This window comes from Pleurodeles waltl, chromosome 10, assembly GCF_031143425.1.
Source record: "Pleurodeles waltl isolate 20211129_DDA chromosome 10, aPleWal1.hap1.20221129, whole genome shotgun sequence".
In the NCBI taxonomy this organism is placed as follows: Eukaryota; Metazoa; Chordata; class Amphibia; order Caudata; family Salamandridae; genus Pleurodeles; species Pleurodeles waltl.
This window is the reverse complement of record NC_090449.1, coordinates 396,416,880-397,395,332: the sequence shown is the minus strand read 5'-3', so window position 1 is coordinate 397,395,332 and position 978,453 is coordinate 396,416,880. Positions and strand designations below refer to the sequence as shown.

Sequence of the window (978,453 nt, the reverse complement as noted above, 5' to 3'; positions counted from 1 at the left end):
TGCCCTATAGGTTACCTAGGGCCTACCTTAGGGGTGACATATGTAGAAAAAGGAGAGTTTAAGGCTTGGCAAGTACATTTAAATGCCAAGTCGAAGTGACAGGATTGCCAGTGCAAGGCCTGTGTGTGCAGTTTCACTGAGACATGGTTAAGGGGCTACTTATGTGGGTGGCACAATCAGTGCTGCAGGTCCACTAGTAGCATTTAATTTACAGGCCCTAGGCACATGTAGTGCACTGTATTATGGGCTTACAAGTAAATTAAATATGCCAATTGGGTATGCGCCAATGTTACCATGTTTTTAGGGAGAGAGCACATGCACTTTAGCACTGGTTAGCAGTGGTAAAGTGTCCAGAGTCCTAAAGCCAGTGAAAATAAGGTCAGAAAAAGTAGAGGAGGAAGGCAAAACGTTTGGGGGTGAGTGAAGAAAATATGGCTGCTGTTAATGCTTTGAGCAACGACACCACATTATCAAAAACATATCCAGAAAAATATTCCTACCACTTAGGTGCCCAAACCGTTCCTTACGCAACCATTCCAGGGGTGGGTGATTGGGAGACCCACCAACCAAGACTGCAGGTTAGGTTTAATTAGAGCTGCATGAGGTGGTTGCATCTGCCCATGCTTGTGTGGCAGCCAGCTTCTCTGCAGCAAACATGTTATTTGGTGGAAAGGCCTGTTGGGACAAATAAATATTTCCTTAGCTGAGACATCTGCCAACAAATTAAAGGTTCCACAATCAAACAGCCTTTGCAAAACACCCCTCTTAGTTTCAAACAAACCCCTGAAGTGTGTATTTCTAGACCATTGCAGACCCTAAGGTCTGATGGACCATTTAAATATATTCTACTTGCTGTAGATTCTTGCTCAAGAATCCTTTGGGTATGGCCACAGCAATCAGCTGTCACACGCAGTTATTAAACATTTGCCAAGTCTTTATCGGGACATATGCAGTAGCTGGATTTCATTCTGACCAATGCTCTGATTTTGCCTCTAAAGCATACAGGAGCACCAAGGAACCCTGGATGGGGCTGTGCATTATTCCTCACCCTATCATTCTGAAGGAAATTCAAAAGTGGAAAAGAAGAACCAAGACTTAAAGCAATCCTTAACAGCTAAAGTATTAGGTTTGGTTCGCAGTTGGATCCACCACTTTTCCAGAGAGCATTAAATAATAATTAGTACTCTGCCTAGAAGATTTTTGTGTGGTCCATACCCACATGAATTTCTGTTTGACATCCAGATGCATGTCCAAGATCTTGATTGTCCTGAAACAGCGGCAGCATGCATACATTTTGACATCAATGAAAATCTCACTGTCTTATAGGAACTCCAAAACTTCTGCGATTATGGTTCTACCATGTATGCTGCCACTGAGGGAGTGAAGGTGCAATCAGCACCTACCGGACAGATTCCAAAAGTTGGGGATCTGTTTCAAGAAAATATTGCAGTGAAGAAAGAATGTGGCCCATCATAGCGTGCAAAAGCGCCAGTCCTTGGTACCAGAACTGTGATTTTGGCATTTCTTGCTGGTTGTAAAGACAAATGCCTCGTCTCCATCGATCATGTAAAACTGCATCATGTAGCAGATTCTACACATTAGGCCTAGTGGATTACTGGGTAGTTACTTACTCCCTCTCATTAAACAACAATGTTGATTTTCCCCTAGGTGGGAAGGGCAGAGAATTAACTTTTGTTGATTCCAGCTACCGCTACACATCCAAGAAATATATTTGACATAAGTCTGAAGTTCTTTACTTCATCATAAAGTAATGGAGTTGTTTATGATGAACTACCTTTGGAGGTGTCTAACCAGTTTTCTTTCACCTACTGAAGACTTCTGTCTTCGTGCAGACTGGTTCTGGGAACTTTGTTGACATTGACGACCTCTCTTCTGATTCTTCTACCACTTCACGCCATACCTGAATTTCCTTAATGGCTGAAACTCACTTGTCTGATCTGTCCATGGTCCCATTTGTGGATTATTCTTGCTTTATTTGCTCTGCTCTTGTGGATTGGATTTGTTACTGTTTTCTTCCTGCATATAAATGGGCATTACCTTCTGCAACGTGCTACTGTGGAACTGGTAGCCAGGATGTTGAAGCCTGAATTGTTTTTTCACAAAGTAAGAAGAGACGTGTCCTTCTGAATATTTCTGCAGTTCCAGTTCATGATGTGATTGTTTGTGATAAGGTCCCCTATGACATATTTGGCCCTACTGAGACAATACAAATTCCATGTTTCTAAAGTTGCGATGAACAATGTGAAAACAACAGGTGATGATTGGGATTTAAAGCCAGTTTCTTCAAAGCTTTCTGAGCTTGAATATTATACTGTATTTGAGAGTAAGACTATGTATATGAACTCAGCAAATTATGGTGAAATATTTTATTACCATCACTATGCATTTTCAATTAAATACAAAGGGTACACTGACCAACTCCACCAGTGGGTAGCTCCCACATTTTTCTGGGCATGATATTTCAGATCATGCATCTTATTTCAAATTACCACCTTTGAAAGACAAAAAAAAAACATGCTGACAGAGACAAAATTAATTTACTCAAATTTGCTTGTTTCCCAACTAGCTATTAAAGTTTATTATTGGAACGGTATGATGGATTTAAAATTGGTTTATGGAAGATAAGATTGACATGTGGGGGCACGGATGCTTTATTTAAGGCGTATAATTCCAATACAGATTAATTAATGTTCACGGCACAATTTGACAATTGGCAACGTTTAGTAAATTTTACTTACTAACGGCCGACAGGTATGGTACAGAATGGTACATTTAATTATACACTTTAGGCCCCAACAGGTGGTTATTGTGACCAGTAGACACAAATGGTTGTCATGCATGTTTTTAAACTCCTCGCAGGATTTTAAAGCAAGCAGAGAGGGCCTTTGTTGTATCCAGTCACAGCACACAGGGATGGTGTCAACTTACAGCGCAGGGAAGTTGTTTTAGCAATGGTTGCAGCATTCCACATTGTTGGCCGGAGAAGAGCACCTCTATCTCTCCTCTCTGATGACATGGATTTGCAAGTCCTAGGTCACCATGCTCCAAAAGATTCCTGTATGCCATTTACAATGAAATTTGGAACCTCTCTCAAAGAGAAGCTGCTGCACATTTAAAGCAAAAGGATCAGGCTAATTTAGAAAAATTATTGAATGTTGCGGACAACAGAATAAATACATTGTTCGGTCTTTTTTTTTTTTTACACACTAAAGAACATTGTGTCTTCTGCCTCTGACATCATACAAAATGACATATAAGTTCACAAATCGAACCGTGTTCCCTAGAAGCATGTGAACAGAGTTGTTCTTGCCTTTTAATTTAACACACAGACAAGAAATAATGGCAAAGGAAGACGCTATAGCTACAATGCTTAATACCGAAAAAGTAGAAAAATCACCCTTCACTGTAGCTGAAACACCATCAGCAGTATAGTTAATCTCACTGCCAATTTCCATGTTTCAGTTCACATTGTGCTTGAAACAATTTCTGTTAGGCATATATGAGGCTTTAGGGGAGAGTTTCATACACAAGGTGTGTGAATTAACCTAAGATTATAAATGTAGGGGTGGGGGGAAAATAGGTTTTTCTTAGTGGAAACGTGTGAAACTTCTCTAAGCCACTCACTGATTTGAAAACAGGTGTTTTTGCACAGCATCTGCAGCGTGTCAGTGGACAATCTGGCATGTTAGTTAAAGGGAGTGCCACTTTCCTTGATTGGCCCAGTGTTTCAGTTACTTTCAAATGGAAGTTACTTGGTGCTGAATGATCAAGGCTGTTGTAGGATGAGAGCAGCTGTCCCCCTATGTGGTTTCTGTTTCTCAAATAGTGACCAGGTATGGTAACATACTTTTCTCCAGTGCACAGGATTAGGTGAGTTAGCTTGTGGCCTTCCATTCCTACCTTTAATATTAACTTCAAAAAGCTGAGCAGACTGATAGCACTGTTTCTGAAAAACTTGGTGCTTACATCTAACCGTGAAACGTTCGAATTGCAAGTCACAAAGTCATTCGCCAAAATACAGTTGCTTTTGAAGACCAACTTTCCAAGCCATTTCAGTGAACCTGTGACTTGCATTTTCAATGCCTCTAACACCGTGGCTGTTATACATTTTAAGGTGATTGGGTCTGGGTTTGTCAGCACTTACCAGACTGTTTATACACTTTTGTTTTTGAGTGTATTTGGTGGCATACTACTTGCATCAATCCTAATTGGTGGTATTTTAATTCTACTCTTGCTGCTACGCAATGGATGCCCCATCTCAAAGTCTAATGATGATGAATGGAACTATCACATGTCAAGCTAAGTTGTGATCGAATCATAAAGTACTTTGGTTTTTCTTTATTGGAAGAACTAGATGACAACTGGTCTCTGTCTTTCTGGCCAGTATGGTTTTACTGTGTGGAACCTGTGTTCGGCTGTCTTTGGTGCCCTTTTGAGTTTGATTCAAAATTGGTAATATCTACGGACATGAATCTGCTTAAGTCTCAGTTAAGGGTTCATTTTCAGAGTTGTCCTACAAGACTACAATTGCTTCAAGATTGCTTATGAGTCATTCTAAATGGATATGGAAGCTGCGGCTCCAGGATTGCTTCGTTCTGGCTCACCCACTGCAGGCACTGCACATGAAGCTACTACTGCGGCGCCTGCTGAGGCCACCGACTAGGTTTGTTCCTTCGACTTACTCACAGAGGATTTTGTGATTCTGTCTTCTGCCTCAGCTGGATCCATTCTGGATTCAATTGACTTTGTCAATGTGGATGACATTCTGGAAGCCTGCACTAACTTTTAAATGTGGCCTTTGTTTTTAAACAAACTGTTTCTATTTTAGTTCGCTTATTTTAAATTCAGCTTGTTTGTTTTGCTTGTTGGAGTGAAAATGTTATTCCTTTTACAGTATGGGTTTTAGAAAACTGTCTTTCACGAGCAAGGGGAGGGTATCGTATGGACCTCCTGGACAAGAGTTGGTTCCCCTGTTTTTAGCTTTGTTTTATATATTTCTTATTTTACACTTTCTTATTTTACATTTTTAGCTGCATTGCTTTTGGCAGTTACATTTTACACACTTTACTTCACCTGTATGATATTATTCTAAGAATGTATTATAGGAGTTGCTTGCTTTAGTTAGCCTTTCCTTGACATGTAATCAGCACACAGTACACAATATCCAAGTACTTGCGTTGCCCGCTCAGAAGACAGCTTCTAACATCTAGACATAGCACTGCATCAGAGCTGTGCTTCTAACAAAGTTGGTTATATTAAGTAAATGATGCACTGACCTGGAGTGGCAGGGTGGTATTTCAGTCACAACCATCCAGGGACCAATGCTGCATTTGATAAGCAGTTCTGCTGGAGCTATTATTCCAGTTTGCAGAAAGGATGCTATTGAAACTACAGGCTGTTTCCTGATTCAGTTTTTCGGGTATGGGGGCTAAGGCTATCCTGTTAGATTATCTTCGAGGGTACACCCATTATGCTCTCAGTACAGGCTTTGGGCTATGTAGGAATATTTAGAAGTAATTTATCATGGTTGAATTGTTTATTTTCTTTACCATGTTCATAATTTTGACAACATTGCTTTGCTTCATCTGCCCGATTATCACACCTCATGCGCTCTCTGCAAGATTGAATGTTTCAATAAAATGCATTGAAAACGTCTTATACTTCTCTTGTGTTTCGCCTGGGCATGCATGAGTAATTCAAAAAAAGGGTGCGATCTGTTTCTGTGACTTCCCTGAGGAGCCAGTGTCATGTTCAGGTTGCAATAATCCCCTTCCACCCCAGTCAGATTTCGGGTTCAGGTGAGGTGCTGTAAGCTATCAGGGATTGGACCGACAGTTTCCAATGGTGCAGAAGGACTCAGTTCCCCACATTCTGAAGTTCTGTCATCCTAAATACGCAGTCCTATTATCTTAGAGGGACCCATATCACAAATTAAAATAGAGGTGACCGAGCAATATGTTTTAAGTAACCTCCTAGACATAATCTGCTGGAAATCAGACATGCTCAAAACAACCAAATCAAAGTAATACAATGTTAAAGTTTGTACAAAAATGTATCACTTTTTCAGCACATGGGTTTTAAAAGACAGAGAAACAAATTTAATATACATGACAGTATGGTAAGTTTAATCTTCCTCCAGACAATGAAAAATACAACAGAAGCCACCTTAACAAGGATATACAAACACTATGTGATAGTATCCACTGTACAGTACACAACTAGTACTGGATTGTTAGGCAATACGGAGGCCTGCCCCGACTTCTCCACTCAAAAAATAAAGACACATTGGGACGTTTTTCATTGAAAATAGAATTTCTATTGCTTTCTTCATGCTACCCTAGGAAAATTCATTACGTAGCACAAAAAAAGGCTTAGGCAGCTAAAACTACCAAATGCATTGTTTCCCCCAGCAAAACTACAGAGAAGGTGTGGTTTAAATCTACTGAGATGGACTTACTTTTCCGTAATCAACTTTCACTAAACCATTCCTTTACCAGACATTCGTTGTCTTGATGTAATTTCTCAGCATTGTCAAGCATATCTTCACATTTGTTCACTCATGCTAGAACCTTACATACAAAGCAGCAAGTAGCTTAGTCAAAACAATGGAGGGGCTCTGCTCCCCATACACCACCAGGTTTCAAAACGCGGTCTACAATTCTTTCAAAAATTGCAATCTTGTCCTTATTTCAATGACCTGTTGCACATTTTTGAACAAAAAAGCAATATTTTAGAGCACTGAACATGGGTCACTGCAAATTAAGGGTTTTTTCTTTTTCAATGTTACTTACCAAGGGTCTAAAGTTTAATGCAGGCATTTACACTTGGCGATTAAATCACCACAGCTCTAAAGCCAATAATATAGATTGTTAAACAAAAAATTGTTTGCCACACAGGATGTTTATATACATTGAATGGGAGTGTGATATCACAAGTAGGAAGCCCTTATGAAATAATGGCAATGTTAAGAGTCAAAATGGAGATCCCCACATTCTCAGTATTCCTGCACTTGTTATTGATTGTACATAATGTATACAATCCAGTCATCAAGGAACGGAAAACAATGTAAACACTTATTTGTGAAGCGGTTTCCCATTGAATCCATGCTCTAGGCAACACATTAAGAAAAGCTAATGTCCTGATTTGGTGATGTCAGAAAAAAAGGAAGAGAAGCAAACATAAGAGGCATCATGACCAGAATTTGGATTCCCCAAGTTGTCTTCTTACTATGGGAGGCTAAGCACCAGCCGGGCTGCTTGGAAACGGTGCAGAATTTCAGGTCCTGGAAACCAGAAAAGAAATGAAACTATACTTTCCAGCACCAGCGATGAAGAAGTAATGATGCTAACAATTCAGCACTTTAAGGACAGTCCCACAACTCCCATGGCTCCACACCCCATTTTACAAAAATTAAAAGTTTCTTCTTGAGTCGTGTTTAAGTTAACTAAAAACAAAAAAATTATGCAAGTTGTCCTGTTTCTTTTTTTATCGGGAGGAGTTTGAACTGGAGCGGCTGCGATGACGTCTTCGTCCTGGCGACCGGGAGCGGGACCTACGGCGGACCGGAGACCTGCGTCTTGGAGACCGACTCCTGTTGAGGTGAGAAAGAAGACAGTAAAGAAACGTTAAGTGCAACAAACTGTTTAACTGTTTAATGATACTAACGGTATATTTGAAGACTAATTATTTCCGTGGGGTCATCCATAGTAAGAAAAATAGTAAGAAACACACTATGGGCTGGGTTTTGCCCATCCGCCAAACTTCAGATGGGGAGGTTGCTGCCATAGTGGCTGCCTCCTTGCAGGGCCCATTAAGAGTTTGCCGCTAGGTTGGCACGTGGAAACCTGAGTTTCCGCCCGTTGGCCTAGCGGGAAACACCCTTCGAGCCGGCGGCAATGCTGTAGGATGCAAGGTGCACCAGAACCCTCACAATGTTCACTGTCTGCAAAGCACACAGTGAACATTGCGACGGTGCTGGACAGGGCGGGACCTGCACTGCCATGTTAAGTGCAACCCCCCCCCCGGTCCCCTTCACCAGTTGTCCGCCAGTCTTTTCGTGGTTACCGCCATTAAATCATTGGCGGAAAAAGAATTTGTAATCCCCAGGGCAGCACTCTTGCCTGGAGGATTAGGACTGTTATGAGTGCCAGACCGCCGGGACGACTGATCCTGTCGGTGCTGGCAGTCCGACTGCAACACAACCATAATGTGGCATTCGGACTGCTTCATTTGTCAGCAGTCCATATGCCAAAACAAGTCTGGTGGTCAAGAGAGCACCAGACTTGTAATGACCGCCTATGTCTCTAATAGAGTTATATAGTGCAATTATCACCCTTCTAAAATCAAATGACACCTTTGCTACCTAACTTACCTTTCCTCCACAGTTACAATTCTCTTTCATGACAGACCTGCTACCAACCAGACACCTCTTCACAGCTCCACTCTGATAGTTTAACTTGCCTTCATCACTACAGATCATTGAAAGACACTAAGCTCCTCACACTGTGTCTCCACTCCTCATTTTACATGCAGAGTACCTGTGCAGTTTCAGATGGTGTCTAAGAGCTTTCTTTCCATTTGACAACTAGGTTTGTATTCAATCTTTAACCAAGGAGCAATGTAGGGGAGGCAGCATTAATAGCACACATTAGGAAATATAGAGCACTGCAACAAAATTACATTATTCTGGAACTCCTTTAATAATGTCCGAGTGGTTTCTTTAAAGGTGTTGCAACAATCCTGAGCAGACTACATCTGGAAAACCTACTGTTTTGGATTTTGACTCCAGCGATGGTATGAGTGGGTTTTATGTGGTCCAACTGCATACATCCATACATCTACCTTTTAAACTCACTCATGTCGAAAATCCTAGAATACACATGGCAACAGTGGGGGGTTTCTGAAATACTGAAAATCCTGCCACAAGGAGTTATTCATTTTTGTGTGAATCCCAGACAAGCCCAAGAATAATGTGGCATCCTACCGTATTTCTAATCTTTTGCATTAAATTAAACCAATGTAGCAAGGTGCACCTTTTACTCTGGAGCTCATACAGTGTCAACAAAGTCAACTCCGCTTAACATCTGCACACTAAGTCATCTGCACCTGCAGCTCCCTGTATCCCCCTTCCACTCCTATTTTATCTGACATAGCCTATCCCTTGAGTATCATTGGCATTACAGCCAAGATCAGAGCCAAAACGCAGGAGGCCTGTGAAAAAAAGCCTCTTAAAAGGCAGAGGAAAGCAAGGACCCTACATCTCCTTTGAGGAAAACAACTCATGCAAGAGTGGAATATCTGGGCTTCCAACCTAGCAGTAGATTTCCCCATCAGGAACTCTGTCCCTTCTGTGGACATCATCTGTCAAATGCCATATTCTTTAATGGCCTGAGAAGCCAGACCACACTCTTTGTCATCTTTAAGTTGAAGTGATATTTGGTAAAACAAGTCATAAAACATATCCAGCTATATTGAGCAACATAACCGTCACCCACGTGTTGCTCTTGATCACACATAATGGGCAGGGTGGGCATTGCTAATGCCACTGCAACCCGCCTTCATAGTAGGGGTATTGAGCATAAAGCCTGGCATCCAAAGGGGTATGCAGCAAAGGTCAGAAACTGCATTCAGAAAACAATATCTGTTAAGCTGGCATTTAACTTAGAAACTCAGTGTAAGATCATGAGGGTAGAGCATGGAGGGTGTGAAGGTTTGATTGCAGACGTCACCATCAATGGTGAATTCCAGTGGTTTTAAAATTCAGTTGGAATGCCCAGCCAATCAAGGATACCTTCAGTAACAATATTTCTGGTGGACACAATCTTCTTACAGATTCCTCACCTTATGAATGATCCGTCTATGCTTTACTTAAGTGCAGAAACATTCCCAAACAGTAAAAGTTCCCTAGGACTGCCAGGGAATGCTATGTAGTTTCGGTCACAAAGCTGCCTCCGTACTTAACAACAAAGTACAAAAGACTTCAACTGAAAAGCGGACTCCAATTACTTAAATCTGTTCTGCACTCCATTGAGATATGTGACAAGTACAGCACTTACTTGTATACATACCTTGGGGTCTCAGTCAGCATGACAATAATGCAAAGGAATCTGCTAAAAGATTAGGTATTCACCAGAAATATCATTAAAAAGGAAGGGAACACTTTCTTCTGATTGATATTTCCCTACAGATTTCCCACCTTATGAATCAGTTCTAAAGCAAACCAAAATCTACCATGGAGGTGGAATGGAGTGTTGCCAGTTAACTAAGGATGTTATGCAACAGCTCGGAAAAAGCATCCATCACAGCAATGCCTTCGTTGCGAGGCTGCAGAGCTTGGCAAAAGTTTGCAAAGAGTAGTCCCCTTGGTGAGGTTGAACTCTTCCCCCCTCCTCACCCAGTGGAGGTCATTGCCCAAGTGGAATGGGGGTGAATGACCTCCAGACGCTGATATGGAGGATGACCCACTGTTACAATGGTATGTTTGGCCTTCCCTTTCTTGCTCTGGAAAAACCCAAAAACTGATGACCATCAGCTCTCTTCTGCCAAATGAGTTATTTTAATAGGATACCGTATGCTGGGCTACGCTAAATCCAAACGTTCCTCCTTGGTTAGATGACGTGGAGGAAGAAAAGTGGAAGGGTAAATGAATGACCAATACGAAATGTAGACACCACACTAGGTAATTGGGTAAGGAAGATCTTATTTTTGCAAAGGATTAAGTTACCCATGTAGAACACCATGAAAAGTGAACAACCTGAGAGGGCTTGAAATTCTCCAACCCTACAAGCAAAGTTTTTGCTACCACAAATGCTGTCTTTATTTGACACATGAAGTGAAACAGGGCAGGCAAATAGCCCTTAAATGTAGCCACCAACTGGCCGTGTTGTGTAAGGGACATTGTGAAAATAAGATGTCAGAGAAGAAAAACTGAAAGGCATCTTATCCTTCTGACTCACTGTAGGAAGTTGGCTCTGTATGCACTATTTCAAAGTAAGGAATAGTATGCACAGAGTCCAAGGGTTCCCCTTAGAGTTAAGATAGTGGCAAAAAGAGATAATACTAATGCTCTATTTTGTGGTAGTGTAGTCGAGCAGTAGGCTTATCAAAGGAGTAGTGTCAAGCATTTGTTGTACACACACAGGCAATAAATGAGGAACACACACTCAGAGAGGGGGGGGGGGGGACAACAAGTTAGCACAGAAAGTACACCCTCGGCAGCACGGGGGCGGCCGGGTGCAGTGTGCAAACACACGTCGGGTTTCCAATGGAAATCAATGGGAGACCAAGGGGTCTCTTCAGCGATGCAGGCAGGCAAAGGGGGGGGGGGCTCCTCGGGGTAGCCACCACCTGGGCAATGGAGAGGGCCTCCTGGGGGTCACTCCTGCACTGGAGTTCCGATCTTTCAGGTCCTGGGGGCTGCGGGTGCAGTCTCTTTACCAGGCGTCGGGATCTGGGAAGCAGGCAGTCGCGGTCAGGTGGAGCCTCTGGATTCCCTCTGCAGGCGTCGCTGTGGGGGCAACTCTGGTTACTCACAGTCTCGTAGTCGCCGGGGAGTCCTCCCTGAAGTGTTGTTTCTCCACAAGTCGAGCCGGGGGCGTCGGGTGCAGAGTAGCAAGTCTCACGCTTCCGGCGGGAAACGCAGTTGTCTTGAAGTTGCTCCTTTGGAAACAAAGTTGCAGTCTTGGATGAACAGAGCAGCTGTCCTCAGGAGTTCTTGGTCCTTCTAGAGCAGGGCAGTCCTCTGAGGCTTCAGAGGTCGCTGATCCCTGGGGAAAGCGTCGCTGGAGCAGTGTCTTTTAGAAGTGGGGAGACAGGCCGGTAGAGCTGGGGCCAAAGCAGTTGGTGTCTCAGTCTTCTCTGCAGGGTTTTTCAGCTCAGCAGTCCTCTTCTTATTTGGTTGCAGGAATCTGAGTTCCTAGGTTCTGGGGAGCCCTTAAATACTAAATTTAAGGGCGTGTTTAGGTCTGGGGGTTAGTAGTCAATGGCTACTAGCCCTGAAGGTGGGTACACCCTCTTTGTGCCTCCTCCCAAGGGGAGGGGGTCACATTCCTATCCCTATTGGGGGAATCCTCCATCTGCAAGATGGAGAATTTCTAAAAGTTAGAGTCACCTCAGCTCAGGACACCTTAGGGGCTGTCCTGACTGGCCAGTGACTCCTCCTTGTTATTCTCATTATCTCCTCCGGCCTTGCTGCCAAAAGTGGGGCCGTGGCCGGAGGGGGCGGGCAACTCCACTAGCTGGAGTGCCCTGTGGTGCTGTAACAAAGGGGGTGAGCCTTTGAGGCTCACCGCCAGGTGTTACAGTTCCTGCAGGGGGAGGTGTGAAGCACCTCCACCCAGTACAGGCTTTGTTACTAGCCACAGAGTGACAAAGGCCCTCTCCCCATGTGGCCAGCAACATGTCTCGAGTGTGGCAGGCTGCTAAAACCAGTCAGCCTACACGGGTAGTTGGTTAAGTTTTCAGGGGGCACCTCTAAGGTGCCCTCTGGGGTGTATGTTACAATAAAATGTACACTGGCATCAGTGTGCATTTATTGTGCTGAGAAGTTTGATACCAAACTTCCCAGTTTTCAGTGTAGCCATTATGGTGCTGTGGAGTTCGTGTTTGACAGACTCCCAGACCATATACTCTTATGGCTACCCTGCACTTACAATGTCTAAGGTTTTGCTTAGACACTGTAGGGGCACAGTGCTCATGCACTTGTGCCCTCACCTATGGTATAGTGCACCCTGCCTTAGGGCTGTAAGGCCTGCTAGAGGAGTGACTTATCTATACTGCATAGGCAGTGTGAGGTTGGCATGGCACCCTGAGGGGAGTGCCATGTCGACTTACTCGTTTTGTCCTCACTAGCAAACACAAGGTGGCAAGCAGTGTGTCTGTGCTGAGTGAGGGGTCCCCAGGGTGGCATAAGACATGCTGCATCCCTTAGAGACTTTCCTGGCATCAGGGCCCTTGGTACCAGAGGTACCAGTTACAAGGGTCTTACCTGGATGCCAGGGTGTGCCAACTGTGAAAACAAAAGTACAGGTTAGGGAAAGAACACTGGTGCTGGGGCCTGGTTAGCAGGCCTCAGCACACTTTCAAATCAAAACTTAGCATCAGCAAAGGCAAAACGTCAGGGGGTAACCATGCCAAGGAGGCATTTCCTTGCACTCACCCTACTGAACAAATCTGTTCCTGTTACCGACGCAGGTGGCTTTTACTAAGTTTTTTCTGGCTGCCAAGAGCAAAGCTGTCAGAAAGGCATAAGGACCCTAGCTGACGCTGTTTAATGTCCTTGCATATAGCTGTGTTTGGGGGATTTAGGTGGAGGCCCCTTGACCATCCTGCTGTGACAGCACATCCGAATAGAGTAAGACAAGCAGAGGTGGCCAAATCCAGACATCAGCATTCCACCCTCCTCTAGCCCAAGCCCAATCTGGTGCTATCAGGAACAATACTGCAACTTTTACCAGGCTTTTGATGAACAGACCCATGGTCACAGCTCAAAGGGTACTGGAGCCATCCTGTGCACACAGCTGGCATCCCACTTCTGCAATCCTGCAAAGGACGCCATGACACCACTCTAGCCATTCCTTGCTAATCAACACACTTAAACTTCCCTGTTTCCTCCATGCCAGTACATCACAATAATGAAAATGTCACTTACCCAGTGTACATCTGTTCGTGGCATTAGTCGCTGCAGATTCACATGTTTGGCACAGTCCGCTGCCTGGTGTTGGGCTCGGAGTATTACAAGTTGTTTTTCTTCGAAGAAGTCTCTTTGGTCACGGGACCGAAGGACCCCTCCCTCTTTGGCTCCATTGCGCATGGGCGTCGACTCCATCTTAGATTGTTTTCCCCGCAGAGGGTGAGGATGGAGTTGTTTGGTATAAATGGTGCCCATGCAATGGAGTGAATATGTATGTATGATAAGAGTTTCTAAAAATCATTTACAAATGTTCAGATGTTTAAGGTTTATGATCTACTTCTAAACGGCTACAGGCTTCCCGGGGAGGTGGGAGGGTACATGTGAATCTGCAGCGACTAATGCCACGAACAGATGTACACTGGGTAAGTGACATTTTCAGTTCGATGGCATATGTTGCTGCAGATACACATGTTTGGCATAGACTGTAAAGCAGTTACCTCCCCTAAAAGCGGTGGTTTAGCCTGTAGGAGTTGAAGTAGTTTGGAATAATGTTCTTAGTACAGCTTGGCCCACTGTAGCTTGTTGTGCATTTAGTACGTCTACACAGTAGTGTTTAGTAAACGTATGAGGCGTAGACCAGGTTGCAGCCTTACATATTTCGCTCATAGGAATGTTTCCTAGAAAGGCCATTGTAGCACCTTTCTTTCTGGTTGAGTGTGCCTTTGGTGTAATAGGCAATTCTCTTTTGGCTTTAAGATAGCATGTTTGAATGCACCTGACTATCCATCTAGCAATGCCTTGTTTAGAGATTGGATTTCCTATGTGTGGTTTTTGAAAAGCTATGAACAGTTGTTTTGTTTTCCTGATTAGCTTTGTTCTGTCAATGTAATACATTAGTGCTCTTTTGATGTCCAATGTATGTAGTGCCCTTTCAGCCACAGAATTTGGTTGTGGGAAGAACACTGGCAATTCTACTGTTTGATTTAAATGGAATGGTGAGATTACTTTTGGCAGAAATTTAGGATTTGTTCTTAGAACTATTTTATTGTTGTGTATTTGAATAAATGGTTCTTGTATGGTAAATGCCTGTATTTCACTTACTCTTCTGAGGGATGTGATTGCAATGAGAAATGCGACCTTCCAGGTTAGATATTGCATTTCACAGGAATGCATGGGTTCGAAAGGGGGACCCATGAGTCTTGTTAAGACGATGTTAAGGTTCCATGAAGGAACTGGTGGTGTTCTTGGTGGTATAATTCTTTTTAGCCCTTCCATGAATGCTTTAATAACTGGTATTCTAAATAGAGACGATGAATGAGTAGTTTGTAGGTAAGCAGATATAGCTGCGAGGTGTATTTTTATAGATGAAAAAGCGAGATTCGCTTTTTGCAAATGTAGTAAGTATCCTACTATGTCTTTAGTAGAGGCATGTACTGGTTGTATTTGATTGGCATGGCAGTAGTAAACAAATCTTTTCCACTTAGATGCATAGCAGTGTCTAGTGGAAGGTTTTCTAGCTTGTTTTATGACCTCCATGCATTCTTGTGTGAGGTCCAAGTGTCCAAATTCTAGGATTTCAGGAGCCAAATTGCCAGATTCAATGATGCTGGGTTTGGATGTCTGATCTGTTGTTTGTGTTGTGTTAACAGATCTGGCCTGTTGGGTAGTTTGACATGCGGTACTAGTGAAAGGTCTAGTAGAGTTGTATACCAAGGTTGTCTTGCCCATGTGGGTGCTATCAGTATGAGTTTGAGTTGGTTTTGACTCAACTTGTTTACTAGATATGGAAGGAGAGGGAGAGGGGGAAAAGCGTACGCAAATATCCCTGACCAATTCATCCATAGAGCATTGCCTTGTGATTCGCGGTGTGGGTACCTGGATGCGAAGTTTTGGCATTTTGAGTTTTCTCTTGTTGCGAACAAATCTATCTGGGGTGTTCCCCAAATTTGAAAGTACTTGTTCAGAACTTGGGGGTGAATTTCCCATTCGTGGACTTGTTGGTGGTCTCGCGAAAGGTTGTCTGCTAGTTGGTTTTGTATTCCTGGAATAAATTGTGCTATTAGGCGAATGTTGTTGTGAATCGCCCACTGCCAAATTTTTTGTGTTAGGAGGCACAATTGTGTTGAGTGTGTTCCTCCTTGTTTGTTTAGATAATACATTGTTGTCATGTTGTCTGTTTTGACAAGAATGTATTTGTGTGTTATTATGGGTTGGAAGGCTTTTAACGCTAGAAATACTGCCAACAGTTCTAGGTAATTGATATGAAGTTTTGTTTCGTGTATATCCCATTGTCCTTGAATGCTGTGGTGATTGAGGTGTGCTCCCCACCCTGTCATGGAAGCATCTGTTGTTATAACGTATTGAGGCACTGGGTCCTGAAATGTCCGCCCTTTGTTTAAATTTTTGCTGTTCCACCATAGAAGCGAGAGGTATGTTTGGCGGTCTACCAACACCAGATTTTGAAGTTGACCCTGTGCCTGTGACCATTGTGATGCTAGACACTGTTGTAAGGGTCGCATGTGTAGTCTTGCGTTTGGGACAATGGCTATGCATGATGACATCATGCCTAGAAGTTTTAGCACAAGTTTTGCTTGTATCTTTTGGTTTGGAAACATAGCACTTATTAGCTTGTGGAATGCTTGCACTCTTTGTGGACTTGGAGTGGCAATTCCTTTTGATGTGTTGATGGTTGCTCCTAGATATTGTTGTGTTTGACACGGTTCTAGGTGTGATTTTGTGTAGTTGATGGAAAACCCCAGTTTGTGAAGGGTTTGTATGACAAAGGTGGTGTCGTTTGCGCATTTTTTTACTGTGTTGGTTTTGATTAGCCAGTCGTCTAGGTAAGGGAACACATGTATCTGTTGTCTCCTGATGTGTGCTGCTACTACTGCTAGACATTTTGTGAACACTCTTGGTGCAGTTGTTATTCCGAATGGCAACACCTTGAACTGGTAATGTATTCCTTTGAATACGAACCGTAGGTACTTTCTGTGAGAAGGGTGTATTGGTATATGAAAGTACGCATCCTTTAGGTCTAATGTGGTCATGTAATCTTGCTTTTTGAGCAGTGGAATGATGTCTTGTAGTGTGACCATGTGAAAATGGTCCGATATGATGTAGGTATTTAGTGTCCTGAGATCTAATATTGGTCTTAATGTTTCGTCTCTTTTTGGAATTAGAAAGTACAGGGAGTAAACTCCTGTGTTTTTTTGTTGTACTGGTACTAATTCTATTGCATCCTTTTGCAGTAGTGCTTGAACTTCTAGTCCTAAAAGTTCTAAATGATGTTGTGACATTTTGCGTGTTTTGGGGGGGATGTTTGGTGGGAAGTTGTGGAATTCTATGCAATAGCCATGTTGGATTATTGCTAATACCCAATTGTCTGTTGTAATCTGTTGCCAAGCTTGGTAGAATTGGCTTAGTCTTCCCCCCACTGGTGTTGAGTGAAGGGGTTGCGTGACTTGAAAGTCACTGTTTAGGTGGAGGTGTTTTTGGAGTCTGGAATCTTCCCCTACTCCTTGGGAATTGACCCCCCCGATATCCCCTGAAACCACCCCTTTGGAAGGAACCCTGATATGGTGTGGTTCTTGATTGTTGGCTGGTGGTGTCTGTGGGTTGGCCACGAAACCCCCCTCTAAATGGAGTTTTTCTGAAAGTGCCTCTGCTCTGCGGGGAGTAGAGTGCGCCCATGGCTTTGGCCGTGTCTGTGTCCTTTTTAAGTTTTTCAATGGCTGTATCCACTTCCGAGCCAAACAGTTGTTTCTCGTTGAAGGGCATATTAAGGACAGCCTGCTGGATTTCAGGTTTGAAGCCTGAAGTGCGTAGCCAAGCGTGTCTCCTTATGGTGACAGCAGTGTTGACTGTTCTTGCTGCAGTATCGGCTGCGTCTAGTGAAGAGCGGATTTGATTGTTTGAGATCGTTTGTCCCTCTTCCACTATTTGCTGCGCCCTTTTTTGGTATTCCTGGGGAAGATGGTCTACGAGAAGTTGCATCTCGTCCCAGTGTGCGCGGTCATATCTGGCCAGCAGCGCTTGTGAATTTGCGATGCGCCACTGGTTGGCTGCCTGTGACGCCACTCTTTTCCCTGCCGCGTCAAATTTTCTGCTTTCTTTGTCCGGAGGTGGGGCGTCGCCAGATGTATGTGAATTTGCTCTTTTGCGAGCTGCCCCTACTACCACAGAGTCGGGTGGTAACTGTGAAGTAATAAACACTGGGTCTGTGGGTGGTGGTTTGTATTTCTTATCCACCCTTGGGGTGATGGCTCTTGATTTTACGGGCTCCTCAAAAATTTGTTTTGCGTGCCGTAACATCCCTGGTAGCATTGGGAGACATTGATATTGGCTATGTGTAGCCGAGAGGGTGTTAAATAAGAAATCATCCTCTATAGGATCGGAATGCAGTTGGACATTGTGGAAGTCTGCAGCCCTAGCCACCAGTTGCGAGTATGAGGTACTGTCCTCTGGCGGTGACGGCTTTGTGGGGTATGACTCGGGATCATTGTCCGGCACTGGGGTGTCATACAGGTCCCAAGCGTCTTGATCCTGATCGTCATGACTTATGGTAGTTTGCGCTGGTGAGTGCATTTGTGGCGGTGTTTGTGCCGGCAATGCCTGTGGAGGAGAGGGCGGAGGCGTGACTTTTTTAACCACTTTGGCTTGTGGTTGTGTGTCATCCTTTGGAAGTCCGATCTTTCTTTTCCTCATGATTGGGGGAAGGGTTGATATCTTCCCTGTATCTTGCTGGATGCACAGTCTCTTTTGTGTGTAGTCCGATTCTACACTTTGGAGCTCTTGTCCAAATTTGTGCATTTGACCACTTAGTCCTTGTTCCTCTGAGTAGGATGAAGGTGTGGTATTTTTCGGCGCCGAGAGAGAATGTTTTTTCGGTTTCGGCACCGACAGTATTTTTGTTCCTTTCGGCACGGATTCTCGGTGCCGATGTCTTTCGGTGCCGGTATCTTGTTTTTGTCTCTCGGAGCCGCTTTCTCGGCTCCGAGGTTGCTCCATGGCGGTCCCTCGACCGGAGTCGGGTGTCTTCGCTATGGGCGTGCCCTTTTTCGGCCCCTTCGACGGGTCGCCTGATTTATGGGTCGAGCCATGGCCTGTTGGCAGTGGCGTCCCCTGGGCTTTTGGTTTGTCGATGGATTTACTTTTCGACGTCTTACTCACAGTTTGTTGCTGTTGTTCGACGTCGGAGTCTCCGGATTCTGATTCCGGAACCGAGAATGTTTCCTCTTCGTCGTCGAAACGTTGTTTTGTCGACGTGGACGCCATTTGGTGACGCCTGGCTCTTCGGTCCCGGAGTGTTTTTCTGGACCGGAAGGCTCGACAGGCTTCGCAGGTATCCTCCTTGTGCTCGGGGGACAAGCACAAGTTACAGACCAAGTGCTGATCTGTATAAGGATACTTACTGTGACATTTTGGGCAGAAACGAAACGGGGTCCGTTCCATCGGCTTCGATGTCGCACGCGGTCGGGCCGACCAGGCCCCGATGGGGGATCGAAACTGCCCCAAAGTCTTCCGATGATCGGTGTCGATGTACCTAACTATCCCGATACCGAACGGAACAATACCGACGCTTTCTTCCGAGATTCTGACTAACTTTCCGAACCGAAACACGGAGCGAAAAGGAATACGTCCGAACCCGACAGCGGAAAAAAACAATCTAAGATGGAGTCGACGCCCATGCGCAATGGAGCCAAAGAGGGAGGGGTCCTTCGGTCCCGTGACCAAAGAGACTTCTTCGAAGAAAAACAACTTGTAATACTCCGAGCCCAACACCAGGCAGCGGACTGTGCCAAACATGTGTATCTGCAGCAACATATGCCATCGAACATGATGTTCCAATCTTTTGGTCAGCCTATCAATTCAGATCATTCCACATTTTAGTTACTTCTTTTGGATATCCCATTTCCAACCCCTTCCAGCCACCCAGAAGTCAGCCATTACCACTTATCAGTCATTCCTAACAGTCACCGTTTGGAGGACTGCATATTTACTATTGTTTGAGCTTTAGGGACAAGGCCACCACTTTACCCAAAAAGTCTTCCAAGACAGTAGGACACCATCAATCTTTCTGAATGGCATTTCACATTCCATCCCAATGTGCAAGTCACTGTGGCCTTCAATTACAACAATTTCGTTAAACAGAAGCCTAAAGCATTACCTCCTTCTCCTCATGCGTGGGGGTGTCCGACGCCACATGGGTGGTGGTGGTAGCATCCTCCTTGGTGGACTAAAGCGCCTTAGTCCAGGCCTCGGCCACGGAGTCAACACTCCTGAAGCTGTGACCTCCTGGCCATCAATTTGACCTAAAACATTTAAGGAAAAAACATTAACTAACCTTCATCACCTAAACCAGGTTTCATTGCAAGACTCCAATAAAACCCAACAAATGCAGAAAAGCCTGAAATGTGCAAGTAGCAAAAGCATAATTAGTGTTACCCTCAAAGAACACTAGCATAGAGGTGAAAACAACTGGTGTTCAATGGCAGTTGAAGACTACCAGGGTGATGCAAGCGGCCCATTTCTGTACTCCAATATCACAAAGCAAGAAGGCTGTAGTACTGTAGCTCCCTTGTGACCTTCATATACCTAAAGGTCAACAAGAAGAGTAGGAACAAGAGTAGGAGATCAAGGAGCAGAAACCTGAACAGAGCATTATTACAGGTGTGCCCCTTAGCCTGACTTGCAAATCAGTTATCTGTGAAGGAATTTGAATCTCCACACTTGAATCCTTTACCTCCATCCATGTGCTTCACAGCTTTCTCAGCCTCATCTGGGACCTCAAACTCAACGTAGGCATAACCCTTTGAAAGGTGAGGGTGCAACCGATCTACCGGCATGTCAATCATCTTAATCTTTCCATAGGTAGCAAAGATTTCCAAAATGTGATCCTGCAAATGGAAAACGTACAGCTTTAATTTACAAAAACTAAAAACAGATACACATATATCAACCAATAAAGCTGGCCAGGGAGGATTCTAATGCAATACATAACACTCCATTCTTTCTTTTAATAACAGTAAATTGTTTACGGTTATAACAAACAATAACTTTCATGTCTCGCATCCTAAGTATATCTGCATTCATTTGACTTCCGACATTCCTCCCCCACCCCACATCTTCCATGTTGCCTCATTTCCTTTCTGCCAGATTTCTAGGATGTTCAGGTCAATAGGCAGATGTAAGGATCATAGCTGCCCAATAGCAACTCCACTTCAAAGAGACTTTTATAAAGCATCTCTGGCAGGTAAAAGAGGTACTTCCTTAAAGCCAGATAAAACAATATTGATGACCTCCAATGAAATTCTAAGGAAGAGGCTGCTGGAGTCCACGAACTACAAATCTATACTCATCTAGACAAGGGGAAATCAGTAACATCTTTGGAGAAGGGAGGCAATACCTAGGATGCAGCTCTTCAAATGAATGAGAGACTTACTTCAAAGTTGCCCTTGTAGAGAAACTTGCATACAGCAGCTAACAGAAAACCAAGACTTGGACTGAGAGTCCACATGGGAGGCTGTCTCATAATGATCATCCCCTGTACTTAAAAAGTTCTAGAAGGAGTAATGCCACTCCAGAAAGTGTGGTCTAAGGCCACCAATAGAAGGCATGGTAATCCCTGCAATACCTCAGATTAGCATTCACAACAGTGGAGCTGTTCATGCTCAAAACGTGGGCTGTTCAGGGTTACGTTTGATTCATGTGAGCCTTAAGTAGATTCAATTTAGTTCTAGCAGTACAGCAAGTTACACTTTATGGCATGATGTGACAGATAACCCATACTAATGAGGGTTTGCGACCAGCTGTACTATACACTGTGAGGTTAGGCTCGGAGCCACAGGTGAGCATTCAAAATGACTGGGAGGGAATGGGGAAAACACTAAGAAGACACTACAACGAAATTACACTACACCTTTCGTCAGTGCTGTTCACCAAGAAGAGCATATTTCAAACAGACTTCACTTCAAGTGGTTTTAAACTGCATGGCGGCAGCAGTACAGTAATTAAATTTTAACCCCTTGGATGCCTTGGACGAGCTGGTCTCGCCCTTTGCCATGGTGTTTGTGTCTGGGGGGGGGGTTTGTGTCTGGGGGGGGGCGTTTGTCAACTGCCGAACGTTTTGCTTTTGTGATTAGAACAGTTTAATTCTTCTTTTTGTTCTAGTTCAAAGCTTTTGCTTCCTTTGCTGTGGCTCCTTGCGGTTTTGGCAGTGGTTGACCTAAGGTTTGCATAGTTGCATGTTTTAGGTAAGTAAAAACAATTTACTACAAAGGAGTAATGTTGCAATGTGTGAATGTCAAGTTTGTAGGAGGTGTACTAAATGCAGGATTGTGTGTGAAATTGTCCTTAGATGTGTGCACAATGATATTTGTATTGACAGATCTAATTTGCTTTTTTTCCCCCCTTCTTTTTAGTGGGATATCATTGGTGATTGCTGTGTCTGTGCATAGTAGTTGCTGGTGAGTCTAGCTTTTTCAGGTAAGATACTAGTATAGTTTTTGAGTACATAACTGTTGTTGGCGCATTTGTCAAGTTAAACGTCATAGAAAGGATCGTGGCTAAACGCAGAGTGACCGCTCACTGGGTTGTTGGCATGCTTTTTGAGTCATCTTCTGACCATGATTATGAGACTGACTCTGCATCTGAGGCAGAGGAGGAAGTGAGATTCTGGCAGTGAGTTTTCTGTCTGAGAGGAATCTTCTGATGAGGAAGCCACTCTGAGTGCAGATGAAGTTACCTGTTTTAGAGGACACTGAGGTGCCAATAGTGCAGCAGCTTGGAGCTGAAAGGTTTCCCATTGGAAGACCGGACACCTGGGTTGCCCCAAACATAGAGCAACACCAGTTGCCTGCCTTTACTGGTCTCCCATGGTGTAGAGTAAATACGGAAATTTTTTAGCCTGTCAATTTCTTTGGGTTGTTTATGGATGATGTATTTTTTGGAAGATATTGTTGAGCAGACTAATTTGTATGCGGAGCAGTACTGGAGGGGCGCTGCCAGACTTAGGCCTCAGTCTAGAGCTACCCAGTGGATTCACACAAATCTGTAAGAGATGAAAACGTTCTTGGGTTTGACTCTTGATGGGGTTGATAAGGAAGCTGTCACTGGCTTCTTATTGGTCTACTAGTCCCTTGATGGCAACAGCTATATTTCCTGCAACCATGACTCGTAATCGGTATTTGCTTCTTCTTCGGATGCTGCAGTTTATTGACAATGCTTCCGCCTTGCCACGAGATCACTCTGATTGTGACCGTCTTTTTAAGATTAGGCCTGTCCTTGATCATTTAGTAGATTGGTTTTCAGAGGTTTATGTCCAGGCAAAAAAATTTGTGGACGAGTCTATGTTCCTGTTCAAGCATCATTTGGTTTTTAGGCAGTACATTCCTAGCAAGAGGGCACGGTAGGGAATTAAACTGTATATGGTGTCTGAAAGTAGTAAAGGATATGTTTATAATTTCTGGGTCTACATTGGTAGGTATTTCAGTATTTATCCCCCTGGTTGTCCACCCACTTTTGGAGTTAGTGAGAAAATTGTGTGGGAACTTGGTAGAGACTGTTTAACAAAGGTCACCATTTGTATGTAGATAACTTCTACACTGGAGTGCAGTTGTTCAAGGAATTGTTCAGAGTGGACATTGTTGTGCCTTGGGCAATGATGAGCTGCTAGCTCTGAAAATTGAAAACAGGAGGGATGTGTACATGTTGACTACCATTCATGATGAGAGTACTTCCCCTGTGACAGTCTGGGGTCAGGTTGTGGAAGTGCACAAACCTGTGTGCATTTGGACCTACAATAAGCACATGGGTGGTGTTGATAGAGTAGATCAGAGGTTGGAACCTTACACTGTTCTTCGTAAGTCTTACGTGTGGTATAAAAAGTTGGCCATCCATTTGTTTCATATTGCAACTTTTAATGTTTTTATTGTGTTTATTGTGTTCAAGTATTGTTCCCCCGAGTCAAGGAGGAAATTTGTTACACGAGTCAGTGTTAGCCTTATTGTGGTGGAACATGCAAGAGTTCCTAGAGTAGCAGTGGTGGAGGATATGGCTAGATCAAAAGATCGCCACTTTCCTTTCCTGATCACATTCCTCCCACTCCCAAAAAAGACTTGCCCACTAAGAAATGTAGAGTCTGTGCTTGATAAGGTATCCTGAGGGAGAGCTGGATGTACTGCCCAGACTGTCCTTCAAAGCCTGGGCTGTGTGTGGCTGGCTTTTTCAGGAGTTACCTCATGCAGAAGAATTACTGCGAACTAATGTGAGTGTAAACTGACGTTTTATATTTTCATATGTTCAGTTTCACAGCTGGCGTTACTGTCGTGTATTCAGTTAGAGCTTTTGTGTTTGTAGTTTTGTACTTATTTCTAATTAGTTAGTGGTTTCTTTGTTTAAAAACAAAAAAAAGTGATGGGGGTGCCAGTCAAACAGCAGTCCACACACTCCCATCAGTATCAGGCATGTGGGCGTATGAAAGTGATGGGCCCTTGAGTGGCGCGGTCTGTCGATACGAGTGTTGTAATGTGCTCGGCCCGTGGCTGGCGGCGTGAATGGTCTTGTGCATGTCCTGTATGAAAGGTGTGTGAATGGACTGTAAAGCGGCTGGTGCCTTGTCGCGGCTTTACAGCTCACGAGCTGCGAGTCATTGGTTCAGTTTTTTGGCTTTTCAGTTATTGACAGTGCATTTCATTTTTGTGAAATCTCGTTAATAAAATGTTATCTACTGAATCATCACTCATCCTTGTGCCAAATCCAATCAGTATGTGTGGTAAAAATGACAAAACCTACTCCGCTGTAAGCAGGTGTCGCAGCACACCCGTGACACGCTAGGTGTCAGGTGGGACCCCGATGATGAAGCATGCCACCAAGTTGGTTGGTGGGTGGGTGAGGGGTCTTTTTAACATAACCTAAGTGCGTTTCTTTTCACAGTTTGTGTTTGGAACATCACAGAAGTACATGGACACATCAAAATTATCTATTACAAAACTACCTGTGTTTATTTTTGTGGGGGGGGGGGGGGGGGTTAGTGTGGAGGGTGGACACCTACGTTTTTGGTCCCGGGTGAGGCCTTCATCTAGGGAAACTGTAGGAAGTTGGCTCTGTATGCACTACTTCAAAGTAAGGAATAGTATGCACAGAGTCCAAGGGTTCCCCTTAGAGTTAAGATAGTGGCAAAAAGAGATAATACTAATGCTCTATTTTGTTGTAGTGTGGTCGAGCAGTAGGCTTATCAAAGGAGTAGTGTTAAGCATTTGTTGTACACACACAGGCAATAAATGAGGAACACACACTCAAAGACATTTCCAGGCCAATAGGTTTTTGTATAGAGAAATATATTTTCTTAGTTTATTTTAAGAACCACAAGTTCAAATTTTCCATGTAATACTTTAAATAAAAGGTATTGCAGGTAGGTACTTTAGGAACTTTGAATAATCAAAATAGCATATACAGTCTTCACATAAATCAAATATAGCTATTTTAAAACTAGACAGTGCAATTTTCAACAGTTCCAGGGGGGAGTAAGAGTTAGTTAGTTTTTGCAGGTAAGTAAACCACCTACGGGGTTCAAGTTTGGGTCCAAGGTAGCCCACCGTTGGGGGTTCAGAGCAACCCCAAAGTTACCACACCAGCAGCTCAGGGCCGGTCAGGTGCAGAGTTCAAAGTGGTGCCCAAAACGCATTGGCTTCAATGGAGAAGGGGGTGCCCCGGTTCCAGTCTGACAGCAGGTAAGTACCCGCGTCTTCGGAGGGCAGACCAGGGGGATTTTGTAGGGCACCGGGGGGGGGGGGGGGGGGGGGGGGGACACACAAGTCAGCACAGAAAGTACACCCTCAGCAGCGCGAGGGCGGCCGGGTGCAGTGTGCAAACAAGCAGGCAAGGGGGGGGGGGGGGGGGGGGCTCCTCGGGGTAGCCACCACCTGAGCAAGGGAGAGGGCCTCCTGGGGGGTCACTCCTGCACTGGAGTTCGGATCCTTCAGGTCCTGGGGCTGCGGGTGCAGAGTCTTTTCCAGGCGTCGGGATCTGAGGAACAGGCAGTCGCAGTCAGGGGGAGCCTCGGGATTCCCTCTGCAGGCGTCGCTGTGGGGGCACCTCTGACTACTCACGGTCTCGCAGTCGCCGGGGAGTCCTCCCTGAAGTGTTTGTTCTCCACAAATCGAGCCAGGGGCGTCGGGTGCAGAGTAGCAAGTCTCACGCTTCCGGCGGGAAACGCAAGTTGGTTTAAAGTTGCTCCTTTGAAACAAAGTTGCAGTCTTGGGTGAACAGAGCCGCTGTCCTCTGGAGTTCTTGGTCCTTCTAGAGCAGGGCAGTCCTCTGAGGATTCAGAGGTCGCTGGTCCCTGGGGAAAGCGCTGCTGGAGCAGTGTCTTCAGAAGGGGAGGGAGACAGGCCGGTAGAGCTGGGGCCAAAGCAGTTGGTGTCTGTCTTCTCTGCAGGGTTTTTCAGCTCAGCAGTCCTCTTCTTCTTAGGTTGCAGGAATCTGAGTTCTTAGGTTCTGGGGAGCCCTTAAATACTAAATTTAAGGGCGTGTTTAGGTCTGGGGGGTTAGTAGCCAATGGCGACTAGCCCTGAGGGTGGGTACACCCTCTTTGTGCCTACTCCCAAGGGGAGGGGGTCACATTCCTATCCCTATTGGGGGAATCCTCCATCTGCAAGATGGAGGATTTCTAAATGTCAGAGTCACCTCAGCTCAGGACACCTTAGGGGCTGTCCTGACTGGCCAGTGACGACTCCTTGTTATTCTCATTATCTCCTCCGGCCTTGCCGCCAAAAGTGGGGCCGTGGCCAGAAGGGGCGGGCAACTCCACTAGCTGGAGTGCCCTGTGGTGCTGTAACAAAGGGGGTGAGCCTTTGAGGCTCACCGCCAGGTGTTACAGTTCCTGCAGGGGGAGGTGTGAAGCACCTCCACCCAGTACAGGCTTTGTTACTAGCCACAGAGTGACAAAGGCCCTCTCCCCATGTGGCCAGCAACATGTCTCGAGTGTGGCAGGCTGCTAAAACCAGTCAGCCTACACGGGTAGTTGGTTAAGGTTTCAGGGGGCACCTCTAAGGTGCCCTCTGGGGTGTATGTTACCATAAAATGTACACTGGCATCAGTGTGCATTTATTGTGCTGAGAAGTTTGATACCAAACTTCCCAGTTTTCAGTGTAGCCATTATGGTGCTGTGGAGTTCGTGTTTGACAGACTCCCAGACCATAGACTCTTATGGCTACCCTGCACTTACAATGTCTAAGGTTTTGCTTAGACTCTGTAGGGGCACAGTGCTCATGTACTGGTGCCCTCACCCATGGTATAGTGCACCCTGCCTTAGGGCTGTAAGGCATGCTAGAGGGGTGACTTATCTATACTGCATAGGCAGTGTGAGGTTGGCAGTGTGAGGTTGGCATGGCACCCTGAGGGGAGTGCCATGTCGACTTACTCGTTTTGTCCTCACCAGCACACACAAGCTGGCAAGCAGTGTGTCTGTGCTGAGTGAGGGGTCCCCAGGGTGGCATAAGATATGCTGCAGCCCTTAGAGACCTTCCCTGGCATCAGGGCCCTTGGTACCAGAGGTACCAGTTACAAGGGACTTACCTGGATGCCAGGGTTTTCCAATTGTGGAAACAAAAGTACAGGTTAGGGGAAAGAACACTGGTGCTGGGGCCTGGTTAGCAGGCATCAGCACACTTTCAAATCAAAACTTAGCATCAGCAAAGGCAAAAAGTCAGGGGGTAACCATGCCAAGGAGGCATTTCCCTACAGAAACCTACAAAACCCAGACATTTTTTTTTAAACTAGACAGCCCAAGGAGTCCAGGGAGGTGTGGCTTGTGTGGATCCCCCAACATTTTCTTACCCAGACTCCTCTGCAAACCTCAAAATGTGCTTAAAAAGCATATTTTCCTCACTTTTCTTTGTAGGCTCACCGCTCTGGCACAAATTTCCTACCACCCAGCGTTCCCCCCTCAGTCTCCCAAGTAAAGTGATACCTCACTTGTGTGGGTCCCCAAAGCAGAGTCCGCCTAAAGATGTATAAAAGAAAAATATATGCTTAACTCGCTGTGCTATCCCCTCAATTGCTACAGGGTTTTGGCCTTTTTCTGTTGCAGGCACCTGGGCCACCCACACAAGTGAGGTATCATTTGTATCAGGAGACTTGGGGGAAGGTTGGGTGGAAGGAAATTTGTGGCTCCTCTCAGATTCTAGAACTTTCTGTCACCGAATTGTGGGAAAAAAAGTGTTTTTTGGGCTTGAGGTTTGCAAAGGATTCTGGGTAACAGGATCTGGTGAGAGCCCCACAGTTTACCCCATTCTGAATTTCCTTACGTGTATGGTTTTCAGAAATGCACAGGTTTGGTAGGTTTCCCTAGGTGCCGGCTGAGCTAGAGGCATCCACAGCTAGGCACTTTGCAAAAAACAGCTCTGTTTTCTTCGGGAAAATGTGATGTGTCCACGTTGCGTTTTGGGGCATTTCCTGTCGCTGGCACTAGACCTACCCACACAAATGAGGTACCATTTTATCGGGAGACTTGGGGGAACGCTGGGTGGAAGGAAATTTATGGCTCTTCTCAGATTCCAGAACTTTCTGTCACCGAAATGTGAGTAAAGTGTTTTTTTGGACAAATTTTAGGGGCTGCAAAGGATTCTGGGCAACAGAACCTGATGCGAGCCCCACAAGTCACCCCATCCTGGATTCCCCTAGGTGTCTAGTTTTTAAAAAATGCACAGGTTTGGTAGATTTCCCTAGGTGCTGGCTGAGCTAGAGTCCAAAATCTACAGCTAGGCACTTTGCAAAAACACGTCAGATTTCAATGTAAAAATGTGATGTGTCCATGTTGCGTTTCCTGTCGCAAGCATTACGCATGAGGTACCATTTTTATCGGGAGACTTGGGGGAACACAGAACAACAAGACAAGTGTTATTGCCCCTGGTCTTTCTCTACATTTTTTCCTTCCAAATGTAAGACAGTGTGTAAAAAAGACGTCTATTTGAGAAGCGTGAACTGCCCCCAAAAGCAAAAAAAGGCCTAGCACCTGAGGGGGAAAAGGCCTGGCAGCAAAGGGGTTAAGCTTCTGGCGCTGTTTACATAGTGTAAAAATTATTCTAAGAGTTTCAATTCCTTTCAAATGAAGGAAGCATTGAAAAGATTAATAAAGTAATCGCCACTGCACACCACAGCATTTTTCTGAGCACGGACAGATTTTGTTGACAAACAGCAAGAGGTTTGATGATGGGCATCGGGGTTGAGCACTGAGAGTGTATCATGCGGGTGATGAATAATCCCATGAAGATCAAGGGACTGGGCAGACATTTTAAGATCGCTGATGGCAATCGCAGTGGGTCCCAGAGTATTGAAAGACAAAGTAGAAATTCAAAGTTCTGGAAGTGGACCTGATCCACTTGCGAGGAAATCTCAATGGGAAAGAGCAGGCTGCTCTACATAGGCATATGTCATTTAGAAATGAAAATAATATAGCCACATAGATATACCAATGTCAAGATTAGGGATGATATACAGAGAACCAATCCGACATGGACACCGCAGCTGAGGTTGCGGTAATAAAAGAAGGTCAGCTTGTAGTATAGGGGTAAAGCAAAAACGCGTAGACAGATGATAGCCAGCTAAACCATAAAAAAAAAAAGAAAACTGTTCAATCACTTATGTTCTTAAGACATGGCACCAGATCAATGTAGTGTTGAAGGGAGCCTGTCTCTAGCATCTGGGGAAATAATGTAGAGTGTAGTTTCCGTGTGTGTGAGATATACTTGTTCTTCGCTCTTCCATCTTTAATCTGCCAATTTTGCTTCAGCAGTTTCCAAAGTCAAAAAAGCTAATACACCCAATACTGTACTTTCTTTGGTCCAATAATGTGTTTTAAGACACTCATTCTGGAGAAAGCTACCGGACTATCACGAATACCCTACGGACATGGGGTCTACCCGGATGTTCCCACCATACAGCTGCTACAAAAGCCTGCTTTAAGTGAGTGGAGGAGGTGTAGAAATCAAAGACTAAGAAGGAATAAATGTTCATAGATCCAAGACTGAAGAAAGAAGGGACAAGAAGGAAATCAGGAAACTTTATACCTTTGTCACATTTCTGGTCAGTCTCCCGATGTACACTTTTGTTGGTCGTGGGCTTGGACTACGCCGTTTCCGCTCCTTTTCATCTCTTTTGGGTTGCTTCGATCTGCATGAAAAGAGCAAATGCAGTGTGAGCATCCTTCTAGAATAACAATTGTCTCCCCAGGGAGAAACTGTTGAACACTAGCCCGATTATTCCATATGGGATGGCCTATTTTGGGGCACTGCAACTGAGGTTAAAGAGAACATTACAAAGCACGCCTAAGGTAGCCAGTTGAATCACTGTCATCCCATATGCTAGACTCTTACCACACAATAGGTCTAACACTGACAACAAAGTGAACTACTCTACAAACTCCCTAACTCTGGAGAACAGCAGCATAATGTAGGTATCACAACAGCAAATCAACTCACAGACAACCTGGAAGGGCTGAGTGCCACACCCCGTTGTATTACAGAAATTTCACCACAAAGTAGATGTTCATAAGCAGAACAACTGCATCATACCAACAGCACTCTTTGGAGAAGACCCCTGTTCCCATCATCTGCAAAACGTCTCAAAGTTGTCTTGTTGGTTCAGTGCTTGCCACCTTGTAGGAAGTTGGCTCTGTATATACTATTTCAAAGTAAGAAATTGTGTGCACAGAGTCCAAGGGATCCCCTTAGAGGTAAGATAGTGGCAAAAAGAGACAATTCTAATGCTCTATTTTGTGGTAGTGTGGTCGAGCAGTAGGCTTATCAGAGGGTAGTGTTGAACATACACAGGCAATACATGAGGAACACACACTCAGACAAGTCCAGGCCAATAGGTTTTTATATTGAAAAATATATTTTCTTAGTTTATTTTAAGAACCACAGGTTCAAGATTTACAAACAATACTTTAAATGAAAGGTATTTCATTCAGGTATTCTAGGAACTTTGAATAATCACAATAGCATGTACAGTTTTGACAAAAATGGCAATACGCTATTTTAAAAGTGGACACTGCAAAAATCAACAGTTCCTGGGGGAGGTAAGTAAATGTTAAGTTCACAGGTAAATAAAACACTTCCAGGGTTCAAAATTGGGTCCAAGGTAGTCCACCGTTGGGGGTTCAAGGCAACCCCAAAGTTACCACACCAGCAGCTCAGGCCCGGTCAGGCGCAGAGGTGAAAGTGGTGCCCAAAACACACAGGCTTCAATAGAAATAGGGGTGCCCCGGTTCCAATCTGCCAGCAGCTAAGTACCCGCGACTTCGGAGGGCAGACCAGGGGGGTTTTGTAGGGCACCGGGGGGACACACAAGCAGACACAGTAAGTACACCCTCAGCGGCACAGGGGTGGCCGGGTGCAGAGTGCAAACAGGCGTCGGGTTTTCAATAGGAATCAATGGGGAGACCCGGGGGTCTCTTCAACGATGCAGGCAGGCACGGGGGTTCCTCGGGGTAACCACCACCTGGGCTAGGAAGAGGGTCGCCTGGGGGTCACTCCTGCACTGGAGTTCGGTTCCTTCAGGTCCTGGGGGATGCGGGTGCAGTGTGGTTTCCAGGCGTCGGGTTCCTTGAAGCAGGCATTCGCGGTCAGGGGGAGCCTCTGGATTTCCTCTGCAGGCGTTGCTCTGGGGGCTCAGGGGGGGGGGGGGGGGGTCAACTCTGGCTACTCACGGGCTCCCAGTCGCCGGGGAGTCCTCCCTGTAGAGTTAGTTTTCCGCAGGTCGAGCGGGGGGCGTCGGGTGCAGAGTGGAAAGTCTCACGCTTCCGGCGGGAAACATGTGGTCTTTAAAAGTTGCTTCTTTGTTGCAAGGCTGCAGGTTTGTTGAACAGGGCCGCTGTTCTCTGGAGCTTCTTGGTCCTTTTAGAAGCAGGGTAGTCCTCTGAGGCTTCAGAGGTCACTGGACCCTGTGGGATGCGTTGCTGTTGCAGTTTTTCTCGAAGTGGGGAGACAGGCCGGTAGGTCTGGGGCCAAATCAGTTGGTGTCTCCGTCTTCTCTGCAGGGCTTCAGGTCAGCAGTCCTTCTTCGTCTTCAGCTTGCAGGAATCTATCGTCCTTGGTTCTGGGGGGCCCTAAATACTCACTTTAGGGGTGTGTTTAGGTCTGGGAGAGCAGTAGCCAATGGCTACTGGCCCTGAGGGTGGCTACACCCTCTTTGTGCCTCCTCCCTGTGGGGAAGGGGGCACATCCCTAATCCTATTGGGGGAATCCTCCATCTGCAAGATGGAGGATTTCTAAAAGTCAGAGTCACCTCAGGACACCTTAGGGGTTGTCCTGACTGGCCAGTGACTCCTCCTTGTTTTCCTCATTATCTCCTACAGCCTTGCCGCCAAAAGTGGGGGCAGTGGCCGGAGGTGCGGGCATCTCCACTAGCTGGGATGCCCTGTGGCACTGTAACAAAGGGGGTGAGCCTTTGAGGCTCACCGCCAGGTGTTACAGTTCCTGCAGGGGGAGATGAGAAGCACCTCCACCCAGTACAGGCTTTGTTCCTGGCCAGAGAGTGACAAAGGCACTCTCCCCATGTGGCCAGCAACATATCTGGTGTGTGGCAGGCTGGCAAAAACTAGTCAGCCCACACTGGTAGTCGGGAATGTTTTCAGGGGGCATCTCTAAGATGCCCTCTGGGTGTATTTCACAATAAAATGTACACTGGCATCAGTGTGCATTTATTGTGCTGAGAAGTTTGATACCAAACTTCCCAGTTTTCAGTGTAGCCATTATGGTGCTGTGTAGTTCGTGTTTGACGGACTCCCAGACCATATACTCTTATGGCTACCCTGCACTTACAATGTCTAAGGATTTGCTTAGACACTGTAGGGGCATAGTGCTCATGCACCTATGCCCTCACCTGTGGTATAGTGCACCCTGCCTTAGGGCTGTAAAGCCTGCTAGAGGGGTGACTTATCTTTGTCATAGGGTTAGGGGGAGGGGAGTGCCATGTCGACTTAGTCATTTTCTCCCCACCAGCACACACAAGCTGGCAAGCAGTGTGTATGTGCAGAGTGAGGGGTCCCCAGGGTGGCATAAGACATGCTGCAGCCCATAGAGACCTTCCCTGGCATCAGGGCCCTTGGTACCAGTTACAAGGGACTTACCTGGATGCCAGGGTTGTGCCAATTGTGGAGATAAAGGTACAGTTTTAGGGAAAGAACACTGGTGCTGGGGCCTGGTTAGCAGGCCTCAGCACACTTTCAAATCATAACTTGGCATCTGCAAAGGCAAAATGTCAGGGGGTAAACATGCCAAGGAGGCATTTCCTTACACACCTCAACAATAGCCTGACATCAATATACATAACATCTAGTCTACAGAGATGTAATTAAGCCTACCACACTTACCTTAAACAGATGGTATCAATGCCACACAATGAGCAAATATTCCTCAAAACATAACCACCTGAAGTGGAGCACTGGTCAACCATAAACGTTGGCAAACACATCCATCCACATAATGTTCCACTAGATACACTGCACACTCCAGGTGGCTGTCAGCAAATTTAATAGTATTCACTAATCTGCTCCAAATATGATTCACAACTGGGGGGAAAAAGAAAAAAAAAAAAAAAAAAAAAAAAAAAAAGACACAAAGACACAAAGCATACCAGTACACCTTCACTAAACCATTGACTCCAGTCAACAAAAATCTAAGAACAGTAAAACGCACCAAGATTTTAAAAGGGATTTGAAACACAAACGATGCAGCTCCACTACATGAATGTACATAACATGAAATTACTACTACCCCACCGTAATTAAGTTACTCATTACTTACTTAGAACGGGAACGCCTCCTGTTGTCATGCCGCCGCCGGGATGGACTTGGGGTTGCTGATGAGCTACTGGAGCTGGAAGAGCGAGAGGAGCTTGAGCTACCAGATCTGCTTGAGGCAGAGGAGGAGCTGGAGCCGCTACTTGAACCAGAACTAGAGCCGGAGCTGGAACTGGAAGAAGAGCTGGATCGGCTTATGGAAGAGAAAGAAGAATCAGGTCATAGGTATAACAAGTTGTAAAAGTATGAAACAGAGTATATTCTGTGTAAAATCACCTCTGAGCAGACTTTATGAAGTAGACTGTTAAAAATGTGTAACAATTACTATGAATAAAACATCCAAGATGAACTAATACCAGTTAAAGATGGAGAAATTGAGGCAGATTAAGCTCTAGGAAACACACTGAACACAGATGATTGTTACATTCTACTAGTAAACAAGCAGTCACAAGTGCAGTTACACTGCAGGCACCAGAGCCATGATTTGAACAGTGCAGCAGGTGCAGTGGCACAGGGGGCAAAAGCTCTAGATAACCCACTAAACACAGATTATTGCTATATTTTACTACTAAACAAGCAGTCACAAGTGCAGTTACCTTGCAGGCACTATGGCCAAAAGCTCTATAAAACCTACTGAACACATATTATTGCTCTATTTTTCTACTACCCCCAAATCGGAGCCAGCTATGGCCGATATCTCCAAGCTCCATAGCAACCGTCTGCTGCCCTACTGGTCCCTGTGGCGCAGTGTGAGCAGCTCTTCCTACACCGCACTGCTGAGCTTCTTCACCCTTCCTCTCTCCCCTCACGTGTTTCCTTCTACACAGGCTTCCTCTTCCCCCAGCCTAGGACGCTGGTACAACTTAAAAGTATACTGCTCACCTTTTTTCACAATATGAGCAGCTTTCATAAAAAACACTTAAAAGTTCAATAAAGTATTTCAACACTTTGTGCAACAGAACTGGTGCTCTTATAAAGACACTTTTATTAATAGCACTAGGGAGATTACATGATTTTAAACCGATTCCAAGACTCAAACCCGACTCCACAAGTCGGCAGCTCTTTCCGTTACTTCACATCTTTATTAAAGTCACCTGCAACATGTACAAAATACATTGACAAAGACAATACATTTCGTATAGGCGCAACCTACACGTCTTCCCAATGCTTGTCCTTAGCATTACATATAATACGATCTTCAAATACATACCTTCAGGATGTGCGCTGTACAAAATGTCTTCAACACTTGATATTACAAAAATTTTGTCTATGTAGAATAGCAACACAGGCCATCCGAAGGGCTACTATGAAGAACTTGCAGTTCACTATAGGTATTGTCGGGTGGGTGGAACATGAACGTTTTAAAATTCAAATTTGAAAACTATCCTTTAAAAATATATATATTTACACTGATTAAGTCTGATGCACTACTACTAATAAGATAAAACAGTTCTGCATGTAAATAAAATACTTTTCTGGAATTGCTGAAAATACGTTTTCATATTTTACACATTTGTAGCAGAATGTCTTTAAAAATAAAGGAGGCCCAAAAGTTAACTGTGCAGCGCACCCTAGTTATTTGCTTTCTTTCTGTCAACATCTGGGCAGTGCGCGCTCTACGGGCGACTGGAATGCAAAAACCCAGCACTTATGACCTCACGTAATTCATGCATCATGTTGATATGCTGTTGTTTAACCTTTTGCATTGCAGAGTTTAATCCTGAAGACTTATATTCAAGGTGCTTGTAAATACTGTTCATTTGCAATGTATTGCTGCAGGCTTTCAGAGTGTGTCAGGGTGTGATCCCTTTCCAGGGCCTTCTAGAAGCTTCTTCTGCAGCATGACTGGGTGTGGTTCGTGGGCTGGGCCAAGACTCTATATAAGGGAGCCAGCCCAGCTCCACGTGCTCACTATTCAGAGGTCCCAGTGCAGAGCAGCAGCAACTTCCTGAGCTCCTGTTACGGAGGCCTACTTTGATCTTCCAGGCCATGCCTTTTCACTTTGTTGGTGATCCTTGATCAGGGCGGTAAGACGGAGGTCGGGATGGGCCTCCGATCCCGTTCTCGAAGGATTTCGAGGTCTTGGGCCTAATTTGCATGATAAACAATTTACTTTGTGCGTGTGAATCTGCGCTTGGTTTTTCATGGCATTTACATGCTGATACTCGAATCGGCAAGACGCGCGATTCATTGTCTGTGTGCATGTTCTTCATTGTGCGGTACCATTTCATGGCATTTACAAGGTAGCATTCGAATCGGCAAGACGTGCGATTAATTTCTTATGCTTAACTCATGATATTCATTGTTAGCAACCATTTCAAGGCATTTGCATATTCTTCTTAAAATCAGCAGTGTGCGCGTTTTCCGTTCCCGTATTTAAAGACTTGACGTCAGATTGCTTATAATGTACGCGATCATTTTATGGCAATCAAAACTTTGATGTGTAGTGTTTCCTGAAGTGCACACAATTATCCAGGGCCCTTGAATTTTCTGCAGAAGTGTTAAATTCAAGATGTTACATTCTATGTGCATGTTAAGTCTTTAGTACAATTCCCATTGACTGTAAGCAATGGAAAACAGACAACATTTACCTGACATCCAGGAAACAATCAGTAAACAAGGTAATCAGATTGGTGGGAGGGGGTAACAATATTGCCAACATTTGTAACCTTGACGTCGGCCAGCTGGTCCTCCTACTGTTCGTTTGAGCCTGGTTGTTATGTCTTTACAGATTTCTTTGATCTAGGTACTGTTATTTCCACCATCATTCATGAAAGTAGACCCTGGGAACTTAATTGCATGCCATGATTGGGACTTACAGGTTTTTTTTTTTAAACATGGATACCGTTATTCATGAAGGTAGTCTCTGGGCATTTATTTGCATGCCTTTATTTTGGACTGGCTTCACTATTCTTCGGTCCTAAGGACGTAATTTTCTGGTTACAGGTTTACTACTTGGCTGTAGATGCCTTAGTTGATTCCCTCCTTTGCCATGTCGGTTCCTGGAACACATGGCTCACGGCCCTAATGTAAGTGGTTATTACTCCCTTGCACATTTCTGTATAGATTCACACTACTTCACCTTCACTTGCTTACACCTTAGATGTGTTGCACAATCACTTTTTATCATGTGTATGTCTCTTCTTACTTTCTTGATATTTTATATCACATAACTATAACCTGGCACCCTAATATGCTAATTTCACAGCTAATTCTTTTAACCCTTTCAGCAAATAATACGATTTTGTTTTGTTTTACTTCTTTTTTAATTCTATTATTTAAATGACTCTTTACCCCCGCTACTTCTTCTTTTTTTCAGTTGGTACAAGTTTGCACTTGATGGTAACCTACCTATTCTTCTTAGGCTCTTCTATCCTATTCCTAATGATGATCCCAAGTATTTAGTTTTGGGAATAGAAACATTAACAGCTGTACCTTAACTAACTTGCAATTCGGTTCGTTGAATGAGTACTGGTATCATTTAAATCTGACACAAATATCTGAATTGTAGTATGTCGCTGGATTGTGGCCTGAGCCAGTGTACGATGCAGTGATCATTTACGGTTAATAAACTACACACACTTGCTGTATTTAAAACAATATTATTCTGTTCCTTTGGAAACCAGCTTGACTGCAAGTATACTTTGTTATTTTCTTATATGCATACTTTTTTACTCTCGATTCTTTTACTACATAAATTATTTATTGTTGTGAATTCACATAGAACTCATTGTATTTCTATGTATGAACCGTTCTATTATTCTTGCTTGTAAGGGACCATTGTTTCTCCCAAAATACAGATTGTGTCTACGGGCACGTTTGCTGACAACACTAGAGTTGCACCTTTTTTCCTTGTTGAGTGAGCTCTAGGATGCAAAGGAAGAGTCTTCTGTGCTGTGGAGTAGCATATTTGTATTGTTTCCACAATCCATTTTGCAAGTGTCCCCTTTGTAACAGGTGAGCCTTTGGTCGATTTGGCGTAGGGGATGAACAATTGGTTTTCGTTGCAAAACTGTTTAGTCGCTTGTAAATAATACGTTAAAGATCTGCTTACATCCAGGGTATGAGGGTTTTTTCCCTGTTGTGCTTGTGGATTTAAAAAAAAAAAAAAACATTGGTAACTGTATGCTTCTATTGACATAGAAGTTGCTCAACACCTTGGGTAGGAATTGAGGGTATGTCCTGAGAACCACCCTGTCCTTATGTATTTGCATGTATGGTTCCTGTATTGTTAAAGCTTGAAGATAGCTCCCCATCCGTAGTGACGTGATTGTGAATAAAAATGCACCTTTAAGTGTGATACATTGGAGTCCAGCTTTATGTATGTGCTCAAATGATTTTGTCAATAATTTTGCAGATACCGTGATCACATAAGTGACTGTGTGCTTCTTGGGGGTGAAATTCTTTTGGACTCCTATAGAAATCTCTTTACCATTGGTAAGGTGAAAAATCATTTGCATGAAGCTACTCTGGTGCATGCTACAATAGCCGCCAAATGCACTGGGAGTGTTAAATAGTTTATCACACTGTGCAGCAGATGGCTGAGATACATTAGTACAGTTTCTTGTTTTGTTACTGTCTTCGGGACTCAAAAAATCTACTCGCCCACTCGCTATAGCGAGTTTTATTTTATGAAGTTGAGCTATTTTTAGATCCCACTCGCCCGTCTGGCGAGTGGACAAGAGAGGTGATCTGTCAGAAACTGAATTTGCAATTAAGATGCCTTTAAATCTTATTCTTGTCACATTTGCTCCGTGTTCAGAGGCAGAGTTCAAAAGTCAGTTTGTCCTCTTGCAAAGCAAATACTTTTCCTTGTGAATGCAGAGTTCCAGGGTTTTGTAAGGTGAACTGTCTGACCTATGTGAAACGAAAAGCTGTTGGTATCAGGTTATTCCTAACAAACAACATTTATATAACTAAGTCAACTTTACAAACATTTCTAAATATATTTTCAGTAGCTGTGAAAGACCATTTTTTGTACTTCTGTGTTAGAAAAAATATTTTAATAGGATGGAAAAAAAAAAAAAAGTCAGAACACTTACGCTATATAGTTTTATCAGTAAAACTGCAAGTTGGTGGGAAGGATTTTGGGCATTTCTTGAAAATTTACTGTCTGTAAATGAAAGTGCGCTACCACGTCATGCTTTAGTAATATATTTATTAAAAGTGAGTGTTTAAACAAACTGAGAAACACTCCTACCCTGATGGCATAGCTATTAGTAAATTAAGAGGCAAGTCATTCATGGATCATGTGTACCCTGTTTGCGGGCTAGAATTATTATACATGGAGCAAATGTTTCGTGTATTTAAGCAAGACGATTTTTTTTTTACAGCAGAAATGCATATTTGAAGATGCATGCATATGTGAGAATGAAGAAAAAGGCGACTGTAAAAATACAATATTTGCCTTGGACCACACAATTTGATACCCGTTTTCAGGTCAAGTACATTACAGTTAGGTCGAGTGAATTATTCAAGCTACTCGACCTGCAGGGCTAGTAAAATGTTCATGATTTTTCGACGCCTAGTCACCATTGACTTGCTTTTGGTGCACCAGTGGAGGTATCTTCTCCATTTTGCTGCATAGCATTGTCTCATGGTAGGCTTTTTTGTCTCCTTTATTATTTCCATGTCTCTAGGTGGTAAATGTAGGTGACCAAATTCTGTATGTATGTTTTAAGGAGCCAAGCTGCTAGATTGAGTGCTGCTGGCTCAGAATAAAACACCTTCCCCTTTTGCATTGTAAGGAGGTCTTGTTCCTCCTTGACTCAGATCATCTGTCCCTTGGAGTGCTTGAGTAGATCAGAAAATCAAGTCTGTCTTGCCCATTGTGGGGCTAGGAGGGTGAGGTCTGTCCCTTGCTTTTTTGCCTTTGGAATCAAAGGAATCAAAGGAATCTGCGCAAAGGTGCAAGCAAATCTACCTGACCAGTTCAGTAAAAGGACAGTCCCTTCTGACTTCGGCAGTCCCTTCTGACTTGTGGTGTTGAAACCTGGAGGTGAAGAGTAGGCATTTTTTGTTCTCCACTTTAGCGAATAGATCGACTGCTTGTGCGCCCCAGCCTCTGAAGATTCTTTCTAGAGTCTCTTTTTTTATTTCCCACTCAGGTGACCTGCTGTCCTGTCTGCTCAGTCTGTCTGTCTCAGTGTTCTCTTTTCCCAAAAGGTGGACTGTCTATAAGTTGATCTTCAAGGAATTGCCCATTGCCATATCTCTTAGGCTAGTTTGCTCAGAATGAATGACTGTGTTCAAGTAAACGTTGCCACAATGTCTGTATCAGTAGAGTTTTCCCCATTATGTGTGTCTGAAATTCTTTCTGAGCTAGAAACACCATCTTCATCTCTAGGGAAGTTGATGTTCTTTTAATGCATCTGCGTTGTTCTATTGGCCTCATATCTTCGGATCGCCCCTGCGTGCTCCCCACCCCTTGTGGGATGCATCTGTTGTGATGGGCACTGTTGGAGTTGGTATCTTAAATGCTCCCAAATGTTATGTTTTTTTATGCCGCCCACTGTACTTTCTTCTGTATCTTTGCTGTTGCAACCACTAGATCCTCAACTCCCAGCGGACTGTGACCAGTTGTTGCATAACCATGCCCATCAGCTTCATGCCCGTGCTTAATGTCAGAGACTACCTCCTCCGGTACAGGCGAGTTTGCTCCACAATTTGTTCTATCCTCTTCTGAGTCGGGTATGCTTGTGCTGTCATCTAGTTCAGTCTTGCTCCTAGGAAAACCTTTTCCCATTCTGGCTATGGGGATGACTTCTTGTGGTTTATGAAAAACCCCGGGCATAACAAGATTGTGATCACCGTTTGGATGCCCCTTTGGCATTTTTGTTTTGTTTTTGCTTTTACCAACCAATTGTCCAGACGTGGGTATACATGTATCCCTTTTTGTCTCAGAAAGGCTGCGACAGCTGCAGGGCACTTGGTAAAGACACTTGGCGCTGACTTTATGCCGAATGGCAAAACTTTGAATTGATAATGTACTTTCTTGAGGACGAATATGAGATACTTTCTGTGTGCTTGATTGATGGGCAACCTTTAGGTCTACTCCTGCCATATAGCAACCTCTTTCCATCTTCCTACCCACCATGTCAAGTCACTTGCTCTCTTTTCTGGAGGTGGATCTGTGGAGGTGTCTGCATTACTTCTCCTTCTGGCGGTTGTGAGAATGATGGAGTCTGCTGCTGTGTTCCCCTAGATATATTTGGGGTATTTTGGCAAGAGTTTGTATTTCTTTTCTACCCGGGGGGTAACTGCTCTGTAGCAGATTTCCTGAAGGCCTCTTTGCCTTGGTCCAATATGCTGGGCAGCACTGAAAGATGTAGATTCCCCTGACTTGGAGGCATCAAGGTTTCAAGAAGAAAACAAGAGTCTCCTTTCTCCTCATCTAGTGGAACCCCATAGGTCTCTGCTGCCTTTCTGATTAGACTGTTGTACAGTGTGATGTTATTGGGTGACGATGGTCTCAAGGTATAGCTATCTACCTCTTCCTCTGGGCTCTCTCAGTCAAAGTAATTCCACTCGTCCTCAAAACTTTCTGTTGCCTCTTCCCCTTTGGGGTCATAGAATACCTCCTTGGCCTCCTCTTTAGGAGGTTCTGTTGTCGCCGGGGCTTCCTTCGGGGATCCTTGTTTTAATAAGTCTGACATCTTGCCTTCATTGGTATCTCTCTCTGGTTCGTGGCTGATCTCCAATTGTCACTTTCTTAGACATCGAGGCTGCCTTGTGTGTTTTTTTGTCAGAGATCTTAGCCTCCAAGTCTTTCAGTGGTCTTAACTTTTTGACTTTCTTTTCGGTGTCTCTCACCGTCCTTTTTCTTTTGGTGCCTCCTTCGAGGATTTCGATGTCTGATCCTACATGGGCCGTCTCTGCTCCCTCCACATTATCATTGTCATCGCTGGACAGGCCCAGGCCTTTGAGTGATGTCTGTGGTCTCAGGCTGCTTGTCATGTCTGAGTGGTGTTCCAGTCTTTGTTTTTTGTGTACCATAAAAGTTTTCAGCACAAATGCTGTGCAGGCCTCGAAGTCCTCGTCCCAGAGGCCCTTCGGGAGGGCACACATTGCAGACTTCGTGGGGGGGTCTAGCTGCGCAAACTTATGATAGCAGTTTTGGGCAGAATTTAAAGGGGGTGTTTACCATAAGTTGTACCTTGTGTCATTTTACGGTCACTTGTTGTTTCTGGTGGGGGCCCAGTCATGTGTTGGGGTATGGGTGTGTGTGACAAATGGGTTAGGAAGTCATTGTTTGTAGGTGGGTATTCCATTGTATGAGGAAGCACCCTTGTCTCTACCTTTAGCATTACTGCCACATTTATGAACCTCTAAAGTAACATCTTGGAGAAGACTGTTGGCTGTGACTGCGCTGGTAAAAGGTGGAGGCCTCAGAAGAAGTGACTTTGGCGCTCCATGAAAGCTGGAACCGTGAAAAGAACCACAGGGAGTAGAGGTCTGAAGGGGCCCCCATTTATTTTGCTGTCTCAGTGTCATTTTTCATCTTCTCTAGGGTCTGGTCAAGTTGGGGACCAGAAAGATGCTCTTTGTTAAAAGGTACATTAAGGAGGTTTTGCTGCACCTCTAGTTTAAACCCAGAAATACAAAGCCATGCGCAGCATCTAAGGAAAATGCTCATATTGATGCTTCTAGCTGCAGTATCAGCAGTATCTAGCACACAGCGTATGGAGGTGTTTGATATTAGCTTGCCTTCTGAGACACGTTCCTTCCCTCCCTTTCTGTGTTTGCCTGGGAAGGTGGGTTTGCCATTTGCTATTCTTCTTTTGCACCCACAATTCCTACACAGAAAATGTTGAGGGTACTCTTAGAAATTATCTGCACTCCTTTCACAGACAGGAGGGGAACTTGGTGGAAGTGTAAGAGTACTCCGCTCAGCCAACAGCCTCAGGTTTAAAAAGACTTCCATATTTCAATGTCAATGCTGCTTACGTGAGAGAGCATGGACGCAATGTTGTCCAAGTAAGCAGCTGTGTCTACTTGAGTGTTGGAGCAGAAACCACTATTGTGCTCCTTCCACTTGGCCACTGCAAACTGATGAAGCAGTGGGCTAATAGAGAGATTAATGATGTTGGAAAAATGAATTAAGAATGGAGGAGTTAAGATGTCTTATTTTAGATTTTTGAATTGTAGGATTTTTTCTAGGTCTATTAGTTAACAGGATATAATATTGAGGGGGGGTGCAGCTTGTATTTTTTCATTGTAATAAGGTGGGCTATGAAGAAGACCGATCTGGTTGAAACGCTTTGCTCAGAGCCTTGGTGTAAGGAAATGCCTCCTTGGCATGGTTGCCCCCTGACTTTTTGCCTTTGCTGATGCTATGTTTACAATTGAAAGTGTGCTGAGGCCTGCTAACCAGGCCCCAGCACCAGTGTTCTTTCCCTAACCTGTACTTTTGTATCCACAATTGGCAGACCCTGGCATCCAGATAAGTCCCTTGTAACTGGTACTTCTAGTACCAAGGGCCCTGATGCCAAGGAAGGTCTCTAAGGGCTGCAGCATGTCTTATGCCACCCTGGAGACCTCTCACTCAGCACAGACACCCTGCTTGCCAGCTTGTGTGTGCTAGTGAAGACAAAACGAGTAAGTCGACATGGCACTCCCCTCAGGGTGCCATGCCAGCCTCTCACTGCCTATGCAGTATAGGTAAGACACCCCTCTAGCAGGCCTTACAGCCCTAAGGCAGGGTGCACTATACCATAGGTGAGGGTACCAGTGCATGAGCATGGTACCCCTACAGTGTCTAAACAAAACCTTAGACATTGTAAGTGCAGGGTAGCCATAAGAGTATATGGTCTGGGAGTTTGTCAAACACGAACTCCACAGCACCATAATGGCTACACTGAAAACTGGGAAGTTTGGTATCAAACTTCTCAGCACAATAAATGCACACTGATGCCAGTGTACATTTTATTGTAAAATACACCCCAGAGGGCACCTTAGAGGTGCCCCCTGAAACTTAACCGACTGTCTGTGTAGGCTGACTAGTTCCAGCAGCCTGCCACACCAGAGACATGTTGCTGGCCCCATGGGGAGAGTGCCTTTGTCACTCTGAGGCCAGTAACAAAGCCTGCACTGGGTGGAGATGCTAACACCTCCCCCAGGCAGGAACTGTAACACCTGGCGGTGAGCCTCAAAGGCTCAGCCCTTTGTCACAGCCCAGCAGGGCACTCCAGCTTAGTGGAGTTGCCCGCCCCCTCCGGCCACAGCCCCCACTTTTGGCGGCAAGGCTGGAGGGAACAAAGAAAATAACAAGGAGGAGTCACTGGCCAGTCAGGACAGCCCCTAAGGTGTCCTGAGCTGAGGTGACTCTAACTTTTAGAAATCCTCCATCTTGCAGATGGAGGATTCCCCCAATAGGATTAGGGATGTGACCCCCTCCCCTTGGGAGGAGGCACAAAGAGGGTGTACTCACCCTCAGGGCTAGTAGCCATTGGCTACTAACCCCCCAGACCTAAACACGCCCTTAAATTTAGTATTTAAGGGCTACCCTGAACCCTAGAAAATTAGATTCCTGCAACTACAAGAAGAAGGACTGCCCAGCTGAAAACCCCTGCAGCGGAAGACCAGAAGACGACAACTGCCTTGGCTCCAGAAACTCACCGGCCTGTCTCCTGCCTTCCAAAGATCCTGCTCCAGCGACGCCTTCCAAAGGGACCAGCGACCTCGACATCCTCTGAGGACTGCCCCTGCTTCGAAAAGACAAGGAACTCCCGAGGACAGCGGACCTGCTCCAAGAAAAGCTGCAACTTTGTTTCCAGCAGCTTTAAAGAACCCTGCAAGCTCCCCGCAAGAAGCGTGAGACTTGCAACACTGCACCCGGCGACCCCGACTCGGCTGGTGGAGATCCAACACCTCAGGAGGGACCCCAGGACTACTCTGATACTGTGAGTACCAAAACCTGTCCCCCCTGAGCCCCCACAGCGCCGCCTGCAGAGGGAATCCCGAGGCTTCCCCTGACCGCGACTCTTTGAATCCCAAGTCCCGACACCTGGGAGAGACCCTGCACCCGCAGCCCCCAGGGCCTGAAGGACCGGACTTTCACTGGAGGAGTGACCCCCAGGAGTCCCTCTCCCTTGACCAAGTGGAGGTTTCCCCGAGGAACCCCCCCCTTGCCCGCCTGCAGCGCTGAAGAGATCCCGAGATCTCTCAGACTAACATTGCGAACCCGACGCTTGTTTCTACACTGCACCCGGCCGCCCCCGCGCCGCTGAGGGTGAAATTTCTGTGTGGGCTTGTGTCCCCCCCGGTGCCCTACAAAACCCCCCTGGTCTGCCCTCCGAAGACGCGGGTACTTACCTGCAAGCAGACCGGAACCGGGGCACCCCCTTCTCTCCATTCTAGCCTATGTGTTTTGGGCACCACTTTTGAACTCTGCACCTGACCGGCCCTGAGCTGCTGGTGTGGTGACTTTGGGGTTGCCTTGAACCCCCAACGGTGGGCTACCTTGGACCAAGAACTAAGCCCTGTAAGTGTCTTACTTACCTGGTTAACCTAACAAATACTTACCTCCCCTAGGAACTGTGAAAATTGCACTAAGTGTCCACTTTTAAAACAGCTATTTGTGAATAACTTGAAAAGTATACATGCAATTTTGATGATTTGAAGTTCCTAAAGTACTTACCTGCAATACCTTTCGAATGAGATATTACATGTAGAATTTGAACCTGGGGTTCTTAAAATAAACTAAGAAAATATATTTTTCTATACAAAAACCTATTGGCTGGATTTGTCTCTGAGTGTGTGTACCTCATTTATTGTCTATGTGTATGTACAACAAATGCTTAACACTACTCCTTGGATAAGCCTACTGCTCGACCACACTACCACAAAATAGAGCATTAGTATTATCTCTTTTTACCACTATTTTACCTCTAAGGGGAACCCTTGGACTCTGTGCATGCTATTCCTTACTTTGAAATAGCACATACAGAGCCAACTTCCTACACTTGGTGTTTTTTTCAGTTCATATGACTGGTATGGAATAAAATGAACATTCTGCAGTAAGCCTGGAGTGCCTGCGTCTTTTTCATGAATGTGGATTGGAAGGGAATCTTTGGATGTTTATGGAGCCTGCATCCGGAGCCGTGCATCGGCCTTATTGGTGGTAGAAGTCAGCTGCTGCTGGACATTGCAATATATATATATATAGATATTTTTTTTTAAATTTAAATCTACCCTAGGTGTAAATACTCCAGCCCTATCAGGGTCTGTAAAAATATCGTCAGTGTGACGGAAAAGGCCTTTTAACATGGGTAAATACTGAGTGGTCCTTTGACCGTATGAAAGGGTCTCAAAGAGGAAATCCTCTTCTAAAGGCTCCTTGTGGAGCTTAACATCATGAAAGGTAGCAGCCCTAGCTATTAACTCCTGATACGGTCATGGTCAGTGTCACCTGGAGGGTCAATATCATGTGTGTCCCAAGGGTCGGTGTGTAGTGGTGCCTCAAAGGTATCATGCCCTGCACTGTGTTCACCTGTATCGTATTCTGGGGATCCCAGAGGTGAGATATCTAAGGCAGTGGTTCCCACACTATGGTCGGGGACCCCTGGGGGTCCACAAAGCCGCCTCAGGGGGTCCGCAACTGATTAGAAAATTAAATTACATTAACAGATTAGGTCCCCACCTTTCAGTAATTACTCACTGGGGGTCCCTGGATTGCAATAATGATTCAGTGGGGGTCCCCGGGATTTAGTAATGATAAAGTGGGGGTCCACAGAAATCAAAAGTTTGAAAATCACTGATCTAAGGGATATCCAATGGAATGTGGTGGAGAAAGTGAATTTGTCAGTGGAAGTCGTGAAGGTGATGAGGGTGGTGTATGACGCAGAGGGCTAGTAGCTTTATCCTATTTCTTCCACTGTTTTGGTGGCATGAGGAGTCTAGAACCTCCAGAAAAGACATTTCTCTTTTGATGGTGGAGGAATGGATGCCGATGGCTTGGTGAGGACACAAATAGTACAAGCTTGAATATGGATCGGTTTCTGTCAAACACCCAGCTTCTCTTGCAGTCTGTGGAGGATAGTCTTGACTGACTTGCAAGAATCAGACTTTGGAGAAGGCTGTCAGATCCGATCCATGTTTCTTTGCCGACTTTCCACTCTGTGCTGATGAGGTTAATGTTGATGGTCGACTCTGCACCAAGGTGCCAGATGCCAATGGCTTCAGCTTAGGTTGGTGTTTCAGTGCTGAGCTGGAGGGTGGGGCATCAAACGGTTGCTCGGTGCGACCATGGCCAGAGGGCAGTGGTGGACCAAGATCTCTCGATCAGAAGAGTGTTCAACACTGTGTTGAGGGACGGGGAGACCGTACTCCTGGACTGTTGAGCCGGTGTAACTTGCTGCATCTCCAGGTCGACTTCGAGATCTGAGTCGGAACTGCCCTCAGGAGGGAAGGCCTCTTCCGCCGCAGCAGCTGACTCAGGGCGTTGCCCCTCTTCTCTGCTGATGTCTTAATGGCCGAAGATAAGGAGTGTCCTTGATGATTCTCCTCTGCATTTTGAGTCGACATACACAACGGTCTCGAAGAGATTTCTTAGAACAGAAAGATCGAAAAGAGCCACAGTCCGACTCACTTGGTCTAAGTCTGTCTGGGGATAGTTCGCGTGACAGCGTGAGCAGAACCGGAAGGCTGTCTTTTCCATCACCAGTAGGTCATTCTCTGGGGAAAATGAGGAAGATGGCAGAACAACGGCGGAAAGAAAACAATACAACAATGAAGTTGATACCAATGCGCATTATCATCGAGAGGTGGAGTCACTCTACCTTGTGACTCAAGCCTGGACACAGTACAGGTAAACAGCAACTCAAAACTTTTTTTTAATGGAAAGGTCATTTTGTCCAAAATAAGATTTCAAATGACGCATTCCTGAAAGGAGCAGCAGTGAGCATACTTTCTTCTTTATTCGCAGTTTTTGCTGAGCTTCACCAGCTTCATACGTGTAACCCAATCTTCTACCACCACCATTGTCCCTCAGCTGCAATAGCTTGATCACCCCGATCGTGTGCATATTGGCTCACCATTCTATTGAGTGAGCACAAAATTGAGAAGTGTGCCCATAAATTAATTGTTGGTGCATAGACAAAAATAATTAGATAGAACACTGCCCATGGGCGAAGCAAGTAAGGGCCATGACCTTTAAAAAAAATAAAAAATAAAAAAATAAAATAAAAACTGTTGTAAATTAGCACATGCTTGAGACACCTGAATATGAAATTCTTACTGATTTAGGAAGGTACATAAATGATTGATCATTCTAGATTCTGTGCTGTGCTTGGATTTGAGAACACGTTGTACTATATTTTAGAAAAAGACAACTTCTTGTGCAAATGGTATTCTGTATCTCTCTGTTTAGCTAAGTGGGAGCAGAGCTATTGAATTGTCACTGCTAACCAACCAACTCAAAATCAGACTTTTACACTGGAACTGAATTTCTGCATGTTTAAGGAAGAACATTGGTATCAATTAGGTTTAAGTGAGAAAAGCTTTGGCACTAGAGTACAGAAGACTCCCAGGATATTTGATAAAGCATGTGCGGCTTATCAAAAGGGCAGCTACTTCTACAAAGTAGCCTGCCTGAAAGCATCCCTGAAACGAAGAGCGCATTTTTACGTATTATTTCCAGGGAGTTTCTCCTAAGGACAATTTGAGTGCATCTGCAAAGAAGGAAACAGATTTTGAAAACAGACTGATCAGCCATGTTTGTAGATGGGAATGTGTGCTATCAGGTCAGTGTGTACCTGCTGCTGCTGCTCCCAGTGGAGGTACTGCGGCGTTTGCGAGTCTTGTCTCTGCCACGTTCTTTGTCTCCAGATTCCTTGGTCGCTGGCTTCTCCTTGGGACGATCTTTAGATTTGTCATCTGAACGGTCCTTGCGTTTTGATGGAGAGGGAGCCCTGTAAAATACACCAAAAATTCATCAGGCATCAAGTCTTATCACAAGTTAAAGTATGTCTCTTTGATTTTGATTTGCAAAGTCCTCACATATTAACACAAGAGCACTTGAGATGTGAAATCCTGGCTGTTTCAGCACTGGGACAAAATGTAGTGCAACCTATTTACTGCAGTACTGACAAGTCACACATCCTGCTAGACCCTGAAGCTACAAATAGCACATAACATGCTTTGTACTGCAGCATTAACTGTGTCCTGTGACAGCCCCAGGAAAATTGAGAATAGAATGAGGGCATTCAAAAATGAGGTCAGCTGAGATCTCGAACAATTATGAAAGTGGTGCAGGGAGATCAAATGAACCACAACATCAATCTAAGTAAGAGGATAATGTTCCCATGGCAAAATAGATTATGAATACATTGATTACTAGGGGAAGAAAGGGTGTCTGGGAGGTTAGGCAACAACAACCAGAAGGAATAAGATTTGGGATAGGAATATCCTCTGCATGGTATACAGGTGTGCTCCCCTGCCCAGAGTACCAGACTACATATGAATCTGGTATCACAACCTTTATTTTGGGCCTGGTGGTTTACCAATCTAGCCGATGCTCAGAGGCAGAGGACTGTCCCCGACAATGTGCAGTACAAGATCGGTATTATGACCTGGAGGGGCACATCAACTGTGACCTCAGACTGGCAAATGACTTCTGCTCCTGACCTAGGAGTAGCACATAAAGTGGTGGTAGTGGCAGAGGATGCTCGGTATTATCAGTTCTTTTAGCTAGGTCAATGAGCGTGGCATACCCTTCATGTACAGTTCTGCTGTTCCGAGTACTCCAGAGACTTGCGCCGACATGCCTTGTGTATGTCAAGTGTGTGTATATTATGAGTGCATTATGGGTGGTGGCATGAATCTATTTGTGTATGAGTCAGAGTATTGAAGCCTGTGGGATCAATTTTGGATGCCCCAAGTTGATCATGGCACAGGATACATGGTGAGGACAGTGAAGTGAGGGGGTGGAGACTTGGCTACCATACAAAATTCCATGAAGACTTTGTTAGTAAGAGACTGCTCATTAGTTCTTGCTGAGCACTGCCATTTGTTAGATAGTAGAGGTCAAGTGTGGGACTGCACTTTGTTGTTCAAGGTGAGGATGATTTGAGCCCAGTCCTGAACTTTTGTCAGTCCCTCTTCATTGTTTTAGCAAGTCTAATAAACTTCCAGGTGTACAGAACTCACTTCACTGTGTCCATGTGGTGGAGTGCTCCTGTTTGTAGACAGCCCCACTGCTGCCTGGGGTGAGAAGCACCACTTTACACAAAGGCTGTGTCTGCAGAATAGTGGGACAAGGACATTTAAAAAGAGGAGCAAACAATGCATCCACACAGTCTGGAAAATGTTATAAAAGTGGGATCCAAAGCACCCCACCATGTTCAAGTGAGAGGTTCTTCTTGATCAAGGGAGTGCTCTGCAGAGCAGGTGAAAAGCTGCTGATGTGCAACTAGGCTGGTGTCTGCCAGACAGGCAGTCTTCCAGAGGCAAGGGGATATAACCCAAAGTCTTTATTTAATGCTGGAGAAGGTGAGTGTCTGTCTGCTGCCTATTGTGTAAATAATATATTTGGATTGACCAAACATGAACATTGGTTGGGAGGGGTAGCCCTAGATGAAAATGTCGCCATCTGGTTGGCACTGCTACATCTCTCCCTCTCTTGCTCATTTGAATAGCAACCCCACCCCAAAACCAAGCTGCACAAACCACTATGAATAAACAACTTAAATGCTACAAATACATTTGTGAATCTCCCCATCTATTTTCCATCCAGTCCCAGAATACCAACCACATTTGGTTAATCAAAGCCTATGACTCTTATCTAATAGACAAACTGGATATACACGTTTAAATGATAATGGCATACATAAAGATTAAACTGAATTTTTTTATACTGTTGACTGCTGAACCTTTCTTCTCTACCCACCATGGCCCAAATCCATGTTCCCACAATGTTTCTCAGAGAAGATACAATTGCAATATTTTGTAAAACCCATTAGCATTGACAGACAACTTGAATTTATCAAAATCTACAAATAATACTTGTCTTTTTACCACTGTAGTAAGTAATCAGCATAGCTGGTTACTGTTGTGACTACTTTTCATTGCTTATTAAAAATATGCAATCATGAAGTAACTGCTGAAATGAATTAGACAAGGACAGTCAAAGAAAAATGAAAAGATAACTTCCCCTGATATCTCCTACATATTGCTACCCATCAAAAAGGAGAAAGCAAATTCTGATATGTTTGCCGATTAGAAAATCATGATTTTTGTAAAGGCAAGGAGAATAGTATTATGAAGTAACTTATTTACAACTTTTGAGCAGCAAATACTTCAAAGGTTCTAATAGAACACTAGGTGCCAGATGCATCAAAGGGTTTTACCCATTCTGTGTCAATGGGAAAATACTTTGGTACATATGGCCCTAAATGAACACCACTGAAATAACTATGCAGTCTCTCAAAAGCTCCTTTACCTCCATCTTCTGTTGTTGTGATCTTCTTAACCACAACAAATGATTTTCCAAAAGATTCACTATTTCCTGGTACTTTTCTGTAATAAACAAAATTACTTTGCTATCCATTGATCATCAGCCGTCACACAAAAAAACAACTTAAAATCTATATTTTGCCTACATTAACATCATAACATTATGTTTATCACCTTCTTATAACCCCCCTCCTCATAAAAGGGAAAGATAACAATAACCTTGTCTTTAATAAAATTAGGATTCTCTAGTCAGAAAACACATGCTCAATTGGTTTGAAATGAAACTTTCAGAATCTCTCAGCAAGAGACGAATCTGCATCCTTTATAATCTCTTCTATTCTTGCCCACAAGCTAAAACCTTTTAAAGCCATAACACCTCTTACTGTGTGTGCTTTAAAATTAGGATTCACTCCTGCCTCTTTTCTGGCTGCCTTAGCCCATCTTGCGATAGTGGCCAAAGACAGCCCTAAAAGGTTTCACATAATCAGTAACTAACGTACACCTGCACTTCTCTTCTCTCTTGGACTCTTAACTCCTATTCTTTATTTCAACTTACCGCAATTAACTTTGGGAAATCATTGCGTCTGTTTTTATTCTCTTCCAAATCCCAATGAATACCCCATTTGGTTAGTTAACTGTAATGCATATTTCAAAAGCTTTCACATCTGAAACTCCCCTAAAAGAAATTAAGCAGTTGCTGACTTCCAAGATAGCTCCTTTGAAACTGTTGGCAATTTCAAACAATTTAAAAGTCAGATCAATACCCCAGAGACCTTCATTACTGGACTTTGGCTGTCTCTTTGGACAAATCCCTTTCATAACTGTGAGAGACCTATTAAGAAATGTCCTGCTAATATTGCAGACCTAGAGAAGCCTTTCCCTAATGTTCTGGGAATCTTCTAGACTTCATGAAACCTTCCAAACTAGAAGGCTGAGCCCATCTGAAGCTACTAAGGGATATTTTTCCTTTCCACCCCTATCAACAACCCTTTTGTAAAACTGAATTAGATAAGGAATTATTACTATCATTTTCATTATTCAGCGGAAACCAAGCCGGACTCGTCCAAACAACACTAACATTTCTGTATCTTTATTTGAAGTAAAATTATTTTAAATCATAGCGAAAGTAGGAAACCCATATCCTTAATTTCCTACAAATCCTAACTGAATGCATCCATTGCTATTAACCCCGGATCTATCATCCAACTTATGCAATTCTCCAATTGATATGTCAGTCAGGAAGCAAGAGGAATCTTAGAGGACCTAAACATTTCCGAATCCTTCGAAATGTCTCTTTCGTCAATTTCCAATTGCAGATATCCACCATATTCCTTAAATTCCAATATGCCACTACATTGTCTTCTTCTAGCAAATATTGAGCTGTTCATCCTACCTAGAATTTTAAACAAATCCCCCAGATTTTCTTTGCTCAAACTAGCAGTTTCCTTATTCTGCTTCCCTTAAATTTGTTTATGCAAGTCACAGCTGTAATATTGTTCAACCTTAACAAATCAGAACCTACTTGAATGTGAGATTAGAAACTGAAGAGATCTGCTCTCATTTCCAAATGCATTTGCTACTTTTTCCCCTATACACCTTATCTCCCTCATGTCTCCTGATCCAACAATATTGCTCCCAAATCAAGGATCCTTGCATCAGATTTAAAAATAAAACCTGGGACGAAACCAAAAATTGCACCCATTTCCATTCCTCCAAATTCTCCATTCACCAAATTAATGCTTTCACTGCCACTTTCGACATTTCTATCTTCTCCCTGTGTCAAGAGTTCCTTTGAAAGACCCAAACTCTTCAAAAGCTATAAAGCCCACAAATGTAAAGGATAGCGAAAGACTGCCTAAACTGATGAGAATAAAAGGCCAATCACACATGACAATTCTCTTAAAGTTACCTCTGGCTTCCTCAACAAATATTGTACATCCTGCTTTATGTTTCTTAGCTTCTCAGAAAACTGTAATACCACCTTCACCGTATCATGAAACCTAAATAAAATAGATTTTCATGATTAACAATGAAACCTAATGATCCCAACAATTTCTTCATTATAATCAACTATGATTTTTTAGAAATTCTTTTTATTGTTTTGACAGTAATAAAACCATATAACTGGTACCGCTTTACAAAAATGGTGCACACAGATCTCCAGTGTCTCAGAGGAGCACGGCAAGCTCATATGCCTTCAACCACATCTCCTGTCGCTACACCTTCAGTTGACAAATAAGTAACAGAGCCGGTTCTAATCATAAGATGTAGATCCATTCCATCACTTGGTAGTCTTGTTTGGACAGCCTCTTGATCTATAAAGTGCCCCCTCGGGTATCTCACAATAGCCCATTCCCCTTAGCTATTCCTGAAAGATATCTCCTCAGCATCTGACCTGGTCTCAGTTAGCCAGTGCACACCAGATACCGACCATGTTGTGCAGTCCCTGGAGACCATCTACACCCAATGGAGGCATTTAAATTGGATCAACCCTAATCATGCTGGAATCACCAATGGTTTGTTGCCATCTTGGTGTCTACCCAGTCTTCATCATTAATTCCTCCTATATCACTAACCAAACCTTGGAGGTCAAGAACGGCACAGGTCCACCTTAGACTTATTGCAGACATTGATACATGCGATTGACTTGTGTTCCTCTGTGACTGTATTCTCTGTGTGGTTGGTTGGTGAGGTTGCCACGGCTTTCATACTCGGGGCAGCAGTCACAGGGGGGTGGTGCGCAGGAGTCCTTGACACTCCAATTATCTTCTCCATTGAGACTTAGCTCATCCTACTCCTCAGTTCATACTAATATTGCTCAACACCCTCCCACAAACATACCATGCCTCTATGGCGCGCTTGGGTGCCCTGCGTCTCTCTTGGGTTCATTGCCTTGCACCTCCTCCAATCTGCAGAGAGGAGGCGAAATCCTCGGCATGTGGCATAGTTTACTGTTGATGTTTTAATTTTACCTCCTTGTATATGATATAAGGAATGTCTTTATTCCCGTGTACCTGAACTGTCGCTTCAGGAGTGTCTCACCTTGTTTGTTACTATTGAAACAATAAAGAGATTTAAAAAAAAATATATAAAAAAAAAAAATCACTAACCAAACGTTCTTGCATGGCTGCCATGGGATTGGGCGTGTTGACAATCAGAGTCCTGTACAAGTGTGAAATGGCCTTCTCAATTTCCCCCCTCTGGAGTTTGGGTTCTAGTGGGTTGTGATTTCCCCTATTGGTTCTAGAGCACACCTCGGTTGCACATGGAGATAAAAATGGGGTAGGTGTAGGCAATATTCCATGCTTAATTAGTCGAATGAAAGCATGTGCTTGTACGTCCAGACATCTCTTAGCTTGGAAATGCCCAGTTTGTTCCACCTCTGGAACCACTTCAGTTAGGTTGTGTTTTTTCAACCAGGTCCCTAGCCAGAGGTGCGTTCCCCAGGTGATCTTCATATCCCACCCTATCCACTTAAGGGCTTTGTGCCAGCGTTCAATAGGGATGGCTGTGACCTGGGACACCCTTGAAAGGACCCTGGTGCTGTAGAGCCATGATCAAGAGGCAGAGTCACTAGGGTCAGCCACTTCCAGGCAGGTGGCCGCGTCATCCCTGTCTCCCAAATATCCAGCTGTTAATTGGAAGCTTTTGGGCTACCCAGTAAAGTTGCACATCTATCGCTCCTAGACCCCATAGAGAGGCGCCTGAATAATTTTTTTATGTGCGGCTCTAGGAGTGGACATCCACAACATAACCATTAATCTCAGTTTATATCACGGCGAACCATTTTGGTGGCATCCTGTTAGGGTAGTTCAGGAGCTGGTGACAGCGTAATCATCTCAAGTAGGAAAATACGTACCAGGAGATTTAATGAGAGGGAGCTCCAGGTGGCCTTTGATCTTTAGCACAAGGAGGACTATGTTCAGCCCCCTGCAACTCTCAGGGTCAGCTGACAGATGTACCCCACTTATGTGAAGATGCCTTTCATGTATTGGATGTTGAAGCTTCGGTAGTGTTCCAGGGTGAGGGCTTCACCAGTGGGATAAGCTGCAATTTATCCCAATTCACCTGGAGGCCGAAGTCATCTCCATACACCTTTAACATGTGGAATAGTCAGGGAATTGAGACCTTGTTGCCTGTATGAACAAGAAGACCTCACCTGCATTTAAAGAGATGCAGTCCTTGATCGGTCAGCCCATCTCAGTCCCAGACCAGCACACTGAACCCGATCTATTCAGCATAGGGCTTGGCTGCTGGAGCAAAGAGATAAAAAGACAGGGGACAGCCCTGTCTGGTGTTCCACTGTATAGTGAATCTTTGGGATGGCACCTCACTTGAGCCTCACCCTAGAGGTGCTGTAGAGTAGTTGAATGTATTTGTAAAAATATGTTCTAAAGTTCATGCACTGTAGGACTAAATTGAGGAAATGGCATTTGACCAAATCAATTTCTTTTAAGTCTAGTTGAGGTATGAGACGGTTCAGAAATTTCACGTGCTCATGCAAGTACATTGGGGAGTCTTTCGATGTCATGCCTTGTAACCCTGGCTGGCAAAGAGGCATTTGGGTCCTTTGAGAGCAAGGAGTATGCTGCAAGTAGCTCTGCCAATATTTTAGCCTCAACACTGATCAGAGCGATTGAACTGTATGAGGCACGACCAGTCTGGGATTCATTCAGCTTGGAAAGCGCTACCACAGTGCCTCCATACATGTCTGGGGGAAGGATCTGTTTTGAAGGTCTTTACTAAAGATAACCAACAGCTGGGGAACTACAGCAGAGGCTAACAGATAGCTGGTTTTGCTGATTTCGAAGTGGTAACAGCTTCCTTAGTGTCTAGAGATGCAAGCAGTAAAATATCAACCCTCCCCCCCCTTCCCTTTTCGTATGCACAATTGGGGCTGCAGCTATGCCCTTTGTAAGGTGTTTCAGAGTTTGGTCTCTTAGGGGTGGTGGCACGTACACCAGGCCTAAAAAAAAAAAAATCATTAAAATGTTACTACACATGCAGGTCGAGTAAACCAAATAATCAACTTGATAGAACTGAAATGTACTTGACCTGTAAACTTGTCTCAAATTGTGTAATCCTAGGCAAATATTTTATTTTATAGAGCTGCCTTTTTCTTCAGTCTCACATACGAGGGAGTGCACCTTCAAATATGTGAGTTCGGCATTTCTGCTGTACTAAATAAAACCTTTTATTTGATTAACTAGGACTAAACATTTGCTCCATGTACATTAAGAATCTAGCCCACAAATAGGATACACATGATCCCTGACATGCCTCTTAGTTTACTAATAGCATTGCCATCAGAGCAGAAGCACTTCACAGTTCATATTTAAACACTTACTTTAAATAGCATTAAAAAAGCATGGTGTGGTAGCACACTATCATTTACAGACAGTAAATTTCCCATTGAAATGGCCAAAACAGTTCCCACAAACTTGCAGCTTTACTGATAAACTATATAGTGTATTAAAAATAATCTGTGAAAACTGGGTTTGAGAAAACATTTATCATTTGCACATCAACAAGTAGTGTTCTGATTTCATCCTATTAAAAACAATTTCATCCCACAGAAGTACAAAAAAAATGGGCTTTCACAACTACTGAAATATATTTTGAAATGTTCGAACAGTTGACTTATTAGCCGTTTAAATGTTGTGTGTTAGGAAAAATCCGGCACCCCGTAGCCTTTAATTTCTCACTCTCTAGTACAGCAGGTCAGACTATTCACTTTACAAAATCCAGGAACTCTGAAGTTAGAGAAGTTAACTGACTTCTGACCTCTTTCTCTGAACAAAAAGCAAATGTGACAAGATAAAAAGAAGATTTAAAGGCATTTTACTGCTCCTTCACCTTCTGAGTGAACAGAACATCTGTTCTTTGTCAGATTGACAGAATGGGCGAGTAGGTTCTAAATTTAGCTTGACCTGATAAAATCAAACTGCTATAGCAAGTGGGCAGGTAGATTTCGAGGCCTGTACAAGCTAATGATCAACCAGGATCTGTATTAAATTGTGCCTGTGATCTGAACAAACCGCCCCAGGTGGTCTGCTATCATGTCAGCTATCACTAGTGAGTGTTTTATGTAACAGAATTGCTATGCTTCTAAACCCTCTGGTGAAGCCTGCATGGTAGGCCCTGTGAAAGTCAAAGAAGCCAAGGCAACAGCAGTTATTGCCCAGGAGATGGGTCTCCTTGGGAAGGAGCACTGCATGTTGTAGGGCTTTTGTTTGGTGCATTACCAGCTCGTCTAAAACCTGTTTAAATCACTCACACTCCACGTAAGGAATTTATATGTCAGGGCCTTGGGGTTGCTAGTCGTAGCGGGCATTGTAGGGAAATGTACCCTTCCTGAGCGCATGTGCAATACCTGTACCCCGTCAGAGCCAAACAGAAAAACTCCCTATCTCCTGCCCCACACTAGTCCACATTTATGATTAAAACTTTACACACTAATTGTAATAACAAATGAAGAAAAGAGAAAATCAAATCAGTGAGTCTACTGCAGAAGGGAGATGTTCAGCTTGCCTGCCCACTCTGTGCTGTATCGATTAGCCCATCCTGCCTTTATACAAGTAACTTTGTGTTCCACCTGCCCAACCTTAAGGTTTTTCTTGGATTTGAGGCTAGTTGTTTAGGGACATTGTGTGCCAGTGTTCTTGCTGGAGCCCATCAACGTGGACCCCCAGTCTCTGAGCCCTGCATGCATCCTTGAGCTGTGAAGTTTTCTGTTGAATCTCTTTGAGTTGTTTGCCAGCAGACAGGAGATGTTTACAGGCACCAATCACCCTTGTCTCGCCACTTGGTTGGCAGAGCTTTTAGGAATGGATTTCAGAACTACGAGTTAGTCCCACACAAATTCTGGGTTGTTGAAGAAGGTCTTCCCTAGGAACAGGGCCTTCAGTTTTGCTGGGTATAGTAAGTAGTATGTATTGCAGTTGGAGGTTGCGCAGTTTTTGTTGTTTTATCCCAAGGAACTACTTACATTAGAAATGCAATTTGTTGGTATAGTCCGGGAATATCATAACTTTTGCTGTGATGCAACGCAGATCAGTGTGGTGTCAAGTCTGCCTGAGCATCCCTACTAGCATGGTTCATTCAGCACTCTGAGGATAGGATGTGAGGGAGATCCAGGCAGGGGCTTAGGAGTCCACGCCCTTTGGGCTCTCTCAAGGATGATTCAGGACAACAGGTCTGTCGTTGCAATCCAAGACCTGAGCCCATCAGCAAAAAAGGCCTCCAGCCACTGGTCCTCTGTTATCTTCTGGCAGACCCACTAGTTTAAGATTGATCCTGCGCAATCGTCCCTCGGCATCTTTAGGCAAGTAGGCCAACCAGCACCTGCAGTCTTCAGTTGTTTGATCTTTGGGCTTTGGAGTTGTGATTTGTTTTTTGGCTTCTGTTATATGTAGTGAACATTTTCCTAGGTCAAGAGAAGGAACAATTCCATTCCCATCCCACCCATCTTCTCATTCAGATTGTTGTGGGAGTCCTTGATTGCCTGTATTACTGTGGCCTGGGATGATCGAGTGGGATGATTGAGTTCTCCTGTCGAGTCTAGATCTCCCCCCCCCTCCTCTCAAACGACTAGCTACACATCAGGCCCTGTTGCAGCTGGGTATGTTTGGTGAATCTATATTCCCTTGGCTGGAGGCGGCCCGCCTTGTCTTTCACCATGGTAGTGTCTCTGGGAGGTTCCAGGTGTGCCCACTTTAGTGCGAGACCCACCTTCCGTCCAGGTCCTTTGACAGGCTCTTCCTAAAAGATCAGGGATAATGGGAAAAGGGACCGCAACCAGAAATGGAGAGTTCGTCCTCCAGCTTGGACACAGTACACCACCAAAGCACCCCAGGCACTCAATCCTCCAGCCACTCTAGCTGGGTGGCCTGGTGTGTTACTGTCTTCCAGCGTCCACCACGTGCAACTGCAGTTGCCGCTGTTCCAGCCTTCCTAGCTCGCTAGCCAACTCACCAGGACAAGCAATACCGCAAATATGTTTTAGCCTCCTCATGAGGGTGACTTTCTAGGTCTTCTGTAAAGGATGCGGCCATGATGCAAGTGGCCTACCTGCTGCCTCCACTAGGGCCGCTCTCTCAGATGATCCGTGCTTCCGCAATTGGGCCTTCTCATCACCCACTTTTTGGAGGTTTGGGGGGGGGGGCACATCTTCTGTTTGAGGGGGCACCTGTTGGCACCAGGGACAGGGCCGTGATAAAAGAGGCCCTGGCTGCCAAGTTACAGGCCCTTTATTTTCCTTCGACATAGATTTAACTGTCTCCTAAACAGTTTCTTCAACATGTCACCAGCATTTTATTAGATCCTCCTGGAAATGTTGTGCCGTATTATCCTGTTCTGTCATATTTATTTTGTCCTCTAGCGAAATGCACTTCTGTGAGGTGATCAGTGTTCTTCAATCTAAATTCCTCTCACTATTATTTTTTAAGATGTCGAGTATCACAAAACTTGCCAATTTCTAATAACAGAAATTAATTCAGATGCTCAGACTAATACCAAAATCTAATACACGAAAACAAACTGTAAACTTCTACACTGCAGGGGTGTGGAATTTATTAAAATATCTACTTGTCCAGGGGACAGGTTGCTTCTCAAATCTACTTGTCCTGTAAAAAGATCTACTTGTCCCTTTGGTGCCATGTAGTGTGGCGACAAATTATGGCAGCAATTAATAGCCTCTCTGATTATGCCAGGGCTACTACTGAATACTTGGAGTTTCAATCCCTACTGTAGAAATTTCCTTATTTTGCCACCTTTCTGCAGATCTGCATACTGGGGCTGGAGGAAGCAGTAAGCAATAGTTCCAGGGCTGGAATGCCTTTGAGTCTGCAAACCTACTAACCTGCATGTTTTAAAGATTTTTACCAGCTTCTCTCTAATATTTTCCCATAATAAGAAAGGTTGGACATTTACTCCTGACAATGGCAGAATTAGAACTTCTTCCAGGGTTGGGAAGAAAGTGGCTGGAGGGAAAATGAACTTGCAAATGCTCAATAGATTTTCACATGAGCAAATCTACACATCGTATTTACCCACGCTAAAATACAGTTCACAAATATTTTATAGGGGTACGACATATACCATGGGTGCACTTTTGTGACTTTCTTTAAGAATTTGGGGCCACAAGTAGGTAGGTTCAGATTTGCGACCTGCAAATTGCGAGTCGCAAATCCGAATGTAGGATGGTGTCCTTGACACCATCTGTGATTCGCAAGGGCTTCGCAAATGCCCACATCATGAATAATCATGAGGTGGGTCGCAATTTGCGACCCCCTCACGAATGGTGGCCTGCTGGAGACAGCAGACCACCATGTCTGTGACTGCTGTTCAATAAAGCAGGTTTTTTTGTAACGCAGCCCGTTTTCCTTAAAGGAAAACGAGATGCATAACAAAAACGAAAAATGAAACGTTTTCGTTTCATTTTTTCAGAGCAGGCAGTGGTCCACAGGACCACTGCTTGCTCTGAAAAAATGTTTACAGTGACATTCACAATGGGAAAGGGGTCCCATGGGGATCCCTTCCCTTTTGCGAAAGTGTTAGCACCCATTTGAAATGGGTGCAAACTGCGATTGGTTTGCGCCCGCGTTCGCGGTCACAAAACAATCCTACATTGGACTGCGAGTTGCAATTAGGAAGGGAACACCCCTTACTAATTGCGAGTCGCAAACCCGTTTTGTGATTCGGTAACCAGGTTACTGAATCGCAAAACTGGGTTTGTGCATCGCAATGTGCTTTTTGCACGTCGCAAACAGCGAAAGTCGCTGTTTGCGACATGCAAAAAGCTACCTACATGTGGGTCTTGGTCCCTAATTAGGTCTGGTGTTAACAAAGACATTTTCTTTTTTTAAAACTTCTATTTCTCTCTCTTTCGGCTGGCTTTACTGTGAGTGATCGCATTCTGCTCTTCCACAAGGAGCATATTGCCACACAAAGTAGTTTTGTTCAGTGTCAGGAACTACAGTGGCAATCAGTGACGTAACGAAACTGGAGGGTGCCCCTTTGCAAAGAACATGGAGGAGCCCCCTCTCCAGACTCACTCAGTGCAGGTGCTGTGCTGACGGGGCCCCCTGGAGGGCGGCTGCGGGGCCTTTGTTATGCCGCTGGTGGCAACGTGTGCTTTAAGAGTTCAAAAACTTTTTGGGGGGGTTTTGCCAATGTTTGTTACAATGTTGAGGGCCTGGTAGCTCCCACAACAATAAAGTGTTACAAAAGCCATGTCAAAACAAGACACGCATTGATGAAACTAAAAGACTTATAAAAATATGTCAGATCAGTTGGCTTTGTCAGTGTTTGTTTATTTTCATGCTTCCCATAATCGTGTTGAAAATGGTTACACTGATTTTCCATTAGAAATATTTTTGGGAAATACTAGCATGCATCAACACATTTTACTAAATGACACTTAATTTGCATATAATCAGAGAGCATTCTGGGAGCATTATACTTAGCCTCTTAGCCTAAACTTTTCAAACGTGTGTATACGTTTTTTTTTTTTTGTACTGGAACCAACGTCAGTAGTGAAGTGTGACCTTAAAACATTTATTTACAGCACGCACCCTAATAATGAAGGCTTTCAAATAATGAACCATAAATACAAGTTCGAACAGCATTATCCTTTGGAAACACATTACCTCAACTGCAGAGAGTTCAACTCTCTGTAAACAGGCAGCCAAAGGGTTTGTGCTGCAGGGGGTTGGGCCTACTTGTCCCAAGGACAAAGTAAACATAAAAACTTGTTTCCCTGGACCCCAAACAAGATGTCCTGGGCGTCGGGCAATAGGAATTCCACATCCCTGACACTGTCAGTTAAATGGGCCTCATAATCTCCAACGGAACTAGCTGATTTTAGTCAGCCATGCAACGGCAGAAACACTTTCCATGGCAACAAGTTATGGTGCCAGTTCATCTTTCAAATCTGTCTTTGTTTGAAACAAGGCCAACCTGATTTCAAAATAATAATGCAATGCTTTGCTGTGATTGCAAACTCCACAACAAACATGGCCACCAAGTATTACTATTGCCTCTGAAGCCGGCTGTGCCCTCACTTCCTTCAACATGCGCCCGGCACAATTAGTCAAACGCTGCCACGGACGCCTCATACCAACTGACCAATATTGAAATACTTGGTCTTTCTTTCCTATAAAATATTAGGAATGCTTATTCTAATTTTTTTTTAACTATAAAATAATGTTATATTGAAATAGTTTTTCTACAAATAGATTACATTGCTATTTATTTATTTTTTAAATCATGCCTATCAAAAAACAATTGAACCTGTATATTGGGTTACCCATCTATCCAATAACCTACATTCATGCAACATATCATGCTCTTAATCTAAATTAATATTAATACAAAGAGTAAAGTACTTATCTGCGAAGAAAAAGTAAACAAAAGAGGTAAACGATGGAGGCCCAGGTGCATATGAGAGAATGAAGAGTTCTATTTTCAATACGAGTTAATTTAGTGTTCTATTACATGGACCGTTGAAGTGTTTGCTGCTAAGAAGTAGTAAATAAAAGTTAATGCATAATGCTAGCTTCCTGTCTTGCTATAAACTGTAGAACCAACAGATCAAGGCAGCCAGCTGTAAGAATCCATTTGTATTGCTCCTTTTCCTTTAACACATGTAGTTTGAGTTCTCTCTTTGAACGCACTGCCTATCGCATATGTTATCTTATTTATATTTGTTTAAGTAAAATAAGCCTGGCTCCACACCACGGGCTTGCAGCTGGTTTCTTTCCCTAGCTGGGGCATGATACTCATTATAATCATGTGGTAAAAATAACTAACCGACCTCGGCTGTTGTATTTTGGGGAGGGAAAGACTGATATCTATACCTTTGAACCACGCAATCCTTTGAAGGGTCTCAAGAATGTGGGACGTCAGGCAGCTGCAGATGGGAGTCGAGGACAAAGCAGGGAATGGAACCGGGAATGGAACCGGTGTGTGGAAACTGATTCCCTCCTCAAAATTCTTGTATGACGTATACCATTATTTACTTACTTTATGTACCCTTTAATGGACGAGTATAAATATCACTGTGAAATGCTCCATGCTAGCACACTTTACTTCGGGCCAGGGATGCCAGTTGTAAATCTGTCCTCTTTGCTGCAGCAAAAATAAATAGACCTTTGGTCACTGATTTTCACTCCGGCTCTCCGTGTCAAAACTCCTATGTAAATACATTTGTAAGTATCTTTAAAAACGTGTTTTTCAATTTGGTGCCCGAACAGGGACCTTCCAGTGGATGTCTTCAGTAGCGCTGTCACGAGACGTTCTGCCAGTGGGGGGACGCCGTTCCGGAGGTGTAGATTCCAGGGGCCTCTGCACAAAGACTTAGTTTCAAAGCAGCTATATCTTATCCACCGGGCAGGCCTCTCCCCGCTTTTCACGATATCCCAGCGAAGACCCTGAACATCTGCTTTTAACTTGACTGATTAGTCTGACACAGGCGGCCGGAGAGAAATCCAGGAAAAAGCAGATAATCAGGTGAGACTGTTCCTCACTGGCTGTTTGTCTGCTTTAACTTGCATTTGAGAGAATCATTGTTTTTTAGATAACTTCTCAATTTTGGGAATGATTAGTTCTTGGTAAATTTGTACAAGGTACCATTTGACAATTTGTATTACACGTGTTTTGTTAATTTTGAATATTTTGTCTAGGCCTGGACCAGTTTGTAAGTTGGTAAGCATTTGATAAAAGGGGTTTGAAAAAAGTTACTTTATTGCATGTTACATTTTGAAATTTAAAAGGTTAGATATGGGAAATAAAAAATGCTGGCAAGGGCTATGTTGTTGTTTTCGCCGAAATCATGTTCCACGTTAAGATAAAAAACAACCAATCCCAAAAGAGGGAACACCAGGGTGGGACATGTTAAAGGATTATGGTTTAGAGAATAATTTGTATAACAGTATATTGCGCAGATCGCAGATATACTAGACATTGTCTTGACCTCGAGTGGCTGGAGGATGGTTCTTTTGATTTAAAGAAAATAACCTACTTACAGGAATGTTTGTTTCATAAAAAGGCTAGACAACACATGTTTGAGGTATATAGAAAATGGGAAACTGAGGCCACCAAAAGAAAAATTAAGACAGATAAATTGGTAGAGAAAGAACAAAGTAAAACCATAATGCAAAAAGCAGCACAATACCACCATTCCCAAACCCAGAAAAGAATTAAGTCTGAGGATAGAGTCCATACAGCCCAGGTGGAGGGAAGTTATGTATCAAAGCAGACAGAATCCAAACATGCATTAGAGGAAGGTGAGGTATTGCTACAGATGTTAGATAATAGCCCCACTGCACCTCCACCTTTCACCCCCCCGCAGTAGCCCAACCTAACATGGGGGCACAGCAACAGCAGCAAGTGCCCAATTTGGGAAATCCAGATGCACCACCACATCAACCAGTGCCACAGCAACCACAGACCTCAGCCCAAGTTCCAGTTCTCCATCCCCCTGTTTCGCCGCCACCCACGGATAACGCAATCTTGCAAACAATGTTCTCCACCCCTAATACCACAGACCTTCTATGTACACCCAAGAAGTTGATTTCACCCCCTAATACTCGCTCCACTATTGGGGAAAATGAAAGACGGGTTATCAAAAATCAGTCAGGGACTTGGATGGCAAATCCTATTTACACTCACACCGATATCATGCACACAGTACAAGATATGCCACATTTTGAACAGCAATTAAGTACATGATTGAAAAATTGGAAGCAGATTGGTATTGTGGTAATAAGGACCCTATCAAAAAGAATTATACCAACTTTGGCGTGATAGCGCAGTCTGTAAATTTGATGGTGAGGACCTAATAGAGGGAGTACGCATTTGCGTTTTAGCTAGAGAACAAGTCCTAAAAATGTATGAAAAGGGATTCCCAATGAGGGAAGTACATCCTGGTCCTCCAACTCCTGCTGCAATCGCCGCTGCAGTTGCGGCCAACCAACCGCCTCCGGTATCTATGGCTCAGTTTGTCCATGTCCCCTGGAAAAGGGAAGGGGTGTTGGCTATAAAAAAAAAGGATTTGCCGGATCCTTGAAAGAATCCAGCTGGGTTCTATTGTGACCTTAGAACTTCAATTTCCACCACCACCATGACCCTCAAAGACATTGATTATTTTTTTGGGGTCTTATTGGGCCCTGAATTCTGGCATAAAATTCGAAGAGTATAAGATGCACCTACTTTTGAAGAACATGAAGCACGCAGGGCACCAGGAGCCTTACCTCATCAGGATATTTTAAATTTACCTAACCGAATATTGACTAAACTAGAAACTGTTATTCCCCTTCAAACTGTGGATTGGGGAAAACTTGCCACTTATAACCAGAAAACAGGTGAAGATGTCCCAGATTATATTACTAGAATTGAACAAGCGTTCATAGATTTTAGCGGTCAAGACCTCGCCACCGTAACAGGTGTCACGCTATTTGTGGAACGCTTGGTTAATGGCCTCCTATCTGAAATATCACAAAAATTAAAAGCAACAGAGAGTTCATGGATGACGAAGGGACAGGCAGAGATTTTACAGATGGCACAATATTATGAGCAGATATAAGGAAGAATTAGAAAAGAATGAGAAGTCAGTAAAAGAATTAAAGAAAAAGGTACTATTACAGCAGGCATATCCCCAGCGGGACACAACCCCTCAGTCACGGAGTGGCCCACCAAGGGGACAGGGTCGAGGGCGAGGTGCATCTGCACCACCCCAAAACTGCTGACTGAATATCAACCAATGCGCCTACTGTAAACAAGATGGCCATTGGCGTGATACTTGCCCATTACTGGAAAGAAGGCAGAGTATGTCACTTGATAGAGGGAATGCGTCAGGTAATACACAAGGGCGAGGAAGAGGTAGAAATGGTCAGAATTTGCAGAATGGAAACCAGGTCCCGCATAACACTAATATTTTGCTGATGATTCTTTTTCTGAATTATACAATTATTAGGACAGCCACAGACAGGGCCAGGGGCGAGTAAGTATTCCTGTAGATCACAGTGGTCCCTATTTCGATGTAAAAATCGAAGGAGAGGGCCAAAAGTTTCTCCTAGATACTGGCGCCACCAGAACATCTATTGCACATTCTGCAGTCCCCGGGGCTGCCCTGTCTGGGCTTCATACCACATCAATTGGGATTTCTGGGATCCCCGTGGTGAGCCGCATCTCAGCTCCTATGAGAGTAACTGTAGGACCATTTACAGTACACACGCCACTCTCTTTAACCTCAGGTTGCAATGTAAACTTGTTTGCATTAGATATGTTAAAGAAATTAAATGCAGTTATTCACTGTTAAATGGATGGTGTCTATGTAACTATGGATAGCATTGCCCCTTCCCGGTGCATGTTTTCACAGGAATAAGACTTACCCCCAGAGCTAGCGGAAATAGACCCTTGCTTATGGGCCAAAGGCAAAAATGATGAAGGCATTATGGATATCGACCCTATTGTAATAAAAATCAAACCAGTTGCCCGGTTACCTCGTGTTCCTCAATACAGATTACCTAAAGCAAGCCAAAAAGGGGTCAAGGCAGTCATTTCTGACCTTGTGCATGCAGGTGTAATAAAGGAAATAGTGAGCAGCCCTTGTAACAGTCCAATTCTTCCTGTTGTCAAGAAACAAAATGATGCTAATAGATCAAATGTTGAGCAATCAGTTACTGATAACACGGTATATTGATTAGTTATTGATATCTGAGAAATAAATAAAATAGTAATTCCCCGGTTTCCTGTGGTCCCAGACATGAATAGTCTTTTCACCATGATTCCACCCTCTGCGTGTTATTTCTCAGTCATCGATTTGAAGAATGCGTTCTTCAGTATTCCAATCGCCGAAGAAAGCCAATATTTGTTTAGTTTCGCAATATTTGGTAGATCATTTTCACTGACAAGAGCTCCTCAAGGATTTGTGGAGAGTCCCAGCATATATAGTCAATGTCTTAAACGTCAACTAGACCAATTCAATCCACCTTCAGGCTCTGCACTGTTGCAGTACACTGACGATATTTTTATTGTCTCAGATTTCATGACGCAATGTAAGACTGATACGGTTGCATTATTACTTCATTTAGCATCCCTGGGCCATAAGGTGTCCCTCCCAAAATTGCAGTATTGAAGAGAGGAGGTCACCTATCTAGGACACCTCCTCTCTAAGGAGGGAAGGAGATTACATCCAGACAGAATAAAACTGGTTCATACAGTGTCTGCACCACGCACCCCTTCTGAAGTCCGAGCATTTTTGGGATTTACATCCTTTAGCAGACAGTGGATTCCAAATTTTGCACTTATATCGAAACCTTTGATTGCTCTGACACTTTCAGATGTGCCCTCTCCTGTACCTTGGACTGACAGATGTGAGGAGGCTTTTCAGGAACTAAAAAAGGCGATGTGATCTGCTCCTGTATTGGGTAATCCAGATTACAGCAAACCATTTGTTTTATTTGTGCATGAAAAGCATGGCTGTACATTGTCTGTTTTGACACAGGATCAAGGTGGGAGACAACGCCCTTGTGCATACTTCTCTTCCACCTTGGACACTGTGGCGCAAGCTTGGCCTACTTGTCTTAGAGGAGTGGCTTCTGCAGCTGCTGCGGTGAAACAAAGTGAAGGGTTTGTTGGTGGCAATACGCTCACTGTGATGGTTCCTCATGCAGTTGATATTTTGATAAACAAGACACAGACGCAGCACCTCACCAGTGCTTGTCTAACGGGTTATAAATTAACATTGTTCAGTCCAAATATTACTTTGAAGCGGTGCAATGTCTTGAACCCAGCTATTTTACTACCCCTCCCTCAGGACAATGTGGAATTCGATCATAATTGCATTTTTGCCACTGAGGAAGAAACCAAGGGACGGGTTGACTTAACAGATACTCCCCTATCTGACCCACAGGGAGAGCTGTTTGTAGATGGGTCTGGCTTCAAGTTACCAGACGGTACAACCACTGCAGCCTATGCCGTCACCACATTAAAAACAAGTGGTTGAATCTCATAGAATCACGCAAAATTCGGCACAGGCTGCAGAATTAATTGCCCTCACCAGAGCTTGTGAAATAAGTGAACATCTCAGTGTTAATATCTACAATGATAGCCAGTATGCGTTTGGAGTAGCTCATAATTTTGGGCGACTCTGGGCGAATAGAGGCTTTATCACGTCACATGGCAGTAGCATTCAGCATGGCAACTTGATTGTGGCACTTTTGAATGCTCTCGGCTTGCCCCGACAGGTCGCAATCATTAAGTGTAGTGCCCACAAGAAAATTACTGATGATATAGGACGAGGAAATGCTTTTCAAGATTCTACTGCAAAAGCAACAGCACAAGCACCATTTGACAATGCATACGTTGAGAGTAGTATCAGTGGGGAGCCCAAGAACGAAGTACTAGAAAATACCTTGCAGTGTGTGAGAGATATTTAAGCAGAAGCAACAGCAGAGCAAAGGGAACAGTGGGAGAAGAACGGTAGACTAGACAATGAGGGTTGTTACACAGATGACACAGACAGAAGAAGATGGATGTTCCCTAATTGTTATGTACACGCTATGGTCACTATGGCCCACAGTCCTGCACACATCAGTGCCCAAGGCATCAAGACAACTTTGGACCATGTTTGGAGTAATCCCATGATATCCAAAGCTGCTAATAACCTGGTCAAGAGTTGTATGATGTGTGCAGTGCACAATGCAGGAAAAGGGACCCCTACGCCCCCAGGCCATTTTGCCCCTCCTGGCCTCCCCTTTGAGGCTATACAGATGGATTTTATCCACATGGAACCATGTAACAAACTGAAATACGTGTTAGTGGTAGTACGTACGTTTTCAAAATGGATAGAGGCCTACCCATTAAAAGACAATGGTGCCCTCTCTATCGCCAAAATATTACTCAAATAATACTTTCCTAGATACGGATTACCAAGATTAGTCTGGAGTGACAATGGCTGTCATTTTGCGAATGAGGTAATGGGAAAAGTCTGTCTCGCCCTTAACATCAAACAGCAATTTCATGCTGCAAATCACCCACAAGCAGTGGGCCTTGTAGAAAGGTATAATTACACTTTGAAGAGCAAAATAGCTAAGATTTGTGCAGAGACCAATTTGAAATGGCCAGATGCTTTGCCCCTGGCATTAATGTCCATTAGGACGACTGCCAGTAGCAAGTCACAAATATCCCCCTACGAAATAGTCAAGGGAAGGCCAGCCAATATCTGTGGGGTACCACGACCAAAGAAGCTTTCTGAAGCACAATATCCTTTGTTTGAAGACTATTGTAAACAATTGACTAAAGATTTGCATTTGATCCACCAACAGGTCAAGGCCAGCCTGCAGACTCCTCTTGAAGGCCCTGGTCACCCTTTCAAGCCAGGGGATTGGCTTATGACAAAGAACTTTCAAAGAACCAACAGTCTTCAGCCCAGGTGGCGGGGGCCAGCCCAGGTACTGCTTGCAACACAGACGGCAGTGAAAGTGGAAGGAAGGAAAAACTGGATACATGCTAGCCATTGTAAGCGTGCACCAATTCCACTGCAATCTACTCCAGCAGCAGAATTACCGTTGTCTCCTGATTAGAGAAGTAGGGAGACAGGAAACACCTCCACATGATTCAAGTATTACCATTTCTGCTCCTGAGGTGACACAGCAGCCCAGTGACGAAGGTTTGCTGTTTGAAGATCAACAAACTCATAGATACAATCTGCGTTCTCGTCCACCCAAATGAACAGAATTCTGAAGGTGCATAAAGTGGTGACACCTACGAAAGGCTACTTTTACATCACTCTGATAGCTCCCAGCTTGGAACTGCAAACGGAGGTCTCTTCTGAATCGCCATGGAATCCTTTGCTCAGCAGAATACGGCACGCTTGCCTGCATGAAATACAGTTCCCCGTTTTCACCGCCACAGGCATTTCCAATGCCCCTGATGTACCAGCATTAAAACGAGCTATCCTCACTGTTGTTATGCACACCTTGGGCGACGAGGTTGTAAATGATTGTGATGACTGAAACCTCAGCACGAACATGAACACAGGTGACTAGCCTGTGCAACGACACAAGAACATTAACTGTGATAAGAAAGTGTGTAAGTGGGGTTAACAGTTCTGTGACTGGCGAGAAAAACCAAGTACCAGTTCTACAGAAGCGGCCAGCCATTAGGGTTGGTGCGGCTTGTAGTCCCAGCGGGAAAGAAGGTGCCTTTTCTGTTAAGTACCCAGCACACCACTGATCTGATTTCAATTGCTGGCCTCTGCCCTCATTTTGCTGAAACACTGAACAAACTGACAAACTATACTGAAGAAGAGCTTTGAAGTATCACAACCTACTCACTGAGAGTTGAGTTCTTATCAGGAATAAAAACTCGACAAGGAGTGATCAAGGGACCCAGGATCAAGCCAACACCTATTGTCCAGTGCTCGAAAAACTAGTTTATGGACCAATTAGTGCAGCCAAACTGTTAGAGTGGGAAGCACGGCGCTGCTGAACTCTAGCGGATTGTGAACACTGTATACAACTGAAAGTGGAAATATTCACCCCAATGATTGTAGGCACAACGGTATATGGAGCCAACTCCCTCTATTTTGCCATACTTCATACATAAGTGAAGGTACATGTTCACATGGATAGCACATAAATAGCATCTGCCATACATGCACACCACAAAAACAACAAAACACTTGACACAGTGGCCACAACGCTTTTACACTTTCACTCCCTAACTATATACTGGTGTCTTAATAAGCATAAGAGTTATATCCTTTACTCCTTTTGTCACAGTTAAGGGGCAGCAATAAAACCTTTCATCCAAGCATGCACTGGGAGTAGCAGTTGAATACTTAAAAAACAATGCCAAAATCATGATCTACTCCATGGACCCAAATGGCGTCCTATGACAAAAATACTCTGAACAAATACCAAAGAACAACCACTGATCAAGAAGCACCAGAGAGCACGTTTAGAAAAACGTACTAGCCAAACGCACAAATTTCTGAATTGGGTCTATTGTGTAACAAATACAATATGAAGAAATACCCCATACCAATATGAAGAAACAATTGTGAAAAGTATTCAACAAAAACACAAGAAAAACGCACAATATATCACGCTGACACTTATGAGGAGTTTACGACAAAAGCTTACTAGTAAATGCACCTTCACCTAATTTCACAAGCATGACTTCAATGGGATAAAATGCCACAAAGTACACTGCGTGAAGAGTACTAATTTTAGCCAAGCTAGGTTTTTATGCACACAAGCTAGTTTCCTGTAACTAATCGAGGAAGAGCTCGAATTTGAATTAAAAAGAAGACAGTCATGTCCATTATATAGTGGAATCATTTAAGGTACAAAAAGTGCAACGATTGGTAGGTTTTTTTTATGACTATTTACCAGTGCTGTAACTTTATTGTAGGAAGTTGGCTCTGTATGTGCTATTTCAAAGTAAGGAATAGCATGCACAGAGTCCAAGGGTTCCCCTTAGAGGTAAGATAGTGGCAAAAAGAGATAATACTAATGCTCTATTTTGTGGTAGTGTGGTCGAGCAGTAGGCTTATCCAAGGAGTAGTGTTAAGCATTTGTTGTACATACACATAGACAATAAATGAGGTACACACACTCAGAGACAAATCCAGCCAATAGGTTTTTGTATAGAAAAATATCTTTTCTTAGTTTATTTTAAGAACCACAGGTTCAAATTCTACATGTAATATCTCATTCGAAAGGTATTGCAGGTAAGTACTTTAGGAACTTCAAATCATCAAAATTGCATGTATACTTTTCAAGTTACTCACAAATAGCTGTTTTAAAAGTGGACACTTAGTGCAATTTTCACAGTTCCTAGGGGAGGTAAGTATTTGTTAGGTTAACCAGGTAAGTAAGACACTTACAGGGCTTAGTTCTTGGTCCAAGGTAGCCCACCGTTGGGGGTTCAGAGCAACCCCAAAGTCACCACACCAGCAGCTCAGGGCCGGTCAGGTGCAGAGTTCAAAGTGGTGCCCAAAACACATAGGCTAGAATGGAGAGAAGGGGGTGCCCCGGTTCCGGTCTGCTTGCAGGTAAGTACCCGCGTCTTCGGAGGGCAGACCAGAGGGGTTTTGTAGGGCACCGGGGGGGACACAAGCCCACACAGAAATTTCACCCTCAGCAGCGCGGGGGCGGCCGGGTGCAGTGTAGAAACAAGCGTCGGGTTTGTAATGGAAGTCAATGGGAGATCTAGGGATCTCTTCAGCGCTGCAGGCAGGCAAGGGGGGGGGGGTTCCTCGGGGAAACCTCCACTTGATCAAGGGAGAGGGACTCCTGGGGGTCACTCCTCCAGTGAAAGTCCGGTCCTTCAGGTCCTGGGGGCTGCGGGTGCAGGGTCTCTCCCAGGTGTCGGGACTTAGGATTCAAAGAGTCGCGGTCAGGGGAAGCCTCGGGATTCCCTCTGCAGGCGGCGCTGTGGGGGCTCAGGGGGGACAGGTTTTGGTACTCACAGTCTTAGAGTAGTCATGGGGTCCCTCCTGAGGTGTTGGATCGCCACCAGCCGAGTCGGGGTCGCCGGGTGCAGTGTTGCAAGTCTCACGCTTCTTGCGGGGAGCTTGCAGGGTTCTTTAAAGCTGCTGGAAACAAAGTTGCAGCTTTTCTTGGAGCAGGTCCGCTGTCCTCGGGAGTTTCTTGTCTTTTCGAAGCAGGGGCAGTCCTCAGAGGATGTCGAGGTCGCTGGTCCCTTTGGAAGGCGTTGCTGGAGCAGGATCTTTGGAAGGCAGGAGACAGGCCGGTGAGTTTCTGGAGCCAAGGCAGTTGTCGTCTTCTGGTCTTCCTCTGCAGGGGTTTTCAGCTAGGCAGTCCTTCTTCTTGTAGTTGCAGGAATCTAATTTTCTAGGGTTCAGGGTAGCCCTTAAATACTAAATTTAAGGGCGTGTTTAGGTCTGGGGGGTTAGTAGCCAATGGCTACTAGCCCTGAGGGTGGGTACACCCTCTTTGTGCCTCCTCCCAAGGGGAGGGGGACACAATCCTAACCCTATTGGGGGAATCCTCCATCTGCAAGATGGAGGATTTCTAAAAGTTAGAGTCACCTCAGCTCAGGACACCTTAGGGGCTGTCCTGACTGGCCAGTGACTCCTCCTTGTTTTTCTCATTATTTTCTCCGGCCTTGCCGCCAAAAGTGGGGCCTGGCCGGAGGGGGCGGGCAACTCCACTAGCTGGAGTGTCCTGCTGGGTTGGCACAAAGGAGGTGAGCCTTTGAGGCTCACCGCCAGGTGTGACAATTCCTGCCTGGGGGAGGTGTTAGCATCTCCACCCAGTGCAGGCTTTGTTACTGGCCTCAGAGTGACAAAGGCACTCTCCCCATGGGGCCAGCAACATGTCTCGGTTTGTGGTAGGCTGCTAAAACTAGTCAGCCTACACAGATAGTCGGTTAAGTTTCAGGGGGCACCTCTAAGGTGCCCTCTGGGGTGTATTTTACAATAAAATGTACACTGGTATCAGTGTGCATTTATTGTGCTGAGAAGTTTGATACCAAACTTCCCAGTTTTCAGTGTAGCCATTATGGTGCTGTGGAGTTCGTGTTTGACAGACTCCCAGACCATATACTCTTATGGCTACCCTGCACTTACAATGTCTAAGGTTTTGTTTAGACACTGTAGGGGTACCATGCTCATGCACTGGTACCCTCACCTATGGTATAGTGCACCCTGCCTTAGGGCTGTAAGGCCGGCTAGAGGGGTGTCTTACCTATACTGCATAGGCAGTGAGAGGCTGGCATGGCACCCTGAGGGGAGTGCCATGTCGACTTACTCGTTTTGTCCTCACTAGCACACACAAGCTGGCAAGCAGAGTGTCTGTGCTGAGTGAGAGGTCTTCAGGGTGGCATAAGAAATGCTGCAGCCCTTAGAGACCTTCCTTGGCATCAGGGCCCTTGGTACTAGAAGTACCAGTTACAAGGGACTTATCTGGATGCCAGGGCCTGCCAATTGTGGATACAAAAGTACAGGTTAGGGAAAGAACACTGGTGCTGGGGCCTGGTTAGCAGGCCTCAGCACACTTTCAATTGTAAACATAGCATCAGCAAAGGCAAAAAGTCAGGGGGCAACCATGCCAAGGAGGCATTTCCTTACATTTATATACTTATATTTTTGCATTCCAAGACCAACTGAAACTTTGTTTTTACATGTGGTGTAATACAACCAGGTGATGAGTCCAAAATGAATATTTAAACAGAGAGAGCTGGTCGTGCATATCGCTTGGTCTCCAATGCATTACCAGAGACAAGATCTTGCATATTTACCTTGGACCTGTCCCTAAATCACGTCTTGTGACAATTCAAAAAGTAGATATTTTTCTGCCTGGCCATATTTATACTTCTTTGTTGTTCAGCTGTTTTGACAATATAACCTGCGGGCCCAGTAATCCTGCAATGGATGCTCAGGAATCTTGAAAAGACCTCCATTATTCTGACTCTAGTGACAACAAACATGTTCCCTCCAAGTTGCTTTTTATTACATTTTTTTTTTTTTTAAACCACAGTTCTTATCTTTAGAGATTGTCCGAAGGCACGGAATGTAGTGGGTCAGGATACATTGTGGCTGCAACATTAGAACTTTAAAAACGCAACATCCCTTCCCCTTAACTAATTTACTAATTTTAAAATTGTAGGATTATGTAGAAACATACAAGTAATAATCAATAAAACAGTAGTAGTTAGACAGTAGGAGATGCCTTTGCCACCATGGCATTAGGAGAATAATCAGCCACATCTTGACTAGTTCACCTTCACACACCATGGGGGTTACCCCTTTTTTTTTTTTTTACACCCTTCAACCATTTCATGAGGTTTGGTGCTCCCTTGGCCTTCCAACCCATTGTAGTGTCCTGTTTTGCCAGTATCAAAGGCAAGTCTGTATCTCTGCATATTTGTTTCGACCAGTTCTACGTTGACACCCTTTTAGGTGGACCTATGGCTCAAAGCACCACCTCCAGTTGGTTACTGCCTTAATCAGTTCAGCACCACTTTCCCAGAAAATTCAGGGATCACCACACACTCCCACATCATGTGAAATAAATCAGCTTGCTAGGAACCACAACTGGGGCAGGCATCAGTGGCTCCAAGATACATGTCTGTTATTTTAGATGGGGACAAACATGTTTGGTGCAGGCAGTGAAGTTGGGTGAACTTATAGGATTCTTATACACCTTTTTGTGTAAGCGGTTATGTGTTTCCAATTTCGATCCACAAATTCCTTGCATATTTTGCCTTCCATCTTGTCCACGCTCCCAGAATGTTGCATTTTGAGGCATGGATTATTTCTAAGAATAGCATCATCACAACGTGGCAAACACACCTGCCAGTCAATAGCTAATATTTCAGCCGTAGACAGTTCGGTGTTCTCCTCACCCCAAATCAGTTGAGCAGCTCTCACAAAGGCATTATAAGTTAAAAACTGTCCAACAGAGATACCATATTCCTCTACGAGGGAATCAAGTGAGCATGTATTTCCACTGAGACACGGGTCGGTCACTGTTGTGATGTCAACCCCTGTACAGGGGTTTCTTTCATGCTTTGGGCCACCCCTTTGGGAAAGATCATAAAGGCAGGCCGGGCGCACACATTGTGAAAGTATTCAGTTGAGGTATGACTGGGACCAGCATTGCGCTGTAGCGAAAGGCTTTGCAACAGTTCCCTACGAGACTGGTTCTACTATTTTTGATAGCAGAAATAATCAGGTCTTGTCCAAGTTGATCCTGAGGCTCGATATTTCTCAAAGTTGTTCCTGCATTATGTTCAGCAGTTAAAAAAAAAGCAGCTTCACTGTGCAATGGGGACATTTAAAATAGCAATGTGGCTAACCCATTCATACATCTTTAGTAGGGATGAAGCACCTAGGGCCTAGCATACAAACACTGCTGTTCCTATTCATTTGTTAGCCATTGACTTTCTTAATGGCTTCTCACTGAATGTTAAACTAATGTGAAGTGGGCACCAGACTGCCATTTCAAGTTTGATTTAGTATTGGGAATTTTTGATGTCCAAAACGGACACTGGTACTAATTTTGCATGTCAATACAAGCAGGCTAGCAAACACACCCTCATATCGTATAACACTGGGATTTTCTTTTGAATTTGCCATTCCAGTGCCAATGTTTCTGACTTCATTCTTGATTGAAAGATCAGATTAGCTCTTCTTTAAGTATATTTCACCACACAATCTTTTTAGATGTGTTCTGTCAGGTGCTGCCTTTCCACGCTCTTCCCTTGTGAGGGGCTCATCAGGCTTTTGACACCTCTTTTCACTTTGCTGTTTTTCTGCACACATATGCATTTACTCTCTTTGCCTTTGGTATGGCTGGGACAGATTTTTCAATAGCACTTTTATGGCTTCACTGTGATGACCTCTGATTTCGATGGATTTCACCTCTTCGTTCTACTGGAGCACCACCCCTTACTTTGCTCAGTGTTTTTAATTTCAGCAGAGATGCTTCATGAAACCACTGTGGCTGCAGCTTCTCACAGATGCTGCCTACATAGCAGATACACCTATAAATTAATAACATTTCTACATACTGCAGCTGCCAGTGTATATTCAACATAAGCCACAGTTCTTAGAATCCAACATCAGACCCACCAATGTAAATTACTTACTCGGTACAGTAATAAATTACACACATACATACATATATATATAAAAACATACATTGAAACAGAATAAAGTAATTCACTTCCAACAACTGGCAGCAGGCCACCTTATGGGTCTTCCTGAGCCTTTGCAGTACTAAATGTAGCCCCCAAAAGCCACCCCCCTGGAATATGCTAAAAAAAAATAAAAAAAAAAAAAAAAAAAAATAACACGAGGTGCTGCGTAAACGGATTTCCTCAAACAGACAACACTCCCATAACACTACATACCCTACCTCCACAGGACCACTCCCCATAACAGTACACAAATCGCCTCTAAAGGAACCAGCATTTCCTAAATACCGTGAAGACCTGTAAACACATAATAATTGTGAAATATATATATAAGCAGAAGTCATCAGCAAAGTAAACTGTGCGTAAATGTCCACAAAACAACATATCATCATAGATCAGAGGTCTCAAGCCTAATAAATCTCTAACAAGTATGGTTCAAGAATAAAAGCAGTGCAGTGTTGGGAAAATGGACTACGAGGGCCAGGGATTGAAGATAAATCGACAGAAATACCTGAAACCACATAGCAGTGGTAGAAAGGTTTGTGAACTCCAAGAGTAAAAGTGGATGAGGTAAGAGGGATCTAGGAACACAAGAAACAATACAAAGCCTCCAAGTCACTAGAGACACAAAACTTTAGTTCAGAAACCTACTGCATTCCGGGAGGCGTAGTCTTTGTCAATTGAACTACGGAGATCAAAGGACCCCGCCAAAATGGAGCTTAGCAGTAACATCTGGGTGACAAGGAGTAATCTGATAATGGTATGAGAAGTCCAAGAAAACGTAAAACACTGAAGATTAGGAGAAAAGGGATGGGAGAAACAAAAGAAAATGAGTGTCTAACTGAAAAGGATTTATGTATAAAAAATAAACTTGAGAACCAGAGGTATGGTAGACACACATTTTGTTAAGTTCTTTGCTTTTTTCCTTCAGTAATGGAGATAGAGCAGGCCATAAGCACTATGCGTTTATCCGCTGCAATGGGTCCAGACAAAATTTCAGTAATAAAACAAGATATATGCTGGTGGAGTAATATCTTATTTGTAGTTTTCAGAAGGTGCTTCCTCTCTAGAAGAGCCGCCCCCCCACCTCTTGAGTTGGCAGTATTATTGTACCATCATACAAAAAGGACGACCCAAATTGTCCTGCCATTTATCGGCAGATCGCCCTTCTGGGCGCAGTCGGAAAAATCTTCTCTAAATGTCTGCTTGCCAGACTTACCGCTTGGGCAGAGGAGAATAATATTATCCCCTTGGAGCAGTTGGGGTTTAGACGTAATCATAGTACTTTGGATAACATCGCTGCCCAAGAAGTAATCACTGAAAAATATGTGAAACTCACAGGGGGTACGTATTTTGCCGATTTTATAGACTTTTCAACGGCATTCGATAAAGTGGACAGAGATTTACTATGGAGAAAGCTGTCCAGCTTGGGGTTGCCCTTGCTCCTTTTAGAATTAGTAATAGCTCTCCATTCCACCACTTGGTGCAGAATTCTTTTAGGGGATGATAATGGCCTTTTAGATGAAATACCCATTATGAACGGACTAAAGCAAGGATGCCTTTTGGAACCTTGCTTTTCTCCTTATATATCTCAGGCTTCCCCTCTCTTCGGTCTATGTCCAGGGACTAGCAGTGGTTATACGTTGGGTTGTGGCGCTTACAAGGAGTGAGGAAAATACCATTACATCTGTGCCATGGAAAGAAATCTTTCCAGTTAGTAACAATGTTAAGTACACTATTTGTAAGAATTTTTCCTTCGCTCTTGAAAGGTCGGGATTAGATAGTAATCAGGTGCTGGCATTTTCTCCCTCGCAATTAAAACTTGAACTGAAGCAGGTTACTTGGTCCTTGAGCTTTCAGCTGGATTTGGAGAATTGTGCAAAAAAATATAGTTTTTTTTCAAAATCTTGCTCACTCCCTAATAGTAAAAAAAAAAAAAAAAAAAAAAAAAAAAAAAAACACAACCTTAAATTTTTGGGAATATTCCTCATAGGGTTAGGCGTTTCTGGGTGCTGCTTTGCCATGGTTTACTCCCTTTGAATACGCTCTGGGCGAAATGGCATGGCACACCTAAAGAATTTAATTTTTATCTTGCCGAAACACAAGATTTAAACCACGTATGATTTGTCTGACCATCCCTTGTTTTATTTCAAAGTAAATGGTTAAAGCCTATTTGTCTCCAGCTTTTTGTATTGTCCGCACCAGAGTTTCTCAGAGCCTTATATGATTCCCCCAATGAATTATTCCGTTTTAGAATTTTTAACTTTTTTTTTTATTATGTTTTTTGTCTCTATTTTAACATCATATATTGAAAGGGAGGCTCACTGTCTTTCTTGGAACCCGGTTTAAGGACACTGTGACATAATACAACTAGGCAGCTTTTCAATAATAATCCACTTTACTAATTCTAAAGGATATAGGTGGTATGGCAATGTATCTATGCCTTTTCCACATTTCCTTAATACTGTACCTTCTAGTCTTTATGGTTTTTGTTTTGCAGTATTAATCTATTTTTACGAATCGCTTGGGTATGAATTATAATTATTTATTAGTGGTGTTTGTCTCAAGTAAGTGATGTGTGTCACTAATATTTTATTTGCTTTGTTTGTATTTAGCGTTAATATGGAACAATTACACTTTAATTGGAGTACTGTATTTTGTGACAGTATACTGAAAAATGTAATGAGGAGTTATTATAGAGTTTTTAAATGTCTGTTAGCTGTTTACATGCATAAATTGTGTCAAGGTTAAATGTCTAATTTTATGTTGTTTGTATGTGGACCTCAGCTGAGTTCCAAAACATAAATAAATTGAATAGCATGATCTTTGTCAATTAAACTACGGAGATCAAAAGACCACGTCAAAATGGATCGTAGCAGTAACATCTGGCTGACAAGGAGTAATCTGATCATGGGATGAGAAGTCCAAGAAACGGAAAACACTGAGGATTAGGAGAAAATGGATGGGAGAAACAAAAGAAAATGAGTGACTAAAGGAAAAGGATTTATATATAAAAAACAAACTCGAGAACCAGAGGTATGGTAGACTCACATTTTGTTCAGTTATCTGTTTAAAGTAAGCAGAGGGGCTATCGTCAGCAAGAACAACCACCCATTTCATAACAAAAAAAAAAAAAAAGATCATCCTTTATGTTAAGAACACAATTTTATAGAAAAGTAGCAAATATGAGTAAAATGTATATCTAGTAAGGTGTTAAAGGGACATAGGATCCAAGTGGCATTTGAAATCAAGCAGACAGCCACACATTAATCAATGTGTCCCACAGATTAAACTATGTTGAACACCGCTAGCCAAATAAGCGTGAAGTGGATAGTTACGTGAAATAACACGACAAAGGAGTAAGGAAACAGCAAAATAATATCTTTACAACAGTGATCAGTTTGACCACAATGATGATGGTTATGAGCACTAGAAGACATAAGCCATGGGGAAAGAAACCCAGAAACAATCAATCATCGAACATCAGGGACTGAGAGGTTCATCACAGACCATTTTGATTCAGTGATTTTGCAAGGCCCTGGAGGCACGGAAACCACAGTACATCAAGGATCATAAAAATAGGACACAGGGCTCTGCAGGTAGCTAAAAGTGAATGACAAAAATCTAGAAAGCTACAGGCCAGTCCAACTTTAAGTTAAAAAATAAATTTAAAAAAAGGCATTTTCTCAAAGTCAATAGATCTTGCCTGTGCAAAAGTGTGTTGCAGAGCAGAGTGTCGGGCATAGAGTGGAGTATGCATGAGGTGGTTGCAAACTAGCATTACAGACAACACCTTTTCAATTGAAATGACCATTATAATTGCAGAGATATACAGTTTTACTAAAAAAAGTATACAGAGCACATTCAATAACATTTGGAAATGACATCACTGACTGCATTGTTTTGGTTGCATTAAAACACTTCAGAATTACAACAAATATGTTTTATTTGTGCTTTCCTAATTCGGATATGTTCTGAAAGACAAGGGTTGTGAAATTCCTATAACCCAACGCCCAGGACATATTGTTTGGGGTCAAGGACAACAAGTTTTCATATTTATTTTGTCCTTGGGACAAGTAGGCCCAACACCCTGCAGTACAAATTCTTTGGTTGCCAATTTATAGGGAAGGGCACTGTCTGCAGTTGAAGTAATATTTGTGTCCATGTTAAAGCTGTTCAAACCTGTATTTATGGTTCATTGATGCAAAGTCTTTGTTATTAGGGTGAGGGCTCTAAATAAACGTTGTAAGGTCACACTGCACTACTGATGGTGGTTCCAGTTGAAAAAAAAAAGTGTACACACACATTTGAAAAGCTTGACAATATGAGGCTACGTATAATTCTCCCAGAATGCTTTCTGATTAGATGCAAATGTGTGCAAAAGCTTGTAAGCAAGATTGAGGATTCTTTGCTTTCGACATAAAATGTTCAGAAAAAATGTTATGCAAAATTACTGTGAAATTTTAGGTACTATTTCATTGAAGCATCATTTAGTAAAATGTGTTTGTTAATGCCTGCTAGTATTTCCAAACAAAATTTATAACAGAAAATCAGTGTAACCATTTTCAATAAGAGTATGGGAAACATGAAAATAAACAAGCACAGGCCAAGCCAACTAATCTGACTTTGGTCAAGCAATCAATATGGCATTTAAAGTGCGCAACAAATCACCTGTGCGGGTCTTGAGGTGCTGGAGCTGTATGTTGATGTGTGGAGGAATGATCATTTAAAAAGCCAGGACTTTAGTTCTCCTCTGAATTGCCAGAGTGACGGTGTGGTTCTGAGGTGTCTGCGAGGGAGAGAGAATCTGGTTGTAGGTGTCTGGTTGGTGGAAGGTCAGGCGTTTGTTGATGAATACTGGTCCTTCATTGTGCAGGGTCTTGTAGATGTGGGTCTGCATACTGAACTAACATCTCTTCTGAATCGGATTCTAGTGTAGTGTTCTGAGATGGGGGTGTGATGTGGGCCCTTCTGGGGAGGTCAAGTACTAGTCTTTCCGCCGAGTTCTGTATTGTCTGGAGTCTCTTCAGGAGACGTGCTGCGATTCCTATGTAGGGCATGCTTCCGTAGTCCAGTCTCCTGGTGCCTGCTGGGAGCCAGCTGAAGATCTTGCAGAGCATGCGAAGGGTGCGAAAGCAAGTATATGAGACTGCATTGACTTGTTTCTTCATGTATAGCTTGCTATTCAGGATAATGCAGAGGTTGTGGTGTAGTCTGTTGGGACGGGTGTGCAGACCTCTACAGACCACCATGTCAGTTCATGGTGAGTTGTTGAACCCAAAGATGAGGACTTCCGTTTTTCGGTGTTGAGTTTGAGACAGCTGTCCTTCATCCAATCCACTATGTTCATCATGCATCTGTGGAAGTTAGCTTTTGTGGTGGAGGGAACTTGGGACAGTGAGAAGATGAGTTGTGTGTAGTCGGCACAGGAGATTATGTTGGGTCTGTATGATCTGGTGGTGACGGCCATGGGGGTGGGGGAGAGGTCATGTAGGTGTTGAAGAGGGTCTGTCTGAGGGATGATCCTTGAGGGACTACACAGATGGTCTTCTTGTGCTCTGAGGTGAACAGTGGGAGACTGATCCTTTGGGTTCTGCCAGTGAGGAACAAGGTGATCCATTTGAGAGCGTTTCCTTGAATTCTGATATGGTGAGTCTGTTGATCAGGATGTGGTGGGAGACGGTGCCAAACGCAGCAAACAGGTCCAGGGGGATAAGGGCTGCCGTTTCCCCACAGTCCAGGAGGGCTCTGATGTCATCTGTGGTTGCCATCAGTGCTGTCTCAGTGCTGTGGTTAGCTCGAAATTCACTTTGGGTGGGGTCCATGAGGTTGTGGTCTTCTAGGTATTTAGTGAGTTTCTAGTTGATCGCTTTCTCAATGACTTTTGCAAGATAAGGGCGCAAAGCAATGGGTCAGTAGTTCTTCACTTTGGCTGGGTCGGCTGATGTTTTTTTCAGGAGGGGTCTCACTTCAGCGTGGTTCCGGACCTCCATGAAGGAGGCATTTAGGACCTTCATGAGTTTGTTGATTGTCTTGTTTCAGAGGTTGAAGATGTGGTGGGGGTAAGGGTCCATGGCTACTCCTCAGTGTACGGAGTTTATGACGGAGATAGCGTCTTGAGGAGTTCTCAGTGGGAGAAGGCGTTTGGGTTTCTGTATTTGAGCTGGCTGATCCTATAAGGGGCGGAGGGATGACGTTTGAAGTTTTTGTAGATAACTGAGTTCTTGTTGTGGAAGAAGTCCTCAAGGTTGTCACAGTTCCTGGGAAAGAGAGTGATGTTGTTCTAAGTGGCAGCTGGATTGGTGAATTCCTTCATGATGGCAAAGAGTTCTTTGCCGTGGTTTGTGCTGGCTTTGATGCAATCTGCTAGTCTGTTCTTGGTTTTTACAAGAAGGTACTGTTTGAAAGCTGTACTGAAGGTGGCGCGCCCTTCTGTTGGTTTGTCACTGTGCCACTTCTTTTCAAGTTGTCGGCTCTAGCATTTGGAGGACTGCAGTTCCTTGAAGAAACAACTTGCTCTTTTGCTTTGTTCTTTGGCCTTGGCTGTCTTAGCGGGAGAGATGGAGTCGGCGCATTCTGTGATCCACCAGGAAAAGCTTGTTGCTGCTTGTTCAGGGTCGTAGAGTCTTGGAGGTGGGAGCGGAGAGTATTGTTCCACTGTGGTGGTTGAACCACATGAGTGGTGTGGATGTACCTGACTGTCGCTGGAAGTGAAGATGGGGGCCAGTCTTGATTTTCTCAATGCGTGTCTTGTTCTGACATGGCTTTTGTAAAACGTTATTGTTGTGGGAGCTGCCAGGCCCTCAACATTGCAACAAACAGTGGCAAAAAAACAAAAGGTTTTTGGGTCACAAAAAGCACACATTTCCACAGTAGTTCCTGGCACTGGACAAAACTAATTGTGTGACAATAGGCTTCTTGTGGAAGAGCAGAATGCTATTACTCACAGTAAAGCCAGCTGATAAATATAATTTTAATAAAAACAAAATGTCTTGGTTAACGCCAGACCCAATCAGGGGCCCAATTCTTAAAGAAAGTCACAAACGTTCACCCATGGTACATGTCTTTGAATTAGTGGCATTTATGAATTCACAAGGATATACAGAAGTAGACCAGGAAATTGTACCCTTAGAACATATTTGTGAACTGCATTTTAGCACGAGCAAATATTCATATGTAGATTTGCTTATGCGAAAATCTATTAAGCGTTTACAAGTTCACTTACCGTCCAACCACTTTTCCCCCCAACCCTAGAAGAACTTCTACTTCTACCCCTGCCAGAAATAAAATTTCCAAACTTTCTCCGAATAGGAAAAGATTAGAGAAGATCTGGTAAAAATCCTTAAAAACATGCCCGTTAGTAGGGTTGCACAGACTGAGGCAATCGAGCCTTGGAATTATTTCTTCCTCTAGCCCCAGTATGTAGGTTTGTGGAAAGGTGTCAAAATAAGGAAATTGTTATAGTAGGGCTTAAAATTCTTAGTATTCAAGTCTTCTATAGTATTAGCCCTGGCATAATCAGAGGAAATTATCAGAGCTCTTACATAGTGAGATCGCGGACATATTTTGTCACTGTACTACATGCCACCAAAGGGAAAAGTAGATTTTGTTTTCACACAACAAGTAGATTTAAGAAGCAACCTGTCTGTCCCATGGACAAGTAGATATTTTATTAAATACCACATCCCTGAAAATCTGCACAGATCATTTGCAGACATATAAAAGTTTTTGCATGATAGGAAAAAGCATTCGCTTTCACAGCAAGATCGTCACATTAATCCTCTCACTGAAGTGACCTGTCTTTTAATGCGCAACAAACGTGACAAGATAAGAACAAGGTTTAGAGGCCTGTTTACAGAAAGTGAGCAGCAATGGAAGAATACAGTTAATAGGCTATGCTCCACAGGAGGGCCAGACTGAAGCTGGACAGCCCAAAACAAATAAAGCGGGAGCCCTTTAAACATTGTCGGAGGCAGCCTCAGCTGCTGATAGGGCGGGAAGCCCTTCTTAACTTCACAGCGCGCCCGCAACCGCGGGACTCGCACAGCTTCTTTCCAGGGCGGGAGCCCTTTAAACATTGTCGGAGGCAGCCTCAGCTGCTGATAGGGCGGGAAGCCCTTCTTAACTTCACAGCGCGCCCGCAACCGCGGGACGCGCGCGGGCGAAGCCCGGGCCAAGGGCGGGCCCGTCCTTCGCCCGTCATCGACAGGAAGAGGCTGGGCTGGGCCACCCCTCTTTAATATCTGGTCACAGACATATTAATGCTGTAATTTAATTACACCTGTATTGTGCAGCATACCTGTGTGCCCTTGTGGTCCTCGGGGGTGCTGTCCCTTTTGTTCCCTCTGCTGACCTCCACGTCTCCCCCCCGCCGTCGCCCGACATTGCGACCGCTGTGTGGGAGGAGCGTTGACGGACCAGGGCGGGACTACTTTAGCCAGGTCCCCTAGCACCACGGAAGCAGAACAAACGGATCTCACACGCCCGAAGGTGATATCAAACTGATCCTGCCCTTGGCTGAGCGGGGTCGGGCAAAGGACAGGCCATTGTGAGTCCGTTAGGGAGCCGTTAGGGGGCCAGAAGGGGTCGGGTTGAGCAAGTTCACTAAGCAGTTAATTGTAATTGTTTTTATTGAATCTGATAACGTTTTAGTAAGCTGTATACCTGGGCTCCATTTAAATTGATTCATTGTGTCTTCTGGGTGTTATACACTTGCTGTTCTGTGTTATTGCTGATATATGTAGAGGCCCTATACTTTGTAAACGATATAAAAGTTCTGTATAGTGCAGGGCCATAAAACTAGACAGTCTAGTATTTATCAAAAACTAGTAGTGGTCGTCATATTCGTGAAGGCGGTGTAGAATGGCTAAGAATATTTCCACCCTGGATAATTACCTGGTTAAAATGGTGAGCAAGATAAACACTGATAGAAGGAAGTCCTTAGGGAAGGAGTCCACCCCAGAAATGTTTTCTCCTGTAAACAATGGTAGCGGTTCTGTTATGATGGACCCCCTTAATATTGAAGCTTTCCCTTTGGAAAACTCAGCCGCTTTACCCTTAGTTTTAGAGCCACCAAATCAAGTCCCATTGGAGCCCCCGAGTGAGCCTGCATCGTCTCACTCTCCCCCTAAGAGAGCTGTTAGAAAATGCAGAAAAATGCTATCCAAGCGGGGTAACACTCATTTCAAACCAACAATAGAACCAATGATAGAATATGGTCATAGAAGTAATGTAGCTGAAAATGGGATTACAATTAACAAGGACGATGTGAATGGTGTTCTCTTGGGCCACATCGCTAAGCTATTTGAGGAAAAACTAGTCCATATGACTAAACCTCTTATGGAAAAGATTGAATTACTATCTACGGAGGTATCTAGGTTGGGTGGTCTTTTAGACAAAATGTATATGGAACAGACTATGAAACAGTCTGAGCTATCCGTCCAATCGGCAACCCTGAACAATTGGTTGAAGCACAGAGGCCACGTTTACCTGAATATAGGGAGCCACCAAGTATGGTGGATAGTACCCCTCATATGAAAGCAGCTGCATCTAATATTGTGAGGAACACTACTCCTGTGAACAGACCAAATTTTATTAACCTTCCACCTGATTGTGAACCCTATGTCATAGTCCTTTCGAACATTCCTCCCTTAGACCCAACAGCAGTGAACTTCCGTGAGGAATCACATGATTCTCTCAAACGGAAATCAATTGCCTGGTTAAACAAAAATTGTGGTTTCCCCCCACACCTATCCGATCAAATACTGTCTACTAGACGGATACCATGGATCGGAAACGCAAGGAAAAAATGTAAGGGAGACTGTGTAATTGTCAATTTTAGGCACCCTCAACATGTTGCGACTGTCCTTCTTAGAGCAGCCTCCTTGGATATAAAGGAATCTGACGTGGGTGTGCATCCTCTGGGTTATTTTTATCGACACTTAGCCAGTACATCAGAACCTTCTAAAAAACACAGACCCTTGACTATTAGAAGAAACACTAGCTCTTATACCCCAACTGGAAATACCTTTTCGGTACTGAGCACTTTGGACGAAAACGATTGACTCCCACGAGCAGGGGATCCCATCACAGAAACGTTAGTATATACCCAGACGTGGGAACAAAAACAGAGTATAGAAGATCTTGAACCGGAACTTATAGTACCCTCGAGTCCCAGAAATACAAGGACAGTTAAATTGGTAGACAACGTTAAATCCCCTTATTCTATTTTAAGTAAGACAACTAGTTCGGGTGTACCGGATAAGTGCCTCTCAGTGACCATGGAGGGTAAAGACACTAGTAAAGACACTAGTAAAAACTACAACCAAGATAAAGAGCCAAACCCCTTAGTTGAGCTGGAGGACGTTACAGAAAAAGACAACCTACTTACAGTATTAGATCCTCCCTGTGTAAAAGGAAAATCAAGTATTAGATTGATATCATGGAACATAGCTGGCTTAGCAAGGAACCTTGAGGATGTGGTATGGTGCTCCTATATTGAGAACTGCGACATCATACTCCTACAAGAAACTTGGATGGTAGAAACCCCCCATAGGCTGGGGTATAAAACCTATTGTTCCCATGCTATTCCATCAACTAGAGGGAGAGCCTCAGGAGGACTGGTCATCTGGGTTAAAGTGACCCTAGAAATAGATGTCACCCCGCTACCCATCCCCTCCCCGGACCTACTAGGCCTTAAAATCAAAACAAGAGGGAAAGAAACTATACATCTAATAAATATATATAACAGACCGTTCCCTTCTAACAAGGAATCAGAGGTAGTAGAACTCTTGGACTCCGTTCTAGACTCATTAGGAGATAATGCAAAGGTGTTAGTTGGTGGAGATTTTAACTGTAAATATGAGCCTATCCCGGGGTTGGAAAAATTATTTGACGATCAAGATGCTGCTAATGACATCCTGCCCTTAAAATCTGTAAGTGCAGCTAAAGGCACAAAAGCCGCCTTACAGATTTTACAGTTGACTGTGGCGCATGACCTAAGGGCCTGTAATGGTCGATTTCGCTCAGACAGACCAGCAGCCCCAACCTATTTTAAGAGAAATTCCAGATCCCATATAGATTTTGTAATGGCTACCCGGAATATATGGGACCAAATAACCGACTTCAAGATAGACCTTAGGACGGAGAGTGATCATTTTCCCCTCCTACTATGGCTGGATTCTCAATCATTCATTTTTAAATCCAAAAAAGAGACCCTATTAAATACCACGGTCGCGGAACTAGAGGTAACTAATAACAGGCATGCCCTAAGATGGCCCTATATCTTGGGAACTGAAATAACGCTGATAAATATATACAATGTATTTACTGACACGGTAGGAGGCCTTCAGACAGCATTAGTGGGAACACAAGGTGTGCTTGACATACATCTTAAGCTGGTAGACGCATTAACCCCACTATTGAGCAAAATCTATAAAAAAGATGGTAATAGGAAACGGAATGATCTTGAGGCAGCGAACCCATGGTATAATAAAGACTGTCGTATAGCAAAATCAAGACTAATCCAGGCAGTAAAATCCGGGAACAGCTTGGATATAAAAAACAATAGACTAGCCCACAAAAAAATGTTGGCCCAAGCTAAAAAAACATGGGATGAAAATTTCTGGGAGGATCTCTTGAATGCAGCTAAGCTACGGGATCAGAGTATGTTCTGGAATTTAATCGCTAATGGAAATAAGCAGGGCAGATCAACAAAGGATATTTTCCTAGATGAAAATACTTGGTGCGACCACTTCACTAAGCTCTATGCTAACAAACAGGAGAATTTGCCCTTCGAGGACCATGAGACAAATTCAGAGATAAGTGTTGCTCCATTAACCTTTAGTTTAGAAGAAACTAATAAGGTTTTATTAGCTGTGAAATTGGGCAAAGCCCCAGGCCCTGATAAAATCCCCGGAGATCTTCTAAAATATGATGTGGATGTGTGGGGGCCTTACATAAATTACTTGAGTAATTCCATTGTGGCAGGCACACCAATCCCCGATTCCTGGAAAGGGGCAGAAATTATGACAATTTTTAAAAAAGGTGATCGCTACGATCCAAGTAATTACCGCCCAATAAGTTTGATAGACTCATTTCAAAAGATATATGCCAGACATATTTTAAACAGGCTTTTAGATTGGATTGAAGAGACTAAAATATTAACCAAATATCAGGCTGGCTTTAGAATAAAAGTAAGTACGGTTGACCAGGTGTTTAGGTTCATGTGCATCTGTTGGAAGTATATAAACATAAGGAAGGGTAGCCTCTATGTGGCATTCATGGATCTAAGGGCCGCCTTTGACCTTGTTCCTCGCAATTTGTTGTGGTCTACATTAAGAAACATGGCGGTCCCTGGGGAACTACTTAAAGAACTTATCAAGCTTCACACAGGGAACTATGCAAAAATTAGGTGGGGTAAAGAAGGTGAGACCTCAAGGGCCATACCTGTAGACCGTGGTGTGCGCCAAGGCTGCGTGTTAGCTCCTACACTCTTCTCACTATATGTTAATGATATTCCAATCTATTTAAGGGATTGTGTACATGACTCACCGAAGCTAGGTGGCGAGCCGGTTACGGCATTACTATTTGCCGATGACACCATCCTCATTTCTCAAACTCCGAGAGGTTTACAGAATTTGGTGGATTCTTTCCAGAAGTATTGCGTGGGGAAGGGGCTAGAAATAAATCCTACCAAAACAAAGTATATGTCAATAAACTCCAAGAAATCCTTCAGGAATAATCTGTCCTTGGATAACCAAAAACTGGAACAGGTAGGGAGTTTCAATTATCTGGGGATGATGCTGGATAGTAACCTGTCCTGGAAAGGGCAGATGGATAAAAGCATCCTAGCCCTTAAACAAAACTCAATGCCTATTTTAAAAATACACGGAGCCAGTTACTCTAAAGCAATCTCACCAGCACTGGAAGTATATAAAGCAAAGGCCCAATCGACCGCCCTTTATGGTGCTGAACTCTGGGGCTTCCATTGCAATAACAACTTTGGAAAAACGGAAAACCATTTTGTACGAAGGCTACTTAAAATACCGACAAGAACCCCCCTAGTCCCTGTTTTCCTTGATATTAATCTTAAAAGAGCAGACTATCAAGCATTATTAAGACCATTGCTGTATTGGGTCAGGCTATGGGTAACCCCGGAGTTGAGTGATTACAAGAACGGACTGACTGAACTAACTCAGATAGATGGACATATGAATACCCCTTGGTTAAAATATGTATCTAAGTGGTACGAGAGATTAGGTTTATCACACCTATGGGAAGCTCCACAGAATATGACAACATGTACCAGGAAAAATGTAAAGGACACTTTTTGGTCTTATGTCAACAGAGAGCTATTGCATAGTTCATCGATTGGTACTCTGACTTTGAATTTTTTAAACATAAAAGATACACCTAAATTCGAACAATTTTTGGATGAGGTTGGCCCTCCTCTGGCAAAAACACTTTATTTACAGTTTAGGTACGGGGTCTTACAGATCAATGCTTACACATGCAATTGGGGAGGGGTAAAAGGTTGTGAACTCTGCACTCTCTGTACCTTAGGGGCTAAAGAAGACGTTGTTCATTTACTCTTCTTTTGCCCAGTATACAAGAAACCAAGGGATCGGTGGATCAAACCCGTTTGTAAATATGTGGGGGTCAGATCCTATAAAGAAGCAGTGCGCATATTTCAGTCCAATACTTCACAACTAGTGGTGTTTGGCACAAGCAGATTCCTATATAATGTGTACCTTATCAGGAATCGACTTGGTCACAAATTGTAACGCTTTGTCAGGTGGCCCGCTCATCCCCCTCCTTGCAAAGGTATATGATGCACTGTTTTATCGACAAGTTAATTAAATTTTTTTAATTTTTTTTTTCCTTTCCTCCTAGTTCTGGCTTTTAATTATTTTATAAATTGTTACTTATATTTTTATACACTTAATGATACTGCTTAATCATGGGGACATCCATATACTTCTTGCCAACTGTATGCATTGTATCTTATATTTTATTGTATAATGTATTTATGTATGTCGTATTTATTTCCTGTCCTGACTTTTATGGCAATATTTGCCGAAATAAAGTAACGAACGAACGAACGAAATAAAGCAGACACATAGAAAGCAAGCAATGAGAGTTAGGAACCACCATGTCAATGGTAAACAATGGATGGCATGTTTCCCAGGGAATCTTTCAGCATGGTCTCATGCTGTTAGCCCAGAGAGATTTGATCTAAAAATCACGGAGAGGGGAAGGAATGAGAATGCTGCTCATAATTATTCTATACAACTGGCAACTCAGAATAAAATTAAAAATTTTAACACGAGTTGTGTTCAGAAATCTGATCAAAAGTACGATGGCTAACATACAAGGGTCAGCCTAGACTTCCTAAAAAACTAAAAATCCATAGCGTGATCCTTTAAAAAACAGTGTTGAGACGGATTGTTCTTGGCAGGCTCCAATGCCCACCACCCCTGCCCCAACTTTAAAACCTAAACCCAGACAGAACATGAGTGACAAGAACTGTTACTGATGGTCCATTATAGGGTGCCCCACTTTCGTTCACTAAAAATAAGGCACCGTTTTAACTATGTTTTTTATGCTTCCCAAAGATCTAATAAACGTTTCTCTTCGTCACAGACTGACGTTTCTTATAACTGAAAGCCCCGCCGGTGGGGCAGTACTGCAGTTTGAAAACATCTCGACCAGGTATAGGCAATTCTGTGCATCCAAAGGGCACTAAAGATCAACGGTAGCCAATGAGACTCATAGAGCAACGCGCGTAGGAAGGATTGTAAATCCGAGGGGCAATGTATTCACAAAATCTACAGCCCTCGGAACAGCTTCCCTGCACTGCAGTGACAAAATAGTAGTGGATGCTGCACAGTTCGAAAGGCGAATCCTTTCCATTCACTCCACCAATGAAGACCCGAAATACTCAGCCTTTAATTACAGTAGACCGAATGAAAGTAATCCTGGAACTCCCTGTATGCATTCTAGGAAAGAATAGAGGGGACCCCAGTGAATTATCCGCAACATCCCTATTTTAGATCAGAGCTTCTGCTCTAGCGGATGGCAACGGATTAAAACGCTCTTGCCGATTCCGACACTTACATCTTCCTCCCGCGGCCCGAACCTCTCTGCCGTCCTGACTCTGCTGCTCCGGCGCGCTCCATGACTCGTTCTGTGTGACACGAGTAACCAGCGCCAAGAGATGACGTATGTACACATGTTACGTCACCAGAAAATATAAAGAAACGACGACGAGGCTTCAAGGCCGTCCAATCAAGAAGTACACTGAGAAAATGAGCCACGTCTGGAAGCCATCTTGTAACTGTGAATTGGGTGATTCAGTATACCGCTCCTTGTCAAGTTGAAAATAGTTACCGTTGAAGATAGCAAAATAAGTCCCTTGAATGCCAGTTTCCAGCAGATTGGCGTTAATGCGCCGATCTCAGTGATTCTGACACTGAGTCAAAAAGTTGATGCATTAGCTGTTTTGGAACTTGGTTCTATCAGCTCGTCAAATGACAATAAGACGGCACCACGTGTATCTTTATTAGCATTAAAGCTATGTACTGCCAGCATAATTTTGTTTGCCTTTCGTCCTCTTTCTGTGTAGGTGCCATGTTATGTCCTCTTTCCCTTGTTATCCCTTTACACTCTAGCTCCGCCCTCCACGTCAGTCTCTGTGCTCCTGGTACTGTCACGTCCGAACAAAGAGTTCCCTGGGCAGCGGATAATAATCTGTATAGGTTCTTGGCTGGCACAAGTTACAGTCTACACGAAGAGAGCATCGTAGGCCATTCAGGAGGAGCTTCCCGCACTAGCCACCCCCTTTTCCCCTCACCGTGGTGTCGCCCAGCAGCTGTTTACCAGTGGTCGCTTCCTGTTCTTCACGTACGTACGTGCGCCGGCCCCGCCCATTCGTGATATATTAGAGGGTAGAGTACTGTTGCTTCCCATAGTTCTGATGTGTCTGGTGGTTAACTTGTTGACATACCGCCTGCGTCCTGTTCCTAGAAGTGGCCAAGCTGCCACATTCCGTAAGAGAGCCAGATTCAAGATGGGGACCTGGGTTGTTCCTAATATCCCAAACCCAAACTCTGCATTAATCAACTTATGCATTATGGAGCGATGCAGCCTTACAGCCAGAGCTGCTGACTTTGGAACCGGGGAACCAGGTTCGAGTCTGTGCGTTGCTTCAACAAAAACTGCTGTACGGCCACACGCTTATTTTCCCTGTGTTTAATGCGTTATGGATCTCAGCTTGTGTAATGTAACTGGTGCTTGCTGTAGAGCACTTTCGTGCTATTGTTACGAGTTTGCTATATATATAGAACTGCAAAAAATATAGTTGTCAAGTTTCGAGATTCATTTGTGAATAGTTAGGCCAGTGTTATTTGTAAGTCTGGCCTGTCAGCACTGCGGTTGTTTCCTTGTGTGATCAACAAAAAGAGTTTTCAGAGTACTACCGAAAGAGGGGAGCTACCTTCATCCACATATTGGTTCATCTGAGTACACAATGTAGTTGGTCCAAAGTTCTGCTGTTCCACTGAAAAGTATGCTTGTTTTGCACTTTTAGGCTTCTGACATACATACTCAGTACAGCATGATCCCGTTGGTTATGGTGGCAAGTCAGTGATCTTCCTTGAGGCCCTGCTTATCATGTAATGTTACAAATAAGGCAACCTGACATTTGCTCTTAAAGCATATGTAAACATCAACACATTAAAGAATGGATTGTTATTGCTCTGTATGAAAGCCTGCAGAGAAGGATTTTGTCACATGCACACTTAACAGATTACTGTAGTATGCAAGGGTTTAGATGTTGGTTATCCCAAGTGGCAAATTGTGGATATAGAACATTACTATGTGAGGATGTAGAACCATGTTTTATTTTATGGGGTATCCATCGTGTCTTGTTCAGGTTTTGTGATATTCGATGATGACAAAGGCCTGCAACACGTGCTCAAAATTAGGATGCCCACTGATATACTAATTTACCCAGAAAAATAGCTTGTTACACAGAGACACCTCTACGCGACATGTAAATACTTTTCCAATGGTCTTGAAATTATGGAGAGGTGCAGACTGTGTTCTAAAGCAGTGGTTCCCAACATTTTGACTTCTGTGGACCCCCATTTTATCAATACTGGAGCCCGGGGACCCCCACTGAATCATTATTGGAACACGGGGACCCCCGAGGAGTCATTACTGATAGCTGGGACCTAATATCATTAAATGTTTTAAGCAGCCGCGGACCCCCAGGGGTCCCCGGCCCACAGGTTGGGAACCACTGTTCTAAAGTTTCTTGACAATAATTGCATAGTTTACAGGACTTGAGGAGTGATTAATGTTTGATCTATGTACTTTCAAATTGTCTTACGGGGATGTATAATAGCCTGAAACAAAGATATTTCTTTTTCCCCAGCTTTTAAAGTTAAGTTGAGGTACGGTGGTATGATGTGGAAATAAGAACCTTGAAGATACAATGCATGATTTTGGTTGTTTGAATCTATTAGGCTCTTTAATTTGATTGATTACCACAGAACCTGATTTATAAGCAGTTCCTGAACTCCTCTAGTCAATTTGGATAAATTTTATTATATATATATATATATATATATATATATATATATATATATATATACATGTATTTTCAGTAAGTTGTGTTTGTTGAATTGCATCTGTTGCAGGCACTATGTTATTTGAAGAGTGGGGCTGTAGGGGTATTTTTTAATAAATAATGCATTTCATGGTAGATTTTTAATCTTTGCGTAGTAGATGAAATAATTGATCATATAGCATGTGTAAAAGTAATTAAGGGGAATAACATTAGGTTGTAAACAAATAATAGAATGAGTTGTCGATGAATGGAGACTAAGTAACCTTCTTGGACTGCACATGGGTGATCTCAAGTTCTTGGAGCCATTTTTATTTTGGAACAGTTGAGGCATAAGCTAGGACTGGCACAAGTTTGGTGTTCAGAGCAAGTACTGCAAGGCCACTCGCTGTTTTGCCGTATGGGTGATTTTTTTTAAAAATTGATTTTAATTTGATGTTAGCCTTGGTTTTTAACTTTGTCAAGTAGGGGTATCCCTAATAATTTGTAGTCCAATGTGTGACCATAATATTCATAAGATTTTACTGTTTTATGTTGTCCCAGTTTCCATTTGCGGGGTCCTTTTGGGCCCCCCAAAGATGAGCATTTTAGTTTTCGAAATATTGACTGTCAATCTATTCTTGACGTTAAAATCATTTAAAGCCGTTGGTTATTTTTGTAGGCAAGTGGATGTTTGTGAACGGATTGCTAAGTTGTCGGCATAGGCAAGATGACTTATTAAATAAGGCCCTAGCTTGGGTGGAAAGACATTTTTGTTATTGGTGTGTCAGTATATAAGAAATATAGAGGGAAAAGAAAAGGGCTGCCTATAGATACGCTTGTTGCAGCCCATTTTCGACAAACACCTTGTAGGAATCCCATTGTTGTCAAACAGATGATCTTAAGCTAGGTGTCCTTGTGAAGAGCCATAATGAGATGTAAAATGGCAGGGTAAATACCAAGTGTTCTTCTGCATCGTCTGAGCTAGTATAGCTAGACCTATGATGTTTCAATTGTTGAGCATCCCGGGTGTAAGCCTGCTTGGTACACTGGTAAGAGATTCTTATCTATTACTGAGCGAGTTAAAAGGTTTAGTATTTACTTAGCTGAAAAAGTTACTCTTCAGCATCCAATAATGCTATGAGTCAGAAATTTTCCAGGTTCTCTTATATATTGTTTTGCTAATTGTAATTCTGTACATAGCTGAATGCAGGATGTTTGCCAGCTTATGCACACTTCAGTAGTCCTGTGTTGGTTATATTGTCAGAACAATGGTTAATGCTATAGGCCTCATGGTCAGTGGGAACAGTTATGTCTGGTTCTTTGTGCATGATCGGTTTATAATGAAAAATTGTGAGAAGCGAGTAGGCTTGAGTTACTTATTGCGAAAAACATATGTTAAAGGCAGTAGGCTTTCAAGGGTGGATTATTATTACACCCAGCAAAAACCTGTAGGCATATACTTTGTTACACATAATCTCACAAATTACCACAGTAGGCAAGGCTTTTGTTGTTGGTGACCCAGCTGATCAAACCATGGGGATAGACGTGCACCATGATAACTCTTATTATGCTCTATTAGGAGGGATTTTATATTGTTTTGACTGTAGTTTTGTACATGTTTGTAATTTTTGTACGGTATACCTGATAGTTGATTTGTGGGAAAGCTTATGCCCAACATAGTAAGTCTGAGTTGGTTATGGTCACAAGCCAATGATAAAGGTTATAACCTTGGTAGTTTATCATGGAAAGTTACAACAAAGTCAGTATGCCTCACACATTGATTGTAAGAAGAACATGTTAAAGTCAATAGGCATTTAAATGTGGACATTATTACTATCTATTAAACTGAACAGACAGGCATTTAGTTACATTAAATCTCAAAGATTACCGTAAGTAGGCAAGGGTTTTGGTGTTGAGTAGCCCCCCTGGCAAACTGTGGGTATAAATGTTTTGCTTTGTGAGAATCCTAGGTAGACCCTCTTTAGTAGTATGTTGCTTTACCAACTGTAATTTTGTATGCTTTTTCTCATTTTAGGACTGTATGCCTGATGGTGACCTTGTGTGAAGGCTGAAGCTCAATACAGTTAGCGTGAGTTGGTTACGGAGACAAGCCAATTATAACAGCTATAGGCCCGATTGGTTCTCTTGGAAAAGTGAGTTCACGTGCCATAAATCTAATCTGTTCATTATGAAAAGTTACAACAAAGACAGTAGCCCTGATTTGTTTATTTATTGTGTTGCAGATATGGTCTTGAAGGATTAATAATTTTTGCATGTTGTTGAAGTAAAAAAAAAAGTTAAATATAGATTTATATAACGTGTCTTATTACCCGTGAGGGTCTCAAGGTGCTGTCAGTGGGCACAGGGGAATTAAGTGATTTGTCCTGAATCACAGGACATTGCGCAGACGGCGAGGCTCGAATCTGTAGCTCCAGCTCCCAAGGCGGTCACTCTGACCGCTGCACTACATGCTCTCCCTGCAGTTAGCTATTTTGTTACATTCAATCTAGCAGATTACCATTGTAGGGATTAATTTTGGTGTTGCTTACCCTGTTAGACCAACCCCAGGGGTAGAAGATTTGCACTGAAACAAATGTGACAGGCTATTGTATTTAAAAAATCATTAAATAATACATCCATCCATATGAATATAGATACATAGAGGGCCTTTGGGTCAGCACTCTTTTGCCATTGTTCTGTCTGAGTGCCACTTACATTCTACCTCTACCAATGACCGCTTACTGCATGGGGTAACAATTCAGTCCACATTGGCCATTGGCATTCTTGGCCTGTGAATGACAGTATTTTCTGATCACAAGGGCACATTCACCTGAAAATGAGAGCGCTTCAGTGTCAGGGCTGGATAGTCAGTCCTTTCGTTTTCAAGTTCTCTCCTTTATATAGATCTGCTTTCATTTCTAGGCTTCTTCCCTTTTATTTCAGGTTTTCTTTAGAGGACAGTACCACTCTCCTGGCAGTGGTAACAGCCACTTGCTTGCTGCTCATTTAATCTGCAGTGCGCCACATCCCACGTGACACTTCCACTAAACCAGCAACCATATGGAATGTTTTAGTCTATAGCGTATCATTTCAATTCCAGGATGGCCAACACATTAGTTCTAAACATAACACCCATGCTAGAATTTTAAAACAACAATACACTATGTAGAATACCACTACAGGTCGGACAAACCCTGCTATGTTTAGTTTAGTTATTGCAAGCATATGCCTGCCGTGTTCAGACAGCAGCACATTTTCTTTTTCTGCCTGTATTCTTTTCATTTATCTTGCTTATGTTGTTGAGTTTGTGTGTGTTTTATTGCAGTTGTGTCAGAGGGTGAATGCAAGAATGAGACAGCGGATCGAATGATGAATGGATGCATGAGTACAAAGATCAGTGCACATTTAGTGACCTATTGCATGGCTCCGTACATCAATGACATAAAATATACTTTCTTTCATAAGTTAGACCCATTAGCTGTGCCAATGTTTGTGTTCTTAGAATTCTGGGACTTGTCTTATTTAACCCAGTATAAAACCAGAACTAAGAGTTCCAGAATTCTAAGAAAAAATCGGTGACTGGCCTGAGTAGTCATGCATGGACCAGAAAAAAATGGCAGCTATGCCTATTATGCCAATCACAAACATACAGCATGTAGAATATAATGAAGATTGCTTAAAGTAAGACAAAACCACATTTGTGCTTCCATTTAACACACTGAAATAGATTGCTATATTAAGTAGCATTTATTAACATTTGTATTTTCTAATTATGTACTTAGAAAGAATTTCTGGAGAAGTGTGCCATGAGTAAGTCAAGAGACTGTTACATTTTTAGTGTGCACAGTATAATTGGCCAAACATATTACATAGGGAGCAATATTACTTTCTATCAAACTATACTTAAATTATGCCTTTCTGCACAGGGATGACATATGGTCTATTTATATGCTGATGCTCCAAAATGTTCTTGTTCACAACAATTAGGCTTCATGTGATAAAGTTGTTTAACCTTCATCACACAATTTGGCTAGTGTGGAAGACGTGATTTGAGATCAGGTTTTTCAGTCATTCAGTCTGTAATTCAACCAAAGGATTTACATCCTCTTGCCTCTGACGTTACAAGAAAGTATACTGCTACAGGAGTATCTGTCTTTCAATAGCTACTTACTCCGTGTTCAATTAAACAGAGTTGAATAGTATACAACTCATTTCCCTTCGACTATGAGCTAACTTGCTTCAGTTAAACCAATGATTAAAAGTTCTTATTGTAAGACTGGTCATCCCTGGTTTTTGCTCCTCGTGTAATTGGAGGTCATTAGCTCCACGTGTTCTGAAATCTATACTTAACTCACTCTTTTGTTTCCATGATCTGTCCAGAATTTGAATAGGTTAATTGACCACCTTCTGTCTGTTTGTCAACAGTGCCGACAGCCACTATAACTCTGAACTTCTATCTCTTGTGGACCCCTTTTTTTATTACCCTCCTTCTGAAAAATACATATTAAAACGTTCTCTTCATTTTATCTGTGTGGTACCAACTTGTTCAATTTTTTTTGGGTCCATTAGATCTTTCTGTGATAAACTGTTGTTGCAATCTCCTTCATTTCTAGACATTTTTTTCCCTCATCTAAAATGTGAAAGCATAACTGTATTAAAGAATGTTCATGTTCCAAAAATGTTTATTTGGAGGTGCGTTCATGTTGCCATTTGTAATACTGGATATATGTTCTTGATAGCAAGGTTTATCTTTTCTAGTACTTTGTCCTACATGCTCTAATCAACATGGACATTTAACTGTATAAATCACACAAATGCCGTCACAATTATAGTGAACTTTAATCCTGAATGCTTTCCTGGAATGTGGGTGAAAGAAGACGTCTCCCTCGGCTGTTTTGTGTCAATTGTTGCTTAGTCTTAGAGCAGGCATCCACTTCAGCAGCCTCCAGCTCCTCAACGCCACATAATCCAGATTCAGGCCTAACTAGTATACAGAAACAACTTTCATCACTGCCACAAATGACATCTGCATGATCCTTGACAGAGGAGACACGGCAGTCCTCAGCCTCTCGGACCTCACTGCAGCATTTGACACAGACTCGCATCCCATCTGGCACCGGTACGAGATCAGCATCCAAGGACCTGTTCTTTGCTGCATCAGCTGCTTAACGGATAGAACACAAGCTGTCAGCCTGGCACCTTACTCCTCCAAAGCCCGCAAACTCATCTGCAGAGTGCCTCAAGGTTCATTGCTCAGTCCCACCCTCTTCAATGTATACATGATCCCTCTGGCCCGAGTCAACCGCGCCCACAATATCAACATCCTCTTCTACACCAATGGCAAACAACTCATACTCTTCCTCTCACACAGCACCCCAACACAAAACACAAGTTACCCGTCTGCATGCTAAAGTCGCTAACTCCATCAAAACTAACTGTTTCACAGTCAGCACCAACAAGACAGATGTAATGCTCTTCGGCAAGAACACCTCACCATGGGACTCCAGCTGGTGGCTGGCTGAACTCAGACCCACACCCAAAATCCTGCCAGGTTACTCATAATATTCATCATCAACAAACTGAACATGACAAGTCAATGCCGTCACTGCGTCTTGCTTCCACACCCTGAAGATGAAGAAATGGCTCATAGCCAACACTAGAAAAACTGCCTCTTATGCCCTAGTCACCAGCAAGTTGCACTATGGGAGCACACACTATGCCGGTATCACCAAGCAACTCACTAGAAGACTACAGACTAACCAGAACTCAGCAGCTAGAATCATTCTCAACCTCCCACAAAAAAATACCATCACACTACACCTCAGGGAACCCCACTGGTTCCCAATACAAAAATGCACTCTATTCAAACTCCTCACACACACATTCAAGGCAGTACGCAACTCAGGCCCCACTTACCTGAAAAGTAGCATTATACAACATAATACAGTTAATTATTAATACATGCTGGTATCTAAACATCATCTGCTGCTGTTATTAGAACAAATTGTATGAAATTTACATAATTGTGCAAATAATCATCCTTTAAGTATTCGTATCCTGTTCGTCTGCTTTCTTAATATCTTCAGAGTAATCCATATTAACCAATGCTTCTTCTTTGACAGCCAGTTGAATTTCAGTGTAATTATTGTCTGAAAGCCTTTATCAGTTGTTGTTCTTTAATTTACATTGTGAAATTGTCTTTTTAAAATCTATTTGAAGTATAATTCTTTTGAAATCTGTCAATGTCCCGTTTTCAAAAATATCCAACCTTCTCTTGTTGACTCAACTTGCTTTTTCCTTTGAATACCTCATTGCTGATGCTACCATCCATTATTTCTGAGACAAATACTTTTAATTGTTGTTTGAGCATAACTTAAAGCAGTGCTACCTTAGAATCAGTCTAGTATTGGTTATCAGAAAAAAAGGTCCCTATGTATCGCATGAAGGAGTGGTTTTAGTTTAAGTAGGGTACCCCCTTTTGCTTTAGACAGACTTTTTTGTCCTTAAGAGACTCGTGGATTAACTCAATCAAGGGGCAACAAATTGACTAATTTCCTCAGCAAGTCCACCCTTCAAATATCCTGTATTTACTAGTTTGGGGATGCAGCAGTTTTGCATTTGTAGTTGGTTTTCTGGCTCACCTTGTTCTGTGGACTCACTAATTGAGCTGTATTCTTAATATTCAACAGCATATGTCAATTGATTACACAATTGTGGTTAGAATTTGATGTTAGGTCTTCTTATTGTTTATGGCAGTCCAATCATAAACGCATTGTGATCACTCTTGGGAGGCTCGCTCCTTAAACGAAAACCACTCCTTCAAGTGTATTACTGCTGCTACTCTCCTCAATCCCAGACGAGAGTTCCTTTATCCCAAAGAAAGTGAGAAAAAGAATGTTTCTCAGGTGGGAGAGCGAGTGCGAGGTAAGGGATCTGTCCCCACGCCTGCTCAGACTGCGGTGATGCTTCAGCCTCTGACGAGAAGGAAAGGGTGAGGGCTCTTCTATTACAGGGAGCCCGAGGCAGCGGTCACTAGGTGGTATGGTGATGCTCTTGATTCGCGCTATGGTGCTTCATGGTATTTTGGGCAAGTTGCACCCGATGGCCTCATGCAGTGGTTGCTGGGTGATAACAGTGATTCTCCTGACACGTGCTATGGTGTGTTGTGGTATTTTGGGCAGCCCTGGGGGAATCAGTGTTTGCAACCGGTGTGGGGTCAATCCTCCCTCGCCCCTGAGGCATCAGTCCAACACACCAGGCATAAGGCAGTTGGGCAGTCCCTTCTGGTAACATGGGTGGGGTGAAGCAGGCCAACACAGCAAAGAAGAAGCTAAGTGCCAGTCCTCTCTGGCAGCACCACTACAGCAGGCCAACAGAGCTATTGTTCTAAATATTGTCTTTACTTTATGCTCCTGCTTAGGTTTAGGGAGGGCACAGTTTTGTGTTTATCAGAACAAAGAGTCACCTTTCTGCAAAAAGGTGGCCTAGGTGGTTAGGTCTTGGTTTTATTTTTCGCATATATAGAGGCCATCCCTAGGTACATAGTTGGATTGCCGAATACAGCATCTTAGGTTTCTCCAATTCAGCTGTTGGAGTGCCTGAAAGGAGCCTAAAGACACTGGTGTGATTATAGTTTAGAAAGCATTGTACTGGAGTCTGCTGGTGAGTGCCAGCACATATTTGTAGTGAGACTATTGTAGCTAGAAGGTAATGGGATAGTTCTGTGTATTGTTTTTTGCAGACTCGCTGGCACTTCCTCCCTTCCTTTTAATGGGAATCGTCAATGAAGAGCAAATTTAAGTTTTTTAAATTTTTTTTTATAAAAGCAATGAGACACGTATAATCTGCAAGATCTCCTTGTAACTGTTTCTTAGCAGTGGCGCAAGACAGATAGTGAAAAAAACAAACCTATTATGGTGTCCGTACATGTATGTAAGGAATATCCACAACAGTAAACTCCTTCAGAAGTGTGGACCTTTATAAAATATCCTGTTGTCCAAAGGAGTATGGCAGCATTCTCATTATATTTGAGCTCTGATAATAGCCTTTCTGTTTCTGTAGGGGTTCATATTACATCGGGTTTTGGATTCTAGCAAGGTTCTGAGTATGCCACCTTTCTGCAAATCTACATACAGGTTCTGGAACTAGACAGGAACTGGTAGTTCACTACAAGTCTGTGCATGCCCACACACTATCATAATTAAGACTATTCACAACTCCTCTATAAGTTCTTACAGAGGAAAAGGTTGGACATTTACTGCTGACAAGGACATAAGTAAATCTTTTTCCAGGGTGGGGAAGTAGGGGGGGTTAGGGAACGTGAACTGACAAACATGCAGCATATTTTTGCATTAGCAGATATATGTGGGTATATCATAAAAAAATAGAACTCACAAATATTTTCTAGGGGTATGTTTCCAAGCATACTTTTGTCAATTTTTGTGAATTCCCAAAAGCTGTAAATCTGCCACCACTGCAAAGACATATATAGGAGTGTACACTACTATGACTTAAAGAATTGTGCCCCTGATTTAATTTGATTTGCCAATAATGATACTGACTAAACAATGCCTCTGGATGCAGATAAGCTTTGTTGAGGAACTTTATTTCCTTAAGGCCACAGCCAGTGAGATGCTCTCGCTTTTCAGCTGCCAACCACAGAACTCACAGACCTCAAGGTTCTACTCCCAAAAATTCCAGCCCATGACACCACACTTCTTCAATTTTACAAAACCACATTAATTTGCATTTCAAAGGTAAAACAGAAATATAGCCTAACTACAAAAAACACAACTTGTGATAATTGAAAATGAACCATGAAATAATATGTAAAATGGAAAAGAATACAACAGCACAGATAAGACCTATGGAAAATATCTAAAACGAATCCCTTCTTTCAATACAAATAACAGTAAGTTCACAAACTGAAACTGGTAATGGTCTTATAAAACTCTGAACGTAATATTTTGAAAAGCCAGGCTTCCTAGACTTCTGGAGACGCTGCGCTTATCTTGTCTTAGAATATGTCTGAAGGGGCCACTCTTGACGTTCTGTGTGGGTTTTTCTGACACTCAATTAGGTATCCCACTGTATTTCTGTAGGAAGTTGGCTCTGTATGCACTATTTCAAAGTAAGGAATAGTATGCACAGAGTCCAAGGGTTCCCCTTAGAGGTAAAATAGTGGTAAAAATAGATAATACTAATGCTCTATTTTGTGGTAGTGTGGTCGAGCAGTAGGCTTATCCAAGGAGTAGTGTTAAGCATTTGTTGTACATACACATAGACAATAAATGAGGTACACACACTCAGAGACAAATCCAGCCAATAGGTTTTTATATAGAAAAATATATTTTCTTAGTTTATTTTAAGAACCACAGGTTCAAATTCTACATGTAATATCTCATTCGAAAGGTATTGCAGGTAAGTACTTTAGGAACTTCAAATCATCAAAATTGCATGTATACTTTTCAAGTTATTCACAAATAGCTGTTTTAAAAGTGGACACTTAGTGCAATTTTCACAGTTCCTAGGGGAGGTAAGTATTTGTTAGGTTAACCAGGTAAGTAAGACACTTACAGGGCTTAGTTCTTGGTCCAAGGTAGCCCACCGTTGGGGGTTCAGAGCAACCCCAAAGTCACCACACCAGCAGCTCAGGGCCGGTCAGGTGCAGAGTTCAAAGTGGTGCCCAAAACACATAGGCTAGAATGGAGAGAAGGGGGTGCCCCGGTTCCGGTCTGCTTGCAGGTAAGTACCCGCGTCTTCGGAGGGCAGACCAGGGGGGTTTTGTAGGGCACCGGGGGGGACACAAGTCCACACAGAAATTTCACCCTCAGCAGCGCGGGGGCGGCCGGGTGCAGTGTAGGAACAGGCGTCGGGTTCGCAATGTTAGTCTATGAGAGATCTCGGGATCTCTTCAGCGCTGCAGGCAGGCCAGGGGGGGATTCCTCGGGGAAACCTCCACTTGGGCAAGGGAGAGGGACTCCTGGGGGTCACTTCTCCAGTGAAAGTCCGGTCCTTCAGGTCCTGGGGGCTGCGGGTGCAGGGTCTCTCCCAGGCGTCGGGACTTTAGGTTCAAAGAGTCGCGGTCAGGGGAAGCCTCGGGATTCCCTCTGCAGGCGGCGCTGTGGGGGCTCAGGGGGGACAGGTTTTGGTACTCACAGTATCAGAGTAGTCCTGGGGTCCCTCCTGAGGTGTTGGATCGCCACCAGCCGAGTCGGGGTCGCCGGGTGCAGGGTTGCAAGTCTCACGCTTCTTGCGGGGAGCTTGCAGGGTTCTTTAAAGCTGCTGGAAACAAAGTTGCAGCTTTTCTTGGAGCAGGTCCGCTGTCCTCGGGAGTTTCTTGTCTTTTCGAAGCAGGGGCAGTCCTCAGAGGATGTCGAGGTCGCTGGTCCCTTTGGAAGGCGTCGCTGGAGCAGGATCTTTGGAAGGCAGGAGACAGGCCGGTGAGTTTCTGGAGCCAAGGCAGTTGTCGTCTTCTGGTCTTCCGCTGCAGGGGTTTTCAGCTAGGCAGTCCTTCTTCTTGTAGTTGCAGGAATCTAATTTTCTAGGGTTCAGGGTAGCCCTTAAATACTAAATTTAAGGGCGTGTTTAGGTCTGGGGGGTTAGTAGCCAATGGCTACTAGCCCTGAGGGTGGGTACACCCTCTTTGTGCCTCCTCCCAAGGGGAGGGGGTCACAATCCTAACCCTATTGGGGGAATCCTCCATCTGCAAGATGGAGGATTTCTAAAAGTTAGAGTCACCTCAGCTCAGGACACCTTAGGGGCTGTCCTGACTGGCCAGTGACTCCTCCTTGTTTTTCTCATTATTTTCTCCGGCCTTGCCGCCAAAAGTGGGGCCTGGCCGGAGGGGGCGGGCAACTCCACTAGCTGGAGTGTCCTGCTGGGTTGGCACAAAGGAGGTGAGCCTTTGAGGCTCACCGCCAGGTGTGACAATTCCTGCCTGGGGGAGGTGTTAGCATCTCCACCCAGTGCAGGCTTTGTTACTGGCCTCAGAGTGACAAAGGCACTCTCCCCATGGGGCCAGCAACATGTCTCGGTTTGTGGCAGGCTGCTAAAACTAGTCAGCCTACACAGATAGTCGGTTAAGTTTCAGGGGGCACCTCTAAGGTGCCCTCTGGGGTGTATTTTACAATAAAATGTACACTGGCATCAGTGTGCATTTATTGTGCTGAGAAGTTTGATACCAAACTTCCCAGTTTTCAGTGTAGCCATTATGGTGCTGTGGAGTTCGTGTTTGACAAACTCCCAGACCATATACTCTTATGGCTACCCTGCACTTACAATGTCTAAGGTTTTGTTTAGACACTGTAGGGGTACCATGCTCATGCACTGGTACCCTCACCTATGGTATAGTGCACCCTGCCTTAGGGCTGTAAGGCCTGCTAGAGGGGTGTCTTACCTATACTGCATAGGCAGTGAGAGGCTGGCATGGCACCCTGAGGGGAGTGCCATGTCGACTTACTCGTTTTGTCCTCACTAGCACACACAAGCTGGCAAGCAGTGTGTCTGTGCTGAGTGAGAGGTCTCCAGGGTGGCATAAGACATGCTGCAGCCCTTAGAGACCTTCCTTGGCATCAGGGCCCTTGGTACTAGAAGTACCAGTTACAAGGGACTTATCTGGATGCCAGGGTCTGCCAATTGTGGATACAAAAGTACAGGTTAGGGAAAGAACACTGGTGCTGGGGCCTGGTTAGCAGGCCTCAGCACACTTTCAATTGTAAACATAGCATCAGCAAAGGCAAAAAGTCAGGGGGCCACCATGCCAAGGAGGCATTTCCTTACACAACCCCCCCCCCCCAAACGAAAGAGGATGAGACTAACCTTTCCCAAGAGAGTCTTCATTTTCTAAGTGGAAGAACCTGGAAAGGCCATCTGCATTGGCATGGGCAGTCCCAGGTCTGTGTTCCACTATAAAGTCCATTCCCTGTAGGGAGATGGACCACCTCAACAGTTTAGGATTTTCACCTTTCATTTGCATCAGCCATTTGAGAGGTCTGTGGTCAGTTTGAACTAGGAAGTGAGTCCCAAAGAGGTATGGTCTCAGCTTCTTCAGGGACCAAACCACAGCAAAGGCCTCCCTCTCAATGGCACTCCAACGCTGCTCCCTGGGGAGTAACCTCCTGCTAATGAAAGCAACAGGCTGGTCAAGGCCATCATCATTTGTTTGGGACAAAACTGCCCCTATCCCATGTTCAGAGGCATCAGTCTGCACAATGAACTGCTTAGAATAATCTGGAGCTTTTAGAACTGGTGCTGAGCACATTGCTTGTTTCAGGGTGTCAAAGGCCTGTTGGCATTCTACAGTCCAGTTCACTTTCTTGGGCATTTTCTTGGAGGTGAGTTCAGTGAGGGCTGTCACAATGGATCCATATCCCTTCACAAACCTCCTGTAATACCCAGTCAAGCCAAGGAATGCCCTGACTTGAGTCTGGGTTTTTGGAGCTACCCAGTCCAGAATAGTCTGGATCTTGGGTTGGAGTGGCTGAACTTGGCCTCCACCTACAAGGTGTCCCAAGTAAACCACAGTTCCCTGCCCTATCTGGCATTTGGATGCCTTGATAGAGAGGCCTGCAGATTGCAGAGCCTTCAAAACCTTCCTCAGGTGGACCAGGTGATCCTGCCAGGTGGAGCTAAAGACAGCAATATCATCAAGATAAGCTGTGCTAAAGGACTCCAAGCCAGCAAGGACTTGATTCACCAACCTTTGGAAGGTGGCAGGGGCATTCTTTAAACCAAAGGGCATAACAGTAAACTGATAATGCCCATCAGGTGTGGAGAATGCTGTCTTTTCTTTTGCTCCAGGTGCCATTTTTATTTGCCAGTACCCTGCTGTCAAGTCAAAGGTACTTAGAAATTTGGCAGCACCTAATTTATCAATGAGCTCATCAGCTCTTGGAATTGGATGAGCATCTGTCTTGGTGACAGAATTGAGCCCTCTGTAGTCCACACAAAACCTCATCTCTTTCTTTCCATCTTTGGTGTGAGGTTTGGGGACTAAGACCACTGGGCTAGCCCAGGGACTGTCAGAGCGCTCAATAACTCCCAATTCCAGCATCTTGTGGACTTCCACCTTGATGCTTTCCTTAACATGGTCAGACTGTCTAAAGATTTTGTTCTTGACAGGCATGCTGTCTCCTGTGTCCACCTCATGGGTACACAGGTGTGTCTGACCAGGGGTTAAGGAGAAGAGTTCAGGAAACTGTTGTAGGACTCTCCTACAATCAGCTTGCTGTTGGCCAGAGAGGGTGTCTGAGTAGATCACTCCATCTACTGTGCCATCTTTTGGGTCTGATGACAGAAGATCAGGGAGAGGTTCACTTTCTGCCTCCTGATCCTCATCTGTTACCATCAACAGATTGACATCAGCCCTGTCATGGAAGAGCTTAAGGCGGTTCACATGGATCACCCTCTTGGGGCTCCTGCTTGTGCCCAGGTCCACCAGGTAGGTGACCTGACTCTTCCTTTCTAGCACTGGGTAAGGGCCACTCCATTTGTCCTGGAGTGCCCTGGGAGCCACAGGCTCCAGAACCCAGACTTTCTGCCCTGGTTGGAACTCAACCAGTGCAGCCTTTTGGTCATACCAAAACTTCTGGAGCTGTTGGCTGGCCTCAAGGTTTTTGGTTGCCTTTTCCATGTACTCTGCCATTCTAGAGCGAAGGCCAAGTACATAGTCCACTATGTCCTGTTTAGGCTCGTGGAGAGGTCTCTCCCATCCTTCTTTAACAAGGGCAAGTGGTCCCCTTACAGGATGACCAAACAGAAGTTCAAAGGGTGAGAATCCTACTCCCTTCTGTGGCACCTCTCTGTAGGCGAAAAGCAGACATGGCAAGAGGACATCCCATCTCCTTTTGAGTTTTTCTGGGAGCCCCATGATCATGCCCTTTAATGTCTTGTTGAATCTCTCAACTAAGCCATTAGTTTGTGGATGGTAAGGTGTAGTGAATTTATAAGTCACTCCACACTCATTCCACATATGTTTCAGGTATGCTGACATGAAGTTGGTACCTCTGTCAGACACCACCTCCTTAGGGAAACCCACTCTGGTAAAGATACCAATGAGGGCCTTGGCTACTGCAGGGGCAGTAGTCGACCTAAGGGGAATAGCTTCAGGATACCTGGTAGCATGATCCACTACTACCAGGATATACATATTTCCTGAGGCTGTGGGAGGTTCTAGTGGACCAACTATGTCCACACCCACTCTTTCAAAGGGCACCCCCACCACTGGAAGTGGAATGAGGGGGGCCTTTGGATGCCCACCTGTCTTACCACTGGCTTGACAGGTGGGGCAGGAGAGGCAAAACTCCTTAACCATGTTGGACATATTGGGCCAGTAGAAGTGGTTGACTAACCTCTCCCACGTCTTGGTTTGTCCCAAATGTCCAGCAAGGGGAATGTCATGGGCCAATGTTAGGATGAACTTCCTGAACAGCTGAGGCACTACCACTTTCCTAGTGGCACCAGGTTTGGGGTCTCTGGCCTCAGTGTACAGGAGTCCATCTTCCCAATAGACCCTATGCGTTCCATTTTTCTTGCCTTTGGACTCTTCAGCAGCTTGCTGCCTAAGGCCTTCAAGAGAGGGACAGGTTTCTTGTCCCTTACACAGCTCCTCCCTTGAGGGTCCCCCTGGGCCTAAGAGCTCAACCTGATAAGGTTCAAGCTCCAAAGGCTCAGTTCCCTCAGAGGGCAGAACTTCTTCCTGAGAAGAGAGGTTCCCTTTCTTTTGCTGTGTTGCAGTTGGTTTCCCAACTGACTTTCCTGTTCTCTTGGTAGGCTGGGCCATTCTTCCAGACTCCAGCTCTACTTGTTCACCCTGTGCCTTGCACTGTGCTCTTGTTTTCACACACACCAGTTCAGGGATACCCAGCATTGCTGCATGGGTTTTTAGTTCTACCTCAGCCCATGCTGAGGACTCCAGGTCATTTCCAAGCAGACAGTCCACTGGGATATTTGAGGAGACCACCACCTGTTTCAGGCCATTGACCCCTCCCCATTCTAAAGTAACCATTGCCATGGGATGTACTTTTCTCTGATTGTCAGCGTTGGTGACTGTGTAAGTTTTTCCAGTCAGGTATTGGCCAGGGGAAGCCAGTTTCTCTGTCACCATGGTGACACTGGCACCTGTATCCCTCAGGCCCTCTATTCTAGTCCCATTAATTAAGAGTTGCTGTCTGTATTTTTGCATGTTAGGCGGCCAGACAGCTAGTGTGGCTAAATCCACCCCACCCTCAGAAACCAGAGTAGCTTCAGTGTGGACCCTGATTTGCTCTGGGCACACTGTTGATCCCACTTGGAGACTAGCCATACCAGTGTTACCTGGATGGGAGTTTGGAGTGGAACCTTTCTTGGGACAGGCCTTGTCTCCAGTTTGGTGTCCATGCTGTTTACAGCTATGACACCAGGCCTTTTTGGGATCAAAGTTTTTACCCTTGTACCCATTGTTTTGTGAAGAGGCTCTGGGCCCACCCTCCTGTGCAGGTTTTTGGGGGCCTGTAGAAGACTCTTTACTATTTTTAGTTTTGGTTGTCTCATCACTCTTCCCCTGGGGAGTCTTTGTGACCCCTTTCTTTTGGTCACCCCCTGTTGAAGTCTTGGACACCCTTGTCTTGACCCAATGGTCCGCCTTCTTTCCCAATTCTTGGGGAGAAATTGGTCCTAGGTCTACCAGATGCTGATGCAGTTTATCATTGAAACAATTACTTAACAGGTGTTCTTTCACAAATAAATTGTACAGCCCATCATAATTACTTACACCACTGCCTTGAATCCAACCATCTAGTGTTTTCACTGAGTAGTCAACAAAGTCAACCCAGGTCTGGCTCGAGGATTTTTGAGCCCCCCTGAACCTAATCCTGTACTCCTCAGTGGAGAATCCAAAGCCCTCAATCAGGGTACCCTTCATGAGGTCATAAGATTCTGCATCTTGTCCAGAGAGTGTGAGGAGTCTATCCCTACACTTTCCTGTGAACATTTCCCAAAGGAGAGCACCCCAGTGAGATCTGTTCACTTTTCTGGTTACACAAGCCCTCTCAAAAGCTGTGAACCATTTGGTGATGTCATCACCATCTTCATATTTAGTTACAATCCCTTTAGGGATTTTCAACATGTCAGGAGAATCTCTGACCCTATTTATGTTGCTGCCACCATTGATGGGTCCTAGGCCCATCTCTTGTCTTTCCCTCTCTATGGCTAGGATCTGTCTTTCCAAAGCCAACCTTTTGGCCATCCTGGCTAACTGGATGTCCTCTTCACTGGGGCTATCCTCAGTGATTTCAGAGGTGTTGGTCTCTCCTGTGAGGGAACCAGCATCTCTGACTATTATTTTTGGAGTCAGGGTTTGAGGGACCCTGTTCTCCTTAGATAGGACTGGTAGGGGGGAATTGTCCTCCAAGTCACTATCCTCTTCCTCTGAGTTGCCACCCTCAGAGGGGTTGGCCTTGTCAAACTCTGCCAAAAGCTCCTGGAGCTGTATTTTGGTAGGTTTGGGGCCCATTGTTATTTTCTTTATTTTACAGAGTGACCTTAGCTCCCTCATCTTAAGATGGAGGTAAGGTGTGGTGTCGAGTTCCACCACAGTCACATCTGTGCTAGACATTTTGCTTCTAAAAGTTGGAATACTTTTTAAGAATCTACAACTGGTTCTAGAATCTAATTCAAACTTTTACAAACTTTTAAACTCTAAAAGAAATGCTAAACAGGGACTTAACACACAAGGCCCTAGCAGGACTTTTAAGAATTTAGAAAACTTTTCAAATTGCAAAAATCAATTTCTAATGACAATTTTGGAATTTGTCGTGTGATCAGGTATTGGCTGAGTAGTCCAGCAAATGCAAAGTCTTGTACCCCACCGCTGATCCACCAATGTAGGAAGTTGGCTCTGTATGCACTATTTCAAAGTAAGGAATAGTATGCACAGAGTCCAAGGGTTCCCCTTAGAGGTAAAATAGTGGTAAAAATAGATAATACTAATGCTCTATTTTGTGGTAGTGTGGTCGAGCAGTAGGCTTATCCAAGGAGTAGTGTTAAGCATTTGTTGTACATACACATAGACAATAAATGAGGTACACACACTCAGAGACAAATCCAGCCAATAGGTTTTTATATAGAAAAATATCTTTTCTTAGTTTATTTTAAGAACCACAGGTTCAAATTCTACATGTAATATCTCATTCGAAAGGTATTGCAGGTAAGTACTTTACGAACTTCAAATCATCAAAATTGCATGTATACTTTTCAAGTTATTCACAAATAGCTGTTTTAAAAGTGGACACTTAGTGCAATTTTCACAGTTCCTAGGGGAGGTAAGTATTTGTTAGGTTAACCAGGTAAGTAAGACACTTACAGGGCTTAGTTCTTGGTCCAAGGTAGCCCACCGTTGGGGGTTCAGAGCAACCCCAAAGTCACCACACCAGCAGCTCAGGGCCGGTCAGGTGCAGAGTTCAAAGTGGTGCCCAAAACACATAGGCTAGAATGGAGAGAAGGGGGTGCCCCGGTTCCGGTCTGCTTGCAGGTAAGTACCCGCGTCTTCGGAGGGCAGACCAGGGGGGTTTTGTAGGGCACCGGGGGGGACACAAGTCCACACAGAAATTTCACCCTCAGCAGCGCGGGGGCGGCCGGTTGCAGTGTAGGAACAGGCGTCGGGTTCGCAATGTTAGTCTATGAGAGATCTCGGGATCTCTTCAGCGCTGCAGGCAGGCCAGGGGGGGATTCCTCGGGGAAACCTCCACTTGGGCAAGGGAGAGGGACTCCTGGGGGTCACTTCTCCAGTGAAAGTCCGGTCCTTCAGGTCCTGGGGGCTGCGGGTGCAGGGTCTCTCCCAGGCGTCGGGACTTTAGGTTCAAAGAGTCGCGGTCAGGGGAAGCCTCGGGATTCCCTCTGCAGGCGGCGCTGTGGGGGCTCAGGGGGGACAGGTTTTGGTACTCACAGTATCAGAGTAGTCCTGGGGTCCCTCCTGAGGTGTTGGATCGCCACCAGCCGAGTCGGGGTCGCCGGGTGCAGGGTTGCAAGTCTCACGCTTCTTGCGGGGAGCTTGCAGGGTTCTTTAAAGCTGCTGGAAACAAAGTTGCAGCTTTTCTTGGAGCAGGTCCGCTGTCCTCGGGAGTTTCTTGTCTTTTCGAAGCAGGGGCAGTCCTCAGAGGATGTTGAGGTCGCTGGTCCCTTTGGAAGGCGTCGCTGGAGCAGGATCTTTGGAAGGCAGGAGACAGGCCGGTGAGTTTCTGGAGCCAAGGCAGTTGTCGTCTTCTGGTCTTCCTCTGCAGGGGTTTTCAGCTAGGCAGTCCTTCTTCTTGTAGTTGCAGGAATCTAATTTTCTAGGGTTCAGGGTAGCCCTTAAATACTAAATTTAAGGGCGTGTTTAGGTCTGGGGGGTTAGTAGCCAATGGCTACTAGCCCTGAGGGTGGGTACACCCTCTTTGTGCCTCCTCCCAAGGGGAGGGGGTCACAATCCTAACCCTATTGGGGGAATCCTCCATCTGCAAGATGGAGGATTTCTAAAAGTTAGAGTCACTTCAGCTCAGGACACCTTAGGGGCTGTCCTGACTGGCCAGTGACTCCTCCTTGTTTTTCTCATTATTTTCTCCGGCCTTGCCGCCAAAAGTGGGGCCTGGCCGGAGGGGGCGGGCAACTCCACTAGCTGGAGTGTCCTGCTGGGTTGGCACAAAGGAGGTGAGCCTTTGAGGCTCACCGCCAGGTGTGACAATTCCTGCCTGGGGGAGGTGTTAGCATCTCCACCCAGTGCAGGCTTTGTTACTGGCCTCAGAGTGACAAAGGCACTCTCCCCATGGGGCCAGCAACATGTCTCGGTTTGTGGCAGGCTGCTAAAACTAGTCAGCCTACACAGATAGTCGGTTAAGTTTCAGGGGGCACCTCTAAGGTGCCCTCTGGGGTGTATTTTACAATAAAATGTACACTGGCATCAGTGTGCATTTATTGTGCTGAGAAGTTTGATACCAAACTTCCCAGTTTTCAGTGTAGCCATTATGGTGCTGTGGAGTTCGTGTTTGACAAACTCCCAGACCATATACTCTTATGGCTACCCTGCACTTACAATGTCTAAGGTTTTGTTTAGACACTGTAGGGGTACCATGCTCATGCACTGGTACCCTCACCTATGGTATAGTGCACCCTGCCTTAGGGCTGTAAGGCCTGCTAGAGGGGTGTCTTACCTATACTGCATAGGCAGTGAGAGGCTGGCATGGCACCCTGGGGGGAGTGCCATGTCGACTTACTCGTTTTGTCCTCACTAGCACACACAAGCTGGCAAGCAGTGTGTCTGTGCTGAGTGAGAGGTCTCCAGGGTGGCATAAGACATGCTGCAGCCCTTAGAGACCTTCCTTGGCATCAGGGCCCTTGGTACTAGAAGTACCAGTTACAAGGGACTTATCTGGATGCCAGGGTCTGCCAATTGTGGATACAAAAGTACAGGTTAGGGAAAGAACACTGGTGCTGGGGCCTGGTTAGCAGGCCTCAGCACACTTTCAATTGTAAACATAGCATCAGCAAAGGCAAAAAGTCAGGGGGCCACCATGCCAAGGAGGCATTTCCTTACAATTTCCATAAAACACCTACACATGGCATTTGTTCCAGTTCAAGTCATCATTGGTCTTAATAGAATGCGTAAAAGTTTTTACAACCCTCATGGGTCTAAAGAACTTCGACCATGGAGCACAGCCTATGGGAGCCTGAATTTTTGCCAAATGACCAACACAAAAAAGGGGGGAAACTTCTTGTCATGTTCAAAATCACAGTTCCTTTTGATCTGATATCTTTCCTCCTTACTTTTCCACTCGTGCTGAGCAGACATTTAAACACACCCTCTAGACCATGACATCCATGAATAGATAGCCTTGTGCCTGGTTTCTTTCCCATAAACAACTCAAAAGGCGAATGTCCGGTGATTGAATGGGGGCACATTCGGTCAATCTCTTATTCAGGTCTTCCTTCCAGGATAACTCATTTATTCTTCAGGCCTTTAAAATTCATACAACTATTACCAGACCTGCAGGTCTAGTGACTTGACTCATCTACTGGACCTAAATGTAATGCGTTTGACCCATAAACTGATCTCAAATTGTGTGATCCTAATCAAGACACCTTTATCTTCATTATCGCATATAAGAATACATTTATAAGGAAAAAGACTTTTTTCACGCTTGCCCCCACTTTTTGCCCCCATTTGGACTATTAGCTGGTGGTTTTTCACCTCTGATAGTGCACTCAGGCCTGCTAACCAGACCTCAGTGCCAGTGTTCTGACACTATGCAAAGTATATGTCGATTTGGATACACCCAACCGGTAAGGCCTGACTTAAGTCCCTAGTATGTGGTGGCCTCACAAAGGCACTGACACACAAACATCTTTCTGCCCGCCTGTGGAGATGTGTAAACAACTCCCAGTACAGGAACAAAGGCTGCTGCCGCACTAGAAGGTGTGACCTCCTTCTTCAGAGTAGAGCCAGGGACAGAAGAGGGATAACCAGTCATAAACTGGGGATGGGCTGCCAAGGTCCTTACAGCCAAGGAAGGGTTCTGCCATGTTGGTTGTGGCAGGAATGTTGCACTCTGGGATAGATGCCACACATCACCGGAACTGTGTCACTAGAGTGGAGGGTACCAACTAGCCCCTTGGCCAGTGACCACGTTGGCCCCTCTTGGCACTTTACTGAGATATAATGGGCACCCAAGGCACCTGAAAACTCAGTACGCGTTAGACCTGGAAAGAGGACGAGAAGGAGACCACTCTGCACTCGTTGGAAGTACACAAAGAGAGGCTGCGATGCCGGAGTGACTGCACCTGCTGCACTTCAGGTTAGTGGATTTTGGACCCTGTTCTGCATGCATAGCTCAGGGAAATGCTGATCCCTGGCCTAGTTTGAAGCACAGACTCCAAGGATCAGTTGGCTGCCCCCCAGAACAGCACTGGGGACATAAAGCTGAAGGAGCAAAAGTCACACCTCTGGTAGCCACTTCAGAAGTTTTGCAGCTACCGAACGCTGGGCACCACCATGGCCAATTCAGAGATAGCCAAAAGGTGCAACCGTGTCTGCTGGACCCATGGGTGTTGTTGTGACCAGATTTGTCACTCATGAAGGACATCAGCCTCCACCAAAGAAGTGCACCATGATCGCTGTGTTGCAAAAGCACAAGGTCTGCATTGGCAGCCCCCGGAACCCTGCAGAGAAGGTTTTGTGGGTCTCCAAAATACATGGCCAGAGTCGTCCCCATTCACCTGTGATCTGAGGACTTGACCTGAATTCAACCCCATGAACCTTACAGCATCCAGAACACACTTGTGCATCTTTGAGCCTGCACCCCTCAGCATCAGGACCACTCCTTTAATGTCTGTGGCAGTTATCCTGTAAAGTTTGGATCTTGCTCAAAAAATGGTCTGGTGACAGGGTAACTGTCCGAAGTATCCTCCCTGGCCCCTGGACCTCTGCCCTGCTGGACTTGGTCGCCCAACTCGGGCCAGAGTTGCCGAACTAACTTTTCCAAACTTTTTCAAAAGTTTCTAAAGTTTTAGTTGACCAGTGCTTGTTTACAGATGATGCTAAAGTTATTTATTCATTTAATAATCTTTATCTCTGGAACCCTCTAGTGGAGTTTGGAGCTCAAAGTCTGCAAAGATACATAACAATCTAATCTATTTTTCTAACGTGGTGTCTTGTTTCTTTCGAGTCGTGTGACTTTCTTCTTTTGTTGTTTGGTGTTGTTAAATGCTTTACACATTGTTCCTTTGCTAAGCCTTACTGCTCGCATCCACGGCTACGCAGGGTTGAGCTTAAGATTCAGTAAACATACCTGACTTGATTTCAAGACGGTATTTGTGAGTGTACTGCACTGTAGAGCTACCCAGCCATTCCATGTATGTTGGAAATTACCCTTTGTGCAGGGTCATCTCTAGAATTTTCACCTTCCTCCTCTTGTTTTTCTGACCTATTTTTGCTGGCCTTTAGGGGTCCGTGCACTTTACTGTTGCTGACCAGTGCTAATGTGCAGGTGCTTTGCCTCTAAAACATGGCAACATTGGCTTCTCCACTTTTGGCATAATTCATTTACATGTGAGTCCCTAGTAAAAGTGCACTATATGTGCACAGGGCTAGAAAATTAAATGCTGCTAGTAGACCTGCAGCACTGATTGTGCCATCCACTACAGTAGTCTTTCAAATATGTCCCAGGCCTGCCACTGCAGAGCCTGTGTGTGCAGTTTTAAACAAGCATACCCACTTGCCAGGTCCAAACCTTCCCTTTGATTACATGTAAGTCACCCCTAAGGCACGCCCTAGTTAGACCCAGGGACAGGGTGCAGTGTACATAAAAGGTTGGACATGTACCTTTTAAGGTTAACATGTCCAGGTAGTGAAAAACTGCTAAATTTGTTTTTCACTATTGCAAGGTCTATCTCTCCCATAGAATAGCATTGGGGTTGCCTTTAAAACATCTTTTAAGGACAACTTCTAAATGGGAAGAGATAGAAATATGAAGTTTGTTGTCCATGGACTCACAATTTAAAATCATATCTTATGGTGAAGTCGGATTTTAAATTGCAGGTCTGAAAATGCCACTTTTAGAAAGTTGGCATTTTCTTAATTTAACCATTCTGTGCCTATCTCTGAATACACATCTGGAGTAGATGACAGCGGCATATACAACGGGAGCTTGGGTATGGTATTAGCATGTTGATGGACCATCACCAGGCTGATGAACCTTCCTGGGCTAAGTGGGATGGAGGAGCTGACACTTGTTTCTGAATAGGGCTGTGCCTCTTCTCACAAAAAGGGCTGCATACCTCCTGCATAGTCTGAAGCCGGGGAGGGCAGGGGAAAAGACCCTGGGGACTTCAAAGGAAGATCTAGAAGTTTCCTCATCAAGGTATAATTGCTGGACCCCCCCCCCCACCAGTTAATTCACTTCAGGGTCCTGGGAAGACTCTGTCACTACGAGGAGCTGTGCTCTCAAGAGAAACTGCCACTTCTTCACTTGATGGGCTGGCCTAATACACACTTTCGACTATGCTGCCAGGAGGGACTGTCTCTTAGCTTCTGCCCTGTTGGCCGGCTGCAGTTGTGCCGCCAGGAGGGAATGCCACTTAGCTTCTGCTTTACTGTTTTGGCTTAATGCACCCTACTCGTGTTAACAGAAGGGACTGCCCAGTTGCCTTGTGCTCGTTGTGTTGGCCTGCTGCCTCAGGGAGAGGGAGGATCGACCCCACCCATTGCAAACACTGATTCCCCCAGAACTGCCCAAAATACCATGACGCACCGTAGCACAAATCAGGAGAATCACCATACCACCCAGTGACCGCTGCCTCGGGCTGCCGGGGCGCATTTGTCCAAAATACAGCAAAGCGCCGTAGTCCAAATGAGGAGAACCACTGTGCCACCCAGCAACTGCTGCCTCGGGCCGCTGGGGTGCGGGACCCAAGCGTGGTCAGACTTACCTCCCACCGAGCAGCGAGGACGTCTGACTGCCTGCCGTGTGAGCCTGGGGTGCTCCGCATCCTGACGCTGCAGCCCCCATGCGCCGGATCCTGCCTTGGGGGAAACCCCGACAACTCCCAGGGACTAGTGGTTGCTTCTTCTAAGCTGCAGGGAGTCAGGGACCGTAATCCCTGTAATAAGGGCACCCTCACCTTTTAATTCCCCTTGTAGGCTGAAGCATCCCCACAGTCTGGTCAGGTGTGGGGACGTATTCCTTACCTCGCGCTTGCTCTCCCAATCAAGAAACATTATTTTTCTCACTTTCTTTGGGACAAAGGAACTCTCCCCTGGGATCGAGGTGAGAAGCAGCAGTAATACTCCCTGCTTATGTGATCAATCCTTAGAAAATAGACTCATTCTACTCATTTATTTCATTTCTACCTCTTTGCATAACGTTTGACTGATTTATTGGATTTTTGTCATTGGTCTTAATTTAAAGAGATAAATATTCTTTATTTTTCTAACCTGGTGTTGAGTTCTTTTTGTGGTGTCTTTCACTGTGTTACTATAATTAAGTGCTGCACAAATACTTTACACATTGCCTTCTCTTAGTTAAGCCTGACTGCTCTGTGCCAGACTACCAGGGGGTGAGCAGAAGTAAGGGAATGTAACTGACTGACCCTGACTAAGATTGTGGTCCCTATTTGGGCAGGGTGCATGTCTCTGCCAACTAGAGACCCAATTTCTAACATTATAGTACACCCCTCATCCTCGCAGCATTCTAATATGTGAGTTCAGCATGTGGGCAAAAAATTATTTTGTTTGATTTCACAGACTTGGGCCCTAATTATGAGTTTGGCTGGTGGCCTCATTCGCACGGAAGACGGCCACGCTGGTCTTCCGCCTGCTGGCCCTATTAAGAGTTGCTTGCTGGGCCGGCAGGCGTGAACAGTGTTTCCGGCTGCCGGGCCAGCGGGTAACAGGGCCTTAACATTAATGGCGGCTCATAATTGACACGGCAGCAATGTGGCGGTGCGTCATTGCGACAGTACCTGTCGCGCTTTTGACTCCCCATAATTCGGGCAGTGAAAAATTATGCCACTGCCCTTGCCAAGTGCATGTGCAGTGCAGGGGCCCCGGCACCCCCTTTCCGCCAGCCTTTGCATGGCGGGGCCTCCACCATGCAAAGGCTGGCGGAAAGGGGACTCGTAATCCCCAGGGCAGCCCTTGTCTGATTGAGAATGCCAGCACCTCCAGGCTGTTGGCTGGTGGCAACCTGGTGGTGTTGGCGGTCCGACCGTGGAAGCTCCACCACGGTCGTAATGTGGAGGCCGGACCTCTTCTTTGGCAGCTGTCCGACCTCCTCCACAGCCCTGGCGGTCTCATGACAGCCAGGGTCGTAATGAGGCCCACAAATGTTTGCTCTATATTTAATAAAAATCTAGCCCGCAGGTAGGGTACACATGACCTCTGACTAGCCTCTTAGTGCACTAATTTGATTGTCATCCGAGCAGGGCAGGAATGTTTCTCAATTCATGTTTAAAACACTAAATACTTTTAATAAATATATCACTAAAGCAAGATTTGGTACCACACTGTCCTCAACAGACAGCACATTTTCTATTGAAGTGGTTTCAAACATTCCCATTGACCTGTAGTTTTGCTGCTAAAACTATATATAGCGTGCAGAAGAAAATGTGTGGAAATCAGGTTTCTGCAAAGATTTATCATTTGAAATTTCAGCAAGTCAAGTGTTATGATTGATTTTTGATCCTATTAAAAATCTTTGTTTTAGCACACTTCAGAATTACAAAAAATACTTTACTAACTGCTGACCTATTTTAGGGTATATGTGCAATTTATATACAAGCTTTTTAAATATTATGCTTAGACATGAGCTAACATTTGATCTCTGTCTTTAGACACATAACAAATGTGACAAGATAAAAACAAGATTTAAAGGCATCTTTAATGCGCATTCACTTTCTAGATGAACAGAACACCTCTTCTTTGCCTTCTCGAGCTCTCACCAGAACACGCCTTTAGACTATAAAAATAGATCGCCATGATAAAATATGACTACTTATATTGAGTGGTGAGTGGATTTTTTGAGGTCTGCTCTTGAAGGCTGAATCTCTACTTCAATGACTCATTAATGCATTCCACCACCTCATTCATTTGAGGATGATAGAGAGAGCACTTTTATGAACAATTCTGCATGCCGCCAGATACTTTTCCGCCTCTTTAGAGCAAAATTGGACACCATTATCTGCCAAAAGAGACCTTAGGAAACCTTCCCTCTGGAAAATACCCTCCAAAAAGGCGTCCCTTTCGATTTTGTGTCTTCAGTCCTCAGAAATTACACCACCTGTTATAGTGCAGACACACACACCACAGTAGCATTGTCATTATCTCCCCTCCCACTGTGAGAGACAATCTGCCGCAACATTCTGACAATCTGAAATGTATTCCATTACAAAACTGTCCTCTTGGAGATCTATCACCCAGTGTCTGATTCTGGAAGGTACTGCATCCAAACCTTTTGAGATAAAGTTCTCCGACAATAGTTTGTAGTTGGCCCTTACAATGAAATCTCCCCTCCCCCCCCCCCCCCCCACAAAAAAAATCTGAATTTCTTTAAAATCCACGATACAGCAATTGCCTCCTTTTCGATAAATGAGTATTTTTTTTCAGCTGCGGCTTAGTGACCTGGAAAGAAATGCAATGGATTCTTTCACCCTTTTGAGCAAGAACTACTCCTATACCTTTGACTCTGGCATTGGAGCAAATGCCCAGACATTTGGTGCCCTTTTCAAATCTTTCACAGCCTTTACAAATTCACTTTCACACTATGCAGAGCAGGTGAAAACAACCCTTTTTTTAACACGCTTTTCATGTGATAAGTTTTCTCTGCAAGACCTTTCACAAAATTGAACATGCAGAGGAAAAAAAGCAGATCCTCCTTACTTTTTGGTAGATGACAGATTCTTTATAGCATGCACCAGATCCTTTTTCGGATGAATCCCAAATGCTGACACCTGGTGTCCCAAATAACTAATTTCACATTGGGCAAAACCTTCCTCAGTCTTTTGTTGTGTTCTATCTAAGTTCTCCCGCAATCCAAGCCATCATCTTGATAACACTTCACATCTTCTATTAACATAAGAAATTAATCCACAGCTCGCTTGAAAACAGAAGAAGCGGAGTCTAGGCCAAATGGCATATGCCAATATTTGAATGCTCCCATTCCATTGGCATAATGCAACTCTTCATGCATGCGTACCTGACCACATCATATCTGGTAAAAATCATGGCGCCCTTTAACATTTGATAACAATTCAGAGATGTTTGGAGGAGGGTACCAATCCACTACCACCCTTTTGCCCTTGCACAAGCAAACCTCAACACATACCTTTATTGGCCACCACAATCAGGGCCAACCGTTCAGTTGCTTCTACAGGGGTGATGACCCCTAACTATACCAGTCTCTCCAACTCATCTTTAACTTGTGTTTGAACTTTTATATGAAATCTTACATTTTATTCAAAAGGAATTGCACCACCCTTCAGCCTAATTATGTGCACATAGGGTTTGAGGCAACCCAACTTTTGACATAAAACATCAGTGAACAGGCTTACAACATAGAAACAATCTTTCATTAACTCATCCATCTGGACCTGGTTATTGGCATTGGGATCCAGATGGACCCCCAAATGCTTTTGATGCAGTCAACCTTAAACATATCGACTTTCACAGAAATGTACATTTTTGCCTTTGTCGTTCTGTCTTTAAGAGGGATGGTCCCAACAAAATACCCCAATATTTCAGTAAGAACAAGCCAGAGTTCAGGCAAGAAGGTCAGGGATCTGAAGGAACAAAGAGGGAACAAAACTACAAAGGGGAAGGATGCAATAATGGTGAATGAACTGTTTCAATGGCGATGGAGCCAATACAACATGGAAATTTGCCAGACACCTTCCTAAGGGAAGTGGACTGCTTATAAAGCCCATCTTCCACTCATTACCTGGATGGTGACCCCTTTGACCACTTCCAGTGATGATCCTGACTCTCCAACTGCCATAAACCTGTCCTCCATAACCTTCCTAGCTTTATCATGCATATTCTGTGGTAACCTGTCCCAGATGCAAATTCCCGAATCCCTGTAACTCCCTTATTCTTGACTTTGACTCCTGGTGGGAACATTCTTTGGGCAATCCTAGATCTCACCTCTCCATGTAACTGAAGACAAGCCTTGAGACGAAGAGAAGTCATAAAAACGTTGATTCCCCAGATTCCTAGAGTGATAGTGGGTGATACATAGTGTGTCACCTCTTTTAACTCTGCCACGCATGTGGGTGAGAATGGGGCTGCACTGTTTTTTCCATACAGTGGGACAGCATTCTACCTAACAAAAAATCAGGGCCTGTTCTTTGCTCATGAGAACAGTAGAACTCATGCAGGTTCTAGAAACTATTCCTTACAACTACTTAAGTGACTTTGCTTACCCCATTCACTTACTGATCTACTCACTGAGGGAGGTGAGGAAATCCCTTCAGGATTGACAGGGTATATGGATGCTGCCCAGTGCCAAAGTAGATTAAGTGACACCAACCCAAATCCTCATTCTTGGATGTTGGTGGGCCTTAAGGGTTAGCCTAGATGTGAAGTGAGCAATGCACGCTCTGTGACAGTTTCTCTGCTTCCTATTGTGTCTGTACATATGGCTGTAGTGTCAGTGTTGTTAGTATGTTGTTTTCCTTGTAGCCGGTGAGCCAGTCTGCCACTTAGTACGTTGAGTAAGCCTATTATAACTACATTAAAAAAAAACACTTTTATTTCCCATTATTACTTCATTGAACATATGTAGGCTTCCTGGGTTTTGGGACAGATAGAGCTTCTAGAAATGTACATTAGTTGTGAACGGAATGGCCGGAGGGGTGAGGCTTTACTCAGTCATGCATGCAATTCCATTGGAATCATCCTGGTTGCCGGACTCGTGATGGGCATGCCCTGTAAATGTGCCAAATAATTGTTGGTGCTTAGATGCTCAACACAAAACAGGTTGGGTGATGTTTTATGTGTGAAGCACATGACTGCAACTACGACCTCTGCTCTGGCCCCTAGAATGTTTGACATTTTTTGTCTTTCGGTAGAGAGTCTCCAAACACTGTATCTCACATGTGACTGTAACAAGACACAGGAGCAAACGCATATTTTTGTAAGGTCCTAAGTTTATCTCCTAAGAGTTCCTCTATTGACTGGTGCCTAGTCCATGACTAAACAGACTTAATTTCTGGAAGTCACATTATTTTAGTTTACCACACTGAACCTATTGAAGTGATGATGAAGACAAATTCACAAGTTATAATATTTATTGCTCAACTAAAACCCTTTACTTCATGTATGAGTACCTTTTCACCTGCCTTCCACAGCTATCTTCACTTCATTTAACAATCCATGACCTCAAATCATTTTACACCTTACCTTTCAGGAGGTGCCTCATGCTACACATACACATGCTAAGGACACAAGTCTCTAAACTAAAGACATCGGAGAGGGACCATTGTTCCCGTCAACCACAGTCCTCAGAACCTTCAGAATGGTAACTCAGAATGAGAAGCTCACCCTTCAAATGCGTCACAGAGTGGTTGGAGGAATAGTTGAACAAATAAAGCAATATGCACACATATATTAGTTTAAAGGGTCTTGAGGTCCAGTTTAAGTAGGCTACAATATGACATTTGAAGCACTTAAATCAGATTTGTCACATATTTACAGGCTATTAATGAAGACAACCAGGCACTTGTTTCCAGAGGATGTGACCTGAATCAAGCACTTTTTCCTTCTGTGGGTGTGCGGAACTTACTTATGCCTACAACTTCTCCTTCAGAAAAGGCCATCAACCAGGACACCCCAGCCATCTCTGTCCAGGGCTTTTCTTCAGTCTGACTCCAGGTGTAACCCATCTCCTTGCAGTCATCCTCAAGGCCTCAGCGCCAGGTGTTTCTTTACCTTCCTCTTTTCTTTTTCCCTTGAAGGTTCCAGGTCAGGGCTTACATGTTGGTGTTTGATGTGGGCTTGCGGAGGGTGTGACCTGCCCTGTCCAGCACCAGCATCTTTTCCAGATTTCCTCATGAGCAGGGAGTTTGAAATTTTGAATGGAATGACAACGAGACTTGTAAAGTTTAGGATTAATGAACATCGTAGTAACATCAGATGCAAACGACTAACCACCAAATTAAGTACCTATTATTTAGATGTAAATCACACCTCTGACGACATACGTGGGTCGTCCTTGACACCCCCAACTGTTCTGCTAAATCTCTCTTAGAAGTTGAACAACTCTGGGTTTTTAAATTGGGAACACATGTCCATGGTTTGAATGATGATATACTGTGGTTTACCCTTTCCCCTACCCGGTGAATGCCTCATATATCTTTGTCGTTTATAACCCTGTTCTACCAGAGTTTTGCCTGACCACCTTAAGAAAAAAATTATTTGTTACATTTGTTTGATCATATTTTTGATCCTTTTTTTCTTGACATTCTTTCTCAGGATAAATCTTATGTCAACTGCACATTTGTTCTGTTCTGAATAAATGACTATCCTTTTTGTTCCCCTCGTATATTTTTTTAACCTCATTGAGGGATGTCTGTTTTCTTTATTTTTGTTGCATTAAGATTTACCAGTAGAGATTGAAATTTTAATGTACACTTTCGTGACGCGTTGCTTCTGATCACTTGGCCACAGTGTGCATCTGGCTGTTTACATTGTTACGACGCTAGCCTGTCGTTAATATCTACCATTTGAAAGACTGTGTCCTTCTACCATCATTACTTCCCTATGTTGACCTGACAATAGTCCGTCGTTAGTACCTAATATTCCGTTCAACTAGAGAATCATAGTCCTTCGACTATTTTTACTTCTATATGACGTACTTAAGCTCAGCCTTCAGAGGATTTACTTTGATTGGACGTATGTCATGCTGACCCATACACTTAACGGGGAGCCGCGCCGGATCTCCCTTTCTTCAGGACCGTGGCCCCTGGTAGGTTCCTGGATTGACTAAACGCTTGAAAATGTGAGTATGGTGTTCATTTGAGCACCTATGTTTTGCCTTTTTTTATCTCCACATATGAGTAATGTCTTGCCAACTTACCGCTTTGAGCATAACAACATTTGTTCTGTCTTTTCACTTCCCGTTTCAACGTTAGTGATTGTACCGCCAACACATTCCATGATCTTGCGCTGTCTTGTGATTATTGAGTCCAGGTCGTTTTCTTCGGCAAGACGCCGCCACAGGCATTTATTCAGAAGTTTTACTCTCTCCAACACTTTGTATTGTCGTTTAGTCGACACCTTGACCTTTGTCAGGCGGTGCAGCACAACTTTTTAGCTGCATGTCGATTAAGTCCGGTTAATTACATTTATCTTTGACACCTCTTAGTGGTTCCCTTTGATATACAGCACTCTACATTAATTTTCAAGTATAAGGTTCTGTTCCCATCACTCCACATTTTGTTTTTTTTCCCCTTTGTACTTCATCTAGAAACAACGTTAGTCTAGTGGCTCGCCCAGTCCCATGGAGCTGCGTCCATAATTATGGATAGGTAAGCAGTGTCTCTTTCCCTATCCATGTGTGTTTTTTGATTGCTTAATAAGGTAATTGATTGGTCTGTTATTTACAGTTCTAATATTCCCACAAGGTTACTTTTGTGTCCGTTAAGCTATTACTTAATATAGTGGCTTTGTTTCCATTTTTCCATCCACAGGCTCTCCTAGATCACATCTATTTGATGTATAATCTTATGTGAATGAGTCAACTCCTAGTTTTTTTCTTTTTTCTTTTTCTTTAACTTTTACAAAATCTGGTACTACTTGTAACAGAATTGGTTATTTGAGTTCAGGAGAAGTTATTTTTGGGTTTTGGTCCTGAAGAAACGCCAGATGATCCGAATGGACGACTTTGAGGCGCGAAACACGTTGACCTTTTTTGGTGGTAGTAAATTCTTTCTGCCATGTTTTTAGTAGAGTGTGGGTACATTATTTCCTGCTTACTCTACTCAGTTTTGTTTTAATCTTGTCCAGGATTCCGCTATTCCCACTAAAATCTGGGGTTGGAGGCTCCTGAGGCAATTTTATTTTTTCTGTCTTTTCCCTCCTGTGTTTTGTTTGATCCTTGCCTGTAGGTTTGAGTCTATTCCTACGTGCTTTTCACTGTGGCACACACTATCAGTTAAGATCTCGAGCAAAGAGCCCCCTAGTGGGGGCTGTCAGATATTGCAGCGCCAGTCTGACGAGAAGCTCCCCTATGATGAAGCATGACATCTAATAAGATGTGTGAGGGCCTTTTGCTCCTGTATATAGGAGTGCCTGGTGGAGTTTGTTTTCTATATGTATTTTGGGACAGTGTACTTTTGTTGAATATTGTGATTGTTGGAGAGAGTGTACACTGGACCATTATCTCTCCGTGTCCCTCTTTTGATTGTATAATGACATTAATAGTCAGTTGATTAGTACTTGTAAATTACTGACATATCGCAATATAAAATCTCATAGTCAAACATAAATCTTTTTACCAGGAACACAGTTAAAAAAATAAAAAAAGGTAAAATTGCAGACACTACAATGCAGAATATATCTTATACAATAGAACGTGTAATACAATCCATAAACTCTATTGATAGTTCCTCTAGTTCATGGTATCAGCAACTCAAAAAATCTGCAACAATAGAGCCCAAAATGCGCAGTGTGGAACATCTTGTTATAATACTTGGAATAAAAAAATAACCAATCAAATAAATAGAGGAGACTGTAATTCATTTTGCAGACAGCTCATGGAATCTGCGACAATTGGGACCATAGGGCACAATACAAATCATTACATTATAATAATATTTAAACTCCAATACATTTTTAATTAAAAAAGGAAAATGATAAAAGGCTAAAACTTCAGCTATATAAACTGAGAAACATTCATACTTTAGGCTAGGCCAATAGCCATGTGTAAATCATCACAATAGTAGGCTCTTACTCTGGGCCATCTCTTCCAAGAGTCTTAACTGCTCTACAACGGGTATACCAGGCAGCTGACAAATATTTGGAAGTGGCACTTACTACCAATGTTAATGAATCGATTTTGCAAATCCTATAGGCGTTAGCACGATCATAAAGAATCAGGATTTTACAAAGTGGAATCACCCATTTTCTCCTTGGATCCATATATTTGGGGCAGAAGAAAAGAAAGTGTTCAATTGTTTCCTCGCCTGATAGACACAATTTGCATTTACTATTGCCAAAGCTGTTTGGCAACCATCGAGCGGTGTAGGTGTTACAGGTAGATGACCATATCTAACCTGGAGGAATAGGGAATGAACACGAGCAGGTATGGGAAAACCCACAAAAGGTTCAACCAACAGCTCCTGCTTGACAAGCAGCAATTTAGTTGTCAGGCGGCCCAACCTATTCATCTGGGAAACTCTATTGTTGGCCTTTTCCCAAAATCTCTGCTTGACATGTGTGACCACATCGGCTGGAATCATCTCAGGATTCTCCCAGAACTGGGCGAAACCCAGTTCAGCCCATACTGATTTAATTTCCTGTAGCCAACTAACCTTATTCAGGCAATTTGAGTATCCTCATAAATCTCGTAATTCCTCCCTGTAAGGTTCCAATTCTGCTGTCTTCCAGAGACAAATCCAGTACAGAGGGGGCTTCAGGGCTGCATGATCTGACATGTTGGTCAACCCAAGATCTAGTCCTAAAGGTACCAACGGGGTGCCCTTTCCCCAGACTAGAGATGTTTCTTATTAAGTTATTTTCTTTGACTAACGGGATATTCTGCTGGTTATTAAAACCCCACAAGGTTCAGAAGTCCACGTGGAACTCCTATTTTGCTCAGCATGCACCACAGCTTGTGTCTTGGGACTAGGTCGAAGGCTGCACAGAGATTGATAAGGGCAACTTATAACTTCCCTCCACCGATCTCCACAGTCTTCCATCTAATTGCCATAAACCTCAGAACTTGGTCAATTGCACTAACTGCTGGTCTAAATACAGCCTGCAAACTAGCGATGGCTGCCTATTGGCTTTGACATGACATTAGACATTACATTTGATATTTAGGTTAGCTGCCTGTTGGCTTTGACACGGCATTAGCCATTACATTTGATATTTAGGTTAGCTGCCTATTGGCTTTAACGTGGGGTTAGACATTGCAGTTGAGAGCTGTGTTTTTCAAAGCTGTGTTTTTCCACAAGATGGACCAAGCTGTTTTCTTCACACCAGACCTTAGCTGATAAGAGCACGTAGATTTTGTGTTTACCTCGCAATCCAGTCTGAGTACGAGGAGCTCAGGAGAACTGTCCCCTCTCCAAGGTTCTTCGGCTCTCACACTGAGTTTGCTTTTAAGGATGACTCTGGGCTACAGTGCGTTAGATTTGAAACTGCGTGACTTCAGACGGGAACTAGACGTCAGTTGCCCGTCTCCCGTTTGGGTGGAGAATCTCTTTCTCGCAGTTGACCGGAGTCATCAACTTGCAGACCCCAGAAAGATGAAGCTGAGTATAGGCCCTACCGCCTTGCCCATACAGTGATGAATTTGACTTTTATGCTTTGCTTTGAAGTTATGCACCTATATTTGCTGTGTACATTGCAGCTGAGAAGTACTTTGATATATTTTGCTTTCATTGCTGCGACTACTTTTGAACGTGTGCTTCCAATCTACTAATTTTGTCTCTCAGGAACTTGTGGGTGGGGAATTAACAACAATAAATGTCAGAAGTGCATTCCAGAGAGGTTCTGTAAGCTGGGATATGAGATAAGAGAGAAAGCAGAACAGAGGGGATGTGGTGGAGAGGTGTTTCTTCAGTGGTGGCCCTGAAAATATATGCAAGATACCACTAGTGGAGAGCACAGAGGCATGATGTAGGATGTTGCTACACAACACTGCAATCCTTTGCCATGATGGCGAAACAATGCTGGTGTATTACAGTGAGAAGACAGCGTAGTTTTGTAGAGGGTACTATAACTAGGCTTATGCTTTTAGAGTCCAAATAAGAGCATCTAGGGCTTCTAATATGTACCATCTATGAATCCTGATGCTACAGGCAGTGGAAGATGGGAGATTGGAATGGCATTGTACAGGTTTCTTAATTGGAGGGCTAGTTTGGGAGTATTCTACCGTTCCCAATTGAAATCATCCACGCATTTCGTTCTCCATCTAGAAACTCCAGTGGGGAATAAAACAATTTCTAGCTATCGTGTCAAGAATTTTCAATTCAATTAAGGGCACAGAGGCGAAGATTATGCTTCTCTTTCCATGCTTTATTTTCTCAGCAGGCAATTAAAAAAGAGATTTTAAACAACTACATTTCCCATAACTTCAAATAATCATGTGACCAACCATAGAGAGTCCTCTCTATATAACCTCTTGACATCATAAGACTTCCTCTTTCTTTGCGAATAAACAGTAAAAGAACTTGAGTCTGTCAAAATACTGAAACAGTCTTACGAGAAACACCCAGAAGTTCCTCAACTCGAAACTGGAACCAGAACATGAAAAACTTCTCCATGTTTGCGGTCCGACCGAAAACTGTCCGATCCTGACCAGAACCTTGGGATCCCAGCAGAGGCGATCCAACTCCATTCGCCGCTGAAGGTTGACGACGTCCCATGAACACATACTCTGGCGAAACCGCCTCCTCAAGGTTGCTTCTGCTCCGTTCCTGAGAATACAAAGTAAAGCCATAACAGCTATTATTCTATCTTTTAGACAACAAGCTAATAGGTGGACATAAGAATTTCCTTACATTTAGAAATATTCATATATACATTATACTAATACCTTACGAAAGTCTTCATAAATCTGCAGGGTGGGATACTCCTCACCTCCGTGTCCTTAATAGAATTGAAAATTCTTGACACGATAGCTAGAAAAGTTTTTATTCTATGTCTAGACCGAGGCTCTTATTTTGCATGTTTAAAGCTGAGACACCACTATTGACGCTACATCCACCACAGGTTTATAATAAAATGATTTGAAGGTGGAATCAGATGACCAATCCGCCGCTCTCATGATCTCCTCTAGTCGAGACCCTAGGCTAAATGATTTGGATGCCATAGCGCTCCTAACCGAATGAGCTGCAAACATGGAAGTGTCCACTCCTGCTTCTGAAAGAAACCAATGCATCCATATAGCCAATGTGGCAGGAGTAACTGGTTTATAAGGCTTTTGTAAGGCAGTCAGTAAATGCCCCTCAGGATCTGCATGGAATTCACTAGTAACAGCCTCATAAACCCTGAGGCATTGTACCACACACAATTTGAAATCATTAGGGAAAGCCGGATACGAGACGGACTTAATGTTAGTCTTGGTTCTTTTAGAAATTGTAAAGCTTACACCTTCTGGAGTAACTTGACGACCTCTGAGGTCCAAAGCTCGAACGTCTGAAACTCTTCTGCAAGAAATCAAAGATAACAGCATAGTTAATTTAGCTGATAACTGCTTATGTGATAGATATTTGTTATCAGGCCAGGATTTCAAAAACCGAAGTGCTACATTCACATCCCATAAAGAAGAATATTTAGCTTGTGGAGGATTGGAAAAATGAATACCCCCTCAACAACTTACACACCAGGGGATCCTCCCTGACAGGTTTACCATGAACCGGAACATGGCCTGCCTAAACAGCCGATCTGTAATTGTTAACCGATCTATAAGCCAATCCCGATTCAGCTAAAGATGACAAAAAATTAATTACAGAACATACATCCGCTTGAGAGGGATCCAAACTCCGCTTGCTACACCAGCCAACCCATCTCCTCCATGCTGAAGTATAACGCTTATGGGTATTTCTGGACTAGGCCCACTCAATAAAGGCGGAAGGAAGCCTTTGCCGAAATGCCTGGCAATTTCCATCTATCCCCGAAACCCTCCAGGCCACCAGCTGGAGTTGATTCAATGAGATCAGAGGAATTGGAAAGCCTGCTGGGTCCTGCAACAGACTCGGAAGATGAGGAATCAGGAGAGGAAAGTCGCATGACATTTCTAGAGCTAAGGGGAACCATGGCTGAGCCCTCCATAACGGCATTATTAAGACTAGGTCGGCCTTCTGATGACTCACTAGGGATAGAACTCCGGGTATCATACTGAAGGGGGGAAATGCGTAACCCCTGTGGAGAGACCAGTCGTGCAAGAAGGCATCCGTTGCCAGAGCCGGATGCCAACTGAAGAAGGCTGGAATCTGATGGTTGGTCCTGGAGGCAAACAGGTCCATCGAACAAGGACCCCAAATGTGATTGATTTGAATTAAAACTTTTGGATGCAACCTCCAATCTCTGAAATCCAGGAAATGCCGGGAATACCAATCTGCCACAGAATTCTTCGTGCCTGGGAGGTACTCCGCAATGACCAAAATCCAATGTTGCAGACAAAAGTGCCAAAAGTCCTTGGCAATCTCTGCTAACATGCGAGACTGCATGCCACCCAATCTGTTGACATAACGAATTGCCGAGATGTCCATCTGCAACAGACTGCTTGATTGGGGAAATGCTCCCAAACGCAAAGGAGCTTGCTAGCAACTCCAGACAATTGATGTGAAGTTGAAGCTCGTTCTCCATCCATCGGCCTCCCGTGGAGAGGATCCCACATCTGGCACCCCACCTGCTGGCATCTGATTCCAGAATGACGTGAGGAGCCCTACCGCAAATCGCCCTGCCATTTCAGGCTTCCATGTTGTTCAACCACCAATTCATTTCCAGCCCAGCCTCCGTCGATAATTGAATCTGATCCGAGTAAGACTACCCCTTTTGTAAGTGTTGAATTTTGAGGTGTTGAATTTTGAGGTGATGAGGAGCCCTGTAATTAAGGGGTCCTGGGAAAATCGCCTGAATATACAAGGCCACAATCCGAGCTACAGATCTCAATGATATTGTCTGGCCTCGCAATGCAGATTTGAACCCCTTCTTCATATTCCGAATCTTTTGAGGGGGAAGAATTAATTGGCACAATACCGAATCGATCTGAAATCCCCAAAATTCCATCTGTTGAGAAGGAATCAGGGATGACTTTGGTTGGTTGATGACAAAACCCAGTTCTTGTAATAACTGGATCGTCCATGAAAGTTGAAGGAGTACTGTCTGGGGATCTAGTGCCATTAGGATTAAATTGTTCAGGTAAATGTTTAACCTGACGCTCCTGGCACGGAGGGTTCTGCCACTGGTCTCATCCGTTTGATGAAACACCATGGGGCCGATAAAAAAAACGAACGGGAGAACCTTGTATTTGTAGCATTGCCCCTGCCAAACAAATTGAAGAAAGCGCATGTGAGGAGCAAAGATGGGAACTGAAAGGTATGCATCCTTCAAATCCAGTCTCACCATGCAATCGCCTTCCTGGAGCAGATCTCGCAGAAGATGGATACCCTCTATCTTGAAGTGTTGGTATATTATCCAAGAATTGAAACTTTTCAAGTTGAGCACTAACCGGGATCCACTGTCCTTTTTGCTGACTAAAAAGACATTGCTGATTAAACCCTTGGGATGGGGAGGAGAAGGACAAATGGCATCTTCTCTCAACAGGGAACAAATTTCCTCTGAGCTCTTGATCTCATAGGGAAAAATATATTTCTCGAATGTGCGAGTCTTTGACTGGAGAAGTGTAAAATTCCAGTTTACACCCCTGAACTGACTCTAGTACCCAGGCGTCTTGAGTAATGTTCGCCCAAGTGTGTATGAAAAATTGAATCCTTCCCCCCCAAAATCACCTCCGAAGAGGATAAAATCCTCACCTGAATATCCTGTGTCTTGGTTGCCCTTCTGATAGCCTCTGCCTCAACGGAATTGCTGATGACCTCCACAGAATCTGGTAGGGTAGAAAGTTTGGTCTGAGGCTTGATCCTGCCAGGAACTGCGAGACCTGTTGAAGGCTTCACACTGGGAGCCCTGGCAAAATCAGCAGCCTGACGAACGGGCTCTGAAACGTCCGGCCCTTCCAAAAAGGGTGTCGCAGAAAACTTTCTTTGGAGACATGTGAGCCTTGTCTAAAGTATTGTATGTTGCCGCAAACTTGGCCAGGTCCTTCACAAAGGAACCTCCAAATAATAATCCCTGGGCTATTGGTCCGGATTCGGAGGAAGCTAGATCAGTTAACTTAGGGTCAATACGCATGAGTATCGAACGCCATCTTTCTGTGGACAAGGCGAATTTGGCATTATCCAACTGACACACTGCGCGTTGTGCCCAGCCAATCAAAACGTCTGGATCCACCGGAGAACCAGACACTTTAGCGAGGAATCCTAGTTCCAATATTTTTGTGATGGGACCTGAAATATCTACAACTTATCCTGACAAGACCGCCAGGCTCTGTCCAGTCCTTTTGTGGGGTCTCTGGCCCACTTTTTCATAAAATTGCCTGTGGTCAGGTCAACCCAGGTGTGTCCGCTACTTTGCCATCCAGATCCAGTCTGGGACATTCAGATTTCAGCCTCGCATTTGCCTCTTCATCAAATCCTTGCCTCAAATGTAATTGTACATAACTGGCAACCTCAGGAAGAGGGGACTAATTAGTGGAACGGGATGGATAATCTCAGTGGGATCGAAGGTAAGTACCTTAGGCGGACTAGGTCCCATGTCCAATCCCTGGGCATGACGTCTTTTCTTGCTAGGTCCAGGAGTGTTGTCCTGATCATTATCAGAAGCCTTTGGAGGAATCTGACCCAGAAAGGTCCAAGATTTTTGAGGGTTCATCCGCCGAGGATGTTTGCGGTTGAGCGTGGCTGTATCCATGTTCATCCATAATTGTCGTAGACAACTTTTCAAAGGCCTCAGAATGCCACCTTTTTGCCTTAGCTTTACCTTTGCTTGCTGGCGAGCGAAGCCCTTTCGGTGAGAGGTCAGGGGGCCCAGAGCTCTGGCCAGAGCTTTGTTGACCGATTAATTTCACATTAGAGTCTAAAGCTTCTACCAAGCTTTCTTCAAAAGAAGGGGAAAATTCCTGGTAGTCCCCTCTGTCCTCATCATAAGGATCATACTGGGTCATGATTGAATATATATATATAGTACAGTAACAATCAGGGGGAGTGCAAACCCCAACAGGTGCAGATATTTTAATTAAAGTGTGGAGGGAGGCACCTGAAGCACTTTAGGCAAAGCCTATGCCCAATTTTACAAACCTGGGAACACTCTGATGCCCCAGGGCGTAGGGAGCAGTGAAAATGGCACAAGGAGATATCAAGTTGAACTTCTGGGGGGAAAAAGTGACTGAAACGATGAGGCGCCCCATTAACGCTGCCCCAGGCTCCAAAACCACGATCGAACGTGCGGAACAACAAGCGCATGCGCGCATGTGCCAATGCGTCCCGGAGGACTAGACTGAAGAGACAGGACTGACCCAAGATGGTAGTCTTATCTCTGCTCCCTCTCCCACTCCACAGTAAGGGGAAACGCGATAAAATTTTAATCCCGGGAGGCCGAAGCGCTCCCCCAAAGAAGAACGTGTGACAACACAACAAATAACCACAAGCAGCGCCTGCCGAGTGACGCGGTACAATAAAAACAATTCGGAATCAATAGAAAATAAACATGCACTTAACTGGCTGCGGAGCAGCAAAGAAAGAGGAAGTCTTATGATGTCAAAAGGTTATATATAGAGGACTCCCTATGGTTGGTCACATGATTATTTGAAGTTATTGGAAATTTTGTTGTTTAAAATCTCTTTTTTTTAATTGGCTGCTGAGAAAATAAAGCATGGAAAGAGAATTATAATCGGAGCCTCCGGTCCTGACATAGAATTTTTTATCAGAAATGGGTAGCCTGGGAGAAGCAACCTTCACATGAACTGGATGAAATATAAATTTGTGCTGGGAGGAGCGTACTCCGTTTATCTCGAGATGTATGCTTTGTTACTCAGCGGAGTTAACAACAACAGCAAACTGTGAAGAAAGACTTTGCTTTTAAGGAAATGGGAGATTCTTTATTGTTTCCGGGCTTTCCATGACAACACCAGTCATCTTTTCAAGCAGCCTGACGTTACTTTTCCTATTATTAAACACTGTTTGGTCGGCACAAGGGCACTTCCCCCGAATGTGGTCTCTTGAATGAGTTGCAGGGTATTCTACTGTTTGGTTCAACAGTCGGCTAGAAGTTGATTTGATACTGACGACAGGTATACAAGACTTGTCTTTTATAACAACATAATAGTTAATAATTGTTTTAAACATGTATTGAGACTTTGGTCAAAATCAGTATGTTTCGGTGTGCCTTTAACTGCGGTACTTGGTACCTTGTGTTTCTAGTGGTTAATAATAACAGTTAAACCGTAAATGACACATAAGAGGGTTTGTTTCTCCAAAACAGACACAAGTATGTGTGTGTGTGTGTGTGTGTGTGTATATATATATATATATATATATATATATATGTGTGTGTTTTTTAATTTTTTTTTATTTTTTTTTTACATCTTTGTGACTTTAGAAAACGTTATGGATCAGTATAGTGGAGGTCGAAGCAATGGTAAAAATGCACCTTATATTTACCATAGTGATGCATTGATGGAGATGTAATTGAGGGTTGATGTAATTAGGAGGGATGTAATGCCATTGATGTAATTGGTATTTGCATGCTGATTGATTCCTGAATATTTTTCTTCCACTCTAAGCTCTTTTCTTAGACTTACTTTGGTAGGTTTTACCTGCTACATTCATGTTCTGAGAATTTACCCACATTTTGTGGTTGCTAATTGCGCACCCTCTAACTTGAATTAGTTAGATGTACTCCCGTTGGTGGGTATGTATTTTGCACCCAATTCTGATTTGCAGACACAGTGATGGTACTCTAAGCACTAAAGTTGCTCATGGTTTAACTTACTGCTCAAAAATATTGTTGCGCTGATGCCCCCGGATACAGGTCGGGGCTTGACAGCTACAAGTCCTGGGTGCAAATTATGCCCAAAAAGTCATTTTATTTGGGCGCACACGAGTTCTGTGCCCAAAACGTGTTTAACTGGTTTATCGTGTTTGGTGCCGGAGAGCGATTCTGCGCCACATGTTGTTTTCAGACTCACAGCTGTTGCGTGTTTTGCTACATTTCCTTTAGTGTCAGAGTGTATAGACTAAAGCTCTGTCCGAAGGCGGTTCTAATTGTGAGTTCACTTTGCTAAGAGTTTGCTGTTCCCAAGCGATGAGCAAATATTTGTTTCCACTGTTTACTCTACGCTGGGCTTCAGAGATGCATCGTCTGCTCTGAGCTCTGCTGTAAAGAGAATCTTTCTCTATTTACTGAAAGGATGTCTGTGCAGTGGAAATTCGCCATCCTCCAGGTCCACGAACTAAAACCTAGCTTGTTTAATTAATATAATTTCCGGTTATAGAGATATCGCTACACAATTTGGATCGAAATCACGAAGCCATTTTCACACCTACGTTTAACGAAGGAGTGCAAACTGATAATTCCTGGGTGTAAATCTGCATTGGTCAATGCTTTGAATGGGCAGGTACTAGCAGATACCGGCACAGCACTTCTCTGATTTGAAAGAGAGCAGGCCAGCACTTCTCAGCCCTTAGTGCATTATTTTCAGTGGGAGATTATCTGCACATCTCAGTAGTAAACAAGGCGTCTCTCAGTGAGTACCTTCACTTCTATATTTCCGTTTAAAGCACTACTTTTGGTATTTACAAAAGCTGAATTTAAAGTCGGGAGTGGATCTGCTTACAGAGTAACCCCCAACCCCTGGGCAGAGTGGGCAATCCTCCGTGGCTGTACTTTAAAAACTAAGTTAGTACCCACGACCCTGCAACATTGTGAGCATTTACAAACCTTTTAAAGAAGAACCCAACCCCTGACTCAGAGATTTACTCTTTCCGAGGACATAAGTAAACCTATACCCAGAGTTGGAATGGGGAGGGCGCACCCCCAAATTGGGTAGCCATATAGGGCAACGACTTTCTATCCAGAGAAACAAGTTTTGTATTGAAGTAGAGTGCTACACATGGAGTGTGATTTTTTTATTTTTTTTTATTTTTTTTAATTTATTTTATTTTTTATTTAGTGTTAGACCTTCAGGTCTGACCAATTATTTTGCTTTGACAAGGTCAAAAAAGGCCAGCATTGTGTCCGTTTTGAAGCATTTATGTACAAATGTTTGAATCACTTTGTTCAGTGCAAGTATGTATTTTTTCTGGTTAAAACTGAGTGTTTAATGTAGTCATTAGCAAATGACAGTAATATGTGTTTAGTCTCACTTTGAAGTAGTTAGTGTATGTTTCTTTTACCAAAAGGTTTGTTTCATCCTAATGATAACTTTGGAAGATGACTCAGATCACCAGCCTCCATAGGTTGAGTACTATTGTCACCCACGAAGATCAATGCAGCTTTATGCCAGAGGAAGCACATCTACAAAGGCACAATCACATATTGCATGCTACTGTTCAGATGGATGAAGAATGTGCGCTTGTCGCACTTGTTATAAAAATGGTGTTTGATTCCCTTGAGTGAGAATACATGATGCAAGTGCTGCAAGACATAGGATGTGGACCCTGTTTCAGGGGATGGTTGTGGCTTCTTTACACAAATCGAACAGCTTGTTAAATCAGGAAGATTGTGCTCTGTGGCATTGGAGTTTGTGGGGGCACAAGACCAATTTGCCTGTAGTCGCCCATTCTCTTCGACCTAGCTATAGAGCCCTTGGCAGCAGGATTGAGAAAGTCCCTGAGTTAATGACATTGGGGTAGGTACAGTGAGACACACGGTTTCCATAAGTGCCAATGGCACACTAGTATATTAGGCACCCTAGGGTCTTAATGCTAATTCTGTTTCAAGAGTTAGAAGAATTTGGGACAATGCTGAGGTTGCGGATAACCTGAGACGAGACAAAACAGCGTTCTCCCCCAAGGATGGCATGACCTATATGCAGATTGCTGACCACCTAGAATTAGGGTAGCATTGGGAGATAGAGAAATCTAGATATCTGTGGATTTAAGTGCAAATAATTATATTGGCAGGGTGTTGTAGGGTCTTGCCAGATCTTTCAGATTGTGGAACAACTTATAGCTCTCTTATGGGGAGAATAGCAGTGGCCAATATGATCTTCCTCCACAGATTTTGTATGCCTTGCATAATTCCTTTTGTGCTTTGTCTAGAGCAAACTCTAAAGAATTAGACAAACTCATTTCTCTAGTGTGGGAAGGAAAGAGTAGGCCAATATGTCTGTCACACTTAGAAATTAGACTCCGACGTAGGTGGTCTTCGACTGCTTGACCTTGAATTGAATTTTTTGCATCCCAGTTAGAAAATACTACCAACTGCAATTAAGACTGCGATACCTGGAAAAGCAGTTGCATCAGGGTACTCAAGGAAATGAGACACTGAAAAACTTGCTCTTGAAAAGGAGACCAAAGAGCTGGGAAGTAATACTTGCCTAGAATGCTGCAGCCTGGCATGGTAATGGACAGACTAGATGAGTTTGTGGTCCTTGTCACAGAACATGTCTGTGTAGCTGCAGACTGCAGCGCATTCACCTGTTTTCCCCTAAATGTTCATGCACATATACTCTTATTTCACATTTCCTGAGCTACGAATAAAGGAAGTATTCAAGACTGTGCATGCGACGAGGAAGGTTGAGGATTAGGCTGGCAGCGACATTTTGGATGGTTTGCTGCTTGCTTAGCAGGTGTGCAGAGATGCTGTAGTAGAGGGTGTTGCCATAGTCCAGTTTGCTTGTGATGAGGGCCTAGATGACTATCTTTCTGGTGTCAGGAGGGAGCCATTTGACGATTTGTCTGAGCATGTGAAGTATCTGAAACCAGGCATAGGTAACTACATTGATTTGATATCTCATGGTGATGTTGGTGTCCAGGATAATACCCAAGTTTCTGGCGTGGGTGGAGGGTGAAGATGTAGGGCCTAGTTCTGTGGGTCACTAGGTGGAGTCCCAGAGTGAGTTATTGTTGCTGATTATCAGCACTTCGTCTTGACAGCGTTGAGTTTGAGGTAGTTGTCTCTCATCCATTTGGCTATGTTGGTCATGCACATTTTGAAATTAGGTATGGTGGGGGGCCCTTCTAAGAGGGCTAGGATGAGTTTCTTAAATCACACAACGCTAGTGTACACATGTGGGCATGAGGAGACTATAAGATTGTATGCAGGTAAGGCTCTGCCTTGTTGTACAGCCTGGGCCTACTGCCGGAGAGAGGTGGCAGAGGGACTTAGGGAATTTTGAGGAAATAGATTGGGAGGCGGCACTGATTCACGCACGCAAAGTAGCTATTGAGTCACGTTTACGTCTGATACAATTTAAAATTTTACATAGGGCCTACTTTGATCGAAACAGATTACATGAAATGGGGAGGGTGCCAGCTCCTTACTGCTAGCGAGGTGGGACAGACCTGGGGACCTTTATCCACACAACGTGGGAGTTTTCCCATAAAAGACCATATTGGATCACTGTACTTAGGGAGTTCTCAACCATCTTGAAAGTCACACTCCGCTTGATCTACCATTTGTTCTACCCGGGATCACAAGCGGCATAGATATCCCACATTTTAAACTTATTTATTGCTCTCTGGCTATGGTGGTGGCCAAGAGAGACATAGCAAGACACTGGGGCGCTCTGGAAGTGCCCTCTATACAGGGATGGCAGCAGAGAATGTGACATATTGTAACAGGGGATGCCCCCGCAAGTTTCACAAGATGTGGCGATGTTGGAAGGCTCATTATGGGCTAGACCCAATGGAGGGAGACAATGTAATGACCCCCTACCACACCCCCAGCCAGAAATTAGAAGGAAAAAGACTGCTATGCCTCAACGTCTGTAGGCTGTCTTCACCGTGCATTGTGCCTGAATATCCTGGGAGGACAGACAATGTCTTCATGTCATGCCGATATATGTATGTAACAATATTTGTACATCACTGCCTTATATGAATAACCAGACTGTACTGCTTTTGTTGTTTTTTCTTCGTCTTAAAAATCTAATAAACACAAAATAGAAGTCCAAGATCATCTGGTGACAAAGGCGAGAGAAGTGGGGTGATAGAAAATAATTCTCAGCACAGTAATAACAGTTGTAATTATTGGCAAAAGTAAAATGCAAAACGTTGTAGCTGCTGAGGTTCAGACTCGTAATTCACTTAAGTAACACAGATGTCAGCAGTTGTGTGCAGGGAGCAGCGGGCCAATCTGCAGGTTTAGACCTCTTACCATACTCAATCTTTAATAGCACCAGCTGATTGAAGGTGTTTACTCTCAAGCTGAGCCTGCCTGCAGGATGCCGACTCTGCCAAGCCCAGCGGAAATGAGCAAGAGCAATGGTGTCCTCAGGGTCCCCAAAGTAGACTCGCTAAAGGCTGCAGAGTTGACTATGCTACAGCACACCTGTTTCTTCAAAGACCCACTCCCTTTGTGACTCTGTGTAGAAAATAATAAAAGAGCTTCCGCCTTTGTGGAGATCCCATTGCATGAGTGGAAGACTAGGAGGGGGCCACCACCCGAGTGATGGTTTCACAAACTTTGCCACACACACAGCCCAGCTGTCCCACCCATCATAATAATGTGAAAAAACAGATTAGTTAAGAGTTATCGTTTTGAATGTGTCGTTCAACAGCTTGCAACAACTTCATAAGTATGCTTATAATAACCCAGTTGTATTACAAAATGGTAAATACATAAACCTTCATGGCACATAGTATTCTAAATGTCGCTATAACCATTACTGCTGTTTAATTGTATAAATCTAGACTGCCTCCTTGCAAAAGTGTTCCACTTTCATTGTGTGTGAATGGTTGCTTGCTGCAGTATTTAAGGAGGACCACAATTTCAGCTTAGCTGTATTAACTGCTTAAAATGGAAAGCTGAAGATGCAGGTACTCTGTATTTCAGAGTTTTGGCTTGCTGCTCAGAAATGCTGGTATCTGCCATTAAATGTGTTGCACTCTGTTTGGGAAGTGGAAGTACTCTTCCTTGCACATGAAATAACAGTAGCTATCCAATATTGTATCTTCCATAAATTCACATGCTTGAATCATTCCCGTCGTCGAAGTGGGAGCCCCACGGTACCTGAAAAAGTAGTTAGTAAAAAATGTCCATAGGCTATAATGCTAGCCAAATCACACGTTTAGCCTATCCTTGTCCTTTTGTAAAAAGAACCAAACTTGACTTATGACCAGTCAGGTTCCAGCACCCTCTAGAATATTCTCCAGAGAGGCTCATTCCTTCAGATTTTCTACCGCACATCGTGTGAAGGGAGTCTCCCTGAGCTCTGCTGAGTTTTTTTCCTCTTAAGACAAAATGTTCTTCAGAGAATGTCTGATTCTTCCAGAAAAGGCCTTTTTTGCCCTTATAAGACCTGTGGCAAGAAGAGGCTGCATGTGGATGATCCACATAAGGACTGTTTATATTGCTTATATCCTGTGCATCAGGTAAAAGATTGTAAGATATGCCGCAACTTCTCTGCCAAAACCCTTAGAGACAGAGAAGGAAGACTGTTGATCTGGTTACAGGCTAAATCCTGTACTTCTAGTAAGGAGAGTCATTCAGAAAGACCTCATAAAAGGTCCAGATCTGCGGACCTGGGGCAAGCTGAGAAATCCAGAAAACACCACAAAATGCACCATAAGGAGGGTGCCAAAATAATACAAAACTCAATTTAATCTGAGCCATGCTCTCCTCGTCGCAAAAAGAAGTCCTGTCACCGTTCTCCTTTATCAGAGCCTTCCACTTCTAGAAAGGTTTCTCTTAAATTCAAGTCGACGACGACACAACAGTCGACGACAGTGACGACGATGACGGTTTCCACAGCTACCGTCTCCACCATCTCGTCGAGATCGTCGTCGACTAAGTTGACGTCTGTTATAAAGGCTCTGATTCCTTCAGTTAGAGTAACGGATAAGTCGCATCCATCGTTGGAGCCGTCAACGAAAGCTGCTCCTGAAAAGACCTCATCGTTGAAGGGAACGTCGACGAGAACATCGACAGCAAGGGCACCGTCGTCGACACCATCGCTGACAAGAGCATCGTCATTGACGCCATCGTTGACGAGAGTACTGTCAACGGCACCACCGTCAATGACACCACCGTCGACAAGACCGTTGCTGACGGAAAAATCGTCGACGACGCCAATTCTGTCAACGGGACCATTGTCGTCGACACTATCGACGATGCCAATAGTTCCTGTAAGTCAAGACAGCGTGAGTCCCATTTCCTCTGGATCTCCCGATCATCACACTACAGTGAAAATTACCACGATGTCTAGGTCTACGGTTTATCCACAAGATACATCACCAAGTAAGGTAAACAACCTTACTTCCTAGTCATCTTCTAGACTGGGAGGAGTCAGATGAGGGGCCGTTTAGTGATGCGTACAGCCCATCACAGTTGTATGTCAAGTACCAGGAGGAGGAAGATGAGGATGAGTACAAGCAACAATATCAATCGTATTATACTCATCAAAGACGATATTATGAGCTTTTACATCAGCCAAAAGACACTGTGCAAATGCCTGCCTCTCTGATTCAAGATTTGCAGTCTGTGTTGCAGGATTATAAGAGGAGGTTGCCAACCACAGCTGAGACGCAGCCGCCTCTTCCTTCCTCTCCTGCTACACCAAAGAGTATACCTCCACCTCCAGCAACTCCCAGCTAAATAGCGGCCCCTCCCAGAGATGACATCTCCTCTTCAGAAGATGAAAGAGAAGAAGGAGAGATTTCAACACCCCAACATCCTAACGATGAATGGGATGATTATTTAGCTCCTACTCCATCACCACCACATCCTCGTCCATCAGATTCTCCACCGGAGGATATAGGGGGTTTTCATAACTTAATGGATAGAGCGGCCACACGGTTTCATTTACCAACCTCTGTCTCACAGTCGGAATGCTTCCTCCATGACCTTAAAGAACAGGCAAGAAAGTCGGTGAGGGCAATTCCAATCATAGACTTTATTTGGAGTGCAAGCATTAAAATCATGGAGAATCCAGCTACTGTTCCACTGGTTCCACAAAAGCTGGATAAAAAGTACAAGGCTACACAGGACTCTGCAGCGTGTTTAACAGGGCATCCGAAGCCAGATTCAGTAATTTCCCAAGCCGCCCAACGGCGTTCTAAGAATCCGTTGACGCCTTTATCTACTCCTCCAGATAAGGAAGGCAGGCGCCTGGACAATGTGGGCAAGAGATTCTCGGCGATGTCGGCTATAATTGTCTGTGCAGCCAACTCTCTAGTGATTTTGGGTCGCTCTGATCGCCAGATGTGGTCTGACATGAACGCCTTCCTAGAGCTTATTCCTGAGAACAAGCAACCTGAGGCACGCAAAATTCTGCAGGAAGGAGAACGTACCTCAGAGGAGATCATTGACTGCGCTCTAGATATAGCATCCACAGGCTTTTGTCAGCTGGCAGGAGCAGCGGTACTGCGCCGTCCGGGATGGTTGAAAGCAACATCTTTCATACCAGAGGTCCACTCCAGGATATTGGATATGCCCTATGACTGAGAATCTCTCTTCGGCACGCACATAGATGATGCCCTACAGGCCGTCAAAACTGACACGGACACTGCTTGTTTTCTGGGTACCTTGCAGTACAGGAAACAGCCCTTTCGGGGAGCAAGAGGTAGGGGTTTCTCTACGTTTCGTGGCTCCTACCATAGGCAGTACCAACAGCCTCAATATAGACTGGCCTATCTGCAGGCTTACAGGCAACCATCCACGGCCTCCTACATCAGACAAGGTGGGAGAAAGAAACCGAGCTCTCAAACCCGGGATCAACCTCGCAAGCAATGATCCTTGTCTGGCACCGGCTACGCTTCCACATTTCCCACAATTCCATCAAGTGGGAGGGAACATCTCGAATTACCTTTAGAATTGGAAAAACATAACATCGGACAAATAGGTGCTAGATATAGTGGCTCAAGGTCATACGCTAGAATTTATACAAAAACCACCTCACCATCCGCCAGGAAAATCTGCAACACAGGGGTCTCGGATTCTATTCCCAGTTCTTTCTAATAAGGAAAAAGTCGGGGGAATAGAGACCAATCCTAAACGTCAGAAAATTTAACAAGTTTCTAAAGAAACAATCCTTTCGTATGATCACACTGTCGGATATCCTGCACCTTCTAAACACTGGAGATTACATAACATTGCTGGATCTCCAGGATGCCTATTTCCTCATACCGATACATGTAAAACATCACAAATATCTCCGCTTCACTGTGGCCGGTGCCCATTATCAATTGAAAGTTCTCCCATTCGGTTTAAAGTCAGCGCCTAGAATCTTCGCAAAATGCCTCACTCCGATAGCAGCTTTCCTCCGCAACAAAGGTTTTCAAGCCTTCCCATATCTGGATGACTGGCTGATAAAAGCTCCAACATCACAGCTGGCGTCCAAGGCTACCAATGCTTGCCTAGGACTATTTCACAATCTAGGTCTAACAGTAAACTTCCAAAAATCGTTCACTCTTCCGACACGCAAGATAGTCTTTTTAGGTGCAGAACTTGACACCATCAACAGCAAAGCTTATCTCTCAAAGGCACGCAACAGAAACTGACCAACATGCCTATCAAGGTCTCAAAAAGAAGGTCTGTTTCAGTACGAACTTTCAACTCACTCCTACGCATGATTTCGTCATCAATCGCCTTAGTCCACCTAGCAAGGTTGAAAATGAGGCCATTACAAGGGAATTGCAGCTTCAGTGGACCCAATCTCAAGGACCCTTCGAGGATTCAATCAATATTACACCAAGGATGGTGGAGACTCTGCGGTGGTGGACCCATACAACCATCTCTCTTAGGGATTGACCTTTCTAACTCCAATGACAGACTTCATTATCACAATGGACGCTTCATTCGAGGGCTAGGGAGGTCATCTGCAGGACATGTGCATTCAAGGGAAATGGTCGACTGCACAGAGAAAACTGCACATAAATCTGTTAGAATTAAAAGCAATATTTCTTACGCTCAAAGCGTTCCTTCCGCGGATTGCAGGATCCTCGGTGTTGGTTCACACAGACAACACAACAAGCATGTTCTATGTCAACAAACAGGGAGGAACAAGATCTCTTTCACTCTCAAGAGGAGCTCAATCTCTGTGGGAATGGCTCACACTTCACAAGATTTGTCTGAGAGATGAACACCTTCCAGGTGTCAACAATACCCTAGCGGACTCTCTCAGCAGGACGGACAACAACTGCCACGAATGGGAACTCGGTCAGAGGGAACTAAACAACATCTTTCTATGCTGGGGACGGCCAACCCTGGATCTATTTGCCACCAATCAGAACACCAAATGCCAATTTTACGCCAGTCGATACCCGCTCCCAGGGTCGTGGGGGAATGCTTTTTCGATGCGATGGTCCGGGATCTTTGCATACGCTTTTCCCCCTTTCCCATTGATTCCCAGGCTTCTGAAGAAGATGAAGTCAGAGGGTTGCAAGCTCATACTCATAGCACCCAAGTGGCCCAGACAGTATTGGTACACAGAACTCCTTCTTCTGTCAGTGGCCAATCCCTTACGTCTTCCCAGCAAGCACAACCTTCTAACAAAGAGTCAAGGTCAAGATCCAGCATCTCTCCAGTTGCTCGCATGGCTCCTGAATTCCATGATTTTCAGGGCATGAGCATTGATGAAGAATGCAAAGTAATGTTGTCTAGGGCACGAGCTGACAGTACAAACAGAACTTACAGGCTCAAATGGAAGAGGTTTTGCATCTGGTGCCATCAAAAAAATTTGCATCCATTAAAGGTCTTGCCAGAGCAAATTATATCATTCCTTCTCATTCTGTCAAAGGCTGGGCTTGGTCATGCATATGTTAAGGTCCATTTGGCTGCTATATCATCTTATAGACGCTCTGTGGATACGCCCTCCCTTGGTTCATTCCAGACTAATCAAACAGTTTATGAAGGGTCTGTTTGCACCTTCCCTCCGGTGCGTCCACCATTTAAACGTAGTTCTTTCACAATTAATGAAAGCCCCGTTCGAACCTGTTCACAGAGCGGAACTGAAATATATTACATGGAAGGTAGTAACTCTACTTGCTCTTTTGTCCACGACAAGAGTCAGTGATATACAGGCCTTTACCACTAAGGAACCCTATCTTATGTTTTCAGACAACTTTGTTCTTCTTAGAACAAAGCCGATATACATCCTTAAGGTGCCTTCATCTTTTCGTTTGAGCGAACCAGTGATATTAAGAACCTTCTTCCCGAATCCATCTACGGTGGCGGAAAGGACTCTCTACACACTGGATTTCAAAAGATTCTTGAAGTTCTACCTTCCGCACACTAAACCGCTCCAGAAGACAGACCAGCTATTAGTCTCATATGCCCAAGGCCGTCAGGGTACAGGAGTCACTAAGGCCACGATAGCTCGTTTGATTGCATCCACCATTCAGTCTTGCCACTCAAAGGCGGGAAAACCATTAACTAGCTGCCCAAAAGCACACTCTACAAGAGTAATTTCCACATCGGCTGCTCTATTTCAAGAGATCGCCTTGGACAAGATATGTCCGGCTGCAAGGTGGAAGACTACGCATTCTTTCGCGCAGCATTACTGTTTGGAATCAACACAAAGAGCTGATTCACTTGTTGGACAAGGCGGTCCTACATCATCTTTTTCACTGAGGTGAGATTTTCCTTGAATGTGTATACCTAATTCTATATGCATTAGTTTATAATTCCTATGCAATTATTGTTTAACATGCTTTACTTTATATATATATATATATATATATATATAGTACTGTAATTAGAAGGATTACAATGCTCGCACCCACCATCCACAGTGGGCATAACGGTTAATAGGAGTACTGTTGGCTATTCAGATTCAAGCATGTGAATTTATGAAAGATCCCATACTCGATAAGGAAACAAGTTACTGACCAGTAACTACAGTTATCCAATATTGGTATCTTTCATAAATTCACATGCAACCCACCCTCCTCCCCTTGAGGCTTGCAGCTCCTCCTCATTACTTATTCCTCACTCTTGTGCTAAAAAATCTGAGGGGATGAGCCTCTCTGGGGAATATTCCGGAGGGTGCTGGAGCCTGATTGGTCATAAGTCAAGTTTGGTTCTTTTTACAAAAGGACAAGGATAGGCTATATGTGTGATTTTACTAACATTATAGCCTATGGACATTTTTTACTCACTACTTTTTCATGTACAGTGGGACTCCCACTTCGACGGGATGATTCAAGCATGTGAATGTATGAAAGATACCAATACTGGATAACTGTAGTTACAGGTAAGTAACTTGTTTTCATACTCAGTACCTGTGAGTACCAGCCCTCTTAAAGCTCTGGCTATATTATTCTGAGAAGTAAATGAGTTATTCACCAGGATGAGCACCACGTTGCATTCAGTATTATCACTAACACCCTGCTTGCACCCAGAGGCAAAGCGGCATGATGCACTCTTTGGAAGGAAGGACAAAATTTAAAGCATTCTATACTGATGTATGCCATATCTGATTCCATTTATCATTGCTTGCATTGGAAGACTAATGTAAAACAGCCGTGATATAGCAATGTTTCTGACTGAGTACTGGAAGTCTCCCTCCCAAAAAGCAGAATGTGAAAGGTGTGCAAACTTCAGCTTATATAATATTCCTAGGTAGTTTGTGTGCCCCTGATCTGTGCTGCTTTATTTTCCTTTGGGAAAGCTCTGGTTACTGTGTTTTGCTTGCTGAATGATAAAGCTATTGGTTTGCTCATGCTCCAGTAGTATGAAGTGGACTGTAATGAAGATTCCAACGACTGGAAGTTTTTAAAGGTAACATTTCACAATACAAAAGCAGTCTTGGGGACAGCACTCTTTTTGGAGTGTAACTCCACCACACTCCTTTCCTCCTGCTTTTCTGAATTACACCACCCTCATACAGCCTTAAACGTATCTGCAGCGAGAGAGCACTGATATCCCATAGCCAGGGTTACACACACACACCTACTACACTAAATGAGTGCATGCCAAATAAAATTACACTGGCAAATGACTGAGACCAGCCCGCAGTTGCTCAGGTTTACAGCTGTCCTTGAGAATAACGAGGCACCGTCCCTTTTATCCTAGGGTTCTGCCATAAGGACTCTGGGGATGTTGGCAGAAGTCCCCTATGGACTCTTTCTTGTTGCTTTCCGCGCCAAAGTCCTTTGGATTGCCCTGTAACTCCGCCAGCAATGCAGTACAATAGAACATAAAACATCACAACATTACATCCATATTCACAAACATGTCAATAGAGATAAGCGGTAGGGTGGGGTTCGCTGCACAAGATCACCCAAAGAGGACAAAACAGGGTGTTAAGACTTTTATAAGGGGCCACAGAAGTGACGTAACTGGAGGGGCAGATAGTTATAGTTAGGACCTACTTACCATAGGAAAAACATTTTTCGTTTTGCCTTACATGTGGCATTGTTTGGTGAATCTTCAGGACATTTTCAAAACTAGTTTACCACACACTTCAGCTGCTGTCTTGAAAGTCTCAGAGTGATTTGCCATGGAGGGACCAAGAAAAAAAGAGGGGGGGGGGTTCCCAAAACGAGTTTTGTTTTCCCCATCAGGGGTGTGGAAAATTAAAAAAAAATCTGCTTGGCCAGGGGACAAAATGTAACAGAAATCTGCTTGTCCTGCGAAGACATCTGCTTGCCCCACATGCTCCATAAATCACTAATGTACATCTGCACAGTGGGAACCTGCATCTCCATCCTAGGGCCAACTCATAGCTGTCCAGCTTAAAAAATACTCCCATGTGATACTCTGATACATGTGTGGATCACAATAATTGCACTTCTTGGCAGAGCATATTAACTGTTCATGAGGCAGCAAAACCGCATAGCAGAGCTGCTGTGGTTCATTGAGGCAGTATTCACAAGTATATCCTCAAGTACACATTCACAAGAGGCAGTAATGGGCAGTTAAGTCAATCTTCCCTTTTACACTCCTGGGTGGATGTAGTGTGATTATACTATTGTGGACTCATGGCTACATTTCCACATTCTTCACCCACACCAGGAGCATATGCAGCACTGGCAGTAGTAGTACAGGTTCTCTTGTGCACAGTACTGGTATAGTAGTGGCAGAAGCAGAGTCAGCTTCCATAACAAAGAGATGCAGCTCAGCAATAAATGTTCAAGTTTGTCTCACTCAGATATGTAGGACATGTAGCAGCTATTAAATCTTCACACTCAGAGTTGGAAACACTGTCCTGGCTGCTTGGGGAGTCAAATGCTAACTGACAAACGAGGTTTGTTTATGTTTTAGCTACCAGGATTTAGAAATCCCATATTAGCTTGTCAGCTGAACAAACACCCAAAAGTGGCACTGCTTTATTTGACTTTTATCTCCGTTGTGGTTTACTATGGCCATCTCATACCCCTTGCGGCAGCCTCCCATCTGGTACTCCCCTGAAAGATCAGGAAAGGTCTGTAGGAGGGAGATCGCGAGGGGGTTATACTAATACCACAAGTAGAGCACAACCAACTCACTGCACAAACTCTCTCTGCTACCTACCCATAAAATATGTAAATGTTTTAAAATACAGAAGGGCCCATCACATATATTGAGTTTTATACTCTAGCAATTAATGGAGATCTACAACTCTCCCCAACAAATCTTCCCACGACTTTAGACAAATACAATAGAAACACACATTGTGCACGGACAGGAAAAAATACTGTACACACTATTAATAACAGGAACATAAAGCAATGTATACAGCATCTACCACTGTTGGTTGCGGACACAAAGTCCCTCTAGTAGAGGCTCCCACCTTTCAGTCCAATGCAAATGTAAATACATTTAGACAAAGATGTGGTACTGTTTCTTCACAGAGGGCACATCTTTAGCCCAAAGCAGTTTGGGGCTGGGTTGCTAAAAAATATGTGCATGATAATTTGGGAATTGGTCGAGTCTTATTAGATGCCTGGCGCACTCTGAGGGGGAGCCTTTTACCTCAGTACTACTGCAACAACTTCTGCAACCAGATTATTTGTGTCCTATTTCGGACCAAAGACAGAAAGTAGACATTGGAAATGCTGGAGCACCATTCGGACCAAAGACAGAAAGTAGACATTGGGAATGCTGGAGCACCATGCATAAGTGTGAGTGAGCCACATACTTACACTTATAGTGGCAGCAGGTGTGTAAACCCACTGAGCTATTTTTCTTGCTCATATGTCCTATTTTCCCCTTCCTGTAGGCTCTATGTTCTGCATGTTGAAGGATAAATGTTGGAAAGTGGCAGGTGCTTTGACCAGCACTTAAGAAAGCATGTACCAAGATTTATGCAGCAGGTGCAACCACATGCTGTGCTATGTTACTGATATGTTCTCTTCCCTCACACACCATAGAATGACTCCTCCCCTTGTACATAGCTACAAAACCCAAATGTTGAAAGGATCATGGTTCAGAGCACAGCGTTCCTTGTTGAGGCTGTGAGGAAGACAAATTCAGTCGGAACTGGCAGAAAGGTCCTTGCACACACGTACATCAAGTGAATATTTGTCTTAATTGGTGCAGATGCAATGGGCGATGAGCCGGCACTTGACTGCACCACTAAGTATAAACAGAGACTGGGCCCGTCCACTGGCATTCCACATTTGTGCCAGGGTCTAATTCAGTAGGTCACTGGATACTGGTAGTTATGAACTGCTTCAGCTCCCCAACCCCGTCAGAAAGAGGAGAAAGTGTAGACCATATGAAAACTTACCTTCCTGCCGCACGCACCAAAAGGAGTTGGTCACATGTACTTATGACCATGGAGAATTGCAGAGAGTGCCTTCTGGGACTGAGATCTCTGAGCACAAGGCGCCCACATGGAAAGGAATGAGATCCCCGGGTGAGACAATAACTTACACTTCCCTACATACTAGAATGAGGAATGCACTGGAGCAAAGTACAAAGAGAAGACTGCAAAATTACAGGAGTGAAAGGCCCTCTTCTCCTCCACCCCTACCACGACCCCACCCCAGCTGCTTACCAGAGAATGCTGGAAGTGCGTTGCATGGGAGCAATGTTCTTTGACCAATTCGGGTGCAGCTTTTCTAGGGCATTGGGGCATTGAGATTGCCTCCATTTCAGGCCCTTGCGAAATGCACATAGATTCTTATTTTTTCTGCACTGTGCTGCTAACCCACCCCACCCCTCGTTTTCTGGCCATTCACATGCCACCATTGTGATGTTTTACTCATTGATTAAAATATACGTGTAATATAAACCATACAGCATCAGTCATTTCAAACATTCATTTCTGTCAGGAGTTCTTTTACGCTATCTGATCACATTTAGATAAAATCTCACTACATCTGGCAAATTCACACTCTGTGCCAGTGGATTCACTCTACTGATGTACACATAGTATGTGCTGACTGGAGACAAAACAACGCACACCTCTTAAAGGTCTTTAGTAAAACACATATAAACTGTTTCCAAAAATAGAATAATATCTGGACATCTGCTGCATAAATGTTTTCCAAAGCTTACAAGCTCGCAGCCAGGTCTCAGCTCTGCTGGGCACCCACGTCGGCCTCTTTTACTTTGTTTTTGTTGCAGACTGCCCTTTATCATTAAAAACACACCATTCGTACCCTTTAAAACTGGGGTCAGCTGGAAGTCTCACAGAGACCAAGTCTGTACCCCGGTTGCCCTGAAACAGATAAATCGGCTCTTAAAGCCACTCCGATATTATGAGATTTTAAAACAAACTTCATGAAATGTTCTCCATCCATTATAGAAGCTCAAACCTGTGAGTGAAAAAGCATTTTTCTTTCCTCTTTCATTTCCTTAAATTCACTAGTCACGGTGAAACAGGTGAATGTTTGTTTTAAAGTTTGGGTAGTTCTCAGTGACGGTCTCTTCCCTCAACTCCCGCACAAAACAAACCGCACTTGCGCATCTGGTATTCCAGGCGCGGCCGCTCAGTGGGAGACACCTGCATGCTGAGCTGCAGCTCGGGCCAAAGCACCAGGTAGAAGAGGCAGTCCCGTCAGCGCAAACAGGCAGCCGAGGCCCAAAGCCGGTCAGGCGCAAACAGGCAGAAGATGTGCACGATCAGCTCGCTAGGCAGCGACGCAGCACTCACCTCCCCACGCAGCGCACCCATGAGCACCCCTGCTCTCCCCGACCCTGTCACAAGCTGCTGCTGCCGCAGGCTCCAGTCTACAAACACGACAACAACATTCAATGACGTTCGATTCCCTATGTTGTTGGGTTAATTTCATTGATCCTGATTGGCTGTTTGCACGAGAGTGCTGCAGCTCAATAAATGTTCATTTTAATTTAAGGTCTACTTGTCTCACGGACAAAAAAGAAATGAACACTTCTTGACCTTCATGGAAATCCCCATGTCTCGGGCGTCGGGCGATAGGAATCCCGCATCCCTGCGCATGCAATTTCCCATGGTTATTTTGGACACAACTGCAGCCCGAACTGCTGAGCGGTATTACACCACATTTGGCAGAAAGCTAGATCTTAGTACAGGAAGAGTGTTTTTTTGTACTTTGGTGTAAATCCATTCAGTAGTTGTGGAGTTATTAAAGAAAAAAGATGTATGTAAATCTAGGGATGCAGACATTCGGCGGATCACAGACATCTCAAAATGAGATCTGATTGTCTTCAAACAGGAAGTGGTTGACAGCCATCTTGGGACTCGAACTTAGCTGCGACCCAAGGCACAAGTAAAAAAACAAAAAACAACATAAGGGATGCAGGGTAGGAATAACCTGACCCCCTTGGGCTGGTGATAGGGTACCATAGGGACCCCACCAGGGGCCAAGAACATGTTTTTTTCAAAAAATTTCTACAAGTTTGAGGAGTGTCCAGTGGAATATAAAATAAATAAATAAATAATGAGCATGATTTCCCACTCTTGTTATTAGCGCCCCTCCGACCCGCGAAGGATCAGGTCCCAGGGGAATTATTTGTATAGTTAAATTGGAGAGGAGGGCGCACGGGCCCCCTTCAGTCCTGAGGATCCCATCCCCCAGGGCCAGCCTTTGGCAATATTGGGAGGGGGGCACTCAGCCCTCCTCCCAGGCCATTGACAAAAAGGGGGATAGAAGCCCTGGTGTTTTTGGCCCAAGGGACCCCAACTCAGAGGCCCGACCGTATAAACAAAAGGGAGGGAGGCAGTATGGCCCCCTCCCAGAGCCATTAATGGCCCTGGGCACCCCATCCCCCAGGGCCGGCTCCAGGTATGTCCGGGGGTGCCCACCCAAAGGACATAGGTGGTCATTACAGCCCTGGCGGTCGGTGTTCAACAGGCCGGCGGTAAAAAAATTGGAATTACGACCATGGCGGAAACCGCCAACAAAGACAGCCACTTTAACACTCCGACCGCAACAGCGGTACAAACAAACAGCTTGGCGGTCACCGCCAACAGACAGGCGGAGGACAATGTACCGCCCACAGTATCACAACCTACCAATCCGCCACCATTTCCGGGGCGGATTCACAGCGAACAAAGACACGGCGTAAACAAGACATCGAAGGAAAAACGCTCACCTCTACACACCCCACAAGGAATCCGGGCGCTATGGACCCGAGCTGCAGATCCTGCCAGCCATTATCTTCTTGCTCCTCTATCAGGAGGACGAACGCCGGCGGCGAAGACCACGGTGAGTACTGCACCTACGACACAGGGGAGGGGGGAGGGGGAAAAACAGGGACACACACATGCAACACCCCCACCCCCACCCACTACAACACACACACACTAATACAGCATGATACATTACAGTTACACCCCCTAAACCCCCCGGAAGAATGCAAAGACAAAAGGAAATGAGTGTAACCATTGTAATATATTAAAATCCAGTACGCAAAAATATATATACACTATAAACAAATATATACAACAAGAATAGTAGTCCAGGTAGTGCTCCATTGAAGTCCGTGGAACACTGGGCCCACACTCAATCCCCGAACATGACGGAGAGAACACTGCAGGGGCATCAGATAGCAATAAAATAGGCACCTCAGGTGGAAGGGAAAGGGGGGGCACCTCAGCCGGTTGAGTGCACGACGCCAAATCCTCGAGGGGGCCACATGTCCACTGTTCAATCCTGGGGAGTGCAAAGCCACAGTCTCTCAAGTCTCTACAGTGGGTGGGTTGCCCACTGCTTCATCCTGGGGAGTGCAAAGCCACGGTCTCCCAGGTGGATGCCTTTCTCCACTGGTTCTGGAGGGGGCCTTGTGCCCAGAGTGCTTCATCCTGCCAAGGACTGAGGTAGTGGATGTATCTCTCCACTGGTTCTGGAGGGGGCCTTGTGCCCAGAGTGCTTCATCCTGCCAAGGACTGAGGTAGTGGATGTGAATCACCACTGGTTCTGGAGGGGGCCTGGTGCCCAGAGAGCTTCCTCCTGCTCGTGACTGACTCAGTAGCGTCAGTGCCCTTTGCGCTCATGGGCCAGCGGTGCTTGTTGCGGTGGTGTCCTTGGCAGCGGTGCTTGTTGCGGCAGTGTCCTTGGCAGCGGTGCTTGTTGCGGCAGTGTCCTTGGCAGCGGTGCTTGTGGTGGCAGTGTCCTGTTCAGCGGTGCTTGTGGCGGTAGTGTCCGTGGCAGCGGTGCTTGTGGCGGCAGTGTCCTGTTCAGTGGTGCTTGTGGCAGCGGTGTCCTTAGCAGCGGTGCTTGTGGCGGCAGTGTCATGTTCAGCGATGCTTGTGGCGGCGGGGTCTTTGGCAGTGACTCAGCTGCTGGCGGTCATGTCGGGCCCAGCGGGGCTGGTGCTGGCGGTCCCTTATGGCCCAGCAGGGCTGGTGCTGGTGGTCCCTTATGGCCCAGCAGGGCTGGTGGCGGTGGCCTCCTGGGCAGCGGGGATGATGGCGGTGGCCTCCTGGGCAGCAGGGCTGGTGCTGGCGGTGGCCTCCTGGGCAGTGGGGATGATGGCGGTGGCCTCCTGGGCAGTGGGGATGATGGCGGTCTTCTCCGCCGTGCAGCACTTCCCAGACTTTCTGAGTTTCTTCTGCCCCTTCCCCACGTTGGAAGGTGTCGCAGCTGAATCCACACTCCCACCTGTACCCCTGGGAGCGGCTTTGGTGGCTGGAGTCTTCCCCTCTCCCGACGGGCACTGGCCAACTTTTGATGCTTGACAGGTGGGGGACTGTCCATGCTGTGGCTCCGTGCCACACTGGCTGCCCTGGTTGCCGGTGCACTCCAGATTCCGATGACTGCAGGCACCACTGGTCCCGGATATGTTGTGGCTGAGGTGCTAGGTTGGGACCTGGAGAGTCGGGCCCTAGGAGACTGACGGGGTGGGGGAGGTGAGGGAAAGAGGTCAAGGGTGGACAGGAAACGTTTTTGGGGAACACTGGGACGGGTAGCTTGAGGGGGTTTGGGAGTGGAGGAATAGGTTGTGGTTGTAGAAGGTGTTCGTTTGGTGACTTTGGGCGAAGGTGCATGCGCTGTAGGCTGTCGTGAGGTGGATGGCTGTTGGGTGGGTGTGTGGCTGCGTTTGTGTATCTTGGGAGGGGTGGTCACAGACACACTGGGAGAGGACACAGGACGTGTGAATGGTAGTGGGGGTGGTGACTGCACGTGAGCGGGGTGTGGTGGTGTGTGTGCTGGTGATGAAAGTAGTGGCTGTAGATGTAGTGCATGCAGGTGTGAGTGGAGTTGAGACTGGGAGGGAGGAGGGAGACGAGGAGGAGGGGGACACAGTGGAGGCAGTGGATGTTGGTGTTTCTGCATGTGTGTGATGCTTGCGTGAGTGCCTGTGGGATGTGTGGTGCTTATGTTTGCCAGAGCTTCCCTTGTGTGTTGACGTGTGTGCATGCTAGTCTGAAGGTGTGCTTGGGATAGGCTGAGGTAGAGGGGATTGGGTCTGGGTGGAGGAATTTGGAGGGGGGAGGCTAGAGACAGGGACAATAGCTGCCATCAGTGCTGAGGCCAGGGTCTGAAAAGCTCGCTGAAGGGCCGCCTGACCAGAATGAATGCCCTCCAGGAATGCATTTGTTTGTTGCAACTGCTTTTCTACACCCTGGATGGCATTCAAAATGGTAGAGTGCCCAACAGTGAGGGACCTGAGGAGGTCAATGGACTCCTCACTGAGGGCAGCAGGGGTGCCTGGGGCAGTGCCTGAGGTGCCTGGGGCGAAGGTGATACCCACCCTCCTGGGTGAGTGGGCACGGGGCAAAGGCTGAGGGGCTGCTGGGAGGGCGGTGCTGGTAGGGGAGTGGCGGCTGTACCTGTAGATGCGGGGGGCACAGATGTGCCACCACCACAAGGGAGCTTCCATCAGAGGACGAGTCCGTATCACTGGTGTCAGCTCCTGTCCCTTCCGTGGAGCTCCCCTCGCCCTCCGTCCCACTGGTGAATTCAGAGTCTGTAGTCTCGCCCTCCAGGGCCATGTGGGATGCAGCTCCCTCCTGCTCCGGAGCCACTGTTCCTCCGCCTGATGATGCTAATGCACACAAGAACAGGGAGACCACAAGACATGTCGAGTGCATGCATTAACGCTACCGTTGGCGGACACGACAGACACAGAAGCCCCCTGCACTACGCCGCGCACTTGGGGTCCACTGTTCAATCCCTGGGACATGGCCTACAAGGCTATGGCCGACATCTGCACACATGGATGTCACAGGAGCCTGACTAGGTGTACTTGGCACTGTACACAGGTGGGGTGGGGTGGGGTGCCACAGGGTCTGCCAGAACAAGGGGACCTAACTAGCACACTCGCCCTGGCCTAGGGAAACCCACAGCCCACCTCCCCCACCCACACACCTCCACTGCGTGCAAAATCAGCAGAATGAGAGTGTACTCACCCCCTTGTGGCTGCTGTGATGCCCTCAAGTGCCCATCCAACTCCGGGTACGCCACCGCCAGGATCCTCAACATCAGGGGGGTCATGGTGCGAAGGGCGCCCCTCCTACGTTGGGAGGCCATTCCCAGCTGGGCCTCTGCCATCTTCTTGCTCCAGCGGCGAATGTCCTCCCATCTTTTCCGGCAGTGGGTGCTCCGTCTGTGGTAGACACCCAGGGTCCGTACTTCCTTGGCGATGGCACGCCAAATATCCTTCTTCTGGTGGGCGCTGACCTACAGGAATAGTACAGGGGAAAAGGAGAAGATATAACCGTCCGCACCGTCAGTCATTGGCCCCCTTCCCTACCCTTGCCATGTGGTACATGCACTCACCGTCGTTTCATGCATGCCTCAATCCCCCCCCCCCTCCAGTCTTTCATCCACCCCACTCCACACAGGCATAGCCCATACAGCATGCTCCCAGTGTACTTACCTCTTTGTCTGGAGGACCATAGAGTAGCGTGTACTGGGGGAGGACCCCATCCACGAGTTTCTCCAACTCCTCCGATGTGAAGGCAGGGGCCCTTTCCCCAGACGCACAAGCCATTGTCTCTTCCAGACCGAGGTCACAGCAGCACTTGCAGTGTAGGTCCTCTCCTGTCGAAGATCAGGTATCGAGTGATTGAACAGATAGAAAATGGCAGTCACGTCCGCGGCGGTGCGTACCGTCACCACCGGCGTACATCGTCATTGGCTCCTGGGACCCATAGGGTCCAATGTTAACCAATGCAGAATTGCGCCGCGGTCTTCGACCGTCTACCGCAACAGTGTACAACGCCAGTGCAGTTACCTCACATCCCATTGTCCCACTTTACAGGTCAGGCAGCCGCCATTTCAGGGGCACGCATGGCTTAATTTTTCACTGTGTCACACATACCTAGGACTTGCCTCAACACTCATACAGGCCAAATTTCGGATTATGATTCGTGTTCTGTGTAAGCTGTGGGTACGTACCTCTGAGTTCGTTGACTCTGTGCTCGCTGTTGTCCTCCGGTGTACAGACCGCTGGTGGACCTGTCTACAATGGAGGAAAGACATGTGATCATCACCTACATGCTTGAGCGTGCCACAATCCTGGAACTGTGTGCCCAGCTGGAGCCAGACCTGATGTCAGCTATCCGCCATCCCACAGGAATCCCCCCTCAAGTGCAGGTGCTGTCAGTACTCCATTTCCTTGCAAGTGGGTCATTTCAAACAACAGTGGCCATAGCATCAAGGATGTCCCATCCTATGTTTTCCAACGTGTTGCCAGAGTGTTGTCTGCCCTGCTGAAACACATGCGGAGCTACATCGTTTTCCCTCAGGTGGAGGATTTGCCTACAGTGAAAGGTGACTTCTATGCCCTGGGACATATCCTCAACATCATAGGTGCCACTGATGGGACACATGTGGCTTTGGTACCCCCCGCAGGAGTGAACAGGTGTACAGAAACCGGAAGAGTTATCATTCGATGAATGTGCAGATGGTGTGTTTGACAGACCAGTACATTTCCCATGTGAATGCCAAATTCCCTGGCTCAGTGCATGACGCTTACATCCTGCGGAATAGCAGCATCCCTTATGTGATGGGGCAACTCCAGAGGCACCGTGAGTGGCTATTAGGTGAGCACCTGGAAGCAAGTCAGTGGGAATGGTTGTCTGGGTCTGGGGATATCCCTACAGGTTAATGTGTGTCTAACAGTTGCCCTCGCCATTTGCAGGTGACTCTGGTTACCCCAACCTGTCATTGCTACTGACTCCAGTGAGGAATCCCAGGACAAGGGCAGAGGAACGCTACAATGAGGCCCATGGGCGAACTCGGCGAATTATAGAGCGGACCTTCGGCCTCCTGAAGGCCAGGTTCAGGTGCCTCCATATGACAGGTGGATCCCTATTCTACTCACCAAAGAAGGTGTGCCAGATCATCGTGGCCTGCTGTATGCTTCACAACTTAGCTTTGCGACGGCAGGTGCCTTTTCTACAGGAGGATGGTCCAGATGGCGGTGTTGTGGCAGCTGTGGAGCCTGTGGACAGTGAAGACGAGGAAGCAGAAGAAGAGGACATTGACAACAGGAACTCAGTTATCCTGCAATATTTCCAGTGAGACACGGGTAAGAATACAAACCTGCCTACTACATGTACTTTAACACTACTACCTCTCTACTGTCTGTCGTTTTCACCCAGTGTATGGTCACTGAGTTGTCACTTTCCCTTACGATTTCACAGATGTGGGTCCCACTGTGTGACATCTGCATTGTTTCCTCATGGACTAGAGCTGTGTGACATAGGTATGTTGACATTACAATTGAAAGAGCATTTTGACACTGTAATTGCTAATACACTATTTCGGAATCACAGACAGACTCCAGATTGTTTTGTGCTTTAAGGATGTTTATTTTAGTGCTCAATATTGGAGAATGCTGTAAAATGGTGAGGGGTGATGGTGGAGGAATGTCCATGGCAGAGTCCAGTCTATTAGTCTCACAGGTGCATTGCCCAAATGGGCATAGGAAGTGGAGCTGGGGCAGTTTGAGGATGGACAGAGTGACAAAGTGGGACAGAAGGATGACATTCAGGGTGGTCTCATTTCTTGGCGGGGGTCTTGGCATCGTTCTCTGTCTTTGTCCTGGATCTCAGGGACCGTTTGCGGGGTGGTTCTCCCTCTGCATGGGGTGGGGTGCTGGTGTGGTGGTCCTGTGGCGGTGCCTGCGGAGGTGGTGGGCAGTTCATCATCCAGGCTAGTGTCAGGGGCCCCTTGTTGTGCCACAGTGTCCCTCCTGGTGTTGAGGACTTCCTTCAGCACCCTTACGATGGTGCCCAGGGTGGAATTGATGGATCTGAGTTCCTCCCTGAAGCCCAAATACTGTTCCTCCTGCAGCCGCTGGGTCTCCTGAAACTTGGCTAGTACTGTTGCCATTGTCTCCTGGGAATGGTGGTAGGCCCCCATGATGCTGGAGAGGGCCTCGTGGAGAGTGGGTTCCCTTGGCCTGTCCTCCCCCTGTCGCACAGCAGCCCTCCCAGTTCCCCTGTGTTCCTGGGCCTCCGTCCCCTGGAGCGTGTGCCCACTGCCACTGCCCCCAGGTCCTTGTTGTTGGGGTGGTGGATTAGCCTGGGTTCCCTGTAGTGGTGGACACACTGCTGATTGACGTGTCCTGGGGACAGAGGTATGGGCCTGCAGGGTGGGTGCTGTGCTGGTGTTTCCAGAGGGGGGAAGCTCTGTGGTGGCCTGTGACTGTGTGAGGGGAACTGACTGTCCCGAGGTCCCCGATGGGCCGGGCTGGTCATCTAGATCCAGTTGGACAGAGCTGCTGTCATCACTGTGGGCCTCACCTGTTGGTGGTGTGGACATGTGTGGACCCTCCTGTCCAGTGACGTTGGGTAGGGGTCCTGCAGGGGTATAAAAGGGTGTTCATTACATCTGTGTGTGCCATTGTGTGCAATGGGTGGGTGACCATGTTCCTCAGTGCTTGCATTCCTGTGTTGGTCCTTGTGGGATGGTGGTTTAGGGGGGTGTTTGGGTATGTACAGTGGCCATGCTTTGGTGATGGGTGTCCATGCTTTGTTGTTGCATGCAGGGCTTGGTGTTAGGATGTGTGGTTTGTGATGTTGGGATATTTGTGAAGAGTTGGAGTGATGGGGGTGAGGGTGAGGGTATGTGATAGCATGCAAGTAGGGTGGGGGATGTAATAGTTAAGATTTGACTTACCAGAGTCCATTCCTCCATCTACTCCTGCAAGGCCCTCAGGATGCAGAATCACCAAGAGTTGCTCCTCCCATGTTGTTAGTTGTGGGGGAGGAGGTAGGGGTCTGCCGCCAGTCTGCTGAACCGCAAGGTGGTGTCTTGAGACCACGGAACGCACCTTCCTCTGTAGGTCGTTCCACCTCTTCCTGATGTCATCCCCATTTCTTGGGTGCTGTCCCACTGCATTGAACCTGTCCACTATTCTGCGCCATAGCTCCATCTTCCTAGCTATGGAGGTGTGCAGGACCTGTGATCCGAATAGCTGTGGCTCTACCCGGACGATTTCCTCCACCATGACCCTGAGCTCCTCCCTAGAGAACCTGGGGTGTCTTTGCCGTGCCATGGGGTGGTGTGGGTGATCTGTGGGGTGGTGTGTGTAGTGATAAATGGGATGATATTTAGTGGTGTGTTGTGTGAGGTGCGTGGATGTTATGTGGGTGATGGTATTGTGTGCCTGTGGATGCTTGGTAGTTGTTTGTAGTGTCTCCCTCTGGCCTTCTCTTGGTAATTTTGTCGTAGGGGTTTGTGGGTGATGTGTGTGTGTGTGTGTTTTATATTGTAATGGGTGTGTGGGAGTGGTGTGTGTATGTGTATCAGGTGTGTGTATTTTGAATTGTCCAATGAGGTGGTGTTTTGTAAATGTGTGTGTTTTATGAGCGCGGCGGTGTTTACCGCCAATGGAATACCGCCATTGAAAGGCTGCTGCATGGATTCGTGTGTCATGATAGTGTGGACATATTTCTGTTGGCGTGACGGTGGAGGTTTTGTTTTCGCCAGTTTATCACTGACCTTTGGTGTGGCGGACTTGTGTGGGTGTCTGAATTTTGGCAGACTTCGAGCAGTGGGTCATAATGACCGTGGCGGAATTCCGCTGCCGCAGCGGTCTTCTGCACGGCGGTAAGTGGCTTTTACCGCCAATGTTGTAATGACCCCCATAGTGATTAAACATGTGTTAGCACTCGCATGGTGGAAACAATTTTAAACCTCCCATCAAGCGGGAGCAAATACTAAGTCCAGTAAGCGGGAGCATTAAAAATGAAGCGGGCAGAGAAACAGATTAAAAAATTGCTCCCACCCGTACGGAGCAGCATTTTTGCCTGCTCCCTGTGTGTGGGAGTAGTGCCGGCTCCCCCTGGAGGTTGGGGCCTGGTGGGGACGTTGGTGGCACTGGATGGGCTGTAGGGCACCTGCCCTTCAGTGATGGTCACCATGGCCCATATTGGCCCACGGACGTGGGCTGTGGGCCCACTCACACTTCATAATGTGGCTGGGCCCTGGAAGGTGGGGTCCCTGGGGCCAAAATTGGCCTAGGGAGGGGGAGCACATGGCCCCCCTCCCCAATTAATTATTTGAGCCCTGAGGGATGCCGCCCTTCCCATTTAGAATTTGGGCGGGTCCCTGGGGCCAAAATCAGACCAGGGAGGGGGGCTGAGTGCTCTCTGCCCTATAACTAAAGCAATGGGACCTGGGGGATGGAGTCCCCGGGGCTAAGTACCCCCTCCCCTAAAATAATATAGCTGGCCCTGGATAATGGGGTCCATGGGACCTAAATCAGCCAGGGAAGGGAGGTTGTGGGCCAGGCCATGTGGCCAACATCCTGCATTGGACAGCCGAAGACCATGTATGGCATAGGGTTGACTCTCTGCAGTAGGTGGCTGCAGGTCCTGGACTTCAGTCAGGCCCTGTGGCCAAGCCCGTGCTGCACATGGCCAAAGGACGTGCGCGGTGGTGGTTGGATTAACGCATGGTTATAAAATATGACTGTAGGTTAAAAAAAATGAAATTCACTGGAAAAAAGGTTACAGGATGTTATATTTAGTAAATTGAATAAAAAAAAAAAAGTAGAAATTCACTGAAAAAATTAAAGGTTACATAGACTTTATAGTTAGGTTTACATTTTACACATAAAAACCATAAACTTTCAGCAGTTATAATTACTTATGTGAAGAAATTATAATTTGTGCCCTAACGTAACGATAACTCGTGCCCTCACAATGAACTGCTGATTACGCCACACATTACATCACTCATAACACTTCTATGATATCACCGATAATATCACTGCAACATTTGCTGTAACATTATTGATGAGAAAACTGTGCTTGGCAGGGGTGCAGGGCTAAATCCATGTTATCAGTGACGGTTTCCCAAGAGAGTGTGGCTGCTCTATCCAGTGTCCTGCTGAGAATTCATTGCGTGATGACACAGGTCATGAAGTAGCGTGATGGAGGTACCAAACTGTAGCACTTAGTCAACCAAAGGCTTAATTCTGCCCACGAATGAATTATGAGTATGGGCCCACCTGCACGTGGTCCAGTGACCTTTGTGGTCTCTGCATTCTAGATTTTCCAAAAGTCCAACAAGTATGAGTGGATTGCCCAAACCTCAACTAGCCATTATGGAATTACTTTTCTACAAGTAGCCCATAAAATGTGATGTGTGTAATCCCCTTTGTGAGCAGTGGATAGTGATATTGTCATAAACCTGATTGGGGCAAAAATTGTGAGTTAATGTTGAAGACCGCAAACAAGGTATTGTTATCAGAATACTCTGTGTTCACAAGGTATGATGTTAGATGAAACTTGTTCTGAAGGTGTGGTTGTATCATACTTCTGATACCTCAGCTTGGTTGAAAACATAAATGTATACATTTTTTTAGTCGGGCAGTGGGAGTTAGGCCATAATAAAATATAAACCTATTTAGCAATTGTAAGATGGTGAAAGTTTGAGTCAGCAAGCTGGGATCGATCTTGTGCCTATGACATCAATCAGAGCTGGATGCAGTGGTCTGCTGGTTATGTCATCCATGATTATTGCTGCCACCAGGGCATGATATCAGTGTTGGGATAAATGGACGAGACTCGAGCACGGGTCGGTCCAGGGCTATCACAGTGAGAGGGCGGCCTGGACTTTTTACACAATCCATCTCTCTCTTACTGTTGGGCTCTCCCATGCCCCAATGAACTGTCTTTAAACGTAGCACGATGCAGTCCTGACCTGTTTCTCTTAGAACCAGCTAATACACTACGAAGTGATGGCAAAAACACCGTTTCCCCATTTCCTAGCATATGTTTTCCGAATTAGGAGCTGCTCTTTGAATCAAAAGACTGAATAAAAACCCTCCAGCTTTTTTTCTGTTAAATTCAAGACTGAGCATCCTTGTGAAAGTATTCATTCTATGAAGTACTCAGAAATATTCAAAGTGACATAATGGAACGCGGTGGCTGTGGATCTACCTGGGGTACATCAGCTTTGAATTAAACCTTGCTTCTCGGAAACCCTGTTGCACTCCTATTGAAAACATGTTTATGCCAGATGTTTCCCATGGCATACGCTGAACTGTATATGTTAGATGGATAACGCTTGATGGTGAAACATACGAACATGAGAAGCAATATGTAATACTGAATCCCTGTAGTGAACTCCCTTGGAAGTAAGTCCAATTTTAACTATTGTATGCAGTGACTTGCTTCACCTCCCAGAGATGGACTGTAAACCTAGAAGGAGAGATACACGTAAACAGGCCCATGGCGCTTAGGGGTTTGTAGTCCTAAAGCGTCAACCCCAGTAAGGCGTTACATGACATGTGCCTGCATCCATCCACCTTTCCAGTATCCAGGTCCACTAGCCCGTCTGAAAGCACCGGAATCATATGGAACTGCCTTTCCTGCGTCCCTAGTGGTCTTTCAGAGGCAAAGCCTCATCTGAGGCATTCTGCGCTCTCCTCTGGACCTTCCCATTGCCTTGCCTCCTCCACACGTGTGTTATGCTAGAAATACCTAAATACCTAAGCTTGCCTTCATATCTGCAAGCAACAGATCCATGAAGTAGCATAAAATGTTTAAACAAGCTGGGTCCAGTTCATGTGAGAAGCATAATAAACGGCAAAGCTATATGATATTGGTTCAAGCCTGCAAGATTTAAATCAGCTTATTGCCAAAGCTTCCTGAAACTAACAAGTGGCATCCTTTTATGACGAATGCGTCTTCCATGATATGGTATTGAAACCAACTTATGCGTGGGCTGGTGACAGGAGCAGTAAAGAAAAATGTGTAATTCTGCAATTGTGCATAGCATTCTTTAACTAAATGGAAAAACATACAATTTTCCAGGCCTAGGTTAGTAACACCCAGGCTGCACTCTAAAATATACATATCTCTGGCTGAAAAGCAGGATACCTAAATATTACACCACCTGGAAAGCGGCCAAGACTGTTTCCACAGAGTAGATTAGGTGTCATAGCACTGAAATGAAAACAAGCATTTGCAATGCAATAGGTCTCACATTTACTTGAGTTGGAGCTATTGGTATTGTAAATGCATACCTGGACTTTTTGCCACATGAATTGGTCAACCATGCCGCATATTTTGGTCCTTTCTGCCACATAATTCCAGCAACCCTGCATATAACTAGAGGGCTATTAGGCCTACTGGAATATATTTTTAAACAAAGCCCTTAAAACACAAACTACTTCCGGGTGCAAAACATATTTCCTTGGCAGTTGGTACAGGCGACGTGGACCGCGGGGCAATTAATAAATAATGGTACTCCAAGAGTGTGTGCTTACTAGATCAATGTCCCTTGACTGCAGACTAGGGAGTTGAACAAAACACCCATGATTTTTCCCTCGCTTGAGGCGAGCCATTCCACATGATATTAATGATTCTCAGTCCGTCTTGAACTGAAATATTAGTTATAAAATATTGACCATTGTACAGCATAATCAACTGTAAACTCTCCTCGAGATTAGTCAAACGTGTGCAGTTCATCTAGTCAGGTTTCTGCTTTGTGTTCACAGCTTTTGTCATGTTTTAAAAATAAAACTACAAGTCCCAGAATGCAAAGCAGAAACATAACCTACATGAGCGAATCATGCATAGAACTAGGGAGCTGGACAACTCTATGAATACTGGTCCAAGGGCCTGTTTCCAGCTTGTATCACATTATAAAAAAAAAGCTACAAGTTCAAGAATGCAAAGCAGAAACATAAACTAAATGAGCAAATCACATTTTGAATTAGGGAGCTGGACAACTTTACGAATACTACTCCAAGGGCTGGCTTCCAACTTTACAATATTACAGTTGGAATGCTCTCTTGAATAGTAGTGTATCACAGCAAAAACACGACAGAGCCAGGATTTCATCACTTACCTGACTGTTTTCATTGCGGACTGCAGCTACAGCTCATGAGCTGGGGTTGGCTTTCTGCACAGGGTTTGGAAGCGGCCACAGTGCACAAATTTCAAAGGTATTTATTAAGGAGTTCAGTAAATTTGTAATATTGCACTCAAATAACTCATTATTTCTGGAGGTCCAAAAAACCAAACCTCTTCAAAGCAGAAAATAGCGTTGAAGCGCTATGCAGTAACACGGCGGCTGCTTATAAATGTTTAAGCACTAAATACTGAGGCAACATAATTTTAAAGCTATATTGGGCCTATATATGCCATGTCTAGCCACTCCCTGCCTCTTCAGCTCACTGTTACAGCTGTTTTTTCCATTTGTGAAGTTTTCTGTTTAGAGTGCATCTAATGTTAAGTGTCAAAATAACTCTGGTGATTAATGTTCTTTCTGGAGAGAGAACATACTTTTGTCTAGTGGAAGCTTGGACTTATGATTAGTAGCACACAGAGTTAATGTGCCTGCTGCAAAGAATGTGTACTAGGCAGATCATAAGTGCATGTATTGTAAAAATGTCAACATAACTCTGGCGATCAATGTTCTTTCTGGAGAGAGTTTGAACTTTTGTCTAGTGGAAGCTTGGAGTCATCCTAAGGTAGCGCAGAGGGTTAAGGTGCCTGCTGCAAAAACATGCACATAATGTAAAAATGTCAAAATAACTGGTGATTAATGTTCTTTCTGAAGCGAGAACGTACTTTTGTCTAGTGGAAGCTTGGAGCCATGATAAGGTAGCACACAGGGTAATGTACCTGCTGCAAAGAAGGGGTACTAGGCAGATCACAAAGTGCATGCAATGTAAAAATGTCGAAATAACTCTGGCGATCAATGTTCTTTCTGGAGAGAGATTGTACTTTTGTCTAGCGGAAGCTTTGGAAAATGTATTTAAAGCTGATACTTAAGTGATAAATTATGTTATGACTGGAAGACGTAGTATTCATATTATCACCTTGGTGACAGAGGCATTGCAGCTGTGGCTGTTAGGTATTACCCATATAGGGGCATCCCGAATCGATTAAAGTTTTTTTTTTGTTTTTTTTTTTTACATTACTGCTGGCAGCCCTGCCTGATGTTAATCACTGCTGACAATTTTACATTGGATGGCTACTAATACAATCTTGTCTGATATGGTCATGATTACAACACTGATAAAATTAGTAGCCCCCGATGGTTTTCATTGAACATAAGTAGCTCTTTTTGCAGAAGAGATTGGAGACCTCTGGGCTAAACACTTTATCATCACATTGAATCTCAGTAGTAATGCCAATGACTGGAAAAAAGGGAATGTACTCGCCTGCATTAAGGCTGCCATAAACCACCATGGGACCGACCATTAAGGCCATCACGCATACACACCCCCAGTTTTAGTTAATGGCCTGCCCTGCCCCCATAATGAAAGTTACCCGTTGCCTTTAGTGCCCGCTTTCTTGCTCTTTCATGCAGGACATGGAGAGAAGCTGGGTGGGCGCCTGAGCGCGCAGCTTAGCGAAAACACAGGTTTCATGTCTGTTGCAGAAGAGATCTCACCTTAAGTAGCGTTTCCGAAAGCAGGCACATGCAGGCAGTGAAAGGCATGTGCATACATATGGGTACGCTGACGTGTATTCAGTCACACATGCATGCATAAGCACACGGGGGCATGTATGCTCAGAGGCACAGGGAGGCTTAGAGACCACTCACAGAGATATACAAACACTTATTCAAACTCACACAATCACATACTCAGGCATGCACCACGCAGGTACAGGTACGCATACATAAAGGTACATGTTAAAACAACCGTCCACACATTTCAGCACACATACGCACAGGCACAGGGATACATGTTGAAGAGGCAAGCCACACAGACAGCAGCATTTTCCAATACACGCAGTCGCACTCATATATGCAGACAAGCATGCTCACATAGAGACAGACCTTTTGACAAGCCAACTATTCATTCCCAAATGCATACAAACACAAAAACCTCATATGCGCGCACAAACTTGCTTGCAAACGCATGCAGACACTAATTCACACAAAGCATGCACATACACATAGGCACACACATATACAGATACCTACAGGCACATATTGTAACACATATGCAGCCACTCACTTGGGCAGTCACCCATGCACATACTTGAACACAAAGGTACATACACGGTCACAGACACATGCAGAGGCATGCACTTATGCACATGGATACAAGCAAATATTCTAACAAAGTACACACACAAGCGCACAGAGGCACATAGAGACACATTTTGTCACAGAAATGTAACGGACAGTATTCAGTGAAGTAATAAACGTGAAAAGGTATTCCTTCGTCCAGCAGTTTCCCCTATTTGTGTGAAAGAAGTCATGAGGTTGAGGGGACAAAGGGCTAAGAGATCTGTGGAAAGTTCAGGAAGAGGTTTCCACAAAGTTAGACAAATTTAAGAAAGTATTCCTGTCCCTGGGGGGGGAGTGAAGGGAAGACACAAAGAGTGGCTGCAACCACCCGCCTCACCTCTAACTGCACAGTCTGACAGCCTCCATTTCCTTCCTACTCATAGGGCTGCAAACGGATGTGCTTGACGGGGGGGCTGGCAGCGGCAGCTCAACGATGGCGAGTCGAGGACACAACTGAGTAGGATGGGCTGGCCTAAAGAAATGAAAAAGAGTGCATAAGTGAAAAAAAGAGTAGGTGGATATGTAATAGGGGCAGTGTCCATGGGAGGAAACAGCACACCAAAAGACGGGACAGATAGCACTGCTTCACCAATGAAAAGCAAGACATTTAGAAGGCCACAGGAACGAATGCATGAAAAGAGGTAGGCGTGGTAAAATCCCACAGAGGGGAATACAGCATGTCGAGAGACAGTACATGCGCTGCCTAGGCTCGACCTAAAAGGGGTGGTGGGGAGTGGAGGGATCATCCAACCTACTGGAAGTGGGGAAGATCCGTTACAGTAAAATGAGAGGACAACATAGATGGAGAAATGTCAAGCTACTGCACCTCAGCAGACCCTAATATCAAACAGTGGCATCACCTCCTTGCAAGGCCAGATATGCACCTCCAAAATAATAGGCAGTGAACAACCCCACTGCCACTGTGTAGCCCCCCCCCTTGATCGAGTGACAGTGAACAACAGCACAAACTGCCAATTTGTACATATTTGTAACACTTGAAGGATGTAAGTTAGACACAAGGGGACTAAGTGTTCTACAAGGCTAAAGACAAATGATAAAGGCCATGTGTGCATGAAGTGGGTGGCGTGAGGTCAGATCCAAGTCCTAAGAGCAAAAGTGGACTGCTTCTGCATTGTGAATAAGGGAATTGAGAAACGAAAACCAGTATGCGGTGGTTATATGCTGGCTCCAAACATCCATGCTCTAGTAAGGAAGCACCAAGTTTGCAGACAGATGATGTGACTTGAAGCAAACGGTATGTGATTTAAAAGGAATCAGCCCTTAAATAAAATAGGTCTAGAGGTTACATTAGAGACGCTAACACTACAGGACTAGAATTTGAAATGCAAATTGTAAGCCTAGTGCCTGTAAACCGAACCAAGCATTTAGAAAATTAATGAAATAATCAGCCCTGGCAGCATTAACCGCAACAGTTAAAAGGCTTAGGCCACCGAATGCTATAGATGTGAAGTCCAAACAAACCTATAAAGCAAGCAAACAAATGGCTGCCTTAAATAGGCAAGAGACAAAATCTGCTCCTAGATCACTGCGGAAGCGGGCCAACCAGGTTAGGGTGCGGCTTACTGTGAGGCCTGTAAGCCCCACTTGCGCCAGTAGCTTAGGACTATCAGAGGCAACATTTGTCCCTGTGTGTTGAGCGTCGAAGTTGTGGGGCTTCCTTGGAGGAACTTCCGGTGGAAATTGGGGGAATTTTGGAGGCAGTGGATTGTGGGAGCGTTCCCAGATTAGGGATGCAGCTTGCAACCAGGTGGTGGTGATAAGCCACAACAAACTACAATATACTATAATCCTTTCCTCTCCTGCCTCCATCCCCCCAATTAATGTTCTCCCGCGTGCTCGTGCCCCTTGATTGTCGAGGTGTGGCAGCGCGTCCTAGTCCATTCTAGTACTCCTCACCAATTGAGCATTCCTCCAAGTCTGTAAAGCAGCAAAGCCTACACAGGCGGATATCCCAGTCCAAAGAAGTATTTATTCTTCGCAAGGAAGAATGCGTTCAGGGAAAGAAAGGGCATCTGTTTCACAAGCAAAATGAAACAAGAGGAAACAAAAATCACCTACCATGCAATCTGTGAAGTCAAAGCGACTAAAAAACTCAGAGGAAGAGAGTTTGACCCTGATTTCCCCCATTGCGCGTATGTTTCAGAAGGGAGCAAAACCGCTACATAAATTTGACTTTTTAATCTGACCCCTTGGAAGCGATTTTGTTTCCTGTACCAAAGACCAAACATCTCTCCCGTCTCCCATTTCTCCAACAAAAAGCGAAAGCAGCATCGTAATTGGAAAGTGGGATAATGGTGGGCTAGATGCTGGTCAAATGGTTCCAACAAATGCCCAGGTTGATTTTTGCCTCTCTCTTCAAGCTCATGCAACTCGAGGGTCATCTCATATTTAGACCTCACTGAAATTGAGTGAATCTACGGGGAGAAACTTTATAAACTCTTAAAGGAATCAAGGCGAAATAGAATTAGATGGGGAAGGGGTAAAGAACTCCCCAGTAAAATTAGCAACTCATTGGTTGATAAAGGAAATGACTCGTTCTCGCTAACTGATTTGGAACTACTGACAATGAGATCTCCCTCTCCTCCATTATCACCATTTCTTAATAGAGCCAATAACCTTTTGCAGACTAAATGTTCTACCCCTCTAGAAGTAAATGTCATCAGTAAGAAGACAATAGCTACTGAATATCCCAAAATGCTGGTTACTAAAGAGTCAATGGGGGGTTCTCCGAGCTACTCCGGCAGTCAGAAGCAAACTGTCCCGCACTCTACAGAAACAGAAGCCATAAGTCCCAGCGTGGGCAGTGGGTAATGAATGGCAAATATTTTCCCAAAAGGGCCAAGGTAACTGCATATCCAGCAACTCAAAAAACTATTCTAAATTAGAGTCTGTGGATGTGCCGCAATTAGCGCAGATTACTGCAACCAATTATCAGTCCAATTTATCATCACAAGGCAAACTGAGCCTAAATGCTAGCTCAACAATATGATTGCCCCATTCTTGAAGAGACCCAGGAGGGTCCTTTGGACCAAAACAAAGTTTGGGACATCTTCTTTAAAACTTCACATCAACTTTGGGTGCTTTATCCTATCAATCTACAAAGGTGGATGTGCAGGTGGACCTAATTAACATAGTGGCGCCTTCGGTTGCTGGGATTGTCCAAAAATTGCCAGACTTAAATGTTTTGATCCAACTAGCCCAGACCTATGCTGAAACAACAGGGCATTATCTCATCTGCGCCCCAATAATCAATAAGTTAGCCTCAATTCCTGAGGTTATAAACTCCCTGATGACCAATTTTAAAGCTAATCTGGCCACCTCAAAAAGTTATGATATGGACTTAAAGTTAAATATGGGTGAACAGGTCGGTGTTGGAAACAGTGAAGGGGAAAAAGGGGGTGAAATAAGGGTTGGTAAACAAAAGGTTTGTCATTGCCCTGATAATGAAGGTTTTATAGAGTTACTTAGTATAACAGGAGATGATGAAAATAAGGTTTATCATAGCCCTGCTAATGAATGCATCACAGTGCCACCAGTAAATGACTTAATAGGAGCACAGGGTGGGCTATCCAACCAACTTTTTCTGTTCCTTTCTTCTTCCTCCACCCTGCCTATAAATACCCAACTTCGACAGCTGTCTAAACCACCAGAAACTAAAAGGCAAAGAAAAAAGCGAAGAAAGGCTAGGAAAAGGTTGAAAGGTCCCCTTATGACTAATGACGCAGATATGCAAAATATTCGAATTCCTGAAAGTATTAATTCTAAAAAAAGGGGAAAGTATTAAGAACAACTCAAAAATTGAGAGTAGTCTTCTAACGACCAAGATGTACCCTTTATTCAACATTCAAAAAGGGGGGTCTTTCAATTTAGGGTCAAGTGTGTCCACCCCTTGTTTAGAAGAGGCTGAGGCTATATCAAACATGGATAATCTATGTTATGGGGAAGTAGAAGCCCAAATGCAACAAGAGGCAGGGGGGAATAATCAAAAACTAGGCCCCGAATTGGAAATCAAGAAAAAAGAAGGTCAAAGAGGGAATTGTAGAAGGAAGGCAGATGAAAAAACTTCAACAAATGTTGCTGGTCAGGGCGGCAGGCTTATCGAGCTCCCTACAGAGCTGATTACGAATGTTAACATAAGAATAGATCTTGATCATGGCAAACTACCATTGAATGGTAGAGAGTGCCCCTCACATACCTCTAAGAGTGCTCAACACGGACGGTCCCATGAAGCAGGTCCAGAACCAGTAGCAGAGGGTTACCAGTAGGAACCAGTCGGGGTGGAAACAAGTTAATTTTTCTTCCGCGATGTCGGACTAGGGGTTCGCAAGACATATTAAACTGTGGGAATATACTTAAACTCCTGCAAGCCATACCCCCGCTGGAGAATATTCAATCTGCAGACATAGAATCCATAGAATTTTAAACTTGGGAACGGATGCTAAACAGCCCCTACCAAGAATCCACAATGGTGACCTGGTCTTCATCATCTGTCGCCAACAGGGTTCTTAAGGAGAAACATTTCTTTTATAAATAGGGAATTAAGCTTAAAACTCCCCAGCTGATTGGCTATCCGGAACCCTTGGTTTCGGTTAGCCACAAGGTAGATCCCACAGGAAAGAGTAAACCCTTAAAACCTTATTCAGTTTTGAGGACAGTAACTGGAAACCTTACACCGGCTATTTATCACCCAAAAATCACACGCTAGATAACGGATATGATCCAGGGCAATTAATTATAGGATGGTTTTCAGCGGCTCTCCAACATGGTATGAACAATGACAAAATTCCTCTCTATTTAGATCTCCCAAAGTTAACTGTCATCGTAACTTATTAAAAATCTGATCCTGGAACATAAACGGGATAATTGCCAATAACCAGTGAAAAAATCTATCCCTGTGAAAAGACTTTCAAATTGTGCTTCTTAAAGAGACCTGGGCAATAAATCCTTTCACAATTGATGGCTATTTGGGTTTTTTCTCCCCAGCCTATTAGGTGAAGAAATTTGGGCGGCTGAAGCGGGGGTCTGGCGACCTTTATAGCAGTTGGGCTGAAGGTAACCTGTATTCAATTAAAAGAAGACTATGCTGACATTTTGGTAATAAAACTGCTAGATTGGCATAAGACGTTGGGTACACCTCTGTGGGTATTAAATGTTTATATACACCTAGATGCCCACTCCAAGAAACTATTGTCTTCTAAACTTGCGGAATTAGTATTAACTGGGATGCAAGAACCTGATGCCCCAGAGCTACTAATAGCAGGAGATTTTAACATGAAGTCATTGCAACCATATGCTAGAAAGGAACAGATAGTAAATCAGGATTTTATATGGTATGTTCCACAACAAAGTTTGAGGAATCAAGTTAGGGGTGGGGGAGAGGCTAAAGTGGTTGCTTTCGTTAAAGATCTGGAGGCGCCTGGCCTCAGAATCTTGAACGGGAGATACCAACAAGACACCCCTCCTGCTCCTCCCTGCTGTGCTTTAGGATTTCTGTCAGTAATTGATTATGCAATGGTTACTTTGCCACTTTTGGCGATAATCGCATCGTATTGTATTGTAAGGACAGATTTAAGTGACCACGGCTTGCAAAGTATTGAGATAAATTAGTGTTCCTACGCATAAACCAGCTATTACCTCTCCTAGGAAATTTATCTCAACCAATTACAAGAAGCTTTGGTGGCATGGGGATTCAATCAAGACTATTGGGAAAACCTCCGAGGAGCTTTTTAACCAAATTAGGTGGGATTCAACTAATGAGAACCAATAACTCTATGGTCATTATTCCTGGAGAAATTGGTAGCTAGATTTCTCTCTGACTCTCCCTGTAAACCTCATCTGCACTAGAGAAGGAAAAAATAGAGATAAAATAACAGCGGTCACTACACTGTTGAGGAACCTATTATCAAGATTAGCCAAAAAGCACTTTAATGATCCCGGCATACAAAAAGACTTAAAAGTCATAAATAGTCAATATCGTAAACAGATATGGGAAGAAAAAAACAAAGAAAAGGCAAGACTTTTGGGCAAAGGCCCATTTCCTGAGCAAACAAAATAACTCTCAGGCCTTCTGGAAAATGATTGTAGGAAAGTACCATCTTGCCTGGCATGTTACCCCATATTTCACTGTATATATGTTGTTTTAGTTGTATGTGTCACTGGGACCCTGCCAGCCAGGGCCCCAGTGCTCATAAGTGTGCCCTGTATGTGTTACCTGTGTGATGACTAACTGTCTCACTGAGGCTCTGCTAACCAGAACCTCAGTGGTTATGCTCTCTCATTTCTTTCCAAATTGTCACTAACAGGCTAGTGACCAATTTCACCAATTTACATTGGCATACTGGAACACCCTTCTAATTCCCTAGTATATGGTACTGAGGTACCCAGGATATTGGGGTTCCAGGAGATCCCTATGGGCTGCAGCATTTATTTTGCCACCCATAGGGAGCTCTGACAATCCTTACACAGGCCTGCCACTGCAGCCTGAGTGAAATAACGTCCACGTTATTTCACAGCCATTTACCACTGCACTTAAGTAACTTATAAGTCACCTATATGTCTAACCTTTACCCGGTAAAGGTTGGGTGCTAAGTTACTTAGTGTGTGGGCACCCTGGCACTAGCCAAGGTGCCCCCACATTGTTCAGGGCAAATTCCCCGGACTTTGTGAGTGCGGGGACACCATTACACGCGTGCACTATACATAGGTCACTACCTATGTATAGCTTCACAATGGTAACTCCGAACATGGCTATGTAACATGTCTAAGATCATGGAATTGCCCCCCCAATGCCATCCTGGCATTGGTGAGACAATTCCATGATCCCCCGGGTCTCTAGCACAGACCCGGGTACTGCCAAACTGCCTTTCCCGGGGTTTCACTGCAGCTGCTACTGCTGCCAACCCCTCAGACAGGTTTCTGCCCTCCTGGGGTCCAGCCAGGCTTGGCCCAGGAAGGCAGAACAAAGGACTTCCTCAGAGAGAGGGTGTTACACCCTCTCCCTTTGGAAAAAGGTGTCAGGGCTAGGGAGGAGTAGCCTCCCCCAGCCTCTGGAAATGCTTTGATGGGCACAGATGGTGCCCATCTCTGCATACGGCAGTCTACACCGGTTCAGGGATCCCCCGGCCCTGCTCTGGCGCAAAACTGGACAAAGGAAAGGGGAGTGACCACTCCCCTGACCTGCACCTCCCCTGGGAGGTGCCCAGAGCTCCTCCAGTGTGCTCCAGACCTCTGCCATCTTGGAAACAGAGGTGCTGCTGGCACACTGGACTGCTCTGAGTGGCCAGGGCCAGCAGGTGACGTCAGAGACTCCTTCTGATAGGCTCTTACCTGTGTTGCTAGCCTATCCTCCTTCCTAGGTAGCCAAACCTCCTTTTCTGCTATTTAGGGTCTCTGCTTTGGGGAATTCTTTAGATAACGAATGCAAGAGCTCATCAGAGTTCCTCTGCATCTCTCTCTTCACCTTCTGCCAAGGAATCGACTGCTGACCGCGCTGGAAGCCTGCAAAACCGCAACAAAGTAGCAAAGACGACTACTGCAACCTTGTATTGCTGATCCTGCCGCCTTCTCAACTGTTTTCCTGGTGGTGCATGCTGTGGGGGTAGTCTGCCTCCTCTCTGCACTAGAAGCTCCGAAGAAATCTCCAGTGGGTCGACGGAATCTTCCCCCTGCAACCGCAGGCACCAAAAGACTGCATCACCGGTCCTCTGGGTCCCCTCTCAGCACGACGAGCGTGGTCCCTGGAACTCAGCAACTCTGTCCAAGTGACTCCCACAGTCCAGTGACTCTTCAGTCCAAGTTTGGTGGAGGTAAGTCCTTGCCTCCCCACGCCAGACTGCATTGCTGGGTACCACGTGATTTGCAGCTGCTCTGGCTCCTGTGCACTCTTCCAGGATTTCCTTTGTGCACAGCCAAGCCTGGGTCCCCGACACTCTAACCTGCAGTGCACGACCTCCTGAGTTGTCCTCCGGCGTCGTGGGACCTTCTTTTGTGACTTCGGGTGAGCTCCGGTTCACTCTTCTTCGTAGTGCCTGTTCCGGCACTTCTGCGGGTGCTGCCTGCTTCTGAGTGGGCTCCTTGTCTTGCTGGGCGCCCCCTCTGTCTCCTCACGCAATTGGCGACATCCTGGTCCCTCCTGGGCCACAGCAGCATCCAAAAACCCTAACAGCGACCCTTGCAGCTAGCAAGGCTTGTTTGCGGTCTTTCTGCGTGGGAACACCTCTGCAAGCTTCTTCACGACGTGGGACATCCATCCCCCAAAGGGGAAGTTCCTAGTCCTCTTCGTTCTTGCAGAATCCACAGCTTCTACCATCCGGTGGCAGCTTCTTTGCACCCTGAGCTGGCATTTCTTGGGCATCTGCCCACTCACGACTTGAGTGTGACTCTTGGACTTGGTCCCCTTGTTCCACAGGTTCTCTCGTCTGGAAATCATTGTTGTTGCATTGCTGGTGTTGGTCTTCCTTGCAGAATTCCCCTATCACGACTTCTGTGCTCACTGGGGAACTTAGGTGCACTTTACACCTACTTTTCAGGGTCTTGGGGTGGGCTATTTTTCTAACCCTCACTGTTTTCTTACAGTCCCAGCGACCCTCTACAAGGTCGCATAGGTTTGGGGTCCATACGTTATTCGCATTCCACTTTTGGAGTATATGGTTTGTGTTGCCCCTATACCTATGTGCTCCCATTGCAATCTATTGTGACTATACATTGCTTGCACTGTTTTCTATTGCTATTACTACATAATTTTGGTATTGTGTACATATATCTTGTGTATATTTGCTATCCTCATACTGAGGGTACTCACTGAGATACTTTTGGCATATTGGGGGTCATTCCAACCCTGGCGGTCATCGACCGCCAGGGTGGATGACCACGGAAACACCGCCAACAGGCTGGCGGTGCTTCATCAGCGCCGCCATGGGGATTCCGACCCCCTTCCCGCCATCCTGTTTCTGGCGGTTTTTACCGCCAGGAACAGGATGGCGGGAACGGGTGTCGTGGGGCCCCTGGGGGCCCCTGCACTGCCCATGCCACTGGCATGGGCAGTGCAGGGGCCCCCTAACAGGGCCCCAGCATGATTTTCACTGTCTGCATAGCAGACAGTGAAAATCGCGACGGGTGCAACTGCACCCGTCGCACCCCTGCAACACCGCCGGCTCCTTTCGAAGCCGGCCTCTGTGTTGCAGGGCCTTTCCCGCTGGGCCGGCGGGCGCTCCTTTGGCGGGCGCCCGCCGGCCCAGCGGGAAAGCCAGAATGACCGCCATTGTCATAAAAATAAAGTACCTTTATTTTTAGTATATCTGTGTATTGTGTTTTCTTATGATATTGTGCATATGACACCAGGGTATAGTGGGAGCTTTGCATGTCTCCTAGTTCAGCCTAAGCTGCTCTGCTAAGCTACCATTTTCTATCAGCCTAAGCTGCTAGACACCTCTTCTACACTAAGAAGGGATAACTGGACCTGGTACAGAGTGTAAGTACCCCTTGGTACCCACTACAAGCCAGGCCAGCCTCCTACAATGATTAATAACATAAACAGGGCACCTACAATTCTATCAAGCTCAGATATCTCTGAGCTATCTTGGTACTCTTTTCTTACTCAGTATTTTAACCATGATAAACAAACTAAATAAGAGGTGCTTTGCACAGGGAGTCTATCCGTGACTCATGGGCTGCAATGGGATGAAAATTCAGTCAGTTATAGATCTACGGATGATAATGATCAAATGTTCTCTGTTCCGCAGATAACAAAAGTTATTAATAGAAGCAGGCAGGACGGGGCCCCAGGCCCAAATGAGATCCCAAATGCTTTATATAAAACCAACCCAGGCTTCTGGGTAGAGAGGTTGGTCATGATCTATAATAGTGCATTGGAGCATGAAACTATCCCATGCTCCTGGAAAGGTGCCATTATCCACCTGATTTTTAAAGGAGGTGATCGTTCCAACCCTGAGAATTATCGTTTAATCACCTTAACTGACACTGAGGCTAAATACTATGCGGGCGCCCTCTTGGAAGATCTACAGACGTGGGCTGCTCAAAAAAATATTATTCTGATCAATCAGTCAGGATTTATAAAGGGGCCTGGAACAGCAGTAAACATCCTATCCCTCACTACTATTATAGATAAATGTAAACAAAGAAAACAACCTCTGTATGTATGTTTTGTGGATTTTAAATCCTCCTTCGACTCGGTACAGCGTAGCCTGCTGTGGGCAAAATTTAACTCCTGGGGTATCCCGCCGAAATTATTAAAAGCAGTGCAGATGCTTTATTCTGACACGTGAATTAGAGTGAAAATTGGGGATGGAACTTTTCTATCCAGGAAGGTGGGGACTGAACGCGGTTTTAAACAAGGTTGCGTCCTAGCGCCCTATCTTTTCAATCTTTATTCATCAGATCTGTCCTATATATTAAATGGGATAAATGCGCACCCCCCCCAAAGATTGGGGATCTCTTTACTGTTTAACGTTGACGATATTGTCCTTTTAAGTTAGACAAAAATTGGATTACAGCGTTTGGTAACGAAACTGGCAGATTTTCCAGCACAAAATGGTTTCGTTATAAATGAGAAGAAAACAAAGATTATGGAAATAAGCAGCAAAAGATAGAAAAAATATAAGTGGTACCTTCAAGGCTCAAAACTTGAACAAGTCAAAGTATATAGATACTTGGGGATACTATTAGATGAGAGGGGGTCTTTTCCCCCCTCCCCCTGATAACAGATTTAGTTCAAAAAAGGAAATACCTTGTTGCTTGCTTTTCGTTCCTTATTAAGAGGGTTAGATGGCCTCAGTTACAGACCTCTGTTACACGTGATAGCCGCCAAGTTAATTCCAAGTGTTAACTATGGTAGCGAAGCCCTGAGGGGTAGGGATGCAATCACCCTGAATAGTATAATTGGGAAAGTTTTTAGATCTCTTTTCCACCTTCCCAAGAATGCATCTCAGGCCCAAATTAGTTGGAGTTCGGGTATGTAAATCAAGTGATTGCAAGACAAGGGGCCTATATTCAACTCTGGAAAAGCGTGCAACTTGCAAACAAAAATGGGTTAAGCAAAGCTCTTTGGAAAGAGCGGAAAATGGAACCAAGGTCCTCCTCACGGTTATATTTTGACCAGTCCTTATATGGTCTGGGTGCCCGTTCATTATGGGTTCAGAATTTGCCAGTGGCCACTTTTAAAAATAAATAAATTATGAATCGTATGGTAAAGAAAAAGTCCCTGGTTCTGGATAAGAGTCTCATTGCTGGTAGATCTCATTCATCGTTTATAATCAAGGAATATAAAATGCTAAAATGCCAGTTGTATGTGGACTGGGGTTGGTAAAAAAAAAAAAAAGTAAAAGATCTATTTATTAAATATAGATTTGGTCAACTTCCAGGAGGTCAAGATTTTGCACAAAGGGCCAGCTCAGGATTAATGTCATCTTGCTCTCTATGTGGGAGTGGAGTAGGGGGTCTGTTGCACCTGATTTGCATATGCCAAAGCATAGGGCAAGAACGAAGAAGGTACCTCAAGGTCTTGTTGAATCAGAGACTCATACGTACTTTTAGGCAGGCTGTGATCGCCTATTTTAATTCCTCACATTCTTCACTGAATGTTAGGTTAGTAAAGTTTCTACGTCCGGCCTTGAAAAAACTGGAAGCTCGGAGTATGCTAAAATCAGTAGTGGGTGTGGAATGAGTTTGAGTTCTGGTCATTAGATTTTTAACCGACAAGATGCCAGCTGACATACACAGATTGCTAGTCAATAAGGTCTTAGCCAATGAGATATTGGTATGGTCGGACTTTTATTTTTTTAATCAAATTTACAGTGGACTGTTTTAAGGAGAATAAGTATTGACTAATTCATTTTTATATTTATCAATAAAAATTTAATGTAATTTTATTTAGGGTCTTAAAGATTGTATAAATTAAGATTTTGTATTTAACCCCTTCGCTGCCAGGCCTTTTCCCCTTCAGGTGCCAGGCCTTTTTTTGGCTATACGGAGCAGTTCGCGCTCATGCCCTCATAACTTTTTGTCCACATAAGCTACCCACACCAAATTTGCGTCCTTTTTTTTCGAACATCCTAGGGATTCTAGAGGTACCCAGACTTTGTGGGTTCCCCTGGAGGAGACCAATAAATTAGCCAAAGTACAGCAACTTTTTTTTTTAAATGGGAAAAAAGGGCTGCAGTAAAAGGCTTTTTTTTTTTTTTTTTTTTTTTTTTTTTTTTTGCTGAATATGGCATCAGCAAAGCGTTTGTGGTGGTAAAATCACCATCTTCCCAGCTTTCAGGAACAGGCAGACTTGAATCAGAAAACCACATTTTTCAACACAATTTTGGCATTTTACTGGGACATACCCCATTTTTACTATATTTTGTGCTTTTTAGCCTCCTTCCAGTTAGTGACCGAAATGGGTGTGAAGCCAATGCTGGATCCCGGAAAGCAAAACATTTCTGAAAAGTAGATAAAAATCTGAACTCAGCAAGGTGTCATTTGTGTAGATCCTACAAGGTTTTCCTACAGCTGAAATAAAAAAATATTGAAATTGAGGTAAAAAAACAGCAATTTTTCTCCACGTTTTACTCTGTCACTTTTTCCTGCAATGTCAGATTTCTGAAAGCAATATACCGTTACGTCTGCTGGACCCTTCTGGTTGCGGGGATTGTAGGTTCATCAAGAACCCTATGTATCTAGAGCCAATAAATGAGCTGCACCTTGCAGTGGATTTTCATTGTGTACTGGGTATACAGCAATTCATTTGCTGACATATAAAGAGTGAAAAATAGTTATCAAGGAAACCTTTGTATTTCCAAAATGGGCACAAGTTAAGGTGTTGAGAAGCAGTGGATATTTGCACATCTCAGAATTCTGGGGTGCCCATACTAGCATGTGATTTACAGGGCATTTCTCAAATAGACTTCTATTTTACACACTGCATTACATTTGGAAGGAAAATGGAGTAGAGAAAGACAAGGGGCAATAACACGTGTTTTGCTATTCTGTGTTCCCTCAAGTCTCCTGATAAAAATGGTACCTCACTTGCGTGGGTAGGCCTAATGTCCGCGACAGGAAACGCAACATGGACACATCAATTTTTTACATTGAAAACTGATGTGTTTTTTGGAAAGTGCCTAACTGTGGATTTTGATCTCTAGATCAGCCGGCACCTAGGAAAACCTACCAAACCTGTGCATTTTTGGAAACTAGACACCTAGGGGAATCCAGGATGGAGTGACTACTGGGGCTCTCACCAGGTTCTGTTACCCAGAATCCTTTGCAAACCTCAAAACGTGGCCAAAAAAACACTTTTTTCCTCACGTTTTGGTGACAGAAAGTTATGGAATCTGAGAGGAGCCACAAATTTCCTTCCACCCAACGTTCCCCCAAGTCTCCCAATACAAATGGTACCTCACTTGTGTGGGTAGGCCTAGTACCCGCAAAAGGAAATGCCGCAAAACACTATCTGGACACATAAAAATGATCAAATACAAAACTACCTATTTTGTGGGGGGGGGGGGGGGGACACCTGCGGTTTTGGTCCTGGGCTCAGCAGTCATATAGGGAAACCTACCAAACCCACACATTTCTGAAAACTAGACACCCGAGGGAGTCCAGGGAGGTGTGACTTGCATGGATCCCCCAGTGTTTTCTTACCCAGAATCCTCAACAAAGCTCAAATTTAGCAAAACAAATCACATTTTTCCCACATTTCTGTATGGGATCCCCGCACCAGGACAAATTTCCTACCACCCAATGTTCCCCTCAGTCTCCCGGTAAAAATGATACCTCACTTGTGTAGGTGGGCCCAAGTGCCTGTGACAGGGAAGAGCCAAAAACATGTCGAAATTGAGGAGGAACCAAAGCGGATTCAAAAGGGCAGTTTGAAAAAAAATATTTTTAGGGTGACAAGTGGGGAAGAATTTTTATCAGTATAGATGCAACAATGCTGGGTGGTAGGAATTTTGTGGATTCCTGCAGATTCCGGAAGGTTCCATCACAAAAATGTTGGAAAAATGTGTGATTTCCAGCAAAATTTGAGTTTTGCAGGGCATTGTGGGTAGGAAACTGGTGTGGGGCTCACACCTGGACTAACCCAGATGTTTAGTTTTCAGGTGTGTCTAGGTCTTGTGGATTTTTCTACATGGCAGCGTCCCAAAGAACAAAAAGTGCAGCCCTATCCATTCCAAGTGGGACGATTTTGAGAGCTAGCTCAGCTCTCATGGCCCATATGTAAAACCAAAACCCAGAATAATCAAATGTCCTCTTGCTTGCCGTGGGATAACATGTTTTAGTGTGCACTGGAGAGCTAAAAGACTGTTACCTCCTTCAGTTGGGGTGGGGGCATACTGGTTGGTAGCCACCAGCCCACTGTTTTTTTTTTTTTTTTAATCCCTGGCATTTAGTAGGTTTTCTCTCTCCCACAAGGAGTGGATCGGGGTAATTGCCCCATCTGCCCACCAGTGGGCAGAACAACTTTGTCCCCATTTATTTAAAAAAAAAAAGAAATCTTCCCTGGTGTCTGGTGGGGCTTCTACCCCCCTTGGGGACAGATTGGCCTAAGAAAAACAGCCCGATCTACCCCCAGGGTGGGCAGAAATGGCCTAAAATAAATTTGCCCCTCAGGGGACCGACCCTTGCCTAAGGGGTCGCTCCTCATCTGTAAAAGAAAAGAGATCCCTGGTGCTAAGTGGTATCTGCCCCCTTTGGGGGCAGATTGGCCTAATTAAAAAAGGCTGATCTGCCCCCAAGGGGGGCAGAAATGGCCTAAAATAAATTTGCCCCCCCCAGGGGAACGACCCTCGCCTAAGGGGTCACTCCCATTGTGTGAAACTGATCTAAAAATAAAAATCCCTGGTGCCTAGTGGTTTCTGCCCCCCTTGGGGGCAGATTGTCCTAATAAAAATAGCCCTAAGGGGGGCAGAAATGGCCTAAAAACAATTTGCTCCCCCCAGGGGAGCAACCCATGCCTAAGGGGTTGCTCCCCTTATCAATGTAAACAATTTTTTTAAAAAACTGGTGTCTAGTGGCTTCTGCCTCCCCGGGGGCAGATCAGCCTAATCAATATAGGCCGATCTGCCGCAATAGCAAACAGATGAAAATTTCAGCTTCCAAATGAAATGTTATTCAGAAATATAGCAGTGAAACATGGAAACTAATTATGGGAAACTAGCTTGGATTACACTGTTCTTGTATGACAACCTACTGGATTTTACAGGTGTCGCACTTCTTAATTCACTACATTTTACCTTCTGTAATATGCAAGCCCACCTGGAAGCGTCTGTAGCAGAAGAAATTTGATACTTTTTATTTTTAACTAAATGCCTTTAACATTCGTTAAGGATGCATTGCGAGTAATTTAATTCAGGTTTCAGTTTTAACAGGGCTAATGAGCCAGATTTGAGATTTTAATAGTCGTGCGGCTAGGGTAGGACCTCAGCCAGGCAGGGACCACCACTCTAGTCAGTGCAAGGGAGTTACACACCTAGGATAACCCCTGCTCACCCCCTTGGTAGCTTGGCACGAACAGTCAGGCTTATCCCAGAGGCAATGTGTAAAGCGTTAGCACATCACACACAATACTAATGACACAATAAATACACCACAAAGAAAACTCCACAACAAGTTATATAAAAATATACTGTATTGTATTAAACATCATTGAACTGGTAACGCGTCCTTTTATGATAATTTATTACACATTAGGACTCGTTTTAGGCCAATGAATATTTTGACCCAGTTGAGAGACACCTTAGGACGAGATAGCTAATTAATATGTCAATCAATATGTCAATAATGTCATCAATACTTATTATAACAATACATTTCACTTTAGTCAAAGTCATTAATCAATTCAAAACGCTCCCATGACCTTACAGTCATGAATAACCACACCAGTTTAGTAGAATTTTATGAGTTTTTATTCCCTTTTGTTTACAATTCTATAAGCAGATGCGTCAATCTCAAAACCAAGAAACATAATAGCATAGTCACGATATGGCAACTTTGGTAGGATTTCATTAAGGCGAAAATCACAAACATCAGAACATAACACGGCGTGAACATAGATCAATTTAGCAGAGTGTCAATAACGCATCAGTTCAACAAAGCATAGTTTCAGTCGTTTGTCTATTTCTGTCAGTTTAGTGAACACCTGTCCTAACCACTCATTAGCATTGGCATATTGGGCTTCATGCAAAACGATTTAGAACAGTGGTTCCCAACCTGTGGTCCGGGGACCCCTGGGGGTCCGTGAATCCTTCTCAGGGGGTCCGCGAGAGCCTGGAAAATTAAAAAATATTGACAAATTAGGTCCCCAGCTTCCAGTAATGACTCAGGCGGGGGTCCCCGGATTCCCATGATGATTCCGTGGGGGTCCCTGGGTTCCATTAATGTTAAAGTGGGGGTCCACAGAAACCAAAAGGTTGGGAACCACTGATTTAGAACACCAATTTGGAAAACATCTAACTATGGTCCCTGTCAACAGCAAGCAGTTGGTACCTAGAAAGGAAAAGCAAACAGACAAATCACAAATGCATTGTCATAGTTACCCTCCAAAGTTTAGGTCAGCACTCAGGTTCAGTCTTCGTCTTCAGGACATCAGTCAAATCGCCATCAGTCAGAACTCAGCTCCGGGGCAAAATGGGCACTTCCCTCATAAGGAGGTAAAGTGTAAAATGTGCAAATCTAATGACGAGGATGGTTCTAAGCGAACCAATAAGTCACCAAACAGAGTGACAAAGTTTCTGGATAAAACCAATAGCATTCCCTACCTAATGCGCAATGGCTTCCCGTGTCATGGGGTTTTACATTGCCCTAAAATCCTATTGGACATTTGTTATACCCCACTATCTTTAACCTATCAGAAAACACATTAGGTCACCTATCTTTCACCCCATATTATTTTACAAGTCTCTCATTGGTTCTCCTGTTCGATGTCTTCAGTGGTGGCACGTCCGGTATGATTTCATCTTTCTGTAATTCTTTGCACATCTTTTGGTCAGTAGCTCCATTGTCTTCACCGGTTTGAATGACCTTGTACATTACATTAATCTACACTGTTTCATTTTGTTTTAATATCACCCTATAAGCAATGTAAAAAAATGCATGAGAACGTATCTAGCATGGTTACATTCGGCTTCTAGTTTTGAAGCAAACAAGAGGTCATGTCCTTTTGCGAGTCAGCACACTGCAAGATAGGAAAAATACATTTAATATGAGAGCCAAGCAGCTAAGCTTCGGCTCATGCTAACTTAAGGCCTACAAGGATTTCAGCACAAATTCAATAATACAATTATTAATAATTAGTATAAACTTATTCAATATAATAATACATAAACATTTTAGTCATCATTATTAGTCCACGTATACATTGGTGGCCACTCCCCGTGGTCACATTTCAGGTGCACATTTAAGCAAAATTTTACTATTACAGTTTCTATGCGGCATTATCACACATTAATTCATAAACATTTCATGTTAGTATAGATTATATAAGCTACGCTCCCTCAAGACCAAAAGCAGCACGGATCAGTAATACCCTGCTACACAAGCAGTTGTCAGATTATCACACCAGTTACAAATACTCTGCAAGAATAAGCAGTTGTAAGATAAGCACATAGGTTTCTAAAATCCTGCAGCACAAGCAGTAGTCAGGTATCATTACTGAAAAAAATGAACGTAGCAGGAAACATTTCCATATTGCACGTCATAAAACACGTCTCAGAGGAAACATCACTACGCATATCCTACAGCCCCCGAACCATTATTTGTGCTCATGCCAGCAGAAAACATGAATGGCACCAATTTCAGAATGCGACAATGCAGCCAATAATGTCCACCCCTCCTCCTTAATATCCATTGAGAGTTACTAGCACCTCTATTTTCTGGCAGGGCAGGGAATAAAACTCACCTCGGCCACACAGGAACACCTGGGCTTCTACTATACGATGGGTGGTTACAAAAAACACACCCGGTCCGGTACAGGAGTTCTTGCTCTCCTACTGAAATAATTGTGTCACTTTTCCTGCAAGCGGAACGGGGCCTCCGTTGAGGTTTTCGACCTGTCCCTCGAAGGGATGGTGAAACAAAAATGCACCCGAAGATGTGTACCATGTGGGGAAGGACCCCCACCCCTCTAAAGAGGCAGGTCGCCACAACACGAGGGAGGGTCCACTCTCCCTTCCATCACGGAAGGCCGGGATCGGACCCCGCGCTCAACCTGCCACTGCAGCTGCCCGCGTCCACGCAATGCAGCTGCTAGTCTTAGTGTTGTGCTGATGGGCGCCGCCGGGTCTCTTATGGCCCGGTCGCGACATCCTCCGAGGCACCGAGGGCTCCGGCAGCAGCTGGCAGTGCCTTCCTGGGTCTTGCTAACTGCCTCAGAGCACTCAACCAAAAGCAGCGTCTCTCCGTTTCTTAGTCTAGCGGCCACGTTCCCCAGTGCCGAGGGGGAAATCTGGCGCACTTCTCCTTTGGGCGGTCGATCTCCCAGCATTGAACTCCCGGGCCCGGTGGGGAAAAGCTTTTCTCCGGGGGTACCAGGAGGAGCGCACTTCGTCCGTGCACATCTGGGATGATGGACTGTTGTCTTCACACGTCTACTTCTTCTGGCCCCTCTATGGATGAGGGGGGGACAAAGTTGCCCTCACAGGACGCTATATGTCAGCGTAGCACCCAATACGCCCTACCCACAGATCCCCACACTGCTCCTGGCATAACAAGCGCTACAAACCAGGGGAGGAGCCCTTGGCAGGCATACAGGGAAGAGGGGCGCACCACTTAGTCCCTGGAGAACAATTGGGAAATTACAGGAGCAAGGGACCAGCAGCAGGCCAGCACATCAGGGTCCTTGGGACAGTGGCAGTCCTTCTTATGGCCCAGCTGGCCACAGGTCAGCACAACAACAGGGCAGTCCAATGGCGGTTCCTTGCAGCATAACAGCCCCTTCCAGCAGCATCTGGTTTCTGTGTCCTTTCAGTGTCTGTCAGTTTGCACCCATGTGGAGGACAACCACCTGCACTTATGCTCTTTCTCTTCAACTCCCACAAAGGTGGGAAGGAGGGTTCCAACCAGCATTGACCGGTTCCAGGAATGCCCCTTCTCCTCCAGCACTGGCTCCAGACATCAGTAGGGGATAAACAAGCCCTTTGTGTGAGGCCAGGCCAGGACACAGCCTTTATAGATGCATGTCTGCCTGCCTCTCCCAGCCCAAGAAGACCATTGAGTAGGCAGATGTACTCTTGTTACACCTCCAACCTCCCTGTGTGATGGCTGTCTGGAAAATATGCACAAAGCCCAGTTGTCACTCTACCCCAGATGTGGATTGGAGTCAAGCTGCAGGAGCACCAGAGTTATAAGCACAGAGAAATTCCCACTTTCTAAAAGTGGCATTTCTACCACGGCAATACAAAAATCCACCTTCATCAGTAAGCAGGATTTCTCACTACCATTCCAAGCATGTTAAACATGCCCCTGCTTTCCTCGTAGATCAGAGGATGCCACTTAGACATATGTCAGGGCATTTCAAATGCAATCCTATGAGAGAAGCAGCACTCATAGTAGTGAAACACTAAATAGGCTGTTTGTCACCACTAGGACACGTAGTACATAAAGACATATGTCCTACCTTTTAGATACACAGAACCTTGCCCATAGGGCTATGTAGGGCCTACCTTAAGGGTGACTTAGTTGTAGTAAAAAGGGAGTTTAGGCCTTGGCAAGTAGTTTGACTTGCCATGTCAATGTGGCAGTAAACTGCACACACTGATCATGCAGTGGCAGGCTTGAGACATGTTTGAAAATATACTTCTGTGGGTGGGGCAGTCTGCGCTGCAGGCCCAATAGTAGCATTTAATTTACAGACCCTGAGTATAAGGGATACCACTGTACAAGAGACTTACAGGTAAATTAAATGTGCCAATCAGGTGTAAACCAAATCATACCAAGTTTAGAAGGGAGAGTGCATGCACTTTAGCACTGATCAGAAGTTATGAAGTGCCCAGAGTCCTAGAGCCAACAAAAAGAGGTCAGAAAAATAGGAGGAGGAGGAGGGCAAAAGGTTTGGGGATGACCCTGCAAAAAGGGCCAGGTCCAACCTGCGGTGATAAATAAGCATATATATATATACCTATAAATGCATGGCCTCCAGGCACTCTGTAGCAAGGTAGGACTTCAGGAAAATTGGATATGATGAAATTAAGTTTATTAAGTACAATAGAGCCCACAAACTGAATAGTGTCCAGTAGGTCTGAGGGATTAGTAGCAGCTGACCCTACAGAAGCACACACCTTCTGGAAGTAGAACACCAGTTGAATATACACCAAATACGGAATGTAGAATACTGAAAAGAAAAGGAACGTCAGACATATTGTGGAACATTACTGTAAAGAAGAATGATTTCATACAGAGATAAGACTCAGCACACAACACACTCCTACCTAGCTCTCTGCTAAAAGCGTATGATTCGCCAACCGACACACAATTGTTCTTCAAGATTTTAACATACCTGGATGAATAAGACCTTGAGTACAGTTATCCAGACTCAGCCAAAAGACTCTCAAGCAAGATACATCTTCAAAAGAGAAAATATCCTTTGTAGTAGTGTGATGATAAATTGAAGTAACTCTACTGAGCTCTACATTCAAAGAAACTTTACTGCCATATATCAAAAACTTGGCCCACGGGAAATAAGGCACTTTACATGCACATCTGGTGACAGTACATACACAAGATCAGATTTTCAGCACAAAGAGATTAAGTGATTTGCCCAGAATCGCAGGATGCTGAGCAGATACCATGGTTTGACCCTGGTTCTCTGCTCCAAAGTCAGCAGTACATGCTGTTAGGCCACATATCCTCAGCTAAGGTAATACATATTTATAGTAATTAAAATATGGGCTTGATCTCGTGATCTAGACATTATCAGTGTTGAACAGAGGAATGCTTAGTATGCCCAATGCATCTTGCCTGCTGTGTAAAAACACCAGTGGCTTCTTTACACATACATTCGGCCCAAAATTTAACTTTTAAATGTTTTGAGCAAAACAGACTTCCCAAAGCAGACCTGAAAGATGAAACCATTGCGATTAGTGAAATGCTTGGAATAAATCCTCACAAATCATTGCAACAAAAGGCAAACCCTCTGCTTTGCCTTAGTATGCATATACGAGCTGCTGCATCCTTATGTTCTATCATGTCCCCATATCAATGGTAAAGACTATGTAAAAACATTCAGTTTGCTTGCACGCTTCGTCATTTTAACATGTGTCCAAGGCAAAGTACATCAGTTTGTCTCAACTGGCCCCTTTTGGCTTTTCTTTCGACTCAAATGCAGCTTGTTGGCATGTTTTATAGTCTGCTGGGCCGGTGTTTCGGTCACAGCCTACCAGACAGCACAGCAAGTTGAGCTAGGAATGCATTCCCCTTGTTGATTACCATTGACTGTGTGGTTTGTAACTCACACTTTCTAGCTTTGCATTTGCTGGCTTTATTTGCTTTAGGCTCTGAAGGTTCAGTTTGTTCCTCCTATTGCCTAAACCATGTTTTTTTGTAACCTTCCACAAACTCACTTTCTGTTAACAGGACTTTAAATCTTGTTCTTATCTTGTCACATTTACTGTGCATTGAAAGAAAGAGGTCAAATGTCAGGCACTGTCTTCCAAGGGCGCTTGTTTACTTTTCTTTCTCTGACTTCAAAGTGAGAGGATTTATGTGACACTCTTGCTGTATACTGGGTGGAGGAAAGAGTTTTGTTTAGCAAACGACATTTAAATGAACTGTGTAAGTATTCCAGAATATATAAAAATTATAAACGCACAAATTAAGCAAATATTTTATTTCTTAAGTGTGTTGGAAACAAATACTTTAAGATGATCAAAACGAATCATTAAACTAGGTGATGCAATTTCCACACATTTGTTTTCTGTGCACAGTATAGTTTTATTAGTAAAACTATATGTCTGTGCAAATGTAATGTACATTTAAATTGAAAATGTGTTTTCTGTAATGGCAGTGTACTACAACACCATGAATACTGCACTCTACTCCACTCCACTCCACTCCACTCTATATCACTGCACACTACTTTGCGCCACTCCACCTTACACCACTCCATGCCACTACTCTCTGAACCACTCTACTTTGTGACAATGCACTCTTCGGCACTCTACTCTACACCACTGCACTTTTCGCCACTGCATTTTACACCACTCCAGTCTAGGCTACACCAAACTACACTGCACAACTCCACTCTAGGCCACTCTGCAACACTGTACATTATGTCACTGCACTCTATGCAATACACTGTACGCCAATGCACCTTACTCTTGTTCTGCTCTACTTCAGACTGAGAGGAAAACAAAGTGAATGGAAAGAATGCAGCACTCTTAGTCTGAGTAATTAATTTATTAAAGCACTTCCCAAGTTTCATGCGCAGAAAGAATAATGTGAGCTTTTATTTCAAATGCAACAACAAATGGGTAATCCTTAAAATAATGGCAGCCGTAAAATACTAATGATTACTGAGACAGAGAGAATACAAAACTTCAACAATGAATATAAAATATATATATGTAGTGACTACGTATTCATGCATGCACACCACAAAGCTAAAAATAATAATAAAAAATGGATCAACCTGGGGCTTGACACCGACATCATCCCTTCATCTGCCAACTCCAGGTCGTGGAATCCTGGCAACCGAGGTTGAGGGAGACCACTACCCACAAATGGATTATCTTCTGAACAAGGCGCCCCCCTCAGAATGAGTTCCTGCTAGCCCTGGTTGTCAAGCTTTCTCCCATTATATACTTTAAACAAACTGTAGAGGAGAATTCTGGAAACCTCCCCTCCCACAGAGTAAGTTGTTGTTCAAACGCTGGCTTTACCAGGCAAGTGTTGAAAAGAACATGCTAGAGACTGGCCAACTCTCAGTGTTTTTCCAAAACCGAGCTGTTCCCTGCTTTACCATAAACTTTCTCAGCCTGGTACATTTTATCATCTCTACTCCCTCATGTTATGTGCCCGTCCTGAGTGAGAAAGAACGAAAACACGTTGCACAAGCTGTGCAGGAAAAATACCAGCGCCACCAATGTGACGGTGTGTTCAGCTAAACTGAGCACCAAAATGGAGTCTGTGGTCAAGGTGGAGCTGGTGATTAAATACAGGTAGCATTTCAACTCTGTAGCACTCAACTCTGTGCCCCTGCACTCTATGTGAATACACTGTACTCTATTCTAATCTTCTCTGCACCACTGCATTCTATGCCACTGCACTCTACACCACTTTACTCTATGCCTTTACACTATATGCCACTTTATGCAATTGTACTCTACCCGCACCACTTCACTCTATGCCACTTCACTCTACTCTGAAACAATCTACTCTTTGCTACTGCACTCTTCACCACTCTACTCCACTCTGCACCACTTCACTCTATGGCACTGCACTCTACACCATTCTACTCTTAACTATTGCACTATACAGAACTGCACTCTATGCCACTTCAATTTACTCTGCAAGAAGTACCAAATGCCGCTGCTCTGTATGCCACTCTACTTCACTCTATGCCACTGCACTGACACACTACTCTGCAACACTACACTCTCCACCACTGAACTCTGTGCCACTCTACTCTGCACTATTCCACTCTGTGCCACAGCACTCTATGGCACATTACTCTACCTTCACCACTCTATGCTACTCTACTCTGCCCCACTTTACGCCACTGCACTCTAAGCAGCTCAGTTCTACTCTGCACTCTACGCCACTGCACTCTATGCCACTCTACTTTGCGACACTGGCCTCTACATCTCTCAGCTCTACGCCATTCCACTCAGTACCACACTATGCCACTCTACTTTACTCCACTGCACTCTACACCACTCTTATTTTCTATGCCACTCTACTCCGCACCACTCCACTCTAACACCACTTATGCCACTCTACTCTGCGCCACTCCACTCCACTCCACTCTACTCTACTATGCACTACTCTATGCCTCTGCATCCTTCAACACTGCATTGTACGCTGCTGAATTCAATGCCACTGCACTCAATGTCACTACACCCTGTAACATTACACCAATGCACTCAACACCAGTCCGCTCTACCACTCCAGTGTACACCACTCGATGCGACTCCACTCTGTGCTACTCCAGTACACAACATTCTCTGCCACTCCACTCTACAATATTCTACTCCACTTTTTGCCAGTCCACTCTATGGCACTCAATTGACCAGGCATACACGACTGAGAACTAGGAGGAGAATTAAAAGCTTGCTGGACTAATCGTGTCCAGCAGGTCGAGTCAGTTGCAGTGATGCAGGAACTGTCACACAGGCCTGCCACCCCACCCAGGCCTACGCATGAACATCAATTCACCAAAATGCTAGGGGCAGCGGAAGTGACATCATAAACCCTGTGATCTTAATGATGTTACAGGAAGTGACATCATATGACCTTTGACTTTGAATCTTTTTAGGCAGTGACTTGACCTTAATCCTGATGACATCACAATAGTTAACATTGGTAAAGTTCCATAATAATTGCATGATTAATAATATAACACTAACAAGTGTCTATTTTTGGATATCATCTATGTAAAGTTGCAGATATAATAAGTGTAGGGAACAGTGACTTGAATTGTAGTATGCAAGCAAAGTGAGTCTGAAGTCTTCTAGTGGAGACTGGAGGGTGGAGGTTTCTCTCCTGTGGGAACATTTTGAAAAAAAAATGGGCTCTAATAGTGCATGCATTTCAAGTTCTTTCATGGTGTGCCAAAGCATTGAAATCTGAGTACCAATAAGGTGACACAATTATGTTTCTAAAATGTCCTATATGTGCCCCATATGTCAAAAATGACCTTTATTGCCACTGCCAGAATTTTGCTAATACTGCTGACCATGGCTACTATGGGGGGGGGGGGCCTTGCGTAAAGATTTACGTATAGTATGTTGAGGACCACATTTGGTCATGGATGATCTTCTGACATATACCACGTTGCCCTGCCATATGCCAAGAATTTCCTCCAGTGTCAGCAATTTGCCACAGATGTCATCTATGGCAACATTTTTCTCCAGTATGTCAGTGCTGACATTTTTCCGTGGGTGCCCCTTGCCAAACTTGACTTATAGTGTGGCTAGCTCTAGCATTTTGCAGTGGGTAACTCATGTGTAAGTACTGTCTCCAATATTCCAGTGCCAGCATTTTGCCAAGAAGCATCCCAGGTTTCACATAAAATGTGCCAGCATAAATCATTCTTACTTACATTCTCTTACACTTATTCACTCACACTCAGTCTTACTCATTAGAGCTCACTTGCACTCCTTCGTTTTCACTCAGTCTCTTGCACACACCCTTACCCTGACTCACTCATTCACATTCTCTCACTCACTCTTACTCACATATACTCTCTCACACACACATGATCCCACATGCAAACATAGAGCTCACATATGTACACATCCTCTCAGAGAAATTCACTCTCTCCCACATGTACACACACAACATACATTTAAAGTCATTTTTAGGTTGAGCCTAGGCAGCAAGCATGCGCTGTCTCTCAATATGTTGCAATCTATTTCTGTGAGCATTTACCACACCCATCACACGCCCGTCACTTTCATTTGTTCCTTGGCGTACCTTTCAAAATTTCTTTGGTTTGTTAGGTAAATGCTTTACATTTGTCCTGCCTTGAGGCCGTTTTGTTACGGCCTTGGAAATTGACCCCAATACATGGATTATTGCACGATTAGCCACATACCTTGGTGTCGGCGCACTACTTTTTTCTTTTGCCTCTCTGCTCGGCGCTCCGTGGCGGTATGTTGTTTCTTCCTCTTCCTTGTTTTCGGGCATTACTATTATTTTTTTGGCAGTTTTATATAGCACAAACTCAACCCAAAGATTGGAGCGCTTTACATGAGCGCCGGTTATATTACACAAGGACACATTCATTTTTGGGAGGCATGGGGAGATTAAGTGATGAGCTGATGCCGAGACTCGAGCCGGGTTTCCTGGCTCCACAGTCGGCAGCTCTGGCCCTTACACCACATCCTCTCCCTTATGCTGCACTCCATGTGTGATGCTTGTACTACATTAGTTTAGCAGTTGAAAAATATACAAATTGGGCCTTTCAATTAGAAAAAAACAAGAGGGAAATCCTCTGTGGCTCTCCCTGGCACAGCAGGCGAGCCAATACTACAAAATTCACTGCATTCAGGAAACTCGCCCCATAATGCTTTGTGAGGCATTTATTTTACAACACCTTTTTGCCCATAACTCAACCTGTGGTGGTAGTAAGACAATGGGACCACCACCAAAAGGTTAAGCACTGCGTGCTCTTTCTGTCCAGGTCATCTTCTGGGTCCCCACATTAGGTTGAGGAGGGCAAAATCATAACCTCTCCCACCATTCAATGTTTTTTTAAGCTCTTTCATGGCTGGAAATTTTGTTTTAGAGCTGGTGGTAAGTGGTGTTCTAAGGGCCTTGTGTGTAATAATATTCTAGCAGGCCTCCTAAGCCTGCAAGTGTGTAATACATTATGCCTTCTAGGGGCTGATTTTATGGTTACTTTACACTGCTCTCTGGCATTTTATTTTCAAGCAGTTATGCCAAATGCTATTTCAATTGTTGTGTCCTCTAGGGGCTGTCTATATGGTTACATGACCATGTTTCTTCCAAATGCTATTTTTATTGTGGTGCCCTCTAGGGGCTTTTCTGACCATCACAGTCTAATGCCAAGTGTAAGAAGGAATGCACAAACACAAAGTTTATTTCTGATAAACATTTTTATTGGGTTTATATGGTGATTGTATATGCTTTATTGATCTCCCCTTATTGCACCATGATTCATACCAACCTAACATCCTTATTACATTATGACTGTTTGAGCACTCTTGATATGATTGGGTGACCCTTGTAGAGGGTCACCACTGGTTGTACAATGTCAGCCATGGTATGTTCCATCTGCCAATCAATGTATATTTAAAACTATTACTTGTGCTGGCCACCCAACTAATAACCCAGTTTCCAACATTGGTAATACTATCTGGTGTTGGTGCAACAGCCTGCAAGTCTGAGCCAAACAAACTAAATTGTGTGTGAAAATCTAGTTTTGAAACCTTATGCTGGTACAGTCAAGCAACCCAACTACCTTAATTTGCATACTACTTATGTTTCTTGAAAACGTCTCTTTAAAAAAGTACGTCTCAATGCAGTGCTATAATGTGCTTATTAGTGTCAAAGTTAAACAGTAGATGTTGTAGGGTTAAAGAACAGTAGATGTTGTAGCACCCAGGATAATGTGCTGCATGGCTAAATACTTAAAAGTTCCCAAAAGCGAGACCTATTGGCTGCACCAATGCTTGTTTTACTTACTTTAAACATCAGTGAAGGTCTGCTCCATATCCTGTTGCTCCACTTTTTACTCCACTAATAGTGAATAGAAATATGCAGAAACTGCAGTTGGAGTCAGATACTGGGAATACCACATACTCCTGTGCTCTTGGCACTGATTTTTCCACCACTGAGGCCAGGCATTTTACCCGGAACAGGCATTGTGCACAAAGACTTCTTAGCGCCTGTCTGCAGACACATAAAACCCTCACTCAGCAAGTGAAAGGAAGAGAGTTGTCAAATCCAGTGGTGGCAGTATAGCACATTTGACCAGGCTCAGAAAGCAGCAGCCATGATAGCCTGGGAGCCGAGAAGGCTCATACCTCCAGTGAAGAAGGTGCTTAGTATAGCCGTAGGGTCTGATGTGCAGCACCCATGCCTTTCAGAGAATGGGATCACTGGCATGTCAGTTGTTTGCAATCCTGATCAGGAGACACACGATGTTCAGCAACTCTGTAGTGCTTCAGCACACAGGGCCCACACAGCAATCATCAGATGAGGTGAGGGGTATACCTAATAACACATGTACGATAAGACGGGCACCAGGTCACACTATTAGTAAGCGAAAAGAGGAAAAGCCAGAAAAACCCACCGTTGACAGGAACACAGAAGAGAGAGAATACAGATAAAAACCAGGAAAAGACTAAAAAAAACCCTGACAGGAAGGAAAAGAAAAGGAGGATAAAAAGATAAGGAAAGCACGGTAAACAGAGAGAGTAAAGAGAAGCAAGAAAAAGACAGAAGACGAGGGAAAGCAAAAAGCAGTTAGGAAAAGAGGAAAAAAAAAACAAAGCACTTACTGCTATTATTCTCCTTTTCTTCTTCATAGTCCTAGCCACCACACCCTCGATCCTAAGTACTACCTCCCTCCAAAAAGTCTGAACCCCACTACAAACCCAGGCCTAATGCAAAAAGGCAGCAACTTCTTCCCCACATCGAGCCCCTCTGGCAGGGTCAATTCTGTTTAATTTTTGAGGCGTTACATAGGTATGATATAAGAAATTGAAGTCCACCAGTTTGTCTATTATTGAAAGAGAGAGGCTGTACCAGTTTCAACTCATGTGCCCAATCATAGTCAGAGATTACACCAGCAGGTCTGACTCCCAGGCCTTGCGTGCTACATAGGGTTTCTTCAGTATGTCCCCCCCGAGAGCTCCATAAAACAGAGTGATCAAGTTTCACCCGTCCCCACACCGTAGAAGGCCGCCCAGCACTTCTGAAGCCTGTGACACAGTGGTAAAATCACATCACCCTCCTGTGCAATACTTTCTAGTTTAGCAAAATGTAAAAAGTGTCCTGTTGCCACTCTAAAAGTGTCTTGAGCTTCCTGAAAGTTGAGGAAGCATTCCCCTTGAATATGATAATCTGCCACCTGACAGCCCCCCTCTCTCCACTGCCCAATGGTCATACTATCATCAATAGCTCGAATTGGATCTAAGGTCCCACAGTCTCAATTCCCTGTCAAAGGGAGCTCTGTTGATCACTTTCCATACCACCAGTTCCCAGAGTGCTGCTTTGTTTTAACCGAATGGGGGACCGGGTGTGACGATCTTCCCCACTTCCTCAACAGACGAGGAAACGTGTCCTCCCCCGCATGCCCTGAAATAGCCTCTTCTCCCAGCGATGCAACTCCACCAGCACCTAGCAACATGCTGCGAATGCGCTGCATAATAGTAAAATTGCAGGTCTGGAACCCCCGTCCTCCAAGTCCCTCTGGAGTGTAGAAAGCGATACCCTGCTGCGACGGCCAGCCCACATCAAAGAAACCAACAGGCTCTCTAGTCTGAAAAAAAAGACAAGTCTTGAGCGGGAATAATGAATTCTGGACAAGATGCAGGCAGCCTGGGAGCACAAACATTTTTGCATCAGTCGCCTTACCCATTATTGAAAGAGGAAGTCTGTTCCAAAACACAACCGAGTTCTCAAGTCCTACGCATATTTAGGCGTTTATAGGCCACCTCTCTATGTGTAACCCAAATGCCCAAATACAGGAACCTCTCCAGTTCCCAACGGAGTCCTTTATCCCGTAGCTGAGCCAACAGCTTCCCAGCCATCCCCGCTAAGGGAAACAGGAGCGATTTCCAGGTATTGACTTTAAGACCAGAGAGGTCTCCAAACAATGCTAATAGTTGCATCAACCAGAGCACTGATTCTTCTGGGGATCTAAGATACACCAACTCCTCATCTGCATATAAGACAACGTGAGTTGAGGTTCCTACCCGGATCTCTTGGTGCAATAGCAGGGCAAATGGATAAATTGCCAATGCGAATAGTAGTGGCAATGGGGGACATCCCTGTCTGGTCCCCCTCCCAGCCACCCATGCCTGGGAGAGCTCACCCCCCACCTTGATCTGAATGGAGGGGTCAGTATAAAGAAGCCTTACCCAGGCAAATAAATTGGGTCCAAATCCCATACCCTGTAGTACAGACATCAGGTAACACCGTTCAACAGTGTTGAATGCCTTTTCCAGTTCTAAGGACACTAGCGCTATTTCCCTTACATCACTGGAAGTCTCATGCAAGACATGCATAAGTCGGCTATGCGCAGGCATAAAGCTGCATTGGTCTTCATGGACCAGATCTTGCATGACACCCCTCTGATCCTTACAAAGGATATTGATATCCGTATTGAGCATAGTAAGCAGCCTATATGAGGATGGCTCCACCGCATCAATCCCCCTATTCTCCCCCCCGTCCCCCACAGCTTCAGCATAAGGCAGACACTTTTCTCACACATTGTCTCAGGTGAGACAATTCTCTCCCTTGCCTCAAGGAATACCTCCAATAATTTTTCCTTGAGTACAGTAGAGTATGATAGAGGATACAATCCTACTAGGAATCCATCCCCACCCAGAGCTTTAGGTTTGTTGAGAGCTCATATAGCCTCACCCAGTTCCTCCAACAATATATCCTCCTCTAGTTCCTGCATATGGCCAGGCCCCAGCAGTGGCAGCCCCACCCTGTGCAAGAAATCAACCAATGCCCCTTCCAGGCCCACTGGACCAGCCCTGTACACAATCAGGAAGTGTTCCACAAGAGCAGCCAAAATCTCCTGCCGACTGGTGACCACCATGCCAGCAGCATTCCTAAGGTGTAGTATAAGAGGGGATTCTATCTCCCACTGAAGTATCCCGGCCAATAGGCAGCCCGATTTTATCACCTCCCTGTCTTAAGTCACCTCATCAAGAACCTCCCAATGTCTATGAATTTCTCTGTGCAGTCTCGAAAGGTCCCTACGGGCATCAGCCGAGTTTGCTTCTGTTTTTTGCAGGGCAGCCAGTCTATGTTTATGTTTTCTTGTAGTTCTTTTAGTTACTATGTTTAGTTGTGAGGTTGTAAACTGCATTGGTCCCTGGGCTAGTCATTTACCTATTCTGACTTGGGCGTGTTTGTTATTACACTGTCTTGATTATGCCAGTCTGGAATTTGGGAGTTCTTGTAGCTTCCACTGACCTCTCATTACAAGGCAGGTTTTTCTGGAAGGGAGATGGCTTTTTATGGGTAGGGGTTGGCTGTTAGCTTTATTTGCTTTTATATTATTGACAAAGTTGCTCACTCTTTCAATATGAGTTTCAGTAGTTTTTGTAGATAACATGGCTCGTAGAACCAGATTGACTTTTTGTGGGAGGGCAACTTCTGAGCCCCGTATGGAAGCTCCCTCAGCCCTTTGCTCCACCTATTAAGGTTATTGCATTGATGCGCACCATCAGCATTGTTGCCTCTGAATGATTGTTTGACTAATATTAGGGTTATTTCCCAAAACAGAACCTTAAACAATCTGGCAAAGAGCATTAGAATCTTAGATTTCTGTCATAAATAACAAGGGTAGATTATTTATTTCAAAAGACTATAGTAGTTTTGGGGAGGCTATGTCTGAGGACCCTCAAGGTGGGACATGTTTCATGCTCACCTCACCTGCAGTAATTAAGGACAGTGTAATCACTCATAGTTGATGCTTACGCTCTGAATTCGGACACCCCAGATTTCTGAGATACCTTTAACAACTAGCTTTGGCAAACTCAGTATATCGTGTATTGGCTACCAACCCAGTGTGTGTTTTGTTTTATCACGTTTTGTGTAAAACTTTATTGTTGAGGGAGCTGCAGGGCCCTCGCTGATATATAAAAATGCTAAAAGCGAATATATCTATTTTAGTCTCAAAAAACATAAATTGTCTTAGTAGTTTTAGTAGTCCCTGCACAGAAGGGGACTACGTTTTGTTCATCTGTGCTCCATGTGAAAGATGCTGTCACTCAGTGAAGGTAGCAAATTGCTAAATTGGACTTGACCCATTGCCCGAAGTGTATACTGTAGTGGGCAGAGTAAAATGTGAATGACACAACAACAGACCAGTGGATGTGGAGGGCTCTGTGAAGGCTCCTGTAAGTGAATATATTATACATATAATTTTAGTAAAATCAAAAAGTTTTGGCAAACGCCAGACCTGACAAATGACAGACCTTTCAGACTCTAGTATTGTATTGAGTCGAGATTTTAACCTGGGAAGGGATTGTAGACAGGCAGTCGACCTGTAAATTTAAGTCATCTAGGTCAAGCAAAAATACTCTTAATCGATGTGCTGCTTACTGCCTCTCTGACATCTAGAAAGTGTTTAACCCTCATGACAGGGACTTCACCTTCTCCCCACACTTTCACAGTCATTACGGAACTAACTAATGATTAGTACCACCAGCTAGCTAATGCTTCTGACTTCAGCAGTGAGACCATGCTCGTGTCGGACCGTGCATGTATCTCAGTATTCCTTTCATTTGGCCACTCACACCCTAAAGAGAACCTGTGGAGAATGAAGGAGGAGATACTGGAAGATAAAGATACACTTTCCTTAATTACGTCGATTGTACTGTATGTTAAACACTTAGCTGCTGGGCCTTCCTTCCTTCCCCCCCCCCCCCCCCCCCCCCCCCCAGTGCTGAGCCCTTTTTTGGCTATTTGGGGTAGTTCGCGCTTAGGACTTGATAACTTTTTGTCCACATAAGCTATCCACGCCAAATTTGCGTCCTTTTTTTCCAACATCCTAGGGATTCTAATGGTACCCAGAGTTTGTGGTTTCCCCTGGAGGAGACCAAGGAATTAGCCAAAATACAGTGAAAATTTCGTTTTTTCCAAACAAATGGGAAAAAAGGGCTGCCGAAGAAGGCTTGTGGTTTTTTCCCTGAAAATGGCATCAACAAAGGGTTTCTGGTGCTAAAATCACCATCTTCCCACCTTTCAGGAACGGGCAGACTTGAATCAGAAAACCACATTTTTCAACACAATTTTGGCATTTTACTGGGACATACTCCATTTTTCCTATTTTTGGTGCTTTCAGCCTCCTTCCAGTTAGTGACAGGAATGGGTGTGAAACCAATGCTGGATCCCGAAAAGCTAAACATTTCTAAAAAGTAGACAAAATTCTGAATTCATTTGTGTAGATCCTACAAGGTTTTCCTACAGAAAATAACAGCTGAAATAAAAAAAATATTGAAAGTGAGCTGAAAAAAACAGCAATTTTTCTCCACGTTTTACTCTGTAACTGTTTCCTGCAATGTCAGATTTTTTAAAGCAATATACCGTTACATATACACACACCTGATACACATACACACACCACTCCCACACACCCAACACAATATAAAACACACACCCACATCACCCACAAATCCCTACGACCACAATTCACGAACGAAGGCCAGAGAGAGAGCACAGAACAGACAACCCCATCACACAGAGGCACACAACACCATCACCCACGCAACATCCAAGCACAAAACACCACATACCACTACACTCACCACACTCATCAACACATACACCACCCCACACATCACACTCACCACCCCATGTCACGCCAAAGACACCCCCGCTTCTCTGAGGAGGAGCTCAGGGTCATGGTGGAGGAAATCATCTGGGTAGAGCCACAGCTATTTGGCTCACAGGTACAGCACACATCAATAGCCAGGAAGATGGAGCTATGGCAAAGAATAGTCGACAGGGTCAACGCTGTGGGACAGCACCCAAGAAATAGGGAGGACATCAGGAAGAGGTGGAACGACCTACGGGGTAAGGTGCGTTCAACGGTATCCAGGCACCACTTCGCAGTACAGCGGACTGGCGGCGGACCACCACCTCCTCCCCCTCAACTAACAACATGGGAGGAGCAAGTCTTGTCCATCTTGCATCCTGAGGGCCTCGGAGGAGTCGTTGGAGGAACGGACACTGGTAAGTCAAATCCTAACTATCATAACCCCCACCCTACCTGCATGATATCACACACCCCCACCATCACACCCTCCCCTATCACCCCAAATCCTCACCTATCTACCCATGACACCAACCACCCATCCCAACCCCAAGCCCTGCATGACATAACTAAGCATGGACACCCATCACCAAAGCACGCCCACTGCACAGACCCAGAACACCCCCCAACCATCAGCACACAAGCCCCCCCCACAGGAATGTCTGCACTGGGGTTCACGCACACCCAACCATTGCACACCATGAAACGCACACATGCAATAATCATGTACTTATACCCCCGCAGGAACCCGAAGGAACGTCACCACACCAGAGGGTCCAGACAACACCACTCCACCCCCAGAAGAGGCCCACAGTGACAACAGCAGCTCTGCCCCACTGGATCTTGATGACCAGCCCGGACCATCGTGGGCCTCGGGACAGTCGGTTCCCCTTGCCCAGCCACAGCCCAACACCGAGCTTCCACCCTCTGGTAACACCAGCACAGCACCCACCCAGCGGGACCAAACCTCCCTACCCAGGACAGGTCAATCAGCGGTGTGTCCACCACTACAGGGCACCCAGGCTAACCCACCACCCCAACAACAGGGACCTGGGGGCAGTGGTAGTGGGCACACGGTCCAGGGGACGGAGGCCCAGGAACATAGGGGAACTGGGAGGGCTGCTGTGCGACAGAGGGAGGACAGACCAAGGGAACCCACTCTCAACGAGGCCCTCTCCTCCATCATGGGAGCAAACCACCACTCCCAGGAGACGATGGCCACGGTCCTGGACAAGTTGCAGGAGACCCTGCGTCTGCAGGAGGAACAATATTTGGGGTTCAGGGAGGAGCTCAGGACCATCGGCTCCGCCCTGGGCACCATCGTAGGGGTGCTGACGGACATTCAAAAGACCTTGAGGGACACCGTGGCACTCCAAGGGGCCCCTGACACTAGTCAGGACGACGAACTGCCCACCACGTCTGCCGGCGCTAGTGGACAGGACGCCCCGCCACAGGACCACCACACCAGCACCCCACCCCCTGCAGACGGACAACCACCACGCAAGCGGGCCCTGAGATCCAGGAAGAGGGCAGAGCAAGATGGCAAGACCCCCGCCAGGATACAAGACCACCCTGATTGTCCTCCCACTGTCCCACTTTGTTACCCTGCCCTAATCGGAACTGCCCCAGCTCCACTTCCAATGCCCAGATGTGCAATGTACCTGTGAGACTAATAGACTGGACTCTGCCATGGACATTCCTCCACCATCACCCATCACCATTTTATAACCCCCCTTCATTTTTTTGCACTTAAATAAACACCCTTGAAACACCAAAAAAAAATGGAGTCAGTCTATGATTTGTAAATCTGTATTATCAATTACAGTTTCATAATGGGTTACCCATTGGAAGGCTAACATACCTATGTCACACATCACAAGCCCTTCAAGGATGCAAACAGTTGACACGTAGGTTACCACATTTGTGAAACTGAAATGGAAGGGGACAACTCAGTTAACAAATAGTGAGTGAAATGGAGGTACAGGATAGAGGTAGATGTGTGAAAGTCAATGTAATGGTAAAAAAGAAAAAGTTCTCACCTGTGTGTCACTGAAAATATTGCTGTATGACAGACTCCCTGTTGTCGTTTTCGTCTTCCTCAGCTTCATCCTCATCACTGTCCACAGGCTCCACAGCTGCTACAACACCGTCATCTGGATCATCCTCCTGCAGAAAAGGCACCTGGCGTCGCAATGCCAAGTTATGGAGCATGGAGCAGGCGATGATGATGTCGCACACCTTCTTCGGTGAGTAGAATAGGGATCCACCTGTCATATGGAGGCACCTGAACCTGGCCTTAAGAAGGCCGAAGGTGCGCTCGATAACCCTCCTAGTCCGCCCATGAGCCTCATTGTAGCGTTCCTCTGCCCTGGTCCTGGGATTCCTCACTGGTGTCAATAGCCAGGAAAGGTTGGGGTAACCAGAGTCCACCAATAGCCATACACGGTGCCTCTGGAGTTGACCCATCATATCAGGGATGCTGCTATTGCGCAGGATGTAGGCGTCATGCACTGAGCCAGGGAACATAGCATTTACCTGCGAGATGTACTGGTCTGCCAAACAGGCCATCTGGACATTCATCGAATGATAACTCTTCCTGTTCCTGTACACCTGTTCACTCCTGTGGGGGGGACCAGAGCTACATGGGTCCCATCAATGGCACCTATGACGTTGGGGATATGTCCAAGGACATAGAAGTCACCTTTCACTGTAGGCAAATCCTCCACCTCAGGGAAAATGATGTATCTCCTTACGTGTTTCAGCAGGGCAGACAACACTCTGGACAACACGTTGGAAAACATAGGCTGGGACATCCCTGATGCCATGGCCACTGTTGTCTGAAATGACCCACTTGCAAGGAAATGGAGCACTGACAGCACCTGCACGTCAGGGGGGATTCCAGTCGGATGGCGGATTGGTGACATCAGCTCTGGCTCCAACTGGGTACACAGTTCCTGGATTGTGGCACGGTCAAACCTGTAGGTCACGATTAAATTTCGCTCCTCCATTGTCAACAGGTCCACCAGCGGTCGGTACACCGGCGGATTCCGCCATCTTCTCATATGTCCCAGCTGACGGTGCCTACGAAGGACAACAGCGAAGAAACAGTCACTATTCCTCCAGGTATGTACCCACAGTCACACACAAGACTACACCAGACAAACCCTTCCTGTATGTGTGTTGAGTGTAGGCCTCAGTATGTGTGACGCAGTTGAAAATGAATCCATGTGGGCACCTGAAATGGCGGCTGCCTGACCTCTTAAGTGGGACAATGGGATTGTGGGGTAACAGCGCTGGCGTTGCACACCGTCGTGGTAGGCGGTCGTAGAGCACGGCGCAATACTGCATTGGTTGACATTGGTCCCTATGGGTCCCAGGAGCCAATGAACAGGTGCGCCAGTGGTGATGATGCGCCCCCGCCGCGGACGTCACCGCCGCGGACGTCACCACCATTTTCTATCTCCAATCACTAGATACCTGACCTTCGACAGGAGAGGACCTACACTGCTAGTCTGCTGTGACCTCGGTCTGGAAGCGAGGATGGCTGCTGCGTCTGGGGAAAGGGCCCCTGCCTTCACTGCACAGGAGTTGGAGAAACTTGTGGATGGGGTCCTCCCCCAGTACACGCTACTCTACGGTCCTCCAGACCAACAGGTTAGTACACAGGGAGCACGTTGTAGGGGCTAGGCCTGGGTGGACAGGGCTGGGTGGAAGAGGGAAGGGGGCAGAAGTCATACTACAGTAAAGCATAGGAAATAAATGGGCCACATGGTCAGAGTATGGAGGGGGGGCCATACACATTGATGGTGCAATTGGTAATGACTGTTCCTCTTCCCTTGTGCATGTCATGTAGGTCAGCGCCCACCAGAAGAGGGACATTTGGCATGCCAACGCCAAGGAGGTCCGGACCCTGGGGGCCCATCAGAGACGGGGCACCCACTGCCGGAAGAGATGGGAGGACATTCGCCGCTGCAGCAAGAAGACGGCGGAGGCTCAGCTGGGGATGGCCTCCCAAAGTGGGAGGGGTGCGCGTCGTACCATGACCCCCCTGATGTTCCAGATCCTGGCGGTGGCCTACCCGGAGTTGGATGGGCGCTTAAGGACATCACAGCAGACACAAGTGGGTGAGTACAACCTCATTCTGCTGACTTTGCGTGCAGTGGAGGTGTCTGGGTGGGGGAGGTGGGCTGTGGGTGTCCCTAGGCCAGGGCGAGTTAGTTAGGCAAGGCCCCTCCGTAATGTAGGCCATGTGGCACTCTACCCCACCTCAGAAAATTAGCAAGTTGAGGTATAGTTGCCCCTGTGGCACCCTGCTGCGTCTGTCTTGTCTGCCAACGGTAGCGGTATGCCATGCACTAAAACTCTCTTTCTTCTGTCTCCCCCCTTTTCCTGCTCTCCCTGTCCTTTTGTACATCAGCATCAACAGGCGGAGGTACAGTGGCACCGGAGCACGAGGGAGCTGCATCCCACATGGCCATGGAGGGCCACACCACAGACTCTGAATACACCAGTGGGACGGAGGGCGAGTGGAGCTTCACGTCGGCCACCGGATCACCAACCAGCGACACAGACTCGTCCGCCGATGTGAGCTCCCCTGTGGTGGCGGCACCATCTGTGCGCCCCACTTCTACAGGTACAGCTGCCACCCCCCCCCCCTACCAGCACCACCCTCCCAGCAGCCCCTCAGCGTTCGCCCCGTGCCCGCTCACCCAGGAGGGTGGGCATCACCTTCGCCCCAGGCACCTCAGGCCCTGCCCCAGTCACCCCTGCTGCCCTCAGTGAGGAGGCCATTGACCTCCCCAGGTCACTCACTGATGGGCAGTCTACCATTGTGAATGCCATCCAGGGTGTAGAAAGGGCGTTGCAACACGGTAATGCATTCCTGGAGGGCATTCATTCTGGTCAGGCTGCCCTTCAGCGAACCCTGCAATCTCTGGCCTCAGCACTGATGGCAGCAATTGTCCCTGTGTCCAGCCTCCCCCCTCCAACTTCCTCCACCCAGACCCAATCACCTATATCCCAGCCCATCCCAAGCACACCTACAGACCAGCATGCAGACAAGTCAACACACACAAGTAGCTCAAGCAAACATAGGCACCACACACACCACAGGCACTCACGCAAGCATCACACCCATACAGACACATCAACATCCACTGTCTCCACTGTGTCCCCCTTCTCCTCTTCTCCCTCCTCCCTCCCAGTCTCGTCTACACACACACCTGCATGCACCACATCTACAGGCACTAGGACTCGCACCAGGACACCCAGCACCACACGCCGCTCACCTGCACTCACCACCTCCACTGCCATTTACACGTCCCCTGTGTCCTCTCCCAGTGTGTCTGTGACGCCCCCTCCCAAAGTACCCAACAGCCGGCAATCACTCACCCAACATCCATCCACCTCACGACAGCCTCCAGTATCTGCACCTGCTCCCAAAACAGCTAAAGTGACACCTCCTACAACCACCTCCTCTTACTCCACTCCCACACCCCCTCCAGCTACCCATCCCAGTGTTCGTCAGAAACTGTCCCTCTGTCAAATTGACCTTTCCCCCCCCCCCTCCAATTCATCAGTCCCGTCGTAGCACCTCAGCCAAAAAGCCTCCAGTACCAGTGGTGCCTGTTCAAGGTTTTTGGAGTGCACCGGCCACCAGGGCAGGCAGTAGGACCCGGAGCCAAGGCACTGGCAGCCCACCCCATGTAAAGGCTCCGAAATTGGAGAGTGGACGACGGGACCGTGTCAAGACTCCTGGTGGGACAACAAGTGAAATGGGATCGAAGGCGGTGAGTCAGCTGTAACTCCAAAAAAGGTGGGGAAGGTCCAGAGGAAGTCTGCCCAGCCTGTTGTGAGTGTCACGGCGGAGAAGTGCGCCATCATTTCCGGCGGTCCAGACACAACCGCCAGCACCGTCGTCACTGGTCCAGAGAGCACCGCCAGAGTCATGGCCCAGGAGGGCTCAAGTATCGTCACTGGTCCAGAGACCACCGCCAGAGTCACAGCCCAGGAGGGCCCAAGTATCGTCACTGGTCCAGAGACCACAGCCAGAGTCACAGCCCAGGAGGGCCCAAGTATCGTCACTGGTCCAGAGACCACCACCGGAGCCACAGCCCAGGAGGGCTCAAGTATCGTCACTGGTCCAGAGAGCACCGCCGGAGTCACAGCCCAGGAGGGCACAAGTATCGTCACTGGTTCAGAGACCACCGCCGGAGTCACAGCCCAGGAGGGCTCAAGTATCGTCACTGGTCCAGAGACCACCGCCGGAGTCACAGCCCAGGAGGGCTCAAGTATCGTCACTGGTCCAGAGACCACCACCGGAGTCACAGCCCAGGCGGGGCCAGGATGCCACAGCCCCGCTGGGCAATGATGGAACGTCATGCCACACACCAATGTCCAGTGTGGAAATCGTCATGCCACACACCAATGTCCAGTGTGGAAATCGTCATGCCACAGACCAATGTCCAGTGTGGAGATCGTCATGCCACAGACCAATGTCCAATGTGGAAATTGTCATGCCACAGACCAATGTCCAATGTGGAAATTGTCATGCCACACACCAATGTCCAATGTGGAAATTGTCATGCCACACACCAATGTCCAATGTGGAAATTGTCATGCCACACACCAATGTCCAATGTGGAAATCGTCATGCCACACACCAATGTCCAGTGTGGAAATCGTCATGCCACAGACCAATGTCCAGTGTGGAGATCGTCATGCCACACACCAATGTCCAATGTGGAAATCGTCATGCCACACACCAATGTCCGTACCAGAACCGCCATGTCATAGCACCGCTGAAGAGGGCAAAGACCGCCATGTCAAAGCACCGCTGAACAGTCCTGAACCGCCGTGTCATAGCACCGCTGAAGAGGGCAAAGACCGCCATGTCATAGCACCGCTGAAGAGGGCAAAGACCACCATGTCATAGCACCGCTGAACAGTCCTGAACCGCCATGTCATAGCACCGCTGAACAGTCCTGAACTGCCATGTCAAAGCTCCGCTGAACAGGGCAAAGACCGCCATGTCAAAGCACTGCTGAAGAGGGCAGAGACCGCCATGTCAAAGCACCGCTGAAGAGGGCAGAGACCGCCATGTCATAGCACCGCTGAAGAGGGCAGAGACCGCCATGTCATAGCACCGCTGAAGAGGGCAGAGACCGCCATGTCATAGCACCGCTGAAGAGGGCAGAGACCGCCATGTCATAGCACCGCTGAAGAGGGCAAAGACCGCCATGTCATAGCACCGCTGAACAGGGCAATGCACCGGGTAGGAATGAATGGCCCACCACATCAGGCATCCTTATCCCATGTGCAGCTGGGACAGTGACAGGACACTACCTTTCACGGGGAGACTCATCCAGTCTGGGCACCAGTCACCCACCAGTACCAGTATGGACCTGCATCAACTTGAGAGACTGTGGCTTTGCACTCCCCAGGATGTGACAGTGGGAAACCCACCCACTGTAGAGACTTGAGAGACTGTGGCTTTGCACGCCCCAGGATTGAACAGTGGCCAACCCACCCACTGTAGAGACTTGAGAGACTGTGGCTTTGCACTCCCCAGGATACATCAATGGGCATGGAGCCCCGTCGTGGATCTGGCTTTGCATTCATGTGGCTGAGGTGCCCCCCCTTCCCTTCCCCCTGAGGTGCCTGTAGTGTTTCTTTCTGATGCCCTGGCAGTGTTCTCTCCGATTTTGGTCAGGTATCTATTGTGGGCCTCGCCCATGCATTTTTGGACTGTTTGTGCACGGACATTGTTGTGTACATATCTGCACTACTTCTCTGATTGTATATATGTAAATAAGAGTGATTTTATAATACATATATTTGTATATTTTTGTATGACACATATATTGGCACATTACAAAGTTTGACCGAAATTCGCATTGTCTTTGCATTCTTCCGGGGGAATTGTGGGTTGTTACTGTGATTTTTGTGACTGCATTGGTGTGTATGTTGTAATATGCGAGGGTGGGGGTGTTTGGTGGGTGTCCCCCTAACTTTTGCCTCCCCCTCCCCCATGTCGTAGGTGCTGTACTCACTGGTATCTTCTGCGCCTATGTCGCTGTTGGTCGTGAAGGAGCAGAAAGACAAGGGCAGGTAGTATTTGGAGTTCCGGGTCCATGGAGTCATCGTTCCTCGTGGGATGTGTAGAAGGTGAGCTTTTTCCCATAGCAATAGCTGTTTCCGCCGTGTTTTTATCCACGGTGAATCCGCCCCGGAAAAGGTGGCGGATTGGCCTGTTGTGATACTGTGGGCGGTACATTGTCTCCCGCCTGTCTGTTGGCGGTGACCGCCGCGCTGCTTGTCTGTACCGCCGTGGTGGGCGAAGTGTTAAAGTGGCTGTCTTTGTTGGCGGTTTCCGCCAGGGTCATAATTCCCTTTTTTTGTCCGTCTGACTGTTTGCGGTATTAACGCATCTTTAACACCGTCCGCCAGGGTTGTAATGACCCCCTAAATCTTTACATCAAATCAGATCACTTTCACATGGTGACACTTCAAGACGTGATTCCATTGCTCAAACAACAGGACTACATGTCAACATTAGATCTCAAGGATGCTTATTTCCACATACCCATACATCCTTCCCACAGGAAATACTTGAAGTTTGTAATCCAAGGCGTGCATTACCAATTCAAAGTGTTACCGTTTGGCATAACAACAGCCCCAAGAGTATTCACAAAATGCCTTGCAGTCGTAGCTGCTCACATCAGGAGGCAGCACATGCAAGTATTTCCTTACTTAGACGATTGGTTAATAAAAACAAGCACTCAGCAACAGTGTTTTCTACACACAAAATACGTCATACAAACCCTTCACAAACTAGGGTTCTATATAAACTACCAAAAATCACATCTACAACCGTGTCAAATACAACAGTATTTAGGAGCAACAATCAACACACAAAAAGGGATTGCCACTCCAAGTCCACAAAGGGTACAAGCCTTCCAAAATGTAATACTAAACATGCACCCAAACCAACACTATCAAGTGAGGTTTGTAATGAAACTCCTAGGCATGATGTCTTCATGCATAGCCATTGTCCCAAACGCAAGACTACACATGCGTCCCTTACAACAATGTCTAGCAACACAATGGACACAAGCACAGGGTCAACTTCAAGATCTAGTGTTGATAGACCGCCAAACACACTCCTCGCTTCAATGGTGGAATCCTATAAATTTAAACCAAGGGCAGCCATTTCAAGACCCAGTGCCTCAATACGTGATCACAACAGATGCTTCCATGATAGGGTGGGGAGCACACCTCAACCAGCACAGTATACAGGGACAATGGGACATTCAACAAAGACAACTGCATATAAATCATCTAGAGCTCTTAGCAGTGTTTCTAGCATTGAAAGCATTTCAACCGCTAATAGCCCACAAACGCATTCTTGTCAAAACAGACAACATGACAACAATGTATTACCTAAACAAACAGGGAGGGACACACTCATCACAACTGTGTCTCTTAGCACAAAAGATTTGGCATTGGGCGATTCACAATCACATTAGCCTAATAGCACAGTACATCCCAGGGATTCAAAACCAGTTAGCCGACAATCTCAGTCGAGATCACCAACAAACACACGAATGGGAAATTCATCGCCAGATACTACAAACTTACTTTCTACTCTGGGGAATACCAGAAATAGACCTATTCGCAACAAAAGAAAACGCAAAATGACAAAACTTCGCGTCCAGGTATCCACACCCTCAGTCCAAGGGCAATGCGTAATGGATGAGTTGGTCAGAGATATTTGCCTACGCTTTTCCCCCTCTCCCACTCCTTCCTTATCTTGTAAACAAATTGAGTCAAAACAGACTCAAACTAATACTGATAGCACCAACCTGGGCTCGCCAACCATGGTACACAACACTACTAGACCTGTCAGTAGTACCTCACCAGACACCCGAATCCAGTATCGCTCAATCTAGCAATCTGGCTCCTGAAGTCTTAGAGTTTGGACATTTAGACCTTACACAAGAATGTATGGAGGTTATAAAGCAAGCTAGAAAACCTACTACAAGACATTGTTACGCAAACAAATGGAAAAGATTAGTTTATTATTGCCATCATAATCAAATCCAACCACTACACCTTCTGCAAAAAACATCTTAAGCTATTTATTACACTTACAAAAATCAAACCTAGCCTTTTCTTCTATCAAAATACATCTCACAGCAATATCTGCCTATCTGCAGATTACACATTCAACATCACTCTTTAGAATCCCAGTCATCAAAGCATTTATGGAGGGTCTAAAGAGAATCATACCCCCAAGAACACCACCAGTTCCCTTGTGGAACCTTAATATTGTATTAACACGACTCATGGGTCCACCATTTGAACCCATGCACTCTTGTGAAATGCAATACTTAACCTGGAAAGTAGCCTTCCTAATAGCTATCACATCTCTTAGAAGGGTAAGTGAAATTCAAGCATTCACTATACAAGAACCCTTTATACAAATACAGGGAGTGTAGAATTATTAGGCAAATGAGTATTTTGACCACATCATCCTCTTTATGCATGTTGTCTTACTCCAAGCTGTATAGGCTCGAAAGCCTACTACCAATTAAGCATATTAGGTGATGTGCATCTCTGTAATGAGAAGGGGTGTGGTCTAATGACATCAACACCCTATATCAGGTGTGCATAATTATTAGGCAACTTCCTTTCCTTTGGCAAAATGGGTCAAAAGAAGGACTTGACAGGCTCAGAAAAGTCAAAAATAGTGAGATATCTTGCAGAGGGATGCAGCACTCTTAAAATTGCAAAGCTTCTGAAGCGTGATCATCGAACAATCAAGCGTTTCATTCAAAATAGTCAACCGGGTCGCAAGAAGCGTGTGGAAAAACCAAGGCGCAAAATAACTGCCCATGAACTGAGAAAAGTCAAGCGTGCAGCTGCCACGATGCCACTTGCCACCAGTTTGGCCATATTTCAGAGCTGCAACATCACTGGAGTGCCCAAAAGCACAAGGTGTGCAATACTCAGAGACATGGCCAAGGTAAGAAAGGCTGAAAGACGACCACCACTGAACAAGACACACAAGCTGAAACGTCAAGACTGGGCCAAGAAATATCTCAAGACTGATTTTTCTAAGGTTTTATGGACTGATGAAATGAGAGTGAGTCTTGATGGGCCAGATGGATGGGCCCGTGGCTGGATTGGTAAAGGGCAGAGAGCTCCAGTCCGACTCAGACGCCAGCAAGGTGGAGGTGGAGTACTGGTTTGGCCTGGTATCATCAAAGATGAGCTTGTGGGGCCTTTTCGGGTTGAGGATGGAGTCAAGCTCAACTCCCAGTCCTACTGCCAGTTCCTGGAAGACACCTTCTTCAAGCAGTGGTACAGGAAGAAGTCTGCATCCTTCAAGAAAAACATGATTTTCATGCAGGACAATGCTCCATCACACGCGTCCAAGTACTCCACAGCGTGGCTGGCAAGAAAGGGTATAAATGAAGGAAATCTAATGACATGGCCTCCTTGTTCACCTGATCTGAACCCCATTGAGAACCTGTGGTCCATCATCAAATGTGAGATTTACAAGGAGGGAAAACAGTACACCTCTCTGAACAGTGTCTGGGAGGCTGTGGTTGCTGCTGCACGCAATGTTGATGGTGATCAGATCAAAACACTGATAGAATCCATGGATGGCAGGCTTTTGAGTGTCCTTGCAAAGAAAGGTGGCTATATTGGTCACTGATTTGTTTTTGTTTTGTTTTTGAATGTCAGAAATGTATATTTGTGAATGTTGAGATGTTATATTGGTTTCACTGGTAATAATAAATAATTGAAATGGGTATACATTTTTTTTTGTTAAGTTGTCTAATAATTATGCACAGTGATAGTCACCTGCACACACAGATATCCCCCTAACATAGCTAAAACTAAAAACAAACTAAAAACTACTTCCAAAAATATTCAGCTTTGATATTAATGAGTTTTTTGGGTTCATTGAGAACATGGTTGTTGTTAAATAATAAAATGAATCCTCAAAAATACAACTTGCCTAATAATTCTGCACTCCCTGTGCATAAACATAAAGTGGTTCACCGGACAAATCCAAAGTTCTTACCAAAAGTTATATCACCGTTCCACCTAAACCAAACAGTGGAACTCCCAGTCTTTTTTCCACAACCAGACTCAGTAGCCGAAAGAGCCTTACATACGCTAGACATCAAAAGAGCATTAATTTATTACATTGATAGAACAAAACAATTTCGCAAGACAAAACAATTGTTTGTAGCCTTTCAAAAACCGCATGCAGGAAATCCAATATCCAAACAAGGCATTGCCAGATGGATAGTGAAATGTATTCAGACCTGCTATATTAAAGCAAAAAGAGATCTGCCTATTACGCCAAAGGCGCACTCCACTAGAAAGAAAGGCGCCACAATGGCCTTTCTAGGAAATATACCTATGACAGAAATCTGTAAGGCAGCCACATGGTCTACGCCTCATACATTCACAAAACATTACTGTGTAGATGTGTTAACAAGCCACAGTAGGACAGGCTGTATTACGAACATTATTTCAAACAACTTCAACTCCTACAGGCTAAACCACCGCTTTTGGGGAGATAACTGCTTACTAGTCTATGCACAGCATACATACTCACTCCATTGCATGGGCACTTTTACTATATACACACAACTCCTACCTCACCCTCTCCGGGGAAAACAATCTAAGATGGAGTCGACACCCATGCGCAATGGAGCCGAAAGGGAGGAGTCCCTCGGTCTCGTGACTCGAAAAGACTTCTTAGAAGAAAAACAACTTGTAACACTCCGAGCCCAACACTAGATAGATATATCTATAGATCTATATATATATACATATATATCTATAGATATCGCCATGCCCACGGGCGACCCCCTGTCCATTTCTTTTTCTTTTTTTTATTTCTTTTTTTAAAAAAAATTAATTTAGCCCCTGGGGCACCTACCTTTTTTTTTTTTTTTTTAAACAAGACGGGGGTGGGGAGGGAGGGGGACCGCCACCCGTTTTCCGAGGGGGCCGACCCCCCCCACCCCCGCCCAAGTGAAATCCGTGGTGTCCAGTGGTGTTTCCTGGCCCCCGGTCGCAGCTGTGCTGCGATCGGGGGCCAGGAAACACTTTCAGGAAGGCCTTGTAAGAAAGGGGAGAGTCTCCTTTTTCTTACGAGGCCTTCCCGAACGTGGGGAAGGCCGTTTGTGGCCATTTTCCCCATCAGAGCAGGAAGCAGGAAATCCACAAAGTGACGTCAGCGCGGCGCGCTGACGTCACAAAGGGGCGGGTGGGGGGACACGGAAAAGCTTCTGTGTCTCCCGGGGAATAAAAAAAAAATCCTCGGGTGCAATGCACCCAAGGGGTTTATTAACCCCCTCCCTGGTGTCGGCCACTGGTCGTGACCCGCACCAGGGAGGTAGTGCGGGCGTCGGCCAGTGGCCGACGCCCGCATCCACATGGTTAAGGCTAATGCTGACTCTTGTTCATCCTCACTGAAGTTGTAGGATGCCCTCAAAGCCATCTTATAGGGAATAATGATTGGGGTAGTGACTAGGAGTGTGCAAAATCTGCATAACTTTCTTATAATTATGCAAAATCATGGCAAAAATGAACTGGAAATATGTCATTTTCCACTATATTTTAGTGTAAAATGAGTCCTTGTGCAAAGTTGTCATGCAAAGAGGCACTTTGCACTAAGCAAATAGTGCAAAGTAACACAAACACTACAAACAACAGCCAGTAGTATTCTGTTCCTCTGCTTTAAAGGTCGATTTTTACTGCAACTGGCATGTAATTACACAAAGTATAATGCATAATGCCGTAATTTCAGGAATTCCGTGTAACAAGCTTAACTTTACCAAATTACTCAAGTATTGCCAGCTTTATTTACATGTAGATTTTGCCCTGGCCTAGAAATGATCAGGAGAAATAAGGGTTATTTATACCTATTGACTAACCTCACTAGATAAAAAAATCAAACACTTTGAGAGGTTGCATATTCATGTGAAACCTTAGCCTAGAATAATAGAAACATTGTTTAATCATGTTGCAATCACAGGTAAAGTCAGGGGCATTTCTACAAAAGCCTTTAATGTGCAGGGGCGTAACTACCAAAAGTGCAGCTGCTGCAGAAGTAGTAGGACCCATAGGTAGGTATGTGGTGCCTACTTCACCTCAATTAGGGTATGTTATTTTACTACAAAGCTGGGTAATTGGGACCCCAATTTCCTTCCCTGTATTTGATCCCATTGGGCGTTTGCTACACCACTGCTATTGAGGTGATCCAGAAAGAAAATTTAGCCCCTCTGTAACCTACAAAATCATAGACAGCGCACAGTGGGTTTGGCTGACAGCAGGGTGTTAGGCATATAGCCTGGGCCTTATCCCAGCTGGTGCTGTGAGTCATAGTGTGTATCACTGGCAAACTCTCTCTCTCTCTGTATATGTATATGTATGTATGTGTATATATATATATATATATATATATATATATATAAATGGGAGTGGGGACCCGGTGTATCCAGAAAACAAAACACACCTTCCATTACAGAAGAGAATCATGCGCACTTCTGATGATACAAATATTCAATGAAATTTTATTATAGGCAACGCACCCAATACATTTCAATACTACAATCTGATAGTATTATCACTAGTAGTGAATAGTAAAGCACACTTAAAAAGACGTGACATGGTGTAAAAAATAATTGAAGGACTGTGGAACCAAAACTCAAAATATATAGAGGTCAAAACACAAAATGTTAGGTTATTGCTGGAATTATGTATACAAAGTCGGTGCATCCACCTAAATAATATAAATGGAAGCATAATACAAAACCTATAAGGCTCACTGGTGTTTCCATTGGCCTAAAAATTTAAACTCCTGGTAAAGGAAAAAGTTGAATACCCCCTAAATACAAGTGGCACAAATGCAGATGCTATATTGTGGTGCACACAACTTGTTCAGTGCAGCCCAAGTGAGCATGTAAACAGCATGTTCCCGCAACATAACCTGGTAATAAAAGTCCATGTGAGTTAATTATAAGTAAATATGTTTCTGTTCAGTTGTTTGTGTGAATAATCTATACAAAATTAACTGGGTTAAACAGATTAATTCAAGAAAAACAATCACAGCCCCAGTGGTCCATTCCCTGTCAACATACATAACTATAATAAGCAAAATAACATCCTTAACTGAACAATCAGGCGTCGGCTTCACAGTCTCCACAACAACCACCTGTGTGAAAAATAAAAGTGGATTCAAACCATAACAAACGTCTGGGGAAAGCGGAGAAACACAAATATTAATGGAGTTAAAATGGTGTGCCCTAAAATGCCTAGCAACTGGATATTGTTTGTCCTGGTGGGCTACAGCTCTCATTTCCTCAGGAACTTGCTTCTTAGCACTGTGTATTGTGCATCCTATGTAATATAAATTACAAGGACACTTGAGCACATATATTTTGGTGTAGTTGGTTTTTAAATCGTAAGTTTGACAATGCCACTTTTAGAAAGTGGGCATTTTCTTGCTTAACCATTCTGTGCATTCTGCCTGTCTGTGGACTACACGTCTGGGTCAGGATGACAGTTGGGCTATTTGTGAATTCACTGTAGACAGTCACACAAAGGGAGCTGAGGTGTGCCCTGCATATCCTGATGGGTCTTCCTGAGCTAGAGTGGTGGGAGGAGCTCACACTTGTACCTGAACAGGGCTGTGCCTGTCCTTACCCAAAGCAGTGTCCAGCCCCCTGGAGTGTGTCTGGGGCCAGGGCAGGGTATTTTGCTCTACAAAGATTTCTCTTTGAAGTTTGCCTACTTCAAAGACATAAACGGGTATACGTACTGGACCTCTGACACCACAAAGTTAGAACGTTTCTGGACAGAGGACATTCTGCTAGGAAGGAGGAGGATGCTGTAGGGGGGACTGCCCCTCTGATTGTTGCTTTGTTGTGCCTACCTGTTGCTTGCTGCTTCTGTCCTGGGATTGAAAGGATGGGACTTTGCTTTCTACATCCTGCTTTCTAAAGTTCCCCAAGGGCTTGAACTTAGCTTGCCTCCTGTGCCTCAACTCAAAAAGTTCTGCAGGAAGTTAAAATGTCCTTTTAAAGGACTCACTAGGAAGGAGGAGCTGCAGAAGGCACAGAGGGCCTGGTTGGCAGCCAGGGAGGATGGTGAGCACACAGATGATTGGAATGATGATGTGGAGGAGGAGGAACAAAGTGTGCACCTGGGACGGCTGGAGGAAGCAGCATCGCCTATGGGGTGGGGAGTCAGCCAAATGGTGGAAGAGCTTCCCCCAGAGCTGGTAGCAGTGTTTCCTCTCCATGTCTGTCTCTAGACCAGAAGAGCTGGAAAAATAGGCAGAGTAAGGAGGCTTCAGTGGGAGCTGGTAAAGCTCAGGTTAAAGCATAGAGAAAAAGCTTTGGAGGAAATGAAACTGGCCCTTGAGGACAAGAAAGCTCTTTTAGCTCAAGAGCTCAGTGTGAGGGAGATGGAAGCCAGGAAGGCTGAGGTAGCCCCAGAGATGCGCAGGATCCAAGGTGGATTGGGGAACTGGCATGGGGAGTCATATTCCTGGTGGTATGAGGGACACTCTATGGACTCTAGAAGGGAGTGACAGGGAGAGGTGTACACCAATGGACGAAACCCTGGTTAGGGAGTATGAAGTCACCCCAGAGGAGGGTAGGTTGAGTTTAAGGGACAGTCAGACACTGTCTAACCAGATGGGGGATGATGTGGGATTCTTTTTCAAGGCACTGGATAGTTGGGTTAAGAGTAGTATGGTGAACACAAGAGGGGCTGTACAATTTGATTGCTAGAATGTACATTGTTACAGTTTTCCAGAGCTAAGGCAACTCATGGTAGAGCGTGAGTTCTCTGACCCCAGGGAGCTTGCACAGAAGGCAGACCTGTCGGTGAGTGCCAGAGTGTCTGAGATGGCACTGGGGAGTGATCCCAAGAAGGATTGCTCAGGTTTTCCCCACCAAGGTGAGGGGAGAGTTGCAGTACACCAGACAAGTCTCAGTGTATTAGGGGTGTTGTAGAGCAATTTTAGTGATGCCTTTGGGAACAATATTTTAGCAACTAGGCCTGATGCCGGTGCGTTTTGGCCTAGTAACATTTGATTTGATTTCATTTTATTCTTTTAGAGTTGGCCACATTCATGGTGGTGTTTTATTTTCCTTTATCTTGTTGTCCTTTTGCCTAGGAAAGCATTATATTTCTTAGCACAACATTCTTGCATTCTGTGCTTTCTTCAAGGCTGCAGCAAGATAGGATTGTCGGCACAAGTGGTACACTGTGTCTCTAACCTTCACAGAAGCACACTTATTTTTACATGGGGACACTTTCACAGAACAGTTGTTGTTTTATTCTAAAAACATTTCCCTCTCCCATATACGTTAGAGGGAGGTTCCAGCCAGATGATCACAACTGCATGCTGTCTGACTCCGTTACAGCTGCTCGCCGAGACCATTGGTTCCCAGGCCCACATGGGGATAGTGTCTCTATAGATAACAGGCTTCTCCACTGCTGTCATACTCGGGTATGGTGGGTGATGTCTTCCAGGGGGGATCCTAAAGGGCGGATTAGGGCTTATCCTGCTGTGCTCTAACATAGTTTAAGTAGGAATTACATATATTGCGCTTAGTGACAGTATGGTGGGACTTTTTCTGTGTTTCACTTTTCTTGTCACCATTTTGCTTCTAGTATGTTTTATCATTCTAATTACTGCATTTTATCTAAGACGCAGATGATTTAGTAAATCTTATTGAACCATTTCCTGCCTCTGTTTGTCTTTGCATGTGTGGGACTAATGTAACTGAGAAAAAAAGGATGAGGTCTAATCCACCGCGATTTCCCTGAGAAGTCACAATGTCATGTGCCCAGTTTCCACAAATCATCCCTGCTCTTGGGCAGAGATGAGGCATACCTAGGTGGCTGAAAACTGATTAGGCTGACAGTTATCACATGGTGTGGCATTGGACTCAGTTCCCCACAGTTCAGGTGATGCTGTCCCCCCAAATCCAGCGGTCTCATTGGTACAATTAGAGCCAACGCAACGGGAGGGTGGGGGAGGTATGGAGGATTCCACGTCCTTTCCAGGAGTCGGAGGAAGGGTGGGAGTGGGCAGAGGCCCAGGGTGCCCTAACTCCAGCTCCAGTGGTTGGATTGCTCTCAGAGGGGGTACAGGCAGGGTGACTTGGTCTGTACTAAGAGACCATCCACCGATGTGAGTCCCATAGTGTCAGGAGAACTTGGAGGGGTGGCTGTCACGGGTGTTCAACCAGTTCTGGTGTTTGGCAGCACCACTCCGGAGAAGAGGGTGCAGAAGCCCAGATGGAGGGGTGAGAGGGGGAGACAGTCCCCAGTGGAAGGGCCTGTGGGTCAGCGGTTGCCTGCTTTGAGGTCAGAGTCCCCCACAAATGATGGTGATGCTACTTTTGGCCTGGGAGGGCTTGATACCTCCGTAAGGCAGACTCTCACACAACACATGGGGAATGTGTTTTCCTTGGTGGGGGAAGGGTAGTTGTACTCACCCAGAAGCCCTTGCTTGCCAGGCACCTGCTCAGTCTAAGGGTACAGACCCTGGGTTGGGGGACCAGTTGTAGATTAGCCCTCCTGAACTGGTAGGAGAATTGTGCAGATAGCCACTGCTGGCGCTCTGACAGTCCTGGAGTCTCTGGGCACCACTCCCAGAAGGAGGGTACAGAGCCCTGTGAAGGAGGGCAGGGGTAGGAAGGACTTGCCCCTGACTCCTGTCCAGGCTCAGGGTACAGAAACTGAGCTGGAGTGCCAGTCACAGGATACTACACCTCAACTGGTGAGAGGGAGAGTGCACAAAGGGTACCAATGACCTGGGGCTACCTCCCCCACTCTGAGAAACCACAAAGGTTGGAGAGCCCCGAAAGGGCTGTGGCCTGGCTCTCATCACTGACAGTCAGTGGCCACTGTGGGTTGCTGTCCTTGTGGACCGAGTTGCCCTTGGGTTGGGGACAGGAGTCACACCCTGAGGGTGGAATGGGCCACACCACTATGTTGGCCATGGTGGTAATGTCTGCCTACTGGGTTACATCTGTGAGCACAGTAAGGTTACGTGCGGCACAGATGGGGGCCACAGGTGAGTTGAAGGATTCCCCATGGGTTAGCTTAGTGGACCCTGAGATTATAGACAGAGGAATCCAGCTAGGTTCAAAAAGGCGAAGAACTGGAATGCTCCACTGCTGTTGTGGGCCAGGGCCCATGCTCTCTCGCCCTAGGCAAGGAAGTCCATCAAGGTATTGATTGGTCTACCCTGGCTTTAGGCTGGAAGGGGTTGGGTTGGACCAGGCACTTTTTTGCAGGGTTATCCCCAAACTTTTTGCCATTTTACTCTTATGTTTTCTGGCCTGTTTTTATTGGCTTTTGGACTCTGGGCACTTTACCATTGCTAACCAGTGCTAAAGTGCAAGTGTATTGGTGATTGGTTTATCCATGATTGGCATATTTGATTTACTAGTAAGTCCCTAATACAGGGCTCCCGGTGTGCCCAGGCCCTGTAAATCAAATGCTGCTAGTGAGCCGGCAACACAGAGATTCTGCCACCCACATGAGTAACCCTGAAAACATGTCTCAGACCTGCCACTGCAGTGTCTGTGTGGGCAGATTTAAACTGCAATTTCAACCTGCAAGTGCACCCACTTGCCAGGCCCAGACCTTCCCTTTTACTACATGCAAGTCACCCCTACGGTAGGCCCAAGGCAGCCCCATGGGCAGAGTGCAGTGTATATAAAAGATAGGACATGTACGGGTGTGGTTTACATGTCCCACTAGTGAAATACTGCTAAATTAGTGTTTCACTTGTGCAAAGACTATTTCTCCCATAGGGTAACTTTGGGATTGCCTTGAAATATATTTTAAGTGTAATTTCCCGTTGGGAGCAGATAGAGGTCTGGAGTTTAGGGTTTCAGAACTCACATTTTAAAAATACAACTTTTGGTGAAGTTGTTTTTTGAATTGTGAGTTTGAAAATGCCACTTTGAGAAAGTGGCAATTTTCTTGCTTAACCATTCTGTGCCTCTGCCTGTCTGTGGAGTACAAGTCTAGGTCAGGATGACAGTTGGGCTGACTGTGCATTCATTCTAGACAGTCACACAAAGGGAGCTGAGGTGTGCCCTGTGTTTCCTGATGGGTCTTCTTGCACTATAGTAGTGGGAGGAGTTGACACTTGCACCTGAATAGGACTGTCCCTGTCCTCACACAAAGCAGTCTCCTCCAAACCACTGGAGTGTGTCTAGGGCCAGGGCAAGGAAAGGCAGGGTCTTGTGCACTACAAAGACTTCTCTTTGAAGTTTGCTTACTTCAAAGACATACATGGGTATACATACTGGACCTCTGACAGCGCAATGTTAGAACACTTTTGGACTGAGGACATTTTGCCAGAAAGAAGAGCTGAATGCTGTAGGATGGACTGCCACTCTGCCTGTTGCTTGGTTGTGCTGGCCTGCTGTTTGATGCTTCTGTCCTGGAAATGAAAGGACTGAACTTTGCTTTCTACATTCTGCTTCCCAAGGTTCTCCAAGAGCTTGACCTGAGCTTGTCTCCTGTTAAGAAATCTCAGGGACATCAAAGGCTTTATCTGCCAGTGCCTGGCTCTTCTGCTTAGAGCCCTGACTTGCCAGGTGGTGCCAACTCCAGTCCCTTGGTCCTTAGAAGTGTGATCTGTTGACCTGAAGGAGAAAATCCACACAACGACGCGCTGCGGCTGAAAAATCAACGCAGCACCTGTCTCACAGCTGGAGAATTGACGCATTCTGTCTCGCGGCTGCAGAATTGACAACAGCATCTGTTTCACCACGGCTCCATCAACACAGTGCATCTGGATTTTTCATGCATCGTCCTCTGGGTGACAATTTCTCATCGACCCGCACTGAAGTAAGGAACCGAGACTGCATGTTCGGAAATCAGCACATCGCCTTTCCTGCAGGGAAAGAATCAACACATCACCTCCCCTGCCAGTAAGGAACCTACTCATCGCCTCTCCTGCGAAGAAAGAATTGATGCATCACCCCCCCTATGCAGTAAGGAACCAACGCGTCGCTTTGCCTTTCGGCACCTCACCTCCCACATGGCCCGCATCGTCTTTGCTTTTGACACATCCCAGGTACTTTCTGCTATAAAGATACAACCATTGATTCCTATGGATTAGGACTTATTTAAACCTTTAAAAAGTGATATCTTTACTTGTATATGTTGGATTTTTGTCATTTTGGTCTTTTACTCAGATAATTATTGGCTATGTTTCTAAACTGGTGTGGAATCATGTGGTGTTTTCACTGGGTTACTGTCTGTGTGTGTGTGTGTGTGTGTGTCTGTGTGTGTACTTGCGCGCACACACACAAATACTTTACACATTGCCTCTGAGATAAGCCTGACTGCTTGTGCCAAGCTACCAAGGGGATGAGCAGGGGTTATCGTAGCTATGCGACACCCTTACCTTGACTAGAGTGACGGTTCCTACTTGGACAGGGCGCAAAACACTGCCAACTAGAGACCTAATTTTTAACAGGGTGGTTGGCCGCTGCAGCCAACACGTGCCATGCACAGCTGAAGGGCATCCATTGCACAGGGTTCGATGCCTACCAGGTGTTGGCCCGGCCGGGCCCTGCTGCCAGTCTCCACCATGCACAGCCAAAGGCCATGCGTGGCACAAGGTTCGATGCATGCGGCCAACCCCCTCTGTTAAAAAACAAAAAAATGAGAAATTCACTGAAAACAACAAAGGGTATAGGGCCTGTTAGCCTTGGCATCATTGGCATGGTCTCCCCTAACTTTTTGCCTCTACTTCCCAGGTTGTTTCTGTGTGCTGGGCTCTGTTTTTCCTGTTTTGTTTGCTCTGGACACTTTTACCACTGCTGACCAGTGCTAAAGTATAAGTGTTCCCTGTATAAATTATATGTGTAAATTGGATAATCCATGATTAGCATATTTGATTTACTAGTAAGTCCCTAGTAAAGTGAACTAGAAGTGCCCAGGGCCTATAAATCAAATGCTACTATTGGGCCTGCAGCACTGGTTGTGCCACACACATTAGTAGCCCTGTAAACATGGCTCAGAACTGCCACTGTAGTGTCTGTCAATGCAGTTTTAAACTGCCAATTCGACTAAACCTTCCCTTTTTCTAAAGTAGGCCCTAGGTAGCCCCATGGGCAGGGTGCAGTGTATGTTAAAGGTGGGACATGTGCTTATGTGTTTTACATGTCCTGACAGTGGAATACTGCCAAATTTGGTTTTCACTGTTGCAAGGCCTATCTCTCTCATAGGTTGACATGGGGCTGCTTTTAAATATGATTAAAGTGCAGATTCCCTTTGGGAGCAGATAGACACTTAGAGTTTGGGGTCCCTGAACTCACAATTTAAAAATACATCTTTTAGTGCCACTTTTAGAAAGTAGGCATTTTCTTGCTTAAACCATTCTGTGACTCTGCTTGTTTGTTGATTCCCTGTCTGGGTCAGTTTGACAGTTGGGCTGTTTGCACCTCTCCTCTAGATAGTGATACAATGGGAGCTGGGGTGTAGCCTGCATATCCTAATGGGCCAGCTGGGCTTGAGGTAGGGGAGGAGTAGTCACTTACACTTGAATGGGCTGTGTCTGCCATCACACAATGCACTCTCCAAGCCCCTGGTGTGTGTCTGGGGCCTGGCCTGGGCAAGGCGGGATCTTGAAAAGCTAGAGGAGGAGTACTGCCCCTTTGCTGTGACTGTGCTTTGCTGGGTTGGCCTGCAGCAGCTGCTTCTGCCTGAGAGAAGACAAAGACTGACTTTTGTGTGACTTCCCACTGGTGAAGAACCTCCAAGGGCTTGAGCTGACCTTGCCTCCTGTTGCTGAAGTCTCAGGGACAACAAAGACTTCTCTCTGCCAGCACTTGGGCTTTCTGCTGAGAGTCCTGCCTGCCATGTGGTGCCCTAACCTGTCTCAGGGCCCTTGAAAGGTGCATCTGGTGAAAAAGGACAGAAATCCATGCAAAGACCGCCGTGCAGGGAAACGCATCACCTGCCTCGTGGCTGATAAACGATGAACCGCCGGCCTTGCAGCTAAAATCGACACTCCACCTGCATCGCAGCTGGGAGATCGACGCAACGCGGCTAGAGAAACAATGCTCAACATCCGCAGCGGCTACTGTTTGCGATGCAAGCCCTCACGCAATGCGTTTTTTTGACACCATGCGACTGGGTTTCAACGCAACATCGCTGGTCTTGGAAAATCAACGCAAAGCCTGCCTGGACCCGAAGTGCGTGTCCGGGATCAACGCATCGCTCTCCTGATGGAGAGAAGGACTGACGCATGCCGACCCGACCGGAGGAGGAACGACTCAAGGTCTTGCCTGCGAGTAAGAAATCGACGCATCGCTGGCCTTTTTTGCAGCCTACTTGCAAGTGTGGCTTTATTTACCTAGAACCAACTCCTTCCCCAAGCGCTACACTGGCTAAACCCTGTGACTGAGCACCAGTGGGCGCCGGTGTCCACTTAGGACGTTTGGGGTCCACTCTCATGTGACCATCCTAATCACATGCAAAGCACTTGCGGGGACCCTTCTCTGCAGGTTTCCCCATGGTTTATTTTCTTCCGGTGGTTGGTATTATTTACCCTGGGAACTAGGTTTGGGCCCTTTAGAGAACCCCCTCTGTTTACCCTTACCCCCCCACTCTGATGGGGACCCTGCCTACCGTTGGCATGGTATCCCCTATACCCCTTTTGGACCCTGGTGCTCTCCCAATGGTCCGCGTCCTGCGCAAGCTTCCTGGGGTCAGTCAGCTTGCTGTCAATTAGGTGCAGGCGCAGCTCTGGAAAACATAAACTGTACAAGTGCTCCCAAGCAATCAAATTGTAAAGCCCCTTATACGTTGTTACCTTACTGCCCTTCACCCAACCATCCAGTGACCTGCAAAAAGAATCAAAACATTCTAACCATGTTTGGGATTCCTTCTTCTTATATGACCTAAACTTGTCCTTATACTGATCAGGGCTGAGACCATACCTGGTGGTTAGGGAGTCCTTCATGATAGGATAGATGAGCCCCTGGGGATCCACTAAGGATGTCAGAGTATCTCTCCCCTCTACCTCGCAGTGCTTCTACAGACCTGCCCCCCTCCCCCCAATGAGCTTCAGGGACCAGATTCATATAGAGAGCAGACTCATACCCCTTGAACCACAACAGTATGTCATCCTCCCTTTTGTAATCCTTCACAAGGTCCTTAGGAATGTGCACCCTCCTCTCAGGCTGCACTCTGTCATTGCTGCCACCATCCCTACTAGACTGGCTCCTCTGATCCAGCTCCCTCAAGCTGAGATCATGAGCTAACAATAACTTTTTGTCTTCTACGGCCATCCTCATTTTCTACAACTCCAGCTGGTGAGCCCTTTCTGCCTGTCTGTCCTACAACTCTTCCGGGGTCAGACCTTTGGATGACACACTGCTACCTGCCCTGGAGACTCTCTCCCTGGACATAACAGGCCTACCCACTACACCATTGTGGACGGATTGTTCTTCCTCATCGTCATCCTCCTCCTCCCCCTCTGTGTGCACTTCAGCTTCCTTGGCAGTTACCCAGGCCCTCTGTGCATTTTGCAGCTCCTCCTTCCTGGTGGAGCCCTTACTGGGACAAGCAAGGTTTTTGCAGAACTGCCTCAACTGGGCAACTGTATAGCTCTTCAGCTTCCCTAAATCAAAAGCAGCTCCAGCTGATGCATCTCCAGATTGAGACATGATGAAGAGTTAAAAGTGCAAAGTTCCTAAGGCAGCAAAACAAGTTCCCAAATGAAGTTCAGAAGTCAATAAAGGATTAACACCAAATGGAATTAGGGAAAAATAAAAAAAAAGAGAAAAAGCAAAAATCACAAAGACAAGTAGTATGTGGTCACGTAATAGTCTGCACTGAAAACAGTAGTGTACACTTAATTACTGTATGTAAAGTACAAATACAAGTCCAATCCCAATCGCTGATCACCAATGTTAAAAATGGGGTCTTTGGTTGGCAGTCAGGTTACCTCTTGTCAGAGCAAGGACCCTCACTCTAGTCAGGGTAAAGGAGAATCACACTCAGTTAACCCCCGCACACCCCCTTGGTAACTTGGTACGAGCAGGCAGGCTTAACTTCAGAGGCAATGTGTAAAGTATTTGTACCAACACACACTGTAACTCAGTGAAAACACTACAAAATTACAACATAGGTGTAGAAAAATAGGTCATATTTAGCTAAACAAAACAAGAAAAAAACGACAACAATCCAACATACACAAGTCAAGATATGAATTCTATAAAGAATAAGAGTCTTAAATCCTTAGAAAACAGTGAGAACAATGTTAGCGCACATAACCCGCATTATATCTTAACAGCCAGTTCATATTCTTTCTTCAGACCACCCGTTTATCGGGGGAAGCAGTGAATACATGATTGTAATTTAACCTCAGTTAGTTTTCTGAGCGTAATCAGGCACGTACATCCATATTAATGCTGATGTTGATTTATTTTTTATTTGAAGCTGACCAGGTACCGAAACAACTAGATACACAGGGCCTTATTACAACTTTGGAGGAGGTGTTAATCCGTCCCAAAAGTGACGGTAAAGTGACAGATATACCACCGGCTGTATTACAAGTTCCATAGGATATAATGGACTCGTAATACGGCTGGTGGTATATCCGTCACTTTTGGGACGGATTAACACCTCCTCCAAAGTTGTAATAAGGCCCAAAGTCTGTTGCGCTAGTTAGCCTATTAATGTGTGACTGTTCTTTACTCGATCAATTCAGCCTTCGTTTGCGTGTGTTCGTTAAACGTAAATGTTGCCTGCTTTGCTTACTCTGCAGCTAAGGAGTCGCAGCTGAAATTATTTTAAAGATGTTATGCTTTGCTAATTAAGGCAGACAGAAGTGCAACAAAAAACACGGTTCTTAGGGGAACGTAGGTTGGCCCACAGCTGGTGGCGCACTCTCAAAATGTCACCATTCTCCGCCAGATGCTGAATTTTCCTCAAATTATAAAACTCTGGACAATCCGTGCCTCCACCCTGGAAACAACAATAACAACCAACTCGAAGGTAAACCGTTTCCATGCTTCGTTTCTCCAGCCTGGAGTGAAAGAGTAAAGTTGCGTGCGCGAAATAGCAAGGAGTGCTTTTTCCCATACTGTGTGCGGGTACCAGAAATGGACCAGAAGGGTGTGCTACTGGGTTGCACTGACCGAGCTGTGTGTTGGTATCGGGTCTGAACAGTAGTAGCAGACTTGCTGTGCCCCAGAAAAACTGATAATTTTGTTGCAGTGCTGGAATGTGATGGAGGTGCTACTCTTTTGTTTAGAAAACTATACAACAACATTGGCTGCCCCTCTCAAAAAATATCTGGAACCAGTGGCAATTCACAGAAAAAAACAAACAATTTCATGTAGTACAGCTATACATGAATTAAAATTGAAATCACGGCAAATATGTAAATCACAATAATTCTGAATCACTCATAACCAGTTGGTAGGACAAACAAACACACTTTTCCGAAATGCAGAGCTTTGTTTAAAGTGCCCTGTACTCGTAAGTGCTCACGCAATGATATATAAAACAAAAGATACAGTGTGCATTAAACAACAAGGCAATGGTGGAACAAAAATTGGTCATAAGTGGCACTTTCAAAACAGAATTCAAGGAGTCTCTAGGCAATTAAATCAGAGACTCGCTCCAACTGTCATTTATGTCGACTATGTTTCGGGCTTGGGCAATTACTGGGCCATCATCAGGACTTTGGGTATTTATAGAAAAAAGCATCGAGCCATGTACTTCCAAAAATAATAGGCAACATGTAATTAGATTATTAGTTCAGGAAAGCAAAGTGTATGTGAAAGTAAGTGTATCAGTAGACAACTTACTATTGCCATTTTGTCACAATTTGAAAATAAATATGAGTGCAGGATTAGTCAAGTGAGTGGGGTGACAGCTACTGCAAAACAAGTAACACCCGACACCAAGAACAAAGTGTAGATACGCATTGTACACTGATCAAAGAACCAACAGAGAAGAGCAATTAATTAAGGATGGTAGGTGAGACTGAAAGAATTTAATGTTACTGACCCAAATAAGGCTCTCACTTGCCCATCAACGTATGAGTTGGTAACTGTAGTGAAAAATTTTAAAAGAATTGGATCAATAAAAGAATGGATGGACACTTACTGAATGCTTGAAAGAGGACCGTGTGGAGCAGATTAAATCTCGTCTTGGTGAAGACTACCAGTCGGCTGCGGTCCAAAATGCAAAGCACCCCCAGGTGGGCCAAGGCCTACCCCGAGAATTAGCACAATAGTGTCTATGGACAAGGAAGAGACAAGCGTCCTCTCACGAGTGCCTCTCGAGTTAGTGTCCTGGTCATTCGGGATTGTTTAAGGTGACTCCGTGATACACAATATTCACTAGATTTGTAATCCCTCTTATTCATTAGACTTTTAATTAATTTTAGCAATTATTTTCACTGCCTTCTATTCACGGGCGCAAGTAGACTTAAACTTCGGGGAGGGCTTACACTTTGAATAAGAAGGAGTGGGGGGCATATTCAGAACCTGGAACAAAATGTCTTGTAGGGGCCCTCTTTACTGTTGTTGTACGCTGAATAATAAAGGGAGCATTTTTTCTGGACAATATGTTGCCTCTGGTGCATTTTAAAACATACTCTGCCAATAACAGTGGCATCAATTTAATATCCTTTAGTGGGATTTAAGGATTCTCCATCAAGACATTTTAGCAGAATGACTGGTGAATGCTACATTTAAATACACTTTTGGTCAGTAGACCAAGTAGGATTTAGAATTTCAGAATAATAAATGGCAAATACTACATTTCAAAATGTAATGGACCAGTTGAATTGGCTTTAACATATGGGACTTAGGAAAAAAGAAATAGAGGCATATTGCCACAAAGGAGATTTCCCAAAATTTGTAGCAAATGGTGCAGTTCAAATACATTTGTTTTGTCATTGTTCCGTTAATAGCTCATTTCTCAGTACATAATAGTGTTATGTTCGAATACAAGCTTATTAGAAGCAACCACTCGCTTGCTGTCCCTTAGAAGGATAGGATGCCTCATGCATAGGTACTGTGACTCTCAAAGCAGTGAACCTATATTCAGCAGTACTAAATGGTAATCCTGAGTTCCATCTCCCATCAAGTATTCATTGTTTTGATACACTTGGCTAGTACCACTGCCTGAAATGAACCTATCATTTGGAAAGATTTTGGTGTTAACAGTACATGGAGTGTAGAAACTGAGCATAACATATGATTATCATTGGTTCCTCTAACCACACAAGCTAGTCTTAACTAGGATATCAACTTGTAAACCTTGTTAGGCCATTTCCAAACGTGACGCTGTCCGGCAGCTATTGATTTTGGGGTCCATCGATACAGTGGCAGGATCAGAAATTAACCCTAGTTCAAAAGTTCTTTGTTTCTCGCTCATTTTCTTCCAGTTTCTCCATGAGAAGTCAATGGGAGTCTGTTGAGAAGCTCAAGGAGGACAAAGGGGTCAACTGTGAATTGACATTTGTGGTGACAGAGTGTTTGATGCCACTGCCACTTTGGTGTTTGTCATTTGAAGTCCATGGCAGCATAGAAATATGTCTGTCATACATGAATATTAATATCAGGAGAGTATTGAATAATACAACTTTCTAGAAATACAAAGCAATGGTTAATGGAGAAAAAATGCTACATCTTAAAATCTTACATCTGTAGAATTTAACTTAATGTTTTACAGATGGCATGGTGCATATGCTTAATTGGAATCCTCGTGTGGAGGAAAACGATAATGAAATATGTAGTCTTTAGGTAATGTTCTGTAGAAGCATAAAATGTATGCATAGAACAATTGTAGGTGGTCTTCTAATAGCAGTGATGTGTGCTAAATTAGAACATGTAAGAAACAAGAAAAAAACACTGCTCCTTCTCTTAACCTAACCCATTTACACCCTAAACAATTGTAAAAAGACCTAACACCTTACCTTGATGACCTTTCTGCCATCCCTGCATCTCGATTATTCCTCCAAAACTCCATCTTCAGTTATGGGCACACAGTGAAATCTTACTGTTAGGAGTAGGCATGCGAGAGGTCAGTCTTTAGATATTGCGGAGCGGCTGAACAGTTTTCCCCCCTTATTGGGGCACTCTTGGACCTACCTTAGCATCAACTTAATAGGATACCATGATTTACAAAGCACTATCACTATTTGATTCTTCTCTCTGTCAATCCAGAAACTCCTTCCCTCCCCCACATTCCTTCTGACCCCACTGTATCTCCTTTACTTCACTCCCTACCTGTTCTAAGATCCATTCCTAAGGCTGGTTGCTTATAACTCACTATTGCTTATCCAGTGAGATACCAATATCTTGGACAATACCTGCTTCATCCAAAAGTCGTATTTCTCATTCTCTATGCCTTGCCCATTTTTCTCTCACCCACTCCCTTTGTGCTGTGAGATGATCTCATGACAGCTTAAAAAGCTATACAAATAAGCAGCAAAACATCTTAAGACAAACAGAGTCAACTAAAGTCCCTTTATTCTAAATAAAAGATATGTCTCTCTATCGGTCTGTCTTTTCCACTTAAAATTTCCCATGATTTTTGTCACTTTCTCTGGGTCTCTATTTATAGATTATAGATTCTTTCACTCTCTCTGTCTCTCTCTCAATCTTTCATTCAGTGCCTCTTTCTCCAGATCCCTCTCTTAAGTACCCAAGTTGGCATGTGCAGAGTGAAAGTGTGGAAAACTTAGAGTGATTCAGAAGACTTTGCATATTAATTAATGTTCATTCTCCTCTGCTGCCCTTCTCTCCATCATTCTCAATTAAACAGTTCCCAGTTCTCTGCCACAAAGTGCATAATTCCCCTGTCCCAGAGTAGAAAGCCCTTCCACATCCTTCTGAATCCCTCCTCTGCTCCTTATCCTTTAACCACTTAGCACTAGTTCTCCTGTTATCCATCTCCCCTTAGCGACTGCCCTACTCATATTTTTATCCTTCAGATCTAACAGAGATCTTCCTCCTCCTTCGCCCCTTAGCTATGCCCATGCTTTTGCTGTTCATATTCTTTACCCTTTCATGCTTTCTATATTCCACTAGTCTCTTTTCCGAGTCTCTCTTCTGACCTTTCTCCAACCTTATTCTCCAATGGAAAATATATTTGGTCTCGTCGTCAGTCTCTCATCTGCCTACTCCCCCAGTCCTCCATTACACTGCATTGCAAGGCCTGCTACAAAAAATCTGGTAAACAGGATCTCTTGGGTGAGCTACAAATGATGTTAATATCAAACGCAGATCTCACAAAGTCAGAAACTTGACCACCCAACTGAAGGGAATACTTGCTGCTACATGGTCACCATGTTACCTGCCACCACTCCTTTCATGGCTGCATGGCTTTTTGCCTGGTGGGACTCATGGGCCTTGTGTTTGTCAGTTCCCTGGCTACCCCTTTGGCATTGCTGCTTCAGAAGCATGAAGATTGGAATGTTTTTTAACATGGGCAAGGGCACACATTTTAATGCAGTGGCTTTCAAACTTTTTATGGCAAGTCACCCTTGAATGAAACACCTCCACCCCGCCCCATTACGCTGAGATGTTTAACAGTGATTACTGTAGATGTTTCACATTAGAATGTTAGAGTACTTGAATGGACTAAAACCAAAGACAGAAGAACAAGCATTATATTCCCTGATACAGTACCCTACTCCACCCTCCAAACAGGGAAAAGGGTGGGATTTAACAGCATTTCTAAAGCACCAGCTAGAACAGGGGCAAAATCCAGTGAAACACATGGAAACCTTTTTTCATTTCACATATGCACATGCTTTCACAGAAGATTTAGCAAAAAGGAAACTAAGCGATGGGGTAGAATGCTTGAGTTCACTTGTAATTACTTGAGATCATCTTCCAATCCGTAGTTTTTTTGTTGCCCACCGTACAATACAATTGAGAAATATGTATATCAGCCTTAGTTCTGCTGAAATGGGTACAGTCTCGGTGAAAGCAAGCCCGCAACCATAGGAATAGGAACACAACAAACCCCAAACTAGTTTCAGTCTATTTGGATCTCTGCAGTAGGGTGCAGCTTGAGTCCTAAAGCACACTGAGCATCGGACCCCGGTCTGGGCACACCAATCACTCTTTGTGTCACACCAAAGAAAGCAGAAAAATGATGGATGGAAAGCTTAAATTAATCTCAGCCACTGGTAATTACTTAGTGCTGCATTCAATCTACCCCATTGGTTTTTGCCCACCATGTGCCCTCAGACAGGAAGCAGCAATATAAAGATCAGCCTTGTTACTGGTCCAGTTGTGCACCACTGCATATGACGTGTGCTGTCCTTAACTAAGTGATATCCATTTTATCACCTTCAGAAAGGAGAAAGTTTGAGACACCTCTACTGGAATTCAACATTTATGAAGGCTATGTATAGATATCTGCAGTTAGCCCAATAATGGTCCCAATACCAGTGTATGCAGTTGCCTGTAACGTCCAATAAACTGAATGGAACCTTCTTTTTTTCTTTGGTTTCAAAATGCAATATATCCTTTGTCCACTTTGTTTAAATAGTGTTGCACAATATCGAGGTCTTCATAACACCAAGAAAATATCAGACAAAATGTCATTAAAATGATACTTTATTATACTAGACTCATTTTATAGACTTTATGGAAGGCCAAAACTCTTCTGGCATGGCACTGTCTATCTTTTAATTCTCATTTGATGGGTACTTATTCTACTTCTTTGTCTGGAATGAAAGTGTTGCTGGGAACCCTGCTATTTGTTGGTGAGTGTGGGATGCAATATTATAATCATATTGATATAGCACTTACTACCCCTGACGAGGTATAGTTGCAGCTTTGACTCATTTCACCTGTTCACTTTAAATAGAAAGTCCCAACTCAGTATAATTGGCATGAAACAATCCCGTAATACAGTGATAACATGAATTTGTATTTCCTGGGACAAGAAGGCAACGGAGATTGTATAAACCAAACAAGCATTTGCAAAGCAGTGGGTCTTGCGTTTGCTCGAGTTAGAGCCATTAGCGTTGTAAATTCCTAACTGGAATTTTCTTGCCACATAAAAGTAAAACAGTTGACATAAGCAAGTCAATTCAAAGCGCAACGGTCGCCGTGAGCGCGAAGGAGAGACACAAACGGAAAAATAAGTTTGCTCACTGTCAACCATATATTTATACTAACGGCAAACGTGCAATTATCCATGTAACAGAGTCGGTCCCCAAGGCAGTAACAAAACCGTCCCAAGACGGGACAAACATAAAGCATTTACCAATGTCATCAACCGATTTTTGAAAGGCAAGCCCACGAACGAGTGAAAGTGATGGGTGTGAGGTGGGCATGGCTAAAATCCCACATAGATACCAACACATCGAAAACAGTTGAGGTAAGCAAGTCAATTCTAAGTGCCACAGTCGCCGTAAGTACGAAGGAGAGACAAACGGAAAAAAAGTTTGCTCACAGTCAAACATATACTTATATTACAGGCAAACGTGCAATTATCCATGTAACAGAGTTGGTCCCCAAGGCAGTAACAAAACTGTCCCAGGGTGGGACAAACATAAAGCATTTACCAATGTCATCAATGGATTTTTGAAAGGCAAGCTCTCAAACAAGTGAAAGTGATGGGCGTGAGGTGGGCATGGTTACATGCCCACATATATACCAACACATCGGAAAAGCAGCGCTTCTGCGCTGCTATGCTCAACCTAAAAAGACACACAGGATTGTCAGGCTTCAGCTGTCCTTGTACGAATACTTTGTTGTTGTGGCTGAAGATCAAGCCAGCAGTCCCAGCCCTGCCAGCCCAGGGACCCTGATGGGTGGGTGGTTAACAAGTTTTTATAATATAATAATTATTTCTCACCAAAGAGCAGGTATTTGACAAGATTTAGCAACAGGTGGCTCTGGATACTTTTCACTGAATGCTTTAGGGTGGTTCATATAAATGCAACAGTAAAGTAAGGTGTCAGGGAGCCGACCCATACACTACTTTATGTACTGAGCATACAGCAAAGCATCTCACTCTTTTTTTATGAAGACCCAGTGCGGTGTCTACAGACTTCGGGTAATGTGCTAATATTGTTTGATATAAAAGTTCCCACTGCTGTGGTATGATCGCCAAATTTGTACAAGGTGTGACCCTTAATTGGATGCTGGTTTATTAACAGTGATTTGAACTTTAAATAGTATTTATTTCGTTTTTATATAGTGCATCTTGACACTGTGCAGAGGTGCGCCATCACTTCACACTTTGGACAGACATAGAGAAAATGTGCATGTACATCTTAACACTGTATCTGTATAGAGGCATGTTATAAGAATTTTTAGAGGTTGTGTATGTGAATGTTGATGTTCTGTGACAAACTGGAGTAAAGAGGGCAACAAAGTATTGGAAAACCTCCCCCCAAAATTGAATCAATTGCAGTGAAACTCACCCAATCAGGGAGCTGCAATGTACAATGGGTATGCCCCCCCCCCCCCCCCCCATTGCAGGGGAAACTTTCCTGTGTCAGGTACCATACAAAAGTTGGAACCTAAGGGGTGCAGCTCAAATTTAAAAATGAACACATAGTATGCCCATCCCATGGGAGGGGAAAACTCCTGTGTCAGGTACCACACAAAAGTTGGAATCTAAGGGGTGCAGCTCAAATTTTAAAATGAACACATAGTACCCTGTAAAAACAGGAACAGGGGATTTACCAAAAATGGAGGCAACACCTCATGTGAGCTACATAGTTGGAACACAGATGCCAAGTCAGCTGTGCTCTGGGCTTCTCAACACCTGCGCCTGCTCCAGAGTATAGGCCGGTCAAACAAAATGGTGGGTAAACAACATTTTTTTAGCACCCACAGTATCCCACACTGTAGATAAAACATGAATGCTGCAGATTTTGTGACCAGAATTTGTTCTTAATGTCAGAATACCAGATACTTAATTGCGTGTGTAAGATGTGTGTCCTTAGATTATGATTTAGTAGTTATGAAGAGTTTAAAAATGTGTTTCATTCTCTGTAAATCTTAAAATTATTAGGATATGCTAAGACCAGTTGTTTTTAAGCTTTGGTCCAGAGACCCCTGGGAGTCTGGAAACAAACCAGTGGGGCACACCAACAAAACAATATCTATACTTTAGAGATAATATGATATATTGATGAGACAGCCTACTCATGGGTCTGCGGCTGCTTAGAAAATTAAATATTAATAGATTAATAACTTGAAGAAGCAAAATGTTAAGGTCAACATTTTAAAACCTTGCGTAAATGTGAAGGACTTTCAAACTGTAGGCTAAAAAGTAAGTTAGTATTCTCAGATTGATTCACTGAAGCAGTGCAAGCGCATCAAACAGACTATAGCATGGACGTTAAATAGCCTAAATTGAATTTAGAAAAGCTCTAAGCTTCCCATTGAAATTCTGATTTAAAAAATAAATGTTTAGTAATTTAATAAAATATTTCATCATTTATATGTTTGGTGAATGCTTGTTTCTGTATTTTCTGTATATTGTTTAACATTTCCAATCATTGAAAATGCTTATGCCGGGGTCCCCGACTTCCAGTGATGACTCAGTGGGGGTCCTCGGATTCCAATAATGATTCATTGTAGACCCCAGGTACCAGCAGTGATTAAGTGGGGTTACACAGAAGTCAAAAGGTTAAGTGCCACTGGCTTAGACCACTTAAAAGAGACAAGTAGACATGTTTCATTACTTAACAGATTTGTGGCAATTTCTTCAGAACAGACAATTCCATCTCTTAAAGGTCTAAGAGCTTACATCATGTGTAGAATACGTAAAATTGTCCTTGGTTTGTCCTTGGGGCACACATTGCCTGGAAGGATATTGACTTCTTTTCTGCCTAGTCATTCAGTAGTTGTAATTTATAAAAGGGATTTGCACAGGCATTATCAATGTTGATTAAAAATACATTGGATAAAAGTAGCATGAGGAATGCACAATGAGAAGGACAATTGGGCACACTTGGTCCTGTCCTGAAGGTATAGAAGAGGAATGTATTGGTGGACAGTATATGTTGGGGATGTCTAGGGAAGGCCAATAGATCTCCTAATTAAGCTTTTTTTCTTCCTATGCAGAATGAGCCCTATCAACCCCCCTATACACCCACTCCAGAGTTCTCAGATTAAATAATCTTAGCATTGTCTACTGTCAACGTGGAACATTGGTGGACTCCCCATGACTTCTAACAGGACAAGGGAAGCCAACTTTGACTTTTGCTGTTCTGACCCTCCTTGCAGTCAATAGTGGATCCTAGTTTAGGTTTGTGTCATAAGTCACTTCCAGAAAGATGAATAAACTGGTCCTTTCCAAACTTACTTTATCAACGGGGATCATTTTTCTTTTGATTTAGACAAATGCATCTTGAATCTAAGTCTGAATATAAATATACCTTGCCAACTGATGTTCTAGGCCAGTGGTTCCCAACCTGTGGTCTGGGGACCCCTGGGGGTCCGTGAAGCCCCTTCAGGGGGTCTGCAACTGCTTAGAAAATTCGGTAATATTAACAGATTAGATCCCCAGCTTTCAATAATTACTCGGGGGGGGGTCCCTGGATTCCAATAATAATTCAGTGGGGGACCCCGGGTTCCAGTATTGATAAAGGGGGGTCCACAGAAGTCAAAGGTTGGGAACCACTGTTCTAGGCCACTAGTAATTTGTGACATAAGAACATCGTACATTTCTGGCACAAATCATTGAGGCGGGGTGTCACAATGCACAGCTCTCGGAATATCCTTCAGCCAGTTTATTATATGTTAAAAAGTAAGGGGCAAATACACACCCATTCACAACAACTTTGATTGAGGTAAAGTGCACACTGTATTAATATTCAGGACATAATGACGTGTAAATGAGAGCCACATCATGTGCATCCACCCTGAAAGTCCTGAGCATTATGCACATCTTGAGCCGTCCACCATGCCAACATATGAAACCACCCATGAATGTCAGATTTAAAGCTCTGTTTTTTGATAGTGACATTTTTTATAATCACATTGTATTGATTTTAAGAAACAAACAACAGCCTAATTTGATCACTACATAAAACCCCACCAGACATACATAATACATCATTCTACGTGTATAACAAAATAGTTCCTCCATCTTTCCAATATATTTTTATATCTGTGGGGACTCCTCCTAAATTTATAGATGGCCTCCTCCATCTTTGCATAGTTGCCTATGGCTTACAGTCAGTCCACAAAAGGCGGGACAATATTCAGATATCAGACCCTCTCACTGTTTCGTTTATGAGAGTGATATACTTATTTATTTTATTTTTTAGTACAAACTTAGTTATTTTTAATTTTCATCATTGCATAACGGGGTACATCACTAAAAACAGTCTACAGATCTGTGTATCATTAATGAGGCAATTATTGAGACAAGAAGATTCTCAATGAGGTCAGTGTATACATGCTGCTACTACAGAAATGAATGCATGGTTTTCGGTCTCCTGCTAGGTGCCAGTGATTGTATACCATTATGAACATTGCCTATTGGTGTAAGACTGACATCAGTGGTAAATTCAGAATGCAAATTCTCAGCGAGGTTAGAAAATCGTGATTCTCCCCTGTCCCTCTTAGACGGTTTGTAAATACCAAGTGCAACTGATACCCAATCATGAGGATTTGATTTTGCTGTGATGGTGTATATCAGGTCTATTATTTGGGCTCAATAAAACCCTATAGAGGAGAATGCCCAGAGTATGTGTAAAAAATTAATGAATGGAGGAATGCATCTTGGGCTCGATGTCAGCTATAGACCAGCGTTTGCGCAGGGTATTTTGATAGGTGTGATGCATAAAGAATTTGCCTCTAGGGAGAGCAAAGCAGTTCACCTCTTCAACGAACAAGAGAAGGTGGCTTTCCTCATTCAGATAACCCCAGATTTGAGTTATGACAGTGGCTTAAGTTCCCCTGCCTGAGTTGGCCAATTGGACCGGGAAGGCCCAGAAGAGGAATGACTGGGGCATATCGAGTCACCCAGTTGGTTAGTTGTATAACAGGTGAATAGCACCATTGTGCAATTTGGAGGACGTGAGGATGGGAGTGGATTTAATTGGTATTTGCATTAAGGAGACCGTTTAATTAATCTGTTTGAAGTGAACATGAATCTGTACACGTCTCATCAAAGGAGAGCCCTGCTTGCCGTCTGCTCACCTGTTGTAGCTGGGCAGCAAGGTAATATAATTGCAGTGGGGAGGCCCTGGACCTCTGTTGGGATACAGAGCTTGGCCAGATAAGTTCACCTAAGAGCAGGTAAGTTCCCCTAAGAGCTTGCCCAGAACACGGAAAAGCCAGATTGGAAGGATTATGGGGATATTGTTAAAATAATATAATAAGTGGGGCAGGACCACCAATTTTGAAAGTGCAGTGTGACCAATAAGGCGCAGGTCGAGAGTTCTCCAAAGCTCCACCCGAGAAGTAATGGCTGTCAACGCTCAGGTCCGATTGCAGTCCTGTAGGTCCCTGTCACCATGGTAGATTCTGATCCTCAAATATCGAAAGGTTATCCCCTCCCAACGAAGAGCCCCCACCCTAATTCTACCTGATCTTATGAGGTGTTTGGCATGAAAGGGAAAAACAGCAATTTGATAAGTTGACTCAGATGCCAGAGGGGAAAAAGTCTGTGAAGAGTTGAGCTATTGCAGATGTGTTGCCTTTGAGGTCCCTGACACACGACAGCATAAAGGGAAACACAGTGTACCATAAGTGAGGGGGTACCCCAAATGGGCCCTCCTGCCATCAGTTGCATTTCCAATGCCTCCACGGGTAAGGCACACTTGCTTTATACCCCTGATGATCTCAAGAGGGTGGATACAAGTTTGCCCACCCAGACACAAGCAGTATAGTGCTGAAATGAGTTGAATGGTAGCCTTTTTACAGCCTTTTCTTGATCGAAGCTAAGTGCTGTGGATCGCTGTCAGGTCAAGGTGGCAGTCTCAAGGAGCCTTTAGAGGTACCTGAGCTTTAGCAAAGTATTTTTATTTGGAATGAACCGTCCTGATCTGAGTTGAGGATAGTCCTATAAGAGAATGGATCACTGGAGGCCCTGGTTTAGGAAGAGGGACCAGGGGGTGTGGCCAAGCGAAGCATGGAATGAGACGTTTCAACTCTGCTCAAGACCCTTGTCGGCCTTCCAGTGCCATCCATGGCACCAGGACCTCACCTACACAACAGAAACACTGTGAGACATTCCCCATCTCCATCAGTGCCATGGAAGAGCATTGCTGAACCCGAACCAGTGTCTCCGGCGATTGCGATCCAGACACCTGACTGTGCCCTGTCCCTGGCTGCCATCTTGCTTGCGGCCTTCATCAATGGACTTGAAAGCTGACGTACCTGGGTGCGGTCTACTTGGCTCCCAGAACACGGCAGAGTTGCCGTGATAGCGATTGGAGTCCCCAATCTTCTCCTGTTCCTAGGGGGGCTCCCTGCAGAGGGTAGCGGACGCTAAACACGTCTCACCTGCATCAGGCAGCTGCCCCTTGAACATCCCTTCGACTGGTGGCACGTCGGCTGTAAGTGCCATCCTCCTCCAGTGGGCCGCTACCTGGTGGAGGACACCTTGTTTGGCCGAGTGGAAGCAGGCCTTGTTAGCCTATGCTTTAACTGCTCCTGGACTGCATCCAACACACAAGGTGAGACTTTAGGTATTTTAACACACTTGCGCAGCCCTCCTGAGTGTTGTCTCCTACTCCCCAAACAGAGGACTGTGACCTGTGGCATATACCGCCCCCCTGCCTGAGTGCCCCTGCAGCAAGTTTTGACATAAGGGGAGGGCTGTTTCTAAACACTCCAACTGTGAGGCTCTCATCTCCCCTCTGGTGGACATCTATGGATGGTGGGACACTCTTCCATGACCTTGTGCTCCCGCCCATCCCATCGTACATTGAAGGGGCTCTACAAAATCACTCACATGTGCGGAGAACAAGGACCACATCTATATCCTCCCCACTACTGTTTTGGGAACCTGTTGTTTCTGCTCGCTGCCTTTACTGGAGCTCACGATGGCTCATACTTGCCCCACTGGCTGGCGCAGATCTAGAAGCCAGAAACGCTGTGAAAGGTGCAGTGGTCTGCCCTCCCCCTTGTAAGGTCTCCGACTACGTGTACACTCTTCTGTGTCAACTTTGTGTCTTCAAGCGCCCTACTTTACATCAAGCTACCACTGGGTGGACCCCTGCACGCTGGTGGTGGACAGCTGCGGATGGGACAATCAGCTGCACATCCTGCATCACATAGCTTGGACTTGGGTGCCCCCTCAACCCTCACTACCTTGCCTATCAGCGAGCCTAGCACAGGGTGCCCCTATGGTAGAACATGTCCCTTGCGCAGTCTCCAGCTTCCCTTCTGGTAGCACTGTGGACTTATAAACCACAGAGGGTAACCCATAAACCCCAAAGGGCTGGGTGAACGGTAATCATTACATACAACAATGCCCAAAAAGGGGAAACCAGAAAATTATTATACATCATCAAACAACATAGGTGAACGATAGAAAAACACTTTATTCATATAAATATATATTAATTCGTATACTAATCCATCTAAAAGTCATCTTAATATGTTCATCCTAAAAGGACATCCCATCTAATAGACAACGCACCGAAAGACAGACCGTGTGAGAGAAAAGTGCTTGTGATAAATGACAGAAAGAAGAAGAAGAATAAATATTCAAATAGATCCAAAACCTATACAAAAAAACATTAAAAACAGTTGGTTGGTTCTTTTTTGCTGCATTGCCTCCATTCCAAATCCTCAAAAGGGTCTAAATCACTCATTCAGCCCACCAAGAGGCGTATGCAGAAACCAGTCCGAACCATGACATGTACGTCAACTTTCCGACCCCTGTAAGGACTTTAGCCCCCTCCTGGCTTGAGCCTGGCAACACCATACTTGTTGAGGGGGGGTCCGAGGTCCTTGGCCTTATAGTGGGTCCTATTTAGTTTTATGGGAATCAGGAGATCCCTTAGCCTTCTGGCTTGCAGACCTGTGCCCCCGTCCCCTAGTGACTTTTACCCTACTTAACCTGCTCTGTTTTAGCACATTTATTTATTTATTTAATTATGTCTTCCAAGATGGCTGCTATGCTTATAGTTAGGAAGATTTCGCATTATCTGTGCCACTCTGTGAAGGTGTCACTATCAGTGTCAAAGACAAGTGATATCCGTAGGTATTCACATCATATCCCTTTCCCACTTACGTGTGACAGGAACATAATATACTTTTGGAGGGAATTGTTTATGTAATTGTCGCCCCAAGCATGCCTTCTTATCTATTGTTTGGGAACATACCTATGTCAGGGGTCCTACAAGATGTGCATAAATACATCTCATGCAGACAAGGTTATCAGAGGGATTCCTACCAGATGCTATTGACGCCATCTATGCTGCACGCGGCCTTGATGCAGATCCAGCCTTCGTGTCCCCACGGAGTCTGACCTATAGACCTCATTCCAGGGTAACAAGGGTTAGGGGGTGCTTCTCATAGACATGGTACTGGCAGATTAGGTTTATCACAGCTAGCTCTCTTTAGGTTAGAGATTAGATTCTCCATCCTAGGGTTTTAGGGACCTTTTACATTTCATGTTATTGCAAGATGGTTGGGGGTCTTTGTATTCACGACTCTCGTTTTTACAATTCTGCTTCTTGCATTGTTCATTATCCTAATCATTGCAGCTCATGCATTTTACAGTAGATTGCAGTCTTGTTAATGAAACATATTGGAAAACTTTACTGCATCTCCTTCAGTGGCTGTGTGTGACTGAGACTTTTTTGCTCATGTGAGAAAAGAGTAATCTCCATTTAACCACGACTCCCCTGAGATGTCGCACTCTAGAGTCCATGCGTAAGGCTGCCAGAAAACACCTTTTACTGTTTGGGTATGTGGTGAGGAACTGCTTGTGAGTCGGGAGGGTTGGGCAGACAGTTGCGACTTGTAGGATTGGCTTTGTTGCCTACAAACAAAAGTACTGTCATTCCTAAACCAGCAGTCTCGCCTAGGAGTGAGAGCCCAACTATGACATGGCGTCACCAATGATGGTGTCTTGGCACTAATTTACGGATACTCTGGGTATTTCTGTCTCACACTCAACAGGTACACTAAGTACCTGTATATAGAGACGTCCGTGGCTTTGGGGAAGATCCTCCTCAAGTGAACAGGGAGCACCTAACTAAACTGCAGGTTGTTCAAGCTCAAACTCTTAAATTGACTTTCTCCCCACTTGGTGTTCCATCTCTTTACGCATTTCTCAATATGGCAAATGCCATAGACATTCCCGAGAATGTCAGACATGCATTAACAGTACATCTAATAGCGCATGGCTTAACAGATGAGGGCGGGGAATATCCAAAGAAGCTTACCAAACAGAAACATTCTATTCCTGGGTTAATTTTCCTGAAGAAGACTCTTCAACATACACATACAGAGTTGCAAACGTACCACAATGGTAACAAGCATACCAGTATTTTGAAATACCGACAACTTATCGAGAACATCAGAACTGGTTTAATAGCGCCCTACCACACGTAATACAACCCATGAGATTAGTTCCCTTAAGTAATGACGGACCAGGGTGGCCAATGTTTGCCACATACATACCATACCAGTCTACCAAACTTGCAGACAGCTGATCTGCGTAATCTTTGCAATGAGCTAGTAACATTATACAGACAACTTGTTCAGTTCGTAATGCAAACTTTGAACGCAACACCAGCGCGTCCAGCACCACCAGCACTAGCTGTATACCAATTGGCTTTTTCTGGGATTAACCCACAAACAGTTCATTCTATCATGGGAGAAAAGATCCCATTCTGGATAGCACAAAAAACGAATCAGCTGGAAGTTGTGATTTCCCATATGGGAACACAGGAAAAACATAGAATTCTCACAATGTGCTTGCCATTCGGAATGGTTTGCTCGGTGGATGACTGCACCACATGGGGTACAGTCTTTGCTGCAATTTACACTGTCACGCATGGTACCCAGACACTTGGCAACTTGCCGGAAGTGTTAAAACAAATACAGAATGAGTATGGCGCTGCTCCGGCTGTAGATTTGGGGATGAAACTGATGCGTAACTTCGACGCAGTCTCCTCAATAATACTCAGTAATATTAAAGGGGAAGCGGTAGAGTTGGCCATATGCCAGCGGCTCCAAGAGATTCCACACCTGGAACAGGAGAAACAACTATCGAAAATTATTTACAATACCAATACTAGTATAGGACAGGATAGTATAGGAGCCAAGCCGAAAAATCCTGAAATTCCGAATACCACTCCTAAAGAAGGTACCAAACAAGCACAGGAGGGTTCTAAAAAGCGCTGGGATAAATAAAAACAGATTAAAGATAGATGAAGTAAGAGAGCAGACTCTCCACACCCGGAGAACTCTGAAAGGAGATACAATCTCCGAAATAGAGAAAATATAAATGCTCCTGACATATATACCGATTCACGTCCCTCTTGTTCCTTCCAGGACGCACCAAATAGATGGAGAAGAGAGTGGGCCGGTCAGAGCAACGTCCTGACTGTGAAACAGAAGAAGGACTAACAGCAGTCTTCAGACAAGAAAGAAGAAAAATTCCCACAACAAAAGCCACAATTTGAAAAGAAAAAGGTGGCAGCTATATCAATTAAACATGCCAGCAAACTTGAGAACATTGCTGAGGAACAAGACGTGGGCAGTGACCCTGCTGGACAGGGCAGCAGAAGTCACGATATGTCGCCAGAGTTTGAGAGATGATCAGGATGTGACAGCAACTAACGACTTTCTTGCAGTTGAGACTGCGGACAAGCGTGTTCTCCCACCCAATAGGGTTTATGATTTGAATATCCAAATTGAGGGAGACATAGAGCACACCATTAGTGTAATATTCTGGGATGAACTTAGTTGTGATATCCTATTGGCCGAAAGAGACTGGTCTCCTGAACACGTTCGTAAGCTCCCACATGGGGAAGATGTCATTTTGCCTTCTTTCTCAGATCATGTTCCAGAAGCTGTAAAACAAGCCTACGCTGTCAACTGAGCTTTGGTGCTGTCACCCGTGCTATACCGCAACCACGTTGGATGGGATAGAGATCCCCCCACCATGTCATACCGATCAGGTCTACATCCCAGCCTCAGCCCCAATATCCTGTTAAACATGAGGCTAACGCTCCAGTGAGGGAGATCCTCACTCAGCTTGAGTACCAGGGAGTAATAGAGCCCTGCGTCTCTGCAATGAATAACCCGTTATTCCCCTTTGCAAAACCTGACTATTCATATAGAATAGTCTTAGACTACAGACACATAAACAGTCTCACACACACATATGCAATACAAAATTCACACAACACCGCACTAATTAACAACATAGTACGTAAAATATACAAAACAACCTTTGATATTTCCAACATTTCTTTTCTGCCGGAACTTAGCACATGAAAGTTGGGACCTCAGTGCCTTCTCATTTGGCTTACAAAAACGATTCTGTCATTTGCCCCAAGGCTATAAGAACAGCCCAGGGTTGTTCTCAGCCGGTGTAACATCAATATTGCATATTGATCCCAAGGCATTGTCCTATGTGGATGATATCTATTTCATAGATCACGACCTCAGCATTCATCTTGCCAGATCGATTGGATCATTCTTGGATTTGCAGCCCTTGGCTACAAATTCAATTTTAGAAAAACTAAAATAATCTTTCTCTGTGTATTGTTCCAGGGATCCGAGCTATCAAATGAGGAAAAGAGACTGGGCCCGCAGTTTTTTAGAAAAATATGCTCAACTCCAACCACCAAACACTATCAAGAAACTGCAGTCCTTACTTGGTTTCTTCAATTTTGGCAGACCTTACATTCCTGACTATGCACAATGCATCAAGCCACTCTATGACTTAATATGCCCCGATTTTTCAAGCAGACAGTGGACAGTTGAACACGCGCATCCTTAGAGGATTGCAGCAAGACTTGCTAGAAGCAAAACCCTTGCACACAAGTGACAAATAAATTTGGTCATCAGAATAATTGCTCGGGCTATTGAGTTCTTATGTCACCTTTTATGTGGGTGACACGGTGCCCACAGCATATAAATCACACTTATATTCCAATGCAGAACAACACTTTGCACCCACAGAATTTTTTTTAACTTCTGTATAGATGGCTGTCATTGAGGAGAGGCCACTTGGCCAAGGGAAATGCATCATTGTCGTCAGCCCAGTGCGGCTTTAAAGGCCGTCACCAAAGCAAGTGTTCCTAACGCTAAAGCATTTAATCCATGTTGGATGCAATGGGCAACCTCCCTGACTGCCACTGATGTTGATTACATCTTTGACCCAAAACTTCAAACACAAGAATTTCTCCAATACATACAGGAGTACTCCGCACCTCTTAACATCTTGCCCCTTGACAGATAACACACTGTCATTTACACTGATGGTTCAGCACAACCAGCTGTAGGTACAAAACATCAATACTCAGCCACTTGCACAGCCGTGAGCGGAGTGAAGAAGGATGTTGTATTTCACCCTCACAATACCCATACGCAGACCCAGAGGGACTGCACAGCTCAGCTGGCTGAACTTAAAGCCCTTATCCTAGCGCTAGAACATACGGATCCAGGACAACTCACTTTGATTGTGATTTGTACTACTGTGTCCAGTCCTACAATGATTATCTTAATCATTGGCAATTGAAAGGGTTCAGAGATTCAAAGGGGAACACCATAAAACACAGAACTCTGTGGGGGAAGGTGGCTGATCTTAAGAATGAGCTACCAGAGGCTCATGTAGTCCATAATTTGGGTAATCAACGTGTAAGAGGACACGTTATTGGCAACACCTTGGCTGATGAAGCAGCCAAATCCGCAGTAGCTATGGCTTCTGTTGCTGCAGTGACTTGTTCCCATACGAGATTGGATAATGAAATAATGGCTGCCGTCAAAGCTTTGGAAGAAGGCAAGCCTCTCCCAAAAGCATACAATACATACCTCTTCCAAAAGCATACCCTACAAAAGCAAACCCTACATTAGTGCACAGAACGTTACCTTTGCAACAATTCCTGGAGTTGGAGATCGAGTGATCCCCAACCAAGACCAGAAATTAGATCTCATTAAAGCAGCCCATGAGGGTGTTGCATATGTTTATGCTGGTATTGCAGCCACAGTAACACTCTTGCAGAAACGCTTCTTGTGGCCAAGTCTGTACAAACAGACCAAGCAATATGTCCTTTGCTATGACATTTGCCAGCAAATTAAAGGCTCAAGTATCAAACGCACTCCGCAGACATCCCTCTTAGTGTCCAGTAGGCCACTACAACGTGTGTAGCAGGACCATTGTGGTCCCTTACAACCTGATGGTGCATACAAATACATCTTGGTCGCTGTTGATTCTTGTTCTAGATTCCTGTGGGTATGGCCACATCGGTCGGCTGATGCTCAAACTGTTATAAAAGACTTGCTGATCTTTATCAGTACATATGCAGTTGCAGCATTCCATTCAGACCAGGGCCCTGCCTTGTCCTCTAAGGCATTCAGGGACACCATGAGGACAATGAATGTTTGTTGGACTTGGCCCCTTTTACAGGATCATCCCCCAAGGTTTTTGCCTTCCTCCTCCTATTTTTCCTGACCCTTTTTGCTGACATTAGGACTCTGGGCACTTCACCACTGCTGATCAGTGCTAAAGTGCATGTGCCCTCCCTTCTAAACTTGGTATGATTGGCTTACACCTGATTGGCACATTTAAGTTACCTGTAAGTCCCCTTCACAGTGGTATCTCTATAATTATAATTAAACACTACTAGTGGGCCTGTAGCACCGCTTGCACCACCCAGAGAAGTAACCTTTCAAACCTGTTTCAGGCCTGCTTGCACAGGGCCTGTGTGCACAGTTTACTACCACAGAGACCTGGCTTCTAAATTTACTTGCCAGGCCTAGAACTCCTGTTTTACTACATGTAAGTCACCCCCTAGCTAGCCCTATGGGCAGGGTGCTATGTATGTAAAAGGCAGGACATGTGCCTGGTTGTGTGGCCTGTCCTGGTACTGACAAACAGCCTATGTAGTTTCTCTCTACTATGGGTGCTAACCTTCTCATAGGATTACAATGGAAAGGCCCTAACATATGTGTAAGTGGTATTGTCTAATATATGAGGGGTAGCGTAGGCATGTATGGTATGGTTGTAATGATAGTGAGAAATGCTGCTTACTGGTTTAGGAGGATTTTTTATTTACCATTATAGAAAGGGCACTTCTAGAAAGTTTGTATTTCTCTGTGCTTGTGAGACTGCTATTTTGCAGATTGACCCCAATCCATTTCTGGGGCAGAGTGACAGCTAGGCTTTGTGCTTACCTTTCAGACATTCTGCACACAAGGAGGGTAGAGGTGTCACAGAGGTGCATCTGCATATTGAGTGGTCTTCCCCTGGGCTGAGAGAGGGAGAGGCGGGACACACTGGCATTTGTAAAGGCTGTGCCCTGGCCTCACGCAAAGGGCTCGTTTACCCTCCACTGATGTCTGGAGCCTGTGCTGAAGGAGAGAGGGGACACTCCTAGAACCAGTTAGGACTGGTTAGAAACCCTTCTCTCCCTTTTGTGGAGACTGTGCAAAATAAGTGTAAGTACAGGGGTTTTTCCCCAACATTTTCATGCACTTATGGACTACTGAACTGTACACAGGATGCTGCTGGAGGGACTCGCCAGGAACCGCCTTGGACTGCTACTGTTGTGCTGACCTGTGACCTGTTGGGTCATTAGGAGGAACTGCCACTGACTGCAACACTTTGTGCTGGCCTGCTTGTTGGGCCCTGCCGCCCTGTGCTTCCTCTTGCTGTCTTCAAGAGCTGAATACTGAGGCACCTGTGCCCTGCTTCGCAGTGCTGTCCTAGCGCTCCATTTTCTGCTTCCCCAGCGTGAGTGAAGTGTGGCGTTCTGGTAGTTTCAATAGTGCTATATTTCGATTGCTCCTAGATGGGAGCATAGTGAAGGAAGAGTGCTCCTACCGCTGTGTTTGCCCGAAGCACATGAAGAGTGCTGTTTTTAAATCCCCTTGTTCTCGTGGGGAATCACCAACGCGACCTGGGTGGGTCACAAAGGACATTGACTGGAGCAAGACCACTCCTTGTAGTGACCCCGGGAAACTGTCCGGCACCTGCCAATGTGCTCCACCGTTGTGGCCCGAAGGAAAGGAGCCGCACCACGTGCAGGAGGTATAGTGTAGAAGAAAGCAGCCATCCGTGCGGACATGGGGGGGCTACCTCAAAATCCCTCTCTGGCCTATTTCTGCCCGCTACGTGCAGGATAAGCACGGTGCAAGACACTGCAGCCATCCCGTGCAGACTCGGGCGGTTGCCACCTGGTTCCCCCTTTTCTTGTCCTGGACTGGAGAAGGCCAAGGAGGGTCTCCACCCCCATTCCCTTGCCGGGAACACCCGGCTGGGAGGGACACTCCGTGCAGTCGCAGTTCCCGTGAGAGGAGCGGGACTGCTTCTCTCTTGGTAACATTATTGTATTCCCTGTAACGAGAGCACAGGAGCTCCTTTACAGGGTAAAACATGCTGATGATCAGCTGGGAGATGTTTTTGTTATTTATCTAAAAGCTGTATCTGAGGCACTCCCTGATAATTTCTTATTATTTTAGACAATATGTTCATTTTGACATGGGCCTATCAGGAAATGTTTCACCTTGTGTGCATTCATATTGATACCTAGGCATTATTAATAATATGCCAATTGGATTGTGCATTTTTGTAACAATGATAATGTGACTACTGCTTATGTTGCAGGACAACCAGTAACCTATGTGTTTATTGTGACTACTGTTGGCTTTTACAGAGTACTAGTAACTGAGTAATGTTCTGACAACTGCTTGTGTAACAGGGTATTATTGATACTTGTTGTGTTTGGTCTAATGATGTTTTGTGCAACACAGTTTATTTTGCTATAACTTGGTGTTGTGTTTCCTTTGTGGTATATTTATTGCGTCACATGTGTTGCGCAATCGCTTTACACATTGCTTCCGGGTTAGGCCTGACTGCTCGTGCCAAGCTACCATGGGGGTGAGCAGCGGTTATCTTGGGTGTATAACTCCCTCGCCCTGACTAGAGTGGATGGGTTCTGCCTGGCTTAAGTGCATACCCTAGCCAACCAGAAACCCCAATTCTAACAGTGTTTTGAAATCCCATTACTCCTCACCCTACCATCTTGAGGGTAATTCGGTCATGGAGAGGAGGAATCAAACACTAAAGCAGTCCTGAATAGCTAGAGTGTTAGGTTCAGGTTGCAGTTGGCTTCATCACCTATATGGGGTCCATAGAGCACTGAATAATCTGCCTAGACGGTCCTTGGGAGGACACACTCCTTAGAAGGTCCTCTTTGGGATATCTATGTATGTTCCAGATCTAGATGGTCCTGTTATGGTGGCAGCAGACACACCTTTTGACATAAATGAATGTCTCACTGTCGTACAGGAGCTTCAGCAATTTTGTGATGATAATTCATCTGCCAGTGCTGCCACTTTAGGAATAAGGGATTTGCCCACAACTTCTGCAGGCTGGATTCCTAAAGTCGGGGATCTGGTTAGTGAGAAGATTGCTGTGAAGAAGGAATTTGGTCAATAATGCCAAGCACTGGTCCAGGTCCTGGGAATACAAGGCACCAGAACTATCACCTTGCCACCACTGCCAAGCTCCAGAGCCAACAGATTTGTCACCATCGACAACAGCAAACTACACAATGTGGCCGATCCTGCACAGTAGACCCAGAGGTCCCTTGGGTAGGTCCCGGTCCCCTCTCATTACCCAACAGGACATAATTCTTCAAAGAAGAAACAACAACAGTTCTGTCTATACCAGAAAGTACAATGATGCTACAGATGCCTCCTCGAGCATGGGAAGGGCAGAGAATGAGCTTTTTCTGCTTCCTGTTACCAATTCACCGACAACAACTGTGCAAGATGTGGCTGTCTTTTACTCCAACTCAACACAAACAGACAACAACACTGTCTACTATGAGCCTCCATGTGAAGTGAATCCATCCACCTGTAAAGCACCAGCTCCTGTGTTTGCACATACTGCTTCTGGCTACTTCATTGACCTTGATGACTTCTCTTCAACTTCATCTGCTCCTGGAACTGAAACTGCTTCAAAGACATGTAAGCTGTACATATGTCTTAAATATAACTATTTGATTTATCCATGGAATTATCTGTGAATATTTCTGACATTGCTTGCCTTTCTATTATGGATTGGTTTTGTGACTGTTTTCTTTCTCTTGATAAATGGCCATTATCTTCCTCAACACTCTTCTGTCGATCCAGTGGATGAAGTTTTAACTCCATATCTTTCCTCACACTAGGTCCAAAGAGACTTGTCCCTTGTGAATATTTCAGCAGTACCAATTCCAGATGGGATTTTTTTGGGATAAACTTCCCTTTGATATATACTGGCCTACAAAGGTTATACAAATTCCATATGTCTTCAAAATGTCGATGACTGATGTAATTACACCTGGTGTTGTTTCTGATGACTGGGATGTTCAAACAGTTGATTCAGTGTTTGCCGAACTGCAAGACTATTCTGTATTTGAAAGTGTTGATGTGTATACTAACACAAAGAATTATGGGGACATTTTCTATTATAATAATTGGAGACATTACTACCTGCACTGAACAACTAGACACAGATCAGTATTTAATTACACACAGTGGGAACACTTTTCTACACCTCCAGTAGGGAATCCTAAAAAGTACACAGACAAATTTGCATACTCAACATCAACACTTTTGATGTAAAAGTGGATGGGGAACTCAAGATTGGCAAGTTCAGGGTAGGGAAGCCTTGTTCAAAGCATGCCTTATCCCTGTCCAAGGGATCTTTTTAAATGACACAATTCAACAGACATCCTGCCTCGGGTTAGCAAAAATAAAAGAACTCAATGCACCCAGTAGCCATGCACCAGCTAAATTCATCGATTGGCAAACCTTCCTACATGTCACAGAGGAAGAATTAGATGCTAAGGTTCGGGATAATACCTATAATTCTTCACTTTTCAGTCCCGGCAAGTGGTTATTGTGGCCTGTAGACACAAATGGGTGTCAGGTATATTTTGTTAATTCCTCAGGGGGTTTCAAGATTAGCCGGCTGGACCCTCATTTTGTCTTGGGTCAACAATCGGGTATAGTTACCACATACAGTGTGGGAAACTGTACCAACAATGGTTACAGATTAACATCTTAGCAGCAGTTAAAGAACATCTTAATACACTATCTGAGGAATTAGACTTGTAAGATTTCTTGTTAGGTCCCAGAGAGCTATGCTCTAAACGATTCCTGTATGCCGTATACATTGAGATCTGTAAGCTTTCTCAAATGGAAACAGCTGCCCGTTTAAGGCAGATAGATAAGGAAAATTTGGAAAAGGCTTTAGCTGTTGTTGATAATGGCATGAATACTCTGTCCAACAGAATATACTCCCTTAATAACAGTGTCATTGGCGATTGACATCATTCAGGATGACATGTCCTTTTTAAACCATGGACAAAGTCAATTGCAGTTCGTCATGCACTTAGGTTGGACACTGCAGATTATGAAGAGTGGCTGCGTTCCATGGAAATACATTACCAGTAGTGACCTGTTTGCTGCCTTTAATTTATCCAGGGAACAACGTATAATGGGTAAAAGCGAAGCAAGTTTCACAATGCTTAATGTAGAAAAATTAGAAAAGTTGCCTTTCACGGTTGCAGAAAGTCCATCCGTCATAGTCGACATTTGTCTCCGTATGTTTTAGCTATTTTATCTTTTTAACGAGTGTTTAATTCAATTTTAATAATATTTAAGCTTGTTTTAACACAGAGCATTTTAGCTTGAGTTCATGCACCGTCTCTGGCGTCATCATTATGGCATCATATTTGTCCCGGTAACCTGGAGGGTTAGTGGATCCTATTTAGTTTTATGGGAATCAGGAGTTCGCTTAGCCTTCTGGCTTGCAGGCCTGTGCCCCGTCACCTAGTGACTTTTACCCCATTTAGCCTGCTCTGTTTTAGTACATTTATTTAATTATTTCTTCCAAGATGGGTGCTATGTTTATAGTTAGGAATGTGTTTTGATTTCACATTATCAGTGCCACTCTGTGAAGGCGTCACTATCAGCGTCAAAGACAAGTGATAAACGTAGGTATTCACATCATGTCCCTTTCCCACTTACGTGGGATAGGAACATAATATATCTTTGGAGGGAATTGTTTATGTAATTGCAGCTCCAAGCATGCCTTCTTATCAATTGTTTGGGAACATACCTGCTTCACGGATCCTACAAGATCTGTATAAATACATGAAAACAATGTTATCAGAGGGATTCCTACCAGATACTATCAACACCCTCAATGCTGCACGTTTCCTTGATGCAGATCCAGCCTTCGTGTCCCCACAGAGTCTGACCTAGAGACCTCATTCTGAGGGAGCGAGGGTTGGGGGTGCTTCTCATGGACATGGTACTGGCAGATTAGGTTTATCGCAGCTTCTCTTTAGGTTAGAGATTAGGTTCTCCATGCTAGGGTTTTAGGGACATTTTACATTTCATGTTATTGCAAGATGGTGGGGGTCTTTGTATTCACGACTCTCGTTTTTATAATTCTGCTTCTTGCATTGTTCATTATCCTAATCATTGCAGCCCATGCATTTTACAGTAGATTGCAGTCTTGTTAATAAAATTTATTTAAAACTTTACTGCATCAGCTTCATTGCCTGTGTGTGACTGAGACTTGTTGATCATGTGAGAAAAGGGTAATCTCCATTTAACCACGACTCCATTGAGATGTCACACTCTAGAGTCCATGTGTAAGGCTGCCAGAAATCACTGTTTGGGTATGTAGTGTGTTACTGCTTGTGAGTTGGGAAGGTTGGGCCGACAGTTGCGACTTGTTATAGGATTGGCCTAGTCTCCTACAAACAAAAGTGCTGTCATCCCTAAACCAGCAGTCTCGCCTAGGAGCGAGAGTCCAACTACAGCAGCCTGTGCTTGTGAACATGTTGTGATGTTTCTCCCTTAGTCTCGACCCATACCTGCTATAAACAGCAAGGCTTTCTCCACCCAGTCGAAACCTTGGATATCTCTCAGCCCCAGGCCCCCATAGCATCAAACATCACCTTCCACTACTCTCCTGTATGCCAGACACGACCACCGAATGTTATACTGCTCAGCCATCCTGGTTAAGTGTCATTGGGTACCCCCTAGGGTCTCCACAACCGCCTGTCATGCCACGTGGCAAATCCGTAAAAGATGTAGTAAGTGGACCTCCTAAAGATAACCCAGTCACCTCAATAATGCACAAAACACCCACTGCAGCTATGGACTCCTCTGATTGTCAGCCTACCCAAGAGGCCAGACATCCTCCCCCTGTGCCTATATCTCAGGCCTATATGGACTGATTTCTGCAAGAACCCCGATCAAAGATCAGCTGTCTTAAGACTGACTTCAAATCCTATATTCAGTTAATTAAATAGGATGTCCATGATTTGGGAGGTAAGGAGACGATCAGAAGACCAGGAAGCATTAGGGCGTAAGGTTATGACAATGGAAGAACAACAAATCGAACTACAGATGAAGCAAGAATATCTGGAAAATAGAAGTCTGAGGAACAACATCTGCGGGGTACCCAAGCATGCAGAAGGCACCAACATAATGTCTTTTACTGCTAAACTACTGCACATGATCTGCGGTGAGCGAGGACTCCTCTCAACCTGCTAGTCAGGGCTAGAAGAGTGGCATATACACCAGGCCATCCATACTCTGCCCTTGGATATCTTGACACAGGTCCACTTCTTCAATGAAAAAGAAGCTATCTTCAAGGCGTCGTGGAACAAAGCTGATCTGATCTTCCAAGGCCACACTTTCCGGAGCTTTCATGATCACCTGTTACTCTGCGCAGTCACAGAGACCTGTCACCAACAAACCGCTAGAACCTAACATCTGTTATCATTTGGGCCGCACCTTTGCTATCATCTTCATGTTTACAAAAAGCGTGAGCCCACATATCCAAGATCAAAACAGGGAAGGTGACCTGGGCTATTAATGAACAGGTGAAGCAGCAACCATTTCATAGCTTCTAACAAACTCTCTACGCAAGGGATGACGCCCGCAAGGTCCTATTGATTCCTATCTTGGTGCCTCCACCTGGGACCCCTTTGACTCTCAACACTCCGAGCTTTTGGAGGCCCCTATTAGTTTCACTGAGCTGCATCGAGCTTTGAGGGACCTACCACCGGGCAAAACACCCTGACCAGATGGGCTCCCTGTGGCTTTCTATCAAGCATTCGCGCCTTCCCTCAAAGCTCATCTACTGACACTATTTCATTAATTCACTATGAAGACAGGACTTACTCCTACGATAGCGGTGGCAGAGATTGCTCTTATCCCCAAACCCAGCAAGGACCCTTCCATCTGCACTTCTGTCACACCATTAGTTGGCCATTCAAGAGATCTGTTCTCCTAAAATTAGTTTGGGCCTGAACATGATTTCTAGAATTATGGCCTCCTATGTCTCCCCAACGGCTACAGACGCGTCAGCAGCCAACCTACTTAGCTATTCCACTTGTTGAAGGACACTGGAGAAGGGTGTCCGCTCTCGCCTTTACATTTTGCCCCGGTGGTGGAACCATTGGCAACCATCATTCGGCAGACTGAAGATATAATGGGAATCCCATTGGGTGGCTGTTCTCATAAACTTCCTGTTCAATGGCATGTGTGGCTGTAGATAGACATGCTTTGCATAAGTCTGCTATTTTGTGTTGGGTCTGTAGTGTTAGAAATTGTTTTTGTTCAGAGAATCTTTTCGAGTCACAAGATCGAGTGACTCCTCCTCTTGGTGATTCTTTGCATGGGTATCGAGTTCTTTGTTAGATTTTCTCTCTGCCGTCTGGTTCGGACGTGTGTTCCTCTTGCTCCAGTATTTTCCCGGCTTGATCTATTCCAAACTGTTCTCGTCCATCTTCCTTTCAGCTATGGTATTGTAATTCGATCGACTTTTCTCTGTTTTCTGGTCGGTTCGAATTTCTGCACTGGGAGCGGGCTTACTGCCCTTATGGGCGTCCGTACCCATCTCAGGCCTGATCTTCCCCATGGTGTCGGACTATGCAGGGCTGATGGAACATACTCCATTTTGTTTTTGCCCCCAATACCTTTCAAAATGTCCCCATACTGACCAACATCTGGTGTGTAATTTGTCTCTCTTCTTGGACCACAAGAAACAACTGCCGTTCCTTTTGATCCAAGAAGCCGCTTTGGGAGAGACAAGCTCGTAGGTTGGAGACGGCGTCCAAAACACCAGACGACACTCCGGATTTCTTCTGGGAAGAACATGCGCAGGAGGAGCCAGAGCAGGAGGAGGCCTTCTCTCATTGAAGATTCAGAGTCGGACTTCCAATCTGATATTGAGAGCCAGCCACTTACCTCTGCACAGCCCATGAGTAGAACAGCCCCTACTCCCCATACAAAGACTTTAAAGAAGCCCCAGAAGCAGGTCGCCGGACTTCAGCCCTCCAGCTCGGCACTGAAAACAGCAAAGACCAAGACGTCTTCTGCAGCGACCTTCGGCTTGGCAACATCCCAGGCAGCCTAGGGATCGAGCAGATCCATTGAACCGAATGCATCAGCACAGAGCAAATAATCCTCTACAACCACTTCGGAGCCAACAGCTACGACTTGACACAAGACTTTCGGCTCTGAAAATTTCAGAACATAAGACTGTGCCTTCGAGAGACTCCAGTCCTTCCTCCAAAGCAGCTTCACCAGTGGAGCCTATCTTGGCTAAATAATGGCTGCTCGTCAACTATATATTCACAAAGGAACAGGGGGAATAATTACGTCCCCACATTCCAATCAAAAGGAAGCTCACCTTTGAGGAGGGCTTGGAAACTGCCTCTCCACCAAAACAGGCCTTGGTATGTTTTGTGTATCTGTAAAGTGCACTATCACCCACGAGGGTATCCTGGTGCTGAGCAGGTGTGTGTCTAGCCCCATTTATGGTAGTTTGTTTAATTGGAAGAATTCAAAAAGAGAGGAGGAGGCTCTCATTTGGGGTGGGAGGCCGTTCCACACTTTAGGAGAGATGTAAGAGAATGCCTGTCCTCCTTATCTGGTTCTGTGTATGTGTGGGATATCTACAAGTAAAATGCCTGCTAAGTGGTGGTGACTAGGTAGTTGGTGGAAGGAGATGTGACTGTTTAAGGAGGTAAGGCCTAAGTTGTGTAGTCTCTTGAATGTCTGTATGATAAGTGAGAAAGTAGCATTGTAACTGGACCGAAGCCGCTCAGTTACAAACAGAGCCCCCGGGACATAATAAACAGTCCCCCGGGGCACATTTGCGTGGCCTCAAGATGCATCATCTGACTCCAACACGGATATCAGAATAAACACGCCGGATTCCAGAACGGCTCCTCCAACGCCAGAGAGGAGTGCCGAACTCAGATGAGAGGAGAGGGAAACCGACATGCTAGAGAGCCAAGGACCAAGAAGGACGCCGAGGCAGGAGACTGAACGGCAAGCAGAGGAGCAGGAGAGTGAAACACCAACAGCCGCGACAAAGCCCAGAGACGAACCGGCACTGGAACAGTTTACAAATCACAGTGCCAGCCACGTCCCTGGAGGGACGTGGCTTTCGCAGGTACGTGCCTGCATGCTCAACCCTTCGTGGTAATATTGCTAAGGGGCTTTTCAGCTCCTTACCGCTCACACTGCTCTAGCCTTAATATTTCTTGCTCCATTTGTTTTTCTTTCCTAAATAAGTGCTAAGAATCTATCTACAGAGACACATCTGTTGGGTTTTCGGGTGGTGAAAGCGTCCCCCACCCCCTGTCCCAAAAAGAAGAAGGTGTGAATGATAAGACCCTTAACTTTTTTTTTTCTCCTCCTTCTCTTCTCTCCGGGGAAATCACCGTCAACGCCACACTGCCCGGGGAAACCAAAACCATACCTGAAAATAAGAAAAAGAAGTAAGGAAGAAAACTCCGAAAACAAAGAAGGACTCAAGAAGAGCAGAGACTAAAAACAGAGAGAAAGTAACCACAGATAATAAGAAGACATACTTAAATAAAAAAAGTCAAACCAACTCATTTCTGTTTAAAAGTGTCATCTATCCTTATGGAAAAAGGGAACAAGCATGTTTGTGTTTTGCAAGCTGGTGGGGTTCCCTGAAGGGTATTGTGTGTAAGAGTTTGAAGATGAGTCTGGCTGCTGATTTCTAGATGGTTTGTAGTCTTCTAGTGAGTTGCTTGGTGATCCCAGAGTGGAGGGTGTTTCTATAGTCCAATGTGCTGATGACAAGGGCGAGTGACAGTTTTTCTGTTGTTGCTTGGGAGCCATTTGAGGATCTTCTTCAGCGTCTTCAGGGTGTGGTAGTGCAATGGAATGACAGCATTAACTTGTACAGTCATGTTCAGATTGTTGGTGATGCTTATTTTGTGGTTCCTAGCTTAGGTTCTGGGTCTGGGTTCATCAGGGAGTCCCATGGTGAGGTGTTATTGCCGAAGAACACCTAATGTTACTGGGTACCATGGCCCTTGTATGTACTCTGTGGTAATTATTTTTGATTTAACAAGGAGAGGTAGGCCCTTTCCTGTACATTCACAAAATAGACTAACATAGGGGTCCTCAAAAAGCCTTGTTGAATGTCTGAGACCTGTTTTAGGCTAAACTGTGGGCAGAAACATGCCAGCACCACAGAGGTATGTAATTGCTATGGTATCCAGTAACATCCTTTGAACATACTCGTTTTGTATTTTTACTCATACCTAGGGTAGGTACCACCTAATAAAGTATTTTTTGTGGTTTGTCCCAAAGTATTTTTATTTACGAAAAGTAGATCCCAGATAAATAAATTCTAAGAACTCCCTCAAGACAGTCCCTATCGAGGTCGAGTCCGCCCTGGTAGTATCATCTTACCAGGGTGGGATGAGGTGGCCGATGATGTAACATACACATACACAAATTCGCTTTGGATGTGAATTTGAATCCTAAGACTCGATTGAAATTATGTTGCTGGCATGCAATTTTCTACATATATGGGCTAAAAAGTTATTTATATATATATATATATATATATATATTTATATATATATATATATTTGAAGACCATACTCTATACATCGTTTTTCTTATTTCTTATCTTTTTTTGTTGTTATTCAAAATATTTAAATAAATACACCAATCGTATCTTCAATGTATATTTCGCAACATTTAAATTTGTTTCCTCTTATCCTTTATAATAAAACAATCACAATAAAAATATATTTCTCATATATCTATGATGTAGCATGTCACATTACATGAGCGAGCCCATCTCATCCAAATCTTGGAATTGCCCAGATTTTCAGTGGGGAGATAGCATGGGTAGAGAAAAGTTCTCAGAATAGGTACTAATAAAACATAGTTGTACCTATCCAACTGACTACCGCGTCAATGTGTGATGTGATTTATCACTAGAGGCAGAGACTAGGTCTACTTTAGCCTCTTTTTCTCCCTAAGTGTTAATGATGGTCAGGATATGTGCCACGTTTTAGCAGATGTCCCTCATCCACCAAACTCTAAGTAAGGCCCAGAAATTACACAAATGAAGAGGTTGTTAGTATGCCATAACCTCCAGAGCATGCATGCTAGGAGCAAAGCTTGATGATGGGAAGGCTTGGACAAAAAATGAGGATTTACAGGGGCAATCAAGCAGATAGGCAGGTTACGACTGATAGCAGCTTTGTGAATTAAAGGAATTCAGATTAGGAGCTTCATAGTTAAAGGCTGTAAAGATTGTTGGCAGGAGAGCAGCGTCTGTCGTAAAGGTGCAGTCAAGCATCCCAAAGAGCCATCCTTGAATTTTGCCTGCACTCAAGCCCAAGTCCTACTGTTTACTGGGCAGATAGGTGTTTGTAACCTGCTAAGGTATCTCCTACCACTGAATGAAGGCGATGATCTTCTCAAGCGGTTTATTTTGAAAGCATTTTTAGTCTATTTTTCATTCATCAAATGTATCTGGTTTTAGGGCTGGACTGATTCCAAAGATCGTTCGAACAATGTTGCCTTTGGTGCTCATTCATATGAACTCTCTGTATCTTAGGGAAAGGAAATGATTGGGGCTGAAGATGCATGGAAGCATTATCGGATAAGCAAATTAGCAAAAATGAGCATTATCTGCCGCTAGGAAATGCTGCCAAACTACAAGAAATACCACCAAAACAGGAACATGCTGCCCATATGAACAACCATAAAATGCGCAAAACAATCAATGAATGTGCCCAATAATTGTGCCAGTGAATTTTTCTTAAGCATGCCAAACCAGTCGCTCATCAAGTCTATAGATTACTCTCCTGCTCGCAGTCATGCCATTATTTGAGGTAGTCCCCATCTTATCAAGTTAATGTTGTGAGCTGGAAGCATATCCGTCCTTTTTATATCATACTTCCTTATAAAATGAGGCCTGTAGGGAGGGTCAGCGGAACACGGCTGACATTTAGGGTGAACAGTAAAGAGAAAGCTGCTATAAAGTAATGCTGACGTTGCTGTGCAGAAAGAGCCAGATCACAAAGGAGGGCAAGCACCTGGGCCAACTCAGCTGCTGCTCTACCTGTGTGATACTGAGCGAGTATAGCCAGGGCCACTGGAATTGTGTTAGAGGAGGAACAAATTATGTGGCAAGAAAAGGCAAATTATGCGACCTATTGCGGCACATATTGTGATAAACACTACTTCATAATTTTGTCCTTTTTTTCACATGTTAATACTGTCTGGGCAAAGGTTTCACTTCATTAGTACCAGTTTAACATCCAAGTACAGTTATAAACAACTGAAATATGACCCGTCAGTCTTTGCACAGGATCTTCCACTGTGCGTCAACACAGGTTGCTGCGGTTATAGTAACTTGATCTGTTTGAGGTAGAAACATGTTTTTGCTAAAATCATCTACAGATTATGCAGCGGATGATAGTTTATGTGTCAAATGCAGCACATCCCTCATTAAGGGTAAATGCTGCAGAATTCCATTATTCCATTGGTCCCAAGTATAGCCCACAGCTGCTTGGATCCATTTCTGCTTTCGCCAGATACGTTGGTTTCTAGCAATAGGAAATAGCACAAGAAACAGATGTAGCTCAGAGAGTGGGTCTTTTAATGACATCCTCTCCTAAGACATTATACTACTTAGCAACCTCTCCTGCAAACCCATACCTTCTTGTAACTAAACCCACAATTGTAATTGTATTTATATAGCGCTTACTACCCCTGACGAGGCGCTTTTGGGTGAGTAGCACGTTACCCCAGAACCCAAAGTAGACACATGGTGGATTAGTATAAAAAACATACGTTTTTAATTCAAGCGGTAGACATGTTAGTTTAATTGAATAGGATAAAGGGGAGATAGAGGAGGGACAAGTCTAGAAAGTGTTATTTAAGAGATCATTGTAGTAAAAAGAGTTGGGATGAATCAAAGGAGGGATAGGGAAAGAGTCTAGAAAGGGTTATTAGGGAGATCAAGACATGCAGTGAATCCTCTTGCAAGAAAAATTGTGTGCAATAAATCATGATGATTTTGCAGCATTAGAGATGGATTTCTAGCTGGGGAGATCTTCCAGGGACCAAATTCCAGTGATGATTGTGTTCCCCAAAAGATTTGGTGATCTCAAGTCTCCACACAACAATAGTGACTTCATATGACCATACATAACTTCCTAGGAGTCCTTATGCCCTCTCCCTACAAACCGAGATATTATATTTGTGTTTCCAAAGGGAAGGAGGACACAATGAGAGAAACATTCATCCCACTGTAAAATGGTTGCATACTGTAGTACATTTAATTGTGAAGTAAGTCAGTGGCTATGATTCTCAGAAGGAGGTGATGTATGCTAAGAGGGTAATTCAGTGCATTTCCAAGCTGATGGTTTTTACTTTTCTCTTCACCAGGGATCCTCGGAGAGAAGAATCACACCTTCCTGCAGATCACAATGGCACATAGGTGTAGGAGGCATTGCTCATTGCTGCTGAGCCAGAACTTACTACAAATTTGGATTTGAGAGGTCCGTTAAAAGTAGAGGTGCATGAGTAAGAGAACCTGTGTCTTTTCTGCACAGCATTAAACGTGTGCCGCAGTTTCAATGGGTCGCCTTGATGAGCATGCCAAAAAGCGTATTGTGGAGCTGCGCAAGGCAGGCTTGAGCTTTCGCAAGATCAAAAAAGTCTTAGAACTTGACAACATCCGTGTGACCCCACAGGCTGTGTATTTATTCTTAAAACGTAAGAATGTGGAACCAGAACAGTCTGGGGGTACTACTGGGTCCCAGCAGGTGAGAGGCAGTAGGAACCCGTGGGAGGACGAGCAGCTCTGGAACCTGCTGAATGACGGTGGGTCCGAGCAGAACAAGCGGAAGGACCTTGCGGCCTCCACAGCTGCAGGGCAACAAGGCCTTGGACGACAACAGAGCCCAGACACTCAGCAGGGTCTGGTACGGCAACACGGGCCTGAAGGACAGCAGGTCCTAATGCGTCAGCAAGGCTCGGACCATCATCAGGGGTTTGGAAGACAACATGTATCTGAAGGGCAGCAGGGTCTTGCAAGACAACATGTCACGGAAATGCAGCAGGGGCTCGGGCGACAGGTGCCTGAAGCACAGCAGTGCGTTGGGTGGCAGCAAAGTCACGAAGGACAGCAAACAGCTGGAAGGAAGCAAAGCCTTGATGGACAACAAAGTATAGGAAGGCAGCAAGGACCTGATGGGTATCAGGGCATCGGACGTCAGCAAAGCATTGATGGGCAACAGAGTACTGGGCGGCAGCAAGGGAGTGATGGGCAACACAGTGTTGCACGTCAGCATGTCTCAGATGGTCATCAGAGCATCAGCAGGCAACAGTGTAATGATGCGCAGCAGGGCCTTCTACGTCAACAAGGCCCTGATGGGCAGCAGGGCTCCCGGTCCAACACTCAGCCATCTGGAGGAGGAGCAGCGAACCACGAACTGTCAGACAACAAGGATGACATCAAAATTGTCAGCGTGACTTCCCTTTCCGAGAATGGCCATCAGTTTGGAAAAGCGTCAGCTCCTATGGCCCCTGGTCCAGGGATGCAGCTGCAACCTCACCCAAAGAAAAGTAAGTTCCAGGATTCCTGGTTTCGTGTTTTACTAGTAAAGACGTTATTAGGAGTACTTGTTTTTTTTCTTTAGGACTTTCAGGATGCTTGATGAGATAACGTCCACATTGTATCCATCCCACACAAACCACTCTGTGTTCAATAAACAATCTTTTCAAGCTTAGACTAGTGAATTTTAGGAATCGGAACAGCGGCCACACCCTCGATCAATGTGTAGTATTCGAGTTGTGTGCATTTCCTTTATTCCTTTTACTGGGATTTCTGTGAATTCTGCAGGCAAGGCCTTTAAAATGTAGCATAACTAAGAGGAAAGAAAGATTCGACCAGCATAGTTTTCTCCAGGGAAAGTTGTGAAACTGGAGATTGTGGAAATGTGGGGTTGTCTATTTAGAGGTCCACTCAGAGCAGACATCCCATATCCACATACACAACCGAGAACTTCAGTCCTGTATGTAAATAAATCTAAAAGGCAGAACTGAGATTTTGCGCAAAGCCTGATAGGGGCCATGATAAGTGAATATATGAAGTGCCCTTCACACACTGACGAGTCTACGTATATGGCACCTATACGGCCTCTGCAGAGCAGTGAGCGAGCTTTCCCGATTCCAGCAACCTGGCAGAAAAAAGGCTGATTGTTTAATCTTGCAATATGTGATGACTCAGGAAATGGGGCCGAATTCCATACATCCTAGGAAAACAGGAAGGTGACAGCAGCACCACATCAGTTGATAGACAAAGGAATAGTTCCACAAGACTGAAGAAAGGCATATAGGTTCCACTTTACAAAAGTAAACGTCTAGAGTGGGTTGCCACGCTGATAGCAGGTGTGGGAAAATTAATGAAATCTCTTCAAAGAAAGTCTCAAATGTAGGACTGTAAATTTTGTTTAAGGGACGATCATAGGTATTTATCTCTTCCACTGTTTGCTGACACCGGGGTTTGCTGTTTTACTCTTCCTATAAAACACCCCTCTTTGGTTTACAAAGGTTAAATATTTGAGATCCACAGAGAATTGTGGAATGCTGTTTCAGGCTATGTATTGTCACTGAAATATATCTACTGTATTAGGTTATTTTTTGTGGAAGTGTACTCCTAGTGGCGGAGGTCTAACTGAAACTGGGAAGAGGGTCTAGTGATAGTAAGACTTACTAGAAATGTATTTTTTACGGAAGGGGTCAGGTTTACTGTAGTCTCTGCATTGGTGAGAACTGGCACAAAACTAGGCCACTTATGCAGATCTGAATTACCGTATCTGCTGTCAAGCTATGTGTTGTGTGTGTGTATGGTCTCCAGGCTAGAAACCTATGTTGTGTTTCTACAAGTCAGGATTGGTGTTGGTACTGGACTAGATGGTCGTGCTGCATGCCATGTGAGAGGCATTAGTGGGTGAGAGAAGGGATCACAGTAGTGGGGTAGAAAAGAATGCTTCACCAAAGTTCTGGTTTGCTAGAGGTGTCCATGGATCCTGTCAGTACATTCACATGTACTGGGTAAAACTGCACTGGGCCTGCTCCTGTGGTGAAGTGTACAAAGAGTACTGTAAGGCTGATCTTTGGTTCTGAGTTGAAGTAGCATCTGCTGATGTGTGCTTTGTCACTACTCTAGACTACTCAGCAGTCTGATATTGCTTGTTATAAATTTCATCTTTCTAGAGTGACGTTTCTCTTGAACTTTGCTTTCAGACATCCCCATTTCACCCTACTTTAATCTTTTGAGCAGCTTTTCTGTCATGAGGATTATGTGCAGTGTGTACTGACATTTTCTACATTTAATGCAGGCAGCCACCCGAAGTGAAAGATGGCCAAAACACCAAGGCATGAACTCAGGTGAAAGGTTGGCCAACACTTATCCCTGAGATGAAAGGTTGTCACTCTACTGTACCAGTCTTGTAGGTGTATCGTTCTCTGACTGCTATACTGGTGCTTGAGATAAACCATTGTCAGATCCTCTGGTAGACTTAGAGAATGAGATCAACTAAGCCCCATGTCAGTTCAGTTTTTTGATTGCAAGGAAATCTGATCTGCAAAGAATGTTTAGATCCAAGTAGCTTTCACTGAAGTGAAACAATGCAACCCCGAATGCCAGTCCCAGGATCAACAGGTGATCTGACCGTTGGTTGAGATAAAAGGTAGACTGAGTGAGAGAACAGTGTGAAAATGTACAAACAAAAAAGCAGAAAATTAGACTACAAACATTAGAATATATGAAAGGTAAAACAAAACTGCAAAAATACATGGTTTAGGATTGAGTTGAGAAATGGTGTTGGGTTAAATTTAGGCTTGGATTATGATTGTTTAGTGGTTAGAGTTAGGTTTAGACTAAAATATAGTGGAAGGAATTATGTAAGGTAAAGTAGACACGTTTAGGTAGGGGTAAGGATAACTAAGGAATGGTCTATAGGAAGTTATTGTTAAGGTTAGGTTAAAGTTTAGTGTTAGGATTGATATCAGTGTAAGGTTAAAGTAAGAAATCTGTAAGAAGATAGTGCAGGAAATGCCGGCATGGTAGGCGTTACCTGGGTATCTCCCCTTACCCACGCACCCTTCAAAATGGTTTAAGGGGAAAAGATTAGGGAACACATAGCAGGGTCAATTTAAGGTTTCTGTAGCTATAATTCATGAATGTAGTGGTATAATTGGACTTACATTTTTACCTCTTTTGTATTTTACAAGGGTGTCTGGTGGTAAAACCTTTTACATCTTTTTTTTAGTCTATTGTTTTATTCACATCGCCAATGCACGAGTTGAAACACATTTGACTCAAAAACTAATCCCTGAGAATAAGGTTCAACGGCGCTGGACGCTTGCTGCTGTTGCCAGGGGGCGGGACCTTAAGGCCCCTTTAAATTTAATTGCGTGCCTGCACTGTGGGTCGCGCTGGATGCTTGTTGCTGCTGCTTTTGCCAGGGGGCGGGACCCTAAGGCCCCTTTAAATTTCATCGCACGCCCGCATCGTGGGACACGCCCGGGCAAAGCCTGGGCCCAGGGCGGGCCCGTCTGGGCCCTAAGGTATGATATTGGGCCCTCTTGCCATGTGTTGTCCAAGCGACACCTGAGTACTGGCTACTTCATTTAATATAACTAAGTCGTTTTGTGGTGGTGTTCGGCTCTTTAAGCACCAGAGGCTTAACAAACCTTTCTACTCTTCTTCACAAGAGAAGTACTTTGGGCAATCTCTACCACTTCTGGTGCTGTGACTTGCATATTGCTGGTAACCTGCAATGGGAAAACGCAAAGCCGTGGATGTTCCACCGTGACAAAATGGCACCAAAAAATCGAAAAAGCATACTAAAAACCCAGCGAGTCCTGCTAAAAGCAAAGGTTTCAACCCCCCGATCAAATTGATATGTTGTTTAAGGAGGTTGATGAATTTTTGAAAAGTAATCCCCATCCACCTACAAAAAAGTGTGCTACCTTGGGGATGGGGAAAATACCAGAAATCTTCGTCAGGAAGAAGAGGTCACATCCAACACACTCTTCAGTTTCGACCTCTCCAATTGAGGATTTTCCTGCCCCGAAGGGTGAAACTGCCCACATGACATTAGCTACTCTCCCCAGTACTGTGGATGTTCCACTTAGTCACTCGGATTTCCCCTCTATGGGTACTATAGCTATCCCCCACCCACTAAGCCCTGAGATTGTAGTGATTCCTAATATCCCATGTTCTAACCGATTTGGGCTACTGGAGGAAGAGGGAGATTTGCCTACCAATATAACACACATTCTGCACAGAGACGCTACTGAGGATATTAGTCACCAATACAAAGCGTTCATTTCTGATGGTGCGCAATCCTCGCATGAGAATGGCAACTTAGCCCTCGTTTATGAAAGGTGGACGAAGTAAAGTCTCTGGTTGTATCTTTATTAGGGCTGATGAGAGAGAACTTAGTGCCTAAAAATGGTTGTAGCTGCCAGATAATAAAAACGAAGGTGGGGCTGGGAATGGGTGTGGGCAAAACTGTACCTAAGCCAGGAACACAACCAGTTATTTCTCCCTCTAGGATGGCGACAAACCCCCTCCCATTAGATCTAATTCCGCCCCATGCGGAGAGCAATCGAATCGACCCTCTAAGGTCACGCCAGAAGGGTACTGGAGCATCTAATAACAGGGGTGCCCGGGGGGGTGTTTACACTGCAATATGGCCTAGCCCTGCGGAAAATGCACTTGAGGGGGCTGTCACATCCAGTGGGTTAGGTGGAGCAGCTGCCCCCATGGGACCCCTAGTGGCTCTGGCAGTTCCACGATGGGTATGCCACGGTTGGCAAGACAGGCACAACACCAGGGTCAAATAAGTAGAGCCAGTGTTATTTTCTTGACTAATGTTCCCAAACTGCTACCTGGCTCCTTCGAAGACCATGATTCCTTGACCAACAAGGTTATCCATTGGTTGCGCTTTAGATGTGATTGTCTTTCAGTTATTCGTTCTGATATCCATAAGGTAGGAAGATACAGTCAACCAGGGTTAAAGCATGATTACATCTCTGTCTGCCTTATTAAAAAAATCCACGGTGGACCACCTCATGGAATTTATAACCCGAACACGTGATCTGTGGGTCACGAAAAGGGTTGGCATTAACCTCTCTTTAAAACCACCTTGCACCCATACAGGAATGATTACTAGTGAGCTAGCCCCGGCCCTGGAATGTGAATCCCTGTGGACCACAAGTCTTCCCATTCTCTGAACGCAATTGATTGACTAAATGGCAATCAGGATGTGCGGTCAGATGTTATCACTGGGAACACTCGTATGGAAGAGGGTCCTAGCCCCAATAACGACAACGATTTAGCCAATCCTGAGCTTTTAATTTTAACATGGAATGTAGCTGGTCTCCGTAAGAAGCTGGGGGACTTGGAGTGGGCTACCTTTATTAATAATTTTCACATTTGCTTGTTTCATGAGACCTGGGCTGATGAGCAAATTTTTAGTGATGGGTTTTATTCATATAATATTCCTGCCCAGCAATCGGAAAAGGGTCAAATGCCGTCTTAAAGGGGGCTTATTAATGCTTATTAACAAGGACTTGCAATGAGAACATTGTTGGTTAAAAATAGACTCTGTGGATCTAATAGGAGTTCAATTTACCTTGCATCAGGAATTCAAAATTATTGTTATTAATATATATGCGAGATCTGCTCCTAGAGGACTTGAGTCTCAAACTCTGTTACAGTTGACAGAATTTCTTGACTCCCTAAATCCCCCATTTTATTTAATATTAGCCGGAGATTTTAACTGTGCTTTTGAACCCTCCGATATGATTATTTGCTTAACAGACGAGGAAGACGAGATGTGGGGAATCCCACAGTTAACGAACAACTACCAGTGTACTCGCTCTCGTGTAGCCCTCCAGCTAGCTATGTTATGCTTAAAGTATGGTCTCGGGGCTTGCAATGGACGCACACCCTCAGACCTAAATCTGGCACCTACTTTTAAATGAGGGACGTCCACAAGTGTAACAGATTATTTTTTACTTGATATTAGGCTATGGCCTCTATTAAAGGACATGAAAGTGGAACCTCGATGTGAAAGTGATCATAACCCCTTGTTATTATCTATGGATGGGGATGTTTTTAGAAGAACCTCGAATTTACAACGTCGGAGGTTCCCTCTCCATTGCTGAATAATAATTACACTAAGGTCTCATGGCCAAAGGTTTTTTCTAGTTCTCACTCGGTGGCTGGGATTTACAAATTGTTCGTAGATGAGTTGGCAATTTATGAGGAACACGAAACTGATAACATCCCTATCCTAGACATTCACCAAGGAATGCTTAAGGGACTTGAGAGTTTTTTTTTTTTTACAAAAAGACTAGAGCCAAAGGGGATGATGTCCTTCCCAAGGGCGACAGAGGATGGTATAATGAAGACTGTAGTAGGGCCAAATCTGAATTAAACGGTGCCATTAAGTCAGGCTCCCTTGTAGAGATTCAATCAGCCAGGCGATCATATAAAAAGGCTCAAACACTGGCAAAAAAGTTATGGGAAAATTCGATCTGGCAGGGTTTGATTCTTGCCTCGGAAAACAATAACAATATGATGTTCTGGGATCTACTGTCCAGAGGGCAAGGAGGGGGCAGGAGGCGCATAAGGAATCATATTCAACCTGAGATGTGGGTAGATCATTTTACCCATCTCTATGCTGCCCCCAATAATCCATTAGTTGGACATTCCCCAGCACACGATTTAACCACCCCCCAGTTGGGCAATCAGGGTGACTGCTCTGAACCACTCGTCTTCTCCTTAGAGGAAACTAAAATTGCAATCAATTCACTAAAATCAGGAAAAGCGCCGGGGTCCGATAAAATACCAGGTGACCTATATAAATCTGAAATAACTATTTGGTCCTGGTATATTAGTTTGATTTCAAATAGAATCGCTGCTGGTGGCTCAATTCCAAGCACTTGGAAGGGTGCTGAGATAATTCCTATTTTTAAAAAGGGCATTGCAAATTCTCCCGCAAATTATAGACCCATTAGTCTGATTGATAACATGCAGACATTTTTTGCCAAACAACTGCTAGAGAGGTTAACAAACTGGGTCCAAGAACATCAGGCCCTTTCCATGCTCCAAGCGGGCTTCCGTTCCAAAACTAGCACGATAGATCAGGTTTTTAGATTGACCCTCCTGTATTGGAAATATGTGGTCCTCGCAAAACAACCTCTTTTTGTTGTCTTCGTAGACCTCAGATCTGCCTTTGATTTGGTTTTCAGAGAAAAGCTTTGGGAAGCATTACTCCAGATGGGCGTCCCCACCAATCTAGTGTTTCTGTTACAACGCCTACATGATGACACATATGCACAAGTGAGGAGGGGTGACCAAGGAGACTTGACTAATAAGATCCCTATACGGAGGGGAGTTCACCAGGGTTGCGTCTTGGCTCCCACACTATTTACGCTATTCATCAATGAAGTGGTACAAATCTTGTTTTCATGCACCAATGACGCCCCCACTCTAAACAAGCAGAAGATTCCAATACTGTTGTTTGCTGACGATTCTCTTCTTATCTCCAAGACTCCTATGGGCCTCCAAACCCTCGTGGATAGATTCAAGTCCTTCTGTGATGACCAAGGCTTGGAATTGAGCGTTAAAAAAACAAAATTGATGGTGTTTTCTGCTGGCAGTAGCCGAAGATGCACCATCAATTTGGATGGGGCCCTATTAAGTAGAGTAAAGACCATAGACTACCTAGGCGTGAGGCTTTCAAATAACTTGCATTGGGAGGAGCAAATCGGTAAAAGCATATGAGGCTCCTTCAGCATAGAGTGGCTGCTATCCTGCGCTTCTATAAGAATTCTGTCTCCAAAGCCGTATCTCCAGCTATCAAAATCTATCTGGCAAAAGCGCAGGGTGCAGCCACCTATGGTGCTGAACTATGGGGATACTTTGAGAGCAAAAGATTGGCAGTAGGAGAAAACAACTTTGCCAGGGCCCTACTTGCATGCCCCCAGAGTACTCCTCTGATTCCTGTGTTTTTGGACCTAGGCTTTAATCGTATAACCAATTTGTTAGCCCTAAGACCCTTGTTATATTGGGTAAGGATCTTGACTGTTCCGGAACTTATTGTATACAGAGATTCAGTACTGGATATTCTAAGGAGGCCAGGAGCAGCTACCATACCCTGGGTCGTGCATGTATCTAATTGGTTCTCTGTTCTGGGTCTAAGAAGGTTTTGGGAAGAGCCACACATCTTGGAGAGAGCTGACAAGACCCTCCTAAAGACAGTATATTGGTCCCATATAAAGAGTGACCTGGTCAGTTGCACATCCTGTGTTAGATTGACCAATCTGTTCATCGACTTCAAGTGGTACCCCCAGTTTGAACAATATCTTGACCTGATTCCTGACCTGCTGGGGAAGGGTCTTTACGCATGCTTCCGTTTTGGAAGCCTCCCGTTGTTATCTCTAACTAAGAATTGGGGCGGGTCTTCATCCACAGATCTTTGCCCAGCTTGTCTTGTTTGCACAAAAACTACTGAACATTTTATGTTCTTTTGCCCTGCTTATACAACTCCCAGAGCAAAATGGATCCGTGCAACTTGCCGGAACCTGGGCCTGAGACAATGTTTTACAGCTATTAGGATTTTAAAGAGTGACACTTCCATAAATGTTATCCACGCTGTCAGCAAGTTCCTTGCGACAGCTTGCCGTATACGACATCACTCATTGAAATAAATCTTTTATTCCATGTTAATATTTTTTAGGATTTAGCAGGTATGAAGAAAAGGGATGTTTTTTTATTGTTACGTTTTAAACCACGTATATGTACATCGAGATTTTAGGTCATCTTATCTCCTTATTGTTGGTTTTTATATTTTGTTATTATTGTATTTCTTTATGCTGTGTAATGACTGAATAAAGCTATTTATTATAATAGTAAGGTTCACCCCCATAGTGGTCTTTGAAGCAAAAGGCTATCTGTACCCCATCTCTTCTTTACCTGTTCCCTTCACATTCCTGAAGGTTAACCACATTATATGGCAATAACTGAGGTGATAAGTTGCCTGAATGTGTTCTGACAGTTCTTAAAGAGAACCTTTTTCATTTCCCTCTGCATTCACTTAAGGGAAAGATTGTCTTATCCCATATACCAGGTGCCGGAGGTAAAATGTTGTCTCCAGTGCTTAGTGTGTAATAAAGAAAGTCCCAGGCCCTTCATCAGAAGGCCAGTGCAGCATGGACCACCCAATGCCCCTGCCAATGCCATACTAATACAAAACTGACCATCAGACTCCTACAATTGTGACAATTCAGACTATTCCTTGCCCCCAGAGCTATAAGAATGGCTTGGGCAGCAGTTATTAGTCATTTTTAATTAATGAACAAATGTTGTTGTAGCCATCTTTGAATTAGACAGGCAGCACCGCCTTGTGGCAGACTGTCATAAGTGCTGATGTTGACAGTTAAGGGCTGGTGCTGAGCACCGGAAACCAACAGCTCAAATTAAGCAATGGTGGTCTCACAGTTTTAAGGTCCTATAGTTGAAAGATTCTTTGAATTCCAAAATCAGATCTGCAGCAACCTGTCCACTTCACTCCATACAAGTTTTCATTGTCTTCGTTTTCTAATTTTCCATCAGGGTTGTTGTGTAAGTCCGCACTCTATACAGTCTTCTATTATTCTTCTCAGGCATGCTTCCCCTCTGCTCTTTCCATTGTGGTTCAACTAGAATTTTTCCTTGTACAGGTGATTGCCCGGTCAGTTCTGCTAGCCAGCCCCCCATTTCTGTAAGCCACTCCCCTCCAGTGGCTACTATAAATCACCAGCAGCAACTCAATGGCAGAGGGAGAATGCCTTTCATCCCTCCAAGGAACCCAGCACTAATTGTGAGGAAGAAGATTGTGGACCGGGCAATTCATCTCCAAAAAAAGGTAAGATGATTGTTGGATACAACAAGTTCATGGCTACTGTCTCATTTGAGGTCTGAAATTTTAGAAGAGAGTTAGTAAGTGGAGTTTCTGCTGCTATTCAGAGGCACCTTTGACTTCAGTTGGCAGGATTATGTAGTAGAATAGACAGGTAGTGGATTATAGAGACTGGGAACAGTCTACATTTGAAATTCCAGTAGATACTGGTACAGGTGCCTTTTAGAAGATTAAATAACCTGGTTTGAGAATTAGGGGGCAAGGGGCTTGTGTCTATTTTAGGGCAGGGGGTATGTTACAAGAAGAGAAGGCAAGAGATGCAGATGAGAACAGTGGAATGGTGTTATTGATCTCCAATAGAGTTTTTTTTATACTGAACCAGCCATAACTGGTCAGACTGTGATGTCACAGTTTAAAGAGTTTTATTAATGGTCCGATAATTATGTACATGAGGGAGTCTGATAATGGAGAATGTACTTAACTATGTCATGGACAATTGAAGAAGTCAGTTTGAAAGGTGATAGTGGAGGAGATTAAGAGCCATAGAGAATTGAATTGTGGACGTTAATGTGTTGCTTTTAAATGTGTGGTGCATCAGGGTGACAGAGCTAAAAAAAAGAGTGCAAATATTTATCTAGGCTTGTCAAGGTAGGGGAAAAAGTGGTGAACAGACAGGTGACTGCATGAATGAGATGAAAGGTGTGACTGTAGGAAACTGGCTCTCTATATAGTGCACTAAAATAAAGTACACTATTCAGAGAGTCCAGTGGATCCCCAATTATCTTTGCAGAGGCAAACGTAGATAGGACTAATGCCCTATTTTGTGGCAGTATGAGCGAGAAGTTAGGCATATCAGAGAGTAGTGCCAAGCATCTGTTGTACCCACAGAGGCAATAAATGAGACACACACACTCAAAGAATAAATCCAAGACCAATTTATAAAAATAACAATTATTTTTATATATGTTTCAAACCCAAGAACTTCGTAATCAGGAAAGTAGACTTTTAATCATAAAAACTTTCCAGTTTCAGAAATCAACACTTAGTGCAATTTTCAAAGTTCTCTCAATGTTATCCTGTGGAGGAAAACAATGTTCCACAAACACACGGTTAACAATAACTTGCGAGGTTGAACTCAGGGAGGCAAAGATAAGTACTGGATATTGATCAGAAGCACACCACCAGGTCACACCGGGCAGTACTGGGGCGGCCGGATGCAGTAAGGTGTAGGGTGCCCAATGGTTCTCTATGGGAGTTGGGCCTCGTGACAAACAGGCTGCAGGCTCTGGCTAAGAAGCCAGCCAGGGACACCAAGCAGGTAGTTAGTAGACTTGGGGTGTTCGGTGACGTAGGTGCACCTTTGGTCCTCTTCTCCAGTGCCCAGTGGCAAAGGATGCAGGGGTGCCATTAGGCATCAGGTTTTCTTGTCCGGGAGCACTAGTGGTCAGGGGGCCCTGCCTGTTGAGGCTGCAGGTGTCTGGACAGCCCAGCAGGGGTGGACCCAGGGTGGATTCAAGCTCAGGGGAGCCAGGGGATGTTGTTGTCACTAGTGGCCCACCTCAGATGGGGTCAGTGGGCGATGAGTGCAGTGGTTGCTGGAGGTGTCTCTCACCACAAAGCTGCAGAAAAGGGGGGCCTACGTGCAGAGGCTACAGGCAACTTGGGGGAGTTCAAGAGGGGGGGAAATCTGAGTTGACTCGGACTCCAGACAGCTGGGGAACTGGGCTGGCACCATTGGTTGGCTTCTCCTTGGGCCGTGGTCGTCAGATGCATAGGTCACTTCGGGTTTCATTTGCTTGCTATTCCAGGGGCTGCAGTGTCCTTTCTTGAAACTTTGTTGCAGAGCAGTTCTGCTGCTCACAGGAGTCTGAGTCTTTGCAGAAGGCAGACAATCCTCCTGGGTTTCTTGGAGGCTCAATTGCAGGACGTATCGTCTTTTGGACACAGTCTGTCGAGGTTAGCAAGCAAGCCGGAGGGGCTGGTTCCAATCAGCTGCTTCTTCTTCTCCTCTTCTGCAGGTACAACTCTTCCTTGTCCTTTGCTTCGTAGGCAGTCAGGATCTGAGCTCTAGGGTTTAGGGGTGCCACCTAAATACTCAATTTAGGGGCATAACAGGGAGTGCCAGGCAGTAGCCAGTGGGCTGCCCATCTTTAGGGTGACTACACCCTTTCTATGACCACTTCCGCTGGGCATAACCTCAACCCTAGAGACCTAATTCCTTTCAAACAAGGTGGAGGAATTTGAAAAGTAGTGTCCACTTCAGCTCATCCACCTTAGGGGTGGGACTGGCATGAAGTGGGCACTCATCCTAATCTGCCCAATTTTCCTCTCTGTGCTGCAGCCAAAGATGGGGTCAGGATAGGGAGGTCAGTCATCTTCACCATCTGGAGAGACCTGGGTTGCATTAGTGAGGCAGCTAGGCCTCTGAAGTTCCCAGTCCTGGAATGTCCATCCTGTCTGGATGTGGTGATAACACCTCCGCCCAGTGCAGGCTTTTATCTCTGGCCCTCAAGAGCACTGGCTGTCTCCTTGGGGGGGGCAGAAACTTGTCTGTGGTAGCTGAACTGGTGAGGACCAGTCAGTCACTCCACTAGTAGCTGGTAGGTTTTCAGGGGGTACCTCTAAGGTGCCTTCTGGGTGACATTATTAATATATCCCTTACTTACGTCAGTGAGGGTTTATTACTCTGAGATATTTGATACCAAACATCCCTATATTCAGAGAAGCCATTGTGTAACTGGGGAACTCACAGTGACCAGTGTCCAGCACATACATTTAAAATGGGTTCCCTGGTTACTTATCATGTCTGAGAATCTACAAAGACATATCAGGGGCATATCTGCCCGTGCAGCTGTGCCCTCACATGCAATATAGTGCACCCTGCCTTAGGGCTGGAAGGACTGCTAGAGGGCTGATTGCAATGGCAGTCTGCATAAGGTTGGTGCTGGGTCCCTCAATGTGGCAAAAGTAGCGCTGCAGCTCTGAGGGGCCCCCTTCAGTACCCATGCCCTAGATACCAGGGGTATCAATTATTAGTGATTTACAGGGGTCTGAAGGACCTGGTCACTGGGGATCAAGTGACTAAGGGGGTCATTTCAACCCTGGCAGTACAGGAGCGCCAGGGCTGAAATGACGGAAGCACCGCCAACAGGCTGGCAGTGCTTCCAGTGTCATTACGACCGCGGCGGAAGCGCCGCTGTCGCACCGCCGGGGCCGGCGGTTTCCCGCCACAATGGCCCCGGCGGTAGTAATCCGCCAGGGCAGTGCTGCTTGCAGCGCTGCCCAGGGGATTACGAGTCCCCCTACCGCCAGCCTTTTCCTGGCGGTTTGAACTGCCAGGAAAAGGCTGGCGGTGCGGGGAGTCGCGGGGCCCCTGCGGGCCCCATGCGGCTTTTCACTGTCTGCTCTGCAGACAGTGAAAAGCGCGACAGGTGCAACTGCACCCGTCGCACGGCCACAACACCGCCGGCTCCATTTGGAGCCGGCTCCCATGTTGCGGCCCAGCGGGGATGTCATAATGGGCACCGCGGGAGTGCAGCCGCATTAGCATTGTTACTTGTTGTAATGAGGGCCTAAGTGTCTTGTTGTAGGGAAGGAACACTGGTACTGGGGACCAGGTTATCAGGAACCCAGAGCACGTCAGTCAAAGTTGCATCTAAAAAACAGGCAAAAAAAGTGTGTCGGGCGCTTTACTACAACCAGAACCCAGCTGCCTAAAGTTATTGACCCTGCATTCAACAGAAGTTGTAATGACAGATTGGATGGTGAAGGAATAAGTATGTATGCATGGTTCCCACATTTTGATGATAAGAGGCAGGCGTATGATTAAAATGGGAAAATGGTGAATAGGTGGAAAACACTTTATGGAGCAGATTGAAGGGTGGTCTTTATGTTTTACACTCTGTTAGGGCCATAGTCAGGAGTTATTAAGAAGAGTGAGTGAAGGGAGGTAGAATTGTGTTTTGAGGCAGCAGAGAAACTTTGCAGAAGCCTTTGAAGTTGGTAACCAAAGGACATTTTTGGCAGAATTGAATTGAAATTAAGATTTACAATTTGTAATGTATTTTGCATGAATATCTCACTGCCAAGGGTATCTTTCAAGTCTCCTGCTCAGTGTTATTTTCCACACTGCATGATCTGTAACTTTGCCTGAGTCTTCGTGGTAGGATTGCTCCAATCTTTCATGATTTTGTCCTCTTGATTGTGTTGTACTTAAAAATTTAATAATTGCCTTATGTAGGGAGGTGGTGGTGTTTTCTACTATTTACTTTCTGTCTCTGTTTCTACTGTGGCATTTCAGTAATCATATTTCAATAGTTTCTTGATATTTGGCTTCAAATACTAGTTAAAGAAATCATAAAATCCAGGACTAATACTATAAGTGATAACATGGAGCTAATAGTCCCTTTAGATGGACACTGTTCTCTTTATCTGTATATTTAATGGTGACGGGTGGAGGTCCATAAATTATTTTAGGCAAAGACTGGCATAGCATTCTCAATGATGTTCCCATTATCAAGTCTGACAGTACCACTGCACATCTAGATAGAAGATTTAACTTCTGCTTTGCTGGATGGATTACCTGTATCCTGTGTATGTTGATCTCTTTCTTGCAGATAGAGGATTAACTAGTGTATCTTCATGTCTCTTGTCCTTTGTCTAAAATGTATCCTGTTCTTAAGATGGTACAGACTTAGAACTATGAAAAGTAAATCAAAAGGACACATCCTGTGTGTCTCGAAAAAAGCACATTCATTACATAGTTCTTTTAATTGAACACAAAGCTATAGTTATGTCAGGGTTATGACTTGCTGGAGCTCTTGGACTGCAAACAGATCAAAGCTAATGGTGACAATGAAAGTTTAGAACAGAGGTTTGAAAGCATATGTCTTTCGTCTGGACTACACAATCAACAGGCACCTATAACATTTAGATTCATGGATGGTAAGGTGGGCTGCCCACCTCCATGCTTATTTGTCTGTTTGAGCACGTCTAGGTGTCCTGAAAAATCCCCCTGTTTTGCAAGTGCATTGGTAATTTCCATATGGTGCCATTTTGTGAATTGTAATCTTTTTGTTCTACAGCTCTTTCAAAATCCTCCCAGCTGTTTTCCTACACACCCCTCTGTTTTTCTGGCAGTGAAGTTTGTGTAAGTTGTATCAATCTTAAGTAAGGAAGGTGGCATCTCACCATTTGTTAGGAGAATATTGTGAGGTGAGAGCTTTGGCTCAGTTTTCCAAAGAAGATGACCGCCAAGACGTTTCCCAGGCTACAGGGTACACTCAAAATGTGATCCATCTTAGATTGTATCTCATAGCAAAATAGTACATCCTCACAAATAAATACATTATCATAAATTTAAAAGTTTCTTCCCAAAACAGCAGCTCCAAGGTAATTACATTTTTCTATTGGCAGACAATAATTTGTATTGAATCACACACTGGACATGTTAAGTTCTTAGTAAACCAAATGAAAAATCACTTAAAGTATTACATAACTATTTTATAACTAGAAGATAAGTCATGCCGATCATTCAAATCATCTGGAGTTTGAATGTTTACCTAGCATGTCTCAAAATTCATGTTGTATTATTTCCTATCAAAATCTCCGCCTCTTTTTGGCCTCACCCCCACTTCTCAAATCTGAAAAAAAAAACTTTGCTTTAAATTGCCTTCTCATTCCAAAAAACGTTTAGGCACAGTCTCATATTTGACTCAATGTATTGTTTATTTATGTCGCCCAGCTTATACAATTACAATTAACTCTGTACTTTTCTTTTTCCATCTAAACACAATCGTTGGTTTTTGTTTGAAAATTTGAGAAAATATCCAGTCTTGTTCCAAAATATCCAAATAGGTCATAATTGCCCTCCTGATATATATATAGGTAACTCACTGATCTTCAACATTCTGTTAAAGCAATTTAGCTGCCTCAGTGCACATTAGAGAAGGAAGAGGTTTTTTATTTACATGTCCCGTCATGGTGAGCTTTATCTAGCTTGTACAGAAGCATCACTCCAAGGGGCTACCTTCAAAAAGAGATCCAAGATATGCTCAGACATGACCTCCTTATATTGTCTGTGGTTAGGAGCATTTACCCTATCACTTGTATCTGCCCTAATTTCTTGGCATTATTTGGCCCTTCTGCACTTCTTAGCAGGATGAGAACGAACTTTTCAAGCCAATTATCTTTATCCCTTTGAAGGTGTTGGCCTCCTCAATCTTGAAATTGCTGATAAGGAGGCTCATAGTCTGATTCAATTTGGTCTTTCTTCCCTTTTGTGGTCTGGTGTGGTTGGCTCAGAAGGTTGGGTTGGAGGGGTTTAAGCAACTAAATTCACTATTTATGTCACAGACGCAGTCATTCCTACCTTTAACCCATATTTTAGAACTAAAGTTACCCTTGTTCTTGGAGACTCCACTTTTCTTACTCATTTGAGCTCTTGTTTTGGGGTTTTAATGAGGATGGATAACATTTCTGATTGAATAAAGTTTGAGGGAGCATTACATTGCTTTTTACATCTTTTAAATTAGCCCATTCACGGCATCTGTCAATTGTGTTTTCTGTTACGCTTAGGTTTGGGATAGTCTCCCATTTAGACATTATAATCTTCACTGTAATTATCTTTGGTTACCCTTTCAACTGACCATGGCTATCCTGTTACTTTATCCGTGTGTCACATTTTCCGTCCTTTCCTCAGCTTCTACCTTGTTCTTGGTAATAGGTATGACCAATTTTTCGCTTGTGTTTTCCCTTTATTCAGACCTTTATTTTGTCCTCCTTGAATATTTGGTTAATTTCCAGCCTATGATCATCTTTTCTTCATTGGCGGCTTGCAGCAACTAAGTCATGTTTTGATTGCATGTATTTTTTTTTACCTTCCTTTTGTCGAAACTCCCAATTAGTTTAAAGTATGTTTGATAACCTACTGGATGCTGTTACTCTGTTGCTACGTTGTGAAAGCACAAGTAGCCTCAATGGGTGAAATTACCAGGAGCTCATGAAAGCCCTCAGCTTACCCCAAGAGAGTGGATCTTAAAATTCTGTGTGGACTGCTCCCGGCATTCAAAACCGATGCAATGTGAATGGAAAGTGGTAAATAGTTTTTGTTTAGTTCAAAGGACTGCCCTTTCTTCACAGTATGGACCAGCACAGTGCCACAAATGTTCTAAGCAATCCTTCAGGCTGGTAAGGCAACAGTTCATTTCTTTGGACCAGAAGGCTGCTGCAACATAGCAAGCAAAATCGTTTGGTGGTATCGGCTTCTTCCTCCTTTGTCCATTTGTTCTGCTCCTGCTGTGAGCATGTGTGTATATATTTATGTGTGTTTATGTATGTATGTGTGTATATATATATGTTTGGTGGCATGTGTAGCTGCAGAAACACATGCTGTGCATATCCCGCCATCTAGTGTTGGGCTCGGAGTGTTACAAGTTGTTTTTCTTCGAAGAAGTCTTTTCGAGTCACGAGATCGAGGGACTCCTCCCCTTTCAGCTCCATTGCGCATGGGCGTCGACTCCATCTTAGATTGTTTTCTTTCCGCCATCGGGTTCGGACGTGTTCCTCTTCGCTCCGTGTTTCGGTTCGGAAAATTATTTAAATCTCCGAAAATTTGACGGTATTGTTTGCGTTCGGTATCGGGTTAGTTATAGCAGTTCGACACCGAATAAAAGAAGAGCTCCGGTAGCCCTCCGGGGCTTCTATCCCCTGGCGGGGCCTGGTCGGCCCGACTGCGTGCGTCATCAAGGCTCATGGAACGGACCCCATTCCGCTTCTGCCCCGAATGCCACAATAAGTATCCTTACACAGATCAGCATTTGGTCTGTAATTTGTGTTTGTCCCCCGAACATAAAGAGGATACTTGCAAGGGCTGTCGGGCATTTCGGTCGAAGAAGATGCTACGGGACCGGAGAGCTCGAAGGCTTCAAATGGCATCAATGCCGTCAGGACACCACGACGTCGAAGAAGAGGAGACTTTCTCCATTGCCGATTTGGACTCGAACGAGGCCGAACGTGAGCAGCCGGCGAAAACCGTGAGTAAACCTGCCCCGGCCAAAACTCACGCCAAAATCATGAAGGCCCAGGGGACACCACCGCCGGCAGGCCATGGCTTAACCCGTAAACTCAGTGACCAACATCGGCACCGAAAAAGGGCACACACATGTCGAAGACATCCGACTCTGGTCGAGATACCGGCACAGAGTATACTCGGCACCGAGATACTGTCTCAGACCAAACTTGACACGAGAAACCGGCTCCGAGCAAAGTCGGCACTGAGAGATCGGCACCCCGAAACCGAAAAAGGTGGCTTCGGAGCCGAAAAAGACTGTGGAAAAAGTTTCGGTGCCGAAACACCCAGCATCGGAGCCGAAACAAAGTTCTTATTCCAAAGAACAAGGCCTTTCAGCACAACTATAAGGCCATAAATTTGGACACGATTTAGAAATGGGGGAGCCAGACTATACACAAAGAAGGCTCCATATACAAAAAGAAACAGGGAAAATAAGAACTCTTCCCCCTATTAAAATGCAAAGGAAACTTGCTTTCCAAGACACAGAGAAACAACCAAAAGCAAAGGTGGCGAAAGAAAAAAACTCCACCACGTTTTTCGCCACAACCATCGCCACAGCACTCACCGCAATTATCACCAATTGCAACACCCCCTATGATGCAATCTCCAACGCACACAGGGATGACCCAGGATGACCCAAATGCATGGGATCTATATGATGCACCAGTATCTGACAATAGCCCAGACTGCTACCCGGCAAGACCGTCACCACCTGAAGACAGTACTGCTTACATGCAGGTGGTGTCCAGAGCAGCTACTTTTCACAGTGTAGCACTGCATGCTGAACCTATTGAGGATGACTTTTTATTTAATACTTTGTCGTCAACACACAGCCAGTACCAGAGTCTGCCGATGTTACCAGGGATGTTAAAACACGCAAAACAAGTGTTTCAAGACCCCGTCAAATGCAGGGCCATTACACCTAGGGTGGAAAAAAAGTACAAGCCTCCCCCTACGGACCCTGTGTACATCACGCAACAACTAACACCTGACTCAGTGGTAGTAGGCGCAGCACGCAAAAGGGCAAACTCACAGACTTCTGGGGATGCACCACCACCCGACAAAGAAAGTCGAAAGTTTGATGCAGCGGGCAAAAGAGTTGCAGCACAGGCAGCCAATCAATGGCGCATTGCCAATTCACAGGCTTTATTGGCAAGATATGACAGGGCTCATCGGGATGAAATGCAGCATTTTATTGAGCATCTTCCAAAGGAGTTTCAAAAGCGTGCACAGCAAGTGGTGGAGGAGGGCTAAAGTATCTCCAACAACCAGATACGATCGGCAATGGACGCAGCGGACACACCCGCCAGGACTGTGAATACAGCGGTCACTATTCGGAGACACGCATGGCTCCGCACCTCCGGATTTAAGCCAGAGATCCAACAGGCTGTGCTTAATATGCCTTTTAATGGACAACAGTTGTTTGGGACGGAGGTGGATACAGCTATAGAGAAGCTAAAGAAGGACACTGACACGGCCAAAGCCATGGGCGCGCTCTACTCCCCACAAAGCAGAGGCACCTTTAGAAAGCCACACTTTAGAGGTGGTTTCGAGCCCAAAGCACATAACCCTCAACCTCACAAGCCAGACCCACATACCAGGGCCAGTATCAAAGGGGAGGCTTTCGGGGACAATATAGAGGTGGACAGTTCCCTAAAACCAGTGGGAAATTCCAAAGCCCAAAGGCCCCACAAACTAAACAGTGACTTCAATACTCACAGATTATTACAAAAATTGGGAAGAAATAACTACAGACTCGTGGGTCCTAGTCATTATCCAACATGGTTATTGCATAGAATTCCTACAATTACCACCAAATGTGCCTCCAAGAACACACAACATGTCCAAACAGCACTTAGATCTATTACAACTAGAAGTCCAAGCGTTGTTACAAAAAGAGGCAATAGAACTCGTACCCAACCATCAGAAAGGAACAGGTGTTTATTCCCTGTATTTTCTAATACCCAAAAAGGACAAAACTCTGAGACCCATATTAGATCTCAGAACACTAAATCTTTACATCAAATCAGATCACTTTCACATGGTAACACTTCAAGACGTGATCCCCTTGCTCAAACAACAAAACTACATGTCAACATTAGATCTAAAGGATGCGTACTTCCATATACCCATACATCCTTCACACAGGAAATACTTAGGTTTGTAATCCAAGGAGTACATTACCAATTCAAAGTGTTACCATTCGGGATAACAACAGCACCAAGGGTATTTACAAAATGCCTTGCAGTAGTAGCGGCACATATCAGAAGACAGCACATACACGTATTCCTGTATCTAGACGATTGGTTAATAAAAACCAACACTCAGAAACAGTGTCTTCAACACACAAAATACGTCATAGAAACCCTTCACAAATTAGGGTTCTCAATAAACTACCTAAAATCACACTTACAACCGTGTCAAATACAACAATACTTAGGAGCGACAATCAACACAAAAAAAGGGATTGCCACTCAAAGTCCACAAAGGGTACAAGCATTCCAAAATTTAATACAAAGCATGCACCCAAACCAACAATATCAAGTAAAATTAGTGATGAAACTTCTAGGCATGATGTCTTCATGCATAGCCATTTTCCCAACGCAAGATTACACATGCGGCCCTTACAACAGTGCCTAGCAACACAGTGGACACAAGCACAGGGTCAACTTCAGGATCTAGTGTTGATAGACCGCCAAACACACACCTCGCTTCAATGGTGGAATCCTATAAATTTAAACCAAGGGCGCCCTTCCAAGACCCAGTGCCTCAATACGTGATCACAACAGATGCTTCCATGGTAGGGTGGGGAGCACACCTCAACCAACACAGCATCCAGGGACAATGGAACACTCAGCAAAAAAAACTTCATATAAATCAACTAGAACTACTACCAGTGTTTCTAGCATTAAAAGCATTTCAACCACTAATAGCCCACAAACACATTCTTGTCAAAACAGACAACATGACAACAATGTATTACCTAAACAAACAGGGAGGCACACACTCAACACAGTTGGGTCTCTTAGCACAGAAGATTTGGCATTGGGCGATTCACAATCACATTCGCCTAATAGCACAATACATACCAGGAATTAAAAACCAGTTAGCCGACAATCTCAGTCGAGATCACCAACAGATCCACGAATGGGGAATTCATCCCCAGATACTACAAACCTACTTCCAAAACTGGGGAACACCGCAAATAGACCTATTCGCAACAAAAGAAAACACAAAATGCCAAAACTTCGCATCCAGGTACCCACAGCCTCACTCCAAGGGCAATGCATTATGGATGAGTTGGTCAGGGATATTTGCTTACGCTTTTCCCCCTCTCCCACTCCTTCCGTATCTAGTAAACAAATTGAGTCAAAACAAACTCAAACTAATACTAATAGCACCAACTTGTGCACGACAACTTTGGTACACAACACTACTAGACCTGTCAGTAGTGCCTCATATCAAACTACCAAACAGACCAGATCTGTTAACTCAACACAAACAACAGATCAGACATCCGAATCCAGCATCGCTCAATCTAGCAATCTGGCTCCTGAAGTCTTAGAATTCGGACATCTAGACCTTACACAAGAATGTTTGGAGGTCATCAAACAGGCTCGAAAACCTACTACAAGACATTGCTACGCAAATAAATGGAAATGATTTGTTTATTACTGTCATAATAATCAAATTCAACCATTACACGCGTCCGCGAAAAACATTGTAAGCTACTTACTGCACTTACAAAAGTCTAAGTTAGCTTTTTCATCCATTAAAATACATCTCACAGCAATTTCTGCCTATCTGCAAATTACACATTCAACTTCACTATTTAGAATCCCAGTCATAAAAGCATTTATGGAGGGTCTAAAAAGGATCATTCCACCAAGAACACCACCAGTCCCTTCGTGGAACCTCAATATTGTATTAACACGACTCATGGGGCCACCATTTGAACCCATGCACTCTTGTGAGATTCAATACTTAACCTGGAAAGTAGCCTTCTTAAAAGCTATCACATCTCTCAGAAGAGTAAGTGAAATACAAGCCTTTACCATACAGGAACCCTTTATACCAGTGGTTCCCAACTTGTGGTCCGGGGACCCCTGGGGGTCCGTGAAGCCATCTCAAGGGGTCCGCGAGAGCCTAGAAAATGAAAAGGTTTTAACAAATATTGATAAATTAGGTCCCCAGCTTCCAATAATAACTCAGGCGGGGGTCCCCGGATTCCCATGATGATTCAGTGGGGGTCCCTGGGTTCCATTAATGTTAAAGTGGGGGTCCACAGAAATCAAAAGGTTGGGAACTACTGCTTTATACAAATACACAAACATAAAGTGGATCTACGCACAAATCCAAATTTTTTGCCAAAAGTTATATCACCGTTCCACTTAAATTAAACGGTGGAACTCCCAGTGTTCTTTCCAGAACCAGACTCTGTAGCTGAAAGAGCATTACATACATTAGACATAAAAAGAGCACTAATGTATTACATTGATAGAACCAAACAAATTCGCAAAACTAAACAATTGTTTGTAGCTTTCCAAAAACCTCATGCAGGGAATCCAATAACCAAACAAGGCATTGCCAGATGGATAGTTAAATGTATTCAAACCTGTTATGTTAAAGCAAAGAGACAACTGCCTATCACACCAAAGGCACACTCCACTAGGAAGAAAGGTGCCACCATGGCCTTTCTAGGAAATATACCAATGACAGAAATCTGTAAGGCAGCCATATGGTCTACGCCTCATACATTCACTAAACATTACTGTGTGGATGTGTTAACAACACAACAAGCCACAGTAGGACAGGCAGTATTACGAACATTATTTCAAACAACTTCAACTCCTACAGGCTAAACCACCACTTTTGGGGAGATAACTGCTTACTAGTCTATGCACAGCATGTGTATCTGCAGCTACACATGCCATCGAACGGAAAATGTCACTTACCCAGTGTACATCTGTTCGTGGCATGAGACGCTGCAGATTCACATGCGCCCTCCCACCTCCACGGAAGCCTGTAGCCGTTATAAGTTGATAAAAATAAACTTGTACATTTGTAAACTTGTAAATATAACACTTTTAATCACATTATGTACATACATACTTACTCCATTGCATGGGCACTGTTACTATATACACAACTCCTACCTCACCCTCTGCGGGGAAAACAATCTAAGATGGAGTCGACGCCCAAGCGCAATGGAGCCGAAAGGGGAGGAGTCCCTCGATCTTGTGACTCGAAAAGACTTCTTCGAAGAAAAACAACTTGTAACACTCCGAGCCCAACACTAGATGGCGGGATATGCACAGCATGTGAATCTGCAGCGTCTCATGCCACGAACAGATGTACACTGGGTAAGTGACATTTTCCATATATATATATATATATATATATATATATATATATATATATATATATATATATATACTAAACCTGCACAAAGATTCCCTGTGGATATTTTATTTTTTCTGAAAGCTTGATTTTATCTTCTCTGTAAGCTAAAATCCACTTTAAAGCCCTAGGTAGTAAACATTCATGTGGGAGATACACAGCAAGTCTGGCAGAGATCATTGTAGATACAGTTCCTCTCATTGATCTCATTACTGAGCATGGCAGCTCTGCAAATTGTCATTTTACAGTCAAATGAGGTGAAGATGATCTTCTTAGGATGAAAATGGTAGAAGGCCTTCTTGGGTATTTATACTTTGGTCCTGGTGCTGATTAGCATAAGGCTTTATTGCTGCTGAAGTATAGAATATAAGGCCCATATTTATACTTTTTGCTGCAAAACTGAACATATGCAGCCAGGCGGCAAGTTTATGGCATGCCGCAAGCCGGCGCTCAGTTTAGGCTAGTATCAGGAAAAATTATGTTAGCCGGGTGGGGGTGGCGGTACGGGTGAAGGGGTTTTGCCTCAAGAAATGACGCTAGGCTGGTTAGAGGCCAAAAAAATGCAGTTAACCAGCCAAGCGTCATTTCCTGATGCAAAACCAGCCATACCACATGACTTCTGTCTTATAAAAGACAGGAGTCATGCCCACCACACCAATGACCAGCACAGGGGACCAGTGTCCCCTGGGCATGGCCTTTGCACCTAGTGCCATGCAGGAGGCCCCATTTCAGGGCCCCCAATGGCACTTAGAATTTGTTTTAAAAAATACTTACCTATACTTACCTGGGATGGGGGTCCCCATCCTCTGGTGCCCCTTTGGTGGGGGTATTCCTGGGCCTTGGGGTGGTCTGACCCAGGTGTTAAATAATGGCGCTAAGCGCCGTTATTTAGGCCCGCCTCCCACCTGTGCACTATTTTTGCACAGGAGGATAAATAAGGCGCTACTGGCTGAGTCATTTTTTGGACGGGAACGCCTACTTTGCATCTCATTGACACAAGGTGGTTTCACACATCCCAAAAATGATGTTAACTCCTATATTTTAATGCTAGATGGGTCTAGCGTCAAACTATAAATATGAGGTTAAGTTTGCACCAAATTTGCGTAAAATCATGGTGCAAGTTCAGCGCAAACAGAGTATAAATATGCCCCTAAATGTTTCTGAGTGAATCAAGGCTAAGCTGATTTGTGTGTTTAACGGTATACAGATACCAGAGTGGCAGGAGGACATTACTCTTCTAACAATCCCATAGAGAGCAATATAACAATATGTTTTTGCCTTTTTGGATGTCTTATTGGAACTCATTTAATTACTTAGAGATTAGGATTGATGTTTGTTAAGTGGAAGTAAACAATCTACAATACTTTGGATGTAGAAGACCCAAATTGGAATAAAGTTTTCTGAGGTTAAACAAAATGCCGCAGTATAGAGTTAAAAATAAACATTATTAAATGGCAAACACAGTCAAAAGTATTTTAAACTCACTAAATCAGGGAAATTCTCACCTTGACAAAAACATGTAGACCTCCCAATTTAAAAAAAATAAAAATCTAATAACCCCTGCCAATAAGTCCTTTGAAAGCAGAAAAGTGGGCGTGCACTAAGTTAGCATTTTGCAGGTTTTCTGTTTCTGAATCTTAGTATTTTGGGGTTTCATCATCTTAATGGCCACTGCAACAGCTTCAAAAGTTTACAAAATTTGTATCTGTTATACAAAGTGTGCCAGGATCCTCCTCTGACATAAGACAATATTCAAACAACATATGAATCTAAGGAAAACTCGAAATTTGGTTTGATAGTTTGGTTCGGGTAAAAGTGTCTGTGTAATTTTGGGTGGAATATGTAGATGGTTCTTTCGCTGATGATGGAGCATCCTACGAGGTCAGTGTTACCTTACGGCTTTAACATGTATTTTTCTTTTCAAGGTGAATATCCAAAATGGACAGGCTATGTCCGGCTCTACTGCAATGCTTCCATACCTGGTTGGGGCACCCCTTTCTAATCAGTCTCCACGGATGAACCATGCCACTCTACCACCTACCCGCAGCATGGGAACACCTGTAAGATACCAATCAGTACATGTCTTTGACTTCATGCTTATGGGCACTGTGAAATAGTGAATCCACCCTCGAGGTGGCTCCTTGTGTATATCCATTGGGATAATGTGTGCTCTGCAGTGAATACTGATTACAAGTTCATGAAGTGTAGGCTGCATACCTATCTTTCTTTCAGTGTTTTTGGGCTTATTGCGCTATATCTCACTTTGTAAATATATTAGCTCTGTATCTCTCGCCACCTCCCTGTGTTTGTCTCTGAGCTTCCTTCTTTGCCTATTGTCCTTTTAAAACCTTTTTTCCTACTACAATTAATACACTGATATTTCCCCCATTTGTGTCTTTTCAGTCTGCTTTGTATGTCATAGTGCACTGCTCTGTGTATGCATGTATCTCTCTTGGCAGTAACTGGTTTCCGTCTCACTATAAGGTTGTGATGGCTGGGTGCAATTCATAATCTGTTTCGGATTGCCTATTTGTCTTTCACACTTTTTGTATGTGAATGCCTTTGTGTGTCAGTCAGTCTTTGGTTGCCTCCATTTAACTGTCAGTCCCTTTCCCCCCCCTCAGTGAGCCTTCCTTTGTTTGTTGTTAGTGCTCAAGAAAGATAAAATGAGGAACTGTGTTCTCAGATATCTTTCTCATACATTTCAGTAAAACATTCTGGTATGCTGAGTGAAACGTACTTTCAACACCGACAGCAGTCTGCCAGTTAACTCTCCAGTAATCAACTACAGTGTTACCACACTTTTAATGAACAAATAGTGCGCAAACATTGTTTATTTGAAAGAAAAGTGAGGCACTCTTTAACACCATTTTATCAAAATACGAGCTGTTGAAATTAGTGTCTTTCTTAATGGGCAGGTTGAAATAAATGACTTCTTAGATGTTAATGCAGGTATGAAAACAGTGGGGTAAAATTTGAGGGGAGGTGTGGATAGTTAGTAACTTGAGGCATAATATATTTTTAAATGAGCTAAAAGTAGTTAAAGCGAGACATCTGCATAGGTACCTCCTTTCCTGTGCATTTAGATGGCCGACCTGTTTCTGTGTTCCGATTTCGACTGGACCATAGAGTCTCAAGGCACAAACAGTCCTTTTAAAGTGACAGTGTGAAAATCCATTCAATCATTTTAACAGAAAAAACAACTAGAAACTCAGGCTATTATAAATCGATCCATTTCAGGCCTCCATTTTTTAAATTCACTACATGGAAACGTCTTGTGCCTTTCCTGTCATGTCTAGTGTTCACATAAATTATTACGCTTTAACAATTATTCATAATCTCGTGTTTCAACCAATCTATTTAAAACAAAAAGCACAAATCATGTTATACATGAGTATTGAAATTATCTAATTCTGAACAATTGTGTCCACATCACTGTAAAGTACTCACAACAGTTTAAACCATCATTTGTTTGGATGTGAACTCAATCTATGGAAAGTCAACAACAGCAATACACTTTATCAATCTGTGGGTGGAGGAACCTCTTTCTACAGCCAATGGTCACAGGTTGTATATTTCATGTGATGTCTCAATTAGATCCTATATTTACTGAACAGCTTAAAATGATGTTATGATCATGTGCAAAGACCTCGACATGTTAAAAAAAAAAAAAAAAATAACAAGTTCACTGATAAAAGCCAACAGTTAAAGTGATGTTATAGAATAAGACACACACCAATGTTAAAAAACCCAAAAAGCACTGAAATGTGCCACAGAGGGTCTAGGGAACTAACTATAACTAGCATCCCCAACATGCATTGGTAATGACTTCACGTATTACGTCACTGATGTAATATGCAAGTGGGCGCAAGTTATAATTAGTTCACTAAACTGTAACTGGCATATTTCAGTGTTTTTTTTTAAATTAACATTAGCTTGTGTCTTCTAATGCGTACTGACGTACACTATAAAATATATAAACTTAATGTTAGTTTGCTGTGCTTAGATTAAGAACAGTGCAAACAAAACAATTGTTTGCTAATCAAAGCAATAATTTCATAAGTGTAGATTCAGTCTTAGTACTCTATTCCTCATTTAACGAACGTTTATACCTATATCACGCCTCTACTATCAGGGGTGTGGAATTTATTAAAATATCTACTTGTCCAGGGGACAGGTTGCTTCTCAAATCTACTTGTCCTGTAAAAAGATCTACTTGTCCCTTTGGTGCCATGTAGTGTGGCGACAAATTATGGCAGCAATTAATAGCCTCTCTGATTATGCCAGGGCTACTACCATAGTAGGGCTTGAATACTTGGAGTTTCAATCCCTACTGTAGCAATTTCCTTATTTTGCCACCTTTCTGCAGATCTGCATACTGGGGCTGGAGGAAGCAGTAAGCAATAGTTCCAGGGCTGGAATGCCTTTGAGTCTGCAAACCTACTAACCTGCATGTTTTAAAGATTTTTACCAGCTTCTCCCTAATATTTTCCCATAATAAGAAAGGTTGGACATTTACTCCTGACAATGGCAGAATTAGAACTTCTTCCAGGGTTGGGAAGAAAGTGGCTGGAGGGAAAATGAACTTGCAAATGCTCAATAGATTTTCACATGAGCAAATCTACACATCGTATTTACCCACGCTAAAATACAGTTCACAAATATTTTATAGGGGTACGACATATACCATGGGTGCACTTTTGTGACTTTCTTTAAGAATTTGGGGCCACAAGTAGGTAGGTTCAGATTTGTGACCTGCAAATCTGTGATTCGCAAGGGCTTCGCAAATGCCCACATCATGAATAATCATGAGGTGGGTCGCAATTTGCGACCCCCTCACGAATGGTGGCCTGCTGGAGACAGCAGACCACCATGTCTGTGACTGCTTTTCAATAAAGCAGTTTTTTTTGTAATGCAGCCCGTTTTCCTTAAAGGAAAACGAGATGCATAACAAAAACGAAAATTGAAACGTTTTCGTTTTATTTTTTCAGAGCAGGCAGTGGTCCACAGGACCACTGCTTGCTCTGAAAAAATGTTTACAGTGACATTCACAATGGGAAAGGGGTCCCATGGGGATCCCTTCCCTTTTGCGAAAGTGTTAGCACCCATTTGAAATGGGTGCAAACTGCGATTGGTTTGCGCCCGCGTTCGCGGTCACAAAACAATCCTACATTGCACTGCGAGTTGCAATTAGGAAGGGAACACCCCTTACTAATTGCGAGTCGCAAACCCGTTTTGTGATTCGGTAACCAGGTTACTGAATCGCAAAACTGGGTTTGTGCATCGCAATGTGCTTTTTGCACGTCGCAAACAGCGAAAGTCGCTGTTTGCGACATGCAAAAAGCTACCTACATGTGGGTCTTGGTCCCTAATTAGGTCTAGTGTTAACAAAGACATTTTGTTTTTATTAAACTTCTATTTCTCTCTCTTTCGGCTGGCTTTACTGTGAGTGATCGCATTCTGCTCTTCCACAAGGAGCATATTGCCACACAAAGTAGTTTTGTTCAGTGTCAGGAACTACAGTGGCAATCAGTGACGTAACGAAACTGGAGGGTGCCCCTTTGCAAAGAACATGGAGGAGCCCCCTCTCCAGACTCACTCAGGGCAGGTGCTGTGCTGACGGGGCCCCCTGGAGGGCGGCTGCGGTGCCTTTGTTATGCCGCTGGTGGCAACGTGTGCTTTAAGAGTTCAAAAACTTTTTGGGGGGGTTTTGCCAATGTTTGTTACAATGTTGAGGGCCTGGTAGCTCCCACAACAATAAAGTGTTACAAAAGCCATGTCAAAACAAGACACGCATTGATGAAACTAAAAGACTTATAAAAATATGTCAGATCAGTTGGCTTTGTCAGTGTTTGTTTATTTTCATGCTTCCCATAATCGTGTTGAAAATGGTTACACTGATTTTCCATTAGAAATATTTTTGGGAAATACTAGCATGCATCAACACATTTTACTAAATGACACTTCATTTGCATATAATCAGAGAGCATTCTGGGAGCATTATACTTAGCCTCTTAGCCTAAACGTTTCAAACATGTGTGTACATGTTTTTTTGTTTTGTACTGGAACAACGTCAGTAGTGAAGTGTGACATTAAAACATTTATTTACAGCACGCACCCTAATAATGAAGGCTTTCAAATAATGAGCCATAAATACAAGTTCGAACAGCATTATCTTTTGGAAACACATTACCTCAACTGCAGAGAGTTCAACTCTCTGTAAACAGGCAGCCAAAGGGTTTGTGCTGCAGGGGGTTGGGCCTACTTGTCCCAAGGACAAAGTAAACATAAAAACTTGTTGCCCTTGACCCCAAACAAGATGTCCTGGGCGTCGGGCGATAGGAATTCCACATCCCTGACTATAATTATACTCAAAGTTGGGGCTCAATGGACTTTCAGCAAGCCTACTCAAATATACCTATTTTAACTGGGCCAACCTGCTCACTCTGCTTTTCAACTATGCTATTCACACCACTATCATTCCAAACGCGTGGGAGCATTACTGGACGTTGAAGCAAAGGTTTATGCTCAAAGTTTGCTGGAGCAGTTGGATGTTTGGGTATACAAAGACAGTATTTTACCATTCTTTCACCAGGTTTTCGAGCAGGGGCATCAACAGTAGACATAATGCTAGCACTACTTTTTCTCAGATATCAAGCCCTACAAAAGAGCGGGTTACTTTGTGGATTATAGCGTGGCTTTCAATAGGGTGGACCGGACAACCCTTTGGAGGAAGCTAGCTGGGTGGGATATACTCCCTACCCTCCTAAGAGCAAGAATCTCTCTATATTCAAAGACTTGTGTTCGGGTGAAAACCGCCCCCTGCTCCGTATCATCTAAAATTTACACAAATCGGGGGTTGAAGCAAGGTTGTGTTTTGGCCCATCTGCTGTTTAATCTTTACACAGCTGATCTGGTTAAAATACTGCAATCAAGTTTTTTGGTTCTCCCCAGTTAGGAACCACCAAATTGCAAATGATAAAATACTCTGAAGACATTGGGGATTATGGAACATACAAAATCCAGGCTGCAGCAAGCACTAGATACAGTGGATAGAGTCAATGTAGCGAATCAATTGCTGGTCAGTCAGGATAAAACAAATGTCCTGATTTTTTTGAAGATATTGGGGCAAGAAGATCGCAGCATGTTGCTTAGGTAGGAAGGTAATCAGTACTTTGAGGAACTACAACTACTTGGGCGTGCGGTTCAGCGATAATGGCACGGCAGTGGCACATTGGAGCACTTAAAAAGAAGGCAGCTGCCATTATATATGGAATTGGCCAATTGAATTGCCTGTTAAGCAGAGCTTCGGGTGCTCCCATTTTGAGAGGTATCAGGGCGACCCTACTTCTAGCATTGCAGTACAGTTATCATGCCTAACCAGGTGCTCTGGAGCCAACTTTGGAACAAATTCACAGCAGAGCATACACAAAACAATCTCATCAACCTGGCCACGCGCACTCAAGACTAAGATTAGAACTGGGGTTAGTCAATCATACTTTCGAATGTTAAGCTTCCCTGCTGAAATTCTATATCCGAACTAGGACGGGCCAAATTAATTCTTTAAAAAGCACTTTGAAAGTTATTTTCAAAACTCCGGGTGATCCCTGGTACAGCCAACTAAGAGCTGTGATCCCGATCCTCGGCATAGAAGATGTTGTCCTTTTTAACAGTGCTATCCCCATACGCAGTTTGGAAGAGGGCAATTAATAAGCAAGTGAAAACTGTCTGGGAACAAGACCTACAAAAGGGAGACGACTTGACACTGTTCCAGCCGTTGAACAACTCTTATCTCTTGTGGAAACCACAGCTCTATTTTATGGAAACTATAAATGCAGAATTGCAAAGGCAGATCCTCCACATGAGACTATTAGTGCTCCTGATAAAAGATTTTAATCCAGCCTGGGCAGTCCTGAGGGACAACAGATGTTGTTGACTCTGCAATTATAAGTACGAATCATTGCTGCATCTGTTATGTTCTTGCCCTGTCCTTGACTATGAAAGGAGACTCTTGCTTAAACAGCTTTTTCTGGCCTCCGGGACACGTACCTGCTTGGAAGCATCTGCCATTTGCTTCAAGCCTATGGCTCCCTGGGCATTGGCGAGATGTGCTAAATTTGTTAACTTAATAAGACAGCTGCTTAATCGGTGGCAGCAGGACCCAGTTTTAGTACCAGCTAGATCTTGATTACAAAGTTTGTTATTTAGTAAAGGGTGCCTTTTCTCCACTGCCTTGCTACTAAGGCTTGCACTTCCAAGTTTTGAACAACCTTCAGTTAGTATATCCTATTATGGAAGACAAGCCATCGTAATTATTTATCTTTTGCCCGTTAATTGTGTTTTTTTGTGTTTTTTTGCTGAACGTCTTTAGTTAGCCTGCTAGGGGCACTGAACTGCCCAAAGTGTGTTTCAGTTGGACAGGGAGTATGTTTATTCGTTTTTTTATTTTTTTATTTTGCTAATTGGAGGATATGTGTTGATTAATGGGATCGCCCCATTAGTATTTCTTGTTTTTTATTACCTGTTTTTCTTTTATGGGACATATAGTCTTTTAGGTGTTGTAGACCCTATTCGGGGTTCTAGGCATGGCAGGATTTCACTTAACGATAGTTTATAAATTAGGCATCATTTGTGAACTATGCTTGTTGCACACTGCACTTTGATCATTGATTTAAATCAGGCGTTGCCATTTTGTAATGTTTTTAGTAACTATACAGTAATTTTTTTAACAGAACTACTCTAATTGATATTTTGTCACATGTAAATCCCACAATTTAACAGATGTTTTTTCTTCACCCACTTATAATGAATTGGTTGAGTAGTGATAAATATACTTCTTTGATTTCTTTATTTGTAAAGTGCAGTGTTCTCCACCCACTGTCTTCTTGGAGCTTAACCTATAGAAGCGCACACTAAGAGCAAGAATTCCTCAGTTAAATGATTAGGAAAGTTTTAAAGATTTAAGAGGCCATGTAATTGTGAACTTGTCTTAAAAACAGAAAAAGCGCATTCCACAGTTGGGAAGCAGGGCAACAGAAGCTATGGCCTCCATTGGGGATCTTCCTTATTCCGAGGATCTGCTATAGAAATTGACTTACTGATCTCAGGGTCTTTGAGATCAGCAGTAGTTTTGCTACAGATTCACGTTCCCAGTATCTTCCATGAAGTAAGTTTTGAGGCTCCTGCACAGAACTTTGAATCTGATTCTGAATTCACATCTAGTAAATACACTCATTGTCTAGCAACAGAGAAGTAATTGTATTTTCTTAAATTGCATGCTAACCTGACCACAAAATTTTGAATACATAGAAGCTTGAACTGTTGGTAGGTCAGCATAAAGCAATTTACAATCGTCTGATTGGACAAATATGCAGACAGATACTACAGAGATAATCTGGGCATTAATGGTATGACTTTTCTCAATGCTTTCAACAAGCAGAGACAAGGAACGATGACTGGAGATATCTTATGATCGAAGTTTATATTCTCTTCATTTGTCACCCACATGGATTTAACCTGAAGAACAGGTAGCTGAGGAGATCTTATGGAAAGTGGCCAGAGACAGTTGTTCAAGCAAGGTTTTTCTTTATGTAGCAGGATGGGCTTTGCTTTCTTGCAATTAACCTTTAGGAAATTATGACCTGTCCACTGTGGGACCACCCTCAATCAATCATGCAAATTTATTCGCTGATGTAGGTGCTTGATGGTCAAGCTGAATGACAGTCTGAGTGTCATAGCTGTAAGAGAAAGCATGGAATGCAGATGAGCCGCAGCAAAGGTTGCACATTGGGTTTGAAATACATTAAAGACAGTTTAGAGTCTTGGGGGACTCTGCAAGTAATCGGGATGCTAAACATTCTTGACGTCACACTGAGAAAACAAGCAAATATGAAAAGCAGATAGAATATTGATACATAAAATGAATAATATATATTTAACTTGCAGATACAAATTATCCATAACTTGTAGGTCCGTGTCCACATATTGCATCACTTTTTTCATTTAGTCTGATTATGATTAATTGTTTTAAATATATTATGATAATCATAAACCCCTTTAAATAAATCATGTGTAAGGGTTTCCATTACATCTACTAAAGATTGTACTCAAATACTAAAGTAATATTAGCAGTTAATTGCCCCAATTATGACTTCATATTGCTTACCTGTCTGGCATAGAAACTCTCAACACACACATTATCACGCTCCCACGCTATCTATACGAAATCAAAAGGGCTGCCATTCGTATGCCCTCTATTCAAAATGATATCCAGCAAGAGTTAATGACATGCTTTCTTGAATTCTGTGGTCAGTAACCTCGCCTCCATACTGCCGTTCCGACCCAAACTCAGGTTAACAACTTGGTCTTAGAGTTTAGACACAATTAAAAAAAAACAAGAATTGTCTTATGATAAAGTGTTTTATGTTGATGGTGTATTTACTCAGAGTCCACCAACAATAATGTACTTATTCTCCTATGTCTATTGCCAGTAGAGACAACTGTAATGGTATTCATCATTTAAATTACAAGTTTTCTAAAGATTATCAATAATTTGAATAAGTACCTGATATATATATTGAAAAGAAATATGTACACATGTAACTTTACACATGATGCTCTATGTTTTACATTACTGTTTTACACAAAGCGTTATCCTCTTGCCCTTTATCCACACTTTGGATGTTTCTTTTAGCCAAGTGGTGTCCAGTGTAGATCCGGGAGGTGGGCATTTGATTATATAATTGATTTATATGTACAGTAAATATATGTCAATCATATAAGGACAGCCAAAAAAATCTGAAAATCATGGATCTAACCCTCCATATTACATGTGCGCCCTAGCCCTTACCATTCCTGAGACATCTGTGATCTGCTGAAAGCATCTTCTTTTAGCTACTGTCTGAGCTAGGTCGTACAGGAGCAGCAAATTGGAAGTGTAAAGGGCTCTTCCTCCTTGCCTGTGATAAGTTGTAACTTTTGTTATGATGTCATTTTAGCAACTATGTCCCTTGGTCAACACTTACTCCTTGTCTTTTACAGACCACATGTGTACCCTTTCTATCTAGACTCTTCTCCTCCCCCAATTGAGCGCTTGTGGAAACAGCTTCATATAGTCCATCATAATGGGGCCCTGTGTGTCCCACAACACTTTCTGCAGTGACACTGTCCTGCCCGAATCGCGAAATCTTCACATTTCAAATGTAATATTTCTATTTAAGCTGTCCACCATTTTGAACTTTTCTTTCATTACATTCTCCATCCCTATCACAGATACTGTCTTCTCTTCCAATTCCATTGTGCATGCACTCTGTTAGAAATTCGGTTTCTGGTTGGCTAGGTTAGGCAACTTAGTCAGGCAAGGTCCACCACTCTAGACAGGGCGAGGGAGCTACACATCTAAGATAGCCCCTGCCCACCCTCTTAGTAGATTGGCACAAGCAGTCAGGCTTATCCCAGAGGCAATGTGTAATGCGTTTGCACAACACTAGTGACACAATAAATACACCATAAGTTATATGAAAACATACAGTATTGCATTGAACATCATTAGACCAAAAACAACGTGTATCCGTAATACCCTGCCACACAAGCAGTTGTAAGATCATTACACAAGTTACTAGAACTCTGCAAACATAAGCAGTTGTCAGGTCACCATTAACACCAATGAGAATGCATATATCAGGAAATCATCAGCTGCTTTATCATAAATGCAAAATAAGGAAATCTTTCCATTATGCACCTGTCCAACCAAACCATATCCCCCCCCCCCCAAGGCATGTAATGCAGATCCTGAAAGGCTTGTTATCACCGCAGGGCGAAACACATCATAAATTACCCCAGCTACCCTCCTTACGAGGCAGCTCAGCCCGGAAATACTTCTGGCATCTGCTCCTGAGAGCTGGCTCCGTGGGCAACTGTGGACTCCTGCAGCTGCCTGGTAGGGCCACTGTCGACAGGCAGCGCATCCGGAGCCCACCGGGGCCTCTTGGACAGTCACCCTCCCCTTTACGAGGCGGCTCAGTCCAGGGAAATCCTTCCAGCGTCTCCTCCCGACATCTGGCTCCTCTCCTTCTGCTGCTCAGGCCACAGTAGTGATTGCACCACAGTAGGTGTCTGCTTGGGCCCCGGGGGCACTGACGAGTGCACGCTTTACCTGCTCTCCCATGGGCATTAGAACGGTGCCGCGAAGATCCTCCTTCTCCCCGGCCTCTGTCCAGAGGGGTGGAGGTTGGAATGGGGGGGTGGGGGGTGGGGGGGGGGGGGGGTTGGGGAGAAACTGTTGCAGCACTATTGCTGGGGCTCTCAAGGTCCGACCGCTCTCCACGCGGACAACAAGGGCAGCGTTCACCACGCACTGGTAGCCATCACGAGTAAACCAGAAGTGCTCTCCACGCACTGGGGTCAATAAAGCGCTCTTCAAACGCTCAGCAAGGGACAGGGGGCACTCCACTGGTAGCCATAGAGGGAGAATAGCACCAAAGTCACAGGAATGCAGGAGTGGGGCACACCACCCAGCCCCTGGAGACAGCAATGGGGGCACAGGGCTGTGGGGCACAAGCAGGCTGGCCAGCAGAAGGGTTCAAAGGCAGTAGCAGTCCCTCTCAGTAACCTAGCAGGTCACAGGTCAGCACAACAATAGAGCAGTCCGAAGGTGGTTCCCGGCGAGTCCTTCTGGCAGCATCCAGTGTCCAGTTCATTAGTCCATTAGTGTCTGTCTTAAAACGTGGGGACAACCCCCTGTACTTATACTCATTTTGCACAACTTCCACAAATGTGGAGAGGTGGGGGGTTCAAACTAGTTATAACCAGTTCCAGGAATGTCTGCTTCTCCTCCAGCAATGGCTCCAGACATCAGTAGGGGGTAAACTAGCCCTTTGTGTGAGGCCATGGCACAGCCTTTACAAATGGAAGTGCGCCCTGCCTCTATCTCTCCAAGGCCAGGAAAGCCATTCAGTATGCAGATGCAATCCTGTTACACCTCCACCCTCCCTGTGTACTGGCTGTCTGAGACGTATGCACAAAGCCCAGCTGTCAGTCTGCCCCAGACATGAATTGGAGTCAAGCTGCAAAATGCCAGTCATAAGCTCAGAGAAATGCTCACTTTCTAAAAGTGTAATTTCTATAACTGTATAAAAAAATCCACCTACATCAGTAAGCAGCATTTCTCACTACTATTCCCAACATACTAAATATGCCCACGTTATTCCTCATAAATCAGCAGATGGCACATAGACATATGTCAGGGCCTTTCCAATGCACTCCTATGAAAGGAGCAGTGCTCACAGTAGTGAGAAACTAAATAGACTGTTTGGCTCTACTAGGACATGTAGTACATAAAGGCATGTCGTACCTTTTACGTCCACAGCACCTTTCCCATAGGGCTATCTAGGGCCTACCTTATGGGTGATTTAGGTATAGTAAAAAAGGGAGTTAAAGCCTTGGCAAGTAGTTTGGCTTGCCAAGTCTGGGTGGCAGCAAACTGCGCACGCAGGCTCTGCCGAGACAGGCTTGAGGCAGGATTGAAAGGCTACTTCTGTGGGTGGCACAAGCTGTCTCCTGGCCCACTAGTAGCATTTAATATATAGGCCCTCGGTATAAGGGTTACCACTGTACAAGGGACTTACAGGTAAATTAAATGTGCCAATCAGGTGTACGTCAGTCATACCAAGTTTAAAAGGGAGAGCACATGCACTTTAGCATTGAACAGCAGTGATAAAGTTCTCAGAGCCCCAAAGCCAACAAAAAGAGGGTCAGAAAAATAGGATGAGGAAGGCAAAACGTTTGGGGATGACACTGCAAAAAGGGTCAGGTCCAACACACTTCCCTCTTGTTCTACATCTTGTATCAGCGTAGGCACATCCGTTAAACCGCTACAGACTTTCTCCAACTTGTTTCAGGTCTGGATTCAATTATTTACTCAACTTTTGTAGGAGGGCCAACATTTCTCTTTTGTTCAGGTGGCCATTGACTATTCCCACTGACTGGTGAACCACTTCTGTACTGATTTCATGTCAGACATACATTTGGTATCGTAAGAATAAAAGATACTATCATTCTCAACATTTTAATCACTGTTCTAGATTGCAATGCCTAGTAAAAGTCAGGGTTGTTCTAAAAAGTCAGAATCTGTTCTGACCTCAAAGTTGTCTTCGCTTTAAGTGTTGACATGCGCACCAACAAGGTTTTCTGCTGCGTGTTCACCTGAAATAACTTCTGAAGATCGGCTCTGAAGCCTAACTGGTAAATCTATTGGATGACCTGCTTTGTACTGTTCAGGTATTCCTGAAACAAATTCAGGGCCTCATTTACTAAGTTTTGGTGCAGGGCAGCACCACAAACCCTTTTGCTGCGCCGCCCTGCGTCAAAATAAAATGGCAGGAATGCACCATATCTATAAGATACAGCGCATTCATCTCCTTTGTGCTGGCTCCCAAATTTCTGCCTAGCACCAACACAGGCACCCTTGCACCACGGTGCAAGGGTGCCTGTGCTGCAGGGATGATTGTTTATGTGCAGGAATGGACACATTCATGCACATAATCAATCATTAATGGTGTTTCCTCTTTCTGTGTGTGCTGCAGAATGCAGCATACATAGAAAGAGGAAAAACGGGGAGAAATAAAGTTTTTTCTCCCCGTAGCGCCACTTTAACGGACGCCTGAGGTGGCTTAGAAATCTGACACATTCCCAGACTTGTAAATCTGGGACTCCTTCAGATTCCATCGAGTTCCATGGGTATTGCTGTGGGAACACCCACAGCAACACCCATGGAATGCCCCTTTCATGCAGTGTTAAGCATAAAAGGGGGCTATATTTACAAGGCCATGAAAAGCCACGCAAGATGGCTTTGCGTGGCTTTGTAAATATTGGCTGGCACACTGCGCCGCGGGAACTTAAAAAAAAAAATGACGCTTAGTGGCGTAGTGTGCCGCTAAGGCCTTGTACATGAGGACCTCAGTTTAATTGGCAGTTGTTTAGATATGGTTACGCACATATGACTTTTGCCTTAGATGTGCCTCCATTACATCTAAGCACTTTATGAACATTCTCAGTGCTGACTTTATTTTAGTTTACTGGCCTTCTCTCAGTTGTCTTAACCGTCAAATGTGAATAACTCATTCTTGCAGCTGGGGGGGATTTTGAGGCCTTTTACTCTAAATGAATTGGCCCAACCTATTATGGATCCTGAGCAACTGTGTGATACACCCCTTCAGAACTTGACTCTCAGTGGTAGCGCAGATTGAGCAGTCCAAGTCTTCTTGGAAGGGAGGTAGACACAGCAGGGTGAACACAGGCTCACAAATTAAAATATGCTCAGCCGCAGCAACAATGATTGGTCCAGTCAAATACCTGCTTTTATGAAAAAAATACATATAAACACAAAGTAAAATACGACATTCGCAAACAATACCAACAGTCCCCTAAGGTCAGGGCTCCAGGGTTTAATAGGCTTGTCCCGGAGTACCACTCCCTTCTCTATAGTGATAGTGGTTATTCCCCATTCAGGGTAAGCCCCACTAGAATTCTGAATCTCAGGAGTTCCACTCCATTTCTTTATTATAGTCAAAAGTGTTCCAGCGTCGAAGCACTGTCTGGCAGGCAAGTTCACCTAAGGCCACATGGCCTACAAATCCGTTTTGCCCACACCAGCAGGATACAAGCGACTGGAGTCTCTGAGCGCGCCCCTTTCATGGTTCCTTGAGCTGCAGCAACCGCCTCTGATAAGTCTTTCACACGTGGCCAAGGAGGGCTGTGGTTGGGTGCCCTCATGTTTCTTACACGTGGTCCTGCAGCACCAGGGGGTTTCTCAATGCTCCTCTGATGCTGCTAAGTTCCTTGAGATCCTCCCCACAAGTGGGGGGCAACTCTGCTGGTGCTCAGTCACTGATTGGGCCCAGTCTTGTCACTACAGCGACCAGCAGACTCCTTCAACTTTTCAACCAGACCACACTCCTTGACTTGTCGTGGTCGCTCGCTGGCATACTTTGTCACCATTTTTCCTTTATCCACTTGCTACGGCCCAATTGATACAGCAGCAATCTTCATGGCACCTCCCTGGCATACGGTGTCACTGACTTTTAACCTTCACACAGGCGATGACCTGTCCAGGACAGCAACGTTCACGGCTCACTTCATGGCGGGCCTACTTTGGCATACCGAGGGTCATCAGCTTTCCCCTGCACACGGGCAATGACCTGATCATTGCAGTATCAATTTCCTCACACCTCGCTACAGGGATCAAATGGCCAAGATCTCCCACTGGACCTCACTCCCTCCTACACTCTTCCCACACTGCTTTTCGCAAGCAGGCAGGCGCTGGTGCTCCAGGAGCAGGTGGTTTCGAAGTCCCTGGGTAATGTCCCCTCACCCAGCTGGGAGGCTGGCTGGCCTTGCCCCCCACCCTCCTCCAGTCCTCATCACAGGCATATGTCTTGCAGAGGTTCCCCTCCTTACACTGGCTATTTGACAATTCTGAGGGCCTCAAGCTTACCTTGTTAGAGTCAATTTCCTGACAACAAAATGACTTAGAGTCTAAGGGGCATATTTATACTTGTTTTGTGCCGAATGTGTGCTATTTTTTTTATTTTTTTTTTTACACAAATTCGGTGCAAAACTAACTCCATATTTACTAGACCTGTCTATCGCCAAATTTATGGGTTAAAATCATTTTTTGGATGTGGAAACCTACTTTGCGTCAATGAGATGCAAAGTAGGCTTTCCCGTGCAAAAAATGACTATTGCCTTAGCGCCATATTTATCCCCGTGCTAAAATCACGCACAGGAGGGGTCAAAAAATGGTTTTAACTCCTGGGTCAAGGCAGGCATTAGGGGACCTTGTGGGCGTATGTCAATGGTGGAACACCATGGATTAAGCCCATAGGTGCCCTCCCTAGACCCCCACCACACCAGAGGACAGCGGAGGATGGGGGACCCCATCCCAGGTAAGTATATATATATTTTTTTTTTAAGTGCCATTGGGGGCCCTGAAATGGGCGCCCCAACATGGCACTGGGTTCAGTGGCCATGCCCAGGGGACCCTGGCCCCTGTGCTGGCCATTGGGGTGGTGGGCATGACTCCTGTCTTTTTTAAGACAGGAGTCATGTGGTATCGATGGTTTTGCGTCAGAAAATGACTCTAGGCAGGTTAGAGTTATTTATTTTCACTCTAACCTGCCTAGCGTCATTTTTTCGGTGCAAAACCCCCTTCTTTCATACCACCAGCCCCTTCCGACTAAAGTCATTTTTTAAAATTTATTTTTTAACTATAGTCCACCCTTTGCACCGGCTTGCACCATTCCATAAATATGGTGCCTGGCTGGTGCACAGAAATGGTGCAAGCCAGTGCTAAAATGTTTGGTGCAAAACTGCGTTAGTGCAGTTTTGCACCAAAAAGTATAAATCAGGGCCTAAGCCTTTGAGGTTTATGTGAGGGATCTGCTTCCTTTTGAAGTACTCTCTCCTACGCTTTCTCTAGAAAGCAGTCTGTCACAGCAGGAGTGACCTCAAATCTGATAGCCACACATCCTTGGACATAGGAGTCACTAGAGGTTCACTGCTCGATATCAGCCACAGTGCTATCTGTATCAAAAGGTTTCCTGAGGGCCCCAGCCCTACTCTTTATGATTCTTGTATCAACCCCATCTCCATCCTGAAATGTGCCCAGGCCCCTTCCCAGTGACCTCTCTTTGAGTCAATTGAAGTGTACTGAAGAGTCTGGCTCTCTTCCTCCAATGTGTCCCACCCAGCTTACAGAGAGGCAGCAATACACAAATCTGTCAGGGGGTGGTTTCCACTACCTCCTCTCCTCATGTTCCTACAGTCAGTCTTGGGTCTCCCAAAATGGAACCCAGAGTCTTTAATGTATTCTACCATTCACAGGCCCACATGCACCATGCACATGCATGTAGCCTACATGCACTATATTCTTCTTGTATTGTACCATTCAGAGGCACACGTACACCCAAGCATGTGTACCACACATGCACTACACAGCAGTGCACAGCAACCTAATGAAGGCCGAACGTGAGCAGCAGAACTTACAATGAGTGCGCCTGTAGGTTTCACTCCAGTCACAGAGGTAGAACGACCTGTTCACTCCTATTGATCACTACATTGTATACTGCTACCACCTCGCTCATGCTGCTTAACCCATGATAAAGGCACTAGCCCTTCACCACCACGCTGGTAGCACTTTGGGCTACCCTCCTGGTCCAAAAAGACCACAACCCGTGAGAAAGGCCAATGCCATGTTTACCCGTAACAGCGAAAATCAGCATTAGGGATCCAGGCACCATTACAGCTGGGGCACTGAAGGGAGGAGTGCACTTTCATTACCATTCAAGGGACTTTTCCATCCCAACAAGTGGTGTTCCACAGGGAATGATCCTGTCCTCATTGCTTTTTAAAGTTTTCGTTAGTCACATGACCTAATTGATACAGTACCAAATCAGTCTCTTGTGTACAACATCTTGAAATAAAGTTCAAATCTACAATTACTATCATGACACAAATTAAAGGGGTTACAAGCTCTTGTTTCTATTATCTACATATGTTATGATAAAACTCCTCCTTTTTTCTTTCACACACAAGATGTCAATCACTAACAGCCCTATTACTTCCTGGTAATCTGTATTACAACCAAGTCCTATTCCTCACAACAGTCCTTTTTGAAGAGCTTTGTCTCAATATATAGACAGACTTTACCAATCACATTGAAAAAGGAATAGATTAACTTTGTTAAAACTCCTCTGTGACCTGGAAGGACTCTTGTACGGACTCCCCCTGCCAGGTGTGACATATCTCATTCAAAATGGAACCGATAAACATCTTTAAAACGTGTGTGACCTGAAACATCCCTTGCACTGAGTCCCCCTGTCTGCTGTGACAATCAGGGATATGCCCTAACCACATCCTGAATACCAAGCTTTTCTGAATTCCAGCAGTCCCTTTCTTCACCTGTGAGTGAGAAGGCTGGGATCACAGGACTATGACAAGGTACACTAGATCCTGTAGTAATAAAGATTATCAATAAGTAATCAGTGCACTACCTTCTTGCCTGCCTCGTCCCAGTCGTTACTTCATGAGGCAAACCATCTCAGAACACAAAATGTAAATATACAGGCACAGAGTAAATACTTCTACAACCAGTGCAATTATTAATATATAAATAATAAACAAATTGTATGACTAGATCTCAGAACACTTGGACCAAAAGAGGTAGAAACATTAGCACTCTTAGGTAGCCTGTAATGGACAATACATGTGAGGTGAGCAGCCCAGGTGGTTGCAGTACAAGTCTTCTTCATGGAGGACAGCCCAATAAGTGGAGCTGAGCATGGGGCCTTGGAAGGGTACATGAACAACCACCCAAGATCCCATATTTCTGATATGTCAATGAGATGGCAGCGCTAATTTAGCATTTTCAAGGTGGTTGGGAAACATGGGTGACCAGTGCTGGCTTGTTAGAAGGTAACAAAAAAAAAATAATCTACCTGCTTAAAAGAATCGGGTCCAGCTAAATAGATTGACATGGCTCTAGTTACTTCAAGGCCCCGGTAACAGTTGGTCTGATTAATTCTAGTATTTGCAGTACCTTCATTACTGCACATAAAGCAATTATGAGGTGTGCAGTAAACACCTCATCCCTCTTAATTTTCCCCAGATACAACCTGCAGAAAAGTACCACGGGAACAGTGCCATGGGACATGCCAATTTCTATGCAGTAAGCATAGAAATCCACATTGTGCCCTATTTTGGGGAAATGATCGCAACTGGGGCTATTTACCACAGCCAATATAAATCCATTGTTTGGGGTGTTGTGAATTAACTGGCGTGATAAATATTACAGCCTTTTCTGAGAAGTCATCAGGTCCTTCAAGTACTCAAACACAACTCTTTCCCTAAGCAAGGAGAAAAGTAGAAGAACCAGGTTCTGAGGAAGGAGCAAATAGCTCGGGTCTAGATGAAGCACTACCCTGTCAAAGAAAATTGTTATCAAAATAGCCTTAGCAGAATAAGGACCCATTCTCTCCAAGTCAGCGGTTTGACGAAATAGCTACAAGCAAGCAATATATTTTCAGAAATATTGAATTTTATGATTTAAAGTGGTCTTCCTGAAGACCTTAAAGCACAACTGGCTAGTCCCACAAAGGGAGAACTGGCCAATGCAGAAAGAAATGTTTCAGGATACTGGAAGCCAGAGATTTAATAGGTTGAAAATTCTGTCATCTGAGGGCATAGATGAACAAGTTACTTAGCTTCGGTAGAGATATATTCTATTTGCAGATTCCTTACCTTAGAATTTCACTCGGGCGTCAGACTAGCTCCGGAGATTTTTCTTCGAGTAGTACCCCTGAGCATCATTAGGTGGCGTCTGTTGACGCCACGGGCGTTGTGGTCACCATGATGATGTTGGGAGTCGTATATAGATGCCACCTCAGCGTGGTGACATCAGTTTCTTTTCATGACTTTCCACGCCAAAGAACAGAGCCATGAAGAACACTGAAAATGATGTGCCAGATCCAAGGCCCTGAATGGGAAATCCCTGTACCAAGAAATCAGTTTGCAAGTGAGGAGGATGGGTGAGTCGGTAAGGTATCTGCAACTAGAATATGTCTCTAACAGATAAATCGTTACCGAAGGTAAGTAACTTGTTCTTCTGATAGAGACATCTAGTTGTAGATTCCTTACCTTAGAATAGATACCCAAGCAATGCCATCCTCGGTGGAGGGCTGCTAAACAAGATCATACGAGAAAGTCCTGCAGGACAGAACAACCAAAGTAGCCGTCCCTGTGGACCTGACTGTCCAGGCAGTAATGTTTAGTAAATGTGTGCAGGGATGCCTACGTGGCTGGCTGGCAGATATCCAGGACAGGAACTCCGTGTGCTAACGCTATGGTAGCAGCAGTTGTTCCGGTAGAATGAGCGTGGCATCCCTCAGCGGGTTGCTTCTCTGCTAAAGCGTAGCACATTTTGATGCAAAGTAGTACCCATCGTGAGATACTACACTTTTGCACCACCTTCCCTTTCATCGCACCCACATACCCAACAAAGAGTTGATCGTCCACCTGGAAATCTTTAGTACAATTGAGGTAGAACGCCAATGCTCTTTTTGGATCCAGGCAATGTGGTCTCTCTTCTTCATGAGAAGGATGTGGAGGTGCGTAAAAAGTAGGCAATGTGATGGACTGGCCTACAGGAAAAGGTGTAACTACTTTGGGAAGGAATGAGGCTCTAGTGCATAACACCACTTTGTCCTGGTGCACAGACAAAAATGGGGGCTTGGAAGAAAGAGCCTGAAGCTCACTCACTCTGCGAGCAGAGGTGATGGCAATAAGAAAAACTGTTTTGAAAGTAAGAAGCCGTAAGGGCCAATTGTGTAACAACGCTCAAAATGGGCACACAAGTAAGTAAGGACAAGATTGAGGTCCCACTGAGGCATGATAAACGGAGTGGGAGGTAACAAATGGGTGAGACCCTTAAGGAATCTACCAAAAATAGGAGAATTAAAAAGGGAAGGTTGATCAGGCAGTCTAAGAAAGGCTGGGATAGCTGATAAGTAACCTTGAAGGGTGCCGAAAGCAGAGCCCTCCTGGGCCAAAGAAAGAATGAACAAAAGAACGTGGTGGAGGGACGCCTGGCTGCCAAGATAACATCGCAGACTATGGGTCGAAGGTCAAAAGCTGTCAACTGCCGCTGCTCAATCTCCACGCATGAAGGCGAAGATTGGACAGGTTCAGGTGGAGAATCACCCCCTGCTGCTGTGACCGAGATCCTCCTGAAGGCGCAGTCTGAGTGGAGGACTGATGGCCATGCTCAGTAGCTCTGGATACCATACTCTCCGTACCCAGTCCGGAGCCACCAAGATTACTTGAGCCCGGTCATACTTGATCTTCTTCAGAACTGTTGACAGAAGTGCTATAGGACGAAAGGTGTAAAGGAGGCTGAAGTTACACTTGAGATGAAAAGCGTCGCCAAGCGAGTGCCACCTTGGGAACGCCAACACGCAAAACAGCTGACATTGCACTTTCTCTCCTGGGGCAAACAGATCTAACCAAGGCCCTCCCCACTGCTGAAAAAGACCTTGTGCCACCTCCGGATGGAGATGTCATTTGTGATCGGCTATGCATCGATGACTTAGTTTGTCTGCTCTCGCGTTCAGAGAGCTCACCAGATGTTGAACCACCAGGGAAATGTCCTGATGTGCCAGCAATTTCCAGAGGTGCAGAGCCTCCGGGCAAAGCATCCAGGACCCCACTCCATCCTATTTGTTGCAGTACCACATAGCGGTAGTGTTGTCTGTGAACACATGCACTACTTTCCCTTTGAGGGAGGGAAGGAATGCTTTCAATGCAAGCCTGATCACCTGGAGCTCCAAAAGACTGATGTGGAGCCCAGACTTCACCGGAGACCAGAGACCTCTGATCTCCGCCTCTCCCATGTGGCTGCCCCTTCCCAGGAATGACACGTCTGTCACTACTGACAGATCTGGTTGGGGGAGGGAGAGGGATCTGCCGTTGACCCAGTCCTAATTTAAAAGCCACCACTGCAGGTCTTTTGCAGTTGCCTCCGAGATCTGGACCATGTTAGAGAGATTTCCCTGATGCTGCGCCCACTGGAACTTCAGGTCCCATGCCGAGCCCGCATATGCCATCTGGCATGTGTCACTAGCTGGATGCAGGAGGCCCTGAGGCCCAGCAGCCTCAGAGTCATTCTCACCAAAACCCAGGATAGGGGCTGAAAGATCGAAATCATAGCATGAATATCCTGGACTCGCATTTCATGAGGATAGGCCCAAAACAGCAGTGTCCAGAACAGCTCCCATGAAAGGGAGCATCTGAGAGGGAGTCTGGTGTGACTTCAGCACAATTATAGTGAACCCCAGTGTAGGAAAGTGCTCTATTTCTTGGCATGGTTACCCCCATTTCTGCCTGTTGTCAGTGTGTTTGACTGTGTTCACTGGGATCCTCCTAACCAGGACCCCAGTGATTATGCTCTCTCCTCCAAATTCCATTGCTTGTAACCTTTTTTCCCACAATTGGCATATTGGTCCTCCCATATAAGTCCCTAGTATATGGTACCCAGGGCACTGGTGTTCCAGGGGATCCCTATTGGCTGCAGCAGTTATTCTGCCAGCTATAGGGAGCCCATGCAAAGGGTTCTGCAGGCCTGCCATTGCAGTCTCCATGAACCGGGTGCATGCGCCTGGTTCCACTACAGGTCACTGCACCAGGTCACTGTAAGTCACCAGTACCTGTGTGTGAGGGCACCCCTGCACTAGTAGAGGTGCCCCCATAAACTCCAGCCCCATGTTAGTGGACTTTGAGAGTGCGGGACGCCATTTTATATGTGTACCGGACATAGGTCACTACCTATGTCCAGCTACATAATGGTAACTCTGAACCTGGGCATGTTTGGTATCAAACATGTCACAATCTTACCCCAATACTGTTACAGGTATTGGAAGTATGATTCCATTCACTCTGGGGGCTCCTTAGAGGACCCCCACGATTGCTACCACCAGTCTTACAGGGTTTTCCGGGCAGCCCAGCTGCTGCCACCCCTCAGACAGGTTTCTGCCCTCCTGCTGCTTGATCTGATCAAGCCCAGGAAGGCAGAACAAAGGATTTCCTTCGGGAGAGGGAGGTAACACCCTCTCCCTTTGGAAATAGATGTGACTGGCTTGGGAGGGGTAGCTTCCCAAGCCACTGGTTTGCTTTGAAGGGGACATTTGGTGCCCTCCGTGCATAAACCAGTCCACACCGGTTCAGGGACCCACAGCTCCTGCTCTGGTGCAAAACTGGGCAATGGAAAGGGGAGTGACCACTCCCCTGTCCATCACCACCCCAGGGGTGGTGCCCAGAGCTCCTCCAGAGGGTCCCTGGGTTCTGCCATCTTGATTCCAAGGTTAGCAGGGAACTCTGGGAGCATCTGAGTGGCCAGGCCAGGCAGGTGACATCAGAGGCACCCTCTGATAGGTAGTTACCTGGTTAGGTGACTAAGCCCCCTCTTTGGGCTATATAGGGTCTTCCTCTAGGTTGGGTCCTCAGATTCAGCTTTCAAGGTTCCAGCAGGACTCTTCTGCAACCTCTGCTTTGACTTCTGGTCTCCGGAACCGCGACTGGACCCTCAAGAAACCTACAAGCTGCAGATCCACGAGGAAGACTCTTCTTCAACATTGTATCCAGAATTCCTGCCAGCTTTGCAACATTTCCCCGGCTGTGCATCCTCAGAAGACTGCAACTCTTCAGCCTGCACAAGAAGAAGAAGGAATCTCACTTGGGGTGAAGGCATTACTCCCCTGCATCCACAGGCACCTGGCTGCAACGACGACCGGCTGCGTGGATCTCCCCTCATCCTGAGTGGCGTGGGTCCTGCATCACGGGTGGTGGTCCGGAGAGTTTCCCTTGGTCCTGCCTACCAGCTGTCGCATTTTGGTTGTGGTAAGTCCTTTCCACTCCACGCAAGACAGCACACCGTGCACCGCAGCCTTTGCAGCTGCCAAGGCTTGTTTGCTTCACCTCCCAGGGGAACTACAGGTAATGTGTAGCTCCAGCCTCCAGCACTCCCTCCTGCAACTCCTGGGCCTCTGCATTGTCCTCTGGTGACGTGGGAGCAACTTCTGTGGTGCTGCGTGGGCTGCTTCTGCGACTTCTGTGTCCCCGTCCCTTGGTACACCTGTGGGTGCTGCCTCTGCTCCTGTGGGCCTTCTGCGACGCTGAGGGTCCCCTGTGACTCCCCCTCCTGTGTAGAGTTCTCCTGGACCTTGCTGGTCCCCGGCAGCACCTCTTTTCCTCCAACTGCAAATTTGCCTTTGCCAAGGCTTGATGGTGGAAATCCTTCACTGGCACCCATCTGCAATCCAGTGCCCAGCATGGGATACCTTTTGCATGCATCAAGAACTATACTCCAACTTCTATGCTGCAGTGCTGATCTGTCTTCCTTCTTTGTCGACCAACTCCAAAAGGTACCTCTGCGTGGGTAGTATCTCCTACTCCCCCTGGACTCTATAAGATACCTCTAGACTTGGTGTCCTCTCTCCACAGGTCTCCATCTTCTGTAATCCATTGCTGGTTTCTTCAAGGCTGTTCTGGGTGTTTTCTTTTTCTTCGTTTCATCCTTTGGGGTGGTTTTGGGGAAATTCAGTGTTTTACTCCTGGATTCCTGGTCGGGTACTGTATTACTTACCTGTATGGTTTCCTAGTACTTACCTAGGTGGGGGGGGGTCCTGTGTTCGCATTCCACTTTCTTAGTATATGGTTTGTGCTCCCCCTAGGGCCACTATTGCTTATTGCTATTTTACATTGTTTTTTAAAATATTTTTATGCCTCCTACTGTTTATTAGTGTGTGTGTATGTATGTATATATATATTCAATGGCATGTGTAGCTGCAGATACACATGCTGTGCACATCCCGCCATCTGGTGTTGGGCTCGGAGTGTTACAAGTTATTTTTCTTCGAAGAAGTCTTTTCGAGTCACGAGATCGAGGGACTCCTCCCCTTTCAGCTCCATTGCGCATGGGCGTCGACTCCATCTTAGATTGTTTTTTTTCCGCCATCGTGTTCGGACGTGTTCCTTTTCGCTCCGTGTTTCGGGTCGGAAAGTTAGTTAGAATCTCGGAAAAATCGTCGGTATTGTTTGCGTTCGGTATCGGGTTAGTTACAACAGATCAACACCTACTTTTGAAGAGCTCCGGTGGCCCTTCAGGGTTTTTTCGATCCCCCCGTCGGGGCCTGGTCGGCCCGGCCACGTGTCTCTTCAAGGCTGATGGAACGGACCCCATTCCTCTTCTGCCCAAAATGTCATAACAAGTATCCATATACAGATCAGCATCTGGTCTGTAACTTGTGTCTGTCTCCAGAGCACAAGGAGGATACCTGTGAAGCCTCTCGAGCGTTTCGGTCGAGGAAGACATTAAGAGACCGAAGAGCGAGAAGACTGCAGATGGCGTCGGCGCCGACAGGACAACGCCGAAAACCGTGAGTAAGACGTCGAAATATAAGACTCACGAGAAGACAACAAAAGCCCAGGGGATGCCACCGCCAACAGGCCATGGCTTAACCCGAAAAATAGGTGACCGATCATCGGCACCGAAAAAGGGCATGCATGTGGCGAAGTCATCCGACTCCGGTCGAGATACCGCCACACAAAAATCTCGGGCCCAAGACAGCGGCTCCGAGCAGATTCGGCACCGAGACAGTGGCACCGAAATGGTTCGGCACCGAGACACCACGACGCCGAAAATAAAGAAGGTTTCCTCGGAGCCCAAAAAGGCGACGAAAAGATTTTGATTCCGAAACATCCAGCCTCGGAACCGAAAACAGGTTCCTACACAGAGGAACAGGGATTGTCCTCCCAGATGCAAGGACATAAGTTCGGAGAGGAACTTGAATCTGTTGAGCCAGACAACACTCAAAGAAGGCTCCACATTCAAAAAGACACAGGGAAGATAAGCACTCTTCCCCCAATTAAAATGAAAAGAAGACTTGCCTTTCAAGAAAAAGACAAGCAACCACAGGCAAAGGTGGCAAGACAAACAACTCCACCACCATCAATGCACACATCACCGGTAGCCACTCCACCACTGATGCAATCCCTGACTCATACTGCAATGAGTCAAGATGATCCTGATGCATGGGACCTTTATGATGCTCCTGTATCAGATAACAGCCCAGACTGTTACCCTGCGAGGTCGTCGCCACCTGAAGACAGTATATCCTACACGCAGGTGGTCTCAAGGGCAGCTGCGTTTCATAACGTCACCTTGCATTCAGAACCAATTGAGGATGACTTTTTGTTTAATACACTCTCCTCCACTCATAGCCAATACCAAAGCTTACCTATGCTCCCGGGAATGATAAAACATTCCAAACAAATACCGTATTTATCGGCGTATAACACGCACCGGCGTATAACACGCACCTCATAAACTTAAATTTCGGTATGTACTATGGGTCCTTAACATTATATCGGCGTATAACACGCACACATCATTTGCCCCCTATTTTCAGGGAGAAAAAGTGCGTGTTATACGCCGATAAATACGGTATTTCAGGATCCTGTAAAAGTCAGAGCCATAACTCCAAGGGTGGAGAAGAAGTACAAGCCACCACCAACAGACTCTGTTTATATTACGCAGCAATTAACACCAGATTCTGTGGTTGTTGGGGCAGCTCGCAAGAGAGCAAACTCTCATACCTCGGGAGATGCACCACCCCTCCAGACAAGGAGAGTCGCAAATTCGATGCTGCGGGTAAAAGAGTTGCAGCACAAGCAGCAAACCAATGGCGTATTGCCAATTCACAAGCACTTTTGGCAAGATACGATAGAGCTCATTGGGACGAAATGCAGCATTTCATAGAACACTTACCCAAAGAGTTCCAGAAAAGGGCACAACAAGTGGTAGAAGAAGGACAAAGTATCTCCAATAATCAGATACGGTCACCAATGGACGCAGCAGATACGGCTGCAAGGACAGTAAATACTGCAATAACGATAAGGAGACACGCATGGTTGCGTACGTCAGGATTCAAGCCGGAAATACAACAAACCGTGCTGAATATGCCCTTTAATGAACAGCAGTTGTTTGGGCCGGAAGTCGACACTGCTATTGAAAAACTCAAAAAAGATACTGATACCGCAAAAGCCATGGGCGCACTCTACTCCCCAAAAAGCAGAGGCACATTTCGCAAAACACAATTTAGGGGAGGATTTCGAGGTCAACCTACAGAGGCCACAACCTCACAAGCAAGGCCCACTTATCAAAGCCAATATCAGCGGGGAAGTTTTCGGGGGCAATATAGAGGGGGACAATTCCCAAAAAATAGAGGGAAGTTCCAAAGCCCCAAAACCCCTCAAAACAAGCAGTGACTTCCAAGTCACACATCCCCAACACATAACACCTGTGGGGGGGGAGACTAAGCCAATTTTACAAACATTGGGAGGAGATAACAACAGACACTTGGGTACTGGCAATTATCCAGCATGGTTATTGCATAGAATTTCTCAAATTCCCTCCAAACGTCCCACCGAAAACACACAATATGTCAAAAGAACATATAGATCTTCTAGGACTAGAAGTTCAGGCATTACTACTAAAAGAAGCAATAGAATTAGTACCAAAACACCAGAAAGGAACAGGAGTTTACTCTCTGTACTTTCTCATACCCAAAAAAGACAAGAGTCTGAGACCTATATTAGATCTCCGAACATTAAATACCTACATCAAATCAGATCACTTTCACATGGTGACATTACAAGACGTAATCCCACTACTCAAACAACAAGACTACATTACAACACTAGACCTAAAGGATGCATATTTCCATATACCGATACATCCTTCACACAGAAAGTACTTAAGGTTTGTATTCCAAGGGATACATTACCAATTCAAGGTGTTGCCATTCGGAATAACAACTGCGCCAAGAGTTTTTACAAAGTGCCTAGCAGTCGTAGCTGCACATATCAGAAGGCAGCAAATACGTGTGTTCCCGTACCTAGACGATTGGTTAATCAAAACCAACACGCTAGAAAGGTGTTCACAACACACAAAGTATGTCATAGAAACCCTCCACAAACTAGGTTTCTCAATCAACTACACAAAGTCACACCTTCTGCCGTGTCAAACACAGCAATACTTAGGGGCGACAATCAACACAGCAAAAGGGATTGCCACTCCAAGTCCACAAAGGGTTCAGGCATTTCACAATGTAATACAGGCCATGTATCCAAATCAAAAAATACAAGTCAAAATGGTTATGAAACTCCTAGGCATGATGTCCTCATGCATAGCCATTGTCCCAAACGCAAGGTTGCACATGCGGCCCTTACAACAGTGCCTAGCATCACAGCGGTCACAGGCACAGTGTCAAATTCTAGATCTGGTGTTGGTAGACCGCCAAACATACACCTCGCTTCAATGGTGGAACAGTATAAATTTAAACCAAGGGCGGCCTTTCCAAGACCCAGTGCCACAATATGTAATAACGACAGATGCCTCCATGATAGGGTGGGGAGCACACCTCAATCAATACAGCATCCAAGGACAATGGGACACTCAGCAAAAACAGTTTCACATAAATCACTTAGAACTATTGGCAGTATTTCTAGCGCTGAAAGCATTTCAACCCATAATAAGCCACAAACACATTCTTATCAAAACAGACAACATGACAACGATGTATTACCTAAACAAACAGGGAGGGACACACTCAACACAGTTGTGTCTCCTGGCACAGAAAATATGGCATTGGGCGATTCACAACCACATTCGCCTAATAGCACAATTTATTCCAGGAATTCAGAATCAGTTAGCAGACAGTCTCTCTCGGGATCACCAACAGATCCACGAATGGGAGATTCACCCCCAAATACTGAATACTTACTTCCAGAGTTGGGGAACACCACAAATAGATCTATTTGCAACAAGGGAAAACGCAAAATGCCAAAACTTCGCATCCAGGTACCCACAATATCAGTCTCAGGGCAATGCGTTATGGATGAGTTGGTCAGGGATATTTGCTTACGCTTTTCCCCCTCTCCCACTCCTTCCATATCTAGTAAACAAGTTGAGTCAAAACAAACTCAAACTCATACTAATAGCGCCAACATGGGCAAGACAACCTTGGTACACAACACTACTAGACCTTTCAGTAGTGCCTCATGTCAAACTACCAAACATACCAGATCTGTTAACGCAACACAAACAACAGATCAGACACCTAAATCCAGCATCGCTGAATCTAGCAATCTGGCTCCTGAAGTCCTAGAGTTTGGACACTTAGACCTTACACATGAATGTATGGAGGTCATAAAACAAGCTAGGAAACCTACCACTAGACATTGCTATGCAAATAAGTGGAAAAGATTTGTTTATTACTGCCATAATAATCAAATTCAACCCTTACACGCATCTGCCAAAGACATCGTAGGATACTTACTACATTTGCAAAAGTCAAAACTAGCTTTTTCTTCCATTAAGATACATCTTACAGCAATTTCAGCTTACCTGCAAATTACGCACTCAACTTCTCTATTTAGGATACCAGTCATAAAAGCATTTATGGAAGGTCTAAAGAGAATTATACCACCAAGAACACCACCAGTTCCTTCATGGAACCTCAACATTGTCTTAACACGACTCATGGGTCCACCTTTTGAGCCCATGCACTCTTGTAAAATGCAATACTTAACATGGAAAGTTGCATTTTTAATTGCCATCACATCTTTAAGAAGAGTAAGTGAGATTCAAGCATTTACCATACAAGAACCATTTATTCAAATACACAAGCATAAAGTAGTTCTACGGACAAATCCTAAATTTTTACCAAAAGTCATATCACCGTTCCACTTAAATCAAACAGTAGAATTACCAGTGTTCTTCCCACAGCCAGACTCTGTAGCTGAAAGTGCACTACATACATTAGACATCAAAAGAGCGTTAATGTACTACATTGACAGAACAAAAATAATTCGAAAAACAAAACAATTATTTGTTGCTTTCCAAAAACCTCATACAGGAAATCCAATTTCTAAACAAGGCATTGCTAGATGGATAGTTAAGTGCATTCAAACCTGTTATCTTAAAGCAAAAAGAGAACTGCCTATTACACCAAAGGCACACTAAACTAGAAAGAAAGGTGCTACCATGGCCTTTCTAGGAAATATTCCAATGACCGAAATATGTAAGGCAGCTATATGGTCTACGCCTCATACATTTACCAAACACTACTGTGTAGATGTGCTAACGGCACAACAAGCCACAGTAGGCCAAGCAGTACTACGAACATTGTTTCAAACAACTTCAACTCCTACAGGCTGAACCACCGCTTTTGAGGAGATAACTGCTTACTAGTCTATGCACAGCATGTGTATCTGCAGCTACACATGCCATCAAACGGAAAATGTCACTTACCCAGTGTACATCTGTTCGTGGCATTAGTAGCTGCAGATTCACATGCGCCCACCCGCCTCCCCGGGAGACTGTAGCCGTTTAGAAGTTGATCTTGAACATCTGTATATCTGTAAATATATTACTTTAAACTACATTATGTACATTACTCCATTGCATGGGCACTATTACTAGCATATACAACTCCTACCTCACCCTCTGCGGGGAAAACAATCTAAGATGGAGTCGATGCGCAATGGAGCCGAAAGGGGAGGAGTCCCTCGATCTCGTGACTCGAAAAGACTTCTTCGAAGAAAAACAACTTGTAACACTCCGAGCCCAACACCAGATGGCGGGATGTGCACAGCATGTGAATCTGCAGCGACTAATGCCACGGACAGATGTACACTGGGTAAGTGACATTATATATATATATATATATATATATATATATATATATAGATATATAGTTTTTGCTTACCTCCTACTGGAGTGTTGCCTCTCTAGTATTTTCTGATACTGTGTTCCAAAAATAAACTACCTTTATTCTTGTACAACCAAGTGTTTTCTTTCCTGTGTGTAAGTACTGTGTGACTGTAGTGGTATTGCATGAGCTTTGCATGTCTCCTAGATAAGCCTTGGCTGTTCATTCACACCTACCTCTGTAGAGGCTGGTTTCTAGACACTGCCTACACTTCACTGAGAGGGGATACCTGGACCTGGTATAAGGTGTAAGTACTATAGGTACCCTCCACACACCAGGCCAGCTTCCTACACCCAGCGCGTGCAAAAGCCTTTGCCGTAGTCTGAAGGTGGGCGACAACTTTCTGGGGCGTGTCCCCCTTCAACAGCCAGTCGTCGAGGTAGGGGAAGACTGAACCCCCCAACCTGTGCAGATGAGACACAACCACGGCCATCACTTTCGTGAACACCCGAGGGACGCTGGTAAGGCAAAGGGAAGTACGGTAAATTGAAAGTGCTCGTGACCTACCATGAAACGTAGGTAACGTCTGTGGACGGGCAAGGCGGGGGATATGGAAATAAGCGTCCTGCAAGGCCAACACAGCCATCCAGTCTCCTGGTTCCAAGGCAGACAGGACCTGAGCCAGCATGTTTAACTTCTCTTTTTTGAGGAAGAGATTGAAGACCCAAAGGTCTACGTTAGGACATAAGCTCTTGTCCTTTTTGGGCACAAGTAGCAGGAATAACAACCACAACCTGCTTCTGGCACAGGGACACCCTCTATGGCTCCCTTAGCCAAGAGAGCTGCGACTTCATCGCGGACAAGTGCCAGATGATCCTCTGTTAGTCAGCCGTAGGATGGAGGCATGGCCGGAGGGGAGGGGTAGCCCCTCCGGACGATCTGTAAAACGCACCTGTCCGTAGTGATGGATTCCCAGTGGGGCCGCTGATGGCGAGTCCTGCTGCCAACTGGTCTGGAGTGGGGGGGACGGACTAGGAAGGCTTGGAGGGAGCAGCAGGAGCAGGTGTGGACTGGATAGACCTCTGGTTCTCTGTGCCACAAGTCTGTGGGATTCTGCATCCCTGGCCACACAGCAGCTAAACAGCATGGGTGGCATGGTGGCTGGGAAAGGGACGTGACAAGGAGCCCCTTCAATGGCCACGAAAAGGGTAAAAGGCAGGCTGTTGGGGTCGAGGGGCAGTTGAAAGGCCGAGGGACCGAACCGTAGCCCAGGAGTCCTTGAACCTCTCAAGCGCCAATTCTGCCTGGTCTCCAAAGAGACTGGTGCCATCAAAGGGCATGTCCGTAAGGGTCTGTTGGACATCTCCTGAGAAACTAGATGTCCTCAACCAGGCATGGCGTCTTAAGGCCACTGTTAATGCAACCGATTTACCCAGAGAGTTGTTTGTGTCCAGCCCACATCAAATAGTGAGCTTCGTTGCGTCTCTCCCATCAGCAACTGCTTGGGAGATGATAGTCCGTGCCTTCTCCAGTATCTGCGGCAAGACATGTACGACCGCATCCCATAAGGAGTGAGTATAATGGCCCAAAAGGCATGCAGTGTTCACTGACCGCAACGCTAGACTGGAGGAAGAAAACATCATCTTCCCAAGTTGGTCCAGTCTCATTGATTCTCGATCCGGAGGTGCGGAAGGGAATGCGCTAGATGAAGAGGATGCCTGGATAACAAGGCTTTCAGGCGTGGGGTGTTGGGTGTTGGGACAGGAATTTAGAGTTGTTCGGGGCAGGGCGATGACCGCAACCGATCGTGCCGTTTACAGGAGCCCCGTGCTGGGTCTGGACCAAGTACCCAGAAGGACATCAGTGAGAGCTTCATTGAAGGGAAAGAGCGGTTCAGATGTGGAAGCCCCTGGTTGAAGCAACTCTGTCAGGAGATTAGACCTGACTTCAACAGTAGGCAGCTCGAGTCCAAGGACCTCAGCTGCCCTACTGACCACCATAGAATAAGGGGCTCCTTCTGCCATTGTCACGGTAGGAGGAGAAAGCATGCCAGCGTCTGGAGAAGTATCCAGACCCCTGGCATTGCCCAGTACCTGTGCCCAGTCCATATTAGTGTTGTCCTGGTATTCATAAGGATCCAGGGACCCCTCCAATCCTTTCCCATATTCATCCCATAAGAATAAGGGTCTGAATCCAACCTGAGGTGAAGAGACCCCATCGAAGACAAGGGGGACGTCGGCTGACGCCGCTCCGACTACGAGTCTTTGGGGATTAGGATTTGGTCGTCATCGATCGTGGACACAACCGACGTCGGGTAAGGTCTTGAAGGTACGACCAGCGTCCAGGGGGGACCTCGGTGGCCGGGGCAAGAGCCACTGACACAGAACCCAAAGGGCCCCCAGCCAAACCCCAGGGCCCGAAGGCACCAAAGAGGGGTCGGACTGCCCAAAAAATGAGACGCATGACCTCATAGAATTCTTTCAGTTAGGCAGGGGTCGCTCCCGCTCCTGGAAAGTCAGGGAGGCGGGGACGCCTAGAGCGTTGATGCTCCTCCTGCAGCGCATCAGCCGAACGACGGGGTGAAGTCAAAGGATGCCTAGCCTTCTTCGACTTCTTATTCTTCTTACCTGAGTGACCCGATGTGGAGGACGACGAGTGGCAGTGACTCCATGGGTGGTCTTGCGACCTTTCTCTCGAGCGAGACAGGGAACGATGCGGAGGTGAGCGCCGGGCCGCCATAAGCTTGAGGGAGCGCTCCCTAAAGGCCTTCGGGTGCACTCGGAGTATGACTTCAGGTTGTGGCCGTGCTCCAAGCACCACAAACAGACCCAGTGCAGGTCTGTCATCAACATCATGCAGTGACAGGCCTCACAAGATTTGAAACCGGTCTTCAGGAACATCCTTAACGTACCAAAAACGTCCCCAAAAAACTCGACAAAAGTGTTGAAGTCGGTCCAAAATTTACCTTGGGTAGCTCTCTCCGGATCAGCGTGTGGCGCGGAAAGAAAGGAATTGACGTCACTGGGCTGAGGCAGAGTGTATATACGACTCTGGATGTCATCATGGCGACCACAATGCTGCCGCCCGTGGAGTCGACCGACGCCACCTAACGATCTCCACATCTAGTCTGACGCCTGGGGGAAATTCTAAGGTAAGGAATCTGCACCTAGAAGTCTCTATCAGATAGCAGCCTACTAGCTAAGCATGATTAGTACTGTCAATCCTAAAAGAAAACCATTACTGAAAAAAACATCAAGACCCATGGCTGGATTACAGGAGGAGCCTTGTAATTCTTTGAAAGACCTAAAATGCATCCCATGCCTAGCATAGAGGTACTCTAATATCTTGATTGCTGAATACACAACGCAGCCTCTGAGAAACAACTCGGGGCTTGTAACCTTAGCGTCTCAATTTCCATACTTTCATGCAGAGACTCTGTAGAGAGGGTCCTGACAGCACTGGCATCATGAGGGCAGAATGGAAGATGGGAAACAAAGAAGGACTCTAGCTTGAGTGATGGCAAAGGAGAGGGAAGCAGGGCGTCCTGAGGTCAAAACGGGAATGTCAACAAAGCCTCTGCTTGTTGGTCTCTCACCTTCTGAAGAGCCCTTCTTAAAAGCAAAATGAGAGGGGGCATAGCCAGTAGTAGAATGGAGAAGGTGTGCGATAGTGCACTCTGTTTACATCGGCGCCTACTAACCATGTCCCGGGTGGCTAGGAAAGTGGGAGACCTTTGAGCATCCTGAAAGCCTTGTGCTGTCCTGAACGGGACCTCCCTGCATGAGTGAACTGACACCACCAATAACAGTAGGTGAACTCAGGCAGGGCCACCATCTCGACATAAAGATGTCCAAGTTGAATGTCTGTCTGTGAGAAGCCGAAAAGGACCTGTCACTGAAAGATGGTAGAGGGAGACCAGTGCTAGCAGCCTGAGGTACCTAAAAAGGAGTATAGTGTCAGGAGGAGCAATGATGGGAACGCCTCAGCCCTTGCCCTAATGAGGAGTCGAAGTGTGGCAGGTCTGTGGCAGGGGGTACAAAGAGACCTGCCCACTTGGTGCTGCAGTGGCGCTTGGGAGCAAGGGGACTCTGAATCTGCAGAAGTCCGCTTGATAGGTTGCAGCAGTGGGGACTGCTTTACAACTGGCTGCCTAGACTGGAGCCAGTATCTGGCTAACAAGGTGTTGGGCCTGAGGAATGGTGCTGAGAGGAACCAAGATCTGGAGCTCCCACTGGGGACCTACCACGTTTGGACCAAGGAAATGACTTTGCATAGAGAGCTAGAGATAGAGGGTCCAGATTACCTAAATGACCCGAGAATGGCCCACATTTGGAGGCAGCAGCCAGGAAGGAAGAGGCACCTGCCAAATAAGGTGGAAGCTATCCAAGGAATAACAGGGTCACTTGAAGTGTAGACTAAGACAGTCTCTGAATGACGCAGAGACCACCAGAGGCAGGGCGCGGCCTAGGAGCAACACATTTGAGGAATATGGATGCGAGGACAGTGGATAAACTGGGCAACCAAAGGGCATAGCACCTGGACAGGTCAGCCTAGATAAGCATATTAGCATTGTGCCCAGCCTGCTCCTAACAGAAACGTCAAGCTGATATGGAGGGAGAAATACAATGGCAACCATCACTTTGATCTCTACAAAGAGTGTTTGGGCTTAGAACATGATTCTTACTCTGGCCTTAATATAGTTGCTCACTACTATGTTACAGGACCATCAGCCTGCACAAGCACAACTGCTCCTGGTGCCTTATCAGTCAGAGCAGTGGCGGCCAGCAGCATACTAGAGAAATGTCTATTAAGAGTATGCTTACCCTAAAAAGGGACAAGAATGATGGACAAGAAAACAACCCTGCCTCCAACAGAACAGAAAGGGTGAAACAAACTACCTATGGTGTCCCCACCCCACAGGACCTATGCAATACCTCTTGAAATAAATCAAGGAGGAGATTGGCAGCATAGAGACTGATCTTAAAGAATACTTAAAGGACCTTCAATACGACATCGCTGAGGTGGGCACCAAATTGAATTTTATCAAGCAAACATTTGATGATAGATTGGAAGAAGCTCACTTCCTGGACACATAGGCGGTCATTACAACCCTTGCGGTCCAAGACCGCCAAGGCTGTTTTGACGGAAGCACCGTCAACAGGCTGGCGGTGCTTCCAAGCTCATTACGACCGCAGTCACACCGGCGGTTTCCTGCCACATTTGCCCCAGCGGTGATAATCCGCCAGGGCAGCACTGCTTGCAGCGCTGCCCCGGGGATTACAAGTCCCCGACCGCCAGCCTTTTCCGGGCCCCGTGCAGCTTTTCTACATAGCAGACAGTGAAAAGCGCAACGAGTGCAACTGCACCCGTCGCATGGCCGCAACACCGCCGGCTCCATTTGGAGCCGGCTCCTGTGTTGCGGCCGAGATCCCGGCTGGGCCGGCGGGGATCTCAAAATGACCGCGGCGGGAGTGCGGCTGCATTGGTGGCCGCCCGGCGGTCAGATCTTGGCGGTCATAATGAGGGTCATAATCTTATAGTTGGAGGAACAATATGTTGAATTTTCTCTTAAACAAAAAGACTTTGAAAGCAGATTAAGACAGTACTATTAGGATTTCAGTGCTGCCTTGCAGAGTTGATGGGCTAGCCATTTAGATCTATGTTCATAAAATTCTCTGATGAGGCTGCCTGCACACGCAGAACTAAGACTGAGGGTTTGCGGAAGTCAGCTCTGCCTGATATTTTTACGAGAGTCCATTTTTTGTGAGAAAATGTAAAAGTAGTAGATTGGTCCAAGACATAGAGTACATCAAAATTGTGAGGGTCACGCCCTTTCCCGGTATAAAACCTAGCATCCTCCTTGTTACAATGAAGAAGGGAAATAAACAACAAAACAGATAACAGGCCACATATGCAAGAATAACATCTACCAATGGGCCTACCCCTTCAGACTCCTATTTATGTGGAATAACCTGGAACTTTATGCCAAAACACAGCAAAGACCAGTTGGATATTGGGACTCTTGGTAGTGCCTCAGACAGATGATGCCCCAGGAGATACTCCTGTCAAACCCAGACATTCCTAATGGAGGACAGTGAAGAAAAACCAAAGGTTTGCTTTCTACACACCTCCCCCCACCGCCTGTGGAGATAGTTAGCTGGCCTGGAACCAGTTGAGGAAGCAAACACGGGGCAGGAGTCCAAAACAAGGTACACATCTGTGGACACCCATTTATGAACATCAGAGGTATCTTTTGGGATGACGGAAGTCCAGTCTCAGGAGAAGATGGGACAAAGAGGGCCCACCAGAATAGACCTGACACAAGACTGACGACCGATGGGCCAGTTAATCAATGTGGAGGCTCCCTGGTGTTCAGCAACTTAGCCAAAACATGATTATGCAGACAGGGCATGCAAGGGGACTATACTCCTCAACTTTTCTTAGTGTTGTAGGTGCTTGTAGTTGCAAGTTGGTGTTTGAAGGTGGGAGGAGGTTTTGGACTTACAAGGCAATTTCTGAAGCATGGCTTTAATGTGGAGCAATTTAGGGCTTCATTGGTGCTTCAAAGTGGTAGCACATAATGCAATACACAACACACTTCACGGTTGCTGTCATGGTCAAGCTGCTTAGCTTTAGGGGCCTAAATTCCGTGGCTAAAAGGCTGACAATTCTAAACTTCCTTGTAAAGAACATCTTGCAAGACAGATTCCAACAAAGATTATATGTAGGTGGCTCAACTTCAGCAGCCTTTAAAAACTGGCTAATAAGCATGCGTCTCCGAGATGTTTGGAGGGGTATGCATATGCAAGACAAAAATGTACTATATTCTACTCCGCAGTCCACAAAACATGCACCTGCCTTATCCACTAGAGAACACCACCAGTCCATCCCTGCTCACCACTTCGGGACAGACGGCATCTTGGGATTTTTCCATTGTTGCCCAATGTCTTGTTTGGCCACTAGGCCTGCCAGCTCAATTAAAGTTCTCTCTGCCTCCTGCCCCACCCCCAGAAGGCCCAATATCACCACCCTGACATTCAACTCGATTGAGCGTCCCAGTACCAAGGAGATTTCCCTCCCAGAAGGGGCACACCTTTGGGACACTTCCAGGCAACATGCAAGAGATGCGCCCCTTCTTATCCACACCTCACACATTCCCCAGAACTCCCGGTACTCATGTGTCGCAAGCGCTGTGGAGTGAGGTACGCCATGTGGAAATAGTTAATCTGCACCATCCTCAAGCGCATTGAAATAGCCAGTTCCCGTGGTGCTATGTAGATCTCCCTCCAGTTGTCTTCGTCCAAACCTCCAACCCAGCCCGCCCACCTGTCCTGCAGCCGTCCAAGTCCATTGGGTGCATTGGTGAGTAGGAAGCGGTGAATCTGGTTAATGACACCCTTTCCCAGTTTTCCCATCAAGAGTTTAGCTTCAAGGGGGCTGAGCCTGAGATAAGTGAGTCTTCAAGGCATGTCGCAGCTGGAGGAAATGGAAATTTTTTGCATTATTCAGTGTATAATGGTCCTTCAGCTGTTAGAAGGACAAAATCCCTTCTGTGTTGGTCCCATCACCTAGGTAGGTAATTCCGATATTGTCCCATTGTTTAAGCAAGGTGCTCTGCTATAGGGGTGTCAACTTAGTGAGGCGTTGCTCTTTCCCTGTCATCCGCGGCGCTGCCCTCCAGCACTTCACCACCACCTGCATACAATGAGGGGCAGTACGGGGAATGCGACCCCGTATAGGAATCCCAGGAGACCCCCAAAGCCCACCTGCCCAATCTCCAGCCGATAAGGCCGGTTTGTCCCAACCCCCATTGAACCTTTCATTGATGGGGACCGTCTGAGTCACCAGATAGTAGATGTACAAGTCCTGGATTCCCTTACCCCTCTTTGTACGGAGACTTCCGCGCCGAGCTGAAGGCCACCCTGTGTCATCCCCCACCCATACAAAGGAAGTAAGGGATCGGAACCAGGTCCATGGGACCAAGTGTGGGAAATTTGACAAGATGTATAAACATCGGGAAGACCAAACATCTTGAAAAGTGCAGTGGTGCCCAAGGGATTTAGGGGGAGGTGTCGCCACCTGCCTGGGCTGCTGACAAGGTCTGTGCAAGGGGTCAAAAGTTCAATTCCCAGGCCAACTCTGGGATGGTCGAGATGTGGATTCCCAGGTATTTGAAGGCATTACGTCTCACTGGGATGGTGGTTTCCCTCCGCCTGTCCCCTCACCTCCACCAGTACCGATTTCCCTGTGCTTAGGCGTAGGCCCGACGTCTCGCCATATAGCGTCAGGAGCTCAAGGCATCGGGGACCAGAGTCTCGAGGCCTCCCCAGAAACACCAGGACATCATCTACATACAAAGATATGCGGTCCTCGCCTCCACTCCACTTCCAGCCTCTCATAAGCCTGTCTCCCCGAAAAAGGTGAGCCAGCGGCTCGATGAGCAGGGTGAACAGGAGGGGGCGAAAGAGGGCAGCCCTGGCGCAATCAGCTTCTGATCGGGAAGGGGTCCGACAAGATGCCAATGACCTGCACGTGTGCCGAAGGGTTGCGATAGAGGAGGTGTACCATCCCTCGAAATATTGGGCCGAATCCCATGCAGGTGAACACCTCCTCCAGGAAGTCCCACACCAGTGTATCAAAGGCCTTGTGGAAGTCCACTAGTAGGAGCGCCAAGTCTCCCTCCAGTCCATCAGTCTGGGAGAGCGCCAACTGGACCCGTCTCAAGCAGTGACGCATGCTCCTCCCTGACATGAAGCCCCACTGGTCTGGATGAACAAGGAAAGGCAGAGTACGGGCCAATTGGGTGTCCAGCACCATCGCGAATATCTTCATATCCGCATTAAACAGCGAGATGGGGTGGTATGAGGTGCACTGGTCGCGGGGGAGGTCACTCTTTGGTATGACTACAATGGTGGCGCAGCCCATACCCGGGGGGAACGCACCCCTTTGCACTGCTTCCCCATAGGTGCTCATGCGATGGGAAACGAGGCGTTGACCAAACCTTTGGTAGTATTCTATGGTGTAGTCGTCCGAGCCTGGGGACTTCCCAGCCTGTAGGGCCGATATAGCACAGTTTACCTAGTTCTCTGTTGGAGGTAGGTCTAGTTCTGCGGCTAGGGACGCCGGATTAGAGGGGAGTGAGATGTCTTTCAAAATGGGGTTTTCTCGTTCCGCTGGAGGCTGGGGTATTCGGGAGTAGAGGTCTTCGTAATAGGAGGCAAAGGTGAGCGCTACCTCCTCTAGGTCCCCCCATGCAGCGCCGGTCTGGTCCCGAATAAGGGGCACCACCCATGTCGATACAGCTCTGGTCGCCAGCCAATACAGCAGTTTCCCCATCTTATCCCCTGATTTGTACACCCTCTGGGTTGAGGCTTGCCAGCTTTGTCTGGCTTCTGCGAGTGATACTTACCCAATCTCTGCTCGCAAATGCACCACCCGCTCCCCCGTCTCCCGGTCCCCGGGCCATTGAGCCTGCTGCTCCAGGTTCTTCAATTCACCCTCCAGGTCAGTCACCCTCTGCAATTGTCGGGCCTCTTGCTGTCAGACATATCCCTTAATGACCCCCCCCTCAGAGAGGGTTTACCAGTGGCCCATAAGGTCCCCACCGAGGCTACCGAGCCCGCATTGTCCTTAAAGTAGTGATCGATTTGCTGTTCAAGGTATTCCACACACTCTGGGTTTTTCAAGTACCAGGCATTGAAGCGCCACTTTGGACGCAGGGACTGGGAAGGAGTCCCCCAATCCATCACGTGATGGAGATCCCGCACGCCAGGATTTGCACGTAGGTCAGTCCCAGAAGGTCCGCGGCCGGGAGCCAGATTTGGTCAATCCGTGACTCTGTATGGTGTGCCGCTGATTGATGAGAAGATGCCCTTGTCTGTGGGTGTCACACCCGACAGGCATCACACAGGCCCAGTGAGTCAGCCCACATCACGGGACCCGATGACCCGGCCTGCCTGCCAAGATGGGGGTCGACTGTGGTGTCCCGAAGCGGGCCCGGCACCGCATTAAAGTCCCCACTAACAAACGTGGTGCCCTGCGGGAGGGAGACCAGCAATCTCTGCAGATCGTGTGTACCCCAAGAGTTGCAGGGGTACATAACACGAAATTATGTTAATCTGTTTCCGAGCCAGGCATCTCTCCAGTCCCACATATCTCCCCTGGGGGTCAGTGTGGACCTGGGTCACCAACAGGGGCAGCGACCTGTGGAGCAAGAGCGCCACTCCCCTGAAGCCCCTCGAGAACCCAACGTGGAACATCCCCTCAGAGCCAAACCCCCCAAGGAACGTACACTGGGTCTCCAGCATAAGGACCACGTCTGGTTGATGCCGTTTAAAGTAGTGCAGCACTGCAGACCTCTTAATCTGGTCTAACAGGCCATTAACATTACAGGACAAGAGCTTGAACATGGCACTGTCTCATGCCCGGTTTCCCCTTACCAATCTATTCTGCCCCACACACACCCTGGGCCTCCCTGGACCGCATGTGATTGTGCATAGTACTTACTGCAAGTATAACAAACCTACAAGTGAAAAAATGAATGCAACTAGAGTGGAAACCATTTGTCTCAACACCCCAACTGCCCCCCCAACACCCCTCACTCCACACTTATCCCTGTGAAGCATCTGTCGCCCTACCCAACACATTGCTAACAAGCAATAAACAGTCTAGTCAAATGTAGGGGTCCGTATCATCTGGCGGTGCCCTACTGACAGATATGCTACCTGACCTTGACTAACGTTATGTTTGACATGACGCAGTGATCTGAGTCACCACCCCATAGGGCTGTGCGCCTCGGCATCCACCAGGCACTGCCCCTCCAGTGCCACAAATTGAGTCTCTCTGCATTCTCTAGTTCACTTCTGGGAGGTTAGGACAGTTTCAGTCAATGCAAACAAGGTTGGAGTGGCTGTCAGGTCTGCATCCAGGACCTGCCCCTCCTGTGAATCAGGAGTGATCTTGAGCACTCCCTCGCTGCTCCCCGGCTTCAGACTCGACCGGTCGTGACCTGGACCGCTTCCTATGCCTCTGAGCTGAGAGGGGAGCCCCACCAGGGTCCTTTGTTTTCGGCGCCACCTCTCCTCCCTGTCACCTGTCGTAATTCTCTTTTCTCCTCCGCCTAGTCCCAGGCCTGCTCCGGGGTGTCGAAGAAGTAAGTAGTGGATTAAAATATCACTTTGAGGCGGGCAGGAAAGAGTAACATATAGAGGAGGTTCAGCAGACGAAGTTCTATTTAACCACCTCAAAGGATCTATGCTTCGGTTGCACTGCCATAGAGTAGTCCAGGAAAATCATTTAGAGTTTTGGTGTCGTAGGTCTGTCTGGTGCCTGCCCTCCTGCAGGATTGCATCTCTGTCCCTGAAATTCAAGAGCCGTAGTATCACAGGGCAGGGTGCACCGACTGGGGGCCGGGGCGACAGCGAACTGTGAGCCTGTTCTGTAATGAAGTTGGCGGACAGCTTGTCTGTCGGCTTCCATGCGTGGAACCACTCCTCCAGTGCCACAGCTCAGTCAGGTGTGTTGAGGACCTCTGGCAGGCCCACCAGCCGCAGATTGTTGCACTGAGCGTGGTTCTCTGCATCTTCACCACTCTCCTGTAGGTTCGCCACCAACGTCACAAGGGCTGAAACCTGGTGCTTAAGGAGGGCAAGATAGTCTTCTGCAGTCAAGATAAGTTTCTCCGCCTCGTTCACGCTCCTGGTCACACCTCGCAGATCCCGACGCATGAATGAAAGATCAACACGCAGCTCAACCACCTTATGTTCCACGGCCACACATGAGTCTTGGATTGCCTTAAGGATCGCTTCTCCCCCAGCCGGGGCAGGGAGGGTATATTGGTTCATGGTTATGTGGGCCTGTTTAGGCTGCTGCTTGGTGCAAGGGCGCCTGTGTTGAAGGCAGGATTGTTTTTGAGTAGGAAGGAGCACTTTCCTGCACAAAAACTATCCTCAGAGGCATGTTCCTCTTTCTCAGTGTGCTGCAGAATCGAGCACACTTAGAAAGAGAAAACAATGAGAAAGAAAGATATTTCTCCTTCCTGCGCCTCTGGTTGGGAGGTGTGCAGTTATGACACATTCTCAGGACTACCAGTGTTGGTCAATCTAGAAATGTGTCTGAATGCATGGGTGGATGCATAGGAACATTCATGGCACGTCTCCCTGCCGCAGATCAATGTAAGGCAGCAATTTGCACTGCCTTGCGTTACTCTAGATTTATCAAGCCACGCAGGATCTAGCAAGGTGGCTTATTAAATCTCATTTAGGTTTGTGCACCCATACATGGCGCAAGGGCAACACAAAACCTTGATAAATATGGGCTTAGGTGAGGGGAGAAAATCTCCTGGAGTGATGAATGGCAGAATGGTTTGGAGTTTACCGTTGAATGACTGGCGCGAAAGAAGAGTTCAGTTGTTTTAGATCCAAAATGAGTAGATAATCTCTTGATGGCTGTTGAGATGGAAAAGTTCTCTGCATATTAATGGATGTGCACCGCTGCACCGAGTGCCCAGCTTTACTGATGTCTAGAGCCTTGATGTTAATTTTTTTTTTTTTTTTTAAGTCATGGGCAAACATGGATCATGCGTGTGTGCCATGACCTAGGCCTGTCTCATAGATTGCAGTCTTGGACTGGGAGCGGCGCCCAAAGCGCTAGCCTACCGCCTTCAACAGGAGTTAAGCAGCGCAAGCGAGGTGGTGGTAGCATACCATGTAGTGAGCAGTGGGTGTGACCAGGTCCTTTTTAACCTGTGCCACCAAAGTGAGGCCTACCAACTTGCTCATTTCTAATGTTCCGCTGCTGTGTGCTGAACTCACCTTTGACTTACACTGGTTTGTTGTTAAGTGCTGCAGAGTGCAGGAGTGGTATATCTGTGCTGGGAGTATGTGTGCATGCGAAGGGTGCAATAAGAGGATAATGCAGTACTGAGCAGTGTGTGCATGTGCTGAGTATATGTGTGACTGAGTGGTACAGTACATGGAGGAAGTAGAGCTGTGCATGGTGAGTACATGTGCTGGATGTATGTATGCCTATGAGTGGTACAGTACATGAAGAACACAATGCTATGAATGTTAAATACGTGTGCTGGATGTATGTATGCCTATGAGTGGTAGAGTACATGAAGGATACTGTGCTGTGCAGTGAGTGTGTGATGGTTGTGTACATGCACGGGGTGTATGCGTGCCTGTGGATCATACAATACATGGAGTGCTCTGGGTTCCATTGCAGAAGGGCTAATAAGAGAATCATAAGGAGTAGGGCTGGGGCACTGGGTTTACCTTTTGATACACATCACTGTGTCTGACATCCAGTTGTGAACTCTAGTCACTTCATAGGCCTGTGTTGTGGGCCTGTCAGATTTAAAGTCACTCCTGCTGTGATAGGTTTCTTTCAAGAGGAAGAAGAGAGCAGGGGAGTAGACACTCCAAAAGAAGCATACCCACAACATAAACTTCAGAGGCTCAGACTCTAAATCACATTTGGTGTCTGGAAATGGATTATAAGAAGGGGGAGACAGAGCCAAAACATTGTGACCTGCCAAGCAGCGAGACGGGGCTACGAGGAGTGGATGCTCTGCAAGACTTCTTCTTGTGACTAGGACTGGGTCCTAAAGTCTGCTAGTGTCCCAGCTAGGTGAGGGGTTATCACAGAGGGAATCCAAGACCACCTGCCAAGGAACATCATTACCTGCCTGTGTGCCAAGACCAGTATGCCCTGTGAGGAAGATGAGAGCGCTGGAGGGAGCGAGGTTCAGGGGGGGACCCTGTCAAGTGGACTTCCTCTGCGAGGTGTGAAGAGATGGGTGCTATACCGATTGGGTTGTTGCCCGTATGCAGAACAAAGTTGATGATCCCTGTCTGTCACAGGACAGCAGCCGTGAATTGTGCAGTGCGCATTGCTGCACAGACAAGGTCAGAAACCTGTGTAGTGGGAAAGCAGGGGGCCGCTGTAAGAAGACTGCCATGCAGTAAGGGCCACAGCCCTTGTGCAGTAGGGGAGCGCGACCACTGCCAAGGACTTAGCTGTGCTGACTGGGCTAGAGCCAGTATACTGTGAACATACGGTGACCCTGTATGTCAGGGGGAGGGGGGTAATTATTGACATGTTAACAACCCTCCCCTCTAAGTTCCCCGCCCAGAATCGTGGGAGGAACAAGACATTTACCTGCTAAAAAAAGGAGCCATTGAGAGTTCCCAAGTCACTACGGAGAAACGACTGTGTGCAGACTCGCTGACCACTGAGTGCAGCCCACTTGAGGCCGCATGCAGCTAACTCACAGCTGCTGCCTCTTCAGTGCCCGTGGAACGGACAGACTCAGGAAGTCCAGTTGCTGCAAGCCTGTGAAGTGTGGGTAAGACTGATTTCAGGCCAGTCGACTCCGGGGCAACTTGCTGCTACTTACAGCTGCAGTACTGGATCACTGTTAACTTTAAGAATAGACTCTTGAGACTCAGACTACTGGTGGGGCATGTAACAACACAAAAAGATGATGGATGGAATGCTGAACATTGTCAAACGTTCACCCCTAGTCACAGATCTGGGTTAATTCCATTGTTTTTGTTGTTTTGCTCATCAAGCCACCCTAGTCTTGACCCTGCTCCCCATGGGAACAGTCCAGTCTGACGTGCCAAGCCAGGTCCTCCAAGGTCCCGAAACAAGCATCATGGGGCCAGTTTCGGGATATCACCGCTCATCAGCCAGGCTAGCTTGACTCCAGTGGCACAGTGAGCATGGGACCCATGTCAAGGCATACCCTTCCCCCTTAGGGCAACTATAGCAACACAAAAAGATTGACGAAATGCTGAACATTGTCAAACATTCACTCCTGTCACAGATTTGGGGTAAATCCTTTGTTTTTTGGCTCACCACACCACACCAGTTTGGACCTAGCCAAATGGGCATACCCGGGATGTTGCAAATAGTGAATGGGGAATAACCATTACCGCTAAAGTGAGGAAGAAGTGGGACAGGGAACCACCAATGAAACACAAGAGCTACATACTCAGTGGAATGGTGTAGTTGTTTTTGAATGTCATATTTTTACTTTGAGTGAGTAGCAGTAGAAATAAACTATTTCTCTCTTTTCGTAAAAGTGAGTATTTGCCTGGAGCGTGGTTTATTGCTTCTTCTGCATGCATTTTGAGGTGTGAGCCTGCGTTCACTCCCCACTATCCAGAGACCGGGAACAAGCATCCTTGGACCGGTTTCAGGCTATCACCCCCCATTAGCCAGGCTAGCTTGAATCCAGTGTCACAGTGAGCAAGGAACCAACATCTGGGCATAGCCTGGCCACTTAGGGCAAACATAGCAACACAAACAGATGATGGATGGAGTGCTGAAACTTTCTGAACTCTCAACCCGAGTCACAATTTGGGTTAAATTCTTTGTCCTTTTGCTCACCATAGCTCAGTCCAAACTGGAATGGCATGGGTAGCAAAAAAAAAAAAACAATGGATTTAGGCCTAGATTCCTGTACTGAGGTTAAATGTTGATACTGTACAGCATTACGTCTATTTTTTTAAACAACGGTTGCCCTTAGTGGGATGGGTATGCCCAGATGTGGGTCCTGCACTCCCCATGCCACTGGAGTCAAGCTACCATGGCTGATGAAGGGTGATAACCTGAAGCTGGTCCCAGGATGCTGGCTTGCGGTCCTGGGAAGACCCGGCCTGGCAGTTTGGCCTGGGTTGCTCCCTTGGGGAAGAGGAACCGAGTCAGTAACTTGCTGTCCCTCATGGAAAATTCAAACATTTGTCCGCCGGCCAAGCCCTCATCAGAAATGCTAACTGGCTGCCATTGAGGAACCTGAAGCAGCGTCAGAAGGAAATGTCTGACAGAAGTCTGACTTACAGTTCCATCGTTCCCTGTTGTATTTCCTCACCTAAGGCCGGCAAAGCACACAAGAGGAACTGCACTGTGTAAACTGTATTGGTGTTCGCACTGAATATGTGCCCCATCAACTTTTTTGTCATATGATCATCTGCTGAGGCATCAACTGATATAATAGCTCCATGAGAAGCATCAAAGGCCATTAAGGAATCTGTTTTACCCATATATGAAATTCTTCCCAGGAATTAGAGGAAATCTGCAGGAGAACAATCTTGGAAATATGGGCTTGGCCATGTCATTCCACTCATTTCAGAACCCCCTCTGATAGCACTGTGTAATGGAAGAGACTTGGGCTCCTCCCTTTAATATTGAATGAAAAATCCTCTTCATGGTGAGGCATGGGAGACAGGAAAGGCCAGATGCAAACAACAAGTTCTGATTGCTCTGTACCTTGTTCACATCTCCCTCTTTGTTCAGTTTCTTCTTCATAATATATATTTTTGATGGCATGTGTAGCTGCAGATACACATGCTTTGCATAGTCCGCCATCTAGTGTTGGGCTCGGAGTATTACATGTTGTTTTTCTTCAAGGAAGCTTTTTCGAGTCACAAGATCGAGTGACTCCTCCTCTCTGTGATAGTGCGCATGGGCATCGAGTCCTTTGTTGGATAGTTTTCTTTCTGCTGTCGGGTTCATACATGTTTTCTCTTGATCCGGTGAATCTCGATTCGGAAATTCAAAATGTATTCTAATCTTTCTATAATATTGTCGGTATTGTTTTCGACCGTGTTTCCCACTATATTCGATCCGATTTAGACCGTTGAAGTTGTTTTTTTCTCACCCTTACAAGGGCAACTCCCTTTAAGGGCCTGCTTCCATGCGAGTCTGAGGGAATGAACTCCATTTCGATTCTGTTCTGGCACAAACATCAGCACCATCTTCGGAGCCAAAAAGGATACACCACCTTCGAGCCGAAACTTTTGGTTCTGCCGAAACTTTTGGTTCTACCAAAACAAAAAATGTTGTTGTCGAAAGCTAGGGGTAGTGAAGAAACTACTCCTACCCCAGGAGTCCATAGACATTCAACCTATTCTAGGGGTGATGGACGCCAAACAAAGGAAAATACTTATTCAGAAAGACACAGGAAGAATAATTGCCTTTCCTCCAATGTCCTTTAAAATGAAACTGACTTTGAGAGACACTTCAAAAGATGCACCTCCATCAAAGAAGATCTTCCAGCTCAAACAACAGGGAGAGGCTTCAATGCAGAAACAGCCTTCTCCACCACATTCTCCTGTTCCTCCTTCCACACCACCATCACCCACATATGAGGCACAATTATCACCACATACATCCTCAATTTCACCACATGGGGATAGTTTTAGTGATGATCAACAGAATCCCTGGGACACATATGACTCTGATCGCATATTACCGAATGACCCTCAGTTATAGCCTGCCAGACCCTCACCACCAGAGGACACTACAGCATATAATCAAGTAGTGGCTAGAGCTGCAGCATACTATAATGTGCAAATGCACACTGACCACATAGAGCTGGATTTTCTGTTTGACACACTAGCATCAACACAAACGCAATATGAATGTCTTCCTGTGCTCCTAGGCATGCTTAGACAAGCTTCTGAAATCTTTAAAGAGCCTGTTAAAGCTAGGATTATCACTCCTAGAGTGGCAAGTAATATAAACCAGCACCCTCAGACCCTGTGTTTATGAGAGCTCAACTACCTCCTGATTCCATTGTAGTTGATGCAGCCAGAAAAAGGGCCAACAGACAGTCCACTGGAGATGCCCCTCATCCTGATAAGGAAAGCAGGAAAATAGATGCAGCTGGAAAAAGGGTAGCCTCACAAGCTGCAAATCACTGGAGGATAACCAATTCACAAGCTCATTTGGCTAGATATGACAGAGCACACTGGGACAAAATGGAAGAACTGTTACAATACCTCCCTCCAGAACACCAAAAAAGAGGACAGCAAATAGTTAATGATGGGCAAGCAGTATCTAACAAATTTTATGAGATCTGCTATGGATGCAGCTGACACACCAGCTAGATCAGTTAACACCAGTGTGCTTATCAGGCGACATGCCTGGTTGAGATGTTCAGGTTTCAAACCTAAGATACAAGAGGCAGTTATAAACATGCCATTTGATAATTTGGCCCTGAAATCGACACAGTAATAAAAACTCAAAAAAGATTCAGAAACAGCTCCAGCCCTGGGGGCTTTGCATACCACACCCACCAGTGGGAATTTTCGTCAACCACAATTTAGAGGGGGTTTCAAACCTTCGGCCACGGAAACACCATCCACCCATCAAAAAAAAAAAATCCTGACAATTCTACACGAGAGGCTCACATAGAGGATCTAAGAGTAGGGGTAAAGGGAAACCCTCTGCATCCAGAGGTTCCTCACAATCTAACAAACAGAGACTTTCTCACCATCTCCACAGAGCACACATCTCCTGTGGGAAGGGGGGGGAAGACTGGTAAATTACTATCCACAATGGCACAACATCCCTACGGACCAGTGAGTTCGGTCATTTATCCAACATGGTTACTGTCTAGAACTCACTTCCACTCCACCAACATTCCACTGCATTCACACAAATTAAATCAAGAGAATCTCATTCTATTAAAACAAGAAGTACAATCACTTCTACTCAAAGGTGCAGTAGAAGTGGTACCTGTAGCTCAACAAGGGAAAGGAGTATATTCTGTATATTTCCTTATACCAAAAAAAGGATGGTACTCTCAGACCAATTCTAGATCTCGGACCTCTCAATTTGGTACATCCTCTCAGAGCATTTCCACATGGTTACTCTTCAGGATGTCATTCCCCTATTACAAAAACAGGATTACATGACAGCATTAGATCTAAAAGATGCTTACTTCCATATTCCCATACATCTAGCACATCGCAAATACCTAAGATTTGTGATAGCAGGAAAGCATTATCAGTTCAAAGTGCTACCTTTTGGAGTAACAACAGCACCAAGAGTATTTACCAAATGCCTTGCAGTGGTTGCAGCATACCTTAGAAGGCAACATATACATGTATTTCCTTATCTGGACGACTGGCTCATAAACGTCCGCACCATTCAAACCTCTCAGCAGCACACACAATACACAAGCGATACTCTACACAGTCTAGACTTCACAATCAATTACCAAAAATCTCATCCCCAACCAGCACAAACCCGTATCTGGGAGCAATGCTGAACACTCAGTCAGGATTAGGGTACCCAAACCCACAAAGAATTCAAGCATTCCACAATCTCATTTAACAGCTACAATACAATAAAACTTACACAGTAAGATTTATCATGAAACTGTTGGGGATGATGGCATTGGGCATAGCAATAGTACCCAAATGCATGTCAAACATGAGACCCCTACAACAGTGTCTTTCACAACAATGGTCTCAGGCACAGGGTCAACTTCAAGATCTACTGTTGTTGGACCGCAAATTACAGCTCTCTGCAATGGTGGAATCACACCAGCTTATCAAAAGGGCGGCTACTTCAGGACATATGTGCCACAGACCATAATCGCCACAAATGCATGAATGACAGTTTGGGGAGCCTATCTCAACAATCTTATGATACAGGGAGAATGGGACTCAATCCAGAAAACGTACCTCATAAACCACTTGGAATTGATGGCAATGTTCTTAGCACTCAAAGCATTCCAGCCACCAATCACACACAAGACAGTGTTAGTAAGGACAGACAACATGCCAACAATGTATTATCTGCAGAAATGGGGGGGACACAATCATCTCAATTGTCCTTTCTAGCACAGACAATTTGGAAGTGGGCAGTTCACAATCGCATTCACCTACTAGCAGAGTATATCCCAGGAATATACAACCAATTAGCGGACCTCTTAAGCAGGACGCAGCAACAAATACAAGAATGGGAGATTCACCCACAAGTTAATTCAACAGTACTTTCATATATGGGGAACACCAAACGTAGACATTTTCGCAACAAGCGAAAATGCTAAATGCCCAAACTTCCCATCTAGGTACCCACACCCTTGATCCAAGGGCAATGCTATATGGATCAAATGGTCAGGGATATTTGCCTATGCTTTTCCCCCTCTCCCACTACTTCCATTTCTGGTCAACAAGATCCGTCACACTTCCCTCACTATAATACTCATAGCTCCCACGTGGGCATATCCACACTGGTACACAACACTATTGTATCTATCTGTAGTACCACATCACAAGCTCCCAAACAGACTAGACCTATTGACTCAAAACAAAGGTGAAATCAGGCATCCCAATCCCAGTATGCTCAACCTGGAGAATTGGCTCCTGAAGTCATAGAGTTTGAATATCTACAGCTTCCATCAGAATGTGTGGACATTCTAAAGGAAGCACGTAAACCTACAACCAGGCAGTGCTATGCAGCTAAATGGAAACGTTTTGTATATTACTGTCAACCCAAAAACATTGATCCACTTAAAGCATCGGTACAGGATATTGCATGTTATTTGCTTTACTTACAAAAAGCAAATCTTGCATATCCATCTATTAAAATTAATTTAACAGCAGTATCAGCCTACCTCCAAAACAGACAGCATACCGCTCTGTTGAGAATTCCTGTCATAAAAGCTTTTATGGGAGGCCTTAAAGGAGTTATTCCACCTAGAGCTCCACCAGCTCCTGCCTGGAATCTTAACATTGTGGTCACAAGGATTATGGGTCCACCATTTGAACCCATGCATTTTTTTGCTCTTCAGTTTCTTTCATGGAAAGTTGCTTTCCTGGTAGCAATTACTTTCTTAAGGAGAGTAAGTGAAATTCAAGCATCCACTTTAGAAGAACCTTCTTCCAAATTCACAAACACATAATAGTATTTAGGACAAATCCAAAATTTCTACCCAAAGTGGTTTCACCATTTCACATCAATCAGTAAGTGGAATTGCCAGTCTTCTTTCCACAGCCAGATTCAGTTGCTGAAAGAGCTCTCCACACTCTGTATCTCAGAAGAACTCATGTATTATATAGACAGAACAAAAGATTTTAGAAAACCTAAACAACTTTTTGTGGCTTTTCAATAGCCTCATAAAGGTAATCCTATTTAGAAACAAGGACTGGCAAGCTGGATAGTAAATAGTATTCAAACTTGCTATCTCAAAGCTAAAAGGCAACTATTAGTAACTCCTAAAGCACGTTCTACTAGAGCGACGTTACTCAAAGTACGGCCCGCGGACCGCCAGCGGCCCCACGGACCGACCTTGGCGGCCCGCAGAGACGTACAACAAACGGCCTATGATAATGGCTGCAGTATGTAAACATAGAAGAGGGCCGCGGGAGCATGCGCAACAGTGGCTTCTTTGCGCATGCTCCCGCGGCCCTCCTCTATGTTTACTACGGCGGCCATTATTTATGGCGTTTCTGTGGATCCTGGAAGCCAAAGCCCCATAAAAGTCATTGCTTGCAGCTAACTTTTACGGGGCTTTGTCATCTGCTTCCTGTCACCGGCTCCACGTCTGCTGCCCGCCTGCCTGCCGTTCTACATTTGTGGCATCTTTACAGTGCTTTGAGTCAGGTAAGGCTCTTTGGTTATTTATTTATTTGTTTTTAATGTAGTGTGTGTGTTACTGGGGTAGGGGTGAGAGTAGATTGCGCTGTGTGTGTGTGTGTTACTGGGGTAGGGGTGAGAGCAGATGGCACTGTGTGTGTTACTGGGGTAGGGGTGAGAGCAGATGGCGCTGTGTGTGTGTTACTGGGGTAGGGGTGAGAGCAGATTGCGCTGTGTGTGTGTGCTGTGTGTGTTACTGGGGTAGGGGTGAGAGCAGATGGCGCTGTGTGTGTGTGCTGTGTGTGTGTTACTGGGGTAGGGGTGAGAGCAGATGGCGCTGTGTGTGCGCGCGCTGTGTGTGCGCTGTGTGTGTGTGTTACTGGGGTTAGAGCAGATTGCGCTGTGTGTGTGCGCGCTGTGTGTGTGTTACTGGGGTAGGGGTGAGAGCAGATTGCGCTGTGTGTGCGCGCGCTGTGTGTGTGTTACTGGGGTAGGGGTGAGAGCAGATGGCGCTGTGTGTGTTACTGGGGTAGGGGTGAGAGCAGATGGCGCTGTGTGTGTTACTGGGGTAGGGGTGAGAGCAATGTTTTGAAAAAGGCGGCGGGGTGGTTGTTCCTCCTCTAAGACCCTCCCCCCCCCCCCCCCCCACCCCCCCCACCGACTGTCACTTCAGTGCGGCCCTCGGCCGCAAACCATACTGCAATTTTGGCCCCGAGAAAAAGTTTGTGAGTACCCATGTACTAGAGAGAAAGGAGCTTCAATGGCATTCTCAGGAAATATACCAATGGCAGACATATGCAAAGCAGCCACATGGTCCACACCACACACATTTACTAAACACTACTGTGTGGATGTGCTGTCTCACCAACAAGCAAATGTTGGTCAAGCAGTACTTAAACAAACTATTTCAAACTGCTCTAACTCCTACAGGCTAGCCACCGCTTATTTTAGGAGGGGACTGTGTAGTATGTACATAGTTTGTGGAATTTAGAATAATAAGAGTAGAATCTATGGGCAGGAATGGAATGTGATGGGGTGAGAGGATATGGAAGAAGCTGACAGTTGGATGCGTTGGATGGGGCCTCTGTATCGGAATCAATAACTTTTATGAACCGTGCTCGGCATCGTCCTTATTGATATTATCTTCCTTATTGATGGATACATCATTTCACTGGCGACGGAGGATGGGATGAATTTTTTTTTCTTAAACATCAAGTACAACCTACTTTACATTCACCGAAAACTGAGGCTTACGAGGTCGCACGACAGTAACTGAGAGGTGATTTTCCAGCAGTATTTGTTGTGAACAACATACCCACGTGAGCAACCTATTTTTATTCAATACTGCTGACTTAGAAGAAACGTTTATTCTCTCAGACTGCGTTTTTCTTCAAGCGTTTCCATGGAAACTGACTCGAGCCGTGTTACAGCTGCTCCGTCTTTGTTTCCATGACGACCAGTATTAGCGTTACAGGAGGTGCCCAGCTGTGTTTATTAATTCTTCGTGTTTGATTCGCCTACTCGCACGCCTGTGAGTTACCATAACAACATTAACAGCGTCCTCCTGAAGACACGAAGAATTATACTGAAGCTTCTCAATCACAACGATCACTACAGTCAACGCGAAGATTTGAGCAGCAATCACCCATTTCCAAGTTCACCTTCTCTCACATGTGCAAGGAGATAAATGAAAAGTTATTAAAATTTAATTAAATCAATCTATAAGGAGGAGACATTAAAATAACCTGTGGAAGTCAAATATGTTTTCTTTCTCTTTTGAGTCTGGACTCATTTTGTGATCTACTATATACGTGATGGAGAATGTTACTGCGTCCCCATTTTTTCTAGCTCTACCAGGAGATCTTTGAAAGATATTCCAAGGTCTGTGGTGCATCACTTAGTGTGGAAAGGAAAACTGCTTTACTCTTACATTGCCTAGGCTCAGAAGGACAGGAAGTATTCGATAATCTTCCAGATATAATTAATGAAAATCTGAATGAATATGAAACTTGCGTGGAAAAGTTGGATAGACATTATATTCCCAAAGTTAGTACAATACTCAAGAGATATCATTTTGGAAAACGGAACCAAGAGGAAAATGAATCTGTGGAAGGCTATGTTACAGCGATAAGAAAATTAGCCTCATCATGCAAGTTTGGAACCTTGACAGAGGAAAGAATAAGATCAATTTATGTTAGGCTGTAACATAGAAAAAGTGAAGGATGAAATTTGGAAGAAAGATGACCCTTCGCTAGAAGAATTGTTAATCTTGGCTAAAAAGATTGAACATTCTCTCATGTGTGTAGAAATAATCAAAAAGGAAGAATGCAAAAATGATACTGTGCAAGCGATCAAGACTCTTACGGAAAACAAAGAAAAACGAGAAGGGCAGACTTATAAAAAGGAAAGAAGAGGTGTTTTTCAAGGAAAATGTTTTAGTTGTGGCAGACAAGGCCACATGGCCAACGACAAGAACTGTCCGGCTATTAAGGTGACATGCAGTTTGTGTAAGAAAAAAGGCCATTACTCCAGTGTGTGGAGAACAAGGAGTGCAAAAGGCAATGTTTTTGAAGTTAAGGATGATTTGGATGTTGAGGATGGTGATGACTTTGTATGTGGTCAAATAATTCTCCAGGTTGGCGGTGAAGGAAGGAAAGGTCCCATTGATGAAGTCATGGTAGAGGGGGAGGAAACCAGAGTGTTGTTCGATTCCGGAGCAAAGATCACGATCGTTTCAAAAGAATTTTATATGGGAAAACTAAGGAACAAAGTTAAGTTGTTTAAACCGGATATCACGCCGTATTCCTATGGTGGTGAACCCATCAAACTTCACGGATACTTTGGGGGTTTGCTTGAATTCAGGCACAAATTCACGAATGCAAAAATTTATGTCTCAAAAAAAGGTGACAGTGTACTGAGTTGGTTCCATCAGAATGACTTGGGAGTCATTCTCTATCCCAATGGTAATCCACCTGTGAGGATAAAGGATCAAATTGTTATCAATACAATTGTGGATCAAGGAGTAACAGTTAATCAACAAGCTGTGCACAAAGATGAGTTTGTTATTAGACTAAAAACAAGAGCTCCTTTGGTGTTTCAAGAGAAATTGGGGTGTCTCCAACACTACGTTCATCATATTCGTCTGAAGGAAGGGGCAAAGCCTATATGCAGCAAAGTTCGTGGTGTACCTGTAGCCTTACGTGGAGAAATGAAATTGGAACTGGAGAGGCTGCAGAAGGAAGGGGTCATAGAGGAAGTTGAGGGAACCAAATGGTTGGCCCCTGTATTTGCAGCCAGGAAACCGAATGGGAGTCTGCATTTATGTGTGGACTTAAGGGAACTGAATAAGAATGTGATTGTGGATAGGTATCCCATACCCAATATTTGAGATATGTTGTTATTACTGCAGGGTGGAAAGGTGTTTTCAACTGTAGATTTAACATCAGCATATCATCAGATTAGATTGACCGAGGAATCTAAAGATCTCACAGCGTTCATCACGCCTTTTGGAACTTTTAGGTATACCAGGATACCATTTGGTTTAGTATCTGCACCCTCGGTATTCCAACGGGTTATGGAAAAAGTATTGAAGGATTTAGATGGTGTGAGGGTGTATCAAGATGATGTTTTGGTTTTTGGGAAAGATGATATTCAACATGAAGAGAGGGTCATTAGTGTGTTGGAAAGGATGGAAGAATATGGGTTGACTGTCAAGATGGAGAAGTGCAAGTTTCGTAGAAAATCTAGAGTATTTGGGTCATACGATAACTGGTGAGGGCATATCCCCAAAAAAGGAACTAGGAAATGCTATTGAGAAGTTACAATCACCATCTAATAAGGAGGAACTTATGAAATTCTTTGGTATGGCTGAATATTACGGTAAATTTGTGAAGAGTTTTGCAGAAAGGTGTGTGAATATGAGAGTTATTACGGAAGGATGTGGAATTTGTGTGGAACGAGGTGTGTGAAAGCGAATTTAGAGAGATAAAAGAGCAATTGGTTAAAGCTCCCAAGTTGAGAAATTTTAACCCTAATCTGCTGTCGGTCTTAATTACGGATACAAGTGCAAATGTCTTGGGAGCTGTATTACAACAGGGTGATCATGAGGACGAACAAGTAGTTTTGTTTTTCTCACGAGCCTTAAGGGATGCAGAATTGAACTATTTGGTTATTGAGAGGGAGGCGCTTGCAGTGCATTGGGCTGTGAAGAAGCTTAAGAATTTGTTGTGGGGAAGCAAATTCGAGGTAAGGACTGATCATAAGCCTCTGTATGAGATTTAGAAGAGAAAAGGGGTGGATGCAGTATCCAGCAAAATCATGAAATGGGCGGTGTCGTTGCAAGATTACGAGTTCAACATTAAGTATATTCCAGGGGCACAAAATAAGGTAGCTGACACGCTTTTGAGATTAGTGCAGGCAGGTGAGTTGGAGGACGAGAGTGAGGTGGATGTGGATACCGAAATGGTGTGTGAGATTGAGGAGAGTGGGCTTGATGAAAGTGTTGTGACGAAGGAAAGATGGCGGAAAGAATGTGAGTGGGATAGCACGATGGTGGAAGTGTTGTCCTTAATAAAGAAAGGTTGGGAAAACAGGAATGAAGGGAGTTGTGAAACACAAACGTTTTGGCATGTGAGAGGGGAGTTGTCTAGTAAAGATGGGTTTTTATTCAGAGGTACAAGATTGGTTTCCCCCTACCACGTTGAGGCAGGAGATTATTTCTCTTGCTCACTCGGGTCATCAGGGTATGTCCAAGACCAAAGGAAGATTGCGTTTGACATATTGGTGGCCAGGAATGGACTCCCAGGTGGAAAGGTTGTTCATAGAGTGTATGGTCAGGTCGGAAGCCTGTAGCCATTGTGGTACTGTCTTATGTAAATATATACATTGCATGGACATCTTCTTTACTTTACTTACTATAAATATTTGCATATGCAATTCTTCACTCCTTACTTCACCCTCCTGCAGGAAAACAATCTAACAAAGTTCTCGATGCCCGTGCACCCTATCACCGAGAGGAGGAGTCATTCGATCTTGTGACTCAAAAAAGCTTCCTCGAAGAAAAACAACTTGTAATACTCCGAGCCCAACACTAGATGGCAGACTTATGCAGAGCATGTGAATCTGCAGCTACACATGCCATTGAACATGTGCTCTGACCCTTAAAATGGAGCACGTATTCCAAGTGTCGAATTTGTTGACTCTGCCAAGGCTTGTTCGCTGTTGAGGGAAATTGCTGGTATTGTTGCTTGAAAAATCTAGATCTCCAGAACACTCTGGTGGATCTTTTTTGTTCTACTGTCTAAATTCTTAGAACAATAAATCATATTTTCATAAATTGGTGTTGGATTTCTTAACCTCTTAGCTGCTGGGCCTTTTCCCCCCCAGTGCTGAGCCCTTTTTTTGGCTATTTGGAGTAGTTCGCGCTTAGGCCTTCATAACTTTTTGTCCACATAAGCTATCCACGCCAAATTTGCGTCCTTTTTTTCCAACATCCTAGGGATTCTAATGGTACCCAGAGTTTGTGGTTTCCCCTCGAGGAGACCAAGAAATTAGCCATAATACAGTGAAAATTTCGTTTTTTCAAAAAAAATGGGAAAAGGTGCTGCCGAAGAAGGCTTGTGGTTTTTTCCCTGAAAATGCCATCAACAAAGGGTTTCTGGTGCTGAAATCACCATCTTCCTACCTTTCAGGAACAGGCAGACTTGAATCAGAAAACCACATTTTTCAACACAAATTTGGCATTTTACTGGGACATACCCCATTTTTACTATTTTTGGTGCTTTCAGCCTCCTTCCAGTTAGTGACAGTAATGGGTGTGAAACCAATGCTGGATCCCGGAAAGCTAAACATTTCTGAAAACTAGACAAAATTCTGAATTCAGCAAGAGGTCATTTGTGTAGATCCTACAAGGTTTTCCTACAGAAAATAACAGCTGAAATAAAAAAATATTGAAATTGAGCTGAAAACAACAGCCATTTTTCTTTATGTTTTACTCTATAACTTTTTCCTGCGATGTCAGATTTCTGAAAGCAATATACCGTTTTGTCTGCTGGACTCTTCTGGTTGCGGGGATATAAAGGGCTTGTAGGTTCATCAAGAACCCTAGGTACCCAGAGCCAATAAATGAGCTGCACCCTGCAGTTGGTTTTCATTCTATACTGGGTATACAGCAATTCATTTGCTGAAATATGAAGAGTGAAAAATAGGTATCAAGAAAACCTTTGCATTTCCAAAATGGGCTCAAGATAAGGTTTTGAGGAGCAGCGGTTATTTGCACATCTCTGAATTCCGGGGTGCCCATACTAGCATGTGAATTGCAGGGCATTTCTCAAATAGACGCCTTTTTTACACACACTTATATTTGGAAGGAAAAAATGTAGAGAAAGATAAGGGGCAATAACACTTGTTTTGCTATTCTATGTTCCCCCAAGTCTCCCGATAAAAATGATACCTCACTTGTGTGGGTAGGCCTAGCGCCCGCGACAGGAAATGCCCCAAAACACAAGGTGGACACATCACATTTTTTTGACAGAAACCAGAGTTGTTTTTTGCAAAGTGCCTAGCTGTGGATTTTGGCCTGTAGCTCAGCCGGCACCTAGGGAAAACTACCAAACCTGTGCATTTTGGAAAACTAGAGACCTAGGGGAATCCAAGATGGGATGACTTGTGGGGCTCGGACCAGGTTCTGTTACCCAGAATCCTTTGCAAACCATAAAACGTGGCTAAAAAAACACGTTTTCCTCACATTTCGGTGACAGAAAGTTCTGGAATCTGAGAGGAGCCACAAATTTCCTTCCACACAGCGTTCCCCCAAGTCTCCCTATAAAAATGATACCTCACTTGGGTGGGTAGGCTTAGCGCCCGCGACAGGAAATGCCCCAAAACACAACGTGGACACATCCTATTTTTGGACAGAAAACAGTGCCTATCTGTGGGTTTTGGCCTCTAGCTCAGCCGGCACCTGGGGAAACCTAGCAAACAAGCGCATTTTTGATAACTAGAAACCCAGGGGAATCCAAGATGGGGTGACTTGTGTGGCTCTGACCAGGTTCTGTTACCCAGAATCCTTTGCAAGCATCAACATTTGGCCAAAAAAACACTTTTTCCTCTCATTTCGGTGACAGAAAGTTCTGGAATCTGAGAGGAGCCACAAATTTCCTTCCACCCAGCATTCCCCCAAGTCTCCCAATAAAAACGGTACCTCACTTGTGTGGGTAGGCCTGGTGCCCGCGACAGGAGTAGATCACACAACGGTCAATGTTGGTCCTTACATGAGGCAGCTGTTGACCCTGGGGTGATCCATTCCTGACTCAGGCACTAGGTGTAGGCACTCAAGTGGGGGTAGTGTTTTTATCAGGACAGGTGAGGAGTCACTGGGTGGTAGGAATTTTGTGAATCCCAGCATATTCCTGTAGTTTGTGTGACAGAAATGCGAGAAAAATAGAGTTTTTATTCAACATTTCAGCTTTGCAGGGTATTCTGGGTAAGAACTTTGGGGAATCCACACAAGTCACACCTCTGTGGACTCCCCCGAATGTCTAGTTTCCAGAAATGTTTGGGTTTAGTGTGTTTCTCTATATGGCCGCCGAACCCAGGACCAAAAACACAGGTGCCTGCCTTACAAAACCAGTTTGTTTTGCCATAGATAATTTTGATGTCTCCACAATACGATTTGGGCGGTGGAATTTGGGGCTGAACTAAATTGGGGAGCTCCCTAGAGAGAGAGAGATATATATATATATATATATATATATATATATATATATATATATATATATATATATCTCTCTCTCTCTCTCTCTCTCTCTCTCTCTCTCTCTCTCTCTCTCTCTCTCTCTCTCTCTCTCTCTCTCTCTCTCTCTCTCTCTCTCTCTCTCTCTCTCTCTCTCTCTCTCTCTCTCTCTCTCTCTCTCTCTCTCTCTCTCTCTCTCTCTCTCTCTCTCTCTCTCTCTCTCTCTCTCTCTCTCCTTGCCGCCGCATTCACCTGCTCTCTGGGTTGGGCTAACCCACTATTACCCAGTTGCACATACTGCTTGCGAAGGGACAGCAGGACTGTCCTCATCACCTCCCTCATAATGTACTGGAAGAGGAGTTATCGAATGGGACTCCTCCGACTGAAAAATCACTCCCAGAGTCTGCGCCATTGTCCTATCCCTCAGATGCTGTCTCAGTATCTGATGTCTCAGTCCAGATCCTATGTCAGAGCTGTCCTATATAACCCGAGTGCCGGCAGCAGTCATCCATCAAGATGCCATCTCTGCTATTGGCTAAACTGTTGCTCTAAAACACTAGCCTACGTAGACAGTCACAAAATCGATAGTGTGTGTGAGATACGTGCAACAGTAGAGGCCACCTTACCTGCGCTTCTTCCCTCAATCAGCACGTTCTTTCAAGACACTCAAAAAACACCTTGTCACATACCATTCGTCACAGTCTTTAGCACCTCCTGCGCCCAGTCCAACAATCATTATTGGTGCTCCCACTCCCTCCTCCTCGGATTCCCTCATTACCACCCAGCAAAAGTGCCCTTCATCTCTCCATAGCCGCCCTCCACCCCGCACATACATTTCATTGGTATTATAGCGCAGGTAATGGCTGACTTTACTAATGTACTCAGCTATTTACATAAAATACAGATTTGCTCTTTGCAGTAGGCATATAAACCTTCTGCGCTTCTTTATGGCACTAAAACTGCCACTAGACAAGTCTGACCCTTTTGTAGCAGAAACATAATCACAATACTTACTTGACTTTTTTATTGCTGCCTAAAAGCTACAGTTGAAAAGCGTCAGTTGAAGTATGTGCATTGCTTTGAAGACGCAAGCGGCAACTGCAAGACAACTGGCGGCAAATCTATATATATATATAGATATATATATCACTTTTATATGTGGGTCTGGTTTTCCTGGGGGCCGATCGCAGCCCCCAGGGAAACCACACACATATTGACAAAAGTGATTATATATATATATATAGAGAACTTTCTATATATATATATATCTACATAGATATATCTATATATATATATACATATATATATGTACATATATCTATATATATCTATCTATAGATATGTCCATGTACATAGATATATCTATCTATATATATATATATATATATATATATATATATATATATCTATCTATATATATATATATATATATATATATATATTTTAGTTGTTGTATGGTTTCTTGGGGGCCAAAATGGCCCCCAGGGAAACCCTACAACAACTAAAAAAAAATATTGACCCCACAGGGGGTCGCCCTGTCCACGGGTGACCCCCTGTCCATTTATTTGTATTTTTTTTAATGTTTCCCCTGGGGGGGGCCTACCTTTTTTTAAAAAAAAAAATGCCCCCGGGGAGGTTTGGGGGGGGAGGGGGTGTTTTCCGAGGGGGCCGACCCCCCCAAGTGAAATCCCTGGCGCCTAGTGGTGTTTCCTGTGCTGTGCTGCGATCGGGGGCCAGGAAACACTTTCAGGAAGGCCTCGTAAGAAAGGGGAGACTTCTGTGTCTCCCTGGGATGTAAAAAAAAAAAAAAAAAAAAAAAAAAAAAAAAAAACCTCGGGTGTGTCACACCCGAGGATTTATTAACCCCCTCCCTGGTGTCGGCCACTGGTCGTGACCCACACCAGGGAGGTAGTGCGGGCGTCGGCCAGTGGCCGACGCCCGCAGGGAAGGTGTCATGTTGATTTCTTCTTTAATTGTTTTGATGCTGTTTAAATGCATTGAGCTCTGTGTAAGCCTTGCTGCTCAGTGCAACTACTGAGAGTTGAGCTGGAGGTTTTACATCTACTGGACCTAAAAGGGTTGGGCAAGTGTATTACACAGTAAGGTTGCACAACCACACCATACATGCACAGCATTTCCCCCCCACTCTTCAATCCTGTTTTTTTTGTTTTTACACCTCAGTAATCTTGGGTGGCTATAGAGCCTGTCTCCTTGGCCACTAAGATACTTTGTGGTGTAATTTGCACCTTAGTGGAACCCATTTCAAGTTACAAGCTGTCTAACCCTCAACTGATATTATTTGCAACCTATCACACATCCGAGGTACTTCCAAAGTCTTTAATGCATGGGGACGCAAAAATAGGCATCTTTGAAAACAATCATGCTCTTCCAACATGAGAATGGCATCTGTAACATTTACATGCTGAATTTTCTGTCCTTTAAATAGCTGTCCAATAACGTTTGGTTCAATATCAGGCTGAGGGCACTGTCTTCCCTTGTAATCTGGAAATAGATTCCGAATAAACCCTGATGTCACTTTTGTAGTGTTATCTCCCCTGCAGCTTACTTTGTACTGAGTTCCCGGTTTTACATTTCATCTTGGGTCTGTAAATCTGCTGCTTCCTTACAAATTCCTTGCTCTACTGTGTTCTGAGGTGGTGGTGTTCCGTGGTTGAAGTCATTCTTCAGCATTTCAATGTAGAATACGTTCATGCTGCAAACACATTGTTGTAAGTGACGACTGTACCTCCTCTCCATCCACTGTTTTGTTCTTTGTTAAGACGCATATGTTCAGGTGTGCCTGCTCTTTGTTGTAAAACAAACAAACACATGGTTGTGCTCACCATTCTACAGGGCTACAAGTGAGTCTGATGCAGGAACTTCCTGGATATTATTGATTGAAAGACCTGGGCTCTCTGCCTCGAGATAGGCTGCAATGATCGGGCCAACCAGCACTGTGCCCTGCACACTTCCATCAATTCAGTGTTACTGACAAAAGCTCCCAGCAGGCGACTCAACCCGCGCAAATAATTCTGGTTTTCAGATCAGTGCGGGGCGTATTCTTTGGATGTAGACAGAAAAGAACAGGAGGACCAGTGACTGGGGGAGTGCTCCGTAGGTAGCAGGGCAACATTAGTGAAAAGATCATGTAGGTTTATCTACAGGGCGGATAAGTGCAACAACCTCCTTAGTTTTGCGCATGGGCATTGTCTGTCTTGGCAGGCTTGCCTCATGCGTATCAGGACGGATGAAATGGTAATGTGTGAAATACTTGATCATTTGGTAATGAGAATCACACCAGCAGACAGTTGTAAGTTACAAATGCTTGCACTTTTATTATCCGAATATCACAGTAGGAAGCGTGTTTACAGAGATAGACGGGATGTTAGCCTTGGGAACGTCTACTGTAAGAAAAAAATTAAAACGGACAGGATAGTCGAGAAGCACTGGTTGGGCAATTGTGAATAAATAGGAAACTTGGCATGCATATTAGACATTTTATGTCCTCTAACCGATAAATATTTTACAAGTCATGGGGGGGGGGGGGTGTATGTGTATGTGTAACATTTTTAATGGATTTCTTTCCCCCCCCTCAGACTACTGATGCCAGTACGCAGACCATCCCAACTGGTGCTGCATGTTCCACGAACAACCAGAACAGTCATTGGGGCGGGCACTCAAAAGCAATCGCAGAAAAACTGGAGGTGGTACACACAGAGGTGCAAAAGTTGACACAGGCCCTTCATGCAATGGCAGAAAGACAGAATCGTTTGGAACGCCAGCATGAGCAGCAGCAGCACCGTTTCCAGCAGGAAGTGCTTGGAACTTTGCAGCAGATGAACTCCTTGCTTAGTCAGCAACAACAGCAGCATCAGCAGCAGCAGCAGCAGCAGCTCTGCCACGCCCAGTCACCACTCAACCAAGCCTGCCTTCCTTACAGCAACATGGCAGAAAATGCACCAGTCCTACCTAGTTTTGGACAGTTCAAGATGGAGCTTCTTTGATGGACTCACTGCTTGCTATTACATTGACCACTTCACAGTGTAGTTGTTACCTGGGCTGGGCTACTCCTCTATGTGTAGTTCTGGAGTGAAGCAAAAGGGCACATTGTGCTTTCACAGAAGAGATGCGTTAACGGTATCAGCTGGAAACAGCGGTTCTCTGACGCATAAGCTACACAGCAGTCTAAATCACTTCTGGCCATATATGTGAAGTGTTTAAAAAGACAGATGGTCACCTGAACCTACCATTTGTGGGCTGGGACTGTCCCTCTTTTCTGAGTGAAGGATTTTTTTCCATTAAAACAAAAATAAAACACTGGCAGGTGTGGGGTTTATTTTTATGCGGTACAGTTGTGCTTCTGAAATTAGCAGGTTTGGACTTGGTCATAATGCCTTTCTTTGAAATTTTTATCTTTTTAGCTAACACACAGATCCTTGGAGACTTTGAAAGAGTTACTGATATTTTCCCCTGAATCACGAAGCAAGGTCATGGCCAGTTTGTGAAAGAGTTTTATTTAAAAAAATGAAACTGTAATTTGCTTCTATGGTTATTCACGCTCCATATTTTACATCAAATAATCGTTTTTCGCCGTTGTATTGTTTTACTGTTCTTTCTTAATAATTAAAATAGCAATTTTTGACTGCAAACAGAATAAAAGAATCGCCTGAGCAAATGCCCCATGGCACCTCTGGCCAGCATCAGCATTGTGCTTCACGTCAGTGCTGCCGACAATATACCTGCTGAGGTTACACGGCTGGGACGGCATAGAGCGGTCGCAGTACTGCGCACTGACGCCAGACAGGATAGGCTGTCGAGGAGTCTGCCTTGGCCACAGGAGCGCTTGCAGGGCTAAAACATGCATAACGAAGGGCACTTAAGGTTTCCTTGCACTGCTTTTCTGTCATAGTTCAAACACATTGTTAAACCTTATTGTTCTAAATAAATCAAATTCTCGGCGTACGGTGGAACCCTGAACAAATTGTAAGTAAAGGAGTATCGATAATAAACAATAGGGCCCCCTCGAAGTATCAGTGGAAAGAACGCCGGGTGCTCGGAGCACAGACCTGTAGCCAGAAAAACACAATTTCTCACCTCGTATCTTTTTCATTAGATTTCTAAAATTGCTGAAGGGGATGTAGCAAATCACCCAGTCTCTCCTAGTGCACACCTTATAAAAATGATATTTGAGAGTTTTTTTTTTTTTTTTTTTAAACAAGAAAACGTTCATTGTATGGAATGGAGGAGTAATCTAGTCCGTTTCAGTTCTGTATTCCAGTCACATCAAACACGAGTACCAGTCTACACTCATCGCAGATCTCCAGCGCCAGAGAGGGCGCTCTTCCAGGCTGATCAAAAGTCCACATAGGTCTCTCTCTGATTGTTCATTTCGATGGTTGTGTAGTTCTGGGGGCGTCTACAAAAAAAGATAATGGTACAGTCATTTCCTGGTGAAAGAAACAGAAGTCTGCATTCTTGGCTTGTTTGTTTATTACCTCTGCTGCTAGCAAAACCAGCAAGTCTTTTAATAAACCAGACGAGTACAGGATCCCGCATATTCGTGCACTGCATGGACTACAAAGCACAAATACCGAGGACCAAGCCAACAGCTTTATGACAAAGGTATAGAAAGTAAAGAAACAGGTTTTCCAACAGAAGCACTACTTGATCTTATGGGCTGTGAGCGTCAGCAGCATCAGAAACCGATCCTGATTTAAAATTGCAGGCCTTATTTTTGCAGCAAGAACTAAGTCCAAGAAATATGTATTATACATGGCTATTACGAACCTGCTGAAGCCTTACTTTGGGGAAACTACTACTGGTCAATCCTTGGCCTCTGCACTGATCTTTTGCAGATAACTTGATTGTGCGCAGGTCTGAGTAGTGAATGATGGAGTCTAGCTTACGTCCAATTCTACTCTCCTCACACTTTTAACTCCAAGAATAAGCCCAGCTAAAAGATCTACCCACTACCATTGCACCACATATCTAAATCTGCTGTGCAAGAGGAAACAATTCCCTTACATCCACAAATGGGCCGTTCTCTTACTCGACCATCCTGAAGTGTTATGTGGCCTATACAATACAACTCCTGTCTCATTCTGAAAAAATCGAGTTAACGTTCCAAACTCGTTCATTTTATGACATCTTAACGGGTGATCATCTGTAAATATAACAATTAATGCTTGGTCCCTCTGTATCATCCACCTCGCCTTTGGATAGTGGAACACTTTTCCATTCCACTTAATCCAGAACGTGCTTACTTTAGTTTTAGAATTACAGAGATTTTAACCATTACAGCACGCGATCTAATGGTAAATGGGAAACTATGGAACGGGGTAGAATCATAAATCCAGTTGTCTAAAATAGGCAAACATTCGCTACATTTGACATTGATTATTTCAATTTGTAATACATTTAAGGGTTTGTGGAGTCTGGCACCGAAAAGCCGAGATGAAGGTCTGTGGTTCCCCACACTCTCTGTGATGAAAAGCGCTCAGAATGATCTACACAACAGAGCAGTATCGTTCAATGTGAAGGGGAGTCGACTGTGGAGAGTTTTGTTTAGTCGGGTATTGTGGGTCTCTGGAGATGGTGAAGGGAAATACAGCTGCAGGACAAGTTGGCATCCGATAGCCTGATGAGACTGAACACTGGTGTGCATGAGAGCTCAGTGAAAAGTAGTGGCCCCAAGGAGGACAGCGCACGATGCCTCAATTTCATCAGAAATACTGCTGAGAAGCTGTCCCCTTTCTACCTGGTTGAGAAGTTAAGACCCGAGATATGGCCTCTCAACAGCACGGGGCTTGTTTTTTTACTGGGAGTTGAGTCTCTATACAGGGACAGTAACAGTCATGAGGTGCTTGCACCGGGGGTTGAAAGACAGGCATTGATGGACCAGGGTGCGTGGAAAATTGTGGTGTGCTATAAGTCTGGTCATACAGTAGAAATTGCCCCGTCTGCGAATACCAGACTGTCTGGGCACAGAAAAGGAGAGTGACTTGTGCTGCTGTGCCATAACACTGAGAACAATCCATCCTTGTTACTGGAGAACCAGACAACTTACTGGAGGAGAAATAATATAGGTAAATCATTCTAGGAAAAACCCACAAGTATGTCCAGTAAAGATGCAACCCTTTTAAGGGAATCATGTGGCGTCAGCAATGATAGTGCTTGACCGGGGGATGGGAGGAACACTTGATAGATGACTTAAAGGGCTGACGTGAGAATAGACCCATGTAGAATCATAAGCTGATCAAGGTGCCCCACCATCACCAGCCCGAGAAGAATCCTTAACCAAAAGCCAATGCGAGAAAACTAATGAGCAAAGATCCAAATATACACTTGGAAGATTGGAAAGAAGGAAGGATCCAGTCATTGTTCCAGGGTATTGTTCCACCTCTACACGCCAGCAGCACTCTGCGCACTCAACCCAGGACCCAACAACAACTGCAAGCCCTCATCACTGGCAGACACCCACGGACCCTTCAGCTGCCCAACTCACCCGCAACAACACACCCACACTGAAGATCCTGAAATGCATACTCATCAAGGTCCGCTTCCTCCACAAACACACTAAAGAAATCTGGGACCTCCTTGACAGCACCACCGCAGATGTTGCATTACTCACCGAAACCTAAACCAACACCACCTCTGGCCCGGACATTGCCATCGCCATTCCACAAGGATACAAGATCACCTGGAAAGACCGCCCCAGCCACCCTGGGGGGAGGAGGGGGAATCGTCCACAAGTCTAACATCTGACTGAGCACACACTCCGAAGACCCCACAAGCCTGATGGAACACTTTCACTTCAAACAAGTTCAACGTCCACCCTCAGGGTAGCCCTCATCTACCACCCACCCGGGCCCTGTGCACCTTTCTCCAACTCCATCACAGACAGTATCACCGCGGAAGCCATCGCAGCCTCCAACTAAACCCTGCTGGGAGACCTCAACTTCCACCTTAACAACCTACAAGAACCGAGCACCGCATCCCTCCTAGACAACCTCCACAACACAGGGCTCTGACAGATCGTGACGGAACCAACGCATTCAGCAGGACACACCCTCGACCCCATCTTCACAACAGGAACCTCCGTCACCTTCAGCCACACCCCTGAACTTCCATGGTCAGATCATCGCTGCATCCATTTCACCTTCAAAGAATCTCCTCACATGCACACAACAGCAAGGAACTTTTCATCATCATCAAGAAGTTCACCCAACCCAACAGCGAAGCAACGGACATCCCACCCTCACAAGATCCCTGCAACATACAACACATACTTCCATCACAAAAACAAGATCATCTACGACAACTTCAGCGAGGAAACCAACAATCGCCAACTGGATCCCCCTCACCACTGAAGAAAGACTGAAGACAATGAGGACCATACACTCCGGGGCCCCAACGGACCCATGCCCCACCACATCTTCAACAGAGCTGCTGAAATCACACCCCCAAGCTCCGCCTCACCATCAACCACTCCCTAGCAGACGCCTCTCTCCCGATGACTGGAAACATGCCGAAATCAACCTTCTCCTCAAGAAACCCTTGGCAGACCCCACCGACCTCAAGAACTACAGGATCATCTTGCTGCTCCCTTTTCCAGTGTAAGTCGAGAAAGCCAGCAGCAGCCAACTCGCCACTTTCATCGAAGACCACAACATTCTCGACGCCTCCCAATCTGGCTTCAGAAAAAAACAACACCGAAACAGCCCTCCTAGCCGTAACAGATGACATCCGCTCCCTGCTGGACAAGGAAGAGACTGCGGCCCTCATCCTGCACGACCTCTTGGCGGCCTTCAACACAGTCTCCCACCACACCCTGATACGCAGACTTCACAAGGCTGGCATCAGAGACAAGGCCCTCGACTGGATCCGATCTTTCCTCTCTGGGAGAAATCAACAAGTAACACTTCCCCCTTCCTCTCAGACCCCACACCTACCACCTGCGGAGATTCCCAGGGATCCTCCCTCAGCCCCACGCTGTTTAACATCTACATGGCCCGCTAGCCGCCATCGTCAGAAACTACGGACTCAACATCGTCTCCTACGCTGACGACACCCAACTCATCCTCTCCCTATCCAACGAACCCAACACAGCCAGACACAACTTTCGCGAAGGCATGGGAGCAGTCGCCAACTGGATGAAAAGCAGCTGCCTACAACTCAACGCAGACAAAACTGAAGTACTCATCATGGGCCCTCAACCCGATGCGTGGAATGATTCCTGATGGCCCCCCACCATTGGAAGCCCACCCATCACCACGAACCAAGCCCGCAACCTCTGAATCATCCTGGACTCCAAACTGAACATGGACTGCCAAATCAACTCCGTCGCATCCCCCTGCTTCCGCAACCTCCGCCTCCAACGCAAGACATTCAAATGGATCCCCCTCGAACACAGAAAGACCGTCACACACACCCTCGTTACCAGCAGACTGGACTACGGCTACGCGTTCTATGTCAGACTCAACAAGAAACTCACTCCCAAACTACAGAACATCCAGAGCGCCGCCGCCTGAATGGTCCTCTACCTACCTCAACACTGTCACATCTCCCTTAACCTGCGCACACTACACTGTCTCCCCATAGTGAAAAGAATCACCTTTAAGATCCTCACCCACACACACAAATCCCTCCACGACACCGGACCAGCCTACCTGAAAAGGCAATTCAATTTCCACGCACCACACAGTACCCTACGCTCAGCCCAGCTCTCTCTTGCCGTAGTACCCTGCATCAGAAAAACAAGAACAGGGGGATGTTCATTCTCTTATCTCATCACCACAGCCTGGAACACCCTACCGCCCCACCTCAGACAGACTACACCCCTCCTCAACTTCAAGAAAAAGCTGAAGACATGGCTATTCGGAGACATGGCTATTTGAAGAACCACCACACTGATGAATGCTCCATCGTCCCCCTCCCCCCCTTTAGCGCCTATCATGGGTGAGTAGTTGCGCTTAACAAACACTGATTGATTACCGCCCGTGTTGCAACAAGCCAGACCTTTGCGCCTTACATTTTTTAAAATAAGATTTGTGTTTATTTTATGAAAGGTTTAAAGAAAAACATAAACAGTACAGGCATGTCTCAAACATCAGTCAGAGCAAATAATGAAGGAGGGTTGCTATTCCTTCAATAGCAGACAATATCCTGCTTGGCAAGCATAAACCAGATTCTACAGTGTTAGAACAAGCAGTACTGTCTCAAACATTATTCACCCTTAGAAGCACTATTTTTGGATCTAGCTCCACTAGATGAACCACTGCTGACATGATCTCAACGTAGATCCTTTTCCAATAGTCAACAATTATTGGACTATTCCATATAACACGTGCCATTCAAATCTGTGTGGACAGTTAGGGTTAGATACCATACAGATAGGCCACAGTCTTGTAAGGATGATAACACACTGTGTTGGTGAATAATGTGTATGATCCAAACATGCAAAGAAATGACCTAGGTGTGTGGGCCAGTCTCACTTCCATCAACCCCTTGTTTTCTAGTGGGCCAATTTTTCTCTAGTCACTCTCTAAGTGTTAGAAATGTGTCCGGGACGCGAATCAATGGGAGCCTGTACACTCCGGAGATTATCCCCACCCCTGCCCACTGCCTTCCTTCCCACGTGACCATGCTTGTTGTGCTGCATTAACCACGTTTTGCACCTCCTTTGAACCCGGATCCTGCGACTACTGGGGGTGCTGGATGGTATCCTGGGGGCTCTCTAAAGTGCTGAGAGCCCCCTCTTCCTTCTCACACAGAGTTGAGGCCCCCAGGTCCCTCCGGGGTCCATCCAGCGCTATTTTGATGTAAAACGCACTTCTGTCGTAGCCAAGGCTTGATGGCGCCTTCCAACACTAAATCTCGTCTGCAACGATCTTCACGCCGTGGACATCTTTTGCATCATGCAGGAACCTGCTGGCATCTTCCTAGGGTGCATTTCTGCAGTCTTCGACTAACCGGGGAATCTTCTTTTGCACCCTCTTCTGGGTTGCAGGGGCTCTGTCCTTCCTGGAACTTATTTCGACTTCTGGACTTGGTCCCCTTCAGGTTCAATAATCCAGCAGTTGTTCTTTGCAGACTTGGTTGGCTGTTGCAAAATCCCAAAAAAAGAGGTGTAGTGTGTCCTAAGGAAACTTGCAGTACTTTTCTCCTGATTTTCTGGGCTCTGGGGTGGGGTAATATACTTAACTTTACTGTATTCTTACTCTCCCAGCGATTCTGCACACACTACACTTGTCTAGGGGGGAATTTGTGATTCCCATTCCACTTTTTTAGTATATGGTTTGTGTTGCCCCAGATCTATTTTCTCCCATTGCATTCTATAGGATTTCCTACTGTTTGCATTGTTCTATGACTATTTACTTGTCTTATTTTGGTATCTAGTGTATATATTTTGCATGTAGATTACATTTCTGTACTGCTAACAATTTCTCCTTTCTAGTATGGTTCTAGCACGTCTAAGTTGCAGATAGTTAAAGAAATGTTTACATTGTGGAATGCAAAGTGATTGACCAATTGGTCAAATGTCTTCATATAGTCAGTAGCCCATACATCTGTGGGGATGGCAATAAAATCCCATGAATGAAAGCCTTTTAGGGCGATGACCTGCGTTAGACGTGTGCCATGCCACAAGTTCCTACGATTTTTAACACCAGCATGCGTTTTTTTCACGAGTGAGGAACTCAGATATTCAGGTTGTAGATGGTGAGAAACTTTCAATATCATGTATGCCAATGTGAATTTGAGGGTAACTTCTAGTGCAAGCTAATGAAGTTACCTTAAGACAGGAGTAATGTGATCAAATGTTCTTGTATGACACATGCTGCGACTGAATGCAGGATTGCATTAAGTGGTGTCAGAATAGATTTAGAATCTTGCACTAGGATGTTGCAGCTTGTTCCATGGGCTCTCAGTATTCTATATGAAACATGACTGGATGAAGTCCATGCAGTTTTTGTGGGGGATGCCTAGGCCCATATATTAGCTACATGCTCAGATGGCCACAGCAGGGATTGTTGTGTCCATCTCCGCGCACTCTTGCGTCTGTGTCCCTCGAGCAATGTTGGAATGTGGAATGTTTTTTCACATTTCTTAACAGTCGAGGAGCAAGGGAGACATGAGAGAGGGCACGTTATGCGGTTGGTGGTTGCCTGCTTTACCAAAGTCTTTACAATAAAGAATCGTACCCATCTCTTCATTGCAGTGTCTTACATTATAACTGACGACGATGACTGAATTTGAACTGTTTACTGCAGTGAGGTGAGTGCCACGCTCAGTCTCGCCACACACTTCAACATTAATTTTTTGGTTTGTCATGCCACAATACGAGGTCAGCCAAATAGCATGGTGGACATTTTAACGGCTTGATGTGTTGACTTGTTTAACCATGCATTTCCAGAAAGGGGGTGGCCATCCTAACTGGCCGGTGTGTTGCATTACTAAAGTCAAGCATTTCTACAACCTCGGCGGCCATCTTATTTGCCTGAACTTCCTGGTGTGTCTCATTATCAAAGCCAGGCATTCTTACAACTTTGGCAGCCATCCAATTTGCCTGGTGTGTCTCATTGCAAGAGTCAGGCAAATTTTAGCGCCTGATTGTACAATTTACGTCTTTCTTTTTGGTTTTTATCACTAAACAATAATGTCTTTAAGAGAAATTCTAGTTCTAGTCAGATGCTCATATTTACTACTGCTTATTTATTTTCAATCAAAAACCTCTAACATGCAAGCCATCAGCCCTTCACCACCTTTTGTACAATATCTAGGAGAACCACCTATAGCTGGGAAAGAATAGTTTAGAGCATTCACGCATTTTTGGGCGCAATTTAGTTGGTTAGTTAATTTGGTTTAAATTCAAACCCGAAAGAAAACATTGGCTTTTGGAACATTCAATGCATATGGAAGGCCACAAAATACTTGCACATTTACCTGGCCCATCAGCTTATGATGTGGAGGATGAGATGGATGAATATTAAATGGCAGTAACAAAATTTGACAAAGTTTTGTAAACCTAACTTAATTGTTAGGAGACATTCTTCTCTAGAGCAGTCAGCTGTAGAATCGATTGATGCTTATGTGGCTTTATTACGAGTATTGGCGGCCAAATGGCAATTCGGTACCTTCGGCGACCAGCTCACCAGGGAACAATTGGTAACCAGGTGCTACAATCAAAAGATCCAGGAAAGACTACTAACATGCAAGAACCCACCACTTGATGATGTAGTAGACATTGCCAAAAGCATGCAGGATTAAAACAAAAGCGGTCAAGAAAGTTAAGAAGTATGCAGGAGAAGCTGTACTTCTAGTTAAACCTAACAAATCTGGGTTTAACAATGTTATTGATTAAATAACAGACTAAAGGGGGGGGGGCACATGTTTTAGTTGCGGAATTACATTTCATATAGTATCATTTGAGGAATGTCCTGCTTTAGACAAATAATGTCTTGTATGTGCTACATCTGGCCATTTCACTAAAGTTTGTAATTCTCAACCACTGAAGAACAGTGTAAATATGGTGGATAAGGAACATGATTGAGCTCATAGCACACACAATATGATTCTGTGTGTGAAGGTGCACGAGATAATTTTCTAACTATGTTTGAACCTATAGTGGTTGTAGGTGAGACTTGGCATTGTTGACAGTGAAGCATAGGCTGTGAAGAAGCTTTATTGCCATATGAGTGTGTTGCTGGCACTGATGATGAGTGCTTGCTTTGATGAGCCTATCTTCCAGGTAGGGGACTACATGGACATTTTGTTGTCTTTGCTGATAAGCTACGATCACTGCTAGGTACTTTGTGAACACCTGGGGTGCAGTAGTGACCCCGAATGGAAGCCCTTTGGATTGGTAGTGTTTGCCTGCTATGACAAATGGTAGGTATTTTCGGTGTGAGGGTGCATCGGTATGTGAAAATAAGCGTCCTTTAGGTCTAGTGTTGACATAATGTCACCCTGTTGTAAAAGTGGAATGATCCCCTGTAGAGTGACCATATGGAAGTGTTCTGATAGGATGTATTTATAATTGTTGAGAGATCTGAGATCTAAAATTGGTCTTAGAGGCCTGTCTTTTTTGGGCATCAGAAATTATAGGGAATATAATCCTGAGCCTTGGTGTTGAGGAGGAACGGGTTCTATAGCCCATTTGAGAAGGAGGGCTTGGGCCTCTTGCTTGAGAAGTGTAAGATGTTCCTGTGACTGCAAGAGGGAATGCTGGGCGGCATGGTACTGAGCGCCAGACAATATCCATGTTGGATAATGGCTAGTACCATTTATCTGTAGTGATGGTATTCCAGACTGGATGGAAAAACTGTAGTCTGCCCTCAACAGGTATTGTGTGGTCAGGTGAAAGGTGTAGGTAGTCACTGCTTTGCAGTGGGTGTTGCTCCATGTGCGGATGCACCCTTTACCCTTCCATTATTATTACTACCTCTAAAGGAACCTCTGTAGCACCCTCTGTTAAGGATGACTGAGTTTGCTTCTGCTGGGAAGTGTCAGTGGATGTGGATTTGTATGCCCCTCTAAAACCTGGACTTCAAAAGGACCCCCTGGAAGAGGAAGTCTGTAATGGACCCATCGCTTTAGCAGTGTCTGTATCCTTTTTCATCTTATGCGGGGTCGAATCTACTTGTGGCCCAAAAAGGTGTTCCTTATCAAAAGGCATATTTAAGACTGCCTGCTGGACCTCTGTTTTAAAACCAGAACACCGTAACCATGTCTGCCTTCTAAGGAGAACGCCAGTGTTAATACTCCTGGCGGCTGTATCCGCTGCGCCAAGGGTGCATCAGATCGAGCTATTAGTAACAGCCTGCCCTTCAGTGACAATTTGCTGACTCGCCTTACGATGTTCATCTGGGAGGTCCTGCAAAAGTTTCTCCATCCCATCCCAATGGGCTGTATTGTAGTGGGCCAAAAGGGCCTGCGATTTGGCGATGCGCCAATAGTTTGCAGCCTGTGCAGCAATCCTCTTCCCAGCAGCACAAATATGCATGCTCTCCTTTTCAGGAGGATGACTGTCCCCAGTGCCATGACAGTTCACCCATTTACGGGTGGTGGTAGCAACAATGGAATCAAGAGGAACTTGGCCCTTAATTAATAATGGATCAGAAGGAGCTGCTTTATATTTCTTGTCCACCTGGGGGGCGATGACCCTGGATCGGACTGGTTCTTTGAAGATATCCTCGGCATGCCTCATAATGCCAGGAAGCATGGGGAGAAATTGGGGGTTCTGTGAGTGGAAGATAAGAGTGTCAAAAAGGTGAATCCTGTTCTAGGTGTCCCCTATGGAGCACAACTTTATAGTATGTTGCTGTCGTAGAAATAAGCGGTTGAAAAGAAGTGGTGTCCACAGCTTGGGAGGGACGAGCTGGATTGAGGCCTAGATCATTAGGGGTAGTGGGATCAATATCACATGTATCCCAAGGATCAGGATCACCTATGGTCCCCCAAGTCCCCCAGTATCGGACTGTAGAGACCCTTGGGGAGAAAGATCAGGTGGGTCATGTGTAGGAGATAATGGTGGTGGAGTGTAGGACGGCAAAGAGGTGGAGGTGATGGTGAAAGAGGAGGAGGAGGAGGAGAAGGCTAGTAGGCAGGGCTGGTGGCCTTGACCATAGTTGTTTTCCTGGGAGAAAGGGGTATGTCCAAAGCTTCCTCAAAAGACAACTTCCTCTTCCTCTTCGGAGGTGGAGGTGAGGAAGGAGTTGCAATAATGCGTCTGGTACCCTCTTGAGTAAGTAGTTTCCTCAGTCTGGCATTTTGTTTAGGATCGGCTCGAGAGGTGAAGTAGAGGCTAAAGATGGTCTGGAGTCTTTCAGCTCCGAAATTTTTGGTATCAAAGATTTGGGCTTGGTCGAGTGAGGCTTCGTCGGTACAGAGGTCGAAGTAGGCAGCTTACGGGCCAGCGCAGAGGTCGAAGGAGGCAGCTGCCAGGACAGTGTTGAGGGTCGGCTTGGTGCCGATACGGGTTCTCGGTCTGATGTGTCTGAGGTTGGGGCCAGGGCCGGGCCTGAAGGTGGGGCAACCAAGACAGTTTTTTGGAACCGACCATGGCCAGGAGGCAGTGGTGGTCCGGCGACCTCTGAAAGTGGTTGTAGGAACTTTTTGGAGGGCTTGGGAGGTGGAGCGGGGGCCACAGTACTAATGCACAGGGCAGATGGTAAGGCATGCATTTTCTAACTAAGCTATCCTTGATGGAGAAGGCTTCTTTCTCCTCTGCAGTCTTCCACAAAATGTTCTGGGGTGTCATCTGAAGCTTTTTGGGCCCTTTCAAGCAAAGGCGTCTGGTCCTGAAGAGTCTTTGTCTACTTGAATGACTTGCAAGTGTCGCTGTTGGTCTCTCTATGGCCAGGTAAAAGGCAGAGATTGCACACGAGGTGTTGGTCAGTGTGTGGATATTTTGTGCGGTACCGCAGGCAAAAATGAAAGGGTGCTCGTTCCATCAGAAACACATCTTCCTCGAAGCCCGAGACATGCAGGAAGGTAGGCCCGAAGGGTGGTCGAAGTCCGAACCAATATAATTCACAGGTAGTGCAGAAATGGAGAAGCGCAATTTAAACAATACCGTTGAGACAGTAAAAAAAGGAAAGAACTGCATCAAACTGAGTTGAAGACACTGAGCAGAGGCACACATGTCCTAACCCCATGGCAGAGAGAAAACAATCTAACAATGGAGTTGATGCCCACGTGTAATATCACCAAGAGGAGGAGTCACTCAACTTCGTGACTCAAAAGACTTCTTTGTAGAAAATCAACTTGCACAACTCCCGACCCAACACTAGATGGTAGGAGTATGTAGAGCATTTGTATCTACAACCACACATGCCACTGAACAGAAAGGTTTGAGCCCACAATCGTCAGTTCAGCAAGTCTCTTACATAGCAGCATTTCTAATCGACTACTGTTGAAGTCTAGGTAGAAGACAGCTGCAATCTCAGTCTTCCTCCTCCTCCATTCCAACAATACCAAAACCTCATCACTGTTGATTTTTTAAAAACTTTTTTTAGGAACAGATCCAAATGAAAAAGAAATTCAAAGTAGTCTTGCTAAAGCAATACCGCAACTGCTGCAGGAACAGGATTAGTTGATCTTGCTAGACCTTCAAGACTTATATTTCCACATTCCCATCAGGAACTGCCAATGTTTACAACATTGCCAGTGTCTGTATATCTGCCCTTAGCTGGCTGAGTGACTAATAAAGGCCTATTGACCAGAGGAGGCGAAACACTTACTATCTACAATTACTTATTTACACAATCTGTTTTTTAGCCACAAAATAAATCGTCTCTGGTTCCATCACAGAGCCTGCAATTCACACAGGCATGCCTGAACCTGTATCTCTATTAACATTCCTTTCTCTAGCGAGATGACAGTCTTAGTAAGATGACAGTCTTAGTAAGTTATCCATTTCAGTCGACCTGGTCAGTTCTTCAGTTGGTGGATGTTAAGATTTCCTGCACCTTTCTGGTTGGCATGCTTGACTTCAGATAAAACGTTTGCAGTGGAAATCTTTGCCTTCAATGGAACTAATTTCATGATCAACTGTAGGATATGGCCTATTATAACCTGGATCTGACTTTCAATTTACAGAAGTGGAGTGTTTCGTCAAGCATGTTAACAGGAGAGATATTCAGACACACTTGGTCACGGGGTCACTGTTTTGATTGATGCATCTCGCCTCAGTTGGGGGGCTCTCTCAGAGTGTGTTGCCATCAACAGTTTATGGCCTGATGAGGAACACAACCTTTGCATACACCTATTGAAAGTGAAAGCAGCAGTGCTAGCTCTAAATGCCATTCTCTTGTAGTTAAGTTAATTTAAACAGAAATTGAGGTGTAGATATGAGAGCCATTCGCACAGAAGGAATGCATGTATAGTTTAGGGCTGCACACAGTGAAGTGTATCCACAATGCAGAGTAGTAAGAAGAAGTTATGAAGTAAATAAGTAGAGGAGCTACCTAGTACATCAAACAGGAGTCAAATTAAGTTTCCTTGGTTCAGACATAACCGTTATGTCAATGTAAACAATACTAAAGAAATATAACTTATGTACAGTTAAATAAAGTTTATATATCGGTCATAAACAAATAATTTTATTCATTCGATGACATGAGGTGCAAAACACACGTGGTATGTGGAACAGTGTAATGAAAGATCACCAGTGTTTGAAATGTTTGGGCTAAATGTACATACATTCTGGAAGACACTAGGGGGAGGTGAAAAGATCCTTTCTGCTGTCTGGTAAATTGTTAAAAGGGACACACTTAAGGTAGGTCTATGTAGGAAACAGAAAAATCCCACAATTACAGTCCAGATGGTGGCCATTGTCATTTTTATCCTTTAAAACTAAGTCTGACGGTCATCACTGGGGCAGGAGAAGGGTGGAGACAGTTCCAATCAATCAATAATAACTTTATTTCGGCTATACGCCATAAAAGTATGCGATATAACACCATATCATAGTTATACAGTAGATCAATTATAAAATAAGATAAAAGAGAGGCACCGCATTATGCATTAAAAAAAAACTGAATAAATTATAAAATCACATACCTATTAAAACAGCTCAGGCAAAGCATTGATCTTAAAATCTTGAAATTACAGAATATTAAATATTGAGATATAAAAATATAATGTGCGGTTAACCCTGACTCCAATCGATTATCAACTGCTACATTAAATAATTCAAGCCTAAAATCTACTTGTTAAAATTATAGAGTTATAACAATTCTCTAGTTCTTATAGCCCATGCACTTTGCAGGTATCTCGCAACTGAGAAAACTATCTTGTCAGTTGTATCAGTTGTCAAAAGGCGTAATGATGTATTACATTCCCTTATCCCCATTGACCTGCATAACGGAACAATCCATTTCTTCCTAGCGGCCAGGTGTCTAGGGCAAAAAAACAAAGTGTGCGAGTGTCTCTGGTATCTCTTGGCAATGATGACAGGAAGTCAAATTACGATCCTCCACTCTCCATCTCGCAGTAAATGTCTTGAGCGGAGGGATCCCTAGTCTGAACTTGATGAAGAGAGTTTTGGTGTAGGGAGGATTTACATTGTCCATATAGGCCTCGAATTTAGGGCTGTATTTATGGTCCAAAAACTGTATGATCCGGCTGCCTTGATTTTTAGACCAAATTTGCACCAGAATATTCTCCCAATAACACCTGTTTATACGCGCTTTTACTTCCTTAGTCAAGTTATGAGGATCTATCCACACCTCCTCCATTTTAAGAATTTTACACATGTCTCTAATATATCTGAGCCAAGGTATTTTTGATGCACAGTCACCCACAAGAAACTCGTCTATTGCTATTTGGAAGGTGACAAGTGCTCAGAGGTCCAGAGACGAACCCAGTACATGAGTGGTCTTAGAGCAATTTCGTTATGAATCTCATTTAAAGCCAGGTCAAATCTGAGGGGTATGAGGGGGGGTACTCATCGGCAGCCGCAAGAAATTGCGTAGAAAGCGGTTTTCTACCGTCGTCAAGCACCTTGAGTTATTGTGCCCCCAAAGCTCTGCACCGTAAATTGAAGCTGCCACTGCCGCTGCTTTGTAGACGGTGATGGCAGGTGAGATCTCCCCTTCTGAAATGTTAGCAATTTCCCTCCCTATCGCTGTTGACCTCTGTCTGAGGGCTGATAGGCTCTTCCCAATCTGTGCCGACCAATGTTGATAATCTCTTAACCTAAGCCCCAAATAGTCAAATTGGCTAACTCTCTCTACCGGATGGCCTGCTATAGTCATTGTCCCCCTGAACGATTTATGCGGATTAAAAGCCATGAACTTGGATTTAGTTGTATTTATTTCAAGTCCTCTGTTGAAGCAAAAATTGTAAAAAGCATCCAGTTCGTTTTGTAGACCCATTGGTGTTCTCGAAATTAATAAAGTATCAGCGAACATTAAAATGGGGACAGGGGCTCCAGCTAGCTTTGGAGCGTCATGGTTACAATGTAACAGCTGGTCCGCCACGCCTTTGATGAAGAGATTAAACAATGTTGGGGCCAGAACACACCCCTGCCTGACCCCCCTATTGACAGGTATAACTTCTGTTAGATCACCACCATGAGACCAACGTACTTGGGCAAAAGTCCCCTCGTGTAAGTACCTAATCAGTCTTAACTCACCATCTAGTTGGTAGCTCTCCAGAGCATTCCACAATAAATCTCGTGGTACCATGTCAAAGGCAGCTTTTAGATCAATAAAAGCCACATACAGGTGGGCTCTTGTCAAGTAACAGATATTTCCAGCAGAGAAGATTGAACCTGAACGCCTGATCTATTGTGCTCATTCCTTTCCTAAATCCTGCCTGGAGGTCGGAAAGGATATGAGAATCCTCTATCCATGCCTGCAATCTATTCAGTACCTGTTTGCAGAATATTTTTTGGCTGACATCAATTAGGCTTATTGGCCTATAATTTGTAGGTTCATCCCTTGATCCCTTCTTAAAGATGGGGATTATAATTGCTCCTTGCCACGTGGGGGGTTGTCCTCCACCCCTCAGTATCTCATTGCTGAGTGCATTTAAATATAGGGACCAAGTTGTCAGTCGGGAGGGTGGAGACAGTTAATGGCTATGGTCTATGAGCTGCAGAGGGGACAAAAGGTGCAAGAGTGACCCAATAATAATCTCTTCAAGTCTGAAAGCGTGCAATACGTGTAGGTTTGGAAGGCTTATTACACACAAGATTGCCAGACTCGCGGTGGCGGTCCGACTGCTGCGGCGGTGGTGGTGGTCCAACCACCGCAATACGAAGTTGGCGGGCAGGGCCACCAACCTAATGCCATCCCCGCCAGGATCCAAAATTCCGATAGGCTGATGGCGGTCCTAGTTGTAATCAGCCAGAGCGGTGCTGAACTCAGCACTGATCTGCCGATTACAACCTTGTTCTTCGCCAGCCTTTTCATGGCAGTTTCGCCACCATGAAAAGGCTGGTGGTGAACAAGTGCATGGGGCACCTGAACTGCCCATGCTGGGCAGGGTGACCCCTGCACTGCCCAGCACCCTTGAAATGCACAGTGTCCGCTGGGCAGACAGTGCACATTTCAAGGGTGCTGGCGAACCCTGCATGCAGCAGCTTTGTTCCCGGCTCATGATTGGGTTTCCGCCAGTCAGCCCAGTAGGAAAGTTGTAATGGGGCCGGTGGGGAGACCGCCTGCACCGGAGCAGTCTTCTCGTCTGGAGTTTGGCGGATGGATGTTTCCTTCTGTTAAACTCCTAATGACCCCCTTAGTCTCTTCACAAAATCTGAATGGAGAGAGGTGGGGTAAGAATGGAATAATTGCAATACATACATACACTGAAAAGGAGTACAATACTTACCTGGTAAGCATCTATTCAGGGCGTGTAGTGCTGCAGATTCACATACTATGCACACTCCTGCCATCTACTCTTGGGCTCAGACTCTACAACTTGTTTTTTTCTAAATGAAGTCTTTTGTTGCTGAAGTGACAATGAGTCTCCTCTTCGAGTAAATGCTCATGTTTAACAGCATCTTTGTTAAACTGTTTATTTTTTCCTGCCATTATAGCGAGTAAGGATGGAGCTAATGAAGACATAGGAAAGCTCAAGTATTATATGTGCAAGATTAAAAATATGTACATATTTGTAGATAAAATGTATCATACATGAAATCTGACACTAACGAATGCCTGCCAGGTAGGCTGGAGGATGCATGTGAATCTGCTGCACTACAGGCTACAAACTAATGCTTACTAGGTAAGTAACATACTCCATTCGTAGCATACGTCGGCTGCAGATGTACATTCTATGCACAGACTCTAAAGCAGTACTCTCAAGGTGACTATAAGCATTGGATGGTGCAGACATCCGAACTAGGGTTTTTAGGACTGTTTGTCCAACAAGAGCTTGATGTATTGTCTGGACGTCCACAAAACAGTGTTTAGTAATTGTGAGCATATTTGTCCATGTCGCTGCCGTGCAAATGTCAGCCAAGGGAATGTTACCTAGAAAATCCACAGAAGTACCATATGTCTTGTAAAATGTGCTCATTGAACTGTTTGACTTCCATGCAAAGTATCTGTATGCATTTGACTATCCATCTCGCAAATCCAGCTTTAGAATGAAAATGTCACTTACCCAGTGTACATCTGTTCGTGGCATTAGTCGCTGCAGATTCACATGTTTAGCAGATACACATGTTTAGCACAGTCCGCTGCCTGGTGTTGGGCTCGGAGTATTACAAGTTGTTTTTCTTCGAAGAAGTCTTTTTTGGTCACGGGACCGAAGGACTCCTCCCTCTTCGGCTCCATTGCGCATGGGCGTCGACTCCATCTTAGATTGTTTTCCCCGCAGAGGGTGAGGATGGAGTTGTTTGCTATAAATAGTGCCCATGCAATGGAGTGAATACGTATGTACATAAAAAGTTTATAATAATTATTTACAAATGTACAAATGTTTAAGATTTAAGATCTACTTCTAAACGGCTACAGGCTTCCCGGGGAGGCGGGAGGGCACATGTGAATCTGCAGCGACTAATGCCACGAACAGATGTACACTGGGTAAGTGACATTTTCAGTTCGATGGCATATGTTGCTGCAGATACACATGTTTAGCATAGACTATAAAGCAGTTACCTCCCCTAAAAGCGGTGGTTTAGCCTGTAGGAGTTGAAGTAGTTTGGAATAATGTTCTTAGTACAGCTTGGCCCACTGTAGCTTGTTGTGCATTTAGTACGTCTACACAGTAGTGTTTAGTAAATGTATGAGGCGTAGACCAGGTTGCAGCCTTACATATTTCGCTCATAGGAATGTTTCCTAGAAAGGCCATTGTAGCACCTTTCTTTCTGGTTGAGTGTGCCTTTGGTGTAATAGGCAATTCTCTCTTGGCTTTAAGATAGCATGTTTGAATACATCTGACTATCCATCTAGCAATGCCTTGTTTAGAGATTGGATTTCCTATGTGTGGTTTTTGAAAAGCTATGAACAGTTGTTTTGTTTTCCTGATTAGCTTTGTTCTGTCAATGTAGTACATTAGTGCTCTTTTGATGTCTAATGTATGTAGTGCCCTTTCAGCCACGGAATCTGGTTGTGGGAAGAACACTGGCAATTCTACTGTTTGATTTAAATGGAATGGTGAGATTACTTTTGGTAGAAATTTTGGATTTGTTCTTAGAACTATTTTATTTTTGTGTATTTGAATAAGTGGTTCTTGTATGGTAAATGCCTGTATTTCACTTACTCTTCTGAGGGATGTGATTGCAATGAGAAATGCGACTTTCCACGTTAGATATTGCATTTCACAGGAATGCATGGGTTCGAAAGGTGGACCCATGAGTCTTGTTAAGACGATGTTAAGGTTCCATGAAGGAACTGGTGGTGTTCTTGGTGGTATAATTCTTTTTAGCCCTTCCATGAATGCTTTAATAACTGGTATTCTAAATAGAGACGATGAATGAGTAGTTTGTAGGTAAGCAGATATTGCTGCGAGGTGTATTTTTATAGATGAAAAAGCGAGATTCGCTTTTTGCAAATGTAGTAAGTATCCCACTATGTCCTTCGTAGAGGCATGCAATGGTTGGATTTGATTGGTATGGCAGTAGCAAACAAATCTTTTCCACTTAGATGCATAGCAGTGTCTAGTGGAAGCTTTTCTAGCTTGTTTTATGACCTCCATACATTCTTGTGTGAGGTCTAAGTGTCCGAATTCTAGGATTTCAGGAGCCAAATTGCTAGATTCAATGATGCTGGGTTTGGATGCCTGATCTGTTGTTTGTGTTGTGTTAACAGATCTGGTCTGTTGGGTAGTTTGACATGCGGTACTAGTGAAAGGTCTAGTAGAGTTGTATACCAAGGTTGTCTTGCCCATGTGGGTGCTATCAGTATGAGTTTGAGTTGGTTTTGACTCAATTTATTTACTAGATATGGAAGGAGAGGGAGAGGGGGAAAAGCGTATGCAAATATCCCTGACCAACTCATCCATAGAGCATTGCCTTGTGATTCGCGGTGTGGGTACCTGGATGCGAAGTTTTGGCATTTTGCGTTTTCTTTTGTTGCGAACAAATCTATCTGGGGTGTTCCCCAAATTTGAAAGTACTTGTTCAGAACTTGGGGGTGAATTTCCCATTCGTGGACTTGTTGGTGGTCTCGCGAAAGGTTGTCTGCTAGTTGGTTTTGGATCCCTGGAATAAATTGTGCTATTAGGCGAATGTGGTTGTGAATCGCCCACTGCCATATTTTTTGTGTTAGGAGAAACAATTGTGTTGAGTGTGTTCCTCCTTGTTTGTTTAAATAATACATTGTTGTCATGTTGTCTGTTTTGACAAGAATGTATTTGTGTGTTATTATGGGTTGAAAGGCTTTTAACGCTAGAAATACTGCTAACAGTTCTAGGTAATTTATATGAAATTTTGTTTGGTGTACATCCCATTGTCCTTGAATGCTGTGGTGATTGAGGTGTGCTCCCCACCCTGTCATGGAAGCATCTGTTGTTATAACGTATTGAGGCACTGGGTCCTGAAATGTCCGCCCTTTGTTTAAATTGTTGCTGTTCCACCATAGAAGCGAGAGGTATGTTTGGCGGTCTACCAACACCAGATCTTGAAGTTGACCCTGTGCCTGTGACCATTGTGATGCTAGGCACTGTTGTAAGGGTCGCATGTGTAGTCTTGCGTTTGGGACAATGGCTATGCATGATGACATCATGCCTAGAAGTTTTAGCACAAATTTTGCTTGTATCTTTTGGTTTGGAAACATAGCACTTATTACCTTGTGGAATGCTTGCACTCTTTGTGGACTTGGAGTGGCAATTCCTTTTGATGTGTTGATGGTTGCCCCTAGATATTGTTGTGTCTGACACGGTTCGAGGTGTGACTTTGTATAGTTGATGGAGAAACCCAGTTTGTGAAGGGTTTGTATGACATATGTGGTGTCGTTTGTGCACTTTTTTACTGTGTTGGTCTTGATTAGCCAATCGTCTAGGTAAGGAAACACATGTATCTGTTGTCTCCTGATATGTACTGCTAGACATTTTGTGAATACTCTTGGTGCAGTTGTTATTCCGAATGGCAACACCTTGAATTGGTAATGTATTCCTTTGAATACGAACCTTAGGTACTTTCTGTGAGAAGGGTGTATCGGTATATGAAAGTACGCATCTTTTAGGTCTAATGTGGTCATGTAATCTTGCTGTTTGAGCAGTGGAATGATGTCTTGTAGTGTGACCATGTGAAAGTGGTCCGATATGATGTAGGTATTTAGTGTCCTGAGATCTAATATTGGTCTTAATGTTTTGTCTTTTTTTGGAATTAGAAAGTACAGGGAGTAAACTCCTGTGTTTTTTTGTTGTACTGGTACTAACTCTATTGCATCCTTTTGCAGTAGTGCTTGAACTTCTAGTCCTAAAAGTTCTAAATGTTGTGGTGACATTTTGCGTGTTTTTGGAGGGATGTTTGGTGGGAATTTGTGGAATTCTATGCAATAGCCATGTTGGATTATTGCTAATACCCAATTGTCTGTTGTAATCTGCGGCCAAGATTGGTAGAATTGGCTTAGTCTTCCCCCCACTGGTGTTGAGTGAAGGGGTTGTGTGACTTGAAAGTCACTGTTTAGGTGGAGGTGTTTTTGGAGTCTGGAATCTTCCCCTACTCCTTGGGAATTGACCCCCTCTATATCCCCTGAAACCTCCCCTTTGTAATGAACCCTGATATGGTGTGGTTCTTGTTTGTTGGCTGGTGGTGTCTGTGGGTTGGCCACGAAACCCCCCTCTAAATGGAGTTTTTCTAAAAGAGCCTCTGCTCTGCGGGGAGTAGAGTGCGCCCATGGCTTTGGCCGTGTCTGTGTCCTTTTTAAGTTTTTCAATGGCTGTGTCCACTTCAGGGCCAAAAAGTTGTTTCTCGTTGAAGGGCATATTAAGGACAGCCTGCTGGATTTCAGGTTTGAAGCCTGAAGTGCGGAGCCAAGCGTGTCTCCTTATGGTGACAGCAGTGTTGACTGTTCTCGCTGCAGTATCGGCTGCGTCCATTGAAGAGCGGATTTGATTGTTTGAGATCGTTTGTCCCTCTTCAACTATTTGCTGCGCCCTTTTTTGGTATTCCTGGGGAAGATGGTCTATGAGAAGTTGCATCACATCCCAGTGTGCGCGGTCATATCGGGCCAGCAGCGCTTGAGAATTTGCGATGCGCCACTGGTTGGCTGCCTGTGATGCTACTCTTTTTCCTGCCGCATCAAATTTTCGGCTTTCTTTGTCCGGAGGTGGGGCGTCGCCAGATGTATGGGAATTTGCTCTTTTGCGAGCTGCCCCTACTACTACGGAGTCAGGTGGTAACTGCGAAGTAATAAACACTGGGTCTGTGGGTGGTGGTTTGTATTTCTTATCCACCCTTGGGGTGATGGCTCTTGATTTTACGGGCTCTTCAAAAATTTGTTTTGCGTGCCGTAACATCCCTGGTAGCATTGGGAGACATTGATATTGGCTATGTGTAGCCGAGAGGGTGTTAAATAAAAAATCATCCTCTATAGGATCGGAATGCAGTTGGACATTGTGGAATTCTGCTGCCCTAGCCACCAGTTGCGAGTATGAGGTACTGTCCTCTGGCGGTGACGGCTTTGTGGGGTATGAATCGGGATCATTGTCCGGCACTGGGGTGTCATATAGGTCCCAAGCGTCTTGATCCTGATTATCTTGACTTATGGTAGTTTGCGCTGGTGAGTGCATTTGTGGCGGTGTTTGTGCCGGCGATGCCTGTTGTGGTGGAGAGGGCGGAGGCGTGACTTTTTTAACCACTTTGGCTTGTGGTTGTGCGTCATCCTTGAGAAATCCGATCCTTCTTTTTCTCATTATTGGGGGAAGGGTTGATATCTTCCCTGTGTCTTGCTGGATGTACAGTCTCTTTTGTGTGTAGTCTGATTCTACACTTTGGAGCTCTTGTCCAAATCTGTGCATCTGGCCACTTATTCCTTGTTCCTCTGTGTAGGATGGATGTGTGGAACTTTTCGGCGCCGAGAGAGAATCTTTTTTCGGCTTCGGCACCGACAGAATTTTTGTGGCTTTCGGCAGTGTGTCTCGGTGCCGATGTTTTTCGGTGCCGGCATCTTGTTTTTGCCTCTCGGAGCCGCTATCTCGGCTCCGAGGTTGCTCCATGGCGGTCCCTCGACCGGAGTCGGGTGTCTTCGCTATGGGCGTGCCCTTTTTCGGCGCCTTCGACGGCTCGCCGGTTTTATGGGTCGAGCCATGGCCTGTTGGCAGTGGCGTCCCCTGGGCTTTTGTCTTCTCGATGCTTTTTATTTTCGACGTCTTACTCACTGTTTGTTGTTGTTGTTCGACGTCGGAGTCTCCGGATTCTGATTCCGGAACCGAGAATGTTTCCTCTTCGTCGTCGAAACGTTGTTTTGTCGGCGTGGACGCCATTTGTAGACGCCTGGCTCTTCGGTCCCGGAGTGTTTTTCTGGACCGGAAGGCTCGACAGGCCTCACAGGTATCCTCCTTGTGCTCGGGGGACAAGCACAAGTTACAGACCAAGTGCTGATCTGTATAAGGATACTTACTGTGACATTTTGGGCAGAAACGGAACGGGGTCCGTTCCATCGGCTTCGATGTCGCACGCGGTCGGGCCGACCAGGCCCCGATGGGGGATCGAAGCTACCCCAAAGTCTTCCGATGATCGGTGTCGATGTACCTAACTATCCCGATACCGAACGGAACAATACCGACGCTTTCTTCCGAGATTCTGACTAACTTTCCGAACCGAAACACGGAGCGAAAAGGAATACGTCCGAACCCGACAGCGGAAAAAAACAATCTAAGATGGAGTCGACGCCCATGCGCAATGGAGCCGAAGAGGGAGGAGTCCTTCGGTCCCGTGACCAAAAAAGACTTCTTCGAAGAAAAACAACTTGTAATACTCCGAGCCGGAGGGGGTGGGGGGCATGGAGGAATTATTCTCCATAACCCTTCCATAAAAGCCTTAATGACCAGTATGTGGAAAAGGGACTGTAACATTTTGCAGGTATTGCTGCACGGTGCAGTCTTATGGAAGTGTATGCTAGGCGTGATTTCTGTAAGTGTAACAAATAGCATGCTATCTGCTGCATTGTTGGAGCGCAAGTGCCAATGTGCTGGTCGATACAGTAATGGACAAACCATTTCCACATAGCACCATAACAAGCTCTAGGAGTCGGATGTCGTGCCTCTCTAAGAACATTTATACACTCTGGAGGCAACTATAAATATCAAAACTCTATGACTTCAGGGGCCATATTGCGAGGTTGAGTTGTTGCTCTCCCTGCCAACTGCTCTGAGTGAGAAGGTCTGGGGTGTTGGGGACCCCTTCGTGTGGAAGTAGAGACAACTCCAGAAGTGTTGTGTTCCAAGGTTGTCGTGCCCAGGTGGGAGCTACTAGGATCATCTTGAGAGATATCTGGGAGTTTCCTGACAATATAAGGAATGAATGGGAGAGGGAGAAAAGCGTGGGCAAATATCCCTACCAATTCATCCACAGTGCATTGCCGAAGGGCTGAGGTACCCGAAGGCGAAGCTTTGGAATTTTGCATTTTCTGCAGTGCCAAACAGGTCCACGTCCGACATCCCCCATTGCTGTAAGTTGCAATGTAGAACTCGGGTTGGAGTTCCCACTTGTGGACTGAACTGTCCACCCCCGGGAGATATTCTACCAGAAGGTGGATATGATAATGAAGAGCCCAATGCCAAATCTCTTGCATTAAGTAAGACAGCTGTATCAGATGTATTACCTCTTGTTTCTGGATGTAACACATTGCTGGCATGTAGTCGGTTCTGATTAGGACTACCTTTCGAGTAGCATTGGTAATGAAGGCATATAGGACCAACTGAATCACTATGATTTCTAGCATAATGATGTGCAGCGTCTGCTGGTGACCTGTCCATGAGCCCTGGCCCTCATGTCCTCCATATGAGCTTCCCACCCTATGAGTGATGCATCTGTGGCGATATTCCCTTGTGGGATTGGATCCATAAACTGTCTGCTCTTGAGGGGATTATCTCTGCTCCACAGAAGGAATGGGAGGAATCAACAGTAAATCCTCCAAACTGCTCTCCGTTTGTGATCACTGAGATGCTAAACACTCCTGTGTGGGATGCATGAGAAGCCTGGCATGCGGACAGTCGATATACAAGCAGCCATCATGCCGAGGAGGCACATCACTATCCGACTATGCGGTTGAAAGAGAGCCACTTGGTTATGGAAACTGAGAAACATCTGGGCAGTGGGGTATGCTTTAGCTGTACCAGAATTGAGAATTGCTCCCAGGTACGGCTGTATCTAGAGAGGCTGTAAGTGGGGCTATGTGGCATTGATTGTGAAGCCAAATTTGTGTAAGAGTCTGATAGTCTGTGTATCCTGTAGGCATTTATGATTGCTTGAGCTCTTTATCAGCCAATCGTCCAGATATGGGAAGATATGACTGTGTGTCTTCTCAAAAAGGCTGCCACAACTGCTAGACATACATACTTGTGGTGCTGTCGTCACCCCGAAAGGCAATACCATGAACTGGTAATAACACCCACTTACCACAAGCCTCAGGTAATGTCGATGTGCTGGATGAATGGGGATGTGAAAGTAAGCATATTTCAGGTCAAGTGCCCCCATGAAGTTTCCTTCCTGAGGCAGTCGGATCAGATCCTGCAGAATCACTATTTGGAAGTGTTCTGACTATATGTTACCACTGAGAAGGTGGAGATCTAGTACTGGCCTCCGTGTGCTGTCCTTGAGAATCAAAAAGCAAAGGAAATATACCCTTCTGCCTTAGTGTTGCTTTCAAACTGGCTCTATGGTGCCTTTCAACAACAGATACAAGGACTGATTTCTGAGTACTTCCAAAAACCCCTGTCAAGGGGTTCCATTTGATACATTTAAAGGGTGCCTGGCAGGCGAAGGAGCAAACTACAGTTTGTGTGGAGTCAGTTAATGACCACCTGACGGAAACATCAGGAGAACCTCACAGCCCTATCTCCCCCCTGAGGTCCCCAAGGGAGAACCAGCGTCAAGAGTATGCTCCTCCACCCAAATATCCAGCCTATCAGCCTCCATATTTACATGTCACACTCCAGGCAATGGAACCTTTCATGGAGCAGCAGGTACCTGTTAACCAGAGCCATGAATCAGGGACGTTAAGTATCCCGCCAGCACAAATTCTGGAGGTAAAGGCACAAATTCACGATACAATGCCAGCTCCCAGTTTTGCACAAGGGGGATTACAAACTGAGGAAGTAAAAGAAGAAGAAAATGGGGGGCATCTCCCGAACTTGTGTTCACCCACTAAAATCAACAAGAAGACCCAGGAGGTAAAGCATAACAGATGGAGAACTAGGAAATCTCTCAGGTCTCTTTCTTGCATCTTTGGAAACTCAGATCGAAGCCCAACTTGAGGCCTCCACGGCATGCAATTCGGCCCCTGAGCATGATCAGAATCGTGGACTTACCAGTGCAGAACATATAGGTGATTATGAACCCCCCTCAACTAGATTCTCGAGCCCATTTCAGGCCTCACCTCACTTATCTTGCCGCCATTAGTACAATACAAGATACAACAGCAACTGCACTTATTCGGCAAACACAACAAATAGAGCTCCAGTTAAACTAATTCAATTCATCGCTTCCACTTTTGCCAACCTTGGCCACAGACTGAGCCACCTGGAAATAACATCTGGGTGGGCCAAGGTGGATCAGCTCTGTGCATGTTCGCCACTGATCGACAAATTAAGCACCTTACCTGAGATATTATTGTCCTTCATCTAGAGTGTCAAAAAACTACCTAGGAATCCGGGTGCTGATCTGGTTGGGTCGGCTGCTGACAGAGCGCAGACAACAATTACAATGAACATCTCCATCAGATCTCCCTCTCTACTAAGTCCCTCAGCCCAAACAGGGTCTGCAATGGGGGAATGGCAGCGGTCCCCTTTAGCATCAACAGCTCCCCCGACAAACAAGGCACTGGCCCCCTCCGGCCAGAGGAACGTGGACACGACCATTAACATAGCGAGCTCAACGGAACCATCTGACACATAAAACCCATCCGAATTGCCTAGAAGAGCCAAAAAGAGACTGAGAAAGCGTACAAAAAAGCAGTGCCTTGCTTCACGGAGGTCCATAATTATAGAGGCCAAGACCACTGCACTTTCAGATCGAGGGTAAGGCACTTCAAAGTTCTTCTAAATATTTAGCGCTGCTATTAAATCCCCTAAAATTATTATGGGGCCCATGAAAAGCAAAAGGCCGATACCAATAGCTCCAGTTTCTGGAATTTGGGCAGAACCTACAGATCAAGGGGCTCCAAGACTTAACGATCACTCCGACGTGGAGACCACCACCAACATGCTAGGGATACCAAATAAGTCAGCGACCTTAGGACTACCTCCCATACTGGATGAAAGGACCATTAGCTTCTCAGAAAGTTTGACCAGGGCAGCTATAATCTGAGAGACAGCAACATCCGCTCCTCAGGAAAGCACTACCCAATGTGAAGCACCTCCTGAAAAGATGCAACCAGGATCTGGGAAACAAGAAAATGCCTGCAACATAGGAGCTCAACCAGCCTTGACCACAGCTACTGAAGAGGGTATCAATAAGGCTCAGACTATGGTTCCAATGGCCCTAGAGTATCTGACAATTCCATCAGATATAAGTGGACAAAGGGTACTAATGGCCGATATAGGCATTAATACTCTGCTCTTCAGGAAAATCAAATCCCAGTGGCTTTTACAAGCCTCTCTGCTCATCCAAGCAGTTTTCAACACCTGAACCGGAAAAGTAACAGCTTGCCAAGCATATCAGTCCCAGGGCTGACTAATAAGGAACCCAACCACTTCCCAGATAATACCCCCTGGACGGAATGGAACTCCTAAGTGTCCAATATGAATAAGCTCAATAATGAACATCAAATGTGCCCACGTAACGATCGGGACTTCAAGGAGAGGCCTTTTAACAACTGCCCCAGTTTACAGCTTTTACCTCGCAAGTTCCTCAATACTGCTCATGGATTAAGCACATCTGTCATTGGACTAACTATTCAGGAGTCTCATCACTCCTTAGGAGAGGCCCTTAGGACGGAAAGGAACTACGTTCAATATGGTCATGCATCCAATACGAATAAATCAGATAACGAACAAGAGATGTGCCCATGCAGTGATTGGGGGTACAAGGAGAGACTTTCCAAGAACATTCCACCCCTACCACAGTCACCTAGTAGGGCACCCGATCCAGTACATGGGCTTCGCAGGGATCAAGTAAACCCTTCTTTAAATAATTCAGAGAAGCCGAAGCAGGTGATGGAAATGGGTGACTTAAGCCAAACAGATTTTAGCTAAGCTAGGACCATAGATAAGCCTGAACTTACATTCATTCCGCGTTATACACCAAATGGGGACTATGATTTGTCAGTTCAAATGTATTCCAACACTGAAGACAATAACCTCTGACAAAAGTATTGTGGTAAAGTTTGCAACAATAGCAATAAAAAGCTCAGCAAATGCCACAATAACTGTGTGGCAAAGTGCCAATTGTGTTGAAGCCCTCTTGAAGGAATCTAAGACCTACGAGGACTAGGGGATTTAACTTTTAAAACTCTGGCCACACAAATATCCCCATGTCCTACTCCCGCAAGTGGAACCAAGTGCCCAGAGATCATGTCTAAAAGGGGCTTGGGGTGCCAAACATGATTGGCTGCTTAGCGCTACAAAAGCCTCAAATTCCTTGGAAGTCCAACCTGCTCATAATCAATGAATGGTAACTTGCACAACACAAAAACTGTGAAACTGGCACTTGGAACCAGCGGAGCTTGCCCTATAGGAGAACCCACAAGACGCATTTCTAGCCAACACATCACAGTTCAAAAACAATCTTGGAAGTATCTAAGCTTAATGTAACCTCAAGGAATGTGGCAGGTTTCAAAACTGTGTTGAACAGTAAATAGGAAGTGGCATTCCTGAAAGGAAGTAACATTATATACCTGCAGGAAACGTAGGCATCAGCTCTAACAAAATTATATGGCTATCAAGAGCTTTTCAAACCAGGAAGCAAACTAAGCCTATTTGGAGAAATCTCGGGAGGTCACTCAATTTACATCAGACAAAATGGCTGGGTTAAAGTTGTGCCTGTCGACCTTAGCTTCCCTGCCCTGCAAGCGGCTACAGTCACTGGGCTGTCCATCGGTCAAAGGAAAAGGACTCTGCTCTTGATCAATTGCTATCATAATACATCAAAAGTATCAAAACAACTTGCGACAAAAGCACTTTGTAACAGTTTAGAAACTCATCTCTTGGAACACTCCTCATGTGAGGTTCTTCTGACCGGTTACTTCAACATGAGGGGCCTGGGATCTGAGGCACCAGACAGGAAAAACAGTAAGGCACATGATGAAATGAACTCTTAACTTAACTTTTTAAAACTAGTTTTGGCTTCCCAAGTGATAAAACCGGTATCTGCATATCTCTCACAGACATTTAGAGGTTTTGCAACAATCGATTATGTTTCTATCAGAAAACTTGACTATTAACTCCACAAACTTTGAGATACACAATAGGACAGAAAGCGATCACAATCCACTGTCACTAACCATAGAAATGGAAACTCATGCACCAGAGGAACATCTGACAGTGGGAGCCTCTACAGGCGTTGAAGTATCCAAATTAATAAGAAGGCTGAAATGAAGGACAGCAGACACCAAACCTGTGATGGAGGGGCTCCGCAAGGTTACAACAAGCCATAGAAGCCCGCTACAGGAGCCAGCTATCAGATGGCGTACCCTTCTAACAGAACTCATGGGCATCCTCCTAGTTTCGGGGGCAAGTAAAGGTACACTTCCCCCAAAGGAACCAAGAAAGCCGCTGGATATAATGGTGTACAAACCTGTCATCATAAATTCACAAAGGCAGTTGCGAAGGGCAAGGCCTGCACATAAATTATTTTGAACAGCAAGAACAGCAAGGCAGTAGGACGGCGCCCGCAAGCTGCAAGCCACATAAACAAGCGGTATGGGAACAGAAAAACTCCAAGGCAGAGAAGGAGTGGATACAAATCAACAGCATGCTACAGTAAAGATGTCTAATATGCTTCTGGAACTATGTTAGTAACTTAAAATCTCCCTATTGTACTAGAGAACATGGCATTCCAGAAGATTGGGCATTCCATGTAACAGGGTTATATTTGAGTAATAGTACACCCCTAATGGACCACGGTTATGTGGAAAAGGACAACCAGTTGATGGAGAATCTTCCACCACTTACAAACAAGTCAGGTATGCCGTTTCACTAAAGAAATGAAAAACAACGGTGCCCCAGGACGAAAAGGGCTCCCCGCTGGAATCTTCAAATGTGCAGTTGAGGATTGGGCCACGCTTTTAACACCGCTTTATAACCACGCTTTTAGGTCTGCACATATTCCAGAGAAATGTAGAGACTCGATCCTGTGCCCAATTTTCAAGAAGGGAGATCCTACAGTAACATCTAACTATAGACTAACAGCTTTGTTAGACCTAGAGTGAAGGTCCATCCACAACTATTGCTCAAGGAGTTAGAAGCCTGGGTACAGGAGAAGAACATACTTCCATTTTTTAATAGGTTTCGTGCAGTGGCATCGATCAGGGACAACATCATAGCTCTTGCTGCATTAAGTCAACAAGCTGCCCAGGGGGGTCAGCACCCCCTTTTCTCAAGTTTTATCAATTACAGTGCTGCTTTCAATAAAGTCCATCAACCAATGTTATGGAGGAAACTAAGCAAGTGGAGTATCCCCTCCTTCCTTTTGCAGGCCATAGTCTCCCTTTACAGACAAACTTGGTTCAAGTTAGGACTGGCTCCCACATAATCTCTGCCAGAATTCCAACCTTGGGTGACTTGAAACAGGGCTGCATGCTTGCCCTGCATCTTCTTCAATTTATATATGGCAGACATAGGGAGAGCACTACAGAACAGCAGCCTGGTAACCCCGAAACTTGCACATATGACCTGCTAAATACTAAAATACGCTGATGACACAGTCATACTGCTAGCTATACCTGTGAAGGACTTCCACTCGACCTGACCCCAAATGAGTAAGAAAGGGGCCTGTAGACTGTGTGATTTTAGTAAAGAATCTTGGCCCTACCTAATATGCTGCTGCCCTGCATTAGAGACAACTAGGAGGTCATTACTGATGCGGGTATTTCTATCTAAAGACCCTCGCACTTGCAAGGAGGCTTCGGCGATATGCTTTGCACAATCAGACACTGGAACCCTTGAACATGTGCCGACTATGTCAGTGAACTTAGAGCCCACCTTTGCCCACAACTTACAGTAATTAAACCACTGAGCTTCACCCAAAAACGTATTATAGACTACATGCCTCTTAATCAGTCATCCGGTAACCTTCAGTCAACTGGTAATGGTCTGGCAGTGACTAGTCGGGCTGAAGGTACTACTGCCTAATCTCTTCGAGACTCAAATGAGCAACTGGTGTCCCTTAAAGTCATTCTGTATGTTTATCTCATGTGAAAGTTGCAATAGCACTTGATTGATCACAAAGGCGTTTTATTTATTTAAAAGCAAATGTTGCTTTAATAACTTTTGCAATGGTTTAAAGTTATCATGTAGTATTAATAAAACTAAAACTAATAAAACTGAAACAATACTTTTACCTCCTCTTTGAGAAGATGAAGGTGTTGAAGACTGAGGGTCTGTCTGCGCAGCGGAATGTTTGGAGGGTGGGAAGTAAGTTTTGGGCAGTATCTGTGCTGAATGATAGACAGCACCTATTGGTCGGATGTTATTTCTGGCCATAGGTGGTGAAACCGCTGCAATGTTTACTTGGAAGGTGGTGTGTGATCAGGGGGAATGTGTGGAGAGAATCAGTGCTTGCAGGTGGAGGATCCCTTTCCGGGAGTACCTCTCCCTGGGCCTCTCTGGCTACCACCCTTATATCCCCTGCATTAGTAACCCTTACCTCCTTAGTGGTAGTATGCTTGCTGTTGCTTTTGGTAGGACTAGGTGTCAGCGGTGGTGGTTTTGGCCACACCTTTGCCCTGATACCTGTGGACGGACTGTTGCCTTGATGTTGTGGACTACAATGCCCCACAGATTTCGCATTCGCTGTATCCTTCTTTACTTTTTCCAACTGGGTATCTACCTCGGGCCCAAACAGGTTCTCCCCATCAAATCGGACTATAAGTAAGTGCTGCTGTATCTCTGGTTTAAATCCTGAAATGCACAACTAGGCATGTCTCTGTAGAATAATTGAGAAATGAACCCCTCATGCAGTGGTATTCACACTATCCAGGGCACATTAGATAGTTGCTTTTAAAATTTGTTTGCCCGCAGTAACTTATTCTTCCCCTCTTATTTACATTGGTCAGGAGATGCTTTAACAGCTCCTTCATGTCATCCCATGTAGACCTGTTATAAAGTAAAAGGAAGCCTACCAAATTGGCTATGCACCAGTGATTATCATCCCCTACTGCCACACGTTTGCTTGCCACATCTATACGCTTGCTCTCTGTACCTGGAGTAGGAGCATCACCTGTACTCTGGGAAGCCGCCCTCTTTCTAGCTATTGTAACCACTAAGGAATCTGTCGTGGGGTGTCCTCTACAAGTGGGTCAGTGGTGAAAGGCCTGTATTTGTGTTCAATCAGAGGAGTTAGTACCCTTGATTTGACTGGCTCTTTCAATATCTCAGTAGAGACTTTCAGCATTGAACCCATCAAGGGCAAATATTTAACCGAGCAGTCAGTTTTAGAGAGCGTCTCAAGTCGCTTTCCTCCTCTGTGGTGTGCATCTGGACCTTATGATATTCAGCTGCTCACTGAAGGGCGCTATGGTAGGAAAAAGTGTCATCTGGTGGTGATGTTTTGACTGGGACTGCCACATCAATGTCAGGATCTGCTGGAACGACATTGTATGCATCCTAAGATCCAGACTATCTAGAAGCACTCCCTGCAAGCCATCATGAGAGCAGTGTGTGGGACTCCCACTGTTTCTACATCGTCTGAGTATGTTGAAGACGGCACCATCGATTGTGGAGATGGTGTAGTGTCAAGTGGCAAAGGGCTGGTAGCCTTATGTTCCATATTCTTCTTCTTCAGAGGAGGCCAACGTTGAATGTCTATCCCCTTCCTTTTATGGGTCACGTTTTCGAGAGGTTGTTCCAACTCCAAATGTCATTTTTTCTCCATAAGTCCTTGGAGGTTTTCAAAGACCCTGCCCTCCACACCAGGATTGATTGTGGAATAGGCTTTCTTGGGTGCCATGTGCTTGTTAGTTATTTGCATACAATGTTTCTGTGGAGTGGCAACCACCAATGTCGTTGGCTTCAACCCCAAAGGTTTCTTTCAGCGTCAGTGGGTGAGTTGGCGTTGATGATCTGAGTGTCGATGCTGGATGGCGGCTCAGTTTAAACGGCTTTGCAGCAATGAGGGGGTGCATGGTGCTGACTTTTTCAGTGGCATTGATGACTGTACAGTTATCAATGGCTTTGTCTGCACTCAGTGCTGCTGCAGTTAAGACAACTGTGTGCCCCCTCCAAGTTTGCCCTTATGGCCTTGAGCCCAACTGGGATCGATTGATGGATTGTTCTGTCTTGGCTTCCCACTGTTGACCAGAACCGGTAGGCTGTGCCGCACCAACAGAGTGGTGAGAAGAAGGTGGCGGTAAGTGTTTTATGTATGTGAGGGTTTGGCAAACCTGGGTACTTACAGCCCTTTGAGGGGGTTTCGTCCTGGGCCTGGATTCCGTGTTCATGTGTTCCTTGATGAGTTCCGCAATTGGAAAAGCCAGTTCATCCTGGCGCTCTGTGCATTGATCAGAGTCATCAGATGTGACGTAGTGCAGACTGCACAGGATGATGTCATCTGTGGCCCTGTCTTTCTCACCTCTGGTGTCAACTTGTAGGTGGCCCTCATCGGAGAATTCTGCCTCAGTTACCATCTCCATGTTGTGAGCTGGATGTCAGACGCATTGGGAGTGAATGGTTTTCATTAACAGGTTGAAGGTTGTACAATCCTGTTTGTTGTGCTACGGTGGCAAGCAAAGGTTGCAGACATTGTGTTGATCCGAATATGCGTACTTTGCCCCACATTGTGGGCTTTTTTGGAATAGTCTGTCTCTTACCTTCCATCACCCAGAGCCAAGCATTCTCAGCAGCACGGAGGAAGGAGTATGCACGAGGCAATCACCTTCTAGACGTTACAGTGAAGGTTGACGGATATGACTTTGACAGTCAGTGAAGTCGATGGAGAACAGGATTGAGGTATGGTCATGGTCCATTTTACATCGAGGAGTTGTGAGGATACCAAAGTTGCACAGAGCTCCAGCATTATCCATTGGAATCCAATGGCAGAAATAAAAATCAATCTAACAACAGAGCTGTTAAACATGCACAATCACTTGAAGAGGAGGAGGCTTGACTTAATGTCAGCAACAAAGGTTTCTTCGAGAAAACCAAATTGTGGAGACTGAGCCCAACACTAGATTGCAGGGGTGTGTATGGCATGTGTACCTGCAGCCAACTGATGCTACAAATCTGTAATTACAAGAGAGTTAATTGATCACTTTCAATGCTGAAGGATCTAATGTGAATAGAGGAACGCCACACAAATCTGGTTATTTAAGGGTAGAAAGTACAAAGTGCGGATAATCAGTGTTTCCACTACCACATCAATATTGCAAAATAACACTTCCCACATGGGACGTGAGCTTGACCAATGGTTTTCATGGTCAGAAGTGGCAGATGTGCACATGTGGATGGTTTATCTCATTAAGGTAAAGCAAAGATATTCTCAACACAAGGAACCATGGCACCCCCTCCCTGGCTCTTTCCCAGCACTGGCAGGCAGGTGTTGTGCTGAAGCTGGGTTGAAATGGATAACAGACCAGATGTCTGTCTGTTTCTAAAAACACACTGCAATGAGAAACTTTGAGGTGTTTTGTCCGGCTTCTTCCAGAGTCATTAGTCAAGTAATTGGCAAAATCACTTCTGGTTTGATCCTTAGACTGCCATAGTGATGGAAATTTAGAAGGGATGCAGAAAAGAGGAAGTCAATAAAATAAAAAAAAAATTGGATATGCAAGAAGTAGTGCATACTGGATAATTTGATGTGTACGCATAGAGATCAGGATATCCCGCTTACCCAAACGTCTGTTCAGCCAACAGATAACATTCTGGCCCCTACTTTTCATATGACCACATGGAAATCATAAAAAGTGCAGAGGAATGCCAGTCACCTTCTTTTTAATAAACATTCAGAAAAAATTAACTTCACAGGCTTCTCCCAGATTCCCTGTAACTTAATTTATGCTTAAAGTATCAGTGAAGAATGTGAGACTTTTCTTACCTTCTAATGTAGTAGAGAAAGAAGGCAACACCCCCTGCGATCACCAACAGGGATGCCAGGATGATGAGTGACAGCTCCCAAGCATGAAAGGAGCCTGCAAATGAGAAGAGAAATCACTATTGTATTGGCTTTGCATATCATATTATTTTATGGTCTTTTACTGTAATTTTGGTTATAAAAGTATGAGGCAGACTTTTAAAGAAGTGTGCGGGAAGTTGTGCCATGTGTTTTATCCTATTAAGTTCCACATGTTTAACCCAGTTTCTCTTATCCTCCAGCCTCTGTCAGTTCCGAGCTTCTCTGCTACAACTCACCTATAGCTCACCTGAGTGGTGACAACCAAAGCACATCCTTCAGAATTAACAGATACAGTATTTCTTTTTTAAATTTTCAACGGTAAGTAACAGCCATTCAAGAGGCTGACTGCATTTGTCGAGACAGTGACAAGAATGTTTTTAGTTTGAATCTCAGATTTTTCCCATAGGCAAGGACATGGTCAAAGTGACTTCAGGGAAAGTTTAGCTGACTATGTTTCCTCATTATTGCCAGCTACAATTATCCTAGTTTTCTCCAAGTTAAATTCCAGCCAGCTGCTTCTCATCCCACATCCACTGACTATCCTCCAACAGACAGTCTTGTCTCAGTCAACATGCATGTTTTATGCATATATGTAGAATCTCCCCCCCCCCCACAAAAAAAAGAGTCTAGTGGCTCTTCATAAATACAGTACTGATGGCATTGAGGAACCACGCGGGATGAGTGGTTGGGAAGCAGAAGAGCTAGAGGACTTTGTGACTGGCTAGATCCCTGAAAATAATGAACTCAAAGTAGTCCTGCAGTCAGACTTTCTCCTGAGCTTGGATGTTGTTTTGCCCATGGACTACAGCAGATTGTTTATGTAGAGGTGTTTCCTACCAACCACACTAACCAACGGTGGAGTTGTACTAGGCAGTTTCAGAACATGGGGAGAAACAAGCCTAGACAAGAGGTGCTGTCTGCTGTAGCACAGATCTAAACCAAAAACGACCCCATCTCCTGTGTGCTAGGTATTACTGGTATGAATGCTCAGAACTGCAAACCCTTGACGACCTGTTCATGTTTTACAGTGTGTATGGGTCATAATGAGGTGTCCTTCCTTAGTAGGAGTAATGAGATTAAACACCTCTTTGCCATTTGGAGCTTGACCATTTCCACTGCGCCCTTTAACACTAATGGTCATACATCTTCATGAAGGAGGCATATATGTTGTAAAGAAATGGCTCCCTGTTGCAGTTACCCCCCGCTTTTTGCCTGATACTGATGCTGACTTGACTGAGAAGTGTGCTGGGACTCTGCTAACCAGGCCCCAGCACCAGTGTTCTTTCACCTAAAATGTACCATTGTCTCCACAATTGGCACAACCCTGGCACCCAGGTAAGTCCCTTGTAACTGGTACCCCTGGTACCAAGGGCCCTGATGCCAGGGAAGGTCTCTAAGGGCTGCAGCATGTCTTATGCCACCCTAGGGACCCGTCACTCAGCACAAACACACTGCTTGCCAGCTTGTGTGTGCTGGTGGGGAGAAAATGACTAAGTTGACATGGCACTCCCCTCAGGGTGCCATGCCAACCTCACACTGCCTATGGCATAGGTAAGTCACCCCTCTAGCAGGCCTTACAGCCCTAAGGCAGGGTGCACTATACCACAGGTGAGGGCATAGGTGCATGAGCACTATGCCCCTACAGTGTCTAAGCAAAACCTTAGACATTGTAAGTGCAGGGTAGCCATAAGAGTATATGGTCTGGGAGTCTGTCAAAAACGAACTCCACAGCTCCATAATGGCTACACTGAATACTGGGAAGTTTGGTACCAAACGTCTCAGAATAATAAACCCACACTGATGCCAGTGTGGGATTTATTAAAAAATGCACACAGAGGGCATCTTAGAGATACCCCCTGTATTTTACCCAATTGTTCAGTGCAGGACTGACTGGTCTCTGCCAGCCTGCTGCTGAGAGACAAGTTTCTGACCCCATGCGGTGAGAGCCTTTGTGCTCTCTGAGGACAGAAACAAAGCCTGCTCTGGGTGGAGGTGCTTCACACCTCCCCCCTGCAGGAACTGTAACACCTAGCAGTGAGCTTCAAAGGCTCAAGCTTTGTGTTACAATGCCCCAGGGCACTCCAGCTAGTGGAGATGCCCGCCCCCTGGACCCAGCCCCCCCTTTTGGCGGCAAGTCCAGGAGAGATAATGAGAAAAACAAGGAGGAGTCACTGGCCAGTCAGGACAGCCCCTAAGGTGCCCTGAGCTGAAGTGACTCTGACTTTTAGAAATCCTCCATCTTGCAGATGGAGGATTCCCCCAATAGGGATAGGAATGTGCCCCCCTCCCCTCAGGGAGGAGGCACAAAGAGGGTGTAGCCACCCTCAAGGACAGTAGCCATTGGCTACTGCCCTCCCAGGCCTAAACACACCCTTAAATGTAGTAATTAAGGGCTCCCCAGAACCTAGGAAACTAGATTCCTGCAACTTAAAGAAGAAGAGGACTGCTGAGCTGAAAAACCCTGCAGGGAAGAAGAAGACACCAACTGCTTTGGCCCCAGCCATACCGGCCTGTCACCCTCCTTCAGAAGAAAACTGCTCCAGCGACGCTTTCCCCGGGACCAGCGACCTCTGAATCCTCAGAGGACTGCCCTGCTTCCAAAAGACCAAGAAACTCCAGAGAACAGCGGCCCTGTTCAACAAAGACTGCAACTTTGTATCCAGAGGAGCAGATTTAAAGACCCCTGCAATCCCCGCAAGAAGCGTGAGACTTGCAACACTGCACCCGGCGACCCCGACTCGACTGGTGGAGAAACAACACCTCAGGGAGGACCCTCCGGCGACTCCGAGACTGTGAGTAACCAAAGTTGTCCCCCCTGAGCCCCCACAGCCACGCCTGCAGAGGGAATCCCGAGGCTCCCCCTGACCGCGACTACCTGACTCTGAAATCCCGACGCCTGGAAAAGACCCTGCACCCGCAGCCCCCAGGACCTAAAGGATCGGAACTCCAGTGCAGGAGTGACCCCCAGGAGGCCCTCTCCCTTGCCCAGGTGGTGGCTACCCCGAGGAGCCCCCCCCTTGCCTGCCTGCACCGCTGAAGAGACCCCTTGGTCTTCCATTGATTCCTATTACAAACCCGACGCTTGTTTGCACACTACACCCGGCCGCCCCCGCGCTGCTGAGGGTGTACTTTCTGTGTGGACTTGTGTCCCCCCCGGTGCCCTACAAAACCCCCCTGGTCTGCCCTCCGAAGACGCGGGTACTTACCTGCTGGCAGACTGGAACCGGGGCACCCCATTCTCTCCATTGAAGCCTATGCGTTTTGGGCACCACTTTGAACTCTGCACCTGACCGGCCCTGAGCTGCTGGTGTGGTAACTTTGGGGTTGCTCTGAACCCCCAACGGTGGGCTACCTTGGACCCCAATTTGAACCCTGTAGGTGGTTTACTTACCTGCAAGAACTAACACTACTTTACCTCCCCCAGGAACTGTAAAAATTGCACTGTGTCCACTTTTAAAACAGCTTATTGTGTTTTATGTGAAAAGTATATATGCTATTGTGATTATTCAAAGTTCCTAGAGTACTTACCTGCAATACCTTTCAAATGAGAGATTACATGTAGAATTTGAACCTGTGGTTCTTACAATAAACTAAGAAAATATATTTTTCTATAACAAAACCTATTGGCCTGGATTTGTCTCTGAGTGTGTGTTCCTCATTTATTGCCTGTGTGTATGTACAACAAATGCTTAACACTACTCCTTTGATAAGCCTACTGCTCGACCACACTACCACAAAATAGAGTGTAAGGAAATGCCTCCTTGGCATGGTTACCCCCTGACTTTTTGCCTTTGCTGATGCTATGTTTTGAATTGAAAGTGTGCTGAGGCCTGCTAACCAGGCCCCAGCACCAGTGTTCTTTCCCTAACCTGTACTTTTGATTCCACAATTGGCACACCCTGGCATCCAGGTAAGTCCCTTGTAACTGGTACCTCTGGTACCAAGGGCCCTGATGCCAGGGAAGGTTTCTAAGGGCTGCAGCATATCTTATGCCACCCTAGGGATCCCTCACTCAGCACAGACACACTGCTTGCCAGCTTGTGTGTGCTGATGAGAACAAAACGAGTAAGTCGACATGGCACTCCCCTCAGGGTGCCATGCCAACCTCACACTGCCTATGCAGTATAGATAAGTCACCCCTCTAGTAGGCCTTACAGCCCTAAGGCAGGGTGCACTATACCATAGGTGAGGGCACCAGTACATGAGCACTGTGCCCCTACAGTGTCTAAGCCAAACCTTAGACATTGTAAGTGCAGGGTAGCCATAAGAGTATATGGTCTGGGAGTCTGTCAAAAACGGACTCCACAGCACCATAATGGCTACACTGAAAACTGGGAAGTTTGGTATCAAACTTCTCAGCACAATAAATGCACACTGATGCCAGTGTACATTTTATTGTAAAATACACCCCAGAGGGCACCTTAGAGGTGCCCCCTGAAACTTAAACCAACTACCCGTGTAGGCTGACTGGTTCTAGCAGCCTGCCACACTCGAGACATGTTGCTGGCCACATGGGGAGAGTGCCTCTGTGGCCTGTAACAAAGCCTGCACTGGGTGGAGATGCTATCACCTCCCCCAGGTAGGAGCTGCAACACCTGGCGGTGAGCCTCAAAGGCTTACCCCCTTTGTTCCAGCACCGCAGGGCACTCCAGCTAGTGGAGTTGCCCGCCCCCTCCGGCCACGGCCCCACTTTTGGCGGCAAGGCCGGAGGAGATAATGAGAACAACAAGGAGGAGTCACTGGCCAGTCAGGACAGCCCCTAAGGTGTCCTGAGCTGAAGTGACTCTAACTTTTAGAAATCCTCCATCTTGCAGATGGAGGATTCCCCCCAATAGGGATAGGAATGTGACCTCCTCCCCTTGGGAGGAGGCACAAAGAGGGTGTACCCACCCTCAGGGCTAGTAGCCATTGGCTACTAACCCCCCAGACCTAAACACGCCCTTAAATTTAGTATTTAAGGGCTCCCCTGAACCTAAGAATTTAGATTCCTGCAACTTACCGAAGAAGAAGACTGCTGAGCTGAAAACCCCTGCAGAAGAAGAAAGAAGACACCAACTGCTTTGGCCCCAGTCCTACCGGCCTTTCTCCTGCCTTCTAAAGAAACCTGCTCCAGCGACGCTTTCTCCAGGACCAGCGACCTCTGAATCCTCAGAGGACTGCCCTGCTTCCAAGAGACCAAGAAACTCCCGAGGACAGCGGCCCTGTTCCAAAAAGACTGCAACTTTGTTTCTGAGGAGCAGATTTAAAGACCCCTGCAATCCCCGCAAGAAGCATGAGACGTGCAACACTGCACCCGGCGACCCCGACTCGACTGGTGGAGAACTAACACCTCAGGGAGGACCCTCCGGCGACTCAGAGACTGTGAGTAACCAAAGTTGTCCCCCCTGAGCCCCCACAGCCACGCCTGCAGAGGGAATCCCCAGGCTCCCCCTGACCGCGTCTGCCTGACTGAAATCCCGACGCCTGGAAAAGACCCTGCACCCGCAGCCCCCAGGACCTAAAGGATCGGAACTCCAGTACAGGAGTGACCCCCAGGAGGCCCTCTCCCTTGCCCAGGTGGTGGCTACCCCGAGGAGCCCCCCCCTTGCCTGCCTGCACCGCTGAAGAGACCCCTTGGTCTCCCACTGATTCCTATTACAAACCCGACGCTTGTTTGCACACTACACCCGGCCGCCCCCGCGCTGCTGAGGGTGTACTTTCTGTGTGGACTTGTGTCCCCCCCGGTGCCCTACAAAACCCCCCTGGTCTGCCCTCCGAAGACGCGGGTACTTACCTGCTGGCTGACTGGAACCGGGGCACCCCCTTCTCTCCATTGAAGCCTATGCGTTTTGGGCACCACTTTGAACTCTGCACCTGACCGGCCCTGAGCTGCTGGTGTGGTAACTTTGGGGTTGCTCTGAACCCCCAACGGTGGGCTACCTTGGACCCCAATTTGAACCCTGTAGGTGGTTTACTTACCTGCAAGAACTAACACTACTTTACCTCCCCCAGGAACTGTGAAAATTGCACTGTGTCCACTTTTAAAACAGCTTATTGTGTTTTATGTGAAAAGTATATATGCTATTGTGATTATTCAAAGTTCCTAGAGTACTTACATGCAATACCTTTCAAATGAGATATTAAATGTAGAATTTGAACCTGTGGTTCTTACAATAAACTAAGAAAAGATATTTTTCTATAACAAAACCTATTGGCCTGGATTTGTCTCTGAGTGTGTGTTCCTCATTTATTGCCTGTGTGTATGTACAACAAATGCTTAACACTACTCCTTTGATGAGCCTATTGCTCGACCACACTACCACAAAATAGAGCATTAGTATTATCTCTTTTTGCCACTATCTTACCTCTAAGGGGAACCCTTGGAATCTGTGCATTCTATTCCTTACTTTGAAATAGTGCATACAGAGCCAACTTCCTACATATGTTGTTGCTTCATTTGACTTTCTAAGGTGAGGAAGCTTATCAAATTATAAATAGCAGCCTTTGCTCAATTTATCCACCTCCCATTTGTATACTGCTATACTATTACTGTTATAGCACTTTTCTACCAAAACGAAATACAGTGCTACCCTCTTCCACTTATTTTGCAATGGGACTGTATTACAGATTCAAATGCTGGTCATGTTTAGTAAAAGAAGTTGAAGAGTGCAAATTATTTTTTTCTTCAAAACAAAAATGTTGCTTTAATACATAGTTGAGTTCAAGTGGATCAAGTCAAACCTTTTTTTTTAGTCCTCTTCCAGAAACAATATACCATAACACTATACATTAAGCATTAAAAAAAATATGTCCTAGTGTAACACTAATAAATTGCAAGTTTGTAGCTAGATAATATCCTGAACAAGCTTTAAAAATAATTTTAGGAATCTAAAAATATAACATCATACATTTTCACTGCTAGGAGATACAACTACGGATACAATAGCTCCTTCATTAGACACATTCAAATGGGAGAAGCAGGGACCTAAATAATTAGCATGATAATGTGCAAACTCCATTCATAAGTATGGTTCAACTCCTGTATTCCCTTATTGCAAGGTGGTCAAATACGTTATTTGATTGAAATTCCACACCAAGACCCTACCACAGGCAGCCAAAGGGAACCGGTCAGCTCTCAACATAAATATAGTGCAGTAGCCAGACAGGTAAGGTTACTTCTTACCCATTTCTTGCCACAGTTAAAATAGCATTACAGCTTTTAAGAGAAGTACATTACAATTTGAAGGAAATAGTGGGGATTAGTCTATTTAGAGCAAGCTTCAATTTGCTATATTTCCATGTTGATAGATATTCAAGGGCAGTTTCTATCCTAGCTAATGCCTGGTGTAAGATATATTTATGAAGCTTGATGCTTTTTTGTCCATAAACCGTTCATCCTTTAAGAATCATCTCAAGGACCCTACACTGAAATTTAGAAGATTGAACTCCCACCACACTATGATAACACAAACCAAAACAAACGCTTGGAATCCCTAATTCTAGTTGCAGAGCCTGAACAGGCATTTTATTTTAGTGATTCTGCAAAATTTGTTTCACAATAAAGGAGGTGGGAGCTCCTTGGTGGTTATGATTTGTTGGAGATAACATTTCTTTATAGTGCCTTCTTTTTTCTCCAGTGAGAGAGGCATTTGGACTTCATCTCAGACCAGAGAACCACCTTCCTGGTGGGAGGGGCTATTATTCAGTGTTTTGATGTAATCACTATGAAAGTGGTAATCTGAGTTACAATTTTAAAACACTGAAAGGGATGAGTTCAAACATAATCCTTCCCTTAAGAGGATACATATAGAAGACAACTTTGCATTCTCCCTGGATCTAAAAAGGTCACCAAGGGTTAAATCAAGTAGGCAGCATTATAGTGTAATGACTGGTGAAGGGTGAGTGTTAGCTCCATGGGCTAGCTGGCCTGCAAATTCATTACCACCAACAGGTATATTTCCAGCATGGAGATAATTTCTAACATCCATAACAAACCTTCATAGAGGCAGAGAATGCATCCTCCATGCTAATGTAAATATTGCTGTGGTATTGTCTTTGCAGATAGGAGCTCTTAACTAGGACTGAAGGAACAAAGACCTTTAGTCCTAATAATATCAACTGTAGCTCAAGAAAATTGACATGGTTGATACTGTCCAGATAAGACCCGAGATCATCTACCCCCAAGAGGCAATATAACAGCTCCCCATCTATACCTGAGTAATCAGTGGAGATGCAGACCTCTGATTCGGCAGATACGACAGATGCAGCTGAATAACCCTCATTAACTGTGATTGAAGGAAGGCACTTGCATGCAGTAGACCAGTAGACCAGATCTCAACCTGGGGTCTTGGGACCTCAAAGGGTCTGCAAAGCCTACTCAGGAGGGCCACCACTGCCTAGAAATTTAAATAATATTAAGATATGAATAAAGAGTATATTAATAAAGAAGCAAAATTGGAAATTTGAAACCGTTCTGTAAATGTGAAGGAATTTGAAGCAGGAGGCAAAATTTAAGTTGGTATCCTCAGAGTGATCAGTGGGGCAGTGCAAGTGCATCAAACAGAATGAAGGATGAACAATGGGCTGCCTTTAATTTAGAAAAGCTCAATCCTTCCTATCAAAATTAAAATAGTGTTTTTTTCTATATTTGTTTGTGAATTAAAATATTTCATCATTTGTGTATTGTTCTCATCCAAATTGCTCAGGCTGGGGTCCCTGGTTTCACTAACGACTCAGTTGGGGCCCCCCAGATTCCATAAATATTCAGGGGCATGGGGTATCCGGATTCCAGTAATGATTAAGTGGGGGTCCAAAGGAGTCAAAAGGCTAAGAGCCACTGCAGTAGACAAACACGTCCTGCACATTTGGGAACTAAAAGCATTGTGGTAGAAGCTTGACTGAAGGCCTCTCAAAGCAATGTAATCCTGTACTTGCCTTCCATTGTGACTAGCACAGCACGATGAAAGAGACAGTGTTAACAAAACATATTCTCATTCACCAACAAGAGCAAAATGAAGGGAAGCAGCTCTGAATAACCAGTTATCCTATAGAGGTAGCTATGGATTTTCTTCCATTAGACATAAGTCACCCCTATCATAAAAATATTCCAGCTGTTTGAGTGGTCCATTTCTACATATCTCTTGCCTGTCGCAATTATGGAGACATCAGATAACAGTAGGAAAGGGAAAGATGATTTTTGGAGCAAAGGGCTGTCTTACCACTGCAAGAACCTAAGGTGGGTGAAATCACTACCAATCATGGAGGACCAGGAAGACTCCCTGCCTTTACTCTCATCTATGCACTGGTCTATGATAAACGGTGGAGGAGTGTTAACTCTACTTGTTTGCTCTTGCAGGAGAGAAGAAGAGTCCTCTGGATAGTCCATCTGTGGCTAGCGCTGGACTGCTCCTGTTGGCTCTACTGCTTGTAAAACTACAAGACCAGTAGGGGCCCTTTAAGCTATTCTATCCAAAGGTGTCCCAAAAAAGTGAGCTGACTTGGGGGCAGCTTGGAGGTTGCAACAAGACACTTTGTGAGGATGTAATCTATTAAGAGTGCAAAAGAATCTTAAGGCAGGTCTATTACTTTGTCGTAGACATCAAGGAGCAAGTAGCAGCAGCACAGCCATGCCCGTTGGTGAAAGGGTTGCAGTGCGCACATCAGAGAAACATTGCACCATTTTAGGGAAGGAGATCTGGCCCCGAAGACTCAGTGCACTTTCAGTCAAAACTGCATCATGTACCAGGCAAATAGTGGGGGTGACCATGCCAAAAAGGGTCACTTTCCTACCCTTCGGCTTCTTAAGAATGACAGATCAGAGTGCTTCCATGTGACTGACATCTAGCCAAGAAGCACAGGTGACTTGGACCATGGGAGTTTGGGAAACGAAGTCTGCTTACTCTGCTTCAGTGCAGGGATGATCTGGAACTTCCTTGTGCGACAAATGCCAAAACAGGACTATCCTCCTGTGTGTGTTATTTGTAAAAGTTCAGGTTGAAGAAAAAAAACATGAAGTTTGTAGTGGGAGGGCCAGTTCTCAAGCCTTTCAAGCATCCTGAGAATGAGCTTCTGAAAACCTAAAACTACAGCATCAGCACACTTTGAAATTAAGACCTTTGGTGCTAGCCCATGGCGAGAGAAAAGAAAGCCTGTGGGAAAAAAAATGTATTTATAAGTATATATGATCACCTAAACTGGTGAAGGGATGGAATGTGGAGCAGCTGGTCAATGTGTCTTAGATAGAACCAGAGCCTTGGAAGAGCCATGCGTGCTCTTCCGTTTCCACATTGTTTCATATCCTGCAAACAATACCCTTTGAAACGCAAATCCTTCAAGACCACTGACGTCTTCATCACATTATCAGAAGCTTAAATCAGCCTTGCTGCCACTTTCATATCAGAGGAGAGGTGACATATGAACGCCCTCATTTCCCAATACATCTTCCAACAAAATAAAAAGAGGTTTCATACTGAGTTTGCAGTTCTTATGACAATATGGTCAGTAGCTGAAACGTTCCTCACTATCTTGTCTAACTTTGTACCTTCTTTATCAGCGGGAATTGTGGATAATGAGACATTCTTAACCAATCTTTCATTGGCAATGCATTACAAAACAGCCTTGTTTGCCATCCACTCAATCATAGAAGCACTGTATTGAATCCTTTCTTTAATGAGGGACCCTTGAATAACGCTGCTCCAGATATAAAGAAACTTCAAATGTTAAACTGCACAACCTCTTTTGCGTTGGTTCTTGGAGATTATGGGCCAGATGTATCATCAAGGCCTTTTGCGATTCAGAAATAGCGATTTTTAAGAAATCGCTATTTCCGACTCGCAAAGTGCCATGTATCACATTTGCGAATCGGTAATAGCGATTTCTTAAAAATCGCAAATGCTATTACCGAATCACAAAATGCGATACCAGCCCCATTCGCACCATTGGCCCATAACTGCAAATTTTTTGCATTTCCAAAATTGCAGTTTCTGAACCAGAAATCGCAATTTTGGAAATGCAAGACCCCAGGGTGATGGGGGCCTAAGGCCCCCTCTGTTGCACCCCACATTTTTTTTTGAGGACATGTAAGGTGCACACATGCCAAAAGGGCATGCGTGTTTTACATGTACAATTTAAAAACGCATTTTTAAATTTTGCACATGGTTACCACCAAGTTCAACTTGGTGGTAATTAGCGATTCCTAAATGCCAAAATCGCATTTAGGAATTGCTTCATACATGTGCTAAGAAATTGCAAATAAGGATTCCTTATTTGAGATTTCTAATTTAGAGAGTCGCAATTTGCGACTCTCTAAACAGGGTCGCAATTTTAAGGAATCGCTTTTTTTGCGATTCCTTAAAATTGCGTTCAGAACATCAAAATGCTTTCAAACATCTGGCCCTATAAGAAGATAATCGTATCACTGATGACAATAGCCTCTGCAGAAAACGGACCCCAATTTAAGAAGAATTTCTCACTGCATGTTAACGTCAAATACATTGCTACTGAATGGTGATTAAATATCAACATCTGGAGAAGGAGGTAAATCTGTGTCTTGGAAAACATCTTGATTTACTATTGTGTGTGTGGGCAGAGTGAAGTGTGCCCGGAAAAAAAAAACAGAAAGCAATTATTTGATTTGGGAATAGCTTTGGCTCCAAAAGACTCAGCTGCCTCGATAATGCTACTATTTAAAAATGGTGTTGAACTCAATGTTAAGATTTGGTTGGGCACAGAATGGTGCAGGTTCCTTGTTGTGTGTCATAGGAAGAGACGCTGCAATTTGGTTGCAGCTTTAGTCACTGCCCTCTTCTATGATTTTCCTGCCTTGTCCTTTTTAAGGACCCGATAGGAGCAGAGGGAAAACAGTTTCTTTTCACTTTCTTTAAGATTTTCTGCTTATGGACAAGAGGATATAGGGAAGGACTGCTGTTAAGAGTTTGTCTTCCTGCTTAACCTTCCAAGGTAATGCTTGAATGTTTGAATCACCATCTATCCCCCATTGCGTATTACACCAACCGACCTTTGATGGTAATAAAAACAGTCCTATCCTCTTCCATCAGAGATCCCTTGTTGTAGAGAACCCTCAGAAAGTTAAAAGACATAAGCTAGAAGCCAAAGTTCTTGTGACGGTTAAAAAGCAGATGGGGTTAGCAGATCTAAAATAAATTACCACATCACAGTCACGTTAAAAGCAATAAATCCATGCTATGTGAAGATCTTCCCCAGCAAGGCTTGTGTAGTCGCACTTTGGTCCGGGGCATGATCCAGATCTTCTCACTGGCAATTTATCACATACCCAATTCAATATTAGCAAGCATGGCTGCAGACCTCAGACACTTTGTCATGCTGTGTTCTACATTCATTTTTGTGTACATTAGTAGCCTAAAATGGAATGCAGCTGGAGCTCTCAGAAGACTCATTATCAGTTAATGGGGGACTGAATCTGAAATGGCACTTGGAATGGGTCTTTTTGGCTGTTATCAAGTCCTGGGTCGAAAATGAAGAGGGACTAAAGACGTGACGCAGTAGTGCTCTGAAGTTAAATAGAAAATATATGTTTTAATCAGCTTCCTGCATGACAAGGTATATTCCAACTAGTCGTGAATCTTCATTCCATCCCATTAGAGACTGGTGTCCAGAAAACTGTGAATTTACAGTCAGTATCACACCTTTGGGAATATCCAGTTTCCAAAATAGCTATGTATAAAAGAGGACACGTGCACCTAATTAAATATGAACCTGCACCAGCCTTCCAAGTCCAGAGCTACAAGCTTTGCCAATGCTTGTCTTGTTTATTGCTTGTAAGCTATAGTTAATATGTAGAGTAACACAGCGGGTGAGGGTTTATTAAAAGGACAATCACTGAAGCAACATTTTTGAATCTAAATAACAATTAAGAGGGTGAGAAGCGTGCTATCTAATTCTTAGAAACTTAAAGACTGGGAAAGTTTAAACTTTGGAAAATCTGTGGCATTTCGAAAAGAGCTAGTGTCAGACATTGCTCAGACTAAAGAAAAGTAAAGTTCAGCAGGAGGGCATACCACTGCTTCCTGTTGCAGCCTTCAGCGGGGTAGCACATTCTGGATCCACCTCAAGGACACTGTCAAACATGGTAAGCTGGTGGTGACTTGAGATGAAGCTATGGTACCATTTCTCGATGAGTGTCTGCTGCTCCACGGTGCGGGCCCAGGCAATAACGGACACCTTCATTCGATTAGTGTCACATGTGAAGTCCAGCCCTGAGAAAGAGGAAGGGATAGAGAGAACTTACTTCAAGCTTCACTTGACACTTGTTTCTTCAAAATGCAAGATTTTCCCAATTTGATTGTAAAACACTAGCCACCCACACTAGAAAGAGTTTTATCAGGACAGAAGCCATAAGGAAAAGCTAATGTTGCTAGTTTGAACAGGAATATAAAAACAAATGTGCATTGCCACACTGTTAAATATACATTTTAATTACTTTAGAGGTCTGCGCTACTCAAGAACTTTAAATAGAACAAAATCGACCAAAGGCAGGAATGCCTGGCAGGAGACTAAATTAACATCATGTACTGTTCAGGTCACTTAAGTCAAACTTGGTCACATAAGCCTCTGGATATCTGCAAATACACTCTGCTCGGCTTTTTGCAGCAACCTTCTCATGGACATTTAGATTTGATCTGCCTTTTGAAGTTGTGAAATTAGCTGATTCTGTACAGCACTGATAAAAAGAAAACATGCGTTTTGCTGATGCTGTGCAGCATTAGATAAGAAAAAAATAGAATAAATGTGTCATGACGCCACATGCGCGTACACTTCATGACACTACTGGTGCTGAGTCATTGAGTAGGACCACACATAAATGGGGACATGGGTGCCAGATTCTTAGTATTTTTTTGTTTACTAGTCCAAGATGGTGCACACCATCTGGCACTGTGTAGGAAAGTAGCCTCTTTAAAGCATGGTTAACCCCATTTTTAGCCTGTTTGTCAGTGTGTTTGACTGTGTTTACTGGGATTCTGCTAACCATGACCCCAATGATTATGCTCTCTCCTTGTAAACTTGGTCGCTGGAACCTTTTCGCCCCTGCACTAGCAGAGGTGCCCCCATGAACTCCTGCTCCATTTTCCTGGACTTCGTGAGTGCGGGGATGCCATTTTATGTGTGTACTGGACATAGCTTACTACCTATGTCCAGCTACATAATGGTAATTCTGAACCTAGGCATGTTTGGTATCAAACTTGTCAGAATCACACTCCAATACTGTTGCAATAATTGGAAGTATGATTCCATGCACTCTGGTGGCTCCTTAGAGGATCCCAGCATTGCTACCACCCGTCTTACAGGGCTTTCTGGGCAGCCCAAGCTGCTGCCACCCCTCAGACAAGTTTTAGCCCTCCTGCTGCTTGATCTAATCAAGCCCAGGAAGGGAGAACAAATTATTTCATTTGGGAGAGGGAGGTTACACCCTCTCCCTTTGGAATTTGGTGTGAGTGGCTGGGGAGGGGTAGCTTCCCCAATCCACTGGTATGCTTTGAAGGCCACATTTGGTGCCCTCCATTCATAAAGCAGTCCACACCAGTTCATGGACCCCCAGTCCCTGCTCTAATGAAAAACTGGACAATGGAAAAGGGAGTGACCACTCCCCTGTGCATTACCACCCCAGGGGTGAAGCTCAGAGCTCTTCCAGAGGGTCCACGGGTTCTGCCATTTTGTTTCCAAGGTTGGCAGGGAACTCTGGTAGCATCTGAGCGGCCAGGCATGTGACGTCAGAGCCCCCTCCTGATAGGTGCTTACAAGGCTAGGTGACCAATTACCCTTTCAGTGGTATTTAGGGTCTCTCTCTTGGGTGGGTCCTCAGATTCAGCTTGCAAGATTCCATCAGAATTCCTCTGCAACCTTCACTTCGAGTTCTGGCCTCCGGAACTCCTGCTGGACCCTCCAGGACACAACACTCTGCTTCCAAGAAGAAGAACTCTTCTGCAACATTGCTTCCAGCGATCCTGCCAGCAACTGCAACATTTCCACCTGCTGTGCATCCACTTAGGGTGGTGTGTCTTCAGTCTGCACTAGAAGAAAGAAGAAATCTCCCTTGAAGTGAAGGAGTCACTCTCCTGCATCCGCAGGCACCTGCTGCAACAATGACCAGCTGCATGGATCTCCCCTCATCTTGAGCTGCGTGGATCCTGCATCATGGGTGGTGGTCCAGAGTAGTCCTCTTGGTCCTTTCTGCCAGCTGTCCAACTTTGGTGGCGATAAGCCTCTGCCTTCCCACGCAGGGGCAGTACCCCTGTGCACTGCGTCTCTTACAGCTTCTAAGGCTTGTTTGCAGCTCCTCCGAGGGATCTTCAGGCTACGTATAGCTCCATCCCCCAGCACTCCTTCCTGCGATGCACAGCCCTCTGTATGGATCTCCTGCGGCATGGGATCTCTTCCTGTAGTGAGCTCCTTCTGTGACTTCTGTGTCCCCGTCCTGTGGGACTCCTGTTGGTGCTGCCTCAGCTTCTGGGGCCCTTTGTGTCGCTGAGGGTCCCCACTGACACCCACTCCTAGGTTGAGTCCTCCTGGGCCTTGCTGGTCCCCGGCAGCACCACTTTTCCACTAATTGCGAATTTGCTTTTCCCAAGGCTTGTTGGTGGAATTCCTGCACCGACACCCATCTGCAATCTTCACTCCAGCGTGGGTTGTCGTCTGCATCCACCAGGAACTCTTCTCTGGCTCCAGGGCTGCAGTGCTGACCTGTTCTTCCTCACCGTAGACCAACTTCTGCAAGTACAGCTAGGTGGGGATGTAGCTCCTACTCCTCCTGGACTCCACTGTGACTCTTGGACTCGGTCCTCTCTCTCCACAGGTCTTCTTCTCCAGGAATCCACAGCTGGTTTCTTGCAGTCTTGTCTGGGTGTCTTCTTTTCTTCTTTTCTTTCCTTTAGGTGGTGTGGGGAAATTCCAGTGATTTACTCCTGATTTCCTGGTCGCTGGGGGGGGTACTGACTCACTTACCTCTGTGGTTTTCTTGTACTCCCAGCTCCCCTCTACACATTCCACTTACCTTGGTAGGGATCCTGTGTTTGCATTCCATCTTTAGGTGGAGCATAGCAGTGGGCAGGCGCTGCTTTTCCGACTAGTTGGTATGTATCTGGGCTTTTAACCTGGGCTTGCCCTTCAAAAGTTCTTTGATGACATTGGTAAATGGTTTACGTTTGTCCCTCCTTGGGAAGGTTTTGTTACCGCCTTGGCCATCACCCCTGTTATATGGCTAATTGTACTTTTGCCAATACGTTTGACTGTGAGAGAACTTCTTTTTCCATTTGTGTCTCTTTTCACGCTGATGAATCGGCTTGCTTATGTGAAACTGTTTTACTTTTCATTTTCAATTTATGTGGCAAGAAATGTCCGGTTAGGAGTTTACAATGCTAATAGCTCTATCTCAAGCAAATGCGAGACCCACTGCATTGCAAATGCTTGTTTTAGTATATGGTTTGGGCTCTCCTAGGGTCACAATTGGTTATTTACATTTGCACTTTTTTCTAACCTTTTCTATGCCTATTGCTGTTTACTAGTTTATATAATTAGTGTATTACTTACCTCCTATTGGAGGATTGCCCTTCTAGTATTTTGTGGTATTGTGTAACCAAAAATAAAGTACCTTTATTTTTGTACAACTGAATGTTTTTTTTATGTGTGTATGTGCTGTGTGACTACAGTGGTTTAGCATGATCTTTGCATGTCTCCTAGATAAGCCTTGGCTGCTCCTCCACAGCTACATCTAGAGAGCCTGGCTACACTTCACTAAGAGGGGATACCTGGACCTCGTATAACGTGTAAGTTCCTTAGGTGCCCACCACACACCAGGCCAGCTTCCTACACACTGCTAATACACAAAAAATAATTCTGAATTGCGCTAAAGCGCATTTATGTAAGATAAGCAATCCGCAGCAAATGGAAGCTGCTGGGCCCTACAAGAAATTTTTTGGGGGGAGGGTTGGTGGGGGAAGCAGTACACGAGAGACTGCAACACACGAGGAAGAGATCAACACAGTGCACTGGAGTGGAGCACATAAGGGAGACAACTAGAAAACCCATACGCTCTCAATGAGTGCTTAACAAAAAATACATTGTTCCCTAAAAGTGGACAGTGGAAGGATGAAAGACAGTCAAAAGAATGGCAAGTAAGTTATGCTCCAGGAGAGGGACAAACCCACACCGAGCATGGAAAGCTAAAGAATAAGAAGTAGACAAACAGAAGTGACAACAAGGCCAACCAACGGAGCATGCTCTGCACCCACTATAATGTATTGGTATTGCACATAAACAGTCTTTTACAACTAGAAAGATGTTAATGTGTGGCAGGTGAAACCTAAAAACTGCCTGCATCATAGTGAAGTAAGAAGAAAGCAACTTTCTTAACTCTAGATGTGCAAGGCCTTTGCACAACGTCATACAACCTGAAGCAGTGCCAAATTGAAACCAAAATGTAGAAAAGGAAAGAAGCAGCTCCTGAGAAACCCTTTGAATTCCCATGTTCCGAGTAAGTACCAAGTAGTGGGAATATCAGAAGCGGGTTTCCTACCTCCTCCTCCTGACAGGCACCTTAGCCACTGTTTCAGGCTCCAAGTCCTTCTGATCACTCCCTCTGGCAGCCATGGACCGTGTGGTCATGCATGCCCACTCTGGTAATCCTAACATTTCTGAGTATGACCTGAGCTCCACCTCTTTTCAGGAGGTATGCTCCAGGTTGTTCCTTAGCAGACAGTTAACAGGGGGTTGGGAATCCTTACCCTGGGAACTAGTTTGGGGCACCTTCGAAAACTCCTTTCTTTTATCCTTGTCCCACCCCTTCTTCTTCTGTTGAGGACTCTACCCACCCTTGACTGAGTCTCCCACATACAACTTCTTTTGGACACTGGTGCTGAGCTAGCAGTGCGCCTCCTTGGCAAGCTTCCTGCGATCAGTAAGCTTTCTGTCAATCAAGTGCTGGCACAGTTCTGGAAAACAAAAACTAGACAAGTGCTCCATTGCAATCAAATTGTACAGCCCCTGACAGTCTGTTACCTTGCTGCCCTTCACCCAACCATCTGATGCTCTGCTAAAAGAATCAACATACTCCACCTAAGATTAAGAATCAAGTTTAGTACTCTCCTTAAACTTTGCCCTGTAACTTTCTGGGGTGAGACCATACATCCTGGTTAGGGCTTCTTTCATGTTGGACTACCTGATCCAATCTTCTGAATCTAATGGCAATAAGGTGTCCCTCCTCTCTACTGAGAAGTACTTCCACAGAGCTAAAATAATTTTCTTCTCCTCCATGGCATTTATTCATTTCTCTGCCTCTTTTGAGCCTGGCTAGTTCCAACTGGAGCTCCTAGCCATCTGGGGACAGACCTCTCGAAGAAAAACTGCTGCTTGCCCTGGAAGGTGCCTTCATCCCAGGCAGTCTGATTCACAAAATACCCAAGCAGGCTCTGCGCCTCTCTATCCACAATAGCATTCTCCCCCTCTGTGTGCTCACCAGCCTCTGTTGCTGCCAACCTGGCCCTTCAGCACCTTTTGTAACTCCTCCTTCCTAGTGAGGCATTTCGTTGGACATTTGAGCTCCTTGCAGAACTTCTTGAGCAGAGGTACCAAAAAGGTCTCCAACCTCTACTGCTCAAACACCAAATCTGCAGCTTCAACTGATGGCTCACCAGACAGACATGACTACGAATACTCAAAAGTTGAAAAGAGAGAAAAATCAAACTAATATGATGAGGTGTAACGGTCTGTGATATGGAAGTAGTCTACACCAATCACTGTACGTAACAAGTCCTATTCTCACCACTGATCACCAGTGTTAGAATTGGGGTCTCTAGCTGGCAGTGCTTGCACCCTCTATGAGCAGGGACGCTCACTCTAGTCAGGGTATGTGAGTCACACAGCTAAGATAACCCCTACTCATCCTCTTGGTAGCTTGGCTCAAACAGTCAGGCTTATCACAGAGGCAATGTATAAAGTATTTGGGTATGTGTACACACACACACTTATTTTTTTGATGCACTCGCTCAAAACTACCTAAATACACTACGGGGACCGGTCCTCCTAATGCACTGGTCCTCACAAGGATAGTGTTTGTCTGGAACTGACAGTGTTTACCCACATTATGAGGACGGAACCGGTCCTCGCAGCATGGGAGACACAGACACACACACACACACACACTGTAACAGTGAAAACACGACTAAAAAGTACTCCACACCAGTTTAGACAAATAGCCAATATCTATCTGAGGAAAATAAGACCAAAATGACAAAAATCCAATGTACACAAGTAAAGATACAAGTTTTCAAAGATTAAAAGTAGTATAGTGCCTAGAAACACAACAGCTTCCATTCCTTTCTGCCACTAGGGAGGTGAAGCGCCTGTTTCTCACGGCTAGGCAGGGGAGGTGATGTGTCATTTACTTATGGTCGCAGAGGAGATGATGCGTCGTTGGTGGCGAGGAGGCAGTTCCTTACGCCAAGGTGGGGTCGATGAATCCAGCAGGTCAAGACATGAGGCATTGACTTCGCAATGTCAGAATCACAACATGGGCCACAGGTGCTGCGGCAGAGTCGGGTGCCACAATTATCAGTGCCACAGCACTCTGGACTCATGCTGTGGCAGGACTTCGGAGGCACTGCAGCGGCTTTGGCATTGTGTTGTAGGATGCGGTCTTTGAACTCAGTGGGGACCATGGCTGCAGTGCAAAAAGCGGCACCTATTCCGAAGTTGTTCTGGAAGTCGATGCACTTGTTTATTCCTTGTTGCACCAAAACTCACTCCCAAGGGCCCAAGAACTGGATTTAGCATCACTTGGCAAGACAGGGCCCTCAGCAAGAGAGCCCAGGCGCTGGCAGGGGAAGTCTTTGATGTTCCCGAGACTTCTCAACAGAAGACAAGCTCAGTCCAAGCCCTTGGAGAACAGTTGGAAGTAGGATATAGAAAGCCAAGTCCAGTCCTTTCATTCCCAGGACTGAAGCAGCAGGCCAGCAAAACAAAGCAATAGGCAGAGTGGCAGTCTCTCCTTCAGCATCCAGCGCTTCTTCCTGGCAGAATGTCCTCAGTCCGGAAGGATTCTAACTATGTGGTGTCATAGGACCAGTACTTATACCCATTTCTTTCTTTGAAGTTAGCAAACATCAAAGAGAAGTCTTTGTAGTGCTCAAGACCCTGCCGGGCCCCAGACACACTCTAGAGGGTTGGAGACTGCTTTGTGTAAGGATAGACACAACCCTATTCACATGCAAGTGTCATCTCCTCCCACCACTTTGGCCCAGGAAGACCCATCAGCCTGGTGATGGGCCATTAGGATATACAGGACACACCTCAGCACCCTTTGTGTGACAGACATAGAATGAATTTACAAACAGCCCAACTGTCATCTGGATCCAGACATGTATTTAGCAGACATGGGTCTACACATTTATGTAAACTCAACAATTCGTCCTGAGAATGGTCCAGTGTACCGCTCAGACGCTTGGGAAGTGAAACATTGATGCAGCAATCTCCACTATTATCTAATCATAAGGAGATGCAAATCCCTGCCCTCAAAGTAATCTCTTTTGTACTATAAGGAGGATTATAATATTGGGTGAGCACAATGGCATCTTGGGTCCCAATTTTGGGACTTGTAAGTATTGATCTGAGTGGGACCAGAAGAAAGTGCGACTTATGGATATACATGTTTTGACCCATTGCACTCAAACCTTTTTGTATGATCTATAGCCTTAAGTAATTTATTAATAAATTGTACTTTATACTAATTATGCAGAGAAGTAAGCCTCACATTTGATATAATCTATTATTGACTTGCTATTTATTGCATGTACTAAGACTAGCAGATATTCTTTACAGCTATTTCGCAAACAAAATATTGTATAAAAGATTTTTTCTTTCCGGTGATTCCTCTGTGTGTTCATGCTTATACCCAGTCTCCTCTGGGTTTACTGGGTTGACCTAGTGTGTTGTACTGATCTTTAATGGGAAACTCCACCCTCAAGCAACTGCCAGTTAATTATGTTACCGGGAGCCGGTGGCACTGTGCTGCAGCACTTAAGGTTTTTCTTACAAGACCACCATTTCTGCAAAGAATTGTTGGGATCTGTATAACAGTTCAAGCATTGTCTTGTTTTTTTTCCTTGTCTGTGTGCAAGATTTAGAGGGCATTCTGGACGATTCACAATCAACAGAGTAATCACCAGGTTTTCATTTACAGGGATGACGAATAGAAGCACCTTGAATAAGACTGTCAGAGTGCTAGGAACTGAAGTGTTGAAAGCCTAACAGTGGGGGCTTGCACAAGACCTTGCATACAAAAGGGCACTGTTTTAAACCATTATGTAAGGCGAACTGTGCATACAAATAAAACTTAAGACTTATAAGATTCAGATGTGTAAATGTATGCGAGAGTGAACTGTAGGAAATGATGGTTAATTGTGGATATATCCTTCAACTTGTAGTAACGGTTCTTGTTTGCAGCTCGCCAATTGCTTACAAATTCCTTCTTAGGAACAAGTCAGCCAAGGAGTAGAGCTTAAGTCGTTCTTCACTCATATCAAAGGGCTCTTTTTTTTTTTTATAAAGGAAAGACAGTTAAGAGAGGATCTCTAATTTATTTGCCTGTTGATATATCTCCTCTTGAAGAGACCACTTGTATAATGGAATTCTAGATTCTGAAGAGTCTACTCTCTGGTGTTCTTCCCTAACCAATTTCTCCTTGGTCTCGCAGTGGTTTGTCATTTGGGTCCACTGGTGGCTATTGCTCATTCGCAGGGGAGGCATGTGGTTCCATTTTGCCCCTGTGCAAGTATCTGATTGCTACATATACATTAGCTTCTAGAACAGTTCTTTTTGTGATGGAAAATCCAGTGTTTCTACAAAGAAAATGTAAGTGATTCAAATTGCCATTATGCAGCCACTCCTTAGATGAAGATACCAGCTTTGAAAAGAAAAACATTATTGAAAATAAAATAACAATTGCGTAGAAATGTTATGAGTATTTGTTAATGTTTACCCTCTTTTCCTATGCACATTTTTCAATGGTACCTGCAGATTCAGGATTACAGTAGAACTTTGCAATGGAAGCCCAAAACTTCCTGATGGAAATTTAAAAATGAGTAAGTGCGTGACATTAGATCACAGCAGAAGCTTCTTAACTGCTTTGGCATCATTGTATTATGAATGTCTGTGAGCACCATATGTAAGGTTGGGAATCCTTGAGCTAGGCAGTGATTAAAGGAATTATTTCCTCTCATGCTACTGCCATAGACCACTGAATTGACTGCTCTTGGTGTTAAAGTTTGGTTTGCACATATTTTCATGGTAACTGTGTCAATTCTCATTCTTTTTTCTAGAGGTAGTTCTTCTACAGAACTGGCCTTATTCAAACATTTGCAATCTTTATGGTGCAGCTCGCTTGTTCTTAGGGGAAAAAAAAAAAGGCAAATCACCAGTTAAGATCAAGAAAAAATAGAAAATGTTACTTGAAACATTCTGTTTACTGCTTGTAGTGCTTTAGATTCACATGCTTTCCACATTCCTACCATATAATGTTGAGCGTGGATATTGTAAATTGTTCTGGTCTTAAGTAGGGGTTTCAATTTTGAGGCAAATCATTAAATCTGCCCTAAGCCTTGTAATACACCAGGTCCTACATTCCACTAATTAGATTCCAGAGTGTGTACAAAACTCTTGGTTCTGCTGGAACCCCTATTAGAAAGAGATTGGTTTCATGCACAAAGGTCCTTTAAAATGGATAGACAAGTTTGCTTTATCGGGTAGAAACTATCTGGTGTGTGAAATGGGGGCCCTGAAAAGGGAACAGCCCTGTACTTCAAAATCAGTTTGCAGAGCAGGAAGGATGAGTAGGTCAGTATGGAATCTGAAGCTAGATAGAGTCTATATTGGATAAAAGTGTTACCATAGGTAACTAACTTGTTCATCTGAGACTTCTAGCAGAAGATTCCTCACTTTAGAATAGATACCCAAGCAATAACTCCCCGGAGGAGGGTCTGCGAACCTGATTTAGACCAGAAAGTTGTGCAGGACCAAATGGGCAATGTGCCCTTCCCAACGATCCTGACTGTCTAGGCAATAGTGCTTGGTGGACGTGTGTAGTGAAGACCACGTTGCTGCCTGACAGATGTACAGGACCGGAACTCTGCATGCTAAAGCAGTGGTTGCAGCTTTTGGTCTGGGGAAATGACCACACAAGCGCTCTGGGGCTGCTTCTTGGCTAGTGCATAACAGATCTTATTGCAGAGCACAATCCATTGGGAGATGGTTCTTCTCCGTGTTCATGAGAAGCGCACCCCACCCCTGTGACCTTGGTACAAGTTCAGGCAGCCAGTCTCCAGATCAGGATCCATAGAGACAAAAAGGCTGAGGTCAGCCGAGAAACAGCATGCAGAATGGAAATTCTGTCTGGAAACCCCTCTAATGCTCTTTGTCCTACAAGATGTTTTTATAGGAGACATGTTTATGTTCATGTACAGTAGCCTGATGCAGGTATGTACCTAAGCACAGGACTGTTTATGCAGTCTTGGGGCTGGCAATACAAAATATTATTCTGTGTGCCTCGCATTCTGTTCTTGTAAATCCAAGGAAAAGAACATTACGCAAAATATGTCATCCATAGCACTGATAATGATGCTTTTGCAGAATAGCAGCTTAAAATGTAATTAAAACAATGCCACTAAAAGAAGCAAAAATAAAAATGAATACAGGAATACAGAAATAACTGGGTAAAAGGACACAGGCCGCAAGCCTAAGCTAAGTGATCACTGTGCTCGAGGTACTAACTAAAATGGACCCACAACAAGGCATAATGAAGGTAGCAGGAGGATACAAAATTGTTACTTACCCGTAGGAGTAGTTTTGCAGCTTGAAGAATTTTCTGGATTCACATGCTATGCATTACTCTGTTATCTAGTGGTTGGGTATGGAAATGTTTGTACTTCAAGGTTTTTTTTTTTTTTGGTTGGGCATTGACTACTTCTGCCATTTGGTGCTTGGTCCATCCTTCTGTGACGACATATGCCCTTACCCAGAGGCCTCCTTATTGGTCGCCATTTCATATTGTTTTTTTTTTTTTGCTTCCTGTTAGTGTCCTGTATGACTGTCATGTTTATCTGCGTCGCTGCATTTTCTGGGGAGGTTGGTAGGTCACCTGTGAATCTAGAAAAATCTTCAAGCTGCAAAACTACTCCTACCGGTAAGTAATCATTTAGTTTTGCAGCATGAATGTTTCCTGGATTCACATGGTATGTACTGATTTTGTAGCGGTTTTCTTCACTGTGGTAGCTGGGTTGAAGATGAAGTAGAACTTGTAAACAGATGTTTAAGAACCTTTTGTCCCACCTGTGCTTCTCTACTTATTTGCAAATCAATGCAATAATGTTTTGTGAATGTATGTCTTGAGTACCATGTGGTCGCCATGCAAATATCGTTTTTAATGGAGTATTAGCTAGGCAGGCAATTGTTGCTCCCTTCTTCCTTTTAAGTGTGCTCTCAACTTTCCTTCAAGCTGAATGCCAGCATTTTGTGACATATTTCGGTTGTCTGGCTCTCCTGTATTGCTGTTTGCAAATACGAAGAGTTGCTTTCCTCTCCTGATGGTCTTTGTTTTTTCTATGTAATACATCATTGCCCTGCGTGCATCTGGATGGTCTTTGTGTAATACATTATTGCCCTGCATGCATCCAGAATATGAAGAGCTTCTCTGCTCGACTCTGGATTTTGGAAAAAACCTGGGAATTTGTGTTGTATGGTTTATGTGAAAATGCAAAATGACCTTAAGAAGGAATTATGGGTTAGCTTTTAAGACTACCCTGTCTTTGTGTACTTGAATATATGGTGTCCCTGTATGGGGAGTGACTGTGGTTCCCTTACTCTGTGTAGTGAAGTCATGGCAGTTAGAAAAGCTGTCTTTAATGTTATGAAAGTTAAATTTGTTTGTAGATTGGTTTGAATGGATCCTTAATTAGTTGTGTGAGTACCATTAAGATTTCATGTAGGCATTGGTGCACTTCTAGGTGGTGCTATTCTCTTTGCTCTTCCCAAAAATATTTCTATCATTGGGGCTGTTCTTCCTATGTAGCCCCTTGTTGAAGCTACTACTGCTGCAAGGTGTACATTCAGAGAAGCATAAGTTAGGTCTTCTTCAAGCAAATGAGTTAAATATCTAATTACTGTACTTTCTTCTTTCCTGTTTTGAAGCAGATTATTTTTTTGCACTAATGTGTGAATCTTTTCCATTTTGCTGTTTAACACTTCCTCGTTGTCGTTTTCCTTGCTTCTCTGAGAACTGCCATTGACTTTTCTGGGAGTCCAAGTGGCCAATTCTATTTCTTCAGGAGCCATGTCATTAGTCTCAATGTGTCTGGGTCTGGATGTAGAACTCTTCCATTTTGTATGGAGAGTATGTCTTGTGTTAATGGTAGTTTTATCAATCCTTGTGCCATCTCTATCAGATGTGAGTACCAAGTCTGTCTTGCCCACTGTGGGGCTATTAATATGAGTGTCACCTATGATTGTAGGGGGTGAAGTGTAAGCAAATTTCCCTGACCAATTTATCGACAGTGCATCTCCTATGGACTGAGGATACGGATGCCTAGTACTGGATTTTGGGTTTTGTGGTGTTGCGAATAAGCCTATTTTGGCATTCCCCACTTTTGGAACACTGCCTCCAATACCGTCTGGTTTAGTTCCCAGTTGTGTGATATGGATGCTTGTCTGCTCAGTCTGTCTGCCAGAATACTGTCCACTTCTGGCAGATGTATCACAGTTAATGTTATTTGTCTTTGAATGGCCCATCTCCATATTTGATGTGCCATCCTTGACAGAGGAAAATACTTTGTTCCTCTTTGCTTGTTTGGATAGAACGTTGTTGTATTTTCGGTTTGTATTTAAACTGATTTGTTCAACAACTGCTGCTTAAAGGTTTTTTAGGCTGGGGCACACTATTTTTAACTTCAACAGGTTTTTTATATTGAACTGCATCCCTGGGATTCCATACTCCTCTCACATGGAGTTTGCCCATGTGCGCTTCCCATTCAATATGTGCAGCGTCTGTGGTAACTGTCACTGTTGGGGCTGTGGTCATAAATTATCTTCCTGTTGTTTTTCTGGCCTTGTTCCACCATCTCACCTCCTCTTGTATCCTTTGTGTACACTAGATCCTCCGAGCTCCCTATTGCCTGTGACCATTGACTCTCTAGCCATTCTTGTATTGGTCTCATGTGAAGCCTGGCATGTGGTATTATTGGTATGCATGAGGCCATCATTCCCAACAGCTTCCCCATGTTCATCACTGTCAAGAGACTGACTCTTCTGGTGACATAGAGATTCTTGGGTTAACGCTTGCACCCTCTTGTCACATGGGAAAGATTCCTCTGAATCCTGTCTATCTTGGCTCCTAAGTAGAGATTTGTTGCTCTGGCTTTGGCAAAGATTTCTCTCCGATTATTGTGAATCCCAGTCGGTGTAGCATCACTGTATTTATGTATTCCTTGCACTACTGTGCTGAGTTTGCTCTTACCGTACAACCGTCTAAATATGGATAGATGTTTATTCCTTTTCTTCTCATATGTGTCTCCATTGCTGCTAGACATTTTGTGAAAACCCTAAGCACCGACTTTATGCCAAAGGGTAATATTTTGAATTGGTAATGTCTTCTGTTTATTGCAAAATTCAGGAATTGTTTGTGTTCTGGATTCATTAGGATATGCAGATATGCATCCTTTAGATCTATGGTTGCCATGAAATCTACCTGTTGGATTCAAGGGATAACCTCTAGTAAAGTTGCCTTCTTGAATTTTTGGTCCTTATGAATTTGTTTAAAAAACATTTAGGATAGGCCACAGGGTCGTCTGGTTTTGGAACCAGAAAATATGTTGAGTGGACTCCTTGATATTTCTCTCTGGTGAGTGCTCTATCCCTTGCTTGTTTTTGTATCAGTGCTTTTTCTTCCTTTTGTAGGTATGTTATTTCTTCTTTTGTGTGCATTCTTTGTTTGAGGGGACATGTTGGTGGTTGTTTCTCCAACTCTATACAGTATCTGTGTTGTATTATACTGAGTATCTACTTGCCTGATGTTACATCCCTCCATTCCTAAAGGAAGTTTCTAATTCTTTCCCCCACATCCCCCACATGTGCTGCTTGTGGGTGTAAGTTAAACTTTAGACAGCCACGTTGATGGTGTTGCTGGCCTTCTTGACAGCAGGCTTCTTCCTCTAGTTTGTCCACAAAAGGACTGTCTTTGTGGTGTTTGAAATTGACACTGTTGTGAAGCAGGCTGTGTCTGGCTTGTGCTATAGAAGCTTTGCTGTGGTGTCCCCTGTGTGGAAACCACCTTGCCCTTTAGGTCTGCTAGTTGAGGGAGTTGCCCTTCTTGGCTGACCCTTGAACTGTAGTGCCCACATAGATGTTGCTGTCTGGTTGTCTTTTTTAATTTGTTGCAGCATGTCATCTTCAGCTTTCCCAAACAGATGCTCCCCCGTCGAATGGGCTGTTGATTTTGGTCTATACTTCAATCTTGAAGCCTCAGATTCACTGCCATGCACAGCATCTCAAAGTTGTTCCTGTCAACATCTGTCTTGCTGCTGTGTCTGCTGCATCTAGCACATATTTTAGGCAATGCAGTGTTAGCAATGCCTTTTCCTTCTTCAGCTAGTGCTTTTGCTTATTTTGATATTGTTCATGCAGGGGCTTCATGAGCTCCGTCATTTATTCCTAGTTCTGATGGACATACCTGCTGAGCAAGGCATTTGAGTTTGCTATCCTCCATTGAGTAGCAGCTCCTCTTTCAAACTTCTTTCCACCATATCAATCCTTTTGCTCTCCCCCTCTGGTGGGGCCCTAGAGGTGGTAGTGATATTGGCTGCTTTCCTGGCTGTGGCCACTGAGTCTGCCACTACATTGCCCCAGATGTATACTGTATTCTTGGAGGAGTGCTTGTACTTTTTCTCCACTCTAGGAGTCAATGCCCTGCAGACTGCTGGGTTATTAAAAGCCTCTCTCCCTTGGTCGATGATGCTTGGTAGCATAGGAAGGTACTGGACCTTGTTTTGTGATAGTACCAAAGTTTCAAGCAAAAAGCACGTTTTTGCTTTCTCTATCTGGAACCCATATTTTTCAGCTGTTTTCTTGACCAGTTGATTACACATGGTCAGGGGGTGATAGCATCGAGGGATAAGCATTGATGGCTCTTCGAGGGAAATTTTCTTGAGGTCCTGCCATTTCTCTTTGACGCCTTCCGAGTCTTTGACCTCTTGGTATAGACACCGTGAATCTGTCACCACCTCTTTGTAGAAGTGTTCTTGTTTCTCTTCATCCTGAGACTGATGTGTAAGGATTGGTTCTAGTTCCCCCGTGTCCTTTACTTCTCTTGACTCCTCCGAAGGTTGACAGAATGCTGAAAATCTGTAATGCAGCAAACTCTTTTTTTCTTTTGTAATATAGCCGCCATTTCGGGTTTGAGTCTCCTTTTCTTACACACTAATTTGAGTGTGCGTTCTTCGACATCGAGGGTTTGCAGAATTCTCTTTTTCCATGTTGAGACTACAGCTGCTGTTGTTGTAGCCACCAACTTCTATTCCTTCTCTCGACTTTGTTCGTCCTTTGAAGTATTTTTTCCACACTTCTTCTGCCTGTGGTATCCTTCACATGGGACCCGAGGGGATCTCTGTGCTTTGCACAGCATTCAGTCAGTGAGATCTTCAGCGCTTTCGTGAGTCTGTTTTCGACTTGAGCACCAACACTGTCTTCGGCATTACCTATCTGTGTTTTTCCTTTGGTCTTCAGTGTGTTCATTTTCGACATCAATGATGTCTTATTCAACATGGGAGCCTTTAAGTTATGCTTCCTTGACAGTGTTATCTTCCTCGTCACTCCACAACCCCAAGTCTATGAAGGAAGTAGTGTTCTTCTGGCCCTGCATAGCATAGTGTGCATGCCGCTGCCTGTCTCTGGTTTTCAGTGTCTTTGCCATGAACGCCACGCAGACCTCACAGTATCCTGAATCGTGGTCAATAGGTAGGCAAACTTGTGGTGGCACCGTGGACAATAACAGAACAGCGTGCTGTCCATTTCAGGATGAACAGAGGTCCCAGATACATGCCACAAACAAATGCTTACAGGGTAACTAACAATCCATTCAATGGCATGTGTGGCTGTCGATACTCATGCTTCACATAGACTGTAAAGCAGTACCCTCCATAAAAGGGTGGCTAACGGTGGATGTTGCAAAGGGTACTTAGCTCTGCCTGTCCTAAATTTGCTTGTTTGCATGCTTATACATTCTCACAGTAATCTTTAGTGAAGGTGTGTGGAGTTGACCATGTAGCTGCTTTGCAGATTTCAGCTATTGGTATATTGCCCAAGAAAGCCATAGATGCTCCTATTTTACGAGTAGTGTGTGCTCTAAGCGGTATGGGCGTAGTTCTTTTAGCTTTGGCGTAACATGCTTGAGTGCATTGAACTATCTATCTTGAAATGCTTGATTTAGATATGGGTTTCCCTGTGTGAGGGGGTGAAACAGCTACAAAGAGTTGTTTAGTTTCACGACGCTCTTTAGTTCTATCAATATAGTACATTAAAGCTCTTTTTACATTCAATGTATGAAGGGCTCTGTCTGCAACTGAATCAGGCTGTGGAAAGAAAACTGGTAAAACCACTGACTGGTTTAAGTGGAAAAAGGAAACTACCTTTGGTAGAACTTTTGGGTTTGTTCTATAAACTACCCCCTGTCTTTGTGTACCTGAAAGAAAGGTTCTTCCAAGGTGAATGCTTGTTGTTCACTCACACATCCGAGTGACGTGATGACCACCAGAAAAGAAACCTTCCAAGACAGAAATTAAAGAAGGCAGTTATGTAATGTTTCAAATAGTGGACCTATAAAACTGGTATGTACATTGTTGAGAATCCAAGCAGGTGTAGTGGGCACTCTTGGTGGAATTACTCTTTTAAGTCCTTTCATGAATGCTTGGGTAACTGGTATTTTGAAAAGTGATAAATGCTGTCTGTTTTGCAAGAAGGATGGAACTGCAGCTAGATGAGCTTACTTAAGTGTATGTTAGGCCCAAGGTTTGCAAATGAAGTAAAAAGCAGACAATGTCTTTAACAGTTGCCTGAAGCGGATCAATATGTTTACTAAGACAATGGAAAACATATCTTTTCCATTTAGCAGTGTAACATGCTCTAGTTGTGGGTTTTTGGGCTTCTTTGACAATAGTCATACATTCTGATGGAAGATTGATGTACCATACACTGTGACCTCAGGAACCAAATCGCAAGGTTGAGTTCCTATTGGATTTGGGTGCCTGATTTCTCTGTGGTTCTGAGTGAGAAGATCTGAGTTGAGGGGAAACTTCTCAGGAGGCACTACAGAAAGTTCCAGTAGTGTGGTGAACTATGGTTGTTGAATCCAAGTGGGAGCTATTACAATGAGTGTGAGAGGCATTTGCCTGAGCTTCTGAACCACAAATGGAAGAGGAGGGAGAGGTGGGAAAGCATAGGCAAATATCCCTGACCAGTTCATTCATAGACCACTGTCCTTGGATAATGTGTTTGGGAGCCTGGAGGGGAAGTCTGGGCAATTTGCACTGTCTGTTGTTGAAAACAGGTCTATCTGTGGAAGTATGAGAGGAGGACTTACGGGTGGAGTTCCCACTCATGGACTTATTGCTGCATCCTCCTGAGGTTGGCAGGAGTGTTCATGCCTGGGAAGTGTTCCACTAACAAGTGAATGTGGTGACGTATTGTCCATCTCCAAAATGACTTACATAGGCGTGATAGTTGGAGAGAGTGTGTACCCCGTTTCTTCAGATAAAACATAGCGATTGTGTTTTCTGTCCGGACTAATACAATCTTGCCCGTCAAGTGAACTAAAAAAGCCTTCAGTGCTAAATAAATGGCTTGATGCTCCAAGTAGTTGATGTGTATGGTTGATGTTTGGAGTCCCAAAGCCCCTGTACTGTGAGGTCCTGGAGATAAGCACCCCATCCTGTGAGGGATGCATCCCCTGTGAGAACGATCTGGGGAACAGGATCAAAAAACGGCCTCCCCTTGATAGGTTTTGTATGTTCCACCACTGCAGAGTGATGAGTTCGGCTGTTTACCAACACTATATCTTATAAATTGACTCTGAGACTGGGACCATTGGCTCACCAGACATTCCTGCAGTGAATGCGTGTATAGTCTTGCATATGGTACTACTGCAATGCAAAATGCCATCATTCCTAAAAGTCGCTGTACTGTTCTGACTTATCTGTTGATTGAGACATATCTGTTGTATCAACATTGAGATGTTCTGAATTCTGACTGAATTCGGATAAGCTAGCCCTAACTGTGTGTTGAGGATAGCTCAAAAATATGGCAGAACCTGTGAGGGTTGCAGGTGTGACTTCAATATATTGACTGTGACCCTAGTTGGTAAAAAAGGTGAAGAGTGGCTTGTGTGTGTTGTTGGCATAATGTGAACGTACTGGCTTTGATAAGCCAGTTGTCGAGGTGTGGAAATACATGAATAGTCTATCTGTATAGACGTGCTGCAACAACCGCCAAATACTTGTTAAATGCACAAAGTGCAGTGGTGACTCCGAATGGAAGTATCTTGAATTGGTAATGTTTTCCTTGTATAACGAAACTGAGCTATTTGTGATGAGCTGGGTGAATTGGAATGTGAAAGTAAGCTTCTTACAGGTCTATTGCAGACAAAGTCTTCTTGCTGTAACAGAGGGACCACATCTTGTAGGGTTACCATAGGAAAGCGTACCAAAAGGATGTATTGATTGAGAAGCCTGAGATCTAGAATAGGTCAAAGATACTTGTCTTTTTTGGGAATGAGAAAGTATAGGGAGTAGACTCCTGTCCTTTGTTGTTGAAGAGGAACAGGCTTTATAGCTCCTTTGCGAAGGAGAGCCTGTGCTTCTTGTTTGAAAAAATCTAGATCTTCTATGGAAAGTTTGTGCTTTTGTGGTGGTATGTTCAGAGGTGTTTTGAAGAGCTCCAGGCAATAACCATGTTAAGTAATGTTCAACATCCATCCCATTGATCTCTCGTTATGTTTTTCCAAGTTGGGAAAGATTGTTGTAGACGTCCCCCGAAATGTGTTAAATGGTTTTGGGGTGGGGGGGAATAAGAAGTGAGTCACTGTTTGGAGGTGGTGGCACCTTTACCTTGCCCTTCTGAATTATTTCCCCTATATGAGCCTCAGTAAAAACCTCTTGAAGGAGAAGTTTGACACTGCTGCCTATAAGAGAAGGTAGAGGCATCTACTGAAGTTGGTTTAGGGCCATGTTTGTATGAGTGGCGCTGAAAAGAAACCGGTTTGGGGAGTTTAAAGTGCACCCATAGATTTGGCAACTTTGTTGTCTTTTTTAAATTTTTTATTTAAGATTTGGTTCTCTTGTGGACCAAAAAAATATGTTGGTCAAATGGGATATTTAAGAGTGTCTGTTGCACTTCTGGCTTGAAGCCGGATATGCCAGCCAGGCATGTCTGCGGAATAAAATACTTGTATTCATGACCCTGGCTGCTGTGTCTGTTGCATCAAGGGCATATTTAATAGAATTGTTAGAGATTAATTTACCCTCCGGAACAATTTACTGGCCTCTTTTCTTATATTCTCCTGGAAGATGTTGTAGGAGTTCCTTCATTTGATCCCAATGGGCTCTCTCGTATCTTGCTAATAGCCCTTGAGTATTCGCTATGCACCAGTGGTTTACTACTTGAGCTGCTACTCTTTCACCAGGTGCATTAATTAATCTAGACTCTTTATTCTTCGGAGGGGCATCTGATGATGTTTGTAAATTAGCCCTCTTACGGGCATTAGATACTACCAACGAGTCTGGAGGAAGTTGGCCCTTAATATATGGATGATCTGAGGGTGCAGTCTTATGTTTCTTATATATTAGTAGGGTAATAATATGTGCCCTTACTGGATCTTTAAAGATCTCCTCAGCATACCTGGTCATCACTTTTAGCATGGGCAGATACTGGCATGCCCTGGTAGTGGAAGTTAGGGCTTCAAATAAAAAGTCCTCCTCTATTGGGTCTTTTTGTAATGAGACCTGGTGATATGCAGCTGCCCTAGCTAGTAGTTCCTGGAATGGTGTTGCATAATCCGGGGGTGAAGGCTTAGCTGGGTAGAGGTCAGTTTCATTATCCTCAGAGGGTCAAAGTCATAGGTATCCCATGGGTCTATAACTGTTTGAAATCATGAAAAAAGTCCCCCACGGGAAAACCAAACCACTCACACCTCACTCATACAAACAATGAATCTCTCTATTGATCAGCTAAGGTCAAAGGAATCAAGGGTGAATTTTTAATATAGTTCCAAATAAAAACCCAAATCATACAAAGACAAAACAACCACATAAATACTAAAACATCGATAGCACAAAACTAATATCAAGTAAAATTCAATAAAAGGGAGATAAACACAAGACCTTTACAATAGTCTATAAAAACGAACTGTCCCAATATTGATAGGCATAGGCTTATCAATAATTATCAACACTCTTTATTCGGTAAGAGCTTCCTTCTGTGGGTCCAGTAAAGGTAATGCGTCTGACTGTTTGATGCATAGTATCACTCTCTCCTTGATCTCCCTTGTATGACTGTGGGGAGGTTTGTGGTATAACATCACCTATATTACTAAATGTGTGATGTGGTAAAGAAGGTGGTGGTGAAAGAGGTAGAGGTGATGGTGGTAAAGCAGGCAAGGATGGATGTACAGGGTTATTGGCAACGTCCTTTTTCGGAGGTGAGGGTAGTTGAATAGCCTCTTCGAAAGCAAGGTGGAGGTTAGATGGAGTAGGCGCCAAATGCAATGCTTTTGCCAAAATACGCCCTGTAGAACGTTGAATACGTATTTTCTTATGCTTCAGGTCGATCCTCTTTGCCATTCTCCAATATCGGTGCTGAGATGGTATGTTTCAGAACTGAAAGTTACCTGTGTTTGGGTGCTGAAGTGATCGGGACTAAGGTGGTCAGTGGCAAAGTTGTGGCTGATGAGGAAGATGTTTGGCTCGGCACCAAGACTGGACGGCTCAGAACAGTTGGTGTGCTTCAGCTTTGCTTTCAGCGATGGGACCGAGGGTTGGGCATCCTTAACAGGCAGTCAGTGCCTACCATGGCCCGAAGGCAGTGGTGACCAGGGAGCTGTAATTTTGGTCAAAACTGAGTGTCTTTTAGTAGGCTGGACAGGGGCATCAGTACTCACTGCACGTTGTCCCGAAAAAAGATCTTAAATCTGCACACTGAACTGTAATTCCGAATCCAACTCGGAGTCCGGAATGGAAAGTGCCTCCCCTTCTGCTGCCGAAGCCTCATGCAGTTCTTTCTCCTGTTTGGTGTTATGGAGTCCGAAGATGTTGGGGGACCTTCTTGAGGTCCTCATGCAGCATCTCTTTCAGACGGGCTCTGCTCCTGCAATGTTTTCTTCAATCGGAATGATCGACAGGCCTCACCGTTCTCATCATGGTTGGGAGACAAGCACAGGTTACAAACCTGGTGATAGTCGGTGTGAGGATACTTTGCATGGCAGACAGGACAAAATCGAAATGGGGTCCATTCCATTAGCAGCTCATCGTAGTTGGAGACTAACGAGATGAGAAAAAAGGCCCAGACAGGCAAGGCCTGTGAACGAGGCATATCGAATTGGCGAGTGACGGTTTTCTTTATTTTCGAAAGGGGAGACAGAAAACGCGATTGAGAGCAATACTGATGGGAGTAGAGGTGTAAATGTACAGAATAGAGCCCAAAAACTGTCTCGAACCGGAGCACTGAAGAACACATCCGAAACCGATGGCGGAAAGAAAATTTAACAAACAATGGAGTTGATGCCCACGTCATCACTTTATCTTGCGACTCAAGAGATTTCTTTGAGGAAAAACAACTTGCACACATCCGGACCCAGCACTAGATGGCGGGCGTATCCAGAGCCATGTGTATCTACAGCCACACTGCCATCAAACACATTTTTTCTATTTTTCTAAATACTGTAAAAATTACTGTTCGGGCCTCGTGTTAAGCCCCCAGTCCAAACTATTTAGAATTTAAAATACTTTCGTAAGTTAGGCATTGTAATAGTTCACTTAAAATTTTTAAGTCTCTAGTAAGGTCCCAGCAACTTTAAAAACCATGACTTGAGGCAGAAGGTTCATCCCAGGAGCTCAACATGGGCCCTCACCAGAACCTTAAGTTGGCCCAATGTAAGGCCCTTTGCCAAGCACAGAAACCTACCATGGGGTCTAAACCCACAAATGCCCATCTGCAGCAGATAATAGCAAAAAAGTATAAGGTGATAGCAAGGAAAGGAGCCCCTCAGGAGAATGAGGAGGTAGAAGAGGATGATGAATCCATTCAAACTCCAATGACAGTAGCACCACTGGAAGCACTTCAGATAGCACCCCAGGAAATGAAGCCAGTAATGATGCTGAACTCCAGAAGCAAGCTAAGAGGACAGAATTAGAGTCTAGACTCTTAGCTATAGACAAAGAAAGAGCTAAGATGGGTCTATGTCCCATCTCCGGTGGCAGCAATATTTTAAATAGGGAGAAAGAAGATCTTGACCCTAAGATCCCCAAAGGGGTTGCCCACAAATATTCTGAGGGTGATGATGTCACCAAATGGTTCACTGCCTTTGAGAGGGTTTGTACCATGAGGAAACTCAGCCGGAAGTATTTAGGATCTTTACTCTGGGAGCTGTGCTCGGGAAAGTGTAGGGATAGACACCTGGCACCGATTACAGCAGATGCTGAGCACTATGACGGCATGATGGCAATACCGATTGAGGGCTTTGGACTCACCACTGAGGAGTACTGGATCAGGTTCAGGGAGACTAGAAAAACCTGTAGTCAGTCCTACGTAGATGTTGTTGACTTCCCAGTAAAATGGGTGGCTGGTGGAAAAGGAACAGGGTGCAAGAGTATGATGGTCTTTATAACCTTATTACGAAAGAGCATCTGTTAACTGAGTTTTCTGAAGAATTGCATCAGTACCTGGTATACCTAAGAACAAATTCTCCTCAAGAATTAGGAAAGAAGGCTGACCACTGGGTCAAGACTAGGGTATCCATGACTACTCATGCTGGGGGTGACCAAAAGAAAAGGGTTGCTAAGCGCTTACCCCCAAGGAAAAGATGGTGACCAGTCTAAAGTAAAAACAAAGGCCCTCATTACAACGCTGGCGGTCAAAGACCGCCGGGGTTGAAGTGGCGATCGTACCACCAACAGGCTGGTGGTACAATTCAGCATAATTTGACCACAGTGGTAGCGTTGCGGTCACACCGCCGGGACCGGCGGTTTTCTGCCATGGTTGTCCCGGTGGTTATAATCCGCCAGGACAGCGCTGCTTGCAGCGTTGCCCTGGGTATTTTGACTCCCCTTCCCGCCTTCTTGGGCTGGCGGGAAGGGGAGTTGCGGGGCCCCTATGGCCCCCTGCACTGACCATGGGGAGTACAGGGGCCCCCAGGCACAGCCCCGTCACGATTTTCACTGTCTGCCTGGCAGACAGTGAAGAGCGCGACGGGTGCTGCTGCACCCGCCGAACCGCCACATTACCGCCGGCTCCATTAGGAGACAGCTGCAATATTACGGCCCAGCGGGGATGTCCAAATGCGGCCGGCGGGTTTCCGGCCGCATGGGCGGCCGTCTGGCAGTACAGAGTCCAACTGCCAAGGTTGTAATGAGGGCCAAAGAGTCTTCTAAAGGCCCCCAAAAACTAAAACCTGTTTGGGAGGGTGGAGGTGGGCCCCAAGACAAGACACAGATAAAGGTTGGGTACCAGGGTTAGAACTGGGATCCCAAGAGCATGATGCTACAATTGCAAAGCCAATGGGCACTAAACTGAAGCCCCTGCCTGTATCAAAAAGGAACCCCCAGATGGGATCCGAGGTGGGCCCTGACCTGAACTTTAGTCGCTGAGGGTGGGATGGATATAGCTGCCCTGGCTGTCTGGCACAGAGAAGGTGGTATCATATAGAGGTACTAACTTCATGTCTGCATACCTCAAAGCAATGTGGAATGAATGTGGAGTGACTTATAAGTTCACTACCCCATATCACCCACAAAGGAATGGTTTAGTTGAGAGATTCAACAAAAACATGAAAGGCATGGTTGCAGGTCTCCCTGAAAAATTCAAAATGATATTGGACATCCTGCTACCATGCTTGCTTTTACCTACAGAGAAGTCCCAAAGAAGGGAGTGGGGTTTCACCCTTTGAACTTCTGTTTGGTCATCCTGTAAGGGGGCCACCTTGTCTATTGAAGGAAGGCTGGGAGTAGCCTCTCAAAGAGCCCAAACAAGACATTGCTGATTAAGTGCTTGGCCTACATTCAAGAATGGCTGAGCACATGAAAAAAGCATTAAAAAAAACCTTGAGACCTGCCAAGAGCTCCAAAAGCTCTGGTATTATCAGAAGGCTGCCATGGTGGAGTTCCAACCAGGGCAGAAGAAGTGGGTACTTGAGCCTTTGCCTCCCAGGGCACTGCAGGACAAATGAAGTGGCCCTTACCCTATCCTTGAAAAGAAGAGTGAGGTCACCTATCTGGTTGACATAGGCACTCCCAGGAACCCTCAGAGGGGGTCATCCTTGTGAACTGTCTAAAGCTCTTCCATGAGAGAGTGGATATGGCCATGCTGATGGTCACTTATGAGTATTAGAAAGAAGAGAGTGAGTCTCTCCCTGGCCTCCTCTCCCACAGCCCCAAAGATGGGTCAGCTGACAGAATAGTTTATTCAGACACTGTCACTGCACAGCAGCAAGCTAGCTGCAGGCAAGTTCTACAGCAATATGCTGAGCTATTTTCCCACACCCCTGGTTAGACAAACTGGCTTGTCCATGATGTGGACACTGGTGACCACATGCCTGTCAAAAGCAAAATATACAGTATTATCAAGTGAAGGAAAGCGTCAGAGCTGAAGTAAGAAAGATGCTGGATTTAGGCATAATTGAACACTCTGATAGTCCCTCGGCAGCCCAGTGGTCTTGGTCCCCAAACCTCATTTCAAGAGAGGTAAACCACAGCTGAGGTTTTGTGAGGAACATAGAAGTCCCAATGCTGTCACCAAGACAGTAGCATACCATATTCCAAGAGCAGATGAACCGACTGACAGGTTAGGTCCAGCCAAATGTATCAGTTCTTATGATTTGACATTAGGGTATGGCAGATTGGTCTGACCACTGGAGCAAAAGAAATATCAGCAATCCCAACCCCTGATGGACATTACCAGTTCAATGTTGGTGAATAAAGGCCTGGCTAGGTAGGAAGACTTTAGTGCAGCATACCTTGATGATATTGCTCTCTTTAGTACCACTTGACAGGATCACCTGATCCACCTTGGCAAGGTTCTTGAAGCTCTGCGAAGTGGAGGGCCTCACTATCAAGGCAAACAAGTGCCAGACTCGGCAGGGCAAGACTGTATTCTTGGGTCACCTGGTAGGTGGAGGCCAAGTTCAACCACTACAACCCTAGATCCAGGCAATTCTGGACTGGAAAGCTCCAACCACCCAGAGCCACATAAGGGCATTCCTTGGCTTGACGGGGTAGTACAGGAGGTTTGTGAGCAGGTAGGCTACCAGTGTGGCACCCTTCACAGAACTTACATCCAAGAAAATGCCAAAAAAAGTAAACTGGAAAGTGAGCTGTGAAAAGCCTTTTGACACTCTGAAAGAAGAAATGCTCTCAGCACCCATTCTAAAAGCGACAGATTGTTCTAAGCAGTTCATAATGCAGACAGTTGCCTCTGAACATGGGACAGGAGCGGTTCTATCCCAGACCAATGACGACGGCCATGACTAACCTGTTGCTTTCATTAGCAAAAGGTTACTCCCCAGAGAGCAGCGTTTGAGTGCCACGGAGAGGGAAGCCTTGTCTGTGGTCTGGTTGGTTCCTGAAGAAATTGAGCTCATACCGGTTTGGTTCGCACTTTGTCGTTCAAGCTGACCACAGGCCTCTCAGGTGGCTGAATCAAATGAAAGGTGAAAACCCCAAACTGTTGAGGTGGTCCATCCCCCTACAGGGAATGTACTTCACAGTGGAATACAGACCCAAGACTGACCACGCCAATATAGATGGCCTTTCCAGTTTTTTCCACTAAGTTAATGAAGACTCTTTTGGGAAAGATTAGTCTCATTCTCTTTTGTTTGTGAGTGGGGGGATGGGTGGGGGTGGGTTTAGAGGTGTGTAGGAAAATACCCCTTTAGGACATGGTCACTGCCACTTTTTGCCTGATACATGACGAAAGTTTGACTGAAAGTGCACTGGGTTCCTGCTAAGCATCTCCCCAGTGCCACATCTCCTTCCGTAGAACTGTGCATTTGCTCCCCAATTGGCAATTTGCCCCCCCCCCCCATAGGTCCCTAATAAATGGTACCTCTGGTACCTAGGGCATGGGTACCATAGAGGGTCCCCAAGGGCTGCAGCATGAATAATGCCACCCTCAGTGACCCTCACCTAGCACATACAGATTGCCATTGCAAGCTGCTTGTCTTGGTACAGCTAAAAAGTGAAAACACGACATGGCACACAGCATGTGTGCCCTCTCCCCTAACACTGTGTGCAATATATGTAAGTCACCCCTGCAGCAGGCCTTACAGCCCTAAGGCAGGGTGCATTATATTTCACATGAGGGCATATCTGCAAGAGAAGATATGCCCCTCTGTCGATTCTTAGACATAGTGAGTGAACAGGGAAGTTATTTTATGTCCATGTGCTAGACACTGGTCAATACGAGTTCCCCAGCTACATGATGGTTTCACTGAAAATAGGGATGTTTAGTATCAAACATCTTGTATTAATAAACCCTCACTGATGTCAGTGATGGATTTAATAATACATGCACCCAGAGGGCACCTTAGAGGTGCTCCCTGAAAAGCTACCAACTACCAGTGTGTATACTCACTAGTTTTAGGCAGCATGGCAGCACCAGACGCTTCAGACCCTCTAGGGTGGCAGCCTTTGCTCATGGGTGGTCAGAACAAAGCATGCTCTGGGAGAGGTGTTTACAAACCCCACCCAACAGGATGACCTGCAAATCTTCATTCCAAGGTAGGGGGCCTCAATGAAGCCCACCACCCTTGGTGTGCAGATCTGGCTTCACTCAAAGGATAGATGCTGACCCCCATGCCCCAGGGTCTATTTGGCCCCAGGGCAGGTGGAAATTTAGTATTCAGGGAGGTGTGACCACCCCTTAGATCAGTCCAATCCCAAGGTGAGCCGCCTGATGTGAACACCACATTTAGAAATATCCCATCTTGATGTTGGCAGAAATAGGAACTCTGGGACAGGGATATGCCCACTTACACAGGAGCTAGTCATTTAGGGGGTGGCTACAACCTTACACTTCCCTATATTCAGTATTTAGGCACCAGGAAATTCAATGCCTGCCGAAGGAGGACACCCAAGAGCTGCAAAAGCAAACACCTGACTTGGCCCCAGCCCTGCCAGCCTGTCGGCTGCTCCTGCTGATTTGCACCCAAGTCTACTCATCCTGCAAGCCGTTGTGCTTCAAAAGCCTGGGAGGCCTGCCTGCCTTCAACAAAAACCCACGAACTCCTGTGGAGCAGCAAAGCTGCTTCCCTGCATCTTGCAGGCACCCCAAGAGATCTGAGAGGACCACAAAAACCAGACACCGGAAAGCGCCATTGCACTCGTGCTGCCTAGTCTGAGCTGAAGTGGACCAACAGTGCCAATGTGGCCCACCAGCCCTCCAGAGGCAACGCCCACCTAAAACGTGCCCACTGTGGACTCACCAACACCGTCTGCAGCCTCTGCCCGCAGGCTCCCTCAACTGAGAGTGCTCCCAGTGGATCAAACCTGACGTCCCAGGACACCTCGCACCAGTCACCCTTGGCCCGTGAAGAAGAGGACCCTCCATCACCAAGCATCTCAAGAAGACTTGAACCCACCTGTTGGTTCTCCTCCACTGGACTCCCTCTCCGAACCTGCAGCCTCTTCTCAACCGGACCGATACCCTCTGACTAACATTGGACACCCAACGCCGTACTAAACCTTTGCACCCAGCTGCCCCAGTGCCGCTGGGTGTGACTTGTTGGTGTGGTCCTTATCCTTGCCCAATACTTACCTTGGTTCAAGGAGAATGTTCCCATAAGTCACTGTACTGTACCTGAGCTTCCAAACAATTGAACAAAGTGTAGACTTTTCAAAGTTGTAAAGATTTTTCTTGCAAAACATACTTAACCAATCTTATCGATTCTGGTGCCTAAAAAACACACACACATTATATATATATATATATATATATATATATATATATATATATATATAAAGATACTTGATATTTTTGTAAATTGGTGTGGATCTCCTTTTTTAGTTGTTTGTCTCATTTATTGACTGTGTGTGTATTTGCGGATGTCTAACACTCTTCTGGTAAGCTTAAGGCTGCTTGACCAAACTACCCCATAAAAGAGCACCTTGGGATTGCTACAGCAAGCCCCTGTCCACTGATAAAGGAACCCCTTGACTCTTTGCAAGATATATCTCATTTTGATGTATCATATAAAGAGCTAGCTCCCTAAAGTCATCTTATGGGCTCGGAAATACACACATTTTCAACTTCAGTATGAACTTTTCAGTTTTAGAACACATATGGGAACTCACAACGCAACTGCCTGTAGTTTAGTGGGCTGCACAGAGGAGAGATACTTACAGGTAGCTGGAGAGCTACCAGTAGCTGACAGCCTACTCGTTGGAGATGCCTGGCGCATCATGTCACAGGAGTATTGACCAAGCCACAAATGGTGGAAGTCAGGGAAAAAAAAAAAAAAAACAGCAGAAGGACTACTAAATACAAGATGTTTCGGACCCATCCCTAGATGGTGGAATAATGCATAGCACGTGAATCCAAAAAAAGATTCAAGCTGCAAAACATGTGTTGCAGACCTTTAAGGAACTTACTTACAATAGTGGACTTGAAAAGATCAGGCAGCCTCAGAAAAGCAAAGATAGCAGATAATTAACCCTTCAACATTACCAGTGCTGAGCCCTGCTGGGCTATGCTAAGGATGAACAATAGAACTTGTGAAAGGGGTGCAGATAAGAGATCAACCTGCTTGGCTGTATACCATGCCACAAATCTGTTCCAACAGCTGGTGTGTACCGTTTTGGTGGAGGGACGCCGAGCTGCCAAAATAATATCACAGATTTCCAACACGACCCACGAAGTCGGTGGACACCACATCTTTGGCCACGCAGACGGTGGAAGCTTGCATGCCGCAGTGGCTGGGTGGGTAGTGATGCGGCTGGAGGTCCCTTCCAAGACCATGAAAGGAGGGAAAGGCAGACTAAGGTTAACGAGGGCCTGTGGAAAGGCCCAAGGAGCCAACTATAGCTCTGCTGTCCTTGAAGAGCTCTAGTGGCAATCCCATTTTGCCTCCAAAGAAACGGAACCCCATCAAAGAGCATGTCCATGAATGAGGCCTGGATATCCCCCCAAAAGTCAGAGGTTCTCAACCAGATGTGGCTCCTAAGGGCCAACGAGGAGAAAACTGCTCTGCCTAGTGAGTCAGTCGTATCCAGCCCAATGCATACAGCACACTTAGCAGTGTCCTTCTAATCACCAATTGCTTAGTTTTTTTTTTTTTTGGGCCTCCTTCGAGACCATAGGCAGCACCTGCGTAACTGAATCCCAGGCAGAATGAGAGCAGTGCCAGCTTGGTGGAAGAAAGCATAATCCTTCCGAAGGTATCCAGCCTCTTGGATTCCCTGTCCAATGGAGTGGTAGGTAATGTGCCAACATTTACTCTGGAAGTTGAGGCTTGGACAACCAAGATTTCTGGGGTGGGGAGCTGGTTGAGGAAAATTGGGAGTCCCCTGGTGTGGGGCGATAGCGGTGTACAATTTTTCTATTCTCAGGAGCCCCGTGCAGGCCTTGGACAAGGCCTGAGTAGGACGTCCATAAGAGCTTCATTAAATGGGAGAAATTATTTGGATGGGGATACTCCTGGCTGAAGTACCTCCATCAAGACGTTCGTCTTGACCGCCACAGAGGGTAGCATAAGGTCTAGGACATCGGCCACCAAAGCAAATTAGGCTCCCTCCTCCATAGACACATTAGGAGGAGAGCCCAGGCTAGTTTCTTGGGAGGTATCCAGACCACTTGCGTCAGCCAGATACTCACACAAATCATTCTCATTTGGGGCCTGGTATACGTAAGGGTCCAGTGCCCCCTCCCAATTTTCCCCAAGTATGGCGCCAGAGTCGGATGATGCCAATCTGGCTCTGTGTCAGAGACAGGAATTGGGATGGCAGAGCTGGAGGACGCTGGGGATAGCATAGTTGGTCAGGCACCTGGGAAGGTCGAGGTGGGTCAACCGGCACCAGTCTGGATCCGTCTACAGATCCAAGGGGTTTGTCTCGCACCAGGAGCAAACCAGCCGGGAGAAAACCTGTAGGGCAGCATGGTGCCTCTCCCAATCCTGTGGGGCCAGAAAGCATGCCAGTGGGGACAAGCTGCCAAAATATGAGCTGCATTGGCACATAAAATTCACCGAGTTGGGCTGGGGGTGCGCTAGCTCCAGGAAACTGTGGTTCCTCTGGTGAATTGTGGGTCTCTACATGGCATTTGTGACTTTTGGAAGTCAAAACATGTAGTTCACTCCCCTACCCTTCTTTAAGGTGGTCAGTTGACATCAGTGGACTCCTCAAAAGCTTTGAAATTCAAGTGATGTGACAGAAATCCTAGCTTGACTTGGTAAAGATGTGCCACATTGCACAGTTTAACATTTGGCTGAAGCAAAGTGTGTTTTCACACAGTGAGCTTGAGAAACCGAGTCCTCAGAAAATGACAGATGATCATGTCCGTCATTAGGCACCCGGATCTCAGTTTATTAGTAAAGCAGTGCACGTAAAATATACCCATGTCTTTAGTCAAAAGTGCCTACTGTCACCCTAGGCCAGGCTGTGGGATGACTGGCTCAGGAAGAGGGGACCTATTACCTGTACACCTGAAGGGGAAAAGATCTACTGGCCTGTCCCCTATAAAATCAGTACATTTACACCCATCATTATGGTACTTCCTCTTCTCATGTATGCAGTGTGGTGTGTTCCATGTGCCCGGGACTAGGCCCTGTGTGAACAATGTCTAAGTAAAACAGTGTCCCTCCACAAAACAGAGGCTACCCTGCTGCTGGTCATCATCTTCTGACAATGTGACAACCTGCATGTGCGTTGTCCTTGATTCCTGCTCTGAAACACCAGAGACATTTGGCGTGCTGGGAAATGTATGCATGCTTCACAACAAAATTATTTGAAACCAACAGCCTTCTTTTTGTGTTCTACAGGGAGCTGTCCAGAAAGCAGAGAATCCTAGCAGAAGGCATTGGGGAATAATCTCCCAACTACCTTGATTGGTTGGGATTAGATATTTGTTTTACCAATAGCCTCAAAAGCTCAGCTGGAAGGAAAATGCTTGCAAAATGCACACTGTTCTTACTGGAACATTTAAATAAAGCACCTCTTTTGTTTGGCCTTGTATTCTCACCAGTGGCCACACTGTAGACATAAGCTGGCCCACTGATCATATCATTCTGCATTAATTTGAATTTCAGAAAGGAGATTCGTCCTGCACCAGCAAAGGGAAGCTACAGAGAGAGGACTGTTTGATGCTGGCCTTCTCAAAGCTGGGAATTAATTCTACATTGTAGAGGACAACTTGGGTTGTACATTGCTTTGAAGAAAAGCAGCTAGGCTGCCCTCTGTGAGGAGAGGAGCAGGGTCTTGGTCCAAGAGGACAATGAACATAGTTTTGCTGATGGAAGAGCATGGTTGCGGAAGTCTCGAGGGAAGTAGAAAGCCAGGAGCCACAAGGACTTTGCAGCCCATCTCTCTAGAGGCACTAGAAAATAAACATCCAGCCTAGTGGTCAAGGATCTTTAGACAAACATTTTAGTACTGCACAATGCAGTCTCACCTGGTACCATCACCAAGTTCAGGAACTCCTCCCATCCCCCAACTGGCCAGATCCAGCCCCCAAGGAACAGAGGCTTTTTCTGTTCACTCCATGTCTTGAACTAGTGTCCCACTGGCCACCCTAAATCGTGAACAGTTTGAAGGCTGTCACAGAATATGCCAATCCAGAGATACCTGTGCTTAAACATGAGCTTGGTCGTTGGTGCTGAAGAACAAGTTACTTTCCTTCGGTAAAGCCTTAGCTGGTAAACATTATATTTAGCTGCAGATTCCTTACCTTTGAATTCTCCCCAAGCATCATACTGGATCTGGAAGATTTTTGTGAGCACTACCCTGCACACCAATACGTGGCGTCAATCGACTCATCATCTGTCACCTGCGACAGAAGCTACATTGTGGTTCCTATATAAGTGCCACACCAGAAGCGCAGCGCAATGAAGAACACTGTTCACTGGTGGGTCAAAACTACAACCCTGAAAGGGAAGTGCATGCCCCTAGAAATCTGTTCGCAGAGCGGGGTGATGAGTGGGTCGGTAAGTAATCTGCACCTAGATATAGGGGGTTATTCTAACTTTGGCGGAGTGTTAATCCGTCCCAAAAGTGACGGTAAAGTGACGGATATACCACCAGCCGTATTACGAGTTCCATAGGATATAATGGACTCGTAATACGGCTCGTGGTAAATCCGTCACTTTTCCGTCACTTTTGGGACGGATTAACACCTCCTCCAAAGTTAGAATAACCCCCATAGTCTCTACCAGATAAGGCATTACCGAAGGTAAGTAACTTGTTAATCTGATAAATACTTCTAGCTGCAGATCCCTTACCTTTTAATAGATACCTAAGCAATACCATCCCTGAAGGTGGGTCTGTGAAGCAATTTCAAACAAGAAGGTTCTGCAGGACTGAACGGGCAAAATGCCCATCCCTATGGACCTGACTGTCCAGGCAGTAGTGTTTGGTAGATATGTGCAGAGATGATCACGTTGCTGCTGCCTGTTAGATGTCTAGGATAGGAACTCTGTGTGCTAACGCAGTGGTAACAGCTTTAACGCTGGTGCAATGAGCTCACAAGCCCTCAGGAGATTACTTTCCGGCCAGTGCGCAGCAGATCTTAGTGTACAGTACGACCAATCTGGAGATGTTCTGCTTCAGCCCGGCCTTCCCGCGCATCAACATACCCCACAAAGAGTTGATCATCTACCCGTAACTCTTTTGTGCGATCAAGGTAGAATGCCAATGCTCTTTTTGGGTCCAGGTGGTGGAGTCTCTCCTCTTCCTGAGAAGAATGTGGGGAACATAAAAAAGTAGGCAAGGTGATAGACTGGCCTACATGAAAAGGTGTGACCACTTTCGGCAGTGAAGAGGCCATAGTGCGAATCACCTCTTTGTCAGGATAGAGAGGCAGGGCAGCTTAATAAGGCCGGCAGCTCACTCACTCTGCAGGCAGAGTTAATTGCCACAAGGAAGGCTGTTTCCAATCAGATAAGCCTGACTGGACAGTTGTGAAGAAGCTCAAAAGAAGTGCACATCAAAAAGGTCAGAACCAAATTAAGATCCTATTGGGCCATTATGAATGAGGATGGAGGGAAGAGATTTGTAAGACCTTTGAGAAACCTATGTTGAACAAGAGACTTGAACAAGGAAGGATGATCAGGGAAAGGGAAAAAAGCAGAAATAGCAGATAAATAGCCCTTGAGAGCACCCAAAGCAGAGCCCCCGGGCAAGAGAAAGAATGAACAGCAGAACCTCACAAAGAGAGGCAGAAAGGGGATCAACAGACTTGTCTGTAAACCATGCCACAAATTTCTTCCAACGAAAGGTGTGTTTCGTTTTGGCGGAGGGACGCTTGGCTGCCAAGCTGACATTACAGACTTCTGGAGAAAGGTCAAAAGATGTCAACTGTCACTGCTCAATCTCGATGCAAAAAGATGGAGTGGACAGGTTCAGGTGGATAACCCTTCCCTGGTGCTATGACAGAACATCTCCCTGAAAGGGCAGTCTGATCACAGGATCGACAGACATGCTCAACAGTTTGGGATATCAGACTCTCCTAGCCCAGTCCAGAGCCACAAGATTTACTTGGGTCTGGTCGTGAGAACTTTGAGTGGTGTGGGGAAAAGTCATACAGTAGGCTTGACTTCCACTCAAGACGAAAAGTGCCTCCGAGCGAGTGCTGCCTTGGAAACTCCAGCATGTAAAACTGCTGACTTTGCGTGTTCTCTACGGAGGTGAACAGATCCAATCAAGGCTCTCCCCACTGCTGAAAGAAACCTTGTGCCACTTCCGGATGGCGATGCCATTTGTGATCCACTAGGCATTTTCAGCTGAATTTGTCTATTCTAGCATTTAAGAGAGCCTGCCAGATGCTGAACCACCAGGGATATGCCCTGACGTTCCATTCATGTCTAGAGGCAAAGAGCCTCTTGACAAAGGGCCCTCGATCCTACTCCACCTGTTTTTTTCAGTACCTCATGGCAGTGGTGTTGTCTGTGAACAACTTCTCTATTTTTCCCTTGATAGAGGGAAGAAAGGCTTTCAATGCCAGCTGGATCGCACAGTTGCTCCAGCATGATGACGTGGAATCCCGCTTCCGCTGGAAAACAGATTCCTCATATCTCTACCTCTCCCAGATGGCTGCCTCATCCCAGAAGTGGCTCATCTGTCACTACTGTCAGATCTGGGTGGGGAAGGTAGAGGCATCTGGCCCAATCACGGTTTGCTAACCACCCCTGCAGGGGACTATCTGGACCATATCAGAGAGATTCTCCTGATGCTGCACTCACTGGAACTTCAGGCTGCATATACCACCTGGCATGTGTCACCAGTAGGATGCAGGAGGCCATGAGGCCCAGCGGCCTCACAGTCAGTCTAGCCAAAATCCAGGATAGATGCTGAAAAATCGGTATAATCTCCTGAATACCCAGGACTTGCTGCTTGGGAGATAAGCCCGAAATCGCACTGTGTCCAGAACAGCTCCGATGAAAGGGAGCATCTGAGAGGGAGTCATGTGTGACTTTGGCATGTTTATAGTGATCCCCAGTAAATATGGAAGGTCTGCAGTAGTCTCGAGAAGGGAGACAAGGGCCGGGAGCGAGCCTGCCTTCAACAGCAAATCTTGAGATAGGGGAAGACTGATATCCCTGATCTCCCCAGATGAGCTGCAACCACCACCATCACTTTGGTGAACACCCGAGTGGCGCTGGGAAGGCCAAAAGTGAGCACGGTAAACTGAAAGTGCTCTTGGCCTCCGGTGAGCCACAAGTAACCTTGGTGGGCCAGCAGGACGAGGATATGAAAATAAGCGTCCTGCAAGTCCAAAGCTACCATCAGGTCTCCTGGGTCCAGGGCCCACAAGACCTCAGCCATCATATTTTGAACTTCTCCTTCTTGAGGAAGAGATTGAGGGCTCGTAGGTCTAGAATAAGGCTACGCTCCTTGTCCTTTTTGGGGAGCAAAAAGTAGCTGGAGCAGCAGCCACAGCCTACTTCTGGTATCAAACCCCTCTCTATGGCACCCATGGCCAAGAGAGATGCAATTTCCTTGCACAGAAGGGACAAATGATCCTCCATAATCTGGTCATAAGATGGTGCCATGGATGGAGGGACAGTCTTGAAGGGGAGGGATCGGATGATCTGCAAAACCCATATGTCCGAAGTAAGGGGTAACCAGTAGGGCTTGTGATGGCGGATCCTGCTACCAACTGGGTGTCCATGGTTACAAGCTGCTGCGGGGCGGCAGACAGACCAGACCACTGGACACCTGACCCACAAAGTCATGCCCTCAGCTCCACAGGGGCTGGGCAGCATGTGCTGCATGGTGGCTGGGCAGGAATGGGAGCGGTTTGAACCCCTTCTGTAACCATGAAACGAGCGAAAGGCAAATTTGGAGTGGGAAGCTGCTGCAGGCCTAGGGACCTCGCCCTAGCACAAAAATCCTTGAAGTGTTCGAGGGCCAAATCTGCCCGGTCTCCAGAGAGATGGGCGCCATTGAAGGGCATGTCCATCATGGAAGCTTGGGCATCCCCAGAAAAGCCAGACATCCTAAGCCAGGCATGGAGCCTCAGGGCCACTGCCGTTAAAACCATTCTGCCTAATGAGATGGTTGTGTCCAGTCCACAGTGGATCGTTAACTTTGCTGCATCTCCTCCGTTGGCAATGGCCTGAAAGGGAACAGCCCAGGCCTCCTCTGGGACTCTTTGGTAGCACTTGGGCAACTGTGTCCAACAGTGTGTTGGAACAACGGCCCAAAAGGCATGTGGTGTTCACACACCACAATGCAAGGCTTGCAGAAGAAAACATCCTTTTCCCAAAAGAATCCAGGCTCTTGGATTCCCTAATAACAAAAACATAAGTATACACTGTTCCAAAAAGAGATATATATGTCAAAGATCATTATAACAGAAAAACCTGTAATTTCAGGAGCGAGAACCCTCAAGCATCCTAATGGATGACTAGCATCATCATCGGGATTTGCTCCACACTATTGTTATTAGTGTAGGGAGACTGTACACTGGACCAATAATACTCCCGGTCCCTCCCCTTTCTTTGTTGTTAGCATTTCTTGGATTCCCTAACCAGGAAAGCGATAGGGGGTGTGCCATGAGAAGTAGAGGCTTCGACCATCAAGCTCTCAGGGGTGGGGTGTTCTGTTAGGAAACCTGGGTCCCCAGGTGTGGGGTGATGGCAGCTGGGAGTCCCCCTATTCACAGTAGGCACTGTGCTCGGTTGGGACCAGATACCCAGAAGGACGTTCTTGAGGGCACCACTGAATGGAAGCAGGGGTTCAGTGGTGGAAGCTCTCGGTTGCAGCACCTCCGTCAAGAGATTAGTCTTGACTGCTGAGGATTGCTGAAGGTCCAGGACCATAGCTGCCCTCCTCACTACCACTTTATGAGAGGCTGCTTCCTCCGTAGACACAGTAGGGTGAGAAAGAATACCAGAATCTGTAAATGTGTTCAGTTCACTGACTTCACCCAAGTCCTCATGCCAGTCCGTTTCCTCTTCGTATGGCTGGTATTCTAAAGGGACCATTGTCCCCTTCTCAGTCTTCCCCGAGGCCTAGCCCTAGAGGTTCTGTTGGGAATGACAATGGTCTCGCCAGGAGCATAAGCAGCCGGATCAGCGCCGGAGAAGGTTGAGGTGATGCAGTCGAAGCCACCAGCATGGAACCCAATGAGGTTCCCTCAATCCAGCAGGACTGATTACGCTTCGGTAGCGCTGGACTGCCTAAACTGACACACATGCCGTCATAAAATTCTTTCAATTGGGCAAAGCTGGCTCCAGCTCCCGGAAACTCAGGGAGCTGTGGAGTTGACCCAGGCGCAGGTTCTGAAGAATGAGGCCTAGAATGACTATGCTCCGTCATCGCATCAGCTGATGGACAAGTAGAAGTCGTAGAACGCTTCCACTTTTAACCCTTTTTCTTGTGCCTCGACTTACCCAGTGGGCCAGAGGATTTTGAGTGGGATGACAATAACTTTGGACTCTGCAACTGGTCCCGGGACCTTCCTCTCGATCTTGACCTGCGCGGAGTCACATGGTGGGCTGCCATCAGCTTTAGGGACTGCTCCCTCAAAGCCTTTTCATGTATGTCCCAGCACTCAGGGCACGACTTTGGGTCGTGGTCGCACTCCAAACACCACTAGCAGACGAAGTGCAGATCTGTCACCAACAATGCTCAATGACAGGATCCACAGGGCTTAAAACCTTGCGTCATTCTTGACACATCAGGAGTAATCTCAAAAAGAATTTGACAAAAAATTGAAAAGACCAGTCAAAAATGACTGAAGGGTAGCTCTCTTGCGGATCAGCACTGTTGGCGCAGAAAGACAATAACTGATGTTGGTGTGCAGGGGTACTGCTTATCAAAAATCTTCCGGATCCAGTCTGACACCTGGGGAAAAGTCTGGTTGGATGCACAGAAGCTATCAAGATGGCTCTTTATCCAAAATAATGAATGGTTTTAATCCCATCCAGATTTTGTTTTGCGTAGTGTTGTTTAAAATAAATAACAAATTATTTTAAAAATTACTAAAATGCAATAGGAGTCCCCAAATAGCTTTCCCAAATGTATTGCCTCGAAGGAAAATCAACGGAAAAGATATGTGGTTGGTACCTCCACCACCAGATAAGCAATTTTTCCCAGTTGGAATATAAGTATGGTCTGTTGGGTCCGCTAAATTTCCCTCGGTTGGTTACCTCCACCAGAGTAAAAATCCACTCATAGCCTTTAGACATAACCTTGCCAAAGAATAAACACTCAATCGTTCTTGGATTCATTATGATCAAAATCATTTGATAAGACAAAAAGGTGTCAATTCTGTATAACTTCCTAAGAATAGTACATTTGATATTGAAAATATATATCTGTCATTGTCAAATAGAGCTTTCAGAGACAAGGACTGATTAAGATGGAATCCTTAAGTTGGGACCAGCTTAGTGTATGTCCTCAGCAACACAATGAGAGAGATCATGTTGTATTAATAAATTAGTGGCCTAGAAGTAGCGTATGGCAGCTAATAAACCTGCAGTTTTAAGGTCAAGCAGAGAAAATAATGTAGAAACTAAAACATGCAAGTTTAAATTTCTGGTGGACATTTGTGACTACCTTTTGTATTTTTCATAAAACATTGTGCACTCATAAATGTGTGAATTATTAAAATTAACATGAAAGTATTATTTTCAAGTAAAAACAGTAGAAATAAAATGTATTTTTGAGTATTAAATGAATTTGAATTAAATGCACTAATGATGTTTAAAAAAATACACGTTTAAAAATTGCTTTGTCACAACATGAATAATGTTTAATAAAATTGTTTGCTTGCATATTTGATTTGAATTTAAGGGTGCTCAAAAGGGGTTTATTGATGTATTAATTTTATTAATGTGTATTAGGCTTTCTTTACATGACAAGGCCTGAAGGTTCATTTTCGCAAGCAGCAATGAAAAATGTTATTTGTGCTTATTTTCCCCCTTTAATCAGAATTCTTTTCTCTAGGCAGCAAATGTACTGTTGAATGTTCTATTGTATTCCAGGAGAAGAGCATGTTTCAAGTTTAGCTAATGTACCAATATATGTTCTAACTGCTGAATTGCACAGGAAGAAAATGTAATATTTTAGCGGAACCATATGAAGTCATAGTATGAAACAATGGACATTTACTGTGAACACTTCTGAATGTAAGAGAACCTGGTGGCACCATCTACAATGCTGACATCAATGCCCAGAGTGTGCCCATCAGGAGGATCAATTGAATGGATTTTGGTTATTTTAATTAGAGAAGAACTTTGGAATAGTAGTCAGCTCTCCTCTGAACCTTCTTGAAGTCAGACTTCTTCAGTCTTCTCCCCTGCTTGTTTCTGTTTAGAGCTCTTTTGGAGTATGTCTATTTTACTTAAGTGTGCATACACATTCTCTTTTCCGAGTCCCCTGATGAGTTTTCTTATCACAGTTTTAACTGCCCTATTCTGATATGTGGTTCAGTATTAATAAGCACAACTAATTTTGAACTGCTGATGTGTCCTATGTGCAGCTCGTGCTCTGCGCTGTCCTTATACTGCTGTCAACTGACGCCGGAAGAAGGTGACCGTTCTTGATGAATCCTGTCTGCTGTCCCATGAGGAGAGGTATAAGTAATGAAAATGTCACTTACCCAGTGTACATCTGTTCGTGGCATCAGTCGCAGTAGATTCGCATGTTCTGCAATAGCTCGCCATCTGGTGTTGGGCCGGAGTGTTACAAGTTGTTTTTCTTCGAAGAAGTCTTTCGAGTCACGGGACCGAGTGACTCCTCCTTTTGTCTCCATTGCGCATGGGCGTCGACTCCATCTTCGATTGTTTTTCCCCGCAGAGGGTGAGGTAGGAGTTGAATTGTAGTAATAGTGCCCATGCAATGGAGTGACTAAGTATGCACTTATTTAAGGTTGAGATGATACATATATAAATAATTGAAGGTAACTTCCAAACTGCTACAGGCTCCCGGGGAGGCGGGTGGGCACATGCGAATCTACTGCGACTGATGCCACGAACAGATGTACACTGGGTAAGTGACATTTTCAGTTCGATGGCATCTGTCGCTGTAGATACGCATGTTCTGCAATAGACTAGTAAGCAGTTATTTCCCCAAAAGCGGTGGATCAGCCTGTAGGAGTGGAAGTAGTCTGAAATAATGTCCTTAATACAGCTTGACCTACTGTGGCTTGTTGTGCGGATAACACGTCTACACAGTAGTGCTTGGTGAATGTGTGAGGCGTAGACCATGTGGCTGCCTTACATATTTCTTGCATTGGGATGTTTCCTAGAAAGGCCATGGTAGCACCTTTCTTTCTGGTTGAGTGTGCCCTTGGTGTAATGGGCAGCTGTCGTTTAGCTTTAAGGTAGCAGATTTGGATGCATTTAACTATCCATCTGGCTATACCTTGTTTTGAAATTGGGTTTCCTGCATGAGGTTTTTGAAATGCAATAAAGAGTTGTTTAGTCTTTCTGATGTTCTTTGTTCTGTCAATGTAATACATTAATGCTCTTTTGACATCTAATGTATGTAGTGCCCTTTCAGCTACGGTATCTGGCTGTGGAAAGAACACCGGAAGTTCCACTGTTTGATTTAGATGGAACGGTGAAATAACCTTTGGCAAAAATTTAGGATTGGTCCTTAGGACGACTTTATTTTTGTGTAGTTGTATAAAAGGTTCCTGTATAGTAAACGCCTGAATCTCGCTTACTCTTCTCAGGGAAGTAATGGCGATGAGAAATGCCACCTTCCAGGTTAGGAACTGTATGTCGCAGGAGTGCATGGGTTCAAAAGGTGGACCCATAAGTCTAGTTAGGACAACATTTAGGTTCCATGAAGGAACAGGTAGTGTTCTTGGTGGTATAATTCTCCTAAGGCCCTCCATGAATGCTTTAATGACTGGTATTTTATATAGGGAAGTTGAATAGGTAGTCTGCAGGTATGCAGATATTGCTGCAAGGTGAATCTTAATGGAAGAGAAAGCTAGGTTAGATTTTTGTAAGTGAAGCAAGTAACCCACTACATGTTCTGGAGTTGTGTGTAATGGTTGTATTTGATTAATATGGCAGTAGCAAACAAACCTCTTCCATTTACTTGCATAGCAGTGCCTGGTGGATGGCCTTCTTGCTTGTTTTATGACTTCCATACATTCTTGGGTAAGTTGTAAGTGCCCGAATTCTAGGATTTCAGGAGCCAGATTGCTAGATTCAGCGATGCTGGATCTGGGTGTCTGATCTTTTGGTTGTGCTGTGTCAACAGATCTGGCCTGTTGGGCAATTTGATGCAGGGTACCACTGATAGGTCTAGCAGCGTTGTGTACCAGGGTTGCCTTGCCCAAGTTGGTGCTATCAATATGAGTTTGAGTTTGCTTTGACTGAGTTTGTTTACCAGGTAAGGAAGGAGAGGGAGAGGAGGAAAAGCGTAAGCAAATATCCCTGACCAGTTCATCCATAGGGCATTGCCTTGGGATTGTTTGTGTGGGTATCTGGATGCGAAGTTTTGGCATTTTGCGTTCTCCCTTGTCGCAAACAAGTCTATCTGAGGTGTTCCCCAGAGTTTGAAATAAGTGTTCAGTATTTGGGGGTGAATTTCCCATTCGTGGACCTGTTGGTGATCTCGAGAGAGATTGTCTGCGAGTTGATTTTGTATCCCTGGTATAAACTGTGCAATTAGGCGAATTTGGTTGTGAATTGCCCAATGCCAAATTTTTTGTGCTAACAGGCTTAACTGCGTGGAGTGCGTCCCTCCCTGCTTGTTTAGATAATACATTGTTGTCATGTTGTCTGTTTTGACGAGAATGTATTTGTGAACTATTATTGGTTGGAAAGCTTTTAGTGCTTGAAAAACTGCAAGAAGTTCTAGGTGATTGATATGCAGTTTTGTTTGATGTACGTTCCATTGTCCTTGTATGCTGTGTTGATCGAGGTGTGCTCCCCACCCTGTCATGGAAGCATCTGTTGTTATTACGTATTGTGGCACTGGGTCTTGGAAAGGCCGCCCCTTGTTTAAATTTATGTTGTTCCACCACAGAAGCGAGAGGTAAGTTTGGCGGTCTATTAACACCAGATCTAGAAGGTGACCCTGTGCTTGAGACCACTGTGATGCTAGGCATTGTTGTAAGGGCCTCATGTGCAGTCTTGCGTTTGGGACAATGGCTATGCATGATGACATCATGCCTAGGAGTTGTAATACCATCTTTGCTTGTATCTTTTGTGTTGGATACATGCGTTGTATGATGGTGTTGAAATTTTGAATTCTTTGTGGACTTGGAGTGGCTACTCCTTTTGATGTGTCTATTATGGCTCCCAGGTATTGTTGTACCTTGCGTGGCAGAATTTTGGATTTTGTGAAATTGACGGTGAACCCTAGTTTGAAGAGGGTTTGTATGATATGATTTGTGTGATTTGAGCACTCTATTAACGAATGGGCCTTGATTAGCCAGTCGTCTAGATATGGGAACACATGTATTTGCTGCCTTCTGATGTGTGCAGCGACTACCGCTAGACATTTGGTAAAGACTCTTGGTGCGGTTGTTAATCCGAAAGGCAGTACCTTGAATTGGTAATGTATTCCTTTGAATACAAACCTTAGGTATTTCCTGTGCGATGGGTGTATTGGTATATGGAAATAAGCATCCTTGAGGTCTAAAGTTGCCATGTAGTCGTGCAGCTTTAGCAATGGCAATACTTCTTGTAGTGTGACCATGTGGAAGTGGTCTGATTTGATGAAAGTGTTGACTACTCTGAGGTCTAGGATTGGTCTCAGTGTTTTGTCCTTCTTTGGTATCAGAAAGTACAGTGAGTAAACTCCTGTGTTTATTTGTGTGTTTGGCACTAATTCGATTGCATTCTTTTGCAATAGTGCCTGCACTTCTATCTCTAGGAGATTGGAATGGTGTGTTGTTAAATTTTGTGCTTTTGGTGGTATGTTTGGAGGGAACTGTAGAAATTCTATGCAGTAACCATGTTGGATAATTGCTAGAACCCAAGTGTCTGTAGTGATTTTCTCCCATGCTCTGTAATAATGACCTATTCGTCCCCCCACTGGTGTTGTGTGGAGGGGGTGAGTGACATGTGAGTCACTGTTTAGTAGTAGGGGTTTTGGGGCTTTGGAATCTTCCTCTATTTCTAGGGAATTGCCCTCCTCTATATTGTCCCCGAAAACCTCCTCTATACTGTCCTTGGTAACTGGACGGTGTGGCTTGTGAGGTGCTGGCTTGTGTGCTTTGACCCCGAAGCCCCCCTCGAAAGGGCGTTTTACGGAATGAGCTGTAATTCCCTCTGCTCTGCGGGGAGTAGAGTGCGCCCATGGCTTTGGCAGTGTCCGTATCTTTTTTGAGTTTCTCAATCGCTGTGTCCACTTCTGGACCGAACAGTTCTTTTTCATTAAAAGGCATATTGAGAACTGCTTGTTGAATCTCTGGTTTAAATCCAGACGTTCGGAGCCATGCATGCCTTCTGATAGTTACAGATGTATTAATTGTCCGTGCAGCTGTATCTGCAGCGTCCATGGAGGAGCGGATCTGGTTGTTGGAGATGGCCTGTCCCTCCTCAACCACTTGTTTTGCCCTATTTTGGAAGTCTTTGGGCAGATGTTCAATGAGATGTTGCATCTCGTCCCAGTGGGCTCTGTCATAGCGCGCAAGTAGTGCCTGGGAGTTCGCGATGCGCCACTGGTTTGCAGCTTGTGCTGCGACTCTCTTACCAGCTGCATCAAACTTGCGGCTTTCTTTATCTGGGGGTGGTGCATCTCCAGATGTGTGAGAGTTGGCCCTTTTCCTAGCTGCTCCTACAACAACAGAGTCTGGTGGCAGCTGTGTTGTGATGAAAGCCGGGTCCGTAGGAGGCGGCTTATACTTTTTTTCCACCCTTGGTGTGATTGCCCTACTTTTGACCGGGTCCTTAAATATGTCTTTTGCGTGCCGGAGCATACCAGGGAGCATAGGCAGGCTTTGGTAGGAGCTGTGGGTGGAGGAGAGTGTGTTGAACAAGAAATCATCCTCGACCTGTTCTGAGTGGAGGCTTACGTTGTGAAATTGTGCTGCTCTAGCCACCACCTGAGAGTACGCGGTGCTGTCTTCTGGTGGAGATGGTTTTGTAGGGTATGCCTCTGGGCTGTTATCTGACACTGGGGCGTCGTATAGGTCCCATGCGTCCTGGTCTTGGTCACCCTGGCTCATGGTGGTGTGAGCTGGGGAGTGTGATGGCGTTTGTGCTGGTGAAACGTTAATCACGGGCGGAGGAGAGGGTGGTGGTGTAACTCTTTTCACCACTTTTGGTTGTGGTGCTTGTTCCGTCTGGAACTCCAACCTTCTCTTTCTCCTAATGGGGGGAAGGGTGCTTATTTTTCCTGTCCCCTGCTGAATGAAGATACGCTTTTGCGTATGGTCCGCATCAGTTGCTTGTAGCTCTTCCTCAAACCTATGCTTCTGCATTTGGGAGGTTAGCGAGTGCTCTTCTGTATAAGAGCCTGAAGCTGGGTCGCTTGCAGTTTGTTTCGGCATCGAAACTTTGTCTGCGTGTTTTTTCGGCTCCGAGGTGACTTTTTTCCTTTTCGGGGCCGAAACCTCTCGGCGTCGATCTGTTTCGGTGCCGCTGTCTCGGCGTCGAGCCGTGTCCACACCGGCATCTCGGTGTCGAGGCTTGTCTCCAGCACTTTCTCGGTCCCGAGAAGGCTGCGTGCCGGTGTCTCGACCGGAGTCGGACGATCTCGGCACTGTTTGGGCCTTTTTCGGTGCCGACGGTCGGTCACCGATTTTATGGGTTGAGCCATGGCCTGGTGGCAGTGGCGTCCCCTGGGCCTTGTAAATGTTTCTTTGTGTGGTTTTCGACGTCTTACTCACGGTTTGTGTATCGTCGAATCCTTCGGAGTCTGAGTCTTGGATCGAGAAGGTACCTTCCTCTTCCTGTTCCTCGAACTCCCGTCGGGCTGTCGGTGCGGACGCCATTTGAAGTCTTCTGGCTCGACGGTCTCGGAGTGTTTTTCGGGACCGGAACGCACGACAGGCCTCGCAGGTGTCTTCGCTGTGCTCAGGTGACAGGCACAGGTTGCAGACCAAGTGTTGGTCTGTGTAGGGGTATTTATTGTGGCATTTGGGGCAGAAACGGAACGGGGTCCGTTCCATCGGCGTTCCTCAGCACACGGTCGGGCCGACCAGGCCCCGACGGAGGATCGAAAAACTACCCCGAAGGGCACCGGAGCTCTTCGATCTTCGATGCGGTGTTGAATCTAAGTACGCCGATCCCGGACGCAACAATACCGACGAAAATCTTCCGAAATTAACTATTTTTTCTGTTCCGAAACTCGGAGCGACAGGAACACGTCCGAACCCGATGGCGGAAAAAAAACAATCGAAGATGGAGTCGACGCCCATGCGCAATGGAGACAAAAGGAGGAGTCACTCGGTCCCGTGACTCGAAAGACTTCTTCGAAGAAAAACAACTTGTAACACTCCGGCCCAACACCAGATGGCGAGCTATTGCAGAACATGCGTATCTACAGCGACAGATGCCATCGAACATGTGGTTTCTTGTTTCCTTTTTAGCTTAGTCACTTACACCAGCATATTTGTATAGTTAGTTGCCATATTTAGATGTTTTCCAAATTATTTTTGCCTACTTTATTTTTGCTTTTACCTGCACGTGTTAGCCCATTCCCACACATGCAAATCTCAATTCTGGTTATTATTAGGAATGGCCCAGCTCTGATACGGATTGTGAAAACTGTATTGTGATGATGTACTGATGTCACAATCATCTGCATTGAAATCTGATAATAATGTTCATATTGTATTGAGTTATTGCTAATCTACATAATTATTTTGGAGTGTAACAGTACTGATGTTTAGCAGGTTGAATCTTTTCAGACGTTTTGGTCAGCCTATGGTTTTCATGTACATTTATAACTTGGTTTTTCGCATCATTTATGTGTCATTGATTTTGAGATTGTAATAAAGCTTTGTTGTGGTGTTGTACCTGCAGATTAGGACGACCTTGTTGTGAGTAAGTGAAAGGAATGCTCAAAGCGCAAACTGAATACAAGCAAATCCAGGTGGTTGAGGTGGAAGCCCTGCTGTGCAGGTGTCCTCAAGTCCTGGATTGTGAGATCTTGGAGATGCGCTCCCCATCTGGTTAGCAATACATCGATGGTGATGGTCTCCTGCGGAACTAGGTCTAGTAAGGGCTGTCCCTGCAACAGGTTTCTGGCATTCCACCACTGCAGAGAGCAATGTGTACGGACCAAACCAACACTAGATCCTCCCATACACCCTCCGCTTGAGACCACTCTGCTGCTTGGCACTGTTGTAAGGGACACACGTAACTTTGCCTGAGAAACTATTGCGATGCAGGAAACCATCATGCCCAATAAATGCATTACTGTCCTGATTCTTATGTGATGATACGGCTGAAAAAGAGGTGTAATTTCGAGAGTGTTGACCCTGGCAAGACTTGGATATGCTTTCCCCACTCTTGAATCTACAGTAGCCCCTACGGAGGGCTGCACACGAAGGAGCTGAAGGTGGGATTTGGCTATATTTATGGTTAAGCTCAATCTGTGAAGAAGGTCTAAGGTTATCTGTGTGTGCGCCAGACATTACTGCTGTGTGGGGTGCTAGATTGGTTAGTCAGCGAGGTAATGGAACACATGAATGCTGCCCCACCCGAGGTGAGCAGCTACCGTTGCTAGACATTTGGTGAAAACTCTGGGGGCTTTCTTGAACCCAAAGGGCAGCAATTTGAACTAATAAAGTTTTCCACTCTTCAGAAACCTCAGGAATCTACGATGGACGGGATGGATGGATGGAAATATGAAAGTAGACATCCTTCAAGTTGTGGGTGTCATGAAGTTTCCTTGCCGCAATGCAGGGATGACATTTGAAGAGTGATCCTGTGGAAGTGTTCCGACAGGATATATCTGTTGGGGAGCCAGAGGTGGAGTATAGGCCTGAGGGAGCCTTCTTTCTTGAGAATGAGAAAGAACAGGGAGTACACTCCTTTGCCGTGATGTAGTGGCAGCACTTGCTCTATGGCCCCTTTGACAAGTAGTGCATGCTTCTCCTCTTGTCGCAGACGTTCTGCTGATAACTTGTGTGGGTATGGGGGGTATTGGGCAGTGTTTAGGTGATTTCTAAGCAATAACCCTTCTGTGGGATGTCTAGACCCCACTGGTTGCAATTGCCTGCCAGTGAGGCAGAAACATCTGCAACCTGCCCCCAACAAGTGTAGGATGGTTAGAGGGAAGGATGAAAGTGTCACTGTTTTGGAGTGGTGGCTCCATTAGGAGGTGCCCCTTTTCCTCTCCCCTTACCAATGCCCCTCTATACCCCCTCCTGTAGTAATCCCATGAAGGGGTCGGCTGCTGTTGCCTGGTGTAGGTGGTGGAAGTCTTAGGCACAGAACCTCTCTCAGCTCTGTCAAGGTACTGTAGGAGTCAAAGGGAGCCATGGGCAGTAGGAGTGTGTAGGAAAACCATGGCCTTAACTGTATCCATATCATTTTCTTGAGCATCTCATCAACCTGGGGGCCAAAAAGATGCTTGCAGTCAACAAGAACATTAAGAAAGTGTTGTTGTACCTTCACTTTAAAACTAGACTCACACAGCCATTCATGACTTGGAGAAGGAGACTGGAATTAATGCTGCAAGCAGCCATGTCTGTGGCATTCACAACATACCAGATGCTGGTGTTGGAGATATTCTTCGCCCCTGCGATATTGCTCTGGTAGAGGTTGGATAAGGTCCCATTGCATACAATCATACCTGGAGAGTAAACCCATGGAGTTAGCAATGAGCCAAAGCGTGGCAGATTGTGCTGAAACATGTTTGCCAGCAGTATCTATTTTCTTGCTTTCCCGGTCTGGAGAGGGTGCATCCCCTGCCCACTGGGAATTAGCTCTCTTCCTAGCTGTTTGGGCCACTAAAGAATTGAGGGTTGGGTGGATTGTTGGGGAGTTAAACTGTCTTTTAATGTAGGAGGGATCTGATGGTCAAGCCTTACACTCTTTTTCAACTCTGGTGTGATGATTCTGGCTTTCATGGGCTCTTTAGAGATGTCCCCAGGAGGCTTGAGCATGACTTTAACATTGGTAATTACTGGAGGGGCCTCTGTGTGGTCGAGAGGGTTTCTAACAGGAAATCATCTTCCTCAGGCTGAATGTACATCTCAGCTTTATGGAAAACAGCCCCCCTATGTAGTGCCTCGTGGTAAGAGTTAGAATCATCAGGGGAGAGGGCTTGGCAGATATGCCCAATAGTCGTCTCAAGGGTCAGGAGCCCTGGGGTCATAAGGTTGATCACTGGGCTGAGAGGGAGACCATGGACTGTCCTCATTCCCTGAAAATGGAGAGACCATTTGGGGGAATGTGTGTGAGGGTCTCCAGGAAGCAAGGGTGAGGTAGGAATAGAAGGGGACGAAGGAGGAGATGGAACAGTAGGAAAGTGGAGAAGAAGGAGCAGGCATGGAAGGGCCAGGCTGTGGTGGAGAAGTGCCTCTGTCCTGATGCTGAGGTTTTGTGTGTGCTGGATATGAGGGACGGCTGAGGTCCTTCTTGCAAATGAGTCTCCTTTTGTGTGGCTCCTTAGATGGCGAGGCATGCTCAGCCAAGATCCTTCCTGTGTCTGGCTGGATGTAGATCCTCCTTTGACTTGTGTCCAAAATGGAACGTCTGCAGGATGGGTTGGTCAAACGCCTCAGAAAATGGCTTTGATGGAGCTGAAGAGGGTTAGCATCTTGATTGCCCTGAAGTGGATTTCAGCTCCAAAACCTTCGACTCAAGAGTGTGGTCAAGCAGACATCTTTAGGATCAGGCGCTGACAGCATTGGTTCAGGTGCTGAAGTGGCAGACTATGCTGAGGGGCGAGGCTTTGTGGCAGACTTTGGCATCGAGGGCTGTAAGGGCATCAGGTCCAGCTCGTTTTTTCGGTGCCAACCACTGCCATGAGGCAGTGGTGGCTCAGAGCCATCTGAAAAGGCATGGTAGCTAGGATCATGGTGCCTCAGAGGAACAGTGGTAGTAGTACTCCCTGTGGTCCTCAGCAGCTGGTGTTGGGCTGGCAGCAGTCCTTCAGCTTCGACGTCTGAGTCAGAGACTTCTGACAAGAATGACTCTTCAACTTCTGCACCAGACACACCCGGATGCTGCAGAGCTTGCTCCTCGCCTTCTCCCAAGATATCCAGATTGTCTTAATATTCCCGGCGACGCACCTTTAAAGCCGAGGCAGTGGGACACACATGATGGTTCCAAAAGGACCTTTTGTTTCAGAATGCAAGGCACGCCACACATGATTCAATTCCTCTTGGTGATCAGGGGACAGACGCAGGTTACAAACTTTGTGCAAATCCATCCTGGGGTACTTTGTGTGGCAAGATTGGCAGAACGGAAATAAGTCCTTTTTCATGACGTGGCCATTCTCGTCTATCGAGGGTGATGGAGTCGAAGGGACAGGGCTGCTGTGGAAGTTCATTGATCTCGAACAAAGTGCAGTGTCAAAGTAACATCAGATGGTAGACCAACAAAAAAGTGGGACTGCCTGGACAGACAAGGAACGGTACCAAAGACCCATTAAGAACACTTAATGGCGTCAAACCAGAGCTCCCGAATACACGTCTGATCCAGATGGAGGAGAAAAACAATCTGATAGTGGATCCGATGCCCATGTGCATTGCCCACAATAAGTGAAGTCACCGCATCTTGTGACTCGAATAGACCCTTTCAAGCAAAAACAAGTTGCACAAGTTTGAGCCCAACACTAGATGGCAGGAGTATGCACAGCATGTGCACCTACAGCTACACATGCTATGAATATAACCTAGGTCTTGTTAGTATTATCTCATAGATAAGGCCTAAGTAGCATGTAAGGATCCGGGTAACACTACTGTGAATGTAAATGGTGGACGTACTAATATTTTAGCTTTGTCACAACTGCTAAGCGTTTTAAAAAAAAGTTAAAGTACTGATCCCCAGGTAATAGTGTATTTTCCACATAATACCAAATAAATGGTTAATAGTGAGAACCTTGAAAACTGGAGGCAATATACGGTCTCCAAAGGGGCTTGTTCCGACTGACCTTGTATGTAGAATTGGGAGAAGCCACAGGAACAGTCAATATTCACGAACGTGCTTAGAGTGGCCCTCATCTCTTCTTGATTTCTGCTAAGAACTGGAAACCGCTCGGTGCAACCTGTGAGAGAAAGAGAAAAACTGAGGCAAAATGCTGATGGTGTGGAAAGGTGAGGTGAGCATGAGGCTTGAATAAGCCTGGAATTTAAAAAATACATATGTATTGAGAAAGAACATACACAAGGCACATTACAAGACAGAAGAAAATAAATTCTGAACAAAAAGAAATGGCAAAACCCTTAGAAGGAAATGTCAAATCCCCGAGTATATGCAAGAGCTAAAATATAAAATTAAGCAGAATAAGCAAACAAAAGTAGGATAACCAAAGCTGAAAGAGGACAAGTACACAAAAACTTAATTCAACAAGAAGAAAGTGACACCAGGCTGAAATGTAGGACACAGAGTTCTTCACCAATTCCAGTACAGGAAAGACACTAATGCTCAATATGAAGCATAACATTTCCCCACTATCAACTTTCTCCTCAGGTTCAGCAAAGTAAGCAGCAACAGTGCAGAATGAAACATAAGTAAGCAATAAGATCAAATGTAAATTGGTTTTGTTTAAAACAGGAGTTTCCTCATACGAGTTCTTGCACAAAATGTGAAACAGTAGTACTGTCAGGAACAGGGTACAACAGGGATAAGGGGACAAAAATACAAAGAAAATGGGCTCAAGGAACAGAAAGACCAAACAAAATGTAGACTAGTGAGAGAGAGAGAGAGAATGGTAAAAAAGCACATGAACAGAAGAGAATAAACACAATATAGAGAGGGATTTATGACACAGGAGGAAATGTAAGTAAAATTAGGGGAAGTGCCAAGAAGCAAACACTTTATAAAGTAAATGGTGGAATGGGCATAAGAAAAAAGATCTGCAAGGAAAATGAACATGTATGGACTCATAATTCTATATCAGGACCGGAGGCTCGGATTATGCTTTCTCTTTCTTTACTGAAAGTTTCACAGCAGCCAATTAAAACACATTTAAACAAAAAACAACATTTCCTAAGGTGCTCTAGTGTATAAGTCACATGCACCAATCATCCATAGTGACCTTAGTCCATAAAGTCCTTAACCTCGAACGTCATATCCTCTTTCTTTGCTGCTTCGCAGCAGATAAGTAACTTTTCACTTTATCTAAAATCTGTTATCTAGTGTACTGTTATATTGAAGTTTAAATTGTTAAAATTTCACTGGCGCCGCGAGTCCGCGCGCCTTAGAGTTCACTTTAACCTTTAGGTTTCGGCTTTTCGCCGAGTTATTTGAAGTTTATTGATTTTTACCTGTAAGCGGCTCGCGTTGCTCTGTGCTTCTCGGCCTCCCGCCGAGTTAATTTTCTTTTATTGATTTTTTCCCTTGTCGAGGGAATTCGCTTTTGACATTCTTCTCTTTGTGAGCGCGCTGCGCTCAGGCGGTCTCCCGCCGAGTTAATTGTTTATTTGTGTTTCCCCGCGTGGGGAACCCGGGAGAGGACTGCACGCTAGGCGCGCGGTCTGTTTTCTCTGGCAACCGATGTTGCCGACCGCGCGCGTTCTGGACGAACCAATCCCATTCCCCTTTGCCTTTCCTTAAGATCGGTTCGTTCCAGAACAGCGCGTGAAGCATCGGGGCTTGCCTGGGGCAATAGCTCACCTCCTCCCTGACGCCTAGTTTAGGAGAAAAGCTATCTGGGTTGTAAAATTTATATAAGGCTGAGCCTAGAGTGAATTAAATTTTATGTTGCAGGCATACTACTCCTCTATCACAGCTATTTGTCACTGATATCTATATATATATATTTTTCTTTCATTGAATGTGGTTTTAAACATATATATATTTATTTTTTGACCTACTACTTCGCCTGTTGGGGTTTTTTCACTTCCCCTTTTATTATTTGTGATTCCTGGTACTGTATTTATCATTATGGCTCAATGGAACGACCAGGACGCAGGGTACTACCCTGATGACACTGACAACCAATTAGAGTTAAATTTGGTTGAAGCATTAGATTCCAGAGTGCAACAGTCGATTAATGATGCTCTGGCAAGAGCTCTTGGCCCCTTTTCAGGCCAATTATTAGAGTACGCCCAAGCGCAGGGCTGGAGGACTAGGGACCCCGACCCCTCCTCCGAAGATACTGCTACACCTGTCCTTTCGAAATCCAAGTCAAAATCTAAGAATATCTCACAGGAGGACCCTGTTGGAGAGTTACATGCTGACATGTTTGACAAATTCCGCAGGAAAAGAAGCGCAGAGCACAATTATAGCTCCCATCGTAATTCCTCCTCATCGGAAGAATCCGATGATCCAGATTCGGATGACATTACCACCCCAAACCTTAGTAAGAAATCAAAAACTACCTCCACTACACCTCAAATTTTAGATTTTAATCCCTCAGAGATCATACACCCTAGATCTTCGAGTTGGCTTCCAACCCCTGAGGTAGCACTTTACGTGCACGCAAACTTGAGGAAAGGTTTCGATAAAGAGGTGCGTGCCAGACTCAAAGCGGAATGCCCCAGACTGGAGCTGGATAACAATGTAGCGGAAACTCCAGAAATTGACCCAACAATGATTACCTTCATGAAGAAATACGCGAAAGATCCAAAAAAGGGTCTAGATAGATCCTGGCGCCTTTGCCAAGACAAATTACTAGACATGGCAGGCCCATTGACAAAAATATTAGATTTGGCTACCGCTTCCAAGGAATCAGGCACCCCAGTGAACACTGATGTTTTATTGGGATGGGCCCAGAGAGCAGTATGTCTTTTAGGCAACACAAACTGTGCTATATCCACGGAACGCAGGAAATCCATACTGATGCGGATGGATCCTAAGCTAGTAGACTTGGCTTCCTCAGAAGCAGGACCAGCAGCTGAAGGTCTCCTCTTTGGCTCATCCTTTATTAAGGAACTGGCCAAATTTTGCTCTACCTTTTCGACTTTGGACAAGGCTCAACTGTCCCTTAAAAAGGTTTTTCGAAGGGGCCTTTTTATCAGGGCCGGGCGTTACGGAGGACGAATGCCCGGCCGAGGTGGCTATGTCAGTCCCCAAAATTACTATCCAAGGGGTAGAGGTAACTGGTCTGGAGATCAAGCAGACACCACGTTCTATCCTTCACGCCCCCGTGGAGGAAGACCCAGGTTCCGCAGAGGGTACCGTAGAGGCCAGCAAGAGCTATACAAGACGCCTCCTTTACCGGTAAGAATTATTCTACATTCGCAGGTTATTCTTGGGGGAAGAGTCAGTCTGTTTGTACCCAAATGGAGAGAGATTTCAGGAGATCCCTGGGTTATTCAGACAGTGTCAGGCTTTCACCTGGAGTTCCTCAGCACTCCGTTTCAACATGCTCCTCCGGTAAACATGTGTTTTTCCCAATCAAATCAGAATTTTATAGATCTAGAGGTACAAGCACTGTTGGACAAAGGTGCAGTAACTTTTTCAACTCCACACCCTACCGGATTCTGCAATCCTATTTTTGTGGTAGACAAAAAAGGAGGCGGTCACCGGTTAGTATTAAATCTGAAAGACTTCAATTCTTGGATTGTTTACAGACACTTCAAGATGGAAGGGATTCACATGTTACGGGATATTCTTTTAGAAGGGGATTGGATGGTTCGCTTAGATCTAAAAGATGCGTACCTCTCAATCCCGGTTTTCGCCCCCCACAGGAAGTATCTTCAGTTCCAGTGGAAGGGGCGTTGCCTAGAATTCATGGCTCTCCCATTCAGCCTATCCTCGGCCCCCTGGTGTTTCACAAAACTCTTGAGACCAGTAGTGGAATGGTTGAGAACCAAGGGAGTTTGTCTTATCATATATCTGGATGACATCCTACTGATGGCGCAGGATGCAAAGACGTTATTGACACACCTGAATTGGACAGTCAATTTACTACAGGAATTAGGTTTCCTTATCAATGCGCAGAAGTCATTGTTGAAACCATCCCAAACGATAGAGTTTTTGGGTTTCAGGATAGATTCTGTTCTCTCCCTATTGATACTTCCAGCTGCAAAAATTCGCAATATCAAAAGAGAATTGAGAGCGGCATTAACCAGCCCGAATATTTCTCTAAGGAGCATTGCTCGTTTAGTGGGTCTGTTAGCCTCATCCATTCAAGCAATATTTCCTGCCCCCTTACATTATCGGGCCCTTCAGAGATTGAAAATACAATATTTGAGGCAAGGTCTGAGTTACTCAGCCCAGGTTCCTCTGACATCAGAGGTCAAGGAAGAGATTCAGTGGTGGCTTCACCACATGGAAGCGTGGAATGGCAAAGCCATTTTCGGATCTCACCCAGAGGTTGTCATAGAGTCGGACGCCAGCCAGTGGGGCTGGGGAGCTCGTTGCGGTTCAATGATGACAGGGGGTCGTTGGTCCTCAACAGAGAAAGATTTACACATAAATTGCTTGGAGCTCTTGGCGGGGTCTTTCGCAATAAAGAGTTTATCCCCGATCAGGACAGATTGTTGCATTCTTCTGAGAATGGACAATATATCAGCGGTGCGATATGTGAACAAACTGGGGGGAACGCGAGCCAGAATTTTGGCGGAGATTGCCAAGGAATTTTGGCATTATTGCCTGAGTCACAGACTAGTGGTGTTGGCGGAGTATCTTCCGGGAGATCAGAACATAGTAGCGGACTGGAACTCCAGATATCTAACGGATCCCAGCGATTGGAAGCTGGATACACAGATATTTCATCAGATTGTTCAGGCTTGGGGTATCTGCGAGATAGATCTTTTTGCATCTCGCCTCAACAACCAGGTTCCGAAATTTTTCAGTTGGAGGCCGGATCCTCAAGCCTCGGCGACGGATGCTTTTCTTTAGAATTGGAACTCGTTCCAGTGTTATGCATTCCCGCCGTTCCTATGGATACCCAGAGTCTTGGCTCAAGTGAGGAGGCAGAAGGCAGAGCTGATTTTAGTGACCCCGTTGTGGAGGTCTCAGCCGTGGTTCCCTATTGCCCTTCAATTGACATGTGCTCCTCCACTACTAATTCCTCCTCGTCTGGGCCTCTTGCTCAGTCCGGAGGGCCATCAACATCCCTTAATTGTATCGGGGACTCTAACTCTGATGGCTTGGAGGGTTTCAGGTCAAGATGGAAAGCCCTGGGAATTTCGCAACAGGCTGAAGGCTTTATCAAGCGAGCATGGGCAAAGAGTACCCACAAGAGATATGCTTCGGCATGGCGTAAATGGGTTAGTTGGTGCAATGGAAGAGATCTTAATCCCATGGGGTCAGGTATTGATATGATTATTAATTTTCTGGCTGAGTTCGCCTCTTCGGGTTTGGCTTATAGGACAATTAATAATTTTAGATCGGCAATTTCTTCAGGACATCCACCTATTGAAGGCAAGCAAGTAGGTGAACATCCACTAGTATGTAAATTGTTGAGGGGTATCAGATTTTCAAATCCTCCTCAGCCTAAGTACTCAGTACTTTGGGATGTGAATATTGTCTTAAAATTCTTGGATTCTTGGCCCAGTAACAAGTACTTATCCCGGAAACAATTGTCAGCTAAATTAACTATGTTACTATGTTTAGTCTCATGCAAGAGAGTCTCAGATGTGAGAGCCCTAGATCTATCGGGAAGACTTTATTCTCCGGAGGGAGTAACCTTTATTATTTCTAGAAGAACCAAGAACAATTGCAGGTCAGTAACGTACCCTTGGTTTCCAGATAATTCAAAATTATGTGTGGTACAGTGCCTTAAAGATTATAAAATGTCTACAGAAGAACATAGACAAGACATGAATGGGCAAGTATTAATTGCACTTCAAAAACCTTTTAAACCAGTTGCTTCGGCCACTCTTGCGAGATGGTTAAGATGGCTTATGAATGAAGCAGGCATTGATACTAGCCATTTTGGAGCTCATTCAGTAAGAGGAGCAATGGCATGTTCCAGTTTAACGGACATTATGAAATCTGCAGACTGGTCGTCTGAAAGCACTTTTCGTAAGTTTTATTTTAAGCCTGTTTTGGATGTGGCATCTGTTGTTATGGGTCAGCTTTGAACTAGCATAATCCGAGCCTCCGGTCCTGATATAGAATGAAAACATTTCTAGCTTACGCGTTAAGAATTTTCAATTCTATTAAGGACACGGAGGCGAGGATTATCCCACCCTTTCATGAATATGGCTAATTTTATTGCTCTTAAAAAATTTGATTCATTGTTACCCTCCCAAGTTTTATATTGTATAATAAGATGTGAAAGATATTAAATGGTTTTACCATTAGTTTGAAGATATTACCGGTTGGTTTTTTGTTATTATTTCTTAGGAACGGATCAGAAGAATTCCTGAGGTTCTTTCCATCCAGTTGTCTACGTTCTTGGAAAACCGACTTGATGTTCAGTCTGGTCTCCTTCGTTGGTTTCTTCCATCCTAGATGAGAGTTGGTATCATCTAAAGACTTTGAGATCGTGAGAAAGGGATTACAGTTTTTGGTTGTTGCAAAGAAAGAGGATATGACGTTCGAGGTTAAGGACTTTATGGACTAAGGTCTCTATGGATGATTGGAGCATGTGACTTATACACTAGAGCACCTTGGGAAATGTTGTTTTTTGTTTAAATGTGTTTTAATTGGCTGCTGTGAAACTTTCAGTGAAGAAAGAGAAAGCATAATCCTCGCCTCCGTGTCCTTAATAGAATTGAAAATTCTTAACGCGTAAGCTAGAAAAATTTTCAGCCCACCTTACTCTGCGTCCATGGCAGATATTTACAGAAAAAATAATCTGTTAGGTCACTTGCTCCCTCCATAAGCCATCTAAAGAGAGGAGTTCATAGTCCATAGAGGCAATGCTAGTGATGAAGAGTTGATCATGACCTGCACAGTAAGGGATCGCTACCTAAGGGGGAAACACATCCAGGAAAAGAGTATTCCAGCAGTAAAGCCAATGAAAGGAACGAGCTGTGCAAGATCCTATTACGAATGGTAGCAGCAAACATATTCTTGTCATTGCTGTCATGTTACAGGAGAGATGGCAATTTGGTGAAGAGTACCTAACCATCAAACTACAAGACAAAAGAGGGAAAATAAAGTGCAATCACTTTTCTTTGGGTTGTAGAGCAATCACAGGTTCAGGGCAGTATCCCTACTAGGCACTGTTATTTAGTAATTGTGTCCTGTGTACTACTGTTCTCTAATCAGATAATCAAGTTACTACATTCATACGCTTACTTCATCAGGGGATGTCAAGCACTGAAGGCTTACTGTAAAAGGTGGTACATGTTAAGAAATATATTGCCAGATGTAGCAAAGTCCGATTCGCAAGATCAGATGCAGTACGGTGTCTCAGACACCGACTGCGAGTCGCTATGGGGTCGCAAAGACCCACCTCATTAATATTAATGAGGTGGGTCGCATTTTGCGAGTCCCTGCACTCACAGGGATGGTGGCCTGCTGAAGTCAGCAGATCGCCATGTCTGTGACTGCTTTTTGAATGAAGCAGTTTTTTTATTTTTTATTTTGCAGCCCGTTTTCCTTAAAGGAAAACGAGTTGCAAAATTAAAAAAAAATAACGAAACCATTTGGTTTCGGTTTTTCAGAGTAGGCAGTGGTCCATTGGACCACTCCCTGCTCTGAAAAACCCTTTTTGGCAACATTCACAAAGGGGAAGGGGTCCCATGGGGACCCCTTCCCTTTTGCGAATGGGTTACCATCAGTGTGACATTGGTGGTAACTGCAAATTGCTTTGCGACCACATTCGCGGTCACAAAGCAATTTAGCATAGCGATGCGAGTCGCAAATAGGAAGGGGACACCCCTTCCTATTTGCGAGTCGCATTCACAATTTGCGAGTCGGTACCGACTCACAAATTGTGAATGAGCATCACATTCGGCATTTTGCATGGCGCAAACTGCGATTTTCGCAGTTTGCACCATGCAAAATGCCTGCTACATCTGGCCCATAGTACTGTAATAGCACACAAAAAGTGAAATGCCTGGTTAGCTCTATTACTTCCAAAATATACAAGGTGTCACAGAGCATATAAAATTATACACAAAAAATAAAGTCAGATGGTACTAATAATTTCTGTGGGCGAAAAATGATTTCAAACATTTTGTTAGCATTTACATGCCAGCCTTAGATTTCTAGCATGGAGTCCTTTGGACAACGGTATCCTATATGAAAACAATGGGATTCCTGGCAGCCTCCATGAGTTCTCTATTATACTACAATCTTTGTACATCTGAGCCAGTCAATGGGTCAAACATGCTGTCCATAATGCAACAGTGTATTAAGGTTTGTTAGTAATCCTATGCCCTAGTTTCACAATGTCCTGCGGTGCAAGGCAGAAAAACTTAGTGGTGTGGAGTTAGCGTATTTGAGCTGCATGAAAGACATTCAGTCAGCCCACAATATTCCCACTCCAACTGGAATAAAGTTGGAGACAAGATGATACAAGCTTCTCTGTGGCCACAGATGGTACCCATTTGTCTGGGGCTGGGGCAGGCTCCTCAAGCTCACAGTTCTGGAATACTTCGCTGCAGATTCATGATCTGAGATCTTACAGTTGCTTCAGGCGGCAATTCTCAAAGCTAAATTGAAACTTTCAGTAAGCTGGGCATAGCTCTTTGTTCTCCTGGTCGGAAGTCTTTTCTTCGTGCAACAGGCATTCCTGCTTCGTCTTCTACCACAGGGCAGATTAGAAGAGCTTCTACCAGAGCCTTGGTGTGGTCCTGTTGTGAAGGGGGGACAACTACCATCAATATTGTATCACTAGCAAACAGCGACTTTGGAATGTTGTATACAGTCTCCTTGAAACCTAGAGAGGGAAGCATTTATTTAAGGCTGTGAACGCTAACTGAAAAGCCGTAGCCAACAGAAATGTCAGCTTTATTTTATTTTTAAAGTGCTCCTTCAATCAGAATGAAGTACCTCCCCTATATCGTTTGGAGAAGATATACAAAGGGTTGGCTTCAAACTGTCAGAGAAGGTGTTTTTCGGGTTGTCTTCTGGCATTCTTTTAGCTCATTCAATTGCCAGATTGTAACCAACAGAGAGATTGTGTAACCTATTGTTACATCCACTAGGTCCTCTCAATATGTCTGACGCTGTAGCCATCAATCTTTCTCAATCTTACCTACTAACTATACATATGCAATCAGCCAATCAAATTTGGGAGTATTTCAAACATCCTCAAATCAAATCAAATCATTAGCATTTATAAAGCGCGCTACTCACCCGTGCGGGTCTCAAGGCGCTAGGGACAAAGGGGGTGGTTATCGCTGCTCGAACAGCCAGGTCTTTAGGAGTCTCCGGAAAGCGGAGTGGTCCTGGGTGGTCCTGAGGCTGGTGGGGAGGGAGTTCCAGGTCTTGGCCGCCAGGAAGGAGAAAGATCTCCCACCCGCCGTGGAGCGTCGGATGCGAGGGACGGCGGCGAGTGCGAGGCCAGAGGAGCGGAGGGGGCGGGTGGGGACGTAGAAGTTGAGCCGTCTGTTGAGGTATTCCGGTCCCTTGTCGTGGAGGGCTTTGTGTGCGTGGGTGAGTGGGTGTCAGAAGGTGATCCTTTTGCTGACTGGGAGCCAATGCAGGTGTCTCAGGTGTGCGGAGATGTGGCTGTTGCGGGGTACGTCGAGGATGAGGCGGGCTGAGGCGTTTTGAATACGTTGCAGGCGATTTTGAAGTTTGGCGGTGGTCCCAGCGTAGAGGGTGTTGCCGTAGTCCAGGCGGCTCGTGACGAGGGCGTGGGTCACGGTTTTTCTGGTGTCGGCGGGGATCCAGCGGAAGATCTTGCGGAGCATGCGGAGGGTGAGGAAGCAGGCGGAGGACACGGCGTTGACTTGCTTGGTCATGGTGAGAAGGGGGTCCAAGATGAAGCCGAGGTTGCGGGCGTGGTCTGCGGGGGTCGGTGCGGTGCCGAGGGCCGTGGGCCACCAGGAGTCGTCCCAGGCGGACGGGGTGTTGCCGAGGATGAGGACTTCAGTTTTTTCAGAGTTCAGCTTTAGGCGGCTGAGCCTCATCCAATCTGCGACGTCCTTCATACCCTCTTGTAGGTTGGTCTTGGCGCTGGCGGGGTCCTTGGAGAGGGAGAGTATAAGTTGGGTGTTGTCGGCGTAGGAGGTGATGATGATGTCGTGCTTGCGTACGATGTTAGCGAAGGGGCTCATGTAGACATTGAAGAGTGTCGGGCTGAGTGATGAGCCTTGAGGTACGCCGCAGATGATCTCAGTGGGTTCTGAGCGAAACGGAGGGAGGTAGACTCTTTGGGAGCGGTTTACGAGGAAGGAGGCGATCCAGTCCAGGGCCTGGTCTTGGATCCCGGTGGAGCGGAGGCGGGTGATTAGGGTGCGGTGACAGACGGTGTCAAAGGCAGCCGAGAGGTCGAGAAGAATGAGGGCGACTGTTTCACCGTTGTCCAACAGGGTTCTGATGTCGTCTGTGACTGAGATGAGGGTGGTTTCTGTGCTGTGGTTGGTTCGGAATCCGGTCTGTGAGGGGTCGAGCAGGTTGTTGTCTTCCAGGAAGGTGGTCAGCTGTTTGTTGACGGTCTTCTCTATTACTTTGGCTGGGAAAGGCAGAAGGGAGATGGGGCGGAAGTTTTTTAGGTCGCTCGGGTCAGCCGTAGGTTTCTTTAGTAGGGCGTGGACTTCGGCGTGTTTCCAGCATTCGGGGAAGGTAGCAGAAGAAAAAGAAGAGTTGATGACGGTCTGGAGGTGCGGGGCGATGATGTTGTCGGCTTTGTTAAAGATGAAGTGCGGGCAGGGGTCCGAAGGGGCGCCGGAGTGGATAGAGTTCATGATGGATTTGGTTTCTTCCGTGCTGATGTGGGTCCAGTTGTTGAGGGTGATGGTCGGGGATGTGGGTTCGGTGGTGTTAGGTTGGGTCTGGTGTCCGAAGCTGTCGTGGAGGTCGCTGATCTTGCGATGGAAGAAAGTGGCGAGGGATTCGCATAGATCCTGTGAGGGCGTGACGGCGTTGGCGCTGGGGTTGGAGAACTCCTTGACGATGCTGAAGAGTTCTCTGCTGTTGTGGCTGTTTTTGTCCAGTCTGTCGGTGAAAAAATTCCTTTTGGCAGTGCGGATCAGGTGGTGGTGTTTGCGGGTAGCGTTCTTGAGGGCGGTCATGTTGTCAGCGGTGCGGTCCTTGCGCCAGGCTTTCTCAAGTGCGCGACAAGTTTTCTTTGATTCTTTGAGGGTGTCAGAGAACCAGAGGGGTTTCTTGGTGTTGTTCTGTCGCTGCGAGCGTTTGAGGGGAGCAAGGTTGTCTGCGCAGTTGGAGATCCAGTTTGTGAGGTTGAGGGCTGCGACGTTGGGGTCTGTGGTGAGGGTGGGTTGGTTGGCGGCGAGTGCGGCGAAGAGTTGCTCTTCAGGGATCTTGTTCCACTGTCGGCGAGGGATGGGTTGAGTGCGGAGGTGGCGGGTCTCGCGTCGGAATGTGAAGTGGACGCAGCTATGGTCGGTCCAATGAAGGGCGGAGGCGTGGCTGAAGAAGACGTGTTTGCTGGCGGAGAAGATAGGGTCGAGTGTGTGTCCGGCGATGTGGGTGGCAGTGTTCACCAGTTGTTTGAGGCCGAGGTTGGCGAGGTTGTCGAGCAGGGTGGTGGTGTTGGGGTCGTTGTTTTGTTCCAGATGGAAGTTGAGGTCGCTTAGGAGGATGTAGTCCGGTGAGGCGAGGGCGTGCGGGGAGATGAAGTCGGCGATGGTGTCGCTGAAAGGGGCGCGGGGTCCGGGAGGACGGTAGACGAGGGATCCTCTGAGGGTGGTCCTCGGGTCGGTGCGAATCTGAAAATGCAGGTGTTCAGCGGCAAGAGGGGAGTCTTCAGTGGAGGTGGTGACGCTGATGGAGTCTTTGAAGACGATGGCGATGCCTCCTCCTACTTGGTTGGTGCGGTCTTTCCTGGAGATCTTGTAGCCTTCGGGGATGGCGGTGGCGATGTCTGGAGCAGAGGAGGCGTTCATCCAGGTCTCCGTGATGAAGGCGACGTCCGGTGCTGTGGAGTCTAGGAGGTCCCAGAGTTCAACGGCGTGTTTGTGAACGGAGCGAGCGTTGACTAGGATGTACTTGAGGTGGTTGATGGCGCGTGGGCTTGTGGTCGTAGTTGTTGCGTGGTGGAAGATGCGTTTGCAGGAGTTGCAGGCGAAGGGTCCATGGGTGCGTTTGGGGTGAGCTTGGAAGCAGGTGTTGGAGCGTCCTGGGTTGAGGGCATGGAGGGTGGTGGGGTCATAGCGGATCATCGGGGCTTGGGAGCGCTGGGGACCAGGGGTCATGGCGCTGGGCGCGGGCCAGGCGCGGACGGGCGCACACCGTCCAACATGTCAGTGTCTGAAGTTTGGAATGACTATTGAACAAAAGTATGTTTGCGTCCGGATGACAGACTCCTATATACATGATCGTCCCTATAAGTCTTAAGATTTGCATAGAAATGTAATTGACCTTTTCGAAGACTGAAACTATCCCATGAAAAAGCCATGTTGTGTTACACCATTTAGTACACACAATGGGGGAACACAGTATTCCTGAATTGAGCCCCAAAGGAGTGGGGTGTTTCAGATAGTTATACACAGAATATTTGATGGTACTGCACCCCTAGCAGAACTCCCACCAGCCTTCCGACCTCTTTTTTATTCTGCATCCTTTTCTCGGCCTTTATTGTCAGTGTGGTGACCGTTGCGCGGACCTTATATATGCATATTTGGAGCCAGGTGTGCTCTACTACGAGCCAAGGTGGATGTTGAAGGGTCGAGGTGACCTCTGACTCATTCAGTCCGCTGGACTTGGTGTCTGTTCTCTGTGGTTGCTTCTCAGGAGGACATAGGGGACAGCATCTTCCGAAACAGGTTTTGAATAAGTAACACAAACATGCACTGAATTCTGATTGCTGCAATATTATATTTTAAGTTGGTGGGTGTTATACATAACATGCTTATATGTGTAGTTTATGTATGGTGTAAAATTATTTGCATAAACTAACAATACTGTATGTTCTGCTGTAGTAGGTACAGATAGGTGTCTTTCTAGGCAATGCTTGCATTGCATACAGTAGGCCGAAGATTGTGTTGGCAAACTGTAATTATGGGTACTGGGATGTATTTCCATGGTGTACTTCCATGTGTTTAAAAAGTCACTGTCCTTCCTACAGAGCAGAATTTAAGACAGTTTCTTCACGCAGGTTTACATCCACAGATTGCATGATGTCGCAGAATATCTACCTACTATATTCCTTAGCATCCTGCATAACCTTCAATTACTATTTGATGTCTTCATTTTGAATGCACTTCTGATTTCCTTATATGCCTCTTCTATAAATAAACTATTCTTATATCTCAAGCCTCTCTGTCTTCAAACTTTTTTTGAAGTAATTTGCTTCTCACATACTCCCCTCTAATGATCACACCTAGGTCACTAATGTGTGACACAAAGAAACTAATGCAGGCAACGGTTTCCTTTAGAAAGCAAGCCTAAGTCCAATAACCAATGGACTGACCACTAACTCTGGGCCCCCAAGATCCTTGCACTCATCATAAAGTGCTAAAAAGCCTCATAAGGGGTAGAAGGTGCTACATAAAAACAATCTGAATTCAATTTCGTTATATATACATTAATGACAATCCTGGACTAGTTGGGCTTCTCTATATAGGTGCATGTTAATCATCTTGAATAATCATATTCGTTTTAATATCTCCATTCCTTCTGTACCATATTTCTCTCAGGACCACCTGAATGTATTATGGTACCATGGGGCATTGTCTGTTTATATGTAACCCTTTCCAACTTTTTAATGCGTGCTGCTCCAAACATACTTCAATACGCTGCATGGGTTCAAGGCAGTAGCGGCTGTGGCCAACAAGAGAGCGCAATGGGCTCCCACTACGGAACAAAGATGGCCCTGTTTTCTCTCCCTTGTTTTTTGTAATTAATGGTGTACCTGTGGTCAAACAACAATGCTGCCATTTACAGGCATGTTAATCACATATGCCTTAGTTGGAGTCTTCTGATTCAAAACCATGCATCTATTCTCTAAGTACTGGCAACCACTAATTGGTGACACTTTCTACAATTCCAATGCAGCTCTGACACAATTTATAGATGTTCTTTGCCTATCACTGATAAAGGCTGCTGCTGTCTGCTCATTATCCATTGCCAGACATTTACCAAAGGTTAACACTGTATTTCGCTTGGCTCTGTTTACTGGATCACCAGCTCCATCAAATGAAAAATTCTTTCTGTTTGGGAAGCAGTTGTCCAAACCTTTCTGTATCATTTCTCAAATCATTTGCCTCATTTGTCAATTGGGACAGCATTGACTGTGTAAGGTTCCAGTGTCACCTGTAAACGACACCTGCTCTAGCTAAAAATAGCATCTCTGGGTTTTCTTCACATATTTTAGTCTTGCAGAACAGGACATTTCTTCTATGGATTATGAATCTATTATGAAAGCCACTCAAGAATCGATGCTCAATGAAGAACAGTATTTATGGATTAGAGGCCTATGTCAACTGTATCAAAAACACTGCCAATGCTTTCTAAAAGACGAGCCTACAGAATCCCGGTTATCTAGCAGAGTAAGGCCGCCAGAAAGCACCTGAATGATGGCTGTTTTTTGTGGCAGTATGGTTGGACATCAGAATGGGAAGCACGAAGGGTTTGGGAAGAGGTGAGTTTGAAACAGTTGACAGATCCAAAGGATGCACGTTATGGGGCATTATGGGCAGTAGTCGATGAGGCCATGAGTGTCAAGGGATTGCAGTATAATTCCATAATTCTTTTAAAGAGTGGGATAGAACATAAATTGGTTTGCATGTAATCCTCTAGAATAAGCTGTGACAAGTGAATTCTTAAAGAGGCATAAGTTAACTCAGTCAAATAAGCGTAGTACATAACTATGTCTGTGTTGTCGTTCACCCATTTTTGAGCATTGTTAGTCTGGCACTATATGTTGTATCTTTTCCATTCTAGGGCACAGTCCTTAGTGGATGACATACATGCCTCTTTAATGATGTTTCTGGTAGAAGGCAGTGGCTGAATTCAGCTTTATCGGGAACCAAGCCACCAGCTGTAGTTCTTCCTGGTTTGGATTAAACATTTCCTTCCTGCACTTTAAGGATCTTTGTGCATTGGAATTTTGACACATACTTTCTGTGACAGATACCATCAAATGATAGAACCCAGGACACTATGGCAGCCATGGTTCTATCAGGATTAAAGTCATGTTGCAAGCGCAAAACTGAAAAAAGATTATTGAATTTGATGCTCTTCGGGAAAGCATTTACTAATATCCGATACCGGTTTATCAACACTTCCCCAGGAATGCTAATGCCTGGGTGTGAAAGACTGAGACCCTGCATTTTCTGCTATCCCAACCAGTTATGTCTACTGTATTCCCCGGTGATAGAATATTGAGTCTTCTGTGGTCTGTTTTAGGATCCATTTGTGGTAACTGTTGGTTTGCCTTCTTAATTTGTCGGTAAGTGTGCTTTCTACACCGGAATGTGGTCTGCCACCTTGTGAATGTTTCTTGCAATGGCCAATTTGCAGATGATGTGAGCAAGCTTAGACAGATATCAAGGCCCTGCTCCCTCTTGCTTGTTCAAGTAGTATATCACACATTTGTATTGTCTGTTGGTAATTGTACTATTTTGCTTCGAATCTGGCTCTGAAAATATTCTATAACTGAAGTACTTTCAAATCCAGATAAAATAATTATTTGGTCACTTCCTGAGCATCTCACAGTCCACTTATCTTTAAATATGCGCCATATGTGCCCTCAAACCCACGTCAGGCATATGCCGGTATGATGGCTTGTGGCAGGGGTGTATTCAACAGTGTTCCCCATCAACAGGTTTCCTGTGTTCCACCATTTCACCTCCTTGCTGATGCGGTTTGTTCTAATGCTGGGACTGAAAAGTTCTCTGCATGGCAAGATATGTACTCCGGCTCTGACTACCTACCTGTACTGATGCCTGGATCACTAATGCTGATTGTTTGTCATATGTGAACACAGATCATGCATGTATGAACTGGCATAGGCATATTGCAGGAAAGTAGCATCTTTCTAGTCTTGTTACCAACACTTTTGGCCTGTTTGTGAGTATATGTCAGGGTGTTTTACTGTCTCACTGGGGTCCTGCTAGCCAGGACCCCAGTGCTCATAGTTGTGGCCTGAATGTGTGTTCCCTGTGTGGTGCCTAACTGTCACTAAGGCTCTGTTAATCAGAACCTCAGTGCTTATGCTCTATCTGCCTTTAAAATGGTCACTGCAGGCTAGTGACCATTTTTACCAAATCTAATTGGCACACTGGAACACCCTTATAAGTCCCTAGTATATGGTACCTAGGTACCCAGGGTTTTGGGGTTCCAGGAGATCCCTATGGCTGAAGCATTTCTTTTGCCACCCATAGTGAGCTCAGACCAATATTACACAGGACTGCCACTGCAGCCTGAGTGAAATAACTACCACGCCATTTTACACTGCACTTAAGTAACTTATAAGTCACCTATATATCTAACCCTCACTTAGTGAAGGTTAGGTGCAGAGTTACTAAGTGTGAGGGCACCCTGGCACTAGCCAAGGTGCCCCCACATAGTTCAAGGCAATTTCCCCGGAATTTGTGAGTGCGGGGACACCATTACACGCGTGCACTACATATAGGTCAATACCTATATGTAGCTTCACAATGGTAACTCCGAATATGGCCATGTAACATGTCTAAGATCATGGAATTGTCCCCCCCATGCCAAATCTGGTATTGGGGTGCCAATCCTGTGCATCCCCGGGGCTCCAGCCTGGACCCTGGGTACTGCCAAACCATCTCTCTGGGGTTTTCACTGCAGCTACCGCTGCTGCCAACCCACAGACAGGCTTCTGCCCTCCTGGGGTCTGGGCAGCCCAGTCCCAGGAAGGCAGAACAAAGGATTTCCTCTGAGAGAGGGTGTTACACCCTCTCCCTTTGGAAATAGGTGTTAAGGGCTGGGGAGGAGTAACCTCCCCCAGCCTCTGGAAATGCTTTGAAGGGCACAGATGGTGCCCTCCTTGCATAAGCCAGTCTACACCGGTTCAGGGATCCCCCTGCCCCTGCTCTGGCGCAAAGCTGGACAAAGGAAAGGGGAGGGACCACTCCCCTGTCCATCACCACCCCAGGGGTGGTGCCAAGAGCTCCTCCAGTGTGTCCCAGACCTCTGCCATCTTGAATCCAGAGGTGTGAGGGCACAGTGGAGGCCTTTGAGTGGCCAGTGCCAGCTGCTAACATCAGAGACCCCTCCTGATAGGTGCTAACCTGACTAGGTGGCCAATCCTCCTCTGAGGGCTATTTAGGGTCTCTCCTGTGGGCTTCTCTTCAGATAAAGAATGCAAGAGCTCACCAGAGTCCCTTTGCATCTCCCTCTTCAACTTCTGCCAAGGATCGACCGCTGACTGCTCCAGGACACCTGCAAAACTGCAACAAAGTAGCAAGAAGACTACCAGCGACATTTTAGCGCCTAATCCTGCCGGCTTTCTCGACTTTTTCCTGGTGGTGCATGCTCTGGGGGCTGTCTGCTTTCACCCTGCACTGGAAGCCAAGAAGAAATCTCCCGTGGGTCGACGGAATCTTCCCCCTGCTAACGCATGCACAAAACTTCTGCTTCACCAGTCCTCTAGGTCCCCTCTCATCGGGACGAGCATGGTCCCTGGAACACATTAGCTGGATCCAAGTGACCCCGACAGTCCAGTAGTCCATCTGTCCAAATTTGGTGGAGGTAAGTTCTTGCCCCACGCCAGACAGTAATCCTGTGTACTGCGTGAACTGCAGCTGCTAGGGCTTCTGTGCACTTTTGCAAGGAATCCTTTGTAAAACAGCACAGCCCAGGTCCCCAGCACTCTGTCCTGCATTGCCCAACTCGCTGGGTTGACCACCGGATTCATGGGACTCTCCTTTGTAGTGTTGGGATGACCGCTATGCTCAGTTTTCTTGAACCAGTGTTCAAGTACTTCTGCGGGTGCTGCCTGCGTGGGTTCTCTGTGTTGCTGAGCACTCCCTCTGTCCCCTCCTCCAAGGGGTGACCTCCTGGTCCTTCCTGGGCCCGGGCAGCACCCATTTTCTTCAACCGCGACCTTTGCAGCTAGCAAGGCTTGTTTGCAGTCTTTCTGCGTGGAAACAACTCTGCATTCTCCAGCACGCCGTGGGACATCTTCTGTGCAAAGGAGAAGTTCCTGGCACCTTCCGTTGTTGCAGAATCTTCAGCTTCTTCCACCTGGAGGCAGCCATTTTGCACCTTCATCCGGGGTTTAGTGGGCTCCTGCCCCCTGGACACTTTTGTGACTCTTGGACTTGGCCCCCTCCCTTTGCAGGTCCTCAGGTCCAGGAATCCGTCTTCAGGGCTTTGCTGTCTGTTGTGGTCTTTGCAGAATCTCCTCTCACGACTTTAGTGTGTTTCTGGGGAAGTAGGGTCCCTTTACTCCTACTTTTCAGGGTTGTGGGGTGGGGTATCTTGGACACCCTTAGTGTTTTCTTACACTCCCAGCGACCCTCTACACACTACACTAGGCCTAGGGTCCCTAAGTGGTTCACATTCCACTTTCTTAGTATATGGTTTGTGTTGCCCCTAGGTCTATTGCATCCTATTGTATTCTACAGTGTTTGCACTACTTTTCCAACTGTTTACTTACCTGATTTTGGTTTGTGTGTAAATTTTGTGTATTTTACTTACCTCCCAAAGGAGTATACCCTCTGAGTACCTTTATTTTTAGTAACTCTGAATATTGTGATCCTTATGATAATGGCCCTCATTACAACCTTGGCGGGTGGCAAGGTTGAACCGCTGGGCGGCCGCCAATGCGGCCGCACTCCAGCGGGGTCTATTATGAGATCGCCCCTGGGCTGCAACACGGGAGCCGGCGGTGTTGCGGCTGTGCGACAGGTGCAGTTGCACCCGTCACGCTTTTCACTGCATAGCAGCGCTGCCCCAGGGGATTTAAACCGCTGGGACCAATGTGGTGGGAAACAGCCGGTGCGACCGCGGTGCTTCCGCCGCGGTCGTTATGTCCCTGGAAGCACCGCCAGCCTGTTGGCGGTGCTTCCTCCAAAACAGCCCTGGCGGTCAAAGACCGCCAGGGTTGTTATGACTCCCATAGTGCTATACTATATAAGTGGTACAGTAGGAGCTTTGTATGTCTCCTAGTTCAGTCTAAGCTGCTAGAACCGTAATAATCTACTAATAAGGGATAACTGGACCTGGCACAAGGTGTAAGTACCATCAGGTACCCACTATAAGCCAGGCCAGCCTCCTACACATATGCACAATGAAAGCATATGCTGGATGTATGTGTGCTTGCGTGAAGTATAATGCCTGAAGGGTGAAGCGTTGTGTAGTGCGCTCATGGTGCGTGTGTCTGTGTGTGCTAGCAGTGTGTGTATTTGCAAATAGCACACCCTGGTACAATACAGAAAACCTACAGTACTGAACAGTGCGTGGAGAATGAATGTGTGTGCTGAAAGTACATATGTCTGTAGTGGCAGAATGCATGGAGGTAACAGAACTGTAGAGTATGTGTGTTCTGAAAGAACACTGAATGCAAACTTGTCTGCAATGGTATATTACATGGAGGACTATAGGCTCCATTTTTGGAAGCCCAGGCCTGCCTGGTAATGATATGAGTAAAGGAACTGCCAAACAGATTTGTGCAATGCTGCACTCTAGTGAGATGGGTGAGACACACAATGGAGGGCGAGACTCCCCCTTTAAGACTTCAAAACATTGCTCTTCGATCCAGTGAGAGATAACAAGGCAGGGGCCTGTACACACCTCAGGAAGGAGATGGGGCTTGTAAGAGAATCGTAAAATTTAGAGCAGGGAGCCTGGGATTAAAATGTGATGCACATATCACTGTGGCTGATGTCCAAGTGTCTGCGGTCACCCCTATGAATTGTGTTGTGGGTCAATCAGCTTTGGAGTTGTGCCTGCTGTGGCAGCATTTCGAGAGGAAAGAAGAAAGGGAAAAATGTACACAAAGACTCAGCAAGCATTTCACATTTGCTGTCTGGAAATGGACTATAAGAAGAGAAGGATGAGACCCCAAAGCTTTGTCATCTGTCAAGCAGCCAAACAGCCTGCGTGAGTAGGGGACGTTCCACAAGACTTCTCTACCTGTGACAAGGACTGGCGGCAAAGGTCTGCTAGTCCCCCTGATGGGTGAGAGGAAATCGCCTTGGCACCAAGACCTCTTGCCTTGGAGCACCAGCACCTTCCTACTTGCCACGTCTAGTATTCCCTGTGAGGAAAAGGACAGCGTTGGAGGCAGCGCGGTCCAGTGGGGAACTCTACTGAGTGGACTCCCATAGCGAGAAGAATGGCTGTGCATCGATCAGGTCACTATCTTGAGTGCAGGAACGGTCTGGAGACCCCTTTATGCCATGAGAGGGCTGACATGATCGGAGACATGTAAGGAGCGCCGTGCGGGAAGAGCCAAGACCACACCGCCTTGTTGATGTGACCTCATATTCAAGAGGGAACCACAGTTGAACTTATTGGGCCTAGTGGGTTGAGACTTGTGTCTGCCTTTATCAGCAACCCCGTATGCCAGGAGGGACTGCCGTGGTAATTTTGCACCAAAACAGAGAGTATTGTGGCAACCTTGTAAGCCAGGAATGGCTGTAGGTGCCACTGTGGTGAAGAGTTCTGGTCATTCCCCAGACAGAAAGATTGCGGCTGTGATCGTCAGATCAAGCATGCATACTGAGACCTGTCCCTGACTGATCCTCTGAGGACTGCAAGGATGCCACCAGAGACGTTGCACCCTCACTGGATTCCAGTAGGGAGCAGGAGGATGGAATACGCTATTACCCTCCAATGACGAGTGACTTACCACATATTTGCCAAACAATAGCAGATCTGACAGGTGGAATGAACAGGCACTGCTGCTTGAGGAGAGGGTCTGCGCCTGCTGGGTGCTGACGAGTGAACCGTGAGCAGCCAGACTTTGGAAAACAGAATCAGGACTCAGGAGAACCAGTGGAGAGAGCACTTGCTGCACTGCTGAATGCTTCCATAAATCTGGATTGGTTAAGATTTGAGCTGGGCCTGTGAGGCCCCGGGGAACTTGCTGCTAACATGCTTCAGCACCATAGACGCTTTTGACTAATAACTAAGGAGTCAAACAGGAACTCTCGAATTTGGCCTACTAGTTAATTTTCCTTAGATGCAGCTACCAATGAATGAGGAATACTCCTACCACATTATAAGAAAGAGGGTGAGCCAGGGATTTCCTGACAACTACTACGGGCCTGAGCTCAAGGGGATTGTCATTGCTCATGAAGCTTGTTGTTCCTTTTAATGGGTAGAGCTGGAAATTAAATATTTATTTTCCTTTTGTAACTAAGTATTGGACTGGACCTTGATTTATTGTTTGTGCTGTGTGCACACCGAGTTGTGCACACCGAGTTGTGCTCACCTACCTATACCTACCCCCCGCCCACCAGGAAGCCTTCGATTACTTGTACTTTTCTACAGCTACCACTGAGAGTCAAGTGGTGAAGGGGTTCTTGGTTCAGCTGCTCTGGATCCATAATAGGTTAGACCCCGGGACATCAGAAGTAACAGACCTCAACCACTACTGTTAGGTTCAGTAGCCCGTGTTACCCTCTGAAAGGGCTTGTGACAGCCAACCACTAGATCTTCCCAATTTCCAATTGTTTTTTACCTCAGTTTTTTCAGTTTCATTACCATCCTGTCAGAGAATGAGACGTCTATGAAAGGTGAGCTTGTTTCAGCAATGCCGGCACTCTTTTTTTACTGTTGGGTAAGCCATTGCTGTGGCTGTGTTAAAATTCGTTTCCAGGAAGCTTTTCTTTGTCACCGGGATAGAAGAAGACTTTTTCCAGTTCACTGAGAGCTCTAGTTGGTGCAAAGTTGGCTATCCTCTGCGTGTTGGACTGACATTGCTTGAATGTGGTTGCTGGCTTTCACCAGCCATCTGGATTGGAACAGACATAGATGGTCTGTCTCCTCAGATGTGCTGCTACCACTGCTGGGGGTTAAGAAATACCCTAGGGGCAGACTTTATGCCAAACCGGTACACTTTGAACTGCTAATGCACCCCTTTATCACAAACCTAAGGAGTCTTCTTTGAGCCGGATGTGAAAGTAGGCATCTTTTAAATCTGTAGTTGCCAGGTAGTCTCCCTTCTACAGCAGATGTATGACCACTTGCAGGGGTGTCATCTGGATTTTTTGGGTACTTTTATGAATCTATTTAGGATCCTTGAAGTCCAGAAAAGGTTGCATAGCTAGGTCTTGGTTTGGGACCAGAAAGTAGTACACCACTGTGTTTCTCTCCTAAAGGAGAACTGTCTCTATTGTCTTTCTGCAGTAGGTCTTGCACCTTAGTTTGAAGTACCTTCATCTGGTTATTTTTGTATCTTTTTATTTTGGTGGTATTGTGGGTGTTGGTCACATTAATTCAATACAATACTTATGCCTTATAAGATTTAACCCCATTTGTCAGTTGTAATGTACTCCCAGGTGCTTAAGAAGTCCTTTACTTTCCTCTTTATTGGTACTGCTTGCATGAAGACACTTAGATGAGGCTGAGACTGACCCTCTGAGGTATTGCCTCTGGTTTCTTATTAATGCTTTTTCCCCTCAATTGACCATAAAGGTACATTAAAACATATCTCAATCATTAAAATTTTTTTATAAATATTGTATAAGGTGCTATACAAAATAAACGTGCAAGCAAGATTATAGTGCAAGTGTAATTGAGGAATGGACATTATTAAATCTTATCCACAAACTGCACAATAGTGGGCTCAGCTTAGTTGTCTGGTATGGTTTAGGCCCACTCCTAAATTTGATCGACTGAACATTGACTAGGGTAATGACCCACTTTTGGGAGGTCTGTATTATGTGAGTTGACCATTACCCTTTTGTAAAAATGTTACAAACTAAATCATATTCGTTCATAAACAATGTGTGGGAGCAATGCATTAATTGCACTTAAAAATTAGGAGAATAAAGGAGTACTGTCACAGTGGAACTGCAATACAAATAAAACATCATTATAGAGACAAAAACATTTTTGGGAGAATAAAACATGGCCCAATCGAGGAAAAGTTAAAGTGCATAAAGGCACATCTGCAAAGGAGATCAGGGAGATCTTTTTTTAGAAACCAATGCCAACAACAAGTACTTACTGAGGGCAAACGCACCACTCTCAGTAGTGTAAGACTTAAAACCCTGAGGTCCGTTGGATAGTTTGTTAAACCAAGGTTGAGACAGAGGCTGAATCCATTTGCGTCTAAATTTAATATAGCTGGGGCAGAAAAATAAAAACTTTTGATGCTCTTGGTTTTGTTTTGCCAAATGTCGCAAAATGGGAGAACCTCAGGTCACATTTAGAAGTAAAGGCATTTAAAGGTAATATGCCAAACCTAAAATTGGTAAAAAAAAGAGATTTTGCAAAAGGTGGAAAAATGTCATCTAAAAACACTTCAAATTTTGGGAGTGGGTTGTGGGCTAAAAACAAGTCAGAAAGTGCATCACTGCTAGGAGAACAGTGCCATTGGGCAGCGACAAACCCAAACAGTTGTTAACTAAAATTCCCTTCGTATTTTGTCTAATGTAGGATGGGTTAGTGTATAGTGTCTGGAAGCCCAATTTTGCAAACCGTACATTTAAGCGGGAAAACAATTTGATTTTAGTATTCGATATCTAGACTCCTAGTTTGAAGTAATTCTGTTCTGCAGGAGTCTAGTTCTTGGTAAGACCACAGTCTCACTCAGTAAGAAGAAGCTTAGGGGTAACTAGATGGTCAGCGCCTTTAAGAGCAGTATCAAGGATTATGGATAGGTTAGGCGAACTAGAAGGACGATTGAGTAAGGAAGCTAATCTCCTTTGCCACCAAGGTCCTTACATTAGACTTTCCCCATAACTCTGCCCCATACAGGGCAGCCGACTGAGCTTTAGCCCTATATAGCTGTAAAGCTGGGGAGACTAGCTTAAACTGTGAGTATCTGTGCAGTTTAAGATAGCAGAGGCTCTATGATGAATTATAAGTCTTCTTTTTAATATTTGCTGAGTCCAGGTGAGTGAATTTGTAATCCCTTAATCCTAGGTAATCAAAGGCCTTCACTAATTCAAGGGGAGTGTTTCCCAGGCAAGGTTCACTTGGTCTATTTTTATGCCATGTATATACCGTATATATAGTTTTCTGAATATTTATTTCCAACCCTCTATTGGCACAAAACTTGTGGAACTTATTCAAAGTTATAGGAGGCCAGAAGGCATCCTTGACAAGTACAAACCTTTATCTGCAAAAAGAAGTTATAGTACCTTTTTCTGCCCAATTTGGGAGTGTCAATACTGCCACAGTTGAGCTAGTCACTAACCCCATTAATGTATGATGAAATTAAGGTACTGGCCAAGACGCACCCTTGGTGAACTCCATTGAATATCGATATTGGGTCAGTCATTTCTCCTAATCTACCATATCTTACTTGGGCACAAGTGGACTGATGGAGCCTAATAATAATATCTAAATATGGCAGGGGCGCTCACGTTGCTCTAAGACCTTCCCATAAAGTATTTCTGGGTACCCAACCAAATGCAGCTCTCAAGTCTATGACGGCCACGTACAAATGATCTTTTTGCAGGGCGATATATTTCCAAGTAGTAAGGGAAAATCAAAAGATTTGATCAATGGTACTGATCTTCCAAATAAAGCGTGCTTGAAATGGAGTAAAGATTTTATAATCATCCATCTAATCCTGCAGTTTATCAAGTAGCTGTGATTTGAGTGCCCCTTTCAAATGTAAAAGCCCAACCACTATCCATTTTAGATCTCATGTAACAGACTCTAAGCCCATATGCCAAAGTTAAAGATGCTAGTTGTCATGCAGCTGTATACCAGATTTTGATTGGCCCGGCCTCCAAGCTGGTAATTCCTGAGGTCTTTTCTTCCCATTGGGCTCATCATCATCATGAACACAAGCTTTATTGGGTCAACATAACCATCAAAACATTGTCATATGCAATCAAAATACAATAAAAATTCCAAGAAAATATAACAATAATATAGCATTATGTAACCATCTTATAATATATAATCACAAGCATAATAATTTTTTTTTTAAATACTAAAAGTAATTCATAAAAACTACTATTTTAAAAAACGACTACGTATGTGCCATGCAGCCACAAGAAACTTGCTAACTGCCTCAATCAAGGGCTTAGAAGTATCGCTCCTTAAAATCCTCATTGCTATGCAACACTGATTCAGGCACAAGGCTCGACAGATAGTACGAATCCACTCTGAGCGTGGAATGGAATAAGCAGGGCAGAACATAAAATGCTCTACCCTTTGAGTTACCATAACATACAGGACATAAATCGGATAATGGGGTAGACCCCCAACATCTTGAAAATGATAACAGTGGAAGATTCCCAAACCCAAAACATGCATGCAACCCCTTCCTCCGCAGATCAGGTATAACATCAAAATATGGTTCAAACTGGGGAACCCACTTGAAGTCCATAAAAGTGTTAGTGAGACGTCCATTGGAGTTACTACGAATTAACTCTGCTTTTACATAGGACAATAAGTTATTTTCAAAACAGAACTGTGAGTTTTTTTCCAAGCTTTGGGGATTTTCCCAAAAACTAGTCAATCCCCGTATATCACACCATTTAGACACATGTTTGACCCATGGGATGGAAGTCACATTTTGACTCTTTAAAAGGTCACAAAAGGAATCCCTGTATGTAGCAAGGTCGGGAACAGTCAAGATTCTTATCCAATAGAGTAGTGGTCTTAAAATTATCACATCCGTTATACTTTTAAACCCAAGATCAAAAAACAATGGTATTAAAGGGGGGGCAAGAAGTTACAGCCCTAGCTAAATCATTTTCTCCCACTGATAGTTTTTTACAATAAAAAAAAAAAACTGTTTTTAGTGCCAACTTTGCCTTAGCACAAACCTCATTAAACCATACATTGGTAACCATCACATTAGGAGCTAAAGATTTATAAGAGATGTTTTTATAGAAGAAACTCTGCAGTTTCTTAAACAATGATTTATTAATGCTAAGGATGGGAATGTTGCTATCTTCATATTCTTCGTAATCTGCCATCACATCGATAAAAGCTTTATAAATCCCAGTTATTAAGTAGGGGTTAGACCATACCTTCGGCCAACAGACTCTTCTATGATTACTGCTCGGCAATGGAGTAGGAACCACTGTACATTGGGTGCGTGAGGATCTCCTAAATACATCCCTACATAGGGTAAAAAGCAAGGGATTATGGTCGCTTTCACAGCGAGATTCCACCTTCATATCTTTCAATAGAGGCCACAACCTAACATCCACTAAGAAGTAGTCAATAGTACTGGAAGAGATACCTCTTTTGAATGTAGGCGCCATATGTAAATCAGAGGGTGTGTGTCCATTGCATGCCCTAAGCCCAAATTTTAGACAAAGTGTAGCCAACTGAGTGGCCACACGGGAATGAGTACATTGGCTGATATTCATTAATTGCGGGATTCCCCACAATTCATCTTCTTCATCAGTTAACCCACTATTAATCATCGAGGGTTCAAAAGTGCAATTTAAATCTCCTACTATTACTAAAAAAAGCGAGGGGTACAAAAAAAATCAAAAAATTCAAACAACTGACAATGTCTGAGACTCCGATCGTCGAGGTACCGAACGCGCATAAACATTAATTAAAATAATCCTAAAATTCTGATGGAATGTAAGTTTAACTCCCATAATATCCACAGAATCTATCTTTAATGGTGAATAGTCACAGTATAACTTCTTATTTAATAACATCAATAAACCTCCTTTTGCGCGACCTAAACCCTTCTCTGGAGGTTGGGCAGGGATACTATACAACATAAACCCTTGTATATATAACTGTTCCTCAGCCCAAATTTCTGAAATAAACAAACATCCTGGCTGTTAATACAAGTAATCCACTCTGGATCTCCCAGTTTCCTGCCTAATCGTGCTAGATTCCATGACATCAATAGTATCTCAGCCTTAGGCAACCCAGAATTAACAATAGGAGTAACTGACCTCTCAAAATGTATAACCCCTTGAGATACCCCCAGAGGCACTACCTGAGCAACATTTAGTCATCCAGAGACTATTGATGTAGGGGGCATTCTAGGTTCCATATGAGATTGATGAACTTGAATGGGGATAGAGTACCTCATAGAATGAGTACAAGTAGGGTGGGGGGCAAGACTAATACCAATCCCTCTCGAAGCCCTTAAGTGATATGTACGTGCTTCAAAATCCATTAATTGCTCCACCAAGGTCTTTTTGGAAAAGCAAACTGAAATAAAATCATGCATAGACCCTGGAACGCAACATCTTTCCACCTTTAGAATATCAGAGCGGATAACAGAGACAATTGCGTTGGGTGCGTAGCCAATGAATGGCTTTATTGATCAAAGACTCATGGTTCTCAAAAGCACCAAGCGGTAGCTTGGGCACATCAATCATATACATTGTACAATCACTACGTCCCATCCTCAAACTCTGATCATACTGAGTATTAATATCAGAAAAGGATTTGAAAAAATGGGCAGAGGGTATAAGGGAGTTATCCTTACTACAAGGAGGCAAGGGGGTATCCTCTCTCATTGGCAACATGTAACTGAGCGGAAGCAAGGGCATGAGATACCTCATGATTCCTAAAATTGGGAACTTGATTGTGCTTCCACCTGACATTGGCAAGTGCTACCTGGTTATCTCCAATGCTAGATGAAATTGGATTGTATGGGGGAGGGACTGAGCTAACACTTGAGGTTGGCTGTCAATTTCTAGTCCTAACTTTAATGGAACAATACTCCCATCCTATTTTATCTCCCCATGTGGCTGCTGACATCTACAGATTTTTTTCTGCATTATATTCTCCTTCATAAGTCCCATTAATATTAACACCATGGATTTTATTTAATCAATTTTCTGGAGAACAATAGCTAAATCAGTCCCTTTGCCCAAAAGCTGTAAGTCCTCAGGAACAGAAGGAGGGGTAGTCGAAGAGTTGATGTCAGTAGCAGTTCCTATTGCAGAATGTATTATGCAAGCCAGTGGATCTTCAACCTCTGTCAATAGCTCAAATCGGTTTGAACGCAAGATATTGGGAACCACCTTGACTACTGGGCTTAATGGAAGGGGGAAAAGTTTCAGCACCCGTAGATAAAGCGTCCCTCTGACATTTCAAGGTTCCCAAATCACAACATGAAGGTGCCAAAGGAGTGTGTGAGGGATTTCCCCCTAAAGCGTCCTTGGTCATGCTGGTCTCAACAGGAGTAGAAATACCTTGTGTCCTCTTGCTCTTTGAGAACATTTCAGGGATTTTCTCCTTCCTAGGCACTCCACTGCGAATAGGCGATAAATGAGAATTTGTTTTTAATAAAGCATCAACCTCTTCAAATAATAAGTCGTTAGCATGAAGAGGACTCAAGTCTTTGGGAGTGCCTGTGCTTTCTTGATTGCCTGCTCTTTTCCTAACTTTTTTTATACCGCTCATAGGGGCAGAGGAGTCAACAGCTTTCCGTTTCCCCATTTCAGGTAGGTAAGTAAGTAGTTAATGAATCCTCAAATACAAAATAAAATTCTTCTGTACTTACTAATCACATCAGAAATTGGCCCAGCCCGACCTCAATCGGGCGATGACGGGCCCGTGAAGTGCGCAATAGTTATGAGGCCATGTAGGTGGAAAGGGAGCCTGGGGGATGAAGTCCCACCCCAGGCTTCAGCGTCTCAGAGCCTCTAAACAGCTGCCAGAGTCCCACGCAGCGTGAAGTGCGCAATAGTTATGAGGCAGGTAGGTGGAAAGGGAACCTGGGAGAGGAAGACCCACCCCGGGCTTCAGCGTCTCAGAACCTCTAAACAGCTGCCAGACTCGTTTGTACCACTTCACCCAATCCTGGCTCTTGAGCTTACAGCAGGTGCATTCTGGTACCTGTATTTCTATGTTACAAATATGAACCTAAGCTACAGGTCCGCACCTAACCGCACAGATTTAAAGTGCCACTTGCTGAAAATCAAAACTTGCTGAGGGCGCTACACGTCACTTGGCAGCTCTGTAAACAATGTCTCTGACACACTCCAGTAACAACGCAACGCAACAGAACCAGCTCCTGGGCGTCGCGAAGAGGGGCGCTTACGGTCCAGGCGCTAGCAATGGGAGAGAGACCTTTAAGTGTTTCTTGACTCTAGTTTAAGTTAAGTTTGTGCCTTAGTTATTTAAAGTTTTTAAAAAATCGCTATGATGAATGTGCCAGACATACACACAAGTAAAAATGTATCTGAGGTAGATTTCAGAAGCACTTCTTGCACCGGAAATGTGGTTTTCCTTCACGCTGGCCTCACTGCTCAGTTCTAGCGAGTCCCGTTGGGTTATGCTGGTCATACAGTCAAGAGGTTCATAAGTAGTGTTCAAATCACCTGCACTAGAATCATCGGAAGGGGGTTCTAAAAGTTGGGGACTCTGTTTTTAGCTGCTGAACAACTGGAAACATTAAAAATATTAATCTAAAGCCCTTTTGTGTACCTAATATTTATCTCCAGAATACAGGAGATGAAATATCTCATTTTTTAACAACGCGATGAAGAGAAATCTTTACCCAAATAATCAACCCACCAGAGGGCTTGCCATCAGTGTAAGGTGTAGCGTTGATGCAATAATAGACATACCCTCCTATACGAATTGGAGACGTGGCCCAAACTTCCTCAATTAAAGCAATATGGTATGAATCCATGAACCTTTTCCATGTAGTATCAGTGATTTTATGGTGTATGCCACTAGAATTCCATGAGAGGAGATGGATTCTAGGAATACATGCAGAGTCATCATTAGAAACGGAATATGTATTGGGCGATGGATTAAAAAGAGAAGAATTGTTGGAGATAGCTCAAGAGATCAGTATTTGTAATGCTAGCAATCCCAGGTAAATGCATTCAATCAATATCTTTTAATGGGGTGTTAGAATGAGACTGAGGACCTGGTAAGCTTTTTGACACAGCTAAATGTCCCTCGTCAAAGCGTGTTGTAGAAGATTGTGACAGTCTGATGGAAAGTTAGTTTGAGGGTGGGTAATAAAGACCTTTTTCAAACATCTTATTGTCCCACAACAGAAAGCATACTAGAGGGCTAGGGAAGGTCAGTTGCAATGAATTGATGAATATTATATTTGCAATTGATGGTGGAACCTGATGATAAAGTAGATCATTCAAGTTCGCTAAACCCTCAGGCACATTTTGGTGAATACGTTCTAGTCTGATGTAATCTAAAGAGTTAGAGTTTTTGTTATACCTTAAGCAAAAAGAATGTCCGAATGGATAAGAGATAAGACAACCCCTCTGAAACCCAATACAGTGGATGACCGTGTTAATCAGGAAATCTGTTCCCACAAGCCTTTTCCTTAAGTTTATGGACACTGATCAAATATAAAGTGAAACACTTCATACTATACAACGTAGGATTATGGAGGGGAGCAGTATGTTGGTTAACATGCTTACATGAATTATCAGCCCAGAGGGCTTTCCTGTCTCACACCAGAGAAAGGGTGTCTATTGACTGGGCTTCCCCCAAGTTTAATGCTATCGCCTTTGCTATCGGTCTTTGGATATTAGTGACTTCGTTGCCCGTCGACCTACAATGATATTGGTTAATAAACGGCAGAAACTCAGTGAATGGTGCAGCAGGGTTTGCATGTTTGCTGGCTAAAGACACTAATGAGGCATCAGTGATGGTGAACTGTTCCACTTGGGTTCTCCAAGCAGAGTGGCACAATGCCTGTAGCAAGGTATCAGCTTGCTAGGTCTGCTAAGTCCAGTGCTGAATTCAAGCATAAATTGGCTATATTGTAGCTCTCATCTATGACTGCCTTACCCTCTTTTCATATTCTTCCAGTAGATGGGACATCAGGGCCTTCATGTCCTCCAAATGTTGGTGTGCATATCTACTAAGGAGGGCGGTGGAATTGGAAATGCGCCTTTGAATGGCTGCTGTTTTTTGTATCTTACTACCAACTGCCTCCTGTCTCCTGCTTTCACCATATGGTGCCAGTACCACAGAAGATGATGACATGACTCTCTTTCTCGCTGTGGAGACTAGGAAGGAGTTGGGCTCTACATGTATCTGTATGCACCTGGGGTCTTGTGGGGATGCTAAGTATTTCTTCTCTACGCTGGGCGTTATTTCCTTATTTGTAGTAGGCTTAGCAACAATCTTTCTTCCCTGCTGGTGAACGCTTGGTAATAATGGTAAAATGTGTTTTTCCTGTTTATAGGCTTTTGTGTCTCCAAGAGGAATCAAGTGTCCCCTTCAAACTTAATTTGAACCCAAAAGGCGCCTGGCGCTCTTCTGATAACCTGATGGTACATGAAATATGTCATCCAGACAGGGTGGTCTTGAAAGATTCATATCTACAGTGGAGTCTGCCTCCATATTTTAAGGTCTCCTCTACAACGTGTGTGTCGAACACTAGCCCCTCTGCTTTGGGGTGAGTGTATCGATATTCTTCCTCCATTTCTATCTCATGCTTGATCTCCTGTGCCGTTTCCTCTACCACAGGTGTTTCTACCCCCTGCCCTGGATTCTTTATCCCCAAACGCTGCAATTCCCTGAAGAGACACCGCATTCTCAAAAACCCTGTTCTTTTTTTAATGAGGTGTTTAATCTCGACCTCCAGTGCTCTCTTTTTCCTCTCAACACAGGTGAAGTCCGAGGTCTTTTTATCCTTGGTACATCTTTTTTAAGTTAATCATCTGTGGAGGCAGGAGATAGGGTGTGTGGCAACTGCACTGTATAGCTCAGCAGTGTAATACAGACATATGGGAGGCAGGAGAGAAGTGGGGCAAGTGCACTTCATGACTCACCAGTTCATGTCTCCCTAGGGCCCAAAAAGACTCATGCTAAGCAGGGTAAGACTTAGGAAGCACATCCCTATGGGGATTTCTTTTACAGCAGTGAAAAGCAGAGAACTAAACTGATGATTCATGTTTAAGGTTTCTAACAGTAGCCATACACAAACATTCCTGACAGTGGCTTAATCTAGTATTTTCAATCTCTTCAATAATATGGCCCCATTATTGTTTTTTAACAGAAGGTTAACTTGGTTATCCTTCCTTCTCCATTAAAGAGTTGTTACTACACCTGGAGACTCACAGGCTTCTGCCATCTCCACGGACTACGCCAACAGACTTGAGTCAACCTGGCTTTAATCTAGTAGCTGCTTTTCATACGGAAAGTATTTAGAATAAAAATCTACCTTTAATCTCCTGAGATGAAGTGCGAGTCACAATTGATGTGCAAGTGCTCTACTAAACAAAGCCAAGCAAAGTCTAACATTATCTGGTCCGAAACAGCAAATATACCACAAGATAATCATATATACCCATGAACACCCAACTCAAGCGGAGAAAGATAATAGGTTCTATAACACAGTAACTAAATTACAGTATTTAGCATTATATATTTTCCAGTAATGCGCAGCATGTGAACCTAGAAAAGTTTAACTCTGCAAAATTAAATGTATAGATGAGAAAGAAAGGGAGGGGTTTGTAAGTTAGGACAGGGAGATATGTAAAGTCGAGGAAGCAGCTAAATGGAGGGCGAAAGCTAGGAAAGAAAAAGAAGGAAGTGAAAAAAATGTATTGAAAAGAAAGTAGTAATTGGGGTAAATAGTGAGGGGAGAAAGAAAAAGATATAAAAGGGGATAAGTATAATATGAGTGAATACCTAAAAGTAGAGAAGAGAGAAAGAGGCACTGGAGAAGGAGTTAGAGATGTAGAGGAGGAAAGAGCTGCTTGGAAAGAGTGAGTGCGCACGATGGTGATGGAGGTGGCTGTGCTAATAGAAGAAAGAGAGAGGGAGATAGAGCTAACAGGCGAGAATAGAATGGGTAGAAAGTTAGAAAATCAGATTAGAGAAGATAACAGATTTTACTTTGCAGTATGTCATTTCTTCACATCACAGATGGGGCTGATTACACTCTTTACTTCCTATGCCCTGTCCCTATCATCAAAGATCAATGCTTTCCATTCAGCAAACCTTCTGAAAATGTCTAATCACTGCCAATGTTTGCGGAGTTCTACTTACTAATGTTTTGCAGGCAGATGTCAAGCAGCACAGACAGGTTTTTCTTTGGGCAGATGTTCTCCAAACCAGGGGTTGGATCAGACTCTGCAAATTCTAGTGTCTGATATGGATGGCAGCAGGAACAGCGGCTCAAAGACAATGGTCCCGTTCTGAAACAAAGAATAAAGATAGAGTTCAGCATGTATGACTGCCTTCGTGGGATAATCTAAACAGTGTGTCGGGCTTTGCCCTCTTAACTGCTTTTGGTCATACTGCCTATTCGTGAGCATAGTCATATCACTTGCTTATCTGTGGTTTCCTGCTTGCATACCCAACACATACTTTACCTGACCAATAGGATCATTTGAAGTAGCTGAAGGTTTTGATTATCTCTGAACTTAGGAGTAAATGGTGTATGTCACAATACTGAGGATAGAAATATTGACCACTACTACCATGGACTTCGCAATATGGACTTCCTGTATATCGTCAAAGTAAGCACACACAGGAAAGTATTGATTTACTGTTTTAACACCATATCCACTTACCTTAATTTGTTTTTGTTTAGATACGTTTATTGCTTTTTGTGGTAGTGTTACATGTTGTGATATTACATACATACAGGTATATGGCATTTAGACATTACAATATAACGTATGGCTAGCAGTCCTCTACAATACTTGAAAGCGTTCCCTTACGAGGGGAACACCTCTTGTGATCTGTTCAGAACTGTAGGAGCCTTGGAATATACGGACCTCAAATTACTCGTGAAATACTAAAACTCGAGAGCCCTGAAGAAGTCGTTGGGGACAAAAGGATTATCCCAAGACGAAACACGTGTTGGCTCAATGTGTATGGGTCAAGATGTATCTTCATGAAACATATTGATTATTGGAAGATGTGATTCAATAAATCCTGGATGGAATTGGACTTTATAAAGACTGATGTGATATTTAAGATTGCGTTCACTTGAACCTTACTCACTTGATTTTTTACCTGTTTGATCGCTATAACTGATAAACTGTGTGAAATTCATTATTTAACAAAGAAATACGAGGGGGGACCTCACTGTATGTTTATCATTTGTTTGGGTTCCTTTGAACCTGTAAGGGAAGGGTGTTTTCCCTTGTGTAGGCAACCCCTAATGAGATGTGTGGCCAATTAGCTTCCTGAGCGCCATCAGTCCCTTATCTATACACCCAAATTCTTTTCTCTACAATACTTTACTTCACAGGCATGGGATTAAGCAAATTGTGCGATCTTCATTGATTTAATTAGACATATTTCACACATGTAATCAATGCAGTCTGCATGCAAACAAACTATAAAATAACATGCATGTGGTATACAATCAGAGGAATTTCAGCCCTTTTTGCAGCGGGCATTTAAGGAAGGCATCTATTGTGTGCTTATGTCAGAAGTGCACAATAGGCACTGTGTAGAACTAAAATTGGCATGGGAGGCTATAACAACTTTACCTATCATGCTAAACCCTAACTTCGCTGCGAGTCGCTCATTGTTGTCTAAGTGGGGGACGCTCAAGTTGGCACGTTATCTCATGGCAAAAACAAAGTCAGTTTGCAGGGATCTGGTTTCCTCTGTGTGTATGTGGTGGGGGGGGGGGGGCTGTGAGATCAAGGCAGAGGACCGAACTATTTAAGTTTACGGGGGGATCAGTTGCACTGGTGCAGGGTAGATGGGAGTCTCACATGCCTGTGTGAAGGTCTGCCATTATACCATCCCAACTACTGGCAATTGGATGCTTACGCAATCCCATGGCATCCTCTCTGTGTAATGCCACACTATCGGTCTGAGCCCAGTTTGGGAAGGATTGTAGCCAGGAAATGAAAATGTCACTTACCCAGTGTACATCTGTTCGTGGCATCAGTCGCTGAGATTCACATGGTATGCATGAGCTCGCCATCTGGTGTTGGGTCGGAGTGTTACAAGTTGTTTTTCTTCGAAGAAGTGTTTTCGAGTCACGGGACCGAGTGACTCCTCCTTCTGTGCTCATTGCGCATGGGCGTCGACTCCATCTTCGATTGTTTTCCCCGCAGAGGGTGAGGTAGGAGTTGTACTATAGTAATAGTGCCCGCGCAATGAAAAATGTAAGTATGTACCTATTAAAGGATTAAGTAATATATATACAAATGTACAAAATTGAAGGTAACTTCTGAACTGCTACAGGCTTCCGGGGAGGTGGGTGGGTCCATGTGAATCTCAGCGACTGATGCCACGAACAGATGTACACTGGGTAAGTGACATTTTCAGTTCGATGGCATCTGTCGCTGTAGATACACATGGTATGCATAGACTAGTAAGCAGTTAGTTCCCCATAAGCGGTGGTTTAGCCTGTAGGAGTAGAAGTTGTCTGAAATAGAGTTCTTAATACAGCTTGACCTACTGTAGCTTGTTGTGCGGATAGCACATCTATACAGTAGTGTTTGGTGAATGTGTGAGGCGTAGACCAAGTGGCTGCCTTACATATTTCCTGCATTGGGATGTTTCCTAAAAAGGCCATTGAAGCACCTTTTTTCCTTGTTGAATGTGCCCTGGGAGTAATGGGCAGTTGTCTTTTTGCTTTAAGGTAGCAGATTTGGATGCATTTAACTATCCATCTGGCTATACCTTGTTTTGATATTGGGTTACCTGCATGAGGTTTTTGGAATGCAATAAATAGCTGTTTAGTTTTTCTGATGTTCTTTGTTCTGTCAATGTAGTACATTAATGCTCTTTTGACATCTAATGTATGTAGTGCTCTTTCAGCCACAGAATCTGGCTGTGGGAAAAATACTGGTAGTTCTACCGTTTGATTTAGATGGAATGGTGAAATAACTTTTGGTAAAAATTTTGGATTAGGTCGTAGGACGACCTTATTTTTATGTATTTGTATAAAAGGCTCTTGTGTTGTGAACGCTTGAATTTCACTTACTCTTCTTAGAGATGTAATGGCGATGAGAAAGGCAACTTTCCAGGTTAGGAATTGTATTCCGCAAGAGTGCATGGGTTCGAAAGGTGGGCCCATGAGTCTTGTTAGAACCACGTTTAGGTTCCATGAAGGAACAGGTGGTGTTCTTGGTGGTATAATTCTTTTAAGCCCTTCTATAAATGCTTTGATAACTGGTATCCTATACAAGGAAGTTGAATAGGTAGTTTGCAGGTATGCAGATATTGCTGCAAGGTGTATTTTAATAGAAGAGAAGGCTAGCTTTGCTTTTTGTAAATGGAGCAAGTAATTTACTATATGTTTTGGAGTTGCATCTAGCGGTTGTATCTGATTATGATGGCAGTACCAAACAAATCTTTTCCACTTACTTGCGTAGCAGTGTCTAGTGGATGGCCTTCTGGCCTGCTTTATGACTTCCATACACTCTTGGCTAAGTTGTAAGTGTCCGAATTCTAGGATTTCAGGAGCCAGATTGCTAGATTCAGCGATGCTGGGTCCGGGTGTCTGATCTGTTGGTTGTGTTGCGTTAACAGATCTGGTTTGTTGGGCAGTTTGATGTGTGGTACTACAGACAGATCTAGCAGTGTTGTGTACCAGGGTTGTCTTGCCCAAGTTGGTGCTATTAAAATGAGTTTGAGTTTGTTTTGACTCAATTTGTTTACTAGGTAAGGAAGGAGAGGGAGAGGAGGAAAAGCGTAAGCAAATATTCCTGACCAGTTCATCCATAGGGCATTGCCTTGGGATTGCTTGTGTGGGTATCTGGACGCGAAGTTTTGGCATTTTGCGTTCTCTTTTGTTGCAAATAAGTCTATTTGTGGTGTTCCCCAGAGTGTGAAGTAGGTGTACAGAATCTGTGGGTGGATTTCCCATTCGTGGACTTGCTGGTGATCTCGAGAGAGATTGTCTGCCAGCTGATTCTGGATCCCCGGAATAAACTGTGCTATTAGACCAATCTGATGGTGGATTGCCCACTTCCATATTTTTTGAGCTAACAAGCTTAACTGCGTTGAATGTGTTCCTCCTTGTTTGTTTAGATAATACATCGTTGTCATGTTGTCTGTTTTGACAAGGATGTATTTGTGGGTTATGATTGGTTGGAAAGCTTTTAGTGCTTGAAAAACTGCTAATAATTCTAGATGATTTATATGCAGTTTTGTTTGATGTATGTTCCATTGTCCTCTTATGTTGTGTTGATTGAGATGTGCTCCCCACCCTGTCATGGAAGCATCTGTTGTTATTACGTACTCTGGCACTGGGTCTTGGAAAGGCCGCCCTATGTTTAAATTTATACTGTTCCACCATAGAAGCGAGAGGTAAGTTTGGCGGTCTAGCAACACCAGATCTAGAAGGTGACCCTGTGCTTGAGACCACTGTGAGGCTAGGCACTGTTGTAAGGGCCTCATGTGCAGTCTTGCGTTTGGGACAATGGCTATGCATGAGGACATCATGCCTAGGAGCTGTAGTATTGTTCTTGCTTGTATTGTTTGGTTTGGAGACATGTGTTGAATGACCCTGTTGAAATTGTGGATCCTTTGTGGAGTTGGCGTTGCTACTCCTTTTGTCGTGTCTATTATGGCTCCTAGATATTGCTGTACTTTGCTTGGCAGAATGTTTGATTTTGCAAAGTTGACGGTGAACCCTAGTTTGTAGAGGGTTTGTATGACTTGATTTGTGTGGTTTGAGCATTGTGTGAGCGAACTGGTTTTGATTAGCCAGTCGTCTAGATACGGGAACACATGTATTTGCTGCCTTCTGATGTGTGCAGCGACTACTGCTAGGCATTTTGTGAATACTCTTGGAGCGGTTGTTAAACCAAAAGGCAATACTTTGAATTGGTAATGTATTCCTTTGAATACAAACCTTAGATATTTCCTGTGTGATTGATGTATTGGTATATGGAAATATGCGTCCTTGAGGTCTAGGGTTGTCATGTAGTTGTGTTTTTTGAGCAATGGTAACACTTCTTGTAGTGTGACCATGTGAAAGTGGTCTGATTTGATGAATGTGTTTACTACTCTGAGGTCTAGAATTGGTCTCAGTGTTTCGTCCTTTTTTGGTATCAAGAAGTACAGTGAATAAACTCCTGTGTTTATTTGTGTGCTTGGTACTAATTCTATTGCATTCTTTTGCAGTAGTGCTTGAACTTCTATCTCTAGAAGCTGTGAATGGTATTTTGTTAAATTTTGTGATTTTGGTGGTATGTCTGGAGGGAATTGCAGGAATTCTATGCAATAACCATGCTGGATAATTGCTAGGACCCATGTGTCTGTAGTTATTTTGTCCCATGCTTCGTAATATTGACGTATCCTCCCCCCCACTGGTGTTGTGTGGGAGGGGTGTGTGACATGTGAGTCACTGCTTGTTGGTAGTGGTTTTGGGGCTTTGAAATCTTCCCCTATTCCTAGGGAATTGCCCCCCTCTATACTGGCCCCGAAAACCTCCCCTGTACTGTCCCTGGTAGGTGGGCGGTGCGGACTGTGAGGTGCTAGCTTGTGTGGCCTGACCCCGAAACCCTCCTCTAAAAGGTGTTTTGCGGAAGGTGTTATAAGATCCTCTGCTCTGCGGGGAATAGAGTGCGCCCATGGCCTTGGCAGTGTCAGTGTCCTTCTTGAGCTTTTCTATGGCTGTGTCGACCTCCGGACCGAACAGAAGTTTTTCGTTTACTGGCATGTTAAGCACTGCCTGCTGAATTTCTGGCTTGAATCCAGACGTTCTGAGCCATGCGTGCCTACGGATGGTAACCGACGTATTAATGGTTCTTGCGGCCGTGTCTGCTGCATCCATGGAGGAGCGTATTTGATTGTTGGAAATGTTTTGACCCTCCTCAACAACCTGTTTTGCTCTTTTTTGCAGATCTTTTGGGAGATGTTCAATGAGATGCTGCATCTCATCCCAGTGGGCTCTGTCGTATCGCGCTAGCAGCGCTTGTGAATTTGCGATGCGCCACTGGTTTGCTGCTTGGACAGCAACCCTCTTCCCGGCTGCATCGAACTTCCTACTTTCTTTATCTGGGGGAGGTGCATCCCCAGAAGTGTGTGAATTTGCCCGTTTTCTGGCAGCCCCTACCACCACAGAATCTGGTGGCAGCTGAGAGGTGATGAATACAGGGTCCGTAGGAGGCGCCTTATACTTTTTGTCCACCCTAGGCGTCACTGCCCTACTTTTAACTGGCTCCTTGAAAATGTCCTTTGCATGGCGTAGCATGCCTGGGAGCATCGGCAGGCTTTGGTAGGAGCTGTGGGTTGAAGAGAGGGTGTTAAATAAAAAATCATCCTCTACTTGTTCCGAGTGTAGTTCCACATTATGGAATAGTGCTGCTCTAGCCACCACTTGTGAGTAGGCTGTGCTGTCTTCCGGTGGTGATGGCCTAGTTGGGTATGTGTCTGGGCTGTTATCAGACACTGGTGCGTCGTACAAGTCCCACGCATCCTGATCTTGGTCATCGTGGCTCATGGCGGTGTGAGCTGGCGAATGTGACGGGGTGTAAGTTGGCGAAGCCGGAGTTACAGGTGGAGGCGAGGGAGGAGGTGTTACCTTTTGTGCTGTTTGTTGCTGAGGAGTAAACTGAAGCGTTCTCTTTCGTTTGACAGGTGGAAGGGTACTGATCTTCCCAGTCCCCTGCTGAATAAAGATACGCTTTTGCGTGTGATCCACGTCAGTGGATTGCAGTTCTTGTTCAAATCTATGTTTCTTCATTTGAGAAGACATAGAATGCTCTTCAGTATAGGAGCCAGAAACAGGGTCTGATGTCGCTTTTTTCGGCTCCGAAAGCCCTGTCGATTGTTTTTTCGGCTCCGAGGTAACCTTCCTCTTTTTCTGTGCCGAAAATTCTTGGCCTCTATGGTCTTCGGCGCCACTGTCTCGGCGTCGATCCGTGTCGACACCGAACTCTCGGTGTCGATGCTTCTGTTTAGCACTCTCTCGGTCTCGAGGAGGCTGCGTGCCGGTGTCTCGACCGGAGTCGGACGATCTCGACACTGAATGGGCCTTTTTCGGTGCCGATTGTTGGTCACCGAGAATTTGGGTGGAGCCATGGCCGGTTGGCAGTGGCGTCCCCTGGGCCTTCTTTCCTTTTTTAAGGTTTGATCTCGACGTCTTACTCACAGTTCTTGTAGAGTGTAGCTCGTCGGAGTCTGAATCCTGGATGGAAAAGGATTCCTCCTGTTCCTCTTCTGTCTCGAACTGTCGACGCTCTTTTGGCGTGGACGCCATCTGCAGTCTTCTCGCTCGACGGTCGCGCAGAGTTTTTCGGGACCGGAACGCCCGACAGGCCTCACAGGATTCTTCGCTGTGCTCGGGTGACAGGCACAGATTACAGACCGAGTGTAGGTCCGTATAAGGATATTTGTTGTGGCATTCGGGGCAGAATCGAAACGGGGTCCGTTCCATCGGCGTTGTCCTCCACGCGGTCGGGCCGACTAGGCCCCGACGGGGTGCCGAAATCTACCCCGAAGGGCACCGAAGCGCTTCGATGTTCAACGCGTCGTCGTATGTGTCTATCTCTAACCGGATCGCAACGATACCGTCGAAAATCTTCCGTTTTCAGCTATCTTTCCGTTCCGAAACTCGGAGCGACAGGAACACGTCCGAACCCGATGGCGGAAAGAAAACAATCGAAGATGGAGTCGACGCCCATGCGCAATGAGCACAGAAGGAGGAGTCACTCGGTCCCGTGACTCGAAAACACTTCTTCGAAGAAAAACAACTTGTAACACTCCGACCCAACACCAGATGGCGAGCTCATGCATACCATGTGTATCTACAGCGACAGATGCCATCGAACGTAAAGATTTTGCTAGTTCTAGATTGATCAAGCGGGGCGTAACTTTATGTTTTTTGCTTCTGCGGTATAGACCCAATATACACATATCCCACATATGAGATATTGTTTTATCAGTACAGGGCTGGATGGGGTTGTGAGGGTCGGGCACAGGGGTAGGACAGCAGAAGGACGTTATCTAGAGTCCAGGCCGGTAGTACTGTAGCAGTGTCAGTGAGCAGCAGTGCTGCAAATCATCTTGCAACTCATTGAAGTTATGATGCTTAATAATAGAGTTCAAAGTTGGGGATCACCACTCTTCCACGATCCGCAGGCTGGTACAGCTGTAGGGTCTCTATTGGTTTTCAGCAATGAGACAAGGATCGTCTCACGGAGGGAGTCTGCACGTCGAGATGTTTCTAGCGCCTTGGCATAAAGGGATTGTAATTAGGGTGTGAGAAGTGCGGTGTAAGCCTTTAAGAATTCTGCCCGAAGACTATCCAGCCCTGGGGTCTTGTCAGTCTTCAATGTTCTTACTGCCTCACATATTTCAAGGGGCACGATCGAGTCTTCTAGTTACATCTTTTGTTCTTGAGTAAGGGAGGGAAAGGGTGTTGTAGCTAGAAAGGAATCTATGGCTTTCAGTGTGGCCTCAGAGGTTGACCGATATAGCGAGGTGTAGTGGCTTGTCTAATCTTGGTGTATTTCATGTTGCATTACAGTAAGTGTCACATGGAGGAACGTAATGTGGCAATCAAACTGCTTGGTCAGTCCTGTGGATTCAACCAAGCCAAAAGCAAGCTGGCTATGTCCGTTGTGGCATGTGTTTTGGCCGAATGGACAGCGCAATTGTGGCACTGCAAGTGCTCGAGTAGAGTGGCGCGTTCTCTCTGTGCCTTCGCTAATTTTCGGCCACTAGATGGGCTAGTCATTGACTCAGTCTCCAAATAAAGCAATTTCTTTTCAATACACAGTATGTCAGTGTTTAACTGCTTTCATTTGTTCCAGCATATCTCCATACAGCGTCCTCTTCATGTCACTTTGAATGCTTCCCATTCAGTGAATCTTGCCCTCACAGTGTCAGCGTTCTGCTCAAAAAACCCTGCAATCACTGTAGCGACGGACTCACAAAATGGTGGATCTTCCAGAGCCACTGGTTGTAGGCACCAAACCATATCTACTTACCTTAATGATATAAAGCACATCAATATTGTGGAGTCAGTACTTGTGCAGATCTCTTACAAAACTCAAACTTACAATTCACCATTTCTTAACAGTCAATTTTCAGTTCATTTCAAGCTTACCTTTTCCATTCAAAACTTTTAAGCTTGCCATCAAGGAGCAGACTATGGCCCTCATTTCAACCTTGGTGGGCGGCTGGTTGGGCCGCCTATGCGGCCACAAACCCACCGGACGCATTTCACCATCAGAGTTTCAACAAAGTTTCCGCCCGCCGGTCCAGCAGGGATGTGGACCGTAACATTGCCGCCGGCTCCTAATGGAGCCGGCGGCAATGTGGCGGTGCGGCGTGTGCAGCAGCACCTGTTGCGCTTTCCACTGCCTGCCAAGCAGACAGTGGAAATCGCGATGGAGCGGTGCCTGGGGGACCCTGCACTGCCCATGCCAAGTGCACTGGCAGTGCAGGGGCCCACAGGGGCCCCGCGAGTCCCCTTACCGCCAGCCTTTCCATGGCGGTGTCTACTGCCATGGACAGGCTGGCGGTAAGGGGAGTCAAAATCCCCAGGCAGCGCTGCTTGCAGCACTGCCCTGGCGGATTGCGCCCACTGGGACATCCATGGCGGAAAACTGCCAGTCCCGGTGGTGTGACCGCGGTGGTACCGCCGCGGTCATAATATGGCATTTCGTACCGCCAGCCTGTTGGCGGTACGAATGCCACTTTAACCCTGCCGGTCGGTGACACCAGGGTTGAAATGAGGCGCATGGTGTTTAGCTTGAGAAATCATCTTGTGGAAGTCTGCAGGTCTTTTTCAGGCCAAAGATGCATGGCTTGTCGATCTTTGTGCTCCTGCACGATGACCTGAGATGGCCAGTAAATGGGAGAGGTTACCATGCATTCATACTGGTAGATATTTTAGCTGCATCTGACTGTAGGAGGCTGGCCTGGCTTATAGTGGGTACCTTGTGGTACTTACATCCTGTGCCAGGTCCAGTTATCCCTTATTAGTAGAATAGAGGTGTTTCTAGCAGCTTAGGCTGATAGAAGGTAGCTATGACAAAGCAGCTTAGGCTGAACTAGGAGACATGCAAAGCTCCTACTACACCACTTATATCATATAGCACAATGTCACAAGAAAACACAATACACAGAGTTACTAAAAATAAAGGTACTTTATTTTTATGAAAATATGCCAAAAGTATATCAATGAGTACCCTCAGTTAGAAGGTAAGTAATATACACAAGTCATATGTACACAAACCCAAAACAGGTAAGTAATAGTAAGAAAAGTAATGCAAACAGTGTAGAATTACAATAGGATGCACTAGGTAAACATAGGTCTAGGGACAACACAAACCATATACTCCAAAAGTGGAATGGGAATCACGAATGGACCCCAGACCTATGGGAGCTTGTAGAGGGCTGCTGGGACTGTAAGAAAACACAGTCAGGTTGTCCAAGATACCCTACCCCAAGACCCTGAAAAGTAGGAGTAAATTACACCTACTACCCCAATAGAACACAATAGTCGTGATAGGGGGATTCTGCAAGGACCACAAACACCAGCAAAGCACTGAAGACGGATTCCTGGACCTGAGGACCTGCAAGGCAAGGGGACCAAGTCCAAGAGTTGCGATAGTGCCCGGGGGGGCAGGAGCCCAGGAAACCCCGGATGAAGGTGCAAGGAAGCTGCCTCCGGATGGAAGAAGCTTAGGATTCGGCAACAACGAAGAGAGCTAGGAACTTCTCCTTTGGATGGAAGATGTCCCACGTAGAAATACCGCAAACAAGCCTTGCTAGCTGCAAGGGTCGCAGTAGAGGTTTTTGACTGCTGCTGGGGACCAGGAAGGACCAGGATGTCACCCCTTGGAGGAGACAGAGGGGGCGCTCAGCAACTCAGAGAGCCCCCACAGAAGCAGGCAGCACCCACAGACGTACCAGAGTAGGCACTTAGAAGATTTGTGAGCCGGAGCTGGCTCAGAGTCACAATGGAGGGTCCCACAACGTCAGCGTCCAACTCAGAGGGTTGAGCACTGTAGGACGGAGTGCTAGGGACCCAGGCTAGGCTGTGCACAAAGAAATCCTTGGAGAAGTGCGCAGAAGCCGGAGCAGCTGCAAATCACGCAGTACACAGGTTTGCAGTCTAGTGTGGGGAGGCAAGGACTTACCTCCACCAAACTTGGACTGAAGGATCATTGGACTGTGGTAATCACTTGGATAGAGTTCCTGTGTTCCAGGGACCACGCTCGTCAGGATGAGAGGGGACCCAGAGGACCGGTGATGCAGTCTCTTGGTGCCTACGTTAGCAGGGGGAAGATTCCATCGACCCACTGGAGATTTCTTCTTGGCTTCCAGTGCAGGGTGAAGGCAGACAGCCCCCAGAGCACGCACCACCAGGAAACAGTCGAGAAAGCCGGCCGGATGAGGCGCTACAATGTTGCTGGTAGTCGTCTTGCTACTTTGTTGCGGTTGTGCAGGCGTCCTGGAGCAGTCAGCAGTCGATCCTTGGCAGAAGTCGAAGAGGGAAGTGTAGAGGAACTCTGGTGAGCTCTTGCACTTGTTATCTGAAGAATACCCCAGAGGAGAGACCCTAAATAGCCAGAAAAGGAGGTTTGGCTACCAAGAAAGGAGGATTGGCTACCAAGAGAGGTAAGAGCCTATAAGAGGGTGTCTCTGACGTCACCTGCTGGCACTGGCCACTCAGAGCAGTCCAGTGTGCCCCCAATACCTCTGTTTCCAAGATGGCAGAGGTCTGGGACACACTGGAGGAGCCCTGGGCACCTCCCCTCGGAGGTACTGGTCAAGGGAGTGGTCACTCCCCTTTCCTTTGTCCAGTTTCGCGCCAGAGCAGGGCTGGGGGATCCCTGAACCAGTGTAGACTGGCTTATGCAGAGATGGGCACCATCAGGGCCCATCAAAGCATTTCCAGAGGCTGCAGGAGGCTACTCCTCCCCAGCCCTTCACACCTATTTCCAAAGGGAGAGGGTGTAACACCCTCTCTCAGAGGAAATCCTTTGTTCTGCCTTCCTGGGCCGGGGCTACCCAGACCCCAGGAGGGCAGAATCCTGTCTGAGGGGTTGGCAGCAGCAGCAGCTGCAGTGGAAAACCCGGAAAGGCAGTTTGGCAGTACCCGGGTTCTGTGCTAGAGACCCAGGGGGATCATGGAATTGTCCCCCCAATACCAGAATGGCATTGGGGTGACAATTCCATGATCTTAGACATGTTACATGGCCATGTTCGGAGTTACCATTGTGACGCTATACATAGGTAGTGACCTATGTATAGTGCACATGTGCAATGGTGTCCCCGCACTCACAAAGTCTGGGGAAATTGCCCTGAACGATGTGGCGGCACCTTGGCTAGTGCCTGTGTGCCCACACACTAAGTAACTTGGCACCCAACCTTCACCAAGCGAGGGTTAGACATATAGGTGACTTATAAGTTACCTATGTGCAGTGAAAAATGGCTGTGAAATAACGTGGACGTTATTTCACTCAGGCTGCACTGGCAGGCCTGTGTAAGAATTGTCTGAGCTCCTTATGGGTGGCAAAAGAAATGCTGCAGCCCATAGGGATCTCCTGGAATCCCAATACCCTGGGTACCCAAGTACCATATACAAGAGTATTATATGGGTGTACTAGTGTGCCAATGAGAATTGGTAAATTTAGTCACTAGCCTGAATTGGTAAATTTAGTCACTAGACTGCAGTGACAAATTTAGAAAGCAGAGAGAGCATAAACACTGAGGTTCTGGTTAGCAGAGCCTCAGTGATACAGTTAGGCACCACACAGGGAACACATATAGGCCACACACTTATGAGCACTGGGGTCCTGGCTAGCAGGATCCCAGTGAGACAGTGAAAACACCCTGACATATACTCACAAACAGGCCAAAAGTGGGGGTAACAAGGCTAGAAAGAGGCTACCTTCCTACACTGACACCTTGTAGCATCAAATTCTCTATGCTATCTGTAGCAGTTCTATGTGGGGGTAAGCACAGTTTTTTTCTGATGGAGTTCAGCAATTGGGTTATTGCCTCTATAATTTAAGTTGTATATTCTTCCGTTGGGAGCCTTAGTTGCTTCATCTGGATTTCTTAATAAGTTCATACAGACAATGACATGTCTGCCCTTGAAAACAAGATTAATGGGAGGATTTGCTTTCAGTGGCTCCATTAATTTCCAAATGGATCATAATGAACTTGATCAAAATGGAGTTGTTTTTGTTTGGTGACAGGGGAAAGGTCTATGGCAGCACGTTTTGCTCTAGTTAGCTGGGGCCCAATCCAACCCTAATCCTGGGACAGAAGATAGATCATCTCAGCTTGATCCTACAAGTATGCGTAGTGTACAGCCCATTTTTCTATCACATGAAAGTCTCTTTTTAACAAACTTTATAGCATTTGTGACATAACATGTAATCGCAATTGTTCATATAATGCGTTAGATCATCTTGTCAGTGTCACACCCTCATCATACAGACACTGGTTATGAAAAGTGAGAAACATTTCCTACAGTATGCAACAGAACCTCCTTAACCCCCCCCCCCCCACACACAACTCAATCCCTTTAGTAACCAGGACTTGACAACTATTGAATAGTCAGTATAAGTATTTAGGGGGATGCGTGAGAGCTCCATGTGTCATTCAGACATTATAGGAGGGTACAACTAAGCTATGGTTGAAATTACATGGCAGTCTACGGGTACATGCCACCATCTTTGGGACAGAAAATGAAGGATAGATTTGAGGGTGAATACCTTATGTGTAACTGTCATAGGAGAGATGTCATGAGCAGTGGGGCCACCCTGATAGCGAATCTCCCTGGTTGATCCAGTTAATCCTTTTCCCCAGTTTCCAATGCCTGAGCATTAAATCTCTCTAGTAATGTGTCCCATTCCATTGGGTGTCTTACAAATGCCCCTGTATTCTTCTTGCCATGTTGGCTCACTTTCAGCCTGTCCCCAGTGTGATACCGCTTTGCACCATACATGGACCTTAGGGGTCAGTGGGGATTTCCAGCTTTTTGTGATTAACCTTTTTTACTAACAGTAGTGCCAAGTTTGTGAAGAAGCTACTACCTTAGAGCATTTAGGCCACACATTCAACCCCAATAGACATTGTCCCAGTGCGTCCCATTGTTGGAGGCCCACCAGTTCCACCAGTGCTCCAGCGATTCCCCTCCAGTAACCGGACAGCAGAGGACAAGTCTGTAACATGTACATTGCATCAGCTTCTTGGGCATGACAATAGGGACGTGTCGTCGATGACCTGGGGAACATTTTATTAATTCTATGTGCTCTTCGTAGTATGGAGAAGAGTATGAATTTGAATCTTAAATTACAAGAGATTTTCTTAGGGTATTCCAATAAACAAGCTCACTCCTGATCAGTGTACACCTTTGCAATATCAGCCTCCCATTTATCTATCAGTGGAGCAAGTGGTGTCATAAGGTGGTCCCCGGTAGAGCCACCTTATGAGGTGTCTACCGTGTCCCATGGTATGAAGTGCTTGAAGAAACCCATGCGCCATAGATTCTTATCCAACTGCTGCCAGTACTTACAAACGTACCAGAGAACACTGGCGTATGTTAAGAATAGCATTTCTGGCAGCCCGTGCTCATGTACAAAATCAGTGTGTGACATTAATGTGCCATCTACAAATAATGCACCTACAGTAGTTACTCCTGCCTGTTCCCAGGGACTCAGCCTATGCATTGGTAGGGTGCCAGATGATGTAGGCAAACCACATAACGGGATAGTCGGCGCAAAGGGCACCTGGGAAGCAGTGTATTTCATTGCCATCTTCCAGCAGGTTAGGGCAATTCACAGCAGAAATGAACCTGTGGGCAGTGGTGGGACACCTGGACATTTCAGCCTACATAGTAGACCTCTATTAAGTTGACTGTTGTGTAACCGATTTCGGGTAGGTTATGTCCATCTAAGCAGTAGGACAGCCACTGTAGTTGTCTGGCTCTACAATAGGCCTTAAAGTCTGGGGCCCCCATATCACCCTTATACGTCAGTAATTGTAATTTCGCTAGACTGACTCTTTGGCACCCATTACCACATATGAAATCAAGCATTATAGTATTTAACAGTTTGAACACTCATGTTGGCATTATAATTGGTAAGTGCACAAAGTGATACAGTAAGCGCTGCAATATCACTATATTCGCCAGGGCCAGGTGGCCTGGTATTGATAGAAGTAATGGGATTCAGAAGGCCACCTGGAATTTAATTGCATTGATCGTACATATAAGGTTACATTCCATGAGGTCTGACAGGGGTGTGGAATTCCTATAGCCCGATGCACAGGACATACTGTTTGGGGTCAAGGTCAACAAGTTTTCATAGTTATTTTGTCCTTGGGACAAGTAGGCCCAACTCCTTACAGCACAAACACTTTGGCAGCCAGTTTACACTGCAATATGGACCACAGAAAGGCACTCTCTGCAGTTAATATTGGTGTCTATATGTTAATGCTGTTCAAACTTGTATTTATTGTTCATTAATACAAAGCCTATATTATTAAGGTGTGCGCTCTAAGGAAATGTAAGCTTGGTCCGCACTATTGATAGTGGTTCCAGTATAAAAACGTGTATGCATGTTTGCAAAGTTCAAGAATATCAACCTATGTATAATGCTCCCAGAATGCTCTCTAATTAGATGCAAATATTTACAGAAACTTGAAATCAAGACTGATAATTATTTGCTTTCAAAATAGAATGTTGTAAAAAAATGCAAGTGAAAACGTGGTTTTGCTAAACTACTGTGACATTTTAGGTGATATTTCTTTGAAGCATAATTTAGTAAAATGTATTGATGCATGCTAGTATTTCCAATACATTTTCATACTGGAGAGTCAGTGTACCCAGTTTTAACAAGATTAGGGGAAGCATAAAAATAAACAAGCATTGGTAAAGACAATTCGTCAACATTAGTGGTTGGCCTTTTGGCTTTTTCAATGCGTGTCTTGTTTTTACATGATTGTTTTAAAAACCTTATTGTTGTGGGAGCTGCTAGTCCCTAAACATTATAACAAAAATTCTAAACAATCAAAAATATTTTCACAGTAGTTTCTGGCACTGAACAAAATTACTTTGTGTTCTAATATGCTTCTTTTTTTAAAACAGGATGCCCACTGATAGAAAGATACAGAAAGAGATAGAATTTTAGTACCAAAAAAAAAAAAAAAGGTCTTGGTTATTGCCAGACCTTATAGGGGCCACTTGTCAAAGAAAGTCACAGAAGAGAACCCATAGTGTATGTCCTTGCATTAGTGCAGATTTATACCTTCCATGAATTCACAAGAATTTACAGAAGTAAGGCCAGGACATTGTACTCCTAGAAATGTTTATGAACTGTGTTTTACCACAAGCAAATATACATGTGTAAATATGCTCATACGAAAATCTGTTGAACATTTACAAGTTCTTTCCTCTAACTACTTTTATCCCACACCCTGGAAGAGGCTTTGCTTCTGCCCTTGGCAGGAGTAAATTTCCAACCTTTCTCTGTGTGAGAAAAAATTACAAAAGAGCTGGTAAAAAACCTGAAAACAACAAAAGTTAGGTTTGCACGGATGCAAAAGGGCATTCCAAAACCTGAACTAATGCTTTCTGTTATCTCCAGCCCCAGTATGCAGATCTGTGGAAAGATAGCAAAATAAGGGAATTGCTAGTAATAAAAAATGTACTATACTATGAGCCCTGGCATTACCAGAGAGGTTATTATCAGAACACCTATATAATGAAAATGCTGCCAAAATGCATTGCTGCACTATGTGGCACCATAGGGACAAGTTGATTCTTTTTTTTTACAGAACAAGAACATATATGAAGCAATCGGTCCCGTAGAAAAGTTAATATATTAATCAATTCCACACCCCTGCAGGTCTTGACTTTCATGATATATCTGAATTCCCAGGTAGCAGAAGGTGTGTGGGGCCATTTGGATCTGTGAGTCTCCAAATTGTAGCATGGGTGCCACATAGGTGTCAGGGAAGGAATAGGCCCATGATTTGTCTGCATTGATATGGAATCCTGACAAAGCCCAGAATGTTGATAGCAACTGAGCCATCTCCACCTGTCCCTCCCTGATATCCTTAAAATATAGAATCATATCATATGTGTAGAGTGAGAGTGTATGTACTGTATTATCTAAAGGGCTCTCCTTGTGTCAGGCCTCCTGACGGATCCATTGGGTTCAACTGCTTTTATGAGGAGAAGCGGAGAGATGGGGCAGCCGTGACACTTACCTCACAACACCAGACAGGAGTCTGAAATATATGGGCTGGTTCCCACCTGAAAGACTTAAGATGTTTGTAATTTTCCAGCCTTCCCTTAAGGATAAGGAAAATGTTACTTATACAGTAGACATCTGTTTGTGGCATGTAGTGCTGTAGATACACATGCTTTGCATTATCCTGCCATCTAGTGTTTGGTCCAGAGTGTTAAAAACTGTTTTTAGTCGAAGCAGATGTTTTTCGAGTCACACGATCGAATGACTCCCCTGTCTTGGTGATACTGCGCATGGGCATTGAGTACTTTGTTAGATCGTTTTCCCGTAGGCGGGTGAGAAAGAAGAATGACAAGGAAGTATAGAGAAAGATGTCCATGCAAGTGTATCTACATACAAGCAAATAAATATACAACTATTCAGTAAGTGCAACGGCCGTAGGTGTCCGGGGAGGAGGGCGGATGCAAGTCTACAGCACTACATGCCACGAACAGATGTCTACTGGATAAGTAACATTTTCTGTTCAGTGGCATGTGTGGCTGAATATACACATGCTTTGCATAGACTGTAAAGTAGTCCCTCCAAAAAGCAGTGGGTGGAGTTCCCATTCGTGGACTTGTTGATGCATCCTGCTGAGCAGGTCAGCGATGGTGATGAGCCCATTTCCATATTGTTTGTGCCAGTTGTGATTACTGGAACATCTGTGTCACCCCCTGTTTTTGTAGATAATACATTGCTATCATATTGTCTGTGCGGACAAGGACATGGATCGATGTATGTAATCCCAAAGGCCCTGGACTGAAGATGTGCTCTCCAGCCTGTCAAGAATGCATACGGGGTCCAAATGAGCGGAGGCACAGGGTCTTGAAAAGGTCTCCCTTTTAAAAGGTTGGTGGAGTTACACCATTGAAGACAGTGTTAGGTTTGGCAGTTTATCAATACTAGATCCTGAAGTCGATCCTGTGACTGAGACCACTGACGAGACAGACATTGTTGTAGCGGACGCATGTGGAGTCTGGCAAGAGGAACAATGGCAATGCAGGATGCCATCATCCCTAAAAGATGCATGACTGTTTAGACTGTGGGAGTGGGAGTCTCTTGAAACTGAGAAAGAAGATGTTGAAAACTTAGTATGCTAACTGGATTGGGGTATGTTGGCCCCAGTTGCATACTGAGAATGGCACCTAGGTATGGGTGAATCAGAAGGGGTTGTAGATGAGACTTTAGCAAGTTGCTAACCCTAACATGTGAAGGAGGTTTACTGCGATCTGGGTGTGGGACTGACACTGCTGTAGTGTGCTGGCTTTGATAAGCCAGTCATCAAGGTATAGGAGACATGAAGCTTCTGTCTTCTGAGGTGCAGTGCGACAATTGCTAGGCATTTGTTGAATGCCCAGTGAGCGGCTGATACCCCAAAAGAGAGGAGTTTGAACTCATAATGTTTGCCTGCGACCACAAATCTTAGATATGTGCTGTGCGCAGGGTGGATGGGAATGTGGAAATATGCATCTTTCAGGTCTGGAGCTGTTATCAAATCACCCTGTTTAAGGAGTGGGATGACAACCTAAAGAGTAACCATGTGAAAATGTTCTGAAAGAATCTATTAATTTAGGGGCCTGAGATCTAAAATGGGCCTGCGTGACCTGTCCTTTTTTGGAATTAGGAAATATAGTGAGTATACCCCTGTTTCGTGTTAGTGGGATGGAACCGATTGTATGAATCCTTTTAGAAGAAGAGACTGTACCTTTCCTTTGAGGAGAGCAAGGTGTTCTCGAGATAACCGGAATGTGCGAGGAGGGATGTTGGGAGATGTCGAAGTAAGTGCCAAGCAATAACTATGTTGGATACTGAAGAGGACCCACTGGTCCAATGTTATGTCTGTCCACTTTGTGTAGTAGTACTGAAGGCATCCCCCCCAACTGGTGTTCTTGCATTTTCAGGTAGACAATGCTTTGTTGTGGAAGCTGAGCCCCGAGCGATATTGTTTTTGCCCCTGCCTCTTAAATGATTGTCTCTGAATGTACCTTTAAAGGAGCCTCTGATGTAAGGGCTTGTTTATTTTGGAAAGTGGAGGTGTCAGATGTTGTAGAGGATTTATAGTCCTGTCTATACTTTGGGTGGCAAAAAAATCCCCATTGTGCTTGGGCTGAAGAGCCCCCATGGCCTTTGCAGTGTCCGTGTCTTTTAACTTCTATAATGTAGAGTCAACTTGAGGACCAAAAAGATGTTCTTTGTTGAAAGGTGTATTTAATACTGCTTGTTGTACCTCTGGCTTAAATCCAGAGCACCTAAGCATTGCATGCCTCATTAACACGCTGGTATTTATGCCTCTAGCAGCTGTATCTGCAACATCTAGTACACACCAAATTGAATTATTTGCAATTCTTTGTCCCTCTTAAACAATTTGTTGCCCGTGCTTGCGATGCTCCTCTGGGAGATATTGGAGGAGATCCTCTATTTCGTCCCAGTGAGCTCTATCGTATCTAGAGAGTAAGACTTACGAACTGGCAAGACACCAATGATTTGCAGCTTGCCTGCCACATCAAGCTTTTCACTCTCTTTGTCTGGTGGAGGAGAGTCTACAGTGGCCTATTAGCCATCTTTCTGGTGGCAGTAGCCACTACTGACTCTGGTGGCACTTGTGACCTGATAAACGGTGGGTCCAAAAGTGCAGGCTTATATTTTTAATCCACCCTAGGTGTTATGATTCTGGAGCGGACAGAATCTTGAATTATATCACTTGCATGGCACATCATCCCTGAAAGCATAGGGAGATACTGGGTGTCTCTATGCGTGGTGGTAAGGGTAATTAACAAGAAATATTGTTCAATGGGTTCATTATGTAGTGGTACATCATGGTAAGTAGCTGCCCTAGCAATAGCTTGTTGGTAGCTGGTACTATCCTCTGGAGGGGAAGGCCTAGCAGTATACTAATCCGGGTCAGTGTTAATGACCCGGTTCAGATCATAAAAATCCCAGAGGTCTTGATCCTGTTGTGTGTCCCCTAAGTAGTGCTCTTCAAACAATAGTGAGCCCTGTCGAGTGAGGTCTCCCACAGCTGGAGAGGCAGGAGAATGAGGAGAAGAGGTAGGTGGAGGTGAAGTAGGTAGAGGAGGAGGATGAGGAACAGGCTCATCTGAGGAAGTAGCCTTCTCCTTAGAAATCTTTTTAGGTGGTGGTGAGGTGTCTAGTGCCTCCTAAAAATTAAGCTTCCTTAGAAAAGTCATAGTAGGGTAAGCTACAATTCACCCTGTGCCTTCTTGAATGTATAGCCTGCGTTGTCTTGCGTCCACAGTCGAAAGTATGGGCTGAATAGGTGAGAGCGTGGACGAAGAGAGGCCTGAGCCCAAAGGTTTTGAAATAATTTTTGGTTGATGGACCTTTCTCGGTGCTGAACTTGGCTCCGAAGAGTCTCGACTTGAAGCGGATGCAATCCATGCTGATTGTTTGCCAATAGTAGGTCGGACCAAAGTGGAGGAGGTCGATGCCGAAGACACAGCAGCAGTCTTCATAATTTTCGGTGCAGAGCCGCCCTTCCAAGACCAACCATGGCTTTATTGCAGAGGTGGTCCAGTGACCTCAGTAGGAACTTCTTTTGGAGTTTCTGTGGGGGGAGGAGGTGCCACAGCACCCACTGCTTGTGCTGAGGTCAATTCTTGGCTCTCAGTGCCATACTGGATGTCGTAATCCGAATTGTGGATGGAGATGGCTTCTTCCTGTGCATGTTCTCCGCCAAAAATATCCGGGGTGCCTTCTAAAGATCTGCATGCCATATCCAGCCTGCGAGCTTGTCGGTCATAAAGAGTTTTCTTGGATCTAAATGATCAACACACCTTACAGGTGGCCTCTTGATGATCCGGTGAGAGGCACAGGTTGCACACTTGATGGTGATCGGCGTAAGGGTACTTCAAGTGGAACAGAGGACAGAATCTTTTCGACACCACGAGTATTTAGGCCCGAAGGCTCGCGGGGCCCGCCCCCAAATGCGTGCCGTCATAACTGGACTGGACGAGATGGAAAGATTGACGTGTGCACAGAAACTGCGATCGAAAGTAGAATACTGTTGAATATAGAAAAGACAGGGAGAAAGTCTCGGACCGGAGCAAGTTGAAGACGGACTGAAAAATGCACATCCAAACCAGACGGCTGAGAGAAAATCTAACAAAGGACTCAAATGAACAGTATCACTGAGAAGAAGGAGTCACTCGATCCTGTGACTTGAAAAACAACTCTTTGAACAAAAACAACTTGCAACACTCCGGACCCAACACTAAATAGCAGAAGGCACAAGATGTGTATCTACAGCCACACATGCCATCAAACCAATTGTTTCAGTGTGTGCTGGTAACAGTTGACAGCAAAAATGATTACAACCATGTTCTGGTAGAGATGATCTGGGCGCCTGCAGGACATCAACACCAGGTTAGGAAATCTGGTACATCACCACTTAGATGTCCCAGAATGTGATAGGAAACAAATGTTGCTTTTAACTACTTTGAAAAGAAAATGTTGCCTTTTTACCACCTAGGACACGCATCTTCAGAAAATACCTACTAAAGATGCTTTTGCAAAAAATTACATTTGCTTGAAATTGTCACTAAAACAAACTCGGCTACAGTTTTATAGGTGAGGCAAAGATTTGCAGGGAAAATTATTTGTCAGAAAACGTATACTCTGCTTCCACAAAACACTGCCACAGTGTTACGGTATGGCCTACGACAAGTCCTTGTAGCACTGTCCCATGTCCTGCGATGTACATTTTGAGCAGAATTACCCAAATCAGTTCTTCTAAGCTAAAGTGGGCTTCTTTAGTATACAGTTTTACCTTGAGCACTACCTCAGCGATGATTTCTTAAAAATGCATATTTCCCCCATCCCCTGCACCATCATTTTCCTCTTCTCACCCTTCTGTACACTGGTTTTAAAATTCCAACTGATGTCTACATACTGCACGGAAATATCTCATTTTCCACTTTGAAACGTAATCTCCTCCTTGGTTGATGTGAAGTCATTTTGGCTGAAAGGTGCAGATACAAATTCATTTTTTGCTTAAGAATATGCAAGCTGAGCATGAATGCGATCTCTAATGAATGGGGGAAATAGGCAAGCACACCAAGTTGAGCAATGCCTTTTGCAGCTTACTTTCGTCTACTGACAAATGACACCCAACTTCTACAAAATCCTTCACAGCAGGTATTTAAATTAGCACACAATAGATAAGATGGCGAAACACAAATGAGTGTCCGAACTCGAGGTACGCACTTCTTTAACAAGTAATCGCTAGATTCTTATAAAAAACCGAACATGGTTTATTTGGTGTTTCTGTCTATAGCAATGCCAATATGGTTACAAAATTAACACAAAGAACACGGTTTACCAAAGGTTTTACAACAATTATAAAAAGGAAGTTGACTAATAGTTCATGATAACATAAATCAAAATACAAAACAACACATCCCTATCTTCAACGCACCTGACTCAACTCAAGGGATAACCGTCCTGTTAAAAAACAAGCATTGGCAAAGCCAATGGGTTTTGCCTCTTGTCCATGTCAAAGCATTTTTTTAAACTTTAAATTACCTTGCACAGCAACTCAACTGCTCTGCAATATGTGTAAAACAAAAAAATGACAGTCAACAGAATTTGTATAGGCGAAACCTATTAGCTTTGCCGTTGCTTTTTTTTTTTAACAAATATTTTTTGGGGACTTATTTTCATGTTATAATGGATACAGTAACACATCAATACAATACGTAAATAAACAACATAATATTAATTTCTAATCACTTACGTTCTCTTGTACTCTGAGTTAAAATACAAGTATATCTTTGCCAACAGAATTTTATGCATGAATGATCAACAAAAAATAATGAAATCAACAATCAATATGTTCTGAACCGCAGGAAAGCAGTTATTGAAGGACAGATTCGATCAGTTTGCAGCAGTTGGCTACCAAGCTAATAACCCTGGCTATGGGTCCCACATCATTCCCATCCCACCTCCCCTTATCTAAAATTCTCCCCAGTGCCCTCTTGCCTTCATGCTACTTATGCTTCCTCAACTGTCCACCGCTAAGACAGTGGCAGGCAGCCATTTCTATATGGCTTTAAACCAATACAAGATGGCCATCAATGCGCATGCTTGCGTCCATGCAGTATGGTCATCTTGGTTTTTATATAGCTTAAGAAAAATCAATTACATTACAAGATGGCCACCATGCATGCAGTTAAAATCAATGCCAATTACCAGTGCTATGTAACGCACTCAGAAGCAATGTACAAATACATTATCATGTTACCATGCACGCCGTTTAAAAAACAGCTCTCACTCAGGTGCCTTTTTATTCTTTCTTCACAATTTGATGATTTTACAGCTTCCAAAATTCACAACTCAAAAACCTATTCATGCAACAGTGACCTTTAATCTAAATGGCAGAGCCTACCTAAACAAGAGACAACTTTGTTTATTCTAAAGCACAAAGACCATGCAAATGAAGCTGCTGAAATTGAGTGATCCAAAAGGAAGTATGTACAAACCGATTAAGCCAAGCACAAATACGGTTGAGAAGACACTAGTCTAGCTGGATAGTGATGTTGAACATCAGCCTTCCCTAAAACTCGGGGGCGCAACTAGCGAGCACGTAAGTGTTTGAAACATTCCTGATTTTTATTCATACGTTCACTTTTGGTGCTTTTCGAGCTCGTGCTCAATAAGAGTTATCAAGTTGGCAAACGGGCCAAGCAAACTTTGTCTATATATAAAATGAGAGCTCTATACACACAAACTCTGAGAGCCCCTAATTTAAATTGGATTAAAATTGAGATGTAGATGGACTTAAATTGAGGAATTTCCAGGGTTTGGTGCACTCTTTAGCATCAAATTACTTCATAAACCTGCTCTTAATTACAAAAGAACAAACAGGGCAACCTCTGCATCAGATAGTTAAAAAAAATGCAACAAATGTGCAGCCACATGGAGCACAGAATCGAGACTGCAGTGTACAATGTGTTCAGTTTTATACACAAGAACGCAAACGTGTGTTCCAACAAAAACAACTTTTGCACTAAATTAGCTGTATCTGATCAGTTCAGTGATTTGTAGCCATTCCGTGCACCCAACAACCACCTGGAACCAAGGGTAGACGGCAGAAACCAGGATGGAAATAGACCGAAGCAGTAAGAGAGAGACAGGAAAACAAGTATACCAGCTTATATCTATTTCTACTTTACTTCTCCACCTCCGACGAAATGCCACTAACCTGTGGTTACTGTAAGAGATCAGATGTTCTGGGCCAAGAACATTAAGCATGTCTCCAACACTATACAAATCCCATGTGTAAACAACAGCATCCACCAGATCCTTTTGTGTTGCTGTCACCTCCACAGACGACTCCTTCATCTCACCAAGGTACAAAGCAACAGCTCCAGTGCTTCGGCCTGAAGCAGTGGCTGGCCTGAGACGGGGCAGTGGACTGTCTGAAGGAGAAAAGAGAATGAGAGAAATTAATAGAGGTACATCACACAAAGGAGTATATAAAACCTAAAGTTGTGACTCTGGAGCATAGATCCTACCTGCTTCTGGCATTCCATCCAGTCCAATGACATACAGGCCATCCACTCGCACTCTTCCCTGAAGGGGGATGTTGGCCAGTGCATGTCCATCGTGTTGGAAAAACACAAGGGAATGCCCATCCAGAATGGTGTTAGGGACTCCCTTCAGCTCAATGAACTGGTACAGGACAGGATCATCCAACAAGCTCAACTCGTTAATGACAAGACCAGAAGGAGAGTCAGGAGTAACAGTTTGTGCTGCCGGTGGACTAGGGCTTAGTGGTGTCACTGGTGTGTTAGGAGATCTGCAGGCATTATCTGCTGAGGGAGTCATGTTTGTCACCTTGGAAACAAATTTAAACAACATGAGCAGTGCAATTATTTCTTGACTATACATTATTTACTCTGCTGTACATATACTCTACTGCACAATCCACATTATTGTCCACTCATCATAAGCAGAATCAAGTAGTTTCATCTCGACGAAATACTATTCAGACCTCATTCCTCATCTCACAAATCTGCCTCATCATCTCACAAATCTGTGTTAACCAAACTATGTCATTATAAGATCATGCACATCAAACATATGTACAGTACTGATTTTCAGGATCCAAAAGATACCAATGGCTCTACTTTATGAGGTTTTCAACAGATTAGAAATGAAATGGTTAATTGCCTGTAGAAGTAGTTTTGCAACTTGAAGAAGTTTATGGATTCCCATTCTGTGCATCATTTCGCCATCTAGTTGTTGGCTCTGGAATTGCCTTCGCTATCTCTTTTTAAGGTCGAGCGCAAGTGCTCTGACATGTTGTAATCGAAATGTGGGCTTTTCGGTATGCCCACCGCACGCCCATCACTTTCACTCGTTCGTGGGCTTGTCTTTCAAAAATCCTTTATCATCATTGGTAAATGCTTTATACTTGTTCGTCCTTGGGATAGTTTTGTTACTGCCTTGGCCATCAACTCTGTTACATGAATAACTGCACGTTTGCAGATACGATTGACTGCAAGAAAACTTCTTTTTCCTTTTGTGTCTCTCCTTTGTGCTCATGCTCATGGCAGCCGTAGCGCTTTGAATCCACTTGCTTATGTCAATTGTTTTACTTTTAATTTTCAGTTTATGTGGCAAGAAAAGTCCAGTTAGGAATTTACAACGCTAGTAGCTCCAACTGGAGCAAACGTGAGACCCATTGCTTTGCAAATGCTCGATTTCCTGGGCAGCATCGACCATTTGGTATCCTTTCTATCTGTCTATCAGATACCTAACCCGAAAGTGACTGTGTGGTCACTATCTTCAGATTGTTTTTCCCCATTTTATGACACTTGTCCTTGTTATGGCTTCCTAGTCTCTTTCTTTCTCTTCTTTAGATAGTTCACGTTAGACAACCTCCTCATGTCCAGGGAAGCTGGAGGACTGCATTTGAATCCAGAAAATGTTCCAAGGTGACCAATTACTTCTACAGGTAACTATTCCATATTGTAGAGTGAATTTGGCCCGATCAGCACAGTGACAATTCTCTACTGCTGCCCCTCCTCCCAATCAAGGTTGCCGCCTCACTACTGCACACAGGAATGGCCCTTCCCATATAGTTGTCCCAACGCTACCCCTCCTGGCATACAGGGTTCCCGCCAATATACATCACAAGGCTATGGCCCTTACAGCGTGGCAGTCTTTTCCAAGGCAGTCCCCTCCTGGCATTCAGTTTTTGCCTAGTTACTACACAGAACTCTGGCCCAATCGGCCCACCACAACACGCAGCTAAATTCACAGCAGCCCTTCCAGACATACTGGGTCACCGCCACGCTACCACACATGGTTACAGCACTCACTTCACAGCAGTCTTTTCCAAGGCGGGCTCCTCCTGGCATATAGGGTTGTCGCCTCGCTACTACATAGGGCTCCAGGCCGATCAGGGCAGCATAACAGCTAAATCCATAGCGGTCCCTCCAGGCATAAGGGGTCACTGCCATACTACCATACAAAGCTATGGCCCTTACCACATGGTGGGCCCCTCTGGGTATACAGGTCACCGCCTCACTACTACGCAGGACATCAGCCCGATCTGCATAGCATGACAGAGCTAAGCTTCAAGACGGCCTTCTCTTGGCATACAGGGGTCCATGACCCAGTTCTTCATGCTGGCAACAACCTAATCGGTGCAGAAGTCGATTCCTCACACCTTGCACAGAAGCTAACTTGACAGGGCTGCCCACTGGATCCTGCTGCCTCAAATGCTCTCTTTATGATTCTCTTATCAGCCCTATCTCCTTCCTGAGACAGGCCCAGGCTCCTTTCTCGTAACCTTTCACTGAATTAAAGAGAACCCTCTGAAGTATGCAGGGGAGGTCTTGTCCTCGCCTCCCCAGTGTATGCCCCACTCACCTTACAGGAATGCAGCAATACATAAATCTGTCTGATGGGTCTCTCTACCTCCACTCAACGTTTCATCCTGCAGACCTGGGTCTCCCAAATTGAAATCCAGGAACCTCTAGGGCCCACCATGTATTTTACTATTGATAGGCATACATACACCCAGTGCATGAATGCGGCATTCACGCACTGCACAGTACTGTACCCTCCATGTACTGTACCACTCACAGGCACATATACATTCAGCATATGCACTTAACTTGCACATACTGTGCAGCACTGCATCCTTTATGTACTGTAGCATTCATACATCCAGCCTACGCATTTACCATGCATGCACTCCACCCTTCATGTATTATAACAGTTACACATACATTCTGCACAGACTGCACAGCACTACATCCTTGAGGTACTGTACCACGCAAATGTAAATCTACTACATGCATTCACCATGCACACACTGCATTATACCTGTATTTCACCCTTCCCAGGCACACATACACCCAGTGCACATACATCACCTCTGCGTGGCACTTCACACTAATCTGATATATGCCACAGGTGAGTTAAGCACACATCTGTAGAACTTTATAAGTGTAGGCCTCACTCCAATGACACAGGTTAAGAAGGACCTGTTCACGCCTACTGATCACTACAAGGTATGCTGCGTTAACCATGCTTGTACTGCTTAACTCCTGCTGAAGGCAGTAGCCTTCCACCACTATGAGGGCAGCACTTTTGGGTGCCCCTCCCAGTCCAACAAGACAGCAATCCTCGACACAAGCCTAGATCATGCAGCACATACATGATCCGTGTTTGACTATGACAACAAAAATCTTTGTTAGGGATCCAGACACATTACAGTTAGGCGCTCAGGGCAAGGTGCACATCCTTTACCATGCAGAGGACTTTTCCATTCCAACAGCTGCATTTCTGTGGCTGAGTGATGAAAGGTAGGCAAATCCCTTCTGCACACTCCCACCAACCCTCACCTATATGGGAAGGGGAGACAGTACTGTATAGAGAAAGAAGAAAAGCAAATAGGATGGTAGTTAGAGAAGGAAAGACAAAACCTAACTAAAGAGAAGAATGAAAAAGAGCTGAAACAGAATGAAGGAAAACAACAAAAGGCATAAGGTATAGCTTTCCTTTTTCGCACCTGGAAGCTACTCTGATCTCTGAGACGAAGGCTGTCACAGCGGCTGAGGGACTCATCATCAGTGTTGAACATTTCATCTTCATGCAGAATTTCTTGGCCTGGTGTCAGGACACTTAGTAGTCGTTCGGCCTTCTCTGAGCCCCGTGACTGATAGACAACAGCATCCACCAACCCCTCCTCTGTCACAGCCATTCCCTTACGGTAGGCCCCAGAACGGCTGTAGTAAAGCGCCACTGCATCTGCTCCATTTTGGATCGTGTTGGCAGGAAGAACAATGTCAGGCCTGGGTACGACACCTGAGCTGCCCAGCAGAAAGTAACCTTGTGCATTAGTGCGGTAGCCAAACAATTTCACCACCTCATAGGCCAACCCATTTTTGCCATTGAACAGCACCAACCAATAGCCATCCAAGCTAGTCACACGACGACCAGGATGGAACAACTCCACAAACTCTGCATTCTCCCGTCCACCAGGGTTGTCAGGGTTCACCTCAGTGATGAGCAGCACGGGGGGACTGTCTGTTCCACTAGATATTTCAGGTTTCCTTGATACACCACCTGCAATAATAAGGCAAACATACATTATCAAAATTGACAATCAAATGTAATGAGTGAACCAAAACATAATAGCTATCCAGATTATTAAACAAAAGCATGCTACATAATCACTGAGAACGGTAGTGTATTTTGTCTAAATCCTCTGCTTTTCTCGCGATGTGTTGAAGGCCTTTCCTACCTAACTGAAGCAAGACAAGCAATAGTTTGTCATATACGGATGATCTGAATTTGCCGGCGACCACTCCAACATGCTTCCAACTGTTGTAGAAGCAGCTGAAAATATTTAATCATGAGAATGCTTTAAAATAACACAAAAATAATGGTCTTCTCTAGGCAGTCAGCAAGATGTATACCAATAATACTAATGTACAAAGTTTCAAGGTATATTGTAAATGGGAGTAAACAGTGACTCAAATTTGGACCGAAAGTCCCATTTTCGTAAACACATGTAGAGAAGCTTAGAAGTGGTAGGAAGAATTAGGACATTCATGACATCTTACAAAATGTGAAGCTGCTTTTAAATCTAATGTAAAACAAGTTTATTTTTTTCAAATATTTATTAATTTAGAAAAGTAATACAAGAATCAAGTTGTCACCTTACAGTAATAGCCCGAGGACACAAGGGAATGGAGATAATGTGTACATGGTACAGCAAGTTTGCTTGACCAATGAGCCAGTGTCCAGGGGTCAGGTCATAGGAACTGAGAGAATGTGAGCATAGAGGAGGTGTTAGGGAGAAGGGGAGGAGGCAGGCTCACAGGAGTGAAATTGATTTTACTGTATTGCTCTACAGCATTGCTTTGTAATTTAAAACATGAAATGGACTTACTTAGCGTAAAATATGTCTGTTTACTGAATTTCATACTTCTACCAAGCAAAATTGAAATCATTAAGAACAAGGCCTTATGTCTATAGCGTTCCTGGTGGATAAGACTTTTCTAAACTGTGTGTGGATGTATGACAGAGCCAGTGCTAGAATGTTAAAGTGTTTTGATCATACCCAAATTTACTACCAAGCCCTCATCTCTAGAGAAACAAAGCTTGTATTTTAGCTCATTAAAGACCCTGACCCACCTTCATTCAGATCCAGGGGCAATCTATATCTCCCTAGTAAAGGACAATAGCAGGTGTCTTCAATGGGAAATGTCTTTTATTAAAAACTAGAGTCAGAGTGAATGTAATTCATCCTACACAACTGACATACAAACTAAGGATGACGATTATTAAACTTCTAATACTGCACAGATAGTGCTAAAAGGGTTCCTCTGCCAATACTTTAGTTTGAAGAGGCTTGTAATGGCATTACTGAAACTGCTAGAAAATGTAAGTTATGTGGTTGACCTCAAGAAACTATTGATCATACCCTGTGCCTATGTACACATTTATAAAAGCACAGAATTACATTTTTAAGAAGAAGGTGCAGAAGTATCACCTCAGTGGTTGCTTATTGCTTTGAAGGTAAGTGTGATGGGGCACTAAGCAGCACAAATACTGACATCTGGCAATGCAACAACCATCAAAGTAAACACAACGTCCTTCTGGATGACAAAGTTTATTATAAAATACTTCTGCACTTAGTATACTGAAATCATGTCAGTAATGGGACATACAAGTGGATTTTTTATTTTAACTCTCATTTACGGAGATGGTTTGCAAATTGAACAGATTTGCTTGGCATACAGTTCAATGTGTTATATGATGAGTGATGTATGTATGGAGATTCAGCCATGATTAATGAAATATTTGTTTTGCACAATTAGGGGAAGGCCTTCATCCACCTTTTAGTTTGTTTTAGGTTTGTTTGGCATAACCTCTTATGTATTGTGAATATTTGTTATAGAATGATATGATAAATACAATTACATCTTTTGGGGTTTTGCTATACTCCACTTTTCCTGTTCATGTTGCTTTATTAAGCCCTAAAGAGCAAATGCTGAAATATAAAAACATTCTACGCCAATAAGGAGCTGCTTCAGAATGCTTTAGTTGTGTATGGATAGTAACACTTGTGCCAGGTGGATTGTTGCAGGGGATGTTTTCTTCTGATTTCTAATGATTCATTTGATCCACAATCAGGTCACCCATGGTGTGATCCTTCTGAGGATCATGATGGAACAGCCTTGCTGAGGCTGGAAAGGAAAATACCCTCATTTTACATATTCTTTCTGTGCACCTGGATCAGAACCAGTCTCATATGTTTGACTGTTTTGACTTTTCTGTGGTGATTCCCAAGGCAATTCATGTGGTGCTCAATGTGGTGGGTTCCAACAATGTGTGCCTGTGGAGCCACAGTAGTTGAAGAGTGTAGATGGGAAGAGTGGACCTTAGGAACTTGCTTGCCATTTTGCAGGTTTTGGACAGAGGACAGAGTTTGGTTGGGTCAGATTCGTGAGAAGGAACCAAAACATGATTGTGCCATAACATAAGATTTTTGCTGACTTTGGTGGGCACTTCTCAGTACAGCATGACTGACAGCTTCAAAGGCAGCTAAGAGATCCAATGGATTAAATGTACATGCATGGCCCTGGTGTCTGGCATCGAAGAGCTCCTGACATACTTAACAGAGTTGTAGCTGGCCCCATAAACTGGCCAAACGTTACTGAGCAGGCCCTTATTATTAAGGTGTGCCTGGAGCTGTGATCTAACAACGATTTACATAGTTTGTCTTAGGCAAGGTTATCAGGAGAAAGGTGTTTTATTGGCCAAAGTCTCTGGATTAACATCCTATATGTTTAGAAGGACTCTGACAATGACATGTTTGAGCGTCTGCAGGGCAACACCTGGTGTGAGCAATGCTCTTGTGATGATGACACCTACTGGTTGGGTGAGACTGGCAATCATTGCATTACAAACGTTTAATTGTAGTGAGGATTTCTAAGATGACCTTTGAGACATCTGCTGTTTACATGGGCTGAAACACAATTAAGGGTGAATAACACTTGGGAAAATGGGACTGGATGCAAGGCTCAATCCAGGTAGATAAGGTTCACTAAATACATCCCATCTACAGAGCAGTATCTTAACCAACAGTCAATATGAAATCTCTACATAAAGGGGTCTCCCTCACATTCCGTGATAGAATGTTTCCTTGATCACTATGACAAAATACCACACATCTTCTTTCACAGAGAAGTATGAAGTAAAACTATCCATCTACAAAGAAGAGAAAATTATAAATATGCAAAATGAAAACAAACTTACTGTAAAATCTAGAACTTTGTGTACAGAATAACAATGCAGGAGACAAAGATGCTCAAATCAGAAAGCAACATAATCCTGCAGAAAAACTGGGTTTCCCAGTAAACTCTTTCCACATTCTATGAGAAACTAAAAAGATTTCTGGGGGGTTTTCAGAGCTCTCATGTCCCACCCTCAAACACCTTCCAGAGTGCAGCACACACAATTATTAGGTTCCAAATTCTCCCATCAGTGTTATTCACCGGCTTTACCACTTGTAGAGGTTTGGTGGATTTTTCCTATTCAGGGCACCCCTCCCTGAGCTTGTATCCTTACACATTTCCCCTACAAAAACTTGCATATCTTAACAGCCTTTCTCTTATCATTACGTTCTTTCATTTTGCAAAGATTACCTGTTCTTTTCTCATACATCCATCATCTACAGACACACTAAACTAATCCTTGTGCCGTTTCATACAACTTTGAGTAAGCCTGTTATCAGGACTCCTGCTCATAAGCTCAAATAGCCTTCTTCCTGATGGTTCACAAAGTAACATCCTATAAGCTACCATTCTCCTCTGCATACCTCATTCCAGTTCAGTCTTATTTGCCCTTGCAACTTGAATACTTTCTTTGAACAACCTTATTGAATCACTCAAGTAAACCCATGAGTTTCAGAATGATATAACACACGTCTGGCGATAGAATCCATATTCACTTTAAAGTATCTCCACCTTCTTCGAGTACAATGGTGTCCCATTATAAGAGAACAGAGCTTTTTGTAGCCACTCTCTGCTGAAACCCCTTTCTAGGAACCTACTCACAATGAAAGAACTATTGTTGTTAACCCATATTATCTCAGACCATCTGAAAAGTAAGTCCACTAAATGATAGGGTGTTACCTGATCTCCCTCTAACGGGCGTACAATATCCAGTACTACTTCTTACATTGTTTATCAGGTTAAGTTTAGCAATGTAATGCTGGGGTATAGGTTTTTAGTACTTTATCTCTATTACCACATCTTCCTCACTCACGTATCACCCTATTGACTTACAAGTCTAAGCCTGGACACCAACAATCCTTTTATACCCTCTCCTATGTCTTCCCTACACCCATATGACCATCAGGAGCAAGATCAATTATTTTGCCTCTCCGTAATGAAGGTGAAAATTGCGCTATGCCCAGAAAGGGCAAATCATTCTTTTCAGCTAACTTTCTCTCTAACTAAGGATAAAACGATTTAAGGTATTCTTCCAATACTTTCTTACTATTCCAACCCACTCATTTGCCTCATGAATCCTAGCAGGATAGTATTGTTTAATACCTCCGATTTCCATTCAGTTTCAGACCCCTCTCCTCTGGTGACCAGACGTACACTATCCCTTGGCCACTCATCCTCTTCCACCTTTGCCTCTCCCACCTTGGGTGAGACGAATCTACATAAACAGACTGCCGTTCTGTTCCTGACGCATGGAAATTATTCTATTTCAAAGAGGTACTCTTGCAAACGGATGATCCACATCGTTATCCTAGTTAATGTCCCATCCAAAACCACTGTGGTTAAGGATTTTAGACTCACAGGAAGCATTACACCCCACAAAAAATGTTTACATTTCCTTATCAACCAGCTTACATTACTAATGTCTTCTTCTCAATGACAGCCTTAAGATGGTCACCCCTATTTTTTTGCCTGCCTCCCTCCACTTTTTGGACACTGTTTTTGCTGGTTTTAGGACTCTGCGCACTTTACCACTGCTAACCAGTGCTTAAGTGCATATGCTCTGTCCCTTAAAACATGGCGACATTAGATCATACCCAATTGTCTTATTTAATTACTTATAAGTCCCTAGTAAAGTGCACTATATGTGCCCAGGGCCTGCAGGTTAAATGCTACTAGTGGGCCTGCAGCACTGATTGTGCCACCCACTTAATTAGCCCCTTAACCATGTCTCAGGCCTGCCATTGCAAGGCCTGTGTGTGCAGTTTCAATGCCAATTCGACTTGGCATTTAAAAGTACTTGCCAAGCCTTAAACTCCCCTTTTTCTACCTACAAGTCAACCCTAAGGTAGGCCCTAGGTAACCCATCGGGCAGGGTGCTGTTTAGACAAAAGTTAGGACACGTGCCTGTGTAGTTTACATGTCCTGGTAGTGTAAAACTCCTAAATTCGTTTAACACTGCTGTGAGGCCTGCTCCTTTCATAGGCTAACATTAGGGCTACCCTCATATACTGTTTGAGTGGTATATTCTGATCTGAAAGGAGTAACAAAGTCATATTTAGTATGGTACGGAATGGTAATACAAAACCCTGCAGACTGTTGAAGTTGGATTTAATATTACTATTTTAGAAATGCCCCTTTTAGAAAGTGAGCATTTCTCTGCACTTAATTCCTTCTGTGCCTTACAATCTATGTCTGGCTAGGTTTAGTCGACATCTCCCTTGTGCATTCACCCAGAGAAACCCCAAACACAAGATGCTCAGTCACACTTGCATACATCTGCATATTGAATGGGTCTTCCTGGGCTGGGAGGGTGGACGGCCTGACACTTACATGTCAAAGGACAGTAGCCTGCCCTCACACAAAGGACTGCCACCCCTCCTACTGGGACCCTGGCAGACAGGATGGAACTGAAAGGGGACTTTGTGCACTTCAAAGCCACTCTTTGAAGTCTCCCCCACTTCAAAGGCACATTTGGGTATTTAAGCAGGGTCTCTGACCTTAACAACTCAGACACTTCCTGGAGAAGAAACCCTGAACCAGAACCTGCAACCTGCCAAGAAGAATTGCCTGGCTGCCCAAAGGACTCACCTGGACAGCTTTTCTGAGAAGGACTGCTGCCTTGCTCTTGCCCTGCTGCATTGCTGCTCTCTGGCTGTGCTGAGAAGTGCTCTCCAAGGGCTTGGATAGAGCTTGCCTCCTGTTCCCTGAAGTCTCAGGACCAAAAATACTTCATTCCTGCAAAAGAACTCCTTGTGCGGTGAAAATCGATGAACAGCCTGCAAGAAATGATGCACAGCATGCATCACGGTGAGAAGATCACTGCATGCCGAACCAGAATGACGCAGCCCGAATTCGCAAGGAGAAGATCGACGGAGCGCCAGCGTTGCGACTGGAAATTCGACGCACAGCCCACTGGATCAACACAAAGCCGAGCCGGAACTACGGAGCCCAACTTCCTGAGAGGAATCGACGCAGCGCCTGCTGTGCATCAGAAATTTCCACGCATCGCCCACTGGATCAACGCAGCCCCTGTGACTTCGTCCTGTAAGCGTCAGATTTCAACACGTTGTTCCCGGGGCGTCCGAAAACCCTGCAACCCGAAGAGGATCCAAGTACGCGTGCTGGAAGTCGACGCTTCCCTGCGTGAAAAATAATGACGCATCGTCCATGTGCACCCAGAGAAATCAACTTACACCTCCCTGTTTTCCACCCATCTCCTCTTCTGCGGTCCCTGGCGGAGATTTTGAACGCAAAACAGATACTCTGTGCTTGCAGAAGACATTTGTTGCTTTTTCAAGACACTTTATATCATTTTTACAGTAATATTTAAATGTATACTTATTGCATCTTGATCCTTTTGACCTGCATCTTACCAGATAAATATTATATATTTTTCTAAACACTGCGTCGTGTATTTTTGTGGTTTCTACTGTGTTATTGCATGATTTATTGCACAAATACTTTACACATTGCCTTCTAAGTTAAGCCTGACTGCTCAGTGCCAAGCTACCAGAGGGTGGACACAGAATAATTTGGATTGTGTGTGACTTGCCCTGACTAGAGTGAGGGTCCTGGCTTGGACAGGGGGTAACCTGACTGCCAACCAAAGACCCCATTTCTAACACAGACGAATTCAACTCTTGTTTCCATCAATGACCTTGAAGCAAAAGCTGTAGTAGTATCTTATCTATGCCCCCTCCCGAAATCTGAGATCTTCCTCCTTCCGACATGTTAACATCTTTCGGTTTAAGAGAGCTTGGGGAGCCAATTCCTTCTCTACCAAGGCCGCCCGCCTTTGGAATGATCTTCCCTCTGAGCTTCGTTATGAACCCTCAGAGCAGCTTTTTAGGAAAAAACTCAAGACTATCCTTTTCTTTAGGTAACTTTCTGGATTTTCCTTTTCTCTGGCAGTAGTCATGTTATGTTAGCACTGGGATGCCTTAGGGTAACTATGCGCTTTATAAATCCTTAAAACTAAACTAAACTTCTCCATCTGCATTAAAACAGCTCCCAGGCTTTTAGAACTGGCATCTGTAATCACACTCAAGACCTTGACTAAAATGAGCAACTGTAAGTTAGATGCGCTCTTGAATTCTTTTTTAAGGGATTCTAACATTTTCCATGCATTTTCCATCCCATTTAAATTCCACATTCTTCTTCAGCAACTCCTTCAATTTCTCTGTAAAACCTTTGTAAAATTCTGGCATCCCAAATAGAGACAACTATTTATTTTTACACCTAGGTCTCTGAAGTTTAACAACCTCTACAAATTATTTTTTAGCCTCTCTCCTGCTGAGTAAATGCAATGACCCAAACAACTGATGTTCGTCTTACCAAACCTACATTTGTCTGCCATTTAAGTTAACCCATGATTCTTAAATATCTCCAGAACCTTCTTACATTGCTCATTGTGCTTCCCCCATGTCTCATCATACCCCATTATGTTATTTTTTATTTTTTATTTACTGTGAGTATGTGTTACCATTGTATCAACTGCTCCTTGAAAACCAAAGCTGCAGAGGCCAGTCTAAAAAACATTCCCAGAAATATATAAGCTTTCAGCAGTAGAACAAAAGGCATCATGTCTTGTGACTCTTTACGCAACCAAACCTGGTGCAATGCAGAGACTTGATCTAGTGTCAAAGATCTTGGCCCCAGAAAGCATCAATATAATTTCTGAAATATTAGGCAGAGTATACTTAAACAACAAACGCAGCTTTGTTAAGTACCCTCAAGCCCACACACAAGCAACATCCAACTGACCTTTTAGACCACTACAATTGAGGCTAACTACTCGGTGGCACCACTTCTTCACCTCCATATGCAAGGCTTTATGAAAGCTATGCAGAAACCATCTAACTCCGCAAAAAACTTGCACTGCTCCCTTCTTTTATTTTGTATGTAAGTTTTCAGACAGCCTATCTCTTTCAAAATACTTGCAACTGTACTTTCTTAAAATCTAAACAGCCATCTTTAACAACATGAAGCTACCCTTAGGTGGGCATTATAATCTAAAAATACTCCTAAATATTTCAAATGAGGACATCATAAAATGTTTTCATTCTTGAAAGAGAGAAACGTTTCTGCTACAATCCTCTCATGAAAATCAAAAGTTGCCCTTTCCTTTCCAATTGTAGCACAATTTCCTTACATACTGCCTTTACTTTCTTCACTGCCAGTGCACTCCTGCTGAATTTCATTGTGTCCTTTTTGCCACATTTGTGCATGTCTCTGATTGGATACACATTGAGTAGAAAAGAATCTTCAATTAACCCACAACAGATACACAGCCCCACTAATCTGTTATTTTTTCCAGTTCCACTTTCCTTGTACCCAGGACATTTACATTGATACATTAACTCTTTTCATTTCATCTATGCATTTCACCATGTGTTCCTTCAAACAAACCTTCTTCTGCTTGTGCCATATTAATGGTGGTTCACCTGGAAGACTATGAAAAAAGGGATGCAGCGTCACATTCAGCATGTTTTCCTCCGTAGCTAGGCTTGGCGATCAAGTCCAAGTAATAGGAACAACTGTCATACATAGTCAACAAACGTCTTCAATAACAAAACAATCCTTTTTTCTCAGTTACTCATTTTGGCTAACAGTGCTCCTATGGAGCCTGCAAAACAGAAAGAGAAGTTTGGGACTAATGATTCACAGCTGCACTTTGCTAGTATTAGCATCCAAGACTAGCTAATCACCAAAACCTATAACAAGCAGAAATCTCCATTACATGGGCACAGCAAAAATTGTGTCAAAGACCAATCATCAACAAGGGATGGTCCAGCACGAATCCTCTTAGTATATGTAGGAAGCTGGCTCTGTGTATACTATATCAAAATGAGATATAGTGTGTCAGGGGTTCCCAAGAGGCATACCAGAGGCTAAAGTAGATAATACTAATGCTCTCTTTTGTGGTAGTGTGGTCGAGCTGTTAGGCTTATCAGAGGGTAGTGCAAAGCATTTGTTGCACACACACAGACAATAGAGAAAGCACACAATCAATGACTTAACTCCAGACCAATGGTTTTTATTTAGCAAAAATATCTTTTGTTTATTTATAGAACCACAAGATTCAATTTGCAGGTAAGCACTTCAATACATTTGTATTTCCCACATGTATCAATAGAACTTTGTTTGGAATCGATAAGTTATATCGTTTTTGAAAAATTGGCAATTATCTGTTTTAAAAGAGGACAATGAAATTTTCAGACACAGTTCCTGGGGGGGGAAGAAAAGTTATTATGGTTTACAAGTAAGTACAAAACTTACAGTTCCAGTCTCTGGGGGTTACTAAGTCCACAGGTCGGGGTTCAAGTTAACCCCAAACACCCACCACCAGCAATACTGCGCCAGCCAGGTGCAGAGGTCAAAGTTGAGGCAAATTTAACATGTGCTCCAATAGAGACTGGGGGCACTCGGAATCAGGCCTGCCTGCAGGTAAATCCCTGCGACTTCAGAGGACAGACAGGGGATGGCGGGGACAAGGGGGTCGGGGCACAAGTGGGCACCAAGCACGCACCCTCAGCGGCACCAGGGCGGCCGGATGCAGGGTAAAACCAAGACATCTGGTTTCCAATGCTAGTCTTAGGGGACCCAGGGGGTCACTCAGAGGCTGCAGGCGAGGTCCAGGGAGTCGACTGGGTAAACCCCAGGCTGGACAGGGAGGAGGACCGCCTGCTGAACGTAGCTACACCGGAGGTCAGGTTCTCCAAGGCCTGGGGGCTGCGGGTGCAGTGGTCTTTAAAGCATCAGATATCTTTGTCTAGAGCTTTCGTGTTCGGGGGGAGTCCTCAGGATTCCTTCTGCAGGAGTCCTTGTGGAGGGGTGGAGAGGTCAACCCAGGTTGGGCACTTGCTCACAATCGCCTGAGGACTCTCTCTAGCTGGTTGGGCCATCTGGTCACCGGCAACAGGCATCGGGTGCAGAGTGGTCAGGACTCACAGATCTGGGGAGGCTCTGGAGTCTCTTGGTGTAGTTCCTTTTCTGGACAGGGGCGCTGTCCTCTGGAGTTCTTGGTCCTTAGGGGTGCAGGGTAGTCCTCCGGAGCTTGGCAGAGGTTGCTGGTCCCACTGGCTGCGTTGCTTTCTTGTTGCAGGCTCTGTGAAGCAGGAGACAGACCGTTAGGACTGGGGACAAGTCAGTTGTCGTTTTCCTTCTTCTCTGCTGGGGTTTTAGCTTAGCAGTCCTTCTTTCTTGTCAGGTCACCAGAAATCTGCTGAGCTGGGTTCAGGGAGGCCCCTAAATCCTGGATTTAGGGGCGTTACCGGGGTCAGAGGGCAGTAGCCAGTGGCTACTGCCCCTGAGGGTGGCTATACCCTTCCTGTGTCCACTCCCTTTGGGAAGGGGGACAAAAACCTAACCCTGTTGGTCCCTGTCCTCCAAACCAAAATGGAGGATTCTGTAGGGACGGGGTCACCTCAGCTCTGGACACCTTAGGGGTGGTCCTAGCTGGGGTGGTCACTCCTCCCTGTTTCCCCTAATTTTCCTGCCGGACTTGACGGCAAATGTGGGGCTTTGTCGGGGGGCTGGCAACTCCACTAGGTGGAGTGCCCTGGGGCACTGTAACCCGAGGCTTGAGCCTTTGAGGCTCACCGCCAGGTGTTACAGTTCCTACAGGGGGGAGGTGTGAAGCACCTCCACCCAGCACAGGCTTTGTTTCTGGCCACACCCCATGTGGTCAGAAACTTGTCTGAAAGTGGCAGGCTGGCACAGACCGGTCAGTCCGGAAATAGCAGTTGGGCTAACATGCAGGGGACATCTCTAAGATGCCGTATGGGTGTATTTTTCAATAAATCCCACACTGGCATAAGTGTGGGTTTATTGTGCTGAGATGTTTGATACCAAACTTCCCAGTATTCAGTGAAGCCATTATGGAGCTGTGGAGTTCGTAATGACAAACTCCCAGACCATTTACTCAATATGGCTACTCTGCATTCACAATGTCTAAGGATGGACATAAACACTGTAGGGGTATATTGCTCATGCAGCTATGCCCTCACCTGTGGTATAGTGCACCCTGTATTAGGGCTGTAAGGCACAATAGAGGGGTGACTTACCTCTGCCACAGGCAGTGGTTTGTGGCCATTGCACCCTGAGAGGTGTGTCAGGTCGATGTTGCCTTTTTCTCCTCACCAGAACACACAAGCTGCAAAGGCAGTGTGAATGTGCTTGGTGAGGAGTCCTCCAAGGTGGCATAATACATGCTGCAGCCCCTGGGGACCTTTCCTAGCCAAAGGCCCCTTGGTACCAGGGGTACCTTTTACAAGTGACTTAACTGTGTGCCATGGGTGTGCCAATTGTGAAGACAGAGGTACAGATTTTATGAAAGAACACTTTTGCTGGGGCCTGGCTAGCAGGATCCCAGCACACTTTCAATCAAAGTTGGCATCAATGTCAGGCAAAAAGCGGGGGGTAACCATGCCAACAATGGCACTTTCCTACAGTATATTAATGAAAAGTATCATATTCATTTCTGAATGGGGTGTGGACTTCCACAGGTGTGCCAATCTCCCACCAGGGGGATCAGCACCAGTCACTGTTCACAGTGTGAAACATACTCGTTAACTTAGGCATTACTCAATAAGGAAGCTTAATTCAAAATCCTTGTCTCAGCAGATACAAGACCTGCTTCCTTTCGAAGGACCTAACACTGATGGTGCGCTCAAGCTTTATCGCAGCCATTCACAGGTTCTACTTACTTTTTCAGTTCCAAGTTTCTTTAGGTCTCAAGCTGCACTAGTGCTACACTGCTGCCTTTTGCCAAATGTCTTAGGGTCTTCAGCAGCACTAGTGTTACACTGTCATCTTTTGGCACAATAATTCATACCCTAAACATCAAATGCAGCCAACATGGATGTGTAAGCACATCCTACATGGATCTGCCAACCACCAGTGGTGCGATTCCACTCTTAGAAGATGGTTGCTGCTCTTGCGTCAATCCTGGTTTGGAGGTAAAGCACTGACAAATTCCTAAACCGGCCCAATGCAAGTTGTTGCTGAAGCGCAGTAAAGTTTGTGTTCCACTAATTTAACCACCACACTAGCCACTGCTGAAATGCAGAACTGCTTGTGTTTCACTCATATCACACTCAAAGTCCATTCCCTGGTACCTTTGCCAATGTAGAACTGCAAACCTCACCCACTTGCTTCTAAGGTGAGCTGTTCTGCTGGGATTCATGGCGCTAAGATCTTGCTAGTTTACACCTTCCTTGTATATCCTTAGGTCCAAAGCTAGGTATATCTGAAGATAAACACATTGTTCATCCTGTATCTCAAATCTGTTGAGGCATCTCAGCTCCCGCAACTCATAGTCAGTGTAATAACGAGGCTGGATCCAAGAGTGTACTGAAGTAGGTAGGATTTACCGTGGACACCTCATGCACATCCTGGAAGCTTCACATGCGGATATCCTCCTCATGTTCTAGGATACAATCTTTGAGTACTATGATAAGGCAGCAGAACTCTCTTGCTCTGGGTTTCGATAGAGGCTTGCCAGGGGGTTGAAGGGTGCAGGCTTACCGGTAGCATGTTGATTTTGTCATGAAGGAGCTTCACAGAGTCAGGTAGGTTTTGGGTTTACATGAGTAAACAATTAAATCTTCGGTGGGCGGGCACCTCATTTATTGGTATATTCTGAAGAGCTGTCTGGTGTAATTTAATTTTTAACATTCACAATTAATTAGTATGGTCTGCCTGTATTCACAAACAAATTCATTCTTTTGATTAATTTACTGAGACTTTCTTCCAGATATATTTCATCATTCTGCCTTTGCCTTTCATTTGTAGTAACTTCTTGAACCGACTGTTTGTAGATTTTCTCAAGGGCTTTGTTTTCAATGGTATGAATGGTACCACTTCTTACAGGAGCAGTTAGTGCATGGCTTTTCTTTTTCAAATGCTACTATAAACTTGTCTGAGTACATTTTGCTTTGACTTTTTAAGCATAGGAGGCTTTAACTAGATTTAAACCAAAATGTATAGCTAAATGAGACAATTGATATGTATGCTAACGAAATAATAAAAGATACACCAAAAGATTTCTTTTGTACCAAAAAATGACATTTCAATTACAGGAAATAAGAAATGAAATATATACAACAATTAGCAAAAAAAGGTTAAGAAGTGGTTGTGAAAAAAAGCGGACAAATGTAGAGTAATTTTCATATGTGATATAGTCAGTCTGTATGGGAATAGTCTTCATGAAGAAGGTATAGAATGAGCAGAAAAGTTGATACTTAGGAGGTAATTTAGACTGCAGACAATGGTCTTTACTCTGTATGGGTGATGGAGTAAAATGCTCTGTTGACCTGATGGAGTACCTGTCCCCTGAATCCAGACATGTCCACCGGCCCAAAGAACATCTCTTACATTAGCTGGAACCACCGTCACAATTATTCCTGACAGCATAGTAAAAATTTGATGGATTGCTCCATCAACATGACTGTACTCTGTCTGTCAAACGTTTAACCTTTTCTTTTATTTTTCCAAAAACAAAATCACAAGGAATGATTTTCTTTGGAAAATAAAAACAATACCGTCCCCAGCACCACATGAGTTGTCTCCCATGGTGTGAGGGTCATTATGTAGTTTTCACTGGCCTTTACAGGCAGGGTTTAACTGGCTAAGACAGACAGTGCAAACTGAACATTTGACCACCCACTCTAAAATGGGCAGGCTGTCAAATGGCCAAACCATTATGCCGTCTGAGGTGTAGGTTGGTGGCAGAAACAGAGTAGCCTTCATCACAGATACACTGGTGTTCCGCTAGGCTCTAAATGAGGCTGGTAGCACTTCGGTTTGACGGACAGGGTAGTCAGCTGTCACTGCGACAGAGTACCCTGTCCGCCAAACTCTACAGTAGGGAATTAGACATTTATGTTTTGTGGACAATTGTATTTATCTAATCAAATGACTGTATTAATGTATCGTTCTTACTTCAAGTTTCAAGAATGAATAGTTTCTTACCTGTAGGTGTTTTGCAGCTTGAAGGATTTTCCGGATTCACATGCTGTGCATTATTCTGCCATCTAATGGTTGGGTCTGGAAATCTCTAACTGTTCACCTTCTTTAGGCCTTTCCTTGTTTTTGTTGTTGTTGGGGCACTGACGGATCTGTCCATTGGGTGTTTCCTGTGAAGTAGAATCTGCTCCTCCGGAAGCGTCCACCATTGGCCACCTTCTTCAAATTCTTTTTTTTTTTTCTTTTTCACCATTTTCTTCGTGGAGGTGGGTGGGTTGCTTGTGAATCCAGAAAATTCTTCACGATGCAAAACCACACCTACAGGCAAGAAACTATTTGTTTTGCAGTGTGAATCTTTTCTGGGTTCACTTGCTGTGCACTGATTTTGTAAAGGTTTGTTAGTTTTGTGCGGGTTGAGTTGAAGATGGACTTAGATTTGTAAACAGATGTTTCAGTACCTTCTGACCCACCTGAGCTTCTTTGTTCATATGAATGTCTAAGCAGTAGTGTTTTGTGAATGTGTGTTTGAATGACCACGTGGCTGCCATACATATATCATGTAACAGTGTGTTTGCAAGAAAGGCAATAGTTGCCCCTTTCTTCGTAGTTGAATGTGCCCTTAGTGTTGAGCTAAATTTTTCCCCCACACGTGTGTGGCATATCTGTATAGTTTCAGAGATCCATCTGGCCACTTTACCTTTAGTTACTGGTTTCACCATGTTATTGTCTCCAGAGGAGACAAACAACTATTTTGTCTTTCTTCATCACTTTGTTCTCTCCATGTAGTATATTATTGCGCTCCTAGCGCCCACTGTATGTAAAGCTCCCTCTGCTTGATTTTTCGAGTTTTGGAAAAAACTTAGTATTTGAATAGTGTGGTTTATGTGAAATTGCAAAACTATTTTTAGCAAAAACTGTGGATCTGTTCTCAATACAATTCTGTCCTTGTAAATTTGAAGTTATGGTTCCTGAATAGTGAGTGTTTTTATTTTGCTAACCCTATGGAGCAATGTTATGGTCACCAGAAAAGCTGTTTTCCATGTGAGCATCTTTAGTGTTGTCTGTTTGGATCAGTACTGATTTCCCTAAAAGCTGCAACTGAAAGGCTTCTAGGACTAGGAACACTTTTTTCAGATCTCGGATGTTGATGTGTTGTATCACATCCCGTTCCCTCCTAACTCCTCTGACTTTGAGTGAATTCATGTGAGCTCCTTAGCCCATATGAGAGGCATTGTTCACGATTGTTACTGTTATAGTTCGTTGTTGAAAGCTCAAGCCTTCAGTTATATTTGTGCTGTTCCACCACACTATTTTCTCCTGTATTCTTTGCACGACAACCACTAGCCTTCGATAAACAATGTTATAATCACGCACTCCTGAAATTCTTGAAACATTTTTATCAATTCAAAATGTTTTATCTCTATGTGCTGCCCAGAAAAATGCCACGTCTCATCAGAGCACTCTAAATTGTAAGTGTTATTGCATGTGCTGGCAATGAGAACTATCTATTGCTGGCGACTGGACACACTTCGCTTCAAACCCTCTGGGATCTTTTCATTCCAAATTATACCTAAAGTCGCTGCTCTCCAATTTACCATTTTAACTTTTTGTTTGTAAATATACCTAAATACCCATTGTCTTTAATCCATTAAACCGTGTAGAATCTGAAGATGGCGACCAAAGGTGGGAGCTTCCGGATGAGGAGATACGTCACAGGAAGCACCAAGTGGGCACCCAAAAACAACAACAAAAAAAGAAACGACTAAAGAAGACAAAACGTTGGAGAATTCTGGACCCAACTACTAGATGGCAGAATAATGCACAGCATGCGACTCCGAAAAGATTCTTGCTGTAAAAATGTGATATTTTTTTCTCTAAACAGGAAGAGTTTCTATGGGTAACAACACGGTACAAACATATATATATATATATATATATATATATATATATATATATATATATATGCACAAGACTGAACAAGAAAATATAATGTTCAGAGATTAATGGTAGCGATACATTGACAATGTTTTTGCCATCTGGTATGATATGGAGGAAGAAAATCTCATGGCACAACAACTAGTGGCACTGCACGCATAATCACGGTTGTGAGTATGATCAACTACTGAATAAAAAACTAAAAAGGTAGCTGTGGTAAAAATATTGGTAAATATATGAGAAAGGCCAAGAGGTTAAAGGGCAAGAAATTGCAACACCACTTTATTGCCTAGCAACAAGCAGAGACACACGTGGAGATAGGTTGTGTCAAATTGCTGGAATGAGTGATTAGAAAAGAATGTATGAAAAGTTCAAGAAATGTATAAAATTGTTTAGCCAATTAAAGTGTGAGATTATAATGCTGATGTTCTTTGATTTCAGTTAATTGTATTTATCCTTGAACATGGAATGTTCACTGGGAAACACTTTGGGTGATGCTATAAAAGAAGAATCGTAATATACAGAGATAACTAGATGAAATTAAATTAAAATAATGGTTTAATGTTACTGAGAATGTAAAATAAATTGCTAAAACATTCAAATTGTATTTTCAGTGTAAATAGCTGGCACAAGTACCCTTGTTATAAGGAAAAGGCATCCTTAACTGAGCTGTACCTATGAGGGTTGCATCATTACATCTGTGTTTATAATTTGAATTGCTGTGTAATTTCAATAAATGTCAATACACAAGTTGATCAAGAAGTATCTGACCATGGCAGTGGCAAGGGGCGTGAAGTTCCCACTTTTATAATCAGGGGTATAAGGAGATCTAATTAGTGGCCTGAGAGGCTTGAATAATCCACTAGTTTGTAGAGGTTGTCTGTGATTCCTTTAGTGTATATATTAATAGTTCCACCAGCCCACGTGTTCATTTCTCCCATGATGAAAGCCCTTTGCCTGATAGAGATCATGATCTGTGCTAAGCCTAAGCAGTCTTCTTTGGAGCAATTGACACATTTAACCTATAAAATTCAAACACAATTGTACAAGGGGGCTGTGGATTTGTATGTAAGAGACAGGGGTTTTGAGGATGAAGATTACAATCTACAATTTATAGTTCTATACTTAGGAAGAACATGGTGTTCGGGCCCAATGAGTTATTGAACCATTTGTGAGTAAGCATCATGATATGCAGAACTTATTTGGTCAACAAATCTTGGATATGTCCTGCATTAATTCTTGTGGATCATGCAAAAAAGTGCACACAGACCATACAGATAAACTTGCAAGATTGAGAGTATTGAGTTTAAACTTTATATCTGAGGAATGTGATGCTGGACATCTGTAGCAGTTTCACAAACAGTTAATGTAGAAGCGCCTGAGCCAGGGAAAAGTCCTTTCAAATCGAAGACTGAAGCATCAGAAAGTGACAACACATTATGGCAGATTTCTATTTAAACAACTTGCCACACCCTGCCCACCTGCTAAAAGTGATGTCACATGCAGTCTATTTACAAATCCTCCAGTTGCACATCATGCTTCAAAGTTCTAACTCAGACCTTGCAATGCAGTGTGCCAGCGACTGGAGGCTCCCTGCAACAGGGTTTTGATGCAAGAACATGGAGAATACAGAAAAAAATGGCTTTAGTTACCCTTTAGGAAAAAACACAGACCTCATGTACAAGCTATTTTATCACCTAGACAAATACAGAGTCCAAAATGATCTCTTTAACCATTGCATAGAATTAACATGTTTGTATTTATTGTTCATTAGAGGAGCTTCAATCATTTTTCATCTAAATAACCTGTAACTGCCTCGAAAATACTGCAACAATACTTCACTTGCTCTTCTATTTACCTCATTTCAGTTGATTTTTCTTCGTCAGCTGAAAACGTTATATCAAGCAAATCAACAGAATAAGGAGAAAGAGAAACCACAGAAAGAAAAGGCAGTGTCTTGTAAAAAGGCATCCTTCACACAATCTCCAATACCTTATGGTCACAACTAGAATTTTTAGTGTGAATAACAGAGAAAGGGAAGGAAGTAGGAAGAAGGCAGATGGAGACAATATCACAAAGATAACCACTGCACCATCACAAACCAGTATTACAATTCAGCCTTAAACTGCAAATCTTAAAAGCTCAGACTTGGCTAAATGGGGGAACTGATTCTAATTATCAATGTGCTCTTGCGACAGGAGACTAGAGCAAGGTGACTATATCCCATCAGGTCACTTACTTCAGCTCATCCTCTATTTTTCTTGTGAAATTTCAGGACCTCACATGCCCCCACTGAGTTAGAGAAAAGAAAAGACTTTCCCTGCACCGTCACACTCAGCTTTGAGGCACACCACTTACAAGCGACCCATGCAGGATACATTACTCTTTTTTTGATAACTTTCTGTAGGAAGTTGGCTCTGTATGTGCTATTTCAAAGTAAGGAATAGCATGCACAGAGTCCAAGGGTTCCCCTTAGAGGTAAGATAGTGGCAAAAAGAGATAATACTAATGCTCTATTTTGTGGTAGTGTGGTCGAGCAGTAGGCTTATCCAAGGAGTAGTGTTAAGCATTTGTTGTACATACACATAGACAATAAATGAGGTACACACACTCAGAGACAAATCCAGCCAATAGGTTTTTGTATAGAAAAATATCTTTTCTTAGTTTATTTTAAGAACCACAGGTTCAAATTCTACATGTAATATCTCATTCGAAAGGTATTGCAGGTAAGTACTTTAGGAACTTCAAATCATCAAAATTGCATGTATACTTTTCAAGTTATTCACAAATAGCTGTTTTAAAAGTGGACACAGTGCAATTTTCACAGTTCCTAGGGGAGGTAAGTATTTGTTAGGTTAACCAGGTAAGTAAGACACTTACAGGGCTTAGTTCTTGGTCCAAGGTAGCCCACCGTTGGGGGTTCAGAGCAACCCCAAAGTCACCACACCAGCAGCTCAGGGCCGGTCAGGTGCAGAGTTCAAAGTGGTGCCCAAAACACATAGGCTAGAATGGAGAGAAGGGGGTGCCCCGGTTCCGGTCTGCTTGCAGGTAAGTACCCGCGTCTTCGGAGGGCAGACCAGGGGGGTTTTGTAGGGCACTGGGGGGGACACAAGCCCACACAGAAATTTCACCCTCAGCGGCGCGGGGGCGGCCGGGTGCAGTGTAGAAACAAGCGTCGGGTTCGCAATGTTAGTCTATGAGAGATCTCGGGATCTCTTCAGCGCTGCAGGCAGGCAAGGGGGGGGTTCCTCGGGGAAACCTCCACTTGGGCAAGGGAGAGGGACTCCTGGGGGTCACTTCTCCAGTGAAAGTCCGGTCCTTCAGGTCCTGGGGGCTGCGGGTGCAGGGTCTCTCCCAGGTGTCGGGACTTTGGATTCAAAGAGTCGCGGTCAGGGGAAGCCTCGGGATTCCCTCTGCAGGCGGCGCTGTGGGGGCTCAGGGGGGACAGGTTTTGGTACTCACAGTATCAGAGTAGTCCTGGGGTCCCTCCTGAGGTGTCGGTTCTCCACCAGCCGAGTCGGGGTCGCCGGGTGCAGTGTTGCAAGTCTCACGCTTCTTGCGGGGAGCTTGCAGGGTTCTTTACAGCTGCTGGAAACAAAGTTGCAGCTTTTCTTGGAGCAGGTCCGCTGTCCTCGGGAGTTTCTTGTCTTTTCGAAGCAGGGGCAGTCCTCAGAGGATGTCGAGGTCGCTGGTCCCTTTGGAAGGCGTCGCTGGAGCAGGATCTTTGGAAGGCAGGAGACAGGCCGGTGAGTTTCTGGAGCCAAGGCAGTTGTCGTCTTCTGGTCTTCCGCTGCAGGGGTTTTCAGCTAGGCAGTCCTTCTTCTTGTAGTTGCAGGAATCTAATTTTCTAGGGTTCAGGGTAGCCCTTAAATACTAAATTTAAGGGCGTGTTTAGGTCTGGGGGGTTAGTAGCCAATGGCTACTAGCCCTGAGGGTGGGTACACCCTCTTTGTGCCTCCTCCCAAGGGGAGGGGGTCACAATCCTAACCCTATTGGGGGAATCCTCCATCTGCAAGATGGAGGATTTCTAAAAGTCAGAGTCACCTCAGCTCAGGACACCTTAGGGGCTGTCCTGACTGGCCAGTGACTCCTCCTTGTTTTTCTCATTATTTTCTCCGGCCTTGCCGCCAAAAGTGGGGCCTGGCCGGAGGGGGCGGGCAACTCCACTAGCTGGAGTGTCCTGCTGGGTTGGCACAAAGGAGGTGAGCCTTTGAGGCTCACCGCCAGGTGTGACAATTCCTGCCTGGGGGAGGTGTTAGCATCTCCACCCAGTGCAGGCTTTGTTACTGGCCTCAGAGTGACAAAGGCACTCTCCCCATGGGGCCAGCAACATGTCTCGGTTTGTGGCAGGCTGCTAAAACTAGTCAGCCTACACAGATAGTCGGTTAAGTTTCAGGGGGCACCTCTAAGGTGCCCTCTGGGGTGTATTTTACAATAAAATGTACACTGGCATCAGTGTGCATTTATTGTGCTGAGAAGTTTGATACCAAACTTCCCAGTTTTCAGTGTAGCCATTATGGTGCTGTGGAGTTCGTGTTTGACAAACTCCCAGACCATATACTCTTATGGCTACCCTGCACTTACAATGTCTAAGGTTTTGTTTAGACACTGTAGGGGTACCATGCTCATGCACTGGTACCCTCACCTATGGTATAGTGCACCCTGCCTTAGGGCTGTAAGGCCTGCTAGAGGGGTGTCTTACCTATACTGCATAGGCAGTGAGAGGCTGGCATGGCACCCTGAGGGGAGTGCCATGTCGACTTACTCGTTTTGTCCTCACTAGCACACACAAGCTGGCAAGCAGGGTGTCTGTGCTGAGTGAGAGGTCTCCAGGGTGGCATAAGACATGCTGCAGCCCTTAGAGACCTTCCTTGGCATCAGGGCCCTTGGTACTAGAAGTACCAGTTACAAGGGGCTTATCTGGATGCCAGGGTCTGCCAATTGTGGATACAAAAGTACAGGTTAGGGAAAGAACACTGGTGCTGGGGCCTGGTTAGCAGGCCTCAGCACACTTTCAATTGTAAACATAGCATCAGCAAAGGCAAAAAGTCAGGGGGCAACCATGCCAAGGAGGCATTTCCTTACACTTTCAATTCCATATTTTGTGTTATGCCCATGTAGCTTAAACCAGGAAAGTATTGTGTTCCATTTAGGTCCAATGTTCTCTTTTATGTTATGTCACACATGTGCTCACTCAATTCGCAATAAGGTTGCCTGTCCCGATTTTCTTGCCAGAAGGGCACCTTGAAGAAACATAGATGTCATTCTTTATGATCAATGTGATGTCTTCTGTCTCTTTCAACATTTCTTCTGCATAAACAGATGCATTTTGCATCCACCTCCTGCACTGACAAACATCCCCATCACAAGAACTCATTTAACACTACAAGCGAGTAGCCTGGGAAATATACTATCCAGGTGTATAACATCTTTATTTCCAAGCTTGTGTCTGCCATGCTCTGCTTTTGAGCAGGTTGGCACAATGTAACCTCTTAGCTAGAGCATAGTATCAGGGTAGACTGGTGATAACTCTCCAATGATATTTTTGATGTGGCAAGGCCATGCTTTGCTCAGTCTTCTAGAGGCACAACCATCTACAAGTGAGAATCACAAGGCAAGAGCAGAACAGGCTTATATATGTCTGCTGTATGATGATTGCTTTGCAGGACAGTTTTTGTAAGTTTTCCTTCTTCGCTATTTGTAATTCAGAGCTTCTAATTTAGCATTTGTGCCTGCACTCTGTGCCTGACCGACATCTGCGGTGGGGTCTGTGGTTTGAGTATGGGAGTCCTGATCTTGCAGGTTTTCTTCAACGCCCGTTTTTTCATCTTGCAGCAGCCCTGAGGGATCTGAGCACTGCTCTTTGTGGCCTTCCTCTCTGCATTTATTGGTCATTTGTTGGCTTTGAATGTCTTTTTTCTTCCTATGTCCTGAAGAGGCTTGTATCCAGGGGGGCCAAAACGCATCAACATTCTACTTGGAGAGGTCCCTCGAAGATTGAATTTGCGTGTTTAGACTATGTTTGATGTAGCATAAAGGATAAAAGACTGGAGTGTCTCTAGAGTCTGCATTTTGTAGTGGACCACCTCAGCACGTGGACTTGATGTTACAAAGTATTTTCCAAAACCACAAATCTGAATTGGGGGAATGGGACATTCTTGGACGTAAAAAGTCTTCTAATTTTCAAAACGATGTATATGATGAAAACTGAGGTTAACAATATATGTGTAGTTTGTATGTAGTATGTGGAAGTATATGTTTATATGTGTTTATCTGCATGTGATTTGGTTCAATAAAATTAAATCAAGGATTGCAGTTCTTACGCAAAACATAAGTATAGGACCTTGAGATCCATTTTCTAGGAATATTTTGATACTTATTTGATAATATGCATAAATAAAAATTATGGGGTTTAATATGAGTTTGCACCACGGATTTACTCTCTGATTAATGGTTCCCACAATTTTCCCTAATTTTTCCTTTGTTCTGATTTATGTTGTCCAAGGATTGTGGGGGTGATTTGGACATACCCTGTTGTTCTATACAACTATATATGTTGCAACAGCAGAGTAATCATGTGTCATGTCTAAGTGACCAGCCATAGTGAGTTCCCCCTATGTGGTTGGTAGAAAGAAAATTAAGGGTCACAAGTGCCACTTATGAATTTCAATACAAGGACCATGTCCTTTGAGAGGTAGTACAAGTGTGGGTTCTCTGTACACAGGAACAGTACGCACTATTAGGAAGGTGCACTGTGCATTCTTGACTGTGGCAAAAACATCTAGCCAGAGTTCTCTCCACTATTGAAGAGGTCCTACGCCACCTAAGGATGTAGGCGGCATTTGTAATTCGCAAGTTGCAGTGGATCAAATTCATCCACCCTGACATTCAAGAAGCCCGAGAGGTGGTTCACAATCAAGGAAATGTCCTGATGCTCCAGCCAACTCTAGAGGCGCAAATCTTTCTGGTTCAGGATACATGATCCAATTCCGCCCTGCATATTGCAGTGCCACAAGGGGGGGGATGGGTGTTGTCCAGAAGAACCTGTACCAGCCTCCCATTGATGGATGGCAGGAAGGCATTTAACACCAGAACATGAACGGCCAGCAACTACAGCAGATTGATATGAAGCCTGGCTTACACCAGACACCAGTTCTCTGTCCTCCACTTCTCCAGATGACCTCTCCACCCCGTCTGTGACGCATTTTTCACCATCATCAGCTCTGGATGCGGAAGGAAGAGAGGCCTCCAGCTGGTCCAATAAGGGTTGAGCAGCCACCACCACAGATTGTTTTTTTAAAACCTTTATTTTCCATTTTTTGATGAAATAAATATATAGAAGTGTATAAAATATCTGATGCATTACTGGTCAGGCAACCTATGACAAAGAACATCAAAACAAGTCCAAAAATATTCAATTCTTTTACATACATTTTAGGGTAACATCCATGGTACATTTGCCTTCCGAAATGTTGAGTTCAAAACATATGACCCGATGTCCACAGTTCAAAATACTTCCTTCAGGCGATTCATCCCCACATTCTACCGATGAGTTATCCTCATCTGAGATCCCATGCGGAGAGGCACCATAAGGCCCATTCTCCAATACCACTATACCACCGATTTGGCTCAGTAGCCCTCTGTTCCATTCATGTGATGGCTACTCAGTGCCTGGCTAGAACCAGTGACAATTTCAGGTATTTATGACATTATCTTTTTCGGACGAGGGATGTTCCCTAGGAGACAACATTGTGGCGTTAATGTTATATTTACGCCCATAGATCTCCTCAAATGCACCACCACATTTTCCCAAAATGTGTTTACCTCTCAGCAGTGCCAGGCCAGATGTAAGAAACCTGCCTCATCGTTTCTGCATCTGGGGCACTTATCTGAGCCGGAGGCAGTCATTTTGCAGAGTGATACCGGGGTTACATTCATCCTGTACAGGAAATTGTAGTGGATTAGTTTAAAGGGGGTGTTACAGGAGACCATGTGGGGGAGTGTTAATACGGGACCAGTCCACTTCCCCCAGATGTTCATCTAGATCCAGTTCCCATGTGGCCCGCGATCGTGGGACATGTCCCCACCCTGTACAGTCTCACTACATTCTATAGTAGTGTGATCAATTGACCTGTCCCGCATGATAAGACTATTCCTAGAATGTGCGTAGTTCTAGGTGCCTTAGGGAATGTAGGCCATGTTCCTCTCGCTATATCCGCCAACCAGGCATGAAGGAGGGAGTGGCCCTGGTCTAGTGCGAATGTCATGCATGCCTCCGCGTATGATATGAAGATCTCCCAGGGATAAACGTCCCCGAAGGAGTCACAGTCCCCTGTACGCCAGTCCTGGAAGGACATTTCCTCCAGTAGCTGTCAGACAGGCTTTAGTATCCATACTGAGAGCTCCCGGTGATACGGGGCTCTCTTCAGCACTTTTTGAGAAAACCGTTGCCAGAGAGATGCCGTATGTCGCACTGTGTAGAAGACAATCGGTGGGAGTCCTGCCCCCTCCATTAGGAGCTCAGGTAGGTATTCCATCTCTACACCTCCCGATAATAGGTGCTTCTCCAAATTATCCTCGGGATCCAGCCAGTGGGCTGGCTGCTCTATTTGTGCCACAAAGTAATATAGATCAAAACTCAGGGCCTCTAAAACCACCTCCTCATATGTTTTCTTCAATGTCGACAGTGCCATCCTACAATGCCCTCCTGCCCATAAGAGTGACAACAGCAGGGAGTCCAACCATTTGAAAATCCGTACTGGAATGAGGCACAGCGAATTCTGCAGAGTGTATAGACACCTCAGAAGCATTACCATCTTCGAGATGGCTAAGCGGCTCATCAAAGAGAGGTACAACATATTCCAGAAGCAAATCGAGGACTTAAGTCCTTCTAGGAGCCTTCCCACATTCAGGTAAAGCTGTTGTGGAGTTGCATGTGCTACTTTTATGCCCAGGTATCTAAACTGCTCCATCTCCCACACCTCAGGCCCAACGGAGGCCACTCTGTTAGAGGGGTGGCCGAGAGCTAGGTGAGCAGAAATAGTAAGGACTTGATTCTGTTGAGCCAAAGCCCTGAAAAATTGACAAATTCTTCCAGCAACCGAAGTAACTGTGGCACGCAGATGCGCAAAGAAGAAATATATAATAGAGCATCGTCCGCGTAAAGAGAAACAGTATGTTGGACCGCCCCTAATGCTGTGCCCCACATCAGTAGATCACGATGCACCAAAATCGCTAACAGCTTGATAGCAAGCACAAACAGGAGTGCAGATTTCGGGCAGTCCTGTCTTGTCCCTCTTCCCAGTGTCCACACTTCTGAGAAGGTACCTCTCCCCACCCTAATCCTCGCCCTCAGCTCCTTGTAAAGGAGGCTCACCCAGCCGTGGAACTATGGACCGAATCCCATCACCTGGAGGACCCCAAGTAGGTATCTCCAGTCAACCATATCAAATGCCTTTTCTAAGTCGATGGCGACCAGCCCCATCTCCTCACCGTGGTCTCTTAACCTCGTGCAATATAGGTGATAACCATCAGAGGTTCATTCCCGTGTTCCATCCTAGTATGAACCCGCACTGATCCTCATGCACCAGGGGGGACATGTGCGAGTGGCAAGCTGCTTGCATAGCATCTTCATATCAGAAGTGATCAAGGTGATAGGGCTATATGCAGCAGGATTCACCCCGCCCTTTTCAGATGCATGCAAATCTCACCCTCTCTCATGGTCAGCGGGAGTATGCCTTCCTCCTGCACTTCCAGGCACCCTTCGAGCTGCTTCTGTGTTACGGTTACTGAGAATGCTTGGTAAAATTCGAGTGGGAAGCCTCCCCAATCTGCACTCTCGCATGCGGGAGCACTGCTAGGGCTGCCCTAATTTCCTCTAAACTCAGAGGGGCTTCTAAAGCTTCCACTGCCCCCGGGCTGTTTCTCTGGATATCAAGTCCTTCCAGAAACCGTAAGTATCACTGTGCCTCAACACTCCAGATGGCTGAATAAACTTTTTGCAAGTGCCGTTTGAATGTTTGCACTATGCCCATTGAGGTGACCCTATTCCCCTCTGGTGTCAATAAGTGTGTGACATGCAGGGGGAGTCTCCCTGCGTAGGATCCAGGCTAGAAGTTTGCCTGATTTATCACCCTCCTGGTGCAGTCTTTGTCTATATTGGGGTAGTGTATATTTATCTAGTCTGTCCCAGATTTCAGCGAACCGTCGCCGGGTAAGGTGTTCTCTGTTACGTACATCAGGTCTGTGTGGGCTCTCTGTCTGTGTTCATGCAAGTTCTGTTCCTTCCCAAAGGAGGTCGTACTACAACTGTCTGTGTACCCCTCACATTAAACCCATACATGTACCTCTCAACACTGCCTTATGAGCCTCCCATTCTGTAGACCTACAAGTTGTTGAGCCCAATCTGACTCAAAAAAGTCAGTGAGTGTGCCACCACTATAGATTATGTGCATTCTCCTATTAAATTTGAATGGCATCTGAAAGGTTTGCTCGGTGCCGGACCCACTGGAACTTCAAATTCCATTGCAGAGCTTGCATAGGCTAAGTGGCATATTCAACAAGGAGGATCTAACTGCTCTCACTGAGACCCAGGACTGAATCCAAAATATCAGGATAATTACCATAATGTCCTGGATTTGTCGCAAAAGGGGTAAAGAGCCTGAACAGTGCCATGTATGAGGCAGCTTTAATCAAAGGAAGTGTGCAGTGGAGTAAGATGTGACTTCGGCTCGTTGATCGTGAATCCCAACTATGTTAGGCAGTTTGCAGTCATCTGCAATGTGGTCTATGACTTACTGGGGAGAGTCCATCTTCAATAGCCAGTGATTGAGACTGTGACCACTGCCATCACATCCAAGGAGCACTGGTAAGGCTAAAGGAAGCATGGCCAACTTCAAATGCTCCTGGCCTACATTCAACCGCAGGTAACATGCAGGGGACTGCAAGACAGGTGCATGAAAATACATGTCTTGAGCAACAAGTTCCTGGCCGGAGAGCGGGGAACATGGCGGCCAGCTAGGAAGCTGAGCCGCGAGTCCTCCACACCGCACCGGGGGTTACCAAGGCACCGTGACGCAGCGCGAGGGGAGGAGGAGGGAGCCGCTGGACGCGCGCGGCAGCGCCAGAGTCGGCGTTTTTTGAGCAGAGGAGAGTTACTGACGAAGCGCCGAAATTTGATTCTATTTACCTCCTCTCTCGGAGGATTGTGTTTGTAAGGAACCCAGCCCCTCGGTATCCCTGGAGAGATTATTCGAGGGGCTGAACCGGCTTGAGAATACCGGAGCTTGACAGAAGGGCCATTGCTGGAAGTACTGAAATATCCAGAAGGTAAGACTCCTTTTTAGGAGTCATAGACTGGGAGTATCTCCCCCCAAGGTTAAATGGAGGATTTAAGGTGAGCTGGGGGCTGGAGGGAGGCAGAGTTTTGGAAAAATTTATTTTTTCTTTTTTTATTTCATCTCCCTCTCAGCCCCCCTCCCTGTTTACTAGATAACAGTGGGAGAGGACTTCTCACCATAATCAGACCTGGCACACACCTCAACTCAGGCCGCGGATGCGGCAGGAAACAGCGCAAATAGTAGTTTATATGGAGAGAGGCGCAGGAGGTTTTGTTCAACCTCAGGAGTATGGAGTGAGGCGATAAGGGGTGTGCGCCAGGGGAGACGTTACACTGCTAGGTGCAGTCTTCGAGGCCCAGGATCACTCTTGGGAGCAGACCTTACAGAAATAAAGAGCTAAGGGGGGGAGAAAACTACTTCAGCATTGATGTCACCGGTTAAGCACTTTGTAAAAGGTCCTCAGGGGGGCATCGGTAAGGCGGGAGTAATACGGAAAGGAAAAGCGGGATCTCGAGGGTCGGAGTGCAATATAACTACTGACAACATATGTTCGACAAAAAGGAGAGGACAATTTAGAGTAAAAGAGGGTCGGGGCGAGGAGGAGATTAATACGAAAGGGGGTCCAGGAGGAAAAAGGGATACCCCAGGGTCAATAACTAAATACTTCCAGTCAGGCATGGAGGAAATAAGTGAGACTTCTCCGGCATCTATGGAATCACACTTGGCCCCAGAGGGTCCAGTCGTATTAGAGCAGGGCACCCCGCTGCAGTGGGAGGCGCAGATGATTCAGTTAACTGCAGTAGGGGGCAGCTCTTTAAGGGGCAAAGAAGATTTTCCGGAGCCTAACGCTTTAGCCCTACTGGAGCCTAGGGATGGGGGAGTATACGAGCTCTTGCTCTCCCTCAAGAAGGAGATTCAAGAGAAGTTTGAGATTTCTGAAAACAATCAGGCTAAGATACAAGAAGCGTGTGTGATTTTAGAGACCAAGATCAATCAGCTAACGGATCGGGTTGGCAAGGTGGAAGAGGCTATGGAGCAGCAGAAAAATCAGGTGCTAGCCAACTCTCAAGGCATTGCGAATCTTAAGCGGGGGGAGAGGGCCATGCAGGATAAACTGGAGTTTCTGGAAAACAATATGAGAAGAACAATATTAGAGTTCTTGGAGTACCAGAGGGGGCGGAAGGAGCAGACCTCAAGGATTATCTGATATCGTTGATAAAAGAGGCAATGCCAGGCCTAGCGCATCTGAAACTGGAGGATGATATTCAAAGAATACATCGTGATCCATTCAAAAAAAATCCAGGAAGGAAATCCCCTAGAAGAATTTTAGTGAACTTTGCCACCTACTCTATAAAAGAGAAAATTCTGAATGAGGCTCTGAAGGTGGGAAATTTCACTAAGGATCATTGGTCTTTTAGAATTCGATCAGATGTCTCCAGAGTGACTTTGGATAGACAGTGGGAGCTGGGCAAATTAATGCAAGAACTCCGCTCTTTGGGAGCAACGGTACAGTTAAGGTTTCCGGCGGCCCTGCGGATCATGTGGCAGAATAAAACGCATAACATAAGAGACCCTGAGGAGGTTAAGGCCTTTTTAGAACAGATAAAGTCGTCGCAATAATGCAATGGTATTGACGTGACTGAAGAATTCCCGGTGTGCGATGTGTGGAGGGCTCAAAGGGACAAGCAATGGCTGTCCTATTAAAAGCAGGGAGGGTTCACATGGGTGGAGGAGTTAGGGGTATAAGGGGTATAGAGGGTTTTGGAGGGGTTTGGAGATTTGGGTGGTTTGGGTGTGGGAGCATAAGGGGAAAAAAGGTTAAAAATAAAATAAAAGTCCTCAAAACGGGTTCTTTACATGGTAAGAAAGGGGGGATCCAGGTATTTTTTTTCCCTATAATAGGATGGGTAAGTAGTTGGGCTTATCACTAAAAATAATCTCATGGAATATCAACGGGTTTAGGGTTAAGGGTAGAAGAAGGAAGATCTTGGAATTTCTTAGGCAGGCGGAGGAGGAGGTGATTATATTACAGGAGACGCATCTCTCACAAGATGAATGGGAAAATGTGTTCAAGAATACAAGGTGGATATCAAGGGGGATAGTGACTAAGCAGTCGTGCCCAGTCAAGGGCATTGCTATTCTTTTTAAAGAAAGAATAGCGAAGGGATTAGGTATAGGCGAGGTACATGTTGATTTAAAGGGTAGATGGGTGGTGGCGGAGGTTGGTTTTTTTGGAGTATGGCTCACGATCGCAGGTTATTATGGACCCAATATAGATGATGCCACTTCATTTATAGAACTATATAATCTCCTTCTGAAAACCAAATACCCGATCGTATTAGGTGGGGATTTTAACATATTACTGAACTTGGCCTTGGACAAGTCCACTCCCCGGAGAACGGCTAATTCCCCTAGATGTAGGTTACTGGTTAAGCAGGCTATGACTGATCTGGGGCTGGTTGATGTGTGGCAGGCTAAGGGGGGTGTAGGACCTAGATTTACCTTCCACAACAAGAAATATGGGCATAAATCCAGAATAGATTTCTTTTTAGTACAGAATAGCTTGATGGGAAATGTGGATTCAATAGCACATGCCCCGCTACATTTATCAGATCATGCGGCTGTTAAGCTGTATCTTTCCTTCACGGCGCAAGTTCCTAGGTTCCGAGGCACAATAAGTCGTTTATTATTACTGGATGACCTGATTATTGAGACACTAAGAAAGGACACAATAGACTTTTTTGAAGTGAATCAGGGATCTGCTAGTTTGCAAATCGTCTGGGATGCATATAAAGCCTATATAAGGGGGAGGCTGATCAATTTGGCCATATTTAAGCGCAGGGAGGAGAGAGAGAAAATACATAGTGTCGAGACCAGTATAGCGATGCTGCAGGACTCTATACAAGCCGCACAGGGAATGGGGAATGGGGATCAATTAAGGTCACTTGAACGACAGCATGAGGAAGCCCATTCGAAACTAGAGTATTTATTGGTAGTCCGAGAAAGAAAGAAATGGGAAGCTAGTCAGTATGCGCATTATGAGTACGGGGAAGGGTGCAGTAAGTTACTGGCTTGGAAGGTAAAATCTGACCATTCAAAGAAACATATTGCGTCAATTAGGTCTAACATTACTGGTCAGATTTGTGTAGAAGGTACAGAAATAGAAGCTGCTTTTGTTTCCTTCTTCCAAGATTTGTATTCAGATGAGCTGCGGAACTCTGAGGAGCAGGTTAGAGATTTCTTGGCTATGATCAGCTTGCCTCGCCTTGAGAGCTCAGCGTTGCACATTTTAGAAGGAGAGGTAACTGAGTCAGAATTAATGGACACTTTTAAGGGTTTGAAGAGAAGTAAAGCCTCGGGCCCAGATGATCTCCCGAACGAGTTATATTTGGCACTGAGGGAAGAATTAATTCCGGTTCTATTGAAATTATTTAATCATATGCTCTTAGAGGGGGGCCAAGCACCAAGCTCCTGGAGGGAAGCAGTAATTTGTCTGATCTTGAAGCCCCGTAAGGACCCAACACAGTGTTCTTCTTATCGACCTATCTCATTACTCAATTCTGACTATAAAATTTATACAAGTCTGCTATCTAAAAGGTTGGGGAAGGTTTTACCGGGACTTGTCCATCCAGATCAGAAAGGGTTTATTAAGGATAGACAGCTACAGGAGTTAGTGCACGATTTATTGGCGGCAATGGATCTGGCTTTGGCAGAGAAGCTTCCTCTTGCAATAATAACTTTTGATGCAGCCAAGGCATTTGATCAAGTAAACTGGCTATTTTTGCAGGTGGTTATGGAAAGGTTTGGACTAGGGACTATTTTTATTAGAGCAGGTAATGAACTATATAGGTCACCAACAGCTAGAATTCTGATCAATGATGTGCTTTCACAAGAAGTAGCTATTTTTAGAGGGACGCGGCAGGGCTGTCCTCTGTCTCCTTTGTTATTTAATCTATATATTGAGCCACTTGCGACACTGCTTAGAAATAATGGGGAAATCCTCTCCTTTCAGAGTAGGAGTTGGGAAAAGAAGGTCGCACTATATGCGGATGATCTTATGATCTACACCAGGGATCTCTCTTTGTCACTTCCTCCAATAAAATTGGCGATAGAAGGTTTCGGCAGAATGTCGGGATATAAAGTTAACGCTGAGAAAACAGAGGTTATGTGTTGGAATATGGTATATGAATCTCCGCTAATTAAACAGGAAATTAAGTATTTAGGAGTCCTGATCACAAAAGAATTGGGGGACTTGGCAAGGATAAACTTTGAGAAAACACATCTAGAGGCCAAGAAACTCCTAAGATCATGGGCGGCTCTCCCGCTGTCCTTAATAGGTAGATCCAATATTTAGAAAATGATTATTTTGCCAAAATTCATTTTTTTATTTAATACTATCCCGTTGGAATATAAGAGCAAGTGGTTTACAAAACTACAGGGAGATATGTCTTCGTTTGTTTGGGCACAAAAGGGAATAAGAATCTCGTGGAAAAAGTTATGCAAGAGAAAGGAACGGGGGGGGTTAGCAACACCTGATTTCTACAAGTACTATTTGGCTTTTCAATTTAAGAATATTAGAATTCTCTTAAATAAAAAATCAGAGTACACTCCAATGTGGGCAGCATTGACTGCATATGTGGGGGAAGGAGCGGAGTTTTTTCTATACAAATTTGGTCACCCAAAATTCTTCAAAAAAGTTAGACTTAAGATTTTGCGGCAGGCATGTAAAATTTGGCTACAGATCCGCAATTTACTGCGGATAGCTTATTACTCTGGCTCAGCTCCAATATGGGATTCACCAGGCACTCCGGCATGTCTGTGTGATAAACTATCAAATCCATTAAAAGTTAGCGGGATAATACAATGGGGACAGATTATAGAGGGCGTGAATTTGGTACTGTGGGCCACATTTTTGGAGAGAGTGGGAGGAGACATTTCTAAATTTAAATACTACCAGTTGGTCAGTTGGATCAAATCTTTACAAGAAGGAGAAATTGGTAGATCCAGCTGGGAGGAGAAACTAACTCAAAGATTTATACCGAAGGAAATGGCGGTTTGGTATAAAGCATTGATGGAGGCAGTCGAGGAGGACCCTCCTCTCCCATGCCAGAGATGGGGAGAGGTGTTCCCAAATATAGACATAATTGCGACGTGGCAAAAATCATGCTCTATTCTCTGGAATACGGTGAAATCTGTGGCAATGAGGAAGAATCATTTGTTTACATTGCACAGAGTGTATTGGACTCCAGCGAGACTATCTCGGATAAGTGGAACCCAGAGGAAATGCCCACGATGTGAAGGCATTGAGGCGGACGATTTGCACATGTTTTGGGACTGCCCAGGATTAGTTAAATATTGGATAGATGTGCAGTGTGTCTTAAATAGGATATTTGGGGAAGAAATAATATTGAATCTTGTTTTAGTGTTATTTGGCGTTTGTGAGATGAGAGACCAATCTCAGCAACGTTTATTGTTCCTTTTGATGCTTATTGCTCGGCGACAAATCTGTTATAAATGGATATGTTCACAACCTCCTACAGTACAGGAGTGGCTGAACTCAATAGATAGATTGTATAAACTGGATAGAGCCGGGCCGATCAGTAAAAGAGATGTTTTGTGGGTGGGATGGGAAAATGAATGGTAAAATATTATTTAAGTGGTTAAAGAGGTCCGATGATTATACCTGACCCCCCTCTAATCGGGATTTTGGGCGAAGGAGGGAACGACTTGCCAAGGAGATAAGGAGATCCACAGAAAAGTGCGTCAGGTGGAATGGCCCGTTGATACTAAGGGGCTGGATACCTGTAGCAAACAAGGATCCTCTTGCTATTGGCACGGGCTGGTGAGATGAGGAAAAAAAAAAAATACATGTCTTGCAGGTCCAAGGACAAAATCCAGTCACTCAAGTCCCTTTGGAAAGTATAACTTGCAACAGGTTGGGCAGATGTTCCTCTGAGATGATCCCTGATGTGGGAGAAGGAGTCAGAGGAGCACAAAAAGGATAGGGCATAACAATGGTGAACAATTTGAAGAACACAACTGTCGGATGTGATGGATCACCACCCTTTGATAAATTAATAGGTCCCACCTCCCAGAGATGGCTGTGCTCCAGTAATTCAAACTAAAGTGACTTGGTAGTTGTTGCCACAGAGGAAGGGGACTGGGAGGACTGATGTCTTTTTGTGGCCTCCTCACTAGCTTTCAGGTCCACATTTCTTGTCTAGAAAGGACTGGGATGATTGCAGCAGTGTCTGGGGAGACTGACACATGCCTTTAAGCCAGTTCTGGAATTTCCTAAAATGGTGATGTAACTGTTTAGTAGAGTGCACCCTGGTTCCACTTTCTTTGAAACATTCCAAGGCAGAGTCATTTTATTTTGCTAAATAGGAATGAGCAACAGTAAGGCATATCAATGAGAGAGGCCTGTACATCTCCAGAGAATCCTGTGGTGCACATTCACGCATGGCAAAGGAGAAACACATCAGTGCCAGCTGCCCTTCCCAGATAACAAGCAGAATCAAGGCCAGCATAAATCACATGTTTGGCCACATCTTGATCATCCTGGCTAGTTTGCACCAATGAGACCCTAAGGTCTTCAGAGACTGACGTCACAATTACCCTGACCTTGTTCAAGACGCATGCGTAAATTGGCCTGACTGCATTGGCTGTTCTCAAAGATTTGCTAGCCGAAATTTGTTTTCTAAACGCCTTACTCCTCTTAGACTTCCTATCTAGGGTTTAGGAGAGGCACTTGCCTATTCATCAGTAGGCAAGAACAGGGCTTTGACCAGGTCCCCATTAAGGTGTCAGTGACAGCTTCAATGAAAGGGAGCAAGGGCTCAGATGGAACTGACCCAAGTTAAAAGATTCCCATAAGGTCATTTGTCTTAACCTCAAAAGAGGGCAGAGGTAGGTACAAGACTTAAGCTGCTCATCGAATTACCACTGCAAATTATGCATTCTCTTCTGATGGAGCTCCAAATTGCATGTTTAACCATGTATCAGGGGAAGTATCAAGCCTAGGGGCCTCCTGTAAGTCCATGTAAAAACAAATCTCATAGTAACAAAGGGGTAAATCATACCCATCTCCCCCCTCCCCCCCATACATCACCTCTTAGTGGTGGCAAGCTTTGATCAGTATCATAACAAAACAGATAATGCAGCCTCTTGGGGTGTGTCTGCTCTAGTAGGGGCATAGGATACTAGCTTTATGGTGACCTGTGCGATTTTGTTATTTTGCAGCACCATGGTAGCGATATTGCAGAAGTCGGTTTAGGGTAAGACTTCAGCATCAGATCCACCACTGACACTGTCCGAACTGGGGTAAAAAAGGGAGGGATTTATGCAGGCCATCATTGAGTCAGAGTGGAAGTGTGTACTTAGCCAGTACAGAGCCCACAATAACTTCAAGTGGTTCAGACTGTGCAGAGGACAAATGCACTGGCAATCACTTAACCGGGGGCCTCTGCAGATCCTTGGGATCCAAAGTGGCACCAGAGTGAACTTGAAGAGTGCCAAATATCCTGCAGCACGGCCTCCTTAAAAGCTTTAATTTGCAGTGGCTTAGCCAATGGCCTGAGAAACTCTAGGTGCACCGGGGAATCTTCTCCGCAACTGGAGATCTGGAAGGAGACCCACTGACATTGAGGCCCTCGCACCTTCTCCCCGGAATGAGAATGGTGGGATGGGATTGCTTTCTTCCATTAGGACTTAGATTTTCACTTACCGGAGGACTTCAAGTGCAAAGTTGATCTTTTGCGGGAATGAACTTGATGCAGGAGCAAGTCTGTACCCTCAAATTAGAGCAGGACTTACAGGAGGACTACGACTTCCTCCCATGTTCAGTGATGTACAGCTTCCCCTCTCGTCTTGATCGCGCATGCTGCATGACTTCAAGAAGTTCCCAAGTCCAAACACCATAGACAAAGCATGCCTCCTCTAGCTGACCAACATCTAGTTTCTACAGTTCTGGCATGATCTGAAAACGGTAGTCTTAAGAGGGAACATTGTTCTCTAGCACAATTAATTTTACTATTTTGGAAGTCATCCAAAGGTCAACAAAAATTATGAGTAGTGCTTTGGATCTCAGTTGGAATACTTGCAAAGAACTGACATCACACAGAAGTGGCATTCATATGAATGTAATATCTGGGGCAATATGGAATCAATGCAGAGCTGCACGGTGCCATCTCGTGGTGCACAGGAGCACTGCTAGTGAAAGCTTTTGAGATCTAGTCTGGTAAGTAATTTAAGATGAGGAACTGCAGGTAGAAGTATCCATCAGATAGAAAAGGTAGGGCATACTTTTGCTGAATGACTGGTAAGAACATCTGTCTGACGTGATGAATGGCCACTCTGGGAGGAAGTGCTGGATGCTGCCCCCAATGGATGAGCATGCACCATTAAGAGCAATGAAAGCTGTTTGGTGGCTGTTGCAGCAGGGGAAGGGGAATGAGAGAATTGCAAGTCTGGCTGACCTGTGACCTACCTGCTAGATCCACACCCATAGCCTCGAAAGGACTAGAGTGACTACAGTACCTGCTGGGAGACTGTCCGCCTATAAGCCTTGAGACCCTCACAGGTGAGTAGTTACGCTTTACAAAAACTGATTGATTGATTGACCGATTGAAGCCAGCAATCTGAAATCCTCTCTGAACTTTGTGAATTTGTGTGGAACCCGCTTGTAAGGGGTCAACAAATCTAGAGGGTGCACTATAGCTCTATTCTCTTTAAAGCACTCCAACGTCGAATCTGTCTTGTCACTGAAAATGCATCAGTCATCAAAAGGCTTATCCATGAAAGAGGCTTGTATATTCCCTGAAAATCCTGGAGTGCATCCATGTGTTTCAGTGAGGAACAGCACTGGTGCAAACTCCCCTCCTCATGCAATCAGTACTATCTAGGCCTGTGCTGATGACATATTTAGCTAAATCTTATCCAGTGTCAATTGTCTGAGCCAGGGAGGCCCTAAGGTCTTCTAGGGCTCCCAGCAAGATCTTGCTTGCTATATCTCAGAGGGCATGCATGTCGCAATTCAATAGGCAGACAGAATTAACGTCTTGATCGCGCATGCTGCATGACTTCAAGAAGTTCCCAAGTCCAAACACCATAGACAAAGCATGCCTCCTCTAGCTGACCAACATCTAGTTTCTACAGTTCTGGCATGATCTGAAAACGGTAGTCTTAAGAGGGAACATTGTTCTCTAGCACAATTAATTTTACTATTTTGGAAGTCATCCAAAGGTCAACAAAAATTATGAGTAGTGCTTTGGATCTCAGTTGGAATACTTGCAAAGAACTGACATCACACAGAAGTGGCATTCATATGAATGTAATATCTGGGGCAATATGGAATCAATGCAGAGCTGCACGGTGCCATCTCGTGGTGCACAGGAGCACTGCTAGTGAAAGCTTTTGAGATCTAGTCTGGTAAGTAATTTAAGATGAGGAACTGCAGGTAGAAGTATCCATCAGATAGAAAAGGTAGGGCATACTTTTGTTGAATGACTGGTAAGAACATCTGTCTGACGTGATGAATGGCCACTCTGGGAGGAAGTGCTGGATGCTGCCCCCAATGGATGAGCATGCACCATTAAGAGCAATGAAAGCTGTTTGGTGGCTGTTGCAGCAGGGGAAGGGGAATGAGAGAATTGCAAGTCTGGCTGACCTGTGACCTACCTGCTAGATCCACACCCATAGCCTCGAAAGGACTAGAGTGACTACAGTACCTGCTGGGAGACTGTCCGCCTATAAGCCTTGAGACCCTCACAGGTGAGTAGTTACGCTTTACAAAAACTGATTGATTGATTGACCGATTGAAGCCAGCAATCTGAAATCCTCTCTGAACTTTGTGAATTTGTGTGGAACCCGCTTGTAAGGGGTCAACAAATCTAGAGGGTGCACTATAGCTCTATTCTCTTTAAAGCACTCCAACGTCGAATCTGTCTTGTCACTGAAAATGCATCAGTCATCAAAAGGCTTATCCATGAAAGAGGCTTGTATATTCCCTGAAAATCCTGGAGTGCATCCATGTGTTTCAGTGAGGAACAGCACTGGTGCAAACTCCCCTCCTCATGCAATCAGTACTATCTAGGCCTGTGCTGATGACATATTTAGCTAAATCTTATCCAGTGTCAATTGTCTGAGCCAGGGAGGCCCTAAGGTCTTCTAGGGCTCCCAGCAAGATCTTGCTTGCTATATCTCAGAGGGCATGCATGTCGCAATTCAATAGGCAGACAGAATTAACGGACTGCAATGTTAAACTGGTGGGAAAAAACATGCACTTGCCAAAAGTTTCAATCCTCTAGGACTCCCTAGCCAGAGGAGTCATGGGGATGAACTGGGAATCAGTTTATTAGTTGAAGCCTGAACCACAAGGACCTCTTCATCAGGATTTATAGGAAGATAATCAGGATCACCAAAAGCCAGTCTTTGACACCTGGCCACCTGCCTATTCCACCAATGAACAGGAACAGGACTTTGACCAAGTGGCCGTCAAGGAACCGGTAAGGGTGAAATGGATCAGAAGTTGATCTCACATGCTGCAAAATTTCTTTAAGGATGTTTGTTTTGGCAACTGTAAATCAAGACTAGGCTGTCCGTCGGACCACCACTGCAAAGAGGCACTTTCTTTAAATGTGGACCAAGTGGCAAGTCAAAACCTGCCTCAGGTGAGGTCTTAAACACACTGGGCTCTTGCAAATCCATGTGAAAGTTACCATTGGTGAACTAAGGGGGAAGAAAACTATGTCCATCCCCACAGTCGTCATAATTATCATAATCTTCCTGGGGTGTCCCCAGTCAGGGCCAAAAAGTTGATGGAGTCTCTGTTAGCACATTTGCTCTGGTACAGGAACAGGGTCAGTCATGATGTATGACCAGTTGTGTTTTTGTTAGCTTGTAGTACGTCATCCGTCGAGAATGAACCAAAGTCTGCTTGGTGTCGAACATTGGTACCAGCAAAGGATCCTCTTCCCGGCCCAGGTGGTGTTGGTACCAGTATCAACATGGAAGGCATCACAGCAGGTCCTGAATCTAAAGTGGAAGCTTTTACTCGAGTCGGTATAGGGCCCAAAGTGGGACCATGGGCACATAGGAAAGATCTGTTGACAGTGGCCCAACTGGTGTGCCAGAGGGTGCTGGAAGCACACTAAAATGTGCAGCTTGGCTTTCCTAAAGGCTACAATCTGCTATGGCATTGCCAATGGCCCAGGGAAATTCGGGTGCTCCTTTGCTTTTTTATGTTTGCTCTTGAACTTTGACTTGAACTTAACACAGGACTTCATGCACAAAGCTGAGGTGACCTCTAGCTGGAATGGCTTCGAGTAGAACGGAGTCCGTGCACATGACTTAAGGGCAGAATTGCTCTAAGGCTGCAACTTCTCCTTGTGTTTGACAACATACAGCCCCACATCCTGATTCCAGATCGCTTATGGGTGTATGAGAGCACATTTATCGCACAACTTCAAGTTGTGACTCAAGCCCAGACAGCAGGGACACACCATGTGCGAGTCTATTACCGACAATTTTTCTCTGCAGTTGTAACATGGTTTGAAACCTGTAGTTTGAGGCGGGACATCATTCCCTAGGACCTTGGAATTCAATTTAGAAATCGTTGGAAGACTAACAAAATTGGGAGCAGAGTGCCACATTCACTTCAGAAGGTGCAGAAAAGAGCTGATGTTAGCATGCAGGGGTGGCATGCATATGCAGCTGATCTCTGTCACTTCAGGGACAGAAAGGAGGCAATGTGGAGTCACACTGCACTGCCTAGTGGCACACAGGAGCGCTGCTGAAGAAATGTTTGCAGATTCAGTCTGGTGCTTGGGGAATATTCATGAGTGAGGAATCTGTGGTTAGTCGTATCCATCGGAAAGAAAAGTCAATTCTCTGGGTAATCGGAGCTCCCTAGATGTCACACAAGAGGCTGCTGTAAGTAAACCTACTTTCATATTTTACAAGGTTTTTGTTTGGGTTGACTTTGAAAGTGTGATTCCTTGACCCTATAAAATAGGTTACATTCAAGAGTACCACTTTCAGCTCAGGCTCCTTAAGCAGCAGATTAAGTGTGCACACAATCTAACACTGTTGCTTATTTCTCTTGATTTAAGACCAAAGTAGAAATACATCAGATGATGTGTTTCAGAAACTGGTGATGTTTAGCAGGATTTTTCCTGTAAGTCCGTGGCTACTGTAACATCACCTTTTCCTACTGCCTTACTACACCTTGCTGTACACTTAGTCTGAGAATCCTTAAATGACTAAATCTCTTTACCTTTCACCCATAAATCTTCACACCACAGACCCTTTTTTTCTTCAATGTTGCTCATGTGATAATGAAACGCCTTCTCCAAGGCCAATACCACTTCCCTTTCTTGGGATAACATTTGACACATCTTTCCCCTTCTGATCGACATCAGACATATCTACCCCTTTCCTGGACTAACGTCTGACAGATCCTTCCCATACCTGGATTCTCTATTAAAAGAACCTTCCTTCTTTTTGGCTTGTATCTTAAAGGCATGTCCGTTCGTTTTTCTTGGCCCTCTGAACAGATACTCCTTAGTGTTCACTTCTGCCAGACATTTCCAATCAATCAATCACTTTTTGTAAAGCGCAACTACTCACCCTTGAGGGTCTCAAGGTGCTGGTGATGGGTCTGAGCCTCATTTGAAGAGCCATGTTTTGAGGTTCTTCCTGAAGATGGTTAGAGATGGGCTTTGTCTGACGTGCGTGGGCAGGTTGTTCCAGCTCTTAGCTGCAAGATGCAAAAGATCTTCCTCCGGTGGAGGTTTTCCAGATGTGTGGGATGGTAGCTAGCACCAGCTGGGCAGAGCGGAGGGGTCTGGTGGGGTTATGGAAGGAGATGCAATGGTTCAGGTAGGCCGGTCCGATGTTGTGCAGGGCCTGGTGGGTGTGGGTGAGTAGTTTGACGTTGATTCGCTTCTCTACTGGGAGCCAATGGAGGGTCCTCAGGTTTTGGGATATGTGTTCTTGACGGGGTAGGTTCAGGATGAGTCTTGCAGCTGTGTTTTGGATGAGTTGAAGTTTCCTGATTTTCTTTGTTGTGGTGCCGGCATAGAGTGGGTGATTATTTTTCAGCAGTCGACCGGGACCCATTTGAAGATTTTGCAGAGTAGGCGGAGGGTGTGCCAGCAGGAAGAGGTGACTGTGTTTAACTGTCGGGTCATTGATAGGAAGGAGTCAAGGATGATTCCTAGGTTGTGGGCGTGGTCAGTCGGAGTAGGTGGTGCGTTGAGCGATGTGGGTCACCAGGAGTCATCACAGGATGAGGTGGAGTTTCCAAAGATGATGAGTTTGGTCTTCTGAGTTGAGCTTGAGGCAGCTCTCGCTCATCCAAGCGGCAACGGCTTTCATCCTAGGGTGAAAGCTCCTCTCAGCTCTGTCCGGGTCTTCAGTGAGGGATATGATGAGTTGTTTGTCATCGGCATATGACACAATATTAATTTCGTAGTCTCGAACGATGGCTGCCAGCAGGGCCATGTTTATGTTGAAGAGCACTGGGCTAAGCGAGGATCCCTGAGGGACTCCGCAGCTGACTTCTGTTGGTTAGAATATGAAGGGTGAGAGCCGGACTCTGTGTTCTTCCTGTGAGGAAGGAGTGGATCCATTGCAAGGGTTTTCTACGGATTCCTGCGTCGTGGAGTCTGGTGTATAAGGTGCTGTGGGAGACCGTGTCGAAGGCTGCTGAGAGGTTGAGGAGTACGAGTGCTGCGGTGTGTCCGCGGCTGAGGAGTGTGCGGATGTCATCGGTGGCTGCAAGAAGAACTGTCTCCATCATGTGGTTGCTGCGGAATCCAGAGAGTTGTCCTCGAGGAATGTTTGCAGCTGAGAGCTTATGTTTTTTTCAGGACTTTGGCTGGGTAGGGTAGCAGCGAGATGGGTCTAATGTTCTTGAGCTCTGATGGGTCAGTTGTGGGTTTCTTCAGGAGGGGGCTAGGGACGCAGAGGCAGCTGTTGGGTGTGGTAATGGCGAAGTGTATGCAGTGATGGTCCAGTCCGGAGTGGAGGTATTCTTGAAGGTGATATGGTTGCTTGAGGTAAAAATGGGGCCTCCCTTTTGCCAGACCTTCCCATTCACTTGTGTGACAATGGATCCTTCATTGGGATCGTTCACTGACACTTCTCGTAAATGTTGATCCCACCTACTCTGGAAGGTTTTGTAGAAAAGAGTTTGCTATTATCAGATCTAAAAATGTGTTTCTATAGTGCTCATAATTATGGCCTTCATTTCCCATGTACCTCATCTGACAGCACATTCCTTCCTTGCCATTTCTAGCTGCTATGCTGAGACCCTTTAGAGTTTCCTTTGTTTGACCGAACTAACCAGTACTTGAGGCCCTCTTCGGTCTGCTTGAAACACACATGACAACACAACTTGCATAAGTTGCCCAACTTCCAGCTCCTTTGAATATGCTCTCCATATACAGGTACCAACTTCAATATGCCCCTGATCTCACACCATCCACTCCAAAATGTTCTTTATTCAACAGCATTCACTTTCTATTTGGTTGACTATTTTACAAGCCTTTTTGTCTTTGTTTGGCACTGCATCCCAGTGGGGCCTTTGCATTTCCCCTTGTTTGACCATACTCCCCCACACACTTTCTTTGACCATGGCTTGCCACATGCTCAAATCTGCACCCTTTCTTTGAACTCTGTCCTGACAGAAACCATACTTCTTGGTTTCCTGTATATTAATGCCACGCAGCAACATCGCCACAGCCGTCTTCCCCACTGAACGCCTCACCTCTTTCAAGCCCCAATCTTACAGCACTTTCTCTTCTGGACCCCTTGTCTCAAAGAAGACCCTCATCCTGGGCCCTCAGCTTAAACCATCCCTTCTCCTTGTGCCCATGATTGACATCCACATTCCCATGTCTGACAGTGTTCTTATTCCCAAGGAAATATCAAACATTTTGGCTGATGCTCTCAGTGGACCTTTAATAAAAGCATTACTTCAAATTAAATGTTCCAAATGTATTCTTTACTAAACAATGCAACTTGAAATCTGTTTTTGCAGGAGATAGTGTACCTGGCATTCTCGAGGGCATCACACCTGTGCCCTGGAAACAGGCTGGTTCCATTGTGGTGTTTCTGCCACCAATGTACACAGTTCCTCCTCTGCCCAAAAAGTCTGTGAAGGCGTCCGACAGGCTGGCCAGCTGTGGGGCAGACTTAGCTAGAAGACGTGTTTCAAACACCAGCTCAGATCCTTGGCATGTCAAGTTGGAATCTTAAGGAAGGAATGACAGAAAAAAGCTGTCTTAAGACCTGGAGACAGAGCAAGGCCTTGCAAGACAGCGGTTAGAAAGAACTTGGTAAAAGTAAAGAAGCAAGGGAATAAGGAGGCAGAGGAGGACAGACAATAAAGAAGGAGGGGAGGAGGAAGTAGGGAAGAAGAAACTGGAAGGAAGAAAAGAGGATAAAGGTAAGAAATGAGAGGCACAATAGATTGAAGGGTGGAAATCATTGGGAGCGAACAAAGGAGAAAATGCTGACAGATGAGATAAGAAGAAGCAATGAAGATGGTGGGCGAGCAAGGGACGCAGAGAACATGTGTAAGGAGAAAGTATAAAGGATGTAAAGAAATGAAGGAAGGAAATTATTGAAGTAGGAAGAAAGGAAGACGATATTTAATCCCTCCACTCTTTTATACTGTTGCTACGAGCAACTAAGAAGAAACAATGAGGATACTGGAAATGATACCTTTGAAATACTCCACAGACACACCACAGTTGCACTGCTCATCAAGGGTCCGACCTAGTATCGTAAGGATCTCATATGAAGCATGTGAAGAAATCCATTTTGTGCAATCTGTAGAAAAAGAAAGGGTTAGTTGGGTGGACAGAATATTCAGAGCAGAGGTGTGAAAGGAAAATATAAGTAATAGGTGGCGAGCATTTATAAATTACATTCATGTTGTTTGCCAAAAACCTTTGACCAATTAGGATGGAAATACTTAGGTCAAGTTCTGAAACATCTGGGGCTGGTCTCTATGTTTTGTAGAGGTCTGGAGATGATCTATACCCCACAAGCTAGGGTTCTGGTGAATTACTATTTGGCAGATCATGTGAGATTTAATAGGGGCATGAGGTAAGGTTGCCCGCTATGCTCTTTGCTTTTTAACCTGTATATAGAGCCTTTTGTGCAGTGCCTTACGCAGAACAAATATTGTCCCAGTTTCTGGCAAGGGTACAGAAAAGCAATTGGGCCTATATGCTGATGATCTAATTTTTTTACACACCTTTTGCAAATAAGACTTACACCCGGAAGTGTTTTTGTTTTTGGTAAATATCAGGGTTCCAAGTTAACCCAGACAAGCTCGAAATAATGGTATGGAATTGCCACTGGGAGGGTCTTGAAAGAAATTAATTCAACAGATATTTGGGCATAGGGCGGTAAAAGACCTGGGGAAATTAGTAGAGTATAACCCAAATAGAATCAATAAGGATTGTAGGAATAGAAGGGAGAAATGGAAAAAACCCTTTACTATTTATGGGTGAAATAACATGATCAGGATGACGATCCTGCCCAAATTTACTTTTTTATTTGACAATATCTCCCTTACTTTTAATAAGCACGTTTTGAATATGTTTCAGGGAGAGATTAGCAGTTTTATCTGGAGCCCTAAAGGGGTCAGAGTATTTTGAAAGAAGCTTAGGAGTAAGGTATTGGGGGGATGCTTGGCCCTCCTGGTTTTACAGCTTTATTGTTGGGCCTTTCAGTGGAAGAACTGCAGGGAGTTGCTGGGGAAACCTGACAAGAGTCTAATAGGTATGCTGCGGAGTAGTGTGACTGCTGGTATAACAAACTCTGCCCTTCTTGTATAAGCTTGGTTTCCCAAAGTACTTTAAGATCAGGTTGAAGATTCATCAGGTCCAGCCAGGTTTTGGTATGATGGAGATCACATCTGGGTATCCCTCTTACAGCTCAGTAGCCCCAATATGGGACTATCCAGGTACACCAGAGTGTATGAAAGATCAATTATGTAGTTTATATAGAAGGGAGCAGGTTAAAAGATGGGAAGACCTTTCATGTGAAGGAGCACCTCTCAGTTGGGAACAAAGGACGGCAACAACAAGCAGCCCCTTTTCTAGGTTTAAGTTAATTCAGACAAAAAAATGTGTTAAATAGCAGGAAGATCTTCGGGTTTAGAGCTGTCAAATGGAAAACGATTTGCAAGATATTCGACCAAAGAAAAGGATTATGTTACTTACTCTGTAAGAATCTGTTTGTAGCATGTAGTGCTGTAGATTCACATGCTCTGCATACTCTTGCCATCTAGAGTTGGGTCCGGAGTGGTGCAAGTTGTTTTTCTTCAAAGAAGTCTTTCAAGTCACTGAATCGAGTGACTCCTTCACTTGGTGGTACTGTGCATGGGCATTGACTCCTTTGTTAGACAGTTTTCCTGCAGGCGTTCAATGGCATGTGTTGCTGTAGATACACATGCTCTGCATAGACTGTAAAGCTGTAGCTAGCCTGCGGCAGTTGCAGTAGTATGAAATAGGGTATGTAGCACTGCCTGACCTACACTGGCGTGTTGGCATGCAAAAACATCTGAAGGAAAGTGTCCCCCCCCCACACGTTTTGCCTGATATGTAATGCTAACTTGACTGTATGTGTGCTGGGATCCTGCTAATCAGGCCCAGCATCTGTGTTCTTTACCTAAATTGTATCATTGCTTCCACAATCAGCACAGCAGTGGCACACAGTTAAGTCCCTTGTAAAAGGTACCAGTGGTACCAAAGGCCCTGTGGCCAAGAGGGTCTCTAAGGGCTGCACCATGTATTATGCCACTCCAAGGGACCCCCTCACCAAACAGATGCACATTGCCACTGCAGATTGTGTGCGCTGGTGAGGAGAAAAAGGTAAAGTCGACATGGCATCCCTCTCTTGGTGTCATGCCCACAAACCGCTGTCTGTGGCAGAGGCAAGTCACCTCTCTAGCAGGCCGTACAGCCCTAAGGGAGGGTGAACTATACCACTTGTGAGGGCACACCTGCATGAGCAATACGCCCCTACAGTATCTAAGTCCATTCTTAGACATTGTAAGCGCGGTGTGGCCATATTGAGTTCATGGGCTGGAAGTTTGTCATTACAAACTTCTCAGCTCCATGATAGCTTCACTGAAGACTGGAAAGTTTGGTATCAAACTTCTTAGCTCAATAAACCCACACTGATGCCAGTGTTTGATTTATTGAAAAATGCACATACAGTGCATCTTAGAGATGCCCTCTGTATTTCACCCAACCCTTTAGTGTGAGGCTGACCGGTCTGTGCCAGCCTGCTACTAAAAGACACATTTCTGACCCCATGAGTTGAGAGCCTTTGTGCTTTCTGGGGTCAGGGACAGATCCTGCTCTGGGTGGAGGTGCTTCACACCTATTCCTGCAGGAACAGCAACACTTGGCAGAGCCTCAAGGGCTCTTGCCTGTTGTTCTGCTGCCTCAGGGTACTCCAGCTAGTGGAAATGCAAGTCAAACTCCCCTCCCACCCCACCCCACATTTGGCGGCAGGTGTGGTGGGAAAATTAGTAAACACCAGGAGAAGTGTCCACAGCAGCTGGGACTACCCCTAGGGTGCCCAGAGCTGAGGTGAACCCCTTCTGGCAAAATCGTCCATCATGCTTTGGAGGGTGATAGCCAACAGGGTTAAGAATGTGCCCCCTTCCCCAAAGGGAGTGGGCACTGGAAGGGTGTAGCCACCCTCATGGTCAGTAACCATTGGCTACTGACCTCTGACCCCATTGTGCTCCTAAATCTAGTATCTAGGGGCACCCCTGAACCTTGCTTTTCAGATTCCTGGTGCCCTGAAAAGAAGAAGGAATGAAGTCACACCAGCAGAGAAGATTCCGGATGACAACTGACTTGGTCCCAGCCCTACCAGCGTTTCAGCAGCTTCAATACTCCTGCTACAAGATGACTCGTCCTGCAGGACCAGCGACCTCCACAAACCTCCAGAGGACTTCCTGCATACCAAAGGACCAAGATCTCCAGAGGACAAAGGCCCATTCCAAAAAGAAACCTTCAAGGAGGACTCCAGAATTGCCTTGAGTCCTGTCCACTTTGCACCCAAAGCCCAAGGCCCGAGATCAGTTGGCCCACCGGACGAGAGAGAGTCCACCCTGGGATTGACTCCTCCTGACCAACATGATGAAGCCTGCAGCCTAAATCAAGAGGACACCCCCCCCCCCCCCCCCCCCAAATGAACATGACTGGCTCCTGGGAAGATTTCCCAATGCTTATAGGTACCCCAGAACGCGCAGCCTCTGGCCTTCAGGAACCCAAACGAAGGTCCAGCAACATCTCTACCTACCTGTCTAGCTGTTGGTTTTCTTCAGCCAACTCCCTGGACCAAGCCTGCAGCCTCTTTGTGACACCCCCCCAGTGTTTGCACCCTGCTGCCCTGTGCCACTGAGGGTGTGTGTTTGGTGGTGACCTGAGGCCTCCCCGGTGCCGATCTAAACCCCCCAGGTCTGTGCCCTGAAGTCACAGGCATTTAACTACAAGCTGTTTCTTTCTGAGTGCCCCGAGTCTCCATAGGATTCCACTGGGCATTAGAAGCCAACTTTGACCTCTGCACATTGCTGGCTCCATGTAGCTGGTGGTGCACTCTTAGTGTCTTCATAAACTTTGCCCGGTGGACACCTTAACCCCAGAAGACTGGGACCTTAAGTTGAGTACATACCTGCAAATTGTGTTGCTACTTTTCCTCCCCTAGGGCTGCATTGCTTTCTATGAGAAATTGCACTGTCTACTTTTGAAATTGAAAAGTATTACTTACGTGTAAACTGTTTTACCTGTGAATTCTAAACAAAGTGCTTTTGATACTTGACAGTGATACATTCTTGGAAATGTACATACTTGCAACAAAGATCCTTTTGGTTCTAGAATTAAAGTAACAAAGTATATTTTTTGATACATAAAACATTGGCCTGCAGTTAGTCTTTGAGTGTGTGCCTCATTTCTTGACTGTGTGTATATACAAAAAATGCTTAACACTACCCTCTGATAAGCCTAAATGCTTGATCACAAGACCACAAGAGAGCATTAGTATTATCTACTTTAGCCTCTGTAAAGCCTCTGGGGATCCACTGGACTCTGTGCACACCATACCTTCATTTGGTATAGTATATACAGAGTCAGCTTCCTACAATACATATACACAGTAGTGCTTGGTAAACATGCGTGGTGTAGACCATGTAGTGGCCTTACAAATGTGAGCTTGGGAATGTTTCCTAGAAAGGCCATAGTTGCTCCTTTTTTACAAGTGGAGTGTGCTGTGGAAGAAATAGGGAAAGGTCTCTTGGCCTTAATGTAACAAGTCTGAATACATTCGACTACCCACCTGGCTATGCCTGATTTGGATATAGGGTTGCCTTTGTGAGGTGGAGGAAAAGGCTACATAGAGTTATTTTGTTTTACTAAAAGTTTTAGTTCTATCTATGTCAAAAACGAGTGCTCTTTTGACATCTAAAGTATGCAGAGCTCTTTCTGCAACCAAATCTGGTTAGGGAAAGAAAATTGGGGGGTCACTGGATTGATTGAGGTGAAACTGTGAAACTACCTTAGGTAGGAATTTAGGATTAGTTTGAAGAACCACTTTGTCTCTATGTATTTGGAATAAAGGTTCTTCTCAGGTTAATGCCTTAAGCTCACTAACATGCCCAAGTGAAGAGGCTCAAAGTGTGGACCGATGAATCTAGTGAGTACAGTGTTAAAATTCTACAAGGGAATGGGAAGAACCCATGGGGGAATAACTCATTTGAGTCCCTCCATGAAAGCTTTAATCATTGGAATTTTGAATAGTGAGAGATGCTGTCTATTCTGAAGCTATGTAGGTATTGCTGCGAGGTGTAAACGTATGGAAGTGTAAGCCAGATTTGCCTTCTGCAAAGGAAGCAAGTAGCAAACAATGTCTTGAACCGTGGCTTTCATAGGATCAATTGTTTTGGGTTAGCAGGAACAAAAAGCGTTTCCATGTTGTCACGTAAGGCTCTAGTGGTGGGTCTGCGTGCATCCTTTAGAATGTCCATACATTCTGGTGGAAACCCAACTCTATGGCCTCAGGAGCCAAATTACTAAGATGAGGGATTTGGAGTCTGGGTGTCTGATTTGTCCTTTGTTCTGAGTGAGAAGGTCTGGCCTGTTGGGGAGCTTCTTGTGAGAAATGACTGCTAGATCTAGTAGTGTTGTGAACGAGGGCTGATGAGCCCAGGTAGGAGCTACAAGGATCATGATGAGAGACGAATAGGTAGGAGAGGCAGAAAAGCGTGAGCAAATACCCCTGACCAATTCATCCATAGTGTGTTGTGCTTGGATATCGGGTGTAGGTGCCTGGAGGAGAAGTCTGAGCATTTTGCGCTTTCTGCTGTGGCGAAAAGGTCTATCTGAGGAAAGCCTCACATTCAGAAGTTTGAGTAGAGGACTTGCGGGTAGAGTTAACAGGTGAATGTTGCGGTGCAAAGCCGACTTCCATGTGGTCAGAGAGAGATGTGATATTTGTGAAGACTGTGTCCCCCTAACCCCCAGTCTTTGTAAATAATACATGACTGTCATATTGTTCACCTGGACTAGGACAACCTAGTGAAACAGGTGACGAAGGAAAGTTTTCAGTGCTAGGATTGATGTTTGGCATCCCAAAGACCTTGTACTGTTAGGTGTTGCAAGTGGGCACCCCAACCAGTCAGTGGAGCATCTGTTAATGTGATGTGAGGAAAAGGGTCCAGAAAAGGCCACCCCTTTAACAAGTTGTTGGTGTTCCACCATTGCAGAGAACGGGGAGTTTCGCGGTCAATCAACACTTGACCTTCCAGGTGACCCTATGAGTGAAACCATTGTTGAGTTAGACACTGCTGTAGTGGGTGCATGTGTAATCTTGCATGGGGAACTATGGCGCTGCAAGAAGTCATCATCCCGAGTAGATTCATGACTTTCCTCACTGCGTAGGATTGGTTTTCCTGGAACTGAGGCAAAAGTGTCTGAAAATTCTGAATGCGAGTGTGACTAAGGTATGCTAATCCCAACTGTGTGTTCAATACTACAACCAAGTAAGGTTGAACTTGTAGAGGCTGGATGTGGGATTTGGGGATGTTGATAGTGAAGCCTAGTTTGTAAAGTAGATCCACTGTCATTTGAGAATGTTGCTGGCAGTGGTGAAGCATACTGGATTTGATGAGCCAATCGTCCATGTAAGGGAATACGTCGACATTTTGTCTTGGCAGGTGTGCTGCAACCACAGCTAAGCATTTTGTGAATACTCGAGGTGCAGTAGTCACCCTCAATGGAAGGACTCTGAAATGATAATGATTACCTGCTATGACAAACCTTACCTATTTTTGGTGTGCAGGGTGTAGTGGTATGTGAAAGTAAGCATCCTTTAGATCTAGAGTAGTCATAAAGTCACCTTTTTGTAGATGTGGAATGACATCCTGCAGAGCGACCAAATGGAAGTGTTCTGATAGGATGTATTTGTTTAGAGGTCTGAGATCCAGGAATGGCCTGAGAGATCCATCCTTTTTGGGGGAATCAAGAAGCACAGAGAGTATACTCCTGTACCTTGGTGTTGAAGAGGAATGGGTTCCATGGCCCTCTTGAGGAGAAGGGGGTTGGACCTCTTGCTTAAGAAGTGATATGTGTTTCTGTGATAATCTGTGGGTGTGGGGGTGGGGGGAATGTTGAGGGATGTGGTAATGGGGGCCACACAATAGCCATATTGGATAATGGCTAGTACCCATTGGTCTGTAGTAATGGTGTCCCAGACTGTGTTCGGTGAGAAGGTGTAAGTAGTCACAGCTTTGCAGTGGATGTTAATGTGCATGTTGCGTCACCCTTTCCTCTACCTGTGCTGTTCACCTCTCTAAAGGAACCTCTGAAATAACCTCTGTTGTAGGAGGTTGGGGTTGCTTTTGTCAGGATGTAGAGGCATCCGTGGAGGTGAGATCGTATTGTCCTGTATTGCATGGACTACGAAAGGATCCCATATGTGTGAGAGTTTGTAATGTACTCATCAGCTTGGCTTTATCAGTGTCTTTCTTCATCTTGTCTAATGTTGTATCTACTTGTGGTCCAAACAGGTGTTCCTTATCAAAGAGCATGCTTAAAAATGCCTGTTGGACCTCTGGTTTGAAACCAGAACACTGAAGCCAAGCATGCCTTCTTAAGACGATGGTGGTATTTATAGCCCTGCCCGCTATATCGAGGGTGCAACATAGAATTGATGGTGATAGCTTGTTCCTCAGAGACAATTTGTTGCCCCTTTTACGTTGTTCCTCTGGGAGGTTTTGCAGGAGTACCTCCATTTCATCCCAATATTCCTTATCAAAGCGGGCCGAAAGGGCCTGCAAATTGGCAATGTGACAATGGTTGGCTGCCTGTGACGCCCCCCTCTTCCCTGTGGCATCAATACGTTTTGCTCTAATTCTCAGGAGGAGAGTTCCCAGTGGTTTGACTATTTGCCCATTTACGGGCAGTGGTGGTAAGAGTAGACTCAGGTGAAACTTGACTCCTAATAAAGAGAGGATATGAAGGAGCCGCATTGTATTTTATATCCTCCTGGGGAAATGATTATTCTAGAACGGACCATCTCCTTGAATATGTCCTCTGCATGTCTCAACAAGCCAGGAAGCATGGGGTGGAACTGGGTGTCCCTGTGGGTTGATGAAAGGGTGTCAAATAAAAGATACTGCCCTATGGGTTCCTTATGGAGCTGCATATTATGGAACGTGGCCGCTCTGGAGATAACCTGTCGGTATGATGTGGTATCTTCCGGAGGGGCAAGCAGGATAAAGGTCTGGATCATTAGGAGTGGTAGGATCTGGATCATAGGCATTCCACGGGTCAGTCTCATCTAATGGTCCACCTAACCCACCAGTGTAGGAGAGTGGAGACAATTGAGGAATGTCATCAAGTGTGTCATGTGCAGGGGACTGTGATGGTTGAGCATAAGGAAGGGAAGGGGTTGGTGGTGAGGGTGGTAGAGGAGAAGGATGATGGGCCAGGCTTGGAGGAATCGATATGTCCAAGACTTCCTCAAACATTAACTTCCTTTTTTGAGGCATAGGAGAGGAAGGAGTTGCATTAATGCAACCAGTCCCTTCTTGGTTGTATAGTTTTTTCTCTCTAGCATCAATTTTCTCGAGGATCGGCTCGACAGGTGAACAAGTGGTGGAAGACTGGCTGGAGTCTTTGGATTCCGAAGCTTTCGGTACTGAAGGCTTGTGCTTGTGAATTTTCGTCGCTGTTGAGGTCGAAGGAAGGGGCTGCCAGGTCAGGGCTGAAGGTTCAGATCGACACCAAAACGATTTCTTGATCCAAAGAGCCCAAGGTGAGGCCGAGGCTTTAGCCTTTGCGGTAATCTTCGGTGCCAGGCCAGAAGGCGGGCGGCTGAGGCAGTCTTTCGGTACCCATCATGGCCAGAAGGCAGTGGTGGTAGAGCAACCTCTAAAAGTGGTAATGGGGGCTTTTTGGAGGGTTTGGGCGTAAGAGCAGGGGCCACATTACTCACATGCTAGGCAGAAGGTAAGTCCTGGCTCTCGATACCGATCTCCACATCTGAGTTGGAGCTGGCTCCTCCTGAGTGTATTCTTCATTGAAGAAATCCATTATGTTTTCCGATGCTTTCTGTGCCATTTCAAGTCGTCGAGCCCTCCAGTCCCGAAGAGTCTTTTTCGACCTGAATCATTTATAAGTGTTGCAGTCAGCCTCACGATGGTCGGGATGGCAGAGCTTGCACACGAGGTGTTGGTCGGTGTGCAGGTATTTTGCGTGGCAATGCGGAGTAAAACAAAAAGGTGTGCATCCCATCAGAGGAACACTTTCATCGATGCATCGAAACATGCAGAAGGTAGGCCTGAGATGGGTGTCAATGCCCTGAAAAGCAGTTGGTCGAAGTCCAAACAGCCAAAATTTACAGGTAACGCAGGAATAGAAAAGCGTGATCAAAACAATACCGTCATAAGAGTAAGAAAAGGAGAGACCATACTGAACGGAGTTGAAAATATGGAGTGGAGGAACGCACATTTGAACCAGACGGCAGAGAGAAAACAATCCAACAAAGGAATCTATGTCTAAGCTCAATTTCACCAAGAGGATAAGTCACTCAATCCAGTGACTTGAAAGACGTCTTCAAAGGAAAACAACTCCGCTCCAGACCCAACACTAGATGGCAGAAGTATGCAGAGCATGTGTGCTTACCGTCACACGTAATTAAACAGGAGGTTTCAAAGTGGTACCTGGTGACAGCGTTGGAAAGAAGCAGGACTTGCTAAACTCTGAGATCAAAACGATCTGGCAAGCATATATGAGATTTGCTACCCTAAGGCAAAATAATTTTCTGACCCTTCATAGACTCTATTGGACTCCTGCCAGAATGGCAAAGTTTAAGAATGTAGTTTATTGTGGATGTCCCAGATGTGCTATGAACGAGGCTAATGACCTACACAGGTTTGTGAAATGCTTTTTGGCTAGCTTTAGTTTGTCAAGATGTGGGGAGGGTGCTGAATATAATGCTGGTTTACAATCTAAAGGTAAAGGTCCTAAATTTTCCTCAAACAGTAAAAATTATTACAATATCTGTGAACTGGGTACCTTTTATTTATGTATTCTACTATCGGCTTCTGGAAATATTGATCAAATTCACAAGTACTCCACTCGAGATATGTGCATCAGTTTTTCGCTTATTACAAAACTGGAAACTAGCCAATCATTAAGCACTGAAGATGTAGGATCGCCATGCCTTTTTGCAAATATTGTTGCTTACCTATTCATAAGTAGTCTCACATTTTGCAACTAAAGTTACAGGCACAGGGATGATCAATTAATTTACCCCACAAAGGGATCAATAAGGAAAGCAGAATTATAGTTCCTGGTTTTATAGCCATGAATAAGCCACTGGATCACAGCTCTTGCATTTGGGATGCTAGAAATCGAAGATTAACTATAAAAAAAAAATTAAAAAAAACATTTCCACATGTGTTTAAGAACTTTCCCTGGAGGCTGATGCTCACTTTTGCATTTTTTGAGAAAAGCAAGACACTAATCTGAGCCCAAAATGTTAGCCGGAGGGATGGAGCTGCCCCGGCTGCCTTGTCTGACAGTGGGAACTGAGATGAGGTATAGCCCCAATGCAGTGTGGCTCCCTCAAATCTGATGCGTGTGTGTGTTTTGGGGGAAGGGAGGATGTGGTAACTCCTGCATGCACACGTGCAGATAGCTGAAGCTGGACAGTCCCGGCCACACCGCACCTCTCTAGATGGTGGCTTATGGCTCCGAACCCTCTGCAGACATTAATAGTAGGCTGACCTCAGGCCCCTGTGGCTGAACTCCAGTTTTAGTGGGCCTTCCTTGATAGATCTGAATATACCCCTGCAATGGGGCAGTGGTGAGCCGCCTGGAGGGGGTGCTGGCATGCCCCTGGGGTAGCAACCTGTGAAGTGGGAAGATCTCGGAACACTGACACCCTTCGGGCTTTGCCTTCGTGGACGGCAACCATGAGGCTTACACTTCTCCCCTGTTAAGAAGAAGACTCCTTGTGATGAAGGGCACTTACCATAGGGGCACACAGTTGGGAAATAAAGGGACTTTATGTTGATTCCTCAACAGGAGTGAAAGAAAATGTGATCCGTTACTTTCAACAGAGGCCATAACCAGTGAGGAGCTGTCTGACACGGTTGAGGAGGGCACTTGGACTTGGAGGTCTGTGGTGGCTTAGCAGGCCCAGGAAGGGGTGACAATGCGAGGTGGGGTCCACCATACAGCCTAAGGATACACATGCGCTGGCCCAACTGGACACCCCAGATGGGCAACAGAAAGAACTCCCCGACCAGTCTCTTTATGCTTGCGTTATTTTGGTGAATGGTTACCTACAAGTGCACTTCTTGGGGTGCAGAGGGGAGGGAGGGAATCAGGGGGGAGGACACTGGAACACTGTCATGATGGCAGACCCAACATGATATGCAAGATTGCAGAGGTGCTGGAGGGGACAACTTTATGTGACTAACTACTCTGCCTTCTCTGGAGGAGTGTTGGTCTGGGTCCGGCTTTGGATCCCTTTGGAAGTCACCAAGACGTACACAAATGATGAAGGCAGATTTGTTTTTATTGTGGGATGCCTAAATGGCCTCAACATATGCATAGGTAGTAGCTACGCCCTGAATGTAGATCAGGCGCATTTCCTGTCTGCCCTCTCAAGGGTCTGCGCACGTGACTAAGACATGCCACTCCTCCTGGGAGGAGATTTTAACTGTGTCGAGGATGTGGAGCTGAATAGATATGATCCTCCATTGGCGAACTCATCCACGGTGAAGCTGGCACAGGACTACAGGGACTGGCTTGAACACTGGAACCTTCAGGATGTCTGGCACATAAGCAATCTGAGACAGAGGGAGTCTCCTTCTACTCACCTGTGCATGACTTGCATGTCTGGTGGGACAAAATTCTGGGAATAGTGGAGATAGCAGTGCATGTCACCGGTATGAAATATCTAGTGCGGACGGTATTCAAATCATAACTCCTTCTTTCTAAGGCTTACATGGTGGTCAGGGGGGCACTATACCCCAATTCCTACCTGGCAGCTAAACCCTACCTATCTGCATGAGGCTAGCTTTAGGAACCTGGGGTATAGAATTTCCCAATACATCGACGCAAAGGCAGAGACTGCTACTCATACAAATATCAAATGGGACGTCTTTAACGTAGTGGTGCAGGGTCACTTACTTAGGCTGCAGGGGTGGAACGCTACCTTCAGATGGAACTAACACACTTAGAAAAGCCAGACCCAGGCCATCCCAAGTAAGTGCATCCCTTGCATGAAGAACAAGCAAAACGTGCTGGGGCAATTAAAGTCATTACAGAGGGAGGAATACATAACACTGCACATGCAGAGGGAGGTATGCGATAGGTTGCTGGTGTGGTTGAGCTGTGCTGGGGAAAGGGGGAAAACCCCGTCACCCAGATAGCTGGGCCAAAAGGGGAACTGATCTATTCCCAGGCTGGTATTCATGAAGTACTCACGGTATCACAGGGCCCTAATCGAGCTGCAGATTCTGTGGAGAATAGGTGCTTAAACAACTTCTTTTTCAGGGTGACTCTGCCACAGCTGTCTGGGAAGAAGCACGATATCCTGGGGACCCTGGTTACGGAACCCAAGATCAAAGCAGTGATCGAAGCACTAGCCCAGGGGTAAGAGACCTGGGATGGATGGCTCCAGGCTGAATTTTATCAGACTTATGCCCAGCAACTGGCCTCAAATTTGGCCAAAGTGTAGACTAATGCCTTTCGATTGCAGGCAGCTGCCGGAAATGACCAGAGAAGCCATGATTGTCTCTATACCTAAGCTGCAAGTGGACACTACTGCTGTCATGGCGTATTGCCCTCTCTCTGTGTTCAACCTCAACTACAAAACCTTAAGTAAGGTACTAGCAAGCAGACTACAGCCATACCTCCTTAGGCTGGTACACGAAGACCAAAATGGCTTCATTGCTAAATGATGCACTTTACATAATATCAGGTGTCTGTACTACATATTGGATGAAGCAGACAAAGCCCAGGTCCCAGAAGCATTTGTCCTTTCTGTTGATATACAGAAGGTCTTTGATATCCTCTGGTGGGACTACCTGCATGCGGTCATGACTTGGACCTCGGTGAGGACTGGAACAAATAGGTTACACTGCTGTATAGGATTTCAAGGGCCTGGGTCCATACGGGCAACTGCATCTCTGACCCTACTGAGATTGGCCGGGGGACACAGGAAGGTTGCCTCCTCTCTCCAATGCTATTTGTGCAAAAGCTTGGTACATTTGCTTGCCTGTTGCGCTTGGAGGGCTTGTGAAAGGGGATGGGGTTGCAGGATGGTATTCACATCTGTTACCTATATGTTGATGAAATGTTGATCTAGTTGTAAAATGCCCCAACGGGCTGCCCATGGACCATACAGTTGCTCAATGAGTTCCGACAAGGCTGTCAAACAAACTGGAAAAAATCCTGGGTCTTCCCCATTTCGGTTGGCTGCATGAGACCCCAGACCTCATGCGGACCCTTGGAATCCAGTGAGAGCTCAGGTCAATAAGGTATTTGGGGATAAGAATATATCTCACAGATGCAAATACCCGAGATGGGGCCTTAAGGTTATCGAAGATTGCTATCACCTCGGGAGGGTTGCTGGCTACAACACTGAATCAAGCTTACGGCGCTGCATAGAATGAAGCTCATCAGGATCGCCCTTAGGTGTTGGTCAGGGATGCAGCACCAACTGGGGACTACCACTCTGTACGCCCCGGCAACCCTTTGATAGGCCTACTGACTGCTATGGAGGGGGGGGGGGACTTCACAACACACTGGCGTGGACAGAGGCAGGAACTGAAACGTTAGAGGACTGCCACCCAGAGGGGTCATTCCATATCGGCGAGGACCTTGTAACAGAGGACAACATGCCTGTGGCTAATTTTTTAACTTATGGGGCACGAACTGGGGCGGTGTGGCACATTTAGGGCATTCTGGAACAAGAGCCCCCCAATCCACAACTACTACAGCTTTTACTAATCTTTGGCAAGGGTCGCCTTTTGATATCTTGGTTTTACCAAATGGCACTAAACTAGTTGATCGATAATAGCAGACCTTGAAAAGACTGTGGGAGGGATTTATTGGCAGACCTTTGGTCTGGAACGAGTGGGACCAGACTCTAGGGGGGTGAATATACTCTCACTCACAATACTAGGTTTAAGTTTACGCAGTTTAACTACCCACACTGCACGCATCTCACACTCCACAGACTCACTGCCATGCTTCATACAATGGACCATAGCTGCCGCAAAGGTACCTTGACTGATGCAAGCTTCCTTCATATGGTATGGAGTCGACCTGTCAAACGGTTTTTGGCTCCTGGTTGCGCTGGACCTGGAATGCACACTGGGAAGGTGCCAATTGCATCCAGTGGAAATATGCCTGCTGGGTCTATATGCCCAGAAGCCTGAAAAGGAACTGTGTAACAGATATTGCCCGACACTGGAAATCCCCCCTAACCCCAGAACGGCCCTGAAAAGACCCCCACTGCCCCCCCAATCCCCCAAACATGTGGAATTTATTAAAATATATACTTCCTCATGGGCTAGGCTGCTTCATAAATCAACCTGCTGCGTAAAAAAAAAAGAAAAAACACTTGTCTCTTTGGTGCCACATAGTTCAGCAACAAATTATGGCAGCAATTTCATTAGGTGCGACCTCCGATTATAACCTCTCTGATTATGCCCGGGCTCATACTATAGTACAGTTTGAATACTAGCAATTCCTTTACATTGCCATCTTTCTGCAGATCTGCATACTGCGGCTGGAGGTAGCAGTAACTTATAGTTGCAGTGTGGGGATACCTTTTTGAGTCTGTGCAAACCTACTAACTTCCAGCTTTTAGGGTTTTTCTTCAGATCTTCCCTAATCTTTTATAAACTGAGAAAGGTTGGAAATTTGCTTCTGACAAGGGTAGACGTAAAATTTCTTTCAAAGTTGGGAATAAAGTGATTGGAGGGAAAGTGAACTAGTAAACGCTCAAATGATTTTCGCATGAGCAAATCTACACATGCATATTTGCTCGTGCTAAAATGCAGTTCACAAATATTTTGTAAGAGTACTTTTACCTGCCCTACTTCTGTAAATTCTTCAGAGTTCATGAAAGCCATAAATCTGCACAAATGCAAGGACATGTAAAATGGGTGTACTTTTGTGAATTTCTTTAAGAATTGGGCCCCTAATTAGGTCTGGCATTAACCGAGACCTTTTGTTTTTATTCAAATTCTGTCCCTTTCTCCGCCAATCTATTGACTGGCTTCACTGTGAGCAACAATATTCTGCTCTTTCACAAGCAGCATACTGGCACACAAAGTAGTTTTATTCAGTGCCAAGAACATTGTGGCAATGTGTGTTTTTTGAGATTTTTTTGTTTTTGTTTTTTTAGTATACATTTTATTGCTTTTGCACAACAAACAAACAATAACAACAGTTGCTTTTTTTTGCCCAGTTTCACAAGCCAAATGATCCATTCTGGTAATATGGTCCCAGATCCAATTCTAATCACTGTCACCCAAAAGATAGCAAATGCAATATCGATGTTTGGCTAACCCATCAGTCCGTAGTGTTCCTACCATTTCTTCCACAACTTTTGCAATGTTTTGGGGAACAAACAATAGTTTTAATTTTGCCAATGTCTGTTATAATGGTGAGGGCCTGGCAGCTTTCACTGCTATAAAGTTTTACAAAAACCATGTCAAAATAAGACACACATTGACAAAACCAAAAGGCTGACCACCAATGTCAGACCTTTTGGCCTTGCCAATGCTTGTTTATTTCCATGTTTTTTATAAACCTGTTGAAACCTGTTATCCTGATTTTTCCATTATGAATATGTTTTAGAAATTCTAGCATGCTTCAACATATTTCACTAAATGATGCTTCTAAAAAGTACCTAACATTTCACAGTAGTTAAGCCAAAGTTTGTTTCCTAGTTGCATTTTTTGTGAACAATTTATTTTGAAAACAAGGTCATCAATCTTGCTTTCAAGAGTCTGCATATATGTGCACCTAGTCAGAAAGCATTACGGGAGCATTATATGTAGCCTCATATTGTTAAACTTTGCAGGTGTGTGTTTACATTTTTATATTGGAACCCCCTGACAGCAGTGCAGTCCAAGGCATTCAACATTTTCTTAGAGAGGTCACCCTAATAGTAAGGGCTTTGCATTAATGAACCATAAATAATAGCATTAGCATATGAACGCAAATATAACCTTAACTGCAGACAGTGCATTTCTGTGACCCATAATATACTGTAAACTGGCATCAAAAGGATTTGTGCTGCGGGGGGGGTCGCGGGGCGGGCGCTACTTGTCCCAAGGATAAAACAGACATTAAAACTTGACTTGCTGTCCTCGAAACCTAACAATAACCTGGGCGTTGTACTATAGGAATTTCACATCCCTACCTCTAAAGCCCCCATGTAGTAGGTGGCGAATAGAGGTCGTGACCTGGGTAGAGGTGGGAAGTGCATCGCTGCATGCAGAAGAATGCCAAAAAAATCACAGACCTGTGTGTAAGTGTAAGTACCCAACAGTTTCAGGGATTATTATACCTAGGCTCTACCCTGCTGGAATGAGCTGCTATCTCAGTCCCCCAAAGTGTTGAACACTTGGAGCAGGACAGGGAGCAGACTAATAGCTGGATTGGAAGCACTGCTTCCCTGCATAGAAACAAACTAGAGGGAGTTTGGAGAGGACCAAAATGGCCTCCACGCTGCAGCGACCTAGGGACTTTCCCTTCCCTGTTAGTACCCAAAAAAGTGCACTAGCTGATACACAGCTTACTGGGCACCAGTCACCGGCAAAAATTTTTTTCAGTTATCGGTTATTATTTGTTTTCCTTTTTCAGTATTGTTGATAGGTGTGTGCATGACATTCCCAGTGCCAGTGAAACATGGGAATGTAAGTTATTATAAATGCCACTTCTTTGTTGCTACAATTGGCCTGATGTTATCTTTTATCGTTTAGCTTTGAAAAGATATTTAAAAAACATGGTTGAATTTGCATATTCACAGTTGGTATGTCTAACTTACCTATATGTCCCTAGTATATGGTACAAAATGTATCCTGGACTTGTAAGCTCAATGCCAATAGTAAACGGAGGCTCCTATTGTGCCATTAACTACAGTCACAGTGTAAAACAATGGCTTCAGGCCTGTCATTGTAACCTGATTGTGGCAGTTTAAACACTGTAATTCAACCTGTCAAAACAACCCCTTTTAACACATCAAAAACTCCCCTTTAAATAGTATTAAGTCACCCATACGTAGACCTTGCTGCCCACAAAGGAGGGTGCATGGTATTTAAATGTAGGACATGTAGAAATGTAATATTAACAGGCTCTTGCTATGACTAATAATCAAAACCTACTTTTTCACTGTAGCATGCCTAGCAGTCCTATGTTGAAAACCAAAGTACAGATTAAAAATACTAATACCGTATCTTGGCAATGGAACTAGTTAGAAAAATATTTATACCACTACTTTTATTTATTAAAATTCAATTCAATGGTGAAGTTGGATTTGTAATAATTATTAAGGAACAGTAACTTTTAGCAAGCTATCTTTTATCTGCTGGAAGTTTCAGGAGGCTAAATTGCATTTGCTCTCCCACTTCATCCAGAGAGTAAGTAGCATCTGAACAGGTATGAAAAAAGTTGAAATGCTTCCCTGGAGAAAACAAAAGGCTGGTTGGCAAGGAATGAGATAACTTCTCTGAACCTCTCAGAATATGTAGGGTGGGGGCTGGGGGTATCCCTTTTGATATTCACTTCAAATCCTGCTGGACAGGTCTGCTGGGATTAAATATCACACTGGGGAGACTCTTTAAAAGAAGAGAAACAAGATGCCCAAGCATTTCCAATGTACCCGCTGTCTAGTTGCTAATGGACCTGCTTTATCCCACTAGACTCATAGCTCCTGGTTTTTACACATAACACTGGGGATACACCTGAAAGGAGTGGACACGGGGCTCTAAAACAATTATTGTGCATCCTCTGTCTAGTTGCTGGAATACAATGCTTTGTCCTGCCAGACCTATGTCCCTGGGTTGAGGGTATAGTGACTGCCCAAAACTGGACTTCAGTGCTAGATGCAGGAAGATACCAGGATTACCCTAGTACATTCCTCAAAACCACCCTAGCCCTCAGAGACCAAGTTTAGTATAGCCAAAGACTTTCGCCATCTTGAAAATGCCCAAAGTGGGTAGGGTTGGCCCCGGGAACTTTTACCTCATGGATTCGGACATGTCCAGGAGTCATTCCCACCCACTAGCTTGTGCAAGGCATAAATGCAGTACCTCCAGGCATCAACTTCAGAACACTCCAGGACCTGTGGAAGATCAGAAGAGGACTGCACCTGCTGTCTGTGACCTGAAAAGATCCCTGGATTGGACATGCTCTGTCTTGTACCCAGGGACAAAGACGCAGACTCCAAGGGTCATAGGGATGGCCTCCTGCTAAAGCTACAGGCACACAACAAGCTACAAGAGGGCTTTTCCTGCAACTACCCAGCTGACCAGTGGCAAATGGACCTCACAGGACACTGCTGTTTGGCCTCTGCCTGACACCCTATGAGTCTCTAAGTGCCTCCCTTAGGGTCCTGGGGCTATAGAACTTTTTTCCAGTGGTAGACTGGGACTTAAAGAACTTAGGTCAGAAGGTGGAATCTTTGACCAGGACGAACCTGGCTGGTGTATCTTAGTTGAACTCCATTGCAGTAATCATCAATTGCAATTGGGTCCCAGGCTACAATGACCATTGACTATTGTTGGTACTTTATGGCACTTGGAGCTATTCCTACTTTAAACTTCAAAAATTCGTGTCTCAAAATCCCCTTATTGGATTGTTGTCGTTTTGGTGTCATGTTGTTTATAAAGTTGTATTTGTCTGCATTTCGACTTTATTATTACAAAAACATTTTACATAGTGCCCTAAGGTAAACCAGTCTCCTCCGCGCCATACCTACCAGGGGATTGAGCTCAGGTTAATTTAGTGACTGTAATGGTTCAACACAACAACAGTTGTATTTATTCCTTGAGATGAGTAATCACCCACCCCAAATAATAATAATTTGTTTTGCACAGGGTATATATAGTTCTTCCAATAAAATCTTCATAAATTTCCAAAGGTTTCACAACAATTAACATTGGAATTTTAAAACAACCAATTAGATAAGAATTCTCTTATCAATGAGCTACTTCCTCCTTACATGCTTAAAATTTAGGTTAAACAAAAATAGTTAAAAGGGAAGAAGTGCTAGTGCTCACATTATAAGCACAGTACATGGGCTTTAAAATTAAAAAAGAAGGCTAACTGTGGAACGTCACTTTTTACGCAAGTGATATTATTCCTTCAATTTAGAAATCCTACATAAAGGCGGTTTTAAAAGTTGCTAAAAAAACAATAAAAATGTTGGACATAAAAGGTAAACAATGTGTATTGAAGACCAAACTTTATAACAATAAAAATGACAGCTAGCACTTGTGTTTGCATATTTTAACCCACCATAGGTTTTCTTCAGGGGAAACAACTGATAGCAAAGACAAGCTAATTTACGGTTCTCTAGTGAGATTTGGTGTGTAAATATTCTTGAATTGTCCCTTTTTAATAAAACTGCACAGTCATCCAGAAATATTTTCTTTGTATAAAACTGTGTTCTCACCAGCATTTAAAAAATGTTAGGTGTAAATTGACTATCCCAAAGTTTAGTCTGTTTTAAGTGCAATAATGTTTCCTTGAGTAATTCAACATAGGGTTACTTCTAACAACAGAGGTTGATTTAATTCCCCCCAGATTATATGGTTTAATGTAAAAGTTGAGTCTGATCTAACTCCTGCTAAATAAGTAGTATAACCAGCCTGAAGAGAGCAAACCTTGCTCTCTTCAAGCCAATTGTTCAAATTCTGAGCACATACGAGCTTGTGGGGTAGTATCAGAAAGATGGAATAACAAACAATAGATGTGGCATTGTCACACATCCCGATAGAATGGTTTGCTGGGCCAAAGAGTATAAAGTCATACAACAGTGTTGCCTTAATATGTCCTTTAGCACTCTTAGTGCTGGGTGTGATGATTGACCAGAAGGTAGTTTGCTTAGCTGTAAAAGAGCAAAGGTTTGTGACAAAACCTTTTCCTTCTAAGGCGGTGTAGGTAAATGCCACCTCTCTCTTCAAATCACATTCCCAAGTGTTTACACTAACATATACATTCTACTTATGTTTGTTTCAAGGCATATTGCCCATTTTGTGAGATGTTTTGGCCATATAAGACAAACTTTGTCTTTCCAATAGCTTTAAAAAATATATATTTGCATTAACTTTTTGAACTTTATCTTATTATACACTGTATCATGTATTTAAGTCACTTACAAGAAATTAAAACGCGACTTATACTTCGCTATTCAATATCTACAGTCAAATTCTTTAAACTACAATATATCCCTAAAATATTTAAAGCGTAAGTACTTGGTAAACAGTTGACCATGGAAAAGAGATTGCTACCAAACAACCACAGAGGGGATCGACTTGGGGGACGGGGCGGGCAAGAAGTATTTCTGTCTAGCTTATTTATTCTTCTTAAGCACTTACATTTGTTTCTTGACTAAACAGATGAAAAGTTGATTTCAACAATGACCTTTTCTAAAACAGGATGGTATTGGGAAAGTGTATCTTTAGGCTATTACTACTTAGTTCACTGAATTCGTAGCCTCCACATCTTGGCATAAACCTGGGCTCTGTGAATTGTACCAATTTTCATATCCATGTAACCAGCATTTGCGGTCAAGAAATTAGCCTTATCATAATTTTTCAGTAACTATATCAATATTCCCACAGGGGAAGGCTGTTCCTCTGCTGTTCTGGGGGGATACATAGTTAGTTTTCACACAGTATTACCTATATTGAAACTGTTAAACATGTGACATGTTTTGAAATCATCAACCAGGGTTTATAATATCTCTGGAAGCGTAGATAATTTTCTAGAACCAGGGAATTCAAACAGCCATACTCTTTCATTTGATCTGTTTGCTTTCCCCTTATCCACCCTGCGTACACAAGCTATTTTTTCATTGATGGCTACTACCTAGGTGGCCATCATCTGAAGAAGATCAAAATGGGTCTCAATCTTGTTTGACTGCATAGTCAGTAACCTTGAGACTGTTTTGAGAGTACTGCAGGCCAAGATCACTTTAACATTATCATCATCTGCTGGAGGCACCTTAGCAATAAAGTAAATTATGTATTTGCAGAAGTGGTTGCTCTGTGGCTAATGTCACCACCACACTTATTAGGGGTAAGACATATCTTTGTGTAGATCTGCCAAACTTTCCAAGTGAAATATTTAATTAGCCTGTAATCTGTCAATGATAGGGGAAGAATGGTCAAATGATTGACTACTAAGTGTTTCAATGGTGATCAATTTAGTGGGGGCGTGGTCTGGGAGGCAAAGACGGTGGATGCAAGCTAAGAGAGCTCCACACTGCTTTCTTAGTATCCTGTACACCCTACCACAATGGGTGACCATCTATCCCCCAACTTTCTGCCCACACAGGGGGAGCTGCTGCAGGCCTGTGTCGATAGAGATTTGGCCGTCGGATGAGAAGATTACTTGGCCCCTGAGCTGGACGCAGGGTCACAAGGCATCCGAGTTACATCCACCGCTATTATTCCAAGGCTGAAGGACTCATCTATGGACGTTGCATTCAGTGGCAGTGGTGATGAGGGAGCTCACTACACCTGACCGAGTGTGTGTGTGTGTGTGTGTGTGTGTGTGTTTAGGAGAGAATGGGGGTCTGCTGATAGGGTGTAGCTCCCACTTGCTGCTCCGGCCACAGCGCCACAAAAACTAGGCCCTGAACACTGTGCCCTCACAGACAGCTGCCAGGTACTTGCAGCCTCACACAAATACTGACACATGACCAGAGCACCACCTTGCCCTGCACGGAGCGGAGCTGGGACACTGAAGCCGCCCTTACCTCGGCGCCATACACGGAGGGAGTGGCTGTACCCAGTATGCTTCGGGCCTGCTGCTCCCCTCTGCCACTGGGTCGAGCTCATGGGCCTTCGGTGGGCGGCAAGAGTCTGAGGAGCCGCCACCTGATCAACATCTTCGCTGGGTACTGGGGAGCCACCTGATGCTCGCAACTTTACCTAGCTCCAATGGTCACAGGAGGACCGCCGCCAGAAGCCAGCCACTGACAAATGTCTAGCCCAACAGGCATGAGGGAAACCCATGGGGGGTCACACCACTTCCCTGAATGTGGCAAACTGTGGCAGCCATTACCACAAGCAAGCTAAAAATATCACTGAGCCTTCATTAGAGCAGTGCTGGGGACAGACCGGGAGCAGCTTGCTTCCAAACCATATGCTTTGGTGATTGGACAGCTCCGCCGGAGTACCCCCTTCTTGACTTCCTCTCCCCGTATGCCCTCTCGTGGTCTTTTTACTACCATCGCCGATATCCCTGCACAACATCCTGTGTGCACATTGTGGCCCAGCACTTATGCGACTTAAGACCATTAGTTGCAGGCACTGATGTAGTGAGACTACGCGCCAGCCACCTCAAGATAGGCTACTTACCGCCCCCGTCCCCTGGGTGTTGCTGATCCAGGGCCCTCACAGACACAACTCCTCTACGTAATATATACCACCAACTTTCCTCCAACAGACTGGGAGATATTGCTGTTCCTAGGGGTGAATGACCCTCCCAAAATGCAGGAACACCATCTACTGCTGCACACCATGTGTTAACATCGCTGCACTGCTCCCTGCTCCTCCTCTGGCCCCCTGCACTACTTTACTCGTCATGAGACTGCATACAATTAATATTCTCCTGCACTAAACTTAGCTGCTCTGGACTGTAAAGCCAGTCCTATTATTTGCACACCAATTGGAGTGCTATTTGAACCCTCCCCCATATTCCACTGTTACGTTTCTTGACCGGGCTGCTTGTGCTGTGAGAGGTCTTGGTACACTCGGACACTCACAAGCGGGCCCGCACCTGCTGTGTAAATATACCATTACCAAACTGCACGACCAGGGGATCGGCAAAATGGTACATCCCAGGGCTGGTGCTGTGGCCACATGTACCCATCTGTCTACATCCCCCAAACCCTTTCCTTCGGCTCACAACGTTTTGCTGAACCTCCTAACCATCATACTGAAACAGTGGTATTAGCAAGGTAGATGCAGTACTGGCAGCAATAGAAAGAATGTACACCACCACGGAATTGAAAATCAATGCAGTTGTCAGAGACCTCACCCTATTACGAGACGACGACCGGAAGCTATTGCACAGGGTGCACTCGGCAGAGCAAACTGTAACAATACTTCGCTCGCAAACATCAGACCTACGAACCCACCTCACCACCCTGCAGGAAAGAGTCTGCACTCTGGAGGAACAAGCAGAGTATGCCGAAGGGAGATCTAGACAGAACAATATCCGGGTAGTGGTCCTTCCCGGGAACACAAAGGGCAGTAATGCGGAGACCTACATGGACACCTGGTGATGCAGTTTCCTCGCCAGGGAACTTTTTTCATCATTCTTCTCTGTGAAGAAGGCCCATAGGGTCCCTGCGTGAAAGCCCCACCAGTGACCCCACCTTGCCCACTGGTAGCACGCCTCAATCTTCTGAGACAGACGTCATTTTGAAAGAAGTACACAAACAAACAAGGCAACTTGAGGGTTAACAATGTTTGAATAATTGTGTTCCCAGACTATACACTGACTGTCCCGCATCAATGTCACATTCCTGGAGGTAAAATGCAAACTGCGGGACCACCACGTCCAATATGCGCTTCTCTTACCAGCACATCTCTGCATCCAGTTCGCCAGCCAAGCTTCCATTTTTACTGACCCAATTGATTTCTGGGCTTAGATGGAACAAACATGGAATGGCTGACACAGGTCTCTCCTCAAACTTGCACAGACAACCATCGTCAGCGAGGATGAAGTGCAGAAGTCGCGACCAACTCTCAGACCTCACAAGCCCTCGTCACATGGATCCCCTAACATAGAGGATGTTCTCCAAGAACGCCATAAGGCACTGCAAATGGCAGCTGACTTCAGAGACCCTGTACCACATCACAGCGCAGATGAGAACGACTCCAGATCTTCGGAAGACAGTGACTCTCTCATTTCTGAAATAATCCCCGAGCACTGACGCAATGCCAGCGATGACTTCTCAATCTTCAAAAGATATCCTTTGACAAGTTCTGTAAATGTATATGCATGTCCTGTTTGCCCGTTCTTTTTTGTTCTACTCATTCAACCACTTCTTGTGATTTACATCCTGGCATGGTGGGAGGAAGAAACATCCAGTCTAATCTCCCATTAACATCCCTTAGTGGACTCAGAGGACTGCTGTGGATGTTTCGAAGTCGATTCACATGGAAAGTGGCAGATGTTTAATCACTTGCCTCTTTTGCTCACCCCCTAGACTGGCTCCTTCTTACTGGTTTCTTTTTCATTTAATTGGTTTGGGTAGGTACCTGTTGTACCCTTGCTCTCAAGGGTATTATCTGCTTGTTACTACATTGTCCTTACTTTATTGCTATGACATACACATGTTCTTCCTACATACACTTAAACCACACAGGTCCATGCCCAGGGAAGGTATCTCTCACATATTACTTTGTGACCAAAACTTATGTTATTATCTGGAACATGAGGGAAATCCATATCTCCTCTCAATGGTATACAGTGTATTCCTACCTCCGCCGCAGACAGGCGCATTCAGCCTATAACCAAGAGTCACAAATCACAAGCCTGGAAGCATCCAGACTACAGAAGAGGTGGTGCGGCCAAGTGTTCTCCACCAATTACTCTACCTATGTCTGGGGAGTCCTAATTTGGGTTCAGGCGGTTGTCCCCTTCGCTGCTACCCACACAACTGTTGACCCAGAAGGGCGATATGTATTTGTAGAAGGTTGCTTGGGCGGTAGAGGATTACTTCTTGGAGCATTATACATGCCCAATTAAGACCAAGTTTCTTTCTTTCATTCTTTAATCGCACACCTGGCCTGCTGGAATAACACCCCCTGGTTGCTGGGTAGGAATATCAACAGTGGCTTGGATGTGGGTCGTGACCGCTCATTCACGCCACTGCTCTGCGTGGTGGCAACGTCTAATTCACTCACCCTCACCACTTAGTTAAACAACTGGGACCTACTAGATGTCTAGCGTCATTGCCACTAAAACACTAATGTGTACTCTTATTTCTCACATGCACACATACTCCACATCGGCATAGACACATTCGTTAGGCCCTGAGACATTATTCCACACATCTAGGATATGGAATACCTCAGCTGCGTGCATTTGGACTACATAAACAAAAAAGGAAAGTGGCTGTGTACAATGTTCGCACCTCCCATACAAATACGTATTGTAGTCAAGATAGCGTAGTCAATATGTTACTGAAAGTAACTCAATGGGTGTCCAACTGGTGAGCATCCAGCCACAACGAATGCAAATAGCATCATATGAATAACATATGATGCCGGAAAGTTCATAAGTATATACCAGGGCACACCAAGTACATCCAATTGGCTTCCGTATGTGTCAATGAAGATTCCAATTCGAAACTAATGTATAGTCACGTTTATTGTTCATCCAAAAGTATTCCATAGGGTAGTATCCATCATACATCAAGAGGAACAACAGCCAACACGTGTTTCGTCAACATGACTTTTTCAAGGCAATGCAAAATAAGTTCCAATTGTCAAACGTGTCGAAGAAGTATATTCTATTGCACCAAGGCGTCTTTGTTGGTGCAAATCTTGAAACCAATAGGTAGGATTCAGGTAAGTTTAAACGAAAACAGACACGACCATGATAAGTCTGTCAATGCACGTAGAGTCGTTCTATTGCCAAGTCTCTGCATTTGGACTACAGTCTGCTCCAAATGCAGCTATAAACGGGAACATCCCTTGCCGCCCATACCTCTTTGGTTGCTGCAAGGTTCCACACAGGAGGATTCCTGTGCCTCCGTACTTCGGAATACTTTGACATCCATACTGGCTCAGCCTCCTAACCCCTAATAGAATGGGACGCGTTCAAAGAATCTATTCAGGGACACTGTATGGGTAATAAACTTAACATGCACTGCTACCTCACCATTGACATTACTCAACTGGAAGATCAACTATTGAGCCTTGAGGAACTCCCTCGCTCTTCCACCATTGCTCGGGAACAGTTACTCCAATCTCATTGCGACCATCTTGCACTGTTGCAAGGGGTCTGCTGCCTTAGTTATGCAGAACACACCAAAGGTACACATTCAAATACTGATTGCCAGGGTACCCTGCTGGCCTTGCTGATACAGCAGGAAATGGACACACTGTCCTGCCTGTACACTCTGACACAGGTCAGCTATGTCACATAGAGAGATATTCATTCCGCCTTCACACGTCACTACACACAGCTATACACGTCTGCAACTGCGGTACCTCAGGTAGCCATCAACGACTTCCTATCCGATATCCCACTTCCATAAACTTCACCAGAATCCAGGTAGGGTGCTCTCAATGATTAGATCACCCTATTCGAGGTGCAGGAAGCGATTTGTGCACTGATCACCAGTAAAACCCCAGGGCCAGAAGGCCTATCCGTTGAATTTTAATAAGTGTACTCCCCACTACTGGTGCCCCACCTAAAAGTAATGTAGGACACCGTTCTCGCCACACCAATCTTGCCGCCAAAACTGAGCGATGCCCTGCTAATCTACTTACCCAACCCAGTCAGAGACATACTTGATCTAGAGTTTTATAGACCTTTTGCACTGTTAAATACAGATGATAAAATCCTTGCAAAGGTATCGGAAATATCTTATTAAACCTCCAGCGATTTTCTGGGAGGTACTTACATATGCCCCACAATATCCCCACTTGGGGTGTATGGTTTCAGACCTCCACAGTATTCATCTCTCTAAAATGGCCCTTTTTATTCAAAGCGCTGCACCAATATGGTCTAGGAACCCGCTTCCTCCGACTGGTTGCGTTATTATATATGAACTCCAAGGCCAGAGTAAGAATCAGCAGTCAGTCAGTCAGTCAAAGAACTTTATTCGGCAGTTGCCATAAAAGTGCATACAAAGACACATATTACAAATCTATAAATAGTATAAAACACAATTAAATACCGTAAAAACTATTTCTAAAAACACCATGTAAACATCCGATCCAAAAACCCCTTGACATATGACAAATAAATATACTGAACATAATAAAAAAAATCGCAAAAACACAAAATTTGCAAATGTTATCTCAGAACAGAAACTACCTTGTAATATTATACAGAAATCTCTCACAAACATATAGGGATTAAAATGTAATAGACCTTTTCCTGATACTTAAAGAAGCTGTAACAAAATTTAGTACGTGGTGACAAGTTTGAATATCTGGCAGGCTCTGAAAATATAGTAGAGCTTCCTTATAGTGGATAGGTCTAAGATGACATAAAATGGGTAAAATGAAGACCTTTCTAGGAGCAGCGTATAAAGAACAAAAAAGAAAAAAATGTGAGGTACTCTGCTTTGATTTGAATCAGCAGTCATTTCTCAGATCTTATCATAATACAACGAGGGACCCGCCAGAGGATCCCGCTGTCCCCACCCAGTTATTCTCTTTGGCACTCAAACCTATAGCACACCATTTGCGCGCTCAGACAAGCACTGGGGGATACCCTTTAGAGATGGTATGCACTCTATCTCGCTCTATGCAAACCAAACGACTTGCTACTTTATCTCAAAGATGTTAGAACAATACCCCCCCGCGAACATACTCAGACTTTGCCACCATCTCCGGACTTGGGGTTAACAGGACTAAATCATGCATCTTACAACACTCACACTTTGAAACCCATATACGAGGTGAACAGCATCAACTTGAGTGGCAGACTGTCACGTTTTTCTAATTAGGGATTCATATATATCAAAGACCGGAAGACCTCCAAGAAGGCAACCTGCTCTGAGGGGTTTCAGCGATACATGCACAGATGTCTTTTTGGCAGACACTATAGCTGTCTGTGGCAGGACGAGTGGCTCTGACACAAATGGTGGTCCTGCCCTGATTCATAAATTACTTTATCAACCTCCAACTATTTATACACCAACCTTTTTGTCCCTCCCTGGAACGCATGGTGAGCAACATCATTAGGCACAACGAGTGTTGCAGAGTCGCTCTTGCTCCCAAAAGAAAATGGTGAACTCAATGTACCCAATTTCGAGCAACACTACTCTGCTTCTCAACTTCAGTGGGTGTCACAATGGGTTGCTGATGTGAACCTCGCAGACACTGCATCACTTCTCCCCTCTTGGAAGTTGGAGCAGATACTAACCTTATTTCATCCCCTTACTTCTACTCCTCCAACTCATTTATCAGTGTTCATGGCACTACTCTTTACTCAGTCAATCACACCATATGCCCCAGCACTGCTGTTACTTGCAATGCTACAAGGACATGTATCCACTTCCCTCAGAGAACTGACACTGTGGCAAGCAGCGGGCTTACACAATATAGATTACATGTACAACAATGGAGCTCTCCTTTCATTATAAGAACTAACGGACAGCACAGAACTCCCACCTGGTCAGTTTTTATTACATGCCTTCTTTATCAGTATACTGACGCAACAGGAACCCCCACAACATTTAATTATATAATACCTACACGTACTGGGTGCTCATTAGCCTTGCACAAACACAAAGCACTCCTCCTTGCCACACTCAGAGAACACCGAGACACAGATCTTGGCTGCACATGTATGGACGGCGAATGACAGATGATCTTATCATACCCTTCCTTGGTGTCCCGCAATGCTTGTTTCAAATTGATTCATTTTTATATTTTACATCGAGCTGACTTGACTCCTAGTAAAATAAACAGCTACTTCCACCGCACTGACGGTACCTGCTCCAGTTACCTGACACTAGACGTGGAAATAATACATATGCACTGGTCCTGCACTCACTGGCCATATACTGGAGCAATGTTCTAACACACCAAACACATTGCACGGGGAACTGTCCTGCCTTACATCTGGGAAACATGCATTCTGGGGCTCTATTAATGTACTAAAAACATTAAAAGCTATAATGGGCTTCGCTGACCTAGCTCTCCCTTTGGCGAAGTGCCTGATCAACCAGAAATGGAAAGCAGCAACACCTCCACTGGCCTCAGGATGGGTACTATGTATGTTGGAATGGGCCCAGGCTGAGAGTGTAATACTATGCAGGTAAGAGGTAAAGAGTCTTCGAAAATATCCCATTTCAGAGGCATGGAACACTCTCCTGGAGAAGTCCTTTGAGAGGAATCCTGCCACTTAACCCACCCCTGAAACATGTGCTGACTGTATCCTTTTCCTCCCCTCTCCCCATCTTTTTTCCTGTTCTGACTGGCATCTACCCCAATCACCCCGGCTAACCCTAAATTAATGCACTTGTGTTGCATTATCCTATTACTATGAACAAGTACAACCATTGCTTTAGTTTTCTTTTTATATAACCAAGTTATGTTATTGTTCAGAGCTGCATCTTTTCTTTGGCATCATTGTTGACTGATTGGCCCTCAATACAATGTATTTTTTAAATATTCTTCCCCACCTTCACTATTAGTATCATTGAGAATGTCTTTGTTGTCCACAGGTGGATGATCTACCTATATTTATGGCACAATTCCACAGCGTTGCAGTGCTAGTCTACAATTCTTCCAAGCACTTGCTCTGTGTGTAAACTGTATAGTGATACAATAACTGCATTATACTGAAGATGTCCTTTATATAAAAATCTCAATAAAAACTATTGAAAAAATGGTGATCAATTTTGTTTCAACATATCTCAATTGTATATGGTCCTTCATATCTGAAAGAGAAAAACTGTTTGAAAAGTACTCAGTGATGCTACCACATTTACCGTCTCCAGATTTAACTTAGCTAGCAATGGCTGCATAAAGTTTTTTACTTGATCTATAATGTGTTAGATTTCTGGGTTTCGTATTAAAGATAAACTATGTGAATGCATTTAAAACATTACAAAAAAGATTTCCTTACCTAACAAATGTAATGTTCCCTGAGAGCTAAAAACCAGCCTACCGCCCAGCAACCTGCCAGTGACACTTCATGTGCAAAGCATACACTGAGTTGCTCTGGCACCCCAGTTTTTTAAATGTCGAGTCCTAGCCAATCACCGATTAATGTAAATCAGCCTCTGCTCTGTGCTTTTTATCAATCACTCTGAGATCCAGAGCAAAAGTGAGCTTTCTGTTAAGGAAGAATTGCACCATAGAAAGTTCACAGGTTTCTTAAAAACGTAATACTGCAAAACGTAGTAATTACACATGCACATGGAATGTGCTACTCCAACATCCCAACAGTATGAATGTGGAGCCCTAGCCGATCATAGAGAAGGTGCAGTGCTGGTGCACCTTTTCGCTGTGCTCTTCACCAACCCATCAAAGTTACAATTGCAGGAGTGGGCACCTGGCACGGAAGAATTGCTTCAAAGTATGTTTACAAGTTTCTTAAACAGTTTAACACTGCGGGCAATGATAATACACGCAGAATGCAAAAATATGCATGGGCAACCATGTGCCTGTCTGGCAAATATCAGCTACCGAAATGCTTCTAGTGAAAGCTGTGGGAAGTGCCATTGCCCTAATACAGTGGGCTTGAATATCCTCCAGAGGATCTCTTTTGATGAAGTTGAAGCAGATGTTGATGCCTCAAATAACCCAAAAAGTAATGGTGCACTTGGCCATTGCCCTGCCCTGCTTGGCTCCGGAAACCCATGAGGAGCTATCCTACACACTGTTCTGTTGAGTGTAATCTAAGTAATAGGACATCTCTTGCCTGGGGTCTACACTATGCAGACGGTGCTATTCCTTGGTGAGATATGGAGGAGGGAAGAAAGATGAAAGATGACAGACTGGCTCAAGTGAAATGCAGATACTTCTTTTTGTAGAAAAGATGGGCAGATGCAAGTTATCTGGGTAGACTACCATAAATGGTGGTCAGTTCGAAAGGGCCTGAGGTTCACCCACTCTAAAGGGTGAAATCTTTGCAACCACGAAGACAGTCTTCAAAGTGAGAAGTGAAAACTGGCATCCATTCATCAGCTTGAATAGGGACGACATGAGAAAAGTCAGCACAAGATTCAGATTCCACTGAGTACAATGAATTGAGTGTGAAAGAACAAATACAATAAACATTATGGAAAACATGCCATTACTTTAAATTGATAAGCCTGGTCAGGGAGACAATGAAGGTGAATAAGGCAGCCAGATAACCTCTAACAATAACCAATGCTGCACCTTGCTTGGCAAGTAACATTGCAAAATGTACAACATCAGAAGGGCAAGGCAGAAATGGGTGCAGACCTTTAACTCGCAACAAGCAAACTTATACCAGTGATCTGCATGAATGGGTTTTGTAGTGAGGTTCCTCGTAGACAAGATGCCATCTGTCATTTCTGGGGGAGAGGGGCGTATGGCAAGTGGAACAGACTGGGGTACCATATTCTCCTAGTCCAGTCTGGACCATTTAGAATCAACTATGTTTGGTCTTCCTGCATCTTCTGCAAGACTCTGGACAAGTGAAATCGGCCCTGTGACCATCTAAACCCGAAGATAACCCACTGAGACTCAGTTTTGTGCCATATTCTTCTCTAAATGAGGCCACTTAACGCTCTGGGCTGCAGCGAAGAGATGCATGCATGGATATGCAATCTGGAAAAGATTACTTCTGTCATCGCAGGATGAAGTTCCCACTTCTTCTGGTCCTCGAGAAGCACTCTTGTTTGTTTTTAATTTTTAGCCTTTACAAAAACAGTTGAAGATTCAATAATAACATTTACATCAGGTTGACATGCCAATTCAAGGAGACTTATCACATGAGTATTGCTAACAAACATATTTCATGCGCAAGCAGCTTTAGGCTATTGGTCACAACTAGTTCAGGAGCCGCTTGGTCATAACAAACAAGTGTTGAGTCACATATTAAGTGTACAATACTCCAGTGTTCCGATGCTCTGACGCCAATAAGAAAGACATGCAAGTGTGCTGTTAAAAGTCATGCAACATGCAGTGGTGACATATAAGGCTGAGCATGTAGCGGTCTCTACCTGATACAACGAAAAAAAAAGAATTAAACAGGAGCATTCTAGACCAACTTAGGTGTCCCAGCCTCCTAGACTCCCCCAACCACGTCAGTAGTGTAAACTGAGCTGGACAGCAGTTGTACTGATTCTTAATCTGGCAGAGAGCAGATTGCAATGTGTCATTCTAAGGAGCCGTCAGTGCTGCATCCAGATCCTCTTTTTCCTCCGGTTGCTCAGAGTCTAGACAATGCTCATATTGTGTAGTATGGCATCCCGATTGGCCGCCATAGGGAGCTTTCGTAGGCCTAAAGAGTCTTCTCCACGTAGAGCAGTACTCTCCGCTAGGGCCCATACAAGTAGAGATATCTACCAGGCTGCTGGGGTAAGAAGATCAGGTGACTTCCAGAGCTTTGTGATGAGGCGTTTGGCTGTCAGCAGACCCACAAGGAAGCGGGAAGTGACCATACGGTTTTTACTCCTAGGAAAAAGCCCCTAAATGCATTCATCCCAAGTGTTTAGCCTTGTGTGTCCTGTGCATGCTGTCAACTGTGTTGTGACCGCACGCCAGTAAACAAACAGAAGAGGGCAGGCCCATAGCACGTGAAGGAGGTCAGCATCTTGTAAAGGACATTTGGAGCAATGGGCATTGTTGCAATGGAAATAGTAATTTATCTTGGCAGGAGTTAAATATTCTCTTTGGGTAATGTAATATTGAATAAGGTGAAAACAAGCATTACGGGGAATATAAAATCGTTTTCCTAGCGCTGCCACAGGGGTGTGCGTGATATTGCCGTGTGTTAGTGTAATAACGCCACAAACCATCTTGTGAGATGCCTGCCTGTGTCCATAACGAGAGCATATGCACTCAAGATGAAGAAGCCTACAAGACGTGCAGCCAGTGGGAAAATCCCAGGTTGCTGATCCCACTGGCACAGGTGATTCACCCCCAACACAGGGTCCACAACTTCAAGACTGATGTTGGTTTTGTCAGACAGAATCCGATTGGCACTCTGTGAGATGGAAGACAGGAAGGCCTTCATGGCAGGGTACACCACCTAAAACTCTTGCCTGTTTATAGGTAGGAACTGTTCCAATCTAGCCCAAAAAAATGTGCCAACTTGTCACCCAGTGGTCGGCCCCAGCACAGTGAGGAGTCCATAACCACAAAAGCCTGCACTTGATGACTCGCCAACAGGTTGGACAACAAGTCGTAGAGAAGGGTCATAGTGAACTGAAGCTGGTCCAGGACCAGCAACAAAGGCACCATCTTCACAAGCCAGTCATGCAAGTATGGAATTGCATGGTCTCTGAACCTCCACTGTCAAGGTGCCATAGCTGATTTCTCTTTCATGAAGGCGTAGTGTTGTCAGGAGGCTAAACAACAGGACTGTGAAGAGGTACTGTTGGGACCCCCCAAGGTGAACCAAAGACAATCTCTACAGGTGGGGAGAATGGGTAGTTGAAAATGGGTGTCCTGGAGGTTCAGGTACCCCAGCCAATACCTCCACACTGGAGACCAAAATGACTTGGCTCAGGGACAAACTTTTGAACGTGTCCTGCCAAATAAACACATAGCCAGAGGCAGGGGTTAAGGGTCGGTCTCATATCTCAATCCTTACAGAGAACCAAAAAATAAAATGAGTAGAATCCTGTGCCCCTTTCCACTACAGGTACTACATTTACAGCCCCCTCTGCTTAGCACTACAAGAATTTCTACCTCCAAATTCAAGGCATGTGTTGAAGAGCATATTCTGGTGGAAGGAGTGAGGCCAAGAGGGAGGACTGGAATGGTGGAGTGTAGAGCTTGCAGAGTAGATGGATGCTTCAGCAGTCCATTATGATCATCTCCCAAATGGTGGAATAATGGGAGGCCCTCTCTCCTCAAACAACCAAAGATAACATGTTTGTGATGGACAGGGGGCAAAGAGGTCTTGAAGCAGCAGATCCAGAAGAGGAAGGTGAGGACTGGTGCTTCTCTCTTGTCAGTGACTGCATCCCTTAAATGCACCACTGCCTTGAAAAAAGCAGTACATGTATTAGGGTTATTGTACTGGCTGAGAAGGTGGTCTCTGTCTGGACTGTTTTGCCCTGAAATAAGACTCACATTTTCCTGCATCGCTTGTGGAACTGTCTTTGTGGCCTGGCTAACCCTAGTTAGCAAACCGAAGCCCTACTGTTCTTGAAGGAATACAGGGAGAAGTTAGCCTTCTCACTGAATAGCTGCTTGCCCCGAAAGGGCATGTCCAAAAGCATAGCTTGGGCATCTTTGGAGAAGCTGTAGAAAAGTCATTCTTGCGTGATGTTATTGGTGTACAGCTGTGCCCATTTGCAGAATCTAAGCTGCACCAAAGGATTTGTTTGGAAGCGTCCAAACAATCACTGACCAGATCAGTGAACGGCTTTTCTTTGTGGTCTGCAAGACTGAAAACAGTCAGTTTTGCTAGTCCCGCACAGACCATGGATAAAATTGCCTAAATGGCATGTGGCATTCACTGTTGTGCTGTCAGAAGAACTTAGGTCTGGAGGGGCAAGGCATTTGGGTTCATTTTGGAGAAGAAGGGTTGAACACCCGATTGGTGGAATAATGGGAACTTTGGATCCCCCAGGACAGGTTTGTGCATTTAGCCATTTACCTTGGACTGCTTGGCCTCAGAATGTCTTTTTTCTCAAGCAGCCAGCACAGGCTTTAAAAAACTGCAGTTGATGCTTTCACGATCTTTGTCAAAATGTTAGATTATGTCTCTATAGAGGTTAGAGTCAACGCCAATGCTTCTGTTGCTTTTGGTAAAAGTGTGGTGAAAGAAAAGACTGACTCCAAAGGAGGACCAAGGGGGTACGAAAAAGCCCATTTAAGACAGTATAGGAAAGTGCCCCTTTTTTACATGGTCACCCCCACTTTTTGCCTGGTATTTGATGCAATTTTGATAGAAAGTGCACTGGGTTCCTGCTAGCAAGGTTCCCAGTGTCGGATCTCTTTCCCTAAAACTGTACAATTGATCCCCAATTGGCAATACCTTTGGCACCTTTGAGGGTCCCCAAGGGCTGCAGCATATATTGTGCCACCCTCAAGGATCCCTCACCTAGCGCATGCAGACTGCCATTGCAGTCTGCGTGTCTTGGTGCACCTAAAAGTGAAAACACGGCATGGAGCATAGCCTGTGTGCCATGCCCACTAATACTGCATGCAATAGATGTAAGCCACCCCTAGAGAAGGCCTGCCAGCCCTAAGGCAGGGTGCATTATATTACATGTGTGATCATATCTGCAAGAGCAGATATGCCCCTGCTATGTCACTGTCGAGTGTTGGACAAAGTAATATGAGTTTCCCAGCTACATGATGGCTTCACTGAAACTAGGGATGTTTGGTATCAAACGCCTTGAATTAACACTGATTCCAGTGATGGATTTATTAATACATGCACCCACTGGGCACATTATAGATGCCCCCTGAAAAACCTACCAACTACTAGTGTGCTGACTGACTGGTCTTAACTAGCCTGCCACCAACAGACATGTTTCTGACCTCCATGGGTGAGTGCCTCTGCTCTCGATTGGCCAGGAACAAAAGCCTGCTCTCCCAAGAGAATGACCTGCAAATTAGCATTCCAAGGCAAGGGGCTTCAAAGAGCCCACTGTCTTTGGTGTGTAAATCTGGCTTCCCTCAGAGGAGAGGAGCTGCCGACCTCCCTGACCCAGGGCCCAATTGGCACCTGGACAGGCAGGAAAATTAGTATTCAGAGGCGTGTACACCTTCAAGTCAGTTCCACCCTTAAGGTGAGCTGCCTAATGAGGACTCTGAATTTGAAAGTCAGCCATCTTGGTGATGGTAGAACTAGGAACTGTTGGACAGGGTTATGCCCCCTTCCCATAGGAAGTGGTCATATAGGAGGTATAGTGACCCCAGGGGTAAGGTGCCCACTGGCTACAACCCTACACTCCTCTAAGGCCCCTAAGCTCACTATTTAGGGAGCCCCAAGAGAAGAATAAAGACCCCAAAGAGTCACAAAAGCAAGAACAGAAGACCAATAGCTGACTGTCTGCTGTCCTCAACAACTGTGCCAAAGAAAACTTTTTCTGCAACTGCCTGTGCTTCCAAAAGCCTGGGAGGACCGCCGGCCTTCAACCAAGTCCCAGGAGTAGTGGAGCTGCTCCCCTGCATCCTGCACACATCCTAGAAGAACTGCAATAACTCCTGACTGCCAAAACCAGACTCTGAAAAGCACCACTGCACCTGTGCCCCCTAGCCTTAGTTGAAGTGGGCCAACCGTGCCAGCATGGTGCCCTGACCCTCCAAAGATGAAGCCCACCTTGGGTTTGGCAACTGTGGACTTCCTGACGCCACATGAAGCCTCTTTGTGAAGGGTCCCCTCTAACGCAGTGACAACAACCCAACGCCTCAGAACAGCTCTGCACCCAGCTGCCCCGGCCCAAGGAGAAGAGGACCAACGTTGTCCCTACATCCCCAAGTATTGTGAGACCTGAGCCACCTTGTTGGTTCAACCAGGCTGCCTGCCGACCCCCCCCCCCCATCTCAGCTTGCAGCATCTTTCGAACCGGACCATTCACCATAGAATAACATTAGGGCAACCAACGCTGAAAAGCACCTCTGCACCTGGCTGCCACAGTACCTCCCAAAGAGACCTGCTGGTGCTGTGTTAGACGTTGCCCTATACTTACCTTAACTCCAGAAGAAAAGTCCTGTAAGTCGTTGCTAAGTGCACGAATGCAGTATACAATCCTTTTCCCACTGGATAACGCAAGGGCACCTGATGCTGAAAAGCACCTCTGCACCCAGACGCCCCAGTGCCTCCCAAAGTGACCTGTTGGTGCTGCCCTGAACCTTGTCCAAAACTTACCTTAACTCCAGAAGATTGGTCCTGTAAGTTGATGTAACGTAATTGTATGTAGCATATGCCTTTCCTCTACAGGACAACATTACTGCTTATAAGTGCTGATTTTTCAAACCTGTCAAAAATCATAAATCAAACCATACTTACCTAATCATCATAATCTTGGTGCCTAAAATTATATAAAGAGAAGTGTTGTTTTTATAAATTGCCATGGATCTCCTTATTGAGTCGTGTGTATCATTTATTGACTGTGTGCATGCAGCAAATGTCTAACACGACCCTCTGATAAGCTTAGGGCTGTTCAAGGGCTCTCCCTAAGAGAGCATCTTGAGATTGCTAGGGCAAGCCCCCATCCACTTATAAGGGAACCCCTGGACTCTTTGCACAATATACCTCATTTTGGTATACCAAATAAAGAGCCAGATTCCTACAGAAAGGATTCCAAACAAATTGCATTTTGTAAGTCACGATGTAGGTCAGCATCAGTAATGTAAGGAGGGAGAGGGTTATCAGCCTCTGAGGCATATTTTTGTGTTGGGCCATAATTCTTATCAGGAATGGTTACGACTTGAGAGGTGGACCCAAAGAGTACTTCCATTTGGGCACATTTCTGGGCCCTGGAAAGGACTGCACCAAATGCTTGTCATCAAAACAGACCTTAACTTCCACTATTGCCACTTTGATGATTTCAGCTGACCTCAAGAGCAGTGCTGAAAACAGCTCCAAAGGTGGTGCTAGAGTCATAGGAAACATCAAATGCATGGGAGATGGTGCACTGGAGGTCGCTGACTTCTTTGGTGGCACACAAGTTGAGCTTGTGGAGATGGCTAGTGTTAGGGGCAGAGCCACTGGAGCTGCCAAACCCATCCATTGTGTGAAGGGCCATCTCTGCCTGTGTGTTTGAATGCTGGAAAACTGCTGGTAACTGTATGACACGGTTCCTGATGGAATTTCATTACTACATTTGTATAGCAATGGATTTGTTCTCATCTCCAATTTGTCTTTGTGTGTCTGAACATACAGCTTTTGTGTGGTGAGTTCCTGATCTCGCTAACTCTCCATAGCGAGGTGATGGAGATTAAAAATACTTTTTTTAGGGGTAGAAACCTGAGTTGTGCATGCCACGTTAGCTCGAAGGGTGTTATTAGCTGAGAAAGCATCACATTGAGTTTTAGATGAGAATGGGTGCACTTCTTATGGAGGTGACACCTTTTTTGCTCCCCCTAGAAAACATTTTATCATTTGTGTGGTGAAGGAACTTCTTCCGACCACAGCTCTTGTGTATGCTACAATGGCTGATGGGTGATCTTAAGTGAAATATAGGGAAGCTCTTTTCCAGCAAGTGGGGAAGTTATGTGATCAGAGTGGCACCTTGTGGCCAATTTCTGTAGCCTCCATCCTTGTTGCAACAGTGTAAGAATCTCTTCCACTTGCTGCCGTAACATATTCTGGTTGTTGGTAGTCTTACTTCCTTCAGTATCTCCATTGCTCTTTTTGGCAGGTTAAGGTGACCTAACTTTACGTCCTCAGGAGTCATGCTCACAGGCTGAGAGTGCAGCCATATTTGACCTTTCTGTATGTCCGTAAATCCTGACGTACTTGGAGTTTTATGAACTGTCCCTGAGACATCTCCATTACGTGTTGCACATCTTCCTTGTTGTTCCATAGTCCTCTGATGTTTAACTTGTGCATGTAAGCCCCCAACCTGTTAGGGATGTGTCTAGTGTGATAGCTATAGAAGGAGATTGTGGTTTGAATGATTTTCCCAATGTGATGTTCTGTAGGTTACATCATTGCATTTTTTTCTTCAACTTGTCTGTAACAACCACTAGAGCATTCCAACTCCTGGTTGCCTGTAATTATTCATAGATGTATTCCTGTATTACGAGCTGCGCGCCACTCGCAGCACCCGCACCCTGTCCTAAACGTAACTAGTACATTAAAAGTCCCAATGCGCAACTGTCATATACACCTGTTGCCCAATAGGTGTAAAAAATTATATATCAAAGTCCAATGCACCATCTGTAAAATATCAATTGCTATTGTACAATATGTAAAATTCTTCTTTATTAGTGTTCTTCACATCATCATTCCAATCTGCATAGCAAGTAGATACAACCAGCCAACGAGTTTCGTCTACTTGAAGTAGACTTCTTCAGGGCATAAATACTATCAAGAAAGAGTATCGACTTATTGATGAAAATTCAACATGAAAAGTTTAATCTCCATATACTTTTATCTTCTTAGTAACCAGGATCTACACTACTCTGGGCTTTCATATAGATCGTCCTACGATCGTTCACCTTGATATGCGCCAAATGCTCCAGGGCCACGGCCCTCTTCACCACCGCAATACGAAAAGGTTATTTGAATGATTTGTCCACTGTGATGTTCTGTAGGTTACATCATTGCATTTCTTTCTTCACCTTGCCTGTAATAACCGCTAGCACGTTCCAACTCCCTGCTGCCTGTGATTATTCCTAGTCTTATTCTTGTATTGGTCTCATGTCTAACCTTGCATGTGGTACTTCCTCCGCTGCCAGAAGCTGCCCCTTCTGGTAGACGCAACTCTGCTCTATCACTGACTTGACCCTCTTGTCCACTGGTGGGGCTTTTGTGGCCTGTGAGGCCATGTTTGCCCCTAGAAATGTCTTCTTTCTTTCTGGTATGTGTGATGATTTTTTGAAGCTGATGGAGACATCCACTCTGTATAAGGTTCTTATGACCTCACTGACATTAACTTTGTACTGTCTGAACATACTTGCTTTCACTAGCCAGTCATCTAGGTATGGGTACAAGTGTATTCCCCTTCGTCTTTATGTGTGGTGCCACCACAGCCAGGCCCTTTGTGAAGGCCTGAAGTGCCTATTTTTATCCTGAATGTTTAATTCTTTTAAGTAGTAGTGTAGCTTGTCCACTTCGAACCTTAGGAACCTTCTGTGTCACTTGATCACTGCTATATGACAGTACCTGCCCTAGAGCTGTATTGAAGCCCTGTAGTCTCCTTTTCCTATCGGGGTTAGGCTTCTTGCAGGGATGTCCTCTTGAATTTCTGTTTTTACTGCCTGCTTAGTGTTCTTAGATCTACTATTTGTATTAGACTTGCCTGAATTTGGCACTAGCAAATAAGTGTATCCCCTTTGAGTTTTTATTTTGTTGGTACCAATTCTATGGCTTTCTTGCTTAGCACATCCTTTGCTTCCTATTGTAGTCAATCTTGTTCCTCTATTTTGATTCTTTTACCTTTCGGTGGTATTGTTAGAGATGCCTTTACTACCTCTATGTAATAACCATATTCTATTACAATTGGAATCAGTTTGTCGGAGGTGGTCTTTCGCCATTCGTTTAGAAGTCTTCCTCTCAAATGTGACCTGTGAAGAATGGTATTCCTTATGCAGTTACTTGCTTGTATGGATTCCCCTTTGAGAACCCTACTTCTTCCTCTTCCATGTCTGTGAAGAAGCTGCCTCGAGCTTGAACTGTTTTTTGTTCTGGTTTGGCAACAGTGTTTCGAGGAAGAAACATGCTTCCGTTTGTCCTTCTTCAAGTTGTACCCCATCTGTGCTTGCCACTCTTTTGATGATGGCATATGTGGAATGAAGCCTGGTGGTGATTGTTTTGCTGGGTCTGAGGTTACCCCCCTCATCTGGCAAGTCTGCGTAAGTATCTTGTCAGTTTTTAAAATCGACTACTCTGTCTCCAATGAATCCTGTTCGTGGAACTGTAGTTCTTCTTCCTCTACCTTGTATATTTCCTTTTCCATTTCTAACCGAGGTTCTGTAGTGAGTGGAAGCTCCAATTCTTCCACATGCTGTTTGTGTGGTATCCTGTACTACTTTAGAGATTTGTCAAACTATCTCTTTTTGCGAATGAGACCCTCTAGTTTTGCTTCCCGGCTTTTTTCTTTGGCACATTTTCCACATTGAGGGATCTTTGGGTACAGTCAAGACCGGTCCCCTTGCTTCTTTTCTTCGACCTTCTTGGTGTCAATGTTTAGCTATTCTTCAGGGTCTAGCTTACTTTTGGTGGAGTCAACGCGGAGCCGGTTTTCGTTGCAGAAGTTGAGCTAGTTTGTGGCATCACCATCAAGCTGATCTTCAGGTTTGCCATTGAGCCGGTCTTCCCCAATTCGAGTTTCTCTCTCCCATGCCTCTGATCCTCTTTCAAGACTGTGGCTGGCTGGGAGGGCTTGCTTTCAGCGGTATCCTTTATCTTGGACCTGTGTGGCTCTTCCGACCTAGCCTTGCTTTCCCAACATGGAGGTTTTCAGAGCTGGTGCATATTTGATGCATCTTGAGTCCAAAGTTTTCAGCTTGCGTGCTATGTGGCACTCTATTGGCCTTCTCTCTGTGTCATCTTATGCCTTTTCTCTGGTTGGATCTAGATTACTTTTTCGGGATCCTGCTCTTCTCCCTCTTCTCCTTGGGCCGTTTCAGTGTTTTTGATCAACTCCTCTTCTTCACTGAATAGGTCCAAATCCCTTAAGGATTCCTCTTCATCCTGCCTGTTTGCCATGGTGTAGTGTAGCCATCTCTATTTCTGTCTCACCCTGATCTTTTTGGCAAGAACTTCAGGCAGGTCACACAGTCCACCAAGCTGGGTCCTTCGAAAGACAAAGATTATATACATTGTGGCTGTCCTTTTGGGAGTATTTATAGTGGTGTTTCAGGAAATAACTAAATAGGGTGTGCGCCATACCACCTTCTCATTCTCAGACCTAGGGCATCTTGTTCTGCGTTGGTCATTGCCTTCCTGTTTTTTGGCATTGTTCGGTGTTCTTTCCCTGTCATTGTGGTGCTTTTGATTTTGAGGATTCTCTTGGTTCTTTTCTGTGACTATATAACTCCAGCAACGCTCCTTTTTACCTGTTTGCTCCACTGCTTCTAGCCACAGTGGCAGAATAAAGAATCTGAAGATGGTAAATACGACTAAGGTTTCCGGGTGAACGTATCAAATCACAGCAGAAGGTGCATAACAGCAAATGGTAAACACCCACAGGGGAAAAAGAAAGAAGAGAGACTACAAGGAGATAATTTTTTGACCTAACCACGGTGCATTAAAGAAGTGACATTTCAAGCCATAGGGTTGTGATTGGATCCAAGACACCACATGCAGAGGTCTTGTGATTCCAACATATACATCTTGCGGCTTATCCAACATGGAAAAATCCTGAAATCTTGGGAGGAGACCTTTGGCTTAATGGTATTGAAAAAGCTGATGAATTTCACTGTTGGTAAACTGAGAAGGGAAACAGCCTTTACAACACAGTCTTTACCACGCAACACCTTTACCAAGCAGGTAAGCACCACGCAGGTAAGTTCTACCTTTACCATACATGCCTTTTACATGCAGGTAAGGGTAATTTTAGGGTTGAGGTTGGGTAGGGGTAAAAGGTGGTAAAGGTTATTTTAGGGTTTTGGGGTAAGTAGTGGTAAAGGGGGGTGAGGGTAATTTTAGGGTTTAGGGGCAGATAGTAGCAAAAGGAGGTTAGGGGTATATTTTTTTTAAAAAGGGGAGAGGTTGCCCTCAAAAAAGACAATACTTAAACAAATGTTTAATGAGGGTCGATGGCGGCTAAATATGTTATTTAGGAAACTATGCATCCTTTCTAGGGGCAAGATAAGTTTTCTATAATATAGAGCCCTATAACCAATGTTATTTAAGGGGAACGTTTTTGGATGTTCTCTGTGGCTTTTACTACAATATTTGTTTTCCGTAGCCAGACAGGGCAATGCAAAGTATCCAGGTGGCTAATACATTTTCTCTCTGCTCTAGTTTACTGATGGAAGTGGCATCAAGATATTGCATCTCAGAAGGTTTGAGTCTGAGCAGCTGAATATCCTATTAAAGGACAGCCCAGAAACTAGTAAATTCAAATAATACATGAAAATGGAACATGGGGTCAAGCCAGGATAGATAGTTCTCAAGAAAGCAAAAGACAATTTCATACAAGAGACTCAGTGTTAACCGGATCTCTAGAAGCTGAAGTCGAAAGAGACCGTCAACTGTACAAAGTTCCAAAAGGCCAGTTATGATCCCCTGTCCTTTCTACTCAACTTTTTTGCATCCCACTTATACACAGTTATGGCTATCAGCGTGGGATCCACAATCTGATTCAGCCAAGTAGTTTCTCTGCTCCTGAAACAATCCTTCACAAGACACTCAGTGAATAAGAGGTTGTGTGATGCTTCTTAGATCATTGCCTTCCTCCTAGACACTCAGCCATCAATGTTCTGCTTCCACTCATTTATGTACATTTCCCATGAGACACCTTAGCTCTTGCTTGCTCTATTAAAATTGTGATAATAGTGGAGTTTGATAAACTTTTATCAAACCATACCACAAAACTGTACTTCACTGTATTACTGTCCTCAAATTCCACATTGGGTCCATTCCAACTAAGTGGAAAATAGCTGAAAAGAGCTTCAACCTTCTCATCTTACCACACCTTTTGCGTGTTGCAAGCTAAATCAAGGTTGGACAACCATGCTAAAATATATACCACCACCGCACCTCCCCTCCCCCCCCCCCTTTGCTGGTACAGTCCCACCTTCAATTCTGTGTGGACAATAGGGTAAGGCAGAATGGAGTTAGCTGCAACCAGAGCTCACATGGTGCCTGGGTTAAGAGTCAATGACCTCAACACTGACTCCTTTACCTTCAGGGCACTGGCAGTCCAGTTCCCTTCCAGTACATCATCTCTCTCCTTTTCTGTTCTTCTAGGTTCCTTCTCCTAAGACGGAAGCTGCATCCAGGGCCTGCCCACTAAAATTCTGTAGCAATACTTTCTAACCGGGCTTCTCTAGAAGCATTTTCAGATTGATATGCACAACATCAATGTACCTTTCATTCTGCTCAAATCATAAAGTCTACAATTTCACAGTGTCTTCATTTTATAGCTTTAAAAGATACTTCTAACCTAAATAGGGAAGTATAGCTCTGCTATCTTACCTTATTCCTCTTCCTTCTACTAAGCAGGCAGCAATAGCTGTGGCTTTGCCTATACAGAAACAAATTAAACTGCTCAGGCAATCCTACTCGAATCCAGAAAAACTAGCAGTGGGCAAGAGTGAAGCATTCTTCCCGCAGCGGCCCGAATATGTTACAAAAAGTCTCCCAACTAATGTGATCTACTCGGTTGTACTCCCCATATCCTTTTCAGGTGGCATACAAACTAGCAGATTATACAGATGTCACAGTCCAACAGGTGCTTGCTACCCTGACTCTAGCTTTTCATTTCTGGTAACTCATGTGGTTAATCAGGAGAAGAGGGATGATTATAGCCACTGTAATACTGTACTTACTACAGTTACATGTGACTGCACATCATATATATTTAAGATACCAGAGTGGGTGTCGAGTGCCACACTAAGGCCATTTAAGCTTGAACATTGGCATTGCAGACTCTGAAATTCATGATGGTCTTCTATGTCAGTAGAGATAGTAAATAAACAACAAGCTTGTGTTGTAAACTACACGGATATCATATTGTAATGTTAGGTACCCTGCAAATCTCAATTCTAGTATAAATTATGTTAAGCTTACACAAATCCTTCTTACACAAATGTTCCAAGTTGGGTCGTGTTATCAAGTTGAAAGGCACTTGAAATGTGACCTGACAATTGCACCCAGCATGCTATGTAGGCCATAGTCTAATAGTATTTAATGAACAATACAGGCAGGTGGATGACCAGATTATTTGCCCCAAATAAGGGAGCAAATGGAGGAGTGAAAAAAAAAATATGTTTTTTAAAAGTCTTTCAACAGACCTGCAACTATAAGGCAGAGCTTGAATCTCTTGCTGAAGTTCCTTTTTGGGCATTCATTGACCTGCCCTGGAGTGGGAGTGCCCAGAATGAACACGGACGAATCCCGAACTACATTACAGCAGCTGCAGCGGCTCATGGACTCATCACCTGGCTGGTGCCTGAAAACGCAAGAAAAAATATATATTTATGCCATGGCAGTGAATAAAAGTGTGGCCAACAACACGTTATTCAGAGCAAATGTACAAATAAACGCACAATCATTACTAAGGTGCTCAGGTCCAACTCTTCATTGCTTCACATATATAACAATTATTTTACTTTACACAAGGAAACAACTCTCAGTAGGGAAGTCAAAGAACTTTATTTTGGCTGCGAAAAGCAGCCAAAATTATACACAGTGAAAACATTACAATATAGCAATTTTGTTTTAAAAAGATACATTTAAAATGTATCAAAGATACATACAAATACATAAAACACATGTTTAATTCATGAAGATATAATCCAATTAAAACAGTAATATTTTTCTCCTGCTGAGTGGAAATTCAGATAAGAGCAAATATTAAGACAGTTAGTAGGGCAGTCCAGTTGTTGAAGAGACACCAAAGCAGCAGCTGCACATCAAATCCCCTTTATATGAACAATCAGGACTAGAAACTTCATAGAAAGATTTTTAAAATATTTACAAAAAAAGAAGCAGACTTTGTGGGGAGGTTTCATCGCAGGGGCATTTAAGTACCTTAGTGAAATTGAATTGGCCTAAGGGAAAGGAAACCCCAGACTCCTTCTCACAAAACCCAGACTTCTTCTCACAAAACTGAGCCTAAATCTGGTGAGCAGACACCTGTACGAGGAATTATCCATCCACACAAAAGAGGGTTCCGTATCGGGAGAGAGGAGGATATCGGCACAGCCCCTTATGGACCCCTTGTCAAACTTATGACACTCCCTCAGCAGCCTAGCCATATTCATGAAGGCAGTTTTAACCCACAATAAATCAGCCTTCTGAATAGAAATGGGTTAGTGAAAAAGGAAGGCTTGCCTAACTTATCTAGTTCAGCTGAGACATACCCTAACCATGGGATTCTCATGCCCTCATCATACTCCAGGCAATCAATAATCTCCTTATTTAATGCAGCATGGGTGTTAACCCAAATGGAGCACCAGAGAAGTAAAGGAGCAAGCTTAGTAGCGTCCACGTACTCCAGCCCAAGCTCCTGATGGGCAATAAAAGTGGAGCACATGGGAGGAACTCCCAGGAGTTGCCTCAGAGCCCGATTGAGCTCCACCTGGAGAGCACTGGTTTTTGCATACCCCAAAATCCCAGCCCCATATTTAAGGATGGGAAGACATTTCATTTTGTATACCTCCAAAAGAGGGGTCAATGTCTCTTGCCAATATTCTTAGGCAAATTAAAAACACATCCCATTGTGCTAAGAAATTTACTCCTCACACTGGTGATACATGGCTCCCAACTAGAGCTGGTGTCCAAAACAATACATAGATATGAGAACTCAGAGACCTGGGCCACAGGCTGGCCAGTCAACACAATATCCTACATCTGGTTACTCTTCTGGCTGCACACCATAATGAAAGTATTCGCTTGGGTAATTTGTCAAACCTAGAGAACCCATAAAGGACAAAAATTCCTGAAATAGTACATGGAGACCTTTGGGAGTCCTGGATAATAAAACTGCATCATATGCAGATAGTAGGATTGAGACTTTTTTCCTACCAATCATGGGGCCATCCAGGGTGGCACCAGACAGAACTGCCCCTATACCACTGATATACAAAAGAAACAATATAAGAGCTAATACACACTGCCCTGCCTCACCCGCGCCCAAACTTAAAGCAATCAGTCCTCTCCCCAAGCGGCCTGTACCTCACGGATGCTGACATATCATAATGCAAAGCTCTTAAAAAAAGAACCGGCTCAGGCTCTACCCCGAGGTCTAAAAGAATCTCCCACAGTTTGGACCTGACAACGCTATTAAAAGAGCACAAAAGGTCTATAAAGGCCAGGCAGACCAAGCCTTGTCTGGGAATCGTATACTTGCTGAAAAGGATATATAAATTTAGACATTGCTCGACCGTGCCGAGCCCCACTCTCAACCCATACTGAACCGCCAACAGTGTGTCAGTCCCCTTTAGCCATGTAAGAAGGCGCTCCAAAACCACTCACCAAGATAATTTAACTGTGGAATCCAGTAACAAAATTGGGTGATAACACCCAAGTGAATAGGATCGTCCTTCTTACAAATTGGCACAATAACAGCAGTGCGCTGAGACAGAGGGATACCAACCCTATAAATTGCATTAAAAGAATTGAAAATAAGGGGTGGCCCAAAAATTTGGAACCGATTTATAAAGGTCCATAACTTCTTTGCAAGTAAAATGAATAGAAAGAGGGAAAGCTACTTACTCTCCTGCATAACACTGATCACCCCTAACACTATATACAGACTTAAAGTGGTAAACCCAGACGTCCTTACTAATAGATGTGATTACCGAGTTGGGCTTGACCACTAGGGGCCTTGCTCCATTTCCCTCACGCTAAAAAGATCTAGAATTCTTCAACCCACATGCCTTAATCAAACTGCACTAGGACTCATTTGGCAATTCTTTAGTTCTATTCCAGAGTGTGCTGTGATCTACAGTGTTTGATTTTACGGACATCCTGGGGGGTATGTGGGAATTCCCTAAGTGCCTCATGAAGTAATATCGAGGCCTGCCTACAAAGCTGATCAAATCACCTAGGTTCCATCTGTGTGGGATTGCAGGGCTTCAAATGTAACGTTTTAATTTCCACACTCAGCTGAACAAAAGAATCAACTCACTTACTATAAGCATTGGTTAGAGTGAGGCAGTTAAGTGCCAAAGGGAAATGCAAAGACACACACTAGAAAACAAAGAACTCAGGTAACATTTCTCCAGGCCAGATGCAGGCTCTGGGACTTAACCGATAAAGTGATCCCCTCCTCACTCTTATGAGCGCCCCCCACCCCTTAGAAAGGTCAAGAAATAAGAAGATGGGGTTATGATCACTAAAAATATCGTGAACTACAGAGCATCCTTGCAACAGAAACAATCAATAACCGAGAAATGGCAGTCCCTCTCGAATGTGCCATCAACAAGATATTTTGGGTCGCATACCTCAGTAGCGTTCACCAAGCCCCGCAGGGCATTACCACTCTTACCTCTAAGGGGAAGGCCAGGCTCAGACCCATTGTTGACACCTAAACCAAAATCTTCTTACACCTGTGTTAAACCCAATCTGGCATTGAAGTCACCAACAAAGACCACTTCATAACCCTTGTGTAGGGAAGCTAACTTGAGCTCCATCCCTTCAATAAAAAGGTGAATTAAGGTAAAGTTCACCATACAATCAGAATCAGGTAGGCCATTATAAAAAAACAGTGTTAAAATTGTCCAGCCACCTAATAAGGAGAGCTTGAAACAAAGGACAATTAGAAGGGATCACACTGACTATACAATCTGGGGTAATCTCTACCCAAGTCAATAAACCAACCCTGGTTCGCCCAGAAAATTAGGGAATAGCATAAATATAATAAGATTAAAACCCATCCCGGCACAAGACATCAGTTTCCAATGTTTCCTGAAAAAATATCAGGTCATGGTCGCAAACAAAGTTAGTCCATTCCTCCTGGTCCATTTTACTACCAAGGCCTGCAATGTTCCAAAAAAGAACTTTAACAGCTTGGGCACTAGACAGACAGTTCCGGAATAGCCAAATGGCTGGGCTGAGAAGAGTCGGGGGTTTGGACTCAAGCAGACCCTCTTTCCTATCCTGCCCACAAGCTACATTAAAGTCCTGGGCTAGTAAAGGGCCATTACATCCAACCACCTCTAGGGTCCGCAGCTCCGCCTCCTCGCCAGTTAGTTGTCAATCACTGTTCGATAAATCCCCAAGAGGGGTGTTAGCAGGTCTGATCGTATTTGGTTTCTTATCTTTTATTTTAAGGGGACGCGTTAGAGGTTCGATGGACTTTTTGACTGCGCTTAAAGTAAATCCCACCATAAGACTATTCCAGTATCAATCAATAACAAAATATCAGTCAATAGTATCAATAATCTTTAGAGTTAGTAATTCCACACATCATGACCCATTTGGCCATGAATAACCACACCTTTATGCAAAGTTAGAAAGTTTATTTCCCTATATTTACAGTGCTAATATCACGTAACTTAGTCTCAAAATTAAATGATACAGAAACAACACTGGTTGACCAAATCTCCTAAAGAATCTCAATTTAATCAAAGCACGCATTGTTACACACTCTAGAATTACAGTACAAATGAATAGCAAGAACAATTGTGCAAAAGAAATATCATACATTTAGATTCAGCAAAGAAACAACATCAACGATTGTTATTAATAATAATTAGCAAACATTTCCTTTGGGTCTCCTAGCTAAACTTCTGATTAGATTAGCATGTTTGGGCTTCATGCAAAACAATTTAGTCAACACAAATTTGGAAAAACATCTAGCTATGGCTCTATCAAAATAGTGGTTAGTAAACTAAGAAACAAAAGACAAATTACTTAAATCAATAACATCTGATTAATACCACTCCTCGGTATTGGATCAGCAAGCTGCGACAGTCTTCGTCAATTGGACGTCTGTTTGGTCAGCATCCGACAAGAAAGGAAATGGTTCAGAACAAGGGCTCTAAGCTATCAGGACCATTGGTAAAGCATAGTTTAAGGATCAGCATTCGGGATCTAAAGTCTAAGCAATAAAGTTAAGGTTAGAATTCTCTAAGTAAGGAATCAAGGCGAGTACACGTCATCGGTGGAGCAGGAAAACGGGAAAGTGTCTGTCTTCCCTCGGTGCGCGGTGTCAGGCTAAGTTAAAATCATCTAAAACTCTTCCCATGTTGCCATTTGTCAAAGGGTCACACGCTTACATTTAGTCCAATGAAAGTAGAACTTCAAATCTAAGATATAACTAAACTGACTTTCACATGTCAATGATTGGCTCCTCTTCTCCTGTTCCCATCGGACTCATCAGGTAACTATTTTGTATCGCTCGGTCCTTCAGTCAGTGCATCCATTGTTAGATCCTGGGAACATCGCTTTCACGCACACTAAACTTTACAATGTATTGATAGCTAATACAGCATATTCTAGCAAGCAGTTCTCATAGGAAAGAAAGCATTTACTAGTGTTTGGTCATCGCAGTGAAACAATGCAAGTATTAATTTCGCTAAACAGCCATTTTAGGTGAATTATTTAAACATGCAACTTAACATGAGGCTGTGCAACTAGGCCCAAGACCTCACTAACTTAAGGCCTACAATTAATAAAACAAATACATATTATATAATCATTAATATAACAGACTACTATATTAATCTAAACATAAGCCTTTCATTTCATTGTATGAGACAATTAATAAGGAGACTTCGTGATCACTGACGGCCACTCAAGAATGCACATTTTCCGAGCTGTGCATTATCTTCTATATTAATCCATTTTCTATGCAGATTCAACATTCAGAGTATATGAATATTTATTAGTAAAAATTCAGCGTTCACAGGGGAAAAGAGGTTGTACACTGGAAAATTTGGGAAAGTAGGCTGTACTGGTCTTACTGAGGGAGGCCTCGCTCCACAGGCTGTGCTCCTAGCCGGTCCCTTTAAAAAAAAAAGAAAAAAGAAAAAAAAAAAGGGGGTAGCAATTTGATCTTTCCAATTTTGGCAAGCCAATTGGCCTTGATAATTTCCTGAAACAAATTGCCCCAACCCCTAATGTTTCCATGTAGCCAAGAGCAAACGTATCCATTAAGTCAGCCGTGGACTTGTTAGTATCTGACAATAACATCGGAAAATCTGCTAGAACAACCACATAGGGACAAGCAGAAGGTGGTAAATCAAATCGGGAAGGATTTAAGAGGGTTGGACCCTCATTACCTAATACTGCTTGAGGGGGGTGGTTGCAATTCAGGATGAACTCCTCAGGGCGTTCTGAGGAACAGATGCTGATATAGACTGAACTTCCTCTAGGGCACGGGGCAACAAGGACATCGAGTGACCCCCAACAGATGGACCAGCAGAGCCCAGGGCAGCTTGACCAGCAGCTATACCCCGCCCCGTGGCACTCCCCTCAACCACTACCTCCTCCACATGGCTGTCTCTCTGGCTGCGATCACCACTTAATTGGGGCAAGAAACAATCCAGCTTATCTTCAATGGCCCCAAGGCAACAATGAAAAGAGTCCAATTTGCTGGAAAGGGAGGCTTTGAGATCCTCAAACATCAGGGTGAGTTTCTGTGGGAGGAGTTCTTCTTTAGATGGCTCAGAGAGCAAGTCAGGAATGGAGACAGTTGCACAATGTCTTTTGGATCTAGAGCCACTAAGGGTTTTTCCCCCCCGGCACCTTAATGGCAACTCCCTCTGTCTTACCGCCGACTGACCCCACTGCTTCACACTAGAAAAAGCTGCTTCTACTATCAGAGATTCCCCACTCACTAGAGTGTGAGTCACTGCTAGGCACTTGGCCGCACTACAGGAATCTATTGAAAACACTTCAGTAAAGACAGGGGCAGAGCTAGGAGCTATCCCCAGAGATGTAGAGAGGGAGATCTGCCAGCTCTATTTCATTTAAGATAACCCCTGAAGCCTGCAGGATAAAACCATCAAGGTTGGAGCAGCAGCAGGTGGAGCAGTTACAGTCTTGCACTTTCCCATTGTTACAAATAAAGTAAAGAAATAAAATAAAATAAAATAAGTTCCCCCTGGACAAACAAAAGCAAGAAGAAAAAAGCAGTACCTTTTCGGGCAGATGAATGAGGGTAGGCCTAGCCCAGCAACGGAAATGCGCAGACGGGACCACACTTGGCTCAGGAATGTTAGACGCGCCTCACACAGCAGGCAAAGAGCATCTGATTTATGCGCCTCTGGGTGCAGCAGTATGGATGGCGGCGCCCTCCTGCCACAGGTCAGGCTGGGGATTGTAGGCATGGGACCCCCAGTCAGCAGGTGAGGCATCCCACTCAGCGGACGAAGAGCGTCTGATTTAGGTGCCTCCTGGTGCAGTAGTATGGCTGGCGGCCCCTCCTGCCGCAGGTCAGGCTGGGGATTGTAGGCTCGGGCCCCCCTAGTCAGCAGGTGAAGTGTCCAGCACAGCGGACGAAGAGCATCTGATTTATGCACCTCTGGGTGCAGTAGTATGGCTGGCGGCCCCTCTCCTGCTGCAGGTTCGGCTGGGGATTGTAGGAGCGGGGTCCCCCCTCCCCCTGTCAGCAGGTGAAGCGCATCTAATTTATGTGCCTCCAGATGCAGTAGTATGGCTGGCGGCCCCCTCCTGCCGCAGGTCAGGCTGGGGATGGTACCTGCATGCCCTGCCCACTACTCATGAGGTCTCTTCATTGTGATTTTACTATACTGTATACTTTTAATCCCTTGCATCCTGGTTTTGGTTACAAAACTGTTCTAAAACAAGCACATATGGAGGGTATAACATGATTTTTATTACCATTGTTGCGAGACCGACACCATGTCTCACATGAGCGTTCGTCTTTCCTAAGTAACTAACGCGCACACACAAATAAAAAACGTCAGTGAGAATTTGGGTAGTTGGTTGGGGGTGGGGGGAGTGAAACCCTATTCAAGCAACAACCACAATCCTTGTTAGGGTAAACCACAAAGAAGTCAATAAATTAACCTGTGCTTAACCCTGTGGTAGCTTGTGACAAAAGCAGTCAAGTTTAAATTAGAGATGTTTTATAAAGTATTTATGCAGCACTTAAACAGTAATAAAGTGAAAACACACACAAGAAAAATTCAACACCAATTACGAAAAAAGTACATTTTTAAAAACTGATGTGACACCAAAACAACAAAAATCAAATCAGCAGAACCGGAGATATGTAATTTTAAAGACTTAAGGTAAGTGTAGCACCTAAAAGTACAAAGCGCCACTCATGGTTATCTGTTTGTATGAGACCACATGAAAATCACAAGTTCAGACCAACCATGATAGAGTGCGGGCTAGATACAGAGACCAGGTTAGTCACACAGAAAACCTAACCTTCTAAAGACCAGCACAATGAGTTCTATTTGTAGTGGAGGAGGTTGCGAGGAGCTGCGAGAGCACTGCGGTTGGACGCCGCTGTTGCTCTAAGAGCAGATCAGGCGTCATTCGTTACGGCAGGTTCCCGTCGGCAGTCACCCTAGGCTGTCGATGCTGTAGCACAAATTGCAGATCTCGTCTCTCTGGCAGTCACGGTAGCACAAGAGTCATGTTCACTTGGGCTTGGCATTGGCAGGTGGAACAGTCAGCAAGATATTGCCATGAATGGACCAGGGTGCGATTGTGAAGAACCCAAAACCTCAGAATTTCTCCATTTCTTCAAGAAGGAGCTCAAATGCCACATTATGGTTCCAGGACCCGAAAGGTACCTACTGGGAATCAGAAACTCAATTGCACAGAGACCGGCAGGGCTCAGGTAGGTTGCAAGTCCAGGAAGGTCTAGTTGCAGCAGTCAGCTGTCCAGTTTGCAAAGAGGCCTCTGGAGCTTGTGGTGTCCCTGTAGCTCAGATGAGTAGGACAATCACCTGAATCTTGGAGTCACTTCAGCCTGGGGTGAAGCATGCAGGTCCAGGCTTCTTTCCCAGACAGCAGAGGAGTCCTCAAGCAACAGGGTGACCCTCTAGCAGCAGAACCGTCCTTCTATAGTATCCAGAAGCCTAGTAGTGTACTGAAGACTTGGGGGGTCATTATGACCCTGGCGGAAGGCGGAGAACCGGAGGTAAGACCGCCAACAGGCTGGCGGTCTTACTTTATGGAATTATGACCATGGCGGCTATACCGCCAGCTGTATTTTGACCCGGCTTACCGCCGTGGATTTCCAGCGGTTTGAACCGCCATGAAATCCATGGCGGTAAGCACTATCAGTGCCAGGGAATTCCTTCCCTGGCACTGATAGGGGTCTCCCTCACCCCCACGCCCGACTCCCTCCCCTACCCCCCCCCCCCCACCACCCCCCAAAGGTGGGAGGGCCCCCCTCCCCACCCCGACCCCCAACATCAAATCACCCATACCCACATGACACGCACGCACCACCTACACACTTACACGCACACACGCCGACATACATGCCTACATACACACACATAGGCAGACACGCACACCCACATACAAACATACACGCACACATCCATACAGACATACCCACAGACATACACACACTCATTCCCATACACACAACACCCCCGCAAGCATACACGTACTCACACACCCCCTCTACATACACACATGCACACCCCCCATGCACCCACACAACACCCCCCACCCCCCTCCCCTCACGGATGATCGACTTACCTGGTCCGACGATCCTCCGGGAGGGGACGGGAGCCATGGGGGCAGCTCCGCCGACACCACACCGCCAAAAGAACATCGCCACGGCGAATCACAGGACGTGATTCGCTGGGCGGTGTTCTGTTGCCGTGGCGTGGAGGTGGAGCAACCTCCACTTCCCCGCCTCCCGCCAGTATGGCTGTTGGCGACTCTCCATCCGTAAAAGGACCGAGAGCTGCCAACGGTCATAATAGGCCGAGCGGCAAACCGCCACCACTGGCGGTCTTCCGCACGGCGGTCCCTTGGCGGTCTTTACAAAAGACCGCCGAAGTCAAAATGACCCCCTTGGTCTGAGAGTCCCATTTTTATACCTGGTGCCTCCTTTAAGTGGGAGAAGCTTCAGGGGTTTTCTACCCACAGAAGTGTCTGAAATTTTCTGTCTTCGTTTCCAGGTCTCAGTCTGTCTGGGGCGCACAATAGGCTACTGTGAAGTTCTTTGTGTGGGAGCTGAGCAATGTCAGTTCAAATGTCTGCCCTTCTCATCAAGTCAGGATGCCCCGGTCTGCCAAAACTCAGGCTCTATATTGTGATGCTGTCTAGGAGGAGTACACAAAGGCCAAATGTCAACTACACTTAGTCATATGACCCAGGAAACAGGCTGCTGGCAACAAACAATTAAGACTTAAAATCTGACTTTACTTTTAAACAGGGTTTTAAATTACAATTCCTCAGATATCAAACATAATACTCCTACCTTCCCTTCCACAAAAGTTATCACTTATTAAATGTAACAAGATAACAAAATGATATGCTGTGGAAGAGGTAGGCCTTACAATAGTGAAAAAATAATTTGACTTTTTCCACTACCGGGGCATGTAAAACTTAAAAGTACATGTCTAACTTTTTAAATACAACAGATTGCCTTATGGACTTTTTTGGGCCTACCCTAGGGGTAGTTTATATGTATTAAAAAGGAATGTTTAGGGCTGGCAAAAGGTTTAGTTTGTCAAGTCGAAATGGCAGTTTAAAACTGATCACGCAGGCTCCAATGGCAGGCCTGAGTCATGATTTTACGGGGCAACTTAAGCATGTGGCACAACAGGTGCTGCAGACCCACTTAGACCATTTAATCTACAGGCCCTAGGTACATTTAGTAACACTTTGCTATGGACTTACAAGTAAATTAAATTTGCCAATTAAGTGTAAGCCAACTATACCACTGGTTAGTAGTGGTAAAGTGCACAGAATCCTAAAAACCAACAAAAACGAGTTCACAAAACAGGAGTGGTGAAGGCAAAAAAGGCAAAAAATGTGGGCTCACTCTGCAGAGAGTCAGGTCCAACAACTTCCAAGTAAGGGAAGGAAGTCCAAAGTAGTTTCTTCTATGAAGTCTATTTGTGATACGATTTGCCCCGGATTGCAAGCTTTCTTCCTTTTGCTTGGAGGTTTTCTGCTTTTTGAATTATTAGCTGCTGGTTTTTGACTAAGAGTGCACTGAGGCCTGCTGTCCAGAACTCAGTGCCAGTGCTCTTTCCCTTTCTAAAGTGTTGTGGTGTATTGGATACCCAGAACTGGCATGTGTTGACTTACTTATAAGTCCCTGGTATATGGTACCCAAGTATCAAGGGCAGATAAGGCCGGCTGTCCACACGAGCTGCAGCACTAGCTGTGCCACTCTGTGTGTGACAAACTAAAAACATGACTTTCAGCTGCCATTGCAGACTTAAGAGGCTGTGCATGCACAGCATACCCGATCTTGCCATACCACTAATGTCAAAGTCCCTTAAGTCCCTGAACTATATTTTATGTATATATGATATGATTTAAATAGAAGTGACATGTTCAAAATGAGTGTTTTGCTTCCATTGTACTTTACAGGAATTGTTACAAAAATGGCGCTGGAATGTTGACATGGTGGAAAGCAAATATGCACACTCTAGTCTTTTAATGGAGATAGAAGAGGGACTTCACTGTGTGGGCACTTTAAAATGAGGCTATAAACAATATAGGACTCTATGGTCCAGTCGAAGGCATATGCCAAAATGTGTCAAGCTTAATTTCCTCTTTTTTCGTGCACAGCACTTTAAGCGTGTACAGTCAATAAATGCAATAAATATCTAAAAAAAAAAATGATGACGGTGTCTGCGGTGCTGTGAATCTGGCCCCTGGAATGGTGAAACTTGGTGGTACGGAGATATATATATATATATATATATACATACACATACACACATGTACACATACACATATTACCTACTGGTGGTCGCCAGTAGGTAGTTAGAGTTAGGACCTAGTTTCTATATAAAGAGCATTTTTAGTTTTGCCTTTACCTTTGGCGCCCTTTGACGAATCTTCACTAAATTTTCAAAACGTATACTTTGCTAAGTTCAGCTTCCGTCTTTAAAGTTTCGGGGTAATCTGTCAAGCGGAGGCCGAGAAAAATGGGTGGGGTGCCAAAACGCTTTTTTTAACCCATTCAATTTTCCATAGGCCCTTTAGTCATGCCTACAGCCAACACCACAGAACGGAATTACACCAAATTTGCCACAAAGCTAGATTCTGTTCCGTAGAACGCGCTTTTTGTGACTTGGTGCAAATCCGTTCAGTAGGTTTGGAGAAATTTAAGGCCAAAAACAAAATGGTTACTTACCAGTAGGAGTAGTTTTGCAGCCTGAAGAATTTTCTGGATTCACATGCTGTGCATCATTCCACCGTCTTAGCTTGTTCTCTCCTGGGAGTCATCGACCACCATTTGGTGTTAGGTCCATCCTCGTATGACATCAGACGGTGCCCCAGAAGTTCCTGTGTGTGGTAGATGTAGGAAAATGGCTCCCTGTTGCAGTTACCCCCCATTTTTTGCCTGATATTGATGCTGACTTGACTGAGAAGTGTGCTGGGACCCTGCTAACCAGGCCCCAGCACCAGTGTTCTTCCACTAAAAATGTACCATTGTTTCCACAATCGGCACACCTCTGGCACACAGATAAGTCCCTTGTAAAAGGTACCAGTGGTACCAAGGGCCCTGTGACCAGGGAAGGTCCCTAAGGGCTGCAGCATGTGTTGTGCCACCCTTAGGGACCCCTCACCTAACACATACAAACTGCCATTGCAGATTGTGTGTGTTGGGGGGAGAAAAAGGCAAAGTCGACATGGCATCCCCCTCAGGATGCCATGCATACAAAATATTGCCTGTGGCATAGGTAGGTCACCCCTCTAGCAGGCCTTACAGCCCTAAGGCAGGGTGCACTATACCACAGGTGAAGGCATAGCTGCATGAACAATATGCCACTACAGTGTCTAAGTCTATTCTTAGACATTGTAAGTACAGTGTGTCCATATTAAGTATATGGTCTGGGAGTTTGTAAAAAATGAACTCCACCGTTCCATAATGGCTACACTGAATACTGGGAAGTTTGGTAACAAACTTCTCAGAATAATAAACCCACACTAATGCCAGTGTTGGATTTATTAAAAAATGCACACAGAGGGCATCTTAGAGATGCCCCCTGTATTCTACCCAATCCTTCAGTGAAGGACTGAATTGTCTGTGCCAGCCTGCTGCTGAGAGATGGGTTTCTGACCCCCTGGGGTGAGGGACTTTGTGCCCTCTGAGGCCAGAAACAAAGCCTGCTCTGGGTGGAGGTGCTTCACACCCCCCCCTTGCAGGAACTGTAACACCTAGCAGTGAGCCTCAAATGCTCAGGCTTCGTGTTACAATGCCCCAGGGCACTCTAGCTAGTGGAGATGCCCGCTCCCTGGACACAGCCCCCACTTCTGCTGGCAAGACCAGGGGAGATAATGAGAAAAACAAGGAGGAGTCACCCACCAGTCAGGACAGCCCCTAAGGTGTCCTGAGCTGAGGTGACCCCTGCCTTTAGAAATCCTCCATCTTGATTTTGGAGGATTCCCCCAATAGGATTAGGGATGTGCCCCCCTCCCCACATGGAGGAGGCACAAAGAGGGTGTAGCCACCCTCCAGGACAGTAGCCATTGGCTACTGCCCTCCCAGACCTAAACACACCCCTAGATTTAGTATTTAGGGGCACCCATGAACCCAGGAAATCAGATTCCTGCAACCTGAAGAAAGAAGGACTGCTGACCTACAAGCCTGCAAAGAAGACGGACGACGACAACTGCTTTGGCCCCAGCCCTACCAACCTGTCTCCAACTTCGAAAACCTGCAACCAGCGACGCATCAGACAGGGACCAGCGACCTCTGAAGCCTCAGAGGACTGCCCTGGACTAAAGGACCAAGAAACTCCCATGAGCAGCGGCTCTGCTCAAAACCAGCAACTTCTTTGCAACAAAGAAGCAACTTTCAAAGACTTCATGTTTCCCGCCGGAAGCGTGAGACTTCACACTCTGCACCAGACACCCCTGGCTCGAGATCCAGAGAACCAACACCACAGGGAGGACTCCCCGGCGACTGCGAGCCCTTGAGTAGCCAGAGACGACCCCCCCTGAGCCCCCACAGCGACACCTGCAGAGAGAATCCAGAGGCTCCCCTGACCGCAACTGCCTGTAACAAGGGACCCGACGCCTGGAACCAACACTGCATCCGCAGCCCCCAGGACCTGAAGGAACCGAACCTCAGCGCAGGAGTGACACCCAGGCAACCCTCTGCCTAGCCCAGGTGGTGGCTGTCCAGAGAAACCCCCCTGTGCCTGCTTGCACCACTAGAGTGACCCCCGGGTCCCTCTATTGATTCCTATCTGAAGCCCGACACCTGCTTTGCACACTGCATCCGGCTGCCCCTGTGCCGCTGAGGGTGTGTTTTGTGTGCCTACTTGTGTCTCCCCAGTGCTCTACAAAACCCCCCTGGTCTGCCCCCCGAGGACGCGAGTACTTACCTGCTGGCAGACTGGAACCAGAGCACCCCTGTTCTCCATAGGCACCTATGTGTTTTGGGCACCTCTTTGACCTCTGCACGTGACCGGCCCTGAGCTACTGGTGTGGTAACTTTGGGGTTGCCTTGAACCCCCAACGGTGGGCTGCCTATGCCCAGGAACTGAGACTTGTAAGTGTCTTACTTACCTCACAAACTAATCTTTACTTACCTCCCCCAGGAACTGTTGATTTTTGCACTGTGCCCACTTTTAAAATAGCTTATTGCCATTTTAACAAAGACTGTATACAATATTGCTTTTATTCAAAGTTCCTAACCTACCTATGTGAAGTACCTTGCATTTTATGTGTTTACTTCAAATCTTGAACCTGTGGTACTTAAAATAAACTAAGAAAATATAGTTTTCTATATAAAACCTATTGGCCTGTAGTAAGTCTTTGAGTGTGTGTTCCTCATTTATTGCCTGTGTGTGTACAACAAATGCTTAATGCTTAAAAATAGAGCATTAAAATTATCTAATTTTTCCACTATCTTACCTCTAAGGGTACCCTTGGACTCTGTGCACACTATTTCTTACTTTGAAATAGTATATACAGAGCCAACTTCCTACAGTAGCCATCTTCAGATTATTTTTCCGTTTGCTTTTGTTTTCATTTCTTTATTATTATTTTTAAAATATATTTTTGATCTCTTACCCCAGTTTGCCTTGTTCTGTTTTCTATAAAGGTGGGCAGGTAACATCTGAAGCCAGAAAACTCTTCAGGCTGCAAAACTACTTCTACTGGTAAGTAACCATTTTGTTTTGCAGTGTGAATACTTTGCTAGATTCACATCCTGGGCATCAGATTGTATAGCAGTTTCTCCCATTTATTTGGGTTGGTTGGGTTGAAATGATTACTTGCAAACAGGTGTTGCAGTATCTTTTGTCCCACCTGTGCTTCCTTATGCATTTGGATGTACACACAATAGTGTTTTCTGAATGTGTGAGGGGATGCCCATGTTGATGCGGCGCAAATGGTGTCCTTGTGCATTTGCATGTATGGTTCTTCTATTGTTAAGGCCTGTATCTCACTTACTCTTCTTAGCGATGTGATTGCAAATAGGAAGGCTGTTTTTAGTGTGAGAAATCTTAAATTAGCCTTGTTCATGGGTTCAAATGGTTTTGTCATGAGTTGCGTTAGTACTGTGTTCAAGCTGCACATTCGGGCTGGTGCCTTTGGAGGTGCAATTCTTTTACACCCTTCCAGGAACCTTTTTATAACGGGTGCTGTGAAGAAACCTTTGTATAACGCCCCTCTGGTGTAGGCCACAATTGCTGCCAGGTGTACCTTAAGTGAAGAGTAGTTGTTTCCGTTGTCCAATAAGTGTGTAAGATAGGTTATTACCGTCTCCTGTCTAGCTATTGTTTGTTGTGTATTGTTTCCTGTGCACCATAGGAGGTATTTTTTCCATTCTGATGCATAGCATCTTCCTGTTGGTTGTCTTGCTTCCTTTAATGTCTCCATGGTAGGTTTAGGTGTCCAAATTCTATGTATTCAGGTGCCATGCTCTTACATTGAGAGTTGTTGGTTCTGGGTGGAACACTTTCCACCTTTGTATTGGGAGTAGGTCTCAATCTGGTTTGATCTTTATAAACTGTTACTTGGACAGTTAGAGTAGGTCAGAGTACCATGCTTGTCTGGATCATTGTAGGGCTATGAGGATGAGATTTGTTCCCGGTCTCCTGGCCTTCTCCAATACCTTTGGTATTAGAGGAATCAGTGGAAAGGTGTCGGCAAATGTCCCTGACCAGATTAGTGACAGGGCATTCCCTTCTGATTGGTGGTGTGGAAACCTGGAGGTGAAGCGTTGGCATTTTCTGTTCCCTGCTGATGTGAAAAGGTCGATTGTTGGTGTGCCCCAGATTCTGAAAATTCTTTTGAGGCTCCTTTGCTTTATCTCCCATTTGTGTGTGTTGCTGTTTGGCCTTCCTAGCTTGTCCTCTTCTACGTTGTCCTTTCCCAGTGGGTGTATCATTTGTAGGCTGATCCCATGTCCCTATTTTTTGGGCCAATCTGCTTAGGGTGAACGATTTTGTACCCTGTGCTTGTTCAGACAGAACATTGTTGTTGTGTTGTCTGTCTGTATTTGTACTGATTTTCCTGCTATTTGTGATTGGAATGCCTTCAGGGCTAGAAACAGTCTTCAGCTCCAGAAAACTGTTGTGTTTGACTGCGTCTTTTTTGTTCCATAGATCTTGTATCTTTAGCTCGTCTGTGTGTGCTCCACACTTGTGGGATGCATCTGTGATGATGTTCACTGAGGGAGTTGTTGTGTTGAAGAGCCTTCCATTGTTTATTTGATGGATGCCCACCATTGTATCTCTTTTTGTATTGTGTCTGTTACAACCACTAGATCCTCCCAACACCCTGTGGTTTGTGGCTAGTTGTTGGTTAGCCATTTTTAATTCTTGGAATGGTCTCATGTGTAGTCTTGTATGTGGTAAGAAGGGAATGGAGGATGCCATCATGCCCATCAGCTTCGTGACTGTTCTCACTGTCAGATACTGCCCCTTCTGGTAAAGGCAACATTGTTCTCGGTCTGTATTTTCTTTAGTTCTGGGTAGGCCTGTGCCTTCCTGGTATTGAGTCTGGCCCCTAGGAAGATCTTTTCCTGTTGAGGTAGTGGTGACCATTTTTTTGTGGTTTATGCTGAAACCCAGCTTTTGCAGGGTTGTGATGATTGTTTTGGTGTCATCTTGACATTTCTCCTTTATGTGCACTTTTATGAGCCACTCGTCCAAGTAGGGGTACACATGGACTCTTCTTCTTAGAAATGCTGCGACTGCAGCTAGGCATTTTGTGAAAATCCTTGGTGCAGACTTTATTCCAAATAGTAAAACCTTAAATTGATAGTGCACTCCTCCTAGCGCAAATCTGATATATTTTGTATGTGCTTGATGTATTGGTATGTGTGGACAGGCATCCTGACGGTGTATGGTTGTTATGTAATCTCCTTTTTGCAGGTGTGATATGACCTCTTAAAGCGTTGTCATCCTGAAATGCTGTGTGTGTATGAATTTGTTTATGAATCTGAGATCTAGGACAGGTCTCAGTGAAAGGTCCTGTTTTGGCTCCAAAAAGTAAGGTAATTCCCTTTAACTCGTTCTTTGGAACTTTTTCTATTGCCTGTTTCAGCAAGAGTTCTTTTCCTTCTTTTTTACCAGAGTCAGCTCTGCTCAGGATTTATTGGTGGTGTCTTTGTTAGTTTCATACAGTAGCCGTGGCGTACCACGTCTAGTATTCAATAGTATGCGGTAATTCTGCCCCCTACTGGTGTTGTGTGGGGCTTGTGGGCACTTGACCGTCATTTGGTTGTTCCCCCTCCTCTGGGGAATTTGCCCCCTTGCTCTTCCTTCACCCTGAAAGGACTGTATGGCAGGGTGTTGCCACTGTTGGTATTTGGTCTGTTGGTTATCCTGTGATGTATTACCCTGGGTAGTCTATTTTTGTTGTTGCTGCCCGGAGGTAAATGGTTCCCCTTTCTTAGAGCCTTCTAAAGTTGCTTCCTCTGAACTGTAATGACCCCATTGCCTTGGCTGTTTCATTGTCCTTTTTGATCTGCTGGAAGGACTAGGCCACATCTTGTCCGAACAAGCTTTCTCCGTTGAAGGGTTTGTTAATTACGGAGGCTTGTAGCTCTGGTTTAAAGCCGGATATCCTGAGCCATGTGTGCCTTCTCAAAGTTGTTCCTGTGGACATCTGTCTGCTCGCTGTGTCTGCGGTATCTAGAGTGGATTTTAAACATGCAATTGCGATGTCCTTTCCTTTCTGTATCACAGCTTTTGCCCTCTTTTTATCTGTCCCTGGGAGCTTCTTCATGAGCTCCTCAATTTCGTCCCACTGTTGATGACCGAATCTGTTCAAGAGTGCGTTGCAGTTGGCTATACGCCACTGTGTTGCAGCCTCTTTTTCTATCTTTCTCCCCACCATATCCAGTCTTTCGCTCGCTCTCTCAGGGGCCCGTGGAGGAGTGAACATTGTTCCTCCTTCTTGCATTGGACGCTATGGTGGAGTCTGCCACTTAATTTCCCTGTATGTACTTTGGGTCCTTTGGGGAAGGTTTGTATTTCTTCTCCACCATCAGTGGGACTCCTTTGGCTGCTGCTGGTTCCTTGATGGCTTCCATACCTTGATCCAGTATACTTGGTAACATGGGAAGGAATAGGTTTCACTTGCTTGTTAGTATTACTGTTTCGAGCAGGAAGCATGAGTCCCCCTTTTCTTCCTTGAAGGGTACCCCGTAGGTGTCTGCTGCCCTCTTCATCAGGCTATTGTAGAATCGGATGTCATCAGGGGGTGAAGGTTTCGAGGGATAGCTGTTGATCTCCTCTGCGGGGTTCTCAGTTTTGAGGTCATGCCAGATGTCCTCGTAACTTCCCGTTGCCATTTCCTCCTCAGGGTCGTAGAACAACTCCTTCACCTCCTCTTCATGTGGTTCGGGGATTGTCGGAGCTGGCTTCCTCTTCCTCTGCTTCTGTGGAGGTCTTCAATGGTCTCTGTGGGATTCGATACGGTTTCATCACGCCGTCAAATTATTTTTTCTTTTGTAGGAGTGCTGCCATTTCAGCCTTCAAACTGCGTCTTTTCTTCTCCACCTCCAACGCCCTTTCGGCGTCTCATACCACAAAAGGTTTTCTTTTTGGCTTACATTCCCGATACCCTCAGGGTCTCTTTCCCAGATGTCTTCGGCACCTACTTCCCTGCTGGTTTCGGGGTGTCCTTCTCCAACTGTGGTCTCTAAAGTTTCAGCAGGCGGTCCTCTTCAGTATCCCTGGTGTGGGATCTGTGGGGCTCTTTTGTTAGTGGCTGACCCTCGATCGTCCTTTTCTTTGACGTCAGGGCTGCCTTGAGGTCTCTTTTCGACATCTCTCAGCGTCTTCTTTTTTGGGAGCCTTTCTTTCTTGCGTTCTTCGAGGAATTCGACATCCGACCCTCCATGGGTGGACTCTGCACCTTCCGCTTGATCTTCCTCATTGCTGGAAAGTCCGAATTCCTTCAGCAACTCCTGTTGTTTTTGGCTCTGTATAGCGGCGTGGTGCTCCTCGCTCTGCTTTTGCCATGCTTTAAGCGTCTTTGGAACGAACGCTGTGCAGGCTTCGCAGTCCTCATCATCGTGATCCCTCGAGAGACAGATGCAGACCACGTGAGGGTCACGCTGGACGAACTTGTGGTGGCAGTTCGGGCAGAATTTAAAGGGAGTATTTTCTATGGCCCCTACCTTACTTCATTCTCCTGACCTGCTAATTTTTACCGGCGTTCCCCGCCGGTAATGCGTTAGTCTGTCTCCTTGCCTCTGTTTGTTGGTCTCAGCATTCAAAATCCTTTGCCTATGTTTTTTAAGAGTCCTCCATCCAAAACGTCAGAGTTTCTTTTGCTTCAAGACCCAAAAGTGGAAAAAAGGATCTGAAGATGGCTACCACGCACAGGAACTTCCGGGCACCGTCTGATGTCATACGGGGGATGAACTTAACACCAAATGGTGGTCGACGACACCCAGGAGAGAGAAAAAACAAAAAAAACAAAAAACAATTCCAGACCCAACCACTAGATTGTGGAATGATGCACAGTATGTGAATCCAGAAAAGGATTCATGCTGCAAAAATATAGATACCTAGGGACGCAGATCCTCTCTGGATCCAGGCGTCACAGGAAGAATCTGACGGGCTGCCCGCAAGCTGAGCCAAATGTTGCACCTGCCATGTTCTTTTCTCTGTAAGCGGTCACCAGCGATGAAATGCGGGGGTAATTGAGTTGATGGGGTCAGGGTACAGGTTCCCTGACACCATGGGGATGATATAGTTATATAGTTACACTATTATGATATAGTGGTGATGGGAGAAATAATGCCTTTGAAATGCTGATTTTTTTTATTTTATTTTTTATGCTTCGCGAGATACGCGGTTCCACCCACGGGGCTCAGTGTGGCCCCAGTGTGAATATGTGGAGCTCGGGAAACATAAAAAAAAAAAGACTTAATTCTAAAAGAGACACTCTACAATCAGTATTACACACAGAGAGACACACTCACACCCAGTGTGACATGCAGGCAGACCCTGTCACACCCATTCTCACACCTACAGAGATGCTGTTACATCCACTTTCACATGTACACAGACACTCTCACACTCACTCTCAAACTCCGAGAGACACACTCACCCTCACATCCAGGCACACACTGTTACACTCCCTCTCACACTCAGAGACTCTCACGCTCAGTCTCACACTAATATAGAGACTCTCACATGTAGTGTCAAACTGAGACACACTCTCTGATACTCACCCTCACACCCAGATAGATACTCTCACACTAAGTCTGACATCCAGGCAGACACTGTTACTGAGTACTCTCATATCAACACAGTCTCACACTTACTCTCACAGAGACACTCACATATACCCTTGCATGTAGGCAAACACTGCCACACCCGCTCTCACAACTACAGAGATGCTGTAATATTCACTGTCACATGGACACAGACACTGTCATACCCACTCTCACACTCAGAGAGACAAGCTCACACCCACCCTCACATCCAAAAAGGTGTTTCCCCCTTTTACGAGATCAGAGCGAGATCTGGAAAAAAAAAAGCAGTATATAAATAGAAATATATATGTATACGGGTAACGGATTCGCTCTGAAAAGAGCCTTTGCATTTATGATGTGTTGGTTCATTTCTTTATATACCCTCCATATGAAATTGTAAGTTGTTGTGCCATGTAGAAATCATGTTATGGTCCCTGAGGTACACAGAAACAGTTTTAGTAACATGTTTCCTGGATTTCTCTATTTGTGGGCAGAACTGCATTGACCAGGTCCACTTATCCCTTTGGCAAATGTTTGAAACAAACAAGGCAGTGTGTGGGAAGAGTGTCATCAGTTTTCTAAAGGTTTCTTTAATTAGGATGTCCAAACCAACTCCTGTGAATACACCTAGGTCATTGCCACCACAATACAGGGAGTGCAGAATTATTAGGCAAATGAGTATTTTGACCACATCATCCTCTTTATGCATGTTGTCTTACTCCAAGCTGTATAGGCTCGAAAGCCTACTACCAATTAAGCATATTAGGTGATGTGCATCTCTGTAATGAGAAGGGGTGTGGTCTAATGACATCAACACCCTATATCAGGTGTGCATAATTATTAGGCAACTTCCTTTCCTTTGGCAAAATGGGTCAAAAGAAGGACTTGACAGGCTCAGAAAAGTAAAAAATAGTGAGATATCATGCAGAGGGATGCAGCACTCTTAAAATTGCAAAGCTTCTGAAGCGTGATCATCGAACAATCAAGCGTTTCATTCAAAATAGTCAACAGGGTCGCAAGAAGCGTGTGGAAAAACCAAGGCGCAAAATAACTGCCCATGAACAGAGAAAAGTCAAGCGTGCAGCTGCCACGATGCCACTTGCCACCAGTTTGGCCATATTTCAGAGCTGCAACATCACTGGAGGGCCCAAAAGCACAAGGTGTGCAATACTCAGAGACATGGCCAAGGTAAGAAAGGCTGAAAGACGACCACCACTGAACAAGACACACAAGCTGAAACGTCAAGACTGGGCCAAGAAATATCTCAAGACTGATTTTTCTAAGGTTTTATGGACTGATGAAATGAGAGTGAGTCTTGATGGGCCAGATGGATGGGCCCGTGGCTGGATTGGTAAAGGGCAGAGAGCTCCAGTCCGACTCAGACGCCAGCAAGGTGGAGGTGGAGTACTGGTTTGGGCTGGTATCATCAAAGATGAGCTTGTGGGGCCTTTTCGGGTTGAGGATGGAGTCAAGCTCAACTCCCAGTCCTACTGCCAGTTCCTGGAAGACACCTTCTTCAAGCAGTGGTACAGGAAGAAGTCTGCATCCTTCAAGAAAAACATGATTTTCATGCAGGACAATGCTCCATCACACGCGTCCAAGTACTCCACAGCGTGGCTGGCAAGAAAGGGTATAAAAGAAGGAAATCTAATGACATGGCCTCCTTGTTCACCTGATCTGAACCCCATTGAGAACCTGTGGTCCATCATCAAATGTGAGATTTACAAGGAGGGAAAACAGTACACCTCTCTGAACAGTGTCTGGGAGGCTGTGGTTGCTGCTGCACGCAATGTTGATGGTGAACAGATCAAAACACTGACAGAATCCATGGATGGCAGGCTTTTGAGTGTCCTTGCAAAGAAAGGTGGCTATATTGGTCACTGATTTGTTTTTGTTTTGTTTTTGAATGTCAGAAATGTATATTTGTGAATGTTGAGATGTTATATTGGTTTCACTGGTAATAATAAATAATTGAAATGGGTATATATTTTTTTTTTTGAGTTGCCTAATAATTATGCACAGTAATAGTCACCTGCACACACAGATATCCCCCTAACATAGCTAAAACTAAAAACAAACTAAAAACTACTTCCAAAAATATTCAGCTTTGATATTAATGAGTTTTTTGGGTTCATTGAGAACATGGTTGTTGTTCAATAATAAAATTAATCCTCAAAAATACAACTTGCCTAATAATTCTGCACTCCCTGTATACAATCATAAGGGATGGATGTTGGCAATCCTTAAGAGTTTCAACCAAAGGAAGTAACTGATGCTGGTTTAACCCTCTCTGACCAATCCAAGTAATATGCACATTAGACAAACCTAGGTCCCTGTCAATACCACTTCTTTTGCACTCTCTCAGGCCCAAAACACAAAGCTGTGACCCACAATTCACACTCTGCTAATCTTGGAGGTAATCTAGAGAAGCACACATGAGATAGCTGCACCTGAATGAGGCTGGTATGAAATGAAAGTCTATTGAAATAGAGGGTAGTAGGTACAGACTGGAAGAAGTGATTCCATTGGCTGTTGTAGATATTTGTTTGAGTGAAGTTAGGTAGTGAGGTTATATGAATTGTAAGTATATGTTGGATTGGGTTTAGGAAAATTGGAAAACAGTAAAAATAGCAGTGATATGTTTACTTTGGAAGATTCAACCACACCAGCTAAATGTGGCTTGAAAGGAAGTCAGAAACTGTTATGAACTTGTGACCTGGTGCAGCAGAATGTTGCAGACTGTGTTACCATGGTAAGAGAGCTAGAGGAGCATGAAGGGGAAGGGAATAGAAAAAAGACTAAGATAAGAGAAGAGCTGGTGAAAATCCTTAAACATGCAAGTTAGTAGGTTTGCAGACTCCAAGGCATTCCAGCCCTGAAACTATTGCTTACTGCTTCCCCCGGCCCCAGTATGTAGCTCTGCGAAAAGGTGGCAAAATAAGGAAATTGCAATAGTAGGGTGTAAGGAAATGCCTCCTTGGCATGGTTACCCCCTGACTTTTTGCCTTTGCTGATGCTATGTTTTGAATTGAAAGTGTGCTGAGGCCTGCTAACCAGGCCCCAGCACCAGTGTTCTTTCCCTAACCTGTACTTTTGATTCCACAATTGGCACACCCTGGCATCCAGATAAGTCCCTTGTAACTGGTACCTCTGGTACCAAGGGCCCTGATGCCAGGGAAGGTCTCTAAGGACTGCAGCATATATTATGCCACCCTAGAGACCCCTCACTCAGTACAGACACACTGCTTACCAGCTTGTGTGTGCTAGTGAGAACAAAATGAGTAAGTCGACATGGCACTCCCCTCAGGGTGCCATGCCAGCCTCTCACTGCCTATGCAGTAGAGGTAAGACACCCCTCTAGCAGGCCTTACAGCCCTAAGGCAGGGTGCACTATACCATAGGTGAGGGTACCAGTGCATGAGCACTGTGCCCCTACAGTGTCTAAGCAAAACCTTAGACATTGTAAGTGCAGGGTAGCCATAAGAGTATATGGTCTGGGAGTCTGTCAAACACGAACTCCACAGCACCATAATGGCTACACTGAAAACTGGGAAGTTTGGTATCAAACTTCTCAGCACAATAAATGCACACTGATGCCAGTGTACATTTTATTGTAAAATACACCACAGAGGGCACCTTAGAGGTGCCCCCTGAAACTTAACCGACCATCTGTGTAGGCTGACTGGTTCCAGCAGCCTGCCACACTAGAGACATGTTGCTGGCCCCATGAGGAGAGTGCCTTTGTCACTCTGAGGCCAGTAACAAAGCCTGCACTGGGTGGAGATGCTAACACCTCCCCCAGGCAGGAGCTGTAACACCTGGCGGTGAGCCTCAAAGGCTCACCCCTTTGTCACAGCACCGCAGGACACTCCAGCTAGTGGAGTTGCCTGCCCCCTCCGGCCCCGGCCCCCACTTTTGGTGGCAAGGCCGGAGAAAATAATGAGAATAACAAGGAGGAGTCACTGGCCAGTCAGGACAGCCCCTAAGGTGTCCTGAGCTGAGGTGACTCTAACTTTTAGAAATCCTCCATCTTGCAGATGGAGGATTCCCCCAATAGGATTAGGGATGTGACCCCCTCCCCTTGGGAGGAGGCACAAAGAGGGTGTACTCACCCTCAGGGCTAGTAGCCCTTGGCTACTAACCCCCCAGACCTAAACACGCCCTTAAATTTAGTATTTAAGGGCTCTCCCTGAACCTAGAAACTAGATTCCTGCAACAACAACAAGAAGGACTGCCTAGCTGAAAACCCCTGCAGAGGAAGACCAGAAGACAACAACTGCCTTGGCTCCAGAAACTCACCGGCCTGTCTCCTGCCTTCCAAAGAACTCTGCTCCAGCGACGCCTTCCAAAGGGACCAGCGACCTCTGAATCCTCTGAGGACTGCCCTGCTTCGACGACGACAAGAAACTCCCGAGGACAGCGGACCTGCTCCAAAAAGACTGCAACTTTATCCAAATGAGCAGCTTTAAAGAACCCTGCAATCTCCCCGCAAGAAGCGTGAGACTTGCAACACTGCACCCGGCGACCCCGACTCGGCTGGTGGAGAACCAACACCTCAGGGAGGACCCCCGGACTACTCTACGACTGTGAGTACCAAAACCTGTCCCCCCTGAGCCCCCACAGCGCCGCCTGCAGAGGGAATCCCGAGGCTTCCCCTGACCGCGACTCTCTGAAACCTAAGTCCCGACGCCTGGAAAAGACCCTGCACCCGCAGCCCCCAGGACCTGAAGGACCGGACTTTCACTGCAGAAGTGACCCCCAGGAGTCCCTCTCCCTTGCCCAAGTGGAGGTTTCCCCGAGGAAGCCCCCCCTTGCTTGCCTGCAGCGCTGAAGAGATCCCTTGATCTCTCATTGACTTCCATTGCGAACCCGACGCTTGTTCTAACACTGCACCCGGCCGCCCCCGCGCCGCTGAGGGTGAAATTTCTGTGTGGGCTTGTGTCCCCCCCGGTGCCCTACAAAACCCCCCTGGTCTGCCCCCCGAGGACGCGGGTACTTACCTGCTGGCAGACTGGAACCGGGGCACCCCCTTCTCTCCATTGGAGCCTATGCGTTTTGGGCACCACTTTGAACTCTGCACCTGACCAGCCCTGAGCTGCTGGTGTGGTAACTTTGGGGTTGCTCTGAACCCCCAACGGTGGGCTACCTTGGACCAAGAACTGAACCCTGTAAGTGTCTTACTTACCTGGTAAAACTAACAAAAACTTACCTCCCCCAGGAACTGTGAAAATTGCACTGTGTCCACTTTTAAAATAGCTATTTGTGAATAACTTGAAAAGTATACATGCAATTGCAATGATTCAAAGTTCCTAATGTACTTACCTGCAATACCTTTCAAACAAGATATTACATGTTAAATTTGAACCTGTGGTTCTTAAAATAAACTAAGAAAAGATATTTTTCTATACAAAACCTATTGGCTGGATTTGTCTCCGAGTGTGTGTACCTCATTTATTGTCTATGTGTATGTACAACAAATGCTTAACACTACTCCTTGGATAAGCCTACTGCTCGACCACACTACCACAAAATAGAGCATTAGTATTATCTCTTTTTACCACTATTTTACCTCTAAGGGGAACCCTTGGACTCTGTGCATGCTATTCCTTACTTTGAAATAGCACTTACAGAGCCAACTTCCTACATAGGGCTTGAAATTGCAAGTATTCAAGCCCTACTATAGTAGTAGCCCTGACATAATCAGAGAGTCTATTATCAGAGCTCTTACATAAGGAGATTGCTGCCATAATTTGTCGCCGCACTACCTTTACACCAAAGGGACAAGTAGATTATTTTTACAGGACAAGTAGATTTAAGAAGTAACCTGCCCCATGGACAAGTAGAAATTTTAATAAATTCCACACCCCGAATAATGATTATTTAATGTTATGATTTGGTTTTGTGTTCTAAAAAAAGTGTTTATATGGATGTTCTTTTAAAAAATAAAATAAGATCAAAGATAATTCCCAAACTGGCAGTGAATCTGGAAATCCACAGCACATTTACACAGGGGGGCTGCGCCGTGTGCTGCGGTGGAGCCATGAATCTGACTAAACTCACATGGTATTGGCTATCTTTTCAGGAGCACTGCAAATGGTTAACTACAGAAACCAGTGAGAAGTTGTAGAACATTGTATTATCATGAAAGAGAGATTGTGATTGGTTTACTGACTCCGTAAACTTGAAAGGACAGTGGAAGAGGTTGCCATTACTGGTTGCCTGCTGTGAGAATGGACTTCCATTCTTGTGGTTGGTTTAATGAGGTTTGTTCAGTGAGAAGAAATTCTAACTGATACTGAAAGAGAAACATAGAGCACAAGAAAGCGTAAGTGTAGTGAAATGTACCTTATTTTACAATTTGTTAGTATTTGAATAAATAAATTTTAGGTTGAAGAACGTGAGCAGTGTTCACAACATGCTATAAAAGCTATAAATACAAGGTCTGTGATTTATGTAAAGGGATTATACAAGTAATTAATTATATAAGAAAGGTATTCAGCTGAACTTGGATAAGGATGTTTCCAGTTTCTATCACTATATTAAAGTGATTCCTCATGTATGCTGAAGCTAGTATGGAAAATGCACTGAGTATTTAATAGTTACAAATGTTGCATTGAGTTCTAAAAATGTATTGTGTTTGTCTCTACAGATATTGGTATTTATAAAAGCAATATGATATTAAATTAATGCAGAGAGTCACACATCTATTGAGATAATAGAGGTTATTTCACTGTGTCAGACATTGATACGAGTGAAGTATGTTACCTGAAAAGGTAAGAAAAGGATTGGGCGAGAGCAGGTTGAATTGTTTTTGCTGTAGAAGGTGAAGAGGTCAGATATACCTTATATAGGCCGAAGAGGAGGTTGCTGTGTCTATAGAAGAGAATAAAAGTGTTTTTAATTTTTACTGTGCTAAAAGTGCACTTGCTATGTCAAGGTATAATGTATACTGTTAAGGAGACAGAGAAATAATACAAATATAATGGGAGACATTAACAACTACTTGTATAATGATGTAGACATATAGATTTTAAATACAAAGGCTGCAGTAAGAGATTTATTTAGGATGTGATATACTGAATGCAACATGCAGTATTGTATATTATTATTAATATAGATTCTTATTTATACAAATTGTTGTTTAAATATGGTTAAGGGTATTACTTGTGAGCATAGGTACACAGTTTTATTTTTGAGTACACTTGGCATTAGAAAATGTGTTTAAGTAGGTTTATACTGTGTGTTGTGAGAAACATCCTTTAAGTGAGAAGCATGTAAACTACAGAACAGAGTGTATTTTTATTAAAAAGATGAAGCATGTTGTTCTGAGTTTTAGTGACTGAGATGAAACATTGTAGAGGCCTCATTTTATATCACACTGATCAAATGTTTATCATCATAGGTATTTAACTAATCTAAAATTGAGTAAAGATAAATAAATGTTAGAAAAGTACTCTTATTAATTAACTTCATATATTACAAATCTTGAAAGTCTGTCTTTATACAATACTACTTTTTTCTCATACTATACCCATTATTATATTCCTTGGACATATATTCCCCTACTATGTACTCGCATATCAATTTATTTATTACTCTAGTCCTACTGTAGTAGAGAGAAAATTAAATAAAAATAAAATAAAATCTATAAATAAAATTCAAATTATATATATATATATATATATATATATATAAATAATAAAGAATAAATAAATTACATAAAAATAATGATAAAAAATGTGTGTATATATATTGTTAGACATGTATTGTAAGAAGGGCCAAGGAAGAAGACCGCGAAGGTTGAAACGCGTTGCCCTATGTTTCTGCTTCATGAAATTTTTTGAATAAATGAAGACCATCATATTTTTGTAAGGAGTGCCAGACTTTGATTTTTATATATTGTGTTTTTGGAGATATATATATATATATATGAATTATAAATAAAAAATATTATATTTTTACTCTTGTAAGCTTTACTTTGTCTACCACCATATGTCATGTCTCATATCAATCTATCCTCCATTCCAACTCTGACTCATCCCAAATCTATTCCACTACTTTCATCTCCTAAATAACCCTGCCTAAGCTCTTCCCTCCGCTTACACATCTAACTCACCCAAACCTCAGTTTACTACCATTATTCTCCCAAGCAACCCTACTAAATTCTCCCTCATTTAACTCCCCTTTAACTCATCCAAAACCCCTCCTGCTACTATGATCTCCCTAACCCTTTCCAAAGACTTTTCCCTCCTCCATCCCCCCTTTACTCATCCCAAACCTAAATCCTATTACTATCAACTCCCAATTAACACTTCTGGAGTCTTCCCTCCTCCACCCCTCTTTTGCTCCAGTCAATCCAACTAGCAAACTCACATATCCACTGCTCAAATTAACTCATAATACTAAATCTGTACTCATAATTCCCTATACTAATCCACCACTAATTTTTTTTAGGTTCCAGAGTAACGTGCTACTCACTGAAAAGCGCTTCAACACCTTGTCAGGTTAGTAAGCGCTATATAAATACTATTACAATACAATACAATACATCCAGTGATGCAATTATGCATCTACTGACAGATCCAGGCACAGATTGGTGCATGCAGTGATGAAGCCAAGTGGACACTGATGTATTCAGAGAATCATTCAGATGTACAGTGATATTTACACTGCAACACCCAGAGAGAGAGAGAGATGGATAGGGATACTAACACCTAGGAGTACGCTGATGTATAAACTACCACACACAAGCACACACTTGTGCATACACTGATTCACTCAGGTTCATTGCCATTTGTACACTGACACTTTCATTCATACAGTGAGACACTCTGTTGCACACTATTGCATTCACTGACAAACTCACATGGACACTGATGCACACACTGATATATCCAGATACATACGCATACATACACTGACACACTTAAGCACAAACTGATGCATACAGTGTCATAGCCAGGCAGAAACTCATGCATACACTAAGTCAGCAATGTATAAACTTAAGCAATCACTGATACAGCCACACGGATACTACTGCATAAACCGACACACCAAACTGCAAAATCAAACATGCACTGACAAACCCAGGACCACATGACTGCATACACTGACACACTCAGATCCACAATGATGTATAGATTAATACATTCAGAGACACATTACTACACACACACACTAACACACTGAGATACACACTGACGCATACACTGAGAGACCAAAGCATACACTAATACAGCAAATAACAAAGCCAATTATTTAGTAATGCTTCCATTCAAACATACAGGTAGACACTATCATATACACCGAAATACCCAGGATCAGAATTAACACACTCAGGGACACAATTATGGAGAGATTGAGACACCAAGACAGAAACTGATAAATAAACTTATACATGGAAATGAAAAGTTATACCTGCACTCACACAAGTATGTAAATACTGATAAGTAATATAGACTCAAACACAGCTCTTTGTTTGATTGAGTGGTGGTTCTAACAAGAACCATTCTTTTATAGTTTTTGATAGAACACGTTTTTAGTTTCTTTTTTTTCTTTTTTCTTTTTTTCAGAGAATGTATTGGAAACTTGGGAAAAGCTTATATGCAAAACATTTGCATTATGAAAGCACAACAGTGTGCAATAACAGCTAATTTGAAGAAACATACTGTGAAATAAAATTAACAACGGTGGATTTTGACCTGCAAAAAGAAGTCATTGACATTTTTAACTTTTGCAACCACAAGATTATGGAAGATGCTGCAGGACGTTACCATGTAACCCAATTCGGTACATGTGGCTGGCATACTGATATTCTGAGCGGTAGCTTGGCTAGATGATGATGTACCAGATTCTGCAGCAAAATGTGTCAGTTCTTTTTCTCTCATCATTCGTTGGTCTGCTCGTTCGCGGATTGTGCACAGACGTTTCCACATCATCATTGATGTCATATGAGATATCATCAGTGATGTCACTGACCATGTCATGAGTGATGTAATATGTGAGGTCATAAGCAGTGCATTGCGGGAGCGCAAGTTATAGTTAGGTAACTGCTGACTTTCTATGGTTTTGTACGAGAAAATTCAGAACCTAACTATAACGTCCATGTAACCTTTGTTTTTTTTTCAGTGAATATCTATGCAAGGAGCTGTATACTGTTAAAATAGACATATATTTTCGGGCATGTTTATGCAGCAAAGCCCTAAAGTAACGGTGTTTACTGAGGATGGTTAAGAAGCCGTATAAGATAATTTCAGAGTTAACGGTTGGCACTCCATGCATCTAACTTCTGATAGATCCTATCTAACCCTGTCTTGTAAGGTATCAAATTAAAGGGGACATCAAATAAGAGTCAATGTTGCAGTCGATACATGTGTTCACTTTAATGCTGGCCACCTTTGAGAAAGTTGGCATACTTTGACCCAGCTGGTCCAGTGGCTTCAGAGAAGCGCAGGGACTGAGACAAGTTTCTGTCCACATGGGGAGGAGTGTGAACAACTCCCAGGCTGAGAATAAAGGCTGTTGCCGCACTGGAGGTGCCACCCCCAACCACAGGATGGGCTGCAAAGGGTGTTAGCCTGAAAGGCAAGCATCACAGGGTAATGCCATCTTTCAAGGGCTACTGTGACAACATTCCCGAGCAGGAAGCCCTTTGTGTCCCCTAGACAGGGTAGAGCCAGCTCCAAAGGAGGGAAAACCGGTTTCAGAACCAGTTTTCCATGGGCAAGAGGCAAATGGTAGCCACACCCCCGGAGTGGGCTACTGAGGTCCTCACACTTGATTAAGACTTCAGCCATGTTGGTTATGGTGTGCAAAGTGCAGTCTGGGATAGCCAGATGCCACAAATCAAGGTAACTCTGTTACGAGGTAGGAGGGGACCCACTAGCCCATTGGCTAGTGACACTGTTATCCCGTCGGGGCACCTTACTGAGATATAATGGGCCCCTTTGGCACCTGAGATTTTAGTATGTACTGGATTTGGACCAAGGACAAGAAGAAGACCATCCTGCACCGGTTGGAAGCGCACAAAGACAGGTTGTGACACCGGAGCGACTGCACCTGCTGCACTTTGGGATATCAGGGTTTGGTCCCTGTTCTGCCTGCTTGGCTCAGGGAAAAGTTGATTTTCGGCTCCAGTCCGAAGTAGAGACTCCAAGGGTCAGCTGGTTGGCCCCTCAGAATGACACTGGGGACACTAAAGCTGGAACAGCCCAAACCACATTCCTGGTAGCCACCTCAGCTGTCTTGCAGCTACCGGACGCTGGGCACTTCGACTGGACAATTTGGGAATAGCCAGAAGTTGCACCTAAGTCTGCTGGAGCCATGGGTGTTGTGACCACATTCGTTCACCCTCCAAAGATTTGCATCAGAACAGATGTGTTGCAAGAAGGAAAGGTCTGCATCAGCAGCCCTTTGACTTCTCCACTGAGGACTTCATGTACCTAACCCCGTGGACCACACAGCATCCAGAGCATCCATTGATCATCCTTACGCCTGCATCCCTCAGCATCAGGACAACTCCACAGAAGTCAATGGCGGTGGTCCTTTAAAGTCTGGAATTCGCTTCAAAGATGCTCTGGTGGCCAGGTAACTGTCAAAGTTTCTTTTCTAGACACCTAGACCTCTGTCCTGTCGGATTTTGTCATATGGGTCATAGTTGCCAAATTCAGTGTATCAAACCTTTACAAAGTTTTCAAAAGTTTGCAGTTTTAGCTTGCCAATGCTTGATGTTAAAAGTTTTTAAATTCTTTAAAAATTCATTTCTACAGAACCATCCAATAGATTTTATTAAAGAAAGATTTTAAAAAGGTATGTAAAATATGCTCTATATTTATAAATTGTCGTTGTGTCTCTTTCTTGTTTTGTGATGTTCCTATTTTGTTGTTTGGTGTTGTTAATGCTTTACACATTGTTCCTTTGCTAAGTCCTGCAGCTCTGTGACATAGCTGCAAGAGGGTTGAGCCGAGGGTTGAGCAAATAAATCTGGAGCCAAGGAGATAAATGCATGAGTACTACACAACAAGGGGCCAACCTCGTCATTAAGTACACCATTTTCATATGCTCGTGTATTCAGCAACAGACTCAATCCCTGTAACTCTGTGATGGGGGCTTTAGGTGCATACACCAGGACTTCCCTTGATTGCGCTAAACCTGATTAACAGGCGACATTAGAAGCCACTCACTCTTTACGCATCACACCTGCAATCGGATTATTAATAGCATACTTAATGTGCTCAACTGCTTTGGTGGGAAAAACGCAACCAACTTTACACCTTCAAAGGAAACTCTGTATTTTAATGCACAGCACTTACAGAACTTTCAGTAGTCTTATTTATGGTGGATGAATTAATTATTTTACTTCTCTTTTTAAACTCTGTGACAGTAAAAGCATATGCCGAAAGAGTATTACAAAGAAACTATTGATTTAAACTGTGTGTATGGAGTCAGGGAGAGTTTGCCTAATTTGCAAAGCAGATATGTCTTACTTGCATTAAAGTCACACCATGGACAAAGCAAACCTTGAATTTCTGAACTTGTACAGCAAATGGGCAAATGGACAAATGTAGAGAAAAGATCAAACGTGTTGCTTTCAAGGATCCCTGTTAGGAATGCTTCCCAGGATTCCTAGATTCAAAGTTAAGCTTTTAGCACAGAGAACAAATGATGGAAATGAGCGTTAAGCATTGGAGGGCGCAGTGCTAGAAAAGGACTGGCTCCAGATATGTTCTGGTTTCACAATCCCTCTGAGAAATGCAGTGAGGGTTGTAGTAGGCTAAGGGTTACTGTCAGCTTCAAGATGCTGATGTGGAGTTCAGCTTCCAGCTGAGAACATATTCCATTCAAAGTGGGAAATATTGTACACATACAGGGAGTGCAGAATTATTAGGCAAATGAGTATTTTGACCACATCATCCTCTTTATGCATGTTGTCTTACTCCAAGCTGTATAGGCTCGAAAGCCTACTACCAATTAAGCATATTAGGTGATGTGCATCTCTGTAATGAGAAGGGGTGTGGTCTAATGACATCAACACCCTATATCAGGTGTACATAATTATTAGGCAACTTCCTTTCCTTTGGCAAAATGGGTCAAAAGAAGGACTTGACAGGCTCAGAAAAGTCAAAAATAGTGAGATATCATGCAGAGGGATGCAGCACTCTTAAAATTGCATAGCTTCTGAAGCGTGATCATCGAACAATCAAGCGTTTCATTCAAAATAGTCAACAGGGTCGCAAGAAGCATGTGGAAAAACCAAGGCGCAAAATAACTGCCCATGAACTGAGAAAAGTCAAGCGTGCAGCTGCCACGATGCCACTTGCCACCAGTTTGGCCATATTTCAGAGCTGCAACATCACTGGAGTGCCCAAAAGCACAAGGTGTGCAATACTCAGAGACATGGCCAAGGTAAGAAAGGCTGAAAGACGACCACCACTGAACAAGACACACAAGCTGAAACGTCAAGACTGGGCCAAGAAATATCTCAAGACTGATTTTTCTAAGGTTTTATGGACTGATGAAATGAGAGTGAGTCTTGATGGGCCAGATGGATGGGCCCGTGGCTGGATTGGTAAAGGGCAGAGAGCTCCAGTCCGACTCAGACGCCAGCAAGGTGGAGGTGGAGTACTGGTTTGGGCTGGTATCATCAAAGATGAGCTTGTGGGGCCTTTTCGGGTTGAGGATGGAGTCAAGCTCAACTCCCAGTCCTACTGCCAGTTCCTGGAAGACACCTTCTTCAAGCAGTGGTACAGGAAGAAGTCTGCATCCTTCAAGAAAAACATGATTTTCATGCAGGACAATGCTCCATCACACGCGTCCAAGTACTCCACAGCGTGGCTGGCAAGAAAGGGTATAAAAGAAGGAAATCTAATGACATGGCCTCCTTGTTCACCTGATCTGAACCCCATTGAGAACCTGTGGTCCATCATCAAATGTGAGATTTACAAGGAGGGAAAACAGTACACCTCTCTGAACAGTGTCTGGGAGGCTGTGGTTGCTGCTGCACGCAATGTTGATGGTGAACAGATCAAAACACTGACAGAATCCATGGATGGCAGGCTTTTGAGTGCCCTTGCAAAGAAAGGTGGCTATATTGGTCACTGATTTGTTTTTGTTTTGTTTTTGAATGTCAGAAATGTATATTTGTGAATGTTGAGATGTTATATTGGTTTCACTGGTAATAATAAATAATTGAAATGGGTATATATTTGTTTTTTGTTAAGTTGCCTAATAATTATGCACAGTAATAGTCACCTGCACACACAGATATCCCCCTAACATAGCTAAAACTAAAAACAAACTAAAAACTACTTCCAAAAATATTCAGCTTTGATATTAATGAGTTTTTTGGGTTCATTGAGAACATGGTTGTTGTTCAATAATAAAATTAATCCTCAAAAATACAACTTGCCTAATAATTCTGCACTCCCTGTACATAACACACTTTTGCAAAGTCCTCTAACCATTTATCAAACCTGGGATGAAGGCAAATACATCCTTATGGAACATGATGAACTTCCAGCCTTTAAGAAAGCGTCAAGGCAAGGGCTCAGAAACACTACACAGTATTTAGGCTCCATGACTGTAAGTCTCAGGCCTATCTAGCAACAAAGCATGCTTTATCTACAGAAAAAAAGTTGTAAAGTGCATTATGTGAGCTGCCGGACATGCTGAGAACAGAAGGGAAACTGATATCTTAAACCTCAGAGAGCACAGCACCCTACTTCCACATGTTAAGCAGCGGGGTGGTTTCATTTCCCTAAATGAATGGGAAGGAGTATATAGAAGCAATCAAATCACTGTCTTAATCAGATTCTGATATCTGTGTCAACTAGCCACTCATTAACGGTACTTTTCGGAACTGAATCATCCCATAGCACGGATAACAAGTATTACTGTTACCCAGTGCACAGTTACTCATTGTAATGGCCTTAGGGAAGAAGAAAAACATATACCCACTTGAGGCTGCACACAATTCTAGAGCAGATGCATTACTTTACCATATTATCTTTTAGACTCTGATGCCAGCTTGAAGCAATCGCATGCGTAGTTTCCCACTATAGGTCAGACATGCAGGTGAAGACCCAACTTAAGATGATCCTTACCTTCTCTCTGTCAGCGTTGTACAAGATAATTGGCTACTACCTTATTTTCCACAACTAAGTGAGTACCTATTATGATGAACATATATGAAGACAGCAATGGCTTTCTCGTTGATGGAGGAGGCTGTTCTGACATTCTCTGGTCTATATAAAAAGAATACCACTTTTTCCTAATTTTATTCAGATTATGGCATTTTACTTTATTCAAAACAACAGGAAATCCCTGCAGACCCCCCCCCCCCTCCCCCCAGCTATTTTACACACACCCAAGCAGTGCCCAACCATCACAACACTTACCCTTGATTCTCATAGAAGATATATCTGCCAGGAGTCAGGACCTTAAGGAGCTCGAGGTCAGTACGTTCACTGCTCGTGTACACCAAAGCATCAACAAGTCCATTCACAGTCATAGTGGATCCCGGTAGGAAACTGCTGCTATTCCCTATGTACAGGGCCACAGCATCAGGGCCGGCATGGAGAAGAGGCTTGCTGGCATTCGTAGGAAACAGCTGGTTGACTTTAACAGAAGAAGAAACATGTTTAAATACAATGAAATTGCAATCACGCATAAATCCACTTTGCAGTGAGTGGAGCTCAAACAACCACACTACTCCAGAAACAAGCAATCGGGATGATTATTTTAGCTCCTCTTCTTCTCCAACAATCCACAAAATTGTGGACAGTGAGTTCCTAAATAAGGGAGTGTACTCCTATTTCGTTAAAGTTAGCTCAGTCAGGGCCTGGACAAACTGTAAATGTGGCTCTAATTCTACAGAAACTCGATATTCTCTGACTTACATGCACATTGCTCCTACCACCAAGCACCTCCATCACTGCCAGTCCCCATCCCCTGCACCTGGCCTTGACACCAAGGCACATCTGCACCTGCACATCTTGATCTCTCAATAGCACCTGGTAGGAAAATGTTTCTTTTGACATGGTCGCCCTCACCCCCTACTGTTTGCCTGGTTTCTGGTGCAATTGTGACTGCAAGGGCACTGGGCCCCTGGTAAACAGGTCCCCAGTACCAGATCTCTTTGCCCCAAAACTGCACAGTCGTTATCCCCAATTGGCATAATCTTTAGCTACCAAAGTAAGTTCCTGTTAAATGGTACCCCTAGTAGCTAGGGCATGGGGTACTAAAGGAAGGCCAGAGGGCTGCAGCACGAATTGTGCCACCCTCCAGGACCCTTGCACTAAGTGCATACAGTGGTGCTTTTGCAGGCTGCGGGTATTGGTGTAGATCTGAAATGAAAACACGACATGGCACACAGCATGTGCCCTTTACACTGCATGCAATATACACAAGTCATTCCTCTAGCAAGCCTTTTAGCCCTAAAGGCAAGGTGCATTATATTACATGTGAGGGCATACCTGCATGAGCAGATATGCTCCAGCTATGTCTTTGTCAATTCTCAGACATAGTAAGTGAACAGGGAAACTCTTATAAGTACACGTACTGGGCACTGGTCATTACGAATTCCCCAGCTACATGATGGCTTCACTGGAGATACAGGTGTTTGGTATCAAACATCTCGGATTAATAAACCCTCACTGAATCCAGTGATCAATTTCTTAATACATGCACTCAGAGGGCCCCTTAGAGGTGACCCCATAAAACATAATCGGGCCTGATTACAACTTTGGAGGAGGTTTTAATCCGTCCCAAAAGTGACGGATATACCACCAGCCGTATTACAAGTCCATTATATCCTATGGAACTCGTAATACGGCTGGTGGTATATCCGTCACATTTCGGACGGATTAACACCTCCTCCAAAGTTGTAATCAGGCCCATCAACTCTTAGCGTGGACACCGACTGGTCAAAACCAGTGCATCCACCTTAGACAGAGTTCTGGACCCCCTGAGGTGAGAGCCAACACTCTTTAGGGCTCAGAACAAAAGCCTGCTCTGGGCAGAGGTGTGACCTCCTCTCCCAGGCAGGATGGACATTCCAGAGTGGGGAGCTTCAAAGGCCATGCCGCCTTTGTAATGCACACCAGGTCTCTCCAGATGGTGATGATGACCAACCCCACTGTCTGACCCCACGTTTGGCAGCAGCACAGGTGGGAAATTAGGAGGAGTGTCCACTTCATGCCAATCCCACCCCTAAGGTGGATGAGCTGAATTGGAGGAAGTAAAAGGTAATGTCCATCTTGTTTGGAAGGAATTAGGCCACTAAGGTTAGGGTTATGCCCACTTCCCAAAGGAAGTGGTAAAAAAAAAAAGTGTAGTCACCCCAAAGGTGAGTAGCCCATTGGCTACCACCCAGCACTCCCTGTAAAGCCCCTAAATTTAGTATTTTAGGTGGCACCCCTGAACGCTAGTGTCAGCTTCCTAATGACCTAAGAAGAGCCGGACACTACAGAGTCGCACCAGCAGAGAAGACTACAAACACCAACTGACCTGGCCCCAGCCCAAATGGACTGCCTGCAGCCCTCGACAATCCTGCACCAAATGACAGCCTGTTTTGCAGCCCAGCGACATCCAAAACATTGGGAGGACTGCCTGCCTTCAACAAAGATCAAGATCTCCCGAGAACAGCTGACCTGTTCAAGGAGAAACCAAATTGAAAAGAAAACAACTCTGCCCTGAGGAACTGTGAGACTGCACCCAGACCAACCTCTGCACCCGAAGCCCACGGCCAAAGTCCAAGTGGCCCACCAGTCTTGTGAAGGTTCCTCAGCAAATCGCAGTCTGAGTCCTCAGTGGGCTGACCCCTGCCAAACTCTGCCTCAAAGCTTGCAGTCTCAACCCGAAGACTCCCTCTGACCGCGACCTTCCCGGTAAGCTGTTCCCAATGCCAAAGGACACCCCTGCACTAGAGACCCTGGGCCATGGGGAGCTGGACCGTTTGTGTCCCTCTGTCCCCTAGCATCAGAATTTACTTGGGCAGCTGCAAGTTTTCTTCATTCAGCCTCATAGGCTGATCCTGCAGCCTTTTCCCAAAACTGATCTCTCCCATTGACTTGAACTGGGTGCCTGATGCTGTGTTGACACTCTGCACACGGCCACCCCTGCGCCTCTGGGGGTGTAAGTTTGGTGCTGCCTTGTGCCCCCCCAACCCTCCGGTGCGCACCTCAACCACAGGAGATCAACCCCTGACACTGCTTTACTCACCTGTGAGCAGTGCATCTTCTTTTACCCCCTGCCTCCATAGGTTAACATTGGGCACCCAACTCAGAATTTGACCTTTGGACATGGCTGCCCCTGTGCCGCTGTGGGCGCACTCTTGGTAGTGATTTGAACCTTGACTGGTGTTGACCTAAAACCCCCAAACAATTTGTTTGTAAGTCATGTACTTACCTGCAAAACTGCATTCTTGTTTTCCTTCAAAAGGTTAACATTGCTGAACTGAAAAATTGCATTAACTGTTGATTTTTAAAATGCAAAGTATTTATGCTTGAAAATCTGATTACCTGGTTACAAAGTTCTTGGGTTTAAAACATATATAAAATAAATGTTATTTTGCTAAATCGGTCTCAGATTTATGTTTTGAGTGTCTCATTTATTGCCTCTGTGAGTACAGCAAAAGCTTAGCACTACCCTCTGACAAGCCTCACTGCTCGTCCACACAACCACAAATAGAGCATTAGTCCGATCTACTTTTGCCTATAAAATACCAATAGAGGATCCACTGGTCTCTCCGCACAGTGTACTTCATTTTAGTGCACTATATAGAGAGCCAGCTTCCTACACACTTGAACTGTTCCAGAAGTTTGGCTCCCATTGTCTTTTTCATCTTTTAAGCTACAGAAAATCATTTTCCAAGAATTTCCAAAAAAACAGTTAGAATTACTGTACACACTAACAGCAATCTGTCAAATACGTTGAGACATTTAAAGTTGTTCTTTTAACTTCTAGTGTCCTGCAAACAGAAGGCTTGTGACGGGCAAAAACGTGCCCAGCAGGACAAACAAAATTGCAATGTTTTGTTTTTAAAGGTCACTTTTTTATTTTGCCAAGTCATCTTTTCTCACTTTCCACTCATGTTTTCTTTTGTTTTTGTTTCTGGGAGCTCTCCTCAAAAGATGACAATTAACTCGTTTGAAGTATTGCAAAGCAACATTGTTTCTTTATTATTTGTAATTTCTGAAATGATGCTTTAACACATAATTATGCAGTACACCCAATCCATCCCACTCCCATCTACCCCCCTACAATCGACCTCACTTAACTCCACAAAACAATCCACCCTACTCCAATCCAAACCACTCACCCCAATCCAATCCAACCCACCTTACTTCAATTCTCCCAACCCAGCACTACTCCAAACCAAAACAATTTGTCCCACTCCAGTCAGCCCCACTCCAATCCAAAGCAATCTGCCACACTCCAATCCAAATCAAATAGCTTTACTCCAATCTGCCCACTTCATTCCAAAACAACCTCCCCCAATCCGATCCATTTCAATGTGCCTCACTTCAGTCTGCCCCACTTTAATCCAAAATAACCTGCCCCAATCCAATCCAATCTACTCCAATCCGAAACAATCTGCCCACCTCACCCCAATTCAATGCATCCCACTCCATCCCAATCCACCATAATCCACTCCGCTACAATCCAGTCAATCCCACACCAATCTGAACCCCCCCCATTCCAGCCCAGCCCCATCTACCCCACTCCAATCCAATGCAATGCAATGCACCTCACCCCAATCCAATCCAATCCATCCCAATCCACCCCAGTTCAATCCACCCCACCTCACTCCAATCCACACCACACCACCCCAGTCCACACAACCCCACTCCAGTCCATCCTACGCCATTCCAATCCATCCTACCCAATTCCAATACACCCTACTCCAATCCAACCCACCCCAATCAAGCCCACCATTACCCAATCCACCTCACCCAAAACCAATCTACACCACTCCAATACAATTCACTTTAATCCACCCTACTCCAGTCCAATCCCCCATCCCAAACCACCTTAATGAACCCCACTTCAATCCAGTGCACCTTTCTCCAGTCAGTCCACCTCACACCAATCCAAGCAACCACACAATCCAATCCACCCCAATCCAATCCAATCCATCCCACTGCAGCCCACCACACCCCAATCCAATCCACCCCACCATATTTCAATCCACCTCACACCAATCCACCCCACTCTACTCCAATACACCCTACTCCAGTCCAATCTAATCCACCCCAATCCAGTCTAATCCTTCCCCCTCCAATCCAATCTACCACACCCCAATCCAAGCCACCCTTATTACTCCAATCAAAAGCACCCACACCAATTCAAACCAATCCACCCCACTCAAATCCACCACAATCCCATCCACCTCACCCCTTTTCAATCCACCAAACTCCAGTCCAATCTACCCCCATATCAATCCACTCTACTCCACTCAATCCACCCAACTCTACTTCAATCCACCCCATCCCACTACCTCAATCTACTCCTGCCCACTCCTCAGCACTCTGCCACTGAACCACTGAACTCTACTCCCCTCTACTCAATAACACTCAACTCCTCCTACTCCACTCTACGACATTACAACAGATCCACTTGATGACACTCTACTCCCACACTCCACTATGACACTCCAAGACACTAACTTTTAGCCATGCTTAACAGCAGCCACACTGGTGTACAACATGGCAAAACACATTGCCAAAGGCAAGAGCTCTTGTATAGGCAAGAACTATGTGCTCTGCCAATGTCCGTTTTCTTAGCCATGCTGTACAGCAAGGCTTAAAACCATTGGCAAAACAAACAGGTACCAAAAGCGATACCTTTTGGCTTTTCCGGTGCTTGGTGCTTTAAATATTCATTAGTGGGGTCCCTTCTCCTTGATCTTATCGTTTGCATCATTGAGGGATGTGAATACTGAGGATTTAGGGAGTTCTGACAGCACAGAACCATCAGATTGTGAAGTGCAGTGTCCCCAAATTAGATCATGTTACTCTTGCCTCCGTTATCCTTCTAGTCTGTCCGTCCGCTCTTTCGTTTCTACAGGTTTCATGTTCATCCCTGGTAGACAAACCAGGCTGCTTAGCCAAGACTTGGCGCCTGCCGAGTCAGCCCCACATATCCTGCTTATCCATCTTCCCCTTAGGACCCATCTCTCGATACCAGACTAAAGTGAGGATTCGCTGAGAGCGGCACGGTGGACCCTCACAAAGCAGGGGCTCCATGACACAGTAAAGGAGCCAATACAGCTTTTGCATTTTGCACCTACTCTTGCGCACCCATCCTGCCTCCCTTTCATTTCCTAAAAGCCATCCACCTTCCCTGCTCTGGACTGTATTGTGTGTGCAGCAGATAGCCACATATCAGAGCATCCGGTACCCTGCGATTACATCCACCACTGTGGGTGAAAGCGCCAACCAAACCTGAACCCACTGCAAAAGAGTTTCCAATAATAAGGAGCGGGTGGAAAACGCTTATTTTTGCAAGACGGGAGCAAGAGATGTTATCTCCCAGGGCGGCTGCAGAATCAAACTGCTCAGACCAAGCAACCATTCAAACAAACTCAGGGTCAACACAAAGATATCACCTTCCCAACCACACAAGGTACACCGAGTAGCCTGCTATCAGTGCGGGTAAGCGCTTCAGCACCCCACACAAAGATAGTAAGCGCTATACAAATGCTAAAATACACTGCACCTCAATATTCTATCTATACTGGTAGCTCCTGGACGCAACATATTGCCTCACCCTCTTCCCAAGAGGGACGAACAAGGAAAAATAGTACACAAATAATGAATACATAAATTAACTTTAATTCCATTTCATTTTCATTTCATTAGTACGATGAATAAACGTTGGCCTCTGATACTTTTCTCGGTCTGGCATTCATTTTCATCCTGTCATCCACAGACTAGATAAATTGACCACAAAAACTCTGCACCTTGATGAATATCGTTATCCGACGACGCACCCTCTTCAAGCACAATACAGACCTCCTCGTGGCCACCAAGACACCCAACACACACCAGGGACGTTCCTCTTCTCAATCACAGCACAAGTGCAACACTTCAACAACGTTCATCCTGAGTTACCACAGAACTGCAACAATTTGCTACCACCTGCACTTTCAATTCACTCTCCTTTGTGTCCTTATATATGAGAAAAAAATAAATACATTCCACCATGGGTAGCAGCAGCGCAGATGTCTCTTGTACGAAAGAGAGTTCCTTGCAAAGAGCGTGCCAACACAACACGTTAGACTTTCACACACAGGTGAAAAAGAAGCCTCCTTTCCATGCTTGTGCATTCGTTACTCAACAACGCCTGGTCCGTAAGCAATGAAGTGCACACTGAACAGCACGTTTGTCTAGTTTCAGTCTCAGAGCACACATGCATAAGACTAGTTAACAACACAGTCACGTGAAGCCGACCGCGTGCCTCGTACAAGGCTGAGCTGCTCACTGAGCACACTTAATACCTTCCAGTGACTCCACCACAAATACCTTCTTTGCCAGCTTCAACCGCCCTCACCCTCAAGTCCGGGTCAAGCAAGGAGATCTCCCCTGGCGGAGCTACGGGGACCTTACAGCAATAGGCTGCAGCCTTTTAACGATGTTTTATGGATCATATACAACTGATCACTATGCCATTGGAATACGTAAAGTAAACAAGCTTTGGCGAAGACAATATATCTCTCCTATGCAAGAGCTATTGGTTGCCAGTGTGTTTCAGCCATGTTGTACACCAGCATGGCTGCTGTTCAGCATGGAAGAGTCAAGTGGAGTGATGTAGAGGGAAATGGAAAAGCATAGAGTGGAGTGGAAGAGTGTGTCGTGTATTGGATTGGCCTAGTATGGAGTCGCGTAGAGTGGCATACACTGGAGTGGCATAGAGTAGAGCGCACTGACTTAAGAGTGTTGCAGAGTTTAGTGGCGTTGAGTGCAGTCGCACTGAATTCAGCTGCACACAATTCAGCATCATAGAATGAAGTGGGGTAGATTAGAGTAGTGCATAGTAGAGTGCAGTGGTGCAGAGTAAAGTGCCACAGAGTAGAGTGCCATGGCACAGAGTTGAGTGGCGCAGCGTACAGTTGAGTGGCATAGAGTGCAGTGCCGTAGAATGGTGCAGAGTAGAGTAGCACAGAGTGGTGCAGAGTACAATATACAGCCATATGGTGCTGTGGCATAGAGTTGAGAAGCATAGAATGGAGTAGTGCAGATTGGAGTGGCGGAAGAGTGCAGCGTTGCAGAGTGGATTGTCAGAGTGCAGTAGAGTCGAGTGGTGTAGAATCAAGTGGCGCAGAGTGCATTTGAGAAGAATACAGTGGCATACAATAGACTGTTTCAGAGTAGAGTGAAGTGCCTTAAAGTGGAGTGGTACAGGGTAGAGTGCAGTTGCACAGAGTGGCATAGAGTGTAATAGTGGAGAGTAAAGTGATGCAGAGTGCAGTGGCATAGTCTGCAGTGGTGCAGAGTAGATTAGAGAGGCGGACAGGGGACTGGATGAGTGCAGGGACACAGAGTTGAGTGTTACAGAGTAAAGTGCACTGGCCTACAGTGTATTGGTATGGAGTGCAGTGGAGCAGAGAGCAGTGTTGCAGAGTGGAGTTGTACAGAGTAGATTTGTGGGGCCTTGACTGGAATAGTGTAGAGTAGAGTGGCATAGAGTGCAGTGGCGTAAAGGGGACTGGTGCAGAGTACGGTGGCGTGGAGTAGTGCAGAGTAGAGTGCAGTGGTGTGGATTGGTGCAGAGTAGAGCTGAGTGGCGTAGACAGGAGTATGCTTGGCATGGTAGTGCGCTGCCATTACAGACAACACATTTTCAATTGAAATGTCCATTACATTTGCACAGACATACAGTTTTACTTATAAAACTATACAGTGCACAAACTAAAATGTGTGTAAATTGCATCACCTAGTGTCATGATTTTTTTGATCATATTAAAGTTTTTGTTTCCAATACACTTCAGAAATAACAAACAATGTGCTTCATTTGTGTTCCTAATTCCGATACATTCTGAAATACTTACACAGTTCAGTTAAGTGTTGTGTCATGAGCTAGAAAAAAACCTTTTTCCTACCTCCAGTTAAATAGTCACATAAATCCTCTCATTTTGAAGTCAGAGAAAGAAAACTAAACAAATGCCCTCAGAAGACAGTGGCGGACATTGGACCTTGGTCTTTGATTGCACAGCAAATGTGACAAATTAAGAACAAGATTTACAGGTATGTTTACAGAAAGGGAGTTTGTGGAAGATTTCAGTAAGCATGCTTTAGGCAACAGAAGGAACAAACTGAATCGGGAGAGCCTAAAGAAAATAAAGACAGAAAATAGAAGTCAGGAAATTTGAGTTACAAACCACAAAGCCAATGATAATCAACGGGCGGAATACATTCGTAGGTCAACTTTCTGAAAGCCCCCAAGATGTATTTAGCAATTTACAACATTGTTCTGCCTCCTTCCTCTGCATACAGCTGTGATCATTTAACTCCTCTTGTCATTAGCTGCTGCCCTCACTCCCCTGCAGGTCATGACCTCTCTCTTCCGGACAGCTCTCTGAGCCACTCTTTTCATTTCTGATCCAGTCTGCTCCCAGCAGCTCCTTCCCCAGCCACCCTGAGTTCTTCAGCTAGCCATGGTTCCCCATCTTTCATTTCGCTTCATGCTTTCTCCTTCCCAACCTCCCTTTAGTGGTTACTGCTCACTGACGCCCCAGCCTCTCATTTTGTTGCTTGGTGGGTCTCCTGCTTTATTAGAACCATTCTGTGATTAGACAAAGCAAACAAGCTAAAGAGGAGAACCTAGACAACACTGCACACGCAGCACAGCACAGACACACAAATGAGGGTATCCTTGTGCCAATATCATTCCTCTCCAGTGTTACACACCGTGCACCACTGTTTAAAAGAACACTGTTTTAGAAAGAATTCCTAGAATACTTCCACCACAGCTCGAGTCAGAACCGCAGCCATAAGTATATTTTATTTGGTGAGGGGTGGGGGGTTGGGGGGGAATATAGCCCCTACTGAAGACAAAAATATAAAATGGGAATTGGATAGTGGACAAGGGCAAGAACTGGTTACAAAAATAATAGTATATGGCATACAAACTAAATAATGCAATGCATTTTTTGGTGTTGCAAATTATTGTAATCATTCTACATGAGGGTATTTGCAAAATTAATAGAAAATTGCAACATTTAAGATTGAGTGAAAATGGAACACTGCTCAATATTGAATACCAGTTTACAAGGAGCAGTTAATACCATCTAGTATTTTCTGTTGTGGCAAACGGTACATTTTAAAGCAATCTGGGGAGATATATTTTTCAAAACCATAAGGGTTTTAGTTGCAAATTTACAGAGTAATGGGTGTCTTTCCTAAAGGCATGTTGGAAATAGATGAAATGTATTTTAAAGCAGATTAGACCAGTAACTTAGGCGCAAACTGGATATAAATGAAACTCTGTTTTGAAAGAGGCCATCTCTCTTCTTCCTGATTTTTCTCAGAACATTAATGTCTAATGGTGTTCTTTAATTTATATTGGGCAGGATCTTTGGTCAATACAGGATAGTCAACTGAAATATACCCAAGACTGAGGCCTTTACCCACAAGATTTACGGAAAACATTTTGCAAATGGTGCATGTATGATAACCTTTAAGCAGATATTAATAAAAACTGGACAGGTTTTAAATACATTTATTTTTTGGATATCAAGGCACAGCACAGAGAGACAGTACACTCCCAGACATGGACAGAGACATATGTTATTTATGATAATAAACAACTTTTCATGGGATGCACCTAGCCCTGCATGGGAAGCTCTAGAGGGCCATTTAACAACAGTAGCATCCACAAGGTAAGAGTGGGTTATTTTGGGAACACCTGATCTTGGTGGCCTCGCTGATGATTCAAGTTCCATCTTCAGTCACAGGAGGCGTACGGATAACGACCCTCGACTTGACATTAATTACTTGACAATGACTGCATACGCGTTAATAGGCCACATTTAGGTGGGAGGCGCCAGATTTTTGAAGCCAAAAATGGATTATGTTAGTCATCTGCTTGAAATTGCATCTGCTTCAACAGACATCAATGGGAAATTTCCATTCCTAGGCTCTCTTTTTCAAATTCACCCACTTTCTTGTTCTAAAATGTGGTGTGCATGTGAACGACAGTGAGGCAGGCAGTGGTACGGATTCTCTCTCTGCAGCCACCTGCACATGGCTTCAACTATGTAACGGTGGAAAGAGTTACACCCAGCTAAGTGAAAATAAATTATACCTACTTTCCTAAAAGGTGAGCACTCGAATCAGCTAACATTTTACTTGGACAGAAACAACCCTAACGCCTTAACTGCAGTCTCCCCCTTCTGCGCTGAAACTCAAGAAGGTATAGGAATTGTCTGCTAATGCTATAAATGTAAGTACATTGTATGAGATGTCTCCATTGTTAAATTCAAGAGTTGGGTTATTAGGGTTAGGGTGTTTGGTACCAGGAAGCTGGATACCTAAGTAGGTGACATTTCCTTCCACAGTCACTCAATCCTGCCACCATATTAGTGCAGCATTTCTCAAAAATACCCGCTATAGTACTCATCAACAATGCCGCCACGTCTCAGGAGAGGAGCCATATTTTTATGGGGTAATACATACCAACGCCTATAGGCAGAGCTGTCATTATATTTGTTGGAGAGTGGCATCACCTCTTGGAAGGGATTCGATACTTCTATTGGAAAGCATCAGCACTTCTCAACAAGGGGTCTACACATTTATTGGACACCGCAAACATGCCCCTCTACTGTATGTCCAAGGAGGGATGCATCCATACACGTATTTAAAAGTACTAACACTTCTCAGCAGGAGTGACATATTTGTAATCAGACTGGAAAATACTACACACATTTTATGACAATACTAGCACTTTTTGCCAGGGCGGTCATGTTTCTATTGGCAGGTGCCAGAACCTCATAGCATGACTCCCATGTATTTATCAGTCGGGGCAGACACTCCTGAGCAAGGCCGTATTATACGTAATTTACAGGACCATGGAAGTACTATTGTGGTAACAGATGGCCCAACACTTCTTAGCAGGGCTGCATTACATTTATTAGACAGAAAAACTTGGCAGTGCGGTCTGTAAACGTTTTCAGCACTACTGCCATGCATGTACTGAACTTCACCAATACCCTTCGGCAGGGCTGTTGTGCCTTTAGCGGGGCAGTGGCAACACTGTTTACCAGGACTGGTGGACGTTCACTGGGAGCAACACCATCTCTCTTTAGGTATTCTGTAGCTTATACGAAGAATACACAGTTCATTGCAGTACAGCTCCTCCTCTTTTTAACAGTGCAAAACCCTTCCCAGCAACGCAAAGAAGAACGTCTCAGAAGGACTGCCTAACATTATTGAACAATACCAGCATGTCTAGGCTGTCTCTCCACAGTCAAGGCCTTTACTTTATGGCACTGCTGCGATTCATTTACTAGCAGGTACCAGCACTTCTCAGAAACGTTCCTGTATATTATAGGACCGTACTAAAACTGCTCAGCAGGACTAGAATACGTTTAACGTAACACTCAGATGGCCAATTATACTTTATTTCAATCGTACTAACATTTCCCAACAAGGCATTATAAGTCTATATTAAAGTATATCATATTCTCACTGGGAATGCTGTGCGTTCAATAATTCAGTGCCAGCAGTTCTCACCTGGCCCTTATACTTCAGTGGATTGTGGCAGCACTTCTCAACAAAGCTGCCATATTGTTATTGAAAGGTTTGCATGACTTCGGTTATAATTGTAATTGGGATCTGTAGAGCACATAAAACCAAAAGGGCATCAAAGCGCTAGCACCGATAAGAGCGAACAGGGAGAGAAAGCAAAAGCATCGATGTTGCAAGAATAAACAAGTTTTCAAGTGCCTGCAAAACACAGAATACGAATTTAGATTTGCAATATGTGAAGGGAGCATGTTCCATGCCATCGAAAACGCACGTTCTGATGGATACAACTACCTGTGGATTCCTCACCTTATGAATTCGTCCTTGCGCCAGCATCCGACGGAAAGTCTTCTTCCTAGCTGTCCATGTCGACGAGAACGTCATGATGGCACGGCTCCACGTGACTCCGTCTGATGTCACCGTGCCAATAAGAGGTCCTCGTCGGCGTGCTGACGTCAGTTTTCCGTGCCTTCGACGCCAATGGTTTTTCTTCCTGGCTCGTTGATTACGGATGCGTTTTTGGTGGTTACAATGTCTCCCCCAAAGAAGTCCGGTTTTAAGTCCTGTAAGGAATGTGGAGGTCGGATGTCAGTGACTGATCCACATTTGGATTGTATCTGGTGCCTTAGCTCTGAGCACAATGTCAAAGGGTGTAGGTCGTGCCAGAGTATGAACCCTAAGGCTCTAAAAGAGCGAGAGGCTAAGCTTTTCATGGCGAAAGCCAAAAAGAAGGGCCATAAGAGAGATTCCTCCCATGCTTCACCAAAGAAGCATAAGAAGCGGCGTCACCATGATTCACGACACCGTCATGACTGTCGGCGCCAGTCTGAGCGGAGCCGATCGAGGTCGAGGTCTCCGTCTTCTCGACGCCAAGACATGGGAGATGAGCCCTACTGTGACGCCTCAGCCCAGGAGTCCGGAGATATCTCTGGCGCCGTCGGTCTATGAGGTGACTCATCATAGCCCTCAGTTTTCACCGGCGTCGCAGGAGCCTGATGTGCAAGAGGCTCAAGGACAGTCCTCTACTCTTCAATATCCTGCTTTCCCGGCTCCAGGAGAGGATCCAGCAGCATTTTTTAATGCGATGTATGCCGTTTTCCAGTCCATGGCTCCTGCTGGTGCACCAGTGGGTCCCACGGGCCATTGGCATTTGACTTGGGCTCTCCGGCGCCATATAAGGCAGCTCCGTTTATGCTGTTTTGCCCTGCTGAAGGTGTCGGATCGGCGGCGAGGTTGTCTCCTCGTGGAAGATCTTCACCAGCTGGGTCTGTGGCTCCATCATCGCGTCAGCCGACGCCATCGCCTCGTCATTCGACGTCTATGATGTCTCCTTCCCAGCCGGCCCCATCGCCTTCATGCCAGCCGACTCCGCAGAAGACGTCATTGGAGTCCGTGTCGGCGCCGGGTGATGCTAGGAGTCATCCATCTCTTCCTCTGCCCTACCGGGATTCGAAGTCTTCGGCGTCGGTGGATTCGTTATCGACGCGGACTTTGGAAACATGCCTTAGGTCTCGAAGAAAGGCATTACGACTCCTGGAGGAGGAAGAGTACAGGCAGTTAGAAGAGGGTGAGATTGGGCCTTTCAATGAGTACCAAGGTTTGGGGTCTGCAAGCGGATTCGGTAGCCAGGGCCATGGGGACATATGTGGCTACTAGGAGGCACGCCTGGTTGAGGTCCTCTGGGTTTTCCTCGGACGTTCAAACCACCTTGTTGGATCTACCATTCGATGGTGAGAAGTTGTTTGGAGAAAAGGCAGATTCTGCTCTTGAGAGGTTTAAAGACAGTCGGGCAACAGCTAAGTCTTTAGGCTTACAGACTACCACTGCTACTTCTTATAGACCTTTTCGCAGATTCAGGGGGTTTGCACATGGTTCTGCCTTTCGGAGGCCCCAGTACTTGGCCCAACAACCTGCCAATCCACCCTATCGTACCTTTAGCGGGCGGGGTAGGGGTAGAGCTGGCGGGGTAGGGGTAGAGCTAGAGGGGCAGTCCAGCAGCCTTCATCCTCTTCCTCTGGTGGACAACAGCAGAAGCAGCCCTAGTTTTCCCCACTTTATCGTTCATACCTCTCCTGTAGGGGGAAGGCTGAGTCTTTTTCTCCGCAAGTGGGAGTCGATAACAACGGACTCTTGGGTGTTAAAGATTGTGGAAAAAGGATATGCTCTCCCCTTTCAGGAGTCCCCTCCTCCCTTTCCCCCTGTCCTTCATTTTGTTCAGAAGACAATCTTCTGTTGTTACAACAGGAAGTTCTGGCCATGTTATCAAAGGGCGCAATAGAGTTGGTGCCATTGCAGGAAAGGGGTCAGGGTTGTTATTCAAGATATTTCCTGATTCCCAAAGCGGACGGTCGTCTAAGACTGATCCTGGACTTGAGGATTTTGAATTGGTTCCTCAAACAGGAGAAATTCAAAATGCTGACCCTAGCGCAGGTGCTACTGGCGTTGAACGAAGGAGACTGGATGCTGTCTGTCGACTTGCAGGATGCGTACTTTCATATTCCGATACTCAAGTCGCACAGGAAGTATCTCCGGTTTGTGATGGGGTCGCAACACTACCAGTTTGCGGTCCTTCCGTTTGAACTTACTTCAGCACCTCAAGTTTTTACGAAGGTGATGGCAGTGGTTGCAGCACATCTCAGAAGGAAGGGAGTAGCGGTATTTCCCTACCTGGATGATTGGTTAATCAAAGCCAAGTCTCCAGAGCTTGTGCTGTCTCATCTACGGATGACAACCCAGTTGTTGTTCGATCTGGGTTTTTCGGTAAACGTACCCAAATCTCACCTGGAGCCCTCTCAACGCCTCCTGTTCATAGGGGCAGTACTGGACACAACATTGTTTCTGGCCGACCCCCCGCCTCAGCGGGTTCGGGACATTCAGGCGCTGATTCCAATGTTTCAGAATGGGGCGGCTGTTCCAGTCCTCAAAGTCTTACGCCTGCTAGGTCGGTTTGCTTTTTGCATTCTGTTGGTCACTCATGCACGCTGGCATATGAGGGCTGTTCAGTGGTGCCTCCGCAGGCAGTGGTTCCAGCACAAGGGAGATCTCGGTGATTCGATAAGGATCTCCAGGGACACTGCATCGGATCTTCATTGGTGGACGGTGGACGGCAACCTTTCCCAAGGAAAACCGTTTTCGCTACCACCGCCGATGACCACAGTGGTATCGGATGCTTCCACTCTAGGGTGGGGAGCTCATCTGGGGGACCTGGAGATCAAGGGTTATTGGTCTCCAGCGGAACAGATGTTGCACATCAATCTGTTGGAGTTGCGGGCAATACGTTTGGCGATCAAGGCCTTCCTCCCTTCCCTTCGCGGTCAGTCAGTTCAGGTCCTGACGGACAACACTACCGCGATGTGGTACATAAACAAGCAGGGAGGGGTAGGGTCGTACCTTCTCTGCAGAGAGGCTCTGCGACTCTGGTCCTGGGTTCAGGACCATCAGATTTGCTTAACAGCAAATCATTTGGCCGGAGTTCTGAATGTACGTGCGGACAGTCTCAGTCGCCACTACTCAGTAGATCCCGAGTGGCGTCTCCATCCAGACCTGGTCCTCTACATCTTCGGGATGTGGGGTTCGCCTCGGGTGGATCTATTCGCCACTCGGGAGAATGTGCACTGTCTGTTGTTCTGCAGCCTCCAGTATCCGTTGCAAGGAGCGTTGGAGGATGCGTTTAAGATGTCCGGGAGCGGCCAGTTGCTTTACGCATTTCCCCCCATACCCTTGATTCCTCGGGTTCTGAGGAAGGTTCGTCAAGACCAGGCCCAAGTCATCTTGGTGGCACTGGACTGGCTGAGAAGGGTGTGGTACACAGACCTTTTTCAACTCTCTCAGTGCCCTCCGCTCCGTCTCCCACTCAGGGCAGACCTCCTCTCACAGTCGCAGAGGCAGGTTCTACACCCCCACCTCCAGAGCCTGCACCTTCATACCTGGAGATTGAACGGGGCAACCTGAGTTCCTTTTCTCTCCCACCGGATGTAGTGGATGTTATTCTATCGTCCAGGCGACACTCCACTAAATCCATTTATGCCGGTAGGTGGGCAAAATTTGTGGTTTAGTGCGGAGAGAATCAAAAAGATCCCTTAAAGGCCCACCTTTCAGATGTTCTTTTGTTTGCACTTGATTTAGCAAAGAAAGGCTGTGCGGTAGATACAGTTAAAGGCTAGTTAGCGGCTCTGGCGGCTTTTCTTTGCCTTCTGGACCAGCCTTCTTTATTCAAATCTCCGATTGTAAATAGGTTCATTAAGGGATTAGTTAATAAGTTTCCTCCCACGCCCTTTCACATGCCTCAGTGGGATTTAAATCTGGTTTTTGACATTTCTGATGGGTTTGCCTTTCGAGCCCGTGCATTAATGCCCGTTAAGATACTTAGTCCTAAAGACTGTTTCTTGATTGCAATTACCTCTGCTAGAAGGGTTGGGGAGCTTCAAGCCCTTTCCGTTAAACCCCCCTTTAACATGTTTTTCCCTGATAAAGTGGTGCTGAAAACCAGGGCAGCTTTTCTGCCAAAAGTTGTCACTCCTTTTCATATGGGACAGACTATTACCCTTCCCTCTTTCTACCCTCCTCCACACCCCTCTAAAGATGAAGAGAGACTCCATCGATTGGACCCTAAAAGGGCTCTTAGTTTCTACTTGGAGAGAACAAAAGACTTTTGTCTGGATGATCAGCTGTTCGTGGGGTATGTTGGACAGCGGAAGGGCAGAGCGGTCCAGAAACGAACTATCTCCAGGTGGGTCATCCTTTGTATAAAAGTTTGTTACTCACTGGCGAAGAAAGTTCCCCATGGGGGTATCAGGGCCCATTCCGCTAGGGCTAAGTCAGCCACTTCGGCCCTAGCAAGAGAGGTTCCATTAGTGGACTTTTGTAAGGCGGCTACTTGGGCGTCCCTCCACACCTTCGCAAAACATTACTGTTTGGATTCTGAGGTGAGGAGGGACGGCCATTTTGCACGCTCGGTATTGCAGGATTTCTTGGTGTAATCAGGCGGGCACCCACCACCAAAGGCGGAACGGCGTTGGGACTCTATTCATAAGGTGAGGAATCCACAGGTAGTTGTAGCCATCAGAAGAACAAGTTACTTACCTTCGGTAACGCTTTTTCTGGTGGATACACTAGCTACCTGTGGATTCCTCACGGTCCCTCCCGCCTCCCCGTTGCCTGCCTCATTGCACAGATATCTTGCAAAAGTTTATATATATTTATGTATATATATATATATGTATATATGTGTGTAATCTGATATTTATATTTCATGTGAATATATGCAATTATGGGAAGTGTTGTATATGTATTTTTCTTTACGTTTTTTATGGGTCGGTTCTCACCTGTTCGCCTCAAAGGCACGTAAAAAATGGGGTGAAACTGACGTCAGCACGCCGACGAGGACCTCTTATTGGCACGGTGACGTCAGACGGAGTCACGTGGAGCCGTGCCATTATGACGTCCTCGTCGACGTGGCCAGCTAGGAAGAAGACTTTCCATCGGATGCTGGCGCAAGGACGAATTCATAAGGTGAGGAATCCACAGGTAGCTAGTGTATCCCCCAGAAAAAGCGTTACCGAAGGTAAGTAACTTCTTCTTCGCCACCTTTGGTCTTTTGGAACTCAGGGATAATCACCTTCCTCCAAGCTGCAGATCTTAGCTGTCTACTTGGCAAATACCAGTTGAAGGCAGTTCTTGGGTAACTAGTGCCCTGCTGGTGAAGAGCCAGCCAAGGAAAGGGCTTTGAAAACTACCCGCTTCCACACCAATGTAGTGTCCGCAATCCCTCCCTCACCGAGAGATATTTTGAAACATCCACGACCAGCCAAGCAGCCACATTTTCGATGACCTGGAGTTTACGGAGATACAATAATTTGGGTGTCATCTGCACAGGACAACACTTAAAACCCGAAAGATCGCACCAGTTTCCCCAATGGGCCCACATAAAGATTGAACAAGGTGGGACTGAGGAAGGACCCCAGCGGGACTCAACAAGGATTCTTGAAAGGTTTATCCCTGTAGTATTTGGGTCACAAAATTGATCAATTAAAAAAAAAAAAAAAAAGCTGTTCATCAATACTGTGAATGCCTTAGTGTCATTACAGCCTTACTCTTCTAAATGGAAGTTAAAATCCCCTTGTACAGTCAAATTAGGACATGAGATGAAAGGTTCCAAAACGTGGTCCCAGTTCTTAATAAACTGTGTCCTGGGGCCCGGAGGGTGATAGACCAATAGACTAGACAGGACAGATATGAGGTTAACTTTGATTGTAAAAAGGGCCACCTCACACCCATTAACGGCAGTAGTGTTTATGGGGTTTATGGACTCTAAGGAGCAATTAAGCTGGGCCCTGACGATAACGGCCAATCCACCTCCTCTCCAAGAGGCCCAGTCCAACCTAACAATGGTGGAACCTGGATGGGTGGCTGCTACTGAGTACAGTCCTGAATCTACCCTTGCCCAGGTTTCCATGATAAACAGACAGTCTAACTGTGCACTAATTTCTCTACAGTGTCTTATCATAGAACATGCATTTACCAAAGCTCAGTGAAAGGACCCCCTCCACACCATTCCCCCTATGTCCACATTTTCTCCATCATTGGGAGTGAGCTCTCTGTTAATCCACATACTCCTAAAGTCCCAGTTACACCACCTAGTAGTGTTCCAAGGGTCCATACTGTCACACCCCTCTCTACTCACCTTAAGGTAGAGTTTGAGGTGATCAAGCCTGGTATAAGGCAAGCGCCCCTATACAGGCAGCATCCCTGGCCCCTGGTACTGTCAAGCTTGCCTGTGGTGCACCTTCAACGCACCAGCAGCACATCCACTGCACATCTGTGCATTAGTCTGCTTTAGTAACGTAGAGGTGCAAATGTGATCAGCGCTGAATCGCTCACCTCACCCTCACAGACGCAAACTGAAGATGGCTGCCTGGTGCGAAATAAGGGCTCCAATAGGCCCTTAAGTGAGAATGTGGGCAAAGATAAAATTAGTTCTGCCCTAATGGCCCAAAGAAGGAACTCAAGAGACACCCCTTCCTTCCTGCTTCAAAATCCCATAAACCAGTGGTCTTTAAACTGGGGGACGCCAGATTCTGGCAAAAATAAGCATAATGCTAAAAACAGGGCTTTATTTTAAGCTGAAAAAAATAAGCAGCAGCAAACAGCTCTGTAATGGGCCATCACTTAATATGTTTAGTCATAGTGTCCAATGTCAACAATGTTCAATGTAACCCATCACTAACCACTAAGAGAATCATTGATTATTAGACAATTATATCAACATCTCATGAATAACCACAACTCAATATACGTTCTAACAATTGTATTTCCCTTTTAGGTACAATTCTAATGCATTGGTTAATTCAAACTTTATTCAATCGGCTCAAAATTAGTTCATTAATGACCACCAATAACACAATCTAATCAGAACTTGAGAAAACATATGCTCTAATGCTTCAGCACAAGCCAACAAAGACAAATATAACAGCATTAATAGCAGAGTTAAGCAATCAGTTCGTCAATCAACTGTCACTGTCAACGTCACCCAAAGGAACCTTACCTAACCCAGATTAACATCAGCATGTGGGGCTTCATGCAAAAACAATTTAGGAAACATGAATTTGGAAAATATCTAGCTAGAAGAAAAACTATTAAAAAAACAGAGCAGTTGGTATCTAGAAGAAAAGTCACAAAGTTAATCAGTCACATTGTCACACCTACCTATCCACGGAATGGATCAGCAACAAAGTCAGTCTTCATCTTCAGGTCATCAATAGATCAGCAACGCATCAGGCTTTCAAGCACATAAGCCCAATAACAGAATCTCGAACCACATCTCTTGACGTCATCAATTCTCCCCTCACATCTGAAGTTTTAGCCCCTTGTCATGACCTTTTTTTTTTTTTTTTTTTTAGAGTTTTTCAGTCCATCCCCCTAATTCCTAATTGGTCAATTAATCACCATATGTGACGCTACCCAACACATCCAATTCTACAAATCTATGAATTCTAATATTTCTCCGTTCATTGATTGGTTCACTGTATGATGTCCTCATCATCCGGCTCATCAGGTATCGAAAATGTTGCATCTTCCTCTTCAGTCAGTGCCCATATTGTTCATGTCCTGGGAAAGTACATCAAGCCTACTCTACACATAATTGTATCAATTTGATTTCATCATCTCCTGCCCGTTGGTACATTGCAGAAAAGTCTAGCTAAGCTTTATGGTTCATGGTCAGTTCAACAGATTAGCAACTTCTACACTGTGCGTTAATTCAGCTCCTGCATGAGGCCTGGAAAGACTAGGCCACAACTTCAGCTAAGTTAATTCTACAATATAATGCAAAACATATGTTATACATTTCAATATGGCACATTACTACATTATTATTGTATATTCATTATTTCACATATTTTTAAAAATTTTAGTACAACTTTGGTATAAGTGACTGCCATTCTCCGTGGGCACATTTTCAAACGTGCACAGTATTTTTTCTACAATTAATTTCCCTATGAGCTTTTTGTTAATTAAAACACCTAAACATTCATTAATAATTTCTAATTAGCATATCTGCTTCAACTGTTCCTCTTCTGATGACTAAATATGTCATCACACCTTTCTTTACCATCATTTCACAATTCAGTCTCTGCTGTATGGGCTCCTTCTTACATCTTCACTATAAATTCTTTCCCTGATTCGTCCTTCCCTCCTTTTTTTAGTCCTTTTTAATTTTATCTTTTGACATAATTTACATGAACCCCATATTGCTAATATGCAAGCAATCACAACTATATTCCCTGTATGATTTTTAGTAATACCCCATTCTAAATTTGATTAAGCCAATTTCCCACTGAAGCAAATCCTTTTCCAACCTTCTCCCAAACGCCTGGTTCTTTCAAATCCTTTAAATCCTTACTTGAGTTAGTTAGGTTAGTGAGTAAGGGCCAGATGTAGCAAACTTTTTGCACGTCACAAACAGCGAATTTTGCTGTTTGCGATGTGCAAAAACCACATCCCGATGCCCAATCCTCGTTTTGTGAGTCGGTAGCCTGGTTACCGACTCGCAAAACGGGACTGCGAGTCGCAATTAGGAAGGGGTGTTCCAATTCCTAATTGCGAGTCGCAGCGCAATGCTGCATTGCTTTGTGACCGCGAACGCAGTCGCAAAGCAATCGCAGTTACCACCAGTGTCACACTGGTGGTAACCCATTCGCAAAAGGGAAGGGGACCCCTTCCCCTTTGTGAATGGCATGGAAAACATTTTTTCAGAGCAGGCAGTGGTCCTATGGACCACTGCCTGCTCTGAAAAAATGAAACAAAAACGTTTAATTTTTTCGTTTTGTAATGCATCTTGTTTTCCTTTAAGGAAAACAGGCTGCATTACAAAAAAAAGCTTTATTTAAAAGTAGTCACAGACATGGTGGTCTGCTGTCTCCAGCAGGCCACCATCCCTGTGAGTGCTGAGAGTCGAAAGGGGGTCACAAATTGCGACCCACCTCATTAATATTAATGAGGTGGGACTTTGCGACCCCCTTGCGAGTCGCAGACGGTGTCAGGGACACCATCCTGTATACTGAATTGCGACTCGCAAATTGCTATTTTCTCTAACTCACAATTTGCGAGTCGCAATTCAGTAATTACATACATCTGGCCCTAAGTCTCTTATCATTATCTGGAATGTATGAGCAACAATGCCTAGCACTGACCAGCATACAGACTCTGCCGTCTTTCGCTAAAAGGATGTCTAAAGCAAGCATATTTTGAAGCGTCATAGCTCTATCCACGGCTAATTCGGTATCTATCAGCAGTATTGCCTCTGTAAAATTCATCAGCATGTTATCCACAATAGTAGAGAACTTTCGTATCTTGATCGAATTCAGAATGACTTCCACTGAAGGAATCACTGCACCAAAGATATCTCCCACAATTGCAGAAGAGGTTTCCCTCTTCTGTCGCTTATGATGTAATCCAGTCAATTTCGGAAACTTCTTCAAGTCATCTATCTGGTAAATATTATGGAAAACTATCCCCAAATAACATATCCTATACCATCCTCTTGGAAGACGGTAATCAGCATTTAGTCCACATATATAATAGATCCCAGGAATTGCAGGGTCCTGACCATTCAACATAAAAGTCCACTTACTCTGAAACAAAAACACATGCCTACATTCACTCGTTCCCACAAATAAAGTGTCAGTGCTTGATTCTGGCCTGCATATACAAAGCTTCCCTACATGTAATGCATCTAATGCTAACTTCCCTTGCGTTTTAATAGCAGTGTAAGCATAATCATTCTTGTAAGTCCTCTTCTCTAAACCCTTTTCGAATTTCCCTTTTAATGCTTTTCTCCTATCATCAGTATGACCTATAAAACATTTCTCTAAAGGTGTAAGTAAGCACGTTCGGTTGTTACGATGCGCATAGGCTGTTCCAAATGTTAATTTAGGCTCAAAGAATCCTCTAACTAGCACTATATTATGCTCTCTAGCTATTGTACTCAGGTATCTAATAATAGGAACAAATGAGAACACAACATCGTGGTTTGAATAAAAATACTGTATGAACTCTTGGTTATAGAACCTTGTTAGTAGCAAGCTACAGCTTATTCCATAGGTTAAGGGTAAGCTATGGTATGTAACTCTTTCGTCTACTGATGAAGGAATTTGTGTACACACCAGACAATCCCTCACATCCATCGTCTCAACATACTCACTTAACAAGCGATAGAAAACGTTAGAAGAAAGCTCTCCTTGAGCATTAGCATAGTCATGCAAGGACTTTTCATCTATCTTAAACCTCTCTAAAGCTGTTAGGGCCATATGTACGAACACATTTTCCCATTGACACAGAATGGGGAAAACCCTTTGCTACATCTGGCCCTTAGTGTAGTAGTTTCAGGAGCAGAAGTAAAAGTAGCTCTTTTCATATCATGAACAGACATTCCCACAACCATCACTATAAACAAGATTCCACACAACTGCTAATCCAACACTCATGTATCTACAGCGCCTAGCAATTCTACCCTGATTATTTAGCTCAGCCATGATCTGTAAAGAATCAGAAAGCAGAAGTAACTCTTTGATAAAGTGCAGTAAAATCAAAAATAAAGAAAAATTCTTCTCTCAGTTCAGTTTCACATTCAGGAACCCTTTTCCCTTTGTCAAAATCCAATAGCAGATTGTCACATCCCGTTTTCAATGTCAAATCAGGTTATAAATGTATCTTTCAGTTTTATTTTCAAACAGCCTCTCTCTTAGGTTTTTCAGATTAGCTCAACAATTTGTCTTCCTCGATCACCTTCAGGTTACATCAAAGTACTGACTCAGAACTTCTCTATCAAATCAAAAGGACATAAACTAGTGTTGCTATTCATTGGTAGTTGCTTGCGACTTGATCCGCATATCCATTTCCCAGTGAGATGTAATCCTGTGCCTTTTGATGTGCACTGCATTTCACCACAGCAATTTCTTCAGGTAACTGTATTGCATACCACAACTATTTTATCTTGTCACCATTTCTTACTGGTGTAAAAGGAGAGATCAGGAAACCTCCTTGCGACCACAATTGACCAAAATCATGAATAATTCTAAACCCATATTGGCTGTCAGTATAGATTGTGACTCTCAGTCTCGCCGAAACATGGCACGCTCTAGTAAGAGCTACCAATTCTGCTGCTTGTGCAGAATATACACCTCGAAGCCAGGAAGCTTCTAATGTACCTGTGATTGAGCATACAGCATATCCTTCTCTCAATGTCCCTGTACCATCTCTGAGACATGAGCCATCAACAAAGACAATTTGATCATTTTCTTCCAATCAGGTATCTCTGATATCAGGCCTTGGTTTTGTACACAGTTCAGTTACCTCAAGACAATCATGCTCAATATCTTCCTCCTTTCCAATTTCAACAGTATCTCTTGGAAGTAACGTTGCCGGGTTCAGCACTGTACATCTTTTCAATGGTACATTTGGAGCACCTAGTATGCTCGTCTCATACCTTGTCAGTCTTGCACCAGTCAAATACTGTTTTCGTCCTGGTCAGTAAAATCTCAACAGAGTGAGGTACCATTACCGTCAAAGGGTATTCCATCACTACTCCCTCACACTGAGAAAGGCTTTGATCAACTGCGGCAACTGCACGCAGACAACCAGGTAAAGCTGCTGCGACTGGGTCCATGGTAGCTGAAAAATAGGCTACTGGGCAATAAGCACCTCCATTGACCTGTGTCAAGACAGACAAAGAACAAGCATCACGTTCATGACAAAACAATGTGAAGGGCTTCGGGTAATCAGGCATTCCCATCGCTGGAGCTCTGCACAAAATCTCGCTCAACTCAGTAAATGCTTTCATCTGATGGTCATCTAGCGTGATGGGGTCAGTAACTTCCTTATGTGTCAGTTGCTGCAATGGTTTGGCAATCTCAGCAAAATTTGGAATCCACTGACGACAATAACCTACCATTTCCAGAAACATTCTGACATCTCTCTGTGAAGTCGGATGACTTCTCTTCAGTATCATTGTAATCCTCTCTCTGGAGATTCTCCTCAACCCTTTCTCAATCTGGTGTCACAAGTATTTCACTGACTTCTGACAGTACTGCAATTTCAAAGGTGACACTTTATGTCCAAATTTTCCCAAATGATTCAACAGGGCAATCAAGTCGTCCCTTGTCCTGGATGTAATTAGCAAGTCATCAATGTACTGCACTAGAGTCGATTGGTACGGTAACTCCAATGACTCCAAATTCTTTTTCAAGATCTGATTGAAAAGAGACGCTGACTCTGTGTACCCTTGTGGAAGTCTGCACCAGCTATAGACTCTGTCTAGGAATTTGAAATGAAAAAGAAACTGACTATCCTCATGAAGAGGCACAGAAAAGAAAGCTTGTGACAAATCAATCACTGTGAACCATTCTGCATCACGTGGAATTTGAAACAATATTACTGCTGGATTTGGCACTACAGGACAACACTTGACCACCATGTCATTCACTTTTCGCAAGTCCTGAACAATGCGCACTTTCCCATATGGTTTCTTCAAGCCCATTACTGGTAAATTACATGGACTGCTCAACACTTCTTTCAAAACCCCTTGTTTCAGAAAATCTCCAATTATCTGCGCCACTTTCATCAGAACATCCTGTGCCATGTTATACTGTGGAAGCTGCAGAAACACTACATTTGGCTTCAAAGTGATCTTAATCGGATCCACTCCTTTGATTAAGCCCACTTCTTTACCTGTCAGGTCCCACACGTTCTCCCGTACTGTTCCCTGCAAGTCTGCATGCAATTCTTTCACAGTAAACATCGGGAAAAACTTAATCAACAGGTATTCTTCGTTAACATTTTCCTTCTCAGTTTCAGGTGCCTGTCCTTCCTCATCATCACTATTTGTCTGAACCTCTATTCCTGCATTCGAACAACTAATGGAACATTTGGTCTTGCACATCAAGTCCCTTCCCAATAGAGATACTGGACTTGAGTCGCAGACTACAAACTTATGCAGTCCCTGGAAGTTGCCAATCTCGACCTGTACTGGATCTGTGATCGGATTTCTCAATTGTCTGTTTGCTACCCCCACAACCTGAACTGTTCTACCTGAAAGAGGTAAGTTTGGAACTTCTGCACTTCTCGCTGTAGAGTGTGTAGCTCCTGTGTCCACTAAAAATTAGACTCTGTGTCCCATTACCTTTCCCTTCACAAAAGGTCCTCTCTGATTTACCTCTAAGGACGCTGCAAGCATACATGGCTCTTCATCCGAACTAATACTCATCCATTCATCGTTTATTTCATTCTCACTATGTAATGGGAATTGGTGCAATGTGTCATTACTTCTGTCTTGTCTCTGACCTGTTACCTGCTGAGTAAGCATCATCTGTTGCTGTTCCATAGGGGCTTGAGGTATCTGCATTTGCTGTCTAGGTACCATAGGAACCTGCTGCTGCATTGTTTGTAACTGTGTCACTTGTGCACGAGGCATCTGCTGCACGGGTTGAAAACTCTGCACTTGATTCTGAAGATTCAGATTAAGTCCTCTCATTCTAGGGACTTTCACAGTTTGAAATGTGTTGACATCACCACTTTGCTGAACACCACTATCCTGCACCATCAACGGACACTCCCGCTTCCAGTGTCCCACGTTTCCGCACAGATGACACAGAAACATCTTTTTCATCCCTTCCACATCATTTTGAACCACTACAGTACTCAAATCCGGACAACGATTCATATTGATTCCACGACCCCTACCTCTCATCTGGGACTGGAACATGACAGCTCCGTGCTGCTGCAGTATCTGTTGCACTAAAGCTCCTTGCACTCCTGTTTGACCTGCCTTAATTTGCACCACCATTGCTTTCTCCTTAATCTTCTTCTGCTTCAACTCAATCTCGTCACTACAGTATTTTGCATACTGCAACACCTCATCAATCGGTTTTGCTTGCCAACAGATCAAATGACTCTTAATCATCTGCCCTATTTCAGGTCTCAATCCTTCGACAAACCTGAACACAAAGTGCAACATGTCTTTCGGCTCAATTGCTTCTTTACCACTGTACTCCTTGAATGCTTTAAACAATCTCTCATAATAGGTATGTATCGACTCCTTTACTTCCTGCACTGTCCTGTCAATCCTCTGCCAATCAATATTCGTAGGCGAAATTCTTGTCTTCAGGAACTCAATCACCTTATAATAATGTTTCATCACTTCAGGTGATGGTGCACCTGTAACCCTATCCCTTTCTGGTTCACTCGTCGGCCAATCCACTGCTCTCTTACATTCAACCCACAAATTAGCTAGAACCACTATTTCCAACAAGGTATTCAAGTCTTCCCACAGACATTTAGAAAGCTTCACAACTCTATCTGTCTGCTGGTACCATTCAACCGGTTTCTCTCTCAGCTTTGGAGAATCATTTGTGAGTGACAGTATATCACTCCTGTGCCATGGCACATGAACAAACTTCCCTCCTGGAATTTCCCTCATTGGTAAAAATTTTACTGGATCCTTTTCTTTCTGAACACTTTCAGACCCTTCTTGTGAATCTTGTTTCCGTTTATCCTTCTTGTGCGCCCATCTGCCTTCCCACTTTTCTAATGCTCCCCAAATCTGAGCACTCTGCAATAACTCTTTTAGATGCGCTTTCATCCCTGCTGACCTCATGTGTTCAAAGTCGTTTGCCTCAAAATCTAACCTGTAACTCCTTTTCAAGTGTTTTGTTCTCTCAATCTCTATGTCATGTTTGTCTGCTAGGTCTGGGAGTATGTGTCGTGGGGGAGGGACTCCAAATACTCTTCAGCTCCCCCATCCCCACCCGCCTCAATCCCCATTGATGACACTGTGAATACTTTTACACATTAGTATTGTTTGCCTGACCAGAATAGCATGTTTGATTGCATTTTTAAAACATTAACAGAACTTAACCGTAATGTTTAAATAAGTGCAGACATATTTAAACATTGCCAATTTAATGGAATTGTGATAAATTCTGAGAGGGGCCCCACCGATGATAGTTTTCATGGGATGGGAGCGGCATTAAAAAGTTTGAAGACCACTGCAATAAACAAAGTAAACAATAAAAACATGTAGCGCTAAAAGTTAAGCCACTTAAAATGAAGTTGTTTCAAGAAATAAGGTATGCAGCAATAATCTGCATTCAGATATATCCCCCTTGAAGCTTCTTACCAAGGCCACTGTCCACGCATCGGCCCGCTTTAGTAATGTAGGGGTGTACATGTGATCAGCGCTGGAGCGCTGACCTCACCCTCGCAGTGGCAACTCAAGATGGCCGCCAGGCCAGAAATATGGGCTCTAACAGGCCCTTAAGATGAAGACAGATGAATCTTAATAACTTGCGTTTTCTGTTGTGTTTCAATCCAGTACTGATGCTAGGGTATCTCAATAAATTTATGACTTCCGCTGACATTTGTCATTAGTCTGCAAGTTAAAATCATAGCAAGATTGATTTTCATCCTTTTACAGTTTATAAAATGATTACCAATTTTGATTGGGCAATAATATTCTAATTATATATTTTTGAAAATCACTTAGGCCAAAGTGCAAATACAAAATTTTAATATTATTTATTTTGCTTTTATTTTATGTTTGAAGAAAAACACTAATATATTAATTCCTACTCATCTTGAAATGTAAGGCATTACGTAAAAAGAACACAAGAATACAGAGATAATTTTTGTTTTTTTCTGGGAAAGGTCTCTCCAGTCTAGCGCAGCATATTTCCTGCAAGAAGGCTTACGATGTGCTCCCATGAAATGACCTACTGTCTCATTAAATGTAGTTACTACAAGAAAGACTGTGAATAGTGTTATAGGGTACCATGATTGGACTTGCAGAACTTGCGCCTCATGGCTTGAGGCTAACTGGGGGCTTTGAGTGAATATGTGTGAACAAGAGAGGCTGCTTTATTGTTTATAGAGCTGAAGGATCCATGATATGACATTATGCCCCCAAGGTTTGCTCTGTAGAATGTGCATGGGTTGTTCTGAGCATGAAACATTCAGACTGCTGTGATCCAGGACTGAGGTTTACTAATGTAATAAATTCTGCAGGGTTATGTTCAGAACATGCTAAAATACTTTGTAAAGTGTACAATTTTTTACATTTAGGGCCCAATTCACAGAGCAGGTGTACATTGTGAATTGTGCAAGTTATGTCAGAGCAGAGTCATACTTTACATTTTTCACAGATAATACCCTGAACATTACCAACATGATCGCTATTTCACAGGTGTTCATCCTATGTCCCTGGTGAGACGTTCGGCAATATAACTGGAGTTCTCTGAGACACCAGAGCTGCGATCAGAGTCTGAGCTATCTGTGGCCCTGACAGTCACCGGCGACAAGGGCCCTGCTTCAGTGCCACTCAAAGACACCTCTGGCTCCATCGCCTGCCACCTCTTCCATTGGGCCTCGTCCTGAGACGAGGCAGCAGGACTGTGAGGTCTGTTCCTGTGCCCGAGCGGGGCCTGCGAGGGCGCTTGTCCAGAGGTTCACGGCTAGGTCCCTGCTGAGGGTGTTGCTCGAGCCAATTCCATATCTCCTATTGAGGCTGAAACATCCATCGGGTGTCACATAACATGCCATATTCGATTCCCAGTTGCCCAAGCTTCTTTCTAGCTTTCAGGAATGTGGAGCGTTGTTGCACTTCACGTGAAAAGCCTGGGAAGATTTTAACTCTGCTATTCTCCCTTGGCGCACTTGGGCCACAATATTGTCATAATAACCGTGCCACGACTGGCCACAGCCTGGTCTGTGGGAGTGGCGATCCCCCAGGCACTCTATGAGCCTGTTCTAGAACACACAACAAAGACAGACCCTACTACACAACTTTGTTTCAGAGCCATTTCTCCAGATAGGCCAGCATGTGGTCTCCTTCCATCCGTTCGGGTAGGCTTATTACCCATGTGTTATTTTGGCATAAGCAATTTGTGGCATCTTCTGCTCAAATTTAAAGCGTGCAGATCTTTGTTTCTATGACAGCGAGTCTCTCATTCATCGAAGCGAGGGTAGGAGGGACCTCAGCGAGGTCTCTTTCAGCAGTGGTGACCCTATCTGCTATGCAGCAATGATCATCTCGTAGGAGCCCCAAGTCCACCCCCAAAGTCTTAATTTATTGTTTTTAGTACCTCTTGGGAGGCCGTTATGGCCTGCAGAATGTCCTGGAGGGAGGGGCCTCTCGATTACTCAGGTTGGTGATGCTGGTCGCCAATGTCTCTCAAGGATTCTGTAGGGGCCTCCATCAGGGAGTCCTCACCACCCAATATTTCCGTCACCTTGCCCATGTCGACTTGAAAGGTTCAGGGAGCCGCTGCCAGCATTAAGTTCCTAAGAATATTACCAGATCCAAGCCCCAAGCCGAATTGCTACATCAGAATCCCCGCCAAGCAGAAGCTCTGGGTGACATCCCGGCCAATTTACCTCTCCTCGCAACCTAGCAACTATCAGCTTCCCGGGGTACAACTCTTGGCTTCAAGTAGTCAGGTGTGAGGTGGTGGAGGGACAACAAGGAATTCCCACTCAAAGTCTGTCACAATTGGTAACCACAGGGACAGCTCTTTGGTCACCACTGTTTGCTGCCACCCTCTGATGCATTAGAGCACATGGCACACTCACCTGCTCCTGCCGATGGCCCTGTCTGATGCAAAAACCCTTTGACGCTATGTACATCTCAGGGAGGGCCCGTTCTGATCCTCACTGGTGCGAGGTACGTGTAGCAGTGCAAGATCACAGACAGGAGTGAACCATGACTTTCCCCTGGCCAGTAGCAGCTCTCCCGTCCCTGGTTCTGTCTGGCCTAGTAGGCCTCCTACCACCCAGGGAGCTGGGCAGGTCATGTCCCCAGGTCCAACTCCCGGGATAGAGCTCCAATTCAGCCGCCTCAATGATAGCCTCAACTTCAAGTTCCAAAGGTGGGCTCCAGCGGTCAGCACTCCCCGTGGGATGCATTGACACAATGTCCCTTTGGCAGTGTTGCACTCATTGCCTCGCCCCCACTATGTGGGGCCTCCCCCTTAAGCAGTGCTCCACCAATGGAAATATTGGGCCAGTGCCTCACCCGTCAATCTCATAGGCCGAAAGATCCTTGGGCTCCTGTTGAACTGTAGGTCTCACTATGTTCTGGGACTCCCGTGAGTGCTGCCTGGTCTTCTGAGGGCTCTCTGAAGTGCTGAGAGCCCCCTCTGTCTCCTCCGTCTGAGTTGAGACCCCCAGGTCCCTCAAGGGTCCAGGCAGCCCCTCTTTGATGCAAACTGCGTATTTGCTTGAACCAAGGCTTGTTGGCGGAATCCAGTGACGCAAACAGCCTGCATCCAACAACTCGACGTGGGACATCTCTTGAACTAAGCAGGAACCCGCAGCTATCTTCTTTGGTCCATTTCTGTACTTTTCTTCTAAACGGAGAATCCACTTTTGCACCTTCTTCTTAGTTGTCAGGGGATCTTGTTCTTCCTGGACACTTCTTTGACTTCTGGACTTTGTCTCCTCTCTCCACAGGTCTTCAGGTCCAGGAATCCATTGGTTGTTGCTTGCAGTCTTGCTTGGTTCCTGCATAATTCTTCATCACGACTTATAGTGTGTTCTGAGGAAACTTGCTGTACTTTACTCCTGCTTTCCTGGGCTCTGGGGTGGGGTACTTTACTTACCTTTGGTGTTTTCTTACACTCCTAGCACCCCTCTATACACTACACTTGCCTAGGGTGGAATTTGACATTTGCATTCCACTATTTTAGTATATGGTTGTGTTGCTCCTAGGTCCATTGCAATCTATTGTATTATCTACTGTTTGCACTATTCTGTGACTGTGTACTTACCTGATTTTGTTTACTAGTTTATATATTGTGTATAATACTTACCTCCAGAAGGAGTATTGCCTCTAAGATATTTTTGGCCTTGTGTCACTAAAATAAAGTATCTTTATTTTTGGCTATACTGAGTATTGTCCTTTATTGTATATAAGTGCTGTATAACTATAATAGTATTGCAGGAGCTTTGCATGACTCCTAGTTCAGCCTTGGCTGCTCTGCTACAGCTACAGCTAGACAGCTTAAGGGATAACTGGACCCGGTTTAAGGTGTAAGTTCCTTACGTACCCACTACAAACCAGGTCAGCCTCCTACAAGCACCATGTCCTCTAAACATCGGCATCTGAAAGGCACGCTTTTTCAGGCACAAGAGGAGCTCACGTTCAAATTAAATGTGCACTTTTCTAATGACTTCTGTCTGATCTCATCAACAGGTACCGAAAATATGAATAACGGAAGAGATATTCACTTGAAACTACAGTTTATAGTATGCTTTCTTGCTGCATATATGATGTAGTAAAACAGATTCATTTTTTGTCTAGTAGTTCTGAAACTAAGAGTTATTTATTTTATTGCTACACATCGCGGAAAAATGTGATTAAGCTGTTGTTACTCTGGGACCTTGTTTCCATTCAGAGAAAAACTGGACATTTACATTACGCAAAAGCAGACTCTACTAATGTGTGAATAGAAAAGTAATTGTAATTATAATAAATATCTAGGCGTGTTTTATTTCCATTTTATGCGTACTTTAAATTGCCATACAAATAGCATCAAAGGCTGAATTCTGTACACAAACAAACCGATTTATTAAAAAAAAAAAAAAAAAAAAACACACACAAGATTATGTACCTAGAAGAGTAAAAATGATCGACCTGACCAAGGTCTAGTGAGCTTCGCAGGACGAGGAAAAAGTTATTCAGCAATCTGATCTAAGAAATCGTAGTTTGGCCACAGTCATCTACAGACGTTTCTATTGGCTTCAGAGGGCAACAGTCATATCAGCTCAATCTTCACCAGCTCTCATTGTATTCAAAATACTAATCAAACAAAGATCAGACTCGCCAGAAAGCCTGGAGTAATATTTAACCGGTATATTAGCCGAACCGATTATGTGAAAACATGTTTAGTTTTTAAATACATCAGATGAAGTGACCCTGAGGCACTTTAAGCTTCTTGGGAAACAATAGAGAAAGGTGGTGGAATCTGGTATTTGGTGATAAGGAACTATTTCATTCCAGTTGAGGTTCAAGTCACCTGTCCTCTACTAGCACAGGGTAAAACTATCCAGGCTACACCTCAACCACACTTCGTTCCTATATCTTAGGAGAAATACAATAATGTCACATCTGCACAGCTCAAATCCTGGGACATTTAGTACCTATCCCTCCACTGAAATGTGTTAGAACCCACACACAGATAGAACTCATCAACCACCAGTGGAGGGAGCTCCCAGATGGCTCTGTTTCCCATTGCTCAGGGACATCGACTACAAAATGGATGCCTTAATTTGCCTTTCATCAGATGAAAGTGATTCCCAGCTTATGTTCATTTCCTTTATAATGTAGGTTTTTGAGGTTAGCGAAAGCGATATGCGTGTATCCTTTGCAAAGAGAGAATAAAGTACAGGATAATGCAGTAACCTCACCCATCAACATCAACTACTGCTGTCATCCCGCCTCCCTCCAAGGACCCCTCAAGTGAACTCTCCTACCACAGCAGGACTTAACAAGTGTTTAGATGGAGTCAGATCCATTTTCAAAAGTGTCAAATAGAGTTCGAGGTAAAAAAAAAAGCTCTCATTAAGGTTAAGAGAACAGTCTTTAATAAGTAAGACTTACTGTGACTGTAGTTTCTCCAATAGAAGAGTAGCCCCCTTGATACAAGACTAATAGGAGAAATAAGCAATGGCAGTACCAATAGATCGGGATTTATTGTGATGAGCATTGTATGATTTGAACACACTTCACAACAAAGAGCACCAAATACGCAGTCAGGGCTTTAAGGTCCGTCTTGGCCTCGGACATGGTAGTAATTAAAAACAGAACTTGATACAGGTCCTTGTTTTTATCTTCAATGGCATAAATTCGGATTGGTTTTTACCAATGAATGTAAAAAGCATTAAGGTAATCCTTGTCAGAAATATTCCTCCTATTTATATTTCATGTTTTACTTAATCTTATATTTCCTTAGAGCAGTGGTTCCCAACCCGTGGTCCAAGTGTTTTAAGCACTTCATGTCCAACGTTTGCTTGTTGGCGAGAGAATACATCCACACAGTAGTGTTTAGTAAATGTGTGTGGTGTGGACCATGTGGCTACTTTACATATGTCTGCCATTGATATATTCCCTAAGAATGCCATTGAAGCCCCTTTGGTCCTAGTGGAATGAGCTTTATGTCAACATCAGGGCAGTGCGCGCTCTACGGGCGACTAGAATGCAAAAACCTAACAATTTCAAGCTAACATGATTTATGCATTGTGCTGATATGATGTTGTTTAACCTTTTGCATTGCTGAGTTTAATCCTGAAGACTTATGTTCAGCATGCATTTAAATACTGTTCACATGTAATGTACTGCTGCAGGCTTTCAGACTGTGTCAGGGTGTGGTCCCCTTCCAGGGCCTTCTAGAAGCTTTCCCTGCAGCATGCCTGGGTGTGGTTGGTGGGCTGGGCTAAGACTCTATAAAAAGGAGCCAGCCCAGCTCCAAGTGCTCACTATTCAGAGGTCCCGGTGCAGAGCAGCAGCAACTTCCTGAGCTCCTGTTCCGGTGGCATACTTTGATCTTCCAGGCCTTGCCCTTCATTTACATTGGTGATCCTTGATCAGGGCGGTAAGACGGAGGTCGGGCTGGGCCCCCGATCCCATTTTCGGAGACATCCAAGTTCTTGGGCCTAATTTTCATGTTGAGAGATTTTACCTTGCGTGTGTGAATGTGCTCTGGTTTTTTCTGGCATTTGCATGTTAACATTCGAATCGGCAAGACGCGCGATTCGTTTCTCGTGCTTTAACTTTTGATATTCATTGTGCGCTACCATTTCTTGCCATTTTCATGGTGGCATTCGAATCGGCAAGACCCGCAATTCGTTTCTCGTGCTTTAAACCTGATATTCATTGTGCGCTACCATTTCTTGGCAGTTACAAGGTGGCATTCGAATCGGCAAGATGAGCGATTCGTTTCTTGTGCTTTAACCCTTGATATTCATTGTACGCAACCATTTCTTGGCAGTTACATGGTGGCATTCGAATCGGCAAGACGCGAGATTCATTTCTCGTGTGTAATTCATGTTATTCATTGTACATTACCATTTCCTGACATTCATATGGTGACATTCGAAATCGGCAAAGTCGCGCGATTCCTTTTCTTGTGTCTAATTCATGATATTAATTGTGTGTTACCATTTTATGACAGTTATTGGCTGACATTCGAATCGGCAGTATGCGAGATTCCTTTTCTGTGTTTAAAATCATGGTGTTCATTATGCGCTACCATTTAAAGGCATTTACTTGGTGGCTTTTGAGTTGGCAAGACGCGTGATTTATTTCTCGGAGTCTAATTCATGTTATTCATGGTGCACAATCATTCTATGGCATTTACAACCTTTGTACAAATCTGCAATGTGCGCAATTCATGTTCCGGCAATTTTGAGAGAACAAAAAAGCTAGAATTCTAGATGTAATGTTGTGTGTACGTAATAAATTTCTCAAACACGATTTATATTATGGTTTAGGAATCATTCAGATTATTTCCTGATCCTCATGCAAAAGCTAATACTTGAATTTGAAAGTTGCATTTAACTTTTCTTGATTCCCTCACAGGTATTCCAGTCATCTTGAAGCCTAGTCATTTTAAGTCTCTGCTTAGGTTGTCCATGTTTTCAGAATGACAATGCTTAGAGTCATAGTTTAGTATTGCTTAATATAATATAATCTTGATATTGTGTGTTTTAACCTTTTTGCTTCCTACAGGTCTCCTTCCCAGCGGTTCCCTTCCTAATCCGCTTTTCCCCACTTGGACTCTCTTAGACTCTGTGACAATTCTAATCAGAGTATTGGAGCTGTCTTGTGGTGGAAGTGTTGGAGACGTGCACAGACCCCGAGGATCTGGTGACTCTGACACTTTAGGAGTCACAGGTAACTGGCTTTTAGCTTTAAGATAGCAGGTTTGTATACATTTGAATATCCATTGTGCTAATCTGTTTTTTTAAATGGGATTACCTTTGTGAGGTTGTTGACATGCCACAAAAAATTGCTTGGATTTTCTGAAATCCTTTGTTCTGTCTATATAGTACATACAAACTCTTTTAACATCAAGGGTGTGAAGAGCTCTTTCAGCAACTGAATCTGGCTGTGGAAAGAAGACTGGCAATTCCAATGACTGATCGATATGGTAGGAATTTCAGGTTTGTTTGAAGAACTATTTTGTTTTTGTGAATTTGAAAGAAAGGTTCCTCTGAAGTGAATGCTTGAATTTCACTAAAGAAGTGATTCCTACTAAAATAGCAACCTTCCATGATAAAAACTGTAGAAGGCAATAATGCATGGGTTCAAAAGGTGGTTCCATAAGTCTTGTGAGTACAATATTAAGATCCCACACAGGGGCTGGTGGAGCTCTAGGTGGAATAACCCTTGTAAGACCCTCTATAGAAGTTTTCATAACAGGAATCCTAAACAGGGAAGCATGTTGTCTGTTTTGGAGGTAAGCAGCTATTTCTGTTAAATGGATTCTAATAGAGGAATATGCAAGATTTACTTTTTGTAAGTGTAGCAAATAGCAAACAATATCCTATACTGATGCTTTAAGTGAGTCAATGTTTTTAGGCTGACAATAGTAGACAAACCGCTTCCATTTAGCTGCATAACATTGTCTAGTTGTGAGTTTGCGTGCTTCCTTTAGAATATCCATACATTCTGATGGAAGCTGTAAATAGCCAAACTTGGAGACTTCAGGAGCCAAATTGACAGGTTGAGTATGCTGGGATCTGGATGTCTGAATTGACCTCTTCTTTGAGTTAATAGGTCTTGTCTGTTTGGTAGTTCGTGATGTGGTACTACAGACAGGTCCAGTAATGTTATGTACCAATGTTGACATGCCCACGTGGGAGCTATGAGTATCATGGTGAGTGAGGTTTGTTTCATCTTTTTGATCAGAAATGTAATTAGTGGGAGAGGTGGAAAAGCGAATAACCCTGACCAATTAATACATAGAACATTACCCTTGGATTGAGGGTGTGGATTCCTGGATGCGAACCTTTGGCATTTTGTATTTTCTTTTGTGGCGAAAAGGTCTATTTCTGGTGTTCCCCACATTTTGAAGTATTGTTGAATCACCTGTGGGTGAATCCCCCATTCACGTACTTGTTGCTGCGTACTGCTTAAGAGGTCCACTAGTTGATTGTGTATCCCTGGGATATATTCTGCCATTAATTGAATGCGATTGTGAATTGCCCATTTCCAAATTGTCTGTGCTAGAAGGGACAATTGTGATGAACGTGCCCCCCCTGTTTTTGCAGATAATACATTGTGGTCATAATGTCTGTCCTTATTAATACTATCCTGTGTGTGATTTGTGTCTGAAAGGCTTTGAGTGATAGGAATACTGGTAGTAATTCCAAGTTATGTGATAGGTTTATTGGATTGAGTCCCATTCCCCCTGTATAATGACGTTGTTGAGATGAGCTCCCCAACCTATCATTGAGGCATCTGTTGTAATTATGGTCTAAGGCCCCAGGTCCTGAAAGGGCCGCCCTTTTGATAGGTTGGTGGAATTCCACCATTGCAGAGTGTGGTGAGTCTGGCGGTCCAACAACACAAGAACCTGAATTTGACCGTCTGCCTGAGACCATTGTTGAGAAAGACACTGCTGTAGTGGTCTCATGTGTCATCTTTGTAGGAAGTTGGCTCTGTATGTGCTATTTCAAAGTAAGGAATAGCATGCACAGAGTCCAAGGGTTCCCCTTAGAGGTAAAATAGTGGTAAAAATAGATAATACTAATGCTCTATTTTGTGGTAGTGTGGTCGAGCAGTAGGCTTATCCAAGGAGTAGTGTTAAGCATTTGTTGTACATACACATAGACAATAAATGAGGTACACACACTCAGAGACAAATCCAGCCAATAGGTTTTTATATAGAAAAATATCTTTTCTTAGTTTATTTTAAGAACCACAGGTTCAAATTCTACATGTAATATCTCATTCGAAAGGTATTGCAGGTAAGTACTTTAGGAACTTCAAATCATCAAAATTGCATGTATACTTTTCAAGTTATTGACAAATAGCTGTTTTAAAAGTGGACACTTAGTGCAATTTTCACAGTTCCTAGGGGAGGTAAGTTTTGATTAGTTTTACCAGGTAAGTAAGACACTTACAGGGTTCAGTTCTTGGTCCAAGGTAGCCCACCGTTGGGGGTTCAGAACAACCCCAAAGTCACCACACCAGCAGCTCAGGGCCGGTCAGGTGCAGAGTTCAAAGTGGTGCCCAAAACACATAGGCTAGAATGGAGAGAAGGGGGTGCCCCGGTTCCGGTCTGCTTGCAGGTAAGTACCCGCGTCTTCGGAGGGCAGACCAGGGGGGTTTTGTAGGGCACCGGGGGGGACACAAGTCCACACAGAAATTTCACCCTCAGCGGCGCGGGGGCGGCCGGGTGCAGTGTAGAAACAAGCGTCGGGTTCGCAATGTTAGTCTATGAGAGATCTCGGGATCTCTTCAGCGCTGCAGGCAGGCAAGGGGGGGGTTCCTCGGGGAAACCTCCACTTGGGCAAGGGAGAGGGACTCCTGGGGGTCACTTCTCCAGTGAAAGTCCGGTCCTTCAGGTCCTGGGGGCTGCGGGTGCAGGGTCTCTCCCAGGCGTCGGGACTTTAGGTTCAAAGAGTCGCGGTCAGGGGAAGCCTCGGGATTCCCTCTGCAGGCGGCGCTGTGGGGGCTCAGGGGGGACAGGTTTTGGTACTCACAGTATCAGAGTAGTCCTGGGGTCCCTCCTGAGGTGTCGGGTCTCCACCAGCCGAGTCGGGGTCGCCGGGTGCAGTGTTGCAAGTCTCACGCTTCTTGCGGGGAGCTTGCAGGGTTCTTTAAAGCTGCTGGAAACAAAGTTGCAGCTTTTCTTGGAGCAGGTCCGCTGTCCTCGGGAGTTTCTTGTCTTTTCGAAGCAGGGGCAGTCCTCAGAGGATGTCGAGGTCGCTGGTCCCTTCGGAAGGCGTCGCTGGAGCAGGATCTTTGGAAGGCAGGAGACAGGCCGGTGAGTTTCTGGAGCCAAGGCAGTTGTCGTCTTCTGGTCTTCCGCTGCAGGGGTTTTCAGCTGGGCAGTCCTTCTTCTTGTTGCAGGAATCTAATTTTCTAGGGTTCAGGGTAGCCCTTAAATACTAAATTTAAGGGCGGTTTTAGGTCTGGGGGGTTGGTAGCCAATGGCTACTAGCCCTGAGGGTGGGTACACCCTCTTTGTGCCTCCTCCCAAGGGGAGGGGGTCACAATCCTAACCCTATTGGGGGAATCCTCCATCTGCAAGATGGAGGATTTCTAAAAGTTAGAGTCACTTCAGCTCAGGACACCTTAGGGGCTGTCCTGACTGGTCAGTGACTCCTCCTTGTTTTTCTCATTATCTTCTCCGGCCTTGCCGCCAAAAGTGGGGCCTGGCCGGAGGGGGCGGGCAACTCCACTAGCTGGAGTGTCCTGCTGGGTTGGCACAAAGGAGGTGAGCCTTTGAGGCTCACCGCCAGGTGTGACAATTCCTGCCTGGGGGAGGTGTTAGCATCTCCACCCAGTGCAGGCTTTGTTACTGGCCTCAGAGTGACAAAGGCACTCTCCCCATGGGGCCAGCAACATGTCTCGGTTTGTGGCAGGCTGCTAAAACTAGTCAGCCTACACAGATAGTCGGTTAAGTTTCAGGGGGCACCTCTAAGGTGCCCTCTGTGGTGTATTTTACAATAAAATGTACACTGGCATCAGTGTGCATTTATTGTGCTGAGAAGTTTGATACCAAACTTCCCAGTTTTCAGTGTAGCCATTATGGTGCTGTGGAGTTCGTGCTTGACAAACTCCCAGACCATATACTCTTATGGCTACCCTGCACTTACAATGTCTAAGGTTTTGTTTAGACACTGTAGGGGTACCATGCTCATGCACTGGTACCCTCACCTATGGTATAGTGCACCCTGCCTTAGGGCTGTAAGGCCTGCTAGAGGGGTGTCTTACCTATACTGCATAGGCAGTGAGAGGCTGGCATGGCACCCTGAGGGGAGTGCCATGTCGACTTACTCGTTTTGTCCTCACTAGCACACACAAGCTGGCAAGCAGGGTGTCTGTGCTGAGTGAGAGGTCTCCAGGGTGGCATAAGACATGCTGCAGCCCTTAGAGACCTTCCTTGGCATCAGGGCCCTTGGTACTAGAAGTACCAGTTACAAGGGACTTATCTGAATGCCAGGGTGTGCCAATTGTGGATACAATGGTACATTTTAGGTGAAGGAACACTGGTGCTGGGGCCTGGTTAGCAGGGTCCCAGCACACTTCTCAGTCAAGTCAGCATCAGTATCAGGCAAAAAGTGGGGGGTAACTGCAACAGGGAGCCATTTCTTTACAATCTTGCATTGGGTACTATTGCTATGCATGAAGCCATCATTCCTAATAGTTTCATGATCAACTTTACTGTATAAGTGTGGCTGTATTGTAGTTGAGATATGAGATGGTGAAATGCTTGAAACCTCACTGGGTTTGGGTATGCCAATCCTGATTGAGTGTTCAGAATTGCTTCCAGATATGGTTCTATCTGTGATGGCTGCAGCTGAGATTTTTGGTAATTGATTGTGAATCCTAGATTGTGTATGATGTTTATGGTGTATTGAGTATGTTGTTGACAAATTTGAATTGTACTGCCTTTTATATGCCAGTCGTCTAGATATGGGAAGACATTTATGTGTGGTCTTCTGAGGAATGCTGCAACCACCGCTAAACATTTGGTGAACACCCCTGGTGCTGTTGTTATCCTGAATGGTAGCACTTTGAACTGGTATTGCTTTCCTGCTACAACAAATCTTATGATACTTTTGATGTGCTGGATTCATGGGAATGGGGAAATAATCATCCTTGAGGTCTAATGCTGTCATGTAATCCTGTTTTTGTAACAGGGGAATTACGTCCTGTAGAATGACCATATGGAAGTGTTCTGACAGTGTGCATAGATTTAGGGGTCTGAGATGTAAGATTGGTCTGAGAGTATCACCTTTCTTTGGTATGAGGAAGTATAGTGAATATACTCCAAATCCTTGTTGGGATATAGGTACTGTTTCTATTGCACCTTTGAGCAGTAGTGATTACCTCTTGTTTTAATAGAGAAAGATGCTCCCGAGTAAGTTTGTGTGAATGAGGAGGAATGTTTGTTGGCGTAGAAATAAGTTCTAGACTGCAACTATGTTGGATAATTGACAGAATTTGCTGATCTGTAGTGACGTTGTGTCATTATTGATACAATTTTACCAGTCTTCCTGGCACAGGAGATGTGTGCTCAGTGGGAATGGTGAGACGGTCACGGTTTATTTCATTGGGAGGAACCTCTGGAAGTGGATGTTTTACCTCTTCCTCTATAGAAGCCTCTAAACGATCCTTTCATGCAGAATTGTGAGTATTGCTTTTGTTGGGAAGTGGTTGTTTCTGAGGCTGATGGTTTGAAGCTCCCTCTAAACTGTGGTGTATTAAAAGTACTTCTGATGGGTGTGGTATATAATGCACCCATTGCTTTGGCTGTTTCAGAATCTTTTTTAATTTTGTCCATGGTTGTGTCAACATCTGGGCCAAAAAGATGTTGTTTGTCAAAGGGCATATTTAACACAGCATGTTGTATTTCGGGTTTAAACCCTGAACATCTTAACCAGGCATGTCGTCTAATAAGCACAGTGGTGTTGATTGATCTGGCTGCTGTATCAGCTGCATCCATAGCAGATCTAATAGCATTATTAGATATTGCTTGCACTTCAGTTACTATCTGTTGTCCCCTTTGTTGGTGTTCTGGAGGAAGGTACTGCAAGAGTTCTTTCTTCTCATCCCAGTGGGCCCTATCATACCTAGCCAAAAGAGCCTGTGAGTTGGCTATCCCTCAATGATTTGCAGCTTGTAAAGTTACTCTTTTACCTGCTGCATCTATTTCCTTACTCTCCTTGTCTGGAGGAGGGGCATCTCCTGTGGGCTGAATGTTGGCGCTTTTTCTTGCTGCGCTAAATACAATTCAGTCAGGTGGTTATTGAGTTTTTATAAACACTGGGTCTGAGGGTGCAGAGTTATATTTGTTATCTACTCTAGGAGTGATAATTCAGGCCATTACATGTTTTTGGAAAATATCAGAAGCATGTCTAAGCGTTCCTGGGAGCATTGGAAGACATTGATATTGTTTATATACATGTAGATGCAAGTGTGTTGAAAAGGAAATCTTGTTCTATTTGATCTGTATGCATCTGCACATTATGATATGCATCAGCTCTTGCTACTACTTGATTGTATACAGTAGTGTCTTCTGGTGGTAAAGGCCTAGCAAGATAGAAGTCTGGATCATTTGGTAGAACGGGATCCGGATCATATGTATCCCATGGATCTTTGTTCTGTGGTGATCACTAAAGTCATCCCTGTGTGGTGATAGTGAGGATGTGTGTGGTGACAACTGTGCTTCATATGGGGGTGATGGTGGTGGTGTGGAAGGAAGAACAGGAGAATGTGGTGGTGAAGATCATGTTTTGTAGCCTCTTCCTGCTGTTTGCTTTTGAAGACCTTTTGTGATGGAGGTACATTCTGTAAAGTATCTTTAACAGTTCATTTCCTCTTAAAGGACATTGGAGGGGAAGCAATTATTCTTCTTGTGTCCTTTTAAATGTGTAGTTTTCCCTGTTTAACGTCCCTTACCTCTAGAATAGGTTGTATTTCCAAGGGTTCATGGGTAGAAGTAGTTTGCTTGCTACCTTTATTTTTTGACTCTGAGTCAATGTGTGGAGTGTCTTGCTCGAACCAAAACCATTGGCTCTGAAGGAGGTGTAGATTTCTTCAGCTTCGAAGATGTCCCTTCTGATTTTTGGTTCAATTCCGAGACTGTTGTTGGAGTCCGTTTGGTCAATGCTGAATGCACTTTAGTCTTTAATCTCGGTGCCGAACCTGAAGGTTGGTCATCCATCTTACTTTTCGGATCCTACCATGGCCCGAAGGCAGTGGAGAACCGACAACTAGTGCTGGAGTCTTTTTCAATATTTTTGTGTGGTGCAAAAGGGAAGTTGTACTCAAGTACTGCGCTGAAGATATGTAGTGGCTATCATCATCCGAGTGCTGATCGGAGTCTTGGATAGAAAATATTGCCCCTTGTCGAACTTCTTCCTGTGCGTGTTCTTCACCGAAGATATCAGGTGTGTCTTCTGTGGACTTGGATGTCATTTCGAGACAACGATCTCTACAGTCCCGGAGAGTCTTTTTAGATCAAAATGATCTGCATGCGTCACAGGTTTCTTCCCGATGATCTGGAGCTAAACGGAGATTGCACCCGGAATGTTAATCAGTGTATTGGAATTGAGCATGACACCGAGGATAGAATCGAAACGGAGTTCGTTCCATCAGCCCGACATTGAAGTAGGGTGAGAATTCGACCCAGACGATGTAAATCTGATCAAGTAAGGATGGAAACACGATCAAAACAATACCAATGATATCATAGAAAGGTAGAAAAAAAAAAGTTAAGGAATACCAGACCGAGATCCACCAGAGAGAGAGGAAATGCACCTGAACCCTACGGCAGAAAGAAAACAATCTAACAAACGACTCGATGCCCATGTGCACTATCACCGAGAGGAGGAGTCACTCGATCTCGTGACTCGAAAACCTTCTTCGAAGAAAAACAACTTGTAACACTCAGAGCCCAACACTAGATGGCGGACTTAAGCAAAGCATGTGTATCTACAGCTACGCATGCCATTGAACATTATATAACATTTAAAATGCGGGTGAGTTTGCAAAAGGAGAGAGCGTGCTATTGTAGCTGATTGTGTTATTTTAACTATTCAGCAACCTTTCATACATCTTTGGTAATTAATTTGACAAACAACGGCAATCGCAGTGCTAATTAATTAGAAAACACTCTGTGGGTAATTACCTTAAATGCAGTCTTTTTTCAGAGCTGGTAAAGGGCTGTGCATGCCCAAAATGAGGAAACCTATTTTGGAAATCTTCTGTAAGGAGCATCACTACATGATTGCATTACGCAATTGCTTTTAAATATCTTTAAAGAAAATGATGTATGCAGTATTAATTCCGAAGCAGTACATCCATTGCAAAGGACATTTTTTTCTAATAAAGTTGAAGATTACAGCAGGCACCCTGCTCTGACCTACGTTTGGATTTTTAGTACCATTAATAATGCAGGGGTGGGGAATTTGTATTGCCCGACGCCCTGGACATGAGGGTTCTTGATGCGGACAAGATGTTTTAATGTCTAATTTGTCCTCCGGACAAGTAGACGTTCTTCTTTTGCCCCTGTGCACTTAATACAGTCACAAGCCACTTATTTCAGACAGGAATCTTAAATCTTAGAAAATGCGCCTTTTCATAGGTAATTACGGTAACCAAGCATGTGCGGAAGTTGCAGGAATAACTTTCTCGTGCGGGTTCAATGAAGGTGCATGTGGTGGGTGACGAGTCTTGCAGTGGACAGGAACGCAGTGTATGCAGATTTTAGAAAAGAGAAAGGAGTCAGAGGAGCCTTGAGAGATAATGTTGAAAGGAAGCTAAACAAGGAGGATGTGGTAATCTTGGGCTACCTTAACAACATAAAATGTTACAGATACGAGTTGTGCTGTTTGAAACAAGATACACAGGAACCTCACAGCTTGATTCCTGAAGTCAGCATTCCGTGGAATAACACCAGAGAGCCTAGAAAGCAGTACTTGCAGGAAATATCTGATACACTTGCACAGCGTTTGGAAGTCCCTGATTTAAGGAACCACTGGGACATTCCTCTATTGACTATGTAGAAAGATGACATGCTGCCATTTGAAGACATCTGTGATGCCATTTTCCACAGGAATGCCCATCCTCCCAACCAGTCCACCCAAATACAACCTCTTTTATCCACAAATTGCATGCAAGAGCATGACAAAATTACGTCAGATGTTGCAACAGAACTTCTAAATGCCCAGAAAACCAGTGCTCCAGGAGATTTGATTGCGGAGCCTGGAGCTAATGAAAAAAAATAGAGCTTGCAAGAATCTTTAGCACGGCAGAGCTGCAGAAAGCAAGACATCAGTTTATCAACTATAGGAACACGCATCCAAACGAAACATTGCTTAACTAACCACCATGTTTGTGCAATACCTGAACAAGAGTATACATTAGAACAGACCATCATTCTGCTTCCTGTCATCACTGAATAACTCAGAAACTGAAAAAGGACAGGTGGATTTTTTTTCCCTCTGAACTGCAAAACATTTACTTTAACCCATTGAAAGTAAAAATATGTTTTTGGCAGATTCACATTGTCGTGGCCTGGGTTTGGCTCAAGTAACTCTTCACTTGCCAAGGAGATTGTCCAGAGGAATAAATCTAATTTGTGTAGTAGGCTCTGAAGACCAATAAGAAGGCTTGCTGTAAATATGTGGCGAGATAAGAGAGATAGGGCACCAGTCAGGTCACAGCCCTGCAGGTGAGACTGACCTTTGTTTGCGTGGAATAGTTGGAGAAATCTAGGAGAACTGCGCATGCAGTGTAGGCCAAAAACATACAAGAGAAAATAATAAAGAGCGCTAGAGGCTCATGAACACTTCCGCCTGTCCCTGCCAGCACAACGATAAGCTGATAGTAAGCAATTCACAATTCAGTGACAATGTGTGTTAATATGTGAAATCCTCAACATGGCTTCAATCATACATGCCAACAGTTTCAAATTATATAGAGGGCGATTTAGAAAGAAGACAAATGGGGGGACTGTTTTTTCCAATATACTTTCATTGAAGCAGAGGCATTTTCAGGCGGGAGAGCTAAAATAAATTCGTTTTTGGCTTAAAAAAAAGTGAGTCTTCCGTCTAAATCAGGTCTGTTGGCATCTATGGCTCCAACAGTTTTCAAGGGTGTCCAGATTGGCTCATACGAAGCAGGGACAAAGTGATGTGTGTGAAGATTGGGGGGGGGGGGCTCTAAATCAGGCAGCTAAAGCCTAACAGGTTGATAAGTGATATTCCCACTGCAGGACGGGAGCTCCCAGGAGGCACTTGCTAGGAGCCCAAAAAACTAAACTAGATCAGACGAGTGGGAACCAAGCCCCCACCTCAATTTGTCAACAGAGAGGCAGGCAGCAAGCAACAGAGTGGGACGTGTTTCAAAATGCTCAAGGCTTCTTTTACTACGTTGTCTCAAATTAATTGATTTCTGAGTGGAAGTCACACTGTAAGAGTACCATTCCTTCCTTTCTTCACTGGGAGCTCGCTGGTGATGTTAGGTGTACCCAGTGTTTCCCCAAGCTGCCCATTCCTTCTTCTCCCTGTGTTCCCCAGTTTCCTAACTTCACTGTATTCTATTCCTACTCAAGTAACCTAACCCATCAGCTACTACACTTTGTGTTTCACCATGCATGACTCGCTTACCCTGAGCTCGAGCCTAGTTTCCCACGGGGACTGTCAGGATCCCCTGGCCAATCGCTAGTAGTCTGACCTGTGATCTCTCTCCCCTGCTTTGGGCAGGTATTTGGATCCTTTTCTCCAAATACCTCCTCCAGTTAATGCCACACCACAATCATAAATGCCTGCCCGAGGCTCTTGTCTGATGCCGCCATACAAGCTTCGTATCCTTCAGTTGCTTGTGCCCAGTCCCGTCTCTTCCTCTCACTACTCAATGAACTTTTAGCACCAAAACCACATTCTACAGTGCTGTGTCCTAGCTGTACCAGAGTTCTCCCCTATTAGCCTAGAAGGAAATGTAATGGAGAAACAAATGTACACAGCTTGTTATCACATGCTTAAGAAGAACTACAATCTAGAGGCAGGTTTTTGATTTTGCGCAACTCCTATATGTAAAAGGTATGAACATGTGTTTATGTGTAATCAGCCCAAAGTTGAGTCTATAGTCCTAGCTATGCAGCAGCAGCAGCCTTAATATAAAAGATAGAAACAGGTGGTTAACATGATTAGTCAAATTATCGCAGGTTTACTGTGAGAGAGACTCAGGTAGTGAAACATGCTTACAGTAAAAGTCTAAAAACACGGTTGTCAATTGCGAAAAATCCTATTTGGCTAAATGGGTGGAACCCATTTGCTGCAATAGCTAAAAGGATGAAGAGCCCCTGATTGAAAACAGAAGACAGTGCATTGCTTTTGCCCAAGAGGAGTGCAGAAAACACAACACCAAAAATAGGGTTCAGCAAAAAGGTCAAAAATGGCAACCCTGCAGAAAGGGCTTTTTTCCAACAGATATCACTGAAATAGTGCATAGAGTTGGCTTCAGGAACAGTTACCCCATTAGTTAAGAGCATGTCAACATGTCACCTCACCAACACTAGCTGGTTTCAGACATAAATGTGGCCCCTCCAGCCACAAACTTCAGAACACTTTCTGGTCCTGTGGAAGACCAAAAAAGTACTGGACCTGATGTTGGTGACATGAGAGAAGCCTTGAAGGACCAGACATACTCTTTCTTGTATCAAGACAAGGAAGTAGACCAACGGAAACTGGACTTGGGCTGGACCCTGCTGTTGGCCTCTCCCTGGCACCCTGTGAGTCCCTCAGTACCTCCCCTGAAATACTGGGGGGGAGGAGAATTTAGAAATGGACTCCTGTGGTGGACTTGAACTTAAACTAAAGTCAGAAGGTAAAATCTTTGACCGGGACAAACCTTGCGAGTGTAACTGTCCTGCACTCCATCACGGTCAGCATCAAATTGTACCTGAGTCCTGTTTGACCATGATCACCGACTATCATTAGCACTTTGGTGCTATTTCTACTTACAACTTTAAAAATTCATTTCTCTAGTTCCCCTTATAGGATTTTTGTCATTTTGTACATTAAAGTGTATTCTATTTTATTGATGTGTTTTGGATTTTTTTTTGTTTTTATTCCAATGTTAGCCATGTTTTAATACTGCATAAATACTTTATACATTGCCTCCAGGTTAAGGCTGTCTGCTCTGTACCATAGCTGCCAGTGGGGTGAGTGCAGGTTTATTTAGTGACTTTAGTGGTTCACCCTGACCAGGACTGTGATTATTACTTGAGGTGGGTACTTGCCCCTACTAACTAATTAATATGTCTGGGCAAATCCAAGCTGGCGAAAGTCTTTGCCTACACTAAACTTTAGCTTGGAGGATGAGGACATGAGCGGGGAGTGTAATATGGCAATCCTAGTGTCCTCCCACCTCTAACACTAAAATATAGTTTGGAAGAGTCACTATACCCACAACAAACCCAGATGCCTAGTAGGACAAAAGCAGGGTCCTTCAGCAACCAGACATGCAATATACACACACAAGAACTGTCTTGCCATCCTGTTCAATCCCTTTCAAGTGTGTAACAAGTGTTTCAATTGGCCAACAGACCTGTCAAGCATGACCTGTCAAGGGGGCATGGCTACCCCGGCGACCAAGATGGCTGCGTGACGTTAGAGCTCCGACGGATCGGACTCCATACCAGTAGAGTTGAGTGATCCTGCTGCCAGTAATGTGACGGGTGAGCCTGCAGGATGGCGGAGGGGGGTGGCTATACTTGCAATGGCACAACTTAAGTGAGCACTGGGGCCTGCGGTGCCCGGGACCTGTAACGCCCTGCACGCCGGCCTTGCGCTTCTGAATCCCTGCAGTGACAGGGACTGCGGGCAGACCGGAGGCAGAGGTCGGCTAAGCCGCGAGGTGTGGCTCGACAAATATCACTTGCCACTCACACCCCTCAATTATCTTTCAGTTCTGTTCGGCTGGGAGTTGGTCCGCAGACCCTGCTGGGCCGATCGACGTGCCACTCCTTCGCCCCACCTGGCCCTCATTCCCCACTGCCAGCTGATGCGGGGGGCCTGAGTGGGTTCGTGTTGGGCTGGACCTGATGCATTGGAGGCCTCATGGAGGGGGCCCGGTGAGAGGAAGGCCACAGTAAATTAATTACAGCGCAGTGTAAATTAATAACAGCGGCAGGCGAAGCGTGCTGAGATATCTGGTTCTGGGGCAACAGGCCTGGACACTGGAGCATTGGCCCCTGGCACTGGCGACCCCTCTCACCACCCTCCATGGCCCCAGGCCCCCTGAACCCTACACAGACAATGGCCAAAGGAGATCCTAAACAGCGTAAGCTTGCATTTGACAAGCAGAAGCAGACACCACAACATAATGCGCTCACAAGGTCTGAGACTGGGCCTGCACAGACGAGGACTCTGATATGCCCACCAACGCCACTACAATACTGATGGAGTTGCATGACGGTCTCTGGGCCATCAATGCAAGGTCTGATACCATAGCTAGCGCTTGGATCAGATGGGGGAACGTCTTGACCAGCAAAATGCACTAATGGCACATTCAGAGGACAGAATCTCCAAAACGGAGGATGCCACCGCCAAAATAGCCAAGAGGGTTGGAAATACTGGAGACCCGTCCACCCACAATTGCCACAAAAAAATGAGGACCTTGAGGCGCGGGGCAGACATAATAATCTTCTAATCCTGGGGGTGGCAGAAACTACTAACACAGGGCGCATGGACCTCTTTGTCGAACGTCTGCTCACAGAACTAGTTGATCGTGCCAACTTTACCCCCACATTGGTGGTGGAAGGGGCACACAGATCCCTCTTTGTGTGCCCCCTGTCGGGAGCCTCCCTGTATACGATTGTTGCATGCCTTCTAAACTACAGTGCTACAGCACTCAGCATGACCAGCAAAAAGACCCCTCTGCAATACCAAGTAGCCACACTCTCCATTCCCGGACTTCACGATGGCGGTGCAGGACGCCAGACGGAAGTTTCAAGATGCTGAGGCTGACCTTCGGGGTCTGGGTCTTCAATATGGTATGCCATACCCTGCCAGACTCCGTGTCGATGTCCAGGGCAAGACGTGTTTCTTTGATAAGCCGGTGTTAGAATCCATTTTGAATTGCTTCGTTCCTTTTACACGTGTAAGTTTGAGCTTTTGTTGTCTCTGAACGCACTGTCTATCACATGTTATCTTATGTATATTTGTTTAAGTAAAATAAGCCTGGTTCCACGCCATAGGCTTGCAGCTGGTTTCTTTCCCTAACTGGGGCACTGTACTCATTATAATTGTGTGTTCAAATAACTAACTGACCTCGGCTGTGGTATTTTGGGGAGGGAAAGGCTGATATCTATACCTTTGAACCACGTAATCCTTTGAAGGGTCTCAAGAATGTGGGGAGTCAGGCAGCTGCAGAGGGGAGGCAAGGACAAAGCTGGGAATGGAACCGGTGTGTGGAAACTGATTAACTCCTTAAAATATCTGTATGACGTATATCATTATTTACACATTTTATGTATCCTTTGATGTATGAGTATAAATATCACTGTTAAACGCTTTATGCTAGCACACTTTACTTCGGGCCTGGGATGCCAGTGGTAAACCTGTCCTCTTTGCTGCAGCAAAAATAAACAGACCTTTGGTCATTGATTTTTCACTCCGGCTCTCCGTGTCAAAAACTCCTTTGTAAATGCATTTGTAAGTATCTGCAAATATGTGCATTTGACAATTTGGCGCCCGAACAGGGACCTTCCAGTGGATATCTTCAGTAGCTCTGTCACGAGACGTGCTGCCAGTGGGGGGACGCAGTTCCGGAGGTGTAGATTCCAGGGGCCCCTGCACAAAGACTTAGTTTCAAAAGCAGCTGCATCTTATCCACCGGGCAGGCCTCTCCCCGCTTTCTCATGATGTCCCAGCGAAGTCCCTGAAAACATCGGTTTTTATCTTGACTGATTAGTCTGACACGGGCGGCCGGAGAGAAATCCAGGAAAAAGCAGATAGTCAGGTAAGACTGTTCCTCGCTGGCTACTTGTCTGCTTTAACTTGCATTTGAGAGAATAATTGTTTTTGGATAACTTATCATTTTTGGGAATGATTAGTTCTTGGTAAATTTGCATTTGTACAAGGTACCATTTGACAATTTGTATTACACGTGTTTTTCTTGTTTGAGTAATTTGCCCAGGCCTGGAGCAATTTGTAAGTTGGTAAATATTTGAAAAAGGTTTTTTTTTTTTCTTCTTTGGTGCACATTTGAAAAAGGTTTTCTTTGGTGCACATTTGAAAAAGGGTTTCTTTGGTGCATGTTACATTTTGAAATTTGGTGTGTGTTGTCTTTTGAAAATTTAAAAGGTTAGATATGGGAAATAAGAAATGTTGGCAAGGGTTATGTCTTTGTTTTCGCCGAAATCATGTGCCACGTTTAGATAAAAAGCAACCGATCCCAAAAGAGGGAACACCAGGGTGGGACATGTTAAAGGATTATGGTTTAGAGAATAATTTGTATAATAGTATATGGCGCAGGTATACTAGACATTGTCCTGACCTCCAGTGGCCAGAGGATGGGTCTTTTGATTTAAAGAAACTAACCTACCTACAGGAATGTTTGTTTCATAAAAAGGCTAGACAACATATGTTTGAGGTATACAGAAAATGGGAAATGGAGGCCAATAAAAGAAAAATTAAATCAGATAAACTGATAGAGAGGGAAAATAGGAGAACCATCATGCAGAAGGCCGCCCTTTATCACCAGTCCCAAACCCAGAAAGGGATTGAATCTGAAGATAGAGTCCATAGGGCTCAGGTGGAGGGAAGTTATGTATCAAAGCCAACAGAAACCAAACATGCATTAGAGGAAGATGAGGTAATGCTACAGCTATTAGATAATAGCCCTACTGCACCTCCACCTTACACACCCCCTGCAGTAGCCCAACCTATCATGGGGGCACAGCAACAGCAGCAAGGGCAAGGGCACAATTTGGGAAATCCAGGTGCACCACTACAGCAGCATGTGCCACAACCACCACAGCCTCTAGCCCAAGCTACCCCAATAGCCCAAGTCCTAATCCCTCCGCCACCTGCCCCACCACTACCAGCCAGCACTGCAAGGTTACCAATAATGTCCCCAGCCCCTAACACCCCAAATGGACAACGCCGACAGTGCAGAGACACACACTCACTTTCACCCATATGGAGCACACCTATTAAGGCGATTTCGCCCCCTAGTACCCGCTCCACTATTGGGGATGGGGAAAAACGGGTTATCAAGAATCAGTCAGAGAACTGGATGTCACATCCTATTTACACCCACACCGATATTATGGACACAATACAACAGATGTCACATTTTGGACAGCAATTAGCACTACTGTATATGATTGAAAAATTGGAGAGGGATTGGAAGTCTTGTATTACAGATTCTACCCCTCTCCCTTATGAACAAGAATTATACCAATTATGGCGGGACAGTGTGGCTTGTATTCTTGATAGTAACAGCATAAATGAGGGAGTACGCATTTGTGTCATAGCCAGGGAAGATGTTCTAAATAGATATGACAAGGGGTACCCAATGAGGGAAGTGCACCCTGATATGCCCACTGCAGCTGCAGTTGCAGCAGCAGCTGCCGCCGGACGACCAGCTCCCGTGCCGGTGGCCCAATTTGTTCATATACCATGGAAAAGGGAGGAGGTAATGGCTATAAAGAAAGACTTGCCAGATCCTCGAAAGAATCCAGCTGGATTCTATCGGGACCTTAGAACTGCCATTTCCACCACAACTATGACACTTAAAGACATTGACTATTTTTTTGGTGTTTTATTGGGTCCTGAAGTTTGGCATAAAATTAGAAGAGTAGATGATGCACCTACTTTGGGAAATACATGGGGGGGTTTAGAAGCACGGGAAGCACAAAGGGCACCAGGAACCCTGCCGCATCAGGATATTTTAGATTTACCTAACCGGATATTGACTAAGTTAGAAACTGTTATACCTCTTCAGACTGTGGATTGGGGAAAACTTGCCACTTATAAACAGAAAATAGGTGAAGATGTCCCAGATTATTTTACTAGAATTGAACAAGCTTTCATAGATTTTAGCGGTCAAGACCTCGCCACCGTAACAGGTGTCACACTATTTGTAGAACGCTTTGTTAATGGCCTTCTACCTGAAATATCACAAAAATTAAAAGCAACAGAGAGTTCGTGGATGACGAAGGGACAGGCAGAGATTTTACAGATGGCACAATACTATGAGAGCAGGTACAAGGAAGAATTAGAAAAGAATGAGAAGTCAGTAAAAGAATTGAAGAAAAAGGTATTATTACAGCAGGCATACCCCCAGCGGGATACAACCCCTCAGCAAAGGGGTGGCCCACCAAGGGGACGGGGAAGGGGTCGAGGCCGAGGTGCATCTGCACCACCCCAAGACCGCCGATTAAATATCAACCAATGTGCCTACTGTAAGCAGGATGGACATTGGCGTGATACTTGCCCATTACTGGAAGGAAGACAAAGTATGTCACTTCATAGAGGGAACGCGGCAGGTAATGCACGAGGACGAGGAAGAGGTAGAACTGATCAGAATTCGCAGAATGAGAATCAGGTCCCGCGTAACACTAATATTTTTGACAATGCATTTGAACGACAATATTATGCTGATGATTTCTTTTCTGAATCCTACAATTATTAGGACAGCCACAGACAGGGCCAGGGGCGAGTAAGTATTCCTGTAGATCAGAATGGTCCCTACATTGATGTAAAAATCGAAGGAGAGGGCCATAAGTTTCTTCTAGATACTGGTGCCACCAGAACATCTATTGCACATTCTGCAGTCCCCGGGGCTCCCCTGTCTGGGCTTCATACCACATCAATTGGGATTTCTGGAATCCCCGTGGTGAGCCCCATCTCAACACCTATGAGAGTAACTGTAGGCCCATTTACAGTACACACGCCACTCTCTTTAACATCAGGTTGCAATGAAAACTTGTTTGCATTAGATTTGTTAAAGAAATTAAATGAAAATGTCACTTACCCAGTGTACATCTGTTCGTGGCATCAGTCGCAGTAGATTTGCATGTTCTGCAATAGCTCGCCATCTGGTGTTGGGCCGGAGTGTTACAAGTTGTTTTTCTTCGAAGAAGTCTTTCGAGTCACGGGACCGAGTGACTCCTCCTTTTGTCTCCATTGCGCATGGGCGTCGACTCCATCTTCGATTGTTTTTCCCCGCAGAGGGTGAGGTAGGAGTTGAATTGTAGTAATAGCGCCCATGCAATGGAGTGACTAAGTATGCACCTATTTAAGGTTGAGATGATACATATATAAATAATTGAAGGTAACTTCCAAACTGCTACAGGCTCCCGGGGAGGCGGGTGGGCACATGCGAATCTACTGCGACTGATGCCACGAACAGATGTACACTGGGTAAGTGACATTTTCAGTTCGATGGCATCTGTCGCTGTAGATACGCATGTTCTGCATAGACTAGTAAGCAGTTATCTTCCCAAAAGCGGTGGATCAGCCTGTAGGAGTGGAAGTAGTCTGAAATAATGTCCTTAATACGGCTTGACCTACTGTGGCTTGTTGTGCGGCTAACACGTCTACACAGTAGTGCTTGGTGAATGTGTGAGGCGTAGACCATGTGGCTGCCTTACATATTTCTTGCATTGGGATGTTTCCTAGAAAGGCCATGGTAGCACCTTTCTTTCTGGTTGAGTGTGCCCTTGGTGTAATGGGCAGCTGTTGTTTAGCTTTAAGGTAGCAGATTTGGATGCATTTAACTATCCATCTGGCTATACCTTGTTTTGAAATTGGGTTTCCTGCGTGAGGTTTTTGAAAGGCAATAAAGAGTTGTTTAGTCTTTCTGATGTTTTTTGTTCTGTCAATGTAATACATCAATGCTCTTTTGACATCTAATGTATGTAGTGCCCTTTCAGCTACGGTATCTGGCTGTGGAAAGAACACTGGAAGTTCCACTGTTTGATTTAGATGGAACGGTGAAATAACCTTTGGCAAAAATTTAGGATTGGTCCTTAGGACGACTTTATTTTTGTGTAGTTGTATAAAAGGTTCCTGTATTGTAAACGCCTGAATCTCGCTTACTCTTCTTAGGGAAGTAATGGCGATGAGAAATGCCACCTTCCAGGTTAGGAACTGTATTTCGCAGGAGTGCATGGGTTCAAAAGGTGGACCCATAAGTCTAGTTAGGACAACATTTAGGTTCCATGAAGGAACAGGTAGTGTTCTTGGTGGTATAATTCTCCTAAGGCCCTCCATGAATGCTTTAATGACTGGTATCTTATATAGGGAAGTTGAATAGGTAGTCTGCAGGTATGCAGATATTGCTGCAAGGTGAATCTTGATGGAAGAGAAAGCTAGGTTAGATTTTTGTAAGTGAAGCAAGTAACCCACTACATGTTCTGGAGTTGTGTGTAATGGTTGTATTTGATTAATATGGCAGTAGCAAACAAACCTCTTCCATTTACTTGCATAGCAGTGCCTGGTGGATGGCCTTCTGGCTTGTTTTATGACTTCCATACATTCTTGGGTAAGTTGTAAGTGCCCGAATTCTAGGATTTCAGGAGCCAGATTGCTAGATTCAGCGATGCTGGATCTGGGTGTCTGATCTTTTGGTTGTGCTGTGTCAACAGATCTGGCCTGTTGGGCAATTTGATGCAGGGTACCACTGATAGGTCTAGCAGCGTTGTGTACCAGGGTTGCCTTGCCCAAGTTGGTGCTATCAATATGAGTTTGAGTTTGCTTTGACTGAGTTTGTTTACCAGGTAAGGAAGGAGAGGGAGAGGAGGAAAAGCGTAAGCAAATATCCCTGACCAGTTCATCCATAGGGCATTGCCTTGGGATTGTTTGTGTGGGTATCTGGATGCGAAGTTTTGGCATTTTGCGTTCTCCCTTGTCGCAAACAAGTCTATCTGAGGTGTTCCCCAGAGTTTGAAATAAGTGTTCAGAATTTGGGGGTGAATTTCCCATTCGTGGACCTGTTGGTGATCTCGAGAGAGATTGTCTGCGAGTTGATTTTGGATCCCTGGTATAAACTGTGCAATTAGGCGAATTTGGTTGTGAATTGCCCAATGCCAAATTTTCTGTGCTAGCAGGCTTAACTGTGTGGAGTGCGTCCCTCCCTGCTTGTTTAGATAATACATTGTTGTCATGTTGTCTGTTTTGACGAGAATGTATTTGTGAACTATTATTGGTTGGAAAGCTTTTAGTGCTTGAAAAACTGCTAGAAGTTCTAGGTGATTGATATGCAGTTTTGTTTGATGTACGTTCCATTGTCCTTGTATGCTGTGTTGATCGAGGTGTGCTCCCCACCCTGTCATGGAAGCATCTGTTGTTATTACGTATTGTGGCACTGGGTCTTGGAAAGGCCGCCCCTTGTTTAAATTTATGTTGTTCCACCACAGAAGCGAGAGGTAAGTTTGGCGGTCTATTAACACCAGATCTAGAAGGTGACCCTGTGCTTGAGACCACTGTGATGCTAGGCATTGTTGTAAGGGCCTCATGTGCAGTCTTGCGTTTGGGACAATGGCTATGCATGATGACATCATGCCTAGGAGTTGTAATACCATCTTTGCCTGTATCTTTTGTGTTGGATACATGCGTTGTATGATGGTGTTGAAATTTAGAATTCTTTGTGGACTTGGAGTGGCCACTCCCTTTGATGTGTCTATTATGGCTCCTAGGTATTGTTGTACCTTGCGCGGCAGAATGTTGGATTTTGTAAAGTTGACGGTGAACCAGAGTTTGAAGAGGGTTTGTATGATCTGATTTGTGTGATTGGAGCACTGTATGAACGAATGGGCCTTGATTAGCCAGTCGTCCAAATATGGGAACACATGTATTTGCTGCCTTCTTATGTGTGCAGCGACTACCGCTAGACATTTGGTAAAGACTCTTGGTGCGGTTGTTAATCCGAAAGGCAGTACCTTGAATTGGTAATGTATTCCTTTGAATACAAACCTTAGGTATTTCCTGTGCGATGGGTGTATTGGTATATGGAAATAAGCATCCTTGAGGTCTAAAGTTGCCATGTAGTCGTGTAGTTTTAGCAATGGCAATACTTCTTGTAGTGTGACCATGTGGAAGTGGTCTGATTTGATGAAAGTGTTCACTACTCTGAGGTCTAGGATTGGTCTCAGCGTTTTGTCCTTCTTTGGTATCAGAAAGTACAGTGAGTAAACTCCTGTGTTTATTTGTGTGTTTGGCACTAATTCGATTGCATTCTTTTGCAATAGTGCCTGCACTTCTATCTCCAGGAGATTGGAATGGTGTGTTGTTAAATTTTGTGCTTTTGGTGGTATGTTTGGAGGGAATTGTAGAAATTCTATGCAATAACCATGTTGGATAATTGCTAGAACCCAAGTGTCTGTAGTGATTTCCTCCCATGCTTTGTAATAATGACCTATTCTTCCCCCCACTGGTGTTGTGTGGAGGGGGTGAGTGACCTGTGAGTCATTGTTTAGTAGTAGGGGTTTTGGGGCTTTGAAATCTCCCTCTATTTCTAGGGAATTGGCCTCCTCTATATTGTCCCCGAAAACCTCCTCTATACTGTCCCTGGTAAGTGGACGGTGTTGCTTGTGAGGTGCTGGCTTGTGTGCTTTGACCCCGAAACCCCCCTCGAAAGGGCGTTTTACGGAATGTGCTGTAATTCCCTCTGCTCTGCGGGGAGTAGAGTGCGCCCATGGCTTTGGCAGTGTCCGTATCTTTTTTGAGTTTCTCAATCGCTGTGTCCACTTGTGGACCGAACAGTTCTTTTTCATTAAAAGGCATATTGAGAACTGCTTGTTGAATCTCTGGTTTAAATCCAGACGTTCGGAGCCATGCATGCCTTCTGATAGTTACAGATGTATTAATTGTCCGTGCAGCTGTATCTGCAGCGTCCATGGAGGAACGTATCTGGTTGTTGGAGATGGTCTGTCCCTCCTCAACCACTTGTTTTGCCCTATTTTGGAAGTCCTTGGGCAGATGTTCAATGAGATGTTGCATCTCGTCCCAGTGGGCTCTGTCATAGCGCGCAAGTAGTGCCTGGGAGTTCGCGATGCGCCACTGGTTTGCAGCTTGTGCTGCGACTCTTTTACCAGCTGCATCGAACTTGCGGCTTTCTTTATCTGGGGGTGGTGCATCTCCAGATGTGTGAGAGTTGGCCCTTTTCCTAGCTGCTCCTACAACAACAGAGTCTGGTGGCAGCTGTGTAGTGATGAAAACCGGGTCCGTAGGAGGCGGCTTGTACTTTTTTTCCACCCTTGGTGTGATTGCCCTACTTTTGACCGGCTCCTTAAATATGTCTTTTGCGTGCCGGAGCATACCAGGGAGCATAGGCAGGCTTTGGTATGAGCTGTGGGTGGAGGAGAGTGTGTTGAACAAGAAATCATCCTCGACCTGTTCTGAGTGGAGGCTTACGTTGTGAAATTGTGCCGCTCTAGCCACCACCTGAGAGTACGCGGTGCTGTCTTCTGGTGGAGATGGCTTTGTAGGGTATGCCTCCGGGCTGTTATCTGACACTGGGGCGTCGTATAGGTCCCATGCGTCCTGATCTTGGTCACCCTGGCTCATGGTGGTGTGAGCTGGGGAGTGTGATGGAGTTTGTGCTGGTGAAACGGTAATCACGGGCGGAGGAGAGGGTGGTGGTGTAACTCTTTTCACCACTTTTGGTTGTGGTGCTTGTTCTGTCTGGAACTCCAACCTTCTCTTTCTCCTAATGGGGGGAAGGGTGCTTATTTTTCCTGTCCCCTGCTGAATGAAGATACGCTTTTGCGTATGGTCCACATCAGTTGCTTGTAGCTCTTCCTCAAACCTATGCTTTTGCATTTGGGAGGTTAGCGAGTGCTCTTCTGTATAAGAGCCTGAAGCTGGGTCGCTTGCAGTTTGTTTCGGCATCGAAACTTTGTCTGCGTGTTTTTTCGGCTCCGAGGTGACTTTTTTCCTTTTCGGGGCCGAAACCTCTCGGCGTCGATCTGTTTCGGTGCCGCTGTCTCGGCGTCGAGCCGTGTCCACACCGGCATCTCGGTGTCGAGGCTTGTCTCCAGCACTTTCTCGGTCCCGAGAAGGCTGCGTGCCGGTGTCTCGACCGGAGTCGGACGATCTCGGCACTGTTTGGGCCTTTTTCGGTGCCGACGGTCGGTCACCGAATTTATGGGTCGAGCCATGGCCTGGTGGCAGTGGCGTCCCCTGGGCCTTGTAAATGTTTCTTTGTGTGGTTTTCAACGTCTTACTCACGGTTTGTGTGTCGTCGAATCCTTCGGAGTCTGAGTCTTGGATCGAGAAGGTACCTTCTTCTTCCTGTTCCTCGAACTCCCGTTGGGCTGTCGGTGCGGACGCCATTTGAAGTCTTCTGGCTCGACGGTCTCGGAGTGTTTTTCGGGACCGGAACGCACGACAGGCCTCGCAGGTGTCTTCGCTGTGCTCAGGTGACAGGCACAGGTTGCAGACCAAGTGTTGGTCTGTGTAGGGGTATTTATTGTGGCATTTGGGGCAGAAACGGAACGGGGTCCGTTCCATCGGCGTTCTTCAGCACGCGGTCGGGCCGACCAGGCCCCGACGGGGGATCGAAAAACTACCCCGAAGGGCACCGGAGCTCTTCGATCTTCGATGCGGTGTTGAATCTAAGTACGCCGATCCCGAACGCAACAATACCGACGAAAATCTTCCGAAATTAGCTAATTTTCCGTTCCGAAACTCGGAGCGACAGGAACACGTCCGAACCCGATGGCGGAAAAAAAACAATCGAAGATGGAGTCGACGCCCATGCGCAATGGAGACAAAAGGAGGAGTCACTCGGTCCCGTGACTCGAAAGACTTCTTCGAAGAAAAACAACTTGTAACACTCCGGCCCAACACCAGATGGCGAGCTATTGCAGAACATGCGTATCTACAGCGACAGATGCCATCGAACTGCAGTTATTCACTGTTCAATGGATGGTGTCTATGTAACTATGGATAGTGTTTCCCCAACTCGGTGCATGTTCTCACAGGAATACGACTTACCCCCAGAGCTAAAGGAAATAGACCCTCGCTTATGGGCCAAAGGCAAGAATGATGTAGGCATTATGGATATCGACCCTATTGTAATAAAAATCAAACCAGGTGCCCGGTTACCTCGTGTTCCTCAATACAAATTACCTAAATCAAGCGAAAAAGGGCTCAAGGCAGTCATATCTGATCTTGTGCATGCAGGTGTCATAAAGGAAATAGTGAGCAGCCCATGTAACAGTCCAATCCTTCCTGTTGTAAAGAAACGAAATGATGCTAATAGATTAGATGGTGAGCAATCATTTACTGATAACACAGTATATCGATTAGTTATTGATCTCCGAGAAATTAATAAAATAGTAATTCCCCAGTTTCCCGTGGTCCCAGACATGAATAGTCTTTTCACCATGATTCCACCCTCTGCGTGTTTTTTCACCGTAATCGATTTGAAGAATGCGTTCTTCAGCATTCCAATTGCCGAAGAATCTCAATATTTGTTTAGCTTCGCGATTTTTGGTAGATCATTCGCGATGACAAGAATTCCTCAGGGATTTGTTGAGTCCCCGAGCATATATAGTCAATGTCTTAAACGTCAATTAGACCAATTCAATCCACCTTCAGGCTCTGCATTGTTGCAGTACATTGATGATATTTTAATTGCCTCAGATTCCATGACACAATGTAAGACTGATACTGTTGCATTATTACATCATTTAGCACCTCTGGGCCATAAGGTGTCCCTTCCAAATATGCAGTATTGTAGAGAGGAGGTCACCTATCTAGGACACCTCCTCTCTAAGGAGGGAAGGAGATTACATCCAGACAGAATTAAACTGGTTCATACAATGACTGCACCACGCACCCCTTCTGAAGTCCGAGCATTTTTGGGATTTACATCCTTTTGCAGACAGTGGATTCCAAATTTTTCACTTATAGCAAAACCATTGACTGCTCTGACACTTTCAGATGTGCCCTCTCCTGTACCTTGGACTGACAAATGTGAGGAGGCTTTTCAAGATTTAAAAAAGGCGATGTGCTCTGCTCCTGTATTGGGTAATCCGGATTACAGCAAACCATTTGTTTTATTTGTGCATGAAAAGCATGGCTGTACATTGTCTGTTTTGACACAGGATCAAGGTGGGAGACAACGCCCTTGTGCATACTTCTCTTCCACCTTGGACACTGTGGCGCAAGCTTTGCCTACTTGTCTTAGAGGAGTGGCTTCTGCAGCAGCTGCGGTGAAACAAAGTGAAGGGTTTGTTGGTGGCAATCCGCTCACTGTGATGGTTCCTCATGCCGTTGATATTTTGTTAAACAAGACACAGACGCAGCACCTCACCAGTGCTCGTCTAACGGGTTACGAATTAACATTGTTCAGTCCAAATATTACTTTGAAGCGGTGCAATGTCTTGAACCCAGCTACGTTACTACCCCTCCCTCAGGACAATGTGGAATTTGATCATAATTGCATTTTTGCCACTGAGGAAGAAACCAAGGGACGGGTAGACTTAACAGACACTCCCCTATCTGACCCACAGGGAGAGCTGTTTGTAGATGGGTCTTGCTTCAAGTTACCAGATGGTACGACCACTGCAGCCTATGCCGTCACCACAGTCAAAACAGTGGTTGAATCTCATAGAATCCCGCAAAATTCGGCACAGGCTGCAGAATTAATTGCCCTCACCAGAGCTTGTGAAATAAGTGAACATCTTAGTGTTAACATCTACACTGATAGCCAATATGCGTTTGGAGTAGCTCATAATTTTGGGCGACTCTGGGCGAATAGAGGCTTTATCACGTCACATGGCACTACCATTCAGCATGGCAACTTGATTGTGACACTTTTGAATGCTCTCAGCCTGCCCCGTCAGGTCGCAATCATTAAGTGTAGTGCCCACAAAAAAATTACTGATGATATAGGACGAGGAAATGCTTTTGCAGATGCTACAGCGAAAGCAACAGCACGAGCACCAGTTGACAATGCATATGTTGAGAGTAGCATCAAGGGAGAGCCCCAGAACGAAGTACTAGAAAATACCATGCAGTGTGTGAGAGATATTCAAGCAGAAGCAACAGCAGAGGAAAGGGAACAGTGGGAGAAGAACGGTAGACTAGACAGTGAGGGTTGTTACACAGATGACACAGACAGAAGAAGATGGATGTTACCTAATTGTTATGTACACGCTATGGTTACTATGGCCCACAGTCCTGCACACATCAGTGCCCAAGGCATCAAGACAACTTTGGACCATGTTTGGAGTAATCCTCTGATATCCAAAGCTGCTAATAACCTGGTTAAAAGTTGTATGGTGTGTGCAGTGCACAATGCAGGAAAAGGGACCCCTACGCCCCCTGGCCACTTTGCCCCTCCTGATCTCCCCTTTGAAGCTATACAGATGGATTTTATCCACATGGAACCGTGTAACAAACTGAAATACGTGTTAGTGGTAGTATGCATGTTTTCAAAATGGATAGAGGCCTACCCATTAAAAGACAATGGTGCCCTCTCTACCGCAAAAATATTACTAAAAGAATATTTTCCTAGATACGCATTGCCACGATTAGTCTGGAGTGACAATGGCAGTCATTTTTCTAATGAGGTAATGGAGAAGGTCTGTACCGCCCTTAACATCAAACATCGATTTCATGCTGCAAATCACCCACAATCAGCGGGCCTTGTAGAAAGGTATAATTACACCTTGAAGAGCAAAATAGCTAAGATTTGTGCTGAGACCAACTTAAAATGGCCAGATGCTTTGCCCCTAGCATTAATGTCCATCAGGATGACTGCCAGTAGCAAGTCACGATTATCCCCCTATGAAGTTGTCATGGGGAGGCCAGCCAATATCTGGGGGGTACCACGACCAAAGAAGCTTTCTGAAGTGCAATATCCTTTGTTTGTAGATTACTGTAAACAATTGACTAAAGATTTGCGTTTGATCCACCAACAGGTCAAGGCCAGCCTACCGACTCCTCTTGAAGGCCCTGGTCACCCTTTTAAGCCAGGGGATTGGCTTATGACAAAGAATTTTCAAAGAACCAACAGTCTTCAGCCCAGGTGGCGGGGGCCAGCCCAGGTACTGCTTGCAACACAGACAGCGGTGAAAGTGGAAGGAAGGAAAAACTGGATACATGCTAGCCACTGTAAGCGTGCACCAATTCCACTACAAAGTACTCTAACAGCAGAATTACCATTGTCTCCTGATTACAGAAAAGTAGGGAGACAGGAAACACCTCCACAGGTTTCAAGTGCTACTTCTGCTCCTGAGGTGACACAGCAGCCCAGTGACGAAGAGTTACTGTTTGAAGATCAACAAACTCATCGATACAACCTGCGTCCTCGCCCATCTAAATGAACAGAATTTTGAAGGTGCGTAAGGTGGTGACCCCTACGAAAAGCTACATTTACATCACCCTGATAGCTCCTAGCTTGGAATTGCAAACTGAGGTTTTTTCTGAATGGCCAAGGAATCCTTTGCTCAGCAGAATACGGCACGCCTGCCTTCATGAAATACAGTTCCCCGCTTTCACCGCCACCGGCATTTCCGATGCCATTGATGTACCAGCATTAAAACGAGCTATCCTCACTGTTGTTACGCACACTTTGGGCGACGAGGTTGTAAATGACTGTGATGACTAAATTTTCAGCATGAACAGGAACACGGGTGACTAGCCTGTGCAACGACACCAGAACATTGGTTAGAACAATTGTCTCAACAAGAACACAAGCATAGTGGGATGCGGCTTGTGCAACGCTATTATCTGGGTTAAAAGCAGTGGGTAAATGGAGTTAACAGTTCTGTGACTGGCGAGAAAAACCAAGTACCAGTTCTACGGAAGCGGCCAGCCATTAGGGTTGGTGCGGTTTGTAGTCCCAGCGGTAAAAAAAAAAAAAGGTGCCCTTTTCTGTTTAATACTCAAGCACATCACTGATTTGGTTGAAAATTGCTGGCCTCCGCCCTCATTTTTGCTGAAGACACTGAACGAAACTGACAAACTATACTGAAGACGAACTTTGAAGTATCGCGACTTACTCACTGGGAGTTGAGACTCACCAGGAGTTAAAACTCGAAAAGGAGAAGATAAGGGACCTAGGATCAAGCCAACATCTATTGTCCTGTATTTGAAAAAAAAAAACTTGTTCATGGACCAACCAGTGCAGCCTAACTGCTAGAGTGGAAAGCACGGCGGTGCTGAACCCTAGTGGGTGTGAACATTGAAGGAAAATTTACTTATCTGTATCTATACGTATATGATTATTAGTATAGTGATATCAATATTTTGCATTTACATATTTGGTAATTGTGTGGGTATATTTTTGAACACGCGTAGGCGGTTGAGACGAGTAAAACGGTATCATAGAAAGGTTGTAGGACCAAGGAGGAGAGCACAATAAAATTATGAAAATATATCCATTTGGCAGGACAAATATCCCTCTAGAGAATAGGGAAGAGTGGCCTTATAACTATTTCTACAAAACAACAATGAAGTACCTAGTGACCCTTATGTTAATATGTATAATGTCCAGTGGTGTTGCATCATTGTTGCAAAATCCTACCTTACATCCATTGATAAAGGTTCATGGAAAATTAGCGGAGACATTAAGTCTCACTGACTGCTGGATTTGCCGGCACTTGTCTAGACACCCCGAGGATCCTATAGGCCTTTATGAAGTACCAGTATCACCAAGCGAATATGAAAGAGGGGAAGTGTGTCTTGTACCAAATACCACTTGGAGATGTGACCAACAAGAATATCAATGGTACCCTAGGTGTGCGGTGCTCCCTAATACCCAGGCAGAATACAAGCTCTCCCCGATGCCTGGAGAGAATGCCACACTTAAAATTTTTGTTTCCCATATGTTTTGGTACCTATTTTTATGGGCAAAACCCAGAGGCAAAATACATGGGAAAGATCCCTCCTGAACAGTGTGTTTACACTTTGTTATTTGATATAAAAACAGGGAATTGGGATCTTGAAGGAGAGGAGAAAATAGACAGAAATTGGACAGCGTTAATTAATGGGACTCATCAAAATTACACTGTAAATTATTGGAATCTGACTGTGGGAGAAAATGAGATTCTAGTAGATCCAGAAGGATTGTTATATGATCCCTCCAGAGAACAAGATAGAAATGGGAAAAATTCACCTGTAATATTGTCCCGGGTTTTCCTTGGCCCCCTCTGGACGGCTAGATGTTCATATGTTGCACCCTGGGCAAATGTATCATTGCTAAATACAATCTGGGAAGATTACAAGTATTGCAATAATTCTGAGCATGACACCCCAGAGGGTGTAGGATTGCCCCGAATAAAATACAGCATTATAAATTCACAAATCCAGGGAGGCATGTACTTCGTATGTGGAAGAACTGCATATAAAGTACTACCTCTAAACTGGGAAGGGATATGTTCACTGGCATATTTGGCACCCAACATTACTGTGATATCAAATATATCATCTTCCCAGCCCCTTAACATGGGGAGTTTTGCACATAGGTACAAACGAGGGACACCCATACTGGAGGAGCGAAAGAACTGGGTATTTCAAGTATTACATGTTCTTATTCCAGGATTTGGAATTTTCGATTTACAACTGGCAATGATGAATATGTCAGCTGAATTAGCCATTGCATTTAATGCCACCAGGGAGGCCATAGGAAGTGTACAGATAGAGATAAACTCTGCAGCCCAATTGGCGATACAAAATCGGCTTGCCCTAGACTTGATTACAGTACAACAAGGAGGAGTATGTGTTTTAATCCAACATCAGTACCAGCAAAAGTGCTGTTATTTTGTCAACAAGTCATCAGAGATAGAATTGGATATTGGGAAAATAAAAGAAGCAGTACAGGTATTTGAAAAGGGGGGCCAATATGAAAGAGGCGATTGGAGTTTATCATGGTTATGGTCTTGGTTTGGGGGGTGGGGCTGGTTGTTTAAAGACATACTTTTTATAATAATAGCTATTGTATTAAGTTGTTTATTAGTACAGTGCTTACCTGCTCTCTGTTCCTGTTTAAAATTGTGTAAACTTCCGCCAGTGAAAATACTAGAAACCAATCGAGCTATGATGCAGAGGGAAGAGATAAATTCCCTAATGGCTATTGACCCCACTATCCTCACTACAGATACTGGTTGCTCATACCCATCGGTTGTTTATGTCCCCATGAATGCAAATTTCAAGGAAGTAGGAGTAAAATTCAACATATATGAGGAAATTTAGAACTATTCAAACGTTGATTATGTTCAGAAGAAAAAAAAACTCAAAAAGGGTCGATTGTTAGAATCCATTTTGAATTGCTTCGTTCCTTTTACACGTGTAAGTTTGAGCTTTTGTTGTCTCTGAACGCACTGTCTATCACATGTTATCTTATGTATATTTGTTTAAGTAAAATAAGCCTGGTTCCACGCCATAGGCTTGCAGCTGGTTTCTTTCCCTAACTGGGGCACTGTACTCATTATAATTGTGTGTTCAAATAACTAACTGACCTCGGCTGTGGTATTTTGGGGAGGGAAAGGCTGATATCTATACCTTTGAACCACGTAATCCTTTGAAGGGTCTCAAGAATGTGGGGAGTCAGGCAGCTGCAGAGGGGAGGCAAGGACAAAGCTGGGAATGGAACCGGTGTGTGGAAACTGATTAACTCCTTAAAATATCTGTATGACGTATATCATTATTTACACATTTTATGTATCCTTTGATGTATGAGTATAAATATCACTGTTAAACGCTTTATGCTAGCACACTTTACTTCGGGCCTGGGATGCCAGTGGTAAACCTGTCCTCTTTGCTGCAGCAAAAATAAACAGACCTTTGGTCATTGATTTTTCACTCCGGCTCTCCGTGTCAAAAACTCCTTTGTAAATGCATTTGTAAGTATCTGCAAATATGTGCATTTGACACCGGCAGAGGTACTTGAATTTTTTAAGAAACCTCCAAGAAGAGCCCACGCTCAGCTCACTCATCGCCTCAGCAGTCCCCGATCCATACCCCGGGGACATCCAGTCAGACCTGTTTTAGGAGACATGACTGTAGTCCGGCTCCTTGGGAGAGTTGCTACATGGCCAGCAGTGATGTCCGCCGGTACAATGTGTCATGGCTCTGCTTCTACCAAGTGCCCCCGTAGAGGCACTGTAAATACTGTCCGGAACCTCAGACTCCTCAATAATGGTAACTATGCTTAAGCATACCTATACAACAGGGGGGCTCTACCCACAGACGAGTTGTCACCCCTCCATGGTTGATACCACATTGTATGTTGTAATGGGCTTATTTTGTTTTTGTTTCACCAAGGGGGCCACTGGGCAACTCTGCCAGGTGTGGGTGGGGGAACGACACATAGGGAAGTTGGGATATAGGTAATGCTGATAATGTTAGACTATTGTTAGTTTGTTGTTATGTGCGCACCCAGGGGACACTTGTGTAGCCAATCATCCCAAATCGATGACTGGTACACAGACTCCAGGGCGACTGACTCTAAATGTCACGTTTATTTCTAGGAATATTAGAGGTTTAAATAACACACACAAAGGGAAGCAAGTTTTACAATATTTAACTAGACATGGCGCGTAGATAGCCTTCTACAGGAGACTCATTTAGCACCTACTTCTAGCAGTATGTTCGCTAAACAATGGGGCACCCTTAGGTTTTATTCCAACTACAGCTCCTACGCCCGAGAGGTCTGCATATTGAGCCATAACATCTTACCCTTCCATCACTAGCACACTATTGCAGACCCACAGGGCAGATTCATTTCGGTACGTGGCATGCTGGCTGGTCGTAGGATCGCCCTACTTAATATATATGCTCCTAATATAGACAACCCAGATTTCTTAACTACAGATGCACATAAACAGGGATCCCGCGGACCACCGGATTCTTGGGGGTGACTTTAATCTACTCCAAGATATAAGCCTGGAAAGCACATCCTGGCACTCTGCGAATAAACCCCGATCTTTGAACGTTCTATGTGATATATGCCATACCCACCCCTTGTGGGACGCCTGGCAGATATCGCCCATACCCACACTAACCTGTACATTCTATTCTGCCCCTCATAATACCTGACCCCACATTGATTTCTGGCTTCTGTCACCACAGACATTGCCCTGGCTTTGTTCTGTCTCCCACCTCCCTCGGACTCTGTCAGACCACTCTCAGGTCGGACTCCTCCTATGCATTCCTTGTATGGACTATTTTGAGCGCCCAGGGCACTTCCCTGCTATGGCCCTACAGGATGAGGTGTTCAGCTCGGATCTCCACACCGCTATTATAGAATACTTTGCCATCAACGCGGCTTGTTACATCTAAAGCTACACCACGGGAGGCATTCAAGGCCTAAATTAAAGGGATCACTATAGCAAAGCACTCAGGTGTTCTGTGAGCTATATGCCAGGATATTAGCCGTATTGAAGCTGCACTAGCAGAGGCAGACAGCGGGGAGCCCTCGCAACTTGCAGGGGGGCAGACCTGCTGGATTGCTGGACACATTTTGGGACTTGGTGGAACGCAAGGCCAACTTCTTGGGTAAATATGCCAGGGCACATCAGTATGGGAATGGTGAAAGGCCCAGGTGCGCTTTGGCATGCCTTCGCCACCCACCCAGTCGATCTCTTATATTCCTGAGTTACAAGGGCCCTGCGGCTCGAAAACCTCAACGCCCTCTGAGGTACAGACACTACTATTTAATTATTACAAGCAACTTTACACCACTCGTGTACAGAACCACTCCCATGAGATGCTACAGTATCTGTAAGTGGCTGAATTCACCAAAACAGCAGTATCTAAGCGAACACTTCATGTCCGAGGAGGTTATGCTGGCTATTGATTCATTAGGAGCCAGGCATGGACAGATTTACCGGTGTCATTTATAAGGCATACAAGTACATCTTGGCCCCCCACCTTCTGGACGTGTACCAGGAGGCCATGGATGAGGGAGTGCTCCCCTCAACGCTCCGGGAGGCTATGGTCACTCTGCTGTTAAAAACAGAGAAAGACCCCACCCTCTGTGGTTCATACCGACCAATGTCACTTCTGAATTTTGATAATAAAATTCTGGCAAAGATAGTGGCTAACCAGCTGTCCCTATTGCTAGACCAGATGATCTCACCAGCTCAATCGGGATTTGTGGCACACAGGTCCACATCACTGAATTTGCATACAGTGTTCGCGTCCCTTCATCGAGTCTCCCCAAAGATACCGACCGCGGTTGCCGTATTAGACACGGAGAAGGCTTTTTATTCTTTAGAGTGGCCCTTTTTAAAGGCCACTCTCCGTAAGCTTGGTATGCCCCGGGGCTTCGTCACCCTGATAATGCTACCGTACTCCTCTCCTACTGCCCGTATCAGAGTTAACGACACACTGCCACAGGCCTTTCCCATCATCAGAAGAACTCGGCACAAGTGCTCTCTGTCACCCCTCCTTTTCATAATTGCGACCCTTTGGAACGTCACCTCCAGGAAAAACACATACACAGAGGATTGTAATTCAAGACCAGACCTTTATTGGTCTCCTTATATGCGAATGACATCCTCTTGTTTCGCTGCCACCCCGTCACCAATTATTTAAAAAAAAAAAAAAAAGCATGACCTGTCAAGACGCTGTCATAAGAAGGATCACAGCCACTGCTCTGTATATTAAGCTGAACTCAGAGGAGTAATTTATGCCCGTTCAGATCAGCCTATTTTTTGTTTCTGGAAGGCCTTTGACACCTTTTCACATCTATTTAGGGTTAATCACTGGCTGGACCTGTGGAAGGTGGATAGTCAATGCAAGTTGGCCTTCAGGAAAGTCAGATGCTCCACATTGGGAAATATAGGGAAAATTATTAAAGTTTATTATTATTCTTTCAAAAATATGTTTTAACCTAATGACCAAAGGAGGACTCTCAGATTCAGACATCTAACACAAGTTAATTTAAATACTGATTAACCTAGAACTACCAAATTAAATTGGTATAAACTGTACTTGAATTAAATAAGTATTGAATAATTAATTATTTAAATTATAATTTATAAATACTTTTTAAACAATAAATTCAAAAATTCAACCAAACATTTGTTTTTATTCAAATAAAGTAAACTTTGTTATAAGTTATGTAATGAATTAATATCAAGTATCATTTTCTCTAGAAAGGTTAAAGTTTTTTTTTTTTCCAAATACAGTGCATTATTTAATTAAAAAATATATTCTATATATATGTATAAACAATATTAAGTGGGCAAATAATTGAAATGAGTTCAATATTACTTCCTTTGGGGTGTTCATGTTATTTCCCTGCCTCCATTGTTTTCTATGGAAGCGATCAGCACTATCTTTGAATGGCCACCATGGGTAGTGCTCAACTTACTCAACGGCTAGGCTGGAGAACATTTAGGGTTGTTGTAACTTTAGAATTGTAGTTTGTGAATAGCAATTGGAGCACTATTTTGTGCAATTGTGTTTGTATTAGCATGTCCCATCCTAAATGCCTTCTAAATTTCCCTGAACTGCTCTCTTTTAGTAGCCGTTTTCCCTATTTTCCAGCTACTCCACTGGTCCCTCCCACATTTACTACAAAAAAGTATATCTACAGGATTAGAGATCCCTGCCACGTTGGCAGAGGTCTCCAGCCACAAGTTTGTGAATAGAATTTTGCAGTATGTTAGCAGTACTTCTATAATACGACTTTATGTGCCACAAAATGGAGTCTGAATAGGCCCCATAGTAACTACTAACTCGGCCATAAGAAAGCACTTTACTAACAATGACACAAGACTATACAATAAAAGGGAGCATATTAAAACCAGAACATTCCCTATCCTCCCGAAATGGCAACCGGTGCAAAACCCACGAATAAACATGAACAAGAATCACCATCCAAATCACTCAAAATCAATGCAAATTCAAGGATCATTCTTTTGCAAATCAGTCAAATGTTTTTACTTCATAATAAATGAAGAAGTACCTCAAGGGCAAAGAGAGCTAACTTACACTTTGGGCAAGGCAAGGGCCCTAATGAACGCACAAACTGTCCCCTAGTCTCATGAGGAGACCAGTATACATGACTGACTGTCCTCCATAAATTCACCAGCTGAATGAATGAGTTGCAAGACATATATTTGCATGCCTGATCAATTTGATCATCCGCTCTCATATGGTGTTTTCTCTATTTTATCTTCACCACGATAAAACAGGATTAAATAAATACTGTCTGTGACCTGCCCCCACTAAAATGCCAACAAACCTTTGTTTTTTTTTTGTTTTTTTACAAAAAAAGCTTATATTTGAGAGATAAGGCAAGTGAAAATGATTTCACATACACCGCTCATTTTGTATCTTGATTGTATCTGAAATAAGATATTAATTTACATATGTTACTTGAAATGGGGGAGGGGAGCGGGAGAGGGGGGGGTGTTGCGTGCTGTACGTCCTTTGCTTGGTAAATACCTGTGACTTCAAAACCTCAATAGTTTAGACAACATTTTTCCACATGATCTTGATTGTTTTAAATGAAACATTCCTCATTTAAAATATATTAACTATATTGAATGCTTTGAAGCAAATGTACTACTTCATACTTAGCTTGTGAACCACTGAGAAGGGCGATCAGCAGTGCTTAATTTGTAAACGATTAAGTACAGGAGCCCAAAGGTTTGCCCATAAACCCGTGGCCAGAGCTACTGAAGGTCAGGTGTGCCAAATACCAAGGCTGCATTGTCTTTATTCCACCGCATGCCTTGTTAATCAACCACCAAAACCTCCATGCCCCTTTATCTCACTCTTGAATGTTATTTTTCACCTCACCCCTGCTTTCTTTATTAGTCACTGTTTTTCTGTCTTTCTCTTCCTCCTTTTTACCCTTTTGTGTTTTGTCTTGTTTGCTCTGAGTCAAAGACGAGCCCCACTTTCACATAGATGGTTCCAACTCAAATTAAACACTGGGGGATTAATTCCGTACAATGTTTATTGTGGAGCATGCAGACACAGCAATGGCTCCAGTCCAAAAAAGTTAACTAGGTCTGTACATTAAAGACTGTAACAATAGCGCTTATGTCACAGAACCTTATAACACAATTCAAAGTTTAACAACATTAGTCTACTGTTTCATATAAAGGCCATGCTAAATCAAATTAAATATTGAATAATTATCACCAATATTGAAAGTTCCTTTCTTCAGTCCTTACCTTCAACTTTGGGATGAGCAGGTCCAATTAGAAACAGTCCATCTAAAGAAGTCTTTCCTTGAATGTCCATGGAGAAGTAGACTTGTTTCGTCTTTCCATCAAGAAGTACCAACACCAAGCCTTCCAAATGGGTTGATGGTGGTCCCTGCAGCTCAACAAATTCAAACTCCCCAGGGGAGTACACAGTGCTGACCTCATTGATAACAATAGCTAATGAGGAGTTCCACGTAGGAGAGGAGCCACAGTGGTTCTCCTTGCCTGGAGAAGGTGCAGAAACTTGAAAAGTCCACTGGGAATCAGGGCCAAGGCAGCGTTCAATTGACTCATCTGTAGTCCTGAACAGAGGATCCTCCAAGAAAGCCTCCCTACCTGGAGTCAAAACACTGATCAAAACATCTGCCTTATCAGTGTCTTTGGATTTGTGTACCAAGGCATCTATCAACCCCTCGCTGGTCACACGCATGTTCTCTCGGTATGTACCCATGCCTTGATATAAAGCGATTGCATCCGGCCCATTTTGGATGGTGTTAGGAGCTAAAACCACAGATGGAATCGGTGTCACAGTTGAGGACCCCACAAGGAAGAATCCTCTTTCATCTGTAAAAAACCCATTGAGATTTAACACTTTATAGGCTGTATTGAACTTTCCATTGTAAAAGACCACAAAGTAACCATCTAAGGGGACTTTCTGGCCACTTGTGTGATACAGTTCCACAAATTCAGAAGTGTCCAGACCCGGGTTGTCTGCATTGACTTCGTTGATAAGCAGCTGGTGCTCTGTCTTTTGGTCTCTGGAATTCTTAATCAGATTCTGAGAAGATATGCAAGTCAGCAAAGTCCAAAGGAAACAAACAGTGGATGCTACTTTGAGGAACTCCATGGCAAAATCTTTTGGGTCTTTGGCGGAATCTTAGCAGAGACACATTCTTGATTGATCTCAGTGATGTACTGCAACACAGGCTGGTTGACGTCAACAATGACAATGCAGTACAGACTTATTTTAATAGAGAAAGCAAGGTTAAGATCCACAAGCAATCATGAATGAAGGCACAAGACTAATCAGAGTCTACTTCTCACGGTTGTGGAGAATGTTTAGTGAGAAGAGGAAGGGATCTTTGTTCAAAGGTCTGATGAGATGTGAAGAAAAGTGATAAATGGGTGGCTCACAGTAACTGTAGTAGATATGGCACTTCAACTCCTTGCTTCCTCCTGTGAAGTATACAATAAAAAAAAAGATTAACTAACACCCATAAATTTCCTATGCTTATTGTACTAAATTTAGGCCATGCTGTCTGATAATTTACGTGGTAAATTTAACACACAAAACAACATTGAAGCAGACTATATCCTGGTGAATCCAAAATCATCACTTTCTTTTACAAAAAATAATGAAAATCAATTATCCAGCTCTCTGGATAAATGAAATTATTATATTTCACACATTAGACTCTGATTCAAATGAGCTTTACCGGATGATCTGGTAACAAAATGTGTATTTAGAAATACTTCCAAAATGTAACACAAGCCCCACACATTTGAGTTCAACATAAAAATGTACTTTCCTTTGCAATGGTTCTTCTATTTGGGCATGAGGCATAAAACCTTCTTGGCACTAAGGTGTGACCATTAGGAGGGAGAGCCTAAACTTCTACTCCATATCACATCATCAAATTTGATAATCTGGGTCAAAACCCCTATGCAAATCCACTACCGGCTATGAAGTAAAGAAGGAATGTCAAAAACACAATTCAATTCAAAATGGCCTGTTAGAAGTCAGAAATGCGAGGTTGCTTCTACTAGACAGGTCTGTTGAGTTGTACAAGACATGTCGGCTGTTGGTTCTGGCAGCCTCTTAAGTCCTTTATGAAAAGAAAAGGAAGGCCAGAGACTTCAGTGGGAGGAGGACTGTGGCAATGAATCTGACCCTACAGACGATACAAATGCTGGATAAATCTATTGGAGGGTAAATAAATGCACTTTTTCTTTTCCAACAAGGAATGGTATATAGCCACATATTGTTTATCAGATTACTAAAATAAGCAGAGGCCTGGCCCTGGAAGGATAGAAGGGTGCATATGAGACTTTACTTGAAGATAGTTTGAGGCCACAGTGGCCAAACTGTCTGTCTTTGAGGCATATTCATGAAAAGGGTTTGGAAATTGTGAGTTGTGATCTCCTTCAATCTGGTATACATATCTCCACAGAACAAAGTTTACAGACAATCACTGCAGTGGTTACCTTCCATCTTCTGGAATAAACATCTGTGGCTCCTGGGACTTAGGGCCTTCATTCACTGAACAACAAGAACAATATTTTGGTTCTCGGTGCCAAGGTCTGCAGCAAAGGGCATGAAATTGCAGCTGCAGCACTGAAAATCATTATAAATACCTAAATAAAATAACAAGCTCAGCACAGCTCACCTCATTCATAATATGGAGGGTCCTTTGTCATGTGTATTAAACTTGCCATAATATTTTTTACCTCTTCAGTTTATCCAGAACACTCTGTACAACAATCACATATCAAATCTTTTTTTCTGTTATCTCAACAACCAAACAAAGAGATTCCTAACTTACCAAACTGAATAAGTGCAACATTTTGCACAATTTCATATTATTTTCCTTCACCCTCCACAACTAGGTTCACCTGCATTAAAATTCACAGAGTGCAAATGTAACAACTATTACATTTCACTAGGACACCATGTGTTTCTATGCATCATTTCATCAATCCCAATCAAATAGCATTTCCAATTAGTCCACTCTCAACGATCTTAATAAACTTGGTCATGTGAATGTAGGCCCACCCTTATCAGACAGTTAAGCAGAGGCTACCATGTGTTTTCAAACTTACCCTGCATGTCATTTAAGTCACAAGTCAGCTTTTCTGTATCTAGCAATGACCACAATATGCCAGACTATTCCTGAATATTTTGTATCTTTCTAGTTTTTCCACTGTTAAGCTCTTAGTTGGTTTCCTGCTAAAACCACAATAGTTGCCAGTCTCCAGCCACCACAGGAAAGTCTGTAATTTCACTTTAAGCCCAGTAGTATTGTTAATGTATCTCAATAGGCTCCTGATATGGCACAAAATCTCCTTCCAGAAGGTCTGTAGGAAGGGGCGGGACCACCACATATTCAGATCATCTCCACTCTGATCACATTCCCTCCAGCATTTCCCTTCTGTGCTACCATATATATGCTTAAGTTTTCTAGGGGAGGATGTGCCACAACACCGTGTGTTTATACATTGATTTCCTGTTCATTCAAACCACTACATAAAGAGCGGATATCAAAAAACAAAATCTGCAAGTGAGGAAGGGAAATGTATTTACCCAGAATATGCTACTGTCTTTTTATGTAAGCCAAATGAATTTCAGGTCCCGAGTCTACAAGCGTTGTGTAGATATTAAATTCTTCTGGTTGGCATAACCAGAGAAAGTCTTTGCCCATAGGTTAAAGGGTCTAATGCCTGCTGCTATATTCTCCCCTGATAAGAGCCAATTTCGTAGTTGAAAGTATTGCAAATGTTCTGCCTCCCTTTTATGAAATTCCTAATTTACATTTTTCAGACACTTTGACCTTCCCATCATGAACCATATCCAGCAACATTCTACCCCCCCCCCGTCCCTACCCCCCCTCCAACAAGATCACCTGACAAATATCCCCACCAATCCCGGTGTAAAATGTGGGTTGCGCAGGAAAAGACAAAGGAGAATAGAAAAATGTTAGCCTCGGACTTTTGGTCACTCAGTCCCACCCCTCTATTGTTGGGTTCGATATCTCTGAGTAATGACAGACAGGGAGTCTAGAGGATTACAGAAGCTACAGAATATCACATGGGGCACAACTAATTCGGGCTGCATGCATATGTATCCATTGTGTTTCAGTTTCATACTGACACGATTCAAAAAGAATCTGGAGTTGGGTTGCTTGATATTAGCCTTTAATATGCAGTAATACTAGCCCTCGTTATGCACTAGTATTACTAGCCCTCCTAATCTCCTACCTGCTTTTAGAACCGTCTTCACCACCTATGCTCATTTCCCACCCAAATAATTGTGTGAATTGCTGTCTGGAGGGCCTTCATGTGTTTTTCAGGGAAATCCGCTGAAAGAGCCTAGAAGAGATATAGTAGCCTAGGTTATACATTTATTATCATTGCGGCAAATCTTCCCAACCATTATATAAAACGTTGTTGCCATCTGTGTAAATCACTAGTGAGGGAGGCAATCATATTAGATATGAAACTAGATTGATCTGGGTGTATAAACTAGGGTAGATGCGGTGGGAGATTCTGGTGAAAATGTTCAAGTCCAAATTCAACAGCTCTAAAGGAATATATGATGCCCATAAACCTTCCCAACTTATGAATTAATGTGACATTTACCTCAGTCATTCAGGGAGTAACAATGCGCAAATGGAGAAAGAGAAAAAAAAAAAAAAGTTGAACTTCTCCACCCGTTTTGGAATCACTTCAAGGCACAAATGCTTGTAAAATGAATTACAACAACCACAAGGTGATTGATGGAATGTGTCACTGACAAGTAGGGCGAAACCGGTCTGTGGATGTTTGTGGTCTAGAGGGAGCTTTGCCTGATATTTTGGGACAGACTGTTTCCACGAGCAGCAGGGGCAGTACTGACTGGCATGAGTCAGGCCTTTACCTAAAGCCACATGGGGGTGAAAAATGATGGACTGGAACGTAGTCCGAGCGTTTACCAATAGTTACGATCAAATCAAGCATTCCATCCATCACCTTGTTGTTGTTGCTGCTGCAGTTGATGCCCTAAGTGTGCCCTAACTGTGATGGGTATGCCCAGTCATGGGTTAAGTGCTCCATGTGCCATCGCTATACCCCACTGACAAGCCTCAAGTGGTGAAACCAGTCTGGGATTGATGGTCGTCCTTTCTTGAGGTGGCTTTGCCTGGTAGTTTGAGACAGACTGTTCCCATGAGGAGCAGGGTCGAACTGTTTTGCATAAGGTGGGTCTTGTCAAGAGTGGCATGGTGGGCATGAAGTAGTGAACTCGAATGCGCCCTGAATGAGATGAATTCAAGCATTCCATCCATCCATCACCTTGTTATTGCAAAATAAATTAGTTAGGCCATTAGGCCCCGTTTTTTTATTGGGGTGCAATTCTTTGATTGCTGCCAGGATCTCCTCAGCAAACCTTCTAAAGCCTGACAATTAACCAGTGATTGCTTTTATGGAGTCAGGTAGTCTCCCGAAGCTTTCGGTTTCTTCTGATACTTCACCCTCAGAATGTAGCTTAGCATAATATTCTCCGAATGAAGTAGATTGGAGATTCTCTTGGTTATTGATAACAGTATAAGTCTTCTTGCCAGAGGTAAATAAGTCATGTTTGTCTTCACATAAAATCTTTGTTTCAGGCTAAGAAGGTTTTTTTTCTTCATATTTCCCAACAGCAAAGAGATGAATTTGCCCTCTCAAGGATGTAGCATCTCGCAGGGATCTAAAAGATCCATATTCCTTATATCTCACTTCCAATACTCGGAGATCTGCTTTCAATCTTTCTCTTACTAAGCATTCCGATTTGTCCTTTCCTCTCAGCAATACCTCATCCCATGATAAAAGATTTAAAGGCATTCCAGAGGATACTCAGGGAGACCTCCCAGTTGTCTTACTCCTCAAAGTAGAATTGACTAGAAACGTCTGGGCAACTATGGTTTGTTTAATACAATATTTTACTGGGTTTCTCGAAGGTTTTAACTTAAAAATGCAAAAGTAAAAGTATTGCTGAATAGTTTTCCTAAAATGATGAGTTATCAATCTGTCTTTCAGGAGATATTTATCAAATTGTCAGCTGCCCCTCCTATTGATCTGTTTGGTCTAATCTGCTTTTCAGGTAAGCAAGGTGTGATCCGATAACTCAATTGGTACCTGGGAGATAAATCTTGTAGCTTCCAGTATGCCTGGGGTCCCAAAACTAGCTCTATCCTAGAACAGAACCTAAACTATTCCCTCTTTCATTTCTTGTACCACCTTGTTCATCTGGATTTGAAAGGCTTTGTGAAATCCAATCATCACTCCACCTCTTTTTCTCTCTGCTGTAACAAGCACAGAAGGGGGTATAGTCTGTTTTTCACAAGTTGAGTGTTTTTGTTAAACCTGCGAGTTTCCTGAAGGCATAATATAACAGGAATTATAAACTTCACCTCCCGTCAAATATTATGTCTCTTAACCTCGGAACAGAGTCTGCACACATTCCAGAAATAAGGTTCACCATAATTGGGTTAAAAAGCAAAGCTGCATACCATCTATGACATTCCAGCATTCCCGTTTACGTATGCACCATATGAATCTGGTCACCCTCAGCTTCGTTTAAGGCAACCCATTTAAACCCCCTCCCAACTGCCAACTAAATTCCCCCTTCCCCCTCAAATAAATTCTGATGCCCATTTCTCTCCCCCAAAACATCCCCCATTCTGGAACCGGACCAGATACAACCGAACATTATTGTGAAGCGCACTGTGGTCTGCTGCTGCCTGTACTCCACCCCTCCGAGGACCCAGCCGCCTCACCCCCACACATAACTGCTGTCAAGCTCTCATTCACCACTACTAATAAAGTGTGAGAAACAGGACAAAGATCAAATAAAGCGTGGCAAACTTCAGAGCCAGTCTCTTGCTCTCATAGCTCTTAAAGGAAGAGATTACCTGCTTAGTATCCTCGTAAAACCTGAGGGCAAAAGTTCAAATCACTTCGATTTCAAGGTTGTCTTTCTTTCAGACACGGCCGTATTCACGCCGTTCCGGAGTATCTCTTTGGCTTCCGCCATCATTGGAATCTCATGAGTTTTGGAATCCAACTAGAGGCTTAGGGCAAAGAGTAATGTATATCTGTATCAGACTTGTCTCTTTCATAGTTCTGCGGGTGACCGGCATCAGTGCCCTACTTTTGTTCAATGTACTCTGCCAGAGATCTTGGAACAATGCAACTGGGTGGCTCTGGAAGATGATGTCCTATGTTATTATGATATCCCTCAAAATTCTGTCTTTAAAGTTTGAGGATCCCAGTTTGGCTGTAACAACTCTTGGCAGGGCCCCTGAAACATGTCCGCGGGCCCCCACTCTGTGGGCCCAACAACTGGAATCACAAAGTCCTGACCTTCTCTCAGTATGGCCTAGAAGAGATTCATGAAGTACTGAAAGACATCTGCCCCTCTATCTGCCTCTCACACAAACATTATCACCGAGAGACCGATCCTTCAGGTAAGCATATTTGTCCTATAGATCTCTTATCTCTTCCTTCTTCCTCGATGTCGGGCCTGCGCTTTTTAGGATTACTCCTTCTGCTGGCTTTTGATGGATAGATTATTCTCATTGTTGGCAACACATTTTCCAACAGCTTAAGTATCCTTAGACATCTTGCAAGAGCTGTCGCTATGTCTGCCTTTAGACATTACATTTGTGTTGTGACGTGTTTGAGATTTTCTGATGCATATTTGACAGACAACTTTGCAGATCATCTTTTGCCAGCTGTGGAGGACTCTCAGAGTTTGTTGTTTCCATTTCTAATGAACTGGCAGCATGCGAACGGACACCACCCCTCAGAAAGTGTGTTTGTAAGTTCACTCCAGCAATCTTTATATCGTTTTGGGCCCTAGCCTTCCTTGCTTTCAGCATTTAGTTCCATCCAGGGCTGCTACACGTAAAATGGCCAGGTTACCCAACTGCCTGTCTTAAATCGTATCCAGACAACCTCAGAAGCCTGAAATTTGCTCTTCTTTACAGCTCCCCCACAGGTAACTCTTTGCCTTTCAATCTATAAAAGGTATTGCCAATGTCTATTTGCTGTGTTGCCATATTGCAGCGCATGCCACTATTGAAAGGTAGCCATAAAAGTCATTTTTTGCCATTTCTCTCATCTCCCATTAGTTGTGTTTTGACTTTTATTTCTCTCCCTTCAGATACTTAAGAAAACTGTCGTACCTTCTTCAGTTCCTGGCTTGCTTGCGATTCAGAGTGGGTCCAAGTCTTACCTACAGGTTTGCCTCTTTTTCAATTGCAGAGTTTGGCATTGGTCCCAAGATAGCTGGTGGTAACATGCCCCACCTGCAGAAACTCTCCTGAAACACTCCCTCACTAGGTCCCGGCATCTCAAGATGTCCTCTTCTCATATCTTTAGGCATTTGTTACCATCCTCGTCCACAGCAAGAGCTCATTTCAGCAGCACCAGCACACCGAGAAGGGTGCCCGCAGCCAGAGCTCTTCAGATGGGAGTCCATGTGGTCCTGCCACAGACCACACCATTCACACTTCAAATCTTGAATCATTATTGTCATCCTGCACGACACTACATCTGTACAGGGGTTCATGTCAGTGTACTAAAGAGGAAGATGAATGGTCATAAAAATATGACCAATTAATGAACGCTGAAGAGTAAGTAAAAACTAAGGATTGGAGTCTTCAGAAAAGTTAGCACGTGGTTTTCAAACGTCAAAAACGAATAGGCCAGTAGGAAAAATATGGAACCTGAATGAAAACGAAATGGTTAAAGTGCTGTAGAGCCACAAGAGAAAAATTCAGTTAGAGAAAAATTCAGTTAGGGAAAAATGGGAAATGTATTATGCACAAAGGTTTTTTTTTTTTTTTTTAATAAAGTGGATAATGTCAAGCGGTGCAAAAAGTTTAAAAAATACAAGTGCAGTTTCATGTGATAAGAAGGGTGTAGTCAGGAATGACCATGGTCTAAATAAATAAACTAGAATACTGACAGTTAGACTCTTACTTTTTTGTTTTTCAAACGTATTGCATGATGTTGCTATGAGTTATAAATAATGGCTGTAGAAAAAGTAGTCTAATAATTACAGAGAAAGGATGCCCTTATAATGTTACCATGTTAGGTCCTGTGAAGGATTTCTAGATAGCTCCCACCAGGGGTAACAGACAGATGTTGTTCAAACAACTCAAGCCATTTTATTAGAGTGCTAACAGCACCGGCCTGAGTGGATATATCTGACACCCTCTGGATCAGTGCACCCTGCCTACAGACTCTGCTTGACCCAAAAATGCCAATGTGGTCCAACTTAGAAGCATTATCACTGGAGTTGCTGTTAAATATATCTATAGGGATGTGGAATTCCTATTGCCCAGGGCATACGCTCAACAAGATTTCATGTTTGGTTTGTCCACTGGACAAGTAGCTAAAGCCCCTAAAGCACAAATGCTCTGGCTACCTGTTTAAAGAACCAAAGTATGGATCAGTGAATGATGATTCCCTGCCATTAATAAGCTCAGCTTGCATTACTGTCCATGTGTTTAGTATAAAAACATCTATACGTTGGCATAATTTAACAACTTGAGGCTATTTGTTATGCTCCCTGATTGCATGCATATACAACCATTAAAGCATGAAATGGAAATGTGCTGACTATTAAAAAAAAAATGCAACTTGAAGAAACTGTTTTGTTCAACTACTATACAACTTTACAAGCCATTTCCCTCAGGCATCATTTAGTAAAACATGTATGATGCAAGCCAATATTTTTTTTTAAATGGAGACTCTGTGTAAAACCGTTATAGGTAACATGAAAACAAATTAGGGGCCTGATTCTTACCGACAGTCACAAAAGAGCACCTGTAGGTGCATGCCTTTGCAATGGTTTATTTTTATGATTTTCATGAATTCCCAGGAGTGTTCAGATGTAGGTCTGGAAATTAACCCTAGCAAACTTTTTGCGAATTCAGTTTTTGCATCTGCAAACACAAACATTCTTATATCAGTGTGCCTAAAAAAAAAAATCAGTGATGGGTGCTATCTCAGTTTCCCTACAGCCCCCTGCGACTTAAATTCAGAAAATGTTTTAATTCTTCACTTGTCAGCTGTAAATGTCCAACACGATCCAAGAGGGGGTAATGTTTTAGTGTGTGAGTATTTAGAGACTCCAATGGCCTTCCAAACTTGGAAGTATCACTTCCCATATGCTTCCAACCCTGTATGTAGATTTGTGGAAAGGGGCAAAATCAGAGTTTTGCTAGATTCCAGCTCCTGATATTATCAGCAGTGGCACAATCGTAGAGTCTAATATCAGAGCTCTGATATGGGAACTATTCCATTAATTGTCACCTCACTGCATAGCGTTAAAAGAGACAAGTGGATGTTTTTAAAGATAAGTAGATTTCTGATGCATTCCATCCCTTGGACAGGTAGAAAATGTGTAAAATTCAATATCCTAATTAAGACAGTGAGAAGTGGTAAGAGTAATGCATGATTAGTGGTTTCAGGTTTTAACAGATATAAAAAATCTTTTAGAGTAGATGGCGAATAGAATTACAAAGCAGAAACTATCAATACTAATTCACTCTGATTTGTAAATGATGCTGTAATTACGATATACCAAACTATTGCGGACAAACTGTCAGATTACCTGCCTAGCTAGCAGCAGTTATTTCATTCTCTTGAGGGATGCTAGTGAATGTACTGGGGTTCTACGCTGGCTGCAAAATGTGTTTGAAAGGACCCATCATGCGGATGTGTTTAGGTTTTTGTGGCTAACTGTGGCACTGTCATATGCTTTTAGCGTTACTTTTACTGTCACCCATAGAGGCGGCAGAAAATCCTCTTTGCATTAAGAGAGCCCTCCCACAGGCCCAACAGATGAACAATTGCAGCAAAGCTTCCCTGCTCCCGCAGTACAGGCTTCTTCTTGCCCAATCGAACCCCCAAAAAATCCATAATTGGCCATAAGTCTTTCAATCCACAGAACCTCACATCAACAGGTTGGCAGTGCAAACACAAAACAGCATTCCTTCTTCAGAACTATCGCTAATTGTGGGATGAAAAACGATTTTAGTTGGGCTCAAAAATTGTAGCAAGAGTAAAAAAACAGAACTACAGAAGGAGGCAGGGGTCACAACGCAGCTCTTCACTTGGTCGGCAGGTAGCACATGGTTTTAACTCTTAGAATCAGTTTCATGTTCCTCATCTCATTTTGTTAAACCAAAAGACAGAAGAAGAGAAAAAGCATGCTTTAAGACAAGCTGAGAATAGAGCACGAAAGGGCTCACTGTTGGAATTCTGTGTCGTCCTCGGTAACGCCACCATTGTCCAGGTGGTCTCTGAATACTATCAACGAAAATACACGTCGCGTTCTAGTGGGAATGAGTCTGCACTCGCAGAATACCTGTCGAAACGGCAATGGTGTGGCTCACCCCAGAGCAACAACGGTTCCTGGCTGCCCCGATCACATGTGACAAAATAACACAAGCCATTGATGCCCTGAGTGGCGCTGAAGCCCCAGGCCTCGACGGATTTACCGGGTACTTTCACAAAGCATATAAACATATACTTGCTCCCCACCTCTTGGAGGCTTATGCAGTGTCACTTAAGTCGGGCATATTACGCCCCCCACTACGTGAGGCCGTCATTATCCTATTGTGGAACCTGATACACCTGCCTACCTCTGCACCTCATACAGACCCCTACCTCTCTTGAAGCATGACGACAAGATACTTACCAAGGTCATAGCAGAGCATCTATCGATTCTTATGGGAAGCATAATCTCCCCTATGCAATCTGGCTTTGTACTCCATCGCTCCACATTGATAAATCTGGGCACCATTTTGAGGTCCTGAATCAAATATCCACAACTCTCCCTGCAGCACTTGCGCTACTGGATGCTGCGAAAGCATTCAATTCGCTGAATGGCAGTTCCTCCGTGCGATGCCAAACTGGGAATACCAAAAGGCTCCCTCACCCCTACATTTCACCATGGCCATGGGCCCACTTGCTTGGCACCTGCAGGAGCATCACTTGGGCTGAGGCCTCCACTTTCAACAGGGCCCACTCTTGGTTTCATCATATGCAGACGATATTCTGCTATTCGTTCGCAATCTAGCCACTAATCTCACCTGCCCCTTATCCGTCAATTAATAATATTTTTGGGTGCTTTTCTCTGGCTTACTGATTAACTGGGGCAAATCCAGGCTCTTCCCACTCACGGAGGCCACCGTAACCTGTGGTTTAGACACTCCCTTGTGCTGTTGCACTGCCTTTCCAAAATACCTGGGTATCTTCCTACACAGGGACAAACCTGAAGTCATATGTTGGAAATATGGGCCCGCGACTTAGAGTTCACCTCGTAGGCGGAACAATGGGTCAGACTACCCCTGAAGGCATCGGGGCGCATTACCATCATAAACATAGTGGTCCTACCCCATGTTTTTTTTGTACCTATTCCTAAATATCCCCACTGCATCGATTAACAGCTTTTTCAACACTCTGGGATGTCTTCTGACGAATCTTGTTTGGGTGGGGCATAGATCACCTAATGGATGGAGAGACTTTAACGCTACCCTCTGAGCAACACGGGTTCGTGGTTCCAGGTTGAGCTCTGGTCAGCGACAGTTTGCGGGCATCGCCTTACTACTGGCCAAGTAACAAATTGCACTTTGCTGGGCAGTTCTCACCTTCCCATCACCGCTGTCTGGCTATGAGATATGACTTTCTGTGACACTACAAGTGACCTATATGCCTTCCTACATCCCATTACCTCCAGACATCTGGCAGCTTCTACAAGATCATCTTTTAAAGCTGAACTCAGATGACGAGAAGATTGGTACTGACTGACCTGGCTCCAATGTATACTTTATACTGTATGAACCACGAGTAGAGTTTACAAAATAATTAATTGTACTGTTGCCCTTTATTGTATAGGTCTCTATCGAATTGTCTTAATGTGTTTTTTTGTCACAATCCTTCATTTGAGGTTTTCTTTTTTTCATGTTTGTAGTGTCAATTTGTTCTGAGAGTTGTGTGTTGATATATTCAAAATGATAAATAAAAGGTTAAAAAAATAATAAATCTTCGTAGCAGGTCGGAGAAGTAAATAGCCATCTCATTCACTCAGGCCCGAAAACTATAACAATGCTTGAGCTGCGAACTCACTCAACTCTTTTAAAAACTGCTTGGGTCATGAAAACCAACCTTGGACAATGAATACTACGAATCTGGGAGCTGATCTTTCACTAATAAACAAGAGCATAAAGTGTGACAGAGTTGAGACATAGAATACTACTTCTCTTGTAGTAGACCCCACAGCTTACGGCACGTGATACAGGCATCTCACATCGTGAACCCCCCCCATAATCCCAATAACGAGTATCTTGAAATGGGGGATATATACCACACTGTAAAAATAGACATCACAATTTGAGGGTTTTACCGGGTCTGTAAATTCCTCCTAAACCAAGCAAACGCCTTCAAGTAAAGCCTGCAAAATTAAGACGACATGTGGTAAAAGGAGTTACTGCACATTTTGGAATGTATCAGCCCATTTCTAATCAGAGCCTAAATAAACTTGGGTGGCCATGAGGCTGCAAGGCAGCCACAACTTTTTAGAAGCAAGTTTACCTATTTACAATGGGGCGGTTTCATAAAGGTAACTTAACATTTTCAGTATTTTACCTTTGGAGTAAGTTAACTACCTAATGCATATTCACAAAATCAAAGTGTAAATTACTTTAAAAAACCCTATGCTACCATGCCCCGATGGTAAAGTTTAGGGAAAAAGATAAAAATTATTTAATTCGAAAAGTAGTATTAAGAATATGTTTATAATAAATATTAACGTAAGTTAAGTTTATATATTTATTTATTTTAAATGTAGAACAAAATTAAAAACACACTCCAGTACTATTATGACACTCAGCCGCAGGGACACAGGACGCATGCCACCAGGCCTGACAATGTTACCATGCCTGGCAGCGTTACAGTATTATTATTTTAATTTTTAAATAAATCTTTCATTATTGGAGATATATTAGAAAAAAATTAGTTTTTGGATTAAATTTAAAAAAATACATTCTGACTGAAAGAAAAAAAAATGCTTTTTAATAGACATCAGTAATTATTAAAAGTGGTGCTTAGAATTAAAATTAATGCAGTTATACTTTAATTAAAAAAAACACTATTAAACGTTTTATAATTGAATAATACATTTTAACATTAAATAATATTTTTATATTTAACTGTTTTAAATAATTTAACATTATTTCCTATGGGATATTATTTTACTTCCCTACCTCTATTATTTTATGGGAAGGTGTTGCAGATTCCAATGGTTGGCCATGTGTGGTTCTGGACTGGATAATGTTTAGGTGGTCTTGACTGCTTCAGCGTATGCGCTATCGAGAGATACTGTGCTCTACAGCCTGCATGGAGCCCACCTACTGTCTACCAGCTGTGGGCTTCATAGTTGCTCTCACTGCCACCTTCTAATTTGGCAGCACGAGCCAGCACCACTTCTTTCAGCAGTAGCACGGATCAGGTGCCGATTGCTTCATATGGATTAGGGTCCTTCCACCACAGGCATTGTGACGATCAGTTGCTTACGTCTCACCTCGACAATGCATGAGATGTTTCATGTTTCTTCCAGACATTTAGTTTTTTTATCAGTGCGCTCGGACACTGCCAATTAGTCACCACTGGATAGCTAAATTGTCACTCTTATTTACTCGCTTCTTGTAGGTCAGCTAGCGTAGTGTCCCTTCCTCTTTCTGTGTTTGTCCGTCCTGTGAAGAGTAGTTGCATTACTCGTTTTCTCCCACTGCCCATTTTTTTAGGCCCTACTTTTTTATTTTTGGCTTAAGTAGTCTACCAGAGCACAGCTTTTTCAGCAGCCCTCCTTGTGTACTTCTAACCCCTCCATGTCTCTCCCTTCCCAGTGTTGCTTGTCCCCAACCGCCATATCTCCACTGATGTCAATGTCGTTCCTGTCCCATAGCCTCCTTTAGTTTGTGTTTTTGCTCCCAGCCACTCCCACCCAGCCTGTGTGTTCTGTGTTGCCTCAAGGCCCTCCTTGCCACCAGCCACTGTCGGTGTTGCCACCCAACTCACCCACTTTCTCTTTGTGTGGCCTAATGATCCACACATAATCTGTAATAAACAAAAACATTTGGTAGGACAGCCAACTCTGAGCGCAACAGACCGCTTTTTCTCCATCTCTCCGCTGTCCTGTTGCCCCCTCCCATCAAATACATTTACTCCCTCTGTATTTTCCCCCACCAATCTCTGGGCTGCCAGCAATAAAGAAAACTGCTGGCCACATCATTGTCCTTTTTTGAGTCCTACAAATAAAACAAGCTACAAACCTTTATACAACTACAAAAAGCAAATAACGTATGATCAAAAGGATAAATGCTGGTTTTACAGACACTGGTTCCAAAATTAGTTTTGTGAATCAGGCTTAATTTGTTTTGGAAAGGAGTATTCAAAACTTGATATGTGAAAGGATACAAATAACAGCATCATCTTCATCAAAATGCTGTGTATTATACATTAAAAAGTCTAAGCATGTGTAAGCAATGTGACATGAATGTACTCTTTGATAAAAGATTTGGCAAATAATCTTCCTTTTCATATACGGTCTTCATACATCCAAGTTGGTCATTGCTTATTTTTTTTAACATACCCAATCATCCATCATAATGATTATTATGGCAATTCTATGATGCCATCAGCAACCAGAGTGAGCCCATTTTATAGATACTCCCATCCCTTCTGAACGTGAGACAGAGCGAGAAAAAGAAAAGGAGACACTGAGTGTTCTATAACAAATTATTTTAACGTGCTACAACTAATGTAAATCAGAAATACTAAATCATGTAAACACAATGGGTGAGCATTTGTGCCAGATGATTTGGGCACTCACTCATCAGTCAGCAGAAATGCCAAGTAATAAAGTAAAAAGTGGGCCAGATTAAAACAAATTTCAGTCAGAGAGATCAGTCATCTATACTGAACATGGCTTGCAGGCAAGCTTAGGAAGGTATCGGACCAAGTACTGATCTAGAATCACAGGGGAGTGCAGTCTTACCCAAAAAAATTAAGAATTTATGTCACAAATTTTGAGGGAAAACTAGAATCTCAACAAAGCTTACAAGAAACAATAGAAAATGGCACACGTTTCAGACTACTGCATCACATCTGGTGCTTCTCAAACATGGTTTCTAGCACATAAAGCCACTGCTTGAGAAACTGGTTACCCATCTGGCATCACATCTAACTCAAAATTGTAACACATATTCAAACATTTCCAATAGTAAAGCACCATCTCACCTAAAAACTCTATCCAAGTAGTCTGACTGCCGAAACCCTTTAATCTGCTCACAAGAACTTGGCATATGCCCATCTTTAAGGCCATCAAAAGGTATTTTGACACCATCGCTGAAGATATTTAATCCCCCCCACCATTTTGTCTTTGAGCACAAACCCCAAAAAACGTTGTCTTTTTATATCTGCTCCACATAGATCCTCAACGTAGCCATTAAGACATTCTAAGAGGAAAATGACTGTGTGTACACAATTCCAGCAGAGCAGAACACCAGGTATCTAGGTATGTGTGTGTTGGTAGACAGGCATTGGAAGGAGGGCACGGGCACATGGGTCCTCAGACAGGGAAGGTAAAAAAAAAAAAAAAAAAAAAAAAAAACACTCATTAAAGGAGTCCGTTGTAAGTGGTATATTGCAGGATTCCTGGTGTCTGAACCCCTTTCTGAGGGTCAAAATGAAAGCAGGGGCTACTGGGCCAAAACATGTGGGTTGTGGCCTTTTACTCCTGTTGTGCCAGGGCCCAACCTACTATGGGTCCTGAGTAGCTGAGCAAAGCCCGACCACTTTTTAGCACTCGGCTCCTAGTGGCAGTGTGGGTTTAGCAGGCCAAGGCTCTTCAAGAGGGAGTTGGGTGTGAGGCATACACGGCCACAAGACTCAAAGCACAAACAGTAACCCACAATAAGCTGACTTGTCGAGTCAAATACCTGTTTTAATAAAAAAAAGTAGTTTTTTAATATAAACACTCAAAGCATAGACACAACACACTACATAATAACCACAGACTGTTAAGGTCGGTATGGTAGTGTAGTCCTGGGCGATATCCCAGTCTCTCTCTCCCCCTTCTAGTGAGGCTGGTTATTTCCCAATCAATACTGAAGGAGACTTTCAGCCCACACTAGCCCCGTGCAACAAAGTCTAAGTGTGACCTTAGGAGTCAACTTGAGCAGCACTACATGCTAAATTAGAGCATATTCCCTACGGGACTGCTGGCCTTAAACAGTCCTATCCAACTGGAAGGCAGCTGGGAAAGTGTAGGAGACCAGGACGCGTCTCCACAGGCCTTGCTCTTCAGATGATGAGGTTCTGAGACCTCTTGTGGTCTTTTCTCTTTGACATGCAAGATCTTCTAAATCTCCAGACGTCCCACACTGGTGTTGGAAATCCTTCCCACAGTGCCTTCAGCAATCATAAGTGTTCTTCACAGCAGCCTGGGCACAACAACCCAGGGCAAGGGTCCTGCCTCCATGGAGGCCCCTCCTGACACTTGGGGGTTCACCAATTTCTCCTGCAGAAGGGCAAAGGATGGAATTTCAAGGTGCTGCTCTCCTGACTCAATGTGGGGCTAAGGGGAACAGCCGACTTCTCTGTGTGGAGGTCCCAACCAGACTGGGTGTCTCACACTTCGCTCACCAGGATCCACTCCGCAGGGACCTCACCTGCACTGGCCTTTCCAGGCCAGGGTCTTCCAAAATGGAACCCACAGGCCACCTTGTTATGTACTGTGTGCAGGCATACAAACTTTTCAGCACGCACATACAAGTATCATGCACTGTCCAGCAATACACATATTCATCATTTAGGCCAAGGGTGCATTAAGTACACAGCAAAAGAACTTTACATATATGGGCCTTGGATACCACTTCAGTGACACAAGTAAAATGAGCTGCTCACACTACTGATTCTTAAGAAACACAGAATGTCTATGCCTCCACCACCAAGCTTGTATCACCTAACTCGTGGCAGGTGCAGTAAATTGGTTTGACCATACCAACAGAACAAGACCACATTACCATGAAACAGATCTAGGGAATGGTGCACTCGCATCATTGTGATCGATCATGACCAAAAATCAGTACCTGGGCTCCAGATCAATGCACCTGGGACACTCCGAGCAGGGGCGCATGTCTGTCAAGATGCAGCAGACTTTTTTATCACAACACCTGGTATGGGTTTTATACCAGTGTTGGGGTAGCTACAGAACAACAGGCATGGTGTATTTTAGATGGCACAAGAGTGATGCTGCCACTACTCTTCAGTACATAGGTCAATAGTTCATGGAAGGATAAAAGGCAAAATGAAAGTGCTGAGGTTCAAAGCTGTGAGTTTATGTTGTGCACGTGTAACTGCAAACGGCACTCAAAACGCTGAACTACCTCAGAACGTGATTAAAAAGAAACACAATTCTGAGACAAATGATCTTTAAAAATGGTCCACAAAATGCACAAGTGTCCCACAAAAATGTCCTTTATATGCTACACATTTTCAAAATCTGTGTCATACAATCCTGCTGAGATTTGGTTAAAAGATTTTTAGATCTCTTAAGCTTGAGGCACCCCTCATACTAAAATAGTACATACCTGAAAACAAGCTACATAACTACACCAGCTGCAGTGTATGCCACTGGGTGGTAGGCTGTTCGTGGCTCTGATAGTGACAGTCAATCCGTTAAGAATTTCTTGTAGTTTAATTAAAATCTTAATGTACATCAAATTCAATATCAATACTAACATAGTGCCAATAAAAACAGATACATGGGAAAAGAAAAATAGTACTGCTGGGGACGTTACTTACTATTTACAGAAAACATAAGAGCCTTTATTGTTCTTTGGCATTTATAGTACACAGAGTAGAAAATTAAAAATAAAGTCCAAAGACCACAAATCACACTTTCATCATGAGAAACTAAAAACAATTAACAGAAAAATAGGCCATTTGACCCTACAGAAAATAAAAACATTAGAAATTCTCTTGTGAGATAAATATTTGGGGCATAATTCACAAACTGCATTTTGTAGCACGCAAACTAGTATTACAGTAGTAGTACTTACTTGCTACAAAATGGAATTCACAAACCTTTGAGTGACATCTCCATCTTCACCTTTCTGCTAGAACATTTTATTAGTTCTAAGTTAATAATGAATATTTTTCATTATTTACATGTATGTTATATAATTTTTTTTAAAGAGTAACATGTTGACCTATACTTTCCCATAGAGCGAGTTCTACCACAGTGGTGTAGATGTCCATATACATGTAAGAAGTTGCTAATAGTAACGTTACCCTCATAAACCTACCTGGTTTCAGGGCTGAAGACACAGAAATAGTAAATAGCACAGAAATGTAGATTTACACTGAGAAACTGGATTATTAGTTGGATTTGTTGCAAGACCTCACCAAATAATAATGTCACCATTCTGTATCAGGTCCAGTTGGGTTACTTTGATTTAAAACTTAACCAAATCCTGGGTGGCTGTGGCACATAACAATCAGGTTTAACTCAAAGGAAAACAAGTTTACAAGCATTCATCAGTGCCAAAACAGTTAATAATAGGTAAGAGGCACACCACAATAAAAACAGCACTCCAATTTATTTCAAGCATTGTCAAACTGTCCCTCCTCTACAAGCTATAAGTCCAGCACTGCCAAGTGTCACGCATCAGGCACGAGACTAACGCATTTCAGTGTGGTGGTCCGCATCACTGCACAGAAATGGAAAATCACCCATTATAGCACCTCCTCAGCTGTTAAGGGGAGTGTACTACAATGCACAGATCAAATGAGCTGGCCTGTTAACATGGCTAACTCTGGTCTGTACTGTGGTCAGCCAGCTCAGCAACCGGCCCTGGCCCGGTGGAGCGGGCTAGAGCACGCTGAGTTAGCTGCTTTAATTAACACTCTGCGGCCCCAGGAGAAAATATGGAATCTTATCTGTCCTGCGACGAGTCACAATTCATTTGATTCTTGAAAGCCCCCCTCCATGTCTCCCGACCCCAGCAGTGGCCGGATGAGACTGGCCACCACTTCGGAGTCACCCACTAGGCTGCGGCCAAGATCCATTACAGATGAGACTAGAGAGTCTCCTAGTCCTTCACGGTGGATATGATCATCATCACAGTAAGTTACAGCTTAGCGCTTACAGTGTTTCCTAAAAGACATATTTATTTAACATCGTGGCTACACATATGTTTAACAGTACAATCAGGTTTCAAGGGCACTAGATTAGTTAGTGCCCTTCTATTTCTGGTGTTTTGCAGTAGTTTTAAGATTTTCTTAAAGCTTCTTGTTGCTCAAATGAGTGTAATAACTGATATTTATGGTTCCCTCGTTTTCATTGCTCGATTTTGCTTGCGAGAAAGAGGCGCTCATAGTTGTTGAAAAGTCACTCATAATTACACTGAGATTATGAAAATGTCACACATACTAATGTGAAATCTTGGCAGCTATGCAAGTCATGGAAATGTGTTTAACATTATTTTCGGTCACAGCTAAGTAGCAGGCGCCTTGGTGCAGGCATGCTTTAACTATGGAAATGCAGGAGCCACAAGGCCACACTCGCACATCAGAATTAAAATAAAAACGTTTCACGGCACAGGTGGAAATACCATCCACCGTCTCAATCTCACATGGGAGCAACCTCTCTCGTTTCACGACAGATCTGTGTGCGAACTCAGGAACTTCTCGTTGGGTATCAAGTGACAAAAGAATGCTGGGAATCCTTTCCATCATATTCCTCCTACTGGCACCGGAGACCACCCCACACACCCACATCTAACAAAGTAACATCTCATATTTACACCGACGACCTATGACAGATTCGTTTATCCAATGACAAGTGCTCTGATCCCGCCCTGCTTTTTCATTGAATACCTTGATTTCTGCAGCCTACAAATAAAACAGCCCAAGTATTTTGTTTTAGTTTATCCTGCTTTGACAGTGAATGTTATAAGAGCCTGGAGAGACATTATGCCATCAACATACTCTCGAAAATATATCAATGAAACTGGCTCCAAACGCATATTATTCGCAGACCTGCAAAAAAAAAGTCACAGTTTTAAGAAATGTTACACAGTAGCAACAAGTTTTAAATGTAAACAAGCATGTGCAATAAAATGGGTCTCGTGTTTGTTAGAGCTGGAGTTAGAGCTATTAGCGTTGTAAATTCCTAACTGGACTTCGCTTGCACATAAATTGAAAATGAAAAGTAAAACAGTTAACATAAGCAGGTCAATTCAAAGCATCACTGACGCCATGAGCGAGAGTTATTGGCTCCTTGCATGAATGTCTAAAAAGGATCGCGGCTGGGATGAAGGAAAACCGAAACCGGAGGAGGGGCCATCACATGCTGTAACAGGAAGTGTGAGGTACTATGAAGGCCAACAAAAATGTAACCTTAGTGAAATCGACTGGGTGGGAACTCAGCACACAAGGGAAGGACATTTCACAAAATGCACCAATAAAAATAAAGCATTTAAAACAAGCACAACAAAGAATTAATAGCAAGAGTGGACGTGGTTAAAAGCCCAGAGAGAGATTACAACAGGCCAACAGGCTTACGCGCTTGACCCTAAAAAAAAGCTCAATGATGCAACCAGCATTGGCAGCATCATAGCACTTTTTTTCCCCAAAGGCAACAGCAATGACATTTTGACGACGGGGGAAACAAGAATAAGAAGGGGGTAGATGTATGTGGAAGCAAGGATGGCAACAGAGGGGTGGTGGGACCGATGCAGCAACACAGAGGAGCTGGGTGGGAGGGGAAAAAAGAAACATGAGGCATGAGGGGAAAAAAAAAAGTAAAAAAATAAATAAAATAATAAATGTATCTCACTCACTGCATGATACACAAATTAACAAGCATCAATCTCCAAACCCCAAACCCTTTTCGTAAACAATAGTGTCTCGCATACGCTAGCAGATTGCTCACCCAAGCTCAACCCTAAATACAGTATTTTTTTTTTCTTTAAATAGACACCAAATGACAAAAAGCTGATGGTGAGAACTAGATTTATGATTTTGTAAACTTTTCATAAATTAATGCTTTTCACTTGTAGCAGTAGACCAGGAGTCTGGAGGCAAAATTCTGTTCCAAAATCAAAGTTCCAAGGCGACCGCCATGGGGCACCGGTCAGATGCGGATGCTGGGTGGATTCCAGTCAAAAACCTTTACCGTCGCACTTAGAAACTTTTCTGTTTTTTTTTCTCATTGGCCAGGTCATGTGCAGCTTGGGTTTGGCATTGGACTCAATATCAGTGGATGGGCGAAGTCCAGAAGTCTGTTGTGAACCTTCATCTGCAACATGAGATGTTTTTTTTCCAGTTTTGTATAGCAGGAACTCGACCACCCAAAGGTTTTGGAGTGCTTTACATGAGCACCAGTTACATTACACCAGGGATTCAAGGCTATCCACAAACTGGCAGTTCAGCAGGTGCAAATTGAAGTTAGCAACCTCAGGGTGCTGAGAAGCAGTAATGTATGAGCCTAATTTTTTGTCAAACATCGTGATCTGGCTCACAATTTACAGTTATTTTTAGACAAAAGAGTGCACTCTAGCGCCCACCAAGCTTTCAGGACCTGAGAGCCACCTTTTAGGGGCTAGGACTCAATCTCCCAGGATGTACCAGTGGGGTTAAGGGCAAGTCCAGTCGTAACTGGTCAGCTGGGCACTTTGCAGAGGCAGGGCTTCTTTAGGTTTTGTGTTCCTGGAGCTCAACAGGATGCTAACCCTTGGAGTCCACTCACTGATCCTTGGCACAAGTGCCAGCAGGCCCAGCCCTTGGGGTCTCATTCCACAACTTTAACAACAAGAACAGCCCTCTTCTTCTGAAATCCAGTCTTGGTTCAGCAGGTACTACCTTTCTTTCCGGGGGGGTCACAGGTTGATCGAGTGCAGTCCTTCTGCTCCTTCAGAGTCCAGTAGAGTTCTGAGGCTGGTAACCAGGGGTGCCACTTTTATGACAATTTCGAGTTTGTGGGTGAAGAGTAATCCCTAACCAAGGAGGGTAAGATTTTCACTGGAAACCCTACTCACTCTTATATCACTTTCTGGAAAATTGGTACTAAAGAATCCCACAGTGCATCTCTCTGTCCAAATTCAAGATGTCAGAACCTTTCTTCATTTGGTCAGACCTATGGTCACACCCGAGGTGTGTCCAGTATAATGAGCAGCTCCTTATGTAAACCTGTTCTGCAACAGGTTTTCACCCACTGGAAGAGATACCAGCCTCTGTACCTAGATAAAGGAGAGGGCAAGCTAAAGTGTGACTCACATTTAGCTGAGACAGGTGGCTGTCCCTTTGAAGATGGTCCATCTGTGACCACAGCCCTCTAGTCATCCTATCAGGCTTTTTGTTCCCTTTTCCTGGGAGTCAATAACATCTGTTGGCAGGACGGCAGAAGGCTGTTTCACATGAAACCTGTAGTTTTATCCGAAAATGCTACTACAACTTTAGGGAAAAATGTGAAGACTTCCTAAAGTCACCTTAATAGGAGAAGTTAACTTAAATCTGACTTTAGCAATATGTCAAGTTTAATGTAAAAAATATTTTAATATCTAGAAGTACTGTATTTGGTGGTCCTAAATAAAAGTTACCGCTTAGTGGTTGGGCTAGTGTAACCCCATGTTAGCCCATGGGACTACCCACCTGGGTACAGTGAAAAACGACAATGGCGAGTTTTCACCATCAGGACATGTAAAACACAAAAGAAACGTGATTTAAAAAAAAAATCTGCACCCTGGCTTATGGACATTTAAGGCCTACCTTACAGGTGACATAAATATCAACAACCATTGGCAATGCAAATAGGTTTGGATTTAAAGTAATATTATATGGTAATGTGAAGCACTACAAGTAGATAGCATTGGAATGGATATGTATTTGTGGAAACAAACAACTGAAGTATAATAATGTTGTACGCTAAATGTTAAGGTGACAGTTGCACTGTCTAGTGAGACCTTAAAAATCCATGAAGGTTAATGAGACTGCCCTCTTCCCATCAGTGCTGCTGCCAGAGAAAGGCACCATAAATTATCTAGTTGCCCAAGACACTTTATTGGCTTTTCCACGTCATGTGTGTGCCTCTACAAATTCAAGCTCAGGCAGCTGGATAATTAAAAAAGAATTATCACAACTGTGCATTGAGGGCAAGGGATTTTTTGCGGAAGCATACAACTACTGCCCAATAAGTACATGTACTCCTGGATCCCAACATGGGGGTGGTCCAAAGCCCCTATCTAGCGATGATCACAAATTGTCTGGCGATAGCTGCTTTATCAAGAAAGTGCATAAAAAGAACTGTTTGGACTTGGCAAAAGGATTATTTTGCCATGTTGAGTTGGTAGTTTAAAAGCTGGCCAACTAGGCTGTAGTGGCAAACCTAAAGCCACGTTTTCACTTTGTCACTGCTGTGGTGACACAATAAGTGCTGCAGTCCACTAGTGTCAGTTAAGGTACAAGCCCTGGGTACACCCTGTTCCACATTCTTGGAAATTGTAGGTAAGTTAAATATGCCAATCAGAGATTAGTCAATTGCACATACGTTTGAGGGGACAGATGCACTGGCCAGCAGGGTGGGTCCAGTGCAGTTCAGAGTCAAAACACCAGCAGCGTCAGTTCAAATATTTGGGGAGTGATCATACAAAAAGAGGCATTTCTTTACATACACTTAACTGCAAGAGTAATTTCACATTTGAGTAAACCTATATGTGTAAATATACCTCTGTGAAAACGATCAATAAAATGTTCACCAGAACATTTTGTCTAAATCATAACTAAGATGAGAAATGGTTCTTAACATAACCCATTAACCTTACAGACCAGCAAATGAATGGATTTTTCCACCATCTACATCAAGTTGATAGTAAACATTGACATAGGCAAATTACAATCACACACTGCCCACAATGAACAACTACCTCACACCACTGCATATTTGCATAAAAGACAAGTTCATCCTCAACATATGAGCATTTCAAACATTAAAGACAAAGCCAAATGGTTGTAAGCCAAAAGAATGAGATTTCATTATGGACCTGCAATAATACTGTGTCCAGAATGCTGACTGCCAACAGATCGTTAAATTAAGTATATATTGGCAAGTAGAGATGTACTACTCAACTCCACATCTATTTAACTTCACTATATATATATATATATATATATACACATATATACACACACACACACACAAACAAATACATACACACATATATATTCATTCAAGGTACATAGACATGGAGTAATAGTAGTAATTCCATAAATATCTATACATACTTGTTTTCACAATATGTTGGTAGTTGATACTAAACTCTAAGCGAATCTCACAGGTTTTTCTTTACTTAATGATGGAGAAACTAGACAAGAAGACCGACGGCGCTTAGTTTAAATGTTGCATAAAACTACAAGAGTTTTTAACACAAGCATAGAGGGAGGTGTCCCTATGAACACATGAGACCTCAACATACTAGTGATCAACTATAAAAAGTCACCAGACACCCAATAATAGAGTGGCCCGCCCTGAAGGCACTCCATGAGTGAGACAGATTTATTACTATGAGGGAGGAGAAAACCGGTAGTGCGGTGGTGTATAACACTGACGTCACGTTTAATCAGGTGGCAACACCGTTGGCATAGAGGTTCACGGACACATAAACATACGATACTTGTATATAAAAAAGCGGATAAGTACAAGACCATGGAATTTATTTAGCAACTTATTTTGGGGAAATTCTCTAATTATTTACGAGGATATGCAGACAGTGAGATGCAGACCATTGCTACCCTGGAAGACATTTAACCATTCTAAGATGGTAGACAGTTGAGACCTGAGGTGAATGAGCGGTTCAGGCAGCGCATATGATCACATGAGAACACTGCCCATAGCGGGGAAAGTGTAAATAAAGGCTTAAGAGACACCCCTGTATATTCAATGGAGGCAGCGAGTGGCTTGATGGGACGGCGTCGGATCCCTTAATGAAGTGGGGCATTGAAGGCAGGGCGCAACATTGTTATGCTTTGGGGCTGGGTCCTAAGGTGGGAACTAGACAGTTTGTACCACTGCTTTATAAAGCCTTTGGCAAGGTAGTGGATGGAATTTACCCTTCAAGGCTGGGCGATTTTGATATGGCAGTCTAAGGGCTTGCATATACACCACAAACGGCATGTAACATACACATGCCCAGGAGAAAGGTGGCTGGATTGAAGCAATTAATTACAGATTTCCTCATATAACAATGAGAGGATAAATGGGTGTGTTCGGACTGTATGGGGGCATTAAGAACATGTGGCACACTCCTAGTGAGAAGAGAGTGTGGGCCCCAAGGTGTGAAAAAACGCAAAACATGGTTCACTTAAAGTGAGCACTGAGGTAGGGCCACTATGAAATGCGTGGCACAAAGAAGCAAGATGACATAGGGCTCAGAGATGGGGAACAAGTGAGCTATTACTCGCAATCTATGTGAGATATAAAAGGAGATGTATATAATATACCAAATAAAGGCATGACAATCAAGGCGGTACTAACTACTTTGCTCTTATATAGTTATAACAGAGTTTGACCTACAGGGCGATGCTCCCACAACGTCCCTGGTTTGGAGAAACGTTTGTGAAACTGGGGTATGATGAGTGATTTGGATACAAAGTCACCTGAGGGAATATATGGCACACAAACACTGTCTGGGCACTGGAGTTGCAATGGGTCAAGCATGAGACCAAACAACACACTATCTTATGCTTTCCTGAATCTGAAGTGGGTGTATGTTCTCACTGCATATTCCGTTTTCCTACAGGAACTTCCAAGGTGTTATAGAGTGGAACTGTAATAGCCAGAATAACCAGACCCACCATTTACGAACAGATAATGAGGGTAGTTACTGTATAAAATAGGTAAGGAATATAGAATCCTGCAAAAGGCCCGTTGACCCGGATGCGCAGGAGAAGGGAAGAAACATGTCAATCTAGGCAGAGAGAGGAATTGGTTAGTTACTGCCTGAGGTTCACCCGAATATTAAGTTTTTCACCCTATCAGGGGCACCGAAAAATAAAGTCAGAGTGGGTACCCGCCTAGACAGTTTTAAATCTGGCTGCGCGGTAGATCCCTTTTAATGAGAGGGGAGTAACTTCAGATAACACTATTTTGCTTCGCTATTAAAGTTGGTCTGCAACTGAGCGTTGTAGCACACCCTATGATGAAGCATGCCACTATTTAGTGGGTGAGGGCAAATTTAAAAACCCACACGGGTTCTCTATTTAGTGGGTAAAATAGACCCTTTGTATAGATAACCTCTGCCCTCTTTTTGTGTGTGGTTTTGATGTATGTGGGAGGATAAGAGCAGAGCGATACCTCTTGCCCCTTAATTTGGGTGAGGGTAGTTGATATTGTTGACATATTGCAGGTCTAAATCAGAAACTTGATAAAGTGGTAAAAAGAACACCAAGTGAGACTTATTATCTATGACTGTACATTTTGTAATAAAGTGCTGGGCATTAGCTTTGAGGGTTGCCACTTACAATCGAAGGAACTGATCCTGTAAGTGAACAGACCCATTAACCCCCGCCCATGCTTCCTGTGCAACTTCCAGTTTTCTGCTTGACTCATTGGTGTTTCTTTGTCACAAGGTGAATTCCTGAATAGACTGCGGGGCCTGGGTGACTCTAATGGTAATGTCACACTGACCTCACACTCAGCAGAAAATTACATACGTACTTCCGGAAAAAGCATTTAAACAGCATCCGAGGACCTACGCAGTTAATAACCAGAGGATGTGAAGAGAAAAACAACCTGCAGCAACATAACAGGTTGTTTTGTAGTTCCCTATTGGAGAAAGAGAAAAAAAGATTGTGTGAGGGTGTTATTAGCCTCCCTCTCCCTACCTCTGTCCTCCAGATGAATTGGCAGAGCTGCCTGTGGCCCCAGAAATGAAAAAAACATTACGGTAAGGCTAGGTCTCCATGAGCGGAGATGTTTGGATTCCTGCTAATACCAAAGCTATTTTTGTTAAAAGTCGAAATTCAGGTTCATTGACACACATATCTAGGACCACAACACTAATTACCAACAGAGATCAAAAACCATGTGAGTTAACAAAACTAGCAGACAATGAATTAGAAAAGTAGACTACAGTTGGGAAATGGCAGAAGTATGAGTGCTGAAGAACTAGTAAAAACAAGACAGTATGTGTGTTAGGTCTCAAGTGCACTGGGTCTGGCCTGAGCAAGTAAAACTGCCAAAGGTTAGAAATGGAGTGTATTAGGAGTAGAGGCATACAGGGATCTGTAAACAAAATAATAATGAACTCAGTGAGTTGCATTAGCAGAGCTGTGGAGGATTTAATTAAGGGTATGAGAGTGGTTATGACACAGCATGTTTAAAGTGCTTTTGGGAGTAGTGAGAAGTCCTAGAACTGTGATTTAGGGAGTTTTGAGGAATGGTAGCATGAATATGAAAATAGATGTTTATGCAGGGTTGATGCATGAAAGCCCGTTGCCATCCACTATTTGGTAGCATGTCCATCCCCCTGTGATGCCAGACGTGTGCCCCGCAAGTTCCTGCCCAAGGTTGACATGTTAAGTTTATTTTTTCCCCAATTGCGACTGCAGTTCTTTGAACTTCCTGCCTTGAGTTTTGTGTTTCCTTTTTTGACCTCCCTGCATTTCCGTTTAGAGGCTGGGTAGAAATGAGTTTGTACTTGCGGACAGATGTTTTAGCGCCTTTTGTCGCACCAGGACTTCTCCATTTACCTGTATGTCCACACAGTAATGTTTTGAGAAGGTATGTATGGAGGACAAGGTAGCTGCCATACAGATGTCATTGATAGAAACATTTGCCAGGATGCCTACAGTTGCTCTCTTTTTCCTTGTTGAGTGTGTATTTGGCTTTTCACTGGGAGTCCCTCTATCATTCTTGTAGCCTGTTGGAATTCTATACATTATCCATCGAACAATGCTACCTCTGGCTACCAGTGTCCCTTTACCTTCTGGTAGAGGAAACAAAGAATGGTTTTCCTGTTCTTACAAGCTTCGTTTCCACAAAGTAGTACATGACCCCTCTCCTAATATCTAGCATGTGCCAAGCTCTTTCAGCGTGTCTGTGGTAGTTAACCATACTATACATCTACCAACGTTTTTCTAACATGAAATTGACCACCACCTTCGGAAGAAAGTGTGGGTTTATTCTCATCACCATTTTGTCCTTAAGGATTTGCAAGTATAGTTCCTCAATGGTGAGCACTTGTAGCTCGCTGACTGTATACAGTGATGTAATGGTTACTAGAAATGGTGTCTTTAGAGTTAGACATTTTGCTTCAGCTTTGTTCGTAGGTTTGAATGGTTCTTTCATCAGCTGATTGAGCACTATGTTTAGGTTCCTTATGGGTGCCGACCTTTGGGGAGGTTCCATTTTCACTACTTCTACAAATCTTTATGAACGGGTGTGGTAAAGGAGATTTTTCCTACGAGTCCTCTAGTGCACGCTACAATGGTGGACCTTGAGCGATGCATAGGTCAATCTTTCATCTAGAATGCGAGTTCGGGTTGTAAGGACCGTCGTGTCCTCAGATCTATTGTTCACAAGTCCCTGCTTCTCACACCAATGGTTATATCACTTTGCACTGTAGCACTTGTGGTATCCTATCCTTCTTGAAGACGGTCATGGTTCTTTGTAGGAGGTTGAGGTGTCCAAGTTCTAAGTCCTCAGGAGCCGGGCCACCAGGCTGAGGTAGGCTGGTTCCAGGTGACAGACCTGTCGCCCCTGTATCATGAGTTTATACTGAGCTGATGGGGGGGTGGGGGGATTTATCGTTGGGAGATCTTTACAAGACCACATCTGTGTCACCAGCTATGGAGCTATTAGGATTATTGCCATAGTTGAGTGTTTGAATATATCTATTACCACTAGATTCAATGGTACTGGAGGAAACTGCACGCAAACGTCCCTGACCAGTATATTGATAGGGCATTTCTCGTGATCGGAGGCGTTGATACCTGGAAGTTAAGTCTTGGTATTCTGCATTCTCTGGGCTTGCGAAAAGACAAGATCTACGTCTGGTGTGCCCCACCTGTTGAAAATTGCATGTAGCACTTGATGCTGAACTCCCATTGGTGAAACGCGTCCGCTTGTCAGCTTATCTTCCCTGCCTGTTCGTTTTATATGCCCAGTAGGTGTACTCCTACTAGGGTTGTTCTCCTTTAGAAGGCCCTCTTTAATATGTTTTGGGACAGCTTTGACAGCTCTTAAGATCTTGTCTCTCTCTGCTCATACAGACAGAACACTGTTCATATTATCTGTTTGGAACAGTAACATCTTCCCTTTTACCCATGCATGAATACTTTTTAGTGCCAGGAACAGTTTTGAGCTCCATCACATTTTTGTAATTGACTGTCTCTGTTGGGCTTCATAGGTCCCTGATGTTGAGGCTTTCGATGTGTGCTTGCCATCCTGTGTGGGACGCATATGTTGTGATGGTCCCTGTTGGAGTTAGCAGCTTCAAATGTCTCCCAATTGCCATGTGATCTTGGTTTCATCATTTTATCTCTTTCTGATGCCACTCTGCAACAACCACTAGATCCTCCAATTTCCCCATGGTCTGTGACTATTTGTTCTGCAACCATTCTTGGATTGGGTGTATGTACTGGCTAGCATGAGGTAGGAATGCTTTGAAGAATGTCATTGTCCCCCTTAGTTTCACTATCGTTATCAATGTGAAAGACTGCTCCTTGTTGTAGAGGCCGGTTTACCAAGACTCTTCTCTGTTTTCAGGACACTTCAGTCCTCTTTGAATGTAGAGTCGCACCGAAGAACACCTTCTCCTGTCCTGGAACCAGAGAGGACCCCAGTTTGTTCAGTTTTAGTACTGCAATGTAAATGTTCTTCTAACACTGGTGTTACGAGGTCGTCTTTACTAAGCAATCACATAGGCAGGAGTGAACATGTATCCCTTGTCTCCTTAAGTGCGCGGCTACCGTTGCCAAGCGTCGCCCTGAAGTAATAAGGTATTTTGTCCATTACGAATCGAAGGTACTTGTTGTTGCTGTGATTCATTGATATGCAGGTAAGCCGTGTTTGGATATACCGTGGTTATGTAGTCTCCTATTTTTAGGAATCGAATAACCTCCTGTGGTCAGTGTCATCGAAACGATTTGGAGTGCGCTGGGCAAGATATACTCCAGGGGACCATGTAAGAGACACACTTATATTTTACTGCACGTTTCTTGTTTTGTAAAGCCCCCCATGTAGACAAACAATACTAAATTATGTGTTAAGCTTTAACGGGCTAAACAAAGTAGTTGCAGTGTCTTGCTTCAGCCCCCAAAAATCCTTCAACTGTTATGAGTTAATTGGGTACAGTGCCAAAGTCAGGAGTAGAGACAGGCAGAGAGGTAGATAGGTTCAGAAAGAGAATGGAATATACAGTATGGTTAAATAAAGGGACATTTCAATTTCCCTAAGGGCCCCTTGGAAAGTGGGGCCCTGGGCAATTGCCTACTTTTCCCATGCCTTAAAACCACTCTCCCTGTAGTGTTTTTATTCTGAAGTGTTGAGTTATTATGCACTTGTTTAGCTGTCTGAGGTCTAATATCAGCCTTAAGAATTGATCTAGTTTTGTTACGAGTAAATCTCTTTTTAGAGTACGCTCTTGGGGACTCTTTCTTTTGCTCATTTTTGAATGAGCTCCTTTACTTCTTTTCGTGGGCGGAACAACTTCTCTCTGGAGTGTGTCTTTTCCCTTGGTGGGTACTGTTTGTGGCTTTTTAGCAGTATGATGCAAATACTTGTGCTCTACTATATTCTATTATATCAAGTACACATTTGTTTGAGATGACTGAACTCCTCTCATGGAGGAATCTTCTTATACTACCCCCTACAGGTTATATGCTGTGGGTGTGTATAAGAGAAAAAAAACACTTGACTGCTGTTCCCAAAGTTTTCTCGGCTTGCCCTTTCCCCCTTTTTCTTCCATGAAAGGTCTGACAATACAAGGATATTGCCATTGTATTGGTGTGACTTGTGGGGTTGATGGCTGGTTAAATGCTGGTTGTGGGAATTTGTGCTGAAAACTGCCCTGTGGCCTCCTGGTTGATATGGCCCTCCTTTTTAAAGCTCCTTGAAATTGACAGGTCAGAGCTGCCTTCGCTGCCTTCTTTATTTGTTGTAAAGCCTCGTCCACTGCCGGCCCAAAGAGAGCATCACCTGTGAACCGCATGTTGATGCATGGGGTTTGTACCTCAGAACTGAACCCGGAGACTCACAGCCAGACAGGTCTTCTCTGGAACGTTACAGTGCACACTGCCTGCTGGTAATATTGACTGCATAAAGGGCTGATTTGAGGCAAGTGTTTGGAATTGGTTTTTCCTCCTGCTCTACTGGTTTTGTCCTTTTCTTGTACTACTCAGTGCTTTGTTAAAATCTTTCTTCCTTTGAAGGAGTGCCACTATTTTGGCTTCGAAGCATAGTCTTTTGCATTCAACATGAAGCACTCACTGCTCTGCATTGGAGGAGCTTTCCTTTTTGGAGTCGTGAATCATGGACCTTAGGCTCCTTCTACTTGACATTTTCCTGAAATCCTCCTGGTGATGAGGGCCCTGAAGATTTGCCTCCACTGGTGTCCCTGATTTTTGACCAGTGCAGCTTTTTTTTTGATTCAGCCTTATTTTGATCGCCAAGAGTTTTGATGTCAAGGCAGCCATACTAGACTTGATGTCTGATCCCTTTGGCTTGGTTGTTACCTTACACCAGACCCTACGATCACTTCCATCAACATGTTCCTCACCACTGTCAATGTCGATTACTATTTCTTGGGCATCTGATCCGCCTCCTTGAGCCACCTCAGTTTCTTTGACATTTTTTTCTTCATCACTAGAATGGTCGAAGTCTTTGAGTGAGGGTTGTTTCCTTTCTGCCTCCATCAGGTGCAATGTGCCCAACGTTGCTTTCTCTCACCTTCAGATTTTTCAGTTGGAACTCTAAGCAGGCCTCCCACTGCTTGGCGCCATGTTCCCTGGAAAGTCAGAGGTTGCACATGTTGTGGGGATCTTTCTGTGTTAATTTGCTGTGGCACTTGGAGTAGTATTTAAAACGAGTATTCTCCATTGCCCCTCACTGCCCCACCTCTGACCATGTTCTCGTGTACCAGCAGCTTTTTTTTGGTGGAGCCTGGTTACGTCGTGGTACTCAGCGAAGCTCTGATGTTGTTTGGTGTCTTTATTCTATTATTGTCTGGAATTTCTGTTGACAATTCTTCAAAGGTGCTGGAATTTCTTCAGAGCTCTTCTGTCTTACTTTGAGACCCAACACAGGAAAAAAAAAAATTGATGATAGCAACCATGCACAGGAACTCTGGGGCGCACGTTGGATGTCACGGGGCATGGAAATACCACTAAATGGAGGTAGACAGCAATGCCCATGACAGATAAAAAAATTAAATTAAAATAAAAAATGTAAAAAGAAAAGGAGACAATTTTGTACCCAAACACCAAAAAGTTAGAATAATGCATAGCTTGTCAATCTAGAAAACATTAATGCTACAAAACCACAACTGCACAACAAGACTAAGAAAAACTCACAAGCCCTGATGATAATCAGGCAAGAGCTGTCTGTATTGGTCGGAGGGGATTTCTGCGAGCATTTATATCAGAATAACAAAGCCTTCATGGATAGAGTTTGAGGTCCCATCTCTTGATCCTTTTTTAATCATTGGTTACTGTGTAATATCTTAGGTGGATACAGTTTGCCTCTGGGGTCCGAAAAACCTCTACACACCAATTGGATAACCAAGTTAGTACCTTTGGGACTGAGTTGTATGTTTGAGACTCAGATACAGTTTGACATGCTAATCACACTCAAACGCCATAGCCACCATGACCTAGATTACTCTAATAAGAATAGGGTTTCTAGTCACATAGTAATTCTAGGGTGGTAAAAATGAAGCACAACACAAGATTAGTGGTTCTGAGCACATTTAGTGGCTGAGGCACGATTCTTGACAACTTTATATCAATTGTGGTAAGACAGTGTAATCTAAATAACTGGAATCTACTTACAATGTTATGCCGTGGGCCTGAGACTATAAAAGTCCTGAACAGTGTCAAGATAATCTTAGGTCTAAGTTCTTCCTAAAGAAAATATTTCGCAATGTCTGAAGGTAACAGGCACAATCTTACATAAGTACTGTCTCAGGGGTACAGCGAGCCTGGGAGGGCACCTCAGTGAGTTTGAGCCAAGGCTGCTGAGAGCCTGGCAGAAATTTTTGAACACCATAAAAGCCACCACCCAAAAGCTAACTGGAATCTCTAACACACAAAGATGATGGCCTCTTTTTTGCGAAAGACATTGGTTGCAAATTCAGTGTTCCAATGCCCACTTCACAAAAAGTAATGCACACAGTGGTCTGTAACATGGCCACTGGACATTATTTGGTATAAGACCAGTTACACCTCAAATGGTCTGTGAAGTCAAAGTACCCAACATGGTAACTAATAGTGCTGGGAATAGACCTCACTCAAAATAGGTTTGCAAAACGTTACGAGTCTTTGTCTCAAGAGGTCTTATCTCACCAGCAACTGAGATAACTCCTGTAGTCTAGCTGTCCTACTTCACGTTTAAACAAAGATAGCTCACAAACTGTAGGTCATATGGGAATGGTTCAAATGGCTCTAGAAAAGACGATGACCAGCCTCAACCAATGGGACATCACCATCAAACACCCAGGCTAAAAATACGGTGATTCTGGCACTCACAAATTTAGGGTACTTGCCAAGAGACAATCATTCAATGCTCCAGGCAAGATGTCATTGAGTTCAGTCATGGCAAACTGGCTGCAAATTCTTGTGGCTTCAGGTCCGGCTTAGTTCTTCAAGTCATCACCCAAATGATGGGGACAGCTGGGCTCTGCTCTTTTTCTTGCATTTAGAAATATCCTTTTGTATCATCTTCTATTACGGGCAGTACAGGTCACCTCTCCACAGTATGGGGCAACATCCAGGCTTTTCCTCCATACTTAACCTAGTCCAAAATCTGGGGATGAAACAGCAAAAATGAGATCTGTCCCACCATCTTTCTGTGCTGGTGCTTCAGAAAATCTTCATATGTCCAGATGACTATTAGGAACTGTCTTTGGGGAGTTAGGTTTAATGTTTTATTTCAGCACACTTTAGCTGTGGTCAGAACAGCAAAACCAAGATAATGGATATAAACGTGGAAAATAAAAAGAGATAAAACAAACCTGAAATTGTCAGGAAAATAATTTGCTGGAATAAATGGAAACTAAACCAGATTACATGGAGCATGGTAAAATTTATAGTCAAAATGATGAATGGTACCATGCAGATTGGCATGTTCCTGAAACAAAGCTATTAGCAAATGATGTACGTAAAGGGAATTAGTAATAAAAAAAAAAAAACTTTTTTTTAAAAAGCTTACTCATACATCCAAAATATAATGTGAATACAAAGGGCAGAAGTAAACGTGAAGGGGTCCAATTTATCAAAATAATGGAGGCCTCTTTGTTGCCCACTTTGCCCAGTCACATATTCACACTTTCTTGAGCTTGTTTTATTGTTTAGTTTCAGTACCACTTTAAGGTCTTCAATATGAGTTGCAAGGTTACCAGTACTGTGCAGATGCATTCTAGAAGCACTGTGCAACTGCAAGTTAAACCCCATGTAATGAAGACTATCTGGGTTTAGCTAGTGTAAAACTGCACATAATTTTCATTTCCATGAGGTTTAAAGCCATTTCCTTCCATGTCAATAACGGCCAGCCTTGGCAATCATTATTGTTTGCTTAAAACTGACTTTAACTTCATTCAGTGACAATATTAGTGCCGACTCTTGGGTGGGCCACTTCAAGCAAGCTTCTCATTCAACCAACTGCACAAGTGGTGAGGCTGATGCATGTGCGCTCCCTTATCCAATAGGCATTTATTTTGCTATGGAGGAAATGGCCAAAGCTATCTGCAACAGTCTAATGGATAAGGTCCCAGGGCCTGACGGAGTACCCCTAGAACTGTTTAAGCTGGAGGTGGACCTTTGGCACCTGTCCTAGCCATACCAATGTAGCCTACCAGACTGGCCTGCCCACGTTGTGGCATTCCACGATAATAGTCCCCATTTTTTTTTTTTTTTTAAAGGGAAAAGTGTCCCTTAGCTGTTATAGTCCCATTTCCCTCTTGGTCTCCACAGTGAAGGTTATTGGAAGAATTGTTCTAGATAGAATTCTGCCATGGATCTAGGACAACCATATTATCTCTGATGTCCAATATGATTTGAGATATGGTCTGGGCACCCAGAATCAATGCCCCAACCTTTACGTTCTTATTAGTAAATATACTGTGGCTAAAGCCCCTTATCTTGTGGCCACAGACTTGGCATGCGCTTTCAATAGCATTGTCAAATCCAAGTTATTAGGCGTTTTAGAGTCTCTGGGGCTTGACTCTGGTCTGGTGTCTTATTTTACACACTTCACTACGACTTGAGTGCCTGCGTTAGATATGGGCAGAATGGCGAGTGCTCTGAGAGCTTCCGAAAGGGACATGATGTCCAGCAGGACTGCGTTCTAGCTCCCACCTTGTTCTTCCTGTACGTTAATGGCCAGGAGGCTTTGTTGATGGCCAGGGGCAGGGATGCACCGACTGTGCTGGGATGGCATGTCCCTGTGCTCCTGTATGCCTATGACACCGTCCTAATGTCTCAAACTCGAAACGGCCTTCAGGCTCTGCTGAATTCTTTTCCAGATTTTATTAATAGTTTGGGCCTGAACAATAATCTTACCAAAACGTTTGTATGCCATGTGGGTCTTAAAATGTGAAAATGTGATGTTTCGCATTGCAGGGTAGTCCCGAAGGCAGAACTCACAAATACTCTTATTTGCAGGTTACTTTTGATTCAAGAGGATCTTGGGTCCCATTGCTGAAAAAGAGGAGTCTTAAATTCTATAAAGCAATTGGGTTTCTTTTCAGGTTTTGTCTCAAACATGGGTAGCAAATAGATAGCGGCCCTTGTTGAGATCTACAATAGGAAATGTGTGCCAACTCTTAGTTATGGTGCTGGCCTGTGGGGCTTTAAAGCCGTCAGCGATTTGTAGTCCGAAGAGGGGCTGCAGACGCATCCTTGGTGTGCCCCAGGGACACCTACCTTTGTCATCCATGAGGAGTTGGGCCTTTTGTACGTAGTCAACACCATCAAATTGGCCCCTCGATGTTATGGTGCTCGATTTGGCGCAACCCTGGAGGCCTGCCTGAAAGGGGACATTATTTTGGACTGTCTTGCTTGTGACAAGGGTTTCCGTATTTCCTGGCTTAGGCATGTTAGGGATTTGTGCAACAAACTTATCAGACCTAACATCTTCTCCTTGCTAAGTGATATCACCGAAAGGGACAACAATCTGGTTGAAATCCAACTTTAGAGATCTTATGGTAAGGAAAAAGAAGGAGACTGAGCTGTGGAAACAGAGTATCTATTGGTGCAAACCATCCCTGGTATGGAGCCTTATCTGTCAATGGTCTTGAAGGGCATGGAAAGGGCCTTCTTATCAAGTTTAGGCTGGGTCAGATTAGATGCCATCTCTCCTTACTTTCTAGGTCAGTCTGAACAAAAGGAAATTCTGATTTGCATGTGCAATGAGCGTTCATTCCAAATTTGGCACATTTTGTTTTTCCGTAGGTTTTACTGCAATCTCACCAGTAAGTTTTTAATTTGACTTTTGAGGAACAACTCGGATACCCGACATATCCCAGCTCTCCTGTATTTGCAGTTGCTCCCTACCCGCGAGGTCTGTTTTGGTGTGGCCAAGTCGCTGAAACATGCATTACACTATAGGTGCACTATATTGTTTTAATTGGCAGAATTTGTATTGCCAACTGTGACTGAAGTCTGCCCATGGACAAGGTTCTTCTGCAAAGGATTGCACTAGCTTACTTTTACACTTTATATTTGTTGATGTGCTTATGTTGGCTGTGCTGAGCTGTAGGCCTGCATTAATTTTGTATCCAGCTGCATGATTCATGGTCCTGGCTCAACTCTTCACACCTTGTTTTTTTTAATTGTTTTATGATTTTAATCATGTATCTAATGTTTTATGTGATTATGCTTTTATTGTTTTTATTTGGACCTAAATAAAGCGGGATATGATGGTGAATAGAAAACTTACTTTGCATCCATTTAATTTCTATCAGAATATAATGTGAAAACAAAGGGCAGAACTAAACTTGAAATCCATCAGAATAAGAGAGGCTTCTTTGTTGCCCACTTTGCACAGTCACATATTTAAACTTTGTTCAGCTTCTATTTTAGCGTTTAGTTTCAGTACCACTTTAAGGCCTTTATTATGGGTTGCACAGTTACGAATACTATGCGGATGCATCCTGGCAGTACTGTGCAATTACGAGTTAAATCACATGCAAAAGAGAATATCTGGGTTTACGAGGTGTAAAACTGCACCTAGTTTTCAATTCCATAGAATTTGGCATCATTTCCTTCAATGTGCATGTCAGGCCCTGGCCCACATCCTTTTGCCATTATATTTTCTAAGCATTCTTTGTAAGTAGCTCATCTGCAGACAGAAGGCGTCATCACCAACTCAAAGTTTTAGTGGAGTCCAGTTCACCAACCTGTTGGGTCCAGTGTAAGCCCCCACTTCAGCTGCAAGACAGGGAGTTTCAGCAAGCCACTTGTGCTATTTCACCATCCCTAGGACCATTCGCATTCGAACGATGGCTAGGGTTGCAGAGTACAAAACTATGCACACTGAGTAGGCTCTGTATTACATTCTGAAGGAATAACGAGACACCCAGCCCCGTACAACTTTGTGTGTACTAGTAACTACATTATTAGGTCAATCCATACCAGAGACCATGCCCTTTCATAAAACACCATCATGACTCAGTGAAGACATGGTCTAGCAAGAGAAGTGCACCTAGGTGAACAGAAATTGTTCAAAACTCAGAGAAAGAAAGTTCCACGTCTTTTAAAACTTGAACTCCTATTGCAATATATGACATTAGTCCTAGTACTCTCACAATATTCAACTTCCTACCTCCTGGTCATGAAGCAAGTTTATCTCAAATTTCAATTTGAACTAGACACATTGAAAACATCAATATAGAAGTATTCAACAATACCTACAGTACTAGTCAGAAAGGACTCATCCTATGTCTAGGACCCTGTAGCCAATCTAGAAACTTTCTACTACAACACATAACCAGCTGGAACTTATCAAACCAGTAAGAACAAAATCAGGAGTAAACTTGCAATTGAATGGTTCAATGAAGAACTAGCCAAACTAAAACAAAGAATCCACCAATTTGACCGTAAAGGGTGCAAGACAACAACCACTGATAAGATCATCTGCAAGATACATAGGAGGGCATCAGAATCAGTTAGGTTTCCTAAGAAGGCCCCCTTCCATCTTATCTTGCCTGCAATGGAGAACTATAATGTTCAGATCTGGATTGTAGAATTGTATGGTGCTGGCTTGTGGGGCCATGGCAACAAATCACCTACAGGGGAAGAAAAAATAATTTTATGAGGTCCATCTTAAACTTGGATGAACACTCTTCTACTTCCCTTGTGACTAGGTCTTGCTTTAAAACCAATATCAGAACATGCTAAGTTGTGCACTATCCTAAGCTGGATTCGAGTATGGAGCACTATAGACCCAACACCATACAGAGACACCCTTGCTGATATTATCAGCCGCTATAATAGCCAGGGGATTGCCTGATTAGCTTATGTCAAGCAGGTTCTGCTTGAATTAGGATTGAGAGAGTACTGGTATGACCAGTCATTGGTCTGTGTGTTTTTGATGGCTGTTGTGAAGAACAGATACTGGGCCAAGTATATCGAGCAAAGTGAAACACCAGACACTATGGATTGCCAGTCCAAATCTTTTCTCCACCACAAACACGTATTCATGGCAAAGGAATTTCTAGATTCCATCCATCACATGCTTGCAAGGTTGTACTTTCTTGAGTTCAGATATGGTATTTTGCTCACTGCTTTAACTTCATCTTGGTCATTATCTGTGACCAATTCCAAGTTGTGCCCGCTGTGCAACTTTTCTGTGGAGACAAATGAGCATTTATTGTTTCTTTGTCTGGCATATTCTAAATCCAGATCTCATTGGATTACACCTCTGAGCCGACTACTGGGGCTAACAGATCGGGTATATATGCTATGAATCTATAAAGACAACTCAAGCATGCTTGTGGAAACCGCTGTATCAACACTTTAGTACTCAGCATGGCTGATTCAATTGTGCACACTGGCCACCCTTCCTCCCGAACTGCCTGTCTAAAGCCCCAGGGTTGATTAATTGGCATAGTTAGATTTTAAATTGATTTTACATTGCTCTTTGTTTTATATTGTGTTTATGTTGAATATACTGATTACCTACTTATTTATTAACTACTGTTCTTTTTAGAGGTCAACATATTTTACTGAATGTTTTATTGATTTCATAATTTTATATTCAGTTTTACAAATAAAATAAATGACACAAAGGAAGCTACCACAAATAAAATTGGAGAGCAAAAAATAATTACTGCAGTAAGATCACTGGAAGCCACAACAACTCAAATCTATATGATGGCCATTTCTCTTTCCGATTATTCTAATGACACCAATGTCAGGCATAAGAAATGTCTTGCCATACGGTCCAGACTGCTCCAGAGGCAGCAAATATGTTTTGTTGGATCCCGCAGGCATGATTGCAACAGTGTATGGTAAGATCTGTGAATTTACAGATCCTGACAGACTGGAATTATTCCAAGTTTCTCTTGAAGACATTGCAATGGACAATACTGTCTTAAAATATTCAACTACAAAAGCAGCCGATAGAGACAATTCTTTGAACAGTCAGAGGAAATCCATGACACAAACAGAACAGTCAGGTCAACGCAAAGTGAATCAGATCAAGTTGGCCCACGTAAAATTATTGAGTTGCTTACAGAGTGATAGACACGTCCTGTTCATTTCGGAAGTCCCCTCAGTGGGTTTTTCTAGAAATTGAGAATAACAGACAAGACAGTAGCCAATAGCTTCCATATGGAGTGGCGGCAGAAGGAGGCTGAAAACATACAAACTATAGGCACATACAGCTGCAGGAGGGCTCCAATTACCACATATGTAGTCAGGTAGCTTAATCTTTCACTTCTCACAACTGATATATTACATGCAAGACTCAGGGGAGGCATCGCCATAGGTGACATTGGAACACAGCCTCCTAAAATACCCAAACCCATTATTAACAGTTTATACCACTACCAGAGTATAGACCAGTACAGGCAACTTGAAAGATGCTTGGGAGATGGCTCATAAGTTGATTGGTGTCCTCCACTTACTTTATAAGAAAGCACCATAGTGGCATAATGCTGCCATCCAACTAGACAGTAGGTCCATATCTTGGCCACAATGGTGCTCAAGGGACACAGAATTTGCAGATCAACTATAGAGAGGTGGGAAGATAAAGTCAATCCATGACCTAAGGGCCCAATACGACTTACCACAATCAGACACTGGAAATATTACCAATTAAGACACTGCCTTTGGACTACGCTAGGGGACGCCACTAGTGGGGCTGCCGGGACCACCTATTGCACAATATTTATGAATCCTGGTTATCTGCAGGGAAGTGGTCTCAGGAATATATGGAATTCTTGTTAAATCACTGAACTCCGGGCCAATCCTCTGCTCTTCTAGACTAACCTGGCAGACTCTTTTGGGGAAACAATATTTACCCGAGAAATGGGCATCCTCATTACATGACCACAATATTATGTTTACAAAACAGAAACTAAAATGCCAATATGATAAGATCGTAAATGAATGGTATTGGATGCCCCACAAATTGAAGAAGACTAAATTATTAATCCATGATCAGTGCTGGAGGTGGTCGGAGGAGGAGTGCAACTAGTACGATGTGATGTGGGCCTGCCCAGCCTTGACCCCCCTATTGGAATGATGTTTAGGCTCAGCTGCAGACCTATAGCCTGATCACAATACCCTTCTACCCATGCATTGCTATTCTACAGGATGTATCTGATATTACAGACCTGATAGCAAACCCACAGATGGTTTGCCACTTCTTTAGTGGTGACCAAACTTTCTTCCCTCCAACACTGGCGGAAGACAATCCTGCACTTGTGACGAATGGTTACTTGAACTTCACAGGTATACACACTCTGAAAGTGTCATGTGGACAGAAAACGATAAATGAGAGATGATTGATATGATCTGTTGAGCCTTTCTTGGGCTGGAACTAAATAATAGAGCACCCTTCAATATACAGGAGATGGCTATGAAGGGAGGCAATAGTTTAGTATCTGAGAAAAGGTTGATTGGGACTGGAAGAGATAAAGATGGCTCTCTGCACTCCTGGTCCCCTGCCCCCCTTCAAGGATCTAGAGATTGTGGATTCCTTGGGGCTGCCTTCGATCAGGTTTTGTGTGGTAGGTTCTTCACTCATGAGGGTCAGGTGCCAACACACGCCTATGATGCTGCCATCATTTACTGCTGTTTCTTGGCCACTGAGGCTCAAAGATATCAACTAGTACTGATTAAAGTTACACCGTAGTAAAGTCCTGCAATGTTACATATTATATGGGTCGTCCCTCTTCAGACACTTGAGATGCCATGATAGCATTTACCAATTAACTGTCAAGATGTAGACAGTTTATGGGTGTGCGCTAGCGGAATTATTTGCTTGTGGTTGTCTGGAACTATAATACCAAAGGACGTGTGGCAGATCTAAAATTAAGAATTGACATATATGTCCGCTCCCCGCTCCGCCTTCCGCGCCGCCTCCACTCCGCATCTTTTAGCTTAGTTTTCCCCTGCCGCTGCGTCCCCTGCAGCCCCTCCTTCTCAGTGTTACTTTTGCCTTCTTTCCCGCTGCTGCGGCCCCTCCCGCCTCCCCCCTCCTTCTCACCTTTCCTTTTGCCTTCTTTCCCGAAGCTGCGTCCCCTGCGGCCCCTCCCGCCTCCTTCTCACCTTTACTTTTGCCTTCTTTCCCGCCGCTGCGTCCCCTGCGTCCCCTTCCGCCTCCTTCTCACCGTTACTTTTGCCTTCTTTCCCACCGCTGCGTCCCCTGCGGCCCCTCCCGCCTCCCCCCTCCTTCTCAACGTTACTTTTGCCTTCTTTCCCGCTGCTGCGTCCCCTCCCCCCAGCCCTCTCATTTGCCAGGCCCTCCCGCCTCCCAGCTGCCACTCCCACCCTCCCCTCCTCTTATGGCAGCAGCGGCCGCGCCAAAGGCAAGCCTGTCTGCGCCCAGCGCCAGAACCCCTGGCCCCGGCAACAGCCATCCCGCCAGCATTTGCTACAACGCCGACACCCTCCGCGCACTCAACACCAGCCGAGACACCACCTGCTTCCAGGCCTCTCCAAAGAGCACGCACGGACCCTTCTCCTGCCACAACTGCAGCTTAACCTGCAACAGAGCCCACATACCTCCAAGGATCAAGACCAACCACCTCCATTGCATACTCAACACCCGCTCAGCACGCAAGCATGCCATTGAAGTCTGGGACATGCTCGACTTCAGCTCCCCGGACGTGGCCTTCCTAACCGAAACCTGGTGGAACGACTCCTCAGCACCCGACATCGCCATAGCCATCCCGAACGGATACAAAGTCGCTCGCCGAGACCGCACCAACAGAACCGGAGGGGACATAGCCATCGTCCACAAAGCCACCCTCGAAGTCAAAACCATCCCGGACGACTCCTTCAGCGCCGCCGAACTCCTTCACTTCCAAATCCGCACCGACCCAAACACCACACTCAGAGGAACACTCATCTATAGACACCCAGAGCACCCTTCAGCAACGCCATCGCCGACCTGGCCAGCACCCACGCACTCGCCTCCACGGATTACATGCTCCTCGGGGACCTGAACTTTCACCTCGAAAACAGCAATGACACCAACTCAACCACCCTGACCAAAAACCTCGCCAACCTCGGCTTTACACAGCTCGTCAACACACCGACCCACACAGCCAGTCACACCCTTGACCCCATCTTCTCCACAAGCAACCACGTCACCTTCAACCATACCACCAAACTCTACTGGACCGACGACCACTGCATTCACTTCACCTTCAAGAAACAGACAGAACACCACCTCACCGAACAACCACCACGCCGCCGATGGGGCAAAGTCACCGAACCTCAACTAATCAACGGCCTAGCCCAGAAACCGCCCGTCAACCCCACCGACCCGGACATCGCGGCACACAACCTCAAGCTATGGATCACCGACTGCCTTGCTCCACTCAGAAAACCCTCCAACAACCACATCAACAAAAAAGCCACCTGGTTCACCGACGACCTCCAAGCCTCCGAACGCCACTGCCGAAAACTCAAGCAAATATGGCTACTCGAACGCACTCCAGACAACCACACGGCCCTCAAAGATGCTACACGCAAACACCACCAACTCATCAGGCTAGCAAAAAGATCCTCCTTCAAAACCCGCCTAGAAAACAACGCCCACGACTGCAAAGAACTTTTCAGCACCATAAAAGAACCGAAAAATCACAGACATCCACGACAGCTTCAACTCCCCTCACACTCCAGATGCTCCTACCCCACCCACCACGAACTCCACCCGCTCCAACCGACTGACCTCCTGGACCAACATCAGCGACGCCGAAACCTGCAAGACCATGAACTCCATCCACTCCGGATCACCATCAGACCCCTTCCCACACCACATCTTCAACAAAGCAGACACGGCCATCGCACCACACCTACGGAAAGCCATCAACATCTCCTTCGAAACTGCAAGATTCCAGGAAAGCTGGAAACACGCCAAAATCAACGCCCTTCTCAAGAAACCAAAGGCAGACCCCCAAGGACCTGAAAAACTTCCGGCCCATCTCTCTGCTCCCGTTCCCGGCGAAGGTCATCGAGAAAATTGTCAACACTCAGCTCACTTGGTACCTCGAAGACAACAACATCCTCGACCCCTCCCATTCCGGCTTCAGACGCAACCACGGCACTGAAACCGCCCTCCTTGTCGCCACAGACGACATCAGAAGCCACCTCGACAATGGAGAAACATCAGCCCTCATCCTCCTAGACCTATCAGCTGCCTTTGACACCGTATGTCACCACACCCTAAAATCCCACCTCCACGCAGCAGGAATCCAGGACCAGACCCTCAAATGGATTGCATCCTTCCTCACCAGCAGAACCCAAAGAGTCCGCCTCCCCCGTACCAATGCAAAGCCTTCAACATCATCTGCGGCGTACCCCAGGACTCATCCCTCAGCCCGACGCTGTTCAACATCTACATGGCCCCCCTCGCACAAGTGGCCTGTCAGCACAACCTCAACATCATCTCCTACGCCGACGACACCCAACTCATCCTCTCCCTCACCAAGGACCCGCACACCGCCAAAACTAACCTCCACGAGGGACTAAAAGCCATCGCTGACTGGATGAGAGACAGCCGGCTAAAACTGAACTCGGACAAAACAGAGGTGCTCATCCTTGGGTGCACCCCCTCCGCCTGGGACAACTCATGCTGGCCGTCCACACTGGGTCCCCCACCGACGCCCACCGACAGTACATGAAACCTCGGCTTCACCCTCGACTCCTCACTCTCCATGTCAAAGCAGGTCAGCGCCATCTCCTCCTCGAACACCCTCTGCATGCTCCGCAGAATTTACAAACAGAACAATTCCCAACAGAAACAAGAAAAACAGTAACCCAGGCCCTCGTCAGCAACAGACTCGACTACGGCAACGCCCTCTACACCGGTATCTCATCCAAACTCCTCCAACGCACCCAAAGTGCCTCCCCCAGACTCATCCTCAACATCCCTCGCCACTGCCACATCACCCCCCACCTAAGAGACCTTCACTGGCTCCCCGTCAACAAGAGGATCACCTTCAAGCTCCTCACCCATGCACACAAGGCACTCCACAACACCAGACCATCATACCTGAACAACAGACTCAGCTTCTCCACCCCCACCCGGCATCTCCGCTCCGCTAACCTTGCCCTCGCCTCCGTCCCCAGCATCCGACACAAATCTTCCGGCAGCAAATCATTCTCGTACCTCGCCGCCAAGGCCTGGAACACCCTCCCGCAGGATCTATAACAGACCCAGGACCTTCTTTCCTTCAGAAAACTACTCAAGACTTGGCTCTTTGAGCAGTAGCAGCACCACCCCCCCACCAGCGCCTTGAAACCCTCACGGGTATGTAGCGCGCTTTATAAATTAATTGATTGATTGATTGATTGTGCTGAAATGAGGGATAATGAAAGTCAGTACGAGAGGAACTGTAAGTGGTTTATAGGGTATGGATTCCCAGAAAACTGTGAACAGATTGGTGCTGCTGGCCAGGCCTGTATTACACACACAGTTATGAGTGTCTCAAGCAACCAACTGCTTGTCGTTCAGTTCTAAAGCGAACAGCCGTGTCCCTTTACTCACACCTCAAACCCCAGTCCATCATGACTGAATTAGACCCTTTCCGGAACTCTCTCTCAACAGCTACAAGGGCAAACTCCTTCCACGCACGGCACTCGGGTCTAACGGTTTCTGCGAGCCTTCCTTATCAAGGTACCGAATGCCGAAATTGGGACTGGACACCTTCCACCTACAGAAACTCCACCACAACACGAGGAGCACGAATTTTGGTGAAAAAAGCTAGTGTTTCTCTTCACAGACCACAAGCTTTTTCCAGCCCTGATGCTGTAAACATGTTCGAACATTCTCTAAGGGAGGAGGGACTGAAAAAAAATCCTGCAGATCAGCTCTCACCGAGACGCCGGCCAATTGCTTACTCATTAACCCCAGGCAGCAACAACAACATTCAAAACATGAAAAACGAAAAAACATATAAGACTTTGAATAGAAGGTAGACACAGGCGTCAGGAGAACCACACCATTTGTCTGTCCAGTTTTAAATGAGGAAGGGGCAGCCCTGGCCGGTTCCGAGAGCCAGAACACGTCGTTTTTGGAGGTTTCTTCGCGTTTCCCCTCCATAAAAATATTATGGCAAGTGCAATTTGTTTTGTGTGTGGGTGGGGGGGGGGGGGGGCATCCTTCCGACTCACGGTGCCCATCTTGGATAACATTCTATTGAGGTATTAAGAATTTACATACACCGGTTTGGGGAGGGGGTTATGACAGAGCCTGGACACTATGAAAAGACAAAACATTTTTGTAGACATTCTTCAAGAAAATATTGAATCATATAGCAAATATCCGAGCCCACACCAGTGCATGAATTCCCAGTTTGAGAAACTGCGCTAATCCCAATGTGGACGTACATCACAAATCGGAGGGGCGTGCGTTAGAACTAGTAACCCTCGGTTTGTTTAAAAAAAAAAAAAAAAGCAATGGATCCAGATCTAATTCAACACACATTTTGTATATTTCTCAACAAAAAGGCCACATCTCTTTGTGAGTGAATATAGGCACCAAAGTACCAACAAATGAGAAAAAGTCTCAATGGTTAATGAGCGCCCAGGTGCTGCACGTTGAGGATTAAACATTTTTTTTTAAACCAAACGCAGCAAGTAGCTCCCCGAAAAGTAGGTTGTTCCTTGATTAGGCATCAAACTCACGAGTTCTTCTCAAAATAGTAAAACTGCACGAAAGCGATCGAGAGATCAAGGAATGAATGAATGAATACGCATTATCCCAGGTTTCTCCGAAACACCAAAGGTATAGCATAAGAGATGCTTACTAGGATGAATACAATTATGTAAATCAGGCAAGAAGCCCCTCCACCATGCCTCCCTGAAGTCAATAAAAGACACTGGGCTGTGGGCTGCCGGGAAATCAATAAAAGTTAAAGACTTACTTTCTCGGCGCAACTGTCTTCTTTCCCGGACTGAGCTCCTCTAACGAGGCCAGGCAGAGTCCCGAGATCAAGCTTGGTCAGTGGACGCCTCCTCCTTCCGGGGGCTTTAATCCCCCTTTGTCCGCGTGTCTGAGTAGTTCATGCTGCTGAGGGTTTCGGGGCCCTCCTGCTCCTGGAGCAGAAAGGAAAAGCAGAGCTCAGACCGAGGAGCCTCCCCAGTCTCCTCCCCCTGCTAGCTGAAAGCGATGTTGTTCGGATTGAGATCCGATGGGGCTGGTCACAGGCAGCAGGAGCCCCCCGGGTGAGCTTCCTGCTCTGGATTTGGAGGGAGCGGGGGATCACGTGTCACAGGCATAAGAAAGAGAGGAATACTGTAAGTGTTATATAAAAACTTTTATAGCCAAAACTGGTTAGTTTGACGACAGTGAGGGTGCTTCAGCATCCTGCAAATGGCAACAATTATCAGCGTCCTGAGTGAAAAATAACCTCTAGCGCTTGGATCCCATGTAATGTTGAAACTTTTTGCCTTTTATGCAGGACTCGTATTTCAAATGGAGATGCTCCTTAAGTTTCTTTGTACAATTTATCTTAATGAAATATTTCAGATCACATTTTTATATATAGAGCACGATACTATTTTATGCTATTTCTAAGCACTTCTGACTGTACCACAATACACCATTACCTAGACATTTCTGCTGTCCGGTTCTTTTTTAACAAGCATTGGCAAAGACAGTTGGTCTCGCCCATTCAAGAGCTATAGGTTTGCCAATGTGCTTTAGCCATGTGGTACAGCAGCATGGCTAAAAGTTAGTGGCATGGAGAAGAGTGGCATAGAGAAGAGTGGTATGGAGTGTCGTAGAGTGGAACAGCGAAGAGTATGTAAGATTGGAGTGGCATAGAGTGTCATGTATTGGAGTGACATAGAGTGTAGTGGCGTAGAATAGAGTGGACTGGTGAGGAGTGCATTAGTGAAGAGTTTTGCAGAGTTTAGTGGCACAGACTGCAGTAGCATTGAGTGCAGCAGCATAGAATTCAGTGGCATACAGTGCAGAAGCGTACCACGCAGTGGTGTAGATCAGAGTGTTACTTAGAAGAGTGTAGTGACGTAGAGTGCACTGGTGGAGAATAGAGTAGAATGGTGTACAGTGTGATGGTGCAAAGTAGAGCGGCATAGAGTGCAGAGTTTTTAAGTGGTGCAGAGCAGAATGCCATAGAACAATGCAGACTAGTGTATAGTGGCATAGCATTGAGTGGCATTGAGTGCAGTGGTGTAGAGTGGAGTGCTGCAGAGTGCAGGGGCGTAAAGTGGAGTGATACAGAGTAGAGTGCATTGACATAGAATGCAGTAGTGTAGAGTAGAATGGTGTAGAATTCAGCGATGTAGAATGCAGTGTTACAGAATAGAGTGTTGTAGAGTGAAGAGTGTATTGGCGTAAGGTGCAGTGGTGTAGAGTAGAGTGAAGCAGTGTGGAGTACAGTGGTGCATTGGTGTAGACTGTTGCAGATTATAATGGCGCAGAGTGCTTCATAGAATTCAGTGGCATAGATTAGAGTGGTGCATAGTAGAGTGGAGTGCTATGGAGTGGTTCAAAGTAGAGTGGCATGTAGTGCAGTGGAGTAGCACACAGTGGCATAGAGTGCAGTTGTGTCGATTGATGAAGAAGACAGTGGTACAGAGAAGTGTGCAGTGGCATAGAGTGGAGTGCTGTCCAGTGTGGTGCATAGTAGAGTGGAGTGCTGTGGAGTGGTTCAAAGTAGAGTGGCATATAGTGCAGTGGAGTAGCACACAGTGGCATAGAGAGCAGTTGTGTAGAGTAGAGTGGTGAAGAAGACAGTGGTACAGAGAAGAGTATAGTGGCATAGAGTGCAGTGGCATAGAGTGGAGTGCTGCAGAGTGTAATGGTGTAGTTTGCAATGTTGCAGAGTAGAGTGGCTTGGAGTGCAGTGGTATGGATTGCAGTGACATAGATTGCAGTTGAGAAGAGAACATCGGTGTAGAGTGCAGTCACTTAGAGTGCTGTGGTTTAGAATAGAGTGTCATAAAGTGCAGTGGCATAGAGTGGAGTGGAGTAGAGTGCAGTGGCGTAGAGTAGATTGTTTCAGAATAGAGTGAAGTGGCATGGAGTCAAGTAGTGCATGGTAGAGTGAAGTAGCATGAAGTGGTGCAGAGTGCCCTGGGGTAGAGTAGAGTGGCAGATAGTAATGGCCTAAAGCGGTGTAGAGTGCAGTGCATAGAGTACAGTGGTAACAAGTAGATTAGAGTGACGTAGAGTTTATTGACATAGAGTGCAGTGTTGCAGAGTGGCGTAAAGTGGAGTTGTGCAGAGTAGAGTGGAGTAACTTAGACCGGAGTAGTGTAGAGTACAGTGACAAAGAGTGCAGTAGTGTAGAGTGCATTGGCATACAGTAGAGTGGTTCAGAATAGCACAGACAGATGTAGAGTGAAGTGGCCTAGAATGGAATGTTGTAGGATAGAGTAGAGTGGAGAGGCATAGAGTGGAGAGGCATAGAGTGGAGTTGAGTGTCATAGGATGGAGTGGTGTAGAGTGGAGTGTGCATGGTGTGGTATCACACTGCCATTACAGACAACACATTTTCAATTGAAACAACCATTACATTTGCACAGACATACACTATTAGTAATAAAAACGATACAGCACACAAACGATAATGTGTGGAAATGGCATCACCTGGAGTATTGATTTGCTTTGATCATATTGAAGTATTTGTTTACAACACATTTTAGATTTAACAAAAAAAAGTGCTTCATTTGTGCTTTGCTAATTCTGAGATGCTTGCACAGTTTTGTATAAATCAGGGATCTCCAACCTTTTCTTTAACAGGAGCTACTTATGTTCAATGAAAATCCTCCTGAGCTACTAATATTAGGGCCCCTCTCACAAAGGTAACTTAAGTGCACTAAAGTTACAACTGCAAAATCTCCAGACTGCAGCGGAGTTTTTGCGCTTAGGGCGGAATGTCTTCACTGTGCACTGCAGAGAGTGTGCAGTACAGAGATTCCGCCCAAGTGCAGAGACTCCTCCGCAAGTGCGTAGATTCCGCACTCACTTACTCATAACTTTACTACTGGTAAGTTACCTTTATGAATCAGGCCCTTAGTATTATAGTGTTGTGGTATGACCAAAGGTAAAATTAGTTTAGTGGCCACCATCTACAAGAGTAGCAACAGTGATCACCTCCTGCATCAGGCAGTTTTCTAGCAGTAATGTAAAAAAGAAATATGTCACTTTGGAATGTCTTTGAATGGGAAATACACAAAGGTCATAGCTGCAACGCTCCTGGACCAAGATAATAGGAGTAGTAATAAGTCTCCCCAACACCAAATTATTTTCTCTCAAATATCATCTTTAAATATATTTTCGAAATACAAAGCCATCAGCTTAGGAGATGTAAAAATACACAAATTTGGCTCAAATACATACTTTTTAATTTTTGTATAATTATATTAATTCAGCCAATCAAAAGCATCTAGCTTAGTAGGCTGGGCTGCATACAGGAGAGGTAATTATAAACAGTAAATAGTAAATTTACATTGTGCAATTACTTAAAATCGTTGCTGCTTTTCGTAAGATATAAAATGCAGATTAAAATGCAAGAAAAATATTCACATCTAAAACACTTGACTTGTTAAGAAGATTGTATGCAACAGTTTTGGCCAAGGTCTGCGAAGAAATGGACCTGCGTTTGTACCAATGAAGGTTTTATATCAATGACAGATTGTAGGAGGCTGGACTGGCTTGTAGTGAGTACCAAGGGGTACTTGCACCTTGCACCAGGCCCAGTTATCCCTTATTAGTGTATAGGGTGTCTAGCAGCTTAGGCTGATAGATAATGGTAGCTTAGCAGAGCAGCTTAGGCTGAACTAGGAGACGTGTGAAGCTACTACAGTACCACTTAGTGTCATATGCACAACATCATAAGAAAACACAATACACAGTTATACTAAAAATAAAGGTACTTTATTTTTATGACAATATGCCAAAGTATCTTAGAGTGTACCCTCAGTGAGAGGATAGGAAATATACACAAGATATATATACACAATAGCAAAAATATGCAGTATAGTCTTAGAAAACAGTGCAAACAATGTATAGTTACAATAGGATGCAATGGGGAAACATAGGGATAGGGGCAACACAAACAATATACTCCAAAAGTGGAATGCGAACCACGAATGGACCCCAAACCTATGTGACCTTGTAGAGGGTCGCTGGGACTATTAGAAAATAGTGAGAGTTAGAAAAATAACCCTCCCCAAGACCCTGAAAAGTGAGTGCAAAGTGCACTAAAGTTCCCCTAAGGACAAAGAAGTCGTGTTAGAGGAATAATGCAGGAAAGACACAAACAAGCAATGCAACAACTGTGGATTTCCAATCTAGGGTACCTGTGGAACAAGGGGACCAAGTCCAAAAGTCACAAGCAAGTCGGAGATGGGCAGATGCCCAGGAAATGCCAGCTGCGGGTGCAAAGAAGCTTCTACTGGACAGAAGAAGCTGAGGTTTCTGCAGGAACGAAAAGGGCTAGAGACTTCCCCTTTGGTGGACGGATCCCTCTTGCCTTGGAGAGTTGTGCAAAAGTGTTTTCCCGCTGGAAGGACGCCAACAAGCCTTGCTAGTCGCAAATCGTGCGTTTGGCGTTTTTGGACGCTGCTGGGGCCCAGGAGGGACCAGGAGGTCGCAAATTGGACCTGAAGAGAGAGGGGACATCGAGCAAGACAAAGAGCCCTCACTGAAGCAGGTAGCACCCGCAGAAGTGCCAGAAACAGGCACTACGAGGATGCGTGAAACGGTGCTCGCCGAAGTTGCACAAAGGAGTCCCACGTCGCCGGAGACCAACTTAGAAAGTCGTGCAATGCAGGTTAGAGTGCCGTGGACCCAGGCTTGGCTGTGCACGAAGGATTTCCGCCGGAAGTGCACAGGGGCCGGAGTAGCTGCAAAGTCGCGGTTCCCAGCAATGCAGCCCAGCGAGGTGAGGCAAGGACTTACCTCCACCAAACTTGGACTGAAGAGTCACTGGACTGTGGGGGTCACTTGGACAGAGTCGCTGGATTCGAGGGAGCTCGCTCGTCGTGCTGAGAGGAGACCCAACGGACCGGTAATGCAGCTTTTTGGTGCCTGCGGTTGCAGGGGGAAGATTCCGTCGACCCACGGGAGATTTCTTCGGAGCTTCTGGTGCAGAGAGGAGGCAGACTACCCCCACAGCATGCACAAGCAGGAAAACAGTCGAGAAGGCGGCAGGATCAGCGTTACAGAGTTGCAGTAGTCGTCTTTGCTACTATGTTGCAGGTTTGCAGGCTTCCAGCGCGGTCAGCAGTCGTTTCCTTATCAGAAGGTGAAGAGAGAGATGCAGAGGAACTCGGCTGAGCTCATGCATTCGTTATCTGAAGTTTCCCCAGAGACAGAGACCCTAAATAGCCAGAAAAGAGGGTTTGGCTACCTAGGAGAGAGGATAGGCTACTAACACCTGAAGGAGCCTATCAGCAGGAGTCTCTGACGTCACCTGGTGGCACTGGCCACTCAGAGCAGTCCAGTGTGCCAGCAGCACCTCTGTTTCCAAGATGGCAGAGGTTTGGAGCACACTGGAGGAGCTCTGGACACCTCCCAGGGGAGGTGCAGGTCAGGGGAGTGGTCACTCCCCTTTCCTTTGTCCAGTTTCGCGCCAGAGCAGGGGCTAAGGGGTCCCTGAACCGGTGTAGACTGGCTTATGCAGAATTGGGCACCTCTGTGCCCAACAAAGCATTTCCAGAGGCTGGGGGAGGCTACTCCTCCCCTGCCTTCACACCATTTTCCAAAGGGAGAGGGTGTCACACCCTCTCTCAGAGGAAGTTCTTTGTTCTGCCATCCTGGGCCAGGCCTGGCTGGACCCCAGGAGGGCAGCTGCCTGTCTGAGGGGTTGGCAGCAGCAGCAGCTGCAGTGAAACCCCAGGAAGGGCAGTTTGGCAGTACCAGGGTGTAAGGAAATGCCTCCTTGGCATGGTTGCCCCCTGACTTTTTGCCTTTGCTGATGCTATGTTTACAATTGAAAGTGTGCTGAGGCCTGCTAACCAGGCCCCAGCACCAGTGTTCTTTCCCTAACCTGTACTTTTGTATCCACAATTGGCAGACCCTGGCATCCAGATAAGTCCCTTGTAACTGGTACTTCTAGTACCAAGGGCCCTGATGCCAAGGAAGGTCTCTAAGGGCTGCAGCATGTCTTATGCCACCCTGGAGACCTCTCACTCAGCACAGACACACTGCTTGCCAGCTTGTGTGTGCTAGTGAGGACAAAACAAGTAAGTCGACATGGCACTCCCCTCAGGGTGCCATGCCAGCCTCTCACTGCCTATGCAGTATAGGTAAGACACCCCTCTAGCAGGCCTTACAGCCCTAAGGCAGGGTGCACTATACCATAGGTGAGGGTACCAGTGCATGAGCATGGTACCCCTACAGTGTCTAAACAAAACCTTAGACATTGTAAGTGCAGGGTAGCCATAAGAGTATATGGTCTGGGAGTCTGTCAAACACGAACTCCACAGCACCATAATGGCTACACTGAAAACTGGGAAGTTTGGTATCAAACTTCTCAGCACAATAAATGCACACTGATGCCAGTGTACATTTTATTGCAACATACACCCCAGAGGGCACCTTAGAGGTGCCCCCTGAAACTTAACCGACTGTCTGTGTAGGCTGACTAGTTCCAGCAGCCTGCCACACCAGAGACATGTTGCTGGCCCCATGGGGAGAGTGCCTTTGTCACTCTGAGGCCAGTAACAAAGCCTGCACTGGGTGGAGATGCTAACACCTCCCCCAGGCAGGAGCTGTGACACCTGGCGGTGAGCCTCAAAGGCTCACCCCTTTGTCACAGCCCAGCAGGGCACTCCAGCTTAGTGGAGTTGCCCGCCCCCTCCGGCCACGGCCCCCACTTTTGGCGGCAAGGCTGGAGGGAACAAAGAAAGCAACAAGGAGGAGTCACTGGCCAGTCAGGACAGCCCCTAAGGTGTCCTGAGCTGAGGTGACTCTGACTTTTAGAAATCCTCCATCTTGCAGATGGAGGATTCCCCCAATAGGGTTAGGATTGTGACCCCCTCCCCTTGGGAGGAGGCACAAAGAGGGTGTACCCACCCTCAGGGCTAGTAGCCATTGGCTACTAACCCCCCAGACCTAAACACGCCCTTAAATTTAGTATTTAAGGGATACCCTGAACCCTAGAAAATTAGATTCCTGCAACTACAAGAAGAAGGACTGCCTAGCTGAAAACCCCTGCAGAGGAAGACCAGAAGACGACAACTGCCTTGGCTCCAGAAACTCACCGGCCTGTCTCCTGCCTTCCAAAGATCCTGCTCCAGCGACGCCTTCCAAAGGGACCAGCGACCTCGACATCCTCTGAGGACTGCCCCTGCTTCGAAAAGACAAGAAACTCCCGAGGACAGCGGACCTGCTCCAAGAAAGGCTGCAACTTTGTTTCCAGCAGCCTTGAAAGAACCCTGCAAGCTCCCCGCAAGAAGCGTGAGACTTGCAACACTGCACCCGGCGACCCCGACTCGGCTGGTGGAGACCCAACACCTCAGGAGGGACCCCAGGACTACTCTGATACTGTGAGTACCAAAACCTGTCCCCCCTGAGCCCCCACAGCGCCGCCTGCAGAGGGAATCCCGAGGCTTCCCCTGACCGCGACTCTTTGAATCCTAAGTCCCGACGCCTGGGAGAGACCCTGCACCCGCAGCCCCCAGGACCTGAAGGACCGAAGTTTCACTGGAGAAGTGACCCCCAGGAGTCCCTCTCCCTTGCCCAAGTGGAGGTTTCCCCGAGGAACCCCCCCCCTTGCCTGCCTGCAGCGCTGAAGAGATCCCGAGATCTCTCATAGACTAACATTGCGAACCCAACGCTTGTTTCTACACTGCACCCGGCCGCCCCCGCGCCGCTGAGGGTGAAATTTCTGTGTGGGCTTGTGTCCCCCCCGGTGCCCTACAAAACCCCCCTGGTCTGCCCTCCGAAGACGCGGGTACTTACCTGCAAGCAGACCGGAACCGGGGCACCCCCTTCTCTCCATTCTAGCCTATGTGTTTTGGGCACCACTTTGAACTCTGCACCTGACCGGCCCTGAGCTGCTGGTGTGGTGACTTTGGGGTTGCTCTGAACCCCCAACGGTGGGCTACCTTGGACCAAGAACTGAACCCTGTAAGTGTCTTACTTACCTGGTAAAATTAACAAAAACTTACCTCCCCCAGGAACTGTGAAAATTGCACTAAGTGTCCACTTTTAAAACAGCTATTTGTCAATAACTTGAAAAGTATACATGCAATTTTTATGATTTAAAGTTCCTAAAGTACTTACCTGCAATACCTTTCGAATGAGATATTACATGTAGAATTTGAACCTGTGGTTCTTAAAATAAACTAAGAAAAGATAATTTTCTATACAAAAACCTATTGGCTGGATTTGTCTCTGAGTGTGTGTACCTCATTTATTGTCTATGTGTATGTACAACAAATGCTTAACACTACTCCTTGGATAAGCCTACTGCTCGACCACACTACCACAAAATAGAGCATTAGTATTATCTATTTTTACCACTATTTTACCTCTAAGGGGAACCCTTGGACTCTGTGCATGCTATTCCTTTCTTTGAAATAGCACATACAGAGCCAACTTCCTACATTGGTGGATCAGCGGTGGGGTACAAGACTTTGCATTTGCTGGACTACTCAGCCAATACCTGATCACACGACAAATTCCAAAATTGTCATTAGAAATTGATTTTTGCAATTTGAAAAGTTTTCTAAATTCTTAAAAGACCTGCTAGGGCCTTGTGTTAGATCCTGTTTAGCATTTCTTTTAGAGTTTAAAAGTTTGTAAAAGTTTGAATTAGATTCTAGAACCAGTTGTAGATTCTTAAAAAGTATTCCAACTTTTAGAAGCAAAATGTCTAGCACAGATGTGACTGTGGTGGAACTCGACACCACACCTTACCTCCATCTTAAGATGAGGGAGCTAAGGTCACTCTGTAAAATAAAGAAAATAACAATGGGCCCCAAACCTACCAAAATACAGCTCCAGGAGCTTTTGGCAGAGTTTGAAAAGGCCAACCCCTCTGAGGGTGGCAACTCAGAGGAAGAGGATAGTGACTTGGAGGACAATTCCCCCCTACCAGTCCTATCTAGGGAGAACAGGGTCCCTCAAACCCTGACTCCAAAAATAATAGTCAGAGATGCTGGTTCCCTCACAGGAGAGACCAACACCTCTGAAATCACTGAGGATAACCCCAGTGAAGAGGACATCCAGTTAGCCAGGATGGCCAAAAGATTGGCTTTGGAAAGACAGATCCTAGCCATAGAGAGGGAAAGACAAGAGATGGGCCTAGGACCCATCAATGGTGGCAGCAACATAAATAGGGTCAGAGATTCTCCTGACATGTTGAAAATCCCTAAAGGGATTGTAACTAAATATGAAGATGGTGATGACATCACCAAATGGTTCACAGCTTTTGAGAGGGCTTGTATAACCAGAAAAGTGAACAGATCTCACTGGGGTGCTCTCCTTTGGGAAATGTTCACAGGAAAGTGTAGGGATAGACTCCTCACACTCTCTGGACAAGATGCAGAATCTTATGACCTCATGAAGGGTACCCTGATTGAGGGCTTTGGATTCTCCACTGAGGAGTATAGGATTAGATTCAGGGGGGCTCAAAAATCCTCGAGCCAGACCTGGGTTGACTTTGTAGACTACTCAGTGAAAACACTAGATGGTTGGATTCAAGGCAGTGGTGTAAGTAATTATGATGGGCTGTACAATTTATTTGTGAAAGAACACCTGTTAAGTAATTGTTTCAATGATAAACTGCATCAGCATCTGGTAGACCTAGGACCAATTTCTCCCCAAGAATTGGGAAAGAAGGCGGACCATTGGGTCAAGACAAGGGTGTCCAAGACTTCAACAGGGGGTGACCAAAAGAAAGGGGTCACAAAGACTCCCCAGGGGAAGGGTGATGAGACAACCAAAACTAAAAATAGTAGAGTCTTCTACAGGCCCCCAAAAACCTGCACAGGAGGGTGGGCCCAGAGCCTCTTCACAAAACAATGGGTACAAGGGTAAAAACTTTGATCCCAAAAAGGCCTGGTGTCATAGCTGTAAACAGCATGGACACCAAACTGGAGACAAGGCCTGTCCCAAGAAAGGTTCCACTCCAAACTCCCATCCAGGTAACACTGGTATGGCTAGTCTCCAAGTGGGATCAACAGTGTGCCCAGAGCAAATCAGGGTCCACACTGAAGCTACTCTAGTTTCTGAGGGTGGGGTGGATTTAGCCACACTAGCTGTCTGGCCGCCTAACATGCAAAAATACAGACAGCAACTCTTAATTAATGGGACTAGAATAGAGGGCCTGAGGGATACAGGTGCCAGTGTCACCATGGTGACAGAGAAACTGGTTTCCCCTGGCCAATACCTGACTGGAAAAACTTACACAGTCACCAACGCTGACAATCAGAGAAAAGTACATCCCATGGCAATGGTTACTTTAGAATGGGGAGGGGTCAATGGCCTGAAACAGGTGGTGGTCTCCTCAAATATCCCAGTGGACTGTCTGCTTGGAAATGACCTGGAGTCCTCAGCATGGGCTGAGGTAGAACTAAAAACCCATGCAGCAATGCTGGGTATCCCTGAACTGGTGTGTGTGAAAACAAGAGCACAATGCAAGGCACAGGGTGAAAAAGTAGAGCTGGAGTCTGGAAAAATGGCCCAGCCTACCAAGAGAACAGGAAAGTCAGTTGGGAAACCAACTGCAACACAGCAAAAGAAAGGGAACCTCTCTTCTCAGGAAGAAGTTCTGCCCTCTGAGGGAACTGAGCCTTTGGAGCTTGAACCTTATCAGGTTGAGCTCTTAGGCCCAGGGGGACCCTCAAGGGAGGAGCTGTGTAAGGGACAAGAAACCTGTCCCTCTCTTGAAGGCCTTAGGCAGCAAGCTGCTGAAGAGTCCAAGGGCAAGAAAAATGGAACACATAGGGTCTATTGGGAAGATGGACTCCTGTACACTGAGGCCAGAGACCCCAAACCTGGTGCCACTAGGAGAGTGGTAGTGCCTCAGCTGTTCAGAGAGTTCATCCTAACATTAGCCCATGACATTCCCCTTGCTGGACATTTGGGACAAACCAAGACGTGGGAGAGGCTAGTCAACCACTTCTACTGGCCCAATATGTCCAACATGGTTAAGGAGTTTTGCCTCTCCTGCCCCACCTGTCAAGCCAGTGGTAAGACAGGTGGGCACCCAAAGGCCCCCCTCATTCCACTTCCAGTGGTGGGGGTCCCCTTTGAAAGAGTGGGTGTGGACATAGTTGGTCCACTAGAACCTCCCACAGCCTCAGGAAATATGTATATCCTGGTAGTAGTGGATCATGCTACCAGGTATCCTGAAGCTATTCCCCTTAGGTCGACTACTGCCCCTGCAGTAGCCAAGGCCCTCATTGGTATCTTTACCAGAGTGGGTTTCCCTAAGGAGGTGGTGTCTGACAGAGGTACCAACTTCATGTCAGCATACCTGAAACATATGTGGAATGAGTGTGGAGTGACTTATAAATTCACTACACCTTACCATCCACAAACTAATGGCTTAGTTGAGAGATTCAACAAGACATTAAAGGGCATGATCATGGGGCTCCCAGAAAAACTCAAAAGGAGATGGGATGTCCTCTTGCCATGTCTGCTTTTCGCTTACAGAGAGGTGCCACAGAAGGGAGTAGGATTCTCACCCTTTGAACTTCTGTTTGGTCATCCTGTAAGGGGACCACTTGCTCTTGTTAAAGAAGGCTGGGAGAGACCTCTCCATGAGCCTAAACAAGACATAGTGGACTATGTACTTGGCCTTCGCTCTAGAATGGCAGGGTACATGGAAAAGGCAACCAAAAACCTTGAGGCCAGCCAACAGCTCCAGAAGTTTTGGTATGACCAAAAGGCTGCACTGGTTGAGTTCCAACCAGGGCAGAAAGTCTGGGTTCTGGAGCCTGTGGCTCCCAGGGCACTCCAGGACAAATGGAGTGGCCCTTACCCAGTACTAGAAAGGAAGAGTCAGGTCACCTACCTGGTGGACCTGGGCACAAGCAGGAGCCCCAAGAGGGTGATCCATGTGAACCGCCTTAAGCTCTTCCATGACAGGGCTGATGTGAATCTGTTGATGGTAACAGATGAGGATCAGGAGGCAGAGAGTGAACCTCTCCCTGATCTTCTGTCATCAGACCCAAAAGATGGCACAGTAGATGGAGTGATCTACTCAGACACCCTCTCTGGCCAACAGCAAGCTGATTGTAGGAGAGTCCTACAACAGTTTCCTGAACTCTTCTCCTTAACCCCTGGTCAGACACACCTGTGTACCCATGATGTGGACACAGGAGACAGCATGCCTGTCAAGAACAAAATCTTTAGACAATCTGACCATGTTAAGGAAAGCATCAAGGTGGAAGTCCACAAGATGCTGGAATTGGGAGTAATTGAGCGCTCTGACAGCCCCTGGGCTAGCCCAGTGGTCTTAGTCCCCAAACCTCACACCAAAGATGGAAAGAAAGAGATGAGGTTTTGTGTGGACTACAGAGGGCTCAATTCTGTCACCAAGACAGATGCTCATCCAATTCCAAGAGCTGATGAGCTCATAGATAAATTAGGTGCTGCCAAATTCTTAAGTACCTTTGACTTGACAGCAGGGTACTGGCAAATAAAAATGGCACCTGGAGCAAAAGAGAAAACAGCATTCTCCACACCTGATGGGCATTATCAGTTTACTGTTATGCCCTTTGGTTTAAAGAATGCCCCTGCCACCTTCCAAAGGTTGGTGAATCAAGTCCTTGCTGGCTTGGAGTCCTTTAGCACAGCTTATCTTGATGATATTGCTGTCTTTAGCTCCACCTGGCAGGATCACCTGGTCCACCTGAAGAAGGTTTTGAAGGCTCTGCAATCTGCAGGCCTCTCTATCAAGGCATCCAAATGCCAGATAGGGCAGGGAACTGTGGTTTACTTGGGACACCTTGTAGGTGGAGGCCAAGTTCAGCCACTCCAACCCAAGATCCAGACTATTCTGGACTGGGTAGCTCCAAAAACCCATACTCAAGTCAGGGCATTCCTTGGCTTGACTGGGTATTACAGGAGGTTTGTGAAGGGATATGGATCCATTGTGACAGCCCTCACTGAACTCACCTCCAAGAAAATGCCCAAGAAAGTGAACTGGACTGTGGAATGCCAACAGGCCTTTGACACCCTGAAACAAGCAATGTGCTCAGCACCAGTTCTAAAAGCTCCAGATTATTCTAAGCAGTTCATTGTGCAGACTGATGCCTCTGAACATGGGATAGGGGCAGTTTTGTCCCAAACAAATGATGATGGCCTTGACCAGCCTGTTGCTTTCATTAGCAGGAGGTTACTCCCCAGGGAGCAGCGTTGGAGTGCCATTGAGAGGGAGGCCTTTGCTGTGGTTTGGTCCCTGAAGAAGCTGAGACCATACCTCTTTGGGACTCACTTCCTAGTTCAAACTGACCACAGACCTCTCAAATGGCTGATGCAAATGAAAGGTGAAAATCCTAAACTGTTGAGGTGGTCCATCTCCCTACAGGGAATGGACTTTATAGTGGAACACAGACCTGGGACTGCCCATGCCAATGCAGATGGCCTTTCCAGGTTCTTCCACTTAGAAAATGAAGACTCTCTTGGGAAAGGTTAGTCTCATCCTCTTTCGTTTGGGGGGGGGTTGTGTAAGGAAATGCCTCCTTGGCATGGTTGCCCCCTGACTTTTTGCCTTTGCTGATGCTATGTTTACAATTGAAAGTGTGCTGAGGCCTGCTAACCAGGCCCCAGCACCAGTGTTCTTTCCCTAACCTGTACTTTTGTATCCACAATTGGCAGACCCTGGCATCCAGATAAGTCCCTTGTAACTGGTACTTCTAGTACCAAGGGCCCTGATGCCAAGGAAGGTCTCTAAGGGCTGCAGCATGTCTTATGCCACCCTGGAGACCTCTCACTCAGCACAGACACACTGCTTGCCAGCTTGTGTGTGCTAGTGAGGACAAAACGAGTAAGTCGACATGGCACTCCCCTCAGGGTGCCATGCCAGCCTCTCACTGCCTATGCAGTATAGGTAAGACACCCCTCTAGCAGGCCTTACAGCCCTAAGGCAGGGTGCACTATACCATAGGTGAGGGTACCAGTGCATGAGCATGGTACCCCTACAGTGTCTAAACAAAACCTTAGACATTGTAAGTGCAGGGTAGCCATAAGAGTATATGGTCTGGGAGTCTGTCAAACACGAACTCCACAGCACCATAATGGCTACACTGAAAACTGGGAAGTTTGGTATCAAACTTCTCAGCACAATAAATGCACACTGATGCCAGTGTACATTTTATTGCAACATACACCCCAGAGGGCACCTTAGAGGTGCCCCCTGAAACTTAACCGACTGTCTGTGTAGGCTGACTAGTTCCAGCAGCCTGCCACACCAGAGACATGTTGCTGGCCCCATGGGGAGAGTGCCTTTGTCACTCTGAGGCCAGTAACAAAGCCTGCACTGGGTGGAGATGCTAACACCTCCCCCAGGCAGGAGCTGTGACACCTGGCGGTGAGCCTCAAAGGCTCACCCCTTTGTCACAGCCCAGCAGGGCACTCCAGCTTAGTGGAGTTGCCCGCCCCCTCCGGCCACGGCCCCCACTTTTGGCGGCAAGGCTGGAGGGAACAAAGAAAGCAACAAGGAGGAGTCACTGGCCAGTCAGGACAGCCCCTAAGGTGTCCTGAGCTGAGGTGACTCTGACTTTTAGAAATCCTCCATCTTGCAGATGGAGGATTCCCCCAATAGGGTTAGGATTGTGACCCCCTCCCCTTGGGAGGAGGCACAAAGAGGGTGTACCCACCCTCAGGGCTAGTAGCCATTGGCTACTAACCCCCCAGACCTAAACACGCCCTTAAATTTAGTATTTAAGGGCTACCCTGAACCCTAGAAAATTAGATTCCTGCAACTACAAGAAGAAGGACTGCCTAGCTGAAAACCCCTGCAGAGGAAGACCAGAAGACGACAACTGCCTTGGCTCCAGAAACTCACCGGCCTGTCTCCTGCCTTCCAAAGATCCTGCTCCAGCGACGCCTTCCAAAGGGACCAGCGACCTCGACATCCTCTGAGGACTGCCCCTGCTTCGAAAAGACAAGAAACTCCCGAGGACAGCGGACCTGCTCCAAGAAAGGCTGCAACTTTGTTTCCAGCAGCCTTGAAAGAACCCTGCAAGCTCCCCGCAAGAAGCGTGAGACTTGCAACACTGCACCCGGCGACCCCGACTCGGCTGGTGGAGACCCAACACCTCAGGAGGAACCCCAGGACTACTCTGATACTGTGAGTACCAAAACCTGTCCCCCCTGAGCCCCCACAGCGCCGCCTGCAGAGGGAATCCCGAGGCTTCCCCTGACCGCGACTCTTTGAACCTAAAGTCCCGACGCCTGGGAGAGACCCTGCACCCGCAGCCCCCAGGACCTGAAGGACCGAACTTTCACTGGAGAAGTGACCCCCAGGAGTCCCTCTCCCTTGCCCAAGTGGAGGTTTCCCCGAGGAACCCCCCCCTTGCCTGCCTGCAGCGCTGAAGAGATCCCGAGATCTCTCATAGACTAACATTGCGAACCCGACGCTTGTTTCTACACTGCACCCGGCCGCCCCCGCGCCGCTGAGGGTGAAATTTCTGTGTGGGCTTGTGTCCCCCCCGGTGCCCTACAAAACCCCCCTGGTCTGCCCTCCGAAGACGCGGGTACTTACCTGCAAGCAGACCGGAACCGGGGCACCCCCTTCTCTCCATTCTAGCCTATGTGTTTTGGGCACCACTTTGAACTCTGCACCTGACCGGCCCTGAGCTGCTGGTGTGGTGACTTTGGGGTTGCTCTGAACCCCCAACGGTGGGCTACCTTGGACCAAGAACTGAACCCTGTAAGTGTCTTACTTACCTGGTAAAATTAACAAAAACTTACCTCCCCCAGGAACTGTGAAAATTGCACTGTGTCCACTTTTAAAACAGCTATTTGTCAATAACTTGAAAAGTATACATGCAATTTTTATGATTTAAAGTTCCTAAAGTACTTACCTGCAATACCTTTCGAATGAGATATTACATGTAGAATTTGAACCTGTGGTTCTTAAAATAAACTAAGAAAAGATAATTTTCTATACAAAAACCTATTGGCTGGATTTGTCTCTGAGTGTGTGTACCTCATTTATTGTCTATGTGTATGTACAACAAATTCTTAACACTACTCCTTGGATAAGCCTACTGCTCGACCACACTACCACAAAATAGAGCATTAGTATTATCTATTTTTACCACTATTTTACCTCTAAGGGGAACCCTTGGACTCTGTGCATGCTATTCCTTACTTTGAAATAGCACATACAGAGCCAACTTCCTACACAGGGTCTGTGCTACAGACCACTGGGATCATGGGATTGTGCCAACTATGCCAGGATGGCATAGAGGGGGCAATTCCATGATCATAGACATGTTACATGGCCATATTCGGAGTTACCATTGTGAAGCTACATATAGGTAGTGACCTATATGTAGTGCACGCGTGTAATGGTGTCCCCGCACTCACGAAGTTCAGGGAATTGGCTCTGAACAATGTGGGGGCACCTTGGCTAGTGCCAGGGTGCCCTCACACTAAGTAACTTTGCACCTAACCTTTACCAGGTAAAGGTTAGACATATAGGTGACTTATAAGTTACTTAAGTGCAGTGTAAAATGGCTGTGAAATAACGTGGACGTTATTTCACTCAGGCTGCAGTGGCAGGCCTGTGTAAGAATTGTCAGAGCTCCCTATGGGTGGCAAAAGAAATGCTGCAGCCCATAGGGATCTCCTGGAACCCCAATACCCTGGGTACCTCAGTACCATATACTAGGGAATTATAAGGGTGTTCCAGTAAGCCAATGTAAATTGGTAAAATTGGTCACTAGCCTGTTAGTGACAATTTGAAAGTAATGAGAGAGCATAACCACTGAGGTTCTGGTTAGCAGAGCCTCAGTGAGACAGTTAGGCACCACACAGGGAACATATACATGCACACCTATGAGCACTGGGGCCCTGTGTGACAGGGTCCCAGTGACACATACATATAGGCCACAAACCTATGAGCACTGGGGTCCTGACCAGCAGGATCCCAGTGACACATAACAAACATACTGAAAACATAGTGTTTTCACTATGAGCACTGAGGCCTGGCTATCAGGATCCCAGTGAGACAGTGAAAACAGTGACAAACACCCTGACATACACTCACAAACAGGCCAAAAGTGGGGGTAACAAGGCTAGAAAGAGGCTACCTTCTCACACAACCCCCCCCCAAACGAAGGACAATAAGGCTAACCTTGGCCAGTTGAGACTTTATTGTCTAAGTCAGTGGTTCCCAAACATTTTCGACCCACGGCTCCCTTGATCTATTGGCCACTGGCTGCGGCTCCCCATTATGTTACTTTTTGTTGGCGGGTGGGGGATGTAAGCCTGGCCTAGGGAGTACATCCATTTTTCTCCCTGAAAAGAATTGGGATGACGCCAATGAAGGTATTCTAATTCTATATATAACTGTAAAAAATAAAAATTTAACAGTTGTTTAATTACAGCATGCATAGGGTTTTTTAGTAAGGGGAAAATATTGGTTGACGTAACCCTAGTAAAATGGGCAGGTCTCATTTTTATGTAGTTATAACATAACTGTTTAAATATTGTGAAATGTAGAATCCCTTTAGTTGTGTTTAACCACCAGAGGGCGCTCAAGGACAAAATTAAAAAAGAGCTGCTACAACTGAGTAGTTTTATTTTGTACGAACTGGCCCAAGGGCTATAAATAGCTCAGTGGTTCCCAAACTGTGTGCGGCGCCCCTGGCTAGTTTTGAAGGCGCACCAGCGAGCCGCGGCGCACAGATTGGGAACCACTGGTCTAAGTGGTGATAAGTAGAGAGTAGCTCTGCAATAGACTGGTTACTCCCTTTATCATCCACTATATGGTTACTTCCCCGTGGGGATGTAAACCACCCTGTTTGAAGTTTTTTAGCTAAGCAACAATGTGAAGATGTATTTTCAGAGTTTCTATCAGTAAGTTTTAGTTTAGAGCAGTGGGAATTGTCCACTGAACCTATTTGTAGTGATGGAAATGCCAGACAGGGATGCTGTCTCAGAAAAGCCATAGCTGGGCAAAAACTTTGTCCATATGGCTGGAAGAGAGAACAGGGATGCTGTTTCTCTTGGGTTGGAGCAGGGCAGGGATGCTGTCCTATCAGCTCCACACTAGGGCAGGGATGCTGTCCTAAGTGTTGTGAGGCAGTGCAGAGTTTCTGCACTAAAGTTTCTCTGGGAGGGTTGGAGGGATGCTCCATGTTAACTAAAATGGTGCTCTTTTTCTCACCAATGTTAGTTATCCCACAGAGAGGTACTTCCACCTCAGGGAGTACAGTTTTGCCAACTGATGATTCCCTTGGAACAGGTGCCACCCCAGGAGAGGTTTCTCCCACCACAGGAATGTTATCCTGAATGGTAGGGTGGTTAGGGGATACTGTGATACCCTTTTTACCTGTTGATGGAGAGGGTTCCTGAGTTTTCAGGCCTTCTCTCCTTTGCTTTTTCATTTCAGTAGAAATGAGAGGGAACAATTCCTCAGGGATGCCCAGCATGGCTGCATGGGCATAAAACTCTACATCAGCCCAACCTGAGGCCTCTAGGTCATTACCTAAGAGACAGTCTACAGGTAAGCTAGGTGATACCACCACCTGCTTAGGGCCAGTAACTCCACCCCAACTAAACTGAATTATAGCTAAGGGAAGAAACTTAGTGGAGTTATGGACATCAATAATCTTATACTGTTGTCCAATGATGTGTTGATCAGGGTGCACTAGGTTTTCAGTCACCAAAGTGAAACTGGCACCTGTGTCCCTGTAGGCCAAGGCCTCAACACCATTTATTGAAACTGTCTGCCTGTACTTATCCATTGTAAGGGGACAAGCAGCCAGTGTGGCAAAGCCAATGCCACTAGGTGTGACAGAAACTGTCTTGGGAGTGACTACCCCAGTTTCTACTATGGACCCAAAAGTGAACCCAACTACACCCTTAACTTGACTGTTGCCAGCAGTCCCACCACTAGTACCACTACTGCTAGGGGCACTAGAGCTTGATGTATTAGTGGTGGTAGGCTCAGGGGGTTTACCTGGACAGGACTTATCCCCTGGCCTATGGCCTCTGTTTTTACACACAAAGCACCAAGGCTTTTTAATGTGTGCAGGTTGAGAAGAAGAGGAAGAATTAGTTTTGTCCCCACCCTCTGAAGAGTGTTTAAGATTTGAAGTGGGATCTTTGGTTTTACCCTTATCCCCATGCTTATCTTGAGATTTTTCACCATCTTTCTTCTTATTGCCATCTTTGTCACCCCCTGTATGAACTTTTCTGTTCACCCTTGTTCTGACCCATTTGTCTGCCTTCTTTCCCAATTCTTGGGGAGAGGTCAGATCAGAGTCTACCAGGTACTGGTGCAACAAATCAGACACACAATTATTAAGTATATGCTCTCTCAGGATTGTGTTATACAGGCTTTCATAATCAGTAACTTTACTGCCATGTAACCACCCCTCCAAGGCCTTCACTGAATGGTCAATGAAATCAACCCAGTCTTGTGAAGACTCCTTTTTGGTCTCTCTGAACTTTATCCTGTACTGTTCAGTGGTTAAGCCATAACCATCCAGGAGTGCATTCTTAAGAACTTGGAAATTATTAGCATCATTTTCTTTCACAGTAAGGAGCCTATCCCTACCTTTTCCACTAAATGATAGCCATAGGATAGCAGCCCACTGCCTTTGAGGGACATCCTGTACAACACAGGCCCTCTCAAGTGCAGCAAACCACTTGTTAATGTCATCCCCCTCCTTATAAGGGGGAACTATCTTGTGCAGATTCCTGGAATCATGCTCTTTTGCAGGATGACTATGGGGAATACTGCTGCTGCCACCATGGGTATCTAAACCCAACTTCTGTCTTTCCTTCTCTAATTCAAAAGACTGTCTATCCAAATCCAGCTGTTGCTTTTTAAGCTTCAGTCTGGTTTGTTCCACCCTCAACTTATTGAGTTCCCTCTCTAACATTCTGTCATCAGGGTTGGTGGGAGGGACATTTCTAGAAACAGAGCTATGATGGGAATGAACAGAAGGAGACCTGTCCCTTACAGAAGCCACCCTAACAGCTTGGTTTACAGAAACATTACTACCAGTATGGTGAGAATAAATGCTTTTGCTATGATGTGAGACAACACTATTTATATGGTGTGGCTCATCATCATTACCATCTATGCTAGATTGTCTACTAATGGGCAGGCTAGGAAGTTTCTTTCCTGAATCTTTTCCTGGGGGAGTCCCTGAATCAGATTGAGAACTATTAGGTACTTTTTCAACAGATGAGGCACCTATGGCCTTATCCTGTTCTCTAAGCATGTTAAGTAACAGTTCCAAGGAAGGATTCTTCCCTACACTCAAACCTCTCTCTATACAGAGACTCCTTGCTCTTTTCCAGCTAAGGTTGTCATATGCAAGTTTGGACAGATCAACATTTTGGCCTGTGCCAGACATTTTTTAGAGAGAGTTAAAGTGATAGAAAAAGAGAAAAAAGTTTTCAGAACTTTTTGGAAAGACAGAAAAAACTTTTTAAACTTTTAAGAACTTTTTGAAAGTTTAGAGGTACTTTTCAGCAGTTAGAAAAGAGTGAAAAGAGGAAATGCAAAACTTTTTGGCTATGTGTATATACACTGACCTTGTTTTGTATATTTTTCTCTTATGAAAAGTACAATGACAAGAGTGGTAAGTAGTCTCAAGCACTTATCCCACCACTGCACAACCAATGTAGGAGGCTGGACTGGCTTGTAGTGAGTACCAAGGGGTACTTGCACCTTGCACCAGGCCCAGTTATCCCTTATTAGTGTATAGGGTGTCTAGCAGCTTAGGCTGATAGATAATGGTAGCTTAGCAGAGCAGCTTAGGCTGAACTAGGAGACGTGTGAAGCTACTACAGTACCACTTAGTGTCATATGCACAATATCATAAGAAAACACAATACACAGTTATACTAAAAATAAAGGTACTTTATTTTTATGACAATATGCCAAAGTATCTTAGAGTGTACCCTCAGTGAGAGGATAGGAAATATACACAAGATATATATACACAATAGCAAAAATATGCAGTATAGTCTTACAAAACAGTGCAAACAATGTATAGTTACAATAGGATGCAATGGGGAAACATAGGGATAGGGGCAACACAAACCATATACTCCAAAAGTGGAATGCGAACCACAAATGGACCCCAAACCTATGTGACCTTGTAGAGGGTCGCTGGGACTATTCGAAAATAGTGAGAGTTAGAAAAATAACCCTCCCCAAGACCCTGAAAAGTGAGTGCAAAGTGCACTAAAGTTCCCCTAAGGACAAAGAAGTCGTGTTAGAGGAATAATGCAGGAAAGACACAAACCAGCAATGCAACCACTGTGGATTTCCAATCTAGGGTACCTGTGGAACAAGGGGACCAAGTCCAAAAGTCACAAGCAAGTCGGAGATGGGCAGATGCCCAGGAAATGCCAGCTGCGGGTGCAAAGAAGCTTCTACTGGACAGAAGAAGCTGAGGTTTCTGCAGGAACGAAAAGGGCTAGAGACTTCCCCTTTGGTGGACGGATCCCTCTTGCCTTGGAGAGTTGTACAAAAGTGTTTTCCCGCCGGAAGGACGCCAACAAGCCTTGCTAGTCGCAAATCGTGCGTTTGGCGTTTTTGGACGCTGCTGGGGCCCAGGAGGGACCAGGAGGTCGCAAATTGGACCTGAAGAGAGAGGGGACGTCGAGCAAGACAAAGAGCCCTCACTGAAGCAGGTAGCACCCGCAGAAGTGCCAGAAACAGGCACTACGAGGATGCGTGAAACGGTGCTCGCCGAAGTTGCACAAAGGAGTCCCTCGTCGCCGGAGACCAACTTAGAAAGTCGTGCAATGCAGGTTAGAGTGCCGTGGACCCAGGCTTGGCTATGCACGAAGGATTTCCGCCGGAAGTGCACAGGGACAGGAGTAGCTGCAAAGTCGCGGTTCCCAGCAATGCAGCCCAGCGAGGTGAGGCAAGGACTTACCTCCACCAAACTTGGACTGAAGAGTCACTGGACTGTGGGGGTCACTTGGACAGAGTCGCTGGATTCGAGGGACCTCGCTCGTCGTGCTGAGAGGAGACCCAAGGGACCGGTAATGCAGCTTTTTGGTGCCTGCGGTTGCAGGGGGAAGATTCCGTCGACCCACAGGAGATTTCTTCGGAGCTTCTGGTGCAGAGAGGAGGCAGACTACCCCCACAGCATGCACAAGCAGGAAAACAGTCGAGAAGGCGGCAGGATCAGCGTTACAGAGTTGCAGTAGTCGTCTTTGCTACTATGTTGCAGGTTTGCAGGCTTCCAGCGCGGTCAGCAGTCGTTTCCTTATCAGAAAGTGAAGAGAGAGATGCAGAGGAACTCGGCTGAGCTCATGCATTCGTTATCTGAAGTTTCCCCAGAGACAGAGACCCTAAATAGCCAGAAAAGAGGGTTTGGCTACCTAGGAGAGAGGATAGGCTACTAACACCTGAAGGAGCCTATCAGCAGGAGTCTCTGACGTCACCTGGTGGCACTGGCCACTCAGAGCAGTCCAGTGTGCCAGTAGCACCTCTGTTTCCAAGATGGCAGAGGTCTGGAGCACACTGGAGGAGCTCTGGACACCTCCCAGGGGAGGTGCAGGTCAGGGGAGTGGTCACTCCCCTTTCCTTTGTCCAGTTTCGCGCCAGAGCAGGGGCTAAGGGGTCCCTGAACCGGTGTAGACTGGCTTATGCAGAATTGGGCACCTCTGTGCCCAACAAAGCATTTCCAGAGGCTGGGGGAGGCTACTCCTCCCCTGCCTTCACACCATTTTCCAAAGGGAGAGGGTGTCACACCCTCTCTCAGAGGAAGTTCTTTGTTCTGCCATCCTGGGCCAGGCCTGGCTGGACCCCAGGAGGGCAGCTGCCTGTCTGAGGGGTTGGCAGCAGCAGCAGCTGCAGTGAAACCCCAGGAAGGGCAGTTTGGCAGTACCAGGGTCTGTGCTACAGACCACTGGGATCATGGGATTGTGCCAACTATGCCAGGATGGCATAGAGGGGGCAATTCCATGATCATAGACATGTTACATGGCCATATTCGGAGTTACCATTGTGAAGCTACATATAGGTAGTGACCTATATGTAGTGCACGCGTGTAATGGTGTCCCCGCACTCACGAAGTTCAGGGAATTGGCTCTGAACAATGTGGGGGCACCTTGGCTAGTGCCAGGGTGCCCTCACACTAAGTAACTTTGCACCTAACCTTTACCAGGTAAAGGTTAGACATATAGGTGACTTATAAGTTACTTAAGTGCAGTGTAAAATGGCTGTGAAATAACGTGGACGTTATTTCACTCAGGCTGCAGTGGCAGGCCTGTGTAAGAATTGTCAGAGCTCCCTATGGGTGGCAAAAGAAATGCTGCAGCCCATAGGGATCTCCTGGAACCCCAATACCCTGGGTACCTCAGTACCATATACTAGGGAATTATAAGGGTGTTCCAGTAAGCCAATGTAAATTGGTAAAATTGGTCACTAGCCTGTTAGTGACAATTTGAAAGTAATGAGAGAGCATAACCACTGAGGTTCTGGTTAGCAGAGCCTCAGTGAGACAGTTAGGCACCACACAGGGAACATATACATGCACACCTATGAGCACTGGGGCCCTGTGTGACAGGGTCCCAGTGACACATACATATAGGCCACAAACCTATGAGCACTGGGGTCCTGACCAGCAGGATCCCAGTGACACATAACAAACATACTGAAAACATAGTGTTTTCACTATGAGCACTGAGGCCTGGCTATCAGGATCCCAGTGAGACAGTGAAAACAGTGACAAACACCCTGACATACACTCACAAACAGGCCAAAAGTGGGGGTAACAAGGCTAGAAAGAGGCTACCTTCTCACACAGATGTCATTACAAAATACCGTAAAAACTTCTCATAAAATATCAGATGCAGATTTAAGTGCGAGGAGAATATACAGATTTACTTCTCATAAAATATCAGACTCAGATTAAAGTGCAAGAGTAATGTACACGTTTAAAACAATTGCTTTTTAAAAAGATTGTGTGCAACAGTTTTGGCCAAAGTCCGTAAACACATGGACCTGCGTTTGTACCAAGGGAGGTTTTATACCAATGACAAAGGTCAGGGCCCACTCAACTCCTGAAAGGTACTTCACCGTCTGAGAGATCGTTCTCTGCTTTGCTGAATTGAGGCAACACAGAATTGCTTTCCTGTGCAGCCCCAGTAGATTCCAGAGTGGGTACAACTATTTTCTGCATATAGCCAGAGTAGCACTATAGATACTAAACACGTGGATCACGGTTTCCAAAGCAAGCCCACCTAAGTGGCAAGGCTCGTCCTATTCGACCATCAGCCAAAGACTTTCGTGCATCATTACCGGTAAAATCCCCAGGCCATAGATCAGGTATTTCCTCTTTGTTCTATAGTATAAGACTTTACCCAAGTATGATCATAAATACAGGGTCCTGTAACAGTTGAATATTAGCCAAGCATGAGAGTGTTTCTTAAGAAATGTCTTGTCTTCTAAAGAGGAAGTTAATTTTGTAACTTTTGTAACTGTTGTTTTAAAGATGTTGTGATTTACTACTGACAACCATAAATCCCCCAGGCCTAACTGATCAATTGAGTTGTGAAGATAATCTTCTCCCATGAATGATGGTTTATGGTATTGACCATCACGTTTTTCAGTTTGTGGCAGAAGTTGACAAAAGCTGCACGTCTAGCATGAGTCTGCTTGGTTGAGCCAAACTCCAACCTGGGCTGAGGAGGCAAAGTAGATTGGGGGAGTGCAAAGATGTACCTTTATATACATACTATAGTGGCATCCAGTACCTTGGATTCTCTCCCAAAGAGGGCCACTCTACCGTAGGCCAGGGTCGGAACTACCTTTGCTCAGGCTATTTCTAGCAGTGGGCTGAGTGAGTACTTGTTCAGTTTCTCTGATAAAAACAGGATTATAATTATAAATAACTAGAGAGCTACCAGTAGCTCACAAGCTACTCATTGGAGAAGCCTGATAGAAATGTTGTTGTGTTCCTCTACCCCCAATATCTAGCAAGAGTGTCACAAAAATTCTCTCTCTTTGAAGTCAGAGAAAGAAAAGTTAACACCAACCTCCCTCTGAAGACAGAGCCTGAACATTTGACCTCTGTCTTTGAATGCACAGCAAATGTGAGAACATAACAGCTAGATGTATAGGCTTGTTTACTGAAAGGAACACTCGTGAAAGAATACAAGGAGCAGTAGTGTGAAATGTCTTTGCCGTTTGACAGGGACAAACTGAACCTGAACAGCCTAAAACAAATAAAGGTCGCAAATAGAAAGCCAGAAAATGTGAGTTACAAAGCACAAAGCCAATGGCAAGCAACAGTGGAATGCACTCCCAGGGAAGCCTTCCAAATGTCCCCACGTTGTCTTTAGCAAACCAGACAGCTGCGATCTCTGGTAGGCTTTGACCTAAAAAGGCTCTATTTTACTGCTCAAGGCTCCCAATTTTGATAGATAACTGAACTGAAAAACAGAGCAGACATAACTTACACAGGGTCAAATAATGTGGTCAAGAAAAGCCAGAATTACAATGCAGGTCTTCTGCTTCCAGTGTTGGATATGTTTTGAAATGCCATGAAAGACCTTCCAGCAGTAAAGTTTTAATCATAATGCATACTTTTCTGTGTTCTATATCAAACTAATTCATCAAACATCTTTAAATAATGCTCTCTTGAAGACTGTATGGAGACAAGTTCTCGGATGGAAAAGAAAGACTGTTGTCCTTGCGTGCTCAACCTTTTTGGGCTACACTGTATTTCTGGCCAAGTTGACTTTACGATGTAAGGGACCCTAGGGGTGTTCTATGATTCACCCTGATTACTCACCAGTAAACCAGTGGCAGCTGATGATCCTTGAAAATGGTGTGGTGTAATACTGGCCAGGAGTTCATTCCATTTTTCTGTCACCCATACTACTCCCTTTCACATTTAGGGCCAGATGTATCAAAGGGTTTTACCCATTCTGTGCCTATGGGAAAATGTCTTCATACATATGGCCCTTAGTTTCTTCCCCCTCATTAATTCACACTCACATTTTCTCACTTGCTCATTCTCACTCATATTCCCGCTCACTGTTACTCACACATACGTACTCATACTCACTGGTTCTCATTCTCACTAGTACATTTACACACACTCACTGACTGGGCCCTGGTGCAACTGCAATTTCTGTAGCTTTGATAGCTACATCCCTGAAGAAAACACCACAAGAACATTTTAGGACTTACATGATGTTATTGACGTAAGTGAATACAATTGGATAAGTACAAATACCAAAAGCAATTGTAAAATAATTTGTGGGGAGTTAACGACTGACTAACAAGTATTGCATATGTTCCTTTATAAATAGCTGTATGCCTGCTCCTCATAAATCAAGAGATATTCAGAGAAACTAATCTGATTCTTAACAATAGGGCACTGTGGGTACTCCTTCCAGTTGATCACTGGTGGGTGCTACTGTCCCTCACTTTGTAACTGTTCCAACTATGCAAATCCAAGTAGTAATGCCAGTCCCTGCCCCCTGCCTCTGCCTGAGTGATTTCATAAGGATAGTAATAAATCTGGATTTTTTATAAAACACTGCCATTTGCACTTTATGGCCAAACCCATAGTCTTTCCAGATGAAGCCACAAAGGTGGCTTTCACTCTCTCTTATCTAGGGGGAGATGCTATGCTATGGTAATTTCCGCTTGCGGAACAAGACGTTCCATTATTGTATAACTTCCAGAACTTCAAGGAAGCTATGAGAAGGCTGTTCACTCATCATGAGTTTATGCAGCTAGCCAAGAATGAGTTATTAGGCCTTAAGCAAGTGTCTTCAGATCTTTTAGACTATGGGGGTCATTCTGACCCTGGCGGTAGACTACCGCCAGGGCCAACGACTGCGGATGCACCGCCAACAGGCTGGCGGTGCATCCATGGGCATTCTGACCGCAGCTGTACAGCCGCGGTCAGAAACGGAAAACCGGCGGTGTCCCGCCAGTTTCCCGCTGCCCTGGGGAATCCTCAAGGGCGGCGCTGCAGGCAGCGCCGCCATGGGGATTCCGACCCCCTTACCGCCAGCCTGGCTCTGGCGGTTTTGACCGCCAGAACCTGGCTGGCGGTAACGGGTGTTGCGGGGCCCCTGGGGGCCCCTGCAGTGCCCATGCTGCCAAGCAGACACTGAAAATCGCGACGGGTGCAACTGCACCCGTCGCACCCCTTCCACTCCGGCGCCGGCATCCTCATGGAAGGGGGTTTCCCGCTGGGCTGGCGGGCGGCCTTCTGGCGGTCGCCTGCCAGCCCAGCGGGAAACTCAGAATAACCGCGGCGGTCTTTTGACCGCCCAGCGGTATTCTGGCGGTTCCTGCTTGGCGGGCGGCGGGATGACCCCCTATATCTCCTTGTTCAAAAGGTTAGTTGTAGAAGATAATTGGCTGGAGAATAAACAAGTATCATTATTTTACAGAGGCTTTATGGATGAACTAAAAGGTTTCCTTTCTCAAATTCTTGATCCTCCTGAAGATTGGTCCAAGTTTATTGATTTAGTGGTAAAACTAAATCCGCAGTTGGAATAACAAAAATCCAAAAAAGGGAGGCACCTTGGTCGAATTTCTGAACTTCCCAAAGATTGTTCCAAGATATTCATTTGGTGGTAAAACTAAATCAAAGGTTGGCAGAACGAAAATTTTAAAAAGGGAGACACCTCAATTACAATGTGATAGTGTTTCAAATAAGACCAGATTAGAATCTATGGTCTCTGCGACATCTCTGTGATGTTGTTCTGCAAGTCATCAAGATAAGGCTTGCATCACTAAGTCTGCCACAAAGCTGAACGGCATCACTCAGACATGCACAATCCTGACATCCAACTACAGAGTGTTTTATTTTTAATAACACTCTGGTATTTTTTGGATGCCAATTTTTTATTAGATTTTCAAAAACAAGGAATTGTGGGTCGCTCCCCTTATGTAAAAAAAAAAAAAAAACAATACTCTCTGGTGTCTAGTGGTTTCTGCCCCCCCTTGGAGGCAGATTTCCCTAAAAATAATAGGCTGATCTGCCCCCAGGGGGGCAGAAATGGCCTAAAATATAATTACCGCCAGGGGAGCGAGCCTTGCCTAAGGGGTCGGTCCCCTCCTGTAAAAAAAAAAAAAAAAAAAAAAGAAATGTGCTGCAGGAATGCTGAGAGAGACATGAAGAGGAAAGGAAAAGTCTTTCCTTTACTTTTCATGTCTCTCCGACCTCCCCTTCCCCCGTCCGAGAACAAAAAAAAATCCGTTTCTCTTCCAGCGCGATGGGGATAGCACGCGATCGCGCACTGACTTCATCATTTGTCACTGCGCTCCCCGTGGGCCAGATGCAGCACGTAATGGTTACGTCCACTGCACCGAAGAGGTTAAAAGAGAAATTAAAGAGGTATCTGAAGATTCAGGATGTGATAGGGTTAATAAAATATCATCAGCATAATGAAAGGCCTTAATTTCCCCAGCATGACTTTCAGTTCCTTTTACAGTAGTATTGTGTCTTATGGCTAATGGCTCTAGAGCTAGAAGGAATGGTAGGGGGATAATGGGCAGCCCTGCCTGGTACCTCGATAACTATTGAAATAAGGAGAAATAAAGCCATTACATGTAATTGTAGCAGTTGGAGAATGATACATTCCTTTAGTTAGCGTAATAATTTTTTTTCCAAAACCCATCCTTTTGATAGTTTGGAACAAATAACCCCATTCCACTATGACAAAGACTTTTTCTGCATCTAAGGACAATAAAACATTTTCCTCTGTTGCATTACGCTGTTGCCATAGTAGGTGCAGAATTGTACAGAGATGATTTGAAGAGGAACAACCTGTAACAAAACCTACTTGGGATGGATGAATGAGCGATGTAATAATAGAGTTAAGTCGAGTCGCTAAGATTGTTGCCAATATTTTAACATCAGAATTTATTAATGAGATAGGTCTATAACTAGAACATTCAAGTAGATCTTTACCGGGTTTAGGAATTACAGTAATATGGGCACGTAAACAATCAGAGGTGAGATGTCCTAAATGTAATGCTTCTTTAAAGAGTGATCTCAAAACTGGCCTGTATATGTTTTGATGATTTTTAAATAAAGTTCAACAGGAAAGCCATCTTTCCCTGGAGCGTTACCAGTAGCAGAGCAATGTATAGCCTTTAATATTTCTTCTGATGTAATTTCCCCCAGTAAGCTATCTCTTTGTTCATGAGACAGTTTTGAAATATTAATATCAGCGAAAAAGGCATCCTCTTCCTTAGGGTCTAAACAATTTAGGGAAGAATAGAGTGATTCATAATAATGTTGAAACTGTGACAACATATCAGAAGGAAGTGTGGATAAATCCCCATTTTAATTTTTAATGATAGGGATGATTCTGGAAGATTCTTGTTGACATAGTTGATGAGCTAAGAGTCTCCCTGTTTTCTCTCCTCTTTCATAGCGACGTTGCCTAATACGAAATAAGCATTTTTTAGCACGAGAAGTATAAAGATGATTAAGTTTGAATTTTATAGAAAGTAATTTCTTTAATACTTATTCTGTCCGATTGTAATGCTCTGTGAGACTAGAGACTTCTTTGTGGAGAGCTAACCTTTCAATGTTTAGTTGCTTTTTGCGAATGGCCGCATCTTTCATAATCAAGCATATACTAGCATTGGTTACCAAATTCTGATTATATTTTAAAATTGTTCAAATTGTTGAATAATTCCAGTTTGTCTTGAGGTGTTTTATACGAAGAAAGATTGAGGTGCTCATTACAACTTTGGTGGCCTAAGCGGAAGACCACAGTCTTTGTGAGGGACAAAAGACCGCCAGTGTCGGCAGTCTTATGACCGCTGTATTATGAGTCACAAACTGCAGACCTTCCAAAATCAGCCAAAAATCCAACACTATCGGCCTGACCGAAGGCAGGAGAGAGGCAGTTCCACCGCCACACTGGCAAAATCCTGCCCTCCAAATTACAACCCACAAATCAGCACAGCGGTCTTTGCACGGCGGTAATCCATTGGCGGTCTGAACCGCCACGGTCAAAAACTCAACTCTACCAGAACACACCACCACATTGAACAGTACAAATACCCCACACCTGACACACATATACACACCACACACACCTGATCACTGCACTATAAAACATAGCTCCACACATACCCACAACCTCTTGCATCCTGAATTGTTCACAGAGAAAGTGAATAACACATAAATAGAAGACCCTGTTCCTCAATACAATAGGCAGAACCACACCTAACATGCAGCACACACTACACAACCGAACCCCTGCACACAACAAACATGTCGCCACTGTACACAACCACCACATACCGCAAGCACACCGAACCATACAACCCATACTTCATCAAACAGAACACCCTGCACACCTGCAAATTACACTCCCCACTGCCCACAACACATCCACCATATCACAACAGAAACACACATGATTCACAGACAAGGAGTTGAGGGTCATGGTAGACGAAATTGTCAGAGTGGAGCCGCAACTGTTTGGAGCACAGGTCCAGCATACATTCATAGCCAGGAAAATGAAGTTATGGCAGAGGATCTTCGACAGGGTGAACTCAATAGGAAACCATCCACGCACAAGGGAGGACCTCAGGAAGAGGTGGAACGACCAACGTGGGAAGGTCTGGTCCATGGCGGCAAGACACCAGATAGCCATCAATAAGACTGGCGGTGGACCCCCACCTCCTCCCCAGAGTTAACATGGTGGGAGGAGAAGGCCTTGGCCATCCTGCACCCACTGGGCCTGACTGGAATATCAGGAGGACTGGACTCTGGTAAGTCATCAACAATCCCGGGCACCATGTACTCCTGCACAGCATGTACCCCCACCACCCTTACACCCCATATAGCACCCTTACGTGCACAATCCACTCTGAACTGAATACCCTCCCTTGCATGCTACACTGCCCCACTACCACTAATCCCACACAGGCCCACCAGGTGCACGGATTTCTCCCACTGTAGCAAGTACTACAACTACCACCAGGCAACACCCTCCTCCCCTGTATATCTGCTAATTCCATTCCACATTAGGACACTTGCACGTATAACCATTTCACCCCCTTCACCTACAGGATACTTGGACTGCTCACTGGTACATGGCAATGACATCATCAGTGACCACAACCTATTATACTACAAGCACACAACAGCACTATCTATCAGCCCTTAAACATTGCCGGTGGTCCAGTCATTGCCATAACCGAAAAGCATGTCAGGCTTTGATTGCAAACAACCATGTGAACAACAAGTACATTTCAACAATGTAACACACTTCCTCTCCATCCACAGGTATCCCTACTACTGCCACTCAGCAGAGGATGCCAGAGACAGACAGCCCCTTGAAGTAGGCCCAATTGAGGACTACAACTCTGGATGCCTGGAAGGGGACGTCTCACCTGGCCCATCCGGGATGACTGGTCAGCCCACCACCACAGTCCTACCCTGCCCACATCTGAGTCCCCCACCTTTGTGGCTCCTACAGCACAGGAAACCCCTCCTCCCCAAACCTGTATCCCAAGGACAGAACAATCTATAGTGTGCCCCAAAGTACAGGGATCTGATTCAACCCCTAACATCCAAGGCGATGAAGTTCCTGGTGTCAATGGGAGTAAGCACACTTTTCCAGGGCCACAGGCAAAGGGGGCAAGGGGCAGTGGGAGTGCAACTGTGGGTCAAGGGATGAGGTACCAACAGGACACGACTGGCCCGGAGGCTATCTCCAGAGTCCTTGGAGCTTATCAGCAATCGCAGGACAGGCCAGTCAAATACTGACAGCCTTGCAGGAGAACCAGAGGCTGCATAGGGAATACCACCAGGAGGCCATGCAGCAGTGGCAGGCACACAATATCACCATGACCTCCATTTGTGGGGTGCTCACTGAACTTACCATCATCCTGCGTGTGTCCTCCACCCACCAGCAGGCCCCTACCAGTAGCCAATCAACACCTGTGCCATCTACATCTGCCACAGCTACTGCAATGGAGGCTCAGACAGAACCCACAGGCTATGAGCACCGCTGAACCTGCAGCTGAGGATCCCCCACGCAAACAAGGTCGTCCATCCAGGCATCCTGCAGGACCTGAGCCCAAGACAAAAAACATTGCCAGGAAGTGATCTCCCTCCTGAACATTCTTCCTTGTGTGCCACTCTGAGACACCCAGTTGACTGTCCACTGCCAGAACTCCATTTTACCTTGACCCAAGGAGACTGGACCTGTGAAACCAACAGCTGGGCCACCTACTCTGATGCTTTCAAACCCCATGACCCCACTCCTCAGCAAATGCACTTTGAATCACAATAAATACATTTCAGCACAGTCATGGCTTACATGTCATCATTGTCTCCAGTACCATTTCATGTGAATGATGTAAATTTAAATGCACGTATATGTGTCAATAAGTTTTACAGATGGACAGATGTGGCAGGAATATCCAGAAGGTTGGTCATGATATCCTGTACTGTATTCCTATGCCAAGGGTGCCAACAGTCATGTCAGAAAGCAGAGTGTAATCACACATCTGACCTGAAGATAGAAAAAGATAGAGTAAAGCTTCAATGGTGTCTCCCATGTTGCCCATCCAGTACACATACAGGACATAATGCAATCCACAGAAATCATGTTGCAGTGGTGAGGTCACCACATATCTATAAGGTAGGTCTGTAGGTCACAAACATGCAGAGTAAAAGTACAATTCCTCATGGTTAAGATCACCAACAGAAAACCTATCTTGCAATGTCTAAAACAGGTAGGAACCAGACATCAGCTTTGGGAACAGTGTGGATGGGTAGCTGGACTATCATGTGATAGGATTGGGCCAGACCATACACATCCAAACAGCAGTCTTGAAACCATGCAACATGGCGAAGCCTATGCTGAAGTCATGCCATGCCAACAGCAAGTGCCACATGGCTTTGGCTGTATAGCAGTTACACCTCCCCTAATGGTTAGTCAGTATCCCATCAAAATGCTTAACACAGATGGATGGATGTAGTGCACTCATATCCCCTGATGCTAAACACAAGGAGGGACAATGTCACTAGTCAGGCAGAGTTAGAGGTCCCATTAACTTTAGACCACACATACGTGGCATTCAGTGGAATAATTGCCAAATCAACTCAGTCCTAGAGTCAGCTGCATCTTCCTCATCTACCTCCTTGTCGGTTCCAGAGTCATCAGCCTGAGCCACTGGTCCAGCTGCCACCTCCGCCTCATCCAACAGTGGAATGGGTCTTCTCAGGGCAAGATTGTGTAGCATGCAACATGCTACAATGATTTGGCAGACTTTCTGTGGTCTGTACCGTAGGGCACCACCCGACACATGTAGGCATCTGAATCTTGTTTTCATTAGCCGAAATGTCCTCTCAATTACACACCTCGTTTGGCCATGAGCCTCATTGTTACTGTCCTCCCCATCTGTTTTAGGGTATCTCACTGGTGTCAGGAACCAGGGCAGGTTGGGTAGCCGGAGTCACCTGTGTGCACAAAATCATTAGGGAACTATGAGAGGCATTGAGGTGACTGTGAAGTGAAGTAGCATAGACGTTAGACATAGACAGTGGTACACTTACCAATGAGCCAGCCCCTCTCTCTCTGTAGTTGTGACATTATTTGTGGGACACTGCTGTTCCTCAAGATGTAAGAATCAGGTACAGATCCCGGAAACTCTGCTGTCACATAGGATATGTATTGGTCAGCAAGACACACCACTTGCACATTCATCAAATATTGGCCCTGGAAGGAACTAAAGTGATGTGGGTGCCATCAATGGCCCCTAATACATGTGGAACATGTGTAATGTCATAAAAGGCTGACTTCACAGTGTACAGATCAGTACGTTGTGGGAACCTGATGTAGTTGTTCAAGTGCTTGAGTAAGGTATCCAGTACATCCTGTAACACAGAACTTAACATTGGCTATGACATTCCTGCAACCAGTCCCACTGTCAACTGAAAAGATCCTGAGGCGTGGCAATGCAAGACAGATAACACCTGTACTGTTGGTGGATGGCATGTGGATTACGTATGGCTGGCAAGAGATCCAGCTCCATCTGGGTACACAGTTCCCTGATGGTCTAACGGTTCAGACGATATGTCGTATAATGTGTCTTTCAGAAGTCAGACATAGTAAACTCGTCCCTAAGTCAGATACAGGTATCAAACGTCCACACATATTGATAAGATTATGCATCAGACACTTTGGCACATGAAATGACATCGTACATCAAGCAACTAGTGATTAACTTCATGCTATGATGCACTAGGATGACATAGAAATCTTAAAAATATGTAAAATGGCAGCCGCCTGTCCTGCATGCAGAGGATGGATGTAAGTGACTTCATTCTGCCAGCATTAGTCGCCAGGGCGGGAGACAGTCAGAACCAGCGTACAACTCTTCATTGGATAACATTGATCTCTATGGGAAACTGGGACCAATGGTGATCACTGCCGGTGGTGACCACAGTGGCAGTGACTGCCATTTTCTATAGCGCAGCTCACTTGACTCCTGACACTCGAGCACTCAAGACCTCCACTGCGTGAGCTGCAGTGTTCTGTATCTGGAAGCCACAATGGCACATCCTGCAGGAGATAGGGCCCCAGCCGTCACCCCAGAGGAAATGGAGATACTGGTGGAAGGAGTACTACCCCTATATGGACAGTTGTATGGAGTTCCAGATAAACAGGTCAGCATAATATGGTATACTTATCAATTAGGGTGTTTGACGGTGAAAGTGCGTTAATATATACATGGCATGATTGACTGCTGGGGTTGTGTTGTATGAATGATAATGGTGTATTGTGGACTCTGTATAATCATGTGCTTTGCATGCTGTGTGTAGGCCACTGCTGTAGGTATACTGTAACTCTACACGAATATCTCCTTTTGTCTGTGTCTCCCATGCAGGTCAGTGCTCATCAGAAAAATGGGTTATGGAGCGCCATCACCAAGCAAATGCGGACCCTGGGGGTCCATAGCCAGCAGAGCACCCACTGCAGAAAGCAGTGGGAGGACCTGAGACACTGAGCCCGGAAGATCACAGAGGCCCAGCTGGGGATGTCCTCTCAACGAGGGAGGGGTGCCTGCCTGACCCTAACCCCCTAATGGCCTGCATATTGGCAGTGGCTTACCCAGAGATAGATGAGTGCTCGAAGGCAGCACAGCAGACACAAGGGGGTGGGACTGTTTAATATCAGTTGTGGGCTTCTATTGTGCCAATTGGATTACGTAGGTACTAATGAGGTGTGTGTACATTAGATAAGATCATAGTCCTGGCTATTACTTCCACTGTTTAGATGTGGTATTAGTTAGCCTTTAAACACCACGCAAGCAGTCATATGTTGGTGCTATACCTCCTTGTCCAGTTACGTTTAAACACAATCCTATGTTGAGTGATTTCCAAACTTTATTTCCCCATCCCTGAGTCTGCTTTCTGATATTGGGTAATAGGTCCTGTGAATCGGGAACTTCTACTGTGAAATCATTGCATTTTCAATGGATTTCTGTACTTCATGAGTCCTGTACCAACCCGTCCAATATTTTGTGTGCAATGTACATATGAAAAACAAGGTGTCAAAAGTGTCAGTTTGGTAAGTATATGTGGGTAGTTGGTATTTTTTTACCATTGTAGAACAACTAATGACAGACTGCAGCATGTTCAACTTTGTCATTTTGTTGGAATTAGGTGGTAACAGCTTGCATATTGGGTTATGTCTTCATGACCGATACTTGTGACAATGTTTCATAGCCATTCCTTGCCATGCCAGAGGAGGATCAGATTACTTGTTGGAATGTGTACTAGATGGGTAGCTATTGACCCTTTCCTCCCTTTCTTTCTCTCCCACCCTCTCTCCCTGTCCTCTTCTATCCTGGTGTGCATCAGCATCACCAGGTGAAGGAGAAGGGGCACCAGCCAGTGAGGAAGCTGCAGCCCAGGGGACCCAGGAGGCAGAGTCCACTGACGCCGAAGGGACCAGTGGGAAGTAGGGTGAGGGGAGCACCACGGGGGAGACTGATATAGCAACATCATCTTCGGATTCCTCCTCCGATGGAAGCTTCCTGGCAGTGGCGGACCCATCTGGGTCCATCCTAGCACCATCCTTGTCTGCCACCCCACTTACCAGCACCGCCCACCCTGTAGCTCCCCACCCAGTTGCCAGTGCCAGTTCACCCATGAGGGTGGGCGTTTCCTTCACCGCATGCGCCTCTGCCCCTGCCAGCCCTGCTGCCCTCAATGAGGAGGCTATTGACCTCCTGAGGGCCATCTCTGTGGGACAGTCAACCATTGTGAATGCCATCCAGTGACTGGCAACCCAGATACAACAAAGTAATACTTACCAGGAAGGCATTCACAATGCCTTTGCTGGCCTGCAGCAATTGTTTCAGGCTCTGGCCTCCTCTTTGATGCCATCCAGTGTCTCTTCATCTTCCGACCCCCCCTCCAGCTACTTGTGCCCAACCCAAAACACCTCTCCCCTCAGTCATCCAGAGCACACATACAGACCAGCTTTCACCCACTACAACAGACAAGATTCACACAGATAAACACAGGCACCACAGGACACACCACAAGCATGCACACAATCAATACACACCTGCAGGCACTGCAACAGCCACTCCCTACACTTTCTCCCTCCTCACCTCCTCCATCACAGTCACATCAACACTCACACCTGCAATCACTACACCAACACTCCCTGATCCTGCCACCAGTCCTGTCATACCCACAGACACCACAAGAGCAGACCCGCAGACATCCATACCACATCCGCACTCACCATGACAGCCATCACGACCACATGCAGCACATCCACTTTACTTGCAGCCACCACCCCAACATACACTCACACATCTTGCATAACATCTCCCTGCATCTCTTCCCCCTCCTCCCAAAAAACATAAACACCCTCACCCACCCACCCAACGTATATCCACTTCACACAAGCACACATTGCACACCTACATCCACGTCCAGCACACCAATACCTCCTACAACCACTCCCTCTACCTCCACCCCTAAATTTTTTACCCATTACTGCCCCTGTGTACCTAAAACGTTTTCCTTCCCTGTCTTGACCTATTCCATGCTCCTGTCACACCCCGTGATGCCCCTAAGTGCCATGTCTCCCTGCCTTAACCCAGACCTTCCACCTCCCAGTCCTCCCATGCCCCTCCTCCTGCAAAGAAAGCACCCCCTCTAAAGCCTAAGGTCCTTACTCCTACCACAAAAGCCAACCCCTCTCTCCGACAATCAAAATTGAAGCTTGAACCCCCCCTCAAACCTAAACCCAAGGACCCCCCCTTCCAAGAAGTTTAACTCCCCACCACAACCCCCCGTCTCTGAGGTGCCTCCCTGCCCCATTGATGCCTCTGAGTGTGGAGGCCAATTTGTGGTTAGGAGTCAAGTTGGGGCATGTGACTTTGCCCAATGTGCCTGGGGCACATCAGACATTTGGACTGGCCAGCAGGCCTCACCTGCATATAGTTTTAAATCTTTATTTGAATTTTAAATATATCTGCCCACATAGCTGTGGATGTCAAGTTTTGAGAAATTGTCCTGGATTTCCTTCAACGTGGTTGTGTTATAGATGGATGCTTTGATGTTTGTGTTGTATGTGTATGGGATGTATCTATGACTTGGGCCATGTGCTTGTTGGGCTGTGTTGTTAGGGTTGTGTGTGACATTGTTTGGTAGTGGTGTGTGTGTCCGTCTGTATAATGATGCATTTGTGATGTCCTATATATGTTGGTTGGATGTGGCATATCACCTGAGGCCTTGTTGAGATGTCTGTACTATTTATATGATCTTGTGTTGTTGCTATGTGCTGCCAGTATGGGTTGTCGGGTGGAGTTGTTCGATGTGCCTTTCTGACTATGCGTTTGTGTGTTTGTGATGTTGTTGTGTGATTGTGGGGTGTTGTGTATGGCTGTGTTTGACAGTGACTGTGGTGTGCGTGTGCTGTGTGAATGGTATGTGTCTTTTGGCCGTGGTGTATGTATTTGGTGTATGCATTTGTGTAGTTAGTGTGTGCGTGTGTGTCTGTAGATGTGTGTGTTGATATGGGCGTTTGTTTGCGTGTGTGTGCGGCTTTCGTTATCCGTGCTGGGTGTGCGTGTTGTGTGCGTGTGTGTAATACTGCCTTTCACTCCCGTGTGTGCTAGGTGGGGGTACTTACGGTTGTCATCTTCATCGTTGTTGCTGGTCCTGGTGGTGAATGGCGAAATACAGCAGTGGGAGGACTTCCAGGTCGGGTTCCATGGCAGCTGTGGACCCATCTGTGTACCTGGAGGTGAGTATCTCCTTTTATACTACAAGTTTCTAACAGGCTTTTCGTGACGTCTGCTGACTCGGAATATGGTGGGCGGTGAATTGGTCCCCACGGGCCTGGTGATGGCTACCGCCGTTGGCGACAGTCCGACCACACTGACGATACTGGCAGTGACTTGGCTGTGTTGCAGTTGGATCACCGCTGTGGTCATAATATGGCAGTCTGCACCGCCGGTCTGGCGGCGGTGCGACCGCCACCGCCGGCGTAGTGATCCAGTGACCGCCAAACTCATAATGAGGGCCAGAATCTCCAAACAGGTTTTGGAATTTGAGATAGCCCTATATTTAAATGGATGTCTATTTAATCATGATCAGTAAGGCTATTAGGAGTAATGTTGTGTTTGTGATTAATTGTAAGAGTGAAGAAGATGTCAAGAAACAATCAATTCTTGTTCAGATTAGGTGTGAACATGATGTGAAAGTATAGTTCCTTTCATCTGGATGTAGCAGTCTCCATGATTCTCATAATGCAAAGTCTATAATAAGATCAATTAAAATATGTCTATCACTAGTTTGATGGGTACCAGGTTTTCCTGATCTATCTATAAATGGGTCAGTTGTTACATTCCAATCCCACCATCAATAATCCTGTTGGGCCAAAAGAAGATAGCAATCTACTGATTTGAGAGATAAATTTTGTTTTAGAATCAGTAGGTGCATAAATTGATCCAACAATCTAAAAAAGAATTTAGAATATGAATTTTGGTAAAAATATTTCTACCATCAATATCTTCCCAAGTTTGAATAACCTTGTATGTCAGGTTATTGTTGAAAACAATGGCGACACCACATTTACAAGTGGGGGTACAATCATTAGAAATGTTGTTAGAATTGATACTTGCATGCATAACATGTCCAATCCAATGTCTCTTCATTTTTTCACTTTCTATTGCTGTAAGATGAGGCTCCTGCAATAATGTGATTTCAGGTTTTTGCTGTCCAAGAAAATTAAGTATTTTCATTCTCTTAATAAAATGTGTTAAACCATTAACATTCAATGAAACATTCTTTAGTGATTTGAACTGCAAACTGCAAAGTCTGCATTTGTATAAGAAATAAGAGATAATGGACAAATAAGAAAAGGAAGACAAATAAAGATTAGTTAAGCTAGAAGAAGCAATTATTATACTTGTAAATCAATGAGAGACAGAAGGAAGAAGGAAAAGGGAGAATGAAAAATTAAACTAAGTACTAACTGTATTAGTAAAAGTAGTGTTAAGGAATGTAAAAATGTCCTAACTGAGGTACAATTCAAATAATACAGAAAGGGTTTGTGTATATATAAGAAATTAAGTTATGTAAACTAGGGTATAAGCTGTCTGAGAAGGAAAGGAAGGAGAAGAAAAGATACTTCAAAGAAAATATACAGTCAAACAGAAATAATAATAATTTATTATAAATAATGATAGTCAATAGAAATAAAGTTGTTCAACACAAAGTGATAAGACAACAACGTACACTTCACCAACTTAATCTTTAACAGGAGGTAGAAGATAAAAGGCACCACGGAGTAAGGGAAAGAAGGGAGGTCAGCCCCACCAAAAGTAAATGAAACAATTAATCAATGTACCTCTTAGCACACATCAAAAAAAAGAGAAGAGGAGAAAGAATTATATTTAAATTGTCAGCAATTCTAATAAATTGGAAATAAATAAAACACATCTGAGGATAGAGAGAAAAAGGTATAGAAAAATAAAAAAGGAAGGGGAAGAAATTGGAGAGGAAAAAGGTGAAAAGAGAAAAGAACCGAACCAAAGAATTCTGTGTAATATTGCATAATATCCAACAGTTCACCCACAATCAAATCTGTTTCTACAATCAAGACCTAATTAAAAGGAAAACGGGAGCTAACAAAGAAAAGGAGGATAAACCTTGTATATAGAAAACAATAATCAAGATCTCAGAGGTGATCTAGATTTGTCATGAGGGTCTAAATATTCTTTGGTTTTCCCTTAAAAAGTCACGATCATGGTCGCGGGTTCCCAAAGACCTTATTTAATGTCTCTCTTTTTCATCCTAGGATGTAAAGCTAGGAATTGTTTTTTCTTGAAATTACTGGGTGATAAAAAGTCTGCTGCAATAATGATTTGTGATTTGTCATAAGTGTAAGGACCATGTTTCCTGGCCTCAGTAGTAATTTGAGGAGCTTGTTGATGTTGTAAACAGCAGGCTAAAACATGACAAGTTTGTGTGGAATGGTTAGATGTTCTTCAGTGAACTCAATGGGCACTTTGAAACTCAAGTGTTGGCGTGAAGGTACTGTTCATTAAGGTAGGAATTAGATTAGTCAGGAAATTTAACATATCTTCTTTATCAAGTTGTTCAGGAAGACCTATGATTCTTATATTATTCCTTCTATTACGATCTTCCAGATCAATCATTTTCTGATGTAGGTACCAGATGTCATGAGTTGTATCAGGAGAGTTGTCAAGACAATTTTCAATTTCCGTAATGCAGCCCTCCATTAACCGTATACAAGACTGAAATTGATTAACTTCTCCTCTTAAACCTTGTACTTCCATAGTATTTGCAGAGACTGCATTATTCACTAAGATTGAAGTTTTAATATCTGACAGTTCTTTACTTATTGTATCCATAACTGATTTGGTTATTTCAGAAGATTTTGCCATTATATATGATCCGTAACAGCAGAGTTAGACTTCAAAGCCTCACTATATGATAATTGCCTGACATATTCAGGGTTTGACATGAACAGTTTTTATCTTTCCCTTAATATCTAATCCAGATAATTTCATAATTCAGAACAAAATGATCAATTTGAGAGAACGTTTTTCGTCATGTTTACAAATCGTATTCACCTAAGTCCACTAACCTCAATAGAGTTGGTTTGGATATTTGTTTTCAACAGACAGATTATGTGGTTAACAGTAAAATATATTGTTGAATTTTTCCCCCTTTTGCCTCCTCACTCCATTCTTCATCCATCGTAAAATCCTCTTCTTTCTGGTAAACTTCTTAATATTTTGACTCCTCCCTCAGTATAATGTACATTCCATTAAATTTTGCTGATTTTATGTTTTATAGCTTTATTTTCCCATGGCTATTTAATGTAGAAATAGTCATGAGGAAATTAATAAGATATGTTACTTTTGACTATGGATTAAGGTCCCAAAGATTGTGATGCTTGTCACAACCAAAACCAAACCAAAATTGGAAATTGGAGAGTACTACTATTATATTGTTACACTAAGGGGAGTCAGTAAGTAAAATGAGAGATCATCACAGCAATAGCAGATGGGGTTTGTTGTACTTTAAATGCTTGCCTTTGATAAGAGACCACAATTACCTCCAGTAATGTTCCATATTCTTAATTTGTTTAATTACCCCGGTGACTAGATCACAGTAAGATCATTGAACTCGCGTGGTATACATATCACCTAAGCACCAGTAATTATAAGCCTTCTTCGGGCCTCCTGCCGATGCGGAGTCAATTTTTGCAACTAAGATATGGAATCTTCTCCGACGATAAAGCGTAATGGCAAGTAACAATCAGCAGTCTTAATTGTCTGCATAGCGATCCATTGCTTGAGCTGACATTTTTTCTCCAAAATCCACGATGCTCCCAATCCTCCTCTCAAAGTCCGTGCTCCATAATACCCAGGAATATGGGGCGGTATCAATGCCGTAATCGTTCAGATTTGTTACTATGTTCTGATGGTTAAGTGAGAATAACGGGAAATCAGTGAACGGACCGTTTCCTCATCCTCTCCTATCGCAGCTCTAACAAAGAACCGCCATCTTCTGCGGCGCCAAGCACTGCCACCGGAAACAACACTCTGTAGCTGGATTGTGCCTGAGCCCTGTCAGCCCCTCCTCCTCCTGTCATCAGGAGTCTGGAGATGAGGCAGAGGGGTCTGACCTGCGGCCTGAAAGTGTTTATGAGAACATGAAACTCATATTTTCCTGAACACTGCTAAATTGAGAAATGCACAGGGGCCTACTGATTAGGAGTCATCATTGTCCTTCGTCTATATCATTCTCACCAGAGTCATTACTTAAGAAGACCAAATCAGGAAGTACAAGTAAACAGGGATTAAACTAGTCCAGCTACCCTCTGGTAGTTAAGAACCATAACTTATCCTTAAAAGTCAAAGCACATTTAGGGTGCACACACCTGTAGAGGATCCTATTTAGTTTTAATGGGAAACAGGAGATAGTTTAGCATTCTGGCTTGCAGGCATGTGTCCCTGTCACCTAGTGACCTTTAACCTACTTAACTTGCTCTGTCTTAGCCTATTTATTTAAATATTTCTTCCAAAATGGCTGTTATGTTTATAGTTAGGAGAATGTTTTGATTTCACGTCATCAGTGCCACTCTGTAAAGGCGTCACTATCAGCGTCAAAAACAAATGATATACTTAGGTATTCACATCATATACTTTCCCACGTACGTGTGACAGTAACATAATGTACTTTTCAGGGAATTGTTTATATAATTGCCGCCCCTAAGCATGCCTTCTTATCTATTGTCTGGCAACCAGATGCCATCAACGCTATCTATGCTACACGTCACCTTGAAGCAGAGCCAGCCCTCGTGTCACCACGGAGTCTGATCTAGAGACCTTATTGCAAGGTAACAAGGGTTGGGGATTCTTCTCATGGACACAGTACTGGCAGATTAGGTTTAACACACCTAGCTCTCTTTAGGTTAGAGATTAGGTTTTTCATGCTAGGGTATTAGGGCCTATTTCACATCTCATGTTATTGAAAGATGGTGGGGAACTTTATATTCATGACTCTCGTTTTTACAATTCTGTTTCTTGCATTGTTCATTATCCTAATCATTTTATGTTTGTAATTGTGAAAAGGTGGTTTAATGGGAAAGTGGTGCTCACAATCTAGTTGTCAGGGAGACCAGATCCTCGGGGCCTGCCAGTAGACAGCTCCAAAGCTCCAATAGAAATATCACAGAGCCTGAGAGAGTCCAAGTGGGGGAAAAGGGGATTAGGTAGGGAACAGCTGGGAAGGAGACCTGTAGGAAGCAAAAGGTTAAACAACACAGTATCAAGATATAATCACATTGACTTTCAATAGACTATGGTTCTAAGAGTTCTCATACTGTAACCATGGATAACCTAAGAAGTGACTATAACTAGACCTCAAGAAATCTAGGTACCTGGAAAAAATCAAGAATGGGTTAATACAATGTTTCATATGAGCTTTTCATGAAATATCACATACTGTCTAGAAATACAAGAACCTTCTAGAATAATGTGTCAGAACAAACATTGCATTTTTACAAGAGGACAAAAGGCTATCTGAAACATTCACCGGAAAACAATAGGAATTGTATTAGGGACTTAATATGCACAAAGAATGTCACATTTTGAATTTAGCATCTTCACAGAAAATCCAAAAGCTCGGGATAAATGTGTGCACCTCAACAAACACAACACACCAAAGTTTTAATTGCCATGAAATGATCGCGCACACTGTTGCCGATCTGAACGTCAAGTTTTAAATGCTGGAAATGAATCGTGCACACTGCCGATTCGAACAAGAATATGCAAATGCCATGAAATGATTGCGCAAGCTGTTGCCGATCTGAACAACCAAGTTTTACATGCTGGAAATGAATCCCGCACACTGCCGATTCGAACAAGAATATGCAAATGCCATGAAATGATTGCGCACACTGTTGCCGATCTGAACATCAAGTTTTACATGCTGGAAATGAATCGTGCACACTGCCGATTCGAACAAGAATGTGCAAATGCCATGAAATGATCGCGCAAGCTGTTGCCGATTTGAACATCAAGTTTTACATGCTGGAAATGAATCGCACACACTGCCGATTCGAGCAAGAATATGCAAATGCCATGAAATGATGGCACAAGCTGTTGCCAATCTGAATGGCAAGGTTTACATGAGAGCAATGAATTGCGCACTCTGAACGTTTCACAAGTAGGCTCAAAACTCGAGAGTCTTTGAGAACGGGGTCGGGGGCCCAGCCCGACCTCCGCCTTACCGCCCTGCTCAAGGATCACCAATATAATGCGGGGCAGGCCTGGAACATAAAGGTAGGCCTCCGGAACAGGAGCTCAGGAAGTTGCTGCTGCTCTGCACCAGGACCTCTGAATAGTGAGCACGTGGAGTTGGCCTGGCTCCCTTATATAGAGTCTGGCCCAGCCCACAAACCACACCCAGTCATGCTGCAGGGAAAGCTTCTAGAAGGTCCTAGAAAGGGACCACACACTAACCCACTCAGTAAGCCTGCAGCAATACCTTGCAAATGAACAGTTATTGCAAACATCATTAATAGTATATTTTTAAGGTTAAAGTCTGCAATGCAAAAGGTTAACATACTGCATATAAACACAATGCATGAATTATGCTCTTGCATAAAGGCTGGGTTTTTGCATTTTTGTCACCCGTAGAGCGTGCACTGTCCTGATGTTGACACTAGTATATATAGTAATATATATGACCATGTTATAGATTTGACAACTGAGTACTAGACAGTGCACTGAAAACGGAACCACCCAAAAACTTAAAACAACAGCAATGGTTGTTACAATCTGAACGAAAATCAGGCACACGTCTTATATCCAATATATCCAGTAAATGAGTTTTATTTCATTGATATTTCTTTGTAATTCCACATTCAGCATGGCCAGCACGTGTTTCGTCCGGGACAGTCACCCCCATGACTTTTTCAAGGCTTGTCAAGGCTGTGAACAACATTCAATAATAACATAAGCTTCTGCGTCATTCAATAAATCATTGTTAAAAAAGATTTACATTACAATATTTAGTGCTATCAAGTTTGAAAGTGGAAAAGTTCCAACAACGTATCACCGTTGTGTATATGTATGAGTAAAGCACACACTATGTTTTTTTTAACCCGCTACAAAAACATTTCTCAATTTATTTGTGCAAAAAATAGTGATGAGATTTACAAATTGTGAGTGTAGTGATGCGCATGCACACACATGTGAAAAATTATTAGTTTAATCCTAGCCCTGTAAAAATATACCCAAAAAGGGATCCAAAATATTACTTTGTAATGTACCTTTTGCAAGAACTCCTTTGTTCATAAAAAATACTCACTCTTATTTTCATAAGAGTAGTTAGTGTTTATGCTCCTGTGTTAAAAAAATAAGGAAGATTATTGTATAAACCCAAGCGGAAAGCAATAGTGCCAAGAGGCCCATGTGGTTCTATGTAACGTGACCACTTACCTAATTCGTCACAAATACTGGTGGTGTTTTGGCGTACTCGCTGAAAAAACAATTTAAAGATCCGGTTAGTCAACTAATATTTGGACCGGTTTGGATGATTTGACTTGGTATTAATGGAGGTGAGTGTTAGGGAAAAGGGAAAAGTTTTCATAAATAAGGTTTTTAAAAATGTTTTTTTTTATATACTTAATGGATTTTTTTTATACATATATATATATATATATATATATATATATATATATATATATATATATATATATATATGTATATATTTATACATATACCTTTCTCGTATAGAGTGATTTTGAATGTAGGCAATGAAATCTCTCTTATTGACAATGGATATAAAAGGAATCTAGATGTGTAATTAAACCTTAGGGGTTGCGTTTGGGGAATGAAATGTTTATATTGGGGTGGTTTTAGGAGGGATATGGGGTTTTGCGATATGTTGAAGTGTATGTACATATACATATATTTTTTTGTGTTGGTTTATTTAGGCCTGATTTAATAAGTGTTGGGAGCATATTAGCTAGTCCTGAAGAAGTTGGTTAAAAGGTCTGAAAGCCCACCGAAACGCATCAGTGCTATATTTTATCACTGGACCCTCAGGAGGAGGCGGGTATTGAATAAGGATTGATGACCGCAATCGATTGGCCTATGTCTACCACAACTGGGACAGTTTAATTTTAATAGACTATTGTAGATGTCTTTTATTGGATTTAATTTGTTTTATAGATGGTTTTGATTGATGGTTTTGTTTTGTGATTATTATGATATTGGGTTTTGATTTGGGATTATATTAAATATATATCTGTAGATTCCTTTGTTTTGAGATTGATCATTTGAGAGATTCATTGATTGTGAGTGTGTGGGGTGATTGCATTATTTTCCATTGGGGGAATTTGTTTATTTCACAGCATTCCATTAGGACCAGGGCCCTGCGTTTGACTCTAAGGCTTTCAGGGACACCATGGGGACGATGGGTGTTGAACTCCATTACTCCTCACCCTACCATCCTGAGGGAAATTTGGTTGTGGAGAGGAGGAATCGAGATCTAAAGCAGTCCTTAACAGCTAGAGTATTAGGTTCTGACCTCAGTTGGCTTCATCATATATATAGGGTCCGGAGAGAACTGAATAATCTGCCAAGATGGTCCATGGGAGGACACCCTCCTTATGAGGTACTCTTTGGCATACCTATGTATGTCCCATATCTAGATGGCCATGATCTGGTGACAGCAGATACACCTTTTGACATAAATGAACGTTTCACTGTCTTACAGGAGCTTCAGCAATTTTGTGATGTTAATTCAGGATTGGCCTAGTCACCTACAAACAAAAGTGCTGTTATCCCTAAACCAGCAATGTTGCCTAGAGCAAGAGTCCAACTACGACACGCCAGAAATTTAGGAACCTCTTGCCCTGGCGTCATCAGGGATCAAGTCTTTTTGGAAAAACATTAGTTGAACTTTTGGAAAAACTAAGGGGCTGCTTATTTTTTAGTTACCCCCTCCCAAGCTAATCTTGTGGATTTGGTGCATCACCCTTGAGGTTCTGTGATTTAGTATCATGAAGCCTGTGAGTGAAATGAGGGCTCTATTAATTAATTAATTAATTAAACAGGGATAAGCAGGTCATGAACTGTCACAAATTGTGCCATCCATTTTCCAAAGAACAAATTTTCTAACCAACACCTCTCTGTTCTATATTTTCTAGATGCAACCTAGTGTTAAATATTTACTTCCTAAAATGTTTGCTTAACATAATTAAAAACAATGTCCGTGTGTTGCATGCATTTTCATCTGCACCCCAAGATGAGTAGACTGCTCACTTCCCGCTTTGGTAAATATATGTAGTCTGTCATAAGTGTCCCATCTCACTTTGCCAAGAATGTGAGATGTGTGCGTATATGGTATGTTGTATTTTATGGTGTAAATTAGGGGTTAGTTTTTCCACAGGCTCTGGTTTCCCCAGTGCACGTGCAACCCCAGAAAGGTAGGTTTCAAATAAGGTGGGTTGCATTAAAAGACAGCCTTTTTTTAAGGAAGCTGTCTTTATTGTCTCTAGAATGTACTTGCACTGCTAGTTCCTCTCCCCGTCATCCCCTGCACAGGCCTTTAGAGCCAGCTTGGCGCGGCATTGATTTTAAGATTTTTGGTTGCCTCCAAAAGGGAAAGGTTGTGCAGAAGGCAGCAAAGATGGAGAAGCATCTGGCAGTTATTGTGACAATAGAAAGGCTCAAGCTCCTAGGTTGGGCACTGTAGTAAAGATCGTGAGTGATTGGACCACTTCTGAGATTAGACTTGTCTGTCTAGCCTTCACCACATAAGACACAAGGATTTTCACCACAAGCATAACCCAGAAGACTTTTGTGAAATCAGTGGGACGCTCTTGTTCTTGCTGGTGTCAGGGACGAAGGGCTAAAGACCATATATATCTCAGAACCTTGGCAGTTTTGTCATCATCCGAGGAGGGGGGCTACAGCACTTAAAGTATGCATTGGGTCCCGCAGCTCAGGATGCACCCTTGCTGTGCCCAGGCAAAGACCAGACTAAGGTGGACCGGTATGCGCCCGAACGGACTGTGCCATTCTGCTTTCTACCGATTTCCAGATATATGCATGATAGATAAGCGTAGATTAACCACTTGAAATTATATTTCTAATTCAATCAATTATTTGTTGAGCGCGCTAATCACCCGGAAGGGTCTCAAGGCGAAGTCAACAGTGAAATCAGTTGGTTGTTATAGGACGTCTACAGTCTTGCCTTATCTGCTGTCAGTGGTGGAGGTTCTCAGCAAGGAAATTACCCATGTTTAGGAGGAATTGGGTTTACATGCCTCTCAATTTGACTCTGCCGTTTCGGGGGAGGCAACTAGCCCAACGTCATCACATCATAATACAGACAAGCTGCCCTTGTCCTGCAGGGTTGGTGACCTACATATTGATACTGGTGATAACATTTATTCAAGAGTTTTGGATTCTGATCTTCCAGAGTGTAAGAAGAGAAAGAGAGGCAGCTGTGGTAATGGACAGTGCCACTATGGCATATACAGGGTCAGGAAAAGCTGCCAAGGGCACTATAAATAACAAGATGGGGACTTTAAAAAAAAACTTTGATGGACAATTGTGTCACTAGAATTGAATGTCTGGTGAAAAATTCCTTTGATGATTGTGTCAAGTGAAGTGGGTTAATAGGCAATTGTCTCACCAAGTTATCTGCCCAGACCAAGGAGAGCTGTACTATGAGTCTCATAATGGAAGTTATAGGAATACTGGTAATGTGGAGTCTAGTGAGCTGGTGAAGGGTTACATACAGTGTTCTATGGTGTTGCCATTACAAGGGTATAGTGGGGAACACTTGAGTAGGTGTTGTGAGGTGGTATTAATTCATTATACCTCTATTGCTGTGCCTACAGTCAACTGATAATTTAGCGACCCAATGTTACACACATCTTCGTAAGCTCCTAAAATGTACTTCTCACAGTGACCACTGCATCGGTAGCCCAATTCCCGAGAACAAGGACTCAGTCAGAATAAAGGCGGAGGTTACTATCAACCTCTCACCTGAGGCCCTGCAATATATTGTGGTCTTAGGTAACTTACCCCCATAAAGGCAGGGATGCATGAAAATGTTCATCAATTAAAGGTCACGTATTGGGTGGGAAGTCATATGGTAGGCGGCGTACCAGTTGCACAATATATTAACATGGTTAGGAGGGTTGGCTGGATAGGGAAGAATAGAAAATGTTTTGAATGAGACTGTGTTATGATGATGTTTTGTGGAGCTGGGGTTGCAGCAGAGTTACTAGCTCAATCTTCCTTTTGTAAGACTACTTAATTTTCATCTATATCAGTGTTACCTTTAGGTTTTTCCTATAAGCCTGGTTTATTTCCTACAAACATTTTTTCAGTTGATTTACATCCTAGAAAATATAATAGTCAGGGTACCCCCAATATCACATTACAAACTAGAAACAGGTTTGAGCCTCTGAACCTGCTTTAGAATTGTGATTGACTGACCTGTGAACGATTAAAGAATCACCTCCAGTTGGGGATAACTACATCTCCTGATATCAAACCTGCTTTTGGAGTCACCACTAATATTGATATAATAAGTTGGAACATATCTGATTTAAATATTAAGAAAATGGATAAAGCCTGGTTTGATTATATAAAGCGTTTTAATATTAGTTGTTTGCAGGAAAACATGGGACACATCCAATAGTCTATCTAGATGGTTATACATCCTTTTGCATGCCAGCCATTCCTTTTAGCTCTTGCAGAGCCAAACTGCGGTTGATCATCTTGATCTTACTCCTTTTCAAAGGCAAGTTATTGGTGTTCTACAACAGGTTTGCCCATTCTTCAAGCTTTGATGATTACCTCTGAAAAACTACTAAACTGCTATTGCTCAGTTGTTATAATGCCAACTAAAACTAATAACAACTTAGAGCACCTACATTCCCTGATGTCTTTTTTGGAATGTTTTTAGAAGAACTCTGTTTTAACTAGTTTTTTATTTACTTGCAGATTTTAATACCCATCTCTGTTAGGATTTATAGACAAGTTTTAACTTAAGATGTACAAGTAGCACAACACTTAGGGGGTTATTCTAACTTTGGAGGAGGTGTTAATCCGTCCCAAAAGTGACGGAAAAGTGACGGATTTACCACCAGCCGTATTACGAGTCCATTATATCCTATGGAACTCGTAATACGGCTGGTGGTATATCCGTCACTTTACCGTCACTTTTGGGACGGATTAACACTCCTCCAAAGTTAGAATAACCCCCTTAATGTAAGGGAACTTTCATAATTCTCCATTATATATATATATATTTTTCCTCTCAATAAAGCTGTAATAGACAGGAGTATCTCTATTGCTCACACTTTTAATGGGCGTGGTTGTTCCTCATTGATTTTATTGTTAATCAACCTCTCACTCTCTCTCTCAAGTTTATTAGGAAATGTTAACGTCCCAACTAGCGAATTTAGGGCCTGATTTAGATCCTGGCGGAATGTGTCCTGCTGTTGTTTTTCCTTCACATACACTGTCCACCAACTCTGCCCACTCTATTTAGATGCTGGCAGGCCCATAGACAAAAGTCCATAGCGAACCGCCACCTTCACCAGAATTTCTCACCTGCATCAACGGCACCATAGGCAAAAATGCCTGGCAGTGGTACCACAGCCACATTTACCGCCGGATCAATCAAATGTGCCTTCTCGCTGACGTAACTGTGGTGGCTAAATTTCCACACCTGAGTTGGCAGAATCAAAGACATATAAGCTCTCTTTTTCTACTTTTCACCTTTCTTGCCTCCATAAACCCGATCGTACAAGTCCTACCTTGGATGCTGCTCCTGGACCATGATAAAAATCAACCCCTTTGTCGCTGGAACCGAAGTTGACTTTTTTACCTGTTACTATCGTTATTGTCAGTCTACAGTAGCTCTGGACTCGTGCATGTTTAAAAATTACTTGCAAGCAATAGTACAATAATGTACAATGTATATGTGAGTAATGTGGCAGTTTAAGAAACTCAAAGAAACACACCTCTATATTTTATTTACATCTATCAATTTGGTCCTAACTGCCTTCATGCTAATGGACACCTATACAAACAATGACATTAATCCCTAATTCAAAATGTGTCCATACAGGTGTGAATAATCATTTTCCTTGAACTACCAAATCAGATACATAAACATTACACATTATTTTAAGTACATGAATCCAATATGATCTAGTAATTACACAATGCAGCAAATGGGTTTACAGGAAATGTACATCCAATGTCACCTCTAAACGTAAAACATGTAATAGATGTATCAATGTCACATTTCCCCCTGTCTAGTGCATTTATTGTATATAATTAGATTTTAGTTAACTCAAAAGTGTTTGTTCATATACAATGCATATGTGTTGATTATTAACCCTTATCAATCTTAAATAAACACACCTACACTCAAAAATTGCAAAAATATAAAAGTGTTCAATTTTCATGTAAGTGTACATTATCAAGATGAATGCTTGCACCAAAACTAACATGTCCATAACAAATGTTCATAACTGATGTATGCACCATACAAATATGTCAAAAATAAACCTGTATTTGTCACTGTCATAAATTAAATCAAGTTATTGTAGTTCACATATTCATTAATAACATTGTCACCAATCAATTACTAGTAATTTAAAAATAATGTTAGGACAAAATAGTTGAAAATAAATGAGAATTTATTAAACAAATTAGATTCTTCCCTCAGGATCAGAAAAGAAACAAAAATTATAGGAACTTAAGAACAGTCCATTAAAATGTCGGTACACATTTTGGGCTTCTGGCCCAGAATATGCCTCCTAATGTCACTACCAAGTACAACCTCCTCAGTAAAGGGTATCAAGTGATCAGAGCAGGCGCCTCCATGATCTTTCTTGGGAGGGGTGGGTTTCGGTTTATTCAGGGACAGGTAATCAGTAAAGGCTGGAGGAGGGGAAGGGGCAGAAGGGGTGGAAGAGGATGGGGTTTGGGAGGTAGAGGCAGCTAGAGTAGGTGTTGTGTGAATGTCTGTTTTGCTGGTGCGTGTAGGTCTGGTTATGTGATGCATGTTTGGGTGTGTGTGTCTTGGAAGGTGTATGGTGTTTGGGTGAGTGCGTGTGTTTGGTGGGTGTTGGTATGTGTGCTTGTCTGTGAGTGTGTATGTTTGGATTATGTTTGGATGAGTGTGCTGTTGAGGTGGTTGTTGTGGTTGTGGTGCATGTGTCTGTATGTGTAGTAGGCAGATGAGTGTCTGGTGTATGTTTGGATGTTTGTGGTTTTGTAGGGGTTGTGTATTGAGGTGATTGTGAGCGTGTGCTTCTGGTGAGTGTTGTTTTGCGTGTAGGGTGTGTGTGTGTGTGTATGTGAGACTGTGTGTTGGGATGAGTGTGATGTAGAGGTGGATGTTGTTGATGTAGTGTTTGTTGGTGTGCTGGTGGTTGTGATGGTGACTGTTGTGGTGCCAATGGGTGTAGTGTCAGTAGTGTGTGTCTGTTGGATGGGTATATTTTTGTGGTTCTTGGTGTGTTTGTGGTTATGTGTGGGTGTGCTGTTTTTGTCTGTTGGAGTGAGACCATGCAAGGAAGTGAGTGTGCTTTGGATTGAGGAAGGCAGTGGGATATGGGATGAGGAAGGGACAGCATTAGGGGCACAGGGTTGGGCTGGTTGGGGGATGCGATCAGTGCAGAGGCTATCTTCACAAGCGATCTCTGCATGCCAGACATTGAACTATGAATGACATCCAGGAATGCAACCATCTATTGTATTTGGAAACGAAGCACCTGGATACCATTCACAATCACTGTCTGGCTTACAGAGATGCTTTGTAAGAGGTCAATAGAGGCAGAGGAGAGGTACCTGTGGCAAAGAAGGCCCCAGCCTTTTTAGGGGTCGAGTTTGGCCAACTGGGGGGAGCAGGAGGGAGGGTAGAGATGAGAATCTGGGTGCCAGACAAGGGTGCAGATGGGTCAGGTCCTGTCTGGTCTGCCACCACTAGAGGCTGGTCTTCTGTGGAGGAATCCAAAGAAGATGTAGAGGTGGTGGCTTCCGTGCCAGTTGCCTAACCCCCATGCCACTGTGTCCATCAGTGTCTGATGTTTCTCTACCCAACACACAGTGGCCAGCTGCTTATCTGCCTTCATGACCAATGATGTCTCCTTCGCCTGCTGCCGCAGATGGTAAAAAGACACATACAACAATTTTATCTAATCTGTGCAAATCAAAATGGTCACAAGGTTATCTAACAAATAATTTCCTAATTTAAATTTTTCACCTGCTTAAAGGCTATAAAACGTAGGTATGCTTTACCACTACCCCATGTATGCAGTGAAAATATTATAGACCCATTTGCTCACAGTTTAAGATATTAGCATCATTATTCCCATTCCATTTCCAGTCTCCAGTTAGTGTAGCTAAATAATCTTTCTAATTTTGCTATTTGAATCCTTGCACTTTAGCGTCTTTTTATGGGACAGGTGGTGTTCGCTCACACCTGGTGGTTTATGTTGGTAAAGTATGCACCATTTGTGCCGTTTTAATTTGGTATGTTGTATATATAGGCACTGTTCCTGTTGTCCTGAGGAGGCCAGATTTATAAAGGCTGAAACGCGTCGACTACAATTGTGGAAGAATGTTTGTTGGAATTTCTGAAGAATTGGATGATAAAAACATTGGATCGTATCGGATATTTACACCAGTGATAGACATTTGGCTGATGGATGATACACTCTCTACATTACTTACATTACCTCATTGTAATACTGTTCGCCACTGAATGGCTAAGCAGCTTATGGTTAATATACAACGGTGTTTAAAGGAACTATTGGCTCATTTGTTTTTAACATTGTGATGTTTTGTATAGTACCTTAATATTGTTTTTTTGTCATTTTCGTCTTTTGTTTGTTTAATACACTTGGGGCCAGATGTACCAAAGGATTTTACCCATTCTGTGTCTATGGGAAAAAGCTTTCGTACATATGGCCCTTGATGATTATAATGTTTGTTAGTGTTACACAGATGTAAGAGTGTGACCTGTAGACACTAAGCATTAATTAATCTAATATGAATGAAGAAATATTTTTTTCACTGAATAATTCATGTTTTCACTTGGATATCTGGCTGTGTATTCATCCCTACTGGACATCTCTATTTTTTGTCTCAGTATCCTTGAGTGAGGCCTGTTTGGTACAACTGTCCCTCATAACAGACAAAATCCAGTTTTTTTTTCTTCTTAATCAAGCATGTATCTTCTCAAAACAGTCCTTTGGTTGTGATAATAAATCTAGTGGCAAACTTTAACACAAATCAATACACAAAACACATCATCATACACCTTGGGTAAAACCTACACATTCCAGAAATCCTCTTGTGTATTGGATGTGGTTCAACCTTAATGCTGCTGACATAAATCATTGCTGTCACAAAAAATAGTTACCTATCAATAAAAACTCAAAAAAACAACTTACAGTCTTGATGCTGCTGTTGGGCTCTCAACTGCCCATCAAGGTCCAGATAGGACACCACAAGTATGCTGGCTATTAGGGGGGGTCAGTGTGCGGTGCACAGGCTTCCCACGTTGGGAGGACTGGCCGAGCTGGACTTCAGGTGGCTTGCCGGTTCTCCCACCTTTTCTGGCAATGTATGCTGCGCTGCTCATAGACCCCCCACCAGGGTCCGCAGCTTCTTGGCGATGCCTTCCATATCACCTTCTGTTGATGGTCATTGACCTGTATGGATAAGAAAAAAACTGAAAAATGTGTTTAGTGAGGTTGTATTTGTCTGTATTGCAGTGACAACATTTTGTAAAATCTCTCACAAGTATTTCTAAAAAGCTAGTTCAGGTTATTTACTAAAAATATTTTTTTCTCTAGGAAATACTAATTTGTAGTGACCTGTTATGTACCCTTTCACTTTTAATGTCCTTATTTTACAAATCCTGGCCACAAACATCACCTGGGCTACGGTTCTTAAACATTTTCTCTGGTGAGAGCTATTTCTGATCAGTACAAATAATTGTGAGCTATTGAAGGCTAAATAACTTGTACATTGTTAGCACACCCACACACATAGCTTCATTGACCTAATGTTCTTAGAGCCAGATACTCAGATTTGAACCACATACAATGACTAAGGGCAGTATAGAAGGTCTGCCAAGTGTGTCAGTGAGAGTACAGTTTTTGGTAATGTATGAACATGTCTGTGTAGAAATGGGACATATTTGAATGGGTACTTGCAGCACAGGACATACCTTTCAACACATGTGGCCCCATTACATGGGTAATACATACAGATATTCATTTATCAGAAAATGGGATACATTTAAAGTGCTAAAACAAATTCAAACACATCCATAGCTTGAGAATGATTTCCTGCACTTTACGTTTCTCTCATTTTGACATATGACTGTATTTTTCACTTATAATATAGGAGGTCATTACGAGTTTGGTGGCCTCAGGACCACCATGTTGGCGGTGGCGGTCGTACCACCAACAGGCTGGCGAAGAAGACACCGTCAGTAGGGTCAGGTCACCACGGACGACGGTAGCCACCTGCAGACCAATGGAGACCATGTACCCGTCGGACATATTACGAGTCGCACCACCATGGAAACCCTGGTAGAAACCAACATTATGAAAGGAGACACTCACATTCAGGAAGCCATACTCGTCCGGAGCCGCCATGGAGCCAGAACGACACGTCTTCCTGCTGCTCCTGCTCACCCAATGACTTTGGAACCAGCGACGACGACAGCAACTGTGAGTACACACAGGTACCTGTCACTGTTTTAAAATGTCAAAGTACCCACGGACACAACATACCAATCGGGAACGGCTGGCGAGGGTGACACACACATAACCCCACACCAACATGCACACTCACACACAGGCACAAACCACATGCACGTACATAATACCCACACTACGGCCATCACACGCATGGCCGAAACACACACCAACCCCTAGATGCACCTCACTGGCACAGTCACACAAAACATCACACAACACCACCAAACGACACAGCTACACTGCAACACCACCAAAGCATCATCAAGCACCTACAATAGACACCAACACTTGACAAATCATACATACAGCACAACGTACCATCACCAGAGAACGAACACACACAATCACACATCCAAACAACGCAGCATACGTCATACCCCGCATGTACACATCACAATGGATCTGACATATCAATCTCCATGCACACATTACAACCACACAAATGCACACAACACTGCAAAGAACACGGCAAAACAAACACCACACAATACCAACACAACAACATGTCCCCAGCATACACATACCCATCACACAATACACAGCCATCACTGGGGGACAAATGCTATGCACACAACCACACATGCTGCCCAGACACAACTGGTAGGACAGCCACCAATCACATAGAACCTACTCACTAACAAACAAAATCAACCAAGACCAAAACTGCACTAAGAAAATAAATGCAGGGCAAAAGGGCAAAGGTATACCTTTGAACCAACAATAGGTTGGCCCTGATATATATTAAATGTTATATACAAAGGTCAAGGCCATAGGCCAGTACAAAGTGAACAAGTGCAACATGCACATAATGCGCTTGTATGTGCCCCTAACTTGACCCCTGACTGCCATGTAACCTCCACAGGTAGGGTCGTCAAGGGGCAGGCATGCACTGCAGGGATTCGGGAGGGCAGGAAAGGGGGTTTGGGTTTAGGGTTGGGCGGGAGATCTTTGGGTTTGAGGGGGGGGCTTAGGTTGATGCTTAGGGGAGGGTTGGGAACTCTTGGCAGGGGTAGACTTCTTGGCAGGGGAAGGGGCATGGGTACTTGAAGTGGGGCAGGGGAGGTGTTGGAGATGGAAGGGCTGGACTTGGGGAGGGACACAGAGCGTTTTAGGGTCTCACAGGGTAGGAGAGGAGTAGGGAAATGGTTTAACTCTGAGAGGAAAGCTTTCTTTGACACACAAGGACGGTCATGACAAAAGGGTTTGGGTGTGGAGGGAGAGAGAGTGGTTGTCCAAGGTGTTTGGGTGGATTTCTTGGGTGCATGTGTGTGTGAGGTATGCTTGTGGGTGCTGGGTGTCTGCTCGGTGGGTGAGTGTGGGCGTCTGTGTCTTGGGAGGAGGGGCAGTGGAGGTGCTGGGAGATGCTGTGGTGGATGGGTGACTGTCTGTTGGGGTGGTGACTGCAGGCATGGTGTATGTGCTGCATGTGGGAGTGTCTGTGGTTGTGGTGCCTGCAGATGTGGTGACTGGAGTGGATGTGAGTGTCTGCTATTGTGCTGATTGTGGGTAGGATAGGCGTTATGGCTGGAACAGTGAATGTTGATGTGGTGACTGTAGGAGTGTCAGGTATTGTGTCTGTGATACTGGGGGTGTCAGGGCAGGTAGTGACTGTTGATGGGTCTGCAGGTGGATGTTGCTTGTGTGCATGCCTGTGGTGCGTCTTGAGGTGCTTGTGTTTGTCAGCGCTACCCTTGGATGTTGAGGTGGATGCATGCTTGTCTGTTTGTGCTGTGCCTGGGTTGGGTTGGGGAAGAGGGGTTTGGGATTGGGTTGAGGAAGGTGGAGGGAGGATGGAAGACAAAGGGAGACTGGCTGCTGTCAATGTGGAGCCAGCCAGGGTACCGTGAATGCCCTCTAGGAATGCATTATTCTGTTGGACCTAAGTTGCCATTGGTTGATTGACCCACAGAGATTGACCTCAGGAGGTCAATAGCCTCCTTTTTGAGGGCAGCAGGGCAGGGCCTGCAGCAAAGGAGACACCCATCCTCTTGGGTGAGCAGGCACGGCCAACTGGGTGGGGAGCTACAGGAAAGGCGGTGGGAGAAAGGGGGGTGGTGGACAAAGATGGTGCTGGGGTGGTCCCAGATGGGTCCACCTCCGCCAGGGAGTATCCATGGGATGAGGATTCTGAAAATGATGTGCTGGATCCAATCTCCTCTATGGCTCTCCCCTCACCCTCTGGGCAGCAGGGTCCGTTGCCGTCGGTGGTATCAGCACTCCAGGTCCTGTGGCCGGCAGCATCCCTACTTGCCTGTGCACCATCTCTTTTGCCTGCCGATGCTGATGCACACAAACAGAGAGAGAGGGAGGGAGAGATAAATAGGGAGAGAGAGGGTCATCACATTCTTCACATACACACATTACAACATGCACAACTGTAGGTATCCATCTCCTGACAAGGTAATCCTATATTGAAACCCACAGATCCTACATCATGTTAAAACATGTTACTTCTATCTACCCCATTTGTCATCTCTTTCACCGACATAATAATCCATGTAAGGGAGCACTATTGGAGCATCTCATCAAATCACATGTAACTCAAAATCAGCATGCTCATCATGCCTAAAGCTAATATATCATCATCATCCAGCTCATCACTTTCCATATTCTTATCACTTTAAAGAAATAGAGTTGACTGATAACACCTTATCATGCCTAATCAGAATCCACACCTTCCCTGTTCATGAATGTAACTCATGTTCCATGCAAGTAAAGACAACTCTCTTCACAGATGACACAGCATCTGCCATTCCAATCACATGCCTAGCTGATCCCTCCGTACATAAATGACACAATGGCGACAATCTCTGATGAAGTCACAACATATGGCAGTCCCATACATTGGCCATCACATGTTTACATTCCATGTATGGATAGCAGCTATGTCAGTACATGTACCAAATCTTAGAGGATTAGCTTCAGTCACTATTCACATACATTCCCTATTACACCATAAATGCATGTACTGCTACTGTGGCCTACCTAGTACACATGAGAAACCCACTGACAATTACAGAGAGCATAGTCACAACTACTGAACAACGGACAGCCTACTAGTTCCTAGGATGGCACATTACATTCCACCTGACATGCAGATTCAGAGCCATGACATTACTACATAAGTACACCTACATCACTCACAGCATTCCTGACGTGATTTCCACTAGCTAAGTCCAGACAACACACATATCCCACTGAAAAGACATGTACACGTGCACCTACACAACTGCCATTGCACAGGCAACATATCCCACAACAACAACACCTGTATGAGAAATAGTAGTACAGCTAAGCCATGAAATTCTGAAATATGAGGTGAACCAATACCAATTCCTGGCCAAATTGCCCACATCAGCTAGGCTAAGGGTAGCAATGATTGTTACACTCTACAAGATCTGCCTCCAGGTAAACATTGAGGCATGATATAGGCAGCTAATACCATATTTTGCACTCTTATTGGTAGGGCATTGGCACAGCTAGCATGGGCATTCCACATTGTCAAAGGGTAGGACTGCCTATCTGCTTACCTCTTCTCCAACAAAGGCATTGGGATTAAAGTGATTTGTCCACATGTCAATGGCATGGAAATGCATGGTAAAGGCAAATAGACAACCTTCTCATACCCCAAAGTGTGAATATGAAGGGACAATGGGGGCACCTCCACAAACCCATTTGAGCAGTCCAATACTGGCCATACCTATTGACTGAATGAGATGCCAGTCCCACACACCTAAGTACCATATGCTAGGGGCTTATAAGGGGTGACCAGTATGCCAATTTGGGATGAAATACTGGGTTAACAGTATGTAGTGATCAATTTGGAAACAGGGAGAGCATAAGCACTCGGGTCCTGGTTAGCAAGACTCCAGCGACACAGTCAAGCATACTTTCAAAAACAGTGAAACATACTGACAAACATGCAAAAAAACATAAGCAATGGGGTACTGGCTAGCAGGATCCCAGTGACCCAGTCAAAACACACTGACAGGCAGAAATTGGGGGTAACATGCCAAAACTAGGGTGATTTCCTACATGCATCCACTCTGCCATCTTCTTTTCCAATCCAGGTCTGGCTGTTTCTGGATTGGTATCTGTGATCTGTGGCCATTGGGAATGGTCACTGAGCTGTAGCTGTGTTTTGCTTTGGTTTCTGTTGTTGGTGTGCCCTTGCAGTGCTGTCACTGCAATGTGCTGGTCTTGACTAGAAAAATCTAGTTGGTGTAGCCAGTACTTTACTTAACGTGCCATTTCCAAGGGCTGTGAGAGGGCATGTGGGCAGGTGGTCTGAGTGCAGGGGTGGCTTCTCCATAAGGATGGAGGAGCACCGCCCCCCCACCAACAACTGTTGCAAATCCTTTCACAAGGAAGGGATAATAAAGTGTGTTTATTATCCCTTCCTTGTGAAAGGGGCTGGGCTTTGGGGGGTGATTAGCAGAGGTGAGTGCACTGTGCACTGGCTGGGAGCCTGTGTCTGTGAGTCTGTGTCTGTGAGCAGCAGAGGAGCAGAGGCACGGGAGCGGAAGTAAGTTTATGTTATTAATTCCACCCCCCACTCGCCTCCCTGCCCACAGGAATCCCCGTGAGCCGCGACTGGCTGAGTGGAGAGGTGGCATGCAAGAGAGGAGCATTAGGTGATTAGGTGAGAGGTGTAGTAGCTAAATTAGTTAATTAGGGAGAATTTGGGTGGTGAGGAAGCATGCTGGACTAGCCAATTGTGTGACATGAATGTTGTGGGTACTTACCAGACTCCAGTCCCCCAGGTGTTCCAGTCAGGCCCTTAGGATGCAGTATGTCCAAGACCTTATCCTCCCAAGATTTGAACTGTGGGGGGCGAGGTTTGGGGCCCACCACCATTCTTCTGCATGGCTATCTGGTGCCTGGATGCCCTGGAATGCACCTCCCCCCGAGGTCATTGCACCTCTTCTTGATGTCCTCCCTTGTGCATGGATGACTGCCTACAGAATTAACCCTGTTGACTATCCTTTGCCACAACTCAGTTTTCTTGTGAATAGATGTTGGACCTGTGCTCCGAACAGGAGTGACAGTGAAACGTGGGAGTTTTTGTGGGGACATGGTAGTGGTTGTATAGACAGTATATGGGGTGTTGTGAGTGTAAGGGTGCAGTGTTGGGTAATTGGTGATGTGCGGGTGCTGTGATGTCAGTTTGAGATGGAAGTTACGGATTGTGTGTGCTAGTGATGTGTGTATTTTGATAGTTGTGCTGATGTGGGTTGTGTGCTGAGTGAGATGTGTATGTGTGCTTATTGTTTCCAAGTAGAAATCGTTTCAGATTTGGCTTCTCAGTGGATGTGAGTGGCGTTCCGTTTGCAAAGGATTGTGGGTTGTGTAGGTGTGTTATATGTGAGGTGAGTAGATGTGTAGGGTGCGTGGATGTGTGTCAGGTGTGGGGTATTCAAACTATCCAATGTGGTGTGGTGTTCTGACAGAAGTGAGTTGGGACCGTCTCGGTTCTGCCATGTAAGAACCGCTGTGCTGATTTGTGGCTTGTAATCTGATGGGTGGATTTTTGTCAGGCTAGCGGTGTTTGTGGTGGGACTATTTCTATTCTGTCCTCCAGTGTCCTGGCGGTTTCGGAAATGTGGCTGTTTTTTGGCAATATTCACAGAGTGAGTCGTAATACAACGGTCAGATTACCGCCAACATGGTTACTTGGAAATACATTTTACATTCAAACATGTACCTGTTCCTCTAGGTTCCCATACAGCTGGTTGTATAGGGGCAGAAGCTCCTTTGTCCGAAGTTCTAACTCCTCAGCTCAGAAGTTAGGGGCTCTGTCACCTGCTTTGCCCGGCATCATGGCTCTCAGAGGTCAATAGCAGCAGCAAACGTGGAGGAGGTGTTGTTGACTGCAGTGTTAGGAGACAATTGAGCTTTTTTCATAATGCTGTGTACATGTACACAATGTTCACGATCATCAACGGAGGCAGAGCCAGCCATTGGCTTTCATGTGTTGCCTTCACACACATTAGCCTGTGGCTGTGTCCGTTGTGGAGTGTTAAGCCTACTACATGGTCAGCTTCCATAGACTGCATCAGATGGCGAATGTACTAATGGCATGTTAGGATGTGAACTAGTGTATTTTTAAATTTTAAGTGCAATACCACCACTCAAAATGATGGCTAGTTTGTTTACCAATGCAAAATGCGTAAATTACTGTTCTTTGATAAATTTGACACCGTATAGTATATTGAGTTACTGTGTTTTTTAAATCAATAGTGACACAGTTTATTGTATACTTCTGTTGAAGGAATTTAAGAAAAAAAGAAAATGTGTAAATAATAAATTTCAAATATATTATTTACACATTATGTTTTAAAAATAGACTTGTAAGAAAATGTTTTTTAAAGTTTTAACATCACTAAAAATTGATGTGTACATATGTCACAAAAACATATGGAATTTTACAAAGACATGAGATGTGTGTTGGATATCAAAGTATTGTTTGCCCGTTTTAAGTGGTAATTTATTTTTCTTAAATGCATACATATGAACACAGGGGAGGTAGACAACGTCAGCCTCAAGTGTTCAGACCATTTCCACACCTTGCCAACATGGAAAAAAGGGATGTTATCAAAACATTCTGATTGATAGGCAAACTATTCTTGATTTATGTTATCAGCCGGAGCCAGATCTTCTGCCTCACAATAGGAATTTCCTCAGCAATAATACCAATAATGAAAATCATGGCAGAACTCCATTTTGTGGCCACAGGATCCTTCCAATATGCTGTGGTAGTGTCTGCAGGCATGTCACAACCAACTTTCCGTGGTGTGCTACAAGAAGTCCTCTCTTCAATGATGAGGCACATCAACAGCTTCATCCAGTTTCCACGACATGAGGATTTTGCAAATGTAAAAGGAGATTTTTATGCTTTGGGTGGCATACCACATGTGGTTGGAGCAATTGATGGCACACATATTGGCCTTCATTATTAGTCTGGTGGTCTCATGACCACCAGACTCGCGGTGGCGGTCCCACATTATGAGTGTGGCGGGTTGGTCTCTGTCACCCCCCACCCTCCCACTCCCCTCCCCTGTTGGATGATAGATTTACCTTGTCCGGCGAGGAGGTCGTCCGGCAGGGAACAACACTTCCACTGCCGGCAGCACCCCTCCATCAGAACACCGCCAGGCTGTATTACAGGTCATAATACGGCTGCTAGAATCCTTTTGGCGGAGCGGGCCGGTGGTGGAACCACCAATGTGCCTCCTACTGCCAGCAATACTGCAGGATTTCTGCCCAAAATGTGATGGAAATCCTGCAGTACTCGTAATATGGTGGGTGGAAGACCACCAGCACTGGCTGTCTTCTGACTCCCGCAGCTTTGGTGGTCTTTGCAAAAAACCACCAAAGTCATAATGAAGGTCATTGACTTAGTGCCATCACACACCAGTTAACAGGTTTACCTCAATCAGAGGAACTTCTATTCAATCAATTTGCAAGTTGTCTGCTTACGTGATTTGTACATCTCAAGTGTTTGTGTCCATTTCCCAGAGTCAACACATGATTCTTTTGTACTAGGGAACAGTAGCATACCCCTGCAAAGGTCATAATTTGGACCTGAGAGGGCCTGGCTTATTGGCAAGTACAATATGACAATGGGGTCATTTGCTTTATTTATAGTTTAGGAATGTACAATGGGATTAGATATTTTTTGCTCAATAACATTTTCACTTTCATATAGGAGACTCAGCTTACCCTAACCAACCATGGTTATTAGCACTGCTGAGGAATCCAACAATGCCAGTGGAAGTCTGCTTCAATGAGGCTCATGGAAGAACATGGATGGCTAGTGGAGAGGTTTTTTAGGCTCCTGAAGGCCTGATTTGGCTGGTTGGTTAAGACCGGTGGAACCCTCCTCTACTCACCCGATAAGGTGTGCCTAATCTCAATGGCCTTCTGCATGTTGCACAACATAGCCTTGCAACATAACATCCCATACATCACAGAGGATGGAGACCATGAAGAGCCTCCAGTTGAGGATGTTGAAATGCCAAATGAAGAGGCTAGTGGTGAAGACAAACGAATTGACGTGCAGCAAGATGTTATTGACAACTTCTTCACGAGTGTAAGTTTACTTTTACATATTGTTCAATTAAATGTCAAAATAACTTGTGACATAAGGAGCATATCAGTCAGTGCTGGAGCTTTTTTTTTAAGAATGGTTAATTCAGGAAATTCTAGGGCAAAGATGTTTGTTGATCAAAGTTTTGATGCATTGACTACTGTGTTCATTTACATTGATGATCTCTGATTGTTTAAAGTGAATGTGTCCTCATAACATATAATTTTAGTCTATTTTCTCATGTAAAATAAATACATTCTGTTTGTTTTTCTTTTTAGGATCCTTCACCATGCCATCTTCATTTGGACATTTCAAAGTTGTGACATTTACAGTTTTATGCTGCTGTTGCAAAGTACAACGGAAACATGGGTTGATCCTGTGAAAGATACACACTTTGGATGTACATACTTTGTACAAAGACAACTTGCTCAGTAATTGATTAGAAGTTCTTGAGATTGCATTAGACCGGTTTACGGTTGAATGTTGCCACAAAGGCAATATGTGATGCTTAACTTGCTCTAACCACACATATAAGTCGACCCATAGCATACTCCTTTCCCTTCATATCAGCTAGATCCTCATTTTGTGTTGAGTCTGTGAAGTTGTTGATGTTTCTCATCATAGTAGAAATAACTTTTTGTAGCGCAAAATGTGACATTGCAACAGACCAAAGTGTATTGAAATGATCCACAAAATGTAGTAAACCATGATTTTCACTAACGGTGTTATTGATGTGGGTTTCCCATTGTGAGGCAGGATGTCTAGGTCCAGTTGATGACATGAATCAAGAATAGTTTGCATATTGAATCTGATTTTTTAAAATTATATCCCTTTCTTCCATTGTGTCAGGATTTTTAACAGTAAAAATACAACTGACACAGACTATTTGGGTTATAAATTTTTTGTATATTCTTTTTTTTAGAGATTTTCACAAATAATTATTACTTAAAGATGTATGGAATCAGTATTGTGACATTTGTTTTTTGTTATGTTTTTTCTGCTTTTTTGGAAATGGGAGAAACATTACATAATTGTAACACTTTATTTTGGAATGAATTTTAGTTATTATTAGTTTCTTTTTAAATATTGATGAAGGAAGAAATAAAGGAAATACAACAAGAAATACAACACCAATGTATGACTGTGTAGCTTTTGAATTTAGTTAAAAAAAAAATATATACTTAAACATGTTGAAAACCAAAACAAAATACAAAACCCAAACAAAACAGTCAATCATGGTGGATGAAACAAATTTTGTAGAGGTTAAATTCTCTGAAGTCCAATGTACAAAATACAACTGTCCTCAGAAAAAGATACATATGTCCATAAATAGTCCACAGAGTGAATGGTAGTCACACACTGGAGGAAATTAGGTTCTGCGTTTCTTGCTAGTGGTGCTGGTGGGTTTGCAATTCACTCCTGGTGGTCTGGATGAATGTCTCTGGGGGTGGGGGGTGGATCTACAGTTGAAGGGACTGGGGTGGGTGGAGCTGTTTCCTGTGGTGGCAGGTACTCCCTCACTGTGGCTCAGACTGATGTATTTTGTAAAGAGGTTGAAGGAACACAGACAGGGGAATAGCCCTGCACATATGGTGATAAATGTCAAACATCACCCCAGTCAGGGAGCACAAATTTGAGATGAGATTTTGCATATCTACATTGTGCTCCCTCTGCACCTGCTTGATGTCCTGGAGCTCTGTTAGGACCTGACCCATAAAGCCTTGGAACTGATTTTGGGCTCCCAAGACATGGTTGATGGTGGTCTGGGTGACAGTGTACCCAGTGGCCTTGCTTTGCTGGCCCACAGATTCCCTCCCACAACCCCTACCCCTATTACCCTGTCCCCGTGAGACACTGTGCCCCATCCCACTGGGTCCTGGCTGAACTGGAGATGTTGCTGGTGGTTTTGGCTCAACAGCAGCCAGGACTGGGGGGCACAAGATGGGTGTTATATTCCTTTGCACACAGGAAGTGGAGGTATCCTGGGGTGTTGCAGCTGGGGTAGGAGGTAGAGGTGTGGGCCAAGTGAGACTCACTGGAGTTGTCTGCCCAGACAGACCAGATGGACCAGCCAGTTCATCATCATCTGGACTTGCAGGAGTGGTGTCCTCACTGAAGGCTTGACCTTGGTCTGGAGTGGAGGTGTCCTCAGTGGCAGATGGTGGTCTACTGGCTCTGGGTGTGGGACCTAATGTGGATTACAAACAATGAGAAATTAAAAGTCTGGATTATACAACAAATGTGACTTCAGCTACAGATGAAGCAATCTAATAGTAAAAAAAATTGAATGATTAGACATTTATGTGATTTGTTTGTGAATTACACATGCAGGTTAATTTACATACATAAAATCTTCAGAAACACTGGTGAAAGATGTCCTGAAAACAAATGCTATTTAGAAAGAAAGTATATATTACATGTACCAATCATCCAACCCAACACAACACAATAGAGGGGGAATTGAGAACTAAACCAATCTAATGCCTAACAGCCTAAAACCCAGACTACTATATAACAGAAGAATTAATGGCGTTAGTCATCATATGAACATTGGAAAGTAACTTTATATCAATACTACTTATAGTCCGCTTACAACAGGACATGATTGAAAATCTTATAGTCAACATACTATGATTTGTGAAATAAATTAAATCAATTCAATTTAACGACAAGGAGGGGACAACATACTAGATATGCTTAAAAATGTCATTTTCATAGGCAGCATAAAATGGAGATTGCCAAATGCATAACACGTTGTCATTTATGCACATATGGAAGAAAAGAGAGAGTGACCAACATCACATTGCAATACTATTGTCCAGAGATAAAACAGGGCATCATAGGAGTTGTAGTCATTTCTATTCACCATTCACAACACTTGTAAAAATCCATGGTAAGATATATGCAGTGAGAAGGAACACACATTTACAACATGTACACACATATGTGAATGATGTAATTAGGTGAAAAGGACACTCAGGAGAACTATTCCTTCATGTGGAAATTGATGGAGTTTGAAACCTGTTTCCTTGAGTACAACATCATACATTGAATCAAACAATCTGGGCAAATGCAAGGGATGATGCATGGAAAACAATACACATTATGACAAAGCATATTGATCATTGTTAAAAAGAGAGATACAACCATAATGCTACTAATTTGATGATAATATTTATTTTGATAATTTACGTTTTGATTTATGTGTTTTAATAAGGGTCTAAAACCATTATCATCAGCTAATGTAAGGGCAAAAACTACATTCCTGATTAGGGAGATATTAAGACCAATTTACCGGTCTCCACTCCACCGGGGATTCCTGTCAAGTCTTCGGGATGTAGGATCTGCAAGACTTTCTCCTCCCAAGGAATAGGTTGTAATGGGGGGGCTGGGAGAACCACCACCAATCCTCTGTGCCGCCATGTGATGCTTGAAGACCAAGGAACGCACTCCCCCCACAGGGCGTTCCACCTCTTCCTAATCTCCTCCTGTGTGCGCAGGTTGTTTGCTACAGCATGTATTCTGGCAACTATTCTGGCCCACAGTTGACTCTTCTGTCACATGGTTGTATTTTGTACTTGGGCTTCAAACAATAGTGGCTCTACTCTGATGATTTCATCCACTATGACTGACAATTCTCCCTCTGTAAAATATGGATTCCTCCTCACTGCCATAGTGAGTAACTAAAAAAAATTAAGTAGTGGTCCACAAGCTGATGAAAAATGTAAAAATGAAGCAAATGAAAAACCAACAGAGGGAGTAAAAAATAACAATAACTTGACTCCTGAGTGGTAAAGTCAGCAGCAAAATGGTGTCCTGCAGTGGAATGGTAAATGATCATGGTCTGAAATGGAGGGTGTTTTATAGTGTGGTTTGCAGGTGTTCACAATTGAATTGGCCAGTATACATCAGGTGTGTGCTGGTAGCATCCCTCCAATAGCCCCAGTGTTAGAAATCGGGTCTTTGGTTGGCAGTCAGGTTACCCCCTGTCCAAGCAAGGGCCCTCACTCTAGTCAGGGTAAGTCACACACAATCCAAATTATCCTGTTCCCACCCTCTGGTAGCTTGACACTGAGCAGTCAGGCTTAACGTAGAAGACAATATGTAAAGTATTTGTGCAATAAATCATGCAATAACACAGTATAGCACCACACAAATACACCACACAGTGTTTAGAAAAATATATAATATTTATCTGATAAGATGCAGGTCAAAACAATTAAAATGCAATAAGTACATGTTAGGATATCACTGTAAAAGTGATAGAAAGTGTCTTAAGTCTTTTAAAAGCAAGAAATGTCTCTTTCAAGCACAAAGTACCTGGTTTGCGTGTAAAATCTCTGCAAAGAACCACAGAGGAGGAGATGCGTGGAGACAAAGGGGGTGTGCGTTGATTTCTCGGGCTGCACACGGCGATGCGTTGTTTCGTTTTCACGCAGGGACGGCTGTGCGTGGATTTCCAGCGCTCGGTCGTGGATACTCTTCGGGTTGCGGGGTTTTCGGATGCCCCGGGGATGATGTCTGGATTTCCTGCGCTGGCAGGACAAAGTCACAGGAGCTGCTTTGATCTGGTGGGCATTGCGGGGACATTTCTATTCCACAGCAGGCGCTGCGTCAGTTCCTGTCTGGAAGTCGGGCTGTGTCGTTCCGGCTCGGCTGTGCATCGATCCAGTGGGCCGTGCTTCAAATTTCTGGTTGCTACGCTGGCACTGCGTCGATCTTCTTGGTGCGAAGTCAGGCTGCGTCGTTCCGGTTCAGCGTGTGGTGAATTTTTCACAGCGGTGCAGGCTGTGCATCGAATTTCGCCACACAAGGAGTCCTTCTTATAGAGATGAAGTCTTTTTGGTCCTGAGACTTTAGGGAACAGGAGGCAAGCTCTATCCAAGCCCTTGGAGATCACTTCTCACCACAGCCAGAGAGCAGCAAGGCAGCAGGCCAACAGCAAGGCAGCAGTCCTTCACAGAAAGCAGACAGGTGAGTCCTTTGGGCAGCTAGGCAGTTCTTCTTAGCAGGATGCAAGTTCTGGTTCAGGTTCTCTTCTCCAGGAAGTGTCTGAGTTGGTAGGGGCAGATGCCCTGTTTAAATACCCAAATGTGCCTTTGAAGTGGGGGAGACTTCAAAGTGTGGCTTAGAAGTGCACCAGGTCCCCTTTCACTTCAATCCTGTCTGCCAGGGTCCCAGTAGGGGGTGTGGCAGTCCTTTGTGTGAGGTCAGGCTACTGTCCTTTGACATGGAATTGTCAGGCCCTCCACCCACCCAGCCCAGGAAGACCCTTTTCAAAATTCAGATGTATGCAAATGAGGCTGAGTATCCTGTGTTTGGGGTGTGTCTGAGTGAATGCACAAGGGAGCTGTCAACTAAACCCAGCCAGACGTAGATTGTAAGGCACAGAAGGATTTAAGTGCAGAGAAATGCTCACTTTCTAAAAGTGGCATTTATAAAATAGTAATATTAAATCCAACTTCACCAGTCAGCAGGATTTTGTATCACCACTCTGGTCATATTAAACATGATCTTCCTACTCCTTTCAGAACAGCAGATACCACTCAAACAATATATGAGGGCAGCCCCAATGTTAGCCTATGAAGGGAGCAGCGTACAACGAATGTGTACGCTGTGTACACATTCATTTTTATAGCAGTGTGAAAATGAATTTAGGAGTTTTACACTAGCAGGACATGTAAACTACACAGATACATGTCCTGCCTTTTGCCTTCACAGCACCCTGCCCTATGAGTTACCTAGGGCATACCTTAGCGGTGACTTATATTTAGGAAAAGGGGAGTTTTAGGCTTGGCAAGTACTTTTAAATGCCAAGTCGAAATGGCAGTGAAACTGCACACAAAGGCCTTGCAATGGCAGGCCTGAGGCAAGGTTAAGGAGCTACTTAAGTGGGTGGCACAATCAGTGCTGCAGGCCCACTAGTAGCATTTAATCTACTGGCCCTGGGCACATATAGTGCACTTTACTAGGGACTTATAAGTAAATTAAATAGTCCAATTGGGTATGATCCAATGTTACCATGTTTAAAGGGAGAGAGCATATGCACTTTAGCACTGGTTAGCAGTGGTAAAGTGTGCAGAGTCTTAAAACCAGCAAAAACAGTATCTAAAAAGTGGAGGGAGGCAGGCAAAAAGTTAGGAGTGACCACCCTAAGGCTATTGGGTCTATCACCCAGCCATTGTACTGTGACCGACTCCTGCTGTCAAGAAACCGCCATCAGAACAACACCAGCATGATTATGAAATCTAAATATACTCGGCACAATCCCACTGTTGTAACGGCGACGGATTATTGTTAGCCAGTATTGGAATCCACAACATCAGAAGTGGGAGACGGCTTACACAGCAGACTCAGAGGCGTAACAAAGGTCCCTATAGCCCCCACAGTGCGGGGTGGGGGCCTCAGCACAGTTATCTGGCATGAGAGGTCATGAGTGAGTCTGGAGGGGGCCCCTCCATGTACTTTGTAGAGGGGTCCCCTCAAGTTTTGTTACGCTGGTGGGCGAACTCCACTCTGTTGATGTGGACAGAGGTTCAGCCATCATACATCTAAAGACTGCAGTCAGAACGCTTTCAGCTTGACAGAGTACTTGAACCTGCTGTCATGGCGGGACGACTGAACTCCCATCAAGATCTAAATGAGGCCCTTAGTGGTCATAACCTAATCTGCCTTTCCATTGCATTGATTAGGCCAGTCCAAACAGGGAAATGTAATGCAAGCAGTGGGTTGACCCTGCCTGATCAGGGTTAGAGATTAAAATGGTCATCAACTGTGCCAGAGGATTTCAAGGCGAAGTTGTTTCATAGTAATACCTATTTTTAATTCACAATGAGTCTACGAATATTGAAATTCTAGGAGGTTTTACCTCCCCAAATAAGATTTAACACTGCAAGGAGTTAAAAAGTTAAAAAGGGTATTGTAGGGCTTGCTAAAAACAAGGTGCCAGGCCTGGATGGGATCCGTCTTGAATTGTATGGCTATGAACCTTAAGTCTGCGCACCTTTACTCACTTAGATTATAAATGAAGCAGTAAAGGAGGAGGCTCTGCCATTCTGGTCTTCATCAATGATACCTGTTTTTAATAAGTGAGAAAAATATAATCCCCAGTGTTACAGACCAATATAATTTATTGACCCTGTTGTCAAGGTTATAGGACACGTGGTCCTTAATAGAATAAAAGTTTGGGCTGATGAGAATCATATATTATCAGATCTGGCAAGATCCGGTTTAGAATTGACTGGAATACTAATGATCAGTGTTTGAATTTTTATCTGATCATTAACAAGTATACAGTTGCTACATCTGGGTCTATCTATATGGCCTTTGTGGCCTGAGTTTGGGCTTTGACAGACTTCATAGAAATACATTTTGGAGCATCCTCTTGACACTGGATGTGGATCCGAATATTGTGTATTTTCTATGTGAGTTATACACAAATACATCCGCTTCCATTTGATATACTAATGATTGGTCCTGTTCCAAGACATTTAAGACCAAAAGAGAGGTGCATCTAGGCTTTCTTCTAGCTCAATTTGTGTTACCCTATAAATAAATAATTTCAAAAAAATCTTATCTAAAGGTTTTGATTGCCCACATGTTGGGAAATGACCACTTCCAGCTTTGCTCTACACGGACAATGGTGTTCTACTTGCTAGACCGCATGAGGACTACAAAAGCTTTTGGATTTGTTTGTTGTTTTTATGAATACCTTGGATTTGGCTACCAACTATAATACATTATTTACTATGATGGTGGGACCTAGGTACACTAGATCTGGGACTTTTCAAGTTCAGGGTGATGTGTTATCAAGGTCTCCTGTCTGTTCCTATTTTTTTCAACTCAATGGGTATGTGGAAGCCTTTACTAGGAGAAAAGAAAACATTGCTCCTGAGAGCGATTTTAATCAGTCTCTGGTTTTGTGTCCAGGTTGGGAAAGGAACCATTGGAAGCAAAATGTCTACCTTTAGTTGATAGTGATATTTGGGAGTATGTAGATACTATGGGGGTGATTCTAACCCTGGCGGTCGGTGTTAAAGCGGCGGCCAACCCGCCAACAGGCTGGCGGTCAAAACAATGGAATTCTGACCCTGGCGGGAACCGCCAGCACAGACAGCCACTTTAACACTCCGACCGCCACGGCGGTACAAACAAACAGCGCGGCGGTCACCGCCAACAGCCAGGCGGCAGACAATGTACCGCCCACACTATCACAACTCACCAATCCGCCACCTTTTCCGGGGCGGGAGCACCGCCGATAAAAACACGGCGGAAACAGACTACGAACGGGAAAACGCACACCACTACGCACTCCAGGAAGAAGGAGGACAGCATGGAACCCGAATTAAACATCCTACCTGCTCTCGTCTACCTTCTCATCTACCACGAGTACGAAGTCCGGCGCAGACGACAACGGTGAGTACTGCACCTACGACACACAGGAGGGGGGAGGACTAAAGGTTACGGGCACACACATATGCGACCCCCCCCCCCAACTATGTACACACCAATGCAGAGCAACAAGTCACAGTGACACCACCCAAACACCCCTGAAAAATGCTATGACATAATCAAATTTGGAATAAATATTTATGTACCAAAAAGCTCCTGAAAATTATCGTACAACCATGAAAGATATTTACAAGAAAACAAATGATATACACATCAGTGTATAACTGAAGTAACAAGTCCTGCACATCCTACGAATTCATCATGTCCGTGGGGCAAAGTTTTGAGAAACAAGGGCAAAGCCCACACAGGAGACCTGAGTCCTTTGGAGAGAACACTGCAGGGGCATCAGATGTAAAAACTACAGGCACCTCAGGGGGAAGGGAAGGGGGGGGGCACCACAGCCACATGAGTCCACGACGCCAGATCCACGAGGAGCCACCATGCCCACTGTACCATCCTGGGGAGTGCAAAGCCACAGTCTCTCAATGTCTCTACGGTGGGTGGGCTGCCCACCGTACCATCCTGGGGAGTGCAAAGCCACAGTCTCTCAATGTCTCTACAGTGGGTGGGCTGCCCACCGTACCATCCTGGGGAGTGCAAAGCCACAGTCTCTCAATGTCTCTACAGTGGGTGGGCTGCCCACTGTACCATCCTGGGGAGTGCAAAGCCACAGTCCATCAGGTGGATGACAGTCTCCACTGGTCAAGGAGGAGGCATGGTGGGCACAGTGAACCATAAACAGTGCTTGAGACGGCGGTGCCCAGCGGAGCGGTGCTTGAGAAGAAGGGCCCAGCGGAGCGGTGCTTGAGACGGCGGTGCCCAGCGGAGCGGTGCTTGAGAAGAAGGGCCCAGCGGAGCGGTGCTTGAGATGAAGGGCCCAGCGGAGCGGTGCTTGAGATGAAGGGCCCAGCGGAGCGGTGCTTGAGACGGCGGTGCCCAGCGGAGCGGTGCTTGAGAAGAAGGGCCCAGCGGAGCGGTGCTTGAGATGAGGGGCCCAGCGGAGCGGTGCTTGAGACGGCGGGGCCCAGCGGAGCGGTGCTTGAGATGAAGGGCCCAGCGGAGCGGTGCTTGAGATGAAGGGCCCAGCGGAGCGGTGCTTGAGACGGCGGTGCCCAGCGGAGCGGTGCTTGAGAAGAAGGGCCCAGCGGAGCGGTGCTTGAGATGAAGGGCCCAGCGGAGCGGTGCTTGAGATGGCGGGGCCCTCTTCAGCGGTGCCTATCTTCACGGCGGGGCCCTCTTCAGCGGTGCCTATCTTCACGGCGGGGCCCTCTTCAGCGGTGCCTATCTTCACGGCGGAGCCCTGTTCAGCGGTGCCTATCTTCACGGCGGGGCCCTGTTCAGCGGTGCTCTTCTGCACCGCGGGCCCTGTTCAGCGGTGCTCTTCTGCACGGCGGGCCCTGTTCAGCGGTGCTCTTCTGCACGGCGGGCCCTGTTCAGCGGTGCTCTTCTCCACGGCGGGCCCTGTTCAGCGGTGCTCCTCTCCACGGCGGGCCCTGTTTAGCGGTGCTCTTCTCCACGGCGGGCCCTGTTCAGCGGTGCTCCTCTCCACGGCGGGTCCTGTTCAGCGGTGCTCTTCTCCACGGCGGGCCCTCTTCAGCGGTGCCTATCTTCACGGCGGGGCCCTGTTCAGCGGTGCCTATCTTCACGGCGGGGCCCTGTTCAGCGGTGCTCTTCTGCACCGCGGGCCCTGTTCAGCGGTGCTCTTCTCCACGGCGGTGCTCTTCTCCACGGCGGGCCCTGTTCAGCGGTGCTCTTCTCCACGGCGGGCCCTGTTCAGCGGTGCTCCTCTCCACGGCGGGCCCTGTTCAGCGGTGCTCTTCTGCACCGCGGGCCCTGTTCAGCGGTGCTCTTCTGCACGGCGGGCCCTCTTCAGCGGTGCTCTTCTGCACGGCGGGGCCCTGTTCAGCGGTGCCTATCTTCACGGCGGGGCCCTGTTCAGCGGTGCTCTTCTGCACGGCGGGGCCCTGTTCAGCGGTGCTCTTCTCCACGGCGGGGCCCTGTTCAGCGGTGCTCTTCTCCACGGCGGGCCCTGTTCAGCGGTGCTCCTCTCCACGGCGGGCCCTGTTCAGCGGTGCTCTTCTCCACGGCGGGCCCTGTTCAGCGGTGCTCTTCTGCACCGCGGGCCCTGTTCAGCGGTGCTCTTCTCCACGGCGGGCCCTGTTCAGCGGTGCTCATCCAGCAGGTCAAGGGAGCCAGACCTGGCCTGGACTCCCTGCTCAGTCGCCCTCGGACCGTGACGTTTCTGGACCCTTCGGGGACGGACTCCTGGCCTCTTTAGTGTCCTCCTTCCCAGCTGGGATGTGACATGTGGGGTCCACCTTCTCCGCGCTCCTGCTGTCCTTCCGCTCCTTTGATGGGGCTCTCGGGCCCTTGCCTCCCCTAGATGGTGTGGCTGGTGAAGTGGCCGCACATTGCTCCTTGGGGGCAGCCCTGTCAGTCCTCGCACGGCGGCCCTTGTTTTTGCGGGTCCTCTTGCCGGGGGGGGGGGCTGGACGTGTCCTTGCTGCTGATCGATGTGTCACTGCTGGCAAAGGGTGGACTCCAGATCCCATGCACAACAGTGACACTCGAAGCTGGGCTGGTGGTGGCTGCGGTGCTCTTGGGACTCTTTGCAGATGGAGGGGGGAGCTCATCGGAGGGAAAGAGGTCAAGACTAGCCATGAAAAGCTTTTTAGGTCCAAGGTAAAGGGTAGGAGAAGTGGTGATGGGAGTGGAGGAAGAGGATGTGGTTGTAGGAGAGTCAGGTGTGCTATCATTGGGTGAAGGTGCTGGTGCTGTAGGCTGTCGTGAGGTGGATGTCTGTTGGGTGGGTGGCTGCCTGCGTTTGTGTGTCTTGGAAGAGGGGGTGACAGACACAGTGGGAGAGGACACAGGGGACGTGTACATGGCAGTGGGGGTGGTGACTGCACGAGTGTGGACTGTACTGGAGGGTGAGGTGGTGATGGAAGCACTGGCTGATGTTGGGGTGCATGCAGGTGTGAGTGTAGACGTCACAGGGAGGGAGAAGGGAGACGAGGAGGAGGGGGACACAGAGGTGGTTGTGACTGTTGGAATGTCTGCATCTGGGTGTTGCTTGGGTGAGTGTTTGTGGGATCTGTGGTGCTTGTGTCTGGATGAGCTGCTCTTGGGTGTTGAGGTGTCTGCAGGCTGGTCTGATGGTGTGGATGGGATAGGCTGAGGAACAGGAGACAGAGACAGGCTGGAGGCAGTAAGAAGAGGGAGGCTGGAAACAGGGACAATGGCTGCCGTCAGTGCTGAGGCCAGAGCAGTGAACGCTCGTTGTTGGGCAGCCTGACCCGAATGAATGCCCTCCAGGTACGCATTGCTCTGTTGCACCTCCCTTTGCACACCCTGGATGGCATTCAAAAGGGTCGTCTGCCCGACAATGAGCGTCCTCACCAGGTCAATGAGCTCCGCACTGAGGGCAGCAGGGGCAACAGGGGCAGGGGCTGAGGTGCCTGGGGCGAAGGAGACGCGCGCCTTCCTGGGCGAGCGGGCACGGAGCGTAGGCTGAGGGGCTGCTGGGAGGGCGGTGCTGGTGAGCTGGGTGGCGGCTGTACCTGTAGAGGCGGGGGGCCCGGATGTTGCCGCCACCGCTAGGGAGCTCCCATCCGAGGACGTGTCGCTGTCGCTGCTCTCACCAGCGGTCCCCGTCGTGGTGCTCCCCTCGCCCTCCGGATCACTGGTGCCCTCGGTGTCTGTTCCTGGGCCCACCGGGGCCTTGTGTCCTGCAGCTCCCTCGTGCTCCGATGCCAAATCTCCTCCGCCTGATGATGCTAATGCACACATGCACAAGAAGATGAAGAAAAAGGGTGGGGGGAGAAAAAAGAAGACCAGGATGAGTGCATGCAATGTCAACACCGTTGGCGGAGAGGACAGACACAGGAGCCTCATGCACTAAGCCGCGCATTCGGGGTACACTACTCAGTACTACTGACTAGGACAACAGGCCAAGAGACGTCAAACGCGCACATGGGTGATGCTGGACCTTCAATGGCTGTACTTGTCACCCTACAGAGGTGGGGGCTGGGGGCACAGGGCCATGCCTAAGGGAGAGGACTACACTACAGAAAGCGCCCTGGCCTAATGTCACCCACAGCCCTCCTCCCCCACCCAGACGCCTCCACTGCGCAGAAAGATAGGAGAATGTGCTGATACTCACCCCCTTGTGTCTGCTGTGATGTCTTAAAGCGCCCATCCAATTCAGGGTAGGCCACTGCCAGGATCCGGGACATCAGGGGGGTCATGGTGCGACTGGCACCCCTCCTAGGTTGGGAGGCCATCCCCAGCAGTGTTTCTGCGGTCTTCCTTGTTCCGCGGCGGATGTCCTTCCACCTCTTGCGGCAGTGGGTGCCCCGTCTGTTGTGGACCCCCAAGTTCCGGACTTCCTTGGCGATGGCACGCCAAATCTCGATCTTCTGATGGGCGCTGACCTATTTGACATGTACAGGGTGGAAAGGAGGAAATCATCAATGACCTGCATGTTAGATGTGATTGGCCCCCCCCACCAACTTTGCCATATGGCACATGCTCTCATCTGTCGTGCGTTGCACTCCTCATTCGCCCCCCACCCCACCAACTTACATCCACCCCAATCCACACAGGCATAGCCCATTCCATGTGCACCCGGTGTACTCACTTGTTGGTCTGGAGGACCGTAGAGTAGCGCATACTGGGGGAGGACCCCATCCACGAGCTTCTCCAACTCTTCAGACGTGAAGGCAGGGGCCCTTTCCCCAGTCGCAGCAGCCATTGTCACTTCCAGACCGAGGTCACAGCAGCACTTGCAGTATAGGTCCTCTCCTGTGGATGATCAGGTCTCGAGTGATCAATCAGCTAGGAAATGGCGGTCACGCCCGCGGCGGTGCGTACCGCGGCGGTGCGTACCGCGACCGCCGGCGCACATCGTCATTGGCTCCTGAAACCCATAGGGTTCAATGTTAACCAATGCGGCTTTGCGCCGCGGTCTTCGACCGCCTACCGCCACGGTGTGCCCCGCCAGCGCATTGACCTCACATCCCATTGTCCCACTTCACAGGTCAGGCAGCCGCCATTTCAAGGGCCTACATGGCTTAATTTTGACTGCGACACACAGGCCTTGCATTGCCACACATACACGCCTTTCAACCCATTGCCATTCTTTAACTGTGCAAGCTGTCTGTACGTACCTGTGGTTTGCCTGACTCTGTGCTCCATGTTGTCCTTCCTAGGCACCGTCCGCTGGGACTTGCGAGGAGAAGGACGAATCCTTGCGTGTACCGACCGCTGGTGGACCTGTCAACAATGGAAGAACGCCATATAATACTTCGATACAGACTTGACCGTGCCACTATCCATGAACTGTGTGCCTAGCTGGAGCCAGCCCTGATGTCCCCCATCCGCCAACCCACAGGGATTCCCCCTCTGGTGCAGGTTTTGTCAGTCCTCCATTTTTTGACAACAGTGGCCATGTCATCTGGAATGTCTCAGCCTATGTTTTCAAAGATTTTGAGCAGAGTGTTGTCTGCCCTGATGAAACTCATGCGGAGCTACATCATTTTCCCAGAGGAGGGTGACTTGCCTACAGTGAAGGGTGATTTCTATGCCCTTGGACATATCCCCAACATCATTGGTGCCATTGATGGGACCCATGTGGCTTTGGTACCCCCAAAAGACGATGAGCAGGTGTACAGAAACAGAAAAAGTTATCATTCGATGAATGTCCAGGTGGTCTGTTTGGCTGACCAGTACATCTCCCATGTAAATGCCAAGTTCCCAGGGTCAGTGCATGACGCGTATGTTATGCGAAATAGCAGCATCCCCTATGTGATGGAGCAGCTACAGAGACAACGTGTGTGGCTAATAGGTGACTCTGGTTACCCCAACCTGCCTTGGCTACTGACCCCAGTGAGGAATCCCCGGACCAGGGCAGAGGAACGGTACAATGAGGCCCATGGGCGAACTAGGAGGATCATCGAAAGGACCTTTGGCCTCCTGAAGGCCAGGTTTAGGTGCCTGCATATGACAGGGGGATCCCTGATGTACTCACCAAAGAAGGTGTGCCACATCATCGTGGCCTGCTGTATGCTTCACAATCTGGCATTGCAACGTCAGGTTCCTTTCCTGCAGGAGGATGGTGCAGATGGTGGTGTTGAAGCAGCTGTGGAGCCTGCGGAGAGTGAAGAGGAGGAAGACTCAGAGGACGACACAGACAACGGGGACAGAGTAATAGAACAGTATTTCCAGTAGCACACAGGTAATAATCACCCATGCCATTTTACATTTCCTGAAAGCCTCCTGCATCTCAACTTTGTCGATTTCCCCCCAGAACTATTAAGATGATGTTTGATTTTCCCTTCCCTTTTCTGTGCTGTATGAGCCACTGCGTGACCTCGGCTTGGTTGGCCCATGGACTAATGCTAAGTTACCTCGGTATGTGTAATTCACAATGTTAATAATACGTAATTGATATGTAATGTGTCATACATTTGTAAATAAGACAGGCTGAGTCCTGATTGATTTCAGTGCAATGTGTGATTTATTATTAGTGCATAGATATTGGTACATGATAGTGAAACAGTGATGGGTGGGGGTGGAGTAATGTCCATGGCAGAGTCCAGTTCTCAGTCTCACAGGTGCATTGTCCATATGCCTGTGGCAGGATGGAGCAGGGGCAGTTCAAGGTTTGACAGGGTGGCAATGTGGAACAGTGGGAGGACTTCAGGGGGTATGTGATGCTGGCGGGGGTCTTGACATCCTACTCTGTCGTTTTTTTTAATCTCAGGCTCCTTTTGCGGGGCGGTTGTTGTTCAGCAGGAGGTGGGGTTCTGGTGGGCTGTCGTTGTGGTGGGGCTTCCTGTCCACTAGCGCCGGCGGAGGTGGTAGGCTGTTCCTGTTCCTGGCTAGTGACAGGGGCCCTGTTTGATGCCACATGGTCCCGAAACGTGTCCTCTATACGGTTCAGGGCCTGGACTATGCTCCCCATAGCGGTTGAGATGTTGGTGAGTTGGTCGCTGAACCCCATGTAGCGTTGCTCCTGCTGTGCCTGGATCTCCTGGAACCTGGCCAGTACCGTCGCCATCGTCTCTTGTGAGTGGTGGTAGGCTGCCGTGATGGTGGTGAGGGCCTCTTGGAGAGTGGGTTCCCTGGGCCTCTCCTCCCCCCCCTGTCGCACAGCAGCCCTCCGAGTTGCCCTGTTTCCCTGGGCCTCTGTCCCCTGGACGGTGTGCCCACTCCCACTGCCCCCAGGTCCCTGTTGTTGTTGGGTTGGTGGGTTACCCTGGGGGCCCTGTAGTGGTAGACACACCGCTGCTTGACCTGTCCTAGAGACAGAGGCATGGGCCAGCTGGGTGGGAGCTGTGCTGTTGTTCCCAGAGGGGGTTGGGTCTGCAGTGGCCTGTGTCTGGGTGAGGGGAACCGACTGCCCAGAGGTCCCCGATGGTCCGGGCTGGTCGTCAGGTTCCAGGTCGACAGAGCTGCTGTCATCACTAGGGGCCTGTTCCGGGGGTGGGATGGACATTTCTGGTCCCTCCTGACCGGTGTGTTGTCGTTCGGGTCCTGCATGGCGTAAGAGGGTATGGTTATTGTTTCTGTGTGTGCATTAGCTTGCGTTTTATGGGTGCCCTTGTCCCCCAGTGCTGGCATTCCCTTGGGGGAGGTGTTGTGAGGGTGTTTTGTGGGGGGGGGGGATAGGTATGTGCAGTGGTCATGCTTAGGTGATGGGTGTCCATAGTTTGGGGATGGCATGCAGGGGTTGGTGTTGGGTGGGTTGTGCTGGAGAGACATTCTCAGGGAGGATGTGTGCTGGGGGGTTGGGGGTGAGGGTGGGGGTTAGCATGCTGGGGGGGGGGTGAAGTGGTTGGCCTTGTACTTACCAGAGTCCATTCCTCCGTGTACTCCAGCGAGGCCATCAGGATGCAGGATGTTTAGTACCTCTTGCTCCCATGTTGTGAATTCGGGTGGAGTGGGTGGGGGTCCCCCGCCAGTCTTCTGCACTGCGATGTTGTGTCGCGAGACCATCGAGCGCACCTTCCCCCGTAGGTCGTTCCATCGTTTGCGGATGTCCTCTCGATTTCTGGGATGCTGTCCCACCGCGTTGACCCTGTCCACGATCCGCTGCCAGAGCTCCGCCTTCCTTGCTATGGTGGTGTGCTGAACCTGTGAGCCGAAGAGCTGGGGTTCCACTCTTATGATGATCTCCACCATGACCCGGAGTTCTTGGTCCGAAAAGCGTGGGTGCCTTTGTGGTGCCATGGGGTGGTGTGTATGAGGTGTGGGGTGGTGTATGTGATGATGTGTGTGTTGGTGTGTGGTGCTTTGTGCTTCTATGTGGTGTGTGTGATGTTGTGGTGTGCCTCTGTGTGTCTGGCTATCTATTCTCTGATGTGTCTCTCTCTCCTTCGTCTCTGGTTTTTGTTGGTAGGGGTTTGTGGGTGATGTGGGTGTGTGTTTTATATGGTATTGGATGTGTGGGAGTGGTGTGTGTATGTGTTTCAGGTGTGTGCCTTTCAAATTGTCCAATGTGGTAGGGGTTTGTAAAGGTGTGTGTATTTTGACCGCGGCGGTGTGAACCGCCAATGGAATACCGCGGTTGAATGACCGCCGCGTGGATTTGCGGGTCATAATGGGATGGGCGTATTTCTGTTGGCGTGGCGGTGGAGGTTTTGTCTTCTCCAGTTTACCGCTGGCCGCTGATGTGGCGGACTGCAGTGGAGGGCGGATTTTTGGAGGTTTTGCAGTTGTGGGTCAGAATGTCCGTGGCGGCTGACCGCGGCCGCGGCGGTATTGTGGCGGCCTTCTGACCGGCGGTAAGCGGCTTTTACCGCCGAGGTCAGAATGACCCCCTATGTCATTACAGGCTATTGAAATGAAGTTAATCAATTGCCTGTTGGGTGTTCCCCACGGTACTCCATCCTGTATAGTTTGTGCATCCTCTTTTAATATGGGATACAGTTTGGACACAGCCTGAAAAAAAATTAGACGGGGAGATATTAAAGGATTGCCTCCCCCTTGATAATGCACATCACATCTCATGATTTAAATACATATAGAATTTGTTGATTTTTTTTTGGGTCGCGTGACCTGTTTGAGTGTCCTGGAGTAATCAGAGAATGTAATCAGGCAGGAAACAAAAAATATTTGGTGACATGGCACCAAGCAGATAGATAACATCAGAAACTATCTAAACAGTGTGTGCGTAGGTACTTGCCTTTCAAAACAGTGCCTTATATAGAGCCTTATCTCACACGAGTAACTAACAGCAACCATTGTTTTTGTTTACATGGATTAGGTTTAACCTGTTGCATTTGGAATGAGATCAACCTTGTGGCCGCAATCATATATCTCCATACAATACTATTCATTTTGTCATGTTATGCGTTTTTATGCTCAACTTAGAAAATATTTTATTATTCCACTTTTAAAGGGATGAAATTGTAATCAAGTGTGTCCAGCCTTAATGATTTTACAACTTTTGATTATGATTTTAATATTTGTATTTTTAATTTTATGCTAATGATCTTTTCTAAATTTGTATACATTCAGAAATAAAGATGATGATGATTTGGAGCAACAACCCCATCTATGGAACATAGAAGGATTCTCTGGGCTTGCCTCACTGGATCGAGCCAGATGAGACAGGTATGTGTGTGACTTGGAAGAAGAAACACCTTAACAAAGACTGACCAAGTGCATGGCTACTCCTGTTACCAGAGCAAAATGATGCCTGACTGCTGTGATTAGCTCTTGCAGAGGAGAGATGAAGCCTAGCAAAATTCTCTTGTTGTGAGCATGGTTTGTCAGAGAAGATCCCTTACAATGAAAATTGTGATTGTTCTACTAGGAAACACTGGGAGAGGCTATCCCATGGAAATACCCTAGGCTGTTTTCCTTATTAGTGATAAGGATACTAGCAATCTCTACTGTGATATTCTGTACAGTATTACATTGTGTGTACACTAAGTAAAATACTATTTCTAAAGAATAACCATCCACTGAACATTTATTTATTGGCCTGTATTGGTTGTCATATCGATTTGTGAGTCTCTAACCCCACACAAGCTCTCTGAGTAAGCCTTGGACTGCTTGGCCTCGCTACCCAGAGGGGCAAGTGCTAAAGGGGTGTACTTTGTGTTTAGCTTTGGGTCCAGCAGTAAAGTTATATCCCCAAGCACCAGTAGTAAATGCCTCTTATTGATACAGTGAATCAGTTAACCACTGACTACTCAGGGAGAACTTCAAAAGTTTTACAATACAAAAAGCATAGAGTACAATAGACCAAATACCCCTCCTGAGGAATCAAATAGGTAGCATAGTTTACTCTCAAACAGAGATAAAAAAATATTCATAGTAGGTCTTTTCTCTCTAACATCCATGTAAGAAATTACTGAGATTCAGCAAAGCCAATACCACAGTCCAGTGAGTGGTCTTAGGTACTGAAATAACCCATAGCAATGAGGTAACATAAGTCATCCCCACTATGGGTAGGAATAAAGCACTGGGATCCAATGACTGCCTGTGTAATTGTATGATAAATGTGCAATGGTAATGCCCTAACCACCTTGAGGTAAATCATGACAGGAAATATATGCAAGTACTACTGAATACCAGTAGCAATAGTACCTAACCTGGAAAAGATTATACTCAAGGAGTCCTCATAGAGACCTTTCTCACCCTTAAACTTAGGTGACAAGATCATAACCAAGCATGAGAATCAGATTAGGATCATACGGTCTTCTGGAAACCTCCCTCAAACTTAGGAAACTCTTTGATGTAGTGGCCGTGGCTCATCTCAACTGGCGCAAGGGTAAGCGGCAGCACTAGATATAGTGAAGGACTTTCAGCTGTTGGACTAGACCTCCTTGTATAGAATACTAGAGATATACAGATAGTGTATGTCTTTACACTAAAGACCTACCTACACCACAACAAGAGGTGAAGGAACTTCTAAATGTATGAGGTACACTTTTGAGTCTAAAAGTCAAATAGGCAAAGTTCTGTTTGTCCCCCTCAACTGGAATGTGCTAGATAGACACCCAACCATTATTTGACCCAACTTACTGTGAATACAACATTCAAATGCAAAGGGATCCAAGACTACCAACTAGACTCAGACCTGATGAGGGGGAACATATATAAAGCCTTGGGGGCCACTAGAGACTCAGTACGTTTTTGAAAGAAACTATTTGTGTTAGCAATTCCCTCCTTAAAAGAGTTATCTGGAAAAATGAGCCCCTGTCTCCTAAACACTTGAGTCGAAATTTTTGTCCATGGAAGTATGCCCGGATGATATCTGGGGAAGTTAGAAAAGCACACCCGGGAAAGGATTATCCTAAAATTGATTGGCATAGCTAAATATTGCTGGACTAGATACCTCCAACTCTATGTAATGAGAAAGGCATGCCCCAGAGCTACCACTGGGATGTTTGAGTTAGTGGATAGTGGCAGAACTGAACATCAACACAGACTTTTGGGACTGTTATTCTTTTGGCATTCTAGGAGCCATGCACTCCTCTGTGCCCCTCCACATGAAGGTTAGGTTATAGGATAGTATCACATTTATATTTCCTTCTAATAGATGCCTTGGGGAAACCACAAACAGGAGCACATACATGGTGGGAGGAAAATGTCCATAAGGAATTTGGGGATGAAGAATGGGATAGACTAACATCTTATGTAACTCAAACCCCCTGGAATATTAGGTTCAAAATTATACAATTCAGTTTCCTTCACCACACCTACCTCACCCCTATCAGATTGCATAGTACATTTGGTATGTACTACATCAGGTAACTGCCCTACATGCCACTCCTGTGATGCTGACTTTTTCCATATGGCAGACCTAACCAGTTATGGAGATTAAGTTGTCTCAGATATGAATGCAGCCCTGGACAACCAAATTTTGGTCTCCCTTGAAGGGTGCTTAATAGGGCTATTTGTCAAGCACTCACCTGATGTTCCTGAGGGAGCCAGCTGCAGCATGTGATGCGTAGATCCCAATTCCACCACAGGGTTCAAACCACTCAACAATTATAGGTTTAAGTGACTCCAACCCAACTGGGAAAAGTGAGATGGAAAAGAAATAGACTCAGCTTTGGGTTAAGTCCACCATCCAAGGTCTTGTCAAGTAGTCAGTCCATGGTTAGCCTTCTTTACAGTTTTGTGTAAATAGAAATACACAATAGTGAGCATGAATGGCTACAATTTGGAATATCTCAGTCCTCCTACCACCTGCTATGTTAGAATAACTGGAGTACCTGTTGATTCCCTCGTTCCCGCCTACACCTGTGTTGTGTCAAATATAAGTTGGGAATAGAAGAAGACACTGGTAATTACTGGAATAGTCAGTACCTGAGGAAGTTACATATAATATGATTCAAAGCCCCCATTGAGACAACATATATTTCCGGTTATATGTCTGCTGCTTAATCGTACCACAGATATGTCACTGTATACCTATGGTAGGCAATTACATAAGAAACAATAATGGCAAAACACACAGGTAACTCAATATTAATAAGCGGCTGGTTAAAGAAAAAGCAACAAATGAACTGCATGTAACAGAAAAAAAACAAGCAACAATAGTTTTGCTCAACACATTGCGTTACAGGAACTTTCAGTCCAGGCTTTTAGTAAGGTAAGTCTATTCATTTTGTAGGAGGAACCTTTCCCCACAAGTAGCACAACTTCACTCTTTTTTGCAGCTCCTACTAAAATGTAGGAGCTGAGGAGATATAGCGCCAGTTGCACTCAACAAGCAGCCCCTTTAACGATAAGTACCAGATATGCAAGTCCAGAATGTTACCGCCTTTTTACATGGGTACTCAATTCCTTTTTTCCTTGTATTTTTCAGATAGCAGGAAAGATCAGTAACAGAGATGAGGGAATAGGAGACGAGTATGTCGGACAGCTTTCGGGACCAGAAAACAGAGCTTTGGCAGTAAAGAAATCTACAAGAGCCCAAAGGAGGTCGGGAAAAAGAACAACAAGAACTCATAATTCCTTGAAAACGTCCAAATCGCTCCTCCCCCAGCATGGCTACCCATTCTTGCAAGACTTCCATACTCACGAGTATGCGACATATACTCGGAAGTGCAGGGAATAATCAAGCATGCCTACGATTGTGGTAAGTTTACAATATGCGCACCACATGCATAGCAAAGGTTGTGAAGCACTTGGCGATATCGGAGTATGGGATGAGCGCAACATGTGCTTCTGTCACTGTACCCACTGGCTAAAATGGCCCAGTCAGTCCAGTCTCCAGTGGAGGTCAGCTCCGTACCCTCCTCCAACTCAGCCCCAGCCCCAGCACACAAGCCAGGCAGATATGACAGTACATCCCCCAAAGGACCCTCCACCAGGCTTAGGTTTGTTGGAATATTTATGACAAAACATATATTGAAGATGTGAGGCATGGGCATGACCTGCTGGTTCCCATGTGCAGTCTTGGGGTCTATACCCTTTACAGTCTATCAAATAGCAGAACTTGTTTTGTACTCTCCGGGAATCCAGTATTGCTTTCATGAATTTAGGTTCAGGTTACTGAGCGTATTGTATTGTTTAAATGTGCTCATAACAGAAGCTTTCTCATGAGAACCGACTGCTAGAAGATGCTGTTCCTACTAATGTAACATTTTATGTGTAATGTGTGTGAGACTGGAGGAGAACAATGGAGTGGAAGCTGCAACAATATTGTTACCTGACAAGCCAGATGATGAGGACATTGCAGGACAAACCAATCAACGACATGTGAATGGAGTAATAGTAGAATTCATAGATTTGGAGTTTTAGTTTTATTAGATGAAGTGTGAACATGGGATTAACTGACCAGTAGGGATTTGCGAAGTAGTTTTGATATAACGACGTTGCCCTGAAAGAAGACAGATCCATTGCCCATTTTCTTGCTGGCAGAAAGGTCAATATTTTTCCTTATGCATCTTGACAAGAGACGTGCTTAACTTTAATGCTTAGAGACTTTGCGTTTTCTGAACTTTGAGGCTGAATCCTGATGCCTTGCTGATCGACTGATGTTCGGAGGATGAAGACTGACTCTGCTTGCTGATCCACACTGAGGATAGGTATTATAAATAGACTGTTGATTATGATGCATATTTGTTTTTTCCTTCTAGGTACCAACTGCATTGTTTGATAAAGCCATAGTTAGATGTTTTTCCAAATTTGTGTTACTAAATCTTTTTGCATGAAGCTCAACATGCTGATGCTAATCTGGTGTTAGTTAAGGATCCTCCCTTATGAAATCATGATAACAGGGATTAATTTTGATGAATTTCTCTGCTAAACTTAATGTACTTGATTAATTTGACACAGTTTACTGTGTTACTGATTTGCACCATAACCTTAGAATGTGTTGCAGTTCAAGCTTTGATTAGAATACGTTTCTTCGGCCGCTTTGGACAGCCAGTATTGTTTCTATATGTGTTTCATTTGATTTTGAGATTAATGTACATGACTTTAGCATTGTTAATATAGGGAAATAAATATTCTAACTTTTACTAAAAGGTGTGGTTATTCATGACTGAAAGGTCAAGGTGCATGACAATTACTGCCTTCATTGATTATTGATGTTATTGATTGTCAATAATTATTGACTATTGTGTATTGGTTATTGAATATGTATTAGAGCTATGGTAAGAACATCTTAATTGTGAGTCAAAAGGTTCATCAACCTATTCGCGTCCCCTTGAAAGTTTACTTATTAAGGTCTGACGCGCTAACAGACGCGGTAGCAGACTGATGGTTAGTCCCCTTAAGACCTTATCATAGACGGACAGAGATGTTAAGAGTCTGATGGTTCATCTCCTTAAGAGCCCATCATAGACGTCCGGTACAGAGTAACAGGTGTTAACAGTGGTGGTAAAGAGTAACAGGTGTTAACAGTGGTGGTTAAGAGAGGTGAAGTTCTCCTCCCTAAGAGCCTGGTATAAGTGTTCCCAGAGATGGTAACAGTTTGATGAGTTGGTCCTTTGAGAGTTCATTATTTTTGAGATTTGGATTTTATTTTTCAATGTTGTTAATTGGATAGAAAATGTTCCCTTAAGTCCATAAATGCCTTTCCCAGAATCCTGGATCCTGCTAATGGTTGTTTGAGGGTGTTCTTGGCGTTCTAGGGACAGTGTGAATGAAGTAGGTTGTGCTTGCACAGTTTATGCAAATCGCAGGTGAATTGCGAGGTATGTGAGGGTTTTAGGGAGTTTGCTTACTCCAAATGAAGATGAAGAAGGAGTGTGTGTACTCTGCAGTGGGAGAGTAGGGTAGTCGTCGAACTTCACATGTGTGTGATGCTTTGTGCTCTAAAATTGTCCACGTGGTTGTTCATGTACGGACCCTGCGTGGTCTAAGACACCGGAGTACATTGAAAAGTGTATGAGACACTTGGTTTTATGTTGTAATCTGTTTGGTTTAGTAGGGTAATCGGACGTGGTTAACAAGTCGGAGAGTGAGTAAAGTGAGTGAAAGAACATTTAAACTGAGATTTGGCGAGTCCTATGTGCACCAGGACAGACCCATTGATCAGTTGAGAGTAAAATTTGTGGGTCGATTTTTGCTTGCGAATCTGGGAGACCAAGAAAGAAGGAGTAGCTGTAAGTGCAGAAGAGCCATCAGTGAAAAATCCGTAAGGTTTCTGAAACAATTGTGTTACTTTTCCTGTAGTAAACCAGCAGTTTTGTTTTTGGTTATTGCTCGCAACTTTTGCATTAGTTCGTGTGAATCGAAGTGAAGAGAGACAAGCCGCAAGACTTTGTCAGCTGCAGTACATGTGAGTGTGACGTCATTGGAGCCGCGCTGAGATAGGTCGGTTAGTGAAAAGGGTCGTGCACAGATTAGCAGCCGTCCGTGGGAGGCAATTGGTTGAGAACGTAGGTGAAAGAATCTTGGGATTAAAAGTCACTTCCTGATTTGATTTTGAATAACAAGAAGGTCAAAAAGATGACATTTTTCAAAGCTTTAAAAAGTGCCCTAAGGGGAGATACGTATATTACAACGAGTGTAGGCGAGGCTACACCACCAGAAGGTACACCAGCTTACATTGTAATGGAAGCGAAGGGTGCCGTGCCATGTTTTTGGATAAAGCAATGGTGCAAATTGACAGAGAAAGACAGGAACTTAGTGTTTCCCACAAATGGAACGTTCAATTTGAGGGTCTTGAAACATTTAAGGATGGTGCTATATGAATCGAAGTCCCTTCCAAGACCAGCACAGTTTGAGGCATTAGCGATTTGGGAGTTTGTAGCCAGACAGCAACAGCAACAGAAATACGAGAGAAGGATGAGAAAGGCAGAAAAGACTCTAGCGGAGGCTAGAGGGGACAGTGTTCAGAGGGTTTGGAGGATGGAGACTTTGCACGGAATTAAGCTGTTTCCAGCAATTACGCAGGAAGGAAGGAAAGCTACTAGGAAGACTAACAGAATCCGTCCGAAAGTAGGGAGGCAAAAACATCTTCAACAGTGGAGGAGGAATCAGATGATGATGAGTTTATTACACAGTTATTGAGAGATCACCCACCACCATATACAGTACATGACAGTGGTCAGAGTACCAGTGCTGATCTGACAGCCCCTACACAGGTTAATGGGACAATGAGTCCGGTGCAGGTTAATGCTAACTGGACACAGAATGCGATGCAGACTGGTTTTAATGTGCCTACTACTCCTGTAGTACAGAATGAGGTGCATCCACCACAGGTTCAGATAATTTATTCAGATGTACCTATTATGGAAATGACTTTGAACTTAATGGTGCCTACGGAACAGGTTTACCCGAGACTGATATTGATTCAGACTGAACCAACTCCACCTTTACTGCCCCAAGTGCAACCACAGGTAATGCCAAGGTTTACCCCCAGTAACAGGGACTCATTCAGATATGACTCTGATGATAAATTAAAATGTGGGAGTTATGCTCCCACAGAGCATAAGTGCCAGGACAGCCTCAGATGCTATATCGCTACCTATTATTATTGGTCCAGCAGTACCATTATTTGCACAGAAGAAACCTACTGTAGGTAAACAGGGAGCAATGTCCCAGAATATAATAAGGAGAGGACATAATGAGAATGTTCAGTTAGTCTCTAATGTGGGACAGACTTTTGACGGATCAAGATCATTGTTAGACCTTAGTCCATTTGTAACACTTCCAGATACTATGGCTGGGCCAAACGTTAGTCAGAGTTTGAAATTGTTGACACCGCAGACCCCGAATGTAGTCGTACAGCAGGTGCCACCGGTCCAAGCAAATAACATTTTGTTACAAGGTTCAACAGCTCAGCAGTTGACTGAATGGTTAGACAAGCTGAATACCCTGCAGAGTGCTCCTTAGGGAGAGGAGTATTTTAATTATACTAGATTAAGCTTGGAAGCAGTTGAACTCATTGAGGGAACTATGGGAGTGAATAGGTTAGAATCCTACACAGAGGCAGAGTTAAGATATTTCTGCCCAAAGATTACGAAAGAGGTGAGCAATGTGCATCAGAAATTAGCAGACTTGGTGGAGAAGTACGGCATAGAAATAGAGAAAACCAAGCATTTGAAAAGGAGTTACAGATTAGATTTTGATGCTGAAGATTTTGAACACATGAGATCTGCCAGGATGAAGGCACACCTTAATTGCTTCAAAGTGCTCAGACCTGGAGAGCATTAGACAAATGTGAATGCAGATGGGTAAAGAAGAGAGACAAAAAAAAGGATTCTTTGGAGCTGACTGCAAATGTGCAGCAGGATAAAGATCCAGTGAAAATCTTACCAATGAGAGAGATTCCAGAGGGGAATTTTGTTCATGTCCCTTGGAGCAGAAGTGAAATTCTGTTGCTTACAAATGATTATCCAAAATGAGAGAGAAGCCAGTAGAGTGGTATCAGCAGACAGGCAGGTTTGTGAAGCTTGCAAAGTGCCTATGGGAAGACTGAACACATTACCAGGGAATGTGGTTCCAGCTGCTCTGTGGATAGAGTGTAAGAGGAGTGTAGATTGTTCCGCAAGCAAACCAGAGAGAGACAAAAATACAGGTGCACCATCTCCTGAGGTAATGAAATATTACTATAAGGTGATTGAATTTTTTAAAATTAGAATTTCACCCAAGAATATTGATTGGAAGAGGATTGACAGGACAGCACAGGAAGCAAAGGAGTTGATACATGCAAATTATGAGAGATTGTTGCAGGCGTTCAAGCATTACAGTGGTACAGAAACAATCGAGGCGAAAGACATGCTTCATTTTGTGTTCCAATTTGTGGAAGGAGTGAGACCTGAAATTAGCCAGATGATTAAGAGTCATTTGATTTGTTGGCAAGCAAAGACAATTGATGAGGTGTTGCAGCATGCGCAATACTGTAGTGATGAGATTGAGTTGAAGCAGAAAAAGCTGAAAGAGAAGGCGACGGTGATGTAGATTAAAGCAGCTCAAACAGGGGTGCAAGGGAATGTTCCACAACAGTTACCAGGGCAGCAGCAGGGAAACATGATGTTTCAGCCCCAGATGAGAGGTAGAGGTCATGGAGGAAACATGACTCATGGTCCATACTTGAGTACTGTAGTGGTTCAGAATGATGTGCAGGGGATGAAGAAGTTATTGCCATGTCATATTTGCGGAGCCGCTGGACATTGGAAACAAAGTGTCCAATGATGGTGCAGGAAGGTGTCGTTCAGCACATCAACTCATTCCAGAACGTGAGAGGGCTGAGAGCGAGAGGTCCTAATCCAAATATCAGAATAATGTGAATCAAATGCAGAATTTTCAGCCCATGCAGCAGGTGCAAATGCCATGTGCACAAATGTCACAGTTGCAGCCAATGAAACAGCAGGTTCCCATGATACCTAGACAGCAAATTCAAATACCTCAAGCCCCGATGGAGCAGCAACAGATGATGCTTTCTCAACAGGTCAGAGGCATAACCAAAGTAGTAACACAGTGCACCAATTGCTGTTACACAGTGAGAATGGAATAAAGGATGAATGGACGAGTGACAGTTCAGATGAAGAGCCTTGTGTGCTTCCAACTGCCTTAACAGACCTGACCTGTTTTGGTCCAGAGCTCGCCCCCCACGTCCGCAGCACCACCCTGCTGTCTCGTGCCCCTGGCCCCCGCCCACGCTGCTGCTAGCGTGTTCGAGTCCCGTGGCTTCTGCCGCTTTTTCGCCACTCCTGTAAGTGTTTTTTCCACTTTTTAGCGCCTGCCTCCTGGCGCTCTAGCCCCCATTTGTGCCCCTCTGATTGCTGTATTCCATTTGTATTTGTGCCATTTGTGCCTAGTTTTGTGACTGTTGTAAACTGTGCCGTATTCTTTATTGTGTCTTGTTTCCTGGTATTTTGCCCCTTGTGCGCTCCCCCCCTGCCTTCTCTCACTGCCGCTGCCTCCCCGCGGCCCGCCCCCCTCGCGCCCCCATTCGCAGCTCCCTCCCGCCTCCCAGCTGCTCCTCCCTCCCCCCTCCCTTCTTAATGGCTGGCGATGCGCGTCGCGAGTGAGCGACCTCTGACCTGTTTTGGTCCAGAGCTCGCCCCCCACGTCCGCAGCACCACCCTGCTGTCTCGTGCCCCTGGACCCCGCCCACGCTGCTGCTAGCGTGTTCGAGTCCCGTGGCTTCTGCCGCTTTTTCGCCGCTCCTGTAAGTGTTTTTTCCACTTTTTAGCGCCTGCCTTCTGGCGCTCTAGCCCCCATTTGTGCCCCTCTGATTGCTGTATTCCATTTGTATTTGTGCCATTTTTGCCTAGTTTTGTGACTGTTGTAAACTGTGCCGTATTCTTTATTGTGCCTTGTTTCCTGGTATTTTGCCCCTTGTACGCTCCCCCCTGCCTTCTCTCACTGCCGCTGCCTACCCGCGCCGCGCCCCCATTCGCCGCTCCCTCCCGCCTGCTCCTCCCTTCTTAATGGCTGGCGCTGCGCGTCGCGAGTGAGCGACCTCTGACCTGTTTTGGTCCAGAGCTCGCCCCCCTCGTCCGCAGCACTACCCTGCTGTCTCGTGCCCCTGGCCCCCGCCCACGCTGTGGCTTCTGCCGCTTTTTCGCCGCTCCTGTAAGTGTTTTTTCCACTTTTTAGCGCCTGCCTCCTGGCGCTCTAGCCCCCATTTGTGCCCCTCTGATTGCTGTATTCCATTTGTATTTGTGCCATTTTTGCCTAGTTTTGTCACTGTTGTAAACTGTGCCGTATTCTGTATTGTGCCTTGTTTCCTGGTATTTTGCCCCTTGTGCGCTCCCCCCCCGCCTTCTCTCACTGCCGCTGCCTCCCCGCGGCCCCGCCCCCCTCGTGCCCCCATTCGCCGCTCCCTCCCGCCTCCCAGCTGCTCCTCCCTCCCCCCTCCCTTCTTAATGGCTGGCGCTGCGCGTCGCGAGTGAGCGACCTCTGACCTGTTTTGGTCCAGAGCTCGCCCCCCACGTCCGCAGCACCACCCTGCTGTCTCGTGCCCCTGGCCCCCGCCCACGCTGCTGCTAGCGTGTTCGAGTCCTGTGGCTTCTGCTGCTTTTTCGCCGCTCCTGTAAGTGTTTTTTCCACTTTTTAGCGCCTGCCTCCTGGCGCTCTAGCCCCCATTTGTGCCCCTCTGGTATTTTGCCCCTTGTGCTCTCCCCCCCTGCCTTCTCTCACTGCCGCTGCCTCCCCGCGGCCCTGCCCCCCTCGCGCCCCCATTCGCCGCTCCCTCCCGCCTCCCAGCTGCTCCTCCCTCCCCCCTCCCTTCTTAATGGCTGGCGCTGCGCATCCGCACAGCGGGCGCGCCACTGGCGCGCAAAGGCAAGCCCGTCTGCGCCCGGCCGCACCTGGACCGCGCCCAGCGCCACCCCCCCTGGCCCTCACGCCCCCGCATCCCCACCTTTCGCTACTCGACCAGCGAACTCCTCGCCCTCAACCCTGGCCCCTCCACAGAATGCTTCCAGGCCACCCCGAAGCACACCAAAGGACCTTTTTCCTGCCGCACCTGCAACTTCACCTGCAACAGAACAACACAAACCACCTGCACTGCATCCTCCTTAACACACGCTCCGCACGAAAGCACGCCATCGAGCTCTGGGACCTGCTCGACACCACCGCTCCAGATATAGCCTTCCTAACCGAAACCTGGTGGAATGACTCCTCGGCCCCAGACATCGCCATCGCCATCCCTGACGGCTACAAGATCACCAGAAGAGATCGCACCAACGGAATCGGCGGAGGAATAGCCATCGCCCACAAATCCACCCTCAAGATCCACACCCACACGGACGACACCCTCAAGACAGCGAGCACCTCCACTTCCAGATCCACACGGACCCTAACACTACCCTCAGAGGAACCCTCATATACCGTCCTCCAGGACCAAGAGCCCCCTTCAGCGACACCATCTCCGACCTCGCAAGCACCCACGCCCTCGCCTCTTCAGACTACATCCTCCTGGGAGACCTCAACTTCCACCTGGAGAACAACAATGACGCCAACACCGCATCACTGACCACCAACCTCTCCAACCTCGGACTCCGTCAACTGGTCAACACACCCACCCACATCGCCGGCCACACCCTTGACCCACTCTTCACTGCAAGCAACCACATCTCATTCAGCCACACCTCCGAACTCCACTGGACCGGGCACCACTGCGTCCATTTCACCTTCAAGAAAAACACCGAACACCACCGCACCCCACTACCGCCTCACCGCCGCTGGGGAAAAGTCACCGAAGACCAACTAACCAGCACCCTCGACAAAAACCCACCACCCGACCCCACCGACCCGGACTCCGCCGCCATCAACCTCCAACAATGGATCCTCAACTGCGCCAACATCCTAGCACCACTCAAGAGACCCACCGTCAACCAAGAAAAGATAAAACCAGCCTGGTTCGCTGACGAACTGACCACCTCCAAATGCACCTGCCAGAAACTCAAGAAAAAATTGATCCTCGAGCGCACACCCGACAACCTTGCTACCCTCAAGGAAGCCAACAGCGAACACCACCAACTGATCCGACTCGCCAAACGGTCCCACTTCACAGAACGCCTTAACAACAACGCACACGACTGCAAGGAACTCTTCTGCATCGTGAAGGAGCCCTCCAACGTCAACGACGTCCCACCATCCCAGAAACTCTGCAACGATCTCTCCACCTTCTTCTACCAGAAAATCGCAGCCATCCACGACAGCTTCAACACCGCACCTCCGCCTGACCCCACCCCCAACAACTCCTCCCACGCCGACCGCCTCACCACCTGGACCCACGTAGACGACGCCGAAACACTAAAGACCATGAACATCCACTCGGGATCTCCCTCTGACCCCTGCCCACATCACGTCTTCAACAAAGCCGACGTCACCATCGCCCCCAAACTCCGCAAGATCATCAACCTTTCCTTCAACACTGCTACCTTCCCGGACAGCTGGAAGCACGCAGAAATCCAACCCCTCCTCAAGAAACCTAAGGCTGACCTCAACGATCTCAAAAACTTCCGACCGATCTCCCTCCTCCCTTTCCCAGTGAAAGTCATCGAGAAGATCGTCAACGCGCAGCTCTCCCACTGCCTCGAAGACAACTCTATCCTAGACCCCTCCCAATCCGGTTTCAGACGCAACCACAGCACAGAGACTGCACTCCTCGCCGCCACAGATGACATCAGACAACAAATGGACAACGGCGAAACTTCAGCCCTCATCCTCCTAGACCTCTCCGCTGCCTTCGACACAGTCTGCCCACCGCACCCTACTAAATCGCCTCCACGAAGCCGGTATCCAAGACAAAGCCCTCAACTGGATCTCCTCTTTTCTCTCCGGCAGAACCCAGAGAGTCCTACTCTCACCCTTCCGCTCCGAAGCCACCAACCTCCCCTGCGGCGTCCCCCAAGGCTCCTCGCTAAGCCCAACGCTGTTCAACGTCTACATGGCCCCCCTCGCACAACTGGCCCGTCAGCACGACCTCAGCATCCTCTCCTACGCCGACGACACCCAGCTCGTCCTCTCCCTGACCAAAGATCCTCACACCGCCAAAGCCAACCTCCACGAGGGACTGAAATCCATCGCCGAGTGGATGAGCAACAGCCGCCTGAAACTAAACTCCGACAAGACGGAAGTCCTCATCCTCGGCCGCCCCCCCTCGGCCTGGAACGACTCTTGGTGGTCCACCGCCCTGGGCCCCCCACCCACCCCAGCCAGCCACGCACGAAACCTCGGCTTCATCCTCGACTCCGCTCTCACCATGTCCAAACAGGTCAACGCAGTCTCCTCCTCCTGTTTCAACACCCTCCGCATGCTCCGCAGAATCTTCAAGTGGATTCCAACAGGAACCAGAAAGACGGTGACCCAAGCCCTCGTCAGTAGCAGACTCGACTACGGCAACGCACTCTACACAGGCATCCCAACTAAAGACATCCAATGACTCCAACGCATCCAGAACGCATCCGCCTGCCTGATCCTCGGCATACCCCGCCGATGTCACATCTCCCACCACCTGAAGGACCTCCACTGGCTCCCCGTGGAAAAGAGGATCACCTTTAAACTCCTCACCCACGCACACAAGGCACTACACAACACCGGATCCACCTACCTGAACACCAGACTCAACTTCTACGTTCCCTCACGCCAACTACGCTCTGCCAACCTTGCCCTCGCCATCGTCCCCCGAATCCAGCGCAAGACCTCTGGCGGCAGATCCTTCTCCTACCTCGCCGCCAAGACCTGGAACTCACTCCCGACCTCACTACGCCAGACCCAGGACCTCCTCACCTTCAGGAGACTCCTCAAGACATGGCTCTTCGAACGATAGCAGCTACCCCCACCCTCCCCCTAGCGCCTCGAAACCCTAACGGGTACATAGCGCGCTTTATAAATCTAGGGGGTGATTCTGAGACTGACGGGCGGCAAAGGCCGCCCGCCAGTCTTCCCCCGACAAAATACCGCTCCGCGGTCGCAAGACCGCTGAGGGTATTTTGAGATTTGCCCTGGGCTGGCCCAGGGCAAATCTACCTTCCCACGAGGACGTCGGCTCCGAATGGAGCCGGCGTAGTGGGAAGGTGCGACGGGTGCAGTTGCACCCGTCGCGTATTTCAGTGTCTGCTTTGCAGACACTGAAATACTTTGCGGGGCCCTCTTACGGGGGCCCCTGCAGTGCCCATGCCATTGGCCCCGCGGCACCCCCTACCGCCATCCTGTTCCTGCCGGGAGACCCGCCAGGAACAGGATGGCGGTAGGGGGTGTCAGAATCCCCATGGCGGCGGAGCGCGCTCCGCCGCCATGGAGGATTCTCCCGAGCAGCGGAAAGTCGGCGGGAGACCACATGTATTCTGCCCATGTAGGGGAACTGATAGCCTTTACTAGAGCGTGCCTTGTTTCTGCCCAGTTGAAAGTTACAATCTATACGGATAGCCAGTATGGATTTGGAATAGTTCATGATTTTGGCCAGTTGTGGTCACAGAGAGGTTTCATGACCTTTTCGGGTTCACCAGTGAGCAACAGTGAAAGAATTAAAGAATTGTTACATGCTATTCAAATGCCTGAAAAGATTACCGTGGTGAAATGCAGTGCACATCTGAAGTCGCAGGACTTTGTGTCATTGGGAAATGGATACGCAGATGAAGTCGCAAGGTTTTGGCATTGACCTGCATATCATTCAAAGACAAGTGGGAACTGTTACCTGAAGAAGATGAACCTTGTACAAGCTATGCATTGAAAATAATTGACCCTTTGGAAGAATTTAAAACATTGCAGAATAATGTTGACAGGGAGGAAAAGCGTTCATGGATCAAAATGAAATGTGTACAAAGACGAGATGAATTGTGGGTTTCAGAAGAGGGTCAATTGGTTTTGCCAAATAGCCTGTTGTCTCAAATGGAGAGGTGCTGTCATGGTCAAGCACAAAATGGGAGGGATGCAATGATTTGTTTGTTCAAACATGATTGGTTTAACCCAAAGTTTAGACAAGTTGCTGAAGCAGTTTGCCATTGTTGTGTCATTTGCCTACAACTAAACGCCAGAAAAGGGACAGTGGTTAATTTGAGCCACACTGGAAGAGCAGGAGGTCCATTCAGCAGAATGCAGATGGATTTTATTGAGATGCCTGTGTGTGGGGGTTTGAGAAATGTATTAGTGATTGTGTGCATTTTTAGTCACTGGATTGAAGCTTACCCAACACGAAGAAATGATAGTCTCACAGTAGCAAAGCTACTTCTTAGGGAACTGATACAGTGTTTCGGATTTCCTATCTCTCTTGAAGTAATTAAATTACTGTGTGCAATATTGAACATTGAGCAGAAGTTGCATTGTAGTTACCGCCCTGGAGCATCAGGACTAGTGGAACAGATGAATGGTACCTTGAAGTCAAGAGTTGCAAATATATGTGTACCCACAAATTTGAAATGGCCTGACGCATTGCCTTTAGTGTTGATGTCAATGAGAAACACACCCGATAGGAAGACAGGATTGTCGCCGCATGAGATCCTCATGGGCAGAGCAATGAGGTTACCAGCTGTGCCTGCAAATGCACTTGTCAACATTACAGGTGATATGGTGTTGTATTACTGCAGAGGTCTGACTGATGTGGTTCGCTCTTTTTCTCAGCTGGTGAAAGCCACCACACTGCCACCGATCTATGACTCAGGGATCAATCTGGGAGCTGGAGACTGGGTTGTGGTCCGGAAACACGTGAGGAAAACATGTTTGGAGCCTCGTTGAAAGGGACCTTATCAGGTAGTTTTGACAACTACCACAGCTGTGAAGTGTGCTGGAACTCCGAACTGGATTCATGCAAGGCACACGAAGAAAGTGGCATGTCCACTAGATCATGAAGAAGAGGAGTTGTTCAAAGTACCAACAACAGCGAGACAAGTCTCAGGGCCGGAAAGAGAACAAAGGGGAACTGAGACCAGATCTGAGCCTTTTGAGGACAGTTCAGTCACTCCTGTGAGAGACGAAGGAGAAGATCTCCAGGAGGGTGACAGAGAGCCTATCTCAATTGAGGCAGCAGGAGATCCTAGTCAGAGGAGGGTTTTCCCAGATGCAGATGATCTTGAGAGACAAACAGAGCAATTGCCAGACCCAGAGGGGAACGGAGTTGAGGTGGACCAAAGTCACTGTGATCTGACTCCTCCTGAACCAGTTGCAGGTCTGTGGGGAGAAAACACAGCAGAACAAGGAGAAGGTTCAAGTTCGACACTGAAGAGAACACTGACAAAAGGTCCACTAAAAGGAGATAAGTGGCCAGAGTTGCAAATAGAAAGAAGAAAAGAAGTGGTTGCCGAACCCACAATAGAGGAGTAAGTAGATACCACAAGGAGAGAAGATCTAAGTGAAGAACTGAATGGTGATTGAAAATTGAAAAGAAAGAGAATAGCAGGTCGAAGATACGCAAGTCCTGAATGGGCGTATGTAACTACGAATGAGTGGCAGCAAGAGTTTTTCTCTTTTTGTTTTGATAGAGACTTTCCGGGTCACTATTTTGGCACACTGTTGAAACAATCTGAGAGAAATTTTAGAGAAAGAGACTGTTGACAGTAACGGGAAGAGACATTGACAGCCTGAATTGACTTTTTGAAACCTGATTTTGACAAAGCTGCTAACCCATGTTGACAAGGGTTCCTGGAAGTGAAACTGAGAGCTGTAAATAACTGCTGAAAGAAGAGTTGTCTATTTTTGATTTTGGCTGCAAGTTTTTCTAAATTTTCTTCTGCTTTCCGATTCTTTACCAATCATGAGTAACATTAGTCGACAGGGTAGGAATAATGGGGGCTGTAAATATATGAGTATTAGTTTGGTGATTATGTGTGGGATATTGTTCGTGGTGTTGATTGTGGGTATGTCTGTTCTTGACCATACTTCTGCTTTTGAGATGACTACTGCACTGACGGCAATAGAGAGGTTTAGGTTAGATGAGAAATATTTGCATGGGGATACTAATGCGCAGGGAGAACTTTCTTCTAATCTTTTCTGTCACTTGTTGAGTGAGTATGTTGAGACCATGGATGCGAAGGATTGTTATGTGTGTACGCAGATTCCTTCATCAGTCGAGGAAGGAGTTACCTACCATAGCTTGCCACTTAGTTATGGAATAAGGTATACTAACAAGATTTTATAATCAGGTGTACATACAGTACTTTTACTCAAATTATGATGTCGTGTTTTCGTTTGTCCCTATAATTAGGTATTGGAGTAGAGTAGCTAAGGATAATGACATAGTAATAGTTAGAGGTTTCTTTGAGCCTACATTGACGTTTGGCACATTGGTAGCCAGTCATCGAAATCACATTTTCAAATGTGTGCATTCTTTTTCTACGTTATTATATTTTCTACATAAACTTAATTATTTCCGAATACTTAAACACTCATTAATAATTTTTATTAAAACATCTGCGCTAGCAATCCCTCCTCTGATGACTGAATGTGTCACCACACTAACTCCCATCCGCAAATTTTTGCATCAGATAACATTCTGTCAATTCAATACCTTCATACTTTTGTTTCCCTTTTGAATTTTCTCTATACAACTTTTCCCTTTTCTTTTATTCCCTCCTCTGCTTATTCTTGACCTTTTCAATTTAATTATTTTGCACAATTTACACAATCCCCATATTCCAAATAGATAAACCACAACAATTAATATTCCTTGCAATATTTTCTATAGAATCCCATTCCAAATGTTGCTGAGCAAATTTCCCACTGAACAAAACCTTTGCCAACCTTTTCCCAAACACCTGGTTCTTTTATTCAATGTTATGCAGTAAGCTCTAGCTTTATTAATGGTAGGCCTTAACTTAGTGAGTGTCATTCCCTAGTTTGCCAGGCCTCATGTTAAAGCTGTATTTCTTAACGTTTAATAAAATGACTGTCCTAGAGAGTTAAACTTTGATTTCTACTGTATTGTTTGAATGTGCTCATAACAGAAGCTTTCTCATGAGAACGGACTGCTAGAAGATGCTGTTCCTACTATTGTAACATTTTATGTGTAATGTGTGTGAGACTGACTTTCTCAGGAGGAGAACAATTGAGATACTGACTGAAGTAGAAGCTGCAACAATATTGTTACCTGACAAGCCGGATGATGAGGACATTGCAGGACAAACCAATCAACAATATGTGAACAGAGTAATAGTAGAATTCATAGATTTGGGGTTTTAGTTTTATTGGACAAAGTGTGAACATGTGATTAACTGACCAAAAGGGATTTGGGAAGTAGTTTTAGTAGTTTTAATATAACGACGTTACCCTGAAAGAAGACAGATCCATTGCCCATTTTCTTGCTGCCCGAAAGGTCAATATTTTTCCTTATGCGTCTTGACAAGAGACATGCTTAATTTTAATGCTTAGAGACTTTGCGTTTTCTGAACTTTGATGCTGAATCCTGATGCCTTGCTGATCGACTGATGTCCTGAGGTCGAAGACTGACTCTGCTTGCAGATCCACACTGAGGTTAGGTATTTTAAATAGACTGTTGATTATTATGCATATTTGTTTCTTCCTTCTAGGTACCAACTGCATTGTTTGATAAAGCCATAGTTAGATGTTTTTTCCAAATTTGTGTTACTAAATCTTTTTTGCATGAAGCCCAACATGCTGATGCTAATCTGGTGTTAGTTAAGGATCCTCACTAATGAAATCATGATAACGGATGTTTGATGAATTTCTCTGCTAAACGTAATGTACGTGATTACTTTGATGCAGTTGACTGTGTTACTGATTTGCACCATAATCTTAGAATGTGTTGTAGTTCAAGCTTTGATTAGATTTCATTTCTTACGCCTCTTTGGACAGCCAGTATTGTTTCTATATGTGTTTCATTTGATTTTGAGCTTAATCTACATGACTTTAGCATTGTTAATAGAGGGAAATAAATATTCTAACTTTTACTAAAAGGTGTGGTTATTCATGACTGAAAGGTCACGCTGGGTGACGATTACTGACTCCATTGATTATTGATGTTATTGATTGCCAATGATTATTGACTAGTGTGTATTGGTTATTGATTATGTACTGGAGCTATGGTAAGAACATCTTAATTGCGAGTCAAAAGGTTCTTCGACCTATTTGCGTCCCCTTGTAAGTTTACTTATTACGGTCCGACGCGCTAATAATAGCACCCCACCCACTGTGACTTGTGATGCGTCAGCTTCTACAGTATATGGTTGTGTGGGATCAGAGTGTTGTAAGATAAATGCTTGAATAAAACAGTCTTTTAAATGCTGAAAGTGCTGTTCAGCTTTAGAATTCCAATCAAACGTAATCCCTTTCCGTAACAGTTTCGTGATTGGTGATACCAATGTAGTGAAGTGATCAATGAATTTCCAATAGAAATTCATAAAACCCAAGAAACATTGGACCTCTTTTATGTTCTAGGGTGATTTCCATTGTACTATGGCCACAATCTTTTGCAGATCTATTTCCTCTGCTCGTGATGACAGCACATAGCCCAAGAAGGCTACTTCTTGGACATGAAATGTAAATTTCTCTAATTTATTAACAGAGTATGTCCTCACAATTCACGAAGTACATTCCTTACATGTTGTTTATGTTCTCTGAGTGAGTGAGACAGAATAGATAAGTATATCATCTATGTAGACAACAGCACATGTCTGAATATTCTCTTCACTTCTTTGATGAAATACTGAAAGGCAGCAGGAGAACTGCATAATCCAGAAGGCATGACAAGCTACTCACACAGCTCATATATGGTGCAAAAGGCTGTTTTCCAATCACCACCCACTCAGACACAGGCCAGATGGTATACTCCTCTAAGATCTAGTTTTGTGGAGCTCTTGGCTGTTTTGACCTGGTCTAACAGAGTGGAAATCAGTGATGAAGGATATTGATTCTTAATTGTTACAGCATTCAGGGCTCTGTAGTCTATACAGTTTCTTAGTTCACCTCTTTTTTGGGATGAAAAACAGGGGGTAAGAGGCTGGTGACCAGGATAGTCTAATAAAACCAATGTCTAGCATCTCATCTAGATACCTACGCAAATGTTGATTTTCTTTTTCTGTTAAGCCATATATACGACTACATGGTATTTGTACTCCTGGTTGAAGATCAATTTGACAATCATAAAGTCAATGAGGAGGTAGACTACTTGCCTTGTTGTCTAACACATCTTCATGATCCCTGTAACACTGCAGTATTTCAGTGTTGGTATCAACTACAGCAAAAGTGGTAATGGTGGAACTTTGATCTTTGTTCCTCCAACAATGAGTACCACAAAAGGAAGAGTGGAGCCCTAAGGTTTGCTTAGCTCAGTCAAGTGTGTGATTATGGTGTTGAATCCAAGGTATTGCCTAAATGATTTGTAACTTAGGCACCTTAATAAAAACTAAAGTGATAGTTTCCATGTGTTTCCCTTGTATGGTTAGAATTAAGGCTATTGTGGAATGTTCAATGGGTCCAAAAGTCATTGTTCCCATCAATTCTTTTTACCGCTTCAGGTGTCCTTTTGGTATGAAAGGGATGCCATGCATGTTAGTAAAGTCTAAATCTAGGAAATTACCAGTGGCTCCTGAATCTATAAGGGTGCATGTAGATAACTATTTAGTACCCCACTCTATTTGTACCGGAACATACAATGTTGATACTCAAATTCTGAGCTAGCCTGCACTAGTCATTTGGAGACTATATCAATCTATGGACCTGGAAAACTAGTTTCCCCCTTTTCCTTGCATTCTAGTTTCCCTCCTCCAACCTAGAGACATCCAGCTGTTTCTCCGTTCTTTTGGATTTTATCATGCAATCACTCAAGAAATGTCCCTTCTTGCCATAGTATAAACATAGCCTCATATACCTGCAACATTGCCTCCATTCTTTACCCCAAGGGCCTTTAAGACTACCTATTTCCATGGGTTCTGATTCATCATGAGGTATTGCAGCTTCAGATCTTTTCTCCCTTATAACCATATCCTTGGTGTCTGATCGTCCACTGTCACTATGTCGCTCAGATAAGTGATTCTCCAGTTTGACCACTGAGCCAATTAAGCCATTACAAGACTCAGGAGGGTTGACCACTTGAGCCAGCAAGTCCTTCAGTTCATCTTTTATTTTTTTATAAACTTTTTTATTGAATTTCTATGACAATAAAGTTCACAGACATGAAAAGACACATTGCACAGAGGTACAGCAATATCAGCATGACACATGGCACTGCAATTGCAAAAGCAAATGGAAAGAGACAAACAATAATGGCAGGGGCAAAGATATAAGAGCATCACAGAGGAGGTATGCAGCAAGAGTTGCCCTTGGGGCAACAGCGAAGATCCTGCACTCAAGAGGCTGGACATGTGTGGCGTGGGAAGTACTAACATTCAATCGGAGTCATCCGGTTCCAGGGTGAGTAGGAAATCCTGTTTGAATGCTGAACCAACTGTGAGAATGTCCGCACAATCAATGTATGGCTCCCATAAGACAGACCTATGAATGTATTCTGTAATAAATTGTTTCTTATTGCCTGTCCGCCGTTGGTGTAAATCCTGAGAAACCTGTATACATGTAGCATGTATGACGATCTAGAGTCCTATCAAAGGATGAAGACCTCCAGGCGCAAAGAGAGCCCTTTACCCACCTTTAAAATCAAAGCTATACCGTATATGATATGCATTTCTGCTAACTTATCTTATTGCAGCAACAGATCTGGTAGCAGAGGTGATGGTTCTGATTGGAGCTGATCCAAAATAATTGACTAAAGAACTGAGTACTGCACCTTCATGGACCAGATGTTTGCCCCAAGATCTAAATTCACCCAATCCTGGTTCCTGAGAGACGAGGTGACCAAAAGAGAGCAACAACATGAGTATCAATAGGTAGTCCATGCAAAATGTGAAAATGGATTATATGTGGGACAGTGCATGTTGAGAGTTGTAGTAGAAGTGTCATGGGTTCATTTTACACTTTGCTTTGACAGACATATTTTACCTTAGCTTAGGCCTGCAGTCCATGCACTGTCACCTACATATGTGGTGTGATTTTATTTAGTCAGTTTTATTAATTTTTAGTTATCCTGCTTTTCAACTGGGATATTTTATTTTCTTAATCAGCTGTGATTCTGCGAATGCGTTTGTAATAACTTGCAACTCGTAGTGGTAGTTAACAGGTTTATTGAACAGACTCCTTGCATAACACCTCATCTGCTGACATCCTAACTCTCCACTGCAGCTCTCTTCATCAAAATTCTAAGGTGCACTCCCGGTTGTACCATTGTCCAACATTCCAGAGGAGAGCCTAGGAGCGCACCACCTTACCAACAGAAGTAATATATATAATTATAAAAGGAATAGTCTTATAATAATAAGATTATATTGCTGGTAGGAAGGATACTCTACATAACTTGAACAACATACTATATTACATGGGTTTATAACAATAATATAACGATATTACAACAGCGTTATTATTATCTCTGTGCACAACATTTAACCATGTATCTCTGTCCAAGGCTCACAAGAACAGCACATGATAATCCAGCTAGCATTGTCGCCACAAGAGTATGTAACAGTCTGACACTTAGGCACATGCCGACGTCACGCCTGTTTCACAGAACAGAAATAAGTTTCTTATAAAACACTGTACAGGCCAAGGGAAAACAGGGAGGTCATTCGGGCCAGGATATCTACCCACGCTGCATGCCATTTTACTGCTGACCTCAGCCCTGTGTCTACAACTAGCCAAGGAGACGGCAGGTAGACTCCTATTTTCCAGGTAATTGGGTGGGTGCTCCTCTCATGGACTAAGTATGGATGGATTGGGCTATCATCGATATGCTCTCACTTAGGAGTTAGGGGTTAGGTAGAATTCATATATGCATGTTATTCCAATATGCTGGGGTTGTTTTATTTCTTCTCGCTAGTCAGAACAATCCTAATCCTGTTCTGTCTCCCCCTGACCTGCCTTCGGGCCAGGAGTACACTAGACATGGCAGACAGCTCCACCAGCCTGCCTCCGTGCCCCTGACCCCACCTTTACTGCAGAAGGAAGTTCGAGGCCCTCCATCACCCGCAGGCACCCGCCTGCACCTCATCCCTGGTGCCTAGTGGTAGGCGTATCTAGTGTGCTTTGTACTTTGTATTTCATTTTTGTAATTTGTATTCCGTTTTTGTAATTTGTATTTAATTTTATGCACTGTTTTTGACTTTACCTGTGCCCATTTTCTGCCCCGCTTTGTTTTGCTCTCTGTAATTTTGCCCATTTTCAGATCCGGCCCTTGCCAGTCTTCCTGACCCTGCTGCTGTGTCCCCTGCGGCCCCGCCCCCTCGTGCCCTCATTGGCCACTCCCTCCCGCCTTCCAGCTGCTCCTCCCTCCCACCTCCCTTCTTAATAGCGGCCGCTGCCCTGTACCGAGTGTGACCCCCTGACCTGCCTTAGGGCCAGGAGTACACTTGACACGGCAGACAGCTCCACCAGCCTGCCTCCGTGCCCCCGACCCCACCTTTACTGCAGAAGAAAGTTCGAGGCCCTCCACTGCCCGCAGGCACCCGCCTGCGCCTCATCCCTGGTGCCTAGTAGTAGGCGTATCTAGTGTGCTTTGTACTTTGTATTTAGTTTTTGTAATTTGTATTTCGTTTTTGTAATTTGTATTTCATTTTATGCACTGTTTTTGACTTTACCTGTGCCCATTTTGTGCTCCTCTTTGTTTTACTCTCTTTAATTTTGCCCGTTTTCAGATCCGGCTCTTGCCGGTTTGCCCGACCCTGCCGCTGTGTCCCCTGCAGCCCCGCCCACTCGCTCCCCCATTGGCCACTCCCTCCCGCCTCCCAGCTGCTCCTCCCTCCCACCTCCCCTTCTTAATGGCAGCCGCTGCTCAGCCGCGTGCAGTGGGCGCGCCAGAGGCAAGCCCGTCTGTGCCCGTCTGCGTCTGGACCGTGCCCAGGGCCCGTCCCCCTGGTCCACGCTCCTCCGGCACCCCCAAGGGCCACTACTCCTCCACAGAGCTCCTTGCTCTCAACCTACTCATGACAAACTCTCCCGACATTGCCTTCCTGACTGAGACATGGATGAACTCCTCATCAGAACCTGACCTCGCCATAGCCATCCCAGAAGGATACAAAATCACCCGTAGAGACCGTATCAACAAACCAGGAGGAGGAATCACCATAATACACAGAAATTCCATCAAGATTTCCACCAACACCAACGATACCCTAGGCACCGCAGAGCACCTACACTTTCAGGTACACATCAACGCCAACACCACCCTAAGAGGAACCCTCATCTACAGACCACCAGGACCCCGCCCCCCATTCTGTGACACCATCGCCGACACTATCAGCTCCCACGCCCTCGCCTCCACGGACTACCTACTCCTCGGTGACCTAAACTTTCACCTGGAGAGCACCCACGACTGCAACTCCACTGCCCTGCTGGACAACCTCGCAAACCTCAGCCTCAAGCAACTGGTCACCTCACCCACCCACTCAGCCGGGCACACGCTAGATGCCATCTTTTCCTTCAGAAGCCACATCGCCTTCACTCAAACCATGAACTCCACTGGACTGACCACCACTGCGTCCACTTCTCCTTCCTGAAGCTCACCACCCACCACCAACAACATCCTACCACCTACCGCAAGTGGAAGATCTCCAAAGAACAACTGATCTCCAACCTCGCACAAGCTCTACCTCCCAGTACCAACGACCCTAACGCTGCCGCCCTCAACCTCACACGATGGCTAGAAGCATGCGCAGACTCCCTCGCCCCACTCAAAATAACCAACAAGACAGCCCCCTGGTTCACCGCAGAACTTCAGTTTTCTAATTGAGAATGCCGAAAAATTGAGAAAACCTGGCACCAAGAACCCTCAGTGAGCAACTTCTCCGCCCTCAAATCAGCCATGCAAAAACATCACCAGATCATCCGGACCACCAAACAATCCTTCTATAAAGAACGCATAGACGACAATATAAAGAACGCATAGACGACAATGCACACAACAGCAAGGAACTTTTTGCCATCATCAAAGAACTCACCAAACCCAAATCCTGCGCCATCGACCCTCCACACTCCCAAGACCTCTGCAACTCCCTCTCCAACTACTTCCACCGCAAGATCGCAGACATGCACGACAGCTTCATATCGTCATCACCCACCATCACCACCACCGACACAGCCAACACCACAGCACCCTGCTGCACCAACGTACTGAACACCTGGACTCCCAACAAAGATGTAGAAACCGGCAAAACCATGATCTCCATCCATTCAGGCTCCCCAACAGACTCTTGCCCCCACCACATCTTCAACAAGGCCAGCCAAATCATCGTTCCTCAGCTCCGGCCCGTCACCAGCAGCTCCTTCGAGGCTGCAACCTTTCCAGATATTTGGAAACACGCTGAAGTCAACGCTCTTCTCAAAAAACCCAAAGCAGCCCCTGAAGACCTCACAAACTACCGACCTATCTCTCTACTCCCCTTCCCCGCGAAGGTCATAGAGAAGATAGTAAACAAACAACTGTCTTGCTTTTTGGAAGACAACATACATGACATCTTCCAGTCTGGATTCTGCAAAAACCACACCTCCGAGACCGCCCTCATCGCCTGCACCAGGACCAGATTGGACAAGGGCGAAACCGTCACCCTCATCCTCCTAGACCTCTCCGCAGCTTTCGATACCAAACCCTTCGCACATGCCTCTTCGATGCCGGAATTCGCCACAAAGCCCTGGACTGGCTCACCTCCTTCCTCTCCGTAAAAACCCAAAGAGTTTGCCTCCCTCCTTTCCGGTCTACAGCCACCAAGACCATCTCTGGGGTCCCCCAAGGATGCTCCCTCAGCCCCACCCTTTTCAATATCTACATGGCTCCTCTCGCCATCATCATCCGCCCCCACGGCCTCACCATCATTTCACACGCTGACGACACCCAGCTCATCATCTCCCTCACGAGGAACCCATCTACCACCAAGAATAACCTACACACCGGACTCCTCGCCATCGCTAACTGGATGACAGCAAGCCACCTCAAATTGAACTCAGAAAAAAACAAGATCATCATGTTTGGTTCCAACAAGACAGCATGGAACAACTCTTGGTGGCCCACCACCCTAGGACCACACCCACGCACGCAATCTCAGCATCATACTGGACTCATCTCTCTCCATGACTCAGCAAATCAACACCATATCATTCTCCTGCTTCAACACCCTCCGCATGCTACACAAGACTTTCAACGGTCACCCACGCCCTCATAAGCAGCAGACTGGACTACGGCAACGCCCTCTACACAGGGACCACAGCCAAGCTTCAGAGAAAATTCCAGCGCATCCAGAACGCAGCCGCATGGCTCATCCTCAACCTCCACGAACATATCTCTGCCCACCTCAGATCCCTACCCTGGCTGTCACAGTGTCCTTTCCTCGGGATCTGCACGCTGCTGAACAAAAGGCCCACCTCCCGGCGTCACCAACTCAGAAAGCTAATATAGCACAGAGTTATGATGAAGCCAGGCTGGGGGAAGGGAATTAGGGTAGGGAACTGCAGGGAGAGAGATCTGAAAAGAAACGGTAAGAACAAATATGCATATTCTCATTCATAGCAGTATAACTCATCAATAGACTCTTGAATAACGGCGTCTCCGTGATATCAGATTGAGACCCCTTTTGTGAAGTGAGGGCAAAGCCCCTTCTTTGAATCATGGAACAAGAACACACTACAACCTCTGAACCAAGAGATGGCAAGAGCTTTGGACTATGGTCATACTCTGAATATCAATCCTGTAACAACTATGCATTCATAACATAAACGTTTGATCACAGCCTAGAAATTCTCAAAGACTTAAATATGTATCTCACATATTATGCTTTCCAAAAAACAATGAAACTATAATTTGCTTATCTCCGAAATGCTTTCACATCTAGGGGGTTATTCTAACTTTGGAGGAGGTGTTAATCCGTCCCAAAAGTGACGGAAAAGTGACGGATTTACCACCAGCCGTATTACGAGTCCATTATATCCTATGGAACTCGTAATACGGCTGGTGGTATATCCGTCACTTTACCGTCACTTTTGGGACGGATTAACACTCCTCCAAAGTTAGAATAACCCCCTTACTATCTAGACCTGAAAGTTTTACTCATTGAACTTGAAGCGCTTTATTCGTTGGGCAGAAGCGCCTTGTTTGTTGTTCATGAAGCGCTTTGATTATTATACATGAAGCACTTTGTTCATTATGCCAGAAAGCACTTTTACTTGTTTTGTCTGAGCGCTACGCTCGTTATGCTAAGGGGCGCTTTACTCATTTGGCCTTAATCACTTTGATTGTCGTGCCAAGGGCGTTTTACTCATGTGGACTGAAGCACTTTGATTGCCGTACCAAGGACGCTTTACTCATGTGGACTGAAGCTATTTGATTGCCGTGCCAAGGGCGCTTTACTCATGTGGACTGAAGCGCTTTGATTGCTGTGCCAAGGGCGCCTTACTCATGTAGACTGAAGCGCTTTGATTGCCGTGCCAAGGGCGCTTTACTCATGTGGACTGAAGCGCTTTGATTGCCGTGCCAAGGGCGCTTTACTCATGTGGACTGAAGCGCTGTGATTGCCGTGCCAAGGGCGCTTTACTCATGTGGACTGAAGCGCTTTGATTGCCGTGCCACGGGTGCTTTACATGTGTGGCCTGAAGCACTTTGCTCATTGTGCTAAGGGGCGCTTTACTCCTGTGATCCGAAGAACTTTGATCGTCACGCCAAGACTGCTTTACTCTCAACACTGAAAACGATGTGCTTGTTGTGCTAAGGGGTGCTTTACCTTTGGAAGTAACAACTCCCTTCAAGATTGGACTCATCAAGACCTTACCGATACGAGTATGACCCACTCGTATCTGAATTCACCATGGAAACAAGGATACCCTGATTTGCTGTCAATCTGCCATGCAGGAATCTGCTCTTCTTCAGAGGAACCCCCACAAGTCTGACTGCATTGAAATCTTCAAAATAGTGAGCAATGTGCTTGGGTGTGGCTGGGCTTTATAGGCCTGCCACACACCAAGATGGCTGCTGCCTCTAAAACCCTAGGAATTGTAGTCCCTTCATAGAATAGCACTGATAAGTGCATCTTGTCCACCAATGTCCTGACCCTGCAGCTACATGAGCTTTACCACAGGGCAGATGACGCTGATGACCACTTTTAGAACAAGAGGGGATGACAGTTGGTGCACATGAAGCGCCGCAAATCCACGCAGCGGAGTTTCGGGCGGGACCTGGACCGTGCACAGCCTTATTCCTGACATTACACACCTCTCCCAAGGGTGGTCCAGGGCCCGGCTTATCAGGATGGAGGAGATGAAAGCGTCACACCAAACGTAGCGCATGGACATGTCTTGCAGGTTCCCAAGTGTCATTTTACGGTCCGTATCCTTTCCAGGACACCAAGTACCAAAGGGAAGACCCACGATATTTGGAGTCTAAGATAGATCGCACCTCATACTCCCAATGACCTTGGACTAATAGAGGAGCAGGTTGTGTGACACTTGAGGGCGAAGCAGGTTTAAAAAGTGAAGTGTGAAACACCGGATGAATTTTCAAAGACAATGGTAATTTTAGTTTATCTTTGTCTGTATACTGAGGACCAGGCTGGTGTTTTTTGTCATATTGCATTTTATATTTTGTCTTTGCTTGATGAAGATTTATTTGCAATTGTGAATGTACCTTTTTCATGTGTGTTAACATGTCCGTGACTGCTAGAGTGGTTTGAGTAGAAGCAGGTAGCATAACTGGCAAAATGTGCGGATGACGCCCATATAAACCATAGAAAGGAGTTGAGTTTATTGATGAGTGGCGAGAGTTATTATAAGCCAGTTCTGCAAGATACAAAAGATCCAGCTAGGTTTTAGGAGACCTTGTTGCATAACATCGTCAGTATTGTTTTAGAGTTTGGTTTAGTCTCTCTGTTTGACCATCCGTTTGCGGAAGAATACTAGTGGATAAAGTTGAATGAGTTCGTAAAGCCTTGCACCATTGCTGCCAAAAACGTGCAGAAAATTGTGTTCCTCTATCAGAGAGGATGACTCTTCGAAGTTCATGAAGGCGAACAATGTTTTCTAAGATGATAGCTGCTAAGGTGTCGGAGGTTGGGAGCCCTTTACAGGCAATGAAGTGAGCATATTTGGTAAGACTATCCACCACCACTAAAATGGTTGTAAATTGCTTTATTTGAGGAAGACCAGTAATAAAATCCATAGAGATATGTTCCCATGGATGATTGGGAATGGGTAGAGGTATCAATCGACCTTTGGGCTTGCAATGTTCGCTTTTGCATCTTGCTCATACTTCACATGATTGTAGCATTTGCTTACGGTCGTGAACAAATGTAGGCCACCAAAAATAACTTTTCATGAGTTTTAGTGTTTTTTTTATGGCCTGGATGACCTGCCAGAGGATGACTATGCAACCAATGCGAAGCTGTCTCTCTTAAATCCTCAGTAGGCAGGAATACTCAAGATTTGTGTAGAGGTAAGCCTTGTTGAATGGATCTTTTGCTGTCTTGTTGTAATCAATCTTGCCACTTGGTGATGTGAAAATGATTACGAATGAGGTCAAAGAACTTCTCGGCTGCTACTAAACACAACACTTTTGAAGGCATTATAATAGGCATGGGTTTTTATTCAGTATATGTGATTGAAGAATCTTGCCTAGACAATGCGTCGGCCTTACGATTATCTACTTCTGGTCTAAAAGTCACTATGAAATCGAATTCTGCAAAGAATAGCATCCATCTCAGTTGTCTGAGACTTAGTAGTCTGGCAGAACTCATAAAGTATACATTTCTATGATCAGAGTATACAGTTATGGTGTGTTTCGCTCCCAATAGATAATGTCTCCATTCTTTGAAAGCATTACGAATTGCTAGTAATTCTTTTTCTGCTATGGTGTAATTCTGTTCTGCTTCATTCAATTTTCTTGACACATATGCTATGGGGTGCAATTGTCCAGTTTCTCAATGACGTTGGGATAGGATGGCCCAAACAGTGACATCGGATGCATCGGCTTCCACAATGAATGGTTCCTCCACATTGGAATGAGCTAGAATGGGAGCTGAAGTAAAGGCCTTTTGTAAGTCTTGAAATGCTTCCTCTGTCTCTTGGGACCAGTTGAAGACGGCCTTTTTCCTTAGCAATTTGGTAATTGGTGCCACCTTTTGGGAGAAGTGATGGATGAAGCGATGATAAAAATTCGCAAAACTCAAAAACATTGGATGTCACGTACTGATTTTGGTGTGGGCCATTCGGATACAGCTTGAATTTTTCATTCAGTCATTTGCATGCCGTCAGGTGTTAAAATGACTCCCAGAAATTCAACTTCACTGGTATGGAATTCGCATTTACTTAATTTGCAAAACAAATTATGGTTTTGTAGAGTTTGTAATACCTTTTTTTACATGTTCTTCATGTATTTCTTCAGAGTTTGAATAAATCAATATATCGTCAATAAAACCGATGACAAAGATGTCTAGGTATTCTCTCAGAACATCATTTGGGAAATATTGGAAGGCTGCTGGGGCATTACATAGATCAAACGGCATCACTAGATAATCAAAGACGCCATAACGAGTCTTAAAAGCCATTTTTCACTCATCTCCCTCCCTCTCGAATTCGAAGTAGGTGATAAGCACCTCGTAAGTCAAGTTTGGTGTAAATAACGGTGGATTTCACCAGGTCTAACAAGACTGGTATGAGAGGTAGTGGATATTTATTTTTAACAGTGATCTTGTTTATCACTCTAAAGTCAATACAAGGCCTCAATTCGCCATTAGCTTTGGGTACGAAAAACAGCGGAGAAGCCGCTGGAGATCTCAATGGCTGAATTAGCTTGTTGGCTAAACATTGATTAAGGTATTCTCGTAGGATTTGATTTTCTTTCTCTGATAATGCATAGTTTCTACAATTTGGTATATTGGCGCCGGGTACAAGCTCGATCTGACAGTCGTACGGCCTGTGAGGTGGTAAGGAGCTCGCTTTCTTTTCACAGAAAACGTCAGTATATTCTGAATACTGTGATGGCAGATCAATTTCCTTCTCGACTGCAGTAGCAATAGAGTGTTGAAGATTTCCTTCTTTGTCTCCTCTTGGTTGAAAACATTTTGCACAAGAGGAAGAAGAAAAACGACCTGGTTGCACCAGCCTATGCATGGATTGTGTAACATTAACCACGACATTCCTAAAATAAAACCATATTGGGTTGCTTGGATTATATCAAAGCAAATTATCTCACAGTGCTTCTGATTTTCATCATCTTTGCAAATCATTTGTATTCGTGAGGTTTGTTTAGTAACGGGGCCTCCCACCAATTCACTACCATCAACTGCATAAACAACTTCAGGAACCTTTTTCTTGACACTGGGTATATGCAAGTCTAGTGCAGTTTGTTGGTCCACAAAATTTCCTGTTGCCCCTGAATCAATTAGAACTTGTACATTATGGGGGTCATTACAACCCTGGCGGACAAAAACCGTCAGGGCTGTTTTGACGGAAGCACCGCCAACAGGCTGGCGGTGCTTCCCATGGCATTACGACCACAGCAGAAGTGCCGCGGTTGCACCGCCGGGGCCGGCGGTTTCCCGCCACAATGGACCCGGCGGTTTTAATCCGCCAGGGCAGCGCTGCCCAGGGGATTATGAGTCCCCCTACCGCCAGCCTTTTCCTGGCAGTTTGAACTGCCAGGAAAAGGCTGGCGGTACGGGGAGTTGCGGGGCCCCCTGCACAGCAGACAATGAAATGCGTGATGGGTGCAACTGCACCCGTCGCACAGCCGCAACACCGCCGGCTCCATTTGGAGCCAGCTCTTGTGTTGCGGCGAGATCCCCGCTGGGCCAGTGAGCGGAAACTAGGTTTCTGCCCGCTGGCCCAGCTGGGATCTCCAAATGGCAGCGGCGCGGGTGTGGCTGCATTGGCGGCCGCAAGGTCATAATGAGGGCCTATGTCTGTTTCCCTGTACAGTCATTTGTACTAAAATTTGAAAATGTTTGACATAACGATTTGTGCAAGAACACACTAAAGGGATTGTCAATTTGCTCAAGAGGTCCCCTTTGTTTTTTCTTGGGCACTTTAGTTTTCCTGTGAATTTTCCAAAGCAACCGCTATCTTTTTCTTTGTCACAAATTTTGGATCAATTTTACCTTTGGGTTTCTTTTGACATTCCTTTACAAAATTCCCCTTTTTTCCACAATACAGACACTGTCCATTTCTTCGTCACATGTCTTTCTCCTCCGATATCCATCGGTCCTATCATAGGATCTGAGGACAACGGAAGGTGTCTGGCCCTTTCCATTCGTCAGTTGTTTTTTTCCCATTTTTATGTCTATGATCTATCCTCAGAGATAGATTAATTAATTCAGTGCAAGATTCCGGTTGCGGTTCAACTTGGGCCAATACATCTTTCAGTTCATATTTTACCTTTTGATAAAATACTTCTGACCTTTTTTCCTCTGGCCAAGTCGTTACCACTACTAACCGGTGGAAGTGTGACAAATACGTTATCAAGTCTTTGTTTCCTTGCCGTAATTCTAGTAACTCTTTGTCTTCAGACATAGTTATTGCGTGCCTGTCAAATAGCTTTACAAATTCTTCTACAAAACGATGCCAATTATATAAAAGGGGACTGTCTAATCAGACTATGGCACTGCCCAGGTAGCTGCATCACCATTCAGATATGATATAAGGAATGCACTTCTAGATTGTGCATCCCGAAAGGCACTGGGACGACACGTAAAATGTAGTTACTGTCAGAGTCACCAGATCCTTGGGGTCTGTGCATGCTCCAAACACTTCCACCACAAGACAGCTCCAATACTCTGATTAGAATTATCACAGAGTCTAAGAGAGTCCAAGTGGGGAAAAGGGGACTAGGAAGGGAACAGCTGGGAAGGAGACCTGTAGGAAGCAGAAAGTTTAAAACACACAATATCAAGGTTATATCATATGAATCAGTACTAGATTCTAACTCTAAGCATTGTCGTTCTGAAATCATAGACAACCTATAAATGGACTTAAACAACTAGACTTCAAGATTACTGGATACCTGAGAGGAAATCAAGGAATGGTTAAATGCAATGTTCAGATTCCAACATTATCTTTTGCATGAGAATCAGGAAAAGAAAAACATTATTATATACACACTACATCACATCTAGAGCACTAGCATTTTGTTCTCTCAGAAACTGTCGGAAACATGAATTGTGCACATTGTATACTTTCACAAAGGTTGTAAATATCATAGAACGATTGTGCACCATGAATAACATAAGTTAGGCTTGAGAATTAAATCACGCGTCTTGCTGCTAGAAAACCACCTCGTAAATGCCATGAAGAGGTAGAACATTATGAACACCGTGATATTAAACACAAGGAAAAAAACGCGCTTCCTGCCGATTCAAATGTCACCATGAAAATGCCAGAAAAAGTTAACGCACAATGAATAACATGAATTACACACGAGAATGAAATTGCGCGTCTCGCCAATTTAAATGCCACCATGTAAATGCCAGGAAAAAGGTAGCACACAACGAACTGCATGAATTACACACGAGAAATGAATTGGGTGTTTTACCGATACAAATGCCACCATGTAAATGCCAGAAAATGTTAGCGCACAATGAACAACATGAGTTACATACGAGAAATGAATCGTGCGTCTCGCCGATTCAGATGCCACCATGTAAATGCCAGGAAATGGTAGCGCACAATGAATATTAAGGGTTAAAGCACGAGAAAAGAATTGCGCGTCTTGCCGATTCGAGTGTCACCATATGAATGCCTGGAAATGGTAACGGACAATGAATATCAAGGGTTAAAAGCATAAGGAAACGAATCGCAAGTCTTGCCGATTCGAATGTCACCATATGAATGCCTGGAAATGGTAACGCACAATGAATATCAAGGGTTAAAGCACGAGAAAAGAATTGCACATCTTGCCGATTCAAATGTCACCATATGAATGCCTGGAAATGGTAACGCACAATGAATATCAAGGGTTAAAAGCATGAGGAAACGAATTGCACGTCTTGCTGATTCAAATATCACCATATGAATGCCTGGAAATGGTAACGCACAATGAACATCAAGGGTTAAAGCACAAGGAAAGAATTGCGCGTCTAGCCGATTCGAATGGCAGGATATAAATGCCCAATAAAACATAAAGAGCACTTTCACCCGCACAAGAGTCAAAAAGATTTTATCATGATAATTAGGCCCAGGACCTCGAAATCCTTCGAGAATGGGATCGGGGGCCCAGCCCGACCTCCGTCTTACCACCCTGATCAAGAATCACCAAGCGCAGTGAAAGGGCGAGGTCTGGAAGATCCAAGTAGGCCTCCGGAACAGGAGCTCAGGAAGTTGCTGCTGCTTTGCACCAGGACCTCTGAATAGTGAGCACGTGGAGCTGGGATGGCTCCCTTTTATAGATTCTTAGCCCAGCCCACCAACCACACCGTGGCACTGCCTGAAAGCCTGCAGCAGTACATTACATGTGAACAGTATTTATATGCATGATGAACATAAGTCTTCAGGATGAAACTCTGTAATGCAAAAGGTTAAACAACATTATATCAGCACAATGCATAAATTATGTTAGATTGAAATCCTTAGGTTTTTGCATTCTGGTCGCCCGTAGAGCGCGCACTGCCCTGATGTTAACAGTACTCCCCTCTCCCAGATGCGCTCTAGGGCCTGGTTTGTCTGGATTGAGACGATGATAACGCCTCACAAGTACTGGAGCATGGATATCAGATGTGGAGACCCATGAGTTACTTTCAGGGCCATAACCTTTCCATGAGATTAAGTACCATAGGTTACGCCCTCTCAATTTAGAATCCAACACTTTCTTGACTTTGTATTCTACTTCCCCTTGTACTAGAACTGGAGCTGGATGAGGGCGGACCTTCTGGACTGCTTTTTTCAAGAGGGAAGTGTGGAACACTGGATGAATCCGTAATGACCTTGGCAATTGCAGTTTATAGGTCACAGGATTAATTTGCTGAAGAACAGTGTAAGGATCTGTAGGAAGTTGGCTCTGTATGCACTATTTCAAAGTAAGGAATAGTATGCACAGAGTCCAAGGGTTCCCCTTAGAGGTAAGATAGTGGCAAAAAGAGATAATACTAATGCTCTATTTTGTGGTAGTGTGGTCGAGCAGTAGGCTTATCCAAGGAGTAGTGTTAAGCATTTGTTGTACATACACACAGGCAATAAATGAGGAACACACACTCAGAGATAAATCCAGCCAATAGGTTTTGTTATAGAAAAATATCTTTTCTTAGTTTATTTTAAGAACCACAGGTTCAAATTCTACATGTAATATCTCATTTGAAAGGTATTGCAGGTAAGTACTTTAGGAACTTGGAATCATTACATTAGCATGTATACTTTTTACATAAAACACAATAAGCTGTTTTAAAAGTGGACACAGTGCAATTTTCACAGTTCCTGGGGGAGGTAAGTTTTTGTTAGTTTTGTCAGGTAAGTAAATCACTTACAAGTCTCAGGTTTGGGTCCAAGGTAGCCCACCTTTGGGGGTTCAGAGCAACCCCAAAGTTATCACACCAGCAGCTCAGGGTCGGTCAGGTGCAAAGGTCAAAGAGGTGCCCAAAACACATAGGCTTCAATGGAGAGAAGGGGGTGCCCCGGTTCCAGTTTGCCAGCAGGTAAGTACCCGCGTCTTCGGAGGGCAGACCAGGGGGGTTTTGTAGGGCACCGGGGGGGACACAGGTTCACACAAAAAGTACACCCTCAGCGGCACTGGGGCGGCCGGGTGCAGTGTAGAAACAAGCGTCGGGTTTTCAATGTAAATCAATGAGAGACCAAGGGATCTCTTCAGCGTTGCAGGCAGGCAAGGGGGGGGCTCCTCGGGGTAGCCACCACCTGGACAAGGGAGAGGGCCTCCTGGGGGTCACTCCTGCACAGGAGTTCCTTTAGGTGCTGGGGGCTGCGGGTGCAGGGTCTTTTCCAGCCGTCGGGAAATGGAGTTCAGGCAGTCGCGGTCAGGGGGAGCCTCGGGATTCCCTCTGCAGGCGTCGCTGTGGGGGCTCAGGGGGGACAACTTTGGTTACTCACAGTCTCGGAGTCGCCGGAGGGTCCTCCCTGAGGTGTTGGTTCTCCACCAGTCGAGTCGGGGTCGCCGGGTGCAGTGTTGCAAGTCTCACGCTTCTTGCGGGGAGTTGCAGGGGTCTTTAAATCTGCTCCTTGAAACAAAGTTGCAGTTCTTTTGGAGCAGTGCCGCTGTCCTCGGGAGTTTCTTGTCTTTCTTGAAGTAGGGCAGTCCTCAGAGGATTCAGAGGTCGCTGGTCCCTTGGAAAGCGTCGCTGGAGCAGGTTTCTTTGGAAGGCAGGAGACAGGCCGGTAAGTCTGGGGCCAAAGCAGTTGGTGTCTTCTGGTCTTCCTCTGCAGGGGTTTTTCAGCTCAGCAGTCCTCTTCTTCTTGTAGTTTCAGGAATCTAAATTCTTAGGTTCAGGGGAGCCCTTAAATACTAAATTTAAGGGCGTGTTTAGGTCTGGGGGGTTAGTAGCCAATGGCTACTAGCCCTGAGGGTGGGTACACCCTCTTTGTGCCTCCTCCCAAGGGGAGGGGGTCACAATCCTATCCCTATTGGGGGAATCCTCCTTCTACAAGATGGAGGATTTCTAAAAGTCAGAGTCACCTCAGCTCAGGACACCTTAGGGGCTGTCCTGACTGGCCAGTGACTCCTCCTTGTTATTCTCATTATTTCTCCTGGACTTGCCGCCAAAAGTGGGGGCTGTGTCCAGGGGGCGGGCATCTCCACTAGCTGGAGTGCCCTGGGGCCTTGTAACACGAAGCTTGAGCCTTTGAAGCTCACTGCTAGGTGTTACAGTTCCTGCAGGGGGGGAGGTGTGAAGCACCTCCACCCAGAGCAGGCTTTGTTTCTGTCCTCAGAGAGCACAAAGGCTCTCACCGCATGAGGTCAGACACTCGTCTCTCAGCAGCAGGCTGGCACAGACCAGTCAGTCCTGCACTGAACAATTGGGTAAAATACAGGGGGTATCTCTAAGATGCCCTCTGTGTGCATTTTTTAATAAATCCATCACTGGCATCAGTGTGGGTTTAATATTCTGAGAAGTTTGATACTAAACTTCCCAGTATTCAGTGTAGCCATTATGGAGCTGTGGAGTTCGTTTTTGACAGACTCCCAGCCCATATACTCTTATGGCTACCCTGCACTTACAATGTCTAAAGTTTTGCTTAGGCACTGTAGGGGCATAGTGCTCAAGCACATATGCCCTCACCTGTGGTATAGTGCACCCTGCCTTAGGGCTGTAAGGCCTACTAGAGGGGTGACTTACCTATGCCACAGGCAGTGGGAGGTTGGCATGGCACCCTGAGGGGAGTGCCATGTCGACTTAGTCATTTTCTCCCCATCAGCACACACAAGCTGGCAAGCAGTGTGTCTGTGCTGAGTGAGGGGTCCCTAGGGTGGCATAAGACATGCTGCAGCCCTTAGAAACCTTCCCTGACATCAGGGCCCTTGGTACCAGGGGTACCAGTTACAAGGGACTTACCTAGGTGCCAGGGTTGTGCCAATTGTGGAAACAATGGTACATTTTAGGTGAAAGAACACTGGTGCTGGGGCCTGGTTAGCAGGGTCCCAGCACACTTCTCAGTCAAGTCAGCATCAGTATCAGGCAAAAAGTGGGGGGTAACTGCAACAGGGAGCCATTTCTTTATAGGATCTATGAATTTGGGATTGAACATGTGCTTCTTCATAAAGTCTATATGTTTTGTGGAAAGCCACACTTTATCACCTGGTTGATACTGCAGCCCCTCACAATGTTTCTTGTCATAATGGTTTTTGTATTTTTGTTTGGCCTTTTCTAAATGCTGTTGAATCAATTTCTGGGTTTGATGCAGATGTTGAATGGTTTCTGACACAGCTGGAGTAAGGGAACTTTCTTGAGGGATAGTGATGGGCAAGGTGTCAAGATGATAGCCAAACAAGCCAAAACAAGGTGTGACTCCAGTAGAAGTGTGGAAAGATTTATTGTAGGCTAGTTCAGCTAACCAGAGCATTGATGTCCAAGAATGAAGTGCTTCTTCAGCGTAAGCACGCAGGTACTGCTTAAAAGTCTGATTTAATCTCTCAGTTTGACCATCTGTTTGAGGTTGGTGGCTAGTAGATAGTGTAGATGTCACGTGAAGTGTTTTACACCATGTCTTCCAGAAATTGGAGGCAAATTGCGACCCTCGATCGGAGAGGATCATTTTTGGCAGTCCATGATAACGAACCACCCTATTCAATAAAATAGTTGCCAGTTCACTGGAAGTGGGCAATTTCTTACAGGCAATGAAAAGTCCATATTCCGTGAGACTATCTACTACCACCAGGATTACTGAATGTTGTTGAACCACAGGTAGACATGTAATAAAGTCTAAGGAAATGTGCTCCCAAGGACGACTTGGAGTTGGGAGTGGATGCAACAACCCTTTCGGTTTTGAATGACTTGTTTTTGTGTGGGCACAGACTTCGCAGTTGTTTACCATTGTTTTTACATCTTTTGTTAAGCTAGGCCACCAAAAATAGCATTGGATTAATTCAAGAGTTTTAGGAGTACCTGGATGACCTGCCGTAGGTATAACATGCAGCCAATGAAACACTATCTTGCGAAGTTTGGTAGTGGGCACAAACAAACGAGCTTCATGAAAAGGTAATCCTTGCTTGATTGACCTTTTGGGATTTGCTTGGGCCCATGTTTGCCATTTCTCAATAGTGAAAGAATTGCAGATGTCTTCAAAGAAATCTTCAGTCTTTATGATACATAGGACTTTTTCTGGAGCAATGATAGCTCTGGAGGTTTGAACTGTAGGCAACGTGGTAGACTCTTGGCGGGACAAAGTGTCAGCTTTGCGATTGTCTTTACCAGGCCGGAAAGTTACCACAAAATCAAATTTGACAAAAAACAGCAGCCGGCATAATTGCCGAGGAGTCAAAAGTCTGGCGGAACTCATGAACTGAAGATTGCGATGATCAGTATATACTGTGACGGTGTATTTGGCACCCAACAAATGATGTCTCCGTTCTTTAAAGGCGTCACGAATTGCCAGAAGCTCCTTTTCAGCAATGACATAGTTCTGTTCGGCTTCATTCAACTTCTGAGACATGTAAGCTAGAGGATGAAGTTGACCAGTGTCCTTGTTTTGTTGCGACAAGACTGCTCCTATTGCCACATCTGAAGCATCAGCTTCCACTATGAAGGGTCGATCTGCGTCAGGATGAGTCAAGACTGGGGCAGTGGAGAAAGCTTCTTTCAAAGTTGAAAAGGCTTGGTCAGCTTCTGGGGACCACAGAAATTTCTCCTTCTTTCTTAATGACTTAGTGATTGGAGCTACTGTCTGGAAGAAATGATTTATGAACCTCTCGTAAAAATTTGCAAACCCCAGGAAACATTGTACATCACAAACAGTCTCTGGGGTGGGCCAGTTGGATACAGCCTTTACTTTCTTTTCTGCCATCACCATACCTTCAGGGGCAAGGATAACCCCCAAAAACTCAATGGTGGTAACATGAAACTCACACTTGGTTAGTTTGCAAGATGAATGGTGCTTTCGAAGGGCTGCAAGGATTTTCTTGAGATGTTGGACATGTTCATCTTCATTGTCTGAGTAGATCAAAATGTCATTGATGTAGACTATGGCAAATATGTCAAGGTACTCTCTAACAACGTCAATCAAGAAAAATTGAAATGCTGCTGGAGCATTACAAAGGCCAAAAGGCCTGACGGTGTATTCAAAAAGGCCATATCTTGTCTTGAACGTTGTTTTCCATTCGTCACCCTCTCTCATTCTGACCAAATGATAAGCACCTCGGAGATCAAGCTTCGTGTAAATTTTTGCTTTCTTTACTTGCTCCAGTAAGACCGGAATCAGGGGCAAAGGATATTTATTCTTGATGGTGACTTTGTTTAGTCCTCTATAGTCGATACAAGTTCGAAGTTCTCCATACGCCTTCGGAACAAAAAACAAAGGAAAAGCTGCAGGAGACTTAGAAGGGCGAATGAAACCATTCTCCAAGAAATGATCTAAATATTTTTGTAAATGTTGATTTTCATGTTCTGACAGGGCATATACACAACAATTGGGAAGTATCGCACCTGGGACTAGATCAATTTGACAGTCATAGATCTATGAGGAGGTAGGTTCTCTGCTTCTTTTTCATCAAATACATCCTCGTAAGATGAATACTGTTTGGGCAGTTGAATTTCTTTCTCCGAAGCAGTAGCTATGTAAGAGTTGCAAACTTTTGCTACTGGAATCTCTTGGAGGCATTGTTCTTTACATAGCACAGATGAGAACACGACCTTTCGTTCTGCCCAATTAATTTTTGGATTGTGATGAGTTAACCATGGTAAGCCAAGGATTATTCCATATTGGGGAGCATGGATCACGTCAAGGATAAGTTTCTCTTTATGCTTCTTTCTTTGATTCTTATACTCACAAATCACCAACAAGGGGACAGTCTGAAGAGTTACTGGGCCTCCAGTCAAGAGTTTTCCATCGACTGCCTGGGTGATTTCTGGGGTCTTCTTTTCAATAAATGGTATCCCACCATGCACAAACGAATTGGGCGTCAACAAAGTTCCCGGTAGCCCCAGAATCAACTAGAGCCTTCTTGAAATAGGTCTTTTTCTTAACCTGAACTCTTATTCCCAATTTGAGATGTCTAGATTGTGAAGGGTCCACAGTGACACCCAAGAGCAACCCTTCTCTGCATCTTGGGTGCTTTAGTTTTTCCGACTCGACTTGTGCATTGGCTGCAACCTTCTGAACTGGACCTCGTTTGCTCTTTGGTTTGATTGGACAATTTTTGGCAAAATGACCCTTGCGTCCACAATAGAGACATTGTCCATTCTTTCTACAAAGGTCTTTTTCATCTTTGGTCAACCGTCTCCTGACGGGTCCAATTTCCACTGGTTCCGGCGTTCTTTCTTTCGGAGTTCTTGAGTCTCTATTATCGTGAACACGCCAGAAAGATTTTTCAGTCTTTCTGCGTGTTCCTTTTCGTTCTGATAAACGATGATCAAGCCTCAAGAGAAGGTCTATCAATTCTTGACAGTCTGTAGGTTGCGGGTCGATTTGAGCCAGGATATCTTTCAACTCCTCTTTGAGTCCCTTATAGAACAAGGTCGCTTGTTTTTCTTCAGGTCAGGATATCTCAGCGACCAGCCGATTAAAGTTGGCTAAATATGACACTAGGTCCTGATTCTCTTGGCGTAAGTCTAATAATTCACGATCTGCTGACAGTGTTACAGTTCTACGATCAAAAACTTGCTCAAACTCTCAAACAAAATTTCTCCAGTTGTACAACAGATGACTATCTTTACGCACAAGAGGAATAGCCCAGGTAGCTGCATCTCCAGACAGATATGATAACAAGAAAGCTACTTTGGACTGGGCATCGGGGAAAGTATGTGGTCTGCAGGTGAATTGTAATTTCACTTGAACCAGGAAAGATTGCCCTTTCAAGGGGTCACCTGAGAAACGTTCTGGGGGAGCTAAAGGAATGGCTGAAGGAACATTTAAGGAAATGTTTGTCGGATTACCTCCAGAAGTCTGAGAAGGAGGACCTGGCCAAGATACACCTGGGGGATTTTGTTCCTTCTTTTCTAACTTATCCTGTAACTGACTCACTCTCTCAGCTAGGCTAGTTGCCAAATCTTTTGATGATACCACCTTTGCTTGGAGCTGAGTGATAGCCTTGTCTAGCTCGTCCAGAGTGGTCATGTTGAGAACATACACAAACCAGGAGGATAATAATTTGTGGGTTCACTATTCTGTCAGAGTCACCAGATCCTCGGCGTCTGTGCACGCTCCCAACACTTCCGCCACAAGACAGCTCCAATACTCTGATTAGAATTATCACAGCGTCTAAGAGAGTCCAAGTGGGGAAAAGGGGATTAGGAAGGGAACAGCTGGGAAGAAGACCTGTAGGAAGCAAAAGGTTAAAACACACAATATCAAGATTATATCATATGAATCAGTACTAGATTCTAACTCAAAGCATTGTCGTTCTGAAATCGTAGACAACCTATGAATGGACCTAAACAACTAGACTTCAAGATTACTGGATACCTGAGAGGAAATCAAGGAATGGTTAAATGCAATGTTCAGATTCCAACATTATCTTTTGCATGAGAATCAGGAAAAGAAAAACATTATTATATACACACTACATCACATCTAGAACACTAGCATTTTGTTCTCTCAAAAACTGTCGGAAACATGAATTGTGCACATTGTATACTTTCACAAATTGTAAATATCATAGAATGATTGTGCACCATGAATAACATAAGTTAGACTCGAGAATTAAATCACGCGTCTTGCTGGCTAGAAAACTACCTTGTAAATGCCAGAACAAATATGCATATACTCATTCATAGCAGTACAACTCATCAATAGACTCTTGAATAAAGGCGTCTCTGTGATATCAGATTGAGACCCCTTTTGTGAAGTGAGGGCGAAGCCCCTTCTATGAATCATGGAACAAGAACAAACTACAACCTCAGAACCAAGAGATGGCAAGAGCTTTGGACTATGGTCATACTCTGAATATCAATCCTGTAACAACTATGCTCTCATAACATAAACGTTTGATCACAGCCTAGAAATTCTCAAAGACTTAAAAATGTATCTCACATATTATGCTTTCTAAAAAACAAAGAAACTATAATTTGCTTATCTCCGAAATGCTTTCACATTTACTATCTAGACCTGAAAGTTTTACTCATTGAACTTGAAGCACTTTATTCGTTGGGCAGAAGCACCTTATTTGTTGTTCATGAAGCGCTTTGATTATTATACATGAAGCGCTTTGTTCATTATGCCAGAAAGCGATTTTACTTGTCTTGCCTGTGGACTGAAGCGATTTGATTGCCGTACTAAGGGCACTTTACTCATGTGGACTGAAACACTTTGATTGCTGTGCCAAGGGCGCTTTACTCATGTGGACTGGAGTGCTTTGATTGCCGTGCCAAGGGCGCTTTACTCATGTGGACTGAAGCGCTTTGATTGCCGTGCCAAGGGCGCTTTACTCATGTGGACTGAAGCGCTTTGATTGCCGTGCCACGGGCGCTTTACTCATGTGGACTGAAGCGCTTTGATTGCTGTGCCAAAGGCGCTTTACTCATGTGGACTGAAGCGCTTTGATTGCCGTGCCAAGGGCGCTTTACATGTGTGGCCTGAAGCGCTTTGCTTGTTGTGCTAAGGGGCGCTTTACTCCTGTGATCTGAAGCGCTTTGATCGTCGTGCCAAGACCGCTTTACTCTTAAAACTGAAAACGCTTTGCTCGTTGTGCTAAGGGCCGCTTTACCTTTGGAAGTAACAACTCCCTTCAAGATTGGACTCATCAAGACCTTACCGCTATGAGTACGACCTACTCGTATTTGAATTCACCATGGAAACAAGGATACTCTGATTTGCTGTCAATCTGCCAGGCAGGAAATCTGCTCTTCTTCAGAGGAACCCGCACGAGGTCTGACTGCATCGAAGTCTTCAAAATAGTGAGCAATGTGCTTGGGTGTGGCTGGGCTTTATAGGCCTGCCACATTCCAAGATGGCTGCTGCCCCTAAAAACCTGGGAATTGTAGTCCCTTCATAGAATAGCACTGATAAGTGCATCTTGTCCACCAATGTCCTGACCCTGCAGCTACATGAGCTTTACCACAGGGCAGATGACGCTGATGACCACTTTTAGAACAAGAGAGGATGACAATTGGTGCACATGAAGCGCCGCAAATCCACGCAGTGGAGTTTCGGGCGGGACCTCGACCGCGCACAGCCTTATTCCTGACACTGGCTGCCCATTAACAAAAGGATCATTTTCAAAATCCTTGTCCACGCTCACAAAGCCCTCCACCACAGTGGACCGGCCTACCTCAACGAACAAATCAACCTCCATAACCCAACTCGACAGCTCTGCTCCGCCGACCTCGCCCTCGTAACAGTCCCCCGCATCCAACGTACCACCTCTGGTGCAGATCCTTCTCCCACCTCGCCGCCAAAACCAGGAACTCCCTCCCCACCAACCTACGCAAGAACCAGGACGTCCTAACTTTCAGAAAGTACCTCAAAACATGGCTTTTCGAGCAGTAATCCCTTCCCCCCCCCCCCCAGCGCCTTGAGACCCTACCGGGTGAGTAGTGCGCTTAAGAAATTTGATTTGATTGATTGATTGTCTCATTGCCATAGTAATTGCAGCTCCTATATTCTTTCGTGGATTGCAACCTGAATCCTTTCTTTGGCCTATGTGTGGGTATGTGTCCTTTTGTTAATGATGGAAATGGGTGAGATTTGTCGACCACAATTTCCCCTGACAAGTCACAAAGTGTCATGCATCAGGCTGCCATAAATCACCGTTGCTTTCTATGTTTGGGTGAGGCCGACAGCTGCCAAGACGGTGTTGGATTGACTCAGTCACCCACAAACGGTGGGGCTGCTGTCCCGAATCCAGCATTCTCATTCCAATAACGAGATTCCTATGACATAGCGCCACCAGCATTGATACGACACTAATTAAACAGGTCCCCTGAGTATCTGTGTCGCACACATGCTATAGGTACCCTAAGTACCATTACAAGAGATGTCCGTGGTCCTAGGGAAAATCCTTCCCCGCTGATAGGGAGCTCCTATTGAGGCTGTTCAAGCTTGAACCTTAAAAGGCTTCCCTCATTGATGTTCCCAACTCTGATACCTACTCTTTAATATGGCACAGCGAGTAAATATCTGAGAGAACTGTACACAACCAGTTTCACAGTTTCTTTTAGCTAATGGATTGACAAATGAGGGCAGGGATGTCACATTTGTAGTTGAAGCTAAAGACACTTACAGAACAGAAATATTTTACTCATGGGTCACCTTCCCAATAAGCATAAAACCACCCCAATATAATGCAGCAACTGACACACCGAGTGCTACTGCCCCAGTGTTAAAGGGATCAGAAACAGCTGCCGAACCCCCAACCAAGGTCTGCTGTCACCAAGTCATACAGAGACTTTCAGTTTGCCCATTGCACACACACTTGTGTCTGTCGCAATAAGCACCTTGCCGTCGACGAGCACCCTCATCATTCCCCTAGCTAAGTCGTCCGTTAGTACCATTACAAATCAGCTGAACCTAAGTATACCTCACATCTCAGCACAGAGGCCTGGAGGGATGGTGCTAGCTACTCTACAATGTCAAGGTTTAGGCAGTGGTGGGGATGGGAAAGTCAAACCACTTGCACAGACCTATCAGAACGTTTGCCAGGCACAGGGGAGACTACTCAGCAAATGAGTCCCCCACAATAGAAAAACAAATTTGAAGCGATGGTAAGGAGAAATGTGGTAATGTACTTTCTTGGATATTACAAGGAAAATAAACTGAGCTAGGAAGCCACTAGAGTGGTGAAAGAGGCACATGCACTGATGGAGAAGGTGGTGGATGAGTGTGGAGTTGACACAAGAGCGCGAAAGAAGCACACACTATTTCACAGCCATTTTCACTGTACTTAAGTAACTAATAAGTCACCTATATGTCTAACCTTCACTTTCTGAAGATTAGGTGCAAAGTTACTAAGTGTGAGGGCACCACTGCACTAGCAAAGGTGCCCCCACATAGTTCAGGGTATTTCCCCAGACTTTGTGAGTGCGGGAACGCCATTACACTCGTGCACTACATATATGTCAGTAGCTTCACAGTGGTAACTCCGGATATGGCCATGTAACATGTCTAAGATCATGCAATTGTCCCCCATTCCAAATCTGGTATTGGGGAGCCAATTTCATGTATCCTGGGGGCTCCACCATGGACTCCAGTACTGCCAAACCAGCTTGCTGAGGCTTGCACTGCAGCTACAGCTACTGCCACCTCACATACAGGGTTCTGCTCTCCTGGGGTCTGGGTAGCCTAGTCCCAGAAAGGCAGAACAAAGCATTTCCTCTGAGAGCAGGGTGTTACACCCTCTCCCTTTGGAAATAGGTGTTACAGGCTGGGGAGGGGTAACCTCCCCCCAACCTCTGGAAATGCTTTGAAGGGCACAGATGGCGCCCTCCTTGCATAAACCAGTCTACACCGGTTCAGAGACCCTTTCTCTCCTGCTCTGGCGGGAAACTGGACAAAGGGAAGGGGAGTGACCACTCCCCTGTCGATCACCACCCTAGGGCTGATGCCCAGAGCTCCTCCAGTGTGTCCCAGACTTCAGCCACATTTCTTTGCAAGGTGTGGGGGCACTCTGGAGGGCTCTGAATGGCCAGTGCCAGCAGGTGACGTCAGAGACCCCTCCTCATAGGTCCATACCTGATAAGGTAGCCAGTCCCCCTCTCAGGGCTATTTAGGGTCTCTCCTGTTGGTTCTCTTCAGATTCTGCTTGCAAGTTTCCTTAAGGAATCCTCTGCAACAACTTTAGCATCCTCTAACCTCGGATCAACCGCAGCCTGCTCCAAGAAACGCTGTAACTACAACAAAGTGTCTACAAGAGACACTTTTCTTCAGCAACCTCAGCTCCAAGTCAGCAACTGCAACTGTTTCCACGGTGTGCATGCTCTGAGGACTCCCTGTCTTCATCCTGCACCAGAAGGACCGAAGGAATCTCCAGTGGAGTAACGGAGTCACTCCCCTGCTCCAAGCAGGCACCTTCCAAGGCGATGACCGGTACCCTTTGACTCCTCTCACGGCGACGAGCCTGCTCCTAAAGACACAGAGGGTGGACATCATCGACATAGACTGTCCCGAGGTCCTGATGACGCAGTTTGGAGGAGGTAAGACCTTGCCTTCCCTGAGAACGACGGTACCCCTGTGTTTTGTGTCTTCTTTGCCTCCTGAGGCCTCGGTGCACTCTTTGCAAAATTCCTTCATACACAGCCTGGACCAGGTCCCCAGCACTCCACCCTGCGATGCTCAACTCGCTGAGTTGTTCCCCGGCGGCTGGGACCTTCGTTTGTTGTGTTGCATCAACCGCGTTTTGCACCTCATTTGAACCCTGATCTTGCGGCTTCTGGGGGTTCTGGCTGGCATCCTGAGGGCTCCCTAAAGTTCTGAGAGACCCCTCTTCCTTCTCACACAGAGTTGAGGCCCCCAGGTCCCTCCTGGGTCCATCCAGCGCCATTTTGATGATAAACACCCTTTTGCCGTAGCCAAGTCTTGTTGGCACCTTCCAACACGAAATCTCCTCTGCAACGATCTTCATGCCTTGGGACACCTTTTGCATCACGTAGGAACCCACTGACATCTTTCTAGGGTGCATTTCTGCAGTCTTCAACTAACCGGGGACTCTTCTTTTGCACCCTCTTCTGTGTTGGCAGGGGCGCCTGTCCTTCCTGGAACTTCTTTCGACTTCTGGACTTGGTCTCCTTACTTTGCAGGTCTTCAGGTCCAATAATCCAGCAGTTGTTCTTTGCAGACTTGGTTGGCTGCTGCAAAATCCCAAAAACGAGGTGTAGTGTGTCCTAAGGAAACTTGCAGTACTTTACTCCTGCTTTTCTGGGCTCAGGGGTGGGGTAATTTACTTACCTTTACTGTATTCTTACTCTCCCAGCGATTCTGCACGCACTACACTTTGTCAGGGGGGAATTCGTGATTCACATTCCACTCTTATAGTATATGGTTTGTGTTGCCCCTAGACCTATTTTCTCCCATGGCATTATATGGGATTTCCTACTGTTTGCATTGTTCTATGACGACAATTTACTTGTCTAATTTTGGTGTCTAGTGTATATATTGTGTATAATACTTACCTATAGAAGGAGTATTGTCTCTAAGATATTTTTGGTACCGTGTCACCCAAATAAATACCTTTATTTTTGGTAACACTAAGTATTGTCTTTACTTGTGTATAAGTACTGTGTAATTATAAGTGGTATTGCATGAGCTTTGCATGTCTCCTAGTTCAGCCTAAGCTGCTCCACTATAGCTACCTCTATCAGCCTAAGCTGCTACATTCACTAAAAAGAGATAACTTTTTAGCGACCCTTGACCCAAGGGTAGGTCGCTCCCCCTGCCGCTGCAGCTCCTCCAGGTTCCTGAGTTCCTGAGACCCACCTCACAGTAAGTACCCCCCACCTCCCTGCCCCTCGCTCTGCCCCGCGCTACTCACCCTCGCTCCTGCTTCTTTTCTTCTTCTCTTCTTCTCTGTTCTTCCTCCTCGCTCCTCCTCTGTAATCTTCTTCTGTACTCTTCTTTTCCCCGTCTGCTCTCTTCTTCTGGGTGCTTCTCTGCCTCTCCTGTTCGCCTCTCTTCTTCTTCATCTTCTTCTGTGGTCTTCTGCCTGTCTTCTGCCTTCTGTTCTTCGTATCTTCATCTGTGATCTTCTGGACTCCTGTTCTTCTGTTCTTCTGTTCTTCCGGTCTTCTGTTCTCCTGTTCTTCTGTTCTTCCGGTCTTCTGTTCTCCTGTTCTTCTGTTCTTCCGGTCTTCTGTTCTTCTGTTCTTCCGGTCTTCTGTTCTTCTGTCTTCTGTCTTCTATCTTCTGTCTTCGGCTCCTCTGCCTCCTCCGCCTTCTTCTCCCCGCGCCTGCCCTCCTGCTCCTGCCTCATCCCCCTCCCTCACTCGCCTCCCCCTCTCTATCACCCCTACCTACCCCGTTCGCTATCTACCTCCCTCACTCCTCCTATCTACCTATCTCTCTATCTCACTATCTAACTCCCTCACTCTCCACCTCCTCCTATATACCTATCTCTCTATCTACCTATTTCTCTATCTATCTATCTATCTCTCTATCTATCTATTTCTCTATCTATCTATTTCTCTATCTATCTACTTTCTCTATCTATTTCTCTATCTCTCCCCCCCTTCCCGCCACCCCCTCTATTACCTATCTTCCTATCCTCTCACTCTACCTCTCACCCTCACCCACCTCTACAACCCCCCCTCCCCTATCTTCACAACCCTACTCCTATCTCTCTCCCTAATCTCCTAAACCTCCTAACACTCACCCCCCTCCACCCTTAAACCCCCCTCCCCCAGCTCTTCTCACTCTACCTGTCCCCCCCTCCCTCGCGCTTTCCCGCCGCGACCTCCTGCACGCCCCCGCCCCCCAGCTCCCATTCAACCCCAGCTGACCCCTCCCCCCACCTCATATGGCGGCTGCTGCGCGACAGTGGTAGCGACCCTTGACCCAAGGGTAGGTCGCTCCCCCTGCCGCTGCAGCTCCTCCAGGTTCCTGAGTTCCTGAGACCCACCTCACAGTAAGTACCCCCCACCTCCCTGCCCCTCGCCCTGCCCTGCGCTACTCACCCTCGCTCCTGCTTCTTTTCTTCTTTTCTTGTTCTCTGTTCTTCCTCCTCGCTCCTCCTCTGTAATCTTCTTCTGTACTCTTCTTTTCCCCGTCTGCTCTCTTCTTCTGGGTGCTTCTCTGCCTCTCCTGTTCGCCTCTCTTCTTCTTCATCTTCTTCTGTGGTCTTCTGCCTGTCTTCTGCCTTCTGTTCTTCGTATCTTCATCTGTGATCTTCTGGACTCCTGTTCTTCTGTTCTTCTGTTCTTCTGGTCTTCTGTTCTCCTGTTCTTCTGTTCTTCCGGTCTTCTGTTCTCCTGTTCTTCTGTTCTTCCGGTCTTCTGTTCTTCTGTTCTTCCGGTCTTCTGTTCTTCTGTCTTCTGTCTTCTATCTTCTGTCTTCGGCTCCTCTGCCTCCTCTGTCTTCTTCTCCCCGCGCCTGCCCTCCTGCTCCTGCCTCATCCCCCTCTCTCACTCGCCTCCCTCTCTCTATCACCCCTACCTACCCCGTTCGCTATCTACCTCCCTCACTCCTCCTATCTACCTATCTCTCTATCTCTCTATTTCACTATCTAACTCCCTCACTCTCCACCTCCTCCTATCTACCTATCTCTCTATCTACCTATCTCTCTATCTACCTATTTCTCTATCCATCTATCTCTATATCTATCTATTTCTCTATCTATCTATTTCTCTATCTATCTACTTTCTCTATCTATTTCTCTATCTCTCCCCCCCTTCCCGCCACCCCCTCTATTACCTATCTTCCTATCCTCTCACTCTACCTCTCACCCTCACCCACATCTACAACCCCCCCTCCCCTATCTTCACAACCCTACTCCTATCTCTCTCCCTAATCTCCTAAGCCTCCTAACACTCACCCCCTCCACCCTTAAACCCCCCTCCACCAGCTCTTCTCACTCTACCTGTCCCCCCCTCCCTCGCGCTTTCCCGCCGCGACCTCCTGCACGCCCCCAGCTCCCATTCGACCCCAGCTGACCCCTCCCCCCCTCCTACCTCATATGGAAGCCGCTGCGCCCGTCTGCGCCCGTCCGCGCCTGGCCCGCGCCCAGCACCTCGACCCCTGGTCCCCAGCTCTCCCAAGCCCCGCTGATCCGCTACGACCCCACCACCCTCCACGCCCTCAACCCAGGGCGCTCCAACACCTGCTTCCAAGCTCACCCCAAACGCACCCATGGACCCTTTGCCTGCAACTCCTGCAAACGCATCTTCCACCACGCAACTACCACGACCACAAGCCCATTCGCCATCAACCACCTCAAGTGCATCCTGGTCAATGCTCGTTCCGTCCACAAGCACGCCGTTGAACTCTGGGACCTCCTGGACTCCACAGCACCGGACATCGCGTTCATCACGGAGACCTGGATGAACGCCTCCTCTGCTCCAGACATCGCCACCGCCATCCCCGAAGGCTACAAGATCTCCAGAAAAGACCGCACCAACCAAGTAGGAGGAGGTATCGCCATCGTCTTCAAAGACTCCATCAGCGTCACCACCTCCACCGAAGACACCCCTTTCGCCGCTGAACACCTGCATTTTCAGATTCGCACCGACCCCAGGACCACCCTCAGAGGATCCCTCGTCTACCGTCCTCCCGGACCGCGCGCCCCTTTCAGCGACGCCATCACCGACTTCATCTCCCCGCACGCCCTCGCCTCGCCGGACTACATCCTCCTAGGCGACCTCAACTTCCATCTGGAACAAAACAACGACCCCAACACCACCACCCTGCTCGACAACCTCGCCAACCTCGGCCTCAAGCAACTGGTGAACACCGCCACCCACATCGCCGGACACACGCTTGACCCCATCTTCTCTGCCAGCAAACACGTCTTCTTCAGCCACACCTCCGCTCTACACTGGACCGACCACAGCTGTGTACATTTCACATTCTGACGCGAGACCCGCCACCTCCGCACTCAACCCATCCCTCGTCGACAGTGGAACAAAATCCCCGAAGAGCAACTCTTCTCCGCACTCGCCGCCAACCAACCCACCCTCACCACCGACCCCAACGACTCAGTCTCACGAACTGGATCTCCAACTGCGCAGACAACCTTGCTCCCCTCAAACGCACGCATCGACAGGCCAACACCAAAAAACCTCTCTGGTTCTCTGACACCCTCAAAGAATCGAAGAAAACTTGTCGCGCCCTCGAGAAGGCCTGGCGCAAGGACCACACCGCTGACAACATGACCGCCCTCAAGAACGCTACCCGCGAACACCACCACCTGATCCGTGCTGCCAAAAGGAACTTTTTTACCGACAGACTGGACAAAAACAGCCACAACAGCAGAGAACTTTTTAGCATCGTCAAGGAGTTCTCCAACCCCAACGCCAACACCAACGCCGTCACGCCCTCACAAGATCTGTGCAACTCCCTCGCCATCTTCTTCCATCGCAAGATCAGCAACCTCCACGACAGCTTCGGACACCAGACCCAACCAAGCATCACCGAACCCACACCTCCGACCATCACCCTCAACGACCGGACCCACATCAACACCGAAGAAACCAAAACCACCATGAACTCGATCCACTCCGGCGCTCCATCGGACCCCTGCCCTCACTTCATCTTCAATAAAGCCGACGACATCATTGCCCCGCACCTCCAGGCCGTCATCAACTCCTCTTTTTCTTCTGCTACCTTCCCCGAATGCTGGAAACACGCCGAAGTCAATGCACTACTAAAGAAACCTACGGCTGACCCGAGCGACCTGAAAAACCTCCGCCCCATCTCGCTCCTCCCCTTCCCCGCCAAGGTAATAGAGAAGGCCGTCAACAAACAGCTGACCACCTTCCTGGAAGACAACAACCTGCTCGACCCTTCACAAACCGGATTCCGAACCAACCACAGCACTGAAACCGCCCTCATCTCAGTCACAGACGACATCAGAACCCTGATGGACAACGGTGAAACAGTCGCCCTCATCCTCCTCGACCTCTCGGCTGCCTTCGACACCGTCTGTCACCGCACCCTAATCACCCGCCTCCGCTCCACCGGGATCCAAGGCCAGGCCCTGGACTGGATCGCCTCCTTCCTCTCAAACCGTTCCCAAAGAGGTTACCTCCCACTGTTTCGCTCAGACCCCACCGAGATCATCTGCGGCGTACCTCAAGGCTCATCACTCAGCCCGACACTCTTCAATGTCTACATGAGCCCCCTCGCCGACATCGTACGCAAGCACGACATCATCATCACCTCCTACGCCGACGACACCCAACTTATACTCTCCCTCACCAAGGACCCCGCCAGCGCCAAGACCAACCTACAAGAGGGCATGAAGGACGTCGCAGATTGGATGAGGCTCAGCCGCCTAAAGCTGAACTCTGACAAAACGGAAGTCCTCATCCTCGGCAACACCCCGTCCGCTTGGGACGACTCCTGGTGGCCCACGGCCCTCGGCACCGCACCGACCCCCGCAAACCACGCCCGCAACCTCGGCTTAATCTTGGACCCTCTTCTCACCATGACCAAGCAAGTCAACGCCGTGTCCTCCGCCTGCTTCCTCACCCTCCGCATGCTCCGCAAGATCTTCCGCTGGATCCCCGCTGACACTAGAAAAACCGTGACCCACGCCCTCGTCATGAGCCGCCTGGACTACGGCAACACCCTCTATGCTGGGACCACCGCAAAACTCCAGAAACGTCTGCAACGTATTCAAAACGCCTCGGCCCGCCTCATCCTCGACGTACCCCGCAACAGCCACATCTCTGCACACCTGAGACACCTGCATTGGCTCCCAGTCAGCAAAAGGATCACCTTCCGACTTCTCACCCACGCACACAAAGCCCTCCACAACAAGGGACCGGATTACCTCAACCGTCGCCTCAGCTTCTACGCCCCCACCCGTCTCCTCCGTTCTTCGGGCCTCGCGCTCGCTGCCGTCCCTCGCATCCGCCGCTCCACGCCGGGTGGGAGGTCCTTCTCCTTCCTGGCAGCCAAGACCTGGAACTCCCTCCCCACCAGCCTCAGGACCACCCAGGACCACTCCGCATTCCGGAGACTCCTAAAAACCTGGCTCTTCGAGCAGCAGTAATCCCCCACCCCTTTTTTCCCCTAGCGCCTTGAGACCCGCACAGGTGAGTAGCGCGCTTTATAAATATTAATGATTTGATTTGATTTGATAACTGGACCTGGTGTAAGGTGTACGTATCCAAAGTACCCACTACAAACCAGGCCAGCCTCCTACATTAAGGTGGAGCAGAAGGGACAAGGGTCAAAAGAGGACAAGGTAGGAAAGCGGTATAAAACGGTAAAGGAATTTCCTTATCAAGAGATACAAGGAGGAGCCTATGTACATGCCCACTGGTCTCGTTTGGACTTTTTCCATTTCACCAATACATTTTCAATCCCAATAAGTGTTGTAACCAGATGGAACAGATAGTGACTATTTTCATCTTGTAGGAAGACATAGACATGATGTTTTATGTGGCAGTCCTGAAAAATCTATGGGCAGAGTGTAAGGTGTAGTCAGTTGGTTTACACATGAACCAACTCAGGTGGCACGGGCAAATACCCCTCAACCATTTTTAAAACCAAGAACATGGAGGTTATAGAACACCTGAAAACAAAGGTTCCCCAAAAGGAGATGAATTGGCACAAGATTTTCTGAACCTCCCAAGAGCCGAAGTACTCAGTATATGCTTACTTTGAGAGATTGATGCAGGTGTTTTGAGGGCACAGTAGAATTAATGCTCCACTGGAAGAGAACATGGGGGGTGTTCTGGCATGCTTTGTGTAAGGTTTAAAATCACCTAAGGAGCATTTTGTTGGCACAGCAAGCCAGTTGATGGGATCTTACAATATGCAAAATATTGTAGTGACACATTAGAAGCAAAATGGAAAGGGCTTAAAAAGGTTCATGATAGCCCAGACACATTAGCACCGAACAGAGAAGTTACGAGGTTTAAGGCTTCATTCCAGGGACCCATGCTAGACTCCAGTTTGGTGACAGTGACACAAGGAGTTTCTTTGAATTATAGTGGGAATGTCCCCGGAATGAGGAGAGGTAGAGGGAATGTGACAGGAACAAATATAAATGCCCTGAAGAAGGTTACGCAGTGTCACATCTGCAACCAGGAATGGGTGTGCCACTACAATCCAGACAAAATTGTGGGAGATTCTCTGGGGATGAATTCCGCTGGACAGGGAGATCTTCCTTCAATACCTCGACACCCCCCCCCCCCCACCATGGCAGCCCCAAAGGTCCTAAAATCCAGAGTTTTTCCAAATTCCTTTACCCAATATAGATGCAAGGGAGTATTCAACATCCCCATCCAACCTCAGAACCCAATGATGACCCAGGAAGGTCAAGTCCCAATGATGTTTGAGACTTCCTTGGATTTCAGTCAGTGCCAATGATGGTGCTTGAGGGGGGAGGAGGAGTATGTACTTGGCGCAGTCCTGGAAGTGGATCAGAGTGGACCATATGTGAATGGATAGGTCAACACGCATCCCATGTTCTTCCTGATGGATATCAGAGCCACCCTTTCAACAGTTAGAACATTTGAAGTCCCTGATGTACCCCTCTCAGGAAAATAAGTCCAAGTTGTAGGTATCACCAACCAGCCGTGCACAAAACAAATCACCGCTCCTGTGCCAGTGTGCTATTTATTGTACCCAGGATGGAGTTGGATTTGAAACACAGGCATCTGTCGCAGAGTTTAAGTTACAGTCCCCAGAGTCTGTTATCAGGTTGTACCCAGTTGTTACCACAGAGGACTTCCCATTAGATTTGAGAGAGATGGTTAGAGAGGAAGTCTGAGATTTTATAAAGAGGGAGATCAGGCTGATTAAAGATGCCAGACTTCTAAAGATCACACTTTGACCTAACAGTGCTTTTCCGCAGATCTGTCCTTACAAAATGTCCCCTGAGGCTATCGCAGGGATCACCCCTGTCATCAAGAGCATGACAGAACAGGCATCTTGGGGGAAGTTATAGGGAACCTCTGTAACCCTCCAATCATGGCATTATATAAATCCAACAAGAAGTGGAGTGTCATACATAATCTCTGAAAGATTAACCAAATTGTTGATCCTGTGATATCGAACACTGCCGTAATCTTATTCCAAATTTCCAGAGAGGCTCAGTGGTTCATGGTCATTGACCTTTGTCAAGCTTTCTTCTCGGTCTAGTTGCACAAAGAGAGACAATTTCCCTCCAGGTTCCACTTCCAAGAGAAGTCCCTTGTGTGGCGTTGCACCCCACAGGAGTATGCAGAAAGTCCCTTAGAGTCTGTGCAGTTACCTTGTAGTTCAACACTAATCCAAAGCATTGACAATCTCCTTATCGCTTCATTAACTAAGGAAGCCTGCAAATGAGACACAATGGCCTTACTGAACCATTTGGCAGAAAAACATCAAAAAGGTCTCTACTGAGAAGCTGCAATACTGTCAGTCCTGTACCTAGGACATCAGATAGAGAAGAGATCAAGGAGAGTGCCCCCCATGAGCACATAGAAACCGTTATTAAGTTGAAGTTCCCAACTACTCAAATAGAAGTGAGGATGTTTTTGGGCTTACTTGGCTACTGCTGACAATGTTTCCTGATTTTTTCCTCTGTGGAAAATCCTTTAATGAGGCTAACAAACCTCAATGGAGGTCAATGACCCAAATACCAAGGGACGATGAAAGCATGGATGCCTTCCAGGAGCTCAAAAATCTGCTTTGTAGTGCACCCACTCTTAGAATGCCAAAATATATGACGGAATGTATGCTCTTTTGTCATAAAAGAGATGGATGTGCTTTTTTCTGTGTTAACAGAAGCCCACGGTTACTTCTCAGCTCTTCTTGATCTGATTGCTGCAGCATTCCATCTGCTTAGTACACAGCAGATGGAAGAGGTCAGTTCTCTTTAATTGTAATGGTACCCCACTCCATTAAAATTCTCATAACCTGCCCTTTTACTCAGCACTTGACAAATAGCCGCATATCCCGCTATGAGATAATCATTTTGGCAGCAGAGAATGTTTCCATCTGCAGATGTAACACACTAAACCCTGTTTCTCTGTTACCAACCCCAAAGGGGGACGATGAGAGTGAGTTTGACCACAACTGCATCAGTGTCACTGAATCGTGTACAAAGCCAAGACCCAACATACTGGATGTTTCCCTCAATGAATATGACCATATCCCTTTGGTTGATGGGTCTTGTCTAAAAGATTGACATGGCATTTTAAGGGTTGCTTGCGCTGGGTGTACCTTGAGCGGGGTTGTGGAAGTATCTTTCTTGTGTCATGTAATGTCTGCCCAAGTGGCAGAACTAATTGCCCTTACCTGAGCCTGCTGTACCTCTGAAGACTCGCAAGTCACCATCTACACGGACAGCCAGTATAGGTTTTGAGTTGTGCATGATTTTGGTCAGTTGTGGTTGGAGCAGGAGTATTTGATGTTAGCCGGAACCCCCATTAAGAAAGGGTTGGATGTTGAAAATCTGCTTGATGCTTTACAGCTGCCTATAGAGATTGTTGTAGTGAAATGCACTGCACACAAGAGCAAAATAGATTTTGTCACCAGAAGCAACTGTTATGCGACGAGATTGCCCAATATTGTGCTTTTGAGACCAGCGCCTTCCATTTGGATGAATCATCTAAGGCAGAAGAACCTGTATCTAGATTGTTGCTGAACACTGTATATACCTTTAACAAGTTGAGGAATCTACAACATACAGCCACAGAGTCTGAAAAGGCAAAGTGGAAAAGAATGTGTTGTTTAAGAGATGCACGGGACATTTGGGTATCCGGAGAAGTAAAACCTGTTCTCTTTCTTACATGCAGTGGTGCAGTACATGCATAGGCCGACTCATGTAGGTAGGAATGAGATGTTGACCACCTTTTGTACCAACTGATGTTACCCCAATTTCCAATTGATGTCAGAGAATATTTGCGAGGGATGTATTATATGCCAGAAGGAGAATGTGGGTAAGGGAGTTGTAGTGGCTATGATTCTTATGGGAAAATTTGGTGGTGCCTTTGACTGTCCCCAAATTGATTTTGTGGAGATGCCCTGATATAACCAGCTGAGGTACATCCTTGTCATCGAGTGTCTGTTTTCACAATGAGTTGAGGCATATCCCACTAGGAGATGTGACAGCCTAACAGTCAGCAAGCTATTGCTGCAATAGTTGAGACTGTGATTCAGGATGCCAGTTCATTATTTTTCTTTTTTTTCCCCAGCTATGTACACACAATGTATCCATATGACTGGTGAACCAACTGTGAGAATGCCTGCACATTCAATGTAGTGCTCCCCGGAGAGAGTCCTCAGATGTATTCTGTAATAGATTGTTTCTCATTGCTTGTTACCTGTTGGTGTATATCCTGGAAAAGGTATACATATAGAGTCCTCTAAAAGGATGACAATCTCAATGGTCAAAGAGAGCACTTTCCTTACCTTTAGACGGCAAATCTATGTCTGATTTCTCCCACTACTGTACTGAGTTCTTTGTACTTATATATGCATTGCTGATAACTTGCCTCAATGATATTCTGCAACCTGTCTAAATTCATATATAAAGCTTTGAATTTACAACTCTTGTCTGTCTTTTTAATTAAATGTTCATCACCTGTTATTGAGAGAGACGGCTCCTGTCTGGGAGCACCAAAGTCTGTACAGGGACTGTACCACTCCCGTTCCTAGTTGTTGGCGCGCCCCATAAGGTGGAGAAAGCGAACCAACACAGTCATGTGACAAAATAATCAATAGCTTTGCCTGTGTTTTTTTTTGGGGGGGGACAGAGGAGTTAAACATATTGGCCCCATTCACAAAGGTAAGCTTACACTTTTGGTCTAAGTTTAGACCAAAAGTGTAAGTTTACGATTTTAAGGTATTCACAAAGGTAAATTACGTGTAGTATTTTTACATGTGCACTCGGGGCAGATCATCAGCACTTTGGGTGGAGCATCCCCACTCGGGCCAGATCAGCCGACCCTGGGCTGGAATCAATGTAATTACATGCACCTGCACATTATCAATCCCACCTGCAAAACCCCGATAAAAGCAGCACCCAAGCAAGGGTCGGGTTTCTCCACAACCACACTGTGCCTGCCTGAGCTGCATAATCTGAAGCCATACTGCCCACTAGGAGGAAAATAAACTATACAGAGGAGGAGACCACCATGATCCTGAAATTTATTGTGAGGAACTACAGGAGACTGCATGGTCTCCCACCCTATAGCAGCAGTTCCTCACAGAAGGCAGCCTTAAGGCAGCAGCTGGCCACAGCAGTCACTGCATCAGGGAAGGATATCCGGATCGTAAATGACATCAAGAAGAAGCGGCAGGATGAGAAGAGGAGCGTGAAAGATAAGTAAACCAGGATAGAGGTGGCCAGAGCTCTACCAGGTGTACAAACTAGAGCCCGCCTCAGACTCACCCCACATGAGAGGGATGTCTTCTCCACCATGGACCCCCAACTGCTCCATGGGATACGTGTGAGTGATGACTGCAATGCCAGGTAATATGCAATGATACTAACAATGACAGACACCAAATTAGTAATGTTTGTGATACTCAAGAGCTTTGACCAGGAATTTTGTCCCAAGTAAATGCAACCTGCATGGTGACTTAGACCCTCCTGTGTCTCAGCCAGTCCACTACACTACAAGTACCAGAATCCTTTGTGATGGCAATTGCAAATTACAAACCCTCAGTCCCAAACAGTGACTTATCCCCTAAACACAGGTGCATGGCAATAGGTAATGTCCCTCATTCATTTACCACTGCTGCTGGCATGTAGATGCAAATGTGTAGTTATGTGACAGATTGCACACATTCAAATATCTTGGTCATGCCTGATGACCTTTCTCTTCTGTTGCTACATACAACCAGAGAAATTCACACACTGGAGCACAGGTCTCTGCACAATCAGGGAGGCAATGTCACGGAGCACAACAACCCATACCATAAGCACAAACTGGTGATGTAAATATGGCCGGAGGGCATTATGTCTTACATTGCTACCAGTTAACTCATAGTTATTGTACATTGAATTCATAAACTGTAGCAAACCTGTGAAATGAACTAGGTAATGTTGTGTATCATATGTCAACTAATATGTTAACTGAACACACACATATCAATGTAGGCCCTGTGACATTGTCCAGAAAGGAACAGCCTGCAGTGACCTCTGCATCATGTATGGGTATGGCATCTGGGCAGGCACCACACAGTGGGCGGATGTCAGACACTGGTAAGGATACATGAAAATGACTTTACCAAATGCTTATGCATCCAAACTGTGGTGTAAATGACAGTAATTTGTGTGTGTCTAATGTCACTGTTGTCACTCATCCCTATATGCTTATATATGGTTCATAACAATATACCACATCCTGACTTGTTGGCCAATGATAGGTCAACCAAAATGTATGTGTATAGTACCTACCTAAGGGTTAATATGGGCTCCCATGTAGGTTGATTTTGCGTGGATCAGTGCAGAAAGTCTATATGTTACAAGTCAGTATGCCTCACCTCATGAGGTGTAAGGTGTTTGTGCCTTTGCAGGCATACATGGTTATGTCACTCTGGGGAACTGTCACAAGTATCCCCATTGTTCATGGAATGTCACTCAAGTTCATAGTGAGGCAACACAGTGATTTGTTCACCCGTTGACACAGTCCGGGGAGGCCATTTCAAACCATGCAAAGTGGTTTCCTGTTGCCTCACAGACATGATTTACTGGTGGGTGCAGTTGGAGTTGCACAAAGAGTGATCCTCCAGTGCCTTGAGGGGCTCATACATTTTTTCCCAAGTCCATCATGGAGAGGTGGAGTCACAACCTGATTCTAAGTTTATGACACAGGTACTTGCTGAGAAAATGCCAGGGAACAACAGCTAAAGTAATGATATTGGTGAGGGGTGTACTTGTCTCAGCAGATACCACATCATATGTAGGATGCATGATGCCAATGAAAATGTAGGTGTGTCCAAAGTTAGCTAGTGCAGGATACCCTAGTTTATTTCCATCCTATAGCTCTCCGTAACCTCCAAATACATGTTTGCCTGTAATTGTGAAACCTGGTTGATATGAGGGCCTCCTGGAACTTGTAGATCACTGGTCCATACCTCTGACATGTACATGTAGAATCATCACCATTATCCTATACACTCACTAATGGATACATATGTTACATTACAGCTGCTACCAGGACTACTTCAGTGATACGGATGACACTATCTACGGGTTTAGGAGACCTCCTGGCTGAAGCAGTCAAACCCACTGCCATCTGTCTGTTACGTAAGTGTGCCATATACTGTTATAATCTATTAATACCCTTCCTGTGAACAAGAACAAAATCCTTGTGGAAGGGGACAAGCAGATATTGCCATTTTAGCATTACCCCTGTAGTTGGTGCGTAAAATATACTCAAAAAGATCAGTGATGTGTGTGTCAGGTGTGCATAATCACATATATTACATGCAGAACATAAACCATGGTGTTGCTTGTTTCCAAAGATGCTGAACCACAGACCAGTTCTTCTACTACACACTCAAGGAGCCCGATACAGCAGCTGACATCTAGGGGGATCTCAATACAACACACACCTGTGGTTGGAATTGGTTTGCTTTTGCATTTCACATCTGCATTGAACACCTCAGTGCCACGGTGTGAGCTATCACGTGAAGGGGTACACAAACCAGGTAACGAGCGTAACATCCGTTGATGTGAAGATAATTTGATTCAAGCCCTGTGTTGCACCACATTATGTTGAAAGCCAAATACTTCACCTGTTGCAACCTCTCTCCCACAGTTGGTGAGGACGAAGACTTGAGTTTGGAGGAAGGACTATCTACCAGTGCCGGGTGCCGGGCAATCCAAAGGGAGAACCCATTCCTCTAAGCTGCCAGAAAAGCACATGAGGAGGAGGAGCTAGAGGAGGAGCATAATCATGTTCTGATTTCAAGTGATGTTGAGGCCAATCCCCTTACCACTCACAAACAAAATCCACATCTGTTGTGTTTGGAATGGTGCCTCATCCTACATCCCAAAGGGTTGCCCATTCTTCACACAACCCAATCTAAACATTAACTCTTCAAAGCCCTCACATCAAGGTCAGACGTGTTGGTTCCCCTACATACTCCTACTCTGACAGTGTCTCCCAGGTCTTCTCTCCAACATCTGAGTGGCATGCCATCCCCGGTGAGGAGCAGGTAGCTCCTAGGCACAAATCTATTCCTCACAACCTTCCACTTGCCACTCCCCCTACTGGTGGACCTGCTGGTTGCATACAAGGCCATCCCAGGCAAAGAGGGCTGGCAGATATCCATATTAGATAGTAGGAGGAAGATTTTTTCCAGCAGCAGTCAGGTGTGAGGCAGGGTATTTGTGACATAGGGGCTACACTGCCTGATATGTTTGCCTCTCCACAGGGCATGCACTGACTCCCACAGTTGGTGCACAGAATGAATGGAGAGGATAGGTAGATCCTGGCAGTACGTGGGGAAGAGGCTGAATGACATCATGGCCATACAGAGGGAAGAGAGTGCAAGACACCATCCATTGGCTAGGAAGATGATGGAGGGGATACTCAAAATGATACCAAATCCTTCACAGTCAGTGCTTGGAGGGGAGCCAACTCATCTACCTGCACTGTTTCACTCCCAACCCCTAGTTAGGCAATCTGCAGAGGGCCGCGAACAATCCACAATGGGAACACTCACCTTGCACACGCCCTCTACTGCACAGTCACGTCCTCTCCCTGTACAGGGTCCAACACCCTCTGGCCAGGCTGACCCCCACCCTGTACAGGGTCCGACACCCCCTGTCCAGACAATCCCCCAGGCTGTACAGGGTCCAACACCCCCTGACCAGCCAGACACCCACCCTGTACAGGAAACACCACACAATGCCCAGGCATACCTCACACTGTACAGGGAACACCAACCCCTGTCCTGGCAAACCTCCACCCCGTATAGGGAACACCACCCCCTGTCCAGGCAGACCCCCACACTGTATAGGGAACACCACCCCCTGTCAGGCAGTGGCAGACCCCCACACTGTACAGGGAACACCACCTCCTGTCCAGGCAGACCCCTACACTGTGCAGGAAACACTACCCCTTGTCCAGGCAGACCTCCACACTGTACAGGGAATGCCACTTTCTGTCTGTCCAGGCAGACCCCCATCCTGTACAGGAACCACACCCACTTGTGACTAAGAACCCCAGCAAATGCACCACAAAGCAATGATTCTCACCACCAAAACTGAGAAGACCCAAGTGAGATCCCCCATGAACACTGTAACATATGTTTGCATAGCACTATGTAAATAAAAGACATATTCCACATTTAAATTGAGTTGGGGATTAGTTGATGATGGTGAAATGCTTAACCCCTTCGCTGCCAGGGCTTTTCCCCTCCTGTGCCAAGCCGTTTTTTGGCTATTTGAGGCAGTTCGCGCTTAGGCCCTTATAACTTTTTGTTCACATAAGCTACCCACACCAAATTCGCGTCCTTTTTTTCCAACATCCTAGGGATTCTAGAGGTACCGAGACTTTGTGGGTTCCCCTGAAGGAGACCAAGAAATTAGCCAAAATACAGTGAACATTTCGTTTTTTTTTTTTAAAAAAAGGGAAAAAGGGCTGCAGAAGAAGACTTGTGTTTTTTTTCTCCTGAAAATGGCATCAGCAAAAGGTTTGTGGTAGCAGGATCACCATCTTCCCAGCTTTCAGGAACAGGCAGACTTGAATTAGAAAACCCAATTTTTCAACACAAATTTGACATTTTACTGGGGCATACCCCATTTTTACTTTTTTTTGTGCTTTTAGCCTCCTTCCAGTTAGTGACCGAAATGGGTGAGGAACCAATGCTGGATCCCAGAAAGCTAAACATTTCTAAAAAGTAGACAACATTCTGAATCCAGCAAGGGGTCATTTGTGTAGATCCTACAAGTGTTTCCTCCAGATAAAAAGCTGAAATAAAAGAATATTGAAATTGAAGTAAAAAAATAACAAACAGCCATTTCTCTCCACATTTTACTCTGTAACTTTTTTCTGCGATGTCAGATTCTTGAAAGCAATATACCGTTACGTCAGTTGGACTCTACTGGTTGCGGGGATATATAGGGCTTGTAGGTTCATCAAGAACCCGAGGTACCCAGAGCCAATAAATGAGCTGCACATTGCAATGAGTTTTCATTCTGTACCAGGTATACAGCAAATCATTTGCTGAAATATAAAAAGTGAAAAATAGGTATCAAGAAAACCTTTGTATTTCCAAAATGGCCACAAGATAAGGTGTTGAGAAGCAGTGGTTATATGCACATCTCTGAATTCCGGGGTCCCCATACTAGCATGTGAATTACAGGGCATTTCTCAAATGGACGTCTTTTTTTACACACTGTCTTACATTTGGAAGGAAAAAATGTAGAGAAAGACAAGGGGCAATAACACTTGTTTTGCTATTCTGTGTTTCCCTAAGTCTCCTGATCAAAACGGTGCATCACTTACGTGGGTAGGCCTAATGGTCACGACAGGAAATGCAACAAAGACACATCACATTTTTACATTGAAATCTGACGTGTTTTTTACAAAGTGCCTAGCTGTGGATTTTGGCCTCTAGCTCAGCCGACACCTGGGGAAACCTAGCAAACCAGCACATTTGTTAAACCTAGACACCTAGGGGAATCCAAGATGGGGTGACTTGTGGGGCTCTGACCGGGTTCTGTTACCCGGAATCCTTTGCAAACCTCACAATTTGGCCCAAAAAACACTTTTTCCTCTCATTTCGGTGACAGAAAGTTCTGGCATCTGAGAGGAGCCACAAATTTCCTTCCACCCAGCGTTCCCCCAAGTCATCCGATAAAAATGGTACCTCCCTTGTGTGGTTAGGCCTAGCGCCCGCGAAAGGGAATGCCCCAAAACACAACGTGGACACATCACATTTTCACAAAGAAAACAGAGCTGTTTTTTATAAAAGTGCCTACCTGTGGATTTTGGCCTATAGCTCAGCCGACATCTGGGGAAACCTAGCAAACCAGCACATTTTTGAAAACTAGACACCTAGGGGAATCCAAGATGGGGTGACTTGTGGGGCTCTGACCAGGTTCTGTTACCCAAAATCCTTTGCAAACTTCAAAATTTGGCCCCAAAAACACTTTTTCCTCTCATTTCGGTGACAGCAAGTTCTGGAATCTGAGAGGAGCCACAAATTTCCTTCCACCCAGCGTTCCCCCATGTCGCTCGATAAAAATGGTACCTCACTTGTGTGGTTAGGCCTAGCGCCCACGAAAGGAAATGCCCCAAAACACAATGTGGATACATCACATTTTCACAAAGAAAACAGAGCTGTTTTTTACAAAGTGCCTACCTGTGGATTTTGGCCTATAGCTCAGCCGACACCTGGGGAAACCTAGCAAACCAGCACATTTTTGAAAACTAGACACCTAGGGGAATCCAAGATGGAGTGACTTGTGGGGCTCTGACCAGGTTCTGTTACCCTGAATCCTTTGCAAACTTCAAAATAAAAACACTTTTTCCTCTCATTTCGGTGACAGAAAGTTCTGGAATCTGAGAGGAGCCACAAATTTCCTTCCACCCAGCGTTCCCCCAAGTCGCCCGATACAAATGGTACCTCACTTGTGTGGTTAGGCCTAGCGCCCGCTAAAGGAAATGCCCCAAAACACAACGTGGACACATCACATTTTAACAAAGAAAACAGAGCAGTTTTTTACAAACTGCCTACCTGTGGATTTTGGCCTCTAGCTCAGGTCGACACCTGGGGAAACCTAGCAAACCAGCACATTTGTGAAACCTAGACACCTAGGGGAATCCAAGATGGGGTGACTTGTGGGGCTCTGACCAGGTTCTGTTACCCAGAATCCTTTGCAAACCTCAAGATTTGGCCAAAAAAACACTTTTCCCTCTCATTTCGGTGACACAAAGTTCTGGCATCTGAGAGGAGCCACAAATTTCCTTCCACCCAGCGTTCTCCCAAGTCACCCAATAAAAATGGTACCTCACTTGTGTGGTTAGGCCTAGCGCCCGCGAAAGTAAATGCCCCAAAACACAACGTGGACACATCACATTTTCACAAAGAAAACGGAGCTGTTTTTTTACAAAGTGCCTACCTGTGGATTTTGGCCTGTAGCTCAGCCGACTGATGGGGAAACGTAGCAAACCAGTGCATTTTTGAAAACTAGACATCTAGGGGAATCCAAGATGGGGTGACTTGTGGGTCTCTGACCAGGTTCTGTTACCCAGAATCCTTTGCAAACTTCAAAATTTGGCCAAAAAAACACTTTTTCCTCTCATTTCGGTGACAGAAAGTTCTGGAATCTGAGAGGAGCCACAAATTTCCTTCCACCCAGCATTCTCCCAAGTCTCCCGATAAAAATGGTACCTCACTTGTGTGGGTAGGCCTAACGCCTGAGTAAAGAAATGGCCCAAAACACAACGTGGACACATCACATTTTTCCACAGAAACAGAAGTGTTTTTTACAAAGTGCCTACATGTGGATTTTGGCTTCTAGCTGAGCCGGCACCTGGGGAAACTTAGCAAACCAGCGCATTTTTGAAAACTAGGCACCTAGGGGAATCCAAAATGGGGTGACTTGTGGGGCTCTGACCTGGTGCTGTTACCCAGAATCCTTTGCAAACCTCAAAATTTGGCAAAAAAAACACTTTTTCGTATCATTTCGGTGACAGAAAGTTCTGGAATCTGAGAGGAGCCACAAATTTCCTTCCACCCAGCGTTCACCCAAGTCGCCCTATAAAAATGGTACCTCACTTGTGTAGGTAGGCCTAGCGCCCGCGAAAGAAAATGCCCCAAAACACAACGTGGACACATCGTATTTTCACAAAGAAACCAGAGGTGTTTTTTACAAAGTGCCTACCTGTGGATTTTGGCCTCTAGCTCAGCCGGCACCTAGGGAAATCTAGCAAACCATTGCATTTTTGAAAACTAGACACCTAGGGGAATCCAAGATGGGGTGCCTTGTGGGGCTCTGACTAGGTTCTGTTACCCAGAATCCTTTGCAAACCTCAAAATGTTGCCAAAAAAACACTTTTTCCTCTCATTTCGGTGACAGAAAGTTCTGGGATCTGAGAGGTGCCACAAATTTCCTTCCACCCAGCTTTCCCCCAAGTCGCTCGATAAAAATGGTACCTCACTTGTGTGGTTAGGCCTAGCGCCCACAAAAGGAAATGCCCCAAAACACAATGTGGATACATCACATTTTCACAAAGAAAACAGAGCTGTTTTTTTTACAAAGTGCCTACCTGTGGATTTTGGCCTATAGCTCAGCCGACACCTGGGGAAACCTAGCAAACCAGCACATTTTTGAAAACTAGACACCTAGGGGAATCCAAGATGGAGTGACTTGTGGGGCTCTGACCAGGTTCTGTTACCCTGAATCCTTTGCAAACTTCAAAATAAAAACACTTTTTCCTCTCATTTCGGTGACAGAAAGTTCTGGAATCTGAGAGGAGCCACAAATTTCCTTCCACCCAGCGTTCCCCCAAGTCGCCCGATAAAAATGGTACCTCACTTGTGTGGTTAGGCCTAGCGCCCGCTAAAGGAAATGCCCCAAAACACAACGTGGACACATCACATTTTAACAAAGAAAACAGAGCTGTTTTTTACAAAGTGCCTACCTGTGGATTTTGGCCTCTAGCTCAGCCGACACCTGGGGAAACCTAGCAAACCAGCACATTTGTGAAACCTAGACACCTAGGGGAATCCAAGATGGGGTGACTTGTGGGGCTCTGACCAGGTTCTGTTACCCAGAATCCTTTGCAAACCTCAAAATTTGGCCAAAAAAACACTTTTCCCTCTCATTTCGGTGACACAAAGTTCTGGCATCTGAGAGGAGCCACAAATGTCCTTCCACCCAGCGTTCTCCCAAGTCACCCAATAAAAATGGTACCTCACTTGTGTGGTTAGGCCTAGCGCCCGCGAAAGTAAATACCCCAAAACACAATGTGGACACATCGTATTTTCACAAAGAAACCAGAGGTGTTTTTTACAAAGTGCCTACCTGTGGATTTTGGCCTGTAGCTCAGCCGACTGATGGGGAAACGTAGCAAACCAGTGCATTTTTGAAAACTAGACATCTAGGGGAATCCAAGATGGGGTGACTTGTGGGTCTCTGACCAGGTTCTGTTACCCAGAATCCTTTGCAAACTTCAAAATTTGGCCAAAAAAACACTTTTTCCTCTCATTTCGGTGACAGAAAGTTCTGGAATCTGAGAGGAGCCACAAATTTCCTTCCACCCAGCATTCTCCCAAGTCTCCCGATAAAAATGGTACCTCACTTGTGTGGGTAGGCCTAACGCCTGAGTAAAGAAATGGCCCAAAACACAACGTGGACACATCACATTTTTCCACAGAAACAGAAGTGTTTTTTACAAAGTGCCTACATGTGGATTTTGGCTTCTAGCTGAGCCGGCACCTGGGGAAACTTAGCAAACCAGCGCATTTTTGAAAACTAGGCACCTAGGGGAATCCAAAATGGGGTGACTTGTGGGGCTCTGACCTGGTGCTGTTACCCAGAATCCTTTGCAAACCTCAAAATTTGGCAAAAAAAACACTTTTTCGTATCATTTCGGTGACAGAAAGTTCTGGAATCTGAGAGGAGCCACAAATTTCCTTCCACCCAGCGTTCACCCAAGTCGCCCTATAAAAATGGTACCTCACTTGTGTAGGTAGGCCTAGCGCCCGCGAAAGAAAATGCCCCAAAACACAACGTGGACACATCGTATTTTCACAAAGAAACCAGAGGTGTTTTTTACAAAGTGCCTACCTGTGGATTTTGGCCTCTAGCTCAGCCGGCACCTGGGGAAATCTAGCAAACCATTGCATTTTTGAAAACTAGACACCTAGGGGAATCCAAGATGGGGTGCCTTGTGGGGCTCTGACTAGGTTCTGTTACCCAGAATCCTTTGCAAACCTCAAAATGTTGCCAAAAAAACACTTTTTCCTCTCATTTCGGTGACAGAAAGTTCTGGGATCTGAGAGGTGCCACAAATTTCCTTCCACCCAGCTTTCCCCCAAGTCGCTCGATAAAAATGGTACCTCACTTGTGTGGTTAGGCCTAGCGCCCACAAAAGGAAATGCCCCAAAACACAATGTGGATACATCACATTTTCACAAAGAAAACAGAGCTGTTTTTTTTACAAAGTGCCTACCTGTGGATTTTGGCCTATAGCTCAGCCGACACCTGGGGAAACCTAGCAAACCAGCACATTTTTGAAAACTAGACACCTAGGGGAATCCAAGATGGAGTGACTTGTGGGGCTCTGACCAGGTTCTGTTACCCTGAATCCTTTGCAAACTTCAAAATAAAAACACTTTTTCCTCTCATTTCGGTGACAGAAAGTTCTGGAATCTGAGAGGAGCCACAAATTTCCTTCCACCCAGCGTTCCCCCAAGTCGCCCGATAAAAATGGTACCTCACTTGTGTGGTTAGGCCTAGCGCCCGCTAAAGGAAATGCCCCAAAACACAACGTGGACACATCACATTTTAACAAAGAAAACAGAGCTGTTTTTTACAAAGTGCCTACCTGTGGATTTTGGCCTCTAGCTCAGCCGACACCTGGGGAAACCTAGCAAACCAGCACATTTGTGAAACCTAGACACCTAGGGGAATCCAAGATGGGGTGACTTGTGGGGCTCTGACCAGGTTCTGTTACCCAGAATCCTTTGCAAACCTCAAAATTTGGCCAAAAAAACACTTTTCCCTCTCATTTCGGTGACACAAAGGGCCGTATTTATACTCCGTTTGCGCCGAATTTGCGTCGTTTTTTTCGACGCAAATTCGACGCTAAACTAACGCCAACTAACGCCATATTTATACTATGGCGTTAGAGGCGAATAGCGCCAAAGTTCCCGGAATGTGCGTCATTTTTTAGCGTGAACCCCTTCCTTGCGTTAATGATATGCAAGGGAGGCGTTCCCGTCTAAAAAATGACTCCCAGGCCTTTACGTGGTATTTATACTCCCGGGCAAAAGTGACGCCCGGGAGTGGGCGTGGCTAAAAACGGCGCATTTGCGCCGCTTTTTAACGCCTGGGTCAGGCATGGCGTTAAGGGACAAGTGGGCTCAAAATGAGCCCAGAGTGCCCTCCCCTGCCCCCAGGGACCCCCCCCTGCCACCCTTGCCCACCCCAGGAGGACACCCAAGGCTGGAGGGACCCACCCCAGGGACATTCAGGTAAGTTCAGGTAAGTTTTTTTTTTTTTTTTTTTTATAATATTTTTTGGCATAGGGGGGCCTGATTTGTGCCCCCCTACATGCCACTATGCCCAATGACCATGCCCAGGGGACAGAAGTCCCCTGGGCATGGCCATTGGGCAAGGGGGCATGACTCCTATCTTTACAATGATAGGAGTCATGTTGATGGGGGATGGGCGTCGAAAATAAATGGCGCAAGTCGGGTTACGACGATTTTTTCGACGTAACCTGACTTGCCCCATTTTAAGACGCCCATGCGCCATTTTCCCCCTACGCCGGCGCTGTCTGGTCTACGTGGTTTTTTCCCACGCAAACCAGGCAGCGCCGGTCTGATTGCGCCGTCTAACGCCATTCCATAAATACGGCGCCCGCATGGCGCTTCAGAATGGCGTTAGACGGCGCAAAACTTTTTGACGCTAAACTGCGTTAGCGCAGTTTAGCGTCAAAAAGTATAAATATGGGCCAAAGTTCTGGCATCTGAGAGGAGCCACAAATGTCCTTCCACCCAGCGTTCTCCCAAGTCACCCAATAAAAATGGTACCTCACTTGTGTGGTTAGGCCTAGCGCCCGCGAAAGTAAATACCCCAAAACACAATGTGGACACATCGTATTTTCACAAAGAAACCAGAGGTGTTTTTTACAAAGTGCCTACCTGTGGATTTTGGCCTCTAGCTCAGCCGGCACCTGGGGAAATCTAGCAAACCATTGCATTTTTGAAAACTAGACACCTAGGGGAATCCAAGATGGGGTGCCTTATGGGGCTCTGACTAGGTTCTGTTACCCAGAATCCTTTGCAAACCTCAAAATGTTGCCAAAAAAAACACTTTTTCCTCTCATTTCGGTGACAGAAAGTTCTGGGATCTGAGAGGAGCCACAAATTTCCTTTCACCCAGCGTTCCCCCAAGTCTCCCGGTCAAAATGGTACCTCACTTGTGTGGGTAGCCCTAGCCCCCGCGAAAGGTAATGCCCCAAAACACAACGTGAACACATCACATTTTTCCACAGAAAACAGAGTTGTTTTTTACAAAGTGCCTAGCTGTGGATTTTGGCATCTAGCTCAGCCGTCACCTGGGGAAACCTAGCAAACCATCGCATTTTTGAAAACTAGACACCAGGGGAATCCAAGATGGGGTGACTTGTGGGGCTCTGGCCAGGTTCTGTTACCCAGAATCCTTTGCAAACTTCAACATTTGGCCCCAAAAATACTTTTTCCTCTCATTTCGGTGACAGAAAGTTCTGGAACCTGAGAGGAGCCAAAAATTTCCTTCCACCCAGCGTTCCTCCAAGTCTCCCTATAAAAATTGTACCTCACTTGTGTGGGTAGCCCTAGCTCCCGCAAAAGGAAATGCACCAAAACACAAAGTGGACAAATCACATTTTCATAACGAAAACAGAGCTGTTTTTTACAAAGTGCCTACCTGTGGATTTTGGCCTGTAGCTCAGCCGACTGATGGGGAAACCTAGCAAACCAGTGCATTTTTGAAAACTAGACACCTAGGGGAATCCAAGATGGGGTGACTTGTGGGTCTCTGACCAGGTTCTGTTACCCAGAATCCTTTGCAAACTTCAAAATGTGGCCAAAAAAACACTTTTTCCTCTCATTTCGATGACAGAAAGTTCTGGAATCTGAGAGGAGCCACAAATTTCCTTCCACCCAGCATTCTCTCAAGTCTCCCGATAAAAATGGTACCTCACTTGTGTGGGTAGGCCTAACGCCTGAGTAAAGAAATGGCCCAAAACACAACGTGGACACATCAAATTTTTCCACAGAAACAGAAGTGTTTTTTACAAAGTGCCTACATGTGGATATTGGCCTCTAGCTGAGCCGGCACCTGGGGAAACTTAGCAAACCAGCGCATTTTTGAAAACTAGGCACCTAGGGGAATCCAAAATGGGGTGACTTGTGGGGCTCTGACCTGGTGCTGTTGCCCAGAATCCTTTGGAAACCTCAAAATTTGGCAAAAAAAACACTTTGTCATATCATTTCGGTGACAGAAAGTTCTGGAATCTGAGAGGAGCCACAAATTTCCTTCCACCCAGCGTTCACCCAAGTGGCCCTATAAAAATGGTACCTCACTTGTGTAGGTAGGCCTAGCACCCGCGAAAGAAAATGCCCCAAAACACAACGTGGACACATCATATTTTCACAAAGAAACCAGAGGTGTTTTTTACAAAGTGCCTACCTGTGGATTTTGGCCTCTAGCTCAGCCGGCACCTGGGGAAATCTAGCAAACCAGTGCATTTTTGAAAATTAGACACCTAGGGGAATCCACGATGGGGTGCCTTCTGGGGCTCTGACTAGGTTCTGTTACCCAGAATCCTTTGCAAACCTCAAAATTTGGCAAAAAAAACACTTTTTCCTCTCATTTCGGTGACAGAAAGTTCTGGAATCTGAGAGGAGCCAAAAATGTCCTTCCACCCAGCGTTCCTCAAAGTCTCCCTATAAAAATTGTACCTCACTTGTGTGGGTAGCCCTAGCGCCCGCGAAAGGAAATGCCCCAAAACACAAAGTGGACAAATCACATTTTCACAAAGAAAACAGAGCTGTTTTTTACAAAGTGCCTAGCTGTGGATTTTGGCATCTAGCTCAGCCGTCACCTGGGGAAACCTAGCAAACCAGCGCATTTTTGAAAACTAGAAACCAGGGGAATCCAAGATGGGGTGACTTGTGGGGCTCTGACCAGGTTCTGTTACCCAGAATCTTTTGCAAACCTCAACATTTGGCCCCAAAAATACTTTTTCCTCTCATTTCGGTGACAGAAAGTTCTGGAACCTGAGAGGAGCCAAAAATTTCCTTCCACCCAGCATTCCTCCAAGTCTCCCTACAAAAATTGTACCTCACTTGTGTGGGTAGCCCTAGCTCCTGCGAAAGGAAATGCCCCAAAACACAAAGTGGACAAATCACATTTTCACAACGAAAATAGAGCTGTTTTTTACAAAGTGCCTAGCTGTGGATTTTGGCCTCTGGCTCAGCTAGCACCTGGGGAAACCTAGCAAACCTGCGCATTTTTGAAAACTAGACACCAGGGGAATCCAAGATGGGGTGACTTGGGGGGGCTCTGGCCAGGTTCTGTTACCCAGAATCCTTTGCAAACCTCAAAATTTGGCCAAAAAATACTTTTTCCTCTCATTTCGGTGACAGAAAGTTCTGGGATCTGAGAGGAGCCACAAATTTCCTTTCACCCAGCGTTCCCCCAAGTCTCCCGGTAAAAATGGTACCTCACTTGTGTGGGTAGCCCTAGCGCCTGCGAAATGAAATGCCCCAAAACACAACGTGAACACATCACCTTTTTCCACAGAAAACAGAGTTGTTTTTTACAAAGTGCCTAGCTGTGGATTTTGGCATCTAGCTCAGCCGTCACCTGCGGAAACCTAGCAAACCAGCGCATTTCTGAAAACTAGACACCAGGGGAATCCAAGATGGGGTGACTTGGGGGGGCTCTGGCCAGGTTCTGTTACCCAGAATCCTTTGCAAACCTCAAAATTTAGCCAAAAAATACTTTTTCCTCTCATTTCGGTGACAGAAAGTTCTGGAATCTGAGAGGAGCCAAAAATTTCCTTCCACCCAGCGTTCCTCAAAGTCTCCCTATAAAAATTGTACCTCACTTGTGTGGGTAGCCCTAGCGCCCGCGAAAGGAAATGCCCCAAAACACAAAGTGGACAAATCACATTTTCACAACGAAAACAGAGCTGTTTTTTACAAAGTGCCTAGCTGTGGATTTTGGCCTGTAGCTCAGCTGGCACCTCAGGAAACATAGCAAACCAGCGCCTTTTTGAAAACTAGACACCAGGGGAATCCAAGATGGGGTCACTTGTGGGGCTCTGACCAGGTTCTGTTACCCAGAATTCTTTGCAAACCTCAACATTTGGCAAAAAAAAATACTTTTTCCTCTCATTTTGGTGACAGAAGGTTCTGGAATCTGAGAGGAGCCACAAATTTCCTTCCACCCAGTGTTCCCCCAAGTCTCCCGATACAAATTGTACCACACTTGTGTGGGTAGGCCTAGCGCCCGCCAAAGGAAATGCCCCAAAACACAACGTGGACACATCACATTTTCCCACAGAAAACAGAGGTGTTTTTTTACAAAGTGCCTAGCTGTGGATTTTGGCCTCTGGCTCAGCTAGCACCTGGGGAAACCTAGCAAACCTGCGTATTTTTGAAAACTAGACACCTAGGGAAATCCAAGATGGGGTGACTTGTGGGGCTCTGACCAGGTTCTGTTACCCAGAATCCTTTGCAAACCTTAAAATTTGGCCAAAAAAACACTTTTTCCTCTCATTTCGGTGACACAAAGTTCTGGCATCTGAGAGGAGCCACAAATTTCCTTCCACCCAGCGTTCTCCCAAGTCACCCAATAAAAATGGTACCTCACTTGTGTGGTTAAGCCTAGCACCCACGAAAGGAAATGCCCCAAAACACAACGTGGACACATCAGATTTTCACAAAGAAAACAGAGCTGTTTTTTACAAAGTGCCTACCTGTGGATTTTGGCCTGTAGCTCAGCCGACTGATGGGGAAACCTAGCAAACCAGTGCATTTTTGAAAACTAGACACCTAGGGGAATCCAAGATGGGGTGACTTGTGGGTCTCTGACCAGGTTGTGTTACCCAGAATCCTTTGCAAACTTCAAAATGTGGCCAAAAAAACACTTTTTCCTCTCATTTCGGTGACAGAAAGTTCTGGAATCTGAGAGGAGCCACAAATTTCCTTCCACCCAGCAGTCTCCCAAGTCTCCCGATAAAAATGGTACCTCACTTGTGTGGGTAGGCCTAACGCCTGAGTAAAGAAATGGCCCAAAACACAACGTGGACACATCACATTTTTCCACAGAAACAGAAGTGTTTTTTACAAAGTGCCTACATGTGGATATTGGCTTCTAGCTGAGCCGGCACCTGGGGAAACTTAGCAAACCAGCGCATTTTTGAAAACTAGGCACCTAGGGGAATCCAAAATGGGGTGACTTGTGGGGCTCTGACCTGGTGCTGTTACCCAGAATCCTTTGCAAACCTAAAAAATTGGCAAAAAAAAAACTTTTTCGTATCATTTCGGTGACAGAAAGTTCTGGAATCTGAGAGGAGCCACAAATTTCCTTCCACCCAGCGTTCACCCAAGTCGCCCTATAAAAATGGTACCTCACTTGTGTAGGTAGGCCTAGCACCCGCGAAAGAAAATGCCCCAAAACACAACGTGGACACATCATATTTTCACAAAGAAACCATAGGTGTTTTTTACAAAGTGCTTACCTGTGGATTTTGGCCTCTAGCTCAGCCGGCACGTGGGGAAATCTAGCAAACCCGTGCATTTTTGAAAACTAGACACCTAGGGGAATCCACGATGGGGTGCCTTCTGGGGCTCTGACTAGGTTCTGTTATCCAGAATCCTTTGCAAACCTCAAAATGTTGCCAAAAAAAACACTTTTTCCTCTCATTTCGGTGAGAGAAAGTTCTGGGATCTGAGAGGAGCCACAAATTTCCTTTCACCCAGCGTTCCCCCAAGTCTCCCGGTAAAAATGGTACCTCACTTGTGTGGGTAGCCCTAGCGCCTGCGAAATGAAATGCCCCAAAACACAACGTGAACACATCACCTTTTTCCACAGAAAACAGAGTTGTTTTTTAGAAAGTGCCTAGCTGTGGATTTTGGCATCTAGCTCAGCCGTCACCTGCGGAAACCTAGCAAACCAGCGCATTTCTGAAAACTAGACACCAGGGGAATCCAAGATGGGGTGACTTGGGGGGGCTCTGGCCAGGTTCTGTTACCCAGAATCCTTTGCAAACCTCAAAATTTGGCCAAAAAATACTTTTTCCTCTCATTTCGGTGACAGAAAGTTCTGGAATCTGAGAGGAGCCAAAAATGTCCTTCCACCCAGCGTTCCTCAAAGTCTCCCTATAAAAATTGTACCTCACTTGTGTGGGTAGCCCTAGCGCCCGCGAAAGGAAATGCCCCAAAACACAAAGTGGACAAATCACATTTTCACAACGAAAACAGAGCTGTTTTTTACAAAGTGCCTAGCTGTGGATTTTGGCCTGTAGCTCAGCTGGCACCTCAGGAAACATAGCAAACCAGCGCCTTTTTGAAAACTAGACACCAGGGGAATCCAAGATGGGGTCACTTGTGGGGCTCTGACCAGGTTCTGTTACCCAGAATTCTTTGCAAACCTCAACATTTGGCAAAAAAAAATACTTTTTCCTCTCATTTTGGTGACAGAAGGTTCTGGAATCTGAGAGGAGCCACAAATTTCCTTCCACCCAGTGTTCCCCCAAGTCTCCCGATACAAATTGTACCACACTTGTGTGGGTAGGCCTAGCGCCCGCCAAAGGAAATGCCCCAAAACACAACGTGGACACATCACATTTTCCCACAGAAAACAGAGGTGTTTTTTTACAAAGTGCCTAGCTGTGGATTTTGGCCTCTGGCTCAGCTAGCACCTGGGGAAACTTAGCAAACCTGCATATTTTTGAAAACTAGACACCTAGGGAAATCCAAGATGGGGTGACTTGTGGGGCTCTGACCAGGTTCTGTTACTCAGAATCGTTTGCAAACCTCAAAATATGGCCAAAAAACACTTTTTCCTCTCTTTTCGGTGACAGAAAGTTCTGAAATCTGAGAGGAGCCACAAATTTCCTTCCACCCAGTGTTCCCCCAAGTCTCCCGATACAAATTGTACCACACTTGTGTGGGTAGGCCTAGCGCCCGCGAAAAGAAATGCCCCAAAACACAACGTGGACACATCACATTTTTCCACAGAAACAGAAGTGTTTTTTACAAAGTGCCTACATGTGGATATTGGTCTCTAGCTGAGCCGGCACCTGGGGAAACTTAGCAAACCAGCGCATTTTTGAAAACTAGGCACCTAGGGGAATCCAAAATGGGGTGACTTGTGGGGCTCTGACCTGGTGCTGTTACCCAGAATCCTTTGCAAACCTCTAAATTTGGCAAAAAAAACACTTTTTCGTATCATTTCGGTGACAGAAAGTTTTGGAATCTGAGAGGAGCCACAAATTTCCTTCCACCCAGCGTTCACCCAAGTCGCCCTATAAAAATGGTACCTCACTTGTGTAGGTAGGCCTAGCACCCGCGAAAGAAAATGCCCCAAAACACAACGTGGACACATCATATTTTCACAAAGAAACCAGAGGTGTTTTTGACAAAGTGCCTACCTGTGGATTTTGGCCTCTAGCTCAGCCGGCACCTGGGGAAATCTAGCAAACCAGTGCATTTTTGAAAACAAGACACCTAGGGGAATCCAAGATGGGGTGCCTTCTGGGGCTCTGACTAGGTTCTGTTACCCAGAATCCTTTGCAAACCTCAAAATGTTGCCAAAAAAAACACTTTTTCCTCTCATTTCGGTGACAGAAAGTTCTGGGATCTGAGAGGAGCCACAAATTTCCTTTCACCCAGCGTTCCCCCAAGTCTCCCGGTAAAAATGGTACCTCACTTGTGTGGGTAGCCCTAGCGCCCGCGAAAGGAAATGCCCCAAAACACAACGTGAACACATCAAATTTTTCCACAGAAAACAGAGTTGTTTTTTTACAAAGTGCCTAGCTGTGGATTTTGGCATCTAGCTCAGCCGTCACCTGGGGAAATCTAGCAAACCAGCGCATTTCTGAAAACTAGACACCAGGGGAATCCAAGATGGGGTGACTTGGGGGGGGCTCTGGCCAGGTTATGTTACCCAGAATCCTTTGCAAACCTCAAAATTTGGCCAAAAAATACTTTTTCCTCTCATTTCGGTGACAGAAAGTTCTGGAATCTGAGAGGAGCCAAAAATGTCCTTCCACCCAGCGTTCCTCAAAGTCTCCCTATAAAAATTGTACCTCACTTGTGTGGGTAGCCCTAGCGCCCGCGAAAGGAAATGCCCCAAAACACAAAGTGGACAAATCACATTTTCACAAAGAAAACAGAGCTGTTTTTTACAAAGTGCCTAGCTGTGGATTTTGGCATCTAGCTCAGCCGTCACCTGGGGAAACCTAGCAAACCAGCGCATTTTTGAAAACTAGAAACCAGGGGAATCCAAGATGGGGTGACTTGTGGGGCTCTGACCAGGTTCTGTTACCCAGAATCTTTTGCAAACCTCAACATTTGGCCCCAAAAATACTTTTTCCTCTCATTTCGGTGACAGAAAGTTCTGGAACCTGAGAGGAGCCAAAAATTTCCTTCCACCCAGCATTCCTCCAACTCTCCCTATAAAAATTGTACCTCACTTGTGTGGGTAGACCTAGCTCCTGCGAAAGGAGATGCCCCAAAACACAAAGTGGACAAATCACATTTTCACAACGAAAACAGAGCTGTTTTTTACAAAGTGCCTAGCTGTGGATTTTGGCCTGTAGCTCAGCTGGCACCTCAGGAAACCTAGCAAACCAGCGCGTTTTTGAAAACTAGACACCAGGGGAATCCAAGATGGGGTCACTTGTGGGGCTCTGACCAGGTTCTGTTACCCAGAATTCTTTGCAAACCTCAACATTTGGCAAAAAAAAATACTTTTTCCTCTCATTTTGGTGACAGAAGGTTCTGGAATCTGAGAGGAGCCACAAATTTCCTTCCACCCAGTGTTCCCCCAAGTCTCCCGATACAAATTGTACCACACTTGTGTGGGTAGGCCTAGCGCCCGCAAAAGGAAATGCCCCAAAACACAACGTGGACACATCACATTTTCCCACAGAAAACAGAGGTGTTTTTTTACAAATTGCCAAGCTGTGGATTTTGGCCTCTGGCTCAGCTAGCACCTGGGGAAACCTAGCAAACCTGCGCATTTTTGAAAACTAGACACCTAGGGGAATCCAAGATGGGGTGACTTGTGGGGCTCTGACCAGGTTCTGTTACTCAGAATCGTTTGCAAACCTCAAAATATGGCCAAAAAACACTTTTTCCTCTCATTTCGGTGACAGAAAGTTCTGGAATCTGAGAGGAGCCACAAATTTCCTTCCACCCAGCGTTCCCCCAAGTCTTCCAATAAAAATGGTACCTCACTTGTGTGGGTAGGCCTAGCGCCCGCGAAAGGAAATGCCCCAAAACACAACGTGGACACATCACATTTTCACAAAGAAAACAGAGATGTTTTTTACAAAGTGCCTACCTGTGGATTTTGGCCTCTAGCTCAGCCGGCACCTAGGGACACCTAGCAAACCTGCACATTTTTGAAAACTAGACACCTAGGGGAATCCAAGATAGGGTGACTTTTGGGGCTCTGGCCAGGTTCTGTTACCCAGAATCCTTTGGAAACCTCAACATTTGGCAAAAAAAACATCTTTTCCTCTCATTTCGGTGACAGAATGTTCGGGAATCTGAGAGGAGCCACACATTTCCTTCCATCCAGCGTTCCGCCAAGTCTACCGATACCTCACTTGTGTGGGTGTGCCAGGTGCCTGCAACTGAAAAAGGCCAAAATCCTGTAGAGATTGAGGGGATAGCACAGTGAGTTGATAAGCACATATTTTTCTTTTATACATCTTTTAGGCTGACTCTGCTTTGGGGACCCATGCAAGTGAGGTATCATTTTACTTGGGGGATTGAGGGGAACGCTGGGTGGTATAATTTGTGCCGCAGCGGTGATCCTACAAAGAAAAGTGAGGAAAATATGATTTTGTAAGCAAATTTTGAGGTTTGCCGAGTCTGGGTAAGAAAATGTTGGGGGATCCAGGCAAACCACATCTCCTTGGACTCCTTGGGGTGTTAATTTTTAAAACATGTCTGGATTTGGTAGTTTTCCCTAGATGAGGGCCGCAACTGGGACCAAAAACATAGCTGCCCCCCCCAAACACAGGTAGATTTGCAATAGATCATTTTAGTGTATTCACATACTTATGTGATGTTCCAAACACTAAAATTGTGAAAAGAAACACACTTAGGTTATGTCAAAAAGATCCCTCACCCACCAACCAGGTTGGTGGCATGCTTCATCATTGGGGTATCCAACCGAGACACCTAGCGTGTCACAGGTGTGCTGCGACGCCTGATTACAGCGGAGCAGGTTTTGACATTTTTACCACACATACTGGTTGGATTTGGCACGAGGATGAGTGATGGTTCAGTGGATCAAATTTTATTAACAAGAGATTTCACAAAAATGAAATGCACTGTTAATAACTGAAAGGCCAAAAAACGGAACCAATGACTCACAGCTCGTGAGCTGTAAACCACGGCAAGGTACCAACCGCTTTACAGTCCATTCACACACCTTTCATACATGACATGCACAAGACCATTCACGCCGCCAGCCACGGGCCCAGCACATTACAACACTCGCATCGACAGACAGCGCCACTCAAGGGCCCATCACTTACATACCCCCACATGCAGCATACAGAATCAAACCAGCTGATGGGAGTGTGTGGACTGGCGTTTGTCTGGCAGTGTGTTGCAGTAGCCATAGCAAGTCAATATGTACACCGTCAGCCAAGCGCCACTCCACAAACAATGTCATCACTTTTTTTTTCAAACAAAGAAACCACTAACTAATTAGAAATAATTACAAAACTACAAACACAGAAGCTCTAAGTACATGACAGAAATGCCAACCATGAAACTGAACACATGAAAATACAAAACAGGCAGTTTACACTCATGGTTGTTCCCAGTAATTCTTCTGGGTGTGGTAATTCTTGAAACAACCACCCACACACAGCCCAGGCTTTAAAGGACAATCTGGGCAGTACATTCGAGTCTCCCTCCGGATACCTCTTTGAGCACACATTCTACATTTCTTAGCTGGAAAGTCTTTTTTGGGTGTGGGAGGAATGTGCTCAGCAAAGTGGCGATCTTTCAATCTAGCCACATCCTCCACCACTGCTTCTCTAGGAACTTTTGCTTGTTCCACCACAATAAGGCTCTCTATCACTGACTCCTGAAATTTCACAAATGTCATCTTTGACTCTGGAGACCTATCCTTAAACACAATAAAAGCATCAAAAGTTGCTAAGTGGAAGAGGTGAATTGCTAACTTCTTATACCAAACGTAAGACTTACGAATAGCAGTATAAGGTTCCAACCTTTGATTAACTCTATCTACACCTCCCATGTGCTTATTATAATCTAAAATGCACACAGGTTTGTGCACGTCAGCAACCTGGCCCAAAACAGTCACTGGGGAAGTACTCTCATCATGGATGGTACTTAGCATGTAGACATCCCTCCTGTCTGAAAATTTCAAAGCTAGCAGCTCATCATTTCACAAGGCACTGCACTGTCCCCTCTCAAGTTTTTTACAGACAAGCTCCCTTGGATAGCCTTTCCGGTTACAACGAATTGTGCCACAAGCAACAGTGTCCACTCTAAACAATTCCTTGAACAACTGCACTCTAGTGTAGAAGTTATCTACATACAAAGGGTGACCTTTGTTGAACAGTCATCTACCAAGTTCCCACACAATTTTCTCAGTAACTCCAAAAGTGGGAGGAGAACCAGGGGGGTCAATACTGGAATCCCTACCAGTGTAGACACGGAAACTATACACATATCCTGTACTACTTTCAGACAGAATATACAATTTAATTCCATATCGTGCCCTCTTGCTAGGAATGTACTGCCCAAAAACCAAACTACCCTTGAAGAGGACCAAAGACTCGTCCACAGCTATTTCTTTGCCTGGAACATAGACCTCTGAAAAACGATCTACAGAATGATCAAGGACAGGCCTAATCTTAAAAAGACGGTCAGAATCAGGGTGATCTCGTGGCAAGGCTAATGCGTTGTCAACAAAATGCAGCATCCTGAGAAGAAGCAAATACCGATTACGACTCATGGTTGCAGGAAATATAGCTATTGCCATCAAGGGACTAGTAGACCAATAAGAAGCCAGTGATGGCTTCCTTATCAACCCCATCAAAAGAGTCAAACCCAAAAACCTTTTCATTTCCTCCAAATTTGTGGGAATCCACTGGGTAGCTCTAAAGTGTGGCCTAAGTCTAGCAGCGCTGTCCCTCAAATATTGCTCTGCCTCCAAGTTAGTTTTGCTCAACAATCTCTTCCAAAAACACATCATCCACAAATAACTCAAAGAAATTGACAGGCAAAAAGTTCTCTGTATTGACTCTACACCCCGGGAGACCAGTAAAAGCAGGCAACTCTGGCTGCTCTATGTTTGGGGCAACCCAGAGTTCAGGTCTTCTAATGGGAAACCTTTCAGCCCCAGGTTGCTGCGCTAATGGCACATCATTGACCTCCTCTAAAACAGACCCTTCATCTGCAGTGAGTGTGGCTTCCTCATCAGAAGATTCCTCTCAGACAGAAACTTCACTGCCAGAATCTCTCACTTCCTCCTCTCCCTCAGATGCAGAGTCCGTCTCATAATCATGATCAGACAATGACTCAAAAACCATACCAACCACCTTCTGAGCGGTCATCCTGCGGCTAGCCATGATCTTTCCTACAAAAATTAACTGGACAAATGCACCACCAACAACCAGCACTGTGTAAGATAAGTAATAAAGTGTAGCTTTATCAGTAAGAGTTATAAACTCAAAAACTATACCACTCACTTGCCTGAAAAAGCTTGACTAACCAGCAATTACTCTGCACAGACACAGAAATCACCAATGATATCCCACTAAAAAGAAAAGCAAATTATAAATAAGACAACACAAATATCATTGTGCACAAATCTAAGGACAATTTCACACACAAACCTGCATTTAGTACACCACCTACAAACATGTCATTCATGCATGGCAACAATACTCCTTTGGAGTAAATTGTTTTTACTTACCTAAAACATGCAACTATGCAAACCGCAGATCAACCACCGCCAAAACCACCAGGAGCCACAGCAAAAAAAGCAAAAGCTTTGAACTAGAACAAAAAGGAGAATTTATTTTTAATCACTAATGCAAATACTTCGTCACTTGACAAACACCCCACCATCAAGCATTTAGAAATTGGTGCCTAAGTGGATTCTGCCATAAGGGCAGATGGGCCTACTAAGAAATAGGCCTATCTGCCCCAAGGAGGGAAGAAAATACCTTTAGTAGTGTGTCCCCATGAGGAGCGACCCTTGCCCAAGGGGCCATCTCCCAAACAAAAAAAACACAACAAAAAAATCACACACACACTATCCCTGGTGCCTAAGTGGCTTCTGCCCCCCCTTGGGGGCAATGGGCCTAAAAATAAAAGGGGCTGCGCCCACCCGACCCACTAACACACGCACACACATTATCCCTGGTGTCTAAGTGGCTTCTTCCCCCCTTTAGGGCAGATGGGCCAACAAAATAAGCCCATCTGCCTCCAAGTGGGGCAGAAATGGCCAACAGTCCAATGCCCTCCTTGGAGGGGGCGCCCCTTGCCCAAGGGGACACCCCACCATATAAATAAACATACACAAAAAAGTCCCTGGTGTTCTAGTGGTTTCTGCCCCCCTTGGGGGCAGATCAGCCTAAAAATAATTGGCTAATTGGCCACAGGTAACATGCCCCCCAAAATGGGAGCACCCCTTGCCCAAGGGGCTGCCCCCATCCACCAAAATCATGCATTCTAAAAAAAAAAAAAATCCCTGGCGTCTAGTAGTTTCTGCCTTCCTTGGGGGCAGATCAGCCTAAAAATAATAGGCCAATCTGCCCCAAGGGGGACAGAAATGGCCACAACAAACATGCCCCCCAAATGGGAGCGACCCTTGCCCAAGGGGCCACTCCCCAACACAAAAGACAGCAGGAATACCCAAACAAAAAAAGTCCCCGGCTTTCAGTGGTTTCTGCCCCCGCCCTTGGGGGCAGATCAGCCTAAAAATAATAGGCAGAAATGGCCACAACAAACATGCCCCCCAAATGGGAGCGACCCTTGCCCAAGGGGCCGCTCCCCGACACAAAACACTACATAAATAAAGAAAAAATAATCCCTGGCGTCTAGTGGGCATTCCTGCTGCCCGATCGCAATGCGACTGGGCAGCAGGAAGGCTCAAAGAGACACTGGGGGAAAGGAAAAGCCTTTCCTTTCCCCCGGTGCCTCTTTGTTCCAAACCCCCTACCTGCCGGAGGAGAAACTCACCTGTTTCTCCCTCGTCACACTGGAAGCAAATGGCTTCCAGTGCGACCGGCACCCTGTAATGATCTCCGTGCGCAATTGCGCGCTGATGTCATAACGGGGGGGTGGAGGGGTGGGGGTGGAAGGGGAAGGGCTTCCCCTTCCATCCCTGCCTTGGAGGGGTGGGAGGGAAGCCCACAGAGGGAGTGCTAGCGCTCCCTCTGAGCTCAGTGCCCAGGACGTAATGGTTACGTCCTCGGCACATGAGCACTGTGCTGTAGGATGTAACCATTATGTCCACAGCACAGAAGGGGTTAATGTGGCTGTTGGACATTTCTGTATCAATAACCTGGGTAAGACATGTTCATCACTAGAACCATCTGTGTACAGTTGTGTCACGTGGAAGGCATAGCTAACCAACTCCAGACATGTACTTCCATACTTTGGTTTCAGCACAGACAATAAACTACATGACACACTTTTTTGGTTTTCTTTTTTTATATCAATATCATGGTAAAGTAAACAAACACCATCTATTGGGAAGAGAGAAACAAAGATTAAATAATACTTTTCTCAGAGTAGGGGCAAGGGACATGGAGGGAGTTGGACAAAAAACAAAGCATGTCAGGAAACGTCAGGGAAATCAGTCTATGTACAAGGAGCAAAGGAAAAGCCCAGTGAAAGCATAATGTCCAGTCAAATGTCAACTTCGTCATCCTCCTTTTCTCTGACAATCAGATCCTTAGCAGTGGTGGCCTCTTCCTGGCTGGCCGTTGGAGGACCTGACACCCCACTGGACTGAGAAACACAGGGGTTATGAGAGGTATGGGGGGAAACAGAGTGGGAGGAAAAACAGGGAAACACATGGAGGATGGTTTGGGTAGGACTCTGGGACAGGACAGACATCATGGCTGCACCCAATGAAGTGAGAGTGGCATTGATGGCGGCAAAGGCATTAGCATTCTCCTCTCAGGAACTACGCAGTTCCTCAAGGATCAGCTGTAGGAGCCGACAGTAGATGCCCTGCTCCCCCTAAATGCCACCATCCCATTCCCAGTCACATGGGAGCTCCTTGTGAAACTGAGGCAGGCACTTGGTGAGGAACTGGTGGTGGAGGGGGCAGAGGTCAGAGGGAGGCCCAAGTGTAGAAATGTCCTGCTCTGTGGATACCTCTGGCAGGTCATGTTCTCCAGTTTCCGGGGTAGAGGCAACATCCTCCTCCCCCCAGCCAGAGGTGTCCAGTTTAAGGCCCCCCTACAGTTTCCGCAGCCTCAACCTGGTCATTGTCTGCTGATTCTGTCTGGGTGACACACTCTCCCTGACTAAAGATGTTCCTGATCCCTCCTTCTTCTCCTCTTCCGTAGATGAAAGAGGTTGTGCCCGCTGATGTCCCCAGGAAGCTCTTCTCAGTCCCCCTGTCCTCTCCCTGGTCATCCTGGCAAACCAGGTCCACTGAAATAGAAGTGAGAACATTATGTAGTTGGTGTCCATATCAAGGCAGAGTACATGAATACTAGAAGCACATGCTGACTTTGTTCTCCTTTGATTTCACTAACCTATTCCTGGTGACTTAGATCCCAAATGTATGTTTACTATCCTTGAGATTTCCAGACATAATTCACACATTGACATTTGTCACAATTGTGGGTGATATGTCCTTCTAAAGTGACAAAGCCTTACCTTAAGGAAGATTACAATTTCTAGACCAGATTCTTAAGGGCCATAAAAGCTGTATGTGTGAAAACATGGATAGAAGTTCAAATTTACCTAAGTAATTTGGGCCAATGGTTTTCCTATCCTCGCTACCTAGTCATTTTCACAAGTCAGTCTAAAAGTGGGGATGGGACACAGTCTAGATGGAGCTGTCCTCCCCAAAGCATGTGTCTATGATGACCCTGTGGCATGCAGACTTGATAGTCTCAAACTATTGCATGTCAAATGCTTTGTAGCATGGTCTGATTCCACATAAATGCTTGAATGGGTGGACATGTAAAAACCAGCCCTTGGTTCTGACCTTTGCTAAGCTGTGAGTACATGTTTTGGAGGATCCCTGAAACTATCAGCCAATCTACATGGCATGTGCCACATTTGGCAGCCTGTTGGTGCTGTACACCAGCAGGCATGCATGCAAAGTTGGCTCAGCCAGCTAGATGAAGACATACGAGCCACTGTTATGAAGAAATGTGCATTTGTTTAACCTTGGAAATGTTGGAAACATTTTGTGCGAGACAAGTATTCCAAAGTCAACCATTACTCCAAGATACATAAAATAATACTTTACACTGATGAAACAACAACAAAATACAGCATCCGAGATAAAAAATAACCATTGCACCCAGTAGTGATAAGGCCTTTGCTCCACCAGTCATGGTGTTGGCATTGCATTTCTTCACATAAATGCAAGAGTGATGGCTATTTCCCCTGTAGTGTTCAGGACACTAAAATTCCGAGAGTGCACTTTGGTCAGTGCTTCCTATATGATCCCAAGGGGCATTGGCCTTAAGACTGCTTCGGCAATTGCCCAGAATGTGTACATGGAGACAGGTGATATATGTTGGTACAGCTCTGTCACCACTCATACCATGCTACCAGACACAGTATGCAGCCCATGCACTGAACAGGTCTCTGCTGCTCCAACTCCTCCAGCTGAGCATGGAGGGTTGGCCAGGCTGTCCTCAGGACCCTCCTGTACAGTGGTGTGAAGCAGCGCTGGTGCCCATGGGGCTGGGAGGACTGTCCCTATAGTTGCTGGGCCCTCAGTTGGGCCCAACATTTCAAGTTCCCCCTGTCATCAACTCCCTCAGCCATGTTGGGGGCAGTTAGGGTGAACAGAGCAGCAGGATGGCAGATTGTACTATCAGTAGGCGAGGATGGCTCAGAATGCCAAGAAAATGGCTGCCTGTCATGGACTTCCTGCCTTGCATTTCCTCTGTGTCATGTCCTGTTGGATATCATTGGGTTCCGGCCTGTCTCTGGATTCTATGCCGGAGGACCGATTATCTGTACCCGAAGCATATGGTCCACACGAGGAGTGTGGGATCTGCATATGGGGTAGAGTAGAATCTGCAATAAGAGCAGAATAAAAAAAAAAAGACAAGTGTGTCACATGCAAATATGTAGGAAGGGCAGGAATACTAAGGGAGGAAGGAATGTTTTTGTAGATAAACTCTACACTACAGCACTTCCCAGCACAGTTTGGCCCTTTGTACTTCATTATGGTACTTGTGATCAACATATCTTCTCTACATCTAAGAAGACTGTACTGTATCACCAAAGTAGGCACAGGTAGTGATGCCAATCTCTGGAATACATAGTCACAAGTACATCAAGCGCCAGGGGTACAGAGCAAGACTGGGAAACCCTAGCAGAACTGCCATGTTTGTCACACTAGCCCCAAAACAGAAACAGTAAATGCAAGTGTGTGGATCATGCAGGATTGCTGCTTTGAAACTGGGGGCCATATTTCTGTGCCAGTTCTGAACCAAAACACAGCAATAAGTTCTGCCCCCTCCAAGCCACCCCTCCTGACAAAGCGCAATAACACTCCTAGCCAGTTTGGCCATGCCATGACCTACGCACTAGTGGCAAAAGCCCCTCAATCTATACACGTGGGGCATGATCACTACACTGGAATCTAATAGCAAGATTTCCCCTTGGTTACAGGTACTCACCCTCTGATGTGGCACCTTCACCCCAATGGGCGAGGCTCTTTGTGAAGCAGAGCCCTCTTGTGACACTGTCCAAGGAGGTCTCATACATGCAGACATCTGATCCCCAGAGTAAATGAAGCACTAAGAGACTTTGTCCACGCTAGTCACCCTGAAACAGGTTCCAGGATGCTTGTTTCCAGTCCAGGGACTACCTGGCTTGGCAGTTCGGGCTGGACTGTTGCCAATGGGGGGCAAGGTCAAGACTGATTTGCATATGGCTGGTCCAAACTGGAACGCATGGGTAGCAAAAAAACTATGGATTTAGGCCCAGATCTCTGTACTGGGGGTGAATGTTTGACATTGTTCAGCATTCCGTCCATCACATGTTCTTTTTGCATTTGTTGCCCCAAGTGGGAAGGGTATGCCCAGACGTGGGTCCCTTGCTTTCTATGCCGCAGGAGTGAAGCTAGCCTGGAAGGTGATACCCTGAAACCGGTCCCAGGATGCTTGTTTCTAGTCCTAGAACGACATGGCTTGGCAGCTCGGGCTATACTATTCACATGGGGAGCAGGGTCAAGACTGATTTGCATTTGGCTGGGTCCAAACTGGAATGGCATGGGTAGCAAAAAAACAATGAATTTAGGCCCAGATCTCTGTACTGAGGATGAATGTTTGACATTATTCAGCATTCCGCCCATCACTTTTCTTTTTGCTACAATGATACTAAGACCATAATATGCAGGAGTCAGCAGCAAACAGTAACTTATGCTTCTTATATTCAGATAAGACATATCTGCTGTGAGGATTGTCAGTCTCGTGCACTGTACAGCCAAATAAACAGACATCACCTAATGAAGAGGCATGGAATAACTGAAGAGATCTGTCACACACTGCTGGACAATTCAGAGGCCTTTAATTTAGTGCACCACTGCAGGGTTCGAATGTCTATACACTCTGACCACTTTTTTACATCTCACAATGGCACTCAGATATGGGATGAGAATACAAATGTCCATCACAACAGATCTTTCCACTTCTTTTTCCCACCAAGCATGCCAGCTCAGGACCACAACTATACATTAAATCTCAGATTGGACAACCCAGTGTTATAACCAGCTGATCAGGCTATCATCATAAGAAATACCATAAGGGGCCCTTCAGACCTGTTTAAAGCTATCATCATACTGAAACCATAAAACTGAGTGTCTGTCTCTCCCACTTCATCATCCACTACACAGCTATGCTCTGCGTCCCGTATTGTGATAACCAGACCTCTCTGGTCATCACACACAATTTGAGAGACTTCCCACATAGGATCAAAACAAAGACAACATCCTATCAACCCACACCTACATGGTGTAGCATGCTACCCATGTAGGTAAGCTCTTCTGCCCTATGTAGGGGTAGTAAGTGCTACATAAACCCTTTACTGCACTACAAAACATTAGGTCAGCACAGCATATGCAGGTCTAGAAAGCAAATCATTGCCAGTGCAGTGTGTTCCTTTCCACGCATCAGGAAAACATCCTTTGCACCCTAAAGTGACATCTACACCAGGCAGAAGGACATGGACACTACACTGAGGACCAACAGACTGTCTCGTAACTCCACTGGCATCTCATTGGATGCAAGGATGTGTTCCATAGGTCACAGAGCATGTCTTTAAATAGCGATGGCTGATGTTACATACTACGTCAAGTACTACACCCGAAATAAGTCTCAAGGCATCCAACACTCATATCATGATACAGCCACTCGCTCACAGGCAATTCTGTCTTTTTATTTTCACCTCTACAGCAATTTACACAAGACTCTGTCCCAGCCATTCCCCTGATGCTACTAGCAGAAAGATCAGAATATATATGATCAGCTCCGATGGGCACTTTAAAACGTTTAGGCCCATATTTATACTTTTTTAGCGCTGCATTTGCATAATTTTTTTTATGCAAAAACGGCACAAACGTACGTATTTTGTAAGTTTGCGCAGTTTTTGCATCAAAAAACGATGCAAATGCGGCGCTAAAAAAGTATAAATATGAGCCTTAGTGCTCACACCTTGCGAGCCCTACATTAAATAGGGTCCGAGGTACCATCAAGTGTATAATTGACACCTATTAATTTCTCCACATATTGGGGGTTATTCCAACTTTGGAGGAAGTGGTAATCCGTCCCAAAAGTGACGGTAAAGTGACGGATATACCACCAGCCGTATTACGAGTCCATTATATCCTATGGAACTCGTAATACGTCTTGTGGTAAATCCGTCACATTTGGGACGGATTACCACCTCCTCCAAAGTTGGAATAACCCCCTAAGTCTCAGGATCACTTCTGTCATATTGTGTCTCAGTTTTCTCTGCCCCAAATCTGCATAGATGCAGTGTGTTCAGGGTCACCGTCCGAGACCATATACAGTCCATCACTACTAATATCTTTGTCACAAAGAAGAGGCCAGGTATCCTTCTAGTCTGCCACTAGGACAAGTGCTTACACCTCATATAAGTAGTGCCATCTATCAGACTTGTGAACTCAGTGCTTGAAGCACTCCATGATCTTTTAAAAGGGGTTTTATGTGTGAGCAACAGGCTAATAAATAAAGGATAAAGTACCTCTACCGTATATTAGAATGAAATTGCAAGTCACCAAGACGTTCCATAGCCATATAGAGGAGCAAGGCTGATAATGGAACCAGGGGCAGCTCTTCAACTATGGCTGAGGAGCGTCACCCCTGCCAGCAGCAGCAGCTGCAAAATGTTTAGTATAAAATGATGATAAACTATATTTATTATTGTTTTATAGTAAAAGGGGCGTGACCATGGGGTTGTGTCGAGCACGAAGGGGGAGTGCACAGCACTCCCCTCAATGCCAATGTATGTTTGGCTGGCCGTCTCAAGCCTGGCAAACACAAGCGCACGGGCTCTCCCCAACCCAGCACTGTGTTGCCGGGTTGGAGACAGCAGGCAGAGACTCTCATTCTGCCTCAGAGCGCCCTGGCTGGGCACTCCGTCCAATCCTAATGCAGCTTTCATGCTGCCAGCACCATGAAAGCAGCGTTAGGATTGGACGCAGGGCAGGCTGGAAGCATGTGCCTGCAGTGGAGGACTGTAGTAGATCGGATCAGAGCGGTGAAAAAGGTAAGACTTTTTAAATTAATATATATATTTTTTGTCTCGCTCCCACACCACGCTCTGCCCTGCCCTGCTCCTTTTCCCTCCTGCGATCCGCTCCTGTATGGAACTCTGAGATTACTTGCAATATCATTATCATGTACAGCAGGGGGTATTTTATCCCTAATAATACATGGTGACAACATCACCTTTCTCACAAACCACTTAAAACCTTGGTGTGTAGTTCTTTCATATGAAAGAGAGGGCATGTTTCTAACCATGAAGATTAAAAATAGAACCTTTGGAACAAAAGTAAACACATCAAAACCCTGTTAGATGTTTGTTGCAAAAAGATATTAGAAACAGTTCAATACAATTCAATAGCTGGGAATATGTAGGAGCATGCAGAAAGATTCTAACTTTTCTATAACTATCTAAGGAGTGCAAAAAATAAACATGCTCTTTCTTCTTGTAACTGTAAACTAGAATAATAAAGCAGAAAATAAAGGAGCAATGTTTCATTTTTGTTGCTTTAAACAGTTGCTCCTTGCCCTGACCTACCTTTCACATGGTTGCTGGCTCTGGCTGCAGGCATTGTGATGTCAGAACTCAACTGTAATAACTTACTATAGTTCAGCTCTGACATTTGTTTCTTTTTTCAAAAGATTTCATTGAGTTTATAAACGATTACAGGAACATGGCATGATATACGCAGGTCACATATCAATATATTGCTGTACAATTTGGAGCAATGCGTACATGTTTGCGAGTTATACAATACTGAAAATCTGGTAAGAACAATCCTCTAAGAAGCAAAACAGATATTTAAAATGTACGAGTTTATGCTTGTGATTCATTGAAATCAGTTTGATTTTCGTGCAGCAGTATGTCCATTTGGGAATGGTGATTTCAGTTCCTACATTTCTCCTTTATATAACTCCAAGGTTTCGATTCATCTGACATCTTTTCTTTATAATCGCCGATTGGGTGCATCACAATTCACCAATTATAAAGAAGTTAGAGACAGGCGTTTATCTAGGGATTGGAGAATTACATGTATTATAAAGAAATTAGAGACCGGCATTTATACAGGGATTGCAGAATCCCATGTATTAGAACTTCACTTAGAGCCAGCAGTTCTGCCAGTGGCTCAGAGAGGCAGCAGAATGGCATTGAGCATGAGGAAGAAAGTGGAAGAAGAGCAAAAAAAGATAGACCTTATCAAAAAAGTTGAAAAGCCCAGACATGGATCTCATTGATCATTGATTCACAACTATCCGAGGAATTGCAAATGTAAGTGGATGTTCAACTAGTGAATAAATCATACATAGAGAGCACCACATAGCATGGATGGTGAACGTCCCGGTTGCAGATGTTAATGGCTTTTAATGGATCACCAAAATAGATCTGAACCTGAACTAACCAAATTATGCTGGACCCTGAATCTGGGTATGTGATTACTTTTTCATCACATATTGGCCTAAAGCATTACAAATTCTCCGTGTTTTGTTCTTCCAAGGCTTCTCAGAATTCAGGAAGTCTCATAGATGCCACTAGTCAGAAGTGACACTTTGATGCATGCCACCAGAGGGAAAGAACACCCTGACAGGCAACAATAGATTAACTCTTATTCACAAGAAAAGTCGATCCCGGTGCTCCAACAATGACTTTCTGTTTACTACTTTCTGGGTGCCGTCATTGTCCTGGCCCATAACAAAGCAGCAAATATCAATAATAATCAATAATAACAATTCCTTTACAGTAGTCTAACATCTTCACCCAGAATCAAATTACAAATGCCATTTGATGTACCCCTGTGGTTCATCATATCTGTAAAAGGGAGCTCCATTATAGTGCAGGTAAATTGGGGAGAAATATTCCACATCTCTTTCTTCAAAAGGGTACACATGTTGCCATTTCAGGAGCTCAGGGAACAAGGTTTTGCTATCAATTGCCCAACAGAAAAAGAGACAACTGATACACTCTGAGCCAAATAGAACTGTCTAGCTCTGCGCAGCACAGAGGTTTCTAACCCAGTTGGAGTTCATGACAGAACTGCACTGCTTTCAAAAAGCTATGCAACATTGTCCTGTGAATTTTCGTTGCTACAAGAAAGGTGATTGTTTTTGTTCCTTCCATTTTATTACTTCTTCCATTTAGTTGGGAAGGGATATTATGTTCATTAACAGATGCTGCTTGTAGTGGTCACCATAACACCAACATTGACCTGTCTGTCATGATAAAACCCATTACACAGCAGTTTGTCCTGTAATGGACGGTCCTGCAGGTCTGTGTATGTCTCGCATTATAACGCTGTACAAGTGCAACATCTGCCTCTGAGAACAAAACTCAGGTTTTACTTGTCCCAAATGAGTCTCATAAAGGCAAATTTGGCAACAGCAGAGGACAACCTTTCCAGGGGTTTATAGAGCAGCTTAAATTATTACCTGTCCCTTTAAATTCTATACCTGTTGCAGGTGTCACAATACATGTGGACCATGCTTCTGATCAAACAGCAGTGGACCAAGTGTTATGCATAGCTTACGACTGATGCCATAGTTTCTTGTCCATTCTGCTGTTGTTGTGAGGACCTCTAGAACTCGAGTTGGTCACCCCTGTTTTAGCTTTGGTTTACAGTTGATTTTTTATTCATTTTAGCAAGGCTATTTTTTAGCAATTATTTTGACATATTTTTATCTGCTTGTTTTAATACCATGAGAACAAGCTGCCTATTTAGTTAGCCTGTGCATGACATGTAGTCAGTACTTTCTATCCAAGGCAAAATAACTCTGAACATGATATGCTAGTTTGTGTTGCCCGTTCCGGAGACAGCTTCTAACACCTACACACAGCATTGCATCGAAAGTGTACTTCCAACACAGTATGGTTTACTATATCAATGGTGCAGTGACTCAGAGGGGCCCGAGGGCATTCTGGCCATGACTATCCTAGGGCGCATGTTATGCGACATGCAGCTTGGCTGGCACTGACCTATCAGCCTCCAGAGAAGATTGTCAGCTACATCACAAACCAACTCCTAACACTGTTTCCAGATATGAGGTTTGGGCTAATCCCTTGTATCGGGCCAGGTAGAAGGGTACACCTGCTGTGCTCTCAGCATAGACATAGGGTTAGGTAGGAAATTCTAGAAATTCTAACACAAATACACAATAGTTAGATTGTTCATCTTTTTTTTACCATGATTGTAATGCTGTTTACCTTGCTTTGTTTCATCTGTCTAATTATCACAGCTCACTCCTTACATGCCAGATTGCGATTGTTTCAATAATTTTACTGAGAACTTACCTCGCATTTTCTGTGTCTCACCTGTGCATGTATGAGTAATTATTAGAATGGGATAAGATCTGTTTACTCAGCTTCTCTAGGGATTCAGAGTTTTATGTTCAGGTTGCCATAATAATTTTTCTTCCACCCCATTTGGTTTGGGTGAGGCACTGTGAGCTAGTCAGGAGTCAGGCCGCCAGGTACTAAAGGTGAGAGTGGACTCAGTCTCCCACACTGAGCTGTTCAGCCGGCCTAAACATGCAGCCTTATTACTATAGCAGGAATGGCATAAAATGGCACCACTAAGGTCAGTTACTTATTTAAAGGATCTCCTGAGTAGCTTTTTTCTTGTATGCCAGAGGTGCCCTATTCACCTTTATACGGAGTTGCCAATGGTGTTAGGGAAACACCCTCCTCAGCGGAATAGGTAGCGCCTATATTTGCCTGTAGGTTATTTAAATGTGAACATTTAAAAGGATACCCCATTTAGTGTTTCATTTACTGAATTTTATTACAAAATGACTAATCCAATTGTTAATCCAGTAATTTGCAGACATGCTCTCATACAACATTTACTAAATGAGTTACCTAATGTGGGAAGAGATGTTACGTTTGTAGCAGAGGCACACAATGTGTACAAAACTGAAACATTTTACCCAAAGGTCAATTGTCCTGCAGTCAATGCCAAACACCAATACATTTCACACATACACAACAGCCAATATTCCATAACAATACAGACTATTTAGAAATACCTCTGACATATCAGGAACATCAAAATTGGTTCCATGATGCCCCACTACTTGTTGTTGAAAACATTAGATTGGGTCCCTTTAGTAATATTGGTGCCACATGGACAGTTTTAGCTGCCTAGACCCCTTATACAAATGTACAAAATTTAGCAGAAGCCGACCTGCGCCCATTATACAATAATCTAGTTAGATTATATAGATGTTTAACATAATTTGTAATGCGAACATTGAACACTGCTCTAGAAAGGGCGGCTCCAGCTGTCCAACAACTATTGGCTATACTTGGAATTAACCCAGTGACTATTAATGCCATTATGGGTGAAATACCCACCAAATGGAAGGCAATCCTGTTTTGGATTGCTCGAAAAACAAATCAGCTGGAAGCAGTGTTTCCCAATACGGGACCCCAAGATAAACATAGAATCTCACAATGTGCTTGCCACTTAGGATGGTACCCCTATTGATGATTGTGCTTCTTGAGGCACAGTTTTGCTGCAATATATATGACCATAACCCATGGTACACCATCGCTTGTGGTTCTACCCAAGGTTTTAGAACAAATACAAAACGAATATAGGGCTGCCTATGCCCTGGACTTGGGGATGAAATTAATTGTCAACTTTGCCACTGATGGAGCATACATTTTAGTAATGCTTTTAGTGCACCAGAAGTCAGCAGCAGGTAACATTTATATTCATGTTTAAAAGCCTAACCTAGAGAGCTGCACCAATACGTATCTTGAAAGTGTTTACATTTATATTTTTCATGGTAGACGTGCCTACCAGAAATGACAGAGCTAACATGATTTAACAGTGTTGAAATATATTTTAGTCATTAGAATGAAAAATTATTAGTAGGGATGAAAATGCTTTTGCATATTGTTATGGTATATTATTAATTCTGAATTCATATTTTTGCATATTATGTGTGTTTTATTAATGCATTGTATTTCTTGTGTTAGCATAAGTAGGCCTGGGGTCTTCATATTTGCAGCAGCTGTGAAACGCTGGGTCATTTCTTTCTCTCTAACATTAATTTTTCCATTAGGTTGTTTTACATGATTAGTAAAGAGTCCTAATGTATTATGTGCAAGCTCTATACTGCAGTGTCCTTGAGAGTTGTAACATTGAGACATGATGACTGAAAGGAGAGTAGTACTATTGTTTAAAGGAACTGTTCCCATGAGAAAAGAGAAAATCATCGTGTGCCATGTGAAGGAACATGGATTGCAACAAGTGATGTACAAATTGTTACATTTACTGGAGTCACACGGAAACAGAAGATGACACCAGACCAAACGTGTGAAACTGATGTGATGTTGCAAACTTTGATTTTTGCCAAGGGACTGATTGGCTATTGGCCCTTTTGCGTAATGTGGACTCATCAAATGGAACAATCAAACTAACTTTAGCATTTTAAATTAGGAAAGGACTTACTAAGTTTGAGGCAGCCCCCTCTTGAATCTTGTTATGTTAACTTTGCCCCTTGGACGTTTCCTGATTTTTCATGTGCAGCCTGTGTTCTGAACTTCTGCCCTTGATGGTGCTTCTAACAGACTTTTCTGATGATCTACATGCTTTGCTGTCGAAACTGAATTGAATGCTGGACCTAGGAAAGGTTTATTTTAATGCAAATTTTATTTTCCCCTGACGTGCTGTCTTGAATAGAATTAGTATGCAGACACCTGTTTTTTATTTTTCTCATTTACTTTAACTTAGTCAGAGATAGATGTTTTCCAAATTATTTTTGTCTTTTCTTTTTGACTTTTGCCTACATGTGTAGTCCGCTCCCACATATGCTTGTCCTGATTTGGTTAGTAGAAGGGAGATCCTATGTCCCAATCCCTGAATTCTGAATATTTGCAAATTGTCTTGACTGATGAATTAACTGTCTGAGCTGAAATATGTCTCTGTCTCACAAGTGATTGCTTTATTAATATGCATTATTCTCTTTGAATGTCTAATGGTGTTTATGTTGAGTAAATTAAACTTGTTTTATAGATTTGGTTAGCCTATGGTGTTAATTTATAGTTACAATTTGATTTTGTGCACAGTTTACGTGACTTTGGCTTTGTGGTTATAAAAAACAACTTTGAAACTTTCATTGATTGGAGTGTTCTTCTGTGGCCACATGGGTCATAATGTTTAAGTTGTTGATTGGGTTGAATTGATTGTAAATGGTTACCACACTCTTCACTGGGAGAAAAGATCCCTCAACCTGAAGGAACGGAAGCATTTTTTTAACCCTGGAAAGGGAGAGGAAAAACATGGCAGCACCACAGTACCTTCAATTATTTTAGGAAACATAAAAAGGAAGCAGCAGCACTGGTGGTTCACCAACGACTTGAGCAAGTTGTTTTATTAGACCAGGAGCGCAAGTTACCAAAAATAATTGTTGAGTTATACAAGAATAGGTTGTGATAATCTGGCGAGGCCAGACCAAATAAGCCACAGCTAAAAAGTAATCCTGAGATGGATAGTGCCAATCAAGCACAGTTAAAAAAAACTCTGGGACAAACAGAAATAAAAAGAAAAAAAAAAATAGTTCGGGGTAGCCTTTGTTTAAATAGATAATATTTCAAAAACATAAAAAAATGTCCTTGATCTTGTGCTATCCATTTTAGGCAGTTTGACTCATGAGACATCTGTGACTACAGTTTCTCAAGCCCCCCGCCAGCTAGTCATTGCAGCTTGACTGGACACACACACAGGCCAAGTCTTGCAAAACATTAATGGAAGAGGAAGCTGTGGTAGGATGAAGTAATAACATGAGTTTCGAAAAAAATTAAACATTTAAAGAGCAAAGCTTTAAAAACAGACGTCCCTGTCAGGCTTTTGATGTCAGTGTCCCTTTGTTAATGTCACACTTGAAAATTGGCATTTTTATTTGGAATTCTACACAACTTAATTTGGCAAAAACCTCGGTCATTGTTAAAGGTAAAATGCACTCCATATATAATGAACATTTATGAATCATACCCATCTATGATATCCTTTTCTGATGCACACACAATTAACATTATGTTGTCTGCCAGTGACAACACTCAGAATCTCTAGAGAGGATTGGTATTTATTAAATGAATGGGTAAATACTGGCAATAAAACTCAACAGAATATCTCAAACCATCCAATCAGTGTGGTCCCCACTCACAATATGAGGTAATTTACTCCTGGGTTAAAGAAAACAAACTCCAACCCTGCTGCAAACTTTAATAAAAAAATAATTGTTAAGTGCTGGTTTAAGCTAGACCCATGCTTGCTTCTGATGCCCTTTTATTGAGATCATCGGCATCTCCTTTTCATTTCCATACCTGATCTATATCATTGTAAAAAGTCCAAAATGTTGCAGACCCTCCCCACCTAGCAGCCTTATGTGCTTTTACACCTTTTCTGGATCCCAATTCACCATTTTACAATTTGTCAGCAGCATATCTAATCATAAGAACAGGTAGTGAGTCTACAATTTTGCAAAACTTGCTGTGATGTACCCAACTAAAACAAATGGTACAACAAACATGGTGCGAGGGGTTAGGGTAAGAATAACATTTGTAAAGCCATTTAAATCAGCCTGGAAATTGGAATCTCTGTTACCTAGTGAAAACTTAGCTTGATTAAATTAGGAAATGTATTGATTGGGTGGGAATAGAGCACATTCCACTGAAAACTGAGGCCTCCAGGCTCCAGCCTCAATACAATCCACAAGGTGTCTCAGATTTCACTAAACTGATTTGCCGGTCATAGGTGCCAATGCCATTAATTAACTTGCTGTTTAAATAAACTGACTGCACACTGAGAAAAGAGAGAGGAAGAGAGTGTTATAGCACAGTCCTCAGTCTTATTTTAGTTTTATGTGAGATATTTGACATGGTGCAAACAAAATTCAGAGAGCATTTTGATGCCAGCAGGGGTTTCTCAAATGTGAAGTGTGGGTCCTCTAACAGTATTTTGCCAAGAGTCTGGTTGAAACTAGGGTACAAACTAGCAGACAATATGTGTGGCAGCCTCTTCTGCGTAGAACATCTTAAGATGAATGGCTGTTCACTCCGAGATCATTCCTGTTACACAAAAACCATGAATGGTGCCTTAAGCACACAATGAAGTATTAGAAGAATATGCAATAAAAAAAAATAAAAAAAGCCACTAGCCATTAAATAATGTCTTATTTACAGCACTTTGAAATGGCAGCAGCATGGTATGTACTCCTAAAATAACTTATACTATTACTATACTGTGCATGGATTACGTTTATGTTACAGTTAAAGAAGTTAGGACAACCCATTAACCCTTGTGAGCGTGAATGTCAGTATATACTGAAGTAAATGGGCAACAAGTGGATCATTTACTAGTATAGCATGTCATTATCTACATTTCTATATCTATATAAAAAGACATGTTGAATAAATCTATGAAGTAATCAAAAAGTTACAACACTAGTAAAATTTAACAGAATAACACAAAACAAAAGAGGGCATACGAAATTAAAAACATTCAGCGAATTACCTAAATGTGGAATCAAAGTCAATGGTAATGGGATGCATTAACTAGCAAAAATCATATATTCATTGTGTACAGATGACAAATGACAAATGACATATGCATGCATCCAGTGACAGCCTTTCGTAAATGCATGATCATCAACTCTAATCTGGAAAACAGTCCATAGAGTATAATACGTACAAAAAAGACATTTAATAAATGACTTTTATGGTGGAATCAAAATCAATTGAAATGGGGGTATATATACTAGCAACAATCATATATTCATCATTTAGAGATAAATGACACATACATGAATCTGGTAATAGCCTTTGATAAAGGTATGATCATCCATTCTTATCTAGAAATAATACATAGAATGTAACATCTCAGTTGTGAATTAGATTTTCCTAATTTCAAAATTTTGGAGTAACAAATGGAACCACCATCAACATTTCGGTCTCTAGTGCAGGAATTCCAGGAGTCCATATTCAAGACTGCATTACATAGGAATAACTGATAAACCCCAAATGTTTTCTAATTGGAGAGGAGATAAGATTAAATGTACACCTCTCTTTTGAAAAATAAACTGCAACAATGAGCAGCACACATGCATCACTAAAAACTAGTTGTACAGTGTTCACTCAGTACTCATTATTGTATGCAACGTGCAAAAATGTTTAATAGTCATGAATAGTAGCATATCAGATTCCTTGAGAGGAGACCTGGACTGGATTGTTAGAATGCTGAGTCAAAAAGACAAACTAGCTGTTAGCATGCATGAAAAACCAGCTATAGATAAGAATGTAAGAATAGGTGCATCACTCATGCTACAGAGAATGTAAAACATAGACTAGTGATAGTTGAACTGGTGTAATGATTTTACCACAATATGCTTGATGGTGTATCGGGTTCAGAAAAACTTTGGAGACAAAACATTATATGAACAATCGGTGCCAGAACAGAAAAATTCTATGCTCACTGGTGATGGCCAAACCTCTCGCTAGCACTCACCTTTTCAGCATGAATGAACCCCAACGGTGATTCGCTTTCTTGCTATGCGGTGCTGGCATAAGGCAAGTGGTGCTGGGATTTTCCAATAATTTCACCCACAAGTGGGCACTAATGACTTTATAGAGATCAGTAGAGTGTTACCCTGTAGTGGTGTCTATATTGAATGGGCAAGTAACAGCCTAAGTACATTCGTTTCTGAATTTAATGTATGTAAGTTGTTGAACTTCAATCATAAATGGATATATATTTTTGAGATTGCATCAACTTATGTGTAAAGCAATCGGAATTTCCTGGTGGTAATGAGTATTCGATGAAGGTGATTGATTAAAAATTGTTTGTTCTAACTATTCACAATGATTCATTTTATGAACTGTTTACTCTCCATATTTAGTGATTTTCATGTAGTGAAATAAGATGGTCCACAGTGGTATGCATGGTCATGGTTTTTAGTACTTCAATGACCCACCATTTCATGTCTCTTTTTCCGTGAACAATGTTTAACAAGAAGTGCATATTCAGTGCCACATCTAATTCATGACTGATGTTGAAGAATATGCTTGTGAATCTTTTCTGTGTTTTTTCCAATATACAGAAGACCACATGGACTTTGGATATAGTATTTTACAGTTTTTGTATGCCAATTAGAGAATTGCCTGACTGAAAAATTAAGACCATTCATGATAAACAACTTCAAAACATTGCAGCTAGCAAATGCCAAGCAAACCCCACAACAGCAGTGACCAATTATTAGAGATAAACCAAACTTTGAGTAATGAATGTCTGGGTTGGTTCATAGCATTCTTTCACCAAACACCAAACCGTATCTCAGGTTTGAGCCACATTTAGAGGTAAACAATGGTTTATCTAAGAACATAGTAAGATTATTCAGTAGATTCCATTTTTCATTTGATTGGATAGAGTCCCAAAAGTGGACACACAGACTAGTCTTGCCTTTTTCGGCTTTTCTTTATTTTGCAATAAAGTTTCTCTGGAGTTATACCAGGGTCTTTCTAGTGCTTGTCTCTGGATTATGCTGGGGTATTCACAGGCTTTTATTGGAAAACTTTTTTGCTTCTATGAAGTAATCAGAGTTCTTACTACAATCATGTCTAAGGCATAGGACTTTCCTAAATGAGAGGTTATATTTGAGACTCTCACGGTAATGGCTATTATACTTCAGTAGAATGTTTCCATCTGTTGCATTTGTGCATACACAAAGCTGGTGTACAACATGCTCTTCTCCGTTTTGATAGTGAGGTCAAGAAAAATATTGGCTTCATTACTATGTTCAGGAGTGAACATCAAGTTTGGATTGAGAGAACTGAAGTAATACAGAAATGTTTCAATGCCATATCAGAAGAACGTGATCTATACACCTGTTTTATATCGAAATGTTTGTTTCATAAGGATTACTTGGATGGTAGATGTGCTGATTTTCAAAATCTGTCACATAAAGGGTTGCTATGTTAGGTCAAAAACTGGATCCTTTGCAACTTCTTTGGTCTGTTCATAAAACTGACCTTGAAAAAATAAAGTAGTTCTTGCTGAGAGCTGTGTTCTTGTTTGCGCAGTGACTGATAAATGATGTGAGAATTTGAAGGGGATGGGCTCTGGTTTCCAGCAGATTGTTGATGATTTCAAGAGCCTTGAGACATGTTAGTGTACAAACTCTCTCTGTCTTTAGGTCACTAAATGAATGAATGGGGAATTATGTTGATCCCTGAGGTGCTGTCATGTATATGTAAATATGATGGATTTTGATTGAGCAATGGTTTAATAAAAAGCCATCATATTGTGCCAGTGGTTTTAGAATTGATTTACAAACCAAGCCTATTGGTCTGCCTGGGGATTGTGGTGTATTTTGGGTAGAATGCAAATGGCTGTAATGGTGTCATCACACTTGTTCAGGAAAGAATGTTATGTTTGATTTATCAAATATCATTAAGACCCTTCTGGTAGTCACAGAATTATTATTTTTTTAATTGATAGAGTGGGGTCATTTGATAGTTTTTTATAATGGTTATTGTTGTTCAGTTATTTTTGTATCTCCTTATTGTGTTCAGATTTGTTAACACTATTCTACCACCATTATCTGCTGTGTTTATAACCATATTGGTGAGGGTTTGAAGATTTGTAGGACATTTTGTTCAGTTTTAGACATGTTGTTTCTCTGAAGTGTTACTTTGAAAAAAAAAAAGTAGGTCAATCAAGGATAGCATTCTCAAATACTACAAGGAATTTTCTGACTATATTGTTGAAAGGGTAGAACTTGGAAGACTTATAAAGAGCTGTTGTGTCATAGAGTGGTATAGTCTCATGTGAAGCAAAAAAAATATTTTAAGCAGATAGATCTGAAAAAATTTAACATTTCTACCCTGATATCTGCTGGAGCGCCCATGGAAGTCTTCTTCTCACCTCGGGTTCAGAAACCAAAGGTGCACAGCTGAGACACCATAACCAATCTCTCACCCTCTGAGGTCAACTGAATCTTTGGACTTGGTGACGGAGGTAGTATTCAGAAACATTCAATCACAAATCAATAACATACCATAAACAATTTTAAACACCATGAATAATTCAAGTTTCAAAGCTTCATTGCAATCCCAAAATCAATGTCACATAAATCGTGTGCAAAACTAAGTTATAAAAATACATGGAAACCATAGGCTGACCGAAACGTCTGAAAAGATTCAACCTACTAAAGATCAATCTGTTAAACACTCCAAAAGAATTATGTAAATTAGGAACAATACAATATGAACATTATTATCAGATTTCAAAGCAGAAGATGGTGACATCAGTAAATTATCAAAATACAATTATAACAATTAATTTCAGAGCTGGGCCAATCCTAACACTAACCAGAATTGGGACTTGCATGTGTGGGAACAGGCTAACACACGTGGGCAAAAGCAAAAATAAAAGAAGAAAAAAAATTTGGAAAACATCTAACTAAAATGACTCACTACAACAATATGCTGATGTAAGTGACTAAGCTAAAAAGAGAAAACAAAAAAAAACACTTTTAGTTATTCTTCTCCTCATGAAACAGCAGACAGCACTGATTCATCAAGAGAGAGCGATCACCTTCTTCCGGCGTCAGTTGACAGCAGCATAAGGACAGTGCAGAACTCGAGCTGCACATAGGACAAATCAGCAGTTCAGAAATAGTTGGCCATATTAGTACTGAATCACATAACAGAATAGGGCAATTAAGACTATGATGAGGAAGCTCATCAGGGGACTCAGAGAAGAGAATGGGGTGGCAGACTTAAGACAGAAGTGGACAGAGTCCTAGACAGCTTCAAGGCAAGAGTGAACTAACTTTAAGGGGGTCTCCAGACGAACTGACTTCAAGAAGGTTCACAAGGGAACTGACTTCAATTCCAAAGTTCTTCACTAATTAAAATAACCACAATCCATTTGATTGGTCCTTCAGGTGGGTACACTCTGGGTGTCAGTTTCAGTATCCAATCACTGTAGATGGCACCGCCAAGTTTGCAACTTTCGGAATTCTCTTTAACAAGTTTCCATTGTTTCCTACTATGACTTCATATGGTTCTGCCAAAATGTTAAATTTTCTAAAAATATGCTGCTTGCAGTTCCTGTCACATGGCACACAATAAACAAAGCTAATATTCTTTTACATTAGTGCTGTAGTTTCCTGCTCCATTCAGCATGAACAGATATTGTTACATTACTGCATCTGAAACATATCTCATCTCCTGAAATACAATAGAATATTCAACAGTACATTTGCTGCCTAGATGAAAAGTTTAGGTCAAAGGGGACAAAGAATACAAATAAAAGTTTTCATGACTGTTTGCAAAATGAACTTTCCGGCCCAGTCAAGTTAAGAAAGCCTAAATACACATTAGTACAATTAATACATGAATGAAACCTATTTCACACTTTACATTTTTAATCAGATAAGCAAAGCAAATTATTTTATTGCAAACATTATTCATGTTATGTCAGAACAGTTCTAAACGTGTATTTATTTTACTTTATTTAGATCCACATAAGTGCGTTTAATTCAAATTCACTCAATACTCAAAATACATTTCATTTCTACTGTTTCTACCTAAAAATAATACTCTCATGTTAATGTCTATTAATAATTCACTGATTTATGAATGCAAAATGTTTCATATTAAACTTGATATCAAAATACGATTAGTAGGCACAAATGTCTACTACAATTTAAACTGCACATATTCATTTCTATATTTATTTTCACTGTTAGCCTTTTAAAACTATGGAGTTATTAGTTGCCATATGCTACTTCTATGCCACTAATTTATTAACAAAACTTGATCTTTCTCATATCAAAAAGTTCATTTCTATGGGTAAGTACAAATGATATACCTGCATTCAGTACTGTTTCCATGTTGTTAAGAGGGCAAGAGGAGAAATTGAAAATTGGTATTGACGGACCATTAGTGTCTGCCATTTTTAATACTGATTGCATGTGTAGAGTTGTCTGACAGTGTACTGGTTCATGCACCAGACTCTGTAAACCTCAGCCTTTTGAGGTCCTTGTGAGGAGCCTCTCTGGCCCTGATCTAATAGAATTAGGTGGCAGGAGGGGCCAGATGTTTAGTAATAGCCCCTCTTTGTTGGAGTTTCTAAGGTTTATTTGTCGTTTTTCTGTCTTTTTTCGAAATATTGATTTTTTAAAATTCTTTGATGGTTGTTTCAGTATTCTCAAGTGCCATTTTGGCTTTTAATAGTCATATGTGTTTTAATGAGGTCCAATGCTCAGGACCATCCAGGTCCTAGAGCATTTATTTGTACCAGAACCGCAGCTTTTTTTAAATTCTTCTCATTCCTTGAAGATAATGGGGATGTTTTTAACTTGAAGCCCCACAGAAAATATGTTAAAATTAAGGCAGCCTGTTGAAAACTTTGAATGCAATTCAGTTTGTATATATTTTTACTTCATATGTTCAATATTGGCTTAGTCAGTGTTTTTTTGGTCCCCTAGTGCCTAGAATGGAAGGGCCACTGGCAATGTTAGTTATATAATCCTCAGAGCAAGTAAGAGTTTCAGATTCTGACCTTGAGGCAAATAGAAAGAATAGAAAGTAGCAATAGTGGCCAGGAAGTTTGGCAGTACCATTTTGTCTTTATAAAGGGCCCTAAACAGAGAGTGTCTGTGCATATTACAGTAAAAGGAAGTAGGTAGGGTAACCCAATCTGCCCTTTTTAGCTGGGGAGTCAGTACAGACTGAAGTAAATGGCCTAACAGGGGAACGCCCCCTTTGCAACAGGTATAATGTAGCACAAACGGTTACAAAGTGGCGCAATGTATGCATTGCGTCACTTCGTGAATTTGGCATGCCGTTTTTTTGGCCTTTCTAATGTCACATTAGCGTAGAAAAATGACCCTAGTATGGCACAGGAATGGCGCTAGGGGCTCTTAAATATGCTCCAAGGTACCATACGAAGTCATCAAACCTTCTGGTAACTTTTCTGATGCATGGCCCTAAGGTTCCGTCTTTGTTCGTCTGATCCATGTCAATAAGATTCGAACTATTGGCTGGCAATTGATTGATTGCTTCACTACCATTCTTATCATTATCATTGGTCTGTAATCAATGCTCTCAATTCTAGATACCTTACACTTCTCATTTTTCATAATGTCAGCTTGTTCTAGTGATATCTTCACTAGTTGTCTTTTGTTCCACAACCTTTTTTTCTGCAATTAGGGCTGCCCCCTTACTGACCTTGCAAACTTCTACAGGCATGAAAAAAGTAGACTCCCTTTTTAATTTTGACTTTTTTTTTATTAACACACAACCTCCACTCACCATATCTGTCATACCACTTCTGTGTCTGTTGTCAAAATCACACTTCATGTTTGCTTCTTTCATGAGCATATTGGATGCAATTCCTGCATTACAAGAAAATCTAATTTTGGTATACATTTTCTTATCATGTAACCATGATGGAAATAGAGTGGTATGCACCTCCCTGCCTCTAATAAATGAGAAGGGTGTGACGCCTCTGGGACAGTGGCCGGTTTAGAATGGCAACTCAAATGTTGCTGTCCTATACTGAGCCAGAAGGACACAGCAAGCTGCTCGATAAATTCCTTAACACCTACACCTGATGCTATAACTGTTAGTATGCCTTCTTTTTTTAATTTATTTCCCATATATATTCAAGTCATAAAGGAAGACATCCAAATACTTGAATTTATCAAGCAGCGTGCCATGTCCACATGGCTCGGTGTCGGACACAACTGTAGAGTTGCCATTCTAAACCGGCCGGTGACTGCTCCATGCATGTGAGATAACACAAAGAATAACATTGTCATCAAGGGCTCTCATCATGACTCACATTATGACATTCATTTTATATATCAACATATCACATGGGGGAAGTCTGTGGTTTTCGAAATCAAGGGTTTCTCCGCTGACATGAGCGGGGGTTACAAGTGTCCCCTGAGATGTGTCCTGTATTTCAAATACTTGGGAATTCAAGTGAAACTGGACTTGAAGAAATGTTGAGAGCCCAACATTGCCCCATTAATCCACCAAATGAAGTCTCACTTTGAAGTTTGGAGCAAACAACCGATATTGATGATGGTCCATGGTGCCTTATTCAAAATTATAGCCCTGCCCCAATTATTCTACATCCTCCTATATTATCCTCATCCTCTCCACAGAGACTTTTTCACCATTCTCCAATCCACAGTAACAACTTACATTTGGGTAGGTAAGACCCAGAGAATTGCCTTTAACAAATGTATACAGTTGCATATGATAGGGGGGTTGGGACTCAGGTGGTACTCCCTAGCTGCCAGGTGTTGCCAAAAACCAACAGGCTGTTCAATGACAGGGCCGACTCTGCAGTACTACTAGAGGTGGTGGCAATGGATTTTCCACACCTCCTGTCCCAGTTTTATAGCTGACGAGTGTTCAGGGACATGCCCAGTGTCACTAGGATTGCCCTGGAGTGCTGGCATTGGGTGCACAGAGACATAAAGAGGAACGGTTGAATTACAAAAGAAACTCGCCTCTGGCATGGCACATGACTACTAGGAGTCCCCAAGTTGTCTGGCTTTACTGGATGGGATATAATTGAGATATATAAGGTGGGGGGCATATTGAAAACCTTCAACATAAAGAAATTTGGGCAGGTGCAAGCGGATTTCAAATTACACAACTCACAATTCTTTCACTACCTTCAAGTCAGGCTTGCACTTCAAAGCTCAAGAGAGTGCCTGCAGGAGGTTCCTGAATTCAACCCACTGGAGACCAAACTGGCACTTAATTAGCGAGGCAAAAAAGCAATCCCTAGATTATATGGAGCCTTGATTATTAATAGCCAGACCCTTCAAGATTGTTTGGAGTTAGATCTGGGCTCAGGATGACAACGAATAGATTGAGACAATTTTGCCTTTAACAAATGTATACAATTACCATTGAGACTCAGTACCATTATATGCCCAAGGAATGATCCGTTAGAGAGAGGAATGATGAACTCATACATACAACCCAGAAAACACTGAATACCATGTCTTATCCTCTGCCCCAAGTTTGCAGTAGCCTAGACTTCTTACATCCATGCTAAGTGCTGGGGAATCCTTAAATCAAACTTCTTTTTGGGTATTGTTTGTTCAGTTCCTCTGGCCTGTCTGCTGCCAGGGATCAACTTCCAGTAATTGGGGAATGAAAGTGTGTGTTCCAATAAGCAGACTCTAATACTGGCAGAGTGAAGCAGCCACATTTCAAACAACTTATTGTTGAGACAGATGATGGAGTGGCAATGCTGTTGCTTCATTTCTTTTGTGTTGCATATAAAATCAGTAAGTTCTTTTGAAATCAAAATGGAATTTCAAGGAATAGGAATATTCAGTATGGAATATTTCTAGACATCAACTGCTCAGAAACATACTAGTGACACACACTATTATTTAAATAATGTTTCTTAGATCATTATAGACTATATTATATATTTTGTTTAAATAATCTTTATAGCTTTATTGATTTTGCAATTGCTTACTTCTGGGTATAGGTTTCCTCAAGACATTCCATTGAAATTGAACATTATCATTTTATGCCCTAAACAGTCATGTACATGATTAATTATCATCCTATGACTTTCTTGTTCATGCATATATAGGACACCTTTAGTGTTTCTATTAACAGCTTGTTCTAAACTGAAAAAACAACCATCTGCAACGAGTGAACATGTGGGAGAACCACTGTGAGTCAGCCGATACTTTTATGCCTTAATCTTCAGCGCCTTCTAAAGTTTGCTGCACCTGCACTCATGCGAGACCCATTATGCTTGGTATTAAAATTTGTCCAAGTTAGTGGTGTATTAACATAATTGGGGTGGTGGGTCTGACTTGTTGTTAAAGTTAGCAAGTTGTCTGAGCACCTTGTTGCTACGCAACTTGGCCTTCCTACAAACACAGTTTCTAAAACCAGTTTCCATACAAGGCCCTGTGGTTTAATAAAGGTAATGAATCATATTTATTTGTCAGGAGCATCGCATTTATCAATTCGTCCAATTACGTAATAGGAATTTTTCTCAAGAATCTAGCTACCTCTCAGTACAACACAGAGCTTTCTGTGTCCGCTCATTCCTGGAATGTCTTTTGACACATTGCCAACAAAGGAGGTGCAGTGGCCGTCTATCAACACTGTAGCTTCGTTAGCTATGAGTATGGCTAAATCAAGGAACTTGGCTTCTGCCATGTGGGGTATAGTATGCTTAAAGAGCCCCAGGACATAAATTGTTACATTCCGTAGGCGTTCCCCTCAAAAAACAGCTGTTAATGTATTACTAAAAATCCTTCCATTAGCTATCTAGTTTTGGACAATCACACATCATGTTTCAAACAAGCCTAAGCTTTGTGGCATCTGGGACTGTACAAGTTAGTCCCTGGGAACATTCTATTGAGTTTGCTTGGAGTGATGCGAGAGCCTATGTTGGAGGCTTAATTGAGCCACGTGAGATCTTAAACTAGCCCTTCATATATCTCAGAGAGACCCATTAGCAATCAGGACACTACAGGTAAAATATAGGGAAGCCCTGGAGCGAAGAAAGAAAGAGTTGAGGGAAGAGGCATGGACAAATCTGGCATTGGGACGGATACAAATAATACCAAATTGTTCTGGGAAATAGTAAATGCCCCTTTTTTGACCAAATGGGTGCCTCCTGAACTGGTTTCTAGCATATCCTGTGCAGCATGGGTGGACCACTTCTCAAGGTCTTCAAGAAAAGGAGTGGGACAGTAGACATACCTTGGCAACTGGAGTTGGGGTACCCCAATCATTAACATATCACCATAGATGAGGTTTTATCAACAATCTCAGTTAGCGCTGTGGATTAGTCTCCAGGCCCAGATGGGGTACCGGTTGATGTTTTTAAATATCAAAATGATTTTTGAGTTCCTAGTCTGACAAGGCTGTTTAATATAGCCCTGACCGGGGAAATCCTGATGTCCTGGACTACATCCATCATTATACCTATATACAAGAAAGGTGACAAAGCTGGTCCCGAATATTTCGCGTCTAGTGGTCCAACCGGATCCATTGACGCTTCATCAGGACCAAGAAAAATAAACAACTTCTCCAAACTATAAATTAGTGCAAACCCTAATAGGGAGGGGGATTCAAAAAACAAAAAGCAGTCACTTACTTTTGGTCTACTTGTTATGTCAAAAAGGTCGCCCTAAAGAATAAAGAAAACACATATAGAAATGATGCCCAAAATAGAGTGCACTTGTGAATATAGTGGTTTTGGTGCATAATTCGCATAACATTATAAATAAATTGGGCTTACCATCCCCAGTCTCAGGATAGAGCTCCTAGGAATCACATGTCAGGAACTGGAACTGACATTCTTTGTATGCGGTAGTTACCACAGGGATGGTGGCCTTCAACTGGAGGGAGGTCCCACAGTGTTTTTTGTGTTGGAGTATCATGGGAGACACGTGTGCGAGTGTGAACTACTATGTCTTTAATATTAGCAGTACGTTTAAAGGCAAATAGAGGTTTTGGGATTTCAGTTCCCCCACTCTCCAATATCGACCAACGTTTGTTAACCAATTTTTTGATGTTATTGGACAATGGAGTGAATTTAGAGAGTGAGTTATTCGTGTCTGTGGAGACTTTTCCTTAATTGCCAATAAACATTCCCTATGATTGTTTTTGGCTCTCTTACGGGCCAGATTTACAATCTTGATCGGGTAGTGTCGTTCATAGAGTTTAGCTTGGAGAGTGCTTGCTTGTCGATCGAATTCTCATGGGGAGCTACAATTCCGTCTGAGCCGTAGAAACTGGCCCACAGGTAAATTGTCTCTTAAAGCCTTAGGATGGTGGCTCTCGTACAACAGAAGGCTCCCCTTCCACCCTCGCCCACCCCCCCCGTAATGACGTCAGCGCGCGACATCATTACACACTGCCGGTCGCACTGGAAGCCATTTGCTTCCAGATTGCGAACGGAGAAACAGGTGAGTTTCTTCTCCGGCGGGTGGGGGGTTTGGGACAAAGAGGCACCGGGGGAAACGAAAGGCTTTTCCTTTCCCCCGGTGTCTCTTTGAGCATTCCTGCTGCCCGATCGCATTGTGATCGGGCAGCAGGAATGCCCACTAGACGCCAGGGATTTTAAAAATGTATATATTGTGGCAATGTTTTGTGTTGGGGAGCGGCCCCTTGGGCAAGGGTGGCTCCCATTTGGGGGGCATGTTTGTGTGCCCATTTCTGCCCCCTTTGGGGGCAGATCGGCCTTATATTTTTAGGCTGATCTGCCCCCAAGGGGGGCAGAAACCACTAGACGCCAGGGATTTTAATTTTTTCATTATTTATGTTGTGTTTTGTGCTGGGGAGCGGCCCCTTGGGCAAGGGTCGCTCCCATGTGGGGGGCATGTTTGTTGAGGCCATTTCTGCCCCCCTTAGGGGCAGATCGGCCTATTATTTTTAGGCTGATCTGCCCCCAAGTGGGGCAGAAACCACTAGAACGCCAGGGATTTTTTTATATGTTTATTTTTGTTGGGGGGGCCCACTTGGGCAAGGAGTGCCTTCCAAAGGGGGCATTGAACTGTTGGCCATTTCTGCCCCCCTTGGGGGCAGATGGGCTTATTTTTTTAGGCCCATCTGCCCACAAAGGGGGCAGAAGCCATTTAGACACCAGGGATAGTGTGTGTCTGTTAGTGGAGGGGGGGCAACCCCTTGGGCAAGGGTCACCCCCCTTTGGGGGCACGTGTACCAAGGCCATTCCTGCCCTCCTTGGGGACAGATCCGCCTATTATTTTTAGGCTCATCTGCCCCCAAGGGGGGCAGAAACCACTAGAACGCCAGGGATTATTTTGATATGTTTATTTATGTGGGGGGCGTCCCCTTGGGCAAGGGTCACCCCCCCAATGGGGGCATTGAACTTTTGGCCATTTCTGCCCCCCTTGGGGGCAGATGGGCCTATTTTTTTTTAGGCCCATCTGCCCCCAAGGAGGGCAGAAGCCACTTAGACACCAGGGATAGTGTGTGTGTGGGTTAGTGGAGGGGGGTGGCCCCTTGGGCAAGGGTCGCCCCCCCTTTGGGGGCACGTGCACCAAGGCCATTTCTGCCCCCCTTGGGGACAGATAGGCCTATTATTTTAAGGCTCATCGGCTCCCAAGGGGGGCAGAAACCACTAGAACGCCAAGGATTATTTTTATATGTTTATTTATTTGTTGGGCGTCCCCTTGGGCAGGGGGCACCCCCCCAAGGGGGGCATTGAACTGTTGGCCATTTCTGCCCCCCTTGGGGGAAGATAGGCCTATTTTTTTAGGCCCATCTGCCCCCAAGGGGGGGCAGAAGCCACTTAAACACCAGGGATAGTGTGTGTGTGTTAGTGGAGGGGGGGGCGGCCCCTTGGGCAAGGGTCGCCCCCCCTTTGGGGGCACGTGTACCAAGGCCATTTCTGCCCCCCTTGGGGACAGATCAGCCTATTATTTTTAGGCTGATCTGCCCCCAAGGGGGGGCAGAAACCATTAGAACGCTAGGGATTTTTTTTTTATATGTTTATTTATGGGGGGGCGTCCCCTTGGCCAAGGGGTGCCCCCCCAAGGGGGGCATTGAACTGTTGGCCATTTCTGCCCCCCTTGGGGGCAGATGGGCCTATTTTTTTTAGGCTCATCTGCCCCCAAGGGGGGCAGAAGCCACGTAGGCACCAGGGGTAGTGTGTGTGCGGTTTATTTTTTGTTTGGGGGTGGCCCCTTGGGCCAGGGTCGCTCCCACTGGGGACACACTACTAAAGGTATTTTCTGCCCTCCTTGGGGCAGATAGGCCTATTTTTTTGTAGGCCCATCTGCCTCTATGGCAGAATCCACTTAGGCACCAATTTCTAAATGCTTGATGGTGGGATGTTTGTCAACTGACGAAGTATTTGCATGTGCATTTTTTTCCTCCTTTTTGTTCTAGTTCAAAGCTTTTGCTTTCTTTGCTGTGGCTCCCTGCGGTTTTGGCGGTGGTTGATCTGCGGTTTGCATAGTTGCATGTTTTAGGAAATTAAAAACTATTTACTACAAAGGAGTATTGTTGCCATGCATGAATGACATGTTTGTAGGTGATGTACTAAATGCAGGTTTGTGTGAAATTGTCCTTAGATTTGTGCACAATGATATTTGTGTTGTCTTATTTCTAATTTGCTTTTCTTTCTTTCTTTTTAGTGGGATATCATTGGTGATTGCTGTGTCTGTGCAGAGTAGTTGCTGGTGATTCAAGCTTTTTCAGGCAAGTGAGCGGTATCGTTTTTGAGTTTACAACTCTTACTAATAAAGCTACACTTTATTACTTATCTTACACAGTGCTGGTTGTTGTTGGTGCATTTGTCCAGTTAATTTTCGTAGGAAAGATCATGGCTAGCCGCAGGATGACCACTCAGCAGATGGTTGGTATGCTTTTGGAGTCATTGTCTGATCATGATTATGAGACGGACTCTGCATCTGAGGCAGAGGAGGAAGTGAGAAATTCTGGCAGTGAAGTTTCTGTCGGAGAGGAATCTTCTGATGAGGAAGCCACACTCAGTGCAGATGAAGGGCCTGTTTCAGAGGAGGACACTGATGTGCCATTAGTGCAGCAACCTGGGGCTGAAAGGTTTCCCGTTAGAAGACCTGAACTCTGGGTTGCCCCAAACATGGAGCAGCCAGAGTTGCCTGCCTTTATTGGTCTCCCGGGGTGTAGCGTCAATACAGATAACTTCTTGCCTGTCAATTTCTTTTGAGTTATTTGTGTATGATGTGTTTTTGTAAGAGATTGTTGAGCAGACTAATTTATATGCCGAGCAGTATTTGAGGGACAATGCTGCTAGACTTGGGCCGCACTCTAGAGCTGCCCAGTGGATTCCCACAAATTTGGAGGAGGTGAAAAGGTTTTTAGGTTTGACTCTTTTGATGGGGTTGATAAGGAAGCTGCCACTGGCTTCTTATTAGTCTACTAGTCTCTTGATGGCAACAGCTATATTTCCTGAAACAATGAGTCGTAATCAGTATTTGCTTCTTCTTAGGATGCTGCATTTTATTGACAATGCATTAGCCTTGCCACGAGATCACCCGGATTCTGACCGTCTTTTTAAGATTAGTCCTGTCCTTGATCATCTTGTAGATCGGTTTTCAGAGGTCTATGTTCCAGGCAAAGAAATAGCTGTGGACGAGTCTTTGGTCCTCTTCAAGGGTCGTTTGGTTTTTAGGCAGTACATTCCTAGCAAGAGGGCATGATGTGGAATTAAATTGTATATGCTGTCTGGAAGTAGTACAGGATATGTGTATAATTTCCATGTCAACACTGGTAGGGATTTCAGTATTGACCCGCCTGGTTGTCCTCCCACTTTTGGAGTTACTGAGAAAATTGTGTGGGAATTTGGAAGACGACTGTTCAACAAAGGTCACCATTTGTATGTAGATAACTTTTACACTCGAGTGCAGTTGTTCAAGGAATTGTTTAGAGTGGACACTGTTGCTTGTGGCACAATTCGTTGTAACCAGAAAGGCTATCCAAGGGAGCTTGTCTGTAAAAAAACTTCAGAGGGGACAGTGCAGTGCCTTGCGGAATGATAAGCTGCTAGCTTTGAAGTTTTCAGACAGGAGGGATGTCTACATGCTAAGTACTTCCCCCGTGACTGTTTGGGGCCAGGTTGCTGAAGTGCGCAAACCTGTGTGCATTTTAGATTATAATAAGCACTTGGGAGGTGTAGATAGAGTTGATCAAAGGTTGAAACCTTATACTGCTATTCATAAGTCTTACGTTTGGTATAAGAAGTTAGCAATTCACCTCTTCCACTTAGCAACATTTAATGCTTTTATTGTGTTTAAGGAAAGGTCTCCAGAGTCAAAGATGACATTTGTGAAATTTCAGGAGTCAGTGATAGAGAGCCTTATTGTGGTGGAACAGGCCAGAGTTCCTAGAGAAGCAGTGGTGGAGGATGTGGCTAGATTGAAAGATCGCCACTTTGCTGAGCACATTCCTCCCACACCCAAAAAAGACTTTCCAGCTAAGAAATGTAGAGTGTGTTTTCGAAGAGGTATGCGGAGAGAGACTCGAATGTACTGCCCAGATTGTCCTTCAAAGCCTGGGCTGTGTGTGGGTGGTTGTTTTAAGAATTACCACACCCAGAAGAATTACTGGGAACAACCATGAGTGTAAACTGTCTGTTTTGTATTTTCATGTGTTCAGTTTCATGGTTAGCATTTCTGTCATGTACTTAGTTAGAGCTTTTGTGTTTGTAGTTTTGAAATTATTTCTAATTAGTTAGTGGTTTCTTTGTTTAAACAAAAAAAATAAAGTGATGCCATGGTGTGTGGAGTGGGGCTTGGCTGAGGGTGTACATAGTGTACATATTGACTTGCTGTTGGCTACTGCAACACACTGCCAGCCAAACACCAGTCCACACACTCCCATCAGCTGGTGTGATTGCTGTATCAGGCATGTGGGCGTATGTAAGTGATGGGCCCTTGAGTGGCGCTGTCTGTCGATGCGAGTGTTGTAATGTGCTGGGCCTGTGGCTGGCGGCGTGAATGGTCTTGTGCATGTAATGTATGAAAGGTGTGTGAATGGACTGTAAAGTGGTTGGTGCCTTGCCGTGGCTTTACAGCTCACGAGCTGTGAGTCATTGGTTCAGTTTTTTGGCCTTTCAGTTATTAACAGTGCATTTCATTTTTGTGAAATCTCTTGTTAATAAAATTTGATCCACTGAACCATCACTCACCCTCGTGCCAAATCCAACCAGTATGTATGGTAAAAATGATAAAACCTGCTCCGCTGTAATCAGGCGTCACAGCACACCTGTGACACGCTAGGTGCCTCGGGTGGGACCCCGATGATGAAGCATGCCACCTACCTGGTTGGTGGGTGAAGGGGTCTTTTTAACGTAACCTAAGTGTGTTTCTTTTCACAATTTTAGTGTTTGGAACATCACATAAGTATGTGGACACACCAAAAATGATCTATTGAAAAACTAACTGTGTTGTGGGGGGGTGGCACCTATGGTTTTGGTCCCGGGTGCGGCCTTCATCTAGGGAAACCTACCAAACCCAGACATGTTTTAAAAATAGACACCCCAAAGAATCCAAGGAGTTGTGGCTTGCCTGGATCCCTCAACATTTTCGTACCCAGACTCCTCGGCAAACCTCAAAATTTGCATACAAAAATCATATTTTCCTCACTTTTCTGCCGCACAAATTTCCTACCACCCAGCGTTCCCCTCAGTCCCCCAAGTAAAATGATACCTCACTTGCATGGGACTCCAAAGCAGAGTCAGCCTAAAAGATGTATAAAATAAAAATATGTGCTTATCAACTCGCTGTGCTATCCTCTCAATCTCTACAAGTTTTTGGCCTTTTTCTGTTGCAGGCCCCCGGCCCACCCGCACAAGTGAGGTACCATTTTTATCGGGAGACTTGGGAGAGCGCTAGGTGGAAGGAAATTTGTGGCTCCTGTCAGATTCCAGAACTTTCTGTCACCGAAATGTGAGGAAAAAGTGTTTTTTTGGCCAGATTTTGAGGTTTGCAAAGGATTCTGGGTAACAGAACCTGGTCAGAGCCCCACAAGTCACCCCATCTTGGATTCCCCCAGGTGTCTAGTTTTCAAAAATGTGCTGGTTTGCTAGGATTCCCCAGGTGGCGGCTGAGCTAGAGGCCAAAATCCACAGGTAGGCACTTTGTAAAAAACACCTCTGTTTTCTGTGAAAAAATGTGAAATGTCCACGTTGTGTTTTGGGCCATTTCCTTTCGTGGGCGCTAGGCCTACCCAGACAAGTGAGGTACCATTTTTATCGGGAGACTTGGGGGAATGCTGGGTGAAAGGACATTTGTGGCTCCTGTCAGATTCCAGAACTTTCTGTCGCCAAAATGTGAGGAAAAAGTATTTTTTTGGCCAAATTTTGAGGTTTGCAAAGGATTCTGGGTAACAGAACCTGGTCAGAGCCCCACAAGTCACCCCATCTTGGATTCCCCTAGGTGTCTAGTTTTAAAAAATGCACTGGTTTGCTAGGTTTCCCCAGGTGCTGGCTGAGCTAGAGGCCAAAATCCACAGGTAGGCACTTTGTAAAAAACTCCTCTCTTTTCTGTGAAAAAATGTGAAATGTCCACGTTGTGTTTTGGGCCATTTCCTTTCGTGGGCGCTAGGCCTACCCAGACAAGTGAGATACCATTTTTATCGGGAGACTTGGGGGAATGCTGGGTGAAAGGAAATTTGTGGCTCCTTTCAGATTCCAGAACTTTCTGTCACCGAAATGTGAGGAAAAAGTGTTTTTTTGGCCACATTTTGAGGTTTGCAAAGGATTCTGGGCAACAGAACCTGGTCAGAGCCCCACAAGTCACCCCATCATGGATTCCCCTAGGTGTTTAGTTTTCACAAATGCGCTGGTTTGCTAGGTTTCCCTAGGTGCCGGCTGAGCTAGAGGCCAAAATCCACAGGTAGGCACTTTGTAAAAAACACCTCTATTTTCTGTGAAAAAATGTGATGTGTCCATGTTGTGTTTTGGGCCATTTCCTTTTGTGGGCGCTAGGCCTACCCAGACAAGTGAGGTACCATTTTTATCGGGAGACTTGGGGGAACGCTGGGTAAAAGGAAATTTGTGGCTCCTGTCAGATTCCAGAACTTTCTGTCACCGAAATGTGAGGAAAAAGTGTTTTTATGGCCACATGTTGAGGTTTGCAAAGGATTCTGGGTAACAGAACCTGGTCAGAGCCCCACAAGTCACCCCATCATGGATTCCCCTAGGTGTCTAGTTTTTAAAAATGCGCTGGTTTGCTCGGTTTCCCCATGTGCCGGCTGAGCTAGAGGTCACAATCCACAGGTAGGCACTTTGTAAAAAACACCTCTGTTTTTCTGTGAAAAAATCTGATGTGTCCATGTTGTGTTTTGGGCCATTTCCTTTCGTGGGCGCTAGGCCTACCCACGCAAGTGAGTTACCATTTTTATCGGGAGATGTGGGGGAACACAGAATAGCAAAACAAGTGTTATTGCCCCTTCTCTTTCTCTACATTTTTTCCTTCCAAATGTAAGGCAGTGTTTAAAAAAGACATCTATTTGAGAAATGCCCTGTAATTCACATGCTAGTATGGGCCCCCCGGAATTCAGAGATGTGCAAATAACCACTGCTTCTCAACACCTTATCTTGTGGCCATTTTGGAAATACAAAGGTTTTCTTGATACCTATTTTTCACTTTTTATATTTCAGCAAATGAATTGCTGTATACCAGGTATAGAATAAAAACCCATTGCAAGGTGCAGCTCATTTATATATCATGTATGTTGCTTTAAAAAATCTGACATCGCAGGAAAAAGTTACAGAGTAAAATGTGGAGAAAAATTGCTGTTTTTTCACCTCAATTTCAATATTATTTTATTTCAGCTGTTATTTTCTGTAGGAAACACTTGTAGGATCTACACAAATGGCCCGTTGCTGAATTCAGAATTGTGTCTACTTTGCAGAAATGTTTAGCTTTCTGGGATCCAGCATTGGTTTCTCACCCATTTTGGTCACTAACTGGAAGGAGGCTGAAAGCACAAAAAATTGTAAAAATGGGGTATGTCCCAGTAAAATGTCAAAATTGTATTGAAAAATGGGGTTTTCCAGTTCAAGTCTGCCTGTTCCTGAAAGCTGGGAAGATGGTGATCTTGCCACCGCAAACCCTTTGTTGATGCTATTTGACGGAAAAAAACACGAGCTGCTTTCTGCAGCCCTTTTTTCCCATTTAAAAAAAAAAAAAAAATGTTCACTGTATTTTCCCAAATTTCTCGGTCTCCTTCAGGGGAACCCACAAAGTCTGGGTACCTCTAGAACCCCTAGGATGTTGGAAAAAAAGGACGCAAATTTGGTGTGGGTAGTTTATGTGAACAAAAAGCTATGAGGGCCTAAGCGCGAACAGCCCCAAATAGCCAAAAAAAGGCTCGGCACAGGAGGGGGAAAAGGCCTGGCAGCGAAGGGGTTAAGCACCTTGGTTAACATTGCAGTTCCAGTTGATTTGTGGGTTGAGTGCAAGGGGAGTGTTGATTGGCCAACTTGTGAGCCACCGAGAGATCCAGTAACAGGTGCGCTATCTGAAGAAGTGATGAAAGGGTATTCCACAGTGATTGAATTTCTGATGAAAAGTGTTTCCCCTAAATATGTTGATTGGCAAAGGATTGACAGGACAGCACAGGAAACAAAGGAATCAATTCATGCTTACTATGAGAGATTGTTGCAAGCATTTCAACAGTACAGTGGGTCAGACGTTATTGAACTAAAAGACATGAGTCATTTTGTGTTCAAAGGTGTGCATGGATTAAAACCTGAAATTAGTAACGTGATACAGAGTCATTTGATTTTCTAGCAGAGCAAACCGATTGATGAAGTGCTGCAGTATGCTAGGTACTGTAGTGATGAAATTGAATTAAAGCAGAAAAGGTTCAGGAGAAAGAGATGGTGATGCAAATTTAATCTGTACAAGCAGGAACAGAGTCCACAAGGAATGGTGAACACTAGTGGGATGCATGGTATGCAACAGCAGGGTAACAATGCATCTCAGTTCAGAGGTAGCAGACACGGTGTTCAGATATAACAGAATGGTAATGTGGTTGACATGCAGTTGATGAAGAAAACGCTTCCATGTTATGCTTGCGGAAATCTTGGACACTGGTGACTTGAGTGTTTGTACAGTAATATGAGTAATTTGGTGCAGAATGGTGGTGTAGCACAAATGATGGACAGTGGTCAAGTTAAAATTCAAAGAGTCCAAAGACCCCAAATTCAAAGTTTGTCTGTTCCTTCTGGATTGCCACAGATGCCAGTCCCCCAAACAATGCAAGTCTCTAAGCAAATGCGGGTTTCACAAGCTCCGATAAAACAGCAACAGGTTTTGGTTACTCAGCAAAATATGAATCAGAAGGCAAATGCACATATGAATCAGTTAATTACACAATATTCATTGACTGATTTCAGTGAGGGTGAAGTTTCTGAAAATATCACAGTGATAGCTCAAATGAGGGAGAATGTGTACTGCCCACATCCTTAGAAGTGGATCAGCGTACTCCCTACGTGAATACTAATGTTATAGGACATGATGTTTCATTTTTGGTTGACACTGGAGCAACACATTCTACTGTCAGAACTGCAGAAGTTCCAGACGTGCCTTTGTCAGGGAGGAAAGTGCAGGTGGTAGGAGTAGCAAATCAGCATTTGACAAATCTGATTACAGAACATATTCCAGATAAAATAAGGTCCTTTGAAGATTTGCATCAATTTGTGGTTTGCGATTCAAGTCCTGTGAGTCTGTTCGGACATGACCTATTATGCAAATTAAACTGTTCCATTAGTTGTAGTCACAATGGAATAGCAATCCAAACAAATCGTGATGATGAGATGCCCAGCAAAATAGATGAGATGTATCCTCTCATTTTTTATTTCCATTGATGACATTCAATGGTTTACTCTGAAGAGTTGCAGGGAACAGTGATGGTGAAGGTTTGGGAGTTTTTTAAGGAAAGGATATTGGATTGATCAGAGGTGGTGAGCCAGTTAAAATAACAGTGGAGCCAAATGCAGTGTTCCCCAAGATCCCTCAGTATAATTTGACCCCAGAATGAATTGCAGGAATTACACCTGTAACTGAAATGTTCACGGAGCAGGGAGTTTTAAAGGGAGTCATGGTAGGTCAGTGTAATTCTCCTATAATGGGACTGCGGAATGCCCAATGGAAAATACTGCATAGTCCAAGATTTGCGAAAAGTGAATGAGATTGTCGATCAATGTTGTCCTGTGGTACAGAATCCTACTGTGATTTGGTTTCAGATTCCTCATGAAGCTGAATGGTTTTCTGTTATTGATTTATGTCAGGTATTCTTTTCCGTTCCGCTGCTCAAGGACAGTCAGTTCTTATTCTCATTTAAATTCTGAAGCCGTTTATATTCCTCATGTTGCACTCCTCAGGGGTATACGGAATCCCTGTTCATTTTTAATCAGCTCTTGACAAATCATTTAGAGTCCCTGAACATGCCATTTCATTCAGTTTTAGTCCAGTATATTGATGACCTGATGGTCGCATCAAACACGTTTGAACCCTGTATGAGAGATACAATTGCCTTATTGAACCATTTGAGAAAATGGGCATAAAGTTTCCCCTGCATAATTACAGTATTGCCAGAAAGAAGTGAAATATTTGGTTCATCACATAGAGAAAGGAGCAAAGAATGTGTCCCAAGATAGAGTTATACAAATGAATCCACCTATGACACAGAGAGATGTTAGAATGTTTTTGGGAGTGGTTGGCTACTTTTTCAGTGATTTCCAAGCCCTTACATAAATTGACATGCAAGGAAATTACTGATCCGGTGCCATTTGACAGCACTTATCTGAAAGCCGTCACTGAGCTGAAAGAAAGCCTGTGCTGAGCCCCAGCTATGGGTATGCCAGATTATTAAAAAAAAATAACATTATTTTGTCATGAGCATGATGGTTGTGCACTTTCTGTTTTGACGCAGTTACATGGAGGGGTCAACAGACCAGTGGTGTATGTATCTGCTACACTTGATCCCTTAGCTGCTGCTTTGTTCGCAGTTTAAAGTCTGTCGCGGCTGTGGGTGTCAGTATCGGACAGTGTGAAGGCATTGTCATGGGTTAGCCTCTTACAGTTTTTGTGCCCCACTCTGTGGAGGTTCTTTTGACCAGAACCAAAACTAGGTATTTGACCAATGCACGTTTGACCCATTATGAGTCCCTTATTTTAGGATCTCTTAATGTGAACACTGAACATTGCACTGTATTAAACCCGGCAAGCCTTTTACCAGCGGTTGAAGAAAATGTCAATGATTAAAATTAAATGGAGCATGACTGTCTCGATGTGACTGAACTATGTACTAAACCTAGACCAGATATTCAAGACACCCCAGTAAATAAGAGTGACTATGTCATGTTTGTTGGTGGTTCCTGTTTGAGAGATAATGAAGGAACTCTGAGAGCTGGTAATGCAATTTGTACAGCCTCAGGAGTGATAGAAGCTTTGTGGCTTTAAGTAGTCAGTTCAGCCCAACTAGCCAAATTGGTGGCTCTTACAAGAGCATGCTGTGCTTCTGAACAGCTCAAAGTGACCATTTATGCTGATAGCCAATACATGTTTGGTGTGGTTCATGACTTCAGATAGTTGTGGTCCCAGAGAGGTTTTATGACCTATTCAGGCTCACCGATCGGAAATGGTGAAAGTATTTATCAATTGTTGAAAGCATTAAAGATACCAGTAAAGATTGCAGTTGTGACATTTGGAGCACATCAGAAGTCAAATGATTATGGCCCACACTGACATTGGCGGTGTACTGACAACTACTGTTAAAGTGGAGGTAATACCGCCAACAGGCTGGCGGTAATTCCTGCGAAATTATGACCATGGCGGTGAGACCTCCCATAGACAGCCAATGTACCACACCAACCGCCAGGGCCTGAACACCACCAAGCACGGTTGTAGCTACCTACAGCCAGGCGGAAGTCAAGGTACAGTTCACCATAATATGACATAGCAAACTTCCCGGTATTTCTAGGGCGTTAGCAATGCCATCAAAAGCCTGGCGGAAACATATTACAGAAAAGGAAGGACTCACCTTCAGGGACACAGCGGACTCCGCAGCCGCCATGGAACCTGAACTCCAAGTCTTCCCGATGCTCTACCACCCCATGGCCGTCCTGGAGCACCAACGCTGACGAAAACGATGCTGGTGAGTACAGCCGCCTAGCACACAAGAAAGGGAGCGAGGAAAAGGAGAGTGAAACACACATGCACAAAACACACCATACACACACACATAACCATCTGCACAGTACATAGACAGTTACAGGACCAAGGAGCAAAGAATGCAAGGACACATACCTGTAGTACAACCACTGTAATTTGCTGCCAACAGCCACCATATTGAATATAAAAATAACTATATACACGTCAATGTACAGATTGGGCCAATGACCAGTCCAAAGTATTAAAGGGCCACATGGCCACAGGGCATCGTCCAAGCCCCAACTTGACTCCTGACATCATCCGGACTTCACTGTTCAGGGGCATCATGTTGGAAATGGGCAGGCACCTCAGGGGGAAGGGAGGGTTGGGGGGCACCTCAGCTGGAGTACGTATCATGCCCACTGGTTCTGGAGGGGGCTTCTTGCCCACTGGATCTGGAGGGGGCTCCTTGTCCACTGGTTCTGGAGGGGGCTCCTTGCCCACTGGGTCTGGAGGGGGCTCCTTGCCTCCTGTCCCTGGAGGGGAGTCTTAGGCCACAGTCTATGGAGGGGGCTCCTTGCCCACTGACTCTGGAGGGGAGTCTTAGGCCACAGTCTCTGTGGTGGGGGCTACATGGCCTCGGGTGGTGGAGGGGGAGGCTTGTCGTCGGGTGGTGGATAGGGATCCTTGCCCTCAGGTGGTGGAGGGCAATCCTTGGGTTCATTCCTGTGAGGGGAGCCCCTTGGCCCTTGTCATGTGACTTGTGTCCTTGCCTCCAGATTTAGGTGGTGCCTCCACTGACCCCGTCCTCTGTCTCTTAGGTTCCGCCACCCTAGACCTCCGTTTTTGAGGCAGAGGTGTGTCCTTGCTGGGAGTGGCTGCTGTCCCACTCAGGGGCCCCTTAGTGCCAGCAGCAGATATTTAGGTGGGAGCAGTGGCAGACTGGTTGGCTGAGGTTGGGACCTTGCACTTACGGGCAGAACAGGTGGGGAGAGGGGTAGGGTAGAGGTCAAGATGGGCAAGGAAAATCTTCTTAGGGACTTTGGGGCGGGGTGTGGGAGGAGGGATAGGAGTGGAGGTAGAGGGAGTGGTAGGAGGAGTAGGTGTGCTGGACTTGGGTACAGGTTCATCGACAGTGTGCGTGTGTGAGATGGATGGCTATTGGGGATCTGCGAGCGTTTGTGTTTCTTTGGAGGGAGGACAGACAGGGTGGGAGAGGACAAACAGGATGTGTAGATGGATGTTGTGGTGGTGTCTGCAAGTGAGGTGAGTGTGCTGCATGATGTGGTGGTGGTGACTGTGCACGTGGTATGTGGGTTGCATTATTGCAGGCCTGCTCTTGTGGTGTATGTGGGCAAGGGTGTATAGGTGGCATGATCTGGGACTGTTGATGCAGTGCATGCATGTGTGAGTGCGGATGTGACTGTGAGGGAGGAGAAGGAAGAGGAGGGGGAGACAGTGGAGGCAGTGAATGTTGATGTGTGTGTGCCTGTCTGTTGTTTGAGTGAGTGCTTTTGGCTGGAAGTGTGGTGCCTGTGTTTGTCTGTGCCACTCCTGTGTGATGTTTTGCATGCATGCTTGTCTGTATGTGTGTATGGGATGGGTTGGGATTGAGGAGACTGGAACTGGGAAGTGGTAGTTGGAGGGGGGATGGTAGGACCAGGGACACTGGTTGCCATCAGAAATGAGGCCAGAGCTTGAAATGATCTCTGTAGGGATGCCAAGCCACTGTGAATGCCTTCCAGGAAGGCATTGCATTGCTGCATCTGGGATGCCAACCCCTGGATGGCATTCACTATGGTTGACTGCCCTAAAGTGATGAATCTCAGGAGGTCAATAGCCTCCTCACTGAGGGCAGCAGGGCTCACTGGGGCAGGTCCTGAGGTGCCTGGGGCAAAGGAGATGCCCCCCTCCTGGGTAAGTGGGCACAGGCAACTTGGTGGGGGGCTACTGGGAGGGCGGTGCTGGTACAGGGGGTTGCCGCTGTGCCTGTAGCTGAGGTGGTTCCAGAGGTGTCCACCACCACCAGGGAGCTTCCATCGGAGGAGGTTCCAGAGTCAATGTTGTCCCCTCATGTCCCCGCCGTGATGCTCCCCTTGCCCTCCATCCCACTGGTCCCCTCGGCGTCGGTGGACTTTGCCTCCTGGGTCCCGTGGGTGCCCCTGCTCCTTTACCAGATGATGCTAATGCCCATATGGACAGGATGACAGAAGAAAATGTGGGGGGGAGAAAGGGATCAAAGGGTAAATTACAGCACCATCACCACAGATGGCATACACATCACCATCACACACAGGGACCAAGATTGAGCAGTATGAACTGCACTGGCATACCATTGGCTAGGTACCACATCAAGTAAGAGCCAAACACTGCCATCTGCACCCCTCTTGGGACCTAAAAAGCCCTGTCTGACATGGAAAGCCACCTAGCTAGCTATCAAGATTTTGCTATTCACTCAATAACCTTGAGCTGGACCACACACCAATGTATGAGCTGGCATAATGGGGGCTCCACTGACTAAAACCCTCCACCAGAATCCAATGTCAGGCAACAAAGATAGTTGTCACACACACTAGACTTACCCCCTTGTGGCTACTGTGATGCCCTCAAGCACCCATCCAGCTGTGGATAGGCCAGCACCAGTATGCGGGCTATCACGGGGTCAGGTTCCGACGGGCACCCCTTCCTCGTTGGGATGTCGTCCCCAGCTGAGTCTCTGCGGTCTTCCGTGCCCAGCGTCTCAAGTCCTCCAACAGTTTCCTGCAGTGGGTGCTCTGCCGGGTATAAACCCCCAGGGTCTGCCCCTCCTTGGCGATGGCACACCACAAGCCCTTCTTCTAATGGGCGCTGACCTGCAGGGAAAACACAAAACAGAGGGACTCCATGAATCCGAATTTCTAGCCTGTCACACATTTGGCGTTCAGACATCATTTGCCCCTCAATTGGCACACACATCACCCAGAGCCCAGTATGTACACTACCACTAGCCATACCCCCACCCAAATTACACACTGCCAGCACACACCCACATCTCCATGCAGCCTTGTCGCATGCAATGTCCCCATGGTGTACTCACCTGTTGGTCTGGAGGCCCATACAGCTGTCCATACAGGAGTAGGACCCCATCCACCAGGCACTCTAACTCGTCCAAAGTCACACAGGCCATGGCAGGTTCCAGACACAGGTCATAGCAGCACACGCAGTGGAGGTGTTGTCCTGTGGAAAGTCAGGAATCAACTGAAGTTATAGTCGGAAAATGGTGGACATGTCCGCGGCGGTGTACACCGTCACCGCGGCCGTGATCCTCATTGGATACTGTACTCCATAGCGCCCCATGTTAGCCAATGAGGAATTGCACGGCGGTGCAGACCACCTTCCGCCATGAAGCCCAAAACTGGCGGAGTGAAATCACTTCCACCTGTCCCTACATACAGGACAGGCTGCTGCCATGTTATAGTGCTGGTACACGGTTTTAGAATAAAAACTGCGTCATTGGTGTTGATTGTACATATATAGCCATTTACAGTGTCCAGATAGATACATGCTCTATGTACACTGAAGTGGTGGATCCATTTTTCATGTTGTCACTCCCTTCTAACTCTTCCATCTCTTAAATATCTACCAATGCAGAGGAAAAGGAGGAGGAGGAGGCAAGCCCCCATATACAGAACCCTTGTGGACTTGGCTACACTGGAGGACAGGCACATAATACTCACCTATCGACTGGACAGGGCCACAATCACAGAGCTGTGTGCTCAATTGGAGCCTGAACTGATATCTGCTATCCGTCATCCCACTGGGATCCCCCCTTTTGTGCAGGTTGTATCAGTGCTCCATTTCCTGGCAACAGGCTCTTTCCAAGTGACAGTGGGCTTGGCTGCAGGACTGTCATAGCCACTGTCCTCAATAGTGCTGGCAAGGGCTTCGACTGCCTTCCTCAAACAAATGGGCAGCTATATCGGTTTCCCCCAAGCAGAAGATTTGACCACTGTGAAGGCTGGATTCTATGCAATAGGACATATTCCACATGTTACTGGGGCCATTGTTGGAACACATATAGGATTTGTACCCGAACCCCGGCCAATGACAGGTGTTCAGAAATAGGAAGAGTTTCTACTCACTCAATGTCCAGATGATGTGCCTTGCTTACCAGTACCTCTCCCACGTCACTGCCAAGTATCCTGGGTCCCTGCATGATGCCTTCATGAGGAATAGCAGCGTCCCACATCTGATGGCACAACTACAGAGGCACAGAGTGTGACTGTTAGAAATGGGGTCTTTGGTTGGCAGTCAGGTTACCCCCTGTCCAAGCAAGGACCCTCACTCTAGTCAGGGTCAGTCACACACAATCCAAATTATCCTGTGCCCACCCTCTGGTAGCTTGGCACTGAACAATCAGGCTTAACTTAGAAGGCAATGTGTAAAGTATTTGTGCAATAAATCAGGCAATAACACAGTAGAACACTGCAAAAATACACCACACAGTGTTTAGAAAAAAATATAATATTTATCTGGTAAGATGCAGGTCAAAACGATTAAGATGCAATAAGTATATGTTGAAATATCACTGTAAAAATGATATAAAGTGTCTTTAGTCTCTTAAAAAGCAACAAGTGTCTCTTGCAGGCACAAAGTACCTGGTTTGCGTTCAAATTCTCCGCAAGGGATCGCAGAGGAGGAGATGCGTGGAAAATGGGGAGGTGCGCGTTGATTTTTCTGGCACACACAGATGATGCGTTGTTGAGTTTTCACGCAGGGCATGCTTTGTGTCATTTTCTGGCACGTAGACTGGGATTATCTTCGGGTTGCGGGGTTTTCGGATGCCCCAGGGACAATGCGTTGAAATACGGCGCTTGCAGGACAAAGTCACAGGGGAGTCACAGGGGCTGCGTCGATCCGGTGGGCGTTGCGTGGAAATTTCTACTGCGCGGCAGGCACTGTGTCGATTCCTCTCAGGAAGTTGGGCTGTGTTGTTCCGGCTCAGCTTTGCGTCGATCCAGTGGGTCGTGCGTTGAATTTCCGGGCAGTACGCTGGCGCTGCGTTGACCTTCTCCTTGTGAAGTCAGGCTGTGTCATTCCGGTTCAGCGTGCTGTGATTTTCTCACCACGATGCAGGCTGTGCATCGTTTCTTGCAGGCTGTGCGTCGATTTTCACCGCACAGGGAGTTCTTCTTGCAGGAATGAAGTCTGTTTGGACCTGAGACATTAGAAAACAGGGGGCAAGCTCTATACAAGCCCTTGGAGAGCACTTCCTCAGCACAGCCAGAGAGCAGCAAGGCAGCAGGGCAACAGCAAGGCAGCAGTCTCTCTCAGAAAAGCAGTCAGGTGAGTCCTTTGGGCAGCCAGGCAGTTCTTCTTGGCAGGATGCAGGTTCTGGTTCAAGTTTCTTCTCCAGGAAGTGTCTGAGTTGGTAGGGGCAGAAGCCCTTTTAAATACCCAAATGTGCCTTTGAAGTGGGATAGACTCCAAAGAGTGGCTTAGAAGTGCACAAGGTCCCCTTTCAGTTCCATCCTGTCTGCCAGGGTCCCAGTAGAGGGTGTGGCAGTCCTTTGTGTGAGGGCCGGCTACTGTCCTTTGACATATAAGTGTCAGGGCCTCCACCCTCCCAGCCCAGGAAGACCCATTCAATATGCAGATGTATGCAAGTGTAGCAGAGCATCCTGTGCTTGTGGTTGTCCGAGTGAATGCACAAGGGAGCTATCAACTAAACCTAGCCAGATGTGGATTGGAAGGCACAGAAGGATTTAAGTGTAGAGAAATGCTCACTTTCTAAAAGTAGCATTTCTAAAATAGTAATATAAAATCCAACTTCACCATTAAGCACGATTTTGTACCACCATTCTGGCCATACTAAATATGTCCTGGCTACTCCTTTCAGATCAGGATTTACCACTCAAACAGTATATGAGGGTAGCCCTAATGGTATCCTATGAAAGGAGGCAGGCCTCAAAGCAGTGTAAAATGAATTTAGTAGTTTTACACTACCAGGACATATAGAACACACATGTTCATGTCCTGCCTTTTGCCTACATAGCACCCTGCCCTATGAACTACCTAGGGCCTACCTTACGGGTGACATATGTAGAAAAAGGGGAGTTTTAAGGCTTGGCAAGTACATTAAAATGCCAAGTCGAAGTGGCAGTGAAACTGCACACGCAGGCCCTGCAATGGCAGGCCTGAGACATGGATAGGGGGCTACCTATGTGGGTGGCACAACCAGTGCTGCAGCCCACTAGTAGCATTTAATTTACAGGCCCTGGGGACATGTAGTGCACTTGACTAGAGATTTAGAAGTAAATTAAATAAGCCAATTGGGTATAAGCCAATGTCACCATGTTTTAAGGAGAGAACATATGCACTTCAGCACTGATTAGCAGTGGTAAAGTGTGCAGAGTCCTAAAGCCAGCAAAATGAGGTCAGAAAAAGAGAAGGAGGAAGGCAAAACGTTTGGAGGTGACCCTGCAGAAAGGCCATTTCCAACATATCCCCCTTCCAGCCTAAAGCCAGGGCAGGCTAATCAACACTCTGATGGACTTCCCTGCTTAAGGCCATAGAAGATGGACAATGGCCCACTACTGTGGGGGCACTTGCCAGTTCTACGCCATTCTGAACTCAGTGAGGCTCCTCTGTCTATACTCTCTGGGGCCACTGAACTGACCCATGGGGAACCGTTCTCCTCATCTGATGACCCCATCTGTGAAGTTCCTAACTTTAAGTTGCTGACAGATGCAGACAGTATCACCATGGCAAACAAAGTGATGTGGCCTGTTCCACCCCTTGGGTCTGACTTCTGTCCCCAGCCCAGGGAAAACTCTGTCCACAAGGACAGTAACCAAAAGATGCCACTGACAGCTGTCAGTGTCAAGAGCCAGGCCCCAGACCGTCCACTGCTAAGTGGAGACCCTGAGTGGTGCCTTTGGAAGAGCTCCTTCTCCAGCTAGGGGGCTGGTAGGGAGCTCCCCAGGGGCTCCTGAGGCATCTCAGAATGGGGGCAGTAGCCCCAGGGGTCTTAAACCCCTTCTCCATTTTACCTCCCACCAGTTCAGGTGAAGTACCCTGATACTGGTCCCTCAGCCCAGGGTCTGTACCCTGAGGCTGAACAGGGGACAAGGGTGTGTCCTTCCTCACCTTGCCCTTCCCTCTGGACTTCCGTGCCCTCCTCTGAGGAGTGGTACTGCCAGACAACTGAACTGTTATGGGGCCCCTAGGGGTCACCCCTCTCAGCTCACCTGACACTGGGGAGCTCCCATCAGGGGACGGTCTCTTGGTGCAGACTAGGTTACCCTGCTTGGGTCCCCTGGGGAACAGTCCAAGCACTGGGGCTGGGAATAGGGTTTCCTGGGCATCTGCCCACCCCACCTCTCCTCCTACCTTTAGAAGGGACATGGGACCCTTTTCCCCCCTTACCATTATGGGACCTATCTGGGTCACTGTGTACCTCTTCTCCCACTCTTTTGAGGGGAATCTAAACCACTCTCCTTAGGATCACTCCCAAATGCCTTTTTAGACACTCTGGTATTCACCCAGAGGTCTGCCTCCTTCGCAAGTTCCCTGGGGCCAGAGAACTTACAATCAACCAAGTGCTGGTGAAGCTCTGGAAAACAGTGACTGAACATATGCTCTCTAGCCATCAAATTGTACAGCCCCTCAAAATTGTTTACCATACTACCCTTCATCTAGCCATCCAGTGCCTTACAAAAATGTCCTACAAAATCCCCCCATGACTGGTGAGGCAGTTTCCTACTGCCCCTGAATCTCAACCTGCACTCCTCTGGGGTGAAGCCATATTTCTTGACAAGGGTCTCTTTCATTGTTGGATACCTCAATCTGTCTCTCCCATCTAGGGCCAGAAGGGCATCCCTCCCATTACCAAGTAAATGCCCCCATAGGACAGCCCCCCTAACCTCCTCAGGGATCCTCTGCACTACTAGGGTGACCTCATACACCTCAAACCACCTGTCTATGTCCTCCCCCTCTCTGAAGTCAGGTACCAAATCTCTGGGTAGGTTGACCTCTTTCTCAGCACTGGACATTGTAGTTTTGCTGCTAGCACTGGACTCTACTTGCTGTGCTTTTAAGTCCAGTGCCCTCAGACTCAGTTCATGAGCCATTTTTCTTTCTGCTAAGGCCCTCTCAGCCTCCGCTCTTCTCTCCTCTGCCTGGGCTTTGTCACCCTCAGCTCTTCTCTCCTCTGCAGCCAGTTGAGCTAGCTGCAGCTTCAGGTCCCTCTCAGCTTGTCTGTCCCTAAGCCCCTCAGGGGACAGGTTATAGGAGGAGACACTACTTCCAGCATATGATCCAGTAGAGGACTCACTCTCTGTGGGTTCCCTTTTCTTCTCCGGAGCCACTGCTAAGTCATTTTTCTCCTCCTCCTCATCATCCTTCTCAGGGCCATCACCCCTTTGGTGCTTTGCTGCCTGTTCCTCTTTCCAGCGTGCTTCCTCAAAGTCTACAAAGGCATCCTGCAATTTCTGCTTAGTGGATCTCTTTGACACAGCCAGCCCCCTCTCTTTGCAAAGTTCCCTCAGCTCAGCCTTGATGATGGATTCAATGGGGACAAGGTCTGACTCATCGTAGTCTTCTGTGAAGCTGAAATCCATTTCCAAGCTGTACTAAGGTATCACCAGCACAACACAAAGTTCCAAGTTTACAAAGGAGAGGTAGGATTACAATTTGAAAACAATGACCAATGGAGAGAAAAAAGGACAAAGCAACTCGTAGTGAACACTTAGCTATTTTATGTCACTGCACAAATACACGTCCTATCCCCACCGTTGATCACCAATGTTAGAAATGGGATCTTTGGTTGGCAGTCAGGTTACCCCCTGTCCAAGCAAGGACCCTCACTCTAGTCAGTGTAAGTCACACACAATCCAAATTATCCTGTGGCCACCCTCTGGTAGCTTGGCACTGAACAGTCAGGCTTAACTTAGAATGCAATGTGTAAAGTATTTGTGCAATACATCATGCAATAACACAGTAGAACACCACAAAAATACACCACACAGTGTTTTGAAAAATATATATTTATCTGGTAAGATGCAGGTCAAAACGATTAAGATGCAATAAGTATATGTTGAAATATCACTGTAAAAATGATAAAGTGTCTTTAGTCTCTTAAAAAGCAACAAGTGTCTCTTGCAAGCACAAAGTACCTGGTTTGCGTTCAAATTCTACACAATGGACCGAATAGGAGGAGATGTGTGGAAAACAGGGAGGTGTGCGTCGATTTTTCTGGCGCACTCAGACAATGCATCGTTGAGTTTTCACGTAGGGCATGCTTTGCGTCATTTTCCCGCACGTGGACTGGGATCCTCTTTGGGTTGCAGGGTTTTCGGACGCCCCGGGGATGAGGTGTTGAAATCCAGCACCTGCAGGACAAAGTCACAGGGGCTGTGTCGATCCGGTGGGCGTTGTGTGGAAATTTCTACCGCACGGCAGGCACTGTGTCGATTTCTCTAAGGAAGTCTGGCTGCGTCATTCCGGCTCGGCTTTGCGTTGATCCAGTGGGCCATGCATCAAATTTCTGGTAGCTACGCTGGTGCTGCGTCGATCTTCTCTTTGCAAAGTTAGGCTGCGTCATTCCGGTTCGGCGAGCAGTGATTTTCACACTGCAATGCAGGCTAAGAGTCGTTTCTTGCAGGCTGGGCATTGATTTTTGCCGCACAGGGAGTTCTTCTTGCAGGAATGAAGTCTGTGTGGTCCTGAGACTTTAGGAAACAGGGGGCAAACTCTATCCAAGTCCTTGGAGAGCACTTCTTCAGCACAGCCAGAGAGCAGCAAGGCAGCAGGGCAACAGCAAAGCAGCAGTCCCTCTCAGAAAAGCAGTCAGGTGGGTCCTTTGGGCAGCCAGGCAGTTCTTCTTGGCAGGTTGCAGGTTCTGGTTCAGGTTCTCTTCTCCAGGAAGTGTCTTGATGAAGTAGAGTGACCCTACCAACTCAGACACTTTTGAGGTAGACAGAGACCCTGCTTAAATACCAAAATGTACCTTTGAAGTGGGGTAGACTTCAAAGAGTGGCTTAGAAGTGCACAAGGTCCCCTTTCAGTTCCATCCTGTCTGCCAGGGTCCCAGTAGGTGGTGTGACAGTCCTTTGTGTGAGGGCAGGCTACTGTCCTTTGACATGTTAGTGTCAGGCCCTCCACCCTTCCAGCCCAGGAAGACCCATTCAATATGCAGATGTATGCAAGTGTGACTAAGCATCCTGTGTTTGGGGTTGTCCGAGTGTATGCTCAAGGGAGCTCTCAACTAAACCTAGACAGACGTGGTTTGGAAGGCACAGAAGGAGTTAAGTGTAGAGAAATGCTCACTTCCTAAAAGTAGCATTTCTAAAATAGTAATATGAAATCCAACTTCAACATTAAGCGAGCTTTTGTACCACCATTCTGGCCATAATAAATATGACCTGGCTACTCCTTTCAGATCAGGATCTACCACTCAAACAGTATATGAAGGTAGCCCTAATGCTATCTTATGAAAGGAGGCAGGCCTCAAAGCAGTGTAAAACGAAGTTAGGAGTTTTACACTACCAAGACATATAGAACACACATGTTCATGTCCTGCCTTTTACCTACATAGCACCCTGCCCTATGTTCTACCTAGGGCCTACCTTAGGGGTGATTTATATGGAGCAAAAGGGGAGTTTTAAGACTTGGCAAGTACTTTTAAATGCCAAGTCGAAGTGGCAGTAAAACTGCACACACAGGCCCTGCAATGGCAGGCCTGAGACATGTTAGGGGGCTGCTTATGTGGGTGGCACAACCAGTGCTGCTGCCCACTAGTAGCATTTAATTCACAGGCCCTGGGCATATGTAGTGCATTTGACTAGGGACTTAGAAGTAAATTAAATAAGCCAATTGGGTTTGAGCCAATGTCACCATGTTTTAAGAAGAGAGCATATGCACTTTAGCACTGATGGTAAAGTGTGCAGAGTCCTAAAGCCAGCAAAAATGAGGTCAGAAAAAAGAGAAGGAGGAAGGCAAAAAATTTGGGGGTGACCCTGCAGAAAGGCCATTCCCAACAGTGGCTCATAGGTGAGCGTGAGTCCCCACCTAATGTACGTAGGTGTATGCCTTCAGTGGTCATCCCCCATGCCATTGTGCAAGGCTAATGTTTGTCCCTCACTTCTTGCAGGTGACTTTGGCTACCCAAACCTGTCCTGGCTCTTGACCCCTATAAGGAACCAGAGTACAGGGTCTGAGATTAGGTACAATGATGCTCATGGGGGTACCAGGAGGATTATTGAAAGGAATATTGGTCTCCTGAAGGCCAGGTTCAGGTGCCTCCCTCTGACAGGTAGATCCCTCTGTTACTCCCCTGAGAAGGTCTGCCAGATAGTCGTTGGTTGCTGCATGTTGCACAACTTAGCCATCAGATGACATGTGCCCTATCTGCAGGAGGAGGAGGTGAAAATGGTCCTGTGGCAACAGTGGACCCTGAGGACAGTGAGAAGGAGGAGGAACAGGGCATCAGTTATATGGCAATACTTCCAATGACACACAGGTAAGATAGTAGAAATGACCATTCCTCTAATAAATTATTTTTATGTGTGGCTGTAGCATGATGGCAGTCACTTCGTTAGCATCTTAACTGACTGTCACCTATGCCAGTATGCAGATGTTGGTGTGGTTACAACTGTGTACTGATGTGATGACTACAAACTGCTACAGGCCATTTGTTGGATGGGATCACAAAGTTCTGAACAATTGCACAGGATGATACAGTTCAATACTTTGCACACTTCTGTCAGATAAAGCACTATTACTCCAGTTGTGTTCAGGTGGGTTTATTGAAGTGAAAATTATGAAGAGATAGTGCAGTGGAATAAGGTGATGGTAGAGGAAAGTCCAATGTAGTGGGTCAGTCTGTTTGTAGCACAGGTCCAGTGTTCAAAGGGCCATAGGAAGGGAAGCAATGGCAGATCGAAGTGGACAAGGTGACACAGTGGAACACAAGGGGGGCATTCAGGAGGGGCTCATTTCATGGTGGTCTTGGTCTTGGCAAGTGTCTCTGTTATCTGTCTGGGTCGCAGGGACTGTTTGCCGGGTGGTTCACCTTCTGCAGAGGGAGAGGTGCTGGTGGCCTGTGGGTCCTGTGGCAGGGCCTTCCATCCACTAATGCAGCAGATGTGGAGGGCTGGTCAGTTGCCTGGCTAGTGGAACGGGCCCACTGGTGTTATGTGTTCTCCCTCATGATGTTGCCATATCACCCAGCTCCCCTGCTATGGAGACCATGGTGGTGTTCAGGGCCTGCAATTCTTTCTTGATCTCATGGTGGTGTTCCTCCTGCAGGCGCTGGTTCTCCTGCATGATATCTATCACCTAACCCATCTTGTCCTAGGATTTTTGGTAATCCCCCAAGGCATTAGTGAGTGCCTCTTGGGCAGTCAGTTCCCTGGGCCTGTCCTCCCCCTGGAGCACAGCTATCCTCAGAGTGTCCCTGGGCCCCTGTGCCTGTGTCCCCTTAATGGTGTGCCCATTGACACTGACCCCAGGATCCTCATTGTCTTGCCTGTGAGGTGTGGAGTGGAGTCCCTGTTCAGATGGGCACACTGCTGATTGACGTGGCCTGAGGACAGAGGTCTGGGGACGTTGGGTGTCTGCTGTGGTGTTGGATACTGGGGGAAGCTCTGTGGTCGACTGGGTGTGGGCTGGGGTAGCCGACTGACCAGTGGTCCCTGATGGGCCAGGGAGTTCATCCAGATCCAGAACTCTAGGGTTGCTGTCATCACTGGGGACATCTTCTCATGGGGACTAGGAAGCCGTGGCACCTCCTCGCCACTGAGATTGGCTGGGGCACCTGTGAGGATGTAAGTGGTGTGTTATTCTACATGTCTTGGACATATTCTGCATCCCTAGCTTCCCCTATATTGTTTCCATTGCCCTGCCACCTTTGTTTATGTATGGTGATGTATTGTGGGATTGTTAGTTCTCTATGCTGTGCATGCATTGGTGGTGGATGTACATGTAGGGTTGGGAGGGATGTCCATGCAGTGGGTATGGCATGCAGGGCTTGGCATTTAGGTTAGTTAATTGTGGTGGTGCACTGTGTGGGATGGTATGGAGTGATGGGTATCAGGGTGAGTGGTGGTGGTGGCATGCAGATATGGGGGGATAGGTAGTAAATATTGACTCACCAGTGTCCAGTCCTCTGGCAACTCCAGTGAGTTTGTCAGGATGCAGGATGGCCAAGGCTTGCTTCTCCCATGCTGTCAGCTGTGGGGGAGGAGGTGGGGGTCCACCACCAGTCCTCTGGATAGCGAGCTGGTGCCTTGCTGCTGTGGAACATACCTTCCCCCGTAGGTCATTCTGCCTCTTCCTGATGTCATCCATTGTTCGTGGATGCTGGCCCGCGGCATTCACCGGTCCACGATTCTCCGCCATAGCTCCATCTTTCTTGCAATGGAGATCTGCTGGATCTGTGCTCCAAACAGCTGTGGCTCTACCCTATTTCCTCAACCATGACCCGCAACTCCTCATCAGTGAAACAGGAGTGCCTTTGTAGGGACATGGGTGTTGTGTGGTGTGTGTAGTGAAGAGGGTGTTGAGAAATGTGGTGGGATGTGGGGTGCGTGACGGATGGATGGGTGGTTGTGGTGTGTGTTTAGTTTTCTCTGTGATTTGCGTGGCTAGCTATTGCAGTCTTTTCGTGTTAGCAAAGGGTTGTGGGTAATGGGAGTGTGTTTTTTATAGTGCTGTTTGTGGGTGTGTGTGGTATGTGTAATAGTGTCAGGTGTGTGTTTTTGGTACTGGCCAATGTTTTGTTGTTTTGTATTTGGGTGGCCATTATAACCGCACCGGTGTGTACCGCCAATGGTTTACCGCCGTTGAATGTCCACTGTGGTGATTTGGGGGTCATAATGTGGAGGGCATTGTTTTGTTGGCGTAACAGTATGGGTGTTCGTACCAACAGTTTAACACTTACCTTTGGTCTGGTGGATTTGTGTTTGTGGCAGTATTCTGTCATAATATGGCAGATGGATGTTCGCCTCTGAAACAGTATGTTGGCGGCTGTCACCACTGCGGTAAGCGGGATTTACCGCCAATGTCATAAAGAGAGCCTATATCTTGTTGGGCAATGCCTATGCTGATCAAGTAGCCAGATACTGTGCGCTACATTGCACGTCCTTTAATGAGGAATTGAGTGATGGAAGCAGCACCAATGAGACAAACCAATGTTTTCTGATGACAGCAATTGACACCTGGGAAGAGGTTAAGAGATTACAGGATGATGTTTCTGAAGAGGAATGCAGAGGTTCGAGTAAAGCAGGTTGTGTTCAGAGAGATGAGCATGATGTTTGGGTTTCAAATGAAGGAATAGCAGTGTTTCTAAATAGTTTGCTGCTTTCAATGGTGAGATTTTATCAAGGGCAGGTACATCTTGGCAGGGATGCAATGATCAGGACATTTAAACGGACATGATACAACCCCAGATTTAGACTTGTTGCAGAAGCTGTGTGTCACAGATGTGTAACTTGTCAGCAGATGAATGTTGGGGAAAGTACAGTGATTAATTTGAGTCACATAGGTAGATCAGGTGGACCATTCTACAGAATGCAGCTAGATTTCATTGAGATGCCTGTATGCAATGGACTGAAGCATTTATTGGTGATTGTGTGTGTCTTCTCACATTGGATAGAGGCTTACCCAACATGCAGAAATGATAGTCTCACTGTTGCAAAGATGTTGTTAAGAGAGTTGATCCCAAGGTTCAGATTCCCGACTTCTTTCGAATCAGACCGAGGATCTCATTTTAATAATGAGATTATTAAATTTTTGGGTGCAGAATTACAAATTGAGCAAAGATAGCACTGCAGTTACAGACCAGAGGCATCTGGATTGGTCGAGCAAATGAATGGAACTTTAAAGTCTCTATTGCCAAAGGTGTGTGCTTCTATAACATTGAAATGGCCTGATACATTGCCACTTGTTCTGATGAGCATGCGTAGCACTCCTGACAGGAAGACAGGATTGTCACCACATGAGATTCTCATGGGACGTGCCATGAAACGGCCAGCCGTTCCTGCAAATGCACTTATGAACATTACAAATGACTTAGGTGGTCATTCCGAGTTTGTCGGTCTTTACCGAAAACCGCTGTGTAAGCATGCGCCGAAAGACTGCCAGTGATGGTGTTCTGAATACCACTGTATTACGAGTCATCAGCACAACACCACAAAATAAATACCAATAAAATTACTCCTTCGGCCTGAACGACGGCATGAAAAAGGCGTCTGCACCGCCAAGCTGAGAACATCCTGCCCGCCAAATCACAGATAACAAATCATCACTGTGGTCTTAGCATGGAGGCAATCCATTGGCGGTCCGATCCATCGTGGGGAAAAAGCACCTCTACCAGAACACTGCACCACATTGGACAATACCAATACCCCACACCTGATATACATACACACAACACACACACCTGACCACAGCACTACAAAACACACCCCACACATTCCTGGAACCCTTTGCACCCAGAAAGTTTGACATAGTGAGACAAGAGCACACTGACAGAAGGCAATGCACCTAGATATCACAGGCACCATCACACTGAACATGCATCATACAACACTCAAAATGAAGAGATACACAACATGCACATCATCACTGCACACAAACACCACAAACCACATGCACATCCTATCACCCAAACTCACACCAACAAACAGCACACCCAGCATCCCTGAATAAGACACACCCCGCCACCCACAACACCACCACCATAGCACCACAAAAAAAAACATGATTCACAGACAAGGAGCTGATGGTCATGGTCGACAAAATCGTCTGAGTGGAGCCGCAACTGTTTGGAGCACAAGTCCAGCAGACATCCATAGCCCAGAAAACTGACTTATGGAAGAGGATCTTCATCAGGGTGAACGCTGTGGGAAACCATTGACGCACAAGGGAGGACATTAGGAAGAGGTGAAACGACCTACGGGGGAAGGTACGGGCCATGCCATCCAGGCACCAAATTGCCATCATGAGGACTGGTGGTGGGCCCTACCACCTCCCCCAAAATTATCATTGTGGGAGGAGAAAGTTTTGGCTATCCTACACCCAAAGGGGCTGACAGGAATACCTAGTGGACTGGACACTGGTAAGTCAACGACACTCCCGGCCAACATATACCCCCACACCCTCTCACACTCTCATGCCACCTTAATGTGCACAAACTCACCATGGACCCAATACCCACCCACCCTTGCATGCCACATTTCCCTACTAACACTATTCCCTCATAGGCCCACCTAGTGCATGGATACCCCCACACTGCAGAAAGTACTACAACTACCACCATGCAACCCTCCCTAACCTTGCATGACTGCTAAAACCACTTCACATCTGTGCACCTGCACGTAAACCCATGTCACCCCCCTGGCAATGGCAGTAGCAGGACCAACACCAACTATTGACCAAAATTGGACCACTGCAACATTCCACTGATGTAAACACAAGCAGTAGTCTAGTAACAGTTAATGCCATTACTGCCCTGCAAATCCAGACAATGATGGCATACAACCATGTGTATTCCTGTATAATACATCATGTGACACAATACCTCTCATTCCACAGATCTCCCAAGTACTGCCACACAGCAGAGGATGCCAGTGACAGAAAGCCCAGCCCTGGAAGCAGGTCCAATAGAGGAGGAATCCCCTGGATGTCTGGATAGGGATGACGTACCTGGCCCATCAGGCATGAGTGGTCAGTCCACCACCACCAGCCTCACCCTGCCCACAACTGAAACCACCTCTCCTGTGGCATCCATTGCACAGAAGAGCCCACCTTCCCAAACCTGGGTCCCAAGGTCACATCAAACATCGGTGTGCCCCTTAGGACATGAGTCAACATTGCAATCCCAAGACAATGATGGTCCTGGTGTCAGTGGGAAGGGGCACACTGTACCAGGGGCACAGGCACAGAGGCAAGGGCTAGTGGGAGGGAAATCATGGGCCAAAGGACAAGGCAGCAACAGGATACAACTGGCCAGGAGGCCATCTCCAGAGTCCTTGGAGCCTACCAGCAATCCCAGGACGATAGGCCAGATACTCGCCACCATGCAGGAGACCCAAAGGCTGCAGGGGGAATACCACCAGGAGGCCATGCAGCAGTGGCAAGTACTCAATGCCACCATGGTCTCCGTGTTATGGGAGTTCAAGAAACTCAACACCATCCTGCGTACATCCTCCACCCAGCAGCAGGCCCCATCCAGTAGCCACACAACATCACTGCCCTCTACCTCAGTACCTGCTACTGGAATGGAGACCCAGCAGGAAGACCCACAGACCACCAGGACCCCTAACCCTGCAGTTGAGGGATCACACCCGTAAAAAGAAGTCGGCCATCCACACATCCTTGTGCCACTGTTCCACCTTGTTGGCAGTCCAATGCCAAATTCCCATCATCCCAAAGCTAATGAAAACAGGACCTGTGAACCATACAGCTGGACCACCCACTCTAATCTTCACCTAAACCAAGTCCCCACTCCTCTGGACTGTGATGTAAAACACTAAATAAACACCAGTTAGCACAAGTTATGGTGCATGTGTCTTCATTGTTTAAAGTGGCATTTCTGTTTACAAGCAACAATCAAATACACATATCGGCACTACAAGAATGTCAAAGTGGCAAATGTTGTAGGAATCTGCAGCAGGTGTGTAAGTACATCCATACTGTAGTAACATCCAGTGTCAAGAGTGCCAACAGGCATATCAGTAATGAGTCTGCAAACAGACATGTGAACTCAAGAGGGAAACTGACATGGAATAAGGCTCAATGTTGTAAGGCATGTAGTCCATATCCATACATCAATAGCAGTAGAACACAAACACACAATGATTGCCCCAGCAGCTATGATACCACATATGTAAGGATCTGCATTGTCACTCACACTCATGTGTAGGAAAGTAAAGATTTCACATAGGTGACATCCTCCAAGGATCACCTCCTTGAGTATTCAGGAACAGGTAGTTGCTACACAGCAGCTGACAATGCATCATGATAGGCCTACACAGCAGGACAAGACTGATAAGTTCCCCTTAGATTTACCCAAATAGTCAGACTGAGGATCCAAAACCTTTGGTACAACCATAAGGATGTTTTGTTAGGGCACCAGCATTTTACACATGTCATTGGCAGCAATGCATTTCCACTACCCGTCATGGTAAGTCAGCTACCTTTCAGGGTCAGAAACCGAGATGGAAGGCAGTAGTCTCCACACACACCTTGATGCATGCAAAATCTGAGTACAGACTAGCTTTACCAATACATAGTCCAAGTGCACATGACATACAAATCACACATAGCTATTTATCAGTAGTGACGAATCAGGTCAGTCTGTTGTCCTATGCCTCATCCTCGTCTGCTTCCTCCTCAGTATCAGAGTCACCCGCCTCAACCACTGCTCCAGCATCAATGTCCCCCTCCTCCAACAGTTGGATGTGCCTTCTGAGGGCCAGATTATGGAGCATGCAGCATACAACCACCATCTTGCAGACTTTCCTTGGTCGGTTTTGTAGGGCATCCCTCAGACACATGCAGGTAACGAAATCTAGCTTTCAAGAGGCCAAAAGTCCTCTCAATCACCCACCTCATCCGGCCTTGTGCCTCATTCTACCTGCTCTCCCCTCCTGTAGTTGGTTGTCTAACAGGTGTCAGGAACCAGGGCAGGTTGGGGTATCCGGAGTCACCTGTGTGGAAAAGGAGATATAATGATAGGTAACAATGCTAGGCAGAGTGCAGACTGTGTAGGGAGGGATATCAAACGTCTGAGACGGAGAACAGTACACATACCTATTACCCAGGCCCTTTCTCCCTGTAGCTTTAAGATCAATGCAGGGACACTGCTGTTCCTCAGGACATAGGAATCATGTACTAAACCAGGGAATTTTGCTGTTATATGTGTCATGTACTCGTTTGCAAGACACACCACTTGTACATTGAGCGAATATGTACTCTTCCAGTTTCTATAGACCTGTCCATTGGCCCTCGTAGGTACTAAGGGGATGTGAGTCCCATCAATGGCCCCTATTACATGTGGGACGTGATATATTGTAGAAACCTACTTTAACAGTGGGCAATTCAGCATGTTATGGGAACCTTATGTATCTGTTCACATGCTTGAGTAGGGCATCCAGCACATCCTGTAACACCTTACTGAACTTGGGCTGTGACATCCCTGCAGCCAGTCCCACAGTCACCTGAAATGAGCCACTGGCCAGAAAATGCAGGACTGCCAACACCTGTATTGTTGGAGGGATAGCATGGGGATTTCTCAAAGCCGGCAGGAGGTCTGACTCCAACTGGGCAACCCGTTCCTTGATGGACACATGGTTCAGTCGATAGGTCATGACAATGTGGCGCTCATCAATGGTTTCAAGATCTACTAGGGGCCGATAAACTGGTGCATTCCTCATCCCTCCATTTTGGCAGTATCTAGGCAGGGAGACAAATAACAATCTGGGCACCTCTCACAATGTTGTGAACCAAGTATGACATACGACAATCATGAAGTATTGGTCATGTAAGTTGGCTGTCATGTTGTGGAAAGACACATTACTCCACACTCCATTCCTACCCAGACAATGCCACATAATCCCTGTGTCAAGGGACGTGTCCAGGACATGTAAACATAGACTTTCCATGTGTTTCACCATACCGATTGTCAATACAAACCTAAGTAGTGACAAGTGTGGTGCTGTCACCTGACACCCACTACATATGTGATTGTTCACAATATGTAACCTACAGGAATCATTTTGTGATGATATACAGGTAATGATGCAGTGTGAACCCAGGACAGTCATGTAACGTACTAAAATGGCATCCGCCTGTCCTGCATGCATTGGACAGATGGAAGTGATCTCATTCCACCGGCGGCTGTCGTCATGGTGGAAGGCGGTCGAAGCCTCTGTGCAACTGCTCATTGGTTAACATTGACATCTATGGGAAACTGGGACCAATGAGAATCACCGCCGGCGTTGACTTTCGTGACCACCATTTTGTATGGGCAAGCTCACTTGACTCCTGGCATTCGGGGAAAGACGACCTCCCCTTTGTGTGTCCTGAATTTTGGAGCAACGATGGCACGCACTGCAGAGGTTAGGCCCCCAGCCTTCACAGCTTAAGAGCTGGATAAACTGGTGGAAGGGGTCCTAACCCTGTATGGGTCGTTGTATGGGGCTCTAGGGCAACAGGTCAGCACAACATCCTTTGTCCCACATTTTGGGTGGTGTTTGACGGTGAATGTGTGTGCACATTCACATGTGATGACTGATTTGGGGTTTTGCATGCACATTATGTTTGTGATGTGTGATATATTGCCAATGTGCATGGGCCTTGTATGTTTTGTGTGGCCAAAGGTTGCAGCTGTATTGGTATCATTTACATCATGTCCTCCATTTTCTGAATGTTTCCCATGCAGGTCATCGGCCACCAGAAAAAAGGGTTGTGGAGAGCCATTGCCAAGGAAGTCCTGACCCTGGGGGTCTGTAGCCGGCAGAGCACCCACTGCAGTAAGCAGTGTAGGACCTGAGACCCTGGGCCCGGAAGACCACAGAGGCCCAGCTGGGGACGGCCTCCCAACGTGGAAGGGTTGCCTGTCGGACCCTGACCCCATAATGGCCCGCAAAGTGGCGGTGGCCTACCCAGAGTTGGATGGGCGCTTGAGGGCAGTACAGCAGCCACAAGGGGGTACGTGTAGACTGTTAGGTGACTTCTGCATGGTTGTCTAATGTGACCCTCACTTGACTTGGGATTTACGTGGTCAGATAAAATTTGGAGAGTGTACAGTCCTGGTTGTCACACCAATCATGTTGAGTGTAACATGCTAGCTATGTAGAGCCATGCAGAACAGAAGTGCTGGTGCTGTAACACACATTCTACTGTACATATAGGTTACTCAAATGTTCAGGCATTTCCCTGGCTTCATACGCCATCTCTACTTATACTGTAGTAATCTAAAGTAGTCTTGTTGCCACTGTATTTGGGTATTGACATGTATTTTAAGTTAACATTGCAAAATTAATGGACATCTGTTCCGAAGGAAATCCACGCATACCTGTCCTTCAGTTTGTGTGCACAGTTCCTCTGAGGTCAGATTTGTTTCATCCTGTCATAACTGACATGTAATTGGGTATATTAATGGGTTAAAGTGTTGGACTAGTTAGCCAGTTGACAGGCATGTAGGACTTTTCAATCAGGTGTCTAGGATGCAGGGATCAGTGATAAGTTTGGATATGGCTTGCAGGACTCTATTGTTCATGACTGCAAAATGGGCTCTTGTTTTCCCGACAGGGGCAAATGTGTGTATTGTTTGTATGTGAAGTGGATGTGTGGGTTTTTATCTTTTCCTCCCTTTCTTTTGCTCCGACTCTCCTTCTTTGTCCACTGCTCTCTATGTGTGCATTAGAATCATCTGCCGAAGGAGGAAGGGCACCCTTTGAGTGGGGATGCAGCGGCCCATGGGATCCAGGAGGCTGGCATCAGCGAAGCCGAGGGCACCAGTGGGACAGAGGGCGAGGGGAGCACCATGGGGCAGACTCGAGCTACCACCACATCTGATTCAGATTCCTCCTCCATTGACGGCTCCCTGGCAGTGGCAGACCCATCTGGGACCACCCCAGCACCATCCTTGTCCGCCAGCCCCTTTATCAGCACTTCCCTCCCTGTAACTCCCCACCCAGTAGCCCGTGCCTGCTCAC

The 978,453-nt window shown here is 45.0% G+C and overlaps 3 protein-coding genes, 1 long non-coding RNA gene and 1 pseudogene across 5 annotated transcripts; 3 read left to right on the top strand and 2 right to left on the bottom strand.

Annotated features, from left to right (window-relative positions):
* Positions 1–6,118: 6,118 nt before the first annotated feature.
* On the bottom strand, positions 6,119–92,239 carry RNPS1 (RNA binding protein with serine rich domain 1). Its single transcript, XM_069210620.1, has 7 exons — positions 91,695–92,239; positions 48,206–48,361; positions 33,457–33,645; positions 29,719–29,821; positions 20,394–20,547; positions 19,818–19,962; positions 6,119–7,612 (listed from the first exon to the last, which is right to left on the bottom strand). The coding sequence occupies exons 1-7, from the start codon at positions 91,754–91,756 to the stop codon at positions 7,507–7,509; spliced, it is 915 nt and encodes a 304-aa protein (XP_069066721.1). The 5' UTR covers positions 91,757–92,239; the 3' UTR covers positions 6,119–7,506.
* A 104-nt stretch (positions 92,240–92,343) lies between these two features.
* On the top strand, positions 92,344–349,384 carry LOC138261558 (uncharacterized). 2 transcript variants are annotated; one of them, XM_069210618.1, is made up of 6 exons: positions 92,344–92,480; positions 96,224–96,341; positions 260,626–261,807; positions 270,988–271,172; positions 286,563–286,697; positions 348,663–349,384. In XM_069210618.1, the coding sequence occupies exons 3-6, from the start codon at positions 260,817–260,819 to the stop codon at positions 349,068–349,070; spliced, it is 1,719 nt and encodes a 572-aa protein (XP_069066719.1). In that variant the 5' UTR covers positions 92,344–92,480; positions 96,224–96,341; positions 260,626–260,816; the 3' UTR covers positions 349,071–349,384. The 2 variants fall into 2 exon arrangements, with proteins under 2 accessions (XP_069066719.1, XP_069066720.1); XM_069210619.1 differs by lacking the exon at positions 92,344–92,480 and adding an exon at positions 92,506–92,764.
* A 177-nt stretch (positions 349,385–349,561) lies between these two features.
* On the bottom strand, positions 349,562–752,639 carry LOC138261557 (uncharacterized). Its single transcript, XM_069210617.1, has 14 exons — positions 752,478–752,639; positions 704,815–706,023; positions 633,077–633,296; positions 597,166–597,323; positions 552,606–552,713; positions 551,932–552,132; positions 508,680–509,236; positions 505,168–505,489; positions 504,855–505,071; positions 480,498–480,646; positions 447,430–447,543; positions 397,465–397,662; positions 384,371–384,464; positions 349,562–350,482 (listed from the first exon to the last, which is right to left on the bottom strand). The coding sequence occupies exons 2-14, from the start codon at positions 705,692–705,694 to the stop codon at positions 350,419–350,421; spliced, it is 3,282 nt and encodes a 1,093-aa protein (XP_069066718.1). The 5' UTR covers positions 705,695–706,023; positions 752,478–752,639; the 3' UTR covers positions 349,562–350,418.
* On the top strand, positions 677,353–678,074 carry LOC138261067 (protein KTI12 homolog; annotated as a pseudogene).
* Positions 752,640–752,741: 102 nt separating the features above from the next.
* Positions 752,742–838,043, top strand: LOC138261560 (uncharacterized). Its single transcript, XR_011199114.1, has 3 exons — positions 752,742–752,850; positions 834,603–834,698; positions 837,910–838,043. It is a non-coding gene; the product is annotated as an uncharacterized lncRNA (long non-coding RNA).
* Positions 838,044–978,453: the final 140,410 nt, after the last annotated feature.

What these genes read in the sequence shown, in the direction of transcription:
- LOC138261558 (XM_069210618.1), top strand. Translation starts at nt 260,817, where the DNA reads ATGGGTCGCCTTGATGAGCATGCCAAAAAGCGTATTGTGGAGCTGCGC. An exon ending in CAATTCATCTCCAAAAAAAG is followed by an intron (nt 271,173 to 286,562) that starts GTAAGATGATTG and finishes TTTCTTTTCAAG; the next exon opens with GTGAATATCCAAAATGGACA. An exon ending in CCCGCAGCATGGGAACACCT is followed by an intron (nt 286,698 to 348,662) that starts GTAAGATACCAA and finishes CCCCCCCCTCAG; the next exon opens with ACTACTGATGCCAGTACGCA.
- RNPS1 (XM_069210620.1), bottom strand. Translation starts at nt 91,756, where the DNA reads ATGGAGCGCGCCGGAGCAGCAGAGTCAGGACGGCAGAGAGGTTCGGGC. An exon ending in TCGGGCCGCGGGAGGAAGAT is followed by an intron (nt 48,362 to 91,694) that starts GTAAGTGTCGGA and finishes TGTATTTTACAG; the next exon opens with GGCTCCCTCTCCATCAAAAC. An exon ending in ACTGGGAGCAGCAGCAGCAG is followed by an intron (nt 33,646 to 48,205) that starts GTACACACTGAC and finishes CTCTTCCATAAG; the next exon opens with CCGATCCAGCTCTTCTTCCA.
- LOC138261557 (XM_069210617.1), bottom strand. Translation starts at nt 705,694, where the DNA reads ATGGAGTTCCTCAAAGTAGCATCCACTGTTTGTTTCCTTTGGACTTTG. An exon ending in CATCTGCCTGCAAAACATTA is followed by an intron (nt 447,544 to 480,497) that starts GTAAGTAGAACT and finishes TTTCTCTCACAG; the next exon opens with GTTGCACCGAGCGGTTTCCA. An exon ending in TTTCTCTACTACATTAGAAG is followed by an intron (nt 350,483 to 384,370) that starts GTAAGAAAAGTC and finishes CTTTTTTTGTAG; the next exon opens with ACGCCCCCAGAACTACACAA.